At 45.0% G+C, this 979,759-nt stretch overlaps 4 protein-coding genes across 7 annotated transcripts in view; 3 read left to right on the forward strand and 1 right to left on the reverse strand.

Annotated features, from left to right (window-relative positions):
• The window catches only part of CETN2 (centrin 2), a 10,612-nt gene extending 6,715 nt beyond the window's left edge, over positions 1-3,897 (forward strand). The window contains exons 4-5 of the mRNA XM_084814010.1: positions 540-677; positions 2,615-3,897. Coding sequence (XP_084670136.1) covers positions 540-677; positions 2,615-2,704 — 228 coding nt within the window. The 3' untranslated portion in view covers positions 2,705-3,897. The remainder of the gene's footprint in view (positions 1-539; positions 678-2,614) is intronic.
• Positions 3,898-159,963: 156,066 nt separating this feature from the next.
• DACH2 (dachshund family transcription factor 2) lies at positions 159,964-662,653 on the reverse strand. 2 transcript variants are annotated; one of them, XM_084814013.1, is made up of 13 exons: positions 661,937-662,653; positions 405,227-405,342; positions 378,352-378,423; positions 320,759-320,890; positions 265,124-265,279; positions 260,725-260,897; positions 240,247-240,382; positions 236,787-236,867; positions 182,887-183,032; positions 178,500-178,647; positions 171,993-172,136; positions 170,390-170,455; positions 159,964-160,890 (listed from the first exon to the last, which is right to left on the reverse strand). In XM_084814013.1, exons 1-13 carry the CDS (start codon positions 662,506-662,508, stop codon positions 160,853-160,855), a joined length of 1,980 nt encoding a protein of 659 aa, XP_084670139.1. In that variant the 5' UTR covers positions 662,509-662,653; the 3' UTR covers positions 159,964-160,852. The 2 variants fall into 2 exon arrangements, with proteins under 2 accessions (XP_084670139.1, XP_084670138.1); XM_084814012.1 differs by lacking the exon at positions 378,352-378,423 and having other exon boundaries at positions 661,937-662,581.
• Positions 662,654-714,030: 51,377 nt separating this feature from the next.
• Positions 714,031-816,908, forward strand: CHM (CHM Rab escort protein). 2 transcript variants are annotated; one of them, XM_084814014.1, is made up of 15 exons: positions 714,031-714,205; positions 726,471-726,537; positions 735,444-735,516; positions 738,185-738,309; positions 744,833-745,235; positions 749,401-749,517; positions 751,914-752,034; positions 752,703-752,928; positions 768,082-768,159; positions 778,693-778,797; positions 783,505-783,568; positions 785,430-785,526; positions 797,552-797,644; positions 800,687-800,856; positions 804,908-810,035. In XM_084814014.1, exons 1-15 carry the CDS (start codon positions 714,157-714,159, stop codon positions 805,097-805,099), a joined length of 1,980 nt encoding a protein of 659 aa, XP_084670140.1. In that variant the 5' UTR covers positions 714,031-714,156; the 3' UTR covers positions 805,100-810,035. The 2 variants fall into 2 exon arrangements, with proteins under 2 accessions (XP_084670140.1, XP_084670141.1); XM_084814015.1 differs by lacking the exon at positions 804,908-810,035 and adding an exon at positions 815,858-816,908 and having other exon boundaries at positions 714,108-714,205.
• A 103,183-nt stretch (positions 816,909-920,091) lies between these two features.
• On the forward strand, positions 920,092-973,776 carry POF1B (POF1B actin binding protein). 2 transcript variants are annotated; one of them, XM_084814017.1, is made up of 15 exons: positions 920,092-920,945; positions 944,296-944,376; positions 946,031-946,117; positions 948,774-948,968; positions 953,756-953,886; positions 954,891-954,918; positions 955,949-956,023; positions 956,439-956,531; positions 957,709-957,822; positions 959,628-959,780; positions 960,116-960,226; positions 961,879-962,007; positions 964,214-964,290; positions 966,109-966,223; positions 970,178-973,771. In XM_084814017.1, the coding sequence occupies exons 1-15, from the start codon at positions 920,349-920,351 to the stop codon at positions 970,181-970,183; spliced, it is 1,992 nt and encodes a 663-aa protein (XP_084670143.1). In that variant the 5' UTR covers positions 920,092-920,348; the 3' UTR covers positions 970,184-973,771. The 2 variants fall into 2 exon arrangements, with proteins under 2 accessions (XP_084670143.1, XP_084670142.1); XM_084814016.1 differs by having other exon boundaries at positions 920,200-920,945; positions 970,136-973,776.
• The last annotated feature ends 5,983 nt before the right edge of the window (positions 973,777-979,759 follow it).

The following is a 979,759-nucleotide window of genomic DNA, read 5'->3' on the forward strand; positions in this document are numbered from 1 at the left end:
GAGGTTTTATTTAAAGGGACCTAGAATTCCTCACTGTAGACATTAAATCTGAGTGTGCAGAGGGCGTGATTTGAAACAAGGCCTGTCTTGCTGTAAGTTCAGAGGTCAGGCTGAAACTCTGGGGCCTGTGGCAGAGCCATAATTATTTTCTTCAGTTATTTGCAAGATGGATAGGAAGGCCAGACTCTTCCTTCAGCCTCTGCATGGACAGATGGCCCAGCTATTCTGTCCTGGTTGGATAGGGAGTGTTGATTGTACATTGTGAGTGCACAACCAACAGTCATTCTGTCCACCAAGCAGGACAGAATCTGCCCTAAAAGACTGTGGCTCTTTTTTGCTTATGAAAGTCTGCAGAGTGCTATGTACTCCAATGGAGTGGTATTATTAGTAATCAGCTAAAACCTTGGTGGCAGGCCTCTACTTTACTCTTACATGGCTAGGTAATAGCTAATATTTTAATGTTTCAATGGCTAGTTGTTTTTGTTCTCGATTACACGTTTTATGAAATGGTTGTGAAGATCTTTCTTTTTTTAAATTAGGCTGAAAAAGATTCAAAAGAAGAGATTCTGAAAGCCTTCAAACTGTTTGACGATGACGAAACTGGCAAAATCTCTTTCAAAAACCTCAAACGTGTGGCCAAAGAACTGGGGGAGAATCTTACAGATGAGGAGCTTCAGGTTTGCATGCCATGTTTGAACCACTGTTTGAACTGTTCTGTTCAGGGCAGGGGTAGGCAACCTGGTACCTTCCCAAAGGTTTGGACTACAACTCCCATAATCCACAACCATTGGCCATGCTGTTTCGGGTTTATGGGAGTTTTGGTCTGAAAAATCTAGAGTACAGCAGGTTGCCTATCCCTGGTTTAGAGATTTATCAAGCTAACAGTTGTTAAAAATGCACTGCAACTCTGGTATCCAAGTTCCATAGCCTATCGAGCACCAGCTTTATGAATCTGTTCTCATGCTACAGCTAAATGGAACCTCCATGTTCAGAGGTAGCGAATACTGGTTGCTGTCAGACAACAATGGGGGCTTACTGTCACCTTCATGCCCTCCTTGCGTGCTTTCAAGAAGCATCTTGTTGGCCACTGTGGAAAAGCAGGTGCTGGTCTAGAAAGGCCTTGGGTCTGTTTCACCAGGGCTTTTGTATGTTCTTAATATTTGAAAGGGTTGGGGGGCTGTCTTACCATCAGCTCTTTTGATATTTTGGGGACTGTCTTTTGGGGCCAATGTATTTCAGAAAGATTGTTAAAGCTACCTTCAGCAAGCTGCCAGAAGATTTTTTTGGCATGACTGAACCCGCTCACCAGAGTAGCCCGCACAGTTTCTACTCGTAGTGTGAGGCAGACCAGGTCCTTTTCTGGAGAGCCAATTTGGTGTAGTGGCTGGAGTGTTGGAATTTGACTGGGGAGACTCGGGTTGAAATCCTTGCCCAGCCACAAAGCCACAGGCCAGTCACTGTCCCTCAGTCTAATGTAGCTTACAGGATTGTTGTGAGAATAAATGGAGTGGGCAGGGGATGTACACTGACCTGTGCTTTTTGGAGGAAGCGTGGGATAAAAATCTGATAAGGATTCTGCTTTTTATACTGGCTGTCCTCCTGTGCCATTAACAACAACCAACACACACATTAAGCTATTGAATATTTTCTCATTGCTTTCCTCATGTCAGGAAAAACTTCACCTGTTTAACTTCCATGTGTTGGGTTGCTGTTAAAAGGATAGGAGCAAGGCCTTTACAAAAGGTAGAAGCCCTGCTTATGGACTGGTTAACCAAACAGGAAGCATAGGGGAGGAGAGCCAGTGTGGTGTAGTGGCTAGAGTGTTGGACTGGGAGTTGAGAGATCCGGCTCACTGGGTGACTTTGGGCCAGTCACAGACTCTCAGCCCAACCCACCTCACAGGGTTGTTGTTGTGAGGATAAAATGGAGGAGGAGGAGGATTATGTACGCCACCTTGGGTTCCTTAAGGAGGAAAAAAGGTGGGATATAAATGGAATGAATGAATGAGTAAACAGATGGTTTTGGCAGTGGAGACAAGGAAACCATACAGTTCTGCAAAGATCAGTGTTGGTGCAATTCAGCTTATTTGCAAATGAACTATAATAAGTTGTATTAATGTAGTGAAGCTTGTCAATAGCAAATTATTCAGGACCCCAGGCTGATTGTGAAGAGCTCCAGAAGGATCTCCCAAACCAGGTATCAGTCAAGTGGGCCCTAAATGCTCACCAGTTTGGGCCCTATAATTGAATTACGTTTCTACTGTGGCTGTTGTGTATATGGCACTGTCTGGTTTTAATTGCTAATTTTGATTTTATCTTTTTTTTTTTCTTACTGCTTTGAGGTTTTTAAATTTTGCTGTATGTCACTTTGGGAGGGTTTAGCCTACAAGGCGACTTATTAATCTTTTAAATAATTAATAATAATAATATGGTGGATGAAACTCGGCCAGTGCACAAACTGATGCACATCGGGGCAAAATGGGTCTCAAAGATAGATGGGCACATTCAGTTCTTTTCGGAAACCCTCTTGCAAGAAAAACATCCCTCTTCCTTTGCTTCCATAGCCACTCCTTTGACTCACTGGGTTTTGCCTTTGATTCCTTGTCATGCTGCAGGAAATGATTGACGAAGCTGATCGGGATGGCGATGGGGAGGTCAACGAGCAGGAGTTCTTGCGGATCATGAAGAAGACCAGTCTCTACTGAAATGCTTGGTGCGCCGTGTGTGTGTGTGTGTGTGTGTGTTGTTGAGTCTCCTTGTCTGTTGGCTGAGTTTGGCCTCTGTGGTGCCTGTTTGGAAGAGATGAGCAGCAGGCCGGATCTCACTAGCTTTTTGAGATGACCCTCACAGCCAGATTTTTTTTTTACACCATGATATCTGTTGACTCTCTCCTCCACCCCCTTCCTCCGGCCCAATTCCCATTGTTGTAAATATAAAATAAGGATTTGAAACACACAGTAATGTGAAGCCTACTCGGTTAAGCTGCCTTTTGAAGGAGGTTGTGTACTAGTGCACAGGACTTATGCAAGGAAGTAGTTTTTTTGGCCAGGGAGAATTTAGATATTCTAAGAAACAAGGATGTTTCTTTTTTTAAACCGTTGTTTTAAAGTATCTGAAGCTTGCATCGTAATGGCACTTAGTACTTGCCAAAGTGAAGAGACACCAAAGTGGATGGCTCCAGTTCAGTTTCTGCACCTGATCCACATTGATCGTTTTCTGTCTCCACCATCTAGGAAGTGACCTGATTTTGGATGATGAGGCTGAATTGCAGTGCCATCAGTATCTAAGCCTTGGTTTAGAAGAAAAGAGTGCACTTATTAGCCTTTACACTTTTTTCAAAAAGCATTGAATATAAAGTTGGTTTGTCTTTAATGCCTGAACTGCCTGGAAGGAGCCTGTAACAGTTTTTTTCAAATGCTCATGGCTTGTGCTTTTAACTATGACATGTAAATATGACATCATTCAGTTCATGGCAGCAATGTTGTCTGTGTCCTTCATTACACTGGCGGATTTGGGGGAAGAGTGGATGTTCCTGTTACTGAGGCTGTATTTGCCCTGACCAGCAGTACACGGCAGTAGTTTGATCCCACACTAATATCGCAAAAAAATACTTTATTGTGGTACTTTCAGAACTGTAGGAACAAACTACTGCTATAAAGGGCGAGGGCAGTATGGGGAGGAAGGATGAGCTCTGCTATGATTCCATGCTCTCTGTAGTAGAGGTGAACAACTTGTTTAGTTTTAAAATGTTTTAATTGTTTTAACGTGTTTTATTCTATCTTTGCTGTTCACCGTTCCGAAATCTTTTGATGTGGAGCGGTATATAAATATTGTAAATAAATAAACTGGAAGCCCTTGGGCAAAATTTGGCACCTGAAGGATGCTTCCTTCAACATCCCAGTTGCCACCCTCAAGTCAAAAGAGCTTTGGAGAATGTGATAGTAGTAAAACATTACAGGTAGGGCAGTTTAAGGGCCAGGTGTTATGGCCCTGGCCAGCCACCTCTCCTCCAGGAAAACTAGTTGCTCATAGAATAGTAGGGTTGGAAGGGACCTACAAGGCCATCGAGTCCAACCCCCTGCTCAATGCAGGAATCCAAGTCAGAGCATCCCTGACAGATGGCTGTCCAGCCTCATCTTGAATGCCTACAGTGTGGGAGAGCCCACCAGATCTGATCAAGTGTCGATAGCCATTCCATTATTGCAATTGTAAGAGAGGTTACATTACAGTCAACATATACCACTGATTCTCTAAAGCAAGGAGGCTTTATGGCAAATGAGCCAGATCTGATCATCTCCAGGTAGCACAGAATGTGAAGTAAGTATCCCTTGCACTGGAATCAGGCCCCATGTCCTGACCCCCATGTCATGCTAGTGTCAGCATTTTTTGTCTTTACCATGGCACAGGTATGTCACCTCCGAGAATGTCCTGCCAAACAGTAAGAGGAAAGCCTGCACAATCTTTAGTGTGGTTTCTCAAAAATAGATGGACAGATAATCCTGGGTTATCCTGGAGGGATCAAAGCTAGCTGCCTTAAGAGTGACCATACTTAAAGCTGCTGAACTCTACTATAGAGTAGGGATTCATCCGCCTTCCCAAAGAGACGTTTACTGTGCTCACAGCTTAAATATAAGGTTTGTATTGCTGTATTGTTTTGAAGAGTTAATCTATAAGATCAGGTTGTGTAATGCTAGTCAGGAATGCTCACAAGGTGTCTCACTTTAGGAAAGTGGCCTTTTTGAGACCATCGGGGATTAATCCAGGCTCTAACAAATGGATGATTAGTTCAAACAGTTTTTACCTTCCATATTCTTTATACCATCTTTGTTATACAAGCTACAGTATGTAGGTTCCTGAACATCCCCCCCCCCCCCCCCGGTTCATTTAGATCTTAACTTTCTTGCATCTGGATAGCCTGTGGAGTACATAATGTGTTTTAATGAGATTTCTTTCTGGACAGAAACAAAAAATGGGATGGAAGTAGTTGCTGTGTGTAATTATCAGTTTGGCTTTGACCTTTCTTGGACAAGAAAGGGAGTGTCTCTTCAGTGCAGCAGGGATCAGGTGTGTGAGAGCGAGGAGTGACAACAGTAGTGGACATTTGATTTAAACTCATACAAGCGAGAGTATAAAATCTCAGCATTAGAGATTAATATCCTGGATGTGGCTTCAGTTGGCTGGTATCTGTTGCCAGGAATGTCAAGGTTCAAGTTTTTGTTTCTACTGGAAACTAAATTATGCATATGTACTCAGACCTTTTCTGGGCACTTGATCTTCAATTTGACTTGAAATGTAGATTTGAGTTTCTGGTGTCTCAGTCCTGTGAGCTGATCATAGCACCTGGGAGTCCGGGTCCTGCTGTCAGTACAGGTTAAGCTAAAGCTTAGGCACTGGCAGGGTCTCTGAAAATTGGGCAGGCAGGCACAAAGTAAACAGGCACCCTTGTGTTTTTGGCTGGGTTCAGATTACACACTAACCCACCATGGGTCATATTCAGGAGCGACCCACAGGGGTTAGCTTGTCCGGTGTGTGTGTTGCTAGCCCACAGTAGGTACACTACCCACCGTTGAAACCAACGCTCTGCAGAGTGGGTTAAGGGCTCCAGGGTGGCTCAACATATCATCTGTCGGGCTCCCCATGGATAAATTCCCATGATCATGGAGATGGCTACCTAGAGTGGCTGGAAGTGCCTGCTCTAGCCTGTGCAGCCGATCTCTATGGTCATGATCACCTAGCAATGCAGGCGTAGCCAGAGCAACCCTGTTCCTGCTGCGGTGGCTGCTGGGATGTGCCACCGCTATGGTGGGAGGACAACAGGACCATGGGTAGGGAAGAGGTAAGGGAACCACGCTGCCTGGTGTTTCATGATCATGGGGGCAGTGTGTGTGTGATGGTTCCCTTACCCCTCCACGCAGTATGGTTACCCCCACCCCCGGTGATGGTGTGAAAAGGCCCATTGTGTCACTTTTGTTTTTTGGCTATTTGGTGCCTCCCTGTTTATGGCAATACCTGTTCCAGCCAATAGGGATTTCAAACCATGAACCCAGCTGGTGGGACACGTCAGAACTTCCTTTCCTGCTTGAATAGAGCCTTGGGTTCCAAAGGATGTGATTCCCGTAGGAGAGCAAGCTATACTCCCATATTTACGAGGATTCGAGGTCAATAGGAGGCAGCCCCCTTTCTCAGATTAAGTGTAGTCTGAACCAGTGGCGAAATATACGCCGTCTCTGAGGTAAGTGGTCAATGTCACCAATCAGAAATTACTTCCTAATTGGTTTGAACTTTCATGACCATAGAACTAGCCATTTCAGATTAGTTGGCTACTGTGAACAGGATTAAACTAGAAAAAATAATTGGCGTTCAACTAGGGATATTTGAATGGTCTCTTTGAACTTAGTGAGGCTTTGTTGTTGTTGTTCAGTCATTCAGTCGTGTCCGACTCTTTGTGACCCCATGGACCATAGCACGCCAGGCCTTCCTGTCCTGCGCTCTCTCCTGGAGCGTGCTCAAGTTCATATTCATTGCATTGGTGATGCTATCTAGCCATCTCATCCTCTGCCGTCCCCTTCTCCTTTTGCCTTCAGTCTTTCCCAGCATCAGGGTCTTTTCCAGAGAGTTTTCTCTTCGCATTAGGTGGCCAGAATATTTGAGCTTCAGCTTCAGTATCTGTCCTTCCAATGAGCACTCAGGGTTGATTTCCTTTAGGATGGACTGATTTGACCTCCTTGCAGTCCAGGGGACTTGTAAGAGTCTTCTCCAGCACCACAGTTCGAAAGCATCAATTCTTTGGCGCTCAGCCTTCCTTATAGTCCAGCTCTCACAGCCATACATTACTACTGGGAAAAGCATAGCTGTGATTAGACAGACCTTTGTCGGCAAGGTGATGTCTCTGCTTCTTACTATGCTGTCTAGGTTTGCCATAGCTTTCCTCCCAAGGAGCAAGCGTCTTACTCCTCAGTAAATATGCATTGGATTGCACTGTAAGAAAAGATAGCACAACATCTAAATATGTTTAAATCAAGATAATACTTCTGTTCAGGGGGATCTCAGTAGGTGTCCTGAGTCCCCGATTCTCAAGATGGCGCTGTTGGTCTATGTCAGAATATAGAGGGTTGTTAGTTACATGAATTGTAACAGCTAAGCATTCTACAATAGGGTTTGGAAAACAGAAATATTTAAATGAATGGAATGCATGCAGATATAGAGTGGAAGATAATGCCAACATGCTGCGCTGTTATGAACAGAAGTATTAATCTTGATTTAAGCAAATTTAGCCTTTTTGTTGTCATTTGATTTACGGCGCAATCCTAAGCATGTTTACTGAGACCTAAGTCCCATTAGGTTCAAGGAGACTTACTTCCAGGTAAGTTTGTACAGGACTGCAGCATTACAATGCAATCCTACATATGCCAAGTCAAAGGTTAGGCCCACTGGGTTCAATAAGGCTTGCTCCCAAGAACGTGGGTATAGGATTGCAACTTTCCAATACAACCCTATTCATCTCTACTTAGAAATAAACCCTATTGACTTCAATGGAACTTACTTCCAGGTAAGAGAAGAGTTGTGGTCTTAGAGTGCAATCCTCTACATGTCTACTCAGAAGTAATCCCCATTGAGTTCAATTGGGCTTACTCCCTGGTAAGTGGGTATAGGATTGCAGCCTTAGTCTTTTTTTTCCCTTTTGTATCTGCATAATCTTCCTCCACATACTATGTTTCTATCTTCACTGCCTTCAGTGATTTGAACTGCACACATTTCATTTTTATTTCATAAAAGGATCAAATGAAATGATCAATTTCAAGCAGGGAAGCCTCCTGAAAGAACGTAATCCTCCCAGTCCAAAGGGAGAGAAATGTCAAAAAGCAACCCCCCAAGGACTAATTATTTCCAAGGGCAAGGATTCCAGTGACACCACTTCCTCCATGTATGTGCCTTTTTCAAACCAATCATATTTGTTAAATTAATAGAAAAGGGGGGAATTCCTATAAATCTTCTATCGGTGAATAAAACATTTGTTTATTCTTATACTTCTTTTTTTGGTTTCAAGCTTTGCCACTAGAGGGTATCAAAATATTTTTCATAGACAAGAGAACCTCTAAAGTTGTAGTCTTTTAGTTGCTTGGGAGTAAATCCCACTGAACTCAATGGGGCTTACTTTGAGTAGACACATGTCTACCCTGCAAACCACACTATATGTGTTAATGTTGTTAGTCCTTCACACAAATGTCAATAATTTTGAAGGAACGTGTTCTTGATGGTACTACATTTACAGTGTAGGTGCAGGATTTGATTTGTTCACTCAGATTTTTGTGATTAAAAAAGAGTCTCAAAGACCCTGACCAGGAAGTCTGTCCCACCCGCCCCGCTCCCTGCCATGTTATTCTTGTATGTCCATTCAAATGCTCATTTTCAGTTTAATCATAAAGTGTTAAGCACTTTAACATCACATCAGTTTTCATAAAAGTGATTTAGAAACACAGCAACTTTCCCATTGAAACCAGAGGGATTTAAAACAATTGTCTGCATCATATATACTTTGTGGGTAAACTTAAAAATGATAAGGATTATCCTGCTGTTGCAAAATTAAGCTGTATGACAGTGAAAGAAACAGACGTGAGAATGGAAACTTGTTAAAAACTGGACCCTCTTCCTTGAATTTCATAGGAACAATCAACTGCATTTTAATACAAAGCATCCACACTCAAAAAGAGTTTGCCATTAGTATATAACAGCTATTTACCCTCCTGATCTGTTGGACTGTAATTTATATCATCCCCAGTCAGATTAGAGGATGATGGGAATTGTCATCCAGCTCATACACACCAGGTTGGGGAAGGCTATATAGGAATATAAACCTGCAAGTCAGCAAAAGAACAGAGTAAAAGAGAAATCTAAAAGGCCTGAGCCAATTAAAAGAAGTGTTTCACCTGGATCCAGATTGGGACCCCCTGGTCAGGCTGGATTTGGCCCAGGGGCCTGAGGTTCTGCGTATTTATGAAAACATAGGACAAATGGGATCTACAACAAAATATTGTTGTGTAGGCTGCTCCTGTTCAGGGTGCCAGCCAGCTATGCCCTTTCCCAGGATACTGCATTCCATTTCCATCCCCACCCCAGTTTTCTGCTCCCTCTCCAGTCAGCATTCCGTATCCAGAGCAAACTCAGATCTTTTCTACTCGAGACATTTATTGCATGCTTGTCATTCCCTACTCACAGTTGTTTATGGGGTTTTTAGATGAAAACGTGACCCTCCAGTTTCACTTCTGTCTTTAAACAGCACTTTTGGCGAATTTTTTAGAGCAGGGAAAAAGTGGCATTATTTGTGAAAGTGAAAGACAATATTTTTTCCATTTGTGTAATTGTGCTATTCCACTATACCACAGTGCCACCTAGAAGTTATATAGCGGAAAAATAGGAAAGGAAACGCTCTTCGCGTAGTGCTTGGATTTCAATTCTGCAACAAGCCCCAAAGTAGATACAGCCTTGTATAGTAGAAAAGCTCATAGTCCTCACTGACATGTTTGTGGGTTCTCCCCCACCCGTACGCCATTTTTTCTGTTTTAAAAATCTTGTATTTCTGCTGGTACCATTCCTGGCTGAGGATGATGGGAATTGCACTTCAACGCATCTAGAGGGCACCACATTGAGGGAGGCTGGTATGGTGTCATTTTGGATTCGTTCTGTTATTCTATTTAGGGATGTCAGATGAATCTGTTTGGGTGGTAGAGCCTGGTGGGTTTTTGACAGCTCAGCCCCCTGGACTCCACCTTGTGCATCCCTGAACTTGCCCAACTTGTTGCACCAGCTCCCCGTTTCCCACTTTTAACAGATATGCTCGTCCGATTTGTGCAAAAACACGGGCATAACTATTTACAGAAATCGCGATAAGACCATTTACGCCTGCAGTTTTGTGCAAATCACGGTTTCTGTAAATAGTTGTACCTGCAATTTTGTGCAAATCTGGACTCTCGCATATAAAAAAAGAGGATTTCCCGAGTTTTGGGAATGACCCGCTGCTCGGCTCGCAAACGCATGCCAAGTCAGGGGCTCTGCGGAGATCCTTCGAATCAAAAGTAAACAGGATTTCCCCGCAATGGCCATCTCTAATTCTATGGGGTTAAATCTAGTTAGATAAAGCGTGCAGAGTTGTTCCTGTGCTATTAGGCAGGATTTCTTCAGTATAAAGTTATCTATTAATTTTTCAATCTGTTTCAGACAAATGTGTCTGCTTTCATAAGTATATGAGTTAATGCAAGCTTGCCACCTCTTCAGACATGTGCCATGGCTGCTGTTATCTGCCTTTTTTTTTGGTGCAAATTATGTTTGTATTTAATCAATCTTACCTGTAAGATCACTTAGAATTTAGCTTGATAAGACAGGATATTTTCTTCCCAAAGTAACAACAACTGATGCACCTTTTGCAGTCATTAGTCAGGCATATTTCTCTATTATTGATCATTATATTGAAATTGAGAATAAAGCTGCAATCATTATCCACACTTTCCTGGGAGTAATCCCTGTTGAACTGCATGGAGCTAACTTCTGAGTAGACATGCATAGGATTGAGCTGTAAGTCTTTGAGTAGTTTGGAAGTATAATGCAAACCTCTTTACCCTTTTTAACCTTTGCATATTTTACTACACTTAGCAGCATTGTGTGTTGTTTGACTGAAGTGTATGTGTGTGTTCTGATCTTTGAAGTATTTAGATCTTTTGAATTATTTTGGGAAGCTTTCTTGACTGCTTTATCTTCCATTTCATTTTCTTTAATACCCCCACAAGCTGAGATCTATACAAAAATGTCATTGTTGCCGTGACATATTACCATATTAGGGACATCAATAATTTCCAAAGCCAGGCCCTCTCTGGTGATTGAAATTTCCAGGATGTTATCAATGGCACTTAAAAGATCTGGAAAAGTGACAGATTGTAAAGGTTGCACTTTAGCAATCTAATTCAGTGCCATCAGAACGTCAAATAACTCAGCACTGTAACCTGATAAGTAATCTAGCAGCCTGGCTGCCTTAGTGGAAATTTACACATATGGGTAGCTGAATCTTTCCAAATCCATGAAATACACACGCACAGACACACACAATTGGGCTGGTTTATACATAGGGATGGAAGGATCCGACCATCTTGTTCTCACAGAATTTGTCGGATTTTCAGAATTAAGTTTCTTGTTCCATCCTGTTTCTGCATAAGTGTGTGTGTGTGTGTGTGTGTGTTAAAGTATGCACAGAAATTCATGCTTATTTATACACATGCCCCATATTTACACATTTTGGGGTGCATTTTTCAAATGCGCACATTTTTCCAAATATGTTCCATTGATGTACTATGGTTTTGTGTGCACTTTCCCCAAATATATGCATTTTGTGCACACTTTTCACTAATACATACATCTTGGTGCATGTTTCTTTTCAGTGCTGTCTTGGCTCGCATGTTGGTTTGGGAGGTGCAAATTTTTAAAATTTGCATTAAAAACTCAGCAAAATAAATTTCTCACTAACCCCATTCACACATGTATGTTCAGGACGTCATGATTGCAGCAATGAATGTTGACTCGCACATGTGAATGGTGCGCGCAAGCAGCAGGGTGGGGTGGAGGGTTAACACCGTCCTTCTGTCAGTGGAGGCAGGTGGCTCTGATTTTGGTGGGGCTGTAAATCCATTCTAGGTTTCAGTCAGAACCATCCAGAACTCTAAAGGAGCTATCCAAGGGGATGAACCCTGGCCCCCCAACTGGTTCAGCCCCTTGGATAGCTCCATTAGAGTTCTGGCTGGTTCTGACTGAAGACCGGAATGGATTTACCCCCCACCAAATTCAAAGCCAACAGCCTCCACTGCCTTCTGTGCTGCAGTCCTGACCAAAATTTCCCCCACGGCTGAAGCTTGCACTGGGAGGGAAGCTCCCATTAGCGCCAACGGCTTTGCTCTGACAGCAAGATTTCTGCTGGCCGTCTATGCGAGGAGAGAATCCTGATCGACCATTGTGACTGGTATTTAAGAAACCTGTTAAATGCAGTACTTATTTAATGTAGCATGTAGTTTGGCTCTTACTGGTAGCAGCTCCCAAAGTATTTGCGCCGTTGCCCTGGTGCAGCTGTCTAAGTCCTCTTTTTATAATGGAGACGCCAGGAATTTAACTTTAGGCCTTGGGACTGGAGCTCAGCCATTTGCACAAGCATGCCCATTCATTTCAGTGGGGGGTTTATTTTATTGTATTTACTGTAACCAGTCAGTACTCAGACCTGCTTCGAGCAGCACAGTGGGGAAGACAGCTTTGGGGTGGGGATAGATGAAGGCAGAAACTGGTGTCTGAATGGTACAGCAATACTTTTTTAAGGTGTTGGCTCAAGCAGCAGGGAAGGTGCTATTTGGGGTCTGCTTCAGGCAGCAAAATGTCTTGAGCCATCATTGAAAACCTCTTCCATAATACATTAATTTCCTTCCTTGGTTAACCAGCCTTGGTCTTATTGGCATTCTGTGTTTTTTTAAAGAATAATTTTGATGTCGTGTTTCATTCTTTTTCTTTTGTTCATTTTATCTCTTGTTGTTTACCGCTCCGGAATCTGTTTAGATGTGGCGCGGTATACAAATGTTGCAGATAAATACAATACATTTATTATTTATTCACTACAAATCAAACCACTTTAATATGCATAATTGTTCAAAGTTTTCACAATATGAAAAAAACACAATTATTTACAACAAAGATAAAAATATGAAAAGTTGAATATCTCATCCTGAAAGTTATTCCAATATGCTACATAGAGAATCCAGTTTCTGTAGGTATCTTGGTCCCCTTTTTATAATGCAGATGCCAGGAATTTTATCCTTGGGACTGGAGCTTTCCCATTTGTACAAGCATGCACATTCATTTCAGTGGAGATTTTATTTAGTTAGTTATTCATGTATTCTTTTAATTTACTGTACTTTTAAGCTCCCCAATAACCAACGTTTTTGGGGCGGTGTACAATACATTAGGAACATACAATACAAATGCTAAAACAAAAATAAAAACAGCACAGGATAAAACTAAGATAAAACCAGCAGCAAAAAGAATAAAACCATTAATAACTTAAAACCAGCAGCAGAATGGAGTACTAAAAGCAGTTCTTAATATGCCTGGGAGAATAAAAACGTTGTTACCTGGCGCCGAAAAGACTGTAACGTAAGCACCTGGTGAGCCTCTCTCAGCCTATCCATATTTATTGGCCAGGTGCCCTGCATTACAGAGGATAGTCCTTTATTTTGAAGAGCTAGTAGAGGACAGTGCTTTATTTAAGGGTGTTCTCTGTTTGAAGGGCCATCCAGTCCAAGTCTGGTTTAAAGTCAAAGGGAAGAGCTTTGGGGGCCTTGAAGTTGCCCATCAATAGTTGGCACCCGGGCGGCAGACGGAGCAGGCACACAGGTCACCTGGTCAGTCTTCCCCACTATGGGGAGATGTCTTGTATTTCAATTTAAATAACTCTCATTGACCAGGTTCACATGATCACAGAGGGGGAAATAAGCCATGCTAGCTTATTTCCGCCACTCCCCGCCTTGCACACGAGCGTGCCCGGGGGGATTTGCATAATCACTCCTGGCAGTGAGGCTCGTCATGTCGTGCAAACCCTGCCAGAGTTGCTTGTTGCCGTGGATAACAAGCCAACCAGATTCCATGGGCTGTTGTAGGGTTCTGGGTGGCTTGTTACCCATGGAAACAAGCCACCGGGGCTAGCATGCTGATGTAGTAATGGCCACCAATTTGGATGGCTTTAAAAGGGGGTTAGACACATTCCTGGAGGCAATCAATGGCTACTAGTCATGATGCCTCTATGCTACCTCCCATATCAGAGGCAGCATGCTTATGTACACCAGTTGCTGGGGAACATAGGCAGGAGGGTGCTGTTGCACTCACGTTCTGCTTGTGGGTTTCTCATGGGCAGCTGGTTGGCCACTGTGTGAACAGAATGCTGGACTAGATGGACCACTGGCCGATCCAGCAAGACTCTTATGTGTGTGTGTGGGGGGGATGGAAATAAGCTGTTGTGGCTTATTTCCCCACAGTGATCATGCTGACTGGGTATTCTTTTTAAATCTGACACCTATACATATCAATTTGCATATGCAAATGCCATTCAAATAGGTGTTCTCATCCTTTTTTTTGGTTATGCATTTCTTTTCTGGCAATACACAAGTGTCATTGGACAGGGGAGGGGTCCCCTCCATTGCAATTCACAGACACCAGGATATGAAAAATATCCAAATCAGGGCATTGCCTTCTTGATTTCCATCTGTACTGAGCATTCAGTATCATATTAGCATTTGCGAACCTCACTACAACTTCTGAATTTTGGTCTGCGTGCTCATGCCTAACAAAAAATATCTTATGCACTCAATGCTGTAAAAATTCCAAGTCACAGTGACCTAACTACTTCGAGCTTTATTTTCAGTGGCTATCAGTTAAAACTAAAGTATGTTAGAGTTTTTCACTGTCTATAAATACAACACATAAAAAGTCCTTATTGCACAATGCTTTATTAACATCAGCAGACAGTCTTACGGCATGATCTATGGTTGATCGATTTGCCTGAAAGCCACTTTAATATGGAGGAAGAAGATTGTTCTTCTCTAGAAAGAATGACAGCCAACAATAAATCATCTCCTCCATCATCTTACATAGCAATGAAGTTGGGGGCCAACAGATCATAAGAACCTAAATCAGAATATGATCCTATTTTCTTTTTGAAATTGAAAAATGAAAAAAGATCTTTCAACCATTCTTGAGGCGACCAGAAACTACAAATATAATTATTATGAGAGCTGAGCCGAAACGTCACACAGTTTTTTGCAAACATTGTACGCAACATCAAAACATGCCTTGCTTTTTGATGATTTTTGGCATTCCTTGTGAAAATAGTCACCTATTTTCTTTCCTTGCCCTCATTTGTTCTCACTCAGTTGCAGTCATTTGCCCTCTGCTTTTGGCACTAGTTGTGATCATGGTCATCTATTCATTTACATTGCCCTCACTTACTCTCACTCGATGACCTTCAGTTGCCCTCAGTGACATTAGGACATAGCCAAACTTGATTGGCTTCACAGCAGTTTGGTGTCACCCCATTCACTGCCTATTCCCTGCTTGTGTGAGATCACCCATCTGACTAACCCAGGAAGGAAGTGGATGCAACACTGGGTGAGGTGAGAGGTGAAGGAGGGATATCACGAAAAATGTATCCAGTAAAATAATGAGAATGCACAACATTTTGATGGCATTCATAAAATCTAAGTGTGTTTTGAGAAAAATTTCTACCCCACCAAGATTACTAGTTTCTATCTGAAAATCAGATCATTTGCCGCTACTCTAATTATTACTAATAGGCTGAGCTAAAGACAAATTTCCTAAAGAAGGCCAAGTTCCCATATGACCCCTGGATGCTAAGATCAGTTTAGATAAGAGTTTCTTTTCAGCCGCTTTCCAAACCAGTGGTGGAACACATGCTTTGCATGGAGAAGGTTCCAGATTCAGTCCCTGGAAACAAAGTCAGGTAGCAGGTGATGAGCAAGATCTCTGCCTGAGATCCTGGGGAACTACTGCCTGTCAGAATATTGGACTATATAGACAATAGTCTACCCTGGTCAAAGGCAACTGCTGAAGGGATGGGCCTTAGCTCAGTGGTAGAGCAGCTGTGTTGCATGCAAAAGGTCCCAAGTTCAGTTCCCTGCCATCTCCAGGAAGGCCTGGGAAAGACTCCTAACTGAAACCCCAGAAAGCTGCAGCCCAAGGTATTTTGTGGTCTGAAATTAAGGCCAAATGGCACCCTCTCTCCATTCCATGTACTGAAGCCACCTAGACTGGTCGCTGAATCTTACTTCCACAACAGCAATCTGCTAGCATCCATCAACACACCTGAGACAGCAGATTAGTTTAGGCGGCCCAGGACAGGTTGTATGGAATACAGAGTGTGGTCCTCCAACACAGAGGAGCAGCTGGGGGGTTCAGGAGGATCAGCAGGGAGGCTGCTCCTTCGCATCTGCCGCCGGAGGCAATCACTTCACTCTGCCTAATGGTAGGGCTGGCCCTGCTGCTGCCAGGCACTGGAGACCAGGGATGGGAAAAGTATGGCCTTTCAGATGTTGTTGGGCTGTAACTCCCATCACTCCCCACTATTGGCTATACTGGCTAGGGCTGATGGGAACTGTAGTCCAACCACATATAGTCCAACAACCAGTTCACCAGTGCTAGTGTAGATAATACTGAGCTAGATGGATTCATGGTCTGATTTGGTAGAAGGCAGTTTCCTCTGTTCCTAGAACATACTGGGAACAGAGGAGTCAATCTTCTCTTTTTCACACCTCCAGGGTGGAATACACGACATGGTTGCAACGAAAGAACAGGCCAGTCACTCTCTGATCTTTTGTTGAAGTTCTAGAATCAGCTACAGAGTTAGGCTGTGTCTGAAGGCTTAAAAAACAACAGCAACAAATCTTTACTAGATTTATCACACTAAAAAGCTTTATTGAGGTTTTGATTTGCTCTTATCTTAATGCAATAAAGCCACTTAGCACTGCCTTATCAAGTGCAACTAATTAACAACAAAACAGATATTGTTAGCCATAATCATTCTATGATCAGCTATATGAATGCTGAATTGGCTCTTCCAAGCCTCATTCAATACGCTCACTTTAAGTACCATATGGATTTTCTCCCTTCAATAGCATCGTGCAGTTATACAAGTTAATACTGCATACGCGTTTGACTGGAAAATTACCTCTTCCTGAAGAACCATCAAACCTGTCTATTGACATTTTATAGAAATTAAAAGTAGCAAATACTTCTCGACTAAATGACAAGTTTGTCCAACCCATTCCTTTACAGTCTGTGGGATGATGGCAAGGCCGGCCCAATACATTTTGCTGCCTGAGGCAAGAGACAAGATGGCACCCTCTCCCATTTCATGTACAAAAGCTGACTGGGCTGGCATTTGAATCTTTCTTTTGACAGTGGAGATGAAACTGCACCCTCCACCACACCTGCAGGCAGAAGGCTAGCTTGGGGGAAACGGGGCAGGCTGCATGATCCATTGATCTCTCCTCCAACACTTTGGGGCCACTTCGCAGCATTTGTTGCCTGAGGTGACTGGCTTACTCTGCCTAATGGTAGGGCCAGCCCCGGATCATGGAATGGGTATTTATTTAAAAAAACCGATTCTGGTACCATTTGTATGTATGTATTTGAACAACAACAATTTTTGTTTTTGACATGCATACACCACCTTTCTATGATAATCCATATTCAAGGTGGCTTACAAAATAAAAATAAATAAATGGAAAAATCCTAAATACACAAACAAAACACCCCAAAACAACTAAACAACAGCATGAGGCATAGAAAACTGGTTTGTTGGTTTTCTTTTCCAAAATGAAAGCTGAGATACATAGCTTTTGAAGCATGCCACACTATGTTTGATGCTATGACAACGAAGACTGCAATCCTATGGTTGGGAATTATTTGATATTGCTGCCCCTTGTTAGAAAGGCAGTTAGCAGAGAAAAACAAAAAGGCAAAACAGAATGAGTGCTTACCGGTCCCACATGCACTCAAAAGCTAAATAGAGTCCACACCTTTCTTTGGTGAAGAAAGAACACAGCTTTATCACAAGTATTCTTGCACATACAAATGCAGGCACAGAGTAGAGTTTCAAGCAAAGTTTGTTCAGTCCATTTCTTTGTGTTCTGTAACACAGGCAAGAGTGAGAGAGCAAGCCATGTGCTCCCAGCAATGGAAGAAAGGGAGGAGCAGGAAACTGCAGGCTATAGAGATTCTAAGGCTAGCTATGCCCAAAATTCCCATGCATTAACCAGCAACACTGCCCCCTTCCTGTAACTTGCAGATGAGGTTGCAATATTCCCAACACCTATTTACCTGGGAGTAAACCCTGTTGAACTCAGTGAGGCTTATTTTTAAGTAGACGTATATAGGATTGCTGTAGAAAATTTCTCTAGAGCCCTCGCTACTCTGAAAACCTAATGTCACAGTCCTATGGCAGTGTCACCTTGTGAGACAATGGGATTCTTGGCACTGATTCTATAGAATGATTATGGTGGCATAAACCAGCACCATCTACACTTAAAGCTGAAGTACAATGATTTCTGCCTTTAAAAATAGACCATCCAGTGTATGTCATCAGTGTCAGTTTTGAAAGCATGGTAAAATAGAGCTATAGTAAAAAAGAAAAAAGAAAAAAAAAAGCCCGCTGTCAATTAAGCAGAGAATGGCTTTGTCACCAATGTTCAAGTGCATTGCTTCTTGAAGCACATCAGGAAACTGGAATTTTTTTTTAACCATTTTGCTACATCAGCCATCCACTCCCAATACTTTTGTTTCCTAGTGTTCTGGACAGTGCTACCTACTGTAGGCAGTATGTGGCCTCTTTTACAGAGGAGCGTCTTCCATTTCAAGGGATGTCTTTTATTTGAAGGTGTCCTCTATTAGAAAGGACTGTCCAGTCCAAGTCCGGTTTAAAGATAAAGGAGCAGAAGTGCCCATCAACAAATAGCAACCGGACTGCAGACTGAACAGGCAGTCACACAGGTCACCTGGTCTGGTCACAGATTTCCTCATGATGGTGTGACTTGTTCTATTTCTATTTAAGGGTACAATCCTATGCACATTGAGACAGAAAAGAAGTCCTACATGCTGGGTGGGGAATGCTGGGAGTTATAGGACTTTTTTTTTTTGGTAGGATTGTGCCCTAAATTATAATAATTATTTCCAAATGTACATCTATACATATAGATTAGCATATGCAAATGTTATGCACATTGGTGTCCTCTTTTGTCCTTTTATTTTAATGATGCATTTCCTCTTTTGGGGGCCAGTGCATATGTTGTCACCCTGGGCAGAATCCACTGGGGTGCTTCCACCCCCACTGATTATCTTTTGCCCTGCCAATTCCCTTCCACCAGCTGTGGGTCCCGTTAATCCTTTTGTGCAAGTGAAACCCATCGCTTACATAAAGGAGATTTTGCGCTTCCTAGAGGAAGCTCCCAAACAAGCAGAAACACTCCTGGAAGGTAGCAGGTCAGCAGAGCTCCTGTAAGTGAGCTCCAGTGACCCGCCTCCTTCCAGAAACAAGCGTTTCCACCCATTTCGGGTTGCCCCGGAAGCTCTAAATTGCCATTGTGCAAGTTGTGAGGGCCGCTTGTGGAACAGAATTGGCGGGGAAGTAAGAGAATGGGTGGGGGCATAAGCGGCCCTTTGGATTCTGTGCCCTATCTCTGGGCTTACAAACTAGATTACACACAGGAAAACCACAGAGGAAGGGGGGACAGAGGGATGAGTAAGCAAGAGAAGAATATGCAATCATTTCAATGGCATGTACTTTGCCTTAGTTACAATACGGAATCCGGGCTAGAGGAAGAAATGGGGGTGACTTTTCTGGAAGTGATACATCCTCTGGGTCACTTTTGTGAGGCCATTACGGTTTTATGGCTCCTTTGGAGCTCCTTGAGAAAGGCACGAACCTAAGGCCAGAACATCTGACAAGTTTTAATGTTTTGCATCAATTCTCAGCCATTACACATTTTGGGAAAATAAAAAGTTCCATCTCGACGCAACACAAAAAGGTCAGGATGTAAAGAAGTGACATTTCCCCAAAGAGGAAGAAAGGTCAGCATGATGGTTTGGTGTGTGTGGTGTTTTTTTTAATTAAACGGCATCAAGACTTGTGTGTATATGTGGAAAGATGCCTATTCAACATACAGCTAGGATTGCCCTGCAAGAATGATTAAAATAAAATAAAATGGTGCTAAATACAGAGACAGAATAGTCATTTCCATTTCTTGCACGGTAAAACAAAACAATAATTGCACTGTGTGTACCAGGGATTGTGAATTGTGGATGGGTGGGACAGAAAGTGTGTGCACTATAAAACAAATGAAAACTCCAGGGCCAGCCCTGCCATGCTGCAAGGTGATGGGACCTGCTTCAGGCAGCACCGGGTGGGGATAGGTGAAGGCAGAATGGTTGTCTGAATGGTACAGAAAGACTTTTTAAGGTGTTGGCTCAAGCAACAGGGAGGGTACTATTTGAGGTCTGCTTTAGGCAGCAAAATGTCTTTTGCCATCGTTGAAAAACTGTTTGATAATACATTAATTTTATATATGTATGTATGTATTATTTATTACAAATCAAACAGCTTTAGTATACATAATTTCTAAAAGTCTTCACAGTATGAAAAAATCAGTTATTCACACAAAACAGAAAGGTTGAATATAGAATCCTGAAAGTTATTATTCCAATATACTACAAACAGAATCTCATAAATCCCTCAGTATGACTTCCCCTTTGATTTCTCAAATGATCAGTACTCTTAGACATGACAGCAATATGCCATTTCTTTAAATACCATTCTGAAATAAGAGGAGCATTACCCCCCACACCCACCACTCAGTTACTGGCTATACATATCGTATATTATTCCAAGTCAGATTCTGAATGATTGAATAAAACATTAATTTTACCACAAAACTTTGCCACAACTGAGAATTCACTCCTGACCTGTAATCCACCTGTTCTATGAGCCTACCTGTAACTTCTGAGCTTCAGCAGAGACCTTTCTGCATGCCCCCCCACCAAGACAGGCTAGCTTGATGGAGACCTGAGGCTGTTCAAACAACACACTAACCCACGCTTAGTGGTTGAGTGTGGGTTCTTGGATTGTGGGTTGTTTGTTGAACTGTGGGTTAGCGTGTTGTCTGAAACCAGGACATTTTCCTCAGGGTGGTTTTTTGACCATGTTAATCAGGCTGAACAACCCAACAACAAACCATGAGTTCTCAAGGTGGCTTGTTCAAGAAAAATAAGCCACACTGCATGGTTCACAAGCCACCCTGTGGAAACTGTCTTGGGTTCAGACAACATGCTAACCCATGGTTAAAGAAACAACCCATGGTTCACCAACAACCCACACTCAACCACTGAGTGTGGGTTAGCATGTTGTGCAAACCCAGTCAGGGCCTCTTCTGTAGCAGCACCATGACTGTGGAACTCCCTAGTGAGATCAGGTAGACTCCATCTTTATGGAGTTTTAGATGGGCAGTAAAAACTGCATGGTTGCACTGGGCCTTTGATGGATTTTAGCATTGCTCTCTGGCTTCTTTTAAAGAAGATTCCATCTCTGCTTTTGTTGTGCTGTTCTGGTTTGGTTGATTTTACTATATGGTTGTGTTGCTGTTTTAAATTGTTCATGGCTTTGTGGGCCCTTGGTGAGCAGAAAAGTAATCCATAAGGACTTTTAATTAGTGAAAAATGAAACATTATGGTGGAAGTGACCCAAAACGTCCAGGAGAGAGGCAAGCAGGCAAAGATGACTAGAGGGGCCTGCTCCAGCAGGACTCCCCACTCCCTATAGCTCCATCTATCACAAGCTGCCAAAGAATCCTGATGATTTTTTATTAGTGCTATGCTGAAAAGTGTCCTGCCTTTCATTGTCCACTCATTTCTTCAGTAGCGTGTAGCGTCCTCAGTTTCCCACACTTCATGTAAAGCCAGGGGAAGTCGTCATGAGGTAATTCCTCCCATAGGGCTTTTTTGAGGTCAGGAAGTGCAGGCAGCTTGGGAGGCTGCAGAGCAAAGGACAGATGTGTAATAAAAAGAAAACACACACGCACACACAGCACCCTTGGCCTTCTGGCAGTGATAAGGTAAGCGCAAAACTCCACAAAACTACGCTATGAAACACCCTGAGAATGAGGCAGAACAATGGAAGCCTCTTTCATGGGAGAATACATTTTTCAGGAAATTGGAGGACAGATTTTGGTTTAGCACTAGCTCCACTTCTTCCCTCAAGCTAGAAACAGCACTGCCTCCCTCACCACCTGCGTCGTGGCAGAAGCAATATGGGGACCAGCCTGCCAGCACAGTTTACGAAGAAACAAAGAAGCTGTGCTACAACCCCAGCTAATGGGGAGCCCTGCCTGTGAGAAACGGTTGAGAATTTCTCCTCCCCCTGGAAAAATATGGCGGAATTGTCCCCTCGGTTTCTCTGCCCGCAAATAGGGTGGAGAATTTCGAGAGGCCATTTGCACACTGCTTGACTTTTTATATGTTTATATTGTTTATTGTGTATTCAATCTTGCTTACTAAATATTTACTGTTGTTTATTTTTCATGTTAAAACTGTTACTGTGATTTCATGAATACATTTTGATGTTACCTATAAGCCACCTTTGAATGATTTGTATGCTGAAAGACAGGATATAAATAATTGCAATTGATCAATACAATAGGTTAGATCTAGATTTTGTCCTATTTAGAATAAACCTATTGAAATCAGTGGGTCTTAAATTAGTCATCTTATGTGCCACTGATTTCAGTAGGTCTACTCTGACTAAATCTGGATCCAACCCATTAAATATTCTATAATCAGTTTAAAAAACAAAATAAAAAACCTGACTGGTCTCTCCATCCCTCCCAAGCCTTCGTTTGGACAGCTACGATTTGTAGGACTGATTTGTTAGACATTTAATTTTGTGGGTTTTTTACTACCAAATATGGGTTTCCTATTAGGTTATTCATTGTGAATTCAATATAGTTCCCCCCACCTGCCAGAGGGAGGTGGAACCGTGGAAGGTGACTATCCCATTGCCTGTTCGCAGCAACTGAAAAATAGAAGTTGATGCCTTTAATAGTAAAACCATCATGGTATTTAAAGATGAACTTGAGCTCAACTAATTCTATTAAATTGCCAGATGCCAATGAGTAATACAGTACAATTAATCATTTTGTCAGCTCAGGTTTCTGAAACAACCGAGCATACATTTGAATATATACAAAGCTGTTGACCATGGGACCTGCAAACAAATCATATAAATGCTAAGTGTATTTATCCCAGTAATGCTTGCTACATCTCTTATTTTAATTTGTTTATTTCAGTTTATGTTGTAAATTCATGAGCCTTTTTTCAACTAAAAAAACCTTCCCGATGAGACACACAGAAAATGTCATTTTCCAGTGTACACAAAAATGACCAAACTGTTCATTAGGAAGCACTCACGTTTTACCACCATGTTTATGTAGTGAACCTGCATTTTCAGTCTAAAATAAAGAAGCTTATTCCATGAAGCCTGATCAAAATGTTGTTAAACAGAAATATGTAGCTGGAAAAATTAAGAGGAACATGTATTTCGAATGAAGTTAAAAACTATAATATATTGGTTTCATTTTTGTTTTATTACTTTAATGTATGTGATTGTTTTAAATGATTTTGTAATACTCGATTAGAAAGAAAAGCTCAAAAATAATCATTTTACAAAATAACCAGTATACAAAATACCCACCACTGAAACATACAGCAACTAAGATTGAGGTCAAAATAGTATGTAAAAATACAGCAGTTAAGATAGAGGTCAAACAAAAACTAGGAAGAACAAGAAATTTATGGTCCTGATCTAAGAGGAAGAGACACACCCTAATGGGTGCTGATGGAATGTTTCCCAGGGATGAAAAGTCTGACCCAGGTCATTTTCTTGAATAATAGTGATAATTTGTTTTGGGAGAGGGAAGGGAGATCAGAGATGGATTCAGTCTTTCTCCTCCCACAAAAGAGATTGCAAGGACAAGTGGGAGCAGCAACAGAAAGTTGCAGTATGGGGTGTTCCGGTGGAGGCTGGTGGCTCCGATGTCAGTGGGGCAGTACATCTGCTCCAGGTTTCAGTCAGAATTCTGAAGGATCTATCCAAGGTGCTCAACCCTATCCCTAAAACAGGTTCAGCACCTTGGATAGCTCCTTTAGAGTTCTGACTGGTTCTGACTGAAATCTGGAATGGATTTACTGCCCCACTGAGCTTGGAGCCACCAGCCTCCACTGGAGTGTTCCTGTTCAGGATTCCAGCCACTCCATTCCATCTCTTCTCCCCAGTATTACATCCCCCATTTATTTTGCTGAATGTGGCCACTGAGCATGCTCAGTCCTCATTGGATTATTTTTGCCCCCCCCCCTAGTTTTTTTTTTCTTTTCTTTCCTAAATACGTTTGGTACTTATGCAAACTTTGGGTTGCCCCAAGCCTGGCAATACCTCTCTTTTGTCTGTGGGTGTGGCTGCTTTAGCTACATAAACAATGGCAGTCACTGCCTGATCATTGGAAATTGAGGGAATTACTTGCTATGGTCCAGGCCTTGGCTGAATGGGTCTCCCTCGTTACAGTTGAGAAAGCCCCCGCAAACCCCAGGAGGAGGAGTATTTGGAACTCTGGGACAGTTGCTGCGAGGGATACCCCACCCCCCGGTCCCACCAAATCCAGCGACACAGATTTATACCTTTTGCCCCATACCTAGGCTCCCCCATTCCACAGGATGCACACATACAACCCATTAGAAGATATTCAATCAATCAATCAATCAATTTACAATATTTATACACCACTCCATATCTAGAACAGATTTCGGAGCAGTGAACACACACACACACACACACACACCAGTAAAAGAATAAAAATATTAATTTTTCTAAATTACATTTAAATTACATTTACATTCTGCCTTTTTTTTCCTCTTGCAAGGAACCCAGGTCCTCCTCCTCTATTTTATCCTCACAACAACAACCCTGTGAGGTGGGTTGGGCTGAGAGTCAGTGACTGGCCCACAGTCACCCAGTGAGCTTCATGGCCGAGTGGGGGCTAGAACCTGGATTTCTCGAATCTAGTCCAACACTCTAACCACTATGCCACACTGGCTGGCTGTTCACTTTCTAGTGACTACTCACAAAAAATGGCACACTTTTTTGTGTGGTGGTGGTATGGGCCCAGCCATGAAAATAGGGGTGTAGTGGAGCCAGGGCTCACAGGGATGCAGTGGCAGTGCTTTTTTTATTAGCAGGGACACTGATGTCATCTGCCACCCCCACTGACCACTTCCCTGTTCCTCTGAGCTTAACTCCAATCTTCACAGTAGCTGAAACGAAATGGATTTTCCAGGCACCTACATATTGTTGTGAGCTATCTCTGTTGTATTTTCTAATTTTTATTTCTTAAAAGGAACCCAAGGCTGCTCACGTGATCCTCCTCCTCTCCATTTTATCCTCACAATAACCCTGTGAGGTAGATTAGGCTGAGAGTTAGACTGGCCCAAAGTCACCCAGTAGGTCAAAGTAACCACGACACCATGCTGGCTCTCACATTGAAGCACTTGCCTCCTTTTACCAAACTGCTCCTGAGGAGGAGACCCTGCCATAAGTGCTTTTAGGATGAGGGCCTCCACAGATACACCAGAAAGAGTGGGCCTGCAAGTCATATTGTCAAAACAAATCTTGGTTTCTGCCTGGCTGATTTGGTGCAACATCTGCCCTGTCCATCTCCTTGTTCCCTGCCTCAGTTACCTTCTAACGGACTTGCAGATTGTTCCCTGGCTATTTCCATCATCGTGTTCTACAGTAGCAGCCTCCCCTCCTTGCTGGGCAGCTCCCTGCTCTACTTGCAAACTCTAGAATCTAGTCTAGATCCAGCAGCACCTTGCTGGCCACTGTGGGACAGAGGACAGTGATCTAAGTCAAGCTCTTCTTATGTTCTTGTGCCACCCTTTCCAGGCCTCAGAAATGGGCATCTAGGACGAGATGAATTCTTGTTTTCCTTTGCTAGATCAGAGCGTTTGGATTTATAGCCCAACAGCTCACAACAAGCGGGTGAGGGTGGGGTTAAAAACAAGTAAAACCAAAGCACTTAAACCTTTCTAGTTGCCCAGATGCTTTTGATCTTCATCAAGCAATTTGCACAACGAGTCGTTTTCACAGAATCATAGAATAGTAGGGTTGGACGGGGCCTACAAGACCATCGAGTCCAAGCCCCTGCTCAATGCAGGAATCTAAGTCAGAGTATCCCTGACAGATGGCTGTCCAGCCTCATCTTGAATGTCTCCAGTGTGGGAGAGCCCCCCACCTCCCTAGGTAATTGGTTCCATTGTCGTCTTGCTCTAACAGGAAGTTTTTCCTGATGTTCAGCCAGAATCTGGCTTCCTGTAACTTGAGCCCATTATTCCATGTCCTGCATTGTCGGATGATCGAGAAGAGATCCTGGCCTTCCTCTCTGTGACAACCTTTCAAGTACTTGAAGAGCACTATCATATCTCCCCTCAGTCTTCTCATCTTAAGGCTAAACATGCCCAGTTCTTTCAGTCTCTCTTCATAGGGCTTTGTTTCCAGTCCCCTGATCATCTTTGTTGCCCTCCTCTGAACCCGATCCAGTTTGTCTGCATCCTTCTTAAAGTGCGGTGCCCAGAACTGGACACAGTACTCCAGATGAGGCCTAACCAGTGCTGAGTAGAGGGGAACTAGTACTTCCCAGGATTTGGAAGCTATGCTTCTATTAATGAAGCCCAAAAGAGCATTTGCCTTTTTTGCAGCCATGTCACATTGTTGGCTAATACTCAGCTTGTGATCTACAACAATTGCAAGATCCTTCTTGCTTGTAGTGTTGTTGAGCCACGTATCCCACATCTTGTAACTGTGCATTTGGTTTCTTTTTCCTAGGTGCAGAACTTGGCATTTATTCCTATTAAATGTCATTCTGTTGTTTTCTGCCCAGTGCTCCAGCCTATCAAGATCACTTTGAATTTTGTTTCTGTCTTCCAAAGTATTAGCTATCCCACCCAATTTTGTGTCATCTGCAAATCTGATCAGCATTCCCTGCACCTCCTCCTCCAAGTCATTAATGCAAATGTTGAAGAGCACTGGGCCCAGGACTGAGCCCTGCGGTACCCCGCTCATTACCTCTCCCCAGTTTGAGAAGGTCCCATTGATAAGCACTCTTTGAGTCCGATTCTGTAGCCAACTATGGATCCACCGGATCGCTGTTTCATCTAGCCCACTTGAGCTAGTTTGCTCATCAGGATATCATGGGGCACTTTGTCGAAAGCTTTGCTGAAGTCGAGGTATATGATGTCTACAGTATTCCCACGGTCTACAAGGGAGGTGACTTGATCAAAAAATGAGATCAGATTTGTCTGGCAGGATTTGTTCTTGACAAATCCATGTTGGATTCGAGTAATCACTGCATTGTTTTCAAGGTGCTTGCAGATGGATTGCTTTATCATCTGCTCCAGAATTTTCCCAGGAATTGATGTTAGACTGACTGGTCTGTAGTTCCCAGGTTCCTCCTTTTTACCCTTTTTGAAGATAGGGACAACATTAGCCCTCCTCCAGTCATCTGGCACTTCACCCGTCCTCCATGATTTCTCAGAGATAATAGACAGTGGTTCTGAGAGTTCTTCTGCCAGTTCCTTTATTACTCTAGGGTGCAGTTCATCTGGCCCTGGAGATTTGAACTCATTCAAAGTAATTAGGTGTTCCTTGACCATATGCCTATCGATCTCAAGCTGCAATCTTGCCCCTTCAGCCTGTACTTCGCCTTTGCCAGGGGGGTCATAGACCCTCTCTTGAGAGAAGACTGAGCCAAAGTAGGAATTGAGCACTTCAGTTATCATTTTGCCATCCTTATTTAATAGCTGAACCACCATTTCTTTCCTCTGTCTTTTACTATGCACGTAGCTGAAGAAAGCTTTTTTGTTGCTTTTAGCATCTCTCGCTAACCTCAGCTCGTTCTCAGCTTTAGCCTCCCTGACGCCATCCCTGCAATTCTGTGTTACCTAGGAGTGCACGAAAGCCACTTACCTGGTCTCACAGCTTTTCGCGGTGGGGGGGAGGCACTTCGCTGCTCTCCCTGCGAAGTTCAGGCCGGGGGGGGAGGCTTCCCGCCTTGCCTGGCCGAAATTCAGGCCGGGGGGGGAGGCTTCCCGCCTTGCCTGGCCGAAATTCAGGCCGGGGGGGGAGGCTTCCCGCCTCGCCCGGCCAAAATTCAGGCCGGGGAGGAGGCGTCTCGCCTCGCCCGGCCGCGAAATAAAAAGTTAAAAAAAAAAATGTCCCCGTGATAGGCTACGTGATGATTAACGTAGCCTATCACGGCTAGATCTGCAAAGTCAGCCGTGATAGGCTACGTTAATCGTCACGTAGCCTATCACGGATGACTTAAAAAAAAAAAGTGCGTTCGCAAATGGCGGCCCCCATAGGGAGCCGCCATTCGCGTTCCTTATTTGGTCGCTGTAGTCTACATAAATCTTTACGTAGACTACGGCGAAAATAAGGGCAACGCAAATAGTGTTGCCCTTATTTTCGCTGTAGTCTACGTAATCTTTACGTAGACTACAGCGACCAAATAAGGAACGTGAATGGCGGCTCCCTATGGGGGCCGCCATTAGCCGTACGCGCTTTTTTTTTTGTTTTAAGTCACCCGTGATAGGCTACGTGACGATTTACGTAGCCTATCACGGGGGCGTTTTTTTTTTTTTTACTTTTATTGGAATGGTGGCGGCAGCCGGTCGAAAGACCAGCTGCCGCTCCCGCCCCTGACGAAGACCCGACGAACTGCCGCTGGGACCCGCCGCCAGGAGGGACATTCGGGAAAGGTAAGTCCCGTCCCGGGGGTGTGTGCGGGGGGCAGGGGTGTGTGGAGAATTTCTCCCCGAAACTTCTTCGGGGGGCCGAACACATTGGCACTCGGCCCCCCGAAGTTTCGGGGAGAAATTCTCCGCCATCCCTAGTGTTACCTGCCTTTGTTGCTTGGCCTTCTCTCCACTTCCTATATGTGTCCTTTTTTGTTTTCAGGTCATCTCTAAGCTTTTTGTGAAGCCACATTGGCTTCTTCTGTTGTCTTCCACCTTTTTTTCTTGTTGGAATGGTTTGTGCCTTTAGAATTTCCTTTTTGAAAAACTCCCACCCATCTTGGACACCCTTTCTTGTTAGAGTCGCTTGCCATGGGACCTTACTTATCATTGTTCTGAGTTTATTAAAATCAGCTTTCCTAAAATCCAGGGTACGTGTTTGGCTACACTCGGAACGTTTGGCTACAGGGTACGCGTTTGGCTACACTTTTGCTTTCCTCCTTCATAGAGAGAGTTTAAAAATAAAATCTGGAGACATGTTTGTCTTACAGGTTTGTGTGTTTCAAACATATAACATCTATAGGCAAGGCTGGCCTTACTGTTAAGCAGAGTGAGGTGGTTGCCTCAGGCAGCGGATGCTGGGAGGCGGCAGCAAGGGGTTTGAAGACAGAGCTGTGCTTCAGGTGTGGTGTCCCAGCACCAGCTCTGAAGAGAGATTCAACTGCCAGTCCAGTCAGTTCCTATATGTGTACTGGGGAGGGGCACTAATTTATTCTTCAGCCCAGGCAGCAAAATGTCTTGGGCCGGCCAGCCCTGTCCATATGGCAACATGGATATGCGACTGACTCCCATAAGGGCTACGATACACTGCCACTTGGCTTTAGTCGATTTGGTTAAAAATGTGAGTAGTGTGGCCCTTTTAGTTTCTTAGGGACACACTAGCCCTGACAGAGAGGTGGCCATTTAATTTTCCCACAATGCCCTAAGACGATGCTAGGTGTCATGACTGGGCCCAAGCTCTCTGATTTGTTTTCGGACTCTGATTCAGATTTGGAGGCAGAGCTAGAAGAAGCCTAGCGAAGACAGGGACTGGGGGAAGGTAATTCCCCAAGATTATCCAGGAGTCACGGATGAATCTTCCCAGGGGTTTATCGAACAGGAGGCCCAGGTTCAGAGTCCACCATCCGTCCTCCCTGTGGAACTCACCCTTTGTCATAGAGGGAGGGAGCACCAGAACTGACAGATGCCAGAGCTCAGTGCAGAGTTAAGCGGGCAGATTGAGAGAATGTGGGAGGTGGTCTGCCAAACTGGCTGCCCATCAGAAGTTGGGTCAAGAGGACGCTCCCTGAAGGAGGAGCCCAGTACAAGCTGGGGCATGGTGGGGAACTGTTCATTTGAGTTGACAGGCAACTGCCTTGCGTTGTTTAGCTAATTAGGTATAATGCTACAGGGGTGACAAGGAGTTATTAACTGAATAAAAGTTTTGTAGATTGCACAGCAAGTCTCTGTTGCCTCATACTCAGTGGGAGGGCTTAGCAATCCCTGACGCTATGCCTGGGGATTGTGGGAAATAAAAATGGCCAGCTGCCATTGCCCTCACCAGGTAAATTGACATCCAGGGTCGCATTGACATAAGAGAAGCCACCCCAGAGGGCCCTTTGCCAAGGGCTCCGTTAAACCTGTAGCTGGCTCAGAACCAGGGGGCAAAACTCCACTCCCTCTTCCTACATGCAATGGAAGGGCATATGGAGTAGTTGACCTTTGGGGACTGGCTTTGACATATCTGGAGAGATGCGGTCGACCTGTGGTGAAATGTTAAACCTTCTTTCCTCAAGACCGGCAAAAATGTAATCACAGTTTCTGGAGAAAGTCAACCTTTTTAGTCAAAGTTTGTAGCTGACGCTGCATGGGTGGCTGTCAAGTCAGGTTGCATCAAAGCACCAGGTGATGAAAAAGTAATGGAATGTGACTGATGGAACTTGGGGAAAAGGTTATATATTGGAAGGGAATGTGTCAGCATTTTTTTGCTGAAGTCTGTCAAGAATGCTTGCTTTGGGGGGAAGATACCTTAAAAATCAAAGCCCCTGCCAACAGCTACCTAATATACTCCTGTTTAACATTAAGTGGGGGTTGAGGGATTGGTTTCTTTTTAAGCATTGTCCATTGGTAGTGATGGATATTGTGATAAGGCACTTTAGCTGATGGTCTGGAACACGGGTGTAGAATGCGGACGAAATCTGGCCCACCTGAGGTTCCCATTTGCCCCTCTGACGCCCCCCCTCCCCTGACGACTGTTGGTCTGGCGGTTTCCTGGCTTTTGTGCAGTTTTTCCCCCCTCCCTCCAAAAGGTTGAAATGCCCTCCTAAGGCTTAGTGACTGCTGGTAAGAGCTTGAAGCTACAATAGGCTGGTATTTTGGCCCTCCCCTTTTGCCTTTAACTCCGTCCACCACTGGAAGACTTTGCACATCTTATGGAATAAACTTTCAGACTTTGTGCAAAAACTTCTGTTTGGAACAGAATATTTGGATTAAGTGCCTGAAAATTTTGGATTCACTAGAAAGTGGGATCTATCTATCATCTATCTTCATCATCACCTATAGCTATATTTAAGCACTAGTGTTCTGTTGCTCTATAACAACACACCTAAATGTGGAACCTACAGTCTAGTAAAAGGGCGAATTTATCTGTTATATATCCCGGGGGGACGACGACGACAGGGGGACTGTGGCTTAGTTATTGTTTTGAGCCTTGGCAGCTCCTGCAGAGCTGGGAGTAGCAACAGTGAGTGGAGCTTCTGCTAAGTTGTCACTTCTGTGTGTGCTGAATTAAAGAACAGTTTGTTTGAGGCCTGCCGATTCTGCAGTCGTTCCGTCTACCTATGCAACATTATCCCAGCAGAAGAATGCTTGATTCTCAGTTGCTGACATCTCCAGGAATAGGAAGCTGATAAAGATCCCATTCCAAGGATGCACCCACAGACTTCCTGCCTCCTGGACAGAGATAGCCCGGCCACAGCAATCCATGCTCTCCTGGCTGGATTACTGCAATTGTTGTACATGGGGCTGCCCTTGAATGCGCCTTGTAAACTTGCAAATGCAAGTTTACAGCCCGTGCAAATACAGTGGGATCAGGCAAAGTGAGCTTAATGTTATAGGATTACTTATCTGATTTCTGTGAAGGAATGGGGGAGGGTTTAGTTAAAAACGGGGGGGGGGCATGGCTAGTTGGGCCAGAATGACTGCTTGAAGTTCCTTAATAGTAGCACTGTTTCCAGATCTATCTCTCCATCGTCTATATAACCCGACTGTGCCCCTGTGCCCTACTTTACAGAGAACAGTCCTCTGTTTGAAGGGCTTATCTGAGGACAGTCCTCTATTTCAAGGGTTGTCAACCAGTCCAAGTCTGGTTTAAAAATAATGAACCCGAAGAAGGGAGAGAAATTGGGGCCTTGAAGTTGCCATCCACACTTATCACTCGGATAGCAGATTGAGCAGACACACAGGTCACTCGGACACAATCTTGTGGACGCTTGGACACAATGCTGTATTTCCATTTAAATTATAGGAATTATGACTAATTCTGCATCTATACATACAAATTAGCATATGCAAATTTTATGCAAAGTGGTGTCCTCTTTTGTACTCCTTTTAGGTGGTGTATTTCTTCTTTTGTTTGATGATGCGCAGGTGGCCAGGCTAATTTTTAGTGAAATGAGAAGTAAGTGGCCCAGAATGGCTAGGAAATTTCTGTAGCTATCTCTGAAAAACAAGAGCCATTTTGGCCAAGACATAACTTCCCTCACCCTCCTCCTCCCTGGCCTAGCAAAGGACAATGTAAGCCAGGTGTGTGTGCAAGCTTTTCTACATGAGGCTGTTAACCCGCTGTATCTGTGTTCAGTTTCATTGCAGAACTGAGATCTGAGCTTGACATGAGGAGCTTTTCCTTTCCTGCTTTTCTGCTACATAACCTCTAGGTGGTGCTGTGCTATAGCAGAATAACACAATTACCAAGTAGGAAAAAAAACTTCTTTCACTTTCACGAACAATACTGCATTTTCCCCATTCTAAAAAGAACTGTGAAAGTGCTCATTAAAAACAAAAGCAAAACTGGAGGGTCACAACATTGTCTAAAGATCCCATAAACCACTGTGAGTAGGGAATATCAAGTGCACAATAAATGCCTTGTGTAGAAAAAAAACTCTCTTTTTGTGTATCATTATTATTATTAGTAGTAGTAGTAGTATACCCCACCTTTTTCCCAGTCCTGGGACACAAGGCAGCTTACAAAAATTAAAACATATACAATGAAAACATATGAAAATATACAAAAGTTAAAATATAAATTAAACAACAATATAACATTAAACATTAAAATGGCATTTTAAAACTACTTTTTAGCAGCTTACCCCCAGGTGCCAACTATGTCCCAAAGGCCTGCTGGAACAAGAATGTTTTAGTCTGCCTCCAGAAACACATCAAGGAGGAAGCCATCCTAGCCTCCCTGGGAAGGGTGTTCCACAGCTGTGGGGCAGCCACCGAGAAGGCCTTCTCCCGGGTTCCGACCAAATGTGCCAGTGACAGTGGTGGGCCTGAGAGAAGGGCCTCCCCAGAAGATCTCAGGACATGGGCAGGTTCATAAGGGAGGATACGTTCTTTCAGGTAACCTGGACCGGAGCTGTATAGGGTTTTATAGGTCATAGCCAGCACTTTGAATTGTGCCCAGAAACAGACTGGAAGCCAGTGAAGCTGTTTTAACAAGGGAGTTGTATGCTGCCTGTAGCCAGCCCCAGTCAACAGTCTGGCAGCAGCTCTTTGAACCAACTGCAGTTTCCGAACACTCTTCATAGGCAGCCCCACGTAGAGTGCATTGCAGTAATCCAAACAGGATGTAACTAAGGCATGTGTCACCGTGGCCAGATCAGACATCTCCAGGAACAGGTGCAGTTGGCACACTAGTTTGAACAGTGCAAAAGCACTCCTGGCCACCACTGAAACCAGAGCATCCAGGCTTAGGGCTGAATCCAGGAGCACCCCCAAACTGTGAACCTGAGTCTTCAGGGGGAGTGCAACCCCATCCAACACAGGCTGAATCCCTATTCCCTGATCTGCCTTTTGACTGACCAGGAGCACCTCTGCCTTGTCTGGATTAAGTTTCAATTTGTTCTCCCTCATCCAGTCCATTACTGATGCCAAACACTGGTTAAGGACGGAAACAGCTTCCTTGGAATCTGGTGGAAAGGAGTAGTAGAGCTGGGCGTCATCAGCATATTGGTGGCACCGAACTCCAAAACTCTGGACAACCTCTCCCAGCGGTTTCATGTAGATATTAAATAGCATGGGGTACAGAAGAGAACCCTGAGGGTCCCTGCAAGCTAACGGCCACGGAGTCGAACAGGCATCCCCCAACACCACCTTCTGAGTTTGCCCCACTAGGAATGAATGTAGCCACTGCAAAACAGTGCCCCCAAGTCCCATCCCAGCAAGGCGTCCCAGAAGAATACCATGGTCGATGGTATCGAGTGCCGCTGAGAGGCCCAGCAGAACTAACAGGGACACCCTCCCCCTGTCCAGTCCCTAGCGCTGGTCATCCACCAAGGCGACCAAAGCTGTCTCCAAAACTGTGTAAAGAAGAACAAAAGAAAAATGACAGTTTCCTTTTGGGATGCCTGTGTGCTTTCCTATTGGGAGGGGGTCTGATGTGAGGCAAAGTCTTTGCTTTTTGTAGGAGTGCTTTGGCTGTGACTACATCTATTTTCTGTGTTTATATTTGGAAATACACCCAATAATACAAAATGGCGTAAATCTCCAGTATATTGCTCCCTCCAAAGCAAATCCCCAAATCCAGTGATACGCTGCCCCAAGAACCTCTTACTGCTTGGGGGAAGTGGGGATCCCATAACAATATATCGCCTGTCTTAAAGCAATGGCAGTTGCTCACAATTCATTGCCAAGCATAATTCAAAGTGCTGGATTTAAACTTGAGTGTCCTAAATAGCTTGGGGACCTCAGGACTTCTTCCGCACAAGCCTGCCTGGACACTAAGATCAGCCCTAGAAGCCCTCTCCTTTGGTTTCCCTCCCCTCAGGGGTTTGGTGGCTTGCTTGCTTGACAGGCAGCCAGCCAGCCAGCCAGCCAGCCAGCAGGCCGTGGCATCTACTGCTTCTCTTTCTCACCAGCACCATTTTCTGGGCCAGAGCGAGAGGCAGGTGAACAAGCAGGTTGCCATGGTGAAGAGGAGCAACTCCAGGAGGCTCTTGTCAGTGGGCCCCTGCTGGCGTGTGGGCCCTTGGCAGGTGCCCAGCCATGCTGGCCCTTGACGCTAACCCTGCTGGTCCAGATGGCCACGTGAAGAGGCCCTCCTTGTTTGGAACGTGAGCAGAGCAGAGCTATGTGAAGCATGAGACATATTAAATCCCACTGCCACCCATGTCCTTCCTCAGCAGATGAAAGACAGTCAGCTGTTGGTCTTGGGCAGATTAACAAGATGGTTGTTTGTGTTTATCTGCTTGGTCAAGGACAATTTACAGTTCAGTTATTCTGAAGGAAGGACTTGTTGATTCGAGCACGCTCCTGTTATACCTCCAGGTAGAGGGTGATAGATCTAGCCGTCATTGTGACAAAGTGCAGCCTATAGGCTGGCAGTGCACAATATAAATAAAACACTCGTAGATCCGTTGAGTTCAGCTGTTTAACAACTAGCAGTGGTATGTAGGTGCAGGCATCTGTGGAGAAAGCGTGGGGGCTTGGAAGTCCACAGACCCACAGGGTTTTTTGTTCACTGATAAAGAGAAGTCTTTTAGGGTTACAAGCCTTTGTCCCAATGAAAGGACAAATGCGAACAAGCAATGTTCATCCAGATTCTCCATACATTGGCTTGCTTCTCATCTCTTCTCAATTTGAGTTCAAACAGCCTTGCTGTTTCCCGCTCCATTCGTGTCACTTATTTATCTGCCCACCTCTTTACCTTGCTGTTTCTCTCCCTTTCTAGCCTGTAGCCTTGCTCTTTCTCTCCCCTCTCCCCATTTGCCTTGCTGTTTCCCGCTCCCTTCTAGCGTCACTTATTTATCTCCCCACCTCTTTACCTTGCTGTTTCTCTCCCTTTCTGACCTCTAGCCTTGCTCTTTCTCTCCCCTCTACCCCTTTGCCTTGCTGTTCCCCCCTCCCAAAGGGTCTAAAAAGGGGCCAAAAAGTTTGGGGGCCCCTGGTCTCCCTTCTCACCAGCATTGTCACTAGCTGCTCCTCCCCCTCTCTCCCATCATTGCTACCACTGGCTTGCTTGGCAGGCAGAGAGCCCAGGAGCAAGCAGGCTGTGGCATCTCCTGCTCCTCCTTCTCACCACCACCGTTGTCTGGGCCAGGGCAAGAGGCAGGTGAACAAGCAGGTCCAGAGCAACTTCAGGAGCCTCTTGTCAACAAGCACCTGCCCTGTCTTCCTGTATGGACCATTCATTGTAACTAGTTGCTTGAGACTATGGATCAAGGCTGTTGTGTCCACAGCTGTTCTATATGTTACTATTGTGCGCTGAAGGAGCAGCAAGCCCTGCCTCCCTTCCTTCAGGGAGATTATGAAAGCTATGGTGGCAGTCTCCACCAGGGTGGGGAAGCTGACATGCTAACTGGTAGTAGCTTTAAAACTTTGGGTCCAGACAGGGGTCTTTCCCAGACCTACCTGGAGGTGCCAGGGACAGAACCCGGGACCTTTTGCATGCACAGATGGTGCCCTGTCACTGAGCTACAGCATATTCCATTATGTACACGTAGACTTTCACATTGGCAAAACACCGGATGAAAGGAATTCTGATGCAGTCATGTGTATGATCACACAGAGGTTGCTGGTTTTTTGTTTGTTTTTATCAATGCCCACATGCACACTGATTAGGTAGACTACCTACCTACCTTAACGGGCAGCTAAAATGGTCAAGCGGTTGGAGAAACTCCCCTATGAGGGAAGGTTACAACAGCTGTCTTTAGCTTGGAGAAAAGGCGAGTAAGGGGAGACAGGAGAGAGGTGTACAAAATTATGCATGGTGTGTTGAATGGGGATAGGGAGAGATTTTTCTCCCTCTTTCATAATACTAGATCCCATGAAGCTGATTGGTGGGAGATTTATCAGTATGGTGTAGTGGTTAGACTGTTAGACTGGGACTTGGGAGATCTGGGTTCTAGTCCCCACTCAGCCATGAAGCTCACTGGGTGACTTTGGGCCAGTCACTGACCCTCAGCCTGATCTACATCACAAGTTGTTGTGAGGATAAAATGGAGAGGAGGAGGGCTATGTAAGCCACCTTGGGTTTCTTGCAAGAGGAAAAAGGGTGGAATATAAATGTTGTTGTTGTTGTTGTTTATCAGTGTGAGATTCAAGACAGATAAAAGGAAGGACTTCTTCACACAGCACATAGTCAAGCTATGGAATTTTCCTTAGTGATGGCCTCCAATTTGGATGGCTTTAAAAGGAGGTTAGACAAATTCCTGGACAAGAAGGCTATCAATAGCTACTAGTCCTGATGGCTCTGTGCTACCTCCAGTACCAGAGGCAGTAAGACTATGTACACCAGTTGCTGGGGAACATGGGCAGAGCTGTTTCACTCATGTCCTGCTTGTGGGTTCCTGGTCGACAGCTGGTTGGCCACTGTGTGAACAGAATACTGGACTAGATGGACCCTTGGTCTGATCCAGCAAGACTTTTCTAATGTTCTTAGGCTGTGGAAAGGTACACATGAAGGTACTGAAAGCTGTGGCAAACTGCACAGTGCTCTCTTTAAAAAAAGAAAAAAGTCAGAAGTAAAAATGGCACAACAGACTATCTCTGATGCACCAGTTCCACTTTAGAAGCAGGACCAGTTCATTCAGAACTCCACAATCTGTGGAGAAAAGAGAATTTTGGAGGCATCCCTAAACCCAGGTTGTTGTTTCAGGCTGCAATCCTCTACCCCAGGGGTAGGCAACCCTGGTGCCCTTCAGATGTTTTTGACTACAACTCCCATCAGCTATCATAGCCAATTAGAAGGGATTATGGGAGTTGCAGTCCAAAACATTTGGAGTGCTACAGGTTGCCTATCCCTGATCTACCCACATATCTGGGAGTAAATCCCACTGAACTCAGTGGGATTTACTTCTGAGTAGACATGCCTGGGATTGCCCTGTCAGGAGAGGTATATTTCTGAAAGGGGCTCACAACATTTCAGCCATACACCAAGAAGAAAGTTCTAACCCAGGATGAATAATTTGACTGCAAAAAACTGAGTGAGCTGAAAACTATGATTTCTTTTTAAAACACACACATACACACACTCCTCAACAGATGAATTAAGTAAAAATGCAAATATTGTACTAGTTGGCTGTACAAACAGCACAGGGCCCTGCTTGATGTATGGCTTTTCCATATGACTGCGGGGTGGGAGCGGGAAAGCAAGCACAAACAAGTCCACATTCAGACTCAAGAAAATGAGCAAATCAATTTTACTAAAAGAAGAACAAACAAATGGAAGATCCGAACAGGCAGATATTCATACAAAGTTATGCAGACGTAGCGGACAAACAAACAAAAAATCTTCTGTTGTAGTGGAATCTTTTTATGCATCACTTTTAAAGTCATTGGCTTGGATTCAGTCTTAGTCACACTTAGAGTAGACCCATTGAAATCAATGGGGCTTAAGCCAGACATGGCTAATTTATATCCCATTGCTTTTAATGAGTCTACTCTTTGTGACTGAATCCAATACATTGTCTGAATCTCACAGTCTGCATTGATTAACTCTGCCACTAGTCCCACCAAACTACAGTCCTATTCGTAAGAACTCGTAGGGGAATTTATTATTCTACAACATTTTTACCCACCCCCCTTTCTCCAAATAGCTCAAGGCAACATAGATAGTTATCTCTCTCCCTGCCCATTTTATACTCACAATAACCCTGTGAGGTAGGTTAGGCTGGGAGATGGAGACTGGCTCTAAAGTCACCTGGTGATCTTTATGGCTAAGTGGGGATTTGAGCCTGGGTCTCAGTGCCAGCTCCAGGTTTTGGAGAGCCCTTGGGCATGACACCCTCAGTGGGTCCTCTCCCTCGCGGAGTCCCCCTTCTCACTGCCATTATCACCAGCTGCTATTGCTCCTCACCCCCCTTCTCATGCTTGCTATTGCTTGCTTGCTTGACAGGCAGAGAGCCCGGGAGCAAGGAGGCATCTGCTCCTCCTTCTCACCACCACCATTGTCACCAGAGTGAGAGGGAGGTGAACAAACAGGTTGCAATGGTGAAGAGGAGGAGAAAGTCCTGGGGGCTCTTATCAGTGGGTCTCTGGTGGGGTGTGGGTCCTCGGCAGGTGCCCAACTATGCTGGCCCTTGACGCCGGGTCTGCTGGGTCTCCTTAGTCCTAGCCCAGCACCACTACATCATCCAAGCTTCCATGGTGTCATGCCCCCCTCGGACTCCTCCAAGGATGAAGGGGAATGGCAGGCTCCAGACCCAGGGGAAGGGACCAGCACAGAAGAAGCCCTCACTCCCTCACCCGCTGTGGAGGTTCCAGGCCCAGCTGTTGTCTCCCCAGAGGATTTGGCAGGCGAGATGCCACTGACCCCCACAGAGCGAAGGCAGCCGCATGTCCGGGAGCAGTGTAGGCGAGCCTCTGTCCGTCTAAGACAGAGAGGCTCTCAGAGGCAGGACTGATGGGATGCAGCTGCCTCAAGTCGTGGCTGTTAAAAGGGGTTGGCAGGCTGGGGCTAGACTGCTGAAGAAGCAGTGTCGTGTCACACGCTGGGTCTCAGCCTCAGCCTCGGACCTTGTGCACCGCCGTGCTCGTGTTCCCTTGTGTGTTTTGGACCTCGGACCGGACAATGGACTTCTCTTTGCCTCGACGCTTTGGACTCGCTGCCCAAGTAAAATATTCCTTGCTACAAGCTGCTTTTTCGCTCCCCCAGCCTTGGACAGGTTTACGACCCTTGTTATCAGCCTGTTATTTATTGTCTCCAGCAGCGGTCAGCTGGCAGGAGCTGACACATGGGAGCAGCTTCCCCGCTGATTGAAAAGCCCATGCGCTCAGTGTGCAGGGCCAATCAGGTGGGTCTTTCCCACCCAATCACTGCCCTTCCTCCTGGCTCTGTCGCTGCTGTGGGTGGTTGTGAATGCAACTGTTCTTCACCACAAAGCCCTACTGCGGCATGGGCACCGTTGAGTTTCCACGACAGAAATGACTTGCCCACCATCTGGAAGCTATGGATAATTACGCAACGCATGTAAGAAGAACCCTGCTGGACCAGACTGAACATCCACCTAATCTAGCCTCCTGGTTTTCCAAAGGGGCCAACCTCATACCTCTGAGATGCCCACAAGTAGGACATGAAGTCCATTGCTTCTTTCTGTCATTTCTTTCCAGCAGCTGGTACTCAAGAGTAGGGATGTTGAAGAAATCCGCAACAGAAACAAGCGAGTTTGATTTTTTTTTTTATGAACCTGACCCACAGATTCTGCAGTGAATTGGCTTTCCCCCTGTTAGACAGATTCTGCGGACTCGCCAACCATTTTTCTAACCTTCATGAGTTTTGCACAAATTGCATTGTAGAAAAATGTGCATTTTTTTTTTTTAATGGCCAAAAATGCACATTTCCCCCATAGGCTAAAGTGTGAAAACAGACATTTGGGGAGCTTCGCACATTTTGTGGGAATTTGTGCATGTTTCATGTGCAGATTTGTGCAAAATTTGCATTTGCGCAAAAGAATCCAATTCTATCAATGGGCAGATGACAGAATGAAAGACACCTGACAACCCACGAAACACAGATGGAATGGATTTTACACAATCCATCCATCCCTCCTCAAGAGGCTCACTCCCTCTGAACCTGCAAATAGCCACCACGCTGAGTGGTGCAATTAGATCATTTTACACTCTGGACTTAATGGTCTTATGCCATCTTTAGGTGGTAATGTGTATTCCCTCACTTACTTCCAAATGTGGTAAACCAACCATGCTGCATTTCAGGGACCTCTTGCTCATCATGCTGAGCGGAGCTCTCGACCTCTGCCCTAAAGTCCTGCCCTAATGGCACCACTGATTATGAATAGTAGTCAGACATTCCTTCCGGAATTTATTCGATCCCTTTTTAAAGCTATCTAAACTAGTGGCCATCGCCGAGAGTAGTTGCTGATGGGATTATTTGGTATTGCTGCCTCTTGTTAAAAAGGCAGTTAGGAGGGAAAAACAACAGGCAGAACAGAATGAGCATTTACCAGTCCCACATGCACACAAAGGCTAAAGAAAGAAAAAAGGAGCCCACACCCTTCTTTAGTGAAGAAAAGGTAAAATGCTTTACTTACAGTTTCTTGCATAAAAATGCAGGTACAGCGTATAATTTCAGATAAAGTGTTTTCAGTCCATTTCTTTCTGTTCTATAACACTGGCAGGAGGGAGAGCAAACACAATATGCTCCCAGCACTGGAGGAGGTCAGAGAGACGGGCGGGGGGGGGGAGGGAAGAAAGGAAGGAGCAGGAAACCACACTGTAGGCTATAGAGAAGCCAAGGCTAGCTATGCCCCCAGTTCCCATAAATTTGCTAACTGCAACACTGCCCCCTTCCTGTAACTTGCAGAAGAGGTTGCAATATTCCCAGCAGTTGCTACTAACTCCAGCTTTCTCCACTTATCAGGCTCTTCTGCATCTCCCCCCCCCCCCCGCAAGTCCAACAGTCACCATCCCTGTTAAATGTTCCAAAGGGATCATTTGTGGGGGTGGTTTAATGAGTGAATGTGCGGCAACGTTTCTCTCTGTACGGGCTTCATAGAGAGAAAGAAAATGTAGTCTTCATTAGAATTCTAAGGCAGAAGTGGGGAATGCGTGGCCCTCCAGATGTCGTTGGACCACAACTCTTGTCATCCTTGACCATTGGCCATGCTGGCTGGGGCTAATGGGAGTTGTAGTCCAACATCATCTGGAGGGCCACAGCTTCCCCATCCCTGTTCTAAAGAGCACTAACAGAAAAGTTGAGTGGAAGACGGATCGTTCAGATGTCCTAAGATTTCCAGCCGGCTGTTATTGTGTGCTGTTTCCATATTTTCTTGGATGGATGGGTGGGTGGGGAACAGAGTGGTACTGTTTCTAAGGGAATCCAGAAGTGGTTGCAGTTGCCACGTGGCCAGAAGTGTACTGAGATGACAAGAATTTCATTTTCCAGGCCAGTTGCCAGAACAGGAGGATGGAGAGCCAGAAAACATTTTCTGCTAATTGTTTTCATTTTATTTCCACACTTTATAGAAAGTCTGTTGCTGGGTTTTTTTTTTTAAGGAATAGGATGCCCTTTGAAAAGGACAGCACCTTGTTTATAGCTGCTTTCTGTTAGAAGGAGAAAATATTGTACACATATTTGGGAGCGTTTTGTCTTTAAGGGCGCAATCCTATGCGGACAGAAAAAAGTCAGAAACCTTGCTAGTGCATGCTGGGAGCTGTAGGACTGTTTTCTGTCTAAACTGGGTGCAGTCCTATACATCCCCCCCCCCTTTAAAGAAATGCTTTTCTGCTCAGGGAAAAGGCACTTGTCTCATGCTCAGGCGCTCCACCTGAGGCCCCAACATTTTTTTTAAAACCCTTTTTTATTAAAGCAATTTTCAGATTTCACAAATGGATAAAAGCAAAGCAGTTACACACAAAACAAGGAAGAAGTACAGCAAGAGTCTAGCATTAGGTACATCAGTGGCATTTGTCTGGATAAACAGAGGCAGAATATGAATATGTAGGGGTCGGACCCTTCCAGAATGATTTATGTCGCATTGAGTAACGTCACACTGAGGGATCGCTGTTAACGTGAGAAATGAAATCACTGGTCAACTGAATGATCCTGAGGATAATATTTACTGGCGGTGTATATCTGTGGTGTCCCTTTTTCCATTCAAGTAAAACTCCCTGAACTCTCCAAGGGACCGATATTTTGGGGAATGAGAGAACCAGCAACGAGAACTATAACTGCGAACTGGTGGCAGACAGTGTCAATGGCCCATCATTCGATGCCCTTCATAATGAGGCCTGTCTGTCCTTGGAAATGTTTCGAAGCAACCCGACTGGAAAAGTATCGCTTTCGCCCACCTGTGTCCAGCAGGGGGCAGCAAATGACATCAAAAGACGTCACACGACTACACACTACACAAAGGCATGACTCCTCTAACCCGTTAGAAATTAACCACACAGGTTGGATGCAGAAAACAAAGTTGAATGAAGGTTATTTTAATTAAAGAAACTGGCAAAGCTAGCACAATTCCATCCACTTCCCTACAACCCCTATCCCTCAATTTCATAGCGCTTTTAAAAATTCACAGCAGCTTATCTTCTGCAAAATCGACTCGCCCTGCATAGGGTGCTTATCTGTTTTTGGATGTGTATGTGTGTGTGTGTGTGTGTGTGTGTGTTTTGTTTTTCATTTTAAACTTGGCATTTTCTTGTTAGTAGTTCAAGGAGATGATTTATGGGTTAATGGCAAGAAAAGGGGTTAGTTAATATGACCCCCAAGTCAAGGAAACTTTTAAAATAACCTGAACATTTTGAAATTTAGTCATACGGGGATAGGTTGGCATTCAGAAAAAGAGGAAATCCAGGGAAATTGGCAGAAATTCACTGGTCTAACAGGACTGAAGGGCAGGGAGAGAATTATATCCTGGCAGGTGTTGTCAAGAAGTTGGGGGCGGGGAGAAGGAGGGGGAAAACAGCCCTGCCTATTCTTCTCCCCCCCCCCCCAACTTTGACCAATCCATTCTTTATTTCAGCGTTTATAGGGTTGAATCCAGACTGCTGAGTCACAATTAGGGATCAAAAATAAAACGGCCAATATCATACTGGCCATGTACAAATCTGTGGTGCAACACACTTGAGCTAGATTTACAGTAGTGCTTTTTATCAGCATTGAAAAGCACTAATAATTGTTGGGGCACATTTCGCATTCCGTTCACCACTTTTCTAGCATTATTTATTTATTTATTTATTTAATTTCTATACCGCCCAATAGCCGAAGCTCTCTGGGCGGTTCACAAAAATGGGTTAATGGCAAGAAACCCATTATTTCCCGCTTTTTATTCTGTATGATCCAAAATACCTCAACAGATGTCATTGTGCTTGCTACGAGGTATAAATGCACATAGCATCACCACGATGGAATCATATCGGTATGACACGAGGTGTGGATTTGGAATACTGTTTACAGTTCTAATCACCACACCTCCAAAAAGGATCTTGTACAGTTGGAAAAAGTACAGAAAAGGGCAACCAAAATGATCAAGGGGCTGGAGCACCTCCCCTGTGAACATTTCATGGAATCATAGAATCATAGAATAGTAGGGTTGGAAGGGGCCTACAAGGCCATCGAGTCCAACCCCCAAAGTCCAATGTGGTGCTCTTTAGCTTAAGAAAAAAGGCAAGTAAAGGGAGACACAATAGAGGTGTACAAAATCGAGCATGGTGTAGGAGACAGTGGTTAGGGAGACATTTTTCCTCCTCTCATAATACTGGAACCCAATGGGGTCATCCCATGAAGCTGATTGGTGGAAGATTCAGGACAGATAATAGGAAGGACTTCACAGAGTGCATAGTTAAGCTATGGAATCTGCTACCACAAGAGATAGTGGTGGCCAGGAATTTGGATGGCTTTAAAAGGGGGTTAGAGAAATACCTGGAAGAGAAGGCTATCATCAGCTACTAGTCCTGATGGCTCTATGCTACCTCCAGTACCAGAGGCAGTACACCTGTGTACAACAGTTGCTGGGGAACATGGGCGGGAGGGTGCTGTTGCACTCATGCCCTGCTTGTGGGTTTTTTATGAGCAGCTGGTTGGCCACCGTGTGAACAGAATGCTGGACTAGATGGCCCTTGGTCTGCTCCAGCAGGGCTCTTCTTACATTCATAATTAAGCTCCAACAAATTCACAGAATCATAAGAATCGTGGAGTTGGAAGGGAACTCCAAGGTCATATAGTCCAACCCCTTGCTGATGCGGACAATCCACTGTTATAGCACTCCTGATAGGTGGCTATCCAGTTTCTGCTTAAAAATATCTAATGATGGAAAGTGAAGTCTGTTCTGGTGTTGAACAGCTCATCATGTCAGGAAGGTCCTCCATGCAGTGGAGGCTGGTGGCTCCGTTGTCAGTGGGGCAGTGAATCCACTCCAGGTTTCAATTAGAACCAGTCAAAACTCCAAAGGAGCTATCCAAGGTGCAGAACACCTTGGATAGCTCCTTTGGAGTTCTGACTGGTTATGACTGAAACCTGGAGTGGATTCACTGCCCACTGACAACGGAGCCACCAGCCTCCACTGCTTCCATGAGTTAACTAACTTGTCCCATTGAGTGCATGAGTTACTACAACTAACCCAAGCTGCAGTCCTATGCACCAGTGGCCCCTAACCTTTTTGGACCCATGGACACATTTGGGAATTTGAGAAGCTGCTCTGTGCACCATCACAAAATGGGTTCCATGGAGGATGTGGCTAGTCACATAATGGCTGCTATGGGGGCCTGGTTAGCCAAAAGACATGTAATTCACCCAAGAAACTAAGTACAAACAGAGGAAGGGTCTGAACTCCAAAGCCAATCCACATATTTGACCCACAGAAACTCAACAAGATACCCATTTAAGGTTGCAATCCTATGCATGCTTACATAGAACTCAACGGAATTACTTCTGATTGGATGTACATAGGATTGCTCTGCTCATCCTGTCCACACACACATCTTTCCCCAGCCCCAAAGGAAAAGAAAATGCTCCCAGGTTCAAAAGGAAATAAATGTTTTCCCCTGCGAAGCTGAGCCACTCCATTCCTCACCTGAATTTTTCCTCTACCCCAAGCTGAGCCACTCCATTCCTCACCTGATGCTCCTACCTCCTCCTCTGCCATCAGAGCTGTCGCCTGGAAAGGTGCTGAATGTATGTGCGTGTCTGAAGAATGAGAGAAGGAGCTGGGGAGGTAGAGACAAGGAGCAAGGCAAGGAAATGGAGAGCTTTGAGGGCACCATAACCTGCCCCCATGGGCACACTGGTGCTCACAGGTGTCACACTGGGGATCCCTGCTACGCACATTTACCTGGAAGTCTGTCTGGATCGAACCAATAGGTGTTCACCAGTTCCAGAACGGTTTTTTTTTAAAGGTTAACAGCACAATAAACACAACAGCTATTTAGTGTTTTGCATTATATTGTATTTTATTCTTCAAAAGATTTGTATTGCATTTTATATTTTTTTAAACCATGCTTTAAAATGGCATTTTTGTTTTTGTTTTTTAACTGGATGTACTCCACCCAGAGAACATTAATTATTGGGGGGGATTAGAAATGTACTAAATAAATAAATTAAAGAAATCCTATGCATATTGACTTTAAAGTACAAATACATTGTTTCCACTGGGGCTTATTCCCGAACGTGTGAGTTTAGCCTAAATAAGTTTAGCCTACAATTTAGCATTTAGGGTAAATTGTAGCCTAAATGCTGGATCAGTGGTGTAAGATGTTCCCAAAGATCCATCCCCATCTGATCCGAATAAGGCTGTGGAGGCTGGTGGCTCTGATTTCAGTTGGGCTGTGAATCCATTCTGGGTTTCACTCAGAACCAGCCCAGAGCTCTAAAGGATTCCCAACCCCACTGAAATTGGAGCCACCAGCCTCCACTGGAATAAGCACTGACCTGGTCAACTCATGTAGACAGAACAATGGGGGTGCAGTGCCCACCCTACAAATAGCTTGCCCAGTCATTGTTTCAGGTCTCCAGGAAGACAGTAATAAGAACCCTTGCAAGCTTTGAAGTCCTAGTGTATTAAAAGACCATCAGACAGAGCAATTCCAGGAAGGCTGTACTTATGGGAAAGCTGAGATTTAAGAGATTATCACAATGATTACCAATAAGCAGGTGGTATTTGGACAACAATAAAGGCATGAGGTAATTCCCAAATGGTGGGTTTGTACATATTAGCGTGCTGTGAAAGAACTAGAGATAATTTGTTGTAATATTGAATTTATCCTCTGTTTTATTAATTGAGTTTGTCTTATTTGAATGTATTGATATGTTCTGTAAATTTCCCCCTCTCCCAATGTGATTTATTTTGATGCACTGATGCTTATTGTGCGGTGCTTTGGGTCGGGATGTCAGAGAAATCTGCAATGGAACCAAACGAGTTTGGATTTGGTGAATCTGACTGATGGATTCTGCAGCAGACCAGCTTTCCCCCGTCGGGCGGATTCCACAGACTTGTGGACCGTTTTTCTAACTTTCCTGATTTTGCAGAAATTTCTATTGTAGAAAAACATGCAAAAAATAAATTGCCAAAAATGCGCATTTCACCATAGCCTAAAGTGTGAAAATGCACATTTGGGGGGATTTTGTGCATTTTGGAGGAATGTGTGAATTTTCGCACGTGCACATTTGTGCAAATTCCTAAACTTAAAAAATCTGATTCCGTGGATGGGCAAACAATGGAACGAAAGGTGCCTGACAATCCACAAAACACAGACAGAACAGATCTTACACCATCTGCACATCCCTAGCTTCGGGAACAGTCTAGCCTGGAAAAGGGACATATAAGTAAACTAATCTAAACTTACCCCTCCATTGCTGGATCCCTGTGATTACTTGAAGGAAAGGCACTTTCCACATACAAATTCTGAGTCCCAAAAGATGTGGATCCCGACAAGATCCTTAAGGATGCGTCCAAAATTAATCTCTTCTGAATTTCTTGCCAGGGGATTCTGAATTACCTAGCCATAGTTTCTGAAGTGGAACCAAGACAGTAGGACAGTCCTCTTCATTATCTTTGTGTTGTTGTTTAAAAAAAAATATATATGAATTTTCAGTATGCACAGAGTACTATGCATATGGACTTTATCATACCTTGCAGTTCCTTCAGTTCTTTCATGTTCTTTATGTTCTTATGTTCTTATGTCTTCCCCTTTTGCACGTGCAAAAAAGAAAATAAAAACAAACAAACTAGTAAAACACTCCACAAAAAGAGTCTTGATACGTTGGTTGCTTTTTTTGTGGGTGGGGTAGTGTTTTAGGGACGGCGGAAACTGTCAGTTTCACTTTTCCCACATTCGATTTTTTTGTACACATCTTTCCCTAGTATAGGCATTTCTGTACATAGGTTTCCCTAATACACATTGGTCACAATTTATTCAGGGCTTTATATGCCAACAACAAAACCTTGAACTTATTTCGGCAGCTAATAGGTAGCTGGTGCATTTGCTTTAACATCAGTGTAGTATGTGCTTAGTCCGGTCCCCCACTCAACATCCTGGCTCCTACATTCTACACCAACTTTCCCTAATATAGGCATTTCTGTAGGCAATTTTTGAGCCGAGAACTGCACTGCAAAATTTGAAGAAGTGAGGAATTTGCAGAATAGCAAAAGCATACTAGTCAAGGAATTATGAATGAAGTCAGTTTGCTTAATGAACCAGTGTGGTGTAGTGGTTAGAGTGTTGGACTGGGACTCAGGAGATCCGGGTTCTAATTTCCACTCTGCCATAAAGCCTTCTGGGTGACTTTGGGCCAATCACTGACTCTCAGCCTAACTTTTCTCAAAAGGTTGCTGTGAGGATAAAATGGAGAGGAAGAGGAGGACCAAAGGGCTGGATGCGCCTGATCTCATCTGATCTCGGAAGCTAAGCAGGGTCAGCCCCGGTTAGTACTTGGATGGGAGGCTGCCTGGGAATCGGGCTTCCTGCACTGAGCAGGGGGTTGGACCCGATGGTCTTCTAGGCCCCTGCCAACCCTATGATTCTATGACCATATAAGCTGCCTTGAGTTCCTTGCAAGAAGAAAAAAAAAGTGGGATATAGATGTAATTATAAATAATATAATAAATAAAAATGTGGACCAAATGGATTTCTCCAGCACCCCTATGCAGCACTAGCTGAACATGCCTTCCTAAAAACTGTTCAGCCACCAGTTGAACGGATCCATTTCTACTTGGGCAGATGCTCCAAATGCACCTGGAATAACTACTTCAGAGCACTGACCACAGAGATCAAAATGTGTCCTGGTGTTCAAAAGTACTCCCTTTTGTGTACCTGTGCTCACTCGCATGTGTGTTTCTGTTTGTTTCAGGGGTTCTTTAAATGGAGGAGGCAGTGCCTTCGGCAGAAAAAATTGCTGATGCTTACAGCCGGCCTTGAGAGTTTGGAAGGATTTATGTTCATCATTCTTAAGTAGTAATCAGTTTTCTTACAACTGTTCCCTCCGATTTCCAAGATTATTTAGCGTCAGCAGCCTTCCATTCTCATGATTTGCTTTCCTTAGTAAAACTTCGGCTCGAAATAAATTACTCAATAACCAATGCAGCTTGAATATTTTAGCATTGCTCCTTCAGCTGTTTGTTGGCTTGGAACTGTAATTTTTCCTCGTTAGCAGCTCACACAGCATGGCCAGTTAACAATCTGTTTATTGAGAAGTCTTTCCACCCATCATACGGACACCACAGACAAGGGCTCTCTTTCTCTCTCTCTTGTATAAAGTAAGGACACGGGACATTGCTTGTTATGAAATGGACATATTGAAACGATCAAATACCATTTGGTGATGCCAAAAGGAGATCCTTAAGGGCAGCAACCACTTGCAGCAGCTATGTTGGGGAACAGTGGTTTGGAATAGAGAGGGGAATGGGGTAGAATTTATTTAATTGATTCCAAAAAACTGGGAAAGAGATAGCTTATAAGCTTATAAGATGCTGAAGAGCTGTCTAGGGGTTGAACAGGGAAACTTTGGCCGTGGAGGCTGGTGGCTCTGACGTCAGTATGGCAGTGAATCCACTCTGGGTTTCAGCCAGAACCAGTTTAGAACTCTAAAGGAGCTATCCAAGGTGCTTCAGCATATTGCCTCCACTGCCTTTGGGTCTCTGTGCTGTACCTTTTCCAAGGTAGGTTAGTATCCTCAAGCCTGGCTGGACTCACTCTGCCTAACCAGTCCCATTCCATGCTCCCTTGAGCCTCAAGGGGGAAGCTGATAGCAAGATTGAGGCAGGCAGGCAGGCAGATCAGGTCAGGAAGAAAGTAGGACCTTGGACAGTTCCAAGTGGATCTTGTTGGCTAGAACTCTCTCCTACTAGGACAGTGGGAGGATGTTGTCTCAGCAGGAAGCCAGCTGAAGCCTTATGTAGGCTGACAAGACTTGTAGTGTGGCTAGCTCTGCTTTTCCTGGAGGAATTGACTGGATTGTTAAAGGGCTTTTGCCTGATTTTGTAGCCTGAGACTTCTATGAGGCTGGGGAGATGGAGGTTCTGCCAGGGACTCTTCCTCTGAGTCAGAGGATGATGGCAAGACCATTTCTGTCAGGATTGGGCCCAGGCTCCCTGTTGAGTCTGAAGATTCCTATTCAAAGTCAGAGCAGGGGCTAGAAGACGTTCAGCTAGGAGAGAGGATGAGGGAGGAAATTCCCCAAGATTCTCCAGGTCCCAGCAAAGAACCTTCCCAGGGGCATATCACTCAGGAGGGTCAGGGACAGATGCCACCTTCCTCCCTCCCCAAGTGGGAAACCAGCTCCTGTTGGAGGGGGAGGAAGGGCAGGAATTGGCAGATGCAAGAATCTGCGATCAATCCAAGCCAGCGGCCCTTATGGGAAGTGGGAGGCACTCCTGCTGCCTGCTGGAGGCAAGGCAGGGAGGTCCCACCCTGAAGGAGGGGATCAGAAAACCATTTGGGCCTGGTGTACTAGCCTATAGTTAGTTCAAGAGGCAACTGTCTTTCTTACTAGAAGTCCCTTCATCAAAAGACTCTACTTATCTAATTAGGCCCCAAGGGCAGCTTCTAGCCTGTGCTGACTCTAATGGTTTGAGGACCTGCTGTTAACCCGATAAAGGAGTGTGTGGATTGCGAGTCCAGTCTCTGACAATATTATGCTCAGTGGGAGGGCCTGGAATTCTGACAATGTCCTCTGGCCAGGAGGGCCCTGAATAAAGCACTAACTGTCCTGGGATGTAGTCAGGGCCTCATCAGAATCTTCTGCTGCAGACTGGAAGGCCTGTGAGGTAAGGTTCATGACACTTCTGGACAGGAAGGGCTCTAAGAGAGCTTCCTGTTCCAGTTAACGCTTGCTTGAGCAACAAGGTCTTCCTGAGCTCTGGTTTGTTGCGGTATTGTTGCTTGTCCTTTGGTCTTGGCTTCTGGCTTGCTCCTCAGCCCAACCTCCTGATTTATTTATTTATTTACTTATTCATTCATTCATTCATTTATTAATCGCCCATCTGGCTGGTCACCCAGCCACTCTGGGCAATGTACAGAGTATATAATAGAACAGTTTAAAATAATAAAATTCCACAGTAAAAACATCATATTTCTAAAAGTACCCTAACCCACCCCAAATGCCTGCCTGAACATCCACATTTTTAATGCGTGGCAGAAGCTCATCAAAGAGGGGCATGGCGGAATTCCCTAGGGAAGGAGTTCCACAGAGTGGGGGCCACCACAGAGAAGGCCCTTTCCCTCATCCCCTCCAGTCTAGCTGTCCTGGCTGATGGGACAGACAGAAGGCCATGCAAGGCTGATCTTGTTAAGTGGCCTGTCTGGTGTTGCTGGAGGTGCTCCTTAAGATAGGCTGGGCCAGACCCATATAGGGTTTTAAAGGTCAAAACCAACACCTTGAATTTGGCCTGGAAAACAACTGGTCCAGACTGATTCATCCTTTGGTCCTGACTTAGGCTTCTATCCTGACTCTTGGCTTCATCCCTCCATTCCTGGCTCCTGCCTTAGACTGCTGCCCATGGCTCAGCTCTGATAGGAGGGATAAGCTTAAGCCAAACCATACCCCACAGTGAGAAATAAGGTAATGGAAATTGGGGTGAGAGAGAGAGGCATCATACTTTAAAATGTTGTGAACTGTTTTGGGGTGGCTGGAAGGCATGATATAAATCTAAGAAATGCATAAATAAATCTTTCTTTGTAACTGTAAGTATCCCATATTTGGGAGGAGGGCACCAGTGGACTGGGGTGAGAGTCACTGACTGAAGAACCAGTGTGGTGTAATGTTTAGACTGTTGGATTAGAACTCAGCAGATCTGGGTTCTAATTCCCACTCTGTCATGAAGCCCTCTGGGTGACTTCTCTTGCATACCCTACAATGCGTCTATTAATTCATACCATATCTTGCATACTGTACAATGCATCTGTTAATTCATTAGACACTGGAGGTGTCAGAGCCAGCCCTGCCATTAGGCAAAATGAGGCAGTCACCTCAGGCAGCAGATGGTGGGAGGCAACAGCAAGGTGTTGGAGGGGAGAGCTGTGAGCCATGCGGCCTACTTTGCAACCCGTAAGTTAGCCTGCTGCCTTCAGGTGCAATGGAGGATACTCTCCCATCATCAGTGTTGAAGGTAGATTAATTGGCCAGTCCAGTTGGCTTTTTCTACATGGAATGGGAGGGGTGCCATCTTTGCCTCAGGCATCAAAATGTCTTGGGCTGGCTCTGGTAGGGGCCTTGTGTAGGTTCAAGGCTTCTCGTGGAAATGCTCCAGAGGATGGATCTTCTCAGGGATGGGCCTTCTTCCAGGAAGGTGGCCAACAGATATTCCTGAAAGGCAAGAAAAAGGAACAGGACTAAGGAGGCAAGCATAGGTCAACTGTACAAATGCTGTCCAGGGAGAACAGAAAAGTAGTCCCAGACCAAAGGAAGGAAAGGCTTGCAGGCCAAAGCCAGAACAGACTGAGACAAAGGAAGGAGTCTACTCAATGAACTGCACCAAGAAGGTGCTTTCTTATAAGGACAAAGACTGCTCCAGAGCCAGCCCTACCATGAGGAAGAGTGAGGTGTCTGCCTCAGCTGGCAGATGCTGGGGGGAGGCGAGTGGCGGTGGGATGGAAGACAGAGCTGTTTGTGCTCTGCAGCCTGCCCTGCACCCCCTATGCTAGCCTGTCCCATCGACAGCATTGAAGTAAGATTTCGGAGCCAGTGTGGTGTAATGGTTAGAGGAGAGCCAGTGTGGTATTGGACTGGGACTTGGGAGATCTGGGTTCTAGTCCCCATTCGGTCATGAAGCTCACTGGTGACTTTGGGCCAGTCACTGACTCTCAGCCTAACCTACCTCACAGGGCTGTTTTGAGGATAAAAGGGAGAGAAGGAGGACTACATAAGCCACCTTGGGTTCCTTGTAAGAGGAAAAAATATGAGATATACATGTAATAAAATCTGATCAGCTTGTGCATGTGGAGTGGGGTGGGGGATCTTGCCCTTTGCCTCAGGCAGCAAAACATCTTGTGCCAGCCCTGCTAACTGAAGCAAGACAAGAAAAGTTCAGTGTCCAATCACAACGGATAAGGGTGGAGCACTAGGAAGGAGCAGCTGTTCCCAGCACGGAGAGGACCGTGTGGCACTCGCTTGCCAGGTGGCTGTTAAAGACGAAGAGCTTATCAGGAAAAAAGAGATGGCAAACCCAGCTGAGTGCCAGAAGTGTCGCTGAACATACAGTGATTCAAACTCAGGCTTTTAAGAGCTAAGCACGCAAAGCCCTCTCCCTGGATGGATGAACAGGTCAGTTTCGTTTTCTCCGGCATTTTTTTTTTTTTTAAATCTCAAGTTCTTTCCATCCAGTTCATGGAGAAACTGGCACATCTTGGTAAGTTCTTTCTTTTCTTTTCTTTTTTAAAATGAGCCGAAATTACAAAAAGCTGCAAATTTCTTCACGTTTGGGATGGAAAGAAATTGAGATTAAAAACTCAAAAATCAAAGGTGGGAGAAACTGAAGCTGACAGATTCGCCCGTCCTTGCCGACAGACTACCTTGAGGAGAGAGCCAAAAGAATGCTGCCCTTTTTTGCAACAGCATCACCTTATGTTCAGTTTTGTAATTCACAAGGGCTCCCCAGACCTGCACCTCTGATGAGAGGAAGGACCAGACGCTCCGTGGCAGAACACACACTTCGCAAGCAGAACTTCCCAGGTTCATGTCTTTATTTTATTGTATTGTATTTATTGCATTTATATCTTGCCTTTTTTCCTCCTTAAGGATCCCAAGGCAGCGTACATAATCCTCCTCCTCACAACAACAACCCTGTGAGGTAGGCTGGGCTGAGAGTCTGTGACTGGCTCAAGTGATCTTCCATGGTCAAGTGGGGACTAGAACCAGGATCTGCCGACTCCCAGTCCAACACCCTCACCGCTACACCACACTGGCCCTTGGCATCTCCAGTAAAAGGGGTAGGGCAGCAGGTGCTGCCAGACAATACTGGCTACGACAGACAAAGACTGGTATAAGACAGCTTCCTATGATGCCTTTTCAGTACTGCTACTGTTTGTCCAGTTCTTTCCAATCTTCTATTTCTGCCTTTGGCCCTTCCTTCTAACACAGAGAATTTGGTAATAACTATTATATACATGGTCATGGAATTTCCCCTACAGTAAAGCACAATCATGCTGTGAACAAATCACTGCATGAAAACATATAAGTATATATGCACACACATACACACACCGATAATGAACATCTGGTGACAAAATGCCTTTTAGTACCAACTGGAAAAAAAACCCTAGAAATGTAATTATGGGGGTTTGGAGTGGAAGAAGCAATAAAATCTTTTTTGGCTGCTTGTTACTTTTGTAACTTCAAAATAGTTTCCTTCCCAATCAATACATTCAGGGGAAAGTTTTCAAATGGTAACAATCATTTTTTTTAACAAGGAGAAACAAACACACACACACACGAGTCTAAACTACTCCTAAATACTGGATGTATTAATTGTGAGGCTTAATGGAACATTTTATGTGTCTGAGCAACTAGTTTACATAATTAAAAATCTCCTTTGATCTGTGAGTGAATGATTTAATCATAATGCTCATTAGGCTAAACGGGTCTTCCGTTTGATTGTATCAAGATGGCACGCAAAATTCTCAGACCTTTTAGAGATTATTTGTGTCGCTATTAAGTAAGCATGGAAGCTCTCTTTGAAAGGAGATAGCTTCTCTTTTATTCTTGTGAATGTAATTGATTCCGAAAATCGTTCAGATTAAAGCATTGTTTTTTCTTTATCTGATTTTGTTTTCGTTTTGTTTTCTCGCAAAAAGCATTCCGGCGGAGTAAGTAGTTTCTCGGTCGATTTATGTTCCTTAAACTGTTTGCTACAGAAATGACACATTGATAAAGCAATCTGATCTCTCTCCCGATGAGAGCGCAGCTTTATTTCCCCATTAAGAAAAATATGATTATTTACCTCTGAAGCAGAAAAGTGATGCATTAAATAGATGACCTGGATTGTTAAATATCCAACTATCTATACATTGGGAGTGGTGTGTGCGTGCGTGTGTGTGCGCGTGTATGTGTGTGAGCACTTTCTTTCTTCTCCTTTTTTTCATAACGAGCTTACAATTGCACCCTGATCATGAGATCCCTCAGCACAATAGTAACTAAACTAGACAGTCAGTGTGGTGTAGTGATTAGAGTGCTGGACTGCGACTTAGGATATCTGGGTTCTAGTCCCCGCTTGGTCATGAAGCTCACTGAGTGACTTTGGGTCAGTCACTGACTCTCAGCCTAACCTACCTTACAGTGTTGTGAGGATGAAAAGGAGAGGAGGAGGATCATGTAAGACACCTTGGGTTCCTTGCAAGAGGAAAAAAGTGGGATATAAATGTAATAATAATAATAACTATAACCACCACCACAACAACAACACAACTATGGGCAGGGAACGTTTTTTCTTTTTCTTTGAGGGATGCATTTGCTTGGAGATAATTTGTCAGGGGCTGCATGGTGGACTCACTCAAGGGGCCTCTCCTCGGGTGGTTTGGTGTCCTATTTTACAAAGGATACTCCTCTATTTAGGGTGCAATCCTATGCGTGTTTAGACAGAGAAAAGGCCTCCAACTCCCAGCATGCCCCAGCCAGCAAGGCTGGCTAGGGAATGCTGGGAGTTGCAGGCCTTTTCTCTGTCTAAACATGCACAGGATTGCGCCCTTAAAGGCATCCTCTATTTGAAGGGCTAGCCAGTCCAAGACCAGTTTGAAGATAAAGAACCAGAAGAAGGGAGAGCTTTGGGGCCTTGAAATTGCCCATCCACAGTTAGCACCTGGGCGCAGGGATGGCGGAGAATTCTGCCACGGACTCCAGTGAGGCTGGATTCTTTAGGATTCTGCCGGAGTCTGTGGCAGAACGGAAGACTTACCTCCGCCTCCCTGCGGAATCCTCTTCAGCCAGATCCTCCAGCTCTGGATTGCCAGTGATACGGCCGCCATGCTGTATCGCTGGCTGAAGGGGACTGACTGTGGACGCAAATGGCATCCAGGATGCCGTTTGTGGCCGTAAAGGCCTTAGTTTAAGGTAAACGCAGCTGTAAATGGCTGCATTTACCTTAAACTAAGGCCTTTATGGCCGCAAATGGTGTCCTGGATGCCATTTGCATCCACAGTCAGTCAAGTCCCCTTCAGCCAGCGATACAGCATGGCGGCCGTATCACTGGTGCTTTGGAGCTGGCCAGTGAGGATTCCAGGGGGAGGAACGGATCACTTCCCCCCCACTGCGGGACCCCCCCACCCGGAAAGGCAGGTAGGGGATTCGTACATCCCTACCTGGGCAGTGGACTGAACAGCCACACAGGTCACCTGGTCAGTTTTCTCCACTATGGTGAGATTATAGTTCTTATTTCTGAATTTGCACATAGACATATAAATGTTAATATAAATACATATAAATGTATGCAAACAAATACATATAAATGCATGCATAAATACATATATACGTATGTAAAAGTTATGCAAACTGGTGTCCTCGTTTGTTCTCTTTTTTGGTGACGTGATTCCTCTTTTTTGGCGATGTGTGAGTGGCCACCCTACCCTGCGCCCTCTATGTGTCTACCTGCCATTGTCCCCAGCTGCTCTTGCTCCTCGTCCTCTTTCTCATCATGGCTCCCACTTGCTTGCTTGACGGGCAGAGAGCCAGGGAGCAAGCCGGCCGTGGCATCTGCTGCTCTCCTTTGCACCACCACCACTGTCTGGGCCAGAGCCAGAGGCAGGTGAGCAAACAGGCTTCAGAGTCTCTTACCAGTGGCCCCCGTGCTAGGATTGGGCCCTCAGCAGGTGCCTGAGTATGCTGAACCTCAACACCAGCCCTGGTGCCCACCCCTGAACTAGACAGTGGCCTGGTTCAGATGTGACACTTGACTATGGCTTAGCTTTACATGCGCACGCCTTATGGGCTTGTGTGCTCCCTGGTCCACCTTTGTCGTGGTGGGATCCGCTTCTGCTTTCAAACTGACCCGAGTTCTCATTGAGTCCAAACTGGGAGGGTAGGGATGGGAGAATAAATACATAGGCATGCCCACTGTCTGCCCTGGCTTTTTATATGTCCCCAGGATTACTGAAATGACTGATTTTAACTTTTAAAAATGTAAAATACTTTTGGTTGTACATATTTCTGAGAATGGTTTCAGATTTTACTGCTTTGAAACTCTTAAGACGACCAGGAGTTAAAATCCGAGTCAGCCCAGAAAATAATTTTAGCACACAAAATAAACTTTGGAGGGGTTTTTATGTATTAGTTCTCTGTTATGTGTGCTCTCTCTCGCTCCTGCTCTCCCACCCACCCTCTTTTACTGTAGCTTTGATAAGCATTCTTTCCAGTTCATTTCACCTGCTAATGAGGAAGTGACAGTGACACACATAGAAAAGAGAAAACAATGACTAACATTGCTGAAAGACTCTCTCCTCTCACTCGGGACTCAGAGTGGTGGCATCTTACATTTTAGCGTTAGATTTTTGCAAAAAGCTGGGACCAGGGCACTTGTTCCTTTAGATCAAGCACTGGTGTTGGAATGAATGTTGGCCAGTCTGACAGACACATTGTATAAGTTGCCTGAGGTGGCAGATTCTGGGTCTCTCGAAAGATAATGGTAAATAATTTAACTGACACTGTTGTTTAATCCTGCTCTGTAGCTACATACAGTGTAGATCCCTTGTTGTCCCCAACCCCAGCTGTCAGATATCTTCCCTGAAAATATGATCTTGGGAAAGCTGTGATTGGTTCTCCTGCTTTTTTTTTAAATGGCAAATGCAGCTTTTGCCTCCCATCTCAATTTGGAGTGGGGCCATGGAAATTGGGGGCGGGGTAACCCTGTGACATTAATTCTGACATTCCTGTGTCATTTTTTTCCTGTGCCATTTTTTGCTGTGCCATTTTTTTCATGTGCCACTTTTTCCTGTGCCTTTTTTTTCATGTGCCATTTTTTGGTGCTGTTTTCCTATGCCAGTTAACCCTGTGCCATTTTCCTGTTGCAAATCCCCCACCCCACTGAGATGCTGTTTGTGATGGGGGAGTTTACAAGTACCATATCGGATCCATCACATTAGGTTTGGCCCACAGAGGCCTTCTTAGCAGAAAGAGATCACACACTCAGAGCGGGGAAAGCAGAACCCTAAGTTGCTGGTATACATGTAGCGCCCACTGGCTGGGCAGAACCTAAAGTAGAACAATAGGGAAGGAGGTATAGAATCCCAACCATCCATTTCTTCCACATACCCTACAACAGCCATATTGGTGCCCTCCAGATATGTTGGACTACAACTACCATCACAGCCAGCCAGCACAGTAATGGAACTTGTAGTCAAACACACCTAGGGAAGGGGGGGCAGGTTGGGGAAGGTTGCCTTACAATATTTCACAGATGAAAACAGATGTTACAAGTGAGACCTGCAACAAAATGTTGCAGAGTGATGTGCTCCTGTTAAGAGTTCCAACTAGACATGCCCTTCTCTAAGATGCTCCATTCCATTTCCTCTTTCCCCATAGTTTTCTGCTCCCCACCCTCAACAGTCAGCTTGGATTCTGTGGCCACTGAGTCTTCTTAGTGTTCATTGGGCTGTCTGGGGAGATTTCCTCTCCCTGAAGATTTTTTGTACTTCCTCAAACCTCGGGGCTCCCCACAGCCTGCTGATACCTCCCTCTTGGGCGTGGATGTTGCCATTTTGCCTACATAAAGATCAACACATGGAGAACGGAGTTCACAATTAGTATGTAAGATTGTACTAACATCCTGAGGATCACAGTTTGACCTGCCTCCCCTTCCACCACACTACACATGGCTGAAATCTCTCCTCTACCTGCTGAACGCTAAACTGACACACAAACATTGTACTTTAAACAACAGCATCAATAAAACTCTTAATATTTTAATATATGTTGAATCTCACAATGTGTCTGGTTATACAACAGCTGAAACTCCCCCAAACTTTCAATTATGTTTACTGTTAGGAGAAAAGGAATAGAAGGGACATCGTACGCTAGCATTTTCCATCTATGTGTCTGTGCATTTATATCAGGGCTGGAGAACCTCAGGCCTGAGGGCTAAATCTGTTGGGCTTGGGGTCCCAATCCAGCCCTTGGGGTTCCCCAGATGGCCACCACCCCCTTCCCCTGACCTTTCCCCAACCACCAACCATTTGTGCAATTTCTTGTGCAGTTTTCCCCCATTCTGAAAGGCTGAAATGCCTCTCCTAAGGATTAATTACTGGCAGCGAGAGGTTTCAGCTACAATATCTTGGTATTTGGGGGAATGTGTTTAGTTCCCTGCTAATACACAACATACGTGCACATGATACATTTTGTGACTTTATATTGTTGACTGTGGATGAGATCTATGTGCTTGAGTTATTAGCGTGGCATATATTTCTTGTTCTTTGTATTTGTGTGTGCTCATGGCACATTGAACCAGTCTGGATTATAGCAGAATGATGGCTTCATCCCATCTGGGGGGGGGGGTGTCCAGCAGGGCCAGCCCAAGACATCTTGCTGCCTGAGTTGAAGAACAAGATGGCACCCCCTCCCATTCAATGCACAAAGGCTGCCTGGACCATCAGTTGAATCTTTCTTCAGCACTGAGGGTGGACAGTTACCTTCACTGCAACTCCAAGCAGCAGGCTAGCTTAGGGGGCTCTGGGCAGGCCATGTGGCCCATACTTCTCTACTCCAAGACCTTGCTGCTGCCTCCCAGCATCTGCCACCTGAAGCAACTGCTTCACTTTGCCTAATGGTAGGTCCAGCCCTGAGGCCCAGCTTCTTCTTGAGCTAGAATTTCACTCCTGAATGCTGACGGTTGTGCTTCATTGTGGTTGAGGATGAAGACTGAGAGTGGAGAGCAAGCTTAGGCAAGAACTTGGACCTTGGGAGGTATGAGAATTTCATTTTTGCTCGTAAAACAGGTTAGCATGCCCCGTTTGAAACCCTGAAGGCGAGCATGAGCGTGAGCACGGTCCACTGAAAATATTCGTAAATTTTTGAATGTGTGCTTGCGTTTGTCTTGTTCCTGATTCCAAGTTCAATTTGCGCAAATGTCCTCAGCAGACAGAATCAGCCTGCTTTACTCTAAGGAGGAAATTTGTACAAATTAGATCTGCACAAATTTCAAGAGATTTGCGCAAATTTTGGGAGATTTGCGCAGATCTCCTGTTTGATCGCTGCTCGCTTTGCACAGGTTTCCCATTTGGGCAAAGTGAGCAGTGATTGCAAAGGCAAATGGGAATCACGCATGAGACAAGGGGCAAGATGATGTTCAAAGAATTCTAGTGATATCGAATACTGCTCGTTCGCCCATCCCTACTTGGACTAAAGAGAAAAATGGGTTACAAAAGAGGTGTGAAAGAAAAGAGAGAGGTGACTTCTGCCTTGAGCTCTACTTCTCCTAAAAAAAACAGTCGAAATGATTGCTGATACTTTTTTCCCACACTCTTTCTCCCTAATGCCTTTTTAGAAGTCTTTTTTTTTTTAAATATGCCCTACCATTTTTGCCCTTTTCCCCATTTGATTCAAATTGATTTGTTATCCTGTTCCTAATGGAGCTTGAAATTAACATAACTCTCTTTATTTACTCCCTTGTTTGTGCACCCAACATCATTGGTTAAAAAAACAAAAACAAAAGCCCATCACATCACAGTACAAAAAGTGCATTACCTCTACCATCCTCAGGCAATGGTTTCCTGCTACTTCATAAGCTGTGAGAATTAGTCTATTAGTACTCTAGTGCTAAAAGATGGAGAAACTAAACCAGTTCAGAGGGCTAGGAATAGCCTATAGTCCTGCTGGATTAAAACACCCACACCCACACACTCACACTCATACCAAAAATATAACCTAGAAAGACACAGAAGCGTAGGTGTTATTATTAGGGAAAGCAGAGGAATATCATTGCTTTGCCTTGCTTTAGGTAGGGAACAGTGCCGATGTGACATCCGCAGTCATTCCACCAATCCCCACCCTCATCTCATACCTATTTGCATGTCTAGCAAGCAACACACTTCCACTAAGGAAAGGGGCAAGGACTGCCATGTTTAATAGGAACTGGGGGGTGGGGAGAGAGGCAAGATCATGGCAACAGGCCACATCCCTGATGTATGTGCTTTAGGTGTGTCACCTGCACAGACCCAATGTACAAACACACTGTGTGTGTATTGGCTTTGCAAACATGAGCAGGAACCTTGCAAAAATGTTAAGTGCATGTATTACATTTATATTATGGCTGTGCACTGCCTCGTTACAAAGCCTGAATAACAAGGCGAAGCAGGCTTATTTGGAGCAAAATCCTCGTGATATGAAGCAGGTGTCACATTCCTTCATCCTCTCCCTTCGCAATCAACACACTCCAAGATACCAGGCTTCAGGCTCACTACTTTATTAGTTAATGACCAGGTTCCTTACAAATGCAAATTCTAGGAAACTCTCAGGCTACAAAGGAAACAGCTACTCCACACAATTATGAATACCAATAGAGGAGATAAGTGGAAGTTAGAGAAGTTGCCAGAAGTTTGAACAAGAACTTCCCAGCCAGACTAGCTTAGGGGGGATGCATAGCCAACCTGGAGGAGTGTTTGAGCTCCACCTTTAACTTTTCCCTCTTCTCTCTGTGACAGACCCTGCATCCCTTAAGTCACGCCCCTCACTCTCCTCCTCCCCGAGACCTGGGTTCTCATGGGATATGAGAGGGGGCAGCCTTCAGGTCGAGCCATCTGTGTGCCAAGGTCTTTAGAAGAATGCCTGGCCATATCTGAGCTCACTAGGGAAGGAGCCTCCCCCAGTTCTGGCTGTTCTCATTCTGAGTCTGAGCTGCTGACTATCTCCACATGCTCAGATTCATTCCTGACAGCGTGTCAGAGCAGTACCAAGGTACCCTGGGGCGAAGCGCCCCCCCCATGAAGCGCCTCCTCCACCTCATATATTAGGACCTCTACTTAATGCCTGAGCAGTCCAGACAGGCTGCCTCCAAAATGTACCAACTTCTGAATGCTTATGTGGAGGTGTATGATGATGAGGAGGAGGAGGAGGAGGAGGGAAGGAGGTGGAAGGCAAGCAGACACAGAAAGACGGGGGGAGGCGGGAAGGCGAGCCAGGAGGACAAGGGAGTGTGCTTTGGTGAATAGGAACTCTCAGCCAAAACCGACGCCAGCAGTCTCCAATCAGAAAGAATGGTGGAGGAAGGGGGTATATATACTTCGGCGAAAGGCTGCATTCGGTTATTGCAGTAGCTGTGTCTTTGGGAGAGGGCTGGTGTGGGTAGATGATCATGTGGGTGTGTGTGCGCACGTGCGTTGCTAGGAGTTGTTCCTTCAATTTATTCAATTTTGATCACCGTTAGGCTTTCCCCAAAGTTCAAATTAAAAGGAAACAGCTTGGTTGTAGTGGGATCGTTCCCTCGCTCCGTGATCGTCCGTCCCCTTTGGGATGGTGTCTTTTGCAGCACTTCTTCCAGCCTCCTTCTTCTCATATTTCTTTCTACCTCTGACTTATTTGTTATTTGTGTTTGATTAGATTCATCTCTCCTTTCCATATTCCATTTTCAAACTAACATAGCTTTTCCTTGCTTGTTGCTGCTACGCTTCCCCTTCTCCTGCCATTCCTGTGGTTGTTTGTTTATCTCGCTTTCGGACTCCGGAGAAGGCTGCGTTTGTTGTTAAGGTCGACCCTCACTTCTGCTTTCTCCATTCTATTTCCTTGTGTTTTTGTCAGTCAGCTCTGTCTCTTTTAGATTTTTAAAATCCAGTCTTATTTTGATTTTTGAAAGCAAACATTGACTTCCCCCCCTTTTAAAGTCATATTCAAGCATTTAGTTTTTCTTTCTAAATTCTTAAAGAAAGGCATGTTATAGCAGCCTACGTGTGTAGTGTTTTGTCCCCCCCCACCCCCGTGCGGAAGTGAACCGTCTGTGTCTTCTCTCTGTGTTGATCCTCCCCAAACAGAAATTAAAGTTTTTTTAAAAAAATTATTGTTTTATTTCTCTTGGCTCTTATCTTATCACCTGCCCTGTCCTGTATTTCTTGAAGTTACCCTGCCTTCCATCAAAGAACATGAAATATAAAACAATAAATTAAAGACACCCGGTGTTTGCTTAGGTAGTTCTGCTTTTCTTTTGCTCTTGTGTGCCTGTGTCCGTGTGTGTGTGCATGCTAGATTGTTCCATCAACACTATATGTCCAAATTTCAAGACAGTGTTGAAAAAACACAAGACACGAGGGTCCAGGTGTCATGCATGTCTGTGGAAACAGGGAGAAGTTATAGCTCTTTGCTTTGGGAGTTTTGGTGGAAAACATCAAATTTCACCTGTGCCTAGTACACAAGCCAGTGGGCCAAAGTGCCTGGAATTTGGCAAGTGGGATCCCCTCGAGGGGGACTGAGAGAGGCCCAGGTGATACACACATCTGTGGAAACAGGGAGAAGTTACGGCTCTTTGCTTTCTGAGTTTTTGTGGAAAAAATCAAATTTCACCAGCCCGTATCATAAAAACTAAAAAGGTTATGACCTTTTGTGTTTTCCCATGCAAGTCAATGGGAAAATGCCAAAAACGGGTGATCCGGATATCCGAATCTCTCTTTGGATTCAGATCCAAGTTGAAGTGGAGGGGGTCCGCATCGATCCGAGGAGGAAAGGGGTCACCTCAGAGGATCCGAACCGGCATCCGAAGCTAATCGGGGGGTCCATGCGCAGCCCTAATTTATATCCCACCTTTTCTAAAAGGAGCTCTAGAGAGCATATACGTTTCAGCCTATTTTATTGTCATAACAACCCTGCAAGGTAGTTTAGGCTGAGAGAGAGTGACTGGCCCAAGGTCACCAAGTAATCTTCAGGGCTGAGCGAAGATTTGAGAGATTCCTACGCACTAACCACTACACCACAGTGACTCTTGATCACACACATCATCCTGTCCACAGCTCTGCTCTCCTTACCTTGTGTGTTCTGCGTACACACAGTGAACATCTGCATAGGGCTCATGCATCAAGAAAGGATGTGGGAGTGTACGGAGCACCACTATTGTCTTGAAATACAACCATGTGATGGTGCAGGACTTGGAGCAGTGGAGACATAACCTCTAAGATGCCTGTAGCATTCCTGCCTTCTCCCCATGAGAATTCCCCCTCTGGAAGGCCTTTTTCACCCAAGCAGGAAACACCTCCCCCCCACACAGTCACGTTGCCACCAGTACCACCAGTACCTTTAAGGCTCAGGTCCAACCCTTGACTCTGTCTTCTATCTGCAAGGACAGACAGATTTTTATTATCACCTGTACTGTTCCCTTTATTACCTTCCCCTTATGCAGCCAAAAGCAGAAGGCGTAGGATTTGGTTAAACAAATAGCTCTTATTACTTAGAGCAAATAAGTTGTTGAACAGTAAATACACAACTCTTAATGGTTCTGTTGATGTATGTTCTCTCATAAACTATACACCAGATCACACTCTCAAATTAAACACTTCACAATCACCACAGACTTTCACTCTCTCTCAGTCCTGAAATCTTAACACATCAGTTCCCTATCTCTGGTCCCTATTCTGTCTTATCTCATCTCTGTTCTAAACCCTGTCACCTCACACAAACACAGCGCCCAGCTTTTGTAGCACGCACATTTCACACATCCCTTCACTCACTCAGCCGGTCCACACATATGCAAATCCACTATTCTTGTCGCCCATCCCATTCTCACCCTAGAGATACTCAGCATAAACATAGACTTCTAATCAGGAATACATTATTATACTTAGAAACTCCATATATAAATATATAGACATTTCCTGACCTGGTGCCTTCCAACTGTTTTTTTCTGCTGTGGCATCCCGGCTCTGGAATGAGCTCCCTCCCTGGTGAGGTTCGCCTGGCACCTACATTGTATTCCTTTCGGTGCCAGGTGAAGACCTTTTTATTTTCCCAGGCATTTTAGCATTTTAGCTTTCTAAACTTTTAGCTTTGCTGTTTTAAATTTGTATTTTTTAAACTCCTGCACTGCAGCTAGGTTTTATTGTGGTTGTATTGTTATATTGTGGTTTTAATGTTCTGTATATTTTAAATTGTTTTACTGTGTGCTGTTTGGTTTTAATTTTTGTGAACCGCCCAGAGAGCTTCGGCTATTGGGCAGTATAGAAATTAAATAAGTAAGTAAATAAATAAATAAATAAATAAATAAGTGTTTTAGGCTTCAACTCACATCAGCCCCAGCCATGAGGCCAATGGACAGGAATGCTGGGAGTTGTAGTCCAAAACATCTGGAGGGCACCATGTTGAGAAAGGCTGCTATAAGACTCAGGGCAATCAACAGCAACCCCAAAGCAAACATTGCTCATTATTCAAGGAAGCCCTCATCTCTTACACTAGGAGTGTTGAACCTCATTCATCCTGAAGGCCAAATTCCATTTCAGAGGAGCTCCTGGGGCCCACATTGCAGTGGTGGGCAGAACCAAAGGCAAAAGGTGCAGGGCCAATAACACACAAAATACCAGCACGATTTAGCTTAAAGCTCTTACTGTCAGTGGCCAGGGCCAGCCCTTCCATTAGGCAGAGTGAAGTGACTGCCTGAGGTGGCAGATGCTGTGGGGAAGCGGTGGCATCCTCCAGGTTCTTCCTCACAGTCTCTCTAGCTGTTCCTCTCTGCTGGAGGATGGAACTGTCTGTACCTCACAATCTTCCTCTGCTCTATAAACTAGCCTGCCTACTCAGGTGAGGGGGAGGACACTATGCCATTGCCAGTGTTGAAGTAAGATTCAGCAGCCAGTCCATTCAGCTTCTGTATGCGGACTGGGGAGAGGGCGCCATCCTGTCCTTCACCTAAGGCAGAAAAATGTCTTGAGCGATGGAGGCTGGTGGCTCTGGGTTCAGTGGGGCTGAGAATCCATTCTGGACTTCAGTCAGCACCAGCCAGAACTCTAAAGGAGCTATCCAAAGTGTGGAATCTATTTTTGGGACAGGGTTCAGCACCTTGGATATCTCCTTTAGAGTTCTGGCTGGTTCTGACCGAAACCCAGACTGGATTTATAGCCCCACTGAAATCGGAGCCACCAGCCTCCACTGGTCTTGGGCTGGCTCTGCCAGTGGATAAGCCTTAGCAGAGGCATTTCGAACTTTTAGAATGGGGCAAGGATGTGCAGATGTTTTTCCCCCTGGGTCTGAGGTTCTGCAGCCCTGTCTTATACATTTATTTGGGTGTAGTGCTGGCCCCAGGGGGTGAGTCTTGGGCAAGATGTCCTCTCTGAGTACATATGCCCTGGCTGGGGGGGAGGACAAAATACATGAGAGGTGCTGCTTCATTTCCTCATTCTTGTTACTGTTTGCTTGCTCAGAGAGGAAGGGCGGCGGGACGGCAACTAGGAGGTGCATCAGCAGGACCAGGTGGCGGCAGTGCCCCCCCTGTAGGGTCGTGGGCCTCAGCAGGTGCCCAACAATGCCCATTCTCAGTGCCAACCCTGCTTGAGAGTAAATCTCACTGAACTCAGTGGGACTTGATTCTGAGTAAACCTGCTTGAGGTTGTATTTCCATGCAGCCATGTTCCCTTCATTTGTTAAGCATTTCTCTTGGTTTATTTCACACGGTGTACCTGGAGGGTGTTGCGGCGTATGAGATGTATTGATTTCTTTTGGGGGGGAGTGGGGGAGTGGGGAAGAACCTCTTTTCTTAATTTTGTGCAGATTGCTCCATCTCTTCAAACCCGAAATGACATTTCAACATTGTTGAGAATGTATCTGCCAACTGAAATCAGGCTGAGTGGCCTGTCCTTTCCAAGCACACGCATCAGTTATTTCAAGTCCACTTTTGTTTCTTTTGCTCCTGTGGCTAACTCTTTGGATGAGAAAGATACTTTTCCGGTATTGCCTTGAAGCTTTGCCTCCACCCAAATGGGAGCTGTGATTCAGTTGAAGGGGTTTAATTTCGCAATTAGGGCTACATTTTATGTGAGCCCATCTTCTAGCTCACAGAAGAAACATGGGAGCACATGCCTCCGTCCCTCCTATGACCTGCACATCTGTGCTTTATTTATTCTCATGAAATAATTTATCATCCAAAATGTAAGCACACTGTGAAAAACTAATTCAATTTAGTATTAATTTTGAGATTGAGCCGTGTCGGTTTACAAAAGGAATCGAAACGAGTTTGAGTTCCTTGAGTGTGTTTATTTTAAGACAGCGAAAGCAGCAGCTGCTAACACTGGCGCTGGCGTGGGCGATGGAATACTCCACCTCTCCATTCAATTAACAAAACAGGTTGCCTCTGTTAAATGCAACATTTACGGCTCTTAATGGGTGCAATAACAGTGCCACGATGAATGCTGTTGAGTTCAGCAACGTGGAGGAGAGATGTCTTTCTCTCTAAGGTTGCAAAACACACACACGAAAAAAGGTACCTGTGTCGACTGTAAGAAAAATGCCAAAATCCATATTAGTGTAATACCTTTATTAGGCCAACCAAAAGGTCACCCCCCCAAAACCCAGCTTTCTAGATGTATGTATGTATGTATTTAAAATATTTCTTGGCCGCCCTTCAGGGCAGAAGTCCCCCCCCCCCAAGATGGCTTAGGGCACAATCCTATGGCCGCTAGTCAGTGGTTAGACAGCCATAGGATAGGTCGGTTCCCTGAGAAACGACCTCCACCCCCTCCCGCGCTGCCTCGTAGGCAGCGCAGATAGGGCCCATGCTCTGCACTCATAAGAGGAGCATGGAGCAGTGAAAATGGGGCGTTCCGGGGAGTGGAGCGGGGAGGCGGATGTGCCTTTCCGACGCTTCCTCTGTGTCGTCCAGCGTCCGCCCCCCCGCTACAACTTCCCATGGCTGAGCCAAAATTGGCTGACTAGCCGCGAATGCAGGGTGGCTGAAGTGCAGAGGGGATGATCTCTGTGCTGCTCCTGCCCTGCATTGGATAGGCGGTTGCCTCTGAGTTCGGGGGTGGCCACCTATCCTGATACGATTGCGCTCTCGCAGTGATGAAATACATAAACACAGTTAAAATATTAAAAATGATGAAATATAAAGACAGTAAAGTAGCAATAAATATAAGAATAAAAGCCAACAATAAAACCAGCAACAATAACAATGTCAGCAACAGCAACGACAGCAGTCATATCCAGAAAAGGCTGTGGTAAAATAATATGTTTTCAAGGCCTTCTTAAAAGCCTGTAATGGTGGAGCATAGCGGAACTCCAATGGCAACTTGTTCCAAAGGTGTGGGGCCACTGCACAGAAGGCCCTCTTACATGTGGTCACCCACCTAACTGCTCTCACGGGTGGGCGAATGAGAAGGGCCTCTCTTTCTGATCTTAAAGTGCAGGCAGGCTGATATGAAGAGATGAAGAGATCTGTAGATCTTGAAAGCATGCACGTTGTTTTGTGAACTGCTAAGTTAGTTGGTGGAGTCGGTTGAAGAAATGTTGAATAAAATTTACGCTGTGGTGATTTTGCCTGATCAAAAATGAATGCTAGGGTGGGGCTTTGTGAGGGCAAATGTTGGGACTTGTTGGGTCTCCATGCCCATTCTGGTTTCTAGAAGGCTCTTGGGCAAGATCCTCTCAATGCACCCCCTTCCTCCTCGCCAAGGTTGCTGCTGCCCATTTGCTTGCCCCTTCCTCTGCGTCAAATCTGTACCACCTCCCAGAGAAAGAGAGAGAGAGAGTGTGAGAGAGGACAAAAGGAGGAAGAGGAGAACCAGATGTTTCCAGGGAGTGACAATGGGGCCCTTACTGGAGTGTGAGCATCAACAGTTGCCTGATTATGTTAACCCCTGTTGACAACCCCGGTGGGCCAAATTATGTATCCCCTCCCCCGGCCTGAGAGTTTGATTCTCTTATTTTGGCTTCTTATTTTACCCTGTGAACCAGATTCTGAAAAAAGCTTTCGGGGAACAAAAATATATTACAAATATACAGTCAATTCCTTGAATTCTCAACCATAGAGTAAGTTATGAGAAGTACATTTCTGTCCTGTGAATAGACCACTGAGGGATATGATAGCAAAGTGCTGTATATTTGGCTAAAAGGGTATTACGATGAGAACTACAATGGATTGCAATGTTTCATTATTAGCCGATGGAAAGAACAGTGCAGACTTGTTCAGGCCTTCTCATGAAAACCAGTGCGATGACGATGACTTCTATTTATTTATTTTTTCTTGGTATGTCCTTGTAATTCAAGAGATGATTTTAATCTCAGGATTGCTTGGGCATAATAAACTATTTTAAACCAGGGGGATTTGGCAGAAATCCTCATCCTTCATGACTTTTCCAAGTGCTTATGCCATTTAGCACATATTAAAATAAAGTCTAGTTCTTCAAACAGTCATTTTGAGACTTTAGTCAAGACGCTGGGAAATATTTTGAAACCTAAAAGGCAGCAACATGCACAATACCACTTCTTTCTTTTGTCTTTTTTTTTTCATCAAGGAGGCTCACAAATGCTAATATTCACTCTGAATTGATTACATACAGTTTGTGCATGTTTGATCCCTGTCACACTTGTTCAGCCTTTCCTAACCTGGTGTCCTCCAGATGTGTTGGACTATAACTCCCATGTTGCCCTGCCAAAATGCCCATGCAAGTTGAGGATTGTGGCAGTCATAGTCCAATATGGAGGGCACAAGATTGAGGGAGACTGCTCCTGATTAGCTCTTTTCTGACCCTCTTTGTGTTGTCTCCTCCTCTGTAAAAATTGTAGGTTCATTGGGGCAAGGACCTGTTTGACCTCTTTGATTTTTTTTTAAAAAAAAGTTACTTGGTAAAATTCTGTGAACACGGATGGTGCTAAATTGATGTAATGAAAAGAAAATAATTATACATGAGAGAGCGCCTTCTCCCTTATCAACCTGCCTGGTCACTGAGGTCATCAGATCCTACTGATCTGACCTGTGGCCCAACTGGAGTCAAACTGACGTAGAGCCTTCAGTGTGGTGGCTCCCTTTCTGTGGAATTCCCTGACTCTGAAGGTCAGCCAGGCATCAACATTGTGCTGTTTTCGGCGCCTCCTGAAAATATCTTTATTTAAAGAAGCCTTCCTTGATTGACCAGTCATGTTTTTTTAATTGGTATCCTGTTTTTTCAAATCTTTTAATATGGTGCTTTATTCTTTTTATCATTTCATCTTTTATTGCTCACTGCCCAGAATCTGTTTAGATGTGGGGTGGTATACAAATCTTGTAAATAAATAAACAAACTAAATAAATCATTATTATTTTCTGTTAACCAGTATAGTGCTCAAAGAAACAAATGGATTAAAGGCTAACTGCAAGAATGTGGGATAAAGGGGGAAGGAGCAAAAGGACGTTTTCCAAAGTAGATGGGAGAGAAAGGACAGAGCAAAGCGTCATCCAGTCCAGCATCCTGTTTCCCACAGTGGAGAGCCAGATGCTTGGTCCTCCCTGGCACTGGCAGGCTGCAGGGGAAGGCAAAGTGCGTGGTTGCCAAGAGATCTAGTGCATCAAACAACCCTCAGGCAGGTGATGACAAAAGTAGCTGGACAAGGCTTGGCACGCAGTAAAGGAATGCAGGGCATTAGTCAGCTGGACCAATCAGGTCCCTAACTTGGGTGGGGCCAGAGGAAAGGGTGTGGGACCGGAGAAAAGGGCGTGGGGCCAGGGGAAAGGGCATGGGGCCAGGGAAAAGGGGGTGGGACCAGGGAAAGGGTGTGGGGCCATTTGGGGAACCCTAGAGGGCCCTGACCTCTGGACATGACTTACCAAAATGATGCAGCAAAGAAATATATAGGCTCACTCTCTTCTGTGAACTGTATTTAAATTGTATGCAATTCCAGGTACTAAATGGCATATAAGACCTGAGCAGTCTGCAGAAAAGTCCCTGATTTTTTTTAAAAAAAAAACAACAACAGAGTATCTGTGACATTAAGATAAAGAATGTCTACTTGCCTCTATTTGAAAAAGAAACCCAGCAATCAATTAAACCTCACCTTCCTATTTGAAACAGATTATCATTTTGACATTTCATAATGCTGTGCTGCAGCAACTGCACTTTTTATTATTATTATTTGTATTTCATGTGTGGAATCACCATTTCTCCTTCCTCCCTACCTGTAAATGGAATAATTGTACTTTTATGCTTGATCAGCAAAAATGTAAACCCCAAAGCCTAGATTAATTTTACACCAAGTCCTGAAAGTTCATTCTCTTTCGACAACAGTCATCATTTTTCTTTTTATTACAAAATTATAGTAAAAATTACCTCATTTCAGAATAGCGATATATAAAACATGGTCTGGCAATTTCATGTAATTGTTGCAGGTTTACAAAGTAAATAAATATTGCTTGGGAAATTCTTTTGGTTCACTGATGCACTGGCTTATAAAAAGGAGAGAAGCTAGTCGTGTGAAGTAGGGATGTATGAACCCCCCACTGCCGGGTCTGGCTGGGTCCACTGCAGGGCAATTTGGGCTGCTTGGGGTCCTGCAGAGTCCTCCAGTTCCCTGCTGCATCCACCAGAGTTGGTGGAGCGGCCCTCTGGCTTTCTAAAAAACGTGATAGGCTAATACCATAAGCCTATCACAGGGAAATCACAGCCGTAAATGGTGTATTTTATGCCATTTGCAGCCATAAAGCACTTAGTTTTACCTAAATTGCAGGTGTTTATAGCTGTATTTAGGTAAAAGTAAGTGCTTTACAGCTGCAAATGGCATACAGTATGCCATTTATGGCTGCAAATTTCCTGCGATAAACTAATGGCAGCCGCTATTAGCATATCACGCTTTTTAGGAAGTTGGAGAGCCACCCCGCAGGAACTCTTCTGGACCTGGAGGTAAGCGCAACCGGTCCACTGCATACTCTGGAGGTCAGATTATTTGGAATCTGGCCTCATTTGAGTCCACGGTGGATTTCTCAAGCATCCCTAGCATGAATTCAGAGCTACTGAGTGGTTCCCACCAAGTGGACTCTTCATAGTTGGTCATGGCTGGCATCAAGGGTGGGCATAGTTGGGCAGCTGCTGAGGCACCACATCCATGTGGGGGCCCATGGACAAGAATGCCTTGGAGTTGCTCTTTCTCTTCAGCACTGCAACCTGCCTGTTCACCTGCTTCTCACTCCAGCCCAGGCAATGGCGGTGGTGAGAAGGAGGAGCAGCAGATGCCATGTCCTGCTTGCTCACTAGCTCTCTGCCTGTCAAGCAAGCAAGTGGGAGCAATGATGGGGAAGAGGAGGAGAAGCAATAACTTTTGGTGATAATGGCAGTGAAAATGTAGACTCAGCCAAAGTTGGGGCTCCTCAAGGGTCTCTTGCCCAAGGGCCATCAAAAGCCTGAAGCCAGCACTGTCTGGCCTAATCCTGAAAGGTGCTTCTTATGTCTTTATGCATGTAGAAAGAAGAATGAATTTGCACCCTTGCTGTCACTTCTTCCACACAGTTAGCATAACTAGGTTGGACGTTAGGAGAATCGTCTTGATAGTAAGGGTAGTTTGATCATCAAACCATTACCTAGAGGGGTGGTGGGATCTCGTTGGGGTCTTCAAGCAGCGGATGAACAGCCTTCTCTTGGGGATGCTCTAGCTATGGACTTGCTGAATGAAGCAGGAGTTGCAGGGCCAGAAGGCCGCATCCAACTCTGTTTCTATGATTCTACCAACCATACAGACCCAGCACATGTACAGCTTGCATGCACACAGTCTCTTTCAGAAATTATGATGAATGTACATTTGTTGTTGTCGCTGCTACTGCTACTGTTGTTACGATGATGACAATGATGATGATTGCTGTTGCTGTAGTTATTGAAGATCTAAACCATGTGGCCCTCCAAAACATGGGAAACATGTGGCCCTCCAAAGGCTGATGGACTCCAAGTCCCAACAGCCCCAGCCAGCATGGCCAGCAGTCAGGAATAATGGGTGGGTGCAGTCCAGTAATATCTGGAGGGCCACTGGTTCCCCAGCCTTGATCTAGACACTAAGAACATAGGAAGAGCTCTACTGGATCAGATTTGAGGTCTGCCTAGTTCAGCATACTGACCCAAGCAGATCCTTTGGGGAGGCCCACAAGTTGGACATAAAGGCAAGATCCTTGCTCTCACATCCCAGCAACTGGTATATTTGGTGGCATATATTGCCTCTGAACATGGAGGCACCATTTAGCTATTGTCCTCTATGAATCGGTCTAATTCCTTTTTAAGGGCATTTGAGCCAGCGGCCATGGCTGCATGGACATAACTGCCAATGAATTCCATAAGGTATCCTTCCCCAAGCTAGTGCCCTCCAGATGTGTTGGACTACAACTCCCAGGGTTGCACTCTAACACATCTGGAGAGCACCAGGTTGGGGAAGGCTGCCAAAAGATAATGGTGTGGAGTGTGAAGACGTACTTCCTTTGCCCTGAAGCTGCTGCCAATCAATGTCATTGAGTGACACTGAGGTCTCCTACTAAGGGAAAGGAAGAAAATAGTTGTCTCTATCCATGCACAATGCATGATAGAAATGTAAGTCAGGCCATGCCCAAAGGCTCATGATCTCATAACCCAGTATTATTATTATTTTTATCACATGTAATACTCAAAACTTGGATTTTAGTTCTGATGATGAATGCATGGTGGCTGTGAGACAAAATGCATTAGGTATGTATGGATTTTGTAAAATCTGTTCTGTCTGTATTTCATCAATTGTCAGGAGCCTTTTGTTCAATCAGCCACTCATTGGTGGAATCAGATTCTTTCTGATTTCCCAAATTTGCACACATTTGCATGTGTGCAAATTTGTGCTTGTGAAAATACGCAAATCCCCTGTCAAAATGTGCAACTCCTCCCCAAAATGTGCATTTTTATGCTTTAGCCTATGGGGAAATGCACATTTTTGGCGGTGTTTTTGAATGTTACATATTTTTCTATTACTAAATTTGCGTAAAATTCCGGGAAGTAAAAAAAAAAATAGTCCACAAGTCCACGGAATCCGTGAGACTTGAGAAAAGCCAGTCCACTTCAGAGTCAGTGGGATAGATTCATAGAAATCAGAACTCATTTGATTCCATTGCGGATTTCTCCAACATCCCTAAAATGCATATCAAACCTCTCCCCAAACCCAGCTTTGTGTGAATCACATCATTGATTGACCAGAATTCTGAGCACCCTTATAAAAATGAAAGGTTTCTTTGCTTGCTGACACACGTCCACCTTCTCCAGTATTGCATCTCCACTTGTGGCTGGCTCTGGATTAAATTTGTTGAAAAGGGACTAATTCCCAGCCTGCATGATCATGAACCACAGAGCCTTTATATAAAACTATGTCAAAAGCTGTAGACTGCTGGTAGACGGTGTACAGGTTGGGCTCTGTTAGTGTCATCTTATGAAGTTAATTGCCAGATATGTGCACAATCCTTTGAAAACAAAGAGGGCTTCTCACTCAGATTCAAAAAGATGAACTGATAGATCCCCCGCTTTATTCTACAACATGCAGGGTAGTCCTAGATTTGAGCAGATCACACTGGCTGGCGTCTACATACTTGGAATTTAAAGCACCTGGATTTCCCCCAAATGAGTTCTTTGAGTTTATCATTTTCTTGGTTCCATGCCACTTCTAGTTTCCTATGCTCCTTGGAGAAATCAGGAGCATTGGTAACCAAACTAGTGGAGGCATGGACTCCTGTCTCAGTTTTAGAGAGAGACTTTATTGGGGTGGGAATTCCCATAAACACAGGGAACTGTTTTAATTTACACTGAGCACAATGTCTTCTAAGTTCAGGAATTGGCCTATCTTCAATGACACCCAAATTCAAAGCCACAGATCTTCTTCAGCAAACTAGATCGCAAACAGATCTGTCTTGTCCCACCTCCCATCTCTCGCTGCAGGAGAATTTAGGAGCAAAAGAAATACTAGATCTCCATCAGGATGGGAGGTCTGTGCTTCTTCCCTCTTCCCCGTAGGGTAGTTGCTTACGCACTGCAAAAAAAGAGAGGAAATGCAGCACCCCAAAAGAGGACAAAAGAGGTGTGAAGGTTTGAGCCGTACAGAGGCAAAGGGCAAAAGGGTCAGGCTTAGAGGCCTGGGTATAAAAAGAGAGTGAGAGGCAGTCAGAGAGAATTGGGGAGACCAGAGCCTGAAGAGGAAGCAAGAGGCAGCAGCCTGGAGAAGTCTAAGTACAGCTAGGGTAAAGGAACTTGCATTTTGCAACTTTTATTTTCTCTTAATGCCTTTTTTTTAATCATTCATCTCTATTGTGTAAACACCTTTAGTTGTGATTTGCTTGCTTTAAATCTACCAGTAAACTGTTGTGGTTAAACCCTGTGTCTAGAGTGTCGGTCACCCCATGTCTACAGCCTAAACCCCACGTTACCGGGAAGGGGAAGTTTAAAAGAAGGAAGGGGGGACTCTTAAGGAGGCAAGAGATCCTTAAGGGGTTGCTCAGGGGGTCCAGGGAGTCCATGGTGAGATATACTGTACTTCTATTTAAATTATAATAACTATTTATAAGTTGGCATCTATACAAATAAGTTAGCATATGCAATTTTTATGCAAATCAGTGCCCTCTTTTGGCCTCTTTTGTGGTGATGCATTCCCTCTTTTGAAGGAATAGGCCTTCAAGGAGACTTTTCCAAGGGATCTCTTAAACCCAGAGTCAGTCCTGCCCAAATCTCTCACTTGTGTGCTCGAAGTCCATATAAGGAGGGTGCAAACAGCAAGTGAATATTGGAAGTGGGGGTCATATTAGACTGAGCTCACTTACATTTCCCATGAATTCAACCTTTGTACCATTGACATGCTTTAAGGATACATCTGTTTTGTGCTATCTATATATTTTTCCTCTTTCGGTCTTTTGTTGTAATATGCAAAACCAGCTTTTACTCTTTTGATTTATATCTATATATATGACTACATCATGCTCTTTGAACAGGTTGCTGCAGGAATAAGTTGACCTGGAGTTAATTTTGTTGTCATTGAAATGAAACACTATTTCTTATTTTGATCAGTTCTCTTTTGTTCTATTCCCTGATGCCCTGGGAAAGTTGAAATCTCATACCCTTTATTATTTCATCTAACAATGAAAGAAACAACACAGGTAATTTTGCATTTTTCTGCTTATTTTGCTTTTGCTAGAATTGTATATAATTCTGTTTATCTGTTTAAAGAAAAACCACATATGCTTGAGAGTGAAAATATTTTCACATTACAACTCAGGTTCTTCTACTCAGATAGCTGAAGTGTGTTTATTAACACAGCATAGGACTTTTGTTTTAGGACAGGTTGTAGGACTCTTTTTTTTGGTCTAAACATGCATAGGATTGCACCCTATGTCTTCCAGGCAAACAATAGCTATCTTGGTTCCTATCAGTCTGGCCCAAAAGGGACCAGTCAAATGTCCTTGTTTTAGGTTGGTACCTGTTAAACTTTAATTTCTATTCACTTCAGAATTATACTGTACAACAAAAAGTGTTGCAATGTGGACTTAGGGTTCCAGCCAGCCAGTCAGCTGTGCCCTTTTCCAACATACTCCATTACACTCTACCTTACATTTCTCTCTGCCCTTCTTTCCAATAGTCATGGCCCCTGACAATGTTTAACATTTTTGGAAGGCTTTTGCTCTCTTAGGGTTATTTTTTTTCTAACAAATTTGTTCTCCGACTGTTGCTTCCCTCTTGTGTGTGGTTGGTGCTCTTTTGGTTACATAAGGATCCACATTCACCCCTGAACTTTGGGAATGGAGGGAATTAATGATTTGCTGCTTCTTAATTCCTTTAGAACTAAGCTTCATTTGTGATGTCTCCCTGTAGCCAGTGCCACACTGATACCCATTCTATTACATTTTCTTTTGAAAATCGCTTTCAAATTTAAGTCTGAAATGGGCAGTAATGTGAATGCTTGAGTTCCTCAGTAAAAGTTTATTAAATTGTGATTGGTCTGGCTAATGTGCAAGCACATCTAACATAAAACAGCCTGGGGAGACAGGCTTTTACGTCCTGTCCCAGTGGGATGATTAGCCACCCACACAAGTAGCAAGATGACTTTAGAATGTGAGCCTAACCACCCACCCACCAAATGTTCACTCCTTTACCCTGTTGTTTGCTAATTTGGCATATCATGATATATGCCATGGTAGCCCCCATGTTCGGCTGATTTGGGGCTGGATTTGTGAAGTTTGAAAGTAATCCTTATATGAACTTCAGAAGATTGGATTCCCAAGTAGCCTAAGCAGGTGTACTAATATTGTTCCTGGGATTATATTTCTCCTTCCTCTTTGCGGTATGTATGTGTGCAAGTAAGTAATTCGTTCGTACCCCACTCTTCTGCCCACAAGGCACCCGAAGTAGCTTCCCAATGAAAGAAATAAAAAACAGAATATATATTTAGGTTGCTAGGTAGGAGGTTGAAATCCAGGACCACCAAGGTGGCTTTCTCAGACATCCTGCCTGTTCCACATGCAGGGGCAGCTAGACAGGCAAAGCTGAGGAGTCTCAATGCGTGGATGAGATGGTGGTGCAAGGAGGAGGGGTTCAGATTTGTTAGGTACTAGGGAACGTTTTGGGACAAGCCGGGCCTGTACAAGAAGGACGGCCTCCACTTGAACGAGACTGGAACCAGATTGCTGGCGCTAAACATAAAAAAGGTGGCAGCGCAGCTTAAACTAAACCTTGGGGGAAAGCTGACAGGAGCTGGGAAGCATCCAGTTCGGGTTAAATCATCCCAAGGGGATGAAGATGAAAATGTTTTCAATTTCCCAAATGCAGAAGGGGAGAAAATAGGCCATGAGTATATGGTAGAACTTGGTAGCCAATCAAGGAAGCCTAAGTGCCGTAGCAAAAGATTCACACGCCAGAGACATTTGGGGAGGGAAACCCTGTATTAGTATTTCTTTGCAAATGCTAGAAGCCTCTGAGCCAAAATGGGAGAGTTGGAGTGCTTTGTTTTAAAGGAGAATCTGGATACAGTGGGCATTACTGAAACCTGGTGGAATGGAGAGAACCAGTGGGATAAGGTCATCTCTGGATATAAACTCTACAGGAAGGACAGGAGAGAGGGCATAGTGTCGAGCAGACTAGAACACCTAAAAGACTCTTCCACAGAAGTGTTATGGGTGACAATACTGGGCTCCAAAACTAATTTAGCGCTAGGAACATTCTATTGTCCTGCAGACCAGAATGCTCAGGGTGACCTTGAGATGGAAAACAAAATCAGGGAGGCTTCCAAATGAGGAAGTGTTGTAATAATGGGTGACTTCAATTACCCCCACATTGACTGGATAAAAGCATGTTCCGGTCATGACAAAGAGGTTACATTTCTCAATGCCCTAGACTATTGCCCTAGACAAATGTCTGTGCCCTAGAACAGTTGGACATGGAACCAACCAGAGGGGAGGCAATGCTGGATTTAATCCTAAGTGGTGTTTCCCAGGACCTAGTATGAGATGTAAATGTTGAACCGATTAGAAACAGCAACGACAGTGCTATCAGATTTAAAATATATTTAAGTGGAAAATTGCCCAGGAAGTCCAACACAATCACAGTTGACTTCAAATGAGGAAACTTCTCTGACATGAGGGAACTGGCAAAAAGGAATTGGAAAGGGGGAGTCAAGAGGGTTAAATCCCTTCAAAATGCTTGGAGATTACTCAAAATCACAATAATAGAAGCTCAGCTAAAATGTATACCACAGGTCAGGAAAGGTAGCACCAAGTCCTAGAGGTCACCAGCGTGGTTAACAAGCAGTGTCATTGAAGCTATCAGAGAAAAGAAGGCTTCCTTCAGAAGATGGAAGGCTTGCCCAAGTGAGAAAAACAAAAGGAAGCACCAGCTTGCACAAAGGCGATGCAAGCAGACAATAAGAGATGCACAAAAAAAGAAGAAAATTTTCTTTTGAAGAGCATATCATAATATCAAGACCAACAATAAAGAAATCTTTAAATATATCAGAAGCAGGAAAACAGCTAGGGAGGCATTTGGACCATTGGATGACAATGGAATTAAAGGAGTACTAAAGGAGATTGCAAAGAAGCTGAATGAATTATTCACATTAGTCTTCACTGCAGCAGATATAGGACAAAAACTTGTGCCTGAACTGATGTTTTTAGGAAGGGAGTCTGAGGAACTGAGGCAAATAGAGGTGACAAAGATGAAATTCTCAACCTTACTGACAAATTCAAAGTAAATAAATCACCAGGCCCAGATGGTATCCATCCTAGAGTTCTTTAAGAACTCAGATATGAAATTGCTGATCTTCTAATCAAAATATGCAAAATGTCCTTAAGATCAGCCTCAGTACCAGAGGACTGGAAGATGGCCAATGTAACACCCATTTTTAAAAAGGGATCCAGCAGGGATCTGGGAAATTGTTGTTCAGTCGTTAAGTCGTGTCCGACTCTTCGTGACCCCATGGACCATAGCACGCCAGGACTTCCTGTCCTCCGCTCTCTCCCCAAGTGTGCTCAAATTCATATTCATTGCATCGGTGATGCTATCTAGCCATCTCATCCTCTGCTGTCCCCTTCTCCTTTTGCCTTCAATCCTTCCCAGCATCAGGGTCTTTTCCAGTGACTTTTCTTTTCGCATTTGGTGGCCAAAATGTTTGAGCTTCAGCTTCAGTATCTGTCCTTCCAATGAGCAGTCAGGGTTGATTTCCTTTAGGATGGACTGATTTGACCTCCTTGCAGTCCAGGGGACTCGTAAGAGTCTTCTCCAGCACCACAGTTCGAAAGCATCAGTTCTTCGGTGCTCAGCCTTCCTTATAGTCCAGCTCTCACAGCCATATGCTACTACTGGGTCTGCGAAATTACAGGTCAGTTAATGTCTGTTCTGGGTAAATTAGTTGAAAAATTATTAAAAATAAAATTAGTAAGCATATAGAAGGAAAAGCCCTGCTGAAAAAGAATTAACATGGCTTTCACAAAGGTAAGTCCTGTCTCACTGACCTTTTAAAGTTATTTGAGAGTGTCAATACACATGTAGACAGGGTTCAGTAGACATTGTTTACTTGGACTTCCAAAAGGCTTTTGAGAAAGTCCTTCACCAAAGACTCCTGAGCAAATTTAGCAGTCATGAATAAGAGAAGAGGTCCACTTATAGATCAGTGACTGGTTGAAGCACAGAGAGCAGAGAGTAGGAATAAATGGTAAATTCTCCCAATGGAGGGAAGTAAATAGTGGGGTCCCACAGGGATCTGTATTAGGACCAATAGTTTTCAACCTGTTCATGAATGATCTGGAATTGGGAGTGAGCAGTGAAGTGGCCAAGTTTGTTGATGACACCAAACTATTTAGGGTGGCTAAAACAAAAAGAGATTGTGAGGAGCTCCAAAAGGATCTCTCAAAACTGGGAGAATGGGCATTCAAATGGCAAATGTGGTTCACTGTAGGCAAGTGTAAACTGATGCATGTTGGGACAAAAAACTCAACTTCAAGTATAACCTGAAGGAATCTGAGCTAGCAGAAACTCACCAACAAAGAGATCCTGGGGTTGTGGTGGACAGCTCAATGAAAATGTCATCCCAGTGTGAAGCAACTATAAAAAGGCAAACATCATGTTAGGCATAATTAGAAAAGGAATTGAGAATAAAACTGCCAGTATCATACTGCCTTTATACAAATCTATGGTGCAACCACATATAGAATACTATGGACAGTTCTGGTCACCACACATAAAAAAGATATTGTAGAGCTGGAAAAAGTGCAGAAAAGGACAACTAAAATGATCAAGGGGCTGGAGCAACTCCCTTATGAGGGAAGGTTACAACAGCTGGGATTGTTTAGCTTGGGAAAAAGGAGGATAAGGGGAGACATGATAGAGGTGTACAAAATTATGCAGGTGTGGAGATTGTGGATAGGAAGACATTTTTCTCCCTCTCTCATAATAATAGAACCTGGAGTTATCCCATGAAGCTGACTGGTGGGAGATTCAGGACAGATCAAAGGAAGGACTTCTTCACACAGCTCGTAGTTAAACTATGGAATTTGCTACCACAGGATGTGGTGATGGCCACCAATTTGGATGGCTTTAAAAGGGATTTAGACATATTCCTGGAGGAGAAGGCTATCAATGGCTACTACTCCTGATGACTATGCTACCTCCAGTATCAGAGGCAATACACCTATGTGCTCCAGTTGCTGGGGAACATGGGTGGGAGGGTTCTGATGCACTTGTGTCCTGCCTGTGGGTTCCCAGCCAACAGCTGGTTGGCCACTGTGTGGACAGAATGCTGGACTAGACGGACCCTTGGTCTGATCCAGCATGGCTCTTATGCTCTTATGTTCTAATTTATTATCATAAATTTGTAGCCATCTCAAATAGAGTAGAAAAACTAACAGCAGTAAAACAATAATAATTACAAGCCAGTTGAAAGAGAAAAGTTTTCATCATCTAGCAAAACAGTTTTCAGCTTGTAGCAAAAACAAAACAAAACAAAAAAACACAAAAAATGGCCAGGGAAGGAATTTGATAGATCTCCTGAGGGAAGGAATTCCAGAACCATGACACCACCACTTATTAGGCCCTTTCTCTCTCTCTCTCTCTCCCTCCCTCCCTCTCTCGCTCGCTCGCTCGCCCAACAGCATAGGATAATGGCAGAAAAAGCAAGTTCTCTGGAGGTGATCTTAAGGCTCAGACATTTCTTGGTGGGAAGAGATGGCCCTTAAGGCAAGAGTGGAGAACCTGTGCCCCTCCAGATATATTTGGACTCCAAAATAACTTCCATTATCCCTGACCTCTGGTTATGCTGGCCAGGGCTGATGGGAGTTCAAGTCCAACAACACCTGGACAACAGCTGACTGAGCAGGGACAATGGTCACCGGAAGGATCATCTCCCTCCATATGTACCTGGCTGGACCCTAAGATCATCTTTAGTGGTCCTTCTCTGGGAGCCCCTGCCAAAGGAAGTGAGGCAGGTGGCTATCAAGAAGAAGGCCTTTTCTGCTGTGGCACCCTGGTTATGGAATGAGCTTCCCAGTGAGGCTCACCTGGCACCTACGTTGTATTCTTTTCAGTACCAGGTGAAGATCTTATTTTTCCAGGCATTTTAGTCCTTTAGTTCTGTTGTTTTAAATATCATTGTATGCTAAATCTCTGCACTGCTGCTAGGTTTTATTTTAGTTTTACTTTTATACTGTAGTTTTAAATGTTTACATTTTATATCATGTTTTATGTTGTATTTTCTGCTTTTAATTGTTGTGAACCACCCAGAGAGCTCCAGCTTTTGGGTGGCATAAAATGTAATAAAATAGATAAATAAACCTGGTCACACTCTTCCCCGCTATGATCAGATGTATTGTTTTTCTATTTAAGTTATAAGCTTTTTTTTTTTCTAAATGTGCATAAATTAGCATATGCAAAAATAAGGCAAATCTGCATCCTGTTTTGTCCTCTCTTTTGGTGATGCCTATGTGGCCACCCTAATAGACCTTTGTATGTGCGGTGGCTCTAAGGCCTAATTTCAACAGCCTGCTGCAAGCAATGAGTTCAGTTCTCTGGCAAGAACAGTTGGTGTTTTCCCTGCAGTCCACTGGGTACGGAGGAAAAGGGAGACAGAGGGAGGAGAGGGACAGACAGAGAGGAGAGAAAGGGGCAGCAGAAAGAAAGAGAGAGAGAGAGAGAGAGAGAGCGAGCGCGAGCACATGTGCCTCTGACAGTTTACCCTTGGGAGAACGTGGCCCTCGAGAGAATGAAAAGTACTGCACCTGCCTGAGTGACTAAAAGGAGAAATGTACCTCTTCTGTGAAAGTAGAAGCATATTCCAAAGCACTTGCCATATTTATTGATGCCCACATTTTTCCAGAAATTAGCTGCATTAGCTGGAACTGTTCTTACCGCTGCAGTAGGTTTTCTCATGTGATGTTTAGCCTCACTATATTAGCCTTTTTGTGTATGCATGGGACTGTCTGTTTATGCAGAGCAGCTGAAGACTACAAAAGCCATAATGCAGTACAACTGTGAGTGAAATGTACATGCTTAAAAAACACCCCTGGCCTTTTCTTGAAGTTAATCACACATATAAGAGAAGGAATGGCAGCACCAAGAGAACCAGTATGGATCAGAATAGGCTGCTGGATTTGCTGCTGTTCAGGTCCAGAACAACCTTTTCAAAATAATGCACAAGTTTATATGGGGCATTTACCCCTGGTGTTGCAAACAATGGAATAACATTGCTGATATACTCGGGGTTGTAACACTGGATTATCGCCAATAGCTATTGAGAAATTTTCCACATTGTCGTCCCCCCCCCCCCCACACACACTGTCTTGGGGGTTCTTGGATAAGAAATCACTCTCAAAATGTGTTGTCAGAAAACCGCCCTTAATGCAACAAAAACGTTTCTGTTCTGTGCCCAGTGTCATTCAAGACGTGTTGATCGGTGTTGGCGTATCCGTTGCAATCTGTTTACAAAAGAAAGGGACAGGAACAGAGCAGAATGGGTTGTTTTGAAAGGTGCTCTTTGGAATGCTTAATTGCTTGTGCAGAAGAATTATAGGAAGAAACATTGTGTTGCATTTTGATTCAAAGGTGCATGCAGAGGAGAGAGTAAAAAAGGAAAGAATTCACACCGTCAGTGCGTGGTTATTTTTCTGCATCTTTGGGAATGGACTTCTCTAAGGTTTTTTTATTTTTATTCTTATTTAAGTGCAACCTCTCTCAACGGGGTATTACAGGATAGATTTAAGCTGAACAATAGGAGAAACATCTTTGTGGTAAGTTCGACAATAGAAGCAATTACTCAGAGGGGTGGGATCTCCTGTGCTGGACGTCTCCAAGTAGAGATTGGACAGCCATCTGTTGGCAATGCTCTTGCTCTGGAGAGTTAAACTATGGAATTCTCTTCTGCAAGATGTAGTGATGGCCACCAACTTGGATGGCTTTAAAAGGGGATTGGACAGATCTGTGGAGGATAAAGCTATCAGTGGCTACTAGTCACGATGGTTGTATATCACTTCCAGTATCAGAGGCAGTGTGCCTCTGTATACTAGTTGCTGGGGAACATGGGCAGGAGGGTGCTATTGCACTCATGTCCTACTTGTGGGCTTCCCACAGGTAGGGATGGGCAAACTCTCATCACACCTTGCGTGCCACTTGCCAGACCCCACTGGCTTGCCTAACCCGGCAAGCCACCAGGTGGTCCGCAGGTGCCCAGCGAGCGGCCTCTCACTCCCTCGCCAAGCTGCCACTTTGCATAAAACGTCAGCTCGGACTTTTACGTAATGGCCAATCTTGCACAAATGGCGGCTGCAAAGAGGACCGTTCACACAAAATGACAGGCGTAAATGGTCTAAATAGACCATTTATACCTGTAATTTTGCATAACTGGGCTCTTTACAGCTGCCATTCATGCAAAATCGGCCTTTCCATAAAAGGCCAAAGTCACCATTTTTATGCAAAATGGTGGCTTGGCAAGGAATCTGTGGACTGGTGTCTGGGAGGCTGAGCCGGCAAGAAATCACTGACCGCTGAGCCCCAGCTGGATGCCCGCAACATCCCAACACACAGGCAGCTGGTCAGCCATTCTCGGAAACAGAGTGTAGGACTAGATGTACCTTGGTCTGATGCTGCACGGCTCTTCTTATGTTCTCATGATGCTATTGCTAACATAAATTACATCGTGCCACTATAAGCAGCCTCTAGCTCAATGCTAATAATGCTTGTTGGCATGACAGCAGGTTTCCCCGGAAAACCCAGCCCTATTCAGGCATTCTTTTTCAGTGTATAATCTAGGGATGTACGAAAGTTCCGCCATGGATCTCGGGGAGGCCGAATGCCAGTGCATTCAGCCCCCCGAAATCGGTGGCGGAACGGCCCACCCCCCCCGCCACCTCCCCGGGATGGGACTTACCTGGGGCAGATCTTCCTGGTGGCAGCGGCTCCGGCGGCGGCTCCGGCGGTGGTGTGGCGGCGGCGGCTGCGGCAGCCGGTCTTCCGACTGGCTGCCGCCGCCGCCATTTCCAAGTTAAAAAAACAAAAACAAAACATGATAGGCTACGTAAAGATTACGTAGCCTATCACGGCTAAATTAAAAAAAACACACCGTGATAGGCTACATAAATGTTTACGTAGCCTATCACGGCTGATTAAAAAAACAACAAAAAAACCCGCGCGTATGCGAATGGCGGCGCCCATGGGTACCGCCATTTACGTTCCTCATTTTCGCCGTCTTAGTCTACATAAATGTTTACGTAGACTAAGACGTGCCAAAATAAGGAACGCAAATGGCGGCGCCCATGGGCGCCACCATTTGCGTACACGCGTTGTTGTTTTTTTAATCAGCCGTGATAGGCTATGTAAACATTTATGTAGCCTATCACGGCTGACTGCAAGGACGCAAACGGTGGCGGCTATGGCCGCCACCATTTGCGTCCCTGCTAGCCAGCGGCCGGATGTCCAGCTGCTGGCAGAGCCGGCCGGCGGCTCTGCAGAATTGCTGCGGAGCACAGCCGGCCGTCCAGGATTCCGGGGGGGGGGAGGAATGGAGCACCTCCCCCCTGGCGAGGATTCCGGGGGGAGGGACGGAACGCCTCCCCCCGCACCATCAGCATAATCCCCGAAAGGTAAGTGATTTTCGTACATCCCTAATATAATCAAGGCAAGAGGCAAAGGAGTGCTCTAGCCCAGCTCCCTCCTCACACGTTCTTGTCGTCCCGTACTTGTGAATACAGGAAGTTCTCCTGTCGCACCAGCAAGAGCTATTGGCATTGCACTAGAGGTCGTTTACACTAGCGCAATGTAATTTACATGAGCTGTAGTGTCATATTGGATACTGTCCTTTAGGCTTACGTAAAATCTACCTTGTTTTTCCCTAGAACCCCAACATTCACCAACCAGAGCAAATGCAAACTGGCGGCTCAAGAAGGTCATCATAGAATTGTAGAATAAGATGGGCCTCTGAGCACATGCTCATCAGTCAGCCCAGGAATTTTTTTCCGAACCAGAACTGGAGCTTGTGTACACATCCTTGCATACACAAATTGATTCTTATTTCCGATCCTCCAACCTTTCTTTATTTCAATAGCTTAATTTCAGAGTGAAAAGAACAGGCTTTTTGTTGTCACTACTGTTAAACCACTGGGAGTCAGGAACCCTTGCTGATCTACTGCAAATCACCTGGAGATCTCCCCAAAGATCCTAATCTGCCATCTACAAGGACCCTTCCAAATCTAGGATTTAATAATTCTATGTGACTAGGGGCTGAAAATACATTACTTTAAATACATTTCTAGGAGCTACATCCCCACCCCAGTTTTACTCAAGAGTGGGTGAAGGGGCCTCAATCCAGAATGGGAACCTAGCATGATGGTGGTGGCGACAGGAGGGGAGTTAGAGGGCTTTTAAGTTCTGTATTGGGGCCCTGCATCTACTCTAGAGTAAAAATAGGAAACGTAGGTGCTAGAAACAGATGCAAAGTAATGTTGGATTTGGCCATGGGTTGTGTATGTAGGTAGGAGGATAAAGGTTCAATATGAATTCAGCATTGGCCCTTGAGGGCCAAAGAAGCAAATGGAAACACCTTGTGACAAATCCCAGCATTAAACCTTCTAAGACAAGGAAGAAAAACTACCAGCAGTGGGACCTTGTGGCAGAACACAGTATTAACCTTTCTAAGACAAGGAAGTTACAAAATGTTCCCCAACAGCTGCCCCTTTAAAACAAAACAAAAACATTTCTGACCTGATAAGAATGTCATGATGACAAGATCACATCAATAACTAATGCGTGGATCATTCTGAAATCCACATGTCATGTGGATTGATACTTCCATCTACATCATCATACATACTATTAGCAATCTCAATACTTGGATTGCCTGTCCTTATGTAACCAAAGAGAGAAATATTAGCAGACTTGGGGAAAACCTATGGTTAGCAGAAGTACAAAATCCCACCCAAAATAGCCCAGTGAATCCTGCGCATACTCAATGGACATGGAATTATGACTGAATGTTGGGGGGGGGAACCAGAGGAGGGGGAAGAGGGGAAATGGAATAGGGTGACTGGAATCCTGAGCAGAAGCACTTCATGTTGCAACATTTTGTTACAGCTACCATTGTTGTTTGTTGTTGTTGTTCTCCTCCTCCTCCTTGAAACTTGTTTTGGCTCATATTGATTAGATCTTGGAAAACTACATAAGCACCCATCTTGGCTCTGCAACGGTCCCCTTAACAGTAATGGGTCACAGGAAGAATGGAGTCACTGTGGGCAGTAAAGCCACGCAAGGTACCCACACCATGTGGTACACGCATTCTTGTTCCTTGCTAAGGCCCTGAACCAGTAGTACAGGAAGATCCCACATCCACAGAGCATGCGCTGTTCTTACAGTATTTAATCTAAAAGCTACGTGCCATTTTGTAAAATATGTTCTTCTTCCCTCACTCACTCCCTGAGAAATGACAGACAGAAGTCTGAATTCCAGTGCTAGGTCATATGGAGATCAGAAGCAGAAGCAAATATACATGCTAAATCTCAGTCTTGACTGAATGCCACAGAAGTCATGAGAACCAAAATATTCAGGATAAGTATTTTGTACTGAGCAGTAACCAAAATATACTCCTTCATGCATATTAATATTTTTATTATAAATGCTTCACTGAAATTGATACCCAATGGAAAGTGAGAATTCCTCTCCCTATATCCCAAATTTAAGAGACCACTCAGCCTTCTGAGAGCAGGTGTATTTGTGCATAGAATCACAGAATTACAGAGTTGGAAGGTATCTTGGAGGTAATCAAATCCAGCCCCCTGCTCAGCACATGGATCTAGTAACTGCAGCATCCCCAACAGATGGCTATCTAGCCTCTGCTTGAAATACCTCTTCTGTATTTCACAAGGAGAGCCCATTACCTTCCCAGGCAGTCTATGATTGGACCTTTTGCATGAAAAATGCATTAGGGAAGAGCTGCATTCCCTTCACACAACCACTAGGGATGTCGGAGAAATCTGCAACAGATTCAAATGAGTCTGCATATTTATGAATCCAATTCTGCTTTGGGCCAGCTTTCTCCAAGTCACGTAGATTCCACAGACTTGTGGACTGGTTTTTCATGTCTGTGTGTGTGTGTGATTTGCACTAATACACATTAACGCTAATGCACATTAACAACTGCACATAAGTGCTAATGTGCATTAGCGCAAGTAGCATCAAATTCTGGTTTGAAATATCCAATTCTGTCAATGGCCAGATGATGGAACAAAAGATACTTCACAATCTGTGAAACACAGACAGAACAGATTTAACAAAACCTGTACAGCTCAAACAGCCACTGAGGTTTTCTGGCAGCTCATTTTGCCTGTGTAGTGAATAAACGTGCAGTACATGGATGGAGAAATGAGCAGCTCTGGAACTTGGAGTGGGGTGGGAGAATGTATTTCCCACTGGGTGGGGGAGGGTAGGAAAACTTGGCTGCTACAGGCAGGTGAGTCCTTTGGGTATATTAATAGTGATGGCACCAGAAGGCAGTGAACCACAGACTGTGCACTTTGCTGCAGCCCAAGGACTGTGCAAGGCAGGCCAGAACTCCAGATTGTTAACAGCCATAACAGTGAGCATGGAAGATAATTGAAGGCATCTGTGGACTTGTTTATTTCATGGGGAGCTTCTGAAATTATCTTCAGAATGGTCGGCATTTACATGATCAGAAAAAGACCATTTCTCCTACAGAGACTTAATCCTGAGAAAGAAAACTGATTTTGCAAGGGTGAACAGCTTAGGTTGTAGCTGTGTCAGTGCTAGTAATTGTCCAGTAAGGCATGGAAGCACTTGATTAGACTAGTTTTTAGAAAGGGCTCCTTGCTCATTCATTGTCCAAAACCAGGGAATTTGATGAATGATTTTGCCTCTCCTCCTCCTCCTCTTTACCTAGAATTGTGTTTTAAAATATTAAAATGTGATCGCTACAGGCCATTGGCCACATGGTGCATAGGAGCATTTTTGTGAGGTGAATTAGATGGTGATGTGATGTGAACTTCTGTACATTACCATTTTTATGATGTTTAAAAACATAATTGGGGAATAATTTTATTTTGTATATAATTATTCCTGTATTTGTTCAGACAGCACAGACAAAAGGCCTTTTTATTTCTTTTTGTCCTTGACTATCCTGGCCAGATTCCATTCTGAAAATTATATTTATATCCAGAGCTCAAATGGCTGATTCAGTAAGAACTGGCTTCTTCTGTGCTTGCTGCATCATGGTTCCTAGCTCTCTATATGCATATTAGAACTTTTTAAATATATACTTACTCATCAGGTTAATATTTTGTGGAAAGGTTCCAAACTACCACCTGATCTGAGCTATTGACTCTTAGATATTAATGGAAGTCACACTTACAGAAATAGTACTGTAATGGTTGGCATTCAGTATGGCTGTCCCCTTTTTTATTGGCTAAACTGCAGTGATGGCACAGAAGACCCACACCCTAAAATGGCTCAGTCAAATCATGGCTCAGCTGCTGTAAGGGAAGAGAAAGGTCAGTTTGTCTGAGCAATAACTTCACATGTGGACAGGAGCATTGCTAGTCACTTAAATGATCCATGGCTCAGTCTTTCCATTGGCATCAAGTGGTGGAGTCTGGTGGCTCCAATTTCAGTGGGGCTGTGAATCCATTCCAGGTTTCAGTCAGAACCAGCCAGAGCTCTAAAGGAGCTATCCAAAATGCTGAACCTATTTTGGGGATAGGGCTCAGAGCCTTGGATAGCTCTGTTAGTGGTCTGGCTGGTTCTGACTGAAACCTGGAATGGATTTACAGCCCCATCGAAATCAGAGCCACCAGCCTCCACTGGCATCAATGGGAGGCGTGTGTTTTTCCCCCCTCTCCTAAGCTTAATGCCATGTGGAGGAGGGGGGGGGCTGTTCTGGGAAAGCACAGTGCCCAGGGAGGGGAAGGTTTCCTCCCCAACTGTGATCCTTCTGGAAATTCCCCCCTGCTTGGCAGCTGAGCTTATAAAAATCCTATCATTGCCACCAACAAAAATATATTTTCTCAGCTTAATTACCATGTGTGTGTGTGTGTGTGTGGGGATTGGGGGCTATTGCCGCATGTGCGGATGGGCTTTAGCCCTTCCCAGCTGCAACACCTCTTGAAAATTGCCCTGTACAGGGCAATTCATCTGAGAACAAAAAAACACCCTTCCATTGGCACCAATGGACACTTAAGGCTCTGGGAAGTAGTCCTGAGACCATGGGAAATACATTCTGGCCAGGGACCCAGGGGCTCAGGTCTAGCAATGCCCCTGTATGTGGGCTTGGCAGCAGGGAGGAGAGCCAAAGAACTCTTGCAAGTGCTGGATGAATGTGCAGCTGCCTCTCTCCCAGGGAAATCCCCCAGGAACTCCTGCAGCCGCCACTCCTGAATGAGAATCCCCTTGTTATCTCCAATCACAGATAAGAGATAACAAGGACATTCCTCTCCTGATCTTTTCCCAAAGCCACTTCCCAAAGTGACATCTAGGCCAGGGGGCAGGTCTTGAGAAGGAGAGTGGGTGGGGCCTGAAGAGGATGCCCAAGCCTCTGCAGGCCAGATGGGCAGCCTCCATGTGCCAGATTAGGTCCGCGGGCTGAAGGTTGCCCACCCACAGTGTAAATACTAGGCTAGATAACCCAATCTGACACAGCAAAAGGCAGCTACCTGTATTTCAGACTGTGCCCTGGAGTACCATCAGCATAATAGCCAAAGGATGGTTCTCAGCTACAGATGATGTGATGGAAAGGCAGTGTGACAAGGAACCAGCCCTGAAAGCTACAGAAGAAGGAAACTTGCTTACATTTCACTACCAAGCCCTAGAATAGCCTTTCCCAGCCTTGTGCCTTCCAGATGTGTTTGGACTACAACTCCCAGCATCCCCATCCCCAGCATTCCCCAGCTAGCTGGGCAATGCTGGGAGTTGTAGTCCAACACATCTGGAGGCCACCATGCTGGGGAACGCTGTCCTAGAACTTTCCCATCATCTTCCAAAGTGCAATATTTCTAAAGAGGAAGGTCTTAGAGACCTTTATTTTCACATTCTTTCAACAGAAATCTTGGGATATTTTCTTCATGTTTCTGTCCAGCCAAAAGCTTTCCTTTGTTTCAATTTGTCCTTTAAGCTTTTAAAACACCTGCCTGCTGGGATATATTTGTTTTTGTTTTTTTAAAAATAATAATAAAAATTAAGCACAAAGATTTTGTTGTTTTGGGGAAACTCTAACAGAAAGTGGAAATGCTGGCACCGAATTTGCACACAAAAGCATCCTTTCTTTGGCTACTGAATTATCTTCAAAGGCTTGATTAACAGCAGATTTCTTATCACTGAAGTCATGTTTTAAATTGGAAGCTGGACAAATTTTTCTTTTTACCAGTACAGAATAGATTTCTCTTTTATTCTCTCTCTCTCTCCCCCCACCCCTTACATTCTTTTGGGAAGTTGAAGCCCGCTGAGTGGCACTCACACTGAGTTTTTGGAAGTTGGACAGGCTGGTAGGCTCACCAGTGGTGGTCTCTCCTGGGTAATGTCTCCCACCCCCAGTGTCATGCATGCCCCTGGCCCCACTTCCTCAATATCCACATATCTAGTGCGACGTCTGCAAGGGAACACCTGTGCATAGACAGATGCACTCGGGACTCTCAATTGCCTGTGAGTCCTGATGGCTGGGAGGATGCATAGCTTAGAGGTAGATTGCATGTTTGCATGAGAAAAGTCCCCAGTTCAATTCCTTGTGTTAAAAGGATAAGTTAAAAATATAAGGTAGCAGGTGATAGAAAAGCGCCCAAGTCCCCCAAGAGTCTCTACTGAGCACAGTGCGCAATATTGGGATAGATGCATTAGTAGTCTGACCAGCTAGTATAAGGCAGCTTCCTAAGAGCCAAAACAGATATTACTTTAAACTTGCATGTAGCAGCCATGTCTTTTTTGCATTTCTGCTCTAGAGTAGGTACAGGGCCCCCGGTCCAGATATTAAAAGCTCTTCTACCCTCCACACTAAGGTCCTAATCTGGCAGTACTTTTAGATTATGTTCTTTATCTGTATCTATATATGTACGTACGCATGTATGTATGTATATATGTATGTATGTATGGTTGTGTTATGTTGGTTATGGCTTATATTGATTTTGTCTCTGTGTTATATTGATTTTGGATGCTTTTGGTATCCTTTCCTGTGCAAGTCGAGACTGCTTTTGTGGTGGGATGTGACACATAAATATAATAAAAGACCATATGATGATAATGATGATGATGGATGATTTTTAGAGAATGTCTGAAAAGGCCTACACTGAGATACATTTTGGAAGGGCGGATTATTATTCACTGGGGCGAGCTCAGGCTCCCCTACCTCGTATTCAGTTTGTGGTCTTGGCTACGGATGGACAGATCTGCCAAATTCGTTTTCCCTCAGTTTCTCATTTTTTTTCCAGTCTTAAGTTTGGTTCATCCTGAACTTCAAGAATTTGTCTTTTAAGTTTGCATGAACTTTCATAAGCATTTTTGTGCACATTTCTCCTAATATGTGCATTTTTGTATGCATTTTTGCCTAATATGCACTTTGTTACAAGTAGTTTTCTTAATATAATGGATTTTAATCCCCCCCCATATATCTCATTTTGTATGCATTTGTTCCATTGGAAAATTCAGAGAAGTGTGTATTTCGAAGAATAACTGAGTTTCAGTTTGCAGAGTGGTTGGAAAGTATGAAACTAGGTAAACTGCATTAAAGTCTGAACTGAACAAATTTCTCCCACATCCCTAGTCTTGGCTGTTGTCATTTATCTCCATCTAATCCCGTACTCTGCTTGCAACAGTGATTGGCCAAATTCCTGTGGGAAACCTATAAATGAGGCACAAACACAACAGAACTCCCACATTGTTGTCCTCTGCTTCTGATATTCAGAGGTACGCTGCCCCTGAACATGGAGGTTACATTTACATTAGTGCTTTGCCAAACGTTTCTTCCACATTTTGTGACCATTCTCATTCAATTTGATAGAAAAGAAATTGCTTTCAAGAGAAATTCAAAGGAGAAGAAAATTTCAGAGACATTCTCATGGGTTGGGTTCAGTGTTCTTGCGCTTACCTTCCTTATGAGGTGGCTGGGAAGTGTGTGTATAAGTGTCCTGTCTTCCATTGTACACTCATCTCTCTGGCAGCCTGTAGCCTCTTTGGCTTCCCAAACTTCAATTAAAGACGAGGGGGAGACATCATGAGGTAATTCCTCCTAGAATGGACAAGCCCATCTCCGCCTGGGGTGGGGGGAACGTGACAAGCTGCCCCCCCCTGCAGCTCGCACATCCCGGGCCTGCTTGGCGAGCCTCCTTGCTCACCCCGCCTGCCTGCGCGCTATGTGACCTGCCCCTCTTCCTTGCACCAGCTGACAAGGGCTGGTGCGGGGAAGGAGGACCCTCGGCGGCCAGCCCCCACCCTCTCTCCCTGGCCTTCTCTAGAGGAGGCCAGGGCGAGAGCGCTGCGGTGCTGCTGTCGCCCTTCTTTCTCATGCTGGCTGTCAAGGGCCGTTGCAGGAAAAAGGGCCTGGGCGGCCAGCCCCCAGCCTTTCGCCCTGGCCTCCAGCAGGTGGGGGGGGGAGGATAGGTACCTCCTTCTTCCCTCTGTCCCCACCTGCTACAGCAGTGGCAGCAAGGGACAAGCTGGTCATTTTCCTTAAGGCCAGAAAAACTTATGGAAAATGACCAGCCTTTCCCACGCCACTGTAGCAAGGATGGGGGAAGGAGGAGAGGTGCTGCCTTCTTCCCCTCTCCTCGTGGAGGGAACGGCTGACCGAGCTCTTGCCTGACTTAGCACACCGTGAGTTGGGCAAGAGCTCAGGTCTGTGAGCTGGTGTCTGGAGGGGCCGAACCGGCAACTTCTTGCCGGGCTTTGAGCCCCAACCGAATGCTTGCACCATCCCAATTCCTCCCATAGGGCTTTTCGGATCAGGAAAAGCAAGCAGCCTGGGAGGCTGCACCGCAACGCAAAGGTGTATAATGGAAAGAAAACACAAACACTTCACTCTTGGCCACTGCCACATTCTTGCCACCATTTTTGTGGTGGCCCCTCCCCTCTCCACACATTTGTTATGGGGCATGGTGAATGTCAGCCAGGCTCCCAACGCATTTGCTGCTGTTGCCCCTTGTAGTGACAGCGAGGAAAAACCGTGAGGAAAAACAAGAAGAAGCTGTTGTGCAACCCCTGCCAATGGTGAGCCCTACCAGTGAGAAACGGTTGAGAATTTCTCCTTCCCCTGGAGAAATGTGGTGAAATTGTCCCCCCAATTTCTCTGCCCATAAATAGGGTGGGAAATTTTGAGAGGCCATTTGAGCACAGCTCCAGCTTGTGCATGAACCCCTGTGCATGAACCCATGATTATTAAATTGCAATGTACAGTGCAACCTTCTATTTCACACATGAGTGCTGTGAAGCCTGGAGTTGACGACCAATTGCAGGATGAACATCTTCTCAGCACTGCAAAGTAAATGAATGCAGAAGACAATGTAGAGCCTTTAGCAATGTGTATGCCTGGGGTGGCCAGCTGGGAACCTTGCTATGGCAGTAGGCATATGGCAGTAGGGAGCTTATGAACACATCTTCACTTTCATCTGTGCAATGATGGAGGATATGGGCATTTAGTCCAAAAGCGGAGCACATTTAAGAATCCTTAAAATATAATTTCAGTGTAAGATGTGGTCAGAATTCTGGCTGTCTTGTATAGAAAATTTCTCCTTCCCCTGGAGAAATTTGGTGAAATCCCCTCCTCCTTTCTCCAACCACAATTAGGAGGGAGCATTTTGAGAGGCCATTTGGGCACAGCTCTAGCTATCATGGCTGACAGGAAGGGCTTGCATGGGCAGAGCTGAGTTAAAACAGCTAAGAGGAGCTTCGCATGGGTGGAGCAGTCTACCTTCCCCCATGGGAAGATAGGGTGGGAATGGGAGTGGGTGGGACTTGTAGAAATCTCACTTTCCAGAGGCACCATCCACCTCTTGAGGTCACATTCTGACTTGAACTTGCTCCTCAGGGCTGGCACCAAGAGTCAGCATAGCTGGGCACCTGCCAAGGGCCCACACCCTAGCAGAGGGCCCACAGACAAGAGCTCCTGCAACCTGCCTCTTGCTCTGGCCCAGGCAATGGTGATGGTGAGAGGGAGGAGAAGGTGATGCCACGCCCTGCTTGCTCACTGTCTCTCTGCCTGCCTAGCAAGCAATAGCAAGGATGAGAAAGAAGATTTACAGCCCCATCGAAATCAGAGCTACCAGCCCCCACTGGCATCAGTGGGAGGTGTCTGTTTTTCTTCCTCCTAAGCTTAATTTCCATGTGTGTGTGTGTAGGTGTTCTGGGAGGGCAACGTGCACAGGGAGGGGAAGTTATTTTGCATATTTTTCTGGGCAGGAAAAAGATAACCCGGGTCCGTGTGTTTATGAATGGTGGACCAGAAAACTTAACCCGATCTGTGGACCTGTCGCAGACCAGATTAAAGACAATCCTAACATCCTTAGCTGCAAGTATGAAGCCTGGCACACTTATACATTGAGCCATACTGAACATTTTTGATATGAATCCCATAATCCATGTCCCCCTTCCTGGGGGGACAGGAGGCTGACAAATGTTCTGTTCTGCCTTTGAGTCCACGAGCCAGGACACGCATTCTTAGCATATGTGATGAACAGGGGCGGCGTCAAGGACAGGCATCATTGGGCGCTTGGTCAGGGCCCACACCTGGCAAGGGCCACTGACAAGAGCCCCCTGGAGTTGCTCCTCCTCTTCACCACTGGAACGTTCTTGTTGACCTGTTCTGGCCCAGACAGTGGCGGTGGTGAGAAGGAGGAGCAGGAGATGCCATGGCCTGCTTGCTCCCTGGCTCTTTGCCTGTCAAGCCAGCAAGTGGGAGCCACGATGAGACAGAGGACGAGGAGCCAGAACAGCTGGGGACAATGGTGGCGAGAAGGTGGACTCACTGAGGGAGGGGAGGTGGATGGTGCCTCTGGAAAGTGAAATTTCGACAAGTCCCACTCTTCCAGGGGAAGGAGAAGTTCTCCATAAGAGACAGCCAGAATTCTGGCCACATCTTACACCAATGTTAGGTAAGGATTCTTAAAAGTGTCCCGCTCTTGGACTAAATGCCTGTACCCTCCATCATTTCACAGATGAAATGAGGGCTAATGGCCCCTCACAAACCTGGAGCTGCACTGTTGCTCTTGCTCCAAAGAGCCTGCCTTGTGTGACTTTGGCGAGTATTGGGTCTGATGGATCGGTATCCCCATCATAGGGCTGGCCACTGATGTAGCAGTTCTGATGGAAGGCTGAGCTGGAAGATCCACAGCCTGATACTGTTGCTGTACAAAGCCTCCATTCAATTCTCCTCCAAATGTCCCTCGCTGTGATAATGCTTTCAAGCCCCTTGTTTATGACAAGAATCGGAAATGGATTTTTTTTTCAATTAATAAATTCCAGTCCCTGATTTATTGCATGAGAAATGGGAGGAAGTTTTGATCTTTGTAAATTGACTTTTATGCTAACGTTTTGAACCGTTGGCTATGGCACTGTATTTGATGTCGCAACTTAAAAGGCCAGTTGCCATGTAAACCAGGTGTTCCGAGTTAATATTTACACATGGTACAGTGTAAAAAAAAAATATACAAGGCTAATAAATAGTTGAATCCCTTAATTAAAAAATGAAAAGGAAGGCACTGTGAATCAAAGCCTTTACTCTTACCTTAACTCTAGCATTATGTCCAGCCGGTCATCTCTGAAAGGCCTGATGGTGTCTTTCATCACTCTTGGACTTCTGGGAATTATTACCGGTAAGCGGAATGGTGATTTTACTTAATAAATGGCCTCATATCTGAAGTAAGTAATAGAGGTAAAATGAAGTTCTCCCTGTTGGGACCATTGCTTTATAAGGAGTAACTTGAAAAGTCAACTGATAGATAGTTTGAGGTTGCTATTTCCTGTTTAAATGGCCAAGAGGGAGACAGTTGGCGTCTTTCGGTGAACAAAGCTCTCTCTCTCTGCTAACATCTTTAGTGCTGCTGACGAGAAATATGCTTGCTCCGGAATGGGACATGAAGCAAAAATTGACTCCAAACAGCAAAATTGCCCTCTCCCACCTGTCTCCCCACTGCAGAGAGGATGGGATTGGTCATGAGCAAACTGCTCCAGGTGCCATTTGGACTGTGACCAGCAATTACAGGTGACTTTAGAGGACATTACAAAAATTCATTGAAGATACGGCTACCAATGACAATGGTTCTATGCTACCTCCAGGATCAGTGGCACACACCTCTGAGTACCAGTTGCCGGGGATCAAAAGAGGGAGAGGGCTATTGCTTGTGGGCTTCCCATGGGTGTCTGGTTGACCACTGTATGAAACAAAATGCTGGCCTTGAGAAGCCTTTGATCTGACCCAGCATGGTTCTTCTTATATCCTTAGGTTGGGGAGTGGAATAACTATCCCCCCACTGAGATCTCGGTTTGATCACAGTTCTTCCCCTGCAAGATCTCCCCTGCGTATCTCCTCACCTGGTGGCTATGATGGCTGCTGCAGCAGGAGGAAAGGGAAAGTTGTCAGTCTATCTCTGTCTGTTTCCCTCACCCCTTCCTTCTCCTCCTCGGTGGTGGACAGCTGCTATGGTAGTGATAGCAGGGAGAATCTCCCTCTTCTTGCCCAGCCCTGGTGACTGGAATCCTGTTTCCCAGGATTCGTGATGCCTGCAATAATGTCGGGCACCTTGGGAAAATGACATGTCCCATGGCTCTGACGGAAAGCCTCTCTCCGTGGTCTCAGGCTGAAGTCTTCTGCATCACTTGCTCCCATGTCTTTTTAACTGGAGGTGCCAGAGGTTGAACCTGGGACCTTCTGTGTACCAAGTTTACATGCTACCATTGGCCTGTGGCCTCTCCCCATACATTACCCAGACATTTGATTCCAAAGGTTTCTTATGCAGGGGTGGGCAACCTGTAGCCCTCTATTGTTGGACTTTAATTCCCATCAGCCCCAGCCAGCATGGCCAATGGTCAGGGATGGTGGGAGCTGTAGTACAACAAGATCCGGAACGTCACCCACTCTCCACTCCTGCCATCTAGGAAGCATGAGGTTCTTGCCACAAATTTCACTCGACCTTCTGAAGCTTTTTTGTTGGTTTGTTTGCTTTCCTCCACATACTTCAGTTGTTTTGCCTAACACCATAATCATTTCGAATTCTGCCTTTGGTGAAATGTTGATGGCCATTCTAATGCCATTAGGTTGTAAAGATCCTGTACGTTAACTGCATCACTCCTATGAGCTGTCAAACTCATGCAGGATTGAGGTATTGTATGCACCTTCTTCCTCCCTAATGAGATGATATTTTCCTGCAAGTTCTACAGGAGAGACAAGCGATGACTAAAAATACCCTTGCAAGTGGTCAGGGGAGGGGCAAGGATTTCTGTGCTCAGTTTCTTAATTCATTTTTGGAACAATTTGTTAGCCTACGCTTTTCACCTTAATAGCAAATCCCAAATGGGATTACTGCGCCCTGCCAAAAATGCATTTTCTCATCAGCAAAATTCATCTTCTGCAAACTATTTTCCCTGGGTTTGAATTCTGACTGAAAAGGCTCCAAAAAAGATGCATAGATTCAAAGATAACTTCTCCAAAAACACAGGGGCTTAATGTTCTGTATTTTTGTGTGCTGATCCATGTTGTTGTTTTTTCTGTAAGCAAACAAAAATAGGTTAAATATTGGGTGTGACACACGGGAGGAAGTGATTCATTTTGATGGAACAGATTCGAAGTATTGGTATTCATTAATTACTTTAGCAGAAGTGCTCTGTTCCTTTTGTTCCTCTGGAGAATTGCAGTGTATAACATATGCTGGATATTTTTTGGCAGCTTTGTGTTTACAGTTTCAAAAAAGTTTCAGAAAATATTTTGAGCAGTTGCACATGAAATTATTTAATTTCCCTCCAGAGAGGAAACGTTCACGATGTTCAACCCAAATATGACTGCTTTCAGTGAACACTTTTGTCATCTCTGATGACAATCTAGCAAATGTGCTCTGGATTTTCCACCCCAGTGCTATTTTGGGGGAGAAAACAAGTGGCAGTGACACCTGGCGTATATGTGATATGAACAATAGTGCTGTGCCAAGATTTTGGGGAGGTTTCATTTTCACCATGGAGGAAGTTGCAATTTAGGGATAGGGAATCTTCATGAAAACCTTCATGAAAAACACCCTCTCACACATCTGCATGTATGTGCTTTGGATGCCTCTTTGCAGTAAGGGATACATGAGCATCCCTGTGTTCACCTCAAAAGGGGCATGATCATTTATGCTCATAGGGATGGGCAAATCAGTAAAACCTGCACTCCGGTTCTCCAAATTTCCATCTCAAAGCTTGTTCTGACTATCGTCCGTATCAGATAACAAGCTCTGGTTTCGTTTTGTTTTTCTTTTTGCATGAAAATTCATGCACATTTCCCCATTTTTGAAACTTGTATGTACATTTTCTCCCGTTGTTAAAGCATTTGTGCACATTTTTCAAAAGTATGCATTTTTTCATGTGCATTTTTCAGATGTGCACAGTTTTTGAACACATTCATTTTGTAAGCTGGGAGGGCCCTTGGGAGGAGAAGAAGTGGCAAATAGCAGGTGCAGAGGCAATGACGGGTACTCAAGTGCCCATGAATGTTTTGTGTGACCTTGCTTAGAGTGCGTACAAAACACCGATCATTTGCACATGCTCACTTCGAATGCCTGCATTCATAGGGATATATGAGAAATTAGTTTCAGTTTGTTTTTGACCAGAATTTAATCAGTTCGCACCTCCCAGACCTGAATGCAGATCCAAACACAATGCGGGATAGAAATCCGTGCATTTCTGACTTTGCAATGTCAATTTCTCCCCCAGATTTTGGAGGTCTGATTACCTGGTCATGTGTCCTAAGTGGAACTGACCAATGCAGTAGGAACCTGTCCTGTTCCTGCCACCCTCGTCATGTGACTATAAATCCTGTCTTCCTAGGAGCTGTCCAGTGATTCCAAGTTCAGCGGATACAGAATAGCAGAGAAGCTGTCCAACAGGGAGCTGTTGGACAGAATAGCAGAGGAGCTGTCCAACACGCTGGTGGATGTTGCTTCAGCAGTGGTTAGGCTTCAGTTGAGCAGCTGTGTCATTGGTGTTGCTGCCCCACCCCATCCTGGCCTACAGGAAGGGCCTGGATCCAAACCCCTTGAGAAATCAGGCACCATCCTCATGAGTAAGGCCCAGGGAGAGTTGTCCTCATGCCTGCAGGTATGCATGGTGGCCCTGGCTTTGGTTTTCCATATGGACTCACAACCATCTCCGCTCCTGGGGCCCAGGGGTGAACTTGGTGGATATGGAGCAAGGGGGTGAAACCAGTCAGGATGTATTGGTTCCTACTGTAATGCTTCCTCCACAACTGCTGCCACTTCAAGCAGGGCCTCTCCTCGGGGTTCTCGGTCTCTGCTGACTCACCAGGACCTTGTCAGTGCTGGCTTAAGCAACAGCATCCTTTTCTTCCTCTGAGGTTTCCTATGCTGAGTGGGTGTTGGAAAATCAGGGTGAAGGGCGAATGGAATGGAGTATCCTTGAAGAAGGCATGGGGGTATGCTGGAGCCCCGAACGACACTCTGTAGTGAAACAGTTTCTTGCAGGTCTCGCTTGTTTTTACTGATAGTGTTCAGAGTCTTGGTTCCATTCCCTGCTTTTTTAGTTTTGTAAGGTTACAAAGAATCTATCTCTTGATGATAAAAATCTTGAAACAGGTGCTATTTTCTTTGGAACAGCAACCATTCTCTTTTCACATTATACCTCTCCTCTTCTTTATACATGATTCCCCTTTTCCTTGGTTTGCTTGCCTCTTTCTTCTCAACTGCAAGAGGTATATTACTGGTATTTCCTGGGCTTTATGCCTGGTTTAAATTTTTGTCCATAGCTTTCTCTGAACCAGTCAAGAGAGGCTTGTGCATTTGGGGGCAGGGGAAGTCAGCCCCCACTTCTGACTTGTATTCAGTTTGTGCAGTAGGCAATTCACTCCTCTCTCAACCTCCAGTAAAGTGGATGCTCCAGGAGCCAATATGGGGACAAAAGGAGCACTTCATAGACATCTTGAAGCTCAGCTTGTGGTTTGGGGCAAGCCACTTGTCTACACTGAGCCCAGTACTCTGTTTCCGCCAATGCCCAAACAACTGCCTTGGAAAAGCTTACAAGCAGGTAAGAAGGGCAATGGTGTGTAGTGGTAAATATTTAATTACAGGCCTCATCATTTTTTTGAAATTATTTTTATTGTATATTTCAACAAAACAAAACCATGAAAAGAAAAGAGGGGGAAATTATAACTACATGAGTTGAATATATCAATTTCCGTTAATGCTTATGAAATTTATATAGACAGATATGAAAATACAGCTTTCATCTATCCATCCATCCATCCATCCATCTATCTACAGACACACACACGCACGCACGCACACACTTCAACAAAGGCAGACCAAATATCCATATATGCATCCTTAAGTGAGCGGTGCCTATATACCACCTGTTCAAATGCAGAAAGTTTTACTAGGTCCTCAGTCCATTGCATTATAGGAGCTGAGAGTTTATCCTTCAAATGTTGTAATATCAATCCTTCAGCTGTCAAAAGGATGTGGAGAATCCATTTGCGCTGACCAGGCATTAACTTCCAGGAAGCAGGTAGATAATTTAAAAGGACATGTACATCACTAGATATTAAAGAGTGTTCCAATACAAAGTTTATCTATATAATAACCTCCTCCCGCAAAGAGGAAACTATTGGGCATTGCCAAGACATATGGTTAAAAGACCCATTAGCTGTATTACACCTCCAGCAATTAGCCGACATAGACAAACCCTTATTAAAGAGATGTGGTGGTGTCCAATAGACATGAAACAACAGTTTCTGTGAATAAGATGTTACCTGAGATCCATAGACACTTCAGATACAGACGTGAAGGCATTGATTAGGCTGGCTTGATCACTGTCAAGTGGGTGATCAACAAAAAATGGGGGGTTGGGGCCACAACAAAAAATGGCAATTCAGTTGTTTGGTATCTGTTGGGTACCAGTGGTATAATGGTAAATGTTGAAGTCCAGGCCTTATCATGACAGTCCCCATAAACACACCCACAAGGAGAGTAAAAAACAAATTGCAGGCAGCTGTGATGATCTATATCAACAGACCAGATCTAGCAATTCTTAAGTCTTTGGTAAAACTAATGGGTCTTAATTGCCCATTCAAGACCAAGTCACCCCAAAACTCTTTGCATTACAACAGGGTTAGCTCACAGCCATATATTGTTGCTGGGAAAATTCATCCCCCCCATTACTGTGAGGGTTGCAGTTCAGAGAGAAGTTTTTTTGGGGGGGCAGTGACAGATGACTGTCACTAATAAAAAAAAAGTCCTGGCAATTTGACCCTGCAAACCCTGGTTCTGCTACACCATTGTAGGAGGGGTTCAACACCACTCCTCTGAACACGGAGCTTCCATTTAGCCAAGCCTTCTATTGTAAGTGGGCCCTGGTGAGTTTGCTCAGCTGTGGTGGCAGCGCTCCAAGCTCCAGAGTATTTCCCACAATGGCCTGAAGTGACACTTGGTTGATGGTATTGTGAGGAGTTAAAAAGTTGGCTTGGATTGCTAGGGAAGGAAGAAAAAGGGGCGGGGCAGCCTTCAGCAGTGGGCCTTGCCAGGGAATTGGCCATGCAGTACCCCCATGATGGGTTGGCTGGTCACCCGCACTTTAGTCAGTTGTAGTACTACTGATATCAACAAGACCACTGAAATGGTAGTGACCTGAGGGCTACAGCCTTACTAGCTTTCTCATTTCTTTTATTTATTGAGCCCTCCTAGGGCCACAATAACAGCTCGAGCGTATTTACTGTGTATGTCACTGTCACATGCTTTGAGAAGTGGGGGTAGGAGAGTAAGGGAAGGGAGCTCCACAGCTGAAGTGCCACAACCAAGAAGGCCTTGTTCGTTGTAGACATCTATCTCACCTCAAAAGATAGGGGCACCAAATGCCTGCACCTGACAAGGATTTTAACACCTGGGCACTCTCCCTCCCTCCCCCTGTGTGTGTGTACAAATGAAGGAACGATGAGCTACAATGCTGCTGGTTTTCTGTCATCACTTGAAAACTTATTTTCCAGAAACCTTTTGATTTTTCTGGCTGTTTAGTCCCTTTATTTTAGTCTGGTTCTCCTGCTGGTTACTACATTTTCCGGTATTATTGATGCCCTGCATTTTGATTATTTATTTATTTTTACTCACTATGTTTCTTATATTTTATTGTTGAATTGTTTTTATGTTGTTTTAGGGTTGTTAAATGCTTCTCGCATCTCTATTTGGAGGTGAAAGGTAAGGTCTAAATGTCATCTATAATAATAAAAGAGGATGTGTGTCTGTCTGTCTGCTCAGCCATACATGCCATAGCTCCAAGGCTGTGAAACATAAGACACCTGGAACTTGGCATGCATATTCAGAGGATGCTAGAGGTGTGTACCTCCAGGTTATTTTCTTTTTACACTGCATTAATTGATTTTAGTTAATTTAAATGTGCCCACGTGATTGAAACCTGCAGTAACATCTTCAGCAACTAGAGGCCGGTTTTCTTAATCAGCACATAGCTTTGCGCTTCATACAGTTTGAAGATTCGGAAGGATTAGTAAGCCAAGGGACAGAGTTATACACTGGCTGCCTCCCTCCTGCTGTGGGCAGACCCCCCTCAGGGAAACAGAGTGGGCAGACCCCTCCCTCAGGGGGATATAGGGGTGCACCATGCCGAGGCCTGTGCCTAGGGGTGCCAGCAGGCCTGGCTTCACTCAGATGGGGCAGACAAAAAGTATCCCACAGTGACAGCTGTGTATATTTGCTTGAGGGGTTCGCAGTATCAAACTAAGGGCTATTCTAACCAGTGCAATGCTGGATCCATTCACTAGTCTTAAATAAATAACTGTTGAGTTCATTGGGGATATTGGATACTGTAGAAAACAAGTGAATCCATAAATAAGAATGGTTATATACCATTTGTTGCCAAACTGATTTATCATAAATATTTTAAAGGTTGTTTGAAAGACGGCTAGCCATTATAGTGTGCACAAAGTCGAGTTTAAACACCTGCAAGATACACTTAAAGTTCTCCTTCACTAAAGGACTCTTGAGTTCTTGCTAGCAGGCTGTCAACTCAAAATGTTGTGTTTGTCATTTCTTTTTCCAGTGTCTGAAAAGCGGAGATGCTGATCCCTTGAACATTTCTGTTGATCTCTGCAGCCAGAGGAAGGTCAAGGCTGAAGATGCCAAAATGAAAGATATATAAAGTTTGGTTTCTTGCCAGCCATTGTGTCTGTTTTTATTTGACAACAATAATTGGCTTGCAGAAGGAACTCCTTTCAAAAGCGAGGTTTGATTTAATGTTGAAAACAGGCGAGAAGGTTTCTAGGATGGAGCTGGAGGGAGTGAAAGTTCACCAGATTTTAAGTTTGGACTTTTAGGTGGTTGATTGGAACAGATTTTCAAATAATAAGTCCTGAATTTTCAACGTAACTCCTCACGTAAGATTTGTGCAGGGTCGGCATTCCAGGTAGGCATATTTGGGCACCTGCCAAGGTCCCACACCCCAGCAGGGGCCCACTGACAAGAGCCCCCTGGACTGGCTCCTCCTCCTCGTTCACTTGCCTCCCACTCTGGCCCAGACAACGGTGGTGGTGTCTAGCATCGTCATTGGCTAGGGGTGAGGAGAGTTGTAGTCCAGCACATCTGGAAGTCACCAGATGGGCAAGGCTGCTCTAGACAAAGTTAGTTAAACTTTGCTCCCAGTGGGGCCTCCCTTAGTCATGACTAAACTTTTCACACTGATTTCAGTGGGGCCTAAGTGCAGCTTACACTGGATTTGACCTGAATAAAGTGTGCATTTCCTTAGAAATGTTGTGCATTTCCCTTAGAAATTTTACAAGTGTTTTGTTTTGTTTTTAAACTCATATGCAAACTTGTGGACATTCCATCAATTCAGTCTAAACACATGGGGTATCTTGAACTGGGCAACAATCCAGATAGATAGATAGATGATTGATAGATAGATAGATAGATAGATAGATAGATAGATAGATAGATAGATGATAGGTAGATGATAGGTAGATATAGATAGATAGATAGATAGATAGATAGATGGATGATAGGTAGATGATAGATGATGATGATGATAGATAGATGATGACAGATGATAGATAGATAGATGATAGATTACATGATCTACAAATTCACTTTTTGACTGTTAAATGCTTTCAGAGTTTCCATATGACTTCCCACCTGCCCACCCATAGAAGGCATTCATTTTCCTATGAAGGAAAAAATGCCTTTATTAAAAGTTTCACATTTGTTCTGCAAAGGTATGCCCAAAATATATGGAAAACGCTGAGGAAGAAGAAGAAAAAAAAAAGTGCACATATTGGTGTGTTATGATTTGTTTTGGTTTCGTGCTGCCTTACAATGAGCAGTTTATTCTTCCAGCCATCTGATGCCTTAATAATACTTTAGAAAACATTTAAATTGTTGTTTTAGATGCTGGATCTAAAAAAATAAGACTGCCTCTTTCCCTCCCTTCATTTCCCTGCCTCTCTCTTTCTCTCTGTTATCATATCCCTGGTTTCCCAGCAGGTTCAAACGCAGATGGCTGCCGTATTGCGACAGAAGCAAAAATACTACATTAATGTTTAAAGGGATTAAAAAATCCTCTTGGCGGCAGTGGCATATGTTACCAGTTAATTGTAGCATTGGAAGCTTCCCTGCTGTTTTAAAACATGGACTCATTTTACATGCTTTTCTGCAGAGCAGTATGAAATGTCAAATGTGTTGGTATAAGTCTGGAATCTAGTCTGACAAAGAGAGAGAGAAGTGGCAGGGGGTGGGGGGGGGAGAAGAAGTCATAAAGACAATGCTGTTTTTGCTACCCAACAGCTTTTGTATCCAAATAATGTTTTAGAAGGGTGCCAGCATCCGTGGTGCAGTGATCAAACAGTGCAGACTGCATTTGTGTGCAGAGCCTGGTGTCTGGAATGATTCCTCGAGCTTTTCAGTGGTGTCGTTTCATGTCGTTGTCATTAGGTTTGGCACTTAAAAAAATGCTTGCAGGTTGAATCGCCCAAGTTTAGATTAGCTTCTCAGCTCGGGATGGACAAATCAGTCAGTTTTGCTTCCTCCCACATTCAGATTTTTAAAAATATCAAATTCTTTCCATCTTGTCTCAAATTTGTGGATTTGGCTACATTCTGATTTTAAAAAATGAACAACGTTCTCACCCATCTGCACTGGCCAAGTCCAAAAGGTACAGCTATTCCCGATATGGAGAGGGCCATGTTGTACCTGCCTAGCTGTCAATGTAGCCTGTCAGAAAAAAGAGGTGGCAAAACCAGTCCCTCACCACTAACATGGTTGAACACATGGTGATTCAAAGTCAGACTGTTAAGACCTAGACACCCAAAGCCTGGATGGACACATCTGTCAGTTTCATTTAGAATAAAAAAAAACACCCTCAAATTCTTTCTGTCCTGTTTATGAATACATTTTGTGAATGTTGTGAATTTATAGGAAAAAGACCTAAACAGAACAGAATTCTCAGCCGCCCCTACACTCAGCTTGGTAGATAGATTGGAGGAGGGCACAAGTTCCCCCCCCCCCAAATTGAAAAAATTTAACAGCTTTGGATTATGAAATATTTTCCTTTAGAATTCAAGACAAGGTGCTTATATATTGTTATCAAGCCTTTACTCCCCCGCACCCAAACGATTTCTAACAACTATGTAATAAGAAGACTTTTATAGAAAAACTAGAGAAGTAAAATGTCTGGAAACAATGAAGCTATGGGGGAAAATGTTTTTTAATCCTCTGTAAAATTCTCAGCATAATTATTGCTTCCATTTCTTATTAAAATTATTGATCCAGCTTATCTTTTATGGATAGATATTTTGGGATGCTCAGTTTCCCAACATGTGAATAAAGTCATCATATCATAATATGAAAGAAAATGTACATTCTTGACCATTTGGGTTTTGTTCTACAGAGTCCTGTGTTTCTGGACTTATCTTCCTCTGCCTCCTGTTCTTCCTGCTTCTTTTGGCTTCTAGAATGATTCAGATGTTTCAAGGACTACTTTCTAAGGTTCCCTCTGGTCAGACATAAACTAGGGATCTAAAATATGTTATGTATAACTTGGTTTGCTCATAAAATTAATCAGGGTTGGTATATTAAATGTGAAAAGTATAGTTTATTCAGACAGTAATTACAAATGTACTAATTGAGTTCACTTTTTAAAGTTTTCAAATAAAATGATAATTGCATGAGCAAACCAAGTTATACATAATATAACTTTAGCAAGATAAAGGCTGCTTTATGTTCCTAAAGCAGCCTTCCTCAGCCTGGTGCCCTACAGATGTTTTGGACTACAATGGCCAGCATTCCTGACCATTGGCCATCCTGCCTGAGCTGAGGCTGATAGGAGCTGAAGTCCAAAATGTCTGGACTGGAAGGCACCAGCCAGGTTGGGAAAGGCTGTCCTAAAGCAACAAAACGACTTTAGATTTGTAAAGAGTGCTAAAAAGAGAGAAAAAAGTATTGCTCATTTTTCATTCCCTCCCCCAAGTTTCCGTTCCTTCCCCCAAAATGAACAGGAAAAAAGCCAGGTTTTTTTCCATGGCTTCAAAATTTCTGGAAATTTTACAGCTTTTTGTCAGGTGGGTGGGAAGACCAGAAGCAGCTGGCAGGTGGGAGAGAGCTGCAAAAGCGATGGAGCAGGTGGGCAGGAGTGAGTACAGTGGTGGGGGAGAAGGAAACTGCAAAAAAAGAAAGAAAGAAAAGTGTGGGGGGGAGAGAAAAGTTCCCCCAGGTCTGGGAATAAATGACAAACATGGCCACAGGCCCAAAGAGATTCCCTACCTTTGATTTAGAGCTTGGTCCCAGCACTTCTAATCCTCAGAGTGGTGTATGTGAAGGGGTTTGTGCCCCTTCTAAGGACATCTGCTCCAGCTTGGGGAACATCTCCTCAGGAAGGCGTTTTCCTTCTTGCCCCGCCTGGAGCTCTCCTGCCAAGATGCGGCCAAGAATTATCATGAGGGTGCCCTTTCCTTGCACAGGACATGAGACCCTGGTGAGAGGAGGGTCTCTTTCTGCTGCTTGAGGGTGGACTGCTTGAACTGCCGAGTGTGTGTGTGTGTGTGTGTGTGTGTGTGTTCTTCCCCTTGTTTATGTGATGAGTTGGATGTGGATGATGGATCTGATGGTTAGGTCCCCTAACACAAACGGTTCAGTGAATTGTTTAATGTGAGTATATGTCATGAGTGGTACTGGACGTTGTTGACGGACCTGCTGGTTATTTCTTGCACCACCAACTTAAATCTGGGGATGTTTGAAATGAACTGTAATGCATTGATGCTTTGGAACGTATGCTTTGTTGCTTTGGAATGTATTGTAATTGCAGTGATTATATTTGTTTGTTTTGTGAACTCCTTTGAGCACAAAGTATGGTGGAAAATGTGGTATCCAAATAAATCAACTATTACTACGGTTAGGACATTCCAGCACCCTGATCCAAAGCCTTGCCTGTGTTCCAGTGTGTATCCAGAGACTGTCTGCAAGCTGTCCCCTTCAGTTCAGTCCTGTGTGCACAAAGCCGTGCGTATGCAACTGCTTCCCCCATTGAAATACACGGAGAAGCCTTTGCTGGGGTGGTCTGCACACATCGGAACTTGCATGTGAATTCATGTTTATTTTATTTTATTTATTTTATTTAAAACATTTCTATCCCGCCTTATATCATGAAGATCTCAGGGCGGCGTACAGATAAAATAAATTTAAACAGTATAAAACAATAAATAATTTAAACACCTAAAAACATATTAAACTATTAAACAAGCTAATAACAGTTAAGATCTAAAACAATAAAACAGTTAAAACAATGTGCTAGGAAATGCATTTAGCCCTCAAAGGCTTTGGTAAAAAGCCATGTTTTTATTTCGTGCTGAAATGAGACCAATGCCTGTGCCAATCAGGCCTCCAAGGGGAGGGCATTCCACAACCGGGGTGCCACAGTAGAGAAGGCCTTCTCATGTTTCATGAGAGCTTCCTTGTTTATACAAATATCATAGGATAAGGACGCTTCATCATTGTACAATTCTTCACTCATCCACCTTGCTGAGAAAGACAAAGGATTGTTTTAGGGAGGGACCATCGCTCAGTGGGAAAGCACATGTTTTGCATGGATAACAGTGGAGGCTGGTGCCTGCAATTTCAGAAGGGCTGGGAATCCATTATGGGTTTCAGTCAGAACCAGCCAGAACTCCAAAGGAGCTATTCAAGGTGCTGAACCCTCCCTCCCCCCAAATAGGTTTTTAAAGTTTTGATGGAATATAGCTTAAATTAGGTATACTGCATTGTTGTTGTCGTTATTATTAAAACTTAGAATTTATTAATGATTTTCAATTTCTGAAAAGAATTAGATGGCATATTGTCAAAAACTAACATCGTTGTCATTGTTGTTGTTGTTGTAAAACATTTATTTTTTATTTTGCTTTGTTCATTTATGCAATAAAAAGGTTTGTTGTTGTTTAAAAAAACAGTATTATTCTCTCTCTCTCTCTCTCTCTCTCTCTCGCTCTTTCTCTCTGTCTCCCCCCCCCCCCCCCGCCACACACACATATTGCAGACGGGAAGACTGAGGCTGAGAGAGAGTGGTTTGTCTAAGACCACCTAATTAGGGATGGACGAAAGGGACTTACCTGGTCCAGCAGCTTGCTTCGCGGTGGGGGGGAGGCGTTTCGGTTCTCCCCCTGAAGTTCATGCGAGGGGGGGGGAGGCGCCCTGCCTCGCCAGGCCGAAATTCAGGCCGGGGGGGAGGCACCCCATCCCTTGCTGGCGAAATTCAGGCTAGGTAGAAGCGCCCCGTCTACCCGGCCGCGAAAAAAAAAACAAAACCCACCCCTGTGATAGGCTACGTAATGATTTACGTAGCTTATGACAGCTAAATTTCCAAAGTCAGCCGTGATAGGCTACGTAAATCGTCACATAGCCTATCACGGGTGACTTTGAGAAAAAAAAAAGCGCATACACAAATGGCGGCCCCCTTATTTGGTCCCTGTAGTCTATGTAAAGATTTACATAGACTATGGCGAAAATAAGGGCAACGCTGTTTGCGTCCCTGCAGTCAGTCGTGATAGGCTACGTAAATGTTTACATAGCCTATCATGGCTGAGTAAAAAAAAAAAAGCCCATATGCCAATGGCGGCGCCCATGGGCACCGCCTTTTGCGTTCCTTATTTTGGCACGTCTTAGTCTACGTAAACATTTACGTAGACTACGGCGAAAATAAGGGGAACGCAAATAGCGTAGCGTCTACGCTATTTGCGTTCCCCTTATTCTCGCCGTCTTAGTCTACGTAAATGGTTACATAGACTAAGACGTGCCAAAATAAGGAACGCAAATGGCAGCGCCCATGGGCGCCGCCATTTGCATACGCACTTTTTTTTTTTTTACTTAGCCGTCATAGGCTATGTAAACATTTACGTAGCCTATCATGGTGTTTTTTAAAATTTAGCCCTGATAGGCTACGTAAATCTTTATGTAGCCTATCAGTTTTTTTTTTTTTTTTTAAACTTGGAAATGGTGGCGGCGGCAGCTGGTCAGAAGACCAGCCGAAGCGCTGCTGGAGCTGCTGCCAGAGCCGCCACCACCAGGAAGATTCGCCGAAGGTAAGTCCCGTCCCGGGGGGGGCAGACCGTTTCGCCACCGATTTCGGGGGGCCGATTGCGCTGGCATTCGGCCTCCCTGAGATTCATGGCAAAATTCTCTGACATCCCTACAAAGCGGTTCTTCTCCTCCATGCCTTACTTACCTTGCGCAGAGGACATTTTAAACTGCCATGGTCAGGCAATTAGCAGACTGCTGAGTAACATCATTCCTCCAGTGTCCCTATTCACAGATTGACATTTCTCAGTAATGAGATTCACAGATTATGCAGCTATTATGCAGATATTGTCTAGATCCCTCCCCGCATCCCCTGGTCTTTTTCTAGTTTTGTATTTCAAAGCAAAGAAAATGAGAGACCTTCCAACTGCCAAAATGTACAGTGCATTACTTTCAAGTCACACTGGACTCTTCAGCAAAAATCCAACTGTGTCCACAGGTTTCCTTCTCTGCCTTCGTCTCATTAGATGTGCATTATCCTAAACAAAGAGATCTCACCATCAAACATCAGACTCCAAAATCAAAAAGGATGCAGGAAAAGCCAGAAGGGACAGCACAACTAAGTGGGTGTCAGTTCAAAATAGAATAACACCCACGTCTACCTCCTTTACAGAGCTGGACACTAGCAGAGTTGAAGTGGTGTCTTCTTCAAAGGTACAGCCCCGTAGCCAAAGGCTTGGGTTCAATACCTGCTGATTAAAATAAAATATGGAATATCCTGGCCTTCCCCAACCTAGTGGCCTCCAGATGTGCTGGACTACAACTCCCAAAACCCCCCAGCCAGCATAGTCCAACACATATGGAGGGCATCATGTTGGGGAAGGCAGGCATATCTCATTAATATCAAATTTGACAAGTCAAAGAATAATATGCAAAGCTTATTAGCTCTCTACTGGCCTAGGTCTACCATTCAGGTCCAGCTCCAGGTTTAAGAACATAAGAAGAGCCATGCTGGATCAGACCAAGGGTCCATCTATTCCAACCTTCTGTTCACATAGTGGCCAAGCAGGTGCCCATGGGAAACCTGCGAGAAGGACAGGAGTGCAACAGCACCCTACTGCCCATGTTCCCCAGCAACTGGTGTACATAGGCACACTTCCTCTGATACTGGAGGTAGCATAGTGGCATCAGGACTAGTAGCAACTGATAGGCTTCTCCTCCATGAATTTGTCCAATCCCATTTTAAAATGGGTGGCCATCACTACATCTCGTGGTAGCCAATTCCATAGTTTAACTCTGTGCTGTGTGAGGAAGTCCTTCCTTTCAGCTGCCCTGAATCTCCCACCAATCAGCTTTATGAGATGACCCCATTAGGTTCTAGTATTATGAGAGAGGGAGAAAAATCTCTCCCTATCCACATTCTCCACACGATGCATCATTTTGTAGACCTCTATGATGTCTCCCCTATCCAGGCTAAACAACCCCAGCTGTTGTAACCTTCTCTCATAGGTAGGGATGTCAGAGAATTCCGCCACGGATCTCGGTGAGGCTGAATGCCAGTGCATTCGGCCCCCCGAACTCCGTGGCGGAACGGCCTGCCCCCCCGCCCCCCCCCCCCACGGATCCCCCCTGGGACGAGACTTACCTGGGGCGGATGTTCTGGGCGGCGGCGGCTGCGGTGGTGGTTCCGGCAGCGGCGGCAGCTGGTCTTCCAACCAGCTGCCGCCGCCACCATTTGCAGTCTTGTCATTTTTTTTTTACAAGACGTGATAGGCTACGTAAATCTTTACGTTATCATGGCTGGGTAAAAACAACAACAACAACCATGTACGTAAATGGTGGCGGCTATGGCCGCCGCCATTTGCATTCCTTATTTTTGGCCGTCTTAGTCTATGTAAATATTTATGTAGACTATGATGGAGAAAATAAAGGGGAACGCAAATAGTGTATCGGGCGCTATTTGCGTCCCTTTTTGATTTGCCGTTTTAGCCTGCGTAAAGATTTACGTAGGCTAAAACGGTGAATCAAAAAGGGATGCAAATAGCACCCGCTACGCTATTTGCATTCCCCTTTATTTTCACTGTCATAGTCTATGTAAATACGTAGACTAAGATGGCCAAAAATAAGGAACGCAAATGGCGGCGGCCATAGCTGCCACCATTTGTGTACACGTTTGGGTTTTTTTACCCAGAGTCCTCTGCGGCCGGAAATCCGGCTGCAGACGGCTCTGGCCTGGGCCTGGCCGGCTGCTCCGCACAGCTGCCGCGGAACACAGCCGGCCATGGAGGATTCCGGGGGGGAGGAACGGATCACCTCCCCCCGTCGAGGATTCTGGGGGGAGGGATGGAATGCCTCCCCCCCACCATCAACATTATCTGCGGAAAGGTAAGTGACTTTCGTACATCCCTACTCATAGGGGAGATGCTCCAGCTGCTTGATCATTTTAGTTGCCCTTGACAAAGTGTCTTCACTCAGGTGGGTCCCCTCTGGCACCAGTTGCAATAGGGGTGCCCTGGTGGATTTACCTGTTCACAGAGGCACTGCCAGGTTTTTTTGGGGGGGCAGCAAGATGGATAGGGAGAGATTTTTCACCTTGCCTCTGACTCCACCCACCATTGGCTGTGGCCCCAATTGACCTTTCCCATGGATCAATGGCAGGGCTGGCCCAAGGCATTTTGCTGCCAGAGGCAAAAGACAAGATGTCCCCCTGCCCCATTCCACATGCAGAAGCTGATCTGACTGGCAGCTGAATCTTGTTTTGACACTGGTGATGGCACAGGGTCCTCCTGAGGGCAACAGGCTAGCTTCGGGGCAATGGGGCAGGCCACGTGGTCCATAGGGCTCTTTCCTCCAACACCTCAATATCTGCTGGCTGAGGCGGCTGCCTTACTCTGCCTCATGGTACGGCTGGCTGTCTTCAACGTTTCTTCACAGGAGAAAGAGTAGCCTCTAGTCTGCTGCGTCAGGCATCATGGCAAACCGTGATGAACATGGAACTGAAAGTGAAGCTATGAAAGAGGTGGGCTCCCACGAGTCAGCAACTGATCTCCAGCCGTCCAAACCACCTTGTTTCTTTTGTCCCGCTTCTGTCTCTGCTCAAAAAAGTTTTGCAGGTGTTTGAAGGAGTATTTTAAAACCCTACAAAAGAACCCCTCTTGTTGCAGAGGCAATAACGGGCTGAGCGCACACCACAGTAGCAATGATGACTGCTACCACACCACAACACTTCCAGTTTTCTGGAGGAAAGACACTATTTCCCACCTCCAGTCCCATTCCCCACAGGGAATTTGTGATTTGTGATATGTAGGTTCTGTTGGCCTGTCACACTCTTCCATCCCATAGATGGCAGCATGATTCCTGAATATGCCAGTTCATAAAGTCGGATGGAACTAGCTATAGGGGGGAAATGCAACCAAGTCCAAGGAAGGTACTTGATAGATAAGAATCGAAAGGCATGGTTTTGTTTTCTTTTGGAGATCAGCATGCATACTCCCTAAAGGCTTCTATACGCGCGCACACACACACACACACACACACACACAGAGCACAACCACATGTGACTTCCCACCTTCATGATGTGTACACAGGCTGGCCCTAGGACAAATAGTGCCCAGGGCAAAGACTGCCTTTGGTGCCCCCCCATCAGTATTGCAAAGCTACCCACAGGATTTATGGGGCCGAGTGCAGGTGTGATGTCCATTGAGGATGACATTGCTCCAGAACCTGATCTCAGCCACTGCGCTTCAGTTTGCACAAGCCAAAGTTCGAAAAGCCACGTTCTGAGCAGTGGCAGTGCACCAGTCAACACAGCAGAACCATAGAATCATAGAATCATAGAATCATAGAATCATAGAATCATAGAATCATAGAATCATAGAATCATAGAATCATAGGGTTGGAAGGGGCCTACAAGGCCATCGAGTCCAACCCCCTGCTCAATGCAGGAATCCAAGTCAGAGCATCCCTGACAGATGGCTGTCCAGCCTCATCTTGAATGCCTTCAGTGTGAGAGAGCCCCCCACCTCCCTAGGTCATTGGTTCCACTGTCGTATTGCTCTAACAGTCAGGAAGTTTTTCCTGAAGTTCAGCTGGAATCTGGCTTCCTGTAACTTGAGCCCATTATTCCGTGTCCTGCACTCTGGGATGATCAAGAAGAGATCCTGGCCTTCTTCTCTGTGACAACCTTTCAAGTACTTGAAGAGTGCTATCATATCTCCCCTCAGTCTCCTCTTCTCAAAGCTAAACATGCCCAGTTCTTTCCATCACAGGCTTTACTTAAAATTTTTGTTTTGTTCTGTAGCGGTTCCTATCTTTTGGTGAGCATTCTTTATTTTAAAATATTCATTATTTATATCTTTAAAAATAATAAAGAAAAGTTATAAATAAAAACGATATCCAGGTGACCTCTTGCAGCTCACGGCTGTTACTTTATTATTATTTATATAGCGCTTATGGTGTTTACGGTAGTCGATGTGCAAAGCGCTCGGTAATGTTGCCTCAAAGTAAAGCTGTGTTCCATTGATGTTTGCCCAGTGCAAATGACATCAAAGTGGAAATGCAACTAGAAAAATACTTCCGTTAGATTGAAGGAAGATCATTCCTGTACTTAGTACACAAACAACTTGTAGACCCTTGAAAGGAAAGTTACAGACACTTGCTTTTTGCCATCCTAGCTCACTGCAGACAGTACATTAAAAAACACACACAGCCACTGAGCTCACCCTGGCGCCCCCCTCAGCTCACCCTGGTGCCCCCCTCAGCTCAGCACCCTGGGCAATCACGCAGCTCACCCACCCCTATGGATGGCCCTGTGTGTACATTCATCATATGTAATGATGTGCATGCTATGTGCATGCTTTTTTAAAATCTTAGATGGAAGCCATATCCAGGTAGGGCAAGCATCATGCAAGAAGAAGCCTTATGCCATTCATTTTTGTGGCTTTTTCTGGAGAGCCTAAGAGCCAAGCTACATGATCAGCATGAGCACAGGACACCACTCCTACTCACCTGTGTCACCTCAGACTGCAAGGGGGCAATCACATGTTTGAATGATCACCAATATAAAGAGAGCTCCTGGAACATAGCAAACACACACATCTGGAAGCACATCCCTGATCTGCTATACTTTCTAGGTGCAGGGAGGGTATATAAAAGAAAGTATATATGGGGAAGCATGCTACCTCTGGACCTGCAGGCTGAAGTGGTACTGTCCAGCAATATCTGCATTACCTGGCTTTGCTGATCTTTTAGCATGGCTATTTTTCATACTGTAGAAGTTGAGATGTATGAGAAATTTGTTTCAGTTCATTTTTGATCAGGATTTACCCCCTTTGCACCTTCCAGACCAAACGCAGACTCAGACACAATCTGCAGTTGCAGTCTGTACATTTCCGACCTTGCCGTGTGATTCATGGACTCCCCAAAATGCATTCAACAGCATGCATACATTTGGAAAATGCACATGAAAAGTGTGCGCTTTTAAAAAAATGTGCACAAATATCCTTTAATCAATGGGAGGAGAATGTGTGCATTTCAAAGATGCACACAATTGATGAGTGCATTTGGAAAAAGATGCACGGATGTTCATGCGGAAAGGAAAACAACAACAAAGGTTGCAATCTGACGTGCACTTGAGCGTCAAAATGGAATTCGGAAAACTTCAGTGAAGCCGAGTTTTGCTGATTTGCACAGCCCTATGCAGAAGTAATGGAGTTCTTACAGGGATAGCATATGTATCGTGATGGCACGAAATAACTGTTTTTCACTAGAACCCCAAAGTCCACCAGCTTAGAGCCAGGCATAAAACAGTGGCTCAAGAAGTCAGAAGTAAGACTGCAGAACAAGGTGTCTCTGAGCACATGCTCGGGCCAGGAATTTGTTTTCAGTGCCAGAACTTGAGCTCGTCCTACACAAATATTTTCACAGACAAATCTACTCCTCTTCTCTCCCTCCCCCCACAAGCTTTCCTGATTTAGAAACCTAATGTTGCGAGGAGGGGAGGGGTTTTTGTTTTTTGCTTTTCCTATTGTTAAACCAACTTGGAAATCCTTGCTGTTGTACTGCTAATTAATTCACTGGAATTTGGAAATCCCAACTGATTGGGACTTGGGAATCCCATATCCTTGGAACTTGGGAACTTGGAAATCAAGAACCTGGAAATCCCAACTAATATCCCAAATCCTTGGAAACTGGGCACTTGGAAATCCCAAATAACTTATTGGCCATTGGCCATGCTGGTGGGGGATGATGGGAGTTGCAGTCTAACACACCTGGAGAGCAACAGCTTGGGGAAGACTTACTAACATCTGCACAGCTTGGGGAAGACTATACTAACATCTGCACAGTCCAAATGTGTCAAAAAAGCGAGAGAAGGGAGAGAGCAGAAGGGAGAGAGTGAGAGAAAAGGAGAAGGAATTAGCATTTTAGAATTGACACCAAAGAGAAGTCTTTGCTCATTGTCCAAAATCACCTAATGCTGACTAAATATTAATTTCAGTGCATGTGTTTGTTCCAAGTTGGTCAAGGAATAGCAGGCTTACTTATGATACCAGTGCAATACTCAGCCATTCAACAAACCAGGACCTACAGTAGGGTTTCCCACTGCAATGTCAGGATCTTTCTTACAGGGCCTTGGTTGCAAAGTCTTTTTATTTTATTGTTATTAACTACATTTTTTTATCCTGCCCCTCCCTCCAGGGAGTTCATGGCAGCACATATTTTATTTTCAAACAACCCTGTGAGGTAGGTTAGGCTGAGGGACAAAGTGGATTGATTGTTGTATGAATGTAAGGATCAGTGAAGAGTTTGGAAGCTGTCGGGAGGCTGAGCATTGACCTTTAACCATTGAACTAGCAAACTTGAAGAGGGCTCAAACTTCTTATAGGAGGGAGGCATGGCCACCTTTTTGATCCTGGATTGGGTAGAACATCATGAGGTTTAGTTAGCTTTAGGTCAGGGTTGTAGAACCTCAGGCCAACTGGGGTCCCAAGATGGTTCCCCCAATGGCCACACCCCTTCCCCTGTCCCCACCTCCTTTCCCCTTGACCACTGATCACTGGGTGGTTTCCCAGCATCTGTGCAGTTTCCCCCCATCCCAGAGGTTGAAATGCCTCTCCTAAGGCCTTCTTACTGGCAGCAAGAGCTTCATGCTAAATATGCTGGGGTGTTGTTGTTCTTTTCTATTTGATCCCACCCCTTTTCCTTTGGCCCCGCCCACCCCTGAAATGCAGCCCCCAAGAGCTTCTCCAGAATGGAACTGGGTCCTCAGGTAGGGATGTATGGACTGTGTAAAATCCGCTCTGTCTGTGTTTCACAGATTGTCAGGCGCCTTTTGTTCTGTCATCCACTCACAGACGGATGCAATCTTTTTTCGGCAAGCAGAAAAACACACAAATAATCACATAAGAGGTTCTTAAGAATTTACATAATTTACCTTAGTATGTAACATTTAGAGTATCATCCCCCATTCCATTCAATTTTTCCTCAGCAGAAACATCTGTATTTTCATATGAATCGATATGCATAAATTTCGGGAAAGTTAAAAAAGAACCACCCGAAAGTCCACAGACTCCGTGCGGCCTGAGGGGGTCGCTCCTCAGCAGATTCTGTGGGTCAGATTCTTAGAAATCTGAGCTCATTTTAGTCTGTCTTGAATTTCTCCAGCATCCCTACCCTCAGGCTGAAAAAGGTTCAACACCCCTCCTCTAGGTCATGGATGGCTAATGTTGTCCCTATCTTCAAAAAGGGTAAAAAGGAGGAACCTGGGAACTACAAACCAGTCAGTCTGACATCAATCCCTGGGAAAATTCTGGAGCAGATCATAAAGCAATCCATCTGTAAGCACCTTGAAAACAATGCAGTGATTACTCAAAGCCAACATGGATTTGTCAAGAACAAATCCTGCCAGACAAATCTGATCTCATTTTTTGATCAAGTAACCTCCCTTGTGGACTGTGAGAATGCTGTGGACATAATGTACCTTGACTTCAGCAAAGCTTTCGACAAAGTGCCCCATGATATCCTGATGAGCAAACTAGCTCAAAGTGGGCTAGATGAAACAACGATCCGGTGGATCCACAGTTGGCTACAGAATCGGACTCAAAGAGTGCTTATCAGTGGGATCTTCTCAAACTGGGGAGAGGTAATGAGTGGGGTACAGCAGGGCTCAGTGCTCTTCAACATTTGTATTAATGACTTGGAGGAGGAGGTGCAGGGAATGCTGATCAAATATGCAGATGACACAAAATTGGGTGGGATAGCTAATACTTTGGAAGACAGAAACAAAATTCAGAGTGATCTGGATAGACTGAAGCACTGGGCAGAAAATAACAGAATGACATTTAATAGGGATAAATGCCAAATTCTGCACCTAGGAAAAAGAAACCAAATGCACAGTTACAAGATGGGGGATACATGGCTCAACAACACTACAAGCGAGAAGGATCTTGGAATTGTTGCAGATCACAAGCTGAATATGAGCCAACAACGTGATATGGCTGCAAAAACGGCAAATGCTCTTTTGGGCTACATTAATAGAAGTACAGCTTCCAACTCCCAGGAAGTACTCAGCACTGGTTAGGCCTCATCTGGAGTACTGTGTCCAGCTTTGGGCACCGCACTTTAAGAAGGATGCAGACAAGCTGGAGAGGGTTCAGAGGAGGGCAACAAAGATGATCAGGGGGCTGGAAACAAAGTCCTATGAAGAGAGACTGAAAGAACTGGGCATGTCTAGCCTTGAGAAGACTTAGGGGAGATATGATAGTGCTCTTCAAGGACTTGAAAGGTTGTCACAGCGAGGAAGGCCAGAAACGCTTCTCGATCACCCCAGAATGCAGGACATGGAATAATGGGCTCAAGTTGAAGGAAGCCAGATTCCGGCTGAACATCAGGAGAAACTTCCTGGCTGTTCGAGCAATACAGCAATGGAACCCATTACCTAGAGAGGTAGTGGGCTCTCCCACACTGTAGGTATTCAAGATGAGGCTGGACAGCCATCTGTCGGAGATGCTCTGACTTGGATTCCTGCAGTGAGCAGGGGGTTGGACTCGATGGTCTTGTAGGCCCCTTCCAACCCTACTGTTCTATGATTCAATGTAAGGGAGAGAAAAGAGGGCTGCAATCCTATTCCCATTTACCTAGGAGTAAGCCCCACTGAGCTCAACAAAAGAAGAGCTAGTCTGGATCAGACTACAGGCCTATCTAGCCTAGTATTCTGTTCCCACAATAGCCAGCCAGATGCCCAATTGGAAGCTCACAAAAAGGCAAGAGTTTGAATAGTACCCCCCTGCTTGCATTCCCCAGCAACTGGTATTGAGAGGCATATTTCTAATTCGACATGTACAGTTGGGCCACAACTGTATTCCTAGAGCCTGATACTTAGGATCCAGAGGGGTTCAAGTATTCCGATTTCAGAGAGTGCCAAGACCAGAGGCAAGCAGCATGGCCAAGGTTAGTCCAAGGTCAGGAATTAGCAACCATAGGACATTAGGGTGAGAAGCAAGTGGAGTAACACGGGGTGGGCAGGCAGCTGTGTTCCAAGAGGGAAGGGCCACAGCTCAGTGTGATAAAGCACCTGCTTTGCATGCAGAAGGTCGCAGGTTTGATCCCCAGCATACCCAGGTAGGGCTGGAAAAACTCCTGCCAAAATCTCAGAGAGTTGCTGCCAGTCAGTGTTGACAGTACTGGGCTAGATGGACCAGAGGTCTGACTCAGTATAAGGAAGCTTCCTATGTTCCTAAAGGGAGGACAGCATTCACATAAAATAAATTGTAAGCAGTGAGCCAAGCTGGGTCCTTTCCAATGGAACAAGCTGCTCAGACTGAAGTCTAAGCTCTGAGGCTGGGATTTTATAAGTCTGGGTAGACAGGGATTGGTCACTGGAGTCAGCTGACTGAGTGCTCAGTCAGGTGGAGAGGCTGGTGCTGAGGCTGAGGTGGTGCCCTTGAAGAATAGCTCCCAAGTTTGCGGTAGGAATGTGGCTCTGATTGCGGAGGAGGTAAGGCTACTGCAAGCTCACTGCTAGGAACCCTCTGGATCAAAACACACACCTTACAATGCTATACAACTTACTACAGGACTTCTATGACCTTTTTAACAGTTTCCATTATTTAATGTCTTTATTGTCAGCTGTAAAAACAAACCAACCAACAAACCAGGAGGGCTAGCTGATGATGCTCACTTTTCTCAAAAGGGAACGGTTCGTTTGTTCCTCGAGGCGATGGCATTAACATACCACCATGTGGCTTTTGAACTCTGCTTTGCTTTTTAGAGCTCCACTTAAAAAGTAGAGCAAAACCATCCGTGTTGGGAAAGGCAGATGTGTTTTGCTAGGGCCATTGCAGCTCTTTAGCAGAAGGACCTGCTGGGTAATTTAGCTCCTTTGATCAAGGAAGCATCTGCTTGAAGATTACAGAAATCCTCTTCCTTTGAGCTAAACATCTGCTCTGCTGCAGCTGACCGTCTTCCACAACTGCCTCTGAACCCTTAATAAAACCTTTGTAGCCGAATGGACAGAGATAGAAAGGGGGAGTAGGCAGTACATAACCGTGGGACCCATTTATATTCACCTTACCCTCCCCCACACACATTCTTCCTTTCATTTTTGAGGTTTTTCACCTATCCTTTGGCCCATCATTCAGTCCCTTACATCACCAGACTTTTGTCCTTCTCCACTTCTGAAATTTCATTTCCGTTTCCAAATCATCCAAACTTGCGCCGTTCGTAATCCTGAACACAAATGTGAATGGCAGCACATTTTTTAAAAAATGTTTGCACTCTTGAATATGTGATTGCATTTAAAAATGTATATTTGGGGCAGGGAAAATGCAGACTTTGAAATGCACTTAGGGAAAAAAAAGCATTTTCATGCTTTAATCGGTGGGGAAAATTCACAGTTGTGAAAAATGCACACTTTTCCCCTTTGAGCCAACCGCAAAGCAGATCACAAATGAAAACAGGAGCTGAGCTGGACTGTGCTTCACAGGAAAGTTCAGAAATTTTGGTGAGCTCTAACATCCCTGGTTCTCCCATCACTACTCCTAAGTAGCAGAAATGGATGAGCCAATTCATAGCTGGGAGGGAAGTCTCCTCCCATCTGCTGGTGCTTAGAAGCATGACCCTCTGTAAAGTGTTGGCTTAGGCCAGAGGTAGACACCATGGTATCCTCCAGATGTTTTGGACCACAACTCCCAAGACCTCTGGCTATTGTCCATGCTAGCTAGGGCTTATGGGAGTTGTAGACCAAAACATCCGGAGGCAGAAGCCCTAGGTGAAGGTACATAAGAACATAAGAAGAGCCATGCTGGATCAGACCAAGGGTCCATCTAGTCCAGCATTCTGTTCATACAGTGGCCAACCAGCTGTTGACCAGGAACCTGCAAGCAGGATACAAGCACAACGGCACCCTCCCACCCATGTTCCCCAGCAATTGGTATTCATGGACATACTGCCTCTGATACTGGAGGCAGCATATAGCCATTGATAGTCTAGCCCATTTTAAAAGCCATCCAAATTGGTGGCCATCACTACATTCTGTGGGAGCGAATTCCATAGTTTAACAACATGCTGTGTGAAGAAGTCCTTCCTTTGATTTGTCCTGAATCTCCCACCAATCAGCTTCATGGGATGACCCCAGGTTCTAATATTTTGAGAGAGGGAGAAAAACGTCTCCCTGTCCACGGTCTCCACAGCTAGATCATGCAGGATGATTTACAGTAGTTTGGCAAGAGTTTCTGACTCTCAATTGTTTTACAACAACAACAAAAAGGCTTCTCTCCCCTGCTCCCCACTAAGTCTCAGACGAAACTATGTTATAAAGATGGATAAAATCGCCATGGACATTGCCTTGAGCTCCTTGGAGGAAAGGTGAGATATAAATGTAATAAATAATAAAATAATAATAAATAATGTTTCCTATTTCAGGCCACAGCTTTTTTTTTTTTTTTTTTAAAAGTAGATTTTGGGCTACCCTGTTGTAAAGTTTGAATTCCTTTAAAAAGGTAAAGGTGTCTCCAACCAGTCGTGTCTGACTCTAGGATGTGGTGCTCATCTCCATTTCTAAGCCGAAGAGCCAGTGCTGTCCGAAGACGCTTCCGTGGTCATGTGGCCAGCATGACTGAACACCGAGGTGCACGGGACACTGTTGAATTCCTTTAGCACAGGGTAAACACAGCCCAGCTCATAATCTTCAGTGGGAGGTCACTGTGCTGGAGTAACCTCCTTCTTCTAACCATTGATCTGAAGGGACATGATGCAGCGAGCTAGCTGTAGCTCAACAGGTCTAGGTTTCATCAGATGGGAGACTGCTTGAAAACGTTTGAGTTCTGTTGAGGAAAGGCATGTGTATTAAACTGCAGCAAGTCTTTTCACTGGATTAGATCCAATCTAACAGGTCATTTTTGTCCATGTCTCCTGAAAAATAAGTCCCATTAAGTTGAAGGAGGTTTACTCCTGGGAAAGTGGGTGTAGGACTGCAGCTTACATTAGTTGCACATAGTTCACATTGAAATGAATGGGAGTGAAATGATGGCAAATTTGTCCCATTGATTTCAGCTGGACCTAAGCTCTACTCACCTATAGTGCAATTCCACACTTGCCAGCTCAACAGTAAGTCCAATCGAGTTCAGTGGGGCTTACTCTGAGGTAAGTGAGTGTTGGATTGCAACCGAAGTTAGTTAGTTCCCACTGAAATCAGTGGGACTTAGATCTAGTTGAAATCAATGGGACAAGTGAGTTTCACTTTAAGTGCAACTAATGTAGTCTGCAACCCTATAGCCACTTACCTGGAAGTATACCCTATTGAACTCAGTGGGGCTTACTTTTCACTAGATATGTATAGAATTGTGTCATACGTTAGCTGAACAAGTTACCAATGAGGGTCCACCAGGCCCCATCATTTCAGGCTTTTAGGAAGGCCCTGAGAACTTCTTACTATTTTACTCCAGCATTTCATTGATGATGCACTGTGTTATAGCTGGAGTTGTTTGCAGTGAGTTTTATTTTATGCTGGTGTTCACCATGTGTGCGCGTGTGTGTTTTTAAAGAATGCTTGCTGCTGTTGCAGTTATTATTGCCATTTTTTATTTTGTTTTTACTGCCTTTATTGCCTCATCAGTCTTTATTCTGTGTTTGATGGTTGAGCCACCTTGGGAGGGCTCCTGCCCTGAAAGGCAGCCAAGAGATATTTTAAATAAATAAGAGAGTGATCCTGTGGCCCCTAGACAGAGTCAGAGAGGCCATAGGATAGTTCAGGTTCCTGGATCTGATGTCAGAGATCCAACCTCAGACTCAGGACTCTGAGTTACCCGCCCCCTTGCAGCCGGCATGGAGAGAACCACACTGGTGACCTTGGAGGGAAGGGAAAGGGGGGGTGCCAGTGGGCAGGGAGGGAAGGGGACGGCTTATGCTGCATTCCCAGGCATCCCCAAGCATCCCCAGCCTCCTTCCCTCTCCCTCCCTGACGCCTCAGCTAGATGGGCGGAAACATCCGTCTAGCGAAAACACAGAGTGGGAGGAGCATGGAGGCAGAGATTCCCTCCACCGTGCCTCCTGGTCTGCTTTGGATGGCCATAAGCATCTGAGTTGAGAGGCTTATGGCCATCCCCATAAAATGGTGTCCTAAATAAATAAACTTAGATCCAGTTGAAATCAATGGGGCAAGTGAGTCATAATTTAACTTCAACAAACTTACAGCACAATCTACAGTATGTCTACTGCAAAGTAAGTCCTATTGAGTTCAAGGGACATACTTCTAAGCAAGTGGGTATAGGATCCACACTAGTGACTGGGGATTTAGTCCACCCTCCCTGCTGAAACAGGCATGAGGAGCTCTAGGGAAGAAACCGAGCATTTGAACAGACTAAGATGTGGAAACCAAGATGCCTCTGATTGTGAAGAGGCGGTAAAGTATGTGGTGCCTGAATCCTTCCCAGCAACTCTCTCCCTCATTTTGTCACCGAAATAGTCATCACTTAATCATCTCCCGCTGCCTTTTTGTTCAACATCTACTCCTGCCCATCTGCCTATTGATTGGTAGGAAACTCCAGTTGGGGATTTCATCTCATTAATCATGTCTCATCACGGGGACTGCAACACACACACAGAAAAAAAATCCTTTATGCTTCGTAGCAGTCAGCTAATGCCCAGTAAGACAAGTGAATGAATATGATAGGGCTACAATGTATTTGCACTAATTAAATGTCACTTGCTTTTAAAAAAGCATATCATGCTTATTTAGGCTATCCAACCAGCTAAATCTCTACCTACAGTTATCATGGGAAATTAACCTGTCATTTGTATTTTTTAAAAAGATCAATACAGTAACATTACTGAGATTAGTGCGTGTGGGGGGCAAGGTATGTGAACCTTCTGCCCACCTGGACCTGCTCCCTTGAGAGAATGGCATGTGAGCAGAATTGGGTGAGAAATTCGCTCCATCAAGGGTTTTTTATGGATCTACCCAATTCACACCTCCCGGGCCTCTAAGCAAGCTGAGTTGTGCACTCAAATCCATATTTTTGCAAGCTTTGCAATGCAGCCCATCTTATGAAAAATGCGCACAAAAATGTGCACACAGAAAGTGTATATTTGAGAAAAGCTTGCATAAAACTGCAATGCAGCAATGCAAAGTACTTAGGAAATATGTGTATTAAATGCCCACCCAAAATCATACATTAGGAAAAAAAGAATGCATACAAAAAGGTACACATTTCCATAGGGATTTCTTTCTAAATAAATCACAAGCTGAAGTGGAAATGGGATGGAATGAGCTTGACCTTAAATCCAATAACCTTGGTGAAACCAAGACTGACACGTCTATGTGAGAAGCCGCGACAGTTCAGTGTCTTAGTCTTCCACTTGGATGTTGGATCTGGGTAAATCCTGGCAGTCCAAGCAGCAGGGACTTCTGGGTGATTTCCATCTCCAAGTGGGGTCACTGCACTCTGGGACTAGTGGTGGTCAAACTCCCCTCAAGTCTCTTCAAAATTGGCTTGAGCATCAGCCAGAGAGTGCTTGACGTGGAAATTGCCTCTTTAAAAACTAAAACCAAAAACAGTTCCTTTAGCACAGGGGTGTTGAACCTCAGGCATATGGGCCAAATCTTGAGGCCCCAATCCAGCCCCCTAGGGTTCCCCAGAGGGCCACACCCCTTCTCCGTGGAATACAAAACATTGTGAGGGCATCAGGTTGGTAAGGCTCTCATAACTCAGGGAATGGTGTGGTTCCAACTGAGTCTGTGCTTCTGTTGAAGCTAAGAAAAATGTTGACTTGCAATGCCTAGATGAGAGTCTTCTGTAAACTCTTCTGAGCCTCCTGGAAGAACAGTGAGATATAAATTACATTAAATATTCACAGACCTGTGTGCACGTGTGTGCGTATGTGTGTGTGTGTTAGGGATGTATGGATTTTGTAAAACCCATCCCATCTGCATTTCATGTATTGTCAGGTGCCTTTCATTCCACCGTCCGCTCATTGATGGAACTGGACTTTTCCCAGTTTCCTGAATTTGCACAAATTCACATTCCTGCACATTCTCATTTGCAAACATTCAAACTTGCGAAATTGTGCAACCCCCCCCCCCTACACAATTCACTCCCAAATGCACATTTTCATGCTTTAACCTATGGAGAAAATGCATATTTTTGGCCAGTGTTTTTGTTTTTGTTTTAATTTTATCGGTTTTTCTATGACTACATTTGTGTAAACCTCTGGAAAGTAAAAAAAAAGAACAAAACAAAAACACAGTCTGCAAGTCTGCAGAATCTGTACAACTCAGGAAAAGCCACTCTGCTGCAGAATGCACCGGTCAGATTCATAGAAATCCGAACTCATTTGATGCCATTGTGGATTTCTCCGACATCCCTAGTGTGTGTAACTCCTCACATCCACATCATCTTCACTGCAAGCGGCTCCGGCTTTTTCTTTCATTCAAGACCCATTTGGCCCCATAATAAACAAAAAGGAAAGCAATTAAAATGTTGAGAGATGACAGAGCAGGTGAAGTTTCCTTACCTTCTGGACGCTGTGGCAGACGAGCGATACACGCACAAAGCACTGGAAAGCAGCCAGCTTATTAATGGGATTTGACCATGCAAAACTTGTTAAAATCCCTCTAGAACCTGGAATGTTACATTATGATATCATTACCTAATTCTCTGGAAAGATATAATGTCATTTTTGGAGCATAATGTGATGCTCCCCACAGCAGAATTAGGGAAGATGCATCACGGGTTTCATAGCATTTTTGTTCTCTTCTGATGAAAAATAGGAAATCTTTTCATCATGTTAAAAGGATCAACAAAGTGATGCTTGCATCCACCAAAGTGATTGCACAGAGTGAAAAAGATCCACAAACCTGTGAGACTTTAAAGGAGCGATCCTATGACCGCTAGTCAGTGGCTAGACAGCCATGGGATATGTGGGTTTCCGGGAATCTACCTCAGAGCCTGAGCTCCAAAGAGGCCAAAATGGGGTGTTCTGGCGGTGTTCTGGGGCGGGGAAGGTAGAAATGCTGATACGACACATCCTGTGTGTTGTCTGGCAGCCTCCTCCCCTGCTCTGCCTTCCTGCAGCTAGATGGCTGAAATCGACTGTCTAGCTGCAAATGCAGGGCAGGAGAAGTGTGGAGGGAATGATCCCCTCCATGCTTCTCTTGCCCTGCATTGGATAGGTGGTCTCCTCCAAGTTTGGAGGCAGCTGCCTGTCCCCATAGGATTGCACCCTTAAGCAGCCTTCCCCAGCCTGCTTCCCCCCAAATGGTTTGGACTTCAACAACCTATCAACCCCAGCCCACATGGTCAATGATCAGGAATATTAGGAGTTGTAGTCTGAAACATCTGGAGGGCACCAGATTGGAGAAGGCTGCTTTAAGGAGTCACAAAACTCTCTCTTATACTTGTTGTAGTTACTGTAATTTAGATATATTGTTATTTAACTAAGCAGAGCATAAAAAACAAAGAGGCAAATCCACAGTAAGATTTGAATGAAAATCAGTGAGATGAGAGGCAACTGTTAGGGAGGACAGAAAAAAGGAGAATAAGCTCTGTGCCCAAGGCAAGCAAACATTTTGAGTCCATGGCCACATTGAACATTTTGAAAAATTGTCCTGGCTGGGTAGTGAATAGCGATGGGCGAATGAGCAATGTTCGAGATTGCCAGGATGCTCCAAATTTTGTCTTACCACTTGTCTCATGCTTGCTTTGCACAAATGTCCTCCATAGACTGAAGTGGGGTTGATTCAGTCTATGGAGGAAATATGCGCGAACTAGGAAATGTCTGTAAATCGAACTGGGAATGACATGAATGTACATGAGCATGTGTTTAACAATTTGCAAACATTTCTGGCAAACATGTGCTCGTATCCAGAGCTTTGAACGGGACATGCTTTGCAAGCCAAAATGTAAATTCTCATAATCCCTAGTTCTGGGTACCACCACAAATTACTGTGGGGGTATGTCCAATCACAAAATGTTGGGAGCATCACTTCTAGACTCTGACTCTTCTTCCCTCATCTCTGTCTACTGTTCTCAACTCCTCTCTCTTCCCCCCAGGTCCTCCAGTAACTTGAATAGAGGTGAGGGGTCCCCTGCCAAAAATGGCTGGAAGGGAGAAGCTCACCCACCACAAAGGACCCTTTTGCCCCAAGAGTCCTTGGTGGGGGGTGGGGCTCCCCTCGCCCCCGAGCCATTTTTTTGGCAGGGGATTTCCTCCCACTCCTGTTCAAGTCAATGGAGCAATATCACTTTCATTAAAAAATACTTCTCAAAGTTTGGGATGAACAAGGTTTAAGGCTGAACAAATGAGAAACTGGGAGAAAATGAAATTGACAGATTCATCCATCCATCCATCCCTGCCCTCCACATGTTCAAGCTTGCAGAAGCTCCTTTATATGCCATCTAGTACCCTGTAGGATGAATGGAGCTGTTGTTGGGAACATTGCAACCTCACCTGCAAGTTACCAGAAGGGGGCAGTGTTGCAGTTAGTTAATTCATGGGAATTTTGACCACAGCTAGCCTCAGGATCTCTATAGCATACGATGTGGTTTCCTGTGATTTCTTCCTTTTGCTTCTCCCCCCACCCGCCCCCATTCCCTCTGACCTCTACCATTGCTGGGAGCACATGTGTGTTTATTGCTCCTGCCGGTGTAATAGAATTGACACAAAGGATCCAGTATCAAAAACAGAAAGGATGGGAAACAAGAAAAGCGCAACCTGGGGTTCAACCTAACAGGAATAATTGGGAGGCATTTTAGTGCGGGTACTGCTTTCTGTTGTCTGCCCATCAATATTTTAAGCGCATGCACAAAGACTTTTCCATGTGTTTGCAACTGTATTATTTTAAAGGGTACAGTGGAGATGGACACATCTGTCTGTCTCTGGTCCATGTCAGTTTCTCACATGTTCAGTCATAAGTCCATTCCACCCCGTTTCTTCATCAGTCAATCTATGAATTCTTTTTCTTTTAACCTCCCCACAAATTATATTTAAATACATATTTTTGAATGTATTTCTCCCCAAATATGCATTTTATGTGTTCTAAAACAAGCATTTCTGTATGTATTTTATCCTAAAGTGATGTTTCTGCATGGACCTATGGCCTGATTGGAGTCCACCCAGAGTAGAGCTTTCTGTGTGGTGGCCCCCTTAAGGTGGAACTCCCTGCCTCTGGAGGTCAGGCAGGTGCCATTGTTGTGCTGTTTCTGGTGCCTGCTGAAGACATCTTTAAGACAAAATAATCCCAACAAGAAGCCATCCTGAACTGACCAGCCACAGTTTTAATAGATATTTTGTTTTTTAACACTTTTAATATGGTATTTTATTATTTTTATCTTTTATTTTCACCACACCAGAATCTGTTTTAATGTGTATAAATGTTGTAGATAGATAGATAGATGATAGATAGATAGATGATAGATAGATAGATAGATAGATAGATAGATAGGAACATTTTTATATGCGTTTAGTTTGAGCTGACAACTGAATTGCAAAATTTGGAGGAGTACGAAATCCAAAGGGTAACTGCATTGCAACCCATGTATTAGTCCAAGAAGTGTGAATTAGGTGGCAGAACACTGGGGCAGGGCAACTAAGCACATGCTGAAGTTAGTGAAGTAATAAACATTAACATTTAAAGGGGGGGTGTAACACCATTAAGTCAAGAGTCTACAATTACCTAACTACATTACAGCTTCTGAGTTCTATTTATTTTCATTGAAATATTTTTCTCCCATTTGTCCCATATGTGCTCAAAAGCAGCTGATGATATAAAATGATAAAATGGGTCATTATATTAACAGTAAAAAATCCCAACAGCAAACAAAAATGATCGAGGTGGCATGAAAACAAACAAATAAAAGCAATGAAAACAATGAGAAAAATCAGCACCATTCAAGAGAAGGACTAGGGAAGATAGACAGACAGACAGACAGACAGACAGACAGATCATATAATCATAGAATAGTAGGGTTGGAAGGGGCCTATAAGACCATCAAGTCCAACCCCCAAGATGATATAGATATAGATAGATACAGTTATAGATTAGATATAGGTGTAGATATAGATATAGATAGATATAACCCATCATCTAAAAGGAGCAGAGCATCAATGCCAAAGTGGACATCTCTAGGGCGGGTGTTCCACAATAGGGACACCACCCCAGAAAAGGCTCTAATTGCCACCTGCCTAACCTACACAGGTGCCTGGAGGACCTGGCCACAGAAGGTGGCCCCTTGGATACCTTGGTTGCAGAGGACAGTCCTCCATTTGAAGGCATCCTCTATTTGAAGGTCTGTTTGAATGTTCAGTTCCAGGCTAAAGATAAAGAACTATAAGAAAGGAGAAGAGGAACCTTGAAATACCTCACCAACAGTTGGAACCTAGACAGCAGGCTGAGCAGGCACACGGGTCACCTGGTCACAGTCTTCTCTGCTACGGGAGATGGATTCTATCTCTATTTAAAAGATAGTCATAATTTCTAAATCTGCATCCAGATATATAAATTACTATATGCACATTTTATGCTAATTGGTATTCATTTTTGTCCTCTTTTTCTGGTGATATGTGTCCTTTTTTTCCAGCAATACTTAACTGGCCACCCTAGTCTTAAACAACAAACAAAAACCTTACCGGTAGAAAACTAGCAAGGTAGTGTGAAGGCTGGGCTAGACATGCTGTCCTTGATGTGCTACTTTTCTACTTGTGGGAAGATTTTCATGCAGGGAAGCATTATGATCGTCTCAAAGATGAAGGAAACTAGAGTTTCTGTACAAAGCAGGAGAGAGTATGCTGTCTGGGGCTTGTTCCACATAGCATGCTAACTTGTTCTCCTTCCATCTGCACTGGCTTCCAGTTCATTTCCAGCCCCACTTCAAGATGCTGGTTATTACTCATGAACCTGGAAACAGACTGTGGCCAGAATGAAGCACCATCTCTTTCACAGAAGCAAAGAGTTAGAGGACATTTAATTCAGGAGCAGGCAACCTGGTGCTTTCCAGAGTACAACTCCCATAAGCTCCAGCCAGCAGGTTTGTGGGGATTGTAGTCCAAAACATCTGAAGGGCACCAAGTTGCCTATCTATCTTTATCTATCTATCTATCTATCTATCTATCTATCTATCTATCTATCGTGCAATCCTATGCATGTTTAGACAGAAAAAAGTTCTACCAGTCCCCCAGGAAACCATAGCTGGCTGGGGAATGCTGGGAGCTGAAGGACTTTTTTCTGTCTAAACATGTACAGGATTGCTCCTTTACAGTCCTTTCACCCTGCTCTTCATCCAAAAAAGGCTCTCAGAACAGCTTAAAAGGATTAATCATGGAATGGTCCTTGGCCTCAGGCTTAGAATCCAAAAGACATGATGGAAAAGGGATTGGGAGGGAGGAGGGGGAAAAAAAGAAGCAAAACTCAGGCACCAGTTCTTAGTTTCAAAGTTGTACCCCTGATCATCTAGTCCAACCCCCTGCTCAACTTTGAATTTTGAAACTAAGAACTGGTGCCTGGAGTTTTGCTCTTTTTTTCCTCCTCCCTCCCTCTGTCCCAATCCCTTTTCCTTTTATATTGTGTCTTTTAGATTGTAAACCTGAGGCCGGAGACTATCTCATGAATGCAGGAAATCCAGAGCTAGAGTATCTCTGATGGATAGCTGTCCAGTTTCTGCTTGAGGGCTTCCAGTGATGGGGAGCCCCACCCCCCAGTAGTTGGTTCCATTGTCAAATTGATCTTACCATTAAGACATTTCTCCTAATGGTCAACCAAAATCTACTGTCCTGTAACTTAAGCACTTTGGATGTAGTCCTGCCCCCTGTGGCAGCAGAGAACAAGTCTATGGCCTCTTCTGAGTGTAAGTTCTCTGAAGAATGCTGTTGTATCCCTCCCCATCTTCTTTTCTCTAGGTTAAACATGACCAGTTCTTTCATCCCTTCCTCACAGGACTTGTTTTCTATGTGCCTGCCCATCTTTGTTGCCCACCTCTAACCCTGTTCCAATTTGTTTATTGTTGTTGTTCAGCTGTTAAGTCGTGTCCGACTCTTCATGACCCCATGGACCATAGCACGCCAGGCCTTCCTGTCCTCCGCTATTTCCCGGAGTGTGCTCAAATTCATCTTCATTGCATCGGTGATGCTATCTAGCCATCTCATCCTCTGCCGGCCCCTTCTCCTTTTGCCTTCAATCGTCCCCAGCATCAGGGTCTTTTCCAGGGAGTTTTCTCTTCGCATTAGGTGGCCAAAATATTTGAGCTTCAGCTTCAGTATCTGTCCTTCCAATGAGCAGTCAGGGTTGATTTCCTTTAGGATTGACTGATTTGACCTCCTTGCAGTCCAGGGGACTCGTAAGAGTCTTCTCCAGCACCACAGTTCAAAGGCATCAATTCTTTGGTGCTCAGCCTTCCTTATAGTCCAGCTCTCACAGCCATATGTTGCTACGGGGAAAACCATAGCTTTGATTATATGAACCTTTGTCGGCAAGGTGATGTCTCTGACTCTCTGCTTCTTACTATGCTGTCTAGGTTGGCCATAGCTTTCCTCCCAAGGAGCAAGCATCTTTTAATTTCATGGCTACAGTCACCGTCTGCGGTGATCTTGGAGCCCAAGAAAATAAAATCTGTCACTGCTTCTTGTCTCTCCTTGCTATTCTCTGGAACTCTGCATTCAGTTGGATATATCTTCCCCTTTCTCCCTTGCTTTTCACTTCCCTTCTTTCCTCAGCTACTTGTAAAGCCTCATCAGACAGCCACTTGGCTTTCTTGCATTTCTTTTTCTTTGGGATGGATTTAGTTGCTACCTCCCGAACAATGTTACGGACCTCCGTCCATAGTTCCTCAGGCAGTCTGTCTATCAGGTCTAATCCCTTAAATCTATTCCTCACCTCCACTGTATATTCATAAGGGATATGATTTAGGTCATACCTGAATGGTTTAGTGGTTTTCCCTACGTTCTTCAATTTAAGCCGAAATTTTGCAAGAAGCAGCTCATGATCTGAGCCACAGTCAGCTCCAGGTCTTGTTTTTTACTGACTATACTTTTCTTAAAATGCAATGCCCAGAACTAGACACAATATTCCAAGTAAGGTCTGACAGGGGCAAAACAAAGTGGATTGATTACTTCTCATGGCTTGGAAACTATGGTTCTATGAATGCAGCCTAAAATTGCCTTTGCCTTTTTTGCAGCTGCATTACACTGAAGGCTCATGTTGAGTTTGTGATTATATACAATCCAGAGATTTCTTTTCCCATATGAGTCTGCCCACCCACTGCAGCCATAATCTGAGGCCCTGCTTTGCCACCATTTGAAATCCAGCTAGGGACACAGGACAAGTTCTTCTCAGTTGTGGCTCACAAATTATGCAATTGCCTCTCTAGAGAGGCCGGGTAGCTTCTGTTATGGCTCTTATCTGTCTGTTGAAGACATATTTTAACCAAGTGTTCGGTTTGTTATTATTTCTGCCCTGCTGCTTGTGTTTCATTTGGTTCTATCAATTCTCTTGGGGGTGGGGGGCTGCTTTACTGAATGTATTGTTCTATTTTAATTGTGTGCATATTTATTTTATGGGTTGTGAACTTTTGGGTGCATGTAAATAAATAAACCTTCTCTTTCCTGCAGTCTGAAGCCCAGTCTACCACCTTAGGGCTCCACCACTTTATTCTTCCTGATGCATTGATGCAGCCTAATTGTGTTAATCATGGCTGAAGCGAGTTTTTGAACTGGGGACTTTGTACTGCATAGCTTATGCTAGCAGCTGGTACAGTGCACCATCAGAGCCAGTTTTTATTGAGAAGTGAGATTGCCTTCCAACCCCAGTAAAAGGAGGTAAGAACACCCAAATGGAATGCACTCGCTCAAATAAGCAAATAAATAGATCCCAGAGTTGAAAAGTTTACCTGTTTGCAGGTATGTGTGGTGGGTAGCTGTGCTGAGTGGTGCAATGAGCACTCCCACATTTTTCAAAATGTGAATTTTTCAGACACGTTGCAGCTTCGGGTTCTGGGTGGTGTTTTTCCCCCCCGAATACATTCCAACTCATAATCTTCTCCTCACGGTTTTATTTTTTTATATATCTGGCATGGTTCCTGAACCACACACACAGAGAGAGAGTTCTGGGTGAGACTATATCCAGAGCACGCTTATAAGTGTGAACCTGTGTCAGGCCATTAAAAAAAAAAAAAATCAGTGGGAAATATCTAGAAGAAACAGGACAGAAATGAAATGAGGCTTATCGCTCAGGCATATAAAGCTTTCTCAGTCTACACTGTTATCTAGTTTCCATTTGGGGTTTTTCCTTTGTTAGTTTTTTTGTGGTGGGCAGAAGTTTGTCAACCATAATTTTTATGAAGATGACAATTGAACAGGCCATCTGGTAAGAATTAATTTATGCCTTTCTACATTTTAAACAACCTGGCTATTTTTACTCTCTTCACCCTCTCCAAGGGAGCACTACGTAATGAAGCGTGAGCTGGAAGAGGGCCACACCTCAGCTGGAAAATGTCAAATTCTATCATGCAGCCTTCCAAAACATAAATCATGGCTGGGTCTTTTTCTTTTTTCAAAAAGGTACAGAAGTATCAAAAAGACAAGAGGAATGGTTACAAGAATGTGGCACTCTTTGTGACAAGCTACGGAATGCTTTAAGAGAAGCAGCTGGATACAACAAATGGTTCTGAGACATTTTTTATAGACAGAAAGGTTTGGAAGGTTAGCTGGTTTAAGGCACAATCCTATGCATGATTAGACAGAAAAAAGTCCTACGAGAAAAAGCCATATAAGCTAACAGCAATTATTACAAATTGGCAGCATTCTTCCCCAAACTGGCATTTCCCAGATATGTCAGACTACAACTCCCATCATCCCAGCCAGGGTGGGATTATGGGAGATGTAGTCTGACACATCTGGAAAGCACCAGTTTAGGGAAGGCTGCCTTGCAGAGCTGATTGCCCAGAAATTAATTCCATATGTGGGATTCAGTGACCAGCAAGGATGTTTAGGATGACAGTTTAGGATTGCTTAAGGTAAAGGGCAAACTGTCTTGTGAACCGACAATATTCTCCTCCTCTATAAACATGCAATATTGAATACATCAGAGCTGACATCGAATCTAAGTTGATCACACAGTCAAGGAGAATTACTCTGAGATCTGAGCACACCAGGGGGGGTCATTGTACATTGAATTTCTCCGTGTAATATGGTATAAATCTTCATGAGAGGCTCAACTTTTATTGGACGCGCAAAAGGTGTTTTTTTTCTTATTAAATGCAAGAGAAGGTCCCAAGGGATGCCTAGCCTTCTAAAACATCTCTATCAATTTTTCCCTCCCTGCCCATGAGCTCCAGAAGGCTGCTGGGTAGAGCTTGGTAAATCACTCCCTCTTGTTTTTCAAATGTAAAATAAATTACCGGTCTCCTGATCTGAAATTCACATGGCTCCCCCTCTCTAGAAATGAATATGTTTTCATTTGCACAGTTACGGCAGCATTAGCTTGCAAGATTATTCCAATGCAAAGTAAACTTTCCCAGAGATATTAGAAGGATGTTTGCTCTGCTCACTTGGGTTGTTTCACAGTAATTGTGAATATGAAGGGTTTTTTTTTTAGTATCATGATTAGGGATTAACATCCTGGGATATAGCCAAGAGGGTGTGTAGTTCATGATTCCATTCAAATGGAGAAAAGAAAAGCTGTGGAAGCTGGTAGTGGCTGAAGAATTCACCCTCCTGAGAATCTCAGCTTTCACTTATAAGCAACAACAAAGCCAACATCTATTCTTCATTTATTTCTTACATTTCTATACTGCCCAGTTGCCAAAGTAATCTGGGCAGTTCACAAACGTTAAAACCATAAAATACGACTCGATAAAATGGAATATAGGATGTTTAAAAGTTTTCAAACTACAATATAAAACCAAAGTAAAAACCAGAAACAGTTTAAAAACAACAAAAACTGAAGGACTAGAATGCCTGGCACTGAAAAAAAACAGTGTTGGCACAAGGCAAGCCTCTCTGGGAAGGACATTCCACCACTAGGGCGCCACCACTGAAAAGGCCCTCTCCTTACTAGCCACCCACCTCAACTCATTCGACCCCTTTGAAGGGTCCGGGCAGGTATATATGAAAGGAAATGATCCTTCAGGTAATCTGGCTCCAAGCCATTCAGGGCTTTGAAAGTTCATATCAGCACTTTGAACTGGTCCTGGAAATGGAAAGCCAGTGAAAATTGTAAAGTAACATTTTGTAACCAATGGAAAACTGAACAGAATGAGGGTAATTTGGTTCGATTTTCATTTGTTACTAAAATAACAATGCCAAAGTAATGAATGGGTACAAACGGAATTGGTTTTCATTACCCCATTCTTCTCTTATTTGGTCTCCGTTGCTAGTGAAGTTCCTCCTGGGAGCTGCCATTTTAATTTCCCTAGAATTACTCAGAATGATGCAACGTACAAGGGCATTTTGTAAAAACAAAATGGCAGTCACCAGGAAGTTGCCACCAAAATCAGTTCCTGCAGCTATGGAAAAATAAGATTTAAAATAGTGCTGTGCCAAAACATTCTACCACATTTTTTCAACCATTCCCATTCAATTTAATAGACAAGAAATTGCTTTTGAAAAGAAATTCAATTGTGAATAAAATTTCTGAGAAATTCTCATGGGTTAGGTTTGGGTTTCTTGTGCTTACCTTGCTTAGGAGGTGGCCAAGGAGTGTGTGCAAGTGTCCTGGTTTTCATTGTACAGTCATCTCTTTGGCAGCCTGTAGCCTCCTCAGCTTCCCAGACTTCAGTTAAAACCCACAGGAAGACATCATGAGGTAATTTCTCCCTTAGGGTGTTTTCAAATCAGGAAGCACAGGCAACCAGAGAGGCTGCAGAGCAATGGAGAGATGTGTAATAGGAAGAAAACAAACACACACACAGCACCCTCAGCTGCCTTGCAGTGATTAGGTAAGCTCAAAGAATCACAAAAATAAATTACAAATCACCCTGAGAATGAGGCAGAACAATGGAAGACACTTCCATAGAGCAAGAAAACTTTCAGGAAACTGGAGGACAGATTTAGACACAGCACTAGCTCCACCTTTTCCCCAGAGCTGGACACCACATTTCCTCATTTCCTCCCTCACACCAGCATTGTGGTGGATGCGAAATGGGGACCAGCCTGCCAACCAGCCTGCAGTTGATGCTGTTGCCACATGCAGTGGCAGCACATAAAAACTCAAAAGCCTGTAGGAAAAAAGAAAGAATCTGTGCTAGAACCCTTGACAATGGGGAGCCCTACCTGTGAGAAACTGTTGAGAATTTCTCCTCTCCCTGGAGGTTAGCGAGGGATGCTAAAAGCAACAAAAAGGCTTTCTTCAGATATGTGCATAGTAAAAGACAGCGGAAAGAAATGGTGGTTCAACTACGCAATGAGGATGGCAAAATAATAACAGACGACAAAGAAAAGGCAGAAGTGCTCAGTTCCTACTTTGGCTCAGTCTTCTCCCGAAAGAGGGCCTATGCCCCCCTCTCCCAGCAAAGGTGAAGTACAGGCTGAAGGGGCAGGATTGCAGCTTGAGATAGATAGGCATATGGTCAAGGAACACCTAATTACTTTGAATGAGTTCAAATCTCCAGGGCCAGATGAACTGCATCCTAGAGTAATAAAGGAACTGGCAGAAGAACTCTCAGAACCACAGTCCATTATATTTCAGAAATCATGGAGGATGGGTGAAGTGCCAGATGACCGGAGAAGGGCTAATGCTGTCCCTATCTCCAAAAAGGGCAAAAAGGAGGAAATGGTGAACTACAGACCAGTCATGCAGACATCAATTCCTGGGAAAATTCTGGAGCAGTTGATAAAGCAATCAGTCTGTAAGCACTTTGAAAACAATGCATTACTCGAAGCCAACATGGATTTATCAAGAACAAATCCTGTCAGACTACTCTGATCTCATTTTTTGATCAGGTAATATTCCTTGTGGACTGTGGGAATGCTGCGGACATAATATACCTCGACTTCAGCAAAGCCTTTGACAAAGTGCCCAATGATGTCCTGATTAGCAAACTCGCTCAAAGTGGGCTAGATGAAACAACTCTCCAGTGGATCCACAGTTGGCTACAGAATCGGACTCAAAGAGTGCGTATCAATGGGATCTTCTCAAACTGGAAAGAGGTAATGAATGGGGTACCACAGGGCTCAGTCCTGGGCCCAATATTCTTCAACATTTTTTATTAATGACTTGGAGGAGGAGGTGCAGGGAATGCTTATCAAATTTGCAGATGACACAAAATTGGCTGGGATAGCTAATACCCTGGAAGAATGAAAAGAACAAGATCTTTAATCATGAAAATGAAGGGAACTATGGAACAAAAAAAATATTCTTGCATATTCCTGTAATATACCAGCCTTCTGTTCTAGCAAGTCTGAGCTAGTCCTAGCTACAGAGAGGTGGGCCCCAATTCTTATCTTCTAAACAACAACAAGTAAAGCTTGGGTTTATTCCAACAACTTTTGCTATATATATATATATATATATATGGCCAATGTACTGCCCAAATCCCCCCTCTCCCTTACTTGATTTTGTAACTTAGAACTGCAGCATGGAGGAAGGTGACAGGTAAAATCTATAACCACTTTTGCTTCTCTAATAAATTATCCTACATATGCCACGGTGAGTAAACAACTTGGGATGAAACCAGAAGTTCCACCTGGTTTGAAGTCACCTATTTTTTATAAGTCCAGACACCGCTGGAATAACAAAACTGGGCAATGTATAATGAACACACACAAATCTGTCTTCTTCTAGCAACACCTTGTCTTTGCTATTTCTCACCACAGTGGTATGCCTCTTTCATGCCAATCTGCCAAAGTGGGCCACACTGTTGTGAATACCAACTGGTGGGTGCAATTCCATGCACTCTCTTTTGGCCTCTTTCAGAACGTTCAAACCACGCTCGGGTAGGTCTGTTGTCCAATGACCAACACTCTCTTACACGCATACACTTAAACAGCTCAAATGAACCACTTTAATAACGGAACAATAATGGAGCTAGAACTGTGCCCAAAGGGCCTCTCAAAATTCTCCAGCTTATTTTTGAGCAGAGAAATTGGGGAGGGGAGACAATTTCATTAAATTTTTCCCAAGGGAGGAGAAATTCTCCAACAGTTTCTCACACAGAAGGCTCACTATTGGCAGGGGTAGCACAGGTTCTGTCTTTTTTCCTGAGGGTTTTTGGTTTTCCGCACTGCTTCTGTAGGTGGCAACAGCATCAACTGTGGTGAGGCTTCCACTTTTTTAAGGCAGAACTTTAAAAACGTGGTTGTTCAGGCAGGCATTTGGGGTGGGTTAGGGTATTTTAGAAAATGTTTTTATTGTAGAATTTTATTGTTTTAAACTGTTTTATTGTATGTTGTACATCGCCCAGAGTGGCTGGGTGACCAGCCAGATGGGCGGTTAATAAATTTAATAATAAATAATAAAATAAATTGACATTTTGGGGGGTGGTATTTTTGAGCTTACCTAACCGCTGTGAGGTGGCCAAGGGAGCTGTGTGTGTATTCTCTCTCAATTACACAGCTTTCCATGGCTCTGCAGCCTCCCAGGCCACCTGCGGTTCCTGAACTGAAAACGCCCCATGGGAGGAATTGCCTCATGATGTCTTCCTCATGAGGGGTTTAACTGAAGTATGGGAAGCCAAGGAGGCTACGGGCTGCCAGAGAGATGACTGTACGATGACAGACAGGACAGTCATGCACGCTCCTCAGCCACCTCATATGTAAGATAAGCACAAGAACCCCCAAGCCCAACCCATGAGTATTTCTCGGGAATTTCTTTTAAAAAGCAATTTCTTTTCCATGAAATTGAATGAGAATGGTAAAAAAAAATATCAGAAATTTTCAGCACAGCACTAAATGGAACAATGCACTTGGCATGGAAAATGACTATACTACTAAGGCTGTGCAACACCTCGTTACAAAGCTCGAATAATGAGGTGAAGTGGGCTTATTCGGAGCAAAATCCTTGTGACACGAAGCGGGTCAGAGCAGTACCGAGGTGCCCCGGGGTGAAGCAGCCCCCCCCCCACACACACACGAAGCACCACCTCCATCTTGTATATTCAGAGCTCTACTTAATGCCTGAGCAATCCAGACAGACTGTCTCCAAAATATATCAACTTCTGAATGCTCCCATGAAGGGTCATGAGGAGGAGGAGGAGGAGGCAGGGGGAGGTGGGGAGGCAAGCGCAGGAGGAGGAGGGAGTGTGCTTTGGCAATTAGGAACTCAGCCAGAACCGACGCCAGCGGTCTCCAATCAGAGAGAGCGGTGGAGGAAGGGGGTATATATACTTCGGCGAAAGGCTGCATTCGGTTATTGCAGTAGCTGTGTCTTTGGGAGAGGGCTGTTGTGGGTAGATGATCATGTGGGTGTGGGTGCGCGCGCGTGCGTGCATGCGTGCATTGCTAGGAGTTGTTCCTTCAGTTTATTCAATTTTGATCACCGCTAGGCTTTCCTCAAAGTTCAAATTAAAAGGAAACAGCTTGGTTGTAGTGTGATCGTTCCCTCGCTCCGTGATCGTCCATCCCCTTTGGGATGGTGTCTTTTACAGCACCTCTTCCAGCCGCCTTCTTCTCATATTTCTTTCTACCTCTGACTTATTTGTTATTTGTGTTTGATTAGATTCATCTCTCCTTTCCATATTCCATTTTCCAACTAACACAGCTTTTCCTTGCTTGTTGATGCTACGCTTCCCCTTCTCCTGCCATTCCTGTGTTTGTTTATCTCGCTTTCGGACTCTGGAGAAGGCTGCATTTGTTGTTAAGGTCGACCCTCACTTCTGAGTTCTCCATTCTATTTCCTTATTGTTTTTGTCAGTCAACTCTGTCTCTTTTAGATTTTTAAAAACCCAGTCTTATTTCGATTTTTGAAAGCAAGCATTGACTTCTGGGCATGCCCCCCCCCCCCGCTTTTAAAGTCTCATTCAAACATTCAGTTTTTTCTTTCTTTCTAAATTCTTAAAGAAAGGCACATTATAGCAGCCTATGTGTGTAGTGTTTGGTCCTCCCACCCCCATGCTGAAGTGAATCATCTGTGTCTTCTCTCTGTGTTGATCCTCCCCAAACAGAAATTAAAGAAGTTTTTTTTTAAAAAAATTATAGTTTTATTTCTCTTGGCTCTTATCTTACTGCCTGCACTGTCTTGTATTTCTTGAAGTTACCCTGCCTTCCATCAAAGAACATGAAATATAAAACAATAAATTAAAGACACCCATCATTTGCTTAGGTATTTCTGCTTTTCTGTAGCTATTGTGTGTCTATGTCCTTGTATGTGTGTGTGCTAGGTTGTATTTCCACCAACACTATACATCCAAATTTCACGGCAGTGCTGGAAAAGCATGAGACACATACTATTTATATTATTTACCTTCTTATTCCAATAACACTCCACTGTGTGGCAAAGCAACGCAGTGCAATATGAGGCATCTTCGGGGTGTTGGCCGGGGCAGAGGTGGGCGAGGTGCTGCTGTCCCTAGCAGCACCGTTAGGCGAGCTGTCTGTACCCCAGTCCAGATAGTGCCTCCCGGTGCAGTAGGGCAGCAGAGCGCGGCGGCCAGCTGCAGTGCCCGGAGGTCACTCTTCGAGGAGGCTGGCGTGGGCAGGTGCAGCAGTCGCACTCTTGCCCAAGGCGGAGCAGCATCTCCTTCTGCCGTGGGAGAGGGGAGCCCGGTGATGGACGTTGGGTCAGAGGCGTCTGACGTCCCCAGCGTGGTGGAGGGCGAAGAGGAGGAGGTCCTCCGGGGTGTGTTGGAGGAGGAGCAGCAGGCAGAGGCTCCAGCACCCGACCCCGCTTCCATTCTTCCCCCCACTCGTGTGGTGCCCACCCCGACTCAAGGCAAGAGTCTGGGTCTCCGCCTCCCCCGAAACGTCAGGGCAGCATCGTGTGGGACCACTTTGAGTTGGGAGCGGATCCCAGCACTGCCGTGTGCCGCCACTGAAAGGCGTCTCTGAACAAGGGGAAACAGCCAGGGCGCTACAGCACCAGCAGCCTGCTCCTGGAGATGTCACAGAAATCCTCCACGGACCCCAATGAGGCAGGATTCTATTGAATCCGGCCCCCCAAAATCCCTGGAGGATTGGATCTCCTACCTCTGCCTCCCCGCGAAGTCCTCACCGGCCAGATCCTGCCTGCCACTGGCTCCAAAGCCCCAGTGATACGGCCGCCATTGCCATATCACTGGCTGGACTGACAGATTGCAGGCTCAAATGGTGTCCACTACGCCACTTGCGTCCCTGCTCTTTGACGTGATAGGCTACATAAATCTTTACATAGCCTATTGCATGAAAAAACAGGGACGCAAATGGCATATTTGCATCCCTGTGCCTTCACACGATAGGCTACGTAAAGATTTACATAGCCTATCACGTCAAACAGCAGGGACGCAAATGGCATCCGCTACGCTGCAAGCCATTTGTGTCCGCAGTACATCAGTCCAGCCAGCGATATGGCAATGGCGGCCGTATTGCTGGAGCTTCGGAGCCGGCCGGCGGTTCCACAGAATCGCCACAGAGCGGAGCTGGCCAGCCAGGATTCTGGGGGGGCGAGGGACGGATCGCCTCCCCGCCCAGTGTACACCACAAATGGAATGGGGTGAGTATTTCATGCCCCCCTACCTGCTCCCGCACATAAGGAGGCAGCACCAATCGGCCTTGCTCGGGGAAGAGGCCCCCACGTCCCAGCAGGCCGGCAGCAGGGGCAAGCATATGTCTGGTAGAACCTGCAGAACTCCTGCAAGTTCTCTGTCTCTCACCCCCAAGAGGTTTAGGCAGGCCACCATGGAGGAGATGGGGTGGGTAAAGTATGGGTCCACCAGGTGGAGGTTTCCAGCAGGGAAACAGGGAGAAGTTACGGCTCTTTGCTTTGGGAGTTTTGGTGGGAAAAGGCCATTTTCACCTGCGCTTAGCACACAAGCCAGCGGGCCAAACTGCCTGGGCTTTGTGGGCTGCAATGCCTTCAAGGGTGCTGGGAGAGGCTGAAGGGTCATGTGTGTGTGTGGAAACAGGAAGACATTACAGCTCTTTGCTTTGAGAGTTCCTGCGGAAAACATCAGATTTTAACTCCGCCTAGCACCACTGGTGCCAAAGTGTCTGAAAGTTTGCAGGTGGCCTCCTCTCCAGGGGCGTGGAGAGGTCCCCAAATTTCATGCCTGTATCACAAAAACTAAAAAAGGCATGACCGTTTGTGTTTTCCCAAGCAAGTCAATGGGAAAACACCCCAAACGGGCGATCCGGATATCCGAATCTCGCTTCGGATTCAGATGTGAGTTGAAGTGGAGGGGGTCTGAATTGATCTGAGACAGATAGGGTTCACTTCAGAGGATCCAAAGTGGAATCTGAAGCAGATCAGGAGGGGGGCATGCTCAGCCCTATATAATACAAAGATGTGAACATGTAGTTGCTGATCCTTTCCCTGGTAGACATGTTCATCTGAAGATGTAAACCAGCCTCCCCCAATGTGGTGCCCTCCAGATGTTTTGGTCTGCAACCCCCATAATCCCTGCCCATTGGCTATTCTGGCTGGGGCTGATGGGAGTTGTAATCCAAAATGTCTGGAAGACACCATGTTAGGGAAAGCTGCTATAACCAGCATACAAGTTCTAAGAATTGAATCTCAGCAGGCACAGTCAACGCCCATACAAAGTGCAGGGTCTGCAGCTATAGGGAGAAATCCAGCATCAATATCTTTATGTATTTATTATGCTCATATCCCACCCTTCCTCAGTGGCTTTCTCCCTGCCCATTTATCCTCAGAACAACCCCTGTGAAGTAGGTAAAGCTGAGAACCCAAGTAGGTTAAAGCCAAGGTCACCCTGTGAGCTTCTTGGCTGAGTGGGGAGTTGAACCTGGCATTTCCCAATCCTAGTCCATTACTCTAAGCCAAGGGTGGGTTAGAGTACCCACCCTTGGCCCTCCAGCTTTGTTTTTTTTTTGGGGGGGTCATTTATTTATTAATTAATTTATTTATTTACAGCATTTATATCCCACTCCACATCTGAACAGATTCTGGAGCAATGAACAATAAAAGATAAAAAGGTAAAAGAAATAGAATTCCATATTCCAGGTCATAGTCCAAAGGCACATGAGGCAGCCATCATGCTGAAGCTAAGTAGGTCTGGGTCTGGTCAGTGCTTGGAGGGGTGACCACCTGGGAACCCCATGTAGCCACCTTGAGTTCCACAGTGGAAGAAGAGGTGGGATATAAATGTAATAAATAAATACTTTAAAAACTGCTATTTTAAAAAAAAACAGAGTACTGATAAAAACTGTGGCTGATCAGTCAAGGAAGGCTTCTTAGAATAAAAATGTTTTCAGGAGGCACCGGAAGCAACACCGTTGGTGCCTGCCTGACCAGTAGAGGCAGAGAGGTCCACAGAAAGGGGGCCATCAAGGCTCTTCTCCTGGTGGTCTCCAGTCAGGCCATAGATCCATGCAGAACACCTGGCGCATGCCCCCGATGACCTCAGTGACTAGGCAGGTTGATAGGCGAGAAGGCATTCTCTCAGGTATCCTGGCCCCAAGTTGTTTCGGGCTTTATACACTAGTACCAAAACCTTAAACCTGGCCTGATAGTGAATAGGCAGCCAGATTACTACTCCCGCCATTCCTGACCCTTTGCCATGCTGGCTGGGGCTGATTGGAGCTGAAGTCCAACAACATTTGGAGGGCTATAGGTTTCCTTCATGTGCTCTAACCACTACAACACTAGCAGTTCTTCAGTGTATTTGTCCCTGCATGGCTTCTGATCCTAGCTTTGGATGAATGCACAGCCTTTTAGGCACCTAAAGGCGGGAGAAAGGTACTGTAGGAGAGGTGCAGACCGGGGAACCTGGACACCAGTAGGCTGCAGGAAAGACCCCCGAAGGTAGGCTACAGGTTGCCCACCCCTCACTAGGATATTATCACCTGCACAATAGCAATGTATGCCCCCAAGTTTTGGCCACTTACCATCGACAGTTTCCTTTCTGTAAACAAAAGTGCTTGGGACATAAACTATCCTAAGAAATTGTTTGATTTTTGTTTTGCTATTGGGGCACTTTTTTGTCCCAGTCAGTGGAAAGTATTCGGGTAAAAAATATCCCATGGGTTTTTTCTAAAATAATAAAGGAGGATGTGTGTCTCTCTGTCAGCATCAAGGCCGTCAAATCTAGATACCTGAAACTAGACAATGCTACCAAAAATTACTGTTTTTTAATGAAATATCAAGTGCAGGTGGGGTAATAGGGCATCAGCACCATAGCATGTGGGGAGGGGTACTATAAGCCTCAGCCATGTTCCCGGTAAATCCTCCCTCCCCCCTCGCCAAGTATTTCATTTAAAACAACAACATCTAGTAGAAATCACGTTGTGAGGGTCAACTACAGTTAGACCCTGAAAAACACTGGGATTTGGCTTGGGCTAGGAAAATGTCCAAAAAGCATTTGTGTAAAGTTTCACATGACTGTTGTCAGTTAATTATGCATTCATATTAATAGCTTGAGGTGTTGACAACCCTTGGATTAAGTGAAAGTATGTTGAACCCAAAACTGAAGTGGGTGCAAATTATGCTAGATCTACTGTGCCAATGGATCTGCAGAACTTTAGAACAGTGGCTGACAGACCTGGGTGGCACTTTCTTAGTTCTACTCAGCACTGGTTAGGCCTCATCTGGAGTACTGTGTCCAGTCCTGGGCACTGCACTTTAAGAAGGATACAGACAAGCTGGAGGGGGTTCAGAGGAGGGCAACAAAGATGATCAGGGGACTGGAAACAAAGCCCTATGAAGAGAGACTGAAACAACTGGGCACATTTAGCCTTGAGAACAGAAGACTGGGGGGAGATAGGATAGCGCTCTTCAAGTCCTTGAAAGGTTGTCACAGAGAGGAATGCCAGGATCTCTTCTCGATCATCCCAGAGTGCAGGACACGCAAGAATGGGCTCAAGTGACAGGAAGCCAGATTCCGGCTGAACATCAGGAAAAACTTCCTGACTGTTAGACCAATACGACAATGGAACCCATTCCCTGGGGAGGTGGTGGGCTCTCCCACACTGGAGGCGTTCAAGACGAGGCTGAGCAGCCATCTGTCGGGGATGCTCTGACTTGGATTCCTGCACTGAGCAGGGGATTGGACTTGATGGTCTTGTAGGCCCCTTCCAACCCTACTATTCTATGATTCTGTGAAATCTGGCATTAATTTATAGAACTCTCTCCCTCCCTGCCTCTCTCTCCAGATCCAAAGGCCCTTCCCTTATAATATAGTGAATAAAACAACATTGCAAACCTTCCCCGCCCTTCTTAGAACATGAAGCAATGACATATACAGTAAATACTCTTCAGTTTTTGCAATGTTATTTAAAAGCTGTCATCTTGGCCATAGGAGGGCTAAATAAATAAAAGAAATGAAGAATGAAGCTAGTAACCTCATCACTCTCCTATCACTACCACTTCAGTGGGCTGATACCAATAGGATTATAACAGACTAAGGGGTGGGTGGCCAACTAACTTAGCACATGGGTCTCATGTGGCCAGGAATCCTTGGGCAGCTGCCAAGGCTGTTGCTTGTCCTGACCATCCCCCACCTTATTTTTTTTTTTGGGGGGGCAGCATACTGAGCACAGCTAGACAGCTTTAACTAGCTACCCTCAGAATTTCCCACAATGCCCCCTAGCAGGGCCAGCGTCAAAGGTAGGCATGGTCAGGCACCTGCTGAGGGCCCACACGTCAGCAGGGGGCCCCTGGCAAGAGCCCCCTGGACTTGCTCCTCCTCTTCACCACTGCAACCTGCTTGTTCTCCTGCCTCTCGCTCTGGCCCAAACAATGGTGGTATAAGAAGGAGCAGTAGATGCCGCTGCCTACTTGCTCACTGGCTCTTTGCCTATCAAGGAAGCAAGTGGTAGCAATGATGAGCAAGAGGAGGAGGAAGAGCTATAGCAGGTGGTGACAATGGAGGTGAGAAGGTAGATTCATGGAGAGAGAAGCCCATTGAATGAACAGGCAGCAACAGCAAAGAGGAGGAGCAAGGAGGAGGACTGGCAAGGCCAGTCACCAGGGTAGGGTAGGGTAGGGTGGGGTAGGGTGGGGTGGGGTGACACTGAGGAAGGGCTATAGTCTGCATGCCCTGCTTCTAGGCTTTCTAGAGGCACCTGCTTGGCCGCTGTAGCCCTATTCAGGCATCCTCTTCAGGCATTCTCATTCTAGATCAAACACATGAAGAGGGAGAGTTCTCCAGCCCCTCCCCTCACCCTTGTTGCATCTGTCACCCTCTACTCATGTGGCAAATATCCTGGAAAATCAGCGTCCTGGCTCACATGAACAGCCCCCACAGATACAGGAGGCTCCCCTCTTCAGACGTCGCCCTCCACGAGTAGAGGGTGACAGGAACAAACAAGGTGCGCGTGTAGAGCTGGAGCGCCCTCCCTCCTTGCGTGCTCGATCTACCCTGGTAAGAGAATGCCTGAATAGGGCTTGTGAGAAACAGGATTCTAGAATACATGGGCGTTTGAACTGATCCAGCAGGTCTCTTATATAGTTTTGTTAGGAACTTAGGAAGTCAGACCAAGAGTCCATATAGCTCAGTATTCTCAGCATGAGGGATGGGCAGACTTCAGGCTTCCAGGATCTCCTTTAGGTTGTTGCTGTGTTTTTTAAACTAAAACTTCAATTGGAGTCACATGCAAAATAGTGGGTCAGGGGAGACCTAAATCTTGTAGAATTAAGGAACAGGGTGCCTCTGAGCACATGGCTTCAATTACTGGGCAGTATAGAAATGAAATGAATGAATGAATGAATGAATGAATAAGGCTCAGACCAAGGATTTGCTTTCAGTATCAGAACTGAGCTTCCAGTCCTTTCGTGCAAAATTCCACTTCTGGTTTTCCCCCTAAGCTTTCTTCATTTCAACAGCCTAAGTTAGAGGGGGTAACCTTTGCTGTTGTTAGACAGTTCTGGCTGTTGTTAAACAGTTGTGTGTCAGAAATCTTTGCAGAACTGCTGCAGATCATCCAGAGATCTATCAATAGATCCTGATCTACCTTCTGCTGCTATTGATTCTATTGATGGAAATGAGGTAGCTTGTCATACACAGGAGCTCAATGCACACATATGTGGCTTTAGATATGGGAATGTATCTCTCTCTCTCCCCAACCCCATTTTCCAACAACACACATGTATGGAGGAAATGAAACTATTTCATAAGCTGGATAAGAGACTGACTGACAGTGACTTTCCAGGGTTTCAGAGATCTTTCCAAGCTCTACCTGGAGATGGCAGGGATTGAACCTGGGACCTTCTGCATGCAAAGCAGGTGCTCTACCACTGAGCTACAGCCCTTTGGTAAGCCTTCATCTACAATACAATACAATACAAACCAAGGATCCATCTTGTCCAGCATCCCATTCACACAGTGGCCAACCAGCTATTGACCAGGAATGCACAAGCATGACACAAGCGCAAAAGCACTCTCCTGCCCATGTTCCCCAGCAACTGCTGTACATAAGCTTACTGCCTCCGGTACTGGAGGTAGCACATAGCCATCAGGACTAATAGCCATTGATAGCCATCTCCTCCAGGTATTTATCTAGCTCCCTTTTAAAGCCATCCAAATTGGTGTCCATCACTGCATCTTAAGGTAGTGACTTCCATAGTTTCACTATGGGCTGTGTGAAGAAATACTTTCCTTTATCTGTCCTGAATCTCCCACCAGTCAGATGGGAGTACTCTTTGCCGAATGATGCCTGATTTCAGGAACGTGATGCTGTTGCAAGTAAAATGCATGATAAAATACAGCAAATTAGAAGAGGTTAGTATGGCTTTTCTGCTTTAGTATGCGACTCATTTTTCTGTATCTTCCTCTGGCACTTTTTTTATGATGTTATTGAAATAGGCATATACATTTCTGGCCATTATTCAAGAAAACATAATGGAAATTCACCGCACAGCAAAAGCACCAAAATATTGGATAGCTGGTTTTTCCTTCAAATATTGTCAACAGCAATAGGAATAATTGTAAACAGTGCAACGTTATGTATGTGTACTCAGAAGTAAGCCCCATTGAGTTCAATGGGACTTGTTTCCCATTAAGTGTGTATCGGATTGCAGCCAAAATGTATCTCTATATGCCCACAAAGTCAGTTTAGCCTCCACCTCCATCCTGCTACAAAATAGAAACAGAATTTCCTTATCAGGCATTCAACCTCTCATAAAAATCACATAATTTCACTAAACTAAGTGAAATTGCTACATGGGATCCTTGGACTAATTTCCAAAGCCCACTGTCAGTGATCATTTCAGACCTCTGGCAAGAGTGATCTTTCCCTTCCCCTGCAGCCTCCTGGATGGGAAGGAAGAGAAAGAAAGAAAGAAAGAAAGAAAGGCATTCAAAAAAGAGAGAGCAAGAAAAGCGATGGCAGAAAGAGAGAGAAAAAGGGTGCCCAGGCCACTTTTGACTATGGCCCCATCCCCTGCTGGCTCCAGCCCTGCCTACTGCTGGCATGTGACCCAAGTGACAGATTATCCCTGAGAAAATGGGGTCCTTCCTTGACAGAAAAAAGGTTAGCCATCTCTAAGGATGTGTGGATCAGCAAAAGTCGAGCTCACTGAAATTCTCTGAATTCCATCTCAAAGCCCGTTCTGACTCAAGTCTGTATCAGATTGTGAGCTTTTTTTATTATTTTCCCATGAAAATCCATGTGTATTTCCCTGTATATTCCCTGCATATCAATTCTGCACATTTTTGAACTGTATGCATTTATGAAAAGCACTCATTTCAAAATGTATGCATTTTTGAAATGCATGCATTCTTCTCCCATGATTAAAGTGAAACGTACTCATGAAATGTACTCATTTTTAAATGTACACATTTTTTAAATGTACGCATGCTGTCGGGAGTCTGCAAATCACATTGCAAGCTTGGAAATGTATGGACTTTGACTGCAGATTGCATCTGAGTCCATGTTCAGTCTGGAAGGTGTGAACTGAGTAAAATCCTGATTAAAAGTGAACTGAAATTAATTTTGCATACATTTCTACCCATCCCCTGCAGTTCGAAAGTCATGGTACTGTTTATGAAATGACTGGAGACTCTGAGTGGTCAACATCCATAGGAAGAGAACTCGAGAGAGGTGGATGGGACATTTTTGGAGGGAGAAAAAAATTGTGTTGTGCATCATTCTCCTGTATTGGAAGTTGGGGGTCCTTCATACTGTTATACCTTCCCAACCAGTGAGAAGTTCCAGAAATGTTACATAGAGAACAATGGAGCCATTTGCTGGAGCCATTGACTGGGTTCACATAACATGCTAACCCACACTCAGTGGTTGAGTGTGGGTTGTTGTGGAACTGTAGGTGGTTTGTTGAACCATGGGCTAGCATGTTGTCTGAACTCAGGACATTTTTGACAGTGTGGCTTATTAACTATGCAGTGTGGCTTATTTTTCTCCAACAAGCCACCTTGAGAACCAATGGTTTGTTGTTGGGTTGCTCAGGGTGGTTAACAAGCCACCCTACAGAAGATGTCCTGGGTTCAGACAAGATGCTAGCCCATGGTTCAACAACAACCCACACTCAACCATTGGGTGTGGGTTAGCATGTTGTGTGAACAGCCCCATTGTTGCATACTGGTGAGAGTGCTGGATGAGCAACATAAGGCAGCTTCCCACACTTATTGGGAATGTTTGGAAGCCCAGAGCCATCCGGGCAGGACTAACAGACCCTTCCCTACCCTACCTCCTGGCTGGGTGATGATCAGGTGGGGAGGAGCTGTATGATTAGCCTCGCCCATGCTATGCCAGTCTTTCAGCATGGGTCATAGAAGTAGAGCAGTCTTATCCAACCTGGTGCCCTCCAAATATTTTGAACTTCAACTCCCATCAGCCCTAGCCAGCATGACCAATGGTCAGAAATACTGGGAGCTGTACTACAAAACATCTGGAGGGCATGAGGATGGGAAAGGCTGAGGTAGAGGTACTGCCTCCACTATTGATGGGAACGGGGGAGCCTCACATACGCAGGAACTCATTGCACATTTACAGGACTCTAGATACAGGAATGTTCTCCCCCCTCCCCCATTTTCTAATAACACATGTATAAAGGAAATGCAACTATTTTATGAGCTGGATTCCTTAACAGATATACCCAGTCTCCTGTCCTGGTTGAGTGTGGTTTGTTGTTGAACCATGGGTTAACGCCTTGTCTGAACCCAACATTTTGAGAGAGAGAGAGAGAGAGAGAGAGAGAGATTTTCATGGGTCTTTTAAAAAAGAAAACAAAACTAAAAATCAGCAGATTTTGGTGGGGCTCCAAACCATCATAAAAACATCACAAGTCTCTTTCTAAACATTTTGCATTTTAATAGAGCCAAAGTTACAGCAGGAAGTAATTTCAGAGGGTTCTCTCCCTCCCCCACCCCCTAAACTGTGTGGTTCTTTTCATATGTAATTATGCTCAGAGTACATTAGATAATGCTGCTGTTCCCACAGCTGTATACACATCTATAAATCATTAATGAGGCAGTTAACTGAAACAAAACTATAAAAGATTTGCATTACCCAGCAGAATCCAGCCTTAATTGACTTCCAGTTATTTACAATTAATTTTTCCATTTGGAATAATAACAAGTAACTTTCGTGTTATATGTGTGGATGTGTATATATATATATATATATGTGTGTGTGTGTGTGTGTGCGCACGCACGCGCGCACGCGCGCGCGCACGCGTGCATGTGTGTGTGTGTTAAGGAATAAGATGCTGACTGTTCACTCCAAGTTTATACAATGAGGTCCTGTCAAGAGACAGGAACCACTTTTATGTTTGCGCATAAAATGGCACATACAAGGCATCGTTTGCACATAACTATGCATACCTTTGTTTCTGTTTATACAAATTGCTGTGAGCTGCTGCATGACAGGGCAGTTTCCCATCCATCACACAGATGAAGCGACACAGAAGCTGGGGCATAGAGGACCTGGCTCATAGTTTTCATAATCTGCCTGAAGGAGGGGACGCAGGGCATGCTGCTCCTCCATCCACATGAGAGTAACATATGGAATAGCTGTGAACACAATATCCCTGATCCATAGTCTCAAGTAACTAGTTACAATGAGTGGCCCATGCAGGAAGCCAGGGCAGGCGCCAAGAGTAGGCATGGTTGGGCACTTGCCTAGGGCCCACACCTCAACGGGGCCCACTGACAAGAGCCCCTGGGGTCGTTCCTCCTCTTCACCATTGCAACCTGCTTCTTCACCTGCCTCTCCCTCTGGCCCAGACAATGGTGGAGGTGAGGAGGAGGAAGACAGGTAGATGCTGTTGCCTGCTTGCTCTCTGGCTCTCTGCCTGCCAAACAAGCCAGTGGTAGCAATGATGAGGAAGAGGAGGAGGAGAGATGGCAGCTGGTGACAATGGCAGTGAGAGGGAGGGGGCCCATTGAGGGTGTCTTCCACCAGGGTCCTCCAAAAACCTAGAGCTGGCATTGCATGAAGTTTCTGCCGCTGCCTCCTCTTCCTCCTCTATGCCACATCTCTCCTAGGAGGAAAGGCCAAAGTGCTTGGGGATTTTTATTTCTTTTTTAGCTTAAAAGAAAAGAAAAGAAAAGAAAAGAAAGAATGCTGAGAAGGAGGATGTAATAGAGGTTTATGAACTTGTCATGCTATGGAGAATGTGGATAGAATCCTTTCCTCCCTGTCTCATAACACTCAGCTCAGGGTCACCCAGTGAAATTGCTTGGCAGTACAGTATTCAGGATGGCTAGAAGGAAGCTGTTATGGTCCCTGCCTTCAGTGGCTTTAAAAGGATATGAGACAAAGTCATGGAGGAGGAAGAGGGGGAGGAAGAGGAAGCATCTGTTGATGGCTGCAAGGCATGATATCTACGTGGAAGCTCCATACTGAGGTAAAATATCAGCTGATGGAGGGAAAATAATGGGAGAGGGTCCTTGTCTTCCTACCCTGTTCGTGGGTTTACCAGAGGCATCTGGTTGGCTGCTGTGGGAAGCAGGACACTGTACTAAATGGACCTTTAATGGCAATGGTGCCATCAGGACCAGACTCTGGGGCAGTGGTCCAGGGACCTAGAATAAGCAGGAGGACCCCCAACTCAGCAGGCTGGCTTATCACATTTTGAAGCAAGTGAAATAATGCACGTTACCATCTAAAGGAGAGGGAGTGCTGTAAGACTATGAAGTCCAGAGTCTAAATTACTTAACTTCACTACTGCCAATAGAGATCTTCTTATGTTCATCCATTCCTACTGTGACGCAGATGGGGACCGGAAATGTGCGTGAAGTCACATCACAATTCCCTGGTCCAGACAGAGGCACAATGCATGCACTGAACTAAAACGGAAGGACGAAGAGTGAAAGAAAGAAAATGGAAGGGAGAAGGGAGGAATAAGCGGGCGGGGGGGGGGATAAATTGAAAAAGCAGCAAGGGAAATGGAGGGAATGGACAACCAAAGGAAAGTAATTGAAACAGAAAGCAAGAAGCCAACACTCTCACAGTGCAATCCTATGCATGTTTACTCACAAGTAAATCCCACCGAGTTCAGTGTGTGGGGGTTACTCCTTGGTAAGTGGAGATAGGATTGCAGCCTTAAAATGCAGACATGTGGGTTCTTCTACCCAAGATAATGGGCTAGATGCAGATTTAGTCATACTTAGTGTAGACCCATCAATGGAATTTAACGAGTCCCACTGATTTTAGTGGGTCTCTTCTAAGTTTTGCTTAGTCTGGATCCAACACCCTGATTCATTTCATTAATTCATTATATGCTGCTGCATCCTGTCACTCCTTTGAGGAGCTCAGAGCTGTATACTTATTTCATCCTCAGAGGTTTTGCATTTCAAGTTCATGTCTGCCAGCATGGTAGGTTTGCTGGGAAAGTGTGTGTAGCCCGAGGTTACTGGAAGAATTTCATGGCTGAAACCGGCTTCGAACCCTAACTTCCCCAGTTCAGGCTTGACTGTCTGTCCATTACACCACAGTTGCTATGCCAGCCAATTCAGATGAAGTTGAGGGTGTGCTGAAAAGTGACTGGGTTGCGAACAAGATAGAAAAAAAAGCCATAGACGTCACAACCACTGTTGCACTGTGATTGGAACTCATATATCTACCATCATGGAGGGCAAACAATTCAAATATCGAAATGTAGACATGGGGAAGCTGTGGCTCTCCAGATGTTGGACTACAGCTCCCATCATCCCTGGCCACTGGTCATGTTGGTAGGGGCTGATGGGAGTTGGGAGTTCCAAGAACATTAGGAGGTCCACAGGTTCTCAGCCCCTGTTGTAATTCTTCTTTCTAGGTAAATTAGAAGCTAACAGTTATAATGTTATTGGTGCTAACTAGCTTATTATAAGGACTACCTTCACCCATATCAATGTGCCCAAGTCTTAAGAATGATATTACAGGCCCTCCTCTCTGGCCTGTCTTTAGCAAATATTTGATTGCCGGGTATCAAGGACAGAGCCTTCTTGGTGATGGGACCACAGTTTTGGAACTCACTTCTAGGGATTTTGGAGAAATCGGCAATGGAATCAAATGAGTTTAGTTTTCTATGAATCCAACCTGCGGATTCTGCAGCACACCAGCTTTTCTCAAATTGCACTGATTCTGTGGACTTGTGGACCAAGTCCAGGGGGCTCTTGTCAGGGGGGCCCTACTGGGATGTGGCCTAGGCTCAGCAAAAATCAGGTGCCCCACCTTATGCAAGTGAAAAGAGGGAAGTACATATTTCAAATAAATAAATACATGCATATATAAATAAAATAGTTAACCAAAAGCTGGTATAATTGATTTGCCCAAGAATTGAAGGCCAATCAGCTGTATGTAGCCTTGATGTTCTTTCTCTTTTTCTTTTGTAATCTCCTAGTGAACCATCCCCCTTCCTCCTGAGTAGTATCAGGTTCTATTCCACTGCATCATGTTACAATCTCTAACGTAAAGCAATACCAGTAGACTACACATGGGTCATTCAGCCTGCCAGTAATTTGGATAGTTGATCTTTCACCAGTCCCTGAACTTTACAGATCCTTACCTCATTCATGCTAGCCTACTATGTTAATTTGGCTGGGGAAGAGATGAACTTTGTTGAAGTTTAAAGAGGTTGCAACAGGGATGTGAGCAGATGGCAAGCATTTTTTATTATAGTTAACTGCTGTCCGTATCAGATGATCCCAAATTACATTATAAATCAGTACAAATAAGAACATAAGAACGTAAGAAGAGCCCTGCTGGATCAGACCAAGGGTCCACCTAGTCCAGCATTCGGTTCACACAGTGGCCAACCAGCTGTCGACCAGGAACCCACAAGCAGGACATGAGTGCAACAGCACGCTCCCACCCATGTCCCCTGCAACTGGTGTACATAGGCTCACTTCCTTTGGTACCAGAGGCAGCACATAGCCATCGATAGCCTTTTCCTCCAGGAATTTGTCCAACCCCCTTTTAAAGCCATCCAAATTGGTGGCCATCACCACATCCTGTGGTAGCAAGTTCTGTAGTTTAATTCTGCACTGTGTGAAGTCCTTTTATCTGTCCTCAATCTCCCACCAATTAGCTTCATAGGATGACCCCATTGGGTTCTAGTATTTTGAGAGAGGGAGAAAAATGTCTCCCTATCCACATTCTCCACACCTGCATAATTTTGTACACCTCTATCATGTCTCCCTTTACCCTCATTTTTACAAGCTAAATAATCCCAGTTGTTGTAACCTTCTCTCATAGGGGAGATGCTCCGGCCCCTTGATAATTTGAGTTGTCTTTTTCTGCACTTTTTCCAGCTCTACAATATCGTTCTTTTTAGGTGTGGTGACCAGAACTGTACACAGTATTCCAAGTGTGGTTGCACCATAGATTTGTATAGGGGCAATATGATATTGGCAGTTTTATTCTCAATTCCGTTTCTAATTATGCCTAATATGGAATTTGACTTTTTTTACAGCAGCTGAACACTGGGTTGACATCTTCATTGAGCTGTCCACCACAACCCCAAGATCTCTTTCCTGGTTGGTCACTGCTAGCTCAGATCCCATCAGGTTATCCTTGAAGTTGGGATTTTTTGCCTTTACTTTACATCACTTTACACTTGCTTACATTGAACTGCATTTGCCATTTAGATGCCCATTCTCTCAGTTTGGAGAGATCCTTTTGGAACTCTTCACAATCCCTTTTTGTTTTAACCACCCTAAATAATTTGGTGTCATCGGCAAACTTGGCCACTTCACTGCTCACTCCCAATTCCAGTTCATTCATGAACAGGTTGAAAAGCATTGGTCCTAATACAGATCCCTATGGGACCCCACTATTTACTTCCCTCAATTGGGAGAATTTACCATTTATTCCCACTCTCTGCTTTCTGTTCTTGAAACAGTTACTGATCCGTAAGAGGACTTGTCCTCTTATTCCATGAGTCTTTGGTGAGGGACTTTGTCAAACTCTTTTGGAAGTCCAAGTAAACAACACCTACTGGATCACCCCTGTCTACATGTTCATTGACACTCTCAAGGAATGCTAAAAGGTTAGTGAGACAGGACTTACTTTTGATTATTCTTTTTCAGCAGAGTTGGTCTTTCTATATGCTTACTAATTTTATCTTTAATAATGCCTTCAACCAATTTACCCGGAACAGACATTAAGCTAACCAGCCTGTCATGTCCTGGATCCCTTTTGGATCCCTTTTTGAAAATTGGTGCTACATTGGCCATCTTCCAGTCCTCTGGTATAAAAGCTGATCTTAGGGACATGTTGCATATTTTGGTGAGAAGATCAGAAATTTAATATTTGAGTTCTTTGAGAACTCTAGGATGGATACCATCTGGGCCTGGTGATTTATTTGCTTTTAATTTATCAATAAAGTTGAAAACTTCATCTTTTGTCACCACTATTTGCCACATACAATCTACCCTTCCTGAAAACATCCATTCAGGGACAGCTACCTGTCCTATATCTTCCACAGTGAAGCAGATGAAAAGAATTAATTCAGCTTCTCTGCCATCTCCTTGTCCTTCTTCAGTACTTCTTTAACTCCATTGTCATCTGATGGTCCAACTGCCTCCCTAGCTGGTTTTCTGCTTCTGATATATTTAATTTTTTTTTATTGTTGGCCTTGATGTTATTAGCGATATGCTCTTCAAAGTGCTTTTTTGCATCTCTTATTGTCTGCTTGCATTGCCTTTATGCAAGCTTGTGCTTCCTTTTGTTTTCCTCACTTGGGTGAGACTTCCATTTTCTGAAGGAAGCCTTTTTTTCTCTGATAGCTCTCTTAAGACTGCTCCTTAACCATGCCGACAACTTGGTACTATCTTTTCTAACCTGAAGCTAGTGAGAATACAATTGCAAGATATTAGACGATGCTCAAAATTGGCAGCTTCTATAGTATTTGGGAGCCATTCTTTCTCTACCAATGCTTTACAGTCTTTTTTTTTTAAAGGAGAACCTTCCAATGCAGTTTCTGTAAAAAATAATTAAATAAAATAATTAATAATTAATAATTAAAATAATGATCAATCATAAAAAGATACAATCAATTTAGAAAAATTAGTTTGGGGGAGCAAAGACCGTTCTTAGGACATAAGGAGTTCATCTATGCCATAGGTGATCTTAAATACACTGAGACTGAAAGATGCGGGAGCAAATAGCGGTAGTGGGAAATATTTGGGGGAATGACTGCTCCCTCTCCCAGTCATTCCTGGATCAATTGCTTGTAAGACATGGACCTGCTGCTGGGACCTCGGAAGAAGAGCCACCTCAGAGGCTGGGAAGTGTGGAGGGTAGAGAATTCCCATGTGGATATCCTCTGAAGGTCATAGCTGTGTCTACAGCCTTGCATGGTTAGGAAATCCATAATGTCCTGCAGCCCCTGGGATGCCCTCCCAAGGACCATAGGACTGCTCTGCTACTCAATCAAATAAATTTGGTACTATATTTTTAGCCGGTGCATCTCACTCACCTATTGCAGATGGCCAGGGGTTCTTAAATAAGGCTCCCTTCCAGCATATGAACTTTTTTTTCCAAACGGAAGCATTACTTAAGTCTGCTCATTACCTTGGGCTGCGGATGTAATAGTCCTGTGCTTTTGGATAGTCAATATTTATCAGGCACTAGCTCATAACAACAGATTCTTTCTCTGAAGCTTCTCCATTCCCTAAATCTCATTTGCTAGGGTTTTGACATTTAAGACTATTCTTGGAAGGGCAAATTAGGAAATCAATGAAGTGCTCACCAAGCTAATATCAAGGTAGCAGTTTGGTCTTTGAGGAGGAAAAGGATGCGAGGATGACTTTCTAGGGGTGCTTAAAATGAACGAACAAGCTCTGCAGTATGGTTAGGATTCCAGAATGGGTTTGCGTAATACTAATGGTATGTGTAATTACCTCGGAACTGAGCCTTAGAAAAGTTTAGCTGATAATGTACATGGTAACATTAAGGGTGGAAGCAAAATTCATGTGGTTTGCATTTTAATGTAACCACCCTAACTTGTGCTTCACAAATGTTAACCAGAACACATTAGCCTTTGCTTTTCTAAAAAAGGTAAAGGTAAAGGTGTCCCCAGCCAGTCATGTCCGACTCTAGGGTGTGGTGCTCATCTCCATTTCTAAGCCGAAGAGCCAGCGCTGTCCAAAGACGCTTCCGTGGTCATGTGGCCGGCGTGACCGAACACCAGGTGCATGGAACGCTGTTACCTTTCCCGCCGAAGTGGTACCTATTTATCTGCTTGCAATTTCTTGCTTTCGAACTGCTAGGTTGGCAGGAGCTGGGACTGAAGACGGGAGCTCACTCTGTCACACAGCACTCGGATCTCGAACTGCTGTCCTGCCGACCTTCCAGTCTGCAGTTCAGCATCTTAACCACTAAGCCACCGCGGCCCCAAAGGCCTTGCTTTTCTAGCTTCTCCAAATTTTGCGATGCAGTTCTCCAATCAAATAAGGCATACAAACATTAGTGTACATTAGGGGAAATTGTGTACAAAAATATGTGCATTACTAGGGGAAAGAGTGTACAAAAAGGTGTCTGTTAAGGAAAAGTGCTTGAAAAAAGTATGACAGAAAATTGTGACCGAAAGAAGTGTGCAAATTTCCATGGGGACTTTAAAAACGGACACAACACAAACTGGTGCAGAAATGGGATAGAATAAAGTTTGCTTGAAAAAAAATGTAAACTTTGTAGAAAGCAAAACAGACAGATTTGTCCTTCCCTCAGTAATATGGTATGATGACAAATTAGTAGGTTATGCCCAGAAGATGCATGTAGGAAACTGCTTGGCTTCCTTCCTAGCCAGAAGGTCAGCACAAGGAAAAGATATTCAGAGATGGTGTAGCAATGACTTCCAACTGGATTCAGGAGGAATGGACGATGTAGTCTATTTCCAGTCTGTGTCAGTAAGTATTGCATTTGTGCTTTCATAAGTCTGTTCTGTCCTGTTTCTGCAGCCATCTTTCTTTTTTAAAAAATGCACAAACACATTATTTTTAAATGTATTTTCCGCACAAAATATGCATTTTTGTACACATTGCATCCTAAAATACATACTTTTGTACACATTTCATCCTAAAATATGCATTTTTGTATCCAACTTAGTCTAAAATACACATTTTATATGCACTTTGGTATGCTTCTAGAGCTGCAAACTTGATCCAAAAATTCAAGGAAGTGCAAAAATTGAAGGCTGGCTGCATTTTGATCTGTGTTTCAATCCACAAAGTGCAAATCAGACTGGTTTGCTTTAAAATGTGGACCAAAAGAAATCCTAGATCATCCCTAAACCAGAGAACTACAAATGCTATAGAACAGAGGTGGGCAACTTCCGGAGGTCCAGGGTCCACGGGACACCCTCCTCCAAAAGAAAAGAATAAAGTGCTGAAATTGCTCGTTTGCCATCAGAATTCAGTGACTGTCCACTCCATAGCACTAGAGGGTATTACAATGGTTAAATTTAACCCCTTTGGAGCTCCGTAGTGGCCATGCAGTACTCAAAGGGCCACAAACATGCAAGCATGTTTGGCACTTTGCAAGCAAGCTAAATTTGTAAGCAAGCTAAATTTGGCAGTTTGTGTACTGTGTAGACCATTATGGACATCTTTTTTTTTTTAACTTTTTAAAAACAATTTTGGGGGGTGCAGTGGAGTCCAGAGTAGGGGCCATACGTTGCCCAAACCTGCTAAAGAAACTGTTGGCCTTATCCAACAAAAACACCTCCCCCGGGTGCACACCCGCTCACGCGCGCACACACACACACACACACGTTATGTTATGGCTCCTTCTCGTTTTGGCACCTCCCCTCTCCAAAAATATTCCTTTTAAAAAAATCAACCAACCAATTTCCAAAGTCAAACAAAAATGTTTTTAATACTGTAGTTTTTAGCAAGAACATTTTAACAAAGAATGTGTACTTTTAACTTAATATGGTACAACAGAGAAACTATACTTTAAAGTTTCCATTATCTAACATTCTACCATATATTCATCCTTCCCTCCGCTTTATTTTAAAAGACCAAAAGCCAAGCGGAACTAAAAATAAAAAAAAGCATCAATTTATAATCCCCTTATTATGCCGGCTATGGGGGGGGGGGGAGTTGAGTTCACACTCTCCAATTGGTCATCTAAGGAAGGACAATTTTTACATCATTATCATCATCATATTAAAAAATGTACATACTTTTCTCTTCAAAACGTAATATATATTGAGTTTCAGCTTCAGTAAACAAAGCTTAAATTTATATAAACACAATTGAAACAGCTCTGTGTTGAGCTGTTTCAGTGATAAAACTGGACGTGTAGAACATACAGCCAGTGAGAAATTTGCGGCTTATTAAATTCATTGTGCCATTGTTATACAGTAATAGCTAACTCCTTGGGTGGTGGTGGGGAAGTTAGTTCTTTCAGGGAATAATTCCGGTATGTGCTTAAAAATACTAAAACTTTTTTCCCCTCTCTCTCTATCCTCTGGGACCTGGAATGATCTGCTGCAACAGGTGTAGCTTGGTATGGCAAGCTGTAAGAAGTCTCCATATTTCTCAGTGACATTGCGTGGTTTTCAGTGCAGGAGCGGTACATTGCTTGAAGATTGTCCATGTTTCAATGCTGCCCATCCTGTTTGTCACACAGCACCAAAGGCATCAAAGGTTAGAAGGGACTTCGTTCATGAGCTATGTCGTCTTCAAAGAGTGATGGTTATGTTTTCCCCAGCCCCCCACTCCACATTAAGTGTCTTCAGTACATGATGGAAGGTTTGATGTATGATCTGTTTTCTGAAAAACAAAAGAACACCGTATGGTAATTCCATATTCATTATTTGCACTTCTTAAAAGCCTGAGTTTAAATCAATATTTATGAATCACACACATCTTGCAGATTCTGAGAACTATAGGCTAGAGAAGCTTTCTATATGATTCTTTGATAGGCTAGAGCTGACATTGGCAAGAGCCTTCTATAGTATACCTTGATTAGGGATGTACGGACTGTGTAAAATCTGCTCCGTCTGTGTTTCATGGATTGTCAGGTGCCTTTTGTTCTGTTGTCTGCCCACAGATGGATGCGAATATTTGTTTTTCATCGTGCAGAAAAATACGCAAATACTTATGTAAGTATTTATGCAAGTATTTACATAATTTACCTTAGTACATAATATTTAGCATATTGTCCCCATTCCATTCAACGTTTCTTCAGCAGAAACGTATGTATTTTCTTACGAATTCATATGTGTAAATTTTGGGAAAGTAAAAAAAAAAATCATCCGGAAGTTATCACCTCCATGCTGCCTGAGGAGGTCACTCTGCAGTGGATTCCACAGGTTGGATTCTTAGAAATCCAAGCTCAGTTTAGTCCGTCTTGAATTTCTCCAGCATCCCTAACCCTGATAGGCTAGTCAACTATAGGATGTCATAGGGATGGATAGGCTTACCCGTGCCCGGCTTTGTCAGGTGTTCGCCGAGCTGCTGCTGCTGCGCACTCCTGCCTGCTCTTGCTCGTGCTGCTGTGCGAGCTTTGTTGTGGCCCGGTGAGTGCCTGACAAAGCTGCGGGGCCACCCATCCTCTCTAGTGAGCTGCCATTGTGCGTAACAATGGTGGGTACTTCCAGATAGGTAACGCTGCATACTTGGCGGGTGTAAAGGGGCCACCTACGCAACATTACAGATGTGAATGCTCCATTCACGCCTGTAATGTTGCATAAATGGGGCCTTAACGGCTGCCAAGTATGCAACATTACTTATCTGGAAGCACCCGCCATTATTGTGCACAATGGCAGCTCGCTGGGGGAGGATGGGCAAGTGCTGGGTGCTCGCTGAGCTGTGGGGTTCTTGCAGATGGGATCTGTGAGCACTCCGCAGTTTGGGAAGTGGAGTCCAGGAGGGTGGGTGAGGGGGAGTCTGTCGGCTTCCATACATACCCCCGTCAGACTCTCGCAACATCCCTAGGATACCCTGACAGGCTAGAGCAGTCCTCTATAGAACAGCCAGATAGGTGAGAGCCAACATTGAAGGCTAGAGTCGTCTGTCGAATATCCTCATACGCTCGTCAAATATAGGATACTCCGATAGGTTAGAGCTGCCTTCCCCAGCCTCCGAATGTGTTCAGCTACAACTCTCACCATCCCTGGTCAGCGTGGCTGGGGATGAGGGGCGTTGTAGTCCAACACATCTGGAGAGCGCTAGGTTGAGAAAGGTTGGGCCAGTCGTGACTAACTTTCCACATTGTTTTCAGTTGGTCTACTCAATGTATGGCTAAGTCAGGATCCAGCCCAATATCTGGAATATAAATGTGAGATGTTCAGAAAGTGAACAATTTTATTACTAAACAAAATCAGTTATGATTACCATGCATCCTACCCATCTGCGAGAAGGCATACTTAAAAACATAAGACTGAATTACAAATCAGCATGGTTAGTAAATCATGGGATTGGGATTGGAAGCCATTTCTGTCACCTTTGTTTCCTACATTCCTCTTTAACGGAAAAAGCAAAGAGGCATTTATCTCTTTTCTTTAAAATACCTTTAAAAGCTGCTTTAAGCTCAAAAGACAGTGGAGAGCCAAAAGAAATGCAAATCTATATTCCTCTTAGAATAGATTTAAAGTCCAAACAGCTGCACCAGCAATGACTGATTTTAGAGACTGTCGTAAAAATGACCCACCCAACCAGCATGTGTATAATGTTGACACATCTCCCATTACTGTTTTACATATGCCAATACCAAATCTTCATAAGGAAACCTGTATTGACCAGCTAACCGACACAGATCCTTGGAGCAATAGCCAAGTTTTGCTACATTTCAATTTTGAAATGCATTTCAGCTATAATATGAGTGATTTATCATTTAACGGGAACTGTCAAAGTAAACTCCTAGATAAAACAAAAACATCTGGAACTATAAACAGCCGAGTGAGGGAGCTGAATTTTAATCCACATCCAGCATGTTCGCTCCATTACAAACAGGAAACAGCTAATTAGTAATTGAAAGTTTCATGTTTTTAAGAGGGCTCGCGCTCTCCAAACAGTGATGATCTAATATGGAGCCTGGACATAAACTTGAATAAATATCAATGACACATGAATGCCAGAGGAATGCACAGGAGTATGGGAACCTCGTCAAGGGAGCTGGAAGCACTGGATGGTGGAGGCCTCGACAGACGAGTAAAATTACCCTGATTTGGGTGTTCCCTCCATCCGCAATTTCCATCATGTGAGAGGAAGAACAGGGATGAGGCTGTTTGTCCCACCCTGTCCACTGCATCCCCAGTCGCCTTCCGTCTGTTCAGAAGGTGAACGACAGGAGTGGGGAACTTTCCCTACTCATGAAGGCTCCTGGTGCAATTTAGAACTCAAAGATCAGGGTTCTAAATTGGGCAGGGAGTCTCCATGGGTATAACCAGGTCCTCAGTGTGGAAGTAAGTACCCAACATGTAGAATGGAATGAAGCTGGGGATGGCAGAGAATTTCTCCACGAATCTCCGGGAGGCCGAATGCCAACGCATTCAGCCCCCCGAAATTGGTGGTGAAATTCTCCGCCCCCCGCCCCCCCCGGGATGGGACTTACCTCCTTCGAATGTCCCTCTCGGCGGTGGGTCCCGGCGGTGTTTCGGCGGCGTTTCGGCACGGGCGGCGGCCGGTCTTCCGACCGGCTGCCGTCGCCGCCATTACAAAGTTAAATTAACTTTAACTCGCCACCATTAAAAACAACAACAACACACACACGTGATAGGCTATGTAACGATTTACGTAGCCTATCACGGCTAGATTTCCAAAGTCAGCTGTGATAGGCTACGTAAATCGTTATGTAGCCTATCACGGGTGACTTTGAAAAAAAAAAAAGCGCATATGCAAATGGCGGCGCCCATGGGCGCCGCCATTTGCGTTCCTTATTTGGGCCCGGGTAGTCTACGTAAAGATTTACGTAGACTACGGCGAAAATAAGGGCGCTGCCATTTGCATACGGGCTTTCTTTTTTTCCCCCCAAAGTCACCCATGATAGGCTACGTAACGATTTACATAGCCTATCCCGGCTGACTTTGGAAATCTAGCCATGATAGGCTATGTAAATCGTTATGCAGCCTATCACATGTGTGTGTGTGTGTTTTAATTTACTTTTTTATTTCGCGGCCGGGGAGACGGGGCGCTCCTCCCCGGCCTGAATTTCAGCCAGGCGGGGCAGGGCGCCTCCCCCCCAGCCTGAACTTCAGGGGGAGAACCGAAGCACCTCCCCCCCCGCCACGAACCAAGCTGCAGGACCAGGTAAGGGACTTTCGTCCATCCTTAGCTGGCGACAGGGACATGAGAGAGGGACCAGCCCGTAGGCTGGGGGTGGCGACCTAGATGTCTAGACATCTCTGGACTACAACTCCCATCATCCTTGACCATTGGTGATGCTGGATGGGGATGATGGGAGTTGGAGGGCCACAGGTTCCCCATTCCTGGCCTACAGTCTCATGCCTGCTCTCCTCCTCATGTGATGGTAATTGTGTGTGTGTGTGTGTGTGTGTGTGTGAGCGAGAGAGAGAGAGAGAGAGAGAGAGAGATCTCAAATAGGGCTATAATTATCTTTAGATCCTGGTGGACAATGATAGGTGAAGGGGCGAGGTCTGCGTGGTCAGGGAGCATGCGCGTATACAAACACTCACAAGGCCCGGGATACAGGAAACAATTCACTGTTAGCAAGATAATGAGCAGATAATGGTAGGCCAATGTGTGGTGCCATTTTGGATAAATAAGCAATGGCACTCGAAGCCTGAACACTGGAAGTACATAAGAAAGTAAGAAGAGCCATGCTGGATCAGGCCAAGGGTCCATCTAGTCATCTGGTCCAGCATTCTGTTCACACAGTGGCCAACCAGCTGCCTGCGGGAAACTCACAAGCAGGACAGAAGTGCAACATCACCCTCCTGCCCATGTTGGATTACAACTCCTATCAATCCCAGCCAGCATGGCCAATGGTCAGGGATTATGACTTTTGCCTTTGTAGTCTTACGACATCTAGAGGGCGCCAAGTCTGAATTCGATGACAAAATGCCCACATGAACCAGTCCTATGTTATTATGCCATCTTAAAATCCCTCTCCCTTCCCAAATCTACCAAAATCTTTTTTTTTCCTTAGTGAAAGCTTTGTGCAAACTGGTTACGGGAGAAAAGAAGCTAGGGTCAAAAATTCATCCCACACAGAACATTCCGTACCTATCGATGTTTCCATTTTATTGCATTTTTACGGTATTACATAGTCAAGATTTTAAATAAATCTTTGGGCCATAAACGTATCCTTTTATTAAGTTTATCCCATAATCAAATATTCATTTATGTGGGCTTCATTCTATTAAAAAATGAAATTAGACAAAGGTGAGCCAAACGGTGGATTTACAGTAGTTTAAAGCATAATTTAATTCTCTAGGGATAATATTGACAATATAAAAAGGGTATAAATGATATTCCCTAACACTAAAATATGCTTATGAGCCCCCAGTGCATGATAGGCTGTTTTACAACCTATCGTGAAATGCATGACTGCCTTAATAAGCAAGACATTTAGAAAGGGGTTTTCAGACCCAGTGCATTGTGTAACATGAATAAAGATCTCACAATTTTGCCTGTGAGCCAAATCCTATGTTAATGATGGTAATTTCCCCTTTGGATGATATTTTCTTTCCTAACAGGGTAGTTATTACATAGTATAGATGTCTCCCTCTGTTCTATATTTGGTATCATGGAAGAAAAGGAGAAACAATAATTTTGGAGGTGGGAACCTTAAAGGTCTCATTTGATGTTGCACAGTGAAACTGTCCCCTGTGCCCCCACCACATGAACATGCACACTACAGAGTTTTACACATAATCACTAACATGTAGATCTTGTTCCAAGCACAGCCAGTCTATAGGCTTATAAAAGACATCTAACAAAGCTTCTCAGGGACTACACCACTTCATAATGTTGATTGAGGAGGCAGGTGTTTCTGTGTTGTAACTTTGTGTCAAAACTCAAAATCTCTTTCTGCATGTAGAGTTCTAGCAAATCAGGGAGAGAAATTCTACTAGTCCTCATGGAGGAGTTCTACTAGTTTTCATGGTGAAGCAGTCAAAACAGAGCTGGCCAATCAGAAAAATTACATAGTACAATACTGGACTGTAGTACTTCCAAATACTGTTGTGACTGACTGCTCACCCTTATAAAAGTATTTCCTTCACATGGCATGTCAGGGAGAAGAAAAAAGGGTTCCAGCATAGCTACTTCCCTAATATGCTAGTTATCCAGGGAGTATAGTTTCTGTGTGGCAGAGCATTTAATTATGTGATCGCCACTGGCATCTTGTAGTCATACAGTCTCCTGAAGATTGTGCCACAGTCCCCCCCCCCCCCCCGGAATGCGTGGATCAGCTCTTAGGCCCATGAAATATTTGATGGTTGACACAATTCTGCTTCAGATTACATAACGTAAAAATGGGAGCCCTGGAGCTTCAGCTCCTTGCAACTTCTCTGCCCTGTTCAAGGGCTGCAAAGATGCCCCCTTTTTTATTATTCTTCAGGGGGCCCTGTGAATAGGGGCAAAATGTTTGCCTATTTTACTGCTGCCACTAGCAATTTTTGAGGTGCTCTCTGCTGTTTTTACCATTTCTTTCAACTGCCTAACACAACATGAGAGTAAGGGCCGAAAGCCTTGCCCTCATTCTGATTTGGCTTCATAACGATACTGTGCAGTCAATCAGATTTGGCTACTTGATTATGTAATCACAAAGCCAATTGAGAGTGAGGGCAGAAAGCATTGCCCTCATTCTGGTTTGGCTTCAAGGTGATACCACGAAACCAAATCAGAATGGAAGCCATGTTTTCTGCCTTTACTCTGATGAAGCTGAAGGGAAAACATAGTGCTGAGGAGTGGCAGAGAGCGCAGTTGCTGCTGCCAGGACCACAAAAAGGCAGCAAAAATGGGATGAACAAAATGAGCAGAGGGAGACTCCTCCCTTAAAGACCTACCTTTGAGCTGGAACTATTCCCGTTCAGGATATTTAGCTCAGCCCTCCTTTTAGCCCCCATTGATTTCAACTGGAGAGAGTGAAATACAAGTACTGGGAGCTTGCTTTATTCTTCCATGTCAGAAAGAGCACTCATCTCCATCTGACAGTTGTTCTGGGACTGCTGAGCTGAAGGGAAGCACTCTCTAGCCTCATCCATTAGCCATGACTCCCTCTGCCTCCAGGAAGAATATCACGGCAAGGGGAAGACCAACCAGGCCCCATACATGAGCCAGAGAAGCCGTTGCAGGGAAGTTGCTTCATTATTCCTTGCCAGAAATAACCCCTATAAGAACTTTGTAATTAAGAACTAGTGCCATAGTTTGCTTTTTTCCTCTTCCTTCCCAATCCCTTTTCCTTTTGTGTTGTGCCTTTTAGATTCTAAGCCAGAGGGCAGGCCCTGTCTTACTATTAATTTTTGTAAGCCATTCTGGGAGCCCTTTTCAACTGAACAGCAAGGTAAAAATACTTTAAATAAATAACTACCAGTAAAAAAGGAAATTCCTAGGACTGAAAAATATTTAACTCTGACGGGATCACACTCCTAGAGTTTGTTGTTGCCTTGTTTGCTTAAGAACATAAGATGAGCCCTGCTGGATCAGACCAAGAACATAAGATGAGCCCTGCTGGATCTTAAGAACATAAGATGAGCCCTGCTGGATCAGACCAAGAGCCCTGCTGGATCAGACCAAGGGTCCATCTAGTCCAGCATTCTGTTCAAACAGTGGCCAGCCAACTGCCCACGGGAAACCCACAAGCAGGACACGAGTTCAACAGCACCCTCCCACCCATGTTCCCCAGTGACTAGTGTACACAGGCAGACTGTCCCTGATCCTGGAAGTCGCATAGAACCATCAGGACTAGTGGCCATTGAGATCCTTCTCCTCCAGGAATTTGCCTAACCCTCTTTTAAAGCCATCCAAATTGGTGGCCATCACTACATGTTGTGGTAGCAAATTCCATAGTTTAACTATGCACGTAAGGATGTCATATTTACTTATCTGCACGATTAAAGAATATCAACTCTTCATCTGTTTGGTTGTTGTTGTTTTTTTTTTAAGAGAAAGTTAAGGTGAAACACTTGCACTGGTGACTACTATTACTTTCCTTTCTTTACACCTACATCCTCTTACCAAATGAAATATAATATACAAAAGTTAACTAAGGTATAAACATGCAAAAGGAGAAGTCTCCCTGCGATCATAAAATGATGTTATTTTCTGTTCAGCAGTTCATGTTACTGCTGTTCATGCTAATTAATTAAAGGAGCTGTTGCAGTAATGTGCAAACAGGGAATCTGAGAAACTGAGAGGGCTTTTAGGTCTCCAAGTGAAGTTAAGTCAATCTGGGCGCGAGCAATCAAACGTAATGAAATCACATGTCAGTGCTAAGCTTGCAAAAACTGTGAAGTTTGACTGGGGAGTAAAAGGATTATAATTAGATTTCCAATAGGATAATAACTAAATGGCAGAAAGCAGTAAAGAGAAAATATTACTTTGTTAGCTAATGGCGCTGCTGTTGGGCCGCCGTTTTTATCAGCATCGCGTGTAGTTGTGCTAATTTAATTTGCTTTTATCAGCAAAAAAAATGCACCACTCGAACGGTACTTGAATGTCATTTGCAAAAATCATTGATCTGAAGGTGCACTTAATGACACCCTGTATGTTTATTTTATGGGAAACGGAGATTGGTGGATAAAAATTGGTGGATGCACCATCCTTGCGTTTGGCCCGCAAGTGAGTCACGGCAACTGAAAGACAGGAGCATTCAAATATAAATCTTTTCCTCAGCTTGACCATGCAACTGCCTGCTGGACATCCACATGACTGTTAAGGCCTTTATGCTGAGGAAGCTACAATGGTTCCCAAGAATGCATTTGGTTATGTACTTGATATGTAGGGATAAGAGGGTTCCCCTTCCTCTCCAGCCTTTATTTTTTACATGGGCTCCCTCTGCCTAGATTCTGGTTGAATTTTACACATTGGTTTTTTGGAAGCTTCTGAAAGTTCCACAAATTTCTGAACAATTTGCACAAATTATGGCCGATTTGCGGGAATGATGGCAAAATTTGCATAATGTGTGCAGAACCTCCCCCCCCCCAATTGCGTTAAAAAGTTCCTGGAGTTCAGGGAACAGCCCGCAGCTTGGCTCACAGACACCAAGTGAGTCATATACACCACAGAACTCTGTCGAGCCAGAAAAGAACCGGATTTCCCAGTGATGGACATTCCTAGTTAGAATAGCCCTGAGTATGATGCAGCAAAACCTTCAATCAAGGTCATTGTTGTTTCAGAAATTGTGTCTGAGGGACCCACAGCTGCTGACACCCCTAGGCACTGCCCTGCCATGGTGAACCCCTGTAGCCCCCTGAAAGAGAGGTTTGGCCACTCCAGTCTCCTGAGGGGGAGGGGGGCTTCCCCACAGCAGCAAGGAGGGAGCAGCCATACAACTCTGTCCCTCTATCGTTATGGTTTGAACACACTTCTATTATTTATTTATTTGTAATACTTATATACCACTTAATGTACTAAAATCTCTAAGTTAGGGCTCCCAATACGGGCACCTCCAATGATGCCCCCAAAGCTCTTTACTCCTTCCCCCTTCCACAACATTTTAATACAAAAAAAGAGAAACGTTAGGGTGCCAGGTCCTCCTTCCTTTTGCTGAACCAGCCCCTGATCAGCTCTTCAGTGGGCAGAAAGAAAGGGCAGGGGATAGGAAGGGAGAGAAAGAGCAGGACTAGGAGAGAGGAAGGGAAAGAAAGAAGGCAGCCATGTATGGAAAAGGGAGAGAAATAGCAAGGAAATAGGTTGGGGGAGAAAAATAGCAAAGCTAGAGGTTTGGAGGAAGGTGGAAATGGAAAGAGTTGCTTGCTTCCTGGCCCACTCAGTCTTCTTCCGTCCACACAGACCCTTCCCTTTAGCTCTCTCTCTTCACTCCCCACCTTGTGACTAGCCAGGCCCCCATAGCAGCCATTAGGCCACTAGCCACATCCTCCATGGGAGCCATTTTGTGGTGGTGCTCACAGTAGTTTGTGTCCACGGGTCCAAAAAGGTTGGGGACCCCTGCTCTAAGTGGTTCCCATACTAAAAACAGTAAGAATCACAGTTCAAAATTCATTATCTAATACTATACTAAAACATTTCAGCTTTCAACAACAATGTAAAAAGAAACAATAGGAAGCAAATCTTGAACACAGCACTGTACTTAATTGGCACACCACATATGAAATCAGTAATACTCCGTAAGACACCGTACCTTGCATTGCCGCGCTATCATGTTGGGTTCCATTGTGTTCAACTTCCATGTCTGGAATTCCAGCATCTGCAAGGCACAACATTTATGTAACTGCCTCCTCCAGCTGCAACATCTGAAGACAAATCTGCACAGGACTGACTAATATTTAATAGGTTATTATATTTATATCCCATTTTTCCTCCAAGAACCTCGAGGCTTCACATATGTTTCCCTCTCCCCATTTTATCCTCACAACAACCCTATCCAAGGTGTGGAACCCCATCCCCAAATAGGTTCAGCACCTTGGATAGCTCCTCGAGAGTTCTGTCTGGTTCTGACTAAAACCCAGAGTGGATTCACAGCCTCACCAAAATCGGAGCCACCAACCTCCACTGGTCCAGGCCCATAGAACCCTAATCTGCAGAAAATGGACATGTGCTAATTCATACCTATACATGCAAATTTAAAAAGAAATGCTAGGGTTTATTTAAATCTCACAGAAGGCAAAGCCAGCCAATTAACTTCCCATCCAAATCACACCAAATAAAATATTGTTCTTCATTAATTTGCTACCCCCGCTCCAGATCATTCCAAATCGGTAGTTACTCTGCAGTTACAAGTCATTTGCAACAGCTGTAAACAGGTGTGGAAAAGTGCAGAAAGATGAGTGGCTGTTAAGTTTTCCCACAAGCCCTTCCACACAGAGCCAATGTGGTGTAGTATTGGACCGGGACCCAGGAGATATGGGTTCTTAGTCCCCCGCCCCCAGCCATGAAGCCCAATGGGTGACTACGGGCCAGTGACTGACTTTCAGCCTAACCTACCTCACAGCTTTGTTGTGAGGATAAAATGGAGAGGAGGAGCATTATGTAAGCTGTCTTCGGTTCCTTGCGAGAAGAAAAAAGGCGGGATATAAATGTAAGAATGAATGAATGAATAAACAAACAAATACATAAATTGGTCCCCTGGGACCAGTGGAAGCGTTCCCCCCTGACCCCCAAGCTTGACTGCCATGCAGTAGCGTGGGATGTGGTGTGTGTGTGCATATGTGTGTGTGTGTGTGTGTGTGTGCGTGTCAGGAAGGGAGCATTAACCCTGCCTTTCCCAGCTACGATCCCTCCTTGAAAGTTGCAACCTGTATGGCAATTAAGCTGAGGGGGGAAAACACTTTCTATGGGCACCAGTGGGCAACTGGGGCTCTGGGGGAAAAGATCTTGGGACCCTGGTAAATTGATTTGGGACCAGGGCCCCATGAATTGTTATATTGTGGTTTTAATGCTTTCATATTTTATAGTGTTTTATTCTGCGCTTTTGGGGTTTAATTCTTGAGAACCACCCAGAGAGCTTGGGCTATTGGGCGGTATAGAAATGAAATGAATGAATGAATGAATGAATAAATGAATTAATAAACAAACCCAAGCCTAGCAACACCCCTGCATGCAAATTCCACCCCATGGGTGGGCCTCCCTTCCCACTGGCCAAGTGGAACTTAAGATGCTAGGTGTAGATTGTACCCTGAATGAATGAATGAATGAATGAATGAATGAATGAATGAATGATTTAAAAAATGCCACACCAAAGTCCAATTCAACAGTGAAGCAACCACGAAGTCCAACGAAGTTACCATTTAGCATCCTGAGACCATCGCCTGACGTAGCCTGTTTAAGTGCCTGCTCCACTTGTTCTCTCCTCTTCGATTCAAACTCAAGAGCTTCTTGCAATTTCCTCTTGGCTTTCTTCTCTTTCTTCAAGCGCTTTTGAATCGTTGCTGAAAGATGGAAATATCCAATTATGAAAAAGCCATTAGTGGGAGCTTCCTCAGGATTATAAAACATAAGACACTTCTCTGTTGACAGTCAAGTTCTGCTTTTCGGTATAGAAGACCATTATGTTCTCTTCCACCATACGCACGTTCCGGAAACTCCATAATGTTGATTCTGTGGCTATGCACTTTAGCACTGAAAACATTTCAATTAATCAATTAAGTGATGATCAATATTTCTGTCCCGCCCTTCCATGAATCATGACCAATGTGGCTGACAATAATAATAAATACCAAAAAAAATGACAATCCAAATAATTAAAAACAGAATTCTGAATTTCAGATTTATTTCCATTTGACAATTGTCCACATACCCTCAGTTTTTCTATTTTAGTTTGCAAAACCCAGATATCTGATGTTTTGTTTTATCAACCCACCCCCTGCCGAGTTTCAGTGCTGTGATGTCGAGTCTTCCCACAAAATTGAATTTCATCCCCTGAATGTTATCTACGAATATCCCACTCTGTTACCCAAACTGGACATTTAGGCTAGATAGCATCACCGATGCAATGAATATGGACTTGAGCACACTCCGGGAGAGAGCGCAGGACAGGAAGGCCTGGCGTGCTATTATGGTCCATGGGGTCACGAAGAGTCGGACATGACTGAATGACTGAACAACAACAACAACAACAACCTATACACACACACTTACCTAGGAGTAAGTCCCATCAAATTCAGTGGAACTTACTTCACAGTGCAGTAAAATGTGAGTTTTACATCACATCGGCATGTAGGTCAGGGATATTCTCTTCTTTAACTCTAAATTTTTATTTTATGCTTCGTATTATTATTTAGTTCTGGCCTATCAATAATGGAGGAGCAGATTTTACATAAATTGTGGAATGATTATTTGCATGGATTTGTATGTGCAAATAAAACTAAAATTCCAATAATAAATACTATTTACCAGTTCCATCCTTACTGTTAAATTGAATGTTGGAGCGATTAAGGGCACAATCTTATGGCTGCTAGATAGTGGCTAGATGGCCATAGGATTGGTTGGTTTCCGGGAAATGACCTTGGAGCCCGCGCTCTGAGGTCGGTTACTGGAGAACTGCCTCCCTGCCCCCTCCTCCACCACCTCGTACACGGCACAGATCATCCCAGGGCTCCATGCTCATAAGAGCAATGCGGAACGGGGCAAAGGGGGTGAGGAGGGGCGGGGAGTGCAGAAGTGCTGGTACAATGCTCCTATGCATTGTCCAGCCTCCCCACCCCACACTCTGACGTCCCGTGGCTAGAAAGCCAGTATCGGCCATCTAGCCATGAATGCAGGGCAGCTGGAGTGTGGAAGAGAAGTTCCCCTCCATGGTCCTCCCACGTGCATTGGATAGGTGGTCACCTCTGAGTTCGGAGGTGGCCACCTATCCTGATAGAATGTCAGGATAGAAACTGAGCCCATAGAGCCCCAGAGCAGTTCTGATTCTGAGGAGGAACAGCAATCCATGGGAGAGGAGGCAGCTCATCCCTCACAGGCACAGCAGCTGGCAGAGATTCTTCCTGCCGGCATTCCTGAGATAGATAGTGATCCTAGCAGTGAGAAAGTGCGGGAACGAGGCTTGCTAGATGCTTGACGCAGATGCAGGGAGCGACGTGCAATGGAGGGCGTAGAAAGGAGGCATAGCGCCCATTTGGCATGCAAGCAATGGCTGCCTCCCATGGACCCAAGGGAGAGAGGGAGGATCTCTCCCTAGCCCATAAGTTCTGGGTCTTCAAGTGACTCTCTTTCAAACCGGGATCAACTGCCTAGTTGAAGCTTAGGCCACTCTGCTGTTCCTTGCTTTAGTCGCTGGTGATTAGCATCCGAAAGACTCATTAAGCTGTAAAAGGATTAAAGCTTTGAAAAGAATCCTTTCGGCTGTGTCTTGAGTTGGCTATTGGAGTCTACTGAAAGAGGCCGCCAGGGCGCTCTTCACACAGAATTGCTCCCGAAGCATCTAGCTGTACAGATTTTGTTAAATCTGTTCTGTCTGTGTTTCACAGATTGTCAGGTGTCTTTCGTTCTATCAACCAGTCATGGACTTAATCAGACGGGTTTTTTTTAAAAAAACAGAATTTTGTTCTACTTGAACTAATGTGCACTTGCAGTAATTCACATTAACTTTTTAAAAACTAATGCAGATTTGCACAAGTGTGCATTAGTGCTAATGTGCACTTGTGCTTCTGCGAATTAGTGCAAATCTCCAAACCCACCCCAAAGTGAAAAACTGCAAGTCCATGTGACTCTGAAAAACCTGGTCCTCTGGTAAATGGATGTGAACACGAATCTGTGGCATATACTGGCTATAAGACCTTGAATAAAGATGGTTGCCCGAGTCCAGGGATTTCTTCTGGAGCTGTAATGTGAGCACATGTGATTTCACTGTGCCCTGATCATTTCAGTAGTGGAAGCAGATCTGTGCTTACAGATCTGACCCCACTAGTAGTAGAATTAATATGTAAATGCTCCATGTGACCATGGGACAGGCATCGGGTTCTGGATCAAAGCAAGTACAGTGCGTGTACAGTCCCCTAACTTACTGGTGTTGGGGGACTTCAACGTACATTCGGAGGCCATCCTCACAGGAGCACCTCGGGACTTCATGGAGACCATGGCCTCCTGGGAGCTGCACCATATTCTAACTGGGCCCACCCATGTAGCCGGTCATGCACTAGACCTTGTGTTTGTTTCTGGAGAAGTGGGGAGTGATCTGGAAGTCGGGGGTATATCCACCACCCCCTTGTCATGGTCAGATCACTATCTGGTGACGTTGGACTTCTCGGTTCCACAACCCCTCCGCAGGGGTGGAGGTCCCATTAAAATGGTCCGCCCCAGGCGTTTTATGGATCCAAATGGATTCCTGAACGCGCTTGGGGATTCTCTGGGGCATGCCAACGGCCACTCGGTCGAGACCCTGGTGGGTGGCTGGAATGCCGCAATCACTGGGGCATTAGATCGGGTGGCTCCGAAACGCCCTCTCCCCCTGAACAGGGCTCGGACTGCACCATGGTTCAATCCGCGGTTACGAGCTCTGAAACAGGAGGTGAGACGGCTAGAGCGCCGGTGGCGGAAGTCTCGCTCCAAAGATGATCAGACACGGGCTAGAGCTATATCTTCAGCCTATCACGTGGCGGTGAAGGCAGCAAAAAAGGAATATTATGCTGCCTCCATCGCGTCTGCAGAGTGCTGCCCCAGGAGGCTGTTCCAAGTGGTCCGGAGCCTGGTCGGTCCTGTGGCTCCGGAACCACTGGAGCATTCTAAGGCCTCCTGTGAGGCTTTGGCAAGGCACTTTGCAGATAAAATTGATCAGATTAGGTGTGTTACTCTGCACGCTGTGGATACAGTTAGTGAGCAAGAGGCGGCCTGTGGCAAACCGGTTTTGTGGGATCGGTTCCAGCTTCTTCCTCCTGATGAAGTGGACAAGGTGCTTTCATCTGTAAGGCCAACCACCTGCTTACTTGATCCTTGCCCATCTTGGCTCATTATGAGCTGCAGAGAGAGACTGGGTGAGGGGATCAAGGCGGTGGTGAACGCCTCCCTTGAGGAGGGAGTGATGCCATCAGCCCTCAAGGAGGCAGTGATAAGACCGCTCTTAAAGAAGCCCTCCTTGGATCCTCAAGTTCTGAACAACTTTCGCCCAGTCTCAAATCTGCCATTTTTGGGCAAGGTGATTGAGCGGGTGGTGGCGGTGCAGTTGAAGGCACACTTGGAAGAAACTGATTATCTAGACCCATTTCAGTCGGGCTTCAGGCCTGGGCATGGGACAGAAACGGCCTTGGTCGCCTTGGTGGATGATATGAGGAGGGCTCTGGATAGGGGTGAATGTTCCTTCCTTGTTCTCCTCGACCTCTCAGCGGCTTTTGATACCGTTGACCACGGTATCCTCCTGGACCGCCTGGAGGGGTTGGGCATTGGAAACACTGTATTGCGGTGGTTCCAGTCCTTCCTCTCTGGCAGGTACCAGAGGGTAGCACTGGGAGAGGAGGTTTCGGACCCGTGGCCACTCACTTGTGGGGTGCCACAGGGTTCCATCCTCTCCCCGATGCTATTTAACATCTATGTGAAGCCACTGGGGGCTATCATCAGGAGGTTTGGGGTGCAGTGTCATCAATATGCGGATGACACTCAGCTCTACCTCTCATTCAAATCTTCACCAAGGTTGGCCGTAGAATCCCTGTCCAAATGTCTGGAGACGGTGAGTGGCTGGATGGGGAGGAATAAGCTGAAGCTCAACCCTGACAAGACCGAGGTACTTTTGGTGGGAGACAAGAGGAGGCTGGGGGATGTTGACCTGGTGTTGAATGGGGTACAGCTACCCTTGAAAGACCAGGTCCGCAGCCTGGGGGTCATTTTGGACTCCCAGCTGTCCATGGAGGCTCAGGTGTCAGCTGTGAGCCGGACAGCGCTGTATCAACTCCATCTGATACGGCGGCTGCGCCCCTACCTTCCCGACCATCTGCTCCCATCGGTAGTACATGCCCTGGTCTCCTCTCGTTTAGACTACTGTAATGCGCTCTACGTGGGGTTACCCTTGAAGACGGTTCGGAAACTGCAGCTGGTACAGAACGCGGCGGCTCGCCTGATTAAAGGCAGCCGCCGGCGAGATCACATCACTCCAGTGCTGAAGGAGTTGCACTGGTTACCAGTTGTTTTCCGGGCCAAATTCAAGGTGTTGGTTTTGACCTTTAAAACCCTATATGGTTCCGGCCCAGCCTATCTTAAGGAGCGCCTCCAGCAACACCAGACAGGCCGCTTAACAAGATCAGCCTCGGATGGCCTTCTCTCTGTCCCATCAGCCAGGACAGCTAGACTAGTGGGGACGAGGGAGAGGGCCTTCTCTGTGGTGGCCCCCACTCTGTGGAACTCCCTCCCTAGGGAACTCCGTCATGCCCCCTCTTTAATGAGCTTCCGTCGTGCATTAAAAACATGGTTGTTCAGGCAGGCATTTGGGGTGGGTTAGGGTATTTTTTTAAAAAAAAAATTATGGTAAAATTTTACTGTTTTAAATTGTTTATGGTGTGTTGTACATCGCCCAGAGTGGCTGGGTGACCAGTCAGATGGGCGATTAATAAATTTAATAAAATAAATAAATAAATAAATAAGTACAGTATCTAGATCATAAAAGGAGACAGGTCCACTCTATTCTGCAATGGTTGGGCTACATCTGGACAGCTCAAAGAAGGATGTCGATCAATGAGCATGTCCAGAGGACGTCAGCCAGGATGGTGAAGGGTATGGAAACCAAGCCCTGTGAAGAATGGTTGGAAAAGCTGGGTAAGTTTAGCCTAGAAAAGAGGAGGTTAAGCGAAGTCAGGACAGTCTTCCTGTATCTGAAGGGCTGTAATGCAGAAGATGGAGTAGACTTGTTCTCTGTTGCCCCAGGGGGCAAGGCTGGAACGATGGTAAGGGACAGAACAGAAGAGGCAACGCCACTGTGGTACGGTCACCACTTGCACGTTTCTAAAAAAGGGGAAACGTGTCACCCCAAAGGAGGGCAAAAGAGGATGCATAAAATGTGCACGTGCTAATTTATATGTATAGATGATGCATATACACACACACACACACACACTTACTCGAAGCCCATCTCACCAGGGTGGGGAAGGCTGTGTGTCTCCTCAGTCAGCTGCCCAGGTGCTGACTGCAGATGGGCAACTTCAAGGTCCCCGATGCTCTCCCTCCTTCTGCGTCTTTATCTTTGAAACAGACTCGGACTGGGCAGCCCTTCAAACAGAGCGCGCCTTTAAATAGAGGTCTGTCCTCTGACAGCCCTTCAAACAGAGGATGATCCCCTGGAAAGTAGGACACATGGCCACCCTACATGGTGATGCAGAAGAAGCAGGTTTCGATGATTTTTGTTTATTTGTATTTGTTTTGCATTCATGCCCTGCCTCTTTTTCCTCTTGCAAGGAACCCAAGGCGGCTTACATAGCCCTCCTCCTCCGCCTCCTCCTCCCCGTTTTATCCTCAGAAAACAGGATAAGTTACCCAGTGAATTTCATGGCTGAGTGGGGACTAGAACCCGGATCTCCTACCTCCCAGTCCACCATTCTAACAACACCACACTGACTCACAATGAAAAGAGAGTTGGCTTACAACAGGGGTAGGCTCTCTGGTACCCTCCAGATGTTTTGGACTACACCTCCCATCATCCCTTACCATTGGACATGCTGGCTGAGGCTGATAGGAGTTATAATCCAGAATATCTGGAGGGCACCAGGTTGCTTACCAGGGGATTAGTGAGTAAGAAGTGGGAACCATCGGGAGCAGCATGCAAGAAGAAACTAGTGTTCGTCTGTGTGTGTCCCCACACTCTTTCAGCTTACCTCGGCTTTGAAGCTCAACTGTGAGTTGCCTTTCCAGACTCTCCCTCAGTTCTCTCTCCCTGCACAGTTCCATCTTCAGCTCCTTCTTCTCCTGCTGGATCTGTTTTTCCTGCACTCGGGCGTTATCTACAGCGACTTTCAGCAACCCCTGTAAAAACAGGCACAGACAAACACCCTTCTCAAAAGAGCATCACTTTAATGGACCAGAGAGCTAGAATAAGAGAGAAGTAACTTAAGGATGCTACAAAATAAAAGACCTTGAGATAACAAGTCCAGGAAAGGGAATGATGGATGTTGCTTTATTTTTTGCCTTGTTCACCACTCTGGTGCATGCCCTAGTTGGTCTTACCACTGGAAAAGCAAAACATTGACTTCTAGGATGACAGACAACCACGTAAAGCAGCATTCCTGAACCTGATGCCCCCCAGATGTGTTGGACTACAACTCCCATCATTCCAAGCCAGCAGGGCTGTGCTGGTGTAAAGAGTCTATGTCTCACACACCCTACACAGACGCCCAATATCACCACTCAGAAAATGCCATGGGGCTGGAAATTGACAGGAACATTCATGTAACTGTGGAAATATGTATCTGGGGACCAGGTTGGGGGAGGGCAGATTCAACATGGAAGCTCCAGTCTTGCATTAATTACAGCTTCCATATTCATCTTGAAAACACTGATCAGCTATCTCCAAATGAAATCCTTGGGGGAGATTTTGAAGGTGGGGAAAGTCCATGTGTGTGCAGGAATTCCCTTGGATTGGGGCATTAAAATATAACTGAACTGTAAAATTTTTACATTAGTAGAAATGTCCTTGTTAAAATGTATTAATCAAGGAAGAGGTCAGAGGATGAGCCATAAATAGGCAGGCATATATTTTTGTTTATAAACCATTTATACATTCCTAGTTTATAAATAGGCAAGCATCCGTTTGTTTGTTTATTTAAAACATTTCTTGCAAGCTTTTGACCATAAGATCACCAAGGTGGCTTACAAAACAAATAACAGGTTGGATCCAGACTTAATAATGCTCAGAGCAGATCGACTGGAATCAGTGGATTTCAGTGGGCCTACTTTAAGCATGACTAAATCTGAAAATGTTGTATTATTTTAATGACAACATTGTATTATGGACTGTGCTTTATTGCTGTGTTGTACCTCACTTTTGGATTATTTTATAATGGAGAGTGGGTAAGAAATGTCTTAAATAAATAAATAATAAATTAAAAAGAATAATGCTTAAAATTTCAGTGCAATCCATAGCCTTAAAGCCCAATAGACAAAAATCAATGTTGAGACAAATACTCCCCAATGTCTGGGAAAGGAGAAAAGGCAAAGGCACCTGGTGAACTAAGAAAAGGCAAAGGCATGTGGTGAACTAAAGTTCTATTGTAGTTCTCATGCTTTTGGAAAAGGTTGCACGAATTCCTGCACAGGATTTTGCGCAGGCAGAATAAGATCATTGGATCAACAGCGCAATCCTATATATCCCTACTTAGAAGTAGGGATATCAGAGAAATCCATCTAGGGGGTGAAGTTCGATGGGTTTTCCTAGGTTCCACCCCCTGGACTTCGTTCTGGTTCCTTCTGAGAAACTTGACTCAGTCTGCAGCAAGTCAGGCCAGTTTGTGGATTTCCTGGGCATTTTGTGCATTTCCCCCCAGGTTCTAGATTTTGTGCAAATTTCTGGGAAATTTGCACAAATTATCACCAAATTTGCACAAATTCAGCCATAAGTTGTGCAAATTGCTCAGAAATTTGTGCAAATAGTGGAACCTGCATGAAAAAAATGCAAAAAAAGTTCCCGCAGTTTGAGGAAAAGCCCACAGCTTGGCTCACAAATGCAGATCAAGTCGTACATGCCATGGAACTCTGTCAAGTAAAAAAAGAACTGGACTTCCCAGTGACAGACATCTCTACTCAGAAGCCCCACTGAGTTCATTGGGATTTACTCCCAGGTAAGTGAGTATAGGATTGCAGTCTTAGTTCCACTTTTCTTGATTGGTATTCTAGTGCAAAGTGTAAAACAGGCGTTCCACAAGAGACTTACTTACCTCCACCATGTAGAATAGAACCTCTGGATCCTGTTCCAAAAGCTTATTGGCACTGGTAGATTTTTCTAATGTGCTTTACCAACAGTAGAGTCCTATGCATTTTTACTTGAACAAACGTCCCATTGTGTTCAGTTGTACTTGCTCCTTAGTAAGTGTGGTTAGGATAGATAGCAGCCTAAGTCAGCCAGTACCCCCTCACACACAAACACAGAAGTAGCCAATTTATTGTGTAAATATCATACGTGTAAGTATAAGTGTAAGTATCGTGTAAGTATCGTAATGTAATTGTATTACATTAGGCCAATCAGCAAAATTCAGAGCAAGTTATGGGTATCTAAATACCATTGTTTTAACTATAAGTATTGTGTGATTTTCAAAGTCACACCCAGTTTCCTTTGACTGCATCCAATGCACAGTTCAAATGGGGAAACACTCAGGTAGATGTATAACATTCTGAGAGACAGCAATAATAAGAATTTCACACAGCACTGGGTGTACCATAAACAGATTTGGAAACTACTCTCTGTCAAAAAGGCATATTATTTTTATTACTACCAGGAAACAGGCAATACAGGTGGTTTTACATGATTGTTCTTTCTCCTACCATGAAGAGTGTTTTTTGGGGGAGGGGGGGGACCATTAGCCCCAAATGAACTGCGGAAAATATATGCACACAAATGGGAATTCTGCACATGTTTCTCAGGGCGGGAAAAATTATTTATTTATTCCATTTCTATACCAGCCATTAGCTGAAGCTCTCTGGGCAGTTCACAAAATAGAACTTAAAAACATAAAATACAATAACGTAGTAAAACATAACATAAAACCTATGAGTTTAAAACAGAATAAAAACAAAGCAGGAACCAAGATAAAAGCCAGCAGGGGGAAATAATCACTTGAATATAACCTGTGATCATCTGTTACGGGGGAGGAAGGAGAGAGAAGGGGGACAGATTCAATATTCCCTGCTCTACCTCTGAGCAGTGTTTGATGGAAATGGTATAAAAACCAAATTGGTTCAGGGGTGAGCTTGACTAGACTTCCCCATGGCTACTCAGGAACCTGACTACCACCCTGGCTCCTGGAACAGAGTTTTCAGCAGAGCTGTGCCCAAATGGCCTCTTGAAATTCTCCACTCTAATTGTGGGCAGAGAAATTAGGGGAACAATTTCACCAATTTCTCCAAGGAGATGAGAAATTCTCCACAGTTCCTCACAGGTAGAACTCACCATTTCCGGGGGTGTAGCACAGCATCTTTCTTTTGTTTGTAAGGGTTTTTTTTTTTTGGTGCTGTCACTGCAAGTGGCAACAGCATCAGCTGTGTTGGAAGGCTGGTCCCCATTTTGCATCCAGCGCCAGGGAAGAGGTGGAGCTAGTGCTGTGCTTAAATCTGTCACAGTTTCCTGAAAGTTTTCTTTTTCTTTTATTCTTTTTTTATTTATTACATTTATATCCCACCTTTTTTCCTGTTTAAGGAACCCAAGGTGGCATACTTTATCCTCCTCCTCTCCATTTTAGCCTCACAACAACAACCCTGTGAGGTAGGTTGGGCTGAGAGTCTGTGATTGGCCCAAAGTCACCCAGTGAACTTCCATGGCTGAGTGGGGACTAGAACCCGGATCTCCCGGCTCCCCGTCCAATGCTCTAGCCACTACTCCACACTGTCTCTTCTTCCCCCAAGGAAGTGTCTTCCATTATTCTGCCTCATTCTCAGGGTGGTTTATAATGTAGTTTAGTGGTGTTTTTGAGCTTACCTAATCACTGCCAAGGCTGCTGTGTCTGTGTTTTCTTTCTCTTACACATCTCTCCCTTGTTCTGCAGCCTCCCAGGCTGCCTGCGCTTCCTGATTTGAAAAAGCCCTATAGGAGAAATTACCTCATGATGTCTTCCCCTGTGCCTGAACTGAAGTGTGGGAAGCTGAGGAGGCTACAGGCTGCCAGAGAGATGACTGTACAACAAAGAACAAGATACTCATGCATACTCCTCAGATACCTCCTAAGTAGTGTAAGCACAAGAAACCTGAACCCAGTGATGCAAATGTCTATGACATTTTCTTCAATTTTGAATTTCTTTTAGAAAGCAATTTCTTTTCTATCAAATTGAATGAGAATAGTAAAAAAAAATTGGGAGAATTTTTCAGCACAGCACTAGTTTTCAGCCCCAGCGAACAATCTTCACAGGAGTGTTTTCTTCTTCTGGATACAGGGGGCACCTGGTTTTGTGATGCATACAAAGATCGGCTGTGTAAGTAGGTCTAAGTCATTCAGGTCTCTGTCACCTTCATGCACCTGGCAAACTTAAAGCGGGGACATAAATCACTGGAGTATTTTACCTGTATATTGGTTAATAGAGTTTCTACTGATGACAATCCATCTGCAAAGAGAAAAGGCGCAGGAAAACCAGGGGGCAAAGTCTGTCCAGCCAGTTGGACCTTTTCTAGGGTTGGCTTCATGATTGGGATGGCAATCTGTACCTCTTCTGTAAAGACAAGACAGGGAAGAAACATATTACAGCGAACCAGCATCTTATAACTTGGGGAACAACTAAGGATGGATTCAAGTGAACATTTATCAGAGGAAGAACATAAGAAGAGCCCTGCTGGATCGGAGCATGGGCTGATCTCGACCAGTATTCTGTTACCTCATTGGCCAACCAGATGCCAATGGGAAGCCCACAAGCAGGACATGAGCTCAATAGCACCCTCCCACTGGTGTTCCCTAGCAACTAGTATTCAGAGGCATCTGACAGGCCCCATTATTGCAGGCTTTTAAGAAGGCCATGAAAATGTACTACTTTACTCTGGCCTTTCCCTGATTATGTTTGGCAGAATGGGCTGTCTGTTTTAAGTTTTATTTTATGCTGGTCTGGTGTTTCTTGATTTTTGGAACATTTGCTGCCGTTGCTGTTTTTATGGTGTTTTTGTCATTTTTAATGCCACATCGGTTTTTATTATGCGTTTTATTTTTGTTCCCCACCTTGGGAGGGCTCCTGCCCTGAAAGGACAAGAAATATTTCTAAAGAAACAAAGAAACAAATATAGCCATCAGGACTAGTAGCCACTGTTAGCCTTCTCCTCCATGAATTTATCCAATCCCCTTTTAAAGCCATCCAAGTTGGAAGTGAATTGCATAGTTCCATGTGCTGTGTGAAGAATGTGTTTATCCATCCTGAATCTCCCACTAATCAGCTTCATGGGATGAGCCCATTGGCTTCTAGTATTATCAGAGAAGGAGAAAAACATCTCCCTATCCACTTTCTCTACACCATGCATAATTTTGTATACCTCTATCGTGTCCCCCTGCTACCTTGAACTCTATTTGGTTTTCTTTCTTTTTTTAAGCAAAAAGCCCCAAATGTAACTTTTCCTCATGCAAGAATTACTCCAGGTCCTTGGTCATTTTGGTTGTCCTTTTCTGCACCTTCTGCAGCCCTACAATGTTCTTTTGCAGGTTCAGTGAAGTGTAGAACTTCACGCAGTATTACAAGCGTAGCTGCATCACAAATTTCTATAAAGGTGTCATGATATTGGCAGTTTCATCTTTGTTCTTTCTGCTGAACTTGGACACGACAGCCCTTCACATAAAGAGACCACTTTAAATTTTGCCCCTGAAAATTCTGAATGGTCCCCCACAAATTGTTGAAATACACACCCTGCCCCTGGTCAAACTTCACAGCAAATGCAGCCGTGAAATTAGTGGGGACAATTTCCACCCAGTCTCAGCAGTGGGTGTAGCAGGTCCCAGGTTTGATTCTTTAGCTCTCTCATTGAAGCCCTGTGGGTAGCAGGGTTTCTTTCTTTCTTTCTTTCTTTCTTTCTTTCTTTCTTTCTTTCTTTCTTTCTCTTTCTTTCTTTCTTTCTTTCTTTCTTTCAAGCATTTTAACCACACTCTTCATTTGAAACCAACCAACCAATCCAGAGTGGCTTACAAAGATTAATAATAAGACAGCCCCTGCCCTCAGGCTTACAATCTAAAAGACACAGCACAAAAGGAAAAGGGGCTGGGAGAGAGAAGGAAAAAGCAAGCTGAAGCAGGAGTTCTTGGCCACAAAGGTCTTAGGTGTTCTTTCTGGCAGGGAAGAGCAAAGTAAACTCCCTGCAGCTGTTCCTCATCTAGCTGATGTAATGAACTCTGCTGCTAGACAGAATGGATTGTACTGGGCTGAATGGTTTGGTGTTCTGTCTTGACATAAGACAGCTTCCTACAGGATGCTGAACTGTGCAACCATTACTAATTTCTAGCCTTGCACAATGTACACAGTCCTGAATTAACTACATTTTTGGTACACGATCTTTGACTACCAAAAAGAGGATGAAATACAGTAAGAATTAAACTCACCCTTCCAAAAAGAGCAACAGAGGAAAAATCAAAATAAAAAATTAATTTCTTTTAATTCATCAGCAAGCAGCAACAAATGTGACCAACAGGAAGTGAGAATAATGTGGAACGCAGTAGAGTGGGGTTTCTTTTTTTACACAGTTTTTGTTTTATATCCCAAGGGCCAGTGGTTGCTACTGTATTTTAAACATTACAGGATTACAGCTAATATTCTACCTTTCATCAACATGGAATTACTTTTCATCATCATCATTCCATTTGTCCCACCATTTTTTTAATACAAAGAAGTCCCAGAGTCAAGAAATTTATCACGTTTCTTTCCTTCCTTTAATAGTTTCTTTCCGAGACTGCAGGATAACTTCCGTTGGGTTGGGGGAACAGCTGGCTGGCGATTTTGGAGCAAAGAAACGTATGGAATGCATCACTGCAAGATGTGGTGCCTGCTAAGTTAGAAGGCTTTACAATGGCACTTGACAAATTCACAGAGGGCAGGTCGATCAATAGGTAGGAGCCAAGGTACAGGGAATCTCTATGTTCAGGGGCAGTTTATCTATGAATGCCTGTGTGGTGTAGTGGTTAGGGTGCTGCACTGGGACTCAGGAGACCTGGGTTCTAGTCCCCATTCGGCCATGAAGCTCACTGAGTGACTTTGGGCCAGTCACTGACTCCCGGCCTAACTACCTCACAGGGTTGTTGTGAGGATAAAATGGAGAGGAGGGGGACTAAGTGAACTACAAGAGTTCTTTGCAAGAGGAAAAAAAGGCAGGATATAAATGTAATCAGGGATGTTGGAGAAATCTGCTACAGAACTAAATTAGTTTGGATTTTCATGAATCTGACTTGTGGATTCTGCACCAGACTGGCTTTTTCCCTGTCAGACATATTCCATGGACTTGCAGACTGGTTTTCTAACTTTCCCGAATTTTGTGCAATTTTGCCATAGGGAAACAGGCAAAATAATAATAAAGGGGGGGGGGAATGCACATTTCCCCCCACAGGCTAAAGCATGAAAATGCTCATTTGGGAGGAATCTGTGCATTTGCGCACATGAGAAGTTGTGCTATTTCAGAAACACCCCCCCCCCAATTCCATGAATGGGCGGATGATGAAACGAATGGCGCCTGACAGTCCGCGAAACACAGCCGGAATGGATTTTACACAATCCATACATCTCTAAATGTAATAAACATAAACATAAATAAAAATCATCAAAGCCGCCTTCTTCTGAATCAGCTATGTAGGGTGGCCACGTGACATACTTCACAGGGGACAGTCCTCCGTTTGAAGGTGCCATTGACTCTCAGCCTAATCCAACTCACAGGACTGTTGTGAGGATAAAACGGAGAGAAGGAGGACCCTATCTGCTGCCACGGAGTCCTTGGAAGAAAGGCGAGATATAAAAGTAGCAAACAAATAAATACAATGAACTGCCACGTGATAGGTGTAAATGACAACTGAGGGCTACTGCTGCTGCCTGTGGTGGCAGAGCTTAAAAAACAAAATGGGGGGGAAGGCCAGTTGCCACTTCCCACTGTTCATGGTCACCCCCATGGCTGGCTCCAGGTCTGAGGGTTCCCTCGGCTTGGGGTCCCCAACATCATGCCCATGGGCCTGTGAGCCTTAGGCCTGTGAGCTAAATTTGGCCTTCCGGGGATTCCAGTCTGGTTCTCCAAGGTTCCCCAAATGGCCACCCCCCCTGGCCCTGGCCCCACCCACGTTCCCCCCACCACCAAGTTCACTGCCACCAGAGTCTGTGGATTAAGGTGATGGGATATGGATGGCTTTGCCAGAGTTCTTCCCGCTCCCTTGCCTGAAAAGTCCGAGTGGCTTCTTTAAGTACTGACACAGCAGCCCCTTTGTCCTGTTACTGCAGAAGGGATGGCCCTAGACTAGCTTCCGGCAACTGCCTAGGCGAGCCATGCAATCGGCACCCCCACCCGCAAACTCCAAGGGTAGATCTAGGCTGGGCTTTCTTTTGGTAAACTGGGAAACATTTTGCACCTATTTGCCATTTAATGGAGAGCCAATACCAGACCCTGTCCCCCGCATGTTTGGAAGCAGAAATATTATCATTTATAATAAAAACCCAAGTGTGTGTGTGTGTGTGTGTGTGTGTGTGTGTTACTAAACACTGTATCAGCACAGAGGCTTTGATAAAAACAACAGTGGAGATGAGCATAGTCATCTGCTCTGTGAAGGAACAGAAGTCCCATCCACAATGCCTAAGGGAGGTCCCTGGAAGAAGGGTCCTGGTTGCATCCTCGGGGCAACATAGCCAACAAGGTTCTGCTAGCCTCTGGGCTCAGCCCTCTGAGGGCAAAGGAAGCAGCTGCTGGGGTGTGTGAGTGTGTGTGTGGGGCTCTCACTCCCTGCCTCCAACTGAGAGCAGCAGCGGAGAAGGAGGTTATCCCGTGCCACCAGAGGGAGGACCGGGTTCCGAAGGTGGGTGGGCGGGTAGCCTGACTTAGCCCCACCATCCCCAGTTGCTCCCTTGCTCACCTCCACAGCCTTAGTCATATTCCCTCTGTACATGCACAGGAATTGAAATATTGACATCTTGGTTATTTTATTCATATTTTTTCTGTTGAATGTATCGTTTCCCTCGAATTTGGTGCCCCACTTAACTTGGTGCCCTAGGTGACCGCCTAGTTCACCTATATGGACAGGCTGTCTCTGTACTACAGGGATGCAGAATTTCAGGGCTGAGGGTCATATCCAGTTCTCTGGGGTTCCCTTTCCACCAACCACTGATCATTTAGTGGTTGCCCCAGGTTAGTGCAGTCCCCCTGCCCCATTTTAAAAGGTTGAAATGCCTCTCCTAAGGCATAGGTACTGGCAGTAGAAGCTTTAAGCTTAAATAAGCTGGTATTTGGGGTTTTTGTTGGCCCCACCCCCCTTTGCCTTCAGTCCCACCCACCACTGGAATACAGCCCCCGAGAGCTGCTCCAAAATGGAATTTAGCCCTCAGGCTAATAGAGGCTCAGCACCCATGGTTTAGAGGGAAAACTCCTAAAGATGTCTTAGACAGCAGCTGGTTTGTTTCTGGATTTGCTTACCAGATACATAACCCGGAAGCACCAGCTGCCTTTCCAAATTATGGGCATCTCTGCTTAGGGTATGTTTTGCATTCAACTTGGAATGTATTTGCTGCAAATGATTACTCAGAGTTGTTAATCAGATTCTGCTCCCTTCTCATCACATCAATTCCGTTAATATTTCAGAAGCAGGCATATGCAATGTCTCTGCCTTCCCCGCTCCCCCCTACAAAACAATCCTCTGGTTACACTCTTAGAACAACGCGTTCTCCCCTAGTCAAAGACTATATACAATTTCTCCTGTTTAAATATTTTATATCAAGGGCCGAGTTCTTAAACTTAATTGCTTGTGCCAAAATTGGTGAAGCAAGGTAAACCAAAGGGGTGGTGAAGGAAAAGAGAGAGAAAGAGAAAGAGAGAGTAAAGAATGAATTGTGGATAAACTGCTTAAAACAATATAGAACATCTCAAGTATGGGGGCGGGGCGGGGGAAGTAATGCTATTAAAATGGCCAAAAGGAAAATTCATATTGACGGAGGAGACAGGGCACCCAGTCTATGGTTTGTAATGTTGCTGTAGAGTAGATTGAAGTTTCAAAATGGTATTACTCTTCTTTAAGGAGATAGACATGGCTAAATTAGGTGCTGCTGGCTGCAGTGAGGATCAAATGCAAAAAGAAATCATATTTCACCCAAGCTAGTCAACAGCAGGAAAATAAATAGAAATAAAAGAGCTATGCAGGCAATGATTCATTTTGATAATCTGGCCCGAGAGAGATGCAGAGAGACAGCATCCAGATCTAAGCTCCCCACCAAAAGACAGATAGGACGCAGAGGGTGGGGACTGCGGTGACAGCCCGGCAGAGGTCACATCGATTTCCAGCAGCCGCTTTTGCACAGATGAGATAACCCTGCACTCCATTTGGCCCATTGTTCATATCCTACCTGTCCCACAAGTCATAAATTTCTGAGTCCCCCGAAAAAGGGGCAGTAAAGAAGAAGGATTCTACTTATGACTTCTTATGATTAAGTTTTTGTGCTAACCAAACATGCTTTGCCGACCAAGGTCACATTGCATGTTAAAGTCCGTAATAGCTGAGATAGACCAGGGGAAGCGTATTACAGTTTAGCATCTATGGGTGGAAGGGAGGGGGGAGGGGGGGAGAAAAGAACCCTGTAAAACAATTCATCATTTTTTCCCCCTGATTGAAATCACACACTGCGAAGATGAATGATATAAGCATTAGAAATCTATTTCAATCTTGTAATAGGTCTTCACATCTGAATGGTGTCTCCTGTTTGGGCCGCCTTCCTTAGAAGCGCGCAGAGACAGAGAGAGAGAGAGAGATTGAGAGACAGAGAGAGAGAGAGAGGTAGAAATGTATATTTGATCATTGTTTAAGACCATAAAAAAAGAAAAAGACAAAACCTTACAGTACAACCCTGCACATGTCTATTGAGTAGTAAGTCCCATTGATGTTCAATAGTGTTTACTCCCCAGGTAAATAGTACAGGATTGCATTCTTAACTGGCAAAATTAGTTTTTTTTTTTAAAAAAAGAAGCCAGAATAAAATACATGCTGAATGGGAATACGAGTCTCTCTCTCTCTCTCTCTCTCTCTCTCTCTAGCTGAAAAGCAAAGGTTTTGATGGGTGTATGTGAACATCTGGTATTCAGGACATATACATTAAAAAGAGCTTTATTCATGCACACATAGCACGACAGAAAAAAGAAGAAATAATACTAGAACAACTATTACCAAACCAAGGGCACAAGCAATATTATTTCCATTTACCGGGGCAAACTGAAGACTGCATTTATGATGCTTGTTTGTTAAACCTGCCATACCTTGTAATAACATCCTGGAATCTATTCAGAGGACATTCTTTTAATTTCTAGCACGGAACCCAGATGAAGAGGCATTCAGGTAATTTGTTTTTGTTTTGTTTTGTTTTTACATGTGCCGGGAAGAGAAATAGAAAGCACAATACCCAGAATTAATAGGTCAGGACGTGCCTGGAAATCACACCAAAGGCTGTGAAGATGTTTGCGGGGGGACCCAACCATCACCACATTTTCATCCCAGTCAACAGTCTTTCCCTGTGCAGAAGCTGTAGCCATGCCCCATTTACTTCACTGGGAAAAGAAGCTCCACAGAGCAACTGAAGAGAACCCCGCTATGTCTAACAGCTATGTATGTCTAATACATAGTATGTCTAATTGCTTTGGCTATTGAGCAGTATAGAAACGTAATAATAATAATAATAATAATAATAATAATAATAATATATGGGGGACTTCAATTTCCCTGATATTTGTTGGGAGACAAATTCTGCAAACGTGGCCCCACCAGGAAATTCCTGACTTGTGTGTCGGATAACTTCCTCCTACAGAAAGTAAAGGAAGGAGTTAGGGGTATACGAAACCCCACTTACCTGGCTCCGCTGGGGTCTGCGGGGGGGGGAAGGTGATCCGGTCCTCCCCCCCCCGGAATCCTGCTTGGCCACCTGCATGCCGCAGCCAGTCTGCGGAGCCACTGGCCGGGCTGATCTGCAGCAGGGCCTCCAATCCATCCACTGCCGGGCTGCTGTGGACACAAATGGCATCCTGCGTAGGGGACACCGTTTGCGTCCCTACACTAGGCCGTGATAGGTTATATATATATTTACGTAGCCTATCACGGCTAAAGCAAGGACGCAAATAGCATCCCCTACACCGGACGGATGGCAGCAGGTAGGTCCGTTCCAGGGGGATTTCAGGGGTGGTGGTGGGGGTAGTCTGTTATGCCATGGACTCCGGAGGGCCGGATTCTTTAGATTCCGGCCTCACTGGAGTCTGTGGCGGATTTCTCCGCCATCCCTAGAAGGAACTAGAGTATTGGCTATCCTTGACTTGATCCTAACCAACAGAGATGACTTGGTGGATAAAGTAGCAGTTACAGGAACTCTGGGGGGAAGCGACCATGTTATACTTGAGTTCTTCGTTCTAAGGGAAGCAAAAGCCGAGTGTAGTCAAACGCATACCCTGGATTTTAGGAAAGCTGATTTTAATAAACTCAGAACAATGATCAGTAAGGTCTCATGGCAAGCGACTCTAACGAGAAAAGGAGTCCAAGATGGGTGGGAGCTTTTAAAAAAGGAAATTCTCAAGGCACAATTACAAACAACTGCAACAAGAAGAAAAGGTGGAAGCCAATGTAGCTTTAAAAAAAGCTTAGAGATGACCTGAAAACAAAAAAGGACACATATAGGAAGTGGAAAGAAGGCCAAGCAACAAAGGAAAAGTACAGGCAGGTAGTACAGAATTACAGGGATGGCATCAGGAAGGCTAAAGATGAGAATGACCTGAGGTTAGCGAGGGATGCTAAAAGCAACAAAAAGGCTTTCTTCAGCTACGTGCACAGTAAAAGACAGAGGAAATAAATGGTGGTTCAGCTATTAAATAAGGATGGCAAAATGATAACAGATGACAAAGAAAAGGCAGAGGTGCTCAATTCCTTCTTTGGCTCAGTCTTCTCCCAAAAGAGGGTATATGACCCCTCCCCCCCCAGCAAAGGCGAAGTGCAGGCTGAAGGGGCAGGATTGCAGCTTGAGATCGATAGGCATATGGTCAAGGAACACCTAATTACTCTGAATTAGTTCAAATCTCCAGGGCCAGATGAATTGCATCCTAGAGTAATAAAGGAACTGGCAGAAGAACTCTCAGAGCCACTGTCTATTCTCTTTGAGAAATCATGGAGGACGGGTGAAGTGCCAGATGACTGGAGGAGAGCTAATGTTTACCCTTCAAAAAGGGTAAAAAGGAGGAACCTGGGAACTACAGAGCAGTCAGTCTGACGTCAATCCCTGGGAAAATTCTGGAGCAGATGATAAAGCAGTCAGTCTGTAAGCACTTTGAAAACAATGCAGTGATTACTCGAAACCAACATGGATTTGTCAAGAACAAATCGTGCCAGACGAATCTGATCTCATTTTTTGATCAAGTAACCTGCCATGTGGACTGTGAGAATGCTGTGGACATAACATACCTCGACTTCAGCAAAGCTTTAGACAAAGTGTCCCATGATATCCTGATGAGCAAACTAGCTCAAAGTGGGCTAGATAAAACAATGATCCGGTGGATCCACAGTTGGCTACAGAATCGGACTCAAAGAGTGCTTATCAATGGGATCTTCTCAAACTGGGGAGAGGTAATGGGCTCAGTCCTGGGCCCAGTGCTCTTCAATATTTGTATTAATGACTTGGAGGAGGAGGTGCAGGGAATGCTGATCAAATCTGCAGATGACACCAAATTGGGCAGGATAGCTAATACTTTGGAAGACAGAAACAAAATTCAAAGTGATCTTGATAGACGGGAGCACTGGGCAGAAAGCAACAGAATGAAATTCTGGGAGTTGTAGGGTTTTTTCCCCCTGTCTAACTATGCATAGGATTGCATCCTAAATTGCTGTTGTTACTGGTTTTTATATGTGGCAGTTCTAATGTTGTTCCCTGTTCTCATTAGAGCAATCAGATCCTGCTGTCATGAGACTTACCTTCAAGAAAAGCCCTTTGAACATGTTCACCTCCCTGCCCTTTACTCCCCTCTTGATTCCACTGCCATGATTCCATCGAACTTTACATACATTTTCAAGTCTTCAAGGACAAGGCTATCTACCTTCAATGACTTACTGGTGCTGCATCCTCCTCTCTCGCCCACGGCTTCGTCTTTCATTGCCTCTCTGCCAGGAGGTGAGCTGTTCTTTTCATCAACGAGAAAGAGGGATGCCTCCTCCTCACCTGGCAGAATTCAAGCCGCCCCAAATTTACTGCTTTAACCTTGCAATTCGGGTGCCAAATTTAAAGTCCCAGCATTCCCCCCCCCATGCCCTTAATTACACTCCTCTTGATGCAAAGGGTCAAAATGAATGCAATTTGAGGAGTAGCTGATTAATCCAGTTGCTGAGTTTTAAATCAAACTTTGGAATCATTTTAAAAGGAATGATTTATATTGCCCAATGTTGGTGAGCAGTTCCTTCCTTTTGCTCTCCGGTGGTGTGAGTTGTGATAAAGTGCTTAAGCATTATGTACACAGTTCCATGGCATCCTAAAAGCTTTGCAGATGACATCAAACCAGAAAAGCAGCTAACCTATGATTGCCTTATTTTCCAGTTCCCCATTATTTACGATGATGATTTATTATTCGTATAGCACCATCAAAGTAACAACAGGAAAATAAATTCCTGCCCCAAAGCACTTACAATCCTTCCCCTTTTCCCCAGACCACCGATCATTTAGTGGTTTCCTGGCTTTCATTCTGCCCGCCCCCATCCAAAAGGTGGAAACTTCTCTCCTAAGGCATAATTACTGGCAGTATAGGAATTTTAAGCTAAAATATGCTGGTATTTGGGGGCATTTGGGGCCCCACTCATTTTGCCTTTGGCCCCACCCCCTTTGCCTCCAGCCCCACCTACCACTGCAGTGCAGCACCCAAGAGCTTTTCCAAAATTGGATTTGGCCCTTGGGCTGAAAGAGGTTCCCCACCCGTTTGAATTGCACATATGTAGACTTATGGACAAACTAAAAACACAGAAGGAGGTGAGCATCCAAAGTAAATCACAAAGAAGAGAAACAGGTTCTCAGGATGCCAAAAACCTATTATTATTATTGTTGTTGTTGTTGTTGTTATAGGGCTTCCTACTATATATATAAATTTATATATAATCCTGAGAAGCTATTTCTCTTCTTTGTGATTTGTGGCCAAACTAGTCATGATGTTGTTCACATAGTTCACCCTTGTGTTTCTGTTTTCTTAAAATAATAAAATAAATAAGTAATAATAATAATAGAAAACAGAAGGAGGTGAGCATCCAAAGTAAATCACAAAGAAGACAAACAGGTTCTTAGGATGCCAAAAAAATGTATTATTATTTCTATTTCTATTTTGATTGCTGTTGTTGTTGTAGGAAGCCCTACAATAATTTTTACTGTAGGGCTTCCTACTATCTATATCTATATCTATATATCTCCTGAGAACCTGTTCCTTTTCTTTGTGATTTATGGCCGAACTAGTCATGATCTTGGTCACATAGTTCACTGTTCTGTTGCTGTTTCCTTAAAATAACAACAATAACAGCAGTGGCCAGCAGCCGGGGGGGGAGGGGGGCTTACAAACTGGATTGGGACCATGTGTGTAGGAGGGGACCCTTGGCCCCTGCCATAGTCCCAATCCAAATCAGCCTCCTCCTACTAGTAATGGGAGGAAACCTCCCGTTGCTGTCAGTGTACTCTTTCTTCCTATTGCACAACAGGTGCAAAGGTTTAACTACCTCCACCCATGCCATTGTCCCTCTTTGGCTGTCCTTCCTCTCCCCACCTTCAGAACAGCTGACAAATGCAAACATACAGTTGTTTTCATCATGTTGATTAGGTGCATGTAGAAAGCCATGGCTGTAACAGATTCATATGTTTATTTCAGGTAGGAATGTTGGAGAAATCCGCAGTGGATTTAAATAAGTTCAGATTTCTATGAATCTGACTTGCAGAATCTGCAGTGGACTGGCTTTTCCCGAATCACATGGATTCCTTGGATCGGTTTTTCAATGGGGGGGATTTGCTCTAATTCATATTAATGCTAATGTGCATCAGTGCATGAGCGCAAGTGTGCATGACCGCTAATGCACATGTGCATTTGCACAAGTGAGCAAGTGTGCGTTAGCTCTAATGCGAATTAACTCAAGAATGAAAAGAATCTGATTTTGTCAATGAATGGATGACAGAATGAAAGCCGCCTGACAATCCGTGAAACACAGAAGGAACAGATTTAGCAAAAGTCATACATCCCTGATTTCAAGTGTTTACATCTCACCTTTCCATCAAATCTTCAAGGCAGCAAAACGTAACAAGGCTTTCAACATAGCAAATTCCTTTGTATAAATAAAAAGGAATCTATGAGAATGGACTGTGTGTGTATACATTAGAACTGTGGACAAATGGCCTCTCAAAATTCTCCAGCCTATTCATAGGCAGAGAAATTGGTGGGACAATTTCACCGAACTTCTCCTAGGGGAGGATACATTCTCCCACAGTTTCTCACAGACAGGGCTCATTATTGGCAGGGGTTGTAGCACGGTTTCTTTCTTTTTTTCCTGAAGGTTTTTGGTTTATTGCACTGCTTCTGTAGTGTTGAGGCTTCCACTTTTTTGAAGCAGAAATTTGAATTTCTTTTTGTGTTCTTTTTGAGCTTCCCTAATCACTGCAAGGTGGCCAAGGGTGCTGTGTGTGTTTTCTCTCTCTCTATTACACATCTTTCCATTGCTCTGCAGCCTCCCAGGCCACCTGCACTTTCTGAACTGAAAAAGCCCCATGGGAGGAATGGCCTCATGATGTCTTCCTCATGATGGCTTTAACTGAAGTGCAGGAAGCCAAGGAAGCCACAGGCTGCCAAAGGGTTTATTGTACAATGACAGACAGGGCACTCATGCACACTCCTCGGCCACCTCATAAGTAAGGTAAGCACAAGAATGCTGAACCCAACCCATGAGAATTTCTCTGAAATTTCTCCTCCTTCGAATTTCTGTTTGAAAGCAATTTCTTTTCTATGAAATTGAAATGGTCGAAAAAATGTGGCAGGAATTTTTGGCACAGCACTAGTACACACACACACACACACACACACGCACACACGCACATACACTCCATTCTGTAGAGCTATTTTTGTCAAAGGAGTTTTATTTTGAATAAATAAAACAAGCACTTTGAAAACAGCAGGACAATGCGCAAAGATTATGGCACAAATGGAGAATTATGCCGGTAGAATGTGAAATGACAACTTACACTTGTGGTGTGATCCATCCACTTGTTAACAACAATGCTAGGATAATTTATACAGTCGTGACATTTACCTAAATGTGGCTCCCATTAATAACACTGAAAATTATACCTATTTATAACTGGGTACATATTTACAATAGACTTCAATGCCATAAGTTCCTGTCAACAGATTAAAAATATATATATATTATTCGGACTTAAATCATCAAGGGAAGGGGGAAGCACAATCTTCCAGTTAGAAGTAAGCATTTCTTGGCAACCTTGGATAAGAATTTGTGAAGAAGCCCTGCTTACCTGTGGCCCCCATTTGCACCAGCCTGCTGCTGCAGGGACCAATCAGGATCCTCCTTCTAGCCACATAGCCAGTGGCCCACGGAGCATCTCAGCTGTGCTGCAGGATGGGAGTGCTCCATGGACCAATCAGCAGTGCTGACTGAGAGAAGGTTACAACTGCTTTGATTGTTTCGCTTGGAAAAAAGAAGAGTAAGGGGAGACATGATAGAGGTCTACCAAAGTATGCATGGTGTAGAGAATGTCGACAGGGAGACATTTTGTTCTCCCTCTCCCACAATACTAGCACCCAAAGGGGTCATCCTATAAAGCAGATAGGATGACACCCAAAGGGGTCATCATCAGCAGCCCTTCTCCGTGAGCCCCTGCCAAAGGAAGTGAGGCGGGTGGCTACTAGGAGGAGGGCTTTTTCTGTTGTGGCACCCCGGCTCTGGAATGAGCTCTCTAGTGAGGTTTGCCTGGCGCCTACATTGTACTCCTTTCGGCGCCAGGTGAAGACCTTTTTATTTTCCCAGGCATTTTAGCTTTCTAAATTTTTATCTTTGCTGTTTTAAATCTGTATTTTAAACTCCTGTACTGCTGCTAGGTTTTATTGTGGTTGTATTGTTATATTGTGGTTTTAATGTTCTATATATTTTAAATTGTTTTATTGTGTGTTGTTTGGTTTTAGTTTTTGTGAACCGCCCAGAGAGCTTCGGCTATTGGGCAGTATAGAAATAAATAAATAAATAAATAAATAAATAAAATAAGCAGATTGGTGGGAGATTCAGGACAGATAAAAGGAAGGACTTCTTCACATCGCGCATAGTTAAACTATGGAACTCACTACCATGGGATGTAGTGATGGCCAGCAATTTGGAGGGCTTTAAAAGGGGGTTGGACAAATTCATGGAGGAGAAGGCTATCAGTGGCTGCTAGTCTTGGTGGCTGTGTTCTACCTCCAGTACCAGAGGCAGTGAGCCCATGTGCAGCAGTTGCTGGGTGATGTTGCACTCATGTCTTGCTTCTGGGTTCCTGGTTGACAGCTGACTGGCCACTGTGTGAACAGAATGCTGGACTAGATGAACCCCTGGTCTGATCTAGCATGGCTCTTCTTATGTTCTTACAATTAGTTCCAGGGGGAGGGTCTGGGGGGAGGGCTGACCTAGGAGGGAGAGTTCCCTCTCAGGTCCACTCCCAGCTTATATATGAGAGGCCTCCATGTGGTTCTGGTCCATGCTGACACAGAGTTGCTCGCCCACCCACCCTAGCTTGGCTTTATTGCTGCTATGGATAGAAGTTAGTCACTGGTTGATGGGGCTGGGAAGGCATTTTACCTGCTGGCTTGACTGGGAAGTATGTTGCAGGGGGTTTACCTTACCTATAGGACCATCATCGTTGGCCTCACTGCTTGTGTTATCACCTCTATCACAACAGTGTTGTGGGCACAGGGCTGAATCCATTTCAGTGGGGTAAGCGGGGCTCGGGTCACCCTGATCCTCTAAAGGGGGTCCCCATAAGGGACCTTGGGGGTGAGGCAACAAGACCCCAGCCCAGCTCAGGGGGCTGGCATGCCTGCCACACACCCAGGTCACAGGATGGGCCCATGTCATCAGTCCATGCTGAATGGGCCACAATATCTGGTCACTCCCAACATTTCAGGCTGGGATGGGTCATTGGCCAGCAGGTGGGCTGCTCAGTGATTGGATCCATGCTCCATGCCAGAACCTCTTTCAGCCCAGGGACTGAATTTTGGAGTAGCTCTCGAGGCCACATACTAGTGGTTGGCAGGGCCAAAGGCAAAGCAGGTGAGGCCAAAGAGAAAAAGACCAGCGTATTGTAGCTTAAAGCTCTTACTGCCAGGAACCAGTGCCAGCCCTACTGTTAGGTAGAGTGAAGCTGTTACCTCAGGTGGCAGATACTGGGAGATGGCAGAAAGGTGTTGGAGGAGAGACCGGTATGCCATTTGACCTGCTCTGCACCTCCTAAGTTAGCCTGCTGCCTTCGGTGGAGGATGCTGTTTTATCGTCAGTGTTAAGACAGAATCACCTGCCAGTAGGGATGGGGGAGAATTTCTTGCTGAAACTTCGGGGGGCCGAGTGCCAACGTATTCGGCCCCCCGAAGTAGTTTCGGGGAGAAATTCTCTGCCCCCCCGCCCCCCGCACCCCCCCCCCCGGGATGGGACTTACCTTTCCCGAATGTCGCTCCCGGTGGCGGGTCGCAGCGGCGGTTCGGCAGGGCTTCGACAGGGGTGGGGGCGGCAGCCGGTCTTTTGACTGGCTGCCGCTGCCACCATTCCAAGAAAAGTAAAAAAAAAAAAATGCCCCGTGATAGGCTACGTGACAATTAACGTAGCCTATCACGGCTAGATTTGCAAAGTCAGCCGTGATAGGCTACGTAAATCGTCACGTAGCCTATCACGGGGGCGTTTGTTTTTTTTTTACTTTTTATTTCGCGGCCGGGCGAGGTGAGGCGCCTCCTCCCCGGCCTGAATTTTGGCCAGGCGAGGCGGGAAGCCTCCCCCCCCGGCCTGAACTTCGGGGGGAGCAGCGAAGCGCCTCCCCCCCACCGCGAAGCAAGCTGTGAGACCAGGTAAGTGACTTTCGTACACTCCTACCTGCCAGTCCAGTCAACTGTTGTACATGGAATGGGAAGGGGCACCTTCTTGTCCTTTGCCTCAGGCAGCAAAATGTCTTGGGACGGCCCTGTCAGTAACTAATTAATGGGACTGACATTTCAACCTTTTAGAATGGAGAAAGGACAGCACAAAAGCTGAGAACTCACCAAACAGACAGTGGTTGGGGGGAAGGGGGGACAAGGGAAGGGCGTGGCCACCTGGGGAACCCCCAAGGGCTGGATTAGGGGTCCATGTGGGCCATATTACACCATGCCAAGCTCTCTAAGGTGTAACCGATTAAAGTTGTGGTCATTTATAACCCGCTCCTAAATATGTGTGGTTGGTGTTCCCCCTCCTTTCCTCCCTGCTCCCAATATGTACAGCTGGTGCAAACATAGTTCATTGGGACTGGTGAGAAACTTCAGGGAAGCTGGAGAAACAAATGAATCCAAATGTCCTCCTGTGACGTCTTGACCCTTGCAGCTACTGAGGAAGTTATATGAAAAGGGGGAACCTGGATAAGTTTGAAGATATTTGGCTTTCTCAAATTCTCTGGGGATTGATAGGGTGGCTGGGACCTCTGTTTACCTGGGATAGCTGATTGAGAATCTCAGAAACTGCTCCACCTTTTTAATTATTGTTGTTGTCAGTATCTTCATTTTATTTATACCTCCCTCTTTCACCTCTTTTTTCCTATTTGTTTATAAATTTAGTCATCTGTGCCTTACCTGGGCAGGAGTTTAGCTTAGGAGACACTGGGCCGGCCACATGGCCTATGAAGCTCTGTCTTCTATACCTCATTGCCACCACCTTAGCATCTCACTCTGCCTAATGGTAAAGCCAGGCCTGAAGCACCAGCTCCCAGGTTCAGTCCCTGGCATCTCCAGTTAAAAAAGATCAGGCTGCAGGTAATGCGAAAGTCCTTTGCTGGTGACCCCGGAAAGCTTCTGCCAATCAGAGTAGACAACACAGAGCAATATGGACTAACTGACCTGGTATAAGGCAGCTTTCTATGTGCGTATAGAATTTGCACACCTTTTCACATTAAACTTTTCCCTGTCCAATACACAATCTTCTCATCAAGTCGTTTTGTTTTGTTTTCAGCTCAAATAAGATTTGGTGTGTGTGTATGTGTGTGTGTGGGGGGGGGAGGTTGTTGTTTCCCACTAAGATTTCAAAAACTCTCATATGGGTAGGCAAAACTTGCCAAGAGGGAAAAAGAAAAATATTCTAAAGAATCTTGAGTTTCCTTGGCAGATTCAGCCTTTCCATATTAATGTCGAGATGATTCTTTCCCCAGCTATTTTGTTGCAAATATTTATGACTCCATATGGAACAACAGATGTTCAAGGGAAGGCATGGCAGAGAAGACTTCATTTTCAGCAATTATCCCGCTACTTGTTGTCACACTGTAGGTGGTTTTAGTGCATCTCTTTAAAAACCACCCGGTCCCTCTCACATGCTGTAAGGACAACAGAGATCATTACGCCCTGCTTTAATACTTTTGCTTAGAAATGAGTGTCATTCGTTTCACTGAGCCTTGATTCCACTCAGGGCCGGCGTCAAAGGTAGGAATGGTTGGGCACCTGCCAAGGGTCCTCACCCCAATGGAGGCCCACTGACAAACGCCCCCTAGACATGCTCCTCTTCTTCACCATTGCAACCTGCTTGTTCACCTGCTTCTGGCCCTGATAACAATGGTGGTGAGAAGGAGGAGCGGGAGATACCACGGCCTTCTCACTCGCTGGCTTTCTGCCTGTCACTGTGACAGCAATGATGAGAAAGAGGATGAGGAGCTATAACAGCTAATGACAACGGTGGTGAGAAGGTAGAGTCACGGAGGGAAGGCACCCACTGAATGTGTCTTGTCCACAGGCCCTCCAAAGCCGGGAGCCACCACTGATTTCACATAACTGTCGGGACAGTGGGCAACCTGATCCAGATCCAGAGGGACTGTCGTCTAGTCCAAGTCCCCACCTTGCTCAATAACATATCTTAGAGTCCGTGCAGATAATGTCATGCTCGACCCTCTAAGGCTGCGGTCTCCAGCTATGTGTCCGGGGGCACCAATGTGTCTGCACACACCTCTCTTGGCACCTGCCACGCTCCCTGTCCCTGCTTATCTTGATTTTATTTTTAAACCTTTTTTTAAAAAAAATGCTGCTAGTATGCTCCCAGCCAGTGGAGGCTGGTAGCTCTGATTTCGGTGGGGCTGTAAATCCATTCTGGGTTTCAGTCAGAACCAGCCAGAATGTTAAAGGTGCTATCCAAGGTGCTGAACACTATCCCCAAAATAGGTTCAGCACCTTCCACAGCTCCTTTAGCGTTCTGGCTGGTTCTGACGGAAATCCAGAGTGGACTTACAGCTCCACCAGAATCAGAACCACCAGCCTCCACTGCTCCCAGCACTATCTTTATGGCCAAGAATGCCTCTGGGCCCCATGTCCCTGAGCCTTAACAGTTTGTTTTCTGTGAAATGAGTGATGGAGCAGAAAAATGTAGGTTCAAAGAATGTTTTTGTATTTTGGAGCTCAAACCCCACCTCTGCCTTTTTCTTCAGTCCTTGTGCAAGTTACTTCTGTTTTAGTTCCACAAGTTTGCCTTCTGGGAAATGGGTATTTTGTGACTGGCCATGCTCCCCATGGCAGCCATTTGTGAATGGCGACCCCCGCATGGCAGACATTTTGTGAGAGGACCCACTATACCCTCTTAACATTCCAAAGGTGCCCTCTGACCCCAAAAGGTTGTGTACCCCTGATCTAAGGAAGCTGAAAGATGCCCCAGATCTATCAAAAATGGTTATGAGATGTTATACAATTGTAAAGATTGGGTGATGAAATACAACTGTATTGTATTGAGAACCAGTGTGGTGTAATGGTTAGAGGAGAGCCAGTGTGGTATTGGACTGGGACTCGGGAGATCCAGGGTCTAGTCCCCACTCAGCCATGAAGCCCACTGGATGACCTTGAGCCAGTCACTGACTCTCAGCCTAACCTACCTCACAGGGTTGTTGTGAGGATAAAATGGAGAGGAAGAGGGCCTTGGATTTCTTTCAAGAGGAAAAAAGGCAGGACATAAATGTAATAAATAAAATAAATATTCTATCCCAGTAGTTCAGCCTTCCCCCAACCTTGGGCCCCTTCCAGACCATTTGGACTTCATCTCCCATCAGCCCCAGCCAGCATGGCCAATGGTCAGGAATGCTGGCAGTTGTAGTCCTACAACATCTGGAGTGCACCAGGTTGGAGAAGACTGCAGTAGATCTTCGAACCTGTCCTGCCCTCCCTCAAATTGGTATCAAATTCCGAGACTGGATCTTTGGTTGAAACATCCTCTTTGATAGGCAAACCATATGGAACTCATTTTTTTCCAGATGGCATAAGGAATTTTAAAATAACCATACTGCAGCCTCTTATTTGGCTGCTAATATTTTCCCCAAGTCTAGACATGGCAGATATCATCAAATTCTGCTAGCAGAGCAGATACGTAGTTGTGGAGCTTCTGTGTTGGAAATTCTTCCATACTATGAGAGCTGAGTCATGCTTAGAATAGACCTATTGAAATCAGTGGGTCTGCTCTACTTGGGGCAAGTTAGTCATGGCTCACTTAAGCTGCACTGATTGCAATGGGTCTATGCTAAAATATAGTTTGATAGAAACAACAAAACATAAATCTGCCCTAGCACAATTTCCTAGGCAGGAAAGCTGACTAACATGGAGAGTGACTTGGTCCTCATAGGTGATGACATGGTATAGAAAGTTATCAAATTGGGTAGAATTCAATTTAGACTATTTCAAAGCAGATGCCTATCCTATGCAGGAAAAAGAGTGTGCATGTGTGTGTTTGCCCCCCTATATACAACCCCTATATACAACTGCAAGTACTGGATTAATTAAACACACACAGAACCATGATTGAGCAAAGCCACCCTGGGAAACAGCTATGGTGAAAGATCAAGTTCAGACATGTGCAACTATCTTGCAAACTTAAATGCTACTGTAAAGCTGTACTTCTTAACATATTAGCAATATATGGAGACAAGTTAAACCCCTTGAACCCTACATCAAAATAAATAAATAAATAAAAATAATAATACTAGAAGCACAGAGGAAATGGTGTTTCCTACTTCCTGTTTTATTAAGGTTTATTTTACAACTGTATTAAATAGGATATAAAGGACGATCCTGCCATTATACCCTTCCTTGCTTAGACTTAATAAATATTATATCCCACACCATCTATTAAAGCCAAGCTGTGGAGAAAGTAAGTGAGGTAGTAATCTCCTCTGCAGATGTAAAATACCCTTAATAAACTTGGGAAGTATAACAGTCAGGAACGAATTACTCATGTCTGCTTTAATAAAATAGTACTCTTAAAGCGGTATTACTCTTAAGGTACTGACATTCCCACCGGCGCTACACGCATATCCTTTCAAAGCAACACAGCTTGTTAAAAACAGCAAAGATATCTCTTCGCAATAGAGAGTCAGCGTCCGAGCAGATACACGGTTTGTCGAGAAAGGACCCAGGGAGCAATAAACCTGATCGGAAGCATATTTCTCAGTGGTATTTTAGCACTGTGAAAAATTCAATCACGGGGAAAAAATGTTTAGCTGTAAACATTTGAAGAGTCGTATAAAAGCAATAGCTTTCCCGCAGCACCTGCTTAAATAATTTTAAGAGGTAGAATAGAAGCCTCCCCCCGCCCCCTGGCAATCTTTGAAAAGCTGTTGAGAATATTGTCTATTAATTTCCCTGGTGCCATCATAACTGGACCACTGTAATAATCAGACATACTTATCAGGAGAAATAAAGGACACTGGACCAACAGTGCTAATTTTGAGAAATTCCCTTGCCTAATCGGTTCAGAAGCAAATTGTCATCCTTCCACAGCTTCTCCCACAGTGGCTTCAGATTTGAACTGAAAGCCAGGGATGGTGTAATGGTTAGAGTGTTGTACTAAGAATGGGACAATTTGAGTTTAAATCCCCAGTCAGCCAGAAAGCTCAGAGGTGACCTCTCAGCCTAACCTACCTCACAAGGTTGTTGTGAGGGCAATATGAGCCGGGTGGGGGAGATGAACCATGCACGCCAAGCTGGGCTCCTTGGAGGAAGGGTATGATATAAATGTAGTAAATAAATTGATACATAAATAGATTCCATGCCTGCCCAACAAAGAAAACACAAACATGTTTACATCAACCAGAATTCTACTGTAGCCTAGCTTAGTTTGGTGGGGAAGGGTTGTAGCTTAGCAGAAGATCCCAGATTCAAGCCCCAGCATCTCCAGGAAAGGACTGGAAAAGCCCCTTGTTTGAAACCCTGGAGGGCCATTGCCAGTCTCTGCAGACAAGACAATACTGAGATAAACAGACCCAGAGTCAGACTTGATGTAAGACGGCTTCCTATGTTACTCCCTAGTCAGGGACTGAGTTTAAATACGCTAAATACAGGGCCAGCCTGAGACAGTGTACTGCCTGAGGCAAAGGACAAGATGATGCCCCCTTCCATTCCAGGTACAGAAATCAACTGGACTGGCACCTGAACCTTACCTCAACACTGGCAACAAGATGGAGTCCTCCATCACACCTGAGGGAAGCAGATGTAGGAGAGGCTGGGAGTTACACACAGCTTTGTCCTCTAAAAGAGTAGAATGGCTGGGAGACTACCACTGTTGCCTCCTAGCACCTGCCTCCCAAGGCAGTTGTCTCAGGGCACAATCCTATGGCTACTAGACAGCGCTTAGACAGCCATAGGGCTTTTTGTCTTCTGGGAACTGAGCTTGGAACCAGCTCTCTGAGGTCGGTTCCCAGAAAACCGCCTCCCCGTTCCCTCCCCTGCTGCCTCATAGATGGCACAGTTTGTTCCTGGCTCTGTGCTTGTAAGACCAGCGCAGAGCGGGGGGAAAGGAGGCATTCCTGGGGGCAGGGAGGGGACCACAGAAGTGCCGTTACAACACTTCCTATGTGCTGTCCGGCCTCCCCCCCACCCCGCTCTGAGGCACCCTGGCTAGACAGGTGTAATCGCTTGTCTAGCCTCAAATGCAGGGCGGCCAGAGCACGGAGAAGAGGATCCACTCCATACTCCGTCGGTCGCCTCCAAGTTCGGAGGCAGCAGACTATCCCCATAGGATAGCATCCTCCCTCTGTCTAATGATAGGGCCGGCCCTGGCTAAAGAGCACATTGATTTCAATCCGTTTCTCCATGGAAGAAGTAATGTATCGAGATAACACTTTGTTCAAGTGTGCATGTAGAAGGGCCATTATACATGATAGTTGGCCATGTGGTGTGTCTCCTTGTAAAATCACAGCGAGGAGACAACAAGCACATTGTCAGCTAGGTCATTTGTAGCCCCATTGCAAGATCCATTTTTTAATCGCGTCCGACTATCCGACACTTCTGATTATTTGCCGCGTGTGGCAGTTCCGCAACTGGATACTTCTACGCCCAGGGCAGGATCCCCATCTGAAAGCACAGCCACCCCACAAATGTGAAAGGATCATTGGGGGAGGGAGCAATGTAACAGGGAAAGTAGTCAAAAGCATTAACCAGGATTACCCCTCGAATGGTGAACAGAGCAGCTGGGAAAACCTGTGGTGCACTGAGAATGGTTGTGGTTCTTTAAGAATGCTGCCAGGGCCCAGCACCTTTGGGAAGCTGCCATGTGCCTTTTGCCCTGGCAGGGCCCACTGCCAATGCCTGCCCTGGGCCACTTAATCCCCCCCTCCACCCAGCACTCTCAGCAGCGCCAGGTGGCTAGTAGATATAGCCTTCATTTTATACAATGCTCCTGATTTAGCTTTGCTTTGGAGCTTATTGGGACATTTCAGGACTGCTTAACCCCCCCCCCCCCGCCAAACACTGCCTATTTCTACTTGGAGTGCTTCCTTGTCAACACCTGACAGAAGGAGGTGCACCAGAGGACACTTTGCCCAGAGCCCCCACAAACCTGGACACAGGCCTGAATAGAGATGTGGGAGAAATCCACAATGGAACCAAATGAGTTCAGATTTTGATGAATCTGACTGGTAGATTCTGAAGTGGCTTGGCTTTCCCCCATCAGGTGGATTCTGTCCATTTGCAGGCTTGTTTTCTAACTTTCCTGATTTTGTGCAAATTTTGCTGTTGAAAAATACACAGAAAAGCCCAGAAATGCACATTTCCCCATATGCCAAAATGTGGGAATGCACATTTTGGGGAATTTTGTGCATTTAGGAGGAATTTGCGCATTTTGCATGTGCAAATTTGTTCAAATCCGTATTTGCGCAAATTTAGGAACTAAAAACTAATCCCATTCCATGGATAGGCAAATTGTGGAAAGGTGCCTGACAATCCATGAAAGAGGTGGGCCAGGTTTTAGACAATCCGTATATCCTAGGCCTGAACACTAACACTGCTTCAAAAATTCAGTGGCTGAATTGCTTACCTGAGTTAGCTTGTGGCACAGAGCCAATGTGAAGCCACAGTGGTGACCATCTTACCGGCTGCCCTTACTTAGACCTGTTCTATGCATGTGGCAGAATGAGGCAGAAGAATCCTGAGGAGGTGGGATGGAAAGTATCACTCCCACGATGAGATGGTAGAATCCTAAGGTGGTTTGTTGTTGTTGTTGTTGTTTATTCAGTCAGTCGCTTCTGACTCTTGGTGACTTCATGGACCAGCCCACACCAGAGCTTCCTGTCGGCCGTTGCCACCCCCAGCTCCCCCAAGTTCGAGTCCGTCACCTCCAGAATATCATCCATCCACCTTGCCCTTGGTCGGCCCCTCTTCCTTTTGCCTTCCACCTTCCCTAGCATCAGCATCTTCTCCAGGGTATCCTGTCTTCTCATGATGTGGCCAAAGTACTTCAGTTTTGCCTTTAAGATCATTCCCTCAAGTGAGCAGTCTGGCTTTCTTTCCTGGAGGATGGACCGGTTTGATCTTCTTGCAGTCCAAGGCACTCTCAGAATTTTCCTCCAGCACCACAGTTCAAAAGCATCTATCTTCCTTCGCTCAGCCTTCCTTATGGTCCAGCTCTCGCAGCCATAGGTTACTACGGGGAATACCATTGCTTTCACTATGCGGATCTTTGTTGTCAGTGTGATGCCTCTGCTCTTAACTATTTTATCAAGATTTGTCATTGCTGTCCTCCCAAGAAGTAAACGTCTTCTGATTTCCTGGCTGCAGTCAGCGTCTGCAGTAATCTTTGCGCCTAGAAAGACAAAGTCTATCACTGCCTCCACGTTTTCTCCCTCTATTTGCCAGTTATCAATCAAGCTGGTTGCCATAATCTTGGTTTTTTTGAGGTTTAATTGCAACCCAGCTTTTGCACTTTCTTCTTTCACCTTCGTCATGAGGTTCCTCAGCTCCTCCTCGCTTTCAGCAATCAAAGTGGTATCATCTGCATATCTGAGATGGTTAATGTTTCTTCCAGTGATTTTAACTCCAGCCTTGGCTTCATTCATCAAGCCCAGTTCTGCGTACAGGTTGAATAGGTAGGGTGAGAGTATACAACCCTGCCGTACTCCTTTCCCAATCTTAAACCAGTCCATTGTTCTGTGGTCTGTTCTTACCGTTGCTACTTGGTCGTTATACAGATTCCTCAGGAGGCAGACAAGATGACTTGGTATCCCCATCCCACCAAGAACTTGCCACAATTTGTTATGATCCACACAGTCAAAGGCTTTAGAATAGTCAATAAAACAGAAATAGATGTTTTTCTGAAACTCCCTGGCTTTCTCCATTATCCAGCAGATATTAGCAATTTGGTCTCTAGTTCCTCTGCCTTTTCTAAACCCAGCTTGTACATCTGGCAATTCTTGTTCCATGAATTGCTGGAGTCTACCTTGCAAGATCTTGAGCATTACCTTACTAGCATGTGAAATAAGTGCCACTGTTCGATAGTTTGAACATTCTTTGGTGCTTCCCTTTTTTGGTATGGGGATATAGGTTGATCTTTTCCAATCTGTTGGCCATTCTTGTGTTTTCCAGATTTGCTGGCATATGGCATGCATCACCTTGACAGCATCATCTTGCAAGATTTTAAACAGTTCAGCTGGGATACCGTCATCTCCTGCTGCCTTGTTATTAGCAATGCTTCTTAAGGCCCATTCAACCTCACTCTTCAGGATGTCTGGCTCTAGCTCACTGATCACACTGTCAAATCTATCCCCGATATTATTATCCTCCCTATACAGATCTTCTGTATATTTTTGCCATCTTTTCTTGATCTCTTCTGCTTCTGTTAGGTCCTTGCCATCTTTGTTTTTGATCATACCCATTTTTGCCTGGAATTTACCTCTGATGTTTCTAATTTTCTGGAAGAGGTCTCTTGTCCTTCCTATTCTATTATCTTCTTCCGCTTCCGCGCATTGCTTGTTTAAAAATAATTCCTTATCTCTTCTGGCTAACCTCTGGAATTTTGCATTTAATTGGGCATATCTCCCCCTATCACTGTTGCCTTTTGCTTTCCTTCTTTCTTGGGCTGCTTCCAGTGTCTCAGCAGACAGCCATCTTGCCTTCTTGGTTTTCTTTTTCTTTGGGACGTTTTTTGTTGCCGCCTCCTGAACAACGTTGCGAACTTCTGTCCATAGTTCTTCCGGGACCCTGTCTACTAAATCTAGTGCCTTAAATCTATTCTTCACCTCCACTGCATATTCATGAGGAATATTAGTGAGCTCATATCTAACTGATCTGTGGGTCTTCCCTATTCTCTTTAGTCTGATTCTAAATTGTGCAATAAGAAGTTCATGATCTGAAGGTGGTTTAGTGAAGGCTAAATTTAAAAAATGTGAGCTCTTCCCTGCAGTCTGAAGGAGGGATGGGAGAACAAGTGATAATCATCTCATGTCCAATTCTCACTCCGCGTGAATGGGAAACTTGCACAAATCGAGCTGCAATTCAACAGAAGATTTGCGCAAACTTCCCAGAAGTTGTTTGGGGGCTTAGTGGGAAATTTAAATGACTGCTAGATCATAGCAGGCCTCCACAGATACACTAAGTGGGACTGATTCAGTCTACTGGGGAATTTGCGCAAATTAGGAAATTGAACTGGGAATCGGGAACAAGATAAATGCGAGCATGTGTATATTTGTGAACATTTTCAGCAGACACGTGTGTCAAGGGCTCCTTGGAGGCCTCTCTCAGTCTAATCCAGTAGCCAAGTCCAGACACAGACAAAGGAATTCCTTTCAAAGCTTTATTCTTCTTTTACAACTTAACAACTCTACAGGTAGCAACTAGATCTGAGCAGCAGAGTACCTATGCCCTAAGTTGAAACAGTTGGTCCCCATTTGAAAGGGAATTACTGGCAGACCCCTGAACTTAAGGACTAGGGAGAGTCCCTCCCCTTTTCCCTTGGATCCTCTGGGCGCACCCTTTGTTTGCGCGCCAACTGGGCACTACGCCTCCTTTCCGCGCCCTCCATCTGGCGCCGCTCTCTGCGTCTGCGCCGCGCATCCACCAGGTCTGCTATCTGTGCTCGGTCACTCCCTGGACTGCTTTCTAATCTAGGAATGCTGGTGGGAGGAATCTCCGTCAGCTGTGGGCCCTGGGAAAGAGGAGCGCGCTCCTCTCCCAGGAGCAACTGCTCTTCCTCAGCATCAGAACTACTGGGCTCAGTGTCCACCCTGACAACGTGCTTGTGCTCCGATCCAGAACTTTGACTGGGGCATGCTTGCATGTTTGGCGAGCAAAAACGAAATTCTCATGCAACTCTAGTCCAAAGTGGTACAGTCCACATCAGACCCCTACCACCCCATTCCCACCTCATTCTGTTGCATGTGTCAACCACACCTGACTGCTGTTACCAATTTTCTCATTGAGGAACCCCAGTATTGCCTGGTAGTAAGACTTTGGGTAGCACTGCTCTACGGCGTTATTAGTACAGAAGAACAGTATTTGCGAAGTTGAAACAAGAAAATGTCTGAATGAACATTCAGACAGCTAAGTACAGAAGAACAATACAGTACAGAAGAACAATATTTGCGAAGTTGAAACAAGAAAATGTCTGAATGAACATTCAGACAGCTAAGTACAGAAGAACAATACAGTACAGAAGAACAATATTTGTGAAGTTGAAACAAGAAAATGTCTGAATGAACATTCAGACAGCTAAGTACAGAAGAACAATACAGTACAGAAGAACAATATTTGCGAAGTTGAAACAAGAAAATGTCTGAATGAACATTCAGACAGCTAAGCAATCGTAACAAACCGGAAAGTTTATCCATCTTGATCATCACCTGTACAGGGTTGTGGTTGGCGTTTCCCCCTTAACCGCCCCTCTCCCCCACCATTTCTTGTGAAGATGGCAGAAAAATTGGGCCATTCAGTCTTTCAGATTAATGAAGTAGTGTATAACCTCTGTAGTTCAATTGTTCTCAAACAATAAAACATGTTCCCGCTTTTACGGCCTATTCTGTTTGGATTTATATCCTACAGTAATAGCTTTTGACTGAAACAGCTACTTGTTCTGTTCCTGAAAGGGCGGGCAGGGGGAGGGGGGGGGAAGAAAGAGAGTCCTAAGACCATGTAAATTGGACAGCGAGACTGGAAGTAAAATAAAACACACACACAAAGCAACGAACTACATAAAACCTTAAATTACCCAAAGAAAATGTTCAGATTGTTAACAGCATGCAGGAATACTTGCTTGCAGCTTCATCGACAGCTGCTAGCAAGCCATCAAAATGAATACAATTTGCGAGAGGACGGTGCTGTTAGTGTTTTACTATTCTGACCAGGAAAACTCTGTTTTTGTAGGTAACTGCAGGCCCAGGATCAGCCCCAACCTCAGTGAAGCCCCCTTTGCAAAAGTATCTGGGACCAGGAGCCACCATTTTAATTTCCCACAATACCCTGAGTTACACTACAGAGGGGGCATTGCGGAAAATAAACATGGTGGCTCTCAGGCCCAGCTGACTGGCACCGCCGTCTTGAGGGTGCCCACCAGAGGGCACTTTGTTCAGAGACCCCTCAAAGCTGGAGCTGGCAGCCACAGAGATGACTACCTCTCTCTTCAATCAGGGCAGAGGTGGGCAAGCAGCATTTTTTTATTTATTTAGAGCATTTTTACCCCACTCCTCAGCCAAAAAAGGCTCCCAGAGTGGCTTACAAAGGCTAATATGAAGACAGTCCCTGTCCTCAGGCTTACAATCTAAAAGACACGGCACAAAAGGAAAAGGGATTGGGAGGGAGGAGGGGAAAGAAAGCAAATGCATTGCTGACCGATGTATTGGGCTAGGCTAGTTTTCCCCTTGTCGTGATGTTCTTCCTGGGAGGCAGTTGGAGCAGCCCTCCAGCGGCCCTCGGTTCTCTGGCTGATGGATGAGACCAGAGTCTGAAGACCCAGAGAACTGTCAGTTGGAGTGGCATGCTCTTTCTAGCAGGGAGGGGTGGAGTGAGCTCCCTGCAGCTCCTCCCTCTCTGGAAGAGAGGACATTGGGCTCAGCCACTCACTCTATGGGCCCAGATCATTGTCTTGTTCAGACACAACCTCCAGCTGCATGGGATCTGGTCCAGCGCCCTTGCCTTGCACTGTCACACAAAGACGGCCAGAGGATTTAATCAGCCATTCAGGACAAAACTAGCAAATCCTGAACACGCTGCTTTTCACACTTAGAGGCCAGAGGTCTCCATCAGCGAGCTACGTCGGGTGGCCACTTTTGCATCTCCAAAGAAGAGGAAATGCGTCACTAAAAAAGGAGGACAAAAGAGGACACAAATTCACGTAACATTTGCATAGGGTCATTTAACTATGTAGAGGCAAATTCAGAATTTAAATAGAAATACAACCCATCTCACCACAGTGGAGAATACTGATGAGGTGACCTGTGTGCCTGCTCAGTCTGCTGTCCAGGTGCTAAGTGTGGATGGGCAAATTCAAGAGCCCTGTTCTCCCTCCTTATGGTTCTTTGACTTTAAAGAAGATTGGGATTGGACAGCCTATCGAACAGAGGACAACTTCACATAGTGGACTGTGCTGTAATAGCTTTTCAAATAGAGGACTGTCCTCTGTAATGTAGGACTCCTGGCTACCTTAAAACTACAGGGCAAACTCCATGGAACACATGGTGGTGGCGGGGGGAGCGAGCACGTCTCCCATTTCTCTGGTCCAAATGAATTGCAGCTGTTTTTCTCCATTGCAGGATTCCAGATGTTCATTTGCAAGGCTAAACATATGTGGAACCCCACAGGGGAAAAGCAGTACGTGGGGAGACCTGGAGCAGAAAATAGGAGGTGGGGAAAGGGTTAAGTACTCTCTCTGCCTTTGCTGCTGCTTTACTCAAGATTGCACCCTACCGAAGCTGCTTTTCCATTATTATTATTGTTATTATTATTAGCCACTGGGGCCTCCTTGCTGTAACTTTCTCTTTTGTACAGGATTTTGTACAGGATTTTGTACAGGATGTTGCAATGATTGTCAGAGTTCATTAGTGATAAGCCATTCATTCCTTTTCAAAGTTCAGAGCAACATGCTCCTTTCCAAATAACATCTTTTGGAACCAAGAGCATTTATTTCTCATGTCTTGCAGAGTTATGGCCTGCTGTGTCTGGTATGGTCTACTTTTTAAATTCTCCTTAAAGCACTCATATTTTAGACCAATGGCAGTTTTCCCCATTTGCTTTCTTTGGAGCAAATGTCTGGATCAATTATTTATTACCCTCACCATTCATTGAGTGTATTTATCAACTGCTTCACTACGAATGTACTCAAAAGTGGCTCACTAAAGCATAAACACATATGGCAATTAGACACAGAGACCCGGGGCACATGCCACAACAACCCACGGTTTTCTCAAACCCTGGGTTGTTGTGAGTGAAGCAGGAGAAAGTGATCATGCTGTTTCTCGCTGCCTGATCATTCCTGATAAAGCCAGGCAGAGCTAAACAACCCAGGTTTAAATGACTCATCAGTAGTTGTGACCAGCGGTGTCAAAGAAATCTGTTTGGGGGTGGAGTTTTCCTAGGTTTAGCCCCCTGGACTTCATTCCAGTTTCTGCAGCGAGTTGGGCCAGTTTGCAGATTTTCTGGGCATTTTGCACATTTATTTCAGGTTCTGCAATTTGCATACATTTCTTTTTTTTCTTTTTTTGAGAATACTTTTTATTTATTTTTGCCTTTATAAATGAAATAAACAATACCAACAACCTGATTAATAACTACAATTTCCTAACAGTACAATATTCTTAGGAGGAATTTGCATACATTTCTGAGTGATTTGTGCACATTTCTGAGCAGTTTGCACAAATTGCAGCCAAATTTACACAAATTTGGCTACAATTTGTGCAAACTGCTCAGAAATTTGTGCAAATTGCGAAGCCTGCGGGGAAAACACACACACAAACAATTCCTGGAGTTCAGGGGAAAGCCGGTAGCTCAGCTCGCAAATGCAAATCGAGCTGTACATGCCGCAGAACTCTGTTGAGTCAAAAAAGAACTGGATTTCCCAGTGACAGACATCCCTAGGTGTGAGGTGTGAACCAGTAAATTAAAAAAATAAATAAAAGAAAAACTCAAAACTATAGAAATGACATGACTATTATATCTCTAAAAGAGCAGTTAGATTTAAAACTGGACTAAAGGCCACAGTGGAAGTTAGATCACCTTCCTCCTAGGAAGAACTCCTAGGCTGATGGATGGGGCTAGTCTAGTCTTTCCCTTGCAAGGGAAAGACTAGACTGGCCCCATGCATCAGCCCGAAAAGGAGCATTTTCAGGAAGCTTGCTTCCCCTCTCCCTGCTAGAAAGAACTCCAACTGCCAGTTGCTCTGGGAATGCGGTAGCAATGGGGTGACATGAAGGCCTGTGCCAGTCATCCAACTTCTGTCCAAGCAAGAAGAGGAGCAAAGAAAGATTTGTCTGACCTGCAGATCACTATAACCCAACAGGGCAAAAGATGACACCAATTTGCATAAAATGTGCACATGCTAATTTGCCTGTAGAGATGCCAATTTAGAAATAATAATAATTATTTCAATTAAAAGTACAGCACATCTCACCACAGTGCAGATGAATCTGATCAGGTGACTGGTAGGGATGCTGGAGAAATTTGAGATGGACTAAAATGAGCTTGGATTTCTAAAAATCAGACCTGCGGAATCCGCTGCGGAGCGACCCTTCAGGCCACACAGAGTCTGTGGACTTTTTTTTTCTCCTTACCTTCCCAAAATGTATGCAAATTTACTTGTAGGAAAATACGCACGTTTCTGCTGAGACTGGTAGATATACATGGAGAAAAGTTGAATAGGATGGGGGACAATACATTGAATGTTACATACTAAGGTAAATTATGTAAATGGTTGCAAACCCTCTTATAGAATTATTTGCGTATTTTTCCGCATTACAAAAAAAAAAAGAATCCATGTGTGAATGGATGATGGAACAAAAGGTGCCTGACAATGCACGAAACACAGACAGAGCAATTTTTATGCAATCCATACATCTCTAGTGCCTGGTTTACTTGCAGTTCTTATGGTTCTATATATTCAAACTAGAATTGGACTGGACACCCCTTCTAATAAAGGACACTTTCAAATAGAGGGTGGTCCTCTGGCAGCCCTTCAAATAGAGGAGTGTCCTTTGTAAAAGAGGACACATGGCCACCCTATCTCCTGTTATCATCTAGGTTGGCCTTGAGAGCTCTGCCTTTGTAAGAATCAACAAGACAAAAATTATAACGTAATTTGTATGCCAAAAAAATGCTGCGAACAAAAATACTAACAATTTAATCACCATCATCACCATCACCATCTAGATACAACAGAAGACAGTCAACGATGGAAGCTGACAGTTATGCTGCTTCATGGAGTTGCAGCAAAAAAAAAAATAATCACCCGGATACGTCATTGAGCTCCAGATACCAGCAAAGCAATATGGGAATTGTGGCTAAACATGGAATTCTCTTCCCCTTTCATCACTGACCCCAATACTCTTTCTGTCTATAATCACCCCTTGTTAGTGAGATATGTGTTGTCTGCTTGTCACAGACAGCGTCGATCTTCATTTGTATCTATCAATCCCACACATAGATGTTCCGATGATCCTAAGCACTCGGGCTGGCATATCTGTCAGCAACCTTACAGAGATCTCTCTGAAGTGCTGGTGGAGGAGGGCTTGGTTCAAGAGCTGAACCATATTTTCATGGGCAAAACATTTTCACTGTGAAAAAGAAAAGTGGGTTTCTCCACCTCCACCCCGCAAAATCTGAAAAAGGCACCTCCATGGGGTTTTTTTTTTTGCTGTGTTTCACTCCTATTCACCCCCCCCCCCCAACAGCTGCTTTGGTTTTTTAAGACCAGTGTTGTTCTTACTGACTACCTAATCCAGTCGATTGTGGAACACCATCAGGAACCCCTTTGTGTGGTAGGTCAGTAAATGAATAGAGCCCCTTCTCCCCCACCCCCCAAATGTACGGATTGTAGGGGCTTGGCCACCAGATATGTTCATGGGCTGGGGCTAGTCCTCATGGCTCGGCAAACCCACTCACACATTTCTGAAGCCTCCTTAGAGTTCAACAAATTTCAATGTAGTGTAGCTATATACTAAGTATGTAGTGTACACTATGTATGTAGTATAGCTATGTACTAAGGCTGAAGATGGCTATAGTATTTAAGAGAGAGTTGACGGAGGCATGATAGAGCTGTGGTTGCCCATGGCATATGCACTCAATACTTCTGCTGCGCTGTCTTTGATCTGAGAGATCTGAGTAGGGATGTCTGAGAATTTCATTTTTGCTCATAAAATACATGAGCATGTCTTGTTCAACGCCCCAGAGTAAGTGTGAGCATGAGCATGTGTGCGTCAAAAATGTTCATAAATTGCCGAACATGTACTCCTGTTGGATTTGCACAACTTTCCCAGTTCAATTGGTGCAAATGTCCTGATGCGCACAAATTTCCCTTGTAAACTGATTCCTCCCCCTCTTTCATCTGTGCAGGAAAGGCATAGACTAAACTGCACAAATTAGGAAATATGTACAAATTAGGACAATTGAGCAAATTGGAGAAAATTGCAAATAGGAGAAATGTGCGCAAATTTGGAGACATTTGTGCAAATTTCACATCCGATCACTGCTCAATTTGCAGTTTCCCCGTTCATGCAGAGCGAGCAGCAATTGCAAATCTGAGTGGGAATTGGGTATGAGACGAATGGTGAGATGTTGTTTGTGGAATCCTGTTGATCTTGAACTTTGCTTGTCCCTAAGTCTGACAAGGTATTGGAGCTGCAAGATCTGTGAATGGAGTCAGCAGTTGAACATCACTTAGAACATGAAATGCGGACAAACACAGGGATTTTTTTTTTAAATTTGTTTGTATTGTTGATCCTTATTAGATTTGATGATGTTAATGATACTGTATTATTCACACACCAACAAATGTAAAAAAAATGAAATAACGGCGACCACAACTCCACCATACCACCTAGGGATGTTAGAGAAATCCGCCGTGGATTCAAATGAGGCCGGATTCCAAAGAATTCCATTTCTCAGGAATCCGCAGCGGATCAGCCCCACTTACCTACTCTCCTGGACAATACCGCGTGGGATGGCACAGCTGCTTGTTGTACTGGGAGTCCTTCGCCTCCATGCCAATCACCATTTTTTTTTTTTTAAAAAAGGTGATCAGCATGATGTTCCCATAGACTCATATGCAAAATAGAGCCGTGAATCTTGCATATAAGCCTATGCACACATAGACTTATACACAAGATTCACGGCTGTATTTTGCCTATAAGTCTATGGGGACATCCCGCCGATCACTTTTTTTTTTTTTTAATGGCGATTGGCATGGAGGTGAAAGGCTCCGGTTGATTCAGGTAAGCGGCCCTCGGCTCTGCAGAATCCTCGTGGAGCGGAGCCACTCCGCAAGGATTCCAGGGGGGAGGAATGGATCGCCTCCCCCCTCATGTATTCTTCACCGGAACGGACGGTGGGGAATCCGTACATCCCAATACCACCTATATTGGTGGACAGAAAACTGTCCCAAAGTGTGGCTATGGATATGAATGGGTTTGGTCAGCCAATTTAGAAAAGGAATTTGGGGAGGGCAATTTTGAGCAGACCAATGGTGGGAAGGGAAAGAATTAAGCAGCCCCGCTTCCATATTGTTACTGGGAAAATGCATTTTCCCCCAGCTACTGTGAAGATTGCAGCTAATCTGAGACAGAACAGAGAAGGAGGGTGGTAGATGACCTCAGCATCCCTGCTAATTAAAAGGTGCTGTTGCTGTGCCCCTCAAAACCCTGGCTCCATTACACAATTGCGCGTGCTCCTGGCTTTATCCTTGGAGTCGCATCCCTGTGCTAGGTTCATCCCTTGTAGTCTGTTCAATGAGCATGGTTTTCTGCATACAGGAGCCTCTACGCACAAGTCCCACATACACATTCCTTTGTAGACAATTGCACTTGACATGCAAACAGCGGAGTGTGGGGCGAGATGAGGACATGGCATGAGGGGTGGGACCAGGGAGCGACTCCGCCCCTGCTTCACCATGGAAAGTCTCTACACGTGAGTGATGCGCGTCCAGGGGTGCCTGTGCTTGCACAGAATGTAATGCAAGGTTAAGTAATGCATGTTCATCATAGATGTTAAACTAACTAACCTGTGTGTGTGTGTGTGTGTGTGTGTGTGCGGGGGGACTCTCTGAAGACGTACCTGCAGACTCTGAGATGCAAATAAGCATAAGACTGAGGAAGGCTTAGCATCTCCTGTTGCAATAAATTCTTGCGCAGGTTGTTAGTAGACACATGCTGCTACCCCGGAGCTCTTTTGCGCATGGTTTAAGAAATATGCTTTTATTGCTGAAGTTAACACCCACCTACCCCAAATATAATGGCAAGTAATGTGATCATTGCCCTTGGCGGCACCATTAAACCGGGCAGCGAACTGCTTCAAATAGCTGCGAGTGTTAAGCATCAGTACTGACTAAAGGAGGTTGGCTTTTAACAGCCAAATGTGCACCACAGTCTACCCAAACATAAAAAGCACCTTTCAAACTTAATTTTACTGAAATGTTAATGACCAGAACAAACTATAGGAAGCTCAAGATAAAAAAAGTAATTATTTCAACAGATGAAAGGAAACAGTAAATTAAAAGTCCAACTTTAAAAGGGGTGCTGTGATTTATCTGTTTTAAGGAAGTGTTGTTCATTAAGGGGATCATGAATTGTTAATCTTCTGTCTTTCTTTTCCTTTCCCCCACTCTCTGGGAAATAACCTCTCTCTCTCTCTCTCAGAAAGAAACTGGGAGAGGTTATTTTTTATGTTTTTCTTAACATAAACAGTCAACAAGTGAGCGATCTCTGAAAAGCTTTGCTGAGATAATAGTCATTTAACTGTTTCCAAAATATCTGTTTTCTACAGCTTTGTTTTAGTGATAAATAAGAACACACTGTCATGGCACCATGAGAGCAAAAGGCAGAATAAAGCAAGCATCGCTTCACGTTCCAAATGATCAGAAAAGAAAAGGAGAATGACGCTTATAAGAAAATGTATTGGATTTCCCAACAGGGAAATATTTACATGTCTTTTGACCGTGAAATATTTATACAAAAGCCATGAGAAAAGAACAAGGCCAACTGGGGAAAGCTGGAAGAGAGGGGGAGAGTTTGCTGTGATTACTTCTGCTGTAATAAGTGCCCCTGCAGATGCAGAACGAAAGGGAATAGAGTAGAAAGAATTTACCTAGGAGACGGATTAGTCACTGCTTTCAACAGACCAGAATGGCAGAGCAACTACATAAACCAGGAGTAGGCAACATGGTGTCCTCCAGATGTTTTGGACCTCAAATCCCATACTCCTCAACCAACATGGCCAAAAGTCATAGATTATGGGAGCCAAAATATCAGGAAGGGACCAGGATGCTTATCTCAGGCATAAAGGGATTGTTCGATCAGCCACACTCTTCTATGCGAATCTAAGGTAGCATGGTGATAATATGGTACAACCAGCCTGCTCCATGCATACTGGAGACGAGTCATTTTCAAACTTTTGACTTCAGGAATCTCTTTCCACAATGACCTGTCTGCCAAGGAACCTTGACAGGCCTGTCATGGAAGTCCTGCATGTTGCAAATGATTCTGGGGGATGTTCTAAGGCAGCCATCTTCAGCCTTTTCAGAGGGGGACCCACCTTTAAGCCCAAGCTGTTACATGGTGGGGCTGTGCACAGAGGGCAAAAAAATGCCTTGCAACCCATTCACTGGCTTGGAAAGAGGAGTGTGCCTCAGTTCGTACTGACGTTGCCTTGCCTGATTTGCCAAAGCCTTGGATGTCTTCCCTGTTGACTGTAATAGGAAAATCAACAGATGCTTATAACTTTAATTTGTTGGCAGAACTAGATAAAATTTGCAGGGATAGTAGACCTATCTACAGGGATACAACCCTGCTACATGCGGCCCACTTTCACTTCTTTACTATACATATTAGTCTTTCTGCTTCTGTCTCTCTCTCTCTTTCTCTCTCCTCTCCTCTCCTCTCCTCTCCTCTCCTCTCCTCTCCTCTCCCCTCCCAACTTTCTCCTTGTCTTTCTCCATGCATCCTCATCTTTATGTCTTACCGTCTGCTTATTCCTTTAAAACAATGGCAGCTATGGGGGGCGGGAAGGAAAATGGCAGCTATGGTCTTCGTGAGACTCACCCTGGGTCGGCCCATGACCTAGTTTTAGGTCCCAACACACCAGTTCAAGACCAATGTTCTGGAGTCCATATTTAGTTCATGTGAAGTGCTGAACAGGCTTGTTGGGCCTCAGTATCACCTCATGTGAACTGAGAGTGCATCCCAAAATGCAGCCAACAATCCCTGTGGTTGCATATTGCAAAGGCAGATTGGTGTGAGTTACCTTTCTTTCAAAGAAGGTTGTCCACCATTATTGATCTTCTCATCGAGGAATCCCAGATAACACTTCTAAAGAATCACACAGGACTCTAGAACACACTTGGAAAACTAGTGCTTTAGATCTTGTATACTGTATTTTAATGTTTTAACTTCTGTAAACTGCCCAGAGAGCTTTGGCTATGGGGCAGTATAGAAATGTTAATAATAATAATAATAATAATAAAAATAATAATAATAAAAATAGAGAGTCTCTCCTCCTCTTTCTCCCATCACATCCTTCGCTCCTTCATTTCATTCATTTATTATATTTCCATACTGCCCAATAGCTAAAGCTCTGTGGGAAGTTTACAAAGATTAAAACCTTTAAAATACATTATAACAACCATTTACATACAAACATATAAATCAACAGCACACACAGACACACACATATATCGAAAACAATTTAATCAATCAACAATAAGAAAAACCCAGGACCCGTTTAAAACCTCATTGTATGCTGCCAAATGCCTGAAAGAAAAGAATGTCTTAACCTGGAGTCGAAAAGATAACAATGGTGACCTCATCCGGGAGATCATGGCATAATTGGGGGGGGGCACCACCGATAAGGCCCTCTCCCCATCCCTGCTCTACACCAGGGATGGGGAATGTGTGGGCCCTCTGTTGTGGGACTGCAACTGCCATAATTGCTAACCATCAACTATTCTGGGTGAGGCTGAGATGGGAGTTGCAGTCCAACATCATCTGGAGGACCACACATTCTCCACCACAGCACTACACTTTACAGGCATCCTTCTCAGGTGGCAGCTGTGAGGAAGCACTTTAAATATGGTGCTAAGCATTAATTTATTTGATTTGATCTGTACCAAAAATGGCAGTCAAGACAGCTTACAATCAGTGATAGAAACAATAACAATCAAATACATTAAAACACAATTAAAAACATGACAACAACAGAGTAATAGCAGCATCCAGCTCAACAGACCCGCTTACTAGGGGTGTACAGATTCCCCACCATCTGTTCCAGTGGGGAATCTGGGGTGGGGGGAGGTGATCCGTTCCTCCCCCCCGGAATCCTCCAGAGCAGTTCCACTCCATTCGGATTCCCGGGGGGGGGGACTGGCTTGGGGGTGCTTACCTTCCCTCCTGCCCGCCAGAGCCATTCGCCTCCTCCCTGTCCCTGCCAATTGCCATGTCTTTAAAAAAAAAAAAAATGGCGATCGGGAGGATGTGCCCATAGACTTATACGCAAATAGAGACATGAATCTTGTGTATAAGTCTATGCGTCCATAGGCTTATACGCAAGATTCGCCGCTCTATTTTGTGTATAAGTCTATGGGCACATGCTGCTGATCGCATGTGCCCACAGACTTATATGTGAAATAGAGCGGCGAATCTTGCATATAAGCCCATGGACACATAGAGTTATACACAAGATGCATGACTCTATTTGCGTATAAGTCTATGGGAACATCCTCCTGATTGCCTTTTTTTTAAAGACATTTTTTTTAAAGGCAATCGGCAGGGACAGGGAGGAGGCGAACGGCTCTGGCTGGAAGCAGCCGAGTGCCGTTCCACCTCCAGTCCTCCTGGAGCAGAGGTAAGTGGTCCCGATCCGCTGCAGATTCCTGAGGCCGGATTCCAAAAAATCCGGCCTCATTTGAATCCGCAGCAGATTTCCCTGACATCCCTACCACTTACACACCAAAGGCCTGCTTGAATAAAGCAGTCTCTGCCTGCCAGCAGAAGGACAGCAGAGAGGGAGAGAACCTAGCCTCTGTCAGCAGGGAGTTCCACAGCCAGGGAGTGGCCACCGAGAAGGCCCTCTTTTGCGTTGCCACCAAGTGTGCCTCTGAAGGTGGTGGTCTTGAAAGAAGGGCCTCTCCTGCAGATCTTAAAAACTGGAAGGTTCATATGGAAGAAGGCAGTCTTTCAGGTGGCCTGGTCCCAAGCATGTACATTCCCAAGGAATGTCTTGGTGTCAAGTTTCCCTTGGGCCCCCTCTTTCCTTATGCACTCACACACACAAATAGAGAGGCTTCAGTTTCACGCCTTTAATTCATTATCAACAGGTTCATTACAGATGCAAATCCTCAAAGACCCTCAGGCTACAAAGGAATGCCTCCAGGGGATTCAAATGGGAACACCGACGTTGCCTGCAGTTGGAACTGAGGCTTGCTGGCTTGACTAAGTTAGCGAGGGACGTCCCGCCCTTCCAGTGATGCTTCCCTATGTCGCCTCTCACGCATTGCTAACCGGCTTGACCGCCTGAGCTCTGCCCCTGACATTTCCCTCTTAGCTCTGTGCCGCTGTCTAGCATCTCTTAGGTCACAGCCCCAGCTCTCCTCCTCCTCCTCCTCGTCCTCCTCCTGGCTTCAGCCCTGGCCATCTGGGAGTTTATAACCTGAGAAGCACGCCTACCCTTATCTGAGCTGGCTTGGGAAAACGCATCCCCCGGTTCTGGTTGTTCCTCTTCTGAATCTGAGCTGCTAACTATCTCCCTGTGCTCAGATTCAACCCTGACACTTGGAGTGTTTGAGCTAGGTTGATGCTAACTTCTCCAGCATAGGAAGCTTCTCCTTTAGACTGAGTGAGACCATTGATTCATCCAGCTCAGTACTGTGTACATTTCACAGTTTCAGACAGGGCTGTTTCACAACCCTTTCTGATGATGCCAGGGAAGAAATCTGGAATTGTCTGCGCACAATATGGGATATGGCCCCTTCCCCCAAATGGTGGCCTCTCAGAGCAACTGCTGTGTTTAATGCCCATGGATGCCACTACCTTGGAAGTAGCTCCACTTCCACCCTGCAGGCACCATTAACTGCACTGTCAAAACATACTGAGATGGCTGCTGCACCTTGCCCATGGCAGCCTCTGACTAGAGACGCTGCGGCAGGTGACATATTTAATATTACGACATTTAAGGGTTAGAGAACTGTGCACTTCAAACATCTCAAAAGCACCCTAACTGATCCATTAGATATTCAAAATACTTCCCACCACGGCCATCTGCACAAATTCACTGCTGGATGTGATACCCACTCAGTATGATAAAGAATATATGGTATACAGTTGTAGTGCTTTACTGGGTATCTTAGTCAATTGATCCTTATTCTGTCCACCACCACCACCACCACCACCCCGTAAATTTCTGAGCTCTTGAGATGCAGCAGGATAGAGATCTAAAAAAATAAAATAATAACGAACAATAAACGCACCTCTCAATGGGGAAAACATGGTCACCTGAGTAGCAGAATTCATAATTTGGTCTGACTCTTGAAAACTGCCAGAGCAGTATCTGTTCCAAGTGATAAATACCAGTATTGCCAAGCCGAAATTGTTTGGTTGTACTGCTAGCATGAACACATCAAAAACAACTTTGTCAGGAAAGTGGCTTTTGGCAGCCAGGAGACTAAAAACCATAAGCTTTTTGCTTCAGCCAGCAACGTATACGTTTTATTTTCATTCATATATATATATATATATATATATAAAATAAATAAATGTGAAACTCAGTCTTCCACAAAAGAAGCAGTGTCATGAGAAAACTTGGGACTAAGAAAAGTTCTGTAAACGCTGCATTTTCAATATTGGAGTGTCAGTCTTCATTCATTCCCTGACAAGGTTGTCAGTCAAACGGCAATCTAGTTTTGTTAAGACTTTAACCAAAGATCAAAGCAATGATACTGCTGAGTTCACATTATCTTCCCAGAGATAACGACTCAAACACTTTCATACACTGCATCAATATTAACTTTGCACCAGTCCATTCTTCCTGAGCGAATAAAGTGACACACCGTTTTGGCAGCCTTTCTAGGCCCGACTGTTGTCCCACTGCCAATGCATCCGTTCCCTCTCCACTCCCTTTTTCTTTTCTCCTACAGTTACTAGCTCAACATTATGGCTGGTCAGCCTGGCATTTAAATAAACTGATGACATTTTTTTTTTTAAGGGACCGGGAGAAAGAAAATGAAACATTTTCTCTCTTTCTCTCTCCCTCCCACGCTCCATGTCTCCTAGAAATATATTGAACGTCTTTTATTCAACAACAATAGTTAGGCAATAAAAAGATGAGTGAGCAAAAATGCGGTATATCATCATTTTGCTTCTGACTTTAGCCCAATGGCAAATGAAAGGCATCCAGAATCAATTCCAAGAAGCTAATAAATTCCACCGGTGAAAGCAAGGAAAATATAACTTTTGCAACCTCATCATCCCGCTGATTTGTAAGCAAAGCTGCCCCTCGTTCCTGAACAGTATGTCACCTACAGTTTCACTTCCAAGTGGGTAATATAACATTTCTACAGAGCTTATATTCAGAGGCTAAACATATTTATATCTTCTTTCGCAAAACATATGTCTGGCTAATATCATAGTAAAAATAAAAATGTTCCGGCAACGGGAAATAATCACGCTGATCGCTATCAGTTATTTCTCCAGGCAATGGTGATGAAAAGGTATGTCTGCATGCAAGGGCGTGGGGGGGGGGAGGGAGATGACTTTCTAGCTTCACAAGCATGATGAAGATTCTTAAGGTTGCTTTTACAAGAGATGCCCAAACCGAGTTTAGTATTTCTCGCATTTGCAGCATGATGTCACAAAAGACCCACAATTACACAGGCTTAATATATTAGGGATGTCGCAGAAATCCGGAACATATTCAGATGAGTTCAGATTTCGATGAAACGCAACAGACCAGCTTTTTCTGAGTCGCGCAGACTTGTGGATAAGTTTTATACTTTTGGGGAGGGGATCTGTACTCATGCACGCTTGCGCAAGTGGAACAAAATTCTCGCACGTTTCTAAAAAGAAATTAAAATCCAGTTCCGTCAATGAGCGGAAGATGGAACAAAAGATGCCTGAAAATCTGTGAAACGCAGAGGGAATTGATTTAACAACAACCATACATCACTGGCCAATATTAATGGTTTTGTACACCCACTGGGCCAGTTCAGATGTTACAGACGAACCATGGTTAGGCTGTTGCTGTGATAGCCCTGGATGCTAATGGCAACAATAAAGGATTCAAAACTCTGCATTATAGACTGGTAACAGGGCTGGGGGTGGAGTGAGATGTAAAGATGGGGGACAAATTTGTTCCCTTTGCATTTCAATGCAGACTTACCTATTTCAGTCTTTCAAATCACTCTGCGAACTAAGATGGATGGCTTTAAAAGGGGGTTAGACAAATTCCTGGAGAAGGCTATGGAGGGCTACCAGTCCTGATGGCTCTATGCTACCTCCAGTATCAGAGGCAGTCTGCCTATGGACACCAGTTGCTGGGGAACATGGGTGGGAGGGTGCTGTTGCACTCATGCCATGCATGTGGGTTTCCCGTGGGCCGCTGGTTGGCCACTGTGTGAACAGAATGCTGGACTGATGGACCCTTGGCCTGATCCAGCATGGCTCTTCTTATGTTCTTTTGCTCCTACCCCACCCCTTTGCAAGTCCCCCCGCCACACACACACACTCTTACTGGTTTGCAGCAAGTATAATTTGTTGTTACATTCAAGTCAGGCAAAATATAGTTACCACAAATCATAGTTTGCCTTCAAACCCAACCTGGAAACCTGTTCAAGCCATGCCAAATTATGGTTTGCAGTAATCCTTGAAGCTGCCCATCAAGAGTGAGCACCTGAACCGCAGCTTGCCTGAGCAGGCACTACGGTCGCCGCGTCACCTTCTTCCCCATTACGGTCAGATGCATTGTATTTCTATTTAAGTTATAGTACTTGTTTCTAAATTTCCATCTATAAATAAAAATTTGCATATGCCAGTATTATGCAAATCTATGTCCTCGTTTCTTGATGATGCATGTCTTTTTTCTTTCTTTTTTTTGCAATGCCTAAGTGGCCACTTAACATTACAGAGGGTGCACACAAGGACAAACAGGTCTAACAGCCCAAACATGGTTTTGTCTTAACATCTGAACTGGGCCATTGTTTTCTAGCATGGGAGAGGTGCTGCTCACATTCCCCTGCAATCGGCATACAGGGGCATCCTGCCACTGATACAGGAGGTAGCATAGAGCCATCATGACTGGTAACCATTGATAGCTTTGTATTCCATGAATATCTAATCCCCTTCTAAAGCCACCCAAATTGGGGGCTATCACTACACTTTCTGGCATCTGGAAAATTAAATCTGAAAAGTCTGGCATTCTAACCACTACACCACACTGGCTCTAAGGCAGCCTTCCTCAACCCGGCGCCCTCCTAATGTGTAGGACTGCAATTCCCATCATCCCCAGTCAGCATGGTTGCAGAGGGCTTTTCTAAGGGGTTGATGTCATTCTTCAGTTGTGATGTCCAGACCTAAATATGGCATGCACACTGCTTCTCTGAATCACTATGAAAGCAAAAATATGCTGCATGAAGTCAACCCCCCTCAACCTTTGAGGACTGCCTGTTCCTCCTGACGGAATTTAACAGTGTGCTAGTTAGAAAGTTCTGGCATGTGCTTTGTATTGATTAACGAAGGCTTAGCAAAAGACAAAGAGCTTGCAATGGTCCAAAATAATTCAACTTTGTTTATGACATCAAAGGCTTTCCTTGGGTTTGCGTGTGAATGACGGGATGTGCGGGTCGGCCATGTGCAAATTAGCCATCTTCTATTGTATCTGTGGATCAACATCAATACCCACTTCTCTTCCTTGATGTGTTCACTAGAAACTTGAAAGACAACCTTGAATCTCTTTATTTATATTGTTCGGTGTCCCCACCGCTCAGCCTTTCATTGCTGTCCTTGTGACACCATTCTGAACGCTGAAAGTGAAAGATGCCATTAAAATGGTCTTAGCTACGGTAGGCATTTAGCGCCGTTCGAGGAAATAATTGCAGCTGGGGAAATACTAGCCAGTCAATTAACCCCTAAATCACATTTTGAGCAGCACAGTAGATAAAGGGTATGGGTTCAAGTCTCAATTAGGGGGGCAGTTCTTTCACTCATCCCACCCCTTTAATAATTTAGCTGTGTGGTCAATTTAATTCCTTAACACTGAATTAATTGCAAGAGGAACAATCAGCAACTTCTCATTTAAAGGTTAGTAATAGAGTGCCTTGGCTGGACCTATTAGGTTTACTGTCAACTAGTTTTGAAGCACCACTCAATTATGCTTAATGGGGAATTTTTTTTTTGAAAGAGGACAAGGAAATGGCTCATGTCTATTATTATATTATTTATTATAATTATGCTATTATTATTATTTTACTACTATTATTGCTATTTATTTATGACATTATTATTATCATCAGTAGTAGTAGTACTAATAGTAGTATTTTATACCACCTTTCAATCATAACTCCAGAGAGGTTTATAAAAATAATAAAACAATAAAAAATGTAAATACAAAAAAAAAGTCAGTAGGATAAGAATTGCAACTAAAAAGCTCAGGACAATACAAAGAGCTTTGCCTGGAGCCAAAATAACAATAGAGGCCAAGTGAACCTCTCTGTGGACAGCTTGTCATAAATATGGCACTACCACCAAGAAGGCCCTCCCTCTCTGGTAGTCACCCACCTCACTTTAGATGGCAAGGGCACCCAGTTCCTGGCAGATTATTCCTATGGGTGCTGCCATCAGCCCTTCTGCTGATCCTTCTCTTGTAGTACGCTGCAATCCTATCCCCACTTACCTAGGAGAAAGCCTCAGTGGGACTTATTTCTGAGTACACTTGTATAGGATTATGCTCTTAGGATCACTTGACATCTGCCATATATATATAGCAGATACACATACATACACACACGACTTGATTTCTCATCACTGAGATGTGTGTGTGTGTGTATACTATATATGTGAATTCATTTCTCATCACTTTATTACCCAACACTTCATTTACCATCTGAACAGTGGACAATGGGGAAGCAGTTCTGTTGGACAGGCCATGACCACCTTATGCAACTGCAGCAGGGAGGGGCCTAACCTGTGTGACCCCCATAAACACCCTCGCTGGCTGTATGTATTAGTCAGAAACAATTATAGGCAACTGTACTTGGTTGGAATTTGATCAAATGTTTGAAGGGCTTCTATATAGGAGATAATTGGAAACTATAGTACCATATCATTCTTAAAATCAGGATTCCTGATTTTCTGTGCTTGCTGAGTAAGTTTAAACATTAGCATAGTAAGCTTCTACTTAGGCTGTTTAACTCTAGTTGTTCCTCAAACACATCGGTGATAGACTAAGAATTATATAATTAGTGACTTTCTGTCTTTCTTTAGCGATCTTGTTATATTATTTTGTATGTTCTTTTTGTGTTGCCTTTCTCTCTAAATACCTTATTTCAAAATAACATAAAATGTCACAGATCAAAGAATACCTGCAAGTAACACTAGTTGTTGAGGACAACACTGGAGAGAGCTTTGGCCTTCATGCTCTGCATTTTAGCTTCCTGGAACCATCTGTCTGGACACTTCTGGGAAAAGGATGCTTGACTAGATGGACATTTGGCCTAATCCAGCAAGGCTGGAGCTGGCCCTACCCTTAGGCAAAGTGAGGGAGTCACCTCAGGTGGCAGATGCTGGGAGGTGGCAGCAAGTTTTGGAGGAAAGAGTTGTGTGCCACATGGCTTGCCCTGCGCCCCAGAGCGAGCCTGGTGCCTTCAGGTGAAGTGAAGGACGCTGCCCCACCATCAATGTTGAAGACAGATTCAGCTTCCAGACCAGTTGGTGTTGGTTCATGGAATGGAAGGGGGTGCCATCTTGTTCTTTGCCTCAGGCAGGAAAATCTCTTGGAAAGGCTATTCTATTCTCATATTCTCACATTTTCTCTGGCACAGCAAATACAGTAGGATCCCATAAGCCATAGCTCTCCATATTATGTATAACTTTTGTGCCTCTGAAAAATGTAGGACTTCTGGAATGGATGTTTAGTGCTCCCCTATAAACTCAAATCCCTTTGAAAAATAGCAATGCTGCAAAGAAGATCTCAGCTTATGTCTTTAAAAGCTAACTCCATCAGCATCTTTATCAGCTTGTACCACATACTGGTGGAAACAGCAGCATAGGATATGAGTTTGCCTTTCCATCTGCTGGCCCCCTAGGTTTTGAGCCATTTCTGAAGGTACTTTCTTGCTACTCTTTTTTGGGGAGAATAAAGTCCTGGATTGCCTCATGGGAAGCAGAAGACATATGCTGATATACTAGATGGTGAGAGACTGCCTCCTCTTGGACAGCATTCTGTTGAGTAGGTGCTGGCATCATATAAAACAAACACACCGCCAGTGACAACAACATGTTACAAAATGGTTAAGTTTCTGAGCCAAGCCACTGATCTTATCTTCCTACTCATTAATTTTCACCCCTTGCTCAAAAATGAAAATAGTCCATCTGAAAGATTGTCTGTTATTAACCTGAAGAAACTATTTCCAAAGTCCTCCCACCCCCTCCCTGAAGAAACTATTTCCAAAGTTTCTGAAAGCAATGACAACAGATGCCGGAACAGTTGAAAGCAGAATTAAAAAGCGCAATGCCATGCAAAATAAAACTTCAAAACAAAATGCAGAGAGAGAGAGAGAGAGAGAGATTTGTGTGTGCCGATGAAAGCGATTGACAGGTTCACAGATACAAGTGGAAAGTTTTTGGTCCCTTATATAATAATGGGTTTGTCAAATCCTATTTGTCTTTACAGGCAAACAAAAAGGGATGTGTCCCTTTTAAATTATTTTTGGATGATTGTTTTCACCACAAACATAATTATATATATTCATTCAGAAAATAAAGACACAATCCCATGCATGTTTAGACAGAAGTAAGTCCTACAATTCCCAGCATTCCCCAGCCAGCTTGGCTGGCTGGGGAATACAGGGAGTAGTAGGACTTATTTCTGTCTAAACACACATAGGATTTATATTTCTATATTTATTACATTTATATCCCACCTTTCTTCCTTCATGGAACTCAAGGTGGCTACATGTGGTTCCAGGTGGTCTCCCCTCCAAGCACTGACCAGACCCAAACCTGCTTACCTTCAGCAAGGCGGCTGCCTCATGTGCCTTCAGACTTTGCCCTGGGACCAGGATTGCATACTACGTTGTGGAAATCCATCCGTTTGAGCAGGGGTGGGTGACTTGCTAAATCCTGCTCTCCCATTTGCCCCCTCCAGGGTTCCCTTAGCCCCACCCTCTTTCCCCTGACCATTGATAGCTTGGTGGTTTCACAGTTTGCACTATCCCCCCCCCACTTCTAAAATGTCAAAATACTTCTCCTAAAGCATAGTTACTGGCAGTTAGAGCTTTACGGTAAAATATGCTGGTATTTTTGGCCCCGCCCCCTTTGCCTTCGGCCCTGCCCACCACTGGAATGCGCCCCTCCGAGAGCTTCTCCAAAATGGGATTTGGCCTTCAGGCTGTAAGAAGTTCAACGTGCCGGTGGTAGAGCATACCACATGGCAAAGAGAAACAATTGCACTGCTTACAAAGCCAACCTGCCACCTATTTGTCAAATTCTATCCTCAACGCCCATCCAGCATTACCAGCTTTCATCAGAAATCATCATTCACCATTTCTAACCCCTTTGCTTTCCCTTTGGTCTCAATTTAGTTGCATAAAAAGAGGAGTTTGCCACGACTGGACACCATCTTTATTTTCCCCATCTCTGCATTCTATTGGGTCCCCCCCCTTTAATTGATTTTTCTCTTTGCTTTTGAACAGATAACAAATCCAATGTTAACATTAGGCTTGGTTAACCAGCCTTGGTTTTACTGGCACTCTGTTTTTTAAAGAATAGTTTTACTAACATGTTTCATTCTTCTTTCTTATCTTTTGTTGATTTATCTCTTGTTCACCACTCCAGAATCTGTTTAGATGTGGAGTGGTATACACATGTTGTAAATAAACACACAAACAAATAAATAAATGTTGCAGCACATGGGCATGGCAGGCTGTAAGATGAAGGGCCAGATACCGGGTTAGCAAGTTCTGAAGTCCTAACCTCAAACACAGAGTTTTCCGCTCCATAAAACAGGAATAGTCATGCCTGCCTTTCCAGGCGTACTGGCAGGGCCGGCAACAAAATGTTGCAGCATAGGGTGCGCCTGTTAAGGATGCTCCATTCCATTCCTTCCACCTGGTTTTCTGTTTCCCACCCCCAACAGGCTCTCAGCATTTTGTGGCCACTAAGCTTCCTCAGTCTTCCTTCAGCTATTCCTTTTATGTGCACAGGGTGGAGGTGGTGGGGAGGCTTTGTTGCTGTTTCTCCTGAAGCATTTTTATACTTCTGCAAACCGTGGAGTTCCCCTGAGCTTGTTGATACTTCCCTCTTGTGCACAGATGGTGCCATTTGACTACAAAAGGGCTGGCCATTGGAGAACTGAGACTGCTATGAGTGTACATGTTTCTACAATCAAGTTTTATTTATTACATTTATATACTGTCCAACAGCCAAGGCTCTCTGGACAGTTCGCAACAATTAAAACCATAAAATACAACATGATAAAACCTAATAGAAAGCTTTAAAAGTTTAAAAGTAGCATGTAAAACCAAAGTAAAACCCAACAGCAGTTACAACCCAGGGAAAGCCTGGGTGAAAAGGTGCGTTTTTAGGAGGCACTTGAAAGATGCCACATTTTCTGCCTCCCGAACTGCACGGGGGAGGGTTTTCCAGAGGGTGGGAACAAAGTCAAATACCCCTTTGTTCCCTCTTCTTTATCTCAGGATCACTGCTCTGAGATTCTGATAGATGGTAGGCTACCAATGCCTATGAATATACTTACAGAAGGGGCCAGATTAACTGCTGACTGTTCTCTTATCAGCCTCATCAGCACCCCTCACTATTGGTTATAGGGATGTACAGATTATATAGAATCCATTCCATCTGTGTTTCGCGGATTGTCAGGTGGCTTTCGTTCTGTTGTTCACCCATCAATCGAATTGGAGTTCATTTCCGAATTTGCACAAATGCACATTTGTGAATTTTTGCACATGTGAAAATGTGCAAATTCCCCCCAAATGCACATTTTCGTGCTTTAACCTATGGGAGAAATGTGCATATTTGGCTGGGTTTTGCGTATTTTTCTTTATGCAAAATTAGTTGTCCAAAATTTCTCGTGCAAAATTTGGGGAAGGTAGAGAAGCGGTCTGCAAGTCCATGGAATCCGCCTGACGGGGAAAGCCGGTCTGCTGTGGAATCCGTGGACTGGATTCATAAAAATTAGGCTGAGAAAGTTACTCAGTGAACTTTGCAGCTGAACGGAGATTTGAACCTGGGTCTCCCCAGTCTGATGCACTAACCATTAGGAATGTTGTAAAGCTCTGCAATGGATCCAAATGAGTTCAGGTTTCTATGAATCCAACCCGCAGATTCCTCAGCAGACTGGCTTTTTCCAAGTCACTGACTTGAGGACCTTTTTTCACTTTGGGGGGTGGGATTTGCACTAATTTTAATTAGCGCTAATGTGTACCAGTGCTAAGAGAATGGTTTGCATAAAGGCTACCTAGTGAGTTCATAGTTGAGATAAGGCTTCCCAGTTCACTGCTGATACTCTTAGCTACAGGATAAAACTGGTTTTCAATTTCTCCTTTATTAATTTATCAGTTATTCTCAGTTATATTTTTATCCCTCCCTTCCTCCACAGAGCTCAAAAAGCAACAGACATGGTTCTGTTCTCCCTCTTTATCCTCACCTTTCCCAGATTAGGCTGAGAGACAGTAAGTGGCCCAGCGTCTCTCAGGAATCTTTGTGGCTGAGTGGAGATTTGAACCCAAGTGTCTCTGGTCTAAGTCCAACACTCAAACCACTAACCCACATTGGCTGTCATTAGAGCATAAATCCTAACCACCAAAAGCTATCCCATATATATATATATATATATATATATATATATATATATAGTTTACATATTTAATTTCTGAGATGCCTTTCTGGGAAAAAAAAAAGACTCACGGTGACTTACAATAAAATTAAAACATACAAAAATGTAAAATAATTTAAAACAGCTAAAACCAATTATCAATAAAATACCACACCCCCACATAACAACCAAAAGGTTAGTGACAACCATAAACAATTCAACTGATGCGTTGAGAAGCCCATCATATGCAGTCAAATGCCTGGGAATAGAGGAAAGTGCCCCAAGATGATGATGTTTCAGCACCAAAACCTGGGGCTGAAAAGATGACAATGTTGGTGCCAGGTAGAGTTTGCTGGGAAGATCATTCCACAATTGGGAGGCCACCACTGAAAAGGTCCTCTCCCTTGCTGCCATCCTACAATGGTCCTATGATACTAGTAAAACATTCATGTGGGTTCCCTCCACTTCCCTGCCCCAGAGCGAAATGGTTACAGTTGGAGACTGGTGAGGAAACAACCAATAAGAATGGGTGCCTGGTGGGTGTGGATCAACATGATTCAAAGTTGGGGAGCATTTTAAAGACGTCAATGCATATATTGTTCAGAGTTCCAGAGACTTCCAAAGAGCTGTTATTTCAATTATATAATTATACAAAGCAATGATTGAATCTGATAACACTAAAATGGTCCTGGTCACACCCAAGCAGTAAGAACAGCAACACAAATACTGAAGAGAGGAAGGGGGCCAGGAAGTCCATTGCTCTGCTACGCAACAGGAAACCTAATTTCCCTGAACTGTGATGGGAGCCGGCCGGGGTCTGAGCCCTCTTGTATTTCCCCACCCCTCACGGCTTTCAAGTTCAGCATTCAGGTCACATCAGTTCTCCTAATGAGGTATCACAGATTGTAATAGAGGTAACCCAATACCATGCCTGAAGACTTTGTTCCTGCCTTACCTATCAATTTCAGCTTGGTATATGGGCAACATCTGACTTCCTTTCTAGTTCACCTAGGTGAAAAGAGTTTTCTAACTGCTATTGTGGGAAATTAAATTTCACCATGGCGATGTATGCTCCATCAGGGGAAGAAGGTGATGCTTACTATCTCAGACCTCTATAGTTGAAACAAGGGATGCTTGGGGAATTGGATCTTCATGAATTCCAATACGAACTGAATTGATCCATACTTCCCAGACTAATGTGTGGATCAGAACTTAATCATCTGCCAGTTTTTGTGGCTCCTGAACATTCTAATGCAGTTTTTGACTCAATAAAATCCTTTGATATAAAATGCATTTATAATGCATATTTTAAATATGTATTTCAATGTGAGTTTGCATGCACAGATAAAAGTAGCAAAATGGTGCATGAAGGTAATAGTACAGACTTCTGGATGAACATTTGAGAAAGTGAACTGGACTAGATATACTGGAGCTGTTCACACAACACGCTAACCCATACTCAGTGGTTGAGTGTCAGTTGTTGCTGAACCGTGGATTGCTTGTTGAACGGTGGGTTTGCATGTTGTCTGAACCCAGGACATTTTCCACAAAGTGGCTTGTTGACTATGCAGTGAACTTATTTTCTTGAAAAAGCCACCCTGAGAACTCATGGTTTGTTGTTGGGTTATTCAGGGTTTCAGTGGTTAACAAGCCACACTGTATGGTTAGCAAGCCACCCTGCAGAAAATGTCCTGGGTTCAGACAATATGCTAACCCATGGTTCAGCAACAACCCACACTCAACCACTGAGTGGAGGGGCTGGAACAGCTCTCCTATGAGAGAACGTTACAACAGCTGGGATTGTTTAGCTTTGAAAAAAGGAGGGTAAGGGGAGACATAATAGAGGTCTACAAAATTATACATGGTGTGGAGAATGTGGATAGGGAGACATTTTTCTCCCTCTCTCAATATAGTAGAACCTGGGGTTATCCTATGAAGCTGATTGGTGGGAGATTCAGGACAGATAAAAGGAACGACTCCTTCACATAGGACCAAGTTAAACTATGGAATTCACAACAACAGGAAGTAGTAATGGCTACCAATTTGGATGGCTTTAAAAGCAGTTGGAAAAATTCATGGAGGAGAAGGCTATCAATGGCTACTAGTCCTGATGGCTATGGGCTACCTCCAGTACCAGAGGCAGTGAGCCTATGTACACCAGTTGCTGGGGAACGAGGGTGGGAGGGTGCTGTTGTGCTCATGCCCTGCTTGTGGGTTTCCGGTCAACAGCTGGCTACTTGGTCTGATCCAGCATGGCTCTTCTTGAGTGTGGGTTAGCATGTTGTGCAAACGCAGTCACTGACTTAGGTTGCAATCCTATACACGCTTACCTGGGAACTTAATAAGTTGTATTTCTGAGTGCATAGGAGTGTACCATTAAGACTGATTTGACCATCCTCAGATGAAACAAAATTGCCACACATTCACAATACAGCAAAAGATTAGAATGTGAATTTGTTCATTCAGAATGTGTTCAGATTTTACACTGTTACAGAGGCTGTGCAGTACTGGAGGGGAGAACTATACTGGAGCTCTTTGGGAAGTCCCAGACTCTGCTCCTAGGGATGCTGCAGAAATTAGAGATGGACTAAAATGAACTCAGATTTCTAAGAATCTGACCTGTGGAATCCACTGTGGACCAACCTCCTCAGGCCGCACAGAGTCCGTGGACTTCTGGATCTTAAAAAAAATAATAAATCCTAAAATTTGCGCATATTTATTTGTAGGAAAATACACAGATTTCTGCTGAGACTGGTAAATATACGCGGGGAAAAGTTGAACAGAATGGGAGACAATACACTAAATGTTACGTACTAAGGTGAATTATGTAAATTGTTGCAACCCTCTCATGGATAAATTTTGAGTATTTTTCCACACAACGAAAAAAAATCGAGTCCGTCTGTGAATGGACGATGGAACAAAAGGTGCCTGACAATCTGCAAAACGCAGACGGAGTGGATTTTATACAATCCGTACATCCCTATCTGCTCCTTACATACAGAGGGACAAGATCACAGTGACAGCATACTTCTTATACATAGATCTACCAATACTTAACTGCTGAAGTTGGATTTTCTGAGGATAATATATACTGCTGCACTAATTGTTACAGAATGGCAAACCTTCCCTGTTACACTGAGGTGTAGGCAAATCTCTCCCTCGCCTTCCCTGATTCCACCACCCCATACATGCTTTCAGTAATTTGCTCAATGTCTGAAAAACCCCAAGTTACAGCAAAGCTGGCATTTTATGGCCAGGAGAGCTATAAATCATTTTTAAAATCATGATGATATTACTCAAACCAGATGTGAAAACATATGTTTGCCATGCTTGTGTAAACTGCTGACTTGTCATACTTAATAAATGCCGATAGTTTTGAGTTAACTACACACCACCTTAATACCTTTGAAAAAATTCAGCAGAATGTGTTGTTGTTGTTGTCTTGGTAATAGACCAAATAATACTAGTCTTGGTAAAGATGAACTGGCAGGATTTGAAAAATTAAGCTTCTGTTTAATATAAATATAGAAATATTACGGAGGGGAATATACAAAATACAAGTAGTAAAAATGCCAGGGCAACCTATTACTTGTAAGATGTGACGTACTGGTCACATATGATGGCAGATCATGCATTCCTGAATTGGTATCCCCAATTTAATATCTAGTTGTTTGATAGGTGGACCGTGAATCTATACATCATTTTGCCATATAATGGTCACTATCCTGTAGGCTTAATCTGACTCAGCAAAATTGGATGTTACAGAAACACCTCTCTGCTTTTTGGAATGTGTCAGCCACCTTGCTGAGTCATTGTGAGCCAACAAGATTTTAAGCCAGTCATTTTTTTGACGTACCTTAATAAACATTTATATATTTCTGAAAATGTTTCTACCCTCCCTTTCCATTCATATGGGCCTCCTCAAGGCAATGGACAACCTGTCCTTTAAAATATACGTAAATGAGGTGCAGGTAGGTAGTATTCACTGCCTGCCTCCAGAGCTTATTCTCCAGGGCTGCACTATCTCTCTCCCCAAAGCCCGCAAGAACAATGCTATATGAAGACAGAAGCCCTAAGCAGGTGTTCGTCTGCTCATGTGTAGTGCTAAAATGTGGAGGGAGACATGGATGCACACGTAAGCCCTGCCTCTAGCGTCCCTATACACCAGGTATGTAGTTAGACCTCTGTGCACTGACAAGGCAGGATTTGCAATCATGGGAACTCTGTAAATGCATTCAGCTGAACGCACTTACACAGCCCTCTTCAGACCTTCATGCTTGACACACACATTACCAGATCTTACCGGAAAAAGCTGGCGTACCACACACAAGTTTTTCTTTCATGGCTAGATGACAAAGCACAGGAAGACTCTGTGGCAAATGCAAACATTACCCCTGTCCAAAACAAATCACGGATTACATCACTTTTGTGATCATTTGTCCTCAGACCCGACGAATGCCAATAATCAGAGTGCTCTAAGTTTTGAAACATGTAGAGATAGCAGTGATTCCATTCTGCCATCCTTTGGGCAAGACAACAACAAGAGAGGAAGTTACCTTTTTCCTTCGGGAGTTTTTTGGGGTTTGCCCCAGTCTCTTGGTCCAGAGGTTCTCCATCTTTAGTATTTGATAACATACCTAAAAGACAGTTATGAAGAGAGAGAGAAAGACAGAGAGAGAAGCTGAACTGCAAATTTGCTAAATTAAGAATGATCTCACTAATCATCTGGAAAACCAATTGCCATATTCTTGAGGGTCACTCAATATTCTTGAGACTGTGGTTCAGGGACTGGAAGTGTATTTTGCCACACTTCCTTTGAAGGAGTCATGTTTTATAATCCACATTACATTACCTAGTGCTAAGAGGTTTACAGTTGAATTACCCAAGAACTTGCATGTAGCTGAGCATTACATATTAACCCAATGAGATCCAGTATACCCTGAAAAGCATACAGGTACATCATGTGTCCTTTAGCACGTCAGCGTCCTCGTTCCATTGGTGGTGTATCTGTGCTACATTACATCCCAGCTACAGAAACCAGAACATTCAACCATGGCCATTGCAAAGGAATTCATAAATGCACTACAGTGTACTGGACAAATTTATTCTCACCATCGCTTTTCCTCTAGAAGAAGTGATACGTACTTGAGTTAACACATGATTTCAGTGTGGGACTATGGGGGCCAGATATACACTGTTGAGCAAACACTGCCTACCCTTCCTCCTACAGATGTTCTTTTGGTGCTTTCACAGGAAACGTTTAAATTTTCTTATTTTTCTCCAATGATGACATCCCAGGGATCTATATTATGTATGTCTGAATATTAATGCCTTCATACTCTTTGGAATACCACAGCTACTATTTCCTAGTGTGAGAGGAGTCACATCTGTGAGAGGAGAGCTTGCAGGATATGTTCCTCTCTGCTAAATAAAAAATAAAAAAATAGCAACCACTTTAAGATTGCATCCATTCACAGGAATATGAAATTGCTCGGATCATTCCACTAGAAAACTACCTGGTTTCTGGAATGATCACTGAAGCATTAACAATGGGTGATCCTCGTGTTTTGTGCCATGTCATCAACATTTACAAGTTCAAAGGAAATTCACAAAAAATATGACCTTGCATTATTAGTAGATCCACCCTATATAATCAACATGTTGGAGCAGCCTTCCCCAGCCTGGTGTCCTCCAGGTGTGTTGGACTACAAGTCCCAGCACCCCAGGGCTGGCTGGGGGATACTGGGAGTTGTAGTACAACACATCTGGGGGGCACCAGGTTGGGGAAGGCTGTATTTATGGGGCATCTAGGGTTAAGCAACCTGATTTCCCCAGTGTACTAGCCTTGGAGACTCCCTGTTCCTCCTGATTTTACCTTATTTCTTAAGATTTTTAAAAATAATAACAAGAAGTGATTCAGAGGCTGGCTTGCTGCAAAACAAAGTGCTTTCCTCCAGCGCCATCTTTGTTTGGGTTCAAAGGAGTGGTCTTATGTTGTGCGGCTCTGCCTTGTACTTTCGGTTCTTGGGCAAGTTACTTTTATTTTAGTCCCACCAGTTTGCCTGCTGGGAAAAGACAGTTTTCTGACTGGCCATGCCCAACATGGCAGCCATTTTATGAATGGGTAAGCCTCCCCGCACAGCCACCATTTTGTGAGAGTGCTCATGACATTCTCTCAAAATTCCAAATGTGCCCGCTGGCTCAGAAAGGTTGAGGACTCTGCACTAGCCCTATACTAGCTGCATCCCTTCCACATGTAGGGCTAACGCTTGGAGAGTAGAGTGGTGCTATGCCTACTGGGCCTGCCTCTGACATCTGTGAGAATGATGGCTAAGCCAGCAACATCCCTCCACCCTGCTAACTCCAAGACTGTGACCTTCACATCTTTAGCAAAGGCCTGAAGGAGGAACCAGACTGTAGGCATCTCCATGTGATTGGGTGTCCTGATCACATGGGAGAGTCTTCATAAGTGCAGCTTGCTCCACCTTCAGACTTTTGCCAGATGTGTGGGGGGGTCAGAGAAGCAGACCTTCTGCAGAGCAGAGCTTGCAGATGTTGAGGGTAGGGCCAGGAGGCTCAGCCCCTCTTCACCCTCCATGCATTAGCTCTCTATGTTAGCTCTCTATATGGGAGCAGGCCAAAATGCATGACATTTTGGAAGAGACAACTGATTCTTGTGCAAAGAGTAAACTGCTTGCCGGCGCAATACAGGGAAAACTGCCAGCGAGCTGAGAGTTATTTCCTCTGAAACATTCAAATTAACTAATTAACAAGATTGATTCATCAAAATCATTTCGGATGAAAAATGCTTTTAATAGACCAGAGGATTTAAGGAATCGGTAGTTATCTGTAATTCTTCTCACTTAATAGAGAGATATAGACAGCTAGATGGTTAACAACCCAAGCTGATGGATGACAGTTCAAAAACAATAAGTTGTGCCACTGAGAGAATTTTTTTTTTTAATGTAGCACCTGCAAAGTCATATGGATTTGGATTTAGCTTTATGATTTTTGCATTCCTTAATTTCCTTGTTGATTGAAACGTTGCATTCTCCATACTTCACAGATGATTTTTTTTTTTTTAAATCCCAGTAATACGTCAAGGAAAAATCTGCCCTTTCTGGCTGCCATGTTGCCAAATTTTGGTGGCAACCTTGGCAGCGGGGGCGGGGGGAGTCTAGGGGCCTGGGTGTTGCTCATCCCTGAAGCAGACATCATCTTAGAAAAGATGTTATCTCTTTTGCATGAGTGCAATTTTTGTAAGTGTGTGTGTGTGTGTCTGTCTATGTATCTGTCTGTCTGTCTGTCTGTCTGTCTGTCTATCTATCTTAGGGATTCTGGATAAATCTTCAACAGACCTGAATGGCATTAGTTTCTTGAGTATCTGACCTGTGGAATCCTCAGCAGACTGGCTTTTTCTGACGGTGTAGCTTTTGGGGTAATGTTTTCTCGGTAAAAATGGCAATTTGCAAATTGCGACTGCAGTTTGCATATCTTGGGCAAATTACAGACATAATTTTTGCATAACAAACACTTTACAGCTGCAAATTGTGTAAAATACACTACTTATAGATGGAATTTGCCCAAGATATACAAACTGTAGGTGCCATTTGTGTATCTTGTAGTTTCTGAAGAGAAAAAAATTATACCTTAATCTGCAAGCTGTGCTGGGGGCTCTGGGGAAATCCATTGAGCCCTGAGAGAGCCAGATTTCCTCGTGACGGACATCCCCCGGACTGGACATTGGAGGATTTGCACATAATCTGTCTGTCTGTCTGTCTGTCTGGACACCTTTTTAGTAAATCTTCCCAACCATTTTTCCATGGATTAAATATTACTGCCATTGTGTGTGTGTGTGTGTGTGTGTGTACGCATGTGTGCATGCCTTTGGATCATCTTTGCTCACTTCCTGCAATCAATTCTCTTTTCCATTTGCCTGCTGGGTGAGATCTTTACTAAAGGGCTCTTCCAAAATTCAATGGAATCAGAATAAGTCTACAATAATATAGTACCAACCAATTCTATCTGGTGTGTTGTCAAGTTGGGATGGAGAACTTGAAACGCTGCTGCTCTGATGCGAAGAGGCATGACTCCCAGGTCGTTGACTGTCTTCCACAGATGGGGCAGGTGAAGGGCTATCTTGAATCCTCTCCTTTAAAAAGAAGAAGCACTTTAGAAGGAAGGAAGGAAGGAAGGAAGGAAGGAAGGAAGGAAGGAAGGAAGGAAGGCGGGCAGACAGCCAGGCAGGCAGGCAGGCAGGCAGGCTCGGGCTCAAGCACCATTGTCCCTACTGTTCCAGATTCAGGCTGATGATAAGGCCACCCTCACAAACCACCAGGACACACCAAGAAAGAAAGAAAGAAAGAAAGAAAGAAAGAACTCTCTGTGTAATGATGGTGTTTGCTTTAGAATACACTATTTGGACAATTGCCCCCAAACAGCATATTCCCCCCATTCCCCTGGTCTTTATGGTTAAGCCGTATATAACTTTTAACTTTTGTTGAATCGCTTGTGTTTTGGACTTTGCTCCCTTGACCTATCAAAGATCTACCCAAGCACCAAGCACTTTCCAGAATCCTACCATCAGGGCAGGATTCTGGGAAAGAATTTGAGACCCTCTCTCAGCAGAAAGGGCGGGTAAGGGCAGAGTACACAGCAGAGCTGGCTTAACACATTTTGAAATAAGTTAAGCTATACACACTACTATCTAAAGAGGGAAGGCCACATAAGACCATGTGAAGTAAGTGAAGGAATATACATTACCATCTATACAAGGGGGAGGCATATGACCATTAAATCCAGACTCTAAAATTACTGAATTGCACCACTGGCAAAGGTCTTCCAAAACCTACTACGCTCCACGTTTAGATCCCTTAATCATAATAGGTAGTGTTTGTCTATTCTATACACAATTGCCCAAGAAAATGCTGCCTGAAATGTGTTTTTAATAGGACAGTTATTGGACATTTAATACCAAGTGAACCTCAAAATCACGTAACAGATGTGTATCTATTATACAGCGGTTAACCCTCAATGGACATGTTTTCTTAACCAATTATCCCTTATTTAATGAACATACAATAACTAATAAAACGTAAAAGCGAAGCATTTAATTGCTGTACTGTCAGCCTGCTAATTAAAAATATTTGTTAAGCTTAAATACATAGTAATCTATTCCAGGCTTTTCATGCCTCTGTATCTTGGGGGCATTTTATGATTTACATCGGTTTGAAACAAATATTGGATCATTTTCCAGGGAATGTGTAGGATATTGCTGCAGACATGATAACTGCATTAGTAGAAAAAGAAAAAGTCCAACAGGTGTTGTTAAAAGTCCAATAGGTGTTAATACAGAAAATGGTCTCAATCCAATCCTAAAATGGCAAAAGACCTCAGAGACCAACACGGATGCATCCTCTCTCTTTTTGAGTACTTCCTATCTAATGCATACCATTTGGAGGGTGTTTTTTTTTTTTAAGAGTCCATAAACTCTTAGGCTGCATTCACATAGAACAATAAGTCAGGATTCCAGAGAATTCTGGTTTTTGTGAAAGGGCAGTGTGCTGGTGCACACAGCCCGTTTGCTTCCGCTTTGTTTCTCCTCTGTGCTGCAACTGCTAAACAAACTGAGAAGGGGTGCTTTAGCATGTCATCAGAACCTGGGATCCCAGCTTGTTGCACCCAAACAAGCCAAGATTCATAAACTGATAACAACCCCTAACTTCCAATCCTGGCTTGCAAAGGAAGCAGCAAGCCAGGATCCCCAGTTCAGGCAACGTGGTAAACAAAACTTTCCTGGTTCAAAAGCTTTAAAGTTACATTGATGAGGCAAGCTGTGAAATCTAAAGGCCCATTAATAGAGCTGAGAGCTCCACCCGCCAATGATATCCAGGAGTGTTTGGGGGCAACTGGCAGGTTTGTACCTCAGTGGGGGTCACATGGAGACACCTGAACTGTTGCTTCCACAGGTGTGTGTCCAGGGTGGGATGAGAGTGGGGGAGAAGGCTGCCATGGTTTGCACAGTCACGGCCGATCAGAAAAGGGCTGCTCAGATTGCACAGGTCATGGCAGATGGATTTTCACCTTCCAAGCTGTGCCTGCTAGGGATGTACGAAAGTCACTTACCTTTCGCGGATTATGTTGATGGTGGGGGGGGAGGCGTTCCGTCCCTCCCCCCGGAATCCTCAACGGGGGGAGGCGCTCCGTTCCTCCCCCCTGGAATCCTCTGCGGCGGGCTGTGCTCTGCGACAGCTCTGTGGAGCAGCCGGCCAGGCCCAGTCAGGCCAGAGCTGTCTGCAGCCGGATTTCCGGCTGCAGAGGGCTCTGGGAAAAAAACCAAACAAACCGCGTACGCAAATGGCGGTGGCTACGGCCGCTGCCATTTGCCTTCCTTATTTTTGCCGTCTTAATCTACGTAAATATTTACGTAGACTAAGACGGCGAAAATAAGGGGAACGCAAATAGCGTAGCGGACGCTATTTGCGTTCCCCTTATTTTCACCGTCTTAGTCTACGTAAATATTTACGTAGACTAAGACGGCCCAAAATAAGGAACGCAAATTTGCGTACGCCTTTTTTTTTTTTTTTACCCAGTCGTTTTAGGCTATGTAAGTTTTTACATAGCCTAAAACGTCTGGGTAAAAAAAACCAAAACTGCAAATGGCGGCGGCGGCAGCTGGTTGGAAGACCAGCCGCCGCAGCCGCTGCTGCCGCAGCCGCAGCCACCGCCGCCACCGCCAGGAAGATCCGCCCCTGGTAAGTCTCATCCTGGGGGGGATCTGCAGGGGGGGGTGTGGCAGGCCGTTCCGCCACAGATTTCGGGGGGCCGAATGCACTGGCATTCGGCCTCACCGAGATCCGTGGCGGAATTCTCTGCCATCCCTAGTGCCTGCAGACAATCCCAGGTAGGTTCCTATGCCTTACATGCTCCCAAAGGCTACCCTGTAAGAGTTGATGTACAAACTGTCTGGAATAGTGACGGGGGTGAATTTGGAATTGGTGGAGCTCAAAATATGACCTCTCCCAGTTAAAAACAAAAACAAAACCTCTTACCATACTTCAAACTAGGCACAGAGCCCTTCTGATGCAGACCCAGCTTGAAATGGGTTTGCCCCCAACCCTCACTAATCATTTCTTCCATCCCCTTCTCAAGACAACAGACAAACAGAATCCTTCCCTATGGGAAGTGTAACAGGGATAACTGATGGTGGAAAAGGCTCACTAAAGATAGGAGAAACTTTGTCAGCTTTGTGACTGCTGGGAAGAATGGTAAGTGTAATTTCCCCTGGCTCCTGAATAGGGGGAATGCTTACAGCACACAGGCGTACCCAATGGTTGGATCAGACAGCTTCTCTGAACCCATTTTACCCCATGGCTCTGGGTTCAGAAAAGATGTCTGATCCAACCATTGGGTATGCCTGTGTGCTGTAAGTACCCAATAAAGTTTCCTTGTAAGCAAACCTGGATCTGGCTTATTATTATCTTGGCACCTCCAAACCTTAGCAGCCCACGGCTGAGGCATACCCCCCCCACACTTTGCAGGCATTCTTCAGAAATGTTGTAGGATGGGGAAACTGATGGGTTTCCAGGAGAGCTGCGAAGAGTTTGCTCATTGCAATTCCAGAGGCTAAAATGGTGGAGATTAGAGGACACCCTTGTTCCTCCACCACAGAAAGGTGATGGCTGCCAAATGAAGTGTATGACCCAGTCTGAGGGGTCGGATCAAACTAAAGCACTCTGGAGATAATAAAAGGAAGGACTGGGCAGCCTGAGTGAGCATCCAGAATCTGAAAACAGCAACATATTTTTTCATGTTTTTATTGGAGCTGTATTTTATTTTAATTTGTAAATTGCCCTGGAAGTGAGGTTAGATTAAAGGAGGCATTAAATTGTTTTAAACAAACTGGTTAGACCCACCAGATGCATCCACTGTCTAAAGCATGGATGGGCAACTTGTGGCCCTCCAGATGTTTTGGCCTACAATTCCCATCAGCGCTAGCCAGCATTGTCAAGGGTGAGGGATGATGAGAGTTGCAGGCCAAAACATCTGGAGGGCCACAAGTTGTCCACCCATCATCAGTGGTGCAGTGGTAAATTTCAAAATGCAGGCACTTCATCATGACAGCCCACATAGCCATGCCTCCTGAAAGAGTCCAAAAGTGCAGGCAGCTGGGTTGATCCATATCAGAGAAGGTTCAGAGGAGGGCAATTAAGATGATCAAGGGACTGGAAACGAAGCCCTATGAGGAGAGACTGAAAGAACTGGGCATGTTTAGCCTTGAGAAGAGAAGACTGAGGGGAGATATGATAGCACTCTTCAAGGACTTGAAAGGTTGTCACAGAGAGGAAGGCCAGGATCTGTTCTTGATCATCCCAGAGTGCAGGACACGGAATCATGGGCTCAAGTTACAGGAGGCCAGATTTCGGCTGAACATCAGGAAAAACTTCCTGACTGTTTAGAGCAATACGACAATGGAACCAATTACCTAGGGAGGTGGTGGGCTCTCCCACACTGGAGGCCTTCATGATGAGGCTGGACAGCTACCTGTTAGGAATGCTCTGACTTGGATTCCTGCATTGAGCAGGGGGTTGGACTTGATGGTCTTACAGGTGCCTTCCAACCCTACTATTCTATGATTCTTTGAACAAACCAATCCTAGCAGTTTTCATCTCCACTAGAAACAGGATTTTCTTGTCTTAACTGGCCATTGTATACCAGGCCATCCTAAAATACTTTACATTACAACAGGGATAGCTCACAACTATATTATTGCTGAGAAAATGTATTCTCCCCAACCTGTACTGTGAGGATCGCAGCTAAGCTCAGAGGGAACAAGGAATTCTGAGGGGGGTGGCAGATAACATCAGTGTCCCTGCTAATAAAAAAGTGCTGGTGCTGCATCCCTGTGAGCTCCAAGTCTGCTACACCACTGACTGTGGTCTAGAATCATAGAATCATAGGGTTGGAAGGGGCCTACAGGACTACTGAGTCCAACACCCTGCTCAATGCAGGAAGTCTTATTCCCAGGCGGTCTCCCACCCAAGTACTAACCAGGGCTGACCCTGCTTAGCTTCTGAGATCAGATGAGATCAGGCACATCCAGCTCTTAAAGTAGGGGTGATGGAGAATTCTGCCACGGATTTCAGTAGGCCGAATGCACTGGCATTCGGCCCCCTGAAATCCGTGGCAGAACGGCCTCCCCCCCCCCCGCCACCCCACGGAATCCCCCCGGGACGAAGCTTACCTGGGGTGGATGCGGAGGTGGCGGCGGCTCCGGCGGCGGCTGGTCCCTCAGCCGGCTGCTGTGGCCGCAAATGGCGGCTGTCATAGCGGCTGCCATTTGTGTTCTTCCAGGCTGCCGTGATAGGCTATGTAAGTATTTACGTAGCCTATCATGGCAAAGAGCAGGGGTGCAAACGGCGGCTGCTACGCCATTTGCGCCCCTGCTCTTTGCTGTGATAGGGTACGTAAGTATTTATGTAGCCTATCACGGTAAAGGTAGCCATGCAAATGGCATAGTGGCCGCTGTTATGGTGTAGTATTTACGTAGCAGCCGCTGTTTGCGTCCCTGCTCTTTGCCGTGATAGGCTATGTAAATACTTACATAGCCTATCACGGCAGCCTGGAAGGAGGATGCAAATGGCAGCCACTACGACGGCCGCCATTTGTGGCTGCAGCAGCCCAGCTGTGGCTGGAACTCCAGCCGTGGCTGGCCCCGGCCGGCGACTCTGCGGACCTGCCGCGGAGTGGAGCCGGCCAGAGGGGATTCCGGGGGGAGGGACCGAGAACCTCCCCCCCCCACGGATGCTCCAGCGCAGAACCAGGTAGGTGTTTCGTACATCCCTACCTTAAAGGAATAACATCACACCTCTCTTTCTATCATGGGCACAATGACTGCCGTCTGATGCAGAATAAGCAATACACTTAGATAACTCCTTTACTCGCCAATCATGCATCCCAATGAACCTTTTTGAAAAGAGAATGCAAATTGGCATCACTTTTAACTAAACATGTTGACAAGTATTTGATGGGTGAAGCATTTCCATTGCCCATGTGGGGTAGCAACAGGACTCCCAAGAGGTATAAATGTATTGACTCTTGGCAAAATATATATTTAGAAGCTTCTAGCCTTGGTGAATAAACGAGAAGCCAGCAATGAGATTCTGGATACGGACTGAGACCCTCGCTAGAATGAAAGGCAGTTGTGATGAACTTTTGCTGTAATATATGCAAGCGATTTCTTCCTTGCACATAAACAGATCCATTTTTCAGCCCCGTAATCAGTATGCATCTATTAAGCTACTTAACAGCAATGAGCTGTGGTTCATTAGGTAGCTACTGTTGTGTCCCCGTCTAGTTAAAATTTCACAGCAAGTTAATCTATTTTATTACAAATGAGAACACAAGCGATAATGTCCCCGCCATTTTCCAAACACAGGGTTAACAGTATTTGTAACAAATCAATGAGGACATTTCAATAGGAAAATTGCAAAGCTCGGAGCCTTAACATCTTTTTACACCTTGATGACTTCATTTTGTCATTTGTGAATTTTACAGCTCCCCCCCCCCCGCCCCCATCACTCTTCATAGATTTCAGTTTTCTTCTCCTGAAAATAGCTGTCGTTCTGCTAGCCCAATACATTAAAGGCTTCCTTCTGGATAGCAGATTGCTACACGCACGCACGCACACACACACAGAGGCAAATATTAGACGATGGTTACAATGAAAATAAATGGGGTTTCCCCACCTTGACAGATCAGGGGTGCAGTCTGGGGGTTCTTTGAGCTTTGCTACTGGATTGTCTTGTGGCAGGTATGGGCAGGAGTGCCTTCAGCTGGTGCACCAGCTGCACCCTTTCCTGGATTAAGTAGACTTGGCCACTGTCATACATGCCTTGGACACATCCGATTGAGTTTAATGCAATGCATGCTATATGGGGGCTGCCTCTGAAAAGTGTTCAGAAATCTCAGCTAGTGCAAAATGCAGTGGCAAAGAGGTTTGCTCTTTGAAGTACATTATTCTGGTGTTCTTTGCTCCACTTGAACTGGCTTTCAGGTCATTTCTGGGCACAGTTCCAAGTGCTGTTTCTTTTTCTATCTATCTATCTATCTATCTATCTATCTATCTATCTATCTATCTATCATTTCCTTTCTATACTGCCCAATAGCCAAAGCTCTCTGGGAGGTTCACAGAAATTAAAACTGCAAAGCACAGCATAAAACAATATAAATATGAAAGCTTAAAACCACAATATAACAGTACAACCAGAATAAAACCTAGCAGCGATGCAGAGATTTAAAATACAGATTTAAAACATCAAAGCTAAAAGACTAGGCAGCTAAAATGGTAAAATACTGGAAGAATAAAAAGGTCTTCACCTGGCACCGGAAGGAGTACAACATACATGCCAGGTGAACCTCTCTAGGGAGCTCACTCCACAGCCGGGGTGTCACAGCAGAAAAGGCCTTACCTATAAAAGCCCTAAATCTGAGTTAGACAGCTGCTCCCTCCAGATGTTTTGGACTACAGCTCCCATAATCCTTTTCCATTGGCCATGCTGGCAGGGGCTGGTGGGATTTGTGGTCCAACACTTTTGGAAGGCACCAGGTTGCCTACCCCCGTTTAAACAATTTAGGACCAGCAATGGAGGCAGGTGCTCTGATTTCAGTGGGGTTGTGAATCCATTCTGGGTTTCAGTCAGAATGAGCCAGATCTCTAAAGAAGATATCCAAGGTGCTGAACCAATTTTGGGAATAAGGTTCAGCACTTTGAGTAGCTCCTTTAGAGTCCTGGCTGGTTCTGACTGAAACCCAGAATGGATTCACAGCCCCACCGAAATTGGAGCTATCTGCGCCTTCACAGGGACCAGGGTATTTGTAGGACTGCCTTCTTTCATAAGAACCCTAACTATTCTTCATCTGAGGCCTTGTTTTGTGTGCCATTCCCATCAGAGATTTAGCTGACTGGGATTTTAGTCTCATTTGAGTAGGGATGTATGAGAATTTCCTTTTTACTCATGAAACATGTGAGCATTTCCTGTTCAAAGCCCCCAAAGTAAGTATGAGCATGAGCATGAGCATATGTGCTCCAAAAATGTTAGTAAATTGCGGCGTATGTGCTTCTGTTTGATTTGTGCAACTTTCCCAGTTTGCTTTGTGGACATTTCCTAATTTGCACAAATTCCCTCTGCAGACTGCATCAGTCCTGCTTTAGTCTATGAGGAAATTTGCACACATTAAGAAATTTGTGCAAATTTGGAGAAATTTGTGCAAATTTCATGGTTGATCGTGCTTGATTTGTGAAATTTTCCCATTCACGCAGAGCAAGCAGTGAATGCAAATGTGTATAGGAATCGGGTACGAGATGAGCGATGAGATGATTTTCGGAGAATCCTAGTGATCTTGAACATTGCTCATTCGCCCATCCCTAGATTTGAGGTTTTAACCTTTGCTGCTGTGTGTTTTGTTTGGTTCTGGGTTTGTTTTTAGAGCTTTGTTGTATTATTGGTATGTTACTGGTCTTTTTGATGTATGATTGTGTCATCAGCCTGGTACCTGACTCCCCATCTTTGGGGGACAAGAGCATGGATTTGGAGGAAATATTGGACTAGGAAGAGAGAAGTGCCCTCAGAGATGGCCTCGGATATTTCCACTGCTCTGGAAGCTCTAGCACAAAAGGAGTCACTTCTGCCAGCACTTCTCTGACCTGAGCAGGTTGCATTGTCCTCCTCTGACTACGAGGACTCCAGTCCAGATATCCCAACAGAAACATAGTCTCCCTTGCACCACCAGAATCAATGACTATTGAAATGGGCTAAGCCTTTTTAACAGAATGGGGCTCTCTCATAGGAGGTGAAATTACCCACTCAGATGGATCGTCTGTTCAAGGCTTTGTCTGGGATTGTCTGCTGCTGAAACAACATTCAACCCTACCTCCTATAACTCTCCAGCTTGATTGCCCCGAGGAACTGTCCAGGGTGCTATCTTCATCCTGAACTCCTGCCTTGCCCTGCTTACTATACTTTAAGCTGACTTGCTTTGCTTTACCAGAATCTTAAGTTTGCCTTACCGTCCTCTGCCTCACTGAAACCTGGCCATGCATAGCCTCACCTGATTCCATTTTGTTGGCCCCTGAGCTCCTCCCAAGAACCCCCTTCTTGGGCCAGAACCCTCACACTGCTGTGACCATGGTTTGGATCAGAACAGATTGTGAACTGCTTTGGAGGCTCCATTGTCATAGCATCAACTTCTACCGCCTTGTCTTTCTTCACTTTGTACCTGCCTTCCCCCAGGTCCAAGGCCATCCTTGCACACCTTGGTGTAGGGGTGCCACTTAAGTGGGAATGAAGAGCGAGTGCTAAGAGGAAACAATGAATGTCCTAGATAACTGGCTAGGACAAATGGATTTTGGTGCCATTAACCTAAATCATGGCTAAAATTAAGAATGTCAAGTTTTGTAGCTACATTTTCTGAGCCAAACCAAGAAACCATTCTTTAGTAAGACACAGAAATATATTGCCCTTCAAAGGGATTTCATGCTGCAAAAAAGGTCTTTGGGGGAGAATTTATGTTTCAGCTCCATGAAGAGAAAAGAGAAGACAGATAGTCACTAGGTACTATACTGGGGCAAATAGGTAAGATCTTCAAAAAGTTTCTGCTTTAAAAAAAATAATTACATTCCAAAATCTATACATTACTTCTGAAAGCAAGTGTTTGCTAACCTTTCCTTACACATTTCAGAATATATACCCTTTAAAACACACACACACACACACACAAATCCTTTAAAAAAATTAAGAGGAATTTAAAAGCCCATTTGCATTAGTGTGTTTTAAGATCTTTTCATTGCTGCCAGTTTTTATTTGGTTTTTGCTCTAGTTTTATACTGTCTTAAACTTTTTAATGTTTTTATATTACGTTTTATTACCTTATTATATTTTACAGCTTTAAGTCTTGTTCTATGGACTGCCCAGAGAGCTTCGGCTACTAGGCGGTATAGAAATATAATAAATAAATAAAACTGCCAGGTAGGTCTTTGAGTGTGGGGATACAATCCAGCCCCTGAACCAGAAGAGGCTGCCCATCTCAGTGCTAAAGGCAGATCCTGCCAGGCAAAGCTCCTGCTCCTGTCGCCCACATTACTTCCTTTGGTACTTGACCGCTGGGCTGCCTTGGATTTTTATGTTCTCCACCTGTGGACCTTCTCATTAGTGCTGTGAAATGCCTCCCCCTCTCCCACTTTCAGGGCCCCATGCACTAGCTGTGAAAGTGGGTGTGGGGCGCGGGGGGGCTGGGGTTGGGTTTGGTGGCACAAAACTCAGTCTCCTCCCATAATGATGATTTCCCCTAAGATGATATAGCTTCATTCTTAGGGAGGCTTTTGGGGAGAGGGAATGGTGGCCTAGGAAGCTGGTGGGGGGAGCGCTAGGTGATGGCCCAAGTATCTCATCCCAACCCCAACATTTTACCCCAACCTTTGACATTTTTTCTTTATGTTGGATTTCAAAACAATTTCACTAAGCAGAAGAGAGGTCTACTCCGCACTCTTCTCACAGTTCAAAGACACTGGAAGGATAAATACCTCTTATAATGCAATGGATTGCAGACCTTACAAAGCTTTCAGTATTTGAATGGGTGGCATATAGGGTTCTAGTCCCCACTTGGCCATGGAAGCTCACTGGGTGACTTTGGGCCAGTCACACACTCTCAGCCCAACCTACCTCACAGGGTTGTTGTTGTGAGGATAAAATGGAGAGGAGGAGGATAATGTAAGCCGCCTTGGGTTCCTTGCAAGAGGAAAAAAGGTGGGATATAAATGCAATAATAAAAATATAGACGCCATCTTCAAATGGATACTTATCTGGATATCTGGTCTGCTTTTGTTGAAGCTTATGTATAGTTCTTAGAAATCCTATATTTTCATCTGTGTGTATGTGTGTGTGTGTGTATGAAATTAATATATTGAAATCTATGTAGCCACATTTCTTTCTTTTCTTTTGTCTAAATTCTATAATAATTTTTTTTTTTAGAAAAGAAAAAAAGTTGGATTTAGAAACAAAAAATGTTGTAATTCACCCTAAGCACTGCAAATGCAAAGGAAGGTGGGATATACATATTTTAAATCAATATATATTTTTAAAACTGCAGCTAGAAGTTCTCTGGTCTTTCAGGTCCTATCTCATTCTATCCAAACTGGAACCACAGAACTGCATATTTAACACACACACACACACACAAATGTTCACGTGGCATCTGGAGATCTTCATCCTTCCATTTTTCTAACTCACACACATACACCCTCCAGACACTGGTGCAGTGATACATTCTGAAATGCAGGAACTCATCTTCACAGTTCTGTGACACCACCACAGAATTCCCTGTTCCCTCTGAGCTTGCCTGCAGTCTTCACGGTTAGCTGGAGGTGGACATGAATTTTTCCCAGCAACAATATATTGTTCCTTGTTGTAATTGTGGAAACGTATTTGGGGGTGGCCTGATCTTGAATGCACAATTAAGACCCATCAGCTTAACAAAAGACCTGCTCCTAGCATACGAAAACTCCTAGAACTGGTTTGTTGATATGGACCAACAAGGCAGCCTGCAATTTTGGACTCTCCTTGGGGGCATGGCTATGGGCACTGTCATGATGGACTCTTGCACTTCAACATTCACCACTACACCACTGGTACCCACAGATATCAAATGGCTGAATAGCCATTCTGTCACGGCCCCAACCGCCCATTCACAGTGATCAAGCACAGCCAAACGCACAACAATATATATGCAGAGCTTACCTAGTCTTGACATAATCCACTTGACCTTAGTACTTCAGCTGTGATATTTCATAGTATTGATCTACATTTGTGTGCCAAGCATTCAGAAAAGCTATGACGCTAAGGCTTGCTTGTTTATTTTTATTTCCAGTGCAGCTATAATTACTCATCCAAATGTTAATCTATTAATGAGTTCCTAAAGGACTTAATGGCATTTCTCTGCTGACAAGTGGGTTTTGCAGCTCTGTCTGAGCACTGGAAGTTTTATTCCTACATTTGTCTAGATATTTCTCCTTCAGTTGATGCATTCCCTCTTGTGCTCCACTGGGCAGGACAAAGTGGAAGTTAACTCACTAATGAAATTGAAAGGAGAAAATAACCTCCCAATTCAGTATGTATTTGAAAGTCCAAAAAGAAACTTTACATTTGCGATTTTATGGAGCAAGTGAGACTTATCAATGAGTACCGAATACTTTCCTTAACACATTTTTTTTAAATGATCTCTTCAAGCGGGTGTCCCTGTCACTGTGTTTACTATGTTCTTATTAGGTATGTCAGAGAAATCCATCCGGGGAGTGGAGTTAGCTGAGTTTTCAGCAGCTCACCTCCCCGGACTAAATCTCGCTTCCCACCAATGCGGCCCAACTTCATCTGCATCAACTCAGGCTAGTTCACGGATATTCCTGGTTTTTTCCCCTCATTGATACAAAAGTGGTGCAAACTGTGGCTGCAAATGTGGCATGGCAGCCAGCCCAGGTAACATATAAACTAGGATGAAATTGGATTTGTGTGCTCTAATCCAGAGCCTTGCATGAACTCTGCATTCGGAGCTTTGACCTCGTGGGCTTCTTTATTCATTTCAACTCTTGGGAATGAAGAAACTATCATGGCAGCACAGATGTCTGTCGCTGAGAAACGTGGTTCGTTTTTTTACTCAGTGGAGTTCCACAGCATGTGCGGCTTGATTTGTGATTGCGAGTGGAGCTGTGGGCTTCTCCCTGAAGTCTGGGAACGTTTTTGTGCATTTTTTTCTGCAGGTTCCACAATTTCGCAAAATTCTGAGAATCTGCACAAATTACGACAGATGTTACACAAATTACGGTCGAGTCTGCACAAATTACAGCCGAGTTTGCACAAATTATGACTGAATTTGGGCAAACTGCTCAGAAATTTGGGCAAATTGCTCAGAAACAGCAGAACCTGTGAAAAAATTGTGCAAAATGCCTGGAAAATTAGCAAACTGGCCTGACTCACTGCAGCTCGAGTCAAGCACCGCAGCAGGAACTGAAACAAAGTCCACGGGCCAAACCTAGGAAAAGCTGTTGAACTCCACCCCCCAAACAGATTTCTCTGACATCCCTACATGGCGGCAGGGAGCTCCATGTACATGAAAATTGCCCCAGCCATAATATACCATTTGAGCAATGATCCCAAATTCATACCTATTTAACCCACTGCTTTATATACAAATGGGTTAGTTTGCTTGAACATAAGAAACTGCCTTGTACTGGGTCAGATGATTTGTCCATCCAGAATTGGCTACTCACATTGGCAGAGGTCTTTCTCATTGCTTGCTATCTGGACCTTTTAAAATAGAAGAGATCAGAGACTGAACCTTGGACCTTCTGTGTGCAAAGCATGTGCTCTACCCTTGAGCACTGGCCTCTTCACCGGAGTCTTTGGACTAACTTTGGAAATAATCAGATGTATGTTTCCCTACAATGTGAAAAATTACCACCACCCTCAGCATGTATTCGTTTTTAATACCAGATGTTCACTTACTAATTTCACTGCATTGTGACCATTTCTCATCAACTCATTAATTGCCAGCTGCTCAGCCAAACAAAAACAAAACAAAAACACAAATCCACAGCTAATCAGATGATACTGGTAAATAGCCAGCCAAATGCGGCACTTTGGCAATTCTCTAGGAGTCAAGGAAGAGCAACAGAAGTTTCCTTACCACTACTATACAATATCCAGGACTTGTATCAGTGTTAGTAATGTGGATAATTGGGAAAAATGTAACTTAATGACTCAGACCCTGTGCAGATGCAGAATGGTCAACCTGCGGCCCTCCATATGGTGTTGGACTACAACTCCCATCAGCCATGACAATGATGGCTGTGGCTGATGGGAGGTGTTGTCCAACAATACCTGCAGGTTGCTCACCTTTGGTTTAGAGGAATGGTCGAACTACATGTTACATATAATCATAGGGTTGGAAGGGGCCACGTAGGCCATTGAGCCCAACCTCCTGCTCAGTTCAGGAATCCAGTTTAGAGCATCCCTGACAGATGGTTGTCCAGTCTCTCCTTCAATACCTCTAGTGAGGGAATGCCCACCACCTCCCTAGGCAGTTGGTTCCATTGTCTGACTGCTCTGGCCATTAGGAAGGTTTTCCTGATGTCCAACTGAAATCTGCCTTCCTGTACCTTAAGCCCTTTATTTTGTGTCCTACAGTTTTGGATGATAGAGAACAAGTTGTGGCTGTCTTCTGCATGATAACCCTTTATGTATTTGAAAAGTGCTATCATATCCCCCCTCGGTCTTCTCTTCTCAAAGCTAAGCATGTCCCGTTCCTTCAATCTTTCCTTGTAGGACTTAGTTTCTAATCCTCTGATCATCTTTGTTGCCCTTGTCTGAACTCATTCCAATTAATCTGAATGCTTATTAAAGTATTGTGTCCAGAACTGAACATAGTATTCAAGGTGAGGTCTGACCAGTTCAGTGTAGAATGAAACTATTACTTCCAGTGATTTAGATACTATACTTCTATAGATACAACCTGAAATCGCATTTGCCTTTTTCACAGCCACATCACACTGCTGACTCATATTCAGCATGTGGCATAAAATCCTGACAGCCACCTCTGATAAGCAAACAAGGGATGAGCAGGGATGGTTTGTACTGGAAAAGTGGAAGGTGGGGAGGTTCATAACCTTTCCTCTGTCCACTGCAACTTCCTTGGGGCATCTGGTAGGTTGGTCACTGTGAGAAGCAGGAGGATGGATTAGATGGCCTGATCCAGCAGGGCTCTTCTTACGTTTTGGCTGATCTCCTTCTGCACATACACCATGTCTGCAAAGATGCATCTGGAACCCCTTGGGGTGAAAAAAATCTAGAGAATTCTAGAAGAGCCTAGAATCTTGCCTCCGACACTAGCCTCTGTAGAACTAAATGCCCCTATACAAATCTAAGTACTGAGATTCAGTCCATGCACTCTCCCCATCAAATGGATAGGAGTCATCCTCTGTCATCTGGAATTCTGGGGAACTGGGAAGGATCCATTTGTATTTTGAATATTCAGTAGGGTCAGAGCAGCTTCACGTTCCAGCAGGCTTATTGTTGGAAAACAAAACAAAACACAAAAAAGGGGGTCAGGGGAGAAAGAGCTGAAGCCAAGGAGGCTGCTGCTGGGACAAATAAACAATGATGTCCTTGAAAAGACTGTGGCTGTGGTCAAGGAACACAGGTTGACATGAGGGAGTGATGGTGGCTGTTCCTCCACTTTTCCATTGTCCTTGCTAAGAGAGAGAAAGACATAAAGTTCACTAGGCTCTACAACCTTCCCTGGGGATAGAATGCTGGTAGGTGAGAGACATTCCAAGCATCACTCCCTCCAACGCTGAACTCGGCTGGCACGTGCTGACAGCATTGTAGCCAAAATGCTGTTGGTGGCCCCAGATATGTTTTTGAGGCCACCAAAAAACAAAAGAAAGTTATCTACATTCTCGGGGGAACTCTGGAATTTGCAGAAGTACAGAAAATATTTAAAAGGAAAAACCATAGGGGCCTGCAAAGAAGAAAACCTCCTGCGTGCCTGTGGTCACATGGAGAAAAAAGAATGGAAGGAAGGAAGGAAGGAAGGAGCAGATAGTGAATGCATGTGCAGCCCATCAGGGCCATTAGTTGAGTCTCAACTGGAGCTGAGGACATGGCAGCAGATGGACTCTCACTGCCCAGATCCTACAACACTATCTGTCCAATGGGGCCTCTGTAGAGAAATTCAAGACACCAGGAAAATCCACCCCATCCTCCCATGCACAACGTTGTGTTGGGAGGACACACGAAGGAGAAAGAAGGACTCAGCTGCCCCTGTTGAAATGTGAGGATTGCTTTCCATAGTACACATGGGTACATTTTGCGGGGGAAGCATGGCCTTCTGGGTATTTTAAATGCCCTGCCAAATCGTCTTACTGCATAACAGTTCCCTTCTATCACATGGCAAAAACTACTCCCAGTTCACTTTCTTCAAACTAATTAGGCCTTTCTCTAGCTCTCTGCAATCTCCTTTCCACTATGAAAACATTCCTTCTTTGATGCCGTGTCTGACTGATTAAATGATGTTCCCAGGCCTAATGACGTTAATGCTATTTCCAGGCCACATTAGGACTATATTTGTTATTAACTACAAATGCTAATGGCTGAGCCAACATTAAAAGGACTTGGAGCATACCAAAGGCTAATAAGCGATTGGTCTAATAATATTCCCAGGCTAGTTTTCACAAAAAGCCATGCGGATTTGCAAATTCAGAATAGCTCTTCCACCAACAAAGACAAAAGCAGTGCGTTGGTTATTATTTACCAGAACCTACCCTTGAGCTTTGAAGGAATGTTATCTGGCATTTATGGGTCTCGAACCCACATCCCTGAGGAACAAACACTGTTTTTTCCAGCTTATACCATCCTGACAATAGAACTGCAGTTACTGTAGAACTGGGATATAAGCTTGCTCAGGAAAATAGCCCAATGGCAGACAGTCCCAGGTTCAATCCCTGACATCTCCAGGTAGGGCAGGAAAAACTCCACCTGAAACCCTGGAGAGCCACTGCCAGTCAGTGTCAACAATGCTGGGCTAAATACACAAATGGTCTGACTCTGTATAAGTAAGGCAACTTCCTATTTTGCTATGATTAGGAGTCTTGGGAATTGGAGTCCAAAATGTCTGGGGGACACCAGGTTGAAGGAAGCTGTTCTAGTCTTCCACTCTGTGGTTAACAAAGACTCACTCGGTTCACTTTGTCCTTTTAAAAAACACACCCAGCTGAACAGACAGCATTGACATTTTGTTTAAAATTCTGATTCCAGGGATGGCTCACAGTGAGCCATGTTTCAGATAGAGAAAGTTTTCTCAGTGGGGCTGTAAATCCCTGAAGGCAGGGATATATAATAAGGTTTCTGACAGAGTCTTAACTATAGGAGTGCTAGTAGGAGCTGCTAATCACATTAGGTTAGATTATAGATGGCAAGGAAGGCTTTCGAAACCTGGCTACCATGGCACCGGCTAATTTATAGTGTTCTTGTCAAGATGAAATCAGATTTCATAGTTATGACATTTCTTTCCAGAGTACTAAATGTTAACTTTGCTGAACAGGCACATTTTGGAGCGGGGTGGGGGTGGGAAAGGCTGTCAGAGGGAGGGTGTAGTGACAGCCAGCTTTGTTCTAGACAGCAAATGTGATACATAGGGCAGGGAGACATGATAACTTCATTCCAAGATGGCCATGGAGCAGACCTTTTTCATGCCAGCGAGAAGCAGCTAGGTTATGCAAGAGCTTGGCAACTCAGTCTTCAAAATCGAATCAGTTGATTAAGCTATTAAAACATTCTAATTGACTAATACCAGAGTCAGCAGTGGTGGGCACCCACTTATGTCTGCTGTGAGTGCTCTTTAGAAATAATAACAACACTCCTACTGGTTCCAGAAATTATCATCTTTGTTTTCAACAATGTCCTGGAACTTCACATAACCCAACACAACTCAATTACCAAGACGTTCTGCAGAAAAATGGCTGCATCATGGCAACTCTGGTATCACCACAGTAACCCTGACTCCAACCCCATGAAGCCCTTGGGGGAACCACTGTACGAGGACGAGGGCTTGCCAGTTATTATTTTGTTGAACTGGCCTGGGAACTGGGCCAGACTGAATAGTGCCTCTGATTAACTGGGCAACAGATTTTTTTTTTTTAAAGTAACTGTTAAAAAAAAATATAGGTACTTCTAAATCTGCAGATGGGCAGCTTCAACATGGCATCCATGTCTGTGTGAGAGAATGGGGAATGCATCTCCTGAGATGACAGTGTGGTGGCATAGTTCAGTTTTTCACAACCATCGTGCACCTTTTTATGCAAATACCACATTTGCACCAGTTGTGTGCAAGTGATCATACATGGTGATCATTTTCAGATATGGGGCATGTGATATAGCACATGTTTGCACATGCATAGCCGATTGCGCATGGTATCAAACCTGATGACTCAGATAATAATGATGCACTTTTCCAAAAAGGAAACAAATTTATACCACTTGTAGGCTAATACATAGGGCTCATTTTCAGATATGGAGGCATGTCATATAGCACATATGTACATGACAACCAAGTGAATAATGTATCTGTTTGAGCATGGTAGCTCACACAGTGAGTCATATTTGTATACAGAACGTCCCAGGTTCAATCCCTGGTGTCTCCAGGTAGGGCTATAAAAATTCCTGCTTGAAACCCTGGAGATCTGCTGCCAGTCAGTGTCGATAGTACTGGTCATAGATGGACCCATGGTCTGACTCAGTATAAGGCAGCTTCCTATGTTCCTAGTCACCATACTATGCTCAATTGGCTGTGAATGTGCATACATGTGCAATATTCCAGGGCATAGTCTGAAGACACATGAGGCAGCCACCTTCCTGAAGCTAAGCAGGTTTTGGTCTGGTCATTGCTTCGAAGGGAGACCACCTGGGAACCCCAGATATCCACCTTAAGTTCCATGATGGAAGAAAGGTGGGATATAAATGTAATAAATGGATAATTAATAAATAAATATGACAAGTCTCAATACCTGAAAATGATCACTATGCATTTTATTCTATAAATAGTATAAATGTGATTTTATGAAAAAGTACACAATTGCTATAAGTCACTGTTATAGGGATGAGCAAATCTGTCTGTTTTGTTTCCTACAGCTTTTGAGCTTTTGGAAGCACAAGTTTGTGATTTTTGTTGAAAGTCCATACGTACATTTTTTTACGCATTTCTCCCATTGTATGCATTTTTGTACACATTTCCCCTAATTTTTGCATTTCATATGCATTTCTCCCAATACATTTCTTATAATGCACAGGCAAAATAAGTACAAATATGCATACCTTAGGACAGGAATGGCAGAGAATTCCGCCACGGACCCCAATGAGGCCAGATTCCAAGGAATCTGGCCTCCGGAGTCTGTGGCAGAACGGGGCACTCACCTCTGCCTCCCTCTGGAATCTGTGTGTGGCTGGCTCCTCCGTGCAGCGATCCTGTGGAGCCGGCCACCGTAAATGGCTGCATTTAGGTTAATCTAACAGCTTTACAGCCACAAATGGCATCCACTATGCCATTTGCATCTGGAGTTAGCCCCTCACTCAGCCAGCGATACGGCACGGCAATGGCAGCTGGCTGTATCAAGAGCGATGTGGCGCCGACGACCGGCTCCACAGGATTGCCATGAAGCGGAGCTGGCTCAGACAGATTCCGGGGGGGAGGGATTGCCTCCCCCCATGGGCGGATTCCCACCCGGACAAGCAGGTAGGGAATCCGCCCATCCCTACCTTAGGAGAAGTGCATACAAACATGCATATTAAGGGGAAATGCATAGAACGGAGGAAACGTGTTAAAAAATGCATACATTTGGAGAAATACATTTTTGTATGCATTCTTCCAAATGTGTGCAGTTTTGTGTGCAATTTACCCTAATGTATCCCTTTTTATATGCATCTTTTGATCAGACAACTGCATCAGAAAATTTGGAGAAGCATGAAAATGGAGGGTTTATTGTATCCCAGTTTGTGTATCCGTTTGGGAAGTGCAATTATATTAGTACATATTAAAATGTGAACCAAACCAATTTCTTCCCCATCCCTAGTGTTATACCCTACTCAATCAACTGTGCATGTAGACACATGTGCAATATCATATGTGCCAATTTCTGAAAATGGACACTCTGTATTTCTTCATAAGTGGTGCAAATGTGGTGCTTTTATGAAACAGTTTGTGATCATTATATGAGTCACTATGTGTTGTCCCATGTTCAAATAAATACGTTGTTTGAAGTGGCTGCCATGCACACACGTGTATACCACATGCCTCCATATCATGTGGCATAGCACATGATATGGAGTGAGGGGAGTTCTAGGGTGGACATCTTGAGTTGCATCCAAAGGTTCCCTCTCTCCAACAGCAGTTTCCTTTGATAGGAGAATTCCTTTGGTTGGAAGACTCCTTCCATCAGAGGAAGGGTACCTCCAGATCCAACCTATGTACTTAGAACTGTTACCTTGGAATAGCGTTCATTCGAAATCCCAACTTGTGTTACTGAGGAAGAAGGAAGCCCAACAGATAGACAGATGCAGAGAGATAGTGATAGAGAGGTCTAGGAATACACACAGACATCTATTGTCAGGTTTCCCTTTTGTCCCTGCTGAACTCCAATAGCTAAATCAAAACACAGACAAGAGGCTTCTATCCACAACTCTTTAATCCTTTTACTGCAATGGGTCATACAGATGCTAATCTTCGGACTCTGAACTACTCTGCCACTGCCTATGCTCAGAGGCACCCCTGACATCTATGCATCTAGCACAGAACTCTCCATAAAGAATGAAGAAGGGAGCCTGAAGTGGTATACTCCAGTAAGAGCCCCACCTCATGATTCTGCTGATGGTGCAGCTAGGTTCTGAGCCTTACCTTTATAACTGAAGCTCCTGCTCTTGAAAGAGGGCTGTGCATCTGTGCTGCTGCCGCCATGTTAGCTATAGTATTGAGGTGGTTCATCTGATTCATAGCCATTGCCACGGAAGCGGGAGGCAGGCCAACTGGAAGCAGAGGGTGGGGCATCATCATGAAGGGTAGATCTATCCCTACAACAAAACAGAGATGAGACACTGAATAAGTTCAGAGCTGTGTTTTCCTCGTGACTTAATCCAACATTGTATTCAAGATTGTGATTGTTCAATAGAATTAATAATGTGACAGGGTCATAATGAGCCAGGGCTGTGTGTTTACTTTGCACTTAAAAAGAAATTAAAAAAGGACAAAATCAAGCTGCAAAACCGCCCAAAAAATGTGGTCAGAGGAGAGGGAGTGGAGCTACAGGAAGGCGGCATGGGCTTCTGGGGATCCCCCAAGAGCTGGATTGGGACCCCAAGTGGGCCAGATTTAGTGTCTGGGCTTGAGGCTCAACACCCCTGATTTAGATCGAGAATTAGTCTGCATGAGTCTTGGGCTTGTGTGTTCCCTCACTTCTCCTCCTCCTCATGTCATCCAAGGAGAGAGAAAGCTTCCGTTTTCACTTTAAAACAAGCCAGGTTATTAAACTATGGTTTGATTCAGGTCTGTTTAAACTGTGGTTAGAGCAAACTATTGCTCACCAAGTTCATATTTAATGGGGAACTTTGGTTTCTTTTACATCAAAGTTGTGTTTTCTTTCACCCCAACTTGCACATGAAATCCAGGATATCAAACTGTGGTTTGACCCCGGTCTGTTTAAACAAACCGCTGTTAGAGCAAACCATGGCTCACCAAGTTCATATTTAATTGGGGAGCTTTGGTTTCTTTTAAATCAAGGTTGTGAATTTTCTCTCTCCCCAATTTGTGCGTGAAAGAGAGGAAGGGGGAACAAGAGCCCAAAGCTTATTCGCTATCATTTATCTAAACTGTCATATAGATGATCATCTGAACCAGTCCTGTGGTATGTGAGATCCAAGACATTAATGTCTGAACAGATGAAAACCAGCAGTTGCAATTGTGCTTGGAAAACAATAGTGAGTCAGTGCAGATGCTGGGGCACTGTGTAAGGTCCTCTCCCCCACTCCTTCCTAGCATAGAAGTGAAATATATCCTGTCATGTAGGACCAGCAGTAATGGATGATCTTAAAAAAACTGAGCAAGAATTTAGTGCTGGGAATGGATAGGGGTGTATTTTACAAGCATAATTATCACTGACAATTTGTATATTTATACTTCAAGGATATCGCTTCCTTAAATCTGTTTTAATGTTATCTGCCCCATGCCCTTGGGAGATAGGGTTATTTAGATGAAGCTAAATAAATAATAAACCAACAACTAAGATGGGTTACAAAACAGCGCCTGTGGCATCTCTCTTTTCTTTAAACCATCCTGGCACCCCCCACCCGCCAAGCTCATACAAACGTAAGTCTTTGTTCCCTAGTCAATGCCCCCACGGCAGCCTGGTAATCTTTCCTCATACTCGGTGGAGTTTCAACACTCTCAGACGCCATCTGTCCACACTGAGTTGCATGCCTACTTAAAGTCCAATTGACATGCAAACTAAATGCAAACTACAAACGGAATTTAACAGCACATCGCCAGTTTTTAAGGGACAATACATCAAGCGTTTTCAAAAGGGTGTGTGAAGGGAACGCATCTCAGGTTCGCAAATCAGACATAATGCCTGATATTCAATAAACCCTTGAATGGACTTCTGGAAGACAACTGAGTGATCAACATTGTTTTTTGTTTTTGTTTATAGTGATAGCAAAGTAACTGGCAGGACAGAAAGAAAGAAAAAGGAAGGAAGGAAGGAAGGAAGGAAGGAAGGAAGGAAGGAAGGAACAAAAGAAAAGAAAATTCATATGTAGACCTTGCAGGGATAATGAATGATATAAGTCTGTTGAACAACAGACTTATATAGAACATAAAATTCAACAGCATACACACACACACAAGCTGGGCTGTGTAAATCAACACTAAAAAAAAAAAGAACCTACCAGCTTCTAACTATATATGAAACCATAGAAGGTGTTACCATAGGCATCACTGTGAATTGTTCGATGTGTCCACTGAAACCAATGATGCAAAGTGATCACACACACACACACACACACACTCCAAGTAAGGTACAAAAACCCATCTTTAAAATATGAGGACAACTCAATGTAATTTCTTCCTCATTCATTTGCTGTCACCCTTTCACAACCGTTTTCTCGTCTCTGTCGTCACTCCAACATGCAGCTCATCTACATTTTTTAATTTTTTTTCCTTCTCCTGCCTGGACAATGCATTCTTTTGTGTGTTGGGAAAGAAAAAGAAAGCTGTATGTTTCAGTGATGTTAAACCAACAATCTTGGTGGAATTACTAAAGAATCCTACGTAACTGGGAATCTTTGCCTCCAGCATTTTGAGAACAATCTGGCTGTTCCAATAACATGTTATTGTCACTGGTTCCCTGTTTCTCAATCTGTGGGACCAACACAGATGTAATAAGAACTCTGATAGCGTGATCCTATGCACATCTATGAAGAAGAGAATTCAATGGGACTTACTCCTAGGTAGGTAGGTATAAGGTTGCAGCCTGAGTAATTATGGACACGATTCACATCCTATTGAGGTTAATGAAAAATATTGTTCATCAATGAACATTGCACCCTAGTCTAGATGGTGTTGTAAGATCCAAGATAGGAAATATACTACTGCCTGATGGGGAAGAGGAATTTTACAAGTGTGGAGTAGGCCTGGGTCTGGTTAGTGCCTGGATGGGAGACCATCTGGGACCACCATGTACCCTGGAGTTCTATGATGGAAGAAAGCTGGGATGTTAAATTATTATTCAATAATAACAACAATAATAATAATAGTAGTAGTAGTAGTAGTAGTAGTAGAATAACGCATTACTGTACTTCAAAAAATGAAGGTTGTTTCATATTGTTAGGCTATTATTATTATTATTATTATTATTCATTCAAGTTGGTTCAAGTTTCTGCAAGAATGAAAAGCTTGAGGATTTTTTAAATTATCCTTCTGGATTTTGACATAATGCCACATTATTGCACTTCAAAAAATGAAGGTTCTTTTTATGTGGTTAGGCAGTCAACCCAATGAGTCATAAATGCCCATAAATGTGTGCAGGATTGCACCTCTGTTTGAAAAGAGTTCTTAAAAAGGTGAATGAGCTTTCAAAGTTTTGTCTCACCAGCTTCTTTTATTGTTCTCATCTGTTTATGTGTAGTGATGCAGTGATATCAACCTTGAAACTTTCATATCCATTAGTCCATAGCTTAGTAAGGGACAATGGGAAAGTATATAATATCTTTTCCATTACTGGTAACCCCTGCAACAAAGAAGGGGAGGTCAGAATCCAGTGAGTGACTTTAAGAGATACACAAATGGGATTTCATTTTCTTTGAATAGCAGATGGCATTGCCACATCACAAATTGCTTTTGAAGCATCTGTGCTTCAGAAGTGGTCTACCACAAGATAGACCACCGGGGCAAAGCTCATTGATAGAGCACATGCTTTGCATGCAGTAAGTCCCAGGTTCAATCCCCATCATCCCCATCAAATAAGTAAATAAAATCTCAGTAAGCAGGAGATAGGAAAGACCTATGCCTGAGACTTATAAGCCACCAGCAGCAGTGCAGTTAGACAATAATACACTCTGGATTTTATAGTCTCACTAGAGGGTGGGTGGCAACTCTTGAGAAGGTAATGTGTATTGCGAGCACACCCCATTTGAAGCCGCAAACACATATTTGAGCATGCATCCAACCAAAACACACAACACGTGCTTGTGTTCATCTCATTCCAAATCCCAGTTCAATTTGCACAAATTTGGGAAATTTGTGCAAATCTCCCATTTGCTCGCTGCTCTATTTGCACAAGTTTCCTGTTTGCGCAAAGTGAGCAGCGATTCCAAATGCAAACGGGAATGGGGAGTGAGATGAGTGGCAAGATGATGTTCAGAGAATCCTAGCGATCTTCAACATCACTCATTCACCCATCCCTAAAGCCAGCCCTACTGCATTTGGGGCCCTTCCTGCTCATGCTGTGGAGTGGGACCTTGGGAGTCTGACCCAAAGTCCTACCTGATGGCACCACAAGTTGGAGTAGATGGACCAAGAGTTTCAACTTACCAGTCTGAAGAAGCTTCATAAGAACTAGAATAATTTTTGTATGCCTTTCTGTGCGAGTGTGGAACTTCAATAGCTTAAACAGAACTTGCATGCTTTTACTTTGAAGACTAACTCTGCTCCCTTCCTCCACCTAATGATAGGGCTGGCCCGGAGATGCCTCTAATAGCACGTGGAAAATGTGAGAGTGACTGCATCTTCAGGCCAGGATACGTACTGTTCGTGAGCAGATGGTTTTGTTGCAGAGGGCTGAGAGGATGAGCACTTCCCAAGTTGGGCTGTCCCGACAGCGTTGCATGGCTGACTCCATGATGAGTCCCCGTTGTGATGGGAGACTGGAGTTTCTCTTTGTCCCACGAGGATTCGCTTCCACCTGAAAAACAGTACATCCAAAAGAAAACAAGATCTTTAAAAGTTGTTCAGAGAGGAAATTTGACTGGCTTTTCTGCAATTTGTGTTCATCGCTGATATAGGATCACAAAAAACATTATTTTCCCTATCTTGATGGGAAGAGGATGAACAGGACAACAGCTAATGGAGGGTCATACACAACAAATTCTAGCCCTCTTAGGAACACAGGGAGCTGCCTTATAGTAAGTCAGGCCATGAGTCCATCTAGCCCAGTACTGTCAACACAGACTGGCAGCGGTTCTCCAGGGTTTCAAAGTATGTTCAAAAATTTGTATTTTGAGAGAATGTGTCTAGAAATGCATATCTGAATATGTATTTCAATGTGCATTTGCAGATTAATGCAGAAACAGAACGGAATGGATTTATGGCTGAACACATACTTTGCCCATCCCTGTTGCAAGATAGTGTCCATATACTGCTTAATTAACACAGTATGAAAAGTCAAGGAGAGACAGAAGAAGCTGCTTTATACTGAGTCAGATCCTTGGTCCATCTCTAGCCCGGTATTGTTGACACTGACTGGCAGCAATGGCTCTCCAGGGTTCCAAGCGGGATTATTTCCTAGTCATACCTGGAGATTCCAGGGATTGAACCTGGGACTTTCCACATGTCAAACATGTGTTCTACCACTAAGCCAGTGGAGGCTGGTGGCTCCTATGTTAGTCAGGCTGTGAATCTGCTCTGGCTTTCAGTCGGAACTCTAAAGGAGCTATCCCAGGTGCTGAACCCAACCCCCAATATAGGATCAGCACCTTGGATAGCTTCTTTGGAGTCCTGAATGGTTCTGACTGAACCTCAGAGCAGATGCACAGCCCCACTGACATAGGAGCCAGCTGCCTGCACTGCACTGAGTTATGGTCCCTCCCCTTTTCCACACAATGTATCCCTGGATATGAAGAGATGGATGGGGAAGGGGGATTGAGCCCAATGTCTATGCTTCTGATGTCCAGAGGACTGGAAATAAAAGGCTACATGGGGCCCTTCCTTACAGAATTCCCAAGAGCCTGTGCTATGTAGCACGGGTGGGCAAAAGGTAAATCAACAGATGTTTGGAACTTTAACTCCCATAAACCCCTGCCAGCATGGCTAACAGTCAGGAATGCCAGAAATTGAAGTCCCAAACCTTTGAAGAGCTACCTTCTGCCCACCCCTGCTGTATAGAGCAGTGGGATGTCAAACCTTATTCAGATCTTCAAGGGAGTGTGCAAATCTCAGAGTGAGAGGTGGCAGAGGAAGCCCAATGGTCAGGGATGTGTGGTCCTTCAGGGGCCTGGATAGATTATTGCCTTTCTGCACAATTGGCAAAAGTTACAGAACAACATCCAGAAAATAAGCAACTGTGTGCCCAGAGGTATAAGACATCTTGTACAGGTCAGAGAATTCAGCTTCTCTTGGCATAGTGTGGGCAACCTTGGCGCAGAACCTTGATTCTGGGTTGTTGTTGTTGTTGTTGCTTGCAAAGTGAAGAGAATATGTTGCCCTGGTCCCATTGAACATCTTGCTCTGTGTATTGGGTCAAGTCCCTTTCCTATTATAAGATCTCTATACCTAAATATGGGGGGCCGTGGTGGCTTAGTGGTTAAGACGCTGAACTGCAGACTGGAAGGTCAGCAGGTCAGCAGTTCGAGACCCGACTGCTGCGTGACGGAGTGAGCTCCTGTCTTCAGTCCCAGCTTCTGCCAACCTAGCAGTTCGAAAGCAAGAAATTGCAAGTAGATAAATAGGTACTGCCTCGGCGGGAAAGGTTAACAGCATTCCGTGCACCTCAGTGTTCAGTCATGCCGGCCACATGACCACGGAAGCATCTTTGGACAGCGCTGGCTCTTCGGCTTAGAAATGGGGATGAGCACCGTACCCTAGAGTCAGACACGACTGGTTGGGGACACCTTTACCTTTATCACCTTTTATACCTAAATATAGGCAAAGTCACTCATAGGGCAATCTTATGGTCCCTAGGAGAGTATCCCAAGGGCCATAGGATATGATGGAATTCCACCCCGCCCCAGGATTGCAGACAGAGCTATGATCCTGTGAGGGGGCAAATTGAGCAGGGATCCCACCCCAGCTGCTGCTCCTGAGGTGACTGTTACGACCTCAGTAAAGGGATAGGGAGCATGGAAAGGGGGGCATGTCAGGGTGGAAACTGAGCCCATAGAGCCCCAGAGCAGTTCTGATTCTGAGGAAGAACAGCAATCCATGGGAGAGGAGCTCGCTCATCTCTCATAAGCACAGCAGCTGGCAGAGATTCCTCCTGCCAGCATTCCGGAGAGAGATGTGACCCTGGCAGTGAGAGAGCACTGGAGGGGGGCTTGCTGAATGCTCTGCGCAGATGCAGGGAGCGGCGACAGATGGAGGGCGCCGAAAGGAGGCGCTCCGCTCGTTTGGCACTCAAACAACGGTTGCATCCTGAGGACCCAAGGATAAGCGGGAGGATCTCTCCAGAGCCCATAAGTTCAGAGTCTTCCCGCAGTTCTCCTTCAAATGGGGACCAACTGCCTTACCTGGAGCTTAGGCTACTCTGCTATGTATCCCCAGTGCAGTTCCATGCTTAGTCGCTAGTGATTAGTATCTGTAAGAGTCATAAAGGAATAAAGCCTTGGAAAGAATCCTCGTCGTCTGTGTTCTGAGTTGGCTTGTAAGAGGCAGCTAGGGCACTCCTGACAGGGCGTTTTGGTGGGCAGAGAGGGAAGGGGAAATGGATCCATTGGATCCACAAACCTCTCTTAGGGTGCAATCCTATGCACATTTAGTCAGAAAAAAGTCCTAAAATTCCCAGCATGCCCCATGCTGGGAATTGTAGGACTTTTTTTTTTCTGTTTAAACGTTTTTAGGATTATGCCCTTAATGGCGTTTGGATGGCAAATGAATGAAATATATATGTGACACAAGCCTCTCTGTTCCTCTTCACTTCCCCACTTAGCTCTAAGTAACAAAATGGAGGAATGGGGGGCTGTAAAAGCTTCCGTCGCTCTCCCAGCCCTGCCTGGCTCTTGCCAGCAGTGCTTTGGATAGACCGTCTATCGAGCATCACTCCGGTCAGATTGTGTTCTCAATTTTGTGCTACCCAGTCAGGAAACTAGGCCTTCCTCCTGACTACCAAGCAATTCTCACCTGGCCAACCATCCCAAACTCTCTCTTCTGGATAGAAACAGAATGCCAATGAAGTAAGATATGATTAATCTTGTCCAAACACTAAATTCTGTGCCGTAATTATTATATATAGGCTAAAACATTCAAAGTTGCACAATGCTAATTAAGGCACCTTCCAGTTTTTCCTCTTCCAGAAAAGTATTTGATTTGATTTTGCATTGGTAAAGGTGATGGGATTGAGTGGGCAGGGAAGAGAACCTGTGTCTGCTATTGACAGTGCCAGGAACTTGATTTCCAATTAGAATCAGTAATACTTCTTTGACATGCAAGGGACAGTCGCAGGAAGGAAAATGTATCTTAACTGAAGATGAAAGTAACAGCACAGAAACACTCAACATTCTTTATGATAAGCACTTGGCTAATAAATGTGATTAATGCTATCAAATAGAAAAATTCTGAAAGATCAATGATTGAGCAAAAAGGGAAACGCTCCATCATTTTAATACTACCACCAAGCTATGAATTACCTTTACTATTACAGATTTGCAATTTGCAAAAATGATGAGCAATGCATTGACAAAGAAAGATGCATTTATGCTGAGCTAAATTATACCATATGTTCTAATATAATGTGGCATAATTACAGCAGTGTTCAATAGTGCTGCTATATTTGTGTTGGTTGTGTCAGCATTCCCACCGTAAATATAACACACTGTACATTGATGGTCCCAAATTTACATTGACTGAAACAGGGTGTAAGTGATTCTCGCTATATTTGTATATATACCCTGAAATGCCAGTGTTTCTGAGACATGTGTAACAGGACTAGCGAGCACAAACCAGATATTAAAACTAGAAGGTATGTATTTCACATTCTGGGTTTGAAAAGCACCTTTTCCTTGAAAGCTGAGTTCTTCCAGGTTTTGAAATTCTTTGGGGGGGGGGGTTACCCACTTTACTCATCTCAACACTACAATTATCTTCAGGTTGGAAAGGTATCATAGATAGGTGCTTTACACATCACACACAGTACCCCTAAAAATTCAGGCATAGACACGTAAAAAACAAACAAACTTATTTTCTATTTTGAGCAGTAGATTTGTTTTAATTTAATTGTGCTTCGGTTTCCTCTGTGTTTTTTCTTACTTTTTCATTATGTGTACTTTTTCCTTACTTTTATGCTATGTATAACTTTAAAAAATGTCATTCAACATTCATGTAAAGCAGGAATGCAGGAAGGAATGTCATTCAACGTTCATGTAAAGCAGGAATGCAGGAAGGAATGTCATTCAACGTTCATGTAAAGCAGGAATGCAGGAAGGAATGTCATTCAACGTTCATGTAAAGCAGGAATGCAGGAAGGAACAGAGTTCTACAATGTTGGTGCCACTGTCAAAAAGACCACGAAGAGCTGTCCCACTGGTGGGCTGCCCTCTCTACAGGTGGATCTATTAGCCCTCAGCAGGCCTTTGGGTGGCTTTATTGGTTTATTTGTTACAGTTTTATACCACCCAAACCGGATGCTCTCCAGGCCGTTGATGAAACAAGACTTAAAATCATGAAATACAGTAGCATAATATAACATAATATAAAACATTACTAAGGGAGTAATCCTATGGCCACTAGTCAGCGGCTAGGCGGCCATAGGCATGTGGGTTTCTGGGAACCGACCTCAGAGCCCTTGCTCTGAGGTCAGTTCCTGGAGAACCAACCTTCTCCTCCTTCTGCGCTGCCTTGCAGGCAGCTTGGAATGGCCCCGTGCTCGGAAGAGGAGCACGGAGAGGCCAAATTGGGGCGTTCCTGGGCGGGGACAGCAGAAATGCCGATACGACACCACATCCAAGGTGTCGTCCCCCCTCTCTGCCTTCCCGTGGCTAGACAGCCAAAATCAGCTGTCTAGCCTCAAATGCAGGGCAGCTGAAGCACGGAGGGGATGGTTCAGGCAGCCGTGTTCCCATAGCATTGTACCCTACGTGTAACACAGCAGAAAACTAGAGTTAAAAAAAAAACAGTGAAAGCTAGCAGCAGTTAAAGGATATTGAAATACACAAATACATTTTCTTTTTAACTGAAAGACTTAAAAAAATACTAAAAAGCCTGGAGAATTTTTTCTTTTTTAAGCTTCATCTGATGCTGTAAAGACCACAACAGAGACATCACGGTACCAGCACTGAAAAGGGCCTCTCCTTAGTAGTCACCTGCCTCAGCTCATTTGCTGGGGGAACCTGGAGGAGAGCCTCTAAAGAACACCTTACGTTCCAGGCATGTAAAAATGGGATGGCATCCCTTAGAATTGCATCCCTGGCTGCCACCTGCTTCACCTGGATTCTCTTTTCCAAGCCCAAGAGTAAGGCTGCAATTTTATGCACACTTACCTGGGCAGAAATCCCCCTGAACTCAATGGAACTTAGTTCTTAATACAGATGCTTACTCTGCAATTCTCTGCTGGGCAGTACAGTCCTATGCTGGTTTACTCAGAAGTAAGTAAGTCCAACTATATTTGAGGGGGCTTACACCCAAGTAAGTGTGTACAGGCCTGCAGGCTGATCTTTTTTTCTCTCCCAGGGCTGAGGGGAGGGAATGAACATAGCACAATGGATCTACAAACTATGTGGGCGTTTTTAGTAATTTTTTTTTCAAAATCATTTGAGATTTGCTCTGAAATACTTTTGCTTTAAAGGATTTAAAGGGAATCTTGTTGGGTTTTTTTGTTTTTGTTTTTTATTTTTATAAACCCATGGTTGATATTATGAGTATAGCTTGAATGACAAAACATCCAAATGAGAAATACTACTGGCTTTCTGATTTTTCTGATTTTTACTTTTCAGTACTTCTTATTGCAGGACAATTTATTGTTTTTACTCTTCTGTTCTAATTGTTATTCAGCTTTGATGTTTTAGAGTGTCTACATTTTTATGGATTGTGTTAATATAGTTTACAATGGTACAATGCAATAAGGCACCTTAGGGACTTGGTTTCAACAGAAAGGTGGCAAGAGATGTTCAGCAGATAAACACTTTCTCTTCATCCATCGCTTCTAGTTTCCCCAAAGAGGAATGTATGGGGAAATCATTTCAGTTTATTTCAGACCAGAATTTATCCAGTTCACACCTCCCAAACTTGAATGTGGACTCAAATACAATCTGTGGTCGAAGTCTGCACATTACTGAGCCTGCAGTGCAATTTGTGAACCAAAGAAAAATATGTTTGAAAATGCATAGCACTGAAAAATACATATGAAAAAATGTGTACTTTTGAAAAATGTGCACAAACATGCTTTAATCAATGGGAGAAAAATGCAAACCTTTCCACGCACACCAAAATACACACCATTTTTTGTGCAAACAAAAACAAAACTTGTAATCAGATATGGACGTGAGTCAGAAAGAGCTTGAGGTGGAATATGAAAAACCTCGACAAGTGCAAGTTTGGCTGATTCTCACATTCCTAATATCACACAGGCTGAATATTTGAAACTGATGTAGCATGATATAATTACACCACCATTCTTGACCGTTTCCATGTCTATAAAAGTCAGCTAGGCAACACACTCACAAACAACACACAATATGCTGTCTGCATAAATTAATGTGCCCCCCTGTTCTAAACAAATAAATAAATAAATTCAGAATGTGCTCTGGACTCTGGCCAAAGTTTTCAAACTATTCTAGCAACATTGAAGGTATCAGGAGCAAGTCCGAAGGGTTTGAGAATTTGATCTGCAGTCCATTTTTAAAAGAAGATTTTGTGTATGTTTTTAATATAAGCAGAGTAGAAATGCCTCCCTCTCCAATGCGTGTGCACACCCCAACACGCGCACACGCACGCACACTCAAACACTTCTCAGGAATACAGAGTAAATCTCTTATGGGGTTTGGGCTTCGGGCAAAAGGTTCTGCAGTGATACTAGAGAGAGAGAAAGAGAAACAAAAATGTTATAAATGGATGACGTGCAATATGTAATTAATGCTAACGACAAATGTATTTCTGAAACAGTGGATCTGTTGGACACAGGCAAGATAAAGCTATTTCCACCCCGATAGAAGGGGATACAAATGTTACCTTTAAAAACCAAACAAATACCACAACACATTTTCTATTATAAATAAGTCCATTGAGGTTTCACATCAATTACTAAAGAGTGAATACAGTCTGTAAATTAAGATGATGATCCATGCCTGGATACATTCCAGATAATGTCTGTATAATAGATGCTAACCAAGAAGAAAAGGCACCAAATTCAGGGAACAGAGATGGTACCTATAACATTTCAATCAGAAACAGAAGCCTTCCCTGTTAAACCAATTCAGCTGAGCTGATTTCAGAATATTTTACACACCCATGCAATACAGAGACAGCTTAATGGTGTGATGCTGGAAAATGTCATTCACTTTTCTTATGTTGGCAGCTATCTCTCCACAAAAGCCGACATCGAGGCTGAAATTCAGCATCACCTAAGATCTGCGACTGTAGCATTCTCCCGAATGAAGCGTAGAGTGTTCAAGGATCGGGACATTCGCAGGGAGACCAAAATGCTTGTTTACAAAGCCATTGTACGACCACCCTTACTGTACGCCTGTGAAACATGGACCATCTGTAAACGCCACTCCCAACTTCTTGAAAAATTCCACCAATGCTGCCTCTGAAAAATTCTGCAAATTACTTGGGAAGACAGACAGACTAATGTGAGTGTACTGGAAGAAGCAAAGACCACCAGCATTGAAACAATGATTCTCCAACATCAACTTCGCTGGATCAGCCATGCTGTTCGAATGCCTGATCGTCATCTTCCAAAGCAGCTACCCTATTCCCAACTTATGAATGGAAAACAGAATATTGGTGGACAGCAAAAGAGATTTAAAGATGTTCTCAAAGCTAATCTAAAAAAAATGTAACATAAGCATTGAGAACTGGGAAGCTCTAACCCATGAGCGTTCCAACTGGAGGTCATCCTATATTAAAGGCGCTATAGACTTTGAAGAAGTATGAGTACAGGGCGAAAGGGAGAAATGAGCTCAGCGGAAGGCACGTCAAGCAAACCCTCACTGTGACCGCCTTCCACCTGGAAACCCAGGTCCTCACTGTGGGAGGCTGTGTAGATCCAGAACTGGCCTTTACAGCCACCTGCAGACCCACTGCTAGAGATCAATGTGTTGATTGACCTATCTTCTATGAATCTGTCAATCCTTTTAAAGAGTTATCTATATAGACGCTATCTTTGGAAGACAATCTTACTCAGTCATGAGTGATCGCCATGATGATGATGACAGAGACATAATTTTAGGGATGGCGGAGAATTCCGCCATGGATTTCAGTGAGGCTGAATGCACTGGCATTCGGCCCCCCAAAACCCGTGGCGGAATGGCCTCCCACCCCCCACCACCCTGCAGAATCCCCCCAGGATGAAGCTTACCTGGGGCGGAGGCAGAGGCGGCTCTGGCGGCGGCTCCAGTGGTGGCGGCTGGTATCTTGGCTGGCTGCTGTGGCGCAAATGGGGGCCATCATAGCGGACGCCATTTGTGTCCTTCCAGGCTGCCGTGATAGGCTACGTAAGTATTTATGTAGCCTATAATGGCAAACAGCAGGGACACAAATGGCGGCCGCTATGCCATTTGCACCCCTACTCTTTCATGATAGGCTACGTAAGTATTTACGTAGCCTATCACGCTAAAGGCAGCCACGCAAATGGCAGCCACTACGTCATTTGCGTGGCTGCCTTTACCGTGATAGGCTATGTTTGCGTCCCTGCTCTTTGCCGTGATAGGCTACGTAAATACTTACGTAGCCTATCACAGCAGCCTGGCAGGATGCAAATGGCGGCCGCTACGACGGCCGCCATTTGTGGCCGCAGCAGCCCGGCCACGGCCAGAACTCCAGCTGTGGATGGCCCTGGCCGGCAGCTCTGTGGAGCCGCTGCGGAGCGGAGCCGGCCAGGGAGGATTCCGGGGGGAGGGACGGAGCACCTCCCCCCCACCGTGGATGCCCCTGCGCGGAGCCAGGTAAGGGATTCGTACATCCCTACATAATTTTTTTCAGAGGAGATGAAGATGCAAATATCCCCTTGGGAGTATTCTCCCATTAGCTGAACAACTTCAGATCTTTTCAGACCTTCTCCACCACACATAGAGCAAATATGTGGAGGAGGGAGTGGAATTATGCCACCAGCCCAACCCCTAACATCATCATGCTCCGCTCGTGCCCCATGGGCCTCCAGAATTCTGTGCAGACAGCCGAAGGTCTCAAAAGAGGCACTCATACACATGCAGGTGTCCCTTTTTGTATCTTTGGCTTCCCCGTGCAGAGGACTGGAGGCAGTTGGCAGTAGGGTGTGGTGATGTCATGGGTGGGGCTAGTAGGTGTGGCCAGTGGAGGCTGGTGGCTCTGATTTCGGTGGGGCAGGGTATCCGCTCTGGGTTTCAGTCAGAACCAGTCAGATCTCTGAAAGAGCTATCCAAGGTGCGGAAGCACCTTGGATAGCTCCTAGAACATTTGGTCCTAGAGCTTTTCAAAGCAGATGTCATGCAACGGGGGTGATGGGGTGGCGAGTGAAAAACACTCTTGCACTGACAAGAGGGGATGCAAGAGGGGATTCTTCTGTATAGGGAGGGGAATCTTCTGAACCTTCTGAAAAGGAATCCTAGATTAGGGATGCATGGATTTTGTTAAATCCATTTCATCTGTGTTTTGTGGACTGTCAGGCATCTTTTGTCCCATCATTTGCTCATTGACAGAATTGCATTTTTAAAACCAGAATTTTGTTCTACTTGCACTTATTCGCATAAGTGCAAGTGTGCATTAGTGCTACTGTGCACTTGTGCAAATGCGCTAATGTGCTAATGTGCATTAGTTAATGCAAAATCCCACCCATCCAAGTGAAAAACCAGTCCACAAGTCCATGGACTTGTGGAGAAAAAGCTGGTCCACTGAGAATCTGCAGGTCAGGATCATAGAAATGCAAACTCATTTGAATCTGTTGTAGATTTCTCCAACATCCCTACTGTGGGTAAAACATCATGTGCTCACACTGTAGTGTTCAGTCAATGTTTTTTTTTAAACTAGAAGCTGTAAGAGGAAGGCAACTTAATAAAATGCAAATTTGTTTCATAGTCTTTGGTGGATAGGGGTGGAAAAAAAAAGTTTTCAAAAACTAATCTAAGTTCAATCAACCAGCAGCATTTTCTTCTTTGGTTTCAGATTCTGTCTATCTATTTTTAAAATTGTGTGGTCTGTTTAAATGAAATTCACACTGTCCACTACATCTATCTGCGTTTGACATATGATTTGTTGCTATATGTTTCTGATGGTGTGGGGTGGGGGTGGGGAATTGAATTCCCTTGTTGAAAGCAATAATTCCTTCAATGTCCATGCCTGGTGAATTCTCAGAAGCTAGTGTGTGTGCATGTGTTTTAGGATTTCCAATGGTCCAAAGATGGGTGGTCAGTGCTTTGCAGAGTTTTTTCCCCCTGTTTATACCTGCAGATTGGCTGAATTGTTTTAGGATGACTCTATTATTATTATTATTATTAAATTTATTAGTCGCCCATCTGGCTGGTAACCCAGCCACTCTGGGCGATGTACAACATACAATAAAAAAATTTAAAACAATAAAATTCTACAGTAAAAACATTTTCTAAAATACCCTAACCCACCCCAAATGCCTGCCTGAACAACCACATTTTTAATGCACGACGGAAGCTCATTAAAGAACTCTAAGAACAACATAGACCTCTACAATAAGGATCCTTTGCTACAGTTTCTGCCCCCTGGAATTTGGACACCTAGAAACCTTTCCCCTGAATGGAATTTTTAACAACCACACATCAATTCCTACTTATGATAACCTTTCAAAAGAAGAAAGAATAGCCCTAAGAAACCCCCAGATAAGAAGGGTTATTGTCATCAAGTCTGTGGATAAGGGTGGTGCTGTAGTGCCAGTGGTACTTAACGCTGTAGACTACATAGCAGAAGGTCAAAGACGACTAAAGGATGAACAAACATAAAGACTTCTTGACAAAGACATTACCATTGATCTTAATAATCATAAAATTAAAAAGGTAAAGGTAAAGGTGTCCCCAACCAGTCGTGTCCGACTCTAGGGTGCGGTGCTCATCCCCGTTTCTAAGCCGAAGAGCCAGCGCTGTCCGAAGACGCTTCCATGGTCATGTGGCCGGCATGACTGAACACCGAGGTGCACGGAACGCTGTCACCTTTCCCGCCGAGGCGGTACCTATTTATCTACTTGCAATTTCTTGCTTTCGAACTGCTAGGTTGGCAGAAGCTGGGACTGAAGACGGGAGCTCACTCCGTCACGCAGCACTCGGGTCTCGAGCTGCTGACCTGCCGACCTTCCAGTCTGCAGTTCAGCGTCTTAACCACTAAGCCACCGCGGCCCCTATAATCATAAAATTGCAACTATACAAAACCTTAAAAGCAGAGAACTTCTAAAAGAGGAGACTGCTGATCTCCTTGTTAACCCTAATCCCACCCCTGGAAGATTTTACATGATACCAAAAATCCACAGAGCTAACATTCCTGAACTCCCCATTGTCTCAGGCAACAACACAGCTACTGAAAGGATTTCACTATACATTGACTTAAACTCACAAAACATGGTGCAAAACCTCCCATCATATATCAAAGACACCAATGACTTCTTACTTAACACTGAGTTTCTAAACAAGCAATATCAATTCCACAGCAATGCTATACCAGCTGCCTTAGATGTCACATCTCTTTACACCAATATACCACATCATGATGGTATTCAGGCTTTCAATGAGTTCCTTAACACCAGAAATTCTAACAATCCTCCTCCAACAGAGGTTATCACAAATTTGGCAACACTAGTCCTGAGTTGCGACAACTTTACATTCAATGGAGAACACAACCTACAACTACAAGGCACGGATATGGGAATTCGCATGGCTCCATCTTATGCAAATCTATTTATGGGCAAACTAGAACAAGACATCCTCAAAAAGGCCATTAACAAACCATTTATATGGTGGTGATTCATTGATGACATCTTTTTGGTTTGGACAAATGGCAGAGAGAGCTTAGAACAACTTAAAAATTACATTAACTCCATTCATCCAACTATTAAGTTTACATTCAATAGCACTACTGAATACTACATTCAATAGCACTACCCACACATCCCTTTCCTTGATGCCCTTCTCACCATGGAAAACAACAAAATAGCCATTGATCTCTACAACAAATGCACTGATGCCCACACCTATCTGAACTGGAAATCCTGTCATATTAAACATATAAAGAAAAAAAATGTTTATAGCTTAGCTCTCAGAATCAAACACATTTGCAACAACAAAGACAAATACCAAAGAAGGTTCAGCGAACTTAAAAAGCACCTTCATCTCAGAGAATATCCTCCATATGTAATTGATTGCAACATCCACCGAGCCTCCATCATGTCTAGAGAAAACCTCCTCCATTAAAATGTGGTTTCAAAAAACAAAGAACAATGTATTCCATTTGTAGGAGATTTCCATCCAGCATCTCCTAACTATCACCTTGCAATTAGGCAGAGTTATCCATTACTAATAAACTCTGAACATCTTGCTAAAGCCTTCAACAAACCTCCTGTTACAGTATTTCACCAGCCTCCTAATTCACACAAACTACTAGTGAGAGCAATGCTTAAGCCACCTATCAGCAATCCTGGATCTCATCCTTGCCATTCCAAACACTGTATCACCTGCACGTACCGCATGGAGACAACTACTATCAAAAGCACAAGGACGGGACAAACATATTACATCAAACAGAATATCAACTGTAGGTCCTGGAATATAAGTTATGTAACTGAATGCACCCCCCCCCCCCCCGGATGTCATATCCAGTACACAGGAAAAACTACTACTGACCTACACACATGCTTCAGAAATGACGAATCGGCAATCTCGACTAAAAAAAGTGGAGCAACCCATTGCAAAGCACTGAGGGCCATACCTTGTTTGACTGATCTGTAACAGCTACAGATATGCCAGCAGATCCAACAACATTGACTAAGAGGGAGAACTTCTGGATATACACCCTTGACACATTGGCACCACATGGCCCCAACCTGGAGGACAGTACAAACATTGCTTAACACCTGCATTTGATTTGAACAATCCATCTCCACAGCTCTGTAACTGCCACCTTGGAAATAGCATTTATATTTTAAGAGCTGATGAAGGCAGAAGCCAAAACGTGTTCTTAGTTAATCTGGAAACTCAGTTAGTTAAGCAAAATTACATATACATACATACATACATACATATTTTCAAAAGAAGCAAACATATGGAATTTTGCTTAAGTTTCATATTTTCTACACGTAGCAAAATCCAACTCTGCTTGAGGCAGCAGAACTGGGTATATTATTAGTTATGGTTAGGGATGGGGAAGACATTCGTTTAGTTCGTATTTTAATGTGAATGTACCTAATTTGTAGTTCGAGCTACTGTACGAACAAAACATCTTCTGAAATTTGCACTTCTCCACATTTTGCAATGCAGTTCTCCAATTTTAAAAAAATCCATACAAGAAATGTGTACATTAAGAAAAATAGCATTAAAATGCATTCTATTAGGAAAGTTGCTTGCAAAAAATATGAGCATTACGCAAAAATGCATGTGTTATGAGAAATTTGCACGTACGCTTACACATTTTCATGCATTTTTTTTTTAAAAAAATCACGTTTGGGATGAACAAAACTTAATATTGGATAATTTCTCAAAGTTCGAGATGAAGAAAACTCAAGATTGGGAAAACAAGAAACTGAAAGAAACTGAAATTGACAGATTTGTCCATCTGTAGGGATGATGGAGCCCTATTTTTGAACCATGTGCTCAAAAACGGTGGGTCTACTCTAGACCCATTTAGAGTTGGGCCCCGATAGCTCTGGAGTCTGCGTCTAACTGAGAGGGGTGACTCGTCTTGTCTTCTCCTTAATGGCCTTCTGCTGGAAGACTTTCTTGTTTAAAAGGGCTTTGCAGGCATGAATGGTTATTACCCTCCTGCACTGATCTGTTTTTAACATGCACTATTGAATTGTTGTTTCTGTGGGAAGGTACCCCATTGTTTTAACAGCTGCTTTGTAATGTGTGTGTGCATGTGCGTGTTTTGCTGCTTTTAGTTATGTTGTATTTCTGAGTTTATTATATTTGTTCTGTTATTTACTTAATGAATTTTCATCCCACTTCTCAGACAACTGTTGTCTCCCGAAGCAGCACACATCAATAAAAAAAAAAAAAAGGAGAGAGACAGGCTCTGCCATCAGGCTTACAAACTAAAACGAGAAGACACACAAGGAAAGGGAAAAGAGTGGAAGGGAAAAAGAGGAAGGAGGAAAACAGATTTTCAAGGCCAGAACAAGGTGGTGAGCTATAAGTGGGGATTTAAGTGCGCTTCAGGACATGCTGGTGTTCCCTCGCTGGTGCTCCTACTTGAATGGCAATTTGTGGCTACTGTTCCTTTGGCCAACTATGGGCCAAAGGAACAGAAGGATGCAGAAGTAAGGGATTCCTCCTTACCTTGCAGTCCAGATGTCAGCTAGAGCTGAGTGTTCTTCCTAGCAGAAAGGGGGAAGTGAGATCTGTGCAATTCCTCCTTTTCCGGCCAATGGATAGGCCAAGTTGGTCCCCCCCCGCCCCGCCCGGCTTGCTGTCATTCCTGGGAGCAGCGGGTGCAGACTCCCAGTTGCCCTAGATCCTCTGGCTGATGGCCAAACCCAGACTGTGCTTCCCCTCTGCTCTCCACTCCCAGGACAACTTATTTTAATCTATCAGTGGTCATCACTACATCTTGCGGTAGCAAATTCCAGTGTTTAACCACGCATCATGCAAAGAAGTGCTTCCTTGCAGATGTAGTGGGATTTCCTTCTCAATAAACATTCAAAAGCATGTACGGTTAGGCCACAATCCCAAACATGCTTGCTATGGGGTAAAGCACCATTGAACACAATGGGCCTTACCTCCGAGTAAAGATGCCTAGGATTGCAGCATAAAAGAGGAACCAACAATGGTCAGGGTGGCCGGTTACAAATGGGCAACAAAGAGGAAATGTATCACTACAAAAAGTGGACGGTGATTTGCATGGCATTTGCATATGCTAATTTATATGGATAGATGCAAATTTAGAAAGAAGTATTACAATTTAAAGCAAAATGAAGTACATTTCATGATAGTGTGGAGGACTGTAGCCGTTTGCCCTGTGTGCCTGCTGCTTCAGTCTGTTCTGCGGGTGCTAACTGTAGATGGGCAACATTTCTCATGGGTCTTTATCTTTAAACCAGAATTGCGCAGGCCAGCCCTTCAAGCAGAGGATGCCTTCAGACAGGGACGGTGCTCTGGCAGCCCTTCAAACAGAGGATTGTCCTCTGTAAAAGAGGATACATGGCCACCATATCTATGATTTGTGTACACTGCTTTGCAACCTTTAGATGCCAGTGGTTTATAAATACCACAGCTGTGTGCAAATGGTCTCTTGAAATTCTCCATCCTATTCATGGGCAGAGAAATGTCACCAGATTTCTCCAAGGCCAGGAGACATTCTCCACAGTTTCTCACAGGTAGGGATGTCAGAGAATTCCGCCACGGATCTCGGGGAGGCCGAATGCCAGTGCACTCGGCTCCCCAAAATCAGTGGCGGAACGGTCTGCCCCCACCTGCCCCCCCCGGGACGAGACTTACTTGGGGCGGATCTTCCTGGTGGCTGTGGCGGCGGCTCCAGTTCGGCGGCGGTGGCAGCCGGTCTTCCGACCGGCTGCCACCGCTGTCATTTCCAGTTAAAAAAAAAAAAAAGACGTGATAGGCTACGTAAAGATTTGCGTAGCCTATCACGACTAGGTTTAAAAAAAGACCTGTGATAGGTTACGTAAATGTTTACGTAGCCTATCACGTCTGACTTTAAAAAAAAAAAAAAACCCGCGCGTACGCAAATGGCGGCGGCCACGGCTGCCGCCATTTGGGTACGCGCGGGTTTTTTTAATTTTTTTTAAGTCAGACGTGATAGGCTATGTAAACATTTACGTAGCCTATCATGGCTGACTGCAGGGACGCAAATGGCGGCGGCTATGGCCACCGCCATTTGCGTCCCTGCTAGCCAGTGGCTGGATGTCCGGCTGCTGGCAGAGCTGGCCGGCGGCTCCGCAGAATCCCTGCAGAGCACAGCCAGCCGGCCAGGATTCCAGGGGGGAGGAATGGAGTGCCTCCCCCCCCCCGTCCAGGATTCTGGGGAGAGGGACAGAGCGCCTCCCCCCCACCATCAACATAATCCACGAAAGGCAAGTGACTTTCATACTTCCCTATGGTAGGGCTCACCATTGGCAGAGGTTGTAGCACAACTTCCTTCTTTTTTTCCTAAGGGTTTTTGAGTTGTTTGTGCTGCCGCTACAAGTGGAAACAGCATCAACTGTGTTGGCATTTCCCCCCATTTTTCATTCACCACAATCCAGGTGTGAAGGAGGCAGTCTTGTGCCTAGATCTGGGGAAGAGGGGGAACTAGTGCTATGACTAAATCTGTCCTCTGATTTCCTGAAAGTTTTCTTCTCCCATGAAAGAGGCTTCCGTTGTTCTGCCTCATTCTCAGGGTGGTTTATGGTGTAGTTTAGTGTTGTTTTTGAGCTTACCTAATCACTGCGAGATGGTCAAGGCTGCTGGGTCTGTGTTTTCTTTCTCTTACACATCTCTCCCTTGCCTCCCAGGCTGCCTGCACTTCCTGATTTGAAAAAGCCCTATGGGAGAAATTACCTCATGATGTCTTCCCCTGCGCCTGAACTGAAGTGTGGGAAGCTGAGGAGGCTACAGGCTGCCAGAGAGATGAGTGTGCAACGAACAGTAGGACACTTACACACACACCTCGGCCACCACCTAAGTAAGGTAAGCACAGGAAACCCAACCCCAGCCCATGAGAATTTCCCCAAAATTTTCTTCACCAGTGAATTTCTTTTCAAAAGCAGTTTCTTTTCTATCAAATTGAATGGGAATGGTCCAAAAAATTGTGGGATAATAATGGCACTAATAAATACTCTTAAATAAATAAATCAATAACAGTGGTGCCTGGAAATTCGAGGTGATAAAAGCGAGAAGATAATGGATTCACTTTTTCAAGTTGGAGAGGAAAGAGAAGACTGGAAATATATTGGACAGGGCAGTTCCCCAAAGAACCAGGCTTGTAATAATCTAAAATGATAAATGAATGGCTTACAAAAGGCATTTCGACATTTCATGCACTGGTTTGTACAGCTGCGTTTTGGGTGTTCTGTACTATGTGCTCGAAGTAAGCTATAAAACTGGTTATGTTAAAATATTAAAAATAGGAGAACTCCAGCAATGGCCTTACTGGTCTACTTCCAAAAAGTTATCAAGTGGTTCAGCAGATGTAATTACTGTTCAGCCCTGCCAAAGCTTTGAAATATGCCCATTAATTCAGCAATTCCCAGTCGGTTCATCAGTCAGTCATACTTAAAAAATATGTCTGTCACAACTTAGGTGTGGTAATCTATTGATAATTATATAATAAAAAAGTCATGGGGAGGGGAGGGAGGGGAAGAAAGGCACCCAGAAGATCTTTTTCAAACTTTGTGAAAACTCTTTTGCTGACAGTGAAAGTGATATTGACTCCATAGTGAGAGAAATTGGAGGGTGGAACCTGCAGGCACATCAGAATATTGGATACCTATCATTCTACAGCTGGGATGGTCACATGTCACCCACCAGATGTTGCTGGGCTGCAACTCCCATCATGCCTCACCATTGGCTACGTTGGCTAGGGCTGATAGGAGTTGCAGCCCAACTACATCTGGAATGCCACGCATTACCCATCCCTATTCTAGAGACTGAGCCGCCATGCTGTGCTGCTGCAAACGAAAATAGGACCATCCAGCCATCGGTCTATCCAGCTCAGTATTGTCCTGGTCATTAGACAGAGAGGTGGCTTTCATCCCTCCCTGGAGATGCCAGCAAATGGACCAGAGACTGCCTGCATTAAAAGCACAGGCTCTATTTCTTTTATCATTTTATTTATTACATTTCTGTTGATGGCTCCCCAATTATGGAGCAATGTCCTTGGGGAAGCCTGCCAAGCACCAAAAATTTTTTCCCGGGTTTTTTTATTATTATTTCTTACATTTATGTCCCGTCTTTTTCCCACTTGCAAGGGACCCAAGGCAGCTTACTTGCTCCTCCTCCTCTCCAATTTATCCTCACAACAACCCTGTGAGGTCGGTTAGGCTGGGAGTCAGTGATTGGCCCAAAGTCACCCAGTGAGCTTGATGGCCAAGTGGGGACTAGAACTCAGATCTCCTGAGTCCTAGTCCAACACTCCAACTGCTATGCTACACTGGCTGTCATGTTTATTATTTATTTTATTAAAATGATAACATCATTATGTTCTCAGTGCCAGGTTAAGACCTTCCTCTTCTCTTGTGCATTTGGCAGCATATGATGAGGTTTTAATCAGGTCCTGAATTTTTCTTATTGTTGATTGTTTAAAATCGTTGAGATACATGTGCGCCTGTGTGCCTGCTGTCTGTTTATATGTAAATAGATTTTATACTACTTAAAATGTATTTTCAGTGGTCTTTAATCTTTCTAAATCACCCAGAGAGCTTTGGCCTGGCTATTGGGCAGTATAAAAATGTAAGAAATGGATGAAATGATACCGTTCTATCCGCCCAGTCACTAATGTTCTTGGAGTGGATTACAGACATAGCTCTGCCACTGAGCTTTGCCCTTTCCCTTTCCTCATGGTTCTGAATCAAGGGCTGGTTTAACCAGAAGCATAGGAAACTGCTGTATAAAGAGACAGACCACTGATCCATCTACCTTATCTACACCAGGTACAGGGAACCTCTGGCCCATGGGGTTTCGCCAGCCAGCCAGCCAAGCTCTATCACCGAGACCCCTCTTTTGCATTTTGGAGGCTGGGGGTAAATCCCAAGAAGAAGGGACAAAACTCACTAGCGCTCCTCCACCCCAGCTCCTTGGTGCTGCTCTGTCTGCCATTTTGCTGCCCCCAGGACTATGCAGTAGGGAAGTTGTGGGAGTACGAGAATGGGTAGAGTCCAACGGACTCCCCGCCCCCTTGCTTGGCCTCCCGGACCCCATTCGCCAAGCTTCCTCCACTTACCAGACCCATTCGCCGAGCGCCCGTGCAGTCTGTGACTGTCTGGCAGCTGCCCATCTCCTTTGTGAGCTGCCATTTTGCATACATTTGGGGGGGGGGATATGTAATGTTACAAAAACGGCAGCCATAAAGGAGCCTTTTCCACAACATAACAGCTGTGAATGGCCCATTTACACCTGTAATTTTGCATAAATGGCCCCTTTACAGCCTCCACTGATGTAACATTACCTATCCAGAAAACCCCAACCACCAGTTCTATGCAAAATGGTGGCTTGCTAAGAGCATGGGTGGCCCTGCACCTCTTGTTGGGGGCTCGAAGGGCTTGCGCGGCATGGCAACCAGGGGTGGGCGGTGGTGGCAGCTCAGTGAGCACCCAGCAAAACTGGGGGTGAGTTCGTTAATCTCTACTGTGAAGAGCACAAATAAAGGCAGGATCCAACCAAATAAATGCAAGATCCAATCGGCACGGTGGTCTTCAAGGTACCACACACACCCCCATTGGTGTTTCTGTTGCTGCACACTAACATGGCTACTTTTCCGGTATTTGTCACAATGGAAAACATTTTTAGACCTTCTCATGACAGAGGGGGGCATGGTTCCATGCACGTGCACATGTTCAATATTGTGTGTGTGTGTGTGTGTGTGTGTGTGTGTGTATATATATATATATATATATATATATATATATAATATGTCGCTTCCTCCTTTTACAATTTATACATGTGGAGAGGGATGTATTACTGACGGGCAAATGAGCAATGTCTGAGATGGCTAGGGTTCTCCAAACATCATCTCCTCGCCCATCTCATGACTCATGCCCAACTCCTGCAACTTTCCTAATTTGCGCAACCTTCCTCCACAGACTAACGTGGGGCTGATTTGAGCAAAATCGAACTGGGAAAGTTGAGCAAATTGAATGTGAGCACATGTCACAATTTGCTAACATTTGTGGTGGACATGTGCTTGCGATAGAGTTTGGGGCTTCAAATGGGGCATGCTCGCATGTTTTGTGACCAAACCCAAAATTCTCATATATCCCTACTGACTTCCACAGTGTCTACAACCTTGCCACAGATTTGTATTCTCTGCAAGCGCAGTCTGACTTGGACCGAGTCAAACCACTGGTGCATCTACAGGCCTGATGAGAGATGATGAACCACTGGAAACAGGAGGGCCTGCTGTTGCCTCTTCTTCTCCCCTGCCCTCCATTGCAGCAGGGCAGACGATATCACCCATCAGTAGCTCACTCTGAGGGGTCCTTCCGTACGGTGCCTAAATAGGTCTCTGGGGCCAGAGCACATAAAAACCTTAAGTAGGGATGTGAGGACCCATGCCAGCTTGGGTTCTCTGGGCACCCGCAGAAATGCAGCCCCTGCTCGCCCCCCTGGACCCATGCTCGGGCCGCCCACAAGCTTAGCAAGTTGCCCGGACTCACCACAGTCCATCCGGTGAGAGCCCACCATTTTCCTGCCTTTGTTGTCTGCGCAAAAAGGAAGTTTAAAAAACTGTGCACATTTAAATATGTGCAGTTTGGGGCCAGGGAAGCTTAATATGCACAGTATTAGAGGCATTATACCACTAATATTGAGCACATTAAGCTTTCCTGACCCCAAACTGCACATACTTAATATGTGCATTTTTAAAGCTTCCTTTTTGCGCAGACAACAAAGGCGGGAAAATGGTAGGTGCTCACCGGACAGATTGCAGTGAGTCCAGGAGGGTGTGAGTGGGGGGCGAGCGAGGACAGTGTCTCAGAGGGTGCAGTCCGGGGGTCACAGGCACGGGGGGGGGCACAGACTCCTGGACCCAGTTGAACGCCTGCGACATCCGTAACCTGAAGTAGTTCATTTCACCAGCCTCCAATATTTCACAAATGAAAATAGGGGCAGGTTTACAACACCCTAGTTCTAATACCAAGGTTCGCTACCTAAACATCTCTCCTACACACCATTACACATTGCTAAAAGCTCTGCTCCAGCATTCCTCAACTTGGTGCCCTCCAGAGGTGTTGGACTACAACTCCCATCATCCATGCCAACAGGTCATGCTGGTGGTGCTGATGGGAGTTGTAGTCTGACGAAATTTGGAGGGCGCCAGGTTAGGGATGGCAGTTCTACCATATCTCTTGTATGCTGTGTTCACTTCCTCTGCAATAGACCTGCCCTCTACAGATTTAAAAGCCCAGATGAGGGTGACAGTTCTTTTAGCTAAACATATACTTGGGAGTGGGGTTCAGGAACATATTGTTGCTCATTGTATGTTGGCAACAGATCAAAATAGACCTCTGCAGCCACACAGTGCTGGTGTTATGATCTCTTCTATTCATGATTGATGTGTACTGCCCTTGTATCAGTGAGGATGAAGGGCAGTCTCAAAATATTTTGTAATAAACAACTAAATAAAGTAGTCCTAGCTTACCAGATCAAGCTGCATGTTGGTGCATGCAGCCCATTCACCCCTACTTGGTTCCTCCTGCTGGCATAAGAAGAGCACAGCTGGATCAGACCAGGGGTCCATCTAGTCCAGCATTCTGTTCATGCAGTGGCCAACCAGCTGTGGACAAAGTCCCTCACCAAAGACTCCTGAGCAAACTTAGCAATCATGGTGGGACTTTGTCAAAAGCCTTTTGGAAGTCCAAGTAAACAACGTCTACCAGATCACCCCTGTCTACATGTTTTTTGACACTCTCAAAGAACTCTAAAAGGTTAGTGAGACAGGACTTACCTCTGCGAAAGCCATGTTGATTCTTTTTCAGCAGGGCTTGTCCTTACTAATTTTACTTACTAATTTGATAATGCCTTCAACCAATTTACCTGGAACAGATGTTAAGCTAACTGGCCTGTAATTTCCCAGATCCACCCTGGATCCCTTTTTAAAAATTGGTGTTACATTGGCCATCTTCCAGTCCTCTGGTATAGAGGCTGATCTTAGGGACATGTTACATATCAGCATGTCCCTAAGATCAGCAATTTCATATCTGAGTTCTTTGTGAACTCTAAGATGGATACCATCTGGGCCCGGTGATTTATTTGCTTTCAATTTATCAATAAGGTTGAGAACTTCATCTTTTGTCACCACTGTTTGCCTCTGACCCCCTTCCTGAAAACATCCGTTTAGGCACAGGTACCTGTCCTATATCTTCTGCAGTAAAGATGGATGAAAAGAATTCATTCAGCTTCTCTGCAATCTCCTCGTCCTCCTTCAGTACTCCTTTAACTCCATTGTCACTCAGTGGTCCAACTGCCTACCTAGCTGGTTTTCTGCTTCTGATCTATTTAAAGAATTCTTTATTGTTGGCCTTGATGGTGTTAGTGATATGCTCTTCAAAATGCTTTTTTGCATCACTTATTGTCTGCTTGCATTGCCTTTGTGCAAGCTTGTGCTCCCTTTTGTTTTCCTCACTTGGGCAAGACTTCCATTTTCTGATGGAAGCCTTCTTTTCTCGAATAGCTTCCTTGACACTGCTCGTTAACCATGCTGGCGACCTCTTGGAATTGGTGCTACCTTTCCTAACGTGTGGCAAACATTTTAGCTGTATAGCATGAGTGGCTAAAGATGCCAGAAATGGTTGGCTTAGGTGTTGTCCAAAGCCACAATCCTGGTTTGCTGCCCCTTTTAGAAGTGGGGACAATAAGCCAGGGTTTGTCCTTGGCTTACAAATCCTGGTTTGTTTGGGAACAACAGGCCAGGATCCAAGATGAGAATGATACACTGAGTGAGGAAACCGTGTCTGGTTTGCTGAGCTGCTTGCATTAGCCGGAGGTAATGGCTGTATGCACTAGCATGCAACTCGTTCACAGCAACCCAGGGTTCACCCAAATCCTGGCTTACTATTCCATGTGAATGCGACCAGTGTGAGAACTGTCAGGCTGCACACTGCATGGTATCTTAGTGTTCATACGAATGCATTATATGTACATGTGGGACAATGGAACCAATTACCTGGGGAGGTGGTGGGCTCTCCCACACTGGAGGCCTTCAAGACGAGGCTGGACAGCTATTTGTCAGGGATGCTCTGACTTGGATTCCTGCATTGAGCAGGGGGTTGGACTCGATGGCCTTGTAGGCCCCTTCCAACCCTACTATTCTATGATTCTATGATTCTGTGTGTGCTAGAGAGGCAACACCTCCATTCTCCACACAGAGATTTAACTTCTATAGAGCTTGGGGAGAAAGCTAAATCTGAAAGAACGTAAACAGCTTTAGCAGCTCACAAATTTGGCCCCAAAGGCAACTTTTAGCACGAACCACCAAAATGGGGACAGAAGGCAGTATCCAGCGGTGACATTCCGCAAACCCAAATAGTGCTAGCGGAGCTCTGCTGAATCTTTCCATTGCTCAAGTGGTTGCCCATTACCCTTATGCAACTGGTTGTGCAAGCAATTGTGCTACTGGTTGCACAACAAGTAGCACAACAGATGCAAAGCAGTTGCACAATGTGTTGCACACAGGTGCAAGTAGGTGCACAACCCAAGTGGAATGTGCAATGAGTTGCACAATGCTTTCCACAAGGCATTGCACAAGGCGTTGCACAATCATCACGCCCATGTAACTTTTGTTGGATCCTTCTCCTGCCCATAGTTCAGAACCTAGTTTCTGCTAGTGCAATGTCATTTGCGTAAACAGGATGACACAGTTGGATATCATCCATCATAGGAGCAGGAATTTACCAGGAACAGGTACCAGAAAATTAGGAACAGACTCTGATGAATAGGGGCAGTTGGAGTGTAAGCCATTGGATGAGATACTAGCCTCAAACCAAGAGGTTTATGAATCATCGGGGTTGGACTTGATGGTCTTATAGGACCCTTCCAACCCTACTATTCTATGATTCAACCCAGATACCCTTCTAAAAAGGCTCTCTGAATTGCAGTCGCTATCTACATCAGAACCATTTCCAAACTTTCCTAAGCATCTTGGCTGCATTGCATTCTGGTGCTAAGCAAGCAGCACCTTGATGATCATTTATAAAAATATTGACAGCTTGCGTTCTCATACCAGCACCCGGCAACACATTTCCAAATGGTTTGTCCCATTTCTTGCGAAGCAATGCCATCTGCCAGAGGTGGCATTTCCTCGCTGTTTACTGTGACTACCTCCAAGAAGTCATCTGCCACTATCTAATGCTGCCTGAATAAAGGGGATTAAGACTGTGATGCAACAGAGACTATTGATAATGTGGTATAATTGGGAAGAAATGAAGATAAATGAGGTTGAGGATGGAGAGGCAATTAGTTGAGGCGCCTGTACAGCTGTGTTCTCGGCCCAGCTCCCTTGGCCTTTCCTTTGGTGAGGTATGTGCAAATTAAACATAATGACAAATGCTCACTTCCCCCAAGCTCTTCATTTTGGGAAGAAAGTTGATGTTCATTCTTGACATCCCCGTGTAATAAAATTACTACTTTCTTAAAGAGCAAGACATCACAGGGCCTTTTGTGGACTGCATATTATTTTATCGACTTCTTCTCTACTTGTGATCACGGTTAGTGGCTCACTTCAGATGACCCTCCAAAAGCATGCTTTGGAATATCAGAAATGAATGTCCAGTTCAAGCATTCCCCCTTCTCCTCTACGCACTCTGATTTTCCATCTCCCTTCCTGGGTGCTGTAATACCCAAATAGGTTTGCAGAAACCATGGTTTGCCTCCAAACCAGAACTGGTGAAAACCATGGTTCGAAATGGTCCAGAAGCAAATGTTGCCTTTCTCGAACTAGAAAGGGAAGAAGGGAACTTGAACACATGTAGCTTCAGACATGCAACTAGATCACATATGAAGATCCTTGGTGAACTTTTCTCAGGAGCCCTCGTCCTGACACAGTGATTGCAAGGTGTCAACCTAATGCAGAAGTGACAGCACAGTCAAGCTTATATTGCATGAGAACAACACATCTGAAGGTGCCTGGACTTAATGGATATGTCTTCTGTTCAACGCCTCTTTTTTGCTGAGGGACAACAGCTGGATGTTCACTGCATCGCATTATATTTTTGCATACAGGAAAATGCTTAATGATGAACAAAGCTTTTATTTTTTTCGTGTAAAGTTATGTGTCCAAAATATTAGGTTATATCTCAACCTAGTGTGTGGTCAAATATGAGTTTTGGTCAGTCCCTGTGTAAAGCCGTGCCTTCTTACTCTTGCACTTTTCCCCCTATCATTACATTTCAAAATGTCTAGTTGTGTGTGTAATTAGACTAATGAGTCTTGTGAGGGTAAATGTGACCTTTATTTCATTTGCTCTGAGCTGTGAATCAACAGCGCTATATGACTCATGTTCCATGCCCCCACTATTTCCAAAATGTTTTGTATGTGAAATGTGCAGGATAAATGGATACCATGGGGGACTTTGACTTAGACCTCGCTTATCCCCATTCAAAATATTTATAAACAATCATCAGTTCCTTGAAAGGTTTTATGAGCCTATTATAGCAGTGCTTTGCCAATGGTGCTGGCTCCCAGTCTGTTTCTGGGCCAATTCAAAGTGGTGCTGACCTTTAAAGCCAATCATGGCTTGGGTCAAGGGTACTTGAATGATCACCTGTCCAAATGTGCCTATCCATACTATGAGATCTTCCTTCTCTTGGTTTTCTCACCATCTGAGGTGCAATAGGAGGCTATCAAGGAGAGAGCCTTTTCAGTGGTGGCTCCCTGGTTTTGGAACACTCCCCCCAAAGAAGCTTGCTTGGCACCCACTCTTTCCAGCATCAGGTGAAAATGGAGGCTTTTAAACTTTTGTTGATGTGTTTTATTTGGATGCTGCTTTTATAGCAGGAGTGCAGAACCATTTTTAGGCCCATCCTGGGCCGGATGCCAACAGTGGGTGTGGCCTCGTCCCTGACATCACATCCCTGTGGATGCTGCACACTATGTGAAGCTACTCTGCTGGTGCCGGGAAGAGCACTTGCTCTTCCTGTCACTGGCAGCGTCTCCGCTGCCTGCTTCCCCGCTCTTGCCTTTGATCTTAGATTAGAGATAATGGCAGGGATTCCCTGTGAGGAGAGACTGAAAGAACTGGGCATGTTTAGCCTTGAGAAGAGAAGACTGAGGGGAGATATGATAGCGCTCTCCAAGTACTTGAAAGGTTGTCACAGAGAGGAAGGCCAGGATCTCTTCTCGATCATCCCAGAGTGCAGGACACAGAATAATGGGCTCAAGTGACAGGAAGCCAGATTCTGGCTGAACATCAGGAGAAACTTCTTGACTGTTAGAGCAATACGACAATGGAACCAATTACCTAGGGAGGTGGTGGGCTCTCCCACACTGGAGGCATTCAAGATGAGGCCGGACAGCCATCTGTCAGGGATGATCTGACTTGGATTCCTGCATTGAGCAGGGGGTTGGACTCAATGGTCTTATAGGCTTCTTCCAACCCTACTATTCTATGATTCTATGATTCCTTCTGGGAGTCCTCTGGAGAATGGGGCTTGGTGGTCAAATCTGCTTCCTGGAAGAACCCAATGAGGCTCCACTGGGAAGCCAAGCGTGTGGATCAGGACCACAGGCCAGGGATTGTGCACCCATTTTACAGAGTTGCTTTCTAAAGCTTATTCGAGTGTGTTTTTCTTTCATGATGATTTTTCATGTTTTGCCATAAGCCACCCTGATAATACATTTGAAAGGTGGGGCATAAATCTAAATAACACATGAATAGTCCAGATGTTGAGACTTTTCTCTGGACAGCAGCCAGGTTGGTCATAGCTGCACACTGGAAATGGACACATGAACTTTCCCTTACCATATGGAAACAGAACATTTGGGACGTTGTTGTTGTTGTTGTTGTTATTATTTTATTTATTACATTTATATCCTGCCTTTTTTCCTCCTTAAGGAACCCAAGGCGGCATACATAATCCTCCTCTTCTCCATTTTATCCTCACAACAACAACCCTGTGAGGTGGGTTGGGCTGAGAGTCTGTGACTGGCCCAAAGTCACCCAGTAAGCTTCCATGGCCGAGTGGGGACTAGAACCCAGATCTCCCAGCTCCCAGTCCAACACTCTCGCCGCTACACCACACTGATGTTGCACTTAGGAATGGCTGGACTCATCCTTACCCAGCTTTGTTGGGCTCTTGCTGAGCCGCTACTGCCACCCACCCCTACTGGCACTGCTTCATGAGCTTTGTCATGGCTCGGCAAGCACCTGACGAAGCCATGGGGCCACCAGTCCTCCGAACAAGCCACCACTGCACACAACATTGGCAGCTGGGGTGTTTCTGGGTAGGTAACGTTGCGTAATTGGAGGCTGTAAAGGGCCCATTTATGCAACATCAGGCATGAATGCTCCATTCACTCCCGTAACGTTGCATAAATGGGCCCTTTATGGCTGCCAATGATACAACAATACCAATTCTGTTGCATACAATAGCGACTTGCTAAGGAGGACAGGCAGCTGCCGGGCACTCACCAAGAGGGTCCACAAGCACCTCGTGGTTTCGCGAGCGGGGTCCGTGAGGGCAGGCAAGGGGAAGTCCATCAGAGTCCACCCCCCCGCATGGATTTTCGCAACATCCCTGGTTGCGCTAATGGAGAAACTCACTAAAAATCTTCAGGTACAAAGAGGCCAAGTAGAACGTGACACTTTTAATGGAATATGGTATCCATTTATTGAATTCACTAATATTGAGAAGAATACACAACAGCCTCCTAAGACACATGGAACTCTTTGGCGTGATCTATTAGAGGTCACTTTATCAGGTAATCTTGGTTGTACCAAACAGAGATCCTGAGTGATCAGAAAGACTGTAAAGAAATGGACTCACGTGTGGTGTATTCGTATTTGTTACTTGGAATTAAATCGATTTAGAAAATGCAAAAATAAAAATAAAAATCCCCCCCTCCCAATGTTGGGCTATATCAGCAAAGCCCCTGCTAGCTGCTCTGAGTTTTCTAAATACAGAGTAGGCAATACAAATAAAGAACAAAATATATCTGCAGAAGTCCTAGGACCAAAGACAACCCCCCCCCCAAAAAAAAAATCTATGGAAAACAAGCTGTTGAAATAGCAGGCCCTTGAAGGTGACTTGAAAATAAGTGCTCTCCTATTTATAATTTCAAAGCACAGGCAGATTTGTGTAACCGATGGCCCAAGATAATGGACACGGACTTTCAAGTGGTCTTTAGAGCTCCTTGGTATTGTACTGAGAAGAAAAAAACAATATATATTGAAAAAGGTTCTTCTCTCTTGCACCGTCAGTGTCAAGGTTAATGAGCTAAAACTAGTTAAATTGATATTACCAAATTAATGACTTTTTTATAGTACACTGCATGGATTTTAACAGAAAGCTTAATGTGGAATAGTTAGTCTTAATTGAATTAGAAGGTATCACATGCATACAATTAAGCTCACTGAAGACGGTGGTATTTTAAGGTAATTGCATCCAATTCCACAGCTATCTGGACTATACCTTTGCACAATGCATACTCCGTCTCTCTGCCATACAGTTGCCATTATCTGTTTTGGATGTAGGAGGCCCAATAAACACATAACTGGTAAACAGCTTTTCTGTTCATTTCAAATGGGGGGGGGGTTGCTCCACCCTCACTTGTCCTTTCAGCAAGAGAGGCATGTATGTTTTGGGAGCCTCACAGATCTCCTGATCAGGACAAATGTGTGTGGCACCTCTACCTTGACCACAAAAATAAAACAAGAGGGTTGTAAGCAGGGATGTTGGAGAAATCCACAACGGAATCAAGTGAGTTTGGATTTCTAGAAATTCAACGCATAAACTCCGCAGCAGACTGGCTTTTCCCAAGTTGCACAGATTCCATGGACTTACAGACAGCTTTTTTTTTTTTTTAATAAAAAAACTTTTTAATGCAATTTTAGTCATAGAAAAATATGTAAAATAAAAAAAACCTGTTGAAAATGTGCATTTCCCCTATAGGCTAGAGCATGAAAATGCACATTTGCGGGGGGGGGGGGATTTGTACATTTTGGGAGGATTTGCACATTTGTGCAGGTGCGAATTTGCACAAATTCAGGAAATTGGAAAAAAATCTGATTCTGTCAATGAGGAACAAAAGGCATCTGACAATCTGCGAAACACAAATGGAATGGATTTTCCAAAATCTGTATATCACTAGTCATAATTTAATGGGCCATTTTGTATGCAACACTGCAGTACAGCCTTCCCTGATCTGGAATCCTCAGATGTATTGGACTGCAACTCCCATCATCCTCAGCCACCACCCCAGCAGGGAATGATGGGGTTGTAGTCCAACACATCTCGAGGGCTGCAGAATGGGGAAGGCTATGTCAGAGGTGGGCAACTTGTGGCCTTCTAAATGTTGTCAGACTGCAATTTTCATCCGTCCTCCCTGCTGGCTATGCTGACTAGGGCTGAAGGAAGTTGTAGTCCAACAACATCTGGACTAGATCAGGTTTGGGAAACTTCAGGGGGTCCAGGGGCTACTTTCCACACCCGGACCCCACCCTGTGGGCCACACTCCCAGTGGCATGGTGGTGGTAACCCCCTGCCCCCGAATGGTTTGCTACAGAGTTTCAGCAGCAAGCCACTATGGAGGCTTGAACAGGACAAATTTAGCTTGCTACCAAGCTAAATGTGTCCCTTTGGAGCCTCCATAGTGTTTTTCTGCCAAAATTCTGTGGCAAGCCACCATTTTCTTTGCTGTTAGTGGTACCACATGTTGCTCACCCCCAGGTAAGAAGGACATTTGGTGAGATCCAAAGGAATCTTATTGGAGGAAGGCTTGCAGGAGGGGTAGGTAACTTGTGGCCCTCCAGATGTTTTGGCCTACAACTCCCATCAGCCCTGGCCTGTATAGCCAATGGTGAGGGACGATGGCAGTTTTTGGATGACGCATCTGCCGAGTCAGAAGCTGTCCATCCCTGGCTTACAGACAGTATGCAAAAAGAGTCTTTCTTTCCCATTGCCTTCAGCCATTCGATTCATTAATATATTCTGTTGTTCTGTAGAGGTCTGATACTCTGCTTTGAGTGCCTTGCTGCTATTTGGTTAGTCTTTTCACCTATCGGTTTTTAGATCTATGTTTAGTTATGGATTATTTTAATCCTCGTTTTTATGGTAAACTGTCCTGAAAGTTGCTATGACTGTAACGTGTTCACTAAATAGAGAAATGTTGCAAAACTGGGAATTGGACAAAAAAAAATATTCTAGATATGTCATTGCCAAATCCTGATCTAAAAAAATCTCCCAGTCTTTCCAAAACCCAGCCTGCTTTTGATATACCGCCCATGGACCACACTCTTGCGTGAACAACTGTTATGCCTTTTCTTGCTCTCTACCCACTGTTTCTTTCAACCATTCTCTATCAAACCCTATGCATGCTTAGAATACACTAACCTTATGACAAATACAAACATGCATGCATGAGAAGAACTGTTTTATGCAACCTGAAAATAACAAAATCCATAATGCAGTGCAATCACGTATAAAATCTGCCTACATGAAAAATATTGCCAGTTGCTGGACAGAAATGACAACTAACAATGTTACCAGTGTTATTGAATGCAAGCATACAACCTTAATGAGCTAAAATTCAAATGATCAGATATGATTTTCAACTCAAAACGGGGAACCACAATGGGAAATTGTAATTCTTCTGGTAGGTTTTGTATATGCCTAACCCTAATTCACCTGCCTGTACTGTGGAGATCAGGAAATTTCAACAGATTAGTCTCCAAGATTAGACACACCAGAAACAAGCAGAACATCCATGCTTCAACCCCTGAGATCTTTATTAAAAAAAAGAAAGAAAATGATCTGCAGTAGAACTGGGAAAGAGCAATGCCTAAGTCAGGAGAACGGAACCTCAGGCTGGGGGGGCAAATATAGCTGTCATGGGGTCCCAATCCACCTCCCAATCCAGAGGTTTTTCTCTAGATCACCAAACACCTTCCCCTGACCCCACCCAACAATTGAACATTTGGTGGTTTCCCGGCAGTAAGTGTCTAAACTAAGATATGCTGGTACTTTTGGTCTCCCCGCTTTTGCCTGCGGGCCCATCCACGACTGGAATGCACCTCCCCCCCCCCGAGAGTTTCTCCAAAATGGAATTTGACTCTGAGGCTGAAAGAGGTTCGACACCCCTGACTCAAGAGTAGAGTGCCTTGGGAGAGATGAACCAATATGGAAGCTTGGTGTGGTTGTACGGCTTGTATGCAAGGATGCAATTCTGGACTGTTTTATGCCTCTAGATATGAAAAAAAATGTGTGTGAGGTTTTACCTAATGCTGAGCCAAATCCCGCCCCCCCAATACAAAAGCGGGGGTTCGCCATTTTTTGAAGGGGTGGTGCGATTTCTTTAAAACATTCCTGGGAGCTCACTATTGGCAAGTGAGAGCGGGTCTCTTCTTACATTTTCTTTTTGCTACGGTTGAAGCAGCAGCAAAAATCCCTAAGGTATGTAGTGGTCACTGCTTCTTTTTCCCCAAAATGTCCCAAGTGAAGCATCAATTTTAGGCCTTCTGGAGAAAAAAGGAGCTACTGCTGCAAAAAAAATGGCAGCCCCTACTGGAAGCCCCTACTTTTTGCCCAAAATGTTTGGAATGATGATACAACAAGGGCATGGGGGGGGGGATGGTGGCTACTAGCCACTTAAGAAGTTGGTTGGAGGCAACATTTAAAAAACAACAGCAACAGAGCATGGTAACAAAGTAAGCTCCCAAAATGTTTTATGGAGTTTTGCTGCTCCTTTACTGTAGTTCCTCTGAAATCCCCTTAACTCACAACCCACCCTGGATTCTTGAGCCAACAGTTCTTTTTTGAGCACTTTTATCTCAGCGCCAGTTTTAACAAGACAAGGTTGCAGCTCCTGGGATTATACCAAGCAGCAACCAACTAAAATACTAACGGTGCAATACTATGCATATTTAGACAGAAAAGGGTCCTACAACTCCCAGCATTCATGCTGGGTATTGGAGGAAGTTTTTCTGTCTAAACATGCATAGGATTGCACCCTAAGTTTTAAATATCCCTACATGTCTGAACTAAAAGGCAAGTTAACTTTAATGTCTAATCTGGGTGATAGAGTTCATTAATATATAATGAGAATGGAACAACTCTGCTACTGGTTAAATGTAAAAAAAAGGATTTTATTGTCAAATATACAGCAGATACACAGAGACATACAAGAAAGAGCACTAACTGGTGAAAGCTTTTATAAAGAATTAAATGATGGTACACCTTTGGAGAGGTGGAAGGCCCGTTTTCACTTTCTCACTGCCATTGGTTCGGAGAAAAGCTGCCTCTTGTAGGGATGTTCGAGAATTTCATTTCTGCTCACAAAATATACAAGCATACCCTGTTCAAAGCCACAAACGTGAGCACGTGTCCCACCAAAAATGTTCGCAAATTGTAGGGATGGCGGAGAATTTCTCCCCGAAACTTCGGGGGGCCGAGCGCCAACGTGTTCGGCCCCCTGAACAAGTTTCGGGGAGAAATCCTCCGCCCCCCCCCCCCGGGACGGGACTTACCTTCCCTGAATGTCCCTCCCGGCGGCGGGTCCGGCTGGCGGTTCGTCCGGTGTTCGAGCGGGGCGGGAGCGGCAGCCGGTCTTTCGACCGGCTGCCGCCCCCGCCATTGCAATGAAAGAAAAAAAAAACAAACGTCCCCTGATAGGCTACGTGACGATTCACGTAGCCTATCACGGCAAGATTTGCAAAGTCAGCCGTGATAGGCTATGTGAATCGTCACGTAGCCTATCACGGGTGACTTCAAAAAAAAAAAAAAAGTGTGTACGGATAATGGCGGCCCCCATAGGGAGCCGCCATTCCCCTTCCTTATTTGGTCGCTGTAGTCTACGTCAATGTTTACATAGACTACGGCGAAAATAAGGGCAACGCTATTTGCATTGCCCTTATTTTCGCCGTAGTCTACGTAAACATTGACGTAGACTACAGCAACTAAATAAGGAACGCGAATGGCGGCTCCCTATGGGGGCCGCCATTCGCGTACGCGCTTTTTTTTTTTTTTTAAAGTCACCCGTGATAGGCTTCGTGACGATTCACGTAGCCTATCACGGCTGACTTTCCAGATCTAGCCGTGATAGGCTACGTGAATCGTCACGTAGCCTATCAGGGGACTTTTTTTTTTTTACTTTCGTGTTCGCGGCCGGGCGAGGCGGGAAGCCTCCCCCCCCGGCCTGAATTTCGGCCGGGCGAGGCGGGAAGCCTCCCCCCCCGGCCTGAACTTCGCGGGGGGAGCAGCGAAGCGCTCCCCCCCACCGCGAAAAAGCTGCGAGAAAAGGTAAGTGACTTTCGTTCACCCCTAGCAAATTGCTGGACATGTGCTTGTATTCGATTTATGCAACTTTCCTAGTTCGATTTTGTGCAAATCTGTCCTGCAGCCTGAAAGCCCACTTTAGTCTATGGAGGAAAGTTACACAAATTAGGAAAATTGTGCAAATTTGGAGAGATTTGCACAAATTTCATGTTCTGCACAAATTTCATGTTCTGCACAAATTTCAAGTTCAATCGCTGCTAATTTGTGCAATTTTCTTGTTTGCGCAGAGCGGGCAGTGATTGCAAGCCTGAAAAGGGATTGGGCATGAGACAAGTGGCAAGATCATGTTTGCAAAATCCTAGTGATCTCAAACATTGCTTGTTTGCCTGTCCCTAGTTGCCTGCCCAAAAAGAATCAACTCCCCAAAGGAGCCCACGTTATATGCTTAGAAAAGCTGAATTTCTGCAAGCTGCATATATTATCCAAAGTAAACAAACACATATGATGGTCCTCACATCTCCATGTCAAAATCCCAAAATGCTAAATGAGGGTTTTTGTTTTTATTTTTAAATCCATTTAAATGACTGTCATTTTAAAATTAGAATGGGGAAATACGTTAGGCCTGGCATTTTCTTTCTGGGCACTCATTTGTGTTGGGTTGGAAGCAACATGGCAGCACAATTACAATGTTAATTAATGCTTATTTGGCAAATTGCTACACGAAGGAGTGAGCCAGATCTTTTTAATGGTTCCAAAATAATGGGACACTCACCTGCAGCCGTTGCAATTTCATTATGAAGTTTACCTGCCAAAACGCTACTGGTCAGCAATGGTCCTGCTTTCTGAACCCATATCATGAAAGGGTTATGCGCAAGTATGCTCACATAGGATGTCTGCTGCTGTCTGGAAATAATGCTAGAGAATGGTCAAAAGCAGGTTGAGGGGTGCAGAGCCTCAACTTTGCAAATCTGGCCTTCCTTGGGTCCCCAGAGGGCCACACTCCCTTCCCCTCCCCATAATAGTTTGGTGGTTCCCCGGCTTTCATGCAGTTTTTCCCGTACTCTAAAAGGTTGAAATCCTTACTAGCAGTGAGAGTTTTGCGCTAAAATATGCCGGTATTTTTGGCCATGGCCCTTTTGCCTTCAGTTCCAGCCACCACTAGAATATGGTCCCCAAGAGATTCTCTGAAATGGAATTCTGTCCTTGGGCTAGAACAGGCTCCCTACAACCATTCTAAAGCAAGGATGAGGAACTTGTGCCTCTCCAGATGTTGTTGGACTGCAACCCCCAATGGCCTTCACCATGGGCTATGCTGGGCAGGGCTGTTGGGAACTGCAGTCCCACAAATATCTGTGGGGCTACCTGTTCCCCACTCTGGACTAAAGGGGCATCAAGGAGACTTATTGAGCCCATGCTCAGCTGGGACCTCTGGGGCAGATGTAGCCTCCTTTCCTGGTACAGCTGTTCTCCAGCAGGGTGTGTGTGTGTGTGTGTTGTCCTCCCTTACCTAACCACCACCAACCAGCAGATCTGGGAGTTGGAACTGCTGTGGTGTTGATTAGATTTTTATCCTGTTTTTCAACTTTTCAGGTTCACAGCATGTTCAAATCCCATTTTCAATGACTCCTCTAAACTTACCTTGAAGACTGGAGATGCCAAGGTCAGTGGTGACTCTGATTTCGGTGGGGCTGTGATTCTATTATAGGCCTCAGTGAGAACCAGCCAGAACTCTAAAGGGTCTATCCAAGGAACTGAACCCCGTTTGGAGATAGGGTTCAGCATCTTGGATGGCTCCTTTAGAGTTCTGGCCAGGCTGGCTCTGATTAAAACCCAGAAAGGAATCACAGCCCCACTGAAATTGGAGCTACCAGCCTCCACTGGTAAGAGTTGAAAGGATTGACGTAAGGATCAACACAATAATGTACGTGATGCTTTTTGAACACTTAATTGGAAAAAGTGCTATATAAATGGAAATGGTTCCAATGGTGGCCAAGTGTCTACTTTTACAGAGGACAGTCCTCTATTTGAAGGAGTCCTCTACTGAAAAAGTTGTCCTCTCCTATTCTGGATTAAACATACACCTCTCCTAAGAACTGTTGCCCACAAACAATTAAGCACCTGGGCATAGGGCTGGAGTGAACATCTGACCGGTCTGGGAGTCTCTCAGACTCCCCTCTGCTTGTCCCCCTGAATCCAGCTCAGTGAGCTGCCCTCCAGCCCACCAAGCCACACAAGCATCCAGGACCTACTGGACCTGTCCCCTCATGCCCAGCAGCCGCCCATCCTCCTTTCAAGCCGCCATTTTTTATGCAAGATGGGGCTCTATATTTTCATATATTTGCTGTTCTGCACTACGGCAGCTGTAAAGAGCCATTTCCACAACATTAGAGGCCTCTCATGTTATGGCAATGGCTCTTTAAAGCCACCTTTGTGTGCAACAGTAAATATACAAAAACATAGAGCCCCATCTTGCGTAAGTGATGGTGGCATGCATGGAGGAGTCGGCAGCTGCGATACACTCGCAGACAACTCTCCGAGCCCTCCAGGGGTTCACGCAGCCTGGCTCGTGCAGGCGAGCAGCAGCGGTGGCTGTGCTAGTGCCCACCGAGCACAGACTCTGGCGAGTCCGTCCATCCCTACCTGGGCAGCAGACTGAAAAGGCAAGTAAATAGGTCATCCGGTCACAGTCTTCTGCACTGTGGTGAAATGTACTGTATAATAATAATTTCTATATTAGCGCATATATATATATGTGTGTGTGTGTGTGTGTACACATATGCAAATTTTATGCAAATGAGTGCCCTCTTTTTTGTGGAGTTACATATTTCCTCTTTGGGGGCAGTTTGTAAGTGGTTACACTAGGCCTGTTCAAAGCAAATTCTGACAGAGAGGGCTTGGGCCTGGGGAAGGACTCTCTCTTTCTCGGGGAAGGGTTCACATGTTGCCAGTTATTTGCCGGGGTCCTTTAATGGTCTCTTGCCCAGGCCCTTCCAAAAGCCTGGAACCAGCTGGGTGTATACATATACATAAAGAAGCAATCAATGAGACAATTAATGTTCATGTTGTCAGGAAACATCTCTTGCCTTCTACATAAATCAGGGTTTTTTTTTAATTGTTGCGCATGGTTTTGATAGAATCAGCTCTGATTAAAATTGGCATTTCTGTGGCTCCTGCTGTTGGCAGCTGTATAGCTGGCAGAAATGCCTTTTTTTTGCTCAGCATGGGAGTTGCTAGACCAAAGAGAGAATGCTCGTTTTGGTCTCAGGTTTTTGTGCGCATGTGGTGAGATAAACCATTTAAACTTCTGGGGAGGGCTTTATGAAGAGTTCACTCCTTCAACCCACATCCACACACCCATTTCCAATTGCAAAAATAATAAGCAGCACATGATCAGGACTATCTCATTTGCTACACAGATAGAATGACAGTGTCAAACAGAGGCAGACACACACACACACACTGTAATTTCTTAAGACTGTGTGAGAAACTGCTCATCAGCGGACATTCAGAAATGCCGCTTAGCATCAAAAACATTGTCATTTGCAGCTTCCTGATGTAAAACTGAGAAAAGGGCTCGAATCTTCTTAGTACCACATTGGTGATGCACAAGAAACCCGAGTTGCTTGTTAAGAGATCAGAGGGAGGTCAAAAATCAAACATACAAATAAATAAAACCAACACATCTCATCAGCTGTCCATCCCGGAACCTGTTTCTCACAACAGTGGAGCTCAACTGACTTCCCCTTACCACTCCCCGTTGAAGGAACAGAGGGAAAGCAAAAATAAAAAATAAGTAAGCCACAGTGGGCTGTTTGATCGTGCAAACCGACAGAATGTGTCAGCCAGAGGTGGTTTTTGTCAGGCCTAGTTGTCACTGCATGGTAAACATGCTTTAATCTTGTAATCCAGGCTTCATTCACTCCATTCAAGTCCCACCCATATGAAGACAGAGCAAGGTGACAACTTGTCCTATATTCAACTACTTGATCCAGAAGCTTGTTCCAACTTTGCACATGCCATTTGGCTCCCAGTACTTTAGCCCTGAGGGAGAGTAACTTTCAGGTAACTGCATAAGGCCAACAACTAGGGATGTACAGATTTTGTAAAACACATTCCATCTGCATCTTGCAGACTGGCAGGTGCCTTCCATTCTGTCATCTGCTCATTGACAGAATCAGATTTTTTCCCATGTCTCGGATTTGTGCAAATTCATAATTGTGCAAATTTGTACTTATGAAAATGCATTCCCCCCCCCCCAATTGTGCATTTTCATGCTTAAGCTTATGAGGGAAATTCACATTTTGGGCTGGTGTTAATTCTTCGCATTTCTCTACAACTAAATTTGCGTAAAATTCCAGAAAGTTTAAAAAGAAAAAGAAACCCTGTCTGCACGTCTGTAGAATCTGTGTGACTCGGGAAAAGCCGGTCTGCTGTGGAATCCAACAGTCAGATTCATAGAAATCTGAACTCATTTGATTCCATTGCAGATTTCTCTGACATCTCTCACAACAACCCTTTGGGGCCATGCAACAATGTTCTTCTTGTAATTTATTTATTTTATTTAGTGTCATCAATGTGCATAGCATTTTGCAGAGTACAAGAGGACAGGTCCCTGCCTGGAGGAGCATGCCATCTAAAATTCAACGTAGGCAAAACAGTGGAAGGGAGTGAACCAGAGGCAGAAGCCAAGAGGAAATGAATATGGAATTATTCCAATTGCTGGTACTTTGGCTTGTTTACAGGCTTACTTACAGCATGGCATGGAAACTAGGGCATTGTGCCAAAGGGTTCACGGAAACTAAGTTCGGGCAGCGAAAACAACAGCCAGCTTATTCTAAGTAAGAACTGCCAAAGGACTTACTCACACTTTTTGCATATATTCCCTCACTAACTTTCCTACCTGAAACAGAAAACAAAACGGCTAATATGCAAGCCCATAAATTTTGATGCGGGGTGCCTGTGTGTGCTAAGGCTGTATCAGATACATCCCTTGCTTTTTCGTGATTTCAAATAAAATCAATCTCTATGTTTTCTGTGTTTTCTTGAATACATTTCCTGTCAATAGCTTGAAAAATGATATAGATTTAGGAGGATAGTGGTCTCAGTGTAGCATCTCTCATATTATTATTCCAGTATCATCTGTTACAAAGTAAGACCAATTCCCACATCTAATTACAAACAGGATTTCAGAGTCATTAAACAAAATACATTTCCATTAGTGCTGCTGTAAGAAGATAGGGGGGGGGGCATGAAGATTAGTGCATACTGAATGTCTTCTCTCTCTCTCTCTCTCTCTCTTGCTCTCTCTCTCTCTCTTGAAAGCTTTGAAGTGTTAGACCTCTGCACTCAGATACTATAAATTTGTTTAGGAAAGGGAAAAGAAGGTAATGGATGTACTCAATCTCTCCATTCCAAACAGGTTTGTTTTTAAAAGCCATGTCACTTGTGTCTCGTCACTAGCCCACCTTACGTTGCATTTGATCTTAAGTTCTACTTGGAATTTAAGTTCTCCTTGGAACTCGGTGGCAACTCCAAAAATGAACACATCACTCTAGGAAAAGAAGAACCACAAATAAATTAATAAATGTATTGCTGCATCTCCCATTATTAATGTATTCAGGGTTTTTTTAACTTTAGAAAAAACAACATCAACTAAATTAATAAACATATCATTAGATCTTCATTTATTATTTGTTCTTGTTTTTCTAGAGTTAAGTTATGTGTTTATTTTTAGAGTTGCCACCAAATTCCAAGTAGAAAGCCTTTTTATTTTAAGTTCCTGCTCAGGGGAAATAGCAAATTAATGTCATGGAAAGCTTGAAAAAGTGTTTTAATAACACTAGCAAAATGTCTCTAGATAGCCTCCCTCACGTAGGATGCTCAAGGAATCCAAACTTTGCGAATTCAGACATGAACTGACCAGATCTACAACTCCCAGTCCAATGTGTGGATCAGAACTTCGTTATCCAACAGTTTCACAGTTCCCAAATGTTTGGACACAGGCTCAAAGGACATTTAGAAATGGGCATTTTGAGAGAAAATACATTTTAAGAACTGTATTTTAATACAGCTTGACATGCAAATTTTCATAGTGGGTTGTTTTTTTTTTTGCTTTGTTTTGTTTTAAAATCTCAGAATGCAGAGACAGGACAGACAGCAAGTGACACAAACCAGGAGTAGGATGAATTGTCCATTTCTGCCATCATGTCCCTAATGTTCAACTACAAGGAAATTCCTAGGCAAAGTTTGTGCCCAGGGAAGCCATTTCAAATGGCAGAATAGAATTCTAATTAGATTAAGATTAGTCACAAACAAACCCATCTCGTCTCAGTTCGGAAATGGTTTGGTATTTATGGCTTTTCTTTGCGAGTACTTGGAAAAAGCTTGCCTGCATCCTGGGAGTTTTCTCCTGGCTCGTAATGTTGGTTGATGTACACTGATGTGGGCAAATGATGGCACCATCATATCGCTCACGTGGAATTGTAGGTTGGTTTCCCTTGCCTTTCCCCACACTACAGCATCAGCCATTGGCTAAAAGTAGCTTGGAAACTCAGCTTCCCACTCCCAACAAACAAAGACACTTAGGAACAACAGGAAGTTTTAGTTCTGGGTTGGGTGGGGAGATAGTAACCAAATAAAACAATCCAGAGGAATGGCCCAAACTGAGAAAGGACGCACCAAACAAGCTGGTCTGAGTGGTCCAGCTATGTAAGGCTGGATCTACACTTACTGCCTTTTTTCGCTTCCGATGAGGTTTCACCACCCGCCTTCCACACTACGCAGTACCCACCTTGAATTGGAACCGGAATTTCCCACTTCCATGCTCCCACTTTCAATACCCTAATATCCCAGTATTCCCCCTTAATGTGCTCTGATTTCCCGCCTTCGCTACCGTATCCGGTCGTAGTCCCCTCCCCCGCCTGTCCATATACGGTGGTGTTTGTATTTCCCTCCTGTCCCATCACAGCTCTCGATGGGCCCATGTCTTTTTCTAGCTACCGATCACATGGCTTCCTTAGCAGCCCCCATTTCCTCAGCAACAAGCAAAGGGCTGGATGTGTGCGCACTTGTCTGATCTCGGAAGCTAAGTGGGGTCGGCCTTGGTCAGTAATTGGATGGGCAACCACCTGGGAGTCAGGCTTCCTGCACTGAGCAGGGGGTTATTCTATCCCTTCAAATGAGATTAAGTTTTACCCCCTCTTATCCCCGGCTCAGGATGTTTTTTTTAAGGCATTATCCTCGCAGAATCGGGGCTTCTCTGTGATGTTTTTTTCCCTAATTATTTGATCTTTGAAGATTCCAAGTTGTGAAGCTTCACAGCTTTGAATCTTCCAAGATCATGCCTGAATTAAAAAAAAAACATTGCAGAGAAGCCCCGATTCTGCAAGGATAACGCCTTAATTTTAAGAAAAACATCTGGAGTGGGGGATAGGAGGGGGTAAAACTTAATCTCATTTGAAGGGATACAACAACCCCCTGCTTAATGCAGGAAACCTGATTCCCAGGCGGTCGCCCATCCAACTACTGACCGGGACCGACCCCACTTAGCTTCCAAGATCAGACAAGAGCGCACAGGAAAACAGCAGGAAAACAGCACAGCACTTGAGTGTGAACTGAGCTTGAGCATTCGATGAAGCACTGCAATGGGGAAAATGGGTGAGTGTGAATAATCACATTTTAATGCGAGAGTGTTTAACCCGACGGGACACCGAATTCATTGCGATGGCGGGCGCAATGTAGATCGGCCCTAAGTCACAGGAATTAATAGGAGTTTATTATTTGTTTGTTTGATTATTACATTTATATCCCACCTTTTCATAGAATCATAGAATAGTAGGGTTGGAAGGGGCCTACAAGGCCATCGAGTCCAACCCTCTGCTCAGTGCAGGAATCCAAGTCAGAGCATCCCTGACAGATGGCTTTCCAGCCTCGTCTTGAAGGCCTCCAGTGTGGGACAGCCCACTATCTCCCTAGGTCATTGATTCCATTGTCGTATTGCTCTAACAGTCAATAAGTTTTTTCTGAGGTTCAGATGGAATCTGGCTTCCTGTAACTTGAGCCCACTATTCCGTGTCCTGCACTCTGGGATGATGGAGAAGAGATCCTGGCCTTCTTCTCTGTGACAACCTTTCAAGTACTTGAAGAGCGCTATCATATCTCCCCTCAGTCTTCTCTTCTCAAGGCTAAACATGCCCAGTTCTTTCAGTCTCTCTTCATAGGGCTTTGTTTCCAGTCCCCTGATCATCTTTGTTGCCCTCCTCTGAACCCTCTCCAGTTTGTCTGCATCCTTCTTGAAGTGTGGCGCCCAGAACTGGACACGGTACTCCAGATGAGGCCTAACCAGTGCTGAGTAGAGGGGAACTAGTATGCTGCCTTAAGGAACCTTTTCTCCTCCTTAAGGAACCCAAGGCGGCATACATAATCCCCCTCCTCTCCAGTTTATCGTCACAACAACAACCCTGTGAGGTTGATTAGGCTGAGCGCCTGTGACTGGCCCAAAGTCACCCCGTGAGCATCCATGGCCAAGTGGAGACTAGAACCCGGATTTTCCGACTCCCGGTCCAACACTCTAGCCACTACACCACACTTCCTTATTAACAAGCAAGCAGTGGGCATTCAAAAAATAACTTCATATGCACCTATAAAACATCTCACTTGGGATGCTTGATCTACTGGACTCTGAGTGCACGTATGTAGGATCTCATACTCTGAGTTGAAGAAGAAGAATTGGGGGGGCAGCACTCACTTAGTGACTCAGCTGATCATTACAAGGTGGAAAAATTCTTACACAGAACCAAACAGTTATGAATTTCAGCAGCATCACTATATAAGAGTAGATAATTTTCTTAAGGTTGTTCCATAGATTCCTATTCATTTAAATATTTTTTTATTTTATTTATTTATTACATTTCTATCCTGCCTTTTCTCCTCCTTTTCCTCCTCCTTAAGGCAGTGCACGTAATCCTCCTCCTCTCCATTTTATCCTCACAACAACCCTGTGAGGTTGGCTGGGTTGTGAGTGTGACAGGCCCAAAATCAACCAGTGAGCCAAGAGGGAACTAGAACCTGGACCTCCCAGCTCCCAGTCCAGCACTCTAGCCACTACACCACACTGGCTCAGATCAATGGATGGTCTGCCCCTCTTTCCAAAGCATGCAAAAAATGTACAAAAATGCGTTTTTAAAAAAATAATAAAACCATAGCACCATTTTTTTAAAAAAAAATCCAATTGTAAAATCACAATTGTGATTAAAAGCAGAGAATGGAAAGATCCTCAGTTAGCACCCGAAGCCAGAACACCAGCTTGCAGATGGGTGGATGGGTGGGAAGAACATTTATTTGTGACGTACGTTGGATCTTTAGATGGAATGACACTTGAGGCCGTAGCTGGGCCTAAACCGAGGACCAAGGGGATGCTAGGTGATAATTTCACCTATGCATTAATATCTAGCTCCGGCCAATGGAGGAAATTTCAGGAAAACTAGGCAGATCAGTCAGGAAGCCTGGTTTAGAACAATTGGTTTGCAGGGGTCATATGGAAAACAGCTTCTTCATTGGTCAGAGCAACAAGGGACTGAGTTCCTTGTGGCCTGTGATAGATGCCTCCCACCTTTGCTTTCGCCTCTATCCCATCTCTGCCTTGCTTTGCCTCAGCTTGACCTCCTTGTCTCCAACTTGATAGGAGCTGGGTTTGAGAGGATACCCATCAATTACTTGTTTAGTCAGGGTCAGCATCAAGGGTGGGCATGGTTAGGCACCTGCCAAGGGCCCACACCCCAGCATGGGCCCACCAACATGAGCCCCCTGGAATTACTCCTCCTCCTTCATCATGGCAACCTGCTTGTTCACTGCTTCTCACTCTGGTCCAGACAACAGTGGTGGTGGTAAGGAGGAGCTGTAGATGCCACTGTCTACTTGCTCACTGGCTCTCTGCCTGTCAAGCATGCAAGTAGTAGCAATGATGAGCAAGGGGATGAGGAGCAATTGCAGCTGGTGATAATGGCAGTGAGAAGGTGGAGTCAAGGAGGGATCCTGCCCAAAGGTCCTCAAAAACCTGGAGTCGGCACTGCATTTAATCATATGCTGAGTAAACGTTATCGCTACCTCAACAGAAGATTAGGCAGACACTGGCTAATCATGGCCATGATCCACCAAAGAAATCCAAACTGGCTTTAATAAGGTCCCAAGACATGGTCTGAAGGCACATGAGGCAGCCACCTTGCTGAAGCTAAGCAGGTCTGGGACTGGCCAGTGCATGGAAGGGAGAACACTTGGGAACTGCATGTAGTCAGCTTGAGTTCCACAATGGAAGAAAGGTGGGATATAAATGTAATTAATAAATAAATCTGAGAGCCAGTGTTGGATAGTGGTGAGAGTGTTGCACTGGGAGCCTGGAGATCCGGGTTCTAGTCCCCACCTGGCCATGGCAGCTCACTGGGTGACTTTAGGCCGGTCACAGACTCTCAGCCCAACCTACCTCACAGGGTTGTTGTTGTGAGGTTAAAATGGAGAGGAGGAGGATAATATAAGCTGCCTTGGGTTCCTTTAAAGAGGAATAAAGGTAGGATATAAATGCAATAAATACATAAATAAATAGATCTATAAGATTAGTTTTACAGAAGTGGTGCCAATCACTGCCCATATGTTCATGCACTGCAAACACGTGTTTTAGATAATGGTTCAACTTTAACAATGCCACTTGGATTAAATAGGTAAAGGAGGCTATGGCATTTCTTCCCTGTATATTCCCCACAACACAATTCAACATCATGTATGCCTCAAGGAACTACTGAACTGGTTCCAATTTGGCCTGACTGGATTTTTGCCGCATTACTCTTCAGCTTCAAGAATGGCAATAGGCAATTGTTAATTTGATAACCATGACACGAACTGACACATGCAAATGAGCTATGGTAGGCGTCTTTCCTCCACTGCATGAGAGGGCGACCTTACGATGAACCCGGCCATCCATTTTCTTACAATTCATTCTGGATCCATTTGTCAGTAGTCAAATGCATCACTGGGTGGGTGCTTACGTTTGTGCAATAGGGAGATTGGATAGACGGTGTCTTCCTCCTAACCAGCTAAGAACAGCTCTCCACTCTTAGTCTACCCAAAATGTGTGTGTTTGTGTTCGAAGAGATTAAAAGTCTCCATGTGTCTCCTTGCCCACTGCAAAGGAAAAAGTACAAGAGCCCTGTATATTCAGGGATGACCCAAGATATTTTGCTGCCTGAGGCAAGAGAAAAGATCGTGCCCCCTTCTATCCCACTAACAAAAACTAGGGATGGCGGAGAATTTCTCCACGAATCTCGGGGAGGCCGAATGCCAACGCATTTGGCCCCCCGAAATTGGCGGTGAAATTCTCCGCCCCCCCGCCCGCCGCCGGGATGGGACTTACCTCCCTCGAATGTCCCTCTCGGCAGCGGGTCCCGGCGGCGGTTCAGCGGGGGCGGCGGCCGGTCTTCCGACCGGCTGCTGCCGCCACCATTACAAAGTGAATGTAAAAAACAACAACAACACACACGTGATAGGCTACGTAACGATTTACGTAGCCTATCATGGCTAGATTTCCAAAGTCAGCCGTGATAGGCTACGTAAATTGTTATGTAGCCTATCACGGGTGACTTTGAAAAAAAAAAGCGCGTACGCAAATGGCGGCGCCCTTGGGCACCGCCATTTCCGTTCCTTATTTGGGCCCGGGTAGTCTATGTAAAGATTTACGTAGACTACGGCGAAAATAAGGGCAACACTATTTGTGTTGTATTTCCTCAAAACTGGAGCTGTCCCTGTCTGCCATGCTTGGAATGTGAGGTGTCAAGGGCTCCTTGGAGGGCTCTCGGTCTAATCCAGTAGCCAAGTCCAGACACAGACAAAGGGATTCTTTTCAAAGCTTTATTCTTCTTTTACAACTTAACAGCTCTACGGGTAGCAACTAGATCTGAGCAGCAGCATCCCTATGCCCTAAGTGAGAACAGTTGGTACCCGTTTGAAGGGCAATTACTGGCAGACCCCTGAATATAAGGACTAGGGAGAATCCCTCCCCTTTTCCCTTGGATCCTCTGGGCGCAACCGTTTTTTGAGCGCGAACCATTTGGCGCCTCAGCATCAGAACTACTCTGGGATTCTATGGGCTCAGTGTCCACCCTGACATGAGGGGCGGTTGCCGTGGCACCCTTTGCAAGGGAGACATGTTCATGCCCTTTGCAGCAGAGACAGGTTTACTCTGATGCCGGCACCCTTACAAATAGTTATGGACCAGGTAGGGAAAAATTGCCCAAACTCCGCCCTGTGTGTGTGCGCGCGCGCGTGCGTGCGTGCATGCGGTTCATGTGCGTCGGTAGCTTTCTAGGGGTGTGTGTGCCAATGTCCATGAAGTGCACATCCACCCACACCCATTTTGGATCAGCCTCAGAATGTATAATTTGGAAACATTTCTTTTGAAAACCGAATAGCAATATGATACATATATGATGCCTGTATTTTGCTATTATTTATTTTGATATAGATTGGAACAAAACTGTTTTGTCCATATATTATTGGATGCGCTGAAAGAAGCACAGGAACACAAGACGAGCCCTGCTGGATCAGACCAAAGGTCCATCTAGTCCAGCATTCTGTTCACACAGCGGCCAACCTGCAGCCTGTGGGAAAGCTGCAAATAGGACATGAGCGCAACAGCGCCCTCCCACCCATGTTCCCCAGCAACCGGTGTACATAGGTATACTGCCTTTGAGCAAAACACACAAGTGCACATAAGCACGCGCACACTCACAGAGACCTGCTTTACTGATCAAAAAAATATGTTTCAGGAAACCAGCAAAGGCATTTAAAAAGATTCATAAACACACACACGCACGCACGCGCGCATGCGCACGCACAAGCACACACACACACATACACACAAAATAACAGCTTAGGCAACAGGCTTTTTAGAATAAAAGACCAACATTTTTTGACTTGAGAATTTAAAAGAGGGATTTTAAAAAATTATTTCATTTTATTTAAGTGGGGGGGGGATTGCTGACTGTGTAATAGCTAGGTACTCATGGTGGGTGTAGAACATGAAAGGTTACAATATGGATCTGTGCCTACACCTTCCTTTTCAACTCCAAGGCTCATCCCTGCTTCTGCTAACTCGGCAATCATACCGCTGACAGATTTCGAGGTTTTCTAAATAATGCATAGGATTTTCTTTTAACGTGTCAGTGCAGAAGTATCAATTCTGCCCTCGTGTCATTTGTGATGCTGATTTTTCTTGACAGCATTCCATTAAACCAATGAGTTTCTCCCCTCCTGATGCTCCTTTAAATATTCCTCTGAGTGATGTATTTGTGGTTTTTTAAACAGATTGTGAAGGATGTTTGCATTTAGGAGGGGGGGAAATCCTGCATGGCAGGTTCATGGGATATACACATACACATACACATAGCACATAGCGAGGGAGAGGGTGGGGGAGAGAATGAGACTTCTCACTAATTCTTGAATCGATAGAAGAGCGGGGCTTGTTTTCTTGCTGGTTTGTTGCTTTACTGGTATATCAGTCTCTCTCAAAATTAAGCAACAACTTCTGGACTTTCTAAAAAAAAAAACTGTTGAAACCTTTTTTTTGCTCAGCAATGGTGTCCCATAGGGTGGGGGTTATTGGGTGGGGGCTTAAAGAAGGGATTTCTTCTATCATGCTTGCAAACCCCCCAAACCAGGCAAATCAACTACTTTACTCCTTGCCTAATGGCTTGTATGAGCAGGTTTTGTCTCTAGAATTATCTGCTGATGCTTCTTTGATTACAGAATGATGATAGAAAGAATCTTTCAAGTGCAATATAAGCCTATGGGCAAAACCCAGTGTTATCTGCATTTCATAGGATTTCCCTCTCATCCATTTGCCTGCATATTTAGCAGTTCAGTGCCCTCCCACAAATAATTTCCTGTTCACTAAATAATAACGATAATGATGATGATAACAATAATAACAACAATACATGCCATTTTAAGAGGTTGTGAGTTTTTCTGATAGAGAGATATTCTGAAGCCAACAGAACTGGTGACCCAAATTCATCTGTAGTTTACGGATCCAGGCACAGTGATGACTGTGTGGGAAAATCCCACATGACTGGCACCATCCATGTGGTTGGAGTATTCACACATCCCTTAGCTTCACAGGACCACATCAAAATGAGCCTTCAGTATACACAGAGTTTTTTAGGCAAAGGTGTTCAAAAACAATCAAATGACAGCAACTAGATGATTTTACACCCTGAGGTGACATTTTTGCTTGGTACAGCAAAGCGTTGCATAAAGCCTCCTTGAGAGTAGTCCACACTTAAAGGTGGCTTAAAATTTTCTAAATTATCCTCCAGTAAAATCACCCCCCCAAATTTGAAATTGATAAATAAAGCCAATTTTTGGGGGGGTAATTGTAGTGATGCAATAATAGTTTGACAAACTAGAATAGCAACATTCAGTCTAGAGATACATTTGAGATAGGGCTGTGCATGGACCCTCCGATCCAACTCAGAAAGCTGCTTCGGAGCTTCCAAGGTGGGCCCGATTCAGCTCAGGCTGATTTAGGGAGTGGGGCAACCCCGCCTCGGCCTGTGAAACCAAAATGGGATTCGGACATCAGAATCCCGCTTCGCCCCCCCCCAACATGCTGCCTAGCTCCCATCTCCTTACATGGGGCCTTTTTGGGGGGGGGGGCAGGGGAGCCACCACTGCCACGGCTGCTGAGGAAGCTGCTGCCGGGGAAAACACTACCCATCACAGCCCACCAACGCCCGACAGGCACGAGGGCAGGAGTCACCCTGCAACTGTGTTCTCTCCCTTTCTTGGAAGGAGGGGAGGGCGCCCGGCTGGAGGATGACTCCTAGCAATGAGGGTGAGCTACTGTTGCCGCCAGCTCCTGGGCTCTCTGGAGACGCGCCGGCAGCCGTCTTGTTCTGGGCCATGGGGGGAGCAATTTTCCCTGTTTTTGCACTCTGGCTGTGCCCGTGAGTGGCAGATCCGTGATTTTTCTGCTTCCGTCTGGGGAGGCAGATGCGCTCTGTGATATCTCCATGGTTTAGGGAATTTGCTCTGCAAAAAATCATATGAAATCAAGAGGATTCCTGTCAAGGATCCTCTCAAAATGATACATTTGGCCCCTCCGCATCCTCTTGCCTTCACCCCTCCCTCCTCTTCCTCCTGTCCCTCCTCATGCTTTTTCAGAAGTTGATCCATTGTGGAGACAGCCTGTCTGGGCTGCTCAGAAGGCATAAGAAGAACTCCGAATATACGAGGCGGATGAGGCACTTCATGGAAGAGCTTCTTCACTTCAGGGTGCCTCGGTGCTGGTCTGATCACGACGAGGCACCTCCGAATCAGCCTGCCTCGCCTCGTTATTCGGGCTTCATACCGAGGCACTGCACAGACCTAATTTGAGGAAAGTCTAGAGGTTGCTGGTTCCAGCAAGGAAAAAGGAAACAGCCAGAGGGGAAGGCAGTGATGTGTCATGAAACACGTTTTGAGCATTTCAAGATAGAAGAAATATTGGAAGGATTCTCTTAGATACATCTGAAGAAAGATAAAAGGGCCCCTGAGGAAGGAAATTTCCGAAACATGTTAGGAAGGGTTTTTTTACAGGCACCTGAGAACTCTTTTTCTCTTCTGTTTCGTTCAGCAAGAGAGAGCCATAGGAATTGTGAAGAAAATCTCTCTGGCCACTAATTCTCTGGCCCTGAACATCTTTCTACTTTCTGAGCCGTCATTAAACACAGTCTTGCTGTTTCCAAGTTGCAAGAGATAAAAATCCCAAGGGATGTGTGTGGTGGTAAACATAAAACACATCCTGTCCGCCCATCCCTGCCAACTTTGTTCTCAAGTCTTAGGGTTTGCCTTAGGGTAATCACTTATGAAATGACAAAGAAGAAGAAATGGATCACGAAAAATTATGAGAAAAGGGGTCACTAATTTGCATAAAATCAGCATATGCTAATTTATACATATAGATGCAAATTTAGAAATCATTATTCTTTGAATAGAAATACAATACATCTCACCACAGTGTAGAATGTGACCAACTGATCTGTGTGCCTGCCTGTTCAATCTGCTGTCCAGGTGGACGGACAACTAACTGTGGATAGGAAACTTCAAGACCCAGCTCTTCCCTTTGATGGTTCTTTATCATTAAACCAGACATGGACTGGACAGCCCATCAAATAGAGGATGCCTTTAAAACAGCAGATAGTCCTCTGTAAAAGAGGACACACAGCCACCCCTGTTTGTTTCTTTGTTCGAAGCCTCAGCCTTATATGGACAGGATGTGGAGACCATGAGAAGCAGTTGTAAAATTGTAAGCAAGACCCTTGTTGGAAGCACACGCCATGTTCAACAGCCTTCCTGTAGAAACTCAAAGTAGTACTTTTGCTTTGAATGTAGTTTTAACAAACGCACTCTAGGAAAAGAAAGACCTGAACAAACCCCATTTTATTCAAGCCAGACTACCAAGCATCTTCCCTGCTCCATTTAAGCCATCACAAAAGGCAACAAGACAATCATTTTGAGTGAAAATGATTTAAAGGCATATATTTTCTGCCTATCTGGTAGAAATCACTATGTAGCAATGCACGAAGAAAACAAGATTCTCTCCACATATTTTTACAAGTAAACAGACAGCTTCAAACTCTTTGTTGCACAATGTGGGTGGGTGTCTCCAAAAGAATAACAAACTCTACTGCTGTAAACCAATATTTCTGATTTGACAGCTACAGTTATAACCATTCAGGCATCTATTTCCTACAAACTCTCAACAGCCATAACCTTTAGTGATTAATTATAAAGTTCCAGGAGCAATAGTACACAGACTAATTTCCTAAAACAATAAAAAGACAGAATTTCTCATTTGGAGCTAAATGAAACACGAACAGGTTGTTATTCATGCTGAAATCGAGATGCGGAGTCATGTTGCAGCCATTACAGAAGCTATTAAACACAACCTCGAATCAAAGAAACTGTAGGTCTGTCTCCTTAAAATAAAATGTTTGCCTCACTAAATGTGGCTCCTGGCTTGCCGGCTTTGTTGCTTTCTGCCTTTGTTAAGAAGTCACTTTCAAAATTCAATCTCCTTTTATTCTTGTTTTACAATACCATTTCATTTATTTTTAGCACTCATTTGGACTATAAGAGTCTACACACACACAAACACACACAAGCTCCCCAACATTTGGTGAAAGTTGGTGCATGCACACAAAATTAGTATATGTGTTTCAAAGTTTCAATCAACTCTCTAGGGTAGCAGCCTTAATGGTAAAGGTAGTGCTGAAAAGACACTGCCCAAGTGATAAGAACACAAGAAGGGCCATGCTGGATCATACCAAGGGTCCATTTAGTCCAGCATTCTGTTCACACAGTGGCCAACCAGCTGTCGACCAGGAACCCACAAGCAGGGCATAAATGAAACAGCGCCCTCCCAACCATGTTCCCCAGCAACTGGTGTCCATAGGCTTTTAACTAACAGCCTTTTCCTCCAGGAATTTGTCTAACCCTCCTTTTAATGCCATCCAAATTGATGGCCATCACTACATCTTGTGATAGCAAATTCCATAGTTTAACTATGTGCTATATGAAGAATAGGGATTATGGACTGTGTAAAATCCGCTCCATCTGTGTTTCTAGGGGTGTACGAATCCCACTCACCTTCATCCGCTGGGAGGTCCACAGGGCGGGAGGCAATCCGGTCCTCCCCCCGGAATCCTCCGTGGCTGGCTCTGCAGCAAATCCGTGGAGCCGCCGGCCGAGGCCGGCCACTGCCAGACTTCTAGCCATGGCTGGTCTACGGACGCAAATGGCGTCCGGCATAGCGGACGCCATTTGCATGCCTCCCTTTGGCCGTGATAGGCTACATAAATCTTTACATAGCCTATCATGGCAAAAGGGAGGCACGCAAATGACATAGCGGATGCCATTTGCATCCTTCCCTTTTGCTGTGATAGGCTAAGTAAAAATTTATGTAGCCTATCACGGCGAAAGAGAAGGGTGCAAATGGCGTCTGCTATGCTGGACACCATTTTGCATCTGCACAGGGACAGTGGCCGGCCCTGGCCGGCCCCGGCGGTGCCAGGTAGGATCCAGCCAGACTTTGCGGGGTGGGGTGGTCCATTCCGCCACAGACTCTGGGGGCCCCAGATTCTAAGAATTCTAAGAATCCCCAGATTCTCTTTGGAGTCCGTGGCTGAATTCTCCACCATCTGTATGTGTTTCGCTGATTGTCAGGCGCCTTTTGTTCTGTCATCTGCCCATAAATGGATGCGAATTTTTTTTCATCATGTGGAAAAATACGTAAATAATTATGTTAGTATTTACGTAAGTATTTACACAATCTACCTCAGTATGTAACATTTAGTATATTGTCCCCCATTCCATTCAACATTTCCTCAGCAGAAACGTACGTATTTTTCTACAGATTTATATGCATAAATTTCGGGAAAGTAAAAAAATCATCTGAAAGTCCACGGACTCCACATGGCCTGAGGGGGGCACTCTGCAGCAGATTCCGCAGGTTGGATTCTTAGAAATCTGAGGTCATTTTAATCCGTCTTGAATTTCTCCAGCATCCCTAATGAAGAAGTCCTTCCTTTTATCTGTCCTGATTGGAATTTCCCACCAAACAACTTCATGGGATGACACTGGGTTCTACTATTATGAGAGAGGGAGAAAAATGTATCCCTATCCACTTTCTCCATAATTGCTGGAGTAAGCTTTATGACTGGCAAGGGACCATCGCCCAATGGTAGAACTCCCACTCTGTATATGGTAGTTCCCAGATTCACCTCCATTTCAAAGGATCTCAGGTAGCCTGCCCGAGGGCCTGGTAGGGTAGCCATTTAGGCATCACAAAACTGACAGGACAAAACAGGACACAGATTTACATAACATTTGCATATGCCCATTGATATTTATAGATGAAAATACAGAAAAATCACTATCACTCAAACAGAAATACAATACATTTGACCAGAGTGTGGAAGACTGTGACAAGGTAACTGTTGTGCCCGCTCCCTCAGCTGTGGTCCAGGTGTTCATTGTTGATGGGCACCTTCAAGGCTAATTTCGCTCTCTCCTTTTTCAGGATCCTTTATCTTTAAACCACGCTTGGGCTGGTTTAAACAGAAGACCGCTTCAAACAGAGGACTGTCCTCTGTAAAGTGGGACACATGGACACCCTAGACCCTGGGGAGCAGTTGCTAGACAGGGTAGACAATGCTGGGTTAAATGAAAAAATTATCTGACTTGGGGTAAGGGAGCTTCCTATGTTCCTGCCATGGTCAGAAGGATGCTGTCAAAATCAACACGCCCTTTATAATGATTCACTGCATGGATCAGGACCATCACAATGCAAGCTCCCTTGCACCTTCCAGTGTTGGCCAGTTATGTGGGGCAGCCCAACTCACAATGAGAAAGTCACAATCTGCACGCTAAGTGTTCCAGCCATTTTCCGCAGTAACTCCAGGGCAAACATAATGCATGGCCTCATTCATTCTCTTTCGTCCTCTTTCCTCCATCCCAATGATGGAACTCAGCAGTGGGCATTCTCAATGGTGGCTCCCTTTTTGTGGAACTCCTTCCCAGGACAGCAGTGATTAGCCCTCACTGTGAATACTTTTAAATGCAAGTTAAAGAACAATACATTTACAAAAGTATTTGGTGTCTGGCTTGTTGGCTTTAGTGTTTTTGGATTAGATGATTACTGCTGTATTTTAAATTGTTTTGTTGGGTGGAATCCAATGAGGTGCTTATGCTTCCACTGATTCCCTTATATCCCGCCAATTCCTACCCATAAGCAGGACCCGCTGCTTGTGGAAGGAAGATTTAACACTTCTGGAACAACCAGAAACAAGCGAAAATGCTCGTTTCTGGAAGGGGGCAGACTGGCGGAGGTCACATAAGGGAGCTCCTCTGAACTGTCTCTATTGAGAAACAAGCATTTCCACTTGCTTCAGGGCTTCCTCTGGGAAGTGTTAAATCTCTGTTGCACAAGTGATGGGTCCTGCTTGTGCAATGGAATTGGCGGGACCCACCGCTTGTACAACAGAAGCAGCAGGACGTAAGCGTCCTGTTGGATTCTGCCCATTGTGACCATAGGATTTTATTGTCCTCTTACCAGACCTTGTTTTATTAGGATTGTAAATCATTCTGTGTTCCTTTAGAGGAAGGGCAAAGTCTAAGACTTTTAAACAAACACATATACTTTCAGAGTTTCACCTGGCTGATACACCTCCTTGGAACTTCCTCTTTTAAGGCATCCAGTTTAACCTCTGAAGTCATTCCCTGTACAAAATAGCTCTTCACATGGTATAACTATTCCTAAAATGTACCACATCACAGGGTGTGTAGCGGGGAAGCATTTATTGTATTATGGACTGAACAACAACAACAACAACAAATGCTCTCCCATATATTAAAGATCTCTACACACAGAAAATGCAAGATTCACCGCTCTATTTTGCATATAAGTCTATAGGCACATGTGATCAGCAGGATGTGCCTATAAACTTATATGCAAAATAGAGCTGTGAATCTTGCGTATAAGCCTATGGACACATAGACTTATATGCAAGATTCATGACTCTATTTGCGTATAAGTCTGTGGGCACATCATCCCGATCGTCTTTTTTTTTTTTTTAAGTCTTGGAAATTGGCAGGGACAGGGAGGAGGCGAACGGCGCTGGCTGGCAGGAGGGAAGGTAAGCGCCCCCAAGCCAGTCCCCCCCTCCAGAATCCGAGCAGAGCGGAACTGCTCTGGAGGATTCCGGGAGGGAAGAATGGATTGCCTCCCCCCGCCACGGATTCCCCACCGGAACAGATGGTGGGGAATCTGTACATCCTATCCCCGAGAGCTTCTGCTATAGGATGACTCATACACTGAATAAGTGAATAATAAATAAATAAATAAATAAATAAATAAAATAATCTTCTATGTTTTCAGTAATGCAGTCTGACACAGCGCAGTTCATGAACAGTTTTCCTACATAATGTACTATGTTTGCACAGATTGCCTTTGCAAGTGAAGAAGACCAGTAAACAACTGCTGTACTTCAAAAATACTATCAGCTGGTGTAACATAGTGGCCTAGTATATCAGCTGGGAAGTCTCTGATTCAGCCATGCAAAGCCAACCACAAACTCCCGAGAGGGCCCTATGGCAACCCAACATTAACCCAGGACTGTGGTCAGAAGATATATTGCGTAGCAACTTTGTTAATGCTAAGCAGGTCTGGTTCTGGCCAATGCCTGGATGGGAAACTGCCCAATAGCCCCAGGTACACTGCCTTGAAGGCAGGTGGGATATATGCCTAAATAATAAATATATGTTCCCTTGAACCTCAGCACCCCATCTGCAAAGTGGGGACAACAATAGCGGCCTACCTTAGAGGGCTGCCCAAAGGATCACCGGGATGATAAACGTGAATAATGCCAACACTTGAATAAACATGAAATGCTTGAAATGCACAATATGCATGCTAATTATTATGATTACCATGTGAACACAGTCTTATACACAGTCATTTTCCCCAAGGCTGAGTATTTTGGTTGCCGTTTGCCAAAATCAAAAAGGTGTGATCGACATTATTCTTAAAAGAACTGTTAGCGTAACAAAGACTTTTCTGTTGCCAAAAAAAGAAAAAGAAAAATCCTCTATTGTGTGTAGACTTTTCCTGACAATTATGGATGGCTTCCAAAACGTTATCATTTATTATTATTATTATTATTATTATTATTATTATTATTATTATTATTTCTGGAATGCAGTATGAGTCATACTGCAACTGCACTAAGACAAAGGTGGAAAGGCGAGTTGCCCCCTTCAGCTCTGCTTTTCCATGTGTGACTCTCTTGTAAAAGGGCTATTCTGGGCTGTTTACAACCCAAAATAGCAACATGGTGACAATGGAAGGGTTTCTCTTTTCCCATGAGTGAACAGTAAGGGGCAGAAATGTGTCTCTACACCACTCAAGAAACTCGTGTTTAAGACGTGCTTTACCTGCATTGGAGTTTAGCTCCTCGTTCTCTGATTCAGTCCCATTCTGACTCCCGCTTCCATGGAGGCTATTCATGGCCATAAGCTTCATCTTCTGCAATTTCATCGCTTCAGCCATGGCAGCTGCTGTTAAACCTAGCCACAAAAATAGAGAGAGGAATTACATTAAACAAAATGACCAAATACTGCATGCTGTCCCATCAGCTTGTCTATGATTGTTTTCAGCACAATGGCAGAAAGGAGTGGATTCACCTGGGCACAGCCGCTGTCAGCAACTGGGCAGCTGCCAGGGCCCCCCTGGACCCTCCCAAATTTGTTTTTTTCTGGCTTGGCACTCTGAGCAGTGCCAACCAATCCTATCCAGCCACCCTTTTATTTTCCCACCTCTGGAGCGTTGCCCTATGGACCACTGCAGGAAAGTAAAAGTTTGGCTAGACCCAGCTGCACACCACATCTGTAACTAGGTAAGCCCACAAGGGCCCATTGACAGGGAAGGGGGCCCACCAGAGAAAAGCTGACTCTATGTTTGGAATACCAGTGTAATGATTAACCCTGCGGTCTCCGAAGTGCCTGCAGACACCTTTCTTGATTCCCGCTAAGCTCGCGCCCCTCCTGATTTTTGTTTTATTTCATACAATTTCTTTAATTGTTTAAAAGAAAATATTAGGAGGATAGCATGCTGCAAAGCAAAGGGTTGCCTTCCAGTATGATCTTTATTTGGGTTCTGTGGTTTTGCCTGTTGAAGCTCAGATTCCACCTCTGCCTTGTACTTAGTCGTAACAGATTGCCTTCTGGGAAATGACTGTTTTATGACTGCCAATGCCCACCATGGCAGCCATTTTATGAATGGGCCAGCTCCACCATGGCAGCCATTTTCTGAAAGCACCCACAACACTCTCTCAAAATTCCAAATGTCCCCACCGGTCCAAAAAGCTTGGGGAGTCCTGAATTGCAGGGGATAGCAAAAAGAAGCTCACACCCTTTGCTGTTATGGTGGTCCACCGTAATTTCCCTATTTTTTAGGGATGTCAGAGAATTCCGCCACGGATCTCGGTGAGGCTGAATGCCAGTGCATTCGGCCCCCCGAAATCCGTGGCCAAACGAAGCCCCCCCGGCCTCCCGCCCCGCGAAAGGCATGTGAAACGGGACACCTGCTGCTGTTCGCGCTGACTTGTGAATGGTGGCCGTGTCTGCAGCTGCCATTCGCTTCATCTTACGTAGCCTATCACGGCTAACGCAGGGACGCCATTTGCATCCCTGCAGAAGCTGTGATAGGCTACGTAAATACTTACGCGGACTATCACGGCAAAAAAAAAGGGAATGCAAATGGTGGCAGCTACGACGGCCACCATTTGTGCTCCCTTTTTTTTTGGCTGTGATAGCCTACGTAAATATTTACATAGGCTGTTATGGCAAAAGAGAAGGGTGCAAATGGCGTAGTGGCCGCCATTTGCGTTCCTTTTTTTTTGCCATAATAGGCTACGTAAATTTGCGTTCGCTGTTGTTGTTTTTTTGCCGTGATAGGCTACGTAAATATTTACGTAGCCTATCATGCCAAAATACAGGGACGCAAATGGCAGCGGCTACAGCAGCCGCCATTTGCGTCCCTGCAGGCTGCCCAGCGGCCGGATGTCTGGCTGTGGCCAGGAGCCCTAGCCAGCGGCTCCGCAGAATCTCCGCAGAGTGGAGCCAGCCGGAGAGAATTTCGGGGGGAAGGACGGAGCACCTCCCCCCCACCGCGAATGTCACCCTTCAAAAAGGTAAGTGACTTTCGTACATCCCTACAATTTTTAGAAGGCTATCGGGGCATGATTTATCTAAAATTAGAATGTGGGTGGGACAACTGGATTTCACTAACCATCCCCCGCATGCACACACATTTATTTATTAGTATTTACTATGTTTATATAAAGACCTTTCATCCACTTGGAATAATGCACTTAGCACATTGCATGATAGGAGCACTATAAGCAACAAGTGCCCTAAGTTTTTAAAGTTTTTTTAAAAATTATTTTCTCATATTATTATCCAAAATAGGGCAGCAAGATTGTTAACAGGGACTGGCCTGCGAGCTCATATTACGCCAGTACTTTTCCAGCTGCACTGGCTGCCAGTCCATTTCCGGGCCCGATTCAAAGTGCTGGTGTTAACATTCAAAGCCCTTAACGGCTTGGGGCCAGGTTACCTGAAGGATCGCCTCCTCCCATATGTGCCTACCCGGACCTTAAGATCATCATCAGTGGCCCTTCTCCGTGAGCCCCTGCCAAAGGAAGTGAGGTGGGTGGCTACTAGGAGGAGGGCTTTTTCTGTTGTGGCACCCCGGCTCTGGAATGAGCTCCCTAGTGAGGTTCGCCTGGCGCCTACATTGTACTCCTTTCGGCGCCAGGTGAAGACCTTTTTATTTTCCCAGGCATTTTAGCTTTCTAAATTTTTATCTTTGCTGTTTTAAATCTGTATTTTAAACTCCTGTACTGCTGCTAGGTTTTATTGTGGTTGTATTGTTATATTGTGGTTTTAATGTTCTATATATTTTAAATTGTTTTATTGTGTGTTGTTTGGTTTTAGTTTTTGTGAACCGCCCAGAGAGCTTTGGCTATTGGGCAGTATAGAAATGAAATAAATAAATAAATAAATAAATAAATAAATAAATATATTAATAATAATATTGGTACAATATTATTAAAATATAATTATGTTCTTGGAATGCATTCGTTTGTTTTTAACTGACTGATGTCCCACTTTTAAAAATATCAAATAAAGCAGAAATAATATTGCCATTTAGGCAAAACCAATCATAAAAATAAAAAAGAATAAAAATGATTAAGTATCATAACAAAGAGAGCAGCAAAAAAATAGCGCCATCAGCAGGTCATAAAGGTTTGAATATTAGTCAAACAGGAGTCAAACGCCTGTTAAAATAAAATAACTCTTAACTGCTGGTCAAAAGGCAAGCGTTAACACCAGGGGGGTCTCCCCAGGGGACCATTCTACAATCTAGGTACCACAGCAGAAAAGACTCTATCTCTTCTGTCACCAGCAAACTTGGCCGTAATTCTGCATTTTATATATTATGTTTTTATTGGCACAATATTATAGTTTCCCAAGAATACAAAGAAAAGCACCCATCACCCCTCAATATTAGCAACTGAAAAGAGGCTTTAGACAGGACTAGGTAGCATATCAGTTTTCAATTAGACAAATTAATAAGTGGGGATGTAAACTGACTTCAATTGGATAATTGCAAAGTAATAAGATCAGTCCAAACAGATTTAGGTTGTGAGGGGAAAGGAACAGAACAGAAGGATATTAACTGACAGAAGAAATAAGACAGACGCTATTTAGAACTAGAAGAGCCTGGCTGGATGAAGGCAGCTTTCCCCAGCCTGGTGCCCTCAAGGTGTGTTGGACTACAATTCCACTCATCCCCAGCCAGCAGGGCCATGCTGGGTGGGGATAATGGGACTTGTTCTTGTCCAACACATCTGGACAGCATCACATTCGGGAAGATTGGGCCAAAGCTTTGGACAAATGACTCTGGGGAGTTATTTTTCCCCATCAGGGCACAAACCCAAAGACTATGGGTTGTACCAGTGTTAGTCTACCATGAGTCCCATTAATTTCAGTGAGTCTACTTTAAGTAGGACTAACAATGGATACAACCCATTGGTACCATAATTTTCCATCATCTGGCAACTTCTAAGTGGCTAGTGAGAAAACAGTGCTTAGTTGCACTTTTGTATATTGGGTGTTGTTGTTTAAAGAGAGAGATGCCAGGGATGAGGGTAGCATGGTGTAGGGACCCTACTTATTATATTTCTATCCTGACTGTTCTCCAAGGAGACCAAGGTGGTGTACATGATCCTCCTCCTCTTCATTTCATCCTCACACCAATCCTGTGAGGTAGGATACATGGAAGATCATGGAATAAGGAATAAGGAATACATGGAAGAGGAATAAGCTGAAGCTGAACCCTGACAAGACCAAGGTACTTTTGGTGGGAGACAAGAGGAGGCTGGGGGATGTTGACCTGGTGTTGAATGGGGTACGGCTACCCTTGAAAGACCAGGTCCGCAGCCTGGGGGTCATTTTGGACTCCCAGCTGTCCATGGAGGCTCAGGTGTCAGCTGTGAGCCGGACAGCGCTGTATCAACTCCATCTGATACGGCGGCTGCGCCCCTTCCTTCCTGACCATCTGCTCCCATCGGTAGTACATGCCCTGGTCTCCTCTCGTTTAGACTACTGTAATGCGCTCTATGTGGGGTTACCCTTGAAGACGGTTCGGAAGCTGCAGCTGGTACAGAACGCGGCGGCTCGCCTGATTAAAGGCAGCCGCCGGCGAGATCACATCACTCCAGTGCTGAAGGAGTTGCACTGGTTACCAGTTGTTTTCCGGGCCAAATTCAAGGTGTTGGTTTTGACCTTTAAAACCCTATATGGTTCCGGCCCAGCCTATCTTAAGGAGCGCCTCCAGCAACACCAGACAGGCCGCTTAACAAGATCAGCCTCGGATGGCCTTCTCTCTGTCCCATCAGCCAGGACAGCTAGACTGGTGGGGACGAGGGAGAGGGCCTTCTCTGTGGTGGCCCCCACTCTGTGGAACTCCCTCCCTAGGGAACTCCATCATGCCCCCTCTTTAATGAGCTTCTGTCGTGCATTAAAAACGTGGTTGTTCAGGCAGGCATTTGGGGTGGGTTAGGGTATTTTTTTTAAAAAAAAATTTATGGTAAAATTTTATTGTTTTAAATTGTTTTATGGTGGGTTGTACATCGCCCAGAGTGGCTGGGTGACCAGTCAGATGGGCGATTAATAAATTTAATAAATAAATAAATAAAAGATAAGACTATCAATGGCTACTAGTCCTGATGGCTATATGCTACCTCTAGTATCAGAGGCAGTATGCCTATGTTCACCAGTTGCTGGGGAACATGGGTGGGAGGGTGCTGTTGCACTCATGCCCTGCTTGTGGGTTTCCCATGGGCAGCTGGTTGGCCACTGTATGAACAGAATGCTCAACTAGATGGACCCTTGGTCTGACCCAGCATTACTTTTCTTATGTTCTTATGCAGGTTAGTCTGAGAGTCAGTGACTGGCCCAAAGTCACCCAGTGAGCTTCATGTCTGAGTGGGAACTAGAATCCAGATCTCCTGAGTCCCAGTACAACACTCTAACCAGCATACCACACTGGTGTAACCACTATAACAGGTTTTTCCCCCGGCCGTGATAGGCTACGTAAATATTTACGTAGCCTATCACGGCTCACTACAGGGACACAAATGGCGGCAGCTACGACAGCCGCCATTTGTGTCCCTGCAGGGCTGTCCAGTGGCCGGATGTCTGGCTGCGGGCGGCCGGAGCCAGCTGGCGGCTCCGCGGCTTGGCTGCGGAGCGGAGCCAGCTGGGCAGGATTCCGGGGGGAGGGACAGAGCACCTCCCCCCCGTCGAGGATTCTGGGGGGAAGGATGGAGCGCCTCCCCCCCAACCGCGGATGCCCCTGCACGGAGCCAGGTAAGGGATTCGTACATCCCTAATGTGTGTGTGTGTGTGTATGTATGTGTATATATATATATATATATATATATGTATATATATGTATATGTGTGTGTGTATATATATATATATATATATTTTTTAAGAAATGATAGAAATTTTGTCTGTTGGGGTTTAATCTTGCACAGCTCCTTCACACACTAAGTCACTACCTCCAAGAATGATACTGAAGCAAAATCCTCTCCCGGATGCATTTGGCATTGCAGACTTTACACAGAGGAATGCCTATAACATAGTCCTTCTAGGACAGCTTCTCCAACCTGGTGCCCCACCCCAGATAGTTTGGACTCTCAGGATTTCTGGCCATTGGCTATGCTGGATGGGGCTGATCGGAGTTGCAGTCCATACCATCTGGAGGAGGACACCAGGTTGCGGACCACTGTCACCCGCACAATAATGAACATCATCCCCACATTTAAACCCCTTACCATTTACAGTTCCTTTCTGTAAACAAAAAAGAAACTGGGACTTAACATAGCCCAGGCAATCTATTGATTTTTGCCACTAGTGTGCCAATGGAAAGGATAGGATGGGGGATATCCCATAAGGTTTTTCAAACAAAAACTAATCCATGAAAGGAGACTTAAGAATACTTCTTCTGACATATGGTTTTGTTCTGCACACATGGGTTTGTTTTGGGACATTTTACTATCCTGGGATTCATTGGAATTTGTCATGGGGTAGTAAACTGTCCAAAAATCCTTTTATGTATGTTTTGCTTGTGTCTGTTGTTTTGACTGACTTCCATGTGTGAACCACCCACAACTGCAGGCATTCACAAATCCAGTTGCCAGATTGCCAGGGGAGAGTTTCCCCAGACCTCTGGTGAGCACAACACCCAGCACCACATAGGTCCCTACCCCAAAGAACTCATTCCCACTGTGGTTTTCAAGTAGGTATGAAACAGTAGGATTCCATGCTAAGCAGTAGGAAAGACGTCATCACCACCACTTCTTACCATCTGCATCCCGGCAGGAATGAGAATCTCTTGCCTCTCTCCCAACCCCTCTGTACATGTTAGAGCATGGATGGAAGGGGATTGTTGACAACCACAAATAATGTTTGCCAATAAGCTAAGCAAACTTTTGTGGACCTCTACCCAAGTGCATTCGTTAGAATAGGATAATGTTTATCTATCAAATTACTGGTCTTTAACTGATTGGCCAGTGCTTACGAATGTTCACCAGCACTTACAAACGTTCAGCAAATGGATTGGAACCCAACTTAAACTATGACCTTTCTTTCTTTCTTTTTCTTTCTTTCTTTCTTTCTTTCTTTCTTTCTTTCTTTCTTTCTTTCTTTCTTTCCAGAACAAGAAAGACAGTGACAGAGAAGAACACAATGGGAGAACAGAGACAGACACATACAGAGAGAAGAGGAGAAACAAAGATTAATTAATTTAAGGCACAATCCTATCAATTGCACCCTTGTTGCCCAGAAGCCCCTGAACTTGGAGCCTTCTGAGTTTCCTGTGCCCTGTTGGGCTGAAGCCAACAGGGCAGGGGGAGCAGCGGAGGCAATCTTCATCTCCCCATCCTCCAATCTCCAGTATTTTTGCTAGACCGCCTTTTTAGCCCATTTAGCGAAGGTGAATCAGAGGGGGAGGGAAGGAGGCTCAGGATAGCTTGTTTCCTGGCCTTTCCAGTATACTCCCCTCCCTGCCCATCAGAACGCTCCTTTTCCCCCTCTCTGAGGTCACGTTTCCAACGTCGGAGAGGCACCTGGCATGGCTTTTTCCACACTGGCTACAAAGGGGATGGGGATGGATCTCCGACCTCCCCCTTCCAAGATTGGAGCACAGTCTCCAACCTTGGGGTGTGGGTTATGAGCAATCCTATGGCCCTTGAGATGTTCTCTTATTTTCAGATAAGTTTTCTGGGTGGTTTACGTGCACTGTCAAAGACTAAATGTGGTCCCATGTTTAAACATTGGGCTTAAAGGTGGGTCTCAGTGTCAAACTACACATTACTTTAAAGAAGTAGCTAATAACTACATATTTCTTTTTATTTCTTTATTTTTTTTGTTTACAGTGGGAATGGGTCTAGTTGGCATTAATGGGGGCTTTTTTCCTAAGCCCCATAACTGTGTGTGGTGTGTGCGTGCATGCATGCGTGCGTGCGTGTGCACAATTAAAATCACAGCTGGGGGTCACAAATGGCCAGAAAATGATCAACAGCAGCTGTCCAACACCAATAACCATCATTTCAGCAGCATACAAAGCCAGCAGCCAAAGAGAACGGCATCAGATAGCCTAGGGAGGCATTTACATGCCCTGCAGCAGTTCTTTGGACTTGGACAAGAGTAGGGATGGACGAAAGTCCCTTACCTGGTCCCGCAGCTTGCTTTGTGGTGGGGGGGAGGTGCTCTGTCCCTCCCCCCGAAATTCTGGGCAGGGTGGGAGGCGCCCCATCCCTCCCCACCGAAATTCTGGCCGGGGGGGAGGCACCCCGTCCCTCCGGCCGCGAATCTCGTCTCCTGCCGGGACGCAAACGGCGGCGGCCGTAGCCACCGCCGTTTGCGTCCCTGCAGTCAGCCGTGATAGGCTACGTAAATGTTTACGTAGCCTATCACGGTGTTTTTTGAAAATCTAGCCGTGATAGGCTATGTAAATCTTTACGTAGCCTATCACGTTTGTTGTTGGTGTTGTTGTTGTTTTACTTGGAAATGGCGGCGGTGGCGGCCGGTCGGAAGACCGCCAAACCGCTGCCTGGAGCCGCCGCCGCCAGGGACATTCGACAAAGGTAAGTCCCATCCCGGGGGGTGGCGGACCATTTCTCCACCCATTTCAGGGGGCCGAATGCGTTGGCATTCGGCCTTCCGGAGATTCATGGAGAAATTCTCCGACATCCCTAGACAAGAGTGGTGTAGTTTGCAGGGATAAGAACATCAGAAGAGCCCTGCTGGATCAGCCCAAGGGTCCATCTAGTCCAGCATTCTGTTTACACAGTAGCCAGCCAGCTGTCGACTGGGAACCCACAAGCAGGATACAAGTGCATCACCACTCTCCCACTCATGTTCTGCAACAACTGGTGTACACAGACATAGTGCCTCTGATACTGGCGGTAGCATGGAGCCTTCTGGACTAGTAGCCATTGATAGCCTTTTCCTGCCAATACTTGATAATTAGCAGGGACACTGATGTCATCTGCCCCCCTATCCAAGACTACCCTGTTCCCTCTGAGCTTAGCTGCAATCCTCAGAGTACCTGGGGGGAAATGAATGTTCCCAAGAGCAATGTATTGTTCCATGTTGTCATGCAAAGTATTCTGGGGTGGCTTGGTCTTGAATGGGTCATTAAGATCCATTCGCTTTACAAAAGACCTGCTCCTAGTGGAGATGAACTGGTTTGTCGATATGGCTCAACACAGCTGCCTGTATTTTTGGACTCTCACTGGGGGCGTGGCTATGAGGACCATCATGATGAGCAGCTGCCCTGCAACATTTACCACTCCACCACTGGTTGAAGATACATGAATTTAGCACTGCTCCCTAACTAAAGTAACTGATTTCCCTCCCAGTTCAGGAACTGGCTCGATGGTACCCCTTTCCTCTGCATTAGTTGGAGCACTTTTCTGTCAGAACTGTGAATGAGTAAATTAACCAAAGAGGAGCTACGAGTAATCCAATCTTGAGGTATGCAATTAATTAAAATTGAATGGCAAGCCACAGTGCTGCCGTACAGTCTGTCATATCAAAACAAAACATTTAATTAAATTAACAGACCACCACTTTTAATGAACAACATTCCAAAGTGGGGGCGGGGGTGGGAGAAAATATACAGAAATAATCTGTTTGGCTCTGCTATTGTTTCCACGTCTAAATGTGTCATTTGTGGTGTTCGTATCAGCTGCGTGTGAAGTTGGCATTCAAAGCTGGCGTGGGTCAAGCGTGATGTTCTAAAGGGAAGAACAATGAAACATCTGGCAGTATGAAATGTTAATGCTTGATACCATACTGAAAAAGAGGAGAGGGAAAAGTCAGCTCCACAACAGCTTCTGTTTTGGAGCATTTCTGATGTTGAGCTTTTGAGATTGTTTTCTAGCTTAATTACAGCTTGGGCTGCTCTACAATTCTTTCTGGGAAATGTCCTCAGGGCTAAGGGTGGTTGGTGGTTGGCAGGGTGGTGTTTGGGGAGCGGGTACTTTGCTGGGCAGGTGGCTTTGGGGGCTGAGTGACTCTGGCTTTCGCAGGTGGTGGACTTTGGTGGGTGGGTGGCTTCAGGGCTGGGGGTTGGCAGAGGGCTTTAGCAGTGAGTGGGAGGCTTTGGGACTGGGGGCAGGTGGGGTGCTCTGCCTTGGCAGTGGGGGGGGGAAGGAGTGTAGGGGAGCCTTTGGCAGTGCTATGCTGAGGGGCCACTGGAATCAGGCGTCGGTCCTGAGGCTGAGAGATAGTTGTCCCAAGATCATCCACTGAGCTTCATGGCTAAAAGAGATGCTGAACCTGGGTCTCTGTGTTGGTGTGAATGTGTGTGCATGCAGGTGGATGGGTAAGGGAATGAATGAGTTTTTCTTGTGTGTGTTATGTATAAGAATGGATATGTGGGTTATGTCATGTGTAGATGTGGATGGATGTGTTGAATGTGTTTGAATGTGTTTGGGTGGATGAATATGGATGAATGTGTTTGGGTGTATGGGAGAGAGAGAGAAAGAGAGATTGCCCTGCCCTCTTTATTTTTTCCCGCCCTCTTTTTGATTTGACCACGCCCATTTTATTGGAGGTCTACCCACTGTTGGCACACAGGCCTCAGAAGGTTAGCCACAAAGGAATGAAATCCTCAGTCTGAAAAGGGTTCCTCAACCTTGGAGTATACACATGCGCTAATTAATATTAAACGAGTCTGGCATTCTGATCTGAAGCGCACTCAGAGTTCCTGTGTGGTTGGCTTCTCCATTCACTTCAACGGAGGGGAGAGGTTTTGATAGAAATAGGGGGAATCTTGAAGGTGAGAGAGAGCATCATATGTTCACCATAGGTCCTACGTTCTACAAGACTGGGACCAAGGGGCAGTAATACATTTTTGACAGGGATATATGGAGACGGTATTGATTTAAACTTTGCAACCAGCTGTATGCTAAAGACTCAAAGAAGGTCTAACACATTCTGAAAAGTGATAGAAATAAATAAATAAATGCACATACTGTAAGTCATGGATGGGGAATGTGTGGCCTTTTTTTGACTGCAACTCCCATCATCTCTCATCATTGGCTATGCTGGTTAGGGCTGATGGCAGTTGTAGTCCAACAACAACTGGAGGGCCACACCCTCTCTACCTCTGCTGTAAATAAAACAACTTCTTTTGCTTTGGCCTCAGCCTTCAAATATTAGTCTAACTAGAAATGGCTTGATCCGGACACATCGCTTGCCATAAGGCTCTGTGAACAAGCAGTATTTTGATGTGAGTACATCTTCACATCTGCATTAAGAATGTGTTTGTTTATTTGTTTGTTTATTTATCTAATTTTTATACTTCCCAATAGCCAAAGTTCCCTGGGTGGTTCATTAATATGTTCACATATGTCCTTTCCTGCTCACGATGGAAACCTGGGGAGAAGCCATTGCATGGTGGTAGGGGAAGGCCTATATTACCCTGGGTAAATCCTGGTATTGACATGTTGACAGCAGTAGCAAGCAAACAGTTCAGGTCCTTAGGGCCAGATAAAATACCCCCCATTTCACGGTCCCATTCACCAGAAAATGGGGTGGTCGTGGTTACATTCAGAGGGTATTCTCAGAGAGGACAGGAGAAAGTTACTGGAGCTCTTCAGAGCTCTTTAAAGCCAGTGGACACCATTTTATACTTTCCAGAATGCCCTGTTTAAAGGGGTATTTGCGGGGAGAGTGTCAGGATCCCGCCCAAAACCCAAACCTTCTCTGAGGAAGAGCGGTAGGACCCATGGAGAACCCCAGTACAAACGAGGACCTGGAAGAGCCTGCTATAGTTCCAAGGCAGCCTGAAGTGTCTTGCCTCATGGACGTCTCACTGATAACCCTTAGTGGGTTAAGTGCCCCAGTGTTAGGTACTGGCCATTGACAGGGAATGACAGCTGACATTTTTTGTGCTGACCAACATTCTTGCCCATGAAAATGGCTCCTGGAACAGGGCATTCTGGGAAATGGTGGCCACCAGCCCAACAGAATTTTGAAGAGCTCCAGTAAGCCTGCCCCAATTACAACTGAAGCCCCCAAACACAAAAGAGAATGCTCTCTGTTGCTGAACCCTCCACCTCACCCCACCCCACCAACCCCCCAAAGCAAAATTTAGGATGAACCTTCAGTCTTTCAGATATTTAGCTCAGAACTAGTTAGATGCCTGAGGCCTAGTCTACAAAAGCATCAGAATGAAACAGACATGAGGTGGCCTGGGGATGATAAAATGGCCTGTACCATGTGTGTGTCGGGGGGGGGGGGCACTCACAATTTGTATTGCTACCCTACATGAAAGAATTTCTGCAAGTACAAAACTTGATGTTCAAGTCCAGCCTCATGTGCTGGCTTTTTGCTTGCAGGGAGGGCTTTTAAAAATAAAAATGAGGAGCATTAAAAGTGACCTCCCTCCCATCACTTGCGGCCTTCATTTGCTTACCACCTTTAAATCTGTATCTAGCAGCTAAGTCCCCCGCTCCCCATTTTTACTCTAGAATAGGCACAGGGGACAAGATCCATATCTTAAAAGCCCCCTCCCCAAGGCCCAAGTTAGGGTCCTGATCTGGATTAGGGCCCCTGCACCAACTGTAGAGTGACAATGAAGGGCAAAATGCCCCGTAGCTGCTAGATAGCGATTTAAACTAACCTCTGTTTTGGCCCTCATTCTGTTGCATGTGTATGCCTAAGATGGCAGGTGCGGTTTCAGTACCTTGGACAGAACACACGAGGGTAGCGTGGCGGTGGATGTCAGGCTGAGGCCAGCAAAAACAAAAGAGAAAAAAGCAGCCAACAATAATGTCCCAGCACTGATCAGGGCCCTCTGAAGGGCCACAAGGTGTAAGATTTTGTCCTTGCCTCTTTGGAGAAGATCAATTTGAAATGGCCTTTGACCCTGGAGAAAATGACTGTGCATTCCTAACTGTGTATGTCAACTGTACCACAATAAATCAAGTTAAATCAGTAAAATAATAATGTTATTAACTACAGACAGAGTGTAAACTAGATGTGTCGGTGTCGTATTCTGAAGAGAAAAAAAACTTTTTCTAAGTTAAATGATTGAAAGGAAACAACAAAATCAGAGTTAAAAAGGAAAAGGCTGGGTTAGATTGGATTTTCCCCTTCCTTTCTTCTCCGAGGCCTGCTTATGATGGTTGATTGATTTCATGACATTTTCCGTTCCTTTTAGAGTCTAGGCTATGGGAATGATTTGTCAGGATTGTAATACTTAATACTTTTAGTGAGCTCCACTCCAGCGACCTTTATCTTATGTATAGTTGACTCTCTGACCCTTCTGGTGCTCAGGATCACAAAGATAAATGTAAAAAGGCAGAGGAGGAAGGAAAGCAAGAGGTCGGTGGACAAAGAGAGGGAGGGAGAGAGGGAGGGGGACTGGTAGACTGGCTTTCCAGAAAATCAGCAGTGTTCCATATCCTATAGCATTTTATATATATTTTAGAAGCAACCACTTATTAAAAGGCATTACTGAACACAGAAACACGTTACTCTTGGAACTTACATCACAGTCAAACTAAGAAGCAGAGGCTGCAATCCTATGCAAATTTACATTGCAGCAAAACCCATTGAAGATAGTGGGATTTACTTCTCAGTAGACATGGGGTATGTGTGGGGTACTGGTTAGAGCAGGGTTAGGCAAGCTGGTATCCTCCAGATGTTTGGGGCTACAACTTCCATCAGCCCCAGTCAGCATGGCCAATGATCAGGGATTGTGGGAGCTGTCATTCAAAATATCCAGAGGACACCAGGTTGCCTAGCCCTGGGTTAGAGTGATGGATTTAGAGTGGGGAAACTCAGGTTTCCTAATTCTCTCTCACTTTAGCCTAGCCTTCTCCAGCATAGCACCCTCCAGAGGCATTGGACTACAACTCCTATCATCCCCAGCCAGCATAGCCTTATCGTATCTCACAGGGTGGTTGCAAGAACCTGGCCTTTGAACCTGGAGAAAATGACTGTGCATTCCTAACTGTGTGTGTCAACTGTACCACAATAAATCAAGTTAAATCAGTAAAATAATAATGTTATTAAAAGGGGGATGCCTCTGGAGAAAGAAGGAGATAAAATGTTGACAACACGAACAGCATGTGAGATCTAGAAGAAGTCGAGAGATCGTAAGTTTTGAAAAGCAGGCACTTATTATGACAGTCCCCGAGGGGGGTACAAAAATGCGTGCAGCTCTGCTGATCTGTATCAACAAACTAATTTTAGCCATCTACGGGCCACAGCGTTGCTCTCCGAGAAACAAAAGCAAAGCAGGAACCATTTAAGGAGATAAGAAGAGCCTTGCTGGATCAGACCAAGGGTCCAGCTAGTCCAGCATTCTGTTCACGCAGTGTCCAACCAGCTGCCCACGGGAAACCACAAGTCAGACATGAGTGCAACAGCACCCTCCTGCCCATGTTCCCCAGCAACTGGTGCACATAGGCAGTGTAGTGTAGTGGTGAGAGTGACGGACTGGGAGCCGGGAGATCCGGGTTCTAGTCCCCACTTGGCCATGGAAGCTCACTGGGTGACTTTGGGCCAGTCACAGACTCTCAGCCCAACCCACCTCACAGGGTTGTTGTTGTGAGGATACAACGGTGAGGAGGAGGATAATGTAAGCCGCCTTGAGTTCCTTGCGAGAGGGAGAAAGGCGGGGTATAAATGCAATAAATAAATAAATAAATAAATAAATAAATAGGCATCCTGCCTCTGATACTGGAGATAGCACAGAGCCACCAGGACTGGTAGCCATTCACAGCCTTAACCTTCATGAATTTGAATGAGTAGGAATCATTTCAGTGGGGAAGCATTCATACAGTGGTGCACTTAGGCAATCTGAGTATCTGAACTTAATAGTCTGACAAGGAGCCCCATCTTTAGATGATACTGGTGTGTGTGTGGGGTCCTATTTAGACAGTGAACTGTAGCACTTTGCTTGCTTCAGAATGTAGCAAACCGGCTCTGCTTAGTTTGGGGCCTATATATTACTCTGCTGAGTGGGTCCCACAGGCCATGAAGGCTGGTGTCTCCAATGTCAGCGGGGCGGTGAATCTGCTCTGGGTTTCATCAGAACCAGTCAGAACTCTAAAGGAGCTCTCCAAGGTGCTGAACCCTACCCCCCAAATAGGTTCAGCAGCTCAGATGGCTCCTTTAGAGTTCTGACTGGTTCTGACTAAAACCCGCAGTGGATGTCCTGCCCCACTGACTTTGGAGTCACCAGCCTCCACTGGGTCCCGGGATCCCTATCCCAAAGTCTTGTCCTGAAGGCGCCACTGCATGCATGTATGAGATCCCTCCTCTTACAAGGCAATTTTAAAACCCAGCCCCATTTTCTACAAAGTACAGCACATCCTGGAAGATTTGCAATGGGGTTTGATTTACAGAAGCTTCAGGCTGACCCCACCAACACATAGATCAACTTATACCTTCATGTTACATGCATATCAGAAGCGGATTTTGAGCTCTTCCAATAAATAAAACCAAAAAGTTGTGGCTAGGATTTCCCATGTGTCAAATGAGAGTAAATCACACTCTTATTTTACAGTTTGGATTTAGGGTTCTAGTTACACAGAGCCATTCGTGGAAGAATCTTTCCGATGATGACATCAGATTATATCCTATTTTGCAGTTGCAGCCTAGTCTCATATTTCAAAGTTGCAAAATCAGAATGCAGGACTGCTGATGAATTCTGCATTTAATTTCAGGGCAAGAAAGGCATTTTCATAGAGCATGTAGGACATCCTTGGGCTAATATTTAATTTTACTAGTCTTAACATTATGCAATTTGTATCCCTCTTTCAAACATGAACACAACAACTCTAAATTCTATGAAGGATTATTTCTGATAGTACCCTACACTGAAGGGTTATAAACATTCTAAATCAGCTCAGGACCTTCCAGATGGGAGATAAGCCATTCCAATCTTTTCATCTTTTTAGAGACAAGGGGTTCTGGTCTATGGTTGATAGCCTCTGATGCTTTCACTGAGTAGTCCCATAGATTTTATGGAGATGACTCAAAACAAAGCAATTTCTGGAAAACAGCACCCATAGCCTCAGTGGAACTGATTCAGTGAGAGGGAGGGAAAAGGGTTTTTTTTTTAATTTTAGTTTTACAATTTTAAAAAAGATATCAATAGTAATAAAGAAATGAAGGTGTCCTTTGGGCTCATTCACAGCTCCTATGTATGTCAATAGGGTTTGTGCAGAAAAACTTCCTGGCGGCACATGTATTTATTTTTAGGTCTATCACCCAATTAGAGAAATTTTAGTCAATTCACAATAAGGGTTTTAGCTGATCAATTAAATGTGTCTAAATAAATAAATACGGTGATCAGTGAGGTAGCATGACAAAACCAAAGGTCTCTACTGCAAGGAGCTTAAATCTAAATTTCAAGAGAGGGAGAGACAAAGGAAGAGATGGAAGGCAGAAAGAAATGGAGAGAGATGGGTGACAAGAAGGGAACATGAGCATGTTCAGTTGTTCATGCCTGGGCTGCATTTCCACTGGGGATGTGCAGCAAAGAAGGGGTGCACAGCCTTTTTGGCTCCAAGAGCTGCATATGATGCTAGCTCAGGGGTTGAGCTGCACAATGCATGTGTTGCCCCTGATCTCTGGGGAAGAGAGTAGAGAGCCTGCTCTCCAGCCACTGATATGCATCACTCTTCCTTCGTGGCTAACAGAGACAGGAAAAGAGTGTTATAAAACTTTTGGGGGGAGGGAGCGGAGAGCAGAGGGCATGGGGAATTTTGCAGTAGTGATGGGGTCAGGGTACCCTTAGGGAGTGGGAAAAAGGCCTTTGGGGGGGCATATGCAGTCCCCAGGCTGCAGGTTGTGCACCTCTGGACTAAGTGGTTAAGCCAGTGGTTGCTGTTGTTGTTCAGTCGTTAAGTCGTGTCCGACTCTTCGTGACCCCATGGACCATAGCACGCCAGGCCTTCCTGTCCTCCGCTCTCTCCCGGAGTGTGTTCAAGTTCATATTCATTGCATCGGTGATGCTATCTAGCCATCTCATCATCTGCCGTCCCCTTCTCCTTTTGCCTTCAATCTTTCCCAGCATCAGGGTCTTTTCCAGGGAGTTTTCACCTGTAAGTCCTCCAGATGTTGTTGGACCAAATCTCCCATCATCCCTGACCATTGGCCGTGATGGCTGGGTCATATGGGAGTTGGAGTTCAGCAACATCTGGAAGGCCTCAGGTTCCCCACCACTGGGTTATGCTAAATGGGATAGGTGAGTTGTGAAGAAGGATTTGAAAAGAGGGATGCCATCACATCATCATTGCAGTAGGAAGTTCCAAGTTAGAAAGTGTTTCGTGTCCTCAAGAACAGACTAGAGGCCAAAGGTCCATGACATATCAGCTCTCTTTATGGGACTGTTATTTGTTTTTGTTTTAATAAAGGTACTGGATATTTGAAACCGGTATGATTATTAACTGGCACACTGCTCAGCGTATACAATATGGTTTCATCTTTTGTTGCTTTATTTTCATGAGTGCATTATAAAGTATGTATTTTTGTTTGTGACTCTAGGCCCAAAAGCAGTCTACTAATAAAATATTATAATAATATTATAATATATAATAAATATTATAAAATATAATAATAGGAAGAAGAAAGAGAAGAAGAAGAAAGAGAAGAAGAAGAAAAGAGAAGAAGAAGAAGAAAAGGTTAACTTTTTTTAAACGTAAAAATATAGAGCTTAGTACACTGCTAAGATTTCATATTCAAAGCATACTATAGAAAAGATAGACAATACTAAAAAGGGGTAAATAAAAATGTAGAGATGATTTAAAAACAGCAACAACAGCACCAGCCATGATTTTATTGGGAAAGAACAAAGAGTTAGTAGTAGTGTCTCCCCAGAGATGTTGAAACCTGACTACAGGTCTCATAATTTAGTAGTAAATGAACCTTTTTCCTGATTAAGCCCCAGTCAGCTTTGACTGATGAAGAGGAAACCATATTAGAAGTGAGCAGCTACCTGTTATCAAATTACAAAGCATTTTCTTGCTTCTTTATTTTTCTTTTTTCTTTATCAAAGGACCAAAACAGGCAGTAGATTGACCAGCTAACAGGTTTCCAGTGACCTAAGGGGGAATGTCTTGTTCCAGTTAACAGCCTCTGAAGAATGCTTCCTTTTGATTCTTGTCTCAGACACAAAAATGATTGTCCCATTTAACCAGTGTTCTATCACGTATACTGGAGAATCCTATTTACTTAGATGCTGGTGGAACATTAAAAACACAATAGCGTGATTGTCTTTGGAAGAAAATTTTTCAAGATTGACTCCCCCCCCCTTTTTTTTTTTGAAAAGGCAGGGGGGTTGGAGGAGAGAGATCAAAAAGCTAACTTTAATAGATGTTTGACTAAGGTCAGACTCCTAGGAAATGGAACACTGAAGATGAAAGCGAACAAATAGATTTGGCTTTTGATCTCGGCCAAATCCATTTGGCATTGTTTAGCTTTTCTATAATGCTTCAATTCTAGAGTGATATCATGGCCGAAATGAACTGCCATCTATTTGAAGTTTTTTGGGGGGTGTTTTTTTTTTAATAGCTTTTGCAAAACTTTAACATGTAACACACAACAAAGTTCAGGAAACAAACAAAAAGCTTTCTAAGAATTTGGCTACAAGATCTTTGGACCTGGTTGTTGTTGTTGCTGTTGTTGTTGTTGTTAGTTTAATAGAAGATATTTGTGACACCTTAGCATTTGGGATAGATTACAGGGTGGCTAAGGCTGCAATCTGAAACATGCAACTCCCATTGAATTAACTGAGACTTACTTCTGGGTAAAAAGCATTGCACTGGTTTAAAGCAGCCTTCACCAACCTGGTGACCTTCAGTTGCAATGGCCTGCAATTCCCATTGGCCATGCTGGCTGGAGATTGTGGGAGTTGTAGTCCAACACATCTGGAGAGCATCTGGTCAGAGAAGGCCACCCTAAGGCATGTTTCAGGAACCACCAACATTGAGGGTGGTGTACAGCACTGGACTAGTCCCAGGAATACCTGAGTTTAAATCCCCACTATCAAAGAAGCTCACTGTGTGATTTTGAGCCAGTTACTCTCTCCCTCTCTCTCTCAGCCTAAGCTACTTCACAGAGATAAAATGGAGGGTTAGGGCATATATGCTGCCCTGAGCTCCTTGGAAGGATGGTGGGGTGTAAATGAAATAAATATTAGCATTTCTCAACCTCAGTCTGCTCCCCCGATCTGTAATATGGGGATAATATTAGTCTCCTCTACATTGTTCTGTGAATGACTGAGACAGCGTATGTCAAGAAAGGCCAAGTGCTGTTATCAGGCGAGCTGCACTTTGAGAAAATGAGCTGCATACCATGGGAGGGCGATGTTCCTCAATGGACACACCGAGGTCAACTCATCCGATGTCTCTTCAACCCAGCTGCCCTCTCCCACTGATTCACACCTATTTCTGTTTCTTATACTACTTGCATCACCCCAATGCATGCCACCATTCCAGTACAGACCACTATACAGAGCAGGGCTGGGCAACTGTGGGGGAATACAGGAGATACTTTGAAAAAAAAAACCGCCCACCTTGAAGGCGACATGCCTGCTACTGCAGCACAGCCAAATTCAGCGGTGGTGGTGGTGGGAAAAAATCAGTCGTTTTCTGCAAGTATTTGGTGGAAAGTCACTACGGAAGGGTAAAACAGACAAACCTAGCTTGCTTTCAAGCTTTTTTTTTTTTTTTTTTTTGCCCCTGTGAATTTTTACACGGTGGGGGGGAAGTAAAAATACAGAGGGAAGTCAGAGGGGAAGCAAGGACATCCCATCAGCTCTGCTGAAAGACTACTTTCAGTACAGATCAAAGGAAGGACTCCTTCACACAGTGCATAGTTAAACTATGGAGCTTGCTACCACAAGGTGTTGGATGGCCACCAATTTCGATGGCTTTAAAAGGGGGTTGGACAAATTCCTGGAGGAAAAGACTATCAATGGCTACTAGTCCTGATGGCTATGTGCTACCTCCAGTATCAGAGGCAGCATGCCTATGCACACCAGTTGCTGGGGAACATGGGTGGGAGGGTGCTGTTGCAGTCATGTCCTGCTTGTGGGTTCCTGGTCGACAGCTGGTTGGCCATTGTATGAACGGAATGCTGGACTAGATGGACCCTGGGTCTGATCTAGCATAGCTCGTCTTATGTTCATATGTACTTAATTTTTCCCTCTTCTCTTCCCATCCTATTTTCCTTGTGGGTCATGTCTTTTCAGATTGCAAGCCTGAGGGCGGAGATCCACTGAGGAGCAGGATAAAAATTCTCTAACCATTATACATTTTCTGAAATGGAAGTTAAAAGTGTACACTCTTCATGTCCAGTCCCAAACCCTCTGCCCAGCAATATCTTTATTTTCTGTGGGTCGTTGTCCAGGGAGCATGTTGGCCATGGCAGAGAGGGTGGCTGTGCTGTCCAGACTGACCCAAGATCACATGGCACCTCAGGCAAGAGTGTCTCTGACAATCCCCTTTTCATTGTGTTCATAACCCACCCACACCCAATCATAGGTATTTTATTTTTTTATTGCATTTATAGCCCATTTTACAACTTGGATGCATGATTTGCATGCAAGATTAAAGCCTATCATATAAGATGATATATTCTGACGGCCTTTCCTCTGGTAGAAATGTGTGTCCTTCCACTAGCAGGCAAAGAAGGCCTTATTCAAGAAGGCCTTCGACCTGCAAGTGAGTCTGTTATGTTGGGTGCCACTTTTTGTATTTTTGTTTATTCTGCAACTGTCAAATTTTTATTGCATTTTAATGAATTATTTTAATCAATTTTAACAGTGCCTGTAAGCCTCCTTGAGTGCCATTTTTTGGGTAAAAACGTGGGGTACAAATCAAACAAGTAAGTAAGTAAGTAAATAAACAAACAAACAAAGAGTGTCATATTCCCGCTGAGTGAAGCTAGGAGTGGTAGCCCCAGTCGTACCACTGGTGAGAAAAGATGCTCCGTTGCAGCAGCACCAGCAGCACAGGCAAGCACTTTGCAAGCACGTTCAAGCCTTTTGCGAGTGTTCAAATTGAGCAAAGGGATGCCTGCACAGCCCTAAACATGCAAGCACAAATATGTATTTTTCATAGCCAGGAGATGTCTATGTGGAGCAGGATGTCACCACCAGAAAAACCCACGGGTTGCATAGGGAATATCACCAACATAGATCTTAACATATAGACCGGGAGTGGGGAATCTCAGGCATGGGGGCCAAATCCAGCCATCCTGGAGCCCCCAAAGGGCCACATCCCTTCCACTGGTCCCACCCTTTCCCCCTCCAACTGCCAATAGTTTGGTGGTTTCTCAGCTTTGATGCAGTTTCCCCCCCCCATTCTGAAAGTTGAAATGCCTCTCCTAAGGCTTAGTTACTGGGAGTAAGACCTTCAAGCTAAAATATGCTGCTGTTTAAAAAATACTTTTGGCTCCACCTCTTGTCCCTTTGGCTCCACCCACCCCTGGAATGTAGCCCCCAAGAGCTTATCCAAAGTTGAATTTGGCCCTTGTGCTGAAAGAGGCTCAACATCCCTTCTATAGTCCTTAACATTTGTCATGCTTCAGACAAAGTGGGCACTAGTCTACAAATGCTGTATGTACTGCCAAACCATGGTTTGTCTGGTTTTCCTCTTCCCCCACCTTATTTGAGATGATGGTTCAGACATCACCACAAACCATGGTTTGGCATCAACGCTTTGTCTTTAAGTTGCCACAAGATCCTGGGTTGCTTTTACAGTGACAGATTGACATGATCTCCTCCCCCAAATAAACCTTAATGGGGTTCAGAGTGAAAACAAAATCCACTCACCCTCCCCCATATGCATTTTAAAGCACTTTTCCTTCAATTGAACATGTCTGATTAGAAGGACTGGGAAGGAAATGTTTCACTGATATTGAATTCTTTCCTGCAATTCCTTCAGGAAATGACCCCTTCTTTAAATGCTCGCTTACATGTTTCCAAATGTATCTGGATGAAAAGATGTTCTGTCACTATGAAAGGAAGGTAGAAGAGCTTAAAACAAACAAGCAACAACCATGTCTCACTGTCTTAAATCCAACATCCAAAAGAGCTTGAGTGTACATATTTAAATTCACAACTTCAAATAATTTAAAAATGGCATTAGTGGGCAAAGAAATTAAAGCAATCCCGCCACTGCAGTTGAACTTAATTAAGCATCTGTTTCCTACACTTTTAATAATTGTTATTGATGGGATCAATAAAACAAGTGAGTGGAAGGAAACATACGGAAAGCAACACTTGTTGCTATTGAGTGCATTAATCTGAACACATCGGAAGATCGTGGAAAACATGCTGTAATTCATAACTTTAAAATGCACAGGTATTGTGAAAAGGGTAATGTGATGGTGCAAGCTGCAGGGAAATAGATGTGAGTCCATCCTGCAAGAGCACTGGGCAGATGTCAGGAACGACTGCTTCCTGCACTCCTTCAGACTCCAGGTGGGGGCTCACATGACTGAACACTTCTCCACACAAAACTATTTCCTGTGCATGAAGAAAGAAAGCAAGTCCGGGAGAAGACAAGGAAAATCTCTACCCCAAAATGTATTTTCCCAGCAACAATTGGTGTGAGCTATCCCTGTTGCAATGAAAAGCATTTTGGGGGTGGGGAATGGATATAAAGTCCCATTTGTTTTACAAAAGACATATAGAATTAGGGATGTATGAGCATTTTGCTTTTGCTCACAAAACATGCGAGCATGGCCTGTTTGAAGACCCAAACATAATCATGAGCACCTCCCCGCCAAAAGCGTTCACAAATTGCTGGAGGTGTGCTTGCATTTGATTTGCACAACTTTCCCAGTTCGATTTTGTGCATATTTCGTCATTTGCACAAATTTGCCCTGTAGACTGAATCAGCCCTGCTTTAGTCTAGGGAAGAAAGTTGGGCAAACTAGGAAAGTCACACAAACTCGGAGAAATTTGCACAAACTTTATGTTTGATCACTGTTTGATTTACGCATTATTCCTGTCTGCACAGAGCAAGCAGCAATCACAAACGCAAGCAGGAATCAGTCACGAGATGAGTGGCAAGACAGTGTTTACAGAATCCCAGAGATCATGAACATCACTTGTTTGCCCATTCAACACACAGAATATGTATGTATATGTACATGTACATGTATATGTATACAGAGTGAGAGGGGGGGGATCATAAGAACATAAGAAGATCCATGCTGGATCAGACCAAGGAATGGATACATCTAGTCCAGCATTCTGTTCACACAGTGACCAACCAGCTGCCTATGGAAAACCCATAAGCAGGACAGGAGTGCAACAGCACCCTCCCACCCATGTTCCTCAGCAACTGGTGTACACAGGCATACTGGCTCTGGTACTGGAGGTAGAATAGAGCCAGCAAAACTAGGAGTCATGGATAGCCCTCTCCTTCAGGAATTTCTCCAACTCCCATTTAGAGCCATCCAAATTGGTGGCCATCACTACATCTTTTGGAAGCGAATTCCATATTTTGACTATGTGCTGTGTGAAGCAGTCCTTCCTTTTATCTGTCCTGAATCTTCCACTAATCAGCTTCATGGGATGACTCCATTGGGTTCTAGTACTACTAGAGAGGGAGAAAAATCTCTCCCTATCCACTTTCTCCACTCCAGGCATAATTTTGCACACCTTGATCATGTCTCCCCTTACTCACCCTTTTTCCAAGCTAAACAATCCCAGCTGTTGTAACCTTCTCTCACAGGGGAGTTGCTCCAGGCCCTTGATCATTTGAGTTGCCCTTTTCTGCACTTTTTCCAGCTCTGCAATATCTTTTTTCAGGTGTGGTGATCAGAACTGTACACCATATTCTAAGTATTCTAAGATGAGTATTCCAAGATCAACACATCTGTCTACATTTTTGGACTCTCCTTGGGGGTGTGGCTATTGGGACCATCATAACGGGTGTCTGCACTCCACCACTGAAAGGGGAACAATCAAAGCACAAGTTTACCACCTGAGAATTACCAAGCTAAGTTCCTCAAAGCCTGCTAATTGCTGGGAAAATCTGAACAGTCTACATAGGGGAGGAGAGTTGGGCACAAGATATGCATTATTGGTAGCAATGGGAGCTCCCACCCCCACAATGCAAATAGCAGGCCTCAGGGGCCACAGCAGGGCTAAAGGTTAAAGCTCCCTACTGCCGGGCTCCCAAACTAGAACAGTTCCCCTCCCCGCAATTTGCATTTTAAAAACTATCATTGCAATTGCTAATTGTGTGAATGGTGTTGTGTCTAGTTTGGCCCTAATTTGAGGATAAGTAGCCATTGGTGAGTAGCTAGTGAGTCTCCAAACTAAATGGAAAGAATTGTCTATTCAGCAGTACATAGGAGAGGAGAAAGGAAAACAACAACAACTAAGGACGCAATCCTATGCATGTTTAGATAGAAGAAAGTCCTACAATTCCCAGCATTTCCCAGCCACCTAAGCTGGCTGGGGTATACTGGGAGTTGTGGGATTTTCTTCTGTCTAAACATGCATAGGATTGCACCCTAAGGGGGCTACATTATTTAAGGCTTCTGCGTTAAATTGAGGAGGCTTTCTCAGTTCTTCCTTGATTGGGACAATGGTTTTGTTTTTAAGCTCTTCCTAAAAAAAAATATTCATTCAGGGAGGAAAAACCTCCCAAACCCATGTATCTTTCATCAAGCAAGCCTCAAAGAAATATCTGACAAAAATCCCTATAATAGGAAGAAGTATTAGGAGAAGGAAGATATGAGTTCCCCAAGGTTTCCATTCTCCAAAGTCCCAGAAAAGAAGCAAGGAAATGAAAGCACCTCTGTGTGGCCAAATCAGTTTTAACTACATCCTGAGAAATGTTTGTTTTCTACTACATTCACCAAATTATCTGCATGGAGGAGGAGAACTAGCTATAAGCACATTCATTCTTGCATGCCATCTTGGCACCCTTCCTTGTGTCGGTTGCTAAGCATGCAAATAGGTCTGAACTGAGAGGGAAGAGTGGAGTAAGGGATGCTGATGCTCAAAGACACTGATGTTTACTTAACAGCAGTATTATTCCGCTATTCCAAGGGTGGAAAACATGTGCCCTCCAGATGTTGCTGGACTGCAACTCCCATCAGTCTTAGCCAGCATAGCCAATGTTGTGGGATGATGGAAGCTGTGGTTCAAGAACATTTGGAGGCCCATACATTCTGCATTCCTGCCCTACTCAGATCCCACAGAGAAGTGGCATTTGGATGACAGGTTGCAGGTTCCTCCAATGCAGTGTACTGCCTTTTCCTCTTCCTCAGCTTGCTGATGTTACCTTTGCTGCATATGCTGGCTAAATAGTTTGGGGGGAGACAGTGGACAGACTCACTCACAGACATGGATATTTTTTTTTCAATGTGTGGCTAAAGCTGGATGTCAGTATATGATAGAGCACATTCACAAGAGATCTTAAGGAGTACAGAACAACAGGTTAACATCACCTCGTGGGGACGTTTCTCTGTCCCAAACAGTCATGAAACGTCACCCTTGACCTCTAGGAACCTGGAGGTTTCCAAGAGTTTCCTCTACATTAGTCCCTCCCAAACCTGGGTCCCTCTGAATGTTTTGGTCTACAACTCTCATCATTCTTGACCAATGGTCCTACTGACCAGGGCTGATGGGAGTTGTGTTCCAAAACACCCGGAGGGACCCAGATAATTACAGAAGGATTCTCTCTGCAGTGGCAATCGCTGTGACTGTAGCCATCTCATTGTATTTCTTCCTTTTTAATGTCTACAGCAGCATCATTATGCAAGAAAACGAGCACGCCTAGCATTTTCCTTTCTAACGTATGCGCGTATGATATGGAAATAAGCAAAATAATGTTTTATGAATTAGGTTATTAGTATGAAAATCGAAGGGCATTCCCCATCTGCTGGAACAGACCATGTGACTGATTTATGCCATGGAGGCTGAATTATTGATACATATGCTTATATATTATATTTTATATGGGGTATCATGGGATAAGACCATCTGGCACAGAGACATCAATGTGAACACCTTTGCCTAAGTAAACACTAACAACCGTCCACCAAAGCAATCACACGGAGGTGGGTTTTGTTGCTTGTTTGCCCTTCAGTGGAACTTTTAGAAGTAGGAGCCAAAAAAGACCAACGAATCAAAACCCAACCGCTCCCCCAAAAGAGAGCAGAACTCATTTAAAATGAGGAGAGAGAACAAGGGTAGCCAACTTTGGGGGGCACACATGCCAGTTTGAGAAACTACTGTGGGCAGCACCACAAAATGGCTGCCATGGGAAATGTGGGAAAGGATAAGTAACCTGCCCCAAAGACTTCCTGATGCTCAGAGTAGTCAGGCAATGGAACCAACTGCCTAGGTAGGAGGTGGGCTCTCCATCACTGAAGGTATTCAAGCAGAGACTGGACAGCTATCTGTCAGGGATGCTGTCAGGAGCACCCTTGCTGCCTTCTGAAATCCTCAAGTAGCCAGAATCAACACACAGACAAAAGTGCTCTTTTCCAAGGCTTTATTTCCATTCAACCTAACGACGCTTACAGATGTTAATTGCCTGAGCCTAAGTGGAAAATGTAAGGGAGCAGCCTACCAGGGGATTCTAGCCTTAGGGAGTTAGTTGGTCTCTGTTTAGAGGGAAAGGGCAGGAAGCCTCTGAACTTAAGGGCTAGGAGGAGAGAGTCCACCCCTTTCCCGTGGGGCATCGGGGCGCAGCTGTTGTCGTTGCACCAAGCGGGCTGAGCACCTCCTCTCGGCGCCCGCAACCTCCCGCTTGTCTCTGCGCTGGCACCTCGTGTCTAGAAGCTCCAGTTGTCCCTCCCTTTCCCTGCCAGGGTCACTGTCACTCTCAGGAATGTGAGCAGGGAGGGGCTCTCCCTCCAGCTGCACCTCTGAAAAGTGAGCAGGTTCCTTTCCCATGGTTTCTATCTCTTCCTCAGAATCAGAACTGCTTTGGGACTCTATGGGCTCTGATCCAACCCTGACAGATGCTTTAAATTAGCATCCTGCACTGAGCAAGGAGCTGACCTCGGTGGCCTAAATGGCCCCTTTCAGCTTTATGATTATATGGCTCTTGCTTTCCTCTTCCCATCTCATCCCCTTTTCCTTTTGTGTCATGTCTCTTTTGACGGTAAGCCTGAGAGCTGGGATTGTCTTGATCTGTAAGCCACTCTTGGGAGCCTTTCTAGCTGAAGACTGGGATATATATGCAATAAATAAATAAATAAATAAATAAATAAATAAATATCATATTTTGATTAAGGATGAGTGAACCTTACAACCCACCTTTTGGTGGGTTTTGGAATCCCACCTCACAAGCCACTCACTGGACCCCGCTGGCTGCCTCGCCATGTGTGGTGAGCCACTGCTTCCACACCAAGCTGCCATTTTGCATTTAAAAAAAATGGCCACCATTTTGCACAAATGGTGGCCATAATGAGGCCCATATATGCAAAATTACAGGCCTAAATGGCCTAAATAGACCAGTTACACCTGTAATTTTGCATAAACGTGCTCTTTACAGCCACCATTTGTGGAAAATTGGCCTTTCTGTAAAAGGCGAGCCACCAGTTTTACACAAAATGGTGGCTCAGTAAGGAATTGGGGATCCCTGTGCTTGCCCAACTTGGTGCATGCCAAGTTGGGCACGCGAGGGCATCTGTGGACTGGCGTCCGGGGGACCAAGCCGGCAAGAAATCACTGAGCTTCAAGCCCTAGCAGGACGTCCACAAGATCCCTAATTTGATACATTTTAGCTACTGAGAAGTACATCACAACTATTCTGTGATGGTGCAATATTTGGAGTCATGCAAAAACAGGCAGTTAACAAAGGTGTCATCTGCACATTCATCCAAGAGGTGCAGTTTGGGTCACTGAGGACCTGCTAGCCAATGTGACTTTTTGTATGCACAGATCTGCTCCCTCTATTGCAATGAATGAGGCAGCCTGTGATCCTGATGATCCTGTGATCCTGATGATCCTGTGATCCTGATGCGTACATCAGCAGACGTGCACAGAGATCAGGGTGTTTGGCCATCAAACGAAACCCATCACGTATTTGGGATTTCCCCCAAATATCTCAACCTAAATCATTTTATGCTTTCTGATTATGTGTTTGTTTCCAAATAAAATATACCCTTGTTCATATTCATTGCACTGACTTATTAATTAATTAATTATTAATTAATTAATTAATTAATTACATTTCTATACCACCCGACAGTCAAAGCTCTCTGGGTGGTTCACAGAAATTAAAACCACAAAGTACAACATAAAACAATATAAAACTTAAAAGCTTAAAATTACCATATAAAAGTACAACTTATGGAAAGTTGGGCTCTATATTTCAGAAATAAATATCCTAAAGGGCCGGTTAGTAAGGGAAAGCTGAGAGGCCAGGAAGAAATGAATCACATCCTGAGGGTTATAAACACAAACAGGAAGATTTTCTTTCCCATTTTGTTCAAACAAAAATGAACAGAAGAACATTTTGCTCTGCCTATTCTAATTTTGAAGTAAGTGCACAACCGTATTGAAGCGAGCATGTGATGGTTCATGTTTTACCCAGAACATTTCAGTGGCTTATTAGTTTGCCTTTGCGTAGGCAAGGAAACACAGTCTGAGGCCTGGAGAGAGAGAGAGAGAGAGAGAGAGAGAGATTTCTCAAGGAAATGAGCTCTTTCCCCCTTCCTGGAAGAGAACTCCCAATACAAATGAACAGAACCATCACCAATAATTATATATTTTTTTAAAAAATGCAGTGTAAACCTAAGCAGAAACAGCAAATTTATTATGCAGATCTCCCACCAGGAATGCTGGAAACAGGACAACACACTGTCTGTTCCAATTTTATTATTTAGTCACAGGAAAAAGATGAGAGAGGTTTTTTTGTGGGTCTGGATTATCAGCTGGCTTTAGTCAAAACTTCCAGTGGCACTCAACTCACAGATGACTGTTGTCTTCCATTCATGTATTCCCCCCTTCCCGCCCCCTTTGCTGGCAAAAGCGAATTGAAGACAAGATGTTTGCTTGTCCACAGCACGTTAGTACTCATTACGGCGAAAAAGAGAATAAATACTCCTCATTTCATCTTCGGAACATCAGCCTAAGACATGAAGGTCTAATAAAAATTTTCAAGTCCTATTTCAGGCTTTGAATGTGCGACGGTAATAATGGTATCTTGTTTAATAAAATTATACGCATCCATAGATAGACAGACAGACAGATGTCCTACTTCTCAGAGTTAGCAGTCATTCACAGCTCAGGAAGATCTCTTGCTATGTAAAGTTGCAAAGTTTGGGTTTCAAACAGGTTGTCTTCCTTTGGAGGGGACAGGGAGCAAGGCCTGGACAGGAGGGGATATCAGTGATAAGAGCACATGCTTTACACACAGAATGTCCTAGATTCAATCCATAGCATCTCCAGGTAGGGCTAAGCAATACTGAATTAGATGGGCTGATGTTCTGACTCATTATAAGACAGCTTTTTAGGTCAGACAGAAGTAAGGAGGGTCAGGAGAAGACCGTGGAAGAATCTGGGCAAGAAAGACGGAGCTAGGGTGTTTGCAGAAGCAGTTCTGTACAGTGGTTAGAGTCTTGAACTCAGTTAGGGGACTGACCGTGAGCCAATCTACATTACAACTTTAAACTGGTTTCAAACTGGTTTATCTAAAGGGATCCTGCAGTTCTATGAAGGTACTGAGAATTCTCTGCTAGAGACCCCTGTCCCCTGCCCAAGCGGCCCCTCTTCCTAGAGCTACAATTCCCAGAATTCCTATATTTGGTAGCCATAATCACTAAAAACAGGTTTGAAACCAGTTTAAAGTTGTAATGTAGATTGCCCCACCATCACAACTGGCTTATTTTAACATTTTAAAACTCTTTAATAAGATATTTGATTTCACAACAGATCTTAAGGTGCAATCCTATGCAAGTTTAGACAGAAAAAAGTCCTACAACTCCCAGCATACCCAACCATGCACCCTTATTTTATTTATTTTTTTCATTTTAGAATGTTTATACGCCACTTCCCATTTTAAAAACCCAAAAGTGGTTTCCAGCAAATTATAAAACAATCACTCATTAGAAAAGGACAACAAATTTAGACAAGTTAACGGCTGGGAAAAGCCAGGGTAAGTGAGTAAGATTTAGTAATTGTGAAAAGCACATGACTATCAGTGCCTGACGTATAGCAGAGGGGAGGTCATTCCAGAGGGAGGGGGGCATTATTACAGAGAAGGCCCATTGCTGTATTGCTGCCAGATGGGACTTTGCAGGATGTCGTATGGACAACAAGATCATAGTGGTCCAGGGACCAGCGAGCGGAGGCAGGGGCTGGGCAGGCACACAGAGAACCTGGACAGGGGTGGGTTCGCACATCCCTAATGGGGGATATGAGCTTTCAAGTAACCTGCTCCTAAGTTTTTTAGGGTTTTATGTGTCAATAATACCTTGAACCTAGCTCAGTAGCAAACTGGTAGCCAGTGTAGCTCTTTCAGCACAGGTCTTACATGCACATTGTTCTGAAATGACTATAAGTCATTCTGAAATCCTATACATATTTACCTGGGAGTAGGGATGTCAGAGAAATCTGCAATGAGTTCAGATTTCTGTGAATCTGATCTGCAGATTCTCAGCAGGCCAGCTTTTTCCAAGTCACATGGATTCCATGGACCTGCAGACTGTTTGTTTGTTTTTTTAACTTTGGGAGGGGGATTTGAAAAAAATCGCATTGTTAATGCATATTAGCACTAATTTGCACTTGTGCTAGTGTGCACTAGTGCTAATGCACATTAGCGTTAATGCACATTAGCACCAATGTGCATTACCATAAGTGAAATTAAATTTTGGTACATCCATAAAAGAAATCTCAATGAGCAAATGATGAAAAAACAAAACCCTGACAATCTGTGAAAAACAGATGGAACGGATTTCACAAAATCCATACATCTCGGACAGGTCATGGCAGAGAGTTCTGACAAAATGTGGTCCACTGGAGAAGGAAATGGCAACCCACTCCAGTATTCTTGCCAAGAAAACCCCATGGAACGTATCACAAGGCTAAAAGATATGACGCCGGAAGATGAGCCCCTCAGGTCGGAAGGTGTCCAATATACTACTGGGGAAGAGCAGAGGGTATTTCCAAGTAGCGCCAGAAAGAGCGAAGTGGCTGGGCCAAACTCAAAAGGACACTCAGCTGTGGATGTGTCTGGTGGTGAAAAGAAAATCCGATGCTGTAAAGAACAATATTGTTTAGGAACCTGGAATGTAAGGTCAATGAATCAAGGTAAGCTGGAGGTGGTCAAACATGAGATGGCAAGATTGAACATCGACATCTTGGGAATCAGCGAACTAAAATGGACAGGCATGGGCGAATTTAATTCAGGTGACCATCATATCTACTATTGTGGGCAAGAATCCCTTAGAAGAAATGGAGTAGCACTCATAGTCAACAAAAGGGTGGGAAAAGCAGTACTGGGGTACAATCTTAAAAATGATAGAATGATCTCAGTACGAATCCAAGGCAAACCATTCAACATCACAGTAATTCAAGTCTATGCCCCAACCACTGAGGCCGAAGAAGTTGAGGTTGATCGGTTCTATGAAGACCTACAACACCTTCTAGAACTAACACCAAAAAAAGATGTCCTCTTCATCATAGGGGATTGGAATGCTAAAGTAGGAAGTCAAGAAATCACCGGGATAACAGGCAGGCATGGCCTTGATGTACAAAATGAAGCAGGACAAAGGCTAATAGAGTTTTGCCAAGAGAACATGCTGATCATAGCAAACACTCTTTTCCAACAGCACAAGAGGCGACTCTACACATGGACGTCACCAGATGGTCAATATCAAAATCAGATTGATTATGTCCTTTGCAGCCAAAGATGGAGAAGCTCCATACAGTCAGTAAAAACAAGACCTGGAGCTGACTGTGGCTCAGATCATGAGCTGCTTCTTGCAAAATTTCAGCTTAAATTGAAGAACGTCGGGAAAACCACTAAACCGTTCAGGTATGACCTAAGTCATATCCCTGATGAATATACAGTGGAGGTGAGGAATAGATTTCAGGGATTAGACCTGATAGACAGAGTGCCTGAGGAACTATGGACGGAGGTCATAACATTGTTCAGGAGGCAGCAACGAAATCCATCCCAAAGAAAAAGAAATGCAAGAAAGCAAAGTGGCTGTCTGATGAGGCTTTACAAGTAGCTCACGAAAGAAGGGAAGCGAAAAGCAAGGGAGAAAGGGGAAGATATACCCAACTGAATGCAGAGTTCCAGAGAATAGCAAGGAGAGACAAGAAGGCCTTCTTAAATGAACAATGCAAAGAAATCGAGGAAAACAACAGAATGGGAAAGACTAGAGATCTCTTCAAGAAAATTGGAGATCTCAAGGGAACGTTTTGTGCAAAGACGGGCATGATAAAGGACAAAGAAGGCAGGGACCTAACAGAAGCAGATGAGATTAAGAAGAGGTGGCAAGAATACACAGAAGAACTATACAGGAAAGATCTGAATGTCCCTGATAGCCATGATAGTGAGGTCACTGAACTTGAGCCGGACATCCTCGAGAGTGAAGTCAAGTGGGCCTTAGGAAGCATTAGTAACAACAAAGCTAGCGGAGATGACAGTATTCCAGCCGAGCTATTTAAAATCCTAAAAGATGATGCTGTTAAAGTGCTGCATTCAATATGCCAACAAATCTGGAACACTCAACAGTGGCCACAAGACTGGAAAAGGTCAGTTTACATTCCAATTCCAAAGAAGGGCAACGCCAAAGAGTGTTCAAACTACCGCACAATTGCGCTCATTTCACATGCCAGCAAGGTGATGCTCAAAATCCTACAAGCTAGGCTTCAGCAGTATGCGAACCGAGAACTACCAGAAGTACAAGCTGGGTTTCGAAGAGGCAGAGGAACTAGAGATCAAATCGCCAACATTCGCTGCATCATGGAGAAAGCAAGAGAATTCCAGAAAAACCTCTATTTCTGCTTCATTGACTACGCTAAAGCCTTTGATTGTGTGGATCACAACAAACTGTGGCAAATTCTTAAAGTGATGGGAGTACCAGACCACCTTACCTGTCTCCTGAGAAACCTGTACGAGGGTCAAGAAGCAACAGTAAGAACCAGACATGGAAAAACCGATTGGTTCAAAATTGGGAAAGGAGTACGACAAGGCTGCATATTGTCACCCTGCTTATTTAACTTATATGCAGAGTACATCATGAGAAATGCCGGGTTGGATGAATCAGAGGTCGGAATTAAGATTGCTGGGAGAATTATCAACAACCTCCGATATGCAGACGATACCACCCTAATGGCAGAAAGCGAAGAGGATCTCAAGAGCCTCTTGTTGAGGGTGAAAGAGGAGAGTGCAAAAGCTGGTTTGAAACTCAACATTAAAAAAACGAAGATCATGGCATCTGGCCCCATCACTTCCTGGCATATAGAAGGGGAAGAAATGGAAGCAGTGACAGATTTTACTTTCTTGGGCTCCAAGATCACCGCAGACGGTGACTGTAGCCATGAAATTAAAAGATGCTTGCTCCTGGGGAGGAAAGCTATGGCCAACCTAGACAGCATAGTAAGAAGCAGAGACATCACCTTGCCGACAAATGTATGGCTGTGAGAGCTGGACTATAAGGAAGTCTGAGCGCCGAAGAATTGATGCTTTCGAACTGTGGTGCTGGAGAAGACTCTTACAAGTCCCCTGGACTGCAAGGAGGTCAAATCAGTCCATCCTAAAGGAAATCAACCCTGAGTGCTCATTGGAAGGACAGATAATGAAGCTGAAGCTCCAATATTTTGGCCACCTAATGCGAAGAGAAAACTCCCTGGAAAAGACCCTGATGCTGGGAAAGACTGAAGGCAAAAGGAGAAGGGGACGGCAGAGGATGAGATGGCTAGATAGCATCACGGATGCAATGAATATGAACTTGAGCACGCTCTGGGAGAGAGCACAGGACAGGAAGGCCTGGCGTGCTATGGTCCATGGGGTCACGAAGAGTCGGACACGACTGAACGACTGAACAACAACATACATCTCTACCGGGGAGTAAGTCCCATTGAACTCAATAGAAATGCAAAGGATTGCACTATCAGACACATTTAACAACATCCACTAACTGGATAGGCAATTATGGCTGGGCTACGAATATGGCAAAACATTTTGTGTTCGTGTGTGCTATTTATATCCACATGGATTGCAGAAGTGCTCAAATTGGAGCAGGGGCAGAGGAAGCCTGGCCCCTTTGCCTTTCATATTTATCATTGCTCCCCTTACTTACTGTCTCTAGATGGGGGGTGGGGGAAGCAAAATTTGACTAAATTGGCAGGAGCCAAGTGGTGAAGTTTGTGGATTTCATTAAGGGCACCCTGATCCCCCCTTATTTTTGAAGCACAGAAAAATCATCCCCAGTCCCATCATCCCCAATCAGTATGGACACTGGCAGCCCTGACTGGGGATGTTGGGAGCTATGGTCCTATCACTAGCAGAGCATGCTGGGGAAGTTGGGAGTTGTAGTCCCACTGCTGGCTGTGTGCACTGGGGATGTTGGGAGTTGTAGTCCCACCACTGGCCATGCTGGCTGGGGTGGGTGGGAGTTATACTCCAACACTAGGGATGTAGGAAAGTCACTTGCCTTTTCGCAGGTGTGATTCGCGGTGGGGGGGGTGCTCCGTCCCTCCCCCTGGAATCCTACCTGGCCAGCTCTGCTCCGCTGGCCAGGGCCATCCGCAGCCGGAGTTCCGGCCGCCATTTGCGTCCTGCCAGGCTGCCGTGACAGGCTACGTAAGCATTTACATAGCCTATCATGGCAAAGAGCAGGGATGCAAACGGCCAGTGCATTCGGCCTCACTGAAATCCATGGTGGAATTCTCCGCCATCCCTATCCAACACATCCGGAGGGGACCAGGTTGGGGGAGGCTCACAGAGAGATTTTAAAAGACGTGGGATACAGGAGAAGAGCTCTTGCATGTGTGCTAATGTCAGTTTTAAGCAGTACTCTCCCCCAGTGCCGGCCTAAGACATTTTGTTGCCTGAAGCAGCATCCCACCCTCCATGCTCCACTGTAGGGCCAACTGTTTCAAGAGTTTTGCTACACTATTTGGACACCACTTCCTGCCTTTGCTTATCCCCCAGCCCCCAATCTCATCATGGTGTCGCCTGAAGCCGATTGCTTCACCCAGCTGCGTGGCAGGGCCGGCCTCAATTTCCCCCCAAAGGCAAACCACCGGACACAACATAGACATTATTTTACTAGGGACGGGCGCTGGAAAAACAAGCCTTTCCGTGGTAAACAGGAACACAGTAGGGCTGCGTGGGAGAGTATAATGTGAACAGGGCCAGATTGATCGATTGATCCTTATCACATCATGAGTCACTGACTACTTAGAGAACATAAGTCTATAGTTACGAAAGAAAGATGTTAATGGAGGGGATGGATCGTGGGCCAGGGAAAAAAGGAGGATCATCTTTTCAGTCTACGCAAGAAAAAGAGGCAAATGCAAGCCTATGCATTTTAAGACAGAGAAAAAGCCCTATGGTGCCCTGAGGCATGCTGGGAATTGTAGGACCCTTTTCTGTCTAACCATGCATAAGATTGCACCCTTATTTGTTTATTATTGCATGTATCTCACTCTTCATTCAAAACTCAAGGCAGCATGCAAGATTCAGAACCGTAAAGCAATCCAACCATAAAAATTAAAAGATCCATAAGAATGTTGCACCATTAGCATCTGAAACCATTTTTCCTTCTCCCCCCCCCCCCCAGTTAAGAGCCGATTTCTTTTATTCTTACTTATTACATATGACTGCCCTTCTGGACCCACTTACCTGGGATTAGGCCCCACTGAACTTTTGAGTAGACATGCCTGGGACTGGGATGTATGTATCCTACCTTTCCTCCAAGGGGCTCGAGCACATGCCTGGTCTCTCCCCTCCACTAACATGTTATCCTCTCAGCAAGCCTGCGAGGCTGGTTAGGATTAGACACAGTGGCGTCCCTAAGGTTACCTGGTGAGCTTCATGGCTGAGTGCAGATTTGAACCTAGGTCTCCCTGGACCTAGCCAGACGTACCACAGTGACTCTCTGGACTATTATTCTGGACCTATGGAGCTGAAGGGAGGCCATAGATCCTAGAGCAACCTGTGAAGTTGCAAGTGCTTCAATCTTTGCTTTCCTCTGTCCTCCCAGCCCCTTTCCCCTTTGGCATCATGTCTATTCGATTGTGAGCAGTGGAGGCTGGTGGCTCTGATTTTGGTGGGGCTGTGATCTATCCTGCATTTCAGTTAAAATCAGCCAGAACTATAAAGCAGCTATCCAAGGTGCTGAACCTATTTTAGGGATTGGGTTCCAACTGAAACCCAGAATGGATTCACAGCCCCATTGAAATCAGAACCACTGACTATGAGCCTACAGGCAAGAGCAGCTTTATCTTTTAATATCTGCACAATGGTTAATTAGGAGTGTTCAACCTCTTTCAGCCCAGGGGTTGAATTCAATTTCAGAGAAGCCCTTGCAGGCCACCGTCCAATGCATCTGGAACTGGAAGGCACCAGGTTGGGGAAGACTGCTGCAAAAAAGGGAAGTAGGTGGTGCTAAGTTGTTCGCCATCAGTTCTCCAAAACCCCACAGTCACTTCTGCATATCATATTCTCCATCCTGTCCACATGCTTAATCTACTTTGGAAGAATGAGAATTTTACTTGCTGTCTCCTTAGAGGGGATGTGGTGTTAAGGCTTCTGAACTTTAGCTCACAATTCTCCTGTTTTTTGGTGCTGGGCTGAAAACTGTATAGCCTTAACTTCTTTTTTTTTGGTAAACTGTAGCATTTTTGTTGATTGAATATTTTAGGTGCTTTATAAGAAATCATAATCATAATAACATTTGTGTTTTGCTCTCCTTGCTGTGTTTTGCTTGTGGTTTTTAGACTGATGCATTCTAAATTGATAGTGTTAACTATCTATTTTACCTTTTTTGCATGTTCATGTTTTGATAACTGCTTCACAGTTGAGAAACAGGGCAGAAGTATAAAGATGATTTATTTATTTGATATGCACCCTGCCTTTCTACCAGGAAAAATGGCACTTAACAATAAACAAGGACTCTCTTAAGGAGAGGCAGGGAAAGAGCTCATCTAGTAAAGAGGTTGGGCTGTCTAATGAATATACAAGATGTATGTATCAGGAGTATAAACAAAACCTTGGAGTAGGCCAGAAAAAAGAAAAGAAAGAAAGAACATAATTTATTCATTATTTGAGTTCATTATTTTAAAGTATTCATTATTTTATAGTAATGGTACATAATACCAGACTGGAGAGAATAGAGTGCAATCATTCATTGTGTAAACACACTTTAAAGCTCCCTTTCACATCTGTTTTGCACCTGTGCGTGTATAATTTTTTAAGGAATAAGCTATCTTAACATTAAAGATGTTAAAAACATCTTTTTAAACGTCTTTAAAAAAAATGCTGCCTGAACAGCGAAGTTGACTTTGCAGTTGATTGGGAGTCTATGTTGACGTGAGATTGTTTGGAAGGCCCAGGTAAAAACACTTTTGAGCTTTTGGAAAGCAAGAGTGGGATTATAAATGGAATAATGCATTAAAAACATTCCATGGAATTGTGTGCTGTACTGAGTTGTACGATCTCAAGCAACCATCGGTTAAACCAGGCATTCGGGGAAAATCATGTTGTACTCTTGCATGCTATTTAAATTCACTTTGAGAAGGTTTGCTAATAAAACACTGATAATGCATTGAACTGGTAACTTTTCACATGTCTGGTATACACACGTCTTGAATACTTTACATTTTAAAAACCTTTTCTTTGGATTTTGTGTACTAATGTTTATGGAAAATGCATTCATCATGCTGTTTTCCTTCACTTGCCTTTGTGAATCCACTTGCCTAGAAGACCCATATGGAAGGATACAGACCTTCTAAGGAAGTCTTTGGGCCTTCTACGGAATTCTTTGGGCCTTCTAATGAATACTTCTTTACTTTTAAATTATTTTTATTTGTTAGGATGCCTATTCAATGAAAATGGCAATGAATGTATAGAGGAGGCTGGGGGTTCTGATGTCAGTGGGGCAGGGAGTCCACTCTGGGTTTCAGTTAGAACCCGTCAGAACTCTAAAGGAGCTCTCCAAGGTTCTCTCAGCCTCCACTGACGCAGGCTCTGAAAACCCTTTTCTCTAGAAACGCAGCTAGCACCATGCTGTGCATGCACGGCATCACTGCAAAGGAAGCTGTGGCTTCCCACTCAAGGGATGAAGTTATGGCGACACGCTATCCGAGACTCACGCTTTCAGAGAGGGAAAAAGCACATGTGAGGGTGTACATCCATGTAATCCTGTTCCCTATCCATCTCATTTAGATAACATGAAAGTTCACATTGGCAGCAGGACATGAAACTTAATGGCATCAGTAAGCAATTCAGTCAGTGTGGTATAACGGTTAGAATGCTGGACTAGGGCTTGGGAGATCGGGGTTCTAGTCCCCACTCGGCCATGCAGCTCACTGGATGACTTTGGGCCAGTCACTGACTCTCAGCCCAACCTACCTCACAGGTTTGTTGTGAGGATAAAATGTGCGGGTAAAATGAAGGAGGAGGACCATGGAAGCCACCTTGCTTTCCTTGCAAGAGGGAAAATGGTGGGATATAAATGGAATAATAAATCAATCAATAAAGTAAATAAACCTTGGGCTGACTGTGGGCTTTGTGGGGAGCCCAGGGGGCTTACATTGGTGGTAGCAGTGGCAATCCCACCCCTTTCAATTGTCTGGAACTTGAGTAGACATCAGACATATGTGTGTGGGGGGGGGAGTGGCCACCACCACAAAAATATTACCCACTCTCTGACAATGCCACACAAGTTGAGTTGACTTCCACTGCATTGTGTGGGGAAAAATGGCTCCCATGTTTTCGTGGTGGTGACCATTTCCCACCCAGAACGCAGTGGTAGGTGAGTTGTCTTTCAGGGCATTATAGAAAACAAAAATGGCAGCCTGTTGATGCCAGACTGCTTGGAACCCTTGTGAAAAGGAGGGTATTTCAGAAGGCAAGACACAGCTTATCGACTGTCCAGTCCAGTAAGGCAGAGTTTGACACCCCTCTCCACTGAAACCAATAAGAGTTTAAAGTTTCTAAGCCTAGCTGGACTGCACCCTTATTTTCTAAATATAACATTGCACAAAGTAATCTCATCATGTGGGTCTCCTATTGAAAACAGACACAAGATGTGCCTCTTTGCTCATTCTACTTCAACATTTATTCTCCAAATAAAAGTGATTCTCCACGTTAAAAGCGATTCAACATCAAATGGGGCCTAATGACTTGCCAAATTGTATTTCAATCAAAGCCATTGTTTAGGTTATAAGAAGTCTTCTCAGCCAGTGCATTTGAAAGCAATTAGCAGTTTCTTTTAATCTATGTAATTTTTTTTTTTTTAGTTGGAAAGCCAATTATTTAATTGAAAATTTATATGAGGGGTTGGGAGGGAGGCGGGAAATTACTCCCAGGCTTGGAGTCTTTTATTTCACAGAGCTGGCTTCGGAAACTTTTAAAGGTGTTCATGTTATGGTGGTCAGGACTGCTTGTAGTGGGGAAACACAACCTTTATTAACAGTGACGTTAGGTGGTTCCACAAGAATAGATATAGACAACTTAATTTCATGCGCTTTATCTGGTCACATTTTACCCACAGCGCAGGTAAACATTGTGTGAGTTAATTGCTTCAACTTGCCTCCTTGGGTTGAAAAAGACAAAATCAGAAAATATGGAATACCATTGGCTTAGTGTGAAGTTTTAGGGAATGTCCAAGGGTGCTATCCTATATATGTTTGGACAGAAAAAAGTCCTACACCTTCCAGCATTCTCTTCATTCATGTTTTTGTTGTTATTTTTTAAAAGTGGGTCCTGGGATTTCTTATTGATGATTGCAAAATTGTTTAGGGTGTGTTTAGGGTCCATATGCAAATCATTTTATATTATGTACAAAATTGTGTTTTTATTTTTGTAAACCGCTCAGAGAGCTTTGGCTATCGGGCAGCATAGAAATGCAATAAATGACATGTAAATGAAATAAAGGAAAATGAAATTATGATCTTGTTGACAATATTGATGTAATATAGAAGTCCAATATTGTGGGGGAAGGAAAGTGTGGGTGCAAAAACTGGCATTCCAGTGGAATGTTTAGGACTTCCTGCAACCTTCGTTTGTAAGAACATGGGTCCACCTTTAGAACAGAGTATTCATACTGAAATTGCAGAGGAAGCCACTATGGATCCATCTATCACTCAAGGGAAGCCCTATGTGTCACCTGTTCATGCCAGAACCTGAAGTCCTCGATGGCATATTTCCTAGGGATGCCACATACATATGTATACAGGGATGGATCCGGGCTTCATAGAATCATAGAATAGTAGGGTTGGAAGGGGCCTACAAGGCCATCGAGTCCAACCCCCTGCTCAATGCAGGAATCCAAGTCAGAGCATCCCTGACAGATGGCTGTCCGGCCTCATCTTGAACGCCACCAGTGTGGGAGAGCCCACCACCTCCCCAGGTAATTGGTTCCATTGTCGTATTACTCTAACAGTCAGGAAGTTTTTCCTGATGTTCAACCGGAATCTGGCTTCCTGTAACTTGAGCCCATTATTCCGTGTCCTCCACTCTGGGATGATCAAGAAGAGATCCTGGCCTTCCTCTCTGTGACAACCTTTCAAGGACTTGAACAGCCCTATCATATCTCCCCTCAGTCTTCTCTTCTCAAGGCTAAACATGCCCATTTCTTTCAGTCTCTCTTCATGGGGCTTTGTTTCCAGTCCCCTGATCATCTTTGTTGCCCTCCTCTGAACCCTCTCCAGTTTGTCTGCATCCTTCTTAAAGTGTGGTGCCCAGAACTGGACACAGTACTCCAGATGAGGCCTAACCAGTGCTGAGTAGAGGGGAACTAGTACTTCCTGGGATTTGGAAGCTATGCTTCTATTAATGCAGCCCAAAATAGCATTTGCCTTTTTTGCAGCCACATCACATGGTTGGCTCATATTCAGCTTGTGATCAACATCAATTCCAATATCCTTCTCGCTTGTAGTGTGGTTGAGCCAAGTATCCCCCATCTTGTAACTGTGCATTTGGTTTCTTTTTCCTAGGTGCAGAACTTGGCATTTATCCCTATTCAATGTCATTCTGTTGTTTTCTACCCAGCGCTCCAGTCTATTCAGATCACTTTGAATTTTGTTTCTGTCTTCCAAAGTATTAGCTATCCCACCCAATGTTGTGTCATCTGCAAATTTGATCAGCATTCCCTGCACCCCCTCCTCCAAGTCATTAATACAAAAGTTGAAGAGCACTGGGCCCAGGACTGAGCCCTGCGGTACCCCACTCGTTACCTCTCCCCAGCTTGAGAAGGTCCCATTGAGAAGCACTCTTTGAGTCCGATTCTGTAGCCAACTGTGGATCCACCGGATCGCTGTTTCATCTAGCCCACTTTGAGCTAGTTTGCTCATCAGGATATCATGGGGCACTTTGTCGAAAGCTTTGCTGAAGTCGAGGTAAGGCTCTCTGTAATATGCTGCCCCCCATGTTTGTCCCTCACAACCTCAGACACAGATTTACTTGATAGCCTTAGTGGGCAGAAGGGAAGCGATACTTTAAAATTTCCCACAATGCCACACAGAGTGCCTGATGTAATGTCACTCTGGAACACTGTGGGAAATGTAAAATGTCAGCTTCTCAGACCTTACCACTTGGTCCGTGTGTGTGTGTGTGGGGGGGTCAGGGCAGGTGTCAGCACCATTGGACCATGCTGGGTCCTGGGCTCAGGAAGTTACTGGGTGGTGTCTGGTGCTCACAGTGGGGCATGGCTCAGTGGTAGAGCACCTACTTTGCATGAAGAAGGACCCCAGTTTGATCCCTGACACCTCCAGGTATGGCTGGGAGAAGGGATGTATAAGAAATTTGTTTCAGTTCCAGGAGTTCTCCAGTTTGCACCTTCCAGACTGAACACAGACTTGGATGCAATCTGCAGTTCAAAGTCAGTACATTACCAAGTTTGCAATGTGATCCACAGACAAAAAATAAATGCATCTGATGGCATGTGTACATTTGGAAAAAATGTGCATGAAAAAAGGTGTACTTTTGAAAAATGCATGCACATACGCTTTAATCAATGGGAGAAAAAAATGTACATTTCAAAGACGCACGCAATTGATGTGTACGTTTCGAAAAATAACACATGAAAACATGCACTGAAAAATACGCATGAAATACAAAAAGCTTGCAATCTGATACAGACTTGAGTTGGAACAAGCTTAAAGATGGAATTCAGAGAATTTTGGCCAGCTCAAATTTTGCCAATTTGCACATCCCGAGCTGGGAGGAAAGAAACACACACACCTGCCTTAAACTAGGAATGTATGGATTTTGTAAAACCTGTTCCATCTGTGTTTCATGGATTGTCAGGTTCCTTTTGTTCTGTCATCTGCTCATTGATGGAATTGGATTTTTCCCAATTTCCTAAATTTGCACAAATCTACATTTATGCAAATTAACATGAACAAAAATGCACAAATCTCCCCAAATGTGCAAATCTCCCCCAAATGTGCAAATCCCCCTCCAAAATGAGCATTTTTTTGGGGGGAAATGCACGTTTTCAGCTGGGTTTTTTTACCTATTTCTCTAAATTTGTATAAAACTCCAGAAAGTTAAAAAGAAAAATAAAAAAAAGGATGGTGAGCAACTCCGTGGAATCTGTGAGACTCAGGAAAGGGAGGTCCCATGCAGAATGCACAGGTCAGATTCATAGAAATCCAAACTCATTTGATTTCTTTGGAGATTTCTCTGCCATCCCTACCTTATACCCTTTAGAATCCGGCCCCCCGGAGTCCGTGGTGGAACGGACTGCTCCCCACGGCCACCCCATTCTGGGTCCGTCCACTGCCGTCTGCAGCCATCCACTGCCAAGCTGCGGATGCAAATGGTGTCCAGCGTAGCAGATGCCATTTGCGTCCCTGCCCTTGGCCGTGATAGACTACGTAAATATTTACGTAGCCTATCACGGCAAACAGCAGGGACACAAATGGCATAGCAGATGCCATTTGCGTCCCTGCTCTTTTCATGATTGGCTACGTAAATTTGCATGGCAGTGGATGGAAGTCCGGCTGCGGACGGGCCTGGTTTGCGGCTCCACAGACTTGGCACAGAACAGAGCCAGCCGGGAAGGATTCCGAGGGGAGGGACGGATCGCCTCCCCCCCCTCCAGCAGATGCCCTGGACCGGACGGGTGAGTGAGGTTCGTACATAGGGAGCCTCTGGCAGGCGGTATGGTAAATAATGAGCTAGATGGGCCAATGCTATAAGCTTCCTGTGTGCACAGATGTACATGTGTGTGGCAAGTCTGCTCAATTTGTAACCCACCAAGCCATCCGCCACCCATGTATCCTGGCCCACCAGGGGCTTGCTCAGTTTCACTGCCTGCCTGGCTCAGACGGCAAAACCAGGGCAGCAATCAAACACCTTACAGGCTGCAACACACAACCGCACAGCTGCCTTCAGTTTGGCAAGGTCACATGTTATAGGGAGGGCCCCATAGAAGGCCCCAGGTTCAATCCCCGGCATCTCCAGGTAGGGCCAGAAAAAAAATGTGTCTGAAACCCCGGAGAGCCGCTGCTGCCCGTCAGTGCTGACAATACTGGCAGGACTAATAGTGTAACCGAGTACAAGGCAGCCTCCAATGTTCCTACGCGAGCCTAATATAGATGGTACAGCCACACAAATGGGACAACCTAAAATCCAAAAGGACAGACGCGTTGCCAATGTAAGTCCATTGCTCTGGGCCAGGAACCTGGGTAGAATTCCTCCAGCAATTCTGGCACATTGCTAGCAGTGCAACCCTCTATATGTCTACTGGGAAGTAAGCTCCATCAAGTTCAATGGGGCTTACCTCTAGGCAAGGGTGTATAGGATGGAAGCCTAAGTCTGATCTCTGACGTGTTAAAAAAAAAAATTGCTCTTTGATAGAAACCATTCATTATTATCTTTCTGAAAATTAAAAAGAAAATCCATGAGAGAACCAGGAGATTTCTCCAGGACATTCATGATGCAAACAAATATTTAAAGCCATTTCAAGGAATATCAACAACACTTAACCCTTGTTAACATCTAAGCGGATAGGATAATGCCACACACCACTTACTTATACAATTGGTGTCAAAATGATGCAATACGCAAAATATCATTTTAAATTATGATTAAGGCCTTCGAGGGTGCCCATGTTCACACTAAACCCACTTATCTTAAATATTGTAATTTCCGTCATGGGCAAGGGCCGTAAGAGTGGGGAAGAGAAAGGCGGTAAGAGAATACAATGCAGCCAAGTCTAATTGATAGATATCTGTGATAGGAATGGATGGAAATACTTTGGATACATTAAGGGCAGTCAGATGCTAATAGCATTGAACAAAAGCAAGCTCAAACAAAAGCAAACTCCAGCTACGTTTATTGAATGACTACAAATGTACCAGTGACAGGAGGATTAAAAAACATTACTTACCATGGACTACTGATCTGTTTTTTGGACGTCTATCCCAGCCTTATCTCAAAGGCTCAGGGACAGGGACAATAATATCTATAACAATGAGGAAAAACTCACAAATCAGGCTTGCGATCAGCCACTTGCTTGACATATTACAAGCATGAGTGCTACAGGGTTGCCACACAGTATGTTCTCTTTGACTAGGGAAGTTCTAAAGCAGGACTGGGGAACTGTTTTTCTATCAAGGCCTCATTTCTTCAGGGGTAATATATTGGGGGCAGCATGTTGGTGGTGGGTGGGGTTGGAGGCTAAAGTGGGTAGAGGCACCCCTTCTCTCCCTCTCTCCCCCCACCCCTCTAGGCGTAATTAGGAAAGGAATTGACAATAAAACTGCCAAAACCATATTGCCCTTATAAAAATTGATGGTGCGACCACATACTGTGTACAGTTCTGGTCACCACACAGAAAAAAGGGATACTGTAGAGTCGGAAAAAGTGCAGAAAAGGGATCAAGGGGTTGGAGCAACCCCCCTGTAAGGAAAGGTTACAACATCTGGGATTTTTTAGCTTAGAAAAAGGGCAAGTAAGGGGAGATATGATTGAGGTGTACAAAATTATACAAAGTGTGGAGAATGAGAATAAGGAAACATTTTTCTCCCTCTCTCATCATACTAGAATCCAGGGTCATCCTATGAAGCTGGCTGGTGGGAGATTTAGGACAGATAAAAGGAAGGACTTCTTCACACAACACATAGTTAAACGAATTCATTTCCACAACATGTACTGATGGCCAGCAATTTGGATGGCTTTAAAAGGGGACTGGACAAATTCATAGAGGATAAGGCTATCAATGGATACTAGTCCTGATGGCTCTATGCTGCCTCCAGGATCTGAGGCACTATGCCTATGTACACCAGTTAGTGGGGAACATGGGTGGGAGGGTGCTGCTACACTCATGTCCTGCTTGTGAGTTTCCCGTGGGCAGCTAGCTGGCCACTGTGTGAACAGAATGCTGGACTGGATGGACCCTTGGTCTGATCCAGCAGGGCTCTTCTTACGTTCTATCTCTCGCTTCCTCTTTGGCCCTCTCCACCTAGCAGACTCCTGGGGGAAGGACAAATTGCTCTGGCCAGACATCTGAACTGCCTGCTAGCAGAGGGCTTTGAAATCAGGCCGAGGGCCAGGTGAAATTGGACAGAAGGCCACATGTGGCTGGCGGGCCGTAGGTCGCCAACCCCTGTAAAGGCATGGAAACAGCAGCATCTAAGGTGCCGTGCTCCTTACCAGACTTCCAATATCATGTTTCAAAACAAACTCAGAGGATTTCCTGTATTTATTTGTATTCCACTTGTCCTTTTGTTGTTCAGTCGTTCAGTCGTGTCCGACTCTTCGTGACCCCATGGACCATAGTACGCCAGGCCTTCCTGTCCTGCGCACTCTCCCGGAGCATGCTCAAGTTCATATTCATTGCATTGGTGATGCTATCTAGCCATGTCCTTACCCAAAGACAAACCCAGTGGGTCTCAGACGTTAAATTCCATAAGAACATAATACAGGTAAATACACGTTCGGAAATAGAAATCAACACAAACCATAACAAAATAAGTCATGACCATTCCATTCCACAGCAGCAAGGACAACAGACTGCCATGATTAATCAACCGCACCACGAACTATAAGGTTAAAATCTAAACGTGGAAGCTGATCAAGTGAAGGCTTGATCAGCTTGATTTGGCCAACCTCTACACAGACAGAATGTCATGGTATGATGACCCATCCTTGGGAAGAGCACTGAAAAGGATCTACCAAGTTTCATTGGACCAAACATGAAGACAGAGGTTCGCATAAAACTTGCATATGCTAATTTATGTGTGTCAATGCAAGTTTAGAAATCATTACTGTAATTTCAACAGAAAGACAATAAATTTCACTGTAGCTGGGAAGACGGTGACCATTTTTCCTTCACCTTTTGATGCTCTGGTGCTAACCATTGATGGGCAACTTCAAGGCCCCTGTTCTCCCTTCTTATGATTCTTTATCTTTAAACTGGGACTGGACAGCCCTTCAGAGAGAGAAGGGGTAGGGAACATGTGGCCCTCCAGATGTTGTTGGGCAGCAACTCCTATCAGTCTTAGCAAGCATAGCCAGTGGGAATTGCAGTCCAAAAACCTCTGGAGGGCCACACGTTTCTCATCCCTAACATAGAGGATGCCTGCAGATAGATAACTGTGAAGGTTTGAGGCCTACACAGGCAATGGGGGAAAAAGGTCATGCTTAGAGGCTCAGAGTTTTCTGTTGGGAGTGGGTAACCCTGAGTGGAGTAGTTTCAGTTCTCCAGATAAGTTTCATTTCTTCAGGCTCAAAGCAGTACTTTTGGTTTTGAGGGAGGAGCATATATAAAGAGAGCAAGAAAGCCAGTAAGAATCAGAAAAAACAGGCTAAAGCCAGAGCCAGAGCAAGAGGGAGTCAGGAAGCACGGCCTGATGTGAGAGCAGAGTCAGAAGACCAGAACAGGAAGGAGCAGCCTAGAAAAGTCAAAGGACAGCTAGGGTAAAGGAACTTGCATTTTGAAAATTTTATTTTCTTTTAATGCCTTTTGTATCACTCAGCTCTAATGTGTAAATACCTTTAGTTGTAATTTGTTTGCTTTAAATCTACTGTTGTGGTTAAACCCTGCATCTAGAGTGTCAGTCACCCCACATCTACAGCCTAAATAAACCCCACGTTACTGGGAAGAGGAAGTTTAAAAGAAGGAAGGCGGGACTCTTAAGGAGGCAAGAGATCCTTCAGGAGTTGCTCATGGGGGTCCAGGTCATAAGTGGAACCTTGACAAGGATCTTCCTCTGTAAAGTAGGACACATGGGCATCCTGTTGTCAATAGCATCTGGAGGAAGGCCTTGGACATGGAATGGAGCATTTTTGCAGCAGCAAACTGAAGGAAGCAGGGAAATGCATTATCCCCTCCACCCCCCAAAAGACAAAAGAGGATACCAATGTGCGTAAAATTTGCACATGCTAGTTTTTATGTATAGATGCAAAGTTAGAAATAATTACTATAATTTAAATAGAAATGCAGTATATCCCACTGTAGTGTGGAAAACCATGACCATGGATCCTGCTGTCATGTTCCTTTGGCCTCCTCCTTCCTCATGCACACACAGAAGAAGAGAGACTTCAGTCTCACATCTTTAGTTCACTATCAACAGGTTCATTACAGATGCAAATTCCCAAAGACTCTCAGACTACAAAGGAATAACAGCAGGGAATCCAAATGGGAGCTACGATGTTGCTAGCAGTTTGATCAGGGACTTGCTGGCTAGAATAACTTAGGGAGGGAAGCCCCTCCCATCCAGTGATGCTCCCCTATGTCGACCCTCACGCATCGCCAACCGGGTCGACTGCCTGAGCTCCACCTCTAACTTTTCCCTCTTCGCTCTGCACTGTAGTCTAGCCTCTCTCAGGTCACGCCCCACACTCTCCTCCTCCTCCTCCTGGATTCTCATGGAGGAGCGGGAGTGGGCTTCAGGCCCAGCCATCTGGGTGCTAGTATCCTAAGAAGTATGCCTCTCCATATCTGAACTGGCTGAGGAAGATGCTTCCCCCGGTTCTGGCAGTTCCCCTTCTGAATCTGAACTGCTATCTCCATATGCTCAGAATCAATCCTGACACCTGCATGGCTGGCAGCTCAATCTACTGTGCAGCTGCTAACTGTTGATGGGTAATCGTTCTTATGGTTATTTTAAAACTGTAATTGGACAGGATAGTCCTTCAAATAAAGGACTGTCCTTTGTAAAAGAGGACGCATGGGCATTACACGAGGCTCTGTTTAAGGTCAGCATCAGCCAGGCAAGTTCATATGAAGGTAGGTAGTTCTTAAGGTATCCTGGTTCTAGGCCATTAAGAACCAGCTTGAAAGATTGTTCTTGCATATAGTTCATTCCCTCTTGCTTGGTTTCTGGATGATAAATTGAGGAGATAGCAAAGGAGATCCAAAACCGTACCATAAATGGAAATCAACACTGGGGGAAAATACTTTTAAAAGATTTCAGAGTGCATCTTCAACTGTAGGTATTATGGTGCTATCCTATAATGATGATGATGATGATGATATACCGCTGACTTTCATTGACAACATGGCCATAGGACAAGGCTAATTATTGCTGGCACCAGAAACAGCTTGTGGCTTTATATTACATTGAGGTAAATTACACTGGAATTAGAGTGGATTACTTTTATCAAATAGGGAATAAGCTGTTAATTAACTCCCTGCTGTAGCAATCTCTTTCAGAGCTTGCAACTGTTATTAGCTCTAGATTAAACTGTTGAATTAATTTCCCACTTACTTACTATTTCAAGCGTTTTTTTTTTAATTTACCTGGCAGCAGCTTTAATGGGAAATTGTATTAGCAAGCATAAATTGTTGTTGTTTCCCCCCCTCCCCCTTTTCCTTTCAGTTTGGGAGGGTAAACAGTTTGTGATAATGTTTATGAAGTCATTTTGTTTGATATATATATATATATATTTGCACTTTTAATTAGCACTTGGTTGTTGGAGTATTAGGTCTGAGACTACATTATGGTTTTCGGAGAAAAAACACACACAGGTAATCCTCACATTTAGAATGGTTTGCAAATAGAAAAGGGATGTTGATGAAGCATTGGCTGGTGTTGGGGTGGGCTATATTGGGAAAGAAATACGAGATCGCAATTTCTTGTTCAAATTTTAAAGTAGACCTAAGGAGCCTGAAAGCCAAAGATCTGTTTAAGTGAGGGGTGCAGGACTAGAATGCAAGCCGGGAGATCTTTTCCGAAACAGAATTTAACCCTTGAGCTGAAAAAGATTTAACACCCCTGGTTTACAGTGCCAGACTAAGACTCAATTCAAATCGGCCAAGAAACCCACTTTGAAATGGAATTTGGCCTTCGGGCTGATAAGAGTTTCAATCAACATGCCCCATTTAAAACAATACATGATCATTCAGCCATATAAACTCTACTCAAGGATAGCCCTACCGTGAGGTAAAGGGGACAGGTGTCTCAAGGCCAGCCCTACCATGAGGTAAAGTGGGGCAGCTGTCTCGGGCAGCTGATCCTTGGTGGTGAGGGGGGCAGAGGAAGTGGTTCTCCAACCATTCCTCTTGAGTGCCTTGAGGACAGAGCTGTGTGCATGAAACAACTTGTCCTGAGCCCCCTAAACTACCCTGCTACCACTAGTTATGGAGAAATACACTGTCCCATTGCTAGTGTTGAATACAGATGTGAAGGCCCCCTGGAAGGGGGCACAGAAAAAATGGGGGAAAAACAAATGGGGGAGGAATCCCCTCTACTTTCCCCACAAATCTGTGGGAAAAAACAGGAAAAATCTCCCCCCACCCCCGGCTTCAGGATTTCCCTTTTTTTTCTGTCCCCCGCCCCCAGGCCTTCATATTTCTAGCATCAAAGTAAGATCCAGCAGCTGTCAGTGGACTACCACATACTTTGCCTCAGATAGCCAAATGTCTTGTGCCAGCCCTGACTCTACTTCTTTAGTCTTCCTGAGCCGGGACTGGGCACTGACAAGTACCTGGTGCGGTCTGGAAAACAGCATGGGTCCCCCATTGTTGGCAGCCTTTAGTAGCCAAGAGAAAAATGGTAGTCACTTCCCCACATCCCTGCTTACCTGTTTTGGCCACTGCAGAGCCGATGAACTCTACGTGCCTTGGCTGAGCAGTAGCCAAAGAAGTCCTTGCCTCCCTTTCCCACAGCAAAGGGAGGCACCAAGTTTGCCTATCTGTGGCCACCACTCATCTGAGCTGCATGGTGGCCAAGGAAGCTTCCTGCCACCCTTTCTTGCTCTGGAGCACGAAAATGTGGCAAAGGTGCTCACTGGCTTGTCCCCAAGCTACCAAGGGGGTCTGATTACCTTGGCAATGTAGTTCAGAATTCCTCACAAACCTCGACATCAGGGATGTCGGAGGAATCCGTCTGGTGCCTGGAGCTCCCTGAGCTTTCATCAGCTTGGTTCCCCAGACTCCGGCTCATTTCCTGCAAGCTGGCCTGACTCGACCGGCATCGTGTCGGTCCAAATTGCGGATTTCCTGTTTTTTCGTAAACAGAAAGTTGCACAAACTGCAACCGCAGTTTGCGTGATTTGTGACAATTCCAGCCGCAATTTGTGAAAATTCCAGCCGCAATTTGTGAAAATTCCAGCCTTAATTTGCTTAATTTGTGCCAACTGTGGCTGTAATTTGCATAGTTGGTGCAAATTACAGCCACAATTTGTGTAAATTATGCAAATTGTGGCTACAAAATGTGCAACTTTCTAGTTATGAAAAAAGGCCAAAAAACTAGTTCCTGGATTTTGGGAAAAACTGCAGCTCAGGCGGGAATCTGTTGGGCCAAAATAGGGCTGGATTTGCAAACCATGGACATCGCTACTGGGTATGGGGGAGAGGGGCGGTGATCATACTACAGTGGCAGGATGATCTCCATTCACTACTGCAATGCCAATGCTTTAGGACAGGTGGTGGCATAGGATTGGCTTTCTGAGATTCCCAGAAGCTTCTAGGTTGTAGTGCTGATGTCTTGGCTTGAACAGCCTGCAGATCCTGTTTTTGACCATTGGCCCCAGTGATGTAAGAAAGTAACAGGCAATCAATGCCTGGTTTTCTGGTCCAAGCCCCATGGTTCTTGGCATCTGTGGCTCCTCGCTTGTCAACTCTTCCAACATTTTGCTAAGAGCCAGGAATCATTCACAAGCCTGCTTAATAAATGAATCACTGAGACATCCCCTGCAGGTGACAGAGATGGACAACCTTAATATAACTCCAAGAAAGGACTGGGTACAGCAGGGATTTTAGTACTGGATGGTTACTTTTCATCAAATTTTGAAATATTTATTACAGGCATAATACCTTTGATTATAATCTCTTTAATGTCTTCTAAAATATTTAGATCCCAGCAATTTTTCAACTGTTTTGGGTTCAAATTTAAAACATTTCTTTTTGTAGCTTTTTCAGTGTATTGCTTGGTTATTAAATTCAACACACTGGGCTGGATCCAGACTAAGTTGGTTGCTCTTAGTTGCCATTGAAATCAGTGCATCAGTTCCTTTAGCTGCCTTGAGTGCCATTTTCTTGATAGAAAGGTGGGTACAAATCAAATCAATAAATATGCAAGTCATGATGACTAACTTTAAGCACTGATTTCAAATGAAGCCAAGTACAATTAAGAGATTAGCTAACCTTTTCTGTACAAACATGCTACCTTCGACCTGCTGGTCTGTCTGTCTTTCTTTCTTTCTTTCTTTCTTTCTTTCTTTCTTTCTTTCTTTCATTCATTCATTTCTATACCGCCCAATAGCTGAAGCTCTCTGGGCGGTTCACAAAAATTAAAACCAAACAACACACAATAAAACAATTTAAAATATATAAAACATTAAAACCACAATACAACAATACAACCACAATAAAACCTAGCAGCAGTGCAGGAGTTTAAAATACAGATTTAAAACAGCAAAGCTAAAAATTTAGAAAGCTAAAATGCTAAAATGCCTGGGAAAATAAAAAGGTCTTCACCTGGCGCCGAAAGGAATACAATGTAGGTGCCAGGCGAACCTCACTAGGGAGCTCATTCCAGAGCTCTTTTCACAAGCCTCAGGAATAGGGATGTATGAACATTTTATCTGCTCTCACAAAAAAAGTCAAGCATGCCCTGTTCGCAAGGTCGAATGTGAGAACGAGGAGAACACATTTGCTGAAAATGTTTGCAAATTCTCGAACGTGTGCTCGCAGTTGAAAATTGTGCAAATTTCAGAGAAACAGGCATTCAAAATCACACTTTTTTAAAAAAAAATGCACAATTTCACACTTTCATCTATGCAGGAAAGTCACACAACTTTGAAAAGTACTCAGATGTTTGCACAATTTTCCCATTCGATTTTGTGCAATGTTCCCATTAGCAGACATGGAATAATGCTTGCAGAAATTGAAGGAGAGGGGGGCATTAAGTTGCTGTTCAGATAATTTGGGTGAATGCAAACATAGTTTGTTTGCCCATCCCTACTCAGGAAAGTACCTAACTAGTCAAGATAACCAGAGGATCTGACACAGCATGCAATTACCTGCCTCTATACACACACAGTTCAGCTTTGGAGCAGAGAGACCCACTAGCTTGGAGAAAAGGGGCTGCAAATGGATACAGATATTAACGCTTTGATTCTGTAGTTTTGGAGAACACAAATTGTTCAAATATGATGTAGATATTCAGATCCAGACCAGTGTAGTGTTTAGAGAGTCGAACTAGGACTGGAGAGACCCTGGTTCAAATCCCCACTCAGCCAAGAAGTTCACTGAGGGATCCTCATTCATTCATTAATTCATTAATTATATTTATTTATATCCCGCCTTTTTCCCAATACTAGGACTCAAGGTGGCCTTACAACGTTAAAACTGCTACAATTAAAACCTATAAATAGAAATATAAATACAACTGTACAAAAGTTAAAAATATAATTAAATCATCAATATTAAAATTGTAAAAATATTAAAACGTTAAAAGACAACCAGAACAACAAAAATGGTATCCATACATCACATTTTCACAGGTCCAGACTAGTTATCCCCAAAGGCCTGCTGGAACAAAAAAGTTTTTGCATGATGCCTACGAAAATATATCAAGGAGGGTGCCACTCTTGCCTCCCTGGGAAGGGAGTTCCAGAGCCTTGGGGCAGCCACCAAGAAGGCCCTCTCCCACATTCCCACCAGGCATGCCTGTGATGATGGCAGGATGGCGAGAAGGGCTCCCCCTGAAGATCTCAGGGCATGAGTAGGCTCATAAGGGAGAATACAGTCTTTCAGATAACCTGGACCCAAGCCGTATAGGGCTTTATAGGATATAACCAGCACTTTGAATTGTGCCCGGAAACAGACTGGGAGCCAGTGAAGCTGTTTTAACAGGGGAGTTGTATGCTCCCTGTAACCAGCCCCAGTCCTTGAACCAATTACTGTCTCTTACCTGACAGGGTAACCCACCTGACAGGGTTATTGTGATGATAATTGTGTGTGTGTGTGTGTGTGGGGGAGAGCCATTTACTTCAAAGAGTACATGAATAGATATGGCAGTGTTCATCCTCTCTAGATGTGGTCACACCTGGTGTATTTATTTATTATTTATGTATTAGTAATATTTATATAATGCTCAGTATAATAAAATATCTAAGCAGTTCCCACATAAATATTAAAAATCACATTTCAGGACACTATGAAAAACAATTTCAACTGCAGTAACAACACGGATCACATTTAAAATACACTGTGCACACGCCGAAGCTGTTAAAAAGCACTCCTAGCAACGTGAGGGCTCGAAGGAGGGCAAAAGTGCACACACAAACCCTGCTGCCAGTGTTCTCCATGCACTGCCCCTACCCTGCCCATTCTTGACTTTGCCACACTGAGCGGCCAGTTCCGAAGGGGGAGCCTAGTCAAGTTCGCCTGAACGCAAGTAGAACTCTCCACACGGTCGGGAACCCAGATAAGGCAAGATAACTTGAGTAAAGGCCCCTTTGGCCAGATATTGCTGCTCAATGTGGCAAGTTCGTGAACAAAGAAGACACCCTAACCCTGCAACCCCTTTTAACCTTCATGTGTGCAACCTCAGTGCCTGCACAGGACTCAGGAGGACATCCATGGTTGTATCCAGTAGGGTTGTCCCACCAATGGGAAGGAACCACCGGCAGAACAGATGTCCCCCAGCCCTCTATCTGCTCTGGAGGGGTGGGGGAAGGATGGGAGAAGCAGCGATACTCAAGTTTGCTGAGAACTCCACTTCATAGCTTGGTTCATTTGGCTCCCATTCTTGTTGGTGACCTGTTTTTCTTTCTGGCTGAATGGAAAAAGTGCACATTTTGAAAGGGAAAAGAGCACATTTTGGTGTGCATTTTTCAAAACTGTGGACTTTCCTCCCATCGACTAAGGCATGAAAATTTTCCCCAGTGTTGGGGGGGGGGGAATGGGCATTTTAAACTGCAAACGCAATCACAGGTTTGGGAATTTGCAAACTTTTTTTTCAAAAAAATATGCTCCCATCTGCAGTTGGGAATGTGAGCAAGTCAGATTCAAATGATTTGCAAACTGAAACAAAATTCTCTTACATCCCTAGTTGGGGGACCTTCTGGGGCATGTGTGGGGCTGCATGGGGAAGTAAGGATGGGGAAGTCCCGGTGCACAAATAGAAGTCTAGTGTTATGTGAGTGAACTTCTGCTCCCATGAGGGTTGGATCCATCTCTTAAGCTGCATAACTGGTCTTCTGGAGGGGGCAACCCCCATCTAAATCTAGTTGAAACCTCCACCCAGAGTAGTCAGTTTTCTTATCCACAATACCACAGTGTCGTTTGGAATAGAACAACCAATAATGAGAATGAAGCAAGCATAGCAACTCAGAACATCTCTAATGAAAACTTGATTATATATCCATAGAATCATAGAATAGTAGGGTTGGAAGGGCCATAAGACCATCGAGTCCAACCCCCTGCTCAATGCAGGAATCCAAGTCAGAGCATCCTTGACAGTTGGTTGTCCAGCCTCATCTTGAATGCCTCCAATGTGGGAGAGCCCACCACCTCCCTAGGTAATATATACCCCTTTTTATTAGCACTGGAGCTGTTTCCATAGATCACCCTAGAGAGACAAGCCTGGTTACCCACTCTTCCCTTAACTGCAGGGGGAAAGACGTTTACGATGAAATTTATTAAAATACAAACAATATACAAATGTACATTTAAAAAAAAATAAATTGGTGTTGTTTCAATTAATTTTAGTCTGTATTTTAGAAAGATTTAACTATTCATGCAAAGAAGAAGAAAAAAACAGAACTGAAATGTGTACGGAAAGTAGAATGTGCTGACACCCTACACAGCTTTACAGCCTTTTTAATAAAGTAATTTTAAAAATAATAGGTTTAACATAGCTTGAAAAAATAAAGAAAGAAAAGCCCAAAACTAATAGTTTTTCCCTCAAATTGCCCTTTTATTACATGGTTCCAATTAGCAATTTCTCCCCTTTCTCAAAGATACAAATTGCTCTTTTCTTTTCTCTGGAGGAAATTATGAGATGATAGAAATACTAAAAAGTCATCAACCGAATGCCAGACTTAACCTCAATTGAAAGCATACATCTCCATCCGTTCCCAGAATGAATTGTTTGTGTGAACAACACTGTGTATGTTCAACCTCCTGCAAAGTGCATGCACAAGATGTTTCTTGCCTGTGGTTGCACATAACATTCTACCCAAATCCATTAGCTCTCTACACAACGCTTAAGAATTGCAATGCAAACGATACGTGTTTTTAATCTGTGTATGGCCATGCTTGCTTTGAAGTCATTAAGGAAGAGGCTGTGGTATTACTTAAAGCATTTATGCTGTAACATGCAGAAAATTTCAGGTTACAGGTGCACAGATGACTTTACCCAGATGCTATGAGCCTACATCTGGAATCTAAACAATAGATGTGTTCTCGGTTTCTTTGTAGTGCAAATCTCATGAGTCAAGAGGAAAAGCTGAACTCATAAGTAATAGCACCACATGTGTTATGATGAAAGCCTAGCCAAAAGGTTCATGATACCGAAGCGGCCTTTCAAACAACAACAACAACCACCCAAAGGTGCTTGGCTCACAATCATGACCCAAAAATCTGTAGTCTCCGAAATCAGGTATGCATTCATCCCGCTCCAAAGAAGTTCACAGCAGGGATTGGGAATACATATACATCTGTCTGCAACGAATGGGAAATCCCTTGTGCAAGCAAGAGCTGTGGTTATGTTTCGAAGACCCATGGTACACAAGCAACACCTGCATCAGATGCTGTACCCCTTGAATTAAACAGCTGCCACTACATCTGTGGCCACCAACCTGTTTGAAAAGTTTCCGCATAGCAGAAAGTCCACCTTTTGAGTCTAAACAGCACACTTCTGGCTTTGGGCGCAAGAGATCCCAGACTGAATTTCTGCATGAGGCATTGCAGTGGGGGAAAGGGGAGGCAAACCTTTTAGGGAGGGTCATAGCTCGGCAGTCGGGCCCATGTTTTGCACCCAAAAGGTCTCCAATTCAGTCCCTGCTGTTTCCACATAGGCTTGGGGATTTCTGTCTGAAACCCCAGAGAGCCACTACCAGGCAGCGTAGAAAATACTGACCTAGATACCCTACTCAGTATAAGGCAGCTTCTACTGACCCGAAGGCAGCCTTCCCATCCAGATGTTTTGAAATATAACTCCCAGCCAGTGGAGGCTGGTGGCTCTGATTTCACTGGGGCTGTGCATCCATTTGGATTTCCAGTCAGAACCAGCCAGAACTCTAAAGGAGCTACCCAAGGTACTGTACTTGATCCCCAAAATAGGTACCAACCTTGGGTAGCTGCTTTAGAGTTCTGGCTGGGTCTGGCTGAAACCCAGAATGGATTCGCAGCCCCACCGAAATCAGAGCTACTGGCTTCCACTGCTCCCTGTGTTCCTAACCATTGGCCATGCTAGTTATGGCTGATGGGAAATGAAGTCCAAAATATGTGGAAGGCACCAGATTGGGGCAGGCTGCTCTGTGCCCTCTTGCTCCTGTCCAGGGGCGTCACCCCCACCACACATGCACTGCCTTTGCCACCTGTGCTGTACATACCTGTAAACCAGGGGCAGGCAACTTGTGGCCCTCCAGTGTTTCGACCTACAGCTCCCATCAACCCTCACCACTGGCTATGCTGGCTGGGGCTGATGGGAGTTGTAGGCCAAAGCATCTGCAGGGCCACAAGCTGCCCACCCTCACTGGAAACCTACCCTTAACATTAGCAGGGCATGATGGACGTCACAACAGATAAAATAGCTACGCTAGCAGCCATCCCTTAATCTTCAAGGATCTGCCCAGCACCTACTGTAGAACAGCCTAGTTCAATTAAGTCTGTTATCTACTCCTACACTCCATGGTAAGACCGTCACTTTGTGGCTTCCACATCAAGCACAGCAACTTCTTCCGTCTCTCCCCCTCCCCCCTCACACGTTTGACGAAGAGTTCTGGAGAATATGAAAGTTCGCTTGCTTTTCTGACATTTTGGTTGATCCTAAGAAAGGTATTTCCAAATTTTGGATTTTTTTTTTTCTAATGGAACAACACAGCTTCATGTTTGACTGTGTGTGTTTTAAATTAGTACATTAATGTATTGTATAAATAAATACTTCCTTTTATTCATCTCCAGCTGACTGTCAAATCAGTTTTACTGAAGCTTAACTGAAGTGGTGGTAAGTTTGAATAACACAAGGGTAAGAGACAGACATTCTATGCAGCAATATAAAAACACATGCGAAACAAAACAAATTTCAGATAAAATAAGTCACACAAGATATAAATTGGAGTAAACACCTTGTATTTGAAGAGTCTTGAGCTCTGCAAACTTTATGTGGGTTTCATCAGGGAAAAACAAAGTTCTTATATCTGGAACGAAAAACACTGTTAAAGGCATTTATATAGTATGGAACGGGAATACTGTATTTTTATTTATTGTTCTCTCTCTCTCTCTCTCTCTCTCTCTCTCTCAATCTCGCTAGAGCAGGAAGAGGTCGGCTTCTCAGATTTGGAAATTTCTAAAAGACCAACATTTGTTCATTCCAAGGTGGTTATAGACCCTTCCTACCCCTATGGCCCATGGCAGGAGCCCTCACAAATATCACATGATACAGCCCCTCCTGGAGCTGTACCATTTCAGAATGCAGGTGGAGGAAGATTAACTACTGAATGCTTTTCCAAGTCCTTGCAATTGGCTTTACATCTGGGGTACTAGGATCATTTCTCATTGGACACCCTGCCTTAAAGGCCTAGACTGGCTTTTGTTATCATCACTTAGATTTGCAGTACAGTTGTGCACAAAATTCTCACTTCTATTTGTGGGAAGGGAAGCTGGGAAGAGCATTAAACCAAGTTTTTCAAGGGGGAAGAAGAAATTCTCCAAAATGGGAATGTGGCTTTTCATTAGCAGTAGCAGTACAGTAGCACAGCTTGTTTCTTTCTCTGTTTCCCTTCCTTCCTTCCTTGCTCTCGCTCTCTCTCTCTCGCTGTTGCAAGTGGTGACAGCAACAACTCTCTTGGCAGACTGGCCACCATTTTGCATTCTCCATGGTACTCCAGACCTAGCATTGTGTCAGGGCATTGTATGCGTGTCTGGGGCGGGAGTGGAACGGAAGCTGCCACAAAAAATGGCAAATAATATTTTGGGGGAAATTCTGCATGGTGACCTTTTGCTGGGGGGTGGGGGTGGAGAGGCAGAGTTGAGAAAAAGAAAACAATCTCAGAAATGTTCTCAAGAATGCCATCTGAGAAATGTTGGCTCATCTCTAATTTGTACTGAAAAGGAACCAGACTTTTAAACAGGGAAATCTCATCACTTATTTCCATGAGCTCCCAATCTCAATTTTCTTACCTATACAGATCTATTATTCTCCACCCAACTTGTCTTTACTAGTCTTGGATTCAAAACAAAGACATCAAATTAAATGATACTATATTCCAAACATTGCAAAGCAAACAAACTGGGACAGCTAACTGATCCCCAAAACAAACTGCTGTAGTAACATATTGTTTAACCATCGGTCATAACAGAAAACAGTGCAGAAGTAAAATAGATGATATCAACAGGAATCCTTAAAACAAGCGACCACATATATATATGTCCATATAGGTTCACCATTGTTTTCCACTACAAGAGCAAAAAGGGCAACCTTCCCAATAATTGATCTCTCTTGTTTGACTGTACAAGAGCCTGCCTTATTTATTTATTTATTTATTTATTTATTTAAATTTGAGCAGAACTGAAAAGGAGAATGGAACAGAGAAACAAAGTTCACTGTTGCCTTTTGATAAACAGAACACTGAAATAACAAGGAACCGAGAATGTCCTCTGGAACACCCACATTGCAAATAGGATGTCTTTGATTGTAAGGCGCCATCCAAAACAGCATGGACCTTTTAATGCAGCCCTTAAAAAACCCTGAAGCCCACCTTCCAGAAAACACCTCAGATCCTAAGAGATGTTAAGGGTGCAGTCCTGTGCATGTTTAGACAGAAAAAAGTCCTACAGCTCCCAGCATGCCCCAGCCAGCCATGATGGCTGGGGCATGCTGGGAGCTGTATAACTTTTTTATGTCTAAACATGCATAGGATTTGCACCCTAACTTAAGGAAATAAAAGTTGCCATCTCTTCCTCCTGCCTGCAGCTGCTTGCAATCCCCGAAGGGCCTTCTGAACAATCTGGGAGGGTGAGTAGTGTGTGTGGGGGGGGGCAGGTGAGGAGGGGACGGGAAAATTTCCTTCAATGACTTCCTTAAGTTAACATCTCTTAGGATCCAAGCCACCAAACTGTGTAAAAACATGGAAATTGGGAGTGGGATCCTGAGCCCTGTTGTGCATAGTATCTGAAGCTAAGCTTCCAGAGTCAGTGCATGAGGAATACTCACTGTTAGGAACTGCCGCATCCTTTGGTGAGAAGCAGAAAGACCCATTGCCTCTGCTGTGTAGGGTTTGTTGGGTAATGTCCTCAAGACAAAGTTGTCTGCTCTGGATGTCTTTCAGTCTCTAAACCTGCTAGAAACAGAGCCGTAGGGACACCTCCATGCGGCTCCTACGCCAGGAGAGGGGAAGGCATGGCCCTTCAGGTCTTGCTGGACTACAATGCCCATCAGCCCTAGCTAGCATAGCCAATGGTGATGAATGATGGGCATTGTAGTCCAACAATATCCTTCTCCTCACAAGAAGGACATTGCAGTACCTGGTGCGCAACACAAGAGTCACAGCTCACACCTTTAGTAGGGATGTATGTTGCTGGGAAATCCAGTTCTTTTAGCTTGATGGAGTTCTGCGGCATGTATGGCTAGCTCTGCATCTGTGAGCCAAGCTGCGGGCTGATCCCTGAATTCCTTAACTTTTTTGTGCACTGTTTGGCAGAGGCTGTGGGGGAGGGGTTGCAATTTGCAAAGCAATTTGCACCAATTATGCTTGAACTTGGGCAAATTACGGCTGAATTTGAGCATATTGTGGCTGAATGTGCATAAATTACACAAATTGGGGCAAAATTTGCACGAATTGCAGAATGTTAAAAAAAGAGAGCAAAATTCCCAGAAAATCTGTGAACTGGCCTGACTCACTGTGTATTGAGTTCAGCACTGTAGCAGGAACCAAAACCCAGAGGGCCAAGCCTAGGAAAACCGATCAAACTCCACCCCCCGACACAAATGGATTTCTCCAACATGCCTAACCTTTAGAGACATAAGAATTCAAATTAACCCACCAACTACTCAAGACTGTTCACTCCTCTAAAGGCCTCCATGGAGATGACAAAAGGCACAAATCAAGACTATTCAGCACCACCATCACACACAAGGCTCTAAGCCAGAGCACCAGGCAAGGCTCCGGCAGTCATAACGCTTGAACATAATGATGCTGGAACATAATGACTAGATGGGTTTCAATTTTGTTCCAGAATTGAGATCTGAGCATTACATGACGAGCACTTCCTTTCCTGCTTTTCCACTACATAACCTCTAGGTGGCACTCTTGTATAGCAGAATAGCACAAACACACAAGAAGAAATCACACTATCTTTCGCTTCTACAAAATAATAACCACATTTCCCCTGTTCTAAAAAAATAATGGCCAAAAGCGCTCGACAGACACAGAAGCAAAACTGGAGGGTCACATCATCGTCTAAAGAACCCGTAAACACTGGTGAGTAGGGAATGATGAGCACACAATAAGTACTTCATGTAGAAAAACCCTTAGCCAGAGCACCTCCTAATGCCTCTGGGAGTTCACCAAGGTCCTGCCTAGCACTCCCTCTTATAGTGAATTCAGGTTATGAGTGTTGACAGGTCTGCAACCAAAATGGGGCCATTGAGAAACAAGAGAGGTGCATCAGCATACTTGAGGGAACCCAAAGATTTTCAGAAGGACAAAGAGCTTTAAACACACACACACACACCCTAAGGGGACAAAATACAGCCCAAAAAGGGCTGAGGCATGAAGGAATAGCAACTCCGGTTCCGGAGGCGCTGTGATTCCATTCAGGGCTTTAGTTACCACCAGCCAAAACTCTAATGTTAGCATCCAAGGTGCTAAACCCTATCCCCAAAATGGTAGCTCTGGGGCAAATCTATACCCATATATACCCTATATTGAATTTATTTATATTCAGTAGCATATCTATTCTATTGGCAATAGATATTTTCGAATAGAATTTATCCTCAAATTGGGAAAAAAGGGGCAATTCAGCTAAAGAACAAATGAAGCCTGTGGAGGGCTCCTCCCCTCACATCATGACCAGCACCCCACAGGCCCTAAGCATGGCTAGAACAAGATGGCCCCAATGTGGCCTATGATTGGAGCTGAATGGGCACCAGTATTGAGCAGCAACTGAATATAGATCTCCCCCATAAGCATAAGGCCCCTTCAGAAGTTATTCCTCCATGCATTCCAAAGGAGCAGGGCCACATCTGTCACTCCGCTGACTGCACCTTCATACACTGAGTGGGAAGGAAGGGGGGGAGGTTGGTTGGTCTGGCCAAACTCACTCAGAATCCTCCCCACAACAGGGCATCACTGTGCAAAGGTCAGGATGGAGCTGGAAGGGATGGAGATGGGGGGGCTAGTGCGTGCGTCATCGAGGGGGAGGGCTGGCCCCGTGCATGTCCATTTGCCTCTTCACTAGAGATGTGAAGGCTTGAGGAAAAGTAATTAAACCAAGAAAAAAGGAATTTCCTACCAACATTTCCAGGGGAGGAAGGAGGGAAATTAGTATTAGTATTTTCTGCCCTGGCTCCCTTTTTTCTGGGTTTTTCCACCCCCCCCCCCAGACATTCGAACTGAATGCCTAAAGGGGGCTAGAAAGTTTGGTGTTTGCGAGTGGAGAATCGTTTACACTCATGGATCCAGAACCCCTCCTCTCAAGGGAAGCTTCACAGTATTTTGGGGGGTGGGGAACAAAAACAAACCCAAATTACCTCTAGCTGGTCCACATCTGCCTCTTGCACAAGTCAGGTACACCGTAAAATTTCAATGATGCCTTTAAATTTGAATGGTTTCAAGCTGCTGTAAACTCCTGCAGCAATCAAAAATCATCTGCTGTGGGACCAAGGGGTATGTGAACACCACTCCATCACCTGATCTGATGTTAGATTTATTGGAGGGTAAATCATGTCATTTATGCATCAACTCACAGGAGGAAGGAGGGTGGTTGGAAGCAATCCCTGTGCAGTTAATTTAATAATAGACTGAAAATGCCGTAATTACTGTTTCAGGTGCACTGGCTCTTTCTGAGCAGTCATTGGCCCACGTCACCAGCCATAAGCTTTGCTTGTGAGGGGCCTGGGATTAACAAGTGTTTAGTTAAAAACAAAAAAACACCCTTCCAGAATATCTCAAGAAGTCGTTTAATGAGGAACAAAACCCTCTTTCACTGGGTTCTACTGCATTGTAGTTGAAACCCCATCAGTCGCCCACTACCCCATCAGTTGCCCACTTTGCTATACTCATCTCTTTAAAAAATGTAGGGTGCCAACCTACCGGGATTTTAATTGCCGCATTGGGGCAGGGGAGTTAAAAAAGAGGGGGAGAGTCTCATTTGGCCTACATGCAAGGGTGTTGAACCTCTTTCAGTCTGGAGGCAGAGTTCCATTTTAGAGAAGCTCTCAGAGGCCACAGTCCAATTGGCAGGAGTGAAGGCGAATGGGGACAGGCCAAAGGTGAAGGTCCGCGGCCAAAACTACCACAATCTTTTCATTTAAAGCTCTTACTGTGAGTAAACCTTAGTTGAGACATTTTGACATTTTAGAATGGGAGGGAAGGATTTAAACTCCTAAGCACAGGATTCTCTCCAGGCTTGAGTCCTGGCAGCGTTCAGCCCAAGGTGTCAAGGATGCCTCATCTTTCTCTGTCCCTTGGGTCTGACGTCTTCGCTATACCAACAACAGTGTCAGAACAGGTCCTCCATGATCCTTAGTTAACAGCAGATAGGTTCTTAAAAATGAGAATCTGTCTCCACCAGCAGTCATTCCATCTGGCTGCATCAGAAGGAGAGGTGAAACAGAGAGCTCCCGCCGCTGCTGCCGCCGCCGCCATCAGCCTGGCCACGGCCAAATGCCATTTGGCTCCTCCCCCTCCCAGAACTGTCTCCACCAGTACCTATTCCACCTACCTACATCACAGGGAGAGATGAATCATAGAATCATAGGGTTGGAAGGGGCCTACAAGACCATCAAGTCCAACCCCCTGCTCAGTGCAGGAAGCCTGATTCCCAGGCGGTCTCCGATCCAAGTACTAACCAGGGCTGACCCTGCTTAGCTTCCAAGATCAGATGAGATCAGGCACATCCAACCCTTTGCTCAGCAAGGCCCACTCTACCTGTTCACCTGGGACCAACTGCCCTTTGGCTCCTCCCCTCTCAGAACTTTTTCACCAGTAGCTGTTCCACCTGACTACACCATGGGGAGAAGTGAGGCGGCAAGGACCCCTCCATCAGCTCAATTGTGAGGCCATTGCCCTTTGGCTCATTCCCCCCCAGAACTGTCTCCATCAGAAAGCATTCCACTCTGGTTATTATTACAAGGATAGAACATCGTAGGAGACTTGGTACCCAAGTCTTTATTTGAGTTTATTTTCCTCTTCCCTCCCAATCCTTTTCTTTTTCTTTCCTGTCTATGAGATTGTATGCCTTGAGTGCACCAGCAAACAGGCAGTAAATAAATTGCCAATAAAATAAAAAAATAAAAAATGTAAAATCTATCTATCTAATCTATCTATCTAATCTATCTATCTAATCTATCTATCTAATCTATCTATCTAATCTATCCATCATCTGTAGTATATGAACATTATCAGTCACATCTCATCATCTTTTTTTATTCCATCCTTTTGCAACAAAATGAACCCCAACCAACCACCATGTTAAGATTATGTTCTGGCTATATAGGCCATCACTGGGTGGACATTTAATAAACTGGCAGCAACAAACCCTTTGATATTGCAGCACAGCCTCCCACGGAGGGTGTACATCTGAAATGATTCCAGGGTGCTGACTGATTCACATTTGCTGAACAGCTTAGCTGAAATAAGCATAAGTGAAAGAGTGCACATATACATACATGTACATACATCTCTCACACACATTATTTGCAGGCCTGATTTATAGGAAGTGGCAACTCTAACTGCCCGAGGCCTCAGCTTGGTTTTGCCACTTGATCATTTGACTGATTCACTTGAGTGGCCAGAAGAGGACATTTTCTGCCTGATTTCAGCGTACTCTCGTCACCTGCTCCACAATCGGCGAGGCCAAGTTGATTGCACTTGGCTGAGCGGCGAGGGTGTGCAATGCATCACGAAAGAGACCATGGCTGCATATGCGTGCAGAACTATTGAGATGTTAATGATAATGGAATGCGGCCCACTCCTTATTAGGTACGGCCTCTTGACTACGGTATGCACCCTCTGTATCTCGGATGCAATTGTGGCATTTGCTCTCTTAAGGCTGTTTTGGATGGTCACAGTCTGGAAGAACTGAGTGGGGAGGGGCATAACAGCCCTCCCGCCTACTCCCTTGCCCTGACAGAGCCGTTCACTCACTGGTATTCCAAAGAGTATTTTTAAAAAATCAGAATGACAGTAGAAACTCTACAGAGAACAAGTGTTCCATTTCATGAAGCCAGCAAAGCAAATAGGTCCAAATGACTTATGCAAGTGGTGAGAGAGGGTGGGGACAGAATGCTGGGCGGAATGGGAGACTCTGTAGACCATAAATTAATTAATAATATTAACTTTAATAACTAATTAATAAGTATGTCTTGACTTATGCAAGTGGTGAGAGGAGGTGGGGAAAGAATGCTCGGTGGAATGGGAGACTCTATATGCCATCCATTAATTCAGTCTGTCTATCCGTCTTGTCTATTCATTTATCTCTGAGGTCTCTAACGTGGTGCCCATGAATACCAATGTGCCTACAGATACCTCCCTTGGCACCCACCAGGCTCCTTGCCACCCCTGATTTTTATTTTACTTTTTAAGATTATTTTTAAATAAAGAAATAATAACTGGGAGACTGGCAATAACACTTCATTTTGCCTCTGGAGGGGCAAAATGAAGTGTTGCCCCTCCAGACCTATCTTGATTTGGGTTCAAAAGAGAGGTGTTGTGTTTTGGAGCTCTACCTTGGGCAAGTTCTTTTAGACTCACCAGTTTGCCTTCAGGGAAATGAGTGTTTTGTGATTGGCCATGCCCACCATTTTATGAATGGATAAGTCTCTCATGACAGCCATTCTGTGAGAGTGTCAATCACATGCCCTCAAAAATCCAAAATGCGCCCACCAGCACATAAAGGCTGGGTACCCTCCATCTGTCCATCCATCCACCTACCTAGCTAAAGTCCAAGAGGAAAGCTTGAAAGAAATGGGTATGTTTAGCATGGAGATAAGAAGACTGAGGGATGACATAGCATTCTGTAAAGAACTGAACAGCTATTACAGAGAAAACGGCAAATACTTGTAACCTCTGGGGCAGGAGAGAACGACTAGATCTAATGGGCTTAGTTATACAAGGGTAGATTTTGGCTGAACATTAGGAACCTCTTGATGGTTAGAGCAGTTCAATATTAGAACCAATTACCAAGAAGGGTGGTGGGTCTCCCTCACTGGAGATCTTCAAGCAGAGACAGGACTGCCCTGTGTTAGGGATGCTCAAGCTCTGAATTTCCTGCATTGAGCAGAGGGTTGGATGAGATTGTTTAAAAGCCGTTTCCAACTCTACAATTCTATCTGTCCAGACATGAAAATAAGTGAATGACCAAAACAAGATAGATGGGTCATAAGGGTTGTAGCCCAACATCATCTAGAGGAGATACAAGGCTGGGAAAGGCTACTCTATAGCAAATATATCCATGTCAGTGAGCTTGTGGCTACCTGGCTACCATGAGAATATTATGATGACAGGCAGATTAGAACCTGATGAGGAGTCTTCCCAGAGGAAAAAAGGAAGAGATATGAAAATGAGCAGAGCTGAAACTGCATAACAGGAAATCCTACCCCCCCCCCCCATAACTAGAACCACCAAACTCCAAAGAAGCTGGTAACCCACCAAAGATCTGAGAAAGGCTGAACTTATAGGCTAGCTGTCCCTGCTTCACCAGTTGCAGCTGGGCCTGCCTCATCAATAGCCACAGCTGGGTCTTCCTCCTCACAAGTAGACTCCTGCTCCTGAGCAGACCCTTGGTCTCAAGTAGACTCTGGGCAAAAGGGTCTTCTGACAGCCAGGTGGGCACTCTGATGACAACTCTGAGCATCCTAACTGATCCATTGCTGTCAAACTTTAGTGAGCCTTGGGCAGGGGGAGGAGAGTCTGAAACCACAGCTGGGCTGGGCATTCCCACCACAGGACCTCTCAGGGATCAAACTCCTCCTCCTCGCCCTCCTCCTCCAAAGAGGTCTCCCCAGGGCTCGGGCTGTGCTGGAGCTTGACAAGGTGTGGCTTACACAGAGGGGCCATAGCACAGTGCTAGAGCACCTGCTTTTTATGCAGAGAGTCCCTGGTTTAATGCCCAGCATCTCCAGTTAGAAGATTCAGGTAGCAAGTAATGAGAAATGATCTCTCTTCCAGAGACCCTGGAAGCCACTGCCAGTTGGAGTAGACAATACTTAGGTGGATAAATCATTTGCTTCAGTAGTAGGGTGGCCACTTATGCATCACCCCAAAAGAGGAGGATGCAGATTTGCATAAAATGTTCGTGCAATATTTTACATGTATGGATAATTAATATATAGCAGCTAATATAATATAAATATAAATACAAGGCTCTCACCAAAGCGGGGAAAACTGTGACCAGGTGACCTGTGTGCCCTGCTCAGTCTGCTGTCCAGGTGCTAATTGCTGATGGGGAATTTCAAAGGGCCCTTTGGGTAGGATCTAACTAAAGCCCTACTTAGAGTAGACCCATTGAAATGAATGGGGCTTAAGTTAGCCATGACTACCTTAAGTCACTGCATTGCAAAGGGTCTACTCTAAGTAGGGCTTTAGCTGGATTCTACCATTCATCTTTAAACTGGATTTGGACTTGGGGATGTACGGACTGTGTAAAATCCGCTCCGTCCGTGTTTCACAGATTGTCAGACACCTTTTTTTCTGTTGTCCGCTCACAAGACGGATAGGTTTTTTTTTTCATCATGCAGAAAAATATGCAAATAATTATGTGAGAGGTTTCGTAACAATTTATATAATGTACCTTAGTACGTGACATTTAGCATATTGTCCCCCATTCCATTAATCTTTTCCTCAGCAGAAACATGTGTATTTTCCTACGAATAAATAGGTGTAAATTTCAGGAAAGTAAAAAAAATAAAGACATCTGAAAGTCCATGGACACTGTGCGGCCTGAGGGGGTCACTCTGCAATGGATTCTGCAGGCTGGATTCTTAGAAATCCAACCTCATTTTGGTCCATCTCAAATTTCTCCAATATCCCTACTTGGACTAGACAGCTCTTCAAATAGAGGCCTGCCCTGGGTAAAGTAGGACACATGGCTACTCTACTCAGAATAAGGCAGATTCATAACTTCCAAGTGTTCAAGGAACCCAGAGACCTCATGAGAAGAAAGAGTAAATTCCCAGGGAGAACAGGACTTGTGCGGTGAGAGGGAGGAGCCCATGGGCAAGAGATGAAGACCTTTCAATATGGCAAAGGCCAATGCAAATCAGCCAGTAGGAGCATCAAGGAGGAAGCAGAACTATCCAGGTCACTACTGAGGCACAGGAGATAAATGTGGCCACTAGAAGCCTCCAAGTAGTCAAATAGTTAAGACACTGGGTACAAAATTACTCTGCTATGCTGCATGTTGACTGCATTCAATTCTAGCAGCTAATTATATCAGGCATGTAGCCATCACCAGTGAGTCCATGGTGCCCAAATGGCTTAGAAGTTGATGCACACACACAGGTTCATACATTATATCCACCCATTTCTCTGTCAGGTCACAGTTTGGGGCAATCCTGCTTGCAGTTCTGGCAGCTGTTGCCAGGGATGTAGCACTGAAGCCCTTCGGATGCTGGTCTGACTTGCTAACAGTTATCCATGCCTTAGTTACATCATGCTTATAGAATCATAGAATCACAGAATAGTAGGGTTGGAAGGGGCCTACAAGGCCATCAAGTCCAACCCCCTGCTCAATGCAGGAATCCAAGTCAGAGCATCCCTGACAGATGGCTGTCCAGCCTCATCTTGAATGCCTTCAGTGTGGGAGAGCCCCCCACCTCCCTAGGTCATTGGTTCCACTGTCGTATTGCTCTAACAGTCAGGACGTTTTTCCTGAAGTTCAGCTGGAATCTGGCTTCCTGTAACTTGAGCCCATTATTCCGTGTCCTGCACTCTGGGATGATCAAGAAGAGATCCTGGCCTTCGTGTCTGTGACAACCTTTCAAGTACTTGAAAAGCACTATCGTATCTCCCCTCAGTCTTCTCTTCTCAAGGCTAAACATGCCCAGTTTCTCTCTCTCTCTTTTTTTTACAAGGGTTTTTGGGCTGAAACAGCATTAGCTATTTTGGCAGGCAGGCCCCCATTTTGCGTCCTCCACAATGCCAATGCGAGGGGCAGTGTGGTGTCCAGATCCAGGGAAGAGGTGTGGCTAGTGCTGTGCCTAAATCTGTCCTCTGATTTCCTGGAAGTTTTCTTCTCCCATCAAAGAGGCTTCCATTGTTCTTCCTCATTCTTAGGGTATTTTATAATTTATTTGTGTGACACTTTTGAACTTACCTAGTCAATGTGAGGTGGACAAGTGTGCCATGAGTATGTTTTCTTTGTATTACACATGTCTCTATGGCTCTGCAGCCTCCCAAGCTGCCTGCACTTCTTGATCTGAAAAAGCCCTATGGGAGGAATTATCTCATGATGCCTTCCTATACTTTAATTGAAGCGCAGGAAGCCGAGGAGGTTACAGGCTGTTGAAGAGATTACAGTAAAATGAAAAACAGGACACTTGCGTACACTCCTCATCCACCTCCTAAGGAAGGTAGGCACAAGAAACCCAAACCGAACTCATGAGAATTTCTCCTACATTTTCTTCTCCTTTGAATTCCTTTTCAAAAGCAACTTCACTTGTATCAAATTGAATGAAAAGGGTCGAAAAAAATGTGGAAGAAAATTTTGGCTTGGCATTAATACAGATATCATTTCAGGTACAGGTAAGGGCAGTCAGTGTGAGATAAGAGGTTTACTCAAAGTATTTTTTTCTGCTTGCTGTCATTATCTGAAAGGGCCATCTGATCAAACCCCAAATTACATAAAGCACTTTCTCCATTCTTAACCATCACCCTCTGCTAACAATAACAACATTGACATGGAGTTTAAGCCTCCTCAAATGGATTTAATATTGTTTCAACCTATTTTCGACATGACATATGTTCCTGTATGATTCAGCCACGTTTTCCAGAATCAAACTCCATGATCTGGCAAACCTAATCTGTTCATAAAATGAAAAGGTGACCTTGCCTAATTTAATAAGTCAGTGTTGAAATACTCTTTCAACATGTTAAAGAACTCTAGAAAGGTTATCGTAGCTTTCTTTTAGAGGAGGTTGCTCTCCCTTTTCCAGGCCATTTCTCTAAACGATATTTCCATTATTGTAACTCCGCTTATTATAATAAAAAAATAACCTGTATACATATTTTGATAATAGCTTTGATTTCTGTCACTGACATCAGTAGGCATGTTTCACAACCTACATCTTACTTAATTTTCAAAATCAAATGTCATATTGTGCAGGTCAAGAGAGAAGTTATTTAGCTGGGATGCTAAATTTTAGCATGGAAAATGAACAACAACAATTAATTGCCATGAATTTAGCATGGAAAATCCATACTTCTAATTTATTGAAATAAATTCAACATCCAGCAGGCATATTTTCACAGCAACTATGCTACAAAGCCCCAGATTTTATTTTGCGGTAGGAACTATAGAATCATAGAATAGTAGGGTTGGAAGTGGCCTACAAGGCCATCGAGTCCAACCCCCTGCTCAATACAGGAATCCAAGTCAGAGCATCCCTGACAAATGGCTGTCCAGCCTCATCTTGAAGGCCTCCAGTGTGGGAGAGCCCACCACCTCCCCAGGTAATTGGTTCCATTGTTGTATTGCTCTTACAGTCAGGAAGTTTTTCCTGATGTTCAGCCGGAATCTGGCTTCCTGTAACTTGAGCCCATTCTTCCGTGTCCTGCAATCTGGGATGATTCTTCTCTGTGACAACCTTTCAAGTACTTGAAGAGTGCTATCATATCTCCCCTCAGTCTTCTCTTCTCAAGGCTAAACATGCCCAGTTCTTTCAGTCTTTCTTCATAGGGCTTTGTTTCCAGTCCCCTGATCATCTTTCTTGCCCTCCTCTGAACCCTCTCCAGTTTGTCTGCATCCTTCTTAAAGTGTGGTGCCCAGAACTGGACACAGTACTCCAGATGAGGCCTAACCAGTGCTGAGTAGAGGGGAACTACTCTACTATGAACTTCAGCAGGGTAGAAATGTCTCCCTAAGGCAATCCTAAGTAAATAGTTGGCCGCCTCTGAACTAGGAGGCGACCGACTATCCAATGCAGGACTGGTGGAGTGCGGAGAGCAACCTCTCCTCCGTGCTCTGGTTGCCTTGCATTCTCAGCTAGATGGCTGATTTTGGCTGTCTGGCTGCAGAATTTCAGAGTGGGGGGGAGCGGACAACACATAGGAAGCATTGTACGGCACTTCCGTGCTCTCTGCCACTCCCCGCCCTCAGGAACGCCCCCTTTCATCCTGCTCCACACTGCTCTACTGAGTGTGGGGCGCAGGACGAGCCGCACTGCCTACAAGGCGGCAGGGGCTGGGATGCGGTTTTCTGGGAACTGATCTTGGAGCATGGGCTCCGAGGTCAGTTCCCGAAAACCGAACGATCTTATGGCCATCTAGCGGCTGTCTAGCGGCCATCGCTCTCCAAAACACAATGGGTAGAGTCCAATGGTGTCCCAAGGCTAGTGCAATTGATCTTGCACGAGTGTTGATTTCCACTAGTGCAATGTCAGTTGCTCTAGCCCTGGGACAATGTCAGGTCCTACCTTTTTACTATGCAAATGTCTACTCTTTTTGACCCATCCTATGTATCACCATTGTTTCTTCCTGGCTGTTTCTTCTTCAGCAACGATTCCACCCCACCCTGGCTGATTTTTATTCCTCCCCTTCCGCTATTACAGAAGAACCTTGACTCCCATGGACAGTTGACTGAGGGGCCTTAGAAAGGGGCGTACATACATCTTCACCAGTGGGAAAGAGTTCCACCAGCAGAGGCCTCCAGTATGCCTGCAGAAAGCTCTGTGGGCGTAGAAGTACTGCTGGCAGTGTTTCCACTGGTGGTAGGGCCAAATCTATGGAATTCTGGGGATGTGTCAGAGACACCTTTGGATCCACTGGATCCAAAGCCCACTTGTTCCCCTTGATTGGGTCCACCAACTACACCAACCTGAGGCTGGCGTACTTAATTCTCATCCCATTGGTGTCAGTGTGAGGGAAACTCTGGGAGGGAGGGGAAATGCTGTGAGAAATTTAAACACAAAGTGCCCACCCCACACAAACACCTTGGCTGGAGTGAACCAGCAGGGAAGTGGCAGATCATCTGCCATGGACCTTATGGGTTGCTCTTCCTGCTATATTGGTGATCTGACCCAAACAGAATTACAAACAGAATGGAATGGCAATGCAGCACTACACAGCCAATGAGAGCTGACTACGTGATGACACCACTGAGGGCAAGGGAAGTCAATTGAGAGCGAAAGCAAATGAGGATGATGAAAATGAACTTTTTTGTTTCATAAATGCAAAAAAAAAATCTACAAGGAGACAGCTTTTCAGTACTTTTAAATACAAAAAATAAGGGACAATAACAATTACATAAACAAACAAACAAAAATTGCTGAAAATATTCTGAAATAATCTGTCGGTGGCTTTGATGCAGCTCTGAATGAGAAGCTGATCTAGTTAAAAATAGCACACAGGAGGAATGGGGAAGTGAAAATGCCTCCATCTTCCTCCCACCCTGTGTGTGCAGCAGGGCTTAGAATAGATGGAGGGCTCCGAGATCAGTGCCCTCTGTCTACAGAGCACCACTTCCATAGGATTATGCTCTTAGGGCACAATCCTATCCATGTTTAGACAGAAAAAAAGTCCTACAACTCCCAGCATGGCCCATCCATCCATGCTGGCTGGAGAATGCTGGGACTTCTACGATTTCTTTCTGTCTAAACATGCATAGCTCTTAAGATATTATTGAAGTCAAGTTTTAATGTTGTTGAAAGCTACCTTGACTTCTTTGAGCGGGGCGGGGGAGGCAGGATATGTTACAAGAAAGAAAGAAAGAAAGAAAGAAAGAAAGAAAGAAAGAAAAACATAGAAATAGAGAAGGCAAGCAACCTGTGAGTAGGTCAGGAATCTAGCTACTCCTACTCTACAGTCTCAAAAATCCTCTCCCATGAACGAAGTTTCAGAGTAATTTCTAACATGCAAAAAGGCCTAGATGATGCAAAGCACCACCTGGGGGGCGGGGAGAGAGATGGTCTTTTGGTTACTTAATTCTGACTGAGGAAATAAATGCCTTTGATACAAACTAAAAGTCCCCTCACAATTCATAAATACGTGGAATAATTATTTTCTGGGGAAGTAGTTCTAATCTAATTTATTGCATTTTTATGGAGTGTTAGACCAACTTCTTATTTGCAGCCTGTCGAAACGGCAGCAAATTATAGCAAACAGAACATTAAATGCTGCACCATAAAGTAAATATTTATCTAATTTGGGATTCTGTACATCTTAAGGAGCATGATGGCTTGCTTTTCTTGTGTCAAAAGGAAATAACGGCCTGCATTATTTCTCTTGGTTGTACAGACTAAAGGGGGCATCACTATCAGTCAAGTAATTCTAAGAGCTGCCGTTACCACTTAAGATTTTTATTATAATACATGACTCTCTTTTATGTTCCAGTGGAGAGACCAAGGCAATCCTTTAAGAAGAACCCAAACTCCAATGCAGTAACATAGTGCAGACCAGCAGGATTACAACTGCCTTAAAATCATGATGACTGGTGCATTAAAAATTGAGTGACCCATAATTTCATGATGACTGGTACAGCTCCCATCATTCTTGACCACTGGCCATGTTGGTTGGGGCTGGTAGGAAGTTGTAGTTCAAAATATCTGGAGGGGCTAGGGATGGGCAAATGAGCAATGTTCAAGATCTCTAGGATTCTCCAGATGCTGTCTCACCACTCGTCTCGTACCCAGTTCCTGTTTGTGTTTGCGATTGTTGCTCATTCTATGCAAGCAGGAAAATTGCGCAAATCGAGCAGTGATCAAATGTTAAATTTGCACAAATTCCCCCAACATTTGTTCAACTTTCCTCCATAGACTAAAGCAGAGCTGATTCATTCTACAGGGGAAATTGGCACAAATTAGGAAATTGGCACAAATTAGGAAATTAGCACAAATTCTAATTGGGAAAGCTGCACAAATGCAACATGACCACATATCTGGGAATTTGCAAACATTATCAGTGGACATGTACTCATTATCATGATTGTTGTGGTATAAAATATTTGGAGGGATTCAGATCAACCAAGCCTTCAAGACTTAGACTCCATAGGAGTTCTGGGAGATGGGCTCTGGGCAACTTCCCAACACTGACTGGAGCACATCCTCCTGGTTTACTGGAAGTCTTGGATATTCTACTGGTGACCTGCTGTCAACAAATGAGGACTGTCTGAGTCTCTTCATGCCAAGACCATAAGGTGATCTTATGTCAGATGATCTCTAACAAGCAAAATGTAAAGATTGGGCCCAGCATCTCTGCAGAAGCATCTCGAGGGGGCTTGGGAACAGACTCCGAGTCTGATGAGGAAGAGCACAAAGCAGTGGGAGAGTTATCAAGGTTTCAGGAGATAGAGCAGGGAGACAATGGAAGAGAGGATTCTTTCCAGATGCCAGTTAATCAGTTGGTTCAAAGCCAAACAGAAACTTCTCCCTCTGTAAGAATACAAAATCTTACAGGGAGGGAGGAGTTAGGAGTGATAGATGCCAAAATCAGATGTCAGCTCAAGAAAGAATTGCAACTTTGGGAAGTAAGGTATTCTACAAAGTCAGCCCATCAGAAGAGGTTTCTAAGGGAAAACTCCCTGAGGGTGGACTAGAAAAGACACTCAAGTTTCATACTGCTTGCTAGTGCCAGTTTGATTGCAAACTCTCCTAGCAATAGCGCATCCATCAAAGACAGCTTCGGGTAGTCTATGTAGTACTGTGCAAAGCTAATTAGAAATCTTAGCTCTAGGTTGCTGGAGGCTGAGAAAGTCCATAACCTGAAGCACTGTCGATCTGGCGAATTTGCACAATCAAGGCTATTTACTAAGTGATCGACTACTTTGACTACGAACACGCCGGGCTTTGGCACTCGACACAAAATACAGGAAGCCCACAAGCAGGACATAAAGGCAAAGGCCTTCTCCCCTGTTTGCCCCCAAGCAACTGGTATTCAGGGGCATATTGCCTCTGAACCTGCATGTTGCATAATGCCATCACTGTATTTAGCATTTGTATATCACTTTCAACTTTTCAAAGTGCTGCACATGCACTATCGAGTTGCATTATAGCAACCCTACAAGGCAAGTCATAGTTACTATACCCATATTAGGCATTTTTATACCCATACTGCAGGTGGGGTAGTCTCAGGCCAAGACAGTGTAGCTTGCCTTAGGCCCCTTGATGATTTTGTAGAGGAGGAAACGTTTGAATGGAGGACTTCCTGATTCAGACCTCAGTCTCTTAGGGAGCATTCCCGTTGTCCCTGGCAAGTGTCCCAGGGGCCATAGGATTGTGCAAATTCCCCCTTCCAAGGTCGGAGACAGCACTCTGACCTTGAAAGGGGGAGTTGGAGATCTGCCCCCCTCCCTCATCCCCTCACAGCTGGCGTGGAAAGAACCGCACTGGCTTGCCTTTGAAGTTAAAAAAGCAACTGCAGAGGAGGAAGAAACGGGGTGTTCCAGTGGGCAGGGGAGGCCTCTTCCAGCCTCCTTCTCTCCCTTTCTGAAGTGCCATCACTAGATGGGCAAAAAAGCCTGTCTAGAAAAATCTGAAGGGCGGAGGATGGGGAGGCAAAGATCGCCTCCACTGCTCCCCCTGTCCTGCATTGGATGATCAGATGCCCCCGAGTTTAGAGGCTTCCGATCACCAAAGGGGGAATTAACAGGAGTGTACCTTTTGTTGTTCAGTCATTCAGTCATGTCCGACTCTTCGTGACCCCATGGACCATAGCACGCCAGGCCTTCCTGTCCTGCACTCTCTCCTGGAGTGTGCTCAAGTCCATATTCATTGCATCAGTGATGCTATCTAGCCATCTCATCCTCTGCCGTCCCCTTCTCCTTTTGCCTTCAGTCTTTCCCAGCATCAGGGTCTTGTGTTATGCCAGCTCATGCCTTCTAGCCCTTGGTAGACCTATCTAAGCTAGTGGCTATTACTATACCCAGTGGCAGCAAATCGCATAAGTGAATTACACCCTGCACGAAAATGTACTTCATTTTGTCTGATTTGAACAGGGATGCGTGGGGAATTCGTTCTATGCGAATTGCTATACAAACTGACCAGATCCGCTTCTCCAAGGCTAATGTGTGGATCGGAACATGGCTATCCTTCAGGTTTTGCACTTCTCCAAATTTTGTGATGCAGTTCCCGTCTCAAAAAACACATATAATGCATTTAAAATGCATTTAAAAAACAACAACCTAAAATGCGTATTTTGAGAGAAAAGATTGAAAAAATACATATTTCAATGTCTATTTTCAGGAAGATGTTAACTGTTGGTTTGTTTTTAATTGCAGAAATGCAGATACAGAAAGGAATGGACTTAAGAATGAACACATCTGAGAATGACAGATGGGAAACAGACTATTCTTTAGTACTGAATCTTTAGTACTGAATCTCCTGCCAGACAGTCTCATTGGACAATCCAGAATTCCGGCATCAGGAAAGAGGGAGAATAAACTTCTCTCTATCAGCTTCCTCCACACCATGCATAATTTTATAAACCTCAATCATCGCTGCATGTCAACCCTCCCCCCTTCCCCAGCCGGTATGATTCTGATGCCCAATTTATGCCACCTCTACTTATTTTTTAAGGAGAAGAATCATGCCAACCAGGTGTCTGGGTGGAATGCTTCTGTTGTATGTTGCCTTCACTTTGTGGTGGTGGGCAGGAAGAGGGTGTTCCATCTATCATCCCAAAACTGGCACCACCCAAGTCAATGTCTGACCTGAACCTAAGGTGCAATCCTATGCATGTTTAGACAGAACGAAGTCCTACAACTCCCAGCATTCCCCTGCCATCCATGCTGGGTAGAGAATGCTGGGAGTTGTATGACGTTTTTCTGTCTAAACCTACATAGGATTGCACCATTAGAAAAGGAAGATCAAGCTTGCGCAATACAGGATAGGTTCAGTATTTGCTTGTAGAACAGGCACGCACCCTCTCCATCAGGCAGGGGGGGTGGTCTTGCATGCATGTGCTGCTTGGGGGTTTCCCATGGGCAGCTGGTTGGCCATGGTGTGAACAGAATGCTAACAACAACACCTATTACTTTTATTTATAGAAATAAAACATCTCAAGGACTAGGTGCTACGCAACCATTCTGTTAAAAAGAACAACCCCTGCCTGCAAGTTTACAATCAAAAAGAATATTAGATGATGGAGAAAGGTAAGGGGACAAAAAAGGATGCAGAAGCAGAGGTCAGAGGTCAAAGGCTTGGGAGAAGAGAGATGTTTTCAGATGTCATAACTGAGGAAAATGATTTAAAAAAACACAAAACCTTAAAAGCAAAGTGTGTGTGCCTTTAGCTCCACAAACCAAATCTGACCCTCTCCGATTTAGCTTTAGTTGGTCATGACAGTTTGTAGACCCACGTACTACATTTAGATGGGTGTTTTTGTTTTTAATTATCAGAGGACGATTCAAATAAACCAACACAAAACCTAGATCTTCCTGCAATCCCTTCAAGGCATTGCTCGTGAGCCTGCGATCTGTATAAAATCCTTCTCATTTTGGTTTAGTTTGAGGGCACACCAGATGGAACGCAGGGTACTGTGGGATCTGCCATTTATCACAATGACAGTGCGTAGGTAGCAACGAACCTCTCACCACAGGGAGCCAGGACTGCAAATGCAGAGTGCAGGAATCAAAGAGCTGGACTTGGTAGAGTTTGACAACACTTGCGCTGCTCATTAACTTAATCATATTAATTCATTAGCCTTATACATCAAAGTAATTCACCGCAGAATTGTCACCAAGAACCATTTATAACTGTTCACATTCTCTGCGCAGAGGGGGAGTGAAGCGGTCATTCCAAAGAAGTACCGTTTGCTTCACATGTTAATCGTTCCTTTTGTATGTGTCTGAATAGCTGCCTACCCCAACCTGGCGCCCTCCAAGCTGGCTGGGAACGATGGAAGTTGCATTCTAACACATCCGCAGGGTACCAGGTTGAGGAAGGCTGATGTACAGAACTGGTTGATATATCGTGGCTGCTGTGTGAAGATGCTTTGTTTTCTATCAGCTCCATTTTGGGGCTTCTAACACACAGGCTCCATCAGGAGTACTGAACCTCTTTCATCTGAATTCTATTTCAGAGAAGCTCTCAGGGGCCGCATTCCAGTGGTGGGTGGGGGCTGGGCAAAAGAGGCATGGCCAAGGTGAAAGGGGCAGGGCCAAAGTACCAGCACATTTTAGTTAAAGCTCTGACTGCCAATCATGAAGCCTTACGAGAGGCATCTCAACTTTTTGGAATGGTGGGGGGGGAGGCACAGAAGCCACAAAACCACCAAAAATGGTTGGTGATTGGGGGAGAGGTGTGTGGCCACCTGGGGAACTCTGGAGGGCCAGATTGGGACCCCAGAAAGGCTGGATTTGGCCTCTGGGGCTGAGCTTGTGCACCCCTGATCTACATGGACATTTAAAGAAACATTGGTACATGCGTACGATGCCCAGACTTCACACATTTGTCACAGGAAACATCAGAATAGCACCAGTGTTTCCAGCATCAACGTGCAGAGATGTCTGAAGTTGACACATAAATTATACAGGTGGTATAAAAATTATACCATTTTTTTCTCCATAGCAAGGAAAAGCTTCACCTACTGACTTTCTAAATGCCAGGCTGCTATTTAGGGGTGGTGCGGGTGCCCAATTCCATCCAGGAATCTGACGGAACTCCCCCTGCCCGCACACCCGAGTACTGCTCGCCGAGCCCCTGCCCCCGTTCGCCACCTACCTACGAGCAGTGAGCGGCCTACACTCACCCTGGTGGCCTTGTGGAACTCCATGGTCACCAGCTTTTGAAAAATAAAACAGTGATCACAAAAATGTGCATCTTTGTGTATGCATGAAAATGCGCATTTTTGCGAAAATGCGCATTTTTGTGCATACACAAATCTGCGCATTTTGCAATCGCCATTTTATTTTTCAAAAAGTGGTGACCGAGGAGCTTGACAAGGCCACCAGGGTGAGTGCGGGCTGCTCACCGAGCACGGGTGGGGCTCAAGCGCAGTCCGAGGACCAGCAAGTGGGGGCAGGGGCTGGATAGGGGGCTGGAGAACCGAGACAGGGATGAGTTTGCACATCCATACTGCTATTAAAAGCACATTTGACAGTCTGGATGAATGCATCATACAGCACGTCACCTCAGACCCTCTGATTTCTAGTGACCGTGGCGGTGTGACAAAATGCGTACAATTTGCACCTTGAAATCACCATCTCTAAGAATGGTTCACTCTGTGATAAGAGAGGTGCCATATGGGGTGATTCATACTCAGCTATCATGTAGGGTGGCCACTTTTTGTCCCACTGGCCTCACTTCTCTGACTTTAATAGCAGCCGGCCAGCTAGCCATGAATTTATTTAGAACAGCCTTCACACAGCAGGTGCAACATGTCAACAACCACCCCTTAGTTCTGTTCGTTATATGGAAGTTGTATTAACATACAAGGGATGGTTTTACATATCCTTAATATTCACTAACTTTCACTGAACACACTTTCTTCCAGCTGATGAGGAGGTAAGAATGGTCAAGCTGGGTCAGATCAATGCTTCCCATAAATCAGCATTCTGGCCACAGACAGAGGCTAGCCAGATGGCTTGGAGCATGGGTGGGATTTAAAAGCAGGAAGAAATGGTGGTATCTGTTCTTCTCTCAAGCTTTTCTCTCTGTAAAGCTTTAAGGTGGCAGAACAACTGGACCCAATCTAGACATATGGGTGACATGACCCCCAGCCCTCGGACTTTCCAGTGTGCAGCAGAGGATTTTGCTGAAACAACAAGGCACATGCTATTTCCTTAGGGGTAGGACAATTATTGCCTTATGCAGGGCCCTCTCAGTCAGAGGACTCAGCCCAGCCATCATCCTCTAGCTCAGAGGATGAGTCCCTGGCCCAATCCCTATCTCCCCCACCTCACCACAGTCTCAGACTACAAAACCAGGCAAGGGCCTCCTAACAATCCGGTCAGGTCTTCCAGGAGGGGCAGAGCTGACCACATTACAGGTCTTGGCAGCAGCTTACATAAGGCTTCAGTTGGCTTTAGCTCCCAGCTGAGACAACATCATCCTATTGTCCGAGTAGGAGAGAGTTCCAATAAGCAGGCCCCAGTTGGACCTATTTAAAGACCTATTTTCTCCCTGCCTTGATCAACTTTCCTGCCTTGATCTTGCTTCCAGCTTCCCCTGCAAGCTTCAAGGGACCACAGAATGGGACAACAGCTCATCACGAGATCCTTGTACCTCTTCATACAAGAGGTATGAGGGGATGTTGTATGTTGAAATGGTACAAACACACACTAGAACTCCCTGCACACCAAAAATCAGATGTTTAACCATACTTTCCTCCACCTGCAATCTAAAGTGGTACAGTCCATGGATAGTTTGACCATATTGCAGATTCTAGTCAAAGTTGAGATGAATATGCATATGTGCAAAGCTCGCAGCTGTTTCCTCAATATCCAATCCCAAGAACTCCAGAGAACTCAAAAGCATGCTTGCAACTTTAAAAGGTGTGACCTTTTAGTTGGTCCTAACCATATCATTTTCCCAGTAGTAACATATGGCTGTGAGAGCTGGACTATAAGGAAGGCTGAGCGCTGAAGAATTGATGCTTTCGAACTGTGGTGCTGGAGAAGACTCTTACGAGTCCCCTGGACTGCAAGGAGGTCAAATCAGTCCATCCTAAAGGAAATCAACCCTGACTGCTCATTGGAAGGACAGATACTGAAGCTGAAGCTCAAATATTTTGGCCACCTAATGCGAAGAGAAAACTCTCTGGAAAAGACCCTGATGCTGGGAAAGACTGAAGGTAAAAGGAGAAAGGGACGGCAGAAGATGAGATGGATAGATAGCATCACTGATGCAATGAATATGGACTTGAGCACGCTCCGGGAGAGAGCGCAGGTCAGGAAGCCCTGGTGTGCTACGGTCCATGGGGTAGGGATGTCAGAGAATTTCGCCACGAATCTCGGGAAGGCCGAATGCCAGCGCATTCGGCCCCCCGAAATCGGTGGCAAAACGGTCTGCCCCCCCGTCCCCCCCCCCGGGGAAACTTACCTTCGGCCAATCTTCCTGGCGGCGGCGGCTCCGGCGGTGGTGCGGCGGCGGCGGCTGGTCTTTCGACCGGCTGCTGCCGTCGCCATTTCCAGTTAAAAAAATAAACAAACAAAAAAACGTGATAGGCTACGTAAAGATTTACGTAGCCTATCATGGCTAGATTTTTAAAAAACACTGTGATAGGCTACGTAAATGTTTACGTAGCCTATCACAGCTGATTTAAAAGAAAAGAAAAAACCTGCGCGTATGCAAATGGCGGCGCCCATGGGCGCCGCCATTTGCGTTCCTTATTTTGGCACGTCTTAGTCTACGTAAACATTTACGTAGACTAAGACGGCGAAAATAAGGGGAACGCTAATAGCATAGCATCTACGCTATTTGCGTTCCCTTTATTTTTGCTGTCTTAGTCTATGTAAATGTTTATGTAGACTAAGACTTGCCAAAATAAGGAACGCAAATGGCGGCGCCCATGGGCGCCACCATTTGCGTACGCGTGGGGGTTTTTTTTCTTTTAAATCAGCCGTGATAGGCTACGTAAACATTTACGTAGCCTATCACGGCTGACTGCAGGGACGCAAACAGCGGTGGCTATGGCCGCCGCCATTTGCGGAGCTGGCCGGCCAGGATTCGGGGGAGGAGGGATGGAGTGCCTCCCCCCCGGCCAGAATTTTGGGGGGGAGGGGGGGAGCACCCCCCCAGCCCGAATTTCAGGGGGGGGACGGCACGCCTCCCCCCTGGCCAGAATTTCAGGGGGAGGGACGGAGCGCCTCCCCCCCACCGCGAATGTCACCCTTCGAAAAGGTAAGTGACTTTTGTACATCCCTACCATGGGGTCATGAAGAGTCGGACATGACTGAACGACTGAACAACAACAAACCATATCATACACTGTTTGGGGTTTAGAGGTTGTGGGAAGAGGACCTTGTTCTGTCTTGTCTTAGAATTCTGTCTGTTACAAATGATGTGAGAAATCCCAGAGTTACACTGATGTTTCCAGCAACAAATGCTTAAAGTTTAGGGATTATGTGCATATGTCCACATGTATCCAAGACATGTGCATGCAAGTTCTTAAAAGGTTTATGTTCACATGTGTATGATGTCCGTATTTCGCATGGTGAACATCAGCACTTATGTAAACTTGTAGTCCCTGCTTACCAGGAGCTTAGTTTGCACCTGTCATGTGGGGGCACGAGAGGGGCACATGAAATCCTCTCATGTGTTGCACAGCTGGTGGCTGGGTCATCTAGCCAGGTGCCCAGCCACACTGCAAAGCTGCAAGCAGCCCTGAAAGGCAATCAGTATCACCGGCTGGTTCAGAGGGGCAGAGCCGCAGATTGGGGAGGGAGAGTTCTCTCCGAGGTCCACTCCCAGGGGATAAATTAGAGGGGTCTCCATGCTTTCAGACGTTGCTGCCTTCCCCACCCACCTTCCCTCTTTTCAGTGTTCTTTCCTTGCTATGGACAGAGGCTAGCCGCTGCCTGACAAGGCTGGGAAGAAATTTTACTGGCCTATGCAATCAGTCTGCGTATTGATAGGGGATGGAGGCTGCCTTCCTCGTAGCAATCCTGTTGGGTCTAGCATTTAACTGCTTTGTTTATCTCTATCGCAATGTGTTTGATGGAGGCATTAGTCTGGATCCATTTCAGGGACTCCATTGCTCCCCAAAGGGGAATCCCCATAAGGCAGGGGTGGTGAACCTCATGCCCAGGGACAAATCTGACCCACCTGGGGTCCCAATCCAGCCTGCCAGGGTCCCCCAGATGGCCAGCCTTATTCCCCTGGTCCAGCCATTTCCTCAGCCACCAATCATTTGGTGGTTCCCAGCTTTTATGCAGTCCCCCTCCTCCTCCACCACTACCACCACCACCACCACCACTCCATTCTTTGTGCAGTTTCGTCCCCGTTGTAAAATCTTGAGAAGTTTCTCCTAAGGCTTAGTTATGGGCAGGAAGAGTTTTATGCTACAATCATTTGTATTTGTATTTCTTTGTATCTTTGCCCCATCTCTTTTGCCTTCGGCCCTGCCCAACCCTGAAACGTGCCTCCCTGAGAGCTTATCTAAAATGGAATTCAGCCCTTTTGACGAAAGAACAGCCTCACCCCAGCCTTAAGGGATCTGGAGGTGGTGTTTCAGTATTTCAGCCCAGCATGGGGACCGACACACCCGCCGCACACAAAAGGTCACAGGAGGAGTCCATCCACATCAGGTCACACCATGGTGGCCCCAATATTCCTGCTGCACCCAACAACGTCACAGCAGCACATGGGCCCAGGTGATGAATCAGCCAGCAATCAGGCTTCCTGAGGACTAGATTCTCAGCAAGAGAAGGGCCGTAGCTTAGTGGCATCTCCAGGCAGGGTAGGATAGCATCCTGCCAGAAACTCTGGAGAGCCGCTGCCTGTCAGAGTTGACAGTACTGAGCCAGAAGGACCAATGGTCTGACTCAGCATGTCAGGTTCTTTGGTCCCTGATGTCAGGGTGGAAACTGAGCCCAGAGAGCCTCAGAGCAGTTCGGATTCTGAGGAGGATCAGCAATCCGTGGGAGAGGAGCCAGCTCATCCCTCACAGGCTCAGCACCTGGCAGAGATTCCTCCTGCCGGCATTCCTGAGATAGATAGTGACCCTGGCAGTGAGGGAGTGCGGGAGGGGGGCTTCTTAGATGCTCGACACAGATGCAAAGAGCGACGAGCGATGGAGGGCGTGGAAAGGAGGCGTAGCGCCTGTGTGGCGCGCAAGCAACGGCCGCCTCCCATGGACCCAAGGGAAAGAGGGAGGATCTCTCCATAGCCCATAAGTTCTGGGTCTTCAAGTGACTCTTTCAAATGGGGATCAACTGCCTACTTGAAGCTTAGGCCACTCTGCTGTTCCTTGCTTAAGTCGCTGGTGATTAGCATCTGAAAGAGTCATTAAGTGGTAAAAGGATTAAAGCTTTGAAAAGAATCCTTTCGTCTGTGTCTTGAGTTGGCTATTGGAATCTACTGAGAGAGGCCGCCAAGGCACTCCTGACACCTATATCCTTGCCCTATGCCACGCCAAACTCTATGAGCGGAAGCCAATAATCATTTTAAAGCCATTCTTCCAGTCTGCATGTGGTTACGGCTGCCATGCTTGGCACTACCAACATTTTGTGCTGGTGGCGCAAACATCACTGGTATTTCACACCACTATGAACACATACAAAGGAGCTCTGAACGTTCTGATCATTTCCTTTGACATCCTCTGCATTTTGAGAAAGCCGGGGGTGAGGGCATTTCTGCCTGCTCACAACCCTTAAGAGAGAGTACCCTTGCCTTCTACAAGGCCCATTGAGATAAACATTTCCCCCATATCATATAGCCAAGTATCTAATGGCACTTTCCCTTTAAGGAAATTACGATTAATGAAGAACTAAATCGCAAATCCATTAGGTTTTAGTCAGCACAGCAACACCGCGCGGGGGGTTTTCATGAATGCTCAAAAAATCCAATAACGTAACCTCTGGTAAAGCTTGAAAAGCCCTGAAGGACGAGGCAGTTAGATCAATATTAGTTTATTTCAACTGCTGTGCAGTACGAAGAGACGGAGCCGATCATCCGACGGATTTTATTACCTGTTGGGGAGATAAGTCCCGGTGATAAGAGGCCTGGCACTCCGTGGGGCAGAAGGCGCGTGTTCTCTTGTATCGCAACCCCCAGAGAGCGCTTGGGGGGCCTCCCCGGTCGTGAACTGTTGAAACAAAAGTGAAAATAAACTTTAAGTGCTCTTTTGTCAAAAGGATTTGCATAGTAATGCACTTTGCATTGATTTTAAAGGCCCTGAACGGTGTAGGCCTTGGCTATATTCAAAACCTGCTCTGAGAATCTTAACTCTTTGTCTTCTCAGAGACCACCTGATTATACGGGGATCCTGGCATTGGGTCTGAAGTCAGTGGTGGATGATCTGCTTTTTGAACCACTGGACAAGGAGTGGGAGAAATGTGTAGTTCCATTTCTGGGACCAAAAACAAGACAATTTTCCTAGACCAGGGGGGCAGAATTCCAGCCCTGGGGTCCAATCTGGCCCTCTGGAGGTCCCCAGAAGGCTATGCCTCTTCCCTTGGCCCCAATCTGTCATGTTCCTTCATCCTCTCCCTTTGCAATCAACACACTCCAGGAAACAAAGCTTCAGGCCAACACTACTTTATTAGTAAATTACTAGCTTCTTTACAAATGCAGATTCTAGGAAAGCCTCAGACTTCATAGAACCAGCTAATCCACACATCTACCAATATCAATAGAGGAGATGAAATGGAAGCTAGAGAAGTTGCCAGCAGTCTAGGCACACGTCTTGGCCAGACTTGCTTCGCAGGGATGCCCCTCCCTTAGGATGGCTCCCTCCTACATTGGCTTCCACGAGCAGCCAACTTGGCGGAGCATCTGAGCACTGTCCCTAATTTTTCCCACTTCGCTCTGTGATGGACCCTAGCATCCCTCAAGTCACGCCCCTCTCTCTCCTCCTCCTCTGAAACCGGGGTTCTCATGGTGGATGAAAGGGGGAGGGGCGTACAGGCTGAGCCATCTGTGTGTCAAAGTCTTGGGAAGAAAGTCTCACCATATCTGGGCTCACTAGGGAGGGTGCCTCCCTCCGTTCTGGCTGTTCCCATTCTGACTCTGAATCTGAGCTGCCAGACATCTCCACATGCTTAGATTCGTTCCTGACACAACCCTTCCCTCCAGCTACTGATAATTTGGTGGTTTCCTGGCTTTTCTGCAGTTCTTTCCCCATTCTAAAAGGTTGAAATGCCTCTCTTAAGGTTTAGTTATTGGCCATAAGAGCTTTAAGCTGGATGATGCTTGCATTTAAGCCAGAAGATGCTTGTATTTTTGTTATTTTGGCTTCCACCCCAATGTGCCTTCGGCTCTGCCCTTTTTCCTTTGGCCCCACCCACTACTGGAGTGCAGCCCCCGAGAGGTTCTCCAAATGGAATTCAGCCCTCAGACAGAAAGAGTTTCTACACTCCTAGACAATTCAGGACTATGAGCTGTCTACCAACTAGATTTTTATGGCACCTTTCCTCCAAAGACTTCAGTGTCAAGAGGTCGCCCCTGCTGCCTTCTGAAATCCTCAGGTAGCCAGAACCAACACGCAGGCAACAGGGTTCTTTTCCAAGGCTTTATTCCCATTCAACCTAATGATGCTTACAGATGCTAATTGCTTGATCCTACGAGTGAGACTTAAGAGAGCTGCCTACGCGGGGGTCCTAACCTTAAGAATCAGTTGATCTCTGTTTGGAGGGGAAAGCGGGAAACCTCTGTCCTTATGAGCTAGGAGGACAGAGTCCACTCCTTTCCCGTGGGGCATAAGGGCGCCGCTGTTGCTGTCGCGCCAAGCGGGTTGAGCATCTCCTCTCAGCACCCACCATCTCACACTTGAGGGTGTGCCGGTGCCTAGTGTCCAGAAACTGCTGTTGCTCCTCCCTCTCCCTGCCAGGGTCACTATCGCTCTCAGGAATGTGTACCAGGAGGGGCTTTCCCCTGGCTGCTCCTCTGAACAGCGTGCGGGCTCCTCTCCCGCGGTTTCTAACTCTTCCTCAGAATCAGAACTGCTTTGGGGCTCTCTGGGCTCCGATCCAACCCTGACAGATATACCCCATTTTGCCCCTAATAAGGACCCTGTGAGGGAGGCTGGACTGAGCAGTAGTGACTAGCTCATAGTTAAGCCTAGTGGAGAAATGGGATCTGAAACCCAATTTCCCCAGCCTACGTCCAACACTCTGTCCACTACACCAGCCCTTGTGGTTAAACATGATAACTGTATTATGGTTGACGAGAAAAAGGATTTTGTTAGCTACATATCCTTGTCCCATTGAGACCTGGAGGGTATTCTGGATTCTGAGACATCCCTCCCATTGAGCTGGTGGGAGGAGCATCTTGACGATCAGCTGACCTTTCAGACAGTTCTTGGTACACAAATACATTGGCAAGGAAGTCCATCCTGTAATATTGCTTTCAGAAGGTGCATCTCAACAAACCTACCTGTAAAATGGAGCCAACCTAATCCAGAACTTATTTCTCCAGAATTTCCTTATTTCCAGGAGTTGAAGGTTTAATTACAAAAAATGATAGCATGGCCAAGGTCAAGTTCACACAGTTGAATGAAACTTGTGCTGCTCTTGTGGGGAGGACAATTTCCCCCTCCCCTTCTCCTCTCGCACCCTCACTTCAGAGACCTTTTAAGGGATATTGTATGGCAGAACCCATTCCCAAAGTGACTCCAGCAATATATCTTTTTGACTTCTCAACCCCAGCTTCCCTTCCTCACAGATGGATGGGTGTTTCTGGAGGCTGCGCAAAGGGGTTTGGCTAACAACTGCAGCCTCACCTATCAAAAATCTCAGATTTTTCAACCCTTGTTCGAGCTGTTTATGAATTGCAGTTAAGAACTTGAATCCATAATGCAAAAGAAGGAAAATGGTCTCTTTGTTTTTATCTGCAGCATCCACCCCACTCTCCTAATGCAGGCTAGCTGGCACATCATTTTGTAGCTGTCACAGCAACAACACGTTAGGTGTGTCTTGTCCAGGGATCACACTACACATTGGTTACATTACATCAGCCCCAGTAAGAATGTAAGAGCCCTGCTGGATCAGACCAAGAGTCCATCTAGTCCAGTATTCTGTTCACACAGTGGCCAACCAGCTGCCTACGGGAAACTCACAACCAGGTCACAAGTGCATCAGCACCCTCCCGCCCATGTTCCCCAGCATACTGCCTCTGATACTGGAGGGAGCATACCGCCATCAGGACAAGTAGCCATTGATAGCCTTCTCCTCCATGAATTTGTCTCACCCCCTTTTAAAGCCATCCAAATTGGTGGCCATCACTACGTCTCGCGGAAGCGAATTCATAGTTCAACTATGAGTTGTGTAAAGAAGCCCTTCCTTTTATCTGTCCTGAATCTCCCACCAATTAGCTTCATGGGATGACCCCGGGTCCTAATATGATGAGAGAGGGAGAAAAACGTCTGCATTCTCCACACCATGCATAATTTTGTACACCTCTGTTGTATCTCCCCTTACTTGCCTTTTTTCTCATCTAAACAATCCCAGATGTTGCAACTTTTCTTCATAGAGGAGTTGCTCCAGCCCCTTGATCATTTTAGTTGCCCCTTTCTGCATTTTTTACAACTAGAAAATATGCTTGTTGAGGTGCAGTGGCCAGAACTGGGCACAATATTCTAAGTGTGAATGCACCACAGCTTTGTATACGGGGAGCATGATCTTGGCAGTTTTATTTTCAATTCCTTTCCTAATTATGCCTAACGTGGAATTTGCCTTTTTCACAGCAGTTGCACACTAGGTTGACATTTTCAGTGAGCTGTCCACCACGACCCCAAGATCTCTTTCCTGGTCAGTCATTGCTCACTCAGATCGCATCAGATTATACTTGAATTTGGGACTTTTTGTCCCAGTGTGCATCACTGTACAAACCGGCATAATGTCTCTGAGATGTGGGGATGGGCGATGGCAGGGCACTAGATCGTCATCAGAACAGGCCAGATCTGAAAACACTTTTGTGTTCTACACCCCTGATAGCTTGCACTAGCTGTAGTACAGAATTATAAGCCACCAGTATGCCATACCTGGGCAAGATGGCTGAAAGGGCCACAGCAGTCAAACTACAAATGCTTCTAGAGGATACAGATTTTCAAGATCCTTTTCAATATGGGTTTTGGTCTGGTTCTGGAATTGAAACTGCCTTGGTTGCCCTGATTGATGCTGGGGTGGGGCAGTTTAACCCAAACAATTCTTATTGTTTGTTCATATGCATTAACTGACTAAGGGCACAATCCTATGGGGATAGGCAGCCGCCTCCAAACTCGGAAGCGACTGCCTATCCAATGCAGGGCAGGAGAAGCATGGAGGGGATCATTCCCTCCATGCTTCTCCTGCCCTGCACTTGCAGCTAGACAGCCTATTGAGGCTGTCTAGCCGCGGGAGGGTGGAGTGGGGGAGGAGGCTGCCGGACAACACATTGGATGTGTTGTACCGGCATTTCTGCCCTCCCTGCCCCGGAACGCCCCCCCCCCGGAATGCCCCATTTTGGCCACTCCGCACTCCTCTTGCAAATGCGGGGCATGGGGCTGTTCCACACTGCCTGCGAGGCAGCATGGAAGGAGGGGAAGGTCGGTTCTCCGGGAACTGACCTCAGAGCGTGGGATCCAAGGTCGGTTCCCAGAAAACCAGATATCCTATGGCAGTCTAGCCGCTGGCTAGCGGCCATAGGATTGCTCCCTAAAACACATACAACAAATCTATTAACATTTAATAGATTCATTTGATCAGATGATAGCCATAACAACAACAAATACAATAAATATAACCATAATAACACATTATTAATAATAATATTTATCACCATCATCCTTAGTTTAAATTTCAGTGCAGAATGGCTGTGAGCCAAATCTGCATATGGTAGAACAAATAATTGTTGAATTATATTGAAAAACTACAAAACCCATGATGAAGCAAGATGAGTGAAATCCACATGTACAAACACATCTGGAGCCTTGAATACTGATTGAACAGCACATGGACTGGGAAACATTTTCTCCTTTCGTCTCTCCTTGATAGAAACCCATTTTACCCAGATGAGTAACAGAGCTTTTGACAAACATTCCGTTATACAACCAACCGGCAACAACAAATGAAAGGTTTATAGCAAGAATGATTTCCCCCCCACAAATGACTTCTCTCGTTCGGAAAGGAACAGAAGTTAAACTTCACTCCATCACGTTTGTAGTGGCAAAGCTCTTTATCAAAAGGAGACAAACTCAGGGTTTAAATGACAGAAACTTCTGCTATCATTGCACAGAGGTGCCATTATGGTATTCTTGCTTTCACAAAATGCATGCATACTATTTGTTTTATTGTATATCTGTCTAACACTCAGACAGATACACATCATGAAATCATTCTTGAGTTTACTATTTTAGGCCTTTGCCTTTTTATCTAGATTAAATTTTCAAGTTCCACAGTCAGTGCATTTGTCCCCTTTACTCTGGGGAATCTATACAATACAATACAGCACAACATGATATAAAAACCTGCTGTACAGATCAATACATTTTATCACATAATGCTGCTTTGCCTGCAGATACCTCCTCTTGTTCAGCAGCACCCAGCACCAAGAACGTTTGTTTCTCACGTCACCACAGCCTCATATTTAAGTGTCCAATTTGGTATGGCCACCAGTGCACTCAAAGAGGTCATGGGGACTGAGACCCCAAAAGGAGAGGAACATCTCAGGACGCAAATATTATTTGTGGCCTTTCCGCAAATAAAATCTTTGCATCCTAGGATCTTTCTCTTCTTTTGGGGTCTACTTTGGGTGCTTACCGGCTTTTCCACCCCCATGGCAACTGAGAGCCAACATGTGATGGAACTTGTGTTGGAACCTCTTTCAGCCCAAGGGCCAAATTCAATTTCAGAGAAATTCTCGAGGACCACATTCCAGTGGCGGGTGGGACTGGAGGCAAAAGGGGGCGGGCCCAGAAATATCAGCATAGTTTCGCTTAAAGCTCTTACTGCCAGTAATTAGGCCTTAGGGTTCAAAATTTCAACCTTTTAGAATGAGAAGAATAAAAACTGAAAGAATCTGGGTAACCACTGGTGGAAAGGACATTGGTGGAAAGGAGGTGGGGCCAGGAGAAGGCTGTGTGGCCATCTGGGGACCCCATGGCCTGTGGTCCTGATTTAGGGGGTTCATTTGTGTTAACCTATTGGCCTGTACAGTTGCCCGGGAAACAGTAGCAAAGACAGGCAAAGATTTCTGAATTCCCACCATTCCCACTACCACCACCACCTTCTTCCAGATAACTCCAGGGTCTCTGGAGGGACATACATGCTGCTTGTATCACAACTGTCATCTTGGCTGCAGCCGTATAAACTTCTGTATGTCCGAGGCAAACATTCACTTCTACGGGGGAGGGAGATAATGAATGAGAATTGTGAATGCCTTTGGGGGATCACAGAATCATAGAATAGTAGGGTTGGAAGGGGCCTACAAGACCATCAAGCCCAACTCCCTGCTCAATGCAGGAAGCCTGATTCCCCAGGCAGTCTCTCATCCAAGTACTAACCAGGGATGATCCTGCTTAGCTTCCGAGATCAGACGAGATCAGGCACATCAGACACCAATGGGCCATGTGCTCCTGGATCTACAGGGCCCCCATTCAGACATCATGTCAAGTCATAATTAAGCCTGACTATGATTTTGTAAAACATCTGAAACATGGTTTGTGACCAGCCAGCAAAGCAGAATCAGAAACCATACATGGGATCAGATGCCATGATTGGTAGTAATTATGTTTTGGTGTGATGACTGAATTGACAAACCACAGTTAAAAGCATAGCTTACCTCTGGAGGCTCCATAGTAATAAAAAAGGTAAAGGTGTCCCCAACCAGTCATGTCCGACTCTAGGGTGTGGTGCTCATCTCCATTTCTAAGCTGAAGAGCCAGCACTGTCTGAAGACGCTTCCGTGGTCATGTGGCCGGCATGACTGAACACCGAGGTGCACGGAACACTGTTACCTTTCCCGCCGAAGTGGTATCTATTTATAGGGATGGTGGAGAATTTCTCCCCGAAACTTCGGGGGGCCGAGCGCCAACGTGTTCGGCCCCCCGAACAAGTTTCGGGGAGAAATCCTCCGCACCCCCCCGCCCCCCGCACCCCCCCCCCAGGATGGGACTTACCTTCACCGAATGTCCCTCCCGGTGGCTGGTCCGGCCGGCGGTTCGGCGGGTGTTCGAGCAAGGCGGGAGCGGCAGCCGGTCTTTCAACCGGCTGCCGCCGCCGCCATTGCAATGAAAGAAAAAAAAAAAATGCCCCCTGATAGGCTACGTGACGATTCACGTAGCCTATCACGGCTAGATTTGCAAAGTCAGCCGTGATAGGCTACGTGAATCGTCACGTAGCCTATCAGGGGGCGTTTTTTGTTTTTACTTTCGCGTTCACGACCGGGCGAGGCGCCTCCTCCCCGGCCTGAATTTCGGCCGGGCGAGGCGGGAAGCCTCCCCCCCAGCCTGAATTTCGGCCGGGAGAGGCGGGAAGCCTCCCCCCCCGGCCTGAACTTCACGGGGGGAGCAGCGAAGCGCCTCCCCCCCACCGCGAACGGCCTTCGACGACAGGTAAGTGACTTTCGTCCACCCCTACCTATTTATCTACTTGCAATTTCTTGCTTTCGAACTGCTAGGTTGGCAGGAGCTGGGACTGAAGACGGGAGCTCACTCCGTCACACAGCACTCGGGTCTCGAACTGCTGTCCTGCCGACCTTCCGGTCTGCAGTTCAGCATCTTAACCACTAAGCCACCGTGGTCTCAAAGTAATAGGAGAACTGAAAAGATGGAAGACAGACACAAAAAAGACAAGCGGCTTTAAATAATGGCTGCTGAGAAGAGTTTAGAAAAGAAAGAAAGCTGACAAGGAAATCTAAATCATGGGTTGCTTGTACGTTTGGAAGCACAAACTAAGGTTTTTGGGTCTGAACAATGGTTGAACAAACCATGCTTTGGTGTGATATAAAAAAATGAAGTGAACTTCATTGGAAGTCCATTGTGGACAGGAAAATCCAGTGAACTGTCATATGATACTGTAAAACTGCAGTTTTTGCAAGCTCAAAAATAAATGTTTAGAAGCAGATAACTGAGAAAGTAGCCTTCCTGATGGATGCTATGGCTGTACTTTCAAATTTGCTAGAATCAGATGTAAATTTACATATTAATCAAGACAAATAAACATGTGGTGATTTAACTAGGAAACAGTCTGATGACAATTTAATCAGCACAGGTTGAAAGGTCCATCACTACCGCATCCTGTTGCAGTGAAAATATTGATTGTGTAACTGATTTCAGTAATGCCTTATTTTGCAGGGCACAAATAACCATGTAATTACTCTTTAATTGAATGGTGATTGCTTGCTAGCAATTATTAAGAGAGGTTTTTTTGGTTTAATTACTAGATTATTTATGCTCAGCTATATAAAATAATATTTCAACTTTGCAGGGTAGTGGTGGAATTAATCTGAATCACAATGGGCCGGATCATATATTCAACCAAACTTTGGTTGCAGAGGCTGCAGTGACAGAGAAACATTTCCTGCTCCTTCACCACGCATATAACGGCATGTTCAGAAGAAATTATCCCAGTCCAATGAACTATGGTCTGTTGTACTGAAAACAAGCTGTGTGTCCACACACTCCTTCCTCTCTTGTCTTGCATGGCATCATTCAAGATTTCTAGGTTTGTTAATCTATAGTATATCATGTCATTCGAGCCATGACACTGTGGTTTGTGGCATCCCTACAAACCAGGAGAATCAAACTATACTTTGATATCCTGGTTTGTGGGGCACAGCTCCGAACACAGTTTCTCAGTTTAGACATCAGAGGAGACTGTGGTTTAACACACCAGGAAGTACTGAATTAAGCTGCTCATGAAAGGGGAGGAGGGAAGGGGCAAGGAGATAGCACACAGCTTCTTCCAAGCCCCCCCAAACATGGTTTGTTGGACAAAGATGTTTGAACTAGTTGGAGAGTATGCATGCCTACTCTTCCACCATATCAATGGATTGCTGGCCAAGTGAGCTTATGAACTAGCCGCATCTCAGAACTCAACCCAGATAGAGTTGGTTGTACTAATTAAATCCTGTTGAAATCAAAGTTAGTTGTGACTTTATGAAGCACACATTGCCTGATGGTGAGTACATCAGCCCACTATTGTCTTCTCTGACTGGCACCGGTTCTCCAAGGGATCAGGCAGAGGCCTTTCCCAGGACTCTTAACTGGAGATGCAATGGAATGAACCTGGGATCATCTTGAAAAAGCTATGGATTATCCACCCCCAGGGAGACTACTTTTAAGTCCCATTGATTTCAACAGGATTTGGGTATCACCATTTATTTATTTATTTATTTATTTGGATTAGGGACACAAATTTTCATGTTACGACGCTTCAAAGGCCTGACCCAAAGATCAGTGGCACGAGGTAAAAAGTGGACCGGGCTGTGGTGGGCACAACGGCGGCAAAGGTACAACCAACTATGGAACTGGCGTGATTAGGCACTGCAACAGATTCCACCCCTATGCCATCTCCTTGCCTATGGACCTCAAAGGGAAAGGGTCAAAACTGAGAGGGGTGAGAATTTTGCTTCAATTAGTTTTTGATAAGAATTCGCCAAAACAAGTGCATTTCTTCATATTTGGAATGGAAAGAGGTAGAGATTTTAAAAAAATGAATATTGGAAAACCTGAAACGAGGGGCTGGCGTTGAAGGTAAGCATGCTTGGACTCCTGCTGAAGGCTCACCCTCCAGGAGAAGCCCATTGACAAGAGCCTTCAGGGACTTGCTCCTCCTCTTCATTATTGCAACCTCCTTGTTCACCTGCCTCTTGCTCCAGCCCAGACAATGGAGGTGGTGAGAAAGAGAAGCAGTAAGTACTACGACCTGCTTCCTCCCTGGCTCTCTGTCTGACAAGCAAGCCAGTGGGAGCAATGATGAGAAAGAGGGGTAAGAAACAATAGCAGCTGGTGACCATTAGGGATGTACGGCCTGTGTAAAATCCGCTTCGTCTGTGTTTCACGGATTGTCAGGCACCTTTGGTTCCGTCGTCCGCTCACAGATGGATGCGGATTTTTTTATTGGTGTAAGCCGCCTTGGGAGGGCTTCTGCCCTGAAAGGCAGCCAAGAAATATTTTTAAATGAATGAATGAATGAATGTTCTTCATGCAGAAAAATACTCGCAGAATTACGTAAGAGGGTTCATAACAATGTACATCATTTACCTTAGTACGTAACATTTAGCGTATTGTCTCCCATTCCATTCCACTTTTTCTCAGCAGAAACTTGCATGTTTTCCTATGAATAAATATGCATAAATCTGGGGAAAGTAAAAAAAAACACCACACACACACATCTGGAAGTCCACTGACTTCACATGGCCTGAGGGGATCAGCTCTGCAGCTGATTGCACAGGATGGATTCATAGAAATCTGAGCTCATTTAAGTCCATCTTGAATTTCTCCAGCATCTCTAGTGACGATGTAAGTGTGCCATTGGGGTCAGAAGAGACTGAAATGGACAGATTTGTTCAACCAAGCCCAGGGCATGGAGTACCTAGTTCTTAAAAGTCTGGGTTGGAATTCCTGTGTATTCAATAGGGACGTTGGAGATATCCACAGAGATTCAAATGAGTTCAGATTTCTATGAATCCAACCCACAGATTCCACAACAGACCAGCTAAAGCATGAGAATGAGGATTTTGGAGGGATTTACACATTTTCTTTCACTTTGGGGGAGATTTGAGCAAATCTGCATTAATTAATGTGGTTTAGCACTAGTGTGCATTAGTTAATGTGTATTAGTGCTAGTGCACATTAGTTAATGCAGATCAGGCATTTGTGTACTTACACAAGTAGAACGAAATTCTCCTACAAAAAATACGGATTCCATCAGTGAATGGGCAACGGAACAAAAGATGCCTGACAGTGCCTTCAGTGTGGTAGCCCCCTTCCTGTGGAACATCCCGCCTTTGGAGGTCAGGGAGACGCCAACGTTGTGTTCCTTCTGGTTCCTCCTGAAGACATTGTTATTTTGAGAGGCCTTCCTCGAATGACCGGCCGCGGTTTATTAAATTTGGCCATATTGGAACTTGTCTTTTAAAAAATGTTTTAATTGTTTTAACATGGTGCTTTATTCTTTTATCTTTATTATTCACCACTCTGAAATCTTTTGATGTGGAGCGGTATATAAATATTGTAAACAAAATAAATAAATATATAAATAAATAAACCCATGAAGCACAGATGCAACAGATTTAACAAAATCTGTACATCCCTATTATTCAACCACGTTTATGGGACTGAATTGGGGTTGCCACCTCTCTTTTTCTGGCAGGGTCCTCATCTTTATGTTCTGTTGTTATGTTTTAAGTTATGTTGTTTGCAGTGGCTATTAGTGACATATAATAAAATGTTTGACTGACTGACTTAATAGCTGTATGGCAGGATGGTACAATTTGTTCCTCTCCATATACCTATTGAATTTTGCCGATGCAGATGGGTGAGGATCTCGTTTCAGTTTGCCTTTATAAAAAATTACTAAAATTCGCCAGTGTCTTCATATTCAAGACAGCAAGAACTTGAGATTTATTTTTTTAAAAAATCAAATGCTGGAGGAAGTGAAGGTGACAGATGCCTCCATCCCTGCTGCAACGAAGGTGTAAGGAGAGTGTACAGGAAGCACGCCAAATGCCAAGTCCTACCAGGCCAATCACTGCTGTAGCTACAGCCAATCACTGCTGTAGATACTAGCATAGCAACAGCACGAGACCGTCTACAAGCATGAGATCTTAATGTTGAAATGATCACCGCTAGAAGGATGGGGTGGATCTGCAGATCTTTTGACAGTTCAGCTTTACAGAATTAACGTTAGATTTAACATTCTGTAGGATTAATGGAGGAATACGGTCCAGGAGAAGCTTGATTTCCTCTGGGGGTCTAGCCCACCATTTAGGTATAATTTACCCTGATGCTCTGCCTTTCATTTTCTGGCCTTCATTAGAGGAACTGAAATAGTATCCTATCCCCCTGAGTGCCGAGAATAAACCAACTGGAAATATATTTCAGCAACGCTTCATGTTTTTGAAACTGAAGTGGATTACCACCCAGCAACATTAACTTAGCAGCTTTCCTATAAACTTTGGGGGCTTGGCAGTTATCTAGATGAGAAGGGAAAGCATCACATCTCTGGGTGACAATGGGATATGACACATTCCAAAATATGTTTATTACAAGTGATGATAAACGAGGGAGCTGATACATTTGCCGTTAAGATCCTGACACACACACACCCGCAATTTTAGTGGTAGGTACTTTATTTTTGATATCCGCTATCTATAAATTAATACCAGACAATTTGGCAATCTCTACTAATCTGGTCAATTTCCACCCCACCCCCTACCACGGGCAACATGAGTAATAAATTACTTATTGACTGTAGGAACCATTTTTTAAAATGACTGAATGTTTGACTTCGCAAGCTCTCAGATCTCTAACACAATCCAGTCTACAACCAAGTTAAGGTAACGCACTTGGAATTTACGGGAGCTGAGTTCAACACAGTTTCCACGCTTGGAATTAAGGAGTTGAGTTTGGTGGAGTTTCCTTTGTCCCTTAGTTTCCTAAGCCACCATATGTGTAATTAAGGGAACTGGGTCTGGGTACAGTGGAGTTTTCCATTGGCTTATATCAAATTCCTTCAAGTAAACTAGGTTATTGATTGGGCTGTTAAATCTCTCTCTCTCTCTCTCTCTCTCTCTCTCTCTCTCTCATATCAAGGTAATTTATTAAGATGTATATGTGCTCTGCATTACAAGTGTTTATATAGCACTTTTCCAAGATACTCCAAGTGTTTCACATTAAGTAGCATAGTACACACCCACCCCCAACCCATAAGATATGCCGCTATTATCAGTACAGTTCAGGAGCGGGAGAATTGTGAGCGACAGAATGGATCACCTAAGTCCACCGAGTGAATTCATTGCTGGAGTTAGATTTCAACCTTTCTCTTGATTGCTACTCAGTACCAGCTGTCACTAGCTTATCAACACCGAACCCACATCAGGAGCTGCCAGGCAAGAACAGGGAACCCACCCATCTGTGTCTTTTTTGTCTCATGAGGTGAGCAACTAGGGAGAATGTTCCCTTGGCAGTAAAGGATTCCTAGGCTCTTGTGCTGCCCATTGGCTCCCTTTGACTTGGAAAGACTACGAGGTCTTCCAGGTTAAGGTAAGACTGCCTGGGCTATAGCAGTATTTACTTGCTCAGGATTCCTGGCTCCCATTCATCAGCTGCCTATGGCTGGGCTCTGACATGCCACACCTCATGCCTATAACCCTCAGCTGTCCCTTCTGTAGTCTGTCTTTCTATAAGCCAGGTTTCCCCCAACCTCAGTTCCTCCAGATGCCTTGGACTACAACTCCCATCATCCTTGTCCATTGGCCATGGTGGTTGGGACTGATAAGAGTTGTAGGCCAAAATATATGGGCAGGGCAGGTTGAGGAAGGCTGCTGTGGTAGACCTGGTGGAGGCTAGTGTCAGATGTTCAAACAGTGACAGAGGAGGCCTGAATGTCTTCTTGCTTTTTTATGCTTCCTGTGTATTATGTGAAGTGTGATTTCATGCCCACCATGAGATTCAAGATCTCCACAGTCCTTTAATATTCCTGGATCACACCACAAGGCAGAAATGCAAAGCCACACTGTATGCAGGGCGCAGGAGTCAGGAGAAGTCAGGTCAGTGTTGCTTGTAAGGACAATTGTGGTTGAAAAGACAGTGTCAGGAATCAAGTCCATAGGAATTTACGATCTCAATATCTGAGTTTGGGGGTATCGAGCAAAGATTTGGCCTATGCAGGACCTGTGAGTTCTGGTAATTCCAAGGAAGGCAGGAACCACCCTATCACCCAATAGTTCGCAGCAGGTCATGTGACATATGCTGCCACCTATTAAAGGAGAACATAAGAACATAAGAAGAGCTCTGCTGGATCAGATCAAAGGTCCATCTAGTCCAGCATCCTGGTTCCCACACTGACCAGGTAATTCACGGAAGCTCACAGGCAGACCATGAAGGCTGGTCCTCCCATCACAGCAACTAGTGTTCATCGGTAGACTGTTTCTGAACATGGAGGTCCAAATATGGGTATCATGGCCATGAGTTTGTCTTCCCTCCTTTTATAACCATCTAAGCCCATGGCCATCACTACAGCTTCCCTCAGTTAATTATGCACTCTGTGAAGAAGCACGTTCCCATTGGGTCTGGTTCTTTCATCCGAGCAATTCAGTAACTTTGTTACTCCCATAGATTACCTTGCCTTCCTCCTCCAATTTGCTAATCCGGACTTCTCTATCCATGTAAATTATAGAAATCCAAACTGAAAGCCAGAGCCCAAACTCAGGGTGCAAAGGTCAGTTTCAAGACAATTTGATCACATGAAGCCAAAATATCCAAGTTCGAGGCATGAACGAGGATGCACCAAGATAAGCATTTGAAGGCCCCTTTAGGAATTTTACCGTCGCTAATTTAAAAAAGGAATAATTATTTTGCCACTCTACAAAGTTGCACTGTGGCAGCAAAATAATACTCCCTCCACTCGGACCTTATTACACGGTGCTAGATGTAGTTAAACTCTACATGACCTTTGGAGTGTTTAGGAAGAGAAAGAAAACTTTGACCTCTCTGCAACCTGATTCTGTCTCCTCTCGGTGTTGGCAAACTGATCACTTGTCTAACTACTGAACTACATTGTATTGCTAACCAGATCAAAGGCAACAACAAGCCAATTCAGCAGCGGGGGGGGGGGGGGCAGAATCCAACCATGCAAAATGGGCAATTAACATTAATCATACATGAAGTTGTTTAAGCGGATAACTAGAACCTGGTCGCTATAGCAACTCTCATAAAACAGGGCTCGGCACAAATGCATGGACTCTCTCCTTACCACATTTTGTGGGAACTCCGGGTCATTATGTCCTCTTGACATTCACAGACCAAAGTGAATTACTGTGTGTAGGGGGGCGGGAGTGGAGAGGAGGGACAAATGTTCCATAATCATATGGTGTACTTAGCGGCATGCATGGCAGGCTTCACACATAGTTTCTGAAGCCAGTAAACAACCTTATCCATTAGATACCCTTCTTTGGATGGCAAAGGAACAGGTGAGCATGTACACTACGGATGTTGGAGAAAACTGGGGGGTGGAGTTTGACGGGTTTTCTTAGGTTTGGTCCCCCAGACATTGTTATAGTTCCTGTTGTGGCACCCGACTTGATCTGCAGTGAGTCGGACCAGTTCACAGATTTTCTGGGTATTTTGTGCATTTTTTATGCAGGTTCCACAATTTGCACAAATTTCTGAGCAATTTGTGCAAAATTGGCTGTAATTTGCACAAATTACAAAGAAATTTGTTGAAATCATTCAGGAATTTGTGCAAACTGTGGAACTTGTGAGGAAAAAAGGCACAAAAAAATTCCCGGAGTTTGGGGAAAAGCCCACAGCTCAACTCGCAAACACAAATCGATCCATACACAGTGCAGGATTAGGATGAGTAAAAAAAGAACTGGATTTCCCAATGACGGGTATCCCTAATGTACACGCGCTTCCACCATGTACCTTTGTCAGGCCTTGGCCATAGGATGGCCATGCACCCTCTTTTACAGAGGACTGTCCTCTGTTTTGAAGGTATCCCCTATTTGAAGGGCTGTCCAGTCCAAGTCCAGTTTAAAGATAAAGAAGGGAGAGCGGGGGGGGGGGCTTGAAGGGAGAACAAGAAGGGAGAGCAAGAGGGACCTTGAAGAAGGGAGAGCAAGAGGAGCCTTGAAGTTGCCAATCAACAGTTAGCAGCACCTGGTTAGCACACTGAGCAAGGCACACAGGTCACCTGATCACTCCACAGTCTTCCACACTATGGAAAGATGTACTGTATTTCTATTTAAATTATAAAAATTAATTCTAAATTTGCATCTGCACATATAAACAGGAATGTGCAGATTTTATGCCAATCACTGTTCTCTTTTGTCTACTTTTTTGGTGATGCATGTCTTTTTTTGGCGATCCACAAGTGGCAACCCTAATTGGCCAAGCAGGCTGGAGGGCTGTTGGGAGGTGCAGTTCTTTCACAAGCAAACTAGGATTCTCAGGGTCAAGGGCAGTCAGTTGATGTGGTTGAAGGCAGGCTGGTGGACAGATTCTGGGGTAGGGTTATGTATCGGAAGAGGAAAGGTATAGATGCAAATGTAGAAATGATTACTATAATTTAAATGGGAACACAATATATATCACCCTATTAGGCAAGACCATGCCCAGTTGAGCTGTGTGCCTATTCAATGTGCTCTCTGGGTGCTAACTGTTGGTGGGCAACTCCAAGGCCCCAATTTATCTCCCTTCTTATGGTTCTTTCCCTTTAAACCGGGCATGGATTGGTGGACAATGCTTTGAGTTGAAGACACCTTCAAATAGAAGACTAAGAACATGAAAACATAAGCACGTAAAAAGAGCCCTGCTGGATCTGACCAAGGTCCATCTTCTCCAGCATTCTCTTCACACAGTGGCCAACCAGCTGTCGACCAGGAAACCACAAGCAGGGCATGAGTGCAACAGCTCCCTCCCACCCATGTTCTCAGGCAACTGGTTTACATAGGCTCACTGCCTCTGGTACTGGAGGTAGCACATAGCCCTCTAGCCTAGTAGCCATTGACAGACTTCTCCTCCAGGAATTTGTCCAACCCCTTTTAAAGCCATCCAAGCTGGTGGCCAGCTCAAGAAATCATTTTGTTCCAGAAGCAGCCGCACAGCCTCAGGTGAGGAAGGCTGCCAAGAACAAGAATGGCTCTGGAGGGCCCGGAGAAATTGTGTACATACTTTTGCCACAAAATAGTTGAAAGCAGGGCTGTTGACTCTCTTTCAGCTCAAAGGCCAAATTCCATTTTGGAGAAGCTTTGGGGGGCTGCCTTTTAGGGGTGGGTGGGGCTTGAAGGCAAAAGGGGCAGGACCAAAATACCCCCCCCCAAAAAAAAAACCCAACCCCAGCCTATTTTAGCTTCAAGCTCTCACTGCCAGTAACTAAGCCTTAGGAGAGGCATTTCAACCTTTTCAAATGGGGGAAAAACTGCACAAAAGCCAGGAAACCACCAAACAATCAGGGGTCACAGGAAAGCAATCAGTGGTCACAGGAAACCACCAAACAATCAGCGGTCACAGGAAACCACCAAACAATCAGTGTTCACAGGAAACCACCAAACAATCAGTAGTCACAGGAAACCACCAAATCAGTGGTCACAGGAAAGGGAACCTCAGAAGTCCAGACTGAGACTCCAAGTGGTCCGGATTTGCCTCCTGGACCAGAGGTTCTGCATCCCTGGATTAAATGAAGTTGCTCCTACAAACCTGCAGACACATCAAATGCCTACCTGACTGCTGAGGCACTGCCCAGGCAGCTAACCCACAAGAATATCTGTCAATTGGCCAATCCACAGCCTTGGTGGAAAATACGGCCCACTGATGAAGCACTCCCACCCACCAGTCAGCCCTGTCTGCAACAAAACGTTCACAGTTCCTTCAGGTTAACACACTCTTAGCATGCTTGAACTCTTATTCTGTCCATAGAGCAGTCAAGAGAGAACGGACCAAGACAAAGTGCTAGGGAGGATTCCAACCTTTTGAATTTTAACAACACAAGTGACCAGTGATCTCACGAAAACCATACTGCAGTGGAGCTGATTAGAATACATTATATCCACTATGATGATGAAACACTCATGATAAAGTGTGTGTGTGGTTTTTTTTTTTGCATTATCAAAGAGAGAGAGCGGATAGAACAAGCAATTTAAGGGTTGACTACTCAACTGACAGAAACTATGGCTGTGAAGCTATTTTGTACTCCATTTGCTTGACCTATCTATCTATTTATTTATTTATTTATTTCTGTACCACCCAATAGCCGAAGCTCTCTGGGCGGTTCACAAAAATTAAAACCAAACAACACACAATAAAACAATTTAAAATATATAGAACATTAAAACCACAATATAACAATACAACCACAATAAAACCTAGCAGCAGTACAGGAGTTTAAAATACAGATTTAAAACAGCAAAGATAAAAATTTAGAAAGCTAAAATGCTAAAATGCCTGGGAAAATAAAAAGGTCTTCACCTGGCGCTGAAAGGAGTACAATGTAGGCGCCAGGCGAACCTCACTAGGGAGCTCATTCCAGAGCTGGGGTGCCACAACAGAAAAAGCCCTCCTCCTAGTAGCCACCCGCCTCACTTCCTTTGGCAGGGGCTCACGGAGAAGGGCCGCTGATGATGATCTTAAGGTCCGGGCAGGCACATATGGGAGGAGGCGATCCTTCAGGTAACCTGGCCCCAAGCCATTAAGGGCTTTAAATGTTAACACCAGCACTTTGAATCGGTCCTGGAAATGGACTGGCAGCCAGTGCAGCTGGAAAAGTACTGGCGTAATATGAGCTCGCAGGCCAGTCCCTGTTAACAATCTTGCTGTCCTATTTTGGACCAGCTGAAGTTTCCGGACCGTTTTCGAAGGCAGCCCCACGTATAACGCATTGCAGTAATCCAGACGAGAAGTTATCAGAGCATGGATAACTGTAGCAAGGCTATCTCTGTCCAGATAAGGGCGCAGTTGGTATACCAGCCTAAGCTGATAAAAAGTGCTCCGTGCCACTGAGTTCACCTGTGCTTCAAGTGACAGTTCTGGATCCAAGAGCACCCCCAAACTACGAACCTGATCCTTTAGGGGGAGTGCAACCCCCTCCAGAACAGGTTGAATATCACCTAGCCGGGCAGATGAACCACTCACTAACAGTACCTCCGTCTTGTCTGGATTGAGTTTCAGTTTATTAGCCCTCATCCAGTCCATTACCGTGCCCAGGCACTGGTTCAGAACAGCCACTGCCTCACCTGGTTTTGATGAGAAAGAGAGGTAGAGCTGGGTGTCACCTGCATATTGATGGCACCTCAGCCCACACCTCCGGATAACCTCCCCCAGCGGTTTCATGTAGATGTTAAACAGCATAGGGGATAAAATAGAGCCCTGTGGAACCCCATGGCACAATTGCCATGGCACAGAGCAATAATCCCCCAGCACCACCTTCTGGAATCGGCCATCCAAGTAGGAGCGGAACCACTGTAGTGCAGTGCCTCCAACTCCCAACCCAGACAACCTATCCAGAAGGATACCATGGTCGATGGTATCGAAAGCCGCTGAGAGGTCCAGGAGAATCAACAGGGTCGCACTCCCCCTGTCCCTCTCCCGGCAGAGGTCATCCCACTTGTTGTTGGGATGTTGGGCCACTGGCCTATAATTGTTAACATCCTCTGGGTCCAGGTTAGGCTTTTTAAGGAGTGGTTTAATTACCACCTCTTTTAAAGTGGCAGGCACCACTCCCTCTCTCAAGGAGGAATTTACAACCTCCTGGACCCAGCCAGACAACCCCTCCTTGTTTGATTTAATAAGCCATGAAGGGCAAGGGTCAAGCACGCAAGTGGTCAATCGGACTTGGCAAGCACCTTGTCCGCATCCTCAGGCCTCAGTAACTGAAACTCATCCAATAAAACTGGACCAGACAGTGCTCTGAACACCTCTACCAATGGAACTGCATTAATGGTGGTGTCCAATTCATGACGAATCTGAGCGACTTTATCCTCAAAGTGCCGCGCAAACTTGTCACAGCGTGCTACTGAGGGTTCCACCGTCTCTCTCCCTGGCCCAGAATGTAACAGGCCACGAACCACTCGGAAAAGCTCTGCCGGACGACACTGAGAAGATGCAATGCTGGTGGAAAAGAACTGCCTCTTTGCCACCCTCACCGCCACAGAGTAGGCTCGATAGTGGGCTCTTACCTGTGTTCGGTCAGACTCAGCACAAGTTTTCCTCCACCTGCGTTCTAGCCGTCTCCCCTCTTGCTTCATTGCCCTCAGCTCAGGTGTATACCAAGGAGCTGGCCGGGCTCTGCTCAGAGGGAGAGGGTGCTTGGGCGCGATCGTGTCAACCGCCCGAGTCATCTCTGCATTTCACAGAGCGACCTGGGCTTCAACAGGAGCACCAGCCATACCAGCAGGAAAATCCCCCAGAGCCCTCTGGAATCCATCGGAATCCATTAATCTCCGGGGGCGGACCATTTTAATAGGTCCCCCACCCTCGCAGAGGGGAAAGGCCGCCAGGAGTCTAAACCTCAGCAGGAAGTGATCTGACCATGACAAAGGGACAGATGTTAATTCCTCCACTTTCAGATCACCATCCACCTGCCCAGTCGAGAAAACCAGATCAAGCATGTGTCCTTTTATATGCGTTGGGCCGATGACATGTTGGGACAGCCCCATGGTTGTCATGGCGGCCATGAAGTCCTGAGCCGCCCCGGATACAGTGGCCTCGGCATGGAAGTTGAGATCCCCCAGGACCATCATCCTGGGGGTCCTCAACACCAAGTCCGAGACCACCTCCGTCAGCTCAGGCAGGGAGTCTGATGGGCAGAGGGGTGGGCGGTACACCAACAGAATCCCTAATCTGTCCCGGGTACCCAACACAAGGTACAAACACTCAAGATCTGCACTCGAATGAGCAGGAAGCCTGGAGAGGGAGATTGAATTCCTATAGACCACGGCAACCCCCCCTCCCCGACCCTCAAGTCGGTGTTGGTGCTGCACCAAGTACCCAGGAGGGCACAGCTGGGAGAGAGTGACCCCTCCCAGTTCCCCCACCCAGGTCTCAGTAATACATGCCAGGTCAGCCCCCTCATCCACAATCAAATCATGGATGAGGGAGGTCTTATTTTGGGCCGACCTGGCATTCAGCAGCAGCACCACCAGACCTGAGGGCAGACTGGCCAGGAACCATCAGGTTGGGGGAAGAACCAGAAGAGGGGACAGCTGTAAGGTGTCTAGCCCCTCTTCTCCTCAGCTGGCATGTTAATCCCCCAATGCCATACCTCCCCCTGCCTGTGACCACAGTTATAGTGGCACCTCCCCCACCCCCTGAGTTGCCCAATAGTCCTCCCAGGCACATATTAAAATGTTAGGATATAAAACCTACTTCCCTATTTAAATAGAATGCATTCAAGATTTTGTGCTGGCAATTTTTTTATTTTAATTTTTTATGGGGAAGAGGTGTCAAACCATTCCGATTTTTAATTTTGGGATGAATCACTGATAAAACCTTCTAAAGCAAAGAGCCCCCAATACTCATGAGTAGGAAGGGGGGGTCTGCGAGGAAGAATGTGGGATTTGGATAGTATGGAGGTCCATGGGGAATGCAGAGAGGGGATTAATCCATTAAAATTACATCACACCATCCAGGGGTCAGGGGTCAGCCCTGCTCAGATCTGAAACCCGGGATCTCCTCAGAGGAAGAGCACCCCCCCCCCCGCAGCAAGCTCTCACACTGTCAGTAACCCAGAGGAGCCATTGGTTCCAGACATCCTAGGTGCAGCGTCGTAAGTGAAGCTCCACACCAGTTTCCTGGGTTCCTGATTCTTGGACACTCCTCCTGTCACACCCAGGACCGTAAGAGATGGACAGCCAGTGAGGAGCTTCAGGGTCACTGGTGAAGTGCTAGGCTAGCTGCAAGTGAGTCTATTCAGAAGAGGGAGGCATGTGTAAGCACCTGCCTGGATCAGGGCCTATCTGAGAGCCAGGAAGGGGATGGCGTCTCCAGATCCTATGGAAGCTTTCACTCTTGAGTTGAGTCACTGCAGAAGCAAGAGCTTGCTTGGAGCTCCAAGGTCCAGTGCAAAGCCCTACTGAACCAGGGAAATAAGGCACCATGCCTATAACAAAAACAAAGCAAAAAGGGTGGGGCTAAATTGATCACTGTAGCATAATTCTTCCCACTGTCTGAAAAAAAGCCCACCTATCAATGGCTACTAGCCCTGATGGCTACATGCTACCTCCAGTATCAGAGGGACAAAATGTTCACCAGTTGCTGGGGAACACAACTACTGTACTCATGTCCTTCTTGCGGGCTTCCCACAGGCAGCTGGGTGGCCACTGTGTGAACAGAACGCTGGATTCCATCAACCCTTGGTCTGATCCAGCATGGCTCTCCTAGAGCCACTTCCTGAAAAGTTGCCTGTGCTTATAAATAACATTAAAAAGGGATTCATCATGGAGGATAAGTCTACCATTAGCTGCTAGTCATGATGAGTGATTGGCTCAGAGTACCAGTTGCTGATAGGGTGGCCACTTATGCATCACAAAAACAGAGGAAATGCATCACAAACACACACACACAATTTATGAACTCAGATGTTCATAAATTGCGCACATGCTAATTTGTATGCATGGATGCTAATTTATAAATAATTGCTATAATTTAAATAAAAATACATTCTCACCATAGTGTGAAAGACTGTGACCAGGTGACCTGGGTAATGTTCAGACTGCTGTCCAGGTGCTACTAATGGGCAACCTCAAGTCAACCTCATGTGCACAGCCCTTCAATAGAGGATGCCTTCAAATGGAGGACTGTCCTCTATAAAGTAGGACACACGGCCACTCTAGTTGCTGGGGAACAGCAGTGAAAGAGGACTACTGCCTTAATGCCCTGCTTGTGGGTTTCTCATAGGCAACTGGTTGGTCATTTTGGGAAACAGGATGCTGGTTTACGTGCACTTTCGGTCTATCTCTTAAGTTCTTACAAAGGCTGGGAGAAAAATGTTCACCTATTTCGGACTAAAGATAAATTACAGCATTTTAGTAGACTGGCCCAAGCCTATGAATATTTACTCAGCAGTCAGCCTCATTAAGTTCAAAGGGTATTCCATGTAACCCATCTAAAGTTAGTTTTGATTCAGGGCAAGGGATATATGAGAAATTTGTTTCAGTGCATTTTTACCCAGTTCATATCTTAAAGACTGAATGTGTATTCAGACACAATCTGCTGTCCAAGTCTGTACACTTCCAAGCTTGCAATGTGATTCACGGCCCAGAAAAAAATACATGTTTTTTTTAAAAAATGCGCATGGAAAATGCATACTTTTGAAAAATGTGCACAAATACCCTTTCAACAATGGGGGAAGAACGTGTACATTTCAAAGATGCACACCACTGATGCGTACATTTGGAAAAATACACTCACAAAAACATGCAGCTTTTCATGTGAAAAGAAAAAAACAAAGCTCGCAATGTGATACGGAATCAACTTGCAGTGAGCTTCAAGATAGAATTTGGAGTGAGTTGTGATAGAATATTTCCCTCTGATGTGCTGTTTTGTTTTAACCACGCAACGATTTTTATTTTATTTTATTGCACAGGGGGACATTCAAAAACAGTATCCCTCATTTGCAATCTGAAAAGGTAGGGTCCACTCTATCGCCTTAGGAGTCTACAATCTCTTTTTGCTGCAGGCCTGGACCAAATCAAAGTCTCTTGAAACAGTGGAACTAATTAAGCACAACTAAGTTGCAGTGCAATGCATGTTTACTCAGAAGTAAGTTCCACTGCCTTCAATGGGGCTTATTCCAAGGAAAGTGTGGACAGCATTGCATCCATGCAGTGCAATCCTCTACATGTCTTCTCAGAAGAATGTCATACTGTGTTCATTAGGGACCTCACTCATAGGTCGGTGTGTAAATGACTGCCCCTTTAAGCTACAATAGTATACCACTTAATTCGTCTAAGCCCTACTGAGCTTGAATTCTGAGTAGACACATATATAGTTGAGCTGTTAGTCATGACTGATGTTACCTGGACTGGACCCTCACTTTTACAATCACACAACATTCACTTCTGAAAACAACTATTTTCGTATTGACCAACTTTCATCAAAATATAACTGAGTATACCTGCCATTCAAAGATTCAAACTAGGCAATCTAATTTATTTTCTAAGATCAACTTCTGGATAGGAGTATTTAAGCTACCAAGCTTAATGTTTTGGATATCTCAGCGCTAACTGGGTGAGTAATGTCGTACTCTTCTCATAAGTGCAAAATCCATTCATGCATTGTACAGAGAAATCTGTCCCTTTTGATATGCTAAGGGCACAATCCTATGCATGTTTAGACAGAGAAAAGGCTGGCCGGGGAATGCTGGGAGTTGTAGGCCTTTTCTCTGTCTAAACATGCATAGGATTGCGCCCTAAACCTCCTATTGAGTTTCACTGAGAATTCTAACTGGCTATAAAATCTGATCGGATAGTTTACAAATATATATATAGATAGGAAACATTTGCTGGCTTATCAGGTCATCGAGTCATGACTCTGTTTTGCCCTGGTAAATTCAAGAGAACTTAAAACAAAACAAAAATCACTATAATGGGGAGAAATACCCCAATATCCAGTATTCAAAGATATTTCCCCCCTATCTAATGTTTAACCAGAAAACCACTCTTAGAGCCAGATGCACTCTTTATAGCAAGTGCTAACCTTTCAAAAATTTCAGTCCATTATTTATGAGGAGAAGGCATTTTGAGATATGTTTGAAAGCACTATCAGGACACGCTATTGAATGTCTAGGAAGCACATGTCTCTCCTGCTAATTGCCTCCCACAGAAGTCGGTTAAAGCTGGGCATGCCGACAAACGGTTCGATGCTTTACCTTCGTCTAGTCACTAAAGCAGGTCAGGAAGCCTTATCTTTGTGTGAAGAGGCATGTCAGCCAGCTCAGGAGGAAAAGAAGAAGCAGCGTTGGCTCCAAGGACCATGAGAATGTGGACAAGTGAAGGTTGTCCAAATCTCACAATTAAGGATGAACAGCTGCCACGAGACACAGGCGACTCCTCAGCACTATCATGATTGGCAGGAATTAAGGCAGGGGTGCAGAACCTCAGACCTGGGGGCCTAATCCCAGATATCCCAGTTGTCCAGATATCCTCAGATGGCCATGCCCCCTTCCCCTGACCAAGTAGAGACTGGGGGCTCTGATTTCAGTGGGGCTGTAAAGCCACTCCAGGTTTCAGTCAGAACCAGCCAGAACTCTAACTGAGCTATCCAAGGTGCTGAAACTACTTGGGGGATAAGGTTCAGAACCTTGGATAGTTCTGGCTGGTTCTGACTGAAAGCCAGAATGGATTCACAGCCCTACCAAAATCGAAGCCACCAGCCTCCACTGCACTGACCACTGATTGTTATGGTGATTTCTGGCTTTTATGTGCGTGCAGTTATTTCCCCATTCTAAAAGCTTGACATGGAATATAGCTCTCAGGCTAAAAGAGGTTCAGCACCCCTGAATTAACGGGACTTAAAACCTCTGTCAGTTTTATACCAGTTTAACCGTCATGGTTTCCTCCAAACAATCCAGAGAACTGCAGTCTGTCGAGGGCACTCAAGTTTCTCCATTAGAGATCTCTGCTCATCTGACCACCCTCACAGAATGACAGTTCCCAGAAAGATAGGCTAATCAACTTCTGGCCCTCTATACAGAGTTTCCCTGTGGGCCAAACTAGGTATGCCAGTGAGACGCTGTAATTTCTTTCCACATGTCTGTCCCATCCACACGTAAAGTAGGGTGTGAGTCTTAGGTAAAGGAATTCACATGAGAGGAACATGGAATGCTTCCCCACCCGGACACATCTCACGTCTCCTTCCTCCAGGCAGTTGTCTCCATTTCTGACTCACTGCTGGTGTTATCAAAGCCCAGAAGGAAGAGACCTGGCTGAAGCAACCAACTTCAAGGAGATATTTCATGGGAAGGATTCAGGACTTCTCCCCCACATGCTCCTTGTACAGTTAAAGAAAGAAACTCCCTTGCTTTGTTGGTGGATGGGGAAGACATGCTGTGATGTGTGAATCTTACCACTTTGCCACTAAATCATGTTGGATCTTGGGATCCCCTAAAAGGCCATGGTCCCTAGACATCACTGGGTCCAGACTTTCCGTAGAACTCCCCAAAACACCAGCCGCCACCATCAAATAATTTACAGAGAGCAGCAGGACTCTTCTCTTTACATCCTTAGCACCTGGGGTTAGATATATTGCAACCTTCAAATCCACCCTACCAGAACATTAGGTATTTAAAAGAATAAACATTTGTTTGTTTGTTTGTTTAACAGGTCTACATTCAAATCAGTCAATAAACAGTGAGAAACAGTAATAATAACTCTAACAACCAAACACCACACCTCTGCTTTCAATAACTTCTCTCTTTTAACATCTATCCTTACCATCAGTCTTTCACCTACGTATCTCCCTCTGATTCCACTAACATCTCTTTCTTCTCACTAACTACCTAAAGGCTCAATTCAATGCATGTTTAGACAGAAAAAGGTCCTACAGCTCCCAGCATGCCCCAGCCAACCATGCTGGCTGGAGAACACTGGGAGTTGTAGGACGTTTTTGCTGGCTGGAGAACGCTGGGAATCATAGGACTTTTTTGCTGGCTGAAGAATGCTGGGAGTTGCAGGACTTTTTTGCTGGCTGGGGAACGCTGGGAGTTGTAGGACATTTTTGCTGGCTGGAGAATGCTGGGAGTTGTAGGACTTTTTTGCTGGCTGGAGAATGCTGGGAGTTGTAGGACGTTTTTGCTGGCTGGGGAATGCTGGGTGTTGTAGGACTTTTTTGCTGGCTGGAGAATGCTGGGAGTTGTAGGACGTTTTTGCTGGCTGGGGAATGCTGGGAGTTGTAGGACGTTTTTTCTGTCTAAACATGCATTGGATTGCATCCTTGATAAACTAACTATGGCTCTTAATTTCTCTACCTGTCTATCTCCATCCTAACTCAACTCTCTCTCTCTCTCTCTATCTCTCTGATCCTCTCTGATCCTCTCTGTGTCCATGTCCTTTTTACTGACTTTCTCCAACTGGCCCTAACTCTACTCCACCACTTCATTCTGACCTCAGCTGTCAATCATTTCTCCACTCACTCTTCTCTTATGCACACAGATGATGGTTACATCATGTCTTGTTTGGCCCCACCTTGAAGGACAAAGAAAATAACATCATTGGATCCTCGATCCTCTCAGTCTCCAGTGTTTTCTGGCAGCATTGGGCTGCCCCTTATCCAAGGGTAGCTTCATAGGGCACCTTTTCACTTGCCCTGTCTGACCACATGAGCAGCAAGAGGAGTGAGGAGAAGGAGGAGGAACAGTAAACTCCGCCCACCTTGTTCTCTCCCTCTGGAAGGCAGTACAGATTGAGCTTAGGAGGAGAGGCAGGAAGTACAGGAGCAGTGAGGAGGCCTTACTGCCTCAAGATCAGTGGCGCAGTGGTGAAGACCAGTAGTGCAGGCACTCATCACGACAGTCCCCATAGCCACACCCCCTAGGAGAGTCCAAAAACGCAGGCAGCTGTGTTGATCCATATCAACAAACCAGTTCTAGCAGCTTTTATCTCCCCCAGGAGCAGGTCTTTTGAAAAGCTAACAGCTTTCAACTACCCATGCAAGAGCACGATACTCCAAAATACTTTGCAGTACAACAAGGATAGCTCACAACAATACCTGGTTGCAGGGGAAATCCATTATCTCCAGCTATTGTAAGGGTTGCAGCTAAGCTCAGAGCAAACAGGGAAGTCTGAGAAGAGTGGCAGATGACATCAGTATTCCTGCCAATTAAAAAGTCCTGGTGCTTCGATCCTGTGGGCCCTGGCTCCACTACACCACTGCTCAAGACAAACTTCAGACATGCCAAGTTTTGCCTATCCTGTTCTTCTGGAAGGAACAATGCCAGCTCACATCTTGTTCCTTGATCGCACACCACAGCGTAGATGGGAAAGGGTGCACAGATGCCAACCAAAACTGAAGTACTTCTGCATCTGTGGCTCTAGAATTTGTGTGGGAACAAATGAGAGCCAGCGTGGTGTAGTGGCGAGAGTTGGACTGGGAGCTGGGAGATCCGGGTTCTAGTCCCCACTCGGCCATGGAAGCTCACTGGGTGACTTTGGGCCAGTCACACACTCTCAGCCCAACGCACCTCACAGGGTTGTTGTTGTGAGGATAAAATGGAGAGGAGGAGGATAATGTAAGCCGTCTTGGGTTCCTTGCAAGAGGAAAAAAGGCGGGGTATAAATGCAATAAATAAATAATAAATAAATAAATAAAATATCCCATTGTTTTATTTCAGCCACAAGTTGGCTGCTGATAATGACAGGGGAAGAACCAGATGCATAGATACAGATGGACAGACAGACAGACAGACAGACAGACAGATGAAGGTCCTGGGCAAATGCACATTAATGTCTCTGAGTAAATGCACAAACATACTGTCAGCAAGTAAGAGTAACTGAAGGAGGCAAAGACAGATGTCTCATCTTCTTAGGAACACTCTCTTCAGATTGAGAAATGATTTAAATTCTTAATAAACAAAAAGAGAAAGGGCTTGGAAAATTAACCCACTCCTGCCAGTCCCTTGGACCTCAAAATGCCCTCCCCTGGAAGTCTATTAACTTCAGCCTTATAAATAAGCCTATAAAAGTTGCTAGCCTGCAAAAAGAACACCAACACAACCGCTAATCTGCTGGGAACTGGCAGAGGAGGGCTCAAGAGTTCAGACCCACCTGCAGCAGCCCACTGCCTTTCTATTTTGGGCACAGACAAGGGTACTTCCTATCTCTGACAGCCCATTTCATTTTATGGTGGGTGCAGAAGAGAATCACCTGCATGTAATTCCTGGTCGCCAGAGGTGACCAGGTTATTGCTTCAGTACAAGGCTGTCTTCTTTACATAGGCTACCTGCAATTGGTAAGAGAATTTGGGTTTTAATCCAAGTCAGAGAAGAATTTGGGGCCTGTAAAGCCTACCTATCCTCTGAGCCCCCCAAATTCTTCTTCAAGCCCCAGCTTGGGAGAACTTGCTCAGCTATTCTAATATGGCGCGATACTGAAAAGTTCCCAGGGCTCCGAAACGGAGAGGATTCTGTTTGCTCCCTTCAGACTGAGAAGCTCAGAAGCTGCAAGAAGACAGAGAGAGAACAGCTTTTTTTCCTCACTGAAACCTTAAGACAAACTACACATGGAATAAGTTTGGCCTTCCTAATTCACCTGATAGAAAGGTTTCTGTTCAGGTTTATCAACCTGTTTTAGCAAGCAGTAGCGCTTACCAGATGAGGATCAGATCAGGAGTGCTATTTATATGAGTGTACAAAGCCATGTTAGCAGTATGTTATAGACAGCTGGGAATTTTGGAAATCCAAATGCTAGGTTAACTACAAATCTTCAATGGCTTTACAATCTGGAGATGATCCACACCCGTGTTTAGGTGAAACATCCCAAAACTTTAAAAGAAATTTACATACACAAATTGCCCATGACTATTGCCAAAAGGGGGGGGGGGATAAAAATCAAAGGCCCAAACATCTAAAGCATATCTAGAAAGCAGATGGGACTTACAGGTTGATATGCCCTGAAGATTTGATTTAGGAATAAATTTACCTTTTCCTACCAGGAGAATTTACAATTAGCTTCCCTTTAAATCTGGGACATCAAGGGAGGGGGTTCTACATGCACATGGAATATAACAAAACCCTCTGACTTTACACCATAAAACTATTCCACTAAGTTATGCTGCTGTTTTAAGTCTCTACGCAACCCAATGGAATTGCTTGATTTGGAAGATTAATTGGGCACTGGATTACATCCAGATGCCTTGATACAATGACACAAAGGCAAGTAGGGATGCGAGAATGAGCAATGAAGTTCTCCGTTTTCCACCGCAATGCTTATCTTGCTTCGTTCTTGCTCCCTAACAGAAGGGTGTCTCCCCCCACCACAGGAAAAATGTGCACTTTTCCAAGCATGCATACCAAATGTGCATTTTCCCCTTGTAGGCTAGAGACCGAAAATGCCATTTTGGGGAGGAAATGTGCATTTCCGGAAGTGTGCAGCTGCGCAAGCACACAATTTTGAGCTGATAACAAGCCTGGGAAATTGCAAACATTTCCAGAGAATTGCTTGTGTTTGGGGTTGCGAACAGGACATGTTCGCAGGATTTGCAAACAGGAACAAAATTCTCATACATCCCTGAGCTCCAGTGCTAGCCAGAGCTTCCCATTGACTTGAATGTTGGAGACATCCCCATACGTGCCCATAACGATCCACATGTGTGCCTTCAATACTGAAGTGAATGGTGAATAGGGATAGACGAACTCTCCCACACCCACCCCATGCACCAAACACCCTCCCCTTTCCCAACCACAGCGAGCACACGGGGTGAGTTGTCCAACAGCCCGCAGGGCCTCAGCAACAGCTCACAGCTGCCCACTGCTACCTGTCAGTCAGCCCCTCGTGCTCTCCTTCCTCTCTCCTCCTCCTGTCCCCATAACTGCAGCAGCAGGGACAGGCAGCTCAGGGAGGAAGCAGGTGGCTGGGAATGAACCAAATTGGGCAAGTGTGGGCAGCTGCGAACTGGCATCCGGGGGACTGAGCTGGTCAGAAATTGCTGGGCTTCGAGCCTCAGATGGATGCCCATGCCATTCCTAATGGTGAAGCCTCTGCTTCTGCAGGAGCTCCATGTATTAACTGTAGCTCCAAACAGCTCTGGATGAAAGCATTAATTTCAAGGAGACGTGGGGCCAATTCGTACCTCAGGGATGAGCAGAAGGTAGATCTGGATCTACTGCTAGCTCTCTGGGTGGTTTCCAGTAGATTGGCAAGGATTTCTGACTCCCAGTTGTTTCGCAATAGCTGCAACAAACTTAAGGCTGCCCCTCTTCCCTATATATCGATGTAACGAAGACAGCTCAGGATAACCACAAGTGGATTTTGGTGTGGAAGGACTGCAGGCTCCATTCAGTACTCAAAGGCAATTCCTGGGCTCAGAATTCTTTAATTCTGTCTTTTGCACCAGACACCAGTTGGTGGGTCTGTTGTTATTCTGTTAAATAACAAAGTCAATCCTGCAACGCTGAAGTCTGTCCAGCCCTGTTGTACATTAGTGAAGTAGCATAAAGGGTTCCAGTTTTCTGAATCATAACCAGTGTGTTTTACCCCTTAGTTATAAATTTAAAAGAAAAGAAAAAGAAGAGAAAGAGAAAGAAATAAATAGAATTATTGGGTACAGATTCACCCTCACATTATACTTATTATCCATTCTATTTTTTCTCCTGTCCTTCCTTCAAGGAGCTCGAGGTCGCCCACATGGGGTAATTCCATTTTATTCCCACAAGAACCGCATAAGGTGGGTAAGGCTGAGAGACTGTGATTGACCCAAGACCTTCATTTATAGTTGTATGGGGATTTGAGCTGAGGTCTCCCTGCTTATCTATCCACTACATCACACAGGCACTGAATTCGAACCCAAACCAGCCCATGCAGGCCATTCGGCTCCTCCTTTCCCTGAACTGTTTCTATTTGGGCTGGTTGTTATCAGAGAGACCATCAGAGGAAGCAGCAGCAGCAGTCAGGCACCTTTCATTATGCCTGGATAGAGCTCTGCTTGAGAGCCCCCCCCCCCACGCCCCTCCAGCTACCATGTGCCATCACTGAGGACATCAGAGGGAGAGAAAGCAGCAGTCCCTCCATTCTGCTCCAATCCAGCTCCGTGGGTTTGCTTTTTCCTCCTCCCTCCTCATCCTTTTTCCTTTTGTATCATGACACTTAGATGCCATGTAAGGCTGAGGGGAGGGCCTGTCCTTTTAGTGAACTCTGTATATAAATAAATTCTAAGACATACAAAGTGAACTATGTAACTTTTCAGAGCTGATGCCTGCGTTTTGCTTGGTTTCTTTTTCCATTTCCATCCCTTTTCTCTTTTGTTTTGGGACTTTTAGACTGTTAGCCAGCTGGCAGAGATGCAATGTTTGTTTTGTTTGGATCAGTATGCAGTGCTTAATAAATTGTAGATGTTAAATGATGGTGCTGGTGCTGGTGATGGTGATGATGGCAGTCCTAAACCACTGAGCAAAAGAGTCAAGCCGATTTCATCTTTTTTATATCGTGTTTTAACTCGAGGAACATAAAAATACGTGTTTCTTTTACAGTCACCTGGTTAAACTTTGCAAGCACAAATATTTACCTCGGTTTGGAGGAAAATGATGAAAACCATCCTCGGATCCCATTTAAAATGTAAAAACAGAATGCCAGGAGCCTTGATTTATAAATAGGAAGTAGTTGTGTGTGTGTGTTTGTCTCTCTGTGTGTGTACTTTTATGTTCCTATTATGCTTGTATCTGCCTTCTATTATTGCCCTTCTTATACCCAAGAAATAATAATTTCTCTGTCAGTTACTCACATTGGATGCATTCATTTTCTTTAGACTTTTCTTGCAGTTATTGATTTCCTGCCCCTCGAAGGGGTTTGGTTTCTCTGCTCAGCAGTCCAGCCATTAAAATAAAGGTTGTTAAAACTAACAGCGGTATGGGACGGGGGGGGGGGGGGATTCTAATATTAGTTTTATCCATTTTCATCCAAGGCAAACGCAAGTGATGTTTTTCTGTTATTAAGAACAAAAATTAAAAGGAAGTATCTTGTTGCCTTCCAGTGTTAAGAGCAGATTGTCCAGCAGCGTCATTATCCAACATTGAGAATCTGTTTTCAAACAGAAAAGATGACCTTTTCCAAGGGGGCAACTGCAGCTTTTGACATACGCATGCCAAAAGCTGTTTCGAAATAAGCAACAACAACAACAAAAACTTCTAAAGAAATGTTAGGAAGTCTAAGAGGCTCATAAATCATCTCGATAAACCATAATTTACAGCGAACTCTCAATTTCCACAAGTAGCAAAACAACTTCAGAAACTCTTCCTGCGACAGCCCAGGAAAACTAATTCACCCGGTCAGAGTGTGGGTAACTCTACAGCAGCTTTCTCCAGCCTGGCACCTCCCAGATGTGTCAGACCACAACTCCCATCATTCCCAGGCAATGGGCATGCTGGCTGGGAATAGGGATGTATGGATTGTCTAAAAGCCGTTCCGTCTGTGTTTTGCAGATTATCAGGCATCTCTCATTCTGTCCTCCACTGGAATCAGATTTTTTGTTCCAAGTGTGCGCATATGCGCAAATTCACACATGTGGAAATTTGCACATGCAGAAATGCGCAAATCCCCCCAAAATGCAGCTTTAGCATATGGGGGTGATGCACATTTTTGTCTGGGAGGGTGATTTTGCATATTTTTCTACGATGAAATTTGCACAAATTCGGGGAAGTTAGAAAGCCAGTCTGCAAGCCTGTAGAATCTGCCCAACGGGGGAAAGCCAGTCTGCTGTGGAATCCATGGGTCGGATTCATGAAAATCTGAGCTCATTTGGTTCTGTTGCAGATTTCTCTGACATCCCTAGCTGGGAATGATGGGAGTTGCCGTCCAACATATCTGCAGGGCGTCAGGTTGGGGAAGGCTGCTCTAGAGGTGAATAGGCCGTGATGGTCACTGGTGTTATCAATTAATGGCAAGATTGCTCATTTAAAAAGTGAGGTGAGCTGAGCCACTCCCTTCATCTTCCCTTCTCTGTCACTCTCCCTGGTAATGTTGAACTGATGTTCATGTTGACTGCCGGTGCCTTAGAGAGCGATCCTATGGTATCTGGGCAAGCATCCCAGGGACCATAGGATGGCTTGGAAAACCCCTCTGAGATTGGAGGCAGCGCTCCATCCTCGGAAGGAGGAGTTAGAGATCCACCACCACCCCGCCCCCTCGCAGCCACTGAGGAAAGAACCAGCAGGGCATAGGAATCCCAGAAGCCTCTGAGGTCAGGGGCTTCCAAGCAGCAAGGGCACAGTCCACAGGATTACACCCTTAGTCATGCTTGCCATGTTTCTGTATGAGACTCTGGATTCAGTTATCCCTCTACATGTGCATTACCATAAGGCAATGCCACAGCCAGGACTTGAGCACTAACAGCCCAATGCGCATAGCAGAGAAGATTCTGGGGTCAATGGCATTGGTTGAGGGAGATAAGATGGGATCCTTGCAGATCAATGGTGGGCGGATTTCAGACTTGCAAGAGATACTTTGTTTCTTTAAAATAAAATGTTGTTCCAAGATTCACCAAGTGGACCTTAGTGCAAAAGACATACACTGAGGATTAAAGAATTCTGAGCCCAGGAACATGTTTTGAGTACCAGAACTGAGTGTGACTCACGGTCCTTCAACATTTAAAAAAAACCCTAGGGGTGGACGAAAGGCACTTACCTTTCATCGAAGCTTGTTCGCGGTGGGGGGGAGGCGCTTCGCTGCTCCCCCCGCGAAGTTCAGGCCGGGGGGGGGGAGGCTTCCCGCCTCGCCCCGGCCGAAATTCAGGCCAGGGGAGAGGCTTCCCGCCTCGCCCGGCTGCGAACTCCATTGTTTTTTTTAAAAAAACAACAACGCCCCCGTGATAGGCTACGTGACGATTAACGTAGCCTATCACGGCTAGATCTGCAAAGTCAGCCATGATAGGCTACGTTAATCGTCACGTAGCCTATCACGGGTGACTTTAAAAAAAAAAAGCGCGTACGCTAATGGCGGCCCCCATAGGGAGCCGCCATTCGCGTTCCTTATTTAGTCGCTGTAGTCTACGTAAATCTTTACGTAGACTACGGCGAAAATAAGGGCAACGCAAATAGCGTTGCCCTTATTTTCGCTGTAGTCTACGTAAATCTTTACGTAGACTACAGCGACCAAATAAGGAACGGGAATGGCGGCTCCCTATGGGGGCCGCCATTATCCGTACGCGCTTTTTTTTTTTTTTTTTTTAAGTCACCCGTGATAGGCTACGTGACGATTTATGTAGCCTATCACGGCTGACTTTGCAAATCTAGCCGTGATAGGCTACGTGAATCGTCACGTAGCCTATCAGGGGGCGTTTTTTTTTTTCTTTTATTGGAATGGCGGCGGCAGCAGCCGGTCAAAAGACCGGCTGCCGCTCCCGCCGCGCACGAACACCCGCCGAACCGCCGGCCGGACCCGCCGCCGGGAGGGACATTCGGTGAAGGTAAGTCCCATCTCGGGGGGGGAGCGGGGTGCGGGGGGGTGCGGAGGATTTCTCCCCGAAACTTGTTTGGGGGGCCGAACACGTTGGCGCTCGGCCCCCCGAAGTTTCGGGGAGAAATTCTCCGCCATCCCTAAAAAAAACACATACACACTCCTGCTTTCTTAACTTCAGTAGCATGATTTGGGATAGGGGGGAGAAAAGTCAGCAGTTGTTGAACAACTGGGAGTCAGAAATCCTTGCTGATCTTCTGCAAAGCACCCAGAGATCTACCAGGAGATCCAGATCTACCTTCTGCCCCCTCTGCTGTAGCACCTTCATGAGGCATGCCTTACTGAACCACAGCAAAGGTACCTCAGTAGCTTGCACTTCTTTATAGTGATTCGTAGAATCACAGGGTTGGAAGGGGCCTACAAGACCATCAAGTCCAACCCCCTGCTCAATGCAGGAAGCCTGATTCCCAGGTGGTCCCCCATCCAAGTACTAACCAGGGCTGACCCTGCTTAGCTTCCGAGATCAGATGAGATCAGGCTCATCCAGCCCTGCACAAGAACCAGGTTATACATGAGCAATTCAACCATTGCCAGCATCATGAGGGCATTATGCTGTGTTGCCCACTGCCATCATCGACAAGGATGGGAAGCCCAGTACCTTCACTGTGTAGAGATGCCAGCACGGTTTAATACCTCATCAGACTGAATCAGCACTACCAGCTTCAGCCTCAGCCTAGTGTGGCTCAAAAATCTTGCTCCAAACCTGGGAGGTTGTAAATCCATCCAAAATACTAAAATTCAAGGCAACCGTAAGGTAAACTCATGATACAGTCATCTGTACCTGCTTGCTCACACACTGCGGCCATCAACAAAGGCCCTTCTCACTTGTCCACTATCAAGGGTGGTTAAGTTGGTGAGTACAAGGGAGAAGGCCTTCTTGGTAGCGGCCCCATATCTCTGGAATGAGCTTCTATTAGAGTTTCATCAAGCTCCTTCTTTGTGGGCATTCAGAAAAGCTTTGAAGCCCTGCTTGTTCTTGTTGGCTCTTACTTAATTGCATTTTCTGGTTGTTGCTCTTATTTGCAATTGCTGTTTTGGTAGATTTTTACTGTTTTGTATTGTATCTTTTATTATGCATGCCACCACCCTTAAGGGCAGCCTAAAAATAATGTGAAAGAATAAAAGCAACCACAAAACATAGAAATAAAAGTACTTCATGCAAAATACAACCCAGAGAAGTTGGGGTTTTGTGTGGAAAGGAGGTCAGTTTCTACCCGGTGAGGGTATTTGTGATTACAACTTTTCAGTGGATAGACAGCACAGACATCAGCATCATGATTCCAGAACACCTGAAACATACCTGAATATGCTGCTAGCAAAAGACCATGAACGAAGCAAGCAAAATTCGCCCAATCGTCACTAACACAAACAAGTGTGTTACTCTTCAAGTATGACTAATTATTTTCATGTGTGTCTTTGGATTAGAAACACATTTTGACTTGCTGCTTTCAAAGCCTCTTGTAGCCAACCAGTGCAAACATCTCCATGATCACTGTTTACATGGAGGTTTAGAAGAGAAATGCCTGCCTGGCAGACTAGCTCATGCAGCGGAGCCTTCCCCAACCTGGTACCCTACAGATGTTTTGGACTGCCACTCCCAGCAACTCTTTTTACTTACATAAATCAGTATGCACGTATTCCCCCAGACTGGGGTTTGGCCATTATTATTCCTTTCTTTAAAAAGGGAGAGAAGGATAATCCAGTGAATTATTGACCAATTAGCCTTTTCACCATAATTAGTAAGTTGTACACCAGATATCTCTACTTAAAACTTTTAGACTGGATGGACCATGAGAATATCTTGGCCGATGAACAAGCCGGATTTAGATCTGGTTGCTCCACCTTAGACCAGGCTTTACTTTTACAACATTTGGTGGAGAAATACACAAGCATGCCAATGTCATCTTTGTTTGCAGTGTTTGTAGATCTTAAAGCAGCTTTTGACTTTGTTTCCAGAAACAGACTCTGGTCAAAACTTCAGGCCTCCATGGTCAATTGCCGCCTATTATTTCTTTTATATAAACCTCATGAAAATACCATCTTAAAAATTAGATGCAATCCCAGGGGCTCTCTATCTGGACAGCATTATGGGTTTTGGCACAACATTGCTATAATGAACATCTTCATATTAATTATCAAAAAACAACAGTAATGATGTTTGCCAAAAGACCAAAGCTATACAAGTGGTCTACTAACGATCATAAAAGAGCGCAGGTAAAGTTCTTTAAATATCTAGGAGCTGTCTTCTAAGCCAATGGAGGACGGAAGGCACATGCAGACTTGGTCAGCCAGTCAGCCCATAGGAGTGCTTGTGCTATATGGGAAGAGAAATCCTGTGGCCACTAGTCAGGGGCTAGACGGCCGCAGGATATGTGGTTTTCCGGGAACCGATCTTCCCCCCGTTCCGCGCTGCCTGCGAGGCAGCGCAGAAAGGCCCCAGGCTCCATGCGTGGAAGAGGAGCATAGAGCGGCCAAAACGAGGAGTTCTGGGGGGCGTTCTGGGGTGGGGAAGGCAGAAATGCCCATATGACACATCTTATGTATTGTCCTCCAGCCTCCTCCCCCGCTCCGCCTTCCCATGGCGAGACAGCCGAAATCGGCTGTCTAGATGCAAATACACTGCAGGAGAAGCATGGAGGGAACGATCCCCTCCGAATTTTCTCCTGCCCTGCATTGGATAGGCAGTCACCTCCAAGTTTGGAGGTGACCGCCTATCCCCATAGGATTGCGTCCTAAAGTTTTTCGCACTAGAGGTGGCCACTATGTTCTGGCAACAATAAAGCTTTTTAAGGCCAAAGTGATAACCCAGCTTCTGTACAGTGCACAAATTGGACCATACTCTACTTTTTCCACCCTCAAAGTACAGTTCAATCCAAATTTTTGAGGGCCATCCTCCAAGCACCATGGTGCCTTTCCAATGCAGTTTTGTGTCTGGAGGCTGGACTTCAAAAGGTTGAAACCAGGGCCCGGCTCGCAATTTTTAACATCTGGCTGAAGCTTATTGGCCCAGTTGGCCTAGCCCCACTAATTATTTATGATAGTTTTCAATCCACATGGTCCAATAAAATATATCAAAAGCTGTAGTTCTATGGCTTTTCCCCTGACAACCTCATCCTGATGGGATACAAGGCGGCCAGGAGGCTACTTAGACAATGTCTCACCGACACAGACCTTCAGCAGGATTTAGGATCAATCCCCAATCCTGGCCTTTATGCCAATCCCGGCCTTGTTACGCTCTCAGTTCAATGTTATCGTAGATCCTCTACATTAGCCCGAGGTAACTCACCTCCCTCAGCTGTCCTTGAAGGCAGATATAGAAAAGTTCCTTATCATGAACATAAGTGCCGATGTGGATCAGGGGAGATCGAAACAGTGTCTCATGATCTCCTATATTGTTCTTTTTATCAGGATGCACGTAAAAGTTTTATTGAGCCATTTTTAGTTAAATCGCCAGGATGTCCACACACTTTTAATATTTATTTACTTCTTTCTGATGTAAAAGCATATATCACTCTTAATGTTGCCAAATTCTGTGCAGTTGCAATTAACATATGGCCAGGCCTTAATCTGAGTTTTTACTATATATAACTTCTGCTATGTGCTCTTCCTCAGTTTAATAATTGTTACTTTCTATGGATTTTGTATAATGTTGTAAATCTGCTTTGCTGGTCAATTGACCATAATAAATTACTACTTACTTACTTACATCCCTATTCACAACAATTAATGTTGACTTTCAACATTCTGAAAGTCAGTGCAATGGACAGCTAGATATGTGACATACACCAGGGGTGGGCAGAAGGTAGACCTGGATCTACTGATAGATCTTTGGGTAATTTGCAATGGATCAGCAAGGAAAGAAATGGAGCCTGAATGTGCCCAATCTTATCTGATCTCCGAAGCTAAGCAGGGTCAGCCCTGGTTAGTACTTGGATGGTAGACCTCCTGGGAATCAGACTTCCTGCACTGAGCAAGGGGTTGGACTCGATGGTCTTGTAGGCCCCTTCCAACCCTAAGATTCTATTATTCTAATTCAGATGCCCAATTATTTAAGAACAGCAGCAACAAAATCCCCCCCCCCCCCCGTACTGCTTAAATCTGAAGTAGGCATGTTCTGGAAGTCCCATTCCTCCTAGCTCCTGCTGTGGGCTACACATATGCTGCCAAACGTGCTGCTGAAATTCAACAGTGCGGCAGCAAAAAAGGGCCACAGAATTTCACAGGCAAACCGCAAAGCATTTTCTTTTAAAAATAAGGAAACATGGGGCATTTCTTGCAGCTGTGCCACCAAATTTGGGGAGGGGGCACAAAAAGGACTGGGAGGTGCATGCAGCATGGGCCACATGTTGCCCACCCCTGATTTAAATGAAGAAACCTTGGGGTAACCAGGAGTGGATCACTTCTGGTCCTCAAAGCAAATTCCTGGCCTCAGAATTATTTAATCTACTTTTATGGCTTTTGCACTGCACTCTGGTGGCTGGATCTTGGGGTGCTAGTGATAGGGCAAACTCCAACGTAAGTCCTACTTAGAGTAAACCCATTGAAATGAATGGGACTTCAGTTAATCATGACTAACTTAAGTTCCATTTATTTCAATTGATCTACTCTCAGTATGAATTACGTTGGATTTTGCCCATAAACGCAATAGATCCTCCAAGCTGCCCACCAATAACATATACAGCCAATGACATGTGGGTCTGGTTTGTAGGTTGTCCATGCAGTGGGCCACAGGAATGAGCCATGAGCTTCTGTGCTGTCTGCTCCTGCACACAGAACCTTAAATGTCAGCCAGCATCTAGCCCATCTGCAGAGGTTCTGCTCACACTGTTCATTTGCTGTGAAAGAGGAGGGCAGAGAAGACTGGGTGAGCATGCCCGCCTTGCACAGGCATCAATGGTCTTTCTGCCACATTCAACATGGCAGGGAGAAGGAGGCTTGCATTGACAACCCACAGTCTGTACAACCCACAGCCCTGGGCCTGGATGTGAATCAGAGACATAAATCTTATAGCCAGCCTGGTGTAGCAGGATAACAAGCTGAACTTTGGGCTGGAGAGACAATGCATGTTTCATTTCCTGTATTAACATTTCTGTGATGGTTTGGCTTGGCACTGGAGTTCCTGGATAAAAGCCAAAACAAACTCTTTAATATGGTTTGCAGACTACATCCGTACTTGCATAATATTGTTAACATATAGATTTGTTACAGTTCTTGAGAATTTCTTAGAAGGCTCTCCTCTGGATGCTCAAGCTGTCTGGGGGGAGGGGGGAATCTGAGACAGAGCCTTCTCCGTGATGGCACCTCAGCTGTCAAATGCTCTCCCCAAGGAAGCTTACCTGGCAAAAACCTTATTGATCTTGGCCTTTAACGGTCTTATTCTTTATCTCAGGGCTGCAGCTTGGGGCCAAATCTGGCCTTCCTGGGGCCCCAATTTGGCCTCTGAGATTCACCAAATGGCCATGCCCCTTTTCCTGGCCTCACACCCTTTCCTCTTGACTACCAATCACTTTGCAGTTTTCTGGCTTTTGAGCAGTTCCCTGCCCCCATTTTAAAAGGCTGAAATGCCTCTACTAAGGCTTCAATACTGGCAATAAGAGCTTTAAGCTAAAAGATGCTGATATTTTGGGGTGTTGTGTCCCTGCCCTTTTTGCCGTGGGACCCAACTCCTTTGCCTCTAGCCATACATGCTGCTGGAATGAGGCCCTCCAACAGCTTCTCTGAAATGGAACTTGGTCCCCAGGAATTCAACACCCCTGCCTTATCAGACTGATTTTACGCTGCTCAGGACCAAGGCCACCACAAGGCATGACCAAGCCAATGTAACATCCTTTTATTTACTTATTTATTTAAGGGCCCAGCGCCGAGATCAGTTAGAAGGTGGCTACCACCAGTCAAGTGCAGTTGGCACCTGGGGGAGAAAAATCCCACAAGCACTTCTCTTTGGCATTAAAGATACAACAATAATAGATTAAGGCTGCAGCCCTATCCCCACTTACCTGGGAGTAGGGATTATGGACAGTGTAAAATCCACTCCGTCTGTGTGTCACGGATTGCCAGGCGCCCTTTTTTCCATCGTCTGCTCACAGACAGACACAATTTTTTTTCTTCGTGCAGAAAAATACACAAATCATTCCGTAAGAGGTTTCGTAAGAATTAACATAATTTACCTTAGTATGTAACAGTTAGCATATTATCCCCTATTCCATCCAACTTTTCCTCAGCAGAAACATGTGCATTTCCCTACAAACAGATATGTGTACATTTGGGAAAAGTAAAAAAAAAATCCAAAAGTCCACGGACTCTGCGTGGCCTGAGGGGGGGTTGCTCCACAGCAGATTCTGCAGGCCGGATGCGTAGAAATCTGAGCTCATGTTAGTCCATCTCAAATTTTTCCAGCATTCATACCTGGGAGTAAGTCCCACTGAACTCTATGGGACTTACTTCAGAGTAGACTTGCATAAAATGGTGCTGTAAAACACTAAGAATTTGCTGCCCTTTCATGACACTCAACCCAGCTGTCTGAGGTGGAGACCTCACCCTGTTTTAATGGTAGAGCCACCCTCAAGATATATTGGATGTCTATATTTTAAAAGCAGAGAATTTGAAACATGTACAAGATACAGCAACCCTTCCTTCCTTTCTGTATTTCCCCCTAAAATGTCTTGTTTAGATGTTAAATATATACTGGTTGTCTGCGAGATATGAAAAGGTCAGCCAGACAAATTCAGTTTAGAAAGCAGCAGACGGGGTCACAATTGATGACAGCTTTTGCTTTATGACTCATTTACATTAACTTACAGGGAAATGAATCCAGTTTCAGAGCCCTCCAAAGTAAAGAGCTGAAGAATTCTCTCTTTGTCAACCCCTGAGCGAAGGTCCATTTGTTTTCTATTCTAATCCTTTTCTTCTGTACGAGTAGCGGCTGTTATTTAAGTTTTTAACTATTCATTTTGCCTTCAGATATGCAATGTATTACAAGCTGCTTTTCAATTAATCTTAGCCCTTGAAGACTGCACACTCGCTGACAACTTCCTCAGGAATCTCACGGTTATGTGAGCATTTCACAAAAATTATTCTTCATAACTGCACACATTACAATTTACACATTAAACGCAGCAGGTTTTCACCTTAGGCCTCTTGCCAAGAATAACCTCCGCCGCTCCCCACCCTATTCCTTGAAATTTTCTCTCCTTTGGTAAAATAAAAATTATAAATATACAACTAGCAGCAAAAAAGCAGAGGAAAGCATTTGGAATAAAATTATCTCTTTTTTAATACCTTAAAAACAAATGATGAAGAAGATGAATGATATCAAGGGATGTAATATATTAGTAATACTTATCATTGCTGTACCATGTTTATTTTTTTAAATGTATTTATTATGTTTATATCTAGGCTTTTTTCCTCCTAAGGAACCCAAAGTGGCATACATAATCTCCTCCTCCTCTCCATTTTAGCCTCACAACAACAACCCTGTGAGGTAGGATGGGCTGAGAGTCTGTGACTGGCCCAAAGTCACCCAGTGAGCTTCCATGTCTGAGTGGGGAGTAGAACCCGGAACTCCCAGTCCAACACTCTCGCCACTACACCACACTGGCATGTTTCACACACATGGGACATGTTGAACCATGGCTTGCTGCTACATGAGTGATCCATGGGCTCGTGCCCTTCCCCCCTCCTCTCCCATGCTCAGATTCACTGCGTCGGTTCAGATGTAGTGGACAACTGCCCACAACCATGGTTTCCCACTTTGGTGATGAGCCACAGTGAGCATCAAGCTCACATACTACCCCTTACCCACTCTCACTCATGCAGAAGGTCAAAAGCTCCCACTTCCAAATTTAGAGTAACCAGAGTTCCCTGAAACCATCACAGGGTGAATCATAAGTGGGGCATGCCTCTGCATGTCTCCTCAGAAGTAAGCAGGACAAACCTCAGAAGTAAGCAGGACTGAATCACTCAGCAGTTTCCTCTAAAGGCTGTGCTCTTTTTCCCGGCAGGGAAAAGCTCTGATCTCTAATCAGCAACTGATCAGACATAAGATTATTTCCCTGCTGAGCAGAAGAAAAAGGAGCCCTTTTCTGCATTTGGCAGGGAAAAGCTCTTTTCTCCAATCAGCTGCTGATTGAACAGAAGAGCTTTTCCTGCCAGGAGAGGGGGAGGGCCAGGAAAGAAGCTGGCAGGCCGGAAGGGGGATCCCTACAGAGGCCCCCCATCCCTGCTGTAACACCTCAACTCAGGGAGTTGTGGTTTATTTAAATGACCATTAGTGAGAGCAATCCAGGACCAAACCATTGTTCCACATCCTAGCTTGTTGTTGCTAGCCATAATTTAAACAAACCACCATTCCCTGAGTTTGGACTTCGTGAGGAATGGCGTTTAGTTTGAAAATGTATGGTTCTTCTCTCGCAAATACAATAGAGAAGAGGGAAGCACATGAGCCCAAGATTTACCAAGGGTGATTCTTTTTGTGGGATACCATGGTTTCCTATTTCATCAGAACCAAGCCAATTTGTTCCTTCCTGTTTAGCACAAACCAAAGTTTGTCATTACATCAGAAGCAGCAAGCTGTATTTTGCACTTGCTCTCCAAACCAGATTGTAATTTGCAGAAGAAAGGTAAACCATACTTTACCTGTTCAGATGAAAGGGTAAACTATGGTTTGTACTAAACAGCAAGTAACCACCTGAATCTGAGCTGGGGAGACCGGGTGTGAGAGCACAGCACATTCCTGATATGACACACCATCATATGGAGAATTGGGAATGTTACATCTGAAGTATTGTCCCACTACTCAGTTATCCTTACCACAGCCTTGTAAGATACACCAGTGTTATTATCCTTATTCTGCAGAAGTAGTTGTGAGACAGTAGCTTGCCAAAGGCCACCTAGTGAGTTAAGAGCTCAGTTGAGATAAGAACTCATAACTTTCTGGCTCACAGCTCCCACCCTTAGCCACTGAGCTACAGAATCACAGATCTGTCTAGTTTGCATACATACAACTGGGCTTCTATATTAAAAAGCAACAGAAATATGCAGTCATTACTTCCTGACATCCATCAGCGATGCACAGTGCAAAGCTTGTGTGTAAAACATGATTTCTCTGACTCTCCATCCCCAACAGCACCAGGCATAGCTCCACCAGAACTAAACCACACAGCCCATTTTTAATGTTTGTTACCGCTTAAGACTGCACAGCCTGATCTCGGAGCCTTTTGCTCAACACATACACATACATCTTCCCATTGAGGTGCTCAGTGAATGGGACCATTATGGAATTGTTGATACACTGAGATCAGCATGCAATCCTTTTCAGGATAAGTCAAAGGCAGAGTCTCCATGCAAGATGCTCTCTCCAGAGAGAGAGAGAGAGAGAGAGAGAGAGAGAGAGAGAGAAGAAAACCACTACTCAGAAAGTGTCAACCAAACAGCCACTGCAGACTCAGACTGAGGTAGTGGATACCTTTCAAGTAAATGTGCATAGGACTTCACCTACATTATTCCTACTATTGGCTTCCAGCCATCAACTGCACAGTAGTGATACATCAGAGGTGGGGAATCTCAGGCCTGGAGTCCCAATCCAGGGCCAGAACTGGGTCCTCAGAAGGCCATGCCCCTTTCTCCTGGCCCTACCCCCTTTTCCCCAAGTACCAACAGTTTGGGGGATTTCCACCTTTGGGGCAGTTTTTCCCCATTCTAAAAAGCTGAAATGCCTCTGCTAAAGCTTAGTTACTGGCAGGGAGAGCTTTAAGCTAAACCATCCTATTTATTTAATAGGGACAAATGCCAAGTTCTGCACCTAGGAAAAAGAAACCAAATGCACAGTTACAAGATGGGGGAGACGTGGCTCAACCACACTACAAGCGAGAAGGATCTTGGAATTGTTGTCGATCACAAGCTGAATATGAGCCAATATGTGTGATGTGGCTGCAAAAAAGGCCAATGCTCTTTTGGGCTGCATTAATAGAAGCACAGCTTCCAAATCCCGGGAAGTACTAGTTCCCCTCTACTCAGCACTGGTTAGGCCTCATCTGGAGTACTGTGTCCAGTTCTGGGCACCACACTTTAAGAAGGATGCAGACAAGCTGGAGAGGGTTCAGAGGAGGGCAACAAAGATGATCAGGGGACTGGAAACAAAGCCCTATGAAGAGAGACTGAAAGAACTGGGCATGTTTAGCCTTGACTGAGGGGAGATATGTTAGCACTCTTCAAGTACTTGAAAGGTTGTCACAGAGAAGAAGGCCAGGATCTCTTCTCGATCATCCCAGAGTGCAGGACACAGAATAATGGGCTCAAGATCCAAGAAGCCTGATTCCGGCTGAACATCAGGAAAAAGTTCCTGACTGTAAGAGCAATACGACAATGGAACCAATTACCTGGGGAGGTGGTGGGCTCTCCCACACTGGAGGCATTCAAGACGAGGCTGGACAGCCATCTGTCAGGGATGCTCTGACTTGGATTCCTGCAATGAGCAGGGGGTTGGACTTGATGGCCTTGTAGGCCCCTTCCAACCCTGCTATTCTATGATTCTATGATCCTGGTGTGTGTTTGTTTTTTGCTATTTTAGCCCTGTCCCCTTTGTCTTGATCCCCAGCCACCACTGGAATGTGCCCCTCCCCCCAAAGAGCTTCTCCGAAATTGAATTTGGTGCTCTCCCACTGAAAGAAGTTCCCCAGTCCCATGATACACAGAAAAAAAAATCAGCTGATGGATATGGGCATGTGAACTGACTCTTGGAAGTGCCATAGCTCAGTGGGGGAGCACATGCTCTGCATGCGAAAGGTCCCAGGTTCAAGCCCCACCATCCCGAGTTAATAAATAGATCCGGGACCCATTTGCCCATGGACTGATCATCTGGCCTGGAAAGAGATGGTGTCTTATGTTATTCTACACTTGATGAATCGCAGCTGAAACATGTGGACTGGCATCAGTTAAAAGCCTCACACTCCAGGTGATGCAAAGCGACGTGAAGACTCCCTCTGCGGTGCTTGATTTGTGATGACTGCAGCACAAAACGATGGCTCGCCTGTGCAAATGAGCCGTTCGTCATCTCTGCCTGGATCGCCCTCTCCTCTTTGCTCCTCCTCCCCCCGATCACCTCTGCCATTTACAATCATGATGAGATCGGAACGCTTTTCCGCTTTGCTAAAACACTCTCCAAGCCTTCAATGCAAGTTCCCAAACAAACACTCCTACACAACGAAGCCCCCCTGCCCCCCTCAAACACTCGGGTCCTGTGTAAGTGCAACATGCAGTTTGCCAATGTGTGACATGCCTGGAGACATGACAGCCAGCTCGTCCATTCCCAGGGTGGCCCTAGCCAATAAGGAGACGGATAGGATCTCAGGAGGCATCTCTCAAAAGAGGAGCAGGCAAAGAGCAACTTGATGCCAAGAACGTCATTATTAGTGTTAGTTCAAGTTAGCCCCACATGAGGCTGGCATATTCATGTTCTCCTAAACACCCACAGCCACAACTGGCTGCAGACATCTGTGGCTCACCAAGAGTGAAGATATTCCCATTTTAAAACTTCTAGTGTGGGCTTACAGTTTTATTATTATTAAGAATGTAATCCTATGTATCTTTAGAGGGAGAGAAAACTCATGGCTGGGCCATGCTGGGAGTTGTAGGCCTTTTTTCCATCTAAACATGCGTAGGATGGCACCCTAAGAGGGTTTATATCTCACCTTTCAATTGCCATAACAATATTGTTGCAAATAGCTCAGAAAAGTGTTACTACTCAAGAATGACATTTGAAAAGCCATACACATCCTCTGTAAAAAAAAAAAACCCTCAGAAATTATTATTCTTATTATTAATAAGAATAATCTATTTCATAGAGTATTAGCAAGGACTTTGTTGTTTATTCGGTCAGTCACTTCCGACTCTTCGTAACTTCATGGACCAGCCCACGCCAGAGCTTCCTGTCGGCCGTCGCCACCCCCAGCTCCCCCAAGGTCAAGTCCGTCACCTCCAGAATATCATCCATCCATCTTGCTCTTGGTCGGCCCCTCTTCCTTTTGCCTTCCACTTTCCCTAGCATCAGCATCTTCTCCAGGGTATCCTGTCTTCTCATGATGTGGCCAAAGTACTTCAGTTTTGCCTTGAATATCATTCCCTCAAGTGAGCAGTCTGGCTTTATTTCCTGGAGTATGGACTGGTTTGATCTTCTTGCAGTCCAAGGCACTCTCAGAATTTTCCTCCAACACCACAGTTCAAAAGCATCTATCTTCCTTCGCTCAGCCTTCCTTATGGTCCAGCTCTCGCAGCCATAGGTTACTACGGGGAATACCATTGCTTTAACTATGCGGATCTTTGTCGTCAGTGTAATGTCCCTGCTCTTAACTATTTTATCAAGATTTGTCATTGCTGTCCTCCCAAGAAGTAAACGTCTTCTGATTTCCTGGCTGCAGTCAGCATCTGCAGTAATCTTTGCGCCTAGAAAGACAAAGTCTGTCACTGCCTCCACGTTTTCTCCCTCTGTTTGCCAGTTATCAGTCAAGCTGGTTGCCATAATCTTGGTTTTTTTGAGGTTTAACTGCAACCCAGCTTTTGCACTTTCTTCTTTCTCCTTCGTCATAAGGTTCCTCAGCTCCTCCTCGCTTTCAGCCATTAAAGTGGTATCATCTGCATATCTGAGATGGTTAATGTTTCTTCCAGCAATTTTAACTCCAGCCTTGGCTTCATCAAGCCCAGCACGTCGCATGATGTGTTCTGCGTACAGGTGGAATAGGTAGGGTGTGAGTATACAATCCTGCCGTACTCCTTTCCCAATCTTAAACCAGTCCATTGTTCCGTGGTCTGTTCTTACCATTGCTACTTGGTCATTATGCAGATTCCTCAGGAGGCAGACAAGGTGATTTGGTATCCCCATACCACCAACAACTTGCCACAATTTGTTATGATCCACACAGTCAAAGGCTTTAGAATAGTCAATAAAACAGAAATAGATGTTTTTCTGAAACTTCCTGGCTTTCTCCATTATCCAGCGGATACTGGCAATTTGGTCTCTAGTTCCTCTGCCTTTTCTAAACCCAGCTTGTACATCTGGCAATTCTCGTTCCATGAATTGCTGGAGTCTACCTTGAATGATCTTGAGCATTACCTTACTGGCATGTGAAATAAGCGCCACTGTTCGATAGTTTGAACTAGGGATGGCAGAGAATTCCGCCACGGATCTCGGTTAGGCCGAATGCCAGTGCATTCGGCCCCCTGAAATCTGTGGCAGAACGGCCTGCCACCCCCCCCACCAATCCCCCCCCGGGACAAGACTTACCTGGGGCGGATCTTCCGGGCAGCGGCGGCTGCGGCGGCGGCTGCGGCTGGTCTTCCGACCGGCTGCCGCCGCCGCCATTTGCAGTCTTGTCAGGGTTTTTTTTTTTACAAGACATGATAGGCTACATAAAGACTTACGTAGCCTATCACGTCTGGCTTAAAAAACCCAAACAAACGCGCATACGTAAATGGCGGTGGCTACGGCTGCCGCCATTTGCGTTCCTTATTTTTGGCCATCTTAGTCTACATAAATATTTTATTTACATAAATAAATATATATAAATAAATATTTACGTAGACTAAGACGGCCAAAAATAAGGAACGCAAATGGCGGCAGCCGTAGCCACCGCCATTTACATATGCGTGTTTGTTTGGTTTTTTTAAGCCAGATGTGATAGGCTACGTAAAACTTTATGTAGCCTATCACGGCTGACTACAGGGACACAAACGGCGGCGGCTACGGCCGCCGCTATTTGCATCCCTGCTAGCCAGCAGCCAGATGTCCTGCTGCTGGTGGAGCTGGCTGGCGGCTCCATGGAATCCCCACGGAGCAGAGCCGGCCAGCCAGGATTCTGGGGGGGAGGCACAGAGCGCCTCCCCCCCCCCAGCGGAACCCGGCGGAGCCAGGTAAGGGGAGTTTCGTACATCCCTAGTTTGAACATTCTTTGGTGCTTCCCTTTTCTGGTATGGGGATATAGGTTGATTTTTTCCAATCTGTTGGCCATTCTTGTGTTTTCCAGATTTGCTGGCATATGGCATGCATCACCTTGACAGCATCATCTTGCAAGATTTTAAACAGTTCACCTGGGATACCGTCATCTCCTGCTGCCTTGTTATTAGCAATGCTTCTTAAGGCCCGTTCAACCTCACTCTTCAGGATGTCTGGCTCTAGCTCACTGACAACACCGTCCAATCTATTCCCGATATTATTATCCTTCCTATACAGATCTTCCGTATATTCTTGCCACCTTTTCTTGATCTCTTCTGCTTCTGTTAGGTCCTTGCCATCTTTGTTTTTGATCATACCCATTTTTGCTTGGAATTTACCTCCGATGTTTCTAATTTGCTGGAAGAGGTCTCTTGTCCTTCCTATTCTATTAACTTCTTCCGCTTCCGCTCATTGCTTGTTTAAAAATAATTCCTTATCTCTTCTGGCTAACCTCTGGAATTCTGCATTTAATTGGGCATATCTCCCCCTATCACTGTTGCCTTTTGCTTTCCTTCTTTCTTGGGCCGCTTCCAGTGTCTCAGGAGACAGCCATCTTGCCTTCTTGGTTTTCTTTTTCTTTGGGACGTTTTTTGTTGCCGCCTCCTGATCAACGTTGCGAACTTCTGTCCATAGTTCTTCCGAGACCCTATCTACGAAATCTAGTCCCTTAAATCTATTCTTCACCTCTACTGCATATTCATGAGGAATATTAGTGAGCTCATATCTAACTGATCTGTGGGTCTTCCCTATTCTCTTTAGTCTGATTCTAAATTGTGCAATAAGAAGTTCGTGATCTGAACTACAATCAGCTCCAGGTCTTGTTTTTACCAACTGCATAGATGTCCACCACCTTTGGCTACAAAGGATGTAGTCAATCTGATTTTGGTGTCGACCGTCTGGTGAAGTCCATGTATAAAGTCATCTCTTAGGTTTTTGGAAGAGAGTGTTTGTTATGCACAGTGAGTTGTCTTGGCAAAATTCTATCAGCCTATGTCCTGCTTCATTTTGTTCTCCCAGACCATGCTTGCCTGTAATTCCAGGTGTCGTTTGACTACCCACCTTAGCATTCCAGTCTCCTGTAATGAAAATAACATCTTTTTTGGGCGTACTATCCAGTAAGTGCTGCAGATCCTCATAGAACTGATCTACTTCTGCTTCTTCAGCATCTGTGGTTGGGGCGTATATTTGGATCACTGTGATGTTAAATGGCTTACCCTGAATTCGAATTGAGATCATTCTGTCATTTTTTGGATTGTATCCAAGCACTGCTTTACCCACTTTATTATTAATTATGACGGCTACTCCATTTCTTCTGTGGTCCTCTTGTCCACAGTAGTAGATCTGGTGGTCATTTGATGTGAAGTGGCCCCTTCCAGTCCATTTCAGTTCACTGACACTCAGAATGTCAATATTTAATCTTGACATCTCCCCAATAACCACATCCAATTTGCCCTGGCTCATAGATCTTACATTCCAGGTTCCTATGGTGTCTTGATCTTTAGAACATCGGATTCATCGTTCACCACCAGCACCATCAGCTCCTAGCCGTCCTTTTGGCTTTGAGCTAACTGCGTCATCACATCTGGGGCTAGTTGAACTTATCCTCTGTTCCTCCCCAGTAGCATTTTGACCATCTTCCGACCTGGGAGTCCCATCTTCCAATGGTATACCGACATATCTCTGGTTGTACTGATCCCTTTAGTTTTCATGGCAAGAATACTGGGGTGGGTTGCCGTTTCCTTCCCCAGGGATCATATTTAGTCTGACCTCTCTGCCATGACCTTCCCGTCTTGGGTGTCCCTTCACAGTTTAGCTCATGACATCATTGAGGTGCTCAAGCTCCAGCACCACGAAAAGGTAACGATCTCCTTTGCTGAAGTAGCAAGGACTAAACATGCTGAATTCTGCAACTGGTACAAAATTACATAAATAAGAGAAATTTCAAAATATTTTTTATTTTTTCCATCCATTATTCTACTTCGAATTATCATATAGAAGGACCGCCTAAATCCCTGCCTGGTGAATATTAGAAATACTTCATACACGCTAATGCTTATCCTTGCAGTCTTATGGACTAGAAACTGATTTTTAAAAAAGAAAGACATTTGAGGTCATCAGAATGCTGACTTTGGTAATCAACTCCAAATTTTGCAACTGAGTATTATAGCTGCAGAAGCACAGAATATTCAGATCCTGGTTTGGGGGAGATAGAGCCTGACTAATTAGAATTTCCAACTGTTCTTCTTCAGAACATATTCATTTGTTGCTCCTTCTCTTCCTATTCCCACATTTCCTCTGCAGTGGCGTTGTCCTCGACTGTTTGCACAATGCTCCTGCCCTAGGGTGGTTATATTTTGTTTTCATTTGTGTAGTGGTGTCGCCAAACTTCATAATTAACCTTAATACATGGATTTATTCCTAACCAAGTGTTGTTTCTCCTGAGAAGACTGAGCTGACTCCCAATTGAACTGAGAGGAGTTTACCCATCCCTAACCCCTCCTCGGGTGAATTACCATGAACTTGGTTGGCTTTCCACCTCTATTAATATGCTTGGACTATGCCTCCATTCCATCTCATATTAATATCCAGATCCTAATCCTTCCTGGAATTGTATGCTATGAGGAAGAGGGGGCAGTGATCCTGAGTCCAAGAGCCTGTCTCGGCCTCCCTCATTTATGCTGCTGTAAATCTACACAGAACTGCCCTTACTTTCCACCTTTGCGGCCATACAAGAACATAAGAAGAACCATGCTGGATATAAATTCCAAGGGGGGGTATACATATGTTATGGATCTTTTTGCATTCTGCACCATTCTTCACATCCAAGGTGACATTTCCTCAAGTCACAACCGTTACTAAGGTCCACGTGTTCATCATTCGCCTGACAGAGGCATCAAGCAATGGTGCACATGGGTAAATGAGCCATCAGGTAATCAGCAGACAGGAATTTCATGCCAACCAATGTCAACTAAAAACCTCAACACTTTCCAATGACCGTTCACACATTCAGAGGTGCACTAAACATGACATGTGTCACAGAGAATGGTAGGTTGTCAGGCTGCCGCCTGGAATTTCATCCTGTACTTTTGCAATTGCTGACAAAGTGGGAGACAAGGCCATTTCTCCTGCCTGCTCCTTTCTTCCACCATCCTTCCCAACCTGTTGTAGTAAGCTGTACAGAGTTGCCAGACAACGTGTGTGGGAGGATATTGTCCTGTCTAGAGCTCATCTCAAGGTAACAGAGGAGCCATTCTGAAGCTGTTGTGCTTACTAGAAGGGCAAGGCAGAGTCAAGTCTGATGAAGCAGAGTCATGCCCGGCTATGCAGGATGGCAAGATCAGACCAGGCAGGGTCTGTCAGGACCCTGGACAAATCTATGCTGGCTGAAACTCACTCAGGAAGAGCTGTTGTCTCAGCAACATGCAAAGGGCTTCTGAAGCCTGGCAGGTCTATACCTCCAGTTAAATCCACCCCTTCCAAGAAGCTGTCTATTTCTTAAAGTGCCACAGTCTGCAGCCAATGTCTTCCACAGAGTGGAGGCAGTGAGGACTGCATCAGTTTGGTGCCCTCTGAATTTGAGGAGTCTCGTAAAGCCACATCCTCCAGCCTGGAAGATTCTGGAGTAGCAGATGATGGGTAATTAGATGAAGACTTCTCCCCCTCCAAGTCCTCCTCTAAGCCAGAGGGGGGGATTGAGAGAGGGGGACATGACACTTGATGTTGAAATCACCCATGGAGGACCAGATAAGGGAAACCACCACTGCCTCATCTCCCACGTCCATCAGCAATTGTAAAGGTTGTGCATAAATCTCTGGGTTGCATCCTGGTAAGCTTTTTAAGGGAGCTAGAAAGAAATGTAAGTAAGTAACAAAAAGGACATAAATGTATTTCCCACAGCTTTTTAAATTTATTTATTTATTTATTTATTTATTGCATTTATATCCCGCCTTTTTTTTTTTTTTCCTCTTGCAAGGAACCCAAGGCGGCTTACATTATCATCGTCCTCTCCATTTTATCCTCACAACAACAACCCTGTGAGGTAGGTTGGGCTGAGAGTGTGTGACTGGCCCAAAGTCACCCAGTGAGCTTCCATGGCTGAGTGGGGACTAGAACCCGGATCTCCCGGCTCCCAGTCCAACACTCTCGCCACTAAATAGCCTTACAATATTTGACGCCTGCCATTTTCTGACTAAAGTTTAGCCTCACCTTTCCCTTCAATGCCTTGTTACTCCTGTCTGTTAGTGGAGAAAAATAATGATTGTCAGGCTCTTTGTCCTGCAGCACTGGCAAGAGTGTCATGCCAGAGAAGAAGAGAATACTTGGCATTATGCTGGCACTAGTAGCACCATTTCCCAAGGCTGAAACCAATTTCCATTCCCTCAGTTCCCTGCCTGGGCCTAAGGCGATGCAACGAGCTGAGTGGCGGGCAGTGGATTGCAAACTAACGGATTAGCAAACCCCTTGGTAGCAGACGTAGCAGCTGCAGTTAAGACCCGCAGTTGCTCAACTCTTAAACGTGTGTGTGTGTGTGTGTGTGTGTACACACACACACACACACACACATACACACACTAAACTAATGACCCGGATTTGGTTGTCAACACCTGTTTTGGTTTTGAGAACTCTATACTTTTCGTTGGTTTTTATTCTCCCAATCTATGCTTCTCAGAAGGGGTGGATTTAACTGGAGGTATAGACCTGCCAAGCTTCAGAAGCCCTCTGCATGTTGCTGAGACAACAGCTTTTCCTGAGTGAGTGATTTTCAGCCAGCATAGATTTGTAGTCGCCTTTTCCCAGTGAGCTTAAGACCCAAGTGAGGATTAGAGCTCAGATCTGAGTCCAACACTCTAACCACTACACCACACTGGCTTTCAATTGTACATCCTTCCTTGTTTTCCTTATGAAAAGGTGTAGAACAGGGGTGGGAAGAAGGTATATCTTGGGGAGGGGGACATCTTTCAGCCTCAGGCCCAAATTTTATTTTGGATAAGCTCTCAGGGGCCACATTCCAGTGGTGGTGGGGAAACGGGGGAGGGACAAAGGCAAAAGGAACAGGGACAAAAATAACAGCAGATTTTAGCTTAAAGCTCTTACTGCCAGTAAATAAACCTTAGGAGAGGCATTCCAACCTTTTAGAATCCCAGGGCAGGGTCTGAAGGCACATGAGGCAGCCACCTTGCTGAAGCTAAGCAGGCCTGGGTCTGGTCAGTGCTTGGAGGGAAGACCACCTGGGAACTGCATGTAGCCACCTTGAGTTTCACAATGGAAGAAAGGTGGGATAGAAGTGTAATAAATAAATAAATACATACATACATACATAAATACATAAATAGAAGGTGGGCTGGAAAACCAGTATACAATCAGTGGGGTGAAAAAGGGTGGGGCAAGGGGAAGGGTTAGGGTTTCTAGGGACCCCACATAGGCCCAATTTGGCCCCAGGGTGGGTCAAATTTGTCCCCTGGGCCAAGGTTCCCCAACCCCAGTATATCTGGATCTGTAGTAGATAGGCAAAGATTTCTGAATCTCAATTGCTTAACAACAGCAACAACAAAATGGCTCTCTCTCCACCACGCTTGCCCTAAATTATACTGTTGAAAAGAAGAAAGCTTGGTGTAACCAGGAGTGGATTTTTGTATGGAAGGATTGTGAGGTCCATTCAGTTCTGGTACTGAAAACCAATCTCTGGGCTCAGAATCCTTTAATTCTAATTGTGTGCCTTTTGCACCAGGTTCCGGCTGGTGGGTTGGAGGCAGGTGGAAGTCACAGACCAACACAGGAAAATGACACGTGCTTATTTGGCCTGTGAGTCATGCATGCATTATGGTTACGATGGGACTCATTTACAAGTATATAAAACAGTTAGCATATAACCTGCAGTTCTACTGAAGGGGTTGATGCGGGTGATGGGAAGGGGTGGGGGTAGAGGGGTCGGCCATATATTTTTAGATTTCTTTTCCATTAATACACATTTGCGGTTTCCTGGCTTTTGAAGGCATCGCTCTCCCTTAAGTAAACACGAACAACAGCATGCATTCTCTCATTATCTGGAGAGGTTATTTTCGAGCTGTGTCTTAAAATACAGTAGGCTTGTTTTCAGTCTGCATGCACTCCATTCTAAACACTTTATGAAAGAAGGTTCTTTCATAAACAGGACAAGCTGAATGCCTTCTCGTAGGAAACCCTATTTTCAGCCTATCACTAAACAAAAGCTTGAGTTCTTTAACTAAGTCTAAAGTGGCATGCTTAATGAACACGTTTGTGTGACAACCATCTTACGATGGCCAGATAGCTGTGGCGGATGAAGATGGTCATGCTTTGTCCACAACCCATACTGGGTGGTGAAACTGGAGTAAAGTGTTAGAGCTCTTGGAGCAGGAGCCGGTCCAGGGAATTCTGGAGCTGATCCAGGGAGTTCTGGAGTTCCAGGGCTTGAGCAAAGGAGCTGGACATTAATGAACTCAAAAGAGAGCTGTTAACCTACCAAAGGTCCAGAGGAGATAGAGCCATATATAATCACTGCCAACCCCTCCTCTTCCTGTTCCTCATCTTGGTCATTGCTTGAAGCTGGATCTTATCCCTCCACCTGGGTAGACCCTTCCTCCCAAGTAGACTCTTGGCAACAGAGCCTTCTGGCAGCCAAACAGGCACCTCTGCAGCAACGCTGACTAGGGTCCCACTACATGGCACTACTTTGATCTCCCTACCCTGTCACAACTGCGCAGCAATGCAGCTTCCAATCAGCATGCCCTGTGATACACTCGTGATGTACTGCACGCTTCCCTAACAGACTCGCCATGCCCTCTTTTTTTGCCATTATACTGAAATCCGCAGCTGTGCAGTTCTGTGAGTGTGGGGGTGAGACACTTCAGTGGTTGTTTTGTATTTGAGGGGCTCTGCTGTGTCTTTCCATCCCTTTTTAGGTAAAAAGTGGGTGTTTTGTGCTCCTTCATTTCCGCACCATCAGTTTGTCAGTTCCCCAGCCTGAGACTCTCACGATGGTTTGCACTCACAAGCGTGAGCGGTACGTGCCTAGCCATGCTCCGAACTGGTGGCTGGAGCGATGGTGGTCCTCCCCTAAGCCCCCCCCCCCGGCCCTTGGGTACTGAGTCCAAAAGCAACTGTTACAAAGATACAAAGCTGCAAAAACGTGCGAAAGTTACATTACTGTTACTGCGCCCTGCGCAGTTACAGAGGCACAGAGGGGCATAGATGAAAATGCCCCTCTGTGCCTCTAACTGTGCAACTGCGAGGGGGTGGGGGAGCAAAGGTGCATCACAGAGTGATGCAGGCACTACGCACGCCTACAACACGCCCACTGTACAATACAAAGTTACGTCAGGGAAGGAATGGATGGCCTGCAGTCACAGGGGAACCCACAGCAAACCCAAAAAATTGCAGTAAAACGACTCCTTGGAACTCCACTTTTTCCGGGCGAAAACCACGGATGGCTGCGAAGTGGCGACTGTGTCATCCATCACGAGGGCCTTCGACTTGCACCTGCCCCGGAGTAAAAGTCAGGTGTAGATGTGAGGCCCAAGGTAAACAGACTGTGACATGGGGACTCACGGCTTCATCTGGGTCACATCAGACCCATCCGGTGGACTGCCAGAAATGGCTCGCAGGCCACACGTGGCCCACGGACTACAGCGTTTGCACCCATGGTTTAAGGACTGTGTACAATCCTGGTTCATAAACCAGGGTCAAGCAGTGGCTTGAATTCCTGGTTTGGGAGCAGAGCTTTTTTTTCCTGGTTCAGGTGCCACAGGAAAGCAGTTTCGCAAACCAGGAAGTCTCCTCTGAAGTCAGGCACATGAATGAAGATGGGAAGAGGAAGGGGAGAAGTTGAAAGCATCACTCATAGGTATGCGAATAAACCAGAGTTTGTTGGAACAGGAGGCCTTCCTGACCTCAACGTCGCTGTTAATGTTTCAGCGGTTGGTGGAAATGTGGCTTTTCTGGCAGGCTTTTGATAGTGAATAAGTCAGCCTTCCCCAACCTGGGGCCTTTGAGAGGCTTTGGGTCTAAAATTCCCATCATCCATGACCATGCTGAGTGGGGCTGATGGGGTTTGTACACCAAAACATCCGGAGGGCACTATGGCTTCTTATATTTGGTTTTGTTGAATTATTTGTGCTGCTACGGAGTCTGAGTTCATTCTGTTGATTGTTTTAATTTGTTAAGCCAATTTTGGTATTGTTAGTTTGCATTTTCTTGCAAACAAAAGACAGCACAAACATTTATTAAATGACACATAAAATCCTTGTGCAAAATGCTTAAGACTTCTATTCTCTCATTCCTCAACACAGGTTGCCATGTTACATACACTTACTTGGGAATCTAGTGGGGCTTCCTTTTGAGTAAGCATGCATGGGATCGCACTGGTGCTATTACTTAAAAATGACTGAATGGGGGTGGGGGGAAATGTAAACTATGTGTGTGAATATTAGGACCTACCCTGCTCCATCCCCCTATCCAGACTACAGCAGCCAAAAACACACACCAACCAACTGAATAAGTCAGGGTGCCTTTGAAGATATTTAATTAAAATCTAATCCCACATTCTTAAAGGCTCACATAAATTAAGCTGTCATTCCAGAGATTTATGCATTCACATTTGCATATTACATACAATTCATCAATTACTCATGTTTGAAAGCAATGCCTTTCTTGGGGAGCGGAGCTGCCAACCATGCCAACAGGCACACTGAGACGGACGAACTATACCCGCTGGTACCTTGGAGAAAGATGCTTCCATATGTCTGTTCTTCCTTTGCACAGCCACACAGCCCCAAGCACGCTCACTACAATCACACTTTTAACTTGATGCATTCTTTTCAACTCAAACTTGTCAGTTAAAGATGAACCGCTTCAGTTGAGCTTAGGGCAGCCAGATTACCGGCAAAACTGCATGCTTTGTGATGGCATCGGCCCCTTGTACTTCTGCTCCAAACAGGTGGCAGGGATGGGCATTTGACCAGTCAAAAAAAGATCTGGTTAAGTGACTGCCCAATTGTTGTCAACTAATGGTCAAGTTGTTGTTGTTGTGATTTATTATTATTACTATCGTCCACAAATCATACCATTAAAAACTATACTGGAAGGGGAAATAGCCATAACACTGAAAATAACACTGAAACTTCATAGAAACACAGAATAGTAGGGTTGGAAAGAGCCTATAAGACCATCGAGTGCAACCCCCTGCTGAATGCAGGAATCCAAGTCAGAGCATCCCTAACAGATGGCTGTCCAGCCTCATCTTGAAGGCCTCCAGTGTGGGGGAACGCACCATGTCCCTAGGGAATGGGTTCCATTGCCGTATTGCTCTAACAGTCAGGAAGTTTTTCCTAATGTTACTGGCTTCCTGTAACTTGAGCCCATTATTCCATGTCCTGCACTCTGGATGATCGAGAAGAGATCCTGGCCTTCCTCTCTGGGACAACTTGTTATTCTATTCATCACCATCATCATTTTGTATCTTGAAATAACTTCTAGAAAAGCATGTTGACTTGGTCGTCAAAAAGACATTCCAAATTACTCTGAAACAGTCTAAAATCAGAATGGTCTAAGGATGTAAAGCCCTTGGAAAAACCCAGAAAAAAAGGTAGGGAAGGGACTGGAAAAAATATGGGAAAAAACACATTTTCCCCCTAGGGATGTTTGGAAAATTTGAGGAAACCATGTCTTCTCCCATATTTTCCACATGGTTCCCCCCCTCCCCGAACCTTCACATCTCTATAATGGTCAAGTATTTTAAAAGCATTAATAGTGCAATCAGACACATGTCTATGCAGCAGTAAGTCCCACTGAGTTGAATGGGGCATACTCCCAGATAATCAAACCTAAATTAGAACAACAAATTGTTGTTGTTGTTGTTGATCAGTCGTTAAGTCATGTCCGACTCTTCGTGACCCCATGGACCATAGCACGCCAGGCCTTCCTGTCCTACGCTCTTTCCCGGAGTGTGCTCAAATTCATATTCATTGCATCAGTGATGCTATCTAGCCATCTCATCCTCTGCCGTCCCTTTCTCCTTTTGCCTTCAATCTTTCCCAGCATCAAGGTCTTTTCCAGGGAGTTTTCTCTTCGCAATAGGTGGCCAAAATATTTGAGCTTCAGCTTCAGTATCTGTCCTTCCAATGAGCACTCAGGGTTGACTTCCTTTAGGATTGACTGATTTGATCTCCTTGCAGTCCAGGGGACTCGTAAGAGTCTTCTCCAGCACCACAGTTTGAAAGCATTGATTCTTCGGATCGGCGCTCATAGTCCAGCTCTCACAGCCATACATTACTACTGGGAAAACCATAGCTTTGATTTTACGAATCTTTGTCGGCAAGGTGATGTCTCTGCTTCATACTATGCTGTCTAGGTTGGCCGTAGCTTTCCTCCCAAGGAGCAAGCGTCTTTTGATTTCATGGCTACAGTCACCATCTGCGGTGATCTTGGAGCCCAAGAAAGTAAAATCTGTCACTGCTTCCATTTCTTCCCCTTCTATATGCCAGGAAATGATGGGGCCAGATGCCATGATCTTAGTTTTTTTTAATGTTGAGTTTCAAACCAGCTTTTGCTGGTTCAGCTTTTGTGAACTGCCCAGAGAGCTTCGGCTATTGGGCGGTATAGAAATGAAATAAATAAAAAATAATAAATAATAAATTTTGCACTCTCCACTTTCACCCTCAACAAGAGGCTCTTTAGATCCTCTTCGCTTTCTGCCATTAGGGTGGTATTGTCTGCATATCTGAGGTTGTTGAGAATTCTCCCGGCAATCTTAATTCCGACCTCTGATTCATCCAACCCGGCATTTCTCATGATGTACTCTGCACATAAATTAAATAAGCAGGGCGACAATATACAGCTTTGTCGTACTCCTTTCCCAATTTTGAGCCAATCGGTTGTTCCATGTCCAGTTCTTACTGTTGCTTCTTGACCCTCATACAGGTTTCTCAGGAGACAGGTAAGATGGTCTGGTACTCCCATCTCTTTAAGAATTTGCCACAGTTTGTTGCGATCCACACAATCAAAGGCTTTAGAGTAGTCAATGAAGCAGAAATAGATGTTTTTCTGAAATTCTCTTGCTTTCTCCATGATCCAGCGAATGTTGGCGATTTGATCTCTAGTTCCTCTGCCTCTTCGAAACCCAGCTTGCACTTCCGGTAGTTCTCGGTTCACATGATGCTGAAGCCTAGCTTGTAGGATTTTGAGCATAACCTTGCTGGCATGTGAAATGAGCGTAATTGTACGGTAGTTTGAACACTCTTTGGCATTGCCGTTCTTTGGAATTGGAATGTAAACTGACCTTTTCCAGACTTGTGGCCACTGTTGAGTGTTCCAAATTTGTTGGCATACTGAGTGGAGCACTTTAACAGCATCATCTTTTAGGATTTTAAATAGCTCAGCTGGAATACTGTCATCTCTGCTAGCTTTGTTGTTAGTAATGCTTCCTAAGGCCCACTTGGCTTCACTCTCTAGGATGTCTGGCTCAAGTTCAGTGACTGCACTATCATGGCTATCAGGGACATTAAGATCTTTCCTGTATAGTTCTTCTGTGTATTCTTGCCACCTCTTCTTAATCTCATCTGCTTCTGTTAGGTCCCTGCCTTCTTTGTCCTTTATCATGCCCGTCATTGCACAAAACGTTCCCTTGAGATCTCCGATTTTCTTGAGAAGATCTCTAGTCTTTCCCATTCTATTGTTTTCCTCGATTTCTTTGCATTGTTCATTTAAGAAGGCCTTCTTGCCTCTCCTTGCTATTCTCTGGAACTCTGCAATCAGTTGGATATATCTTCCCCTTTCTCCCTTGCTTTTCACTTCCCTTCTTTCCTCAGCTACTTGTAAAGCCTCATCAGACAGCCACTTTGCTTTCTTGCATTTCTTTTTCTTTGGGATGGGTTTAGTTGCTTTCTCCTGAACAATGTTATGGACCTCCGTCCATAGTTCCTCAGGCACTCTGTCTATCAGGTCTAATCCCTTAAATCTATTCCTCACCTCCACTGTATATTCTTAAGGGATATGATTTAGGTCATACCTGAATGGTTTAGTGGTTTTCCCTACGTTCTTCAATTTAAGCTGAAATTTTGCGATAAGAAGCTCATGATCTGAGTCACAGTCAGCTCCAGGTCTTGTTTTTATTGACTGTATGGAGCTTCTCCATCTTTGGCTGCAAAGGACATAATCAATCTGATTTCGATATTGACCATCTGGTGATGTCCTTGTGTAGAGTCGCTTCTGTGCTGTTGGAAAAGAGTGTTTGCTATGACTATGATCAGCGTGTTCTCTTTGCAAAACTCTATTAGCCTTTGTCCTGCTTCATTTTGTACACCAAGGCCATGCTTGCCTGTTATCCCGGTGATTTCTTGACTTCCTACTTTAGCATTCCAATCCCCTATGATGAAAAGGACATCTTTTTTTGGTGTTAGTTCTAGAAGGTGTTGTATGTCTTCATAGAACCGATCAACCTCAGCTTCTTCGGCCTCAGTGGTTGGGGCATAGACTTGAATTACTGCGATGTTGAATGGTTTGCCTTGGATTCGTACTGAGATCATTCTGTTGTTTTTGAGATTGTACCCCAGTACTGCTCTTCCCACCCTTTTGTTGACTATGAGTGCTACTCCATTTCTTCTAAGGGATTCTTGCCCACAGTAGTAGATATACTGGTCACCTGAATTAAATTCGCCCATGCTTGTCCATTTGAGTTCGCTGATTCCCAAGATGTCGATGTTCAGTCTTGCCATCTCATGTTTGACCACCTCCAGCTTACCTTGATTCATTGATCTGACATTCCAGGTTCCTAAACAATATTGTTCTTTACAGCATCGGACTTTCTTTTCACCACCAGACACATCCACAGCTGAGTGTGGGCTTTGGCCCAGCCGCTTCGCTCTTTCTGGCGCTACTTGGAAATTCCCTCTGCTCTTCCCCAGTAGTATATTGGACACCTTCCGACCTGAGGGGCTCATCTTCCGGCGTCATCTCTTTTAGCCTTGTGATACGTTCCATGGGGTTTTCTTGGCAAGAATACTGGAGTGGGTTGCCATTTCCTTCTCCAGTGGACCACATTTGTCTGAACTCTCCGCCATGACCCGTCCATCTTGGGTGGCCCTGCACGGCATAGCTTATGGCTTCACTAAGTTACGCAAGCCCCTTCGCCACAACAAGGCAGTGATCCATGAAGGGGAGAACAAAAAATATACTTTAACAAATACTTTTTACTCTGTTGTCTTAGGGTGCAATCCTATGGAGATAGTTGGCAGCCTCTGAAGTCAGAGCCTGCCAAGTATTCAATGCAGGGCGGCTGGAGCATAGATGTGATCCTCACCTCCGTGCTTCAGCCACAGTGCATTTTTGCTAGACAGGCAATTTCACCTGTTTAGCCATGGTGCTTTGGAGCAGGAGGGTAATGCAACTTCCCCAGGCTCCTTCCCGCCCCTGGAACTGCCCACTTTCCCCCTTCTCCACGCTCCACTTCCAAGCAGAGACGTAGCTAGAATCGTGCTGGCTGCAAGGTGGAGGAGAGTGTGGCTTCTGGGCTCTGACCTCGGATCTCAGAAACTAAACAATCCTATGTCTTCCCAGATGCTGTCTAGGGGGAATAGGATTGCTCCCTCCATGTCTCACTTGCAGGATTTCAACCATGAAAACAATGCAGTGATTACTCAAAGCCAACATGGATTTGTCAAGAACAAATCCTGCCAGACAAATTGGATCTCATTTTTTGATCAGGTAACCTCCCTTGTGGACCGTGGGAATGCTGTGGACATAATATACCTCGACTTCAGCAAAGCTTTCGACAAAGTGCCCCATGATATCCTGATGAGCAAACTAGCTCGAAGTGGGCTAGATGAAACAACTATCAGGTGGATCCACAGTTGGCTACAGAACTGGACTCAAAGAGTGCTTATCAATGGGACCTTCTCAAACTGGGGAGAGGTGATGAGCATGGTACCACAGGGCTCAGTCCTGGGCCCGGTGCTCTTCAACATTTTTATTAATGACTTGGAGGAGGAGGTGCAGGGAATGCTGATCAGATTTGCAGATGACACAAAATTGGGTGGGATAGCTAATACTTTGGAAGACAGAAACAAAATTCAAAGTGATCTCGATAGACGGGAGCGCTGGGTAGAAAACAACAGAATGACATTTAATAGAGATAAATGCCAAGTTCTGCACCTAGGAAAAAGAAACCAAATGCACAGTTACAAGATGGGGGATAACTGGCTCAACAACACTACAAGCGAGAAGGATCTTGAAATTGTTGTCGATCACAAGCTGAATATGAGCCAACCATGTGATGTGGCTGCAAAAAAGGCAAATGCTCTTTTGGGCTGCATTCATAGAAGCATAGCTTCCAAATCCCGGGAAGTACTAGTTCCCCTCTACTCAGCACTGGTTAGGCCTCATCTGGAGTACTGTGTCCAGTTCTGGGTACTGCACTTTAAGAAGGATGCAGACAAACTGGAAAGGATTCAGAGGAGGGCAAAAAGATGATCAGGGGACTGGAAACAAAGCCCTATGAAGACAGACTGAAAGAACTGGGCATGTTTAGCCTTGAGAAGAGAAGACTGAGCACTCTTCAAGGACTTGAAAGGTTGTCACAGAGAGGTTGTCACACTCTGAGCACTCTTCAAGGACTTGAAAGGTTGTCACAGAGAGGAAGGCCAGGATCTCTTCTCCATCATCCCAGAGTGCAGGACACGGAATAATGGGCTCAAGTTACAGAAGGCCAGATTCCGGCTGAACATCAGGAAAAATTTCCTGACTGTTAGAGCAAGATGACAATGGAACCAATTACCTAGGGAGGTGATGGGCTCTCCCACACTGGAGGCATTAAAGACGAGGCTGGACAGCCACCTGTCAGGGATGCTCTGACTTGGATTCCTGCATTGAGCAGGGGGTTGGACTCGATGGCCTTGTAGGCCCCTTCCAGCCCTACTGTTCTATGATTCTATGATTATCTCTTGTGTTTTACTTCAACCAGTATCTTCAGTTCTTCATAGCAACTGTTCTTCCAGACCTGAGCCCAAACCCTCACAGGGCCCTTTAGACAGCCAGATCACATGTTGTCCCAATACCCACAGCAAGTGAGATGGAATTGTGGGCTGTCCTAGGCCTTGCCCAGTGATGTGTTCCTGTTTGGAGATGCCTGCAGTTACAGCGGGTGAGCAGGAGGAGAAGGCTCGTCATTCTGCTCCATTTGCTTCAGACTGCTTCAGGGCTAGGGGGCAAGCAGCCCATACTCCTATCCTTGGTAAACGCAGCACCATAATGAAATAAATAAAGGTATGCTGCCATCTAACACAGTGGCATTCTTGATTGCTGGCATATTTAACCACGGTCAAATAAGAGGCAGTCAATTGACAATATCTTACTAATCAACTGACTGGTGTGCCAACCTATCGGTAACCAAGATTAGAAAACCAAAACATACCTATTTCACTAATATTTTGGGATTGCCACGTGGCTACTATGCACATTAGTCTCCCCACCCCCTGCCCCAACTTTTTCAGGGACAATGATACTGTGCAAAATAGTGTAGGTACTCCCTACCCTTTGGCCTTGCCTTTATTGTAGGTGTACGCTAAAACGTTAGGAGAAATTACCAATTACTTTCCCTTCTTTTCTGACGATGAGACCTAGAAACTTACTCTGAACAGCAAATGTGACCATGTCAAATCCTAACCCTCCTGACTGTGAGTTTGCATCATTAAAGGGGCATGTGATATTCGAGGCAAGGAAGCATTCGCTTCAAACTAGCATGTCCTTACTATTTTGAATGGCAGATCGGCCCCCCTCCGCATTATTAAAAGTGCTTAACTAACAGAATACATAATGATACAGTTTCATGATGGGTGGGGCATTTATCATTGCTTGTTATGTGATGACTTGTCACAACAAGGAACGGTGCAGTCACTCACACTGTGCGATGCCATCTCTTCCAATACACATCCAAAGTAGCTTTCATTTTACGCATGGCATTTATTTATTATCTATATCATAATCCTAAACTGCCAGTAAGACTGGGAATAATCAGATGATGAACTTCCTCTGGGCTCAGGGAGTTGATTAAGGACTTGATTAAAACACACACACACACACACACACCTCCCAGAGATTTGTAGGGTGGGGAGAATGATTTGGGGTAGAAAATGCCCTCTGACAGGAGAATAAATAAATGAAGCGGGGTGGTGGGGGCGCGGGGAACGGATCATAAAGAAACGCTATGATGTCAGCACTTTGCTTCAGACTGATGTCACACATATCTGGCTTCCTCCAACATTTCAACAACAGGAAAAAGCTAAATACACCACATTCTCATCACAGAGATGCTACCTATCAGAGATGTTGTAGCAGCAAGTTTCTCCTGTCTTCATAGGGATGTCAGAGAATTTCTCCACGAATCTCCAGGAGGCCAAATGCCAATGCATTCGGCCCCCCCTAATTGGTGGAGAAACGGTCCGCCCCCCCACCCCCACCCCTCGGGATGGGACTTACCTTGAGCGAATGTCCCTGGCGGCGGCGGCTCCCGGTGGTGGTTCGGCGGCAGTTCAGCGGCGGTTCGGCAGTGGCGGCGGCCGGTCTTCCGACCGGCCCATGGGCGCCATTTGCGTACGTGCTTTTTTTTTTTTTCAAAGTCACCCGTGATAGGCTACGTAACGATTTACGGAGCCTATCACGGCTGACTTTGGAAATCTAGCCGTGATAGGCTACGTAAATCGTTACGTAGCCTATCACGGGTGTGTTTTGTGTTTTTTTTTCACTTTTGTATTTCACGGCCGGGGAGACAGGGCGCTTCTCCCCAGCCTGAATTTTGGCCGGGCGAGGCAGGGCGCTTCCCCCCCCGGCCTGAACTTCAGGGGGAGAACCGAAGCGCCTCCCCCCCACCGCGAAGCAAGCTGCGGGACCAGGTAAGTGCCTTTCGTACATCCCTATAATATATACTTTTTTCTTTTTGCAAACAATTTTCCCTAATATGCTTTTTTTTGCAATCAACTTTCCCTAATACATACATTTTTTGCAAGCTACATTCCCTAGTGTATGCATGTTTGCACACTTTTTTTATTGGAGGACAGCACCTCAAAATTTGGGAAAATGCAAATATCAACATCCATGTATTGGTTCAGGACAGGCGAATTAGTTAAGTTTCCATTAAAATGTCAACCAGATGAATGTCTGCCCTGTTCCTAGTCTTCTCCAATTAAATTTTTAGGTTTCTACTGCACGGTTTGAGATGAGGCTTTCAAAGTTCCATTTGCCCACTCTCCAGGAATGAGCACACCTCACCCTCTGGCAGGAAGGACTCCCAGACACCTCAGACAGGCTCTCGCTTCTTGTGCCAAAGTCTGGAGAAGAAAAGAAAGAGCAAGCATCGATCTTGCCATTTCCTTCCTTGACCAAGCCTCAGCATAAGTGAGGCAAGGCCTCACCTCTCTCTCCAGCTTTTTGGGCTAGAGGAGTGGAGGAATCAGTAGTGCAGGGACATATTTGTGGATCTTTGCTCCAGAACAAAGCAACTGGCTGCCCAAAGAAGTATATATGGACTTTATGGGATGGGGAAAAGCAATGAGAAATGGGAATATATTACCACCTGCCCAAACAAAGAAGAGATGCTACCAGCTGCCCCCAAATCTATGGGAGGGCAGCCATGGCTCTAGGTGTGCTAGTTTGAGAGCCCCCAAGCAATTTGCTGTGCATAACCATCCCCTGTTATCCCAGTTCCTCTCTTTCCTCCTCTGCTGTCAACATTTAGATTGCAAGCTCCTCGAGACAGGGGCCTACCATTTTCTTCCTTTCCTTCTTCCTTTTTGTAACTTTGTAAAATGCAACCCACATTTATGGTGCTATATAAACAATAAAAATGTTCACTGTTGGGGACAGAGCACTGGACTAGATGAATCTTTCCCTTGTAAACTGCCAGATATAAGGATGGTCTTATATAAATAATGGTCTTCAGTGCTGCTGGGGGAAAGGAAGCCATTTGATATGCCATATTGAACCCCATGAGTGGCTGGAACAAGAATTAATGGGACCAATTTTGGGTTTGCAGAGGAAGTGATAGTCTGGGCTTCCAGGCATCCTTCTTAAGTTCTTATTAAAAGGGGAATGGACACCTTCATGGAGGATGGGTCTATCAAGTCTATTGGCCATCTTATATACTAATGGTGATTTCATGCTCTAAGCGTGAATCATTATGTCACTAAAATGATGTCATCCATGCACAAAATGGAGGTATCAGGCTCAGGGGAAACCCCAAGATTTGCATACATACAAAATGAATAACGGGGGGAAAACCCTAAAGGGGACTGTGAAAGTTAGAGGCCTACAAAGGCAAAGAAGGGTCAGGTATAGAAGCCTGGAGTTTTCTGTTGGCAGGGTGTAGTGGTGGTGTAGTTTCATTTCTCCAGTTAAATGTCAGTTTCATTTCTCCACCTAAGTTTCATTTCTTCAGGTTTGAAGCAGCACTTTCGGTTTTGAGGGACGAGGGTATATAAAGAGAGGGAGAGAGCCAGTAAGAGTCAGAAAGACCAGGCTGCAGCCAGAGCAAGAGCAGAGAGACAGCCAGAGCCTGAAATGAGAGTAGAGTCTGAAGATTGAGCAGGAAGCCTAGAAAAGTCTAAGGACAGCTAGGGTAAAGGAAGTTGCATTTTGCAACTTTTATTTTCTTTTAATGCCTTTTGTATCACTCATCTCTATTGTGTAAACACCTTTGTGATTTCTTTGATTTACTTTAAATCTACTAGTAAACTGTTGTGGATAAACCCTGAGTCTATCAGTCACCCCATGTCATTGGAAAGCAAAAGGTGAAAGAAGGAAGGTGGGACTCTTAAGGAGGCAAGAGATCCTTAAGGAGTTGCTCAGGGGGTCCAGGTCATAAGTGGAATCTTCATAGGGGGAACCCCAAAATAGCCCAATGGGGGCTAAGCATGTTTAGTGGCCACAGAATACTGCCTGTTGTGCGGGGATGGGGGAACAGAAAATTGGGGGTGGTGGAATGGAGGGCATGGCTGGCAAGCTGGCTGACACACTGAAGAGGAGCACTCAACACTGCAACATTTTCTTGCAGGTCCCATGAGTGGTAACTGAAAGGACATGGGACTGTTTAGATTAGAAAAAAAGGCAAGAGGAGACATGATCAAGGTGTACGAAAGTATGCATGATGTGAGAAAGTGGTCTGGGAGACATTTTTCTCCCTCCCTCATAATACTAGAGCCCAATGGGGTAATCCCATGAAGCTGACTGGTGGGAGATTCAGGACAGAACAAAGGAAGGACTTCTTCACACAGCACAAAGTTCAGCTATGGAATTCGCTACAAGATGTACTGATGGCCACCAATTTGGACGGCTTTAAAAGGGGACTGGCCAAATTCCTGGAGGAGAAGGCTATCAATGGCTACTAGTCTGAATGGCTATATAATACCTCCAGTACCAGAGGCAGTATGCCTATGAACCCGTTGCTGGGGAACATGGGCAGGAAGGTGCTGTTGCACTCATGTCCTGCGTATGGGTTTCCTACATGTGACTAGTTGGCCACTGCATGAGGAGAATGCTGGACAAGATGGACTCTTGGTCTGATCCAGCATAGTTCTTCTTATGTTTTTATGAGCCTCCATTTTCAGATGCACCACATCACAGAAGACTAGTTTTGGGTGAACAGTGGGAGACAGCTACGGCCCTTGTGTCCTTCTTCTGGGCTTCCCAGAGGCATCTGGTTGGCCAGTTTGTGAAGCAGGATGTTGGACTAGGTGGGCCTTTGATACGAGCCAGCAGGGATCTTATTGTGTTCTTTTAATCAGCACAGCTACTTGCAGCATTCTGCCGAAGATCCCAACTAAATCAAGTTGGCGTCCCCATGCAATACTTGTTGAAACAAACATCACTGTTCGTAGCTCGAGCAAACACTGCAGCTCCTTTAGTTCCTTATATTATTTCCCAGAGTTTTCATATAGCCATCAACATCTTTATTGTTGTCATCCCCTTTCTGTAATATTTCTTGGTTGGGGGGGAAAAATCAATAACGGTTCATCTCTTGAGTAGCTTACCGAAGTAGCCATCAAACGAAAATGTCCAAATTACTTGCGATTATGATATGGAAAACGTCTTTTGCGCTTTCCTCGCTTACTGAAAGACAGCTAGCTACACACCTGGGCTCAGCCACTTCTACCAGAAGCAGCCTGTAGCAAAGCTAGAGTTGTGTGTACACCAGTTTACTCAAGTATTCAAAACAAACTACATTTTAAGGTTTAATTTTCAATTAAATAAACTCAAACATAGCTGCTGACTTCCACTGAGAATTTGAATTGGCAAGCAGCCAGTTCATTCCATTCGTTGTTTTCTTTTCTGCCAAGAACGCCGGGGGGGGGGGAGGGGGGAGAAGTGCTATGAATAATTTTCTAAACTCTAAATTTCAATGAATTTATTTATTTAATGTCAAAGTTTGGCATTTGTGGGACATGGGGGTGGCATCAGGGAAAAAAACCCTCCACTATACCTTAAGCTCAGCTATTGATACATCTTATTCAGTTATTTATTGGACAAAGGTCCACAAATTCAAAAGTGTAGTCTTTGAGGCTGCAATCCTACACTCACTTACCTGGGAGTAAGCCCCACTGAAGGCATAGGACTTACTTCTGGGTAGACATGTATAGGGTTGTGCTGTTAACTACTGAGACTGCAGTCCTAAACACACTTTCTAGACAAAACACCCCACTGAATGGGGGGGGGATTTACTTGTGAGTAAACATGCATAGGATTACACTGCACATTGATCTATGTAATATACACAGACATGCCAAATGCTTCCCTTTATATTTAGTTCAAGAAAATGAAATGGGTAAGATGCTAAAGAGATCAAAATATATTTCAAGCTATATGAAAGGTTATAAGTTGAAAGTACAAATCAATCCCTAACCATCTTCCTTTACTGCCCAAGACAGAAGCTCCAAATTAGCTGAACTTCAGCCATTTTATAGTAGGTAGATGACTTTTGTATGTTTCCAAAGTCTGCCAAGTCATTCAACATTGTCAGAGGAAGTAATATCGAGACCTCTCAGGAGAGGTCAACAGCGGAAGGCAACTTCAGTTTTACACAGTTCCATTGAAATGGATGAACTCCATTGTGATACAGTTCTAAAGCAGCGATATACACTTACTGATGTGAAGCTCTCCATTTAAACCATGCCTTTGGGGCTCTGAAACCAGCAAACTTGGTGCTCCAGCTGCCATTCCAAAGATTTGGAGGTGGCTGGTAGCATTTTGGGGGCAGATGGTAAGACAGTCCCATTGCTCCTTGGTTCCCTGCTTCCCATAACTCCTACAAATGCTTCTCTGGGCAGCCATTTGCTTTGTCTTGAGCAGGAGGCCACAAATAACAGCTTGGCTTCCTAGCCAAGTCCCCATTTCTCCTCAGTACCAGTAGAATGACGCACAAAGCAAGCATCAGGCTCACCCATCATCCCCCACTCCATTGATAACCTGTAATGAGTAATGGGGCATGCACGCACCAAAACAAATGGAGCCTGTATGCACAGGTATCAGTTCTCATTGCAGGTTATATGCACCTGTATTGGTGGAGCAGGGATGCTTGAGCCCAAGGTTCACTCCTGTGCATGATGTAATATTTCTTGGCCATGTGCAGACTAACCATGTAGCTCCCTTTAATAGAGGAAAGTTTGTGTGATTGGCTTGACACTCCTCTAGGGTGGAGGGCAAAGACACATCATGTGCCCCGTGTCTTTAAGAAAGTTGTGAAGACCCACCCATTTTCACTGGCCTCCTCATAATCTCTGGACTGCAGGTTTTATCAGTGCAACCTGTTTTTATAGTGTTTTATTGTATATTTATTTGTCTGTTTGTATACTTTGGTATGATTTCTTATTCTGTACACTGCATTTAGAGGGTTTTACCCTTATGGTGGTCTAAAAATAATTTTAAATAAATAAATATGGGAGAGCTTTAGATTACATTACAATAGTAATGTTCAACAGTGCTGTTACAGGTGCCCATCCATCATGAGGCCAAGTGAAAATTGACCCTACAACCTAGAGGAATGGAGTCAAGTACCACTTGGCCACTGTATCTCATCACCGTTATCCAAGTGCCTTCCTTCTTTGTGCTGCCACCACTAAAGGGAATGGGGAGAGGGTTAAAACAGCATGTACTTTGTAAAGATGGAAAGTCAAGACTAGCAGCAATGTTCGTCAGTGGCATAGATTCCAAGGAATATAATATACTTGTTTTTACAAATTTGGTAATTATATTCCAAAAAGAAAAAGAATAAGATAAACATAGGGGTTTCATGTATGTGTGTGTGGTGGGGACTGTTGGCCTGTTTGGTTTTCCACTTTTACTGCCTCGCCATCCTCACTCACTCCTCAATGGTCACATTTTGCTGACATTTACAAACATTTCATGTTGATCTTACGTGGGTCACATCAATCACCCATACAGTTTCAATGACACTCTGTTAAATAAACTGTCATGAAAGATTTATAGAGAATTTGATAAAAGGAAAGAAGATGTAGTTTAGCTTTTAAAGGTGCATTACTCCCGCTTTTTGGTGGTGTAATATCAACTCTAAAATAACATTAAGCACTTTTTCTGGAAGATGTTGGGGTGTGTGTGTGTATACATACATACACACATACACACACACATACATATATACACACACACAGTTTTGTCAACACCCTTTTGTTTCTTTCTGCCCTCTCCATGCGTAGTTGTGCCCTAGATTTTATGTGAACGTCAACAGAAGGGAGAATACCGAAGCATACAGAGACACACTCCCATTTGCTATACTTCTTATTATTGTACAAAAGAGAAGCATTCACCCTCTAGCAGCAATCCTACATGCAAGTTAAAACAGTAACTACAGTAATTCAGTAATCAGAACAAACATCTGTAGGGGGTATATACAATCTCTCACAACCCAGTGTGAGAAAAGATATCAAGAACCCTGGTGACGTTCTTGTTAGACTTGGGTGCAGGAACAGAAATTCAAACACCATCTCAGACCCAGGGCTGGGCTCAATAGGTTTGGTCAAATCAATTCAACCTGAATCAAGGGGATTTTTCACCCCCAAACAGATTCCCGAAACAAGGCAGACAGTTTTGGCCTTTGGAAAGTAAACAAAGCATTATTAGGGTGGGGTGGGGGTCTTACCTTTAAGTATTATCTTCCTTGACTTAACTTTTTAAAAAGTTCTCTTCCCTCATAGCAGGAAGAGAAGGAACTCATTGAGGCAACCAGGTTATTTTTCCATGGTCTGCCTTCCTGGAACAACTCTGTGTTGTACAGTCTTCTCCAACCTGGTGCTCTCCAAATGTTTTGGACTTTAAAGCCAGTCAGCCCCAGCCAGTAGACGGAGAGAGCATTTTAAAAACATTAAGTAAGCTAAAAAGTTTACCTCCTTTGCTCTCCAAATGTTTTGGACTTTAATGCCAGTCAGCCCCAGCCAGTAGACGGAGAGAGCATTTTAAAAACATTACGTAAGCTAAAAAGTAACCTCCCCTCACCACCCCCTGAAACAGTTTTCTTATTTTCTGAGGGCTGAAGGAAGTAGGTAGAACAGCCCTTCTCATTTCATCACCCATCAATAAGATGGTGAAATATGAAGGGGTATTTTGGTCCAGTCCTACAGCCAAAATATACATACAGAAATATCACATGATACAATTGCAGTGGCAACCATGATCGTCAGGTCCAGCATCAAGGGTAGGCATGGTCGGGCACCTGCCAAGGGCCCGCACCTCAGCAGGGGCCCACTGCCAAGACCCCTTGGAGTTGCTCCTCCTCGTTCCCATTCCAGCCTGCGTGTTCACCTGCCCCTCACTCTGGATCAAACACCAGAGGTGGTGAGAAGGAGGAGCAGTAGTTGCCACAGCCTACTTGTTCCCTGGTTCTCTCCCTGTCAAGCAAGCTCGTGGTAGCAATGATGAGAAAGAGAAGGTGGAAAAATAGGAGCTGGTGACAATGGCAGTGAGAAGGCAGACTCGCCGAGGGAGGGGGCCCAATGAGGGTGTCTTGCCAAAGGGTCCTTAAGAACCTGACTATACAGTTACAGCAGCTGCGTGTATTCTTTATTCTTTATTTATGATTAGCACTTATGTACCGAATTATCTGCTAAAAAGCCATCAAGGCAGCGTACAATGATTTAAAACAATGTATAGCCAACACAAGAAGTTACAAGTCACACAAACAGTCCCTGACTGGGCTGCGAACCATACAAATGGCTCCATGCTCTCCCAGAGTTAATTGCATGAGAACCATCAGATCTGTGAATGAGACCACTTGAAAGTGAATGGCGCAAGCCATGGCATGAGAGATCTATGTGCACACACATCAAAGCGCATGCAAGGCTCTGGATCTGAGCATTTATTTTCCATGTATCCACCTCATCCTCTCTCTTCTATGTTGCACTGTGATTATTATAGCCACTGGATGATTTGAGGTTCTCACCAGGGACCAAAGTACATTCTTCACTAATATCATGATTATGTATAATATGTGTGGTCTCATGATGACCCTCTATATTGCTATCTCTAAACATCTGTTTCGGCATTGAAAAGAGACGAACGTGTGTTCTTTAGCTAGTATTCACAGGGTTCATCTCATACAAGCCAAATGCCCTCTGTTGTTAGTTTCCCTCAGTCCATTATTTCCTTCATTAATCACATTCCTTCACCTCTGAAGTTAGCTTTAATTTTCAGATTGAGCGTTACCCTTTCACATTGTTAACAGGGTCTTCATCTGGTCTGATTTAAAGGCCTCACATTTTGTTATCAGTGGCACTGGATGGGCTCAAAAAGAAACAGGGGTGGGGGGAGAGGGCTAAGCAACCTATTTGTAAACATACACACACACATGCATACACATACACTCTCCTTCTCTCTCTCTCACACACACACACACACACGCACACACACCATGATTTTTTTTTTCCACAGAAAGAGTTGTTAAAGAGAGGAAAATGTGTCTGTCTTACTTACACTCTTTGCACTGACAAGTGCATTATTACCTCAGGATGTCAATGTGAAACAGCACCATTCAGTAAAGAACTCCTAGAATTTAAGGGTCAAAAAAAAAAAACCTGAATGAAACAAATGGCTTGAGACAAACTATAATTTGCCATGTATTTCAGGGCATGTTGCTGGTTCAGACAAAATGTCTAAGAATACCTGGCTGCAAACCCAGGAAGGGAAATTGGTGCCTGAATGGGAAGGAGGTAAGACCTCAGGGTCCAGCCATCAAATGTCAAACCATGGTTTGATGGCCTGAGCTACCCTCCCCGCAACCTGCTTGCCCCCACTTCGCAGCTTACTTTCCTCCACCCCAAAGCTCCTGCCCATTTTGCTTTTTCATACATACCCATCAGAGGAACAAACTCTGCCCCCCACCCCAAAGGTGGAAAGCGGTACTTTATCACAATACCGTTGGTAAGGCTGAAACAGACAATCAAAGGAGCTTTAAATATTGGGGAGCTTTCAACAAAGGAGCCAAAGAGGCTAAGGACTACATTTCACCTATGGATTTGAACTAACTAGTCAAATCTTTCTGTCCCTGATAAATATTAACAGCCTAGTTTGAGACCGTGTTTCAACAGAAGCTTCGAACACCAAAGATGCTTACAGCATCTATACTGTGCACTGGAACGCATCTACCGTGTGCTGCCTTGGGCTGGTTGTTTGGAGTACTCTTGTGGTCAAGGTGTTCCAGGCAGCTTCTCAACCTGACATTTCCTATTTGCCCCATCTTCATCAGAATTTGTTAGACGCTGCCAAGGGAACTCCCGAACAGGGCTTACTGATAGTAATATCCCTCTTTTGTCAAAGAGGATTACTGTCACTCGTCATAAAAAGGCAGAAACCCTAAACCACAAGTTTCTTTAATATTCTCCATAAGCTTTTTGAATCTGTTATTGGAGCATAATGTCATGGGAAGTTATAAACATTTACTAGATTCCTTTTTAATGTTGTTTTCTGTACCTACAAACAAACCAAAAATGGGGGGGGGGGTTGTTTCCTGCCATTCAAAGCCAGCTCCAAGAGCCTTCTGCTATACATTCCATAATATTTCAGCTGACTGTGGGCTTTGTAGATTGCTCTGATGAGGCATGTTTGCATGTCACCGGATGGTTCATCCCGGGCATGCTTGTCCATCAAAATCAAAGCAAGCAGACTGCGTTCTTTGTTTCAAATGAGAACTGTTTCATCGTTCAGATTACAAAAGCCTATTGCAAACTTTGCCAATTGAGACATTTTTTGTAGTTTCTGCTAAAAAAAATAATTTGCTGCAAGGTTGGATCAGGATAAAGCTGGTTTTCCATTTGCTTCTGTGCAACAAATTGGCCTTCAAGAATACTTTAGACAGTTTTTGAAGGGGCCCTTTGTCATGCATTGATTAAAAATGATAGAAAAGGAGAAGAAAACCTTCATTTGGGGATAAAACCTCCTGCTCGTAATCAGAAAGACATGGTGGTGTAGCAGTTTGAGTGCTGGACAAGGCCAGGTTCCGATCTTCAACCAGCCGGGCAAGTCACTGGGAGCGTCTGCACAATAACCAATAAGCCAGGAATCCTGGCTTAATAAAACAGGTGCGTACTGGTGAATGCAACCTGTTCATTCTTCCATTTGTGAGAGCAGGTAAACAAATCTGGAAGAGATACTTCGTATGACGTACAAACCCAGGATAACAGTTAATTGCACCCAAACCCAGGATTCATAAGCTAACAAACAACCCTGGTTTAATCCTAAATTACAATTCTGTCTTGAACCATAACCCTGGGTTCAAATACCACACAAAGCTCTCCGCTTACTGGTTTGTTAGCCCACTTGTGTAAAGGGAGGAGGGAACAGGCTCTGTGCTGGTTCATATGGCAGTATATTAAGCCAGAATTCCTGGTTTATCATTACATGTGAATGCAGACATTGGGTGATTTGGGGAATATCAACATACCTTGGGCTAATCCACCTCTTGGGGTTATGAGTATAAAACAGGGGAGGAGAATCCTGCCCTGTACATTGTACGCTGTCCTGAGCTCCTTAGAGGAAGGATAACATAAAAAATCATTGAACACAGGAAGCTGCCTTATACCAAGTCAAAACTTTGGTCCATGTCGCTCAGGATCACCTATACCAAGGGTCGCTCTGGATCATCTATGCCAAAGGTGCAGAACTTCAGGCTCAAAGGACAAATCCAGCCTTCCTGGTGTTCCAATCCAGTACCCCAGGGTTGCCCAGATGGCCACGCCCCCTTCCCATCACCCCACCACTCATTTGCTGGTTTCCCAGCTGTTGTATAGTTTTCCCCCCATTCTAAAAGGTTGAAATGGTTCTCCTAAGGCTTAGTTACTGGCACTAAGAACTTGAAATTGCAATATGCTGGTATTTGGGATACTTTGGCTCTGTCCCTTCTGCGTTCGGCCCCACCCACCACTGGAATGTGGCCCCCAAAAGCTTCTCTGAAATGGAATTCGGCCCTCAGACTGAAAGAGGTTCTTATCTTCAGTGACTGGAAGCAGCTCTCCAGGTGTCTGAGATGGGAGTCTTTCCCAGACCTACCTGGAGATGCCAGGTATTTAACCAGGAACCTTCTACATATGCTCTACCACAGAACTATGCCCTCTTTGTTATTGGTTGCCACCTCCTCAGGACCTGGTTCCCCAGAAAGGCCCTAGGAGTCAGTTCCACTTCATCCAGAGGAAGTTGTCTTGCTATCTTCAGCTGAGGACTCTGGCCATGAGGACACTTCCATGCCACAGCCAATCCCATGTTGTCACAGCTTGTTGCTGCTAAAACAGGCCAGGCCCCTTTAAGAGACAATGCCTCAGTCAGTGTAGAGCTGAAGCCAGCCAACCTAAAGGCAGACAATGTCCTACTAAAAGCTCAGTCTTGATCTGCTTCATGCTGGAGCAACTTACAGACAACCCTTTCTGGCTTCCAGCCCCAGCACCACACAGAGCTTTCCATGCTGCTGCTTTCTTCCTTTTTTGCTTCCCTGAGGAACGCCTGCTAAAGATCAGACCATAGCATAATTCTGTAACCCAGGATACATCACACAGCATCACCTGAACCCAACGCCTGAACCAGGACAGCACCACTTGCATATCCAAATTTGCTTTTATGGAAGTCATTTCTTACTTTGACAGTTCCCTTCTAAACTTTTAGAACTCAGGAGCTGAGAGGTAAAGAGGACTGGAATCCTCTTGTCTTTCTCCCCACCCCCACCGCAATGAGAAAGCTTGTAAAACCTTTATTACACTTCTGTTGTAAACCACTTGGGAAGAAAAGAAGAAATACTCTCCAGCTAAGCACAGCTGTTATTTTCCAATTAAAAGATCACAAGACCAAAATATTAATTCATTATACAACAATATTTCGTTCAAGCATCTCCAACTACATTCTAGCAAAGTATTCATGTGTTTTGTATTGCTTTTATACATATATATAAGAGAAGCTGTCACAATTTCTTTGGCATCAGTAATTGAATGTGACAAAAGAGTTTATTGTCCGTTGTTGATATGCAAACAACTCTGTCCCATATTCAGAACTGTGTTCAAGAGAAGTAACTAAGTGTAAAGGATTTTGTTTTGAAAAGCAAGGAGGGGGAAAACAAATCAAGATACATTGACATTTCTCCAAAGACTCCGTCTATTCAAGCACTAGACAATGGGAAGATCATCTTATGATATCAAAAGGGGCAACTTAAAAATATAGCAAAAACAAGCTGACATATCTGCCTGCACTTACAGATAAGAATGTCAAAATATAGGTTATACAGCTACAATATTGATGTGGTTAATATATCATACCATTGCCTCCCCACCAATCATGCATTATCTGTCAACATTGTTTATTTCCAGCCAGGGGTTAAATAATGACCATGTTCTAAGAATGCCTTGGGGAAGCTGCTTTGTCTTACATACTGTTCACCTGTTTACTTCAGAGCAACTTTACAGTTGCTTTTGTTGAATTCCCTGTGTGCACAGCTGGCATTTATCAACTTGAAGTGAGCCTTCGGTCATTGGCTATGGTAAAGAACTTGCTGAACGCCACTATTAGCCTTGTCCTGTGGATTTTGAATGCAACACTATCCCACCTTCAAATGGCCATTTTCTGTTACATCTAAGGATCAACTCAAACCATTTTTTAAAAATTCCTCCATGGTCCAGGAGTGCTGACATCCCCATGAGGCATAAAGCCAGTAGTAGGGATCATCGAAAGGAATCCAACATGCACAGACTCTGCAAATGATGTGGCTGAATCTAATTACTTCCAAAGTTTTCCATAACACATTGAACCTCTTTGGAAACCCCATTGGAGAAGTAGGATGGTCTTGAATGCCATTTTCTTGGTAGAAATGTGGTGTATAAATCAAATCAAATCAACAGACAGAAGAAACAAAACACTATGAAGAATGAAATATAGGAGAAATTACAATTATGAATTTATTAGAAAAACAAGAAGAAAAGAGTGAAGGCGTCCCATCAACACATTAAACCAGTTCATGATTCTTAAAACACATGGTCAAAAAACTTTAGCTACTCCCAAAGACTATGCTAGTCACACTTCAGATTTCCCTTAAGGAGGAGATCCACGAAGGGGTGTGACCGCCAAACACACACGCACACACTATGGCCACAATCCAGCTCAGCAGTATATATCCTTAGAAACAGTGATTTCAGTGAGAATCGTAGCCTCTGGACTGGAACCAGACCTACCCATACTGACAGCAGTAGCCCCACTGAAATCAATGAGAATTAAGATAATCCTGACTAACTTAAATCCCACTGAGTCATAGTCTAGGGAAGACTAAATCTGGATTTAGACCATCATCTAGAAGAAGCTAATCTTATTTTGGCCACACTTCATACCTGGCTCCTTAACCCAGATGTCTGAGACTCTTTAGCTCCCTTGGATCCCTGACCCATGTGTGAGATGATTCCCTCGAGTCCTTCCTTCTCCTCTCTCTCTCTTTCTCTTTTCACAACATCTATGGCTCCTCCAGTATTTTTCTCCTCAAGTCCCAGTTCCAGCTTTCCCATCTACTAACTACTCTGTCCTCCTTCATTCAGCCATTTCCTGGCCCTCTTCTCTCTCTCCTGGTTCTCTCCCTCTCTCTCCCTTTTTCATGCACACACACCAGCTTAGTTATTATTTATTTATTAAATTTACACCCCCTTTTTGCCAACAGTGATGCTCAAGGCAGCTAACAATAATAAAATATAGTTTAAAAACAGAATATTGATTACAACGTAACATAAATACAAATCAGTTATTAAAAACACAACAATAACAGAAATAAACAGCACCCAACAAGTTCAGCAACAAATCAGCTCACATGCCCAAATAAAAATGTTTTTGCCTGCCAGCGGAAGGACATCAAAGTGGGAGGCAACCTGGCCTCCTTCAGCAGAGAGTTCCAGAGCCTGGGAGCAGACACTAAGAAGGCCCTCTCTCCCCCAAAGAACTCTAAACAATCAGGCTGTTATGAGAAAATGCCTTCTTTCAAATAGCCTGGTCCCAAGCCATATAGGGCTGTATAGGTCATAACTAGGGATGTTGGAGAAATCTGCAATGGAATCGGATTTTCATGAATCTGACCTGTGGATTCCGCAGTGGACGGCTTTTTCCCTCTTGGGTGGATTTGGCGGACTTGTGGACTGTTTTTTTTTTACATTCCCAAATTTTGTGTACATTTCATTGCAGAAAAATATGCAAAAAAAACTCCCACCAAAAAATGTGCTTTCCCCCCATAGGCTAAAGCATGAAAATGCACATTTGGGGGGAATTTGTGCATTTTCACACATGTGAATTTGCACAACTGCACATTTGTGCAACTGCAAATTTGTGCAAATCCAGAAACAAGAAAAAATCCAATTCTGTCAATGGGCGGACAACTGAAAGGCACTTGAAACACAGATGGAATTGATTTTAGACAATCCGTACATCCCTAGTCATAACCTATATGCTTCCCAGCCTGGCCAGTAGTTCCACCTCTGCTTCAACTTCATGTCAAAAGCAGATAGCTTACATAGTCCCCAGATTCATTTTTAGTGCTGCTTTTGCCCCCATGAACCCAGCTTTACCTCACCTGAACCTGCCCTACTCTCCAGCAATAGAATCTGACTAATTGTCACCTTCTGGTTCTGGTAAAGCCCATGGTAAATCCAACTACCCATTGAGATAAGGTGGAGTCAGTATGTTATGATGGCTATATTTGATGGCCTAAGGGCATCCAAGTTCAAATGTCTGCTTAGCCATTCAGCTCATAGGGTGATTTGAAGCATCTTGTTTCTCAGAAGGCTCTAAAGTGCTATAGATGAGGACAGTCAAAGAGGTATTCTTGTTGTTGGATGCTTTGTGGCTATGTAACTTATCTTTCCTAAACACTCACTGGGTTCACACAACACGACAAGTCAGAGTATGGGTTGAGTATGAATTCAGCGTGGGTTGTCATTGAACCGTGGGTTCTTGTTGAATCCTGGGTTGCTGTGTTGTGTGAACCCAGCCGCACTAAGAAACCATGGTTAACCATGAACAACCCACAGAGTACCCACGATTTGTTGTTGGTTTATGAACTGTGGGTTGCTCGTGGTTAGCAAACCATAGTTTGATAGAATGGCTGGGTTTACATAAAACAACCCACAATTCAACAACAACCCATGGTTCAATAACTATCCACACTCAACCCCTACTCTGGCTTGTCGTGTTGTGTGAACCAGGTCAAGAAAAACTTTTTGGCCATGTCAGGGTTGACTAGGCAGTAAGTAGATTCATTCATACACTCTAATCCAGTAATTTCTTGTTGACTTATGAGTTTCTAAGCACACATGAAGCTCTAAATCAATGGAGCAGCTGCTCCGTGCACACCAAGGGTTCTCCTTGTACATGGAGTGTCCTTGCAAATTTGTCCTTCAATTGTAGGGGTGGGGAACCTGTGGCACTCCAGATGTTGTTGGACTCTAACTCCCGTCATCTCTGACCATTGGCTATGCTGGCTGGAGCTGGAGTTCGACATTTGGAGGGCCACAGGTTCCCCGTCCCTGCTCTATTCAAATCTGTTTGGCAGGAGCTCCACTTGCACATAGGAGCACACATGAGCCTGGAGGATTATGGGAATCCTCTCCCAGGATGCCATTTTTCCATTTCTTACTTGGGTTTTGCCTTAAAAGTATTATGGCCATCTCCGAGCTTATAGACTTTGACACGGTAAAATGAAAATATACAAATAAAGGAGGAGAGTGGTTAATTTTATAAGGCGATTGTACTACTACTAATATTTCAGTCTCTTCCAGTATTATGCTTAACCCTCTCTACCACTCCCAAAGGTTCTAATTATGCTGAGCTGTCACTCTAAGGGTCAAAGCACAGCCTCTTTGTAGCTAACAATATGTAACTGCAGACAGCAGATGTGCCAGGCTTCTTTTAAAGACCCACATAAATGGGCCCTGTGTCTTCATCGTGCTTAAAACAAAAAAGTTTCTCTTAGCCAAATTTTGTTACCAAAAATGATGTTAGTTTTAAAAACAAAACAAACTGTCAAAACCTCTGAACTCATTTCTTATTTGTTGAGTGTTTAAAAAAAAAAAAAAATCAGCTTGCTACAGCAGGTTTCCTTTCTCTCTTTTTTAGAGGCATCACAGCCATTAATAAAAAAATTCCAATTAATAACGGAAGAACAGCTACTAATCCGAGTAAATGTTTGTGTTAATAATAAAAAACGTTAGTTTTTGCTGACCAAAACGGATTAGCCTGGGCAATTAATTTTTAAAGGCTTATTTTTGAACCGAAATGTTCTGTGAAATGAATTCCCCGAAGAGACCTGGAAGGCACACATTCAAACAATGCTCTAAGAGTGGAAACTGATGGTTGTTCTTTCTGGCTTTGCCCCCACCGCTTTCCACTTCTTTGCAGCCATCTGAGAGGAGCTATATGTACCATTTGCTGGATTTATCGGGAAGCAACCTAAGTTTTCAAGTTTTAGAATTATTATTATTAGCAGTACTACTTCTACTACTACCATTACTACTGTTATTTTGATTTTTAAGTGCTGCAGACCTATGGTTGTTTAGGAAGGTCCAGTGTTGTCACAGCGTTGTCTAGAAGACCTGGCTGATGCCGATGTTCAAAACTTTTTTTTTTCCACGTAAGTGTTCTGAACCTCTTTTGTATAACACCAAAACAGGAGGGTGCCAAGGAATTGGTTGCTATGGTGGCATCTCATAAATCATCAATTATTGTCTGTTATTATGAAGGTGACAGCCTCATAAAGAGATTTGCATTTTCGGCTAATTTTGAGGGGGGCTTTTTTTCCTCCAGACATCATTTGCTTTGTAAAAGCAGCGTCATGACAACCGTGGAACACTTAAGCTCGTTATCGGGGCGTTCAGGCGTTCACTCGGACCCTGTCAGTTTGGCATTTAACCATTCCGGGCCACTTTGCATTATTGAGTAGATTATCTTTAACAGTTCATAAATATATTTTGAAACGTGGGGAGAGCATAATAGGCGAGAGCCAGCCAAAGAAATGGAGGCCTTTCCGGTTGCCATGACAACCTAAACTGATCAATTTCCTGTCACTGTTTTAAAAGACCCACTCTCCTGTGGCCGTAAACACTAATTACAAATGCAGTCCATTTTCTCACATGTTCAGCTTACAGATTAAAGCGGTTCATGCCTAATTTATCATTTAACATGTCCTCCCACATTTGTAGCGCGGAGCAGAATGAATAATAACTTTACTTGTTTACAGCGTTTTCAACTTAATTTCACTAATTAGGTTTGCAGTCACAGGAATTTTAGATGTAACTGGCCCTGTAACGGGACCGGGAAGGCACTTCCCGCCACCCCAGATTTTCTTTATGTAAAGATTCATAGTTTGTGTCCAAATAAACCCTGCTCTTCTGATCTTTATAACAAATAAGCTCACACAGGTCAACCCCCTAAAGAGGAGGGGGGAGGGAGTTCTCCCTTTTTTCGCAGTCATCCTGCCAGTTTTAGACTTTTGTTTTAAAGTTTGTATCCCCTCTGTAAAATTCAGAGTTTATGCAGTAACTTAAAATACTTTTAGAGTGGTTTTCTTGCATGAGAGATAGAGGCTGGAATTCTCAGATTTTATTTAAACTCTCTTCTGTTTCAGCAACTCTGTTCACATTGTGAAACATTAAAAAGATTTTATTCTAAAACTAAGGTAAAAGTGATACCATAAGGCCATCGTAGGTCTCACACACACACACACAGTCTAGAAACATTTGCAAAAAAAATCCCACGCTCAGAGTTTCCTGCCAACCTTCCTTAAAAGCTTTTAACATTCACATTTTATATTATGTTGGCTTCTTTGACATTTATCGGTTGTTAATGTCTTAATTATTTTTTTCTATGTTATATGGGTTTGCTGAACTTTTTTTTAGATGAGTCAGTCTAAGAGCCCATGATTGGGTTAACCATTGAGATGTCAATTTCAAAATAAATAAATGAAGTTATGTTTCCCTCTCCCAAATGCATTATTAAGGTTCCATGCCTGATGTTTTGGTCCAAAAGAGCACAGGTCAATTACAAGGACTCTTTTAAATTTATTTTTTAATTGGTATGAGAAAGGGGAAGCGAAAGCCAAATGTTCTACCCACCACCCCTTGCAGTGAAGGTTCTGCAAAAAGGGTTCCTTTAAAAAGTATTTCAACAAAGTCTACAGTTCAGCTCTTCCCTTTTTGTAGGAAAAAAGAAACTGGGAAGGGAGGGGGACTCAGTAACATTCCTGCTGTAATGTGATAGTGCCATGATTGTAATATAATGTAATTAGAAACGGCAAAATATTAGACGGAACTTGAGATTCAGTCCTATGGGGATATCAGTTGTGTTGCCTTATTTTTTGAAGGCCACAGCCCTGAGGAATTGTGGGAATGAAGAGAAAGAGAATGTTGGTTCGGTGGCAGCATTAGCACTTAGTGTCGCCACAAAGACGGCTGCTCGACAGCTTCTGCCGAAGGCAGCTCCTCCCTGTCATCGGTTTTACAAAAGGGCTCCTTCCCAGAACTCCTGTTAATCAACAAAAATTATACATCCAAAGAAAGTTAAAACCCTTTAGTGGGTCTCAGGGGAGCAGACAAGAGGGAGCTGCAAAACACTTCCAACTGCTCTGCAGCCCAGCAGCTGCGGTCTCAACACTCCAGGGGCTGGGAATTCAGTCCAACAGTCTGTGCTCACAGGTGCTCCATGCTTTTTCGAGCACCAGCTCAGTGACTTTACGGCAGGATTTCTGCATTACCGCCGAGTCAAGGTTAAAGCTCCCGTGCCCTTATTTCAAAGGGAAATTTGGTCAGCGTGAAGCAATGAAAACTAATCTGCGCACAGCAAGCCGTCGATCAGGAGCGCATTCTAGGGGGGAAACACACACGTACACTCACACACAACAAAAAAGGAACGAAGGCTTTGAATGCGCGTGTGTGCGCGCGCGCGCGCCCATGCACACACACGTGCTCACAGATGGAGCCCTGCATCTTTCTTTCTTTTATGGAGCCTTTTAAACACTCCTCAAGCATCATGGCAAAGATGCACGAGAGTAAAATCAGTCAAAACCGTAGCACGAGTTCTGATCGTCTCATGTGCACCTTCTTAGCTTCAACCTATGCTTCACTTAGGGTTGTTTAACCTTTTCTCAGAGCCAATGTGCACATTTCAAGTTTCCAGACTGCATTTACATGAACAAAAGCTAGCAGCATTGGGTTCTCCAGTAGGGGCTGATCTGCAGAATATCCTCATCCTGTTAGATACAGTAGTATCTCCCATTTTCCCCACATTTGTGTGGGGGTGCGGGGTGGGGGTTGGGAATTATGGTCAGCAATGTTGTTGTTCAGTCGTGTCCGACTCTTCGTGACCCCATGGACCATAGCACGCCAGGCCTTCCTGTCCTGCGCTCTCTCCCGGAGTGTGCTCATGTTCATATTCATTGCATCGGTGATGCTATCTAGCCATCTCATCCTCTGCCGTCCCCTTCTCCTTTTGCCTTCAGTCTTTCCCAGCATCAGGGTCTTTTCCAAAGAGTTTTCTCTTCGCATTAGGTGGCCAGAATATTGGAGCTTCAGCTTCAGTATCTGTCCTTCCAATGAGCACTCAGGGTTTATTTCCTCTAGGATTGACTGATTTGACCTCCTTGCAGTCCAGGGGACTCGTAAGAGTCTTCTCCAGCACCACAGTTTGAAAGCATCAATTCTTCTGCGCTCAGCCTTCCTTATAGTCCAGCTATCACAGCCATACATTACTACTGGGAAAACCATAGCTTTGATTAGATGGACCTTTGTTGGCAAGGTGATGTCTCTGCTTCTTACTATGCTGTCTAGGTTTGCCATAGCTTTCCTCCCAAGGAGCAAGCGTCTTTTAATTTCATGGCTACAGTCACCGTCTGCGGTGATCTTGGAGCCCAAGAAAGTAAAATCTGTCACTGCTTCCATTTCTTCCCCTTCTATATGCCAGAAAGTGATGGGGCCAGATGCCATGATCTTAGTTTTTTTAATGTTGAGTTTCAAACCAGCTTTTGCACTCTCCTCTTTCACCCTCAACAAGAGGCTCTTTAGATCCTCTTTGCTTTCTGCCATTAGGGTGGTATCGTCTGCATATCGGAGGTTGTTGATAATTCTCCCGGCAATCTTAATTCCGACCTGTGATTCATCCAACCCAGCGTTTCTCATGATGTGCTCTGCATTTCTATGCATATAATGATGCATAGAAAAATCCCAGAATCCTGCACTGCTTTATTACAGAAGAAGCAGTCACAGAAGCATACTGGGTATACAGAGGCATGCTGGGAAAATATGGCATCATCCTTATTCAGGGAATGGACAGTTCAGGAATAAGGGATCCTTTTAAAAAGGAGTCCATAGTTTCTCTTCAACCTTCAACTCTTCACACTTCTGACGTTAGAAGCATAGTAGGGTCGACATACTGTATGTAAGCATCAACCATGTCATGTGGCCAATTCTCTGCCTCTCTCTGGGGATGAGTTCTGCCGAGGGGACTTAGCACATGAACCAGCAAATCCACATGGTTGTTGCTGATTCCACCATGTACAAATAAGCTTTCAGAAGCAAATTGCGCACTTGTAAGCTGCCCAAAGCTGATGGTTTCAGTAAGGCTAGGTTTACTGAGAACAAAGACAGCAGTTAAACCACATGAAGCCTTTTTGACTGAAACACTTGAAGTACATTTTCGTGTGAATGCAGCAATCATCTCCCACATTTCACAACAGCATTTATCATGGGAACTGTCAACCAATTAAGAATTTTAAGGCACAGTTCCATGCATGTTTAGACAGAAATAAGTCCTACAGCCCCCAGCATTCCCCAATTGTAGGTCTTTTTTCCTGTCTAAACATGCATAGGATTGCACCCTTAGCCTTTCAACCAATTAATTTCCTGTGTTAGATACTGAAAAAAAAATGTGATACCATTTTCAATTTAACAAACAAGAAGTTATGAGTCATGGTTAGAAGCGAACACCATTTCTCATTGTACTCCCACTTCCTATTTGACATAACATATGAGAAGCAAAATGACTTGAAAGAGTAAAGAAGTCTGTCCTTAATTCTCAGATCAACCAGTTAGTGTTTGCCCTCTCCAACTAGTCCATCACTGATTTCTGTCAAATTTAAGCACACAACTAGGTCCAGGATTGGGGCCTAAGGCTTTCATTGATTAATCCATGGGTTAAAATGATTAAAACTTGCAGCACTACATATAATTAAGGCTTAGCCAATTTTCCATGGCTGAACATTTTTGGTGCAAAAAAAGAATAGTTTTGGAAAGTCCAAAATGTTTTCTAAAAGACACCCACAGCACATTGTCTCTCTCCACTACCACCACATACATACACACACACACACACACACACACACACCGCCCCATTTCACTTCTATTCACTGCTCATTTGGGCTACTGCTTTGGTTGTTCTTACTGTTTAATTTTTCTGAAAGGGAACATCTTCCACCCTATCAGGGGTTTGTTTGTTTGTTTGTTTTCATTTCTATACCACCCAACAACCAAAGCTGTCTTCGGATCATATAACCAATGCGATGATCTTCATGGCACCACATAAAACAATCAGATTTGGCTTTGCGATGACATCATGAAGCCAAATCTGAGTGAGGGCATTTCTCAATTCTGCCTTCACTCTAAATGGGAGAACAATTTCACCCCATTTTAGACCACATATTTAAAGGTAAGATCACCACCCCCAAAATTCTTAGAATTTTCCTATATCCCATCCCCTGAAAATGAGCCTGCAAAAGTGTGTGGGGAGGAGTAGATATTCAGCTCAGCTTTAGTGAGAAGCTATAATGTGCTATTCTACCACCTCAGAACTTTGTCACCTTATTCTGCTGATTTCTATGGACTCTATAAAGAGAGGACTCTGGAGTAGGATAATTATATCTGTCCTCCTGGGCAGAAATAGTTGGCCAGAATGCCCCTTTTTTAAAATACCAGCATCATCTACAGTACTTGATCCAATGCAAGAAACTATGGAACAGTTGTAGCCATTTGTTTTCATCTTCATATGGGGGCAACAAACAGGAGAAGCGCAGAACAGGAGTCCCCACTGAAGTCATTAAAGAGCACAGAAATTGAATGTTTTGCTGCTGCCGTTAACATGAGGATGCCTCACTGTTGCTTTCAAAGAGTAGGCGTGAGCTCAACTATTACCCCATGTTGGTTTCCAGTCAAGGGAGAACAGTTTCTCGGTTATTACATCATACAGAGATTATCCTAACAGATGCTCTTGAATTGTGGAATTCCTTTTCCCAAGACAGTCCTGAAATCCCTACACTTAATCTTCTAGGCCTCTGATTCTAAAACTATGGTCTGTCGACCACACTAGTGACATGGGGCCTGCTGTCAAGGTGGTTCATGAGACCACAGTGAAAATAATACAAGAAAACACCAAAGGGCTTTTGGAGAGGCAACAATGTTGAAACATCAGATTTAAACGTAGCTCCTTCTACAGTCCAACACAGCTGCATTGAACATAGAGGGAGATGGGGAGAAGAGGCCTTCCCTGAGGAATCATCCCTTGAATGGCAAAGCAGCTCTTTGTAAATCAGGCACAAATCTAGCAGTACAGCATAAGCACGTGTCATGACAGGTATACACATGTGAAGGTCACTTGTTTGCAATCCCCCACTATGCATGGAAAGCTAATTCATTAGGTCTAACTTGGCCATCTCCCTATTGTGCTAGTGTGCCCTATGTAGGGAGATTTTGACAGAGGGGCGCTTTCAAAACACAAGATCTCCTCTGGCATTCTAGAAGTGATCCAATCCTAGGCCTTTCTTGAAGATCTGAACAGGTTCTCGATTCCACAGTACTTTATATCTTAATTGTTGTGCACACCATCTTTAGCTAGAGCAGGGAACTGAAATGTTTTTTTAAAAAATATGATTAAGATTGGTTTAACTCAGGCTTGAAAGCTGACTGTTCTCACTTTGAAGTGGGAACAAAAAAAAAATAAAGGAAGACAGGAGCTAGTATGTTGTTTCTTCAGGTTATTAAACCGAACATGCAGAACATTACATTATTATGCTACACATGGCTAAGGAATTTTAGTATTCACAGGATTATGGTAATTAAGTCTTCCTTCACTTTGGGTGATGTGACACTTGCTTGACTATAATGTCACTCCACTTAAAGGCTGTGTAAACAACATTATCTTAGTCACTCTGCATTATGTTTCCAACTGCGACAAAATTACAAGGTCAGACTGGACAAGAATATAGGTAATCCCAAGAAAACATCATGTAAATGACTAGCTCAGGAGGTTCAAGCTGGGTTCTTAAGAGCAGTAAATGGCTTGTGTACTACACCAATATTCAGGTATTATGTTGCAGGAAGAATCAAAAGTACATTACTTAATATCCTTAGAGATTGTGATAGAACCAAGGAATCTGTTTCTGGAGGGGGATCCATGGTCAGAACACTGAAAACCCTTCAGGGAAGAGGCTCACCTGTCAAAACATGTGCCATGAGAAAAGACAACACTTCTGTTCCAGTGACATTAAGATACCAATTAATTTTCATCTTACGAAAAGGGAAACGATAAGGCTAAATAATGCATCCTTTTTCTTGCTAGTGCAAGGCTCTGAAAAGTATCCGATTCAGGTCATTCTAGTGTAACCGGCAAACTGGAAGGTTATGGCAAAAGGCATGGAAGGAGGGCTAAGATGATACAGATGAGACAGCCACAGACAAGAGGCTGGATCAAGAGGATGGTTTTATCAGAGCAGCGGATGCCGAGGAAACCAGTGCCTGAGAGGAATAGGAGCTGGGGAGTTTGTCCAAGGAAGTGGGAGCTGTGGAACAGGGAAGTGGCACAAAGCTGGAAGTTCCTAAATGACAACATGGGCCGGAAGGCAAGACCCAGGGTCATGTAGACAACAGCCTCGGCCTGACCTGGAAGCTCTTATTCCAGGGGTGTTGGACTTCTTTCAGCCCGTGACCTGAATTCCATTTCTGAGAAGCTCTCAGGGGCCGCATTCCAGTGGTGGGTGGGGCAAAAGGCAAAAGACTGAAGGAAAAAGGGGCAAGGCCTAAAATAACAGCATATTTTAGCTTAAAGTAACAAACCTTTAGGAGAGGCATTTCAACCTTTTAGAACGGGGGAGGGGGACCGCACCAAACCCAGGAAACCACCAAATGATTGGTGGTTGGGAAAAGGGTGTGTGGCCACTTGAGGAACCCCGGCGGGCCAGACTGGAACCGCAGGAGGACTGCATGTGGCCCTTGGAGTTCTGTACCCCTCCGTTATTTTCAGTAGGATCAACAATGAGCCATCAGGAGGGCCCATGTGCAAGGCTGAAAGGTAGAACCAAGCCCCATGCAGCCAAGAGGTTCTGTAGGACCCATAGGCTCATTTATAAACAGCTGCCGGCACCTGGGGCAGAGAGGACCAAATCAAATCCCCTCAGTGCTGACTGAGACATGGATATGGAGTTTTCCAGTCCATAGGAAAGGTGGACACATAGATATGGAGTTTTCAGGTCACTTTACTTGCCCAGAGTGGATACTGTAATACGAACATCTAGGAGCCATTGCTTTAGGCATTTAGATTTACAGCCCATCCTATCCCAAGAGTTCAGTCCTAAATATCCATGTCTGATTTGTAAAGAGTCATGGCCCAATCCAGAGCCCTGTGCATATTCTTGATGCAGGCACAGAGCTTCCCTGAGGAGAATCCCGCATTCATTTTGATGGAGGAAGCAGGTATGTGTGCAAATCTGACCCCACACACTCCCGCAGAAAAGGCCGAGTTCTTTGACAAGGCTCCAACTCCAACATCTATAAGGGATCCTTGGACTGGACCAAAAGCCATCTGAGATATAATAATCTAAATTAGAGAGTAAGTACATGCCACATCCAAATAATTTATTACGGATCCTGATGGGTGTTTTTTCTGTGTTCAAGCAGCTTCAGAACGGGGGAAATTTGGAGAGGCAAAGCAGTAGAGGTGCTTAATCCTTTCTCACAACTGCCGCTTTCCACACCAAATCATACTCCTCCAGCATTTCTCTTCAGAGATTGCCCCCTCCTGAAGTTACTTTTTGGCAGAAGATGCTATCAGCAATGGTTTGTTGCACATATTTGTGAGTGATGTGTAGCTAGGTAGGAGACACCAGGAAAGAGTCAAAGGAAAACACAAACATGAACCCAACCCAGCCTTTTTTATAGTAGAATGTTCCATGCCTTCTTAAGATATGAATTCTACTAAGAATCTTTGGGGTATATCATTTCTTCCATCACCCCACACAGACAATGGAGAGAAATTTGATCTACACATAGAAAAAAAAAAAGTCAGAGGAGTGCTGGCAAACCATCAACATTTCCATCACAACGTTAATCTCATATATACCAAGGATTTAGAAAAAGACAAAAGGTGAAGCGAAAGACTGGTGAAATAACTGGATAGAAAATCTACGGATAAACAGCAACAAGGGGCATTTCTGAGGAACACAAAGTTCTTCTATCAAGAAAAGGCTCCATAATCCAGGAGACACACGTCTTCGTGAATCATTTAATCTTCAGCAAAACTGATCATTCGTGATTATGGCAACAACCACCACATAGGAATATAGCAAGGATGGAGAATGTGTGCCCCTGCAGATGCGGTCAGACTACAACTCCCATCAGCCCTCACTATTCTGGATGGGGCTGATGGGAGTTGCAATCCAACAATATCTGAAGTGACACACGTTCCCCATCTCTGGAATATAGGAAGATGTTGTCCATCTAGCTCAATCTTGTCTGTTCTTGAGTGGCAGCCTTAACGGGCCATAACTCAATGTAATAGAGCCCCTGCTTTGCATGCAGAAGGCCCCAGGTTCAATCCCCAATCCCACTGCCAGTTAGGGCTGGGAAAGAATCCTGCCTGAAACCCTGGAGAACCACAACCGGTAAGTGTCGACAATACTGGGCTGGGATGGACCAAGGGGGTCTAACTCAGTATAAGGCAGCTTCCTGTGTTCCTGGTAGGAATGGATGGACCCATCTCCATCTGGGGTGGGGGGAGCTTGACGAGCTCCCCCGCACACATGGTCTGGACCCACTTGGCAAGCCTCCCTGCTTGCCCCACTCACCCGCCAAGCCACGCGAGCCGCCCCTCCTCTCTGCGCCAAGAACTTCAGCCGTCAAACCCTTGTGCTTTATAGCCAGCCCCAGTGCTCTTGCCCTGGCCTCCTCTCAAGTACTGGGGTGCCTCCAAAGCCCTTCCACCCCGCGCCAGCTGTTAAGGAAGCCCTCGACAGCCAGCAGAGGCAAGGCGGGTCCCGGCATGGCCAACCCTCCAGCCGCTCACCGAGGTCCGGGGCGCTTAGCAGCTGGGTCCATCGGTGCCCCGGGGCTTGGCTAGTGGGGTCTGGGAGGCTGGATGGGGAGGAATCCATCAGATTCCACCCCCTTTTCGGACTCCTGCGCCATCCCTAGTTCCTGGTATCCAGGTTCTCAGGAGGGAGTCTTTCACATCACCTGTTACCTGATCCTCTTTTTTTATTATGCTTTAACTGGAGATTGAACCTGCAACCTTCTGCAGGGAAAGCGTCTGCTCTGCCACTGCGCTATGATCCCTCCCTAAATCAAACAAGACTGTAATTAGAATTAAACTAGATCTACCTTGGGTATATGTCATATTACTGCTATAATGCCTTGAATCCTTGGAACTGGGCACATTACTAATTAGGAATCAGCAACAAGTTATTAGTATTCAAATATAGAGAGCCATTCCTGCTTCCCCTCAGAATGTTCATTGCACTGCATCAGAGCAGCCCAGCCAATCACTGGTTTGCATCTACAATGCAGAATCCACAGTGTGTCCCTGACTATTATTGATAGTAGTTTGTATATTTATATTATTTACATTTATCTCTGACTACATAATACCTTCTGTCTTTTTTATACTTATGCTATGAGATATAGACAGATAGATAGCTGATGATAGATAGATATTATTATTATATTTATTAAACTCCTCAGAAACTAGTTCTCTAGAAGTCGTTTTGAACATTTTGATTTGGCCCTCCCCACCTCCCTTTGCACCCAGTGTTCAGTCTGGAGCAGCAGAGAAAGAGTCTGCAGCAAATCGTGCTTAGAGACTTCTTATGTCAAAAAAGAAATCCAGACAACCTCACCAAATATGCTACCGCAGAAAGAGCGCATAACACTTCTCGGAATTGCAGGAGCTCTGGCCAAACGTCACCGTTCTAGCCTACCGAACTGCACTTCTGATTCAGCCTGGGTTTCCTCACACACCAGTCTATGACTGCCTAAGTATGTTTTCTTTAAAAAGCTCGGGGGGGGGGGGTCGAGAGAGAGATTGGAATTTAATTGTTTCCTTTCTAGACAAACAGGCTGCCGGATTGCTGCCGATGGAAAGGCCAATGGGATGTCAGAAAGACAACGGTACAGTGGGATTATGTGCCAAGGTCCAGGGTAGGACAGGCAAACAAGGGGAGGTCTCCACTTGCTGGAAAAAAGACCCTTATAAAATAAATCTCAGATAACAAGCTTTCGTTTTATCCGTCTCGGCGTTCAAATCAGCAGTTCAATTCAAATTCTGTTATGCTAACTTCTTGGGTTACTTTCTTATTAAGACATGCTTATGATTACATTGTCGGACTCTCATCCACACACATCTGGAATGCAGCAGAGAGGGCAAAGTGATTAAGAGTAAAATGTTGTGCATGTCACGAAAACACTTGATAGTCCTGCTTATCAAGGGGGCGGGGGATTTAAAAACCTGCACCAAAAAGAAGAAGCAACTGTCTGTAATGCTCAAGAGTAACTCAAAATCTGCCCCTTTCAGCCTATATGGAGGAGGCAAAGGGCTGGTAGAGCCATGTACACTCATCACTAAATGGTACAATTTTAATTTATTTATTATGCTGATATCCTACTTTTCTACCATGAAGTTCAAAGTGATCAACGTGTTTCTCTCTGCCTGCCAATCTGATTGTCACAACAACCCTGTGAGGCAGGTTTGGCTGAGAGGTGCTGACTTGCCCAAGGTCACCCAATGAGTTTTGTGGTTGGATAGAGACCTGGGTTTCGCCATTCTTAGTCTGATACCCTAACCCAGCCTTCCCCAATCTGGTGACTTCCAGATGTGTTGGACTGCAATGGCCAACAGCTGTGCTGGCTGGGAATGATGAGAATTGCAGTCCAACCCATCTGGAGGGCAGCAGGCTGGGGAAGGCTGCTCTAACCATGACTCTGTACTGGCTCTCTCAGCGGCAACTCGCACGTGTGAATGAATCAACACAGATCAGACACTGCCGACAAGACTTCCATGTCACCTCGAACGTCATGCTGTTCAGTGGTGTCAATATACACTGCAGGTCATCAGGTATCAACAGCAGGTCATCAGGTATCAACAGCAAGTGATGAGGAGAAACTTTGACATGATCCACACATGCAACAGAATGAGGAGGGATGTCTGTGCTTCAGGAACTTGTGAAAGCTGACCTCATAAACCAAGGCTCTAATAAGGCCCACCACAATCCTCTGGCTATGACTGTTGTCCAGCCAGGAGAAAAAAGCACTCCTTGCACCCTCCAAATTGGGCTCTATAGGTCCTCTCTGCCCTTCCCCCCCATAAGAACTTAATGGAGCAATGCCATTTCATAGATTCTATGGGGAAGGGTAGAAAGGAGCTCTAGGGGTAAATGTGGAAGATGTGGGAAGCCCACCCCCTGGCAATCCTCCCACCCCCTGGCAATCCCCCCATACTTCATATTTGCCCTCCCCATACCCTTTTATAAAAGGGATGGGATTGTAAAGACAGGCTTTTTCCTCCTCCCTGAACCCTCATATTGGGTTGGAAAAACTACCCCCGCCCCCAATTCTTCCAACTTGAGTAATTTCCAAGTTAATCCAAAGCAAGAGCTTGTTGTTCTATAAGAATGAGTGGTAAAAACACACACACCCAAAGTCTTGTTGAAGTGGGAGGGTGGACTGAACCATGTCATTTTTAAATGCTAAACGAAAACCAAACCTTCCAGCCAGAAGAATGCAGAAAGCTGCCTTACAGGGAATCAGACCTTGGTCGATCTAGCCCTGTATTCCCGACACTGACCGGCAGCCACTCTCCAGGGTTTTCAGGCAGGATTATTTCCTAGCCCTAGCTAGGGTTGCTGGGGACTGAACAGCACAGCACAGCAGGCGGTCTGCCACTGAACTACGGCCTCTCCCAGCTACAGCCTCTCCCAAAAATACGACACCAGAAAGAAAGGATATAGAACCAGACCTTAGCCTATACTAGCTTTCTACTTGCAGGAAATGTCTGTGTATCTGTGTGTCCCCTGCCCCCAGTTATTACCCAGAACGAGATTGAAATATATCATCCACCACTTGTATTATCTCATTCAGGATGGGAGGTGGTTCTCTGGGTGATCTGTAGTAGATCAGAAAGGATTTCTGACTCCCAAGTGTTTAACAATAGCACAACAAAACGACTCCGGACCCAAATTATATTGCTGAAATCAAGGTTGTTTGGGCTAACCAGGAGTGGATTTTTGTGCAGAAGGACTGTGAGGTCCATTCCGTTCTGGTACTCAGAATTCTGGGCTCGGAATTCTTTAATTCTAAGTGAGTGCCTTTTGTACCAGACTCCAGCTGGTAGAACTTGAAGCTCTTGTAAAAAGAACTCAAGTCAATCCTGCAGTCCTGAAGTCTGCCCACCCCTGCTCTGATAGTACAGCCCATTCTACCACCTCAAGTTTCTACCACCTCATTCCCACGACACGTTTATAATTTACTTCTGGAATTCAACCACCAAAAGTGGACATTTTGTGTATCCATGTGTTTGTTGCTGAACAAGCCCATTGTTCCATTTATTAACTTGGCTTTATGCAGTAATCACTGGGTGGTCACACAGAACAGAACTTCCTGTTTCTTTGGAGGATGTTTCTTTGTGAGCCTCAGATCATAGGACGGCAACGAGCAGAGAGGACAGATAAAATAAATTACAAATAATCCAAGCATAATTGTTTTTCCCTTGATTTGCTATGACAGGCAGGAAATGTACAATAAAGATGTGTTTATCCCAGCCACTCGATCCCTTTTAAAAAGAAAAAGAAAAAAAGACACAATTCAAACATTCTACTGCTGCCTTTGCAAAAAGAAAACTTTCATGTACTCTTTAAACTAATGGCTTTGATCTATTGTGCACATATAAAAGAAACATCCCCCTGTAGCAGTAGTAGAAGAATTAGTTCATCTTTGAGAAACTTTTCTTAAAGGCAGTGATGGGCAACTATGTTGAAGCAAAGGGGTGAGAAAGAGAAAGAGAAAGAGAAAGAGAAAGAGAAGGAAGTCCTCCTGACAAATTTTCTGTTTAAGTGTCATCTTCTTAGGGTAATTGCTTATGTTTCTACGAAGGGCCCCAGACAAGTCCTGTCTTGTCTGTTCTTCAGTCTTCCTTTTCCCAAAAGGGAAATGGTGGGAAAGAACTGAGGGAGAAAACTGTAGCGTTGGCGATTTCTTTCCTAGAGTGGATAGTGCACCTGAGGACAATGCTGATGCTGTAACCTTGATCTGAGATGGGCTGAAGTTTGGAAACTTCTAATCAGAATGTTCCTTCTTACTTAAAAATCACACTTAATAGGCACAGCACATTTTCTCAAAACAATGCTTTTTCTACTTCTTGTGGGGAATGGGCATAGCTCAGCAGGTAGACCCCACATTATGCACACAGAAGGTCCCAGGTTCAATCCCTGACATCTCCAGGTAGAATTGTTGGCTTTTATTGTTGTTTTTATTGTTTTTTGTTTTATCACTTTTAATGTTTTAATTGTTTTTTAAATGTATTTTATTGCTGTAAGCCGCCTTGGGAGGGCTTCTGCCCTGAAAGGCGGCCAAGAAATTTTATTTATTTATTTGTTACATTTCTATCCTGCCTTTTTGCCTCCAAGGAACTCAACGTGGCATACATAATCCTCCTCCTCCTCTATTTTATCCTCACAACAACAACCCTGTGAGGCAGGTTGGGCTGAGAGACTGTGACTGGCCCAAAGTCACCCAGGGAGCTTTCGTGGCCGAGTGGGAACTAGAACCCGGATCTCCCGGCTCCCAGTCCAGCGCTCTCACCACTACACCCCACTGGCTCTATTTTAAATATTTTAAATAAATAAATAAATCGGGAAAGGCCCCCTGCCTGAAACTCTGGAGATAAGCTGTTAATCCGTGTAGACCAGGACTAGGCGACCTGTTGCCCTCCAGATGGTTTGGACTACAATGCCCATCAGCCACAGCCAGCATGGCCAATGGCATAGGATTGTAGGAGTTATAGTTCAAAGCTTCGGAACGGCACCAGTTTGTACACCTACACCATGGTGTACAAACATTACAATGGTGTAGACATTACTGAGATGACTTGGTATAAAGACAGCTTCCTATGTTGCTCATTAGAGTTGCTAATCATCTGACTTGGCTAAGTTTAATGTTTGTTTTTAGCATTTTAGCTTTCTAAATTTTTGACTTTGTTGTTTTAAATCTGTATTTTAAACTCCTGCACTGCTGCTAGGTTTTATTGTGGTTGTATTGTTATATTGTGGTTTTAATCTTCTATATATTTTAAATTGTTTTATTGTGTGTTGTTTGGTTTTAATTTTTGTGAACCGCCCAGAGAGCTTCGGCTATTGGGCGGTATAGAAATGAAATAAATAAATAAATAAATAAATTTTTGTTGGCCTCCTGGTCAGCTGCTAGAGTTTTTCTTGGTGGAGCCAATTTTTTTATTATTATTATTTATCAAATTTATATTACGGTTTTGCATCTGGGTAGGAAGTTCAAAGCAGATTACAATCTAAAAACAATCAACACAGATGATTAAGAGAGAAAGAAAGAGAGCGGGGGGGGGGAGAGAAAGAGAGAGAGAAGCAACAGTATCCCAAACCACCAGACAATCCAATGCTCCATCAACCATCTCAATCTGACAGCTGCAATAAGATTTCTATTCCAGTTTTTAAAACAACCCTTCGAAACAATTTTGCCTTCACCTGCTTCTGAAAGGTAGAAAATAATGAGCTTTGGTGGACCTCTCTGGAGAGGAAATTCTGTCATTGTAATGCAGTGCCACCACTAAAAATGCCCTGCCCCATATTCTCATGCTCAAGTTCCATAAATCCGCTTGCCTATTCACCAGCAGTGAGTGTCTCTCCTATCTCCACTCCCCAACCCAGCACAAAGACATATTTATTTTTAAAAAACTATATTCTGCCTTTCTACCAAAGACAGGCCTCCAAGATGCCTTACAACATCATTAAGGGCACAATCTAAGACATGTTTAGACAGAAAAAATGTCCTACAACTCCCAGCATTCTGGGAATGCTGGGAATTGTAGGACTTTTTTTCTGTCTAAACATGCATTAGATTGCACCCTAAAACAGTTTTGTCCTCCCCACCCCCAAGTCAATTGGCATTCCACGGCCAATGAACATGCTCAATTCTCAGGCCAGTTTGGGAGTTCCCTCCCCTTACCATGTAAGGTTTTTTCTCCTAAATATTTTATTATTATTTCTGCAAACTTTTGGGGTCCCCTGATTCTGATGATAACCTCCCCCTCTTGTGCACGGATGAGGCCATTTTGTCTACATAAGGATCCACGCTTGGAGAAGGCATTTGCTATTAGCATATAGGATTTATCTGCCTTCTTCCCACAGAACGTTTGCACGTTCGCAATCTCCAAAGTCACGAAGGCTATAATGTTGCCCTTTTCGTTAATGAAAACTGAGAGTCCCGGGAGTCTTACAAAAGCCCCCCCAGGCTCCACAGCAGTGTGGCTTGCTCACCCCCCACCCCGCATTATTAGATTGTTTCACATTGCCGTGCTGAGCAACATTCACGCTCGTTTTCTCCTTTCAGTTCAGCCTGCGCTAATTGTTTTAATTCTTCCACATTCTTCTTGCTTTTTCCCGGCAAGATGGTTGTCACTCAAAACTGTTGCTCTTTTGCCGGACATAGCAGGGAGGATTGGAAAGAAGAAGACTCTCCAGTGCCCATTTGAGTGAGTTTCCCCCACCGCTCCCCAGTAGCTTTTTCATTTACAGCGCCTTCAAAAACAATCTTTGCTGTGGGAAAAGGAGAGCAGACAAATAAGATCTCTGTCTTTCCCCCAAAGAATGCATACACCGTCTTGGCTTTTCCATGGGTATAGGAGAGGCTGTTTCTGAGTTGATCAATATCGTATACTCCAGAGAAGATTCTCCAATGACATGCAACAGGGCCAAGGCTGGGGTTGGGAAGGGGGGTTATTTATTTATTATTGAAGGGAAATATTTATTAGTATCATTGGGTCAGCATCCTTGGGCACCTGCTGAAGCCCATAACCCCACAGGAGCAACACTCCGTGCTCGCTTCAGCAACTGAGCAATCAGAGGGGCAACAAAGAGGTAGAGGGGCTTCCACCTGCTTCCTCCCCTCCCTCCAAGACAGGTGTGCAAATTGGCCCCAGAAAGACAGCAACAACCCCAGTGAGGAAGGGGCGGGCCCATGCAGGGAAGATATCTTGTCCAATCCTCTCCCAACCCAGGAATCAGCAATGATGGGGGGGGCAGGCTGCCAGGAACTGCTAACCCCTGTCCCATGTGGCGAGTCATGTCAATATATCTCAGAATCTTCCAGAGTGACTTTACTCACATTAGCCACTGGCTCCTCTTGGGCAGGAAGGAGCAACAAGGCCTACATGAGCTCCACCGTGAGATTGTGACTGAATCTACACATAGCAGTTTTATTGTTATCATACTGCAGTGATAACTATTGGAGCACATGACACCAATGGGCGCCAACAGTCATCACTGTAGTATGATATCGGTAAAACTGCTATGTGTAGATTCAGCCTGTATGTCTGGTGTTGCTCCTTGCTCCTGACTTGTTCTCCTGCCTTCCGCTTTGCTCTCTGATCCACATTGTTCTTTGGTCAACATCCCATTCCTGGCTCCTGAGTCACTCTAGACTGTTGTTAACAGCCAAATCCTTTTGTTTCTGGAAGATTGGGGTTTGTTTTTGAATCATGAATCCTACATGTGGTTATGTGTCCAATATTGTTTGCGTATTAATGTGTTTGTGAATCATTTGCACCTTTATACAGGGATATGTTTTAATATGTTTGCAGTATACGAAGGAAGAATTTTGGTTATTTCATGGCAGCATCAATGAAGCTCAACAAAACGGGATATTACCGGATGCCCGTACTTTGCTTCCTTTGTTAATGAGTCACTTACTTTGAAAATGTTTACACATCTATTTAGGAAATTAGAACTTGGTTCTGCTTTCTAGGTCAATGTGTTATTTCCTTTAAAATATACACTTACTGATTTAGGAGTTTAGAACTGTGTGCCTTTATTCTAAGATATGTGTATTTCAGTTGTTGGATCTCTTGTTGGGGTAGACTGTCTGTTAGCCTTCAAGCAGTGTATATTTGGATTTTATTCCATGTAAGTTACATACGATTATCATAAAATGTATATATGACTTGTGCATAAATATTAAAGTCTAGGGGTAAAGCCCAACGTAAGTCCTATTTAAAGTAGACCCATTTAAATAAATAGGGCTTAGGTTTGTCATGACTGCAAGGAGGTCAAATTAGTCCATCCTAAAGGAAATCAACCCTGACTGCTCATTGAAAGGACAGATACTGAAGCTGAAGCTCAAATATTTTGGCCACCTAATGCGAAGAGAAAACTCTGGAAAAGACCCTGATGCTGGGAAAGACTGAAGGCAAAAGGAGAAGGGGACGGCAGAGGATGAGATGGCTAGATAGCATCACTGATGCAAGAAATATGGACTTGAACACGCTCCGGGAGAGAGCGCAGGACAGGAAGGCCTGGCGTGCTGTGGTCCATGGGGTCACAAAGAGTCGGACACTACTGAACGACTGAACAATGCCACAAAAAACACAATCTAAGTCCCACTCATTTTAGTGGGTCTACTCTGCATAGGACTTATGTTGGTTTTTACCCTAGTGGTTTAACTATATCAGTTGGGTGTTCTTTAGCACTTTTGTGTTGACTTTACTTGCAACTGCGCCTTCATTTTGTTTGGGTTTTCACAAGCCAGCCCTGACATGGGCTCAAGTGGTGATCCTTGTGATGGAAGCAGGAGTACTATATAAGTACATTCCTATTTTAATCGTGAAAATGTGAGGGATGTGCCACTGCCCATCCTATAGCTATGCTCATGACGTTTTTATCTTGCCATATGACTCATCCCTTTTTAGATCCTTGTCATTTCATACAAGAACGTTACAAAAGTTGCACTGAGTGCAAGGACTTGCATTGACTTTCATCGAGTGCAAGTTCTATTCCAGTTCCCTGCCATGTTCAATTCATTGAACAAAACACACAAAACTATATAACTGGATTTAAAAAACAACAACAAAAAACAAGCCCCTTGCCCTTGCTCCTATGATAGAGACATACTTTTTTAAGGGAATTCCAGTCACTTAGCTTAAGAGTCATTAAAGACCCGACAAAGCAGCCACAGAAGATCATCAGCAATCTTCTCAACATAGCCTGAATAAAACTATCCAGGTGGTAGCCCTGCATTAAAAAAGACAAGGTGATTATGCATAATTTTGTCCTGCAGGTTTGAAAATAAATAAAATAAGTCTCGCAGACAGGTAGCATTAAAGATCTGTTTTTCAAAACTTGGCAGATAGCCAGATGGATACAAGGAAAGACAAGCTGTTCTTTCATTAAAAAAAAAAAAAAGTACTGGGAGTTAAAGTTGCATTTCCTTTCATTAATGTTTGCGTTCAAACACATTTTCAGAGAACACTACCAAATGAATAATTTGAACCCTGAACTCCAAAACTTTGCTGCATGCAGAAAGCCACCCATGATCCCACACACCCAAGAGAAACTCCCCCTCTTCTCCTCAAACAAACCAAGGGCAATCTCTTACCATAAAGGCACCAAGATAGGACACTAAGAACCTGTAAGCAATTAATAGAGATTTCTCCCAAATTAAGAAGTGCTTTGCAAGATCAGACCTAAATGTCCATCATAAAGTTCAGCACTCCACCTTCGGGCTGAGCTTAAATGGCCCCCAGCACTTTGCTGGCCTCTTTTGCATATTATGATTGCTCAACATAGACATCATGCCAGACAGTGGATCAGGAAGCTTCACTATGGTTTGGCTTGATGCCTGAATTGGCAAACCATGGTTTTTGGTCAACCAACAAACCAGAATCTGAAATCACAGACTGAAAAGGGTTTGCAAACCATAGCTTGTGCTAACTGTAGCTTGGTCCAGCATCTGAATTAATAAACCAGAGTTAGGACCATCAGTCCACCTCCAAGGTTGCTGCACCATGGACATGGGACTGATTTCCGGAAGCTGAGTGCTACAAGACCAACAAATGAAAGTAGACAAGCAACTCTAACCTTGGTTTGCCTGTTTTATGTAGCCCTATCTCGACACCCTGCACACATTTTGTGAAATTGTAAGGGGGGCAGCAGGATCGTGTCCCACTGCCCCACCTGATTATATCCACTGGTGGCCACACATTCAGTGGTAATATATAGAAGGGGCTACATGTGCACAGATCCCCATATCAGAGTTCTCCATCATTGCTGTCAACCCCAAGAATCAGATATATTGGAAACCAAGCTCATTCTTATCTACTTTAGGAGCAACAGAGACCCTGCATACAACAGCTGTCTGGAATATAGTTGTGTTTATATAAAAAAGTAAAAAATATAAAAAGATGAGAAGATCTTTTAGACAAACAAATATATAAAGATCTCAAAGGAAAAACGGATATCTTTCATCTTATTAAGAAAACACACAATCATTTCCTTCTGTAGGCTCATTTAGACATATCAAAGAAAAACGCTGGCACCATCGCACAAATTTTAAGATCACCATCATGCACATACATATCTGAACTGCCTTGTGAACATAAATTGTGTGGCAGTGAATGGGAGGTTGTACAAATGTTTCTGTAACAAAACAACACAAAATTATTATGGCAGAAACAGTTCTCAAAAGGATCCAAAGATTACAAGAACACTTTTTAAAAAGAGAGGATTACCCTTTTTCACCTCTCAAGAGAGCAATCTTGCAGGTCAGGTTTGAGATACATCTGAAGGAAATGGTAAACTCAATGAGATATCTTTGGATGCCATTTCAGAATAAAATGGGGAAAGAGCCACTATTCAACAAAATAAAGAGCAATTAGAAATAAATCCTTATTTCCTTACCAACAGGTTTTTAATTTTTGTTTGCATCCCTAAATTTAATCTCAGAGTTAACACAGAATACAATCCTGCTGGAGTCCACAAAGTCAAAACACTTATACCTTGGGATTATGCGATTATTTATTCTACAGAATCCAGGAATCAGAATGTTAAAAGGAGTTGTATTCTTTTTCTGGTGCAGAAATGAGGTGACATAATGAAATGGAGGAAAGTTTATGGAATGGTGGTTATCAAGCAAAACGATGGAGTAGTACATAAGGTATTGCATCTAAATTTCCTGACCCATAGGGGCCTTGCCCAATTCCCCTTCTGATTTTAGGTAGTTCCTACCTAACTAGAGGTAATAGTTACTAGTTACTACCTAACTAGTTACTACCTAACTAGAGTTTGGAGGTACATGATGCAACAACAACCCAACTGAAGCTAAACAAGTGTGAACCTGGTCAGTGCCTGAACAGGAGACCAACTGGGAACACTGCCTTGATCCTTGCCATGGAGGAAAGCTGGATGCACTGATGACATCTTGACCATCTGGATTCGTAGACAAGAAGCCCTGACCAAGTCCCACTGGGACTTCAACAACTTTCACTCCACCATCAACCTGAGCTTAGACCAGTCCACACAACAGGTTCACTTTCTGGATATGACTGCACAACTCCATAATGGGCATATAAGCACCACCTTATATCAGAAACCGCATGACCACTATCAATACTTACATACTTCCACTCAGAACATAACACAAATGATATGTCTTCTAACGGATCTTGGGATTGTTATTGTAGATAGTACAAAATTCTTTTATATTTTTGTATGCAAATGGTTTTATAGTATGTTATTATATTGTATTTTTAAGGTTTTAGGGTTTGCCCAAAGAGCTTTGGTTACTGGACGGTATAGAAATGTAATAAACAAAAGGAAATGAACAAAATCTATTGTTGAAGCTCAAATATTTTGGCCACCTAATGCGAAGAGAAAACTCACTGGAAAAGACCCTGATGCTGGGAAAGATTGAAGGCAAAAGGAGAAGGGGACGGCAGAGGATGAGATGGCTAGATAGCATCACCAATGCAATTAATATGAACTTAAACACACTCCAGGAGAGAGCGGAGGACAGGAAGGCCTGGCGTGCTATGGTCCATGGGGTCACGAAGAGTCGGATACGACTTAACGACTGAACAACATTCAATACAACAGTATCTGTTTAGACTCATCAGGCAGACTTCCACAACTTAAGGATTTAAATCAGGGATTTCTCACAAAGGTGCAGGTAGGGCAGGACCATGGGGCATAGATGTGGGGCTCCATGTTCTGGGACAGCCACAAAAGGGCCCATGACAACAGCATATCCTCCTCCTCTCCTTGCCATGCTGCTAAAGGAAAGCTTATTACAGAGTTATAGAATCATAGGGTTGGAAGGGGCCTTCAAGACCATCGAGCCCAACCCCCTGCTCAGTGCAGGAAGCCTGATTCCCAGGCGATCTCCCATCCAAGTACTAACCAGGGCTGACCCTACTTAGCTGACGAGATCAGACGAGATCAGGCATATCTAGCCCTTTGCAGCAGTGGCCAGTCAAGGCTGCAGCCCCATGGCACGCTATTTTGAATTACAGTGTTTTTCTTTACTAACTTTCATTAGCAGTGTGCTGAACCAATCATGACTCTTCCTTCTGGGGCATGCGGCGTGACTGGCTGCAGACCCGACACTTTGCTTTAGCAGTGCCCCAGCGCGGCAGGAGGAAGAGTAAAAGCTGCCGCTGCCACCAAAATAAAAACAGGGCTGGGATGGTTGGCAAAATGAGGACTCCCCTCAAACCTGATCATGCCTCTGATTTCTCAGACTACAAAGCCCACCCAAGAAAAGTGGGGAGAACACGGCCTGACTGGTACCAAGGAATAATCTACTGTGGGACACACCAAGAAGAGAAAACAACAGAACAGCACTTGTTGTCAGCTGCAGTTCCCAGCTAAAGCCACTGAAACATATCATCGATTATCTACAACCCCATCCTGGAGAAGGACACTTCCCTCTCACAGACCTTGGGTGGTAGGCCTGTACTTGCTTACAGACAGCTGCCCAACCTAAAACAGCCACTCACCAGCAACCACAGACCATGTAACAGAGATACAGACAGAGGAACCACACCCTGTGACAGACCCAGGCGCCAACTCCGTCCCCTTGTCTACTCTGGCAATACTGTTATAATAGCCTAATCATATAATCCACAACATCAGGGGTTCATAGACCTGCTCACTTTGCAATGTGTTATATGCCATCATGTGCCAGCAAATGTCTCCTTCAATCTACACAGCTCAAACAGGCCAGGCTCTACACAAAAGAATACATGGACACAAAACTGACATCAGAAATGACAACATTCAAAAAACAGTGTGGGGACGTTTTGCCCATGCAGGACACTCTGTCACTGACCTCAAGGTGATCATTCTTGAAGAAACGATCTTCAGAGGCAGATTCCAAGGCAACATAGCTGAACTACAATTCATCAAGAGGTTCAACTCTATCTCCAATGGCTTGAATAGGGACAACGGTGTTTTATTTTTGCTTCACACACTACACATGTCCATCAGTTTATCAGTGCAAGGACCACTGTGTTATCACCCAACAGCTCTTTCGTGAATGGCCATTGTTAATATAATTATCACATGATCTACTTTCAGCATTTAATTTGCCTTTGACTTCCCTGGGTGAAATCCAACATAAGTTCTACTTAGAGAAGATCCATTGAAATGAGCAGGACTTAAGTTAATCATTCATTCAATGGGCATACGCTAAGTAGAACTTACCTTGGATTTTACCCAGATCAAGTGATCATTGGAGTGCTGTGTCCAGTTCTGGGCACCACATTTTGGGGGGGGGGGTGCGGCCAGACTGGAGAGAGTTCAGAGGAGGGCAGCGGAGATGATCAGGGGACTGGAGGCAGAGCCCTGTGGGGACGGACTGAGGGAGCTGGGCGTGTTTGGCCTTGAGAAGAGAGGACTGAGCGGAGATGTGGTGGTGCTCTTTGAGTACTTGAGGGGTTGTCGTGGAGGGGAGGGCTGGGATCTCTTCTCGGTCATCCCAGGGTGCAGGACACAGAATGGTGGCTTGAGTTGCAGGAAGCCAGATTCTGGCTGAACATCAGGAGGGGCTTCCTGACTGTTAGAGCAATATGACAATGGAACCAATTACCTGGGGAGGTGGTGGGCTCTCCCACACTGGAGGCATTCAGGGCGGGGCTGGACAGCCATCTTGCAGGGATGCTCTGACTTGGATTCCTGCATTGAGCAGGGGGTTGGACTCAATGGCCTTGTAGGCCCCTTCCAACCCTACTATTCTATGATTCTATTATTCTAAGGGGTGGATTGGGACTCCAGGAGGGCTGGACTTGACCCCTGGTCCAGAGGCTCTGTGCCGCTGATTAGGTTTAGATTTAGAGCAATACAACAATGGAACCGATTACCAAGGGAGGTGGTGGGCTCTCCCACACTGGTGGCATTCAAGACGAGGCTGGACAGCCATCTGTCAGGGATGCTCTGACTTGGATTCCTGCATTGAGCAGGGGGTTGGACTCGATGGTCTTACAGGCCCCTTCCAACCCTACTATTCTATGATTCTATGATTCTAGGTAGTAGATAAGGGGAAAGACCCCTGCCTAAAACACTAGAGAGTTATTGCCAGTTGTTAATAGACAATACGGGGGATTGGGGAGCATAGCTAGTGGGTGCCATTCCGCTCTCCACTCACACTTTTAGAGAATGCAGTGAGGAGAGGTGAATGCCCTAGCATGTTCTCAACCCAGGGTTAGCTGCAGGAGCAGGGGATCAAAGCAAGAACAAGGGGAACAAGGTCTTGAACTGGAGCTTTAGAGGAGCAGAGAGAAGGTACTGCTCAACAGACCAAGAAAAGGCAGAAAACCAAGCTCCAAGGATTTACACCAGGACTGGTCAATCCAGAAGCTTCATACAGTCTGCCAATCCCAGGAATTTATGTTGCACATGCCTATTCCCTTCCGGGCCTACGGAGGTCTCCAGGGCCTAAGCATAGGCAGCCCCACGTAGTTTAACTAAGCCAGGTTCTTGCAGCAGCCTACGAGAGCCCCAGTTTAAGCCTCAAGATCTTCAGCAGGATCAAATCTAAGAGCTCATACATGTGAAGAATTTATGCTACCAACACAGAGGAACTTCAAAAAGGAGAAGGAGAAGATTGTTAGAGACTGAAGGGACTAGCTGTACCTTTCCAACTATGAAGCATTACCATCCCTTCCACCCCTAGCCAGGAGCAAAACAGATGGCCAAACACAGACATCCAAACATCACTGAAGAAATAGCTGTCACTATCAAGGCATCATGAAAACAAACAGAGACGTCTCCTTCTCCAAACTGCATATGATGTCTTCATGCACTATTCAGAACAAGGGGCACAAGAGTGTTACAGAGGACTTACACAGCAGCACAATGCGGAAATCTAAGCAATCCTCCATGCACATAAGGAAATGCTGTGGCAGGGGAAAATCCACAAAAAGAGATGTCCAGCGTTTTAAGCGTGTTCTCGGAAGCAACAGCACCATCCATGATTTGGGCAACTGACGTGAAACATCTTCTTTGAGGGTTCCCAAGCTATTGTGAATGTGTCTCAAAAAGGGAAATGTTTTTAATGAACATTAAACAAACACACACACACATACAGACACAAACACACAGAGGCAAACACACACAGACGCAAACACACGGAGACACAGCTGAAATGTTGATTTCTCTGCTGCAAATATGACAGCAGTTGTGTTTGTTGGGGGAAAAGGACAGCAAGTCTTTAATTATTAAACCAACTGCATTTAGCAGATGGTCAAAGAAAAGTACTTTTTTAAAAAAAGTTGCCCACAGGGTTATATAAACGAACAAGGTAAAACAGCTGGCAGCTGGCGCGTGAAATCAATAATGAGAAAATGAATCCTACTGTATCTTTGTTTTCATTGTCTGGCCGGAGACAGTGAGCAGGCAAAAAAAAAAGGGGGGGGGTTCACAAACCAGCTGAACCAACTGCATAGATCCCATTTTAAAATTAAAACAAAAAGAATTACATCAAGGTCACTGTTTCAGGGGGAAGAGACAAAGAAATTGCGGGGGGGGAGTGGGTGTCAAGATGCACGGCTCAAGGGCCTGTGCTTCGATATATTAGAGTTTGTATGGCAAAAAGCTGTATGTTTTAAAAGAGCATTTGTTGTTACTACTTTATACCTGACAACAACCAGAAGGACTTTGGTGCTCCTGAGGTACGTGAAGTTTCAAACTTAGGAGAGAGGAGATGGAACACACACACCCTTGAGCACCCAAAATGGCACCCTTGCACAACATACCTGTAAGGGAAACTAAGGCTGCCAGCTCTGTGTTGGAGGAAGACCTTGGCAAAGTATCCTCTGGTGGGCTCTGCCATAGATCGATCAGTGTGTTCCCACCTGGTGGCAGCAAGACCCCTGCAGTCTGCGGTAGGGAGATGTGGGCCGCAAGCCATCTTGATTACTTGGGGAAGGGGCCTAGCTCAGTGGTAGAGCACCAGCTTTGCAGGCAAAAGGTCCCCAGCCCAATCCCAGGTTATCTTCAAGTAGTGCTGGGAAATAGCCTTATCTGGAGAACTGGTGCCAGTTGGTGTAGAAAAGGGGTGTTGAACCTCAGGCCTGTGGGCCATACCTGGCCCTCTGGGATTTCCCAGATGTCTCAACCCCTTTCCCCTGACTGCCGATTCTTTGGTAGTTTCCCAGCTTGTGTGTGTGTGTGTGTGTGTGTGTGTCTCATTCTAAAAGATTGGGATGCCCCTCCTAAGACCTAGTTACTGGCAGGAAGACCTTTAAGCTCAAATATGCTGGGTGACTACCAAAAAGAGGGCCTTTTCTGCTGTGGCACCCCGGTTGAGAGGTCTGCCTGGCACCTACAACATGCTCTTTCTGGTGTCAGATGAAGACCTTTTTTTATTTTCCCAGGCATTTCAGTCTTTTAGTTCTGTTGTTTTACATTTGTTATGGTATTGTAGGGGCGCAATCCGACGTGATCCGCACTGGGTACTTGTAAGCCTCCAAACTCTATCCTAGGCAGAGCAGGTGTTGCTCCTCCTGCTCTGCATTTAAGCGAAACGGGCCTTTCCGCCCATCGAGCAGAGGCTTCAGGGACCAGGAGGGAAGGAGGCTGGGGAAGCCATAAGATTTGTCATAGGGCTGCCGCCCGGGTCTCCTCTCCTCCCTGACCCCAGGAATGCCCCCTTTTCCCCATCTCTGTGCTTCGTCTTCCAAGCGCAGAGAGGAAGCCAATGCAGTTCTCTCCATGCCAGCTACAAGGGGGAGTGCGGTTTCCTGGCTCCAACCTTGTAGCCAGGAAACCGAACCATCCTGTGTCCCGCAGATGCTGTCTAGGGAGCATAAGATTGCTGTCCCCATCTCTGCATTGCTGCTAGGTTTTATTTTGGTTTTACTTTTATACTGTGGTTTTAAACTTTTAAATTCTATATTGCATTCCATGTTGTATTTTGTGTTTTTAATCGTTGTATTGAGAGCTCCGGCTATTGGGCAGTATAGAAATGTAATAAACAAACAAAACAAATAAATAAGGTGGCATTTTTGGTTTTTTGGCCCCACCCTTTTGGCTTTTGGCCCCACCCACCACTGGGATGTACCCCCCCCCCAAGCTCCTTTGAAATTGAATTCAGCCCTTGGGCTGAAAGTGATTCAACACCCCTGGTGTAGAAAACACTAAACTAGATAGACCAGTGGCCTCACTCAGTACAAGATGCTTCTGAAATTCTTGCCCACAATGTAGCATCACTCCTGGGTATTCTGGGTAATTGAAATGGCAGGGATCTTGCAGATCCTGCCACCCGCAGGCCTGGCAGCTGCTTGAAGAACCTGGCTACTGATGCCAGGCATGGGATTACTTCTGAGTAACATGCCTAGGATGATGCTGCGAATGTGTACAACTTGGCATTACAAAAATGTAGCACAAATTTTAAGCAGACATCTATGTTAATGTGGATATTTCGGTACTATTATTACAATTATTACTTATTAAGTTTGTGTCGATTCCCACTGTAAAAAGCAATCCTGAAGTGACTTACACATGCAAGTATAGAAATCCACAATTAATAGAACAGAAAACAAAACAAAAAATCAAGATAAACCATAATCAGAACAATACAAATAATAAACACCTTAAAAACATAACCTAAAAACAGTACAATAGTAAATATATATATATATATATATATATATATATATATATATCGTCCATGATATGCAATAGTTTAACAACTGCAGAAATATAAGCCTATGTCTGAAGTAATCATACCTTTAAGTCTGAATTTTCAAAATGATAAGCAAAATGGTTAGATAGTATTCAATACGTGCCCCCAAAAATCAGATCATTAAAAAAAATGAACTGGAGTATTGATCTGTTGGGTACAGAAACTACTATGATCATATTGTCTTTAACAGCCAGTCAAAGAGCTAAACCCTCCTCCCAACCATGACCCCAGTAAACTCCATCTTGGTTACAACCCTTTCAATAATCGCAACTCATTCCTCTGATCCACTAATGCAACACAGACAGTGGTCAAGGATGCTACACTGGAAATTTGTTAGGCTGCTGTTTGTTCAAAATGTGCAGAGGCATTTTTATTTATTTATTTATTTATTCATTCATTCATTCATTCATTCATTTCATTTCATTTCTATACCGCCCAATAGCCAAAGCTCTCTGGGCATCCTTACTGGCTTTTAAAACTTGGGACCTGGATGATGCCACCATTCCTACTCCAAAGCTCGGTTATAGCGCTGCTCTCTATAAAAAGTCCAAACATATAACATCGACGTTAGGAATTAATCACCGCAGCTTCTTATGGTGGCCAGCAGCACAGACAGCTATAAAGAAAGATTGGTGAAACTCATGGTGAATGGGTGTCCTGCTTCAACGCAGGCAAGGCACAGATAGTCCCAGGAGCAGCAGCGAGAGAGCAACCAGTTCAGTCCAAGGTCATTCACAGGTGTTCCGAGGAGGTTTTGAAGGCACAGGCAGAGGTAAGGTCAAAGCAGTCCAAAGGTCCATTCACAAGTGTCAGTTTTATCAAGCGTCAAGGCCAGTTGGGGGGTGGGGGGGGTATCCATAAGTGTCATCCAGATGGGTAGCCGAGGATCTAGAAGCCTGTCAGACCTGATGTCTTGGAATGCAAAGCCAAGGTTAAGGCGCTGTTGTTCACAGCAGAGAGCTGGTATCTGCGGGGCTGATTTATAGCTGGTTGTTAATCGGCTCAGCTGGCTGATTAGGTCAGTGTGTGAGGTCCCACGCTGCGACTTCCTTTTGGTTTTTTGCTGCTCATGTCTGACTCTACACCGTTCAGACGGATGGATTCTCTCAGGCTCTGCTTGGGGAAATTCAGGAACTGCTCAAGAGGCACCAGGTTGCTCCTGTAATGTTCCCAGGGGAAGACTGTCAGCCAAGGCCTCCTGTTCCTTGCTTAGCTCTGGCTAGAGCTCATTGTGCTGGCTCTCCCCCTCCTCTTCTTCCTCAGACAAATGCTCCTCCAGGTAGGGCACGGCAATGGGTCTTCTAGGTGCTATTAGCCACAACAGTTATAGCAGGAGTGCAGAACCTCAGGTCTGGGAGCCAAATCCAGGCCACCTGGGGTCCCAATCTGGTCCTCCGAGGTTCCCCAGATGGACACGCCCCTTCCCCTGGCCCCACCTCTTTCCCCCAACCACTGAAAGTTTGGCAATTCCCCAACTCTTGTGCAGTTTCTCCCCATTCTAAATGCTTTAAAAGCCTTTCCTGAAGGCTTTTAAATATTTTAATTATTGGAAGTAAGAGCTTCTAAAAATATTTTAAAGAATATTTTAATTATTGGAAGATCTTCTAAAATATGCTTGCCTTTGGCCCCACCCCCTTTGCCATAGGCCCTGCCCACCACTGGAATGCAGTTCCTGAGAGCGTCTCTGAAATGGAATTCAGCCCTCAAACAGAAAGCGTTTCTGTACCTGAGTCAAAAACACACACATGCACACCATGCTTCATAAATTATACTAATAAGCATCAGATGCTGGAGATAAACTGGGGATGAAGATACTACTCTCTGTGGGAGATCTGGTTGAGACAAAACTTTGGTTGGTGGTACTTCACCTCCCTCTTGTCCTGATCTGCATGTGGATTCACCCCACTTCTCTGTGGGCATCTCTACACCAGCCTAAAATCCTGCATTTAAAATGGGGCTTTCTGCTTCCGTTTTAAATGCAGAAACACAACGACTCCCTTTTTTGCTCACTTCTTTCCCCCCCTCCCCTTTCCCTCTCCTTCTCCTCATATCTGAGTCTTCAATACCTTTCACTGATCTCCTCTTCTTGCCGCTTTTCCTCTTTTCATGGATGGAACTCAAGCAAAACACAATGGGGTAATTTGATAGCTCATTATCTGCAATCTATGTAAAAATGGAACAAAGGGCATTTCGTGCAGGAGACGCTTCGGAGGTTCACAGCGTCATGTAAGGAGCCCGCAAACTTCCGTGAAGGAGCAATCTCAATCACAGGATAAAAGCTCCATGTGAAGAAAGCCTGCGTCTCTTTTTAGATTGTAAGCCACATTAAAAAAAGCTGTCAAACCTATTCTTTGCAAAGCACCATGTACATCGGTAGCACTATATAATCAATAATAATATTACTCGCAATAGCGTACATCAGGGTTGAGGAACCTTTTCTCCTATGAAGGGTCGTTGAGCCGTGGGAGGCAGAAGCAGAGCCAAAAGTGGGTGGACTCCATAGCATTTCAGGATCGCATCACAGTCCCTTGCATGCGCTACTGTGCCACCCCATTGTTCCGCTCTGTCATCCCTCAGGAAATTAGCCCACAGGTCCCCTACCCCAGGTGTACATGGACATGGATTACCCCACTTTAACATCATAGCAATCCTGTTAGGTTTCAGCAAGCTCTGGAGGTCAGCTTATGCTGAGAGAGTGCGCCTGAGCCAAGCCCATCCAGATAACTTCCTGGCTGAGTGGGGATTTGAATTCGGCTCTCCTAACCGCTGCACCATGCTTATGTTACAGTGGCATTTCCAATCTGACCTAGGGACTGAAATCATTGTCCTCTGGGTTCCTACATTATGGCAGGATCTTGGACAAGAGGCAGAAACCATCCTGGTGGATATTATGGCTCTATACACCACACACACAGTGCATGCATTACGTGTGTGTGTTTGTGTGCGTATAAAACTCAATCCACATTGATGTTTGCTCAGGTGGCTGTCCTTAAGAAGGTAGTCAGGACCTTAAAGTGTATATCTGTGTGTGTATTTGTATATACACATATAAATATATCTTTATATTACTTAAAATATACAAATGATTTGTTCCTGTTGACCTTTTCTTAAACTTCTTTCCCCCCTTTGTATTAGTATTATTAATAATAATAATATCATTATGGGATTATTATTATTACTATTCCTTGTTGGCTAAACCTTTAATGTTTATTAATATGCGTTAACTGAATGGTAATTTATGGCCATGAACTTGAGCACACTCCGGGAGAGAGCGGAGGACAGGAAGACCAGCGTGCTATGGTCCATGGGGTCACGAAGAGTCGGACACGACTGAACGACTGAACAACAACAACAACAATTTATGGCCAATGGAAATGGATTGTTTGCTTCTATTTCTGTGCTAAAAGGCTATTTGGATATTTGGTTTGTTCTTATTGAAGTTTAATATAATTCTGTTTTTTTCCTTTTTTCTTTCTTTCTCTTCCTTCTTTTGCTATCCTCTCTTTTTTCTTTTTCTTAGAATACTGTAATGTTTGAAACTGAAGATTCTGATTATATTGTTGGTAGTGTTTATTTCATTTATAAAAATAAAATAAAAAATAGATTTTTTTAAAAAAGAAGGTAGTCAGGACCTCATTAAAAGACTTCAAGGCACCAGAGCAGGTGAACGAATGAGCTTTTCACCACACTCCCCAGGCCAGGAAGAAGCATTCATTTATTTATTTTTATTTACAATATCTATATACCGCTCCACATCAAATATTTCAGAGCGGCGAACAACAAGATAAAAGAATAAAACACCATATTAAAACAATTAAAACATTTTAAAAGAAACAGACTGCATCAAGCAGTCATGAGTAGTCAACATTTATGGCAGGTGGCGCAAATGCCATCACACAGAGGCCTGTTCCACCTTCCTTGATGTGGTGAAGGTAATGTGTTGGACCAGCCCCCACTGGCAACCTGTCCACACAACTGAAGTTGGGAGGTCATCAGACTCAGGTGAAAGGACCACCGCTCAGTCGCATGCAGAAGGGCCCTGGATTAATCCCTGGTAACTCAAGAGCAGGTTTGGAGCAGATCCGTTTGCATCACACCCACCTCTGTTTCTCCGTAACAACTGAATCAGGTGTGGCCGTGCAGGCTCTGGACCAGAGCTTGGATGCTGTGGTGGGCTGAATGAGAGCCAATAAACTGAGCCTGAATCCTGGCAAGATGGAAGCACTGCAGGTGGGTGGGTCACAGTTCCAAGAAATAGGTCAACTGCCTGTTTTGGAAGGCGTTACACTCCCCCTGAAGGAACAGGTGCGTACTTTGGGGGTACTCCTGGATTCATCTTTGTCATTTGAGGCTCAGGTGGCTTCAATGGCTAGGAGTGCCTTTTACCAACTTCAGCTGGCACACCAACTACAGGTGTTCCTAGACCGTGATAGCTTAGCCACAGTGGTACAGGCACTGGTAACCTCGAGACTGGATTATTGTAGTGCGCTCTATGCAGGGCTACTTTTGGGCTTGGTCCGGAAGCTACAGCAGCTGCAGAATACTGCAGCAAGGCTGCTAACTGCGGCCTCCTTCTGACAACAAGCTACACCCTGGCTAAAAGAACTGCACTGGCTGCCAATAACTTACCGGGCCAAGTTCAAGGTGTCGTTAGCATATAAAATCCTAAATAACTTGGGACCAGGTTATCTCAGGGACTGCCTCATTTCTTTCCCGCCCCCTTTTTATTATTATTTTCACAAATCACAAGACACAACAAGAAAAAAGGGAGAGACACTTACAACATTTCAAACATAACATAAGGACTCGAACCATCCATGAACTTAGAATTCCACTACATCATGAAGAGTGACCAATTCTGAATAAACTTGTTTACAGAAACTTATTCTTTGTATCTTCTTAAATAAGTCAATTTTATAATGTAAACCATGTCCCAGACCTTCTGGAACCAATCTTCATTAGACAGAATCTTGGTCTTCTTCTAGAAAGCAGCTATCAATATTTTACTAACTGTTAAAAGGTTAACACTAAGCTCCAGGTTGCAAGTTACATTTAAGTCTTGGGGGGGGGGGCAATCCTATGGCCGCTAGTCAGCGGCTAGAAGGCCATAGGATTAGGGGTGGACGAAAGTCACTTACCTTTCGTCGAAGCTTGTTCGCGGTGGGGGGGAGGCGCTTCGCTGCTCCCCCCGCAAAGTTCAGGCCGGGGGGGGAGGCTTCCCGCCTCACCCCGGCCGAAATTCAGGCCGGGGGGGAGGCTTTCCGCCTCGCCCGGCCGAAATTCAGGCCAGGGAGGAGGCTTCCCGCCTTGCCCGGCTGCGAACTCGAAAGTTTAAAAAAAAAAAAAAAACGCCCCCGTGATAGGCTACATGACGATTAAGGTAGCCTATCACGGCTAGATCTGCAAAGTCAGCCGTGATGGGCTATGTAAATCATCACGTAGCCTATCACGGGTGACTTAAAAAAAAAAAGCGCGTACGCTAATGGCGGCCCCCATAGGGAGCCGCCATTCGCGTTCCTTATTTGGTCGCTGTAGTCTACGTAAATCTTTACGTAGACTACAGCGACAAAATAAGGAATGCGAATGGCGGCTCCCTATGGGGGCCGCCATTATCCGTACGCGCTTTTTTTTTTTTTAAGTCACCCGTGATAGGCTACGTGATGATTTACATAGCCCATCACGGCTGACTTTGCAAATCTAGCCGTGATAGGCTACGTTAATCGTCACGTAGCCTATCACGGGGGCGTGTTGTTGTTTTTTTTCTTTTATTGGAATGGCGGCGGCGGCAGCCGGTCAAAAGACCGGCTGCCGCTCCCGCCCCGCACGAACACCCGCCGAACCGCCGGCCGGACCCGCCGCCGGGAGGGACATTTGGCAAAGGTAAGTCCCGTCCCAGGGGGGGGCGGGGGGCGGGGGGGGGGAGGATTTCTCCCCGAAACTTGTTCGGGGGCCGAACACGTTGGCGCTCGGCCCCCCGAAGTTTCGGGGAGAAATTCTCCGCCATCCCTACATAGGATATGAGGGTTTCTGGGAACCGACCTTCCCCCCCTTCCACGCTGCCTCACAGGCAGCGTAGAACAGCTCGGCGCTCCGCAGAGGAGTGTGGAGTGGCCAAAATGGGGGGGATCAAATGGCTCAACTGACGGCTGCCGTGCAGAATCTACAAGCTGCTGTTCAACCCCCTCCACCTCTGATTCCCCCCTGCTGCAAGTATACGGTGGCTTTGCCAGATAAGTTTTCTGGTGAGAAAGGACTTTTTCAGATTTTCAGGGCCCAATTGGAGCTGTACATGCGGCTTTGACCTGAGGATTTCCAGTCAGAACAGGTTCGTGTGGGTTTCATCACTAACCTACTTTCAGGCATGGCAGCTATATGGGCTTCGGGTCTCCTTATCGCTAATGACCCCCTGCTCGGGGACTATCAAGGTTTCATGACAGCGATGGCCCGTTTCTTCGGTGACCCCCTGTGCACGCAGATGGCTTTTCGGGAGATTCGCCACCTCAGGCAGGGCAAGGACTCAGTTTCCAGCTACGCTACAACTTTTCGCTTGCTGATGCAGGATCTACAGTGGACTGATGCCACGCTGGTGGCTCAGTTTTTGGATGGTTTGAATGACGAGATCTTGGATAAGTTGGCGCGCATGCCCAGCCCGCCTACTTTGGAGAACCTCATCTAGAGCTGCCTTCAGATAGATAGTCGGCTGGAGGGGCACCGGCAGACCCGGCGGGGCACTGGGATTTCCCTCCTCTCAATCCCCCACATTTCCTGCCCCCTCCCCCACCCCCCGCCCCTGCGGTGGGGGTGGAGGAGACCCCGATGCAGCTGGGAGCTACCCAAGCCCCACTGCCGCCAGAGGAGCTTGAGCGCCAGCGAGCTGAGCGCCGATGTTTTCGATGTGGAAAGCTGGGGCATTTCGCCAAAACCTGCCGAGTTAGATCAGCAGCTCCGCTGCCTCCCCCTCCTCTCCTTCCCCTTCCTCCTCTTCCTCGTCCCCAGGCCTGACTAGACTGCCCCCCAAGCTTGTTAGGGGCCTCCAGTGTGGGGGTCAGTTCCCCACCGGGTGGGTGCCTTCCCCAACCCCCCCACCCTCCCATCTGCTGTTGCATGTTCACCTCCGCTCCTCCCAGGGGGGTGGGGTGGAGGCCCTAGCTTTAGTGGACTTGGGGGCTACGACCAGTTTCATGGATGAAACCTTCGCCCTCTTCCACAAGATTCCTACCCTGCCCCTTCCTGCCCCCTTGGCAGTGGAGACCATCGATGGGCGTCCTCTCTCTTCAGGCACGGTGACCTGTATTACAGTTCCGCTCACTCTGCGCGCCCAGTCCCACATTGAGCAGATTCAGTTTCACTTGGCCAAGGTTCCCCTATACCCAATCGTGCTGGGTGTTTCCTGGCTCTCTAAGCACAACCCTCAGATTTCTTGGGGACTTCAGCAGGTGTAGTTTGCGTCTCCCTACTGCTGGGAGCATTGCCTCCCGGAGGAGGCGCCAGTCCCAGCCCAGGCCTTAACCCTTTCCTCCCCCTCCTTGTCTGCTTCTGGCAGTCCTTCAGCTACCGTCATCCTCCCAGAGAAGTATGCGGCTTTTCGGGATGTGTTTGACAAGAAGGAGGATGACCGGCTTCCCCCCCACCGCCCTTTTGACTGTGCCATTAACCTCATTCTGGGGGTGACCATCCCCGCTGGCCGGCTGTATTCGATGTCAGAGCCGGAACTTCGAGCTCTGCGGGAGTTTTTGGAGAAGAATCTCAAACGTGGCTTCATTCGCTCTTCTTCCTCCCCCACCTGCACTCCTACCTTCTTTGTGGCCAAGAGATCTGGAGAACTCTGCCCGGTGCACGATTTTAGAAATTTAAATTCGGTCTCCATCCGTGACAAGTACCCCCTCCCCCTCATACCTGAGACGCTGGAGCACCTGGGACGAGCCAAGATTTTCACAAAGTTGGACCTGCGTGCTGCCTACAATCTCATTCGCATCCGGGAGGGGGATGAGTGGAAGACCTCTTTTGGGACCCGGTACGGAGCATATGAATACCTAGTGATGCCGTTTGGGCTTGCCTGCGCCCCCCCCCCCCATGTTTTCATGTTTTATGAATGCCATCTTCTGGGACTATTTGGACACTTTCCTCATTGTGTATCTTGATGATTTACTTATATTTTCTGAGGACCCCCACGCCCATCAGCGTCATGTCTCTGTCATCCTCCAGCGCCTCCACGAGAACCATCTTTATGCCAAGCTGGAGAAACATGCATTTGATCTAACCTCTTTGGACTTTCTTGGCTACATTATCTCGCCTGACGGTATCAGGATGGATCCTGCGAAGGTCCAGGCTGTCCTCTCCTGGCAGGCTCCATCCACCAAGAAGGACTTGCAACGTTTTCTGGGCTTTGCTAATTTTTACAGGAAGTTCCTGCCCAGTATTGCTCCGCTGACTTCTCCTCTCACGGACCTCCTTAAGGGCAAGAAATCTCTTTTTCATTGGACGGCATCAGCCAACAGGCTTTCGAGGAACTTAAGAGGCTTTTCAGTTCTGAGCCGATCCTGTTACATCCAAACCCCAGGAAGCCTTTTGTAGTGCAAACTGATGCCTCTGACTTTGCGGTGGGGCGGTGCTCTTTCAGCCAGATCGGGAGGGCAGCGGGTTGCAACCCTGCGCCTACCACTCCAGGAAGCTGAACATGTCTGAGAGGAATTATACCATTTGGGAGAAGGAACTGTTGGCCATCAAGTCCACTTTGGAGACCTGGCATCATCTCCTGGAGGGGGCACAGCACCCAGTCGAAGTTAGAACCGACCATCGCAACCTCGAACATCTTCAGACAGACCATGCCTTAAACCAGAGGCAGATTAGGTGGTCGCTTTTTTCCCCCCAGTTCCCCCTTAAGATTTGCCATGTGAAGGCCTCCGACAACCTACAAGCGGATGCTTTTTTTGTAAGCCTGACCTCCAGCCAGGGAGTGAGGAAAATCCCCCCCTCTCTGATTCTCCCCCCCGCAAGGCCTGGCGGCAGCTGTGGTGCCTCATTCTTGGGAGGAGCTCCTTCTCTCTGCACAGGCTCAGGATGATTTTGTTCGCACAAAGGTGGAGGAATTGGGGCTAGCCTCTGCCCCCCTCCACTCTACCCCCTTCTCTTTGCGAGGTGGCCTGCTTTACCATTTCGGCCAGGTCTATGTGCCTTCTAGACCCCTCCGCAAGAAGGTCCTCCATCAGTGCCACGACTCCCCCACAGCTGGGCATTTTGGCGTTGCCAAGACCCTGCATGGAGTGACGAGGGATTTTTGGTGGCCTCATGTGTGTCAGGACATCAAGACCTATGTCACCTCCTGCCCAACCTGCCAGCGGGCGAAGGCCCCCTCAGGCAAGCCCACAGGTTTGCTTCACCCCCTGCCTACCCCCTCAGAACCTTGGAAACCGCTCTCCCTTGACTTCATCACTGACTTGCCTCGCTCACACGGTAAGACCACCATTCTGGTGGTGGTGGATTTGTTTTCTAAGATGGCCCATTTCATCCCCTGCTGTGGGTTGCCCACAGCCAGGGAGATGGCAGAGCTGTTCTTGGCGCATGTTTTCCGCCTCCACTGATGGCCCGAGGGTCTCATTTCGGATAGGGGGGCCCAATTCACTGCCCATTTCTGGAGGGAGCTACTTGGGCTTCTCCATGTGATGCTCCATCTTTCCTCCGCCCTCCATCCACAGACAGACGGTCAGACTGAGTGCACCAATGCGACTCTGGAGCAGTATTTGCGCTGTTATGTCAATTACCAGCAAGATGACTGGTTTTCCTTGCTGACTCTCACAGAATTTGCTTATAACAATGCCTGCCATGCTTCCACCCGCCAGACTCCATTTTTTGCCAATTTTGGTTACCACCCCAAGGCCTTCCTGTCCACCCTAGCTCCCTCTTCGGTGCCAGCGGCCCAGGACTTTTTAGAGGAGTTGAGAGTGGTACACCAACTCTTACAGGACTCCCTCAAGCAAGCCAAGACAGCCTACAAGGCCTCTGCGGACCGACAGCGCCAGCCGGGTCCGTCTCTGCAACCAGGGGACTGGGTTTGGTTTTCCACCCAATACCTCCCCTCTCACTCGCCTGCAAAGAAGCTCGCGCCTCGCCGCACGGGGCCTTTCCAGATTACGGCCCAGATTAACCCTGTCGCTTTTCACCTGGCTCCCCCCCTCCATGAAGATCCATCCTGTTTTTCATCAGTCCTTGCTGTCCCCCCTGGTTTCTGGTGACCCTCATCGCTCGGCCGGCTCCCCACCACCACCAGTGCTGGTGGAGGGGGAGGAGGAGTTTGAGGTCGCAGAGATTCTGGACTCCCGCCTTTCTCACAGCCGCCTGCAATATCTGGTTGACTGGAAGGGGTACGGGCCAGATGAGCGATCCTGGGAACCCACGGAAAATGTGCATGCTCCGTTGCTGCTGAGGCGCTTCCACCAGCTGTACCCCCACAAACCTGGGGCCCCAGGGGAGGAGCATGAGGGGGGGGGCCTCATGGGAGCGGGGATGATGTCAGGGTGGACACTGAGCCCATAGAATCCCAGAGTAGTTCTGATTCTGAGGAAGAGCAGCCGCTCCTGGGAGAGGAGCACACTCATCCTTCCCAGGGCCAACAGCTGGCAGGGATTCCTCCCACCGGCATTCCTAGCATAGATAGCAGTCCCGGGAGTGAGCGAGCGTGGGAAGAAGACTTGCTGGATGCGTGACGCCAACGCAGGGAGCGGTGCCAAATGGAGGGCACGGAAAGGAGGCGTAGTGCCCGGTTGGCGCACAAACAACGGTTGTGCCCAGAGGATCCAAGGGAAAAGGGGAGGGACTCTCCCTAGCCCATAAGTACAGGGTCTGCCAGTGATTCTCCTTCAAACAGGGACCAACTGTTCCCACTTAGGGCATAGGTACTCTGCTGCTCATAGCTAGTTGCTAACAGTAGAATTGTTAAGTTGTAAAAGAGGAATAAAGCTTTGAAAAGAATCCCTTTGTGTCTGGACTTGGCTACTGGATTAGACTGAAAGAGGCCGCCAAGGAGCCCTTGTCAGCCTGTTTGTCAGGCATGCGTGAGAGGGCTTTCTCCTGTGAGGACACCAAACTATGGGATGTGCTCTCTCAAGAATTACAATTGGCCCACACTCTCTTGGCCATCAGAAAGGGTGTAAAGATGCACCTTTTCAATCAAGCCTTTTAAAACATGTAGGATTTCTTTTTTAAAAAATGTATTAATGTTTTTACTCTTTTTAATGTTCTTGTTGCAAGATTTTATTGTTTTAAATTGTTGTACACCGCCTTGATAGCTTTTTAGCAGATAAGGTGGCATATAAATGTAAATAAATAAAATCCCTATTCCCAGCTTCCCAGTATCTCCAGTTAAGAGAGCTCGAGTAGTAGGTGATGTGGAAAACCTCTGCTTGAGGAACTGGAGAGCAGCTGTCAGCCAGAGAAAACAATATTGGATTAGATGGACAAACCTGATAGAAAGCACCTTCCTAGGTTCCTATGAAACCTATGAAGCCTGCAAGGGATGAACACACAGTAAAAGGAATGAATCGACAAATATTTGAATCCCTTTCTAAAAGGCCACTTTAAAAAACCACAATAACACCTCTATCCAATGAGAATGATGGATCTGGTTATTCATTGTTGAAAGGTGGGAACTCTGTAGGTGTTCAAGAGAACTCCCAGCTAAAGACAGGCAAAATCAGTCTATTTTTGCTCTGTGTCACTTCCATATACATTCAGTTCATAAGTCAATTCCGTCCCATTTCTGCATTAATCTTTTTAAAAAATTTACTTAAAATAAAATGAATGAAAATATATATTTAATATATATTAAAACTATTTTCTAAACATAGTTTTCTATATATATGATGTTTTGATCCAAGAAGCACATCAGAACATTCAGGATGTGCAAAAGCCAAGAGATAACTAAGTTCTCAACTGCACATTCCAGGAAGTTTGGAACAGATCATTTTGTATCAGAATTTCAGAAGATCCAATTAGACAGACATCCCTGTTCCCAGCTTCTCCATCCCTTCATCTGTTCTGGGCTTATCTCTATTATGCCCCATCTCTTACTGATGCAAGGGGAGGTGGCGGGAGGGGGGAGATAATGCAATTACTAATTGTTCCTGGAAACAAACACAGATGGTCCCGTCTGCAAAATTCTTCCCATATTTTTAGCATACATATTGTACACATTGTTCCAACTGGGACCTTCCTTATTACTTTATCTGATTTTTAAAAATCAGCTTATGAAAACAGCTCTCTGACCGCCCATCAGCTGTTTCTATTCTGTAGCCTGCCATTTATCTAAGGAAGCAAATAATTCTCTCTCCTCAACCTCAAGATTAGCTGTTTTCCCAATTATTATTGACAAGGCATATTGGAAAGTTCTCTGCAAAACACAAAAGACTCCCGAGTTTGTACAAAGGTGTGGAAGTCGACGTTTCCTGTGGACATCAAGGCTAGGACAATACCGTTAACATTTGATCGTTTTGTTTCTGTGGAGGCGAGGAAGGAGAATACTTCCTGCAGCCAATAAAATATTGGCTTTCAGCCCGCTCACTTCAGGGGGAAAAATAGTTTATAACAACATAGCTAGAAGTCTGAATAGGTTAGCAGAGCCTCATGTTCCTAGGGCTCAAATAAATAAGATGCATGAAGACATCCATTTTGACAGATATTAGATTAAAAAGGAGAGATGCTTTCTTTGATGTTACCTAGACTTGAAATTCAAGTCATCATAGCTTGGCTCCCATTTATAAAAAAAAAAAAAAAAGATTTGTAAACAAGGTTTATTTCCAGAAGCTCAATTTACCTTCTGTTATCACATAAATTCTGTATAAATAAAGTACAACCGTCAATTTATTTCTTCCCCCCAACCCACTGCCTCTGTTCAGCAAGACTTAACTCTCAATCACAGAATATATAAAAATGTTAAGATTCCTGGCAGTGAGCATTAATTTTGCCTGTTCATTTATTTAGGAATCCTGAAATAAGCTTCAGAAACGTTGCTTATAGCGCAACTGTAAACTGAAAAAGGTCCTGGAATAATAAAGATAAGGCTGTCCCATTTAGAAAGGGAAATTTTTACATTCCTGGGTAAACAGGGGGAGCTCATAAATCGTGCCGTGCCGTTTAGCGCTGTCAATGTGACCCGCGTCTCGATGAACCTTTGTGTTCTCCAAGAAAACTTAATTAAAATATTTATTGTAGAATTGTTTTACCAAGGGGATGAGAGAAAATTAACTCTTTCAACACAACATTGGTCTTTCTCTCTCTGCGTCAGAACCACATTCAAAATGTAGGGGTGGGGGAGGCAGGGGGAAAGAGTCCAGAAATTGTTGCCATACAATTTTTGTGTATTTGGGCTGCCCTTGCGAAGGCATAGAATCTGCCTCAATGATACATAAAATGTTGCCGGCATTGCAACTGTTTGCTTCTTTGGGAAGAGCATATTTTCTCACATGGTGGCCCATCACATCCGAGACTGCCTGAAAGGCCTTTAAACGACTCTTTCCACACACCCTTACAGCTTTAGATATGGGCAGTATATAATGGAGTCAAGCCCCCTCCACTAGTTGTGTTGCGCTCGCGGGAGCGACCACTTGTGCAAAGGGGCTTTTGCACTTCTGAAACTAACCCCGGAAACACATGTTGCCACTCGTTTCCGGATCACAGTTTTCCCCATTGTGCTGGGATGTATTCACTTTCCATTGAAAAGATAGGAATTCTTTCTCAGTTTCCATCTATACATACACGTACACATGTACAAACTCTATGCAAATCTGCATCCAGTCTTGTCCTCTATTGTGGAGATGTGTAAGTGGCCAGTTGAGATCTGTTGACATATTTATAGCTCCTACATCTTGAATACCATTCCTGGCTGGTCAGTGCAGAATAGGTATTAAAAAACAACAAACGCATATTCTGCCCCAGGGTCGATGTAGATGTGAAGGGAGAAGTTCCTACTTGGTCCTGTTGCACCCTCTTAATCCTGCTCCATGCCAAGGCAAAGTGGGCGAGGTGCCAAGCTGCTTATGAAGTGTGCATGAAAAGAGGCTTAAATAGCCAGTGCATGTCCATCTCTCATTGGCTGCCTGTGACAATGCAGTCTGCCATTGGAACTTGGCCCTGCCTTTTCCCACAAACCAGCAAAGGTGCCTAATTGGAGGAGAGGGCTCACCTTTACAGCCTTAAACAGGTCCAAAATATCTAAAGGAGCATCTCCTCCCACATTAACCAGCCCAGTTGCTAAGAACACCAAGAGAGGCTCTTCTGCGTGTCCCATCAGTGGTTGTCGTAGGGCTGGCAAGAACATGAGAGAGACCCTCATCTAAAACTGCATCCAGACTGTGGAACTCCCTATTGAAGGAGGCTGGCCTTGACACATCTCAGATGCTTTCCACAACCTTTTGGCTAGATGAGTTGACAAGAGTTAGCAGAGGGTTTTTGTTTGGGTTTTTTATATATATATGAATCCCCCAAACAAAAACAAAAACATAAAAAGAATTTTTTTTTTTATGTTAACCAAGCCTCTCAGGCATCTTGCCTACCAGTTTCTATTGGAATTTGAGAACTTAATGGTGTCCCCATTGCAGCCTGGGTGAGTTAGTGGCTGGACTGTGAGATTTATTTGAACAGAAGTGAATTCAGGTTTAAACTTTTCATTGATGTTTCTCTCTCTCTCTCTCTCTCTCTCTCAATTTAACTCCACCCCCACCCCCATCCCAGACTGTGGATAGTAAGGGTTTTTATTGATTGTAACCTTGAATTCATTTTCAATTATGGGATTATTTGAAGACCTTTTTTTAAAAAAAAAAAATCTAATTATTCTTAGAGAGAATAGAAATTCTATCCCATAGAACACTTTGATGTTGGAGTGCTCCAAGTATCCAACACCCTGCCAGCAAGCACCCAGCAGGGTGGGAGACACAGCGGGGGCTTTTTTAGCCTGTCTGTTCTCTGAAAACACATTTTGTGTTAGACTGGCTTCTACAGTCCTACAACTCCCAGCATGGATGGCCGAGGAATGCTGGGAGTTGTAGGGCCTTTATTCCTGTCTAAACATGTAAAGGATTGGACTCTAAATAAATTTTAATTGACTATTTGACTTTTGGTTGGTGAATACATTGATGAAATTTGCTTATAAAACAACAGTTCTGAAGAAAACACATTCATAGTAAACATAATTTCAGCACAGGCATTTCCTCCTGCATGGCACAAAAGACAAAATACCTCTTTTAAGATGGTGTTTGCCATCTGCTAGTTTTAGACATGCTTGAATCATAAATATTTTATATTTCACACACACACACACACACACACATATGTTGCCCAATTAACTGGAATCAATTTTCATTTTTTTTTTTAAAAGAAAACAGATTAATCTAATGGCTAATCAATTAACAGCATAGCTTATAGATGTCTACACAGTGCCAATGAGTTCAGTGAGGCTTATTCCTAGGAAATGGGTATAAAAGATTACAGTAGGTTGCAGTCTTATAGCCAACATACATCTGAGTAGACACACATAGGGTAGGATTGAACTGTAAATGTTGCAGCCCATTTTGCACAGTGATGTACACCTTTGCAAACTGAGCAGATTCAGACACAATTTGAGGCAACCGAATTGTGGGATAAAAAGTTTGACACATTTAGAGAGTGGTTAAGGAACCTACCACACACTAGATTTCTTCTGATGTTCCAGCAGATGTGGAGTACAAAACTATCCAAAATCTCCATGTCACAAATATCCCCGGTGTCAGAACATCAAGTTAAATCTGTCCAAATACTTTTACAACTTATGGAACTAGAATACTGTGACCATATGGTCGGAATTTATATCAAACACTGCATATGCACTATACTTAAGAGATAGACACTGATCATAACTTTATCCTGAAAAGAGGCCATCAGAAACGTGCACCATCACAAGCACTCCTGCTAGCTGATGACTTTAGCTGCAGTGCTAAGTGTATAAAACTTAATTGTTGGCTTAATTTTAGCCAGGGATAAATCCCGGAATTTCTTTTCAATGGCAGGGCTCCACTCCAAGACATCTGAAATTTTGAAACTTAGTGCATTTTCCTTGCTGTTTCCTACTGATGAACAATTTCCTAGATCTTCGTTAACATTTTTTTCAGAGAAGGAAAAGCATCTTGGAAGGTTAGCAGCAGCACACAGGGATCCAAGTCACATGTTGTTGTTGTTGTGGCTTGTCCTATCTGCAGCTGCTCCAACCAAGTTGCCATTTCATGCCACACCCAATTATTTGCTTTTTCTTCCCAACTCTGTGCACGTCTTCCAAAAAAGCACCTATCAGTCATGTTTCTTCCATTTCTCATCTTGCCTACCTCCCCTGCCTCTTTCTAGCCAAGTGCTGTTTATCTTATTTATTAATTTAAGAAATTTTATCTTAGTTCAACTTAGCATAGTCAAACTATGGAATTCACTTCCACAAGATGCAATGATTGCCACCAATTTGGATGGCTTTAAAAGGGGACTAGACAAATTCCAGGAGAAGGCCATTCCTGGAGAAGGCCATCAAATTCCTGGAGAAGGCCATCAATGGCTACTAGTCCTGATGGCTATACGCTACCTCCAGTAACAGAGCCAGTATGCCGAGGAACAAGGGTGGGAGGATGCTGTTACATTCATGTCCTGCTTGTGGGTTTCTCGTGGGCAGCCACTGTACGAACAGAACCATGGAGCTTTGGTACGATCCAGCATGGCTCTTCTTATGTTCTTATCGTGTTTCTCAATCAAAAGGGCTCCTGGAACAACTTGCAAGCAACATTAAACAAAACAGTCACTAGCCGTGAGCTTACAGTCTAGAAACACACAAGAAAAAAGGAACGGGGAAGGAAGAGGAAAAAAATAAGTTCCTTTCTTCCCAGTCTCCACCAGTGCCTTGTCTTAAATGGAAGGCCTGCAATTACCTAAACCAGCCACCAAGCAAGGGTAGTGCACACTGTCCAAGTCTTCCCTCCGTATTTGTCCCACAGACCCTTTGCTGCCTATCCTAGTAATGCATTACATGAGTGCCCCCCAATTCAGTCACATCCCTTGGTTGCAGTGGCAAAATCAACTTCACATGCCCTCCTACATGCTGCAAATTGGGGACAAATTAAACGTAAACCACCATGCCAAGATTTTAAGCTCCTGGCACATGAGCCTGGCAGGGACCAAATGCCATTTGGTTCTCCCCCAACACCCTGGAAAGTCTCATGCAGTGGCCATGGAATCAGAATTGGCTTATTTCCTTCCTGTGCCGTTTCCCTTCTGAAGTGTGCTTATTAAATTGTAAGTCATGATTTTAAACACTAACATCTGCATCAGGGGTCCTTCTCTTGTGCCTGCCGTTAAGGTTGGCATGCACTTCTGGCAGGGTCTTCTTGGTGGTGGCTCCTCAATTATGGAGCTCCCTTGCAATTTAATTACACCTCACCCCTTCAGTACTGGCATTTAATCAGGCCTCGAAGAGTTTTCTCTTCACCACTCCCACCAGCTTCATAAATACAGTAGCTGGTATGCTACAGAGCAACTTTCTGACATTAACTATGCACCTATCGGATGTTGTTGATGTTATATCTATGATTTCTTGTATCGCTCCTTTCTTTGTGCAACATTTTGTGAAGGCATGGCCACAGAAAGCTGTTTATACATACCTTGAAACAAACAAGGACCCACTTCTGCAAAGATTGTCATTCCTATAGTCACCTACCTTACCTCTAAAGATGAGGGCATCTGGACCAGGTCCTCCACTGAAGATCTTAAAAATTAGACAAACTGATCTGGGATTCAGGATGTCGACTTTTCAGATACCAGGTCCCATTCTGGGATTACTTGCCAGTCAATGTAATTGGCTGACATCACAGAATGTTTTGTCCTTGATACAACTTGCTCTACACACATGCTGTCACATTTGTAATCAAAGTCGTTCATACTGCATTTGTCACTCTCCTGGCAGAAAAGTAGAATCATAGAATCATAGGGTTGGAAGGGGCCTACAGGACCATCAAGTCCAACCCCCTGCTCAATGCAAGAAGCCTGATTCCCAGACGGTTTCCCATCCAAGTACTAACCAGGGCTGACCCTGCTTAGCTTCTGAGATCAGACAAGATTGTAGAGCTCTTACTGTATTGACATTAGATCGATGAGCGATAATGCAGAGATGCCTAAAGTATTATATAAGGCGTTTCCACGGCAAACATCTCTAATACTTTTTTGTAACTGCTGCCCCAGGTGCTAAGCCAAAATTACTGACCTTTTGATAAATGTATGAAGCATTGGAGAAACACTTGAATCTCTCATTACTCCTCACAGTGACCCTATAAAGCAAAAGTGGACTTTTGTGGACACTCCTCCTTCAAGCCTGGAAGGTTAAACACCCACCACCAGTCATTCCATGGTCTGAAGATCTTACTCCTCTTGCTGCATTTGAACCTATCTGTTACAGTCATCAGTTTTGCCTGGATACTTATTTAGATATATGAACTCCTTATATAAATGTATATATTTGAAATAAAAGTGTTGAACTTTTTTCTGCTCTTTTCCTTTTCTTATCAATGGTGTTGTAAACTGTGACTGTAAATGCTTTTTTGTCATTTTGTTTTTTTCTTTTTCTGTTGCTGTTCCTGCCCACACACCTTTCTACTTTTTGTTTCTGTTATAATTGCAAATAAAAGAGTCAGCTCCCATAATAAGCACCTCTGTCACCAGGTAAAACGTAGGGATGCATAAGAATTTTGTTTTTGCTCATGAAACACGTGAGCATGCCGTGTTTGAAGTCCCAAACACAAGCACATGTCCACCAAAAACAACAGGACATTGCCGGGCACATGCTCATGTTTGATTTGCACAACTTTCCCAGTTTACTTTTGCACAAATATCCTAATTTGCACAAATTTCCCCTGCAAACTGAAAGCCCTGCTTTAGTCTATGGAAGAAATTGGCTCAGATTTGGGGGAAATTGTGCAAATTTCATGTCCGATCACTGCTCAATTGGTGCGCTTTTCCTGTTTGCGCAGAGCGAGCGGTGACCACAAATGTGAACAGGAATCAGGCATGAGATGAGTGGTGAGACCAGGGGTGGCCCAAGACCTTTCACTGCCTGAGGCAAGGGTCAAGAAGGCACCCCCTCCCATTCTGTGTGCATAAGCTGACTAGACTAGACGATTCTGTCTTAATGCTGATAAGACAGCATCTTCCACTGTACCTGAAAGAAGCAGGCTAGGAGGCGCAGAGTAGATTACATGGCACACGGGTTTGCCCCTCCAACACCTTGCTGAGATATCCCAGCATTTGCCACCTCGGGTGACTGCTTCACCCTGCCTAATGGTAGGACCAGCCTTGGCCCAGACAACCTTTGGAGGATCTTGGTGATTTAGAATGTTGCTCATTCGCCCATCCCTGTCAAAACGTGTCTCGGCTGTCTCTAGGGAGAAGGCGAATATTTTGCAGCAATGGGGCTTTGCCATTATGGCTGTAGTGGTGGAGCTGGTGGGAATAATGTGTCAGGCAGGCAGCACATTTGGCGATGGGCCCTTCTGGGCCCTTGGCAGGTGATTGGGCATACCAAACCTTGAAACAAGCGTTATTTCTCACCATCTAACTCCAGCTGAGCACTGCCCTGCTGAGCAGTCCTAATGGCTAGCCTGTGTCAGGGTGGAAACTGAGCCCATAGAGCCCCAAAGCAGTTCTGATTCTGAGGAAGAGCAACAACCTGTGGGAGAGGAGCTCGTTCATCTCTCACAGGCACAGCGGCAGGGAGAGATTCCTCCTGCCTGCATTCCTGATAGAGATAGTGACCCTGGAAGCAACAGAGCAGGGGATGGGGTCTTGCTGGATGCTCAGCGCAGACGCAGAGAGCAGCGCCAGATGGAGGGCGCTGAGAGGAGGCGCTCTGCCCACTTGGGGCTACGACAACGGTCGCGTCCCAAGGACCCACGGGTAAGAGGGAGGACCTCTCCATAGCCCATAAGTTCAGAGGTTTCCCGCTCTACTCCTTCAAATGGGGACCAACTGCCTTACCTGGAGCTTAGGCTACTCTGCTAACTACCCCGGTGCAGTTCCTTGCTTAATCGCTGGAAATTAGCATCTGAAAGAGTCATTAAGTTGTAAAGGAATAAAGCCTTGGAAAAAAACCCTTTCGTCTGTGTCTTGAGTTGGCTATTGGAGGTAGGGATGGACGAACGTCACTTACCTGATCCTGAAGCTTGCTTCGCAGTGGGGGGGAGGCGCTCCGTTTCTCCCCCCGAAATTCTGGCCGGGGGGGGAGGCGCCCCGTCCCTCCCCACCGAAATTCTGGCTGGGGGGGAGGCGCCCCGTCCCTCCCCCCGAAATTCTGGCCGGGGGGGGGAGGCGCCCCATCCCTCCCCCCGAAATTCTGGCTGGGGGGGAGCGCCCCGTCTCTCCGGCCGCGAATCCTGTTGTCCTGCTGGGACGCAAATGGCGGTGGCTGTAGCCGCCGCCATTTGTGTCCCTGGCCTGCAGTCAGCCGTGATAGGCTACATAAATCCTTACGTAGCCTATCATGGCTGGAAAAAAAAAAAAAGCACGTACGCAACTGGCGGCGCCCATGGGCGCCGCCATTTGCGTACACACTTTTTTTTTTTTTCAGCCGTGATAGGCTACATAAGGATTTACGTCGCCTATCATGGTGTTTTTTGAAAATCTAGCCGTGATAGGCTACGTAAATCTTTACGTAGCCTATCACGTTTGTGGTTTTGGTTTTTGTTTTACACTTGGAAATGGCGGTGGCAGCAGCCGGTCGGAAGACCGGCCGCCGCCGCCACTGCCGAACCGCCACCGGGAGGGACATTCGCCAAAGGTAAGTCCCATCCCGGGGGGGGGGGCGGACCATTTCTCCACCAATTTTGGGGGGCCGAATGCACTGGCGTTCGGCCTCCCCGAGATTCGTGGAGAAATTCTCTGACATCCCTAATTGGAGGGGACTTTAAGAGGCAGCTAGGGCGCTCCTGACAGCCTGGCCTTCTTCTTTTCTTTTTTATGCACTTCCTCAAGACCACTTAACTGTGAAAAGAGACAGGAGAGAAAAAGCCATGTAACGGTATCTTCTCTGACACAACACTGATGGTGCAAATGTGGCCTTGTAGGAATATTTTGACATGGTGACCAATGGGAAGCCACTGTGAATTGGGAAGGAGAGGGGGGAGAGAGATAATATCTGGTTTCAATCTTCTGCAAAACCACCCACCAATACAAGAGAGTAAAGAATGCTCAACAGCCAGACGACGGCTTACAACCCAATCCCATGCAGAGTTAAGCATGCCTAATAATTCATGGGATTGGCTATTCGTACAGCAGAAGAAGGCGCACGGGGTGCACTTCCTCAGAGCAAAGGGAAAGGCACTCTGCATGTGCTCAGAGGCACCTATACACTACAGTCCTGATAGCTAGTTGATACCATGGTTCGCTACCAATCTGCTGACTGACCCTTGGCTGCTTGTATAAATGTGTCAAGTCATGCAACCTATTGTTTTTTTACAGGGACAGGAAGATTAAAGCCTGATAGACAGAATCAGTTTTCCTCTTTATTTCTGTGTAAACCACCTTGACATCACTGATGAAAGGCAATATATAAGAACATACAAAGAGCCATGCTGGATCAAACCAAATGCCTCTCTAGTCCAGCATTCTGTTCACACAGTGGCCAGCCAGCTCCCACGGGAAACCCACAAGCAGGACACGAGTGCAACAGCAACCTCTCGCTCATGTTCCCCAGCAACTAGTGTACATAGGCATACTGCCTCTGATACAGGAGGTAGCACATAGCCATCACAACTAGTAGCCATTGTTAGCTTTCTCCTCCACCAAATTCTCTAAACCCCTTTCAAAGCCATCCAACTTGATGACTGTCACTACATCTCTTAGCACTGTGGCTAAGAGACTGGTATAGCACTGTGGCTAAGAGACTGGTATAGCACTGGTATAGCACTGTGGTATAGCACAGTATAGCACTGTGGTATAGCACAAAGCTGGTATAGCACTGTGGCTAAGAGACTGAGCTACGACTCAGGTCTGGAGCTTCCCTTTGCCATGAGCAGATGAAATGGCCTTAAGGCCAGCCGACTTACAGCCACCGCCTCCAAGCTGCAGTATGAAGATAATTCATACTTACCTACCTTACAGGGTTGTTGGGCTATTCAATCTTTCTTTTGCCCACCTTCCGAGACTCCATCTCTCCTTCCTCCCCCTGACCCTTCTGTTGTAATTACTGCAACAACAGAATATATATTGAGCTTTCAGAATGCTCTGAAATGCTAAATGAAAGCTGGTATTATTGTAACTTGTATTTATTATTATTATTAGTTTTATTTGTTCATTATTGGTGTGTTTTATTACTAATTTACTATTAATTATATGTATTCATTATTCTGTTGTTATTATTATTATTGATCATTGTTAATGTTGTTATTATTATTATTGATCATCGTTATCAGGATATTGGATAATGGCTCTACAAACCCATATCTTCCCTGGTTTGTTTTTGGTGACAGCCTACACACGCACAAAACAATTATTAGAGGTATATATTATTTTTAATTCTTCTTCTTCAATATTATGTATTATTAGTACTATTATGTATTAGTAGTATTAGTACCATCATCATTATCATGATTTATCATCCGCAGGGCACTGGATCACGGCCCTACAAGCCTCTTTCCTCCCTGGTTTGCATTTGTGCACAGCCTACACACAAACACACACACACTTCTTTGTGCAACTGTATACAAACCTCACCAAATGCTCACGTGCACCAAGGTCAGATTTCTTTTTCTTTTTTTACTGTTCTTTGATTAATGCTGAGAGCTGCAGCGTGTTTAGACAGGGTCACGACCCCAGGCATCCATTTAATCAAATTTCTCTGCTGTGCGTCCCAGTGGAGTCATCGCAATGAGAAACTCTCTCAATGAAGAAAAGGGGGAAAGGGAAAAAAGGGGAGGAGGAGGACCAAGGTGGAGGGAAGCAGGAGACGCACACTTCACATCGCACATTGTTTACACACTGTTAAGTAATTATTTCACTCTCCAGACCCCCACGGCCATCAACAGAGGAGTCACCTCCTTGGAGATCCTAAAGAGCTTATTCAGCAGGATCTAATCCATTTGTTTCTTGCCTGCATCAGGAAAGCACACGGCTTGGCTTAAAGACTTCTCTGTGTATACTAAAGTACACAGGATCCATGCTAATGATCTCACTAATTATTACGGTACTTTCCCCTATTTGCTAGATGCAGACGATGCTGGCGCAAACTGAAGTATGAAGCAACACGACTCCCCCCCACCCCCATCCCATGTGCCTCCTCTCCCCACCCCCACCCCCCGCATAGGAGAAGATGGGTCTGGAGAATCGACAGGTGAAAGACTTATTTCCAGCCCATTTCACTTTCGTTTGGGTTCACCCAAAAGTCTGTTTCATCTCGTTTCCCCTTTAAATCTGCACTTAAAAAAAAAAAAGTGGGGGAAACCCGGCACAAAAATTGTTTTTAATCATGTCCTGCTATACATATTTATTTAGTTTGATTTTTTTGATTTTTTTGTGGTGTGGGGGGAGACATCGTTGGAAAATTCAGGACACTGGTAGCTAACAAAGTCCTGGACCAGGAGATGTGAAACAAATCAGTTCATCTCAGAATTTGCAAAGATCTAATTCCTTAACACTCTGAGTCTGGTCACAGCTCCATTGCAATGTGCTGTGTTGACAAGTAGGATCACACAGCACATTGCAATGGGTGCCCTTTGGATGTTTTGAACTACAACTCCTATCATCCCTGACCACTGGTTGTGCTGGCTAAGGCTGATGGGGGTTGTACTCCAAACCATCTGGTGGGTGGCAGGTTAGGGAAGGCTGATTTAGACAATTGACCAGAGAGTTTCTTAAGAATCCTCTGCAATATACAAAAGTCCTAAAGCACAGGGGGCTTTGCAAGAGCCAAATCAGTCATTTCTTTTATTCATACACTACACTGATATCTCACCATTCTTCCAACATGGAGCTCAGGTCAGTGTCCATAGGGGATTCCAGGAGGTCACCCATCCAGACACTGACCAGACCCAGATCTGCTTAGCTTCAGCAAGGTGCCAGCATCATGTGCCTTCAGACTGTACCTGCAATGCTAAATGCCAAGTCTAAAATGGGACAACCCATCTATGCCTAGACCTGGAGAGAAAGGAAAAGAGAGAGACAGAGAGATCCATCCTGCCAAGTTTCAACCAAGAACACTGTAGAATCTCCACTCTCCCCATCCACATGGGGGGATGCAAAATGGGGCAGAGAAGAAGCAACATGACACCAGAATCCCTAACACAGCCTTTCCCAACCTGGGATAGTATCCAACATTAGTCCTACTTAGAGCAGACCCACTGGAATGAATCGTACTTAAATTAGTCATGACTAAGTTAATTCTCATTCATTTGAATGGGTCTACTCTAAGTAGGGCTAACATTAGATACTACCCCAACACCCTCCAAAGTATTTTTGCACTTTGGCCTATAGAGGAAATGCACATTTTTGGCTGGTTTTTTTGTTTTTGTTTTTTTGCATATTTTTCTATGACAAAATTTGGGCAAAATCTGGGAAAACTAGAAAGCTGGTCTGCAGATCCACAGAATCTGTCTGACAGGGGAAAAGCCAGTCTGCTGTGGAATCCTCGGGCCAGATTGATAAAAATCCGACCTCATTTGGTTCTGTTGCGGACTTCTTCGACATCCTTTCAAGGGCCCCCAAAATCCTGGAGCCAGAATTGCACAGTACACAGCAGCTGAGACCACAAGAGGGATCTGTTTATCCCTCATGCCACAGAGACTCCCAAGCAATTCTTGTTTCGGGCAGGAAAGTGCTTCTTTTCACCTACTCTGTCTTAGCACCCTATTGTTAAAAATATACTGTGCCATCAATTGCTTATTATCCAACATTTCCCAGATGAATATAGAGACATCAAGATTCTCACAGGAAAATGGCTGCCTAAGCCCATTCTCTTCCTTCTTACACATTGCCGAAGGTTCTCCTCTGCTTGCTCTGTTCACTGGCGATGCTGCCGAATTTCATACTGAGTTGGCTCATTAGTCGAAACCCGTCTGTTTGTAATGCTCACCGCTGTAGCAAGCCTGAATCGATGTATTATGAATTCATGATTAAATTCAGAACTGCTTGTGAGCTTTGGAGCATGTCCGGTCTGCATCTAACCCATGTCATTTCTGTGCATGTGCAGAGTTGATTGGTTTAACCCTTGAATGATCTGGTGTATCCACCATTGCCTCCCTCATCTTTGCTGCCACTACAGCTCTAGCTCTCAAAGGAGGAGGAGGATTCTGCAGTTCCATCTTCTTCTCTTCTCTGGTTGCAGAAAAGGGCAACTCAAATGATCAAGTGGCTGGAGCAACTCCCCTATGAGGGAAGGTTATGACAGCTGGGATTGCTTAGCTTGGGAAAAAAGGTGAGTAAGAGGAGACATCCAGGACAGATAAAAGGAAGTACTTCTTCACACAGCACTTAATTAAACTATGATATGTGCTACCACAAGACATAGTGATGGCAACAAATTTGGATGGCTTTAAAAGGGGATTGAACAAATTCATGGAAGATCGATGCTATCAATGGCTACTGATGCTTCCTCCAGTATCAGAGGCAGTGAGCCCATGTACACCAGTTGCTGGGGAACATGGGTAGGAGGGTGCTGTTGCACTCATGTCCTGCTTGTGGGTTTCGCATGGGAAGCTGATTGATTGTGTAAACAGAATGCTGGACTAGTTGGACCCTTGGTCTGATCCAGCATAGCTCTTCTTATGCTCTTATGTTCTCCTCCTCCTCCCTATACTGGCAATTAGAGAGTAAAGATCATATCAGGCAGCCAGGCCACACAACAACAACCAATCAGGAAGGGGGTACATAATGTGGTGATGCACTACACAATTCCAAACTACAGCTCCCAAGATGCACTTTGATATTGCACATGCACAAAGATACCTACACACGGAACAAGATCGCATATTAAAGAAGAACTCCTGTCTGAGCTCACGTGGACGAATTCGTTACTTTACAAGTAAATAACAAACTCACTCAGGGTAAGCTCACCGATCACTAGTATTCATGTAAACTGCAACAGACAGTCTTTTACTGATTTCAAAGGCAGAAGAGTGCTTGTTTTTTTATAAAAATATGCTAGGAAACAGAACTGTCCTGTGATAGATCGTCAGGCATTCAAAATATACCTCGGCGGTTGCAGCGTGAGACACAATTGGCAGTACACTGCTGGGTGCCATGGCAGTCAGGCACATGATTGATACTCATATATCGTTGAAAACAGAATTGTCATGTAATAGATGATCAAACCTTCCAAGTAGACTTTGGTAGCTAGTGTGTATCATGGCAAAGAGAGCGCTGGTTGGTCCCTTGTGGTCATGAATGTGCATTGATACACATGTATGCATACCCCATTCTGATATATTTATTTGTTTGTTTGTTTGTTTATTTATTTAAAACATTTGTATCCCGCCCTATATCATTAAGATCTCATGGCAGCATACAGATACAATCAATGTAAACAGTATAAAACAATAAATAATTTAAACCCCTAAAAACACATTATACCATTAAACAAGCTAATGTCAATTAAAATCTAAAACAATAAAACAGTTAAAACAGTGTGCTACTTTAGGGAAAGCATTTAGCTTTGGTAAAAAGCCATGTTTTTACTTGGCGCTGAAATGAAACGAATGTCTGTGCCAATCGGGCCTCCAAGGGGAGGGCATTCCACAACTGAGGTGCCACAGCAGAGAAGACCCTCTCCCATGTCCCACCATAGTGTATGTCTCACACTGGTGGGACCCAGAGGAGGGCCCCTCCAACAGATCTCAGTCCTCAGGTAGGCATGTATAGGGAGAGGCACTCCCTCAGATACTGAGGTCCCAAGCCACTTAGGGGTTTAAATGTCATCACCAAAACCTTGAATTCCAACTAGAATATATGGGGGCTGGGAGTTAAATCCTAAAGAACAACAACTCTAGCAAGCCACACTAAACATGTTAACAAAGCATGCCCAACAAGCAAAAGATAAGGAGAGGGATCTACCACAGACTGGGATAAAAATACAGGGACCATCCCTGGTAAACAGGATCAGTCGGCTCTGGTACCATTTTGTTCACTCTTTCCCGCCATACCTAGAGGCCAAAATTCCCTCTTTGCCTGATGTGCAGCTGCCTTTTCACCAAATCTTGGTTGCTCCTTTTGCAGCAAATACTCAATATTTGTCCGGTGGTTCTCAATAACACTCTGATCTTTTATGCAGCTCTTCTCCAGGGCAAAGAGCAGAAATGAGGCAGGCAGGTAATGAGGAATTACAGTTTGCCTTTATTTAATAGCTCCATCCGTCAGAGTAATAGAGATGGAGCAAATGGTAACCTTATTCACCCAACCCTTCCTAATTGCTAGCCTGAAAAGCAAAGAGAAAAGTGGGGGCGAGGGGACTGAGGGGGACCCTGGATCTAATTGCAGCTCAGAAATTAAAGGTGAACAACTTGAAAGCCAGGCGTAAGCATAATGCTCCTGTCTTCTAACTCAAACAGACTCCAGAAGGTAAGACAATTAGCAACCAAAGAGAAGGCTGCAAAGTAGAAGAAAGCAGAGGTCGAAAAAAACAACGTCCCCCTTTCAACCCAACTTGAACCCTCACCCTTCTTCCAACTGCACTGTCCCTTGGGGTGTTGGAATAAATAAATTCAGGCTGCTTGGGTTATCTGCAGAGGACATCTCCTTGATCCACACAGACATCCCACACTTCTGCACACAGTGCATTCTGTCTTCTTGGCTACTGAACAGAGCAAAGAGGTGCGATCGCTGCCTAAGGTGGCAGAATTTAGGGACCACCAGCAACAGTAAAAGACAGGTCTCGAGAAAAGGGGCACAAAAGTGCAACCAGAATTATCAGGGGATCGGAGCCCCTTCCTTCCAAGGAGTGACTAAAACATTTGAGGGGAGGGGATTAGCTGTTGTTGTTTTTTAAGTCAGATAAGGGTGGGGGGGAGGATATAATTGAGTGACACAGCACACACTCTGCATGCAACCCCCCCCCCCCGCAATCCCATTTAGAACAGGGTGCAAAACCTTGGAGAAGTTCTTAGGGGCCACATTCCAGTGGTGGATGGGGCCACATTTGGCCCAATGGCCAAATCCAGCCCATCTGGGTTCCCATTCCACCCCTCCAGGGTACCCAGAGGGAATCAACCAATAGTTTATTTTATTGATGGTTTACATGTGTATTCTTCTTTTCTTCCAACATGGGACTCAAGGTGGCACACATGAGGTTCCCAGTCAGTCTTCCATGTAAACATCACGTGCTTTCAAATGACAGGCTCTGATTTAAACCAAAACATGCAGTTCAGGTATGGGGAAGAGCTTTGTTGATCCAGGGGCAGCAAGTTATGTGTAAACTGGACTAAGTTGTAGGGAAAAGCACAACCGAGCATGTTTGAATTTCAGACCAAGTCAACTGATTTCTCATCTTCAGAGGTGCACAGTTATGATAGCATTGGGTCAACACTTGGGGTTAACTGACTCTTAGAAAATGTGTGTGTGTGTGTGGGGAGGGGGGGGTTCTGGATTTATCCTTCCTGCATAACTGCTCAATTGCTGTTTTAAAAGGTAACAGTTGGAAAAGTGACTCCCAATAAATGTTACGATGATTATATGTTTTACAGCTGTAGGAAAGCAATAACAACACTCTTTTTAAGCATTCGGGTGAAGATGAAGCTTTCCCCAAACCCCAAATGTGCCCTTCAGATCTTTTGGACTTTAATTCCCATCACTCCCAGCCTGTATGGATAGGAATGCTGGGAGCAACAGTTCAAAACACCTGAAGGGCAGCAGTTGAGCCAAGGCTGGTCCTATTCTACTGTAGGCATAACAAGCATCTGGACGGCCTGCACGTGCCAACTCTGCCTGCTACATTTTTGCATCTTGTCGGTTCTTATTAGAAACTGAGAATCCCATTTTTATTTTATATATGTAAGTGTGTGTGCATGTATATATATCTCAGCACAATGCATTACCTGCAGTTACCTCCAAGAAACCGGTTCTTTTAGGAGCACAGTTACTAACGAAAGTTATTGTATTAGACACTAATACATTATTGTATTGTATTAGACGCACTTCCACTAATGGGATGTATTTAATCGAATGTAAAAAAGGGGGGATGCTGTATGCAATATGTAGGTAAAACTACAGTGGGGCTAAGAGCAAGATTCCATAACCACATATCAGTGATTCTTACCAAAACACTAGAGCAGCCTGTTGCAAGATATTTTAACACACTTGCACACAGTCTCTCAGTTTTACAAATGCTTCCAATCAAATAAACAAAGAACACTGACACACTTGACAGAAAGGAAAACTTCTGGATCTACCAACTCAGAACTTTTAGTCCATGTGGCCTTAATCTGGAGGACAATTCATAAATTTTATACCATTCATACCTCTGGTTTTTTTCTCCTTAGGAATTTTCATTTCCCAGCAGTCCAAACTGTCACTCTTGGTATCTATTTAACATCACAGCCAATGATGATGATGGAAACCGAAACATTTAGTTCTAAATATATTTCAAAATTACTCTGTTGTTAGTCTATCTATCTTTCTTATACACACATGTGCATGCATGCACGTGCACGCACGCGCACACACACACATATATACACACACATATTGTCAGAGATGTAACTGAGATGACATTCAGTTCTACAGATTAGCATACAAGGAGGGGAAACAAAAACAAGCCCAGATTTAGTATGCTCATAGAACTAAAAGACTTTTAAGGGCTTGTCAAGATTTACTGAGAGATTAAGCAAGACACTGAAATTAGTGTAAAGAAGAACACTTAAAAACCGGTGGAAACAGGAGACACGGTAGCCAGAAGGCACGTCTACACTGGAGGCTGAAAATGGTTAAACAGCCAACTCCTTCTTTCCTGGGACTCTGAGGAACTGCAGTTCTGCAAGACAGGCTAGGAATCCCCAGCCCTCCTGTATACTCTCATCAACACTATGACTGGGTTCGCACAACACACTAACCCATACTCAGTGGTTGAGCGTGGGTTGTTGTTGAAGCCTCAGTTGTTTGTCGAACCATGGGTTAGCATGCTATCTGAACTCAGGACATTTTCCACAGGGTGACTTGTCAACCATGCACTGTGGCTTATTTTTCTCGAACAAGCCAACTTGAGAACCCATGGTTTGTTCTTGGGTTGTTTAGGGTGTTAAACAAGCCACACTGAGTGGTTAACAAGCCATCCTGTGGAAAATGTCCTGGATTCAGACAACATGCTAACCTCTCAGGGTGGAAACTGAGCCAATAGAACCCCAGAGCAGTTCTGATTCTGAGGAGGATCAGCAATCAGTGGGAGAGGAGCCAGCTCATCCCTCACAGGCACAGCAGCTGGCAGAGATTTCTCCTGCCGGCATTCCTGAGATAGATAGTGATCCTAGCAGTGAGAAAGTGCGGGAACGGGGCTTGCTAGACGCTCGACGCAGACGCAGGGAGCGACGAGCAATGGAAGGCGCGGAAAGGAGGTGTAGCGCCCGTTTGGCGCGCAAGCAACGGCCGCCTCCCTTGGACCCAAGGGGGAGAGGGAGGATCTCTCCCTATCCCATACGTTCAGGGTCTTCAAGTGACTCTCCTTCAAACGGGGATCAACTGCCTACTCGGAGCATAGGCTACTCTGCTGTTCCTTGCTTAGTCGCTGGTGATTAGCATCTGAAAGAGTCATTAAGTTGTAAAAGGATTAAAGCCTTGAAAAGAATCCTTTCGTCTGTGTCTTGAGTTGGCTACTGGAGTCTACTGAAAGAGGCCGCTAGGGCGCTCCTGACATAACCCATGGTTCAACGATAACCCACACTCAACCACTGAGTGTGGGTTAGCATGTTGTGTGAACAGCCCCATTGTGTCATCCCAGTGCCTGAAGTTCAGCAGATGTGCACTAGAGACAGCACCATTACTGTAGAATGCTAGGCCTCGGGTCGGTTACATGGCTCACTGCTTTCCTTTTACAAAAAGGTAGAGATCAGTGATGTAGGGCGGAAATTTTTTCCAGTGCTTCATTTTTCCACAGAAAGCCTTCCGTTTCATCACTTAATTTGTAAAAATGAATGTGTGCCAACTGCAAATACAATATTAGGCAAGCTTGGCAGTTTCAGAGTTGCAGTTAGTGGTTTTCAGGTGATGATCCTTAGCAAGTTTGTGAGAGAATACATATATGCCACTGAAACACATATATGTCCCAGAGTGAAATGGATCAATTAGACAGTGACAGCGAAACTGAAGGTGTGCCAACCACCTCAGTGAAGGAGGGTTGAACTCCATTGTGAAAGAAGAGTGTTTGTCTGCATATCATGCACAGTCCTTTGAGTTGCTAAAATTAATTAGCATACCAACAGTTTTCACTACCTTGGGGGTTTCCCCCCTTAAATTTAAACACTGTAAGCAAAGTACATGCTATTGTCTTGACAGTTTGACAAGTTTTTCCAATAAAAATGTCTACATATGATAACATTTAAATCACATTAATTGTGCTTGGATTTCCCCCCCCCCACCTCAAATATTTCAGGTCAACTACAGGTGGTGCAAATGAACATGGAGTACAAAAAATTAACATGGGGCATTTCTTTAGCTTTATTTCCTAAATACAAGTAAAATAACCATGCCAAATTGGATCTCTCTAAGGCAGAGGTGGCAGCTTGTAGCCCTTCGGTGTTTTGGCCTACAGTTCCCATCAGCTGTAGTCAGCATATTTAATGATGAGGGATGATGGGAATTGTAAGCCAAAACATCTAAAGGACCACAAGTTGCCCACTTGTCCTCTAGAGCATCAGATCATTTTCCAATGCAAACGGAAAGCTGTCCTATGGAAATGAACCTAATTACCACTGGAAAATATGTCCAGTTCAAAATATTCTGGAAAACCCGTATCACATGGTTTTCAGATGTGGACAATGACTATGGGCTCTGTCTGCAGATGCATGCTGCTACTATGGTTGTGTTAACATTCTTATTTTCTTCTAGGTTTTTTTATTTTTAAATTGAACTGCCTTTTATTTTTGTAAAAACAAAAACAAAACAGCAGTGTATAAATAAATATTTTAATAAAGAAATCACCGTTCCCAGGTTTCTTTGACACAAACATTTTGACAGGTAAACTGCTATAAAACCCAATGAAATTAAGAGACAAAATCTCAGGATGTTGAAAAAAGGTATATAGTTTTATTCCTCGAAATAGCACAAGACTTTTCAGCCTTGTATGATGTATGTGGGTCTTCTTCAGGGTTAATATTTCTAAAAATGCCTGCAGAAATCTCTAAAAATGCCTGCAGATGAATCCAGTCACAGGATTTATCTTGGGAACATATCTCTTTCAAAGATTTCTGCAGACATTTTTAGAAATATTTTAGAAGTTATTTTAGAAATAACTTAAAGACCATTTATATATCAATCATATAGGACCGAAACGTGTTGGGTTATTTCAAAGAACAAACTTTTTTTTCTTCATCATCCTGAGACTTTGTCTATTCATTCCATTGAGTTATTTTGGACGTTCTTCAGTTTTGTTTGACCCTGCTGGCACCAAAGAAGAATGCCAGCATCTATAGAATGCTGATATCTATAGGAGAGTAAGAAGTTACCTTACAACAGATCAGAGAATTGGTCCTTCTAGTTCAGTATTGTCTTCTCTGACTGAAAATGGTGCTCCAATGTCTCATACAAAGGTCTTTCTCAGCACCTGCCAACTGAACCTTTTAGCTCAGGGTGGGGAATCTCTTTCAGGATGAGGTTTGAACTTACTTTCAGAAAAGCTCTTGGAGGCCACCTTCCAGTGATGGATGGGGTCTAAGGCAAAAGGGGCAAGGCCAAACACAAAAGGGGTGGGACCCCAAATCCAAAAATACCATCATGGCGGAGAATTCCGCCACGGATTTCAGTGAGGCCGAATGCACTGGCATTTGGCCCCACGAAATCCATGGCGGAATGGCCTGCCGCCCCCCCACCCCCCCTGCAGATTCCCCCCGGGACGAAACTTACCTGGGGCAGATGTAAGATGGCAGTGGCAGCTCCAGTGGCAGCTTTGGTGGCGGCAGCGGCGGCGGCAGCTGGTCTTTCGACTGGCTGCCGCGGCCACCATTTGCAGTCTGGTCTTTTTTTTTTTTTACCCAGACGTGATAGGCTACGTAAAGACTTACGTAGCCTATCACGTCAGGGTAAAAAAAAAAAAGGTGTACGCAAATGGCGGCGGCTACGGCGGCTGCCATTTGCTTTCCTTATTTTTCGCCGTTTTAGTCTACGTAAATATTTACGTAGACTATTACGGCGAAAAAAAGGGGAACGCAAATAGCTATTTGCGTTCCTTTTTTATTTGCCGTTTTAGCCTACGTAAATATTTACTTAGGCTAGAATGGCGAAAAATGAAGGAACGCAAATAGCGCCCACTACGCTATTTGCATTCCCCTTTTTTGGGCGGTTTTTTCTTATGTAAATATTTACGTAAGATAAATCGGCGAAAAATAGGGAACACAAGTGGCGGCTGTAGCTTTGCGTACACTGGGTTTTTTTGGGGGGTTAGCTGTGATAGGCTACGTAAATTCTTACGTAGCCTATCACGGCTGCCTGGCTGGACGGAAATGGCGTCCGCAGCAGCCTGTTCGCGGCTGGAAATCTGGCTGCGGACAGCCCTGGCCGGCTGCTCCGCGGCCTGGCCGTGGAGTGGAGCTGGCCGTCGAGGATTCCAGAGGGAGGACCGCATCGCCTCCCCCCATCCCCCACCGCGAAAGATTCCGTGAAAAGGTAAGTGGGTTTCGTACATCCCTACCAGCATATTGTAGCTTAAAGCTCTTACTGACAGTAACTAAGCTTACTGAGCATGACAGTAACCAAGTCACTTGAGGATGGATTATCATGTTGTCTGAACTAAGTCCATCTGTAGATCTGGCATGGGGGAGAAATTCATTGGGTTTGCATTCTAATGCAAACTTACCTCATTTTGCACTTTTGAACCAATACTTGAAATGGAACGCAGTTATCCATCAAAATTTGCACTTCTCTGAATTATGTGATGCAGTTGTCCAAACAAAAAATGCATACAACAATGTATAATTGGGGAAAAGTGCACACAAAAATCCATATATTCATGAAAATAATGTACAAAAATGCATTCTACTTGGGGAAATTACTTGCAAAAAGTTTGTATATTAGACACGATTGCATACAACAATGTGTGTATTAGGAAAAATATGCATAAAAATGTATTAAAAGTTCTGTGCAAACCTTTAAAAAAAACCTCAAGCTGATGTGAAAATGGAAGGAACTGAACTTAAAACTAGAAAAATGAGAAACCAAAATGCATGGATTCCTCTATCACTAGTAGATGCATGGACATTATATGTGTATCGCATCTTTAAAAAAATTACCAAGTTTCTGCCATCCGGTGGATCCACAGTTGGCTACAGAATCGGACTCAAAGAGTGCGTATCAATGGGATCTTCTCAAACTGGGGAGAAGTAATGAGCGGGGTACCGCAGGGCTCAGTCCTGGGCCCAGTGCTCTTCAATATTTGTATTAATGACTTGGAGGAGGAGGTGCACGGAATGCAGATCAAATTTGCAGATGACACAAAATTGGGTGGGATAGCTAATACCTTGGAAGACAGAAACAAAATTCAAAGTGATCTTGATCGACTGGAGTGCAGGGCAGAAAACAACAGAATGACATTTAATAGGGACAAATGCCAAGTTCTGCACCTAGGAAAAAGAAACCAAATGCACAGTTACAAGATGGGGGATACCAGGTTCAACAACACTACAAGCAAGAAGGATCTTGCAATTGTTGTCGATCACAAGCTGAATATGAGCCAACAATGTGATGTGGCTGCAAAAAGGGTAAATACTCTTTTTGGCTGCATTAACAGAAGCATAGTTCCAAATCCCGGGAAGTACTAGTTCCCCTCTACTCAGAACTGGTTAGGCCTCATCTGAAGTACTGTGTCCAGTTCTGGGCAACGCACTTTAAGAAGGATGCAGACAAACTGGAGAGAGTTCAGAGGAGGGCATGATCAGGGGACTGGAAACAAAGCCCTATGAAGAGAGACTGAAAGAACTGGACATGGTTAGCCTTGAGAAGAGAAGACTGAGGGGAGATAAGATAGTGCTCTTCAAGGACTTGAAAGGTTGTCACAGCAAGGAAGGCCAGGATCTCTTCTCGATCATCCCACAGTGCAGGACATGAAATAATGGGCTCAAGTTACAGGAACCCAGATTCTGGCTGAACATCAGGAAAAACGTCCTGACCGTTAGAGCAGTATGACAATGGAACCCATGACCTAGGGAGGTGGGGGGCTCTCCCACACTGGGGCAATTCAAGACAAGGCTGGACAGCCATCTGTCAGGGATGCTCTGACTTGGATTCCAGCATTGAGCAGGGGGTTGGACTCAATGGTCTTATAGGCCCCTTCCAACCCTTCCATAGAATTCTATGATGCTATGTGCTGTGTTATAAAGAAAGGGCACTTTGCAGTTAAAAAAGAACTTTTACTGTTAGCAACAAAGAGGTGGCTGCAGGCCATGTCTTCTCTCTTTCTCAGTTTCTCTCTCTCACTCTCGCTTTCTCTCTCTCTCTCACACACACACACACACACACACACACTTTGAAAACGAACGTTCTTCCATCAGCCAATTGTCATGTGTCATATATATTACATCTCTCTGTGGGTCAAGGCTCAGGGCCTTTTCTCCAGAATAAAATACACCAAGGGGGAAATTTGTGTAGTACTACACACCATTTACAAACTGCTTCCAAATAAATTAAAGTGCTTTCTGCTGTTCATTAATCCCTGGGTAAGGCCATTTTTGCATTTGTGCTCAGTGTCAGAAAATGCTTGACTCATGCTTCTGAGGGTTACACCTCTTTCTCTCTTTCTCTCCCCCTCCTCTTCTCCCCTCCCCAAGTACGCAGATGGTGACCTTTCTTAAGCGCACTCTAGAGATAACGCATAATGTAAGTCTGAAAAGGAGAGCGAACAGGACAGATGCCACCAGAAAGAGAATCTGGTCCAGCATACACAACTGAAAGGATGAGAAAACTTTTTAAAAAAAGTTTAGTTAGGTGTCTCTCAAATCCAGCCATTACGCTGAATCTTCTCTATTATGGTCTATTATGTTCTTATATAAATGTTCTGCAGTATCCACGCAGCTTCCAAATTTAGGATTACAACGAATGGCTCAATTCACACAACCACTAAACCATGGTTTGCACAAACCTTTTTTTCCCACCCAGACCATAGTTTGAGCTTCCAAACACACAAGAAAACCATGGTTTAGAACGGCTTGTGTTCATCTGTCCAGGTCTCCCATTGCTATAGCATAGAAGCCTTCAGAAGTGGAGAGATTGCTGCAAGTACAGATTGTCAATTCAGACTTCAAACCAAACCATAGGTGCCACAATACCCATTCCAAAACCCTGGTTTCTGGCTCAGGTTTTGCTGGTCAGATTGCAAACACGGGTTTGTCTGTTCCTGCTTTTTGACAGTGTACGTCTTTCTTTTTTCTCTCAAAGTGCTTAACTTCTGGAGCATCAGGAACAAGATGGCAAATGAAAGTTGCTCAGACCCAGAAAAAAAAATCAAAAATGGTAATTAAAAAAAATAAATAAAAGGCAGCTGCCATTTATTGCACCCGCCACCACCATCTTCCTTCCACTCCCTGCAATGCTCTGGAATGACTTAACTTCTGGGGCATTTGGGGAGCAAATCCAAGATGGCGGCTGGAAGCCTCTTGCTGCTGGAAAGCTGGGTATTTTTTTAATTACTATTTTTTTATATATATAAAGGTCTAAAACTTTTCTCTTTTTCAGTTTCAAAAAGCAGCCTCCACAGGATGGCACTTTAACATAATTCTCCCTCAACCTTGTTTTCTGGAGACAACAAAAGTGATGTTAGAACAAGCAACATTTGAAACAGTGACCCCGTAGTCCAGGCCCTCCTTTAAGAGAGACAGATTTTACAATAAAAACTAAAATTAAAAAACCACATGTACACATATTTTTGCAAATAAATTTCACCTCTCTCTCTCTCCCTCTGCCTACATTTCTTTTCCTGTTTTTATTCATTTTCGGTCAAGTATGTGTCCTGCTTACTTGTCACGATGGACTGGCCACGATCCAACTTGATAAAACCAAGATGGACCAAAGCAATCAGGGATGGTATTAGTCAATTAAATCAATAGGACCTTTGGCACAGAAGTCAAGGTGAGCAAAAGAAGGCCTTCTCATCAACAAGAATATCACTTGCATTTCCTCTCCAAGTAAGCAAAAGCTAAAGCTAAAATAAAATAAAGGAAGAGTTAAATCCAACCAACTCTGACAGAGTTTTCTATACAACAAAACTATCCCCTGTAAGCAGTTTGCTGGCGACAAACCAGACTCCATTCATATACTGGGATCTTTGCAACTCTAATTCCTGACAGTGAACTGGAAAGGAAGAAGCACATTTACAAGAGTTGCATCTCCTCCTGCAGAAAGAAGAATGAGTTTGTTTACCGTTGAGAACTTGATCTAAAAGTCAGTGGCCTTGATCCAGCAATCCCTTGTGGACTCTGAGGGTGGGATGGGTCCCTACCACCACATCTGGAAGGGTTTCCCCATTCACTTCAATGGAAGATACAGCTCTGCAGGCATGATTAGTTGCTTCCTTTGCAAAGCTAAATGTAAAAGCAGTGGGTACAGACTCTCCACAATGCAACACACGTGAAGCTCTGGATCAGCTAAAGGATATGGGGCAATTTTAAGCATGTGTTCAACTTCCTCTCAAGACTTGATAAAGCCCAAGCTCTGTCTCAGCACTTATTTCAAGGAGATCCTTGGTATAAAACGCTGGTGGCTAATAGCTTCAAGATATATTCCTGACTTCATCAGGGAGAAGAAAAGGAGGAATGGACCACAGATGAACAGATATCCCTAGTTCCACTGGATGGGTTCACTCAGCATTCTCTTCTGCCTTCCTTCAGATAGGACAGCTATGTGTCCTCCTTTGCAGAGGACAGTCCTCTATTTGAAGACCTCCTCTATCTGAAGGACTGTCCAGTCCACGTCTGGTTTAAAGATCCATAAGAAGGAAAAGTAACAGGGGCCTTGACATTGCCTATCAAAGTGTGGAGGCAGTGATGGACTGGATGTGGGCAAAGAAGCTGAGGCTCAATCCAGACATGACAGAGGTTATGTAGGCTAGTAGGATCTAGGGCTGGGGGCACAGCCTGGTCAATATGGTACTGCCCTGACTCTGAAGGACCGGATTTGCAGTTTGGGGGTGCTCTTGGAGTGAACATTGCTTCTGAAGGATCAGGTAGCTGCTGGGACCAGGAGTGCCTGGAGAAGACAGACTTGGCCACAGCCATCCATGCTTTAACCACCTTGTGCTTAGATGACTGCAATGAGCTCTCTGTGGGGCTGCCCTTGAAAAGTGTTCAGAAATAACAGCTAGTGCAAAATGTGGCAGACATATTGTCATCTTGTATGCTTTTTATAGACCATATAAGACCGGTCTTGTGCCAACTGCATTGGCTTCCAATTTGTTTCTGAACCCAATTCAAGGTCCAGATTCTTACCTATAAAGCCCCGAATGGCTTGGGGCCAGGAAACTTGAAAGGCTGCCTCCTCCCACATGAGGCTGCCCCAAATTTGTGATCTTCGTCAGAGGCCCTGTTGTAGGTCCCACTGCCAAGATAGGTGAGGTTGGTGGGTACATAAGATGGGGCCTTTTCTGCAACAGCACCTGGGCTGTGGCACTCCTTTCTGAGGGAGGTCAGACTGGCTCCATCTTGGCCTTGCTTTAGGTGACTTTTGATGCAATTGTAACGTTGCCCTCTAGTTTGTTTTTTAAGATGTTTCTGTTTTGCTTGGAATTGGCGGCTGGATATGTATTGTTGTTTTAAAAAAGTGGTGGGGAACAATATTGAGTTTGGGGGACAGATTGCCCCTCAGAGCTCTGCCCAGGCAGGATGACATCAGGAGGTGGGGAACCATCCATAACTTGGGCGGGAGTCTGTCCCCAACATCATCAGGCCCTTGGCTTATGGAGTCAGCTTCACTCTGCCTGCGCTTTTCCCCAGCAAGGGACAGCGTAGGCAGAGAAAACCCAACCAAGGTACTGACACTGCTCTTTCTCCATGTTCCCCACATGGGGAATGAGGGGGAGGAGCACAGCAGACTCAGCTGGTGCCCAAAGGAACTGGCTGAGCACGCCACAGCGCTGCTCCACCTCCATCTCCCCATGCGGGGAAGACACCAGAAGAGTGAAGAGGACTCAGCTGGCGCCTCCACTCACTGGAGGAGTGCGCAGCTGGCTTCTCTCCTCTACCGCCTTCCCTATGTGGGAGGAAGGAGACCCTCCTTGCTCTCCTGACCACTCTCCCTTCCAAGAGGGCAGGACTTCACGGAGGGGACATGCCTGAGGCCCAGCAGGTCAGAATTCCCAAGATGGCAGGCTAGAGATTCCCTGTCCCCATTTTAAAATGTACATCATATTGAGGGTGTTGCTGGGCAGAAAGGCTAGTAGCAGTAGTAATAGTACAATGAGAGAGTAAACTTTTGCTTAATGTTCTCCTATCCAGCTCAATGGGACATCACAGCACCTGGCTTGGTCTGAACTATGCTCACTGTGCATTTGTTATTGCAAATGGATTTTTCCACCCAAACTGCGCCTGAAAAATGGAATCCATATCCAATTCTGTCTAGATGAGAGGAACTGGGACTCACATATGCCCCGAAACGATTCCCTCTGAACTGGATCTCCTTCCCACAATCCTAGATGTATCGAGGATGATTATGGTTATGCATTTGTGAGTGAAAATCATGCTCTGGGAATTCATTATTTTACACATTCCAGGGATAAACTCTGGCAATGGAAAGGAGTTATGGTTAAACCATGCTGAGCCTTAGTTGGGGTGGAGTATGGTAGGCTGGGAATTCCCAGGGCAAAACTATAAACACACACCAAAAAGATGTCAAGTGTATGTCTGGAAGAAAGGCAAGTGGATAGGGCCTCAGGCAGTTCTTAGTTCATTATTTACCAAATCTGACATGGCAGAGAGGGCCTCAGGTATTTCAAATTCTTTGTTCCCATTCCATATGTCCAAAAGCTACTGCAACTACCCAAATCTTCAGAAAGAAGAATGTTTGTGCTAAGTTGGAATTACTTAATACAAGAGAACACTGCTAAAATAAAAATGCAAACCATGTCACCAAAATGTAGTTGACAACATGTATATTATGCAATTATAACTGTCATTTTATTACTGTTATTAATTTATTAGTATAATTGCAATTTTTTTCAATGTCATAATGTGATAATAAAGGACTTGTCATTACTGAGTTAACCTCAGAACATCTCTGACCTCAGGGGAGGGCGCTCTACGCTTTCAGTCCAAAATGAGCTGTCAGTTACCACAACGACATTTTGATGACTACATTATCTTGTAATTAAGTGTCTCAACAAATTTCTCCTTTTGATTGACAGGTAGTTAAGACTATCTTTGACCACAGGGCAGTTCCTTTATATTTCAAGAATATTTTTCTCCCCGAGCACTGAAAGGGAAAGATGAAAATTTAAAAATTAAAATGTTTTGAACTATATATATATAGGCAGATTAAAAAAACTATACTTAGTTATTATGTGTAAGACAATGGAAAAGCTGACCAACGTTATTTTCAAACTGCTCATGCTATTGTGTTAACATGAAAACTTTGATAGTTTCAAGGAGTCCTGAAATTCTTTGTCAAAGTTTAAGAAGTGCACTATTTTCCTTTCCCCAACTTTTTGGGAGCCCGTTGGTTTCTGAACAAATAATGAAAATAATACAAGGAGAGAACACACCTTGATGACATGGTGTAACAGTGCATATAGATGGATCTAATGGAGGGCGACATGATCATGAAGCTCAATGGTGAGAGACTCAGGCCAGACAAAAGAAGTACCTCTTCATATAGCACATAAACAATGGAACTCACCACCAAAAGATGTGGTGATGGCCACCAATGTAGTTGTCTTTCAAAGGGAATTAGATACGTTCACTTGAGGATATATACCATCTCCAGTATGGATCATGCATCTGTATGCCAGTTGCTGGGAAACACACATAGTGCTGTTGCACTCATATGCTGCTTGTGGGCTTCTCATGGGCATCTGATTGGCCACTGTGGGAAAGAAGATGCTAGGCTAGAGAGGTCATTGGTCTGATCCAGCAGGGGCCTTCTTACATTCTTAAGAGCCATTCTCTTCAAAGCAAGGAAAAGATGAGAGAATGACTGTTCTCCTCCGGATTTAAGAGAACAGGGCACCAACTAGTTTCATGGGTACATTAGAGCTGCTGTCGTGTCTCAGACTTTTGCCAATGCAGGTAGCTGCCTTTTGGTCTAGCCACCACTCCTGGTACGGCCTACTGCCTCAATAGACAAACAGCAGTCTTTATAATACCAGAACAGCTGGACTCCAGCAGTGAACATTTCTTACTGCCCGGTGAACTGCTTTAAACATTCCACAGAGCAGGATCAATGATGGTTGGAATGGTCCTGAAACCAGAAACCAGAAAGGAGGGGGTGGGGGCATGTGTCCAATGTTCAGCTAGAGCATACAGTCTGCGATAACTGGCCCTCAACATGGTTAAGAGCCATCACATGTGACACTGGGTTGAATTCAAAGGTTCCTTTCCTTGAATGGAAGGATTCCTTCAGTCAGAAGGAGATTCTTTCCATTGGAAGAAGAGACCTTTGGATCCAACTCATTAAAAAGTACCAACCATGCATTCTGTTGTCACCAGTTAATTAATGTGTGCATCTACCAAGGGATCTTGATGCATGTTGGCCTCACATGCGGCCATTCTGGGCTTTGCTGCATCTCAAAGGAAATGGATGAGTTTATAGGTATGGCAGGGTCCACTGTGACCACTGTAGAGAAGACAATAAGTAATATGTTTGAACTACAGGAAGAGAGATCAATAGGAGTCACACAGCGCATAGTTAAATCATGGACTTTGCTAACACAGGATGTAGTGATGGGCACCAATTTGGATGGCTTTAAAATAAATTAATGGAGAAGGCTAACAATGGATACTAGTCTGGATGGCTCTATGCTACCTCCAGAACCAGAGGCAGTGAGCCTATGTACACCAGTTGCTGGGGAACATGGATGGGAGGGTGCTATTGTGCTCATGTCCTGCTTGTGGGTTCCTGATCGACAGCTAGTTGGCCACTATGTGAACAGAGTGCTGGACTAGATGGACCCTTGGTCTGATCCAGCATGGCTCTTCTTATGTTCTTAACAGCTAGGGGCTCAAGGCTGGGAATCATTGCCTTAAGTTGAGACTTGACGTATGGTGTCTCTAGTGCACATCAAAGTAAATGGATGTGCAGAAACACAAAAGGACCATTATGCCTGGTGTGGAGATTGTGGTTAGGGATACATTTTTCTCCCTCTCTCAAAATGCTAGAACCTGGGGTCATCCTATGAAGCTGACCAGTGGGACATTCAGGACAGATAAAAGGAAGGACTTCTTCACACAGCATGTTGTTAAACTACAGAATTCGCTCCCACAGGATGTAGTGATGGCCACCAATTTGGATGGCTTTTAAAGGGGGTTAGACAAATTCCTGGAGGAGAAAGCTATCAATGGCTACTAGTCTTGATGGCTATGCGCTACCTCCAGTATCAGAGGCAGTATGCTCATGTACATCAGTTGCTGGGGAACATGGACAGGAGGAAGCTTTTGCACTCGTGCCCTGCTTGTCGGTTCCTGGTCAACAGCTGGTTGGCCACTGTGTGAACAGAATGCTGGACTAGATGGACCCTTGGTCTGATCCAGCACGGCTCTTCTGATGTTCTTATGTTCTTATATCAATGGGCTCCAACATTGAATGCTGGCCACAAACTGATCTTGATCATGATCATCAGGGGTGTTAAACCTCAGGCCTGTACAGCAAATCCAGCCAGCCCATGGGCCATAACTGGCCTTCCAGGGTTCCCCAGATGGCCACGCCCTTTTGCCCTGGCCCCACCTCCTTTCCCCTGACTGATAATCATTTCATGGTTTCTTGGATTTTGTGCAGTTTTTCCCCCTTTCTGAAAGGTTGAAGTTCCTCTCCTAGGGTTTAGTTACTGGCAGTAAGCGCTTTAAACAAAAATAAGCTGGCATTTTTGGTATTTTGGCCTCACCCCTTGGGACTTTCACCTTACCCCCTTTGGCCCTCAACCCCACCTACAACTGGAATGAGGACCCCCAAGAGCTTCTCTGAAATGGAATTCTGCCCTCAGGCTGAAAGAGGTTCAACTACCATGTATGAAATGTATGAAATAACCAATGCCAGGGAAATAGCGCAGAGCACCATACACACACACACACACACGGGGTAGAGCAACTTCTACATTGCACTTGTACCCCTACTCTACACACTGTAGTTTTCAACTGGGAATGAGAAGTTCAGAGATGTGTAATCACTCTAATGTTTTATCTCAAGAAGACAGGGTTAGGGTACACAGCTAGACTACGTGGGACTCTTGGAGTATCCAGAAGGAAAGGAAGAGCTGACCCCCAGCAGAATACCAACAAGAAGTGAAAGCCCTGCATCTAACTTTGCTCTCGATGAAGTTACTGAGTCCAGAACTCTTACCCAGGTAAACTTGAGCATCTGATCTCCATGGTGCTGGAATTAAAAATGCATCACATATTCGAGGTGCAGTAGGCCGTATTCTGGTAAGCTGTCAAAAATGGGTTGATGATGCAATATTTATGAAGGTCAAGGATTAATTTTTAAACTTTTTAAAAAATGTTTACATAAATATGCTTTTCATAGCACAGGTGCCAAATTGGAGAGGGGGGGTAAGTAAAAGGTACATAGTGCATTTTGATGTGAAATTCTAAATTAAATCTACATCTATACAGCCTCGAAATAATAGATTCCCTTAAAATATAGGCATCACCATTTTTGCCCCCCGCCATCTGATGATCTCAGTCATCAGTCTCTGAACATGAAGGTTCCCCTCCTAGGTTCCACAGCTAATGTGCTTTGGGATGGTGCATTACACCCATGGTCAGGAATGCTGGGAGATGGGAGTCCAAAACCTGGAGGGTACCAGGTTGGGGAAGCTTGGCCTACGCTGACTGGCAGGGGCTCTCAAGGTTTTCAGACAGGGGTCCTTGTCAGCCCTACAGGGAGGTGCCACAAACTGAACCCGAGACCTTCTGCATCCAAAGGAAATGCAATAGCTCATCACAAAGAGCTCAGTTGTGGCGTTTCTTGCATACTTTACTTTGACAAGCTGCTGTTATTGCATGCAAAACAAGTATAGTTCTTTTCATTTGACACCATTTTAGGTCTTTCTTTGTAATAAGGATTGGTTTCCCCTCTATTCTGTCTCCTCCTCTACACACACACACACACACACACACACACACCTATCAGAAGTCAGTGGGACTTATGCATGACTTGCTAAGCTCAGGGTTGCAGTCTGTGCATTTCCTCCCCTTTAGAAGAGTGTGGCAATTCATCAGCGATTTAACCTATAGACATTTGAAGGTTGAAGAGCACCTCAGAGGGGTCGTTGACCTTCAGCAACTGCAAGATTCGTAGCTTCAGCTACAGTCAATATATATTTATCTTTCTGTTGGGACTATTACAACTGTTCGAGTAATGCTGACCTTGAAACTTCCTGTGCTGGATGCGGTAGAATAACGATCCCTGTAGGAAAAGTATAAAAAATATCGCAATCGGATGTCTAAATCCAAAATGCACATAACAAGAGTGAGCATTCCCAAAACATGTACCACCACCTGAAAGGATGAAAATGCTCATTCTCATTGTTATTTATGTTGCACATGTCACGTGCAAAAAGGAAACAAAATGGTACATCTGTTAAGTTTTTCCTACCGATATTTCTGTAGCATGAGGGACCACATCTTTTGGTGTAAATTACACACTACAGACATCATGGGACAGCAAATACCAAAAAGCACCAGCAAGCTGAGACCAAGCCCATGACATAGACTGTAGGCATGCAATGCAGCATTCTTGAAGCTAAGCAGGTCTGAGATTGGTCTGTGCCTGAATAGTGGTCCCTCTGGGAACCCCACTTTTTGTAGGCCAAAACATCTGGAGGACCACAAGTTGCCCACTCTTGCAGTAGCGATTGTGTGTTTCCAGTTTAAACAACTGCATTGTTTCGTTGAAAGAGAGACTGGGAACCAACTGCCAGCAGCAGGGCCAGCCCTACCATTAGGCAAAGTGAGGCAGTTTCCTCAGATGACAAATGCTGGGAGGCAACAGCAAGGTGTTGGAGGTAGAAATGTAAGAACTCACCCTAGCTCGGTTCTCCGTGCACTCATTGAAGCAGCGTCCCTGCTCCCTTCCCCCCCCCCCAAACCTGTGCTCGAGCCACCCACGAGTTTGGTGAATCCCCCAGCACTCACCGCGAACCCGTTCGGTGAGCGTCGCCATTTTCACACCTTTCCTTTCTAGGAAAAACAGGAAGTTTAAAAAATGTGCATATTCAAATATGTGCAGTTTGGAGCTGGGAAAGCTAAATAAGTGCAATATTAGAGGGATGATACCTCTAATATTGCGCTTATTTAGCTTTCCCAGCTCCAAACTGCGCTTATTTGAATATGCTCATTTTTTAAACTTCCTGTTTTTCCTAGAAAGCAAAGGCGTGAAAATGGCGGCGTTCACCAAACGGGTTCGCGGTGAGTACTTTGGAGCGTGAGCGGGCACAAGCGGGGGCAAACAAGGACAGTGTCTCGGTGGGCACAGTTCGGGGGTCATGGGCGGGGGTTGCTCAACAAATTCCCAAACCCCGAACTGCACTTGCGACATCTCTAGCTGGAGGAGAAAATTGTGTGCCACGTGGCTTTCCCTATACCACCTAATGTAGCCTGCCTTCAGGTGTGGCAGAGGATGCCGTCCCATCGCTGGTGTTGAAGAAAGATGTTCGGTCTTGAAGAAAGGGTTTTTGTACATGGAATTGGAGGGACACCATTTTGTTCTTTGCCTCAGGGAGCAAAATGTCTTGGGCCGGCCCTAGCCTGCGGAGCGAGGTTGGTAAGACCCACCTGAAACACGGCCTCAGTTTTAAGGTGTCCACAGTGCTCTCCAATTAATACAGCTATAAAGATGATTTCTCAGCTTAAAAAGAAGCTGAAGGGGACTATACTTCCCTGACAAAGTGTTAGTGAAGTATTCTCCAAGAAGGAAAGCGGAGTACTCACTATACATTGAGTACTCCACCCCAACCCTCCAACGACAACAACCGCCCTGAATGTTTAAGAATTCAAATCAAGGAGTCTTATTAAAGAGCAATAACCCTCTCCTTTTCTTATTCTTCTGTAAACTAATCAGAAACTAATGACTTGCACTAATTAAAAAGCTATAATTAGGAGAGACCTCATAAAACATGGCAAGGATTTCTGGTTGGAAATCTTTATGTGATAAGCTTGTTCCTTATACCATTATCTGTCCCTCACAGAGAAAAAGAATGCCACAAGGATAAACGCTGAGAACCCAACACTATTGCTTAGTAAAGTCAGGATGCTCCCATGGACTGATTTCATTGGGGGAGGGAAAAAGATAATGCCTTTCCACCATTACTTAGCTCAAAATGATACTGTTATGTCATTTTATAGCAGTCTTCCCCAACTTGGTGCCCTGTAGATGTGTTGGACTTAGGGATGTCTGTCACTGTGAAATCCAGCCCATCAGACTCCTGCTTAGCACCTGACATGGCTCACATTTGCAGGCCGAGCCATGGGGGGTTTCCCGAACTTCAGGACCCTTTTGCATTCTAAAAAATTTGCATACATAGAAATGTACACAAATTGCAGCTGTAATTTATGCAAATTACAGCTGAAATGTGCATAAATTATGCAAATTGCATGTGCAATTTGCACACATTTCTATTTACGCACATTTTTAAAAATGGAAAATCCACGAACTGGCCCAACTCGATGCAGATCAAGTCCAGCCAGCTTGCGGGGAAATGAGCTGAAGTCCAGGGGGCTGAGCTGATGAAAGCTCAGTGAGCTCCACCCCGACATCCCTAGTTGGTTGGACTGCATCTCCCATCTAGTGATGTGTCAAAAACTTCTCCCACTTTTTTGGACCATTCTCATTCTATATGACAGAAAAGAAATGGCCATTCTGTGGGTGGGGAAAGAGGCCCCTGCCCACAAAATCTGGGAAGTCAGAGGGCTGAGCCAGGACATCAAGAATGTATTGGTTTCCTGAGAAAATACTGTCCTCCCCTGACACTGGAGGGCATTCCAGTTCTCCAAGAGTCAGCTCCTCCCCTTTATCTGGACAGAGGATCTATCAGTCTTTTTATAGGTCTGGAAGGGCAGGGACAGCTACTCCTCTCAGCCCAGGGAAGTCCTGCCACCCCGCATCCCCCAATTCGAGATCAGAGAGAACAGGGGAGTTCCACCTCTGGTACATGCCCTCCGAGGAGAGTCCTCCAGGGACAGGACTTCAAGCCTAAGCCCCGCCCCCTGGAAGAACCCGAAGAGGCTCCACAGGCCATACTGGGGTTCCCTGCAGGCCACATTATGCCCACAGGCCAAAGGTTCTCCAACCCTGTCCCGGAGAGCGATCTCATTTAGCACGTTTATTTTACTTGTATTTAGTAAACAGCACTTAAAAAAATACCCCAAGTTTTTTTTTGTGTGTCCCAATCTGCTACAAGTATTTCATCTGAAATATTTGAGGGGACAAAAAATAAAGCACACTTCATGTGATTGGAATACTTGTCAAAATTCAAAGAAAATAGAATGTACTTTGCTTACATTGTTTAAATGTATTTTTTTAAAAAGGTCTGAAAACTATTCACACACTAATTCAGCCTTCCCCAACCTGGTACCCTGAAGATGTGTTGGATTACAACTCCCAGCATTCCCAGTCAGCATGGGAGTCACAGTCCAACACATTTGGAGGACACCACGTGGGGGAAGGCTGCACTAATTAATTTTAGCAACCCAAAGAACTGGGTTCTTTGCATATCTGCATGATATGCATGTCATGATATGCAGACAACCATTCATCTTGTTTCAACAGAGTTCAACTCTCCTCCGCTGAGGTTGTTGGGGCAACTTCAGGTTCACTGTCACTACTTATTAGTTCTGTTTCATACTGAGACATGCAAGTATTTCAGTGGCATATATATATTCTCTCACATGCTTGCTAGGGATAATCGCCTGCAAAACATACATTACAACTGTGAAGCTGCCAAGCTTACTTAATATTATCTTTCCAATTCGCATCCATTCATCGTTACTAGCGAACTTATGAAATGGAACAATTTCACAGAAAAATGAAGCACTGGGAAATTGTCTGCCCCACATCGCTGTGAACTATGGCTGGTCAACCTGTCGTAAAAACCACACTATCCATTTAGAATTAGAAACACAGCTTCACGTAACTCATTTTAACCTTGAAATACATGCAGTAGACTGATGAAGCAGAACGATCCTATACTTTACCCTGGGCAAACGATGATATAATAGAGATGAAGATAGAGATAAGAATAAGAGGAAGCAACCACAGCTCAGTGGTAGCGCATATGTTTTGCATGCAGGAGTCTTTAAAAGGGCGTTAGACAAATTCCTGGAGGAGAAGGCTATCAATGGCTACTCGTCGTGATGACTATGTGCTACCTCCAGTATCAGAGGCAGTATGCTCATGTACATCAGTTGCTGGGGAACATGGACAGGAGGAAGCTTTTGCACTCGTGCCCTGCTTGTTGGTTCCTGGTCAACAGCTGGTTGGCCACTGTGTGAACAGAATGCTGGACTAGATGGACCCATGGTCTGATCCAGCAAGGCTCTTCTTATGTTCCTATGTTTTTATGTGCCAGGTTGAATTCCTGGCATCTCCAGGTAAGCCTGGGTAAGACCCTTGCCAGTCAGTGTAGTGTCTGTTGCCAGTCACTACACACAAAATTGGGCTAGATGGATCAATTATTTAATTTGGTATGAGGCAGTTTCATACAATAAAGGTACAGCTCTCTGGGATATGGCTTAATTCATAATTCCTATTTATTATTTTCCCCCAAAATACTAGTGGGGATCTTTTAATGGTAGGGTTGTTGCTTTATTTCCAAAGCTATCATGAGAACCATTGAATTTCATCATAATTAAACAGCTGCTGTAATCATCATAATAAATACAGTTTAAATTAGATTGAAATTAATAGTGAGCTGTTATAATATTATCTGTTTTTTAAAAAAGGATTACTTTTTCCTGGTTGAAACACATCCATCAGTGTTGTTTTTCTCATATCTGAGTTATTCTACTGACACTGAATTAGGCTGAAATCTTAAATAAACTTAATAGAGAGTATGCCTAATCGAACACAGTGGGACCTACTTCTGAGTAAACATGCCTAGGGGATGCAGTGTTAGTAATTTCACTCCCTATATCTCCAGTATTGGACCAGAAACAGAAGAGGAGTGGAAACAGGTTTAGAGCAAGGAAGGTCTCATTTCCCATGTAATGAATTTTGTTTCTGCGAGAGCAAAGGTATTTACCAATGACAAAAATCACACTTACAGAAGGTCTTGTGTCTGCGGTTAAGTTCAACACTGGTATGCTAAAAATTCACCAAAGCTGTTCTCCTTACCTGTGTCCAATTTAGGAGCAGGCACAGGTATAAGGGCTCCTTCACACCGGGCTTTTATCCTGTGATTGAGATGGCTCCTTCACTGAAGCTTGCAGGCTCTTCACATGATGCCGTGAACCTCCAAGGCATCTCCTGCACTAAATGCCCTTTGTTCCATTTTTAAATAGATCACAGATCATGAGCTATCAAATTACCCCGTTGTGTTCTGCTTCAGTTTCCTCCGTCAAAAGAGTTAAAGCGGCAAGAAGAGGAGCGAGATCAATGACAGATAATGGAAGACTCAGATAAGGGTGGGGGGAGAAGGAAAGGGGAAGGGGAAAAGGAAGCACATGTAAAGGGAGTCAGTTGTGATCCTGCATTTAAAACAGAAGCAGAAAGCCCCATTTTAAATGCAGGATTTTAGGCTGGTGTAGAAATGCCCTAATTCTGTCTGACTTTCGTGGCCAGGTGTGGGAGAACAGTGTGCCAGACTATCTGTGATGGAGAAGTCCTGCAATCAGAACTTATGCTGTCTTTTCTTTATTTTACAAAAAGCTGCTGCTTTTGTAAAGGGGCAATTTGGATCAGGGTCACGGTGTGAGGAAGGGAGGATCTAATGCTTGGCTAGTTCAGCCAAGATACAGATCACAGGCCCTGCCTCCCGAGCTGCTATTAGCAACAGGGGCAGGAAACCTCCAGGCTTAAACTCTTATGCCTGTATGTTTCCTTCTCTGCCACTAAAACCCAGAAGTTTCTGGGGACAGAGTGTAAGATTTAACGTAGACACACACACCTGAGCCATGACCTTGATCCAAACTTTGTCCCAGGGGCTGATTTTTGTAACATATAAAGACAATGGGAGTTCCAAAGAAAGGGATCTTCCAGTCACATGTAGTTTGACTGCAACCAAGGAGAAAAGGTACCAATGGAATCCAAAGGCAGAAAATCCATATGAAGCATGCATAACCACATAGAAACAAGGATCAGATTTCTCACTTTGTGGTGAATATTTTCTGCAAAAGAAACTCATCAAACTCTTAACTGTCTGCATTGCTTGCAAAATGGCCCAATTCTGACCCTATTGGCTTGGAAACTTAGTTCCAATATTATTAGGAATATGTGTACAAGCAAAACCTAAGTTTGTCAAAGTTCTCTAAACTGCACCTTGAAGCTCATTCCAACTTGTGTACTTATCAGATTACGACCTTTATTTTTTTTCTTTTTGCATGAAAATCTGTGTGTGTTTTCCCAAATTTACATATGAATTGTGCACATCTTTGAAATGTACACATTCTTCTCTCATTGATTACAGCGTCTTTGTGAGCATTTTTCAGAAGTACGCATTTTTTCATGTGCACTCTTAAAATGAACGCTTGCTGTCGAACACATTTCTTTGGTCTGCAAATCACACTGCAGGCTCAGAAATGTATGGACTTCGACCTCAGACTGGGTCTGAGTCCGTGTTCGATCCAGAAGGTGCAAACTGGGTAGATCCTGATCAAAAACAACTGAAACAAATTTCTCATGCATCCTTAAATATTACCTAGGCCATTTAACATAGAGAGGACCTCAGTCCTATTTATGTTTAACTGGAAGGAAGTCCAAGCATGATCAAAGGGACCCATTCCATGTAAGGGCACTTAGGTTTGTAGCCCAACTGTCCAAACACACAACTGATCTAGGCAGCAGAACTCAAAACTCCCTTCTAATGAGCATCAGCAATGGTGCCCTGCTCTAGTGAGTCTTGGCAGTTTGCAAGCAAGGACAGGGAGCAAGGCAATAGAGTAGTCAAGTTGGCAAGCAAATGCTCAAGCACACAGGTTGCAGTCCAGTGAGGTTTAAGCTAAGGCAGGAGTGGTCAAAATCCAAGCAGAGGTCAGAACACAGGCAGGCAGGCAGGCGGGCAACAAGGATCAGGCAGCAGCAGGAGTAGTAAAGATAGCAAGCAAGTGGTCAAACACAGTAAATCAGTCAGGTATGTTATGCAGGGTCGTTGGGCAGTACAAAATGTCAGGAAACAGAGCATCAGACACAGGGCACAATTCAGGAAGCAAGGTACACGGCAGAGGCTGGATGGACCAAGTTGTTCTAACACTGGCTGGGTTTCCAGTGAAGACCCAAAGCCATCCAGACCGCACCCACAGCTCAGCTGTAGCAATCAGAGCTCCCGTTCCAGAACCTACTCCTGAGGAGTCGCTTTCTTCTGAGGAGACCTTTGCTGGAGGAGAGCACCCTTCACACAGGAGCTTGAGGTGACAATGCTCCTGGGGAACAGGGGGTGCTCAGCCTCTCCCTCAGAGGCAGAGTCCCTTTCTCCTGACAGGGATGGCCCTGCAGCCTCTTCCCCCCAAGGGTTCAGGCTCCTGTGAGTCTGGTGGAAGTCCCTGGTCCGGGGTACCCTGGGCTTCTGGAGCCTCTAGCTCCTCGTCTGAGGAGGACTCCTCCAGTCAGGGCATGACGAATAGATATTCAGAATTCAAATACCCTCTAACCAGCATGGTGGAGTGGCTAGAGTGTTGGACTGGGAGTCGGGAGATCCGGGCTCTAGTCCCCACTCGGCCATGGAAGCTCACTGGGTGACTTTGGGCCAGTCACAGACTCTCAGCCCAACCCACCTCACAGGGTTGTTGTTGTGAGGATAAAATAGAGGAGGAGGAGGAACCTTGGGTTCCTTAAGGAAGAAAAAAGGCAGGATAGAAATGTAATTAAATAATTAATTAATAAAAATAACCAGGCTTCTCCAAATTTACAAATGCAAATCCATTAGATGCCCAGTTAGTATCAACTGACAGGTCAAAAGGGACCGGCTAACTCAGTGATGGAGAACCTCAGGCCCACAGGCCAAATCTGGCCCTCTTAGGGTTCCAAACTGGCCTACCAGGGTACCTGAGATGGCCACGCCCCCTTTTCCTGGCCACGCCTCCCTCCCACCACTGATCATCTGCAGTCTTCTGGCTTCTGCATGCCTTTTCTCCATTGTTAAAGGCTGGAATGCCTCTCCTAGGGCGTAGCTACTGGCAGCAAGGGCTTTCAGTGAAAGCAGGCCGGTCCTTTTGTCATTTTGGCCACACCTCTTTGCCCTTGCCCATCACTCTAATGCGGCCCCTAAGAGCTGTTCTGAAATCAAATCCGGCCCTCAGGCTGAGTTTCCCCACCCCTGAGCTAGCTATATCAAATCAGTATGCAAGATTCGGCACCTCCCTCCTAGCTTTTCAGCCAAGAACAACCCAGAGCTTATCTGCCAATGTGCAGCCTTTCTGCCAGCTGGACCCAGCCCATCCTCTCCTGTCCTTTCCCTGCCTCTTCTATCTTACCCGCAGGTTCTGGCTCCTCAGCTCATCCTTCTTCCAGGCCTCTACTGGTCACCGCACTCTGTAGTCCAGCCTTAGCCAACCTGTGCCTCCAGCTGTGTTAGATTACAACTCACAGCATCCCCAGCAACACTCAGCCAATATTCCACATCCATCGACCATGTTCAGGACCCCTTCTGTTCACCCCACACCATACATACACTTAGGAGGAGTTGTTTTTTCCCCTAAATATTGTTGGTACTTCTGCAAACATTGCAGTTGCCCAGCCTTCTACCTGCCTCTTGGATGTGGATGGTGCTGTTTCAAATCCACACTTGAGAGAGTGCTATTCATATATAGTGTTGACATACAAATGCAACTGCTCAAGGGATTCTAGGCAGAATCTAGTCAAAGTTAAACAGATTTAAATCCCACGAATGCCAAATAAAATAATTAAGCAAACTGGGTTGAATCATGCTTAGAATAGACCCACTGAAATCAACAGGACTAACTTGTCCCATTGATTTCACTGGGTGCGTACCAAGCATGGTTTGGATCAGCCTTCCTGATGTGTTGGACTACAACTCCCAGAATCTCCCAGCTAGCTATGATGGTTGAAGGATTCTGGGAGTTGTAGTGCAACGCATCTGGAGTGTGCCAGGTTGAGGAAGGCTGATTTGAATCCCCATCAGGGGAAGGCAGCCTTTGGATCCTATCCAGTGACATCAGTTCTTATCTTCCTCCGTGCCATGGCAAGGGAACCTGCAGTATAGTCACATGGGGCAGGAAACAATATTGGGCCAGACTTAAATAGAATTCAAAGAGGGCCTTAGTAGTTACTCTCAGACTCGCCACTTTGCTTTAAAAACAAACGAGCAACAACAACAACAACAAGATCACTTACCTTATAGGAAGATAGGAAGTTGTCCATTTAGGTAAAAATGAAATGGAAGATCAAGCCAGTTCCAACCAATAAGCTGTATGTCAAGATAAAATATATATGCAGAGAAGGGGGGGAGATTGAATTACCACATGAGAGTGGGACAGTTCCCACAATCAAACAGCTCGCCCCACGCTCAAACAGCCCACTGTCCCATTCTAATCATGTGGCAATTCAGCCTCTCCACCAATGCTCTGCATATTTATGGTTTTCTATATTTTAGCTTGAAACAGCTTAGCTTATTTGTTGGAAGTGGCTCAGTTGTCCCTTTCAATTTTTATTTTATTAAAGCCACAGTGGGCGACAATGCATGCAGGTGGCCATTTTGAATATTCAGCACCCAGCCACAGCTTGTCATGTCGTACAAACCCAGGGACTGTGGCTTATGCAAGGGCTAAATGACCCTTAAACAGCCCTCGCATAACCCATAGTCTGTTGTTGGGTTATAACAAGCCAGGGCTGAGCACTGAATGTTCAAAATGGCCGCCCACCCAGGCACACAGCACAGCCCACAGTGGCTTAAATAAGCTACAGTGGGCTGTTTGATCATGCAAACCAGGTCATTATCTAATTGCAACTTGCCAAGATGTAGGAGGGGAACTTTTTCTATATGGAAGGCCTTGGACTTTCTTAATCAGCAAAGCCTCACAAGCATACAAAAGATTTTCTCCAGTCAAATGAGGAAAGTGCCAGATGTAACATTCCTATTCTCACAAGTCAAAAAATGCATGGTTAAAAGGCAGTGTATTACTTCTACAGCCCAGAGGATGTCTTTTTACCTAGCCCTATAATTAGTATATTGTTTGGTCCGTGAATTCTGACCTCTTGCTCTCACTATATTGTCTGCATGCAGACAACAATTTTCTCTAATGATCTCATCATCTAGAAAGTACTTAGCAAATATTTTCTTTTACTAGCAATTTAATGCAATTTAATGGATAGTCAAAATTTGAACTGTGAAGATTACGTTTGACCAGACATGCCGGTCTGACAGTATTGTTTCCAAAACAGATGAGAGAAGTATGATTTTTTAAAAAACATTAATTTGGATTTAAAATGTGCCATCTGTGTGGGGGGGTGTACAATTACACTTGGAAGTTTATTCAATGATGAAGACAAAAAAAGGGCAAAACGTTCTTGGTCACTGCTTCAAAGCATTTCTCGGTCACCATCCCCTTCCCACCAATGTTCCAAAACAATATTACACCCTGACATAGCATCATTCCACAGGAATTTGGGCAAGGGGCAGGGAGAAAACAGCCAATACCAGCTCAAGGCTTAGGGGGGAGGTCTTGGGCATGATGATCTTAGTGTCCCCCCTTCCCCAAGTTCATTCACCTCCTCTTCATTGCTGTTACTTTAAATTTTTAAAAAGTATATGTATGTAATATAAAAAAAGAAACCGCTGCCAATCACTACCATATTAAACTTGCACCATTATGAAAGTGGCCACAGAATTTCAGCATCCTTCAGACTACAGTCACACCCAGTTTGGGGGGGGGGGTCAAAATCACCCCCCATAAAGATTTTGAACTAAAAGGCAAAAATAAATAACTTGAAAAATCAAACTTTCAATTCAGCCTAACTTTAAACATTGCCAGCTGCCAAGCACTGAGTTCCCCAATCAGCAACTTCAAATGTTTGTGGGGAGATGGGGAAGAGTTTCCATGAGAATAGAAATAGGAAGGGGGTGAATATATCATAGCTGACGAGATCTATGTGGCTGTGGAACATAATGTTTTATACAAGCATCCAGCCAACTTTGTGCAGATGGTATGTAGCCTCTCCATCTTTATTACAAAGAATAAAAATGATGTACAGTATACCATGGGGTTATTCAACAAACAATTCCCAAGGATCACCTTTGCTACAAAGTATGAAAGAGCTCTAGAATGCTTTATACAATGTCAGAGGTTTACAGAGCTGCAACAACAGACTCACAGCTGGTGGTTATGAAAAGTGGGGCTGAACAGAGACTGGTGTGTTTTAGCGTTGCACAATGCATGCCGATGGTGAACCCAACGCTCCTTCATGGCATCTTCCAGCTAGTGCCAAATCACTTTACAAGTAGTATCTTTCTACACCAATGTCCAATAAAAGACAATTCCATGGGAGGGGTTGGGTGAACAGATGCCCTAGCTCTCTACCAATCCTTCCACCTCAATTATAAAACATTGTTATGTCTCAAAGGACTTGTTCAGGTGATCGGTGATGCTCAAGTAATCAGAGAGGTTGTCAGTCCTGAATTGATCAGTCTTGTTCATACGAGCAGGGAACCCCAGCGCAATGCAGTTGGAAGCGAATTCTGAACTTCACTCACTTCTGCATACCTGAAATTACGGCTGTGCACAAATGGCCTCTTGAAATCTTCCACCTGACTTGTGGGCAGAGAAATTGGGGAGACAATTTCACCAAATTTATCTGGGGGAGGAGAAATTCTCAACAGTTCCTCCCAGTAGGGCTCACCATTGGCAGGGCTTGTAGCACAGCCTCCGTCTTTTCTGGTAATGGGTTTGGGGGGTTTTGTGCTGCAACAGCATCAACTGTCTTGGCAGGCAGGCCCCCAATTTGCATCCACCACAATGCAGGTGGGGGCAGTGTTGTGTCTGGCTCCAGGGATGAGGTGGAGTTAGCGCTCTGCCAAAATCTGTCCTCCAATTTCCTGAAAGCTTTTCTCCCTCCACGGAAGAGGGTTCCATGGTTTTGCCTCATTCAGGATATTTTATCATGTATTTTTGTGGTGTTTATGAGCTTACCGAATTACAGCTAGCCTACTGGGCTGCCTGCATGTCTGGATCTGAAAAAGCCCCATGGGAGGAATTACCTCATGGTGCTTTAAACTGGGCTTTAATTGAAGTGTAGGAACCTGAGGAGGCTACAGATGACCAGAGAGATGACTGTACAATGAAAAACCGGACACTGCTGCCTGTTCCTTGGCCACCTCTTAAGTAAGGTAAGCCCAAGAAACCCAAACTCAACCCATGAGAATTTCTCCGAAATTTCTTCACCGTTGAATTTCTTTCCGGGAGCAATGTCTCTTCTATCAAACTGAATGAGAACAGTAAAAAAAAAAAAAAAATGTGGGAGAAATTTTTGGCACAGCACTGTCTGAAACAATGCTGTCATATCATCCACCTGGGCCCTTCCAGATGTTCTGGATTACAGATCCTATAATCCCTGACCATTGGCCATGCTAGGTGGGACTGATGGCAGCGGTATTCTGAAACATCTGGGCACCAGGTTGCTACCCCTGCTCTAGAATTCCACTGATGAAAATAAAGAGATTTTCCCTGGACACTTTATTTATTATAGTTTTCGCAAGGAACGTTTTAAAAGTGGAGAGGGGCGGCTGACAGCATCTCCTGCGTCTTTTCCATCTCCTGCTACCTGCTGTTGTTGTTTTAAACTGAAGATGCCAGGTATTGAACCTGGGATCTTCTGCATGCAAAACATGTGCTCTGTCCCTTCTACATATCCCAGGGGGAGGCAGCAGAAAACTGGAAGAAAGTCATTCTTTCTGAGGCATTTGATGGCATATGATGAGCTCCTTACATGCATTGGTTGAATTGTTTATGGCTGTCATTGATGTTTTAATTGTTTTAGTGTTTGGGGCGGGGGATATTTTAGCGGATAATTCTTTTTAGCCATTTTAATTGTGATGTAAGTCACCTTGAGTCTTTTTGAGAAAGACATGGAAGAAATCCAAACAACGATAACAATAGCAGCAGCAACAATAATTTTAATAAAAATGATGATGATAAAGTATCTACTAACAATGTTTTTAAGGCCAACTTCTCTCCAAAATGGCAGAATTAGAACCAGACATTGACTGTGCTTTACCGGAGACAGGCCCCCAGAACACAGACCCCCACCTAGGCATCTCTTCACCTAGACTCCGAAGGGGGAAACCCTATTTGGTTGTTACCTGCTACACAGAAGCCTCCAATCTCAGAGGCTTCCGGGATTCCACTGCCCTGCCAGGCTACTGCCAGCACAGCAGGAGGAACAACAGAGGCAGTGTTCTCCTCTCAGTCCTGCTTTTCTTTTTCTTTTTCTACTAGATGGACCTCTGAGTCCAGCTGGTAGTCACACTGGTGGGGGTGGACCTGGGACAGGATACAGAAGATCCTGGTCTCTCTTGCTCCCTCCCTTTCCCTCCCAACAGAATGCCCCCTTTTCCTCTCCTTGTCCTCATCCATAGTCATGACACTGTACCACCTCAGGTCATGGGCTCGGATGATGTTCTGTTGGGGTGCAGGGTTCAGCTATGGATAGGATCTGAGATCAGGTTGGGTCAGGCTGTTCAGGAAACAAGGCAGACAGCAATCAACACCACAGAAAGCTCCCAGTTGCCTCTATGTTGCTCCAACAAAGCTCAGAGCAAGACTGAAACTTAAATAGGATGCTACTGGCCGCTAGGCTGGTTAGCTCCGCATCTACCTCTATGGAAGCTTTGGCCCTTAAAGGGACCTGATCTGTTTTAGTAGCCTCAGGGTTCAGCAACATGGAAGTACTTCTGGCATGCTAGTGTCTTCATGGCCTGAGTTCTTAGAGTCTGAGGATGGTAATGGAGTCTACTCTGGATGCAAGGAAGCCACACTGGGGGTTCCTCTGGAGAACTGGGCCCTGGGAGATAGAAGCTAGTGCTGTGCCAAAAATTTCTCCCACATTTTTTTTTTACCATTCTAATTCAATTTGAGAGTTGAAATTGTCCCCTCAATTTCTCTGCCCACAAATAGGCTGGAGAATTTTGAGAACCCCTTTGTGCCTTTCCATGACTGAGTCTTCTCCTACTGACTCTGGAGCCTCTACTCAGGATGATGGTTTGTGGTGCTGGTCCATGACAGACACCAACCTCAGAAGAGGAGCTATCATGGAGCTTTCTGAAGGGAGGAGGGGGGCAGGGGTGAAAATCCAAGTATTTTCACCTTCGAGTCATAGCTTTGTCTACGGCCTGGGAAGTGAAAACCCTCAGTCTCCTATGGCCCCTCAGGCAATGTCTAAAGGCTGCAGGATTGCACCCTTTGATAGTAGTACATACAACAAGAAGGAGGAAGGGTAGAGGATATTGAAATAAAAATATTTCCATTCTTACTCATTTCTTTAACACAAATTTATATACTCCTTTATAAAAGGAGCCCAAAGCAGTCAACAGCATAAAAACTAAAAGATAAAATACCAATAAATAATCACGTGGTCAGCAGCAAGATAAAAGGCTCCATCAGATTTCATCTGGCTGGCTCAGGATGTCAGCTGACCATCTCCATTTTTTGCAAGGGGATGAAATAGCAGCAGTGGATAGTACTGCAGTGGATAGCAGTGGTTCACTTGCCTCTTGCTCTGGCCCAAGCAACAGTGGTGGTGAGAATGTAGAGCAATAGATGTCACCGCCTACCTGCTCACAAGTTCTATCCCTGTCCACCAAGCAGGTTTTAGCAATGATGAGAAAGACGATGAGGAGCAAGAGTAGTTGATGACAATGGTGGTGAGAACGTAGACTCACTAAGGGGGGAAGCATTGCCCAAGGGTTCTCAAAAACCTGGAGCCAGTGGCGCTCCCCATCTTCGGAAGCCAGGAATATAGCGACTCTACTATATGGCTCAGAGGATACAACATGGTGCATGCTTTGACAACAGATGCCACTGAAACTCAAAATTAGTTGGTTCATGAGTCAAGTTTAGTAGGTTGGTCATTCTTAGAGGTGTAATAAGCCCAGACTTTGATCTAATGAACTTTTAACGTTCTTGTAATTAAAACTGAGATGAATTACTAGTTAATTTAAATATTTTCCCGTGCCTGTGCAACCTGTATAACTAAGGAGGCAATCCTATGGCTGCAAGTCAGCGGCTAAACGGCCATAGGATATGTGGTTTTCTGGGTACCAACTTTCCCCCCCTTCTGTACTGCCTCGCAGGCAGCGTGGGGTGGCCAAAACGGGGCATTCTGCGGGGCGTTCCAGGGCGGGGAAGGCGGAAATTCCAGTACGACACATCTTATGTGTCGTCAGGCGGCCTCCTCCCCCACTCCACCTTCCCACAGCTAGACAGCTGAAATCGGCTGTCTAGCCACAAATGCAGGGCAGGAGAAGCACAGAGGGAATGTTCCCCTCTGTGCTTCTCCTGCCCTGCATTGGATAGGCGGTCTCCTCCGAGTATGGAGGCGGCCGCCTATCCCCATAGGATTGCACCCTAAGCATTCCAAACTCTGCCATTTTTGCATACCCTCAAGTCTTGGTTACTGCAACTCTTTACTTTCTGAAGGAAATTAAAACGTCCATTTCTAATGTTCATCCAAGTGGAATGATCTTACTTTACACCTTTTGGCTGCAATCCTATACAAACTTACCTGGGAGTAAATCTCATTGAATTCAATGGCACTTATTTCTGAGTAGACATGCACTGTAAACGGCTCTTTGCCAAAGGAACCAATTAGTTTAAAACTCTTGTTTGCACTGCAGCCTTGTTTACATGTCATTCAACTATACTAAACAAAGCATATGTGAAAATAGTGCAAAAACACAGGAAGCCAATTTAGAAAATACCACCATATTATGCATGCCACATCCCTAAGATTCGCTTTGGTTACACAAGAACAAAAAATTCAGAGATACTTCTAATTTTCAAAATAATCTATCTGTCCATCCATCCATTTATTAAAGATGCCACCATTCCGCCAAAAAAGGTGGCTAACAATAAAATACAGATTAAAATCAAAATCTTAATTAAAACATAACATTAAAAAACCAAATTAATTGAAAATGCAATTAAGTTAAAGGAACTAAACAGCACCCAACTAAAACTCGTTTCAGCAACAGACCAGAGAACTTTTGCCCGAATTTGTCACATTGGATCTGTAATTTGGCAGGCCGGTTACCATTTCTGATGGGTCAAGGTCGCCCATCACTAATTTTGACTTGCCGGAGCACAAACTCATCTTGGCATAACCCCGGCTGCTCCATTTCACAGAGGAAAAAAGGATGCCAGTATCCATTCGTGCAGCAAAATTTACTTTGGGCCTGTTTCCAACATTATCCAGTGAATTACAAAAATATAATCTCTTCATCAATATTTTTTCTTAACTGTTGTGGAGAAAAACAAAATGGTTTTCAATGCGTGACTGAGATTAAAAGCTTACTTTCAAGGCACTGGCACCTTAGGAGTTAAATGCCACCAATAAACTCACTTTGCAAAATGACCCCACTTAAAATATTTAATTTCCTTTCAATGACCGGGAGCCATGAAGTGCATACCCAGAGTTGCTTGCTGTGACACAATTCTTTTATTACTGTCTTTTTAACTCTTATAATGTCTTACAGCAGCTGCTCTCTTGCTCTCCTGTTACCTCCCCCACCCCTGAACAATTTCCTGATCCCAAATACTTAAATGCATTTATTCATCTTCCTTAGTATGGTTAAGACAAACAGTATGACCATTTTTGGAGGAGGGAAATGAAGAGTTGATTCTTTTACTGCACAATCCTATGCATGTCTACTCAGAAGTAAGTCCATTGAGTTAAAAAGGCTACCTTCGAGGTAAGTGTTCTAGGATTACAGCCTTAACTTATTTCTTAGCAACAACGTATCCATGACTTGGATAATAAATCATTCCCACTTGTTCATTCCTGCCACAATGTTTTTAATCTTCATTTACAACTCACAAAATCCATTTTGTTGGGAGCATTTGATAAAATACTCAATTACCATTTCTTTCTTTCTCTCTCTTTTTTCCCTTTCTCACTGCAGTTCAACAACTGCCATGCTGCTAAAAAGTCTCCAGTGCAGAAGATAAAGTGCAAATTTCTGAAGAACAAATGTCAGGGACAGTTTACAATGCTTTTCTTTAAGTAGATTATTCTTTCACACACACAAAATGATGCAGCAGTTCGATATCTATTTTGTCAAAGCTTGTCATTTAAATATGGTTTGGCACCTGCTTCCTACCAGCTCTGCTCCACTGTAGCTCCCAGTTTCAAGAGGTTGAAAAGCCAGATTTGAACTCTGCAGTGTCCTACAAAAATCAATACTTGTGCTTCCTCCTCCTGAAGAGAGAGAGACACCCCTACAGCTCAATCCTAGGCTTAATTATTTCTTAATTATTTGAAAACCCACAAAGTGGCTAGCAACCACTAAAAGACAACACAAAACTATTAAAACCACAATGATATTCAGAAATAATAAAATGACAATATGCCAGCCAGAGGCATTGTTAGGTTCTTAAAAGATCCAGGGCACAGGCCCATAACACAAATTTGCATGTGCATGTAGAGTCTAAGCACATCTTATATATGTGGGGGGGGGTGCATGTGGTGTATATGTGGTGTGCTTGTGTGCATGCGTGGTGTGCATGTGGTGCGTGTGTGTGTACAAACTAAAAAAGTTATGGCCATTTCTGTTTTCCAATGCAAGTCAATGAGAAAATGTAAAAAATGGCAATTAGGACAGCTCAAAAGATCCGGGGCGCAGCTCAGAAGATCCTGGACCTATGCCCAGGTGGACCATTCTCTAACAACTCCCCTGATGCCAGCAATCTGTTACACATCAAGAAGGATGAATTAACAGCAACAAACAGATCTGGATCCAGAGTGATCATATGGGCCCAAAAGCCCACTGAAACAATATCGGCCATCGAAAAATCAGGGGTGGAGAGCAGGTAAATCTACTGGATCTACCGGTAGGTCTCTGGAGGGTGTGCAGCCAGCTGATCAGCAAAGCTTTCTGATCCCAGACATTGTCAACAACAATATGAGTCTCTTCCCCATCAAAAATTAGGCTGTTAAGAATGCTTGATCAGTAGTAACTCAGATGTAAATTTGTACTTCTATATGCAGGTCATCCCAGTGGGCAGTGGTACATTTTGAAGTGCAGGCGCTCATCATGACAGTCCCCACAGCCACGCCCCCAAGGAGAGTCCAAAAATGCTGGCAGCATTGTTGATCCATATCAGCAAACCAGTCCCAGACATTTTCATCTCCCGCAGGAGCAGGTCTTCTGTCAAGCTAATGGGTCTTAACTGCACATTTGAGACCAAGCCAGCCCAAAATACTTTCCGTTACAAGGGGGATAGCTGACAACAATACATCATTGCTAAGCTCAAAGGAAACATGGAAGTCTGAGGAGGATGGCAGATTATGTCCTTGTCTCTGCTAATCAAAAAGTCCCAGTGCTTCAACCCTGTGAGACCCGGCTGCACTACAACACTGCCAATGGGTGGCTCATGGCAGGGCCAGCCCTACCATGAGGCAGAGTGAGGCAGTTGCCTCAGGCAGCAGCTTTTGAGTGTCATAAACGGGCAGCAAATTCTCAGTTATTTACTTTGTTATTATTGTATTTCTACTGCCAGGGATGGGGAAAGGTGGTTATGCGGATCTCTGCCTCATATATCAAAATAATTTGACTGGCTTTGGATACTTTGCACCTGGGAACCAGATCCAGAGTACATCGTAGCAGCAAAATGTCTTGGGCCAGCCCTGGCTCATGAGGTGCAGTCCATCAGGGGCCCACCCCTGACCTATCACTGTTCACCTGGCTTACTCCCTGACATGCCATTTTGCATCTAGCTCTGCCACCCCCAACCCACCCAAAAAGTATTTATTGAATTATTTCATTTCATTTCTCTACCGCCCAATAGCCGAAGCTCTTTGGGCGGCTCACAAAAATTAAAATCACAAAGCACAGAATAAAACAATATAAAATATGAAAGCTTAAAGCACAATATAACAGTACAACCAGAATAAAACCTAGCAGCAATGCAGAGATTTAAAATACAGATTTAAAAGGCTAGGAAGCTAAAATGCTAAAATACTGGGAGAATAAAAAGGTCTTCACCTGGCACCGGAAGTACAACCTAGGTGCCAGGCGAACTTCTCTAGGGAGCTCATTCCACAGCTGGGGGGCCACAGCAGAAAAGCCCCTCTTCTTGGTAGCCACTTCCTTCACTTGCTTTGGAGGAGGCTCCCAGATCTCACAATCCTGATGGCTGCCCACAAATGATTTAAGAGACAACAAGGAAGGAGCAAGGCACACCATGTTAGGGAAGGGGTCCCTAGTGTGGTACCTGCGGACACCTCCAATGGTGCCCATAGAGGGGTCTCCAGCATGGTGCCCATGAGCACCCAAAAATTGTTTTGATTTATATATATATTTTTTGCCATTTTAAAAAAATATACATACATGGATTTGTATGAAATGCATACAACTTTGTAGCATTACACATAGGCTTCAACAAAAGCAGGCCAAATATCCAAATGTGTATCCATTTGAATGTGGCATCTCTATATGCCACTCGTTCAACTATAGAAAGGTCTGTAAGATCCTCAACCCATTGCATTATAGGAAGTGAGCGTTTATCCTTCCACTGTTGTAATATCAGTCTTTTAGCTGTCAAGAGGGTGCGGGGAATCCATTTACACTGAGTATTCATTAATTTCAATGAAGCAGGTAAATAACATAAAAGATTGTGTACATCAGTGACTATTAAAGACTGTTCCGGTACAAAATTTATCTGTGTAATAACCTCCCCACAAAAAGAAGCAACTACTGGACCCTGCCAAAACATATGTTTAAAAGAAGCATTAGCTGTATTGCACCAGCAGCAATTAGCTGAATTGGACCATCCCTTATTAAAGAGACATTGCAGTGTCCCATAGACACGAAACAAAAGCTTTTGCTGAATAAGATATAGTCTAAGGTCCATAGGCACAACAGGTAGATGCCAAAGTGGTGATCCGCTGATTAGGCATTTTGTGCTGGTCCCTACAGCAGTTTCTCAAATTCTCAAATGTGCCCACAGGTACAAAAAGGCTGGGCACCCCTGCCTTAGGGAGTGAGTTCCACAGCATTGATGCTACTGCTGAGAACTATTGGCACTGCTGGGTTGATTCAGATCAAGAAGGCACATATAGCAGGGCCTCCAAGGAATCATAGAGTCGCTGGGGGCCTTGTTGGTGCAAGACATCCAGAGCTAAATATCCCCAAAAGAGGGCAGTCTGGACTCTGCTTGGAGATCGCCAGCGAGGGAGAGCTCGCCAGTAGTCTGGGTGTCAGGCCATCCCTTACAACCTAGACCCCCTGAGCAACTCCCTAAGGATCTCTTGCCTCCTTAAGAGTCCCACCTTTCTTCTTTTACATTCCCCTTTCCAGTAACGTGGGCTTTAGGCTGTAGACATGGGGTGACTGACACTCTAGACACAGGGTTTAACCACAACAGTTTACTGGTAAATTAAAGCAAGCAAATCACAACTAAAGGTATTTACACAATAGAGCTGAGTGATACAAAAGGCATTAAGAGAAAATAAATGTTACAAAACATCAGTTCCTTTACCTTAGCTGTACTTTCCCAGGCTGCTTCTTCCTGTCTTCTCTTCAGACTGTAGTCTCCCCAATTCTGCGCTCTCCTCTCTGGTCTTTCTGATTCTCTCTTTTTATACCCTCCTCCCCCAAAACTAAAAGTACCACTTCAAACCGGAAGAAATGAAACTTAGCTGGGGAAATGAAACTGAAACTTAACTGGGGAAATGAAAGGACTAGGGGTGGACGAAAGTCACTTACCTGTCCTCGAAGGACGTTCGCGGTGGGGGGGAGGCGCTTCGCTGGTCCCCCCGCAAAGTTCAGGCTGGGGGGGGAGGCTTCCCGCCTCGCCCCGGCCAAAATTCAGGCCGGGGGGAGGCATCCCGCCTCGCCCGGCCGCGAATGCAAAGGTTTAAAAAAAAAAAAAAACGCCCCCTGATAGGCTACGTGACGATTCACGTAGCCTATCACGGCTAGATCTGCAAAGTCAGCCGTGATAGGCTACGTCAATCGTCACGTAGCCTATCACGGGTGACTTTAAAAAAAAAAAAAAGCGCGTACGCTAATGGCGGCCCCCATAGGGAGCCGCCATTCGTGTTCCTTATTTGGTCGCTGTAGTCTACGTAAATCTTTACGTAGACTACGGCGACCAAATAAGGAAGGGGAATGGCGGCTCCCTATGGGGGCCGCCATTATCCATACACACTTTTTTTTTTTTAAAGTCACCTGTGATAGGCTACGTGACGATTCACGTAGCCTATCACGGCTGACTTTGCAAATCTAGCCGTGATAGGCTACGTGAATCATCACGTAGCCTATCAGGGGGTGTTTTTTTTTTTTCTTTTATTGCAATGGCGGCGGCGGCAGCCACTCGAAAGACCGGCTGCCACTCCCGCCTCGCTCGAACACCCGCCGAACCGCCGGCCGGACCAGCCACCGGGAGGGACATTCGGTGAAGGTAAGTCCCGTCCCGGGGGGGTGCGGAGGATTTCTCCCCGAAACTTGTTCGGGGGGCCGAACACGTTGGCGCTCGGCCCCCCGAAGTTTCGGGGAGAAATTCTCCGCCATCCCTAGAAAGGACTCCTTTCAGGAATGCCCCCTCCCACCAAAAAAGCTCCAGGCCTCTAGGCCTGACCTTTTCCTTTTCCTTGCCTCTGTAGGCATCAAACCTTCATACTGGGTCATTGGTTCCATTGCCAAACTACTCTTACCACCAAGACATTTCCCCTAATGTTCTACCCTTCTGTATCCTAAGCCCATTATTATCCTAAGCCTAAGCCCATTGATTGATTGATTGATTGATTGATTTGATTTATTAGCCACCCATCTGGCCAGCTACCCGGCCACTCATTAGATCTAGCCCAGTTCTCTGGGCAGCAGAGAACAAGACTTTGCTCTGTTCTGTGTGACAGCCCTTCAGGAAGATCTTTACATGTAGGTGGAATCATGTGGTAGAATCCTACTGCCAGCTGAGTAAGACAAGAGGTTAGGAACAGCAGCAAATCAAGGGGTCTTGCACCAACAAAGTAGTGGTACTGCACTGTGGCACATCAAAACAACCAACTTACTGAATGTTGGGGACTGGTGCAAAAACTCAGGGAAAAGTACATCTGCACTGCTAACACTGCACCATGCAAGACCCTTATACTCATTGACGGCTCCAGGTTTTTGATGGCCTTTGGCCAAGACAACCTGAATGGACCCCTCCCTCAGTAAGACTGTCTTCTCACCGCCATTGCCACCAGCCTTTCTTGCTCCTCCTCCTCATTGCCACCACTTGTTAGCGTAACAGGCAGAGAGCCAGTGAGCAAGGAGGCCGTGGCATCGACTCCAGGGGGCTCTTGTCAGTGGGCCCCTGCTGGGATGTGGGACCTTGGCAGGTGCCCAACCATGCCTACCTTTGACACTGGCCCTGCTCAACCTAATCACATGCAGTTCGAGACCGGGCAATATGGGGCTGTAAGAAAAAACCCAATCGTACCCACAGCAACAATATTAACGATGCCCCACCCACCTTAAAAATTGCTGCCAACGCTATAGCCACAAACGTATTTACTGAAAAACATGAGTATCAATGTCTACAAACCAGGCCATGACTAAACAGATTGCAGGGTGCCAACTAAGCATAACTCACATGCCATCAGCACAAGTACTGCAACTGTAGTAGCTGTTTAGTCCAGTTGGTACGTTTGACTGAAACTTTCCCTGAACTGCACCACTTGAGGCCCCGTGTGGCAGAAAAATGATATTCATTTGACTGCTCCCCACCCCCCAGATTAAAAAATGAAAAACAATTCCCCTTATATAGTAAAAACAGTATGACAAGCATAAAGCTAGGCTCTCCCTGACAGGCTAATTTTCTACATAAAAGGATTTTCCCCCCATGGGGAAAAGCACAAAACACAAGAACTCAGAAACTGTTCAGAAGGAACAAGCAAAACACAGTCTTGAAGACTGAAGTGGTGGAGCTCAGAAAAAGGCTTCATGCCCTGATCCTAGGGATGGATGAACCTGCCAATTTCGGTTTCTCTCTGTTTCTCATTTTTCCAGTCTTAAATTTGGTTTGTCTCAAGCGTCGATAATTTCCTCCAGACTTAAGTTTGGTATGTTCCGGACTCTGAGAATTGTTTTTTTTTTTAATGTTTTAATGAAAGTTCATAAGCATTTTTGTGCACATTTCTCATACATGTATTTTTGTATGCCTTTTGACCTAACATACACATTTTTTGCAAGCAATTTCCCCTAATATAATGCATTTTTTAACATTGTTTTCCCCAGTACACCCATCTTTGTACACATCTGTTGATTGGAGAACTCCACTGCAAAACTCAGAGAAGTGTGAATTTCAAAGGATACATGTGTTTTGGTTCACAAAGTGGTTCGAGGGTGCGAATTCTAGTAGGTTCACATTAAAATGCAAACTGAACAAATCGTCTCCCCCATTCCTAGTTGATCCTGCAGAATACATAAACTGAGTCTCACAGCCCAGTCCTACGCATGTTTAGGGCACAATCCTATGCATGTTTAGACAGAGAAAAGGCCTACAACTCCCAGCATTCCCCAGCAAGCCTTGCTGTAGGCCTTTTGTTGTAGGCCTTTTCTCTGTCTAAACATGCACAGGATTGTGCCCTTAGTCAAAAGAAAGCCCTACTAAATTCTAGGGGCGTTGCTCCCCAGCAAGCACGCCTCGGATCACAGCTGTCACTTTTTAATGGGAGGTGATGTTAGTCACTCACCGTTTGTCCAGTCTCGGTAATTAACACATGGGTGCCACATAAGCTTCAGCAACAAGTTCTATTTTTTTTTTAATCCATAAATGTAATAATTGCTGCACATAGTAGGCATATATTATGGCAAATTCACTTGTCACAGAAATCAGCTTCCCAGGGAGTGTGAACTTGGATTTTCTGTACACACATGCACACACGAGCCCATGTTCCATGTGTCTTTTTTTTTTTAATGTATTGTGTTTCATTAACCAAATTTTACCCTCTCTGCCTCAAACATTCTTCTTTCCAAATCTTTCATGGGTGTTTTTTCTCCTCCTTCTAAGCTTTCTGCAGCTCAACTCAACGATCATTACTGCTCTGCCGGTATAGCGATTCTGTCTGTCATGCTTCAAACAACTACAGCAGAGAGATTAAATACAATCTATATCCACATAAATCATTGAATAAATGAATCATGAAATTAATATGTAAATTGTGTGTTTAACCTCTATTTATACAGCACTGTCTGTCACCATGTAGTAAATCTAAAACTAATTGCAAATTCACAACTCTGCAAAAAGAACGCCATGGTAAAAGCTTGACATATTTATTAACTAAACGTTGAACTACATTGAGTAAGTAATTAACAGTCATGCCAGAACAGGGAGAGGAAAATTATATTTAAGCACAGATGTCACCTGTATGAAATGGCTAAAACTATTTTAGATTAGATTCTGATATTAATCAAAGAAATACCACTATTTAATTTTTGACAGACAAATCTGTTACCATTTATTCGCGATTCCATTAAACACTCCATTATTTAAAATCTGCACGTCATGTCCATCGCTGATCTCTTCATTAGTTCTTTTAAAAGGAAAAGTGACAGAGTGGAGAAGAGGGAAAGAAGCTGCAGTCACAGACAGGGCTATCCCTTTCTCAGGGATGTTCCACACACACACACACACACACACACACACAATGTTCTGCTTTCATTTTCTTCATTTTTAAAAAAAGCAAGTATCTGGTTCTTTTACTTGTCGAAATACAAAAGAAACTGTGCAGACAATGTTCTGTTCAATTGCTCACTAAGAAACTATAATCGTTCCCTCTATTTCCAATGTCCAGGCTGTGAGTGCCATTGCTTATATAGCCAAAATGCCACCACCCATGCACAAGTAGGCTTGGGGGAATCCCAAGGCTTGCAGAAGTGCAAAAAATATTTACACACACACCAAAAAAAAAAACACTCCAAAGTGCTCCAATAAGGACTGAGCATGCTCACTGGCTGAGGAATGTTGACTGATTGTTGGAGGGGAGGAAAAGAAAATTGGGAGACGGGGAATACAACGGAGTGGCTTGGATCCAGAACAGCAGCACTCTGCGCTGCAACATTTTGTTGCAGGTCCAACTTGTACAATTAAAATAACTTTATGCATACTGGGCTACCTGTATGGATATTCTAGCTGCTCTGTGATGATTTTCCTCTCCCTACCCCATCCGCTTTAGACCCCCTTCCCACAAATGTTCCGGCTACAGATCTGGAAACGAGCCTTCAGAAAAAGCAAGGTTCAAAAGGCTACAGATCTGGAAACGAGCCTTCAGAAAAAGCAAGGTTCAAAAGCAGAGTGGAACGAGTCCCGTGGCCTAGACAACCACCAACCTCTTTGGAACCCCAAAGGGTTCCCGTTATCACCTGGGTCAGCAAAGAACTGAGCCACCGCCGACAGGATGTCTTTCAAGCTTCCCAGTCTCTACAGACACCTCCCAATTTTAATTCCTACTGAAATTGAGACACTTTCTCATCGTCTGAGAGGAGGGCAGGGGACTTCTAAAACATAGTCATGAAACTGGATAATATCAGCTTAAGACCAACGAATTCCACGCAGTTCTTTCTCAAACTTCCCATCTCATGTTAGCAACTGTAGTGGTTAATGTTGTAAAGAGGGTGGCAGTCGCTTAGGCTGCAGCACTGCCCCCCCACCCCACCCCACCCCGGGCTGGCCCTCCCATTAGGCAGAGTGAGGCAAATGCAGGGCCATCCCATTGTCTATTCCTCCTGAGGTGCCCAGAGGTGTACAGGAGGATCTTATAGCACTGCTGGTGTTCAGCTGCATTTCCTATCTGCTTCTGTACGTAGAATGGAGTGCGGGGGGGGGGGGGTCCATTTTGTCCTGTGCCTCAGGCAACAAAACACTGTGAGCCCCACCGTCCTTTGTAACCTTGCTTTTTGTAGGGTGGCCACTTTGTTTGTTTATTTATTACATTTCTATATTGCCCAATAGCCAAAGCTCGGGGAGGGGGGACACTTATGTATCACCGAGAGAGACAGAGAGAGGGTACAGTTTTGCATAAAATGTGCATATGCTAATTTATGAGTGGAGATGCACATTTAGAAATCATAATAGAAATACAGTGCATGTCACCACTGTAGGCAAGACAGCGACCAGGTGACCTGTGGGCCTGTTCAGAGATGTCAAGCCTTGAGGGGGGGGAGGGGGACCTAAAAAAAACTGGTGAAAAACAAGAATTCTGGAAGAAAACATTTCATCCAAATGTTGCCCCCAAAAAGCCCTGAGGAAAGGGGGGGTTCCCTCCCCCGCACATTTGTTCGGGGGGCGAGGTTCTCTCCACATCTCTATACCTGTTCAGTCAAGTGTTGATGGGCAACTTCAAGGCCCCTGTTATCCCTTCTTCCAGTCATTTTTTTAAAAAATCATCACTCTGGACTTGGACCAGGCAGCCCTTCAAATTTAGAAAAGCTTCCGACAGATAACAGCCCCAGCAGCCCTTCAAACAGAGGAAAAACAAAAGCAAGGACTTCTTCACACAGCACATAGTTAAACTATGGAATTCGCTACCAGAGGATGTAGTGATGGCCACCAGCTTGGATGGCTTTAAAGGAGGGTTAGACAAATTCAGCAGGAAAAGGCTATCCATGGCTACTAGTCTTGATGGCTATGTGCTACCTCCAGTACCAGAGGCAGTGAGCCTATGTGCACCAGTTGCTGGGGAACCCAAGCATGAGGGTGCTGCTGCGCTCATGCCCCACTTGTGGGTTTCCCATGGGCAGCTGGTTGGCCTCTGTGTGAACAGAATGCTGGACTAGATGGACCTTTGGTTTGATCCAGCAGGGCTCTTCTTATGACCGTCCTCTATAAAGTAGGACACATGGCCACCCTAGCCTGTTGTGAAGGCATCTTTCCAGGCCCATAGGCCAGAAATTTTGTAGAGAAGGGGGCTGCATCCGGGTGGGGAGGAGGAATCATGGCAAAACCACCAGAGCATAAATACAGGTAGCCCCAGATGTGAACGTAGGGTTCATCATTTTGCAATGGCCAGTACTCTAAAGATCATGGGGCAGTGTTGGGAGGTCTTAAAATAATGGTCTTCGTCATGGTCAGATCATTACCATGTATGACACTGTGGACCGTAATGTCTTTCTCCGGCAGCAAAAATATTTTGTGGGGTTTCCAGGGCATTCCAGTCCCATTCAGAGGGGCACAGCTGCAAGTTCCCTCCCTCTTGAGGTCCATCATGCAAGATTCCACAGTCTGGACCTGGGAGTCTCAATGTTTCATTCCAGAAGCTGGGAAATGCTGTCTCCATGCCACGCCAGTGTTTGAATACAGCTGTCAAGTGGATGACATTGAACAAGCTGAGGCTGAATCCATACACGATGGGGGGAATGTTAGTAGGGAGGCCAGATGCTCTAAGAGGAGTGATTTAGAGCCTGTGAGGTGTAGTGGTTAGAGTGTTGGATTGGGACTTCAGAGATCTGAGTTCTAGTCCCCACTTGGCCATGAAGCTCAAAGGGTGACTTTGGGCCAGTCACTGACTCTCAACATAACCTACCTCACAGGGCTGTTGTGAGGATAAAAATGGAGAGGAGGATCACGTATGTCACCTTGGGCTCCTTGGAGGAAAGGAGGGATATGAACATAACAAATAAATGTACTTGTGATCCACAGGGTTGTTACTGACCCATCAGAACAGGTTTACAGCCTTGGAGTACACTTGGGATTTATGGTTGGAGATGCCCCTTTTTAGAGAAAAAGGACCTTGCCACACCATCCTCATCAGTGCCTTTATAACTTCTCAGATGGACTACTGCAATGTGCCCTACATGGGACTGCCCATGAAGATCAACGAAAAGCTTCAGCTGGTTCAAAATTCTACTGTTTGCCTCCTTGAGCATGCAACAAGATAGAAGAATATTCAACTAGTTCTGCAACAGTTATACTGGCTACCAGTTAACGTCTGGGCTCAATTCAAAGTGTTGGTTTCACTCATTTAAAAATGCTTTAAAATCTTTTAAAATGTTTTACAGACCTATGAGACTACCTCAGCCCATTATGTTCTTCCCATCAATTTAGATTTGCACTGGGTGCCCTGTTCCATATTCTATCATTATATGAAGTCAACCTACTTTAGCAAGGAGTAGGATTCTTTTAGTGGTGGCTCCAGTGCTCTGGGATGGCCTCCTGGAGAAGGTTCAACTTTTAGAAAGGTCTTCAAGATCTTCATATTAAGAAAGATGTTAGGGAGCAGATCTGGGAACTTAACTGCTGCTATTTGGGATGTTGTAATTTTTTTGTAATTATGTTTTTTTTTAATTTATTTTACTAAAGGTGGCTGGGATTTGATTGACTATTGTAAGCTACCTCCAAGATAGGATAAGGTGGTGCACACACATCATTTAAATGCACAGAAAAATAAAATTTCATAAACATGGTGCCACCACAGAAGAGACCCCGTCCTGCTTAAGTGGTAAGTTATCAACCTAGGTTCTGATAGAAGGGCCTGATGAATTCCATTCACCTTGGATGCACTGACAACCTCCCATCCCCTTCTGCTGGCACTGGGATTCAGCCCCCTGCCTCTTTCCTGTTCCCCCTAGTGTGCCAGCCGGGGACGGGGCTATCCAGAACTAACTGCTTTCAAGGAGTTACTGTAACCAAGGAGTTACTAACTGTAACCAAGGAGCAGCCAGCAATAATAAGCAGATATGTCTGGGTGAGATTCCTATGGATTCCCTGGCTGAGCGAGCAATCCTCAGTCCATTTCTCAAGCACAGCGAGGCATCGCTCATTCTTTGAAACAAGCCCTACAATGTTACCTTTTCAAAAGGAAAAGAAAATAGCCACCACAAAATGGCCCTTTCGAATTGTACACGCCGAAGAGAGTGTGTTGGCCAGTAGTTAAAATGGAGAGGATGAGATAGCAAAGATTCATGGCTTCCATTTCTTAGTCTGCCACTCATTTTCTGTGTGACCTTGGGCCAGCATATTTCTCGCTTTGTCTTCATCGGTCCCTGCACGTGCGCTGCGTCTTTGACAAATCCTTGCTAGGAATCAGCAGTCGGACACTTTTTTTCTCTCTCTCTCTCTCTCTCTCTAAAGTGAGTTCTGCAGACAAGGGCCCTTAACCAAGAGCTTCCTGAATCTTTCTCTTTAAGGTCATCAAAAGAACATGTGAGACACAGGAAGGGTTAATCCATATTTATAAAACACTGATAGTTTGGATGAAAGGCGGTTCCTCGTTTGTAAATGTAAGCTAAAGAACTTTCTACGTACTGGAAAATAAGAATAAACCTGGCCAATGGGAGGTGTGGGTAGGGTCCATTTGCATGTGGTAACCGATTTGAACGCATACAAATTTAACATCGCCCGGCACCACCACTGTTTTAATTTTAAGTTATAGGCACCAGATCTCAAGCTTCCCCAGAAGATACAGTCATTGACCAGATGGGTGAAGAACAAGGGCTTCTATATATTCTCTATTCTTAATGTTCTATATATTTTAAATTGTTTTATTGTGTGCTGTTTGGTTTTAATTTTTGTGAACCGCCCAGAGAGCTTCAACTATTGGGCGGTATAGAAATGAAATGAATAAATAAATAAATAAATAAATAAAGGGCTGGCCGCAGATCTAAACTGCCACAGGGAAGGCATTTTGTGCATGCTCAGAAGTGTTCTTGCTTCACACATGAAGATGCCTTTTTCCAAGTCAGATCCGAGCCAATGATCTGACTCAGAGAGGAAAGGGCATCTTCATACGTGAAGCCTCTAACCTTATACTACCCAGGATCTACATCAGTATCTGAATCTCAGGCCCCCCTCTGGGTTCCCCAGATGGCCATGTGCCTTTCCCCTGCCCCCACACCCTCTCCTCAATACACCAATCGTTGGGTAGGTTCCCTGCTTTTGCACAGTTTTTCCCCATTCTAAAAGGTTGGAATGCCTCTCCTATGGCTTAGTTACTTCCTAAGGCAGTAAGAAAACATGAGAACATAGGAACATAAGAAGAGCCATGCTGGATCAGAACAAGAGCATTTCTACACGAACGATTTATTGCATGCTCATGACTCGCCACTCACAGAAGTTTGTGGGTCCTTTACATAATGCTGTCAGCCTCCAGGACGTCTCCCATGCTTTACCCGCTTTATCCCGCTTTCAAAAAGATCGAAGATAAAGTGACAAGGGACATTAATCTGTTCTATCAGCTGTGTGTAATGATGGCAAAGCGCTATTATCACAGCGCCATCTAGTGGCTGTAAAATGAAACGTATAGAAACATATAGAGCTTGCCAAGGAAGGACTTTCCTTGATTCAAACCACGTGTCTGCCTGTGTAAAGGGGCTGGTCGTAATCTCGCAAAGAATCCAGAAGCAGAAAGCCCTGGTACGGATGCAGGACTTCAGCCTCCAAGGATCCATTTAGTCCTGCATTCTGTTCACACAGCGGCAAACCAGCTGTCGACAGGAAACCCACAAACAAGACATGAGTGCAACAGCAGACTCCCACCCATGCTCCCCAGCAACTGGTGTACATAGACCTACTGCCTCGGATACTGGAGGGAGCATATAGCCATCAAGACTAGTAGCCACAGATAGCCTTCCCCTCCATGAATTTGTCCAAACCACTTTTAAAGCCATCAAAATTGGTGGCCATTGCTACATCTTGTGGAAGTGAATTCCACAGTTCAGCTCTGTGCTTTGTGAAGAAGCCCTTCCTTTTATCTGTCCTGAATCTCCCACCAATCAGCTTCATGGGATGACCCCCCCCAATGGGTTCTAGTATGATGACAGAGGGAGAAAAATGTCTCCCTATCCACGTTCTCCACCCCACAAGATCAGCCTCGGATGGCCTTCTCTCTGTCCCTTCAGCCAGGACAGCTAGGCTGGTGAGGACGAGGGAGAGGGCCTTCTCTGTAGTGGCCCCCACTCTGTGGAACTCCCTCCCTAGGGAATTCCATCATGCCCCCTCTTTAATGAGCTTCCGCCACGCATTAAAAACGTGGTTGTTCAGGCAGGCATTTGGGGTGGGTTAGGGTAATTTTAGAAATGTGATGATTTAATGTTGAACTTTATTGTTTTGAACTGTTTTTATTGCTGTTAATTGCCCAGAGTGGCTGGGTGACCAACCAGATGGGCGATCAATAGATAGATCGATAGATCGATAGATCAATAGATAGATTAGCTTTAAGCTAAAATATGCTGAAGTTTTGGGTTTGGAGGGCCCTTTCTTTTTGCCTTCAGTTCTGCCCCCTTTGCCTTCATCCCTGCCCACCACTGGAATGCTGCCCCCAAGAGCTTCTCCAAAATCAAATTAGGCCCTTGCTTTGAAAGAGATTTAACAGTCCTGGTCTACAGTGATGAGCAGCAGATTGCAAACGTTTAAGGAGCTACATAAGATCGTATTAACTGGAGACACCAAGGACTGAAGCTTGGACTTCCTGCATGCCCAAAATTCAAAAACATGCTCTAACACTGAGGTTGGGTCCCCACCCTAACATACAGCATGGCCTTCCTGTGGTCTCAAACATCTGGAGGGCCCCAGGTGGAAGTAGGCTAAATACCATCTTAATTCCTCACAAATGTCCCACTTGTACTACTTATGGAATAGCTGCAACTCAGACATGTTCAGCAACATTTATTGTTTGGATAGGAGTTATTTGTGGTGGTGGGAGGGGAAGAACAGGGGGGGAAATTAATTCCTCACTGGTCACATTTGTGTGCTAATATTTTTAAAGCATCCCCCAATGTCCTTCCCCATCCCATAGGCTAAATATGGACAGTGGCTTGCCAGGGACAGTGACGGGAAAATAGGGATGTATTTCTTTTGAATAGCACAGAAGCTAGAATTCTACCAAGTAAAAAAATCTGCAAGTTACTCAAGCAGCACAAGAGTTTTGCTAAATCAGCAGCAGAAGTTAGGGAAGAGAAGGCGAAAAGAGTTATAGCTGCCCCAATAAGGCATTGTGACAGACTCCAGTTCAGCACTCAAAGCTACTGATATGAATTTCCCCCGTTTAACTGATTTCTTGTGTGTGTGTGGGGAGGTAATCCTTAACAGAATGCAGAACTGAGCGCTTAATAGAAATTGTAGAACATCTTGGCTTATGTATGGGTGGTATGCAGGCCAAATGTCTGAGGGAGCATCGGAAAAGATGTAGAATACAGGCAGAAAATTCTGCTTTCATATTTTTTAAAGCTAGAAAAGCAAGTTTCTAGTCCTTAGAGTTGCAGCCATAAGGACTATAGAATTATTATTAGTATTATTATTAATAACAACAACAACAAATAATGTTGAAAACCTCAAGAAGCTGAATTCTGATCCCAATATTACAGTTTGTTGTTCCTGCAGAAAGTGTCTAGTAATCTATACAGAATTGCTCTTGTTTTGCTGTAGTGTGGAATACACATGCTATTGCCTGCAATTTTTCTGTTAGAATTTAGCGCATTTCCATTGGTTTTCAAAAGCAAAATGCTGGACGGTATCAATATGCTGATCAATAGGCACTGAAAACTTGGGATAAATATAGATTTAATTCAATAAATAAAGAAAAAACTAATGGTTAAAGATGATGGTGATGATGCCAGGAACATTAATCTTTCCTAAATTGTCAAAAATTCCCTTTTCACACTCAGCTACAGACAGAGAGCGGGGGGGGGGGAGGGGGGAGATAGTTGTTCTGAGAACCAGAAACGCCCAGAAAAAGTCTGTAAAAAGGGGGACAACTAGCTGTTAAGACTCTAGTTTTTCTCCATGGGCAGGTGGAAGATCGGCATGGAAGGCTTTTGCACTTGTTCAGTTTTTCTTTTTCAAATCACGAATGGGTCCAATAGCATTTCTGCAAGAGATTTATGTTAAAAAGATAACTTTCTCCAGGTTTGTTTGGATTTGGGGTGGGGGGTTGGGGAGGGTGCATTTTCATCTTGGCTCCTTGTCTCAGTCCGACATTTCATTCTCGGAAGGAGAAAGAGCCTGCTCATCTCAGTGGCAGGAAAGAACAATCTTAGATTTATAACTTGCTAGGAAGCCATCACTGTGATAGAGCAATCTTTCCACCAGACATCTCTCCATTACGAGGGCTGATGCTGCTCTGCCCTGGTGCCACTTTTGGCCGGATCTGTCAGCCCCATCATCACGGACGCTAACAGCAGCATCTCCCTACGCTCTTCTATTTTTCATCTTTAATCTCGGCAAGCTGTGCTCTTCCTCTTCAACAAAGTGCTAAAACCTTTTTGGGCCAAGGACTTTTCCCCCCCATCATGATGTTTTAATGGTAGAGCACATGCAGAAGGATTGCTTGGGCCAATTCTATTCTCTCTTTCATTTCCCCTTTGTCATAAGTATTACATTTCCACTACACTTTTTAAAACATACAAATTCTTTTAACCTCCACGAAACACCTCAACAGGTGAAAAGTTAAAAGGTTTGCTGTCTGTTATATTTTAGCTGTATTTCTTGGATTGAAAAACAACAACAGGGTATAATCAAGGGCTACTTCAGTGCCGTGGTGGAGTTCCAGACTGGGAAGATCTGGATTCAAATCCTGACTTCAACATGAAATTCACTTAGTGAACTTGGGCCAATCATTTTCTTTCAGCTTAACCTACTTCACAGGGCTGTTGTGAGGATAAAATGGGTCGGGGGGGGAGACACGTATGCCAATCTGAGCTCCTTGGAGGAAATAATGTAATAAAAAAAATAATGTATCCAATAAAAACAATCTATTCCTGTCCCAAGTATTCAGAGTCAGGCAAGCTATATAACCAGGCAGATCAATATAGAGCCAGAATCTTTCCAGGCAACCTAGATAATTTTAAACCTGCTGCCAGTACCAAGAAATTAAGGGTGCAATCCTGTGGCCGCTAGACAGTGGCTAACCAGCCATAGGATTTTTTGGTTTATGGGAACCAACCTTGGAGCCAGCACTCCGAGGTCAGTTCTCAGAAAACCACTTCCCTGCCCCTGCCGCCTCATAAGAGGCGCGGTTCGTTCCCGGCTCCATTGTCGTAAAAGAAGTGCGGAGCGGGGCACAAGGCAGCGTTCCTGGGGGCGGGGAGGGTTAAAGCATCATTATGACACTTCCTATGCACCGTCCATTTAAGTGACTTAAACTTAAACCAGTGGCTCCTTGGGAGGAAAGCTCTGGCAAATCTCGACAGCATAGTAAGAAGCAGAGACATCACCTTGCCGACAAAGGTCCGTCTAATCAAAGCTATGGTTTTCCCAGTCGTAATGTATGGCTGTGAGAGCTGGACTATAAGGAAGTCTGAGCGCCAAAGAACTGATGCTTTCGAACTGTGGTGCTGGAGAAGACTCTTACGAGTCCCCTGGACTGCAAGGAGGTCAAATCAGTCAATCCTAAAGGAAATCAACCCTGACTGTTCATTGGAAGGACAGATACTGAAGCTGAAGCTCAAATATTTTGGCCACCTAATGCGAAGAGAAAACTCCCTGGAAAAGACCCTGATGCTGGGAAAGACTGAAGGCAAAAGGAGAAGGGGACAGCAGAGGATGAGATGGCTAGATAGCATCACCGATGCAATGAGTATGAACTTGAGCATGCTCCGGGAGAGAGCGCAGGACAGGAAGGCCTGGCGTGCTATGGTCCATGGGGTCACGAAGAGTCGGAAACGACTTAACGACTGAACAACAACATGCACCGTCCAGCCTCCCCCTCCCCCTCCACTCCGACCCACTGCAGCTAGACAGCCGAAATAGGCCATCTAGCTGCTAATGTGGGGTGGCCAGAGCACAAAGGAGAAGATCCCCTCCACACTCCACCCGCTCTGCATTGGATAGTCCATTGCCTCCAAGTTCAGAGGTGACCAACTATCCCCATTGGATTGTGCCCCCCCATGTATTTTCCTCTGCTCTTTTTAGAACTGGCTCCTTGGATTTCAAAATATATCTATTTTTCCCCAGTCCTGAATAAACCGACCATCAGTATTCTGTCTTTTTTTATAAAGGGGTTTCAAAGTTGGAGAGCCAGTGTGGTATAGTGGTGAGAGCGTTGGACTGGGAGCCGGGAGATCCGGGTTCTAGTTCCCGTTCGGCCACGGAAGTTCACTGGGTGACTTTGGGCCGGTCACAGACTCTCAGCCCAACCTACCTCACAGGGTTGTTGTTGTGAGAATAAAATGGAGAGGAGGAGGATATTGTAAGCCGCCTTGGGTTCCTTGCAAGAGGAAGGAGGTGGGATAAAAATGCAGTAAATAAAGAAAAAATAAATAAAATTTGAGGACTAGTAACTTGCTGAAGCAAGTCTGTTATTAGCAGGGTTATAAAACAGGACTTCCGACCTTCCCACTCCAATAAATTAATTCATGAACATTTGTATCTTTTTCTAAGGAAATTGGAATGGTTGTTTGTAGTCCACAGCCCCATGGGATAGATGAGACCAAATGATAATGCCTGAATCAGAACCACCCATTAAACTTCATAGGCAAGTGAGAATATGGGCTCAAAATCCAACAGTCAACCGACTGGGTCAAAATACACTCCTGTTCTTTAAAGAAAAAAGGGGGGAAATCTTCACAGAATAAGGTTCCCTCTTGGATTTCAAGGGAACTGTTGTAATTGTTGTAAAACTGTTGTAATGTTGGGGGTAACAATGGACGTAGGCGCATGCACTGCAATGGAGAGAACAGCGCTGATAGCGCCCAATAATAGTCTTCAGACACATGTAGGAAGAAAGCCAGACTATGAAGCACATGGTCTTCGATGTCTATATACTAATGCCCAGAGTATGGGAAACAAACAGAATGAACTTGAACTCTTAATACAGGAGGGAAATTATGACTTGATAGGTATAACTGAGACTTGGTGGGATGACTCTCATGACTGGAATACAGCAGTTGAAGGATATAACTTGTTCAAAAAGAACAGGAGGAACAGAAAGGGAGGCGGGGTTGCACTGTATGTGAAAAATACATATCTCTGCACAGAAATACAGGAGGAGGAGCTTGGTAGCCCCATCGAGAGCATCTGGGTTGAAATAAATGGAGCAAAGAATAAAAGGAACCTGGTGGTCGGAGTCTACTACCGGCCACCCAATCAAGGAGAAGCCAAGGATGAAACTTTTGAAAAGCAAATAGCCAATGTTTTAAGGAAGCATGATGTAGTAGTAATGGGGGACTTCAATTTCCCCGATATTTGTTGGGAGACAAATTCTGCAAAACATGGCCCCTCCAGGAAATTCCTGACTTGTGTGGCGGATAACTTCCTCCTACAGAAAGTAGAGGAAGGAACTAGAGGATCGGCTATCCTTGACTTGATCCTAACCAACAGAGATGACTTAGTGGATAAAGTAGCAGTTACAGGAACTCTGGGGGAAAGCGACCATGTTGTACTTGAGTTCTTGGTTCTAAGGGAAGCAAAAGCCGAGTGTACTCAAACGCGTACCCTGGATTTTAGGAAAGCTGATTTTAATAAACTCAGAACAATGATCAGTAAGGTCCCATGGCAAACAATGCTAGCGAGAAAAGGAGTCCAAGATGGGTGGGAACTTTTAAAAAAGGAAATTCTCAAGGCACAATCACAAACAATTCCAACAAGAAGAAAAGGTGGAAGACAACAGAAGAAGCCAATGTGGCTTCACAAAAAGCTTAGGGATGACCTGAAAACAAAAAAGGACACATATAAGAAGTGGAAAGAAGGCCAAGTAACAAAGGAAGAGTACAGGCAGGTAGCACAGAATTGCAGGGATGGCGTCAGGAAGGCTAAAGCGGAGAACGAGGTGAGGTTAGCGAGGGATGCTAAAAACAACAAAAAGGCTTTCTTCAGCTACGTGCATAGTAAAAGGCAGAGGAAAGAAATGGTTGTTCAGCTATTAAATAAGGATGGCAAAATGATAACAGATGACAAAGAAAAGGCAGAGGTGCTCAATTCCTACTTTGGCTCAGTCTTCTCCCAAAAGAGGGTCTATGACCCCCCTGGCAAAGGCGAAGTACAGGCTGAAGGGGCAGGATTGCAGCTTGAGATCGACAGGCATATGGTCAAGGAACACCTCATTACTTTGAATGAGTTCAAATCTCCAGGGCCAGATGAACTGCATCCTAGAGTAATAAAGGAACTGGCAGAAGAACTCTCAGAACCGCTGTCTATTCTCTTTGAGAAATCATGGAGGACCGGGGAAGTGCCAGATGACTGGAGGAGGGCTAACGTTGTCCCTATCTTCAAAAAGGGTAAAAAGGAGGAACCTGGGAACTACAGACCAGTCAGTCTGACATCAATCCCTGGGAAAATTCTGGAGCAGATCATAAAGCAATCCATCTGGAAGCACCTTGACAACAATGCCGTGATTACTCGAAGCCAACATGGATTTGTCAAAAACAAGTCCTGCCAGACAAATCTGATCTCATTTTTTGATCAAGTCACCTCCCTTGTAGACCGTGGGAATGCTGTAGACATCATATACCTCGACTTCAGCAAAGCTTTCGACAAAGTGCCCCATGATATCCTGATGAGCAAACTTGCTCGAAGTGGGCTAGATGAAACAACGATCATGTGGATCCACAGTTGGCTACAGAATCGGACTCAAAGAGTGCTTATCAATGGGACCTTCTCAAGCTGGGGAGAGGTAATGAGCGGGGTACCGCAGGGCTCAGTCCTGGGCCCAGTGCTCTTCAACATTTTTATTAATGACTTGGAGGAGGAGGTGCAGGGAATGCTGATCAAATTTGCAGATGACACAAAATTGGGAGGGATAGCTAATACTTTGGAAGACAGAAACAAAATTCAAAGTGATCTGGATAGACTGGAGTGCTGGGCAGAAAACAACAGAATGGCATTTAATAGGGACAAATGCCAAGTTCTGCACCTAGGAAAAAGAAACCAAATGCACAGTTACAAGATGGGGGATACGTGGCTCAACCACACTACGAGCGAGAAGGATCTTGGAATTGTCGTCGATCACAAGCTGAATATGAGCCAACAATGTGATGTGGCTGCAAAAAAGGCAAATGCTATTTTGGGCTGCATTAATAGAAGCATCGCTTCCAAATCCCGGGAAGTACTAGTTCCCCTCTACTCAGCACTGGTTAGGCCTCATCTGGAGTACTGTGTCCAGTTCTGGGCACCACACTTTAAGAAGGATGCAGACAAGCTGGAGAGGGTTCAAAGGAGGGCAACAAAGATGATCAGGGGACTGGAAACAAAGTCCTATGAAGAGAGACTGAAAGAACTGGGCATGTTTAGCCTTGAGAAGAGAAGACTGAGGGGAGATATGATAGCACTCTTCAAGTACTTGAAAGGTTGTCACAGAGAAGAAGGCCAGGATCTCTTCTTGATCATCCCAGAGTGCAGGACACGGAATAATGGGCTCAAGTTACAGGAAGCCAGATTCCGGCTGAACATCAGGAAAAACTTCCTGAGTGTCAGAGCAATACGGCAATGGAACCAATTACCTGGGGAGGTGGTGGGCTCTCCCACACTGGAGACCTTTAAGACGAGGCTGGACAGCCATTTGTCAGGGATGCTCTGACTTGGATTCCTGCATTGAGCAGGGGGTTGGACTCGATGGCCTTGTAGGCCCCTTCCAACCCTACTATTCTATGATTCTATGATTCTATGATTCTATAATTCACTTTGTGAGGGTTTTTACCCTCAAAACCAGACTGTAAATCTATTAAATAAAATAAAGAGAAAAAAACTGATGCAGACAGACCTAGCAAGACAAACCAGGAGAGTAAAATGAATGAATAAATAACTGAAATTACAATTAAAACTCCCAGCTACCCTGTGGAGCTTTTGAAGTATGGGGACCGTGCTGTCCTAACCCCCAGGGGAAACACAGACGAGGGCACACCCAAGGGTGGCAAAGTCAGTCAGCAAGCCGCATAGCAAGTCAGGCTGGAATCACAGGCTATCAGAGAGCTTCAGGCGAGAAACATGCACTAACGGTATCCAACTACCTGTTTACTGCCTATCATCTGAGGCCTACCTATGAGTGCCACTTCCAAGGGAGGCTCAGAAGGTGACAACAAGGAAGAGGGCCTTCTCAGTGGTGGCCCCCCAATTCTGGAATGAGGTTCCCACTGAGGTCAGCCTGGCACCAACACTCTCATATTGTCGGTGCCTGGTGAAGACTGCCCTCTACTCCCAGGCATTTAAAGGCATATGATGGGGCATGTATGCCAGCTGTCTTTAACAGCATTTTATCTAAAAAAATTAGGTGTTTAAAGTGTTTTAAACTGAGAGCCAATGTGGTGTAGTGGCTAGAGTGTTGGACTGGGAGCCAGGAGATCCAGGTTCTAGTCCCCACTCGGCCATGGAAGCTCACTGGGTGACTTTGGGCCAGTCACAGACTCTCAGCCCAACCTACCTCACAGGGTTGTTGTTGTGAGGCTAAAATAGGAGGATTATGTATGCCACCTTGGGTTCCTCAAAGAAGAAAAAAAGGTGGGATATAAATGTAATAAATAAATATAAATAAATAAATAAATATTGTATACTGAAATTTGATGCTGTGCTTTATTATCTTGTATCTGTGGTTTGTGATTTTGTGGATTTTTGTGAACCTCCCAGAGAGCGTTGGCTATTGGGCAGTTTAGAAAAGTATTATTATTATTATTATTATTATTATTATTATTATTATTATTATTAAATTGACATTCCTATATTGGCCTGGGGGGTAGGGGAGACTGTTAGTGGAAGACGTCATTCTTCAGATCGTTCTTCAAGATTCCACTCTCTACCCAATAGCTCTAGAACAGGGGTGTTGAACCTCTTCCAGCTCAAAAGCCAGATTTAATTTCAGAGAAGCTCTCAGGGCCCACACTGTAGTGGTGGACAGGGACAAAGGCAAATGGGGATGGGTAGAAATACTAAAAAAAAGGTTGGGAATATTGCAGTCTTGTCTGCAAGTTACACGAAGGGGGCAGTATTGCAGTTAGCTAGTTAATGCGTCCCCTTCATGGATCACTGCCTTGTCGTGGCGAAGGGGCTTGCGTAACTCAGTGAAGCCATAAGCTATGCCGTGCAGGGCCACCCAAGACAGACAGGTCATGGCGGAGAGTTCTGACAAAATGTGGTCCAGTGGAGAAGGAAATGGCAACCCACTCCAGTATTCTTACCAAGAAAACCCCATGGAATGTATCACAAGGCTAAAAGATATGACGCCGGAAGATGAGCCCCTCAGGTCGGAAGGTGTCCAATATACTACTGGGGAAAGCAGAGGGAATTTCCAAGTAGCGCCAGAAAGAGTGAAGCGGCTGGGCCAAAGCCCACACTCAGCTGTGGATGTGTCTGGTGGTGAAAAGAAAGTCCCATGCTGTAAAGAACAATATTGATCAATGAATCAAGGTAAGCTGGAGGTGGTCAAACATGAGATGGCAAGATTGAACATCGACATCTTGGGAATCAGCGAACTAAAATGGACAAGCATGGGCGAATTTAATTCAGCTGACCATTACATCTACTGCTGTGGGCAAGAATCCCTTAGAAGAAATGGAGTAGCACTCATAGTCAACAAAAGGGTGGGAAAAGCAGTACTGGGGTACAATCTCAAAAACGATAGAATGATCTCAGTACGAATCCAAGGCAAACCATTCAACATCACAGTAACTCATGTCTATGCCCCAACCACTGAGGCCGAAGAAGCTGAGGTTGATCGGTTCTATGAAGACCTACAACACCTTCTAGAACTAACACCAAAAAAAGTTCTTTTCATCATAGGGGATTGGAATGCTAAAGTAGGAAGTCAAGAAATAACCGGGATAACAGGCAAGCATGGCCTTGGTTTACAAAATGAAGCAAGACAAAGGCTAATAGAGTTTTGCCAAGAGAACACGCTGATCATAGCAAACACTCTTTTCCAACAGCACAAGAGGCGACTCTACACATGGACATCGCCAGATGGTCAATATCGAAATCAGATTGATTATGTCCTTTGCAGCCAAAGATGGAGAAGCTCCATACAGTCAGTAAAAACAAGACCTGGAGCTGACTGTGGCTCAGATCATGAGCTTCTTGTTGCAAAATTTTGGCTTAAATTGAAGAACATAGGGAAAACCACTAAACTATTCAGGTATGACCTAAATCATATCCCTTATAATACAGTGGAGGTGAGGAATAGATGTAAAGGATTAGACCTGATAGACAGAGTGCCTGAGGAACTATGGACAGAGGTCTGTAACATTGTTCAGGAGACAGCAACTAAACCCATCCCAAAGAAAAAGAAATACAAGAAGGCAAAGTGGCTATCTGATGAGGCTTTACAAGTAGCTGAGGAAAGAAGGGAAGCAAAAAGCAAGGGAGAAAGGGGAAGATATACCCAACTGAATGCAGAGTTCCAGAGAATAGCAAGGAGAGACAAGAAGGCCTTCTTAAATGAACAATGCAAAGAAATTGAGGAAAACCATAGAATGGGAAAGACTAGAGATCTTGTCAAGAAAATCGGAGATATCAAGGGAACATTTTGTGCAAAGATGGGCATGATAAAGGACAAAGAAGGCAGGGACCTAACAGAAGCAGATGAGATTAAGAAGAAGTGGAAAGAATACACAGAAGAACTATACAGGAAAGATCTTAATGTCCCTGATAGCCATGATAGTGCAGTCACTGAACTTGAGCCGGACATCCTCGAGAGTGAAGTCAAGTGGGCCTTAGGAAACATTACTAACAACAAAGCTAGTGGAGATGACAGTATTCCAGCTGAGCTATTTAAAATCCTAAAAGATGATGCTGTTAAAGTGCTGCACTCAATATGCCAACAAATTTGGAACACTCAACAGTGGCCACAAGACTGGAAAAAGTCAGTTTACATTCCAATTCCAAAGAAGGGCAACGCCAAAGAGTGTTCAAACTACCGCACAATTGTGCTCATTTCACATGCCAGCAAGATTATGCTCAAAATCCTACAAGCTAGGCTTCAGCAGTATGTGAACTGAGAACTACCGGAAGTTACAAGCTGGGTTTCGGAGAGGCAGAGGAATCGCCAACATTCACTGGATCATGGAGAAAGCAAGAGAATTCCAGAAAAACGTCTATTTCTGCTTCATTGACTACGCTAAAGCCTTTGATTGTGTGGATCACAACAAACTGTGGCAAATTCTTAAAGAGATGGAAGTACCAGACCACCTTATCTGTCTCCTGAGAAACCTGTATGAAGGTCAAGAAGCAACAGTAAGAACCGGACATGGAACAACCGATTGGTTTAAAATTGGGAAAGGAGTACAACAAGGCTTTATATTGTCGCCCTGCTGATTTAAGTTATATGCAGAGTACATCATGAGAAATCCCAGGTTGGATGAATCACAGGTCGGAATTAAGATTCCCGGGAGAATTATCAACAACCTCCGATATGCAGACGATACCACCCTAATGGCAGAAAGCGAAGAGGATCTCAAGAGCCTCTTGTTGAGGGTGAAAGTGGAGAGTGCAAAAGCTGGTCTGAAACTCAACATTAAAAAAAAAAAAGATCATGGCATCTGGTCCCATCACTTCCTGGCATATAGAAGGGGAAGAAATGGAAGCAGTGACAGATTTTATTTTCTTGGGCTCCAAGATCACCACAGACGATGACTGTAGCCATGAAATTAAAAGACGCTTGCTCCTTGGGAGGAAAGCTATGGCAAACCTAGACAGCATAGTAAGAAGCAGAGACATCACCTTGACGAAAAAGGTCCTTCTAATCAAAGCTATGGTTTTCCCAGTAGCAACCGAAGAATTGATGCTTTCGAACTGTGATGCTGGAGAAGACTCTTACGAGTCCCCTGGACTGCAAGGAGGCCAAATCAGACCATCCTAAAGGAAATCAACCCTGAGTGCTCATTGGAAGGACAGATACTGAAGCTGAAGCTCAAATATTTTGGTCACCTAATGTGAAGAGAAAATTCACTGGAAAAGTCCCTGATGCTGGGAAAGATTGAAGGCAAAAGGAGAAGGGGACGGCAGAGGATGAGATGGCTAGATAGCATCACCGATGCAATGAATATGAACTTGAGCACACTCCGGGAGAGAGCGGAGGACAGGAGGGCCTGGCGTGCTGTGGTCCATGGGGTCGCGAAGAGTCGGACACGACTTAGCGACTGAACAACGACAACAAAAGTTAATGCGTGGGAATTTGGTGCATAGCTGGCCTTAGGATCTCTGTAGCTACAGTGCAGTTTCCTGCTCCTCCCCTCCCCTCACTTTCTGCCTTCCTCCATTGCTGGGAGCACAATGCACAATGCTCTTGCTCCTGCCTGTGTAAAGGAACACAAAATGGACTGAACAAACTCTTTTTGAAACCCCACACTGTGCCCGCATTTGTACGTGCAAGAATACATGAGGGTAAACGGTCTTTCTTTCTTCACTAAGGAAAGGTGTGGTCTCCTGTTTTTAGTGTTTTGTGCGCATGTGGGACTGGTAAATGCTCATTCTGTTTTGCCTTTTTGTTTTTTAACAAGAGGCAGCAATACCAAATAAACCCATCAAAAAATACCAGAATATTTTAGCTTAAACCTCTTACTGCCAGTAATTAGCCTTAGGGGAGTCATTTCAACCTTTCAGAAAGGGGAAAAAGACACACAAAAGCCAGGAAAAACCAAATGATGGGGAAGAGTGCGTGGCCAGCTGGGGACCTTTGAGTGCCGGATTGGGAATCAAGATAGGCCACCTTTGGCTCATGGGCCTGAGGTTCAACACCCCTGCTCCAGAAGTGAAGTGTGTGCGAGTGTGAGAGAAAGAGAACGTGCGTGTACATGTGTGCACATGGGAGTGCTTCTAGCATACATGCATATAGAACGCATGTGCATGAACACTAAAGCACCCTGCAGCACACAGCATGATGTATTACATGCTGCAGCTGCAGATGTATATTTTGGCCTGCATATTTTGAACTGCTGCTAAGATAGAAGGTATATTATGTAAGATATATAAGGTATATAATTATATTATGGTATATTATATTATAAGGTAACATTATACGGTATATTAAATTATTAGGGTATATTATATTATATAGTTTATTATATGGTATATTATACTGTATGGTATATTACTTTACAGAAGGTATATTAAGGGATATTTTGAACTGTTGTTAAGATATTGTAGGACACTTACATTTCTTCAATTATATCTTTAACTAAAAAGAACGCACACGCACACAAGACTTTGTAATCAGAGGACAGGCTGTTACAGAGTACATGACAGCACACGCAGGCTGACAGTGTAGATCCTTCCCTGGCCTTCTATGGCGTCTAAGGCAACTGTCCCAAACCTGCTGCCCTCCAAATGTTTTGGACTCCAGTCATCAGCATTCCTGCCACTGACCATGCTGGCTGGGGCTGATGGGAGTTAAAGTCCAAAAGATCTGCAGGGCACCAGGTCAGAGAAGGCTGATCTAGGCCCCCAAACCCTATTTGGCTGTCTGATCTGACAATTCTGGGGAGCAATAATTGTTATTGCTGTACTTGACCTTTTGTTCCAACTAAAACAGAAAGCTTCAAAAGAAAAAGAAAGCGAGTGTGCATCTCTGTACTCGTGATGTGCCAGCTAAAGGCAAAAGCCCCACCATGCCAGAGGAACACCTGAGATACACTGGGGAGGAGAACAATTACACTGTATCCTATGGCCATTCAGTCCAGAGCCATGCCCCTCTCAATGGCACAACTTTAAATCAGCCCCAGACCTAGTGCAAAGGATTTCCTTCCCATGGACTCCAGGGGGAGGGGGAAATTTCAAATTCCTGTCTGCTGCTGTGGCAGAGTGGTTAGAGAAGTGCTCTGTGGAGCTTATAGTGTGGCTTCGAGTCCTGGAAGCTCCCTCTCTTTTGCTCCCAACATTTTTTTTTTTTTGCCCAGGAAATGATGACTAAGAGCATTTTCCTCCTTGTGGGGCTTGAACTCCTGTCTCCTGCTTCCAGTAAGCCACTGGAGGAGGCTGTTGCTATTACTGTGCATCTGTAGCTACTTGTTCTGTTTCAGCCAGCAAGACCTGCTGTCTGTCGCAGGGCGGGCCTGGCGTCATTGGGCATTACGAGGTCCCGTTCACACTGAGGACTTGAGACAAGTCAGGTATAGTGGATTCTGACTAAGCAGGAGTCACATTTCCCAAATAGACAGGAAATACAGTAGCAGCATGGAGAGCTCCAAGCAATGCCGGGACTGGGAGACAGCCACGTATGCCTGTATGTCTCTCCAACAAGCAGCAGGTTGCGCCTGAACCTTAGGGATGATGTTGGCTTCATTTGAGCTGGTTAGCCATGCCTATTTATTGACTTTCTTCCTTAAGGGAGCCTGGCCTATTTCTGCAGGCTTAGGCTGCAATGAGACAGGAGTGGCTGCAGCATGAAAGTATCTTCACAGCTAGAGTTCTCAGAACCCAAAGATGGCAATGTGACCTCCTCTGGGCACAGCAGAGTTGGTCCCGGGAGCCTTCCTGCAGAACTAGGTCCTAAGGAGGTGGGAACCTCATGATGCCCCTCTGTATCGAGTCCTCTTCCTGATCCATTAAATCCATTCATACCCCTGTCTTTAGAGATGCTGGAGGACTGGCAATAGCAGGGTCACTGCTGGCTGTGCCACAAGTGCTGATGGAGTAGGGGTGCTGTAGCATCGTCTTAGCTGTTGTGCATGCAGTGACCATCCCATGGACAAAAGCCAGCCAGACTGGCAGATGAATCTGTCTTCAGCACTGACATTGGGACAGCATCCTCCACTGCATTTGGAGACATCAAGCTAACCTTCTTATGGGGTGCAGAGCAGGCCTCGTGGCACAGACATTTCTCCTCCAACACACCTTGCTGCCACCTCCCAGCATCTGCCGCCTGAGGTGGCTGCTTCACTCTGCCTAATGGTAGGGCCAGCCCTGCATGGGTGTGTGCTGGGGGCATGCCCCCGTAGTCACGAGTTCATTGGCTGCTTCCCTGTGTGGCGGGCGGTGTGTGCATCCTCAGCAGCACAGCCCCTGACTGTCAGCCACTAGCAGAATGGGGGAGTATCTACTGTGTTTACACTGTTTATGTATATTCTGGTTCTGTGCTTTTCCCCTCCTGGGCTGAACACACACTGGATACGGCAGCCTTTGCACTAGCATAGCAGTGGCATATATTCCTCCAAACCCTGGCACAACTGGAGTGCAGGATTGCTCTGCTCATCATCTACATTTTAAAAGGTGGATGGCTCTTCATATTATCTTAGAAGCAAGCAAACAGCAGGAAAGCTTTTACACGGCCCATGTTATGATCAATGCTGCGGTCGCAGGTGTTAATGCTTCATTTGCCTTTAAAAGCAAATGTAATAATCTAGGAGGATCAATATTATACACTCTTTATACAGTGTGAAATTGCTGCGGACCCACTGCACTAATATATAGTAGAATTTCAACGGTGACATTATATCCTAACAACATGTTCTAGCTTTTTGCCTTCATGGCCTTTTAAACTCTTAAAAAAAACAAGAAGAAAGAAAGGAAGGAAGGAAGGAAGACTGGTGATGAACTGCAAGATTAATTTACAACAAAATTAACCCGGCACCATCTGTTGAATTTTTCATGAGTAAAAATAAATATAAACAGCAAGCTAATCAGGGGGAAGGGATCGCTTTAAAAAGGTTTCAGTAACGGAAGATGGCACTCCCAAAAATGGCCGGTTTAAGTACAGAACGGGTCTATAAAAGGGTGAAATCACACATAACAAAAAGATGTTATCCTAGTATGATAGGTACAGAAGAGTTTATGATTCAGTAAAAATAATAGGAATAAATCAGCAATGAATTCTGAAGAAGAAGAAGAAGAAGAAGAAGAAGAAGAAGAAGAAGAAGAAGAAGAAGTTATTTTCTAGAAAACTGTCTTGCTGCCTCCTCCTTTGAATCCCTTCCTTCACACACACTCAGAACTGGAACCGGAAGCAGCAGCAGCAGCAGCAGCAGCAGAAGAAGAAATTTTCTAGAAAACTGTCTTGCTGCCTCCTCCTTGCAATCCCTTCCTTCGCACACACTCAGAACCAGAACCGGAAGCAGAAGCAGAAGCAGCAAAGACGTAGTAGTAGTAGTAGTAGAAGAAGAAGTTGACGTTTAGAAATCTGTCTTGCTGCCTCCTTTTTGCACCCCCTTTGCAGCACAGTCAGAACAGGTTAATTTTGGCAAAATGTGGGGTGAGAGCAACACAAGCATTAGCCATGTGCTGTGATTCATGCTTTGGTGTGGAAACTGTTGCTTTCCCCAGCACATTGCTTCCAGACCAGAACAAGCTGTTAAAGGAGTCTGCAGAATTCCCTTGCTTGAAGTGAGAGTCTAGGTAGGCATGTTGGCAACATACTATGTTTCTGGGCCCAATTAAAAATGGCTTACCAGGTTACTTTGGACTATCTTCTCCTTTATGATCCAGCCTGTACTCTCAGATCTCCTTTGGAGGTGCTGCATGTGTGCCTGCTGGTAAAATCAGTTAGGTTGGTGAGCACAAGACACACTGTCTTCTTGGTGGCAGCCCCAAACTCCCTTCCAGCTGGCTGACGCTTAGCCCCTTCAGTCCAGGTCTTTGAGAAAGCCTTGAAAACGTCTCACTTCACTGCAACCTTTCCTTAAGAATGTGAATGGCTTGTATGATTCACAGCAGTTTTCCCTCCCAGAAACTGTACACCTATCAGATATGCCAATCCTCTTTGTATGTCACTTTCCGAGGGGTTGGCCCTAAAGAGCGGCTCCTAAGTAGTTCAAACAAATAAAGATTATAGATCAATAGATAAGGCTGTGCTAACTGCAACTGTAAAGGTACGCCAACCCACGTCTCGATTTTCTGCCTGGGAAGTTAATAGGGAGGGAGGAGAGGAGGTGTCACATATTCTGTGCCCTGCTGCTCAATATGGCCGCCAACACAGTGGTCTCTAGAAGGGCCACCAGCAGCCATGATGCGTTGCATGGTAGGGCATGACGGGAGAAGGAGCAGGGGCTTGGATGGGTCAATGGGATCCACAGGCCCCTCCAGAGAATCAGTAGATATCGTGTCTCAAGGCAAGGGATAGATAGTGGTGGCACACACGGCCCAATGGGCCGTGTTGAAGTAAGATTCACCTGCCAGTCCAGTCAGCTTCTGCACATGGACTAGGGAGAGGGTGTCATCTTGTCCTTCGCCTCAGGCAGCAAAATGTCTTGGGCCGTTCTCACTGACTGAAGCTCTACCCTGCCTCTTCCTCTCCCCAAGCACCTTGCACAAAGCTCCTGCCATTCGTTCTACTCAGGGGCTGTAGCTCGGTGGTAGAGCACAAGAGAGTCTATGTTCAAGGATAGACTGCCCCTGGCAGTGGTTCTACTGTCATTGCAGAATGTGTGAAAGCCCTCCTCCTTACCAACTTATGCCTGAAATGCTTGCTGGATGCACCTGATCTTGTCTGATCTCGGAAACTAAGCAGGGTCAGCCCTGGTTAGTACCTGGCTGGGAGACCGCCTGGGAATCGGGCTTCCTGCACTGAGCAGGGGGTTGGACTCAATGGTCTTGTAGGCCCCTTCTGATTCTATGATTCTATGAATCCTGGCTACAACACCCAGCCGCCACCAACCTGCTTTTTCTAACAACTTGCCTGATTAAGAGATATGGAGATCTCAAAAGTCTGCACATTTTTTCTGACCTTGGAGTTCACCTAATAAAAGTGTAATGAATAAACTGATACGTAGGTGAGGTGATGCACAAAACATGTCACTCCAAACCACAATTCACAAACAGTAATGGTGCATCCAGTTTATAAGTTTGTAAACTTGAGAGAGAGAGAGAGAGAGAGAGAGAGAGAGAGAGAGAGAGAGAAACGTTTCACATTTTAAAATCTGTTTGTAATCCCCGCCCCCTCGTTTTTTGTTTTTGTTTTACTTATAAATATATAAACTGGATGAACCATTGCTGGTCATTTATTGTGGTTTAAAGGTATTACACTCTATGGATTTTGGAATACTCCAGTTCCATCTAGTTTGTATTTATTATGTTATATTTCTTTATCCAGTCATGTGTATCCTGCCTTTAAGAACCAATTCCCCTGCACCAAGGCAGATAATATGACAAAACTGACAAGATATTGATAGAACTATAACATTAAACATTTCAAAAACCAGAACTGGCATAACATATACTAGGGATATCGTAGAAATCTATTTGGGGGGGTGGGATGGAATTTGACAAGTTTTCCTAGGCTCAGCCCCCCCTTCCCCCCAGACTTTTCGGTTCCCACTGCAGTGCCTGACTCGATCAGCAGTGAGACAGGCCAGTTTGTGGATTTTCTGGGAATTTTTTCCACATTTGGGGGAGGGAAGGTTCTGCAATTTGTGCAAATATCTCAATGATGTGTGCAAATTATGGGTGAATTTGCACAAATTCAGCAGTAATTTGAGCAAATTGCTCAGAAATTTGCACACTTTGTGGAACCATCCAAAAAATGCACAAAAAGGTTCCTGGAGTTTGGGGAACAGCCTGTAGCTCAGCTTACAGACACAAAGCGAGTTGCACATGCCTCAGAACTCCAGTAAGCCAAAAAAGAACCAGATTTCCCAATGACAGACATCCCTAACATATACAGAAGAACCAGCAGAAAATTATTCCCAGAAATTACTCAAGCCCTGTTCCTCTTTGTTTATGTGAATGTAGACATGGCTGAAGAACCTTTGAGATATTCCCATTACTGACAGGCGGAAAGGGTTGACTCGATCGTGTGCAAAGGAGAATTAATCACATCAGAACATGACATAAGAACACCAGAAAAGCACTGCTGCGTCAGACCAGAGGTCCATCTAATCCATGGTCCCATCTCCCAGAGTGGCCAGACAGATGCTTCTGAACATGAAGGCAACAGTGCCCACTCTTGTTTTTGCCCCTCAACAGTCAAAACTCACCTGGCACCTAGATGGTGCTCTTTGGGGCACCAGGTGAAGACCTTTTCATCTTCCCATGCATCTAGTGTTTCAGTTTCTTTTTTAATTCTGGTACTGTACTTTAAATCTTTGTACGCAGGACTGGCCCAAGACATTTTGCTGCCTGAGGTTAAATCTGTCTTCAATACTGTGGAAGGGACAGTGTCCTCCCCAGCACCTGAAGGCAGCAGGCTAGCTTTGGGGATGCAGGACAGAATGCATGGCAAACAGCTCTCTCCTTGCACAGTTACAAGATGGGGAATACGTGGCTCAACCACACTACAAGCAAGAAGGATCTTGGAACTGTTGTCGATCACAAGCTGAATATGAGCCAACAATGTGATGTGGCTGCAAAAAAGGCAAATGCTATTTTAGGCTGCATTAATAGAAGCATAGCTTACAAATCCCGGGAAGTACTAGTTCCCCTCTACTCAGCACTGGTTAGGCCTCATCTGGAGTACTGTGTCCAGTTCTGGGCATCACATTTTAAGAAGGATGCAGACAAGCTGGAGAGGGTTCAGAGGAGGGCAACAAAGATGATCAGGGGACTGGAAACAAAGCCCTATGAAGAGAGACTGAAAGAACTGGGCATGTTTAGCCTTGAGAAGAGAAGACTGAGGGGAGATATGATAGCACTCTTCAAGTACTTGAAAGGTTGTCACAGAGAAGAAGGCCAGGATCTCTTCTTGATCATCCCAGAGTGCAGGACACGGAATAATGGGCTCAAGTTACAGGAAGCCAGGTTCCGGCTGAACATCAGGAAAAATGTCCTGACTGTAAGAGCAATATGACAATGGAACCAATTACCTGGGGAGGTGGTGGGCTCTCCCACACTGGAGGCGTTCAAGACAAGGCTGGACAGCCATTTGTCAGGGATGCTCTGACTTGGATTCCTGCATTGAGGAGGGGGTTGGACTCGATGGCCTTGTAGGCTCCTTCCAACCCTACTATTCTATGATTCTATGATTCCAACACGTTTCTGCCACCTGCTAGCATCTGCCGCCTGAGGAGACTGCATCACTCTGCCTAATGGTAGGGCCTGCCCTGTTTGCACTGCTACTAGCGTCTATTTGTTTATTATTTTTATTTTTATATTGTAGTTTTAAACTTTAAAACATTGATATTATATTTTGTTATCTTGTATTTTATGGTTTTAATTGTCGTGAACTGTGCAGAGAGCTTCAGCTATTGGCCAGTATAGAAATGTAATAAATAAATACATACATACATACATACATACATTGAGTGATATATTGCCCCTGAACATGGAGATGCTCTGTTTAGTTATCATCGCCACTGGGCCTGATAGGCCCGTCCTCCCTGAATTCATTTAAACCCTTTTTATTGCCATCTAAGGTGGAAGCCACCACATCTCATCCCAGCACATTCCATAAATGAAGCGTCGCGTGAAAAAAAGACTTCCTTTCATCTTTCTGGAATCATCCGGCAATCTATGTATCTCATCAGGTTGTAATATTCTGCGAATCCTGGGTTCTGGTATTATAAGAGAGGGAGAGAAAAGCATTCCCTCTCTTTTCTCCATGGAAGAAATGTAACAGAGGAAAACCTCCCATTTCTGGAAGAAGAAAAATGCAACCCAACATCAGTGGTTTCAGTGGGCTATGTCTCACAGCATTCCCTCTATTTCCAATGTTCAGGTGCTGAGTGCCGTTGTTTATGTAGTCAAAACAGTTCCACCCACACACAATAGGGAGGTATTAGCAGGCATGGGGAAACTCTGTGGTGTGTAGAAGTATAAAAAATGTTTAGGAAAAAAAAAAACAAGGTTGGGGTGGGGGGTGTTGTCCCCAACTAGCTCAAGGATTGAGCATGCTCAGTGGCCACGGAATGCTGATTGACTGTTGCGGTGGGGAGGGAACAGTGGGGACTTGGATGGAGTACTGTGGAGGGCAGAGTGGCTGGCTGGCTAGAACAGTGAATAGGAGCGCTCCATACTGCAACATTTTCTTGCAGCACACACATATTCTCACTACAAGCATTAGAGGCAAGGCATCATGGTTACCAAGGTGGCTTCCAGAAGGGTCGAGTTAGAAATAGTTACTGCAGAGAAAGGGGTGGGGTAGGGTGGGGTGGGGAGGGAGGGAGGGAAGCAGAAGATGTCATTAGAATGTCCAAAGAAAAGAAAACATTTGGCCGTATTTTTGTTCAAAACCAACTAAGCGACGCACATCAGCCGATAGCAAAGTGAGAAAGAAAACATTCTGGCTATTTCATGAGAAATTCTGACCCTTCTTTCCCAGCAATTTTTACAAACATTGCATTCCATGAAAAATGCATAGATGTATTGAAATTCCAGACCGAGGCTTTAATCTCCAGTCACTTCTCTAAGAGGGACAGATCAGAGGAGTATAATTTGCCTTTATCGTCTTGCTCATCTCCTGTGTTGACAAAAGAAATCCTTCTGTTAGTTTTTCTTAGACAAATGTGACCCCAACCTGATATGACACTTTATTTTTGCAGCTGTGTCAAAAACAAAAAAACTAAAAAAACCTGCAGAAACCAGGTGCTTTTTAAGCTGCTTTATCCCCTTGCCCTGTTTGGAGGGAAAAGTTCTTTTGCTCTCAGCAGGGGCGGGGGGTTGGGGGCAGGGAGAGAAGACACCTTTCAAAAGATTCCAGGCAACAGACCTAAGGAAAGAAATTATACACACTAAACTGTAAGATTTGCTGAGACAGTGAGTAAGGGCCAGTTCTCACATAACATTTTTATTCCACAGAGGAATTTCAGGTGGAGGGAGTGGGGGGAGGTCAGTTGTAAGAAAAGCCATGTGAATGATGCAGAAAAGTTCTATGAGCAGGATAACAGATTGCTGTCTGTTCTGACACTGAGATTTTTCTTTCTGGATGATAATAATAATAATAATAATAATAATAATCAGGGCTATATCTATGCAGCAATCCATAGGAGCACAGAAATGCAGTCATCTGGCACAGAATTCTACATCCTGTGAATCGGCTTTTATTTTTAAAAAGAGGACAAGTTGCTAGTCCTTATGATATATTTCAGTTATGTGTTTGTTATAAGCACATGGAAATACCAGCTGAAGTCTCAGATCCCAAGAGTGGGGGCTGAGCTAAGTCTCAATTTAGACACATGCCAAACCATGGTTTGCATTAACCACATTAGTAAGAACTGAGCTTCCAAATGTAAAGGCAAGCCAGGGTTAGAGCTGTTTGCTTGCTGTCATTTTTCGGTCTTCTGGACACTCCGCCTCTAGATTCAGTGACTTCGAGAAGTGAAGGAATAGCTAAGGGGGGAAGCACAAAAGCCAAGTGGGCACAAAAGCCAGTGCCGGTCAGTGTAGAGAGGTCCCCAATCTTTCTGGGCCAGTGGGAACATTTGGAATTCTGAGGGGGTGTTATGGGTACTCTCACAAAATAGCTGCCATGGGGGGCTTGTCCATTCATACAATTTCTCCCATGGTGGGCACGGCTGCCACAGAACATTCATTTCTCAGAATGCAAACTGGTGAGACTGAAAGAACAGGAACTCGCTCAAGAAAAGGAACTCGCCCAAGAACCTAAAGTACAAGGCAGAGATGGAGGCTGAGCTCCAACACACAGAAGGACTCTTCTGAACCCAAATAAAGATGGTGCTGGAGGGCAGCACTTCGCTTTGCAGCAAGGAAGCAAGCCTTCCACTTAAAAAAACAGGAGGGGCAGAGAGCTTGACGGGTACCACAAGAGTTGTCTTTGGGCAGAGTAATGCCCACAAGCACCACAACGGAGACCTGCTGGGCAAGATGGACAAAAATTCCTATATTTATATTGAGCGGGTAAAATGCTACTTTAAATTCCAACTTTGTCACAGTGGTGTGCGTTTGGTACTTGCTATCACTGGAACTGTGCACTGTAGCCCTGGATTTACGGCCCTTATTCAGTCATCACGCTCCTCAAGACCTGGACTTTAAATATCTGTCTACAAGTCTCTCTCTCTCTCTCTCTCTCTCTCTCTCTCTCACACGCACGCACGCACGCGCACACACAGTAGCTATTGGGCCTTCAAAGAAAAGCAGTAAACCATTCCGCTTGCTCCCCTTCGTGTTCTTTAATTTATTTCACTCCATTTTAACTACCCAGAACAATTTCACTAGCCATTAGCCTGGAATGAAACCTTACAAAGCCCAATTGTTGTTGTGAAGATGGGTCTTCCCCCGCCCCACCCATGCTCCCTCTTCATCCGCTCTTTGCAGACTCTTTAAGGGGCAATAACATACCTCAGAAATCCAGGGTTCTTTCTAAAAGGGCCCATTGGGCAGAAATGGAATTCAATTATTAATAATAAATAGGGTAAATCTTGTGAAGCTTTAAAAAGGGGGGGGGAGTCAAGCTGCTTTGATGCCATCACTTCAAAGGCTCCCGACATTATGAGGATGATTCAGAATTCAGATTTCCAGTCCTTCAAGCTGTAGCTTGGAGGATCAGGAATGAGATCTATTCCTGTGTACACCAGCGAAGGCTGGTGGCTCTGATTTCAGTGGGGCTGTGGATCCATTCCCGGTTTCAGTCAGAACTCTAAAGGAGCTATCCAAAGTGCTTAACCTATTTTGGGACTGAAACCCGGAATGGATTCACAGCCCCACTGAAATCGGAGCCACCAGCCTCCACTGGTGTATACTCACCTTGCCCCTTCCCTTATGTTCCTCCTCTTCCAATAAATGACAAATAACGGCCCGATCCTATGATTGCTTGAAGAAAACGGCAATCCAACGTACATTCCCAACCTATCCACCAACAACACCCCCACTCTGCCATGGCTACATTTCACATTCGCTTCCAAGCAAGGGTCAGCTCTGCACATGCTGGAAAAACCTACTCAATGAATAATCATAATTTTGGCAGCATGACTGCCATTATAAAAAAAGAAGAAGAATTAAGAGGAAACAACGCTATGATGAACCACCATCAGGGATAACATTCAATGATAGAAATCCATCTAGGACAAAACATTTGGATGGACGCTCTAAGAGGTGTTCATTCTTTAGCAAATATAGATCCCCCCAGCCTCAAAGGATCCATTGCCGTGGTGGCTTAGTGGTTAAGATGCTGAACTGCAGACCGGAAGGTCGGCAGGACAGCAGTTCGAGACCCGAGTGCCGCGTGACGGAGTGAGCTCCCGTCTTCAGTCCCAGCTCCTGCCAACCTAGCAGTTCGAAAGCAAGAAATTGCAAGTAGATAAACAGGTACCGCCTCAGCGGGAAAGGTGACAGCGTTCCGTGCACCTTGGTGTTCAGTCATGCCGGCCACATGACCACGGAAGCGTCTTTGGACAGCGCTGGCTCTTCGGCTTAGAAACGGGGATGAGCACCACACCCTAGAGTCGGACACGACTGGTTGGGGACACCTTTACCTTTTATATATTCTCAAGAGGGATATATTGCCCACTTTGTCTCCCAAGATTTGTGGAATATAGCTATCATTTTAATGAGTATCTGTAGAAACAGTAGTAGCCTCCTTGGCCTCCATGCCAAACCCCATGTGCCACAACTATTCAGAGAGGCTGGAGACCAGACAACAGTGACAGCTACTCTTCCCTTTTCCTCACCACAAAATGTCTGCACTTTGCATCAAGGCTACACCATGAAATAGGAGCTGCATATTCTAACCAACGTATTGTTACTGAAACACAAAAAGTTATAGAAAATCTGACATTATCAGCATTATAAAAGGCATTTTTAGAATGGTTTAAAGATGATCAACATTGTAATTTGACATTATCAAAGTTATCAAACGGGGGGGGGGGATTCCCAGAGTATTGTCACAGGAGAGAAGATTTTGAACAGTCTTCTTTCAAAGATCCCTTTCCACATGGACTTGTCCATCAAGGAAGCACTGTGTACTGCAGAGGATTCTGGGGGGATGTGCTAATCAAGGGCACACATACCATTAACTGGCCAGGACTATAGCTCAGTGGCAGAACACATGTTTTGCATGCGGAAGGTCTCTGGTTCAACCCCAGGTATTTCTAGTCAAAAGATCTCGGGTAGCAAGTTATGAGAAAGACCTCTCCCCGAGACCCCAGACAGCAAGGGTGTGAAACCTTAGGCCCAAGGGCCAAACCCAGACCCCTGAGTATCCTCAGATGGCCACATCCCTTCCTCCGTCTGCACCCTCTTTCCCCTAGCCAATCATTAGGTGGATGCCTGGGCTTTGTGCAGTTTTTTCCCCATGCTAAATGGTTGAAAGGCCTCTGCTAAGGCTTAGTTATTGGCAGTGCTACAATATGCTGTTATTTTGGCCCCGCCCCTTTTGCCTTCTGACCTGCCTACCACTTGAATGTGGTCTCTGAGACCGTCTCTGAAATTGAATTCAGTCCTCGGTCTGAAATAGGGATGTCTGAGAAATCCGCAACGGAACCAAATGATTTTGGATGTTCATGAATCCAACCCACAGATTCTGCAGCAGACTGGCTTTTCCCCTGCTGGCGGATTCCACAGACTTGTGGACCAGTTTTCTAACTTTCCTGATTTTTGCACAAACGTTGCCTTAGGAAAATGTGCAAAATAAAAAATCCTGGCCAAGAATGCGTATTTCCTCCATAGGGTAAAGTGGGAAATTTCGCATTTGGGGGGATTTGCGCATTTGCGCAAATGTGAATTTGCACAATTTGGAGACAAAAAATGTACAAATGCAGAAACAACAAAAAATCCAATTTTTGGCAATGGGTGGATGACAGAACAAAAGGCACCTGACAATCCATGAAATACAGATGGAACAGGTTTTACACAATCTGTACATCGCCAGTCCGAAAGAGGCTCCCTGTCAAGTTCCTTCATCCTCTCTTCACAATCAACACACTCCAAGATACCAGGTTTCAGGCTCACTACTTTAGCGGGGGGGGGGGTGCTCCTTTACAGTTGCTCCCTCCTACGTAGGCTATCACGCATAGCCAACCTAGAGGACTGTCTGAGCTCCATCTCTAACTTTTCCCGCTTTGGTCTGCGATAGATCCTAGCATCCCTCAAGTCATGCCCCTCACTCTCCTCCCTCCCCCCAAGACCTGGGTTCTCATGGAGGAGGAAAGGGGGGGCCCTCCAGGCCGAGCCATCTGTGTGCCAAGGTCCTGAGAAGAACGCCTATCCATATCTGAGTTCACTAGGGAGGAAACCTCCCCTGGTTCTGGCTGTTCCCATTCTGAGTCTGAGCTACTAACTATCTCCACACGCTCAGATTCATTCCTGATACTCCTCACCCCTGCTGCAGAGACACTGCAATTCAGATGAGACGATGCTGAGATACATGGACAAACCCTGGCAATTGTACCTCTCCCTTGCCCCACATGAACTGAACTTAACCTAGAATGTACCACTGCTCTACTATGATGTTTTGAGAAGAAGATCAGTAATGGTGGACCAGTTGTCTTTCATTTCATTTATTATATTTCTATACCACGCCATAGCTGAAGCTCTCTGGGTGGTTCACAAAAATTAAGAACCATTAGAAATGCATTATACCAAGTACAAAACCATTGACATAAAAGCATATAAACAAATAGTGCATGTACAGACAACATATATCTAAAAACAATGTTTTTAAACAATCAACCAAACACAATCCAGGACCTAATTCAAAACTCATTATATACTACCAAATGCCTGAGAGAAGAAGGCCGTTTTAACCTCGTGCTAAGAAGATAACAATGTTGGTGCCAGGCAGCCTCATCGGGGAGATCATTCAAGAATTGGGGAGCCACCACCGAGAAGGTCCTCTGCCTTGTTACCACCCTCCACGCGTCCCTCAGAGGAGGCACCAGGAGGAGGGCCTTAGGTGCAGAAAGCAGTGTACGGGTCGGTTCATGCCAGTTTCATGGAAGTTTGTTCACCATTACTGTTCTTCTCAGCAAAGATCTCCTAGATTAATGTCTTAAGAATCCCCAAGGTTTCCCCAAAGACACTGCCCTAGTATATCATCCAGCAACATTCTTAGTTGTATTCTCCTTATGCATCTGTGCAGCTGCTACAAAACAAAACACAAGCAGCCTTTTTTTGTAACTACTTCCAGAGAGTAGCCTTAAGCATGTTCAAAGCGCCTTTCCCTAAGTAACCATCAATACTCAACAGGACTTAGTAGAGGAAAGCGATTCAGTAAGGTTGCAAGCATACACACGCAAACACTTTGGTACACTTCTCAGTCTTCCTGTACTTGACTTCTGGACTTTGTGCAGTTCCCAGTCAAATGTCATTTTTAGCCTGTTCTAGCATACATGTCAGGATTGAGCAGTTAAATGTTTAAATTATCTAAAACGAAGAAAGCACACACCAGCCCAATGGGTGGGGAAAACAAGCTGGAGCTCATTATACTTGGGAGTGATCAATCCCTTTAGGTTCCACGTGGTCTCATATATGCCACTGATTTAGCTCAAGGCCATGTACCACTTAGCTCAGTAGTGAACCCAACCTTGTGTAGGGCAGTCCAAGGAAGATGCATTATACCATTTACATCAGCTGATCATTTGCTCTCTCTTTTTATTTGACCTTTTCCTTTAATTCAATGTAGGACTATTACACAACAGTCAGAGAGAGAGAGAGAGAAAGTGGCTGTGTTCTTGCATAGTGGTAAGCCATGGTTTATGTCAACCATGGTTTGTTGCTTTTGCCATGACTTATCTTGCAGACAAGCAAACAACTGTGGCTTGTTTTCCCTATATCTGGTTTGTTTCCCTCGGGCCTATTTTGCCAACCTTCAAAGCGGTTTCATTTGCAGGCTGTTCTTGCTGTGTGCCTCTGTTTCGGGGCAGAGAGCAGTGCAAACCAGGGATAAGCCACAGTTCTGGGTTCAGTTCTGGGTTCAGATGTCATGACAAGCCATGGTTTAAACAAGCCAGATTTTGTAAGCCAACAAGAATCACTGGGTTCTATTTGTGGGTTGTAGCTGGTTAACAAGCTATGGTTTGTTTGCAGGGATGGGTCAGTCACAATAAAAGCCAGATTTCAACAAACCACACCATGGCTTAGCATTACGTGCAAACCAGGCCAGAGGGGGGGGATTGAGAGAGAAAGAGGGAGAGAGAGAGAGAGAGAGAGAGAGGTCTCATTACAAGCTGCTCCAAGGACGATTAATGCTCTAAGCAAAAAGCAACCAATCATTTAGGAGAGCTTTACAAATAAAAGTTACTAATTGCAAACGTTTTTACAATCCAGCCTGCCCTCACATACCTGTGTTCACACAGCCTCCTGTGTGACTGAACCTTCCCCAGGAATTCACAGGATTAAGGCATCTGTGGGAATTCACTCATTTTTCTTGCAGAACACTAAACTATTATTCAGTTGTATGGGGAGAAATGATAGATTAAGATTTCTTCTTCTTCTTTGCAAGCACATTATAAAGAACCTCGATCAGCATCAAACGCTTGGCTTTTACTTTGTTAATATGCAACAAAATGTTGAAGTCCACTGTGTACCAATCAAATGGCATGTAATATTCCAACTATCTGAGGGGTGGAGGTTGGGCCTGTTGTTTTTACAGAATGTTCTGCCTGGGTTATGGTGAGGTTCAACCTCAAAAGGAGTATTATCTAATAGTCGTTTTAATTGCATTTGCTTAAAGGCAAGAGTTAAGTCACAAATACAGTCTAAAGCAGTCCAATAGATGTTTAATTATAACACAGTCCCTGGAGCCAAACACTCCACGTATTTTGATAATAAAGCCTACGGTAGTCACAGAAGGGTAGCATCTCCTCTTTGCATAGGAAAACCCACAGGATCAGACACAATAATCACATCACTCCACAAAATGAACTTCTCTGACTTAGCAATTAATTCTGCTCACACAAGGGATAGATTTCTTCACCCCACCACAAAAAAAGTAAGGATCACAGCTTTCAAGCCTCAAGGAGCTTAGCATGTGCTGGTTCAATACCTTGAGTTATTTTGTTTTCTATGACAATATTTTTCACATTCTTTATTTTTCACATTTCTATGTCATCCTTCCCCGAAAGGCAATAACACAATGAAGTAGGCAACAGCACAGTGAATTAGGCCATAGCTCAGTGGTGGAGCATACACTTTGCATGCAGGAGGTCCCAGGTTGAATGCCCACTTTCTCCAGGTAGGGCTAGGAAAGAATCGGGCCTAAAACTCTGGAGAACCGCTGTTCTGATTCTATAAAGGGCAACTTCCTATGTTCCTTATGTAAGAGATGGTGAACGAAACTTAGCCACCCAGCCTGTTTCGATGCTGAACTTAAGTCATTCTGCTCCTTCATATCCCACACTCTACCCATAATAACATTCGACACATGGTAGGTGTCACCCGAATGCAAACTTTCCCACTGATCCCCAGAATGTAGCAGCCACTGCAAACTCATGTTTTGCACAATGCAGTAAATAACACAGGGGCACAGACCCTTAAGCCCAGGGGTCAAATCCAGCCCAGCTGGGGTCTCAAGCCAGTCTTCCGGACTTCCCCCAAAGGCCATTCCCCTTTCCTTGGCCCCACCTTCTTTTCCCCAACCACTGGTCATTTGGCGATTTCCTGGCTTTTGTGCAGATATTTTCCCCATTCTGAAAAGTTGAAATGTCTCTCCTAAGTTACTGGCATGAAGAGCTTTAAGCTAAAATATGCTGATATTTGGGGCATTTTTGGCCCTGCCCACCACTGGAATGCAGGCCCCAAGAGCTTTTCTGAAATAGAATTAGGCACTCAGACTGAAAGAGGTTCTGCACCCCTAGAGGAGCAGTTCAAGAGTACCCATTAGTCCCATCAAGTGTTTCGCACAGGAAGGGTGAAAGTGGAAGGGAAGACACAGCACTTCTGGCCTCAATCAATCCCAATGGGTGTGCAACTCCCCCAACCCGCCATCCATGCACCAGCACAGACTTCCATGCATCCCCTGACCTTCTATGCATTCACACAAGGCTCCAGGACCAGGGCAAATCTATTCACATAGGATTCCTCTAAATTAACATGTGGATGATGGAGGGAGTCACGCATCACTGGGGTCAGGATCTGAAGCCCCTTTCTAGCCACATTGCCACTTCACACAAATTATGCAGGAAGGAAGCTCTTAACCAGCTCTTAACCATCACAGCCTTTGCTGTAGCCCAAGTGCTCCACTTTGTTGAAGACATTAGGAGTTAGGTAGCTTTTGATCACCCCTGCTCTATGCTTGGGTCCACCCACAATTTCCCATGGATGAACCACTGGAGTTCTACCCCATTTACTCTGCCTTGTCTCATTCACTTCACCTGGAATTGTTGGACACACACACTTCCAAACCATGCTGGGGCTAAACTTATTCTGAACATTTGGCCTGAATTTTGGAGCAATTCGTGGTGAAAGAGGGGTGAAACAGCCCCCCGTCTTCTGCATTAAACACAGAAGCTTCTAGCAGCAAGGAGCGCTGCTGAGCTTCATGTCCCCACCTAGAACCCCCCCCAAAAAAAAATATCTGCCAAAATGAAGGGTGGGCATTTTTATACTATTCAAATAGAGCCGTGAAAGTAGGGGTGATTTTTGCTCATCTCTACTTTCAAAGCCACCTTCTCAGCCTTATGGGCTAGAAACTTGCTTCCCTCCTCCCCATCGAAAGCTGCAATTTTCCAGACGTGCTTTGCATAGGGAAATCCATAGACCTGGGTGAGGCAATGAAGTGCTTCGTAATCTATCGTTCCATGAAAACAAAGATAGCGCTTTTAAAACTCAAGACATAAAACCAAAACACAATGAAAGATTGTTGCCATTCAAAAGGGTTGTAAGAAATATTTTCTTCTAAACAGGACAGGCAAGAGAAATTAAGTTGATTTTCAAGCCTCCAATTCCTTTACCCATTCCGTTTCTCCCAAGGGAGCACGGGAATTGAAACACACATCTTCACTAAGAGAAGCTCTTCCAGACAATTTCCCGTTAAAGTGACTTTTAAAAGATCTTCTAAGCAGACAGCTTTAGCTACAAAACCCAGACGACATCTGTGTTATCTGCAACTACCTCTGGAACAGTGTCGGGAGAAATTACTGTGATTAATCCAAATCTTCCACAAGTCAATAGCATATCCTGCTGCACAGTACTGTGGCATCAAAAGGAGAGAAATCAAAAAGATGACATTGTGTTTTCCACCTCCCTGACTCGCACAGACTTCTGTGAGCTTTTTTACCCATGGATGGAGTACCACATAAAAACGAGGAAGAGCATACTTTTTAAAAGGAAAATGTAAAACAGCATGGCCAAAGGCCAAGTTTATACAAACGTGAACGAAGAAAGGGTAACCCCCACCTTGATTAACATGGGGATGAACGGTGATTGCTCAAGAAAAGTTATTTATTTAAGCTATATTTCACCCTACCTTTCAGCCATGAGATCCGCCAAGGTGAGTTACCAATCAAAAACTTAAAACCAACAATATTTTTTAAAAAAAATTAATTTATTTCATTTCTATACCACCCAATAGCCGAAACATTCTGGGCGTTTCACAAAAATTAAAACCACCAAGCGTAGCATAAAATATGAAAGCTTAAAACCACAATAGTACAAAACAGTACAACCAGAATAAAACCTAGCACAAATATCACAAAATCCAAAATCAACCACTGCCGAAAAAGAATTAGCACCAAAAAAAAAACACCCTACCCCAAAACCAACAACAACCCAACAGACACGATTCAACAGACTGGAGAAGGAACCCAAACAGAAACTCCAGGAAGTTGTATCATTTGCTCCCCAAAGTGGCAATCCAAGGACTCCCTTTTGGTGCCACACGTTAGGCGGCGAGCCACAAGTGGTAACCTGTTTCCCAGACAACCCCAGTGAAAACCAGCCCAGCCTCAGAAGTCAGTTGTTACAACTCTTAGTTCCCTTCGCTCAGCCACAGACCTTGTGCGGCTCCAGCCGCCAACTAACTCTCTCTCGGCAGTGGCAAAGAACTACAACTTCATGAACAAGAGCCGCATAGGAAAACTGTAGCACCCCCTTCAGTCAGACTGGTCCATCTCTCACTTTGTTGCCCTTCATGGCACCCAGAATGTGTCTCTAGAGAGGGACTTTACCACGGCTTTCCCCAACTGGGTGACTTCCTGCCAGCTAGGGGATTCTGGGAGTTGTGGTCCAACATGGGAGAGCTGCCTCCAAAGAGCTACCATAAAGGAATATATTTATATGGATACAATTTCCAAGAGAGCACTGTACCTAAAATGACCCCTTTTTGTATTATCCAGAGATAAAGCACATCTTCCTACGTTTTGGAGGGGGGGAGGTATCCAGAGAGGGGTGCCACCTTTTTATTGTTGTTATTATTCATCCAAAACGGGGGGGGGAGCCCCAAGGTCACCTGTCAATAACAGAACAAACCCTCTGTAAATCACGGCCCTGCACAAATAAATTCCTCATCAGTAATTAAAACCAGGCCTTGCTGGCCCTGTGTTATCAGCTCATCAAATTCATTGCTCATCTAGAATAACAGATCCACATCTGCAGTCATTACAGCACGCCAGATAAATCAATCCTTTCAATGATGCTTTGAGCCATCTCTGCTCCCTTTTAACCAGCCCGATATTTATTTCCCTCTGACACTTCTGACATTCTATTTACTGTAGGCAAATGGAACTCATACGGCACCTTGTAATGGCTTTACCAAATCCCATTGTGGGGCGCATCTTTGAAGATGGATGGTTGCAATAAACAAGGTTTTTATGGTGTAAGTGTGAGCAACCAACTCTTCTCCCTACCCCACCCTGCCACCAATGCCACTTTGATTTCTGCAGCCAAAAAAAAAAAAAAAAGTTTATTTACACATGATCACAGATAGAGGAGCCTTCTTAATGAGGAGTCACCAGAATACTTTTTAGACAATGATGTTGGTGAAATTTTGTATTGGCTGAAAGAGTAATGGAAAGCAGGGAGGGCGGTGAGGGAACTTTGGAGGTCTCACGTGCAGGCAAAGCAAAGCAAATTTTGTTGCCATTGTTCTTTCCAGATGTATTACAGTTTGTTCCTAGAAATCATGCCTGATCTCTAAAACACAGCAACTTATGACAGCTGATAGGTATTCATCCATCCCAGCCATTTCCAGCGTGATGCCCTCCAGCAGTTAAGATTACAATTCCCAGGATAAGAACATAAAAAGAGCCATGCTGGATCAGACCAGGGGTCCATCTAGTGCAGCATTTTGTTCACACAGTGGCCAACCAGCTGTCGACCAAGAAACCACAAGCAGGACATGAGTGAAACAGCACGCTCCCACCCATGTTCCCCTGTAACTGGCACACCTAGGCATACTGCCTCAGTTACTGGAGGTAGAATTTAGCCATCAGGACTAGTAGCCATTGATAGCCTTCTCCTCCAGGAATTTGTCTAACTTCCTTTTTAAAGCCATCCAAATTGGTGGCCATCACTACCATCACTGCATCTTGTGGAAGTGAATTCCACAGTTTTACTATGTGCTGTGTGAAGAAGCCCTTCCTTTTGTCTGTCCTGAATCTCCCACCATTCAGCTTCATGGGATGACCCCAGGTTCAAGTATTATGAGAGAGGGAGAAAAATCTCTCCCTATCTACTTTCCCCATATCATTCATAATTTGTACACCTCTATCATGTTTCTCCTTACACACCTCCCCCACCCCCAACCATTTGCCATGCTGGCTGGGTCTGATAGGAGTTGTAGTCTTGGATTGACTTGGATTCTGACTTGGATTCTGACTTGGATTCCTGCACTGAGCAGGGGGTTGGACTCGATGGCCTTGTAGGCCCCTTCCAACCCTACTATTCTACGATTCTAAGATTCTAGTCCAAAACATCTGGAGGACACTATGTTGGGAAAGGCTCAGCCATGCAAGTCATATGTTCAAAGGCATCTTTTTCCACTGACGCACAAGGTAATGCAATAACGAGCTGAGAGCTTTCTTCTGTATTTTAGAACAGGATTCCATCAGTCTCAGTACTAGCAAAGGCACACGGAACCAGCCATCCTTTAGGGGCGGATTTAAAGCCATGTTGCAGCAAGGCTGGAGTTTACTCAGTGAAAAGATTAGCAGTGGGCAAGAAGGTTTTCTGAACCATCAGCTCACCTAGCTATTCCAGACTTGGGCCAGCAAAGGTGCACAGGCAAAGGAATGCTGGTGCATTCTCAGTTCCCATCTGCAATAAGGAGGCTCAAAAGGCCTGACCGGAGCTTTGCATGAACCAGGAGCACGCTCAGTGGTGCAGCACACGCGCCACATGGAGATTTCATCTGTGGCATCTCCAGGTAAAAAGAGCAAGTAGCGGGTCTGCCCCAGACCTGGCAGAGTTGCTAGGCAAGGCTACAGCTTGGTGGGAAGGTTTGCATGCAGAAGGTCCTGGGTTTAATCCCTGGCATCTCCAGGTTAAAAGGGTAGGTAGGAAGTAACGGAAAAGACCCTTCTCAGCCTGAGACCAGTGGGGGCAGGGGGCTTCAATTTTGGTGGGGTTGTGCATCCATTTGGGGTTTCACTCAGAGCCAGCCAGAACTCTAAAGGAGCTATCCAAAGTGCTGTGCCCTGTCCCCAAAATGAGTTCAGGACCTTGGATAGTTATTTTAGAGTTCTGGCTGCTTCTGACTGAAACCCAGAAACGATTCATAGCCCCACCAAAATTGGAGCTACCAGCCCCCACTGCCCGAGACCCTGGAGAGACCAGTCACGGCAAACAATAACAGGCTAGATGGACAAATAACCTGACCTGGTATAAAGCAGCCTCCTAGGTCCTGGATGTTTCCCAGTCACACAAACCAGGCGTGCAGTCCTCTGCCAGTCATCTCAGTGTGGGTTTTTCCCTGTGGAGGCTGGTGGCTCCGATTTTGGTGAGGCTGTGCATCCATTCTGGGTTTCAGTCAGAACCAGCCAGAACTCTAAAGGAGCTATCCAAGGTACTGAACCTATTGGGGATAGAGTTCAGCATCTTGGATAGCTCCTTTAGAGCTCTGGCTAGTTCTGACTATAACCCAGAATGGATGTACAGCCCCACTGAAATCAGAGCCACCAGCTTCCACTGGTTTCTCCATTTACTTTACAACAGGGGTGTCGAACATTAGGCCTGTGAGCCAAATCCAGCCCTGTGAGGTTCACCGGATGGGACTTTCCCCCGACTGCCGATGGTTTCGTGGTTTCCCATCCTTTGCGCATCCCCCCTCCTTCCAAAAGGTTGAAATGCTGCCCCTAAGGCTTAGTTACGGGCAAGAAGAGCTTTCAGCTACAGTATGCTGCCATTTCTTGTATTTTTGGCCCCACCCCTTTTGCCTTTGGTCCCGCCCACCACTGGAATGCAGCTCCCGAGAGCTTTTCTGAAACAGAATTCGGCGCTCGGGCTGAAAGAGGTTCAACGCTCCTGCTTTCCAGTGAAGAGAGTTTGCAAACCAAAGCATGCGTATGCAGAAAGCAACCTAAGTTTCTTAGGCTTCGATTAGCTGTAGACTTTAGGCACAAGGTGATTTAATTAGCCATTTCAATTAATCTTTTCACACACACACACACACAGAAACCAGCAAGTGGGTTCCTCATCTCGCCTGTTGCTGCAGGAGGCAGAAAATATGCTCACCGGTACAAACTTGTGGGTGGGTGAGAAAAGACTGCCAAATGAAGTCTCTATGCAAAGGAATGCTCCAAAAGAATTGGGCCCAGTGCTTTTCAGGAGGGGTCCTCTCCAATATGCTCACCGGTACAAACTTGTGGGTGGGTGAGAAAAGACTGCCAAATGAAGTCTCTAAGCAAAGGAATGCTCCAAAAGAATTGGGCCCAGTGCTTTTCAGGAGGGGTCCTCTCCAATATGCTCACCGGTACAAACTTGTGGGTGGGTGAGAAAAGACTGCCAAATAAAGTCTCTATGCAAAGGAATGCTCCAAAAGAATTGGGCCCAGTGCTTTTCAGGAGGGGTCCTCTCCAATATGCTCACCGGTACAAACTTGTGGGTGGGTGAGAAAAGACTGCCAAATAAAGTCTCTATGCAAAGGAATGCTCCAAAAGAATTGGGCCCAGTGCTTTTCAGGAGGGCTCCTCTCCAATGTTACCAAGCAGCTCAGTTGCACACTGCTAGATTTGAGATATGACTCTCACACTTGACTCCAGAATTTTGTCCCCAAATTGTGGCTAAGCAAGGGCATAGGATGCACAGGCAAAGCTGTCATTGACGTGCTGACCTCTGACTTAACTCAACCACTGGGGGCAATCTTTGCTGGTATACGAAGCGTGGGGACTCCAGAAGCTGCAAACGTCACTTTAATCAAGCTACCAGAGGTACATCCTGAATTAAATGATCCACGGCCCTGAAGAGAAAAGTGCACCATGAATGAAGCCACTACGAGCAAACATTTTGCCCATTGTTTACAACCATTAAAGACAGAAACCTATCTTTACACACGGCACCTACTGTAACCTCGAACCTTTTCACGACGATGTACGATCTTTTGTAGGCTGCATGTGATGCACATTGGGGCAAAAAATCCCAACTTCGCATATAAGCTGATGGGATCTGGGCTATCTGAAGGCATCTGATTGGCTACTGTGGAATTATGTATTTACGGATTGATTGATTGATGGATTGATTGATTGATTTCTATACCATCCAATAGCCAAAGTTCCCTGGGCAGTTCACAAAAATTAAAACCCTAAAATGCCTCATGATAAAACCATCATATAAAATCATAACATACAAAAAATTAAAACCATTTAAAACAGCTAAAAAACAACAATACAATATCATAACCCATAAGAGGATTGGCAACCATCATATGCCATCAAATGCCTAGGAGTAGAGGAAAGTCTTAACCTAGCACCAAAAGGATGGAAATATTGGTGTCAGGCAGACTGTCAGGGTGGAAACTGAGCCAATAGAGCCCCAGAGCAGTTCTGATTCTGAGGAGGAACAGCAATCCATGGGAGAGGAGCTCGCTCATCTCTCACAGGCATAGCAGCTGGCAGAGATTCCTCCTGCCAGCATTCCTGGGATAGATAGTGACCCTGGCAGCGAGAGAGCGCTAGAGGGGGGCTTGCTGGACGCTCGGCGCCAACGCAGGGAGCAACGACAGATGGAGGGTGCCAAAAGGAGGCGCTCCGCTCGTTTGGCATGCAAACAACAGTCGCGTCCTGAGGACCCAAGGGAAAGAGGGAGGATCTCTCCCTAGCCCATAAGTTCAGGGTCTTCCCATGATTCTCCTTCAAACGGGGACCAACTGCCTTACCTGGAGCTTAGGCTACTCTGCTATCTTTCCCCAGTGCTGTTCCTTGCTTTGTCGCTAGTGATTAGTATTCTGAAAAAGTCATAAAGGAATAAAGTCTCGGAAAGAATTCCTCGTCGTCTGTGTCCTGAATTGGCTATTGGTGGGGACTGCAAGAGGCAGCTAGGGTGCTCCTGACACAGACCTCCGTAGGGAGAGCATTCCACAATTGGGAGGCCCACCCCAAAAAGGCCCTCTCCCTTGTTGTCATCCTCCAAAATCACCTCAGAGGTGGCACTCAGAAGAGAGCCTCTGATGTTAATCATATCACATGGGTAGGAAAACAAGATGCTGACTAGATGGACCTTTGGTCATTCCCAGCAGATATGATCCTATGTTCTTACTATTTCAACCACGATCTCCCCACACCTCAATGAGCTTCCCACTGAGGCCTGCCTGGTGCCAACACTGTCATTTTTCTGGCGCCCAGTTAAGACTGCCCTCTACTCCCAGGCACTGAATGGCACATGATGGGGCCTTTCTGCCAGCTGTCTATACAGCTCTAGTATTGTATTGAAATTGTTTTTAGCTGTTTAAGAGAGCAATCCTATCAAGCTAGGCGGCCGCCTCCGAACTCGGAGGTGACCACCTATCCAATGCAAGGCAGGAGAAGTGTGGAGGGGATCGTCCCCTCCATGCTTCAGCTGCCCTGCATTCGTGGCTAGACAGCCAATTTCAGCTGTCTAGCCACAGGAAGTCAGAGCGGGGGGGGCGGACGCCAGCCGACACACAGGAAGAGTTGGAACAGCACTTCCACCCTCCCCACCCCGGTACGCCCCCAGGAATGTCCCATTTTCACCATCCCATGCTCCTCTTCCAAGTGCAGAGCATGGGGCCTATGTGGCAGTGCGGGAGGGGGTGGAGGCCAGTTGTCAGGGAACCAACCTATCCTATAGCTGTGTACCCACTGACTAGGGGCCATAGGATTGTGCTCTAAATTGTTTTAAAATTTTGTATACTTAAATTCTTACGCTATATTTTATCTTGTGAATTCTGAACCACCCAGACAGCTTTGGTTATTGGGCAGGATAGAAATGAAATTAATAATAATAACCACCACCACCACCAAGGACTTCTGGCTCAGAAATCACATCCTTATCCACTAAGGTACACACACACACACTCACTCACACACTCCCACACTATTTCTACTAGGGATGTCGGAGAAATCCAGAAATGAGTTCAGGTTTTCATGAATCTGACCCATAGATTCCACAGCGGACTGGCTTCTCGTGTGCTGGGTGGATTCCGCAGACTTACAGACTGGTTTTCTAACTTTCTCGAATTTTGTGCAAATTTTGTTGCTGCAAAATTTTAAAAAGCCTGACCAAAAATGTACATTTCCCCCATAGGCTATAGCACGAAAATGCACATTTGGGGGGAAATTACGAATTTTCATCTATGTGAAGTTGTGCAAATACAAATTTGCGTAAATTTGGAAAACAAAAAATACGATTCCGTCAGTGGGTAGGTGATGGAATGAAAGGCACCCAACAGTCTGCAAAACACAGACAGAATGGATTTTATGCAATCTCTACATCCCTAATTTCTACCCACAAGACAGTCCTTAGCAAGCAATGAATTGCCACCAAAAGCAGTGGACCATTGTGTGAAGAGATCACAACCTATTCATTGGGAGACTTTGTTGTCTTTAAAGCCTTAGAACAGGGATGGGGAACATGTGCCCCCCCCAAGCTGCTCCTGGATTACAACTCCTATCAGCCCTAGTCAGCATAGCTGACGGTAAGGGCTGATGGGAGTTACAGTCCAACGTCATCAGGAGGGTGACACGCTCCCCATCCCTGGCCTAGAAAAACTTACACCTGACAACGTCAAAAGGCAAAACTCTATAGTCCAATTTAGCTCAATAGCCCTGATCGCAAATGCTTGAGGAAGAAAAAATTAAGCAATAGCTTGTCTACTGTGGGACAGCAGCACATTCTCGACTGCAAGCACAGGTGTACAGGTCGAAGATATTCCTCACCAAGCACTGATGGTAAACAGTTTCAGCCACTGAAAGTAAATAACTTTCAAGCCACTAAAGAATTTCCCTACTTCCTTTTTAATATATTTTTAATGTGGCTTCCATTTTAATTAGCTAAATACATTTCAAAATACACAATTTATCTCAGCCTGCAACGTGGAGACCTTTGTATGGCTCCCTGCTGGAATTTCACAAATAAATCACAGCTAATAAATAGGAGCAATCGGCGTGCCAGCCAGCCCGCCTTTCTTGAGGAAGGAAATGTCACTATTTGCAGGCTAAAATTTATTTTCTCCTTTTCATCTTCAAAGCATTTTACAAGCATTAACCCACTGACATGGGCCTTTGCGTTCCTCAGAGTTGCAAAGCCGCTGCTTGGGGCACAAGTCTTCCAAGTATACACATGGGACCTGTAACAGCGTAAAGTGCTCCTGTTCAGAATGCTACCCAGTCATACCATCTCCCAGGGTACTCCATTCACACATGCATGCATGCGTGTGCACACACACACACATACGTCAGTCAGTCGGCATTCCATAGCCATTGAGCATGCTCAGTCCTCATTCGTTTACAAAGCTTAGAATTCCCTCCAAGCCTGATGATACCTCCCTCTTCGGCCTTCCCCTACCTGGTGCCCCCAACGTGTGTGGGACTACAACTCCCAGCATGCCCCAGCCAGCATGCTCCCAGCATGGCTGGTGGGGGGATGCTAGGAGTTGTAGTCCCACACATCTAGAGAACACCAGGTAGGGGAAGGCAGGAATAGCTAGCTCCTTTAGAGCTCTGACTGGTTCTGACTGAAACCCGGAGCAGATTCATTGCCCCACTGACAAGCCAGAGTATGGGTTGTGCAACTTGTGCATGAGTGAAGTATGGGTTGTCACTGAACCTTGGGTTGTTGCTGAATCATGCACTGTTATGTTTTGTGAACCCAGCCATGCTAAGAAATCATGGTTTGTTAACTACGAACAACCCACAAAGAGAACCCGTGGTTTGTTGTTGGCTTGTGAACTGTGGGTTGTTCATGGTTAACAAACCACAGTTTGTTAGCATGGCTGTTTTCACACACAAAAACAGCTGTTTTCAACCCATCCTCAACCTGTACTCTAGCTTGTCATGTTGTGTGAACCCAGCCAATGTCAGAGATTGAAAGAAGGAAGGAAGCAAGCAAGCAAGCAAGCAAGCAAGTTGATGTTGGTGACACTGGGAGGACTTGAAGGACTTTCTCCATACCTACTTACTATCAGTTCAGACAGCTGCTTGCACAGTCACCAGAGGCTCCTGATTGGTGGTTGGTTCATAGGCCACTGTATCAATCAGGCCTTGGGTACCATGAAAAGGGATGCTGAACCTCATGGGGTCAATAGGACTTTGATGCAAATCACCCTCTGTGCAGAGTTACCAAGCAATTTCACTCTCTACAAGATCAAGCAGTGAATAATCCAAGTTGTATGAACTGCAAAGTGGGACTCTTTTACTGGGTAAGAACTCCTTCCTCACCTCTTAACTTCAATTACCTGAAAATTACTGCTAAGGGGGCTAACCTATGTATTGTTTCATTAGCATTCGCCACCACTGACACAGTACAAAGGGAAAGATTCAGAGAGAGAGAGACAAAATGCAAAAATTATCACCTTAGGTACACCCTTTTTGCATGGCAAACGGTTCAGAGTCTCGTCCCGGGGAGGATCCATGGGGGGGCGGGGGGGCAGGCCATTCCGCCACGGAGCTCAGGGGGCCGAATGCACTGGCATTCGGCCTCACCAAGAGGCCGAATTCGGTTCAGAGCAGCATGAATGCAATGCACTTAAAAGTTTCTTGGCATCTGATCTAGGCAGGGGGAAAGAAAGGATGACACAATTTGCAGCCATCTCGGAAGCTAGGAAGACTGGTGGTTAGGGACGGACAGTGTAAAATCTACTCCATCTGTGTTTCGTGGATCGGCAGCGCCTTTTGTTCACAGACGTTCACAGACAGATTCAGGGAGAAAAACTGTTATGTGGGAAAATGCGCAAATAATTCCATAAGAGCGTTTGCAACAATTTCCCTAATATACCTTAGTACATAACATTTAGCATATTGTCCCCCATTCCATCCAACTTTTTCTTAGCAGAAATGTGCATATATTTTCCCACAAATAAATATGCATAAATTTTGGGGAAGTAAAAAAAAAAAAGATCCAAAAGTCCATGGACTCTGTGTGCCCTGAGAAGGTCAGTCCACAGTGGATTCCACAGGTCGGGTTCTTAGAAATCTGAGCTCATTTTAGTCCATCTCGAATTTCTCCAGCATCTAGGGATGTCAGAGAATTCTGCCACGGATCTCGGTGAGGCCGAATGCCAGTGCATTCGGCCCCCTGAACTCCGTGGTGGAATGGCCTGCCACCCCCCCGCCCCCCCACGGATCCTCCCCGGGACGAGACTCACCTGGGGCTGGGGCGGATCTTCCGGGCAGCGGCAGCTCCGGCGGCAGCTCCGGCGGCGGCGGCTGGTCTTCTGACCGGCTGCTGCCGCCGCCACGATTTCCAGACTTGTGTTAAAAAAAAAAAAAAAGACGTGATAGGCTACGTAAATCTTTACGTAGCTTATCATGGTTGGGTGGGTTTTAAAAAAAAAAACCCGCGTACGCAAATGAAACGCATTTGCTTTCCTTCTTTTTACCGTCTTAATCTACGTAAATATTTACGTAGACTATGACGGCGAAAATAAAGGGGAACGCAAATAGCGTAGCGGGCGCTATTTGCGTCCCCTTTTGATTCGCCGTTTTAGCCTACGTAAAGATTTACGTAGGTTAAAACAGTGAATGAAAAAGGGACGCAAATAGCGCCCACTACGCTATTTGCGTTCCCCTTTATTTTCGCCGTCATAGTCTACGTAAATATTTATGTAGATTAAGATGGCCAAAAAGAAGGAACGCAAATGGCGGCGGCCGTAGCTGCCGCCATTTGCGTACGCGGTTGTTGTTGTTGTTGTTTTTACCCAGAGCCCTCTGCGGCCGGAAATCTGGCTGTGGATGGCTCTGGCCGGGCCGGGCCTGGCCTGGCCGGCTGCTCCGTGGAGCTGCCGTGGAGCACCGCCGGCCGTTCAAGGATTCCGGGGGGAGGAACGGAGCACCTCCCCCCCGGCCAGGATTCCAGGGGGAGGGACGGAACGCCTCCCCCCCACCATCAACATAATCCATGGAAAGTAAGTCACTTTCGTACATCCCTACCAGCATCCCTACCAGTGGTGCCGTTAGGGCAGGACTTCGGGACGGATGAAAGTGAATAAGCAGCGGGAGGGGGGTCCAAATGCAGTAGGGCTGGCTCACCACATTTTGAAGTAAGTGAAGAAATACAGACTACCATCTAAAGGGGCGGGGGCAGGGAGAATAAGACCATTAACTCTAGAGTCTAAAATTACCTAGCTGCATCATTAAGGAAGACAGATGTGCATCAACTCTAGGACAGCAATGGCACCAGAAACATTGGGGGTGGGGGGCAGAAGGAGATAGTGCATTTCTGGGGCACAGACCAGCTTAGCCCCACATGTTTTAGTTTCCAAGAGAGAGAGAAAACTTTATATTTCACAGTAACATTATCTTCCTAAACCTATTTTCTTGCTTCAGTTAACTCCTATTGATTTAGACAGAGTTAACTTTCACGCAATCATGCTTATATTTGTTATATTGCGTGCGTGCGCGCGTGCACACACACACACACACATACACTACAAAGAAGTAAGCATGCTGAGGACTGCAACCTTGTTTTAAGACACACACCCTCCCCCCAGTATAGGATTCAGTCAGGCTCTATATGTGGAAAGTCCCTTTCCTTCAATAACCACAGAGGTCAATAGGCATATGGTCAAGGAACACCTAATTACTTTGAATGAGTTCAAATCTCCAGGGCCAGATGAACTGCATCCTAGAGTAATAAAGGAACTGGCAGAAGAACTCTCAGAACCGCTGTCTATTCTCTTTGAGAAATCATGGAGGACAGGTGAAGTGCCAGATGACTGGAGGAGGGCTATTCTTGTCCCTATCTTCAAAAAGGGTAAAAAGGAGGAACCTGGGAACTACAGACCAGTCAGTCTGACATCAATCCCTGGGAAAATTCTGGAGCAGATCATAAAGCAATCCATCTGTAAGCACCTTGAAAACAATGCAGTGATGCCAACATGGATTTGTCAAGAACAAATCTTGCCAGATGAATCTGATCTCATTTTTTGATCAAGTAACCTCCCTTGTGGACTGTGGGAATGCTGTGGACATAATATACCTCGACTTCAGCAAAGCTTTCGACAAAGTGCCCCATGATCTCCTGATGAGCAAACTAGCTCAAAGTGGGCTAGATGAAACAACAATCCACAGTTGGCTACAAAATCGGACTCAAAGAGTGCTTATCAATGGGATCTTCTCAAACTGGGGAGAGGTAACGAGTGGGGTACCGCAGGGCTCAGTCCTGGGCCCAGTGCTCTTCAACATTTATATTAATGACTTGGAGGAGGAGGTGCAGGGAATGCTGATCAAATTTCCAGATGACACAAAATTGGGTGGGATAGCTAATACTTTGGAAGACAGAAACAAAATTCAAAGTGATCTTGATAGACTGGAGTGCTGGGCAGAAAACAACAGAATGACATTTAATAGGGATAAATGCCAAGTTCTGCCCCTAGGAAAAAGAAACCAAATGCACAGTTACAAGATGGGGGATACATGGCTCAACAACACTACAAGTGAGAAGGATCTTGGAATTGTTGTCGATCACAAGCTGAATATGAGCCAACAATGTGATGTGGCTGCAAAAAAGGCAAATGCTATTTTAGGCTGCATTAATAGAAGCACAGCTTCCAAATCCCGGGAAGTACTAGTTCCCCTCTACTCAGCACTGGTTAGGCCTCATCTGGAGTACTGTGTCCAGTTCTGGGCACCACATTTTAAGAAGGATGCAGACAAGCTGGAGAGGGTTCAGAGGAGGGCAACAAAGATGATCAGGGGACTGGAAACAAAGCCCTATGAAGAGAGACTGAAAGAACTGGGCATGTTTAGCCTTAAGAAGAGAAGACTGAGGGGAGATATGATAGCACTCTTCAAGTACTTGAAAGGTTGCCACAGCGAGGAAGGCCAGGATCTCTTCTCAATCATCCCAGAGTGCAGGACACAGAATAAAGGGCTCAAGTTACAGGAAGCCAGATTCCGGCTGAACATCAGGAAAAACGTCCTGACTTTTAGAGCAAGACGACAATGGAACCAATGACCTGGGGAGGTGGTGGGCTCTCCCACACTGGAGGCATTCAAGATGATGCTGGACAGCCATCTGTCAGGGATGCTCTGACCTGGATTCCTGCATTGAGCAAGGGGTTGGACTCAATGGTCTTGTAGGCCCCTTCCAACCCTACTAGTCTATGTGATTCTAGGTCCAGGCCTGGGGGGAGGAAGGAGAAAGACGGGGACGAGCTACTTGTTGGGGCAGGGGGAGGGCTCAGCCCATGAATATGAAGGGTTTGGCTACAGGAGTGGAAGTCAAAAGGAGCAGCAGTATCCCTTTTGGGCTCTAGACAGTTCACTGGATTCTTCCTGAGCATGCCTATCTGTGGGTAGTGCCCAGTGTTAGTCATACATACAGTAGACCCATTGAAACGAATGGAACATAAGTTAGCCATGCCTAACTTAAGTCCTATTCATTCTAATGGGTCTACTCTACATAGGGCTAACATTGGATACTACCCTGTAAGCGCACCCAGGTATCAAGGCTGAGCTGTGGGCAGCTGTCAGATGGGAGCTAGGAACCATGAGTCAAAGCCAAAAGACACCAGAGCTGAAACACACCAGAGCATAAAGGCTGTTTTGCTCAATTAAAGTGCCAGCTCAAACAAGAAGTCCGTTATATCCTTTCTTGTCTAGGAGGGCCCTGCTTGGCTCTGCATGAAGTTGGCCATCCAGGTTTAGGGGTGGGTGGGAAGAGAATAATTTTCTGCCCTAGACGATGCTCCAAAGCACCACTGTGGTGGCTCACCATATGGGGCAACTACACTCAGGGCCAAGCAGGGCCGGCCCTATCAGTAAGCAGACTGAGGCACCTGTCTCAGGCAGCAGATGCTGGAGGACAGAGTTCTGTTTGCCTGGTGCTGCCCTTCACCCTCTAAGCTAGCCTGCTGTCTCCTGGTGGAGGATGTTGTCCTGTTGCTAGTGTTGAAGCACACTTCAACTGCGAGCCTGGTTGGCTTCTCTAGGTGGAATGGGGGAGGGGGCACCATCTTGTCAGCAAACTGACTTGGGCCATCCCCGGAGCTGAGGGCTCTCGATTCTAACTCCTCACAAGCTCGGGTAATATTCTCCTTTAAGCCTCGTCTTTCTGGCTCATTGCTTTTGTTGCATCTGCCTCCAGCCTGCCCCATTTCCTTGCTGTCTCCCTGCAACCTGCTCCCTTCTGACATGTCCTCAGCGAGAGTGGGTCTCAGCATCCAAAACAGCCTTCAACCACATGCTTAATTATTCATTGGGTGACTCTCCAAAACAGTGAAATTAATACAAAGCAGTAAAGCAAGCCCTGCAGTACAAAGACACAGGAACACAGAGCACACCGCACTGCAAACTCACATGGGCACAGAACGCATTGCACTACAAACTAGAGTTGTGGGCAAACGGCCTCTCAAAATCCTCCACCCTATTTGTGGGTAGAGAAATTGGGAGGACCATTTCACCAAATTTCTCCAAGGGGAGGAGAAATTCTCCAGCTGTTTCTCACAGGGAAGGGCTCACCGTTGGCAGGGGTTGTAGCCCAGCTTATTTCTCCTTTCCTAAGGGTTTATTTGGGGTGGGGGGATGCACAGCCACTGTGAATGATAACAGCAACAACTGGGTTGGCAGCCTGGCCCCATTTAACATCTTCCACGATATCCCATACCTTGCGTCATTCTGGGACATTGGAGGGGAAGAGAAGGAAGGTGTCCACCATATATAATTAGCTGGAGAGCCAGTGTGGTGTAGTGGCTAGAGTGTTGGACTGGGAGATGGGAGATCCAGGTTCTAGTCCCCACTCAGCCATGGAAGCTCACAGGGTGACTTTGGGTCAGTCAGAGACTCTCAGCCCAACCCATTTCACAGGGTTGTTGTTGTGAGAAGGATTATGTACGTCGCCTTGAGTTCCTTAGGGAGGAAAAAGGGCAGGATATAAATGTAATAAATAAATAACCTGAAATGCAGGAAGCCAAGGAGGCTAGAGGTTGCCAGAGAGATGACTGCACAATGAAAGACAGAACAGTCACGCACATTCCTCAGCCACCTCATAAGTAAGGGATGCAGCCCATGAGAATTTCCCTGAAATTTTTTCCTTTGAATTTCTTTTCAAAAGCACTTTCTTTTCTATCAAATTGAATGAGAATGGTAAAAAAAAAATGAAATTTTCAGCACAGCGCTACTGCAAACAGAAAGGAACACAGAACACACTGCACTGCAAACACACAGGAACACAGAACACAGTGTGCTACAAATACACCGGAACACAGAACGCACTGCACTACAAACACACCGGAACACAGAACACACTGAGCTACAACCAAACATGGGCACAGAAAGCTGCCTTATACCAGCTCAGACTATTCGTCCACCTAGCACAGTATGGTCTTCTCTGGCAGCCACTCTCTGGGGTCTTGGGCAGGGCGTCTTTGTCATCTCCTGCTCCTTTCAACTGGAGATGCTGACTGAACATAAACATTACCACTGAGCTATAGCTCCCTCCCCTACCCACAGACCAAAAACGGTTCTCAAAGTATTACAAAAGGCTCAACAGCCAATCTTTTCCCTAGACGAACGGAACAGGGAAGTATTACCCAATTGTACTGCTTCAACTGCAGGTGGTGATTGATTTGGTACCAGATAGACTGTTGCACAGAGAGAAACAAGAACTCTTAAGCATATAGCTTCCATAGAATCAAATAATTGGGAGGGACCTTGGAGGTCATCAAATCCAACTCTCCTGCTCAATGCAGGACACTACTGCAGCATCCCTGGAAGACGGCGGTTCAACCTCTGCTTAAACAACTCCAGCAAAACCTCCTGAAGCCATCTGTTGGAACACTGTTGTAGAGCTTATAACAGGGGTCCTCAATGCAGCAATCACGGGCACCTCCAATAGCTCCCGCAAAGCTCTTCACTCCCTGCCCCCTTTAAAAAAAAATGTTAAAAAATATTGGAAAATGTTAGAGCACCAGGTTCTCTTTCCTGTTCCTGAACCCGCTCCTGATCATGGGCAGGAAGAGAAAGCAAGGCAAAAGGGGAGAGGGGAGAGAAAGAGCAGGACTATGGGCTTGGAAGGGGGAGAAAGAAGGAAGCTAGGGGCTAGGAAGGGAGAGAGAGAAGGCATCAAGGTACAGGGAAGGAAGAGAAATAGCGAGGAAAGGGCTTGGGGGAGAGAAATAGCAAGGCTACAGGAGAGACAAAGGGAGCGGAAAAGGGAAAGGTCTGTGTGGATGGAAGAACATTGGGCAGGCCAGGAAGTAGCATTTTCCACTTTCTACTCCCTCCGAGCCCCTAGCCTTGGTCTTTCTCTCTCCCACAACCACCTCTTGACTAGCCAGGCCCCACGGCAGCCATTATGTGACTAGGCCCATCCTCCATATTAGCCATTTTGTAGTGGTGCCCACAACAGTTTCTCCAATTCCCAAATGTGCCCACAGGTCCAAAACAGTTGGGGACCCCTGGCACTCACCTTTAGGATGCTTCTCCTACTTTTTAGCCCAAATCGGTTTCCATGCAGTTCCCACCTGTTGAATCTACTCCTGCCCTCTGGAGCAACAGAGAACAAGTCAGTTTCCAGGGGAGGCCGGTGGCTCCAATGTCGGTGGGGCGGTGGATCCGCTCCGAGTTTCAGTCAGAACCAGTCAGAACTCTAAAGGAGCTATCCAAAGTGCTGAACCCTATTCCCAAAATAGGTTAAGCACCTTGGATAGCTCCTTTAGTGCTCTGACTGCTTCTGACTGACCCCTGGAGAGGATTCACTCACTGCCCCACTGACATCAGAGCCACCAGCCTCCACTGTCTGCACCATCTTCTGCACAACAGCCTTTCAGATATCTGAAGATGACTATCATGTCTCTTTTTAATCTTCCCTTCTCCAGGCTAAACATATACTCAGCTCTTCCAACTTTTCCTCATAGGACATCATTTCCAACCATCCTGGTTGCCCTTCTTTGGACATGCTCTACCTTGCCAATATCCTTCTTTAAAAAAATGTCCCAACCAAAAGCTGTCCCTGGATTAAGGCTACAGACAGAGTCTTCATTTTTAAAGGATCACCCAAATCCTAAGTAGTCTTTCAACAGCTTCACTCCTCCTGCCCCCGTTTTCTCTTTTCTACCTCCTTCTCCCAGTTCAAAACTGTCCCTTTAACACATCACTCCTAATTAGATGATTAGTGCTTGGAAGGGCAGGAGATAAGTCATTTGCATAATTTAATCATAAAGAGAAGTTAAAGATACAGATTTTGCTATTCGTTTGTACAATTATCTTCCCCAGCCCAGAGGCAGGGGGTGAGGGGAGAAGGGAGAAGAGAAGGGAGAAATGAGGAGGGAGAGATATTAATGTGATTAAACAGAATTTCTGAAAAACAGGCAACTGTGTGTCCTGTATCAAAAACAGAGCTAGAGGCAAATGAAAGATTAATTTCAGAAGACAATCAATTTTATTCTACATGACTGTAATAAATAACAGCTCATCTGCAGACAAGCCATTAGGCCCTAGGTGGGGACATGTGTCACAAAGTCTAAATGACACACAAGGCAGAATATTGCAGCCAAAGAGAATGAGGAACAAATAGTCCTCCAGTTGCCATTTCAACCTAGAAATTTACAGGGCTTCTTAGGAAAAGGCAGGCAGGATTAAACAATATGCTAAGTGTACTACAGAACGTATAACTCCAACCAATGTGGGGCCCGTTCCTGTAGTGTAATCTGTTCCATTCTACCTTTCTTCCATTGAAGTCAAGGAAGCTGACTGGTGGGAGATCCAGGACAGATCAAAGGAAGGACTTCTTCACACAGTGCAGAGTTAAACTATGGAATTCACTGCCACAGGATGTAGTGATGGCCACCCGTTTGGATGGCTTTAAAAGGGGGTTGGACAAATTCCTGGAGAAGGCTATCAGCGGCTACTAGTCCTGATGGCTATGTGCTACCTCCAGTACCAGAGGCAGTGAGCCTATGTACACCAGTTGCTGGGGAACATGGGTGGGAGGGTGCTATTGCCCTCATGTCCTGCTTGTGGGTTCCTGGTTGACAGCTGTTCACTGTGTGAACAGAACACTGGACTAGATAGACCCTTGGTCTGATCCAGCATGGCTCTTTTTATGTTCTTATGTTCTTAAGGGATGTACATAGGGATGCCCAGGTGGTCTCTCATCCACTTACTGATCATACCCAGGCCTGGGGGGACACCAGGCTCTGGGGCACCTGTCATGGGCTATCTACTCAAACCTTGCAACAACAATAGCCCAAACAGTTCATCTTCACTTGCAGAGCTGGTCTGTGCGGCCCCTGTTGTATCAACGTGGGTTTAATCAGAGCAGCAAATGTTGCAACATCAATGCCCATTCGACAAACAATGTTAGTGAAGGTGATCAGATCCTTGCATGCAGATTTCTCACATTGCATGGCAGGGATCCAAATCATGCATCGAAGTTGTAAAATGGATGATGAATGCAACTTTTCAAAAAAAGTGCTCGGAAGTCAAACAAATGGAGGAGGAGTGCCTGAGATGTTTCTCACCTGGGGCCGCTGAGTCTAAGGCCAGCCCTGGAGGAAAGCATAGGATGAGAGAGGAAGAAGAGGAGGTAGTGTAGGACAGGGGTGCTGAACTTCTTTCTGCCCAAGGGCCAAATTCAATTTCAGGGAAGCTCTCGGGGACACTGCAGTGATGGGCAGGGCCAAAAGCAAAGGGGGGGATCCAAAGGAAAAGGGTCGGGACCAAAGGTAAAGGAGGGTAGCAAAAATACCAGCATATTTTAGTTTAACGCTCTTACAGGCAGTAAGTGAGCTTTGGAGAGGTATTTCAACCTTTTTGAATGGGAAAAATCTGCACAAAAGCAGAGAAACCACCAAACAATCAGCAATCATGGGGGAAAGCACGAACCACCTGGTGATGGGGGGAAGGGGGGTGTCCTTCTGGGGAATCCCAGATGGCCAGACTAGGACCCCAGGTGGGCCAGATGTGGCTCCTGACCCAGAGGTTCAACAACCCTGCTGTAGGAGGCAGAATCCATATCTTAGTGAACATCCCTCCTCCCGTGCTCACTTGTTGAAATCTTCAAGGGAGACCCTGCTTTGAAACAACCCACCACAAAAACTGCTACCTGAAGCAATGAGAGACAGTCGGCCTTTTCACACATGCAACACTCAACGGTGGTCTAGCATTCTGTGTGCGAGCCCCCATGAGCACTGGCCTATGTGCTTCCACTTCACTGCATCTAAACTAGAGGGCACTCTGGTGAATTCAAACGACACATGGGCAGACTTCAAGAAGGTAGGATTGATTTTGTTGGTGGCTATTACTTTTTTTTAAGTACTGAAATTGCTTCTTTTTTAACACAAGGTTAACTTTAAGTCTACTATAACATTAAATGGGGGAGGGGGTTTACATATTCTGACCTATTTGGTTTTTGTTTTTTTTTTGTTATTTTGATCATAGAACCATATAACACTAGGGTTAGAAGGGGCCTATAAGACCATCGAGTCCAACCCCCTGCTCAATGCAGGAATCCAAGTCAAAGCATCCCTGACAGATAGCCGTCCAGCCTCGTCTTGAATGCCTCCAGTGTGGGAGAGCCCACTACCTCCCTAGGTCATGGTCATGGGTTCCATTGTTGTATTGCTCTAACAGTCAGGCAGTTTCTCCTGATGTTCAGCCGTAATCTGGCTTCCTGTAACTTGAGCCCATTATTCCGTGTCCTGCACTCTGGGATGATCGAGAAGAGATCCTGGCCTGATACTGTTTTAGCCTGCAATTCTGCACTCACCTACTTGGGAATAAGCCCCATTTAACTTCACGGGATGGAGATATATAGAAATAGATAGATATGAGAGAGAGAGAGAGAGAGAGATTTCCAGAATTTTATAGCTGGAAGCTACCTTTGAGGTCATCTACTCCAACTGCTTGCTCAATGCAGGATCTACAATGGAGGATGTAACTCCAGCATACCCAACAGATGACAATCCAGCCTCTGTATAAATACCACTTATTTATAAGTGAAACCCACCACTTCCTGATCCACTCTGTTCTCCATCAAAGAGTTCTTGTTGTTAGGAAGTTTCTCTTAATGTTTTGCTGAAATCTGCTTCCCTGCAGGTCCTATTCATTGGTCAGGATGTCTGTCGTTAGAAAATCCAGCCCTTTTGGGGTCTGACAGATCCCTGCTGCCTGCCTGGCTCGGCTTGCATGCATGACCTGAGCTACGGGTTTTTCCCAGAATCAGGGAACTTTCCTGTGGGGGGTTCATTAAAAAAAAAGTGTGAGAACTGCAGCGGCAATTTGTTCACAGATTGCAGCCTTAATTTGTGAAAATTACAGCCCCAATTTGCACAAATTAAGTATTATGGCTGCAATTTGCACAAATTTTTTTACGAAAAAAAGGAAAATCCAGGAGCTGGCCCGACTCATTGCAGGTCAAGTTGGGCCAGCTCACAGGGGGCTGAGCTGCTGAAAGCTCGGCAAGCATTACCCCCGGATGGGTTTCTGTGATATCCATACTCATTGGTCCAAGTTCTGTCCACTGGAGCAAGACTGCTCCATATTCTGCATGGCAGTCCTACAGAACCGAAAAGGTGGCCATTCTAAATATACTTACTATGGAGGAAGTCACACTGAACACATTCTGAGTAGAGAGGCACAGGTCTAGGCTACAAATTTATTTAAATTTACATGGTGCTAACCATAGCCTTTTTAAAAGATACAAGGTATGAGGGAGCTGACAATTTAAGGAACAAAAAGCTACCGCTCACTGGGTTGAATTCAGACTTAGTCATGCTTAGGAGAGACCCGCTGAAATCAATGAGACTTCAGTTAACTTGTCCCATTGATTTCAATGGGTCTACTCTACGCATAACTACATCAGGATCTGGCCCATTGCTAGAAAGGAATCTTTAATACGTTCCCCCCACCCACATTCTTCCACATTATAGGCATATCCAGCCCAAAACATCTTCCAAAAGCACACCCATGCATTGACACTTGCAGACATCTGGTGAGATGGGGAATGCAAGACTAGCTTCAGGTTTTGAGGATGCCTGGGCAAGACACCCCTCCCTCCGCGCATCCACCTTCTCACCACTGTTGTCATCAGCTGCTATTAGTACTCCTCCTCCTCTTTCTCATCATAGCTGTTGCTTGCTTGAGGGGCAGAGATCCAGTGAGCAGATCGGCAGGGGCATCTCCTGCTCCTCCTTCTCGCCACCACTGCTGTCTGGTCCAGAGCAAGAGGAAGGGGAACATGCAGGTTGCCATGGTGAAGAGAAAGAGCAGCTCCAGCAGGCCCCTGTTGAGGTGTGGGCCCTTGGCCGCTGCCCAACCATGCCTACTCTTGCCACCAGCTCTGGGGAAAGGGCACATTTTAATCAATGGAAACTCTGATTGATTCAAACGGGTAGCCCTACTAAAAATCCATAAGCAGTTATTTTCTAAAGCAGTGATTTTCTATATGGCCCCCTATCCCCACTGCCTTTCAGGGGGAGGGGTGTGGAGAAGAGAAAATGCAAGATGCCTCAGATACTAAGAGGTCTCCAAAGATTTTTGGCTGGATATTTAGGATGGCCGACAAACCCAGCACAACTCCTCCTCTGCAATTTTAAGCGTTCCATCTACGACTCACAGAGGTTTGCCAGCCGTATCTCACTCCAGTGAGGGACAGCTGTGCCAGCAAAGCATTCTCACCCACCTGTGAGAAGTTTGGTGCTCTTTCCAAAGAATTCTGTTTTGCATAAATTCATGGCTTTGCGGGACAAAAGCACCAGGGCCATACGGGTACATTACACCAGCAAAAAACAAATTAAGGTGCAATCCTATGCAGGTTGAGACAGAAAAAAAGATGGCTGGGGGATGCTGGGAGCTGGAGGACTTATTTGTGTCTAAACACGTCTAGGATCCCAGCCTTCGCATGCTAACCACCTAAAACAGGGGTATTGAACCTCAGGCTGAATCTGGCCCTCCTGGGATCCACACCTGCCAAGACTCCCAAGATGGCCACACCCGGTTCCCCTGGTCCCCAATAGCTGATGGTTTGGTGGTTTCCCAGCAGGTTTTTTTCCCCCTATTCTAAAAGGTAGGAGCCCCTCTCTTAAGGCTTGATTACTGGCAGTAAAAGCTGTAAGCTAAAAGATGATGGTGGTTTGGCCCTACACCCTTTGCCCCACCCACCACTGGACTGCAGCCCCGAAGAGCTTCTCCGAAACAGAATTCAGCCCTCAGACTGAAAGAGGTTCAACACCCCTGTCCCAACAGATAGGCATCGCTGAGGCAAGTCTGGGGCCTCTTCATTCAAAGGGAATGAATGAGCCAAAGCGGAAGGGGGGGAGCTGAACAGAGCTTACAGGGCTCTTCTAGGCATCTGACTCGTAACCGGGCACATGGGGACGTTGGGTGTGGGGCATGCAGCCACATCCACATCCCCACTTTTGCCCTCCATGTGTGCAGATGAATGCCTGCACAGGGCTTTGGTTACTTAGGCTTAAATCCAACGGTGCCTTAAGTGAGGGGAAAGGCTCTTCAATCCTCATAGGGAATGCTTAACCCATAAGCAACCTCACGCGGGAAGGGGTTACTGACCACCTTACCTCATGTCAGCCTGCCAGAGTATTAAGCACATCCTGAGAGGCCCTTCTCTGGGCCTTTCTGTTCCAGGGTATAGGGCTTTTTCAGTTGTGGCACCATGGCTTTGGAAAGTTCTCCACTAGAAGAGTGTTATCCATAACCAAGGCAAGGCCGGCTCCAGGCTTGATAGGGCCCTGGGCAAAGTGCCCCAGGATGAGCCACCTGGGCTTACCAGACAAAAGGAGCAGGCAGGAGAAGTGCTCTGAGCAGCACTGGGTTATTGGAGGGTCACCATTTTAGTTTCCCACAACGCCTCAGAGTGGCACTACACTGAGGGCCTTGTGGGAAATTCAAATGGCAGGTAGGCTGAAACCACCTGGTGCTGCTCAGCTCACCAAGCCAAAAAGAAATATTGAAAGGGGATTTGGGGCAGGTATCTGTGGAAAGCCCTGCTGGGGTGTGGCACCCCTTCAACTGCCCGAAGATGCCTGGTGCTGACGCCAACCCCGAACCCAGGTAGGCTTGCCTAGCATAGAGCTTTATGCCTTACACAGGAACACAGGAAGCTGCCTCATACTGAGTCAGACCATGGGTCCATCTAGCCCAGTACTGCTGACACTGACTGGCAGCGTCTGTCCAGGGTTTCAGTCAGGAGTTTTTCCTGCCCTACCTGAAGATGCTGGGGATCGAACCTGGGACCTTTTTCATGCCAAACATGTACTTTACCACTGAGCTACAGCCCCTCCTCTACTCAGTGGCAGGTTTTGTTTTTTTGCTCAGGCCCTTAGATTCCATCATTTTTATTCTGCTGTGGCTGCTCTGTTGGGTTTTAATCATTTTTACTGAATGTATTGTTTGCTGTCATTATTTTATTGTGGTAAGCTCATGTGGAAATCTTCAGAATGAAAAGTGGGGCAATAATCCACTGTCATAACATTAAAAAGTTAAAATAATACCCAACACACTTGGGAAATTCTGCCATGGTGAACGTGACATTTCTTGGAAGGATTCTTATATTAAAGCCCTAGTCCTTCCTTGATTTCTGGAGAGAAATGCCAGCATCTCCAGAGAATTGGTGTAGGCCTCGGGCTCTTGTGCACCCTGATCCCTCTTGCAACAGAGAGAAATAACAGGTGAGAAAGGCAGGCACCGTGTCTGTTTGAAAGCAGAATGAATGGAGGTTTTCCACTGGATCCAGGCTGGCACAAACACACACCTAATGTCATTTTAAGGGAGGAGGTGGAAGTTGGCAAGGACATGGTGAATGCTGCCCACTATAGCAAATAATGACGTTACAAGCTATTCTATGCAAATAGCAAACTCCATGCTCCGGCTGGTTCCACATGGACCTATGGCCCGACTGGAGTCCACCTGGAGAAGAGCCTTTGGTGTGGTGGCCCCGTTTCTTTGGAACTCCCAGCTCCCAGAGGTCAGACAGGTGCCAAAACTGTGTTGCTTCTGGCACCTCCTGAAAACAGTTCTGTTCCAGGAAGCATTCCTTAAGTGGCCAGCCATGGTTTTTATTAGCATTCTGTTTTTAATAATTTTAATATGGTGTTTTTATCTTTTACCTTTTTTACTATTGTACCTCTTATGTTCACCACTCCAGAATCTGTTTTAGATGGGGTGCAGTATACAAATGTTGTAAATGAATAAATAACTCTCCAACTGTAGATCCTTAGCCAAAACAGAACCATCCACACACAAGAGGGAGGTATCAGCACGCTTGGGGGAAGGTAAAGGTTTGCAGAAGTGCCCCAAAACCTTTCCCTAAGAGGAAGAAAAACCCTTGAACCTCCTAATGAGGACTGAGCAGGCTCAGTGGCAATGGACTGCAAGTTGACTGTTGAAGGGGGCCGGGGAGTGAAAATGGAAAACCAGGGCAAAGCAGAAATGGGATGGAGTTTCCTGGAAGAAGGCATGACTGGCTGGCTGGCTAACACTCCAATTAAGAGCATGCCACACTGTAAAATTTTGTTCCAGGTTCCAATTGTCGCATTCAGTATTATTGAAAGGAGTTTATCATGATCATGCAGACATATGGATTTAAAAAGTGGAGGAATTCATAACTGATGAATTATGTTTGAGAACTTGTTGAAATTTTTGGAGGACATGTTCTCCACCTTGCGCTCAGGGTTGCAAACAGGGCATGCTCACATGTTTTGTGAGCAGAATTAAATATCTTGTTCATCCCTATCCATGGGTCCAAGAGATAGTGTTAAATTAAGTGCAACAGAGCCAAATTGATATTTCCCCCTGTAGTGTAAATGAGTACATCCAAGACTAAGCTGAATTCTCTCCCAAAAGTAATGTGAACCATAAGGGGAAGAGAAAGTCAATCAAGTTCTTGGATAGGAATTAAGGGTCATGGAGGTGGAGCTTATATTGCATATCCAAATATTACACATTGGAAAAAGACATACAAGTTTACTCAGAAATAAGACCCACTGAGTTCAATGGCAATCAATAAGTTTAGGATTGTAACTTGAGGTTTATTTCCATATACAGATGCAAATAGTGAACTCATTTACAAGATCACATCGGTCTTCACCAGAAACTCTGGAGGGGGTGGGGGGTATGCTGTATAAGTGAATAAACTTTTGCGCTGTATCGTTCAGGAGTTAGTAAATTTCTATGCTGGAGTGATGAAACTTCAAGCTTGTGAGATCTACGTTGTTTTTTACTGGAACCCCAAGACCATCATCCACAACCTGGCACAAAAGACATACTGATGACTAGTCCTGATGACTATATGCTACCTTCAGGATCCCAGGCACTATGCCTATGTACACCACTTGCTGGGGAACATGGCTGGGAGGGTGCTCTTGAAATCATGTCCTGCTTGTGGGTTTCCCGTGGGCAGCTGGTTGGCCACTGTGTGAACAGAATGTTGGACTAGATGGACCTAGATGGATTTAGCACAGTTCTTCTTATGTTCTTAGAGAATCCTGAGCCCAAGAATTTGTTTTGGGGTACCAGAACTAAATGCAGCTCACAGTCCTTGCACACAAAACTCCATTCCTGGTTACCCCAAAAACTTTCTGCAGTACAATTTAGGGCTAGCAGGGAGTCCTTTTCTTGCCACTATTCTTCAATAATTGGGAGCCAGAAATCCTTGCCAGTCTTCTTAATAATCTAGAGATCTACCACCAGATCCAGATCTACCTTCTGCCCGCCCTGGGTATAGTTAACCTGTTATATCACATGTACCATATAATCCAATCTCAAGTTTTATACCTAAAGAGAAACGGATGCATTAATAAAGAATAAGCCAAAGTCTGGGACCACATTGTCTTTGGTTTTACAAAAAGCTACCTTCCAAAGAACCACTGAAATTGCCCAGGGTCTGAGACAAAGCTTCAAGCCATAACAGTTATAACGGTTAATCCAATACACCTTTTATACAAACCAATAAATACACAAGTGGAAAAACAGCACAGATGTTCAGCTCTAATGCAATCTCCATTCAATTTCCTAAGTGCGGTCCCTTTGTGCAAACTAGCTTAGCGTTATGTTTAGCTTGCAAATTCTTTTAATAAATAATGAATGCAATAAAACCAGTAGATCAATGGCAAGCTTGAGAAATCATAAAGGGGTTGGAGGGGAGCGGGGGAAGGAAGGGAAGAAGAAGCCCTTTGTGTCCAAGCTGTTGCCGATTTTAAAAAAAACTTTAATCCACAGGCTGATCGATATTACTCTTTTCCTTTTCAACCTAGTGCATAAATAGCACATCGTCTCTAAATGCAGTCTAAACGGCCTTACCAGAGATCACTCACAAGGAACCCGATACCATCACTGTACATAACAGTAATTGAACATTTTGGAAAACTTAAATGTTTGCAAAGCAACATTAAAACTACCAATTAAGAGTAGAATGATATTGCTGAAAACATGATAAACAAGAACAGCTGATCGTTGCCCGGGAATAAGAACCGCTGTTATGTAGCCGACGTAATTCTTCACATGGCTTTGGTGTTGGTGTCGTTTTAATTTGGAATTCATAGAGCTAAAATCACAGATGCTGGTCTGGTGCAATGCATTGCAACAAGCAAAACAGGCTTAGAAGGTCAAAATCTTGTACAGACACAGGAAACATAATCACCTTATACTCAGTTATGGCAGACAAGCAACAGAGAAGCTCATGCGAAAGAGGACATCTACAAGGAGGCAATGTACCTATGTCACTAATTACATGGATATAAAAGGCATATAGTGGAACCTTTGGGGGCAGACACAATGCCTTTATCTCTGTCTATTAATATTTCTAATTCTCCAGCTGTAGAATCAGTGGGGGAAAAAAGTTCTCCTTGGAGTCAGCTGCCTTTCAGAAGCGTGCACTAACCGGTGGCCACAGAGATCAAAACCGCAGTGCCCCCAGGGATGTCTCTAATATATCAAGCAGAATAAATCTGAATCACTGAGAACCATTACATGCTAGACTAGCTGTTGAACTTAGTAATTCATGTCTAATCAAAACACATTTTAAAAAAACCCTACACATACGTAGCAAATAATGTCCAACTGCATTCTCAGTGTGCCTTTCACAGCACATTATTTCAAAAACTACGGCTCTTCCAAAAATGTCTCTGCTTTAGTCACAGTTTGTTTGATCCTTATCACAGGGGCAAGTTTTTTGCTTAAAGTGATTTCAGAATTATAAGCAAAGAGAAACACATAAAACTGAACAAAGTGCTGCCAAGCAGGTATGGGCAGAAGGTAGATTCCCCTGGGAGCTACTGGTTAGGGATGCTGGAGAAACTCGAGATGGACTAAAATGAGTTCAGATTTCCAAGAATCTGACCTGCGGAATCCACTGCAGACTGGCCTCTCCTGGCCGCGCGGAGCCCGTGGACTTTCAGATTTTTATTTTTTTTTACTTTCCTGAATTTTATGCAAAGGTATCCATCGGAAAATACGCACATTTCTGCTGAGACTGGTAAATATATGCAGGGGAAAGTTGAATGGATTGGGGAACAATATGTTCAATGTTACCTACCAATATAAATTACGTAAATTGTTGCAAACCCTCTTATGGAATTATTTACATAATTTTCTGCATAACAGGGGGGAAATTGAATCCGTCTGGGAATGGATTCCAGAAGGAACGACACCGTGCAATCCATGAAGCACACGTGGGATGGACTGGTAGATCTCTGGATGATATGCAGCACTTTGGCAAGGAGTCCATTTTTCTGCCTCCCAACATGACTCCCCTCCAGCTCTAAATTGTACTGCTGATGTGACGAAAGCCTGGTGTAACCAAGGGCAGCTCTGTGTGTGGAAAAACTATGAGTTCTGTTCAAGTTTTGGTTCTCAAAAACAAATTCCTGAGCTCAGAATTCTTTTATTCTAGGTACATCTTTTCACCAGGCCTGGGATGGCTAGTAAAAAAATAAAATAGACCTTGTAAGCCTGAAGTCCGCCCACCTCTAATGCAAAGGGAATATCTATCTATCAATCAGTTGATCAATAGATAGATGACTCCACAACTCTCATTAACTTCAGTAGGAAGAAGTTGCTTCATGGCGTGTACAACTAAAGACTTTGTTCAGAACATGAATAAGAAGTTTATGCTTGCATGGCTAAAGTTTTAAAGGACGATGGAAGACATAAGCCAAAACTATTCACTGCATTATTCGTGTGGGTCTGTTATTCCATTTGAATATTTAGCAGGTATAAACAATTGCTGACGGTTGTCAAAAAGCGGGCTTCGGGAACTACGGCCCATATCTGAAGTCAAGAGTTCAGATAAAAGATTTCTACTCAGAACTGAAAAGGAGATGGAAAGAAACTCAAAGAGAAGTTAAGAGGAGAGAGAAAGACCTTGATGTCTCTGCAATGTGGAGGATGCACAAAACTTGTCATGCCAATCGCTACAAATCGTTCATGGTCACATGGCTAGCGGAAGCACCTCTGGCTCAATAAAGATACAAGAGCCCCCTACAAGACAGTATTTCCTGGTCCCCATTTCAGCTGTAAGCGAGGGAAGATCGAGAGGAGCAAATGCACAGCAAATGTCAACATCATATTAAAGTGATATTTGTGAATAACATTTGCCTAATGGTAGGGCCCATTTATTACAATACAAATTAATGAGATACTTATAAAACGTTTCTTTCCCATCATTCTCCTTGGAAACTTCCACTGAATAAAGCAGAAGGTTTGACAAAACAGGAACCAAAGTTTCCTTCCCTTTCAAATCCCTATTTCTTTGGTGCCTTCTTTTTTTAATAGACTATAAACTATAGACAAGGACTTGCGTTTGTTTGTTTTTAACTGTACAGCTCCTAGAACATTTGGTGCTTTAGTAATAAAGAAAAATAACGTTCCTATACACATTTAAGCTGCAAGCAATTTCTAATGATCCCAGTGGGACTTCCTTCTGAGTAAACCTTCACTGAGCCGTGAAGTCAGTTTTGAGACAGTCAAAGCAATACAGCAAGTAGGATCTCAAAGCAAAAATGGGTCAAACTGGACATTGTGTGTCCAAAACCCAGGAGCACCAATTCAAAATTAAGGATGCATAAGAATTGTGTTGTGATTCACTGATGATCAGAATTTACCGCCTGCAACCCTGAACAGGAATGCCTCTTTTGGAAAAAGCTTCCACACTCCAAAATTCAAAATGTGTTGTTTTTTTAAAACTTGCACTTTAAAATGCATTTTTCAAAAAATACGTATTTTCATGCTTTAGTCAGGTGCATTTTGGTGTGTTCTTTTTAAAAATGTGCACCAAAATATGCACTTTTCCCATTTGAATGAAAAGAAAAACAGGTCGCAAACAGAAATGGGAGTTAGGTCAACTGAACTTCAAAGTGGAGCACGGAGAAAATTCACACACTTAAATGATATGCAGAGTTCAAAAAGCTGACGGCAGGGAGGATCTGTTCTCTGTACCTTTATATAGCAAGGGGGAGGGTCTGTAGTATGCAATTATGCCAGCGATTCTTGCAAAATCTGTAAGGAACGAAGTGTGTTAAGCGCCTTCAGGAAAAGCCTTGTACGGAATAAAAACATTTTGTGACTCCTCAACTGGGCACCTTCAACATGTTTTTCAATAGCATGATTAACATATTGGGCAAATAAAGGTACAGAAAAAATAATAAATGTTTTGGGTCAGAAACACACAGCCACATTACTAGGACACACCATTCATCTTTTTTGGTAAAAGCGGTTTACCATGATAGCTAAATGGATCCTCCATGTCCAATAGTGGTGTTTATTATACATATACCTACATCAACCGCGAACTAAATTCTTCAAGTGTGGATCTTCATGAAGCCAAAACAGCACCATCCGCACTCCAGTGGGAGTTATAGGTGGGCTTGGGAAAACCCAATGTTTGCAGTGTACATACATACATACATACATAAATGGGGAAAGACCCCCAAACTGCCCAATGGGGTGAGCATGCTCCGTGGGCACAGAATGCTAACCGTTTGCTGTGGAGGGGAGGAGAACAGAAATGGAATGGAGTATTGTGGAAGAGGACACGGCTGGCATTCTGAACTAAAAGACTCCACACTGCAAAGTATTGTTGCAGGTCCCACTTGTGCCTTTGTATCCCAGACGTAGGCAACAGCAAGGAAGGGCTTCAACCTCATGCCCAGTTTGTGGGCTTCCCAGGAGCATCTGGTTGGTCTCCAAGCAGAAAAACGATGCTGGAATAGACAGACACCCCCCCCCCCCCGCAAGCAGGGCTCTTCTTATGTTCACAATGGAACCTGTGGCTCATACGAAGGAGGTCAAAGAGAAGTCTTGCTATGCCGATTTCTCCTACTTCTATTCCATTTATGCTTTGGACAACAAGCCAAAACCTCGTGGAGTTTGTTCAACTTCAGATTTAAATTGCTATGCTCAGCTGCAATCATATGCACATTTACTTGGGAGTAAGAGCCATTAAACTCGATGTAAGCATGCATGGGATTGTGCTGCATGGGACATACTGCGAATTAAGCATTCAAACAGAAAAGTCACTGAACACATCATCCAGCCAAACGTAAGCACTTTTAAGCCTCCTCAGTTTCTACAGACAGACCAGAAGTTCATGCTTAATTCTCCAACGGAAATCAGTGGTATTTGTACATGCTTAACTATGGCTGGTTCATGTCCGAATTTCATAACACGGGGTTGTATCCAATGTTAGTCCTACTTAGAGTAGACCCATTGAAAAGAATGGGACTTAAATTAGTCATGACCACCTCCCGTCCTATGGAACTCCTTGCCTCTGGAGGTCAGGTTGTCACCAACACTGGGTTGTTTTTGGCACCTCCTGAAAACATCTCTTTTCCAGGAAGCCTTCTTACCAGCCTCCATTTTATTGGCACTCTGTTTTTTTAAGAATAATGTTAATATCATGTTTTGTTCTTTTTATCTTTTGTTCATTTTATCTCTTGTTGTTCACTGCTCTGGAATCTGTTTAGATGTGGAGTGGCATACAAATGTTGCAAATAAAATAATAAATGAACTTAAGTCCCATTAATGTTAATGGGTCTATTCTAAGTATAACTAACATTGGATACTACTCACAGACAGAAACAGATCCCATACGAAATGCACTCCTAAGAGCTATGGACAGAGGGAAGGATCCAGAGAGGCAGTTAAAATATTATTATAACACCGGTGATAAATTCAATTTAATACGGTAGGGTGAAAAGCTACAATGCAGTAACGAAGGTATTTTTTTCCCCGTTTCCACAAGCATGTCTAGAATTTAAAATAACACATGCCGTTGTTGTTTTTTAAAGCCAGGGTACTTTATGCAACTTTATGATCTGTAATTCCAAGTTCCACTTCAGTAGAAAAAAGTTATCAGAATGTGCTAGTCAACAACTTTTCATTCATATTCAACCATTTTATTGGTGTTGGGGTTTAAAAAATAGAATGAGCATGGAATTGATGGGCTCCAGAGAAGCAGGGTAAGCAATATCAAGTCCAGCTGAATTAACCCCCTGCAAAATGAGAAGTGCCCCCCCCAATAAATTTAGCACTATTGGTAATGACATGTTCAACACACTTTGTCTTATCTTATCCTGCCGATCTTTTTTTTCTTGCAATGAAATATTAATGTTGAGAAAATGGTTACACTACTAAAAGACCTTGTGCTATATTTAGTTTTATATATTGATTTCCACCATTGTGAAATAATTAATCATTCAGAACAAAATTCTACCAATTTAACCCCGTCTTGCAAGCTAATTGGGAGGTTAATTCCCCACCCAGGACCGTCCCCCGGAATGATCTTAGGATTATGTTTATGGCTTCTGCCTCTTCCTAAAAAGACAATTTTGTTTTTGGAGGTGGGTTGTTGTTTCTTTCTCCCTTCCAAAACCTGGAGAGAGAGAGAAAGGATAGAGGTTACTGCCACTTTAGAAGCCTCAATCTCTTTGACATTGCTGGCAGTGTATGGGAACATTAATGCATCTGTCATGATAACAAGCTAAGAATAACATCTAGACATCAAACCGAGCAGAGAATCCATCTGAAGTGATTCATTCGGATCCGTCGCGTTGATTTATTAAACACAGGGCAACATCTGCAGCCTCAGAGAGACGCTTGGCAAAATTAATGCACGATCAATTCAAACAGGAGGGGGGGAAAAAGCGAAAAAGAGATAAATCAACACACAATTTGCATGCAGTTCCACAATCAGGCTTATTGGGTGCAAATGTTCCATTCCCCTTGCCAGAGCCAATGAGTTTAAAAGTGTGCGCATTTTGATCCCCCGTCTTTTCAGAATTGTGGGATTTGAAGTGACGCTGAAGAGTTCTTCTGCAGGTTGAGATGGTGAAAAGGAAGAGAGGGAGACAGAGAGAGAGGAAAAATGCTTCCAAAGAGCTTTGAATATGTGGCAAGAATATCATTAATGCCTAATTATTTTTGCTTCAGCTCCAGGAGCACAAAATGGGGATGTTTTGTTTGTTTGTTTGGAGGGGGAGTGGGGGGAGGTGATGGGGCATTTGTGAACAAATTGCCTTTATAAGAACTCAAAATGTGTCATGGAAATGTACAAACATTTCCCTTTCTTTCAGGGGAAAAGCATTTTATCTGCAGCTGGAATGATCTAGAGCTCTCGGATAGGACAAGGGGTGTGTGTGTGTGTGTGTGTGTGTGTACACACACACACACATATATATTTAATCACTGTTCCTTCAGATTAGATTTCAATATGAATGAGGCTACAAGACACCGACAGAGTTAAAGGCAAACAAGTGCAGAGCTCATCTTAAAACACACACACTTCTGAAATTTTATAAAGTACTGATCATTTATCTTAATAAAGTGGAAATCTCACACACACACACACACACACACACACACGTCATATCCCAACCAGAGGTGGGCAACTTGTGGCCATCTAAACATTTTGGACTCGACCCCCATCAGTGAGGGGCGATGGGAATTGTAGTCTAGACACTTAGATTACCTAAGTAAATCCTATTAAGCTCAGTGGGATGTAGTTCTGAGCATGCCTGCTTAGACTTACACCATTAACATTTCCCCCCAAAATGCAGCACCAGCTACATGAAGCATTTCTACAGTTCATGTCAAAGGTGGTTCATATACATTAATACAACAGATCAAATATTTTTGTGGCTATTGTTTTTCAATGGTGAAGGATTGGGTAAATGATTTGGCTACAATTGGGCAGATCGGACAGCCGTTTTTGTGAATTTCATGAAGGACCTTCCCTACCCTTTCCTTTTATCATAGAATCATAGGGTTGGAAGGGGCCTACAAGACCATCGAGTCCAACCCCCTGCTCAATGCGGGAAGCCTGACTCCCAGGCGGTCTCCCATCCAAGTACTATCCAGGGCTGACCCTGCTTAGCTTCCAAGATCAGACGAGATCGGGCACATCAAGCACTGCTATAAGGGAGTTCAGCATTATTATTATACCCATTCTGCAGATAAGGGGTGAAGAGTTAAGGGCCAGTGGCTTGCGTAAAGCCACAAAGCAAATTTGCGGCAAGACTTCCCAGCTCAAACTCTTAGCCACAACACTACATGACTGCAAGACTACCAGCCGCTGAATTCACACCTATCTATGAACCAGGATGTTAATAAATACTTTCTGTGTTCATATCCAACACACTTCTATCCATTCATCAACAAACAGCTTTGGGCAAGTTTGAATCCATGCTAACAATTTATGCAGAAAAAAGCAGTGTCGTTTCTGTAAGTGGGCACAGAAGATCAATATGCGCACTGAAAGCTGTGGAGTGGCGCATGAGTAGAGTACCTTAATTATAACTTCGACATTGTTCTTCTAATACAAAACAGCAACTGCAGACTGCTTTTAGACCGGCAGTATAACCAGAAACAAATTAAATAACATGATGACCTGCGGCCCAGAATCAGGGGTGGTGGGGTTTTTTAGAGAATACCTTTTCCTCACTGGAGAACAAGTCAAAATTACAGTATTTCAAACATTAAAAAAAAAAATAAAGTTGTTAGCAAATTTACAATCTTCCTTCCCCTAAATACCTTTTGTTGCTTATGTGTAAAGAGCTTACATTTGATTAAATAATCGGGCAAACAGCAGGATTCCTCTGATCCTGGAGGAAAGTACATCGCCAAAAAACAAAAAGGTACAACTTCATGGGGTTAATGCCCACCAAAACGTTGTGATCCTTATCAGCCAGCAACTCTTCCAGCTTAGTCCTACACATGTATACTTAGATGTCCCAGTGACTGGAAGTAACTATGCTTGAGACTGCAGGCTTTAACACTACCAGAGAGACAGGATTACAAATACTTTTAAATACTCCAGTGGATTCAAACATTCAGGCTGGGAATAAGATGCTTTCTTGCCATGCAATCCTATACATGTCTTCTCTGGAAGCAAGTTCAATGGGGCTTGCTCCCAGGTAAGTAGGTAAAAGATCATAGCCACAAAGTATATTTCAGTCTTATACGCCTGACATTACCCATACAGATAAGACACAATATGAATAAATAACACATCGATTGGCTGAATTCAAGACCACCCTGAAAAATGTATATATAAAATTTGCCACCCCAAAAGCTGTACACACACACACACACGTGCATGCGCGCATAAACCGATAAGCATTTTCTGAAATCCTAGCAGAGACATTTTCTATTGTTTTCCACAAACTCAGTAGCCAAATTTTATTTTTTTTAAATGGAAACTGACAGAGAATAAAAAAGTTCCCTCTCAGCTTAGTGGAGGATACTGCTGGGTTGTTGTTGTTTTTAAGATTTTGGAACAGGGACTTAAGAGTCACTGCTGGAGTTGACATTATCTCAGGGCAATTTTTAAATCTCCATATTACTTTACCCTCCAACAAAAAAAGAAACCCTGGACTGCAGGGTATAATGACTGTGCAATACTTTTGGAACAATGCATATGCAAAAATTTATCCCAGCCACACAAAGACATCATGGTCTCTTGATAATTTCACATTCCAGGTGCAGGAGTGCAACTATTGTCGGGTTACCATGTTAAAGGACACTGTTTAATTCATCTCACATGCGCAGAACTAATTAGGAGATGTTGACATAAGGAAGAAGAGAGTTCCAGTGCATACGACCCACACATTTTACATTCTACCATCACAGATTTGGAACCAAAATTCTAAATAGATTTGTTTTTATGAGTGGAACCGTTTCATCTGCTAATTGTGTCAAAAGCGAAGATAAACATCTCACAAGATGATTAATATGAAAAAAATGTGGCAGTTCAGTTTGGTTTGATTTTCCAAGGGAGGAGAGGTTGGTTCACAAACATTAGTAATTATAATCACAAAAACCTATTCAGAGAGAGGGTTGGCTTGCACCAAAGTACAGATCAATTAAAAAAAAAATAACTAAGACTGCAATCCTATAACCACTTGCCTGGAGTAAGCCCCACGGAACTCAGTGGAACTTATATCTGAGTAAACATATATAGGATTGCACTGTAAAAGGCCTGGAGAGTTAGCTGGAGGAGTGGACCTGACAAAATATAACTACTAACATGCAACCCTATGCATGTCCACTCAGAAGTAAGCCCCACCGAATTCAATGGGGTTTACTTCCAGGTAACTATGTATAGGATTGCAGCCTAAGACATACATAACAGCTGTTACGTATTTTTCCTACATGGCTTTTTGTTTCCCCTAAATGGCTTTCTGGTTTTGCTGGGTTTCCCGCCTTCTAATTAGATACATATTGCACCCACACTCTGCTAATCTCTCTGTCTCTCATGGTTTGTGTTTCTCCATTGGTACGAGTTTACCTTACTTTCTGGATATCCAATAGGATATCTCCACTCTTTCACTCAATTCCCCCAGTTGGGTTTTGTCAATGGCTTTGCACCTCAAAACACCCTCTACAACTCAGTGTCATAACACTTTATTAAACTGGGCCCCATCACTCAGTTGGTAGTACCAACTGGATACAACATCAAAGACTTTTGTTAAGCACTCTGCAGCCTCCATTGGTTTCTGTGAAGTTATGTATTGTTACGATCAGCAAAATTAACTGCATTGTTAAAAGTGCAGGGGGGGAAATACAATTCCCAAGTCAACTTCTATGGTGCCAGAAACAATCATCATGAACTGGTTCCAAAGAACTACATCAGACGTATCAGAGAATTTGGGCACAACTCGTGGAATTGTATTTTATTTTTTTCTTTCAGACAACCAAAGCCCTGCTTCTCATATCACAAACTTCTTTTGAAAATCATCTCAGTTTCAAAAGCAGTTCGAAGTTGGGCATGGAGGACGCCCCCAGCGAAGGTGTAGAACCCGATGCACAATTCTTTAGATTGTGACCTCATGTAATTTTAACTTTACTTAATTTAAAAGCAGCAAGACATCCACTTGCCAAATTAAAGATAGATTTTATATGCATATTTGAGATGATGTGTGCGTCTAAGCAATCTGTTCCCAACTTGTTTGAACCTCAAAACTCTACTTATGAACAGACAGCCTTGAGGTGGAAGTACTTCTGTCACACAGACAAACCTAAATTATTGTAATACATAGGCACAGGATGAATAGGTAGAACAGAGGGAGAAAAATAAAGATCATATAATAGATATGGATGTAGGTAAGAATTAACCACTCTAAAGAGCTCCAGAATGGTACCTGTTACCAAATCAACAATTAACATGTGGAGATCAAAGAAAGAAAGACATTATAATGCTTCTGTTGGCTTCTAAAGGAGCAGGTTAATGCAGGTTATTTGAGTCCTACTTTGTACGTTAGATCAACACTTTCAGACAAGCAGTTCTTAGGAATAACGGATAACCGCTACCCGACTTCTACTGTGGAGAAAAAGTTGCAAAACAGTTGCCTGACAATGAGTCACAGCAGACCCAATCAAACTGCCATGTGGTTTTCTAAGATACATACACACACTTTCTTCGCTTATTTGCAAAAGTGTAATAGTTTTTGAATGCAGATCCATTTATATACATATATATATACACACACGCGTACATACACACGCGTGCGCGCACACAGAATGCAGTATGGGAGAATTCTGGTCAAAATCACCAAACATTCTGGGCAAAATCATCAAACCCACCCCACTGTTTATTTTTGCATTAATGTGTCCGGACAGTTTTTGCTTACACTGATTTATAAAGGCTAGGAATTTATATAAGCACAGAATTTGGCACCCTAAAATATGAAGGAGCTGTAAGCGATCTCCAGGACTACAACTATTTTAGCAGTTCCAAAGAAGATGACGGAGCAAAGGGTACTATTGACAGTACATCTAACTTACTGGGATAACTAACATGTGATTGTTCCAGAGTTACAATAAGCAACAGTTAGTCTATAAACTTTCCTAGTTTCTTGGGCTCCTATCTCACAATATTCTTTCTTGTTCATTCTTCCCTATTTGCAACATGACTTACTCACAAGTTATATTCCCAACCTACAGTAAGCTAAGAGACTCTAAAGTGAAAAGATTCACTGAGAAAGAAAAAAACTAAGTCTAACTGAGAACTTCTTTCCATCAAGAATAAAAACATTAAAGAACGCACACGAGCTTTGGTGTTCTAATGCAAAGAAGTATATACTTTCTGACACGTTAACGATTGCAAAAATGATTGCCAAATGATTGCAACAACAACAAAAAAGATCTTATTTATTTCTACACATTTAAAAACACAGCTCTCTCCTTTTATCATTGACCAGAGCTGTGATCCTTGTCGGTCTCTGGGCAAGCAGACCGGATAATCCCTAACATGAAAATCTCAAAAGGTTTTAGCTTCTGAACAAACCCCGTATATTATAATCACTGTTAGGAAAAGTTGGGACACACTCCCTTGCCTGCTTTGCATAATCTCATTCAGCCTCAACCCCCTTTGGGCAAAAAGCATTCTAATGAGGACAGAAGCCTATTCAGCTTCAGAGGTTTAGGGTCAATGATTCAAGGCGACCATATGGGGGTCTAACACAGGCAGGGCTGGTCCAATAAACCTCATCTTAAGACTTTTGCTGATGGGTAGCAGCATCCCCAAATTACATCCTGGTTTCCAGGACTGACCTGCTTTGTGCCATGTTTGGATTTTTACAGGCAAGACATCTGGTGTACTTTTGGTACTACAACAACAACAAATAGCAAGATACCCACTAGCCTTATCACCAATTGCAGACGCGGTACATAAAACTAGGCTCAGGCATGCCCCCTGGGCTTTTAGTAGCTTATATCCCAACAATGTTGTTGTTGGGGGGGGGTTCTGGGATGGCAGGGATTCAGCAGTCGCAACACACAAAACTCAGAGAAAAGTGAGAGGAAGAGATGGATCCATGCTGAAATTGTTCAGTTTACATACAAGCTGAGGAAGGAGATGGGGATAGACTTTGGACAAAAAACTTCCTGGGAAAAGTGAAAGGAAGATACACAGCATCTCATCCAATGGGAGGGCTATCAAAAAATAAATGTTCTCTGGAGCTACTTCTCCTAAACACAGATACTTCCAGATGTGCTTAACTGGCAATCATATACACACTTACCTGCAAAGAAGCCCCACTGAACTCAGTGTGACTTTCTTCTGAGTAGATATGCATAGGATTGTGGTGGTAAAGGCTGGCTTTCAAGAATGAACTCCTTTACCTAGAAGTAAGTTCCAGAGCTTCATTTGAATGTACTTCCTGGTAAGCATGCTGGATCCTTTGCTCCTAAAACGTACAAGCCCGGGTCGGTTGGTTTCATACAATGCAACTGACTTTTAAAGGAAGCTGAGTTTAAGCATTGCTGTCCTGAACACATCTTGAAATAGACAAACTTCGTACCTCAATGAGTATTCTTCCTTTACCGTTATTTCCTACCACAACGAAACATGTATTGTTTTGCATGGGGCAAAAAGAAAACCCAGACAGTGTACGCTAGAATATTACCCACAGGAGTCTGAAAGCAGGATGAGGGTCTAGCATGCTGTGTGAATTGGCTTTATGTCCCAGCATTCCCCCCACTTACTTGCAGGTAAAATCAGAGCACCCAGCATCACATTGTGGGGCACCCTAGAAACTAAATGCATTTTATTTTAAAGTATGCCCCATCATTTAAATGGATCTTGGGTCCACCTCTCTTGATGAATTTCGCTGTGGCCAAACCCAGCAGATTTCAACATACCCTGCTAGAAAGTTTCCCTACAACTGCAGCCTGGCTCGCCAATCTCAAAGGTGCTTCCTCACCAGCAAGCCCCGTTTATGATTTTGGTCAACTTAACTTCCAAGTAACATTTGCACAGAAAGTTGCACCTTACCATCCTGGATGATGAGCAAAGACCTCCCTGCCACAGGCTCTCTTTGCTTACAAACACCCCTAACTTTCCATTACTGAAGTTGGCTTCATCCTGGCCCACCAATTCTAATCGCATTTCCTCGGCCAAGTCGATTTCAACAGACTTTTCTTTCCTAGTCAGCACGCTTCCCTTTCAATGAACTGCCCAAGCAGGCTCAGCTGAAAGTTGGACTAACAAGAAACCTGTTCCTATCTCACAGCAGTGGCAGTCCCAATGGATTTCTGTTTCAAGCGAACTTTCTTCCATGGGGTCTTCAGTGCAGGCTTTACTCGGAGAAGCAAACCCCTTTGACTTCTTCCCAATGCGACTGATGCCGCGCTTATATTTCCTCTTTAGGGGGATAAAAAGACAAATCAAAACAAAAACACATCCTGGTTTTATTTTCTGTTTTTACACCACTGAAACAAATGCAAAGGGATTTGGGAACAAGTCAAAAGCAGGGCATCGCAAAAGCCATCCCTTTGACTTCAGGAAAAGACAGGCGACCAGCTAAGCACATGGGATGTCTCCATCTGACCATCCCAAACTTACAGCTCTCCCCATAAGCCCTGAAAGCAACTCTTCTCCCAAATGAACCCAACTGGGGACTGCGACGATGGGGGAGCGGAGGGGGGGGGTCGGGGACGGCGGGACAGGCCCGAAGGGTGCCTTCTTTTACCCACACATTCAAGTCACTCGCTCGCTCGCTCTCACCTGGCATTGGTGCAGTCGTTGTACAGAGTTTCAAAGTCCTTCCGCGTGATGAGTTTGCAGCGATTGACGCCCGGCTGGATGGCGCCCAGCCCGCGCAAGATGCGCACTTGCTCCACCGTGCACACCACGGGCGCGATGTCGAGCCTCTTGAGCTTGGTGTAGACCGTGTGCAGCCCGCCGACCAGGTGCTTGAGGAACAGATCGAAGACCTGCGGCAGGCAGATCAGCTCCTGCCCTTCCACCAGGAAAGACGCCACCTTCACCCCGTGCAGATCGACCATCTTGCACTCGTTGCCGCCGCCCGCGCCGCCTCCGCCGCCTCCGCCGCCGCCGCCGGCTCCTGCTCCGGCACCGCTGCCCAGATTGCCGCCGCCGCCGCCGCCAGCGCCGGCCGTGCCGGAGATGAACCCGTGGATGAGGCTGCTGGTCAGCCGGGGCGACTCGGACGGGCTGGACGAGTAGAGGGGATCCGCGCGGAATAAGCCCCCCGAGCCGGCGGCGCCGCCGCCGCCGCCGGTGCCGCCGCCGCCGCTCGAAGTTGCCGGAACGATCGGGGGAGAGGACACAGCCATGCTTTCTACTCCGCCCCGGGCGCCTGGATCCGCGGCGGCGGCGGCGGCATCTAACCTTGTCGGCTCCACTTTTTCCTCCAAACTGTTTGCGCTCTTCGAGGAAAGGAAGGAAGGAGAGAGAGGGAGAGGGAGAGGGAGAGAGGGGGGAGGAGGAGGGGGCGACACACACGCGCCCCCCCCGCGCGCACTCCCACGATCCAGCCGCTCGCGGAGTCGCCTCCCCCTTCCCAGCGGCGGGGCGGAGGAGGAGCGCCGAGCGGCAGCGGGCGGCGGCCAATGCGCGGCGTCGGGGCGCCGGCCTGCGCGCCCGCCACTGGCTCCTTTCGGAGGGGGACGCGGCGGGCGGGGCGCGCGGGGCCGCCGCCCGCTCGCCGGCCCCGGGCGAGGACGGCTGCCTGCGAGTGGGAAGGGACCGGGGGGGCAGGGGCGAAGGGGCCCTCCGCGCCCCCGCCGCCGTCGCCCCCGCCGCCGGCCCCGGGACCCCCCGCCTCGGGAAGGGAAAGCGGAGGGAAGGCGCGCGCGTTGCTGGAGAGGCGCCGTGGGACGCTGGGCGTTCTCGTTCTCTCTCGGCGACTTCGGAGGGGAAAGCGGCGGGTCCCCGCGGATCGCCCGCGAGCCTTGGAGGCTGCGATGTCGCCGGGGCTGCGACTCCGCCCTGGGCGTCAGTCAGAACTCGGAAGGAGCCATCCAAGGTGCTGAACCTGTTTCGGGGGAGTGAGTTCGGCACCTTGGGTAGCTCCTGTAGAGCCCTGGCTGAAACCCAGAGCGGAGGCGCAGCCCCACTGACATCGGAGCCACCAGCCGCCACTGCCTGGAAGTTTATAGTTGGTGGGGCGGGCGCGGGGGGGGGGGGAGGCGGAAAGCGAGCCCATTCCTACCCGATGCACGGTTTACTTGGAAGTCAAGTCCGGCTTCAGTGCCGGCTTGCGGGCGTAAGTAGGCAAGCCGAACCTGCGGTTTAGTGCCCCGGTACACTCCCTGGGGGGGGGGGGGTCGGAGTGTCTTCGTGCGTCGGATTGGGCAGCGAGGCAAGGGGGGGTCGCATTCAAAACGGGGGGGGTGTGCGTGTCCGCTCTTCTGGAAGTCGGCCACCCCCTCCTGAATACTCAGACTGGCTTACTTCTGAGTAGACATGCAGGGGATTGCACTGCCAAGCTCCAACCTTCTGCACACTTACCTGGGGGTGAGGTCGCATACTGAACACCACATGAGAGCCAGTGTGGTGTAGTGGCAAGAGTACTGGACTAGGAGCTGGGAGATCCGGGTTCTAGTCCCCACTCGGCCATGGAAGCTCGCTGGGTGACTTTTGGGCCAGTCACAGACTCTCAGCCCAACCCACCTCACAGGGTTCTTGTTGTGAGGATAAAATGGAGAGGAGGAGGATAATGTAAGCCACCTTGGGTTCCTTGCAAGAGGAAAAAAGGCGGGGTATAAATGCAATAATAAATAAAATAAATATCAGCCTAACCTACCTCACAGGGGTGTTGTGAGGATAAAATAAAGAGGTGGACCACGTACACTGCCTTGGGCTCCTTGCAGGAAAGGTGAGATATCAAAGTAACAAACAGATAAATAGAACTTGCTTCCGAGTAAACATGAATGGGATTGTGCTGTAAGCAAAGAGGTGAAGTGATGGCAATGATGTTAATCCCAAATCCATGGTATGGCACTATATCTTTAGGACCAAACACGATGTCTCCAAGTCACGAGCAAGCTTTCAGGCTCCCAGAGCTCTTCATCTAGGCTGAGGAAGCATCCTGGAGAACTCGAAAGCATACACATGAATAAGTAACATTTTTATTTATTTTATTTATTAAATTTATTGATCGCCCATCTGGCTAGTCACCCAGCCACTCTGGGCGATGTACAATAATAGAAACATTTATTGTTTAAAACAATAATATTCTACATTAAGACCATCATATTTCTAAAAATGCCCTAACCCACCCCAAATGCCTGCCTGAACAACCATGTTTTTAATGCGTGGCGGAAGCTCATTAATGAGGGGGCATGGCAGAGGTCACTAGGGAGGGAATTCCACAGAGTTGGGGCCACCACAGAAAAGGCGCTCTCCCTAGTCCTCACCAGCCTAGCTGTCCTGGCTGATGGGACAGAGAGAAGGCCATCCGAGGCTGATCTTGTTGAGCGGCCTATCTGGTGTTGCTGGAGGCGCTCCTTGAGATAGGCTGGGCCAAACCATATAGGGTTTTAAAGCTCAAAACCAACACCTTGAATTTGGCCCGGAAAACAACTGGTAACCAGCGCAACTCCTTCACCACCAGAGTGATGTGATCTCGCCGGCGGCTGTCTTTAATCAGGTGAGCCGCCGTGTTCTGTACCAGCTGCAGCTTCCGAACTGTCTTCAAGGGTAACCCCACGTAAAGCGCATTACAGTAGTCCTTACCATATTAGTTCTAACAGGCCAACACATCATGGCTATCTACCATTTTAATACATGGATGGACAGGGAAAGTTCCCACTCGGGTGCAAGAATATGCGTGCTTCAGCCTGAGCTTATACATATTTATTTAGAAGCAAGTGCCACTACTGAGTTCAATGGAGCTTCTAAAGAACAGCACAATCCTGTGCTTACTTACTCAGAAGTTCAACGGGACTGACTCCTAGGTAAGTGTTGATAGGGTTGCAGCCGCAGGTGCCAGTTACATGTTACTTTAAAAGCATAATGTCGGGGGTTTGTTTTATTCACTATTTTTTTCATTAAAACCAAGTGGGGGGGCAGGGGGGGAATCCAGATCAGAACAACAGCAGATGGGAATTGGAGGTTTAACCCTTCACTTACCTTGCTGCGGTCCTAAAAATATCCCTCTTCCCAGCATGGTAAATAGCGGTAGCAGAAAAAAAGAACCCGCTTCTCCCATTGACAGCAATGGGAGCCTTTTTTAGCATTGATGTTTGCTGCACCTGTGGGGGCTGGAGGAGACTCTTCTCAGGATTGTGGCAGGGCGGAAAGGGTTAAAACTCCCTGTGGTTGTCAGATGTGGGCACATCGCAAAAAGGATGCCTAACCCTGATTTAAAGTAATGTGAAGTTAGGACCTGACCTGTAAGATAGAGCTGTGTCAAGATGAGGCTGGACAGCCATGTGTCAGGGATGCTCTGACTTGGATTCCTGCATTGAGCAGGGGGGTGGACTCGATGGTCTTATCGACCCCTTCCAACCCTACTATTCTATGATTCTGTGATTCACACTTTACATAGTGATCCATCCATTTTGCTTCATTGGCTTTCTGATCCAATTGTCATAATCATTCCCTCTAATACTGAACTTACACTCCCCTGCCTATCTTCTGTTTGGAAGCCCAGTAGGGCCAACCCAAAATAAGGTGTGAGTTCTGCATTCTCAGGTGTGTCTCTAAGTATGCAGAACTGTCTCTCTCAGGGCATAGTCTGAAGGCACATAAGGCAGCCATCTTGCTGAAGCTAAGCAGGTCTGGGTCTGGTCAGTGCTTGGAGGGGAGACCACCTGGGAACCACATGTAGCCACCTTGAGTTCCATGATGGAAGAAAGGTGGGATAGAAATTAAATAAATAAATATATGTAGGACAATTGAAAGAATGAGAGAAAAAGCAACTCCTAAAAATGGCCCAACAACAGGAACCTGTGCCCTCTGCTTTCTGGGACTTGTTTTGGGCCTTTGAGCCATGGAATGTTGCAGGCTGGAGTACGTAAAGAAATAATGAGGAATGGAGGGGGGAAGGAATTTGTCTGCTTGAGCCCCCTAACATTTTATATAGTATCCTGGAAGCAAGGCAGGGGTTGGATTAGAGTTGGGCATATATTGCAAGTGCGTTGTGAAGTTTAAAAAAATAAAAAAGCTCCCTGTGCTGTACAAGGAGCTTTCAGGAGGAAGGAAATGAAAAAGGATGCCTTTTTCCTTTCCCAGTTTCCAGAACCCACCTGCCACCACCCATGTTATAGAGCAGGGGCGGGCAACATGCAGGCTGCATGTGGTGCCCCGTGGCCATTTTTTGTGTGCACACACACTCCCATGTTCTCTGCTGCCACTGCCAAAATTCCAGCACCAGCAGCAATTTTGCTGGGCAACAAGACATGCAGCAAGCAGAATCATGCTCCCAGAAACGGGATTCTGCATGGAAAGAAGCCCTCCCAAGTACCCAACATACCTTGTTTTCCTGCAAAATTGCTGGGGCATGCTGGGAGTTGTAGGCCTTTTCTCTGTCTAAACATGCATAGGATTGCACCCTTAATTAGGGGTGTATGAATTACCCCATTCTGGTGGGGCCATCCGCTGGGGGGGGAGGTGATCCATCCCTCACCCCCGGAATCCTCCCCAGCCAGCTCCGCTCCGCGTTGAGCCCATGGAGCCGCCAGCTGGGCCCGCCCACAGCTGGACTTCCATCCGCTGCCAGGCTGCAGCCGCAAATGGTGGCCGCTGTAGCGGTCGCCATTTGCGTCCCTGCATTAGCCATGATAGGCTACGTATATATTTACGTAGCCTATCACGGCAAAAGGGAGGGACACAAATGGCGTAGCAGACACTATTTGCCTCCCTGATCTTTGCCGTGATAGGCTACATAAATACTTACGTAGCCTATCATGGCTAGGGAGGCAAATGGCTGCCGCAGACTGAGGCAGCCATTCGCGGCCGCTGACCGGGACAGCGGACAGACTGGACGGCCGACAAAAGGTAGGGTCCATCCAGGGGAAATTTCGTGGGGTGGCCGGGGGATTGCTCCGTTCCGCCACGGACACGGGGGCCAGATTCTAAAGGATCCTGCCTCATTGGAGTCCGTGGCGGAATTCTCTAACGTCCCTACCCTTAATGTGTCTGTTATAGCAGGGACTCATTTCTCCTTAAATAGGTTTTCTTCTTAAAATATTCTCTCAGATTCTACTAAGACAGTATTCCAGTACTGACCTCTGTGCTGGTGAGGGAAGGAATTCCGTGGGTCTCTTTTGGCCCTTCTAGGCCATGGTTACTACCACACTGACATAATCACTGTGAATTCACTCCATTACACTTTACAGGTGCAATCCTATGCAAGTTTAGATGGAGAAAGGTCCTACAATTCCCAGCTTTCCCCTTCCAGGATTGCACCCTAAAAAGTTGAAAAGGGGGCTGGGAGAGATTAAATGGAGAGGAAGTTAAAAAGGAATACCATATGCTAGTAGAGGAGATAGAAACTGGCAACAATTATTGCAAGCTAAAAACACCTTGACAGGGTGGAACCAGGTGCATTTAATCACCCCGACAACATATCCAAGACCAATCAACTCTTAAACTTCCATCACCGGCCTTGATCCTCTGCTTGAGAGCTGCAGAATGAGAGTCCTTTTGCTTTTGGCCTTCAGCTCACGTTTCTCGTGAGCTCCAACCCAATATATTCCCTGCAGGTGAGTGGGGTGGGTTAATCCCACACCTGAAGGCAGTCCAGGTAAAGCAGCTTCTCCTTCCAGTACTTTCCCATAACTGCTACGAAATGAAAAATGGGACCAGCCAAAAATAAAATATTCCACAATGCAATAACAGTGTATTGGGGGTTGTTTTTTTTTATGTTTCTGTGTTTATTGTTTACTTTATTATTTGCTGAGGTTTTGAGCTCAGGCCCACATACCAACCACCAATCATTTGGTGTTTTCCCAGCTTTTGTGCAGTTTCTCCCCAATTTAAAAGGTTGAAATGCCTCTCCTAAAGCTTAGTTATGGGCAGTAAAAGCTAGAGCTGTGCATAAATGGCCTCTCAAAATTTTCCAGCCTATTTGTGGACAGAGAAATTGGGACAATTTCACCGAATTTCTCCTAAGAGAGGAGAAATTCTAAGAAGAAATTCTCTCCTGAGGGAGGAGAAATTCTCCCAAAGTTTCTCATGGAGAGGGCTCACTATTGGCAGGGGTTGTAGCACAGCTGCTTTCTTTTTTCCTAAGGGTTTTTTGGTTTGCTGCACTGCTTCCGTAGGTGGCAACAGCATCAGCTGTGGTGAGGCTTCCACTTTTTTGAGGCAGAATTTTGAAAATTTTTTTGGTGGTATATTTGAGCTTACTGCAAGGTGGCCGAGGGTACTGTATGTGTGTTCTCTCTCTATTACACATCTTTCCATTGCTCTGCAGCCTCCCAGGCCACCTGCACTTTCTGAACTGAAAAAGCCCCGTGGGAGGGCTGGCCTCATGACGTCTTCCTCACGATGGCTTTAACTGAAGTGCGGGAAGCTGGGGAGGCTACAGGCTCCCACAGAGATTATTGTACAATGACAGACAGTCCTCAGCCACATCACAAGTAAGGTAAACACAAGAACCCCAAACCCAACCCAGGAAAATTTCTCTGAAATTTCTCCTCCTTCAAATTTCTTTTCGAAAGCGATGCCTTTTCTACCAAATTGAATGAGAATGGTAAAAAAAAAAAAGTGGGAGAAACTTTCGGCACAGTGCTAGTAAGAGCTGTATGCTAAAATACGGTGCTCTTTTTGGCCCTTTTGCCTTCAGTCCTGCCCACCACTGAAATACGGCTCCTGAGAGCTGCTCCAAAATTGAAACGGGCCCCCAGGCTAAAAAAAAGGTTCAATGCACTTTCTGTAGTGTTTTTACCCTGTCATGGGCTGGGTCTACACTATTGCTTTATAGCGGTATTGAAGTGCACTGATAACTGTTGGGGCACATAGCAAATTCGATATACCTCTTCTGTAGTGTTCTTTCCTGCTTTTTAGTCCACATTATCCCAAGTACTGCAACAAATCCCACAAAGTATAAATGCCCAAGAGGAATATAGCATTACCATGATGGGATCGTAACTATATGACACAAGGTGGAGATCTGGCCACCTGGTGGCCACTTACCTCAGAGTAAGCCTCATTGAAATCAACGAGACTTCTAAGTAGACATGTATAGAATTGCATAGTTATGGTCCTAAAAACACTTTTACCTGTAAGTAGTTATATCTAATGAAGGTGCTAGTTTCAGGGAAACTTAACCACTTGGTCTGGGATGACAAAGTTCCTTTCCAAGTAGCGATGGCGGAGAATTCCACCACGGACTCCAATGAGGCCAGATTCTAAAGAACGAATCCCCTGGAGTCCGTGGCAGAACGGAAGACTTATCCCCGCCTCCACGCGGAATCCTCTTCAGCCGGATCTTCCAGCTTGGATTGCCAGCGATACGGCCACCATGCCGTATTGCTGGCTGAAGGGGACGGACTGTGGCTGTAAAAGCAGGGACGTGATAGGCTACGCAAATATTTGCGTAGCCTATCGCGTCAATTAAAAGCACTGACGCAAATGGCGTCTGGGACGCCATTTGCAGCCGTAAAGGCCTTAGTTTAAGGTAAACGCAGCCATTTATGGCTGCATTTACCTTAAACTAAGGCCTTTATGGCCGCAAATGGTGTCCCAGACACCATTTGCGGCCGCAGTATGTCATGTCCCCTTCAGCCAGCAATACGGCATGGCGGCCGTATCGCTGGCGCTTCAGAGCCGGCCGACAGCTCCGTGGAATCGGAGCAGAGCCAGCCAGCGAGGATTCTGGGGGGGAGGAACGGAACGCCTCCCCCCCTGGTGGACCCCCAGTGGAAGGCAAGGTAAGGGGTTCGTACATCCCTATTTCCAAGTGCAATTCAAGGTACTGGTTATTACTCCTAAGGCCTTAAACGGCTTGGTCCCAAGCTGTTTAGAGGGCCACATGATTTTGCCCATCCTTTAAGTTGAGCTGTTCTGCCCCTCTTGTATGTGCCATTGCCTTGTGGGGCGCAGTTACTGGCAGTGTGCGAGAGGGCTTTCTCATGGTAGCACCCCATAAGTGCAACTCCCTGCCGCAAGAGGTTAAGTTGCCTCCTTTTCTATGTGTGTTCCACCAAAGATTGAAAATATTCCTTTTTAAGTAGTGCTGTGCCGAAAATTTCTCCCACATTTTTTCTACCCTTCTCATTCAATTTCATAGATAATAAATTGCTTTCAAAAAGAAATTTGAAGGAAGGGAAATTTCAGAGAAGTTCTCATGGGTTGGGGGTTCTTCAGCTTACCTTACTTCTGAGGTGGCTGAGGAGCGTACGTGGGTGTCCTATCTGTCATTTTACAGTAATCTCTGTGGCAGCCTGTAGCCGCCTCAGCTTCCCGCACTTCAGTTAAAGCCATCATGAGGAGGACATTGTGAAAGACCCACGGGGCTTTTTCAGTCCAGGAAGTACAGGTGGCCTGGGAGGCTGCAGAGCAATGGAAAGATGTGAAATAGAGAGAGAAAACACACACAGCACCCTCGGCCACCTCAAAAGTGCCAACAAAAGAAATTCAAATTTCTTCCTCAAAAAAGTGTGAGCCTCAACACTACGGAAGCGGTGCAATGAACCAAAAACCCTTAAGGGGAAAAAAGAAAGCAGCTGTGCCCCAACCCCTGCCAATAGTGAACCCTATCTGTGAGAAACTGTGGGAGAATTTCTCCTCCCCTAGGAGAAATTTGGTGAAATTGGTCCCCCAATTCCTCTGCCCACAAATAGGCTGGAGAATTTTGAGAGGCCATTTGTGCACAGCTCTATTTTTAAGAAAGCTTTTGATTCTGTTACCGCTTTAACTTATTGATTGCTTTTGCTCTTTATGTGCTTGTGTGTGTTTTCTCTCTTGATGCTGCTTTGAGTCTGGTAATCCTGTTGTAATTGTGATTTATTGTTGCTTTTATGTTTGTGTTTGTTTTTATACTTGGTTAGCCTCTGAGAGTGACTTTTGGGGGGAGGGAAAAAGATGGGATATAAGTGTTTAAAGAAAGAAAGAAAGAATGAACGAAAGAATGAAAGAACCAACTCAGCCATTTACAATGACCCACTGAGATAGGGCCACAGATGTCCCCATTTTCCTGAGAGGGGAAAGAGGCAGTGAGTTTTCAGACCACCCAGAAAATTCGTAGTTGAGCAGGGATATCATCCCAATTCTTACATTCTGTCCACTTTTCAAGGTTTGTATCTCCAACTACAAACAACAACAAAAAAGCATGTAAAGGCCTTCAAACAGGAAATATAAATCTGATTTATAGGTTTTGCATTGTTGTTGTTTTCCTTCCTTCCATCCCTTTCAAGGAATTTTTCCTTCCAGATTAATGAGACTATCAAATTCCACGCTCTGGGATTTTTTTTTTTCCCCTTTTGACTTTAATGCCTTCCATAAGCTAAATATATTTCTAAATAAGGCTCAGTTTTTGCAAGGCCAGATGAAGCCTTGCGCATCACCCACCCCCACCCCCAGTGCATGTTAGAATGGCATGAAGCAATATAAAATCATAAAGGCTGTAGTAAAAGCGGTACCCTTGAGAGGCGACTATCCATGGAGAAGAGAACCGCACTTTATGCTAAGGAAACGCTCAAGGTTTTGAATTAATACCAGGTGATGGCCCAGCTCACCTGAGCGTAGAAGGGCTTGACTACATTACTTGATGGGATTATTTCCTGTAATTTTTGCAGGATAAAACAAAGATACTCCAGCCAAGTTGTCCGGCTTCAATAAGCTGAAAATGCTCTGCATCTTTTCACATTGTTTTACCCAAAATCAAGAGGGCAGGGATGATGTTGAACTCCAACCCCCATCATCCCCAGCCAGCATGGCCAGAGGTCATGGATAATGGGAGTTGCAGTCCAAGAGCATCTGGAGGGTCCCCACCCCTGTCCTAAAATGATGGTATATCTGCAGTGTCATAGAACCTCTATGTCCTTTGGAAGCATCGCTGTCAATACCAGTTGCTGGGTAGTAACAAACGGTGAAAGCTGCTCGTTTCATGCTAATTGACCTCTAAGGTAGCGGTGTACAACCTTTTTGGCCCTGCATTGGGCAGTGCCGAGGGCCAAACACGTCTGTACATATTCATGTGCGCATACACAGAAATACACAGCAGGGTTTCTCTTTCTAGTTCACAAGGGAAACCCTTCCTTAGCTCCAGTCTCAGCATAGATCAGAGATAAGGGATTCCCTTGCCCGCACAAGTACCGGCGAGGGAATTCCCGGTGCTGCCATGATCTTTTTTTGGCAACAGTAGGAAGGTCTGGCGGGCCGCCAGAAATGGCTTGGCGGGTCACATGTGGGCAGCGGAGGCTGGTGGCTCTGATGTCAGTGAGGTGGTGAATCCGCTCCGGGTTCCAGTCAGAACTCTAAAGGAGCTGTCCAAGGTGCTTCTGCATCTCGGATAGCTCCTTCACAGTTCTGACTGAAACCCGGAGCGGATTCACCACCCCACTGACATCGTAGCCACCAGCCTCCACTGCACGTGGCCCACACTGTTTGCAGCCCTGCTCTAAGGGAAAGAAGATGCTGGATTCAATGGACCTTTGGCCTGGGCCTGCAGGGTGACTTTGATGATCTGATTCAGTGCTGTCTGGGGAAGCTGCCTCATACAAAGTCAGGGCATTGGTCCATCTAGCTCAGTGTTGTTTATACTGGAGATGAGGAATGTCTGGCCCTCCAGACATGGTTGAGCTGTAATTCCCATCCCTCCCCACCTGGCTAGGGCTAATGGGAGTTGCAGTCCAACAACATCCAGAGGGCCACACATTCCCCGCCCCTGTTCTCCGTTCACTGGCAGCAGCTCTCCTGTGTTTCAGATGGGCGACTTTCCCAGCCCTACCTGAATGTGGGGCCCTTCTGCATGCAAAGCAGGTGCTCCCCAAGTGTCAAGCCTCGGGTCTCTCTTTGTGATGGATCAGAGAAGTCGAATTGCAGAACAATGGCTTTTATTATGCAAACTACAGTTAGGTCAGCAGTGCCGCAGGTTACAACTGGAATCTACAAACAGCTGCGAAGTCTCTAGACAGCTTGCCATAGTACAGGACCACTTGGGCTATAAGCAGTTCTCTTTGGTTAATGCACTATGTGAGACAGTTGCGACGGGAACTGACGCCAGCTATCTCTTCAACAACTTGAGTAGCTGGGTAAGCTCCCCCCCCCTCCACCTTAGGGTGGGTATTTCTATAGGGACCTTCCCTGCACAGCCAGCCTTTTGTAGCACCGTACAAGTTGACGTTGCTCCTCTCACCTAGCCTGACATCTCACTCTGGGATCTCATATTCCTAACTCCTCCTGCTGCTATGGCATTCCCACAAGTGAAAAGTGTCAGGATTCCCTTTGCCCCTGATGAAAACTTCAAAAGCCAAATCAAAACACAGACAAAAAGGGTTCAATCCATGGCTCTTTAATCCACTTATTTTATTGAGTCATACAGATGCAAATTGTCAGTGACTCACGTCTACAAAGAAAAGTTCTTCAGGGAGTTCAAAGGAAAGGTACGAAAGTTGCCCACCGTTTGAAGAAAAGGCAGGCTACTATCTTAACTTAAGGGTTGGGGGGATCTCCCTCTCTCTTGTGAGGCCTCTAAGTGCAGCTGTTCTCACCGGGCCAATCGGGCAGACCGTTTAAGCTCTGCCCCTGCCAACTCTCTTTTGGCTCTGCGTCTGCACCTGGCATCTAAGAATTCAGGCTGCCCAAGCCCCACCTCTCCCTGTTCACTATCTCTCACAGGGGTGTGTGAAGAGGGGCCCTCTTCGTCCAGCTGGGTCTTTGAAGCCTGAGGAGTCTGTGTCTCCATCACTGGACAAGCCTGGGAAACTTCCTCCCCCACATCTTGCAATTCTTCTTCAGAATCTGAGCTACCGCGCCACGCCACTCCCTGTGCTCAGTGGCAACTAGGGGTGTACTAAACCCGGCTTACCTGGCTCCGCCGGGTTCCGCAGGTGGGGGGAGGTGCTCCGTGCCTCCCCCCGGAATCCTCGCTGGGAGGGAGGTACTCCTTGCCTCCCCCCGGAATCCTGGCAACCCTGACAAAAAGGGCTACTGGATGGCTACTTTCTAACTGATTTGCTTGCACCTGGACAACCTCCACTCTTGGCTTGCCAGTCCCCTGTAATCATGACGTCTCAGCAAACTCTTTCACCTTCTCCCCCTCAGACTCCAAATCACCCATGTCTGTTGGGGGTGCTTCTGCACAGGTGCTGGGCCCAGTCCTTATAACCAGTAAACCACACACCCTTAATATGCTGGCGCATAACATAGTGGGTCAGTCATGGTGATTTCTTTCTTCTTGCACCCTGGGTTTGTGGGTTCAAATCCTGCCTTCCCTCATTCTGGGAGGTCAGCCGCAGTTATTGTTTTTAAAATGGGGCATTTTCCAGTGGACCATTCCTGTGTGACATTCTCTGGCTCTTTTGGGGTGTACGCTATGCTAAGGCTGCCTGGAGAGGAGCTGGCTCGTAGGTAGGAGTGGTATGTCTGGAAGAACACATGCTCCAGTCTTTGGTATCTGCAGTTAAAAGGAAAAGACTAAGGATGTGTGAGGATTTCGATTTTGCTCGCAAAACATGCAAACATTCCCCATTCGAAGCTGCGAACACGAGAGCAAGCACGTTTACCAAAATATTTGCACATTGATGGACACATGCTCGCATTCATCTCGTCCCTGATTCCTGGTACGAAAACCCACTTTAGTCTGTGGGATTTGCATAGGTTTGGGGAGATTTGTGCAAATCTCCCATTCGATCACTGCTCAATTTGCGCTAGTTTCCCATTCATGCAAAATGAACAGCGAACGGGGATCGGTGATGAAGCAAGTGGTGAGACGATGTTTGGAGAATCCTAGCGATCTTGAACATTGCTCGTTCGCCCATCCCTAGAAAAGACCACTGCCGGAGCCACTGGAGAGCCACTGCCACTCAGAGAATATCGTATCGGACTAGATAAAGAGCCACTGCCAGTCAGTGTCAACAAAATGGACCAAGGATCTTACTCAGTAAAAGGCTTGATCAACTTCAACCCTATCCAATGGGTGTTCTGGACTCCTGCCATTCTATCTCCTGTCTCTTTCCCTGCTGCTCTTTTGGCTCCTCTTTTCCCAGTTCCACCCAATTCATAAGAACACAGGAAGCTGCCTTATCCTGAGTCGGACCCTGGGTCCATCTAGCCCAGTATTGTCAACACTGATTGGCAGATCTCCTGGGTTTCAGGCAGGATTCTTTCTTTCTTTCTTTCTTTCTTTCTTTCTTTCTTTCTTTCTTTCCTAGCCCTACGTGGAGATGCCAAAGATTGAACCTGGAACCCTCTGCATGCAAAGCAGGTGCTCTGCCACTGAGCCACAGCCCCACCGTGCATAAATACACAGTTCTCATAAGGTAAAATGGCAGGCAAAGTTGGAGCACATCAGCAGGCCAGTTGCAAGCAATAGGTGAACGGGACAGACATGGGCCCCTGGAGTAGGAGTGATGGCTTTAAAGTTTAAAGTGATGGCTTTAGGTTTTGGAGGCTCTGCAGGAGAGACACCCTCTGTCAATAGGAGTCCACTGCGTCATCGGGATGGGAAAGAGATTCGCTCAGAGAGGTGAAATTACCTAGTGTCACACTTTCAAAAAAAGACACGAACCAAAACTCAGTTATCCTTTGAAATTCACACTTCTCCAAATTTTGCAATGAGTTCTCCAATCAGAATATGCTTACAAAAAAGTGCATTTTAGGAGAACGTGCACACAAAAAAGGGTATATCTATGAAAATGACATGCAAACATTTATTTATCACATTTCTATACTGCCCAATAGATGAATGGTTGTGGTTCACAACAATTAAAACCACAAAATACAAATGCATTATATTAGGAAAATTGCTTGCAAAACCCGCCAAAAAACGTATATTAGGCAAAGCTCCATAGAATAATGCACGTATTTGGGTAAATGCAGACAACGATGTGTTTATATGCATGCCCTCTTTTTCAATTCTCAAAGGTCCGCATATAAATGAATTTAAGAATGGAAGAATTAGAAACTGAGAGATACTGAAATTGACAGATTTCATCCCTGCTTCATCTTTTCTGCAAGCTGCTTCAGTTTCTCCTCCCCACACACGTTGCATGCTTGTATGCCACTCAGAGAGGTGGCAGACACGTGGGGGAGCCGTCGGTGGCCGCTACCCCTCCATCTTGTTTGCCGCTCTGGGCCAGAGGGGAAGGGAAGGCAAGTGAGCAGGGGAGGCGCAGCAGCAGAGGCCTGGGAGCTCTTTGCAGTGGGTCCACTGCAGAGAGGCAGGCCTCAGCAAGTGCCCGACCATGCCAAGTCTTGGCGCCAGCCCTAGGACAGAAGTTGTGGTGGTTTATTCTATCATTTAGTAGCAAACTAGTCAACACCGTCTTATTGCAGATTTATGAAATGTGCTGTGATGAAAGCAGTAAACTCTAAAGCATCAGTGAGTGGGAGATATGGGTGGGAGCAGCGGAGGCTGATGGCTCTGATTTCGGTGGGGCTGTGAATGCATTGTGGGTTTTAGTCAAAACCAGCCAGAATGCTGAAGGAGCTCTCCGAGGTGCTGAACCTAGTTTGGGGCTAGTGTTCAGCCCCTTGGATTGCTCCTTTAGAGTTCTGGCTGGTTCTGACTGAGACCCAGAATGGCTTTACACTCCCACCGAAATCGGAGCCACTAGCTTCCACTGGGTGAGAGAGAACCTTCATGTTTTGAAGGTTCTCAGTCCCACCCATTAGAAGAGGACCAGCTACTAGAAGCGACTTCTTCCCAGTAGGGCTTGCTGCTGAGGACTGCCTTTGCTCCACAGCACTCTGATAGTGTCAGGGTGGACACTGAGCCCATAGAATCCCAGAGTAGTTCTGATTCTGAGGAAGAGCAGCCGCTCCTGGGAGAGGAGCACGCTCATCCTTCCCAGGGCCAACAGCTGGCAGAGATTCCTCCCATCAGCATTCCTGGCATAGATAGCAGTCCCGGGAGTGAGAGAGCGCGGGAAGCAGATTTGCTGGACGCGCGACGCCGACGCAGGGAGCGGCACCAAAGGGAGGGCGCGGAAAGGAGGCGTAGTGCCCAGTTGGTGCGCAAACAATGGTTGCGCCCAGAGGATCCAAGGGAAAAGGGGAGGGACTCTCCCAAGCCCATAAGTTCAGGGTCTGCCAGTAATTCTCCTTCAAACGGGGACCAACTGTTCCATCTTAGGGCATAGGTACTCTGCTGCTCATATCTAGTTGCTAACAGTAGAGTTGTTAAGTTGTAAAAGAGGAATAAAGCTTTGAAAAGAATCCCTTTGTCTGTGTCTGGACTTGGCTACTGGATTAGACTGAAAGAGGCCGCCAAGGAGCTCTTGACAGATAGGTGCCAGGCCTAGGCACCACTTTAATTTCCTGCAATGCCCCCTGACTTAGCATCACTTCCAGCTCAGAGAAACATAACTAGCTAAACCAGCCCTCGCTAACCTGGTGGCCTCCAGAAGTTTGGGACTTCGACTCCCATCAGCCCCAGCCAGCATGGCCAATGGTTGGGAATTATGGGTGTTTGTAGTCTGAAACGTCTGGAGGGCCCCAGGTGGGGAAAGGTTGAGCTAAACCAAGCCCCCCCAAGTCCTGCTCGGAGGACTGCTCCCTGCTGCTGTCACCAGGTTAGCCTGCAAGGGCTTGGCGATGGAGGGGAGGACAATTTTCTTCAAACCTGGAGCCGGCCCTGACCAGTGTAATCTGTAGCTTGGGTTTATTGATTAAATCATCCCTTTTGAATGAGATAGGCTGGAGATGTGGTGGGGTGCTGCCATCCCATGTCTCAGCTCTGCACTACGGAGGAGCACAGTACAGCGGGCAACATCTACAAGGCCATAGGTTCATCCAGATGCTGGAAGCAGGACTGGCTGGGGTTCCTCTATCCTCCAAGCAACAAGAAGAGATCAGATCAGTATCAACTCTAACATCAGCCATGTTGCAATTGACACCTTTTTTCAGCAGCATATTCATTTCTTCCTACTCCCTGCTTTCTGTTCTTTAACCAGTTACTGATCCGTAAGAAGAACTTTCCTCTTTTCCCAAGTTTACTAAGTTTGCTCATGTGTCTTTGGCAAGGAACTTTGTCAAAAGCCCTTTGAAAGTCCAAGTAAACAACACCTAGTGGATCCCCCATATCCATACGCTTGCTGATACCCACAGAGAACTCTCAAGGTTAGTGAGACAGGACTTACCTTTGCAGAAGCCATGACAATTCTTTTTCAGCAGGGTTTGTCCTTCTAAATGCTTAATAATTTCATCTTTAATCATGCTTTCCACCAATTTATCCAGAACAGATGTTATGCAAACCAGCCTGTAATTTCCCAGATCCCCCCTGGATCCCTTTTTTAAAACTGGCATTACATTGCCCTTTCTCCAGTCTTCTGGTACAGGAGGCCAACCTTAGGTACGTGTCACATATTATTGTCAGAAGGTCAATAATTTCCCATTTGAATACTTTAATGGGAGTACTCAGTTGAGTGCTCTGATAGATACCATCTGGACCCAGTGATTTATTAACTTTCAATTTGATGACATGGTCTAAAATTTAATCTTCTGTTGCCACTATTTGCCTCTGTTCCCCAACTTCTCTGCCCTCCATTTTCCACACTCAAGACAGATGAAAGATTTCATTCAGCTTCTCTTCCATCTCCTCATCCTCCTTTGTTATCCAACAGCCCAACCACCTCCCTAGCAGGTTTCTCATTTCTCGTTTAAAGATTTTCTTTCTACTGATGGTCTTAATGTTGTTAGCAATAAGTTCCTCAAAATCTGTATTTGTATCTCTTGCTTGCTTGCATTTATTTCATGCAAGTTTGTGTTCCTTTTTGTTCTCCTCATTTGGGCAAAGGTTCCATTTTGTGAAGGAAGCTTTTCTCCAAGAGCTGTTTGTTAACTATTCTGGTGACCTTTGGTTTGGTGATCAACCTTTCCTGACATGCGGTATACATTCTAGTTGAATTACTGTTATTGTAGTTTTGAGTAACCCCCAAGCATTCTAGAGACATTTGACCCTCTTGATTTTCCCTTTCAACTTTTTACCAGCCCATGCACTTTAGAGAAGTTTCTTCTCTTGAAGTCAAATGTGACTGTGTTGGACTTCCTTGGCAATTTTCCACTTCTATGTAAATTACATTTGATAGGACTAAGGTCACTGTTTCCAATCACTTCAACAACAATCACAGTTTGCACTATGTCTGGGTGCCCCTTAGGATTAAGCCCAGGGTCACCTCCGCTCTGGACAGTTCCATGACCAACTGTTGTAGGGCACAGTCATTTAGGAGTGGAATGCACAACATTTTCAGCCCCATCAGCTCCATCCAGTATCAGCTGGGGAACATGCATGCACGCATGCACACACTCCCTCCCACCACATCTCCCTTTTTTGCACACCGAGATCTAGAGACTGCTGGGGATGGGGGAGAAGGATGTAAGAGCTTCTCCCACTGATCACCATTGAGATTGCTGTTTCTCCGCCATTACTACCACTGGGAAATCAGTGGTCTCAGGCACCAGGAAAGAGTGTTGTCCAGCTCCCAGAGCCCAGCTGATCAGCTGAGCTGTAGGGAAAAGTGGGTGAGGTAACTCCAACTTTGGGGGCTGCACAGAGAGCATCCAAAAGTGACATGTTGCCCTGGGTCTGCAAGGTGTGACCCTTGATATAGGGTATCTAGAAATTTTGCTTGCAACAACAAAAGATCTGTCTCTGTCCCCTTAGTTCTAGTCTGCCAATCAAATATTTGACTCCAGCCTGTCTCTGACCACACCTGTTTCCTCTAGCTCTTCGATCTTTATTTATGTGCTCCAGTAACTGACCACTTCCGGCTTCTGACCCATCTGGCTGACACCTGTCTGAGGTGTCACACCCCCTCAGACAACACACAACAGCCTGATACAAGGCTAAGTTGCAGATTGGACACTCCCCCTTATGAAACCAAGGCAAACAGCCTGCCCCTGCAGCACTCATTGGTAAGTCATTGGAGTGGATGTGACATGCCGACAACAAAATGGATCCAGTCCGAGGTTCTGCAGGCCTCAAAGCAATTACACGATCATCCAGGCTTGATGTGACTGCTGAACAACACAGCCCATTTGTGATTGCGCATTTGCACCCCGAGAATATTTTGTTTAACTGTCCATACATAGGAAGGCTCACAGTAATAGTATTGCTAAAAATGTATATTAAAACTCGCTACTGAAGCACTATATAAAAAATGATAATACTATGAAGTAGATTTCAAAGGCTTTACTGTCAATAGAGAAATGATACCCTCTCTTGTGTAATTAAATGCATTGTATGAATATGTGCATAATGCAAAATCAATAAATAATGAATTACCCTTGATTGTAATTGAATGTTTTCTTAATTTTATTGTCAGCCATGATAAATAATCAGTACTTTTATACTGCATTAAATTAATTAGAGTGTCATTTCTATTACATACATCAGCAGTGAAGTAATGCAGTGACATCTGTTTCTAATGTCTCAAAGATGCGGTATTCCTTATTCAGTATTTGGTATGGGGGGGTGATTGGCAGCTATGCTGGAGTCGAGCAAGGTGGGAGTGGGGAGAAAGCTGGGAAAAAAAGGAATTTGCATTCCAATGAGTGTGTAGCATGATTGGCACTTGACATTTTGAACCCCAACATCCACAGCAATGTTGAAAAAGATCTCGGGGTTAACTTTTCAGATCAGCCACCAGTGCTATCCAAGGATTGGATAGCTGCATCCCAACATCTGGTGACTTGAGAGGCAGCGATGTGTAGCAGTTAGAGAAGAGGTGCAGAACCTCAGGTCCTGGGGGAGGGCAGAAGGCCATGCTCTCTCCCTCTGGCCCCACACCCTTTCTCCCAATCACTGATCCTTTGGTGCTTTCAGGCAGCAAAACGTCTTCAGGGTCTGCTGAAGGCTTTTTGCTGACTGAGGTAAAAGAGAAGATGGTGCCCCTTGCCCAGTCCGTGTACAGAAGCCAACTGAACTGGCAACTGAATCTTATTTTGGCACTGGTGATGGAATTGCATCCTCCATCACAGGCTACGTTTAAGGGCTCCAAGACAGGTTGCCTCTCATACACCGCTCTGTCCTGCCACAGATGGGGACAGCCAAAGAGTTCATGAGAACAGCCTGGGGGCTGCCACTGCTGGCCCCCTGCATCTGCCGCCTGAGGCGATTGCTTCACTCTGACTAATGCAAGGGCTGCCCCTCAGTTCTTTCCTGGCTTTTGTGCCATTTGCCCCATTTGAAAAGGTTGAAATGCTTCTCCTAAGGCTTAGTTACTGGGAGGTTTAAGCGAAAATATTCCTGGGTTTTTAGTTTTTTGACCCCGTTCCTTTTGTCTTCAGCCCTGCCCAGCACTGGGATGTGGCCCCTGAGAGCCACTCAGAAACTGAATTTGGTCATTGGGATAAAAGAGTTCTGTACCCCAGGTTAAAATGTTGAACTAGGACTAGGGTTGAGCTGGGTTCTAATCTCTGCTCAGCCAAGAAGCTCACAGGGTCTCAAGGCTGAGCCCTGAGCAGCTGCCGGAGGTGAGCCAGGGGAATCGGGGTGAAAGAACACAACAACAAAAACCAGGAACATTAAAAACAGAATAGCATTAAAACATGAAAGCTACATAATTTAAAAGGTCAAATTAAAAAGATGCATCTTGCCACCCATTCTAAAAGCCAAGAGACTCGAGCCCAATTTTTGTTCTTCCGTACTTTACTTCTGCTCTCTGCACCATGAAGGGACCGTGTGTTCCAGAAGTGCTAGAGATGGAACAGAATAAAGTGTTCATATTTTCAAAGGGGAGTGCAGCCATGTTTTCCTGACCAGGCTGCCTTCGCTGCAATCTGAGATGTTTTTGCATCAGCCTAATTAAATGTGTGTCTACATGGTCCGCATCCCACTTCAAGACAATTGCAGGTTGGGATGATATCTGCATTTCAACATCCTTTTCACTCCCCACCCGCAGCCCTGCCCTTTGATTTATTCATTTGCTTTAACATCCAACGTGATGACGAGTTTGGATGAACTCAAACGCTCGTTCACTTCTTCATAACTTTTTTGCTGGTCCAAGGAAAACTATCACCCTACTCTCGTAATTACAAATTACAAAACAAGCATGGAGAATGGCAGCCTTTTTTTTGTTATTAAACTATCATTTCATTTTATTTATTACATTTCTATACCGCCCAATAGCCAAAGCTCTCTGGGTGGTTTACAAAGATTAAAAACCTTAAAAATACATTATAAAAACCATTTGCAAACAAACGTATAAACAGGCAGCACGCTCAGAGACACACATATATCTAAAACAATTTTAAACAAGCAGTAATAAGAAAAATCCAGGACCTGATTAAAACCTAAGAACAACAGTAGTAGTAATTAGAAGTGGTGGCTGTCACTCAAAACAAGTTTCGGATCTTGTTATACTGGGGTCTCCAACATGGAGCCTGCAAGTGCCAATGTAGTGCAGACACCCCTCCTGGGACCACAAGGCTCCCTGGCCCTCCTGATTTTTATTTTATTTCATCAGGATTTTGTAAATCATAAAAAAAACTGGGAGACTGGCTGCAAAACGAAGTGCTGCCCTCCACCACCATCTTTATTTAGGTACAAAGGAGTGGTTTTATGTTTTGGAGCTCAGCTTTGTACTTAGGTTCTTGGGCAAGTCACTTTTCTTTTAGTCCCACCAGCTCACCTTCTGGGAAATGAGTGTTTTGTGACTGGTCATGCCCACCATGGCAGCCATTTTATGAATGGGGAACCTCTTCCGTGGCAGCCATTTTGTGAGAGCACCCACAACACTCCCTCGAAATTCCAAATGTGCTCACCACCCCAAAAGGTTTGGGGACCCCTGTATACCTACCTCTGAATAAGCCTGGGAACTACCCCGTACTACTTACTGTAGCTTACTTTTAAAAAAAATGAATATAAAACATTGGACAACAGATGTGTTTTAATCTAACCACATTTTGGATGGCAAATATCTCTAATTGGAGAATGACAAAGTGTTCTCTAAGATAAACACTTGTCACTGTTTCTCCTCTCCTCTCCTCTTCCCCCACCCTACTCCCTCCCCACTTTGTAAGATAACCACATAGAGTAGAAATAGAATATATTTGTAGGGATCTGCCATAGATTTGAGGCAGCCCTGACCTGAAAGCACTGCCATCTAGTGGCATGAGAAAGCATTGCCTGCTTTCCTCTGTTGAAAGCAGGTATATAAACTACATGTGCATTTTTAGAATGGCTTCCCTTCATGCGAACATGTATCCTTTTGCCACCTCTCTGCCGTCAACACCTGACAGCATTTCACAGATGAAAAATAGAGATACCTTGTGTAGTTGTAATGCATGCTGTATTAATTTACCCTGAAGTAGCGCTACACCGGCTTCTGAAATGGGGCATGTTAGTAAACTAATGATAACAATTGCTTTAAAAACAACAGCACCTCCCTCTAACAGCAAACTCAGGTGGTGAGTGTCAACAGGACTGGAGCCAAAACAAGACCACTAGGAAACAAGGGGGAGATATCAGCATACTCGAGGGAACCGTGAGGTTTGAAGATGTACAAAAAAAAGTACAAGTAAAATGATAACAACTATGGAAACAACCCACACACACAGGGCTGGCCAAGACATTTTGCTGCCTAAAGCAGAGCAGGAAATGGTGCTCCCCTCCCCAGATGCACAGTATCCAAAGCCAGTCAAATTATTTTGGTATATGAGGCAGAGATTCCATAAGCACCTTTCCCCATCCCTGGCAGTAGAAATACAATAATAACACAGTAAATAACTAAGAATTTGCTGTCTTTTTATGACACTCAAAAGCTGCTGCCTGAGGCAACTGCCTCACTCTGCCTCATGGTAGGGCCGGCCCTGCACGTACACACACACACACACACACACACACACACGCAAGACATGCCTCCAAAAAGAGCCCAATGAAGACTGAGTATGCTCAGTAGCCATGGAATGTTGAATGTCACATAGAAAAGTGGAAAACCGAGGTGGGTGGATGGCATAGAAATAGAGTAACCAGTGGAGGTTGGTGGCCCTAATGGGGGGGGGCCTGTAATCTACTTTGGGTTTCATTCAGAACCAGCCAGAACTCTAAAGGAGATAGCCAAGGTGCTGAACCCTAACCCCAAATAGGTTCAGCACTTGGATAGCTCCTTTAGAGCTCTGGCTAGTCCTGACTAAAACCCAGAATGGATTTTCACCCTGCCAAAATCGGAGCCAACCACCACCACTGGGTGTATCCTAGGGCATAGCTGGTTGCCTGAAACCTGGAATAGGAGCACCGGTAGGAAATGAGGCTACACTGCAACATTTTGTTACAGTCCCCCACTTGTCCGGTTGTACTTCTGATAGAACAGTTCCCCTATTGTGTTTAGACAACCAATAGAGACTCGGCTTGAATGGCCAAGGGAGAACCACTGTGTGTATTTTAAACATCCTTTGCCCTGTTCAGATATAAAGTGGAGGTCTACACAAAACGGCATGCCGGGAAGGGGGACAAAACCCATACGTTATGGCACTGCATAGCTCATCAGCACTTCCCCTCTTCCCGCAGCCCCAATATCAGAAGTGAGTTGGGCAGGGAGAAAATCAATTAAAACCACACAGTGCAGCAAGGTAAGTAGGGTGTCCTGTTAAATATCCTCCACCACTACCATCACCAAAAAAAGAGGACATGCATCAACAGAAATAAAAGAGGACAAAAGAGGATGCAGACTGGCATAGAAGTTGCTCATGTTAATGTATAGGCATAGATCAGTGGAGGCTGGTGGCTCTGATTTCAGTGGGGCTGTGAATCCACTTTGGGTTTTAATCAGAACCAGTCAGAACTCTAAAGGAGCTTTCCAAGGTGCTGATTGTTGTTGTTCAGTCGTTCAGTCATGTCCGACTCTTCGTGACCCCATGGACCATAGCACGCCAGGCCTTCCTGTCCTGCGCTCTCTCCCGGAGCGTGCTCAAGTTCATATTCATTGCATCGGTGATGCTATCTAGCCATCTCATCCTCTGCCGTCCCCTTCTCCTTTTGCCTTCAGTCTTTCCCAGCATCAGGGTCTTTTCCAGGGAGTTTTCTCTTCGCATTAGGTGGCCAAAATATTGGAGCTTCAGCTTCATTATCTGTCCTTCCAATGAGCACTCAGGGTTGATTTCCTTTAGGATGGACTGATTTGACCTCCTTGCAGTCCAGGGGACTCGTAAGAGTCTTCTCCAGCACCACAGTTCGAAAGCATCAATTCTTCGGCGCTCAGCCTTCCTTATAGTCCTAAAATAGGTTAAGCACCTTGGAGAGATCCTTTAGAGTTCTGGCTGGTTTTGACTAAAACTTAGAATGGATCCACAGCCCCACTGAAATCAGAGCCACCAGCCTCCACTGGTATAGATGCAGATTTAAAAATAATGACTATCAGTACAATAGAAATACAGAACATCTCACCAGGTAGTAAGCTGGTCTACGCAAATTGGGATTTTATCAGTGTAGGCCATATTAGAACCTGCAATCTACATGGGGTTACCCTTAAAGATGGTTCGGAAGCTGCAGCTGGTACAGAACGCGGCACCTCGCCTGATTAAAGACAGCTGCCAGCGAGATCACATCAGTCCAGTGCTGAAGGAGCTGCACTGGTTACCAGTTGTTTTCTAGGCCAAATTCAAGGTGTTGGTTTTGACCTTTAAAACCCTATACGGTTCCGGCCCAGCCTATCTCAAGGAGCGCCTCCAGCAACACCAAATAGGCCGCTCAACAAGATCAGCCTCGGATGGCCTTCTCTCTGTCCCATCAGCCAGGACAGCTAGGCTGGTGAGGACGAAGGAGAGGGCCTGCTCTGTGGTGGCCCCCACTCTGTGGAACTCCCTCCCTAGGGAACTCCACCATGCCCCCTCTTTAATGAGCTTCCGCCACGCATTAAAAACATGGTTGTTCAGGCAGGCATTTGGGGTGGGTTAGGGTAATTTTAGAAATGTGATGTTTTTAATGTTGAATTTTATTGTTTTGAACTGTTTTTATTGTTGTACACTGCCCAGAGTGGCTGGGTGACCAGCCAGATGGGCGATTAATACATTTAATAAACAAACAAACAAACAAAAATAAATAAATAAATAAATAAATACAGCTCCAGACAGACATCTGGGGGCACTGGAAGCAGATCCAGCAAGCCAGGTGAGTGGGAAGGACACGTATACCATCACTTTCTCATAGGATCATGAGAAACTGCCTCATGCTGAGTTGGACCCTTGGTCCATCTAGCCCAGTATTGTCGCCCCTGACTGGCAGCAGCTCTCCAGGGTTTCAGGCAGGCGTGTTTCCTGCCCTTCCTGAAGATGCCAGGGGTTGAACTTGGGATCTTCTGCATGCAAATGTGTTCTTCCACTGAGCTACGGTCCCTCCATGGTTCAAATGGACCATTTGGCCCATGTTCTCCAACACACATGGGCCAAATCAAGGAAAGGTGTTGTCTGATTTAGTCCAGGTGCAACATTTTAAGTATGAAGGTAGTGGCCCGAACACATATGCATTGTAAGGCATTTGTTTTAAGGGGATCTAATATGTGTTTGAGAGATTCCCACACACACACACACTTCTTTCACCCTTACCGAGTGTGTATTATTTTATTTGTATTTCTTATCCCACTTCAGATGCTTTACATTTGGAGAAAGGCATGGTAGAAATCAAGCAGATAGCTGCATTCCTATGGCATGTTTACATAGAAGTAATTCCCAGTATGTACAATGGAATGTAGCCTATGATCCTATATCCACTTACCTGGGTGTAAGCCCCACTTAAAATCAGTGGGACAGATTGTGCTGTTACGCTGATGGAAGTGCCCATAGAATTGCTGCCTAAATATTAGAGCCGTGCACAACATCTTGGTGAATATCATTGTCTGTGGATCAAGACCTGTATGTTCCAGACAACGCTGTTTCTAAATCACGTGCAGAAATCAAGCCACAAAGTGCATTAAAAAAAAAAAAACCTTTTCCATTCTTAGACTCTGTTCTTTTAAATACTTGTTAAAGGATGACAGGTGCATTGTGAAAAGTTCAGGGGCTGAAGAAAGCAAGTACCACCCCAAGCACGATGCCATGAGCATCACAATGGTGTGTAAAAAAATTTTTTTTTAAATCATCTTGAATCAACCACTTAGACTTACAAAAAATAATGATGATAATTATGTTGATGATGATGACAATTATAATCATCTCCAAATAATTCACTCCATTTGCTTTCATACAAATACAAATTAAGATTTCACTTCTCTAATACGATCGTACCCACTGAAGCCATTTTTTCCCGTTCCCCCCCCCTTTCTCTTGAAAGTATTTCTTTGTAAAGCTAAATTCTGCATTAAGAAAGTCACAGCAACTCCATCAAAGTGCAAGCACTTTGCACAGAAGAACTAACGGCCCAGTCCTATGCACTTTTACTCAGAAGAAAGTCCCACGGAGTTTAATGGGATTTGCTCCTAAGCAAGCATGCATGGGATTGTAACCTGTGCCACTTCAGCAAAAAGGATGTCTGTATACAGCACCTAGCTCCTTTTCTGACTTCCATTTGCGCAAACACCAAGGCTTACAACAAAAATTTGTTGTTGTTGTTGAGTACACGGTCCATTCAAAATTATGGACTTAGGGCCAAATTGGATGAAATTGGATCTCTCTTTACTTTCTTAAGAGCCAGACTGGTGTAGCAGTTAGATTCTAACTATCATTAGAGTGTTAGTCAAAGACTGAGAAGACCTGGGTTCAAATCTTTGCACTTTCCCTGATGCTCACAGGGTAACTTTGGACAAATCGCTTTCTCAGCTTATGCCACCCTGAGCTTAAATGACTATTTCCCCCAGAAAAATACATAGAAGCAGTTGCTGACAAAGACCTCTGTGATTGCATTTTTCAGAGAAAAGTGGTGGTGTTCATGTGCTGTGCATGGATGGCGCATACATTGTTTTACCCAGGTATCCATACTTGAGCACAAACACTATTGCAGTGACTCTAAAATAAGCTTATTTGCAAGGATCTGAGCTTTCAGGAAACCATTTCTCCTGATGCCTTTATAGCTTTTTGTTTATGGTTTCTCTCTTGAAGCCCAAGTTAAAATACTGCATATGAGAGACATCAATTCACTCGGCTTTATGGATCACCTTAAACCTTTTTAATTGTATGATGATATTTATGGTGCATTTTCTGAAGGAGCTTTTTAGCCATTTCAGAACTTTTCAAAGATTAACAAATACTGGGCTTTCTCCTTTTCTCATCCTTAGATTTTCTAAGGGAAAGAGAATTTATTTTTTGCTAGTTCTTCTTTTTACATACTGACATTTTAGGAGGTGGGTTCTGTTGGTATGTTTCTGGTGCCCCACAGCACCTATTCCGTGGAGGAAAAGTGCTTTTCACCCCCGCTCCAAAGCTTACATAGTCCCACAATTTAAAATACACCGTTTAAAACATTTCTTGCACCGCATAGGCATTGTGTGCAAAATATCTAGTGTCCACCCATGTAAATTACACTACATTTAGCAAGAAGGGTGGTCGCATTTTGAAAGGCATTTATTTCATATGAAGTGTGCGTCAGATAATCGATTCAGACCTGAAACTGACCCCCATATTATCAACATAGTCCACATGCGCCAAGGAACAGCCCCTGTTTTCCAATGTTTGTGTCAGATATATCCTGCTCAGTCAAGGTCAAACGATACGTTACGTTATTCATACTTTAAAGAAAAAGGTCGTGATTAAACTGGCCACTTCTAGTCTGAAGTGTGTTTGGCGGCAAAAGGGGCAGGGGAGCAGCTATTTAGCCCCACTCTGGAGGATGCAAGCACTATTAGGGGAGCTGGTCTAGTCAGCATGCTCTGCTGCTGGTACCTGCCATTTAAATCCCCCCACAATGCCTCTTGGGCCCTCATTTAGTGGTGCTCTCCAGCAATGCTAGGTCAGAGCCCCAGAGGCATTATGGGAGAATTTAAAGAGCAAGCACCAGCAACCCAGGCCCAGTGCTGAGAGAAGCATCAGGCACAGGTGGCGTACCCAGCATTTTGAGTCAACAGCAGGGTAAAGTGTTGGGCGCTCCTGAGAGCTCTGGTGACTGGCAAGTGTCCAATGGCACCAACCTCTGATGCTGGGCCTACGCATACACACACACATGACAAAGATGATCAGGGGACTGGAAACAAAGCCTTATGAAGAGAGACTGAAAGAACTGGGCATGTTTAGCCTTGAGAAGAGAAGACTGAGGGGAGATATGATAGCGCTCTTCAAGTACTTGAAAGGTTGTCACAGAGAGGAAGGCCAGGATCTCTTCTTGATCATCCCAGAGTGCAGGACACGGAATAATGGGCTCAAGTGACAGGAAGCCAGATTCCAGCTGAACATCAGGAAAACCTTCCTGACTGTTAGAGCAATACGACAGTGGAACCAATTACCTGGGGAGGTGGTGGGCTCTCCCACACTGGGGGCCTTCAAGACGAGGCTGGACAGCCATCTGTCAGGGATGCTCTGACTTGGATTCCTGCACTGAGCAGGGGGCTGGACTCGATGGCCTTGTAGGCCCCTTCCAACCCTACTATTCTATGATTCTATGTGTTTCAGTCCTGAAGTGATGCGTTTGCTTGCTTGTTTTCAGAATTCCCATTTTGTTCTGCTGGTTCTCTCAAAGGTCTTCAGATAGGATGGCCATATGTCCAGCTTTACAGAGGACAGTCCTCTATTTGAAGGGCTGAGAGAGGATAGTCTATTTGAAGATATCCTCTGTTTCAGGGGTGGGCAACTTGTAGCCTTCCAGATGTTTTGGCCTACAACTCCCACTAGCCCTCACCGTTGGCTAAGCTCCCAAAGGCTGATGGGAGCTGTAGGCCAACACATCTGGAGAGCCACAAGTTGCTCACCCTTGCTCTGTTGGAAGGGCTGCCCAGTCCCAAGTCTGATTTAAAGATAAAGAAACAGAAGAAGGAAGAACAGGAGCCTTGACGTCACCCATCAACAGTTAGCATCTGGATAGCAGACTGAGCAGACACACAGGTCACCTGGTCACAGTCTTCCTCTATGGTTAAATATTGTATTTCTATTTAAACTGTAGTAGTTATTTATAAATTTGCATCTATATGCATATGTGCATATATGAAAATTTTATGCAAATCAATGTCTTCGTTTTGGGGGTGATACATTTTGACTTTTTGGTGATGCATAAATCCCCCCACTTCTGATGTAGAAATGAAAGGAGAGGAAGTGCAAATTAATTGTGCTTTCCTTCCTCTTAACAATGTTTCCAAAGCAATTTTCAGCCCCACGGACACTTCAGGAGAGGCCTGTTCTCCACCGTCTGTATCTGACGTACGTTGCTGCCTGTATTATTATAGCCAATTTGAACAATCCTGAGATATTTCAATCTGTCATTGAAAATGGAATAAAATAGTAGAGTAATACTTATTAATAGTACAGCAATACTTATACTAATAAATCAAGATTTGTGAATTATCCCTGTTCAGAAATCTTGATTTATGGCCCAGCTTTTACATACCCTCTGAAGAATATTGTACTTCTCAGACAATTTCATTTTCTGTCTGTGGCTTCCTTCCTTGCCATTTCTGAAAGAAATGTCATTGAAAAAACATGCTGTCTTCGTGCTGGAAAGATGGTGTAGAATAGTAATATGCGGATAAGGTGACTGGTAGGACACAAAAGGGCCCGGCAGAGCTGTCAATTATACCAAGAGAAACAGAGATAGATTGCACTGTTTCCCATAGTCCCTGGGTTCACCAAGACCAGTGGTAAGCCGAGATATTTTGAATGAATCAGTGGTGTAAGGAACTGCAGGAGGGAGTGGTCTTGAATCGCGGCCTCTGGCAGCCAGTCTCTGGCACTGCCGGCACCCAGTGGAAGTTGGTGGCTCCAATGTCTATGGAGCAGTGAATCCCCTCTGGGTTTCAGTCAGAACTCTAAAGGAGCTATCCAAGGTGTGGCAGCCACACCGCTTGCACTCCTGCCCTAAGGGAAAGATGCTGGATTCAATGGACCTTGGAGAGCCCCTGTAGAGGTCTGACTGGAACCCAGAGCGGATTCACCTCTCCACTGACACCGGAGCCTCCAGCCTCCACTGGGTGCACCACTAGAAGGGGGGCCATATACCAGAGGTGTTGAAGCCCAGGCCCTAGGTGACCACGCCCACTTTCCCCCCCAACCACCAATCGTTTGGTGGTTTCCCAGCTTTGGTGTGGGTTTCATTCCAACGTCTAAAAGGCTGAAATGCCTCTCCTTTTTTTTTTTAAACCTAATTTTTATTCTACTTTTTATCTTTATAAATGAAATAAAGAATACCAACCACATAATCTCCATCTACAGTTTCCAACATTACAGTATTCTTGGGGACATTGCAACAACCAGAAAAGCAAAAAAGAAAATATAAAAGGAAAAGAGAAGGCAAAAGATGAAAGAACAGGAAAACAAGGGGAACAGAAAAAAGTATTAAAAGAAAAGAAAAGGAGGAGATTACATTTACAGATAAACGGCAAGTATCACTCTACTTAAAAGATTATACCATTGCCAATATTACAATTCAGTACAGCCTAGGTAATCTATCTTATTTTAGTAACATATTCTCAGATTGCCTCTCCTAAGGCTTACTTACTGGCAGTAAGAATTTAAGCTAAAATGCACTGTTACGTTTTGTATTTTGAGGCCCATCCCTCTTGCCTTGGTCCCGCCTACCATAGCAATGTGCTCCCCCTCCCCCAGAGAGCTTCTCCAAAGTGAAATTTGGCCCTCAGGCTGAAAAAGGTTCAACATCCCTGCCATATCTCCATTGTTCTTTCCTTCCTTTCTTTGCCCTCTCCCTTCACAATCAACATGCTCCAGGGAACACGACTTCAGGCTAACACTACTTTATTAGTTAACGACTAGCTTCTTTACCCCCTTCATGGATCACTGCTTTGTTGTGGCGAAGGGGCTTGTGTAACTCAGTGAAGCCATAAGCTATGCCGTGCAGGGCCACCCAAGATGGATGGGTCATGGTGGAGAGTTCTGACAAAATGTGGTCCACTGGAGAAGGAAATGGCAACCCACTCCAGTATTCTTGCCAAGAAAACCCCATGGGACGTATCACATTGCTAAAAGATATGACGCCGGAAGATGAGCCCCTCAGGTCGGAAGGTGTCCAATATACTACTGGGGAAGAGCAGAGGGAATTTCCAAGTAGCGCCAGAAAGAGCGAAGCGGCTGGGCCAAAGCCAAAAGGACACTCAGCTGTGGATGTGCCTGGTGGTGAAAAGTCCGATGCTGTAAATGCTAAACAATATTGTTTAGGAACCTGGAATGTAAGATCAATAAATCAAGGTAAGCTGGAGGTGGTCAAACATGAGATGGCAAGATTGAACATCAACATCTTGGGAATCAGCGAACTAAAACGGATAAGCATGGGCGAATTTAATTCAGGTAACCATCATATCTACTACTGTGGGCAAGAATCCCTTAGAAGAAATGGAGTAGCACTCATAGTCAACAAAAGGGTGGGAAAAGCAGTATTGGGGTACAATCTCAAAAACGATAGAATGATCTCAGTACGAATCCAAGGCAAACCATTCAACATCACAGTAATTCAAGTCTATGCCCCAACCACTGAGGCCGAAGAAGCTGAGGTTGATCGGTTCTATGAAGACCTACAACACCTTCTAGAACTAACACCAAAAAAAAGATGTCCTCTTCATCATAGGGGATTGGAATGCTAAAGTAGGAAGTCAAGAAATCACCGGGATAACAGGCAAGCATGGCCTTGGTTTACAAAATGAAGCAGGACAAAGGCTAATAGAGTTTTGCCAAGAGAACACGCTGATCATAGCAAACACTCTTTTCCAACAGCATAAGAGGCGACTCTCCACATGGACATCACCAGATGGTCAATATCGAAACCAGATTGATTATGTCCTTTGCAGCCAAAGATGGAGAAGCTCTATACAGTCAGTAAAAACAAGACCTGGAGCTGACTGTGGCTCAGATCATGAGCTTCTTGTTGCAAAATTTCGGCTTAAATTGAAGAACGTAGGGAAAACCACTAAACCATTCAGGTATGACCTAAATCATATCCCTTATAATACAGTGGAGGTGAGGAATAGATTTAAGGGATTAGACCTGATAGACAGAGTGCCTGAGGAACTATGGACGGAGGTCCGTAACATTGTTCAGGAGGCAGCAACTAAACCCATCCCAAAGAAAAAGAAATGCAAGAAAGCAAAGTGGCTGTCTGATGAGGCTTTACAAGTAGCTGAGGAAAGAAGGGAAGCAAAAAGCAAGGGAGAAAGGGGAAAAATATATCCAACTGAATGCAGAGTTCCAGAGAATAGCAAGGAGAGACAAGAAGGCCTTCTTAAATGAGCAATGCAAAGAAATCGAGGAAAACAATAGAATGGGAAAGGCTAGAGACCTTTTCAAGAAAATTGGAGATCTCAAGGGAACGTTTTGTGCAAAGACGGGCATGATAAAGGACAAAGAAGGCAGGGACCTAACAGAAGCAGATGAGATTAAGAAGAGGTGGCAAGAATACACAGAAGAACTATACAGGAAAGATCTTAATGTCCCTGATAGCCATGATAGTGCAGTCACTGAACTTGAGCCAGACGTCCTAGAGAGTGAAGTCAAGTGGGCCTTAAGAAGCATTACTAACAACAAAGCTAGCGGAGATGACAGTATTCCAGCTGAGCTATTTAAGATCCTAAAAGATGATGCTGTTAAAGTGCTGCACTCAATATGCCAACAAATTTAGAACACTCAGCAGTGGCCACAAGACTGGAAAAGGTCAGTTTACATTCCAATTCCAAAGAATGGTAACGCCAATGATTGTTCAAACTACCGTACAATTGTGCTCATTTCACATGCCAGCATGGTTATGCTCAAAATCCTACAAGCTAGGCTTTAGCAGTATGTGAACCGAGAACTCCCGGAAGTACAAGCTGGGTTTTGAAGAGGCAGGGGAACTAGAGATCAAATCGCCAACTTTCGCTGGATCATGGAGAAAGCAAGAGAATTCCAGAAAAACGTCTATTTCTGCTTCATTGACTACGCTAAAGCCATTGATTGTTTGTATCACAACAAACTGTGGCAAATTTGAAAGAGATGGGAGTACCAGACCACCTTATCTGTCTCCTGAGAAACCTGTACAAGGGTCAAGAAGCAACAGTAAGAACCGGACATGGAACAACCGATTGGTTCAAAATTGGGAAAGGAGTACGACAAGGCTGTATATTGTCGCCCTGCTTATTTAACTTATATGCAGAGTACATCATCAGAAACACTGGGTTGGATGAATCAGAGATCGGAATTAAGATTGCCGGGAGAATTATCAACAACCTCAGATACACAGACGATACCACCCTAATGGCAGAAAGTGAAGAGGATCTAAAGAGCCTCTTGTTGAGGGTGAAAGTGGAGAGTGCAAAAGCGGGTTTGAAACTCAACATTAAAAAAAATAAGATCATGGCATCTGGTCCCATCACTTCCTGGCATATAGAAGGGGAGGAAATGGAAGCAGTGACAGATTTTATTTTCTTGGGCTCCAAGATCACCACAGACAATGACTGTAGCCATGAAATTAAAAGACGCTTGCTCCTTGGGAGGAAAGCTATGGCCAACCTAGACAGCATAGTAAGAAGCAGAGACATCACCTTGCCGACAAAGGTCCACATAATCAAAGCTATGGTTTTCCCAGTAGCAACGTATGGCTGTGAGAGCTGGACTATAAGGAAGGCTGAGCGCCGAAGAATCGATGCCTTCGAACTGTGGTGCTGGAGAAGACTCTTACGAGTCCCCTGGACTGCAAGGAGGTCAAATCAGTCCATCCTAAAGGAAATCAACCCTGAGTGCTCATTGGAAGGACAGATACTGAAGCTGAAGCTCAAATATTTTGGCCACCTAATGCGAAGAGAAAATTCCCTGGAAAAGACCCTGATGCTGAGAAAGATTGAAGGCAAAAGGAGAAGGGGACGGCAGAGGATGAGATGGCTAGATAGCATCACCGATGCAATGAATATGAACTTGAGCACACTCCGGGAGAGAGCGGAGGACAGGAAGGCCTGGCGTGCTATGGTCCATGGGGTCATGAAGAGTCGGACACGACTTAACGACTGAACAACAAGCTTCTTTACGAATGCAGATTCTAGGAAACTCTCAGACTGCATAGAACCAGCTAATCCACACATCTATGAATATCAATACAGGAGACGGAAGTGGAAGTTAGATAAGTTGCCAGCAGTCTGGGCATGAACTTCATGGCCAGAGTTGCTTTGCAAGGATGCCCCTCCCTTAAGGTGGCTCCCTCCTATGTTTGCTTCCATGAGTGGCCAACCTGGCAGGGTGTCCGAGGCCAGTCCCTAACTTTTCCTGCTTCTCCTCATGACAGACCCTAGCGTCTCTCAAGTCATGCCCCTCACCCTCCTCCTCCTCCTCTGACACTTGAATTCTCATGGGGGAGCAGTTCAGGCTGGGCCATCTGTGTGTCAAGGTCTTGGGAAGAAAGTCTCGCTGTATCTGGGCTCACTAGGGAGGGTGCCTTCCTCTGTTCTTGCTGTTCCCATTCTGATTCCAAATCTGAGCTACCAGACAACTCTACATGCTCAGATTCATTTCTGACAATCTCCTACTTTACAGAAAACAGCCCTCTATTGGAAGAGCTGTGGGGGATAGTCCTCTGTTTGAAGGTGCCCTCTATTTTGAAGGCCTGTCCAGTCCACATCTGGTTCAAAGATAAGGAACTATAAGAGGAGAGAGTAAGAGACCTTGAAATTGCCCAACAACAGTTCAACACCTGCACAGCAGACTGAACAGGCACACAAATCATCTGGTCACAATCTTTCCCCACCATAGTGAGATATATCTTATTTATATTTAACTTATAGTAATTACATCTAAATTTCCACCTCCGCATATATAAATTGGCACATGCACATTTTATGCAAATCTGTGTCCTCTTGCGGAGACACATATCACCAAAAAGGAGGAAATGTAAGTGGCCAAAAGAAAGGAAATGTATTACTACAAAAGAGGTCGCCTTCAAATAGAGGACTGGAAGACAGGACACATGGCCACCCTAGAATTGGGACTAGGGGGAATGTTCCAAAGACTTCCCAGAAAAGGTGAGGTTTGAAGAGGAACTTGAAGGAAGTAAAGGAGTTGGTCACACAGAGGCATTCTGAGAGGCAGTTCCAGGCATAAGGAGCAGCAAAGGAGAAAAGACAGTGTTGTTTAGGAAACAGAAGACATGGTTCACATGTCATGCTATGACTGTGTCAAGCTCTGCCCTGGGACAAAACTGTGGTGTGAATCCATTTAGCAAAGTCACAAGACAGGAAGAGATCAGAAGTACAGTATTACTGGTAAAGATGTATGGAGTTTGTTAAATCTGTTCTGTCTGTGTTCCATGGATTGCCAGGCGTCTTTCATTACATTGTCTGCTCACTGACTGGACTGGATTTTTTTTTAAGGATGTACAAGAATTTTGTTCCTGTTTGCAAGTCTGCATTTGAGCAAATCCCACCCCCCAGTAAAAACAAAACAAGAAAAACCCACACAACTCAGGAAAAGCCAGTCTACTGCAGAATCTGTAAATCAGATTCATAGAAACCCAAACTCATTTGAATCTGTTGCAGATGTCACCACAATCCCTAATTCCTAGACAACAAGAAGGGCAGTCCAAAAGCAGGGTCTGAAGCAGAGCCCAAAACAAGCACAAACGAGCAGTTCAGATCAAGCACAACCCCAGAAATGGTACAGGGACCCACAGCTCAAGAAATCAGTCCAAAGAAGAAGCAAGGTCAGAAGAACTAGGTTGCACAGGACAGAGAGCTGAAATAAAGATGTTGTTCCAGCAACTACCAGGTTTCAACTGAAAGCTGATATAGTCAAGTCTCCTAGGCCATACCCAGGAACAGCTGCAAGCTGTTAGTCCTGGCTTCAGAGTCTCCCTACTTCCAAGGAGACCCTTGCTCTTGAGTAGACCTTTACTCCCAAAGAGCCTGGTTGTTGTGGGTCTTGAGGTGTGCACTTCAGCTTACAGTGATGACCTTTTTCTCCTCCCACAGGGGCCCAATCCAGGGTTTCCTCAGGGTTCACCATTGCTGAAGGGACTGATGTAGCATCCCCACAGCTGCCAGAGGTGCCTGGGATATCACTGTAGTCAGGGGATCCCACACGTTCTTTGGGCTCTGCAATGTCAGGGTCTTCATCCAAAGAGTCATCCTGGCCTGGATCTGGATCGGGTATGACATCAGATAACAGAGGGCTTTACACCACTATTCTAGTGTGCAAATGGACTGATGATACTTTCCTCCTTCATTTATGGAGAATTGGACATTAATATTCCCATTTAAACAGACAGGATAAAGAAAGACCTACTCATTGCCACGCAAGCATTTTATGGCTGAACTGGGGTTTCAAGAAGCTTTCTTGCATCACTGTTCTATGCACATCTGCTGAGAAACAAGCCTCATTGACTTCAGTGGGGCTTCCTCTTAAGTAAGTAGGTACAGGGTTGCAAGCTTAAAGTGGTAAGTAGAGCTTTGCTCACAGATATAAGCACACTCATTACATACACTCCAATGGTGCCTGTTTTCTGGGACCTGTCTCTCCTAAAGGACTGTTCCCTCTTTGGTCAAGTGTTGGGTCTCTCCAGATCTCCACTAGGAGCAGGGCTTTTGTAAAGCTAATGGGTCTTAACTGCCCATTCAAGACCAGGCCATCCCAAAATACTCTGCAGTGCAACAGGGATAGCAAACAGCAACATATGGTTGCTCAGAAAATTCATTTCCTCCCAGCTACTGTGAGGATTGCAGCTAAGCTCAGAGGGAATGGGGGATTCTGAGAGGGTGGCAGATGACATCACTGGCCCTGCTAATAAAGAAAAGTGCTGATGCTGCGTCCCTGTGCGCCCTGGTTCCGCTACCCCATTGACCCAATTCGCACATAACGGTAGCACATTAACCCATGATTTGCCAGGTCACATACCTGACTCGCGTCACTGCCGCTTCGCATAATCAACCTCCAATCAGAGGTTGTTTCATGATGTGTGAACCCAGACATGATTCGCTCTTAGGTTAACTGTGGGTTGTTTGACCCATGAATAACCCATAGCATCTGGGTTCACATATCATGCAACAACTTCTGATTGGATGTCGATTATGCAAAGCGGCGGCAGCACACACCAGACCAATTGTTAATTAAACCACGATTTGCTGCCGTTGTGTGCGCGCGTGTGAGACAGGGACAGGTCCTTGCTATGCTGTTTGGAATTATGTACAAGAATGCCCTAGGTTCATCTGCAACACGTCAGGGAATACGGTATTAACCAAACAAGTCTATAGTGTTGTGGAAGGGAGTCTTTTAGCACACCCCCACATTACCTTTACTCCAGTACAGGACTGTGGGCCTCAACCAAACAAAACAATGCATCTCCCAGGCATATCAGTAGCGCCTTCTGCAATGGTGTTCAGCACTGCTGGTATTTGTGAATGAGCTAACCGTCCCTCCTTTGGCTACACCAACATTAACTAGCTGGTGCATTTTATATCATGGTTGAAGACCTCTGGCTGATTGGAAGAATGGAGCCATAGTTAGCCCTGTCACCTCTTGCCGTCTCATAAATCATCAGTTATTCTCACCAACTCAAGAAGGTCACGGCATTTGCCTGTTTCAACCTCTACTGAAAATAATAAAAGAAGGCTTTGCTTTCTTTGGGTAATGAGTGGATTGTTGGGGGGTGGGGTGGGGTGTTTAGAAGTGACACTGTCATACTTAAAACAAAAGCATCACCTTCAGTCGGGAGATTAAAAAAGCACACCCCAACTTTTAATTGAAATGTTGCAATCTGTAAACTTAACTGGTTAATTAATTGGTTGAAAGGAAGAGCTGAAAGATTTTTAAGTGGTTGCCAGCCCTGAGTTAAAAGGGACAATGGGAATTACTACTTATTAAGTGTACATTGGATTGTGGCTTTATTCTCTGAGAACAGTAGCTGATTTGTGATACATTTTTATGTGTGGTATGTCCTTCTTTTTTAAAATGTGTGTATTTAATTATTTTCTGTGTAACTTAAAAAAAAAAATGAGGGCTGAAATCCTAAGCCCCAATGAACACAGTTGGTCTTCCGAGTAAACATGCATAGGACTGCCAGATCTATGTTTGAAACAACCTGTGGATAACAATACAATTGATCTGGGACCGCAATAGCAAAACTGTCTACTAAACCACAGTGTAACTTTTTTCCATCATAGTGAAATGGAGATTAAAATATTTACCTCATTCCTGAGGTGCATGAGGCATAGCAATTCTAAATATTACCCTTTGTATAGTAATGGTGATAAAAAGGCATTTATTAGTGTGTGAACTGAACCGCTCAAGAAACGCACATCATGTTCTGTGCTTTGTGTGTGTGTGTTTTTTATTTGACTCAAAGCGATCACAATAATGGGAAATCAATTTTAAAGAGAGAAGCCTCTGCACGTAAGAAAAAAATTTAAAAAATGGAACACTAAATCCAGATTTGCATGTTTCATTGTTATTTTTTCCCCTCTCCATACATATTAATTAATTGTACTAAATGGCTCATTTGTTCAAATGCCATCTCTGGATTACAAATGAGTCCCAACTTTTGCTGATTAAAAAAAAAAGCACAAAAGAAAACAAATTAATTTATTGAAGCCAAACGGCTACGTTTTGCATTTAATCTTGCTCATTCTTGGATAGGTTTAGGCAATTGTAATTGACTGGGGTGCTTGTTCAATAAAATATAAGGAAATGTTTCAGTCACACCATTGAATGTGCTGTTTAATTATGTCGTTGGGCACTTCTATTTGTTTCTAATGCAGAGGATCTATTGGTAAAATGAATGCCCATTTTGTGGTCTGTTATGCAGAAAATGTTTAATCCAGTGTTTGATTTACTCTGTTAAATCTTCTTTATTGAATGCGCTTATTCAGCCGTGCAGAATTGGGTATGCTCCTTTCTGTTACTATGACACTGCAATTAAATAGCTAAACAGAGGCGGGGGGTGGGGGTGGGGAGACAATAAGACATTTTTCTAAAGGGCCATGCCATTCCCATAAAAATTATTCATACCCTGTGCTCCCCGCTCCCCATCTCTATTAGATTTTCACCAGTTAATGCTGATATTACAAGCAAATACTTTTGCATTGTGGAAAATCAACAAATCCTGCCGTTAAGAAACCTAGATAAACATTTGGCCGATTTCACCTAAGAAAGGTTTCTGGTTCAATGACTAATGACTGTCATCATGAAATAGGATTGCATCGACTGGCGTCTTATGAATGAACTTAACAGGAGCTCGGAGAATCAGCCAGCCAATAGCCTTTCTGCTAGGATAAATACTCTGGTACTTTGGAAACAGGGACACGCTGACAGGGAAATAATTCTGCCTTTGTCTCGTTTATAAAACACCACTCACTGAAACACACAGTGTTTGCCAGTGTTACATCTTGAGTGTTCTACAAAAGGCAACGACAGCGTTTGCTTTGAGGAAACGTCAAGGTTGGGGTTGCAAGAGGCCGTCTTGGCTCCAGGTTTTGTAGGACCCTTGGGCAAGTCGGCTCACCAGCATTGTCGCCAGCTGCTACGACTCCTCTTCCCCACTATTGCCACCACTTGCTTGCGAGGCAGAGATGCCATGAGGAAGCAGGCAGTGGGACCCACTACTCCTCCTCCTTCATGCCACCGCTATTGTCTGGGCCACAGTGAGAGGCGGGTGATGGGGCAGGTTGCAGGGCTCTGGTCAGTGGGCTCCCTGCTAGGGTGTGGCCCCTGGCAGGTGCCTAGCTATGCCAACCCTTGGTGCCAGACCTGGCTAGAGTTAACAAGGGGAATCTGCAGTACAATGTTGCAATGTATTCCTGTGGTCTCCTTTTAACCAGACCGCTCCTGTTCGGGGCTCCAGCCAGCAAGCCATAGAATCATAGGGTTGGAAGGGGCCTACAAGACCATCGAGTCCAACCCCCTGCTCAGTGCAGGAAGCCTGATTCCCAGGCAGTGCCCCATCCATGTCCTAACCAGGGCTGACCCTGCGTAGCTTCTGAGATCAGACAAGATCGGGCACATCCAGGCCTTTGCTCGACATCATGGAATCATAGGGTTGGAAGGGGCCTACCAGACCATCAAGTCCAACCCCCTGCTCAGTGCAGGAAGCCTGATTCCCAGGCAGCCTCCCATCCAAGTACTAGCTGCCAAGATCAGATGAGATCAGGTGCATCCAGCCATCCTTTCTTCTCCTCCTCCAGGTTACTCCCTGCCTCCTGTTTTCCACTTTTCTTTTCCAACTGACATTCAGTATTCTGTAGCTACTGACTGTGCTATTGGGGGGGGGGGGTTACCCGCTTCGTTTTGCTTTTTTTTTAAATAAAAAAAAATCTGTATTTCTGCAAAGCTCAGACAGTTCTCTTGTTGCTCAGTGGTCTTGTGTTGGCTAAAAAGCCAACAGCACTGACCACTTGAGTTCACTATTAGAAGGAGGGGTTTGCATCAGATCGCTCTGCGATTGTGACTCCTCCTACCTCTTTCCCCTTATTTTCCCTTAAGGCGCAATCCTATGCATGTTTAGACAGAGAAAGGGCCTACAACTCCCAGCATGCCCCAGCCAGCCATGCTGGCTGGGGCATGCTGGGAGTTGTAGGCTCTTTCTCTGTCTAAGCATGCATAGGATTGCGCCCTTAGACACTGTCCTATGGAACCCCTCTTCCAACACCATCATCCTTTGGCTCCCAGTAACCTCTGGCTAACAGCACTGTCTATTCTCTCTTGCTGCCCCTTAAGCCTTGAACCACCTGGCAGAATTTCAGAATTGTCTGCCTGCCACACTCATTTCTGTTTGGCTCAGCCCCTTAGCCCTTCACTCCTAGTTGAAATGAAGCATAAATACAATCCTTATAATGAAATACAATCCCTACAAATCTCACTCCCTATAATAGCAGTTCCCCTGTGCTGAGAGAAATCTAGCCAAACAGGGCCAATGAGAAAGAAGTGGGAGATACTGGAATGCTAAGGGGAACCCATGCGGTTTGCAAAAGTATTTTATTGATTGGTTGGTTGATTGATTATTTGAAGTATTTTTATTTTTTCAGCTCCAAAGACTCCTGAAGTGGCTTATATATAATCAGTAAAACAAGGCTGCTCCTGCCCATAGGATTACAGACTAAGAAGACACAACACAGAAGGAAAAAGGGATGGGGAGGGAAGAGGGCGAAAAATTAAGTCTTTCAGGCTGGTGGAATGGCCCTGGTTCCCTTTTTCACCTCCCTCCGTTAGCCTGTTGGAGTGGCTGTTGGTGGTACACACAAATCTTTTTTTAAAAAAATTTCAAAGTCCACCGAAACCGTTTTTAAAGATTCAGGAGGGAGCAACCCACCCCTAAACAGACCAATAAGGACTGAGCATGCTCAGTGGACATCATGAACCATGAGATGTTGAGTGTCAGTTGGAAATGGAAAACCAAGCAGAGAGGGTGACTTGACTTGTTTAAGCCCCAAATAGCTTCTAGCAGCTTTCCCTATCCTGATACCCTCTATATGTGTTAGACTCAACTCCCAGCACGTTCACTGGGAATGATGGGAATTGCAGTCCAACACATCTGGAGGGCACCAGATTGGGGAAGGCTGGCTTATAGTATGCTGGAGGAAGGCATGACTGGCTTGCTAGAACCTTGAATAGGAGCTCTCCTGTTAGGGGCTGAGGACATACTGCAATATTTTGTTGCAGACCAACTTGTATCTTCTCATTTTTCAGTGCTGCAGTCCTCTTCCCCTCCCGATGTACCACAGACACCAGGTATGGGAGAGAACCTTCAGAAGGCAGGAGTAAGCTTGTTGGAAAGAAGGAAAAGTAATGCCCACTGGTTTCCTCCAAGCCTTCAGAAACCATTTAGTTATTTATTTATGGTGGTTGGGGGATGTATATCCCACCTTGTAATTCCAGGAATGCCATTTTCCATGTTGTTGTCAGCTTCATTGCATTAGCCATAGGGTCATCGCATTCACTTGACCTAACTTTGCACTCTGTAAGAGGGCGCATATTTGAACACAGCCCATGATTTCTCTTTCTTTAGTGTTTTATTATCTTTTAAGAACGTAAGAAGAGCTCTGCTGGATAAGACCCAAGCCCTGTCTAGTCCTGCATCCTGTTTCTCTCAGTGGCCCACCAGATGCCTCTGGGGAACCCACAAGCAGGACGCAAGCGCAACAGCACCCTCCCATTCATGTTCTCCAGTAACTGGTTCACACAGGCATACTGCCTCTGATACTGGAGGTAGCATAGAGCCATCAAGACCAGTAGCCATCGATAGCCTTATCTGCCATGAATTTGTCTAATCCACCTTTAAAGTCATCTAAGTTGGTGGCCATCACTATATCTTGTAGAAGCGAATTCTATCATTTATCTATGTGCTGCGTGAAGAAGGACTTCCTGTTGTCCACCCTGAATCTCCTGCAGATCAGTTTCATAGATGATCTCAAGTCCTGGTATTAGGAGAGAGGGAGAAAAACTCTTGCCTCCTTTCTCCACACCACATATAATTTTATACACCTCTGTCATGTCACTCTATTACAGTATAATTCTATACATGTGTATTCAGAAGAAAGTCTCATGTAGACTTTGGTAAATCTGTTCCGTCTGCATTTTGCAGACTGTCTGGCATCTTTCATTCCATTGTCCACTTATCGTTGGAATCTGATTTTTATGTTTTTAGGGATGTACAAGAATTTAGTTTCTGTCTGCAAATGTGCATTTGTGCAAATCCCCCCACAGCAAGTTTGCGTGACTCAGGCTGAATCTACACTTAGCAGTTTTACCATTATCATACTGCAATGATAACTATTGGTGCACATGACACCAATGGGTGCTAATAGTTATCACTGCAGTATGATAACAGTAAAACTACTATGTGTAGATTCAGCCTCAGAAAGAGCCAGTCCGCTGCAGAACCTGCAGGTCAGATTCATAGAAATACGAACTCATCTGAATCCATTATGGATTTCTGACACCCCTAGTCCCAGGTAAGTGTGACTCCCAGGTAAGTGTGTATAGGATTGCAGTCTCACAGCACACTCCTAGGCAAGTTGAGAGCCAGTGTGGTGTAGTGACTAGAGTGTTGAACTGGGAGTTAGGAGATCCAGGTTCTGGTCCCCACTTGGCCATGGAAGCTCACTGGGTGACTTTGGGCCAGTCACTGATTCTCAGCCCAACCCACCTCACAGGGTTTTTGTTGTGAGGATAAAATGGAGGAGGAGGAGGAGAATTATGTACACTGCCTTGGGTTCCTTAAGGAGGGAAAAAAGGTGGGATATAAATGTAATAAAATAAATAAGTTAAATGGGACTTACTCTCAGGTAAGTGCATATAGGATTACACCTTTAGGGCGCAATCCTATGCAACCTTAAATAGATATAAGTCCTACAACTCCCAGCATCTCCCAGCCAGCCATGTTGGCTGGGAAACACTAGGAAGTGCAGGACGTTTTTCTCTCCAACCATGCATAGGATTGCGCCCTCAGTCACCTTCTTCTAAAGTTTAAGAATCTAAAGTGAAAGGCCTCAAAAGTTGTAAACTTTCCTTGCTAAAGAGTTCCTCTAGCCCCCTGACCATTTTGCTTCATGGTGGCCACGTGTCCTCTTTTACAGAGAGCAGTCCTCTCTTTGAAGACATCCTCTATTTAAAGGGCTGTCCAGTCCAAGTCCAGCGTAAAGCTGAAGGACGAAGGGAGAACCAGCAGGGGCCTTGAAGTCACCCATCTACAGCTAGCGCCTGGACAGCAGACTGAGTCAGCACACAGGTCAGTCTTTTCCGCTATGGTGAAATGTGTTCTGTTCCTATTGAAATTATAGTAAATACTTCTAAATTTGCATATATAACTATAAATTGACATATGCACATTTTATGCTAACATGTGTCCTCTTTTGTCCTCTCTTTTGGTGATGTGTGAGTGCACTTTTGCTGCAACCCTATTTTGGTTGCTATGGCGAAACAGCCCCATGGTTTTATTTGTTTAAACGCTGTGTTTATGGTTTAATAGCTTCACTGTACATTTGAGGTTGCCTGGAGAGTGAGTGAGAATGGATGGGACTGCACGATTGCTTGAGCGGATGGTGCTGGATACTTGGTCAGTGAGAATGTTGGATGGGAGGGGGTGCTGGAGTGAACGAGTGTCGGTTAAAGGGGGCAGTTGAATGTATAGGTGGTTCAGATAGGGGTTGGCTTGTTTAGCATCATCTTCTGAGGATGGGGAGTGGATAGTGGCCTTAGGCCATAGGTTAGGGCATTAAGGGCGCAATCCTGTTGGGCTAGTCGGCTGCCTCTGAACTTGGATGCAGCTGACTATCCAATGCAGGTGGGCAGAACACAGGGGGGATCCTCTCCTCCATGCTCCAGTCGACCTGCATTTACAGCTGGACAACTGATTTTGTCTGACTAGCTGGGGACGTCAGAGCGGGACGGGGAGTGGGGAGGCCAGATAGCACATAGGAAGCATCGTAATGATACTTCCGTGGTCTCCTCCCTTCCCCGCCCCTGGGAACGCCCCCTTTTCGGCCACTCTGTACTGCGTTTATGGGCGTGGAGATGGGGAAGGACCATGCTGCCTGCGAAGCAGAGGGGGAGGGGGTGCGGTTTCTGGGAACCTAGAGCTCGGTTCCTAGAAACCAACAAATCCTATGGCCATCTAGACGCTGTTTAGTGGCCATAGGACTGCTGTCCCTATCGTAATGTAACCAAGAGCAAGAACCTCACATTAAAGAAATCTTTTAGAATTCAAATATTTATTTTAAACTATATAAATAGTTTGGGTTATTTTGCACAGAGTCTGTACTTGATTCATAATCGCGCTACGTGTCATACATAACCAAGGTAAAAACTAAAAGGGCACATCTCACATACTCCACTATTCTTAAAGAAATATAGGAGTATTTTAACGGTTGTTAAAGCTGGATGCCTGAGGTGTGTGGGAACAACCTGCCCAGGCTGAAGTAAAGGCGACCCCCCTCTTGAGGGACCTAGGCTGGGAGAAGAGAGACAGGGTTTTGCTATAATTGCCCTTTGCTGCACTTTTCCCAGCTCTACAGTATCCTACTTTGAGATTTTAAAAATCCTCTCAGATTTTCTGTCTCCGAGGCTTCTGCTCCCTGAAGCCGTGCATTAACTTTGCCGCCTCCAGCGGATTCCTAGGGCTGAAAGGGCCTCTGGTTTCCATTAGTGGTTTTTTAGCTCTTTCACATCCCTCCCCCCACCTCTTGTGAATAAGCAAGGGGCTTATAACAAGGCGTTAATGGGCTGCCAGTCAGGTTATTACCCCTTATGATGTCAGGTGTTAAGACTTGAATATATCCTCACACACATTCCAGAGGCCCACGTCTACCACAACATTGTATTCCAGGCAAGGCCGTCACCCAGCCGAAAACCTTTCCATCCACAAGACATGCGCTGAAAAGATGAGGGCAGCATCAGATGATTAAATAGGGCTCCGTCTAGAATTTATTTTGCGGGCCGGGCCTCAGCTGTGGAGAACATTAAGTGTCAATGAAGAAGAAAGTCCACCACAAACCATACTCCAGTGGTCACTTCCAAATCACACAAAATGCATCACCGGGAAAGAGGACACCGATTTGCATATAACTTGCATATGCTAATTCATATGTATAGATGCACATGCAGAAATAATGAAAATAATTTAAACAGCAATAAAGTACATCTCACCATGATGGGGAAGACTGTTACCAGGTGACCTGCGTGTCTTGCTCAGTTTGCTGTCCAGGGGGCTAACTGTGGATGGGCAACCTCCAATGGAGGCTGTTGGCTCTGATGTCAGTGCGGTGGTGAATTGGCTCTGGGTTTCAGTCAGAACTCTAAAAGGTTCTGCTTTCTCACCTTGGATCGCTCCTTTAGAGTTCTGACTGAAATCTGGATTCCCTACCACACTGACGTTGGAGCCAACAGCCTCCACTGGCAAATTCAAGGCCCCAATTACTCTCCCTACTTAGGGGTTTTTATCTTTATTTTTTAGCCTCGACGTGGAGCTGCCCTTGAAGACTGTTCAGAAACTACAGCTTGTGCAAAGTGCGGCAGCCAGATTAATAACTGGGACCAGAAGGTCTGAGCACATAAGACCAAATCTGGCCCACTTGCATTGGCTGCCAGTATATTTCCGAGCCCAATTCAAGGTGCTAGTTTTAACCTGTAAAGCTCAGGACCGCAATACGTGATGAAAAGTCTCTCCCATCCTGAAGATACTCGGACACTATGATTAAAGCCTGGGACCTTCCTCCGAGCGCTGCCTCTAAGGGAGGCTCAGAAGGTGGCAAAAAGGGAGAGGGCCTTCTCAGTGGTGGCCCCCAACTGTGATCTCCCCACTGAGGCCTGCCTGGTGTCATCTTTTTGGTGCCAGGTTAAGACTGCCCTCTTGTCCCAGGCATTTAATGGCATATAATGGGGCACGTATGTCTGCTATTTGAACAGGCCTGTTAAAAATTGTTTACTGTTATTGTTTTTAGCTGTTTAAATTGTTTTAAAAAATTGTATGTTAAAAAAATAAGACTATGTTTTTATCATAATGTGGTATTGTGGGATAATCCTGTTCTTGTATTTTTATGAATTGTTGTGAACTGCCCAGAGAGCTTCGGTTATAGGACGGTATAGAAAATAGATAAATAAATAAATAAATAAATAAATTTAATATATAAATAAACAAACTGGACTTGGACTGGACAGCCCTTCTAATAGAGGACTGTCCTCTGTTCCCCCTCTCCAGACAAGTCATGCTCTCCTCTGTCTTTACCCAACTACTGAATCTCTTTGGAAATGATTCATAAGCCGGAAACTGAAATCAATTGTAGCATTAAAGTTAACTTCATCAAAAGCAACAATACTTCAGAGCATTAATGTGAAATATTTCTCTTTCAGAAATCTACCATGTGGAACAAAGATGGTGGCTCCCCCTCCCCTTTGCTCCTTCTGTGTGCCCACTCAAATATTTTTTTCCGGAGTGATTTAGGTTTAGGGCCAACACAGTCCCCTTTCAAACCACACACAGAATTCAGTTGTGACGTTCACCGCTACTGGCTGAGCTGATGGCCATGAGGTTTAAAAGGGACACTGGGCCAGCATCAAGGGTAGGTATGGTTAAGCACCTGTCAAGGGCCCACAGACCAGCAGGAGCCTACTGACAGGAGCCTCCCTGGACTTGCTTCTCCTCTTCACCACTGCAGCCTGTGTGTTCACCTGCCTCTCATTCTAGCCAAGACAATGGTGGTGGTGAGAAGGAGGAGAAGCAGATGCCATAGCCTCCTTGGATCTCGGCTCTCTGCCTGCCAAGCAAGCAAGTGGGAGCAATGATGAGAAAGAGCAGAAGCTTGAAGAGCAACAGCAAGATGAGACAGAAGTGGGAAATGCTGAGGTGAAGAAAAATGGAGTTGAGGATACTCCTTGGAAAAGGGTGACAGTTAGGTGAAGAAGAACTAGACGCTGCTCTGCACCATTGGAAGCAGTGGAGCTGTGGAACCGATTCCAGGTACTTGCGGATGAGACTGGAGGACAGCCTGCAGAGGAAGAATCACAGAGTAACCTACATGAGAGTGAGCAAGAGGCTGAAGGTCAGTCAAACAGAGGCGATGAAACCCAGGCCTACAAGAAGAAGAAGAGAACAGTAGTAGTAGTGGGAGACTCCTTGCTGCATGGGATCAAGACCCAAGTATGTCACAAAGACCCGTGGACTCGCTAGATATGTTGTCTCCCGGGAGGATGGATTAGAGATGTGACTGAAAGGTTGCCTGCACTCATAAAGCCCACTGACAGGTATCCCTTTCTTCTCATCCATGTGGGAACAAATGATACCACCAAGCGGAGCTACAACGAAATCACATCAGACTTTGGAGCTTTGGGAAGGAAACTCAAGAACTTTGGGGCCCGGATAGTTTTCTCATCCACACTTCCAGTAGTTAGAAGAGGGATAGAAAGGGAACGAAAAATACTCTGGGTGAATGTCTGGCTATGAAGGTGGTGCCAACGAGAGAGATTTGGATTCTGGGACCACGGCTATACTTCCTGGAAGGTGGGCTGTTGGCAAGGGACGGGTTGCTCCTCACAAAGGATGGGAAGAATGTCTTTGGCCACAGCATGAAGAACTTTATCAGAAGGGCTTTAAACTGAATCCTACAGGGAAGGGAGATGTAAAGTTGGGGGTAACAATGGACGTAGGCGCATGCACTGCAACGGAGAGAACAGCTCTAATAGAGCCCAGTAATAGTCTTCAGACACATGTAGGAAGAAAGCCAGACTATGAAGCACATGGTCTTCGATGTCTATATAATAATGCCCAGAGTATGGGAAACAAACAGAATGAACTTGAACTCTTAATACAAGAGGGAAATTATGATTTGATAGGTATAACTGAGACTTGGTGGGATGACTCTCATAACTGGAATGCAGCAATTGAAGGATATAACTTGTTCAAAAAGAACAGGAGGAACAGAAGGGGAGGTGGGGTTGCACTGTTATGTGAAAAATACATATCTCTGCACAGAAATACCAGAGGACGAGCTTGGTAGCCCCATCGAGAGCATCTGGATCAAATAAATGGAGCAAAGAATAAAAGGAACTTGATGGTCAGAGTCTACTACCAGCCACCCAATCAAGGAGAAGACAAGGATGAAACTTTTGAAAAGCAAATTGCCAATGTTTTAAGGAAGCATGATGTAATAGTAATGGGGGACTTCAATTTCCCCGATATTTGTTGGGAGACAAATTCTGCAAAACATGGCCCCTCCAGGAAATTCCTGGCTTGTGTGGTGGATAACTTCCTCCTACAGAAAGTAGAGGAAGGAACTAGAGGATCGGCTATCCTTCACTTGATCCTAACCAACAGAGATGACTTAGTGGATAAAGTAGCAGTTACAGGAACTCTGGGGGAAAGCGACCATGTTGTACTTGAGTTCTTGGTTCTAAGAGAAGCAAAAGCCGAGTGTAGTCAAACGCATACCCTGGATTTTAGGAAAGCTGATTTTAATAAACTCAGAATAATGATCAGTAAGGTCCCATGGCAAGCGACGCTAACGAAAAGGAGTCCAAGATGGGTGGGAGCTTTTAAAAAAGGAAATTCTCAAGGCACAATTACAAACAATTCCAACAAGAAGAAAAGGTGGAAGACAACAGAAGAAACCAATGTGGCTTCACAAAAAGCTTAGAGATGACCTGAAAACAAAAAAGGATACATATAGGAAGTAGAAAGAAGGCCAAGTAACAAACAAAGAGTACAGGCAGGTAGCACAGAATTGCAGGGATGGCGTCAGGAAGGCTAAAGCTCAGAACAAGCTGAGGTTAGCGAGGGATGCTAAAAGCAACAAAAAGGCTTTCTTCAGCTATGTGCATAGTAAAAAGGCAGAGGAAAGAAATGGTGGTTCAGCTATTAAATAAGGATGGCAAAATTATAACAGATGACAAAGAAAAGGCAGAGGTGTTCAGTTCCTACTTTGGCTAAGTCTTCTCCCAAAAGAGGGTCTATGACCCACCTGGCAAAGGCGAAGTACAGGCTGAAAGGGCAGGATTGCAGCTTGACGTCAATAAGCACATGGTCAAGGAACTCCTAATTACTTTGAATGAGTTCAAATCTCCAGGGCCAGATGAACTGCATCTTAGAGTAACAAAGGAACTGGCAGAAGAACTCTCAGAACCGCTGTCTATTCTCTTTGAGAAATCATGGAGAATGGGTGAAGTGCCAGATGAATGGAAGAGGGCTAATGTTGTCCCTATCTTCAAAAAGGGTAAAAAGGAGGAACCTGGGAACTACAGACCAGTCAGTCTGACATCAATCCCTGGGAAAATTCTGGAGCAGATCATAAAGCAATCCATCTGTAAGCACCTTGAAAACAATGCAGTGATTACTCGAAGCCAACATGGATTTGTCAAGAACAAGTCCTGCCAGACAAATCTGATCTCATTTTTGATCAAGTAACGTCTGTTGTGAACTGTGGGAATGCTGTAGACATAATATACCTCGACTTCAGCAAAGCTTTCAACAAAGTGCCCCATGATATCCTGATGAGCAAAGTAGCTCAAAGTGGGCTAGATGAAACAACGATCCGGTGGATCCACAGTTGGCTACAGAATTGGACTCAAAGAGTGCTTATCAATGGGACCTTCTCAAGCTGGGGAGAGGTAACGAGCGGGGTACCGCAGGGATCAGTCCTGGGCCCAGTGCTCTTCAACATTTGTATTAATGACTTGGAGGAGGAGGTGCAGGGAATGCTGATCAAATTTGCAGATGACACAGAATTAGGTGGGATAGCTAATACTTTGGAAGACAGAAACAAAATTCAGAGTGATCTTGATAGACTGGAGCGCTGGGCAGAAAACAACAGAATTACATTTAATAGGGATAAATGCCAAGTTCTGCACCTAGGAAAAAGAAACCAAATGCACAGTTACAAGATGGGGGATACGTGGCTCAACAACACTACAAGCGAGAAGGATCTTGCAATTGTTGTAGATCACAAGCTGAAGATGAGCCAACAATGTGATGTGGCTGCAAAAAAGGCCAACGCTCTTTTGAATTGCATTAACAGAAGCATAGCTTCCAAATCCCGGGAAGTATTAGTTCCCCTCTACTCAGCACTGGTTAGGCCTCATCTGGAGTACTGAGTCCAGTTCTGGGCACCACACTTTAAGAAGGATGCAGACAAACTGGAGAGGGTTCAGACGAGGGCAACAAAGATGATCAGGGGACTGGAAACAAAGCCCTATGAAGAGAGACTGAAAGAACTGGGCCTGTTTAGCCTTAAGAAGAGAAGACTGAGGGGAGATATGATAGCGCTCTTCAAGTACTTGAAAGGTTGTCACAGAGAGGAAGGCCAGCATCAATTCTCCATCATCCCAGAGTGGAGGACACGAAATAATGGGCTCAAGTTACAGGAAGCCAGATTCCAGCTGAACATCAGGAAAAACGTCCTGACTGTTAGAGCAATACGACAATGGAACCCATTCCCTAGGGAGGTGTTGGGCTCTCCCACACTGGGGGTGTTCAAGGCGGGGCTGGACGGGCATCTGTCAGGGATGCTCTGACTTGGATTCCTGCATTGAGCAGGGGGTTGGACTTGATTACCTTGTAGGCCCCTTCCAACCCTACTATTCTATGATTCTAAGAGGATGAGGAGCAAGAGCAGCTGCTGACAATGGCGGTGAGAAGGTGGACTCACTGAGGAAGAGGGTCCGTTGAGGGCATCTTGCCCAAGGGCGCTCTGAAACCTGGAGCTGGTACTGAAAGGCACACTGGCAAATTCATGGAGGAGGAGAAGGTTCCTCCTCCTCCTCCATGAATTTAGGAACATAGAAAGCTGCTCTATACTGAGTCAGACCATGGGTCCATCTAGCCCAGAATTGTCAGTGCTGACTGGCAGCGCCTCTACAGGGTTTCAGGAAGGAGTTTTCCCTGCCCTTCCTGGAGATGCTGGGGATCGAACCTGGGACATCCTGTAGGCAAAGCAGGGGCTCAGTCATTGATCTACAGCCCCTCCATAGCAGTAGCAATTAGCAGCTAGTGCCAGTAATCATGTCATATTACTGATATTTCTAAGCTGCTCTGAGAGCTGCTTTCGGCTGAAGGGTGATGTAAAAATGTCTTAAATAAGTGAATGATGGCTAAATGGAACCTTTCTGTTCATAGGCAGTCCAACTTGGAATATCAGCTCCTGGGGAGCAACAGAAGGGGGCGCTGTTGCCTTCCTGGCCTGCTGATGGGCTTCGGCTTCCCAGAAGCACTGGCTCAGCTGCTGTGGAACAAAGGTTACTGGGCAAGATGGGCCTTTGGTCGGATTCCTGATTTTATAGCTTATTTCAGCCTTCCCCAACCTTGTGCCCTCCAGATGTTTTGGACTACAGCTCCCAGCATTCTTGACCATTGGCCATGCTGGCTGGGGCTGATGGGGACTGAAGTCCAAAACATCTGCAAAGCACCAGGATGGGTAATGCTAACCAACCTTATCTCCTCGCAGGGCTGTTGTGAAGATAAAAGTGGAGGGGAAGAAGCTCGTGTATGCTGCCTTGGGCTCCTTGGAGGAAAGGTGGGATATAAGTGTAATGCACAAACAAATAAATAATACACTGATGATGATTATGATGATAAGAACATAAGAAGAGCCCTGCTGGATCAGACCAAGGGTCCATCTAGTCCAGCATTGTGTTCACACAGCGGCCAACCAGCTGTCGACCGGGAACCCACAAGCAGGGCATGAGCACAGCAGCACCCTCCCACCCACCCATGTTCCCCAGCAACTGGAGTACATAGGCTCACTGCCTCTGATACTGGAGGTAGCACATAGCCATCAGGACTAGTAGCCACTGATAGCCTCCTCCTCCAGGAATTTGTCAGTCCGCCTTTCAAAGCCATCGACATTGGTGGCCATCACCACATGGTGAGGATTTTAACCTTCCCAAGCCTGGCCTCCCCTCCAGATGTACTGGACTACAAACCCCATCACCCGCAGCTAGCATCTGCAATGGCCGCGCTGGGTGTGGATGATGGGAGCCGTTGGCTTTTTTTTTTAGGTAGGCTTTTTGCTGTTGTTCGCGTCTTTAAACCGCCCCAGCACCGAAGGCTGTGCGGATTTCTTTCCTGCGCGCGTGCCAAAGGGAGAGGGAGAGGGAGAGGCGAGGAAGCAAGGAGCAGACACGTTGCCTGCCTCGGCTTTGCCTTCGGGAAAAGAACCGGGCTCGCTTGGCCCCTCCCCTCCCCTCCCCTCCCCTCCCCTCCCCTCCCCCCCAAAGAACTACATTGTCCAGAATGCACTGCGAATCGCACCACGTCCGCCCTTCCTCCCTCCTTGCCAAGAGCGCTCGCCGGCAGCCTCACTTCCGCCAGGAGTTGCCACCCTGCGGGGTCATATGACCGCAGCCGCTTTTCCCCTCCCAAGATGGCGGATAACCTGCCCTCGGAGTTTGATGTGGTGGTCATAGGAACGGGTAAGAGGTGTGGGGCAGGCGTGAGAGTTGGGCCTGGCTGGGGCGGCGCGGGGCGGCGCACTACCCCCCCCCTCCACCGTGGGGGTGTCAAGGCTGAGGCAAGGAGTGTTAATGGGTGAGGAAGAGAGGGAGGGGAGAAGGGAGAAGTGGGTGGAGGTGGGATGGGGATTGGGGCCGCTCCCAGGGGGCAAGGCAGCGCGAACGAAATGTGCAGCGAGACCCCAGTCTCTGTCTATCTATTGATTGATTGATTGATTGATTGCATTTATATCCCGCCTTTTTTCCTCCAAGGAACTCAAGGCAGCGTACATGATCCTCTACCTGCCCCCTGTTGGCATCTGGCTCTTTGCTATCCCAATCACCCCTTGCTAAGCCAAAAAGACATGCTGTTTTAATTCCCCCACCCCATGTGGTTGAAACAGTGTGGTCCTCGGCTCATCGGTGCCTGGCTGTTTGTGTCATCATCCACAGTGCTTGGTGAACGGTCACTGTAACACTGACTGTAATTGTCGCAGGCTGTACTGCGTGCATTTCGTTCTCCTCTAACCTCCCTCCTCACAATCCGCGCCATCCATGTATATCTTATCTGCCTGCCAATTTAGGATTACTCTTCCCGCATCTGATTAGTGGGCTCGAGACCCCGAAAGCTCATGCCATAATGAATTTGAAGTGGCGCAAGACACTTCTTCTTGTATTGTTTTTGCTGCATCAGAGTAACACTGCTACACACACACTCACTGAACATTTGGGGAGGGGTCCTGTGTCAGCATTGCCTATTTGCATAATTTTTTTTGATACGTAAATGAAGCCACTTTCAAATCAGTAAATAACTTTCTCAAATGCCTCCACCTTCCTCTCAAGTATTGTTAATACCAGTGTTTAAAAAATATGTGCACTTGAAAATCATGTACTATTTACACTTTTGCACTCAAAGGATTTAAGATATAATCAGCTGGGATTTTTCCCAGCATTATTGTTATATATCATTCCAATTTCCAATGAGTTATTTGTCAGCACATTATCTGGGGAGGCTCTGCACCATATCTATACTCTTATTTATTTATTTTATTTCTATACCGCCCAATAGCTGGAGCACTCTTGGTGGTTCTGTACAGCGCTTGGCCTACAGTTGGTGTTAGACATTAACACATGGGCAGTCATAAGTTAATTGGTAGAACACACTCTTCAAAAAACAGAAAAACTGAGCTGCTGATGGCCATCTAGTCCAGGGTTGGCAGAAAGTAGATCTCCATATGTTTTGGACTTCAGCTCCTAGCATTCCTAACCGTTGGCCATGCTGGCAGGGGCTTCTGGGAGTTGAAGTCCAAAATGTCTAGAGATCTACCTTCTGCCCACCCCTGATCTAGTTTTTATATAGTGGCCAGGTAGGTACTTCTGGAAAGCCCACAAACAGCCTTCCCTAACCTGGTGCCCTGGAGATGTGTTGGACTACAGTTCCCATCAACCCAGTGAGCATGATGGGAGTGCTAGTCCCACCCATCTGGAGGGAACCAGGTTGGACAAGGCTGCATTAAGGCAATATTCTTCCATGGTTGTTTCCCCCAGCAGATGGCATATGCTTGGTAGGGAAAGTGGAAAGAGTGAATCTTTTCTCCCCAAAACTATTGATTTGCATATCATTTCATGTGAAGTGCAATACAGCCCTTGTATTCACTTTCACAAGGTAATTATTGTTGTTGAGTCGTGTGTGTGTGTGAGAGTGTGAGTGTGACTGAGAGGGAAATGATGCTGAGAATGCTTTACTTGTCCCACGTACCCAGACATTCTGCATACAAGCAAGGTTTAGAGCTAGCATTGCCAATCTATCCTCTGGAACCGTCTGATGAGCAAAAGTTGTGCAGGTCAATCATTTCCTGGCTGGCAGATGAAGTTATAGGAAAATCTTCACCAGCTAAATTTCTGGTTGTCATGCAGTTGTACAAGGGCCATGCCAGAAATAAAGCTGTCAACTCAAATTTGAATCCAAGTTAAAATCCAGCCCTTGTCACTATCATTGTCCAAGGGCTTTGCTATGTACCATGAATCTAGCCTTGCCTGATCTCCATTTCTTCACCCCGCCCCATACCACCTGGTTATTTCTTTCTGTATTGCTGCTGCTCATCTATCTTCCTCCCCTCACCCTGGCTTCTTGTCTGTTTAAGATTTCAAGCCCATTGGATCTTTAGTCCATGAGTGCTTATGGCGTAATAATTGTGGTAGTCTTTAACATGCCATAGGACACAGGGTCTGTGGGGATATAATATTATTACTACTGTTCGGTGTATGTCAAGTAACTGCTAAGGTATGCTAAACATATTTATAATAATGCTCCATGGCACTTTGTGCCAAGTGATTCGAGTTTGAAACAGTCCTGTGGGGTAGGTCACAATTTCCATTTAACAACTTGAGGTTGTGCGATAAGCAGCATAGAATCATAGAGCTGGAAGGATGCAGGAGCCCGCTGAATATCTTGATGAAGACCATCCTGAACATACGGCTGTCCACTCTCTGCTTGAAGGCATCCAGTGAAGCAAAACACCTCCTCCTGCCCCCCAGTAGTTCGTTCCATTGTTGAATGGCTCTTGCTGTTAAGAAGTTTCTCCTGATGTTCAACCAAAATCTCCCCTCCTGCAACTTAACCCCATTAGATCTACATCTGTCCTCTGGACCAGCAGAGAACAAATCTTAGCCCTCTTCTATATCAAGGTTGGGCAGAAGGTGGATCTCCAGATGTTTTGGACTTCAGCACCCAGAGGCCCCTGCCAGTATGGCCAGTGGTCAGAAATTCTGGGAGTTGAAGTCCGAAACATCTGGAGATCAGCTTTCTGCCCATCCTGTTCCATGCGATAGCCCTTCAGGTATTTGAAGAGAGCTATCATGTCCCCTTTCCTCTTCTCCAGGCTAAGCATACCCAGTTCCTTGCAACTTTTCCTCATAGTTCTCCCTACTACTAACTATCTTTGTTGCCCTCCTCTGAACCCAGTCAAAGTAATTTATCCAAGTACCAGCTCGCTCGCATCTGGCTCTCTCACAACATCCCAGGGTCTAAAAACACACCCAGGGTTTGTTGTGACATCCAAATTGGGCCAGTGTGTGTTTCCTTCAGTAAGAAGAAAGGCAGGATATGAATGTAATAAATACATGGAGGGAGCAATCCTATGGCCACTAGATAGTGGCTAGATAGCCATAGGATATGTAGTTTTCCAGGAACTGACCTCGGAGCCCGCGCTCTGAGGTCAGTTCCAGAACCGACCTCCCCCCCACTTCTGCACCGCCTTGGAGGCAGCAGAGAACAGCCCCATCCTCCGCGCTCACAAGAGGAGCGTGGAGCGGCCGAAAAGGAGCATTCCAGGAGGTGTCCTGGGGCGGGGAGGGTGGAGATGCCTGTACAACACATCCAGTGTGTCATACAGCAGCCTCCTCCCCCGCTCAGCCCTCCCGTGGCTAGACAGCTGCAATGGGCTGTCTATCCAAAAATGCAGGGCAGGAGAAGCATGGAGGGAATGATCCCCTCCCTGCTTCTCCTGCCCTGCATTGGATAGGCAGTCGCCTCCGAGTTCAGAGGCGGCCGCCTATCTGCATAGGATTGTGCCCTAAGATACTTGTGCTCATCCATTCACCATTGGTACCATCGAGGCTTCTGTTACTCCAGTCTGAGTACTTGTATTAGTTCTTTGGGTTCTCAGTGGGCTGGTTGGCCCCAGTTGTATGTTTACAACAAGACATACTTCCGCTTTTGAATGTTACTGTCAGATATCCTAGCTCATACACTATTTGACAATGGGAAATGTTAAACGAAAAGGGGGAAAGAGAGAGAATTCCCAGACCCAACTTTTCAAGCAGAATTCAATAGGAATAATTGGAATATGGAAGCTAAGATTGGATTCTCTGTCTGACTGCAGAGCCTTTTAATTGCAGCACTGTAGGTTGAGAATGCAACAGAATCCTTCCTTCTGCATTTTCCCATTTGGTTCTTGGCTTGTATTCCTGCCTTTAAACTTGTTTGAGATTTTGTTGGGGTCCTGTTCATTAGCTGCTGTTTAAGTTATAAAATAACACCCTGTTCCCTTCTGAAAGGTGTTAGTGTTCTCTGACTTTGTGTCCTAGTAATTCTATTCCCTTTGTGTTTTTCTTTTAAAAAAGAAGTTATTTATATATTTTTTAAAATCCTCCAAAACAAAAACCAGTCACTGTAAATTTCCTGGTTCCATGCAATTTTTCCCTCCTTTCTCTTTCTGGTCTTCACTAGTTATAAATAACACATGAAATGACTTTCAAGGTAGAAAGCAGGAATCCATTTTGAAATATTCTATAAAATAAAAGAGTGATTTATGGCTCCATATGATTTTGGCTGAAAGCATTTGGGCTTTGCCCAGTCATCAAAGTCCTGTCAAGGGAATCTATTATTTATTGTTCGATATGCCGGGAGTGGTGGTAGTACTTTATTTTATGTTTATCTTATGTAAGTATAGTGTTAAGAAAAATCAATTCCAGATACTAATACAGTTTTAAAAATCTATCGTGGCAAACTAACCGAATATTAGAGAGATGAGTTACGAAGTTTAGGAATGCTGATTTTTAACTCTGTCCCCTAACACCCCCTCCCCCAAATCCTTAGATGTTTGGATTGCTGCTGAATATTTTGGGGTGCAATATTTCTCTGTTACTACTTCAGTGTTTGCGTAGCTCAAATTTTCATAAGTAACCAGGTTTCTTTTTTACGCAAGCACATATTTAAACTTCTGGTACAGCAACCCCCCCCCCCCAAAAAAAAATAAAACCCTGGGCTTATTTTTTAAGATTAGATGAGACTGAATAAAATAGTTGCATGACAGACTTGTGAGCTTCTGAAGTATTTTATTAGTTTAAGCACTTGTGCTGCATCCAAATGCTTGCTCCTGATGTGGATTTCACTAGATCTCTGTATAGATTAGTTACATGGTAATAGAGAGGCACTGAGTTGAATCATTATATTAAGATCCACAAATGAGTAGTCAGTCACCTGTCCTCTAAAATAACTGGGAATATCTCACTTTCACAGCTACACCTAATATTTTTGGTTTGTTGTCTAAAGAAATAGGCTTCTCGGCAAACCTTTTCGCCCCTCTTCATGTTACCGTTGTGGCATGAGAGTTACTGCTGCTCAGCTCCTTCTCGTGCTGTGAAAGTAACCTTGATGCCCTGCGTCAGCACTGGCGTGGGGCAGATGCTCCCAGAGTAGCCTCCCCACCCCCACATAGCCTAGAGCTTCTGCTGCCTCTGTGGGGCAGGAAGAATTTTATTTTGTTTCATTTATTTCATTTCTATACCACCTGCTAGCCAAAACTCTCTGGGTGGTTTAGAAAAATTAAAACCCAAAATACAACATGATAAAAACACAATATAAAGTCTTTAGCATACAAAAAAGTTGAAACAACTTAAAACAGCTAAAAGCAGTTAATAAAATACAAGGATAAAGCAGGAGTGCAGAACCTCATTTGGACCTTTTCTGTCCAAATCTGGCCTGCATGGGATTCCAATCTGGCCCTCTGGTGTTCCCCAGTCACCTCTTGTTTGGTGATTTCCCAGCTTTTGTGCAGTTTTTCCCATTAAAAGGTTGACGTGCCTCTCCTAAGACTTAGTTACTGGATGTAAGAGCTTTAAGCTAAAATATGCTAGCTTCCCCCCCCCCGGCTTTTGGCCCTGCCCACCCCTAGAATGCGGCCCCTGAGAGCTTCTCCAAAATGTCATTCAGCCCTCCAGCTAAAGAGGTTCAACACCCTTTCAATAAAACAACTGACATTAAAAGCCCCATCATATGCCATCAAATGCCTGGGAGTAGAGGAAAGTCTTAACCTGGTGCCAAAAAGATGACAATGTTGGCGCCTGGTGGATCTCAGTGGGGAAAGCATGCCACAGTCCACAACCTATACTGCAAAGCTCCCACATCGTGGAGATAACGTGAGAAGGGACACAGAAGCAGAACAGGGTGGAAGGAGGTGGGCACATGGTGGAAGCAAGCAGGCACGTGGCAGTGTGAGGCCTCTGGTGTAAAGGGGCTGGCCCATCTGTGGGCCTCAGTTCAGGGGCCTATGGGAAAAGGGGCTTCTGGCTGACGGGCTCCGCTGCTGTTCCCAATCCAGCTGTCTTTCCCTGCTCTGTGTCAGGAGCCCGAACTACAGATCAGGATAGCTTATTCATGTGGGCTGTGTGGAAAAACAAACCCTGTTCTCTGCTCAGGGAGGGACAATAGCTCAGTGGCAGAGCCCCTGCTTTCCACAGAGAAGGTCCCAGTTTCAATCCCCAGCATCTCCAGGTATGATAAGGAAGTAATCCTGCTAAAACCCTGGAGGTCCGCTGCCATTTAGTGTCAACAATACTGGGCTAGATGTACCAAGGGTCTGACTCAGGATAAGGCACTTCCTATGTTTCTGTGTTCCCTTTCAACTTTCACCCTTTGCTTAATCCTTACCTGTTCACTTAGGGAATTGGTGGGGGACCTCCAGCCCGTGAGCCAAATCCGGCCCTCGTGGAGTTCCAGTTCGGTCCTCTGGGGTTCTTGAGATGGCCATGCTCCCTTTCCCTGGCCCCGCTCCTTTCCCCCCGCTGCCAATCATCTACCTATTGTTTGGTGGCTTCTTGTCATTTGTCCAAGTTTTTTTCCCCCATGGTAAAAGGTTAACATTCCCCTTCTAAGGTTCAGTTACTAGTTGTAAGAGCTTTAAGCTAAAATATGGTGTGGAGGGTTTGGGGGGGTGCCCCACCCCTTTTTGCCTGTGGCCCCACCAACCACTGGAATACACCTGAAGTTTAATTCAGCCCTCAGCCTGAAAAAAAGTTCCCCAACCCTGGCTTAGAGGCGAACAGCTTTGTTGTCCCACCAGCCTGATTCTTTTTTTAATAAGCTCTTATTTCAGTATTCATGTAATCCATGCCAGAGCATAACACACCTACGGTGGTGGCCATATGGTTAAGACACACAATGTTGGCTGCCATTTTGGTTAGCACAGCCTGGTGGGGATGATATGTAAAAGAGATCTGAGGCCTGAATTATCTGTTGTTTAGACAATATTAGTGAGGTTTTGGCTGGTTCTCCTCTTTATGATCCATTTGACACCAAATGTTTAGAACGCCTCTTGGTAATGTTTTAAACCAAAGCTGTTCTTTGTTAGAGAGTATCTTAAGTGGCAGTTCTGTTTTGTGCAAAGATAGTTGGAACAGTGCCCCCATCCCAAATTTGAAAAGGGTTGCTATGCCTGTTCTTCCTTTTCCATTGCATCCAGCATTCGTTTCCAAGATTATAACTGTTAACATATTGTTAATATTGCCTTGAAACCAGACAGCAAAAATTCTTTGTGTCTTAAGCCTAAGTTCTTAGGGATTTGTAGATGAAAGGCAGCAAATGTAAGGTTGTTATTATTTGATTACAGATGGTGATTTTGAAATCTTGGTATGCATTGCTTTAAGATTTAAAGGCATTTGAAAGGCTCGCATAGCCAAACAGGCATAAACTACAGGCGTTGTCTGTTGCAATGCGCCATTCTGGGATACCGGCAATGTGTCAACGGAAGGAGCTGGATTCTTTGGCCAAGTAATGTTTCTTGAATGGAAATCAATATGCTAATTGGTTCATAGAACTGGGGACATTTCATGAAAGTTTGAAAGACTGCTAAAGGAAAAGACCTTAGCCTGTGATTTGAAACCCCTAATGCTTTCAGAATTGTCTACTAGACAAAATAAACTTTCATCTATTCCTGGCAAAGGGTTCTTTTTCTCCCCCCACCCCCAGGTAAAAAAAACAAGTGTTACATGATGTTCTGTCACAGTGAAGTAGCCATTGATGCTGGAAACCAGCATTGAAACTTCATAACTTTTTTTTCTGTTTTGCCAGTTGAGATTAAATCTTCCACTATCTGTCAAAGAGGTAGGCCTTAAAAATGACGAAAAAGTTGCTGAAAGTCTGAATTTCTACCTTAAGGGCACCTGAAGATATGAAATAGATTAGAATGCTTCCTAGGTTGATACCAATTCCTGATCTTGTTATGGAGTCATTTTGCTGATCTTGCAGAAAACTCATCTGCAGGGCTATTGGCTTGCCCCTCTTTATGACCTGATGTGATAGACAGCTTTGGTTTCACCTTCTATATGGTATATAAGGAAAACTATGCCCCATGTGCATGTAGAATTCACTTCAGATCACTTTTAATGCAGTATAGAAGCTGCTGTGGGGCCATTGGCTAGGACACCAAAATCCTGAATCTTGTGTGGATAGCATTTTCCTTTAACTTGCAGAGTTTATATGAATTGATTATAATATTTAGCATTTATATTATTTACTGCATTTCTGTGCTGCCTGTCTGCCAGTGTACTGAAAGCATTTCATTGTTTAAACCAGGAGGGGACAGAAGGTTAAACTCTAGATGTTTGGGGCTTCAGCTCCCAGCATTCCTGGCCATTTGCAGGGGCTTATGGGATTTAAAGTCCTAAACATCTGGAGATCTACTTTCTTCCCATCCCTGGTTTAAACTAGCCTTCCCCACCATGGTGCCCTCCAGATGTTTTGGACCACAGCACCCATCATCCCCAACCACCAGGGCTGCACTCTCTGGGCATAATGGGAGTTGTAGTCATGCACATTTAGAGCGTGCCAGCTTGGGGAAGGCTAGTTTAAAACAATGGCTTGTGACAACCTTGCCCAACTTGTTGTTCTCGAGACGTTTTGACTTTTGACTCCCATCAGCGTCAGACAGCACAGCCAATGGTCAGGAATGGTTGGAGTTGGATTTAGTAAGCTGGATACAAAAGGGAAAGGGGCAGTGGAAGGAAGAGGAAAATAGGCCGCTTTAGGTGATGGTAAGGAGGAGTTCTTGGAGAGGAGGAGACATACTGCCGGTTGTTCCAAGCCAGGCCGATGGAGGGGGGCATGCTGTCTCACCTCTTTTTCTGATGCAGCCAGGTGAAATGGTGGCTGATGGAGAGAATTATGGAAGAGGAGATGCCAAGCAGCAGTTGGTCCCAGTTGAGAGGATGGGAGTAGATCTTGGTGTCTCATGTCTCTCTCTGATGCAGCATGGTGGATTGGGATCTACACGTAGATCTCTAGATGATTTGCAGTAGATTGGTAATGGTTTCTGATTCCCAGTAGTTTAACAATGGCAAGTAAAAACCAAAAAGCATTCCCTGACTTGGCTGGCCTTGTTTCAGTCACTTCTCTCTGAGCCTCAATGTTCCTCACCTTTATGACCAGGTCTTCATGCAGCTCTGCTGGCCGGTTCTAGACCTGTGTTAGAATCCCTGATTTATCACAACTCAGGGATCTGTATATGCTGGTCATCACAGTCTATGGCTCATGAGATGCAGTAAATAATTGGCTGCACTCCCTTAACTGGCATTTTGTCCCACCCCAGCCACTATTTTACACCTGGCCCTGGTTTGTGGCCTTGGGGTTCTAGTAACGCTCCCACCCCGCCGGGTAGATCCCACAACATGATATCTATCCACCTCTGAATTTATATGGTGTGTTTCTGAGCACTCAAGGCACATTGCATACACTACCTCCAGTGATACTTACGACATCAGTCCTCTAAAGTTGGACTGTATAGATGAATAATTTAGAGTTATATCTTGCCCTATCTTAGCTGTTCAGGGCAGCTAACAGCAGTTTAGTTGTATAACTAAATTGAAGGATTCTTTCCCCTTAAAGCAGACAGGGCAAACTTCAGGATTGTAGGATCAGCATTATTTTATTTTTTACTAGAGCACTGAGGTCTATTAGCTGGAGCAAGGTGCAAAACGGCAGCTGTGGGGCAGAGTCAAGGTGGATCCAGACACCACTGCCTCATATACTCTGTAATGACCCGCTTATACAATACCAAGCTACACCAGAGTAACTGCTCAGGGATTCTAACAGCCTGATCTTGGGGGGGGGGGGGTGGTGCTGCTGTGTAAACAATTGGGAGTCCGAAACTCTTGACAATCTACTTTAAAACTCCCTTGATCTACCTTCTCTCCCTCTTCCCACTCCAAATATACCACATAAAGGGACACGAAGTGGGGAGAAGAGGAAAATGGGGAGGAGAAACAGAGCTTTAAAATACTGAAATCCACAATAAAACCTACCATGGTTAATTTCTCTGAACACAGGGAAGGAAGTGTCAGAAGGAGCAACTCTCAGCTGGTCCAGGTCCAGGTGTTTCTGCCTTTGCCTCCTTTCTCCAGTACAACAAGGTGCTCTGGGAACTTTAGTTCTTTGAAGGCTGAACCAGAGCATCAGCTCTCCGGGCACACAGATGACAATTCACAATGTATTCCATAGAAAGCAGTGATCATTTTAAACTGGTCTAAAATGTGTTTACCTTTGTAGTGTATTCAGTATCCCCATATTATAGAAAGAGTAGCCATGTTTAAAAGCCCACAAAAGTGACTAACCTGCATTTTTTTACTTGCCTGCATTTCCAGACTGACCGCAGAGGGTAAAAAAACCCACACAGCTTCTCCTGGCAGATTGGTAGAGGAAGGACACATCCCTCCTCCACAGTCTCCTGTGTTTCTGTGCTGGTAATGGAGGAAGGGGCTTTCCTTCCCCTGCAGTTAGCATAGAAGCCAACCAGACTGGCAGGTGAGGGGCTGAGTGATCCATCCCTCCTCCAGCCTGCTCACTTGCCTGCATGGAATTCCTGGTGGCCTATGACTACCAGATGAGTTGTTAAATGCAAGGCTAAGATAGAGCCCTGAAGATGAGAAAAAAAGTGGTTTTCCTAAGGCAATCCTAGAAAACGTGTGATGGAGAGGAGGTTTTGAACGGAAGTCTTTCTGGCTCATAGCGTACGCTTCTAACCACTACATTACAACATCCAGTTCTGATTTTTAAGGCACATGTGGAAGGTCAGGACCTTGGTTATTTTCCAGAAGTGTAAGTGAAATAAAGAAATACACTTGAGTAACCTACGCAGTCTTGAGAACGTTGATAGGAAGCGTCCTTATACCAAGTCAGACCATTGATGCATCTAGCCTTATATTGTCGACACTGACTAACAGTGGCTTTCCAGGGTTTCAGGTCGCATTCTTTCCAAGTCCTACCTGGAGATGCCAGGGATTGAATCTGGGACCTTCTGCTTGCAAAGCAGATGCTCCATAACACTGAGCTACAGCCCCTTCACAGTCTTCCAATATGTGAGCATCGTAAAGCATCCTGTATGTAAATACTTATTTCATGCAGAGCCATAAGTGGTCACGGGACCTTACAGAATTATGAAGGCCAAAGCAGATGGGTCTCTGCCCCAAATGAACTCACAGTCTAAAACAGAGAGCGAGGAAAGCATCAGAAGATTGCCAGTTATTGGGAACAGGGAGAGGCTGGCTATTTCCATTGCGCATGAGAGCTTCCCTGGGTAGACGTCCACATTTTTTTTTACTGGCCACACTTGTCAGGGCAAGTGTTGTAAACGAACCACTTTTCTTCCCAGACGTGAAGCTGCAGAGTGGGCAGAGATGGTCCCAGCAGTGGCATGGCAATAACTGTCCCCTCCTCCTTGACCATTGCTCCCCAAGCACCTCCGCTGAGCATTGGACAAGCTGTCAGGGAAGGGGCAGGAACTTGATGATGACAGTCTTAAGGTCAGGGTATTAAGGCCAGCCAAAAATTGTGGACCCCTGTCCCAGAGTGCTAGAAACAGAAAGCTGTATTCAACAGTAGGGGATGGACCTGTGCTTTCACCCAACAAGGCAAGTCTTACACTTGCTCACATATTCTCAGTAAATATAAGCATGCTTGATTTAATAGAAGAAAATGTCAGCAGAGTGCTTGAATTAGCATTTGCTATCAGGGAAGTATGAAACCATAATTTCAAAAACGATCAGAGGTGTTATTGGTGGGGAGGGCCTTCTTGGTGGTTGTTCCCAACCTTTGGAATTCCCTGCCTAGGGAGGCTAGGTTGGCCCCCTCTCTGCTGTCCTTATGCCAGCAGGCAAAGACATATTTATTCAAGCAGGCCTTTGGCTTGTAAACTGGCCTGTTGGTTTGGGTGCAGTTCTTATTCTTTTATTGTTGTGCTTTTAATTGTTTGTTTTATGATGGTTCAAAGTAAGTCTTTATTTTTATTTTAAATTGTGTTTTTTATTGTTATTAACCATTTCCTTCCTGGAAAGGTGGGGTATAAATCAAATAAATAAATAGATCCCTCATAAAAGTAAACAAAAAGTGTTCCCCCTTCAAACTGTTTGGTATTCAGACTGTTCATCCTATTTTATCTTCACCTGTTTAATTTTTTTAAAATCTCTCTCGTAGGTTTGCCTGAGTCTATCATTGCAGCTGCATGTTCCAGAAGTGGCCAGCGAGTTCTGCATGTGGATTCGTAAGTCTTCCTAACTACTCAGTGTATTCTGTTACATGTTGTGAGACTACTCTTGGCACATCGTAGGCTGCAACCCTATCCACACTTACTTGCTCTGAGGAAGTCCCATTGAACTCAGTTACATGTCTGGGTGGAGATGCATAGGACTGCACTATCAGTCTGAGCGTTTACAGTCTTTAGCAGATTGTGATACCATCTCATGTTCCTGCTGGAAAATACTGCCTTTGGGGAACTTCTTTCTTTTTTGTTGCAATCATGAGACACCATAATATTTATCTGAGAAGAGACTACCTGGAATAAATTCAAGTATCACATTTCTGTAGGCTGACTGTAAATGTAAGAAGTGGTTTAAAAATCATACGGTTCTCTTGGATCTGTAGTTCTACGAAGAGGGGGCCAGGGTACCAGAGTGGAGTTCTCCGTGCACAGAAGCTACAGTTCCCAGTGGTCCTTGAGCTGGCCTAAAACTGGCTCACCTTTTTGTAGTGTAAGTATGTCCTTAGCTGCCTAAAAAAGACAAATGCATCTCATGCTACAGGCACTTATGCATTCAGTATCCTGTTGGTTCACATGATCCGGGCTATGATTTTATCAGAGGTTTTTTGAGATAAGAAAAGTAAGTGTGTGTGTTTGTGTGTGTGTGTGTGTGTGTGTGTGTGTGTAAATTGTGGTGGCACCTGTACAACAGGGGTGGGCAATACTTGGCTCAAAGGCCACATGTGGCCCCCACCCCAATGGTATCACATTTGTTGTAGTGGTGGCAAGATCGCAGCAATTTGGCTTTAAAACAAGGCAGGCAGCACGTGCTTTGTTTGGAAGCTGAATTGCGCTTCCAGAAACCTCCCAGGAAGCATGGTAGTAGCGGGGGAAGCAATTTATTTATTTATTTATTTATTTATTTTTATTACATTTCTATACTTCCCCATAGCTGAAGCTCTCTGGGCAATTTACAAAAGTTAAAAGATTAAAATACAATATACAGGGTTTAAAAGCCATTGACATAAAAACATACGGACAGTTTACACAAACAACATATAACTAAAAACAACTTTGAACTGAAAACAATTTAACAAAAGATAAAAATGCAACAATAAAGCATTGCAGCTTAAAACAACACAGCTTAAAAACAATATACAAGAGTCAGAAAAAGGAACAAAAGTTCTAAAAAGGGAAGGCCTGCTGGAATAATAGAGTCTTTAATGCCTGCTTAAAAACCTTCAAAGAGGTCAGCAGGTGCATTTCAACAGGCAGGTCGTTCCACTGAGCTGAGAGGTGGCCAAGGAGAAGGTCCTCTTGTGTGTGGCTGCCAATCTCACATTAGGCAGCTGCAGCAGAGAGCCCTCAGAGGACCTTAGGTGGCAGACTGGGATGTAGGAGAGGAGGCGCTCCCCAATGCAACCCCTGGGCCCCCAGGTGTTACCCAGCTCTGCTCTACAAGATTAAAAAAAAAACCCACGTAGTCTCCTACCTCAGTTCACTTTCTTCAGGACTGAGGAGGTTTTGGGAAGGGTGTGTGACAACCCAAAACTGCTCTGAATCTCTCCTTAGCCAGGGTATAATCAGAGGTGAGGGGAGGAGGGAGAAATAACAGTTGGCTTTGGAATTGGTGGAGGTCTGCGGAAGAGCTTTAGAAATAGGCAGCCTTTAAAACTATTTACCTGCACTTCAAATAATTTGCTGATTTTAAAACTGACCTGCGCTCTGTTTTAGAATTATGCTAGGATTGTTTAACCCTCAAATAACCCCCGCCAGCCAGGTTCACACAATACGACAACCCCTGATTGGGGGTTGCGTATTCATAATGGCGGCCGGCACACTCTGCAACTCCTTGAGAGTAAATTAACCCTCAATGGGCTGTCGTGTGAACTAGCCCTGTGTATTTATTTCCACTGGGTAAATAAGCAACAGACTGGGTGGGGTGGGATGTATAAAACACTGTCTTAACAGCATATGTGTGTGTGTGCGTATAAAAATTCACATCAGTCAAAAGGCGGCATACCATTGGCTGTGTCACCCCACACACACAGTTATAACTGCTACATGTTTGAGTTTTTCAAGGCTGAATTGCATAAAATAGCATTTTCTACTTTCATTTCACTTGCTAGGCTGCTATTGTTGCTTCTAAGAGTGTTTACAAGCTAGGAATTGGTCTTCACCAATAAATAAACCTGAAATACTTCAGGTAGCTAAAAATGTGAAAACTACCACTTGGTTTTGTCTCAAAATTTAAATCCATAAATCTTGCACAGAATTCTTAGGTGAACGGCATATGAGAAGGAGAAACTGGTCACACTTGTAAATCTCCTCCTGATGGTGCTGTGTAAACTTTAAATCTTTTTCTTTCTGATTGGCATTAGATAGAAAGCATACGGGGGTGGAGTGAGGAGAAAAGAAACTGAGAGTCAAATGAAACTTTTGAAGTACTTTCTGTGTGCCAGCTCTGCCTGGATTCATTACCCTGGGTGGATCTTATTACTTTTAATCTCCCGCCACTGTTTTGCGTTTATCATAATATACCGCTTATGTGATGATGGTAGATGGTCTGAAGTGGACCATTATAAACCACTGAGTAGCACCTCTGTTGATTTATAAACACTGTCCAAGCATCGCCCATCAAGAGCAGCTAATCTTATTCAAAATAGTCACTTCCATTGCAGCCTGGTCATAAATTTGTGTAGTCATGTTTTAAAACCAAAGTTAGCTTCTGCCAAATTGTAATTGAAGGGGGCTCTATTTCTGGGTGCTAGCTATCTGTCTCAATAAAATGTTATAAAAAAAATTCTGTGGTTCTTTTTCAGAGAGCTACATTTACTGTAGATATTAATGAGCTGTTGACGTGTGAAATTTCAAGGATGGATGCTAAGTGATTTAGAAAAGTAATTTGCAATTCAGAACATGTGGCTTGGCATTGACTTTAAACTTGAAGTTGCGAAAGTTGAGAATTGGATATAGTTGTGAAAGTGATTTGTTTATACATGAAGATCTTTCTTCCCAGTGACCTCCCTCTTCTTTCCCCATCCTGGCAAATCTTATCTTATATGGGGGTACTGTGCTTTTGTTTGTCCATACGTTCTGCTTCCATTGGTGGAAATAACCAAAGCGACAGGAAAATAGGATATTTCTTCACATTGTCCATTTTGTGTCTGACACTAAAATTCAGTTTATACGTTGATGGGTTTGTCACGGTACGAAGAATTAAGCTGTCAGCCAACTTAAAGAATGTTTAATTGCCTTTTTAACTGACTTAAATGTGAGTATTACTGAAACCTCAGTATGGGTGCCTTTATCAAATATTGAAGGATAGTTGAAAGGGCTTAATGAATTAAACAAAATGGCACTGCTTTTTGTTAGAAGGAATGGTGCTTTGAGAAAAACGATTCCTCATTGCATTAATGTAGTAGAACCAATAATAGCCTGAAATAATGTCTGGGATCCAAACTTGCACACAGGGGTGTTCCAACTTGGTGCCCTCGAGATGTGTTCAGTTGCAACTCCCATCATCCCTATCCAGTATCGGCATTGGGCATGCTGGTTGGGGATGATGGGGGTTATAGTCAAATGTACCTGGTTGGGAAAGGCTGCTATAGGGCATAAGGAGTTCTTGTAGGAAAATTGCCTCCTCCCCACATGTGTGATCATAAATGTTTTCCACTTGCACGTGGGGTTTGGATCTCACCCAGTGTCTTTCCTTATCTCTCAGGTCCACTGACTAAAATTGGCTTCCAGCATTTAGTCAACTTAAGCTGTAGTTGACTAACTGCCAGTTGGAAATTTGTTGCCCTGCAAACAGTGGTGTAGCGGTAAATTTTGAAGTGTGTGTGATCATCGTGCCAGTCCCCATGGCCACACCCCAAGGAGAGACCAAAAATGCAGACAGCTGCATTGATCTACACAACAAACCAATTCTAACAGTTTTCATCTCTACCAGGAGCTTTTATAGAGCTCTCGGGTCTTACTTGCCCATTTAAGATCAAGCTACCCCAAAATACTTGGCAATAAAACCATGCAACTATGTGTTGTTGCTGAGAAAATTATCTCCCCCTCCACCCGACCCCAGTTACTGTGAGGGTTGCAGCTAAGCTCAGAAGGGACAGGGAATTCTGAGGGGGGTGGCAGATGATGTCAGTGGCTGGGTTCACACAACATGCTAACCTTCACTTAGTGGTTGAGTGTGGGTTATTGTTGAACCATGAGTGAGTGTGTTGTCTGAACCCAGGACATTTTCCGCAGGGTGGCTTGTTAACTATGCAGTGTGGCTTATTTTTCTCAAGCAAGGCACCTTGAGAAACCATGGTTTGTTGTTGGGTTGTTCCGGGTGGTTAACAAGCCACACTGCATGGTTAACAAGCCACCCTGCAGAAAATGTCCTGGGTTCGGACAACATGCTAACCCACAGTCCAACAAACAACCCACAGTCAACCACTGAGTGTGGGTTAGTGTGTTGTGTGATCCCAGCTGTTGATTCTCTCCAAACATGGAGAGTGTCTCTGCTAATCAAAAAGTCCCTCAAGCTGTGGCTCCGTCTCACCACTGCCTGGGAGGTTGGCATAGGAGGAGATATTCTTTGAGGCAACCTGGTCCTGGGGTGTATAGGGCTTTGTCTGCTAATACCGACACCTTCAGCCTAGCTTGGTATCTGATTTTGGATGGCTTATCCTGCATGAATGTATCACCATCTCTTGACCATGATCACTCAGTGGAACTTGCACTTGACCACTGATTACTATTTGCTCTGGGGGGTGGGAAAGAGGAGGTGAGGGCTGTTGCCTTCCAGCCCTGTTTCTAGAAGCATTTGGTCAGCCACTGTGGGAAACAGTATGGTGGACAATAGATGGACCTTTGACTTGATCCAGCTGGGCTCCCCTTACATTAAGCTGATCCAGGGATGACGACGGCGATGATGATGTGAATATGAGTCTGCAGTGTGATATGGCTGCAAAACAACCTGCACGCCTAATTTTAGGTTGCATCAATAGAAGCAGAATTTCAAAATCACGGGGAGTAATAATTCCACTCTTTTCTGCACTGGTCAGACCTCACCGCGAATATTGTGTCCTCTTCTGGACGCCACACTCTAAGGAGGATTCTGACAAATTGGAACATGTTCGGAGAAGGGCAGCAAAGATGAGTATGTGACTAGAAATGGAGTCCTACAAAGAAAGATTGAAAGAACTGGGCATGTCTAGCCTTGAGCAGAGAAGACTGATGAGAGATATAATACCACCTTTCAAGTACCTAAAGGGTCGTCACACAGAAGAGGGCTACAACCTGTTCTCTGTCATCCAAGGCTGTAGGACATGAAATAACAGGCTTAAGTTACAGACAAGCAGATTTTGGTTGAATATCAGGAAAAACGTCCTAATGGTCAGAGCAGTGAGACAGTAGAACCAGTTGCCCAGGGAGGTTGCTCCCTGTCGCTGGAGGTATTCCAGCAGAGACTGGACAGCCATCTGTCAGGGATGCTCTCAACTGGATTCCTACACTGAGCAGGGTTGGACCTGATGGCCTAAGTAGCGCCTTCCAACTCTATGGCTCTATGATATGTGATGGCCAGTTATTGGTATTTTTAGTTTTCCGTGTTGAACCTAATACAGATCGCAGAGGTTCAGATTCTTAATATCAAAAACCAAAAACACCCACCCACCTGGGACATACAAAGCAGCTGGCTGGTTCCTATATCTATATGATAAAATTGAGGCAAAATGGGAATAATCTAATATGTGTCTCAGCCAGATGATTAGGTGAAACTTTTAGGATTAGACACACAAGTCCTTTTACATTCCTACTTTTAAAATCGATATGGCAGGAGCTTCACTAGCAGGAGACAGCGTATTCCGATGGCATGACAACCCCCCCCCCTCCACTCCCCAAAGATCAAATAGAGGAAAGACACATGCAGGCGGCTCTCTGGAGAAATCATGAAGCATCAGCAACTTCTTTCTAGACATCAGCAGCTTTGATTCATTTTTCCAGGGCTATTATGGCATTGAGAGCGGCAGCTTTCCTAATTGACATTCACAAAAGAACTAGTTTCTCCCCCTGCAAGTCTGCTGCTATACTTGTGTCAATGACACTTTTTTTGTTTTTGGTCCAGACCGTTATGAAGGCCTTCACTTAATGGAAGGCAGGGGTACGATTCACATGTAACACTAAACCATGGTTAGCGTTATGGGTTGAGTCTGCACGAGCCTTTTGTTCATATGTTCCCCTCTCCTCTCATGTGTGTGAGAGGAGGAAATCGGAAACGTCTGCTTCTGCTTTGGAACTAACCATGGTCTCTGTGATGTTCAGAGTTGAACTACTGGGGTTTGTTCTAAATATGGTTGATCTAAAATGGATTCAGAATCTCCAGCCCAGGGGCCAAATCTGACCTTCATGGGGGACCCAATCCAGCCTTCCATGATTCCCTAGATGGCCCCACCCTTTTCTCCTGACCTCCGATCGTTTGGTGGCTTCCTGGCTTTTGTGTCATTCCCCCCCTGGCCCTCCCCATTTTGGCTTTGGCCCCGCCCACCTATGGAATGCAGCTCCTGAGAGCTTCCCCAAAATGGAATTTGGCTCTTGGACTGAAGGAGGCTCAACACCCCTGAGTTAAAACAAACCAGGATCAGCCATGGTTTGGACACTGCAGGGAACTCTGCTAAAGTGAAAGCAGAAGCTTTTGATCTCCTCTTTTGTGCACTCAAGGGAGCGGGGGGCAGGGGCCGGGGGAGAGACGGGAGGAGCCTGAAAGCCTGAGGTTTATGCAGGCTTGCTCTTGTAAACCTCAACCATGTTTTAGTATTACCTCTGACCCAGCCACAGCCTCAAAGGTCCCAGGGTGTAAAGCTGAGACCCAGGTTCATGAAATGTGCCCCTTTGCCATCTCTTGTGTGAATTCTTCCTGCTTCCTCTCCACTGCCCAAGTTTGGTGTTGCACCTGCACATCAATTTCTATGGTTAAAACAAGCAATGTGCAATTGTTTAAGACTTGAATGTAATTTCTACGGTTTGGACAAATGCAATTTTGTCAAGAAATGTTTGCTAAAAATCAGTACAACATGAGCATCTATTTGTGAACATATCAGTTTTGTTTCTGTTCATCATCGGAAGGAAAAGAGTGATGTGTAATACTTAATTTCTAACTGTATTCCTTCTTCGCTTGCTCCCCCACCAATTTTTTTTGAAATTTCACAGGTATTGCTTATAACTGTTCTAACTTCTCTTTATGATTTTACAACTTGTGGATTTTTTTTTTTAATAAATGAAAGTTGAGATGGATTCTGTGCCTGATGAGAGATCCCACACTTGTGTGACATTTCCAGGGAAACTTGTTCTGTGAGGCTTGGCGGCTTTGATTGCCCTAAGACTGTTCGGAGGAGAGAACCATTTCTGAATGCTTGTCCATATTGAAAGCTCCCTGCAACTAGCACATCAGGAGACAAGGTTATGAACCTAGTCCTTTCCCTGTTGTGCTAGTTTTCTACTGTGTGTGTTGAACATGGGGAACATTCATAATGTAATCCACACACCTGCAGTGAGAAATGACACTGTCTATCCATTCTATCACTTTATTCCTGCTTTGTTCTTTGACAGGTGGTCAGTTGAGAAGTCGCTGATCAAGAGAAATAAATGGGGATGGTTTCTAGTGACACCAAGAAATGTTTTGGGACAAAAAATCCAGTCCCTCCTTAATCAGAGAAATGTTGGCTAGGTTATTTCCTAAGATAAGGCCAGCTTAAATCCACTGATTCCCCCACACCCCCGGCTTTACTTGTCAACTTTGAGCAAAGTGTACTGTTTTTCTAAAAGTTGAAGGACTTTTTAAGGTCAGCTTCTAATCATGAACAATTAGACAGCGTTTAGCAGACATCTGTCCCTCATTGTGCTAACTTAGCAACCTTAGTGGAGAACATCATCCCTCTGTTCCTATAAAGAGCCTGGTGCTCCTAACAAAGTCTTTTTCAGTTGCCACAATTCCTGGATGATCTTCTTTTAAATGATACGCTTCAGCTAGGGTGGCCAGATGCAAAAGAGGTCAGGGCTCCTGCACCTTTAATAGAGGGAATTTTAGCAGGTTTAGCTAGGGCATCTGGCCACCCTAGCTGCAACACATCCCTATTTAAACATGCACATGCATGCAGCGCTTCTAATTGTGGCTGTTGTAAGACTGGCCTCTTGGTGCCCCCTCCCACGGTTTTGTAAAACTGTAATGAGAAGCTGTAAGGTCCGGGGCCAAATCCAGCCCATGGATAAGCAACAGTTGGCTAGATACCCTGGCAGATAAAAGGCAGAGCTGCGTAGGAATGCTGTCACTCTTCACCCAATGCAAGCATGGAATTCAGTGTCAAACAAAGAATTCAGATTTTGTGAAAAGCAAGTTTCTAGCCCTTAAGGCTGAGAAGATAGACTGGTGCACTCTCAGGAAACAGCTCTGTGTGTCTGTACATATGTATGTATGTGCTAAAGGGGATTTTGAATAATTGCGATGGGAGTTAGGCCTTCAGTGCCCTACTGGGCTCCTTGCACCACCCTATGGCAAGCTGTCTATATTTTGCAAAGTGGGCAAATATATGCAATTCAGCATATTAAATTGCTTTTGCTATATTTTGTATGCTGCCTTGGGAAAACATCACATTCTGAAAGATGGTTCATGCATCCCTTAAATAAATAACATTTCCATATAATTTAGTGGGTTGCAAACCTCAAGTGCTATATGTACATGAAGTGAAGACGGTCTATATTTTTGTTTGTTTGGGATTGATTGGTGAGCCTTCTTCCTTTTATTCTCTCCTGATCCCATGCATGTGTGTAAGCTTCATGGCTAGGATGACATCCTTACTCCATTTGGATAAATGCAATAGAACCCTTGCAAAAATGAAGGTTTGCTGAGCTGTTTCTTCTTTCTGTTCTCCCCCCACCCCCAGGAGAAATTACTATGGAGGAAACTGGGCAAGTTTTAGTTTCTCAGGATTATTGTCCTGGATAAAAGAAAACCAGGTAAGGAGCAATGATTTTGTTGTACCTCAAACATCTAAAGCAGGTGTACGCAACTTTTGGGGGCTCTGGGCACATTTGGTAATTTGAGAACCTGTCCTGGGCACCACCACAAAGTGGCTTGGCAAAGGGCAAGTAACCTTCCCTAAAGACTAAGTACAAGACAGAGGTGGGATCTGAGCCTTGACATACTTTGAACTCACAGTTTTCAGCACCACCAGAAACCTATTTCACAGCAATCCCAGCTGCCAGTGAGAAAAAATGTCTTAATTAAAAAAAAAACAGAAGCGGGAGGGGTAGGGCAACTTGTTGTGCACCAGGAAAGGTGTCTGAGTTGCTGCCCATGGGCATCGTTGCCTATTCCCAGTCTAAAGCTTTTAATGTTTTCTTTAGTACAGATATGCTTCCTTTCACCTAGTTTCACAGAAACATGTACTCTTAACACTAATAAAGGGATGGATGTGTCTAAAGAGAAATTGGTGTATATATAAACAGAACATTAAAAACGTCAGTCCTGTATACCAATAGCAAACTCAGTTCTTTGAGTATGGTTCTAGTGTGGCTGAGATGGCACCATCCACACACAAGAGGGAGGTATCAGCAGACTTGGGGGGGGGAACCCCAATGTTTGCAGAGATTCCAATTATTTTTAGGGGGAAAAAACCCTATTGGGGGAATGTAACCCTAGCCACCCAGTGAGGACTGAGCATGCTCAGTAGGAACAGAATGTGTGTGGGGGGGACAAAATTGGCAGGGGTGGGAAAGAGGGAATGGATTGGAATATCCTGGAAGAGGGCAAGGCTGGCTACCTGGAACCCTGAGTAGGAGCTCTCCTCACTGTAACATTTTGTTGCAGGTCCCACTTGTAAACCTGATGACTGGGAGCCAAATTACACATTATGTTTCCTCCTCCCTCCCAGTCCCTTTTTCCTTTTGTGTTGTGGCTTTTAGATTGTAAGCCTGTAGGCAGGGACTGTCTTATTAATCTTTATAAGCCTCTCTGGGAACCTGTTTTGGGTGCAGAGCAGGGTACAAATGCCGTAAATAGATAAATAGTTTGGCCTTGTGTGTCTATCTAAAGAAACATATAAGTAGCAGGTGGGGTGTGAATTGGATTTGGGACCAGGGCTCTTAAAAACCCAAACAAAAACTTTTTACCTCTTCACTGCAGCCCTGGCAAAAATTGTCCCCATCCTTGCCTCTATTTGCATCATGAAGGAAGGTCTCAGTGGCATTTTCCATCCTGTTGCAAATAGCAGCTTCAGCTTGTGTGTCTGATTTTTATTGTGACTGTGACATGGGAGGAAAGTAAAAAAAAAAAAAAAAATAAAATCCTTGCCCTGGTCCTGATAGTTCCCCCCTCTTACTTTTATTGACAGTTTTAACAAAACCAAAAACATGCAAGGCTAAACTATGTGTATAATTTTGACATAATGTGTAGTTTGGCCCTCACTTGGTAAGTTACCTAAGCTGGTAGTGCCACCCAATTTCCATGTTACACTTTTACCCTGATCCTCGGCATGCTTACTTCAGAAATACGTCCCATTGTGTGTTATAGGACTCACTTCGTAAAAGGAGTCAGGTGCTCAGACCCATGGGTGGGTGAGTACTTTGGGTGACAGATGAGCTGACCAATATACGGGTGGCACGGAAGGAGGGCCTGGTAGTCCATTCCTCTTGGTGACAAGTTATCCAGGCTGAGCAAAGGAAGCAAATTCTAGGCATTCTATATCTGCCAATGGCACTGGATTGGCTCTCTCGTGTCAGCTGAGTTTCCAGTCCTGGAGGATTATGGGTGTTTATAGCTGGAGCCGCCTGCAGTTCCTCCTCTTGCCAGCAGACTCAGTGGTGCAAGGAACCAAGTACTTGAAAGGTTGTCACAGAGAGGAAGGCCAGGATCTCTTCTCAATCATCCCAGAGTGCAGGACACGGAATAATGGGCTCAAGTTACAGGAAGCCAGATTCCAGCTGAACATCAGGAAAAACATCCTGACTGTTAAAGCAATAGGACAATGGAACCCATTCTCTAGGGAGGTGGTGGGCTCTCCCACACTGGAGGCATTCATGATCAGGCTGGACAGCCATCTGTCGCGGATGCTCTGACTTGGATACCTGCATTGAGCAGGGGGTTGGACTCAGTGGTCTTATAGGCCGCTTCCAACCCTGCTATTCAAGGATTCTATGATCTGCTGGCCTAACAATAAGTGAACTTAAAATGGCAGCTTGTGTTGCATGCCAAGGAGGGGCCCCATATGCTGAGGGGCTCACCCGGTGGGAACAAGTCTGTAATGCAGCCTTCCCTGGTGCCCTCCAGATGTTTTGGACTTCAGCTCTCATCAGCCCCAGCCAGCCTGTCCGATGTCAGGAGTCCTTTGAGTTGTAGTTTGGAGAGCACCAGGGTGAGGGAGGCTGTTGTCATGAGCATCCATGAACAAGCCAAAACTGTTTGAGGGCCCATATGTTGCCTACAGCCTCTCGGCTGTGCTTTCCAGGTGTAAAAATAAGCATCTGACAAAACATACATTATCTTACACACGACGGAATTGCACTATTTATTTCCTCGACTTCTGCGTTCAAGTGAAACCAAAATATTCGGGGGCTGTTTGCTCATTTTTTTAGCCTACTTTTTTTTTAATGCAATAGTTGTGTTCTTTTTGCTTATTCTTGCAAGGAAAAGGCTGATGTGAGTGAGGAAAGCACAGCCTGGAAAGAGCTGATCCTTGAAAACGAAGAAGGCGTTCCTCTAAACAAGGTGGACCAAACCATTCAGCATGTCGAAGATTTCTGCTATGCCAGGTAAGTGTGCAGAGTTTTGCATCTACCCCTGGGGTTTCTAGCATGGTGGTGCCCGCAGACACCTCTCTTGGCACCCTTCCTGATTTTCATTTTATTTCTTAAGACTTTGTAAAAATTAAAAACCTATTTTTGTAACTGGGAAGCTGCATGCAGCAAAATGAAGTGTTTCCCCATGGCACCATCTGTATTTGGGTCTATAAGAGTGGTTTTGTGTTTTGGAGCTGAGCCTTCACCTCTGCCTTGTACTTAAATTCTTGATCAACTTAGGGCGTAATTCTATGGCTGCTAGACAGCGCCTAGACAGCCATAAGATTTTTTGTTATCTGGGAACTGAGCTCAGAGCCAGCGCTCCGAGGTCGGTTCCCAGAAAACCAACTCCCCAACCCCCTCCTGGGCGGGGAACAGTAGAAAAGGGGGCAGTCCTGGGGGGCAGGGCGGGGGCGGCGGAAGCGACGTTACGACACTTCCTATGCGCCATCCGGCCTCCCGCTTAGAGGTGCCCTGGCTAGACAGCCAAAATCAGCCATCAAGCTGCAAATGCAGGGTGGCCAGAGGTCGGAGGAGAAGATCCCCTCCGCTCTCCGCCCACCCTGCTTTGGATAGTCAGCCACCTCCAACTTCAGAGGCACCCGACTCTCCACGTAGGACTGCAGCCTTACTCTTCTTTTAGTCTTACCAGTTTGCTTGTTTGGTGACCAGCCATGGCCCACCATAGTAGCCATTTTGGGAATGGGTAAGCCCCCCCGTGACAGCCATTTTGCGAGAGCACTCTCAAAATTCCAGATTTGCCCATCAACCCAAAAAGGTTGGGGACCCCTGATCTATCTTAGTGTGTAAATGGGGAGGTATTTTGAATTTAAGGAGGGCTTAAGAGCTGGCAACATGGCTTTTGTTCCATTGTGTGCATGAACAGGGATGAAATCTGTCCCCGACCTTTCCATCTTGGACCTGAACAAGGAGGCTTGGTGCTCACTGTCATAGTCAGCTTCAGATGTACTCTAAGCAGCGACCCCATATGTTGTAACCTTTCCTTATATTGCAATTGCTCCAGCCACCTGTTAATTTTGATTACTCTTTTCTGCCCCCTTTCCAGCTGTACAATGTCCTTCAAGCCATGGCTTGGCTATTTAACACCCGAATCATCTCTTTGTCTTGAATAAGTATTATTTGAATGAATGTTTAACATATCTAAAAATAAATAAATTGTGATCTAAAAAAACCAGTTCCTCTTAGCAACTTAATGTTTGAGTCTGACGGCTTACATGCTTTGGCTGGTTTTTGCCATTGTTGCTTAACTTCCCTGAATTGCTACGAAGTTGCTATTAAACATTTATTTTGCAAGAATAAAAACAGCTGGGTACTAGTGGTAATATAGTGCGCAAAGCCGAAATGAATGGCCACAGAACAAAGTGCATCCATCAAAGGGGAAGAATACCATCTCCGCAACAAGCGGTATTGAAAAAAAGGCAAATGGCTGAAAAATAAATCGTGAACACCTGTGCTGCATAAATTAACCAGCTGGTTGGCAATTTTTCTTTTGACCTATCGGAAGGGGTGGCGGTTACGAGGCATTAATAAGACACATTGGCTTTGAGAGATTCTTTTGTTAGTACCATTAATTAATGAATGACGCTAGATAATGTTCAGAATTTACACCACAATTTGTGCTGCAGATGTATCCTTTTTGTGAATTAGTATTACCAAAAGGAGGGGGGAAAATACCCCTGTCTGCACAAAGATTTAAACTTGAAGTGATTTCTTTTTTCTACCCCAGGTTTCTTTTATAGCCACAGTTCTGTTTGGAAATTACGTTTTATGCAAGAAATATTCTGGTGGTTCTAAAGTGTCTGGGAATCTCTCAGATTAACAGTCCAAATTCAAAAGAATTAGTTAGATTTTTATTTTTAACCCATTAAGTCGGTGTGAAATATTATGTGTAAAGAGTACAGTTAAATTCTCATATTGCTGTGACCTTTTAGAGACTGATGCTAGACACTGGATACTTGGAAGTACATGCCATTGAATTCAGTAGAAGTTACTTTTCAGGAAGAAGATTTAGTGCTGCATCTCAGTAAAGTTTCAGCACTTCCAGTGAATCTGTGTGGTGTAGTGGTTTAGAGAAGGGATAGGCAACCTGGTGCCCTCCAGATATTTTGGACTACAACTCCCATTACCTCCAGCCAGCATGGCCAATGGTCAGGGATTCTGAGAGTTGTAGTCCAAAACATCTGGTTGTCTACTGCTGGTTTAGACTATCTGACATTGACTTCAGAGGCCTGGGTTCAATTCCCTGTTTAGCCATAAAGCTTACTGGGTGCCCTTAGGCCTATCTCTCAGCCTAACCTACCTTGCAGGGTTGTTGTGAGGATAGTGAGGTAACACATATTCATGTATGCCACCCTGAGCTCACTAGAGGAAAGATGGAATAGAGGTGGCAGCGGTTTAATGACAAAGGAGCACATACAGGGCAACATTTTACATCATACACATTATAACAGAGTAAAGTCTGTCCTCTGGTTCTGTATTCACAGTTGCTAACGCAGAATAGAAGGTGCATTTTGCTCATTCACATGTGTGCTGTAGAAAAGATGGGGAAAAAACATCTTTTTTTGTATTGGGGTGTTTTAAAGAAGAGGTACAGAGATGCTTCCTCCAACTTCGTTTTTAATATGCATGCGTGGTGACTCAGAGCCGCTTGTGAATATAGAAATTGTGAGTTCTGAAAATCCATGATACACTTTGGGATTTATTTACATGTCAAATTGATGGTTCCAGGCTGAGTCTTGAGGGGAGATTCTAATTTCCCCCTTTTACATGAAAAGTGATAACACTCACAGGAACACGGCTGGATGTGCCTGATCTCAGCAGCTAAGCAGGGCCAGTCCCGGTTAGTACTTGGATGGGAGACCGCCTGGGAATCAGGCTTCCTGCATTGAGCAGGGGGTTGGGCTCGATGGGCTTGTAGGCCCCTTCCAACCCCATGATTCTGTAGGAAGCGGCCTCATACCGAGTCAGACCATTGTCTCCCCTAGCCAAGCACTCTCGACACTGACTGGCAGTGCGTCTCCAGGGCTTCAGGCAAGAGTTTCTCCAGCCCTAACTGGAGATTCCCAGGATTGAACTTGAGAGCTTCTGCATGCGAAGCAGGTGCTCTGCCACTGAGCTATGGCCTGTCCCTTAACTCGGAGTTCTAAGGAGCCCTCAGGTTGTATGTTACAGGAGGCTAAAGCACACATGACTTCCATGATCGCATTTACCGACTTCTGAAAACAAAATTTAAAAAGCAGCTGTGGGTCAGAGCAACACCACCAGCAGAAGAGATGTTTAGCCTTTTCTCCTGCTCCATTTTCCTCTGCTGTTGCATCCAGTGGAGAGTAAAGACTGGGATAATTATTTATATAGTGCTGTCTAGGTACATGGCTCCTCCCCACCCTGCCCCCCAAAGAACAGGTTTGTCAGGTCCCTACCCCAAGGGGCGTGAGATCTAGAAATAGACATAAGGGAAACAACAGAGTAAGGGGTGGGAAATGGAACCAGGAGTAAACAGAATATTAATAATAATGCGCAATTATTTCAATTACACAGACTTTGGCTTAGTTGCACTATCAATTTATGTATTTTATGAAGTACTTCATAACATAAATTTCCCTAGGCTTTTTACAATTTAAAGCAGTGATATGATAAGATGGTAAGATGATAATGATAATACAAATATAATCGCAATCAAATCAACAATATAAAACTAAATGTGCCAATGCAGCAATAAATATATATTTTTAAATATTATACATATTTATACATATTATAAATATTAAATATAAAAAATAATAGAAGCATAGTTTCCAAGTCCCGGGAAGTACTAGTTCCCCTCTACTCAGCACTGGTTAGGCCTCATCTGGAGTACTGTGTCCAGTTCTGGGCATCGCACTTTAAGAAGGATGCAGACAAGCTGGAGAGGGTTCAGAGGAGGGCAACAAAGATGATCAGGGGCCTGGAAACAAAGCCCTACAAAGAGAGACTGAAAGAACTGGGCATGTTTAGCCTTAAGAAGAGAAGACTGAGGGGAGATATGATAGCGCTCTTCAAGTACTCGAAAGGTTGTCACAGAGAGGAAGGCCAGGATCTCTTCTCGATCATCCCAGAGTGCAGGACACAGAATAGTGGGCTCAAGTTACAGGAAGCCAGATTCCAGCTGACCATCAGGAAAAACTTCCTGACAGAGCAATACGACAATGGAACCCATTCCCTAGGGAGGTGGTGGGCTCTCCCACACTGGAGGCGTTCAAGACGACGCTGGACAGCCATCTGTCAGGGATGCTGTGACTTGGATTCCTGCACTGAGCAGGGGGTTGGACTTAATGGTCTTATAGGCCCCTTCAAACCCTACTATTCTATGATTCTATGGTATAAGGAGAAAAATTACATTGAAGGGACTGGAAAGCCTTAGCCTGGAGCCCAAAAGATAGCGGGTAGCAGCCTGGGCATCAGATGAGCTTCCAATACGGTTATTGGAACTAGAGCGATGTTCCACAGGCTTCCCAGAAAAAGTGGGTTTTGAAGATGGATTTGAAGGATGTAAGGGTGGTGGTCACATGGAGGCATTGTGAAAACAGTACCTCTCCCCCCACCCCGCCACCCAGCATTGCTAATAACAGCTTTTGGGGGAAGGGGTGCCTTTGATCCAGGAAAATGGAGGAGAAAGGATTAAACCAGGGGGAGGCAACCTTTTGGGGCCTGTATTTTGACATTTTGAAAAAGTATCCTGGGCACCACCACAAATTTCCATGGTGGGGTAAAATGTTGGGAGAACATCTCCTTTCTGGATTCTCAATTTTCTTGCTCCCCACTTACTGGATCCTCACTTTTCTTGCCCCCCCCGACATTTTTTTTGCATGGGGCTTTTCTCTCCACCTTTATTGAAATCTACGGAACAATATTGCTCCATTAACTTTAACAGAGTTTTGGGGAAAAGGGTCTCCTGCTGCAAATGGGTGGAAGTGGGGGAAGCCCACCCCCCACCAAGGACCCTGTTAACCCAAGGCTTCTTGGTGTGGGGTGGGCTTCCCCCCCAAGCCGTTTTTCAGCCAGGGACACTTTCCCCACCTTGTTCCGTTGACTTTAACAGAGTCCAGGAAAAGCTGATTGCGAGCACCCTCTGGGATCGTGGTGGGTGCTAGTGTGCACCATGTTTCCGTCCTCTGGATTACACTTCCTTCACTTGCATCGCTATCCCAGTCCAATTTGCACCCCATCCTTTCTTCCGCAGCTCTGTTAGAAAACAAAACTGATGTAGGGAGATCCAGTCATTGATGTCCTCTTTTGCATGTAGCTTGACGTGGTGATACAACATTGCTTGCACCAGTATTTTCAAAATAAGACCTTTCCGTGAAATATCTAGAATTGACCTGAGTCTGGTAATGTGAGGAGCTTTATTTCAGCCTAGCTCATTCAGCATTCTCTCTTGTAAATGTAGCCTGGCTGCTAATTAGATCAGAGATGGACATAAGGAGACTTAAGAAAAAGAATTAAATAGCTTTTACCTCTGGCAGCTGCAGAAACACTACCTTTTCTTGATAGCTGCTGAAGTTTTACTGGTGTTTCAGATCACCTTTTAAATCCCAGTTCATTAGTCGTCGGCTAAGCTTAAAACATTTACTTGGTGGATTAATAGCTAAGTGGTTAAGAGATAAAAAGATAATGCAAAATTGTTGCTGAGCTCTTCCTCCCCCCTCCCCCACTAATGATGACACTGATTTGATTAATCTCTGTTGGTAGCATAAACTTGAATACCCAAGTTCAAGGTACTAGTTGCAGAGGTAGATTTCATTGAAGTTGAAGATTAAAAAGGAAGATGAGCTTAAATGTGGAGTGCAACCTTAGAAGGAGAAGGTTAAGGATTTTGCCATTAAGAAAAAGAAAGGAGGTTGCCAAAGACTTGTTGCATTTGCTGACCTTGCTCTTTTGACCCCCATACCTTTATTGTGATAGGTAGTCAAAGGATTAATGGTTACAGCAGCAAGATTTTAAAACATACCTTCATTATGTTTCATTTAAAGGCCATGGATTGGACTGACAAAGATGAAGATAACTTGTGGTTTTATTTCCTGGTCATTAAAAAAAAAATCCCCAAAACTTTTAATGATGTTCCACAGTATGCCTTCGTGTGCAGTTCACAGCCCCCTCATCCGTAGTTCCTGCAGGGTGATAGTCTTCCATCCGAACTGCCCTTTCACTTCCCTTGCTGAAGTTGTATAGTTTGTCAGTGTTCTGTTGCTGACACTTTACTTCTGAGCTATTTGTGAACATTCTGTCACTTTACACTACTTCAACGAATCAATGGTTTGGGGCAGGCCTTGTGCGCCACTTGCCAGTTTATATGATTATGCAAATATGTATCTTCAGGCATAGATCCTATAATGTTCTGATAAGTTGGTGAAGTAAGTGTTCATACCCAACAAGTTGCAAGGTAGCCTTAGGGACTGATTTTATTCTCTCTCTCTCCCTCCCCCCCCCCCCAAATCAGTCAGGACTCAGCTGAAGATGTGGAAGAAGCTGGTGCACTGCCCAAATTCTCTGCCTCGGTTATCTCTGCTTCTGATGAGGTTGTAGAGGAAGCCTCCACCACCCCGGAGGCTGAGAGTGAGTGTTTTCCATGGAAGGATCAGTCGTCGGAGTCAAAAGGTGAAGAAACGTGCCCCGAAAGTGTTGCAGGAAGTGATCCAGGGCATACAGCTGAAAAGGATGGTGTAGAAGTGACCTCTGTGGGGGGAAAACACTGTGACAATGCAACGTCCAACCAGTCAGTATTGGAAATAGAAAATAATGAATCTGCATCAATACCAGAAGCCGCAGTGGAGCTGGGAAAAATTACTTATCCCCAAATAGTTAAAGACGGGAGGCGCTTTAATATTGATTTAATTTCTAAGGTAGGGAACTCGCTGAGTGTGTTTTTCTATTTTTTTGGGGGGTGGGGGGAAGGTTCATTAAAAAGCTTCCTTTGGAAGCTTCAAAGGCTAAACAAGACAATTGTGATGATCTTGGGACCCAGCATTCTGTTCCGTAAGGAGCATGGGTCATTTTACAAAAAAAATGTTTTGCAGTTATTTAAAGACACACGCACACTCTTTCAAACAAGTGAAACAAGGCTAAAATATCAACTAAAAGCACATTTTAATCTTTTGCTTTCAGGATACAAAGACCATCTTGGGTCTCGGACAAGATGATTCTTGAACTTTTGGAATGATACTTTTGCCAGTCAAAGATTAACATTTTTGTTTTGTTTTCCAGAGAGAACCATTAAGACATGTTGTCACTAAACATAATATTTGATTTTTAGGCAGTGTATTTCAAGAAAATAAGAATATTTCTATCATAATATTCTGACTTCCTACTCTGTTGTTAGGGTTAATGATGATTGCAGGATGGATAATTGGTAGATCAAAGGGCTTATCATTAGGAAAGCCAGAACTTGGTACACTTTATAGAATAGGAAAAAGCCATGGTTGTTTCATTTGCCTTATGAAACCAGAGCTGTGAGTACCAACCATTATTATTAATTTATTTATTATTATTTCTTAGATGCCTTTCTGAAAGGAAACTCAAGGCAATTTAAAACAAAATTAAAACATTCAAAATTTTAAACTGCTAAAAACAATTATCCACTAAAATAGCACCACTAAAACATCAGTGACAACCATAAACAATTTGATGCATTAAAGAGCCCATCATTTGCCAGCCAACGCCTGGAAATAGAGGAAAGTCTTGACCTGATGCCAAAACGATAACAATGTTGGTGCCAGGCAACATTGTAAATACTGGTGACAGGAATCAACAAACAGTGAGGAGACAAAGAAACACACCATTAATTCTGTGCGCCATGGATGCTTTGGTTATGAGTTTCACAAACAGCAACTGCCAAATGGCCACATAGCAAGCCGGTTTGGAAATTAAGGGGACTTTCAAAAGCACTTTGTGCCAGCGGTCTGCTGCTCAAAGGAAAAGACATAACTCACTGGGTACACCCAAGCCTTTAGGCTTGTATACAGTATAATTCTATGCATGTTTACTTGGAAGTAATTCCCATTGTGGTCAGTGGAGTTTACTTCCAGGTAGGTATGTACACCAGGGTTGGGTAACCTCTGGCCCAGGAGCTAAATCCAGCTTGTGGGGGGTCCCAGTATAGTCCTCCAGGTTCCCCAGATGGCCATGACCCTTTCCCATGACCACCGAATGTTTGATGGTTTCCTGGGTCTTGTGCAGTTTTTCCTCAACCTAAAAGTTTGACATGCCTCTCCTAAGGCTTAGTTACTGGCAGTGAGAGCTTTAAGCTAAAATGTGATGGTATTGTTGGCCCCGCCCCTTTTGCCTTGGCCCCTCCCACTGCTGGCATGTCCCCCCCCCCCCCCCCGCTTCTCCAAAGTGCAATTTGGCCCTCATGCCGGAAGAAGCTCAATACTGCTGATTTATGTCATGCAGTCCATGAGCTTGGAGGGAACCCGCTGAGAGGTGGGGGAGTGTTAGGTGTCAGAGGACCACTGTTTTGAGGGCTTCTGCTCCTCAGGACAGCTCTGGACAGGAAGCTCTGGCGTGGGCTGGTCCGTGAAGTCACAAAGAGTCGGAAGCGACTGACCGAATAAACAACAACAGCTCCTCAGGAGGGGCAGAGCTGATGCGGGTGAGAGAGATTTGGCCCTGAAAAGATAAAAAGCCTAATTAAGGCTCATGCTGGTCAAAGCAGAATTGCTTACTCGGTGCTCTCCAAGCTTTTCCAAGCCCGGCCTGCCTTGCCCCATCATGCTGTGTGATTTTCCTCCTGAGGTTGGGACAGGGCACAGTTTCCAATTTGGCAGACAAACTCCCCCCTCCCTCGCTAAGCCTTGCAAAGTTATCTCCTCGTGGCTACAAAGACTGAGAATTATGGCACTGCATAAGTAACTTTCTCCAGTGGAGCATTGCCTCTCTTTTTTTATTTTTTTAAGTAAGGTTATCCATCTTGTGCTGGTTTTTTTTTTACATTCATGTCCTTCCAAGAATGTGTAATAAATTTGTAGCTTATACAAAGTGAGTAAAGGTATTAGAAGATTAAGTTTTATGGTTTTAACTTGTAGCCATTGTGAACACACTGCTTTCTGGGATATTGAAGAAATAAGGGTGGTAGTTAAGTTTGGGGGTCCCAAAATACAGAAATCGTGGGAGAGGGCGTATAAAGAATATTTGGACGTTATCTGTGTCCAGAGGGTAGCAGCATTAGTCTATTGCAGCAACAACAAGAAAGCACCTCGTGGCACCTCTTGAAGGCTAGCAAATGCATTCTGGAATAAGCTTTCATGGACTATATTTCGTGGATTATCAGATACATCTGATGAAATGGGCTAAAGTCCATGAAAGCTTAGGGCAGAATACATTTGTTAGTCATTAAAAGGTGCCACAAAACGCTTCCTAGTTTCTGGAAATAGTATGTTTCGAACCTCTAAAAACCATGGCAAATATGTTCTGCTAGAGAAATTGGAAGAAGATAACCAGCCCTTTCTTGTTGTGTCTGTTTTGTTTTGGAGGGCTCCCATAAGAGCCCTTCTAAATTTACTTATCAAATTTAGTGTCTTAGATTCCTGAGAGAGTGTCTTCCTCAGCTCTGACTTCAGATAGCATAACAATAGATCCTTTTGAAAGGGTATTGGGCCTGGAGTACCCTTTCTCTTTAAGGCTTCCATGATCCTCACTTCCAGCTGAGCTGGGCTGGTCTTTGCTGCTGCCTTGCTTGAATTCTGTTTGCCAGCTGGCTTGTAGCCCACTTGCAATCCCCTCTTCTGCTCCTTCCAGTCCCTTGGCTGGTATCCCAAGCTCTGTGTGTGGAGTTCTGTTCACTCATGGAGACTTTTCAGCTCTGCACAAAGACTACCCCCACCACCAAGGTTGAGGGGTCCCCTCTTGCTGGAAGTGCTTGATGCTCATACAGTGGTGGGAGGAAAGCTTGGAACTTGGTTCTTCTGCTGCCAGGCTGAATATCCAGGGACTGATGGATCCTTCCAATGTTTACTTAGAAGGATTTGTGCCTCCCCTGCGACTGGTCTCAGGTTTTCCTTCTGGCTGGGTTTTGGCTGGAACCCAGCATTGATTTCCTTCTTGTGGCTTCAGGCTGCTTTGATCATTGGCTGGAAGCAAGCAGCAAGAGAGGAAAGGTGTGAATTATCTCATCCTACTTCTGGATTGAGTCTGAAGGAGGTACTCCTTTTCCCCTTCAGACATGACCTGGAAGTTTGAGAAGCGTGTCTCTCCTGCTTCTTTGGCACTTCTAGAGAAATTTGAAGAGGCCGTTGTATCTCAGATGTCCTCATTCTGTCTCCATATTCTGCCCATACTCTTCAAATGGGCATGCATGTGAACATTTAGAGAAGGTCCAGTCAAATGTAGCAGTTATTTCCCATAAGACATGGAAACATTCCTATTTTTTTCTCCCAGTCTGGAAGAGTATACAGTTCAGTTAAAGTCTTGAACCAATTCTGTGGGATTCTGCTAAGAGTCTTAGTGTCATGCCCACACAGAAGCAGGTTCTTTGGCATTAGTATATGGACAAGTGGAGCCTGCAACAAAGTGTTGCAGTCTATCTTCTCTCCTAAAAGGAGTGCTCCTGTTGAGGGTTCCAGCCAGCCACTCCCTCCTAGAAGGCATTCCAGGCCCCCACACCCTAGTTCCATTTTCTTTTCCAACTCTCGCTCTGCATTTTGTAGCTACTGAATATGCTCAGTCCTCATTGGGGTGTTTTGCAGGGGGTGCCCCCTCAGTGTTTGTTAATAAAGTTTTTTCTCTACTTCTGTGAACTTTAAGGATCCCCCAAGCATTCTAATACTTCCCTCTTGTTTCTTACTGTCCCCTTTTTAGCTACAGTCCTGGCAGAACTCACCACCTAAGTTCGCTGTTAGAAGGAGTGAGATTCAGAAGTATTACTACTGCTATTATTTAAATGACGCTTTTAATTTGCAAAGTACTTTGCATTCTCGATGGCGTGTTCTTTGTAGAAAGTGCTATCAAAGATGAAAAAAAGTGTTAATTAAAAGTCAGATTTCCTTCTAAACTGTATATTTGTTTGTGCAGCTACTGTACTCCCGAGGACTGTTGATCGACCTCCTAATTAAGTCCAACGTTAGTCGATACGCCGAGTTCAAAAATGTCACCCGGATTCTTGCATTTCGGGAAGGGAGAGTGGAACAGGTATTCTAATGGATAGAATTACAAATGCTTGAGCTTGTGACTTGTTGAAAAGAGCAAACTTTTTGTGCAGCTATAATTTTTCTCTCTTTCCTTCCCATTCCCTTCTCTGCAGTACCTTCTGTCATTCTTGAGAACAGTAATAGTATTAGAAATCATTTCAACACTTATAAATCGTAGTACTATTTATATGATGATATAAATAATGGATGTGTTTGAACATAATGGCCAAACCATGATTTGACTTCCTGGTCAGAACAGGGAATGGCTCTAGGTTTTGAGGCACCATTGGTTAAGATGCTGCCACTGAGGGGCCCTTTTTGAGTGGACCCACCTCATCCTCTCCATGGTCATTGCTGCCCACTCACTTGCCTTCTTTCTCTGGGCTCAATCCGCACAACTGCCCAGACAGAAAACACAATACAGGTGAAAGATACTGCTCCATCTCCTCTTTCTTGCCACTGCGTGCACACTCAGAGAGGTCAGGTACACAGGTAGAGATAACAAGGAGGAACAGCAGGGCTCGAGGCTCTAGGATTTGGCCGTCGGTCCCCTGCAGGGGCATGGTGGGCCTTGGCAGGTGCCTGATCATTCTGACCCCTGATGCAGGGCAAAGATCCAAGCCTTGGGCTTGCTCAGGCCTTCTTCCTTCTGTGCACCTTAATTGCCCCTCTGATTTCCTTGTCCTGGCATACCATCCTTTTCCAAGCTGTTAACATCTGAATTTGTGCTTGCCCTTCAAACCACAGTTAGAAGCCACGGTTTGAAACAGGTTTCCTATTCTGATTTGGAGGGCAAGTGCAAACCATAGTTCGCTGATGCAAATATAGTGGCAAATTATGGTTCTCCCAAATAAATAAGCCATGAAGGGCATGGGAGTGGGTGAGGGGAGAGCAAGGAGCGTGTGAGCCTGAGGTTTGGGGCCCAGCAATCCCCATATGTTAAAGAATTGGTAAAGAAGAGAATTCGTTAGACTGGTATTGTAAATCTCCAGTTTCTGTCTAAGTTACTGGTTTAATAAATCTGGTATTAGCAATAATTTTCCAGTTGGTGCAATTGCTCTACATTTACTCTCAGTTTGGGAGGGAGGCACTGCTGGCTCAACGAGCACATCAAGAGTTATTGGCAGACCGAAGAAAGGAAGATTCTTTCTGGGTTAAGACTGGTCAACTGGGGCTTTACATGCATTTACCTGGAAATGGGGAAATAAACCAACATACTCCTAGTTTTTGTGAGGATAAGAGATGATGTCCTTGAAGGACAGCATTGAAACAAGGGTGGCTAAGACTCAAGACCACCATACTGTCCAAGACCAAGCATTTCTCAATAGGAATAGCATATGAATAGCTTATTATATAGGAGTGGGGGAAAACCCAAGAGGCAGGAAATGTGAGTATTCTAATGATGCCTTAGGGCAGAGAAACTAGGAGGTTTTGGATTGATTTTAACTTGGCAGTTCATAGGGCCAGGGAAGGGTGTGTGTAGGGAAGTTCTGAAAGGCATTATTTGGTAGCAAAAGCCCTGAAGAGCAGAGAAACTGGTCAGTTACTCAGAAGTTCTAATTAGCCCTGAAACACCCTAAAACACGCTCTCTTAATGCACACAGTAAGGCTACTTGCATAGAATGTAAGCCAGCCTTCCTCAACCTGGTGCCCTCCAGATGTTTTGGACTGCAACTCCCAGCATTCCTCAGCATTAGCCATGCTGGCTGAGGTTGATGGGAGTTGAAGTCCAAAACATCTGGAGGGCATCAGGTTGAGGAAGGCTGGTGTAGGCTGTGATTTTTTTTCAGAGCATCCTGCTGGTCTTGACAGTGCTCTGAATTGTCTAAACCTGAACATAATGGTTGAAGGCATGATTGATAAGACTGGGAAGACTACATTTACAATAATCTCTTAAATGTGGCTAAGGAACTCGTTCCCTCTCTAGTGCAGATTTCCAGCCACTTGCCTTAACCATGGTTAAAGTTCACAATGGGAAGAATCCAAGTATTTCCTTCACTTGAAGAAGAGAACCTTTGGATCCAATCCCTTGGCACCAATCTGAACCATGGTTAGCACAAACCAGAGTTCCCTCTTAATTGGGAATTAAAGTTGAGGAACAAACCCTGTTTGAGAGAGGGCTAGAAGAATTTGTGCCACCAAGGTGAAGAGCTGGGGAAGCGAGTATATAATCCAGGGCCCACTCCTGGTTTTTTTTTTCTAAATTGTTCAGATATTGGGAACAGGCTGTCTGCAAAGACTAAACTTTCGATTTGGGAAAACATCCCATTTTAAATGACTTTGGAAAAATGTAACTTGAGCAATGCACACTTTTCTGATTCTGTGAGACAACACAAGCTCCCGCCCTTCTATTTATTTGGAGTAGAATGATGGCAACAAACCCTAAATATATTGCAGGTACCATGTTCCAGAGCTGATGTCTTCAACAGCAAACAGTTGACTATGGTGGAAAAGAGAATGCTGATGAGATTTCTGACATTTTGCCTGGATTTTGAACAGCATCCTGATGAATATCAAGGTTTGTGTCTTTTGTGGAATCCTGGAATCCTGTGTTTTGTGTCCTTTTCTTTTCCTGGCATTTTAAATAATTGTTAAATTTCTGTTCTGTTGCCCCGAGACCTCTATACTAGGCTCTGATTTGGATCTCCATATTATATCTGATGTGTGCAACAAAGTCATGTGTGTGTGTGTGTGTATTTCCCACACAATTTACTTTTGGTGGGAGGGTGTTGCTCTTGTAGGGTTGTTCTGACCATTCAAGTTGATAGTGAAGCCCTTGAGCATGTTGGCCTCCATGTTGGATTGGAATTCAAACATCCACTTTTTTCCAAGGCTGGAACAGAATCTCAGAATGGTGATTTTGTTCCATGAAACAAGAGATAACATAAATGGGATTACTCTTCTTTTTAAAAAAAAAAACTCTGTGTATCGGAATGTATCCAGTTCGTGGGCTTTAAGAGTGGGTATGGATGAGGAACTACATCCTGTGTTGCCTGGCAGAGTTGGAAGAGATGCCTGAATCTTAAAAACTAATTAACACAGTCTCAGACATGGTACAGTCCTCTCACATGACTGTGGCGTCCCAGATCTCACATTTTGGATTCTTTTATTGATGGGTTGGCTGCTGCTTGTGAATAGTTATCCAGAGTTGCTAATCCTTGGCGTTTATTTTCTTCTCTGAAACAGCTTTGAAGGACTGTAAATTTTCAGACTACTTAAAAACCCAGAAGCTAACTCCCAACCTACAACATTTCATCTTGCATTCCATCGCGATGGTTCCGGAGGCCCACTGCTGCACCATAGATGGCCTGAAGGCGACCCAGAAGTTCCTCCAGTGCCTTGGCCGTTACGGAAACACTCCCTTCTTATTTCCTTTGTACGGCCAAGGGGAGATTCCGCAGTGCTTTTGCCGGTAAGGAGAGATTTATTATTTTTTTAAAGCTGTCCAGTAGAGTATACTAGGTAATCTGATTTAATTCCTTTGGACACGCAACCATTTTCATTAAGAAAAATGTTTTAATGTGTTTGCGAATGGAAAATAAATCCACCTTTTAAGAAAATGCTTTGGGCTCCCCTTGTGTAGCAGCGCATCATGTGGAGGAATGAAGGTGGGAACAGAATGCTAAATGGGGGAGAGGGAGAGCTCCTCCCTGTCCCCTCTGCGGTCACAACAACCTGTGAAGGATCCCCAGAGGGGCTGATTCTCAGTGGGCCAATCCTTACAGCTCTAGCACATGGCTTTATATCATTAATTCAAAGTATTTCAGTTTCAAAGGTTGAAAGTATGAAACTTTAATCTGGAGCTGTCGCCTGGGAACAGTGGTTAAGTGTGGTGTTGTGAGCAACTTTTTAATCTGTCAATTCAATGAGCAAGAGTTGGTGTGTGTCGTCCCGTCCCCCCTGCCACCTCCTGTTGGTTTCTCTTTCAGCAGGTCTCATGTCAAACCCGTAGATGCTTTTGAAGCTTTTCCATGCATATAGAAAACCCACGGCGGTGCAGAAGTGACAGCTTTGGGTTTGGGTGTGAAAATCTAGGGTCAAACCCCATCTCAGTCAATGAGAGGCCAGAGGGAAGTCTCTCTCTGGGTCCTAGCACTAATCTGTTTTCAAGGGCGCTTGGTTGTGAGGCTAAAATGCCACTCACGACCTCCTTGGAGGAAGGGCATGTAGCAGGGCCGGGTCCAGGTTCAGGGGTCTCTCTGGTGGGCCCGTAATGCCGACAAGCAGGGGACCAGCCCCCGATTTTATTCACTTCTACCAAATGCAAAGGACAGTTGCGTGGGTCCTACCAGAGGAGAAGGATGATGACAACGGTGGTGGCAGTAATGCAGGGGTGGGCAGAAGGTGGATCTCCAGATGTTTTGGATGTCAACTCCCAGACGCCCCCTGCCAGCATGGCCAATGGTCAGAAATGCTGGAAGTTGAAGTCCAAAGCATCTGGAGGTCTACTTTCTCCCCATCCTTGCAGTAGCAGAGCTCTTTGAACAGGTGTCAAGTGGACGCTATTCTTATTGCCCACAATGCACCTGAGTGACGTTGTGTCACTTGGGGACATTGTGGGCAGTTACAATCATGACCGCTTGGCATCCATTGGAGCACAGGAAATGGTGGTCCAAGGCAACAGTGGTGGGCCCCTGGCAGGTGCCCAAGGTTGTTGCTTGCTGACACCGGGCCTGGCAAGAAGGTGGTTACTATTGAATCTATTTAAGGTTAATTGCTTCACACTAGAAATGAGTGTTTAAAACCCTCTTAGCGCATGTCTAAATGACTTGGGTGGTAGCCACTTTCTCCTTTACAGGTTCCACCTTGTAACAATTTTATTTTCTGGATACAGGGCCTCCTTTGCCCCAGTGTGTATTGCTAAATCTGAGCAGTGTTTTTTAAGACTTCTAGGAATAGTGTTCTGTCAGTCTACCAAGTGGTAACATCCCTGCCTATACATCATACCCTACAATTTTTATCACCAGGTTATCAGAATAAGGTGTCACTTGTCCTGTGATTTCTAACCACCTCTTCATATTCTGTTTTAATGTAACCCTCTTAAGCGTTCCTTGCAGTCAGTTACCCTGTGTGTTCTCATCAAGGCTACTGTTATAAATGGCATGCATGCATATTTATGTGAATGATTCAAAGACATTTGTAAGTCATATCCTTGCATTCTGAATGAATTCTGCATAAACTCTGCAATGCTCCCTAGTACTGTGGTGGTCTCTGAAGTGAATAAGATCAGCATTTATTCCTAAACAGTTATGAGCAAATGGGGTTCTTTTTCATGCTACTGTATAACTTCCATACAAAAGGGTTCACATTTTTGTTTTCAGATCTTAGCAGAATGGGGTTTCTGCAGCAACAAAAAAGGATGTGGGTTGTTGTTGTTGTTTGTATTCTGCTGTTTAACCACAGTTGCAGTTTTTTTAAAAAATGGTTTCTTCCTCATGAGTGGCTGTTTTGGAAGATCAGTGCATTGGATTCAAAGATTCCCTTCCTCTGACCAAAGGAGTCTTCCTCTAACAGAGGGTGGGAACTTTTGCATCCAGACCAGTGTTTCTTAATAACGTGGCATCTAACATTCTGCTTAGCCATGAAAATGAAACCATTCTTCTAAAAGAAGGACTTTTAAAGAAAGGGATTTGCATCACTGCCTGGTATGGAAATAATATAGACAACGCTTATTTTGTTTTAAATTATTTTTAGACCGTCTTTAAGGGTAGAACCTTCTCAAGGCAGCATACAAGATAAAAACCACACAAAGTGGATACAATAAAAACTGATAATGTATTCAATAAAATCCATAAATAGCTGAGATTATCAATAAAAATACATTAAAAAACAACTTACCAATAAAATCAGTAGCCTAGATATTACAGGGAGGCCAGTGAAAACAGCTGTGTCTTCAAAGCTTTCCTGAAGACCTGCAAAGCAGGAGCCTGATTAACCCCCAATGCAAGCTGATTCCAGAGGTGTGGGCCCACCACTGAGAAGGCCTTCTCCCTTGTACTCACCAGCTTAACTTAGTTATTAGAAAGGTTTTGTTCCAAGGTTTTGTTCCAACGTACTCACATCTGACAGCTGGAAATGTGGGATGTGATAATGCTGTACTGCTCAAATAATTAATGAAATAAGATCCCAATATACCTCCATACTAGACTGGCACACAACCACCAACTTCTGGTTCCCAAATGATAAGCTGCCATTTCCATAGCAAAAGCACTGGGTGAGCATAGCAACACAAGAAGAGCCATGCTGGATTAGGCCAAAGGCATATCTAGTCCAGTATTCTGTTCCTACAGTGGCCAGCTAGGAGTCTATGAGAAAACCACAGCAGAACATGAGCACAATAGCATCCTCTCTCTCACATTCCCCAACAACAGGTATACAAAGTGACGCTGCCTCTGATACTAGTGATAGCAAAGAACCATCAGGACTAGTAGCCATTGATAGCCTTCTCCTCCCTGAATTTGTCTAACTCCATTTTAAAGCCATCCATGTTGGTGACCATCACTACATCTCGAGGTAGCAAATTCAATAATATAACTCAAGTGCTTCCTTTTGTCTGTCCTGAAACTCCCACCATTCATCTTCATGGGACAACCCCAGTTCTAGCATTGTGAGAGAGGGAGAAAAACTCCCTATTCACTTTCTCTACACCATGCATCATTTTATTCATCTCTATCATGTCCTCACACCCACCACACCCCTGCTTGCCTTCCTTACTCACTTTTTTTCTAAGCTAAAAAGTTCCAAACATTGGAACGGTTCCTCATGGGGAATTGCTACACCTCTTGATCATTCTGGTTGCATTTTTCTGCACCTTTTCCAACAGTACAGTATCCTTTTTGAAGTACAGTCACACCCTAGATTTCTGTAACGGCATTACGATGTGAGCAGTTCTGGTTTTGATTTCTTTCCTAATGATCCCCAATATGGGAGTTGCCCTTTTCACTGTACCCATCCACTGGGTTGACATTTTCATTGAACTATCCGCCATGACCCCAAGGTTGTTTTCCTGGTCAGTTCTTTTGGCTACCACCATTGTGTCTGCTCACTGCTGTCCAGTGAAGCCTCTTCCAAGTGGTGTGGGATCTTTTACAGTTTGGTTCCCAGGAGAAGCCTTCTGTGCTTCACAGAAGCCTTCTGTGACCAATTTGGAGAGCACTTTGCATCCCTTCCAACTTGGACTCCGTTTGCTTAGAGCAGCCTTCCCCAACCTGGCGCCCTCCAGATGTTTTGGACTATAACACCCAGCATTCCTGACCATTGGCCATGCTGCCTGGGGCTGATGGGGGTTAAAACTCACAGAATTTGGAAGGGACAAGGTGGAGAAAGGCTGGTGTAGAGCGTATACTGGAGATACCTTCTGTTGCTCCTTGTCAGGCACCTCGTAAGGCTCCTATGGATTCCTTTCAGCTGTTGCTGTTATTATTATTATTACATTTATATCCCACCTTTTTTTCCCTCTTGCAAGGAAGCCAGAGTGGCTTCCATGGTCCTCCTCCTCTCCATTTTATCCTCACAACAACCCTGTGAGGTAGGTTAGGCTGAGAGTCAGTGACTGGCCCAAAGTCACCCAGAGAGCTTCATGGCCGAGTGAGGATTAGAACTCAACTCTCCTGAGTCCCAGTCCAACATTCTAACCACTACACCACTCTGGCTATGCACCACTCATAGGATTTGGGGGCACATGAGGCTGACCACATGCATACTTGACCCTTGCATCTTCCAGCTGATTAAGGCCGCTGGGGTTGACTGACTGGATGTCAGAAGTTAACAAGGCATTTAACTAGAGCCTGATAATGTCCTAATGCCATACTTGGACCTCTCCAAACTGGATAATTGTTAACCATTTTCAGATATTTTGTTCCTGGGTAAGTTGATCAAGTAGAGCCTCGTGTGGCACAGAGTGGTAGGCGTCAATATTGCAACTGAAACTCTCCCCATGATCTGAGTTCGATCCCAGCTGAAGTCGGGTCTCGGGTAGCCAGCTCAGGTCGAGTCAGCCCTCCATCCTTCCTAGGTCGGTAAAATGAGTGTCCAGCTTGCTGGGGGAAAGGTAGTCACGACTAGAGAAGGCAATGGCAAACCACCCCGCTATAGTCTGCCATGAAAACGCCAGCGCAAGCAGGCGTCCCTCTAGGGGTCAGTAATGACCCGGTTGATCAAGTACATTTTGATGACTTGCCTCCAAATATACCTGGATTATCTAGATCCCTTTCAGTGTGGCTTTAGGCCAGGTTTATTGATCTAGTGCAGGTGTATTCTGCTCTGGGTGGGCAGAAAGTACATCCCCGGATGTTTTGAACTTCAGTTCCCAACGTTTCTGACCATCGGCCATGCTGGCAGGAGCTTCTGGGAATTGAAGTTCAAAACATCTGGACTTTGCAAATGGCATCCAAGACCTTCTTGCCCACCTGTGTTCTAGAAGACAACGTGTACTGGGAAATAAACAGGGGTAGTGTGACCCTGCTGATTCTCCTGGATCTCTCAGCAGCTTTCAGGACTATCAGCTGTGGTATTCTTCTGGAACACCTTGCAGGTATTGGGCTAAGAGGCACTGTGTTAAGGCGGGTCTGGTCATTCCTGGAGGGTAGGCCCCAGAAGGTGCTGGGAGGCCACTGGCATATGGGGATGCTGTGGGGTTCAATTTTGAACCCTGTGCTCTTTAACTTTTACATGAAACTGTTGGGGTTTTGAGTTGCCCAGAGGTTTGGGCTTAGGTGTCTTCCGTATGCTGAGGACACCCAGCACTGTCTCTTATTCTCATCTGACCCTAGGGAAGCAGAGCCTTAGGATGAAATGAATATAGACTGAAAAGAACCCCTGTTGTTAGTTCCGTAGCTTGGAGTCAAAGCTTCATGCCATCTTGTTTGAAACTGTGCTATAAATGTCAAGGATTCATAAAAGAGGGATGGTAGAGCGCCTGCTTTGCATGCAGAAGTCCCAGGTTCAGGCCCCAACACCCACAGTTACAAGGATCAGGTACAAGGTGATGGGACAAACCTCTCTCTGCTTGAGATCCTGGGAAGCCTCTGCCAGTCAGCGCAGACAATATTAGACTACATGGATAAACAGTCTGACTCGGTCTAAGTCAGCTTTCTGAACTTTGCATCCCTTCCATTTTTCTAGCAGCAAGTCTTTCAAAGAAACAGTTTCTTTAAACAGCATTTCCTGTTTTTGTTTTAATTTTTTTTATCAGAATGCACATTAAGATGTGCAGATAGCATGCTTGTGCTTGTGGTTGGTTGGTGTGTGTATTTTTCCCTTCCTTTCTCTTGAGGAGAGAACCTTAGTTTGGGACAAACATTGGTGAGGTGAGATAATCCATCACTTCTGAGGCCTGTTCTCCAGTGATGGATGGATAGATTGGTAAAGTAACTCAATAATCTTCATATATATTTTTTTTTCTCGGGTTATTCACAGATCAGCGAGCGCTGTCGTTAATAAAGCTATGGAATGCTTTTGTGTCCTTGCCTGTATTATTTCTCAAGTTTTGACAGGACAAGACTTTTAATTTGAAAATAACCTTTGTGTTGAAACATGCCTCCTAAGCATACAAAGACCTTTGTGAGGCTGGTGTTCCACGATCCCCTGTTTAGCAGAGAAGCTGTTTTCTTGCAAAACATCATTTGGAATACTTCAGCATTTTAAAAAGTTAGCCACTGGTTTGCAGGCACTGGAGCTCGGGGGTGTGTGTGTCACACCGGATGCTTGTTTCAAATATATCGGGTGAATGCCTGATCCTGGTGCAGAAGTCGGGGCCATTGATTTTGTTGCTACTTACACTTAAGAAAGGAGTGCAGGGCTGCTCAAATCCTGTGGAAGTCAGCAGAGGCTGAAATGCACTGGTAAGCTCTTCCATTGAAGTTCCTCTCAGAAGGCTGAATAGCTAAGACAGCCAGTGTAGTATAGTGGCTGAAAGTGAAGGCTCTGAATCCAGGTTCAAATGCCCATTCAGCCAGGAGCTCCCTTGGTGCCTTTAGCCGGATCACTATCCTTCAGTTTATTGTTATTTATTACATTTCCATCCCACCTTTCCTCCAACAAGCTCCTAAGAACGTAAGAAGAGCCCTGCTGGATCAGACCGAGGGTCCATCTAGTCCAGTATTCTGTTCACACAGTGGCCAACCAGCTGCCCACAGGAAACCCACAAGTAGGACATGAGGGCAGCAGCCCTCTCGGCCATGTTCCCCAGAAACTGGTGTACATAAACATACTGCCTCTGATACTGGAGCCATATAGCCATCATGACTAGTAGCCTTTGGTAGCTTTATCTTCCATGAATTTGTCCAGTCCCATTTCAAAGTCATCCAAATTAGTGGCTATCACTACATCTTGTGTTATTCCAAATTCCATATTTTAACTATACGCTGTGTGAAGGAGACCTTCCTTTTATCTGTCCTGAATCTTTCACCAATCAGCTTCATGGGATAACCCTGGGCTCTAGTATTATAAGAAACGGGGGGGGGGGGGGGATGTCTCCCTATCCACATTCTCCACACCATGCAAAATTTTATACACCTCTATCATGTCTCCCCTTACCCACCTTTTTTCCAAGCTAAACAATCCCAGCTGTTGTAACCTTCCCTTATAAGTTGCTCCAGCCCTTTGCTCCAGCTCAGTGGCATACATGGTCCCCACTCCCCAATTTTAACCTCAGAACAACCCTGTGAAGTAGGTTAGGCGGAGATGGGGTGAGAGAGAGAGAATTGTGCCTGGAACAAGACCACCCAACAAGTTTCATGGCTGGTCCTAGTCCAACTTTCCAACCTCTGTACCATGCTGGCTCTCATCTACCTCACAGGGTTGTTTGAGGAGTAAAATACAGCAGAGGAGAGACTATGTGTACTGCCCTGCACACCCTGGAGGAAAGCTGAGAGAAAGGAAAATAAATATTTATTCTAGGTATCTGTGCTTGTTTTTGCTTGCCACTTCCTCCTTCAGCCTTTGAGGCAGGATGGAAGAAAATTGAAATGCTCCAATGCTGTCTTCAGGGTTGGGGGTGGGGGGTAGACTTGGGCAAGATGCCCTTAGAGGGCCCCCTCCTCCTCACTACTATCACTTGTACTGCCCTCCCCCTCTGGACACAGCCAGTTAGAGGGAGAGCAGAAGGCAAGGGCTGGGGGTTTGCGACTCCATCCCGTCACTCCTGTCGCTGCTTGCATATTCAGAGAGGGCAGGCGAACAGGCATCAACAGCGAAGAGGAGCAGCAGGGTCAGACGATTCTGTGGTTCAGCAGTGGGCCTCTTACAAAGGGTACGGGCCTTGGCAAGTGCCCAACAATGCCTACCCCTGTCACCAGCTCTAAAAGGCTCCCATTTGAGCACACCTGTGCATGAAGATCCTTTGTTGAAGCCCTGCTCCAAGTGACCCTCACCTTTGTAGGCAAGATGGGTGGCTACCAGAGACAACAGAGCCTCATCAGTGGTAGCACCTGGATTCTGGAACTCCTTCTCCAGCTACATTCATCAGGTGCCTACATTGTTAGACTTCAAGTGCAAATTCACATGTGTTCTTTTATTACATCAGTCTTTGGTTTCACCTGATTAATGCCCTTCCTTCCTTCCCTCCCTCCCTCCCTCCCTCCCTCTCTCCCTCCCTCCCTCTCTCTCATGATTTGATATGTGTTGGCTGCTGGATCTTCTTCTGTTTTGTTTTGTTTCTTTTCGGCCCTTAGAGACTGAGATGCACATCATGAAGTCCCTGGTTTAAACCTCCCCTCTGCCATGAACTTTCTGTGCGTACCTAAAAAAATCACTCTCTCTGCCTTGTATGATAACGTCTTAAAGCAGTTGTACCTAACATGGCACCCTCCAGATATGTTGTATTACAAGTCCATCACATTCAGCCGACATGGCCATTTGCCATGTGGGCTGGGGATGATGGAAGTTGTGATCCAGCACATCTGGAGGGCACCAAGCTAGGGAAGACTGCCTTACAGGGTTGTTGTGAATTATCATCAGAATCCTTAAGTATAGTGCTTTGAATGCTTGAAAGTGCTATGCAAACGTTAAGGAAGACGATGCTTTCAGCAATTTGTTTCGAGTTGTCTTGGAGGCCTATGTTTTCTGAAAAGGCAGGATATAAACATGTTTAATGCTCCTGCAGGCCTTCTACCTAGCATTAAAACAAAGACAATCTGGGTGTCTTTCTGTGTTGAAAATCAACATGTCTGATAAGGAGGCATCTGTATTTTTCCCCTCCCCTTCCAAATGTTTGGATTCAAGAGCATCACATCACAATAGTGTAGTCCTCTTGTAGCAACAGATGCAGCAACCCCGAAGCCTCTTTCGTTCCTTGTAACATTAATGTTTTAATTAAAGAAAACAACCAGTTGGAGGCAGTTACTTTCTGTGAAATGTAATGAAGATTTATTTTAGGGAGTGACCTTCACTGTATTAGCTCCAGCAGTAATCAGTAGAATTAATAGAATAATCAAATTATATACAAACTCATAAATCATTGTGAATGTGCCGTCAAAAGTTCAGCTATTAATGGGCTCTATTGTTTTGCAGCTGTATTAGAAATTGCAGCTGCTGATGCCTTGCCTTGATAGGAATTGAAATGCCATTTAAAGGCTAGAGATGATTGGGGGAGGGAGGAGGGACAACTAGGCCAAAAATTTTCACAACTGTTAATTTAGCTGTAATGTGGTTTGATGTCACCAGGGCAAAGTTGAAGCAGAGTGTGGAGCAGGCGCGATCTTTCAGCAAAACCTGAATTATTGGCAGAGACGGTAGCCAGTTAATTAGAGGAGTATCAGTTTAAACGTCTGTCGTTTAGGGTTAATAGTATCAGAGTTACCTTGTACTTTGGTTCTAGCCAAATCATCTTGAATAGTCTATTGTAGAAGAAGAAGAATACTGTTGGCATGACGGTTCGCTTGATTTTTATTTAGATTTGATTTTTATGTAGATTTCAGCTTCTTGGAAAAAAGGGAAAGTTCCAGATAGCATCTTCTATCTTCTATGTTTTATATATTTACTGCAGGTGCGTACTGCTGGGACACTCGAGGTGGTCTACAATTTAAAATAATGCCGCACAGACAAATAGACATGATACAAAAGGCAAAAAAGATGGGGAGGGAAGAGGAAAATTCATGTACCAGTTCTTACATAATGTTACATAAGGGTTATAATGGCCAGGTAGAATGGTCATGGGGGGAGACAGGTCTGGGATGGGGAGGAGCCATATTGAAGTTCATCCCAGCTGAGCCGATGGAAGATGCCTCACCTCTCCATCTGATGCGGCCAGATCAATGTGCCATGCTAGTCAGCAGACATGATGGTCCCTTGTATGCCTTCGTTACAAATCAAGAGACAGTGTGACATAGTGGGTAGAGCAGCCTCCCCCAACCAGCTGTCCTCCAGATGTGTTGGATTGGAACTCCCATTGGCCATGTTGATTGGGAGAGATGGGGTTTGCAGTCCAGCACATCTGGAAGGTGCCAGATTTGGGAAGCCTGGGCTAGAGTTTTGGACAAGGGCTGGGGCGATTCTCGTTCGGATCCCCTCTCGTTTGATGACCTGGGCGAGTCGTCATTTTTCATCCAAACTCAGGTCACAGCGTTGTGGCAAGGATATACGCTGCGCACTATGATGCACCCCTTGGAGGAAGGGCAGGATAAAGGTGTAATGAATGAAACCCAGAGCCCCCTTGTGTCTACAACAGCCCTTAGCGTCTGCATAGTCTTCACCACTCATTGCATTGCTGGGTGAGTTCCACGCATCCAGTCCCTCATAGATGTGGAGGTGCCCGATTGAAGTGAATGTGGAGTCATGTACACACAGGTATGCCTGGGCGAACGTTGGGAATGCTCCACAAAATGACCACTGCTGCTCGAAAGCGTGCAAGTGGAATTGAGGCAGGCACAATCCACACACACCCTGCCTTGATTGTGCTCCCTCTCCACTCAGCCCTCCATCGCCAGATATTTCTTGTCACAAATACGATGACAAATATTTTAAAACATATAGGAAAAAGTATATAAATCACAGAAAGCTGCGCTACACTAAGCCAGACCCTTCATCCATCTAGCCCAGTCTTGTCAACGGTGACTGGCGGCAGCTCTCCAGGGTTTCAGGCGGGAGTTTTTCCAGCCCTGTAGATACTGGGGATCGAACCTAGGACCTGTTTCAGTCTTCACTGGAGAGCCAGTGTGGTGTAATGGTTAGAGCACAGGTTAACACCGCAGTGCCCGTGAGCACACTAGCACCCTCCAAGACCCCCAACTGCAGCCCCGCTGGGCGCCACAACCCAGAACCATCCTGTCATGGCCTTGCCTCCCCGCCCCGCTTTTCTCTGCTGCCACACACCACTGCTTGGCTTTCTCCACCATCACTCTCCCCCCCCCCCTGGCTTTCTCTGGCTTCCTTCATTCTTACCTCCCCTGCCTTGCCTTTCTCTGTCCCTGCTGCCTTCCCTTCTTTCCCACCATGCTTCCACAGATTAGAAGATGAGGCGAGTGCAGCAGGAGTTGCAAGGAGGAGGAAATAGCGATGCAGGGTGGGAGCGTGCGTGAGGAAGAGGAGTCGCTTTGTACATCAAAATCCTTTGGCCTTGTGTTGCCCACCCCGATATAAATGCTAGGAGCTTAGTCTTCTGCCCTTGCCTGGTCAAGAGACCAGTAGTTTCTACCTGCTTAATTTCTGGCCCAAACTTCAGCACCTGACCTCAGGGCTCCAAGATTGCAGGGTGGGTTGGAAGTTTGCTTTTTTTTTTTTTTAGAAATCTGCTTCTTTAAAAGAAAAAAAAAAAAAAAGACAAGTGCATATACTGCATGGGATATCTGTTCAGTTTTCCCACTTACTGATTCGGCTGGATGCAGCAGAAAAAACCTCCCGGACTGTTTTAGTTGAAAAAGTGACCATATGCTATTGCTGTTGTGGTTATTAGATCTTTGCTTGTTGGTTTCTTGTTTCTGTCAAACATTTGTCTAATAAATACATATGTTTGATTTGCTGAGTTGAATTGCCGAACACGCTGCCTCCGGTTATGTGAGCAAACAAATCAGATTGATTTGCCTTTGGAATTGTTTTTATTTTTAAAAAACAAACGTCAGGATCTCCTTCCTGTTTTGGTGCTTCTCATGTGGATTTCCTCTTAGCTTTTAACTTGCATATGTTTTTGCATTTTGTGACCTTTTAATTGAGAGGGAGCCCTTTATTAAACACACACAGGCATAGCTCAGGCATCTGTCATGATCTTTTTAGCACTTGTGAATGGATCTGGTTTTTGTTATAAAGCCACAGATGTATGGTTCTGGTGAAATAGTAGTACAGGGACACCATTTTAGGGGGTTGGGTTTTCCCCCCTGGATTTATTATTTATTTGAAGTATTTTTATGGCACTCCTCAGCCAAAAAGGCTCTCAGAGTGGCTTATGTATGATTCATTAATGAAGACAGTCCCTGCCTGCAGGCTTACAATCGAAATAGATACAATATACAAGGAAAAGGGATTGGGCGAGGGGAGGAAAAAAACAAAACTCAGGCACTGTCACATTCCTTTGTCCCTTCACAATTAACACACTCCAGAAAGCAAAGCCTCAGGTCAACACTACTTTATTAAGGACTAGCTTCCTTACAAATGCAGATTCTAAGAAACTCTCAGACTGCATAGAACTAGCTAATCCACACTAATCCACGCTATCAACAGAGGGTATGAAGTGGAAGTTAGAGAAGTTGCCAGCAGTCTAGGCATGAACTTCATGGCCAGACTTGCTTGGCAGGGATGCCCCTCCCTTAGGGTGGCTCCTTCCTACGTTGGCTTCTCTGAGTGACCAACCTGGTGAAGCATCTGAGCCCTGCCCCAATTTTTTCCTGCTTTGCTCTGCAACGGACCCTAGCATCCCTTGAGTCATGTCCCTCACCATCTTCCTTCTCTGAAACTTGAGTTCTCATGGTGGAGGAATGGGGGAGTCGTTCAGGCTGGGCCGTGTTTCTGTTGTTGTTGTTGTTGTTAATTATTGTTGTTGTTATTGTTGTTTATAAAACACTTTGTTACAAAGTGCTGTACATAAAAGAAAGAATTCAACAATTTAAAATACATAATTACAATAATTCTAGTACAACTTAGCTCAAAAATACAATATTATAACCATAGTCTTAATAACCCAAATAAACATAAACGCCATCAGCATACTTTACCTCATAAACAACCAACCACTCCCCTCCTACTCAAAAAGATGAGTTTTCACCTTTCTTAAACACCTCCAAATTCTATGTTAACTGTAATGGGAGGGAGAGGGAGTTTCACAGCTGTGGGACAAGGTCCTGGAATGCGCGATAACAGGGCACCGCAATCTGTGAAGTGGAGTGGGTCAGAAGAGCCTGGCCCATGGATCTAGTGGCCTACCCTGGGACGTACCAGGACAGAAGAGAAGATAGACAGGCTGGGTAATTCAGCCTTACGGCCTTAAAGGCCAGGATCAAAATCTTGTAAATGGCCCTGGCCTTCAATGGAAGCCAGTCCAAGGCCCCATGATAACAGGTGATATGAGGTCAAGGTCTTGGGAAGAAAGTCTCGCTGAATCTGGGCTCCCTAGGGAGGGTTCCTCCCTCTGTTCTTGCTGTTCCAATTCTGATTCCAAATCTGAGCTTCCAGACATCTCTACACGCTCAGATTCATCCCTGACGGGTACTAGTTCTTAGTTTCAAAGTTCTTATACGTGTTCTTTCTGGCAGGGAAGGGCAAAGAGGAGAGAAGGAGAGGGATTATTATTTTTAAGCACGGCTGGTGGAATGCCTTTGCTTCCCCCTCTTGTTTCCCTCCACACCGCCTGCTGGAATGGCAGCTGATGGTAACCATTGAGGGAGGAGGAGCCTTCACGAAGGGCACTTTGCAAGGCACTTTGTTGGCAGACGTCGGGGTAAGAGTTATGGCGGGCTTCTCTTGGCCACCACAGTTTATTATATCGTGCGAGAGCACCCGAGGCAGCTGGGCAGCATTAAAAGGTGCAGAGCAAATGGCGTTGATTTGTGGAGCAGAGCTTGGCAGGCTAGCTGGAAGCCTTGCAGGCTGAGATGGCTAGCCAACTTGTGTCTGTCGTTTTTTTTATTCTTCATTTTTTAATCTTTGCTTTAATGATTGCTCAGCTTAGGGTGGCCAGTTAACTGTCACCCCAAAAGAGGACCTGTGCCACCAAAAAAAAGAGGACAAAGGTGAACACCAGTTTGCATGAAATGTGTATATGCTAATTTATATCTCTGGATGCAGATTTAAATAACAATAGTAGTCCAACTCACCATAGTAGAGAAGACTGTGAACTGGTGATCTCTGTGCCTGTTCAGTCTGCTGTCTGCGTGCTTACTGTTGGTGGGAAACTTCAAAGTTCCTGTTCTCCTTTCTTAGAGTTCTTTATCTTTTGAACTGGATGTAGACTGGGCAGCCTTTCAAACAGAGGACTGCCCTCTGTAAAATAGGACACATGACATCCTAGCTCCAAAAAAAAAAAGGCCCCTAAGGAGCAGGCATCTGTTTCTTCTCCTTATGAAATTTTGGCAACTGCCATGTATGCTGATGGTGCTATATCAATAATAATGTAATAAACCAATAATAACTGGCTCATTCCTGAAAGGCGATATAGAAATGCAATAAATAAAGTATTCATATGTATTTATAAAGGATTTTATTTTTCCTAACAGCTCAAAGTGTTCTATATATGGTATCATGGGCCTGGTTTACACACAAGAACATGCTCTCCATGGTTGGCTCCCAGTTTTGTTAACCATGGTTAGCAGGGAGCCAGCATTATGCTGGCACTGGCCTTATAGAAATTCTCTTTCTTTTCTTTAATAAAACAAGCTGTGACGTGAGATGAGAATTGTTTTCAATCAAATAGATCTTTATGATTAACTAAGCTGTATTTCCATATCATTTTTTTAAAAATGAAGTCAGTTGAGATGCAAATTGACTTTTACTGTGCAATCCTATGCATGTTTACTCAGAAGTAAATCCCACCAGCTGCATTCATTACTTTAAACCAGGAATCCTGGCTTCATAAACCATGATATGAGCATACAGCGTGCTGGTACACACAGCCTGTTTGCTCCCACTCACTCCTCCCTTCATGAGAGTGGGTAAACAAGCCAGGAAGAAGGAATAGCTTTGTGTTATGTGTGAACTTGGGATTATGGTTAAGTGCGCCCAAACAACCCAGGAATCATAAGACAGCTTTAAACCAGTGTCTGCTGATTTACAAATCCTGGCTTGTTTGGGGCCACTTAACCATAATCCTGGGTTCTGATATAACACAGAGCTAGCTCTTCCTGGTTTGTTCACCTGCTATCATGAGGGGAGGAGCAAGTAGGAATGAAAAGGCTGCATGCACTAACATGCTGTTCATTCCCATCATGGTTTATTAAGCCAGGATTCCTGCCTTAAAGTAACATGCAGATGTGTTCAATTGGCTTATTCCTAGGAAAGTGTGTGTAGGATTGCAGCCTTAATTAGGTTTCATGTAGTTATCCCTCTTTATGAATTGTTTAAATAAATTATTTTGTTTTAGAGAAGGTGTTTGAAATACATTAAATCTAACCCATGTTTGTTTGTTTAACTTATGTTCTTCTAGGATGTGTGCTGTATTTGGCGGCATCTATTGTCTCCGCCACTCCATACAGTGCCTTGTAGTGGACAAAGAAACTAAAAGGTAAGGATTGCAAGAAGTAACCTTCTCTCCTCTTATATACGCAAAACAGCAAGATGAAAAATGCTGGAGTCAATTTTTAAAAAATGATTCTTCAAAGATCTTCCTTAGTATTAATAACACATCAACCTTGATTAAAAGTAATTTGTGTATAGGTCCTCCAGAACAAGGAAAGTGGGTTTAGAATATAGAAACTAAATTAATTTCCCTGTGATATAACTGCAGCCTCCTGATCACCCAAGCTTGGAAGACAAATCATTTCGGTTGCCGGGGGTCTGGTGATGAGTGATGTTAGTTTTCCTTGTGGCCTTACCTACTCTAATTGATTTTCATCAGATGACAACAAAGCCCTCTGTTATTGCATTTTTAAAAATGAAGCTCACCTAAAGACTCATCAGATTAATCTTTGCTGATAATGCATGTCACTCTAAGACAAAAGGCTTTAATGAGTTTTTAGGTAGATTGTTGTCATAAACTATGCTGCCCTCTTACCTCTAGGATGAGTTCTTTTTACAACAGTGTCAGGCCTCCTGGCAACTTTTTAAAGTTGGAGCAAAATCAGCTGGTATTTTCTTGCTGCAAAATTCACACCTCTCTGAATGGGCCAAGTAAAAACAATGCATATGCTTTCACCATCATATGTGGGCTTAGGCTTAATGCTCCTTGTTGTATTCTGTGGGACAGGGATGTTGTTTTTTTTCTCTTAAGCAAGAGCAGCTTGTGTGCTATCTCTTTGCTTAGTAGTTTGCCAGTTAAGTGTAGCAATTATTGGTTAAGGGGAGGGTGGCATAGTTCAGGGCCAGTACATGCTTTGCATGTGGTGGGTCCCAGGTTTGATCTGCAGTTAAAGGATTGCAGGAGCAAGGGAGACCCCTGCCTAAGGACCTGGAGAGCTACTGCCAGGAAGAATTGACTGGGTTGGTTGGACCAATGCTGACTCATTATAAGGCAGCTTCATATGCTCAATCATCCACACAGAGACAACTAAAATTTCTGTAAACACGGTCCATATAGCAGCAGTCGGGCTGACACAGCTAGTTGGTCCCATCTGTGGTTGAAGACAGGAAAAGGAGATGGCTTGAGTCTGCTTCCCAAATGACTACTTTCTACTTGAGCGTGTACAGATGTAGAAACTGAGCAGCATCAGCTTCCATGTGTGAAGAGTTGTGTGTACGTGTTCCTCTCTTTCTGTATCTATATGCATAGGATGGGAACAGAGACCCAAATGCAACTTCAGCTACACCAGCGAATTTACCCATAGTAAAATGTAGAAAACCACACTGGACATTTTTTCCCCCTAACATTTGTCCTAATGTTTTAAGAGGTGCATGTGAAAGTAGTTCCAGAGGTGGTAGTCATATAAGTCTGTTGCAGCAAAAACAACAAAAAGTCTCATAGCACCTTAATGGCTAATAGATTTATTGTGCCATCAGCGTTTGTGGACTGGAGTCCTCTTCATTAGTTGTTGTGTTTGTGCGTATGCACGCACAGAGGTATAGAGGAGAAAAAAGGGAGGGTGCCAAATGGCAATGAAATGCAAAAAGAAAAGTGTGTGGAATTTCGATGTAAAGCTAAGTATACCAAAGCTGACCAGCCACATCAGCAGTAATTGGTTCTAACACAATCATTCAAGCTTTGCTATGTTAATTCCCACCTTTAGTGGGGCAGGAAACTGTTGTCTCTGTTCAAGCCTAAATGAATAGAATCAAACTTCGGCAATTTCAGGCCTGTGATGATGTGCATGCCCATATTTTTTTCCTATCTGTGTTGAAAACAGTGTATGTAAAGCAGCTTTCCCCAATGAGGTGCCCTCCAGATGTTTCGGACTTCAACTCACATCAGCCTCAGCTTGTGTGGTCAGTGGTGAGCAATGATGGGAACTGTAGCCCACCACATATGCAGGGCATCAGGTTGGGGAAGACTGATTTAAAGTAATCCTTGAAAGAACTACTTTGTCTTTTTAAGCCCGCCCCCCTCTCCTAAAACACTCCGGGAAATGGCAAAAGTCCCTTGTAATGTCTGCCCATCAAATCTGGATGAATTGACATTTTTTGGCCTGCCATCTTAGAAATTGAGGCAAAGTTCCAAAAACATGTGGAACTAGTCTTGAAGAAAGTTCCATGGAGTTTAGCGGCTTACTCTCAGGTAGGTGGGTGTAGGCTTGCAGCCTTAGTAAGATCTTTGAATCCAGGTCCTATTACTTACAAAAACATACCACCTTGTATATTAACATTTGGAGCCTTGATGGTAAGATGATAAAGATATAATGAACAATGCAGTTTCCTCCAGACAAATTAGATAGTTAATAAAAGTTGTCGGTTACCTTGGCAGATGACATGGTTTGTATAATTAGATTTATAACCTGCCACATCACCTCAGGATGAGTAACAGCATTTACTTATAAAACAATGTGATAATGGTGTGTGTGTGTGTCTAATACACACACATACACACACACATGTTTTTGTATATGTGTGCATACATGTCCTGTCCCCCGCCCCCATTATAACATCTCTCACTTTTGTGAAAATTTGCAGGAGGTCTTTGTCCTGGTCAATTCAGGAAAAAAAACACTCAGAAGCAACAGCAATACCTTTTATTCAGGCTAACTAAAATATCTCAAAGTAGCAGGCAAGCTTTACACAGGCTGGAAGTAAAACTTGTGTGTTAACCGAGCACCCAGCCTGAGAAAGTCTTCTGGGAAACTTGAAAGCTTGCTCACTACTTCCTGGTATTTTAGTTGGTTCAAAGAAAATGTCTGTTACGCTACTGTTACCCCTTCCCAGAGTAAACCTGCATTTAACCTGAGTCACTTGTGCAAGTTGAAAAATAAAACAGAAACCTTGCTGCAGAAGTTGCTTGTTGTGAGGCTCTAGAACTGGGGGTGGACATCCTCAGGCCTGGGGGCCAAATCTAGCCCTCCTGGGATCCCAGTCCAGCCCTCCAGGATCCCCAATTGGCCACACCCCCTTTCTCCTTGCCACCAATCATCTGGTGGTTTTCCAGCTTTTGCATGTTTTTTTCCCCCCATTCTAAAATCTTGTAATGCCTTTCCTAAGGTTTAGTTACTGGCAGGTAAGAGCTTTAAGCTGTAATAGCTTGGCAATTTGGCCCTCCCCTTTTGCCCCACTCATCACTGGAATGCGGCCCCTGAGAGCTTCTCTGAAATGGAATTCAGCCCAAGATTCCCCACCTCTGCTCTAGAAGAATGTCATTCAAATCCTAAGGAGTGGGTTCTCCTCTCTTCATGCCCCCAGTGCCCATCTCAATATATAATGGGCATCATCAAGAGACCATTGTTTGCCACTCGCAGGGCCGGCCCTACCATTAGGCAGAGTGAGGTAGCTGCCACAGACAGCTGCTTTGGGCTGTCATGAAGAGGCAACAAATTGTTAAAGTGTTGCATTATAATAATTATATTATAATTATAATTATTATATTAGTATTGTCATTATTATCATCAGTATATTTTTACTGCCGGGGAAGGAGAGAGGTGCTCATGGGATTTTTTTTTTTTTGCCTCAGGTGCCAAATGAATTTGACCAGCCTTGAATACTGTGTACCTCGACTTGGTGCTGCACCTCAGGCAGCAAAATGTCTTGGTCCAGCCCAGTTTGCTAGTTGTAGTGAGGTATGATGAGGTGTAAAAGAAGAGGCAGTCCTTAAGGAGCCGTGAAGATGGCGGGGGGGAGAGGGGGACGCTAAGGTAGCTTTGCAAATACATCCGCATATGTTACTAGCTGCAAAGACTTTTACTAGCCCATCCACCCTCTCATACCTGTACAAGTAACATCTGGCTCATCCACATCCTGAGAGGAAAAAGCAAACAAACCACACCCAATTCCCTTCACTCCTCACCCCACCCCCCACCCCCCGGTGTATGAAAGTTTCCCTGCCTGCTCTAAGAAACATAGAGCTAACTCTACTCGGGCTGCTTTATACATAGTTTTTGTGCATATATATTTTTCTGATCCATATATTTATAAGTTTTTATAGTGTTTTATAGTGTTTTATTCTCTATCTATTTATTGCCTACTTGTACCCTTTTGTGTGTTTTTAAATCTTGTACACTGTCTTGATAGGGTTCTTCCCTTAAAGGCGACCAAAAAATAATTTCAAATAAATAACATATTCCCAGATTTGGGCACAGCCGATTAGGATACGATGAGCCCTTCAGTGAGATTCTGTGCAAAGATGACTTAACACATAAAACAAGTGAGAACCTGCAACAAAATGTCTCAGGTGCAGAGTGCTGCTGCTCTGGATTCTAATCATTCCTTCTCCTCCACACACACACCCCCCGTGGCCACTTTTCTGCCACCCCACCAACAGCGAGTCAGCATTCCGTGGTCACTGAGTATGCTCAGTGCTCATTAGACTGTGTTTGGGACCACCACAACCATACCTTAGAGAGCAATCCTTTTGTCCTTGGGCGAGTGTCCCAAGGACCATAGGACAACTCGGAAAACTCCTCCATGGTCAGAGACAGCACTCAGATCTTGGAAGGGGGGGTCGAAGATCCAACCCCAGACCCCACCCCCTCACAGCCAACATGGAGAGAACCACGCCGGCTGCCTCTCTGTGGTCAGAAAAGCATCCTCGGAGGAGGGGGAGGAAAGGGGGCGATCGGGGGTGGGGGTGAGGAGACCAGAGAGGCCAGGATATTAATTATCCTGAGCATCCTCCAGCCTCCTTCCCTCCCCCTCTGAAGCACCCTCACTGGATGGGCTGAATAGTCTTGCTAGCAAAAACAAAGGAGATCAAACGATAGGGAGCCGAGGATCACCTCCAACAGGGCATAGGAAACATAGGAAGCCTCCCACGTTTGCAGGCTTCTGAGCGGTGGGGGCACAATCGATACAATTGTGCCCTTTGGTTTTTTTTTTCTTTTTTTGCAATACTGTTGTATTACATATTTTAAGGTTCCCCCAAATCTTTGGATACCTCCCTCTTGTGCAGTGACAGTGCCGTTTGGGCTACATGAGCAATGCCATTCACAGCTTGAAGACTGAAAATAAAGAGGAGGAGATTCCCTGACTAGCTTATTGTTCATAACCGTAGCTTCTGTTAGTCAGTTGGAAGCCGTGTGACAGATCACAGGAAGATTCAGTATGAATATTATTTATTTGATTTCTATCCCGCCCTTCCTCACAGACAGACCAGGGTGGCTAACAACCTACATAAAACACAAGACATACACAACATTAAAACCATAACTCTAAAATAACAAATATATGATAAAGTACAACAAAACTATCCACACAATCAGTCAATCAAAAAAAGAAACAAACAAGCAGAGTGCTGGTCTATACCCCAGAAGTCGGCACAAATCAGTAAGTCTTTAACTTAGAGAGCCAGTGTGGTGTAGTGGATAGAGTGTCGGAATGTGGCTCGAGAGATGCGGGTTCTAGTCCCCACTTGGCCATGAAGCCCACTGGGTGACTTTGGGCCAGTCACTGACTCTCAGTCTAACCTATCTCACAGGGTTGTTGTGAGGATAAAACAGAGAGGAGGAGGATTATGTAAGCCGCCTTGGGTTCCTTGCAAGAGAAAATAAGGCAGGATATAAGTATCATAATGAATGAATGAATGAATGAATGACAAGAGCATGGGAGACAGCCAAATCTCTACCAGAGGGGAGTTCCAAAGCCTGGGTGCCAAGAAGGTCCTGCCACATGTGGTAACCCCACGGGCCACATTCCTCAGTAGCTCCACAAGCAAAACCTCACTGGCCAGCCTTAGATACTGGGACAGCAGTACTGGGCAAGGCAGTCCTTGAAGTGTTCAGGGCATTGTACACTAGTACTAACACCTTGAATTGCCCCTGAATACTCTTGTCACAAAATACTTCATTATGAGCAGGATGTGTCCTACAGGTACTCTGCCATTAAATCCCTGGAACATAGAAGTCATGGAATGGCTCTTCCTGAGATGAAATGAAGTTATCCTAGCCCCTTTATAGGAAGTACGTCCTATTACATTAATGCACAGGGGCAAAAGGAAGGAGGCAGCTGGAGGGCTGAAGTTATTACAGGATCAGAATACCAGGACCAGCCTAATGCACACCCTCCAGATTTCCCAATACCACAAGTGTGTTTCTTTCCAAAATTTCTTGCCTCCGTCTGAAGCTCTACAAGGGTGCAGAAGCATGCGTGCAGCTCTTTGTGAAGAGGGCCATCCTGTTCTCTGCAATGTTGTTGAAAGCTGTGTGTGATCAAATGCATGCAGTGGAGAGAAAGGGGCTGCACTTCTCTTTGGTCTGGAGCCTCCGTGTAAGTAGTGCTCCACCACGCAATTTTAGAGCCCCATATGAACTCCTATATGTCTGGGCTTCCCCATTCATTTTAATGGCAGGAGTAAATTGGCAGATACGAAAGGCAATGCGCACATGCAAATGCTTCTCTAATTGAAGTTAATGGAGAAGCCCTTGCAAAGGGGAACTCCCTGGGAGCATTAGAGCTCAGTGGCAGAGTACAAGCTTTGCATGCAGAAGGCACCAGGTTGAATCCCTGGCATCTCCAGGTAGGGGTGGGTAAGTCTGTCTGGAAGACTCCTCTACCTGAAACCTTGGAGAGCCAATACTGAACTACATGGACCAGTGTTCTGATTCTGGTCCATCTAACATCCCATGTAAGACAGTGTCCAATTTGGGATGCTCATGGCCCTAAGAAATCATTGAGGCAACCACATAGCTGCTGGAGAAGGGTTTATAGCCTTAAATATCGCCCATCTCATATTTATCTCCCTTATGCACAGAGCCCTGGATTATTATAGATGATGCTTGTGCTCCCTAGTAATTGTAGATGCCTCCTTTGTATATCTCTAAAAATATGGTGAGAGGAAAAATTGGAGAGAGGGGTGGGAAAGTTTACAGATGCAGCCCTCTTCTAGTTAAAACAAGGAATTTCGTTTTGCTAATGCTGCAAGATGTCCATCCAATTTGATGACTGTTTCCTACATGAATGAGAATCTCCTCATGACTTTTTGCCTTTAGGGGGACAAAAATGGAATCTCCCTGCCTATTAGCTTCCTTTCCTTTTTAATTTTGCTTCTCAGTTCCTTTTATGCCAAGTAGATCTTGCTTACGTGGCTTCATTTGTTAAGATTTAAGGTATTTTAATTTACATCTGTATATGTTGAGCGGGTGTTACATTAAAAATAATTGCCCACGTTTTACTTGGAGCACAGTTTTAAGTGCGTTTCCAATGAAACTGTCCCGGCCTCCAACTGAAAAGATGTGACAAATGTAAATTTATATTTCCATAATAAAAAAAAGATATAGCAAACACTGTAATTTACATATCTTTTCTGAAATATTGCATACTGGCTTTGTCAGTGCTGGTAAGTCCATTTCAAGGATGTCGCCCTTAGTCCATTAGTTTGGATAATGAGCCCTATAAAGTACATTTATAACTGGTGGCACTTGGCAAGGAGATGGATTCTAATTTTCATCCTTTTATCTAGACACATTGAAGAAGGTCAATGGAGGGTTCTGTATGATTCATTGTCCTAACCCATATCAGATGACAGAGACCTGATAATGTCATTGCATAAGTGTTTTCCTTATTTGAACGTGGCACTTGAATGGATTCTTCTGCTGGTCAACCTTTTTGAAGCAAAAGTAGAAAATGATACTAAAAGACACCGCTGCATATGCACTCTCTGTCTCTGCTTTTTGGCGAAAACCTGAACAAATGTCAGTTACCTGTCTGACTTTGAAGAAGGAGAAGCAACATAAAGAGCTGGTGACTGCTTTTTTGTGTCCGTGTGTGCTTCATTGGGGATGCTGCAACATGACATTTAATCAACCTTTTTTTCCTCCTCCCACCAGAACGTGCAGCGGGGGGTGGGGGGGGGATGTGAGAAACTGTTTCATAAACAATCGAAAAGGTTATAATTAGATTCGGACACTGCCAACTGGACTGGCTTGTTTTGTTAGCAGCATTTAAATGAGAGCAACTTTTGGAGTGAAATGAGTTTGGCACACGTAAATAAAAAGAACCTTTTTACAGTGGCAAGCGGAATAGATGTCCTGCGTATCTGCTATTCTGTTGGGATAAGTTATTTATTTATCGTTCCCTCTGTCTGTTGCTTATGTAGCCAAAACAGTGGCACCCATGCACAGGAGGGGAAGCTATTGGCAGTCTTGGATGAATCCCAAAATTTGCCAAAGTACAAACAATCTTTAGAAAGAACAACCTAAGGGAGGGACCCCCCCCCCAAAAAAAAAACCCACACAGCCCAATGAGGACTGAAATTGCTCAGTGGCCATGAAACGCTGACTGACACGGGGTGGGGAACAGAAGGCTGTGTGGGAGGTGAAATGGCTGGAAATGTTTGTATATCGTGGAGCGTAAGAGGAGGATTGGAAATAGCAGATGGTCCTAATTTGTGAGGTTCCATAAATCAAAAACTTGACCAATCTTTAGGACAGCCAGCATCAAGAGCTGGTTTAATAAAATTAAATCCCAATGAAGGACCTTCCTGAGGGAGAGCATCAACAGTTTTCAGTGCCCCAGGCTGTTCCAGTTTCTTAATTAAGAAGTCTGGGGAAAGTGCTTTAATACCTGGGGAGCAGGGCATGGAATGGAGTAGGGCACTGAATGGGAAAACTCCACCCTGCAACATTTTGTTGCAGGTCTCACTTGTGCCCCCCCCCCCCCATATTTATATACCACGCTTTGTAGCCAGAGCAGTTTACCAGAATGGTATAAAATTGCACAAAAACAATAAAACAAGCAAATTGAAAACAGCTGATTACAATAAAACCCAAAGTTAAAATGGGAGAATGAGAATATCGTCATCTGGTATCTAAAAGATAGGCTTTTGGGGACACAATTACACAGACAGAGTGTAGCTAGTTGGAGGGCTCCCTTGTTGCCACCCACCAGATAGTAAAGAGCCTCTGCTGATAATAACACATGAACAGGTTGGACAGCCACTGCCAATCAGTGTACTCCATACTGAACTAGATCGACCATTGGTTTGACTTGGTATAAGGCAGCTTCCAATGTTCCTGTGCGTGTGTAGGGCAGGGGAATACAACCTAGTGCCCTCCAGAAGTTTTGTACTACCACTCCCAGAATCCTTGACCATGGGCCATGCTGGCTGGGGCTTATGAGAGCTGTAGTCCAAAACTTCTGGAGGGCACCAGGTTGTCTACCCCTTGTCTATGGGTGCGTCACACATGCACACACCTCAGTGCGGTCCCGCACAGTCTGCTCCACCCAGTTTCCCGAGGCCTCAAAAGAAGGACAGAGGCCTAATGAGCATTCATATTCCTCTTGGTCTCCAGGATTCCTCTTGAGAGCAGCCAAGGCCTCCCCTTACTTTGGCCTCTTTTATAGGCAGCTCTCTAAGCTGCTCATGTTTTCTGTTCTGCTCCCCCCTTCCCTATTCATAACCTTACTCAGGAGTATCCTAGCTCAGAATAAGCCTTTCTTCCAGAGCAGGCTACCATTGCTGCTCGTGGCTATGGAACTCCTTTGGGGCCCAGTGGCTTTGGTCTCATGTTCCTCTGCTCCTGAGTCACCGGCCAGGAAGATATGGTCAGCTGCTGCTGTTCTCTCTGTGGTTTGCCTGAGTGGACCTTGGCTGTGGTAAAGAAGGGGGTACCCTGTCATCCCTCCTCAGTCTTGTGGCCTGGTCAGGAATTGCGGCCATACAAATTTGTACCTCTACCCAGCCTGCTTTGACAGTGTGGTGAGGGAGGCAGCCCCATCTTGTGTGTGGTGAGGAAGAACCGTAATGGATGGAAGTGGTTATAGGCATAACATAGTGATTATGGGCATCCAAATATATTTCTGTAATATTTTGACAATTGTAATCACATTGATGCAGTTTCTTTTAGACTATGGGTTAGGTCCAGACTTGGTCCTGCCTAGAGTAGACCCAGTGAAATCAAGGAGGCTTAAGTTAGCCATAACTAGCTTGTCCAATTGATTTCAATTGGTCTATCATAAGCTTGACTAAGGGCACAATCCTATGTATGTTGAGACAAAAAAAACCGCCCAGAAAAAATGGCCAGCTAGGGAATACTGGGAGTTGTAGGACATGTTTCTGTCTAAACATGCATAGGATTGCATCCCAAGTCTCAGTCCAAGCCGGTGTTACTTCAGCTATCTCATGCATACAGACTACTGAAATAAAGACAGACAGACAGACTGAGTCCTTGAATGGGGCTCATTTATTTATTTAGATATTTGATACTCTGCTTTTCTTTCTAAAATAAACTCAGAGCAGCTTACAAGAAATGGTAATAAAAGACATAACATGCAATAAATGCAGTCCAAAATTCTAACATCAATTTCATATAATAAAAAGAACAGGATAAAACAATTCAGAGTAAATACCAGGAGGCCAAATTTTAACCCATGCCAAAAGCTCAGTGAATAAAAAGCCATTAGAAGCTTGTGGGAAGCTTAAAACTGAAAATACCTCTATTTGTCTTAATAATGAAATGTATATTTTGCTCATAATGGTTTCTTTCTTTCTTTCTCTCTCTCTCTCTCTCTCTTTCTTTCTTTCTTTCAACAGGTGTAAAGCAATCCTAGATCATTTTGGGCAGAGAATAAGTGCCAACTACTTTGTTGTGGAAGATAGCTACCTTTCAGAGAAAATATGTACAAATGTGTCTTACAGGTAAATATCGAGGCAGGGGGGAAGAATAGCTAACGGTGTAGTCTGTTAGCTAAGTAGTCCATGTCTACTTAGAAGTAAGTCTCATTGCATGCAACGGCGCTTACGCTCAGGTAAGTTCTGCCAGCCATAAAGCTTGAAGTTGCCTGTCCCTCCTCGACAGTTTGTCCATGGTGCCATCTGCATTGCTATGAAATCAGTGCAGTTGAAGGTAATCTGTACATGGGCACCCATTTTCTGTTCCACTCCCCACGTCACTACTCATGTGCATGCATACACTGGATCTCATCATACTGTGCCCTCCTGTCATCCCCCCACCCTTTAGCAGTCAGCTGTAGCCTAAGAGGCACTATGGGCCAAAGTGGGCTTCTGCCTTGAAATAAAACTTTATAGCTAGTCTGTTGTAAGACCGCTTTGTGTCATCTCCTCCTCCAAGGACCTGCATGCAGATAGGCCATCTGTCGCCTCAAGGTCAGGCTCGCACGCAGGTTTGCGTCCAGCCTCACAGGCAGGGCGAGAGTTGGAGCCTAGCTAACTCTGGCATGGGTGGCCGGTGATGGGATGACCTGATGTCTTTTTCAAAGCATAAAAGCAGCTGGGGGGCGGGGGTAGAAGTAGGTTAATCCTGTGTGTCTGTGTATGATTTTAATCAGGAAACATGGGAGGGAAAAGGTTAACACACACATACCTGGCAGCTGTCTTTAAGTTTTGGAAAAGACATTGGGAGCTGTGGCCTCCCATGTTTCGGATCATTTGGCCCTCCAAGTAGGAAACCCCATTTCGTTTAGCTTGGGTTGCGTGGAAGGAAGTCTCAGTGCTTTGTGAGGAAGTAGTCATCAGGGAATAGTCATTTGCTTATTTTTAATCCAGGTCCTGATATCTGTCACCTCACTCCCTTATGTACTGCCACCATCTCAAGATCTTGGCGCTCCTGGCCTGATGGCCCTTTTTAAACCTTGCCTTTATATCCTGTCGGTGTTCTTCCATAGTTTTTGTGTCCTTGTTCCGGTGCTGGATAAAGAGCCTGGGAGAATAACTCGGATGCTCCTTGAACGTGCATGGAATTGAACCATCCTGCATTTTGCCCCCATTTCCCCTTCCCCCTCCCCGTCTGTGCTTCATTTTGGCCATTAACCTTTGCTGAGGTAATTATTAGCCAGTTAATGGGTATTTAAGAACATTAAAAAGCTGCTACGGTGCTGTCAAGGGTCAAGCCAATGATCTGTTTGGTCCAGTCTCCTCTCTGTCTTGATGGCCGATACTGGATGCTTCAGAAGGTATATAGCCAAAACAAGGTAATTTGAGGAGCAATCCCTCCCCATTTCCTTTGCTCTCAGTCCACTGTCTTTATATATGGAAAGTTAAGTCATTGCTTGAACTTAGGGCAGCTTTGCACATTATTTTGAAAACCTGAAACAGGAACTACTAGTCCAGCTGTGTCTTTCCATGCTTTTGTGGTAGCATGAAACACAGAAGTCATAAGAACACAAGAGCCTGCTGGAGCAGAGCCAGAGGCCTACCTAATCAGCATCTTCCCCACAGTGGCCAACCAGATGCCCCCAAGGCCTATACGTCTTGAGACCAGGCTACTGAAAAGACCTCATTTTCCTATGCAAGCCTGCCCGGGTTTTAGGATTTTCAGGAGAGGCCCTTCTCAGTACCACCACCATCAGAGGCATGTTTGACAGGACGTGCGAGAGGGCCTTCTCGGTGGCTGCTTCCACTCTGGAACTCCCTGCCAAGGGAGGCTTGGTTGGCCCCATTTCTGTTGTCCTCCTGCCAGCTGACAAATATGTATTTACTTATGCATTATTCAGACATAATAAGTTGCCAAAGGGTTTTTTCTTTAATTTGTTGGTGCTGTTTTATTTCTTTTATTGTTGTGCTCTTACATTATTTGTTTTTATGTTATGTTTTAATTAATATTTTGTTTTTAACCTGGATTGTTCTTGTTAGCTGCCTTGGGCACCATTTTTAGGCAAAAGGGGGGGATGTAAATGAAATAATAAATAAAAAATGTGGATATAGAGGCAATAGAGGACATAGATGATATAGGGGCAATAGAGGACATAGATGATATAGGGGCAATAGAAAAGAAAGAAAGGTTCCTCTTGTGTAAGCACCGAGTCATTACTGACCCCTAGAGGGACGCCGGTTTTCCTGGCAGACTGTATAGTGGGGTGGTTTGCCATTGCCTTCCCCAGTCGTGATTACCTTTCTCCCAGTAAGCTGGGACTCATTTTACCGACCTCAGAAGGATGGAGGGCTGAGTCGACCTGAGCCGGCTACCTGAGAACCAGCTTCCACTCAGAACTCAGGTCATGGGGAGATTTTCGGTTGCAATACTGCCACCTACCACTCTGCGCCACACGAGGCTCAGGGGCAATAGAGAACATAATAAAATAATGAGGACATCGAGGCAATGTTGTTCCCCAGCGAGTGGTATTCACAGGAATGCCGCCTCTGGTGCTGGAGGCAGCATGCCGCTCTGTACCGGTTTTGGGGGAACATGAGCAAGGTGCTGTTGCATTCCGGTCCCGCTTATGGGCTTCTGATGAGTATCTGGTTGGTCACTCGATAGGCCCTTGGATCGGCTCCAGCAGGTCTCGCACGTCTTGCCACAGATTTGAATGCTCTCTCAATGTTAAATTACCTATAATTTGATAAGTGTACTCCATCCTCATCCATGTTATTGATAAAGATATCGAACAGGATGAGAGCCACTATTGACCCTTACAGAACCTCAATTTCCAGTCTATCATCAGACCATTTATTACTCCTCCTTTGCGCTCAATTCTTCAGCCAATTTCATGCTCATCATTCAGGGTTTCTTCTGGGCCAGGGCTTCCATACTTTCTTACAGAGATGGCACGGGGGACTAGGTCAGAAGCCTTGCTGAAGTCTAATAGTATGTGTGGGCTTTCCCCTTGTGATGCAACCCATTACATTAACAAAGAAGGAAACTTGTTCCTGCTCGACTTTTCTTTTTAAAACTACCTGCCAATGGCTGTTATCTTTTTACCTTGAAATACTTAACACTTCATGTGTGTTGGTTATTCTTCACCAGCAGAATGCTGTCTATGCCCACTGCATACTTGTCAGAGCTGGGTTTTAGGCAGCTGCTGAGTGAGAGCCAGGAGTTGCCTAAAGCCAGGAGCCGCCTAATCACAAGCCAGGTGCCAAAATCCAGTGGCCAAAATCCAGTGTTGTTGACTGGCCAAAGCCCCAGCCTGATCTGGAAGCCTTCCTGCTCAAGGGAGCCAACTGATCACTCCTGCTGCACCCAGGCAGAGCGAAATAACTCAGGGATGTTCTGACCCTGGGTTGTTTGTCGTGACAGCCAAAGCCAGAATTCTAGGCTGTTGGGAAAGGAACAACCCAGACTTGTAATGCAAGAACAAACCAGGAACAAATTCCATCCTTGGGTTGTTTAGGTCAGTGGGAGCGGGTGGGCAACTGGGATGCAGCTCGCTCCTGCTCGTTCACGACAAACAAATCCTGGGTAGCTGAAACATGTGAACTGGGTCACAGAGTCTTTCCATTGCCCAGGAACCCTTTACTGCCCAAGGACCACTCAGACCCACTTGCCATGTGGAGCAATAGTGCACAGAACCGTGGGTTTCTAGCTCTAGCGGTGGCAGCTCTAATAATATATAGCGGACTGCTTCCCCACCCCTGCCCCTCCTCAGCTTTGTTCAGTTTGTGGTGGTGTGAACACGAGTCATGGCGTAGACAACAAGCTGTAACCACCCAAGTAAGCCAGGTGCAGAAGTGTCCTTACGGTGCAATCCTACGCATGTCTACTTGGAAATCCCATTGCGTTTAATGGAACTTACTCTATGGTAAGTGTGTATGCGATTGCAGCCTTCTGTATACGACTCTGGAACGTATTTTAGTGCGTGAAGAGTGGCCCAGGAATGTTTAAAATAAGCAAATAAAATGAAATAATATTTTGTAAATGGTAGCAGTTGCACATTTATAAATGCCTTGCTGTTGGGATCCTATGGTGGCCAGGATCCCAAAAGCTATTTTAGGCACACTCAGTGACTTAGGTATGCCTAGTGTTCTTTGTTTTGTTTTCATGGAATCGTAGGGTCAGAAGGGGCCTACAGGACCATCGCGTCCAACCCCCTGCTCAGTGCAGGAAGCCTGATTCCCAGGCGGTCCCCCATCCAAGTCCTAGCCAGGGCTGACCCTGCTTAGCTTTTGTACTTCTTTACACATCAGGCCCTTGTGCCATATCACAACCTGCTATTGGAGGTCCCTGAAGTGTTTTGCCATGCCGCATGAGAGGGGAAGGTGCTTTTCAAGAAACGTAAGCCCAAAGCTTCCTGCGACACACGCCAACTAGTTGCACAGTTCTTTGGATCCTGGCCATTGAACGTCTGGGTTGATAACTGTTTGCCAATTCGAGTGATTTTATGACGGGTGACATAAACAATACGTTCCAAATGGAGTATTAAAATCATTATAGTCTGATAGATACTGAGCTAGATCTGGCAGTCTTTATATATGTGTGAGTCAAGTTGAGGTTAATTTCTTAACTAAGCTGGCCATGTGTAAAATAGGTCATTAAGAAGTTTTAGGGCTGGTAAGTGTGGGACATTCGTTTCTCATGATGTTCATAGTGTTATTGCTGACAAAGCCTGAATCCATATGGTTCCCCTTTTATGTTTGGTGATGGTCCATATGTGCTTTGTTCACTTACAGGCAGATCTCCAGAGCCGTTCTCATTACTGATCGATCAATACTGAAGTCCGGCTCAGATCAACAGGTTAGCCCATCTCTTCAGTACTGGTAGCTTTGGTACATTTTTGGTTTTGTGTGGTTCTTTGGCTTTGTTTTGTTTTTTCATAAGCAGCTGCTGTTTGTGTTTTAAGTCATAATTTTTGTTCAGTTATCAAAAATCGATTTTTGAAAGTAAGTAGTCTTGGCCTTGCCATCATGAGGCTCTTTCACCAGGTAACAGGAAAGCCTGAATGTTCAAACACTCAGCACTAGAAAATGACCAGTGAATTGACTAAGTGCTTAGTCAGTTAAGGGCTCAATCCTATGCCATGGCTTCCTGGGGAATGCTGGGAGTTGTAGGATTCTTTTCCTTCTATACATGCATAGGATTGTGCCCTAAATGAATTCCTGAGAATAAGTAAAGCCTAAGTTAATCATGTTTTAATCCCATTTAAATCAATGGGAAACGTTAGTCAAATTCAATTCCACTCAGTTCTTCATTTTTCTAGCATTAAGTACATTCTATACTGTTTCTGCATCAGTTTTCAATCTTTTTAAAAAATCAGCATGAAAATTGGTGCATACACTTTTTCTAATATATGGGTTTTGGACACACTTTGTCCAAATATACACATTTTTGTATACGTTTCTCAAAATATTCACATTTTTTCAAGGAATTTCCCCTAGTATGTGTTTTTGTGTGCACTTTTCCCTATTATATGCATTTTGTGTACTTTTAATTTGCAAACTGAATCACAAAATTTGGGAAAGTGTAAATGTCGCCATATAACTGTGTTTCAGTTTGTGTGCTGGTTCAGGAAGTGCAAATTTCGTAAGTTTGCATTAAAATGCAAACCTGACAAATATCTCACCCATTCCTAGTCATAACTAACTCAGGCTGAATCCAGCCCTACATATCAAACAGCAGCAGAAGGTTGATTGTGGACCACACATATGGAACTTACAAGTACCAGGTTGTGGGACTGGCCCCTTGATGTCTCTTTTTCTCAGCACGTATCTCTCTCTCTCTCTCTCATTGATATCCTGACCTTTCTTTATTGCATTTGTAATTCCCCTCATCTTCCATGATGGAACTCAAAGTGGTGTGCACAGGGCAGACTTCCAGCTGTGCCCTGCAGACATATTGGACTGTAATTCCTATTATTCCCAGCCAGCATGGCCAAATATAAATTTTAAAAACCCATAGGTCATAACCAGCAAGTATACAGATCAGTCTAATATATATGCAAAGCACAAGTAATTACAGAACAGCATGCAAAGCACGTTAAAACAGATATCCTTAAAAACAGTCTGCCATGCGATTATTCATATAATGTTGCCTTGATCGCTCTGCAGCCAATGTAGATGAGGCTACTTTTTCTGTAACAAGCCTGTCTTTCTTTGTCAGTAAATATTCAATTTTCTCACGCTTGACAAAGAGTCAGAATGAAATGAGAGTTGAAGGGAGAATGTATTTCTGTTCTAATTATGCATGAGACAATCAAGTACATCGTGAGGGCTGATCTTCCGCTGTCCCAGCTCTACAAATACAGTGCCCCCAATCGTGTGGGATATTTCTGTAATGGCCCTCAAATGATGGCAGAGGGCATTCGCTGACATCAAACATAAATAAGCATTGTCCTTTCCTTGAGCTAAATGTACCATTGGTTTCGGGAGCGTTCGTAATGGCAGTGCCATGGACTCACATTAGCAGCACTTGCCAATGTGAGACCATGGGAAGAAAGATCCACTCTTTTTACAGTTGTGCTTCGGAAGACACTGGTATAAAATTTGGAAAATATGCTGCAGGGAAACTAAAAGATCTTGCATCTTTGCATGCAAAAGCTACTAGATGGGCTCATTCAAAATGACTTTTTTCTGGCTAATCTGTCCCCTCTTCTTTCTAGATTTCCATTTTGACTGTCCCACCTATGGAGTTAGGTCAGCCAGCCATTTGCCTTGTAGAACTGTGTTCTACAGCCATGACATGCATGAAAAATACACGTGAGTACACATTTTGACTTCATTCTTCTCTTGTTTTTAAAACAGGAAAGGAAGACAATCTATCTTTTGATTCATTCACTCCTGTCTTCTTTTAATCGATCTGATCTTGCTTAAGCCACTCACCTTGAATAACTTTTTATTCTCAGTAGGAAGGAAGAGAAGCCCGTGACTCTAACCTGGTAGAAACTCAGGGTCATAACCAGTTCATACTTCTCAACAACAGGCATGTTTGCCGTGGTGTGAAAAGGAGATACAAGTCTACAGATGTGTATTAGACACACATCAGGGACCTGTAGCCAGTAGCAGATCCTGGTAATGGATTCCCCTCCCTATATATGTGAGTGTGTGGGTGTCTAGCTTCCTGTTTGCAGCACCCTTTCTCTGTTGTGCCGAGGCAAAACCCCAGCATCTAGTGAAACAAAAATGCAACAGCAATAAAAGAGATTCATATAGATGTTTGCATCAGGAGAACTTAAACCTCAAGCCTGGGGACCAAATCTGGCCCTTCTGGGGTCACCAGATGGCCACACCTCTTTTCTCCAACCACCAGTCATTTGGTGGTTTTCCGGCTTTTGTGCAGTTTTTCCACCATTCTAAAAGATTGGAATGCCTATCCTAGGGCTTAGCTACCAGTGTTAAGAGCTTTAAGCTACAATATGCTGGCATTTTGGCCCAGTCCCCTTTTGCCTTTGGCCTCGCCCACCGCTGGGATGCGGCTGCTGAGAACTTCTCCGAAATGAAGTTCAGCCCCTGGGCTAAAAGAGCTTCAACGCTCCTGACCTAAAGGGACGGGATGGGACTCGGTTAGTACAGCAGCACGGTTCTGATTATTTCTGCACGAACATATTTAGAAGTATATATTATGTATTGTATAGATGAGCAAAGGCCTTTCTGAAAAGGGGTTTGTGGGATTTCCACTAAGATCTCATTTTTACGAGAATGTGTGTCTTTTTTTAAGTGCCTTAAAAGATGGATTTTAAAAGTTGGAATAAATATTGCCCAGAGTAATGTAATCCTGCATCCATTTTGCCTTTCCTGGTCAACTCAACATTTACTAGCAAAATTCCACTCGGAATGTGCTGAACTAAAAATGACAGCAGTAGAATTCATGTCCAGATCGTACAAATTCCTGAGCTGGCAAGTAAAGCTGTAAGGAATAAATGAAAAGGCTACTCTGGAGTGGGGGGGCACCATCACAACAGTATGGATCATGGCTGAGTTGCAAGAAGACCCAGATTGTTGTGCTTATGCTGCAATGGAAACTGAAGCTACTACACTAGCAACAGTTATCATAGAAATGAGGCTGTGACATAGGGCTGGTAAATATCTGAACCACAGCATGATTATTTGATTTACGACCACATCTCGAAAGTAAGTAAACAGCACTGCAAACAAATAGGCTCCTAGCAGGATACTGGCAAACACTGCATTTTAACACAGAAGTGGGTCTTGCAACAAGAAGTTCTAATAGGAGTGTTCCTATTCATGGTGCCAGCCAGCCAGCTAGCTATCACCTCCTCCTGTATACTCCATTTCCCCCTCCCCATTTTCTGTTTTTCTTTTCCAGTTGACACTCAATGTTCTGTGGTTATTGAGCATGCTCAGTCCTCACTTAGCTGTTTTTTGGGAGGGTGCCCCATAAGGTTTGTTGTTGTTTAATTGCACTTCTGCAAACCTCAGGCTTCTCCCAAGCATGTGATATATCCCTCTCATTTCTTGGTGGTGCGATTTTGTCCCCAGTCCTGTTGGCACTCAACTACCTGAATTTAGTATTAAAAGGAGTGAGGTAAATAAGTGAATGAACAAACCGAGATAGGTTTAACACTGTTTGATTAAACATTTTGGCTTCCACCATCCTCAGCAACGCAGCTGGGATTTCCAAAGAACCCTGGGAACCCAGGTGACAGTTTTTGTCACTAAGCTGTCACTTTGACTCCCACGATGAGCTGAAACATTTAATGAAACAGTGCTAAACCTATCTCAGTCTGGTCATTCACTTATTTACGTTCATATAGTCAACAGGGAATAAAAGCAGGATCTATTTAAAGAAATGCAATGTATATAGATGAAGAGGTATGGGAAATATTGGATGTTGATACTTAGGTAAGGAGAAAACTTATTTAGTAAACTGAAACACAGCTGGATAAGGTCAAATTTGTGGAAAAACGAGAGAGATAAAAACATCCCTTCCATTGCCTTGGGAAATGTTATAGAATTTCAGTATATGATTAATAGCTTTTGGTATTAACCCGATTCATGGGGCTGCGTGGGATAATTTTTTGTTGAGTGAAAACTCTGGGTTGTTTCCCCCTCAACAACCCAGAGTTCCAGGTTTGCACATCACACCAAACAACGCAGGACTGGGACGTTCCTGGATGATTTTCTAAATGGGATGTGAAGCGGAAGCAGAGCCTGGGCAGGAAGCAGCACACTCACTTGCTCCCACGTGGCCCCAACCAGCCACGGGTTAATTCACCCAAAGTTGGTCATTATGTGCAAACCAGGTTATTGTGTGGGATTGGCTCATTTTACAGACGACACTAACCTGATCAGTTAGTGAGTTCTAGGAGCCACTTAGAAAACCCTTGGTAAGGTTGGGGAGAGAGAAGAGTCCTGGGGTGGGGATACGTAAGAAAGGAGCTATCGGGAAAGTGTTTGTGGGAACACAAGACTCGAGTTCCAAAGGAGTTGTATAGAAAGCATAGTTTTAATGCTTCCTGAGGAAGCATTTTTAACTGTATTTTTGTTTTATTAATTAACTTAGTTCGGTTGGTTTCATGAAAGGGTCATTTGCAACATGTAATTGTTGCTGATAACATTATCTGTCTATCTATCATCCATCCATCGATCTTGTTACTTTTAGGAGGACTTCAAATGTGCCTGATCTTGTAAGCTAAGCAGGGTTAGCCCTGGTTAGGACTTGGATGGGAGACTGCCTGAGAATCAGGCTTCCTGCATCGAGCAGGGGGTTGGACTCGATGGTCTTATAGGCCCCTTCCAACCCTACGATTCTATGATTCTGTAATTCCAGTGTGGTTGAGAAGAATTCAATGCTGACATCACAGCCATGCTATCTGTTGTTCACATGAATGTCAGTTAGAGACTGCAACTCTAGGAGGCTAAATAACAACCACATTCCTAAGCATACAGTGGATCAAAGCACCTCAAGCAGTGGCAGCAAACTGATAAACCCAGCACTAGATGTCTCTTCCCTCCTCACAGTGCTGTAAGGGTGGTACAGCAATATCATCTTTGGTGACATCACTAAAAATAAAATTAAAAAATTCTGCACCAAGAAAAACTGAATCCCATGACCTGTATCAATTCTTCCAGCTAAACAATTCTTCCTACCTTTGCTTATTTTGCATAGTTTATCCTACTTCGACTGGTCGTGAGGAGGGGCAAGGATCCATGCAGGTCCTTTAAGGCCCTAATCACTGCTTTGCTGATTTCACCAGCCACCGCATTTGCAAGCTGCCTGACTTCACACCACTGTAAAGGCCAGAGATTTGCTTTTAAAAATGAAAACAAATGCCCTCCAGATCCTACACCAGCTTCCACATTTGTGCAGGTTGTGGTATATGTGCAGCCCTGTGCATGAAATGTTCACTCTCTTTCCTTCATGCACCTTTTTGATATGGATGGGGCATTAGAAGTTTGGCCTTGTTGTCTCCATGCTAAGTTTTGGGTTTCAAGTCTTTTGGCGGATGTGCAGCACAATCCTATGCATGTTTGTGCAGAACTAAGCCTCACTGTCAGGGCTGGCTACAGGTTTGAGGAAGCCCTCGACAAGTGCCCTCTTGACACCCCCCTGCCTGGTGGTGGGCAGCAGCTGCACTCTGAGTTGGCACTGGGCAGCTGAGAGCTACCATTTTAATTTCCCACAATGCCCCTGACCTACCAGTGCTCTGACACATTGTGGAACATAGAATCATAGAATAGTGGGGTTGGAAGGGGCCTATAAGACCATCAGGTCCAACCCCCTGCTCAGTGCAGGAATCCAAGTCAGAGCATCCCTGACAAGTGGCTGTCCAGCCTCGTCTTGAATGCCTCCAGTGTGGGAGAGCCCCCCACCTCCCTAGGTCATTGGTTCCATTGTCATCTTGCTGTAACAGTCAGGACGTTTTTCCTGATGTTCAGCCGGAATCTGGCTTCCTGTCACTTGAGCCCATTATTCCGTGTCCTGCACTCTGGGATGATGGAGAAGAGATCCTGGCCTTCCTCTCTGTGACAACCTTTCTTTTAAACAATGTCTCTTGGACCTAGACACTTAAAAAAAAAGTGAGGCCCAAGGCAGACAACACTGGTAGCCTCTGCTAGAGTTCTAGGGCCTCAGCAGCTGTCTGAGCATGCCAGGAGCTGACACCAAGCCTGCCCAGGGAAGTGTGCATATGATTACAGCATGATTTCTTTATTTTTAAGAACTGTTCTCCTATTCCTCAGCCAAAAGGGCTTCAAGAGCTGCTAACATACAATTGATAAAAGCAAGACATTCCCTGCCCACAGGCTTACAGTCTAAAAAGACATGACACAAAGGAAAAAGGGAGCAAAGAGGAAAAAAAGTAAGTGGTTTTTCAGCAGGGCAATTTGAATCTGCTTCCCATCTCATTTCCCTTTGCTGCAGCTTTAGTTAAAGAACCCAGTAGCACCAATACTGGGTTGAACATTCTGTATTGTTGAACTGGGGTATGTGATAGGAACTTTGACATGACTCTATTCACTGTCCTGGATTAGGAAATCTCTGGAGGAAAACTAAAAACTGAGAAGTTCTGCTTTAGTCTGAGAAGTAGCTGTCTGTCATAGGTGCTTACACATGTCTTTGCTAATTTTGGTTCTGTTATTAAAAATCACTTTAATAAGCTTTTGTGGAAAAGCTGTAATTATGTATTTACACTTCAGGTCAATTGGACTGCAAATGCACATTCATTAAAATGACAGATAGTTATCTTAATTTTTTAAACTCTATTATAAGACACCACAGGAAGCCCCAATCTGCAAGACTTTAATGCTCAGCCTTTTTTCTCATGAATGAGTTTACAGCTATTTTGCCAAATGGAGGGTAAACCCCATCACATTCCTCTGTGCCCTGTTCGCCCCATCTGGTTATGACTGCATTCAGACACTTCTAAAGTTTACCTTTAGCTTTGAATGGGGATGGGTTTCTTCCTCCAAGTTCCCATATTCTTCCATTTTGTGGGCAGGATACTCCACGCATGACAGTACTTGTGCTGTCACAAATATTAATGTTCAGTTTGGACGTGAGAGGCTGCCACGTTCAAAGCCCTACCTGGCCGTGGAAGTTCCTTTGGGCACATTCTCATGTCGCACACTGCAGAAATTGAAAGTAGAGTGTTGGAGGAAATCAAACAGGGCGTCAGGAGTGTTTCTGAGAGTAGGGAGTGGAAGAGTAGTTCAGATTCTGAAGAAGAACCACCAGACATGGGGGAGGTATGTTCCCAGGCTAGTCCATATATGGCCAGGCAGGCTGCTCAGGTTTCAAAGGTCCAGCTGCAGGAGGAGGGTCCCTCTTCACCCCCAACCCCCTGGTTAGAGACAGCGAATAGGGAGAGGTGGGGTTTGGGGAGTCTGAATTAATAGCTGCCAGGCGCAGATGCAGAGCCAAGAGGGAGAAGGCCAGGGCAGAACTTAGATGGTCTTCCCGATTGGCCCTGTGTGAACAGCGGTGCTTAGAAACCTCATATGAGAGAGAGAGACCTCCCCCCACCCCTTAAGTTAGGCTAGAGAGACCGCCTTTCTTTCAAACGGTGGGCAACTTTCGTAGCTACCTTTTGAACCCCCGAAGGCATTTCCTTGCAGACTGAGAGTCACTGAGAATTTGCATCTGTATGACCCTTTGTGGTAATGGATTAAAAGCTGTAGATTGAAGCCTCTTGTCTGTCTTTGATTCAGTGTTTGAAGTTCAGTGGGGCAAATGGAATCCTGACAGCGGGGCAGTTGCATGGCCCAACACCCCCACTAAGTTTCTGCAGGCAGACTCAGGGTAGCAGGGTAACAGGCATAGCACGATGGGCTGCCCACTCTGATCTGGCTTGCACAACCCCCCAGCCCTTGGTCCCCAAGGGGAGAAAGCTTACCTTAGGGGCCAGGACAGGGTAGCGCCAGCAATGCCAGCAGTAGCTCCTTGGGAGACAGGAGGGGCTCGTTGGGCCATTCCCCTGTGGCTTTGTTTTTTCTGCATGACCCTCAACACTACCATAGCCTTATATTTAAGGATTAACCTAGTAGCCCCAGGTGACAAGGAGTTGCTTGCAGGTGAGTGAGCAGGCTGGTGTGTCCATCAAAGACCCAGTTTGCGTGGTTGCAGGGTGATTAATAAGCCCCGGTGGCTTGTTAGCCGCTCCTTCATGTGCCGGTTGCATGCTGGCCAAATTCACATAATTACCCTCGCTGGCGTGGCTTGTTGTGATGTTTGAACCCTGAGAGGGTGGGTGCTAAAGAAACCACCCAGAACCCATGGCCTGTTTTAGGGTTGCTGGGTGGCTTGTTAACCACGGCTTGTTAACCACCCTGCGATGGTGTGAACCAGTCCAATGAAACAGAGTGGGCTGCCAGCAGAAGGAAGCCACCTCCTCTGTATCTTCGGAGGCTTTTCTCTGGGTGTCGCTGCCCACAATGGTGTGACTGCTGGGAAAAGAGCCTTCTCTGTAGTGGCCGCCTATCTTTGGAACACCCTTCCCAGGGAGATCCACCTGCTGTCTTCATTGTATACATTTAGACCCCAGGTTAAATCCTTCCTCTTCAAGCAGGCATTTAACCGTGACTCTGTTGCTCTGATTATTAAGTTTACTCTTTAATCTTTTTCTGGTATTGTTAATGTTTTAATGTTTTGATTTTTTAATTGTTGTATTTATTGTTTTGGTGCTTATTGTATTGTTTTGGGCTTTTCATGATTGTATACCGCCCCGAGGGCATCTGCCAGTTGGGCAAGATATACATTTAATAACTAATAAATAAATATCCAGCACAGAAATGCAGCAGACAGCTGCAAGAGGGGCCCTTCTCTACTAGCTGTGTCCCTGCTCTACCAGTTCCCAGCAGGCTCGTCACCTTTTTTGCCCCCAACTGGCTTTTGTGCACTTCTTTACAAGGCCACACCAATGACGGCTCTGTTACCCTAGCATCTCTTTCCATCTGAGATTGTGGGGGCGGCACTTCATAGAATCATAGAATAGTAGGGTTGGAAGGGACCTGTAAGTCCATCGAGTCCAACCCCCTGCTCAATGCAGGCATCCAAGTCAAAGCATCCCTGACAGGTGGCTGTCCAGCTTCATCTTGAATGCCTCACTACTTACATCTCTCATGATCCCCAGCCAGTGTCATTTTGCCGTGAGCTGTAATTCAACCCCCCATGGTTTCGGAAGGCGATACTAGCAACATAGTGGTGCTGGTCATGTCTCCTGTAGTTTAGAAAGAAGCATGCGTGAAAAGAGAGAGGAGAGGCCCATCCTGAACTCCCCTTGGGGGGTGGGAGAGGGATTGGTCCCTTCCAAATGGCCCAACTGAACAGAGAAATCCCAGGGTTTTCTGTGTTCTGTTGGGTCACTCAAGAGGTTTATTTTGGGAGAAAGCAGTAGGCTGCTTACCCATTCCAAATTGGAGGCACTTTCCCCCACCCATTTATTTCCACACAGTTGTGATTGCCAGCAGAAGTGGTCCATTATGTGGTAGCCAAGGTGAAAGACTTGCAGTAGGGTGCTGCTCACCTATTATTTGTGGCACTTTCTTTTCCAGAAGGATGTTCCTTGCAATTCCAGTTCTAGTGCTAATGCATCAAACCAGGAGAGCAACAGGAGCTCATGGGCAGATGTGATGAGGATGTTGTTCTCCACTCTTGGGGGAGGGCAGTGAAGAAGGCTGGGACCAACACAAGAAGGTGCTATGCACGCACCTCTGACTTGCACACCTGCAAACTCAAACGTCCGAAGCAGCATCTTTTAGTTGCCAGATGTGCGTGAGTGCATTCTTTATGCTGCGTAGGACCAAGGTCTGAAAAACTAATATGGCTTTTTTTTTAAGCCTTTAGATTGGTAAGTTTTGATGTTTGTGTTTTTGTTTCTTGCAAACTTTTGAAGACCAGTGGGTTTGTGATGGAGGTTGGATGGAACTAAATTCTAAGCAAAGACCATGATTATCAGGCCCATTAAAAACCTACAGGTGTTATTTAAAGGGCTTGAATTACAGGAAGGTCAGAAGGCCCTAGGCTCTTACTTTTGAGATGGCCCACTTTGCTACTGTTTTTGAGAAGGCGACTGGGGGGGGGCACTTTGGAGACCTCCTTTAGAGTTCTGACTGAAACCCAGAGCGGTTTCACCACCCCACTGACATCGGAGCCACCAGCCTCCACTGAAGGGGGCATGGTTACAATTGGGACGAGTTGGGGTTAGGCTTTGTGCATTTTATTAAAGCTCCCACCACTACATTTCCCCCTATAATTCTAGCATTCTGGTGCATGCGTGGGGGGGATGTTTGTTTATTTTAAAAACCACATATATATGGTTTTTAAAAATATGGTACGAGGAGATATAGATAGATAGACAGACAGACATATCCTTGTATAGATTTCACAGCAGCATACAAAAATATAAAACAATATCAAACAGTGGTATTAAACAGGTTAAAACATCAGTCAAACAATTAAAGCAAAACAAAAGCAACATAGCCTAAGAAAGAGAAAAGCACAAAGCAACAGATAGGTGATTAAAGGCATTCGGGGGGGGGGGGGGACTTTAACCTGCCTCCAAAGAGAGGACAGGAGAGAAGGATGTATATACCTCTCTCAGAAGAGAATTCCAGAGCATCAAGTCCGCCACAAAGAAGGCTCTATTCTGTGTGGAGGCTAACCTTGTCTTCCCTTGGGATAAAACCTTAAGCACGACTTCCTTGGAAGATCTTGTGCTGGGGGGCTTATACAAGAATGAGATATCAGCTCTCAGGCTGGTTGTAAATGAGCACTGATTTGCTGATCTCCCCTTTCCCATAATTATTTAAGGTAAGTATGCAAATACCTCTGACCTTGGATCACCAAGCAAAGATGACTCACATGTAATCAGTGTTGTCAGCTGGGGAACCAAGCTCCTTCTCTTTACCCTAAACACCGAGACCGTAATGATGGAATTGTTCAAGCCCACTCATTGTCCTTTCCTGCTAGAATTGCTCAAAGCCAAGCATTGGCAACTGCTGTAACTAATGCACTTAGGCCCCAGTAAATCAAATAGAGTAAAAATACACATCGATGAGGCTTAGACTTATAGCAATAACCTCAGAGGTAATCAGGTAACTGTACAGAAAGTAAAGTGAACTTTAAGGATTGCTGTTTTAATAGAAAATTGATGTATGACAACAGAACACTTCCGTTTCCTCTGCATCTCCCCCTAACTCCTCCCCTATCCTTGATGCATTTGCTTATTTTATATATTTAAAATTTTTATATCCCACTTTTTTATAATTAAAAATTCTCAAGGCACTTTGCAAGAATAGTTTAATGTTTAACTGTTGTTTTTAATATAGCCTCTAACATAATACAAGCAAAGCAATAATTAAAACAGTATCCTGTGCATGTTTAGACAGAAAAATGTCCTACAACTCCCAGCATTCATTAGCCAGCTGGGAGTTGTAAGACTTTTTTCTATCTAAACATTCATAGGATTGTACTCTAAATGTAGTTTAGCCTGCCATCTATTGTTTTCCTATTGATATGTAAATATGTATATTCTGTGTGGGGTTTTTTTTTAATCTTTATGTTTTAATTAGTGTGCACTGCCTTGAAATCTATAGATGTAAGCAGTTTATAAATATTCATAAATAAATAAACTCAAATAAAAAGATTGGGAAGATTAAAAAAGACCAACTCTTGACCTAAGATCTAAAACTCATCAGAATTGGCACCAGGCAGGCTACCCCGGGGTACAGCATTCAAAATTTGGGGTGCATTTGGAGAAGGGGCACCTAGAGAAGAACTTCAGATGATTATCTTAACTGGTGAACAGGGTCACCAGTGGAGGAGAACCAGTCTCTTAAATCCCAGGTCCCAAGCTAGGGGTGGGCAATTTGTGAGCCTCTGGTTGTGTTGTCCTACAGCTCCCATGATCCCTCACCATTGGCTGTGCTGGCTGAGGCTGACTGAAGCTGTAGTCTAAAACATCTGGAGGGACACACACACACACACACCATCCCATGCCATACAGGGCTTTAAAGGTTAAAGCCAACACTTTGCTTCAAGCCCAGAAATGGACAGGATGCCAGTGAAATTGCATTAAAACTGGCGTGATGTGTCCCAACCGATTGAGTCCCAGTCAGTTATCTAGCAGCAGTATTCTAGTCTCAACCAGTTGCAGCTTCTGAATAGTCTTCAAAGGCAGCCCCACGTACAGCACATTGCAGTAGTTCAGCCTGGACATTGCAAGGCAAGGGATGACAGTGACAAGGCTTAGCATTCAAATCTTTTCCCTCATATTCACATTCAAAATGCAAACTTTCTTCTTGGAAATATTGGAGAGCTGTTTTCTTTTTAGCTTTATCCATGGAAACAGCCTTTAAAAGAGAGAGAGAGAGAGAGAGAAAGCGCAAATATTGATTTTTGCATATTAATAGCTGAAATAGTGTTTAAGGTATTTTACTCATGACTTGATTTTAGTTTGTTGTTTTTAATTGTTGTCACCTGGAATAGAAGCGCTTTTAAATTACAAAGCTACATGCAATTTTAAATGTGGTTCAGGGTGGATTCACATGACCACATTTTTAGTGCAACGAGCAGGTTTATCGTACAATCTTGTTATCGAGCACTGTTGTCCCAGAATATCTTCTGTCCTTTCCACCCCGAAAGAAGACGGTCATGATAATGTCACATGATTGCCATGTGACGGAGCCCATTTCAGAGCTGAGCTACACGTTAAGCAAAACAAGTCGGACTGCAGCAAAAGGTTGTAGTATAACAGCAGTAGAGGGTGAGAAGCATGCTAAGGGGAATCCCCCTGTTATATCTGATCACCCCCGCCCCAAGACTCCAGGGCACTTGAAGAGGGGGTGTCAGGATTGGGCCCAGGCTCCTTGCAGAGACTGTGGAAATTGATTCAGAGTCAGAGGGGGGGAACCCAAGCTTCAAGGAGCTCAAGGAGACAGAGACAAGGAAGAATCTTCCCAAGGGCATGCTAATCAGTTGGATCAAAGCCCAACTGTAACTTCTCCTTCTGTGGGAACTCAGCACCTCTCGGAGGTGGAGGAGGAGGTGAGATACACCTCCTCCACCTCTAGATGGGTCAGACGTAAAGTCAAGAGGAAGGAGCAGCGCAAGGAAGTAAGGTGTTCTACCAGGTTAGCCCATCACAGGAGGTCTCTAGAGGAAGACCCTCCCTGAGGGCAGGATGGAGAAAGCCTTTCAGGGTCTGTGAGGTAGACTAGTGTCAGAATTGCCACAACTGTCTTTCCTGCTTTAGTGCATCCCTAAAAGGGGTGTTTAGATAAGCTATTAGAGTTGTGTCTGCTTAATCAGGGATCTTCACGGTGGGTTGCCAGAAGATGACCAAGCCTGTAACACGAATTGCTGATGGACTGATTGCTTAGCATAATAAAGCCTATTTGCTTAGAGAGCACAGCCACCGCCGGGAGGGCTCAGACCTGACAGGGTGGGGTGGGAAATCCCCCTGTTCTCTCCAATCCGTGATCAGACATTACAGGGGGATTCCTCTCCCTAAACTCCCAGCAGAGTTTTGGGAGTGGGGCTTGGCCAGGGGGCAGGGCCTGTGGAGGGAACCACGCCTTCCGCAGACTGGATGGGAAACATCCACAGGCACATACATAGTGAAAATCATTTTTAAAAAGAACTTTTTCTGTTCTAAGGCTCAATTGTATAGTTTCATTTTATAATTCTATAACATTTAAAAAACGGTGCTTCATAATGAGTTTTCTCCACTGCCCCCCAACTGAACAGCATTATGGCCCATTCTAACAGCACTCAGTATTTGGAATGCCAGGCTGTGGGTAACCCTAACCACTTTTCTTTCAACAGATTTGGTTCATTTAACTTGTTCTTCCATTAAAACTGCTAAAGAAGACTTGGAGCCTGTGGTGAGGCAGTTATTCAGTGAAGTGACAGAAACAGGTAAGGTGGGAGTTGTTGTTTTTTTTTAATGATCAAAGGTGTTAAACAGTTTTACCATCTTCCCCTTTCAGCTAAGATTTCCTTTCAACCCAAGGTGATGGATACCTAACTCTGTTTCTTGGGTGGCAAGAATTAGGTTAACAGCCTCTGGCTGTGTGTATATCTGTGTCTATTTACCTTAGTGTGAAGGATTATGAAATAATGTATTTGAATCGCTTTAAAGATGCTGTTAATTATAATGTTAGCAATACTTAGCATTTCTATAGTGGTTTAATGTAGTACTATTAATAATAGTAATAATATATCAACTGATATTAATACTCAGAAATAAATCAATCAATAAATACACAGGAGTAGCAATGTTTGGTCCCCAAGGACAGGAAATGCAAACTTGGGTTGAAACACACATTTTTTTGGACCTGATAAGAACAACGTTCTATGTGTATTTGGATGTTCTGCAGTCCTCCAGTGGGAATCGTACGAAGAGGCACTTGCTTTGGACTTCTAGGGAACTCTTCATCATGCAGAATAAAAACAAACCACGTTTCAAGGTTTTATTTAAGCAGGGTTTACTCATTTTTTGACTTCCATTAGAAGACCAGAGAGACGATTCATATAAATGCTGCAAATCCATTTGCTCATGCTCCAGATATATCTCCCATAATTTAACTTTAAAAAAGGAAGCAGTTTCGTAGAGATTTGAAAGACCCAAAATATGAAAAAGCGGTTAGACTGCTGCTTAGTGTCATCTTGTCCTCTTTCCCCCACCTTTCTTTCTTAACATTAATCTTAATGCTTAAAGTGATCTGGTTTTGAAGTGATGTATTGTTTAGAAGCTGCCTGAAATTCTTTTGGAGGAACTCTGTGATCAGGAGGGTCCTCAGGTGCACTGAGGCACTGAGAAGCTAGTTTTCACTGACACATAGGCCTTTTTATCATCAAGATGAGGTAGTGGTCGTATTTTAATTAAAATGTCAGAACAAATACTGTTGGAGTTATTGAAAATGAATCACCAGATAAAGTGAGCACTGGGCCATGGCAGGTCAGAGAAGCAAAGTCACCTGAAAGGAGAGGGACTCTATTCATTTTCCTGACTAAATGAGGAAGAAGTAACTTTTTTTTTTTTAATATGAGCAGTAGGAACTTTCAATATTTTAAAAATAATTCCTTCCATCTTGTCAAGCTTTGCATCTCTCTGTTGGCTGACTGTCCCTTCCAAACAATATTAAAATAATAATAATAATAACGTGCTCTTTTTGAAAACAGTCATTTGACAGCAGATTATGTTTGCATGCACACATGGTTGGATCGAGACGTAGTCATTCTTAAGAGCAGATTTACTGAAATTAATGGCATTTAAGTTAGTCGTCACTAAAGTTCCACTGATTGTAGTGGGTCTACTCTAAGGATGTTGAAGTCTGGATCCAGCCTATACACATTCACGCATGCGTGAATGCACACGCACACCGCTGTGCATGCCTTTCTAAGATGTCATCTTGCCTTTGTTCACATCCATTGCAAAAAAGATGCTTTCCTCCCTTTAAGAAGTACAGCAGGATTGTTTGTTTAAATTTTATTTTCATAGAACCCTGTGAGTTGGGGGCGGGGGGCTTGTAGGACATGTATTCTAACATCCTGCTCTATGCAGGAAACCCAGACTTAGAGCATATCCAAATGGGGATCCAGCCTCTGTTTGAAGGCTTCCAACCATGGGAGAGACCACCCCTTTAGGTCGGGTAGGCAACGTGGCACCCACAGGCACCAATGCACCCCAGGACATCTTTCTTGATGCCTCCTAAGGTTCCCAATCCCTCCTGATTTAAAACACACACACATTTTTTTTACTGGAAGCTGGGGTCACTGTGAAATAGGTTTCTGTGGGTTCAAATGAGTGTAGCGTCAGACTCCATCTCTGCCCCGTACCTGGTCTTTTGGGCAGGTTACATGTCCTTTGCCACGCCTCGCATTGCAGCCATTTGGTCCGATCCATCAGGGCTCTTCTTACGTTCTCAATTGTGGAGCTTCTTGGCACCAATGTGCTTGCCCTGAAAATCAATTGCTCACCTCGGGTGTTGCAGTGGAATGCTCAGCGGTGGCGGCTCCAAATGGTCAGCTGTAACACTCAAAGGGCACAACGGCTGGTCGGCCCTCCCTGTCTGTCCTCCTCCCCTCACCCAATTCCCTAAGTGGCGTGGATAAAAGCCTCAGCTCAGGTCTGTGAATTGAGATCGCTTTGATGCTCCTTGAGTTATTCTCTAGTGATGTGGTATAGTGGTTTGAGTCCCATTACAAGAATGAAAAGCAGTTAAAGGAGAATCTGATGTCAATGAGGAGTGATGACGTTGCTAGTGAGGAGAATATCATTACAACAGAGAAGCAAGCTAGTTGCTCCAGAAGTAGGGGAGAATCTGATCTTTTGTGTTTTTTTGATCAGGAGAAGAAATTAAAGTGTGATCACATAGTGCATTAATACACATCTTTTCCCTTTTTTTAACCAAAGAAAGTTGAGGGGACGGGGAGAGTGTCTCAGAAACATTTATCTGTAAGCAAGTTTCAAATGTATTCTTTGATTTTCCTTTAAAACTTTGTAGCCTGCCTTCCCACAGTAGTCTACAGTGGCAGCATGCATATATATATATATATATATATATATATATACACACACACACACACACACACACACACACACACACACACCATTCAGATAAAGAATAAAAACAAAACTAATGTGCATTAAGAGAACTAGATGCAACTGAACAGCAGCAAAGAGTTAATAAATATAAGCAGTGTGAGTGACTATCAAGCTCTTCCAAATAAATATTTTTAACCTGGCCCCAGCATGAACACAGAGTAGGTGCCAGGAAAATATCTGTAGGGAGGCCATTCCATGGTCTGGCACCACCACTGAGAAGGCCCTGTTCCTAAACTCCAAAGGTGGGAGCACCTAGACTAGAACCTCAGATCTTTGAAATGTTTTTCTGAATTGTGCAGTTTCATCCCATCTGAACGCTGGTGACTAAAATAATTTTCTCTTTGTTCCAGAAAGTGAAGGCTCAGGAGAAGGGCAAAAACCTCAGGTTCTCTGGTCAGTCTATTTCAACATGAGAGACTCATCTGGTGTAGACAGGTCTTTATATGAAAACTTACCCTCCAATGTCTACATTTGCTCTGGGCCGGACAGTGCTTTAGGAAATGACTGTGCTGTCAAACAGGTAAGGGAATTTTTCATCTTTCAGCTGAATGTCAGTAATAGAATCATAGAATCATAGGGTTGGAAGGGGCCTACAAAACCATTGGGTCCAACCCCCTGCTCAGTGCAGGAAGCCTGATTCCCAGGCAGCCGCCCATCCAAGTACTAACCAGGGCTGACCCTGCTTAGCTTCCAAGATCAGACGAGATCAGGCACATCCAGCCCAAGGAATGATGCCAGCAAAGTTCTCCCAAGCCAAGCTCAGAAAAGAACTTTGAGGGCTTGTTTAAAGCCCACCTTAAAGAAGAAGTGAGCTTCAGACATCTTCTCCCTCTTGGGTTAACATCCAAGCAAGAAAAGAATTGGTGGCTGAGTTTCCCCCATGGAATGAAATGGAGTTACCTGGCTTCATTGCATTCAGTGGGGGAAATTAAGATCCTGCAGCGGCATAAAACCAGGGTGTGGGAAAGCACATCCTGCATGGGGTCTCCATGGGGCGTGGGGATGAGCTCCCATCCCCCACTCTCAGTCTTTCCCCCTATTCTGGCCCCATTAGATGTAATGCAAGCCACTATATTGAATGGGGGCAGAATAAAGAGGTGCACGAGTGAAATTAGGGATGTATGAGAAATTCATTTCAGATTCCAGTTTGCACCTTCTGTATCAAACATGGACACAGACACAATCTGTGGTTGGAGTGTGTACATTTCTGAGCGTGCAGTGTGATTTGTGGACCAAACACAGTGTGTTAACAGCATGCGTACATTTGAAAAATATGCATGAAAAAATGCATACTTCTGAAAAATGAGCACAAATACATTTTAATCAATGGGAGACGAATGCGTACGTTTCAGAGATGTGAGCAATTGGTGCATACATTTGGAAAACGACGCACAAAAATACACACAGATTTTCATGTGAAAAGAAAAAAACAGGTTCGCAATCTGATACGTACTTGAGCTGGAACAAGCTTCAAGATGGAATTTGGAGAACTTCGTTGAGCTTGAGTTTTGCTGATTCACACAACCCTAGGTGAAATCCGTGGATGTTGGTGAGCTCCTGTCCCTCACCCTAGCTCTATTAGGTAGCATGGGAGAGGAGAAATGCAGAGAGAATTCTTTTTCCAGGCCCTTGGATTGCTTCAGAAAAATTACCCAAATTCTTCCATGTTTTTCTGAAAAAGCTCAATAATATCTGAGTTGATCTGAGCAGAGTTTCCTAGAACTCTCCCACCTCTAGAAATAAATCTCCATTCGACTTTAGCTGTCCCCAGACCATTGTGCCTTTTTGTTGTAAATCATTTATTAATATCATACAAGCCTTATGCCTTCCTATAAGTCTTTGATCTTCTTTTATCCTCTTAACAGGCAAATTATTGCCTTGTAAAACAAAATTAAGGCTACTATTAGCCTTTGAAAATACAGATCAGATGTGAGCATTCCGGCTGTGTCAGCTGTTCTGCTTAAAAAGCTATTGATGACTGCTGGGTTAAATTAAAAAAAAACTGCAGCTGCTTAAATTTCTTGCATATATTCTCTCCAGTCTGAGTCATTTAAAAATGAATGGTTGCTACAGCCTTCTGAGCTTCTGAAGTTGAGAAAGTTATCCTTGCATGCTTATGCAGAAGTGCTGAAGGATGTGGCTTTTTTATGCTTTTATGTACTCGTATCCAACTATCAGAGTGCAAACAATACGCTTTATGTCTCTTGTGAATGGTGCACAGCAAAGGCACACACTTTACTCTCTATTTTTGAAATCAAGGGGACTTAAAAGTGCTCAGCTTTGGTGGCATGGTGATCATAGTTTTATGCTCGGATTCCTATCAAAACGGCCTCTAAAAGCAGCAGGCACACGTGGCATAATCGGACTGATGACAATGCTACACAGTTGCATGGAAACAAAACAAGAAACTCCTAGATCCTAGGGCATGGTCTGAAGGCATGTGATGGTACCAGCTTTCTCAAGCTAAGCATGTCTGAACCTGTTTCATTCTTGGATGGGAGACCACCTGGGAGGCCCTGTGTAAGGGCTGTAGCTCAGTGATAGAGCCCCTGCTTTCCATGCAGAAGGTCCCAGGTTTGATCCCCGGCATCTCCAGGTAGGGCAGGAAAAACTCCTGTCTGAAACCCTGGAGAGCCGCTACCAGTCAGTGTCAACAGTACTGGGCAAGATGGACCCATGGCCTGACTCAATATAAGGCAGCTTCCTATGTGTATGCTGCCTTGAGTTCCATTTTGGAAGAATGGCAGGATGTAAATGAAGCATGAAGCCCACCTTTTAAAATAAGTAAATAGCGAGACTCTTATATGGGAGTTAAGGCAGGAAATGCTATGTTTATTTGAATACAAGCCACAAAGTGTGCACGCACGCACGTATGCTCTGCAGATAAGAGGGATATAGTTACCAGTGACCTGTGCTCTGACTGATAATCCAGAAGTACAGAGAGGATGGTGCTGATGGAGGAAGCTTCGTCACTGTTCCGACATTGCAGAGGCCTTCCTCAGAGTGGCCCCCAAGATGCTGGTGCCAGTCTTTGGTTCTTATACGCTTCTTCCCAGCTGTCATAGAATCAGTTGCTGAAGCCTCCTCCTTCTGCACTCTCTATTCTCTGCAGCACCAACTGTCAACATGTGATCAGAGAGACACCGGTTCTGTAGTACCGGTGGTCTCTGAGCATCATAGTCTTGGGGTGTTCTTTGCACAGGCTTGTGCCATCTGGCTCAGTGCTGTTCTTGGTCTGGGGGAGTTCAAGCATCTTTGTTTTGGAGATGTGCAATTGTTCTTCAGCCACCTTCTTATTGCACATTGATTTATGCCAACCTAGTAGGGGAATCCTCGATCAGGCTTAGTTGTTTCGCGGACGTCCTGTAGCCGGTCTTCTTTGCATAAGACATGCAAGCTGTGCTCTGGAACAAACGTCACATTGCTTCTTCCCCTATGGCAGAGTGTCTCTTTCAGACTCTCCATTTGTTCTCCACACTCATACCAATAGTTTCAAATAAATAGTTGGAAGCATCAATAGTTTGAAATACAATGGATACAAAAGAGTGACAGGCTTACGACTGTAGAGGACACCCAGAAGCCTAACATAAGAAGGGCATGGGGCACATTATATATATAGAAATGAATTTGTTTTCTTTCTTTCTTTCTTTCTTTCTTTCTTTCTTTCTATCTATCTTTCTATCTTTCTATCTTTCTATCTTTCTATCTTTCTATCTTTCTATCTATCTTTCTATCTTGAATATGTATTCAAAATTATAGTTAAAAACCATCTAAACCCTAACAAATGCAACAAATCATTCAGCTGATTTTCATAGATCAATGGTTTACTTGGCAGTCCTGAGAAGTGTTGTCCGGAACCAGAGTACCCAAGTGCTGACCTACTTGTTCTCAAACCCAGGTCTGCCAAGATAATGGGAATACAGGGTAGTGGACATACTTAAATTTGAGGCTTAGCAGAAGGCAGGGAGTTCAGTTACTTCTATCCATGCCTGCCGATTCTCCCACAACTGATCTCCCCACCCTCCAAACACACACACACACACACGGCTGGCTTTTATTCCAATTTTCAGTCAGGATTAAGGGAAAAGTTAAGCTAAAGCCAGCTTTTGGGGTGGTGGGGGGGATATTTTCAGGGGAGAGCTGGCAGGCAGGCAAGGGGTTAAACACTCTCTTTCCACCTGCTGATTTTCTTACACACTTGCAGGGAAAGAAACACAGGCCTGGGGACCTCAAATTTCCCTCAGATGTCTAGTTCCACCTTTAGAGAGCTCACCTCTCACATGAGTCTCCCTGGATGTCAAGACCTTGAGACGGAGTTCTACTTCAGGCATCTGCTTTGTCAGAAGTTTTATTTTATTTTTGTCTGGCTATCATAGTACAAAAACAAGGGTGGGGTTAACCACTTTCAGGAGCAGGGCCTTCTCTGCCATGGCACCTTCCTTGTGAAATGCTTTCCTTTAGAGAGCTGCAAGGCTTTTTCCTTGTTGGCTTTTTGAAAACAGGATACAGCTCTGGCCTCAGCCGGTAAACAAAGTAACACATGTTTTCTCCCCACCTCCGCTTCCAAATAGGCTGAGGCCATTTTTCAAGAGATGTTTCCTAATGAGGAATTCTGTCCACCACCTCCAAATCCAGAAGATATCATCTATGATGGAGATGGGACTCAGCCAGAAGATCCTGGATTCAGTAATCCATCGGAAGACAAATCAGAGACTTTGCCTGAGAAGACCATTGAAGAGAATGAAGGACCCCCAGAGGAGTGAGCCAACAAGAAGACCAAAATTGAACCCATATCACTATGGACTCTGAGCAAAGTCTGACCCAGTTTGAAGGGTAACTAACCAATTGTCATACGCAATATGTAATCCCAGCTATTGCACTGGGACTTCACAGAGTTATTTCATAGCCTGCGTTGAATTGGAACAGGAGGGTCTTGTCCACATACTGAAATGTACTACATGCTTGGTTGACTTCCCCTGGAAATACATGTTACCTTTGTAAATAAGGCTGTCCCTTGTTCCTTGCAGTCAGAGTTTGCCAAAGTCAAAATCAGCACAACATTTATATTGGTTTGCTTTAAAAAGAGGGCAGGGGGAAACCATTTCCATTCATAGAAAAAGCTTTCATGGTGGGTTTAGAGAGCAGGCACTGAGAACTCCGTGTTCTGTTGTTAGTGATGTAGTAGGACTCTTCACCAGAAGGAGAAGACACGAATGTTACATCATTTTGTGTGGCTTGCTGTGTAGAATATCACTGAAGTGGCTTTGAAGCTGTGCTGTCATATGCTCAGTAGAAATAAAGCAGATATTCTTGCCTTCTTGGGAGTCATTGTCTGGTAGCGCTTTAAAATTTTAATACCTTCTCATTTAATCACTTTCAAGAATTCAGCTCTGTTTGTCCTTCATGTTTATAATCAGTTTTTTAAAAGTTTACTTGGTTTCTACTCAACGTTTTGAGTGATAAACAACATGGCTTCGATCCTTTCCTGTGCAACTACAGTAAATGTGGAGCGATTCCCATAAAGCTCAACAGAGCCATGTTTCTCCCCTCCACTGCTTGGTGCATCTGCACAGGTGTGCTCACAGGCAGCATACTAGGGCAGTTTAGGGAACGTGAGGTATGTGAGCCATAGCTCCAGCCCTGCTCAAATACATCAAGTTGCACGCGAACATGGATGGACACCGAATGGAGAAAGAAGAGAAGTGCACACATCATTTCCCAAATTACCATCATGTGCTGCCTGCACATGTGCCAAGAGAATGAGGGGAGAAATGGTTCTAGACGATGGAGCGACTCAGTTTTCTCCCAGCCCATAGTGATTCCCAGCCATTAAGGATCAAATCCATTCCTTTCCGAGTGTCCCTATCCATTGTTCTTTTTCTTCGTCATGCTAGACTGTGACAGAATGTTGGGAACTGACTTCTACAACTATATCAGATAATCTACAAAAGTCACGAAATGATCAGCTCATTGCCACGGCGTCTAAAAATGCACAGAGAGTGTACAAGAAGGAAAGAGCAACAGATGGTTCGATGCCAGGGAATCATAAAATGTCAATCATTGACCGGGTTTGCACGATCGCATATTGCGTATTCAGGCCCTGGCCACGGCTTGTCATGTCATGCGGATCTGGTGAGGGTGGGTTGTTGGCATGGTTATCAAACTGCCCACAACTCTAAAACAGCCCATGGGTTCTGGGTGGTTTGTTAACCATGCCAACAACCCACCCTTGCTGGATTCGCTCGACTCAACAAGCTGCGGTTGCAGCTTGAATATTCAAAATAGCCACTCACCCACACTACTAAACCCCAAGGGTTAATTAACCCACAGTGGCTTAGCGTGACATGTTAAGTCAAAATTAGTAAACATTTACATAGCACTTCTAATATCCAAAGTGCTTTACAGCCTTGTTGTTGGTCCTCCAAATAGTACTGCCTGGTATATGTAAAATTTCCAGTTTACAGATAAGAGACAGGCTGGGAGCAAATAACTTACCCAAAGGCACCTAGCAAGCCCAGCAACAGACCCACTTACAGTGAACGTTGTAACCCATTTTAGAAGTGGTGGACATTTCAGGTAAACAGGGTTGTTGTGTAAAACCTAATGCCATTTCAGCTACTATGCAGCTTGTTGTGGTCATGTTTCAAAATGCAACTCAATAAAAAAGATAATTCCATTAATGATCAATCTGCCATTTGGAAGGGAGATGGCTAAATCATGGTTCCACGATTCAGCCCTTCAGCACTTGAGTCCACCTCGCTGATGACTTGGAGCCGGAAAAGTCAATTCATTCTATCATCACGTCAAATGCGTTCAGCATAGTAAAACAAGCGCAGCTGTATCGCTGGCAAACAGTGTATCTGTACAGAAATTGTGGCTGAGGCTCATTTTGGTTGCTATGTAGTGGTTCTTGTGATGCTTGCAATTAAGCTGTTATATATGGCAGATAAAATGCAACCTGCCTCTTTTCATTTGTTGTTGCTGTTCCTATGCATAAATCAGAAAGCATGAATGTAGCTGAGTATATTTGACCATTTACAGTTCAATGCAGGAGCCAAAACAAAGAGCCTGTTCTCAAGATCTTTCAGTGACAGGGATCCTATGGGGGCTCTTCCTTTTTTTCCTTTTCTTTTTTTTTAAATTTGGAAATGAACTTTATAATATGAAAATTAAAGGTTTGCTTGCAAGAGGACTTCCGTGCTTTCTTACGGCTGTGAAAGTTGCACCGTACATGTGGGATGAGCATGTTGTTTGATTTTGTTAGTGCTTAGTACAGTTACCCATTGTCCCAGCGCTGTGTTCCAGTGTCCCAGAATTCTTTGTACCATGGAGATTAAACAGATAATGCACCTAGGACAGAATAAATCAGCTCCATTCCATGTGCCATTTACATATTCCGCCACCCGTTCCTGCCTCCTTCTGTTGCAGAAAGCAGAGGGGTCAGTTTCATACTACAACAAATGTTGGGCATGAATGAGAGGAGCTGCGCATCTCTCCTTCCTGCCTTACACACTATTGCTATCGACACCTTTCTCTCCAGCCCACCTCGCTTCCTTCTTTAAATATTTTTATTTGCTTTTCAAAAACTTACAACATCCAACCATCACCAAACAAATGATAACAGCTTGGTTAATGTAAGATCTACAGCATTACAAGGAATTTAGCATTGTGCCATCCAAGCCATCTGGAGATTCCATAGTCAAGCATTCCCTAAAAGGACTTGCCAGATACTTAGGTGAGATTTTAGAGGTGTTAGTACTAGTGCTGTGCCGAAAATTTCTCCCATGTGTTTTTCGACCGTTCCCATTCAATTTGGGAGAAGAGAAATTGCTTTCGAAAAGAAATTCAAGGGTGAAGAAATTTCAGAGAAATTCTCATGGCTTGGGTTTCTTGGGCTTACCTTACTTAGGAGGTGGCCGAGGAATGAGCACAAGTGTCCACTTTTTCATTGTGCAGTCATTGTTCTGGCAGCCTGTAGCCTCCTCAGTTTCCTTCACTTCAACTAAAGCCCAGTGTAAGGCAACATGTGGTGATTCCTCCCATAGGGCTTTTTCAGATCAGGACGTGCAGGCAGCCTGGGAGGCTAGCTGTGATTAGGTGAGCTCAGAAACACCACAAAAATATAAACATCCTGAATGAGGCAGAACAATGGAAGCCTCTTTCATGGGGGGAGAAAACATTTAGGAAATTGGAGGAGAGGTTATGGCAGAGCACTAGCTAAACCTCATCCCTGGAGCCAGACACAACGCTGCCCCCACCTGCATTGTGGTGGATGTAAACCGGGGGCCAGCCTTCCAAGACAGTGGATGCTGTTGCAGCATGAAACCCCCTAAAACCCTTAGGAAAAAAAAGAAGCTGTGCGACAAGCCCTGCCAATGGGGAGTCCTAGTTGGGAGAAACTGTTGAGGATTTCTCCTCCCCTGGAGAAATTAAATGAAATTGTCTCCTAAATTTCCCTGCCCCCAAGTAAGGTAGAGAATTTCAAGAGGCCATTTGCACACAGCTCTAGTTAGTACCCTCCTACACTGACTGGCAAATGTGATTGATGGGGTGCCAACCTGCATAAAACTAATTTTCTACTCAGCATTTGCATGTAGTTCTGAGTTCTTGGTTAATTTTTAAAATCAGGCTATATCACAGACTTCAATTGTTTTTTCTAATTAGGCTTTTTTCCAGTCTTCAGTTAATGGTCCACATGTCAATTTTCAAACTGACGTGATCTCCATCCTTGCCACAGTCTCCCCACAGCCCACAAAAAGGGCGAGATCCAACAATGCCATTCCACTCATACAAATTCTGTTGTGCTAGCATAAGGGATGCTAGTGTAATGCCTGGCACGTTAGTTTCCACTACAGGTTTTCTGGGGAATCCCATCCTGCAAGCTAACACTATTAGAATTGCACCGGAGGCCCTTGAAGCTAGGGCAACGTAATTTGCGTTAACGGAGTTAGTTCGTTGGATTAGTAAATTCTCCATACTAAATCTAATTCACACAGCACTCCATTGATGAAATTCTCTGCCACGAGATCTGGCCGCTAGCTTAGACGGCCGTAAAGGAGATTAGACAAATGCATGGAGATTTCTATCGATGGCTACAAGTCACGACGGTCTTATGCGACCTCTAGGTTCAGAGGCAGTATGCCTCCTGAGTGCCAGTTGCTGCAGAGCAACGATGGGAGCAGTCTTTTGCACTTGTGTCCTGCTTGCGGACTTCCCCAAGACATCTGGTTGGGCCAGTGGGAGAGACAGAGTGCTGGACTAGATGGACCATTGAGCTGATCTAGCAGGACTACTCTTGCGTTATTAGGAGCCAAGCTGGGATGAAAAATTGCCTCTAGGTGCACAGGAAAGTGTAAGGGTTGGCTCCACATAGGGATGTTGGAGGAGTCCGTCTGGGGGGTGGAGGTCGCCGAGTTTTCATCAGTTTGGCCCTCCAGGACTTGGCTTGCTTCCCTGCGAGCTGGCCTGACTCGAGCTGCAATTTGCACAAATTCCGGCCATAATGTGTGCAAATTACAGCAGCAATCTGCATAAAACTTGCACAACTTTTTGTTTATGAAAAAAAAAAATCCTGAAAAAAGTTCCTGGAGTTTGGGAAAACCCCACAGCTTGGCCCACAAATGCAAGACAAGAGGAGCAGGCAGCAGGAATCTGTTGAGCCCCCCCAGTGGCCAGATTTGCAAATGACAGACAGGATGTGCATCTTCCATTGTGAAAAAAAAAGTAGAACCCCCCCCCCAAACCCCAACTCCTTCATACGTTACAATGGCAGCCATGTGAACATGCAATATACATATAAGCACACAAGGTGAAATGAGCTGGAGATACCATTGCTATGGATAGGTGAGAGAGTAACATTAGAGATCACTAGGATTCTGTGAATGTCATCTTGCTGCCTGTCTCATACCTGATTCCTCTTTGCGTTTGCGATCGCTGCTCACTCTGCGTGAACAGGAAAATTGCGCAAATCAAACAGCGACCGACCGCAAGATTTGGCAGATTTCCCCAAATTTGCACAACTTTTCTCCATAGACTAAAGCGGGACTGAGTTAGTCTGCAGGGGAAAGTTGTGCAAATCAAATGCGAGCTCATGTCCAGCAATTTGTGACCATTTCTGGAGGATGTGCAATCGCATTTGGGGTTTCAAACGGGGCATGTTTGCATGTTTTGCGAGCAAAACTGAAATTTTCATACATCCCTAACCATTGCAAAGTAAAATTTTACATCAAATATGCTTGCAAATTACTTAACATAATACCCAATGTCACACAAAAGACCCCGTATTGTATTTAAAACAATCTAGTTTTGTGGTGCATTTTTCTTAGAAAATACATCAGACCAGGGAGGAGCAAGTGCAGAGGTCTGGGGGCCATTTTTATCCCCCCCCCCTCTTCTGGCTGCACTTTGCAGGACAGCCAAAACAAAGGCCTTAAAAAAATGTCCTCATTAGCATGACGGAGCCCTAAAAGAGACAAATCTAGCTTATTATGAAGAAAAATTTGACCCTTTTAGCCTCCTGTAGCTGCTAAATCATTAGACTAAGTCATCTGTTGATCAGCACCCCAATCCTACCATTATTTATATACCACCATGAGTGTGCATTGTGCTTTGTGGAGTAGAAGAGAAACCAGTCTCTGCCCAATGGAGCTTTCAGTCTAGAATTAGATTCAGGAGTAACCACAGAAGACTGGGAGGGAGATGGAGGTGAGGTAAACAGGAAACAAGATGCAATTATTTGAGTTACACTTCCTTACAGCCTTTTTATTTTACTTGTACCCTGCCTTGCTACCAAAAATGGCACCCAAGGCAACTTAGAGAATCGATTAAAACTGATTAAAACTGTACATTGAAATGCAATCAAAGCAGAATAGGTACAAAAAATATTATTGAGTTGAGGTAGGACATGAGAAGATAAGCAAAAGGTCTGAGTAAGGGAGTCTCCCAGTTGGCACCCAGGACCAGGAAAGGAGTTGCCTGCTCCAACGTTTGATGGCCCTACAGAAGCAATTTGACACTGGGGAAAATGGTAAGTGTCAAAAATCCATTTCCTACATTTGCTCTTCTTTATGTTGAAGGGCACCCCAATTTCCCTCCCTTAATTTTTCTCTCCCTCGCCCCACTACCACTAATTAGTATCCTATAGCACTACTCTGGTTTACATCAAGACTTTTCTGGATCTAGCTAGAAGGGAAATGCATAGTACAAAAATAAATAAAACAATGCATGCAGCATAGATGTTGCAGAGTGCTGTTCCCATCAGTGTAAATTTTTAAGCAATTTAATGTTCAGCTTTTGGGTTTTAAAAGAAAACAAGTATGGTTGTAGGGTTCCATTTTACACCACACTGAGTGCCTACAAACAGCTTTCGTGTCTTGTTCATATGGCGGATGAGAATTTCAAATGTGTTTGCCGTGGTAGTTGAGTACCCAGTGGTTCGCTGTGTGGCTAATTCCAGACAAGGATCAGCTGATCTTTCATTTCCCCAGAAATAATGCATCGAAATGGTGTGTGGGTTTTTCTCCCCACTCTGAATTTCATAATTTAAGCATACTAAAAGGGGAGCTACACTTGCTCGGAGAGGAGGGGAAAAATAAGACATGTTAGACAGGATATATTGAAAAGATAATATGGCTCCTTTTTTAAAAGTAATTTATCTGTAGGATTATTAATCAAGTTTGAGAAAGATAAGGTTAATTGAATTTTTAAACGACTGGCTGTGTTATCCTTCAAGCACCTTGGAGCTCATTCGATATTCACGCCTTTTTATCCCCCTTGGAAGTGATCTGATAGGTCTGAATCCTTTTAAGTAAGACCTGAATTTTTTGGACCATTGGTCTTGAACTGATGGGTCAGATGCACAGGTGGGTTGAATACACTCCAGTTTAATGTGGATCACACCAGCCGCACCACCTCAATTTTTGTTTTTAAGCAAGAGAAGATATGGCAGGGAGGGAGATAAGCTTATTAGGCCTCTTTCTCACAGAAAATCTTGCTTTGCAATCTTATAGAGCAGGGTGAGCAGCCACAGGCCTGTGAGCCTAATCCAGCCCACCTGGGGTCCCCAGAGGGCCAAGCCACCTTCCCCTAGTCCCACCCCCTTTTCCCCAGCTGCTTATCCCCATTAGAAAAGGCTGAAATGCCTCCTCAGGCTTAGTTACTGGCAGTATGACCTTTAAGCTAAAAGACGTTGGTATTCTTGGTCTTTCGTCCTGCTTCTTTTGCCTTTAGCCCTGCCCACTGCTGGAATGCAGACCCCAGGAGCTTCTTTTAAATTGAAATTTATTTGTTTATATATTATATTATATTATATTATATAATAGTCCTAAATTAGCTGAAGCACTCTGGGCAGTATTCAAGACAAATCTTAAAACCATAAAATACAATAACATAGTAAAACATAATTATAAAACCATATCTTTAAAACAGAATAAAACCAAAGTAGTAACCAAGATGAAAGCCACCTGCAGTGCAAACATCTAAAACCACACTAACACAATTTTTTAAGCCAAAGAGCTAAAAAGTCTGGGGCACCTGGCGCCAAAAAGACCACAATGAGGCCAGGTGAGCCTCTCTGGGGTGGTCATTTCACAACTGGAGTGCCACCACTGAAAAGGCCCTCTCTTTAGTAGTAACCTGCCTCACTTCATTCAGCTGGTGCATCTGAAGACTTGCCTTTGGGCTGAAAGAAGTTTGACACCCCTGCCCTAGGGCCACATACAGCCCTTTGACTGATTTCAAAACCCCTCTGCAAGTGATCAGGTCAGACCGCTTGTAAAAGTAGTCTTGTCTTTCCCTGGCAGCCCACAAGAAGAGGAGGGAGGGTGGTGGGGAAAGAGAAAGATAGAAAAGTGGATGGCAGAAAGAGAGAAAATGGTGGCAGAAAGAGAACGGGAGAAATGGGGTGGCAGAGAGAGAGAGAGAGAGAGAGAGGAATGTGGCAGAAAAAGAGCAAAAAAGGGGTGGCAGTAAGAGAGAGAAGAAGAAAAGGGGTAGCAGAAAGCAAGAGAGGAATGGCCATGTCCAGAACTTGTTTTGGCCCTTCCTACTATCAGCATGTTGCCAACAGGTTACCCCTACAGGAAGGAAAGGGGGCGGGGAAGGTTCCCCAACTCTGCTTTATATGTCTACTCAGAAATGCATGTCTACTTATTCCCATGTAAGTTTGCATAAGGGTGCAGCCTTAATGGATTAATCATCTGAGCTTCAGTCATTTAAAACAGGACAAGTTTGCATAAATAGTAGTTCTGAATAAATGCATCTCAGAAGAGGCTTTCCCTGTTGGGTCAGAGGGAAGGCCTCTTCCAAGAAGCACTCAGCCTCCATGGATTGGTAAGCACGTACATTGCAAATATTTTTTCAGGAGGAGGGAGGGAGGGAAGCAACACTAAAAGTTGCCAAAAAAGCCAAGAGGAGATGAGTCTCAAGCAGGTGCCATAAGAGAGTGAATTAATCTGGTTATATTGCCCAATGTGTTTCGACAAATATTTCATTGACATGGCAGGAACCTCCAAATTAAAAAGAATAAATTGTTTTGGGATGGGGGGGATGGGGGGAGGTCCAGGCTGATTTACTTGGAAGCATCTTTTTTAATTGATCAAATGAATGTTTCAATGGATTAATCACCACTACCACCATTTATTTGTATCCTGCAGTTCCCTCCAAAAAGAAGCCCAAAGTGGCTTAACAACCTCAGCATACGGAACAAATGCAATAGTATCAAATAAAAGATCAAAAGAAAATAATATGAAAAGTTATCAAACCATCAAAATACCACAATAAACCTCATCAAAACATTAAACAACATTGTAGTGCTAGGGGCATGGGCAGTAAAACATTAAAAACACAATCCTAGGCATGTCTACTCAAAAGTAAGTCCCTTTGCAACCTAAAAGTGAATCCTGTATTACAGGTTCCGGTTAAAGCAGGGGTGGGCAACTTCGGAAGGTCCGGAGGCTACTCTTGCTCCCAGAGTAGACTCTGCAGGCCTCACATCCCCTGTTGCTGTCACTGAAAAATACAAATAAATTAAAAAATGTTATCTGGAGCAGGTATAGAGCACCAAAAGGATCAAAATTAGATTGTTTGCAAGCTAGTTCTGACCCTTTCGGTGCTCTATATTAGCTACGGAGCGCGAAAAGGGTCAAAATGGCTGCTCTGGATGCCATTTAATTTAAACAAAAAATTGGGGGTGCAGTGGGGGTGCAGCAGGGACCGTATGTGGCCTGCGGGTGGGCCCTAGGTTTGATGGTGTTAACTACTATTGAACTGGACAGCCTTCTTCACAATTTAAAATCCACGTCTAGATGCCGTATTCCTTCCCTACTGTTGCACGTCTTTCTCTGTGCCTGTAATAGTTCATCTGTCTCTTGGAAGCCGCCACAGCCAGCAAAGTGCCACATTTGCTTTTTTACCCCCCTCCGACAATTACTGTGCTTTGGGCCATTTGACAGGTAATCATTAGAGCTAGGATGCCTGCAGACTAACTGGACCTTTTCCTCCTATTATTGCAACAGGGGATTTATGTAGGAAACGCTTATTAATGCTAATGGGACTTGCATGTGTAAATTCTCCTTGTGTCAATGGCAGAGTTGACCCCCAAAAGAAATCCACATTACTCTGGATCAGTGGATTCAAAATGGTTTTGAGAGCTGCCGTGGATTTCCTTCCACTGAAAATGACCAGGGCTGGCTTTTTCCTGATTGCCACATCTTATTTCATCATGGCTAACAAATCATCGCTGAAGAATTACAAGGATTTCTCTCCTTGTGGTGACATCTCCGTGTAGAAAAAAGCGAGAAGGAGAAGGGGGTTGGGGGTGGAGAAGGAAAAAAAAATGACCTCCCATGCCAGGAAATTCCATTTTGAAATCAGTGCAAGTGGAATCTGCACCAAAATGTTGCAGTGTATTCTCATCTCCGAATAGGAGTGCTTCAGAGTAGCTGCCAGCCAGCCATGCTTTCCTTCAGCAGGCCATTCCACACACCAGAGAGTTTTCCATTTTACTTTTCCACCAGACACTCAGCACTCAGTGACTACTGAGCATGTATGGATTTATTTATTCATTGGATTGTTCTACAAAACTCAGGGTTTCCTTGATCATGTTGATACCTCCTTCTTGTTTGTCAGTAGGCCCGTTTTGGCTCCATTTCTGTTGGCACTCACCACTTGAGTTTGCTATTAGAGGGAGTGGCGTGAGTGATTTGTCTGTCAGTTCTTCCTAGCATTCTGTATTTACAAGGCATGTCTAATTTTCACATTTTGAACCTATTTCAAATTTGATTTGAAATAGAAGCTGGCATGGCTTTTAGGTAAGGGCCGGTGCAGTTCTATGAAGGAGCAAGGTCAGACTTCTAAGAGAAAATGTACAGGCACCCTGAGCAAACTACCATTTCCCAATGCCCTCCTTTTGATGAAACCTATGGCCGTTTAAAAAACATGTGATGTAAACATATCCAAAGTGGCAGAATTTTGGACATGAGAGTATGAAAGGTGCCAGAGTCTTTCTTTTGTTTTCCATACAGGTCCAGTTCGGATGCTTACCTGAGGATATGCCTCACCAAAAAAGAGGACTAAAGAGGATACCTATTTGCATAAAATCTGCATATGCTAATATGCAAGTATACATATGAAAATATAGACAGTACTATAATTTAAATAGAAATACGGTACATCTCACCATAGTGTGGAAGACTGTGACCAGTCTGCTGTCCAAGTGCTGTTGATGGGCAGCTTCAAGGCCCAAGAATTCCTTCTGAGGGTTCTTTATCTTTCAACTAGACTTGGACTGAACAGCCATTCAAATAGAGGACACTTTCAAAGAGAGGACGGTCCTCTGACAGCTCTTTAGAGGACTGTTCACTGTAAATGAAGATACCTGGCCACCGTTACATGTTATTACATGTTATATTATGAGAGTAGTGAAGAGTATGCCCACACCTTCACCTTGGGAACAGCCAAGGGCAGCCCAACACATTTTTGTGCTTGAGGCAAAGGCCAAGATGGCACCTCTCCCCACCCCTCCACATTAAGTGTACAAAACCTGACAAGACTGGAAGCTTAATCGTATTTCAGCACCGGTAACAGGACCTATGGCCTCCGCTGTCCCTGAATCACTTGGCACTCTATCCGTCATGCATCCCTCGGCATTACTGCCTGAGGCAGCCACCTCACTCTGCCTAATGGTAGAGCCAGGGCTGGTGTCAAAGGTAGGCATAGGTGGGCACCTGCTGAGGGCCTGCATCCCTGCAGAGACCCACTGACAAGAACCCCCTAGGCCTGCTCCTCCTTTCAGCCATTGCAACTGGCTTGTTCACCTACTTCTCACTCTGGCCCAGACAACAGTCATGGTGAGGAGGAGGAGGAGCAGGAGATGCCACGGCCTCCTTGCTCCCTGGCACTCTGCCTGTCAAGCCAGCAAGTGGTAGCAACGATGAGAAAGAGAATGAGGAACAATAGCAGCTGGTGATAATGGCGGTGAGAATGTAGACTCATGGAGGGAGGGGGCCCATTGACTTGCCCAAGGGCGCTCCAAAACCTGGGTAGGACCATCCCTGACTCGGGTAACCATCTGAACTAGGCCCTCAGCTAAGCCACAGTTGTTGGTGTTTTTTTTAAATAATCTTGTGTTCAATTGGACTTGTGAGAGCATCTCATTTCCCTGTGACACATGCCTCAATGCTCCTCAAAAACTATCATCAGCCCTCCGGAATTATGGGTCTCTGGAATCAGATCTGTCAATAAAGTTACACTGGGTGGGAGCACAGCAGTGCCACCATGATCTTTATTTACAGGCGGGCCATGGCTGCTTATTATAACAGAGGCTTGGCTCTTCCAAATGTGGATGGGAAGCCATGCAGCATTGTTGTAAATCTCTAGGGCCCTTGAGATTTAGAAGGTTGACAGTGGAGCATCAAGGAGAAGCTGCTGTTGTTGACTGTATGGGAGGTCTGTTCAAAGGAGAGTTTAATAGAAAAGGCTTCTCTTGTCATAACTCGAATGGACAATAAATTCTACATCCGTTGAATGGCAAGGAAAAGATGGGAAATCTGCAGAATGCATATCAAACCCAGCTGTGTATATTCAAGGCTGTGCCTTTGGAGAGACTCTTCCCATGATCGTTTTTGATCTCACCATATTGCACATGGTGACTGGCTTTCCAAATGCTGTGTCTCTTTTGCAGCTCCGTGGATACACTGTGCAAACATGGAATATAGAGCTGGGGGTAAAATGAAGCTCCTTAAGAATCTTAGCTTATTTTTCTGTCTTTTGCCCCCTTCCTTATTTTTTCAAAAAGCATTTTCTAGTTTTCGAGCCTTAAGGCTGCAAATATAGTTCTGGAAGTATATAGGCCAGGGGTGCAGAACCCCAGAACCGGGGGCCAAATCCTGCCCGGCCGGGGTCCCAATCTGATCCCCTGTGATTCCCAGATGGCCACGCCCTTTCCCCAAGCCTTTCCCTTTTGGTGGCTTTCCAGTTTTTGTACAGTTTCCCCACCCTCATTCTAAAAGGTTGAAAAGCCTCTCCTAAGGCTTAGCTGCTGGCAGTAAGAGCTTTAAGCTAAAATAGGCTGGTCTTTGGGCCTTGTCTCTTTGGGGCCCTGCCACTTTTCCCCTTAAGCTCCACCCAGCGCTATCAACTTCCATCAGCCCAAGCTAGCATGGCCAATGGTCAAGAATGCTGGGAGTTGTAGTCCAAAATATCTGGAGGGTTTCAGGTTGGGGAAAGGCTGCTTTAAGGGCTGCGAACACTATGAGGCCCTCAACGTTTATCACCACTTGGCTTCAATTGGAAACTCACCTGGCAACAGTTAGCCTGGTGGGGGTATTCCAATGTCTTTCTTGAATGGGGCCTGAAACTGGGATGTGTATGCTGCCGGAACAGTGATCAATGGAGAAAAATACGACTTCTGACACCGTCTAGCAGCACCAATTCAGTGGTGTGAAGTGGTTAAAGCAAACAGGAAGTGTTAATGATATGCTGTAAATATGTATGGTGAAATAAGCAGAGGACAGGTGCAAATAATTGTCAGAGTGGAAAATCAAATATAACGGTAATGATATGCAACGGCAGATGTTTGGCAGACCAAATTCCCCTTCCCCTCCCCATCACATGGCTACTCATTATTACAGTCCTTAAAAGAAGCAGCAGCTTTCATTGGGTACCGGAATATCTACTTTTTGTCAATGCTTTTAGGGAGGGAGCAAACAAAAGTAATTGAAATCTAACGTAAAATGATGTTTTATTGAAATGCATCTCATTTGGCCATATGTTCCACTGACAGATCGTAAGGTATGTATTACTTCATTGTTTAATTAGGACTTAATGCCAGTGTCATTAACATTTTGTGTGTTAATCTGAAAAGTTGGCTATTTATGGGCAGATAATGATGGCAGTCATAATTTTTTGCAGCAAAGAACTTCTGACTGTGCAATTTAATTAAAAGTGATTTTTGAATTAACTGGGACCTGATATTCATTTTCAGCTTTGTTAAGGATCCAGCATATTTAAGAAAATTATTACCCTATGGACCAAGCAGTATCTTTTTAACTACTTTTGCTCTCTCTGCAAAATCGGACCACTTCCTTATTATACTTACTGTTCTAGTTCTGTTCCTCTGAGCAGGCAGGGCTGCCTCACAGACTGTAGAAAACCCTAACGTCACTTCGCAGAGGCACAGTGTGAGTCTTCAGAGCCAGGGCATGAGGGGAAATTAAAATGGTGGCTACAAACCTCTGCACAATTTCCATTCTAAAACATTGCAATTAGTGCTGTGCCGAAAATTTCTCCCGCATTTTTTTTTCGACCCTTCTCATTCAATTTGATAGAAAAGAAATGGCTTTTGAAAATAAATTCAAAGGAGGAGAAATTTTGGAGAGATTCTGCTGGAGTAGGTTGGGGGTTCTTGTGCTTACCTTACGTATGAGGTGGCCGAGGAGTGCGCATGAGTGCCCTGTCTGTCACTGTTTAATAAACACTGTGGCAGCCTGTAGCCTCCTCGGCTTCCCACACTTCAGTTAAAGCCATCATGAGGAAGGCGCCATGAGGCAATTCCTCCAATGAGGCTTTTCCAGTTCAGAAAGTGCAGGTGGCTGGGGAGGCTGCAGAGCAATGGAAAGATGTGTAATAGAGAGAACAAACACACAAAACACCCTCGGCCACCTTGCAGTGATTAGGTAAGCTCAAAAACCAAAAGAAATCCAAAACTCTGCCTGAGAAGAGTGGCAGCCTCAGCATGTCTGATGCTGTTGCCACTTGCAGGAGCACTGCGATAAACCAAAAACCCTTTGGAAAAAAGAAAGGACCTGTGCTACAACCCCTGCCAATAGTAAGCCCTCTCTGTGACAAACTGTTGGAGAATTTTTCCTCCCCTAGGAGAAATTCACTGAAATTGTCCCCCCCAGTTTCTCTGCCCACAAATAGGCTGGAGAATTTTGAGGGGCCCTTTGCACAGAGCTCTAGTTGCAACGCCTCTCCTAAGGCTTCGTTATTCCTAAGAGCTTCAAGCACAAATATGTTGGTATGTTTGGACCCACCCCTTTTGCCGCTCCTGCTGGAATTTATTTATTACTTATTTTATTTACAATATTCTTACACGGTTCCACATCAAAGGTTTCGGAGCAGTGAACAACAAGATAAAAGAATAAAACCCCATAATTAAAACAATTAAAACATTTTAAAAGAACAGATTTTGAACTGCATAAACCGCAGCTGGTCACTCAGGGAAGGCCTCTCGAAATAATGTCTTCGGGAGAAAGCAACACAACGTTGGCGCTTGCCTGACCTCCAGAGGCAGGGATTTCCACAGGAAGGAGGCCACCACACTGAAGGCTCTTTTCCTAGTGGACTCCAACCGGCCATAGATCCATGCGGAACCACGAGGAGCAAGCCCTCCGATGACCTCAGTGACCAGGCAGGTTGGTAAAGAAGAAGGCGCTTTCTAAGGTATCCTGGTCCCAAGTTGTTTAGGGCTTTGAGCACTAGTACTAAAACCTTCAACCTGGCCCGGTAGCGAATAGGCAGGCAGTGCAGTTCCCTCAGCAAAGGAGTTACATGCTGAAAAAGGGCAGCTCCCAACAACAGCCAAGCTGCTGCGTTCTGCGCTAGCTCCAGCTTCCGGACCAGCCTCAAGGGCAGCCCCACATACAGCGTGTTGCAGTAATCCAGTCTTGAGGTTACTAATGCCTGTACCACTGTGGCCAAGCTATCTCTGTCCAGGAGAGGCTGTAGCTGGCCCTCGAGAGCTTCTCCAACAATGAATTCGGCCCTCAGGCTGAAAAAGTTCAACACCACCGCTCCAGGAGCCAGCACAATACCTACAAGCAAAGTAAAAACTCAATCAAAACAGACCAACACCAATACAACCAAATCAAAGGATTTGCTGAGTGTCACAGCCAGTGATGTAACTAATGCACACCAACCACTGAAGACCTGGAGAAAAAAATAGAGAAACCCTTCCAGGCCTGTTAAAAGGGGCCAAGATCTTGAATCTGCTAAAGGTCCCAAAGCAGCTGACTCCATAACTTGGGGCCAACTACAGAACAAACTCTCTCTGCAGTGGCCGTCACAGTAAGGGTTGATGGAAGCAGCGGTAAGCGAGACTGAGAATATAAGGAGTGTGGAGGAACAGATGTGATGAGAGAGGCTCCCTCAGTTTTTGCTGGCGCCAGAACATAAAGAGCCTTCAAAGTGAACACCTGCACTTTGAATTTAGCCCAGTAGCTAATAAGCAACCAGCGAAACTCATTAAAAAATGGTGGTATATGCTCCCCACGGTTGAGACAGGAAGTAATGTAGCTGTCGCACTGTGCACAAATTGCCGTTTCGGAACAGCCTTCAAAGGCAGCCCCAGGCAGAGTACATTAGAGTAGTCTAATCAGGAGTCTTATCAGAGAACGTACAGCAGTGGCCAAATTCTTCTCCCCCAGGCAGAGGTGTAATTGGCAAATCACACGAAGCTGTAAAAAAAGGGCTCTGCGTGCACAGTTTTGGCTGTTGGGTCTTGGAGGGCAACTGTGAATGCAGGACCCATTTGGAGACATGGTTCCCCATCCAGCTAAGGGATATGTATGCACACCAAACATGAGCCCTGCTCAATTGGACCAATGGTCCATCTAGTCCTGCATCTTCCTTCTCACAGTGGCCAATCAGATGCCTCTGGGAAGACCACAAGGAAGGCATGAAAGCCATGGCCCTCTCCCTCTGTTGCTCTCCGGCAACTCAGGTATTGAAATTGGGGTATTGCAAATGCTCTCCCTCTATTGCTCCCCAGCAACTGGGGTGTTGAAATGGGGTATTGCAACTGGGGTGTTGAAATTGGGGTGTTGCAACTGCTCTCCCTCTATTGTTCCCCAGAAATGGTGGTATCCAATAGTATACCACCTCTGAACATGGAAGTTCTATATGGCCTGATTCTACAGCTGGACAGCCCCTAGCAAGGTCAGGGCAGACTGGCCATGCACACAGCAAAACAAAAACAAAAAGCAAAAAAACCAACACCTTCCCCCTGTGTAAGGACCAAACTACTTGTTACTCTTAATGCATAGCATGTAGCTGCATCCCTATTTTTACTTTAAATATGGGCAAGGGGGATCCATACTGGGAATGCAGGATATGGTGGGAGGCAGGGTTTGCGGGGCCTGGGCCCCTGGCCCCAAATCTATTTCTCATGTCCCCAGATCTACTCCACAGAGCCCTGGGTGTCCATTGGTGCTAATGGATTTTCCCCCACCCCTACTCAGCTTAACTGGCATGCAGGGGGACAATTTCAAGAGAAATTGTAGCTGGGAGGAAAGGGTTAACTGTCCCCCCACCCCAGTCTTCCCCTGCATGGCAATTAAGCTTGGGGAGGGGAACCCTTTTTCCATTGGTTTGGGATTATCTGGGTCAGGGTGCAAATTAATGGAAGAATTTATTTTATTTGAGATGATTTGGATGGCCAATTAACTGGCTGGCTTTGCCTCTTGTAAAACTTAAATAAATCCTAGTAATTATTTCTAAATCTGCCTATATAGGCATCAATTAGCATATGCAGATTTTATGCAGAGTTGTGTCCTATGGGCCCCAAGTCTTTTAAGTGCCTAGTAATGCCATCTCTTCCCTTCCCAGTGTAATCCGAATGAATGCAGCCTGGTTAGAACACTTAGGGAAAAGGCTCCCATTGACGCAAATGGCAGCTACCCCCACCCCCACCTCCTAGCATCAAGCAAATGGCTAGCTTAGCCCTAAGATAGCCAGACATTAGATCTCTTCAGGGGTGCAAAATGATGGTGTGAAGAGGGCCTTGGGCCTGCCTACACAAGACCCCATCCTCAAATCCCTTTGGGAGAAGGCTTCAGACCATTGCATTGTTCTGAAGGGGCTTCTATGCCCCATCTGTTGAATGGGCTTAGAAGCCTCTGCAAAGTCAGAAACCCTGCTGAACCCACAAAGGTCTGCTGCTGTCTCTGCAGAATGGGGGCCCCAGAGGCCGGGCAAATGCATGTGATCCTACTTTCCCCTTCCCATCTCCATTTTGAACACCTGAATGAGGTTTATTGATCATCTACAGCAGGGGTAGGCTGTAGATTATCCATTTTTTCTGTTGAGGGCTGCACTCCCCTGCAGGTAATTTGTTGGGGGCTGCATGTCTGCGGGGGATGGGGCAAAAGTCAACAGTGGGCAGAGCCAAACCCAAAAGTGGGTGGGTCACCCCTTTTCTTTTTCTGCCACCCTCTTTTCTCTCCTCTGCCCCTCCTTCCCACTCAGCAGGCTGCCAGGAAAGGGACAGATGGTTCTTGCCAGAGGTCTGAACTGATCTAGGGTGGCCAGATGTCCTACTTTACATAGGACTGTCCTCTGTTTGAAGGCATCCTCTATTTGAAGGGCTGTCAGAAGACAGTGCTCTATTTGAAGGGCTGTCTGTCCACCAGTATAAGCATAATATTGCTTTAAAGAGAATGAACCCTAAGGAGGGAGAGCAGCAGGGGATTAAAGGTTGCCTATCAAAAAGGCACATTCCATGTTAGGCATAATTAGGAGAGGAATCAAATTAAAATGCCAAGATCATACTCCCCTTATACAAATCTTTGGTGTGACCACAGTCAGAATACTGTGAACATTTCTGGTCTCCGGACCTAAAAAAGGCCATTGTAGAGTTGGACAAAGTGCAGAAAAGGGTAACTAAAATGATCAAGGGGCTGGAGCAACTCCCCTATGGGGGAAGGTTACAGCAGCTGGGATTGTTTAGCTTCAAAAAAAAGGTGAGTAAAGGAAGGCATGATAGAGGCAAAATTATGCGTGGTGTGGAGAAAGAGGTTAGGGAGAGATTTTTCTCCCTCTCCCATAATACTAGAACTTGGTATTATGAAAGTTATTGGTGGGAGCTTCAGGACAGATAAAAGAAAGGTATCACACAGTGCACAGTTAAACTATGGAATTCACTTCTACAAGTTGTAGTGATGGCCACCACTATGGATGGTTTTAAAAGTGGGTTGGACAAATTCATGGAGGAGAAGACTTTCAGTGGCTACTAGTCCTGATGGTTATGTGCTACCTCCAGTATCAGAGGCAGTATGCCTGTGTACACCAGTTGCTTGGGAACATAGGTGGGAGGGTGCTGTTGCACTCGTGTCCTGCTTGTGGGTTTCCTCCCTCTGGGCAATTGGTCGGCCACTGTGTGATCAGAATGGTGGACTAGACGGACCCTTGGTCAGATCCAGTATGACTGTTCTTAACTGTTATCAGCACCTGGGCAGCAAACAGGTCACAATCTTCCCTCCTATGGGAAGTATTGCATTTCCATTTAAATTATGGAATTATTTCTAAATTTGCAGGCAAATTCTGATACGTAAATTTGGTGTTCTCTTTTATCTTCTTCTTTGGTGATGAGTAACTGGCCACCTTACACTGATCACATGCCAAGGGTCACATGACGTTAGGTTGCCCACTCCTGATCTACGATGTGGTTTCATGCTAATTCTGATGCAGAAACAGGGTCACCATTTCATTTAGTGGTGATTGCTCTCTCTCTCTCTCTCTCTCTCTCACACACACACACACACACACACACAAAGCTTCCCCTGATAGTTTCAGGAAATCCTCGCTGAGCGTCTTATCTTTGAAGCCCATTGAAAAGTTGTTAAAGTGAAATTTTGCAGCCAGTTATATCTTTTCATTTATTTTCATGAAAATTGAATTACGGCAGCGTACCTGTCTCAGGCGTATTAACAAAACAATTCATGTATAGAGATGGCTTAGGAACATGTGGTTCTTCCGTGCCAGGAATATCATTTTTTTAAAGCATAAGCAGGAAGGATTTTTTCCCTTCTTCTTCCAGAGATGAGTATATCTCTCAGTGTAATGTTGCATACAGACTGGAGATTGCCTCTCCTATTGAATTGTATAATGAAAAATCAATCAGTTTAATGGTTGACAAACTTTGACATTCAAATAAAAATGTTCCTGGTATTTTCATCAAAGACCTGTAGGCAAAAACTAGATGCAGTGACTTTAATTTATGCAACAGTGAATGTCTGCCAAAACATTGTACAAATGACTGTATAATGAGGCAATAATAACTACAAAGGGAGAGGGAGAGGGGGGAAAATGCAACTAAAGGCCAGGCTTCCTTAGTTTTTAAGTGATTATATAAATTCACCCAGCTCTACAGTATGAAAAACCATTTTTCCTACTGCTTTCTTTACAACTCCAATCTTATTTTGAGAGCAATTTCTCCAAGCCATCAGACATGTATAATGTGATAGACTGTGCCAAATTATAGCCAGTTGTGATATTACATGGAGAGTTCTGAACACCTTGCAGTAATCCAATAGAATGGTTTCCCATTTACACTGTATTTTATATGAACAGAGAGGAAATACAAGGTTGTTAAGCACTGAAGACCCAGCATAGGGCTCATCCATGCTCCCTTTGGCTTATGGAACTCCTGCACAGAGCTCCTCATTCACTTCTGTGGAGGGGGTAATTTGGTTAACACAAAAAACTACAATTTAGTAAATTAAATTGATCGTTGCGTTGGTGGGGATGCTTGAGGATTTTGTGTGGTCCACCACTTCAAGGCAATCTGACCTGATTTGCACCTCCTAAACTAGTGTGCAGATCGAAACACAGTTATCCTTCTGCTCTTTGAATTTCACAATGCAGCCTTAAAGCATACCAAGATGTATATGGATCTACCTAAGCTTTCATATCCTCTTCATTTTGGGTTGACTGCTGATGCTTGATCATAGGAAGACACTGCCTTTTACTGAGTTGGAGCACTGGTCCATCCAGCCCAGTATTGTCGACACTGACTGGCAGCAGCGGCTCTCCAGGGTTTCAAGCAGGAGTCTTTCCAGCCCTACCTGGAGATGCCGGGGATCAAACCTGGGACCTTCTGCATGCAAAGCAGGGGCTCTGCCACTAACCCACAACCCTTCCCTATCACATGATGAGGAAATGCATGGAGGAATCAAACTAGTGTTGTGCTGAAAAATTCTCCCACATGTTTTCTGACCATTCTCATTCAATTTGATAGAAAAGAAATTGCTTTCAAAAAGAAATTCACTGGCGAATTTTTTTTGAGAGAGATTCTCATGAGTTGGGTTGGGTTTCTTGTGCTTACCTTGCTTGGGAGGTGTCCAAGGAGTGTGTGCAAGTGTCTGTTTTTCGTTGTACAATCATCTCTCCGGCAGCCTGTAGCTGTCAGGGTGAAAACTGAGCCGATAGAACCTCAGAGCAGTTCTGATTCTGAGGAGGAACAGCAATCCGTGGGAGAGGAGCGCGCTCATCTCTCACAGGCACAGCAGCTGGCAGAGATTCCTCCTGCCAGCATTCCTGGGATAGATAGTGACCCTGGCAGCGAGAGAGTGCTGGAGGGGGGCTTGCTGGATGCTCGGCGCAGACACAGGGAGCGACGACTGCTGGAGGGCGCGGAAAGGAGGCGTAGCGCTCGTTTGGTGCGCAAGCAACAGTCGCATCCCGAGGACCCAAGGGAAAGAGGGAGGATCTCTCCCTAGCCCATAAGTTCAGGGTCTTCCCGTAATTCTCCTTCAAACGGGGACCTGGAGCATAGGCTACTCTGCTGTTCCTTGCTTAGTCACTGGTGATTAGCATCTGAAAGAGTCATTAAGTTGTAAAAGGATTAAAGCCTTGAAAAGAATCCTTTTGTCTGTGTCTTGAGTTAGCTATTGGAGTAGACTGAAAGAGGCCGCCAGGGCACTCCTGACAGTAGCCTCCTTGGCTTCCCATACTTTAATGAAAGCCAAGGGGAAGACATCATGAGGTAATTCCTCCCATAGGGCTTTTTTCAGATCAGGAAGCACAGGCAGCTTGGGAGGCTGCAGAGCCATGGAGAAATGTGTAATAGAAAGAAAACACACACACACACACACATATAGAACCCTCGGCTGCCTTGCAGTGATTAGGTAAGCTCAAAAACATCATAAAATTAATTTCAAAACATGCTGTGAATGAGGAACAACAATGGAAGCATCTTGGAGCACAGATTTAGGCACAGCACTAGCTCTGCCTTTTCCCTGAATCTAGACACCACACTGCCTCCCTCATTCATTCCTGCATTGTGATGGATATAAAATATGGGCCAGCCTGCCAGTTGATGCCTTTGCTCTGTGATGCCACAGTTGATGCCTTTGCCACTTGCAAGTGGCAACACAAAAATACCAAAAACTTTCAGGAAAAAAAGAAACTGTGGTACAACCCCTGCCAATGGTCAGCCCTGTGTGTGAGAAACTGTTGAGAATTTCTCCTCTCTCTGGAGAAATTTGGTAAAATTGTCCCTCCAATTTCTCTGCCCACAAATACGGTGGAGAATTTTGAGAGGGCATTTGCGCACAGCTCTAAATCAGACATGTTGACTGAGAAATGTGTCAATTTAAAAAAGAGGGGGCAAAAGCTGCCAAATAACCCTCCACCCGGAAGAATAAAGTTGCAGGCTGACATTTGCTGGAGCCATTTTTGGCCTCTTGATTCTGTCATTCGTTCATGCAATGGTAAACTCATCCAGTGGGAAGTCATCCACAGCTCTCCATTGGAGGCATCGAGTGGATGATATGAGATGACAGGTTCGCTGCTGCGTAGCGTCAACTCATTCAGAAATAAAGCATCTAATTCAGTCCAAGCCTTGAGTCCAAGCCTTCCCAGTATTGGGGAAAGGCAGGATATGAAGAAGAAGAAGAAGAACCCTATTTTGTTGACTCACAAAGGAACCTCTTAAAAAGTATCTTGTGTTGGCGACATCTTCTTTCAATTGTCAATCAGCCCCCATGTGTTCAAAATCATAGGCAGAGAGGGACCGTTGACTTCAAAGCAACAACAAAAATCCGACCTGGAGCCCAGTCTTGTTCTTGGGAATGTCAGTCACAGGTTATAAATAATTATTTGTCCCGGATCCTCCCTATTTTAGACCTGCTTCCATTTTTGGTGCATCTCCTCCAGAGCACTTGACACAAACAAGGTGCCTAGAAGGGCTTCTCTTCGAATATACCACTGCCACCTACAGCAGATAATTTGTAATTGCATCGTATGAAGAGTGGGAGATGTGCCATGCTCTGTGAATGCATGCCATCCACAGAAATCTATGTCACAGTCTTGAAGTGGTTTATTACCCATTCCCTCTCCCCAGGTAATCCTTCCGTAGTGATTGCTACAGGTGAATCTCACCAAACTATGATTCTTTGGGGGAAAGGCATGGGCATCAACTTGGTGCAAAACCAATATTAAGTTGGTACTACATTATATCCTAACGGCCTTCCCCAAGTTGTTGCCCTCCACATGTTTCAGATGACATCTTCCCCTGAGCATTGGTCATGCTGCCTGGGGCTGATGGAAGTTGTAGTTCAAAACATCTGGAGGTCACTAGGTTGGGGAAAGGTGCCCTAAGACCGTAGATAGCTCTGCAAATCCACATTCATAGGAAACAACACAGTCTATACTTAATGAATAGGAAGTAGGAGAGAGTCATTATTCTGCCCCATCTTTCCTCCCTCCGCTAGAGGGAGTCCAGGCGGGGTGTGTCCATCATGTGCTGTTTCTTTGCTTCTTCCTTCTCCTTTTTCTGAAACTCCATATAAGGAGTAGGTAACCTGGTGTCCTCCAGATGTTTTGGAATCCCTGACCATTGGCCATCTTGGCTGGAGCTTATAGGAGAGTCGTAGTCCCAAACATCTAGAGTCTACCAAGTTGCCTACTTGGTGTTGGTCCATGTGTTGGTCTCCATCTTTAGAAATGGGATGAATAAATAAGACTGCCTTGGAATAAAACAGCCTTTCCCAACCTGGGGTCCCCAAATGTCATTGGACTACATTCCCATCCATCCCTGACCATCAGTCATACTGGCTGGCTGGGATGATGGGAATTGTAGTGCAACAACAACGGGGAGCTTTGGCTGGGAATCGCTGAAATAAAATAAGTAAAGTTGCAGTTCTACACGCACTTACTTGAGAGTAAGTCCCATTGAATTCAATTGGGGTTTACATCTGAGTAGACACAAAAAGGATATGGTGTACCTAACACACATTGTTCTTCAAATAGTGAAGAACAATGCTTAACAGCACAATCCTCTTCATGTCTACTCAGAAGTCCCATTGAGTTCAGTCAAGCTTACTCCCAGGTAAACGGGTATAGGACTGCAACCAAAATTATCTTGTGTTTTCTGTCTTCATGCCTCTTTGCCAGGTTTTGAATTTTTTTTTACTTGCATGCAGTGCTGGCTCAGGTTTTGGAGGGCCCTTGGGAAAGACACCCTCAGTGCCCCCCTCCCTCAGTGAGTTTACATTCTCACTGCCATTGTCACCAGCTGCTTTCGCTCCTCATCCTCTTTCTCACCATGGCTCCCACTTGCTGGCGCAAGAGGCAGAGAGCCGGTGAGCAAGGAGGCCGCGGCATCTGCAGGTGCTGCTTCTTACCACAGCAGTTGTGAGTGCTGGAGCGAGAGGCAGGTGAACAAGCAGGTTGCCATGGTGAAGAGGAGGAGCAAGTCCAGGGGGCCCTTGTCAGTGGGGCCCTGCTGGGGTGTGGGCCCTTGCCAGATGTCCAACCATGACTACCTTTGATGCTGGCCCTGCTTACATGCCATATAAAGTTTGATTTCCTTAAATAAATTCAATTTTTAATCGGCTTCTGTGCCTTAGAGGTGTCCATTCAGCCTACCCATGCTACATCAGGTCATGTTTGCAGACAAACTGGAGAGGGTTCAGAGGAGGGCAACAAAGATGATCAGGGGACTGGAAGCAAAGCCCTATGAAGAGAGACTGAAAGAACTGGGCATGTTTAGCCTTGAGAAGAGAAGACTGAGGGGAGATATGATAGCACTCTTCAAGTACTTGAAAGGTTGTCACAGAGAAGAAGGCCAGGATCTCTTCTTGATCATCCCAGAGTGCAGGACACGGAATAATGGGCTCAAGTTACAGGAAGCCAGATTCTGGCTGAACATCAGGAAAAACTTCCTGAGTGTCAGAGCAATACGACAATGGAACCAATTACCTGGGGAGGTGGTGGGCTCTCCCACACTGGAGGCCTTCAAGACGAGGCTGGACAGCCATTTGTCAGGGATGCTCTGACTTGGATTCCTGCATTGAGCAGGGGGTTGGACTCGATGGCCTTGTAGGCCCCTTCCAACCCTACTATTCTATGATTCTATGATTCTATGTTACTAAGGAAGACTTACTTTCCATACAGTGTTGAGGTTCTTTTTGATCCTGTAATAACAAGACGGTTAGCAAAGTGTTCTAGCTGCTTGGGCAGAACTAGATGGTGGCAGGTCAGTTGGACTTGCTCCCAGGTAAGTGCATGCACATGAGATTGCAACCTTAGACATCTTTTTTTTTTCCCCATGAAGGACCCAGACTACTGCCATTCCTCTGGAGCATGCTTCCTCAGCATCAAAACTCAACTTGTGTCAGCAGCAAAGCTGGAAGGATTTTCTGTCACCTGCAGTGCTGTCAGCAGAACAGGAAAGGGAGGGGGACCCCCCCCCCCAAAAAAAGTACAGAAACATAATTTCAGCACTAACATAAGTATCAAAATGATTTACCTGTCTGGACTGCTTCACTTTCATCTCAGCTTCCAGGGCTTTCATTCATCAATGTTTTATTTACACGCATATATCTCATTTTTACACTGTTGCTTCCTCACTCTCGCTCTCTCCCCGACCAGATGGTTGTGTCTCTTGTGCGGTTCTTCATCCCCGGGATGAGAAATATCGATGGGCTGCGGGTGGGGTTTGGCTTAGCTGTATTCCGTAGGCATTTTATTAGAGAAAGAGCAAATCCTTTCTGTCCTGTAAGGAAAGAGAGCAGGGTGGGCTGTGGGCCTAGGGAGACCACATGTCCTAGTTTACAAAGGGCAGTCCTCTATTGGAACGGCTGTCAGAGACAGATCTCTGTTCATAGGGCCGGCCCTACCATTAGGCAGAGTGAGGCAGTTGCCTCAGGCAGCAGATTCTGGAAGATGGCTGCAAAAGTGTTGGAGGAGAGAGTAGTCCGTCAAGCAGCCTATCCTGTGAACTCTAGGCTGCCTCACTGCCAGAGTCAAAGAACGATTCAACTGCCAGTCCAGTCAGCTTTTGAACATGGAATGAGAGAGGGCTCAATCCTGTTCTTTGCCTCAAGCAGAAAAATGACTTGGGCTGGCCCTCGTCATACGTTTGGTTTTTAAAAGCAAAGTGTTATGGTCAGTTTAACATGCAAGAAGAGACTTCAGCAATATGTAGCTTGAGGGTGGGGTCAGGTGATGACATGTCCAGTGAGTATAAGCTCAACATATTTTTCTGCTTTAGAAGGACAAAATGCCACCCCTGCCCCCCAATTCCACATCTAAGAGCTGACTGGGCTGGTAAATGAATCTTAGGTCCAACGCTCAACATAAGAAGAGCTGCGCTGGATCAGACCAAAGACCTATGTCAAGGGTGGGCAACTTGTGACTCTCCAGATGTTTTAGCCTATAATTCCCATCGGCCCTCACCATTGGCTCTGCTGGCAAGGGCTGATGGGAGTCGAAGGTCGAAACATTTGGAGGGCCACAGTTTGCCCACTCCTGGCTCATGTAGTCCAACATTCTGTTCCTACAGTGACCAGCGACAGGTTTCTGACTTGGGAGCATGGGAGCAACAGCACATTTCCACTCATGGAATAGTATCCAATGTTAGTCCTACACAGAGTAGACCCATTGAAATGAATGAGATTTAAATTAGTCAACTCCCATTCATTCTACTCTATGAAGAGCTAACATTGGATACTACCCATGTGTCCCAGCAAATGGTAGTGAGAGGCAAACTGACTGCAATACTGGAGGTGATATATAGCTATTATGACTAGTAGCCATTATTGATAGTCACTAGCAATGGGACAGCATCCTCCATGATATCTAAAGACAGCAGGCTAGCTGAGAGTGCACAGGGGCATGGACAGCTCTATCCCCCACACACATTGCTGCTGCTGCCTGCAACACCTGCCCCTATTCTCCACATCTGCTGCCTGAGGATGTTGCCTCCCTTTGCCTCATGGCAGGGCCAGGCCTGTTCCCTATTTTCACAAACTCTGTGGGAATAAATGGAAGCTGCACAGAGCTATAGCAAGTGGGGGCTGTAGGGTGGCCATTTACACATCACCAAAAAAGAGGACACTGATTTGCACATGTTACTTTATGTGTATACATGCAAATTTGGAATAGCCACCATCAGTGACATTTTTGGTAGTCCCCTCCCCTTGACCCTCTCTTCCAGGTCGCTCTTGCAGCCTTGGAGAGGCAGCTGGCATGGTTCTCTCTGTAGCGGCTGCAAAGGGGAGGGGTGGAGAGCACTGATTCCTGGCTCTGAGGTTGGGGCTCTGCCTCTGACCTTGGATCCAGGAATCCAAAGTGTCTTATAGCCCCGCAGACGCTGTCTAAGGGCCATAGGATTGCTCCCCCCATTTGTTTAGTTTTGTTGTATTTAGGTTCTGCCTGTTCTGCATCGCTTCCCTTTACACACACACACACACACACACACCCCAACATTTCCAAAGCTGTGTATAAAGCCTAGAGCTCAAGAGATGAAGCTATCACCGGATTGTGCTTGTAAAGCACTCTTCCATAGGCCCGAGCAAGTGATGAGAGTGGACGAGTAAAAATCCAAAGCTGAAAGTATTAAGAGTTCTTGGACACATTTTCCCAGAGCATTCTAATAGCATATGAAGAAAGCAGGGCATCACTTACATGAAGCCCAGAGAGCGCGCCACGATTTCCTTGATGGAGTGTCCTCACCAGGTCATCTGTGGCGTAGCTTATGGTCTCTGCGAAGAAAAACTACCTCACCGAAGCCGTGAGCATTCCTAGAAATGAATATGAGCTCTCGCAGCATAGAAATGAGGAAGTTCAATTGCTGCAGCACCATTTTTCTCTGTCCTGCAAGAGCGGAGCCGCCGTGATAGATGCAAGCTACAAAACCGATGCTTGCTCCTCAAGTTCCATGCGTGCCAACAGAATACCAGAGCTGCTCCGTGACTGAGATGAAAAATCCATCAAGCGATGCAGATATAGTCAGGGCCAGCAATATTGGAACAAGGATAACTGTTTTGGCAGTTGGCCTCCGTACACCACCACATTGAAGTTGAAAGCAAACACACCCAGACGGGAGCAAAGTCAGGACTTTCAGCTGTAATTCAAGGGGTTTGACAAAAGTGGGGCACTAACCATTCAGGAAGGACAGCCAGTGACACACACACACACCCCATCGTTGGTGGCTCATAAGTAATGGAACAAACCAACATCATTTCAGACTTAAGGATCGCCTGTAATACCTGGATGAAAATCTTTTGCAGTCAATGACTGCCTGAAGTCTGGAACCCATGGACATGACCAAATGCTGAGTTTCCTCCCTCGAGATGCTTTGCCAGGCCTTGACTGCAGCTGCCTTCAGCTGCTGCTTGTTTGTGGGTCTTTCTGCCTTCAGTCTTGTCTTCAGTAAGTGAAAAGCATGCTCTATTGAGTTGAGATCAGGTGACTGACTCGGCCATTGAAGAACATCCCACTTCTTTGCCTTGAGAAACTCTTGGGTAGCTTTTGCTGTATGTTTTGGGTCATTATCCATCTGCAATATGAAGCGGCGTCCTATCAGTTTGGCAGCATTCGGCTGAATCTGAGCAGAAAGTATAGCCCTATACACTTCAGAATTCGTCCTGCTGCTTTTATCAGCAGTCAGGTCATCAATAAACACCAGTGACCCGGCTCCATTGGCAGCCATACATGCCCATGCCATAACACTGCCTCCACCATGTTTGACAGATGATGTGGTATGCTTTGGATCATGAGCTGTTCCTTTCCTTCTCCATACTTTTCTCTTCCCATCATTCTGGTACAAGATAATCTTGGTTTCATCAGTCCAAAGAATCTTATTCCAGAACTGGGCAGGCTTTTTTAGGTGTTTGCTGGCGAAGGCTAATCTGGCCTTTCTGTTCTTGAGCATTACCAGTGGTTTGCACCTTGTTGTAAAGCCTCTGTATTTACATTCATAAAGCCCTCTCTTGACTGTAGATGTTGACAATGACATGCCTACCTCCTCAAGAGCATTCTTGACCTGGCTAGATGTTGTGAAAGGGTTCCTCTTCACCATGAGCAGAATTCTGCGGTCATCCACTTTAGTTGTCTTCCGTGGTCTTCCAGGCCTTTTGCTGTTGCTGAGCTTGCCAGTTAATTCCTTCTTTTTCAGGATGTTCTAAAGTGTTGTATTGGCCACTCCCACTGTTTTTGCTATCTCTCTGATGAGTTTATGTTGTTTCCTCAGCCTGATGATGGCCTCCTTCACTCGCATGGACACCTCTTTGGACCTCATGTTGGGGGTTCCAGTGAACAGCTACCAAATGCAAATGTAACACTCAGAACCACCTCCAGGCCTGTTATCTGCTTGATTGGTCATGGGGTACCCAGGAAACAGGCCACACCTGGCCATGCAGTGGCTTGTCAGCCATTCGTTCCATTACTTATGAGCCACCAATGATGGGTGTGTGTGTATGCCACTGGCTGTTTTTCCTGAATGGTTAGTGCCCCACTTTTGTCAAACCCCTTGAATTACAGCTGAATGTCCTGACTTGGCTCCCAGCTGGGCGTGTTTCCTTTCAACTTCAGTGTGGTGGTGTGCAGAGGCCAACTGCCAAAACAGTTATCCTTGTTCCAGTATTTCTGGCCTTGAATGTATATTATTTTTCGTTCTTATTATGCATCGTAGTCTGAAAATATGTCGAAACAACTGTATATTTCTTTAACTTTTTAAAAAACACACCTAGAAATGAGATTTGTTTTCAAACTCTATGAAGACTTATCATAGAATCACAGAATAGTAGGGTTGGAAGGGGCCTATAAGACCATCGAGTCCAACCCCCTGCTCAGTGCAGGAATCCAAGTCAAAGCATCCCTGACAGGTGGCTGTCCAGCCTCATCTTGAATGCCTCCAGTGTGGGAGAGCCCACCACCTCCCCAGGGAATGGGTTCCATTGTCGTATTGCTCTTACAGTCAGGAAGTTTTTCCTGATGTTCAGCCAGAATCTGGCTTCCTGTCACTTGAGCCCTTTATTCTGTGTCCTGCACTCTGGGATGATCGAGAAGAGATCCTGGCCTTCCTTGCTGTGACAACCCAGTTCTTTCAGTCTCTCTTCATAGGGCTTTATTTCCAGTCCCCTGATCATCTTTGTTGCCCTCCTCTGAACCCTCTCCAGTTTGTCTGCATCCTTCTTAAAATGTGCCCAGAACTGGACACAGTACTCCAGATGAGGCCTAACCAGCGCTGAGTAGAGGGGAACTAGTACTTCCCGGGATTTGGAAGCTATGCTTCTATTAATGCAGCCCAAAGTAGCATTTGCCTTTTTTGCAGCCACATCACATTGTTGGCTCATATTCAGCTTGTGATCGACAACAATTCCAAGATCCTTCCCACTTGTAGTGTTGTTGAGCCACGTATCTCCCACTTTGTAACTGTGCATTTGGTTTCTTTTTCCTAGGTGCAGAACTTGGCATTTATCCCTATTAGATTTCATTCTGTTGTTTTCTGCCCAGCGCTGCCATCTATCAAGATCACTTTGAATTTTGTTTCTGTCTTCCAAAGTATTCGCTATCCCACCCAATTTTGTGTCATCTGCAAATTTGATCAGCATTCCCTGCACCAATCCTCCAAGTCATTAATAAAAATGTGGAAGAGCACTGGGCCCAGGACTGCTCATTACCTCTCCCCAGTTTGAGAAGATGCCATTGATAAGCAAGAAGATGCCATTGATAAGCAAATTGAAATGTGTTTATAATCCTGACAAAAATATGACCACATTTCACAATCAGCTTCTGACAAGCATCCCTAGAGCTGTGTGCAAACAACCTCTAGAAATTTGCTACCTTAGTGAATTTCTTCAGGGAGAGGAGAAATTTTCCAATGGTTTCACAGGGCTCAGGCTCACCACAGTGGCCTTAGTGCAGCTTCTTTCTGTTTCCCCACTAAGGTTTTGTTGGCAGCCTGGCCACACTTTTGCATCTCCCACAATGTCCCAGATAGCAATGTACAGAATTTGTTAAATCCATTCATTGGGGAAATCTGCAAAGTGGCCTTCTGTTGCAGAACTCAGAGTCAGAGAGACCATGGAGTGAAGGAAAAAGAGATTCTTTATTTAACGCGCGGGCTTAAGGAATGGCTGCTACACTTCTTTTTCTAGGGGACAGGGGATGAGAAAAAGAAAAATCTCAGAATTTTTCTCAGAAATTATATTTTCTGAGTGCCCTAGTTTTGTTTATTTATTTATTTACAATATTTGTATATCGCTCCATATCTAAAACAGATTTTGGAGCAGTGATTTAGCTGCATTAAAAAAACAAATTACCAGCATGGAAATCAAAATCCCCTCCTGAGCAAGAGAGAATTGGCAAGAGAGTTTGCTTTGATCTGGTAGAGAGCCCACAGTGAGGACAAAATCAGTTCCGCAAAATCAGATCCTTCCATCAAATCCCTCCCCAAACCCACCTTTTGTCTGCATTGCCTTTGGTTTCTGAACATATGCTAAAACTAGAAACAGGGCCGGCCCTACTGTTAGGCAGAGTGATACAGCCACCTCAGGCAGCAGGTGCTGGGCAATGGGGAGGCAACAGTGAGGTGAGTGCACAACAGAGTGTAAGTGATATGCAACCTGCCCCCCCCCCCAGCTAGCTTGCTGTTAGCTTGCTGTCCTCAGGTGTGGTAGAGGATGCTGCCTTGTCATCACTGTTGAAGGAGGGATGGTGGAGAAATCTGCTCTGGACTCAAATAAGGCCAGATTCTCAAGAATCTGACCTGTGAAGTCTTCAGCGGACCAACCCCACTCACTTCCATGTCTGTCAGATTTCCCACAGGGTGGCTCTCCTCCATTCTAAACAGCACCATTGGCTAATGGTGGCCACCATTAGCCAATCACGGGAAAAATACAGCTGTAAATTGTGTAGTTTAGGGCATTTGCAGCTGTAAAACACTTCCTTCTGAGTAAATTGTGGTGTAAACGCAATCCGACGGATGCGGTAAGGCTCTGGGGAAATTCATGGGGCCCCAAGGGGGAGAAAGAGTGAGCTAAAGAGGAGGGGGGATAGCAATGCAGAGGGGCACAAGAAGGAGAAAGAGCAAGGCTAGAAGATGGAAAGGGAGAGAAGGAAGACTGCCCTAACATTTAACAACTTTTTGTATTTTAAAAATATTTTTTTGAAAGGAGCAGGGAGTGAAGAGCGTCATGGGCACTGTTGGAGGCCCCCGTGGGTGCCATGGTGCTTGTGGGGGCCACATTGGGAACCCTGTTCTGTACTGTCATATTCTGATGTGCAAATCATCATCAATATAATTATATCCTGTTTTGTAAACCTTTACCTAAGCCATCACCTGCTGAGACCCAAATTCCGTGTTAAGCCAAATCTCATGGCAGAGTCCTTCTTGGATTGTACCTCTTCAGACTTCAGATGGAAGACCGCATTTTAAAAAAGTTACCCATGTTAAAACAACAACAACTCTGCATGCAGAAAACTAGCACATCAGGGAGACAGATTCTAGGGCATTCATTTCAAAATAAATGCTAGGTTTATCGAAAGAAGCAGATGCATATGGCAAAAATGTCTATACCTCCAAAAGCCCAGTTTTCATAATGAGAATCGTGAACCTCAAAACTTGGGCAGAGTCCTAGTTAGGATATGTTAATATCATTTTAGAGACCTGGTCTTTGGCTCATTCGGTTTACTTAATTCCCAGTTCCATGTAATGACCGTTGCAACTTCTCCATTACATAATTATGACAAATATTTAGTCTGGATTAATGCACAAGATTGAACTGCTAGGAGTTCTAATTCACTTAAGTATTAAGAAGCTGCTGCAATAATGATCCATTAACGATATGTATCATGAGTATTATAGGAGATTCCTTACTTAAGTAGTTGTTACAGCTGCATGATTGACAAACAAATTGATTCTGATCGCTGCTGTTTTGATGGGTGCCATTAAGATGTTTTAATCATTTGACTCAAGTCAAGCAGGTAATGCAAATCTAGACAGATAGATAGATGATTAGATAGATAGATAGATAGATAGATAGATAGATAGATAGACAGACAGAGACCGACCGACCGACCGACCGACCTAAAAAAATTACCTATGTTGAGGATCACAGTCCTTGGCTAGAATCGCCTGCATGCTTACATGAGAGCAAGTCCTATTGAATTGAATAGAGCTGTGCACAAATGGCCTCTCAAAATTCTCCAGCCTATTTGTGGACAGAGAAATCTGGGTGACAATTTTGCCAAATTTCTCCTCGGGGAGAAGAAATTCTCCAACAGTTTCTCACAGAGAGGGCTCACTATTGGCAGGGCTTCTTTCTTTTTTCCCTAAGGGTTTTTGGTTTATTGCACTGCTTCTGTAGGTGGCAACAGCATCACCTGTGGTGAGGCTTCCATTTTTCTGAGGCAGAATGTTGAATTTCTTTTGTTTTTTTGAGCTTGCCTAATCACTGCAAGGTGGCTGAGGGTGCTGTGTGTGTTTTTCTCTCTCTATTACACATCTTTCCATTGCTCTGCAGCCTCCTAGGCCACCTGCAGTTCCTGAACTGAAAAAAGCCCCATGAGAGGAATTGCCTCGTGACATCTTCCTCATGATGGCTTTAACGGAAGTGTGGGAGGCCGTGGAGATTACAGGCTGCCACAGAGATTGCTGTACGATGACAGACAGGACACTCTTGCACAGTCCTCAGCCATCTCATAAGTAAGGTAAGCAGAAGAACCCCGAACCCAACCCATGAGAAGTTCTTTGAAATTTCTCCTCCTCTGAATTTCTTTTCAAAAGCCATTTCTTTTCTATCAAATTGAATGAGAAGGGCAGAAAAAATGTAGGAGAAATTTTCTGCACAGCATTAGAATTTAATAAACTGGATTGAGGAGTTTAAAGCCTTGGTACATGTTTTCAAAAATCATTTGAAAAAGTTTCTATCTGCTATGTCCCTTTAAAGATGGTGTGTGTGGAGAGTAAACAACCCCAGTTAGATATATGCAGGTGAGACCTGCAACAAAATGTTGCAGTACAGTGTGTTTCTCTTCAAGATTCAAGCCAGACATTGATGCCCTTTTCCCAGAGACTCGAGTCCATGTCCTCTCCCTAACAGTTTTCCATTTGTTCCTGCAACAGTTAGTCAGCATTTTGTACCCACTGAACATGCTTAGTCCACATTGGGCTATGGGTTTCCCCCCCAAAAAAGGTGTTTTATGGGTAGATGGGTGGGTGGATGGTGGTATTTCTGCAAATGTCAGGGTTTCCCCGCTGATCCCTCTAGTAACTGAATTTATTTATTTGTTTCACTTATATCCCACCTTTTTTCCTCTTGCAAGGAACCCAAGGCAGCTTACATGGCCCTCCTCCTCTCCCTGTTATCCTCACAACAACCCTGTGAGGTGGGTTAAGCTGAGAGTCTATGACTGGCCCAAAACCACCCAATGAGCTGCATAACTGAGTGGGGACTAGAACCCAGATCTCCCAAGTCCCAGTTCAACATTCGAACCACTACACCACACGGACTGACATACTGGATGGTGTTTTGGCTCCACAAGGAACCACACATGGAGAATGAATATGCTATTAGTATAATGGGCAGGTTTTTTCCAACTTGGTGCCCTCCAGATGTGTTGTCCCACAGCATCCCTCATCCTCATTGAGCATGACCGACACATCTGGAGGGCACCAGGTGGCAGGAACCTGCTGTCTAACCATCATCGCTAAAAGCAATCTGATGGTCTTGGGAGAGTATCCCAGGGACCATAGGATGCCTCAGAAAACCCCTTCTGAGGTCGGAGACAGTGCTCTGAACCCTGGAATGGGGAGTCAGAGATCTGCCCCCGCTGCAGTTGGCGCAGAAAGAAAAAGTCAGGAAATCCCCTAGGATGGCCACGTGTTCTCTTTTTCAGAGGACTGTCCTCGATTTGAAGGGTTGCCCCGTCCAGTTCAGGTTTAAAGATCAGGTTTAAACCCTAAGCATTGTTGCCCATCAACACTTTAGCATGTGGTCAGCAGATGGACCGGGCAGGTGCAGAGGTCACCTGGTTATGGTCTTCCACAGTAGGGTGAGATGTACTGTATTTCTGTTTTTAAAGTACAATGTTATTTATTTTATAATTTTATTTTAAAATTTGCATCTAGGCATATCAGTTTTATGCACATTCCTGCTGGTTGTCATGTTATTTTTGGTGATGCATCTCCTCTTTTTTTGCAGATCATAATTAGACACACTAGTCTCCGCACCACGGTAAGCAGGACAACATCTCTGTAATTTCCATCTATTGGTTCTGGTCCTGCCCTCTGACACAACAGGGAACAACTCAAAGAGGGGATGCATTTAAAGGCAAAAGCACGGAGCTTTGTCCCCATCCAAAGTGTCCCTGCACCAGTCTTGTCAACGTTTAGAAGTACTGGATTTGAAGGTTGTCTCCGAGTTCTCCGTTTCCTCATCTGTAAAATATGGTTGGAAAGCATGCTTTGTCTGTGCAGTGGGGGAAACTCTGAAGACAAACTCATTAATGCAGGAGACATTCAGACACCATGGTGATGACGAGCATCATTCAAACAGCAGCAAGGAAATGAATGGTTTTATAGCCAGTGCAGGGATTGGACGATAAGGTGTGGGGACCGCACGTTGAATGATGAAGATGAAAAGAACTATTGAATAGCTGCCTCATTCACTGGGCATCATCCATCCTCAGTGCTGATGGGAAGCCAAGCTAGCAGTGAGACAAAAAATAAAGTAAAATGGGATGTTATGCAATTAAGCATGACTTCATGTAAGAACCACAGATGGAAAGGATAGTGGGTTCTGCATAGAACTGAGGTGACATTTCTCAGAAGACCTTTTCCTGAGAAAATGTCTGAGATTGTTCTTTTTCTCTAGAAAAAGAGGCCACTCTGACATTTTCCTCCAAATATTCTCCCCTATTTTTTTATTTATTTTTGCAGTGGCCATAATTCATCCCTCCCCTACTAGGCCCCAGAATGACACTAAGGGTTGGATCCAGATTTAAGCTGGATCAACAGCACTGCTGGAAGTGGACTTCCCCATCCATTCCTATTCACAGCGGCACATCCAGCTCCCCCAAAATTGTACACAGAGAGTCAGAAGACCCTGCTGAATTATGTAAGAACAGAAGAAGAGCCCTACTGGATCAGACCAAGGGTCCATCAAGTCCAGCATTCTGTTCACATGTTGGCCAACCAGCTGCCCATGGGAAATCCACAACAACCTGCCCACAGGAAACCCACATGAGTGCAACAGCACCCTTCCGGCCATGTTCCACCGGAAACTGGTGTACATAGGCATACTGCTTCATCCTAAACAGTCAAAATGCCTCTCCCAAGGCTTAGTTTCAGGCAGTAAGAGCTTTCACCTATGATATGCTGGCACTTTAGCCCCACACCCTTTGCCTTTGGCCCCACACCCTTTTGCACCACTGAAATGTGGCTTCCAAGAACTTCTCCAACATAGAGGAAACTGTCAACAAAGATACTCAAACACCAGGAGGAACGAAGGAGTTTAGCATAAGAATATAAGAAGAGCACAGCTGGATCAGACCAGGGGCCCATCTAGTCTAGCATTCTGTTCACACAGTGGCCAGTCAGCTTCCCAGAGGAAATCCACATGCAGGACATGAATGCAACAGCACCCTTCCACCTTCCACCCATGTTCCCCACCAACTGGTGTACATAGGCATACTGCCTCTGAAATTGGAGTTAGCATGAGCTGTGGTGTGTGTGGTGAAGGGCAAATCCCCCCAAAGTGGGCACAGGCCCCTTCCATGAATTGAGCTCTTCCTCTCGCGGAAGGCGGATCGTGGATGCAACCCTATGTCCTGGCCATTGTGGAGGATGCGACATGGCACCCAGACGGCCAATACAGTTGCTGCTGTTGCCACTTTCAGTAGCAGCAAAGTCAACTGAACAAAGAAAAACTCAGGGGAACAGGCAGAGGCTGTGCTACAGCCCCCACCTGGCATTGCACCAAACTCTTAGGAATTGTTGGAGAATTCCTCTTGGCCCTGGAGAAATTCAGTGAAATGGTCCTGCCCTATTCTTCTGCTCACAAAATAGGGTGAAGAATTTCAAGAGACCATCTGTGCACAGCTTTACTTCCAAATTCTAGCAACGCCTGCCATTCGAGAGGTGAACCTTTGCAACTTGAATGGCTCTTGCATCTAATATATGCACTTGGTTTATATTTTGTCTTGGTTAATTATTGGGGTGAATGAGCGCTCTGCCGGTTATGCCAGCAAAGACTGTAGGTCCAATGCAGCCGAAATGAAGGACTTTGAGTTCTCCGGTTGATATCAACAGCACTTAAAAGTGCTTAATGTTGGCAGGATTGTGCTGGTTTTTCCTCACTGAGTTTAGTCACAATATCATTCCCACCGTACCTAATGCAGGAAACTGGAAGGTTAACAGTGTGAACAAAAGTCGCTTCTGTGCTGTCGCTGAAATCACATTTCACACCGTTGGGTGGCAAAATTTGGCAGCATTTCCAACTTTGACTTGATTTTCAAATATTTTCCACTTTTGAAATCTGGCTTTAAAGGATTGTTGATGCAAGTTCCATTTGGCAGAGGTTCCGGAGGAAGCTGATTGCTGCAAATTCCTGTATGAAATGACCTCTGAGGCTAGCGTGCACATTGGAATTTAGCTATCCCTTGGATTTTGCACCTCTCCAAATGCTGCAGGGAAGTTCTTGGCAACGTATGTGTCTCGAAATATTCATGTCTATACACATTTTGAGAGAAAATGTGCATTTCAATAAGCACGTGGAGAGAAAATATGGGTTGAAAATTGCCCATCAGCAGTAAGCATCTGGATAGCATACTGAGCAGGCACACAATGGTGAGATTAGGGATGGGCAGACTCATCTCTGTCTGGGGTGCCAGGGAGTGCGACAAGCTGCCCCCTCCACTTGCATGGCCTGGACCTGCTCGGTGAGCTGAGCCACCCAAACTGCCCCTCCTCTGTGCGCCAAGGACTCCAGCAGTCAAGCCCTTGTGCTGAGTCTTCAACGTGGCAGCCCCCCAAGCACTCTAGCCTCCTCCTCCTCCTGAGGAGGACAGGGTTAGAGCGCTTGGGCGCCTGCGCCCACCAGTTGTCAAGGGCTTCCTTGACAGTCGGCAGAGGCAGGATGAGTCCTCAGCGCTGCTCACCAAGCTCCAGGGTGCTCAGTGGCTGGGTCCATCAGCCCCCCAAGGCTCAACGAGCAGGGACCAGGAAGCCAGACAGGGGGAAGCTGTCGGACACCACCCCCTCCTCAGACTTCCACGCCATCCCTGGATTCGATGTATTGTATTGATATAACTAATAATGATTAAAGTGTGTGCACATGGCCTCTCAAAATTATCTACCCTATTTGAGAGCAGAGCAATTTAACTGAAATTCTCCAACAGTTTCTCACAGGTAGGACTCATAACTGGCAAGCGGTGTGGCACAGCTTATTTTCCTAAGGGGTTTTCTGGGGCGGGGGGTGCAGCCACTGCAAGTAGCAATAGCAACAACTGTGTGGGCAGCCTGAACCCATTTTGCATCCTCCACAATGTCCCCTACCTAGGGATGTACGAAACACCTACCTGGCTCCGCGCCGGGCAATCCGCGGTGGGGGGGAGGCACTCCGTCCCTCCCCCCGGAGTCCTTGACAGGGGGGGAGGCGATCCGGTCCTCCCCCCCTGGAATCCTGCCCAGCCAGCTCCGCTCTGCGGCCAAGCCGCAGAGCCACTGGCCGGCTCCAGCCGCCCGCAGCTGGACATCCGGCCGCTGGGCAGCCCTGCAGGGACGCAAATGGCGGCTGTCGTAGCCGCCGCCATTTGCATCGCTGTATTGAGCTGTGATAGGCTATGTAAATATTTACGTAGCCTATCACAGCAGGGGAAAAAACCCCAGCGTATGCAAATGGCAGTAGTCGCCGCCATTTGCGTAAGCTGGGTTTTTTTCCCCCTGCTGTGATAGGCTACGTAAATACTAAATTTACGTAAGCTAAATACTTACGTAGCCTATCACGGCCTCCGCAGGGATGCAAATGGCGTCCCTGCATTAGACGTGATAGGCTACGTAAGTATTTACGTAGCCTATCACGGCTATGAAGAGGAGGAAGCGAATGGCGGCCGCAGGACGGCCGCCATTCGCAAAGCAGCGCGGACAGGAGCAGGTAAGTGCTCTGTTTTGCGCAACTTTCGTGGGTTGGGGGAGGCGGGGACTTCGTCCCACGTGCCTTTCGTGGGTTGGGGGGGCGGGGGCTTCATTCCACGATGGATTTCAGGGGGGCCAAATGCACTGGCATTTGGCCTCACCAAGATCCGTCGCGGAATTCTCTGACATCCCTACCACTACCTAACATCATTTTGGGGCACTGTGGGGGAAGAGAGGGAAGGCGGCCACCATATCAAATTAACTGAAGTGTGGGAAGCTGTGGAGGCTACAGGCTGCCAGAGAGTTGATTGTACAATATTCATTCCTCAGCCACCTCATAAGTAATGCAAGCACAACAACCCAAAACCCAGCCCATGGGAATTTCCCTGAAATGTTCTTCTTTGAATTTCTTTTCGAAAGCACTTTCCTTTCTATCAAGTCGAATGAGAACGGTTGAAAAAATGCGAGATAAATTTTCTGTGCAGCATTAATAATTAGAGTAATTATTTCTAAATTGGCATCTATACATAAAAAATAGCATATGCAAATTTTATGCAAATGTCATTTGTTTGTTTGTTTGTTTGTTTCTATACCACCCAATAGCCGAAGTTCTCTTGGCGGTGTTATGCACATCCATGCCCTCTTTTGCCCTTTTTTGGGGGTGATGCATTTCCTCCTCGGTGATGCTTAGATGGTAGGGAATGGGTCTGCAAGGGAGGGGCTGTGGCTCAGTGGCAGAGCACCCGCTTTGCATGCAGAAGGTCCCAGGTTCGATCCCCAGCATCTCCAATTAGGGAAGAAAAACACTTGCCTGAAACCCTGGAGAGCTGCTGCCAGTCAGTGTCGACAGTACTGGCCTAGGTGGACCAATGGTCTGACGCAGTACAAGGCAGCTTCCTATGTTCCTATGATTAATTTCCCTGGGATTGACTGGGATCGGAGTGACTGTATCTGATTAGGTAAAAATCCTGGGGTTCTCCTGGACCCAAGGCTGATCTTTGATCGGCAGCCTCCCAACAACCCCAGCATGCCTTTACCTTTGGCTCACATGGTATAAGGCAGCTTCCAATGGTGGGCGAGAGGCATTTATCTTGGAGGGGAAGGTATCAGGTTGTCTTATATGGGGCCAATACTTATTTCAAACAGTCATCACATAAAGCTTAAAAAGAAAAGAAGACACAAATGCAAAGCCTTTTTATTAGCAACCTGTCCCCACCCCAACCCCACCCCGCAAATAATATTATGCTTCTCCAAGTTGATTTTTTTTTTTCTTCTTATCAGACACAGAAAACGCTGAATATGCATGGCACCTACATTGCAGGAAGGAGGCTCCAGGTTCAATCCATCTCCGGGCAGGGCTGGAAAAACTCTTCCTGAAATTCTGGACAGCTGCTGCCAGTCAGTGTTGGCAATACTGGGCTAGATGGACCCAGGGTCTGACGCTTTTTAAAGCCGATTCCTATGATTCTGTAGCTTCTCTGTGAAATTCTCTTCTAAGCCACGACTGCTTTACACTGACCCCTGCTGGGAAACAGGAAAGATTATCATTTTTTTCTTTTTGTTAACTCCTGATTCTGTGGCTTATTGTTGACTCCCATTGCAACAGTCCTGCTCAGGCTAAGCCAACCTGGGCTATGCTCTAATATGCTCAACGCCTAAGGGATAAACAACATGATCTGTGAAGGGGTTACCAACTCCCCCCCTCCACACACACACACACACACACACACTGTCACAAATACAGCCTGTAGTGCCAGCTCCAAGTTTTTGAGGGCCCTTGGGCAAGACACCCTCAATGGGCCCCCTCCCTCAGTGAATTTACCTTCTCACCGCCACTGTCAGCACCTGCTCTTGCTTCTCATCCTCTTTCTCATCATGGCTCCCACTTTCTTGCTTGGCAGGCAGACAGCCGGGGAGCAAGGAGCTTTGGGAGTAAGCAACCAAAGATACAGTAATATACCTGAGCTCTCAGCAAGGCCTGAGAAAAGAACATGGCAGCTGCCTGTAGGACCCCGTCCCCATACACACACATACACCACTGGTCATGGTAAGCCCCCCATCAACCCTGTATGGCATGGGTGTTGAACCTCAGGCCCATGGGCCAAATCCAGCCTTCCATGGTTCCCACATCCCCTTCCCCAGATGGCCGATAGCTGCGGGGTGGTGGTGTCTCAGTTTCTGCGTATTTTTCCTCCCATCCTAAAAGGTTGAAATGCTTCTCTTAAGGCTTAGTTACTGGCAGCAATAGACATGATCAAGGTGTTCAACATTGTGCCTGGTGTGGAGAAAGTGGATGGGGAGACATTTTTCTCCCTCTGTCATAATGCTAGAACCCAACGGGGTCATCCCACGAAGCTGATTGGTGGGAGCTTCAGGACAGACAAAAGGAAGGGCTTCTTCACACAGCGCAGAGTTAAACTGTGGAATTCACTTCCACAAGATGCAGAGATAGCCACCACTTTGGATGGCTTTCAAAGGGGATCGGACAAATTCCTGGAGGAGAAGGCTATCAACAGCCACGAGTCCTGATGGCTCTGTGCTACCTCCAGGATCAGAGGCAGTGAGCCTCTGTACACCAGTTGCTGGGGAACATGGGCAGGAGGTGCTGTTGCACTAATGTCATGCTTGTGGGTTTCCCGTGGGCAGCTGGTTGGCCACTGTGTGATAGACCCCTGGTCTGACCCAGCAGGGCTCTTCTGATGTTAAGCTAAAATATGCTGGTGTTTCCCCCTGCCCACCTCTTTTGCCATTGCCCCATCCCCTTTTGCATTTGTCCCTGCCCACCACTGGAATATGGCCCCCAAGAGCTTCTCCAAAATTAAATTTGGCCCTTAGGTTGAAAGAGGTTTGACACCCCTGCAGTATGGGATAATAAGTAGAAATCCTGTTCATGCTCACGCCTTGCTTTTGCCATTTATTGCATAACAAATGACAGTTTAACGGAAGGGTCCCCATCTGATTCAGTGTTTCATTTGTTACTAAATGATTGCACAACCCTCATTCACAGCACTGAATTTTCCACTTGATGGTGGGCACAGGAGGAAAGGATAGCCGCCAACTAGGATAGCCAAGAAGCCATCTGCATCTTCGATAGTTTCAAAGATGCAGAGAGTGACATGCTTGCACAGTGGAATAACCCCTTTTCTCACATCATCGGCTGCATTATCCCAATCCGTATAATTGATCTATTCCCTGGCAGCTGTATGTTGCGTTCCTTGACGCTGTTCGTGGAGGGGGTTAGTAAACTGCCCACAACAGTTTCCTTTTCATTTATTTATTTTTGAAATGTATTCCTCTTAGAGATGGGTGAGAATTCCCTTTCATTTCAGCTTTGATGAGAATTCACCAAAATCTGCAAAGTTCTCCATATTTGGGACAAAAAGAATTTGAAGTTTTTAAAAAAATGAATGTGGAAGAAACCAGAGCTAACAGATCCATCCATCCAGGTCCAGGAGTCTGAGTGCTTAGTTCTTAAATGTCAGGGATTGAATCCTTGTGTATTTTACCATGTTCATGCTTAATTATGGTTGCCACCCTTTTTTTCTGAAAGGCACCTAATCTTTAACGGCTGTATGGCAGGCAGGTACACTTCTATGCTGGGAAGAGCCACACAAATGAGTATGAATTTTGCTTCTGTTAATTTCTGATCAGAGTTTACCAAAATTCTTCATATTCGGGAGAGAAAGGACTTGAGATTTAAGCAATTTGAATGTGGGAGAAAGCGAAACGGATAGAATTCACCCACCCCTGATGCCCCTTTAGGTGGAGGTTTTTACAATGCTTCAAAAAAACCTAAGAGTATCTCATCATATGCTGAATCTCGTGATGGATCCAGCTGTTATAGAATAGTTGCAGCATATTCTGCAACATTTATTCTCTCTATACATGATTGTTCTTTAAGTGACTGGGGTGGTGGGAGGAGAAGAAAGGCTAGAACAACAGGGATAGACAACCTCTTGCCCTCCAGATGTTTTGGACTACAGCTCCCAACAGCCCCATGGACAATGGTCAGGGATTATGGGAATTTTAGTCCAAAAATCTAGATGGGACCAGGTTGCCTATCCCCGATTTAAAACCACCATGCCAAATTTCCGCAAGATGGCAAAATCAGGACATTATTTTAACAGGGATGGAAAAGAGGGACTGTCCCAGATAGTTGGAACATATGGAGAGGGGTTCCCTGGAGGAGGTGTGGAGTGTAAATGAATGGGAAACACATGCATCTTTATTGCATTGGGGTGGGTGGGGAAACCCTGATAACATGGAAAGGCCCTTTAAAAAAGCACAATACAGGGAATAAATAAACTTATTAAGTCCAGCAGAGGGAGCTATTTTCTTAGTTTTCTCTTTAGCAGGTGGTGGTGCTTACACACCGAAATGACTATTTCTGATTTTATCAAATGCAGGTTACATTTAATAGGGGGCTACATCCCCCCCCCCCACACACACACACTAGCTGATTCTTCAGAATGTGGCTGTTGTCATATCTGGAGCATTCCTTACGGATTACTTTTTAAATGGCTGCAAGGGGTCTACAGCATGTCTCTTATTTCTCCTCTCCACTTCTGTGAGTGAATATACTGCCAAGCCGGAAAAATCAAACATCAACTTCCCCACACCCCTTAAAATATTAGTCAGGGGCTACTTTTAAATCTTCATTAACTGACTGATTGCATTTCTATACCACCCGGTGACCAAAGCTGTCTAGGCAGATCACAAAACAAAGCCTAAAAGCCTAAAATACAATAGAATAGCAAAATAAAATACTAAAACCTTATGTTTAAGACAGAATAAAACAAAGTAAAAAACAGAGTAAGAGCCAACAGCAGTGCAAAGATAACAGAGCAATTCTATGGTCCCTGGGAGAGCATCTCTGGGACCATAAGATCTTCTGGGTACCCGAGAACGTAGACAGTCCTACGACCTTGGAATAGGGACTCTGAGTTCCAATCCCTCTTGCAGCTGCCATGGAAAGAACTGATCTTGGACGACCTCGCAGATGTCAAAGAGGAGTCATTCCAGTTGACGGGGAGGGGAGAGGAGAGGAGAGGCCAGGATCCCCAGATTTCCATGGCCTTGCCATCACCTCCCCCATCTCACTGTCAGTAAGTGAGCTAGATGGCACAAAGCCTGTCTAGATATGTTTAGGGTTTTTTTTTAAAGGATAAATGTGGGGAGAAATCACCTCTGTCCTCTTTCCTCACTGCCAACAACAGGAGTCTCCTTGGGGGCATGATGATGGGGACTGTCATGATGAATGCCTGCACTTCCAAATGTATCGCGACACCACCGCCCAAGACAAAGGCTGATAGGAAACGTTTTCTCTTATGCTTTCCGCAGTTCTTTAGTCTGGCCCTGAGCTTTGCCAGGGAGGCACCATAGCTCAGTGGTGGCAGCACACATATTTTGCATGCAGAAGGTCCCAGGTTCGATCCCGGCATCTCTAGGTAGAGCAGGAAACTCCTGGCTGAAACCCTGGAGAGGCATTGCTGCCAGTCAGTGCCGACAGTACTGGGCAAGATGGACCAAGGGTCTGGCTCAGTATAAGGCAGTTTCCTATGTTCCTATGAATATGATTCAATTTGATTTTTTTTTCTTCCTGAACTGGAGAACTGTTGTTTACTACAGGAATGTTTTGCGTATTAATCACTATTGCATAATAAGTGCCATGTGTGCCATGCTTCCTCCCTCCCAGAGAGCGTTGGGCAATAAAGGCAGAAGTACATGTGAGCTACAAGTGGTGCTGGGGTGGACCTCTGCCTCGTGACACCGAATACGGTGGAACACTCACCATGATTCAACCTGTCACCTTCATTGTTTACCATCCCACTGCTGGGCATCTGAACTGTGACGGAAGCACCTAGCTAGCACAGGCCAAGAAACTGGAAATGGTCAGCCTGCCTGCATTGTAAGACCAGCGAGAGAGGCCCTTCTCGGTTGCCCACCTCTGAAAGCAGGTAGGTGGGTGACCACTCGTGTCAGGGCCTTCTCTGCAGTGGCCCCACAGCACTGGAATAAGTTGCCATCGGGGGTCTGCCATGCTCCATCATTGCAGGCTTTATAAAAGGCCCTGAGAACGAATTGTTTTTGTTGCTGTTTTGTTGCAGATTTTGCTGTTGGGTTTGTACTGCTGTTTTTATTGCGTTCTTCCTCTTTTTATTGTGTTTTTATTGTTCTTCACATCATAGCGGTTTTATGTGTTGTATTGCTGTATGCCTCCTTGGGAGGGCTTCTGCCCTGAAATATTTTAGATATATAAATAAATAAATGGTTCACTTTTGCTGATGGCCCTGGCAGCATGAGACAGGTTCAAGCTGCTGATAGTGTGCAAATTGCAGCAGTGGTATATAACAGTGTTCTTCAATGCAAGGCCCGAAGAGCACTAGCAGTTCCCGATCACCTCAACTGCATCTCTCTGTCATGCCCACTCCCTCCCTCTTTGCGGTAGCTGCTCACTCTCAGCAGGGCCTCTCTAGGTTTGCTCTGTTATTTGCTTTAGTGATAGGCGGGCAGCTGTGATCTGGGCTACCAGTGGAGGTTTCGGGGGTGGGGAGCCAGGACACCTGCCACTTGTCAGTTCTAAAGTGGCGGGGGAGAGGGGGAGAGGAGAATGCAGGAGCAATCAGCCAATTAGCTATGAGGGGAGGAGCCCCAAAGGCAAGGAGTAACATGATTGGTTAGCTGCAATGGTGAACTGCACAGGCCTCCAAAAGGCCTCAGTGGCTCCTGCTTGAAAAATAGTGAAGATCACTGAGTTGCACTGATCATAAGTATGTATGATCACTGAATAGCAGTGTATAAAGTCCCTGTGGAGGTGCATGATTTGGGCCATTAGTGGCTCTGATGGGCATAGCCTGAGCAAGTGATTGCCGGCATCCGTGGTGCTCTTGTGGGGGTGGCTGGCACAGGTGTCATGTGACACCCTGGGTGTCATCAGCCTGTTGTCTAAGGCCAGAATACATGTAATGATGACAAAGAGAAGCATTGGTCTAAAACACCCTTGTACATGATTATTTTACTTCACATGTTTGTTCTGGAAATCAGCCATGTAGCACCAATATTTTCTGCAACAAGTGTAATAGGTAGAGCTGCCAAAGTTTGTTCAAAATGTGTTCTTTTCTCTTGTAATACTGTGATCCTGGGTCTGAATCATTAACAGCAAAGTCTGCAGTCCTTGCAGGCTACTGATGGTTTTTCCTACCAAGTGTAGAAAGATATTGAAGATAAACGAATGAACACATCTGGACTATACTAAATAGCGGTCCCTACACTAGGGGTGAGGAACCGCATTTACTCTGCATGTCAGGGACTGCTTTCCATCCATATCCCTGAGTAGGCTGGGCGATCTCAATGCTGGCATGTGGCCCCCTGATTGGATTGGCAAACACATACACACTCTCACACACATTCTCTTTCACACACAACACACACTAACACACACATCCCCTCCTGAAAATCCCGGTCCCCAGCCATTAGCCTTTTAAAAAGCCTGATTATAGTGTGCGTATGGGTGGGTGATTTTACAAGAGGGGTTGCAGCAGTGGAGAAGGGTGAGCTCTTCCCTCTTCAGTAGTGACCATGCCCCACATTGCAATTGCCCCCTACTGTAATGGAGGCATTTTAAAAGCCTAAATGCTGCAATGGAGTGGGGGGAGAGCACAGGGAAAATCTCTTATCTCTGATCAGTGATTGGAGATCAGAGATTTCCAGCTGAGTAAATCTCCTCTCTGTTATTGGAGATAAGGGCTTTTCCCTGCCTGTGGGAGAGCAGGTGAATCTAGGGGGAGAAGCTGGCAGGCAAGATGGGAATCCCTGGGGGCCATATTCAGCCTCCAGGCCAAAAATTCCCCATTCCTTCCCTAAACTATACAAAGAAGCAGACCCCTGTGAAGGTTTGAGGCCTACAGAGGCAAAGGGAGAAAAGGCTTAGAGGCCTGGGTTTTTTTTTCTGTTGGGAGGGGGTATCCCTGGGAGGAGGAGTTTCTTTTCCCCAGTTAAGTTTCAGTTTCATTGCCGAAGTTAAATTTCATTTCTTCAGGTTTGAAGCTGTACTTCTGTTTTTGAGGGAGGAGGGTATATAAAGAGAACTAGAGAGCCAGTAAGAGCAGAGTCAGGGAGACCAGAGCCTAAAGAGGAAGCAGGAGGAAGCAGCCTGGAGAAGTCTACAGCTGTACAGCTAGGAGTTTCAGTCACCCCACACCTACAGCCTAAACCCCGTGTTACTGAGAAGGGGAAGTTTAAAAGAAGGAAGGTGGGACTCTTAGGGTGCAATCCTATAGCCGCTAGTCTGCAGCTAGATGGCCATAGGATTGGTCGGTTCCTGGGAACTGACCTTGGAGCCCGTGCTCTGAAGTCAGTTCCTGGAGAACCGACCTCCATCCCCTCCCGTGCCCCCTCATAGCCAGCGCAGATCAGCCCCGTGCTCCATGCTTGTAAGAGCAGCACGGGGTGGGGAAAATGGGGCTTTGCTGGGGGCGGGCGAGGGTGAAATCAGCCATCCAGCCATGAAAGCAGGGTGGCGGGAGTGTGGAGGAGATGCTCTCCTCACCACTCCTCCTGCCCTGCACTGGATAGGTGGTCGTCCCTGGGTTCGGAGGCAACCACTGATCCCCATAGGATTGCTCACTCCAGGAGGCAAGAGATCCTTAACGAGTTGCTCAGGGGATCCAGGTCATAAGGGGAACCCTGACAACCCCCATAACAATAAATTTGAATATAGGAATGTGGGGAATCTGTGTTTGTGTTTAAAGGTTCTGCAATTTGTTAAACTTTATAGCATTTTTGGAAACATGCAACCAGTGTTTACATTTGAGATGCCATTCATTGCCTTCGAATCCTCTCAACATATTTTTTCTTCTGCTGCACATTAAGCCTCCTCTTAAATTTTGCAAGTCATAGATTTATTCATTCATTGCTTTGTTAAAAGAGATTTGTAATCTTGCCTTCTGCCACAATGGCCTTCACTATAAGCTGACACATTTAGGGCGTAATCCTATGGCTGCTAGACAGCAACTAGATGTCCATAGGATTTTTCGGTTTTCGGGAACTGACCTCAGCACCAGCGCTCCAAGGTCGGTTCCCAGAAAACTGCCTCCATGCTCCCTCCCCCGCTGCCTCATGGGAGACATGCTTCATCCCCAGCTCCGCACTCAGAAGGGCAGCACAGAGTGGGGGGAAAGGGGGTGTTCCCAGGGGCGGGAAGGGGCGGGGATGGCGGAAGCACCATTACGATGCTTCATAGGCACCATCTGGCCTCCCCCCCTCCCCACTCCAAGCTGCCCCAGCTAGACAGCCAAAGTTGGCCATCAAGGTGCAAATGCAGGGTGGCCAGAGCACAGAGGAGAAGGTCCCCTCCACACTCCGCCCACCCTGCATTGGGTAGTTGGTCGCCCCTGAGTTCCGAGGCAGCCAACTAGACCCATAGTCTATGGGGATAGACTATAGACTATCCTCTAGACTATCCCCTAAGAGTACTTGTAAGCCTCCAAAGTCTTGCTATGCAGAGCAAGAGGTGAGTCATGCCTCCTGCTCTGCACTTAAGCTAGACAGGTGTTTTGCTCGTCTACTGGTGGCTTCAGGGAGGGGGAGGGAAGAAGGCTGGGGTGGCCACAGGATTTCTCACATGGCTGCTGCCCCAGTCTCCTCCCCTCCCCTGGAAATGCCTCTATCTCTCCCTCTCCGCACTCCATTTTCTGAACATGGAGAGGTAGCTGACATGGGTCTCTCCACATTGGCTACAAGGGGGAGGTGGCAGAGAGTGCGGTTTCCTGGCTCGTTGCCAAGAAACCAAACAATCCTGTGACCCCCAGATGCTGCCTGGGGGCCATGGGAATGCTCTCTTAGACTAGTCTCCAGTGTTAGTCCCACGTAGAGGAGACTGACCGAGATGAATGAGATTTAAATTAGTCATAACTAACCTAACTCCCATTCATTTGGATCTACTCTATGTGGGACTAACATTTATTTATTTATTGCATTTATTGCACTTATATCCCGCCTCAACTGGGGCTTCCTTCTGAGTAGTCATATACAAGATTGCACTATAAGCCAATGCCCAAAACTACATCTTGATGCTGCAAATCCCACAAATTAACAGCGATTGATTGATTGATTACAGTTATACCCCACTGCTTTTTTTCCTCCTAAGGAACCCAAGGCAGCATGCATAATCCTCCCCCTCCTCTCCATTTTATCCTCACAGCAACAACCCTGTGAGGTAGGTTGGGCTGAGAGTCTGTGACTGGCCCAAAGTCACCCAGTGAGCTTCCATGGCTGAGTGGGGACCAGAACCCGGACCTCCCATCTCCTAGTCCAACACTCTCACCACTACACCATGCTGGCTCACCACATTGGAGATGACCCTTAAGTTAAAATGATACAACAATAATCAATAAGAAATAAGAAAGCTTTGGCAAAGGGGTAGTATAGGAATATAATAAAGGAAGAAAGAAGAAATATCCTTAAAACAGATGAAAAACAGCTGTTAAAAGCAGATTGGTATTAATTCTCATTAACAGCTCAAGCAAATGGGGCAGACTTAGTCTGGAGCCTGAACTATGGTACCCACCAGATACATCTAGGGAGTGGGTTCTACAATTGCAGTGCCATGACAGAAAAGGCCCTCTTCCTTGTAGCCATCCACCTAACCTTGTGTAACCCACAATACTTCTGCTTGGAGGAAGGGCCATAGCGCAGTGTGATAGGGCACATGCTTTGCATTCAGAAGGTCCCAGGTTCGATCCCCGACTTCTCCAGCTAGGGTAAGGAAAGAATCCTGCCTGAAACCCTGGAGATCTGCTGCCAGTCAGTGTTGACAACACTGGGCTAGATGGGCCAATGTTCTGACTCAGTCTAAGGCAGCTTCCTATGTTCTATGTCCCTAACCTTCAAAGGCACGGGAATCTGGAAAGTGGTCTCAACTGAGTCTCTCCTTGACAGGCAAGTTCATATGGAATAAGGCAGGTCCTTTAGATGTTTCTTGCTTTTAAGAGCTCTGCCCTGACTTGGAACAACCCAACCTTCCTTCCACCCTCCCTTTGTAAATATGCGCTATGGAACACATGTAGAACCTGAGGCCTGTGAGCCAAAACCAGCTGCCTGCGGTTCCCCACATGGCCATACCCCCTTTCCCCGGCCCCGCCACCTTTCCCCCAACCACCAATCATTCAGTAGTTTCCTGTATTTTGTGTAGTTTTTTCCCCATTCTAAAAGACTGGAAGGCCTCTCCTAAGGCTTAGTTACTTGCACAAGAAATTGAAGCTACGATAGGCTGGAATTTTGGCCCCTCCTCCTTTGCCTTTGACCATGCCCACCACTGGAATACAGCCCATGAGAGCATCGCTGAAATGGAATCCAGCCCTTGGATGAAAGAGATTCTACCCTTATAGTGTGTGACTTCTATTAGCCCCCTTCATCTGTCCTCCGTATCTGGTCCTTCATATGCTGGTTGGACCTTGACAGGATATGTGGTGGAATATTATAATATATAGCACCATTATTTATTGGATGCTCCTGCAGACCCAGGGTTGTGTGCTACAGACTATATGGGATCACTGTGTGGTGCAGTTTCCCATCACTGCAATCATCATGTGGTTGAGGCCTTGTGGGAACTGATGTTTGGAGCTCATTATGTGATGTTACCGCTCAAGCTGATACTCTCCATGTGCGTTTGAGGCTTTCTCATTTCAGGCTCTGCCTTTCCTTTTGATCCTGCTGCTACTGCTGCTTGATGCACCCAGATGTTTATCATCGTGTTCTCCCAGCTAGCTCTAATTTCCATTATACACACCCTGTGGCCCTTTTCTTCATGCTGACGTACTGAAAAATCCTAGATCTTGGCACATCAGAACATATTGCCTAACCACTGGACCACCAACAAGCCATGCGTGAGATCTCGTCAAGACCAACTATGGCACAACATAATATTATAGTATAACTGTGTTAGCCTTCTGTTTACAAATTCAAGGGTGAAGTGTAGCACAGATACAGGCTGTTTTAGTTGTTCAAGTATTTTGATAAATAAGCATGAGCTTTCATGGGTTACAAACCACTTCATCAGATGCTGTAAGTGGAACTGGAGACTTTGAGTCTGAAACAGGTAGATCTTCTTTTCTCTTAAGGCAACAATTACAAGCCACAAAGCACACGAAGAGTCTTTATGGGCATAGAAACCATCATCTCTATTGAGTCCCTGATTAACACAATCAAATTTCTTTATCATCTCTTTTTCTGCAGTCTCCTGTTCCAAGTGAACCCCTGATTTCAGTTTCATTAGAACTGCCACCCTGAAGTCCTTGATGGTATTCCAGGGAGTTTATAGTGTTCACTGTCAGGTTTATTGATGTTTTTATTCCGATGTCTGATCTGTGCCCATTTAATCTTTGTCTTAAAGATAGTCCTTGGTAAAACTGTCATGGGACGAAGTGAAATCAGTCAGTGTTGGGAATCAAGATCAGGTGAAATTTGTGTTGCTGTACACATCTAATTCTATATTTGTAGGTTTGTAGGCTACAGAATGTGGATTTTTGGAACAGTTTAGCTTTAATTCTTTTAAAGCAATGTTCTACTCTTCATGGAAATGCATCTGATGAAATAGACTCTAGTCCATGACAGCCATTATACACACACACACACACACACACACACACATATATGCTCTTTTTGTTTTTGCTGCAACTGATGAAGATGGCCACTCCACTGGAAAGAGAGGATCTGGATATTTGTTTGTAGATTTGTGCTAGAAGCATTTGCTAATTGGGCTGAATTTTAGTTTACCCTCTCTATGGGGTTAGTTGGATTAAATCCAGTACAAGTACAAATATTAGACATCGCCTTTGTTGATGTCTTAACCCTGACAACCTCCCCCGCCCCACCACCAAAAATGTGGATGCAAAATCATGAGCGAATGGATTCCTCACAGAACCACTCCTACATCCCCACCCAATTTCACAACACAAATGAGAGCCAATGTGGCACTCCCAAAGGTTTTCACGTTGACCTGGCATTTAAAACAGTTCAGTGGGAAAGACAAAGCAAAGCTTTGGTCCAAAATGTGGCGTGGTGGTTACATTGCTGGACTTAGCCCCGCACCCTTGCGAGGAGATACAGATTCAAATCCCCACTCAGCCACGAAGCTTATTGGGTGATCCTGGTACAGGCACCATCTCTCAGTCTCAGGGTCAGCATGACTGGGCACCTGCCAAGGGCCCACACCCCAGCAGGGGCCCACTGACAAGAGACCCCTGGACTTGCTGCTGCTCCTCTTCACTGGTGCAACCTGCTTATTCACCTGCTTGTCGCTGTGGCCCAGACATCGGTGATGGGGAGGAGGAAGAGGAGTGGTAGATGCCATGGCCTCCTTGCTTGCTGGCTCTCTCTACCTGTCAAGCAAGCAAGTGGTAGCAATGTTGAGAAAGAGGATGGAGATCAAGAGCAGCTGGTGACAATGGTGGCGAGAAGAAGGCGGACACACTCAGGGAATGGGCTCATTGAGGGTGTCCTGCCCAAGGGCCCTCAGAAACCTGGAGCCAGTGTAACACTCTTCTTCAGGGTCTCTTAAGGGATTCACAGCAAAGGCCTTGTACAGGGACAATTAACATATATCATTTTAATTTTTAATTAAAAACAATAATAATGCACATGTAATAATTTTACATGCATAACAGTTCACTTATCACCAAAACAATAAAACAGAGCACAGCTGTCCCAAAGTTCTGTCTTTCAGCTTGAGTCCACAATAAAAATATACATAAAACTTTTCTCCGAAGCTTGCTTTTTCTGCCTGCCGAAGAAAGAAAACAGTCTCTACTCAGTGTACTCCAGCTGCGCAGCAATCTTCTCAAAGTGGGTGAGTCCAATAACACAGGAGCAAATTTTGCGAACAGCCCTGTCTGGAGGGTTCAGGGTCTTGCAGAGAGGAGAAAGCAAGCTTCTTCCGCACTGCATTTTGGTAACGGCCAAAAATGGTGGCCTCTCCCTGTCTCACTCCCTTACTGAGCACATGCAGGAATATTCGCACTCAGAATTCTTCAAGAAAAATACACCAGTGGGTTACACTGGCACTGTTCAGCCCAGCCTACCTCCCAAAATTGTAATGAGGATGAAATGAAAGAGGGAGAGAGAACATCAGTGATGGGGAAATTCCAGGCCATGGTCCAGATTATTATCCACTTTGGCCCGCAAAGGTCTTGTGCTGGGCATGCTCCCTTTTTACCACCATGCTCCCGTTGCCTTCGCTCTTGTCTTGTGCTTAAGTGGTTGCTGGAACACAGTGGTCTGTCTAAATCCTTGCCAGAACTCACTCTGCTCATATGGTTTCCGGCTCTTTCTGGCCTCTCCCTGACCTTCCAGCCCCTGCTCTGCATTTCTGGAGTGCTTCACTGTTGCCTCGGAAATATTCAGTCATCTTTGTTAGCTTCCGGAGCTTTGCTGTTGCCTCGGAAACCATCAGAAGACTTTGTTACTTTCCGTGCCTGCTTGTTACTTTCCAAAACTCAACATTTGCCCCACAGCTGCTGTTGCACCTTCTGTCAAGGGCTTCTTGGAGGCCTCTCTCAGTCTAATCCAGTAGCCAAGTCCAGACACAGACAAAGGGATTCCTTTCAAAGCTTTATTCTTCTTTTACAACTTAACAACTATACCGTTTGCAACTAGATCTGAGCAGCACAGTACCTATGCCCTAAGTTGGAACAGTTGGTCCCCGTTTGAAAGGGAATTACTGGCAGACCCCTGAACTTAAGGACTAGTTCAGGTGAAATTTGAGGTGAAATCCAAGGGACCCTTTTCCCTTGGATCCTCTGGGCGCAGCCGTTGTTTGCGCGCCAACCGGGCACTACACCTCCTTTCCGCGCCCTCCATTTGGCGCCGCTCTCTGTGTCGGCAGCCCATGTCCACCAAGTCTGCTATCCGCGCTTGGTCACTGCCTGGACTGCTATCTAATCTAGGAATGCTGGTGGGAGGAATCTCAGTCAGCTGTGGGCCCTGGGAAAGAGGAGCGCGCTCCTCTCCCAGGAGCGACTGCTCTTCCTCAGAATCAGAACTACTCCGGGATTCTATGGGCTCAGTGTCCACCCTGACACCTTCCTACTTGGGCTAAAGGTGTGTCCGGCTGCTGCCTCTGCTCCCACCAGGCAGGGGGCTGTGTTTCCACCAGCAGTTTACTCCAACCTGGCTGCATGGTGAGGTCTCTGTGTTTCCATGATGTCATGGCCATTCAGCACCAGCCCCACATTTTATCGCTGAAAAACCACTTCTTCTGAGGCTGGTTATAGTCCGACTTTTCCAGCTTACTTCGGCTCCGTTACTGCCGTGCTTCCACAACCGCACCGGGTTCGGTATCATACTCCTGCCCATGGGGCGTGTAGCCTGGCCTTTGTGGGTGTGTCGCTCTGACCTCAGTGACCTAACCTTTTCCCTCCCTGTTTTCTGGAAGTTTCATCACCATTTTGGAGCAGGATGCCGAGGGACCAACTTTTAAAACATCATTGAAAATAAGCACTAGAACATAGACCATGACCCTAGTCAAAGGGTGTTTTCTCCCATTGTGCTGAATGAGGCTTGCCCTCTCAATGACCACAGAAATAACAGAGAAGCCCCTCAATTGACATGGCACATATCAAAGCCCAATTCCTTAAATTCCATTAAGTGCAATCTTGAGGCTCCGGTCCATTGCCTCATGATGTAACTCCTTCACAGCTTTCATATAGAGAAACTGTGTGTTAAAATGGGGGTTGGTTTCGGTCTCTTTCCCACAACAAACCCATTAGTGTCTCCTCAGAAGTAACTCCCATTTGCGGTCAATGAGGCTTGCCTTTGAATGCCCACATCAGAACTTACAGAGGTTCCCCCTCAATTGAAATGGCACACGTTAAAGCCCAATTCCTTAAGTGCGATTAAGTGACCAAGCGGGATTATGAGGCTCCAATGAATTGCCTTAGGAAGAAAGTACTTCACTGCTTCATTACAGATATCCTGTGGGCTGCAGTGGGGGCTGGTTTCTGTCTTTGTGTTTACTACTCTCTTTCTCACAACAAACGCATTCGGGTCTCCTCAGAAGTAACTCCATTGTGCTGAATGAGGCTTGCCTTTGAACGCCCACATCAGAACTTACAGAGGTTCCCCCTCAATTGAAATGGCACACTTTAAAACCCAGTTCCTTAAGTACGATTAAGCGACCATGTGGGATCTTGAAGCTCTGAATAATTGCCTTAGGAAGAGTGCTTCACAGCTTGTGTGTCTACTCGGAAGTAACTCCCATTGTGCTCAATGAGGCTTGCTCCTGAAATGCAGGTGCATCTGGACTTTCAGGGGAAAGGAGAAAGGGTGGGAGGGGGGAAGCCTCTGTCCACAGCAAAGCTGATTTCTTTTCAAAAATCCGGTACTCCTCCATTAGCTTCTCCTTCCGTTGTCCTGGAAACACCGCTGAAGAGGCGGGAGCGCTGATGAGGTAATCAGCCCCAGTGCAGACTCCAGCCAGCCATCAAGAAAATAACTGGATTAGAGCTCAGTGGAAACAGCACAGAGCCCCAAGCTACAGTGATGATAAGCTGGGACTTTAAGCACCATGGAAACTGGAAAAGGAGAAGATGCAATTGGGGAAACATCGCAACACAGTTGCAAACAAAGTGAAGCCAATAGTGTGGAGACACGCCCCAGGTCCGAATAATGCAGGGGTGTTGAACCTCAGGCCTGTGGGCTAAATCCAGCCCATCTGCAGTCCCAATCCATCCCTCTGGGATTCCCCAGAAAGTCATATGCACTCCCCCTGGCTCCACTCCTTCCCCTGCCCCCTGACCTCGTCATTTGGTGGTTTCCTGGCTTCTGTGCAGTTTTTCGCCCCATTCTAATCGGTTACTGGCAGCAAGTGCTTTTAAAATAAAATATGCTCCTTTTACCATTGCTCCGCCTACCACTATAATGTGGCCTGGGGGAGCTTCTCCAAAATGCCATGTGGCTCTGGGGCTGAAAAAGGTTCCACACCTCTAGAATAATGGGACAGTTCAATGTTTTGGATTATTTCAGTGGGCCAGCTAGCAGTTAACAACTGCACTGGATTAGTGCTGTGCCGAAAATTTCTCCCACATTTTTTCTGACCCTTCTCATCCAATTTGATAGAAATGAAATTACTTTCGAAAGGAAATTCAAAGGAGGAGAAATTTTGCAGAAATTCTCATGGGTTGGGCTTGAGGTTCTTGGGCTTACCTTACTTATGAGGTGGCTGAGGGGTGTGCATGAGTGTCCTGACTGTCATTGTACAGTAATCTCTGTGGCAGCCTGTAGGGTCCTCGGCTTCCCACATTTCAGTTAAAGCCATCATGAGGAAGGCGTCATGAGGCAATTCCTCCCATGGGTCTTTCTCAGTTCAGAAAGTGCAGGTGGCCAGGGAGGCTGCAGAGCCATGAAAGATAATAGAGAGAGAAAACACACACAGCACCCTTGGCCACCTTGCGATGATTAGGTAAGCTCAAAAACCAAAAGAAATTCAAAATTCTGCCTCAGAAAAGTGGAAGCCTCAGCATAGTTGACGCTGTCGCCACTTGCAGGAGCACTGCAATGAACCAAAAACCCTTTGGAAAAAAGAAAGGACCTGGGCTACAACCCCTGCCAATAGTGAGCCCTCTCCATGAGAAAGTGTGGGAGAATTTCCCCTCCCCTAGGAGAAATTTGGTGAAATTGTCCACCCCAATTTCTCTGCCCACAAATAGGCTGGAGAATTTTGAGAGGCTATTCATGCTCAGTTCTAATTTGAATAGGAATGAGCTTGACTTATTTGGTTGCAGGGGGTGCGGGGAAAGAGGGGAAGGCATTCATGCTTACTTCTGAATAATTCAGACTGATTGATGGATGACATCTGTAGCAGGGGGGTGGGCACAGATATCTGAAAGTACAACTGAGTTTTATTTGTGCTTTGGTTTCTTTGGTGCTCTTCATGTTTACTTCTGAGTAATTCAGAATGAATGGTGGGTGACTTCTCATTTGTGGCTCAGAATTTGAGATACAGTTTTTGTGTCCTCTGCACACTTCAACAGAATCCAATAGGAATTACTTCTGAGTAGGCATGCATATCATCGATCTCTGATGCCCTGAGCTCATTAGCGGAAGGAAGGACCGCATGTAAATAAATAAACCCATGCGGATAGTTGGAGTTTATTTCTGAGTCTTCTGCACTGCAGTTCAGGGTTTGTTTGTTTTTGAAAAGCAACTTTGCTTTTTGTGATGGGAGCTGCAGCAGAGGAAACTTCAAAGGGAGCTCAAGTCCAAATCAGTTCTCTGGATTTCAGCCAGTATGGTTTGAAACCGACAAACTCAAAAGTGTAGCATTATTGTCCTGTCCTGAAAAAATAATATAGTCATTAAAATGTCTCATATAAAAGAATACTCTTGCCACACATTTCTTTTGTTGAAGGGCAAGGGAAGCCCAGTGCCTTCCCTCGGGATACAAAAATGTTACACTGAGTAGAACTGTCATAAGATTAGGTGATGTTTCAATTAGAAGCTACATTTACATGACAGCAGGATGCAAGAACGCTTATTAGCAAACTCAGCCAGTTTTATTAGATAAGCAACCATTTCAGTAGGTAAGTGGGGAGCTGCTTTGTACTGTGACAGAAAGACTCGATTACATCAAGCACAAAACCATACATCTGGACCAGCAGCGGCTCCCCGGGGCCCCGAATTCTATTTCAGAGAAGCTGTTGGGGGCTGCATTCTAGCAGTGCGCAGGGCCAAAAAGCAAAGGGGTGTGGCCAAAGGAAAAGGGAGTGGAGCCCAAAACAAAGCAAAACACCCCAGCATATTTTAGCTTAAAGTTCGTCTCCCAGTAACTCAGCTTTAGGAGAGGCATTGCAACCTTTCAGATCCGAAAACAAACCATACAAAAGTTAGGAAATTAACAAATGATCAGTATTTGAGGGAAAGGGGGCCATCTGGGGAACCTTGGAGGACTGGATTTCCCCCACCCGGTCTTGAGATTCCTCTCCCCTGCCTTCTGGAGATGCCAGGGGCTGATGCTTAATGTTGACCCATCTCAGGCTTTGACCCTGGAGCTCAAATTGTGGGGTCAGTTCTCAGGGCATCAGCGCTGCAAGTTTTAAATATCAGGGCTGTCGGCAAATCTCACATTATCACTGTTGAATCTTGGGTGTTTTGATTTATTATAAAACATGATTAAAAAAATCACACATTATTCTGAGTCAGAAAATATTGCATGAGAGAATATAGCAAAACAACAACAACAAAAGTGGAAGGTGGAAGGGGGGATTTCCAATCCCCCCCCCAAAAGGGCTTCTGTTGGGGAGGAACCCCAAATTAAACAAAAAACATTCTGTGGCCAGGTTGGTTTATGATTCTGGAGATCTTGCAACCCTATCTGGAGCCTTACCCAGAATGGTTAAAATAGGGCTACCAGGAGGGAGCAATGAGTTGAATCCAGGGAAAGTCCTACTTAGAGTAGACCCACTGAAATGAATGGGAGTTAAGATAATCATGACTAACTTAAGTCCCATTCATTTCAACGGGTCTACTCTGAGTAGGACTTTACTTGGATTCTACCCAATGACTGTGGCAGCTACTGCGTCTGCATTTTTAACCTCATGAGCATCAGCTCATAGTCCTTCAACAGTTCAGGTATCCATAGACTGGCTTACTGCAAAAGGGGCAGATCCATGCAGTGGCCAGATATAACCATTCCAGATGCAGTCCATTTCCGGGCCCGATTCAAAGTGCTGGTGTTAACATTCAAAGCCCTTAACGGCTTGGGGCCAGGTTACCTGAAGGATCGCCTCCTCCCATATGTGCCTGCCTGGACCTTAAGATCATCCTCAGCGGCCCTTCTCCGTGAGCCCCTGCCGAAGGAAGTGAGGCGGGTGGCTACTAGGAGGAGGGCTTTTTCTGTTGTGGCACCCCAGCTCTGGAATGAGCTCCCTAGTGAGGTTCGCCTGGCGCCTACATTGTACTCCTTTCGGCGCCAGGTGAAGACCTTTTTATTTTCCCAGGCATTTTAGCTTTCTAAATTTTTATCTTTGCTGTTTTAAATCTGTATTTTAAACTCCTGTACTGCTGCTAGGTTTTATTGTGGTTGTATTGTTATATTGTGGTTTTAATGTTCTATATATTTTAAATTGTTTTATTGTGTGTTGTTTGGTTTTAATTTTTGTGAACCACCCAGAGAGCTTCGGCTATTGGGCGGTATAGAAATAAATAAATAAATAAATAAATAAATAAAAATAAAAATAAATAAATAAATAAATAAACAAACAAACAAATAACCTCAGAAAGTGACACTGTCTGCTTATCATAGGGGTGGAGTGTACAACCTGTGGCCATTGAGGCAGATGTGCCTCCTAAGGCCTTAATTGAAGACCCATGGGTGCCCTGACCACCTACCACGGAATTCTCCTTGGCTTCTATATTACCTGGGGAGGTGGTGGGCTCTCCCACACTGGAGGCATTCAAGATGAGGCTGGGCAACCATCTGTCAGGGATGCTCTGACTTGGATTCCTGCACTGAGCAGGGGGTTGGACTCGATGGTCTTATCGGCCCCTTCCAACCCTACTATTCTACAATTCTATGAGTCCATGATTTCCTGGTGCTGCCATTAATGTTGATTGCTAGGGAGGAAAATCTGTATCAGGATGGCTGGGGGGGGGGGCGTGTGCATGCAGCCCCCAAGCCAGCATCATATGCAGCCCTTGGCACAGGGCGGTCTTTATGTCACTCCTGTGCCCTCTTTGGCCAAGTCCCCAAGTCAAAGGCAGCATCTGATTGGTTCAGATTGCTGCTACTCAAAATGTAAGTAAAAAAAAAAAACACTTGAAAAATCGCACGCAGGGCCTGCACTCAGCTGCCCGGGTGCTGTGGAGCTTTGCAGCAGGACTAGCCAGGCTGAAGGAGCAACAGCTGCTGCCCCCAGAGCAAAAAAACACACACACACACACACATGAAAACGGAACGGAGGGTGGGCAAGTGAGCAGCTTTGGCGGGCTGGCGGGCAGAGGGCTCTGCCGGACAGATCGGGGTGCAAGTGGGTGGGCGGCTTCAGTGGGCAGGTGGACAAGGTGCTGGAAGCTTCAGCGAATGGGCAGGTGGGTGAGGGGCTTTGGCGGTGGGGCCAATCAGCAGCGCTATGGGCATTGGAGTCGGGTGATGACCTTGACACCAGTTAACATGATCTGAGAGCAGGAGATCTCTGTCCCAAACCCTGGAGAGTCGCTACCAGTCAGCATGGATGGTGCTGAGCGAGGTCGACCAGTGATGACCCTATTGTCTTGTGTGAGCACCTGGATTGGCATACAGGTGTGAGTGGCTTTCTTCTGGATTGGCATACAGGTGTGAGTGGCTTTCTTCTGGATTGGCATACAGGTGTGAGTGGCTTTCTTCTGGATTGGCATACAGGTGTGAGTGGCTTTCTTCTGGATTGGCATACAGGTGTGAGTGGCTTTCTTCTGGATTGGCATACAAGTGTGAGTGGCTTTCTTCTGGATTGGCATACAGGTGTGAGTGGCTTTCTTCTGTCTGAGCCACACTAGTGCAGGGATGACATAAACCCTTATAAAAGAGCGATGGAGTGAATGCTAAACCTCAGGATGTCTCTTTCTCTAATCAAAAGATCTGGGTAGCAGCACACCTTGAGATGTGTTGCATCTTTCTGCAGATAGAAGGCAAAACAATTATGCTTGGAGAACATTTGTGTAGGAAGAAACAAATAAAAAAAAAACCCAAGGCACTGGGCATTACAAGCATGAGCTGACTCAAGTCAGGCAGCTGTGCTGTGTAGTTTATCATTGTCTCAAGATCAACCAGGGAGAGGTAGGAAGGAGGCCCAGATCCCCAACTCCCCTTGAGCATTGGGTGGAGGAAGACAATCCATCACACTCATCTGAAGAATCTGTCACTTGAGGTTACCACCCCTCCCTGCCTTCTCTCCTGCAGACACCAGCCTGTCAACATGGCAGGACGTTTGATCAGTTAAGGTGGAGTCGCCTACTCCCCTTCCCGGCTTACAGCCACCCCTTGGCTTCCATTAGAGTCCTATAAAGTCTGTTCGACACTTCAGCAGTCAATGGTGAATGGCAGCCAAATTTGGCCCATGATGGTCTGTTGCTTGTCCAAGGAATTGCCAAGAACAAAACCCTTCTGCCTTCCCACATCCTGGGGTGTGCCAGTGCCACCTCGCTCTGACTCTGCCACCCACTATGGGCTAGGCATTTGTCTGTGCCATGTGCCACCTACTCTGAGTTTTCCTCCCTCCATTGATGGTGGAGCAGAATTGGGTGTCAAACCTGCAGCTAGGCTAATTTGCTTTCAAGGTGACAGCTGGACATTCCATTAACTCTGCAATCTCCTAATGATGTCAGCGATTAAGGGATATTTTCCTTACTCCACCCCAGGATTACCTCTCCAGATGAATGAGTAAGGCCATAAGAAGAGCCCTGCTGGATCACACCAAGGGTCAAGCTAGTCCAACATTTTGCCTCCCATGCTGGCCAAACCAGATGCAAAGTGGTGTCATGGAGTCAGGGCTCACAGGGATGCAGTGCAGGTACTTTTTTACTAGCAAGGGTGCTGACTAGTGCTGTGTGGAATCCTGCCCCCTATTTTCAGGAACTTTTTCTCTCCCTGCAAAAGAGGCATTGTTTTCTCTGCCTCTTTCACAGGGAAGGGGAGAATTTTCTCATTGGGGAAGGGGACAGGGTTTCCACAAACTTTTTTTTTTTTAAATGTAGGTGATTCTTGAGGGGTCTTCTTTCTATTTTTTTTTTTTAAACACCCCCTGCACTTGCAGGAACCTGGGACATTTCTCCAGCAAGGAGTTCTTCCTGAATGCCCATTGGACAGAGTGAGGTCACATGGTCTCCTGGGAGTTCAGAAAGAATGGCCAGGCTGGAGAAGAGTCCTGGGCTCCTGCAAGTGCAGGGGGTGTTTTTACAAAAATAAAAAATTGAAAGAAGATCCCTCAAGAACTGCTTTGACGGGTATGTGGAAACTGTCCCTTTCCCAAAGGAGAAAATTCTCCGAAATTCTCACCTCTCCCAGCCTCTTTTGCCAGAGTTCATTTTGCCCCACCCACCGAAATGCCAAAAATGGAAGAATCGAAATTTTGACACAGCACTAATGCTGACGTCATCTGCCACCACCACCCCTCAAAATTCCCTGTTGTAATGCAAAGTTATTTGGGGGTGGCTTGATCTTGAATGGGCAATTAAGACCCATTAGCTTTATGGTGGAGATAAAACTGCTAGAACAATATGGATCAACACAGCAGTCCACATTTTTGGCTTCTCCTTGGGGGGTGTGGCTATGAGGAGTGTCATGATGCACTTCCAAATTGACCTCTACACCACTGTAGATGCTTCTGTGAAGCTCACAAGTGTTGGTGTAGCAGAGGGGAAATGCAGTGCTGGGAGTTCTTTCAGAGCAGGAATGGTGAAATCATCTGCTGGAGTTCCAGGGTGACTGAGGAGGGTTGAGGACCACAGGGTTGAATGGGTGTAGGGAAGGAGAAGGAAGCAAGGATGGGGCAGGCAAAAACCTCACACAGGGCCTAGTGCAGGCTGGAAAAAGCTATGAGGAGTGAAGATCAGTGGAGCCTGGAGGCTCCACTGTCAGTGAGCAGTGAATCTGCTCTGGGTTTCAATCAGAACCAGCCAGAACTCTAAAGGGGCTATCCAAGTCACCTTGGATAGCTCCTTTAGAGTTCTGACTGGTTCTGACTGAAAGCCAGAGCAGATTCACTGCTCACTGACAGTGGAGCCTCCAGTCCCCACTGATGAAGAGGGAGCAAAGTTTTGCACATTCCTTTGAAAACCCAGCCAGGTCTTTAGCTATGAGACCTAAGCCTAGTCCTCTAATGTCTAACTGCAGGAAATATTTATCTGTAAAATGTTGGCATATGGTTTAGGCTCTTCTTGAAATATAACTCTCAGCACTTGGCAGCAAGCTGGGTTCCTTCCCACAGGCACCCAGGCTGTGTTGTGCATCCCCATGTACTCACAGCAGGAGACGTTCCCCTCATCAGATGGAACCAGAAGAATTATTGGCACACTCCCTTGGAAATGCCAGAGAAGGAAAACGGTGTTACATTTCAAGTTGGATTCAATCCTCAAGGAGAGGCTACTGAGTGTCGTCTTTTGTTTTCCATGTCAGCCATACAAGCTCACTCTTAAAATCCAGGTCAACAGAGAGGGAAATGAGTTTGTGCCAGTTTCACTCCCAAGATCAACCAAACAATTAGAAAGGGGTTTGGACAAGATAAGGCCCAATCCACACTAGCTGGGGAAGGGCTGGAGCTCAGTGGTACAGTACCTCAAGGAGGTCCCAGAGCCAATCTTCATCTTTTCTAGATAGGGCTCAGAAAGACCCCTGCCTGAAACCTTGGAATGCTCCTGCAGGCCTGTGTAGATAGCAGTGAACTAGAACTAGAATGGTATGACTCCATAGAAAGGGAACAGCTGATATTCTTTGCTCTGCTATTGACACTCTTGGGTTGGTCAGCATTTGGGGAAAATCCAGGCAAAGTTCACTTGGAACGTTGCATGTTTATTTCATTTCTGAGTGTTTTCCTTATTGTCCTCCTGTATTATTTTAGCAGTTTGTTTTTGGCTTGGGCTTTAAAAAAAAAAAATCCCACCACAATGGCAGCGCACTCGATTCAGGTATCCACAGAGCTCGTTTCTCACCTGTGGCAGAGAGGTGACCTGTGACATGGTTGATGATGGTGTATGCTCCTCTCTCTCCAACACCAGTAAGACCTGCCCTGTCCCTTGGTGGTTCCATCATCATCGTTATGATGGGGACACTCACAATGATTTCTCTCATCTCTACAGTGAGTCCTGAAAAGTCTGGTGAAACTTACTGGCCTTCAACCACTGGCTATAGGAGTTGAGGAAGGGGCATGTGTGGAAAGCCTGATCAATTTCTCCAGTACTTTTAAAATGAGATTACATTATGCCAGTACTTTTCCAGCTGCACTGGCTGCCAGTCCATGATTCAAAGTGCTGGTTGTTGTTCAGTTGTTCAGTCGTGTCCGACTCTTCGTGACCCCATGGACCATAGCACGCCAGGCCTTCCTGTCCTGCGCACTCTCCCGGAGTGTGCTCAGGTTCATATTCATTGCATCCGTGATGCTATCTAGCCATCTCATCCTCTGCCGTCCCCTTCTCCTTTTGCCTTCAGTCTTTCCCAGCATCAGGGTCTTTTCCAGAGAGTTTTCTCTTCGCATTAGGTGGCCAAAATATTTCAGCTTCAGCTTCAGTATCTGTCCTTCCAATGAGCACTCAGGGTTGATTTCCTTTAGGATGGACTGATTTGACCTCCTTGCAGTCCAGGGGACTCGTAAGAGTCTTCTCCAGCACCACAGTTCGAAAGCATCAATTCTTCGGCGCTCAGCCTTCCTTATAGTCCAGCTCTCACAGCCATACATTACTACTGGGAAAACCATAGCTTTGATTAGACGGACCTTTGTTGGCAAGGTGATGTCTCTGCTTCTTACTATGCTGTCTAGGTTTGCCATAGCTTTCCTCCCCAGGAGCAAGCGTCTTTTAATTTCATGGCTACAGTCACCGTCTGCGGTGATCTTGGAGCCCAAGAAAGTAAAATCTGTCACTGCTTCCATTTCTTCCCCTTCTATATGCCAGGAAGTGATAGGGCCAGATGCCATGATCTTAGTTTTTTTAATGTTGAGTTTCAAACCAGCTTTTGCACTCTCCTCTTTCACCCTCAACAAGAGGCAAAAGTGCTGGTATTGGCATTCAAAGCCCTAGACGGCTTGGGGCCAGGTTATCTGAAAGATCACCTTCTCCCATATGTACTTGCCCAGACCCTAAGATCATCTTCAGGGGTCCTGCTCTGGGACCTTGTGCCAAAGGAAGTGAGGTGGGTGGCTTCCAGGAAGAGGGCCTTTTCTGCTGTGGCACCCCATCTGTGGAATATGCTCCCTAGAGAGGTTCACCTGGCAACTATGTTGTACTCCTTTCAGCGCCAGGTGAAGACCTTTATATTTTCCCAGCATTTTAGCATTCCAGTCTTTTAGCTTTGGTGTTTTAAATCTGTATTTTAAATCTCTGCATTGCTGCTAGGTTTTATTCTGGTTGCACTTTTATATTGTAGTTTTAAGTGTTCATATTTTATATTGTTTTATGCTGAGCTTTGTGGTTTTAATTTTTGTGAACTGCCCAGAGAGCTTCGGCTATTGGGTGGTATAGAAATACATACATACATACATAATATTTAGGGAAGTGAGCCAATTAATCAACTAACATTTCTTTAATCATATGAATTATTCATAGACTACTGTATTGATTACATTCACATAAATTTGCACAAAGGTAGAAACCACTATTCTGTAGCAAGAAACAAAGTTCCTTTGCTTTTAAATGATGCTACTATGTATCATAGCCAGATCATCTTAGAAGAGACGATTCTCTCCTGTGTGAGAGAGAAGGGGAAAGGTTTTATTTTTAAAGACGGTGCTTACTATCTGCATTATTGCATTAAAAATAATAACTTAAAAAAAAACCCTCCTTAGACAGAAACAACTTTTTTGTGTCAATTGAAACTGGTAAATAAGTAATTAATCTAACCAATTAGGGTGCAATCCTATGTATATTTAGGCTGGAGTGTGCTGAGAGTTGTAGGACTTTTTTTCTTTCTAAGCATGCATAGAATTGCATCCTTAACTGATTATATGTTGTATCCCTAAAAAACAAACATCCCAGTGCACTCCAGTTTTGGCTAGTGCTCATGTTCTACCCCATGTCATTCTTGTTAAGCTCATCCTTTTTCCTTTTTTTTAGAATCAGGTGAATTTGTCCATATGCACTTTGCAATCCCCCATATTCTCTTTGGAAGGAAAGCAAGGCAGAAACAGCAACCACAGAATCATAGAATAGTACGGTTGGAAGGGGCCTACAAGGCGATCGAGTCCAACCCCCTGCTCAGTGCAGGAATCCAGGTCAGAGCATCCCTGACAGGTGGCTGTCCAGCCTCATCTTGAAGGCCTCCAGTGTGGGAGAGCCCCCCACCTCCCTAGGTAATCGGTTCCATTGTCATCTTGCTCTAACAGTCAGGAAGTTTCTCCTGATGTTCAGCTGGAATCTGGCTTCCTGTAACTTGAGCCCATTATTCCATGTCCTGCACTCCGGGATGACCGAGAGGAGATCCTGGCCTTCCTCTCTGTGACAACCTTTCAAGTACTTGAAGAGTGCTAACATATCTCCCCTCAGTCTTCTCTTCTCAAGACTAAACATGTCCAGTTCTTTCAGTCTCCCTTCATAGGGCTTTGTTTCCAGTCCCCTGATCATCTTTGTTGCCCTCCTCTGAACCCTCCCTCTCCAGTTTGTCTGCATCCTTCTTAAAATGTGGTGCCCAGAACTGGACACAGCACTCCAGATGAGGCCTAACCAGTGCTGAGTAGAGGTGAACTAGTACTTCCTGGGATTTGGAAGCGATGCTTCTATGAATGCAGCCCAAAATAGCATTTGCAACCCGAGGCTTGAAGGTCAAGTCAACCACAGAGAAAGTGGTAGAGTGGGCCAGTCCCCACCACAATGGCTGCTGTGATTCTGTGTTCACACTGTCATCATGGCTTCTACGGACTCTCACTTTGTCCTTGTTCCCTGCTGCTCCTTGTAGCTGTCAGGACTAGAGAATACCCATTTAGTGCAGACTAGGGCTACTGCTGCTATAGTACCAGAGAGCTTCACCTAGTGGGTGGTATAGAAATGAAATAAATAAATAAAATAAAAAACCCCAGTAGAGCTTTTAAACTCCCCCCACCCCCAAAAGCCACACACATTTTTTATGTTGTCTGGAAGCACCTTGGATATATTTGGTGAGCCTATCACTGTAAGACTGACAGATGGGAGATGCTATCCCTGGGGCTGCAAACTCAAAAAGCCGCTGATGAAGACGTGAGCTCCAGGGCCAGCTTGATCAGGCAGGATAAAACATTTTATTTTATTTGTATTTACATTTCCATTGCTTTTACAAGAGAAAAAAATATGCCCTGGGAATATGATTGAATGGCAGTATAAAAATACTTACGATCAACAAACAAACAAATAAATAAAAAGGGGCACAGGTTGGTGCAAATTCCCCTTGCCTCTTTAACTGGTTTCTGGATTTCCGTTATCTATGAATCAGTTAGAACTTTGTAGCCATATTTGTTTTGTAACTCTCATTAAGCCAATTACATTAAAAATGTAAAGTGTTCCAGGCAAGCATTTCTATAGCATAACCCGTTGTTCTGCTTTTCAACACACACAAGAAATGTTTATAAATTAAATCAACACATTTACTTGGGAGTGTGGTCGAAATGACATGCAAATATGCAATGATCCATTCTCATTTGTACTCTGTCTGGAAACACCCTTTATTCATAAAGAGGGCTCCTAGTGCTATCAATCACAAGACTGCAGCTGTTTCGCCTTTCCCTCCTTAACAGGTTTTCTGGGGTAAGAAAAAAAGATGGAAGAAGTTCCAGGATAACAAGGGAAGTTACAAATGTAAGATGACTTTGTCTGGACCCCTGTTAAAATTTTGTGTTTGAGGCAAGGTGATTGCAGGATAAAAACCTCATCTGGAAGCCTCTTTCTTAGGTCAATGGTCAGACACCGATAAAAGACAATGGTGACCGCAGGATTTAATGCGCACAGCAACAACAAAAAGTTACCTGATTAAGTGCCATCAAATGTGGTAGGACTTACAACTGAGCAGACATACGGCCCTATGGTATTTATGGCAGTTGTCAGGATCTAAGGAGAGCTTGGCTGGAGTTCTGGAGAGCTTCAAAGCTTATTCACAGCTTAGATCGAAAGCTTACTTCTTAAAAAATCAGTTTTTATTGTGAATTCTAACAAAACAAAACAAGCAAACAGAAAACATAACAACCCCCCCCAATTAAAAATATAACAACATATTCTAAAATCCTCAGTTTCAAATATTACAGTATTCTAGAAAGAAAAAAAGAGGATTTTTTTTTTAACGCATTAACTTCAGTAAAAGTAGACCAGATAGCCAAATATGTCCATTTCCAGGGTATGCCTATATACCACCCTTTCAAACGTTGCTAGCGTTGTTAAGTCTTCAGTCCACTGCATTATAGGCGGTGAGCTTCTATCCTTCCAGTGTCATAGCATCAGTATCATAGCATCAGTATCATAGCATCATTAGCAACCAAAAGGGCATGAAAGATCCATTTATGCTGACCGTGTGTTACATTCCAAGAAGCAGGTAAGGGCGCAATCCTATCGGGATAGGTGGCCACCTCCAAACTCGGAAGCAACCGCCTATCCAATGCAGGGCAGAAGAAGCACGGAGGGGATTGTCCCCACTGCGTTTCAGCCGCACTGCATTTGAGGCTAGACATCTGATTTTGGTTGTCTAGCCACGGGAAGGCGGAGCAGGGGAAGCGACAGCCGGACGACACATAGGATGTGTCGTACCGGCATTTCCACCTTCACCGCCCCAGAACGGCCCCAGGAATGCCCCGTTTTTGCTGCTCCATGCTCCTCTTCTGAGCATGGAGCGTGGGGCCATTCCAAGCTGCCTGTGAAGCAGTGCGGGAGGGGCGTAAGGTCAGTTCTCTGGGGGAACTGACCTCGGAGTGCGGGCTGTGAGGTCGGTTCCCAGAAACCGATGTGTCCTATGGACAACTAGCCGCTGACTAGATGTATCCTATGGCCATCTAGCTGCTGACTGCTCCCTAAGTAATTTAAGCTTACTTATGATGATATTTTGGTTGCCCTAAATAAAGGTATTACCTGCTTTAAGACCAGTTGGTGTGTGTGTGTGTGTGTATGTATGTGTGTGTGTGTGTGAAGGATGGGAACACCAGAAGAGGCCTATTGCATTCTTTCCCAACCTGGCATACTCCAGAGGTATTGGGATACAATTCCCATCATCCCCAGCTATGCTGACTGGAAGATGCCTCTAGTCCAATGCCTCTGGAAGATGCCAGGTTAGCTGAATGCTGATCTAGTTGTTCACTGTAAGAAAGAATGAGAGAGCCAGTGTAGTGTAGTGGTGAGAGTGACGGACTGGGAGCCGGGAGATCCGGGTTGTAGTCCCCACTTGGCCATGGAAGCTCACTGGGTGACTTTGGGCCAGTCACAGACTCTCAGCCCAACCTACCTCACAGGGTGGTTGTTGTGAGGATACAACGGTGAGGAGGAGGATAATGTAAGCCGCCTTGAGTTCCTTGCGAGAGGGAGAAAGGCGGGGTATAAATGCAATAAATAAATAAATAAATAAAACAAGACTTGGTGGGCTTTCCATGTGATCCAGTGGTACTCTTACGTTCTTGTCAGGATTAATGACAAGGCTGTTGTCAGGATTAATGAGGTAAAGTAGGCGACGTGCTTTGGATGCTTGAAATATGCTATCTAAAGGCAAAGCGTTATTAGTATTTGGGATAAAACAAAGGGGATTAGGTCCTGGAGAGGTACCAGCTGAGAAAGCTGAGGGTTGATGCACGATGAAGGCACCTCTGCTCCCTTTCCAAACCACCAAGTTGTCCTCTTCAAGTCAGGAAGTAGTAAATGTTGTTGGGAATATTGTGACCTCATCTGCACATTACTGGAAGGGGGCAGTGTGGCAGTTAGTTCATGGGAATTTTGACCACAGCTAGCCTTAGGATCTCTATAGCCTATAATGTAGTTTCCTATGATTTTTTTCCTTTTGCTCCTCCCCTTCCTCCCTCCCTCCCTCCCTCCTATCTCTCTGACTTCCACCATTGTTGGGAACAAATGTATTTGCTCTCTTGCCCCTGCCAGTGTAATGGAACTCAACATGGACTGAGCAAACACGTTTGAAACTTTACACTGTACCTGCATTTTATATGCAAGAATATCTGTGAGTAAAACTGTTTTCTTTCTTTCACTGAAGAAAGGTGTGGCCTCCTTTATTGTTCTAAGATAGCCTGTGTGCATTAAACACTCATAGAATCATAGAATAGTAGGGTTGGAAGGGGCCTACAAGGCCATCGAGTCCAACCCCCTGCTCAATGCAGGAATCCAAGGCAGAGCATCCCTGACAAATGGCTGTCCAGCCTCGTCTTGAAGGCCTCCAGTGTGGGAGAGCCCCCCACCTCCCCAGGTAATTGGTTCCATTGTCATATTGCTCTTACAGTCAGGACATTTTTCCTGATGTTCAGCCGGAATCTGGCTTCCTGTAACTTGAGCCCATTATTCCTTGTCCTGCACTCTGGGATGATCAAGAAGAGATCCTGGCCTTCTTCTCTGTGACAACCTTTCAAGTACTTGAAGAGTGCTATCATATCTCCCCTCAGTCTTCTCTTCTCAAGGCTAAACATGCCCAGTTCTTTCAGTATCTCTTCATAGGGCTTTGTTTCCAGTCCCCTGATCATCTTTGTTGCCCTCCTCTGAACCCGATCCAGTTTGTCTGCATCCTTCTTAAAGTGTGGTGCATCCGTCTTAAAGTCATTCTGGTTTGCCTTTTGTTTTTCTCTGCTAATTGCCTTTCTAACAGGTGGTGTCATTACTAAATACTCCCATCAAATATCCCATGCCAGAGGACAGAAAATGTGTGACTCCAACAATTAAACTGTGCTGCACAAAATGCTCTTTGGCTTAATTAAGAGAGAACTCTCACTGCAAATGGGTTCTTTCCTCTCCGGGCCATTATCAAGGGTAGGCATGGTCAGGGCCCTGCCAAGGGGCCTGCAGCGCAGCAGGGGCCCACTGACAAGAAACCCCCAGAGTTGCTCCTCCTCGTCACCATTGCAACCTGCTTGTTCACCTGCCTCTCGTTCTGGCCCAGACAATGGTGGTGGTGAGAAAGAGGAGGAACAGATGACATTGCCTACTTGCTCACTGGCTCTCCAGCTAACAAGTGGTAGCAGTGATGAGAAAGGGTAAAGAAAAAGAGCAGCTGGTGACAGTGGTGGTGAGAAGGTAGACTCTCTGAGGGAGGGAGTTCCATCCAGGGTGCCTTGTCCAAGGGCTCTCAAGCACCTGAAGCAGTCACTGCTTCCTCTGTCATTTCTCTGAATGTCATCATTTCTCTGAATGATGCGTCAGCGTCACTGAAAACAGATATATGTATGTATTCATCTCGACACAACACTTGAAAAGATCAAAGAGTGTAATAAGCTGAAACTTGCCTGGGAATGTACCTAAACTTCACCCTTTGATTTGTGCTGTTAGGGAAAACTAATTGAATGCTGTGAGTCATACGTTTATGTGGAGGGAATGGCACCTACAAACGACAGTTCCCAGCTTTCTTCGGTCCAGGAATTTTGATGCCCCGGGTTTAATACCAAAATTGTCCAACCCCACCCTGGGCCCTGGAACCCCTTAGGCCTAGGCCTCTCTTAGCCCATCCCACTTGGCTCTGTTTCTTGTTGAGTCCCGACGGAGCCTCTTTCTCTCTTCCCCCATCATTCCCACAACTGCACACACAGACACAGCCCGAAGGGGCTGGCGTCGGGGAACATGGTGTCATTTGCGTTGTTTCCATCCAATGGTGTTCTGTTTTATGTCAGGGGCAGCTGACTGCAGCCTTGCATGGGCTAAATCCCCCGACTCCCCCACTCTCACACACTTGTCGATGGTACCAGCCGTATGATATAAATTTGCAACGCAAAAGCTGAAGAACGTTTCAACAGCGGAGGCCCAACTGATGATACTGGGTAAGACAATCTTGCAGGGGGCGGGGGAGTCAACCTGGTGCCTTCTGGAGGTTTTGGACTACAACTCCCATCACTCTGGCCATTGTTGGCTGGAGGTGGTGGGAGTTGCAGTCTGAAACATCTGGTGGCTGCCAGGCTGCCTATCCCAGCAAATATTGCTTAATAATATTAAACAAAAGAAAACATGGGGAGGTCTGCATGTAAAATGTCTTAAGTTTGTGGCCGCCAGAAATTGGCCATTGGAGGTTCATTTCCAGCTAAAGACATCAGGTAGCAATTGCTTGGAAAGGCCGTTGCCTCAGCCACTGGAGTCCTGGTTAGCCAAAGGGGGCAATGCCAGACCAATTCAGGGGCAGGCAGACTTCAGGCTTGTCAGATCTACTCCCCCCACCCCCAAGAACTGCTTTACTTTATAACAAGAACCCAAGATCTCTCGACCAGAGCCAGGTGCAAAAAATATGTACTTATAATTAAAGAAGAGGCTACCTCTAAACACGTTCTGAGCGTACACCTGGCAATTTGTTTTGAGTTCCACAACTAAACTGCACTCACAGTCCTTTCACACAACAGTCCACTTCTGGTCACCACAGCTTTCTTCAGTTCAGTAGCCTATAATTAGGTAGTTAACATAAGAAGAGCCAAGCTGGATCAGACCAGGGGACCATCTAGTCCAGCATTATGTTCACACAGTGGCCAACCAGCTGCCCACAGAAAACTCACAAGCAGGACTGCACCTTCCTGCCCATGTTCCCCAGCAACTGGTGCACATAGGCTAACTGCCTCTGATAATGGAGGTAGCATGTAGTCATCAGGACTAGTAGCCATGGACAGCCTTCTCCTCCATGAATTTGGCCAATCCTCTTTTAAAGCCATCCAAACTGGTGGCCATCACTACATCTTGTGGAAGTGAATTCCATAGTTTAACTATGTGCAATGTGAAGAAATCCTTCCTTCTATCTGTCCTGAATCTCCCACCAATCAGTTTCATGGGATGATCCCTTTGGGCGCTAGTATTGTGAGAGAGGGAGAAAAATCTCTCTCTATCCACTTTCTCCACACCATGCATAATTTTGTACACCTCTATCTTGTCTCCCCTTACTCGCCTTTTTTCTAAGCTAAACAACCCCAGCGGCTCTAACCTTTCCTTGTAGGGGAGTTGTTCTAGCCCCTTGATCATTTTAGTTGCCCTTTTCTGCACTTTTTCCAACCCTACAATATCCTTTATTAGGTGCGGTGACCAGAACTCTGCACAGTATTCTAAGTGTGGTCACACCTTAGATTTGTATAAGGGGAGCATGATCTTGGTAGTTTTATTCTCAATTCCTTTTCTAATTATACCTAACATGGAATTTGCCTTTTTCACAGCTGCCACACACTGTTAGAGCTGTCCACCACAACCCCAAGATCTCTTTCTTGGACAGTCACTGCTAGCTCAGATCCGATCAGGTTATACTCAAAGTTGGGATTTTTTGCCCCAATGTGCATCACTTTACCCTTTCCTTCAATGTCCCGCATTTGTCATTTAGATGCTCATTCTCCCAGTTTGGAGAGATCCTTTTGGAGCTCCTTACAATCCAGTTTTGTTTTAACCATCCTAAATAATTTGATGTCATCAGTACACTGCTCACTGCTAATTCAGAATAATTTATGAATAAGTTTAAAATCATTGCTCTGAATACAGATCCTTGTGGGACCCCACTGTTTACATCCCTCCATTGGGAGAATTTACCATTTATTCTTTCTGCTTTCTGTTCTTTAACCAGTTATTGATCCATAAGAGGACCTCTCCTCTTATTCCATGACCGTTAAGTTTGCTCAGGAGTCTTTGGTGAGTTTAACTTTGATGAGTATTAAAAAGGGCAATTTTGTTGTTGCTATTATTAAACAATTGGGAGTTGGACACTCTTGCCGATGTGCTGTAATTCATTTGGTGATCTACCAGCAGATCCCAATCTACCCTCTGCTCACTTCTGGACTAGATGACCCAAGTGTTCTGACTCAATTTAAAGCTTGCTGCATATCTCCTGTTTTACCTTGTTCTTCTAACAAGGGTTGGTAGAGTTGTCTTATTCAGTTATTGTTTATTAAGCATTAGGGATCCATTTTACATGGTATTTTGATGGAGAAGAGGAGGCTGGGAAAGAATGGGCAATAGAGGAATAGTTGGGTTGTATCATATGCAAGATCTCTTCCCAGTTGGGTTGTTGAGTTGTCATTTCTAATCTAGTTTGTGTTGCCATTCCTAAAGAACTGGAGATAAAGCTGGGACTGAATGACAAAGCACAGGTCTAATTTATGGCCTTTTTGATAGTGCAAGATGTTCTTCAGCAGCTGTGGACAGGTTACAGCATGCGCCTAATTATATATCATACAAAAACGTTGCCGTTGAGTTTCTATAGGCATGGTTCCAGGAACAACATGGGTTCGTACCAAGCAAGACAATAAATGGCACCAGTGAAGTGTGAGAAACAGCAGCCACCATCTGACAGAAATTGTCTCCTTCCTTCTGGAGGAGTATCACGTGCACGTCATTCTGCATGTGAGAAAGCAGGAGAAATGGGTACCTGAGTTCAGAATTGGGACAGGCGGGTTTCGTAAAGATGAGCAAAACAGGGCCAAGTCAGGAGATCCCATTTTAGAAAGAAATTCCTCAACAACCACCCACTTGGGGCAGCCAGCCAGTTGATCCGCAGGTTCACCTTCATCCATCTGTTCACACATGTACACAATACACATGCCTAGACACACAAGTACACACACATGTATTTTAATCAGATTGTCACCCAATTCAAAGAAATCTTACAATGCAATCCTAGGCATGACTGCTCAGAAGTCAGTCCATTGGACTCAGTAGGGCTTACACCCAGGAAAGTATATATGGGATTGCATTCTTGCAGTGAAATCCTGGACATGACTCCTCAGGAGTAACCCCATTGAATTCAGTGGTTCTTACTCCCTAGAAAGCTGGCATAGAATTGCAACCTTCATTGATTCAGAATCACAAGCCTATGCATGTATACTTGGAAGTAAGTTGCACTCTCAGATAAGTGTGCACACTGGATTGCACCCTAATGGTATGAGTTGCACAGTATGATCCTAAGCATGTTTAGTTGGATGCAAATACAACTGAGTGAAATGGGGCTTACCGTGCAATCCTATAATGTTTACTAAGAAGTAAGCCCCATTGAGTATAATGAGACTCCCAAAGCGTAGGATAGCAGCCTTACTCCCTAGTAAATTTGTATAGGATTGGGCCCTTTGTCAAATAATACATTGATTAATCAATTAAATGCACATACATTTACAGAGGAGAACACAGTAGTTCTAAAGAAAAAAAAGCCTGCTTTAATTTTAGAGGATGTATCTATGTTTTGCAGCAGGCATCATCTTAAGAAGATACATTCTCCTTTCTCTGTCATGCAGCAGGGAATGCCTCTTCTAATATACTATTTGCCATCTGCAGGTATTTTAAGGTATTGAAAATAATTTAGAGAGCAATCCTATGGTGCCTGGGCAAATGTCCAAGGGACCATAGGATGGCTTGGAAAACCCCTTCCAGGCTCGGAGACAATGCTCCAACCTCAGAAGGGGGAGTCGGAGATCTGACCCCTGTGCCTTCGCAGCGGGTACACAGAGAACTATGCCAGCTGCCTCTCCAAGGCCAAAAAATCAAACTCGGAGAAGGCTAGAAAAGGGGGCTTTCTGGAGGGCGGGGAGGGGCCTGGAGAGGCCAGGATATGATTTACTCTGAGCCTCCTTTCCTCCCCCTCTAAAGCGACTTTGCTAGAGAGGCTGAAAAGCCTGTGTAGCGAAAATATAGGAGGTTGGAGAATGGCGAGGCAGATCACCTCTGTGGCTCATTTCACCCTGCCAGATCCAGCCCAGCAGGGCATACGAATCTTGGAAGCCTCCAGGTTTGGGAGAATGACCACCTAGAATGTGGCAGTGATGAGGGCTGCAACAAACAGGCCTAGCATCAGAACCTTGGCTGGCGTAGGCATACTGAGCATCCCTGGGACTGATGCTGGCTACCACAGCCCTCTTTCTTTCTTTCTTTCTTTCTTTCTTTCTTTTCAAAACATTTTATAAAGGGAGTGCCAACTGGGCATCTATATACCTATAGATGCTCAACTTAAAAAAAAAAAAACCCTTTTAAAATATATTACCTTTTTCTACAACAAAACTATCCTTATTATTCCCAAGTCAATGTGTTTAGCATCAGGGTAGCTGAAGCAAACTCCATTTTATTCCTGCAGTCATGATGGTGCTATGATTTAGGCCAGTTTAAAATGCAAAACTGCACATATTCAGGGTATTCCTTAAAAACAACAGCAAGCAGGGTTGGCAAGCAGCTTTTTGCTTTTGCTCAAATGTATCAGGAATGTAGAAACAATTGTAAAGCAACGAATGGCTGGATGTGTGTACTGTGTATTTCACAGCTGAAGAAAAAAACTACATGGCCATGTAAAGGGGGGGGGGGACATACTGGTTGGGAATTATGGGAGTTGTACTTAGGGATGTCGGATAAATCCGCAATGGAATCAAATGAGTTCTATGAACCTGACCTGGGGATTCCGCAGTGGACTGCCTTTTCCAGAGTCACACAGACTTGCGGATCACCCCCCCCCCCATTTTATCCAAATCTAGTTGTAGAAAAAGATGTAAAATAAAAGAACACCACCCAGAATGCGTATTTCCCCCATAGGCTAAAGCATGAAAATGCGTATTTGGGGGGGATTTTCGCATTTTCGCAAATGCAAATTCGTGCAAATTTGCACAAATTTGGGAAACTGGAAAAAAATCCAATTCCACCAATGAGCAGATGACAGCATGAAAGGCACCTGACAATCTGCAAGATGCAGATGGAACGGATTTTGTGAAATCCATACATCCCTAGTTGTAGTTCAACACATCTAGAAGGCACAAGGCTGAGGAAGGCTGGGGTAGCCAACTGACAAATAGTTTGAGCTGTTATAAAGCAGCTTCCTGTGTTCTGATGACCGTAAGTGATAAGATGTATTTGCAATAATCAGACAGGAAACTTACAAGAGCGCACACAGCATGCCAGTTTCCGGCTTTCCTCTCTGTCTCACATGAGCACGATCTTCTGTTCCTAACTCTGGAACTTGTCTTCTTAGAGGCTACATCACCTTGTCCCTCTGGCCTTAAAAAATAGGGCTGGTTCCAGGTGTAAAGGCGACCCAGGCAAACTACCCTGTGGGTGTCCAGCTCCTCCGTCAGTGCGCCCTAGTCTGCTCACCTGGCCCCCGAGAGCAGCAGCGCTCTGTGCAGTGTCGAGCGGCTTGAACTAGCTGCCATTTTAATGTCCCAGAGCGAAGCTGTGTTGGGGGTATTGTGGGGAATTTCAATGGTGGCTAGACGTCGAACTGAGAAGGCAAGACGGTCAGTGGGCTGTGCCAGGATGTAGGGACGCTGGCAGGTGCCCAAGGATTCCAGATGCTGGTGCCAGCCTTGCTATCAAATACTGCTTCTGGAACTTGACCCACACCAGTCCTGGACCATGCTGCTTGCTTCTGGCCCCTCAGGCTGACAACCGGAACCTCCTCTGGGCCCTGACACCTGACCATTTGTGGAGAATATCTTACTTATTCCCTCTGGCTCACTGCTGTTGAACCTCTTCCAGCCTGAGCGTTGAATTCAGTTTTGGAGAAGTTCTCAGGGGCTGCATTCTCAAGGCGGGCAGGGCTAAAGGCAAAAGGGGCAGAACCAGAAATACCTGCATATGTTAGCCTAAAGCTCTTACTGCCACTGTTGTTGTTGTTCAGTCGTTCAGTCGTGTCCGACTCTTCGTGACCCCATGGACCATAGCACGCCAGGCCTTCCTGTCCTGCGCTCTCTCCCAGAGCGTATTCAAGTTCATATTCATTGCATCCGTGATGCTATCTAGCCATCTCATCCTCTGCCGTCCCCTTCTCCTTTTGCCTTCAGTCTTTCCCAGCATCAGGGTCTTAAGCCTTAAAAGACTTTTCGACCTTTAAGAAGGTGCAAAAGCTGGGAAGCCCCCAAATGATCAGCGGTCGGGGGAAAGGGAGTGAGGCCAGGGCGGGGGTGTGTGTACTCATCCGGAGAATCCCAGGGGGCTGGATTTGGCCCACAGGCCTCAGGTTCTTGGCAGGCCTTAATAATGGATGGCTAGCCAGTGGAGGCTGGTGGCTCCAATGTCAGTGGGGTGGAGAATCCACTCCAGGTTTCAGTCAGAACCAGTTGGAACTCTAAGGACACAATCCTATGCATGTTTAGAGAGAGAAAACGTCCTACAACTCCCAGCATGCCCCAGCCAGCCATGCTGGGTGGGGCATGCTGGGAGTTGTAGGACTTTCTTTCTGTCTAAAAATGCATGGGATTGCACCCTAAAGGAGCGAACCAAGGTGCAAAGCACCTTGGAGAGGTCCTTCAGAGCTTTAACTGGTTCTGATTGATAACCCAGAGCGGATTTTCCGCCCCACTGACATTGGAGCCAGCAGCCTCCACTGGGCTCAGCCTCCATCAACAGGGATCTCAGAAGCTAAGCAGGGTCAGCGCAGGTTAGTACGTGGATGGGAGACCACCTGGGAATCAGGCTTCCTGCACTGAGCAGGGGGTTGGACTCGATGGTCTTGTAGGCTCCTTCCAACCCTTCAATTCTATGAGACCTATGACTCCCCAGGGGTAGGGGCAGAGTGTATTTCTACATGGAAAACACCCAGATATCTCTCGTCCAGCCAGGAAAGGAAAAAAAGGGCTCCCTTGATGGTGGCACAAATGGTAAATTCTAGATTTCCGCACTGCTCAGGAATCTTTGGCCATCACTGCAGTGCATGATTGTGTAAACGTATGTATCCCTTTCTTCAGCAAAGGAGATCGTTACCTTGTCGTGGTGCTGGAGCTTGAGCACCTCAATGATGTCATGAGCTAAACCGTGAAGGGACACCCAAGACGGGAAGGTCAGGGCAGAGAGGTCAGACTAAATACAATCCCTGGGGAAGGAAAGGGCAACCCACCCCACTATTCTTGCCATGGAAACTAAATGGATCAGTACAACCAGAGATATGTCGGTATACCATCGGAAGATGGGACTCCCAGGTCAGAAGATGGTCAAAATGCTACTGGGGAGGAACAGAGGATAAGTTCAGCTAGCCCCAGATGTGATGACGCAGCTAGCTCAAAGCCGAAAGGACGGCTAGCAGCCGATGGTGCTGGTGGTGAACGACGAATCCGATGTTTTAAAGGTCAACACACCATAGGAACCTGGAATGTAAGATCTATGAGCCAGGGCAAATTGGATGTGGTTATTAGGGAGATGTCAAGATTAAATATAGACATTTTGGGTGTCAGTGAAATGAAATGGACTGGAATGGGCCATTTCACATCAAATGACCACCAGATCTACTACTGTGGACAAGAGGACCACAGAAGAAATGGAGTAGCCTTCATAATTAATAATAAAGTGGCTAAAGCAGTGCTTGGATACAATCCAAAAAATGACAGAATGATCTCAATTCGAATTCAGGGTAAGCCATTTCACATCACAGTGATCCAAATATACGCCCCAACCACAGATGCTGAAAAAGCAGAAGTAGATGAGTTCTATGAGGATCTGCAGCACCTACTGGATAGTACGCCAAAAAAAGATGTTATTTTCATTACAAGAGACTGGAATGCTAAGGTGGGTAGTCAAACGACACCTGGAATTACAGGCAAGCATGGTCTGGGAGAACAAAATGAAGCAGGACATAGGCTGATAGAATTTTGCCAAGACAACTCAGTGTGCATAACAAACACTCTCTTCCAACAACCTAAGAGACGACTTTATACATGGACTTCACCAGACGGTCAACACCGAAATCAGATTGACTACATCCTTTAGCGGACATCTGTGCAGTCGGTAAAAACAAGACCTGGAGCTGATTGTAGTTCAGATCACGAACTTCTTATTGAACAATTTAGAATCAGACTAAAGAGAATAGGGAAGACCCACAGATCAGTTAGATATGAGCTCACTAATATTCCTCATGAATATGCAGTGGAGGTGAAGAATAGATTTAAGGGACTAGATTTCATAGATAGGGTCCCGGAAGAACTATGGACAGAAGTTCGCAACATTGTTCAGGAGGCGGCAACAAAAAGCGTCCCAAAGAAAAAGAAAACCAAGAAGGCAAGATGGCTGTCTGCTGAGACACTGGAAGCAGCCCAAGAAAGAAGGAAAGCAAAAGGCAACAGTGATAGGGGGAGATATGCCCAATTAAATGCAAAATTCCAGAGGTTAGCCAGAAGAGATAAGGAATTATTTTTAAACAAGCAATGCGCGGAAGTGGAAGAAGATAATAGAACAGGAAGGACAAGAGACCTCTTCCAGAAAATTAGAAACATCGGAGGTAAATTCCAGGCAAAAATGGGTATGATCAAAAACAAAGATGGCAAGGACCTAACAGAAGAAGAGATCAAGAAAAGGTGGCAAGAATATACGGAAGATCTGTATAGGAAGGATAATAATATCGGGGATAGATTTGACGGTGTGGTCAGTGAGCTAGAGCCAGACATCCTGAAGAGTGAGGTTGAATGGGCCTTAAGAAGCATTGCTAATAACAAGGCAGCAGGAGATGACGGTATCCCAGCTGAACCGTTTAAAATCTTGCAAGATGATGCTGTCAAGGTGATGCATGCCATATGCCAGCAAATTTGGAAAACACAAGAATGGCCAACAGATTGGAAAAGATCAACTTATATCCCCATACCAAAAAAGGGAAGCACCAAAGAATGTCCAGACTATTGAACAGTGGCACTTATTTCACATGCCAGTAAGGTAATGCTCAAGATCTTGCAAGGTAGACTCCAGCAATTCATGGAACGAGAATTGCCAGATGTACAAGCTGGGTTTAGAGAAGGCAGAGGAACTAGAGACCAAATTGCCAATATCCGCTGGATAATGGAGAAAGCCAGGGAGTTTCAGAAGAACATCTATTTCTGTTTTATTGACTATTCTAAAGCCTTTGACTGTGTGGATCATAACAAATTGTGGCAAGTTCTTGGTGGTATGGGGATACCAAGTCATCTTGTCTGCCTCCTGAGGAATCTGTATAACGACCAAGTAGCAACGGTAAGAACAGACCAGGGAACAATGGACTGGTTTAAGATTGGGAAAGGAGTACGGCAGGGCTGTATACCCTCACCCTACCTATTCAACCTGTACGCAGAACACATCATGCGATGTGCTGGGCTTGATGAAGCCAAGGCTGGAGTTAAAATCACTGGAAGAAACATTAACCATCTCCGATATGCAGATGATATCACTTTGATGGCTGAAAGCGAGGAGGAGCTGAGGAACCTCATGACGAAGGTGAAAGAAGAAAGTGCAAAAGCTGGGTTGCAGTTAAACCTCAAAAAAACCAAGATTATGGCAACCAGCTGGATTGATAACTGGCAAACAGAGGGAGAAACCATGGAGGCAGTGACAGATTTTGTCTTCCTAGGCGCAAAGATTACTGCAGTCGCTGATTGCAGCCAGGAAATCAGAAGACGTTTACTTCTTGGGAGGACAGCAATGACAAATCTTGATAAAATAGTTAAGAGCAGAGACATCACACTGACAACAAAGGTCTGCATAGTTAAAGCAATGGTATTCCCCATAGTAACCTATGGCTGCGAGAGCTGGACCATAAGGAAGGCTGAGCGAAGGAAGATAGATGCTTTTGAACTGTGGTGCTGGAGGAAAATTCTGAGAGTGCCTTGGACTGCAAGAAGATCAAACCAGTCCATACTCCAGGAAATAAAGCCAGACTGCTCACTTGAGGGAATGATATTCAAGGCAAAACTGAAGTACTTTGGCCACATCATGAGAAGACAGGATACCCTGGAGAAGATGCTGATGCTAGGGAAAGTGGAAGGCAAAAGGAAGAGGGGCCGACCAAGGGCAAGATGGATGGATAATATTCTGAAGGTGACGGACTCAACCTTGGGGGAGCTGGGGGTGGTGACGGCCGACAGGAAGCTCTGGCGTGGGCTGGTCCATGAAGTCACGAAGAGTCAGAAGCAACTGACTGAATAAACAACAGCAACAATGTATCCCTTTGAAACTTCCTGGTGGCTGGCTTTTAATTAAGCAGTTGTTGAGCTTTGAACCTGCCTGACTATTAGGGATTGGCTTTGGTAAACCAAACCAAACCTTGCCTCAATGAGCCAGGATGAACTCTTTCAATCACCTGCCATTCCCAGAGATGAAGGGTGCTTCCAGATGTCATTGATTATAGTAGCAAATAAAAACTGGAAAGGAGAAGGACCATGTAAGCCCCCTTCAGCTCCTTGCAAGAGGAAAAAAGGCAGGATATGAATGAAATAATAAAAGTAAGTAGAATATAAAGTAAAATCAGGAAGCACCTCATTAAAGAGACAAGCCTAGAGGCAGCTTTGCCCAATCAGGTGCCCTCGAGCAGTGTTAGACTACAGCTTCCATCATCCTCAGCCAGCATGATAATCTACCTTGTGCATTCTATGAATGGAATGGCCATCCTAAACCAGAGTTCCCCAGCCTTTTTGGACCCGTGGGCACATTTGGGAAACTGAGGAACTGCTGTGGGCACCACCACAAAATGCCTAATCAGTGGATTGCCACTTTGGCATCAACCTTTCACATCTATGGATCTTAACCTGCACCTTATTGAGCAAAAATGTTTGTTCCGTGTCTATTGGACACTGCAACATCTCTTTAATAAGGGATTGTCTAATTTGGCTAATTACTGGTGGTTCCATACAGCTAATGATTCTTTTAAACATAGGTTTTGGCAGGGTCCAGTAGTTGCTTTTTTGGGGGAGGAGGTGGTTACACAGATAAATTTTGTACTGGAACAGTCTTTAATATTCACTGATGTATGCACTCCTTTAAATTATCTACCTGGAAATGAACAGTTTAAATGGATCCTCTGTGCCCTTTTGACAGTTAAAAGGCTGATACTACAATATTGGAAGGATGAATGCTCACCTCCTATAATGAAATGGATTGAGGGCCTTATAATGTTTTCAATATTTGAACAGGTGGTATAATATTGAGGACCCCTGTTCCAAACCAACCAACCAACAATATTCTGTATGGATTAGCAACAAGTGCCCTGAATATGTAGTTCAGCCTTCCCCAACCTGGTGCCCTCCAGATGTTTTGGACTTCAACTCCCATCAGCCTCAGTGAGTATAGCCAGTGATCAGGAATGGTGGGAGCTGTAGTCCAAAACCTCTGGAAGGCACCAAGTTGGGGGAGGCTGGTGTAGTTTATGCATGGCTGGCACTCTAATTCATTTCTGTGAAGAAGAAAAAAAAAACCCACACCATGGAGAGGATGTTTGGTTTGGTTTTTGCATCACTTGTTACTTGATCATCGCTTAAAGAGGGGGTGATGTCAGCACAACATCCCATGATGTGTCATACGTATTGTTCCTTCTAGTGCTCCAGATTGTATTGCATGAAAACTTGTCGCTCATTGAAGTGGTTCAGTCTGCCTTGTAATTTCAGTTGCAAGCCAGGATTTTACCGGTCTAACTTGTCAGGTATTACAAGTTAAGAAAACCAAAACCCAAATTTGTGCCAGGCTCTGCTTCGGCTCCACCTCTGACTTTTTGCATACTGTTCTGGCTTTGCTCCGACCATTCTATTACCCCGGACCTGCCACACTTTTCTTGTTTTGTTCCACCCACAGAGACAGTACTTTGTGATTAAATTCTGGCAACCCTTCCTATACTTGGCATGGAGAGAAGTCTTCCATTGTTCCTTTCTCCAGCCATTGTTCTGCCCCTTCTCCTTCATGACTGGAGTCCTTTATTAAATACTTATGCTGAATTTGCATTATTGCCATCCATGCATCAATTCACCAAGATTAGGAGCCTCTGGTTTTTCTGGCCTTGGAACTCAGTTTCAAGTCCAGCTTGTGACACTTTATCATGCACCCCTGTCCCTATTTTTCCCCTGCTAGAGAGAGGGGGGAGCAGGAGAAAACCAAAAATAGCAGGAGAAAAACAGAAAAAAAAAGTCCTACAACTCCCAGCGTTTCCCATTTAGCCAAGCTGGCTGGGAGTTGTAGGACTTTTTCCTGTCTAAACATGCATAGGATTGCTCCTTAAGCTGCCTTTGAGTTTGTTCCTGTAAACACATGATCGTTGCTCAGAATATTGCATTACTGAGGACTGTGCCAATCCCCAAAACTTTTTTCTTTTCTTTTTGCTGAAAATTGGAACTACAGAAAAAGCAATTATGCGACTCTGTGTTTCCTCTTCTTTTTTTGTGATGCCATTAAGTGCTAAAAGATTTCAAGTGCAAAATTAAATATCCCAGTGAAATTATCCAATTTTGTGTTATTTTCAGCAAGCTAAGTCATTTTATTTTATTTTTTGGCAGATTTTATGCTATGCTGCTTTTATATCAAATGCTTATTTCTTTTGGTTCATTTACTTTCTTGGCATAGTGTAATTTTTTTTATTAAATTGTTTGCAGTAAAAAATGAGCAGAAAATGATAACTGCACTTCTGATTGAAATGTAAGCTTTGGGGTGGATGGGTAAGAAATGGCATTATTATTATTATCATCTCAAATGTTGTCCATTCATTGAAGAACACTAAAGCAAGGTAATTTTGGGAGACTATAATGGAAAATTGATCTCATTGAGAGAAATAAGTCCCTGGAATATAATTCATGAGATGTAATTTCAAAAATGCTCAATGGGTATATAAAGAAAAGTACGCTGAGATCCACAACATTTTATACTTAAAAAAAAATCTAATAATAATAGGAGAATAAACAGAACTATACAATGTTGTGATTATAAAGACTTCTACCCAATTACTGTTATTGCATGAGTAATAGTTCCAACTAGGAAGAGTTTTTGGGGATGGAAATACTTCCATAAGATGTTCCCCACCGCTGATGTAGACAAATTGGAATGGCTCAGAGACGGTGGTACGGAAAACAAAGAATATGAGGAAAGGCTGAAGGACCTGAACATATTTAGCCTGGAAGACTGAAAGGGGACAAGATAACACTTCAAATACCTGGAGGGCTGTCACAAAGATGGCAAAGAGTTGTTCTCTGCTACCCCAGCGCTAGGGATGGTGGAGAATTTCTCCCCAAATCTTCGGGGGGTCGAGTGCCAACGCATTCGGCCCCCCGAAATCGGCGGTGAAATTCTCCGCCACCCCCCCGCCACCCCCCGGGACGGGACTTACCTTTGGCAAATGTCCCTCCCGGCGGCGGGTCCCGGCGGCGTTTTGTCGCGGGCGGGGGCGGCGGCCAGTCTCCCAACCGGCTGCCGCCGCCGCCATTGCAAAAAAAAAAAACTAAAGTAAAAAAAACAAAACACACCCGTGCATAGGCTACATAATGATTTACGTAGCCTGTCACGGCTAGATTTCCAAAGTCAGCCGTGACAGGCTACGTAAATCGTCACGTAGCCTATCACGAGTGACTTTGAAAAGAAAAAAAAAAGCACGTACGCAAATGGCGACGGCCCATGGGCGCCGCCATTTGCGTTCCTTATTTTGGCACGTCTAGTCTACGTAAAGATTTACATAGACTACGGCGAAAATAAGGGCATGCTATTTGCGTTGCCCTTATTTTCGCCATAGTCTACGTAAATGTTTATGTAGATTAGACGTGCCAAAATAAGGAACGCAAATGGCGGTGCCCTGGGCTGCTGCCATTTGCGTACGCGCTTTTTTTTTTTCAAAGTCACCCGTGATAGGCTACGTGACGATTTACGTAGCCTGTCACGGCTGACTTTGGAAATCTAGCCGTGATAGGCTACGTAAATCGTCACGTAGCTTATCACGGGGTCTTTTTTTTTTTTTTTACTTTTTGTTTCGCAGCCGGGGAGATGGGGCGCTTCTCCCCAGCCGGAATTTCGGCTGGGCGAGGCGGGAAGCCTCCCCCCCTTTGCCTGAACTTCGGGGGGGAAAGCGAAGCGCCTCCCCCCCACCGCGAAGCCAAGCCGCGAAAAGGTGACTTTCGTACATCCCTAGGCAGGACTAAATCTAAGGGGCTTAAGGTACAGGAGGGTGGATATTGATTGAACACCAGGAGAAATATCTTGATGGGAAGCCCAGTTCAACAATGGAACTAATTTCTGAGAGAGCTGGTGGACTCTCTCTTGCTGGAGATTTCCCAGCCCTGGATTTCCTGCACTGAACAGGAAGTTGGGCTACATGGCCTACACGGGGATGAGGAATATGTGGTCCTCCAGATGGTGTTGGACTGCAACTCCCATCAGCCCTAGCCAGCATAGCCCACGGTGAGGAATGATGGGAGTTGTAGTTCAACAACATCTGGAGGACCACGTGTTCCCCATCCCTGGCCTACAAGGTCCCTTCCAATTCCATGATTCTATGATGGTCTGGTACCAAGGCCATGTTACAGAGTGGGCATCACTGGGCACCTGCTGAGGCATTCAGGGGCTCACTGCCAGCTCCCAGAGCCTCCCGGTCCAGCTGCTGCTGCTGTTCCCCCTCGCTGCCACTTCCTGCTCACCTGCCTCTCTTTGGCCATGCAAGCAGTGACTCGAGTGAGGACCTGAAGCTGGAGCATCCACTTGCTTTGAGGCTGTGTCGATTAGGCCCAGGGAGAGGGCAAGTGAATGGGAAGCCATGGCAATGGTTCTTTTTAGAATTCGGGATACAATGAACACACTAATGGGTGAAGGTTAAAGGTTTTATTAAATGGAAGCACATTAACAGAGCAGAAGATTAAAGCAGAACACCGCAATATAATGACTGCAGCAAGCAACGAAAGAGCAAGATCATAACGCCTACGTCCCTCCAGTTCCTGGGGACCCCCTTGGAATCAGTGCACTTTTCCACATTGGCCTGTGTCAAGGTTCTGAATTGGGAGGGTCCCAGGGACACATAGCATATCCCATTGATCCCTCCAATTCTGGCTATACTCCACCAACTTTGAGAAAGTTTGGGAGTAAGCCAACATGGATAACTCCCATCCCAGCTACTCTGCTAACAACAAGTGGCCTAACTCTGAGATCTCACCAGAGGCTTATCTACCAGCCTAGAGCTGTATAGTCCCAAACAGATAATTGGCCTGGGAACCCATGGGAAGAAGCATAGCTAGCCACTAAAAGCAACAGGCCCCACCGGACATCTAGATATCAGAAGGAGCTATTTTGTGCACTGCTAACTCCTCAAAATGACAGTGGAGGGACCGCGGTGGCTTAGTGGTTAAGACGCTGAACTGCAGACTGGAAGGTCGGCAGGACAGCAGTTCAAGACCCGACTGCTGCGTGACGGAGTGAGCTCCCGTCTTCAGTCCCAGCTCCTGCCAACCTAGCAGTTCGAAAGCAAGAAATTGCAAGCAGATAAATAGGTACCGCTTCGGCGGGAAAGGTAACAGCGCTCCGTGCACCTCGGTGTTCAGTCATGCTGGCCACATGACCACGGAAGCGTCTTTGGACAGCGCTGGCTCTTCGGCTTAGAAATGGAGATGAACACCACACCCTAGAGTCGACTGGTTGGGGACACCTTTACCTTTACCTTTTAACTCCTTGAAATGACAGTGGTCTTCTGCAGGGCTGGCCCAACACATTTTGCTGCCTGAAGCAGAACAGCAAATGGTGCCTCCCACCACCCAAGCTAAGGTGCATCGCATCCAGAGCCAGCCACGTTATTTTGGTACGTGAGGCAGAAAATCCCATAAGCATGTTTCTCCCCTTCCCTGGCAGTAGAAATACAAGAATAACTAAGTAAATAACTAAGAATTTGCTGCCCTTTCATGACACCCCAAATCTGCTGCCCGAGGCAACTGCCTCACTCTGCCTCATGGTAGGGCCAGCTCTGGTCTTCCCTATTTCCGCTACACAAAACATCCATTCGGAGCGGAGTGGGGACACTGAGGGCATTTAGCCCACCCCCCTACACACACACACACACACACACACACAGAGAGAGAGAGAGAGAGAGAGAGAGAATCATCCAGTACTGCATTGTAAGTGGTGCTGTCTCACAATGCGTTACCTAGCAAAGGTCCAAAAATGGAACTTGGAACAAAAAATGGTCCACGGTTGAACTGGCTAACAATTTCTTATATTGTTAGCCAGGTCAGGTGGCAGTTTATGGTAGGGATGGCGGAGAATTCCGCCCTGGACTCCACAGTGAGGCCGGATTCTTTATAATCTGACCCCCTGGGGTCCGTGGTGGAACAGTCTCCCTCCCCCCCCGCCACCCTGCAGAATCCCCCCAGGACGGACCTACCTGTTGGTGGATGCAGCAGCGGCAGCAGCTCCGGCGGCGGCTCTGGCAGAGAATGAAGCGGCGGCGGCCCCAGCCACTGCCAGGCTGCTGTGGCCGCAAATGGCGTCCTGTGTAGGGGACGCCATTTGTGTCCCTACGCTAGCCTGTGATAGGCTATGTATATATTTACGTAGCCTATCACAGCTAAAGCAGGGACGCAAATGGCATCCACTACTCCATTTGCGTTCCCATTTTAGCCGTGATAGGCTACATAAATATTTACGTAGCCTGTCACGGCTAAAGCAGGGATGCAAATGGCGTAGGGGATGCCATTTGTGTCCCTGCTTTAGCCGTGATAGGCTACGTAAATATTTATGTAGCCTATCATGGGCTAGCGTAGGGACGCAAATGGCGTCCCCTATGCAGGACGCCATTTGTGTCCTCAGCAGCCCGGCAGTGGCTGGAGGCCCCACTGCGGGTTGGTCTGGCCGGTGGCTCCGCGGACTGGCTGTGGAGCAGAGCCAGCCAGGCAGGATTCCGGGGGGGGGGGGAACGGATCGCCTCCCCCCACCTGCGGACCCCAGCAAAGCCAGGTAAGTGGGGTTACGTACACCCCTAGTTTATGGAGGGGGCAGTGAGGGACTTGTCAAGGGGGGAACTTGTCATCAGCATCACATGGCTGATATCCTGTGCCCTTGGCAGTGTAGGATCTGGCCTGGTCCATCTCCACTGCCAGACTGAGAAAAGAAATGCAGGATTTGCACATCTGAGAGTGAGAAGGGAGAGAGGGAGAGAAATCTGTGTATACACTGAGGACAATCATGGTTCTATCTTACCTTTTCCAAGTCTCACAAATGTCTGTCTGTCTGTCTGTCTGTCTGTAACCAGAAAACCAGAGGTTTGGGTGGTGGTGAAGGAATGGAATGGAATGGAGGGACATGGATCTGGAACAGCAGCATTCTGTGTTGCAACATAGAACCAGTGTGGTATAGTGGTTAGAGTGTTGGACTGGGACTTGGGAGATTCGGGTTCTAGTCCCTACTTGGCCATGTAGCCCACTGAGTGACTTTGGTCTGATCACTGGCTCTCAGCCTAACCTACCTCACAGGGTTGTTGTGAGGATAAAAATGGAGAGGAAGAGGGCCATGTAAGCTGTCTTGGGTTCCCTGCAAGAGGAAAAATGGCAGCATATAAATGTAACAACAGCAGCAACGTTTTATTGCAGACCCCACATGTAGCTATTACAAATCCAGACGTGACGGTATTGTGCATCTGTGAAATGCTGGGGAGCAAGCCACAAAGTTGTCATTTTTCTCCCTCCCTCATAATACTAGAACCCAGAGAGAGTCAGGGGGGACATGACAGAGGTGTTCAAAGTTATGCATTGTGTGGAGAAAGTAGATAGGGAGACATTTTTCTCCCTCTCTCATAATACTAGAACCCAGAGTCATCCCATGAAACTGATTGGTGGGAGATTCAGGACAGATAAAATTTAAATAAATCTGCAACCTAGACCTGTGCCTCTCTACTCAGATGTAAGTCCTACTGTGTTCAGTGTGACTTCCTCCATAGTAAGTATATTTAGAATGGCCACCTTTTCGGTTCTGCAGGGCTGCTATGCAGAATATGGAGCAATGGGCAGAACTTGGACCAATGAGTAGGGATATCACAGAAACCCATCTGGGGGATAATGCTTGCCGAGCTTTCAGCAGCTCAGCCCCCTGTGAGCTGGCCCAACTTGACCTGCAACGAGTTGGGCCAGCTTGCGGATTCTCCCTTTTTTCGTAAAAAGAAATTTGTGCAAATTGCAGCCATAATTGGGGCTGTAATTTCCACAAATTAAAGCTGTGATCTGTGAACATTACACAAATTGCCGCTGCAGTTTGCACACTTTTTTTTTTAATGAACACCCCCCCTCCCCTAAGAAAAGTTCCCGGATTCCAGGAAAAACCCATGGCTCAGCTCACGCATGCAAGCTGAGCCAGGCGGGCAGCGGGGATCTGTCAGACCCCCAAAGGGATGGATTTTCTAATGACAGACATCCTGACCAATGAATAGGACCTGCAGGGAAGCAGATTGCGGCGAAACATTAAGAGAAATTTCCTAACAATAAGAACTCTTTGATGGTAGAACAGAGTGGATCAGGAAGTGGTGGGTTTTTCACTGCTGTATTTATACAGAGGCTGGATTGTCATCTGTTGGGTATGCTAGAGTTACATCCTCCATTGTAGATCCTGCATTGAGCAAGCAGTTGGACTAGATGACCTCAGTGGCAGCTTCCAGCTATAAAATTACTGGAAATACCTCTCTCTCTCTCTCTCTCTCTCTCTCTCTCCATCCCATGAAGTTGAATGGGGCTTATTCCCAAGTAGGTGAATGCAGAATTGCAGGCTAAAACAGTATCAGGCCAGGATCTCCTCTTGATCATCCCAGAGTGCAGGACACAGAATAATGGGCTCAAGTGACAGGAAGCCAGATTCCAGCTGAACATCAGGAAGAATATCCTGACTGTTAGAGCAATACGACAATGGAACCAGTTACCTAGGGAGGTAGTGGGATCTCCCACACTGGAGGCATTCAAGACAAGGCTGGACTAGGGGTGTACAAAATCCACTTACCGTTCCGGTCAGGGTATCCGCTGGGGGGGAGGCGCTCTGTCCCTCCCCCCAGAATCCTTAATGGGGGGGGAGGCGATCCGGTCCTCCCCCCCGGAATCCTGCCTGGCCGGCTCTGCTCCGCAGCGGCTCCGCAGAGCAGCCGGCCAGGGCCGTCTGCAGCCGGACTTCTGGCTGCGGGCGGGCTGCTGCGGACGCAAATGGTGGATGCCGTAGCAGCCGCCATTTGCATCCTTCCAGGCTGCCGTTAAAGCCTACGTTAATATTTACATAGGATAAAACGGTGGGGGGGGGGGAAGAATGCAAATAGCAGCCACTACGCTATTTGCCATTCCCTTTTTTTCGCCATAATTGCCTACGTAAAATATTTACGTAGGCTAGAACGGCGAAAAATAGGAAACGCAAATGGCGGCCGCCGTAGCCGCCGCCATTTGCGTCCCTGCAGTCAGCCGTGATAGGCTACGTAAATGTTTACGTAGCCTATCATGGCTGAGTGAAAAAAACAAAACAAAGCCCATGGGCGCCGCCATTTGCGTTCCTTATTTTGGCACGTGTAGTCTACGTAAACATTTACGTAAACTACAGCGAAAATAAGGGGAACGCAAATAGCCTACGTAATAAACATTTACATAGGCTATCATGGTGTTTTTTTAAAAATCTAGCCATGATAGGCTACGTAAATCTTTATGTAGCCTATCACGTTTTTTGTTTTTGTTTTTTTAACTTGGAAATGGCGGCAGTGGCAGCCGGTCGGAAGACCGGTCGCCGCCGCCACCGCACTGCCGCCGAACCGCCGTCAGAGCCGCTGCCGCCAGGGACATTTGCACAAGGTAAGTCCCGTCCCGGGGTGGGGTTGGGGGGGCAGACCGTTTCGCCACCAATTTTGGGGGGCCGAATGCGCTGGCATTCGGCCTCCCCGAGATTCGTGGAGAAATTCTCTGACATCCCTAGGTTGGACTCGATGGTCTTATAGGCCCCTTCCAAACTTGTATTCTATGATTCTATGATTCTGATTCACACAGCGCATAGCTGAACTGTGGAATTCACTACCACAAGATGTAGTGATGGCCACCAATCTGGATGGCTTTAAAAAGGGGTGAGACAAATTCATGGAGAAGGCTATCAATGGTTACTAGTCCTGATGGTTATATGCTACATCCAGCATCAGGGACAGTCTGCCTATGTACACCAGTTGCTGGGGAACATGGGCAGGAGGGCGCTGTTGCACTCATGTCCTGCTTGTGGGTTTCCTGCATGCAGCTGGTTGGCCACTATGTGAACAGAATGCTGGACTAGACGGACCTTTGGCCTGATCGAGCAGGACTCTTCTTATGTTCTTCTGTGTTTTTTGCAGGCCTCCCAATAACTCCAAAGGGTCAAGTCAGATAAGAGTAACTTATGACAGCTCTCTGCACATATTCATTAGGACATTAGCCATGAGAAGAACTTGGGAATGTTAACGCTATTGCAAAACCTTCCATGCAGGATGAATGGCATGCAGTATTCCCGGTTTTACTCAAGAAAAATGACTCAGGGCCAACTTACTCAAACAAGACAAGCAAATGGTAAAGCCTTTTTCGGGTCTGTACCACTTGAGGCTGCTGAATAGGGATGGAAGAATTTGTCCTCTTCACTTTCTTGGATTTCTTAAATCTCAAGCTCTTTTCACCCTGTTTATGATGGCATTTGCAAATTTTGCTAAGTTCTTATCAAAAAACGAACTGAATCAAGATTCTTATCCATCTGCACTGGCCAAATTCAACAGGTACAGCTATTCCCAGCATGGAGAGGGATATGTTCTACCTGCCTGTCATGTAGCTTTTAAGGCTAAGCCTGTCAGAAAGAGAAATGACAATCCTAATTGAGCATCTCAAACATAGTTGTTTGAATACACAGGGATCAAAGCACAGACTTTTAAGGCACTCAAAGCCCTATGTCTGGATGGATGAATCTGTCAGTGCTAAACTACATGCTATTTTAAATGCATAGCAGTTAAGAAGTCATAACTTTTACTTTTGTGTGTGTGGGGACCAGATCCAAATTGGGACCACCATACATGGGTAGCAGGGGTTTAAACCTTCCCACCGAGACACTGTTTTTCTTTATGTTTCCTCCCCACGGGTATGGGGGCTTGAGAAAAGGGGGAGGGAATCCATTGGTGCCCGTGGAATTTTCTTTCTTTCTTTCGTTGTTTTGTTCTTTCTTAAGATGTGGAGGGGACGAATTTAAAGAAAAAAGTGTCTGGGTAGGAAGGTTTAAGCCCCCCGTCCATGCATACAAGGTGGTCCCCATCTGGATTGGAATCCTGCACACTTACACAAAAGTAAAAGAAAAAGTTATGTTCACCTAACGCTAAGCATTTAACATAGTGGGTAGTTTAGCCCTCGCTTTCACTTTCTCCCACATTTCATTTTTTTAAGAACTCAAGTTCTTTCCGCCCTGTTTATGAAGAAATTTGCAATCTTATAAAACAACCACCACCCTGAACCAAACAAAATTCTCACCCGTTTCAACTGTCAAGCTTCACTGAGACATTTCATCTCATCTGATCTTGGCAGCTAAGCAGGGTCAGCCCTGGTTAGTACTTGGATGGGAAACTGCCTGGGAGGGAATCAGGCTTCCTGCATTGAGCAGGGGGTTGGACTCGATGGTCTTGTAGGCCCCTTCCAACCCCATGATTCCATGATGTCGAGCAAAGGGCTGGATGTGCTCGATCTCGTCTGATCTCGGAAGCTAAGCAGGGTCAGCCCTGGTTAGAACTTGGATGGGGCACCGCCTGAGAGTCAGGCTTCCTGCATTGAGCAGGGGGTTGGACTCAGTGTTCTTGTAGGCCCCTTCCATCCCTAGGATTCTATGACTCCTATGATCAACTAAGAGGGAGAGGGGGCTGGCATACCTGTCTGCAGATGCTGCTGGGCATCTGCCGACATGTACGAGAGCCCTCCCCCTCTCCACTGGCTGCTCAGCACTGGTACCCCTGCCAAACCCCCACACTACAATAGTGCTCCTCTCAATAAATGCAGTCAAATTACCTTGCACAAGAACTATTAAACCAGGCTTCTCCAACCTGGTGCCCTCCAGATGTGCTGGACCGCAATTCCCATCATGCCCAGCCAATGGCCATGCTGGCTGGGCATGATGGAAGTTGTGGTCCAACACATCTGGAGGGCACTGCACTAGGGAAGGCTGTATTAAAATGACCCACAATTGCTTCAAAAGCTACCTGGAAGAAACAAAAACAACAAGTTTTTTCTTTTGTGTTTGCTCAGCAGTTTTTGTGGGCTTCCCAGTTCCAGGCAGCCTGGTCTGTAGCAGAAGCCATAGCCTTGTAGGGCCAATTACAGGCCTTTATTACAGCAGTACAGCAAATTACGTTTGCATTTCAGTGCTGAATAAGCATCATTTCATTTGTGGATTGAGGGTAATTTATTTTACGAGATACGAATCAACAAGCATGCATTATGTAACAGGTGCAGGCCCTTTTATATTCTCTCTGGGTGCGTGATGATGATTGCAAGTCTATTATTCTTTGATCCTTGGTGGGTGGAGTTTCTGTGAAACCAGTTTGACTCCCGATTATACAATTATTTCTTGCACTCATGTGGCAGGAGCGCTGTTCTCAGCCTCCTCGAGGGTATGAAGCACACAGACTCTGAGGCACACAGCAGCCATTTGAATTTCACTTTTGTACTGCTGTCGCTTTGCGACAACTGGTTCATGAGTAGTGAGACCTATAGTCTCAACCTGATTGTAGATGCTAAAGCCATGTACTCAGGGGTTGACAGGGATGTGAAAGCTATCTGGTTTGACAAGGTGGCCTTTGGGGTGCTTACGGGATCTGATTTGCTCTAGCTCAGGGCCAAGACAAGTGTACACCAAAAAGATGCTCACCACACAGTGAACACACTTTGAGCTTCTCTTGTAACGTTTCTGTTTCTGCACTAAAGCATGGAAGCAAACTGAAAGCAGGCAGGCTTGGATTTATCACAAAGAAGAGAAACGGGTTCTCAGGATGCAACATTGAATTTATTGTAAGAAGCCCAATGCGTTTTGGCCTTTTTTCTTATTTTAGGCCTTCTTTGGGGGGTAAAGAAAAAGGTCTGCACAAATTTTCAGCAAAAGATTGGGTCACCAGTATATTGACATAGGAGACAATCTTTTGCTGAAAAAAATCTTCAGACTTTTTTCTTTACCCTGGAAGAAAGCCTAAAATAAGAAAGAAGGCTGAAACATGTTGGGCTTCTTACAATAAATTCAATTTTGCATCCCGAGAACCCGTTTCTCTCCTTTGTGATCTACTTTGGATGCTCACCTCCTTCTGTTTTCCAGGGCTGGATTCATGGCCAGACAACCCAGGCAACTGCCTTGGGCACCAGGGTTGTGGGACGCCTGTTATGGACTGTCTACTCAACTATTCCTTCATTCACTTAATTATCCACTCAAGAGCTCAAACAGTCCTTATATACCAGAGCAGTAGGCAACACCCTCCAGATATTTTTTTTACTACTACTCCCAGAAGCTCTAGCCAGCATGGCCAATGGTCAGAGATGATGAGAGTTGTAGTCCAAAATGAGGGCACCAGGTTACCTACCTTTGCTATATACCAGGGGTGGGGAACCTTAGCCCGGGGGCCAAATATGGCCCACTTGGGTCCCAAGATGGCCATGACCCCTTGCCCTGGCCCCACCATCTTTCCCCCAGCCACCGATCATTTGGTGGTTCCCCAGCTTTGATGCTGTTTTTGCCCCATTCTAAATGGTTGAAATTCCTCTCCTAAGGCTTAGTTACTGCTGGCAGTAGGAGCTTTAAGCTACAATATGCTGGGCATTTTGTTATTATCTTTTGCTCCACCTTTTTTGCACTGCCCCTTTGCCCCTGCCCACCACTGGAATGTGGTCCACAAGAGCTTCCTTAAAATGGAATTTGGCCCTCAGACTGAAAGATGTTCCCCACCCCTGCTATATACTAACAGTAAACTCATTACGTGAGTGTGGATCCTTATGCAGCCAAAATGACACTACTTACAGAGAAAAGGGAGATGGTGACAGCCTTGGGGGGCTCCCAGAGTTTGCAGAAGTACAAACACCTTATAGGAGGAAAGCCCAAAGGGGTTGAACCCTCTTCGAAACAGCCCAATGAGGACTGGGCATGCTCAGTGGCCACAGAATGCTGAGTGGCTGTTGGGAGGAAATGAAAAAGTGGAGCGGAGGAAGAGGAATGGAATGGAGTGTCCTGGAAAAGGGCATGGCCGGCTGGAACCTTGAGCAGGAGCGCTCCACACTGCAACATCTACCATCCATGCCCATCCATGTGTGTCTTCTCTTTGGACAGAGCTACATATTAAATGTAGTTCTCTAACTCCTTCTTCTTTGGCAGCCTGCTACCCTATTGTAGGGCTGGCCCACCTGCGGCCCTCCAGATGTTGTTAGGCTCCAACCCCCATAATTCCCAGCCAGCATGGCCAACAACCAGGAATGATGGGAGTTATAGTTCAACAACATCAGGAGGGTCACAGGTTGCCCTCCCCTGCCCCCAAGAGTGGAGCCACTGAGGCTGCAATTTGAAGGCATCAGGAGAGAGGCTTCTTAACCCTCACCCTTTGTGCCATTATTTCCCACTGAAAGAAATGCTTCCTCCCTCACTCCCCCAGCTGCATTGATTCCTCACTCCCCAGTGGTGAGATGGCCTAAGAAGCCCCTCTGCCCCATGCTGGACGTCCACATCAAATTGTAGCTTCAGCAGTTGCATTTTACAACAAAGCGAAACAAAAACCTGTAAAGAAAATCATGCCATTATATGTAAGATGTAGCTCCACCCTCTCTGTCTCTCCTTCTCTCTCCCTTCAGTTTTCTCCTTCTAGTCAACAACTTTCAACAGAAGGTTGTGGTGACACGGTGGCAACCTGGTTCCTCCAGGTTAGGTTCTCCTGACACTTTAGGTTCTCCAGTGGTAAGGTCAGAGGACGTCTGCAGAGACTGGCTTCTTCAGCTTGTTACACAACCAGGGCATGCTTCTCTTTCCCCTCTTGCCGAGTTTCATTTTTGAAATGCCTCACATGTGCACACATGGGGGGGGACTGGAAAAAGTTCCTAGAACTACGTATTGCAAGTTGTCACATTCTTGAGATTCCTGACCGTTGCCCAGATCACTCTGAAAAGCCTGATGATACCTGAATGTGATTGTTACGATATACCTATTCATAGTAATGCTCACATTTGAAATGGTAGGAAAATAAGAACCCAGTTTGATTAGATCTGGGTCCATTCAGTCCAACCTTTCACTGTGTACCACAGCTGTGGAATTCCCTTTCCCTGCCATTACAATTAACGGAGAGTTTGGAGGTGTTTAAGAAAGGTGTGAAAACTTATCTCTTTGAGTAGGTGGAGGAGTGGTTGGTTGTTTCTGCAGTAAAGTACGCCGATGGCTTCTATGTTTATCTGGGTTATTAAGACAATTGTTATAATACAGTATTTTGAGCTAAGTTGTACTAGAATCATTGCAATTACGTGTTACGTATTTTAAATTGTTGAGTTTTATTCTTTTATGTACAGCACTTTGTAACAAAGCACTATATAAATCACCACCACCACCGGCGCTCTCCAGTCACAGCTGACCTAGGACATGTTACTGCCTGAGGCAGAATACAAGATGGCAGCCACCCCTTTTCTAGAAGCTGGTTGGACTGGCAGTTGAATCTTACTTAGAGTGTCCATGTGTCCTGCTTTACAGAGAACAGACCTCTGTTTGAAGGTGTCCTGATTTGATGGACTATCCAGCCCAAGTTTGGTTTAAAGATAAAGGAACATAAGGAGGGAGAGCAGCAGGGCCTTGAAGTTGTCCCTCAACCGTTAGCACCTGGACAGCAGATTGTGCACACTGGTCACCAGGTCACAGTCTTCCCCACTCTGGTGAGATGTACTGTATTTGTATTTATATAACTAATAACTGATTGCAGTAATTATTTCTGAATTGGCACCTACACGTATGAATTGGCATATGCAAATTTTATGTAAATCCAAGTTAGTTTTCTTCCTCTTTTGGGGTGATACATAGTAGCTACCTCAACACTGCTAACAGGATAACATGCCCCACCACACCCAAGGATAGCAGGTTAGCTTAGGGGGTGCAGAGCAGGCCATCTGGCAAGTACAGCTCTGTCCAGGACAAGCCCAAGACTCTCTCTCCATCTCTGGCAGTAAAAATGCAATAAAAACGAAGCCAATAATTAACCATTTGCTGTCCTTTTCTGACACCCGATATCTGCTGTCTGAGGCAGCCACCTCACTCTGCCAAATGATAGGACTGGCCTTGGCTCTGTCCCCTAACACCTCACCAGCTCGCTATGCCTAATGGTAGAGCCAGCCCTGTTCCAGCTACTGGTATTCAATGCCACTCTGCCCCTGAACACAGGTATTCCATATAGCCATAATAGCCATTGACAGACCTATTTTCCTGTGGCACTAGCAGTGAATTTTACATGTCAATGATATGTTATGTAAGAACATTAGAAGAGCCATGCTGAAGGACACCAAAGGCCTATCTAGACCTGTATTCTGCTCACATAGTGACCAACTAGTTGCCTGTGGGAAGCCCACAAGCAGGACATGAGTGCAAAAGCATCCCCCCACTCATGTTCCTCAGCAACTGGCATGCAGAGGCATAATGCCTCTGATACTAGAGGTAATACACAGCCAGCGTGACAAGCAAGGCTATCAATAGCTACTAGTCATGATGGCTACATATTACCTCTGGTATGTGACTTACTTCTTTTGTCTGTCCTGAATCTACTTCCAGTCAATTTCATTGGGGATGACCCTAAGTTCTTCTAGTATTATGAGAGGGAGTAAAATGTCTCTTGATCCACTTTCTCCACACAATGCAAAATTTGATACACGTCTTATCATGCCCTTTTCCAGTCACTTTTTTCTCTAAATTCTAACACTTTGAATGTTTTAAACTTCCCTCAGAGAGGTGTCCTACCCATTTCGCCATTTTGGCTGCCCTTTTCAGCACCTTTTCCAGCTCTCTCATTATATTGTTTTAAGATTATGTCTTTATGGTGTTTATTTTTTTAATTTATTCATTTATTACATTTGTATCCCACCTTTTTTCCTCCAAGGAACCCAAAGTGGCTTACACGATCCCCCTCGTCTCCATTTTATCCTCATAACCACTCCATGAGGTAGGTTAGGCTAAGAGTCTGTGATTGGCCCCAAATCACCCAGTGAGTGTCATGGCTAAGCACGGAATAGAATTTAGATTTTCTGAATCCCAGTCCAACACTCTAACCACTACACCACACCGATTATTTACTTCTTACAGTTTGTATTGTGTGTGTGTTTTCTGTTATAGTGTGGATTTCTGTATTTGTGTGTGTAAGTCACGTTGAGACTGCTTTTTGCAGTATAGGAAGTGACACATACATGTAATAATAAATAAATAAAATGCACAGGAGTTGTCACATGGGACTCTGAAGTTGAGCACTTTTATGCATATGGTGAGGTTAACGAGAGCTGAATGTGCATGAGTGCCATGTACACACACACCGTGTACACACACACACACACATGGTAATTACAGGGTGTCAACTGCTTAAAGAATATTCACTTGACTGATCATCTGCCTACTCTCTGATTTTTTGGGGTCATTAACAGCTTATTAGATTTTCAAAGTGGTTACAATGGTACATAATATTATATAATGAATGCAAATAAATAATATCATCATCTAATAGACATCACAAATGTTCAGTTCAATTACCACCCTGCTCCCAATGCTTCCCTTAATAAGGAAGTTAAATGAAGCCTTCTGATTAACCAATTGGTGCCTTTTTAGGATACTCCAAGGAGCATAAGATAACCTACAATTTAATAAACAAAAGGAACCACTCCACCTTTGAAGGAATGACCATCTTTCTTATTTTCTCTTGCATTTCCTGCTACACAAACACATCAGAAAATAAAATGTGGCTTTAGCCTCAGTTAAAATTTGCCCTTATCAGTGGGCACTGATCTCCACCAATTAATAAAACCAAAGTTTTATTATATTGTAATTAATTAAAACATGCATTTTATTGTAATTAATTAAAACACCCTGTTCTGCAGTTCAAACAACTTCCAGAGTGGCTTATAATAAGCATTTAAAACAATCAACATAAAGCAAAACCATGGATGGTGTGTTGGAGGGTGGGAGAGACAATAACATTTACAATACAGTGAGTGTGCAACTAAAGCAGCAGAACATCAGGGCAGATTACCCAAGCTAAAATCAGCCTAATGATGCATTAAAACTCAATTGGGTAAATAAAATGGACTTCATCCACTGCCAAAAAGACATACAATTTCAGTACCACGTCAGCCTCCTTAGGGAAAGCATTTCACAGATGGGGTGCCACTACTGAAAATGCCCTTTCTGTGATTGCCGCAGGGCTGGCCCTATTATTAGGCAGGGTGAGGCAGTCATTTCAGGGGGCAGAGGCTGGGAGGCAGCAGCAAGGTATTCAAGGAGACCGAGTGCCTTCTAGCCTACTCTGCTCCCCCTAAGTTAGCCTGCTGCCTTCAAATTCAGTGGGGAACTTTGTCCTATCGTTAGTTTGGAAGAGATATATCAGCCAGGCCAGTCAGCTTTTGTACATCTTGTCCTTTGCCACAGGCAACAAAATGTCTTGGGCTGGACCAGGATTGCCACCTGCCTAACTGCTGAAGGATGAGGAAAGGGCTAGGGCTCCATGGAAGGGCATATGCTCTGTATGCAAAAGGTCACAGGTTCAGTCCCCGGTACCTCCAAGTAAGGCTGGAAAAGACCCCTGACAATACTGAGCTTGATGGTCTGACTTGAGCAGCTTCATATGTTCCTATTTAACTCAGCCCTTAATTTGGAGACATGAAGACTGTGCTCTTCCTTTTCGTGAGGGGAAGGGCTGTGGCCCAGCGGTAGAGCAGACGCTTTGCATGCAGAAGTTCCCAGGTTCAATCCCCGTCATCTCCAGGTAGGGCTGGGAAAGACCTCCATGAGCTGCTACTAGTTAGTATAGACCAGGGGCGTTAAACTCAAGCCCATTGTCCCAACCTGACCCACATGGGGCCCTAATCCAGCCCTCTGGGGCTCCCCCTTCCCCATGTCACTAGGAGTTGTGGTTCCCACTCCTGCCCTCAACCATGGATTGCTGTGTGGTTTCCCAGCTTTGGTGCACTTCCTTCCTGTTCTGAAAGACTGAAATGCCCCTAAGAGCTTTAAACTAAAGTATGCTGGTAGTTTTGGTCTCTGGTGTTTTGGCCCTGCTCCCTTTTGCCTTTGGCCCTGCCCACCAGTGGAATGCAGCCCCCGAGAGCTTCTCAGACTTTATTTATCACATTTATATCCCACCTTTTTTCCTCCTTAAGGAACCCAAGGTGACATATATAATCCTTCTCGCCCTCCATGTTATCCTCACAACAACAACCCTGTGAGGTAGGTTGGGCTGAGAGTCTGTGACTGGCTCAAAGTCACCCAGTGAGCTTCCATGGCTGAGTGGGGACTAGAACCCAGATCTCCCAACTCCCAGTCCAACGCTCTCGCCACTACACCACACTGACATTGAATTTGGTCCTTGGGCTGAAAGATGTTTGACACCCTTGGTATAGATAATACTATGCTAGATAGAGCAGTGGTATAAGTCAGCTTCCTAAGGCACGTGGAGAACAGCGTTGAATATGACTTTGGCATTTGGGCAGGTTCATATAGTAGACGATCCTTTCATTGACAAACAATGAAGGGAGAGGGAGAGGGCCTTCTCAGTGGTGGCCCCCCATCTGTGGAAAGAGCTCCCCAATGAGTTCCTCCTGGCACCAACATTATTATCTTTTCAGTGCTAGGTTAAGACCTGTCTCTTTTCCCAGGCATTTGGCAGCACATGATGAGTTTTAATCGGTCCTGGATGTGTCTTTTGTTATGACTGACAGTTCAAAGTTGCTTTTATTTATATGCTGTTTGTGTATATTGTCTGTGTGCTTTTATGTAAATGGCATTTAAATTTTGTATATTGTATTTTAATGTTTTAACTTTTGTAAACCACCCAGACAGCTTCAGCTATGGGGTGATTAAAACTGTAATAAATAACAACAACAACAACAATGAACGGATATATAACCTGAATGATGACTATGTAATTTAGAATGATCCTGTTCCAATCTATCTAACTCTGCTCCTTGGCCCTTATCTCTCTTCATTCACTAGTGGCGAGTTTGTAACCATATTCTGCCCCATGTCCTCCTTGCTCAGCCATCTAGAAATGTCTCTATTTGTTCAGCCTGGGTTCGAATCCTCTCCGCGAAGGCGGAATCCAGACAAGAGGTCTGGGTGGATGGAGAGCTGGGAAGCGGATTGGCGGGAAGCAAATAGGTGGGGTTGCCTACTATGTTTCCCGTGGCTGAAACACAACCTCTGTGAATGCACAGGTGCCCTCCAGCATTGCTGGGCACTACGCCCAGAAAAGTCCTTTGGCTCATAATCATTTTGAAACACAGACCTGGAAACATACTTTGTCACCCAAGATCCCTTTTTGATTGGTGTGTGCATTGAGTGCTATTTAATTTGGTTGGCGGTGTCATTCCAAATGTAGCTAGTAAGAATGTACTGAGAGAGAGAGAGAGAGAGAGAGAGAGAATGAACGAACGAACGAATATAATTGTTCCAGGCTGAAAAACAAAACACTCAGGTTAGTCTTTCAGTGCCTTGTAGGGGCCAAACTGCACACAGCGTTAAATGTGTCTTTAGATTTAGTGTGCAGTTTTTCTTTAAAAATGCAAACAGCACCAGCTTCACTGTAGCTCCCAGCATTCCAGACCGGGTTGCTGTTGTTGAAGAGCCATCTAGTCCAAGCCCTGTTTAAACATAAGGGAGAGTAGGGGGCTTTGAGGTTGGGCTGCAGAGGTTAGCACCTGGTCGCAGTCTTCCTCACTATGGGGAGATGTATTGTATTTCGATTTAAATTATAGTAATTATTTCTTAATTTGCATATAGACTTATAAACCAGCACATGCAAACTTGATGCAGATCTATGTCCTCTTTCTAAACAATGCATTTCCGCTTCATCTGTGATGTGTGAGTGGCTACTCTGCTCACAGGGCTGTTGTGATGGGGGTAGGAGAGAACCATGTATATGCCCCCCCCCCCCGTTCCTTGGAGGAAGGCCAGGATGGAAACATAAGAAAACAAGCGGCTGCATGGAGGCAAGAATATAACAAGCAAAGTCTTTCCCGTTACAGCACCTTCATATTGCAGCAGCTTTACCTGTTAAATTTCAGCCAGGTGGCTGTAAAGGACTCAGGAGCCCTGCTAGAGAGGAAACACTGTTATGCATGGAGGAAGGGTGAAGCAAGATGAAAGATACTCTACTTCTGAACTTCCTTCTGAACTCTTAAAGTTGGAATTGTGAAGGCTAGGTAATATCTGGCTAGGAATAGGTACCAATTAGGCAGATTTGTAATTGCCTCAGAATGTCCAGAACAACTATTATTATTACTGATGACTAGTGTGTTGACAGGCCTGTTTTTATCACAGGTTCCATTTTCCACTTTGACTTCTGCAGGCAATGATTACAATTGGGTATAATAAGCACTTTGCATGCCGAGTTAATAGACTTTCCATCCGCTCCTAGCCCAAAAGCTACTTCTCTGACTTTAAGGTTGCTGCCAGTGCCTTTAAGAGTTGCATAGCTGGTAGAAATGTAGGGAGATGAAGTTTTATTTAATATTTATTTTTATTATTCCATTTATATTCCACCTACTTTCCTCTTGCAAGGAAACCAAGGTGGCTTACGTGGTCTTCCTTCTTTTCATTTTATCCTCACAACAACCCTGTGAGGTAGGTTAGGCTGAAAGTCACCCAGTGGGATGGGGACTTGAACCCAGATCTTCTAAGTCCCAGTCCAAAACTCTAACCACTACACCACACTGGCTCTCTAATTTTCCCCATCACTGTATCTCCTTCCCCATGCTAAGAAAAGCTTCACCAGTTGCATTTCTTACTTTTTTGTTTTTGTCTTGAACAAGACTAAAAGAAAAAAAAAAAAGACAGGGGAGAGAATAAAAGTCAGACACCTTAAAGGCTTCAGTAGGACTATAATTTTTTCCTGTTGTGTGGGAACTCTCTTAAACAAAATTCTATTCTCTCTTAAAAACAGCATGTGGGCTTGGGTTGCTGACCTTGCACAAAGTATTCCACCAATTAAAGGGTGTCAGCTGGATATGAGCCCTCCATTTCCAAAAAACAAAAGTTCTGCTCCTGCTAGATCAGGTGACATTGAAATATATTTAAATAAGAGGTGTGGAGAATGCTCTTCCCCATGACTTTGGTATGTTTGTTCAGGGCCAGCCTAGCTATGAAGCAGAGGGAAGCCACATATTTCAGGTGGCATCATGGTTGGTGGACGGAGATATTTGAAGGCAGGAATTCGTGTCTGAATGGTGCCAATTGGGGCCAACCTGGCAGTCTGGCCTCAACAGGAGCGGAGCAAGTAAATCTTGGGGTTCGCTGATACAGACAGCAAACTGTCTTTGGTCAGCACTGGTGTTGTTCAAGTAGCTGCAGTTGGGGGTGTGCAGACTCACCTCTCCCATGAGAAATGCCGCTAGCCATATCAAAGGCTCCTTTGTCCTCCCTTGAGTTGACTTGGCCCTTAGTTGTCAGCCAACCTAAAATACAACCAACCTGGCCAGTTTCTTCCCTTCCCTTTTAGTTTCAAGCCTTCCTCTCTACACATCTGCCCAGATCTTAAGAACCTCTTCAGAGGACTACTCCATGTGCCCCTGACAACAAAAATGAGGCCTGAGTGGCTACTAGGAAGGGAGATTTCTTGCTGTTGGCCACCTAGCTGTGGAATAGCCTTCCCCTGAGACACTTGCTTGGCACCTTCTTCATCATCTTTCTGGACCCAGTTGAAGACCTTTTTATTCACCCAGGCCTTTTAAGCTCCCTAGAGAGGTTCGCCTGGCACCTACGTTGTACTCTTTCCAGTGTCGGATGAAGACCTTTGTATTTTTCCTGGAATTTTAGCATTTTTAGCATTCTAGTCTTTTAGCTCTGCTGTTTCAAATTTGTTACTGTATTTTAAATCTCTGCATTGCTGCTAGGTTTTATGCTGGTTTACTTTTATACTGTAGTTCTGATGCTTTTATAATTTTATTGCTTGCATGCTATACTTGTGGTTTTAATTTTTGTGAACTACCCAGAAATCTTTGGCTACTGGGCAGTATAGATATGTAATAAATAAACAAACAAATAAACAAATAAATAAACATGCATTTCAAACAAACAAAATCGTCTCTGTGTATAAACTGTGGCATCTTGATCTGCTGGGTGAGCTTGTTCCTCTGCCAGAGAGGTGTTTTATGCAGCATTTTACAATTTGAAAAAGTTTTTAATTATCTTATCTATCTATTTATTTATTTATTTATTTGCTTTTTAAGTTATCCAGAGGACATCTGTTGATAGGAGACTAAATAATGATAGCTATGATGATGCCAGTTAGTTGTCAGAAAAACTGAGGGTTAGAGATATTTCTTCGCTCCTCTCAGCTGCATATGTGGGCATTTTTTCTTTAACTGTACACCTTATGTGAATAGACAACTTCTGCATGGGGTTGACCCTTGTGGTCAGTGGTGCTATCAGGACTGGCCTTTGGGGCAGAAGCACAAGGCCCCACTCAGCAGAATGACCAGGTTGGTCCCCGAACACGCTGACCACATTTTGAAGTGAGTGGAAGACCACGCATTATTACACTCTAAAGAAAGAGGGCCATAATGCCGCTATGTCCAGAGTCTAAAATTCCCTAAGTGCATCATTGCCTTGGGCCTGCCAAAGTTGCTGAGCTCCACCTCAAGACCTTGATCTCTGGGGACCTGCTGCCATCACACCCTGCTTGTGGGCTTCCCATATGCATCTGGCTTCATTCATACATTCATTGAAGCAAATTCATAATCTAGCCTTTCAAATTCATAATCTGGCCTTTCACATTCATAATCTGGCCTTTCCATCTAATAGATGCTCCAGGTGGCTAATAACGGGAATAATTAAAAACATATGTATTTTTTTAAAGTATATAATCAAAACCGCACATTAAAAAGCCAACTAAAATAAAATAAAACATTTAAAAATGCAGACAGGATGGCAGATAGAATACCAAATCAAGCCAACCAGATTCATGAAATGCCTGGGGGAATAAATACATTTTAAGGAAGTGACACAAAACCAACAAGGATGGTTCTCCTAGGTCAGGGAGTTCCACAGCTTGGGAGCAGGCCCAGAATAAGCTCTTTTTTGTACTCCCCCACCAGACGTTTCATTCCAGGACAGGACATGCAAAAAAGCGTCCTCCGCTTATCTCAGAGGGGTAGAGCTGGGCTTTGTTTTAAAGGTTTTTGTCTTGTGGGATCTACTCTGTAATTTACTAGAACCCCGAGTTCCACCAGCCTGGTGCAATTGACATACACTTCGAATTAAAGGATTCTGAGCCCCCAAATCAGTTCTGAGTAGCAGAACTGAACGGAGTTCACAATCCTTCTGCCCAAAAATCCACACTTAATTTCCCCAAACATTCTTCATCTCAGCAATATAATTTTGAGTGCAGGGGAGCGGGGAAGCATTTTGTGGCTAATATTGTAAATAACTGGGAGTCAGAAATCCTTGCTGATCTACTGCAAATCACGAAGAAATCTACTAAAAGGTAGTTCTAGATGTACCTCTGCCTATCTCTGCTTTAGATATCCTGGTCTCCAACCATTTAGGACTTAAAGGGCACAATCCTATCAATTCTGCCCTTCCTGCTCGGAAGCCTCTGAACTAGGGATGGCGGAGAATTCCGCCACAGATTTCAGTGAGGCCAAACGCACTGGCATTCGGCCCCCCGAAATCCGTGGTGGAACGGCCTGCCACCCCCCCCGTGGATTCCCCCTGGGATAAAGCTTACCTGGGGCGGATGTTCCGGACGGCGGTGGCTCCAGCGGCGGCTTTGGTGGCGGCGGTTGGTCTCTCGACCAGCTGCCACGGCTGCCATTTCCATTCTGGTCTTTGCCGTGATAGGCTACATAAGATTTTACGTAGCCTATCACAGCAAGCCAAGAAAAAACAACAACAACGGCGTACGCAAATGGCGGCAGCTACAGCGGCCGCCATTTGCGTTCCCTATTTTTCGCCGTTTTATCCTACGTAAATATTTATGTAGGCAATTACGGCGGAAAAAAGGAACTGCAAATAGCGTAGTGGGTGCTATTTGCCTTCTTTTTTTCTCTGCCATTTTATCCTACATAAATATTTACGTAGGCTTTTACGTCAAAAACAAAAAGAAACGCAAATAGCGCCCACTACGCTATTTGTGGTTCCCTTTTTTTTTCACTGTAATTGCCTACATATTTACATAGGATAAAACGGCAAAAAATAGGGAACGCAAATGGCGGCCGCTGTAGCCGCTGCCATTTGCGTACGCCGTTTTTTTTGGGGGGGGAGGCATGCCGTGATAGGCTATGTAAATACTTTTAGCTAGCCTATCACGGCAGCCTGGAAGGATGCAAATGGCGGCCGCTACAGTGGCCCCCATTTGCGTCCACAGTAGCCTGTCCGCGGCCGGAAGTCCGGCTGCGGACGGCCCTGGCCGGCTGCTCTGCGGAGCAGAGCCAGCCAGGCGGGATTCCGGGGGGGGGGAGGACTGGATTGCCTCCCCCCTGTTGAGGATTCCAGGGGAGGAGATGGAGCACCTCCCCCCCCAGCGGATGCCCCGACCAGAACCAGGTAAGGGATTCATACATCCTTACTCTGAACTTGGAGGCTTCCGAGATTTTTATGCCCTGCTGGGCTGAAGCTAGAAAGATGGCAGGAGGGGCAGAGGCAATCTTTGCCTCCCCACACTCCGTTGTTTGCTTGCTAGACGGGCTTTTCAGCCTGTCTAGCAAGGGCGCAGGAAAGAGGTTGGAGGAGGCTCAGGATAAATCATACCCTGGCCTCTCTGGTCTCCTCCCCTCCCTGCCCACCGAAACATCCCCTTCCCCCTCTATGAGGTTGAGTTTCTGACCTTGGAGGCAGCTGGCGTGGTTCTCTCCACACCAGCTGTGAGAACATGGGGGAGATGGGGAGGATCTCCGACTCCCCCTTCCAAGGTCACAGCATGTTCTCCGATCTCAGGGGGTTGCAGTCCAAACCAAACTATCCTATGGACACTGGGATGCTCACCCAGTGGCCATAGGATTGCTGTCTAAATGTAATAGCCAACACCTTCAACTGAGGCTGGAAATAAGATCAGAAGTCAGTGGTTGGGATGGAGAATACTGAATTATATGCCCCTTTGGTCTGAATGAGCAAAGCTCATTTTGTTCTCCTTGACCTGCCAAATCCTGCTGTATTCTGCCGCAGGCCCTATCCAGATATTCCATTAGTGTTTTTTTAAAAAAATCTTTTAAGAGTTATCTGCCCTACCTGGCCCTCAAATTCCTTGTCTGTGTTCTCCAAGCCAAAATTGATCACATTGATCTCCAGTGTTTTGTTTGCTGTTAGCTTAACCGGAAATCTTTGCTTTATCTCCACAATAAAGTTTAAATATTAACCTCTCCTGTCTAATGTGGCGATTGTATAAAAAGTGAAAGTGTAGGGAACCTGTAGTCCTCCAGATGTTGCTGGACTACAACTCCCAGCATTCCTAACTGGCCCTGCTCACTGGGAATGATGGGAACTGGAATTCAACAACATCCAGAGAACCACTGGTTCTCCACCCATTAGAGTGCAAAAGGTACTGCCCACCAAGCACATGCTTTTGTTTTTAAGAAAGTGATGTGCCGGGCACATGGCTTAAAGCTGGCATGCTGAACCTCTTTCAGCCAAGGGGCCAAATTCCATTTTGGAGATGCTCTCGGGGGCCACATTCCAGTGTTGGGCAGGACTGAAGGCAAAAGGGGCAGGGTCAAAATACCAGCATGTTTTAGCTTAAAGCTCTTCCTGCCAGTAACCAAGCCTTAGGAGAGGCATTTCACCCTTTTCGGATGGTGGGGAAAATCTGGGTGGTTGGGGAAAAGGATGGATAGTAGCAGGGGCGTGGCCATCTGGAGAAGCGCAGAGGGCCAGATTAGGACTCAGGGCAGAGGCAGATTTGGATCCTGGACCTGAGCTTTTGCAACCCCGACTTAAAGTAATCTGCTAGGCACATGGTTATCAGGTTCAAATCCCTGCTTGGCCATGACGTTCACTGGGTGGACTTCAGGAAGTCTCTTTCTGTCACTCACTCACAGCTCATTTGCCTCATGGGTTTGTTGTGAGCAAAAATTAAGATAACCTCATGCATGCCCATTCTGTGTTTACATAAAATATGTTTCGCATCCCAAAGCACTGGGAAATTGTGATCAGCATTCACTCTTTGGAAGAGTTCTGGAGACTTAAACTGGCTTGGTCCATTCCTTATATACCAACTACCTGAATGTCCATCAGCATCCAAGGTTACCATCATCAATCCTAGGTTACAACAGCTGGGGTTGTTTAGCCTGGATAAAAAGAGGGTAAGGAGAGACATGATAGAGGTCTACAAAATCATGCGTCATGTGGAGAATGTGGATAGGGAGACACTGTATTCCCTCAAAATACAAGAATCCGGGATCATGCTGTGAAGCAGATTGGTGGGAGATTCAGGACAGATAAAAGGAAGTACTTCTTCCCACTGTGCATAGTTAAGCTATAGAATTCGCCGCCACAGGATGTAGTGATGGCCACCAGTATGGATAGCTTTAAAAGGGGGTTAGACAAAACTCCTGGAGAAAAAGGCTATCAATGGCTACTGGTCTTGTTGGCTATGTGGTACCTCCAGTACCAGAGGCAGTGAGCCTACATACACCAGTTGCTGGGGAAAATGGGTGGGAGGGTGCTGTTGCGCACATGCCCTGCTTGTGGGTTCCTGGTCGACAGCTGGTTGGTCACTGTGTGAACAGAATGCTGGAATGGATGGCCCCTTGCTCTGATCCAGCATGGTTCTTCTTATGTTCTTAGTATTAGGGGAGGGGGTGGACAAGTGAAAGGGGTGGGGTGTCCAGTTCTGGGCACCACGCTTTAAGAAGGATGCAGACAAACTGGAGAGGGTTCGGAGGAGGGCAACGAAGATGATCAGGGGACTGGAAACAAAGCCCTGTGATGACAGACTGAAAGAACTGGGCTTGTTTAGCCTTGAAAAGACTGAGGGGAGATATGGTAGCACTCTTCAAGTACTTGAAAGGTTGTCACAGAGAGGAAGGCCAGGATCTCTTCTCCATCATCCCAGAGTGCAGGACACGGAAGTTACAGGAGGCCAGATTCCAGCTGAACATCAGGAAAATTTCCTGACTGTTAGAGCACTAGGACAATGGAACCTAGTGTTCTAACTAGGTGGGCTCCCCCACACTGGAGGCATTCAAGAGGAAGCTGGACAGCCGTCTGTCAGGGATGCTCCAACTTAGATTCCTGCATTGAGCAGGGGGTTGGACTCGACAGTCTTGTAGACTTCCTTCCAACCCTACTATTCTATGATTCTATAAGGTAGCGCCACCATATATTGCACGTATGCCTATGTACATCAGTTGCTGGGGAACATGGGTGGGAGGGTGCTGTTGCACTCACGACTTGCTTGTGGGTCTCCCATCAACACCTGGTTGGCCACTGTGTGAACAGAATGCTGGACTAGATGGACCCTTGGTCTAGGGATGACAGAGAATTCTGCCATGGATCTCGGGGAGGCCGAATGCCAGTGCATTCGGCCCCCCGAAATCTGTGGCAGAATGGCCTGCCCCCCCACGGATCCCCCCAGGACGAGACTTACCTGGGGCAGATCTTCCGGGCGGCGGCGGCTGGCCTTCCAACTGGCTGCCGCCGCCGCCGCCATTTGCAGGTTTTTTGTTTTTGTTTTTACACCCACATGATAGGCTACATAAGTTTTTACGTAGCCTAAAACGTCTGGGTAAAAAAAAAAAAAGGCATACGCAAATGGCAGCGGCTACAGCCGCCGCCCTTTGTGTTCCTTATTTTGGGCTGTCTTAGTCTACGTAAATAATTACATAGACTAAGACGGCGAAAATAAGGGGAACGCAAATAGCGTCTGCTACGTTATTTGTGTTCCCCTTATTTTCGCCGTCTTAGTCTATGTAAATATTTACGTAGATTAAGACGCCAAAAATAAGGAACACAAAGGGCGGCGGCTGTAGCCGCTGCCATTTGCGTATGTGTCCCCCCCCCCCAGAGCCCTCCGCGGCCGGAAATCCGGCTGCGGATGGCTCTGGCCTGGCTGGCTGCTCCGCGGAGCCGCTGCAGAGCACAGCCAGCCAAGGAGGATTCCAGGGGGGAGGAACGGAGCGCCTCCCCCCCCGTCCAGGATTCCGGGGGGAGGGAAAGAATGCCTCCACCCCCACCATAAACGTAATTCGCAAACAGGTAAGTGATTTTCGTACATCCCTACCTTGGTCTGATCCAGCAGGGCTCTTCTTATGAATAACATAACATCAGAGTCATCTGCATACATTTTCATGGTACAGGAAATCATTTTCTTTCTCTGCTCCCCACCCCCAAAGAACCTTGCTGAATGCATTTGTATACCAGTCCCTGGTAAACTGCATATGAAAAGGACACACACTTATTATGGGATTGCTCTCATGTGGCTTTAATGAACACTATAACTAATTTACCTTGCCTGTTTTTAAAGATCGTCTACTGGGATATAATAACAGTGCAGCCATTGCATGCCGATGTTGTTATAAATCACAGTACAGATATGGTTATTATTTTACTGAGGGAAAAAAAGGCTTGCTAGAGGCAAGACTGGAATTATTCTATCCACAATGCACATGCTTTAACAGCCAACTTTAAAAGTTGACATGAAGCAAAAACCATTATCAGGGCTAAAGTACACACTACGTTAACTGTGTAGCATGTAGGTGATTCTAACTTTTTGTTTTACTTTCACTCACAACGAGAAGCCACCATGGGCGAAATTCTCTGTTGGTGTGCCAGCCGCCATTTTAAACATTCACGCAGTGGTGAGGGTGCACTACAGCTTATTGTTACATGCAAACTTGGCCAGGCTGGGTTGTTGGGGTGGTTAACAAGCCACCCCGCAACCCTAAAACAAGTCATGGGTTCAGAGTGGCTTGTTAACCGTCCCAACAATCCAGCCTAACAACAGGCTGTGTGGCATGTCCCTGCCATGGCTTGACTTTTCAAAATGGTGACTGGCGATGAGAAACCCTGTGGGGAAATTCACCCACGGTGGCTTCTCGTTACGTGGAAACCAGGCCACTGACTGGCAGAGGCTCTCCAGAGTTTCAGGCAGGAGTTTTTCAGCGTAGCCGGAGACACCAGGGACCGCCCCTGGGATCTTCTGCATGAAAAACACGTGTTCTAACTTCTACCACTGAGCTACAGTCTGCTTAACATAATAAAGCCTCTACACAAGGTTTACATGAAATAAATAAATAAAACAATACAAAAACAAATTTAAAATATAAAATAATAATTTAAAATAAAAATGGAGTTTGCTTCTGCTGTCCTGATGTCCACATTTACTTGGGGATAAAAACCATTTTGTTGTAGAAAGAGATAATATTATTTAAAGTAAAAATAACAACATGAGCATCTGTAACCATGTACATGCCTGGGTGGCTGCCCTCTCACTACAAAATGGTTTTTAAAAAAGGAAAGAAAGGATCCTGCAGTGACCAGTGTCAGCCCTGATGGGCCTATGCCCATGCTGGCCTAGGTTCTGATACCAGGCCTGTTTGCCAGGCCACGCATTATCTGCTGCTCTCTGCCCAGTCATTTGGAAACCACCACCCCTGGACTTTGGCCCCAAGGTTGACCCTAGTGGCATTATTGCTCCCCCAATTAATCAGGCAACCTTTACAGTATATAAAACCATAGAATCATATGGTTGGAAGGGGCCTGTAAGACCATCAAATCCAACCCCCAGCTCAGTGCAGAAATCCAAGTCAAAGCATCCCTGACACGTGGCTGTCCTGCCTCGTCTTGAATGCCTCCAGTGTGGGAGAGCCCCCCACCTCCCTAGGTAATTGGTTCCATTGTCGTACTGCTCTAACAGTCAGGACGTTTTTCCTGAAGTTCAGCCGGAATCTGGCTTCCTGTCACTTGAGCCCATTATTCCATGTCCTGCACTCTGGGATGATCGAGAAGAGATCCTGGCCTTCCTCTCTGTGACAACCTTTCAAGGCCTTGAAGAGCGCTATCCTCTCTCCCCTCAGTCTTCTCTTCTCAAGGCTAAACATGCCCAGTTCTTTCAGTCTCTCCTCACAGGGCTTTGTTTCCAGGCCTCTGATCATCTTGGTTGCCCTCCTCCGAACCCTCTCCAGTTTGTCCGCATCCTTCTTAAAGTGCGGTGCCCAGAACTGGATACATTACTCCAGATGAGGCGTAACCAGTGCTGAGTAGATAAGAACTAGTACTTCTTGGGATTTGGAAACAATGCTTCTATTAACGCAGCCCCAAATAGCATTTGCCTTTATTGCAGCCACATCACATTGTTGGCTCATATTCAGCTTGTGATCGACAACAATTCCAAGATCCTTCTCGCTTGTAGTATTGTTGACCCAAGTATCCCCCATTTTGTAACTGGCAGATGGCATAGCTAAAACCACTGAATAGGAACACTTCTGTTAAGACGGTTGGCAACTTGTGCCCTCCAGATGTTTTTGCCTACAATTCCCATCATTCTTCACAATTGGTTATGCTAGCTAGGGCTCATGGGAGATGTAGGCCAAAATATCTGGAGGGCCACGCACTGCCGATCCCTGCAAACCTGCTTTGACCGCAATCCCAGTGACCAATTCTTCTACTGTGTGCATTTTATTGGGCAAGACTGCCATTTCTATTATCTAAGGTCCTCACCTCTGAGACCTTTCCCCCAGTGTGCTAAACACTTCTGGATCCTCTCACAAAACAGACGGCATCGGCAGCCATCCCTAGAAATAAGCCAGGTGCACAAAATCTGTTGGTAGCAAGGATTAAAAAAAACAAAATCACCCCGATATCAAGAAGAGTACTATTTTGTTTCGGTGTTTGAGCTGTATAGAATTCTTCTTTAGGCATCAGCAAGGCACTGTAGGGAATTCATAACAATTAACTTGCAGAATTATTTGCTGCAAGATGCTTTTAACGCCTTAAAAGGAGGTTTGACAAATTCATAGAGGGAAAAGTCTCTCCATGGGCATTAGCAGTAACAGCGTATAGGGAAAAAACAGAACAGAATAACAACTGGAACTTTGATAGCTCTTCAGATGCAAAATATCCCTGATCCTGAGATGCTAAGATACTCCCATCATGCCCTGCATATGAGCTGCTTAGGGACATTTGGCTGGTCTAGCGGTGAGACAGAATGCTGAATTAGAAGGACCACTGGTCTAAAATCCAAATCCAGCAAGGCACATTTGCCTTATGTTTGATTCTGCTGCTGCAATCTTAACCAACTTTTTAAAAGTATCCCCTCCCCCACAAATGACATTAAGAAAAAATACAATGCTGTTGCTGTCCTAGAGGTCTGGGAGAGATTCTTCAAAGTTCTACGGGCATGAGTATCAAGTTGCCCACCTAGAACCCTAGCGGTGCAAACTGATACATGTCCACTCAGAAGTCTCATTGTTTTCAACAGTTTACACTCAGCAAAGTACGTACAGGATTATCGAAGTCTTACCTCTCCAGTAAGTGTTTCTCTCATGGGCCTAAACTACACGTTAAGTTACCTTGTGTTTGTTTCTTTTCACATTAGTGGAAGCGTGGGGCCCGATTCGTATCGGGACAACATTCCCAACCCAGCTGCCTATAGAGCTTTTCTCTCTTTTGGGTGGTGGTGGTGGGGCGCTTTAAAAAGGTTAGGTTCCGCTGCACACTACGCATTTAACTTCGCACGTAGTTTAGCTCTCGTCACTTACCTAGAAGTAAGCCCCATCGGACTCAACGAGGACTTACTTCTGCGTAGACATGTATACGATCGCACTGTTAAAAGGATCCTCCCGTCTCTATCCGGGAAGTAGCAAATTACACGTGAAGCCGCCGACGCACCTGCTTGCAGCTTTGCCCGGGCGCTGTTGCAGATGCTTTTTTTGTTTGAAACGAGGCTGCCCTCCCCGGAAAGGTGGTGGTGGGGGGGTGTGGGTGGGGGTGACCCAAGTGATAATGAAGAGTCCTGCCCAGTTGACCTTCCATCAGCAGGAAGGTGGCGCCTCGGTCACTCCGCTGGGGCAATGTTAGCGGGGGGGGGGGGGTAAAAGGCCAGATGGGAAGGGGTGGGAGGAGATTTTGCAAAGAAAGATTGATTTGTAAGAAATCCAGTGGAGGCCGGTGGCTCCGATTTCGGGGGGGCTGTGAATCCGTTCCGGGTTTCAGTCCGTACCAGCCGAAACTCTAAAGGGGCTACCCAAGGTCCTGTACCCTATCCCCAAAATTAGTTCAGCACCTTGGCCGGCTCCGTTAGCGTTCCGTCTGGCTCTGGCTGAAACCCGGAATGGATGCACAGCCCCACCGAAATCGGAGCCACCGGCCTCCCCTGCAGAACTCTTGGCAAGTCTTCCTCAGGGAGGCGGTTTGCAAGGGGAGGCTTTCGCAGGACTGGCCCGCGAGGGTCCCGCCTGCGCCCGGGTCGCCGTCGGGGCCGCAGCCCCGCTCCCCGCCCCGCGTGGCCCCGGCGACGGTACGGGCCGGGCGGGCAGCCGGGCTCCTCCCGCCGGCTGCCTTCCGGGCAAGCTGGCGCGGCGCCCGGGGCGGGGCGGGGCGGGCGCAGGTGAGCTGAGCCGCGACGGCGCGGCAGGCGTGTCCCCGGCGGCGAGGGCGGCCCGTCCTACTACCCGCCGCCCGGCGCGCCCGGGCAGCCAGTGCCAGCCCGCCAGCCTCCCTCGACGGTTCGCCCAGCCAGCAGCAGCGCCAACATGTACGGCGTCCAGCAGCAAGTCCAGCCGACGCCGCTGCCGCCTTGCTACGCGCCGCCGGGGCCCTGCTACGCGCCGCCGCCGCCGGCCTCCCGGCCCTGCTTCGAGCCGTGCGGCCCGCCCACCGTGCCCAGGCCGCTGCCCCAGACGTGTCCGCCCCAGCCGCCGGTGGTGACCGCCCGGCCCTGCTTCGAGCCCTGCGGCCCGCCGACCGTGCCCAGGCCGCTGCCCCAGCCGCCGGTGGTGACCGCCCGGCCCTGCTTCGAGCCCTGCGGCCCGTCGTCGACGCTGCCCCGGCCGCTGCCCCAGACGTGCCCGGTGCCGCTGCCCGCCACGCTGCCCCGCGGGCGCCAGAACCGCCCCGCGCCGCTGCCCTTGCAGAGCCACACCTGCCCCGAGCCGCTGCCGTGCCAGGACGGCTGCAGCAGCAGCGGGGGCAGCGTGGTGTACGAGCGCGTCCGCACCTACAGCAGCCCCGGCGGGAAGCGCGTGCAGCTCCTGGACGCCCCCAACGGGTGCTCGCCCCGGGCGCAGTCCCCCTTCGACACCGCGCCGGGCTACCAGCACGTCATTTGGAGCAGCGACCCGCCGCTGCAGGTAAACGGGCTTCCTTGGACGCTTGCGCGCGCGCAGACGCAGCAGAGCCGTCGGCGGGCGCTGGTGGCCCTGGAACTGGACGGGGGGGCCGGGGCTTGGCTCGTGCGCTTACCGCTTTATTCCCCAGCCCCACCTCTCGATGTCGCATGGTTCACACGTTACGAGTAGAGAACGCATCCGCCCCCGCGCTTTGGTGGGGATGAAGATGGCCACAAGGAACTTCCCTTTCCTTCCACCAGCCTCCCCGTCTAGTCTGGGCGGAACAACTGGCGTTTGTTTTTCGGGGTGTGCCCTGGTTTGACCGTAGCTCGTTACCGTTTTATTCCCCAGCCCACCTCCTTGATGGCATACCGTTCATACCGTAGGGGTAGAGAACTCATCCCCCCCCCGCCCCGAGAGGATGAACATGCCCAGTGAATTTCAGCCCCTTCCACTGGCCTCCCCATGGCTGAAAGAAGTGGCATTCTGTTTTTCCGGGATGTGCCCTGATTTGACCTTCACCCTTTCTCCAAAAGTCGCCCGCCTCTTTTCCCAAGGTTTTTCATATGTAACGCTCCGGGCTGTAATGCCCTGCGGCCAGGAAGAATGTGACCCCTGGCTGGGGTTCCCCCCCACCCCAAATTTCAACCACCTGCTTCCCTGTCAAATCCCAAACTGGTGACCCTTTAGCTCTTTCTTTAAAACAGGAGTGGGCACCTTGTGTCCCTCCAGATGTTTTGGCCTACAGCTGCCATCGGCTGTAGGCCATGTGTTTCCCATGTTTGTACATTTACCATAATGCACAGGTTGCCTAAAACGTGCATTAAGTTATAAACTGCCCAGAGAGCTTCGGCTACGGGGCAGTATAGAAATGAAATAATAAGAATAAGCCTTGGACAGCATAGCCAATGATGAGGTCTGATGGGAGTTGTGTCCCTCCAGATGTTTTGGCCGACAAGTTACCACCCCTGCTTTAAAACATCCTGCCCTTTACAAGGCTTGCAGGACTGTTTACACATTATGCTTAGCAAGCACAATATCATGTGATAAGGAAGAAGTTGAATGATAAAGAATTGGAGGTGGCTAACCTTTTACCTTTTCTGGTGGCTCCCTTAACTACTCTGTTAAGACTACCGGAGATGCTTTGGCGCTAAATAGGTGGATGTCATGGGGTGGGGCCAGCAAATTTCATTCTGGGCCCTTTTCCCACACCATTTGAACACTGGGTAACACAACTGCTTCCCTCGCTATTGCCAAGTGTGATTTTTGTCACTGGTTGCTACTACAGCTGAAATGGAGGGAATGGATTTTGTAATCATTGCAAAGTTTTGGGTGCAAAGTTCCTTTCTGAAATCTATATCTGCATGCCTTACTGGAGTGCCCAGCAAATCACATACAAAGGCATTGCTGTTCCTTTTAAGAATCATTTCTTATATGATACTGACCGCATAGGAGGCTTTACTGTTCTTTTTGCATTTACCTTGAGTTGCTACTTTTTTTCAAGGAGGAGCTGTAGTGTTTTTAGATCAAGGTTGTGTCTTCTCAGGTTGCAGCATTCTGGAGTGAGAGACTGTTTCCATAAATGGTTTTTATACTGTTTTTTTTTAAGTGTTTTTAATTTTTTTAGTGCAATTTTTTTTGCCACCTTTCAAGACTGTGGTTTACCCAAGGCAGCTGAAATATAGACTGTACGATTCCATATCAATATAAGAAATACAAAAAATAATAAATAAGTTCTACATGAATTTAAGAATGAACCATTTAAAACAAAATGTGTTAAGTCAGCCCTGCTGGACTTCTGCCCCAAAGGGAAACCAAATAAATTACCAGCAATAGCAGCATATTTTTGTGTTTCCCAAGTTTGTAAGTTTAACATAATGCACAGATTGCCTAAAATGTGCATTTTTAAAACGGTTCTCTTCTGCCTCACATGAGTGATATTTCTCTGTGTGCACAAATGGCTCAAGACAAGAGACGCTCAGAGATGCTTCTAATGCCCTAAACATTTGGGATATCTGGTTGTACCAGGGTGTTTATGTTTTACCTATTTATTGTAGTTCAGTGCTACTGGACATGGTCCCTTTGGGCATACGTTTGTATATGTGGTAGGTGGGAAGGAGGTCACTCTGCATATCAAACCCTGTGGACCTTAGAGCATTAACAGCTCAAGCCTATGCATGTCTACTCAGAAGTCAGTGCCACTGAGTTCAGTGGGACTTACAATGAGCGGGTATAGGATTGCAGCCTAAATGAGTGTAGGAATCCCCTCTTAGATAACAAGATAAATAGTGTTAGGGAACTTGCTGGTCTATGACTGTAATAAATGATTGATTGATAGTGTTGGGGGGGAAAGATACAATCTGCCTACAGCCATTTTATTTTCTGTTTTTATTTATCGGTGAACTGATTCTAAAAAAATACTTTGTTGCTCACAGCTTTTTGGCGTGGCAAAGGTTGCAGGAGAACAGCACAGCAGTGTGCGTGTTTGTATTAGATACTGCTCAGCTCGCTGGAGCAAGAATCGCATCAGTCTTAGTAAACATGCTCGCTTGCTGCTGTTTGCATGGGAAAAAGCATTTCCCCATGCCAAAGCCCCACAGGGCAGCAGGGTGCAGTGGGGAAGGTGGCGTCGCTTGACGCAGTTGATTTGCTGATGTATCCACTAGATAAGTGGTCCTCAACCTTTTTGGGAGCAGGGACTGGTCCGTGGAAGACAATTTTTCCATGGACCAGGGGCGGGGGGGATAGGACCGGGCCATAGTAGGGGTGTGGGATCTTCCTTACCTTGGGTCCATGGGTGGGGCGATCTGTCCCTCCCCCCGGAATCCTTGTCAGCCCTGGACTTGCTGTGGAGCTGCCGGCTGGCTCCAGCCGGGGGCGGACTTCCGGCTGCTGGGATGCAAATGGCGTCCATGTAGCAGACGCCATTTACGTCCCTGTTCTTTGCAGTAATAGGCTATTACTGCAAAGAACAGGCCGGAGCCAGCTGGCAGCTCCGCGGACTCACTGCGGAGCGGAGCAGGCCAGGGCCGGCGAGGATTCTGGGGCGGGGGGGAGGAACGGATTGCCTCCCCCCTGCGGACCCAAGGTAAGGGAGGTTCCCACACCCCTACTGCGGCCCGGTCCCTAACAGGCCACAGAGCGGTGGCGGTCCACGGCCTGGGGGTTGGGGACCCCTGCACTAGACAATAAGTTGACAGTGGCAGAATTCAGAAGGCGGCTTTGCTGTGCAAGCTTTGTTAGATGAATATATAAAGCTCAAGCAGTGGTGCGTTCAGTGCAGGACTTTGGGGCGCAGAAGTCCAGGGCCCCTTTCAGCAGAAGGAGCGGGCGGGCACTCCAAACGCAGCAGGGCTGGCTTATCGCGGTTTGAAGTAAGTGAAGGAATACATACGAGTGCTATCTAAAGATGGGGTTTCCCCTAAGACCGTTAAGCAAAGATTCTAAAATTTACCTAACTGCCACAAAATGGTGTGCTCATCCACAGCCTCCATTCACCTGCTGTTGAATTGTTCCCCATAATTTCACTGGGGCTTTGCTTAGGAGAGCCTCCCAATGGATGGTGCCCCTTAATCTTTTATTCTTTCTCTCTCTCTCTCTCTCTCTCTCTCTCTCTCTGATTAGAATAATGGTTGTGATGTCTTTACACGTGTGAAGCTTAGTATGAGTGATTTATTTGTTTTATCTATCCATCACATGGGGCTGTCCCACTCTACTATCACAACAACCTTAAGAACATCAGAAGAGCCATGCTGGGTCAGACTAAGGGTCCGTCTACTCCAGCATTTGGTTCATACAGTGGCCAACCAGCTGCCCACAAGAAACCCACAAGCGGGACATGAGTGCAACAGCATTCTTCCACCCATGTTCCCCAGCAATTGGTGTACATAGGCACATTGCCAAGACTAGTCGCCATCAATAGCCTTCTACTCCATGAATTTGTCAAATTGCCCTTTTAAAGCCATCCAAATTGGTGGCCATCACTATGTGTTGTGGTAACGAATTCCATAGTTTAACTATGCGCTGTGTGAAGAAGAATCTGATGAGGTATGTTAGGCTTGGGAGAGACAGGTCAGCTCAAGGTCGCCCAGGCACTTTTATGGCTAAACGGAATGTTTAAACCCAGACCTTTAAGTGCAACCCGGGGCATGACATCCTGCTGGTTTTGTGTACAGACACAACTTGGGGAGATATGGAAGCCAGAACTTTACTGAGAGGAATATTTGGTTTAGAAACAATTCCATTGTTTCCCTGGAATGAGTTAAAAGGTGTTTTTGCATGAAAGGGAGGATCAGTGTGTTGGGTTCCCTGGGCAAGCAGTCGGTGGCTTTTGGAATAAAATGAAAGCAAAGTAGTGTTTTACTAAGAAGGAAGAGAAAGGAAGTGATGACGGAATGGGAGAGAGAGGGGAGGAATGGGAGAAGCAAGCATAGCGTACCAGGCTTCTCTAAACTGGTGCCCTTCAGATCTTTCGGACTTCAACTCCCATCAGCCCAAACATCTGGAGGGCACCAGGTTGGGGAAAGCTGGAATAGACAGTATTAAACAAGGCGGACCAATGGTCCAACTTGGTAAAAAGCAGCTTAAAAGCAAAAAAAGAAAGAAAGATAAAGCATAAGGGCCAGTGTAAATCTAAGAACACAGGAAGCTGACTTATACCGAGTCAGTATAATTCATCTAGCCCAGTGTTGTCGACACTGACTGGCAGCAATGGCTCTCCAGGGTTTCAGGCACGTGTTTTTCCAGCCCTACCTGGAGATGCTGCCAGGGATTGAACTTGGGACTATCTGCATGCAACATACATGCTCTGCTTCTGAGCCAAGGCCCTCCTCCCTTCTAGATGCAGAAGACAGAATTGGTATGTGATTAAATTTGCTGTTATATGCAGTAGTACTGTGTTTTAATAATGCACAAGGGCTAGGAAAAAGAGACTGCTGCAGGCCAAGCTGCAGGCTTTATTCATGACTTGTTAAATCCATCTAATGCAGGGGTGGGCAGCATACACCCCCCCCCCTCAGTGCGGCCCCTGCCATCTCCTGGAATTTGGGGACAGCCACAAAAATCTACAAATATATGTTTTTTTAAAAAAACAAAAGGCATCTGGAGCTGCTACAAAGTGCCAAAAGGGTTGAATTAGCTTGTTTGCAGCCTGATTTCGATCCTTTGGCACTTTGTAGTAGTTCCAGACATCATAATGTTTTAATTTCTTAAATTTCCTCCTTTGTTTTAGGTGCCCGGGGGGGGGGGTGTTGGGCCTGCAGGGGGCCTGGGGGAGAAAATGGCCCCTGGACCTCTTGAAATTGCCCACTCCTGACCTAAAGGGTTTAACACAGGGGTGGGCAACTTGTGCCCTCCAGGTGTTTTGGCCTACAACTCCCATGTTTCCTCATCGTTGGCTATGCTGGCTACGGCTGATGGGAATTGTAGGCAAAAACATCTGGAAGGACATAAATTGCCCACCCCTGTTAACTGAACATTTTTCTTTTAATGCAATGGTCAGTGGTGACTATTGGTTTCAGACTAATACGAAATATTTTATTTGAATTTGCTAATAGTTAACAGTTAAAATAAGGCGGTTGTTGCCAGTTCCTCTTTGGAAATGCCACTCTGTGTGTACACGATCAAGTGATTTAAAGTTAATGACAGAGAAAAGGATTGTATACCACAGTAAATACACTGTGGGAAATTAGTTTCGGCTAGCTGTAAAGGTGATGATGTTTGTATGTTGAGCATGCTTACAAAACTACTTTAAGCAAGAGAATAGTACGCTAGGTACTATGTATGTGCTTGTGTATGTTGTGCCGAATCAGCATTTTGTAGTGATCTGGTGTCAGAAGATAGAAGCGATGCCTGGTTTAACTTTGGCAGCCAGGGAAAACTCTGCAATGGTTGTTGTTGGATTTCTTAGGTGCACCCATAAGATGGGCCACATATTCGCCTTTCCCTATCAATGGCTTTTTGGATTGCAGACCACTCTAGATGGAGAAAGGGAACACATGGAAGTCCATAATTGGGGGGAGGGAAATGGGGGGGACGACTACTGACTCCATTGTTCCCCCAGTCTGCGGAAAGGACTTACCTAGCATTTTCCAATAGCAGCTGCTGCAGCTGTGTTTTGTACCACTTACTGCCTTTTGCTCTACCCCTTTCCCCATCTGTCTCCTCTTCTGCCTCTTTGCCTGGGTGGCTGCATCAACAGTTCCTGGTGGGCAGATTTGAGAAATGTGGGACAGCCTCTGGGTAGAAAGGGATGACCAAGGAAAGGAATGCGTGTTCCGAGGATCTTCTTGCTTTGATAGTTTTGTGACTGCTGAAGTGTCTTATTGCAGACAGACAAGCCACGACAAAGGCTTCTTCTTAAAAATATAAGCAAATTACACTGAGCACAGTAGAATCGAGAGACAGAAAGGCAAGTTGGCTTTTGCGATGAAAGGAAATGGATCTCTGGGTCTCTGGGCATGAATGAAAGCCCACTGGAAATACTTCAAAAGAGTTAGCCCAGGAATAGTTACTGCCTGATGGCATTTCTTTTTACAGCAAAATTTTAGTAATGAAGTGGCTTGTTTAAGGTATTGCTCCTGATGATCTATAAAAGTATAGTATGGTGACCACACAGAGAGCTATTTGCATTTTGCAAGGTGGCATACCAAGGTGGAGCTGACTGGTTTTTTGAGGTTGTGGAGGCTGTAAGGAAGCCGTAGTGTTTCTTAAAACCTTGCTCCGTTGAACCTGCCCTTCTGGAACCTTGCATTGTGCAATTGGTCTCAGACTTGCCTCCTGACCACAGAGTCCCTCACTAGGTGCATTCACATGCCTTCTTTGCAGGCCCGTAGCCAGAAATGTTGCGGTGAGAGGGCCCAGGGGTTCACCAGTGTGTGTGTATAATCCAGGCTGAACTGAGGGAGCTGAAATGGAGGTAGCTTAATTAATAGGATTAAAGGTTATTGCATTGTATTAAATGTTTATTTTAATTAATTAATTAATTAATTAATTAATTAGATTTATTAGCTGCCCATCTGGCTGGCTACTCAGCCACTCTAGGCAGCGTACAATACAAATAACTCAAAATACAGCATGGTCAACTAAACAAAACAACATTGCTCTAAAAGAAAAAACACCCTCCCCCCCCCCCATTATGTTAATAAAAGGAAAGATTGATTTTCTGTAAGGTACAAATCAGGCCTAATGTTTGTCATTTATCCTGGTGCCCTTGTTCGAATTGGCCAGAACCAAGGCTGGCCCAAGACATTTTGCTGCCTGAGGCAAAGAACAAGATGACGCTCCCTCCCATTCTATGTTCAAAAGCCAGCTGGACTGGCAGATGAATCTGTCTTCAACACTGGTGTTGGAACAGCACCCTCCACTGCACCTGGAGACATCAAGCTAACTAACAGGCCTCGTGGCACATGGATTTCTCCTCCAACACACCTTGCTGCCACCTCCCAGCATCTGCCGCCTGAGGCAACTGCTTCACTCTGCTGAATGGTAGGGCCAGCCCTGGCTATAACACTGGAAGGCCAGAACACCTGCTTGCTTTTGACCGGGCAGTTGTACTGGAATACTGTTTGCATATCATCGTATATACTAATCGAGAACCTGTTCTCCAAGTGTGGATCCTTATGTAGCCAAAATAGCACCATCCACGCACAAATGGGCACTATCATCAGGTTTGGGGGGACCCCAAGGTTTGCAGAAGTACAAAAGAAAAGGCTGGGGGATGGGGGGAAACATAAGGGAGAGAATCCTGAAAACAACCCAGCGAGGACAGTGTGTGGTCAATGGGTACAGGATGCTGCCATGTGTATGTATATGTATGTATGTGTAAATATATATATCTGAGTACCCCAGAAGAGGTTATAGTTGGCTAGCTGGAACCCTGAACAGGAGCATTCCACACTGTAACATTTTGTTGAAGGTCCCACTTCTTTTTCTTTATATTTCTGAATGTAAAGGGGTTAGGTTTTTAAATAAAAGCTATGCACTCAAGCAAGATACTTACTCCTGCAAGGGCCAGGCTCTCACAGCACCGCCCCCCCCCCATGACTGTAGCCTTGCCCCCATTGCAACCTAGCAGTAGCTAGTATGGGTTCCAAACCAGACCTTATATAGATCCTTTTGTGGCAGGTTTTCCTGTTGTAGCAGTAATGTCTAAATCTAGTTCGCAAGCAGGCTAGGCAATTTAAAGCCGGCACTGCTGGGCTTAAAGAGATGTGATACTAGCATTGGTAACATGGTTTATACAGTACTTAACACATGGGATATATTAAGCTGACATTCCTTTATACGTTAATCCCTTTGAAGTGAATAGGCAGGTACAGCATTTAATTGGAACCAGCCTAGGAAAGCTGGAATTTATTTACTTATACTGTGTACAAAAACCTATGGAAAACCAGGATTTGACACATGTTTTTTCACCTATGAGGTGAGCCCAGTTTTCCCCCTTCCTGTCTTCACTATTGACAGGTGAAAACACTGATTCTAATGCTGATTTAGCCATTAGTTTTGTTCCTTCCTTCCATGTGTCAATTGTCTGCCTTTTTATTGTTTAAAGTGCTGCTTGTATTTTTATGCAATTAAAAGTTCATTTGGTGTCTTTAAAAACAAACAAGCAAAACCCCAGACCCAGTGATTTCTTTTAAAGTGGCATGTCTGTTCTGGGGAGGAAAGGTGGATTTGTGACAGCACAGGCACCTCCCAATCAGTGCTGTGCACAGCCAACTGCTGCAAACAGGCAAAACTGGTTTCTCCAGAGCTCAGTCTTGGGGTGAAGTCTGAAACAAAATGAGTCAGGTGTGCTTGTACAGTGGTTCTCTGCTCAAAAAACCATTTAGTCTGTGTCCACACAGAAAAAGAAGGTGTTACCCTGGAGAGTTCTGTGTTTATAAACCTAGAGTGTGCTCTGTTGTACGGTCTCACTAGGTGTGGAAAAATCCCAGACATTTGGTCACCTGGGTGCCTAACAGTTTTGTATTGGTACTCATGAGTTTGAAATATTCTCTTCTCCTAAGCTTTTTGTAACGCTCTGATCTCTCTACCCATAATGAGAGGAAGTGAGTCATAGGAAATCAATATGTCTGCTTGGCTTTTGTCGCTGGAGCTTAAAAATGCCAACGCCGAGCATTTTCTGGCATTTAAAATACTGAAGATGAACGTTGTCTCATTACGGAAAAAGTAAAGGTCATCCTGACTGTAGTTGCCCCTTATCCTAAAGAGAGTATTGAAACAGAAATCTTGTCAATGCTATCAATATATCAAAAACTTCTTGTAGAGCCATGTGGTCTACAAAATATATGGTCTATTCATATCTTATAGGCGTCTTACTATCTTACTATTATGAGGAATTACAATACAGCCCTATGCATGTTTACTCTGTAAGTCCCACTGTATTCCATGGAGGTTACTGACTAGTAAGTGTGTTTAGAATTTCAGCTTTAATCGGTCATATCTACAGAGAGAGAGAGAGAGAAAACCCTTTTTTTCCTTCAGTGAAGTGTTTTTTCATGCTTTTAAAAAAGTTTTCTAGATAATAATACTAAGAATCTAGTTGCAGTTGGCTTAACAACCTGAGATACAAATAAACCCCTTTTTTTGGCTACACATGCACCCTCTTCACTCCATTCTTCACACGAGTGAGCAAACAAATCAGGAAATCTTTGAATAACTATTAGATTTCTGTTTCATCCAAACTGGGAAGCTGTGGTTAATGCCTTTGGAACAAGCCAGGATATGAAGCCAACCTCAAACCATGCCTTCACATCCTGGCTTGTTCCAAAAGCATTAACCTGGTTTGCACGAAATGGGAAACTATCGTTGTTCAACGATGTCCTTGTTTGTTCTGGTTGTTCTTTTTAATTAGCAGGGACAGTGATGTCATCTGCCACCCCCCCCACCCCCTCAGAATCCCCCGTTCCCTCTGAGTTTAACTGCAATCCTCACAGTAGCTGAGGGAAGCGAACTTTCCCAACAACCATATATTGTAATGCAATGTCGTTTGTGGTGGCCTAGTCTTGAATGGGCAATTAAGACCCATTAGCTTTATGGTGGAGGTAAAACTCCTAGAACCGGTTTGTTGATATGGATCAGCACATCTGCTGATTCCCCTGGTGGGGAGGGTGTGCAGGGCCATTGGGACTGTCTCGATGAGCGTCTGCACTTCAGAATTTACCGCTGCATCACTGCTCACCCTTATGAAGCAAAAGGGCCATGTGTTTGGTAAAAAGGCGCATGGACAGGAAAGGAAAGATTCCTCCTGTGCAAGCACCGAGTCATTACTGACCCCTAGAGGGACGCCGCTTGTGCTGGCATTTTTGTGGCAGACTATAGCGGGGTGGTTTGCCATTGCCTTCCGCAGTCATGACTACCTTTCCCCCAGCAAGCTAGGTACTCATTTTACCCACCTCGGAAGGATGAAGGGCTGAGTTGACCTGAGCCGGCTACCCAAGAACCAGCTTCCGCTGGGATCGAACTCAGGTCGTGGGGAGAGTTTTGGTTGCAATACTGCCGCCTACCGCTCTGCGCCACATGAGGCTCAAAAAGGCGCATATTTATTTATAAATAATATATACCATTTAATATAAAAACATTTCTAAGCAGTTAACATATACATATTAGAATACATTTAAATGCACTATTAAAACACTATTAAAACTATTTCAGTTACAAAAACAATACAATACATTTAAAATATGCTATTAAAACAGTTTAAAACAACAGTAACAATACAGAACAGTACAAGGAGCAGTAAGGTGGAGCAGCGTGTGATTAATTGCAATTACTTACATTCTTATCTTGGCTTATAAAGCCGAAATATGATCGTCTAAAAGCAGCCCAAGAGTCTTGTAGCGCCTTGAAGATTGTGGCATCATCATTTATGGAATAGATTCCATCCCCTTGATACCTGTAAATGTCATCTGTTCGTACATGCCTGAAGTCCCAAGGTGATAACAGCAAACGGGCTGCCTATCTGCAAACTATTGGTGGTCCTTGGCTGGTACATCTTATCTGGAAGGCCTTCTGATCCCAGAATGTGAGAATGTGCTGTGGTTTTTTGGTCGTAACAGAGATTCACAGTGCAGTCCTGCTCTGAACTAAGTCCTATTGCTTCAGCAAAGGAGATCATTACCTTATCATGGTGCTGGAGCTTGAGTACCTCAATGATGCCATGAGCTAAACCGTGAAGGGACACCCAAGACAGGAAGGTCATGGCAGAGAGGTCAAACTAAATAGATCCCTTGGGAAGGTAACGGCAACCCACCCCAGTATTCTTGCCATGAAAACTAAATGGATCAGTACAACCAGAGATATGTCGGTATACCATGGGAAGATGGGACTCCCAGGTCGGAAGATGGTCAAAATGCTACTGGGGAGGATATTCTGGAGGTGATGGACTCGACCTTGGGGGAGCTGGGGGCAGCGACGGCCGACAGGAAGCTCTGGTGTGGGCTGGTCCATGAAGTCACGAAGAGTCGGAAGTGACTGAGCGAATAAACCACAAAAAAGTCCTATTGAGTTCAGTGGGATTTACTTCCAGGCGAGTGTGCATGTGATTGCAGCCTCACTCTCTTACACATAGAGGAGTGCTTAGTCTTGGCATTCACAAAGGGTGTGAAGACCCAAGTTTTTGTGAGCTTTGTTGTCTGAGCATGGGAAAATTACTGATATCGTACAGTGTTCATAGTTTTCTGCAGTAGTGACAGCCCCTTTGGCAAGAGTGCCACGAGCCAAGTCGAAATAATGAATTATGCCATATGTATGCAGTTCTGAGTCACTGGAATCAGTTGCACTTGTTTTGCTGCCATTATTCTAGTGTGTACTTTGTTTACTTATAGGAGACGAGGAAATGGCTACCGGTCATCTTTCCTATCATGAATATCAAATAGAGTTCTTCTTTCCTTTTGATTCAGCTTTCTTGAAGCCTTGCTTACAGCAACCCCTGGTTGCTTGTAGCAAGTTTTAATCCTAAGTGTGTTTACTAGGAACTAAGGGTGCAATCCTACGCATGTTTAGACAGAAAAAAAAGTCCTACAGTCCCCAGCATGCCCCAGCCAGCCATGCATCGGCAGCATCGACAGGTCCCTGCATCCAAAGAGCTTCAATAGAAACAATAGAAGGACAGATGATTACATGTATGCAGAGCTTGGTTACAGTTGGGAATGGAGTTTAAGGTGTTAATGTATTATTCTAATTTGCCTAGGCATTTAACTGATAGGATTTATCCAGTTGTCATTGGCTTGATCTTACATTGTCACTGCTGTTAAGTTTTCATGCTGCTCTGTTTTATCTTTCAGCCTGTTCTGTTGGGTTTTTAATAATTATTGCAGTGATTATGTAGTTTTGCGTGTCTCATTGAACACACACATTGACAGGCTTTAAAAAAAATACATATGTTTTGAATATTTATTTTATTTATTACACTTCTATTCTATTCTATTCCGCCCAATAGCCCAAGCTCTCTGGTTTCTCTTAATATTTTGTGAACTACCCAATCTTCCCCAACCTGGTGCCCTTCACATGTGTTGGGTGACAACACTCATTATCCACAACCATGGTCCATACTGGCTGGGGCTGATGGGAGCTGTCATCGAAGACATCTAGAGGGCAGGTTGGGGAAGGCTGGGATTAGCTGACAGCCATGTGGAAAAGGTGGATTTAATTTAAAGATGCGTATAAGGCCGTTTAGGTGACTTTCAGTGCATTCTGATTCATGTCTGGTCAGATGTCAGCCCCACTGAGTTCAACAGGGTAACTCCTAGATAAATATGATAGGATTACAGCCTAAAGGGCTGCTTAGAATCATAGAATAGTAGGGTTGGAAGGGGCTTATAAGACCATCAAGTCCAACCCCTGGCTCAGTGCAGGGATCCAAGTCAAAGCATCCCTGACAGGTGGCTGTCCAGCCTTGTCTTGAATGCCTCCAGTGTGGGAGAGCCCCCCGCCTCCCTAGGTAATTGGTTCCATTCTCATATTGCTCTAACAGTCAGGAAGTTTCTCCTGATGTTCACCCGGAATCTGGCTTCCTGTAACTTGAGCCCATTATTTTGTGTCCTGCACTCTGGGATGATCGAGAAGCTTCATAAGTTCCTTTTCCATGTGTACACTAGGGATGTCCATTGCTTTGAAATCCGGTTCTTCTTTGACTCAGCGGAGTTCTGCAGCAGGTAAGGCTCGATTTCAGTTTGTGAGCCCAGCTGCGGGCTTTTCCCTGATCCCCAGAAACTTTTTTTTTGCATGTTTAGGTGCTGAAAAAAGGAAAGGTTCCTCCTGCGCAAGCACCGGGTCATTACTGACCCCTAGAGGGATGCCGCTTGCACTGGCGTTTTCATGGCAGATTATAGCAGGGTGGTTTGCCATTGGCTTCCCCAGTCGTGACTACCTTTCCCCCAGCAAGCTGGGTACTCATTTTACCGACCTTGGAAGGATGGAAGGCTGAGTTGACCTGAGCCGGCTACCCGAGACCCGGCTTCCGCTGGGATTGAACTCAGGTCGTGGGGAGAGTTTCGGTTGCAATACTGCCGCCTACCACTCTGCGCCACACGAGGCTCTTTAGGTGCTGAACCCTATCCCTAAAATAGGTTCAGCACCTTGGATAGCTCCTCTAGAGTTCTGAATGGATCTGACTGAAACCTGGCCGTGGATTCACCGCTCCACTGACATCGGAGCCACCAGCCTCCACAGGACCTGGTATAAGGCTTCTTCCATGGTTCCTAAGCAGAACGCAGTTCCATTGCATGCAGCTATCTGTGAGCCATTACTGTGTTTAAAGTAGATATCTCCTGTTTGCTTAAAATGAGATCCTATCAGAAATACGGATTGCAGCAATTAAAATTGCATTCATGATTTCAGAAGAGCAAATACGGTCTTAACAAACACGTAAAAAGGTGGTGGGGTGGAAGGCTGTGGGAATACTTGAGAGCGTAATTCCTCACACCCTTATGCAAGCTGAATGCTGCATAAGCATTCAGGCAGGGTTGGCCTGATCCCTATTTATTTCTCTTGCCAGCGCTCTTGTGCTTTAATGTTTGCATGGCAGAGAGGAATCAACATGGGAAGCTTTTCCCATTGCTTTTAAAGAAGCGCAAAAACAGCACAAGGCAAAAATAATAATAATTAAAAAATGGCAGCCCTACTAACAGGTGTACATCTGTCTGTCTATTCTAGTCCAGATCACCCTTCCCCAACCTATTGCCCTCAGATGTTTTGGACTACACCTCTTATCAGCCCCAGACAGCATGCCCAATGTGTAATGGGAGTTGGAGTCCAAAACATCTGGTGGACACCAGGTTGGGGAAGAGTGCTTGGTACATGCTGCTTCCATTATACACATCAACCCCAAAGCTACTTTGTAGGTGCAATATCTACTTTCTTCTTTTTAATAATAATTATTTCTGTATCTGATTCATTTTCATAGAGCCACATAGGTAGAGTTTCCAGATGGTATCTCGGTATCCAGTGCCTAAAAGTGGCATATTTCCTCCAAATCTGCACCTATTTGGTTGTATGAATACCAAATAGCTAGCTTTAGTGCCACATCAGTCAACTGACTGATTAATTAAAGGATTTGTATCTTACCTTTCGCAGCAGCCTCAAGGCAGCCGGCAAGTACCACATCCTAAACAACACTGAGGTAGTGACTAAAATAAAAATAGTAAAGTGGCGAAACAGTCTATCAGAGGGGTGGATCAGTTTGTCATAAAAACAGATCTAAAAACTTGCTAGTAGCAGTTTATCTCTTGTTTTTCTTAAAGCGATAGTATTTGGAAGTTAGAATTTGTGTGGTACTTTGAAAGCAATGCAGAGTTGTGGCCTCTGATTGTAAAAAGATAAATGTGTTTGTTGGGGGTGGGGAGCCGCTACTTTGAAGCTTAAGGATTCCTGCATTCTTGGGTGGGTGGTATGCATTAGCTTCCATCCCCCAGGCCAGTGATCTGTTCACCCAGACATTGTTATCAACCCTACCACGAAGAGCCAGTCTCTCTTCCAATGTCTGCATTTTCTACATGTGCTGTGATGTACCATTGCTGCAAAAGAGATGCTTTCTTTGACTGATATCTCACAAGCAGCTATTTCAGCTCCTCCAAATGTTACCAGACACTCCCCCCCCCCTTGAGTTTCTCTGGGGATGGTCTGCATGCCATCAGGATTATCTGCTTCTTGAATTTTTGCAAAACAAATGCATTGTTTGGAATTGCGTGTGGAGGGGATGGCTTAAGGTGGACACAAGGAAAGCAGTAATACCTCTGTTCAGCTGGGTCATGGAAGGAGAGCATTGAAAACTACTGACCAAATCCGCTCCTTTAGGTTTCCCAGATAACACACCCCTTTCTCCTCTGTACTGATTGTTCGGTGCTTTCCTGGCTTTTGCACAGTTTTCTCCCCATTCTAAAAGATCAAACTGCCTCTCCTAAGATTTAGTTACTGCCAATAAGAGCATTAGGCTAAAATATGCTGGAATTTTACCCCCCACCTTTTCTTTTGGCCTTGCACACCACTGGAATGTAGCCCACAGAGCTTCTCTGAAATTGAAATTGTCCTCTGGGCTGAAAGGGGTTCAACACCCCTGGACTAAAACATGAGCCCCCAAAGCCAGAGATGGCACCTGTAAATCTTTTCCTTATGAGCTTTTCTAGATGAGGCTGTTAATCTGCTGTATCTACTTTCTGTTTCATTGCAGAATTGAGATCTGAGCTCTACACAAAGAGCCTTCCCTTTCCTGGTTTTCCCCTACATAAATTCTAGGAGGCACTGTGCTGTAGCAGAAGAATACAATTCCACAAGTAGGAAAATCGGTCTTCTTTTGCCTTCATACTCAGTTTTCCTCACTCTAAAAAAGCCTGTGATAGCGCTCTTAAAAATCAGAAGAGAAATTGGAGGGTGATGAGGTCTTCTAAAGAACCCATAAATAACCATGAGTAAGGAATGCAGAGCTCACAATAAATACCTTGTGTAGAAAAGCTCTGTATGTAGTTAAACTTTATTTTCTGCTATATATTACTTTATTTGCTGTTTTTAAAACCAGTGTTCATCCTCAGAGAAATCCTATGGTATAGCCCTTCTTGGACAGTAAAACATTGGAAAGCAAGTAGGTAGAGGACCACTTTTTCAAATGTTCTCTTGAGTAAACTAAAAACCCCTCTCTGTGCATAGAAAACTAGGATGACAGGAAGAAAAGAGGTAGGCTAGAATCCTTTTCCCCAGGAGCTGCTGTCTTTTCAAGGGCAGGGATTTTTAAATTTGTCTGTTTCTAATGTGTGGGAGTATTAAAGCTGCAGTCCCATTTTCACTTACTGGGGAGTAAGACCCATTGAATTCAGTGGGTCTTCCTTCTGAGTAGATGTGTAGAGGATTGCACCGTAAGCAATCTAAATCCCACCATCACCCGCATTTTGAAGTGATACAGTTCCAGGAGAGTTGCATGTTTTGTGTATGTTTTATACAGGCGGGCCTACTCTAGGGTGTGTGTGGGGGTGTGCATGCACTAGATGTGACTGGGTAGAGAGTGGGGGGTATATTTCTTTTATGTACCTTCCCCCCTCTACATCTAAAATGGGAGATGGGGGTTTACTGTTTAAGCAATAACTAAATAAATAAATGGGGGGGGGATGTCAATCTATGATTAGACATTTGCCAGTACAATCAAACTGGGGACTCTTTCCCTTCCTGTGAAGTAGCTCTTAGCTGATGGATTCTCATTTGGTAGGATCAAAGCCCTCCTGCTCTTGAAAACCAAGGAGCATTCTTGTTAACAAGAAGCATCCTGCAGGGGTGTTCAGTACCTTACCTTCTATGGGGTTTGGAAACTCATCCCTTATAAATCTCTGAAGATTAGACTTTGATTTCACTTAAAGATCTCCTTTCATTCCCTGGAACTGATGTGAGCTTGTGAGCCGATGAGACCAGCTCAGTAATTTTTGTAGCGTACTCCACCTAAGCTAGGGAGCTTAGAAGCACGAGTTATGTCTTTCCCAGGCCCCTGAGGCTGCTGGGTCCTGTTCCGGCAAGTTTACGAGGCTCTGCTGGAGAGGGTTTACTTTGAGAATATAAATGAAACTCCCCCCCCCCAAAAAAAGAGGAAGACAATAATGGAGTTCACTTCTGTATGGTACCATCTAAATTTAGAATGGCAGTGAGCACCTAGTTTGGTCAGGAGGACAGTTTAAGGCAGAGTAGCGAAGACCGTGTCTTCTTTCCCTCTTACGATGGGCTTCCACTGTGGATCAAACTACCTGTAGCTTAATTGTGTAATGTGTTGCTCAGGTGTATCTTTTTGTTTGTTTACTCTAGAGTAAGTGCATAAGTAACTCTAGAGTAAGTAAATTTCCCCCTCACCCTGGATGGAGGTTAAGGAAAAAAGCGGGGGGGGAACTCTTTGTTGACGCCAGTGGAGGCTTTTTCTCTTCTTTAACCCCTGTGTGTGGGAGCGGGGAAGGTTTAATCCTCTCCTCCTGGTGCATGGTGGTCCCAATCTGAATCAAGGTCACGCATACTTACTCTAGAGTAAAAAAAAAAAAAAAAGCGAAACCTCAGCTTTGACCTTGGTTTGGCTGGGTGAGGCGGAACATTCCAGGCTGCCATTCTGGAATGACCCTTCCAGACTGGCAGTTGTGGGGGGCGGGCAATTTCGGGGGGGGGGGCTTTGGGGCAAGACACCTTCAGTGCTGCTCCTCTCTCAGCATGGGGCCACTTCCTCCTCACCGCTGTCGCTGTTGTCGCCTGCTCCTTGTCGTCTTTGTTGCTACCTCCCTCAGGGTTACTGGGCAGAGAGATGGTGAGTAAGTAGACGGTGGTGCCTTGGGCTGCTCTCCTTGTTGCCCCTGCAGCAGAGGAATAGAGCTCGTGAGCAAGCAGGTAGCAGTGGTTCGGAGGAGGAGGAGCCGGTTTCTGGGCTCCCGGTGTCTTTCCCCTGCTGGTGGGCCAAGGGCCTTGGCAGGTGCCCCAACATGCCAGACCCAGGCTCCAGCCATGCAGACAGCCGTACTGCCTGGCGCCTGCCCTGAGACAGGAGAGGCGCTTGGATGATCCTTGACCAGGCCAGCTGTGCATGTTTCTTCCCTTTCTCTGAAAGTCAGCTATGCAGAGGAGTTGAGCCAGAGGGGTCATTTTGCCCCAGCCTTCCCCTACCTGGTGCTCTCTAGATGTTTGGGACTATGATCCTTGCCCATTGGCCATGCTGGCTGGGTCTGATGGGAGCTGGAGTTAAAAACAACTGAAAGGCACTAGTTTGCTTACCCCTGTACTACGGAGTAAGCCCCACTGAATAGAATGGGGAGTTGCTTCCAGGTAAGCACATCTAGGATTGTGTGGCTGTGCGCTTAGGAATCTGCAGTATACAAGGTGAGACTATTTTTCCATCTAGCCTGGTGTTGTCTCCTCTGACTGGAAGCGGCTCTCCAGGGTTTCAGGCAGGGGGAGGTTTTCCCATCCTTTTAACTGGAGGTGCCAAGGATTGGAACTGGGACCTTCCATGTGCGAAGCATGTGATTGACCAGTGAGTTATGCCCCATCCCGTCACGTAAAAGCCTTCCCTGCCAGCATCGTCCTGTTTTCCCCATTTCGATTTCTCGTGTCAATGTCAGGTTTTATCATCCGAAGTCCAGTAGACATGGGAGGAAAGGCAGAGGCATCTGTGTAATTCCGTGTCAAGTCAGCATCAACGCTCATAATGTTGAGGTATTCCAATTTGTGATGATTGGCATTTAGTTAGATTCTTTCCTGTGTGAGGTTTCTTCTTTTTTCTGACTCATCCGTTATAGGAGGCAGCTTGAAAAGTTGCCCTGGGCTTTCCGCACAGCCAGCAAGAGAGAACGTTAATTCTCAGTGTGAGATCTGTTGACCTACTTTGAAGCGGTTGTTATCAAATAAAGGACCCTTCCTTTTGTCAAAATAGATAGGCAACACAAAATAAACCCCCCATGTACTCATTCTTAAAATGTCTTTTGAAGGGTGAAATGAATTGCAGCAATCGTGGACAGTTGAACATAATTGGGGGCATGGTCCAGCCACCATTAAGCATTTCTAAGTTGCATTGAAATCAGTGTGGCCTAAAAGTGCACAACTATGGCTGTATCATCTATTAAGGATGTCTTCCATTTTAAATGGATTCCTTTCTATCAACATTATTATTCCAACAAGTATACTAGATGGACAGTATTCTAGATGGACAGTCTTTGTCATTTCCAAGAGACGAGCTAATAGTTGGCCCTGATCCTTGATTTTGCTACAGTGTTGTTCTCCAGCCATCCAGATGGGTTGGACTGCAACTCCTATCATTCCCAGCTGGCACAGATGTGCTGTGGTTTAGCGTGCATTCAGAAAACCAGTTTTCCCATATTATGGAAGGGCTCATAGTTGACTCTTCTGGGACTGTGTCAAATGATGGAATACAATACAGAATTGGTTCTCAGGTGATCCAGTTGTTGGCAGCACCCCAACACTCTACATAACTCTGATGGCCTTGGAACTGATCGTATGTCAGAACCTCCCATATGATCCAGTTCTGTCAATCCATCATCTAGCAATCCTCAAATCAAAACTTTCTTTTTTTCAAGTGGGGAAATTGACTCCACCCAACGTCACACAATCAGCAGCCTGTCCCAACAAGTCACTCGGTTTGTGCTTGCAATACAGTTCCTACGTTCTGGTTGTGTCAACAGGTTTTCATCACGTTGCATAGATAGGCAATTAGAGGACAGGAAAAGTGTGGTGTAGAGTGTTTATTTTAAAATAGTCATTTAGAGCACAACCATTTATGTGTCTACTCAGAAGTAAGACCCATTGAGTTCAATTGGGCTTACTCCCCGGTAAGTGGGTGTAGCAGGGGTCCTGAAACTTTTTGGACCTGTGGGAATTGGAGAAACTGCTGTGGGCACCACCACAAAATGGCTTCCATGGAGGATGTGGCTAGTCACGTAATGGCTGCCGTGGAGGCTTGGCTTGTCAAGAGGTGTGTGTGTGTGTGTGTGTGTGTGTAGTGGGGGGGGAGAGAAATAGTGAGGATAGAGGCTGGGGTGGAGGGAATGGAAAGAGTTGCTTCCTGGTCTGCCCAATCTTCTTCTGTCCACAGAGACCTTTCCTTTTTGTGCTCTCTCTCTCTCTCTCTCTCTCTCTGTGTCATCCCAGCCTCTAGCCTTGCTATTTCTCTCCCGCAACCCCTTTTCTTGCTCTTTCTCTCCCTTTCTGATCCCCAGCCTCCTCCTTTCTCTCCTTTACTAGCCCCTAGCCTTGCTGTTTCTCTCCCTTTCCAATCCCCAGCCTCCTCCTTTCTCTCCATTACTAGCCCCTAGCCTTGCTCTTTCTCTCCCTTTCTGATCCCCAGCCTCCCCCTTTCTCTCCTTTCCTAGCCCCTAGCCTTGCTCTTTCTCTCCCTTTCCAATCCCCAGCCTCCCCCTTTCTCTCCTTTCCTAGCCCCTAGCCTTGCTCTTTCTCTCCCTTTCCAATCCCCAGCCTCCTCCTTTCTCTCCTTTACTAGCCCCTAGCCTTGCTCTTTCTCTCCCTTTCCAATCCCCAGCCTCCTCCTTTCTCTCCTTTACTAGCCCCTAGCCTTGCTCTTTCTCTCCCTTTCCAATCCCCAGCCTCCTCCTTTCTCTCCTTTACTAGCCCCTAGCCTTGCTCTTTCTCTCCCTTTCCAATCCCCAGCCTCCTCCTTTCTCTCCCTTTCTAGCCCCTATCCCATCCACCCCTTTATCTTGCTGTTTCTGTCCACTCTCTAGCCTTGCTATGTCTTCTCGCCATCTCTTCACCTCGCTGCCCACCCCCAGCCTTGCTCTTTCTCTTCCCCTTTGTCTTTCTTTCTCTTCCTGCCCGCTGAACAGCTGATCAGCGGCAGGTTCAGGAACAGGAAAGAGAGCCTGGCGCCGTAATCTTTTTTCATTTTTTTATATTATTTTTTTTTTAAGGGGGCAGGGAATGAACAGCTTTGTGGCATCATTGGAGCACTCCACTGGTGCCACCTGTGGTATAGGATTGCAGAATTAATTAATTAATTAATTAATTAATTAATTGCTAAGTGCAGTGGTGGCTGGTGGCTCCTATTTTGGTGGGGCTGTAAATCCACTCTGGGTTTCAGTCAGAACCAACCAGAACTCTAAAGGAGATATCCAAGGTGCTGAACCTATTTTGGGGGATACGGTTAGGCACTTTGGATAGCTCCTTTAGAGTTCTGGCTGGTTCTGACTGTGGATTCACAGCCCCACTGAAATCAAAGCCACTGGCCTCCACTGGCTATGTGGAAAATTGTTTACTTGCCAATAATAAGTGACCAAATGAATCTGCCTTAGACCATGTCTAAGGCAGATTGCTTGTCCATCTAGCTTTGCATTGTCTCCTCTGCCTGTTCCAGGGGCTCAGAAATAGGTCCTTCCCAGCACCGCCTACCTGAGATCTTTTAAGTGGAGATGCTGCAGATTGAACCTGGGACATTCTGTGTATGCTAAGCTTTGACTTCTCTCCTGTAGAACTCTCCAAAACATGGAGGTTCTATGCGAGCTAACCTCCATTAAAGGTCCTCAATTCAGTGGCTGTTTGCTAACGAGCACTGGAATTCCGATGCACGTGCAAAGTTTCCCCACCTGCTAGGCATTCCCTGTCCATTTAAATGGAGGGAGGCATTCTAGAATGTATTTTGGAACTTTTAGATACACTATGTGGTACCCTCCAGATGTTTGGGACTGCCACTCCCAGCATTCCTGACTGTTGGCCATGCTAGCTGGGGCTGATGGAAGTCCCATATACTTGGAGGGCACCAGGTTGGAGAAAGGAGGTCTATATTCTTCAGCTCCATTTTTGGTTGTTTTCTTTACCTAAATAATACAGGCGTGATACTTATTTTTAAAGGATCCTTGGTTAATTTTACAATTTTGGGAAAGCACTGTTTCCCAGTATAGGATAGAAATGATTTAAGCAGCCTTTAATCAAAAATTAAACTAAAAATATATGAGTTCTATATGTGATGATTGTCTTGGAGTGGTCTTGGCATGGAAGGAAGGTGATCAAGTAACACCGATGGAAATCGCTTCTCCATCACCATGTGAAAATCTTGCTTGTCCAACAAGCATTGGACGTAAAGTCTGTCATGCATTGGATCCCTTCAGACAACCTAATTCCTCTTTATTCCCACTGCATGGCTACTGTCAAAGTTTATGCATATGGGAGAAAAATGGTTGTCCGAATCTCCAGTGTGTACATAAATAGTTCCAATTAATCTGGGGGGGGGGGGGGGATGTGCCTCTCACCCCTTTGGCAAAATATGTCACGTTTTTGCCTGGCAAGGTTGAATACCAATGCTATTGTATACCTGTGTTTTGTATGGGTGGGGCTACAGCCAGGTTGCCACGACGAGGGATCTTTGCCTAAGGCATTTGTCAATCTTTCCCAATTGTGAGGTGGAGTTTTGAGCCCAGCTCAGATGTAACGCCCAGTTTTGAGTGGCCCAGCTCAGATGTGACTATGCTCTTATGCTCCCTCCCTCCTTCATGCACTCTGCTTAACTCAGCTCTTTCTGCTTTTGCACAAACCATAGTTTGCCATTACATCCAAACTGGGAAACAATGGTTTACGCTTTCCCTATAAACCAGGATTAGAAACCATAGTTTGAAGATGGTTTTCAGTCTGGACATGGAGGGCAAGGGCAAACCTTATCTTGCTGGTTTTAGGGTAAGCCTGAACCATAATTTGCAAGTTCGGATGTAGTGGTAGGTTTGTTAAAGTGGAAGTAATGAATTGAAGCAGAGTGTGTGAAGGAAAGAGGGAGAGGTTGGGGAAACACATGGTTTATTCCAGTAGTGCCACACCATGGCTTGGCATTACATGTGAACCAGACCAGCGTTGGGTCCAGTTAGGGATGTATGGGTTTTATTAAATCTGTTCCGTCTGTGTTTCGCAGATTGTCTGTATTTTTCGTTCTGTCATCCACTCATTGACGGAACCAGATTTTTGGTTCTAGTTTAATTTAATTCTATTTGTGCTAATGCACTCTTTCACAAATGTGTATTGGTTATTAGTTGCACTAATGCAAATTAGCAGAAATCCTCCCCTCTCCAAAGTGAAAAACCAGTCTGAGTCCATGGAATCTGTGTGACTCGGAAAAAGCCAGTCCACTGTGGTATCCGCAGGTCGGATTCATAGAATTCTGAACTCGTGTGAATACATTGCAGGTTTCTCCGACATCCCTAGTTCCAATACTCTGAGTTTCTTTAAAAATATGTCTATGTTATTCTGCCTGAACCTGAATTCCCAGTCACTTTTGCTTGAAAGTAATCTCTGCTGAATTTATGGGGCTTGCTTTCAAGGGTAATGCATTTAGGACCAGTCACCTTGGAGCTACTCCATTTTATTGCACTGCCGTAAGTACTATTCATTTGTTCTCTTTCATTTACAGGAAGTTGCATCTCCATCCTTGAAACTGTCTCCTTATTCCCAGGGCAGTGTCCGGAGGATTATATTAGAGAATCCTGAACAGGTAGGGGCACTTTATTGCTGTTGTAACAATCTGTGACATAATCCATGTCCTCTCGATCAAAGATGTTGGCTACTGTTTGTGTGTGTATGCTCTTATTATAGGCTGAGATCATTGTTTCAAGCAGGTTGATTCAAAGACTATATTCAGTTTCAGCCTTTAAAAAAAAGATTATTAATGGTTATTAAATTATAATTGTATTATTTAATTATTTAAATTATTAAATTATTATTTATTCAATAATAATCAAGCAATTATTTAATTATTTAATAAGTATTAAAATAATTATTAAATAATTATATTAAACAATAATACTCAGTGAAAGATTTGGATTTTCTGGGAAATTTTGAATCAGAAAATGTGACACTGCCCTGAATTGATTTGAGATCTAATTCAGAATGTTTGTTTTGCTTACATTTACTGGTAAACAAAACTTTAAATAAGGGATATGTCTCTAAGGGCTGGATGTGCCCCATCTCGTGTGATCTCGGATGCTAAGCAGGGTCATCCCTGGTTAGTACTTGGATGGGAGACCGCTTGGGAATTAGGCTTCTTGCACTGAGCAGGAGGTTGGACTCAATGGTCTTGTAGGCCCCTTCCAACCCTATGATTCTATGATGCTGTATTAATTCTGCATGCTGTATAAATATCTCAGAGTTTTTTCAATAGCCAAAAGTAGTTGAACCTGAGTTATCTGATTAAAATTAATCAATAACACACACTCACAGTGCAATCCTGTGCACGATTGCTTGTAAATAAGTCCCACCATATTGCATCCCTAGTGTGGTTTAAGTATTACATTCAGAGAAATTCAAAAGCCAGTATCCAATGGGGCCGTTGTGCAGGTGGCCTCTTCCACCAACACCGTTGCGCAAGTGGAACCCACCACTTGCGCAGTGAAGATTTAACACTTCCTATAGGAAGCCTCAAAACAAGCAGAAACACTCATTTCTGGATCAGGACAGGTCAGTGGAGCTCTCTTATGCAAGCTCCGCTGACCTGCCCCAATCCAGAAATGAGTGTTTTTCCACTTGCTCCTAGATGTGCAAGCGGTGGGTCTGTCTTGCAGAACAGAACTGGTGGGGGCATAACAGAATCGTCAGGGGCGCGGCGCCCTATTGGATACTGCCGATAGTTTTACTTGGAATTTATTCATTATTGAAATATTTCTATTGTTTTGTATTGTTTATCTGAAGCATTTTAACCCTGGTCTTGAGCCAGAAAGGCTCCCGTAGTAGCTGCTTGGCTTCTCCCAGTGATGTGAGCAGCAAGCAAACCAGAAACGGTTTGTTGGGCGTGATGTCTGAACCTGGGCTCCTGGTTTGTTGCTCTCTTTACAAGCCAGGATTCGTAACTGTTAACAAACCATGGTTTACAATCCTGGCTTGTAAAGGGAGCGACAAGCCAGGATCCCAAGTTCAGACAGCACGCTAAAGAAGCCACTTCTAGTTGTTTGGCTGCTTCTGCTAGGTGGAGGAGCCAAGTGAGAATGAACAGGCCGTGTGCAGTAATAGCTCACCAGAACCCTGGCTTGCCATTCTGTGCAAATGCAGCCAGCCACCTCTTCCAGAGCTCAGATTGGGCAACTCCTTTGCTTTGTAGCTGCTAGTGCAGTTGCCCATCTATAAATGTCGAACTGTTTTTTAAATACTTGCAGGAGCCACTGTCTCCACTTTTGAGAGGAGGAAATAATGTGATCTATGAGAAGACGATAAGAAAATATGAGCTGCTGAATCCAGATCAGGTAAGAAGACTCCCCCCTACCCTTTCTTTGTGTTGTTTCTAAGGCGGGGAAAGTTTAACACAGTTTCTCCTTACCGTGTTCTCAAAACTTGGGTTGAAAGTTTTGCATGGGAGTTCAGGAGCTAATAATAATGGAGCTAAGTTAAGGTTGTGTGAATCCCTCAAGAGATCTGTTCCCCCTCTCGCACTTGCAGTACTGTTTGCACCTCCAGATACAAAGAAGCACCTGTTCCAATTCAGCTAAAGGATGGGGGGAAACTCTCGGTCATCACCACAAAAGCTCAGCACTGCCCTTGCAGTGAATGCTGTTTGTGCAACTGATGAATGAAATCCCTCTTTTGAACTGATTGAATGGATAATATTGTTTTACATTCCTCACTTCCCAAGGAGTATAAAGTTCCAGGGACAGCCTTTTCCAAGGTCTGTTTCCTTTAATAGAGAATGTACTGGAGATGTATTTTAATATCTATTTATAGATTTACAAGTTGGGGAAGGGAAAGTAGATGGGCAGGGCTAACTGTGAAAGAAACATCAGTTACCCCAAAGCCACAACATGCTCTTGGAAGTCTGCAAAGGCTCCTTCTTTTCAGTTAGCTGCAAAACCTCAGGTTAAACAGGTGAGAAGTCGAAGGAGCAAGTTGGGATGGAGAGCCAGAGGAAACGAGAGCAGGCTGGAGACCTAAACAGCAGCCTCGCCACCTGAAAGGCATGGACTTCTGATGCAAAGTCAGGTTGGGTTGCTAAATAGTCTCAGCAGCTACCAATGGTGCAACTGGTCAGGAAGGAACAAGTGGGACCAAGGCACTAAAACAGGACCAGAAAGATCAGGCCAAGGATCGCCAACCTTAGAGTCGGAAAGATGGTCTCAAATTCCTAGGTGACTGTTCTTCATTTTTAAGGAGCCACTCTGCTCCGGAGCAGAGAACATTTTGGCCTTCCTAGATTGATCGCGTGTCAAATTCTTAGGTGTTTGAATGTCAACCAGGCACCTTTGTGTATTGGGTGCAACAGCAATCCATGCAAAAACTAGAACCAAGAGAGCATGCAAATAACAGGCTCAGCTACTGCTTTTGAGGCAACCTGAATGCTGACTTTGAAAATGATGCTGGTGAACATTTCCTAGCCTATACCTGCGCTCCTGATCTGAAAGATTGGAGAACAGGTGTGCTGCATTGAGATGCCTGAAAACCAGGTGAGCTACAGATTATTCGAGCCAGTGTGCAACAGCAACCGCACAACCCTGGAGGTCTGAGAAGGCTGCTTTTTCCAGCCTGCCGCAAAAACTCAGATCAGGCAGGTAGGCAGGAGTTCCAGGGAGCAGATGGGATGGAGATGCAGGCATAGAGCCCAGCCTGCAGGCAGGGCTGTTGAACATCTTTCAGCCCGTCTTTCAAAAAACTGGTGGTCAGGGGATGTGGCAATCTGTGGAATTCTGGAGGGCTGAATTCAGACCTAGGAAGGTTTGGTTTGATCCCCAGATTTGAGGTTCTGCACCCCTGCTGCAGAGGAAGACATCACCCCTAAGGGCATGTCTACACTATAAAGTTCTAAGCCATTTTCAGGCCTGTTTAAGGCTACAATCCTCTACATGCCTTACCTGCGTGTACGACCCATTGAACACAGTGGAACTTACTTGTGAGTAAAAGTGCATAGGATTACACTGGTCTACCGGCCAAGGAAACAAAGGTTTCACTACCAATGGATTTTCAGTCCAAAGCTTCCAATTTCCAAAGTTCTTTAAAAGAAGCCGTGATGGACAAACTCCATTTCAGATTCCTTGCACACTGGTTTGAACCTGTAGCATGGATCTACCCTCTGTATCAAATGTGGAACATTTGGGTATGTACATCTATTGAAAGAACTAGTGGAGGTGTTTGAAATGACAGTTTATGCCGCTGAGGCCAGCCAATGGCCAGGCTGGCTGGGGTTGATGGGAGTTGTGGTCTAATATATCCGGAGGGCACTAGGCCATTGGCTGCTGTGGACAGAGCTTTTTCTGAGGGAACACCCCATCTTTGCATCACCCTGAGGAGAGCAATTGGCACCTATGTAGTGCCCCCCCCTTTTAAAAAAATCTTCCCCTGGCACCTTATTTAATTGCCTGGGCGTTGAATTGATTGCATTTTTCGAATTACCATTGATTTGCTCTTACGTTTTTACCACTGTTTCGTTTTGATGCTTCTCAGTTTTATATTTCAGCATGTTTTATCGGGGGTTTTAATCATTATTGCAGCAATTATGTAGTTGAACGCAAATGTGGACAGGCTTTTTCTTAATGCATTTAAAAAATATTTCTTTTATTTTTATTTATTTTATTTATGACATTTCCATAACACCCAGTAGCCAAAGCTCAAACGACATCTCAGAGATCTTGTTTAAGGACAGCCTTCCCCAGCCTGGCCCCCTCCAGAGGTGTTGGACTACAACTCCCATCATCCCCAGTCAGCATGGCCATTGGCTGGCCTCTGCTGCATTAACTGTCATTGGCCATGCTGGCTGGGGGTGATGGGAGTTGTAGGCCAACACCTCTGGAGGGCACCAGGTTAGGGAAGGGTTTCTAAGGGTGGTAGCATTGTGAAGTTCAATAGAACAATGGATGCTCTGGGAAAGGTTGGACCGTGATGCATGAGCTCTGAACGAAATTCCGTGTCCTTCAGGAGAAGCAGTATCAATATGCTGTCCAGCACACGCAACCCGACCAGTGCCAGGTCTGCCCACCAGTGGAACACATTCAAGTGGTCCAGCAGTGCCAGCAAACCCAGTCGGACAATTGCTATGACATCTCTCCAGTCTGCGTCAACGATGTCGGAAGAGGGAACGTGAAGAAAGTCACCATTCAGACCTGTGAACCGGTGAGAAGGACTCTTCTTTGAACAACAGTATTTCAAGTTTTTCGGAAGGCTTGTTCTTGGGAGCCAGGGATTGGCCTGGGTGCACCGGAACCTGCTGCCTTGCTAAAGGGGACCTGCAGGGCTGGTGCCAGGTTTGGTGGGCCCCTCGGCAGTGCGGGCCCTCTCCCCTCCCTTTATTATTTATTTATTTACTTAAAGCATTTTCTCCCGCTCCTCAGCCAGAAACGGCTGCTGGAGCGGCCTATCAATCAGTAAACAACACCGTCCCTGCCCACAGGCTTACCATCTAAAAAGGTAGCACACCACCAAGGAAAAAGGGGTGGGGAGGGAAGAGGAAACAGTTAAGTAGACTTTCAGCAGGGGTGGTGGTGGTGGAATAGCCCTGCTTATCCTTTCATCTCCTGGGGGTTGGGGTTGGGGGCAGTCCAACTGGAGGAGGCCATGATCGCTGTGCCTGCTCCAGTCTCCCTCTTTACCTTTCCTTGGTGGTAGCAGGTGGAGAGAGCACCAGCAAAAATATCTGGTCTAGCTGGCAAGTGCTGCTGCTGGCAGTCTCCAGTTTAATTCCTCCACAGTGGCTCTGAAGTCTCTGAAGGGGACGCAGAGGCATTGTGGGGGGATCAAAATGGCAGGCAGCAGGCTCTGGTGCTGAAAGGAGCACCCAAGAGATGGGGCCCTCCTGAGTAGGGATGTCAGAGAATTTCGCCACGAATCTCGGAGAATTTCACCCCCGAAATTGGTGGCGAAACGGTCTGCCACCCCTCCCCCCGGGATGGGACTTACCTTGTGCGAATGTCCCTGGCGGCGGTTCGGCGGAGGTGCAGTGGCGGCGGCGGCCGGTCTTCTGACTGGCTGCCGCCGCCGCCATTTCCAAGTTAAAAAAGACAAACAAACGTGATAGGCTATGTAAAGATTTACATAGCCTATCACGGCTAGATTTTTAAGAAACACCGTGATAGGCTATGTAAATGTTTACGTAGCCTATCATGGCTGAGTGGAAAAAAAACAAAAAAACAAAACCCCGCCTACGCAGATGGCGGTGCCCATGGGCACCGCCATTTGCGTTCCTTATTTTGGCACGTGTAGTCTACGTAAACATTTACGTAGACTATGGCGAAAATAAGGGGAAGCGTTTATCTGGGGAAAATAAGGGGAAGCATTTGCGTACGTGCGGGTTTTGTTTTTGTTTTTCACTCAGCCGTGATAGGCTACGTAAACATTTACGTAGCCTATCACAGCTGACTGCAGGGACGCAAATGGCGGTGGCTACGGCCGCTGCCATTTGCATCCCAGCAGGCCAGGATTCGCGGCGGGAGGGACGGGGCGCCTCCCCCCCAGCCAGAATTTCGGGGGGAAGGACGGGGCGCTTCCCCCCCGGCCAGAATTTTTGGGGGGAGGGACGGGGCGCCTCCCCCCCGGCCAGAATTTCAGGGGGAGGGATGGAGCACCTCCCCCCCACCGCGAATCAAGTTTCGGTTCAGGTAAGGGACTCTCGTACATCCCTACTCCTGAGGTCTCAGGTCATTGGCAACAGGCTGACAGTGCTGAACCCTGACGCTGGGCCCAAAGACCTGGTCCAGTCCCTTGAATGGGAGACCACTGGGAGCCTCCTCATGTAAGAGCAGGATTTAATCATTTTTAATGATATCTGCCCTAAGGTAAACCCATGCCCAATGGCGTTTACGATGTCTTAGGAGACTGGCCATTCCAGAATATCCATGATAGGTTGGGGAAAACCAGTAAACTCTATTGGCCTCCAGATGTTTTGGCTTACAACTCCCAGCATTCCTGACCGTTGGCTGTGCTAGCTGGGGCAGATGGGAGTTGAAGTCCAAAACATTTAGAGGGCACCAGGTTGGGGAAGGCTGGAGTATATTATGAACAGGGATGCCTTTATAGCAGGGGTGGGCAACTTGTGGCCCTCTAGATGTTTTGGCCTACGAGTCCCATCAGCCTAAGCCATCATAGACAGTGGTGAGGGATGATGGGAATTGCAGGGCTATTGCAGGGCCCCCTTGTCAATGGCTATCAGTCAAATTGGTGGCCATCACTACATCTTGTGGTTCCATATAGCCATCTTGACTGATAGCCACTGACAAGTGAGACCTGCAACGAAATGTTGCACTGGGGGGTTCTCATGTTCAGGATCCAGCCAGCCAGCCAGTCATGCTCTCTTCCAGGGTGTTCCATTCTGTTCCCCCTGCTCAGTAGTCAGTCATCATCATTTCGTGACCAGCATTTCGTGGTCCTCATTGAGCTGTTTTGGGTTTTTTCCCCCTTTGGGGTTTCTTTCTCTAATTTTTTGGGTGGGTACTTCTACAAATTTGGGGTTCCCCCAAGCTTGTTGATCCCTTCCTCTTGTGTGTGAATGGTGCGGTTTTGGCTACATACATTTTCTCATGTAGCTGTTTTGGCTACATTGGAGCATTTTACGAGAAGAAGCACTGGAAAGACTCTTTGCAACACATCTGGAGAAAAGTGGCCCCTGAGGAAGGAAAGTCCTTTCTGAAACGCATGGGGCATAATGAAAGCATTTTTTTTCAGGCACCTGAGAATATTTTCTCTTCTGTTTTGGCCACGTGAGAGCCAGTGCGGTATAGTGGTGGACTGGGCCTCAAGAGATCCAGGTTCTAGTCCCCCTCAGCCATTAAGTTACTAGATGACTTTGGTCCAGTCACTGACTCTTCAGTTGAACCTACCTCGCAGGGTTGTTGTGAGGATAAAATGGAGAGGAGGAGGATAATGTAAGCCACCTTGGGTTCCTTGCAAGAGATAAAATGGTGGGATTTAAATGCAATAAGAAATAAAGAAATAAAGGTTCCACCATCGGAGAATGATTTTGCAATTAGTAGAAATGATAAAACCCAGATGTTTAATTTTCTGAAGTGTTTTGCTAAAGTTGCAAGATGGATAACTTGCAGCCTGGTAGCCCAGGAGCGCGCTCCCCTTTTCTGCACAGATAGCATGGGGAGTTAAATCGAGATGTGCACTTGTTTGCCTCTAGCCAAAAGGCAGGTAATTTCACAAGCGCCTTAGCAAGAAAAGTGCTCTGTTAGCCGTGAATCACGAAATGAAATGTATGAGGGCGGAGTGCTTGGGAGAGAGGAGGAGGCTGGATTCTAATTATGTGAAGGAAATGCAGGATTCTCGACTCCCGATGCCTCAGGCTTCTGGGAGGTCAAATGCTCACCATGGGAAAAGCCAGAATTGACGCTGGTGGCCTTTGCCAAGCCTGCATTGTTGCGTTTTCTGGCAGAGGGAGGGTGGGACAAGAAAGGATGAATCTCTTTCTGCTGTTGTATTGAGTTTCAGAAATCAAACTTTTTTAGCTGACCAGGCTTGTTTCAGAGTGCCCCAGGATTCTGACTGTAAATCTTTATCATTGCGCCGTTTGTATCCGCCTCCCCCCACACCCACACAAAGCTCTGATCCTCAAAATGAAATAAGTAGTAATAATGATGCTGAAGAAGGTGTGGTTGCTCTTAGCTCTAGCAAAGTTCCTCTCTCCTGTTCGCTCAAGCACATATTAACCCCAGGGGGCTGAACGGACTGTATCCAGTTCAAGCTGGCAATGGAGTATGTCCTTTCTAAATGCTCTGCTGTGTACGCACATGGCCTTGCAAGTAGAAAGCTAGCTCAGCAGAGAGCAAAGCTGGGCTAGAACTTTTTCTCCCAGATTTGTAAGTTCTTCACTCTTAGAGAGTTTTCAGAAATGAGAATGTGGAGGAGCATTAAAAAAAAAAAAAAATCTCCTCCACCGGAAGTGGTATAGTCCATGCTAATACTTCAGGCTTCCAGCATCTCATCTGGATGAGTTGATCAGTCCTTGTACATGCGAATGGGCTATCATGGATTCCAGAAGCAGAACTCCCACTTTGCCCAATGTCATCTTTTCAAGGGGAGACTGTTTGTGTTAATCTAGGTTCGATTTTGCACTTGAGCAACCAGTGGGCCAGTGGCTAAAAAGCTTAACCACGGGCACGGACTATAAACAACATGGCGGAGTGGGCCGTAGTCCACAGAAGCTAATGTCAAGATATACATACATACATACATACATATATATTTAGTCTTTAAGGTGCCACAAGTCTCTTTGTTGTTTAAACTCCAGATTGTAAGTGAAACAAATTAAATGGTTTATCGATACATAGCAAACGGTAAGATCAAAGAAATGGTACAAACTTAAATGACGCCATAGAAACAGAAAGGCAGATCCATCAAGGTGATGCAGCATAATTCACATATTTACAGGTGTGAATAAAAAGAAGCCATAGTTGTGTCCCAGATCAGTGGTTCATATGCTGATTACTAAGGGCGCAATCCTATCCAGATAGTTGCCAGCCTCCGAAATCGGAGGCTGGTGACTACCCTACACAGGGGAGCTGTAGCACAGAGGGGGTCCTCTCCTCTGTGCTCCAGCTACCTTGTATTTTTGCCTAGATAGGTGATTTTGCCCATCTTGGTGTGGCTTCAGAGAGGGAAGGGGCCTGGAGACCCGGTAGTCTCAGCCCTGCCCATGGGATCGCCCCCTTTTCCCCATTTCCGCACTCCATTTCCAAGCTCAGAGATGTAGCCGGCATGGAGAGAACTGCACTGGCTACGAGGGGGTGGGGCGGGGGCAGGGAGCCCAGTTCCCAGAAACAGATCAATTCTGTGGCCCTCTAGGCAGTGTCTAGTGGCCATAGGATTGCTCATTCCGAGGGTGCTTTTTGCATTTACGTTGATGTATCTGTTTATGAGCCGTGGGCGAAGCAGCTCAAATGATGTCCTTTATTGCCTCCCGTTAGGTGAAATGCATTCAAGAGACAAATGACCAGTTGGACTCGCGATACTTCGGCGAGCTCCTTGCTGAGCTGCATCACAAGAGCAACGACCTCTACAGCTGTTTGCTCCACCATGTTGAAAAGCTAGGCGGAAGGTACGCCCTGAGCCTGCTCCTACCTGTGGCATTCTTGGAATCCTGGGAGCATCTTGCAAAGTTTTCCGGAAGGAGGGCTGGTGGATGCTCAAGCCGCCTTCCACAGCCGTCTCCTGCTTGCTGTCGTCAAAACCGTCTGATTGCTTCCTCGTTGAGAAAGCTGTGCTTGTTGGAGCACATTCGCAAAGCAGGAGGCCTTGATTCTGCCTCTGAAAGCAACTCCTCCCGGTTCAGCCACACAATCCAAGTTGCTGCTGTAGTGGCTGTATCAATTTATATACCGCTTTCCAGTAAACTATCGAAGCCGTTACCAAAAATGATAAAAGCATAAAATATCACCATAAAATAATCATTGGTTGACTGTAACTATACTGGCTGGGTCACCCTTCAGGGAAAGCATGCATGAAGAAGTAGGTCTTTAGCAGATGTCTAAAGATCAAAGCTACAGACGCCTGCCTGATGGCAGTAGGAAGCGTGCTCCTAAGTTGTTCAGGGCTTTGTACGTTAACAACAGAAGCTTAAACTTGGCCTGGGAGCTTATTGGCAGCCAGCGCTGTCCTTTTAGCAATGGTATAACGTGCTGCCGAAAGGAGGCCCCTGTTAATAACTTCGCAGCTGCATTCTATACCAGCTGCATTTTTTGGATCAGGCGTAAGGGTAGACCCACATAGAGCCCATTACAGTAATCCCATCTTGAAGTCACCAGTGCCTGAGTCACCATGACCAAGCTATCAAATAATAAATATCATCCAACCAGGGCTGACTTGGTTCCAAAACCTGGCTTGAACCCAGACTGGAATGGGTCTAGATATTCTCCATATTATGAGAAATTTCCCAGATTGTGTAAATGTTCTGTAGTTCCTTAAAAAAAAGTTGCTTTTAAAAATGAAAGCTTCAATATACGTACGTCAAGAGAGAGCATGAAACAAATTCTACAAATAATTGGATTATTCATTGGATTTGGAAATGCTCGGTTTTAATGTTGTTCTGTGTTTTCCTTACAGGAGATATGAAATTGAATCTATAAGTCAAGTAAGTACACCAAAGATTTCTAGTATCTGTGATTGGTGGTCCATGGCTACAATCCAGCAAACTGTTGTTAGCTTCTATAAGGTTAAGTTCCCAAGCCTAACAGTGAAACAAGGGCTTTTGCTTGCTTGAGCAAAGACCTGCCCCTGGAGGGATGTGTATAGGAAAAGATAATTACTAAGATAAAACAGAAAGCCTGAAGAGGTGGGGAGAACATGCCCTATTCATAGTTTTCTTTGAGGAGATATAATGCTTTAATCAAGGTTAATGCCAGCCCTGGTCACCAAACCGATTTCACATCCTGGTTTGTGACCAATCCTTAACCACAGTTTAGGTATTCAGACTAATGTCTCCTTAATGGTTAAGGAAAAAAACAAAACCTGAATAAGTTTTATGTCTAGTTAGAGCAGGGGTGCAGAACTATATTGTGGTAGAGGGCTGAATTGTCTCCCACCATGCCCTCTGTGGGCTGCATAGCATCAATGGCCGTGGTCATGCCCACTGATGTAATCGCCCCACGCCCCTCCCCCCCCCCTTGGCCATTTTACCTTTTTCTGCACTGGGAGAGACACACAGTTCCAAAGTTCTCCCAGTACAGAGGAAAGGACTTGTCCAGCACTGGGAGGGGGGTGACTCCTCCCAGAACTGGCCAAGGCCCTTGCTTCATGTGGCATGCGTCGTCTCCACGGGGGCAATGCTGGGGAAAACGTCCACTCCTCCCACTACTGGCCGAGTCCCCTGTCGCCTGCCAGCAGCCCTACTGTTATCTCTCATCTCAGATTCCTCCGGGAGGTGTCCTCCTCCAGTGCTGACTTTTCCACTTTGAAGAGACGGACTGTGCAAGAGATTTGGAGGTCACCATGCTTTCAACAAGTTGTATATAACTAACTTGCCAAAAACATATGCACTATGTATTCCAGTGATGCCAGGTCCATAGCCAAAAAACACACACCGCCCGATAAGAGCGCTCTTGAATGTAAAGAATAAGGTCTAATACTCCTTTTCTTTCTTGTTCCCTTTAAAAACAAAATAGACAGAAGACATTGAGAATTTGATTCCTAAAGGGCTTTCAGAACAAACAAAGCAGCAAATCCGTTACCTTCTGGAGGTAGGACTCTGTGTGTGTGTCTGTGTGTAATAAAATATTAAAATAAACAGAAATGCCATAACATTAACAATAAAGTGGGTCAGCGTCAAGTAAATAATATACAGCAGACTAAGGCATTTCTCACATATGCAGTCTTACGCATGCTTATTCAGAAAGAGGTTGTATTGATTTCAGAGGGGCTTACTCTCTAGTCAGTATCCATAGGATTGCAGCCTTAATAGTAAAACATATAACCTTTTGCTGAAATGTTTGTAATGATCTGAGAAATCGTTTAAATGGATTTCAGGTCGATTGCATGTCTGAACCAGAAGCTAGCTATATTTTTTAACTTGATGGTTTTGATTTTGAATTAATATCTTGTTGCGCCAAAATAAATCTGAAAATAAATGTGCTTTCCTTTTCCCTTCTTTCCTAGATGAGAGTAACAACCAATAAGTCGTTGAGGCTCATCCTTGCTACGTTCAGCGGCCTTCGGGAAGAGCTTGTCCATCTTCAGGATGACCTGGGGGTGGGTAACCATGCTGGGGAGTTGTCTTTGGAGTCTTCTTGGGGGCGTGGCTCTGGGGACTGTCATGATGAGTGTGTGCCGTTCAGAAATTATCACTACACCACTGTGTGCCAGTTGGACTCCTCCCCTGGAATTCAATCATTTATTACATTTCTATACCTTCCAATAGCCAAAGCTCTCTGGGTGGTTTACAGAGATTAAAAACCTTGAAAATACAATCTTGTAACATAATTTTAAAACCATTAACACACAATAGATAAACACATCCAGACAGACACATATAAATAGATAATAGTTTTTAACAATCAACAATAAGAAATCCCAGGACCTGTTAAAACAACAACAGCCCTATCATATGCTGTCAAATGCCTGAGAGTAGAGGAAGGTTTTAACCTGGTGCCAAAAAAATGACAGTGCTGGCACCAGGTGGGTCTCATTCTGGAGGCGGTTCCTTAACTGAGGGGGCCACCACTGAGAAGGCACTCTTCCTTGTTGACACCTCTGGGCCTCCCTCAAAGGAGGCCCTCAGATGACAATTGTAGTGTACAGGTAAGTAGGTTCATACCGGGAGAGGCACTGCATCAGGTATTGTGGTCCCAAGCCATTTCTTTACTGAAAGAGAACCACGTGTGCCCCTTGCCTCAACAGGATTTCCCAGTCTTCCCAGGCCTTTTATTAGGCAAGGTCAAATTTGTGGCTTGGTTGTGGTTGCTGATGGCCAACTGGTTGGTTGGTTGGTTATTTATTTATTTATTTATTTAATGTTAGGAGGTAGTGGAGTCTCCCACACTGGAGTCGATGCTCTGACTTAGATTCCTGCACTGAGCAGGGGGTTGGACTCGATGGTCTTATAGGCCCCTTCCAACCCTACTATTCTATGATTCTATTCATTTCATTTCTGTACTGCCCAAGAGCTCACCTCCTCCACACTTTTTTTTGAAGAGCTTCCTGACTTTGGTTCTGGGGAGTTCAGCTCCACTTCTAGTTCAGGTCATCTCACTGGAAAAGGCCACCGCATTTCTGAACCCATTTTCAGATTTGGTTTGACTCTTTGCAATAAAAATTTGCCTTTTTCACCACTTAGGATCTCATGTTCCCCATGTTCACTATAGCAACGTATGTCTCTCTGAATTTAAAGCAGACCTTAAAATAATAACAGTGTCTTATGGTTTTACAGAAACTGGAAACGGATAAGATGTTGCTTCAGAAAGACCTGGCTTTTAAAGAGTCTCAAGTGAAAGAGTACGAAACCCTTTTGGCATCGGTGCGAGAGAATAATCGCCAACAGCAGGTAAGCTTGCTTGCTTATGAGTGGATCGAAAACTCCACGTCCCACCTTCCTCTTAGACAAGGGTGGTTTCTGCCTGGGCAGAATAAAAGGCTGGTTCGTATGTTACCTGTGTGGCCAGAATGTCACTTCCAAGTGTTCAGCGAATGTTTGAACTGGGGAATTGTATGTGTTGGGTGTAGGGGTGGGCGGATCACTTACCTGGCTTCGTTCCAGGGACCCGCGGTGGGGGGGAGGCGATCCGTTCCCCCCCCCCCCCCCGGAATTCTCCCAGGCTGGCTGCGCTCCGTGGCGAGTCCGCAGAGCTGCTGGCCAGGGCCGCAAATGGCAGCTGCCCTAGCGGCCGCCATTTGCATCCCTGTGTTTCCATGATAGGTTACCTATATATTTACATAGGCTATCATGGCAAAGAGCAGGGATGCAAATGATGGCTGCTATGCCATTTGCGTCCCTGCGTTGCCGTGATAGGCTACGTAAATATATATACATAGCCTATCACGGCTAATGCAGGGACACAAATGGCGGCCGCTATGCCATTTGCGTCCCTGCGTTGCCACAATAGGTTACGTATATATTTCTGTAGCCTATCATGAAAAGAGCAGGGATGCAAATGGCGTAGCAGACTCTACTTAAATACTTACTTAGCCTATCACGGCTAACGGAGTGAGGGAAATGGCGGCTGCAGACCAGGGCCGCCATTCGCACCCGTGGACAGCTGACAAAAGGTAGGTTCCGTCCTGGGGAGGTTTTGCGGGGTGGCCGGGGGGGGATTGTTCAGTTCCGCCACGGACTCCGGGGGGCTGGATTCTAAAGCATCTGGCCTCACTAGAGTCCGTGGCAGAATTCTCCGCCATCCCTAGTTGGGTGGATGCAGCTGCTGTTTACCCAAACTTTGGGGGAAGATGCCAGATTTCCCTTCAGATGTGACCATTCCTTCAGGACTCGAAGGATTTGTACATTTGGCAAAACCAAGGGGTCAAAACTCTTCCTGGACTGTATTGTTTTCAGGTAAAGGTGGGAATGGAAGTTGCAAGTTTGCATATTCCCATGAAGCAAGGGTGAGCAACTGCAGCCATAGGACTGTATGTGGCCTACAGCCTAATTTCAAAAGCTCTCAGCAAGTGATTGGTTCATACTTCTGGCAAGAGAGATCTTTTCTTTCTCTGGCAGCTGGCAGGACAGGGTCCCTGCGCCTCCCCCGCTATCCTTTGCATGGCACTTCTTCAACTCAAGATTTGAAAAGAAGTTTGTAGTTTGTCATGGGTGGCTAACTACTGTTCTGAAAATCAGAAGTCTATCTGGATGGTGGTCTGCTTAATTTAATGTAGGGGTGAGAATCCTCCGGCCTGCAGACCTAATCTGGCCTGCGAAGGTTCCTAATCCAGGCCGCAGTGGCTTGGGCTCCCTCCATGGGCCCCTTCCCCCTTCCCAAGGCCTGGCCCTGGAGGCTACCAGAGGCTTGGGAAGGAGGCAGGGAGAGGAATCCATGTGTTATCTCCAAGCACAGATTGGAGATAACAAGAGGAGATAAGAAGAGGTTGGGAAGGAAGAGGAGAGGAGTGCACTTGGCCGGTGGTTGGAGGAGCTCCCTAAAGTCATTCGGTCCAGGGAGGGTTGAGTGGGTGGGGGGTCATCTGGCCCCCACCCAAAACAGTTCCCCACCTCAGCTGCAACGAGAGGGGGTGAAAATGCATAACACATCCTCTGACTGTCTGTGAGGTTGCATGTTTCTGCCATAATTCAATTCTCCAAAAAGGTGGGGAGGACGCTCATCCAAGCTCGTTTGATCTTGTGTTGTGTGTTCACAGCAAGCCCTCCGAGAGTACACCCTGAAATGCCGCTCCCTGGAAGAGCAACTCCTCTCTCTCCGGCACAGCGATGGAGAGCGGGACTTCCGTCTGAAAGATCTGGAATACAGCAAACGAGCCTTGGAGCAAGAAATCCAGAATCTGAGACTGCAGGTAAGGAAAGACAGGTCTTTGTTAGTGCTGGGCCGAATGTCTGAGCTTCCAAAAGTTGGCCTGAATTGGAGGTGGTGTGAGGGTAGATGCACAGGTCTGTGGGTTCCTGGTTCTAGCTCCAGCTCCTCCTAACCCCTGTGGTCTAAAAAATAAAATGAAACCATCTTAGCAGAAACCTTGGAGACATGATGGCAGCCCTGGTAGACATCTTCATATGTCAGTTCGAAGGATAAGTGATTTCCATTTGGGTGAAAGTGAGTCTGGTTTATATAAGAGCATTTGTGCTGTTTTCTGTTTTGAAAGTGAAACTAAACAAAACGTTTCTGCTGGCACAGGCTTCCTCTAATCCTCTGGGTCAGACCACCACTGACGAACTGTCCAGCCGCTACGTGGAGATGATCAACCAACTCAGAGAGGATAAGGACCGAGAGATCCGTTGCCTGAGGGTGTGTTGGCATTTTTAGAGGAGATATGGGGGTGGGTGCAGGGTGTGGTGCAGGGAACACCTCCAGTGCATTTGTACAACTTGTAAATATCAGGCATTGGGTTGAGTTGAATCCAGTGGAGGCTGGTGGCTCCGATGTCACTAGGGTGGCAAATCTGCCCTGGGTTTCAGTCAGATCTCTAAAGGACCTTGGATAGCTCCTTTAGTGTTCTGACTAGCTCTGACTGAAACCTGGAGTGGATTCACTGCCCCATTGACATCAGAGCCACCAGCCTCCACTGGTTGAATCTGACCAGGTTTGGAAGCTGATAGATAGATAGATAGATAGATAGATAGATAGATAGATAGATAGATTTTACACATTCAATACATTTCTTAGCTACCTTTCAAGACCACAGTTTTCTTAAGGCAACTTAAAATATAAACAATAAAATATATACAATATAATATAAACACTATAGAATTCGGTATCAAATTATTAAGGTACCTTAAGTTGAAACAATTTTAAAATAAGCCAGTTAAAACACTTTCAAATATTGAACAGCAGCAATTACCATAAGACCTTTTCAATTAAAAGCCAGAGAGAACAAGCATGTTTCTAAAGCTCCCCTAAAAGCAGCCACAGTTGGAGCCAGCTGTATATCTTTTGGGAGGGAGTTCCATAGCAATAGGGGCCACGACTGAGAAGGCCCTGGGCCTGTTCACACAACTGGAGTGAGGAAAATAAGCCACGATGGCTTATTTCCCCCACCACGTGTGCAGGTTGCATGCTGGTCGGAGTTCCCTAATTACCCTTGTGGGTGTGGCTTGTTTGGGATGGGTAGCAGCCCTCAAATAATCCAACAAAAGCCTATGGGTTATTTGAGGGTTGCTGGCCCCTTGAACAAACCATGCCTCCTGGGTTCAGATGACAAAGCAAGCCGTGTCAGTGAAGCTAATTAGGGGAAGCTGTCGGCACACATGTTGGGGTTAACAAGCTGCCGTGGCTTGTTAACCACGCTGCAATCATGCAAACCCAGTCCCTCTCTTGAGTGCTTGTCCATGGACAAATCATAGCTTTGGAGAAGAGGACTTTAATCAGGGAAATGGTATGGAGAAAAGGGGTTACCTCCCCACCACCCCAGCCAGTTTTATATGTACAGCTGTGATTGCACTTTTACAAAACAACCATTGGGATATCAGAATCACAGATCCCCCAAGTTCAGTGGAGGCTTATGCAGAGAAAGCGTCTTGTGAATTTTTCTTCCTCTATATATCCCAAAGTAGTAATGCAGATTGCAAAGGTTTGTTGACTGTTTGTTTTAATCCAATTTTGTTTTTAAGTCGCCTTGGGGGACCTTCAGGTCAAAAGGCTGGATATAAATGTTTTAGTAAGCATAAAACTAAAAAGTCCCAGTTTAAAGCATAAATTATATCAGTAGTTTTTCACAACTACCGCCTGTAAGATAGGTCAGCGTTACTATCTCCACATTGTGGCTGGTGTGAGATTCAAACTGTTGACTTCTTGGTTTCTTCACTCTTGATACACTAGCTTCTTTCCCCCTTAGTAGTCAGTTTCATTGCTTGACCCTTTTTCTTTTTTTAAGCCTATCTATAGCAGAGCTGCCTTTTTGACGTTCTGCAGCATGTCCTCTGTTGTTCACTTCTTTCTAGTCCGAGTTATGTGATTTCCAGAGGGATGTTTCAAGGAAGCAAGGGACGGATGTTGACCTTCAGATGAGGCTGCAAGAGCTGACTTTAAGGCTTGAAGAAAGAGAGTCTACCATCAAGCAGTATGAAGAGGTAAGCAGCTCTGCCTTGAGAAGGCTGGTAGAAAGGGTGCCTGTTTGGTGCTGCCCGCCTTCGCCCTGGGGGATAAACCAGGGATTGCCCCCATGTCGCAGGATGGCCCAAAAGAGTTTGGGTTGCTTTAGGGAACAATCCTATGCATGTTTAGACAGACGCCCCCCCCCCCCACAACTCCCGGCATTCTCCAGCCAGCATGGTTGGCTGAGGAATGCTAGGACTTGTAGGACTTTTTTTTTAATGTCTAAACATGCATAGGATTGCACCCTTGAGGCACAATCCTATGCACGTTCAGACAGAAAAAAGTCCTACAACTCCCAGCATTCCCCAGCTGGTATGAAAGGCTGAAGAATGCTGGGAATTGTAGGATTTTCTGTCTAAATATGCATAGGATTGCACCTTTAATCACTTTTACACGGCAGTCCTGTGCATTTCCACTTTAGAAGTAAAGATGGGGGAGAAATTTGTTCAGTTTGCATTTTTACGCAAACTTACCAGATTCGAATTACGTGAACTGGAATGCAGTTAGATGTCAATATCTGCACTTTTAAGTTCACACATCAAAAAAAAGTGTACACCCCCCACTCCCAAAATAGAAAAAAATGTGTTGCGTGTGGCCAGAGAATCTGTCAATGCAGGCAAGAACAGCTGGCCTTCCTGGCACTGGCAGAGTCCCGGGCTTTGTGTGGTGCCCTTGTGGGGGCACCTCTCAACTCTTCCGGTGTGGGGAAGATTGGCTGCTTTTCCTGGCACGGGGAAGACTCCCCCACTGCCTGCATCCCCTAGGAGAGTGGCAGGGCTGGCCCAAGATATTTCTCTAGCTAAAGCAAAGGACAAGATGGTGTTCCCTCCCTTCTGTGTACAAACACTGGCTGGAATGGCAGATGAGCCTGACTTCAGCGCTAATGATGGGACAATGTCCTCCATTGAACCTGAAGGCAGCAGGCTAACGTTGGGAACGCAGGGCAGGCTGCAAGGCACACAGCTCTCTCCTTGAACACCTGGCTGCTGCCTCCCAGCATCTGCTGCCTGAGGCAACTGCTTCACCCTGTCTAGTGGTAGGACTGGCCCTGGACGGGAGAATCCCTACGGTTATTTCCAATGTCGGTTGGAGATAACAGTGGGGGTTTCCTCTATGGAATCTGGGGTTCCAAGCCCTGCCCCCTGGAGGAACCCCATAGACTCTGCAGGCTGGATCAGGGAAACCATTGGGCCAGATTAGGCCTATAGGCTGGAAGTTCTACACCCCTCTTATGTAGTCTCTTGCCTTTCTTATCTATGTTGAGATTATTTTTTATGGGGTGTTCAGCAGTGTTGTTCCATTCACTCGGCTTTCTCACTCTTCCCTACACATGTAATAAAACGCCATGGCCCCAAACCTAATGTTGTTAGATGCACCTAATTCATATTGGGTTGGATCCAGACTTAAAGAAGACTCACTGAAAGCATTGGAAATCAACTTGAAATACTCCTTCACACAGTGCATAGTCAAACGATGGAATTTGCTACCACAAGATGGAGTGATGGCCACCAACCTGGATGGCTTTAAAGGGTATTAGACAAATTCCTGGAGGAGAAGGCTATCAATGGCTACTGGTCAGGATGGCTCCCTATTACCTCCAGTATGCAGTATGCCTCTTAGTCTCAGTTGCTGCTGAGTAACACAACCGGGAAGTTGCTATTGAGCTCATGTACCACTTGTGGGCTTCCCGTTACCGTATTTGGTTGGCCACCGTGTGAACAGAATCCTGGACTAGATATGCTTTTGATTTGATCCAGCACCCCTCTTCTTACGTTCTTAATGGGTTTTAATTTGCCATGACTAACTTAAGTCTCATTGATTTCAGTGGTCTACTCTAAGTATGACTAAGTTTGGATGTAGCCCATTGAACGCAATGAGACATGCAAGGCAATCCTTAGATGTGAGTCTCACTATGTTTAATGAGGCTTACTCTCTAGGAAGTGTGTTTAGGATTGCAGCCTTATGGTGAATGCTGGTCTCGTTGAAATCAATGAGACTTAAGCATAGCTAAATTCCTCTCTATCAGAATCCTGATGTGAAGTGGTCATTAGTTATAACAAGCCCATGTCTTGTGAAAGATTAGAGTGTTTAGTTTTTTACTTGTGATATTTGATGTGTTATTATGTATTAAACAGGTGCTCCTTTGGCCTGAAACAGTCTTTTCTTTTAAATCTTTCTCAGGAACTCTTCAGGTTGAAGCAAGAAAAACTAGCTATCAATCCATCCCAAGGAATAACAAAGACAATCATCACTAAAAAGTAAGGCCTTTGCATGCAGCTGTCATTACCATTATTGTTACTGGTTTTCGTATATTACACCGTCAATGTACCTGGCACTTTACAGACTACAAGAGAGCAGATCTCTGGCCACGAGGAACCTACAGTTAAAATTTGACCTAGGGGAAGTCAACAGAGGAAATGGAAACAGGAGTAAAGAGAGAAGCAAAATGCAGTTGTTTCCGATGCACGTGCTTAGGGTTAGTTTCAGGTTGACTTACAGTAGGGCAGCTATGCTGGCTGGAGATGATGGGAGTTGTATTCCGACATGCCTGGAGAGCACCAGGTTGAGGAAGGCTGCACTAGGGCATGACCAGAAGGGGGTTGTGCTGTAAGTTTTGAATTTAAGTTGGTTAGCTATCGTCAGTGTCCATGGTGCATACTGTTTACAAGAGGTCATGTCTCTGCCCAAGGGAGCCTACAGTCTTAACTGAAGTCATGTGGAAATAAAGGAATGGAATGGGAACTAGAGGCAGGGGTTACATTGGAAAGTGACGTGTCATTGTTGCAGTTACTCACACTCAGGTTTAGTTAGAGGCTGAGTTACACTAGAGCAAGGTTGGGGAACCTCATGCCCACAGGCCAGATCCATCCCCCAAAGTTCCCCCACCTGGCCCGCCAGTTTCTCTAGCGCCGTTCTCAGTGCTAGAGGAAGGCAGCCTTTCTCTGCGCGGATGAAGAATAGGATCCCTTTCTCTGTGCACAGAACGGCATGGACCAATTGCTCTGTGCCTGTCTCTGCATGGAGAAAGGAGTCCGACCATGTCAAAGGAAGGCTTCTGGGCTAAGCAAAGGGCCTTCAAGAGGGCCTGCCTCTTGACAACATCTGACTGTCAGGGTGTGTCCTAGGAGGCAGTCTGACCCCCAGAGCCAGAACAGTTGCAGTAAGGCATGGGAGCCACTGGGGGTTGTGCCAAAGGCTTCATGGAAAAGGTGGGTTTGGGGGAAGGATTTGAAATAAGTAAGAGATTTTGAGCCCAGTGTCCATAGTGGTAGGAAGCTGAAAACATCCAGATAGTTTGTCGTTTGAATACATCTGGGTGGACGAAAACAGCATCCATTGTAGAGCATTTCAAAGGTCTTGAGTTTATCTGTTGTTCATTCCTGTTGCTTTGAATAGAATTTGCATCTCAGTTCTCTGTTTTTTTTTAATTCATTTTAATCCTGAACTTCCTCTATTGAAGTCAGTTGTCGAAATGGTTCCCCCCTCCCCTTCCTCTGCTATCCTCGCAACAACCCTGTCTGGTAGGTTTGACTGAGAGATGATGACTGGCCCAAAATCACCCATAGAGCTTCATGGCTGTGTGCGGATTTGAATTCTGGCCCCTTTGAGTCTAGTCCAACCACACTAACTAGCCAGCTGCCCACAGGAACCCCACAAGCAGGACATGAGTGCAACAGCACCCTCCTGCCCATGTTCCCCACCAACTGGTTTACATAGGCATACTGCCTCTGATACTGGAGGCAGCATATAGCCATCAGGACTAGTAGCCATCGATAGCCTTCTCCTCCATGAATTGTCCAATCCCCTTTTAATGCCATCCAAGTTGGTGGCCATCTCTACATCTTATGGAAGTGAATTCCATAGTTTAACTGTCCACTGCATGAAGAAGGACTTTGTTTGATCTGTCCTGAATCTCCCACCCATCAGCTTCATGGGATGACCCCTTTGGGTTCTAGTATGATGAGAGAGCAAGAAAAATGTCCTGAAGCCATTTGAAGTGTGGCATTGTTAGAATGCTTAGTGTGTCATGTGCAGAATTTCAGCAGCAATGCTGACAGATGCTTTTCAAACGCCAGGTACAGGAATCAATATCCCATCCTTGGCCTCTTGTCCGATGACTACAAAGTCACTTCGCCCGTCAAGGAATCGCAGACAATTGTCATTGAGAAAACTGGAGAAATGTGGAAGCAAGTAAGTCCTCTCTAGGGAAATGTATGTTCCAGAAGCCACCTAAGAAAGTTATGCTATTCCATTGGCCATTTTTCTGAGCACTGTGCATTCCGCGTAGCTGCTTACAGTGAGGAAAACCTCTGCAGGCACCTCCATGGGTTTCCTGGCCCACAGGCAACGATGTAAAACAGGGCTGCAGAACTTCAGTTCCAGGAGCCACATCTGACCTGCCTGGGATCCATCTTTCTCCCATCCTAAAAGACTGAAATGCCTCTCCTAAGGGTTAGTTACTAGCAGTAAGTGCTTTAAGCTACAATGCTTGTATTTCGGGGGGCCACCCCTTCAGGCCCCACACACACACCACCACTACCCCCACTGGAATGCGTCATCTGAGAGTTTCTCTGAAATGGCATGCAGCCCTCAGGGTGAAAAAGGTTCAACATCCCTGATGGAAATCCTGCGCATGTGCAGTTCTCGTGGACTGGAGACACTGGGTTGGACCCACATCTAGGCATGTTCAGCTGGCCTAGAGGAAGCAGAGTTTACCACTCTCTCTTCTCCGTAGCTGCTCCTCGAGCTCCCTGAAAATGCTACACAGAGGGTCAGAAGACCCTGATGAATGGGGTGAGCTGTGAAGGAGGAAGAAACCCGAAAATCAGGTGGAGGCACTTACCATTAGTGGAATGGAGATTCCAACTACAGAATGATGGATTCAACCCCATTGTTTGTTAGTGAGTGAGTGAGTGAGTGAGTGAGTTAATTAATGAATTACATTTCTATACTGCCCAATAGCTGAAGCTCTCTGGGCGGTTCACAACAATGAAAACCACAAAATACATCATAAAATACAATATAAAATGGAAACAGTTAAATGTTTAAAATTTAAAACTACAGGATAAAAGCACAAGCCAGAGTAAAAGCTAGCAGCAATGCTAGCTTTAAAATACAATAACAGGTTTAAAACAAAGGAGTGAAAAGACTAAAATGCCTGGGAAAATAAAAAGGTCTTCTCCTGGTGCCGGAAAGAGCACAATGTAGGTGCCAGGCGAGACTCTCCGGGTAGTTCCACGCACATCCGGGCTGCCACAGCGGAAAAGGCCCTCTTCTTGGTAGTGTTCTTGGATCAATAAATATTCCAACTTGGGTTGCAGTCTTATTTGTGTCAGTGGTACAGCAAATCTAATGACAAAGTCACCTTTTTACAGAGTACCACAAATGAACCTTGCCAGGAGAGAGCTTGGATTATTCGATTCCAGGTGCAGGTGGTCATCCCTAACCCTGAAATGTCTGATAAGCAATAAAACTTGTCGGCAGAGCTAAGCACAATGTTGGGAGGCTTTTCTAGGCTACAAATATACACCAGTTTCTTGTTGTGGCCAACCCAACCTAGGAGCCCTGGGAACTGTGAGTCTCTAAAAAATAATTCTCAGCAATATTTTTTAAAAAGGAAACAGAACAGGCAATAGGCAAAAAATAAGGAGATGTGATTGCTGATCAAATAAGAGATTAAGGGCACAATCCTATCTGGATGGCTTTCAGCCTCTGAACTTGGAGGCTGATGGGAATCCTATGCAGAGTGGGAGGGGCGCAGAGGAGATCTTTGCCCCCGTGCTTCTCCCGCTCTGCATTTTTGCTAGATGGGCATTTCATGGACGTAGGGCTCCATGGAGGGGTAGAGCAGGAAGCTTGGTAGCTTGTATCCCTGCTTCCCCAGTCCCCTCCCTGCCCACAGAATTGGCCCCTTTCCCTCCTCTCTGATGGTCGCTTTTGCCTCGTAGAGGCAGCAGGCGTGGTTCTCTCTGCCTCGTCTGCAAGGGGGAGGGGAGCTCAGACTCCTGGGTCCGAGCACTGTCTCCAACCTCAGATCCAGGAATCTGAACTCTCCTATGTCCCCCCCAGATGCCACAGGATTGCTCTCTAAGGTAGAACTAGGTGGATTGACAGGGAGAGAATAAAAACACTTAACCTTTGTATGAAGCACACCCTCCTGCATCCTAATGCCCTCCAGATATTTTGGACTAACAGGTCCTATCATTCCTGACCATTGGCCATTCTGGCTGGGGCTGATGAGAATTGAAGTTCAAAAGATCTGGACAGCACCAGGTTGGGAAAGCCTAGTATAGTGCTTTCAAGTGTTCAAAGCTCTTCACATGCATTACCTAGCTGTAATCCTTATAGTAACTCTGTAAGGCAAGTCATCATTATTATACCCATATTGCAGATAGGGGGACTGAGGCTGAGAAAGAGAGTGAGAGAGAGGGAAGGAGGGAGACTTGCCTGCAGTCAGCTAGTGAGTCCAGGGCAGAAGTGAGATTTGAACCAGAAACTTTCTGGTTCGTAGCTCAAGTTTATTAGCTGCTACGATACAAGAGACAATTCAGTTGCAAGTAAAAACTGGGAAGGTTGCCTGATAGTTGTGTTGGGTCAGAATACAGAGGAGGATACTCAGGTAACCGGAATTTTCCTCAGCACACAAAGGGTCAGATCCAGACGTGTGTGAGCAGAGCACCACTCAGACAAGAGGGCCATCCCACCTCCTCCTTCCTCGGAGTGCCTCCGTCACCCCCACCCCCAAACAGCTTGGGATGTGCCACAGGGGACTACAGCTGCAGGGGGAAATTGGCGGAAATCTGCTGCCCCCCACCTCCCATATGCAAGTGGAAGCATGAGTGCCTTCTACTCATCCAAGGGGCATCTGATGACTTTTGTAGGTGAGATGGTAGAACAATGGAGTAAAACTAGGCTCTTTGGAAGGGGCTTAGTGCAAAACGAACCTGACTGCATGATGGACTCCCATACATGGAGGTGTTTTCACCATTTGGATACAGCATAGCTTATTGGATCTAAATATTTCAAAAAGTGGCTTTCCAGATTTGCTGACCCTTCTAGGGGTCAGTGGCTGTACATTTGGAACAAAGTTGAAATGAAGCATCATATGACTTAGATTTCATGGTGTTGACACCATTGCATTTGGAAGCAGGCAAATGCCCTTAAGTGAAATCTGCTTTTGGCGATGCCTGGCCTTTCATGGATGAAATCCAGACCCCAAAATATGTATCCATATTTTTTTAAAGCAACCCAAAAGTTTGAAAGCAAAGGTCAGAAGTGAGAGATCTATTCAACCATTTCTGCATACCCAAGGCAACATTTCCATTGGATGTTTTCAAGCTGTAGAGCGAGGATGGGCTCCAGAGGGTGGCCCTAACAACACTAACATTTCAAGTATTCAAGAAGATCAGATGCAGCCTAAGAGAATTCTCAGTTTGCATGTCCCACGTCTTCTAGATTAAGGGGGCTCCCTGGGGGTTCTACGCCCAAGCAAATCTATGTAAAATTCATGCCGTCTGCGTATTGTGGATTATGAGGCACTTTTCATGCCATCATCCGCCCGTCAACAGAATTGGATTTTTTTAGTTTCTGAATTTATGTAAATGAGACTTGCATGAATTTGCACATGCAAAAACGCACAAATTCCGACAAAATACACCCCCCCAAATGCGCATTTTCATGCTTTAGCCTATGGGGAAAATATGCATTTTTGGCCAGGTTTTTTTTGGGTTTTTTTTGCATATTTTTTTGCGATGAAATTTGTGCAGAATTCCCAAAGGTTAGAAAAATGATCTGCTAGTCTGCGGAATCTGCCCAATGGAGAAAAGCCGGTCCTCTGCGGAATCCGCAGGTTGGATTCATAAAAATCTAAACTCATTTGGTTCCGTTGCGGATTTCTCTGACATCCCTACCTAGAGAGTGCTGGAGCAGCCCTTTTCATCCTAGACGAGAAATCTTTAATTTTTGTTTGTTTTTTGCAAAGTCACAAGGTGGGTGTTAGACTGGTTTGAGCACGCGATCAGGGTAAATAGTAATTTGTCTTTTAAAGTATCTCTCTACCGAACACCTGTGGATGCATAACATGTCTTGTTTGTTTTGCAACAGGAATCCTTTACTTCCGATTAAAGAACTGCTTGCTTCTTTCAGGAATGAACAAGTCCTGTGGACAAGTCACGGCTGATCAGAGGACTTTCGCATACAAATGAATGTTGTTACATTATTTTTCTGCTTGTTTGTTCCCCATCCCCAATTATTGCTTCAAGTCTGAAACTCAAGAGCAGCCAGGGTCGGCGGAAAGCATTACAGGCGCAGTACAGGATACAAAAGATCCATAGAATCATAGAATAGTAGGGTTGGAAGGGGCCTACAACGCCATCGAGTCCAACCCCCTGCTCAATGCAGGAATCCAAGTCAGAGCATCCCTGACAGATGGCTGTCCAGCTTCGTCTTGAATACCTCCAGTGTGGGAGAGCCCACCACCTCCCTAGGTAATTGGTTCCATTGTCAGATTTGGGGGTGGGTTGGCATGGCTAAGTCTTGACCTTGATTACTCAAGCCAGTGGCTTTCAGACTTGGTACCTTCAGCCTTACCTGTATCAACTTGTCAATTGGGGAACCCTGGTGTGCGTTGAAAAGGACAATGAGGCATGCACTAGGGCAGAGTTTATGCAGGGCACCGCCCAGTTTGTTCATCCCATTGACCTATGGGAACTGAGAATGTGGCCTAGAACAGGAGTGAACAGACTTTGTGCTTGCGGGATCTATTATGCTGTTTATTAGAACTGTGAGGTCTACCAACCAGGGCCAGACAGAAAAAGGTGGTTCAGTGAGCCGAGTCAGTTATCTTAAGCACCCTGTAAACCATATACAAATCTCTTAAGTGGATTCCTACAGACCAGGGGCTTCTAACACCACATGCTCAAACTGGCCAGCAGAGCTGAATAAAGAACTTGTCTAAAGCAACCAGTTACTACTCCCATTTTACAGATGAGGAACACTAAGGCTGAGAGATAAGCAAATAGCACAAGACCAGCCATGGTAGAGATCTTTTTTTCCTTGCAATTTTATTTGCTTTTCTTAAAGTATTGGGAATCAGAAACTCTTGGGGATCTACTGAAAATCACCCAGGTAGCTTATTGTTAGATCCTCGTCTACTGTCCGCCTACCCTTGGCCTAGAATACAGCCAAACCTTTCCTGTTGTTGCCCATTGCAAGAAGATCCTTCGTGGTGGCTAAGCTGTTTTCCAGGAAAGCTCATCTACTCTAATTTGTCTGCTGATCAAGGACAACCACTTTAGCAAGGCATGTCCATTTGACAACCACTGTTGTAAATCATGTCTATTTGATTAATATATTTTCCCTACATACAATCTTGCGAACTATCCCCTCTCCTTTGAAAACCAGACACACACAGTGGAAGCAAACGTTACACTTTAGCCAAAGTACATGTTTGTCCTCCATTTCTGAAATCTGACCCTGTTTGCTAGTCTGTTCTTTTGTTGTTGTCGTCGTCACATTGCTGTGTATGGTCAAGTGGAAAGGCTTGAACTTAGGTTGTATATAGTAAACTTGTTTGTATGCTTCTCATGGTGTAAGAAAAAAAAATCCTATGTGTTGTGGGTGTGAATTGATCATTTTCCATTGTAGAAGTTGCGGTCAACTTAAGTTGGAAGTATTAATGGTTGCCATCCAGAGAAAATTAGCTATTGTTTATGGGTGTTTTCAGAAGTGGCTTGGGAACTGTATTATCACCCGTGCAACTTTGAGATCACCAGCACGACTCGGATTGGCATGACCACAAGTGAGGCCTTTCCTGCCGTAGAAGTCTCACAACACTCCCCTCGAGCTAGTGAAGGAGACGATGCTCCTCCAACTCACCTAGTTTGGGAAGTACACAGCTGGGATGGAGGAGTAGTGATGTGTTCACAGATGACATGTGTTAACTATGCACTTAAATGCCATTGATTTTTTTTTACCCCACAAAGGAACGTGCACCTAACTTTCTCTGGACTGCATTCATGATAAATGAAAAGCTTGCTGGGCGGGCAGCAGAAAGGCTGCAAAAGATCCTTTCTCAGGATTGGCCTCGTGATTTGATGTGGAACATTTGCACTGGTGTTTCTGCCAAAGTGACATCATGTTCCGTGATGCCAGATTGGTGATGGTGCAGCCATGTAAGAGTTTAGCCTTTCCATAAGCCCAGTAGGTGTTCAGCACAGAATGTGGAATTGAAACCGTCACTGCCCAGGTCGCTTTTGCAAGCTATGTTAGATGAACAAAACAAGGGATGAAAGGAATAATAAAAAAAGAGTCCTCGGAGTGTGCATTGGAGGGTTGAGGGTAGATTACTGTAATCTCCCAAGACACAGTTTTCCTGAGGACTAAGCCTTAAAAAAAATAGTACTGAATTTGTTCTACCACTGGTAACTGTTAGAAGGTGTACTAGTATTCTCTTGATATTACATCATTTCCTATTTTACACTTAAGAGTTTTTTTTTTCTTATTTATCCTCTGTACTGAAAAAAAACACCTGAGCTTTGCCCAGTAAAGCTGTTTTGTTAACAACATAACTTCAACTTGGCATCATCACCATCATAAAAGATTAGTTCTCTGAAACTGGATCAACTGCTTTAAGGTTGCAGTCTTGTGAATGCTTAAAGAAGTCATTCCTATTGAAGTCTGTGGGGTTTACTTCTGAGTAAACTTGGATTGAGCTGTCCATATGTGTGAGGTGCATATTAGACCGAGATTTGGTGAACTAAAAAAAGAAAAGAAATCACCGGATCTCTCTGTTAACACTGAGATGTCAAAGTGATTTGAAATTTACATGGAAATTAAAATTTCAACGTGGTGGGTGGTGTCATTTCTTTTTAATGTGGGAAAGCTTAAAGTGGGGAGAAAAATAGCTCGGGGCTCATTCTATTATGTGTACGCCAATGAATTAATTGGAAGCTTCTTGCTTCCTCCTTGGTTCAGTTTTGGTAAAAATAACATAATGGGTCTTGGTCATGCCTAATGGATTTAGAAGATCCTGCAAGTCACAGGTCACAATTTGTGACCCATCATGTTCAGCTCAGCTCATATACCATATATTTTTCCCCCTTCCCTCATTTTTTTTCATTCTCAGGCAGGAAGGAAAAGCTAATTTATGTACCTCAAGTAGGCTGCTGTATGTGGGTAGTGGATCTCTGCCTATTGAATAGGCCTATTTATAGGTTAAAAATAGAAGAAAAAGAAATGGGATCTATTTGAAAGGCACTAGGTGTTTTCTGTTCTGCCAGAATATAGTTTGAAGCTCACCTCTCTCTCTTGCTTTGTTTTTATACAATATTGTTGAAATCTGGGAAAGCAAAGTGAAGAGGCATACATAAAGGGGAAAGTTGATTGTGAACCCACTGAAACGAATGGGAATTGGACAAGCATGCTTGGATACTCTTGGCGAAATTCCCAAGCAATTCACTACAATATAGGCAGGAGATGGAGAATTTTGTGACTAAAAATGGTCCAAAGCGGGTGTTGGCTATGCAGCTACAAAATATTGCTTTACTGGGTTTTGTAATGATTTGCTTTGCGGGTTTGGGCTTCCCCCTTTTCTTGTCTGCCAGCCTGGGGAATGATGGCCATTTTGGAGTCAACACATACGGCTTGTATGTGTATTGATAAGCCTTTGACATTGTACAGGGGTGGTCATGGCTATATCTTTGTTAAATAAAATAAAGGTATTTGTGAGCTTGGTTCCTTACCTGTCTCTTGGTCTTTTTATTTATTCCATGTTTATATTGCCCAGTAGCTGAAGATCTCTGGGTGGTTCACAGCAGTTCAAACCATAAAACACAACAATATAATAAAACAATTTTTTTTAAAAAAGTTTAAAATCAAAGTAAGGTCTAAAAACAACAGATTTTAGACCACTTTTATACTACTCTGTCAAATAAGGGTGCAATCCTATACATGTTTAGACAGAGAAAAGGCCTACAACTCCCAGCATGCCCCAACCAGCATTGCTGGCTGGGGCATGCTGGGAGTTGTAGGCCTTTTCCTCTGTCTAAACATGCATAGGATTATGCCCTTCATAAAACTGAACATTCAAACAGATGTGATGTATCCAGCTAGTAGAGTTGCCACTTATAAAATTAGGTGGACTCCTGCATTTTTAGCAGTTGCCTTAACATGCAGGAAATTTAGCAAGAGCGCCTACTAAAAGCACAGGAAACCCGGGGGGGGGGGGCAGGGGCGGTAGCATCTCTGTTCCTTTTCAAGCCTCTCCGAAGAGCCCAACTAGATATGACCCAAGAGATCTGCCAATAGATTCTAGTGCAGCCTCCCTCAGCGTGGCACCCTCCAACTAACATCCTGGCTAGTTCTTTAGAACTGTTAAATGGCCGGGCAGAACCTGTTCCTGGGCCATTTTCCAATTAAAAATCTCCCCCCCTCCCCACAGCTACCGTTCACCCTTGTAAAGAATGCAAGGGGTGGTATTCATGGCTCTTCAGTGTTCAATCTGTTTTGGCCCTGAGATTCCGTGCAACCCCCCGCAAAGCTTGCCCACTCTTATGTCATGCTGGTCCAAGAAAAAATGTTGCCTTACCCACTTTGTAGCATGTAACGCATGTGCTTCAATGCAGCCGTTTGTGACAGTTGAGGAGCCTTTGCCACGCACCTACAAAGAGGAACCTACACACCCGAAGCTACCCTTCTCAGTGAAATGAATGAAGCAGGCAGTATGTACATACAAGACTACCTGCACAGGTGGTGTGGCTAGGAGCCACGCGATGGGACAATGACTGGTAGCAAGCCATGGTCGATGGAGGTATTTTGACTGCTGAGCCTTCTGGCTAGCACTGACAGAGCTGCTGTGTTATCCTCGCTTTTTTAGGATGGAATATGCAAGCGACAAAACCTGCTCTGAGATTTCTCCCAGGGAGGTAACGCACCCACATATGTTTTCACAATGTAAGCTGATTCACTCCTAAGCTATCTGGGAAATTATCTTCTCTTATCTATAGCTTTTGCAGCAAACAGAACTGACACAACAGGAAAGATAAGGCTACAAATCTTAATTTAGGCTATATTTGAAATATTTGCCTTCAAATAATTAAGCAAAAGCCTTTTCCCCCCTCACAAATTTCAGTTTCCACATTTTACATTGCAGTGAATACATAATATATTCTCCAAAATGTTGGATTTTAAAATACTTGCATCATGGCTCAGAGATATGCAAATATCGACACCCCCCCCCCCCCCAAGACAAATGGTTTTGGACTTTCTATCGATGCTAAGGAAAGACATACAGAATATCCACGTGTTCATGTGGCTTCCTGCATGAAATTATCCCAATTCGTGTCTCAAGCTTTCTAAACTTCATCTCTCCATGACTCAATTCAGACTTCTCCATGGTTTACACGGGAACATTCTGCAGGCATATTCACCTCTTCCTACTCTCACATACAGAGTTCATTCTCCCTTCCCTGGTTAGCTCTAACCATAGTTTGTCATTATGTCTCAATGGGAGCCAAATGTGGTTAGTGCCAACCAGGATTGCCTCCAAACCATTGTTTGGAGTAGAGATGCTTAAGGAAGCCACCTTTGACACATTCCACCCCAGATTTTCAAGTTCCATTTTATTGGATATGTTTATTGGAATAGAATTCCAAATGTTTGTTACTCTGCTGGAGGTACAATTCCTATTTTTTGCAAGTTGTACCTTAAAAATATCAAAAATAAATTGGGAGGGAGGAACCTCCCCAACTTAAGGTACCCCCCAAAGCATGTTACATTGCATAACTTCTTCTAACTAAACAATTTTGTATATAGTTCTAAAAACTGGGAATGGATTGTTTTTAACTGCTTCCCTCATCAGTAGTCCAATAGTGTGCAAATGGTGGAAGATTTTGCAAAATCCATTGCCAACATTCCAAAATCCAGAATTTCTGCAGGAATTCAAATGCAGTGGAATCTATATACTATTACAACAATATCAGAATGGAACTGAGGAAAACCATTCAACCCTAGTTAGGAAGCAAACACAGTGTTGGTCACAATTAATCCAACACAGCTGTGATAGGGAATCAATGGTTAATGCTACCCAGGGAAGTGAGGAAATTGGAGCACTTAAGAGAAAGGAGCCCGTGAAACCCTATTCCAGAATCCCGAACTCTGGTTTGGAGTTTGGGAAACAAGTCGAACCAGTGTATACTATAGCCTCTTATCAACAATCCTAGCCTTTTTGGAGCTGTTGGAAATACTGATCTTTAGAAATCCCCTTACGAAACTTTTCTTACGAAGATCAAAAGAAACTGAAGAATTGCCACTCTGATGGTTATGTAGAAGATGACATTTCAGCAAACTAAAAGGAGGAAAGCTAAAATTCCCTCCTCTGCACAACCAATGATGTCCTCTTTCCATCTGGCCAACCTTTACCTATTAACAAGACAGACATCACAAAAATGCATGAATGCATATTGTTGGTTTTAATTGTTTATTGTTTTTACATTTTTATCACTTTTAATATTTTAATTGTTTTTATTATTTTATTGTTGTAAGCCGCCTTGGGAGGGCTCCTGCCCTGAAAGGCAGTCAAGAAATATTTTAAATAAATAAATGAACAGGAAGCCTTGAGTGCTATTCTGGAATATTTTAATGACTTTTTTTTTAAAAAAAAAATCACAATTGCTGGGAGTCAAGCAACTACTTTAGGTATGCCCAAAAGCTTCAATGTACTACTTTAGGCACCTTTTTGCCACATCACAATGACAATGTAGGTTGGATCCGTCACTGCCTTCCACAAGAAGGGCTCCGCTTGTGGAAGGTCCCTTTGTCTGATTTTTGGGGTTCTCCCTTCTCCCCCCCCCCCCGCTCACCTCATTCAGTAGTGTCACTCTGTGTAACATTTTTAGGAGTCTGGAGAGGAAGGGGCAGGGAAGTTCAATTCCGACAGCGCAGTTGATCCAACATTAATCTGGATCCAACCCTCTGATTTTCAAAGGGGTCTTGGTAGCTTGCCAAGTAGGATTGGGTGAGGGCTGGGGGCTGCTGTTTGAGAAACTTGAGCCCAGCAAGCACATGGGGCAAGTTGTGTGGTTCTTTGGATCCTGGCCTACATTTTGAAAAAAAAAAAGTTTTTGTATTCCTGGCTGAATGAAACAGATGTAGAGTCTTTTTATATGCTTCAATGAAGAAGTAAGCTTTCATGTAAATAAAAAGTATCAGTGACTTGATAATTATTCTAGCTAAGGTATGTACTCACTGGTAAGGTAGCCCTTTTCCTCAACACACCTCACTTTTACAACTGATTAGAGGAGGACTTTCGCAGGCAGAGCCATCTTGAGGATTTCAAGATTACATTTTGGAAAGTATTGGGAAGGCAAGCAAATTTAAACAGATCAAGCACACACATCCTAAAAACATCTACTTGCAAGCAAGTCACATTATTTTACTGATACTTACCTCCAACTAAATTAATTTAAACTTTAAGAGGCGTCAAATCAGTTAAAACCAGAATTGCAGCCACGTTTCATGACAAAATGGATGCATCCCCTACTTTTCTACGGCATCCGCCAAATATCCCGTTTGATGTTAGGTTGATTTGGCAGTTGGTACACCTTCCTTCGAGCCCTTATATGGGATGCAAAAGTAGTGCTAGGACTGGGCTATAAGATTTCACTCAATAAAGCACTTCTGTATTACCCTATTTTGTACTCTTTGGCCTTGATCCAAAGCCCTGCAACTGCTTGCACACTGTTCTGCTGGTGTCCTTTAGTACAGCCCTCCCCCAGCTTATGTGATCAGAGGGTAACCATGGGAGCTTGATGTACCCTGCTGGAAGCCTGTTTGTGCGCACGTGAACAAAAACACACGCATGCACACACAGCTTAGATCCTCAAGATTGGCGTGATTGCATTTAGTCTTTTCCCTTTGAAAAACCAAGACCTTCAAAACACTAGAACAGCCTTCCCTAACCTGGTGCCTTCCAGATGTGTTAGAGTGAAACTCCCATCATTCCTAGCCATTATGGCCATTGGCTGGGAACAATGGGAGATGCAGTCCAGCAGATCTGCATTAGAAAGAAGGATCAGTGGTAGCTAGGTAATTGCAGACCATGGACTTAACCGTCTGACAAGCGAGGTCTTTTAGATGGCCATGTACATTACTTCAGTTGTGAAGCACACAACTGCCATTTCTCTGCTTCCCCCACCACAGCCATTCCATCCTTCACAAGTGCTTCTACATTTGTGATATGTTATGCAATCCTCCCTCCCCCACAAAATTGTTTGCCAATCCTGATTTTTATAAAAAGAAATAGTGACGTGCATTTTCACATTTTAAATTCACTGAAATCACAGCACCATCGTGACTACACGACTACAATGTGGGGCTGGATAAACATTTTATAAATTAAAAAATAGGAGTTTGCTTCTGCTGCCCTGATGCTAAACACATTTACTTGGGAATAAGCACTTTAAAAGTAAAAAAATGGTAAAATGTGCATCGGTAACCATGTACATACATGCCCGGCCAGCTAGCTGATCCTGTCTATAAAATGTTTTTAGAATTAAGGATGCTGTGGTGAGCAGTGTCAGCCTTTGGGCCCTGGCATGCCAATGCTGGCATGGGTGCAAATGCCAGGCCTGTTTGCCCACTGCCTCCATCACCTGCCGCTCTCTGGGTGGTTATTTGATGGGGGCTGGGCTGTGAGGTTCTGGATCTTGGCCCTTATTATTATTTATACCCCGCCTTTTCCCCAGTACTGGAAAGTCCTGCCCAAGCTGCTCCACTGGGAGGGGTTCAAGTCAATTTGTTAACACAGGTACATAGTATTGGAATATGACAAAGCGAATTCGAAAATTAATTCAAAACCAGAGGACTGTCTGGCATTTTTCTAATGGGCCAACAGTTACTTGTGCTTTTTGTCCATTTTAAAATAAATGCCACTGCTGCAAATCTCATTCAGCTACTACAAATTCAATAAATGGCCGAGAATAGAATGAGGAACAAGGTGTAACATATGTTTCTGCAGAGTGTAGTTTGTGGGGTTTCCCTTGATGATCTGAAAACTTCAATTAGTACAAAACAGGACAGCTGGAGTACTGATTAGAAATGTGCATTACAATCATGTTATGCCAGTATTGTATCATCTTCGCTGGCTCCCAGTTCATTTCTGGACACCATTCAAAGTGCTGGTGTTAACCAATAAAGTCCTTCATGGCTTGAGGCCACAGTATCTGAAGGACTGCCTCTTCCTGTATATTCCTACCCAAGCCGTGAGATTGTCATTGGGGGTCCTGTTCCTAGTAGCCTTGCATGTTGAGGTATGGCAGATGCTACTTGGGAGTGGGCCTTTTCAGTAGTAGCTCCCCAGTTATGGAACGCCCTCCCCAGAGAGGTCTGCCTGGTACCTACTTTGTTGTCTTTTTGGCACCAGGGAAAGACCTTTTTGCTCTTTCAGGTCTTTTTGTTATGTTGTTTTAATTTGGTTTATATAGATTTTGTGTTTTTTATTGTACATCGCTCCAAGAACTATTAGCTATAGAGTTTTTTATACATTTTAGAAATAAATGAAATTAAATGGATAGTATTTTAAACATCAAAAATCACACACCACTAGTGAAATGGAAACGTCCTCAAAATAACCACTTTTTCTCTACATAACAGTTTTTGCCCATTCTAGCTAAGAAAATTCAAAGACACAATTATTTCTCAAGCTTATTACTATTGCAATTTAGAGCATAA

This window comes from Heloderma suspectum, chromosome 9 (genome assembly GCF_057233095.1).
Source record: "Heloderma suspectum isolate Gila_16-S chromosome 9, 16-S_ref, whole genome shotgun sequence".
In the NCBI taxonomy this organism is placed as follows: domain Eukaryota; kingdom Metazoa; phylum Chordata; class Lepidosauria; order Squamata; family Helodermatidae; genus Heloderma; species Heloderma suspectum.

What these genes read in the sequence shown, in the direction of transcription:
- DACH2 (XM_084814013.1), bottom strand. Translation starts at nt 662,508, where the DNA reads ATGGCTGTGTCCTCTCCCCCGATCGTTCCGGCAACTTCGAGCGGCGGC. An exon ending in AAACCATCTGCTCACGAACA is followed by an intron (nt 260,898 to 265,123) that starts GTACGTATCCTG and finishes GTTTTGTTGTAG; the next exon opens with GGATAGATCTACCCTTCATG. An exon ending in AAAACTCCCGAAGGAAAAAG is followed by an intron (nt 183,033 to 236,786) that starts GTAACTTCCTCT and finishes TTGTCTTTACAG; the next exon opens with AAGAGGTACAGATTGCCATC.
- CHM (XM_084814014.1), top strand. Translation starts at nt 714,157, where the DNA reads ATGGCGGATAACCTGCCCTCGGAGTTTGATGTGGTGGTCATAGGAACG. An exon ending in GAAGATTTCTGCTATGCCAG is followed by an intron (nt 738,310 to 744,832) that starts GTAAGTGTGCAG and finishes CCCCCAAATCAG; the next exon opens with TCAGGACTCAGCTGAAGATG. An exon ending in ATGACTGTGCTGTCAAACAG is followed by an intron (nt 800,857 to 804,907) that starts GTAAGGGAATTT and finishes GCTTCCAAATAG; the next exon opens with GCTGAGGCCATTTTTCAAGA.
- POF1B (XM_084814016.1), top strand. Translation starts at nt 920,349, where the DNA reads ATGTACGGCGTCCAGCAGCAAGTCCAGCCGACGCCGCTGCCGCCTTGC. An exon ending in AAATTGAATCTATAAGTCAA is followed by an intron (nt 954,919 to 955,948) that starts GTAAGTACACCA and finishes AAAACAAAATAG; the next exon opens with ACAGAAGACATTGAGAATTT. An exon ending in GAGAGATCCGTTGCCTGAGG is followed by an intron (nt 960,227 to 961,878) that starts GTGTGTTGGCAT and finishes ACTTCTTTCTAG; the next exon opens with TCCGAGTTATGTGATTTCCA.